Source organism: Stegodyphus dumicola, chromosome 5 (assembly GCF_044657685.1).
Source record: "Stegodyphus dumicola isolate Sdum_Otavi_A_Nest chromosome 5, ASM4465768v1".
Lineage (NCBI taxonomy): Eukaryota > Metazoa > Arthropoda > Arachnida > Araneae > Eresidae > Stegodyphus > Stegodyphus dumicola.
The window spans coordinates 221,930,047-223,026,735 of record NC_140772.1 but is presented as its reverse complement, the minus strand read 5'-3'; the positions used below and the strand labels follow the sequence as shown (position 1 = coordinate 223,026,735).

The 1,096,689-nt window shown below is 34.3% G+C and overlaps 4 protein-coding genes across 16 annotated transcripts; 2 read left to right on the top strand and 2 right to left on the bottom strand.

Moving 5' to 3' along the window:
* The first annotated feature begins 223,001 nt into the window (after positions 1-223,001).
* LOC118203514 (uncharacterized) lies at positions 223,002-224,679 on the top strand. The gene has a single exon (XM_035375795.2). It carries the CDS (start codon positions 223,102-223,104, stop codon positions 223,855-223,857), a length of 756 nt encoding a protein of 251 aa, XP_035231686.1. The 5' UTR covers positions 223,002-223,101; the 3' UTR covers positions 223,858-224,679.
* A 239,040-nt stretch (positions 224,680-463,719) lies between these two features.
* On the top strand, positions 463,720-848,289 carry LOC118183348 (uncharacterized). Of its 7 annotated transcripts, none has more exons than XM_085817695.1 (9): positions 463,743-463,827; positions 508,245-508,301; positions 569,862-570,044; positions 742,534-742,598; positions 822,855-824,784; positions 829,665-830,545; positions 835,757-835,919; positions 838,008-838,176; positions 843,040-848,289. In XM_085817695.1, exons 5-9 carry the CDS (start codon positions 822,930-822,932, stop codon positions 843,224-843,226), a joined length of 3,255 nt encoding a protein of 1,084 aa, XP_085673821.1. In that variant the 5' UTR covers positions 463,743-463,827; positions 508,245-508,301; positions 569,862-570,044; positions 742,534-742,598; positions 822,855-822,929; the 3' UTR covers positions 843,227-848,289. The 7 variants fall into 7 exon arrangements, with proteins under 7 accessions (XP_085673820.1, XP_085673821.1, XP_085673819.1 ...); XM_085817693.1 differs by having other exon boundaries at positions 463,748-464,173; XM_085817694.1 differs by lacking the exon at positions 508,245-508,301 and having other exon boundaries at positions 463,720-463,827.
* Positions 848,290-856,207: 7,918 nt separating this feature from the next.
* Positions 856,208-1,048,029, bottom strand: RapGAP1 (Rap GTPase activating protein 1). Of its 7 annotated transcripts, XM_035352861.2 has the most exons (19): positions 958,376-958,556; positions 939,202-939,275; positions 910,460-910,546; positions 899,570-899,620; positions 892,378-892,566; positions 885,719-885,822; positions 883,410-883,491; positions 883,251-883,304; positions 881,074-881,157; positions 879,109-879,209; positions 875,832-875,961; positions 875,387-875,535; positions 874,542-874,707; positions 872,871-873,143; positions 869,283-869,341; positions 867,387-867,658; positions 863,069-863,151; positions 862,481-862,588; positions 856,208-859,464 (listed from the first exon to the last, which is right to left on the bottom strand). In XM_035352861.2, the coding sequence occupies exons 2-19, from the start codon at positions 939,262-939,264 to the stop codon at positions 859,462-859,464; spliced, it is 2,058 nt and encodes a 685-aa protein (XP_035208752.1). In that variant the 5' UTR covers positions 939,265-939,275; positions 958,376-958,556; the 3' UTR covers positions 856,208-859,461. The 7 variants fall into 7 exon arrangements, with proteins under 7 accessions (XP_035208752.1, XP_035208747.1, XP_035208746.1 ...); XM_035352856.2 differs by lacking the exon at positions 958,376-958,556 and adding an exon at positions 1,047,570-1,048,029 and having other exon boundaries at positions 856,208-862,588; XM_035352855.2 differs by having other exon boundaries at positions 856,208-862,588.
* Positions 1,048,030-1,070,046: 22,017 nt separating this feature from the next.
* Positions 1,070,047-1,072,878, bottom strand: LOC146997417 (uncharacterized). Its single transcript, XM_085817871.1, has 3 exons — positions 1,072,870-1,072,878; positions 1,072,679-1,072,762; positions 1,070,047-1,070,461 (listed from the first exon to the last, which is right to left on the bottom strand). Exons 1-3 carry the CDS (start codon positions 1,072,876-1,072,878, stop codon positions 1,070,150-1,070,152), a joined length of 405 nt encoding a protein of 134 aa, XP_085673997.1. The 3' UTR covers positions 1,070,047-1,070,149.
* Between the last annotated feature and the right edge of the window lie 23,811 nt (positions 1,072,879-1,096,689).

The window sequence follows — 1,096,689 nt, the reverse complement described above, 5'->3', positions numbered from 1 at the left end:
TTTTAAAAATCATATCATGGTTTATGCACCATATGAATTTACTATAAAATATTTATTAGAGTAATATTCATTCAAAACTTACCATATTCCAAACCCAATAAAAGATTAAAGTTTACTATGAAAAAGAATTGTTGACAAACAACGCCAATGCAATATATGACTTGAAAAATAATCAAATTCTATATAAATGTTCGCCCCGCCAATGGTGAAGCAGTTAGTACGTAAGTACCAAAAATGTTTACTTATTCAGGTACCATTATTTATGAAGGAAAAAAGTACTAATTACGTAAAAAAGAACCTTGTATTCTTTATTCTTTTCCTTATAATTTAATAATATTAATAATAATTATACAATTTCTCCCTAATATATATTTTTTTTCATTCTTTTCCCTAATAATTTCGACTTTTCACATACTTCAGGTGCAGAGCTAAATGGAAAGTTTTATTTCAAAGGAACATGATAGTTTAAGTACTCATAAAAAGTATCCATTAGGTAAATAATAAATCATGCGAATCAGACATATTACAAATTCTCAAAATCAGATATTAAAAACAAAATAAACAATGGCTCTCATAAGTGTTGGGATACCTTAGATTCTGGTGAAAAGTGATATAAAAGAGCTTAAATCAGAATATTTTCCCATAGTATTTAATAATTATATATATCCCGTCGTATTTAATTGTATTTAATAATTATATTAAAAGTGCATTTTCTGTTGTTTGAAATATTTATAAAAGAGTTTAATGAAGGAGACTGACTATTAAACATAATAAATAAATAAGTTTTATTCATTTATTATGTATAGAAGATTTGAATTTACCCAAAGGGACAGAATATATTCACAAAAATATTAAGAATTAGTAGGTTAAAAGCTACGAAGCTCCGTGCATAGTTTAATAAAATATTAAATACATCATTTTTTTACCAGCCTGAAAAGTAATTAGATAAGCCAGATATTAAACTTTTTAACAAATAACAGCATAAACAACTTTTCGTAATATTAATAATAATAAAAATACTTCGGTCTTATTTAGAAAATTATGATAATTATACATATAATCTATGATTAAAAGAAAGTTTAATTTTAATGCAATTAATTCGAAATATGTAGATTACAACAGCGTCGACTCTAGGCATTTTGCCGGCCGGTGCAATCTCTTCGGATACTAAATTCTACCGCGCTGTGCCTCCTTAAATTCTAAACATTTTGCCGGCTCCAAATTCTGCTGCTCAGTGTTTCTCTTAAATTCTAAAAATGTTTGCAATCCTTAAATTTAGCTGCTCAGTGTTTCTCTTAAATTCTAAAAATGTTTGCAATCCTTAAATTTAGCTGCTCGCTTCTTGAATACATTCTAAAACTTCCATTGCTCCTAAATTCTGTCGCAGGGGTCTCCGATCAGCTCTGGCGTCGGCCCTGACGACAAAAAATTTAATATTGGACATACGAAAGGTTCTGCTGTTTTTCATGACAAATACAAATGAAGCAGCTCACAGACGAACATTTTCATTGAAACACATAAGTGCCATTCTATGACATTAGTCAAAAGTAAAAGAAGTACTGTAATCGTAGAAAAATTTTCGGTATCATATTTCAACAAAAAATTCATTTTGACCGCTCTCGAATCCATTTGAACCACGTTTCTGCGTGACATCTGTACATACTGACAGGATAAACGATTCTTGTTTCCCAAAATGGATTTAAAAGACTCAGACCTTTTTCGTCACGTCTGTACGATGTACGTACGTACGTATGTATGTATGTATGTATCTCGCATAACTCCAAAAACGTTGAAATTTTGTATATGGGACTACTATAGCATGTAAGTTGTGCACCTCCTTTTTTGGTTACAATCGGCCATATATATATACACTCACTCTGCAACCAGGCTCTTATGTTCCTGTTAAGATTTTTATGTCTCTCATTAATATGCAGGGAATAGTTGTAGAATTATAAACAATCTAAAAGTTATTTAAGAGGTACTAAGCCTAAGGCAGCCGCCATTTGTTTACATTTAAAGCTCTTAGTAGAACAGTGAATCAAGTCAGTTTGTGCACCAACTTCAGTGTATTTTTGCCGCATGGGACCAAAAGTAAGCTTTCAATTTTGTGCACGGAAATAGCTGTCTTCCTGCCTGCTTGCCGAATTGCTTGTGTACTAAACTCTAATTTTAACTGTAAAAATATTTTTTTAAATTTTTTAACTGCCTTTGGTGTTTTAAGGGTTTTTTTTTTTTTTTTTTTTTTTTTTTTTTTTTTTTGTGTGTGTGTGTGTGTGTGTGTGTTGTGTGTGTGCGTATATTTTACAATTTTTTTAATGAAGATGTTTTAAGTTTTCATGTATTTTTAATCTGCTAGCGTAATATAATGACCAAGAAAAATCAATAGATTAAACTATAGATGTTTCTAAAGCAATACTTTAAATAGTAACTCGAAAGTGATAAAATTTTTTTAAAAAAATATTTAGAAGTGCGTAATTTTGAGATTTGCCACGGGTGTCAGAACATTATTAGAGGTGTTTGAATATCATGTTGATGAGTCAGTGATTGGAAGTGAGCAAGTATCCATACATCAATTTAATTCTGAACTATTTTGACGCTAGTAACTTCTATAGTGGAGTCTTTTTAGTTTGGAAAGCACATAAGTTGGTTAACAAACTGCGTAATTCAAAAGTAATAAAGGTTCTCCTAGTATACGGTACACACAGAATTTGGCAACTTTTGGCGACATTATAATGAGAAGTAAACGCGGTATTATGATGAACAGTTCGTTCCCCACTTACGAATGAGTTACGCTCCGAACGACCGTTCATAGAATGAATTTGTTAGTTATATACATCTATGTTCGTTTAACATATCTTCTAACGATGTTCGTGAGGTAAAAACTATAAATACTATCAAATAACTAATTAAAAACACCAGAACAAAAAAATTAAATTTTAAATACAGTACATTATAAATAAAATATATAAATAAATAACTACTTCACTATACAGTACGTACCTTGGATTGTTGTCTTTTAGGGCATGCGTGGGTGGGGTGAGGATGAGGCTAGCAGATCTTTACAAAAGTGGGCGGGTGAGTCAACATCTGACTCGCCCTCTGAAGACTCAATAGACAAGTAACGGGGCCATTTTGTGATGAGGAGGCTGTATAGAAGGTGAAAGGAGTTGGCGTGTTAGATGGGCCAGCAACACCGATTTCTGAAGTGTCTTTCTTAAGAAAATAAGTGGCTAAACTGTCTGAACAAGTTTCTTTTTTAGTCGTAAATAAGGCGATAGCACTGTGTGGCATAATGCACAATTTACCATTCCATTATTTATTTTCTTTCGACTCGGAACAGATTTCACTTTTTGTGAACAGGTTTGTTCGCATCTGCGAAAGTTCGTGAAGTGGGGAGCATCTGTCTGCGTAATATATGTAATTAATATAATTTACAGGTACATCCAAATGATAATTTTTATAATCATTTGCATAAGAGATCTTTCTAAGTAAACCCCGGCTTCAGCAGCTCCCACAGGCCAAATTAGGGCAAGATCTGTGTCAGAACCTAAGGCAGGCTTCAAGCTGTCCATGTAAGTACTGGTAGGAGAAAGAAGACTAGTCAAATCTCTAGGTTCATAGTCCACCCCACAGTGGTCTTTGGTCGCCGGGAGTGGTGACCCGGTGAGTTAGTGGTGTGTTTAGGAGAATTTTTAAAAATCCATTGTCCCGGGAAGTGTGGGACCCGCGCTTCGACAAAGGAATTTGTTCAACATCTCCAAGGTGGCTTTTGATTAATTTGCCTACTTCTTGTATAAAACGGAAGTTTTCATCTGGATATCAGTGCGTAAAGTGACTTTCATTAGTTGGAATACTTAATATAGTTTGATGGATGTCATACCCTGCGTTTGAGGTGATAGAATTAAGTGACCTAAAAGTATTGTCTGAAAGGAATCCTGTTACCAAGACCAAAAAACAGACTCGGACTATTTGGACAGGTTTAATAATGGAATAGTGTGCATATTAATGGAAAAATACTACGGTCCGTTGTCAGTTATCACACCGTACAAATAATAATTAATTAATTAATTAATCCATCAATTACAAAAAGGTTATTAGTAATCCACATATAACACATCATAATGTCTAGAAACTTAGTACAAGCATCATATCGTTTAATGAGAAGTATTCAAACCGTGGTACATTCAACAAAGCGTGGGGAAGACTAAATTGTTTGTACGCATGGCACACACTCTGCACAGATAACATCTTATCACACTACTTCGTGAAGAGTCAGAAAGTTAAAATTTTACATGCATTTAACAATTATTATAACACAGTATTCCGTTAACCATTGGGCCACTAATGGGATGGGGAGAATGACAGAATACAAAATTTAGGAAATTTTTCAATTCGCAGATTCTAATCTTTCCCGAAATTGAAAAATTTACGCGATGAAGTTTCTCTATATGAAAGATGAATTCTTACATAAGTCTGAAGACAAATAGATAATTAACTCATTATAATAAGCACACGAGTCCAGTGATGTACCTCTCGACAAACGTCCAGTATCCAAGAGAAACATTAAATTTAAAAACTGCACAGAAATATCGCCCTCATATTTCCGAGTGGCAACAGTGCTGATATTGGCAACAATGGCTGCGTGCCATTGTTGCTGATATAATGAGAGAGAATAATCGATTTGATGCGATTTCATCAAAAAACACAAAATAATAATAATAAAAAAATCTCATTCGAATTTTCAAACAATCACTTCGAGGTGCACTGTCTAGATGCACCTGTAAGGATCTTAAGTTTTACTAACGTTTATTTTATTTTAAATCTTTACTATCACTTCTTATTTTCTACTTCCGGCCAGAATTATAAGCGTTAAGGATTTTTATGCAAAGTTTGTCTGGCGAACGCCAAGTATTTAAGTGTGGCCTTTTTGCCAAGCGAAAGAGAGGAAGCAGTGAGTTCGAAGCAGGCCGCTTACCTTAGAAGTTACGCAGTTGCTATTTGCCTTCCAGGCCAGAGGTTTTAATCCTCTTGATAAATTAAACGTATTGTAGTGTTCACAGTCTCTGTGCTACATACGCTTCCTGTTATTATAAGGCCAATCTTACACATGTGTTATTCTAAAGTTAAATTAGAGTTTAGTTTTATTTTGATATCTTTTACGTTAGACCCCGAGTGGAGGGTCATTGTATTCCGAAGTACGGAAGTCATTGTATATAAAGAAAAATAAAGGGTTTTGTATACCCTTCGTCTGTATCCTGTCTACTTACTACAATTAGTGAACATAGCTTTAGTAAGCTCTCTGTTCTTAGTCAGGTCCTTGTATGTTTCCGAAGAAGGTTAGAAGAAACATTGAACCTGATACACCTATGTACTAAATTTCGTAGCCCTGAGTCTATTAGCTTACGCGCAGCACGAACAAAAGACAAACACAGACAGACTCTTCTTTTTATTATATGTAGAGATATATAATGAGTAATTAAAAACTACCCTGCAATGATCGGCAATGAGGATCCACGTCGAAATTACTAACTTTGATTTTTATTCCCTCGACAGCGATGCGGCGTCAATTACAGACAATCATGTAATTAGACAGGTATATCCAAGGCCGGTGTGTATTTAGTTATGGCAAAGCACACTAGGGCTATCTGCCTAAGGGGAGGGATGCCTTCGTGGAGGATTTTCTAAGGGAAACTAGCTCGTATACACGTTACACATGGGGAAAACCACGAAAACACCCATGCAGCCAGCCCGTTCGCGGGATTCAAACCTCGGACCGAACTACCAGTGTTCAGCGACTTTACCGCTCGGCCGCTGGTGGGCCATATCCAAGGCCGGATTAAAGGTTTTAGAGATCCCAATCACTTAGAAAATTTTGGTGCCCCCACATAAATTTACGCCTGTTTCCATTTCTTCTCTCTCTGAGTCTTTGTTTACCTGCTCCATAGTAAAATCGGGGGTGCGAAATTTTTATGGTGCCCCCTACCTGAGTTGCTAAGTGCCTTTTCTTGGTGCCCTGAGTACTTGCTTATTTTTCTTAATGGTTAATCCAACTCTGGGTATATCCCAAAGGAATTAAAAATTAAAACAGTTAAAACTGATTTTCTGGATAAGTTCCTCTAAATCATTAAATTAAGTATTCTTGCATTAAAAAAAAAAAAAAAAAAAAAAAAAAAAAAAAAAAAAAAAAAGAGTTCGTCATATTACTGATTTCAAAGTATATGTTACCGAACATTTTTTATAAAAGTCACTTGTTCCCATTTTTATTTAAATAAAAAAAATCTGGAATCAATTTGCCATTTGTAACTATTAAATTAATCATCAACTATTAAATTAAATTGTAATTATTAAATTAATCTGTTTATTAAGTTAGTATTATTTTCAAATTTATTTTTCATTTTACTTTCTCGTGACTAAATAATTGTAGCGACACCTTACTAAGACGACCATCCACGATTTCATAATCTTTTTAAAATTATTGTTCACAACAATACTCGTTCGTCACTTTCTCGTTGAAGAGGTTTCCTCATATATAACCTAATAAAAAAACTAGTAATATATATATATATATATATATATATAAATTTAAGTCAATTCCTACTTATGAGAATTTTCGCTACATAATGGGACATTACATCCGCTTCATCCAACTCTATAAGACTACAATTCTTTAATTCCGTACACTTTAAAAATCTCTAGAACTTTGTCTTACTGTTGCCACTTATTTTTTGTTAAATATTATAATACAATTTTGTTAAATATTACATTTGCGCTTTTGAAGCTGACGATGGTGGTTCGGTAAAACCATCGAAACTAGTCCTGTGAAAATTTGAAACTATAACGCTGATTTTTATTGTTTCACTTCTGAATTAGTATTACAATCCCATTTATCTCAGTCATGTACTACTATTTATAACTTGTTATAAAATTCATTTTTACAGCTCGTGAGAATTCCTAATAAACAGTCATTATTTGGAAGTCTTAATATGAAAAATAATATTTGAAATTTAAAATTTTAATTACCTTAAAAATGTGAAGAAAACTGTATTAATATTAAGTGTCATCCACTACAAGTTAACAAAAATGTATTTGAACTTAAGTGAATGAATAAAAAGTATTTTATTAACGATTGAAAATTTGAACAAGATATAGGAAGAGTGTTAACTTATAGTAGAAATTTAAAAAAAGAAGTCGGAGTTGTATGAATTGAGCTACTTTATAATGGTTGTTAACTGAAAAACATATGGGAAAAGAAAAAAAAAAAAAAAAAATTCAAAACGTGTTTCGTAAAAAAAAAAAAAAAAAGGTTTCAAATTTTAAATTACGTCCTAAGATTTTTTTTTTTTTTGGTACTTTTCCGTTTTGCCGGCGCAAGCGATAAAGTCGCCAATAATGGTACAACCGATGCCAAGCGGAATTTTCTCGCTGGTAACCTTTTAAGCTTCATTTTCAAAACAAGTCGCAGCTCTTTCTTATCAGATTGATTGTTTCTTTCAATACTGGCATATAATTACATAGAATTTTTATCAGATAGTTCAGTTTTATGCCTAAGGCCATTTTCGATAATTAAGTCAATTAGGATGCAATCACAGCGCTTACCCGAAGCCGAAAATATAGAAAAGGTAAAGTCGAGGGTTAAATTCATCAATTCTAACGAGAATGCATTAGCGAAGTAAAGCTGTGCAATTTTACATAATTTCTGAGTGAGCTATTCGTACGAATTGAAATATTTCTTGCATTTAATCTTATGTTCCAAATTAAGATTTAACTTGAAATTAATGTAGATAATTACTGAGAGCATTAGATTTTTGTAAAGTAGTTTACGTGAGATGAGATCGCTTGGTGTCACGTGATATAAACCGGCGAATCAGGATGTTGAACCATGAAAGCATAGTAAATTCTTAAATTGTCTTTTTACAAATTTATTGTCTTTATTTACTGGCTTTTTATAAAATTTTGAGCGGTATTAAAATGTTTATGCCTTCAAAAAGGAATTCTTAGAACTAACATTTTTTTAATATTTTTTATGTGTATATTGTATGTTGTCGCCAATAAAGTCTGCTTGGCGAGATTTGCGCCGGCGAAACGGAAAAGTACCTTTTTTTTTTTTTTTTTAATTTTGTGTGTTACCTTTATTTATTAAATATCATGTTCTTTGCACTTTAAACATAAAATTAAGTTCAGTAGCAATGTTGCAAAATAATTTTTAAATGAGCATACCTTTAGAATTTCCGACACACAGTTCCGCGTCCTCTGGAGATAAAAAGTTTTTTTTCCCCCGCCGGTAGAGTGTTGCCATTGCTCGCTTTTAAATCGTTGAGTTTGTTACTCAAAAATTAGTTAAAGTTTTACAAAATATGAAATCGATAATAAAACAAATTCCAGATTTCAAATTTGGTCTTCCACATGCCCATATTCGTAGGAGGATTACGTCATTCAAAATTCGATGGCTCTATGTACTGTTGTTTTATCACAATGCGAGTAATATACATACATTTATGCAGATTTTTCATTATTTAATTTCTTCAAATATAATGCAAGACTCTAACACTTGGTGGCAACAGTTTGAAAAGTGAAACGGACATTTACAGTGATTCAACACAAAATCGCAAAACGAAAACAATAGTCCTTCAGGGACAAAGCCCCTTTGGACTAAAAAAAATTAATTTTAAACTAAATTTAAATTCTATGATTCCATTAAAAATTCATCCATAAGATTTTCTCACTCATTCTGATTTAAAATTTAAGTTTCCAAACCGAAGTTTTTACCTATAATCCTCTTGGCGGCTCCTCCCACACATTTTTCATTTCTAATAACAACACTGAAAACCATATGACTTCATTCTTTCAGTCTTGCTGAAGACGATATACTATCATATTACTATATTCCAATCTTGCTGAAGACGATATACTATCATATTACTATATTCCAATCTTGCTGAAGACGATATACTATAAGAGACACTTCTTAAATTTCAATATTTTCTATTACTGCTATGGCATTGTAGCGACCATAAGTTCTCTATTGAGTTCATGAGAAACTAAAAACGAAACTATAATATATCAATAATATCTCTAAGCGAATCGAAATTGTCCATATTTACAAATAACAATCCAAGAAATTATGATAAAAGCACACGTGTTTCTAAGCTTTTTCTATTTACGTATTTCGGTTGCAGAATTTCTTTGTTTAATAAAGTATGTTACCATGCTCATCTTATCAGGTCCTTTTAATTAATGTTAAGGGAACATTATTATTTGACTATTTAATTTTTATGAAGTATCTTTTTCAAATGAAGTACCTCAAACAGAAATGAAGTTAGTGTTTCTTTTTTTTTTTTCCAATGAAGAATCTCACACAAAAATAAGCACTACATTTCAAGCTAATTTTAGAATTTTTCTACAGATTCAATCGATATTAGATAAGCTATAGTTTCGAAGCAACGACGAAAAGCCTAATCTGTGAAACATGAGAAATTTTGGAATATTGTATAATGTTACATATCAAACGTCACATGTTGTACAGTTTTGCAAATAATAATTTAACTAACGCCATACCTTTCCTTCTGATAAATCCATGTTGATTCTGGTACAAATAGCGAAAACGTAGGTTTAAACGTTGCTTTCAAGAAATTTTTTTACTGAAACTGTAAAATTATTATTTACACATTTCAGTTATAGATAACTAATATTAACTATTGGACTAAACGCATCTGATAATAATAGAACTTTTTATTCAAATGCATATGATTTCCGAGTTCTGTTTTATGGAATACGTACTCAGAAATAAATGCGGACCGACTGAGCCTGTAACCCTGACCTTGAAGATCCTATTGTCCAATCTCCGCGCAACTAAAGGAAGTTTGAAAGATCAAGAAAATGTTAGTTCGTAAGAAATACCAACGTGATGTGTTGTCACGTTGTATAAGTTATTTATAAATAACACTTTGATTATGGCTAACGATATTAGGCCAGCCTTGAGGAAACCTTGAAAAACATTTATTTTATACATCTATAAATGCGTTCAAATGTTCTGCAGTGCCGTGGAATTTTTTAGGATTTTAAAAAAAAATAATGCATTCAATTCTTGGGTTTTTTTTTTTTTTTTTAAATTTAATTTTATTATTTACTAGCCACTATGGGGCCATCCCTCGTCTGGCTTTTAAATGTAGCGCAAAAATGACTAAGGGGAACACCAAACATTAAATTTAAATCCTGCACAGAATTTTACTCTGCAGAACAACTTTATCAAAAAAATTCAATAAAAATGTATCACATATTAAAACAATTACAATAAAATAAGCAATAAATTTCATATTTTCAAGAGAAAACAGTCTGAAGCCCAGTATCCAAAGCAATGAATGAAAAACTCTTGACAAAACCACATTTCTAAAAGAATAAAACTATCATCAGAAAGCAATAACCAATCAAAATTGTATTTCTGTTGTGCCTCACGAGACGCATGCGCGTCAGAATAAAAAGGTTGCCATGTGCGTGTTGCTTGTCTAAAAATCAAAAGAAAATAAGCAGCATGAAATAAGCAATATCCCTTAATATAAGAGTATTAATTAATCTAATAAATAAATTAACCAACTTCCCGCTGCAAAAAAATAAATAAATAAATAAATATTTTTTCCTACCATTTGGCAACTTTTTTTTTAAACAGCTTATTTTAAATATATGGTTTATTTAATTAGAGCAAAGCACCCGACGACTATCTACCTAAATGGAGAGATATGATTTTATTTAAAACTATTTTAGGTGCTAAACTGGTATCTAAATACAAAAATTAGATTGCAGTTTTTTAAAGCTTTGACTTTTTTATAACGTTATGCTAAATTTTTGTAGATTAACTTTTAAACGAGTAAACCTATCGTAACTGTTTAGCTTAAAACTGGTTCACGTGTTAAACTGAAATTTGAATGCCGCAGATTTAATCGATTCATTAACTCTAAGTAACTCGAGGACTATCTGTCTTAGTGGAAGACTTTCTAAGGGGAATTGGCTACTATCTACGTCGAACATGATTTTGTAGAGTTGATTTATGTTTTTGAGCATCGCATTACTTAGTTATAGCAAAGCACTCGTAGGCCTTTTTGTCTAAATGCAGGATTATCCTTGAAGATTAATTTTTAAGGGAACTTGGCTCGTATTTACGTTATACATGCGGAAACCCAGAAAAACTCCCTTGTAGCCAGCTTGTTCGTGTAAAGCAGTGCAGTATTATCTTTGTTGTTGCGAAGATTAGTTTCTCTAGATTGGCAACAAGAAAAAACGTACATAAAAAAAGAGTTCGATTTGATGTTGTAACCCTAACGCCTTCTTTTATCATTGTGAACTAAAATACGCTTAATCGATTCCGGAATTATCATTTAAGTTATTAAATTATCTCAGTTATTGACTGAGCATAGCGTCCACAACATTCGCCAGAATTTGAACCCGCAACAGATTAGCAGTATTCAGAAGTTTTACTTCTCGGTCGCTGGTGGACATTATGTTTTTTAAATGTTATTTGAGTATGAATTGATGGGGATTTTGTATAGCTTCCTGTTTTAAACTCTTAAGAGTGCTTTAAACTCTTTCGTACATAAACCACTAGCAATTAACCCTTCGTTTTACGCCATTTCACAGGAATGTTCTATTTTCGTAATGCGAGGAGTGAGCTACGTATTATAGCCCACGATTATTATTTACATTTGCAATTTTAATAAATAATCATCTACTTAATAAAGCTCTCATTAATTTTTTTCACGTTTCTTATCGCATTTGTATTAACCTAATAGTTCGCAAGGTTTTATATAATGCATCAATTTTCTTTTAGATTACTGTAAATAAACAATGCACTTCGTATATCGACTGGAACTTCCTTAAGTAACTTGCCGGTAATACATTAATTTACGTTTTAAAAAAACTAAACATCCGAGTCACGAGCTTAATATGCAGCATAAATACATTTCCAAAGTACTCAAAAAAGAAGAATGCTTCTGTATAATTAAAGAGTTCCAATAATTGTTAGTTTTCCGAAGTCATTCGATAACGGTCTTCTTCAAATCAGAACTTCTCAAACGGACATTCACGTGACCCATCGGACACCAGATCTATCACTTTACCGAAAATCTTATTAACAATTAATCCAATCTTTTGGCGAAGGAAAAATAAGTAAAAAAACCTAGCCAAAAAACAATTGTCTCTAACAATTCACTCCTGTTACAGGGTTACCGTAGCAACAGCCCGAGTCACGTTGCACGGAGAAAACGTGCTTTGGTTTGTCACCCATCATTGCCGCGTGTTGCTATGGCGCAGGAATGCTTCTGCAATAGATCTTTTCGACTTCGTAACAGCCAAACAGTTCCGGATTTTCCTCGTAGTGAATTCCGCTGATCGCACCCAAATAAATAATTAATGCAGCATTTTCCAATCTGGATTCCGGGGAACCCCATTGATATTTGAATAATCGCTAAGGGATCTGCAAGGAGTATCATTTCTACTTTTATCTTCGTGTATTTTTACTCATTTACCATGATTTATCAAGTTACGATTTGTTTACAACATTAGCAATACGCGATTAAAGGTCAAGCCCGGTTCCAGAAGTTTTGGCACAATAGGCCAAAAATTTTGACGTTGAGTACAGGTGGCGTCTTGTATAATTATTCGGCTCAGGCAATTTGTGCATTGCTAGTAGGTGCCCATGCGCGAAGCGCTACCCTCATCGCAAAATAGCCGATTTTCGAATGCGTAGAGTTCCGAAAAGTGTGCATGGCATAGCAATTAGATGAAGTAGTCAAAATAGATGTATAGATCTGACAGTATGTCATGGTAGAACAACGTAAACGAGACCGAGATAAGACTGGCACTACAGCTTTAGCTGGAACGACGTAGAGGCGAAGATAAGTGTATAGGCAGTGCGGAGTTTTAAAAGAAAGACACCAGTATCGCAGGAGAGTCCAAGAGTTCATATGTGTGACACACTTAGAAATGATATTGATACAAATGGCAGCATGACAACAACAATACATAGCAAAATGTAATTAAATAATGTACATGTATACAAATGAAAGAAGGGGTATGATATATATGCACGAATAAAAATAAAAATACATGAGATCAAACGTACAATGTTGCAACTACAAAAGCATGGAATAACAAGTTGTTAATAATAATTTTTCTTTTTGTTTAGTTTAAATGCCTCAAGACAGCAAGTGGTCTTTTTCTATACTCCCTTATTTTGAAATAATAATTGAGCATAGGTATAGTGGGATTAGATACCACTATAATGTTTTTGAAGAATCTGTGGGCCAGGGCGGCCATCTCTAGTGAGTAAACTTACTTGGCGCCCTCCGAAAATTGGCGCCTGACTATGCTACCGAGCCGGACGTGTAGTAATTATCTGTGTCTTTCTGTTAATGGGTGTTGTAGACAGTTCCGAATACCTGCTTAATTAATTAATTATTTTACTTTGAAACGGGTTAATTTTTTTAATAAATAAAAATCTTATTATTAAAATTTTTTTTAAACACGCAATTTGATTTTGCCCTCCCTATGCATTGTCAATAAACTTGAGAAAAATATTGTTGTTTGCTTAAATTATTAGTTGGAACAAACATATTACGTTTTCTTTAAGAACTTTATAACAGAAAGAAAGAAAAAGATACGAATCATGATAAATAATAACTTTAGTAGAAATTCTTGAGACATTATTCCAAAAGTTCGATGCCCACCAGCGGCTGAGCGGGAAAGTCGCTGACCACTGTTATTTCCGGTCTGGGTTCGATTCCAGGCAAACGAAGAAAGCACTTCAGAAAGACATTTTTTTCCTTCGGCAGATAGCCCTCGCGTGCTTTGCCATAATTAAATAACCCAGACCAAAAGTTCTACAAAATTGAAAAAGTAAGTAAATAATTTTAAATTGCACTGTTGAATTGTTTGCTAAACAAACAATTAACATACTAATTTATTTGAAACTTGCAAGATACATAGCATATTATGTTTAAAGTTTGTTACATTTTTATAATATACTTTGTAAGACAAATTACTGATTTGAAGAAAAATGATTTTTTTTTGGCATGAATATTGGGAAAATATAGTTACATTAAGAACATTAAGAATTAACATAAGGAATGGCAACTTAAAATATTAATTATGAGACTAAAGGAGAAATTTCTTTTTGAGTTGGTATTGATGATTTTAACTTATTAACTGCTGCTGTTAACATTCCAAAATGTGTAATTCATTAGCTAGTCTGGAAATAGAAGCAGAAGATTCTTAAATTTTATCCTGTTAAACTTTGAAATAATTAAATTATTCATTGTGTATAATACCAAGACTGCCTAAATAAGAAAAATCATATAGTTCATAATGTTATGTGTTACAGTAAGCATTTTTCCTTACAGGAAAAAAAAAAAAAGTATATATATATATATTTAAAACTACAGAAAATTATGAAAAGAGGCAATCTTTTTTTTTTTTTTTTTATTTTTTTTTTATTATTACTATTTCGGAAATGCTTCTTGAGACCATTTAAATCATGAAATAGAAAGGACGATCTTAAAGAAATACTTATCTCCTACAGAACGCCTACAATAATTTTTTTTTAATTTAATTATTCTTTAATAAGCAGAGAAGTAAATATTTTGATAGAAATTAAACTATATTCCAGTAACAACTGTCTTCATGCACAATGTGTTTGTTAGTAGATTTGTAGTAAACAAGTTGTTTTGTATTTCACAATGCTTCCCTGTGAAGTAATTATTAGAATTTAAAATAATTTTTAGGGTAAACGTCTCTGGTTAATCATGGACAATATTATTTATGTTATTTTTGAATATAACCTACAAGGTATGAATGTTTATCATTTATCTTTGGCCAAAGAATTTATAAAAATTTTATTTGTTTCTTAACCTTAAAAAATCTTATTTGTTTGTTTTCTTAATATATTAAAATCCGAGAAATATTAATCGCACTGTTTATAAACGACAAAAATGTTGAATCTTTGAATAAAATCCAAACCAAATATCTATATCAAATTGTGAAATCAATATTAAGTACATAACTAGCGCGTAACCTATTTCGTTTCTTTGCCCTCTCGGAGTTTCGACTCAGACGACTACTCATGACGTCACAATCCAGTGTCCTGGCTTTCTTCTGTTAGGGTGTTGGCCAGACGCGGTTAAAAGCTTTGGCCACATCTAACAGGAGAAGTACGATTTGCAGTTTAGAATGCAGAGCCGCCCCAGTAAATTCTGTTATCCTGATTAATTGCTTCACTATGGAGAGTTGTGGTCTGAATCCAAATTGCTCTGGGGAAAGTAGGTGAAAGTAAGTCTTCATTCTTGCAAGGATGGATTCGCTCAAATAATTTCCCAAGACCTAGTAGGAGATTAATAGATCTATATCCCTCGGGTTTACAACGATCTTTTTCAGGTTTGGGAATCATGATGATTTTCGCTATTTTCCAAGTAACTGGGAAGTAAGAGTTGAATAAACAGGCATTGAATATTGAGAAGAGTTTTGTTATCATGCTGTGGGCAGGTTTCTCAGAGCAGTATTAGAAATTCCATCAATTCCTGGTGCTTTTCTTAATTTTATTTTTTTGAGTAGGTCTTTAATTTCAGAAGGCGTGGCAAGGGCGAATTTTATAAAAACAGCTAGCGCAGCGTTTTTATGCGCCGTACTCTTCAGCGCCCTCTACCGGCTCAACGAGGCATTACCGCGCACACATTCCTATACGAAGACTGCTTATTTAGGTTTTCTCTACCTGCCTTTACATTTTTGACATAGTTTTGAACCACCCTGTATATCTTTAAGTCTCTAAAATTATAAGCTCTGTCTATGAATACATAATGGAAATGTATTTGTGGATCGCTTAAAATTGCGTCGGGGGACTCACAGACCACGAGTTTGAGACCACGATTTATTTATTTACCACACCATATATTTCACGGAAATATTCTTCCATATTATAAAAAAACTCGTACATACTTAAAAAGTGTACTTAAGCCTTGGAAAGAAAGTGGTTTCTTGTATACAAGCCCAAAGAAAGCCTTTAGATATTAACAAGGTAACAGATTTTACTTGCTGTTTATAGCTAAAATTTCTGACACATGTATATAGCGTGTAAATAATATTTTTGGGAGGTGGACATTTTAGGATACGATTTTAATAGGATTGGAAGGTTATGAAATTCTTCTGAAATCTTATGTTCCTTTTGGAATAGCTTAGGAATATTTTTGTATCTTGTGGAGTACTATCACATCTAAACTTCAAATCAATATACACAAATGCAAGGATTGCCTGTAACGAATATGGAAGAAAACGTCATACGCACGTCCACCACGATATTTGACTCGTAACTTCATGATACTTCATGATAAAAAATCCATCCTAATTCTTTGGAGGAACAATCGGCAAAGTAGTCGAACAGAAAATGACAAAACTGTTGCAGACTTAAACACAAGATGAATATTTGAAAAGTGTAAGCGGAACTAGATGACCAACATTCTCAGAGCCAATATTCTTGCAGTTAGAAGGACAGACTCATGGTGAATGTTTAGTTGGTTTATTTAATTATGGGAAAGCAGGCGAGGGCTGTCTGCTTACATACTGAGAATGTAGTTATTAAAAAAATGTAAAATTTCGGGAGAAAACAACTTTTCGAACTAAAAATTGTAGGATTTATCTCATTTTTTACTCCATTTCACAAATTTTCCTTCATGAAAGGAAAATTTAGACAAACTGACATCCCGAAAGCATTATTGTGGGATAATGAATGTATTTATTAAAAACTTAGATCGTAGATACGATAACATTCATATTTGTCATTTACCGAAGCTTTTATGAGCTCTGAAGCCGCCTTCGTCATTGGATTTATAAGTAAATTTTACGAATCTTCATCAACTGATGCACTTCTATTATTGTCTCATCTTTGCAGCACAAATAGAGGTATTGTAGCAGATAACACAGATTATTTTTAACTTCTACTTTCACTCTCGTATCTAACATTGTATATAACAATAAAAATATTTCCCCGAAAAATAATCAAACAAAAGAGCATAAATAAAAGTTAACAAAATAACCTGCTGAAAATAATACCCGTCCCAGACTGGTAGTCTTTGAAGCACTTTGAAGGGGAGAGATTAGCTGTTGCTTACGTTTTAGAAACGCGCCCTCTTACTTCTCATTAAAAATAAAAGATTAGAAAAGAAAGGAAAAAAAAGAAAAAAGAAAACGGAAAGGTCTGATATTTTAAATTACGCCCAAAGGGACTTTTTTTAACGTTTTGTGTGTTACCTTTATTTATTAAATATGTTCTTCGCACTTAAACCACAAAATTCAGTTCAATAGCAATGTAGCAAAATAATTTTAAAATGAGCCTATCTTTAGAATTTCCGATACACAGTTCCGCGCGCTGGAGATAAAACGGTTCCCATCCTCCAGAAGTAAATTGTCGCGATTGCTCGCTTTCAAATCCTTGAGTTTGTTACTCAAAAATTCGTTAAAGTTTTACAAAATATGAAATCGATAATAAAACGAATTCCAAATTTCAATTTTGGGCTTCCACATGCCCATATTCGCAGTAGGATTACGTCATTCAAAATTCGATGGCTCTATGTACCGTTGTTTTATCACAATGCGAGAAATACACATGCATTTATGCAGATTTTTCATTATTTAATTTCTTCAAATATAATGCAGGACTCTAACATTGGGTGGCAACACTTTGAAAAGTGAAACGGACATTTATAGTTATTCAACGCAAAATCGCATAACGAAAACAATATTCCTTCAAGGACAAAGCCCCTTTGGACTAATAAAAAATAAGTAAACGTACCGTATTTGCCGGCGTATAAGACGCACTCCCTTTTTTATACACATTTTTTAAAAATAAAACTTTAATTCTGATCATTATAATGAATTTACAGTATTTTAAATATAAAGTAATGCAAATACAAAGTAATACCTTCTGCAAATACCCAATCTATGTGGGAAAGAACACCTTTTAATAGCTTTCGTTTGATGAATAATCATTTTTGTAGAAACTGAAAGTCCCCCTTTTCTGTGGTCTAAAATTCAAGTATTCAGCTCTATCTCAAGTTCAGGCCATTGTGCAGTTCCCCTTCGTAGGTTATGTTTACTGTTTTTTCCTGATTCCGCTAAGTTCTTATCATTTTCTCAGTTGGGGGTGGCCCGAAATGCCTCTCTGCAGCCCTGTTTCCGTGTTATTTAGCATACGCAATCACACGTAGCTTGTATGCTATGTTATAGCTATGCCGAAGTTCTTTTTCAGCCATAAATTGTCAATAAATTTAAGAAAATTGAATAGTAGAAATTAAACACAATTAAAAGTCGTTCACAAAAATTGGAAAGTTTAAACGAACCCAGCTGTGATCGTCGATGACAGCGCATGCGCATTCACTGAAATCTACGTAACTAATATTCCCACATTCTGTACGGAAACAAGAAAAAAAAAAAAAAAAAAAAAAAAATCCCATAACTCCGACTAGAGGAAATTTCCAGAAATGAATGTAATCAAAAACTGAGTGTCGACATATAAGACGCAACCCGTTTTTCAGACCTATTTTCAAAGAAAAAAGGTGCGTCTTATACGCCGGCAAACACGATAGCTCATACTCCGCAAATCAGGATACGGAAAAAATACATTATATCACATGCAGTGAATGAATAATACCAGTCATTATTAGCACATAAACTTTTGCAAGGAAACACGGATATGTTTTCTAATGGAGTTATCACATCTAGCGATGAGCAACCTTAGGAGAAACTTTTCCGAGAAACAGGTTTCTCCTTCTTCTACCGGGCTCAACAGCGGCCGAGCGGTAAAGTCGCTGAACACTGGTAGTTCGGTCCGAGGTTCGAATCCCGCGAACGGGCTGACTGAGTGGGTGTTTTCGTGGTTTTCCCCATGTGTAACGTGTATACGAGCCAGTTCCCCTTAGAAAATCCTCCACGAAGGCTTCCCTCCCCTTAGGCAGTTAGCCCTCGAGGCTTTGCCGTAATTAAATAACTTAACCTAACCTAACCTTCTTCTACCACACTGAAGGGTTGCTAGCCGAAACAGTTTTCCTACAACCGATGTCCCGGTTAGCTACAAAGGATATTTTTCAACTGAACAGAAAAATGTTTCGCTCGAAGTTTGTCCCTCGTAAGCTTTTCCTCAAAACGCTTAACCAAATAGATATAATTTGGTTTTCGCATGACATGATATAGTCATCCAAATTCATGATATCGTCAACCACTCCGTGTCATGATATAATCAACCAAATTTGGTTTTTCCGTAAGTCAACCAAATAAGTATCCCGAAATCGTGATCTTTCGATGAGTTGTTAAGAGCAGCGTATATATGGGATACCGTTTTGAAGAAACGCTTCTATCGCCGCACATAAAGTGGGACTCGTCTTCTTGACCTGCACATAAAGTCAATTCGCGTCGGCCATACGTGGCAGTCGTCTGCAGAGGAGTACGGCTGACTACTGCATTGTTGGGCTCCGGTTCGAATACCGTAGAAGGCATGGATGGTTTTAAGTGTATGGTGCCTATACGGCATGAGAGTACTCAAAATATAAGGAGAGGCGAAAATTCCTCTCAAAGGGAAAGAAGGGTAGGAAACCTTCGGTATGTCCTTTGGGTTGTTCTCCATCAAAACTGAGGAGTAATTTAGCAGCTTGTGAGGCGAGAATACATCTATATGACTAATTCTGACATTCTAGTATCCCACTTACTTGTACCAGTACCTATACCTGTTTCAAAGAGACAACGAAAATCGATCTGGAAGAACTACTGCCATTTAAGTACTATTGGGTAAATTATGTTTATAATGCGCTCAGAAATTGCGAAAACTATACATTCTGGGCAATCGTATAAAATTTAAAATAATCTTTTGGTGTAAAAATGATTCAACATACCCAAAAAAGTAATTAACAATATAATAATAAATTAAATACAACGAATTAAAATTATCTGCACAGATACAATAGATTTACAACGCGAAATTTTGCTCCTTATTAAAATTCTCAAAAATAATCTAATACCCATTCAATTTATTAACCATTGCCTTAAAAGAGCAGGCGTTAAATACTCACTCTAAATCATTTAACTGATAGGGATATGATAATTTGTTCCTAAACCTGAGAAGGCGGTATAAATTGGATGACTATGAGTTGAAGGATTTGTATATAGTGTAATTACTCAGTTATATATATTGTAAAAAGCTAATTGTCTTCAGACTTATGCTATTACTATGCTGTTACTAAAAAAAATGGGCCTATTTCATAATCTTTAGTCTGTCAAATAGCTCTTTGACAGTAAAAATTCCTTTTTTCCTTTCTTAAATTCTTAATCGTTTCGACACGACAATTAGCCAGAAATTAATTAATTTCCATTCACTAGTATTTTCAAAAAAATTTTAACAGACGGTTTCACTCAAATAAGAACTCCACAGAATACATTCCTCAAGAATTCCGAGTCCCACCCACTACCATAAATTACTTCACCCAAGTCTTACCGACTGATATTATTCAAAGCCCCCGCTGCCGCTAAGAATTTTTCGGAAACACTACACTTCTGAGTCAGACGCGAAGAGAATACTTTGCCGACTCCCCACTAGAAAGAACGTAAGTTAATTAATACTTTTTCTGGCCTTTATATCTTCATGTACAGTCACTTTTCTAATTATATTTTTTATTTTTATATTATTTTTGATTTGTTTTTACAAAGTTTGCATTATTTATCTTATATTTTGTAATCTTCTAATGTTTATTTCAACTTTATACTTTGAATTCTATTTCATAATGACAATTTCCAATGTTTAATTTTTACAAATAATATTGAACTCAAATGCATAAACACGAGGATGTCGGGGGACGGTTACTCGAGTTTTTTCGAAATTCACTGCAGAAATTGCTTTTCACTCAAAATTGAATTGACTAAAATGTTTTATAGGAATAAGTTCTTTGAATATCAGCATTGGTTCATAATCCCTTCTATTCACGGAAATATTTGGCCTGACTTGAATTGCCGGTTTGGCTTAGCCTTATTGCTCGAGTAAAGACGAAACACGTTCGTATCTAATTATTAATTATTGTTCATTGAACGGGAGTTGGTTTGTTCCCCTTGAAAAGTCAACTAATTTCCGATCATTGACAATGATTACATGTATTTAATTTAATTCTTGCCTTTAATTTATTCCTTTTACAATTGAAATTTTGTTCTTCATGATGATTTAATTCCAGTCCCCATTAAAACATTATTAACATTTTACTTTCAAGTTACTTCAAAACATCTTTCAAAATATAACTTACTAGTATGGATTCACTCTTTTGAGATAATTCTACTTTAATTAAACTTAATAATATAATCAATTAATTAATATTATTTATTAAATAAATTATATATATATATATATATATATATATATATAAAATTTTAGATCAAGAGCGCTTAGATACCATTATCAAACACTGAAGACACACTTGTTTGAAGTTGCTTTTTGCTTTACTGTTACACAAGTATAAGTTCTGCGAAAGAAAATGTGATATCAAGCCATTAATGGTCATAATGCACCGAATGAGCGCTGTCTTATTAGCTGCTTTGATATCTTTGCGGTAAGAAAAGAAGTATATAGTTCAACCGCTTCATCCGCGACCACGAGCGCAAACACGCATGTGCCATTCGGACCGAATTATTCTTAAAATAGGATGGAAGAATGGGGACTTTCTTTCCCTCGAGCATATAAATTCTCTCTTTACGGAGAAGAGAAGACTTTCACTTGACCTTTTACGTCGCAGCAAGTAATAACTCCCCTTTTGGACGAGTCTATGTGTTTGGGCAGAATGCTAGACAAGGTTGCGTTTTCGAACTAGACGAACTGCAGCAAGCAGCAGTCTAGTTTAAAGTCGAGGAGCAGAAGCGAAGTGTTTCGTTCAGTATGGAGGCTTAGTTCAACATAAGAATGGTTTCGATTTGGAAAATGTGACTTTAAGTTCTGAATTAGCTACATAACCCAGCGTTATCAAATGGATGGAAAGAAGAAATATCCAAATTTAAACAGAGAATTAAAGAGTTATAGCAAAATTAAAGTTACTATTTTGCTTTGTGTATTTTCTATACACACACACACACACATATGTATATACAAGGTGTTTCATAGATCATGGGACAAACTTGGAGGGATGGTGGAGCGTACTAAAACATACAATTTTTTTATAAGAATGTCATTTTTTTATAGGAATGCAGGGTCTAAAGTGACGGGTTAAAGCAGGAATGGAAAAAAAAAAAAAAAGACACGAGAGGAAAATGTGTTTATGTACAAAATCAACGCAAAGTGCTTCTTTGTAGCAATACAGTATTCACAATAAATGTTCAAAATTGCGACCACAAGCAGTAATACATGCTTGGTAATGTCGCAGAAGTGATTGACGAACATTTTGAAAAACGACAGGCATTTCGCGCACGCTTGCAGCCGCAATTATTAGTCGTGTAACGAGGTCCTCCAGTGTGTCAACGGGAGTCTCGTAAATGATGCTTTTCAGACGGCACCATAAAAAAAATATCCAAGCTCGATAAATCTGGCCAACGGGGTAGCCATCGAACGGGTCCACCACGGCCAATCCATCGGTCCGGAAATGTCCCATCCAAGTAATTGCGCGTGATTATGGGCTGGTGCACCATTCTGCTGGAACCACATGCGATCACAAACGGCAGCCGGAACATCCTGCAGCAATTGCGGTAGCACCTCTTGCAGAAAAATATGATAACATGAGCCATTGTACGTGCAGGTAAGAGGTATGGGCCTATGAGGTAGTCGTTAACAATATTCGTCCACACATTCAACGGAGAAGCGGGTTTGGAATGCATGTGGATTATGAGTTGCCCACACGTGCATGTTGTGGCTATTGAAGATGCTGTCCTGTGAGAAAGTTACCTCGTCCGTGAATAACACATCAGATGAGCAATCCGCCTGCGCCGCACAGCTACTGCAAGAACCAATGACAGAAATGAACTCGAAGAGGGTAATCTGTCTCTTGCAAGGCTTGGACTCTCTGCAAATGGTATGGGTGCAAACCATTTTCATGCAATACTCTCCAAATGGTGAATGACTCGACGACGTGCAATAGCTCTTGTACTTGTCTGAGGTGATTCATGCACAATGTTCAAGATAGATTCTTCAATGCGAGGTTGTCATGCACTTCTTCTTCCACTCCTAATGTTTGCGTTGATTTTGTACTTAAACACATTTTCCTCTCGAGTCGTTTTTTGCGTTCCTGCCTTAACCCGTCACCTTAGACCCTACATTCCCATACAAAAAATGCATGTTTTAATACGCTCCACCACCCCTCCAAGTTGGTCCCATGATCTATGAAACACCCTGTATATAATGACCTATGCATACATCAAAACCCTGCGAAAATTATCTAACCAAAAGAAAAAAGGCTGGAATATTACAAATTCTGTACAGTCTTACCACACACACAGTACTTTACTCTTTCATCACGCTTACGGACCATTGCTTAAATTCACTTCCAAATAAAAAAAATGCGAAATTAAATCGCACCATCAGCATAAATTTATATTATCACTGCAAAGCTCTTTTTACCAGTTAATAAGACATACTAATACTACTAATTACTGAATTTTATATATTATCCTAGGATGGAGAAAAAATACCCGATGGTGAAATATCCTTTCATGAAGTGGAGCAATATCTATCCAGTTAAAAAGGCATTAGAAGTCAAAATAATGAAGCAGTGTTACCGGATCCTGAAAGATACTGCTCATTCTGTAATTAGATTTGATTTATTTAGTGCTAAGTTTGCGATTACTTATCGTTTTATTTACTATTATTTTATTCACTTATCTATGTTAGCGGTTCCTCAGGCCTGCTATATGATTTCGATATTGCTGATTTAGGAAATTAAACTTGGCTGTGAACTATAAATTGAAAACTCGAAAAATCCAGAACTCTATCAAAAGTTTAATTAATAGCTCTTAAAAGAGTTTGATATAAAAGTTGCAGTATGAATATTCCAAGTTATAAGAAGAATATTATAATAAGATTTATTCTGTTGCTCTCCAGAAAAAAATCTCAATTCTCATGAATAGCAAAATTTTTGTTCTCAAAAAAAAAAATATTAATTTTCAATTCAAGAAAATAAGTTTGGTGTTCTTGAGTATTGTGATTCTCAACTTGTTAAAAAGAAAAATACGAACGGTCTTTGAATTCCACTTAAATCCAACACAAATTATTAACATCATTTGGAATTAAATTCCGTCTTTGAAAAATTATGCATTTTAAAAACGATGCGAATTTTAGGAATTTTAAATAGCATTTTCGATGTTATTAATGAGGTTTGGTTAAACGAAAATTTCGAATGTAATTTAGTTCGAAATAGGTTTTTATTACGAATACCTTTCGATTGATAAATTTAGATAAAAGAATCAAATACAGCTGTACTTCTTTTTGATGCGAATTTTAAAACGTAACTTATATATTTGTAACTGGCAAAATTTAGACATTTTGTGTACGTTCTACGTGCAGTGTTAAGTGGTTTTAGACCATCACAGATGAAAGACTAGGATTAACTTTAATCAAAAGTCATATTTTGATTGATGCAGATTTTATAGGAAAGTCATACTCATTTCAAGGAATTCTGGAATACGTCTGTCATCTTCAAGACGCGAAAATACTCATCGCCATTTTGCTGGTAATGCTTTACTTAATTAAATGAAATAAAAATAAATAAATAAAAAAAACATAACATAAACGTTATAAAGCATCTCTAATACTTTTATAGATAAATAATTCTTATATGAATTTAAGATTGAATTTTGCCTTAATTTTAACACGATCAGAAAAATAAAATTCAGCGAAAAATTATGTACATATTTTCATGATCCTCGGAAAGTTATTCCAGAAGTTGTATTGCTTTTTTAATCTGAAAATCACTATGCATATGGTAATATCACTGGTTTTAAAATATATATATTCATATATACCTAGTGTCAAATGCGTCAGATTTGTAATGCATTTCGTTTTCAGGGTAATTCGTCAAGTTGAAACAGTCTGCTTGGCAGTCGCCAGTCATCAACACCTGGCATAAATAAATCACTGATATAATTTTGGATTGTAGAACTAAGAGTTCGATACTATGCATTTTTTAGTATTGATATTATTAGCATTTACCTGAATAGTATAATTCGTGCATTTTTTTTTTTTTTCATATTCATAAAAGTTTGAATTTTTTTGTAAACAGTTCTAAATTAAACAAGTCACAGTACTTAAATAAACAAGTCATATAAATCAAATTTAACACATTTCTTTACCTGTCTGTCTATCTCCTAAATATCAAAAACTGATATAAGTAACCATTTCAGATTTTCAATTGATTATTGTACACCAGTTTCTTAAAATCTGGATCGCTACCCTAAGTGGGATATTAAAGCGAAATGTTGGGGGTCATGAAAATTTAATTCAAATGCATGATTTAAAGAAATATCAGTTGATACCCCTTCAGAATCTTTAATTTAATATATTACATTTTCCGTACAGCGCATTTATAAAACTGTAATGCTGGCCAAGTTGAGCTGTAAATTAAATTTACATCATGGACGTCTCTGGTTCATAGAAAAAGTAAAATGAAAGTACAGCTTCTGTTCGTCAAGAGACGTGGAGCACCAAAAGGTAGAACGCTGACTTCGCCTACTAGTTTTGATTGGGCTAAGAAGAATGGTCTTCACGCTTAGCGTGGTCCTACCAGGACGTACTTTGCCCATTGTCACCCTCGACGCAACTAGTAGGACTTGAGGGGCTACTTAAGTAACTGGCAACCTGAAGATCTGCTCGAGAATTAAATCTGTTGTTGCCTCTTCCTGGCCTTCTCCTCTGGCCGATGATTGGTACTTTGGCAGACAGCCGGAAGGTGCTGTTGCTTTTGGGGGGTAATCATACTCAGCAGACTACTTTGACGATGCTCCTAAGTGGACACTGAAATGCCTTAAATTTGACCGGAGATATAAGATGTACCCCATCTGTGGGAAATGTATTTCATTTCTGAACATCTCCTCATCTGTTAGGGACTGGTAAAAGAGGACCTATTAAAAAGATCTAATTTCGTTTTGGATTTATTGACGGTTCTTGGACTCATGGGTCTGGACTAGCCTAATGTCTAATCAGTTGGGATCAGTAACAACAGCAGCAGCATTAAATTTATATACTGAAAAATACCGCTAGACGCATCACATTAGCGAAGTCTGATTGCAGTTTCAACATTCAATTTATTTCAGAATCAAAATATGCTGAGAACAAGCAGCAGTGACGTCCTGTGCTACACAGACGTGCAAAGAATGAGGTCGACACAGAAACCGTTTCCAGTGTAGTTAGCTGTTTATGTTCCAATGCAATACTGTTTGTTTACGAGAAGAATAGTCCCGCCACAGTGTTTGGTGGGTGGCGGTCGTTATAACAATAGGGTTAGTATATTTTCAAACAGGGGCGAACCAAAGGTTGCCAGTTCATCTTTAAATGCGCCAAGATGTTAAACTGAAATGTAAATCTTCAAGACACCCCCTACGGAAAATGGGTCAAAGCTCATTTCTACGGCAACAGACAGCTGCAGAGTAACTGGCGAGGGCTTTTCTTATGATAGACAGAGTGTAAGTGTGTATATTGCAAGAATAATACAATACAATATTACTGTTTTAATCTTCTAAATTTGGTATTTTAAATGGGTAAACTTGACTAACAAATGTAATGACGCACATAGCAAAGCGACGTAGTCTTTTCAAGCAGAATCTATTAATCAAAAAACAAAGAATATTGTATTTTCTGCTGCTATTAAATTGTTAGAAATACTTTCCGAAAATAGTAAATACAGCGATGAGACTCGAAAAATTCCTTTATAATGTATTTATACAAATTCTGAAATTAGCACGGACCAGTTCGAGCAATTTATTACTAGACTTAAAGCTCAAAATTTACAATTTAGTTGAACGAAACAACTGATATTTCAAAAATAGCTCAGTTGCTAATGTATGTCATACACACTTATAAAGAAACCTTCGATAAAGAATTGTTATTTTGTCTTCCTTTGGAAGAACATAGAAGAGAGAAAGACATATGTAGTAAAGTTAAAGAATTTTTTAAAACTGAAGGATTCGAATGCGAAAACTGCATAAACATACGAACAAATGACGCAGAAGCGATGACGGGCAAAAGTATTCATTCAAAAGTAACTTCATTTGTTCATTTGTTTAAAACTGTCGGCAATGATCATGTAACTTTTACAAACTGCATATTCTATCCAGAGGCTCTCACAGTAGAAAGGAAATAAATAAATAAATAAAATATCAAAATGGAATTGAACAATGGGCTTCAGGATGCTGTAAAGTTATTAAACTTTATTAAAATTCATTATTATTATATTTGTTATTATTTTCAAATTTCTATAATGACTGGTCTCCAAACACAAAAATCTTATTACTTGCAGATGTGAAATGGATGCCAAGAAGGAGAAGTTTAAGATTATTGTTATTAAAAGACGAAATTACTAGCTTTGTGACCAAACAAAAATCTGACCTTTATGCTCTTTTTCAAAAAATGTTATCTGCTTTTTCAAAATTATGCTATTTGTCAGACATATTTGAAAAACCAAATGATCTCAGTTTGTCTCTTCAAGGGAAAAAATAGCAATATTTTGCTTCGAATGATAAAAACTGAAGGTTTTACTAAGAAGGTCGGCATCGAATAGGAGGGGGGATAGTATTATGGACAATTTTTATAATAGAAAAAAAAATTTGCAAAACTTTAATTGCAAAAATTATTATATATCACTTAAAAACCTTAGGAAAACAGTTCTGAAAACATTTTATATCAAAATTTTGATTTAAAAATTTATCTAGAAGTCATCGAGGAGTCAAAAATTATTTTTGATTGACATTAAAGAGACTAAGTGCCTGTTATACAGAGTACAAGAAAAATTTGTTGAGTTCAGCGTTGACTGAATTCTGCATCGAAGCTAGAACTGAATTTCAAAAAATTTATGAAATGTCATTAATTGTTCCGCTATTAAACATCACATACTTAAGTGAATTTTTTCAGATTTATCGCGTATTAAATCCAAATATTGTTCAAAGTTGAAAAGCACTTAAGACAGCAGTGTCAAATATTGCACCCAGATTTAATGCGTTATGCAGCCCGTCTCATCAAAATGAGATTTTTTATTAATTTCTTTACCACTTTAAACAAAACCTAAAACTACTACTTTTCATATGTCTATTGGTTACCAAGTAAATACATTATTTACTGCAGAATATTTATTTTTTGTGCATATTTAATACCAGCTGTTGCAATGCTACTTAAAGGAAAGAAAGTGTTTGTGTTTTAATCTGTTGTACGAACAGAGCGGTGATGCGTGTAATGTAATAACGCGTTAATGCGTGAAAAATTAAATATTTTACGCTTTGGTAAACGATAGCGGACTTTAAAATATTTTAAGTTGCACAGTGGCAACACATTACTCTTAAATAGCCGAGTTTGTTTATAAAATTCGAGACAAATTAATATAATTGAGTTTTCCCAAGTGGCTACACATTACAAGAAAAACACAGGAAGCTGAAGAATTTTTGCCACTTCGCAACTACCTATACATAACATAAAAGATATAAAAGAACAGTTGCTGCAACCGTTGATATTATTTTTATGTTAGAAACGTATTAAACGGAATCTTAAGGCAAAATTTTTCGGCCGTTAAGGACGTTAATATGTGTTGCAATAAGAAGAAATAGTTAATTAATTATTAATTTATCACCACGTAATCATTAATTACTAATTTATCTTTCACACAACTTACAAAAAGCCAGTTATCGGATTTTTGCCATTCGTCAAAGCATAAGCCCTTAATTTATCTTTCAAGTTTAATCATTTGTAAATACTTATCAGAATGAGAGATTCCGAAGCAGTAAAAACATTCCTTAAATAACATATATTTAAATATTTTTTATTGATAACCCACTTGATATAAAAGAATCTTTAATAGAATCCAAAATACATTTACTTTATAATACATCCAACTGATAATATTTATGAATATTTTCAGAATTACTGTAATTAATAAAAGCAGTTTCTAACTCCGTGCATAAAATACTCTCTTCGGTTACAGAATCGCTTGGTTTTTTACTTCCTTGTACGAAGTAAAGGAGGTATTGTAATCACTAAAAATTCCGGGTACCATATTTCAAAGAAAATATACATTTTGACCACTATTCGAATGCAATTTAACGATGTTTTTGCGTGACGTCTGTCTGACGAATTATAAAACTGATTTAAAATGATTTAATTACTTACGCGAGATACGTACGTACTGTATGATACGTACTGTATAGATACGTACTGTATGCGAGATACGTACGTACGTATCTCGCATAACTGAAAACCGAGTAGCCTCAGAGCGTTGAAATTCTGTATACAGGACAGATAACATATAGTTGTGCACTTCCCTTTTTGGTTGCAATAGGCCGCACCGAAGTATAAGTATATATAATATATATATGTGATGTACCAGCTTTTGTCCTAAATAAATAGATTGCTGAAGAAATACAAATGTAGTCGTAGCTTAAATTATCAGACGATAAGTTTAGAAAACAGGATCCATTATTATTCAGGAGAAACAACAGTTACAAAATCAGATATCTGGAGTAAATAAAAAGAATTACTAATAACTTTTTGTATGAAGTTTACTGCATCGTGACATTTAAGAAAAAGCCCCGATATTCTTTTGCGAGTCCTTGTATAGCCTCTGGAAAGGCGGAGCTTCCAAGAAAATGACGTCAGCCTCGTCAGCCAATCCAGTTCGCTTTAAATATTTCCAGAACATTCTAAAACTGTACGTGTAGAAAAGGCGGGAAAAACAACTTGACTACGGGGCTGTAGATTTAATTCCACGTACTTTCAAATAAGAGAACATCGCCATTAAAAATGGAAAGAACATACAGTTAGAATGGTGTTTAATCTGTAGAATGCTGAAGAATCTGATTCTTCAAATTAAACGATGGTTTTTATTACCTAAATAATAGAGGATTAAGTAATTTGTAACTCTTGTACGAAGTAAAGGAAGTATTGCAATCGCGGAAAACTTCGGGTATCATTTCAACGAAAAAAATTCATTTTGACCGTTCTTGAATATATTTGAACCATATTTTTGCGTGATATCTGTCCGTACGGACAGAATAAAGGACTCTTTTCCCAAACGGATTTTAAAATGGATTCAGAAGAGATTATTTTTGTGACGTCTGTACATACGTACGTATTTCGCATAACTTCAAAAATGAGTACTCCTAGATAGTTGAAACTTTGTATATGCAACTGCTATAACATTTAGTTGTGCATCTCCCTTTTTCGTTGCCATCGGCCGCATCAAACATACATGCATATATTATTATATATAATGTTGTATGATCTTAAATTCACTTAGTTCGAAAATTATTATATATACATATATTGCCACTCTGTTACCCGGCTCGGTGAGCTCATTTTTTTTTTTTTTTATCCTTATATTTTGGTATATTGTGCCCTTTTGCTTTAAAAGTGATTGAATTATCTTAATTTTATGTTACGGTTAAGGTTTTTATGCCTTTAATTAAATCTGCAGGCAACAGCTATAGAATTATCAAAAATTTAAAAGCGGCGCTGTTAAGCCTAACGAGGTAGCCATTAGTTTACAAATGAAACTCTTAGTAGTATAGTAAATTAAGTCAGTTTGTGCACCAACTTCAGTGTCTTTTACCGAATGCAACCAAAAATAAACTTTCAGTTTTGTGCACCGAAAAATCTGTCTTCCTGACTGCTCGTAGGATTGCTTGTTTTTGCGTAGACACTTTAATTTTAGTTGTAAAAATTGTTTTTAATCGGTTTTAATTATTTTTGGTTTTTCATATTTTTCTGCATTTTACAGTTTTTAATGAAAGATTTTTTATGTATTCTTAACTTGCCGCGAAGCGAGACCTGACTTGATTGAATGAGAAACAGATCTTTAATGAAATTCGAGGAAATAAGTTTACATAAAATGCATAAAAAATGTGTAATATATAATTTAACAGACCGTACAAGGAAGTGACGTGGTGTTTACATCAGACATTTTATTTCGTTATGATAAAACACGCGAGGCCTATTGGCTTAAAAGAATGGATGCCTTCGAGGAACAGTTTTAAGGAAAACTGGCTCATATTCACGTGAACCAGGAAATGGAGAAAAACCAGGAAAATGTTTTACCTTAATGAATGCAAGTTTACGGAAATACTGACTAATTAATTTTACAAATTTAGTTAATAAATGCTGTTTAAATAGTGTTCTTCATAAGCAGATCCCAAAAGTCGTGCCACTTAGAGAATTAAACTCTGTATAGTTTTATTTTTATCCAATTCCGTTAACAGCTTGTATTTTGAAGTCAGAACAGTACGCCAATGGCTTATTTTATTTTAATCCGACCCGCCCACCCAACCGATATAGTGATTAGCGTCGCTGACTGCCGTCCCGGAGGGCCGGGGTTCGAATCCCGGAGAAGGCATGGATTGTTTGTAAATGTATAGTGTCAGTGTGGCTTGGCGACACTCTAAATATGGGGCGAGCCAAAGTCTTCTCGTGTGGTTTGGTGGAAGGGGAGAAGGCCGGACCCGTCTGCCTGGGGTGCTCTCCATCAAAATGGGGGGCGGAACTGAGGCAAATCGCACTGTAACATGTTAGGTGCTCAAGGCTGTTGCCAACGGCAGGTGTAATCTAGCGCTCCTTGCCACGAAGAATTTCGTGGGCTTGGGCTGACTACATCATACAAATGAGCATAAGCAACAACAACAACTTTAACCCGAGAATTTCGGCAGTTAATTCGTTAAAGCAAACAACGAGAGAGAAAATTTCATCGAAAATTTTATTTTTAAAATAAAATAAAATCAAAAACGATTAACTTTTGAATGCGTGTCTCTCTTTTTTTTTGGGCAACAAATCCTCGGACGAAGATGGAGACTTTTATGGAACGAAAAGCCCTCAACCCCATATCGAAGGCTAGAAAGTGCAATGAATTTATGATAGCAGGTATATTTTTCGTTCCAGCACTAGTTTCTTCTCGTGAAAAACAGCAGTTGTAGAAGACCGGGACAAATTCTGTCATCGTGATGAGATTGATTTCTCTAAAAATGCATTTAAAGTGTGAAAAACAACAGTTAGGTTAAAAAAAAAAAATAAATAAACGTGCTTTTGATGATCATAAACATTAGCGGAACTAGTGTATTCAGACGGACTGTAGTGTATCAAAGGAAATACTGCTGTCTTGTAATAAGATCAACAAATGGTTCATTTACGTCACGCAATAAAAACGAATGTAATTTAATAAAGCATTCGAATATTTTAAAAATTCTCTGTCATACCGTAGCAGCCTATTTCTGTATAATGGCGTAATAAACATTTTCTCCTGAGCTTCAGTAAAGAGTTTTATCATTTGCGACGCTTGAATTTTTTAACTGCAGTGTGTGGTTTAGAAAATTTGATATTTACAGATGTTGCATAAATAGACACGGTTCGTTGCTAAAATAATGAAAATATTAACAATTTCCCATTTTCTGGTGAGTTAATGTTTATGATTAATTTTATAAAGAACATAACATTCTTCCGAGATATTGGATAAACGTATTGGAACGTAAATTTTTATGCTAAAAACTGAAGAACCAGTCTCTCCTAAAATGTGTAATTTAGATTTATTGTAGAATTACATAGAAATTTTTGAAATAAGTTATTTAAATTAACTATTTACACTCATTTAGTTCCATTTCATAAGGAAATAAAAGATTAAAAGTTTGATTCCCTACCGCTCTTATTCTTTCAGAGTTGAAAAATTTTTACGCCTGTTCTGTCTTTTCTCAGAACGACTGCGTGATGTAAAGCCCTAAGAAAAATAATATTTTAACTATATTTTGCGTTAAAAGATTAACAAGCACGTGCAACCTTATTAGAAAATGCAACGATTCCACGTGTTTGAAAGATTTGAGACATGTCAATAACCGAGACACTTCGAAACGGTAAAATGGTGGCATTTCAGTTTGGCAATGTATCACGATTTTGGCGATTATAAAATATGGCTAAATGTGGTTTCACACTATGCTTATAATATGGTGAAATATTAATAAAAAATGAAGTTAAATAATCTTTACAATATACCAGAAATTATACTGGCTTCTTTCTCCTGCCGGAAAACTGACAGTTCTACGCGATATCAAGTTGATAATATAACGGATTTATGACTTGGCGACGAAAGTGAAGGACAAGGAAAATTTGTTCGATAGACAACCTACCTGTCAAGGTAAATAAGCACACATACACACACACACACACACACACACACACCAAAAAAAAAAAAAAAAAAAAAAAAAAAAAAAAAAAAAAGACCGTGAGTAGAAAACATGAAAAGCAAGTTCGTGCCCTCATATTTTTATTGTTAGGATTATATATGCTTGACTATAAATAAAGTAACCGAACAGGCACAGGATTGCATATTTTTCTACCATGTTTTACTCCTCTAATTTCCTTTTAAGGAGGCTCTCGTTCACCTTAAAACCCTTCAGATCTTTGAATATGTGACTGTTGCAAGAATTGGGATAACTTATTTAATTTAAAAGCAATTACTTCCAAGCTTTTACAGCTGACTGCATAATATAGCTGCTTTGGGAACTTGTAACCAGAAAGTTTGCGTTGCAAAAATTATTTTTATAATTTAATCTGCTGTGTGACAAAATTTTTTATGCGTTCAAGTCATATTTCCACCTTGCGCGCACAGTTTAAAACATTCTGTTGCATGATATAATTCCATATTTAATATATAGCTTTTATAAGATTTGAAAACTACTGTGTACCAAAAATCCTAAGAATTTCATGTTAAATTCTTATTTTATTTGGAGCTGAGTTTATAAAATGTATATTATTAAAAAAATCTGTAATGCTTTTATGTATAAATTTTTTTAATATTAAAATATTCATCAGATTTTTGGTTCAGTTAGAATATAGTGTCCATACAAAAAATTCCATCAAATTTCAAGTATGTACCATTAGCAATTTTTAAAATATGCTCAAGGTGGAAACATGACGTGAACGCATAAAAAATTTTGTCACAAAGCAGATTAAATTATAAAAATATTTGTAGCAACACAAACTTTCTGTTTACTAGTTCAAGCAGCTATATTATGTAGTGAGCTGTAAGAAGTTGGAAGTGATTGCTTTTAATATAAATAAGTTATCCCGATTCTTGCAACAGTAACATACTCGAAGATCTTAGGGTTTTAAGGTGTACGAGCCCCCTTAACTCAACTGAACAGAAAAGTCTGTTCATATTGAATGATAAATATATATTAATTATACTCGTTTTAATGTGAAAAATATCTTTATTTAGTGAAAATACAGTAAAAATAATTTATTAGGGTTTTTTTTACCGTTGGAAAACGGAAATGTAGACATTATATTGATTGCTTATTATTCATTCATATTCGTCTTGATGTTCGTATGTAACAAGTAACCTGAATAAAAGTCGCAGATATAAGTCTAACAATAAAATTTGAATTTTTTTCACAAAATATCAGAAATATGTAAAGAGAATTTCGTTAAATGATGCTGAAACGTCAAAACTCTTATTTTCTTTGGAACTTGTTTTGAAATTAAAAATTTGAATGAATATTCAGAATCGTACTTGTGATAATGCCAAAATGTTTCCTTTTATATATATATATTATTCCGGATTTGTAATTGTATATTTTTATTGGAAAGAACAAGTATTAAGAAATTTAAAAAAAGGATACCATTTATTTTAAAGTTATTAATTACAGAAAAATGTACAAAATCGAAAAAGTGATAGACTTTTTTTCTTTCACACATGCACGCATTCAATGCATTTTTAATGAAATCTATTAACTTAATAATAATAGAGATAAAAGAAAAGAATGGATATTTGAGGTGTAATATTAGGTTAAAATACAGCTAACTTCAGTTTAATGAGTTTTTACTGAAGCTTTTATGTAGTAATTTGGCACAGGATTGTCTTTCTTCAGTGAATAAATGTTTTCTGCGCCATTTATTTTATTACTGAATGTGTATTATTTATTTTATGCCTGAATGAATTATAAATTAAAGAGAAAGCAAGAGTTGTAAAACCATCCATCGAACAATTCATACGTAACGGCAGCGAATTATTAATTGCAATATATATTTCCTAAGTATGGAAAGAGAAACGAAAAAATACCATTAGATAAATAGAAATTTTCATAAGAATGTAAACAGAAAATTGAAATGAAATTTATAAAATTTTCTTTCCTTCCAAATTAAAACGAAGAGTAAAAGCATTTTCACTGCCGGTTTTATTTACGACTCGCCTGCTAAGGATCGTTGACATTACAGTAACCTAAGTGATGCGAAATAAACACTTTTAAACTGTACTGTTGTAAATTATATTAGTTAACTTCACATTAAAGTGTTTTGAGAACATTTGGGTTAACTATCTTTTGGTCTAAAAATATTTAAAAACATTATATAAATAATATGAATATACAGGGTGCTTAAAAAATATTGTACAACAGAACCAAATAAGGCAGGTTTTCGGACTGCTTTTGTCACGTGAATCCTTCAGTAAAAGTTATATAAAATTAAAATTTTTAGCCAATCTAAAAAAAAAAAAAAAAAAAAAAAAAAAAAAAAAATAAAATAAATTAAAGGTTTTAGATTTTATATTACGCCCAAAGGGGCGTTTCATTTACATACACATAGACGTTTCGAGAGCATTTCGGCTCACGTCTGTTTCGGCTAAAAGCATTTAAAAAAGCATACCTTTAGAATTTCCGATAGATAGTATCGCGCGCTGGAGATAAAAATGTTTTTTTCCTCACAGTATTGCCACTGCTCGCTTTGAAATCGTTGGATTTGTTAATCAAAAACTCGTTAAAATTTCACAGGATATGAAATAGACAATAAATAAAATTCGAAATTCCAATTCTTCCAGGTGCCCCTATCCTGGTTGAGAACAAAGTTATTCAAAATTAGATGGCTCCAGGTACCTTTTTTTTTTCACAATGTGAGAAATATACATACATTCATACAAAATTCTTCATTATATAATTTCTTTAAATGTAATGCAGGGTGATAATATTTGGTGGTCATTCTTAAAATCTCTTTCAGAAGAAACACCGTATTATGCGAAACTAGTTGTGCAACAAATTTTTCAAATTTATATTTTTGATACATAACTGATAAAATAATTAAAACCTACATTGTTTGCTTAATCGAAAAACAACTTTTTATACATTTGTTAAACGTTAATTGAGGTAACTGAATTCGAAAGCTGATTTAATGCAACTTAGTTTTTATTTTCGTTTTTATAACTAAGAACAAATTCGTTGAGGTTTACCTGAAGTCCTTGCTAATCAGTATAATAAGTACCAAAATTGAAATATTTTCTCTTATTTATGCCTTTAAAAAATTATAATTTGTACGCATCAAACGTTTTAAAATGTGCTAGATTTTTAAATATAAATTGCAGTTGTAAGGTGGATGTGCCTGAGCAGCCCCTCTAGGCGCCTGCATCCCTCGTTAATTAGGAATACTTTACGCGTCGCAAACACAAGCATATGCATACACTTATTTATCTTTTTTAGAATGAATCTATAGAATAAATCCTAGAGCTTTGAGATGTACTAAAGACTTAAATTTAGCTATTGTTAAAATTCTTAAATATAAGATGCATATACCAATATGTTGATTATTGATTTTTAATAAAAAAAGGGGCCATTAGCATTCCTTGTCATATTGACTACGTCATTTTCTATGATTCTGTTATATTGAATTTGTTTTTCTACGAGCAGCGTAACAATATGCAAAATAAAACAGTTGTAGTAAAAGCGATTTATTTTGAAATAATGGTTTCTTATTCATAAAAGTATCGTATTCTAAGAAGAGTCTGTTTTTACGTCTCCTTACAATTTTATCTGCTTTACTTCGTGCATCCAAGTCTCCCTAATTCTATTTTATTTACTGTCACGCATGTTTATGACAAGCGTTTACATCATCAAAACACCAGCTCCTCCTCTGACCTTTCTAAACGAAATTGTGTCTCTCAAGTATTGCCGCGACATCTATTGACGAAATATGTAAACAATTTTTGAAATATAAAAATTAATGATTAAATACATAACTATTTTCTTTCGGCAGTAAGATAATTTGCAAAGGTTAAAAAATACGACTGCTACTTCGCAAACTTCGGCCATACTCTTGCAGTGTTTTTACTCTTCGAGCATGTAACTGTGGAAATCTGATGAACTTTTTCCCGCTATCTTTTTAAGCATATTTAAATTTATATGGAGAAGAAATAAAAGTACTGTAAAGGCCCTTATTTTCGCGAAAATGAATATATCGGTGATTTCGCGAGTTGAAAATTTGGCGAATTTTATATGAACAGAACCGAAAGTTGAAAAATTTCAAAAGTTGAGAAAGTTGCAAACAAAAAAATGTATTTCGCGAGGCTTAAATTTTCGCGATTACGACAGGCTCGCGAAAATAAGGGCCTTTACAGTAATTAGAAAAATGCTGTATCAAAACTTTAATTTTATCTTTGAATTGCCTAAATAAATACAATTAACAGTAATAATTACTTAGGACTAAGGTCAGGGTTGTTCCTAGGCCACTGGCTGCCCGCGTACTTTCTTAAGTTTGCCGCCCCCCAAATAAAAAAAATAAACTGTTCAATGATTAATAACATTTTTACTTCATACTCACTAAATAATTACATATGAAAAATTGTATAAAAAGTACACATGAAAAATATTTACTCAAAATCTGTGCTGAATATGTGTTTATTATAGCATGATTTTGACTTCATCTTCATCACTCAGTTAATGCAAAGCAAATGGTTGTGAATACTGTGTATATATTCTTCCAGTTTATGAAAAAAATTTGTATTTTATGTAGCTCAAAAACTTACAGTACACCAATAAAAATGGCAGTTGAATTATACCAGATGGAAGCCTCGAACTCCGTTTCCATTGGAACACATTCTTTCGCAATTCTGTAACTACCTACAAAATGGATGTACGTACATGTAGTTTTAAATAGTAGTGCATGTAGTCTACGTACATGTAGTTTACGTGCATGTAATTTTAAATGCGCAGGCGACCATGTACAGGGAAAAGTGAACACAGCACAAAAACTTCCTCTAAGGATTTATAGGTATAGCTCCGTCACACTATTGTCAAAGAATATGAATAGAAGAAGAAGGCAAGCTCCCGAAGACATAATATAAAACAGCCAATTCAAATTCTTTGCTATTGTATTAGCACAACATCCATCACAGGACAAACAGCGCCTCGCCTCTGGAAACCGGCCCAGCAAGGAATCCACCACATAATGTGCACCGTTCTCACCTTTCTCCTACTTTGCGGTCGCTATATGTTACCGATCTCAACCATGTATTCTACATTCCTTTATATACTATTCTAATTATTTTAATTTGAAACACCAATTGATATTTTGATATTAGTTTGAAGTTCATATACATTTCGCAGTTCATTGCTGCTTTTCTTTCGTTTCATACAGGATTCTATCGGACGAATGTATAAATATTTCATTTCATTTTAACATATTTCCGTTTCTGACATTTGCCATGAGTTGAATCATAATTTTCGAGATTTTTTTTTTGTCTTAATTGCTTCATACTCAGGATATATCTGATTCTTCTGGTGTGAATGGCTGCTTGGTTTTGCAATGCTTATCCTTTATGAGTTGACAGCAAAATATATAATGCTTGGGGTCATCCCTTTCCCCACATACGCATATATGTTTTGGCTTATATTTCGAAAAAACAGTATGTGGGAGAAGAGCCATAAGGCCCATACTGCGCAGTTCATTTCTTATTCAGGAAGGCAGTTAAGTTTCTAGATAATTTAAAGCCTCTCCATCTATTCCCAACTAATCATCAACCATGGCCCTCATCAAGCCGCCCAGACGGTATAGTGCTTAGGGGAGCCTGACTGCGATACCGAAGGGCCGGGGTTCGAATACCGCAAAGGAGGCAAAGGTGGCCCACCTATTAGGTGCCTCCATACTAAAGAGACCACCACATTTGGCCTTAGGAGTGGCTGATACCGACATAGGCAAGTGCCCGCCATTGGGGGAAAAATGGCCCTCATCAACAGATCACCTTTCATGATCATTTTAAATTTGGAGAAGAGCTATAAGTCGCATGATATCAGATCTGCTGAATAAAGCGAGTAATGGCATATCATAACGCTTTTATTTGACAGAAACTGCGGTACCAGAAGGGACAGTTGATACAAAGCGTTGCATGGTTGGAAGAAACTATTTGCCCGTTTTTTTTTCAGACATACTTTGTCTTGTGAGATAGAATCCCTAAGTAAAATATCTGATGTGGACAACACAAGACTTCCTTGTACGGCCTATTAAATTATATACATTTTTGCTGCACTTCATTTTAACTTATTTCCTCGAATTTCATTACAGATATATTTCGCATTCAATTAATTCAGTTCTCACTTCGCGGCAAGGCAAAAATGCATAAAATCTCAAAACATTTTCATTAAAAATTGTAAAATGCAGAAAAACATAAAACACCAAATACAATTACAAACAACTAAAAAAAAAAAAATTTTTTTACAACTAAAATTAGAGTTCCTTCGGAAAAACGAGCAATTCTGTCAGCAGGCAGGAAGACAAATTTTTCGGCGAATAAAATTGAAAGTTTATTTTTGGTTCCACTAGACAAAAACATATTGAAGTAGGTGCACAAACTGATTTAATTCACTATACGAAGAGTTCCAAATGTAAACAAATGGCGACCTCGTTAGGCTAAGTTCCACTTAAATAAATCTTAAAATGTTGATAATTCTACAACTATTGCATGCAAATTTTAAAAACCTTAACCGGAATATAAAAACAACATTATTAAATAACTTTTATAGCAAAAAATGCACAATTTACCACTATATAAGAATAAAAAACTGAGTTTTCCGAGCCGGGTAACAAGAGTGCGTATATATATATACACACAACACGTTTAATGCGGCCAATTGGAACCAAAAAGAGAGGTGCACAACTACATGTTATAGCAGTCTCGTATACAAAATTTCAATGTTCTGAGACTACTCGTTTTTGAGGTATGCGAGATACATACGTACGTACGTACAGATGTCATGAAAAATTCTTTTGAATCCATTTTGGATTCCGTTTTGGGAAAAAAAAAGTCCTGTATTTTCTCCGTACGTACAGATGCCAAGCAAAAACATCGTTTAAATGGATTCGAGAGGGGTCAAAATGGATATTTTTGTTGAAGTATGACAACCGAAATTTTTCGCGATTACAATATTTCTTTTACTTCTTGCTAGGAAATTAAAACCAATAAATTCTAGAAAAGATTTTTCAATTTACCTCTCGACTCTGACCTCTGGCCACCCCCGCATATGTGAAATACGAATCAGTGACTTGTATCCATGGGACGAATTCTAATATTCCCACATTTAGGTTTCAGCACGCACTGCCCACCTTATGAAACGACAAGATGTTTTCATATGAAGAAAAAGATAAAATTTCGAAAGTCATCAGTAGCCTACTTAACGTCTTCATTTCTATTTTGAATACTAGCTCCTAATGAGGTTTCTTCTTATCGATCATTAAGAAGAAAAATACGACTCATCAGAAAAAATGTTACTTTAATCCTTTTCATCATTATTGTTTCATTAGATTTTGCGAGATCCGATTTTCTTCGGAATGAGGAAACTAATATTTTCGTCGAAAAATGTAGTTAAAACATGCTGCAAATACAGCATTTTAGTATCTTTATCGCCAATCTAGACATAGCTGAAATGCTAAACTCACATTTAATATGCATCTCTTAAAGTCATAACTGAAATTATACAGCCACCCAACTCGTATTGATTCGTAACAGTGATTGAATGCATCACTGACTGCCGTGCCGAAAGGCCCGGGTTCGAATCACGGAGAAGGCACGTGGTTCGTAAATGTATAGCGTCGGTGCGGCATGGCAGCATTCTACATATGCGGCAAGCAGAAAGTCCTCTCGTGTGGTTTCGTGAAAGGGTGGAAGACCCTTGGACCCGTCCCCCCGGGGCGCTCTCCATCAAAATTGGGGGGCGGAATTAACCTAAATCGCACTGTCACCTGAAAGACGCTCAAGGCTGCTGCCAAAGGCAGGCGTATTCTCAATTTTTAATGAGGACTAAATAAAGTGCCCCCCAAGAAGTATTTTTTACAAGATCTTCAACAATGATCATTTCCAACTGGAGAAATTCGGTTTAAAATCTGCGTAATTAGTATCGTTCAAAATACTTCATACAAATGAAAAAAAAATTAAAGTTTGTACCTAAACTCTGGCTTAGAAATACATCCACTCTTCAAAAGACTTATGATAACTATTCCTGAGAAAGTGCTAGTTAGTAATTGCGGTGCCAGGGGGGTTTGAATTAATTATTTTTCTACAGTTGCTGGAACACTCTCGGATGCAATAAATTACCAGGGTGGTCTGTTGATTAATGAAAATACGTAATTTAAAAATATGCAGTATGAAGCACAGGTCTTGAATTTATAATAAAATATGAAAATTTCTCATGTATAGTTGGACTTATTTTTTTGTCCAAATGAGAAGTATACAAATTTATTTACAAGAGTCTGAACCATTAAAAGCATAAAATCTCTGAAGGTACGATAGGCTATTGCAGTCAGGACTTACCTCATAGACACTGCGTGCTATGAAAGTAAACAAAGAAGCAATTTATTGAAAATGGTCACTATAATAACTATGCAAATTATAAAAAAATATTTTAATGCATATTTTATACTAGCTGTACCCGCCCGGCGTTGCCCGTGCATTTAGAAAATGCAGATAAGTGAATAGCGCAGGAATAGTAGTGTAGGACATGTAGACTGTCTCTCTCTCTTCCCCCCCCCCCACAAGCTACAAAAAAGAAATGAATTGTAATTAATCGATTTAATGTATCGTCAAAACAGCAAACTAACGCTAGAATAAAGAAATCAATTGTTACAATCGAACGTTATTTGAAAACAAATAATAATATCAGTGAGTCAAAAAAACCGTGATTAATTAATTATAAATAATTTTTTTTAAATTTTTCTAATTCAAAAATCGAAAATCGGGCTTGCCCCTTTGTGCTTCCGTATAAAAAATTCCAGGTCCCTGCGTGCGATAGATTTGGCTGGAGAACTCGGTCAGACAGACAGACAGACAGATAATTAATTATAAATAATTTTTTTTAAATTTTTCTAATTCAAAAATCGAAAATCGGGCTTCGAGGTCTGGTGGCCAGCCCCTTTGTGCTTCCGTATAAAAAATTCCAGGTCCCTGCGTGCGATAGATTTGGCTGGAGAGCTCGGTCAGACAGACAGACAGACACATTACACTTCCTTTTATTATTATAGATGTTCATAGCTTTGAATAGTAGAACTTTAAAAATTTGGTTAAAATATAGTCACCTACAATCAGGGCTGGCTTTGTCTGTAAAGGGGCTCTGACCCAAGAAATATTTTGAGAGATTCTCAGGCGTAAGAAAAGACTAAATATTTTTTATGATAAAAGGGTAATAATGATAGTAATAAACAAAACATAATAATAATAATAAAGCATTAAATATGTGACTTTACTGCCGTATCATTTATAATAGAATTGAAAATATCAAAATTTAACTAAGTATTTCTTAATCCTTAGTGTAACAATATTTTTTATACATTCATGCACTTTCTTTTTTTTTTCCGTCCATTGGTGGCTGAAAAACCCAGGTCGCATGTGCCGTGCACGCTCTCTGAGTCTGGTACCTCATTATAAAAAGGAGAAAACTGCAAATGCAGCCTTTGGAATTTCATTTAATTAATAGTAGTGAAGATATAATTACATTTAACACTTGATGCCTTGTTGACTTAAAAAAAAAAAAAAATATATATTTTGCTGTATCAGAGGAGATGCTGCTTCTTAAAATACCAGCGAAAAATGGTGTTTTTTTTTTTTTTTTCCGATCAAACAAAACTAGATTATTAAATATGCATAAAATCATACAATTTCGAACAGTAAAATGAGCAGGATAAATTTATTTTTCTGCTTTTCTTCAGTATTAGCAAAGAATTCGTATGCTATTAGCAAAGAATTCGGACGCAATTACTTCTAGACAGAAATAATTCTGACGTAATTACTTGAACACAGAAATATAAGAAAAAATTATTGCCTACTACTACAAACAGTAAACAGTATACACTTTTTCGAGCAAACAAAACGTGCCACCATAAGCATATCATGAATGATTTTACGAAGAAATTTGGCCAAATAAAAACTTTTTGGTGACACATATAAAAGCAATAAATAGGCAATTTAGTCAGAAATAAAACATTTGTTCATATTTTAACAAAAGATAAAATCATGCTATCTTCAGCAATCGGTTACGCTTGTCGAAACAGAAACGAAAACGTGTCTACATCTCACGTGTAGATTTTGACATGAAAAAAATAGCATTGCTCACACTTGTATTTATGCGTAGTGCGACTGTTAGGCTTAGTTCTGAATTCTAAAAAATAAAACGTTGCCGAGTTTAAAGTAACATGCTGCTAAAAATTTGTTAATAGATGGATTTATGAAAACCTTCTTATATTTATTCTCACATTCTAGAAACAATATAAAGAAATTAAAGCACCAGTTAAAAAATTGGCTAGGTTTAAATTTTTTTTTTTATCTTGCATTTGAAGCTGAAATTTTAAAATTAAATAATTATGAAAGATTTAAAATTGCTTTATAAAATAGGTTATGGATTTAAGCAGTTTGAAAGATACTTAATAATTGCAGTTTAGCATACTTATAAAAATAATAAATAATTAGTTGCAATTATAAAAGTACTTACAAAGCTACTGTTTCCATTTTTGATCTTCTGTTTATTCAGTTCTAGAAAGTAAAGAAACTTCTATGAATATTTCAGTCTCTAAGAAAAATAAACAAAACAATTTTCTAATATAAAATATAAAAATTATCTCATACAATGTATTTTGTATATTTTTCTTAATGGATTATTGAAAGATATGCAAATCTTGAAATGGTCTAATGTCTTAAATGAAATGTTGTTGCTTTTGATAGACCTACAAATTTTATCGATTAGTATTCTTTGAAATTTTTATGATTAATTAACTTCTCGTAGTGAGCTTTTATTTGTGCTTTGCGAGAAATAGACGACGACAAAACTCGTTTTCTGCTTGAATAAAGCTTTAAAAAATTAAGATTCTTTAATGATCTAATAATAGAAACATTTGTTTTTCTATCTGATATGGGTCGCTTTAATAATATATGACAAAGTTTTGCAATTTATGTTAACAAAAATATCTTTTAGAGAAATTATTAGTCCAAAGGGGCAATTTGCCCAGAAGGACTATTAATTTCGTTTTGGCATTTTGCTTTGAAAACTTTAAATGTTGGTTCACTTTTCAAATTGTTGCCAACAAATATTACCGCCCAAGTACATCGTGTTATATATATATCGTGTTACATTTAAAGAAATTAAATAATGAAGAATCTGCATAAATGTGTGTAAAAGTAAAATGCCAAAGCGAAATTATTAGCCCTTCTGGGTTAACGCCCTTTGGGCTAAAAAGATTTTTGATAGTAAGCTAATATTTTATAAAACTACATTTAACTAAATAATACGACAAAGATATGAATAGAAACTACTTCATTTAACTAAATAATACGGCAAAAATATGAGGTAGTATTTAAAAATGAAAATGTTTCTAAATTATTTTTTCACTTCGCCGGTATGAATACATATAATGAAACATTTTAACTATATATATTGCCTACAAAAGACTTTAATTGGTTCTTATCAAATCAAAATAAAACTAATATTGTAAAAATATTTTATATTTAAATATTTATTGTACATCTAACGAGACCATGAAATTTAAGAAATACGCAATCTCAGCATATTGTAATTTGAGGTTTATTATTTATGATGATGATAAAATTTCATTACTTGTATAATGTTTGGATTTCTTGAATAAAATGCAAGCCTTGGAAATCTTAGTAATATTTATAAATTTTTAATTTCAAAATAAAAATTTCTGTCTGAATGGAAGATTTAAATACGCCAGTTTCATATTTCATCATAGGTTTCCCTTTGCTTGTTTCCGTTATTGTTAAATTTCTCGTTAAAATGTTTATCATTAGTTATGCATTCAATTCCTTATCTTGAGCGTTTTTAACAATTTTAACATTGTAATTTAAAAAAAATTAACTTTGTGTATGACAATTTTTTTGCCCATGATAACTCTTATATGAAACTTTCAAGATTTCCATCTTCCGTAATTAAGCTTGCTGCATTCATATAAAGAGTTGATTAAACTTTGGATAAAATTGAACAATTAGAAGTGGGACTTGACTTGAAGCTCAAAACAGTTTTGAAGAAAACCTATACATAAGATATAAACCAAAACTTTTCAATTTTAATATTTGAAACTTTTATATCAACGGAAACAATATATGAGATTTTGGTTAAATCGATAAACCGGAAATGTTATTTTACTTTAAGGTCTAAAACAATTTGTCCACAAAAGTATTGTTGTGTGCGTACGGGTTCATTATGAAATGAATGCACAAGTCCGATGAAAAATGAACAAAAAAAAATTTATTATTATCACAACAAAAATGCTTAAATTTTCTCAAATTATCATGCAGTATTACAATATCTCACAGTAGTTATCTTTTAACTACTCAAATGTCCAATAGAACGCAATTAAAAACAGCTAAAGAACGCTAATCCGCGAATTCGCTACAATCAACAAGAGCTGTTTTCTAAACAACAACAAACTAAGCAACTACTACGAACTGAGATGTTTTCCTCCTTTTATAACATTTTAAAATCACGCGCTAGAATTTTCCAGTACTTTCTCGAAATGAAAAAGAGTTATTTATTTATTTAATGCACGCGCTCTTGTATTTTCAATTTTCCGGCTTAGCTTTCTTTTAATATTCGTCACGCGCTACACTGCGCGAGAAATAAAACCATTTAATTTATGATTGAACTAACATTTGCTTTTTAAATACCAAATTCGTAACACTGCCCCCTTCCCAAGGACTGCACGTCCCGGGTAGTACAATCCCTGGATAGGAAGCTAAACTTACAACTGTGGCATAAATGCAACTGAGGCATAAACATTACATTACAATATCAAACAACATGAACAATAAATGCAATAACTAACTTGAACAAATCAAATGCTATCAAATACTAAATATAAAACAAATACTAAATACAAATCAAATCAAATACACATTTAAAAACAAAAAGGACCATGGTCTTATACTATTTACAATTATTTACATTATGTACTATGGCCATAGTAATAAGCTAACCTTTCGTAAGTGTTCGAAGACTCACGGATCCGAACCACGACGTCATTCGTGTTCAGCACTGTATATGGACCATCCGAAGGTGACTGTAATTTAGGACTCAGTCCTTTTCGTTGAATTGGGTTCCACAACCACACCTTGTCTCCTTTGTTGGATCTCTGTCTAGTAGCTCTTGTGTGGCATCTGGTCTTCATTTTCTCCGTCGCCAAGTTGACTCGCTTTCGTGCAGAACGGTGCATCCCCTCAAACCGGGCCTGGGCATCTTGGATGTGTTCCTCAGGCGATGAAGGCGCATCCGTAGGGCGACTAAACAGGCGGTCACAAGGCAACAAGGCAGACGAAGGTCTCGACCGAAGAGCTTCTGGGATGGAGAATAGCTGGTAGCCTTGAGTTTCTTTTCGACCCTGGTATGATTTCGGCAGCTTCCCGAGCTCGATCTTTCGGACAAGGCGTCGACATTTCCAGGCGAAGATCCTTGTTGAGGATGGATAGTCATGCCATCAGATGCTGAAAGCAGTTTGTTGTTTTTCAAGTCTAAGGAAAAATTGTATTTCCTTAAAAAGTCCAATCCGAGTATGCAAGAATGAGTGATCTCTGCTACATATGCCGTGTGATGGTAAGCGGCACTTCCAAACGTGATGTTAACATTTACTTTTCCGTCGATGTCGATCTTCTCACCGGACACAGTCTGGAGGGTAACGCAGGGCGGCGTCCAGATAAGTTTGTTTCCTAGTTGTTGAGCCAAATCTTTTCGAATGATGGTGACGTTGGCTCCTGTATCTATAGTCATATTGCACGGAACTCCATTAATATGTCCTATTATGAAAAGTCCATTACTGCCGCCTCTCACTGCAGAAATCTGAAGCGCTTTAAACGGGGGCTTTTCATTATCTGGCAACCTCCGCCCCGCGAGATGGCCACTAATTAGTTTCCCTGCTGCTTGTTAGAAGCGGTCTTAACATCAGTACCCTGGGGTGTTTTGCAGTTTCGTCGTATGTGTCCCTCAGCACCGCAGTTCCAGCACTTAACGGTCGGTTTCTTCTCACCAATATTCCGTCTCAAGGCGTTCAGTTGTCTAGTTAAATCGTCAAGTCGAGCGGTGACTTGATCCCCTGGCTCCTGGACTTGAGCAGCTCTGACTGGGTGGCGGTCTCGACGAGTGTTTTGCTGGGCTGCCTCAAATTTCATGGCGTACACTAGAGCACTTTTTAAATCTTTTACATCCGCCATTCGTAGAGCTTTCTGTATTTCAGTATCTCGGATACCGTCGATAAAGTATTGCAAGGACAGGATTTCCCTTGTTTCTGTCGGGCATTCCGAAAAGGCGAGATGGGACAGCCTTTCAACATCCGCGGCGAGCTCCTGAAGTGTTTCGGTAGGCTTCTGTTGACGAGATTTTAATTGGAGCCTGCTGTAGTCTTTTAAACACTTCTCCCCAAAGCGCAACTCCAAGGCGCCGAACAGAGCTTCGAAATCTAACCTTTTGTTTTCGGGAAGAGTCTGAAGGATATCCGCTGCGTCGGCTCTTAGAGAAGCGGCGAGATGACAGGCCTTAGCTTGGGAATCCCATCCATTCGCATCCGCCACGATAGAAAATTGTGTCTTATACACCTGCCAGGAGGTCTTCCCATCATATGTGGATAGCTTCAGAGGTGGACGAGCAGGCATTGGTAAGAATTTAAAATCATCACTCCTGCTCCCTGCCGACGCTACGAATTTCTTTAAAGTATCCATTTCTTTGGCAACTGCAGAAACTCTCTCATCAATTTGTTGTTCGATTTGGTGTTGGACGGCACAAACTCTTCCTTCAATTTGTTCCTCCACAGCAGAAACTCTCCCTTCTATATGTTCTTTTACAGAAGAAACTCTTTCTTCTATTTCTTCTTTCACCGAAGAAACTCTTTCTTCAATATGATCTTTTACGGAAGAAACTTTTTCTTCAATATGTCCAACTTTATTTTCAACTGCGTCAATTCTGCCTTCCATAGCTTCAAATTTATTTTCTATTATGCAAGTAATTTCTCTTTTCATTTCTTCTTGACCAGCTTGAACGGCTTTCATTTCGTCCTTAACGGATTCCTGGCCCAATTTCATTTCTTCCTTAACGGATTCCTGGCCCAATTTCATTTCCTCTTTAATTTCTTTTTTAAATGAGGCAAAGGCTGATATTAACTGCCTTAATTGCTCTTCCATCGCTCTTGTTATTGGCATTCAAATCCCACTTCTGACACCAAAAATTGTTGCGTGTGTACGGGTTCGTTATGAAATGAATGCACAAGTCCGATGAAAAATGAACAAAAAAAAGTTTATTATTATCACAACAAAAATGCTTAAATTTTCTCAAATTATCATGCAGTATTACAATATCTCACAGTAGTTATCTTTTAACTACTCAAATGTCCAATAGAACGCAATTAAAAACAGCTAAAGAACGCTAATCCGCGAATTCGCTACAATCAACAAGAGCTGTTTTCTAAACAACAACAAACTAAGCAACTACTACGAACTGAGATGTTTTCCTCCTTTTATAACATTTTAAAATCACGCGCTAGAATTTTCCAGTACTTTCTCGAAATGAAAAAGAGTTATTTATTTATTTAATGCACGCGCTCTTGTATTTTCAATTTTCCGGCTTAGCTTTCTTTTAATATTCGTCACGCGCTGCACTGCGCGAGAAATAAAACCATTTAATTTATAATTGAACTAACATTTGCTTTTTAAATACCAAATTCGTAACAGTATTATGGTATAATCCAAAAGTTCTCATATTTGGTATTTAAAACTCGCTTATATGTATATACAGTGTATTATTGATTATCCGAGCTAATTCCGGGGAAGTAGGTCACGGATAATTGAAAAACGCGAATAATACAAACTATGAATTTTTTTTACATATTGCATGTATTAATTCTTTAAGACTTTCTTACTTTGTTTTCGAGAATAGTTAAATATTTGTCGAATTTCTCTGCGTATTTTTTGAAATATTATTTTATAATTTTATTCAAATCGAATTTGGTTGACGAAGTCCAATAGAGTTTCAGCAAAAGGCTCTAGCTGTCTGGGGACTAATCTAATTGTCAGTATTTTCTTCGTTTGTATTTTAAGGATTATTCTCTGCATCTTATGACATTTGAAATGATATCCGCATCATTCAAACACTGAAAAGTCGGGCTCAGTCGAATCGACAACGAAACATTTCTTGATGTTTACGGGATTAATATTTTCGAAGAATTGTACATTTTTTGTTTTTCATACAAATTCAGTTATTACCTCGACGTCGTCACAATTAGATCTCTGATTTCTGTATTAGGAAGTCTTTCTCCTTGCTGGGACTTGTGTTTCTTTTCTACACACTCTCGCTCATGGCGTTGAATGTGCATGCAAGAGCACCGCCAGACACTGATAATCCGCATCCGGAGAATCGACAGTACAGTATACAATCATGACCGAGAAGACATTAGATTTTAAGTTTAGATTATCATAAACCTAGAATCGGTTAGAATCCCAAAGTAAAGCTGGGAAAAAAATATACGTAGAACCACTATATAACATTCTAGCTGAAACAGAGCTCTTTAAATACTAGAATACTGAAGAACTATGTAACTATTCCCTGAGTCCTTGCTCATAAGTAACAGCTCCAGAGAAGGGTTTAAATACCCTTTTATTCTAACTCAAGATAGATTAATCGGACGGAGGAACCTCCACTTGGGCTTTAACTCAAAATAGAAAATTAAAAAACTAAGTAATATTAAATAGAATTAATCAACCAAAGCTGCACAGAATCAGTGTCGCGTAGTTGGTTCTTAATTAGGAATCACTGGCGTATACGAGCAAGCACAATGCCACTCCTAGCCCAATGGCTGCTCGCGTACTTTTCTACGATTGCCGCCCCCAAAATTGTATTTAAAAAAAAAATGTTCAATGATTAATAAAATTTTTATTTCATATTCACTAAGTACTTATATATGACAAATTGTATAAAAAGTACTTACATATGACAAGTACTTATAATGAATTTAAAATATTTAGTCGTTGTATCGCTAGAGTCCCGCCGTCTCTGATTTTCGCCGCCTGCGTACTTTTACGTGCTGTACCCCGCCTAGGAACGGCCCTAAATATGGCAGTAGAATAGCAAACTTTAACTAATAGCAACAAGGTGGGCGAAAGATAGAACATGCTGTCCTGCTCAAACCTCAGTTTAAATACTGGTTCCTACCTTATTTAAATAAAGCTTAATACTGAGAACACATTCTGGCAGGAAAACATACAGGAAAGGCTTGTCTTAAAATAAAAATAACTATTTGAAAAGAAAGTGAAACCCTACAACTATAATAAGTGGGTTTGATCTAAAATAATACATAAATAAATCTAAAATAATATTAAGGCTATTTCTATTACATTCCCGGATATTTATTCCTATAGAGCAGCAGAAGAGAATGATTTTTCTAACTGCGTTTTATTTGTAGAACTTCAAAATTCTTCTAATGTGGGCAGAACGATGTGAGGGTCTTGTAAAAAATTTTTTGCAAATATTTTACATGAACCATTATTAACTGTAATTAATTAAAATTACATCTGTACACTATAAACAAAATTTTCAAATTCTCGTTCAATGAAGCAAGCTTAGAGTACAGTATATAATAATGTCCAATTGTTAAATAGTGATTTGTTTGTTTAAATGAATACGGCAAAACAAATGAGGGTACCTGCCTTAGAGTAAAAAAATATATTTTTTTTTTATTGAGGACTTGCTAAGTGAAACTATCTTGTAATTAAATCGTGGTAATGCATTACAAAGGTTTCTTAAATGTTTTGACTAAGCTACAAATACAGACAATGAATGGGACAGAAATTAAAAATATTTATCATTTTATAGACAGATTTTCAAATTAATGTTATTCACCGCTATGTGATTAGATTTAAATAAACTAAACAAATATTTGATAGGCTTCATGACAACACACAGATAACAATACAGTAACAATACATTTTCGATTTAATCAATTGTTCGAAACTAAATTACAAAGTTTCGATCATGGGATTTCCAATAATAACTTCAAACATAAAAATCCTTCGTAATCTCACAATCGTGCAGTTTTCGGCTATTATTCATTAAGAATTTTCTTCAAGATTAACATAAAGGGAGTTTATAGAAACATCAAAAATTTTTTTTACAGCCATACACAGCATCAGCAGATTAGCTTTATTTGGAAATTTTCGAGTAGTTTAAGTTGAAAGATTTACAAAATGCAGCTAACTGATTTTAAATTTGTTTCTATATGGAATAAAATTACGTTATTTAAGAAATAATAGGAAGCAAAGGGAAACGATCGACCACGGAGAGTGTAACTAAGAACAACATTAAAAAAAATAATAATGAGGATTTGGAATGCCACTCTCGAAAAACAATTTTTACTACTTTTAGACAAATTAGTTAATGAATTTCTTTCCCACATATGCTTGCGATCTGTTACTTTTGGAAATAGTCTCCCAGCTGACACAGGAGTTAGCGACGCTGACTGCCTTATTGTAAAACCTCAACAACAATAGGCCCGGGCTCGAACCCTAGAGAATGCACGAGTGTTTACAAAGCAAGGAGGCCCTCAAAATAACACGGCTAGCCGATTCCTTTCGAGAGGTTGAGGGTAGCGGGACTCTCGGATCGTCTTCTGGTGTTCTCCCTCAAAATTCGCGCGGAATCACATACATAATTCAGTAGGATTATACTTGTTCGACTAATGCTGGAATTATGGTGTCCCGTCCACTTGTACCTGTACTCTAGTATACTATACTTTTAAAAATAAATTTTATAAAAGGATATTTAAGCAATTGAATAACCAACGAATCTTACTCAATGTATGTACCAGCTTGATGTAGTTGCCATAAAATATTCACCAGAAATGCATGATTAAGAAGTTATTATAAGAAAAATACGAATAATGGATATTATTTATGTGAAATACTTCAAAGCTTATCTGTATGAAGCAATATATAAATTTTCTGATTTTTTCAGTAGATTTCTGCACCAATAAAATATTTTTCATAAATTCTTTCTCTATTGAAAAACCGCAACAATTCAGCAAAGCAATAAATATTATTTTTTGAATTTTTAATTTTGGTCATATGATTCGCCCCTATCATTTCAGTTGTTTCTCAAGGTAATTAATTTTCAAAAATTTCTAATGGAGGAATAATTCGAATCAACTAAGTGTAAGTGTCTCTAATTTAATCCCTCATACACAGTATTTCAATGACTGTGCGAAGAGATTTTTCTCCGTTAAATTTCGAATATTGGTTTCTTTTAAGTGGGAGTATCGCCAGATTAAAGAAATGTTGATGTGAGGTATGCTTAACGATTAGAAACAATTTACGACAGATTTCAAAAACTGATAACCCATTAACACAGATTAAAAGAATTCTTTCCAAGCAGCAGTTTCTAGCCATAATATTTTACATCAGAAATTTATTTTACATCAGAAATGAAATGTGACATTAGAGACAAAAACGTTATTTTTTACATGAAATTTAAAATTTTTTTCCCAATGGCGGGCTCTTGCTTATAACGGCATTGGCAACTACTAAGGCCAGAAGTGGTGGCCATTTTATCGTGGTGGCACCTAAATAGGCGGCTACCGTTACCTCCTATGAAGGGGCAGACAATTTTACATCCATGCAACTCCGGGATTCGAACCCGGGCACTTTGGTATCGCAGTCAGGCTTTCCTAACCAATTTACCATCTGGGGGCTGAAAATGTTTTATACGAGAAACGTATTTTTTACATGAAAACGAATGTAACAACATTTAGTAAAATGCTGGAGATGAAATATGCATTTAGTAAAACGCAGTTTCACTTTTTAAATCATTTTATTTTTTAAGCATCCTATTTTTTTATTAATTGCTTTATTACTTATAAATGACATATTTCTTCAGTTCTTGATCACAGTTATGGTAAGCGAGCGGAAATATTCTGCGCATGCGTTTAAATTATTTACATACGTTTAGAAAAATGATGTTATTGGCGGAAGAGATGTGAAGAGAGCGTATTTTCGTCATAAATGAAACGAACGGCAAGAATGATGTTGCAAAAGTACGAAATGTTGCTGATTAATAACTGTTAAGCTGTCTTTGTTTGGAAAAGATCAACGAGGAAAGGGAAATATCTCTGTTAAAGACACAGTTCTAAACGAGAGCTGAAGTTGAAATTCTACCGACTATATTTTTTACCTGCAAATTTCAAAGAAAAGCACGCATCAGTACATAAAAAAAATGCATAAGAACTATTCTTTGCAAATCTGAACAGTATAATAAATGTTAGGAAGGTATACAGGATTTTTTTTTTTTTTTTTTTTTTTTTTTATACTCAAACATTTAATATAAGAGAATGACTTCAGGCTCACAAATGTTTCATGGATACTGAACAAAAGCCTAGATTTGCATTCATCACGAATTAATTAAGATAATTAGTTTAAAATTACAAAATTTAAATTCAAGGAAATTTTAAATTCAAGGATTTTCGCACGAATTTATCTTCTCCCTTAATACATCAATGCCAATATGACAGAGAATTTTGTAATACAGGTTTTATGATAATAACATTTTGAAGCAACATAGTATACTACTTATAATTTCAAAGCAATGTTTTCAGGTGAATAAAAAAAAAAAAGATTAGAGCAAATACTAAATTTTGTAAATTTCCAGTGTGTCTTATATTAAGTCAAGATATCAATTAAAATATAAAATTTAAAAAATAATATCTGAAAGCTTTTAGATTTTATATTACATCTAAAGTGGCGTTTTTTCAATTTACAGACACATACAGGTTTCGAGAGCATATAAGCTAAAAAATATTTAAAAACAGCATATCTTTAGAATTTCCGATAGACAGTTTCGCACGCTGGAGATAAAAGTGTTTTATTCCTTACAGTGTTGCCACTGCTCACTTTGAAATTGTTGAGTTTTCTAAACAAAAATTCATTAAAGATTTACAAAATATGAAATAGACAATAGAAAAAATTCGAAATTCATTCGGGCTTACAGGTGCCTATGTTCGGGTGGAAGGACTATGCTATTGTTTTTTCACAATGCGAGAAACATACATACATTCAGGCAGATTCTCCATTATTTAGTTTCTTTAAATATAATACAGGGCGATGATATTTTATGCAACAATTTGAAAATTGATCAAAATGCCGTTTCTAGACTAATAGTCCTTCTGGGCTAATGCCCCTTTAGGCTAATAAATGTTAAAGAAAAAAATCATTTAAAGATATTCATTTCAAACATTTTTTAACAAAAAGAGAAAAAGAAATTTGTCTTTAAAAATTATATTTCTATAAATTAAAATATGATATTATTTTACCTGAAGAATATTATAACACTTTGACGACATAAAGACTTTTATTTATAGATATTATCGTGATTATATAAATGATTATATGGTCAACCAGCACAACAAATTTGCAACTTATGAAAATACTTTAAACTCATTTTTTTGATACAACTTATACTCATTATAACGCCTTTATTGTAGGACACAAAGGATCAGTACATTTGGGTTTCAATTCACTCTTTTCGGTAGATCTTTACCTACCCACTGCACAATTTTCTCAAGCTGACATTTTAAATAAAATGTCTATAATTACTAATTATGAATAAAAAAGGGCAGTATAAGAAAATGTAAGCAATAATATATAACAAGCGTCAGCTTTATTTATAATGAAGATGTTTCTGTGATAACTTATGGCTTAATATTAGTACAATTAATTAAATAAATATAGAGCATAACTATAAATTTAAAATGAAAAGAAACGATTGCAGAAAAACCTCGAATAAAATGAATTTGATATGGATGTTAATGTGCTAGCGTCATAAAATGAAACGTTAATAATCCTTGCTTTAATGAGTTAAGGTGATTCTATTGTACTATGCAAAATGTTTTCGTTGAAAACCTGCGCAAGTGAAATCTGCGCATCTGTCACTACTCGCTTTGATTTATTTACAAATAGCCTTTGAATGAAATGGACAATTAAAAAACGAGGTGTTCAAGAGAATACAATAACCAAGGTCAGTATACAAACAAGGTTAGACTCTTCCCAACGCTGACGTCACTCATTCACAGAAGTGGGAGAAACAAGCTACAAAATGAATAGTTGCTTTTCCAGCAGACTAGAAATCAATGACGTCATACTGTAGCAAATCTTGTAGTACAGTAACCTTGGTTACAACCATGAAGTTATCTGCAAGAAGAGACTGAAGTAGTCTTCAATTCACATAGAAGAGGAATGGCCAGATACAAGTCAAGATATCAATAATTACATTTTTATATTTTATAAAACTAGAATTTATTCTAAAAGATTATTTGACCTGCTCCTCCAATTACTGAAATTTTCTTTCCTCCTCCTAAAATACACCTATATGTCTGATCGCTCTTGATTTCAAAATTTACTCCAAAATAAGGTTTTTTTCTGTATAATTTTAAAATTTATACAATATATACTATAAATGTTGCACTCTCTTTAGCATTAAATAAAGATAAAAATGGGGCATTTATCCGTTAACACTTTGTTGCCTACAAATAATCTGGAGAAGTTAAACGAAAATGTTTGTATTTTTTCTACTTAAAATAACCTTAGAAATAATAATAATTTTTTTTATTCAAATTTCGTTTTAAATAATTGCTACAGTATGTTCACTACAGCGGACAGCATGCATATACGTACATGCATACAAATATCTTCCCAACGATTTACGGTCATTGCATTTGAAATCATTTCCTGTCTTGTTTGCAGTGATCATTACCATCTTCTAAATGGTAAATCTACAACTGGCATGTACATACAGATCCCCCAAAATACCTTCATTTCGTCGATTGTGATCGAATTCATTTTGCTACGATTTTGTAACCTGTACCTATTGGATTCAAATGTCAAACGTTCTAGAAATTTCTTGCCAAATATAAACATTTCCAGTGGTGTTTTGGCTTGATAAGCAGTACATTTGGGTTTCAATTCACTCTTTTCGGTAGATCTTTACCTACCCACTGCACAATTTTCTCAAGCTGACATTTTAAATAAAATGTCTATAATTACTAATTATGAATAAAAAAGGGCAGTATAAGAAAATGTAAGCAATATTATATAATGTTTACTATGAGAAATTGTACTAATTTGGAAACAGAAATAGCTGCCATTTTCCAAATAGCAATGCTTTACTTAGTGATGCTATATAGCCATCTATGATCGACAGTTGAAAGTTCTAATAATATAGAATGAATAAACACAGGAATGGAATCTGTTAAGGCATTTACAGGAGAATAAACACATTTAAACTTTTGTCTACTAGAGGGGACATGATGCAACAAAGGGTTAATCATCTTGTTGTGTACTCTGGAAACGGTATTTTTGTCAGATAAATATTGATAAATTTTATCAAAACATTGCCGCATGTTTCCGTTCATATGTACGCCTTGTCAGCTAAACGTGCTGTCGGCTAAATGTCCATGGTAGCTAAATGTCATGTGGATTAAATGTTCCTATCGACCAAATATAAGTGTTGGCTAAATGTCCTGTAGGCTGTCTCGTCGGTTAAGTGCCCGAGATTGGTTGAGTGACAGAAAAATATTACGCTCATATGTCGAAAGAAGAAGTTACTTTTATAGAATAGGAAGACACGTGGCCCTCGGTAAATAAATTCACGGGCAAGATATTGCCCTCGGGCTGTCATTCGGTCATCTTCTACTGTTGCTTACTATTTATTTATTTATTTTCAAATTCGCATTAATAAATGGATGAATTATTATTTTCGAATTCACATCAGCCGATGCCCACTAACTGATAGATGGATTGGTAACGTCAATAGAGGATTCCCTGCACAAATATTAAAATGTCCACAAAAGAAATAATAACGAAAAATGTTCACAAAATGTTAAGTACCTTATTTGAAATAATAGTACTTAATATTGTCATAAGTTATTTGCAACACACTGCTTCAGAAATGTTTGAAAAATCTTACACCACATTATAATACCCATTTAAAATGTTTAATTTAGATTTTCATTTAAACAAACCAGGGCTTTCACCGGCACGTTTTGAATAGGCTTTATCGTGGACGCGACAACAACAATGACAACATTTTAACAAACTTGAAGATTCTTCTGAGAATTTTCGGAACTAAATGGCTAACACAAGATTCTTGGCAGATTTTTAATATACTCGTAATAATTGCTGTGTAGTTCATATTTATAAAAGGCAAATCTGTCACACTCTTTTTATAGGTTAGTCAGATAAAAACACAGATGCATTTAACAATCTGCCAAAGTCTTGTTTAGACTTATAACTTCTTGCCTTCGAGATCATCGCTTACAACAAATTTCATAAATGCAAGTGATAACTACGATCAATCTGGTAAATAGTACACAAACAATCAAAAGGTCTGAAAGTTAACATCAAACTTACTCAAAAATGGTACCGATCCTTCTTCAGTAATCTGTATATTTGGCGCAGACACTTTTTAGGGAACAGCAGCAGAAGGTTCAGAAAGATGTGAAGAATTCGGAAGGCTTACAGGACAGTTTTGAATTCCACTCTCTGGACACTTCCTTTTAAACACGTGCTGCAGTTTTAGGTTGAACTGCGCATGACTACATATCTGTGCATCACGTTTTCGTAGGAAGACGGCATTGGTCGATGAGAACGGAGGCGGGAAAAATTACGTAAAGTGGCTTCGTTACAACTTTAATGCCGAAGACATCCGATACTACGATATCGTCTACGCTAACGTCTATCGCTCTTTTTTTTTTCTTTCTTTTTTTTTTTTTTTTTCTTTTTAATGTTTTGTTTAAGCCAAATCAATGAGACGATTTTAATCAGATCATCTGGAAGGAGTCTTTTAGATGCAAAAAAGTTTAATACGAAAGCAATTTGCCAATGTTTCTTTCATTTATTTTCATTATGTTTCCTTTTATGTTTACATTGCAATAAAGTTTGAAACTACGTAGAAAATTATTTAATTGATTACAAATAATGAAATATAAATTAATTCTTAATCTATTTAACTATCGTATTTATTTAAATGCAGTAATCAAAGATTTTGTAAATTTTAAAAATATGAAATATAATTAGCATTGCGAATATTAAACATATTATTATTATATATGATCATATTCTGACTTTGAAGAAAGCACGCGATTGGGCGTAAATAGCTGCTTTTGTCAATTCTTTTGTTTCAGATTAAGATAACATACGGTATATTATTGCTACTTTAATTCTTTTATTAATATTCATTCTTTTATTGATTCCTATATTGACACTGGGTTGAAATGGTGTCGACCGAAAATATCGCAGATGGAAACGTCGCGGGATATACAACGCAAGGCAAAAATATCCTTGTATAAAACACCGTAGAAGAAAAGAAACCAAAGGACAAAAACATCGCAATTCTAAAGCATTGTGGAATGAAACATTATCGTCTAAAATGAAGCGGTTCGGAAACATCGGAATTTAAAAAATCGTTGTAAAAACTACCGTGGTAAAAAATAAAGCACCTACCAATCATTGCATGATGATACATCGCACATATCTGTTTTTCAGATTTTAGAAGCTGTAAATGTAAATTCGTGTAATGATTTGTGAGCGCAAGAAGGAATGAGGCATATTTTTACATCTTTATATTATATTTTTGGACTGATTAATAATTTCTTGCTAAAAAGCATACAAAGAAGCTTAATCAAAAACTAAAAACGAACAGAAAATTAATTGTAAGTTTCGCAGTTAAGAAAATTTAAAATTTTTGTGCTTAACTATTAAAAGTTACTGTTAATTAATCTCTTTTATAAAAATGTATTGGCAGTTTTTCACGAAAAATATTGTCTAAAAATTTAGGAAAGGAAAGGTGAGTAACAATATGAGGTTAATTGTATTAAAATTATTTAACTAATTGAAACCAAATAAATTTTAAGTTTTACAAAATAATACTAGATTAACAAAATGGAAGAACATAATTTTACAATTTGATAATTAATTAAACAATTTTAATACAGGTAACCACATACAGTTATTCATCTTCCCTTTCCTAATTTTTTAGACTATATTTTTCATGAAGAATTATAAGAACCGATCAGTTATTATTAAGATATTTTAAATTAAAGTGGAAGAGTGAGTGAGTGAGTGAGAGTTTATGGCGCAAAACCAAAGAGGATTATAGCGCGCTAAACACGAGATGGAATGATTAGAATTGATGTAATTAAAATACAATAAATAAAAACAAGTGGACAAATGTACCAAATGCAGAGGATGAAGTCATGTAATAACAACTTAAAAGCACATATTAAAATCCAAGACACAATCTTCAAAACAAATTACATTAGGTAATAAAAGCCAGTCTCTTTTAAATAATAAAATAAATTACAATTGACCTCTCTTCCGATTAAACGGTCGAGAGGTAAGTCACAGCTATTAAAATATTTCTGGAGAAGACTATTAAAACATGGACACTCAATTAAAATATGACGAACAGATAAACAAACATTACAATTAAAACAAATAGGCTCATTTTCAGCTTTGAGAAGATAGTTATGTGTCACTCTAGTGTGACAATTCTGAGGCGAGTCAAAAGAAATTCCTCCTTACGATTTCCAGCAAAATCACAATGCTCAATTCTAGGCTTTATATTTCTCAAATTGTTGTGAAGCTGAGCATCCCAAATTTGCTGCCATTTTTTTTGGATTTTTCCCTTTATGACACAGCAGATGTCTCTAAAAGGGATGAGGCGACTGGACAGTTCAACAGCAGATTTTGCTGCGATATCTGCAAGCTCATTTCCCTTTATTCCCGCATGTCCAGAAACTCAGCAGTACAGGACTTCATATCCTCGAATTGTTAAGTTTATATGAACCTTAAGGATTCTGAGTTTTGGGAAAAGCTTCCAACTATTTAAGAGCACTATATGAGTCTGTATAAACTATGAACTTTTTGTGGCAGAGCTTTGAGATGTACAACAGATCATAATAAATTGCAGTTAGTTCAGATGTTAGGACTGAGAAAGCATGATGGAGGCATCTGCCCTCTATGGAATCTTCAAATACAAATGCCATCCCGACATGATCATTTGACTTGGATCCGTCTGTATATATCGGGTAATAACTGCAATATTTGTGCCTGTGCTCAGCGAAGAGTTGTCTGTAAATGATCTCGTTGGTACTTGCCTTCCCGTGATGGTTGAAAACATCAAGAAGCTGAATCCGTGCATTTTCCCAAGGTGGGATACCAAAATTCTGCACTGCTTGGTAGCGCATATCAGACAGGGAAATTTCCGCAATGACAGGGCGAACTCTTAAAGGAAAGGTAGGAACACAGGATGGACATGTTTCAAATAAAGTGTTACACACATTATCAAGTAAGCACAGCTTATTACGATGTTCAGGTTGCGATAGAATATTAAAATATTGCAAAAGGGACAATTGCTCACGCCTCAGATAAAGTGATGGTTCGTTAGAGTCAACATACAGGCTCTGGACAGGAGAAGTCCTGAACGCTCCTGAACAAATCCGCAGAGCTTGATGGTGAACAGGATCTACTTTTAACAATACTGATGACCGAGCGAATCCATAAACAACTGAGCCATAGTCCAGTCTAGAGCGGACAAGCGCTTTATAAATGCGAAGCATAGAGCAACGGTCTGCATTCCAGGAGGTGTTCGCCAGCACTTTTAAAATATTTAGTTTTTTTAAACACTGCTTTCTCAGGTTTAAAACATGAGAAAGGAAAGTCAATTTTCGGTCGAACGTCACTCCTAAATATTTTACTTGAGGCGCAACTGGAATAATTGTACCCTTCAGATATAACTCAGGCTCAGGATGGAGACCTCGCTTCCTACAAAAGTGCACGCACACAGTTTTCTGCTTGAAATTGTAAATCCCTGTTTGTCTGACCATTCACGGATCTTATTCAGAGCCATCTGCAATTGCCTCTCTACGTATCTTGTGTCTGCTCCTCGACAGCTAATCTGTAAATTATCAACATACAGATATCCCAAGATGGTGGGAGGAAGTTCTTTTAATACAAAGTTTATTTTTAAGCCGAACAGAGTTACACTAAGCACACATCCTTAAGGCACACCCTCTTCCTGTTCAAAAACATCCAACAAAACAGGGCCAATTCTTACTTGAAAAGTACTAATGTTCAAGAAATTCTGAATGACAATTGGTAGGTTGCCGCGCAGGCCACTCTCGCGAAGATCCCGAAGTATACCGTATCTCCATGCCTTATCATAAGCTTTCTCAATCTCAAATAATACCGAGACAAGGTGACTTCTTACAAAAGCTTTTCGAATGGATGTCTCTAAGAGGAGCATGTTATCTACGGTTGTTCTCCCCTTTCGAAAACCGCTTTGATAAGGCGATATGATATTATTCTTTTCCAAGAAGAACACTAGGCGGCTGTTTACCATTTTTTCAAACAGCTTGCATACGCAACTCGTAAGGGCAATTGGTTGATAGTTAGAGGGATTAGGAATTACAACAGATCTTCTCCATGCACTGGGAAAAGTACGCTCCTTTCACACTCTATTGTAAAGAGTGAGAAGGACAGTCAGTGACTTATAGGATAGATGCTTTAGCATTTGGTAATTCACGCCATTGAGACCCGGGGAAGACCTATGTGTCTGCAACAAAGCTCTCCTTAATTCAAACATAGTAAAGTCTCTATTGTAAGGCTTAGATTTGGAAGAGTTGAATGCGATGGGATTTATTTCAGAGTGCTGCTTGATAGAGAGAAATGCAGGTGAATAGTTTATGCTATAAGAAACGGCAGCAAATATCTCACCAATAGTATTCGCAATTTCTTCTATGGAGCTAATCACTCGGCCGTCTTTTTTCAGAACGGAAAGTGAGTGTATCAGGTTCAATGTTCCGTCTTACTTTCTTTGGGAACATGCACAGACCTGACTCGGAACAGAAAGCTTACTAAAGCTATGTTCAATAAATGGGGGAAGTAGACAAGATACACAGGAAGGGTATACGAAACCCTTTATTTTTCACTCTTTACAATAATTTCCGTACTTCGGAATACAGAGACCAACTACTTGTGGTCTGAACGTAAGAATATAAAAATATTTAACTAAACTCTAACTTAACTTTGGAATAATAAACGTGGAAGATTGGCCGTATATTAACAGGAAGCCGTATGTAGTACAGAGAACTGTTAACACTACAATACGTTTAAAATTATCACGAGGATTAAACCTCTGGCCTGGAAGGCAACCAGCAACCGAGTAAAACTTCTAAGGCAAGCGGCCTGCTTCGACTAACTCCTTCCTCTCTCTCGCTTGGCAAAAAGCCACAACTTAAGTACTTGGCGTTCGCCAGACAAATTTTGCATAAATAAGTTAAAGCTTTTAATTCTGGCCGGAAGTAGAAAATAAGAAGTGATAGTAAAGATTTAAAATAAAAATAAACGTTAGTAAAACTTAAGATCCTTACAAGTGGTCTATATATTCCGCTTGCTTTTTTAAATCTTTCCCAAACCCGTTTACTAGGCGTAGAGGATGGTATTGATGACAGATATGAAATCCAGGAATCTCTCTGGCTCTGCCTTTTTACTTTTTGTGCATTTGATTTGGCTTTTTTAAATGCTATGAGGTTTCGCAGAGTAGGACATCTACGAAAAATTCCCCATTCTTTTTTCTGTTTCTTTAGTGCTTCATGACAGTTTGTAAGGATCTTAAGTTTTACTAACGTTTATTTTATTTTAAATTTTTACTATCACTTCTTATTTTCTACTTCCGGCCAGAATTATAAGCGTGAAGGAGTTTATGCAAAGTTGTCTGGCGAACGCCAAGTATTTAAGTGTGGCCTTTTTGCCAAGCAGGAGAGAGGAAGCCGTGAGTTCGAAGCAGGCCGCTTACCTTAGAAGTTACGCAGTTGCTACTTTGCCTTCCAGGCCAGAGGTTTTAATCCTCTTGATAAATTAAACGTATTGTAGTGTTCACAGTCTCTGTGCTACATACGCTTCCTGTTATTATAAGGCCAATCTTATTCTAAAGTTAAATTAGAGTTTAGTTTTATTTTGATATCTTTTAAGTTAGACCCCGAGTGGAGGGTCATTGTATTCCGAAGTACGGAAGTCATTGTATATAAAGAAAAAATAAAGGGTTTTGTATACCCTTCGTCTGTATCCTGTCTACTTACTACAATTAGTGAACATAGCTTTAGTAAGCTCTCTGTTCTAGTCAGGTCATTGTATGTTTCCGAAGAAGGTAAGAAGAAACATTGAACCTGATAGTGGCGCCCGACGAAGAATAACCATGGCCGAGTTTCAAGAAGAACCTGTGCTGCCTGCAGAAACAGCTCAGAATCCAGAAATGCCAGCTGCCGCCCTGGAAGGATTTGGGTATATTGTCCAGACCATGCGCGCTTCGATGAAACCAGAAGCAACGTTTAATGGAAACTCACAGGTAACCAGTTTTTTGGAAAAATTGGATGACCACTTCATGCTCTACCCCGTGCACGAGTTTCAAAAAGTTACCTTAGCTACCAGCGCTTTGAGGGGCCAAGCGCTTAACTGGTTCAAATGTATCGGCAGAAGTCTCTTGGGTCAAGCAGGAAGTCCCACCTATACCTACGAAAATTTCAAGACTGCCCTACTAAAAGCCTTCCCTGTTGTAAGGGATCGTGCGAAATTAGAAACAGAACTTTTCAGTATATATCAACAAAGAATCGAAAACCTCTCGAGCTTTATTTTAAGAAAAATTCACGTTTTCAAGCTCTTGTATGGAAACCGTCCGGATCCTGAAATAATTCAAGTGATTTTGCCGAGGTTACTACCCCAAGTGCAAGACTTTATTGAATTGAGAAATCCGACTACACTGGAAAAATTATTTGAGCTAGCAATCCAGTTTGAAAGTAGAAGAACGGCGGACGTCGAAAGAAGACGCCAATATCAACAGCGAAACCAATTTGGTACGCCAAGACTACAGCAAACTCAAGCACATGGCTACGGAGAAAAAGCGAATCAGTGGGCAAGGAAACCCGAGCATTCAAAAACAGCCGGCGAACGTCGACAGTTCAATAGCAACCCAGGAAAAAAGTCTCAAGGCCAGTGGAGAAAGGAGAGCACCGAAAGAAAAAATAATTTAAACTAAAACGGATTTCTGCTGACGAGAGGGTGCGGAAATCCGAAGGCCACGAAAACCCCTCCTCCTACAAGTTAAATACAGTAATGGTGAAAAATTTAACTCTTCCGAAGATTGAAGTCTTGGTAAATAATATCCCGGCCACCGCACTCCTGGATACCGGCGCGCAGTGTTCCTGTGTGGCAGAAGTCTTTTTTAGAAAGTATTTTCGCAAATACCGCATATATAATGCGGATAATACAACAGTATTAGCGGCGCAAGGAGAACAATGTAAGTGCGTAGGTAAAGTACCTTTGTACATCCGTATCAAGGACGAACAAGTAAAGGTGATGTTTTTTATAGTAAAGAATTTGCAAGCACACTTAATACTAGGAATAGACTTTCTTTCAGACGCACAAGCTACACTGGATTTTAATGAAGCGTCTCTTAAACTGACGATGAAACCAGTGCGTGTAGAAAAGGTTGAACCGCCAAGGGTAAATCTCGACCACCTGCCTAATGACGAGCAAGATAGAATCCGACAAGTGGTAAGTGAATTTGCTTCCTTATTTAGTGATATTCCAGGATTTACCCAGGTTACTAACCATAGTATTGACACCGGAGATGCATTGCCGGTTCGTCAAAAACCATACCGGTATGATAAGAATAAGGAAAAAATTATAGAATGGCATATTACCGATATGCTACGTAAAAAGATCGTAACGCCTATCTCAAGTAGTTATGCTAGTCCGGTGGTTTTATGTAAGAAAAATAATGATTATCCTTTGGAGCATCCAAAAAGGTGGAGATTCGCTATTGATTACCGTAAATTAAATTCCATAACGAAATATCCGGTATATCCGTTACCGATTATAGAAGAAATTTTAAGGAACATAAAATCAACCAAATTTATGACAACTTTAGACTTAACGAATGGTTATTTTCAAATAGGGATCAGGCCTGAGGACGTGCCTAAGACTGCTTTTATAACCAAGTCTGGCACTTATGCATTTTTGCGAATGCCGTTTGGCCTTTCAGGCGCCCCAGCAACATTTCAGCGATGCATGGACATTGTGTTAAGACCTGTTCTCGGAAAGTCCACATTTATCTATTTAGACGATATCATTATTACTAGTGATAATCTAGACCAACATGTACAGGATTTAAGACAGGTGTTTTCTTTATTAAATGAGGCCGGTCTAAAAGTTAATGTCGAAAAATGCAAATTTGCAGCCCCTGAATTAAAATATTTAGGTTACAAAATATCGCAAAAAGGGATCGAGACAGATGAATCAAAAATAATCGCTGTACAAAAGTATCCGACTCCAAACACGGCAAAGAAGCTCTCTTCTTTTCTAGGACTTTGTTCATATTATAGGTCCTTTATAAAAGATTTTGCGGCTATCGCTGAGCCATTGTTAAAATTAAAAAGGAAAAAGGCAAGATTCTCGTGGACGGCCGAAGCCAATAGTGCTTTCGAAAAATTAAAACAAGCATTAACGCAAGCCCCTGTGTTGAAATTTCCTGAAAAGGATGAAAATTTAGAAATTTCAGCGGATGCTTCGGATTATGCGGTAGGAGCGGTACTTTCGCAAAATCAGCAGCCAGTAGCATTTTTTAGCCGAACTTTAAATCAAACACAAAGAAACTATTCCGCGACCGAGAGAGAGGCACTTGCAGTTCTGTTAGCAGTGCAAAAGTTCCGAGTCTATTTTGGAAAGGCGCCGATAACAGTATATTCTGATCATGCGGCGGTAACTAGATTGTACTCTGGAAAAAATTTATCCCCAAGGTTAATAAGATGGGCACTCAAGCTGCAAGAATATAATCTGGTAATCAAGCATACCCCCGGAAAGGAAAATATCGTAGCAGATGCCCTGTCACGAATTAAATTAGACGAACAGGGTAATACCGTAAAAGTTGCAATGCTGACAGCGTGTACAATAAATTCCCGAGAAACTGTAATAACCGAACTGGGTAAGGATCCTGAGTTTGGAAGTATTTATGAGTATTTGAAGGATCCTGAAAATTTTAGCCACCAAGATATTGTGGCGATAAGAAATAGGGCGGCCCATTACGAACTAATAGATGGTCTATTATTTTATACAAAAACTACGAATTCCAACAACGAATTTCGACCTGTTATCCCAGCTAGTCTTAGATTAAATATCCTGCAAGAGCTCCATGACAGCCCTTTAGCTTCTCATGCTGGTATTCGAAAAACTACTCAACGCGTACGCGAGGCAGTCTACTTTCCTGAACTGCAAAAGTTAACAAGGGCGTATGTCCAGTCCTGCCCAACATGTCAAGCCGTTAATTATATTAATTTCCGCCCGGCCGGGTTTCTAAATAGTATTAAATCCGAATTTCCAAATGAAATAATCGGCATCGATTTATTGGGCCCTTTCCCAAAAAGTCAGTTAAACAAAAGTCGCTATCTCCTTGTTATAGTTGATCATTTTAGTAAATGGACCGAAATTGTTCCCTTAAAACGAGCCTCCGCGAAATTAGTTACCGATTCTATTTTAAATAAATATATTTTAAAATACGGGGCGCCCCTAAAAGTTATATCGGATAATGGTCCTCAATTTGTAAGTAATATATTTGAAGACATGTGCAAAAAACTGGGCATACGTCATTTAAAAATGGTCCCGTATCGGCCGCAATCAAATATAGCGGAACGGGTCAACAGAAATATAGTGAAAATTATCCGTAGTTATGTTAAAAATTTTCATAAAAGCTGGGATAACTATGTCAATGAATTTGCTTTCGCCCTTAGGACCGCAAAACATGATACAACGGGAAAAACTCCTGCTGAGTTATTTCTAGGCAGAAAGATTATAACACCGTTAGATAAACTATTTTATGTGCAACAAAGAGCCCCAGAATTTAAAATGGGTGATATAGAAAAACTAATAAAAGAAGCAAAAAAGAATACAGAAGTAGCACAAAGAAAACAAAAATTGTATTATGACTTGAAACGACGGGGAGTAACTTATAAAGTAGGGGATGAAGTACTAAAAATTAAGCATTCACTTTCTTCAGCACCAGAAGATAAAACTGCCAAATTTTTCCCACGCTTTGAAGGACCATATGTTATAGAAAAAATAACTCACGCTGTTGTAGTATTAAAGGCAAGAAATGGTGAAACCTGTTCCGCAAACATTGACCAGATAAAACCATTCTATGACCGTAATAAAATGCAAATCTTTTCAGATCTTTTGCAGGATCCGGTACGGCAGACACCGCAGGTACAAGTTCCAGAGGTGGGAAAACGACAAGTACAAGGGCAAGCCAATGAGAGACAGAAGCAAGTGAAAAGAAAATTGCCCCGCGGAAAAATTGAAGGTACAAAGAAAAAGAAGCCGTTCCACCGTCCAAAAAACAGAGTTCACGAACACCCCCAGAATGAAGAAGGGAGAAGGACGACGTATGTGGAAAAGACCGGGAGAAAGGACGGCAACTATAACCCGGCTGTGAAACGGAAGATTGACTCATCCGACAGAACTCTCCGCAGCAAAAGTCGCCGAACTGCGGAAGGGCCATCAGCGGCGGAGGAAAAAGTACAAGAAAAATTTGAACGGCCAACAACGAGGTCCAAGCAGGATCACGACAGAAGTTTCCCGGTTCCACCAAGACCAGCTGCCTTCAAACGGCCAAGACCACAAGCAGAGGACAGAAGGAAGATGTTCAAGGGTGGCCGTAGTGGTGAAAAACGGAAGCTTCCAGAGGAAAGCACTGAAGGGCGAGCCCGTACAAGAAGGAGGATCAACCAAGCTACGGTTTGCAGCACCTTTAAAGACTGGGCCCAGAAAAGGATGTCTGAATATTACAAAGATAAGTAAAATTTTGTGTTACTTTACAAACTTAAGTTAATCTTTCATTCTTACTGCAAGTGGCAGATTTGAAGAAGTTTTACCTCATGCGAGGTCTACCTTTATCGCCAACAGGGCGAGAAATGAGTTGTGACCGATTTTCTTATTATGTTTTTCAATTACTCGCGCGTAAAACTAAAGTTGATGTATAATAGCGTTGTATAAAGACTTAAATATTGTAAAAAGTTATTGTATAAATTTTATTTAAAACATTCTAACAAGAAAGAAGTTTTAGTCTGAAAGACTATTTGAAATGTAGTATTATTTCAATGTAGAAAGAATTGGCACTTGCTTTGAAAAGAATAGAAGTTAACAATGTACTACTAATGTATGTTTTCAAATGTGTAAAATTAACGGCATCTTGATATGTTCTTGTATACATGTGAACTGTTATTTTGAATGTTTAGAAATAACGTGATATGGTAAAAGTGAAAGTAATGTTAAAAAATTTGTTATTCGTGTGACTGTAAAGATTAAATCATGGTGAATATGTGTTAAAGGTTGAATGATGTAGTTAGGCTCTCTGACGCTACACTTTAGAGTTAGCCACTTTCAGAATAGTACCTCAGGGTCTAGAGTTGAAATTAGGGTGTGTTAAGAGGTCTCGTATGTTGAATTTTAACACGTTAGTGTTTTGATTGTAGGAGGAAGTGTTGAACACATAGACAGAAACACATTCGTGTTTGGTGTTTTTACAACACATGTCAGAGAGCACGGGGAGAGATAATTAAAACTAGTCATGAATGAAATAAGAATGTTAAGAAAAGTATATTCTATATGTTATTTGCAATGTCATTCTGTAACATTTCATTAAACTAGTTTTCCTTCCAGATCTCTGGAAGGAACCAGAATTGAATAAAGCTCCTGTTTTGATGCAGTACAGATGAAAAAGAAAAAAGATTGTTGTATATTCCGGGAGCTGCTATTGTAACAAATTTCTTTCTTTTAAAATTTTCTAGTTTCTAGCTAAGTTATGTTTGTAAAAGTTTGGCCTCGCGTTAGTTTCTAGAGCTAAAAGTTTTCAACAAGGTCGTTTTAGACCTCAGTTTCAAACTAATTAACTCTGGCGGGAAGTATGTAAGGATCTTAAGTTTTACTAACGTTTATTTTATTTTAAATCTTTACTATCACTTCTTATTTTCTACTTCCGGCCAGAATTATAAGCGTGAAGGAGTTTATGCAAAGTTGTCTGGCGAACGCCAAGTATTTAAGTGTGGCCTTTTTGCCAAGCAGGAGAGAGGAAGCCGTGAGTTCGAAGCAGGCCGCTTACCTTAGAAGTTACGCAGTTGCTACTTTGCCTTCCAGGCCAGAGGTTTTAATCCTCTTGATAAATTAAACGTATTGTAGTGTTCACAGTCTCTGTGCTACATACGCTTCCTGTTATTATAAGGCCAATCTTATTCTAAAGTTAAATTAGAGTTTAGTTTTATTTTGATATCTTTTAAGTTAGACCCCGAGTGGAGGGTCATTGTATTCCGAAGTACGGAAGTCATTGTATATAAAGAAAAAATAAAGGGTTTTGTATACCCTTCGTCTGTATCCTGTCTACTTACTACAATTAGTGAACATAGCTTTAGTAAGCTCTCTGTTCTAGTCAGGTCATTGTATGTTTCCGAAGAAGGTAAGAAGAAACATTGAACCTGATAAGTTTATATTCCACCATGGTTTCGAAAATTTTAGAATTTTTCTCGATGTTCTAGGGATGGAGAGCATAGCTGCGAGTAATAGCAGTTGTAACTGCTTCCACTGCATCATCGATAAGCACACATTCTCCCATTTTCTGTGTGAGCTCTGCAGAGAAAGAGAAGAGTTCCCAGTCTGCCCTATCCAGTATGAACCGAGGGAGTCTCGACATGGAGTTCGCTCCTCTTCATGCAAGAGATAAAAGAATGGGATAATGATCGGTGTTGTACAGATGACTTCCAACACTAAAATTGCAAAATGGCAATAGAGATGGTGAACCGATGGCTAGATCAAGAGCGTCGAATGTCTTTGTAGGTTCATGGAAGTATGTGTCCTGCCCATTATTCAGGAGACAAAGGCAATGATCTTCAGTTATATGCTCACTTTCTCTTCCTCGTGAATTAGTGTCCTTTCTTCCCCAAAAGGAACTATGGCCGTTTTAATCTCCCGTTATGATAAAAGGCTCCGGCAGCTGCGCCACAAGGTAATTTAAATCCCAGTGATAAATGCGCTCATTTGGAAGTAAATAAAGAGAAACGACTGCAACTACAGTATGAAAATTTACTTGTACATCGACAACTTGGAGGGTTGTCGTCAAAGGAACGGAACTTAATGGGTAGTCCAGTGAGGTGAAGAGACCTTCACCTCTACTGGCACGCTCACCTGCAAGGTTATCCTTCTTGACGAGAGAAAAACATCCGAAGTTTTGCATGTTGATCTGGTTTCAGATTCGTCTCTTGTATTGCCAAGCACACAGGATGATAAGCATTGATCATAGCTTTGATGTCAAGGAAATTTCGGTGGAAACCGCGACAGTTCAATGAGACGAGAGTGGCCATTATGATTGATGTTTGTTCTTTCTGTATTGCTTTTTAGTTTTCCGCGGAAGCAGATGTTCGGAAATTTCCAAGCCCTCCTCCTCTGGCATACTATCTGAATCTAGAGATTCAGAAATCATACCATCTACAGAACTATTGTTGGAGCTTCTATTTTTGGATACTATTTTTGGAGGCACAGTTTTGGGTTTGCTCAGGATTGCTATTTCTTTATTTTGTATGACATGTGTTGGATTTTCCTTTTTCTTGCTTGTAGTATGCTGGGTTTTATTTGGTGGATTCTGTGTACTTGTTGTAGTTTGGGTGGATATGGTACTTGTAGATTTAACGGCACTGGCATATGATTTGTTTGATTGAAGACGTGTGCTTTGAACTAGTTTTCTGGCTTCAGCATATGAGATGTTCCTAGTGACTTTTGCCGTCTGGACTTCCTTTTCTGTTTTCCATTTTGGACATGAACGGGAAAATGCTGGATAGTCGCCCTTGCAATTAATACACAGTGCTGCAGCGGTGCAATTATTGCTATGGTGGCCAACCGAAGAACACCGAGCGCACGTCAGGGTCCCACGACAGGACATCTTGGAATGGGTAAAACGCTGGCACTGGAAGCATCGCATGGGGTTTGGAATATAAGGTCTTATGGGGCAATTAAGATATCTAGCCTTGATGTTCTTCGGCAGATCAGGCGACGTGAAAGTCAGGATGACGTGTTTCGTGTCAATCAACTGACCTCCCTTACGCATCTTGATCCGCTTTGCAGCACAGATCTTTTGGTCAGCTAACTCGGAAACGAACTCTTCGTCAGGAACACACAGAAGGTCGACTTCCGAGATTACACCGCAACAATAATTCAAGTCTTATGTGCTGCCACAGTGACATTCGCTTGCCCAAGTTTTGTTACTTGAAGTAAAGAAGCAGACTGGGTGGCTGAATTTGTATCAACAAGCAAGTCTCCAGAGCGGAGACGCTTTATATTTCTGGGCTCACCAATACAGGAATGAATGTACTTATTTATTACAAAAGGTGACATCTTTTGCAGCTCGCCAGAAGGACTAGACATAACAAGAAAACGGGGCTACTATTAGAATTATTTGCATTTGTACCTATTTTTTGCAGTAGATTTTTCGCAACTAGAACTTTGAGCGAGTCAATTAGGTAAATGTGTGAATTAGCCATATTGAAGGAAAAATGATTCGGCTCCGACAGTCCCGCCCACCACGGAGCCCAACAAGGGAACATAGATACCTGTGTTAGGATTACCCGAACCTGTAAGCAAACTTAAACCCCACAGTCAGCTTTCCCGAAAGAAGGTACTCCCGAGAGCTTATCCCCAAACCACTGACACAAGGACTAGTGACCAGCCGATTGACACCCGCGAGGACGACTAAGATGCCTCCCGTTCAACTGAACCAGAGGACAAAGCAGTGTGTTGGGGACAGTACCTCGCCCCTCAACTACCAGTTCCCTCCTTTCCAGCGACACGAGTTTCCACGCACGGCAAACACGTGGGCAGTTTTCTCGCCACTCGAAAACTAGAGACAAGGGCTGTTCCAGTCTCTCGTGACGAGCCCTAAACTCCGAAGAGAGAAACCACAAGGGAGAAGGGAAGGGAAAAACTTCCAGCCAAGAGGAGAGGAGACGGAAAAGAGGATAGATCACTGGAGCTCCAGGATCGTGACACCCGTCTCACCTAGAAGATGATCCCCTGAAAGGTTAAAGTGGAAGACCTCAAAGCTTTCTCTAAATGCTAACGTAGTCATCTTATGGTCTTTCTCTTTTTAAATTTGGGTACTTCTCCCTAACTATTCTAAAAATAATAATAGGTTTTTCGAAACTGCGTCATATCTGAAAACTAATTCCATGTTATGTCATCTTAACCTTCTGCATTTCTAGTTCTTAGCCAAACAGGCAAAAGAAAAATTTTACTATAAATATCACTGCAATCCAATTACGTTCTCTCTTTCACCCTTCTTTCATGTTCTAACATTCATACGCCACTCGTGTGGCTGTATCGTCCATTGTTTGAAGATTGGATAGGTTTTATAATTGTGAGGTGAATACTGAACCCATAATTCTGTGTGAAGCAAATATTGTGTGCCCCAAAATGCTTTATCAAATAATAAAATTACGTTGAATTCGGCCACGTCTATCTGCAAGTCGATCACTTCCATGTACAGTCAGTCTTACTTTGTCAGTCTTATGTGCGCAGTTTGAAGAATCAACAAGTCAGCTGCACCATCAATTCATTACCTGTATAGCACTTAAAGTGAAATTATGCAAAAACTGGACTTTAATAGCTAAAATTTAGCACTAATGCAGCAGAGATTAATTAAATTTATAGATTGGAAAGATTATCATTCTTGGGAAAGTACTGTTGTAATGAAAAAACTATTGTAACACTCTGAAGTTATTGGTTCATTAAAGATAGATTACGGAAAAAAAATAAATTACCTATTACATTAATTATTGCTGATTGACTGAAAACAGGCTGACTTTTCAAGGGGTATTAGCCTTCTTAGATACAATCACCAACAATTAAGGAAACCTGAATTGTGTTTCCTCTATCTAGTCTACTTGAGTGAAAATTCGATTTAATGGAACATCTTAATTAAGATTTTAATTCAAGTCAATTTAAGTGAATGTAATTCTCAATCAAATTAGACAAGTGTAGAGACATTACGTATTTTTGGAAGCAAGCAAGATGAAAAATTAGTAACGCCTTTGCTGGGAATCGAACCGCGGGCCTCTCAATTACGTGCTGAGCGTGCAGACCACTACACTACGAAGGCTCGCTAAGAAGGCGGGAGAAATTCCTTATATACTCCCCCTTTTAAAGGGCGACTGGGGTTTTTATGGGACCCAATTGCCAAATCCTGGGTGAGGAGGTCATCATCTAAGATCCTTTTTTTGTTCGGGCGCCACTGTAGAGACGTTAGGTATTTTTGGAAGCAGGCATAATGAAAAATTAGCAACGCCTTCGCCAGGAATCAAACCGTGGACCTCTCAATTGCTCGCTGAGCATGCAGACCACTACACCACGAAGGGTCGGTTAGAAGGCGGGAGAAATACCTCATCAAAGTACCCTGCATGTTTCTGAATCCTAAGAAAACAGTGTAAAAATATTGGAAAAACATTTGAAAGAATATACGCAAAAATTCAAATTAATGTTTTCCCAATGAAAATTTCGAATTAATTTTGGAATTGTATAAGATAAAATGCCTGCCATGTTCGATTTTAAATTTTAGAAGAAATTTAAAACCGAGCAGCCATTTTATCTTACTAGGCACCCATTTTATCTTACTAAGAGTTAGCTAAATATTTATGAGTAATTATTTCAACTTTTAAAATTTAAAACTAAGCATGACAGCCATTTTATCTTATTAGGAGTTGAGAATTTGTAAGTAATTATTTGAACTTTTAACCTTATTTTTGTAACTTATATGTTTCGTAGGACGAAATTTTAATTCTAAAATCAACTTCAGATTTAGTTCCATTCTTTTGTTGCGAGTTTCATTAAGTCCCTGCAACAAAATATATTTCATTTGATAAAATTTTCTAATCTTTATCATTTTTCTAATTTTTCAACCACACGCCTATGCTTTTTTTACTTCATTAAATATTTACTTCTTCAAATCCTTGAAATCTAGAAGCGATTTTGACGAGACTCGTTTTTTTTAGCTCCTCACAGACAAAATCTTTATATTTTATAATGGATCAGTTTCCCATAATCGTGAATGAGCGTTAAACGTTTAATTTAATTTGAAGTTCTAGTAACGAAATTATCTGCCTTCAAAATCCGGAGTTTGTTTCAAGAAGTTCTAAGTTCTTAATCTCCTTCGGGGACCATATTTTGGGTAGTCTTTTTTTTTTTTTTTTTATTTCTTTGAGGGATAATGCATGGATAATGTTCGAAAAGAAAAAAAATCTGATGTGTACACCATATGACTTCCTTGTACCGAACATTAAATTATACTTATTTTTTCCTGCGTTTCATTTAAACTTGTTTCCTCGAATTTATATTTTTCATTCAATTAATCCAATTCTCACTTCGCGAAAAACCTCAAAATATTTTCACGAAAAACTGAAAGATATAGAAAAACATAAAACACGAAATACAATTAAAACAATTAAAAAAAAAGCAATTTTTACTATTAAAATTACAGTTTCTACGCGAAAAAGAGCAATTTGCGAAGCAGGCAAGAAGACAGACTTTTCAGTGCAAAAATCTAAGTTTCCTTTTGGTCCCAATCGGCAAAAAGACACTGAAGGTGCAGAAAGACTTAATTCACTTTTCTGATAAGTTTCAAATGTAAACAAATATGGCTGCTATGATAAAAAAAATTAGGCTTAGTCGCACTTAAACAGCTTTTAAATTGTTGATAATTCTGCAACTATTACATGCAGATTAACTAAAGGTATAAAAACCTTAATCGGAAGATAAGAACAACATAATTCAATCATTTTTAAAGCAAAAAATGCACAATTTACCTACATATAAGAATAATAATAAAAAAACCTGAGCCGTGTAACAGAGTGGGTATATATATATATTTACTAAAGAAATATTGATTATATTATCTCCTACTATAAATGTAGTAGAATGTATCAACAAGAGGGAACCCATATGTAGGAACCATATGTAATTCCGAAAATTGTGTTTTTAAAGGAACTTGAATGTAAATCATGGGGGGGGGGAATTCTTCATATCAATACAAACTTGCGAATTCGTAAAGCAAATAAACTACTACTTGCTCCGGTTGTGTGTGATTTCTGGCTGTTTCGTTATCTTAGATAACACCTTAACACAGTGAAGTAAGACTATGCAATTTACTTCAATAAATAAAGAAATGCAGTTGATAATAAGCAGTGCGACTGGGCTGATGCCTTGAGCTGAGAAACGAGCTCTGATTGCTCTCTCTTTCTTGCGGACCATTCATTGATTGCATCTACGATAATGGAGTGAAAGCAGAGGAAAAGACAATCCAATAAATGCCACTCGCGTAAGTTCCATGTACTCGCCGTTCATTGTCTCGGTAACTTCCCTTTTTCTTTTCAATCACCGCTTGTTACTCGAGGAGTAGAGCCGTATTTAGATAAAGCATTCGCATTTGGAAGATTCCTGCTTAACATGGTATTACAAACCGATGACCTACGGCACTTTTGTCCGTAGCAATATTTTTCACAATGAATTTTGTTGCGTCCTAAATATGTTTTATTATTAGGATTGAACAGAGAAAATAATTATTTTGATGGCAGGATAGCATTTTATTTAAAGCATTTTTGCATCCAAAGTGGAAGAGCGCGAAAAAAAGTGGCATTTCAATTCATGTATTGGAAATTTTGATTAAACTTTGGATATTGTTGCGTGCGTACTGGTTCCCAACAAATTGAATGCACAAGTCCGATGAAAAGTGAATAGCATTTATTATTATCACAACAAATAATACAAAATGCTTAAATTTTCTCAGATATTCGTACAATATTGCAGTATCTCACAGTAGATAGCTTTTAAACTACCAAAACGTATAAAGTATTTCTCCCGCCTTCCTAGCGTCCCTTCGTGGTGCAGTGGTTCTGCACGCTGGGCCGGTATTCCAGAGGTCCGTGGTTCGACTCCCGGCGAAGACGGTTGCTAATTTTTCATCTCTCCGACTTTTCCAATTAACCTAATGTCTCTACAAACGTTCAACCGAAAACTAATTCAAAATAGAGAAAGCTAATCCAATTTCACCGCGAATTCGCTACAGTAAAAAGCAAGAGTTTTCTAAACGAACTCATAAAACAACTGAGCTGAGGTGTTCTTTCTCTGGCTTTTATACGCCTTTTAACCAGCACGAGCATAGTCTGGTATTTTCTTGATTTTTTTTCCGAAAAGCAAAACTGTACAATTACGAGATATCTATTTATTAAATGCGCATGCTCCTGTATTTTTAATTTTTCCGGCGTAGCTTTCTCTTCAAATAAGTCGCGTGCAGCATTGAACGGGGAAATGAAACAATTTAATAACAACTCTATTAAAAATAGCAAACTAAATAAATCAACACAAAAACCGTAAAATATCATTCCTTGCTAACCCTTTATTGAATAACAATGCGTTTGCAATCACATTGCCCCCTCAGAGGCTCATCTTCTGTGAGTACGGGTGTGGCAATCCCGAGATACCCTAGCCCTTCAAGAGATCACTTCTTAGTGAGACGGGGGTCACGATCCTGGAGCCCTTTCCTCCCTTCCTTTTCATCTCTCATTCTCTCTAATATTTTCATTTCTTCCACCCTTGTGGTTTTCCTTTTCGGAGGTTCGGGCTCAAAGTGAAAATCTGTCACATCCCTTTGTGTAGGGTTTCTCACGGAGAGAAAACCACGTTGCCGTGCGTTGTGACCCGTAAGGCTGGAAAGGAGGGTCCCGGTAGTTGAGGGGCGAGATACTGTCCCCAACACGCTGCTTTGGTCTCTGCTTCAGATTGAAACGGAAGGCACTTAGTTGTCCCCGCTAGTGGCAATTGGCTGGTCACTTGTCCCTAAAGACAGTGGCTTGGGGATAAGCTTTCGGAAGTTCCTGCTTTCGGGAGAGCTGACTGTGGAATCTTCAGATTGCGTATAGACCCGGTTAACCCCGGCGCAGATTTCTGAGTCTGCTTGTTGGACTCCGGGGTGGATGGGGCTGCCGGATCCATATGATTTCTCTCTTCAATATGGATAATTCCAAAATATATCTAATTAAAGACTTATCAGTCCCTTCGCTAAAAGCGCTAGATCTGAAAAATCTTCTAAAAACGTACATACAAATGCAAATGCATATAATCCTAACATTAGTCCCCGTTTTCTTCTTATCTCTAGTCCTTCAGGCGAGCTGCAAAAGATGTCTCCTTTTGTGATAAATAAATAAATCCATTCTTGTATTGGTGAGCCCAGAAATATAAAGCGTCTCCGCTCTGGAGACTTGCTTATTGATACAATTTCGACCACCCAATCTGTTTCCTTACTTCAAATACCCAATTTTGGGCAAGCGATTGTCACAGTAACAGCACATAAGACATTGAATTATTTTCGCGGTGTAATCTCGAAAGTCGACCTTCTGCGTGTTCCTGAAGAAGAGTTCGTTCCGAGTTAGCTAACCAAAAGATTTGTGCTGCAAAGCGGATCAAGATGCGTAAGGGAGGTTAGTTGATTGACACAAAACACGTCATCCTGACCTTCAGGTCGCCTGATCTGCCGAAGAATATCAAGGCTAGATATCTTAACTGCCCCATAAGACCTTATATTACAAACCCTATGCGATGCTTCCAGTGCCAGCGCTTCGGCCATTTAAAGATATCCCGTCGTGGGAACCTGACATGCGCTCGTTATTCGTCGGTTTTCCACGATAGCGATAATTGAACCGCTGCGGCACTGTGTATAAATTGCAAGGATGACCATCCAGCATTTTCCCGTTCATGTCCAAAATGGAAAACAGAAAAGGAAGTCCAGACGGCAAAAGTCACTAGGAACATCTCATATGCTGAAGCCAGAAAACTAGTTCAAAGCACACAGCTTCAATCAAATAAATTATATGCCAGTGCCTTTAAATCAACTCGTACCATCACCACCGAAACTTCAATAAGTACACAGACTCCACCAAAGAAAAACCAGCACCTGCAAGCAAGAAAAAGAAAAATCCAACAGAGGTCATACAAAATAAAAAAATATTTACAGCAAACCAAAAAATTTCCCTCCAAAAGCTGTTAACAAAAACAGGAGCCCCAGCAATAGATGGAATTATTTCTGAATCTCTAGATTCAGATAGTATGGAAGTGGAGGAGGGAATGTAAGTTCCCAAACATCTGCTTCCGCGCAAAACTAAAAAGCAACACAGAAAGAACAAATATGAATCATAATGGCCACCCTCGTCTCATAGAACTATCGCGGTTTCCACCGAAATTTCCATGACATCAAGGCTGTGATCAATGCTTATCATTGGCAATACAGGAGGGAAATCTGAAACCAGATCAACGTGCAAAATTTCGGAGATTTTCTTTCATCAGGAAGGATAAACTTGCATGTGAGCGTGCCAGTAGAGGTGAAAGTCTCTCCACCTCACTGGACTACCCATTATGTTCCGTTCCTTTGACGACAACCCTCCAAGTTGTCGATGTACAAGTAAATTTTCATACTGTAGTTGCAGTCGTTTCTCTTTATTTACCTCCAAATGAGCGCACTTATCACTGGGATTTAAATGACCTTGTGGCGCAGCTGCCTGAGCCTTTTATCATAACGGGATATTTAAACGGCCATAGTTCCTTTTGGGAAGGAAGGACAGGACACTAATTCACGAGGAAGACAAAGTGAGCAGATAACTGAAGATCATTGCGTTTGTCTCCTGAATAATGGGCAGGACACATACTTCCATGAACCTACAAATACATTCTACGCTCTTGATATAGCCATCTGTTCGTCATCTCTATTGCCATTTTGCAATCTTAGTGTTGGAAATGGTCTTTACAACAGCGATCATTATCCCATTCTTGTACCTCTTGCACGAAGAGAAGCAAACCCCATGTCGAGATCCCCTCGACACATCCTTTGATAGGGCAGACTGGGAACTCTTCTGATCCACTTCAGAGGTCACAGAAAAACATGGTAGAAGATGTGCAAATCGATGATGCAGTTGAAGAAGTCACTAGTACTATTATTCAGGCAGCTATGCTGTCTATACCTAGAACATCAGGAAAAATACTAAAGTATTCAAAGTCATGGTGGAATTATGACTGCTATGAAACAGTGAAAAAGCAGAAAAAAGCATGGGGAATTTTTCCTAAATATCCTACTCTGCGAAACCTCATAGCATTTAAAAGAGCCAAACGAAATGCACGAAAAGTAAGAAGGCAGCGCCAGAGGGGTTCCTGGATTTCTTATGTGTCATCAATAACATATCTACACCTAAGTAAACGGGTTTCCAAAAGAGTTAGAAAAACTAGCGGAATATATAAAGACCACTCACTTTCCTTTCTGGAAAAAGATGGCTGAGTGATTAGCTGCGCTCTGAGAAAAATCCCATCACTTTCAACTCTTCCAACTATGCTATAATAGAGATTTTACTATGCAGGAGTTAAAGAGAATTTTGTTGCAGACTCATAGGTCTTCTCCGGGTCCTGATGGCGTGTATTACGAAATTCTGAAGCATCTGTTCTGTAAGTCACTAACTGCTCTTCTCACTCTTTACAACAGGGTGTGGAAGGAGCGAACTTTTCCTGTGTATGGAGGACAGCTGTTGTTAAGCCAGGGAAAGACCCGAGGAATCCCTCGAACTATCGGCCAATTGCCCCCACTAATTGCGTATGCAAACTGTTTGAGAAAATGGTAAACAGCCGCTTAGTCTATTTCTTGGAGAAGAAGAATATAATTTGCCCTTAAAAATGCGGTTTTCGAAAGGGAAGAAGAACGAAGATAACTTGCTCCTTTTGGAGACATCTATTCGTAAAGCTTTTGTAAGAAGAAATAAACTTGCCTCAGTATTCTTTGACATTGAAAAAGCTTATGATAAGGCATAGAGACACGGTATGGTTCGGGATCTTCCCGACATTGGCTTGAACAGCAACCTATCAATTTTCATTTAGAATTTAGAACATTTCAAGAACATTTCAAGTTAGGATTGGCTCTGTTTTGTCCGATGTTTTTGAAGAGGAAGAGGGTGTGCCTCAAGGCTGTGTGTTTAATGTAACCCTGTTCAGCCTAAATATGAATTGTGTATTTAAACAACTTCCTCCCACCATTTCAGGAACTTAATATGTTGATGATCTACAAATTAGTTGACGAGGTGCGGATCTGAGACAGCTCCAGATCGCTTTGAATAGGATCCAGGAATGGGCAAGCAGATAAAGATTTACGTCGACTTGTGTACAGTAGAGGGCTGAAGTGATGGTTTCTCCAGGTTGCAGCAGCTCATAATGGACCATTCCCTTCCAATCTCAACATTGAAATTTCAGGAATGGAATCAAACAAACCACTGCTGGGTCCTTCGTTCACTCAGAGAATTCTCACCGTATACTTCACAAATTTTTCGGCATGTGTTTGAACCGTTTTTGCCTTTTTTATAGTAAGAAAGCATCACATACCGTATTTCTTCAGGTATTTCACTCATTTTCAAATCAATATAACTTTTAACACGAGCAACAAATTAGAAAATTATCTTCATAAACAATGGAAGCTGAATGCCACCTTTTAAGCACATGTTCGTTTGAGACAATCGGGTGAATGCTGCCGGATATATAGTCATCAATACCATCTAGTGGCAAAAATGCGCGGAGGCTTTTTATATGACCCAGTATAATCACAGCAAAATGTAACCCAATAAATGTAAATAAATATCAATAAAATCTGAATAAAATGTAATTTCAGTGTTGTTTGTAATTTAAAGAAAAAATAATGGGGAAAATATTTGATTACGTTGGTATAAATTTAGAAAAACTAGTTTTTACCCATGGCCAATTATACCTTATAAATCTAGAATTTAGCATTGCAGACCTTTCTATTTATTGGAACAACAAATTAGATTTTGTTTGCAAATGATCAACCAGAAGTGACACTTTACTTAAAATTCGTTGCAAATGAATTATTATTAAAAGTGTTTAACTTAAATAAAAGTATTAAAAATGTTTCAGTGCATAAGTGCAATACTTTTCATATTATTTACATTAATTACTATTTGTACTGTTTTAATGTTATTTGCCATTAATCAGAAAGGAATTTTTAAATGTTTTTAATTTCAAAACTGTGCATCATTTTAAGTATCATTTCTCTAAATATATAACCTGTAAGGATTATATTAATTTATCTAACAGTTAAATTTTGAGTTAAACTTTCTTTCCTGTCCTTTCTGAATTTGAAATTACAACTTCCGGCCAGAACGTAGTTTTAGAATAACGTTTGAATGCAAATGAGGAAGAGCAGTATTTAACCGCGAAGTTCTACTGTCTTAGAGAACCAGAGATTTTGGCTAGCACGCGTCCGCCTTTTTAGGCTACTCTCTCTTAAGCTATTATTACGCTTGGCCGTACTTTAGGCAATTTATAACTTTGCAGTCAAATAGCGTTAAAGAGCCAACTCTGTTAAATGGTGTATTTAATTATGGCAAAGCACATTAGGGCTATCTGCCTAAGGGAAAGGATGCCTTCGTGGAGGACTTTCTAAGGGAAACTGACTCGTATACACGTTACACATGGGAAAACCACGAAAACGCCCATGCAGCCAGCCCGTTCGTGGGATTCGAACCTCGGACCGAACTACCAGTGTTCAGCGACTTTACCGCCCGGCCGCTGGTGGGCCTCCAACTCTGTTAGAAGTTTGATAGCTTCAGCTATACCTTTTTAGTTGAGATTAGTTTAGTTCTTAGTCTCTTAAGTTCAAGCCCGAGTGTCGGCTTTATTGTACACACCTTATTGGAATAATAAAGGGTCTTTAACACTTTTCAAGTCTTATTCACTGTCTCACGAACTCAAGCGATTATTCGCTTACCAAGTTCTTAAGATTCTTCAAACAAACCACTGCTGGGTCCTTCGTTCTAAGTGTAACTTAGAAGTACAGAGTCTAGAATCTTACAAAATATTATTATTATAAGAAGATCGGTATTATGATTTAAAATGTCATAACTGTGTATATAAAAATGTGCAGCTATAGTTAACTGATACTGTATGTGTTTAAATTTCCGAGCGGCCAAAGAATGAGCATGAAGAGCATTGATACCAAGCCAATAAAATAAAGAAGTTCTATAAAGATAAATATTGCAAATGCTTGCTAAGCGAAGAATTTCGTAGAAATTTCATATTGCTTGTCCAATCTGTGCTGATAGTCATACACCAGTTTTGTTTTTCACTTAAGTTCCAATAATATATCGTCACGAATTTTTGTATATATCGCGATAATGTTAGTGAAGTTACGTTTAAATTTGCAGTCTCTTTGCATAATGTAACATGAAAATTTGGATTCGAAGCTCTGCCAGAAAAATTATATTACAGGGGTACGTCTATTTAACACAGATGCAAATGCCTACATCGATTTAGCGAAAATAACATTTCTTGAGTGCACTGTACGAGAATTAAAGTACAGAAGTGCACTGTACGAGTATTAAAGTTGCACAATAACTTTGAAAATATATACTATAATAGATGATAAAATGTCGTCTGGGGACTTCAGCAAGATCTTTCTTAATTATCGTTATTCAGATTATTGTTCTCTGAACGTTGACGTATTAAACGCGCCAACAGTATGCCTGGAATGGCAGAGGCAGTATAGTTATAACATAACAATGAATAATAAGAAAAGGCAAAAATAAAATAAAATCTGAAAGGTTTCAGATTTTAAATTACGTCCAAAGGAGCGTTTTTGTTAACATTTTGTGGATTACCTTTATTTATTAAATATTATGTTCTTTGCACTTAAACCATAAAATTTAGTTCAAGAATAATATCGCAAACAATTTTAAGATGAGTTTATCTTTAAAATTTCCGATACACAGTCTCGCGCGCCGGACATAAAATTGATTTTTTTTTTGGTACATCGTTGCCATTACTTGCTTTGAAATCCTCGACTTTGTTAATCAAAAATTTGTTAAAGTTTTACAAAATATGAAATAGATGGTAAAACAAATTCGAAATTCAATAGTTGGGCTTCCAGATGCCCATATTCGGGTGGAAACGTACGTTATTCAAAACTGGATGACTCTAGGTACGTTGTTTTATCACAATGCGAGAAACATACATACATTTATACAGATTCTTCATTATTTAAATACTTGAAATATAAAACAGGGCGATAATATTTGGTGGCAATGATTTGAAAAATGAAACAACGCTTGTAGTGAAACAATGCAAAATGCCAAAACGAAATTAATAATCCTTCTGGGAGAATTGTCCCTTTAGACTAATAAAGAATATTATTATTATAAGAATAATTATATCAATAAACATCAATATATAATAATAATTCCTGCTATGAATTAAGTTTTAATGATTTGATATTACACGTCGAAGCGCGGGATAGAGGTATTTTTTTTTTTTTTTTTTCATTGGTTATTTGATGGCTTTTCACAAATCATTACTCGTAGATTTAATAGTGCCGCCATCTATTGTCAATTTTTGGTGTTATTTGCTATTATAACTAAAAGCCTTGTTTCAAACTGAATTAATTGCAGTAATATAATAATTTGACTGCATCTTTCAAAATATGCAGAAAATAACGTACAGAAAGTTTTATTAATCTGAAATGATCAAAATGTATTAATTCCTGGCTGATAGCATTTAAGGGAAAAAACTAAATCATTTTGTTTATAACATTAAAATAACAAGTTAGTTACCGAAGACAAATTCTAAACATTTCTAAATATTCAAAACACAAATAAAATTTTAAGATAATTTATTATTAACTGATTCTAAATTATTTATACAATTATTTCAAAATTAATCTGGTTAACGTAAGATTAAATCTTCTGGATAACCTAACATTAAATAAAACCAGATATCATAGCAATAATAATGTTATTTATTGATAAAAAAAAGTTTTTTTCTTTACAGTAAAATAAAAATATGGCAAAATACGCATTTAATTTAAACAATGACCTTGTATTTCCTCGGAAAGTTTGGATGAGTCAGGTTTTAATTTCAAGCAAGATTCTAGGTTTCATCAATAAGTCGATTTCGCAGTTTACTTTTGATAAGATCGGTGCTTGCAAAAGATTGTTCACGTGAATAAGTTGAGCCAAAGATTGAAATAACAGCAATTGCTAGTTTTTTTAACTAATCGTATGAGTCAGGAGTACTATTCCAGGTGTGGAAAATTACCATATCTTCAGTGCTTAAATTGCGCCGGAGCCCGGCTCGGGTACTTCTCAGTTTTTAAGATAAATTACAATTCTAGCCGAAGCGCACCGGAGCCCTAAGTAAGATGAGGTCCAGTACTTCTTTTTATAAAACTGAACTACAATTTCAAGGGGGGAAAAATTAGAATTCCTAACGTTTTATTTTAACAATAAGCAGACATTCAAATATAACACTGGCAAATTCAAATATAACACTGGATCGTTTTGGTATGTTGTTCGCTAAAACAGTTCTCTAATTTTAGTACAATGTTAATAGTTTTAAAGCCAAGTTTAAAAACCTCTTTTAAGAAGATTTCTAATTAAATACTAAGAACTCTTTTAAAGAAACATGAGTTCAAATAAAGTACAGCCGATTTCAACTATAAATACAAGATCAGAAATTGAACAATAGAGGGACTCCAGGCGTCACTGATAGAATCAGACTGACCCTATCAGTGACATCTGGAGTCCCTGTACCATTTGCTGTTTAGGCCGGGCGTATTCAAATAATAAATAGAACGATAGATAGAAGAAGTCACCTGGTTCCCATAGCAACGTCTGCTGGGAAATTGGAAAGCATTGTAACTATTTTTTAAGAGCTAACCAAAAAAATTAACTTTGGGCCATCCTGGACAAATGAAATAATTCAAATTAATATTCATCGAGTATATACAAGACAAAGATATTATGTCTTCAAGCTGAAGCAAGGCATTTAGATTTTTTTTGCAACCAGTTGGCAACTTAGGCTCACCTTTGGTTTGACTCGGAACTGTGGAGCGCATGTTGGATTTTAAAGCTAGATTTTTTTTTTTTTTTTTAGTTTTCAGGTCTTTTCTGCACTTTTTTTTTTTTTTTAAAGATATGCTTGCTTTTAATAGCCTGCACTATATTTAGCGACACACGACCATTTATTTAGGACTGTTCAGTGTAATTATGTCAATTCTTAGTTATTCTTATTAAGGCAATTCATAGTGAATTTCATTTAGATTAAAAGGAACCATCTGCGCGTCGAGGGGGAGAAAAGCGGAATACAGAAAACGAGCCAAAGATAAGGCGAAACAGAGAAAACAAATTTCAGCTAAGATGAAAAAATAACTTCACGAAAGAAGTAGAACGTCAGATGCTGTCGCAATTCTGATTGTGCTGAGATTCTAGAGGGAATTTATATTTCTTGCAATTTGCACGACCAAACATGACTGCCTATATCATCCCCAAACAATCTACAAGTCAGCATTTGAAAGAATAAGCTTCTTCATTGACATCAAACGAATAGTTGGAGGACATGAAACCATGATATAAAGATCTGTTCATTTAGATGGGAGAGGGCAGCAGAAAGACGAAAAACTAAACATTTTTGATTTGTTGGAAGCATGCAATTGGCTGGTCATAAAAAAAATGAACGGTCACCAACAATCTTTCTTAAGCAGTCAATCAGTATTATTAGCCGGTAGACATCCGGGAAAACGTAAACCTTAATCCCATTGAACGTCATGGCAGACATTTGACATGTTATACAGAACATTAGTAAATAATAAGCAGCTTAGATCTTGGTTTACATATTCTAAAAACAAGAATGCAATTTTTTGTACACCCTGCAAGATTTATCAGAAACATGGTGCTGCCGTTACACCATACAGCAGGATTCATTAACTGGAAAAAAGTTTTAGCAAGATTAACTGAGCGCGAAGCGTCTGGAATCCATATATGTGCATGATTAAGTGGAAAATTTGAGTACAACAAATGAAATCGTGCCAAGGCATCAATCACGACACTGAGCGACTCATTCATATAGAGAAAGAAAAATGGAGAAAAATTCTACATAATCATGGATGTGGTATTATATTTTTTAACATTCTGTCGTTCTTTTCTTGGGTCTGATGAAATCCCAAGTAGCCTGTTCACAAAGTGTCCTCGACGTAGCGAAGGAAATTTTCTGAATTTAATCTCTCCGTTTGCCAAACATAATTCAACTCAATAAGTACAAGCACCTAACAAGTCAAAGCACCTAACAAACGGAAAGGAATCATATTTACCCCATATGTGTCTCATACAGAAAAAAATGAACCAGTTGACTCAATACGTAAAAACGTGTGGTGATTGTGTGAGATAAAAGAAAATTTAATTGATTTCATAGAAGTTAGTGGAAAGACAGAAGAATGTATTTCTGAACGCATTGTAGAAAATTATTGTCTTAATTGCACTTGATGGTTTAGATATTGGACAATGTCGGTGTCAGTTTTACGACAACGGGTCTAATATGGCTGACATTTCTAAAACGGTACAAGCTAGAATTACAGAAATGAATAAGCTGGATGAATTTGTGCTATGTTTGGCTTACTCCTCGTATTTTGTCAGTATGTATTCTGCTTCTTCGTCCCCGGAAGAAGTTAATCTGTTTGGAATTACTCAGAAAATACTTCGCTTTTTTGTCCGATGCACTACTCGACAGTATATTATTAAAAAATGTACAAAATACTCGTACAACTTAAAAGGAAGCAGCCAGAAGAGATGGTCGGAAAAATATGTGGCTGTGAAAGTCCTTCTAATGAATTTACCGGAAATATTCAAATATGTAATAGAAATTAAAGATATTTCTCTTGATGCGGAATCAAAGCATGAGGTAGGACATCTGTTACATGGTGTGAAAAATTTGAATTTACTCAACCTAAATATTTGAGCAAATATTTTTACAGAATTCAATCGAGTAAATATAGAAATTCAAAAGGAATTTATCTTCCGCGTTCTGTGTAGTTAACAAAAGAACTGATCAAAACTGAGGAATTGTAAAAAATGAGAGAAAAATCCTATGGAATGTCGGATACAAGAGTCTAAAACAGTAGCCGAAAAAATCGCAGTTGAGTCTATTCTGACAAATAAAGAATTCAAAAGCACAAAAAGCAATCTGATGAACTGGCACGTTAAGAATTTAGTATAAAATGGAGCTTAGGTTTTTACCTCAAACCTTACCTATTTCTGTATTTATTGAAGAAATTAAAACTTTTTACAGAAACTTAAAGGATGATGGGTGAGGGCGGCAGTTTTAGCTTTTGCTCCACATCAGAAAAATCAAAGATCCGGTGCTGCTTTTCTAAAGCCATAGGAGTAGAAAGACAGATATTTGTTACATGAATGAATTTGTATTAAATATTGAGTTTTTCATTTCGAATGCTATGTTCCATGTATGCGAAGTTAGCTGAGTATATGAGAAAAAATAGTCATAACCCAAATGGCTTTCAACCTTTTCACGTCTAAAGGGACTTTTTTTCAATTACATTGTGGTCGCTGCTTTTTGGTTAATTTTCTAATGATATATAAACAAGACACAATAACACGCCGAATAAATACTAATTCAGAAGTCAAACAACAAAAATCAGCGTTATACCTACAAAATTTTCACAGGACTAGTTTCGATGGTTTTACCGAACCATCATCTTCAGCTGCAAAACCGCAAATGAACAAGATAGGAAATAATGATTAGATAAGATAAGAAAGCCTGGACAAGAATAAGCAAGTGGCGCCATCTGCTGGCGAAACCAGAACTAAAACATAATTTCTCTAAAAGCCGAAGGCAAATTTGGATTGGAATTAGGATCGTTAACTAGAACAGAAAGATTTTTATGAATGTGAAATGCCTCTAGAAAATCCAGTTCTCCAATGGAAGATGTTTTTTGAATAATTTTGGCAGCAGAAAAATTGAAAGTGTGATTTTCGGACCAACAATGTTGATCAACAGAAGACTTCTGTGTTTCCTTTTTTCTAACATATGCCTCATGTTCTTTGACGCGAAATTTTAAGGCTCTCCTAGTTTGGCCAATGTAAATTAAACCACACTGGCAAGGAATCCTATAAATACCCCAGGAATTCATATCCGGAATGGGGTCCTTGAGTATAGAAGTTGGAATTTTATTGATGGGAGAATAAACAACCCGAAAGTTAAATTTCTGCAAAATATGTGCAACTTTATAGCTAATCGATGGAAAGAAGGGAATGACAACAGGATTTTTATAATCTCCTAAAATAAGAGTGTGGCTTTTAGTGTGTTGAGATGAGAATTTTTTAACTGCTTGATTAATAATGTTGGGTGAAAAGCCCCTGTCAATAGCTATTGCTTTTAAATAATTTAGTTCTTCATCAAGGGCTAGTTTGGAGGAGCAAACTTGAAGAGCACGGAAAACATAGGAATAAAATGAAGCTAACTTTTGTTTAGTCGGATGACATGATTTAAAGTGTGGTGGAAGGCAAACCGATGAAGGTTTACGGTAAACTGTAGTACTGAAGTTGGATGTGTTACGTGTGACCAGAATGTCGAGAAACGGAAGAGAATTGCGAGTCTCAAGTTCAAAAGTGAACTGAATAGCAGGATCAATAGAATTCATTGTTGAAAGAACTCTATTTAAATCATCTTTATTACCTTCAAACAGGGTAAAAGTATCGTCTACGTAGCGAAACCATGCCGGGAAGTTTAAAGTTTCAAACAATTTTGATTCATAATAATGCATGTAGATATCAGCCAGGATGGGACTGAGGGGGCTTCCCATGGCTAATCCCTCAGTTTGCTTGTAATATTTATTTTGGTAAACAAAATGTGTTTGTTTCAAACAGAGTTGAGTGAGAGAAATTAGCTCATCAATTTCGATGCAAGAGAAAGATTCATTTTATTAGAGAAAGATTCTAGTAAGCCACACACACACATCCACACATATACATTAACACGTTGAGCGCCACGTCAGCCATCTTTGGCTGACACTAGACTTTCCGTTTAGGCCTCCATTCTCGGGTCATGCCATTCTCCAACAATCTCCTCCTCCTCTTCAGAAGATGATAAAAATACATCTACTCTGGGCTATTTTCTTGCAAGAATAATTTCACTGCTGCTATCGCTTTCACACTCTCGGACTGACATTTTGATGCTCAGGGCTAAAGAAAATTTTTGTCTGCACGGGGCCAAGAACTGCAATGAACTGGTTTGTTGTAAAAGGAACACCGGCCACGAATCCATTTCGATAAAATCCTATTTAGTTCGCCAAACGGTAAAGAAAACAAAATAGACTTGGCGCATAACGTGTTGATTGAATGCCTATAGGAATCACGTTCCAAACGTAAACTATATTCTACTGCGATAGGAATCACTGACCCTACAATACCAGAGCTTTTAATCGGCGCGAGTGGTCTGAACGGGATTGCCTATGAAATACGCGTGGCGCTCAACGTGTTAATTATATTTACATGTCGTTTATAAAGTATAATTGAGTGCAATTTAATCATTAAGAGTTAGAAAATATTCTACGAAATTACTTCACTTCGTAGACTTTGTGTAAGCTTCACCATATTTCTTAAAGAGAACCTCAATGCTAGTTCCATTTCCAAGCGGTTTATGTACCTTATTTTTTATGCTTTGAATTAATTATATTTAGAGAAATTTTTCACCTGGCTATAGCTGAAAATGCAGTTTTTTTATTGAAGAATTTAGGGGTAAGAAGAGAATTATGTCATTTTCTAATTATTCTTGAAGCATTTAAATTAAAATAAAAGAGCACATTAATACGGGTCACTGAACTAAGGTGCTCGACACAGGACAGATTAATCAGCTACTAAATTTTGATTTTCCTTGAGTAAAAATGAATTCATCTGCATTCGATAAGAAAACAAATATTCAAAAAATGTTTTTTCTATTCTCGCAGTCATAATAATTTTCTTAAATATTCAGCGAATTCATATTCAAATATTCCAATCCATTACAATTAATAAAAAATCGATACAGTAAATAAATAATTAAAATCTATTAAATGGAATTCTAATTGATTTTAATTGCCATTTTCTCTCATTGATAAACCCCTCTTTAGAATTCAATAGCAGTTGATCAGCTTTTGTTGGGGGAGGGGTTCATTTTTTTTATGATATGCTTACGTTATATATGTATGTATTATGCATTGCTCATACTCGTCAATTGCAACTTTTAATATCTCTTGGAAAAAAATCAGTATGGGAATCCAGAAAATGATTCTTAGTGACGTTCTAAAACTATTATTACTAGGCATTGTCATGCCACAGTGTTTAAAAAAAAAATCCCATTGTTTAAAGGTAGATTCTATGCGCATATCCTAGTCTAAAATTAAAAGCTGAGAGTCAAAATTAAGGGGGTTGCTCTTAGGATGCCTAAATTAGAAGTAGTTATAGGAAATGTTAATCAATACTTATTATCTTATGGATTAAACACTTACTCCCTATTTGATCACGTGTATGGAAAACAGATATTCGTCATTCATAAAGAAAAGAAAGGTGAATCAAAATGAGTTATATTCTTGTTTTTCAAACTGCAAAACCATCTTAAGATACTATCGGATTTAATCTTTAAATTATTTGAATAATAATCAGAACAATGGGGGCCATTATTCTTAACTATAATTTACTAATGCAAATCCTATTTTGGTTTCAAATGGCTTTCATTAATTGCATTAATGATATGGATATTTACTAATCTATTACTATAAATAGTTATAAATACTTTATTACTAATATGTTTATCTACTAATTTATTAAAAAGCGTATTTATTGAAGTGCATATTTATACTATTAAGCTGTTTAATAATACATAAAAGAGCACTTCAAAACTTTTCGTATCCTAAGTAATTTGTCTCCATTCTGGTACCATGTGCATCCTTATACCCATTACTGACTTACAGTGAAGAACAGAGGAGAACTCTAGTTCCATTCATGTTTTTATTCCTGATATACTGAATGAGACCTAAAAACACTTTTCTTTTAAAATATAACTCCCCTTATGATCCCTGACACAACCGTTTACTTTCCCCTTTTGTAATTAACGTCACTCTCTTGCTCTTGACCTCATTTGCAAAGCCTTGAATTTACCCAAGTAATTAAATTAATTTTTATTATTAGTCCAAAGGGGCAATTTGCCCAGAAGGACTATTGCTTTCTTTTTGGCATTTTCGCGTCGATTCACGATAAGCGTTGTTTCACTTTTCAGATTGTTGCCACCAAATATTATCGCCCTGTATTATATTTAAAGAAATTAAATAATGAGGAATCTGCATGAATGTATGTATGTTTCTCACATTATGATAAAGCAACGGTACCTACAGCCATCAAAATTTGAATAACGTAATCTTCCATAGAATATAGGTATGTGGAAGCCTTAATTTGAATTTGAAATTTGTTTTATTATCGATTTCATATTTTGTGACACTTCAACGAATTTTTGATTAATAAACTAAAGGATTTCAAACCGAGCAATGGCAACACTGTACGGGGAAAAAACATTTTTATCTCCAGCACGCGAGACTGTGTATCGGAAATTCTAAAGATATGCTCATTTTAAAATTATTTTGCGATATTGCTGTTGAACTGAATTCTATGGTTTAAGTGCGAAGAACATGATATTTAATAAATAAAGGTAACACACAAAATGTTAAAAAAAACCCTTTGGACATGATTTAAAATCTGAAACCTTTCAGAACTTTTTTTTTAAGCTGTAGAAAAGACAGCTTAAGAAATATAATTCAAAAAGTATTATATTTTTAAGTTTGTTACTTATTTAAAATTGTCATATTGTTCTATGTCTTAAAATTTGCAATTAAATTTATTGACCTAAAACTGCAATAGTATATTATAGTACACGTGAAGAAACTGACAGTTTCACTCACGCATATGTCGGATTTGCGCAATGCTTATGGGGTCCCACAAAACTTTCGTTAAAATTATGGGCTGTCACCCGAAAAAGTTTGAGAAATCCTGCTTTAAGCAATACTTCTCTTCTACACGTAATTATCTTTTCTCAGTTTTGAAGTAGTAAAATTAACGAAAAAGTTGGATAAATTGCATTATTTAAATTTATCTTTCACATTTCTTTTTTATTTTACTTAAGTTTAATTCATTTTAACCTATTTTTTTAAATGAATATTTTAGCATGAATTTTTTTTAAAGCATTAGATCTTTAGTTCCTTTCCCTTTACTTTCACCTAATATTTACTTTGCTCGAAAATATCGATCACCTTATTATTTTTGCCTGTTTGCCTACATTATCACAAACACGAGGCAAAAATGAGGTTCCCCTTCAATTTCGCTTTTCGACAGGACGCGTGCAACCGGTCCGGCCGCGTCTGGTGGCACAATTTATGAGCGGCAAAATTTTTAGAATTTAGCAGAGACACCTACAAATGTCACTAGAAAAAGTACTTTTTCATTAATCTAAAATTTACATTAACCTGTTTTGGAATGCAGGACAAGACTGCGTGGTAAATTGTGAATTCATGACATGTTAATTTAGAAGGAATTAAGTTAACAAATTGCTTATTCAAAATCATGTATTATTTTGAAAAAGAACACGCAAAGTAGTTCTTTCATGTGTTTAAGAAATTTCAGTTCGGAAAATGAAGAATAAAAGTTCCCAGTAGAGATTAAAAACATATCAAACACAATTAGGGACATAAATTTTGTTTGATTACGTATCAAAAGATGGCGCCACAGCTTCAAGTTAAAAATTGTGTAAATGTAAACGCCGGATTAAAGATCGCCTATGCGCTCTATTTCTCCGAAATAACGTGTATTGCTACAAGTTTCAGAAGCTAATTGTGCTCCCAAGGTAATTGCATGCTTCCTTTCATTTGAACGGCTTCATTCGGAGCTGACCGCCGTTCCGAAATTCGTTGTCAAGCGCTGGGCGGAGAAGGTGGACTTCGGATTGATAGTTCACAAACCAACCTCCGAACTAACTACGCCTATCTTCCCGCAGAGTCTATGCGGGCGATGGCCGGACTCGCGCGCGTGGCCGTCAGCTTCGACTCGCCCTCATCCACTTTTATGCCTCTCTTAAGTAACATTATTTAAAATGGGCGGGAAAAAAAGATTCTGCCACATAAAACATGGATTTTGCTAAAAGTTTTAAAATTATCTCGAAATTATTTCACAAAAGAAACAGAAAATCTCTAATATTATTTCTTAAGTGAATGAAGTCATACAAGTAAGACTTTTCTTCACCTTTAACGCAATTTTATCCATAACCCAAGTTTTATTCATTATTTACTTTTATACTCACAAAGCAGAGTTTTCAATAAAAGCTTTCTCCTAAAACTTAATATATTACTCAAAACATTTCCAATCACCGGAAAAAAAAAAAAAAAAAAAATCTGAAATGTTTCAGATTTTAAATTACGTCCAAAGGGGCGTTTTTTAACATTTTGTGTGTTACCTTTCTTTATTAAATATCATGTTCCTCGCACTTAAACCATAAGATCCAGTGCAACAGCAATATCGCAAAATAGTTTTAAAACGAGCATATCTTTAGAATTTCCGATACAGAGACTCACGCGCTGGAGATAAAAATGTTTTTTCTGCACAACGTTGCCATTGCTCGCTTTGAAATCCTTGAGTTTGTTAATCAAAAATTCGTCAAAGTTTTAAAAAATAGGAAATCGATCATAAAACAAATTTCAAATTTCAAATTTGGTCTTCCACATGCTCATATTCGTTGGAGGATTACGTTATTCAAAATTCGATGACTCTATGTACCGTTATTTTATGACAATGTGAGAAATATACATACATTTACGCAGATTTTCTTTATTTAATTTCTTCAAATATAATGCAGGACTCTAACATTTTATGGCAACAGTTTGAAAAGTGAACCGACATTTATGAGTCCGACGCAAAATGCCAAAACGAAACTAATAGTCCTTCGGGATTCAAATCCCTTTGGACTAAAAAAGGATTTCTGAAGGTTGTTGTCGTCCTCGTTGATCTTCCCAAAAAAACTTACGTTTATAAATTTATGTACATACTAAACTTGATATTACCTTAATACACTGATAATTATCGGTATAATAAGAGAGTTTTTTTTCTTTTTTTCTTTTTAAAGTCTAAAGGAGAGTTAGCTCAGAAGGGATATTAGTCTTGAAATGGGATTCTGCGTTGAATCATTGTAAGCCGTTGAATCCCATTTCAGATTGTTGCCACCAAATATTATCGCCCTGTATATTTAAAGAAATTAAATAATGAAGAGTCTACATGAATGTATGTACGCTGCTCACATTGCGAAAATACGACGGTACGTAGAGCCATCAAATTTTGGATAACGTAATCCTCCATCGGAACAGGGCACCTGGAAGCCGAATTTTTAATTTCGAATTTGTTTTATAATCTAATTTATATTCTGTAAAAGTTTAACGAATTTCTGATTAACAAACTCAACGATATGAAAACGAACAGTAGCAACACGATACGGAAAAGAACACTATCTCCAGCGCGCGAGACTGTCTCTTGGAAATTCTAAAGATATGCTGTTTTTAAATATTTTGTGGTCTCGCTGGTGAATTGAATTTTGTATGGTTTAAGTGCGAAGAAGATGATATTAAACAAATAAAGGTAACACATAAAACGTTACGCCCCTTTGAGCGTAATATAAAATCTTAAAGCTTTTTTAAATATCTCAACATATTCGTTGTCTCGCTTCTTCGTTCACATGGATCTGTTTACCTTGAATAACATCCTACTGATAAGTTAATTATATTTATAGCTAAGGAATGCACATTACAGGTAAGGAAATTCAATCGAACTCGCTTATAACGAGCGTGAAGGGACCTTAATATTTGCTCGTCATAACTCAGTGCTCGTAAAAAACGGGTTCGTTAAAAAATCATAAAAATTTATACATACTTACTATATTATATAGTATATACGTTATTCCTTTCTGTTCCCGTATAGTATAAAAGAAGTTGGTTAAATTTGCTTTGAACCGCCCTATTGTCTTTTTCTTCTATTATTGTTTGTCGGAGAAGACTCATTGTGGCTCGGAAAACATCGTCATTTGCAGCCCTGGCTAGCCTGGTCATTTGAAGCCCTGGCCTGGCAAAAAAGTTTGAAGTTTTTCTGCGTACTCAAAAGCCATTGAGTGTGTTTGGGTTGTGGGGATTTCATGGAAATGAGTAGCCGGCATTATTTAACTTTAATATAAAATATATTTATTCAAATACTGGTATTTTCAATTGATATATTTCTGCTACTTATGAAAACAAAATGGTGTACTCTCCTTTGTTATTAACTATTTTAATATTAAAAAAAATTCAAATGAATTTCTCAATTCCACATATTTCAGAATGGCATTTCTCAAGAACTTAATCACTGTAACATCTACACAAACCCTGCACATACATTCATAAATAAATTTTAAAAAAATCTGAATCTGATTTTATAATTAGGCGTTTTTTTTTAAACTTTTTCTGTGGCTCTAATTTTTATTAAATTTCCTGTTCTTCGAACTTAAATCACATAAAATTCAATTCAACAGCACTATCACCAAGTATTTAAAAAACAGCATATCTTTAGAATTTCATATAAACAGTCTTGCGCGCTGGAGATAAAAATGCTTATTTTCCGTACAGTGTTGCCACTGTTCGCTTTGAAATCGTTGAGTTTGTTAATGAGAAATCCGTTAAAGATTTACAAAATATGAGATAGATAATAAAACAAATTCGAAATTCAAAATTCAAACGTCCAGGAGCCCATGTTCGGGTGGAGGACTACTTTATTCAAAATTGAATGGCTGTAGGTACTGTCGTTTCTTTTCTTTTTTTTTTTTTTTTTTGAAACGAAGGAAAAAAATCGCGCGTCTTTCTTTCAATAGTAAACCAGGAAGAAAAATTGTCCGAAAGAGCTGTTCGTGTAAAACAAATCCGTGTGTGATATGGGCCTAAGAGAGCCTTAAAATTTCGCGTTAAGGAATATGAGACATATGTTAGAAAAAGGGAAACACAGAAGTCTTCTGTTTGCCCAGCATTTTGTTGGTCTGAAAATCACACTTTCCATTTTTCTGCAGTCAAAATTATCCTAAAAAAAATCTTCCATTGGTAAATTAGATTTTCTAGAGGCGTTTCACATTCAAAAAAATCTTTCTGTTCTAGTTAACGACCCTAATTCCAATCCATCTTTGCCTTCAGCCTTTACGGAAGTTATGTTTTAGTTCTGGTTTCATCAATAGATCGCGTCAGTAGCTTAAGTCCAGTCCAGCCATTCTTATCTTATCTAATCACTATATCTTATCTCGTTCATTTGCACTTTGGCAGCTGAGGATGATGGTTCGGTAAAAACCATCGAAACTAGTCCTGTGAAAATTTGCAAATTTTTTATTGTTTGACGTTATTTTTTGTTGTTTGACTTCAAATTTAATACGTGTTGTTTTATCTTAATTAAAAGACCTTCTTGTTGTCAAAGTTGTTATCCCAAAGTGTTATCAACATTCTGTAACACAACACAAAACTTAACTAAGTAAAAGTTCGATATCCTGGCATCCAATGATTCGGCATATCCAATAATCCGGCATTTCTTTCAACGATATTTCTGCCACATTAGTATTTCATTGGCGCTATTACCATGTCTTTCGGTAATTTTTCAGAGAGTCTCGGCCATTGCTTCACGTCTTTTTGCCATTTCCAAGTAATTTTTTGTTCAAAACTTCGGTTCAATATATCAACTTCATTCTTTATCATCATTAATTTATATTGTCTTCAAAACTCTTTAACTTATTGATAAGGGAGTAAAACGGAGACACGTGACTAATGTGGATTGCTAAAATGCATCAGAAGCTGGATAGTGTTACGATGGTCAAAGAGTTATTCAAACTTTAAAAACAGATATGAATTCTTTTGTGCAATATTTATTAATTGCAGCGTCAAGAATTTGAAAAATTAACTCACTGCAAAAGATGCAGTTTTCTTCGCTGTTGTTGAGTTAAATAATTTAAATGGACAAAGTTAGCAATAACTTGGCGAAATTTATGGCCAAATGACTTGAAGGAAAACTTTATCAGAGAAAGAGAAAACATCGATGTTCGAAATGCCCAAATATTCAGAGTTATTAAAAACAATTAAAAGTCTTCCTTCGAACAATCCATTAATTATGTTTTCAAGAAATAAAATCGTCGAAGGGCTTGAAAGTGGTAAAAAATGAATTAATAATGGAAGAATTAATTTACGATATCATAATTCAAGTTGTAGTGAACTCGCAAGTAACAAAAAAAAAAAAAAAAAAAAAAAAAAAAAAATTGAGAAAGACTAAAGAAGAAAAGTTTCAACCGATATCCGCTGCGCGAGGAGTTGGTGAAGAGTTAAATACATCTGCGAAATTAGTCGAAAAAATTAAAATTATAATATTAACTTTCATGGAAAGATTTTTTGAGGAGAAAGAGGGAAGCGAAATTTACGAAGCGACTAGACATAGACCGGATCACCAGAATTTTGCTGTAGTGCAGTTTTAATTGTCAGAATTTCTATAATATTTTCCTTCGATTAGATACAACTTTATAAGATATTTTCTCCCTCCTTCCTTTGAGAGGTCCAGGCTAGGGCATTGCTTATTTTTTCTGTCTCCTGCTTAAAAAAAAAACCTAATGTCTTTTAAACTTTTCTTTTTCGAATATATCACCACAGCGTAGTTTTGTTGCTATTTAGCAACAAAACAGGATGCTGTTAAAGATAATACGGTAAAAGTCTCATACTGTGATAAATTGGAGACTTCAGTAAAGCCGAGTTATCACAGATGCCAAGTTATAGGACTGGTCAAGATAATGTGACAAAAAGAATTTTGTAAACGTAAGTTAACATTTCGTAAGAATGTCGAATTTTAAATGAAAGTGTTTATAAATTAACTCTACAAATGCATTTAATGACTGAAAATGTACTAGAAAACATAATATGTATAATTTAGTATTCTTAATCAGTATATTAAGCATTTTCTTCCTCTTTTCTTCATGCCTTCGTGGTGTAACGGTAGCGCACTCGGCGCATATTCGAGAGGTTCAGGTTCGAGTCCCGGCGTGGACAATGAGGATTTCTTCAGTTTCCTCACATAGAAAAATCGTAACTAATTCTACAGTGGCGTCAGAACTAAAAGGTGGTGGTGAATGATGATTCTTCAACAGCAGAACTTGGCGACTGGGTCTCCTAATCCTCAGTCGCCTTTTAAAAGGGGGGAGTATATACGGTACTTTCTCCCTTCTTTCAGCATGCGTTCGTGGTGTAACGTTTAGCACACTCGGCGCGTATTCGAGAGGTCCTGGTTCCAGTCCCGGCAATGGTATTGCTCATTTTTCGTGTCTCCCGCTTCAAAAAAAGTCCTATTGATTCTATAAATGCATATTTTGGAATTTATATTGCTGTTATATTAAGGTTTTAAAGAGTCAAATATCAAAACTCCACTTCTTTTCAGTTGTTACATTTTGTAAATTTCACAAATATATTAATTTTCCTTAATCCATTCGGCAAATTTTGTCTGCAGCAAGTGTGACCAGAATATTGTTCGGACGGTGCACTTTCCATTGGGTTCGAAAAAGACCATCAATCATAAGACTATCAATATTTTTGCTTTCTTCAAAATAATTTTACTACACAACATTTGGCCTTGTAATGCTGTTTACGTTTCTACCTGCGTGCAGCATCAGTTCCTAGAATCGTGAAGACAGACAGAAACATGGAAAAGGTGGAGAGAACACAAGAACTTCTCCTATGGATTTACAGGTTTTGCTCTATCGCATTAATGTTTTAGCACAACATCCATCATGGGGAAAACTGCGCCTCGCTTCGGGGACCAGGTCAGCAAGGAATTCACTACTCTATGCAGATAAGAAAGGACTTAACTTCCTACTTCCGTGCACTATTATACAGTATGCAGCCTTCTTCATCCTTCCCCTACTGGGCGGCCTCTTCGGTCTCCGTCCGCGTCCTGTTGCCGGTTTTCGTCATGCATCCTACGTTTCTTTACATACGATTCTAATGATTTTATTTTGAAATACCAATTGTGAGTGAGTGAGAGTGAGGTTTTTGGCGCAAAATCAAAGATGATTATAATGCGCCAAACACAAGGTGAGATGATCAAAATTCATGAAATTAAAATACAATAAATAAAAAAATAGATGGAGAAATGTACCAAATCCAGAGGATGAAGTCATATAAAAACAAGGTAAAAGCACACGTTAAAATCCAAGACACAATCTTCAAACAAATTACATTAGCTGATAAAAGCCAGTCTCTTTTAAATAATAAAATAAATTACAATTGACCTCTCTTCCGATTAAACGGTCGAGAAGTAAGTCACAGCTATTAAGATATTTCTGACGAAGACTGTTAAAACATGGACAATTAAAATATGACGGAATGCTAGACAAACATTACAATTTAAACAAATAGGCTCATTCTCAGCTTTCAAAAGGTAGTTATGTGTCACTCTAGTGTGACCAATTCTGAAGCGAGTTGAAAGAACTTCCTCCTTACGATTTCCAGCAAAATCATAATACTCAATTCTAGGCTTGACATTGCTCAACTTGTTGTGATGCTGAACGTCCCAAATTTTCTGCCATTTTTTTCGAATCTTTCCCTTGATGACACAGCAGATGTCTCTAAAAGGGTGAGGCGACTGGACAGTTCAATAGCAGATTTTGCTGCGATATCTGCAAGTTCGTTTCCCTTTATTCCTGTAACATGCAGCATCGAGTTTTCTCCTCTTGTTTCCATCAATAATATTTAAAAATTAGTAAAAAATTCGTAAAACCATTAATTTACTTTTCTTTTAAAGCCACATAATCACCTGCATGTATCACAGCTTTATTTCTCAATTTCATTTCTACAATCGAATTGAGAATTAGGGAATTTTTTTTGTGCTTTTTACCTTTTACTGTGTTTTTTCATACATTAAAACTATTAACATAAAGTGGCATACAAATTTTTAATAATGGCATAACGGCTTTCCGAAAATTTTTTGAGTGGTTACGTGTAGAAATATTTTTATCTTCAAAATGAAGCAGTTGTCTCAGGCTTCAGATATATGTCCGGTCCATCAGCGGCCGAACGGTAAATTCGCTGAACACTGGTAGTTCGGTCCGAATTTCGAATCCCGGCGAATAAGCTGGTTGCATGCCGTTTTCGTGGTTTTCGTCATGCGTAACGTGTATACGAGCTAGTTTCTCTTAGAAAGTGGCTGCCGAGCGGTAAAAGTCGCGGAACGCTGGTAGTTCGGTTCGAGGTTCGAATCCCGCGAATGGGCTGGCTGCAGGGGCGTTTAGATAGCCCTGGAGTGCTTCGCTGTAATCAAATAAACCGAACCATTGCAAACCGATCAAACATACCTTTCCAAGTAATACAGATGTTTATTTCACGTCTATATTGCGTGGGAAGGTATATTTGAGGTAAGAGTTAAATTTGTTTCTGGCTCAAAATAAAGGCATTAATATAAAATATAATGCCATTCATAAACATACCAAGTCATCATGAAATGTAATTTTTGCTTTCACAGCCTTTGTCTAGCAGCTTCGATTAAGAAAGGCTTTACCTGAGCGGATATCCTTCATCGTATGTTCTCAGTTAAACAAATGGAATAAAGCGCACACTTCTTATTTTTTTAAAATTCAATAAATTTAAGAATTCAGGCAAAAATATTACTGTCAAAGAAGATGTGAAAAGATTTCATAACATTTTCAAAAACGTCGACGCATTTCATATCTGAGAACATTTATGCTGCAGATTACAATCATTCTAAAATACTCATTCCAAGTATAACATTGACAGCTATGACGTAAATTTGTCAGTAATGTCTGTACAAAAGTTTATTTAAATTTATATAGCATTTTTTATGGTTTTGGCTACTTATTAGCCCAAAGGGCGTTACCCAAAAGGGCTTTTAAATTCGTTTTGGCATTTTGCGTTGAAAACTTTAAATGCGGTTCATTTTTCAAATTGTTGCCATCAAATATTATCGCCCTGTGTTATATTTAAAGAAATTAAATGATGAAGAATCTGCTTAAATCTATGTATGTTTCTCGCATTGTGATAAAACAACGGTACCTAGAGATATCCAATTTTGAATGATGTAATCTTCCACGGAATATGGGCATCTGGAAGCCCTAATTTGGAATTTGAGATTTTTTTTTATTATCGATTTCGTGTTTAGTAAAACTTTTAACGTGTTTTTGATTAACAAACTCAAAACTAACAAGGTTTTCATAGGGAGCAATGGTAAAACTGTACGGAGGTGGGATTAATCTTCAGCGCGCGAAGACTGGCTATCGGAAATTCTAAAGATATACTCATTTTAAAACTATTTTGGGATACTGCTGTTGAATTGAATTTTATGGTTTAAATGCAAAGAACATTTAATAAATAAAGGTAATACTCAAAAGGTTAAAAAAATGTCCCTTTGGGCGTAATGTAAAATCTAAAAGCTTTCAGATTTAAAAAAACAATTTTTTTTTCCCATGTTTCAAATCAAAAATTTTTTCTAGGATTCCTAAACGTATGTTCCAAGCATTTCTGTGTCTATTACAATATTTAAACTGTAACGTTATAAGGTTGGTTGGTTAACGAGCGAAGCCCTTCAGTCCGTCTATCCGACCGGAGTCGACATTATGGCTTTTGGAAGGTGGCCTTTCCAACAGCAAAAGATGAAACAAAAGACCCGGCAACACTTCTCAAAAAAGAATTTAAAGTGTCACGTAAATCAACAAACAATTAGATGAATTAAAGCCACGCCCCCCCCGAAAAAAAGGTTAATAAACGAAGCAGATTGAAATAATAAATATGACTGGCGGTATGCAAAGCCGAAAATCCACACACACCAGACATAAATGCACATCATCCATATGTATTTATGACATCTCGTTATAAGGTATATTCTCCCTTCTATCCGCATGCCCTCGTGGTGTATGGGAGCATATTCGACGCGTATTCGAGAGGTCAGGGTTTGAGACACGGGGAGGGCGATGCACATTTTTCACGTCTCCTGCTTCAAAATAACTTAATAACTCTATAGTAGCGACCGAACTAAAAGATGGTGGACGATAATTCTTCACTACCAGGACTTGGCGTTTAGGTCTCCTGATTCCGAGTACCCCTTTAAAAGGGGGAGTATACAGGCATTTTCTCCCTTTTCTCCGCATGCCTTCGTGGGGTATTTGGAAGCATACTCGACGCGTATTCGAGAGGTCCAGGGTTCAAGTTCCGGCAATGACACTGCGGGTTTCTTCGACTTCATGCTACGAAAAATTCTTAAAGATTCTACAAGTGGCGGGCGAACCATAAGGTGGTGCGCGATAATTCGTCACCACCAGGAATTGGCGACTGGGTCTCCCCAACCTCAGGCCGCCCTTTAAAAGAGGGAGTACATAAGGTATTTTCTCCATCCTTTTCGCATGCCTTCATGTTGTAATTGGAAGCATATTAGACGCGTATTTAAGAGGTCCAGGGTTCAAGTCCCGGCGAGGGCACTGCATATTTCTCTCGTCTTCTGCTTCAGAAATAAAAAAGAACCTAATGATTCTACAACGCAAAATTTGATTAATCAGCAAATAACTTGTAAAATACTTGAAACACAAAATATGTCACGTAGTTTAAGCTGTGTTCCAAAAATACTGATTTCTGCGACTAACGTCGTTAATAACATAATTTTCATTTGGCTTCAAATAGTGCGCTTTAATTTATTTAAATTTGTTTGTTTTAGAATATAATGGTACGCTTCATCATATTCTTTTACCTAATTTAACTAGAGCCCAGCAGCAGCCGAGTGGTTAAATCATTGAACGCTGGTAGTTCCGACCTGAGTACGAATCCAGGCGAAGACATCCCTTCCCTTAGGCATATAGCCCTAGCGTGCTTTGCTATAATAAACTAAAGCAAAGCAAAACCTAACTTAACTATTTAGAATAGAAAAGCTGATTTCGTTCTGTATATGTAAAGAGCTCAGAACGCTATACTCAGAAATGAATAAGAAAATAGAGGCTGAAGTTTTAAGTAAGATATACACTCAAGAGCCAAAACATTATGACCACCTGTCAATAACGAGTTGGGTCACCTTTGGCGCGCAACACAGCTTCAACCCGCCTTGGCATGGATGCCACAAGTCCTTGATAGATGGCCGGAGACAGATTGTACCAGATGTTGTAGCAATGGTCACGCAAATCCGAGATATTGCGAATTGGTGGTCTTTGACCTCTCAGCTGCCGTCCTATGACATCCCAAATGTGTTCTATCGGATCGAGATCCGGTGAGTTAGGCGGCCAGGACATTAACTGGAAATCAGCATCATGTTCCTGGAACTTCTCCAACACAATTGTAGCCTTGTGACACGGGGCGTTGTTCTGTTGGAACATTCCATTTCCAGCTGGAAAAACAGAGGCCATGTAAGGGTACAACTGGTCCGCAATGATGTTCAGATACCCTGTAGCATTCATAGTGTGCTCTATCACAATCACGGGTCGCAGAGACGCCCAAGAGAACGTCCCCCAGAGCATAATACCGCCACCACCGGCCTGTGTATGACCTACTGTGCATTGAGAGAGAAACTGTTCGCCTGGAAGACGGCGTATTCTGACACGGCCATCTGCGTGATGAATGACAAACCGTGATTCATCTGACCAGGCAGCAACTCTCTGACGCTTGGTCAGCAAAGGCACACGAGTGGGACATTTGCTGCGTAGCCCCATATCCAACAGTGTCCGCTGAACAGTGTGCTCCGATACTTTTCTACTTGGCCCTGCACTGTATTCGGCTGTCAGCTGAGCCACTGTTTGGCTCCGGTTTTGCTTCACCATGCGAGACAGTCTCCGACGACCTTTTTCTTTGATAGCGTGTGGACGTCCAACACCATGTCGTCTATTGCTGGTTTCACCGTCATTCATCCACTTTTCATACGTATTAACAACTGTAGATCGCGAACAACCCACGAGTCGTGCAGTTTCGGAAATACTTGTTCCGAGCCTTCGAGCCATTACAATCTGCCCTCTATCAAAGTCGCTTAGATCCGCAGCCTTTCCCATCACACACAGAAGTAAGTGAAACTCTTCAGCAGCGGTTAAATACCACTTCCACCTGATCACGCGCCTTCCACGTCATCCAGGCGCGTTTCATCGCAAAATGTAGGGCTGGTCATAATTTTTTGGCTCTTGAGTGTATATTATTTACGTTCCTACATTCATTACAATTCGTGATAGCATAATGACACAAATGAACGGTTTCAAGCGGTTCTAAGACGTTCAAATTGTTGATTAACACAATACAATTTTTTTTTCAAGTATAGTAATATGCTGTTGAAATACTCTCGTTGAACCTACGTGCTTCTAGAAAGTTTTCATATCTTGAAGAATTTGTTGTTATAAATAAATATTTTATTAGGTGGACACAAATAAAATACACTCTGTCACAAAAAGTGTATGCACTCAGCAGTAAACGAACTACTGTCACGAAGTTTAACAAGTATGTAGTGTATGAGGAGATTAACAAATTATTACAAATTCAAAACGAAAGATAGTTTTATTAAGAAAGTACGTTTCCACCCGAATATGGGCAGGTTGAATTTGGATTTGTTTTATTATCTATTTCATATTTTGTAAAGCATTTTTGATTAACAAACTTAACGATTTCAAAGCGAGCAGTGGCAACACTGTCCGGAAAAAAGAACATTTTTATCACCAGCACGCGAGACTGTATCGGAAATTCTAAAGATGTGCTCATTTAAAAACTATTTTTGCGATATTGCCGTTGAATTGAATTTTATGGTTTAAGTGTGAAGAACATGATATTTAATAAATAAAACACACAAAACGTTAAAAAAAAACCTCTTTGGGGGTTTTAAAAAATTATTTCATATTTATTATTTATTTTTGCACATGAAATAAATTTTCCCTAACTGTTACGAAAAATAATTGGGGTTGGTTTTGAACATTTGAAGTGACGCCAGGCCGCACCTGAGATATAATTTCATCCTGATGATATCATACAAGGGAAATATTCTATTTTTCATTTGACTTGGAAGCCGTAGAACTATCCTCGAAATCTATTCTATAACCACCCTTCGTTCGGCGACTCTCAGCCCACTAAGCTTGGGGACAAAATACTGCCTTTTCGATTAAAAGGCAACAAAGATGCCAGTGTGTATCATACTCCTTCTTCACTGTGACATCTTTCATCGTTCGAGTACGAGAAGCACTAGGGGGAGGAGTAAAAGCGGTGAGGGAAGATGATACACTTGCTTCTTGAACACTATGCCCTGACGATTCGACTTGCATAAGAGGTAAAGCGCGGTGCAATGCTCCCCTTTATCCTACCACGACATGCAGGTTTATTGATAAAAGAGTGTAGGAAGGAAGATTGGGGGGGGGAAGGAGGTATTTCGAAGCGTACCACTGACAAAAGCTTAGGCGCTCTCCTGTTCAGCTTGGAGCGTTACAGGCAGAGGGCTGACTTCTTTTAACAAGCGAAAAACTGCAGCGTAGTGTAGGGTGATTCCCCCCACCTTCTTCGCTTCATATCTTTCTTTTCCTTTTTCTTCCCCCTTTTTTTAACCGGAAGTTTATATTTGGGTCAGGTAAAGGGAAGGGTATAGCTAATGACCCGTAGTTCTTTAATTGCAAGAAGTGAGTTGTCTTAGTAAGAGTTAAAAAATTATAATGACTAACAATAGTTACACTTTTTAGTAAAAAAAAACTTTACAGCTTTCAGATATTACATACATTGCGCCCAAAGGTTTTTTTTTTTTTTAACGTTCTGCGTGTTACCTTTATTTATTAAATATCACGTGTTTTGAATTTTTAAAACATAAAATTTAATTCAACAAGCAATATTACAAAATAATTTTTAAATGAGCATATCTTTGGAATTTCGGATACACAGTCTCGCGCGCTGGAGACAAACAATTTTTTTTTTCGTGCAGTGTTGCCAATGCTCGTTTGGAACTAGTTGAGTTTGTTAATCAAAAGTTCGTTAAAGCATTACAAAATATGAAATCGATAATAAAAAAAATTCTGAATTCCATATTAGGGCTTCCAGATACCCCTGTTTGGTGGACGATTTCGTTACTCAAAATTGGATAGCTTTAGGTACCGTTGTTTTATCACAGTGCGAGAAATATACATAGATTCGTGCAGATTCTTCATCATTTAATTTCTTTAAATATAATACAGGGTGATAATATTTGGTGGCAACAATTTGAAAAGTGAAACGGACATTTAAAGTTTTCAACGCAAAATGTCAAAACGAAATGAATAGCCTTTGTTTGTGTTGTTGGTATAATACAATAAATATGTCTAAAAAATCAGAATTATAAAGGTGCATCTGCAGAACAAAGCCGATTTGATGTTTCTACATCTATGGTAAACAATACCTTGTATACAGGGTGTTCATAAAACCGGACCTAAAAACAACACACAAGATATACACTCAAGAGCCAAAACATTATGACCACCTGTCAATAACGAGTTGGGTCACCTTTGGCGCGCAACACAGCTTCAACCCGCCTTGGCATGGATGCCACTCGTCCTTGATAGATGGCCGGAGACAGATTGTACCAGATGTTGTAGCAATGGTCACGCAAATCCGAGATATTGCGAATTGGTGGTCTTTGACCTCTCAGCTGCCGTCCTATGACATCCCAAATGTGTTCTATCGGATCGAGATCCGGTGAGTTAGGCGGCCAGGACATTAACTGGAAATCAGCATCATGTTCCTGGAACCTCTCCAACACAATTGTAGCCTTGTGACACGGGGACTTGTTCTGTTGGAACATTCCATTTCCAGCTGGAAAAACAGAGGCCATGTAAGGGTACAACTGGTCCGCAATGATGTTCAGATACCCTGTAGCATTCATAGTGTGCTCTATCACAATCACGGGTCGCAGAGACGCCCAAGAGAACGTCCCCCAGAGCATAATACCGCCACCACCGGCCTGTGTATGACCTACTGTGCATTGAGAGAGAAACTGTTCGCCTGGAAGACGGCGTATTCTGACACGGCCATCTGCGTGATGAATGACAAACCGTGATTCATCTGACCAGGCAGCAACTCTCTGACGCTTGGTCAGCAAAGGCACACGAGTGGGACATTTGCTGCGTAGCCCCATATCCAACAGTGTCCGCTGAACAGTGTGCTCCGATACTTTTCTACTTGGCCCTGCACTGTATTCGGCTGTCAGCTGAGCCACTGTTTGGCTCCGGTTTTGCTTCACCATGCGAGACAGTCTCCGACGACCTTTTTCTTTGATAGCGTGTGGACGTCCAACACCATGTCGTCTACTGCTGGTTTCACCGTCATTCATCCACTTTTCATACGTATTAACAACTGTAGATCGCGAACAACCCACGAGTCGTGCAGTTTCGGAAATACTTGTTCCGAGCCTTCGAGCCATTACAATCTGCCCTCTATCAAAGTCGCTTAGATCCGCAGCCTTTCCCATCACACACAGAAGTAAGTGAAACTCTTCAGCAGCGGTTAAATACCACTTCCACCTGATCACGCGCCTTCCACGTCATCCAGGCGCGTTTCATCGCAAAATGTAGGGCTGGTCATAATTTTTTGGCTCTTGAGTGTATATTATTTACGTTCCTACATTCATTACAATTCGTGATAGCATAATGACACAAATGAACGGTTTCAAGCGGTTCTAAGACGTTCAAATTGTTGATTAACACAATACAATTTTTTTTTTCAAGTATAGTAATATGCTGTTGAAATACTCTCGTTGAACCTACGTGCTTCTAGAAAGTTTTCATATCTTGAAGAATTTGTTGTTATAAATAAATATTTTATTAGGTGGACACAAATAAAATACACTCTGTCACAAAAAGTGTATGCACTCAGCAGTAAACGAACTACTGTCACGAAGTTTAACAAGTATGTAGTGTATGAGGAGATTAACAAATTATTACAAATTCAAAACGAAAGATAGTTTTATTAAGAAAGTACGTTTCCACCCGAATATGGGCAGGTTGAATTTGGATTTGTTTTATTATCTATTTCATATTTTGTAAAGCATTTTTGATTAACAAACTTAACGATTTCAAAGCGAGCAGTGGCAACACTGTCCGGAAAAAAGAACATTTTTATCACCAGCACGCGAGACTGTATCGGAAATTCTAAAGATGTGCTCATTTAAAAACTATTTTTGCGATATTGCCGTTGAATTGAATTTTATGGTTTAAGTGTGAAGAACATGATATTTAATAAATAAAACACACAAAACGTTAAAAAAAAACCTCTTTGGGGGTTTTAAAAAATTATTTCATATTTATTATTTATTTTTGCACATGAAATAAATTTTCCCTAACTGTTACGAAAAATAATTGGGGTTGGTTTTGAACATTTGAAGTGACGCCAGGCCGCACCTGAGATATAATTTCATCCTGATGATATCATACAAGGGAAATATTCTATTTTTCATTTGACTTGGAAGCCGTAGAACTATCCTCGAAATCTATTCTATAACCACCCTTCGTTCGGCGACTCTCAGCCCACTAAGCTTGGGGACAAAATACTGCCTTTTCGATTAAAAGGCAACAAAGATGCCAGTGTGTATCATACTCCTTCTTCACTGTGACATCTTTCATCGTTCGAGTACGAGAAGCACTAGGGGGAGGAGTAAAAGCGGTGAGGGAAGATGATACACTTGCTTCTTGAACACTATGCCCTGACGATTCGACTTGCATAAGAGGTAAAGCGCGGTGCAATGCTCCCCTTTGTCCTACCACGACATGCAGGTTTATTGACAAAAGAGTGTAGGAAGGAAGATTGGGGGGGAAGGAGGTATTTCGAAGCGTGCCACTGACAAAAGCTTAGGCGCTCTCCTGTTCAGCTTGGAGCCTTACAGGCAGAGGGCTGACTTCTTTTAACAAGCGAAAAACTGCAGCGTCGTGTAGGGTGATTCCCCCCACCTTCTTCGCTTTATATCTTTCTTTTCCTTTTTCTTCCCCCTTTTTTTAACCGGAAGTTTATATTTGGGTCAGGTAAAGGGAAGGGTATAGCTAATGACCCGTAGTTCTTTAATTGCAAGAAGTGAGTTGTCTTAGTAAGAGTTAAAAAATTATAATGACTAACAATAGTTACACTTTTTAGTAAAAAAAACTTTACAGCTTTCAGATATTACATACATTGCGCCCAAAGGTTTTTTTTTTTTTTTTAACGTTCTGCGTGTTACCTTTATTTATTAAATATCACGTGTTTTGAATTTTTAAAACATAAAATTTAATTCAACAAGCAATATTACAAAATAATTTTTAAATGAGCATATCTTTGGAATTTCGGATACACAGTCTCGCGCGCTGGAGACAAACAATTTTTTTTTTTTTTCGTGCAGTTTTGCCAATGCTCGTTTGGAACTAGTTGAGTTTGTTAATCAAAAGTTCGTTAAAGCATTACAAAATATGAAATCGATAATAAAACAAATTCTGAATTCCATATTAGGGCTTCCAGATACCCCTGTTTGGTGGACGATTTCGTTACTCAAAATTGGATAGCTTTAGGTACCGTTGTTTTATCACAGTGCGAGAAATATACATAGATTCGTGCAGATTCTTCATCATTTAATTTCTTTAAATATAATACAGGGTGATAATATTTGGTGGCAACAATTTGAAAAGTGAAACGGACATTTAAAGTTTTCAACGCAAAATGTCAAAACGAAATGAATAGCCTTTGTTTGTGTTGTTGGTATAATACAATAAATATGTCTAAAAGATCAGAATTATAAAGGTGCATCTGCAGAACAAAGCCGATTTGATGTTTCTACATCTATGGTAAACAATACCTTGTATACAGGGTGTTCATAAAACCGGACCTAAAAACAACACACAAGATATACACTCAAGAGCCAAAACATTATGACCACCTGTCAATAACGAGTTGGGTCACCTTTGGCGCGCAACATAGCTTCAACCCGCCTTGGCATGGATGCCACAAGTCCTTGATAGATGGCCGGAGACAGATTGTACCAGATGTTGTAGCAATGGTCACGCAAATCCGAGATATTGCGAATTGGTGGTCTTTGACCTCTCAGCTGCCGTCCTATGACATCCCAAATGTGTTCTATCGGATCGAGATCCGGTGAGTTAGGCGGCCAGGACATTAACTGGAAATCAGCATCATGTTCCTGGAACCTCTCCAACACAATTGTAGCCTTGTGACACGGGGAGTTGTTCTGTTGGAACATTCCATTTCCAGCTGGAAAAACAGAGGCCATGTAAGGGTACAACTGGTCCGCAATGATGTTCAGATACCCTGTAGCATTCATAGTGTGCTCTATCACAATCACGGGTCGCAGAGACGCCCAAGAGAACGTCCCCCAGAGCATAATACCGCCACCACCGGCCTGTGTATGACCTACTGTGCATTGAGAGAGAAACTGTTCGCCTGGAAGACGGCGTATTCTGACACGGCCATCTGCGTGATGAATGACAAACCGTGATTCATCTGACCAGGCAGCAACTCTCTGACGCTTGGTCAGCAAAGGCACACGAGTGGGACATTTGCTGCGTAGCCCCATATCCAACAGTGTCCGCTGAACAGTGTGCTCCGATACTTTTCTACTTGGCCCTGCACTGTATTCGGCTGTCAGCTGAGCCACTGTTTGGCTCCGGTTTTGCTTCACCATGCGAGACAGTCTCCGACGACCTTTTTCTTTGATAGCGTGTGGACGTCCAACACCATGTCGTCTACTGCTGGTTTCACCGTCATTCATCCACTTTTCATACGTATTAACAACTGTAGATCGCGAACAACCCACGAGTCGTGCAGTTTCGGAAATACTTGTTCCGAGCCTTCGAGCCATTACAATCTGCCCTCTATCAAAGTCGCTTAGATCCGCAGCCTTTCCCATCACACACAGAAGTAAGTGAAACTCTTCAGCAGCGGTTAAATACCACTTCCACCTGATCACGCGCCTTCCACGTCATCCAGGCGCGTTTCATCGCAAAATGTAGGGCTGGTCATAATTTTTTGGCTCTTGAGTGTATATTATTTACGTTCCTACATTCATTACAATTCGTGATAGCATAATGACACAAATGAACGGTTTCAAGCGGTTCTAAGACGTTCAAATTGTTGATTAACACAATACAATTTTTTTTTCAAGTATAGTAATATGCTGTTGAAATACTCTCGTTGAACCTACGTGCTTCTAGAAAGTTTTCATATCTTGAAGAATTTGTTGTTATAAATAAATATTTTATTAGGTGGACACAAATAAAATACACTCTGTCACAAAAAGTGTATGCACTCAGCAGTAAACGAACTACTGTCACGAAGTTTAACAAGTATGTAGTGTATGAGGAGATTAACAAATTATTACAAATTCAAAACGAAAGATAGTTTTATTAAGAAAGTACGTTTCCACCCGAATATGGGCAGGTTGAATTTGGATTTGTTTTATTATCTATTTCATATTTTGTAAAGCATTTTTGATTAACAAACTTAACGATTTCAAAGCGAGCAGTGGCAACACTGTCCGGAAAAAAGAACATTTTTATCACCAGCACGCGAGACTGTATCGGAAATTCTAAAGATGTGCTCATTTAAAAACTATTTTTGCGATATTGCCGTTGAATTGAATTTTATGGTTTAAGTGTGAAGAACATGATATTTAATAAATAAAACACACAAAACGTTAAAAAAAACCTCTTTGGGGGTTTTAAAAAATTATTTCATATTTATTATTTATTTTTGCACATGAAATAAATTTTCCCTAACTGTTACGAAAAATAATTGGGGTTGGTTTTGAACATTTGAAGTGACGCCAGGCCGCACCTGAGATATAATTTCATCCTGATGATATCATACAAGGGAAATATTCTATTTTTCATTTGACTTGGAAGCCGTAGAACTATCCTCGAAATCTATTCTATAACCACCCTTCGTTCGGCGACTCTCAGCCCACTAAGCTTGGGGACAAAATACTGCCTTTTCGATTAAAAGGCAACAAAGATGCCAGTGTGTATCATACTCCTTCTTCACTGTGACATCTTTCATCGTTCGAGTACGAGAAGCACTAGGGGGAGGAGTAAAAGCGGTGAGGGAAGATGATACACTTGCTTCTTGAACACTATGCCCTGACGATTCGACTTGCATAAGAGGTAAAGCGCGGTGCAATGCTCCCCTTTATCCTACCACGACATGCAGGTTTATTGACAAAAGAGTGTAGGAAGGAAGATTGGGGGGGGGGGAAGGAGGTATTTCGAAGCGTGCCACTGACAAAAACTTAGGCGCTCTCCTGTTCAGCTTGGAGCCTTACAGGCAGAGGGCTGACTTCTTTTAACAAGCGAAAAACTGCAGCGTCGTGTAGGGTGATTCCCCCCACCTTCTTCGCTTTATATCTTTCTTTTCCTTTTTCTTCCCCCTTTTTTTAACCGGAAGTTTATATTTGGGTCAGGTAAAGGGAAGGGTATAGCTAATGACCCGTAGTTCTTTAATTGCAAGAAGTGAGTTGTCTTAGTAAGAGTTAAAAAATTATAATGACTAACAATAGTTACACTTTTTAGTAAAAAAAACTTTACAGCTTTCAGATATTACATACATTGCGCCCAAAGGTTTTTTTTTTTTTTTTTTAACGTTCTGCGTGTTACCTTTATTTATTAAATATCACGTGTTTTGAATTTTTAAAACATAAAATTTAATTCAACAAGCAATATTACAAAATAATTTTTAAATGAGCATATCTTTGGAATTTCGGATACACAGTCTCGCGCGCTGGAGACAAACAATTTTTTTTTTTTTTTCGTGCAGTTTTGCCAATGCTCGTTTGGAACTAGTTGAGTTTGTTAATCAAAAGTTCGTTAAAGCATTACAAAATATGAAATCGATAATAAAACAAATTCTGAATTCCATATTAGGGCTTCCAGATACCCCTGTTTGGTGGACGATTTCGTTACTCAAAATTGGATAGCTTTAGGTACCGTTGTTTTATCACAGTGCGAGAAATATACATAGATTCGTGCAGATTCTTCATCATTTAATTTCTTTAAATATAATACAGGGTGATAATATTTGGTGGCAACAATTTGAAAAGTGAAACGGACATTTAAAGTTTTCAACGCAAAATGTCAAAACGAAATGAATAGCCTTTGTTTGTGTTGTTGGTATAATACAATAAATATGTCTAAAAAATCAGAATTATAAAGGTGCATCTGCAGAACAAAGCCGATTTGATGTTTCTACATCTATGGTAAACAATACCTTGTATACAGGGTGTTCATAAAACCGGACCTAAAAACAACACACAAGATATACACTCAAGAGCCAAAACATTATGACCACCTGTCAATAACGAGTTGGGTCACCTTTGGCGCGCAACATAGCTTCAACCCGCCTTGGCATGGATGCCACAAGTCCTTGATAGATGGCCGGAGACAGATTGTACCAGATGTTGTAGCAATGGTCACGCAAATCCGAGATATTGCGAATTGGTGGTCTTTGACCTCTCAGCTGCCGTCCTATGACATCCCAAATGTGTTCTATCGGATCGAGATCCGGTGAGTTAGGCGGCCAGGACATTAACTGGAAATCAGCATCATGTTCCTGGAACCTCTCCAACACAATTGTAGCCTTGTGACACGGGGCGTTGTTCTGTTGGAACATTCCATTTCCAGCTGGAAAAACAGAGGCCATGTAAGGGTACAACTGGTCCGCAACTGGTGTTCAGATACCCTGTAGCATTCATAGTGTGCTCTATCACAATCACGGGTCGCAGAGACGCCCAAGAGAACGTCCCCCAGAGCATAATACCGCCACCACCGGCCTGTGTATGACCTACTGTGCATTGAGGGAGAAACTGTTCGCCTGGAAGACGGCGTATTCTGACACGGCCATCTGCGTGATGAATGACAAACCGTGATTCATCTGACCAGGCAACTCTCTGACGCTTGGTCAGCAAAGGCACACGAGTGGGACATTTGCTGCGTAGCCCCATATCCAACAGTGTCCGCTGAACAGTGTGCTCCGATACTTTTCTACTTGGCCCTGCACTGTATTCGGCTGTCAGCTGAGCCACTGTTTGGCTCCGGTTTTGCTTCACCATGCGAGACAGTCTCCGACGACCTTTTTCTTTGATAGCGTGTGGACGTCCAACACCATGTCGTCTACTGCTGGTTTCACCGTCATTCATCCACTTTTCATACGTATTAACAACTGTAGATCGCGAACAACCCACGAGTCGTGCAGTTTCGGAAATACTTGTTCCGAGCCTTCGAGCCATTACAATCTGCCCTCTATCAAAGTCGCTTAGATCCGCAGCCTTTCCCATCACACACAGAAGTAAGTGAAACTCTTCAGCAGCGGTTAAATACCACTTCCACCTGATCACGCGCCTTCCACGTCATCCAGGCGCGTTTCATCGCAAAATGTAGGGCTGGTCATAATTTTTTGGCTCTTGAGTGTATATTATTTACGTTCCTACATTCATTACAATTCGTGATAGCATAATGACACAAATGAACGGTTTCAAGCGGTTCTAAGACGTTCAAATTGTTGATTAACACAATACAATTTTTTTTCAAGTATAGTAATATGCTGTTGAAATACTCTCGTTGAACCTACGTGCTTCTAGAAAGTTTTCATATCTTGAAGAATTTGTTGTTATAAATAAATATTTTATTAGGTGGACACAAATAAAATACACTCTGTCACAAAAAGTGTATGCACTCAGCAGTAAACGAACTACTGTCACGAAGTTTAACAAGTATGTAGTGTATGAGGAGATTAACAAATTATTACAAATTCAAAACGAAAGATAGTTTTATTAAGAAAGTACGTTTCCACCCGAATATGGGCAGGTTGAATTTGGATTTGTTTTATTATCTATTTCATATTTTGTAAAGCATTTTTGATTAACAAACTTAACGATTTCAAAGCGAGCAGTGGCAACACTGTCCGGAAAAAAGAACATTTTTATCACCAGCACGCGAGACTGTATCGGAAATTCTAAAGATGTGCTCATTTAAAAACTATTTTTGCGATATTGCCGTTGAATTGAATTTTATGGTTTAAGTGTGAAGAACATGATATTTAATAAATAAAACACACAAAACGTTAAAAAAAAACCTCTTTGGGGGTTTTAAAAAATTATTTCATATTTATTATTTATTTTTGCACATGAAATAAATTTTCCCTAACTGTTACGAAAAATAATTGGGGTTGGTTTTGAACATTTGAAGTGACGCCAGGCCGCACCTGAGATATAATTTCATCCTGATGATATCATACAAGGGAAATATTCTATTTTTCATTTGACTTGGAAGCCGTAAAACTATCCTCGAAATCTATTCTATAACCACCCTTCGTTCGGCGACTCTCAGCCCACTAAGCTTGGGGACAAAATACTGCCTTTTCGATTAAAAGGCAACAAAGATGCCAGTGTGTATCATACTCCTTCTTCACTGTGACATCTTTCATCGTTCGAGTACGAGAAGCACTAGGGGGAGGAGTAAAAGCGGTGAGGGAAGATGATACACTTGCTTCTTGAACACTATGCCCTGACGATTCGACTTGCATAAGAGGTAAAGCGCGGTGCAATGCTCCCCTTTATCCTACCACGACATGCAGGTTTATTGACAAAAGAGTGTAGGAAGGAAGATTGGGGGGGGGAAGGAGGTATTTCGAAGCGTGCCACTGACAAAAGCTTAGGCGCTCTCCTGTTCAGCTTGGAGCCTTACAGGCAGAGGGCTGACTTCTTTTAACAAGCGAAAAACTGCAGCGTCGTGTAGGGTGATTCCCCCCACCTTCTTCGCTTTATATCTTTCTTTTCCTTTTTCTTCCCCCTTTTTTTAACCTGAAGTTTATATTTGGGTCAGGTAAAGGGAAGGGTATAGCTAATGACCCGTAGTTCTTTAATTGCAAGAAGTGAGTTGTCTTAGTAAGAGTTAAAAAATTATAATGACTAACAATAGTTACACTTTTTAGTAAAAAAAACTTTACAGCTTTCAGATATTACATACATTGCGCCCAAAGGTTTTTTTTTTTTTTTTAACGTTCTGCGTGTTACCTTTATTTATTAAATATCACGTGTTTTGAATTTTTAAAACATAAAATTTAATTCAACAAGCAATATTACAAAATAATTTTTAAATGAGCATATCTTTGGAATTTCGGATACACAGTCTCGCGCGCTGGAGACAAACAATTTTTTTTTTTTTTTCGTGCAGTTTTGCCAATGCTCGTTTGGAACTAGTTGAGTTTTTTAATCAAAAGTTCGTTAAAGCATTACAAAATATGAAATCGATAATAAAACAAATTCTGAATTCCATATTAGGGCTTCCAGATACCCCTGTTTGGTGGACGATTTCGTTACTCAAAATTGGATAGCTTTAGGTACCGTTGTTTTATCACAGTGCGAGAAATATACATAGATTCGTGCAGATTCTTCATCATTTAATTTCTTTAAATATAATACAGGGTGATAATATTTGGTGGCAACAATTTGAAAAGTGAAACGGACATTTAAAGTTTTCAACGCAAAATGTCAAAACGAAATGAATAGCCTTTGTTTGTGTTGTTGGTATAATACAATAAATATGTCTAAAAAATCAGAATTATAAAGGTGCATCTGCAGAACAAAGCCGATTTGATGTTTCTACATCTATGGTAAACAATACCTTGTATACAGGGTGTTCATAAAACCGGACCTAAAAACAACACACAAGATATACACTCAAGAGCCAAAACATTATGACCACCTGTCAATAACGAGTTGGGTCACCTTTGGCGCGCAACATAGCTTCAACCCGCCTTGGCATGGATGCCACAAGTCCTTGATAGATGGCCGGAGACAGATTGTACCAGATGTTGTAGCAATGGTCACGCAAATCCGAGATATTGCGAATTGGTGGTCTTTGACCTCTCAGCTGCCGTCCTATGACATCCCAAATGTGTTCTATCGGATCGAGATCCGGTGAGTTAGGCGGCCAGGACATTAACTGGAAATCAGCATCATGTTCCTGGAACCTCTCCAACACAATTGTAGCCTTGTGACACGGGGCGTTGTTCTGTTGGAACATTCCATTTCCAGCTGGAAAAACAGAGGCCATGTAAGGGTACAACTGGTCCGCAACTGGTGTTCAGATACCCTGTAGCATTCATAGTGTGCTCTATCACAATCACGGGTCGCAGAGACGCCCAAGAGAACGTCCCCCAGAGCATAATACCGCCACCACCGGCCTGTGTATGACCTACTGTGCATTGAGGGAGAAACTGTTCGCCTGGAAGACGGCGTATTCTGACACGGCCATCTGCGTGATGAATGACAAACCGTGATTCATCTGACCAGGCAACTCTCTGACGCTTGGTCAGCAAAGGCACACGAGTGGGACATTTGCTGCGTAGCCCCATATCCAACAGTGTCCGCTGAACAGTGTGCTCCGATACTTTTCTACTTGGCCCTGCACTGTATTCGGCTGTCAGCTGAGCCACTGTTTGGCTCCGGTTTTGCTTCACCATGCGAGACAGTCTCCGACGACCTTTTTCTTTGATAGCGTGTGGACGTCCAACACCATGTCGTCTACTGCTGGTTTCACCGTCATTCATCCACTTTTCATACGTATTAACAACTGTAGATCGCGAACAACCCACGAGTCGTGCAGTTTCGGAAATACTTGTTCCGAGCCTTCGAGCCATTACAATCTGCCCTCTATCAAAGTCGCTTAGATCCGCAGCCTTTCCCATCACACACAGAAGTAAGTGAAACTCTTCAGCAGCGGTTAAATACCACTTCCACCTGATCACGCGCCTTCCACGTCATCCAGGCGCGTTTCATCGCAAAATGTAGGGCTGGTCATAATTTTTTGGCTCTTGAGTGTATATTATTTACGTTCCTACATTCATTACAATTCGTGATAGCATAATGACACAAATGAACGGTTTCAAGCGGTTCTAAGACGTTCAAATTGTTGATTAACACAATACAATTTTTTTTTCAAGTATAGTAATATGCTGTTGAAATACTCTCGTTGAACCTACGTGCTTCTAGAAAGTTTTCATATCTTGAAGAATTTGTTGTTATAAATAAATATTTTATTAGGTGGACACAAATAAAATACACTCTGTCACAAAAAGTGTATGCACTCAGCAGTAAACGAACTACTGTCACGAAGTTTAACAAGTATGTAGTGTATGAGGAGATTAACAAATTATTACAAATTCAAAACGAAAGATAGTTTTATTAAGAAAGTACGTTTCCACCCGAATATGGGCAGGTTGAATTTGGATTTGTTTTATTATCTATTTCATATTTTGTAAAGCATTTTTGATTAACAAACTTAACGATTTCAAAGCGAGCAGTGGCAACACTGTCCGGAAAAAAGAACATTTTTATCACCAGCACGCGAGACTGTATCGGAAATTCTAAAGATGTGCTCATTTAAAAACTATTTTTGCGATATTGCCGTTGAATTGAATTTTATGGTTTAAGTGTGAAGAACATGATATTTAATAAATAAAACACACAAAACGTTAAAAAAAAACCTCTTTGGGGGTTTTAAAAAATTATTTCATATTTATTATTTATTTTTGCACATGAAATAAATTTTCCCTAACTGTTACGAAAAATAATTGGGGTTGGTTTTGAACATTTGAAGTGACGCCAGGCCGCACCTGAGATATAATTTCATCCTGATGATATCATACAAGGGAAATATTCTATTTTTCATTTGACTTGGAAGCCGTAAAACTATCCTCGAAATCTATTCTATAACCACCCTTCGTTCGGCGACTCTCAGCCCACTAAGCTTGGGGACAAAATACTGCCTTTTCGATTAAAAGGCAACAAAGATGCCAGTGTGTATCATACTCCTTCTTCACTGTGACATCTTTCATCGTTCGAGTACGAGAAGCACTAGGGGGAGGAGTAAAAGCGGTGAGGGAAGATGATACACTTGCTTCTTGAACACTATGCCCTGACGATTCGACTTGCATAAGAGGTAAAGCGCGGTGCAATGCTCCCCTTTATCCTACCACGACATGCAGGTTTATTGACAAAAGAGTGTAGGAAGGAAGATTGGGGGGGGAAGGAGGTATTTCGAAGCGTGCCACTGACAAAAGCTTAGGCGCTCTCCTGTTCAGCTTGGAGCCTTACAGGCAGAGGGCTGACTTCTTTTAACAAGCGAAAAACTGCAGCGTCGTGTAGGGTGATTCCCCCCACCTTCTTCGCTTTATATCTTTCTTTTCCTTTTTCTTCCCCCTTTTTTTAACCTGAAGTTTATATTTGGGTCAGGTAAAGGGAAGGGTATAGCTAATGACCCGTAGTTCTTTAATTGCAAGAAGTGAGTTGTCTTAGTAAGAGTTAAAAAATTATAATGACTAACAATAGTTACACTTTTTAGTAAAAAAAACTTTACAGCTTTCAGATATTACATACATTGCGCCCAAAGGTTTTTTTTTTTTTTTAACGTTCTGCGTGTTACCTTTATTTATTAAATATCACGTGTTTTGAATTTTTAAAACATAAAATTTAATTCAACAAGCAATATTACAAAATAATTTTTAAATGAGCATATCTTTGGAATTTCGGATACACAGTCTCGCGCGCTGGAGACAAACAATTTTTTTTTTTCGTGCAGTTTTGCCAATGCTCGTTTGGAACTAGTTGAGTTTGTTAATCAAAAGTTCGTTAAAGCATTACAAAATATGAAATCGATAATAAAACAAATTCTGAATTCCATATTAGGGCTTCCAGATACCCCTGTTTGGTGGACGATTTCGTTACTCAAAATTGGATAGCTTTAGGTACCGTTGTTTTATCACAGTGCGAGAAATATACATAGATTCGTGCAGATTCTTCATCATTTAATTTCTTTAAATATAATACAGGGTGATAATATTTGGTGGCAACAATTTGAAAAGTGAAACGGACATTTAAAGTTTTCAACGCAAAATGTCAAAACGAAATGAATAGCCTTTGTTTGTGTTGTTGGTATAATACAATAAATATGTCTAAAAGATCAGAATTATAAAGGTGCATCTGCAGAACAAAGCCGATTTGATGTTTCTACATCTATGGTAAACAATACCTTGTATACAGGGTGTTCATAAAACCGGACCTAAAAACAACACACAAGATATACACTCAAGAGCCAAAACATTATGACCACCTGTCAATAACGAGTTGGGTCACCTTTGGCGCGCAACATAGCTTCAACCCGCCTTGGCATGGATGCCACAAGTCCTTGATAGATGGCCGGAGACAGATTGTACCAGATGTTGTAGCAATGGTCACGCAAATCCGAGATATTGCGAATTGGTGGTCTTTGACCTCTCAGCTGCCGTCCTATGACATCCCAAATGTGTTCTATCGGATCGAGATCCGGTGAGTTAGGCGGCCAGGACATTAACTGGAAATCAGCATCATGTTCCTGGAACCTCTCCAACACAATTGTAGCCTTGTGACACGGGGCGTTGTTCTGTTGGAACATTCCATTTCCAGCTGGAAAAACAGAGGGTACAACTGGTCCGCAACTGGTGTTCAGATACCCTGTAGCATTCATAGTGTGCTCTATCACAATCACGGGTCGCAGAGACGCCCAAGAGAACGTCCCCCAGAGCATAATACCGCCACCACCGGCCTGTGTATGACCTACTGTGCATTGAGGGAGAAACTGTTCGCCTGGAAGACGGCGTATTCTGACACGGCCATCTGCGTGATGAATGACAAACCGTGATTCATCTGACCAGGCAACTCTCTGACGCTTGGTCAGCAAAGGCACACGAGTGGGACATTTGCTGCGTAGCCCCATATCCAACAGTGTCCGCTGAACAGTGTGCTCCGATACTTTTCTACTTGGCCCTGCACTGTATTCGGCTGTCAGCTGAGCCACTGTTTGGCTCCGGTTTTGCTTCACCATGCGAGACAGTCTCCGACGACCTTTTTCTTTGATAGCGTGTGGACGTCCAACACCATGTCGTCTACTGCTGGTTTCACCGTCATTCATCCACTTTTCATACGTATTAACAACTGTAGATCGCGAACAACCCACGAGTCGTGCAGTTTCGGAAATACTTGTTCCGAGCCTTCGAGCCATTACAATCTGCCCTCTATCAAAGTCGCTTAGATCCGCAGCCTTTCCCATCACACACAGAAGTAAGTGAAACTCTTCAGCAGCGGTTAAATACCACTTCCACCTGATCACGCGCCTTCCACGTCATCCAGGCGCGTTTCATCGCAAAATGTAGGGCTGGTCATAATTTTTTGGCTCTTGAGTGTATATTATTTACGTTCCTACATTCATTACAATTCGTGATAGCATAATGACACAAATGAACGGTTTCAAGCGGTTCTAAGACGTTCAAATTGTTGATTAACACAATACAATTTTTTTTTCAAGTATAGTAATATGCTGTTGAAATACTCTCGTTGAACCTACGTGCTTCTAGAAAGTTTTCATATCTTGAAGAATTTGTTGTTATAAATAAATATTTTATTAGGTGGACACAAATAAAATACACTCTGTCACAAAAAGTGTATGCACTCAGCAGTAAACGAACTACTGTCACGAAGTTTAACAAGTATGTAGTGTATGAGGAGATTAACAAATTATTACAAATTCAAAACGAAAGATAGTTTTATTAAGAAAGTACGTTTCCACCCGAATATGGGCAGGTTGAATTTGGATTTGTTTTATTATCTATTTCATATTTTGTAAAGCATTTTTGATTAACAAACTTAACGATTTCAAAGCGAGCAGTGGCAACACTGTCCGGAAAAAAGAACATTTTTATCACCAGCACGCGAGACTGTATCGGAAATTCTAAAGATGTGCTCATTTAAAAACTATTTTTGCGATATTGCCGTTGAATTGAATTTTATGGTTTAAGTGTGAAGAACATGATATTTAATAAATAAAACACACAAAACGTTAAAAAAAAACCTCTTTGGGGGTTTTAAAAAATTATTTCATATTTATTATTTATTTTTGCACATGAAATAAATTTTCCCTAACTGTTACGAAAAATAATTGGGGTTGGTTTTGAACATTTGAAGTGACGCCAGGCCGCACCTGAGATATAATTTCATCCTGATGATATCATACAAGGGAAATATTCTATTTTTCATTTGACTTGGAAGCCGTAAAACTATCCTCGAAATCTATTCTATAACCACCCTTCGTTCGGCGACTCTCAGCCCACTAAGCTTGGGGACAAAATACTGCCTTTTCGATTAAAAGGCAACAAAGATGCCAGTGTGTATCATACTCCTTCTTCACTGTGACATCTTTCATCGTTCGAGTACGAGAAGCACTAGGGGGAGGAGTAAAAGCGGTGAGGGAAGATGATACACTTGCTTCTTGAACACTATGCCCTGACGATTCGACTTGCATAAGAGGTAAAGCGCGGTGCAATGCTCCCCTTTATCCTACCACGACATGCAGGTTTATTGACAAAAGAGTGTAGGAAGGAAGATTGGGGGGGGGGGAAGGAGGTATTTCGAAGCGTGCCACTGACAAAAGCTTAGGCGCTCTCCTGTTCAGCTTGGAGCCTTACAGGCAGAGGGCTGACTTCTTTTAACAAGCGAAAAACTGCAGCGTCGTGTAGGGTGATTCCCCCCACCTTCTTCGCTTTATATCTTTCTTTTCCTTTTTCTTCCCCCTTTTTTTAACCTGAAGTTTATATTTGGGTCAGGTAAAGGGAAGGGTATAGCTAATGACCCGTAGTTCTTTAATTGCAAGAAGTGAGTTGTCTTAGTAAGAGTTAAAAAATTATAATGACTAACAATAGTTACACTTTTTAGTAAAAAAAACTTTACAGCTTTCAGATATTACATACATTGCGCCCAAAGGTTTTTTTTTTTTTTTTAACGTTCTGCGTGTTACCTTTATTTATTAAATATCACGTGTTTTGAATTTTTAAAACATAAAATTTAATTCAACAAGCAATATTACAAAATAATTTTTAAATGAGCATATCTTTGGAATTTCGGATACACAGTCTCGCGCGCTGGAGACAAACAATTTTTTTTTTTTCGTGCAGTTTTGCCAATGCTCGTTTGGAACTAGTTGAGTTTGTTAATCAAAAGTTCGTTAAAGCATTACAAAATATGAAATCGATAATAAAACAAATTCTGAATTCCATATTAGGGCTTCCAGATACCCCTGTTTGGTGGACGATTTCGTTACTCAAAATTGGATAGCTTTAGGTACCGTTGTTTTATCACAGTGCGAGAAATATACATAGATTCGTTCAGATTCTTCATCATTTAATTTCTTTAAATATAATACAGGGTGATAATATTTGGTGGCAACAATTTGAAAAGTGAAACGGACATTTAAAGTTTTCAACGCAAAATGTCAAAACGAAATGAATAGCCTTTGTTTGTGTTGTTGGTATAATACAATAAATATGTCTAAAAGATCAGAATTATAAAGGTGCATCTGCAGAACAAAGCCGATTTGATGTTTCTACATCTATGGTAAACAATACCTTGTATACAGGGTGTTCATAAAACCGGACCTAAAAACAACACACAAGATATACACTCAAGAGCCAAAACATTATGACCACCTGTCAATAACGAGTTGGGTCACCTTTGGCGCGCAACATAGCTTCAACCCGCCTTGGCATGGATGCCACAAGTCCTTGATAGATGGCCGGAGACAGATTGTACCAGATGTTGTAGCAATGGTCACGCAAATCCGAGATATTGCGAATTGGTGGTCTTTGACCTCTCAGCTGCCGTCCTATGACATCCCAAATGTGTTCTATCGGATCGAGATCCGGTGAGTTAGGCGGCCAGGACATTAACTGGAAATCAGCATCATGTTCCTGGAACCTCTCCAACACAATTGTAGCCTTGTGATACGGGGCGTTGTTCTGTTGGAACATTCCATTTCCAGCTGGAAAAACAGAGGGTACAACTGGTCCCCAACTGGTGTTCAGATACCCTGTAGCATTCATAGTGTGCTCTATCACAATCACGGGTCGCAGAGACGCCCAAGAGAACGTCCCCCAGAGCATAATACCGCCACCACCGGCCTGTGTATGACCTACTGTGCATTGAGGGAGAAACTGTTCGCCTGGAAGACGGCGTATTCTGACACGGCCATCTGCGTGATGAATGACAAACCGTGATTCATCTGACCAGGCAACTCTCTGACGCTTGGTCAGCAAAGGCACACGAGTGGGACATTTGCTGCGTAGCCCCATATCCAACAGTGTCCGCTGAACAGTGTGCTCCGATACTTTTCTACTTGGCCCTGCACTGTATTCGGCTGTCAGCTGAGCCACTGTTTGGCTCCGGTTTTGCTTCACCATGCGAGACAGTCTCCGACGACCTTTTTCTTTGATAGCGTGTGGACGTCCAACACCATGTCGTCTACTGCTGGTTTCACCGTCATTCATCCACTTTTCATACGTATTAACAACTGTAGATCGCGAACAACCCACGAGTCGTGCAGTTTCGGAAATACTTGTTCCGAGCCTTCGAGCCATTACAATCTGCCCTCTATCAAAGTCGCTTAGATCCGCAGCCTTTCCCATCACACACAGAAGTAAGTGAAACTCTTCAGCAGCGGTTAAATACCACTTCCACCTGATCACGCGCCTTCCACGTCATCCAGGCGCGTTTCATCGCAAAATGTAGGGCTGGTCATAATTTTTTGGCTCTTGAGTGTATATTATTTACGTTCCTACATTCATTACAATTCGTGATAGCATAATGACACAAATGAACGGTTTCAAGCGGTTCTAAGACGTTCAAATTGTTGATTAACACAATACAATTTTTTTTTCAAGTATAGTAATATGCTGTTGAAATACTCTCGTTGAACCTACGTGCTTCTAGAAAGTTTTCATATCTTGAAGAATTTGTTGTTATAAATAAATATTTTATTAGGTGGACACAAATAAAATACACTCTGTCACAAAAAGTGTATGCACTCAGCAGTAAACGAACTACTGTCACGAAGTTTAACAAGTATGTAGTGTATGAGGAGATTAACAAATTATTACAAATTCAAAACGAAAGATAGTTTTATTAAGAAAGTACGTTTCCACCCGAATATGGGCAGGTTGAATTTGGATTTGTTTTATTATCTATTTCATATTTTGTAAAGCATTTTTGATTAACAAACTTAACGATTTCAAAGCGAGCAGTGGCAACACTGTCCGGAAAAAAGAACATTTTTATCACCAGCACGCGAGACTGTATCGGAAATTCTAAAGATGTGCTCATTTAAAAACTATTTTTGCGATATTGCCGTTGAATTGAATTTTATGGTTTAAGTGTGAAGAACATGATATTTAATAAATAAAACACACAAAACGTTAAAAAAAACATCTTTGGGGGTTTTAAAAAATTATTTCATATTTATTATTTATTTTTGCACATGAAATAAATTTTCCCTAACTGTTACGAAAAATAATTGGGGTTGGTTTTGAACATTTGAAGTGACGCCAGGCCGCACCTGAGATATAATTTCATCCTGATGATATCATACAAGGGAAATATTCTATTTTTCATTTGACTTGGATGCCGTAGAACTATCCTCGAAATCTATTCTATAACCACCCTTCGTTCGGCGACTCTCAGCCCACTAAGCTTGGGGACAAAATACTGCCTTTTCGATTAAAAGGCAACAAAGATGCCAGTGTGTATCATACTCCTTCTTCACTGTGACATCTTTCATCGTTCGAGTACGAGAAGCACTAGGGGGAGGAGTAAAAGCGGTGAGGGAAGATGATACACTTGCTTCTTGAACACTATGCCCTGACGATTCGACTTGCATAAGAGGTAAAGCGCGGTGCAATGCTCCCCTTTATCCTACCACGACATGCAGGTTTATTGACAAAAGAGTGTAGGAAGGAAGATTGGGGGGGGGGAAGGAGGTATTTCGAAGCGTGCCACTGACAAAAGCTTAGGCGCTCTCCTGTTCAGCTTGGAGCCTTACAGGCAGAGGGCTGACTTCTTTTAACAAGCGAAAAACTGCAGCGTCGTGTAGGGTGATTCCCCCCACCTTCTTCGCTTTATATCTTTCTTTTCCTTTTTCTTCCCCCTTTTTTTAACCTGAAGTTTATATTTGGGTCAGGTAAAGGGAAGGGTATAGCTAATGACCCGTAGTTCTTTAATTGCAAGAAGTGAGTTGTCTTAGTAAGAGTTAAAAAATTATAATGACTAACAATAGTTACACTTTTTAGTAAAAAAAACTTTACAGCTTTCAGATATTACATACATTGCGCCCAAAGGTTTTTTTTTTTTTTAACGTTCTGCGTGTTACCTTTATTTATTAAATATCACGTGTTTTGAATTTTTAAAACATAAAATTTAATTCAACAAGCAATATTACAAAATAATTTTTAAATGAGCATATCTTTGGAATTTCGGATACACAGTCTCGCGCGCTGGAGACAAACAATTTTTTTTTTTTCGTGCAGTTTTGCCAATGCTCGTTTGGAACTAGTTGAGTTTGTTAATCAAAAGTTCGTTAAAGCATTACAAAATATGAAATCGATAATAAAACAAATTCTGAATTCCATATTAGGGCTTCCAGATACCCCTGTTTGGTGGACGATTTCGTTACTCAAAATTGGATAGCTTTAGGTACCGTTGTTTTATCACAGTGCGAGAAATATACATAGATTCGTGCAGATTCTTCATCATTTAATTTCTTTAAATATAATACAGGGTGATAATATTTGGTGGCAACAATTTGAAAAGTGAAACGGACATTTAAAGTTTTCAACGCAAAATGTCAAAACGAAATGAATAGCCTTTGTTTGTGTTGTTGGTATAATACAATAAATATGTCTAAAAAATCAGAATTATAAAGGTGCATCTGCAGAACAAAGCCGATTTGATGTTTCTACATCTATGGTAAACAATACCTTGTATACAGGGTGTTCATAAAACCGGACCTAAAAACAACACACAAGATATACACTCAAGAGCCAAAACATTATGACCACCTGTCAATAACGAGTTGGGTCACCTTTGGCGCGCAACATAGCTTCAACCCGCCTTGGCATGGATGCCACAAGTCCTTGATAGATGGCCGGAGACAGATTGTACCAGATGTTGTAGCAATGGTCACGCAAATCCGAGATATTGCGAATTGGTGGTCTTTGACCTCTCAGCTGCCGTCCTATGACATCCCAAATGTGTTCTATCGGATCGAGATCCGGTGAGTTAGGCGGCCAGGACATTAACTGGAAATCAGCATCATGTTCCTGGAACCTCTCCAACACAATTGTAGCCTTGTGACACGGGGCGTTGTTCTGTTGGAACATTCCATTTCCAGCTGGAAAAACAGAGGCCATGTAAGGGTACAACTGGTCCGCAACTGGTGTTCAGATACCCTGTAGCATTCATAGTGTGCTCTATCACAATCACGGGTCGCAGAGACGCCCAAGAGAACGTCCCCCAGAGCATAATACCGCCACCACCGGCCTGTGTATGACCTACTGTGCATTGAGGGAGAAACTGTTCGCCTGGAAGACGGCGTATTCTGACACGGCCATCTGCGTGATGAATGACAAACCGTGATTCATCTGACCAGGCAACTCTCTGACGCTTGGTCAGCAAAGGCACACGAGTGGGACATTTGCTGCGTAGCCCCATATCCAACAGTGTCCGCTGAACAGTGTGCTCCGATACTTTTCTACTTGGCCCTGCACTGTATTCGGCTGTCAGCTGAGCCACTGTTTGGCTCCGGTTTTGCTTCACCATGCGAGACAGTCTCCGACGACCTTTTTCTTTGATAGCGTGTGGACGTCCAACACCATGTCGTCTACTGCTGGTTTCACCGTCATTCATCCACTTTTCATACGTATTAACAACTGTAGATCGCGAACAACCCACGAGTCGTGCAGTTTCGGAAATACTTGTTCCGAGCCTTCGAGCCATTACAATCTGCCCTCTATCAAAGTCGCTTAGATCCGCAGCCTTTCCCATCACACACAGAAGTAAGTGAAACTCTTCAGCAGCGGTTAAATACCACTTCCACCTGATCACGCGCCTTCCACGTCATCCAGGCGCGTTTCATCGCAAAATGTAGGGCTGGTCATAATTTTTTGGCTCTTGAGTGTATATTATTTACGTTCCTACATTCATTACAATTCGTGATAGCATAATGACACAAATGAACGGTTTCAAGCGGTTCTAAGACGTTCAAATTGTTGATTAACACAATACAATTTTTTTTTCAAGTATAGTAATATGCTGTTGAAATACTCTCGTTGAACCTACGTGCTTCTAGAAAGTTTTCATATCTTGAAGAATTTGTTGTTATAAATAAATATTTTATTAGGTGGACACAAATAAAATACACTCTGTCACAAAAAGTGTATGCACTCAGCAGTAAACGAACTACTGTCACGAAGTTTAACAAGTATGTAGTGTATGAGGAGATTAACAAATTATTACAAATTCAAAACGAAAGATAGTTTTATTAAGAAAGTACGTTTCCACCCGAATATGGGCAGGTTGAATTTGGATTTGTTTTATTATCTATTTCATATTTTGTAAAGCATTTTTGATTAACAAACTTAACGATTTCAAAGCGAGCAGTGGCAACACTGTCCGGAAAAAAGAACATTTTTATCACCAGCACGCGAGACTGTATCGGAAATTCTAAAGATGTGCTCATTTAAAAACTATTTTTGCGATATTGCCGTTGAATTGAATTTTATGGTTTAAGTGTGAAGAACATGATATTTAATAAATAAAACACACAAAACGTTAAAAAAAACCTCTTTGGGGGTTTTAAAAAATTATTTCATATTTATTATTTATTTTTGCACATGAAATAAATTTTCCCTAACTGTTACGAAAAATAATTGGGGTTGGTTTTGAACATTTGAAGTGACGCCAGGCCGCACCTGAGATATAATTTCATCCTGATGATATCATACAAGGGAAATATTCTATTTTTCATTTGACTTGGAAGCCGTAGAACTATCCTCGAAATCTATTCTATAACCACCCTTCGTTCGGCGACTCTCAGCCCACTAAGATTGGGGACAAAATACTGCCTTTTCGATTAAAAGGCAACAAAGATGCCAGTGTGTATCATACTCCTTCTTCACTGTGACATCTTTCATCGTTCGAGTACGAGAAGCACTAGGGGGAGGAGTAAAAGCGGTGAGGGAAGATGATACACTTGCTTCTTGAACACTATGCCCTGACGATTCGACTTGCATAAGAGGTAAAGCGCGGTGCAATGCTCCCCTTTATCCTACCACGACATGCAGGTTTATTGATAAAAGAGTGTAGGAAGGAAGATTGGGGGGGGGAAGGAGGTATTTCGAAGCGTACCACTGACAAAAGCTTAGGCGCTCTCCTGTTCAGCTTGGAGCGTTACAGGCTGACTTCTTTTAACAAGCGAAAAACTGCAGCGTCGTGTAGGGTGATTCCCCCCACCTTCTTCGCTTTATATCTTTCTTTTCCTTTTTCTTCCCCCTTTTTTTAACCGGAAGTTTATATTTGGGTCAGGTAAAGGGAAGGGTATAGCTAATGACCCGTAGTTCTTTAATTGCAAGAAGTGAGTTGTCTTAGTAAGAGTTAAAAAATTATAATGACTAACAATAGTTACACTTTTTAGTAAAAAAAACTTTACAGCTTTCAGATATTACATACATTGCGCCCAAAGGTTTTTTTTTTTTTTTTTTTTTTAACGTTCTGCGTGTTACCTTTATTTATTAAATATCACGTGTTTTGAATTTTTAAAACATAAAATTTAATTCAACAAGCAATATTACAAAATAATTTTTAAATGAGCATATCTTTGGAATTTCGGATACACAGTCTCGCGCGCTGGAGACAAACAATTTTTTTTTTTTCGTGCAGTTTTGCCAATGCTCGTTTGGAACTAGTTGAGTTTGTTAATCAAAAGTTCGTTAAAGCATTACAAAATATGAAATCGATAATAAAACAAATTCTGAATTCCATATTAGGGCTTCCAGATACCCCTGTTTGGTGGACGATTTCGTTACTCAAAATTGGATAGCTTTAGGTACCGTTGTTTTATCACAGTGCGAGAAATATACATAGATTCGTGCAGATTCTTCATCATTTAATTTCTTTAAATATAATACAGGGTGATAATATTTGGTGGCAACAATTTGAAAAGTGAAACGGACATTTAAAGTTTTCAACGCAAAATGTCAAAACGAAATGAATAGCCTTTGTTTGTGTTGTTGGTATAATACAATAAATATGTCTAAAAAATCAGAATTATAAAGGTGCATCTGCAGAACAAAGCCGATTTGATGTTTCTCCCTCTATGGTAAACAATACCTTGTATACAGGGTGTTCATAAAACCGGACCTAAAAACAACACACAAGATATACACTCAAGAGCCAAAACATTATGACCACCTGTCAATAACGAGTTGGGTCACCTTTGGCGCGCAACATAGCTTCAACCCGCCTTGGCATGGATGCCACAAGTCCTTGATAGATGGCCGGAGACAGATTGTACCAGATGTTGTAGCAATGGTCACGCAAATCCGAGATATTGCGAATTGGTGGTCTTTGACCTCTCAGCTGCCGTCCTATGACATCCCAAATGTGTTCTATCGGATCGAGATCCGGTGAGTTAGGCGGCCAGGACATTAACTGGAAATCAGCATCATGTTCCTGGAACCTCTCCAACACAATTGTAGCCTTGTGACACGGGGCGTTGTTCTGTTGGAACATTCCATTTCCAGCTGGAAAAACAGAGGCATTGTAAGGGTACAACTGGTCCGCAACTGGTGTTCAGATACCCTGTAGCATTCATAGTGTGCTCTATCACAATCACGGGTCGCAGAGACGCCCAAGAGAACGTCCCCCAGAGCATAATACCGCCACCACCGGCCTGTGTATGACCTACTGTGCATTGAGGGAGAAACTGTTCGCCTGGAAGACGGCGTATTCTGACACGGCCATCTGCGTGATGAATGACAAACCGTGATTCATCTGACCAGGCAACTCTCTGACGCTTGGTCAGCAAAGGCACACGAGTGGGACATTTGCTGCGTAGCCCCATATCCAACAGTGTCCGCTGAACAGTGTGCTCCGATACTTTTCTACTTGGCCCTGCACTGTATTCGGCTGTCAGCTGAGCCACTGTTTGGCTCCGGTTTTGCTTCACCATGCGAGACAGTCTCCGACGACCTTTTTCTTTGATAGCGTGTGGACGTCCAACACCATGTCGTCTACTGCTGGTTTCACCGTCATTCATCCACTTTTCATACGTATTAACAACTGTAGATCGCGAACAACCCACGAGTCGTGCAGTTTCGGAAATACTTGTTCCGAGCCTTCGAGCCATTACAATCTGCCCTCTATCAAAGTCGCTTAGATCCGCAGCCTTTCCCATCACACACAGAAGTAAGTGAAACTCTTCAGCAGCGGTTAAATACCACTTCCACCTGATCACGCGCCTTCCACGTCATCCAGGCGCGTTTCATCGCAAAATGTAGGGCTGGTCATAATTTTTTGGCTCTTGAGTGTATATTATTTACGTTCCTACATTCATTACAATTCGTGATAGCATAATGACACAAATGAACGGTTTCAAGCGGTTCTAAGACGTTCAAATTGTTGATTAACACAATACAATTTTTTTTTCAAGTATAGTAATATGCTGTTGAAATACTCTCGTTGAACCTACGTGCTTCTAGAAAGTTTTCATATCTTGAAGAATTTGTTGTTATAAATAAATATTTTATTAGGTGGACACAAATAAAATACACTCTGTCACAAAAAGTGTATGCACTCAGCAGTAAACGAACTACTGTCACGAAGTTTAACAAGTATGTAGTGTATGAGGAGATTAACAAATTATTACAAATTCAAAACGAAAGATAGTTTTATTAAGAAAGTACGTTTCCACCCGAATATGGGCAGGTTGAATTTGGATTTGTTTTATTATCTATTTCATATTTTGTAAAGCATTTTTGATTAACAAACTTAACGATTTCAAAGCGAGCAGTGGCAACACTGTCCGGAAAAAAGAACATTTTTATCACCAGCACGCGAGACTGTATCGGAAATTCTAAAGATGTGCTCATTTAAAAACTATTTTTGCGATATTGCCGTTGAATTGAATTTTATGGTTTAAGTGTGAAGAACATGATATTTAATAAATAAAACACACAAAACGTTAAAAAAAAACCTCTTTGGGGGTTTTAAAAAATTATTTCATATTTATTATTTATTTTTGCACATGAAATAAATTTTCCCTAACTGTTACGAAAAATAATTGGGGTTGGTTTTGAACATTTGAAGTGACGCCAGGCCGTACCTGAGATATAATTTCATCCTGATGATATCATACAAGGGAAATATTCTATTTTTCATTTGACTTGGAAGCCGTAGAACTATCCTCGAAATCTATTCTATAACCACCCTTCGTTCGGCGACTCTCAGCCCACTAAGCTTGGGGACAAAATACTGCCTTTTCGATTAAAAGGCAACAAAGATGCCAGTGTGTATCATACTCCTTCTTCACTGTGACATCTTTCATCGTTCGAGTACGAGAAGCACTAGGGGGAGGAGTAAAAGCGGTGAGGGAAGATGATACACTTGCTTCTTGAACACTATGCCCTGACGATTCGACTTGCATAAGAGGTAAAGCGCGGTGCAATGCTCCCCTTTATCCTACCACGACATGCAGGTTTATTGATAAAAGAGTGTAGGAAGGAAGATTGGGGGGGGAAGGAGGTATTTCGAAGCGTGCCACTGACAAAAGCTTAGGCGCTCTCCTGTTCAGCTTGGAGCCTTACAGGCAGAGGGCTGACTTCTTTTAACAAGCGAAAAACTGCAGCGTCGTGTAGGGTGATTCCCCCACCTTCTTCGCTTTATATCTTTCTTTTCCTTTTTCTTCCCCCTTTTTTTAACCGGAAGTTTATATTTGGGTCAGGTAAAGGGAAGGGTATAGCTAATGACCCGTAGTTCTTTAATTGCAAGAAGTGAGTTGTCTTAGTAAGAGTTAAAAAATTATAATGACTAACAATAGTTACACTTTTTAGTAAAAAAAAACTTTACAGCTTTCAGATATTACATACATTGCGCCCAAAGGTTTTTTTTTTTTTTTAACGTTCTGCGTGTTACCTTTATTTATTAAATATCACGTGTTTTGAATTTTTAAAACATAAAATTTAATTCAACAAGCAATATTACAAAATAATTTTTAAATGAGCATATCTTTGGAATTTCGGATACACAGTCTCGCGCGCTGGAGACAAACAATTTTTTTTTTTTCGTGCAGTTTTGCCAATGCTCGTTTGGAACTAGTTGAGTTTGTTAATCAAAAGTTCGTTAAAGCATTACAAAATATGAAATCGATAATAAAACAAATTCTGAATTCCATATTAGGGCTTCCAGATACCCCTGTTTGGTGGACGATTTCGTTACTCAAAATTGGATAGCTTTAGGTACCGTTGTTTTATCACAGTGCGAGAAATATACATAGATTCGTGCAGATTCTTCATCATTTAATTTCTTTAAATATAATACAGGGTGATAATATTTGGTGGCAACAATTTGAAAAGTGAAACGTACATTTAAAGTTTTCAACGCAAAATGTCAAAACGAAATGAATAGCCTTTGTTTGTGTTGTTGGTATAATACAATAAATATGTCTAAAAAATCAGAATTATAAAGGTGCATCTGCAGAACAAAGCCGATTTGATGTTTCTACATCTATGGTAAACAATACCTTGTATACAGGGTGTTCATAAAACCGGACCTAAAAACAACACACAAGATATACACTCAAGAGCCAAAACATTATGACCACCTGTCAATAACGAGTTGGGTCACCTTTGGCGCGCAACACAGCTTCAACCCGCCTTGGCATGGATGCCACAAGTCCTTGATAGATGGCCGGAGACAGATTGTACCAGATGTTGTAGCAATGGTCACGCAAATCCGAGATATTGCGAATTGGTGGTCTTTGACCTCTCAGCTGCCGTCCTATGACATCCCAAATGTGTTCTATCGGATCGAGATCCGGTGAGTTAGGCGGCCAGGACATTAACTGGAAATCAGCATCATGTTCCTGGAACCTCTCCAACACAATTGTAGCCTTGTGACACGGGGCGTTGTTCTGTTGGAACATTCCATTTCCAGCTGGAAAAACAGAGGCCATGTAAGGGTACAACTGGTCCGCAACTGGTGTTCAGATACCCTGTAGCATTCATAGTGTGCTCTATCACAATCACGGGTCGCAGAGACGCCCAAGAGAACGTCCCCCAGAGCATAATACCGCCACCACCGGCCTGTGTATGACCTACTGTGCATTGAGGGAGAAACTGTTCGCCTGGAAGACGGCGTATTCTGACACGGCCATCTGCGTGATGAATGACAAACCGTGATTCATCTGACCAGGCAACTCTCTGACGCTTGGTCAGCAAAGGCACACGAGTGGGACATTTGCTGCGTAGCCCCATATCCAACAGTGTCCGCTGAACAGTGTGCTCCGATACTTTTCTACTTGGCCCTGCACTGTATTCGGCTGTCAGCTGAGCCACTGTTTGGCTCCGGTTTTGCTTCACCATGCGAGACAGTCTCCGACGACCTTTTTCTTTGATAGCGTGTGGACGTCCAACACCATGTCGTCTACTGCTGGTTTCACCGTCATTCATCCACTTTTCATACGTATTAACAACTGTAGATCGCGAACAACCCACGAGTCGTGCAGTTTCGGAAATACTTGTTCCGAGCCTTCGAGCCATTACAATCTGCCCTCTATCAAAGTCGCTTAGATCCGCAGCCTTTCCCATCACACACAGAAGTAAGTGAAACTCTTCAGCAGCGGTTAAATACCACTTCCACCTGATCACGCGCCTTCCACGTCATCCAGGCGCGTTTCATCGCAAAATGTAGGGCTGGTCATAATTTTTTGGCTCTTGAGTGTATATTATTTTCGTTCCTACATTCATTACAATTCGTGATAGCATAATGACACAAATGAACGGTTTCAAGCGGTTCTAAGACGTTCAAATTGTTGATTAACACAATACAATTTTTTTTTCAAGTATAGTAATATGCTGTTGAAATACTCTCGTTGAACCTACGTGCTTCTAGAAAGTTTTCATATCTTGAAGAATTTGTTGTTATAAATAAATATTTTATTAGGTGGACACAAATAAAATACACTCTGTCACAAAAAGTGTATGCACTCAGCAGTAAACGAACTACTGTCACGAAGTTTAACAAGTATGTAGTGTATGAGGAGATTAACAAATTATTACAAATTCAAAACGAAAGATAGTTTTATTAAGAAAGTACGTTTCCACCCGAATATGGGCAGGTTGAATTTGGATTTGTTTTATTATCTATTTCATATTTTGTAAAGCATTTTTGATTAACAAACTTAACGATTTCAAAGCGAGCAGTGGCAACACTGTCCGGAAAAAAGAACATTTTTATCACCAGCACGCGAGACTGTATCGGAAATTCTAAAGATGTGCTCATTTAAAAACTATTTTTGCGATATTGCCGTTGAATTGAATTTTATGGTTTAAGTGTGAAGAACATGATATTTAATAAATAAAACACACAAAACGTTAAAAAAAAACCTCTTTGGGGGTTTTAAAAAATTATTTCATATTTATTATTTATTTTTGCACATGAAATAAATTTTCCCTAACTGTTACGAAAAATAATTGGGGTTGGTTTTGAACATTTGAAGTGACGCCAGGCCGCACCTGAGATATAATTTCATCCTGATGATATCATACAAGGGAAATATTCTATTTTTCATTTGACTTGGAAGCCGTAGAACTATCCTCGAAATCTATTCTATAACCACCCTTCGTTCGGCGACTCTCAGCCCACTAAGCTTGGGGACAAAATACTGCCTTTTCGATTAAAAGGCAACAAAGATGCCAGTGTGTATCATACTCCTTCTTCACTGTGACATCTTTCATCGTTCGAGTACGAGAAGCACTAGGGGGAGGAGTAAAAGCGGTGAGGGAAGATGATACACTTGCTTCTTGAACACTATGCCCTGACGATTCGACTTGCATAAGAGGTAAAGCGCGGTGCAATGCTCCCCTTTATCCTACCACGACATGCAGGTTTATTGACAAAAGAGTGTAGGAAGGAAGATTGGGGGGGGAAGGAGGTATTTCGAAGCGTGCCACTGACAAAAGCTTAGGCGCTCTCCTGTTCAGCTTGGAGCCTTACAGGCAGAGGGCTGACTTCTTTTAACAAGTGAAAAACTGCAGCGTCGTGTAGGGTGATTCCCCCCACCTTCTTCGCTTTATATCTTTCTTTTCCTTTTTCTTCCCCCTTTTTTTAACCGGAAGTTTATATTTGGGTCAGGTAAAGGGAAGGGTATAGCTAATGACCCGTAGTTCTTTAATTGCAAGAAGTGAGTTGTCTTAGTAAGAGTTAAAAAATTATAATGACTAACAATAGTTACACTTTTTAGTAAAAAAAACTTTACAGCTTTCAGATATTACATACATTGCGCCCAAAGGTTTTTTTTTTTTTTTAACGTTCTGCGTGTTACCTTTATTTATTAAATATCACGTGTTTTGAATTTTTAAAACATAAAATTTAATTCAACAAGCAATATTACAAAATAATTTTTAAATGAGCATATCTTTGGAATTTCGGATACACAGTCTCGCGCGCTGGAGACAAACAATTTTTTTTTTTCGTGCAGTTTTGCCAATGCTCGTTTGGAACTAGTTGAGTTTGTTAATCAAAAGTTCGTTAAAGCATTACAAAATATGAAATCGATAATAAAACAAATTCTGAATTCCATATTAGGGCTTCCAGATACCCCTGTTTGGTGGACGATTTCGTTACTCAAAATTGGATAGCTTTAGGTACCGTTGTTTTATCACAGTGCGAGAAATATACATAGATTCGTGCAGATTCTTCATCATTTAATTTCTTTAAATATAATACAGGGTGATAATATTTGGTGGCAACAATTTGAAAAGTGAAACGGACATTTAAAGTTTTCAACGCAAAATGTCAAAACGAAATGAATAGCCTTTGTTTGTGTTGTTGGTATAATACAATAAATATGTCTAAAAAATCAGAATTATAAAGGTGCATCTGCAGAACAAAGCCGATTTGATGTTTCTACATCTATGGTAAACAATACCTTGTATACAGGGTGTTCATAAAACCGGACCTAAAAACAACACACAAGATATACACTCAAGAGCCAAAACATTATGACCACCTGTCAATAACGAGTTGGGTCACCTTTGGCGCGCAACACAGCTTCAACCCGCCTTGGCATGGATGCCACAAGTCCTTGATAGATGGCCGGAGACAGATTGTACCAGATGTTGTAGCAATGGTCACGCAAATCCGAGATATTGCGAATTGGTGGTCTTTGACCTCTCAGCTGCCGTCCTATGACATCCCAAATGTGCTCTATCGGATCGAGATCCGGTGAGTTAGGCGGCCAGGACATTAACTGGAAATCAGCATCATGTTCCTGGAACCTCTCCAACACAATTGTAGCCTTGTGACACGGGGCGTTGTTCTGTTGGAACATTCCATTTCCAGCTGGAAAAACAGAGGCCATGTAAGGGTACAACTGGTCCGCAACTGGTGTTCAGATACCCTGTAGCATTCATAGTGTGCTCTATCACAATCACGGGTCGCAGAGACGCCCAAGAGAACGTCCCCCAGAGCATAATACCGCCACCACCGGCCTGTGTATGACCTACTGTGCATTGAGGGAGAAACTGTTCGCCTGGAAGACGGCGTATTCTGACACGGCCATCTGCGTGATGAATGACAAACCGTGATTCATCTGACCAGGCAACTCTCTGACGCTTGGTCAGCAAAGGCACACGAGTGGGACATTTGCTGCGTAGCCTCATATCCAACAGTGTCCGCTGAACAGTGTGCTCCGATACTTTTCTACTTGGCCCTGCACTGTATTCGGCTGTCAGCTGAGCCACTGTTTGGCTCCGGTTTTGCTTCACCATGCGAGACAGTCTCCGACGACCTTTTTCTTTGATAGCGTGTGGACGTCCAACACCATGTCGTCTACTGCTGGTTTCACCGTCATTCATCCACTTTTCATACGTATTAACAACTGTAGATCGCGAACAACCCACGAGTCGTGCAGTTTCGGAAATACTTGTTCCGAGCCTTCGAGCCATTACAATCTGCCCTCTATCAAAGTCGCTTAGATCCGCAGCCTTTCCCATCACACACAGAAGTAAGTGAAACTCTTCAGCAGCGGTTAAATACCACTTCCACCTGATCACGCGCCTTCCACGTCATCCAGGCGCGTTTCATCGCAAAATGTAGGGCTGGTCATAATTTTTTGGCTCTTGAGTGTATATTATTTACGTTCCTACATTCATTACAATTCGTGATAGCATAATGACACAAATGAACGGTTTCAAGCGGTTCTAAGACGTTCAAATTGTTGATTAACACAATACAATTTTTTTTTCAAGTATAGTAATATGCTGTTGAAATACTCTCGTTGAACCTACGTGCTTCTAGAAAGTTTTCATATCTTGAAGAATTTGTTGTTATAAATAAATATTTTATTAGGTGGACACAAATAAAATACACTCTGTCACAAAAAGTGTATGCACTCAGCAGTAAACGAACTACTGTCACGAAGTTTAACAAGTATGTAGTGTATGAGGAGATTAACAAATTATTACAAATTCAAAACGAAAGATAGTTTTATTAAGAAAGTACGTTTCCACCCGAATATGGGCAGGTTGAATTTGGATTTGTTTTATTATCTATTTCATATTTTGTAAAGCATTTTGGATTAACAAACTTAACGATTTCAAAGCGAGCAGTGGCAACACTGTCCGGAAAAAAGAACATTTTTATCACCAGCACGCGAGACTGTATCGGAAATTCTAAAGATGTGCTCATTTAAAAACTATTTTTGCGATATTGCCGTTGAATTGAATTTTATGGTTTAAGTGTGAAGAACATGATATTTAATAAATAAAACACACAAAACGTTAAAAAAAAACCTCTTTGGGGGTTTTAAAAAATTATTTCATATTTATTATTTATTTTTGCACATGAAATAAATTTTCCCTAACTGTTACGAAAAATAATTGGGGTTGGTTTTGAACATTTGAAGTGACGCCAGGCCGCACCTGAGATATAATTTCATCCTGATGATATCATACAAGGGAAATATTCTATTTTTCATTTGACTTGGAAGCCGTAGAACTATCCTCGAAATCTATTCTATAACCACCCTTCGTTCGGCGACTCTCAGCCCACTAAGCTTGGGGACAAAATACTGCCTTTTCGATTAAAAGGCAACAAAGATGCCAGTGTGTATCATACTCCTTCTTCACTGTGACATCTTTCATCGTTCGAGTACGAGAAGCACTAGGGGGAGGAGTAAAAGCGGTGAGGGAAGATGATACACTTGCTTCTTGAACACTATGCCCTGACGATTCGACTTGCATAAGAGGTAAAGCGCGGTGCAATGATCCCCTTTATCCTACCACGACATGCAGGTTTATTGATAAAAGAGTGTAGGAAGGAAGATTGGGGGGGGGGAAGGAGGTATTTCGAAGCGTGCCACTGACAAAAGCTTAGGCGCTCTCCTGTTCAGCTTGGAGCCTTACAGGCAGAGGGCTGACTTCTTTTAACAAGCGAAAAACTGCAGCGTCGTGTAGGGTGATTCCCCCCACCTTCTTCGCTTTATATCTTTCTTTTCCTTTTTCTTCCCCCTTTTTTTAACCGGAAGTTTATATTTGGGTCAGGTAAAGGGAAGGGTATAGCTAATGACCCGTAGTTCTTTAATTGCAAGAAGTGAGTTGTCTTAGTAAGAGTTAAAAAATTATAATGACTAACAATAGTTACACTTTTTAGTAAAAAAAACTTTACAGCTTTCAGATATTACATACATTGCGCCCAAAGGTTTTTTTTTTTTTTTTAACGTTCTGCGTGTTACCTTTATTTATTAAATATCACGTGTTTTGAATTTTTAAAACATAAAATTTAATTCAACAAGCAATATTACAAAATAATTTTTAAATGAGCATATCTTTGGAATTTCGGATACACAGTCTCGCGCGCTGGAGACAAACAATTTTTTTTTTTTCGTGCAGTTTTGCCAATGCTCGTTTGGAACTAGTTGAGTTTGTTAATCAAAAGTTCGTTAAAGCATTACAAAATATGAAATCGATAATAAAACAAATTCTGAATTCCATATTAGGGCTTCCAGATACCCCTGTTTGGTGGACGATTTCGTTACTCAAAATTGGATAGCTTTAGGTACCGTTGTTTTATCACAGTGCGAGAAATATACATAGATTCGTGCAGATTCTTCATCATTTAATTTCTTTAAATATAATACAGGGTGATAATATTTGGTGGCAACAATTTGAAAAGTGAAACGGACATTTAAAGTTTTCAACGCAAAATGTCAAAACGAAATGAATAGCCTTTGTTTGTGTTGTTGGTATAATACAATAAATATGTCTAAAAAATCAGAATTATAAAGGTGCATCTGCAGAACAAAGCCGATTTGATGTTTCTACATCTATGGTAAACAATACCTTGTATACAGGGTGTTCATAAAACCGGACCTAAAAACAACACACAAGATATACACTCAAGAGCCAAAACATTATGACCACCTGTCAATAACGAGTTGGGTCACCTTTGGCGCGCAACACAGCTTCAACCCGCCTTGGCATGGATGCCACAAGTCCTTGATAGATGGCCGGAGACAGATTGTACCAGATGTTGTAGCAATGGTCACGCAAATCCGAGATATTGCGAATTGGTGGTCTTTGACCTCTCAGCTGCCGTCCTATGACATCCCAAATGTGCTCTATCGGATCGAGATCCGGTGAGTTAGGCGGCCAGGACATTAACTGGAAATCAGCATCATGTTCCTGGAACCTCTCCAACACAATTGTAGCCTTGTGACACGGGGCGTTGTTCTGTTGGAACATTCCATTTCCAGCTGGAAAAACAGAGGCCATGTAAGGGTACAACTGGTCCGCAACTGGTGTTCAGATACCCTGTAGCATTCATAGTGTGCTCTATCACAATCACGGGTCGCAGAGACGCCCAAGAGAACGTCCCCCAGAGCATAATACCGCCACCACCGGCCTGTGTATGACCTACTGTGCATTGAGGGAGAAACTGTTCGCCTGGAAGACGGCGTATTCTGACACGGCCATCTGCGTGATGAATGACAAACCGTGATTCATCTGACCAGGCAACTCTCTGACGCTTGGTCAGCAAAGGCACACGAGTGGGACATTTGCTGCGTAGCCTCATATCCAATAGTGTCCGCTGAACAGTGTGCTCCGATACTTTTCTACTTGGCCCTGCACTGTATTCGGCTGTCAGCTGAGCCACTGTTTGGCTCCGGTTTTGCTTCACCATGCGAGACAGTCTCCGACGACCTTTTTCTTTGATAGCGTGTGGACGTCCAACACCATGTCGTCTACTGCTGGTTTCACCGTCATTCATCCACTTTTCATACGTATTAACAACTGTAGATCGCGAACAACCCACGAGTCGTGCAGTTTCGGAAATACTTGTTCCGAGCCTTCGAGCCATTACAATCTGCCCTCTATCAAAGTCGCTTAGATCCGCAGCCTTTCCCATCACACACAGAAGTAAGTGAAACTCTTCAGCAGCGGTTAAATACCACTTCCACCTGATCACGCGCCTTCCACGTCATCCAGGCGCGTTTCATCGCAAAATGTAGGGCTGGTCATAATTTTTTGGCTCTTGAGTGTATATTATTTACGTTCCTACATTCATTACAATTCGTGATAGCATAATGACACAAATGAACGGTTTCAAGCGGTTCTAAGACGTTCAAATTGTTGATTAACACAATACAATTTTTTTTTCAAGTATAGTAATATGCTGTTGAAATACTCTCGTTGAACCTACGTGCTTCTAGAAAGTTTTCATATCTTGAAGAATTTGTTGTTATAAATAAATATTTTATTAGGTGGACACAAATAAAATACACTCTGTCACAAAAAGTGTATGCACTCAGCAGTAAACGAACTACTGTCACGAAGTTTAACAAGTATGTAGTGTATGAGGAGATTAACAAATTATTACAAATTCAAAACGAAAGATAGTTTTATTAAGAAAGTACGTTTCCACCCGAATATGGGCAGGTTGAATTTGGATTTGTTTTATTATCTATTTCATATTTTGTAAAGCATTTTGGATTAACAAACTTAACGATTTCAAAGCGAGCAGTGGCAACACTGTCCGGAAAAAAGAACATTTTTATCACCAGCACGCGAGACTGTATCGGAAATTCTAAAGATGTGCTCATTTAAAAACTATTTTTGCGATATTGCCGTTGAATTGAATTTTATGGTTTAAGTGTGAAGAACATGATATTTAATAAATAAAACACACAAAACGTTAAAAAAAAACCTCTTTGGGGGTTTTAAAAAATTATTTCATATTTATTATTTATTTTTGCACATGAAATAAATTTTCCCTAACTGTTACGAAAAATAATTGGGGTTGGTTTTGAACATTTGAAGTGACGCCAGGCCGCACCTGAGATATAATTTCATCCTGATGATATCATACAAGGGAAATATTCTATTTTTCATTTGACTTGGAAGCCGTAGAACTATCCTCGAAATCTATTCTATAACCACCCTTCGTTCGGCGACTCTCAGCCCACTAAGCTTGGGGACAAAATACTGCCTTTTCGATTAAAAGGCAACAAAGATGCCAGTGTGTATCATACTCCTTCTTCACTGTGACATCTTTCATCGTTCGAGTACGAGAAGCACTAGGGGGAGGAGTAAAAGCGGTGAGGGAAGATGATACACTTGCTTCTTGAACACTATGCCCTGACGATTCGACTTGCATAAGAGGTAAAGCGCGGTGCAATGATCCCCTTTATCCTACCACGACATGCAGGTTTATTGATAAAAGAGTGTAGGAAGGAAGATTGGGGGGGGGAAGGAGGTATTTCGAAGCGTGCCACTGACAAAAGCTTAGGCGCTCTCCTGTTCAGCTTGGAGCCTTACAGGCAGAGGGCTGACTTCTTTTAACAAGCGAAAAACTGCAGCGTCGTGTAGGGTGATTCCCCCCACCTTCTTCGCTTTATATCTTTTTTTCCTTTTTCTTCCCCCTTTTTTTAACCGGAAGTTTATATTTGGGTCAGGTAAAGGGAAGGGTATAGCTAATGACCCGTAGTTCTTTAATTGCAAGAAGTGAGTTGTCTTAGTAAGAGTTAAAAAATTATAATGACTAACAATAGTTACACTTTTTAGTAAAAAAAACTTTACAGCTTTCAGATATTACATACATTGCGCCCAAAGGTTTTTTTTTTTTTTAACGTTCTGCGTGTTACCTTTATTTATTAAATATCACGTGTTTTGAATTTTTAAAACATAAAATTTAATTCAACAAGCAATATTACAAAATAATTTTTAAATGAGCATATCTTTGGAATTTCGGATACACAGTCTCGCGCGCTGGAGACAAACAATTTTTTTTTTTTTTCGTGCAGTTTTGCCAATGCTCGTTTGGAACTAGTTGAGTTTGTTAATCAAAAGTTCGTTAAAGCATTACAAAATATGAAATCGATAATAAAACAAATTCTGAATTCCATATTAGGGCTTCCAGATACCCCTGTTTGGTGGACGATTTCGTTACTCAAAATTGGATAGCTTTAGGTACCGTTGTTTTATCACAGTGCGAGAAATATACATAGATTCGTGCAGATTCTTCATCATTTAATTTCTTTAAATATAATACAGGGTGATAATATTTGGTGGCAACAATTTGAAAAGTGAAACGGACATTTAAAGTTTTCAACGCAAAATGTCAAAACGAAATGAATAGCCTTTGTTTGTGTTGTTGGTATAATACAATAAATATGTCTAAAAAATCAGAATTATAAAGGTGCATCTGCAGAACAAAGCCGATTTGATGTTTCTACATCTATGGTAAACAATACCTTGTATACAGGGTGTTCATAAAACCGGACCTAAAAACAACACACAAGATATACACTCAAGAGCCAAAACATTATGACCACCTGTCAATAACGAGTTGGGTCACCTTTGGCGCGCAACACAGCTTCAACCCGCCTTGGCATGGATGCCACAAGTCCTTGATAGATGGCCGGAGACAGATTGTACCAGATGTTGTAGCAATGGTCACGCAAATCCGAGATATTGCGAATTGGTGGTCTTTGACCTCTCAGCTGCCGTCCTATGACATCCCAAATGTGCTCTATCGGATCGAGATCCGGTGAGTTAGGCGGCCAGGACATTAACTGGAAATCAGCATCATGTTCCTGGAACCTCTCCAACACAATTGTAGCCTTGTGACACGGGGCGTTGTTCTGTTGGAACATTCCATTTCCAGCTGGAAAAACAGAGGCCATGTAAGGGTACAACTGGTCCGCAACTGGTGTTCAGATACCCTGTAGCATTCATAGTGTGCTCTATCACAATCACGGGTCGCAGAGACGCCCAAGAGAACGTCCCCCAGAGCATAATACCGCCACCACCGGCCTGTGTATGACCTACTGTGCATTGAGGGAGAAACTGTTCGCCTGGAAGACGGCGTATTCTGACACGGCCATCTGCGTGATGAATGACAAACCGTGATTCATCTGACCAGGCAACTCTCTGACGCTTGGTCAGCAAAGGCACACGAGTGGGACATTTGCTGCGTAGCCCCATATCCAACAGTGTCCGCTGAACAGTGTGCTCCGATACTTTTCTACTTGGCCCTGCACTGTATTCGGCTGTCAGCTGAGCCACTGTTTGGCTCCGGTTTTGCTTCACCATGCGAGACAGTCTCCGACGACCTTTTTCTTTGATAGCGTGTGGACGTCCAACACCATGTCGTCTACTGCTGGTTTCACCGTCATTCATCCACTTTTCATACGTATTAACAACTGTAGATCGCGAACAACCCACGAGTCGTGCAGTTTCGGAAATACTTGTTCCGAGCCTTCGAGCCATTACAATCTGCCCTCTATCAAAGTCGCTTAGATCCGCAGCCTTTCCCATCACACACAGAAGTAAGTGAAACTCTTCAGCAGCGGTTAAATACCACTTCCACCTGATCACGCGCCTTCCACGTCATCCAGGCGCGTTTCATCGCAAAATGTAGGGCTGGTCATAATTTTTTGGCTCTTGAGTGTATATTATTTACGTTCCTACATTCATTACAATTCGTGATAGCATAATGACACAAATGAACGGTTTCAAGCGGTTCTAAGACGTTCAAATTGTTGATTAACACAATACATTTTTTTTTTCAAGTATAGTAATATGCTGTTGAAATACTCTCGTTGAACCTACGTGCTTCTAGAAAGTTTTCATATCTTGAAGAATTTGTTGTTATAAATAAATATTTTATTAGGTGGACACAAATAAAATACACTCTGTCACAAAAAGTGTATGCACTCAGCAGTAAACGAACTACTGTCACGAAGTTTAACAAGTATGTAGTGTATGAGAAGATTAACAAATTATTACAAATTCAAAACGAAAGATAGTTTTATTAAGAAAGTACGTTTCCACCCGAATATGGGCAGGTTGAATTTGGATTTGTTTTATTATCTATTTCATATTTTGTAAAGCATTTTTGATTAACAAACTTAACGATTTCAAAGCGAGCAGTGGCAACACTGTCCGGAAAGAAGAACATTTTTATCACCAGCACGCGAGACTGTATCGGAAATTCTAAAGATGTGCTCATTTAAAAACTATTTTTGCGATATTGCCGTTGAATTGAATTTTATGGTTTAAGTGTGAAGAACATGATATTTAATAAATAAAACACACAAAACGTTAAAAAAAAACCTCTTTGGAGGTTTTAAAAATTATTTCATATTTATTATTTATTTTTGCACATGAAATAAATTTTCCCTAACTGTTACGAAAAATAATTGGGGTTGGTTTTGAACATTTGAAGTGACGCCAGGCCGCACCTGAGATATAATTTCATCCTGATGATATCATACAAGGGAAATATTCTATTTTTCATTTGACTTGGAAGCCGTAGAACTATCCTCGAAATCTATTCTATAACCACCCTTCGTTCGGCGACTCTCAGCCCACTAAGCTTGGGGACAAAATACTGCCTTTTCGATTAAAAGGCAACAAAGATGCCAGTGTGTATCATACTCCTTCTTCACTGTGACATCTTTCATCGTTCGAGTACGAGAAGCACTAGGGGGAGGAGTAAAAGCGGTGAGGGAAGATGATACACTTGCTTCTTGAACACTATGCCCTGACGATTCGACTTGCATAAGAGGTAAAGCGCGGTGCAATGCTCCCCTTTATCCTACCACGACATGCAGGTTTATTGATAAAAGAGTGTAGGAAGGAAGATTGGGGGGGGGAAGAGGTATTTCGAAGCGTGCCACTGACAAAAGCTTAGGCGCTCTCCTGTTCAGCTTGGAGCCTTACAGGCAGAGGGCTGACTTCTTTTAACAAGCGAAAAACTGCAGCGTCGTGTAGGGTGATTCCCCCCACCTTCTTCGCTTTATATCTTTCTTTTCCTTTTTCTTCCCCCTTTTTTTAACCGGAAGTTTATATTTGGGTCAGGTAAAGGGAAGGGTATAGCTAATGACCCGTAGTTCTTTAATTGCAAGAAGTGAGTTGTCTTAGTAAGAGTTAAAAAATTATAATGACTAACAATAGTTACACTTTTTAGTAAAAAAAAACTTTACAGCTTTCAGATATTACATACATTGCGCCCAAAGGTTTTTTTTTTTTTTAACGTTCTGCGTGTTACCTTTATTTATTAAATATCACGTGTTTTGAATTTTTAAAACATAAAATTTAATTCAACAAGCAATATTACAAAATAATTTTTAAATGAGCATATCTTTGGAATTTCGGATACACAGTCTCGCGCGCTGGAGACAAACAATTTTTTTTTTTTTTCGTGCAGTTTTGCCAATGCTCGTTTGGAACTAGTTGAGTTTGTTAATCAAAAGTTCGTTAAAGCATTACAAAATATGAAATCGATAATAAAACAAATTCTGAATTCCATATTAGGGCTTCCAGATACCCCTGTTTGGTGGACGATTTCGTTACTCAAAATTGGATAGCTTTAGGTACCGTTGTTTTATCACAGTGCGAGAAATATACATAGATTCGTGCAGATTCTTCATCATTTAATTTCTTTAAATATAATACAGGGTGATAATATTTGGTGGCAACAATTTGAAAAGTGAAACGGACATTTAAAGTTTTCAACGCAAAATGTCAAAACGAAATGAATAGCCTTTGTTTGTGTTGTTGGTATAATACAATAAATATGTCTAAAAAATCAGAATTATAAAGGTGCATCTGCAGAACAAAGCCGATTTGATGTTTCTACATCTATGGTAAACAATACCTTGTATACAGGGTGTTCATAAAACCGGACCTAAAAACAACACACAAGATATACACTCAAGAGCCAAAACATTATGACCACCTGTCAATAACGAGTTGGGTCACCTTTGGCGCGCAACACAGCTTCAACCCGCCTTGGCATGGATGCCACAAGTCCTTGATAGATGGCCGGAGACAGATTGTACCAGATGTTGTAGCAATGGTCACGCAAATCCGAGATATTGCGAATTGGTGGTCTTTGACCTCTCAGCTGCCGTCCTATGACATCCCAAATGTGCTCTATCGGATCGAGATCCGGTGAGTTAGGCGGCCAGGACATTAACTGGAAATCAGCATCATGTTCCTGGAACCTCTCCAACACAATTGTAGCCTTGTGACACGGGGCGTTGTTCTGTTGGAACATTCCATTTCCAGCTGGAAAAACAGAGGCCATGTAAGGGTACAACTGGTCCGCAACTGGTGTTCAGATACCCTGTAGCATTCATAGTGTGCTCTATCACAATCACGGGTCGCAGAGACGCCCAAGAGAACGTCCCCCAGAGCATAATACCGCCACCACCGGCCTGTGTATGACCTACTGTGCATTGAGGGAGAAACTGTTCGCCTGGAAGACGGCGTATTCTGACACGGCCATCTGCGTGATGAATGACAAACCGTGATTCATCTGACCAGGCAACTCTCTGACGCTTGGTCAGCAAAGGCACACGAGTGGGACATTTGCTGCGTAGCCCCATATCCAACAGTGTCCGCTGAACAGTGTGCTCCGATACTTTTCTACTTGGCCCTGCACTGTATTCGGCTGTCAGCTGAGCCACTGTTTGGCTCCGGTTTTGCTTCACCATGCGAGACAGTCTCCGACGACCTTTTTCTTTGATAGCGTGTGGACGTCCAACACCATGTCGTCTACTGCTGGTTTCACCGTCATTCATCCACTTTTCATACGTATTAACAACTGTAGATCGCGAACAACCCACGAGTCGTGCAGTTTCGGAAATACTTGTTCCGAGCCTTCGAGCCATTACAATCTGCCCTCTATCAAAGTCGCTTAGATCCGCAGCCTTTCCCATCACACACAGAAGTAAGTGAAACTCTTCAGCAGCGGTTAAATACCACTTCCACCTGATCACGCGCCTTCCACGTCATCCAGGCGCGTTTCATCGCAAAATGTAGGGCTGGTCATAATTTTTTGGCTCTTGACTGTATATTATTTACGTTCCTACATTCATTACAATTCGTGATAGCATAATGACACAAATGAACGGTTTCAAGCGGTTCTAAGACGTTCAAATTGTTGATTAACACAATACATTTTTTTTTTTCAAGTATAGTAATATGCTGTTGAAATACTCTCGTTGAACCTACGTGCTTCTAGAAAGTTTTCATATCTTGAAGAATTTGTTGTTATAAATAAATATTTTATTAGGTGGACACAAATAAAATACACTCTGTCACAAAAAGTGTATGCACTCAGCAGTAAACGAACTACTGTCACGAAGTTTAACAAGTATGTAGTGTATGAGGAGATTAACAAATTATTACAAATTCAAAACGAAAGATAGTTTTATTAAGAAAGTACGTTTCCACCCGAATATGGGCAGGTTGAATTTGGATTTGTTTTATTATCTATTTCATATTTTGTAAAGCATTTTTGATTAACAAACTTAACGATTTCAAAGCGAGCAGTGGCAACACTGTCCGGAAAAAAGAACATTTTTATCACCAGCACGCGAGACTGTATCGGAAATTCTAAAGATGTGCTCATTTAAAAACTATTTTTGCGATATTGCCGTTGAATTGAATTTTATGGTTTAAGTGTGAAGAACATGATATTTAATAAATAAAACACACAAAACGTTAAAAAAAAACCTCTTTGGAGGTTTTAAAAATTATTTCATATTTATTATTTATTTTTGCACATGAAATAAATTTTCCCTAACTGTTACGAAAAATAATTGGGGTTGGTTTTGAACATTTGAAGTGACGCCAGGCCGCACCTGAGATATAATTTCATCCTGATGATATCATACAAGGGAAATATTCTATTTTTCATTTGACTTGGAAGCCGTAGAACTATCCTCGAAATCTATTCTATAACCACCCTTCGTTCGGCGACTCTCAGCCCACTAAGCTTGGGGACAAAATACTGCCTTTTCGATTAAAAGGCAACAAAGATGCCAGTGTGTATCATACTCCTTCTTCACTGTGACATCTTTCATCGTTCGAGTACGAGAAGCACTAGGGGGAGGAGTAAAAGCGGTGAGGGAAGATGATACACTTGCTTCTTGAACACTATGCCCTGACGATTCGACTTGCATAAGAGGTAAAGCGCGGTGCAATGCTCCCCTTTATCCTACCACGACATGCAGGTTTATTGATAAAAGAGTGTAGGAAGGAAGATTGCGGGGGGGAAGAGGTATTTCGAAGCGTGCCACTGACAAAAGCTTAGGCGCTCTCCTGTTCAGCTTGGAGCCTTACAGGCAGAGGGCTGACTTCTTTTAACAAGCGAAAAACTGCAGCGTCGTGTAGGGTGATTCCCCCCACCTTCTTCGCTTTATATCTTTCTTTTCCTTTTTCTTCCCCCTTTTTTTAACCGGAAGTTTATATTTGGGTCAGGTAAAGGGAAGGGTATAGCTAATGACCCGTAGTTCTTTAATTGCAAGAAGTGAGTTGTCTTAGTAAGAGTTAAAAAATTATAATGACTAACAATAGTTACACTTTTTAGTAAAAAAAAACTTTACAGCTTTCAGATATTACATACATTGCGCCCAAAGGTTTTTTTTTTTTTTTAACGTTCTGCGTGTTACCTTTATTTATTAAATATCACGTGTTTTGAATTTTTAAAACATAAAATTTAATTCAACAAGCAATATTACAAAATAATTTTTAAATGAGCATATCTTTGGAATTTCGGATACACAGTCTCGCGCGCTGGAGACAAACAATTTTTTTTTTTTTTCGTGCAGTTTTGCCAATGCTCGTTTGGAACTAGTTGAGTTTGTTAATCAAAAGTTCGTTAAAGCATTACAAAATATGAAATCGATAATAAAACAAATTCTGAATTCCATATTAGGGCTTCCAGATACCCCTGTTTGGTGGACGATTTCGTTACTCAAAATTGGATAGCTTTAGGTACCGTTGTTTTATCACAGTGCGAGAAATATACATAGATTCGTGCAGATTCTTCATCATTTAATTTCTTTAAATATAATACAGGGTGATAATATTTGGTGGCAACAATTTGAAAAGTGAAACGGACATTTAAAGTTTTCAACGCAAAATGTCAAAACGAAATGAATAGCCTTTGTTTGTGTTGTTGGTATAATACAATAAATATGTCTAAAAGATCAGAATTATAAAGGTGCATCTGCAGAACAAAGCCGATTTGATGTTTCTACATCTATGGTAAACAATACCTTGTATACAGGGTGTTCATAAAACCGGACCTAAAAACAACACACAAGATATACACTCAAGAGCCAAAACATTATGACCACCTGTCAATAACGAGTTGGGTCACCTTTGGCGCGCAACACAGCTTCAACCCGCCTTGGCATGGATGCCACAAGTCCTTGATAGATGGCCGGAGACAGATTGTACCAGATGTTGTAGCAATGGTCACGCAAATCCGAGATATTGCGAATTGGTGGTCTTTGACCTCTCAGCTGCCGTCCTATGACATCCCAAATGTGTTCTATCGGATCGAGATCCGGTGAGTTAGGCGGCCAGGACATTAACTGGAAATCAGCATCATGTTCCTGGAACCTCTCCAACACAATTGTAGCCTTGTGACACGGGGCGTTGTTCTGCTGGAACATTCCATTTCCAGCTGGAAAAACAGAGGCCATGTAAGGGTACAACTGGTCCGCAATGATGTTCAGATACCCTGTAGCATTCATAGTGTGCTCTATCACAATCACGGGTCGCAGAGACGCCCAAGAGAACGTCCCCCAGAGCATAATACCGCCACCACCGGCCTGTGTATGACCTACTGTGCATTGAGGGAGAAACTGTTCGCCTGGAAGACGGCGTATTCTGACACGGCCATCTGCGTGATGAATGACAAACCGTGATTCATCTGACCAGGCAACTCTCTGACGCTTGGTCAGCAAAGGCACACGAGTGGGACATTTGCTGCGTAGCCCCATATCCAACAGTGTCCGCTGAACAGTGTGCTCCGATACTTTTCTACTTGGCCCTGCACTGTATTCGGCTGTCAGCTGAGCCACTGTTTGGCTCCGGTTTTGCTTCACCATGCGAGACAGTCTCCGACGACCTTTTTCTTTGATAGCGTGTGGACGTCCAACACCATGTCGTCTACTGCTGGTTTCACCGTCATTCATCCACTTTTCATAGGTATTAACAACTGTAGATCGCGAACAACCCACGAGTCGTGCAGTTTCGGAAATACTTGTTCCGAGCCTTCGAGCCATTACAATCTGCCCTCTATCAAAGTCGCTTAGATCCGCAGCCTTTCCCATCACACACAGAAGTAAGTGAAACTCTTCAGCAGCGGTTAAATACCACTTCCACCTGATCACGCGCCTTCCACGTCATCCAGGCGCGTTTCATCGCAAAATGTAGGGCTGGTCATAATTTTTTGGCTCTTGAGTGTATATTATTTACGTTCCTACATTCATTACAATTCGTGATAGCATAATGACACAAATGAACGGTTTCAAGCGGTTCTAAGACGTTCAAATTGTTGATTAACACAATACATTTTTTTTTCAAGTATAGTAATATGCTGTTGAAATACTCTCGTTGAACCTACGTGCTTCTAGAAAGTTTTCATATCTTGAAGAATTTGTTGTTATAAATAAATATTTTATTAGGTGGACACAAATAAAATACACTCTGTCACAAAAAGTGTATGCACTCAGCAGTAAACGAACTACTGTCACGAAGTTTAACAAGTATGTAGTGTATGAGGAGATTAACAAATTATTACAAATTCAAAACGAAAGATAGTTTTATTAAGAAAGTACGTTTCCACCCGAATATGGGCAGGTTGAATTTGGATTTGTTTTATTATCTATTTCATATTTTGTAAAGCATTTTTGATTAACAAACTTAACGATTTCAAAGCGAGCAGTGGCAACACTGTCCGGAAAAAAGAACATTTTTATCACCAGCACGCGAGACTGTATCGGAAATTCTAAAGATGTGCTCATTTAAAAACTATTTTTGCGATATTGCCGTTGAATTGAATTTTATGGTTTAAGTGTGAAGAACATGATATTTAATAAATAAAACACACAAAACGTTAAAAAAAAACCTCTTTGGAGGTTTTAAAAATTATTTCATATTTATTATTTATTTTTGCACATGAAATAAATTTTCCCTAACTGTTACGAAAAATAATTGGGGTTGGTTTTGAACATTTGAAGTGACGCCAGGCCGCACCTGAGATATAATTTCATCCTGATGATATCATACAAGGGAAATATTCTATTTTTCATTTGACTTGGAAGCCGTAGAACTATCCTCGAAATCTATTCTATAACCACCCTTCGTTCGGCGACTCTCAGCCCACTAAGCTTGGGGACAAAATACTGCCTTTTCGATTAAAAGGCAACAAAGATGCCAGTGTGTATCATACTCCTTCTTCACTGTGACATCTTTCATCGTTCGAGTACGAGAAGCACTAGGGGGAGGAGTAAAAGCGGTGAGGGAAGATGATACACTTGCTTCTTGAACACTATGCCCTGACGATTCGACTTGCATAAGAGGTAAAGCGCGGTGCAATGCTCCCCTTTATCCTACCACGACATGCAGGTTTATTGATAAAAGAGTGTAGGAAGGAAGATTGGGGGGGGGAAGAGGTATTTCGAAGCGTGCCACTGACAAAAGCTTAGGCGCTCTCCTGTTCAGCTTGGAGCCTTACAGGCAGAGGGCTGACTTCTTTTAACAAGCGAAAAACTGCAGCGTCGTGTAGGGTGATTCCCCCCACCTTCTTCGCTTTATATCTTTCTTTTCCTTTTTCTTCCCCCTTTTTTTAACCGGAAGTTTATATTTGGGTCAGGTAAAGGGAAGGGTATAGCTAATGACCCGTAGTTCTTTAATTGCAAGAAGTGAGTTGTCTTAGTAAGAGTTAAAAAATTATAATGACTAACAATAGTTACACTTTTTAGTAAAAAAAAACTTTACAGCTTTCAGATATTACATACATTGCGCCCAAAGGTTTTTTTTTTTTTTAACGTTCTGCGTGTTACCTTTATTTATTAAATATCACGTGTTTTGAATTTTTAAAACATAAAATTTAATTCAACAAGCAATATTACAAAATAATTTTTAAATGAGCATATCTTTGGAATTTCGGATACACAGTCTCGCGCGCTGGAGACAAACAATTTTTTTTTTTTTCGTGCAGTTTTGCCAATGCTCGTTTGGAACTAGTTGAGTTTGTTAATCAAAAGTTCGTTAAAGCATTACAAAATATGAAATCGATAATAAAACAAATTCTGAATTCCATATTAGGGCTTCCAGATACCCCTGTTTGGTGGACGATTTCGTTACTCAAAATTGGATAGCTTTAGGTACCGTTGTTTTATCACAGTGCGAGAAATATACATAGATTCGTGCAGATTCTTCATCATTTAATTTCTTTAAATATAATACAGGGTGATAATATTTGGTGGCAACAATTTGAAAAGTGAAACGGACATTTAAAGTTTTCAACGCAAAATGTCAAAACGAAATGAATAGCCTTTGTTTGTGTTGTTGGTATAATACAATAAATATGTCTAAAAGATCAGAATTATAAAGGTGCATCTGCAGAACAAAGCCGATTTGATGTTTCTACATCTATGGTAAACAATACCTTGTATACAGGGTGTTCATAAAACCGGACCTAAAAACAACACACAAGATATACACTCAAGAGCCAAAACATTATGACCACCTGTCAATAACGAGTTGGGTCACCTTTGGCGCGCAACACAGCTTCAACCCGCCTTGGCATGGATGCCACAAGTCCTTGATAGATGGCCGGAGACAGATTGTACCAGATGTTGTAGCAATGGTCACGCAAATCCGAGATATTGCGAATTGGTGGTCTTTGACCTCTCAGCTGCCGTCCTATGACATCCCAAATGTGTTCTATCGGATCGAGATCCGGTGAGTTAGGCGGCCAGGACATTAACTGGAAATCAGCATCATGTTCCTGGAACCTCTCCAACACAATTGTAGCCTTGTGACACGGGGCGTTGTTCTGCTGGAACATTCCATTTCCAGCTGGAAAAACAGAGGCCATGTAAGGGTACAACTGGTCCGCAATGATGTTCAGATACCCTGTAGCATTCATAGTGTGCTCTATCACAATCACGGGTCGCAGAGACGCCCAAGAGAACGTCCCCCAGAGCATAATACCGCCACCACCGGCCTGTGTATGACCTACTGTGCATTGAGGGAGAAACTGTTCGCCTGGAAGACGGCGTATTCTGACACGGCCATCTGCGTGATGAATGACAAACCGTGATTCATCTGACCAGGCAACTCTCTGACGCTTGGTCAGCAAAGGCACACGAGTGGGACATTTGCTGCGTAGCCCCATATCTAACAGTGTCCGCTGAACAGTGTGCTCCGATACTTTTCTACTTGGCCCTGCACTGTATTCGGCTGTCAGCTGAGCCACTGTTTGGCTCCGGTTTTGCTTCACCATGCGAGACAGTCTCCGACGACCTTTTTCTTTGATAGCGTGTGGACGTCCAACACCATGTCGTCTACTGCTGGTTTCACCGTCATTCATCCACTTTTCATAGGTATTAACAACTGTAGATCGCGAACAACCCACGAGTCGTGCAGTTTCGGAAATACTTGTTCCGAGCCTTCGAGCCATTACAATCTGCCCTCTATCAAAGTCGCTTAGATCCGCAGCCTTTCCCATCACACACAGAAGTAAGTGAAACTCTTCAGCAGCGGTTAAATACCACTTCCACCTGATCACGCGCCTTCCACGTCATCCAGGCGCGTTTCATCGCAAAATGTAGGGCTGGTCATAATTTTTTGGCTCTTGAGTGTATATTATTTACGTTCCTACATTCATTACAATTCGTGATAGCATAATGACACAAATGAACGGTTTCAAGCGGTTCTAAGACGTTCAAATTGTTGATTAACACAATACAATTTTTTTTTCAAGTATAGTAATATGCTGTTGAAATACTCTCGTTGAACCTACGTGCTTCTAGAAAGTTTTCATATCTTGAAGAATTTGTTGTTATAAATAAATATTTTATTAGGTGGACACAAATAAAATACACTCTGTCACAAAAAGTGTATGCACTCAGCAGTAAACGAACTACTGTCACGAAGTTTAACAAGTATGTAGTGTATGAGGAGATTAACAAATTATTACAAATTCAAAACGAAAGATAGTTTTATTAAGAAAGTACGTTTCCACCCGAATATGGGCAGGTTGAATTTGGATTTGTTTTATTATCTATTTCATATTTTGTAAAGCATTTTTGATTAACAAACTTAACGATTTCAAAGCGAGCAGTGGCAACACTGTCCGGAAAAAAGAACATTTTTATCACCAGCACGCGAGACTGTATCGGAAATTCTAAAGATGTGCTCATTTAAAAACTATTTTTGCGATATTGCCGTTGAATTGAATTTTATGGTTTAAGTGTGAAGAACATGATATTTAATAAATAAAACACACAAAACGTTAAAAAAAAACCTCTTTGGAGGTTTTAAAAATTATTTCATATTTATTATTTATTTTTGCACATGAAATAAATTTTCCCTAACTGTTACGAAAAATAATTGGGGTTGGTTTTGAACATTTGAAGTGACGCCAGGCCGCACCTGAGATATAATTTCATCCTGATGATATCATACAAGGGAAATATTCTATTTTTCATTTGACTTGGAAGCCGTAGAACTATCCTCGAAATCTATTCTATAACCACCCTTCGTTCGGCGACTCTCAGCCCACTAAGCTTGGGGACAAAATACTGCCTTTTCGATTAAAAGGCAACAAAGATGCCAGTGTGTATCATACTCCTTCTTCACTGTGACATCTTTCATCGTTCGAGTACGAGAAGCACTAGGGGGAGGAGTAAAAGCGGTGAGGGAAGATGATACACTTGCTTCTTGAACACTATGCCCTGACGATTCGACTTGCATAAGAGGTAAAGCGCGGTGCAATGCTCCCCTTTATCCTACCACGACATGCAGGTTTATTGATAAAAGAGTGTAGGAAGGAAGATTGGGGGGGGGAAGAGGTATTTCGAAGCGTGCCACTGACAAAAGCTTAGGCGCTCTCCTGTTCAGCTTGGAGCCTTACAGGCAGAGGGCTGACTTCTTTTAACAAGCGAAAAACTGCAGCGTCGTGTAGGGTGATTCCCCCCACCTTCTTCGCTTTATATCTTTCTTTTCCTTTTTCTTCCCCCTTTTTTTAACCGGAAGTTTATATTTGGGTCAGGTAAAGGGAAGGGTATAGCTAATGACCCGTAGTTCTTTAATTGCAAGAAGTGAGTTGTCTTAGTAAGAGTTAAAAAATTATAATGACTAACAATAGTTACACTTTTTAGTAAAAAAAAACTTTACAGCTTTCAGATATTACATACATTGCGCCCAAAGGTTTTTTTTTTTTTTAACGTTCTGCGTGTTACCTTTATTTATTAAATATCACGTGTTTTGAATTTTTAAAACATAAAATTTAATTCAACAAGCAATATTACAAAATAATTTTTAAATGAGCATATCTTTGGAATTTCGGATACACAGTCTCGCGCGCTGGAGACAAACAATTTTTTTTTTTTTTCGTGCAGTTTTGCCAATGCTCGTTTGGAACTAGTTGAGTTTGTTAATCAAAAGTTCGTTAAAGCATTACAAAATATGAAATCGATAATAAAACAAATTCTGAATTCCATATTAGGGCTTCCAGATACCCCTGTTTGGTGGACGATTTCGTTACTCAAAATTGGATAGCTTTAGGTACCGTTGTTTTATCACAGTGCGAGAAATATACATAGATTCGTGCAGATTCTTCATCATTTAATTTCTTTAAATATAATACAGGGTGATAATATTTGGTGGCAACAATTTGAAAAGTGAAACGGACATTTAAAGTTTTCAACGCAAAATGTCAAAACGAAATGAATAGCCTTTGTTTGTGTTGTTGGTATAATACAATAAATATGTCTAAAAGATCAGAATTATAAAGGTGCATCTGCAGAACAAAGCCGATTTGATGTTTCTACATCTATGGTAAACAATACCTTGTATACAGGGTGTTCATAAAACCGGACCTAAAAACAACACACAAGATATACACTCAAGAGCCAAAACATTATGACCACCTGTCAATAACGAGTTGGGTCACCTTTGGCGCGCAACACAGCTTCAACCCGCCTTGGCATGGATGCCACAAGTCCTTGATAGATGGCCGGAGACAGATTGTACCAGATGTTGTAGCAATGGTCACGCAAATCCGAGATATTGCGAATTGGTGGTCTTTGACCTCTCAGCTGCCGTCCTATGACATCCCAAATGTGTTCTATCGGATCGAGATCCGGTGAGTTAGGCGGCCAGGACATTAACTGGAAATCAGCATCATGTTCCTGGAACCTCTCCAACACAATTGTAGCCTTGTGACACGGGGCGTTGTTCTGCTGGAACATTCCATTTCCAGCTGGAAAAACAGAGGCCATGTAAGGATACAACTGGTCCGCAATGATGTTCAGATACCCTGTAGCATTCATAGTGTGCTCTATCACAATCACGGGTCGCAGAGACGCCCAAGAGAACGTCCCCCAGAGCATAATACCGCCACCACCGGCCTGTGTATGACCTACTGTGCATTGAGGGAGAAACTGTTCGCCTGGAAGACGGCGTATTCTGACACGGCCATCTGCGTGATGAATGACAAACCATGATTCATCTGACCAGGCAACTCTCTGACGCTTGGTCAGCAAAGGCACACGAGTGGGACATTTGCTGCGTAGCCCCATATCCAACAGTGTCCGCTGAACAGTGTGCTCCGATACTTTTCTACTTGGCCCTGCACTGTATTCGGCTGTCAGCTGAGCCACTGTTTGGCTCCGGTTTTGCTTCACCATGCGAGACAGTCTCCGACGACCTTTTTCTTTGATAGCGTGTGGACGTCCAACACCATGTCGTCTACTGCTGGTTTCACCGTCATTCATCCACTTTTCATACGTATTAACAACTGTAGATCGCGAACAACCCACGAGTCGTGCAGTTTCGGAAATACTTGTTCCGAGCCTTCGAGCCATTACAATCTGCCCTCTATCAAAGTCGCTTAGATCCGCAGCCTTTCCCATCACACACAGAAGTAAGTGAAACTCTTCAGCAGCGGTTAAATACCACTTCCACCTGATCACGCGCCTTCCACGTCATCCAGGCGCGTTTCATCGCAAAATGTAGGGCTGGTCATAATTTTTTGGCTCTTGAGTGTATATTATTTACGTTCCTACATTCATTACAATTCGTGATAGCATAATGACACAAATGAACGGTTTCAAGCGGTTCTAAGACGTTCAAATTGTTGATTAACACAATACAATTTTTTTTTCAAGTATAGTAATATGCTGTTGAAATACTCTCGTTGAACCTACGTGCTTCTAGAAAGTTTTCATATCTTGAAGAATTTGTTGTTATAAATAAATATTTTATTAGGTGGACACAAATAAAATACACTCTGTCACAAAAAGTGTATGCACTCAGCAGTAAACGAACTACTGTCACGAAGTTTAACAAGTATGTAGTGTATGAGGAGATTAACAAATTATTACAAATTCAAAACGAAAGATAGTTTTATTAAGAAAGTACGTTTCCACCCGAATATGGGCAGGTTGAATTTGGATTTGTTTTATTATCTATTTCATATTTTGTAAAGCATTTTTGATTAACAAACTTAACGATTTCAAAGCGAGCAGTGGCAACACTGTCCGGAAAAAAGAACATTTTTATCACCAGCACGCGAGACTGTATCGGAAATTCTAAAGATGTGCTCATTTAAAAACTATTTTTGCGATATTGCCGTTGAATTGAATTTTATGGTTTAAGTGTGAAGAACATGATATTTAATAAATAAAACACACAAAACGTTAAAAAAAACCTCTTTGGGGGTTTTAAAAAATTATTTCATATTTATTATTTATTTTTGCACGTGAAATAAATTTTCCCTAACTGTTACGAAAAATAATTGGCGTTGGTTTTGAACATTTCAAGTGACGCCAGGCCGCACCTGAGATATAATTTCATAATGATGATATCATACAAGGGAAATATTCTATTTTTCATTTGACTTGGAAGCCGTAGAACTATCCTCGAAATCTATTCTATAACCACCTCTTCGTTCGGCGACTCTCAGCCCACTAAGCTTGGGGACAAAATACTGCCTTTTCGATTAAAAGGCAACAAAGATGCCAGTGTGTATCATACTCCTCCTTCTTCACTGTGACATCTTTCATCGTTCGAGTACGAGAAGCACTAGGGGGAGGAGTAAAAGCGGTGAGGGAAGATGATACACTTGCTTCTTGAACACTATGCCCTGACGATTCGACTTGCATAAGAGGTAAAGCGCGGTGCAATGCTCCCCTTTATCCTACCACGACATGCAGGTTTATTGATAAAAGAGTGTAGGAAGGAAGATTGGGGGGGGGGAAGGAGGTATTTCGAAGCGTGCCACTGACAAAAGCTTAGGCGCTCTCCTGTTCAGCTTGGAGCCTTACAGGCAGAGGGCTGACTTCTTTTAACAAGCGAAAAACTGCAGCGTCGTGTAGGGTGATTCCCCCCACCTTCTTCGCTTTATATCTTTCTTTTCCTTTTTTTTCCCCCTTTTTTTAACCTGAAGTTTATATTTGGGTCAGGTAAAGGGAAGGGTATAGCTAATGACCCGTAGTTCTTTAATTGCAAGAAGTGAGTTGTCTTAGTAAGAGTTAAAAAATTATAATGACTAACAATAGTTACACTTTTTAGTAAAAAAAAACTTTACAGCTTTCAGATATTACATACATTGCGCCCAAAGTTTTTTTTTTTAACGTTCTGCGTGTTACCTTTATTTATTAAATATCACGTGTTTTGAATTTTTAAAACATAAAATTTAATTCAACAAGCAATATTACAAAATAATTTTTAAATGAGCATATCTTTGGAATTTCGGATACACAGTCTCGCGCGCTGGAGACAAACAATTTTTTTTTTCGTACAGTGTTGCCAATGCTCGTTTGGAACTAGTTGAGTTTGTTAATCAAAAGTTCGTTAAAGCATTACAAAATATGAAATCGATAATAAAACAAATTCTGAATTCCATATTAGGGCTTCCAGATACCCCTGTTTGGTGGACGATTTCGTTACTCAAAATTGGATAGCTTTAGGTACCGTTGTTTTATCACAGTGCGAGAAATATACATAGATTCGTGCAGATTCTTCATCATTTAATTTCTTTAAATATAATACAGGGTGATAATATTTGGTGGCAACAATTTGAAAAGTGAAACGGACATTTAAAGTTTTCAACGCAAAATGTCAAAACGAAATGAATAGCCTTTGTTTGTGTTGTTGGTATAATACAATAAATATGTCTAAAAAATCAGAATTATAAAGGTGCATCTGCAGAACAAAGCCGATTTGATGTTTCTACATCTATTGGTAAACAATACCTTGTATACAGGGTGTTCATAAAACCGGACCTAAAAACAACACACAAGATATACACTCAAGAGCCAAAACATTATGACCACCTGTCAATAACGAGTTGGTCACCTTTGGCGCGCAACACAGCTTCAACCCGCCTTGGCATGGATACCACAAGTCCTTGATAGATGGCCGGAGACAGATTGTACCAGATGTTGTAGCAATGGTCACGCAAATCCGAGATATTGCGAATTGGTGGTCTTTGACCTCTCAGCTGCCGTCCTATGACATCCCAAATGTGCTCTATCGGATAGAGATCCGGTGAGTTAGGCGGCCAGGACATTAACTGGAAATCAGCATCATGTTCCTGGACCTCTCCAACACAATTGTAGCCTTGTGACACGGGGCGTTGTTCTGTTGGAACATTCCATTTCCAGCTGGAAAAACAGAGGCCATGTAAGGGTACAACTGGTCCGCAACTGGTGTTCAGATACCCTGTAGGCATTCATAGTGTGCTCTATCACAATCACGGGTCGTAGAGACGCCCAAGAGAACGTCCCCCAGAGCATAATACCGCCACCACCGGCCTGTGTATGACCTACTGTTACTGAGGGAGAAACTGTTCGCCTGGAAGACGGCGTATTCTGACACGGCCATCTGCGTGATGAATGACAAACCGTGATTCATCTGACCAGGCAACTCTCTGACGCTTGGTCAGCAAAGGCACACGAGTGGGACATTTGCTGCGTAGCCCCATATCCAACAGTGTCCGCTGAACAGTGTGCTCCGATACTTTTCTACTTGGCCCTGCACTGTATTCGGCTGTCAGCTGAGCCACTGTTTGGCTCCGGTTTTGCTTCACCATGCGAGACAGTCTCCGACGACCTTTTTCTTTGATAGCGTGTGGACGTCCAACACCATGTCGTCTACTGCTGGTTTCACCGTCATTCATCCACTTTTCATACGTATTAACAACTGTAGATCGCGAACAACCCACGAGTCGTGCAGTTTCGGAAATACTTGTTCCGAGCCTTCGAGCCATTACAATCTGCCCTCTATCAAAGTCGCTTAGATCCGCAGCCTTTCCCATCACACACAGAAGTAAGTGAAACTCTTCAGCAGCGGTTAAATACCACTTCCACCTGATCACGCGCCTTCCACGTCATCCAGGCGCGTTTCATCGCAAAATGTAGGGCTGGTCATAATTTTTTGGCTCTTGAGTGTATATTATTTATGTTCCATACATTCATTACAATTCGTGATAGCATAATGACACAAATGAACGGTTTCAAGCGGTTCTAAGACGTTCAAATTGTTGATTAACACAATACAATTTTTTTTTCAAGTATAGTAATATGCTGTTGAAATACTCTCGTTGAACCCTACGTGCTTCTAGAAAGTTTTCATATCTTGAAGAATTTGTTGTTATAAAATAAATATTTTATTAGGTGGACACAAATAAAATACACTCTGTCACAAAAAAGTGTATGCACTCAGCAGTAAACGAACTACTGTCACGAAGTTTAACAAGTATGTAGTGTATGAGGAGATTAACAAATTATTACAAATTCAAAACGAAAGATAGTTTTATTAAGAAAGTACGTTTCCACCCGAATATGGGCAGGTTGAATTTGGATTTGTTTTATTATCTATTTCATATTTTGTAAAGCATTTTTGATTAACAAACTTAACGATTTCAAAGCGAGCAAGTGGCAACACTGTCCGGAAAAAAGAACATTTTTATCACCAGCACGCGAGACTGTATCGGAAATTCTAAAGATGTGCTCATTTAAAAACTATTTTTGCGATATTGGCCGTTGAATTGAATTTTATGGTTTAAGTGTGAAGAACATGATATTTAATAAATAAAACACACAAAACGTTAAAAAAAAACCTCTTTGGAGGTTTTAAAAATTATTTCATATTTATTATTTATTTTTGCACATGAAATAAATTTTCCCTAACTGTTACGAAAAATAATTGGGGTTGGTTTTGAACATTTGAAGTGACGCCAGGCCGCACCTGAGATATAATTTCATCCTGATGATATCATACAAGGGAAATATTCTATTTTTCATTTGACTTGGAAGCCGTAGAACTATCCTCGAAATCTATTCTATAACCACCCTTCGTTCGGCGACTCTCAGCCCACTAAGCTTGGGGACAAAATACTGCCTTTTCGATTAAAAGGCAACAAAGATGCCAGTGTGTATCATACTCCCTTCTTCACTGTGACATCTTTCATCGTTCGAGTACGAGAAGCACTAGGGGGAGGAGTAAAAGCGGTGAGGGAAGATGATACACTTGCTTCTTGAACACTATGCCCTGACGATTCGACTTGCATAAGAGGTAAAGCGCGGTGCAATGCTCCCCTTTATCCTACCACGACATGCAGGTTTATTGATAAAAGAGTGTAGGAAGGAAGATTGGGGGGGGGAAGAGGTATTTCGAAGCGTGCCACTGACAAAAGCTTAGGCGCTCTCCTGTTCAGCTTGGAGCCTTACAGGCAGAGGGCTGACTTCTTTTAACAAGCGAAAAACTGCAGCGTCGTGTAGGGTGATTCCCCCCACCTTCTTCGCTTTATATCTTTCTTTTCCTTTTTCTCTCCTTAACCGGAAGTTTATATTTGGGTCAGGTAAAGGGAAGGGTATAGCTAATGACCCGTAGTTCTTTAATTGCAAGAAGTGAGTTGTCTTAGTAAGAGTTAAAAAATTATAATGACTAACAATAGTTACACTTTTTAGTAAAAAAAAACTTTACAGCTTTCAGATATTACATACATTGCGCCCAAAGTTTTTTTTTTTTAACGTTCTGCGTGTTACCTTTATTTATTAAATATCACGTGTTTTGAATTTTTAAAACATAAAATTTAATTCAACAAGCAATATTACAAAATAATTTTTAAATGAGCATATCTTTGGAATTTCGGATACACAGTCTCGCGCGCTGGAGACAAACAATTTTTTTTTTTCGTACAGTGTTGCCAATGCTCGTTTGGAACTAGTTGAGTTTGTTAATCAAAAGTTCGTTAAAGCATTACAAAATATGAAATCGATAATAAAACAAATTCTGAATTCCATATTAGGGCTTCCAGATACCCCTGTTTGGTGGACGATTTCGTTACTCAAAATTGGATAGCTTTAGGTACCGTTGTTTTATCACAGTGCGAGAAATATACATAGATTCGTGCAGATTCTTCATCATTTAATTTCTTTAAATATAATACAGGGTGATAATATTTGGTGGCAACAATTTGAAAAGTGAAACGGACATTTAAAGTTTTCAACGCAAAATGTCAAAACGAAATGAATAGCCTTTGTTTGTGTTGTTGGTATAATACAATAAATATGTCTAAAAAATCAGAATTATAAAGGTGCATCTGCAGAACAAAGCCGATTTGATGTTTCTACATCTATGGTAAACAATACCTTGTATACAGGGTGTTCATAAAACCGGACCTAAAAACAACACACAAGATATACACTCAAGAGCCAAAACATTATGACCACCTGTCAATAACGAGTTGGGTCACCTTTGGCGCGCAACACAGCTTCAACCCGCCTTGGCATGGATGCCACAAGTCCTTGATAGATGGCCGGAGACAGATTGTACCAGATGTTGTAGCAATGGTCACGCAAATCCGAGATATTGCGAATTGGTGGTCTTTGACCTCTCAGCTGCCGTCCTATGACATCCCAAATGTGCTCTATCGGATCGAGATCCGGTGAGTTAGGCGGCCAGGACATTAACTGGAAATCAGCATCATGTTCCTGGAACCTCTCCAACACAATTGTAGCCTTGTGACACGGGGCGTTGTTCTGTTGGAACATTCCATTTCCAGCTGGAAAAACAGAGGCCATGTAAGGGTACAACTGGTCCGCAACTGGTGTTCAGATACCCTGTAGCATTCATAGTGTGCTCTATCACAATCACGGGTCGCAGAGACGCCCAAGAGAACGTCCCCCAGAGCATAATACCGCCACCACCGGCCTGTGTATGACCTACTGTGCATTGAGGGAGAAACTGTTCGCCTGGAAGACGGCGTATTCTGACACGGCCATCTGCGTGATGAATGACAAACCGTGATTCATCTGACCAGGCAACTCTCTGACGCTTGGTCAGCAAAGGCACACGAGTGGGACATTTGCTGCGTAGCCCCATATCCAACAGTGTCCGCTGAACAGTGTGCTCCGATACTTTTCTACTTGGCCCTGCACTGTATTCGGCTGTCAGCTGAGCCACTGTTTGGCTCCGGTTTTGCTTCACCATGCGAGACAGTCTCCGACGACCTTTTTCTTTGATAGCGTGTGGACGTCCAACACCATGTCGTCTACTGCTGGTTTCACCGTCATTCATCCACTTTTCATACGTATTAACAACTGTAGATCGCGAACAACCCACGAGTCGTGCAGTTTCGGAAATACTTGTTCCGAGCCTTCGAGCCATTACAATCTGCCCTCTATCAAAGTCGCTTAGATCCGCAGCCTTTCCCATCACACACAGAAGTAAGTGAAACTCTTCAGCAGCGGTTAAATACCACTTCCACCTGATCACGCGCCTTCCACGTCATCCAGGCGCGTTTCATCGCAAAATGTAGGGCTGGTCATAATTTTTTGGCTCTTGAGTGTATATTATTTATGTTCCTACATTCATTACAATTCGTGATAGCATAATGACACAAATGAACGGTTTCAAGCGGTTCTAAGACGTTCAAATTGTTGATTAACACAATACAATTTTTTTTTCAAGTATAGTAATATGCTGTTGAAATACTCTCGTTGAACCTACGTGCTTCTAGAAAGTTTTCATATCTTGAAGAATTTGTTGTTATAAATAAATATTTTATTAGGTGGACACAAATAAAATACACTCTGTCACAAAAAGTGTATGCACTCAGCAGTAAACGAACTACTGTCACGAAGTTTAACAAGTATGTAGTGTATGAGGAGATTAACAAATTATTACAAATTCAAAACGAAAGATAGTTTTATTAAGAAAGTACGTTTCCACCCGAATATGGGCAGGTTGAATTTGGATTTGTTTTATTATCTATTTCATATTTTGTAAAGCATTTTTGATTAACAAACTTAACGATTTCAAAGCGAGCAGTGGCAACACTGTCCGGAAAAAAGAACATTTTTATCACCAGCACGCGAGACTGTATCGGAAATTCTAAAGATGTGCTCATTTAAAAACTATTTTTGCGATATTGCCGTTGAATTGAATTTTATGGTTTAAGTGTGAAGAACATGATATTTAATAAATAAAACACACAAAACGTTAAAAAAAAACCTCTTTGGAGGTTTTAAAAATTATTTCATATTTATTATTTATTTTTGCACATGAAATAAATTTTCCCTAACTGTTACGAAAAATAATTGGGGTTGGTTTTGAACATTTGAAGTGACGCCAGGCCGCACCTGAGATATAATTTCATCCTGATGATATCATACAAGGGAAATATTCTATTTTTCATTTGACTTGGAAGCCGTAGAACTATCCTCGAAATCTATTCTATAACCACCCTTCGTTCGGCGACTCTCAGCCCACTAAGCTTGGGGACAAAATACTGCCTTTTCGATTAAAAGGCAACAAAGATGCCAGTGTGTATCATACTCCTTCTTCACTGTGACATCTTTCATCGTTCGAGTACGAGAAGCACTAGGGGGAGGAGTAAAAGCGGTGAGGGAAGATGATACACTTGCTTCTTGAACACTATGCCCTGACGATTCGACTTGCATAAGAGGTAAAGCGCGGTGCAATGCTCCCCTTTATCCTACCACGACATGCAGGTTTATTGATAAAAGAGTGTAGGAAGGAAGATTGGGGGGGGGAAGAGGTATTTCGAAGCGTGCCACTGACAAAAGCTTAGGCGCTCTCCTGTTCAGCTTGGAGCCTTACAGGCAGAGGGCTGACTTCTTTTAACAAGCGAAAAACTGCAGCGTCGTGTAGGGTGATTCCCCCCACCTTCTTCGCTTTATATCTTTCTTTTCCTTTTTCTTCCCCCTTTTTTTAACCGGAAGTTTATATTTGGGTCAGGTAAAGGGAAGGGTATAGCTAATGACCCGTAGTTCTTTAATTGCAAGAAGTGAGTTGTCTTAGTAAGAGTTAAAAAATTATAATGACTAACAATAGTTACACTTTTTAGTAAAAAAAAACTTTACAGCTTTCAGATATTACATACATTGCGCCCAAAGGTTTTTTTTTTTTTTTAACGTTCTGCGTGTTACCTTTATTTATTAAATATCACGTGTTTTGAATTTTTAAAACATAAAATTTAATTCAACAAGCAATATTACAAAATAATTTTTAAATGAGCATATCTTTGGAATTTCGGATACACAGTCTCGCGCGCTGGAGACAAACAATTTTTTTTTTTTTTCGTGCAGTTTTGCCAATGCTCGTTTGGAACTAGTTGAGTTTGTTAATCAAAAGTTCGTTAAAGCATTACAAAATATGAAATCGATAATAAAACAAATTCTGAATTCCATATTAGGGCTTCCAGATACCCCTGTTTGGTGGACGATTTCGTTACTCAAAATTGGATAGCTTTAGGTACCGTTGTTTTATCACAGTGCGAGAAATATACATAGATTCGTGCAGATTCTTCATCATTTAATTTCTTTAAATATAATACAGGGTGATAATATTTGGTGGCAACAATTTGAAAAGTGAAACGGACATTTAAAGTTTTCAACGCAAAATGTCAAAACGAAATGAATAGCCTTTGTTTGTGTTGTTGGTATAATACAATAAATATGTCTAAAAGATCAGAATTATAAAGGTGCATCTGCAGAACAAAGCCGATTTGATGTTTCTACATCTATGGTAAACAATACCTTGTATACAGGGTGTTCATAAAACCGGACCTAAAAACAACACACAAGATATACACTCAAGAGCCAAAACATTATGACCACCTGTCAATAACGAGTTGGGTCACCTTTGGCGCGCAACACAGCTTCAACCCGCCTTGGCATGGATGCCACAAGTCCTTGATAGATGGCCGGAGACAGATTGTACCAGATGTTGTAGCAATGGTCACGCAAATCCGAGATATTGCGAATTGGTGGTCTTTGACCTCTCAGCTGCCGTCCTATGACATCCCAAATGTGTTCTATCGGATCGAGATCCGGTGAGTTAGGCGGCCAGGACATTAACTGGAAATCAGCATCATGTTCCTGGAACCTCTCCAACACAATTGTAGCCTTGTGACACGGGGCGTTGTTCTGCTGGAACATTCCATTTCCAGCTGGAAAAACAGAGGCCATGTAAGGGTACAACTGGTCCGCAATGATGTTCAGATATCCTGTAGTATTCATAGTGTGCTCTATCACAATCACGGGTCGCAGAGACGCCCAAGAGAACGTCCCCCAGAGCATAATACCGCCACCACCGGCCTGTGTATGACCTACTGTGCATTGAGGGAGAAACTGTTCGCCTGGAAGACGGCGTATTCTGACACGGCCATCTGCGTGATGAATGACAAACCGTGATTCATCTGACCAGGCAACTCTCTGACGCTTGGTCAGCAAAGGCACACGAGTGGGACATTTGCTGCGTAGCCCCATATCCAACAGTGTCCGCTGAACAGTGTGCTCCGATACTTTTCTACTTGGCCCTGCACTGTATTCGGCTGTCAGCTGAGCCACTGTTTGGCTCCGGTTTTGCTTCACCATGCGAGACAGTCTCCGACGACCTTTTTCTTTGATAGCGTGTGGACGTCCAACACCATGTCGTCTACTGCTGGTTTCACCGTCATTCATCCACTTTTCATACGTATTAACAACTGTAGATCGCGAACAACCCACGAGTCGTGCAGTTTCGGAAATACTTGTTCCGAGCCTTCGAGCCATTACAATCTGCCCTCTATCAAAGTCGCTTAGATCCGCAGCCTTTCCCATCACACACAGAAGTAAGTGAAACTCTTCAGCAGCGGTTAAATACCACTTCCACCTGATCACGCGCCTTCCACGTCATCCAGGCGCGTTTCATCGCAAAATGTAGGGCTGGTCATAATTTTTTGGCTCTTGAGTGTATATTATTTACGTTCCTACATTCATTACAATTCGTGATAGCATAATGACACAAATGAACGGTTTCAAGCGGTTCTAAGACGTTCAAATTGTTGATTAACACAATACATTTTTTTTTTCAAGTATAGTAATATGCTGTTGAAATACTCTCGTTGAACCTACGTGCTTCTAGAAAGTTTTCATATCTTGAAGAATTTGTTGTTATAAATAAATATTTTATTAGGTGGACACAAATAAAATACACTCTGTCACAAAAAGTGTATGCACTCAGCAGTAAACGAACTACTGTCACGAAGTTTAACAAGTATGTAGTGTATGAGGAGATTAACAAATTATTACAAATTCAAAACGAAAGATAGTTTTATTAAGAAAGTACGTTTCCACCCGAATATGGGCAGGTTGAATTTGGATTTGTTTTATTATCTATTTCATATTTTGTAAAGCATTTTTGATTAACAAACTTAACGATTTCAAAGCGAGCAGTGGCAACACTGTCCGGAAAAAAGAACATTTTTATCACCAGCACGCGAGACTGTATCGGAAATTCTAAAGATGTGCTCATTTAAAAACTATTTTTGCGATATTGCCGTTGAATTGAATTTTATGGTTTAAGTGTGAAGAACATGATATTTAATAAATAAAACACACAAAACGTTAAAAAAAAACCTCTTTGGAGGTTTTAAAAATTATTTCATATTTATTATTTATTTTTGCACATGAAATAAATTTTCCCTAACTGTTACGAAAAATAATTGGGGTTGGTTTTGAACATTTGAAGTGACGCCAGGCCGCACCTGAGATATAATTTCATCCTGATGATATCATACAAGGGAAATATTCTATTTTTCATTTGACTTGGAAGCCGTAGAACTATCCTCGAAATCTATTCTATAACCACCCTTCGTTCGGCGACTCTCAGCCCACTAAGCTTGGGGACAAAATACTGCCTTTTCGATTAAAAGGCAACAAAGATGCCAGTGTGTATCATACTCCTTCTTCACTGTGACATCTTTCATCGTTCGAGTACGAGAAGCACTAGGGGGAGGAGTAAAAGCGGTGAGGGAAGATGATACACTTGCTTCTTGAACACTATGCCCTGACGATTCGACTTGCATAAGAGGTAAAGCGCGGTGCAATGCTCCCCTTTATCCTACCACGACATGCAGGTTTATTGATAAAAGAGTGTAGGAAGGAAGATTGGGGGGGGGAAGAGGTATTTCGAAGCGTGCCACTGACAAAAGCTTAGGCGCTCTCCTGTTCAGCTTGGAGCCTTACAGGCAGAGGGCTGACTTCTTTTAACAAGCGAAAAACTGCAGCGTCGTGTAGGGTGATTCCCCCCACCTTCTTCGCTTTATATCTTTCTTTTCCTTTTTCTTCCCCCTTTTTTTAACCGGAAGTTTATATTTGGGTCAGGTAAAGGGAAGGGTATAGCTAATGACCCGTAGTTCTTTAATTGCAAGAAGTGAGTTGTCTTAGTAAGAGTTAAAAAATTATAATGACTAACAATAGTTACACTTTTTAGTAAAAAAAAACTTTACAGCTTTCAGATATTACATACATTGCGCCCAAAGGTTTTTTTTTTTTTTTAACGTTCTGCGTGTTACCTTTATTTATTAAATATCACGTGTTTTGAATTTTTAAAACATAAAATTTAATTCAACAAGCAATATTACAAAATAATTTTTAAATGAGCATATCTTTGGAATTTCGGATACACAGTCTCGCGCGCTGGAGACAAACAATTTTTTTTTTTTTTCGTGCAGTTTTGCCAATGCTCGTTTGGAACTAGTTGAGTTTGTTAATCAAAAGTTCGTTAAAGCATTACAAAATATGAAATCGATAATAAAACAAATTCTGAATTCCATATTAGGGCTTCCAGATACCCCTGTTTGGTGGACGATTTCGTTACTCAAAATTGGATAGCTTTAGGTACCGTTGTTTTATCACAGTGCGAGAAATATACATAGATTCGTGCAGATTCTTCATCATTTAATTTCTTTAAATATAATACAGGGTGATAATATTTGGTGGCAACAATTTGAAAAGTGAAACGGACATTTAAAGTTTTCAACGCAAAATGTCAAAACGAAATGAATAGCCTTTGTTTGTGTTGTTGGTATAATACAATAAATATGTCTAAAAGATCAGAATTATAAAGGTGCATCTGCAGAACAAAGCCGATTTGATGTTTCTACATCTATGGTAAACAATACCTTGTATACAGGGTGTTCATAAAACCGGACCTAAAAACAACACACAAGATATACACTCAAGAGCCAAAACATTATGACCACCTGTCAATAACGAGTTGGGTCACCTTTGGCGCGCAACACAGCTTCAACCCGCCTTGGCATGGATGCCACAAGTCCTTGATAGATGGCCGGAGACAGATTGTACCAGATGTTGTAGCAATGGTCACGCAAATCCGAGATATTGCGAATTGGTGGTCTTTGACCTCTCAGCTGCCGTCCTATGACATCCCAAATGTGTTCTATCGGATCGAGATCCGGTGAGTTAGGCGGCCAGGACATTAACTGGAAATCAGCATCATGTTCCTGGAACCTCTCCAACACAATTGTAGCCTTGTGACACGGGGCGTTGTTCTGCTGGAACATTCCATTTCCAGCTGGAAAAACAGAGGCCATGTAAGGGTACAACTGGTCCGCAATGATGTTCAGATACCCTGTAGCATTCATAGTGTGCTCTATCACAATCACGGGTCGCAGAGACGCCCAAGAGAACGTCCCCCAGAGCATAATACCGCCACCACCGGCCTGTGTATGACCTACTGTGCATTGAGGGAGAAACTGTTCGCCTGGAAGACGGCGTATTCTGACACGGCCATCTGCGTGATGAATGACAAACCGTGATTCATCTGACCAGGCAACTCTCTGACGCTTGGTCAGCAAAGGCACACGAGTGGGACATTTGCTGCGTAGCCCCATATCCAACAGTGTCCGCTGAACAGTGTGCTCCGATACTTTTCTACTTGGCCCTGCACTGTATTCGGCTGTCAGCTGAGCCACTGTTTGGCTCCGGTTTTGCTTCACCATGCGAGACAGTCTCCGACGACCTTTTTCTTTGATAGCGTGTGGACGTCCAACACCATGTCGTCTACTGCTGGTTTCACCGTCATTCATCCACTTTTCATACGTATTAACAACTGTAGATCGCGAACAACCCACGAGTCGTGCAGTTTCGGAAATACTTGTTCCGAGCCTTCGAGCCATTACAATCTGCCCTCTATCAAAGTCGCTTAGATCCGCAGCCTTTCCCATCACACACAGAAGTAAGTGAAACTCTTCAGCAGCGGTTAAATACCACTTCCACCTGATCACGCGCCTTCCACGTCATCCAGGCGCGTTTCATCGCAAAATGTAGGGCTGGTCATAATTTTTTGGCTCTTGAGTGTATATTATTTACGTTCCTACATTCATTACAATTCGTGATAGCATAATGACACAAATGAACGGTTTCAAGCGGTTCTAAGACGTTCAAATTGTTGATTAACACAATACAATTTTTTTTTCAAGTATAGTAATATGCTGTTGAAATACTCTCGTTGAACCTACGTGCTTCTAGAAAGTTTTCATATCTTGAAGAATTTGTTGTTATAAATAAATATTTTATTAGGTGGACACAAATAAAATACACTCTGTCACAAAAAGTGTATGCACTCAGCAGTAAACGAACTACTGTCACGAAGTTTAACAAGTATGTAGTGTATGAGGAGATTAACAAATTATTACAAATTCAAAACGAAAGATAGTTTTATTAAGAAAGTACGTTTCCACCCGAATATGGGCAGGTTGAATTTGGATTTGTTTTATTATCTATTTCATATTTTGTAAAGCATTTTTGATTAACAAACTTAACGATTTCAAAGCGAGCAGTGGCAACACTGTCCGGAAAAAAGAACATTTTTATCACCAGCACGCGAGACTGTATCGGAAATTCTAAAGATGTGCTCATTTAAAAACTATTTTTGCGATATTGCCGTTGAATTGAATTTTATGGTTTAAGTGTGAAGAACATGATATTTAATAAATAAAACACACAAAACGTTAAAAAAAACCTCTTTGGGGGTTTTAAAAAATTATTTCATATTTATTATTTATTTTTGCACGTGAAATAAATTTTCCCTAACTGTTACGAAAAATAATTGGCGTTGGTTTTGAACATTTCAAGTGACGCCAGGCCGCACCTGAGATATAATTTCATAATGATGATATCATACAAGGGAAATATTCTATTTTTCATTTGACTTGGAAGCCGTAGAACTATCCTCGAAATCTATTCTATAACCACCCTTCGTTCGGCGACTCTCAGCCCACTAAGCTTGGGGACAAAATACTGCCTTTTCGATTAAAAGGCAACAAAGATGCCAGTGTGTATCATACTCCTTCTTCACTGTGACATCTTTCATCGTTCGAGTACGAGAAGCACTAGGGGGAGGAGTAAAAGCGGTGAGGGAAGATGATACACTTGCTTCTTGAACACTATGCCCTGACGATTCGACTTGCATAAGAGGTAAAGCGCGGTGCAATGCTCCCCTTTATCCTACCACGACATGCAGGTTTATTGATAAAAGAGTGTAGGAAGGAAGATTGGGGGGGGGAAGGAGGTATTTCGAAGCGTGCCACTGACAAAAGCTTAGGCGCTCTCCTGTTCAGCTTGGAGCCTTACAGGCAGAGGGCTGACTTCTTTTAACAAGCGAAAAACTGCAGCGTCGTGTAGGGTGATTCCCCCCACCTTCTTCGCTTTATATCTTTCTTTTCCTTTTTTTTCCCCCTTTTTTTAACCTGAAGTTTATATTTGGGTCAGGTAAAGGGAAGGGTATAGCTAATGACCCGTAGTTCTTTAATTGCAAGAAGTGAGTTGTCTTAGTAAGAGTTAAAAAATTATAATGACTAACAATAGTTACACTTTTTAGTAAAAAAAAACTTTACAGCTTTCAGATATTACATACATTGCGCCCAAAGTTTTTTTTTTTTAACGTTCTGCGTGTTACCTTTATTTATTAAATATCACGTGTTTTGAATTTTTAAAACATAAAATTTAATTCAACAAGCAATATTACAAAATAATTTTTAAATGAGCATATCTTTGGAATTTCGGATACACAGTCTCGCGCGCTGGAGACAAACAATTTTTTTTTTTTTCGTACAGTGTTGCCAATGCTCGTTTGGAACTAGTTGAGTTTGTTAATCAAAAGTTCGTTAAAGCATTACAAAATATGAAATCGATAATAAAACAAATTCTGAATTCCATATTAGGGCTTCCAGATACCCCTGTTTGGTGGACGATTTCGTTACTCAAAATTGGATAGCTTTAGGTACCGTTGTTTTATCACAGTGCGAGAAATATACATAGATTCGTGCAGATTCTTCATCATTTAATTTCTTTAAATATAATACAGGGTGATAATATTTGGTGGCAACAATTTGAAAAGTGAAACGGACATTTAAAGTTTTCAACGCAAAATGTCAAAACGAAATGAATAGCCTTTGTTTGTGTTGTTGGTATAATACAATAAATATGTCTAAAAAATCAGAATTATAAAGGTGCATCTGCAGAACAAAGCCGATTTGATGTTTCTCCCTCTATGGTAAACAATACCTTGTATACAGGGTGTTCATAAAACCGGACCTAAAAACAACACACAAGATATACACTCAAGAGCCAAAACATTATGACCACCTGTCAATAACGAGTTGGGTCACCTTTGGCGCGCAACACAGCTTCAACCCGCCTTGGCATGGATGCCACAAGTCCTTGATAGATGGCCGGAGACAGATTGTACCAGATGTTGTAGCAATGGTCACGCAAATCCGAGATATTGCGAATTGGTGGTCTTTGACCTCTCAGCTGCCGTCCTATGACATCCCAAATGTGTTCTATCGGATCGAGATCCGGTGAGTTAGGCGGCCAGGACATTAACTGGAAATCAGCATCATGTTCCTGGAACCTCTCCAACACAATTGTAGCCTTGTGACACGGGGCGTTGTTCTGCTGGAACATTCCATTTCCAGCTGGAAAAACAGAGGCCATGTAAGGGTACAACTGGTCCGCAATGATGTTCAGATACCCTGTAGCATTCATAGTGTGCTCTATCACAATCACGGGTCGCAGAGACGCCCAAGAGAACGTCCCCCAGAGCATAATACCGCCACCACCGGCCTGTGTATGACCTACTGTGCATTGAGGGAGAAACTGTTCGCCTGGAAGACGGCGTATTCTGACACGGCCATCTGCGTGATGAATGACAAACCGTGATTCATCTGACCAGGCAACTCTCTGACGCTTGGTCAGCAAAGGCACACGAGTGGGACATTTGCTGCGTAGCCTCATATCCAATAGTGTCCGCTGAACAGTGTGCTCCGATACTTTTCTACTTGGCCCTGCACTGTATTCGGCTGTCAGCTGAGCCACTGTTTGGCTCCGGTTTTGCTTCACCATGCGAGACAGTCTCCGACGACCTTTTTCTTTGATAGCGTGTGGACGTCCAACACCATGTCGTCTACTGCTGGTTTCACCGTCATTCATCCACTTTTCATACGTATTAACAACTGTAGATCGCGAACAACCCACGAGTCGTGCAGTTTCGGAAATACTTGTTCCGAGCCTTCGAGCCATTACAATCTGCCCTCTATCAAAGTCGCTTAGATCCGCAGCCTTTCCCATCACACACAGAAGTAAGTGAAACTCTTCAGCAGCGGTTAAATACCACTTCCACCTGATCACGCGCCTTCCACGTCATCCAGGCGCGTTTCATCGCAAAATGTAGGGCTGGTCATAATTTTTTGGCTCTTGAGTGTATATTATTTACGTTCCTACATTCATTACAATTCGTGATAGCATAATGACACAAATGAACGGTTTCAAGCGGTTCTAAGACGTTCAAATTGTTGATTAACACAATACAATTTTTTTTTCAAGTATAGTAATATGCTGTTGAAATACTCTCGTTGAACCTACGTGCTTCTAGAAAGTTTTCATATCTTGAAGAATTTGTTGTTATAAATAAATATTTTATTAGGTGGACACAAATAAAATACACTCTGTCACAAAAAGTGTATGCACTCAGCAGTAAACGAACTACTGTCACGAAGTTTAACAAGTATGTAGTGTATGAGGAGATTAACAAATTATTACAAATTCAAAACGAAAGATAGTTTTATTAAGAAAGTACGTTTCCACCCGAATATGGGCAGGTTGAATTTGGATTTGTTTTATTATCTATTTCATATTTTGTAAAGCATTTTTGATTAACAAACTTAACGATTTCAAAGCGAGCAGTGGCAACACTGTCCGGAAAAAAGAACATTTTTATCACCAGCACGCGAGACTGTATCGGAAATTCTAAAGATGTGCTCATTTAAAAACTATTTTTGCGATATTGCCGTTGAATTGAATTTTATGGTTTAAGTGTGAAGAACATGATATTTAATAAATAAAACACACAAAACGTTAAAAAAAAACCTCTTTGGGGGTTTTAAAATTTATTTCATATTTATTATTTATTTTTGCACATGAAATAAATTTTCCCTAACTGTTACGAAAAATAATTGGGGTTGGTTTTGAACATTTCAAGTGACGCCAGGCCGCACCTGAGATATAATTTCATCCTGATGATATCATACAAGGGAAATATTCTATTTGTTATTTGACTTGGAAGCCGTAGAACTATCCTCGAAATCTATTCTATAACCACCCTTCGTTCGGTGACTCTCAGCCCACTAAGCTTGGGGACAAAATACTGCCTTTTCGATTAAAAGGCAACAAAGATGCCAGTGTGTATCATACTCCTTCTTCACTGTGACATCTTTCATCGTTCGAGTACGAGAAGCACTAGGGGGAGGAGTAAAAGCGGTGAGGGAAGATGATACACTTGCTTCTTGAACACTATGCCCTGACGATTCGACTTGCATAAGAGGTAAAGCGCGGTGCAATGCTCCCCTTTATTCTACCACGACATGCAGGTTTATTGATAAAAGAGTGTAGGAAGGAAGATTGGGGGGGGGAAGGAGGTATTTCGAAGCGTACCACTGATAAAAGCTTAGGCGCTCTCCTGTTCAGCTTGGAGCATTACAGGCAGAGGGCTGACTTCTTTTAACAAGCGAAAAACTGCAGCGTCGTGTAGGGTGATTCCCCCCACCTTCTTCGCTTTATATCTTTCTTTTCCTTTTTCTTCCCCCTTTTTTTAACCTGAAGTTTATATTTGGGTCAGGTAAAGGGAAGGGTATAGCTAATGACCCGTAGTTCTTTAATTGCAAGAAGTGAGTTGTCTTAGTAAGAGTTAAAAAATTATAATGACTAACAATAGTTACACTTTTTAGTAAAAAAAAACTTTACAGCTTTCAGATATTACATACATTGCGCCCAAAGTTTTTTTTTTTGACGCTCTGCGTGTTACCTTTATTTATTAAATTTCACGTGTTTTGAATTTTTAAAACATAAAATTTAATTCAACAAGCAATATTACCATATAATTTTTAAATGAGCATATCTTTGGAATTTCGGATACACAGTCTCGCGCGCTGGAGACAAACAATTTTTTTTTTCGTACAGTGTTGCCAATGCTCGTTTGGAACTAGTTGAGTTTGTTAATCAAAAGTTCGTTAAAGCATTACAAAATATGAAATCGATAATAAAACAAATTCTGAATTCCATATTAGGGCTTCCAGATACCCCTGTTTGGTGGACGATTTCGTTACTCAAAATTGGATAGCTTTAGGTACCGTTGTTTTATCACAGTGCGAGAAATATACATAGATTCGTGTAGATTCTTCATCATTTAATTTCTTTAAATATAATACAGGGTGATAATAATTGGTGGCAACAATTTGAAAAGTGAAACGGACATTTAAAGTTTTCAACGCAAAATGTCAAAACGAAATGAATAGCCTTTGTTTGTGTTGTTGGTATAATACAATAAATATGTCTAAAAAATCAGAATTATAAAGGTGCATCTGCAGAACAAAGCCGATTTGATGTTTCTACATCTATGATAAACAATACCTTGTATACAGGGTGTTCATAAAACCGGACCTAAAAACAACACACAAGATATACACTCAAGAGCCAAAACATTATGACCACCTGTCAATAACGAGTTGGGTCACCTTTGGCGCGTAACACAGCTTCAACCCGCCTTGGCATGGATGCCACAAGTCCTTGATAGATGGCCGGAGACAGATTGTACCAGATGTTGTAGCAATGGTCACGCAAATCCAAGATATTGCGAATTGGTGGTCTTTGACCTCTCAGCTGCCGTCCTATGACATCCCAAATGTGTTCTATCGGATCGAGATCCGGTGAGTTAGGCGGCCAGGACATTAACTGGAAATCAGCATCATGTTCCTGGAACCTCTCCAACACAATTGTAGCCTTGTGACACGGGGCGTTGTTCTGTTGGAACATTCCATTTCCAGCTGGAAAACCAGAGGCCATGTAAGGGTACAACTGGTCCGCAATGATGTTCAGATACCCTGTAGCATTCATAGTGTGCTCTATCACAATCACGGGTCGCAGAGACGCCCAAGAGAACGTCCCCCAGAGCATAATACCGCCACCACCGGCCTGTGTATGACCTACTGTGCATTGAGGGAGAAACTGTTCGCCTGGAAGACGGCGTATTCTGACACGGCCATCTGCGTGATGAATGACAAACCGTGATTCATCTGACCAGGCAACTCTCTGACGCTTGGTCAGCAAAGGCACACGAGTGGGACATTTGCTGCGTAGCCCCATATCCAACAGTGTCCGCTGAACAGTGTGCTCCGATACTTTTCTACTTGGCCCTGCACTGTATTCGGCTGTCAGCTGAGCCACTGTTTGGCTCCGGTTTTGCTTCACCATGCGAGACAGTCTCCGACGACCTTTTTCTTTGATAGCGTGTGGACGTCCAACACCATGTCGTCTACTGCTGGTTTCACCGTCATTCATCCACTTTTCATACGTATTAACAACTGTAGATCGCGAACAACCCACGAGTCGTGCAGTTTCGGAAATACTTGTTCCGAGCCTTCGAGCCATTACAATCTGCCCTCTATCAAAGTCGCTTAGATCCGCAGCCTTTCCCATCACACACAGAAGTAAGTGAAACTCTTCAGCAGCGGTTAAATACCACTTCCACCTGATCACGCGCCTTCCACGTCATCCAGGCGCGTTTCATCGCAAAATGTAGGGCTGGTCATAATTTTTTGGCTCTTGAGTGTATATTATTTATGTTCCTACATTCATTACAATTCGTGATAGCATAATGACACAAATGAACGGTTTCAAGCGGTTCTAAGACGTTCAAATTGTTGATTAACACAATACAATTTTTTTTTCAAGTATAGTAATATGCTGTTGAAATACTCTCGTTGAACCTACGTGCTTCTAGAAAGTTTTCATATCTTGAAGAATTTGTTGTTATAAATAAATATTTTATTAGGTGGACACAAATAAAATACACTCTGTCACAAAAAGTGTATGCACTCAGCAGTAAACGAACTACTGTCACGAAGTTTAACAAGTATGTAGTGTATGAGGAGATTAACAAATTATTACAAATTCAAAACGAAAGATAGTTTTATTAAGAAAGTACGTTTCCACCCGAATATGGGCAGGTTGAATTTGGATTTGTTTTATTATCTATTTCATATTTTGTAAAGCATTTTTGATTAACAAACTTAACGATTTCAAAGCGAGCAGTGGCAACACTGTCCGGAAAAAAGAACATTTTTATCACCAGCACGCGAGACTGTATCGGAAATTCTAAAGATGTGCTCATTTAAAAACTATTTTTGCGATATTGCCGTTGAATTGAATTTTATGGTTTAAGTGTGAAGAACATGATATTTAATAAATAAAACACACAAAACGTTAAAAAAAAACCTCTTTGGGGGTTTTAAAAAATTATTTCATATTTATTATTTATTTTTGCACATGAAATAAATTTTCCCTAACTGTTACGAAAAATAATTGGGGTTGGTTTTGAACATTTGAAGTGACGCCAGGCCGCACCTGAGATATAATTTCATCCTGATGATATCATACAAGGGAAATATTCTATTTTTCATTTGACTTGGAAGCCGTAGAACTATCCTCGAAATCTATTCTATAACCACCCTTCGTTCGGCGACTCTCAGCCCACTAAGCTTGGGGACAAAATACTGCCTTTTCGATTAAAAGGCAACAAAGATGCCAGTGTGTATCATACTCCTTCTTCACTGTGACATCTTTCATCGTTCGAGTACGAGAAGCACTAGGGGGAGGAGTAAAAGCGGTGAGGGAAGATGATACACTTGCTTCTTGAACACTATGCCCTGACGATTCGACTTGCATAAGAGGTAAAGCGCGGTGCAATGCTCCCCTTTATCCTACCACGACATGCAGGTTTATTGATAAAAGAGTGTAGGAAGGAAGATTGGGGGGGGGGAAGGAGGTATTTCGAAGCGTGCCACTGACAAAAGCTTAGGCGCTCTCCTGTTCAGCTTGGAGCCTTACAGGCAGAGGGCTGACTTCTTTTAACAAGCGAAAAACTGCAGCGTCGTGTAGGGTGATTCCCCCCACCTTCTTTATATCTTTCTTTTCCTTTTTCTTCCCCCTTTTTTTAACCGGAAGTTTATATTTGGGTCAGGTAAAGGGAAGGGTATAGCTAATGACCCGTAGTTCTTTAATTGCAAGAAGTGAGTTGTCTTAGTAAGAGTTAAAAAATTATAATGACTAACAATAGTTACACTTTTTAGTAAAAAAAAACTTTACAGCTTTCAGATATTACATACATTGCGCCCAAAGTTTTTTTTTTTTTTTTAACGTTCTGCGTGTTACCTTTATTTATTAAATATCACGTGTTTTGAATTTTTAAAACATAAAATTTAATTCAACAAGCAATATTACAAAATAATTTTTAAATGAGCATATCTTTGGAATTTCGGATACACAGTCTCGCGCGCTGGACACAAACAATTTTTTTTTTTCGTACAGTGTTGCCAATGCTCGTTTGGAACTAGTTGAGTTTGTTAATCAAAAGTTCGTTAAAGCATTACAAAATATGAAATCGATAATAAAACAAATTCTGAATTCCATATTAGGGCTTCCAGATACCCCTGTTTGGTGGACGATTTCGTTACTCAAAATTGGATAGCTTTAGGTACCGTTGTTTTATCACAGTGCGAGAAATATACATAGATTCGTGCAGATTCTTCATCATTTAATTTCTTTAAATATAATACAGGGTGATAATATTTGGTGGCAACAATTTGAAAAGTGAAACGGACATTTAAAGTTTTCAACGCAAAATGTCAAAACGAAATGAATAGCCTTTGTTTGTGTTGTTGGTATAATACAATAAATATGTCTAAAAAATCAGAATTATAAAGGTGCATCTGCAGAACAAAGCCGATTTGATGTTTCTACATCTATGGTAAACAATACCTTGTATACAGGGTGTTCATAAAACCGGACCTAAAAACAACACACAAACGAAATAATAAAACAAAATTTTAACGATATTAGTAAACTAAAGAAAAAACAACACAGAATGAAACTGTTAAATAGAAAAATTTGTGTTTTTATAACTTTTTTAAACTTTAACTTAAACTGATGGGGCCGGACCAAAACTAACTAAAATCAATCAAATATCAAATAATTCACATTCAAAATCTAATTCATAATATTCACATATCATATCGACATTCTTATAAACATTCGTATATCAAATCTATCAATCAATCGTATAGTGGTAGTACAATCTAACTTTTAGGTTTGCGTTGTGAGTAACCTATGCAAAGGAAAAAAAAAAAAAAAAGAAATTAATAACCTCAATTCAATTAATTACTCCATGTTTCTTAAAAGCTTCCCGGCTCAAACAAATGGAGGGACAATGACAGACCACAGTAAATTATACGCTACATAAATACACCAATGCAATTAAATTTTAAACACACATTTATTAAATTCTTGAATATATTATATAATTAAATAATGGATAACTGATCAGTAATACATATTTTTCTAAGCAAAATAACACATAATACTACATCAAATTACAGCTTACATTAATTAAGATTAACATTATCAAATTCTACTGTATCATAAGTGTAACACTAGTATTTTCTCCCATTTCATCTTCTAACTTTAAGTATTTATCATGATAATTCACTTTAAGAACACTGATAATTTCCACATCGATTAATTAATTTAAGTAATTGCTCAAATTTCAACAAACATTAAAATGACGACTCTTGCTTGAGTATTAAGATAATTATCGAAGTAAAACAAATAAAAAAAAAAATCACTCACGGGGTGAAGTCCAAACCGCAACACTCACTTTACTCGGGAATACCTTCGTATACTGATTTAATAAGGTGATTTGACAGCTCCACAGATCGTCCAGCGTCCAAAGTTTACTCGAGCACCACATTATTCCTGCTGTCCTTTATTCACAAAATCATCGTTAATGGAGGCAGACAGTTCTTGCGAATTTTAAAGATGACTTGGTTGCAACACCACTGAAGCTGTCCTTACAATAAATAAATACCAGAGCATGGAATGATGAAAAAAAAAATCGACGCAGCTGATACAGGCAGAATAAACAGCAACGCACACCTTACACGGGTCCTACATGAGTCTCTTTCATTCTAGAAGCCCCGAAACTCACCATAAGCGTAGAGCACCTTTGGAACAAAATCTAATTAGGAAGTCAAAGTCGGTAAAAACAGGAATACCGCATCAGGATGTCAGGATCACCAAGAGAATCTGCCGTACTACTCTTGGAATAAGAGAATCGAAATTCTTCTGCTGAGCTCTGTGCCTTATGCCAACGCAAATTCTCGACAGCTAAAAGCCGTGAGAAAAATCATACCCGCTGCCGGCTGTTCACGCGGCTCGCGAGAAGCAAGACCCGAAGGGTCAAGCCCTCACTTTTTCTCCTCTTACTCTTCTTGAAAATCAGAATCAGAATGATCTCTAGCCTGGTGCAAGCACCCAGGAAATCTCAGTTTCTCCGCCTCTGTGAGTTCATAGGCTTTCAAAAAAAATCATAAAATTAAATCTTACCAATCCCGGAATTTTATGTTATCTAAATTGAGAAAATGACACACCCATGACGAATCAAACACCAGAAAATCTGACAATGCAATCCGAAAAACATCTGTACTCACAACGTGAGAAAAAAAAAGACCCCCCAACTAACAAGCGAAACTAACTTTACGAGCATCGAGTTACCTAACTTAGTACACCTCCCACTGTCTTGAAGTAAGAAAACTGCAACCTTAACAAAGCGACAAGAAGAACGATTTCCGTTTCACACGCATTAGCTAAAGGCGACAACAGATACCCTACTGCCTCCATTGTTGGTAAAAGGCCATACCAGATGGCTATTGCAATTGTCTCTCGCCTTTGTTACAATTCCTACTCAAGAATAACAAGTTAAATAAAACCTTAAGAGCTTAAGAATACTTTCTTCCAGATTAAAATACACATGAATACAAATAAAAGTATTAGAATAATAATGACTTGAAACACATATTAATAATTAAAATTCGCGCCATAACAAAACATCATTAAAAACATAATCTTTATCCTCGCTCAATTTTAGTAGATGGAAATATTTATGTTGACACAAATCTGTAAGTTCTTTATGCAAGTTGATAATCTTCGTAACTGATCTCGTAAACTTTACGAAATACAAAAAGTTATAACAAACTGGATTAAACTTGTATACAGCAATTACAGTTATAATGTAAAATATGAACTTTTCAAACGTCCAATGTCAACTCTCCGAAAGCTGGTAATTTATCAAGTTAACCTTTTCTGAACCCTTTCAAATTCATTTTACAATCCTCTTTTGGGAAAAGACCTTTATTCCATTCGTACGTACAGATGTCATGCAAAAACATTGCAATCTGAAATGGATTCGAGAGCGGTCAAAATGGATATTTTCGTTGAAATATGGTACCCGAAATTTTTCGCGATTACAATACTTCCTTTACTTCGTATAAGGAAGTAAAAAAACAGAAAACCACAGTCATATGATGTTTAGTAACATATAGTTACTTCAGTTACCTATTTTTCTTTCATATTTTTTTAGGGATTTATATAAACAGAGATTAAATTTTAAATACAGCAAGCAGAAAAATTCAGGTTTTATTGAGCCAATAGAAAACAAAAAACCGTGAACGCGCGATAAAGAAGTAATCATTTTATAGCAAAACATATTAATCAAACAGGAAAGAAAAGCAATTACTTAACTCTGTGCTTTAAATATTAAAAGTGGAACGAAATATAGTGAAATATAAAATTTTACTTTTCATCAGCGAAGGTAGAAACGGAGCTGGTGGGCTTAAAAGTAAAGCTTGGCTTCAAAAGCCTCTGCTCTATTAATAGAAGCTGAACATGAAATTCATGAAGTAAACTAAAAGGTTATTTTAGTTATGCTAATATTACCGACATCTTGTTTCTCCAGAATAAACCATGTTAGGAAAAGGATCTAAAAAAATTAAACAAATCATACGTATAGCAAAAAGGCAATAAAAAGAGATTAGTTTCAAAACTAAGTTCATTGATGTAATATATGGAAAAAGATCACACGTTTTTGCAATTTAAAAATTGGAAATGTTCAAACATAGATTGACTGCGTATTTTATTTAAAAGCTGGGTATATATGGAGAGTTTGGTGTATTTGATTATGACGAAGCATGGAGGGCTATCTGCTTAAGGATATGGATGCTTTCGAGGATGGCTTTCTAAGGGATACGAGGTGTGACACCGACCCACCCCACTCCCACCCCCACCAAAAAAAAAAAAAAAAAAACTCGAAACTAAATTTGTAGTTTGAAAAAAGAGTGGAGTTGGTAACACCTGTTTTGGTGACGTCATCCCACACACACTTCCTCTATCCATGCGGCCAGTTTCGACTTAACCGATCACACCAGTTGGGAAAACTGCATTCTGCCGAAAAAATTTCTAACTTAAAAACCGAACAGCCTCAAGTTTCTTGAGAAACTTAAGAAATCAGAGACAGAAACATTTCAAATCTTAACTGAGGCTTATGGAGATGAAACTTTGTCTCGTGTACGTGTGTTTGAATGGCATAATGGTTTTTCAGGGGGAAGGGACAAAACACGTATGTCAAAATCAAAATTCAAGGCAATGGTTAATTGTCTTCTTCGACACTAATATAATTGTAATGACTGAGTGCGTTCCCAGTGGTCAGACTGTTAATCAACACTACTACATATAACTACTAAAAAACTTTGTAAAAAAAATAGGGAAAAATGCCACAGTTGTGGAGTGATGGATGGCTGTTGCACCAGGACAATGCACCCGCTCACACCGCCCTATCTGTCAAGCAGTTTTTGACCAGCAAATACATTACTGTTATCGGGCATCCTCCTTATTCACCTGATTTGGCTTCATGCGACTTTTTTCTTTTTTTATTTCCTAAAGTTAAATCTTGCTTAAAGCGAAGCATTTTACCTCAATTGAAGGGGTTCAGGCAAAAACGGAGAATCTCCTGAAAGGCCTTCCGAAAACCTTGTACCAGCAATGGCAGCACCGAATGCAGAAGTGTGTGAATGGCTGAAGGGAACTACTTTGAAAGTGACAATGTCACGAATAACTGATTCTGTAAGTACAATGATTTATTGTACCAGCCTCTTTTTTTTTTTTTTTGGTGTGTGTGTGTGTGTGTGGTGGTTACACCTCGTATATACGTTACATATGGGAAAAACGCCCATATGGAGCAAGCCCATTCGCCGGGATGCGTAATGGAAGACCGCACATTCAATTGATCAATATTAAACGAATTTCGCATGCTGCGCATGCCCAGAGGAGATTTCGGCGCAATTTTTAAAAGAAGATAAATACGGTATATGGTTGATATTCTGTTATCTCGGAGTAAACAATTCGGGGTTTTAAAGTTTGTTAGTTTGTGAGTTGCTTCGTTACTTTAACTATGCAAATTTTCGTTTAAGAAGTATTGCAAAAGCAGGAAACATTACAAGATATATTAGCTGAATGTTTATTGCTGAGGAATAAAAGCAATCAAGTATTTGCCATACGTATCATTCATATATATTTAAAAAAATTAAGGAATAAATCCAGTTTTAATTACTGAATTGAAGTCAAATGGATTATTATAAATAACAGAGGTTATATGTAATGTTTATGTAGCAAATAAACCAAAATGAAATGAAACAGAAGCAAATGCAATAAGCAGAAACAAATTTCCGTTGTTTTGCAATTTTAAACAGTCAATAAGACCTACATGACGATCAGGCTTATGTTTAGTCGCCAGTATTTATTACCTCCTTCGCCAACGGTACACCACTGAGCATGCACAGTAAGTGAAATTCGTTAAAATTGATCAACTCAAATGTGCGGTTTGCCGGGACTCGAATCGGACCGAACTACTGGTGTTGTGCAGGTAGGTGGAAGGAGGCTTCTTATTCTTCATAGAGTAAAATCATACTCGCCATTCTGCTTGCCTCACTTAAATAGCGAAAATAAAACTATAAGAGCAATGAGAAACAACAGTTTTAGTGCCATCTGTTAAACAAAATGCGAAAAGCTTTGTAAATTACAGAGATAAGGCTTTTAAACACTCTTGGTAAAATGGGATAAAACCGGTTAGTAAAATTATACAGTATATAAGGGGAAAAAAAAAAAAAAAAAAAAAAAAAAAAAAAAAAAAAAGACAGAGGGGGGGAGAAAGAAGAAAGTATCTTCATTCTCTGTGGGGGGGATAGATAATTTCTGTACATCTAAGTTCTTATTTGAAGTTTTTTTTTTTGCAGTGTGTTTAAATTCTGGCTAGCTTAATTTACTTGTACATCGACTGAAATGTTTTGCTACGACTTTCCCGGAAATGGGAGGAGGATTAGGCATCCGTCGAACGATTGAAATTTTTAAGCCGTCCGTGTTTGCCGAGATTTGTCAGAAGGTTCTGCAAATTCTTACGATGATGTCGTTTAAGAGAGTGAATTTGGGGTTTTCTCTTCCCAAACTGAAAGAGAAAATTTTGGGAAGAGAAAAATCTAAGGGGCTGATTGACAATTAATTATAGAACTGTAGTTATATTGTCATTATTCTGCAGAAACACTACTAAGTATGCTCTCACGAATGTGGTTGTTAAGGAATGTAAATGAAATAAGGAGTGTAAACTGCATAAACAGCGGAATTTTACATGCAGACGTTTTCAGAAACACAAGTTAATTATTTCCTTCTCTAGAATTTAATTCCACTACTTCGGTATAAATTTGACAGAGTATATGGAGATTATTACTGTTCTTTATTTATAGTAGTATATAAGTATTTTTTCTCCTTCTTATATTCAACAAAGATTATAATTCTCATAAATTTTTTCACCGAAGACCTAAACGTGAATCTCACTAGTATACAACGCATAATGCAACTAGAGTTTAATTATCCACATAATAAATCAGTGTGGTGCAGGATCTAAAATAGAAGAATGCAACTAATGTAAAGGGCATTGATATTTTCAGTTTCCAATCAATTCAGGCCCACCAGCGGCTGAGTCCTCCATCGGAATATGAGCACCTGGAGGTCCAAATTTTGAATTTGTTTTATTATCTATTTCATATTTTGTAAAACTTTAACAAATTTTTGATAAAAAAATGAATGATTTCAAAGCGAGCAACGGTAACACTGTACCAAAAAAACAAAAAAATTATCGCACGAGACTGTCTGCAGGAATATAATGCTATATTTAAATGCTTGTATCCCAAAGGTACATTAGCCCAAATGCTCTCGAAACTTGTTAGTGTAATTGAAAAAACTACCGTTTTGGCATAATATAAAATCTGAAGACTTTCAAAGATCTTTTTTTTTTCTATTCTTTTCATTTTAATGATCGGAAAACTAGTTTCACAATTAAGTTATCTTTATTAGATCTAATAGCAGACATTGATGAGGGCGAGTGAGGGAGGAGTGAGTGTGTGAGAGTTTTGGCGCAAAATCAAAGATGATTATAATGCGCCAAACACAAGGTAGGATGATCTAATTTGATGAGGATTTATTAATAAATAAAAACGACAGACAAATGTACCAAATACAGAGGATGAAGTCATATAAAAAACCAGTTAAAAGCACACATTAAAATACAATACACAATCTTCAGAACAGATTACAATAAATAATAAAAGCCAGTCTCTTTTAAATAATAAAATAAATTACAATTGACCTCTCTTCTGATTAAACGGTCGAGAGATAAGCCACAGCTATTAAAATATTTCTGACGAAGTCTATTAAAACATGGACACTCAATTAAAATATGACGGACTGATATCCAAACATTACAATTTAAACAAAGAAGCTCATTCTCAGCTTTCAAAAGGTAGTTATGTGTTTCTCTAGTGTGACGAATTCTGAGGCGAGTGAAAAGAACTTACTCCTTAGAAAGTGACCATCCGAAAGTTACTGCCATTTTTTTCGGATCTTCTCTTTGACAACACAACAGATATCTCCAAAAGGGATGAGGCGACTGAACAATTCAACAGCACATTTCGTTGTGATATCTGCCAGCTCATTCCCTTTTATTCCCACATGCCCGGGAGCCCAGCAGTACAGGATTTCATGTCCATGACTCGTTAAGTTTATATGAATCTTCAGAACATCCACTATTACTGAATTTTGAATGTTGGGAAAAGCTTCTAATGATTTCGGCGCACTATAGGAGTCTGTATATACCATGAACGTTTTGTGGTAGAGCTTTGAGATGTAAAAAATACTATAATATATTGCAATTAGTTCAGATGTTCGGAGAGAGAAAGCATGGTGCAAGCGTCTGCCCTCCATGTGATCTTCAATTACAAATGCTATCCCGACATAATCATTTGACTTGGATCCATCTGTATGTACTGGAAGATAACTGCTATATTTATGCCTGTTCTCAGTAAAAAGTTGTCTGTAAACGATGTCGTTAGTGCTTGCCTTCATGTAATGGTTGAAAACATCAAGAAGCTGGATCCGTGCATTTTCCCAAGGTGGGATTTCTAAATTCCGCACTGCTTGGGGACACATATCACAGAGGAAGAGTTTCTCAATAGGGAGAACTCTTAAAGGAATGGTAGGCACACAGGATGGACGTGTTTCAAATAAAGTGCTACACACATTATCAAGTAAGCACAGCTTATGAGGATGTTAAGGTTGCGATAGAATATTAAAATTCTGCAAAAGAATATTAAAATACTGCAAAAGGGACAGCTGCTCTTCACGCCTCAGATAAAGTGATGGTTCGTTAGAGTCAACATACAGGCTCTGGACAGGAGAAGTCCTGGAAGCTCCTGAACTAATCCGCAGAGCTTGATGGTGAACAGGGTCTAGTTTTAACAATACTGAAGACCGAGCGGATCCGTAAACAACTGAGCCATAGTGCAGTCTATAGCGGACAAGCGCTCTGTAAATGCGAAGCATAACGCAACGCTCTGCACCCCAGGAGGTATTCGCCAAGACTTTTAAACTATTTAGTGTTTTTAAACACTTCTTTCTCAAGTTTAAAATATGACAAAGGAAAGTCAATTTTTGATCGAACGTCACTCCTCAAAATTTTACTTCAGGTGCAACGGGAATAATTGTACTATTCAGATATAACTCAGGCTCCAGGATGGAGACTGCCCTTCCTACAAAAGTGCACGCACAAAGTTTTTTGTCTGAAAAATTTAAATCCCTGTTTGTCTGACCATTCTTGGATCTTATTCAGAGCGATCTGCAATTGCCTTTCTACGTAACTCATGTCTGCCCCTCAACAGCTAATCTGTAGTTCATCAACATAAAGATATCCCAACATGGTGGCAGGAAGTTCTTTAATACAGAGTTTATTTTTAAGCTGAACAGGGTTACATTAAGTACACAGCTTTGAGGTACACCCTCTTCCTGTTCAAAAACATTCGACAAAACAAAGCCAATCCTTACTTGAAAAGTTATAAAGTTCAAGAAATTCAAAATTGGTAGATTACCGCGCAAGCAACTGTGGTGAAGATCTCGAACTATATCGTATCTCCATGCCTTATCATAAGCTTTCTCATTGTCAAAGAATATTGAGACAAGGTGACTTCTTCTTGCAAAAGCTTTTCGAATAGATGTCTCTAAGAGTAGCATGTTATCTACGGTTGTTCTCCCTTCCGAAAACCGCGTTGTTAAGGCGATATAATATTACACTTTTCCAGAATCAGATTAGGCGGCTGTTTACCATCTTTTCAAACAGTTTGCATACACAAATTGTTAGGGCAATTGGCCGATAGCTCGAGGGATTCCTCGGGTCTTTCGCTGGCTTAACAATAGGAATCACAACAGCTCTCCTCCAAGCACTGGGAAAAGTACGCTCCTTCCCCACCCTATTGTAAAGAGTGAGAAGGGCAGTCAGTGACTTATAGGACAAATGCTTCAGCATTTCATAATACACGCCATCCATACCCGGACAAGAACTATGAGTCTGTAACAAAGCTCTCTTTAACTCCAGCACAGTAAAATTTTTATTATAAGGCTCAAAGTTTGAAGAGTTAAAAGCGATGGGATTTCTCTCGGAGCGCTGCTTGATAGAAAGAAATGCACGTGAGTAATTTCTGCTGGAAGAAAGGGCAGCAAATGTCTCACCAATAGTATTCGCAATTTCTTCTGTTTAGCTAATCACTCGGCCATCTTTTCCCAGAAAGGTGAGTGAGTGGTCTTTATATATTCCGCATGCTTTTGTAACTCTTTCCCAAACCCGCTTACTAGGCGTAGAGGATGTTATTTATGACACATATTCTTAGGCAGATCAGGCGTACACAGTGCCGCAGCGGTTCAATTATCGCTATCGTGGAAAACCGACGAATAACGAGCGCATGTCAGATTCCCACGACGGGATATCTTGGAATGGCCGAAGCGCTGGCACTGGAATCATCGCATAGGGTTTGGAATATAAGGTCTTATGGGGAAGTTAAGATATCTAGCCTTGATATTCTTCGACAGATCAGGCGACCTGAAGGTCAGGATGACGTGTTTTGTGTCAATCAACAAACCTCCCTTACGCATCTTGATCTTCTTTGCACCACAGACATTTTGGCTAGATAGCTCGGATGCGATCTTTTCTTCTGGAACATACAGAAGGTCTATTTCCGAGATGACACCACGATAATAATTCAAGGTCTTATGTGCTGTCACAGTGACACTCGCTTGCCCAAGTTTGGTTACTTGAAGTAAGGAAGCAGACTGGGTGGCTGAATTTGTATCTACAAGCACTTCTCCAGGAGGAGAGGCTTTACAGTTCTGGGCTCACCAATACATGAATGAATGTACTTATTTATCGCAAAAGGTGACATCTTTTGCAGTTCGCCAGAAGGACTAGAGATAACAAGGAAACGGGGACTACTATTAGGATTATTTGCATTTGCATCTGTACGTACGTTTTTAGCAGTAGATTTTTCACAACTAGAACTTTGAGCGAGTTGAGTGATTTCGAAGTCTTTAATTAGGTAAATGTGTGAGTTAGCCATATTGAAGGGAAACAATTTCGGTTCCGACGGCTCCGCCCATCACGGAGCCCAACAAGGGAACACAGATTCCTGTGGTAGGGCTAGCCAGACCTATACGCAAACTGAAGCCCCACAGTCGGCTTTCCCGAAAGCAGGTACTCCCGAGAGCTTATCCCCAAGCCATTGACACAAAGACTAATGACCAGCCGATTGACACCCGTGTGGACGACTAAGGTGCCTCCCGTTTAGCGGAAGCAGAGGCCAAAGCAGTGTATTGGGGACAGTACCTCGGCCCTCAACTACCAGGACCCTCCTTTCCAGCGACACGGGTCTCCACGCACGGCAAAAACGTGGGCAGTTTTCTTGCCACTCGAAAACTAGAAACAAGGGCTGTTCCAGTTTCTCGTGATGATCCCCAATCTCCGAAGAGGAAAACCACATGGTAGAATGGAAAGAAAAAGTTTCAGCTCAGAGGAGAGGAGAAGGAAGACAGGATAGATCACTAGGGGCCCCAGGATCGTGACACCCGCCTCACCAAGAAGATGATCCCCTGAAGGGCTAGGGTACCTCGGGATTGCCACACCCGTACTCAGAAAAGTGAACCCCTGGAGGTGAGATATTGATGAGGAACAATAGATATACCGCCACATAGCGAATTACTGATTACCTATCGCTGAGTGAAAGATGGCTGCATAGTATCAATTAATTAGTGGTGAAATTATTAAAGTACATATAGTGTTGCCGGTGCTTCTTCGGATTATTTTGGGTATTCGCAAAATATTTTAACCCCAAAATGTCTGTTAACCTTCTGAGGCCGGGGCTTTGGTAGCAGTAAAATCTACCAAAGGACGAGGAGACGGGGAATCTTGAACCGAATGCTTTCCCTTCTTTAAGAAATCACCTCCTATTTGCAACAAAGATTCTTGTGTGTAGTTTAATGGATTCTCAGAGGAGTGCATCTATATCGCAAAAGGAAGACCTTTGAAAGAGAAAAGTGGTTAAAACCCTAGGGACGTCAAATTTGACATTTCACCCCACTTTTCAGCCTAGAAAATGGGGGAAAATGACATGGCCACTAAAGTGGACAACCCGTCTTTTCAAAGACAGGACTCTATGGTTACTATAATGGCCATCCTGTCTTCAAAAGGTTAAAAAACTTAAGTTGATTCAGAGTGTAATACTTAAATCAGTGTGTCTCAACTGCAATGAAGCAGTTTTCAAAGAATATAACATTTCCCATCACTTCACATAGACTGGCAAAATGAGCATTTAGCATCTTTTCTCAGAATTAGTAAGTCGCAATTCGAACCTGAATTTAAGCAACTCTATAAATATGCAATTGCAGTTTCATATAAGAATACTTTTTAAGTTTCAAAATAAATTATATTGACCCGCTAAATTTTTTTCTTTTGTTTTTTGGTTCGCTTCCAAAAGACGTTTGTCCATCACATTTTTAAAGAATAAAAAAATATAGAGATTTAGGAAAAGGTTTGGATTTATTTATGATAACAGCTCCCTTTTTTTAATGTACTAAAATGTGAAGGATAAAAGATAGAAATATAGTGCAGACACGAAAGATTTTTTTTCTGGTTAGACGAAAGTATTTGAAAAACGTATTTTCGGAGTCTTTTTTCTGAGAGTTCGGCAATATTTCTGGCAGTAAAAGCAACGGATGTCCGAAATAAATAATATTTATAGGATAACATAAATAAACTGTATTCAGTGCCTGTTGTGACTGTGTTCTCTGACCAATAAGATTTATGACTTTTTTTTTTTTATTCCATGCTCGAAATTTATATTGGTGGGCTTCCGTTTCTGATGTTGTTAAACTATGGTAAAATTTTCGAACGTGTGTTCAACAGTTTGTCATTTTTTTTTCTCTTGGCTGCACTGCAAGGTATCTATTATAATACTATATTATTGCATTCCAGGCCACCTAGATGGTGTAGTGGTTAGGGGAGCCGACTGCCATACCGATGGGCCCGGGTTCCAATCCTGCAGAAGGCATGGATGTAAATTGTCTGTCTCCTCATAGGAGGTAACGGTAGCCGCCCATTAAGTGCCTCCACAATAAAATGGCCACCGCTTGTGGCCTTAAGTATGGCCAATGCTGGAAAAAAAAAAGGCAAATACCCACCGTTCGTTTTAAAAAAAGAAAGAAATATTATTGCATTTTCCCCGTGTTTGCTCTCGGATTGTAAGTAGTTATCACGTTGAACTTGCAGGCGAAAGACAGATGGTTTGAATCCCGAGGATAACACAGTTGATTTTTAATTTTTTTACCATTTTTAGTTTAGTTTAGTTTGAGTTTGAGATTATTGGCTCAAAACCAAAGTTGATTATAATGCGACGAAACACGAGGTAGGATGATCTAAATTGATAAAATCAAAAAAATTTATTATTGAATAAAAAAAAAGGTAGGAAAACGTACCAAATCCAGAGGATGAAGTCATATAAAAACAAAGTAAAAGCACACATTAAAATACAATACACAATCTTTCAAAATTAATTACATTAGGTAATAAAAGCCAGTCTCTTTTACATAATAAAATAAATTACTATTGACCTCTCTTCCAACTAAATGGTCGAGAGGTAAGTCACAGCTATTAAAATATTTCTGACGAGGACTATTAAAACACGGACACTCAATTAAAATATGACCCACTGATAGACAAACATTACAATTCAAACAAACAGGCTCATTTTCAGCTTTCAAAAGGTAGTTCATTTTTTAGTTTGAAATGTATATCACTGTTTACATTACCTTTCTCTTTTTTGACCCATTTTACTGTACAAGTACGAGTCACATTGTACATTAAGTATTTTGCGTTATTTTATCAAACATTTTAATGCATATTTTTATTTTCGTTTTTATTAAAACTTGATGAACAAAACTTCAAACGGTTTTTTTCACAGTTTGTTTTTGAAATAGAATTATGAATATTCAATAGTGTTTATGTAATAATGAATGTGCTAATGTTGGGAGTATAGGATAAAAATAAGAATAAATGATTTTATAAAGTTAAACGTAATGAAACCGCATATTTTTCTTAAGATGACTACCTTTGTCAGTGACACATCTGTCTGGAAAATAATTAAACAAAAGTACTCGAAATCGCTGATAGATATGGGGATAAGAAATAAGGATACAAGAAATTGGCTTTATCTGAAATTGTAAGCTAGTCGTGTGAGCAAAGTTTTGCTACATAATCAGTTGATTCAGATGCGGTAATTTTTATAAACATATGAATTTTGGAAAAAAAATTAACTGAAAGGTTTTACAAGTTAATTAAATTTCCCATTTTGTTAACCGAGTTGTTCGGAAGACTTCGTGCTTATTTGGGGTAGGAATCAAATCCCAACTTTTCCTCCCACAGCATTAATTACTAGCGACTACATTCAAGTTTTACAGCAATAGTTTAATTCGAATTCATGAAATCTCTTTTGTGAGATGTGAGAGTGTGTTTGAAATGAAATACATTAATTATGTATTTAAAATATGATTACGGTTTTTGTATTGAATTAGCTATTTTTAAACAGAATTGATGAAATTTTTTTTTATATAATACCGGGCAATGCGGCACAAGACTTATTTGAAGAGAAAGCTATGCCGGAAAAATAAAAATACAGGAGCACGCGCATTTAATAAATAGATATCTCGTAACCGTACTCTTTTGCTTTTCGGGAAAAACTGAGAAAATACCAGAAAATCCTCGTGCACATTAAAAAAGCTTATAAAAGGGGGATCAAAAATTCAAATATATTTCCATATATTAAGAAAGTAAGAGAATTTGATGATAGAGTTGATTATCTTAGTAAAACAAGTAATAGCATTGAGAGGAAGATGTTTCAGCGCTTTGGTTACGGACTTTGAATTAGTGGGAAAGCTTTATATTATTCTTATTTTAATAATAAAAGGAGTGTGTGATAACACTGCTTTCTGTGATATTTAGCAATTATCATAAAGCCAAGATTCGCCATAAAACAATAACCTATTCCCATTTTATTAGCAATAAAAGGAATTGGAAGTATTTGGAAGAACAAAGAGTGATTTTCAAGTAAGCGAGCAATTGAAAATGGATGTTTTGAAGCATAATGCTGAAGTTCATTCAAATAAAGAAGTTATGAAGCAATTAATTGATGCATGTTGGGAAGAAAAGAGCTTTCATTCAGAGGCCCCGATAAATGCAAAAATTCTCTTAACCGGGAAAACTATGTTCAGTACTTGCGAACTCTTTCAAAACACGATTAAACATTTATTTAAAAACCTTCCCTGAATTTGAAGGAATGCTAAACTATAAGGTATTTCTCCGGCTTTCCTAGCATGCCTCGTGTTGTAATGGTCAGCACACTCAGCGAGTATTCGAGAGGTCTGTGGTTCGAGTCCCGACGAGGGTATTGCTCATTTTTTATCTCTCCCGCTTCGAAATAATCTAATGACACTACAGTGACGCCAGAACTAAGAAAAAGTTGGTAGATGATGATTCTCCACCACCAGGATTTGGCGATTGGGTCCTCTAATTCTCAGCCGCCCTTTAAAAGGGGGGAGTATTTAAGGTATTTCTTCCTTCTTCTTAGCATGCCTTCTTGGTATCGTTGTCAGTACACTTGGCGCATATTCGAGAGGTCCGAGGTTCGAGTCCCGGCGAGGGCACTGCTCATTTTTCACGACTCTTAGCAGCGTCAAAAAATCCTAATATCTCTACAAAACAAAACTAAAAATGATATTATTGTTAGCAGTGAAGATGTATGCTGGGTTCAATAAAGGAAAAATAAATGAGGCTGCCTTTGTAACAATAATGTTAGGTGAAACTACTAATACAATTAGATACCGCTTAATGCTGTTCCGCTCAACGCTGTTTTAGTTGTTGTTACTAATGCTCACTTGTCTGACCTATAGTCAACCCAAGCCCACGAAGTTCCTTGTGACAAGAAGCGCAAGTTTGCGCCTGCCGTTGGCAACAGCCTTGAGCACTTTACAGGTGACAAGTGACAAGTGACGGAGGACGCGGGCACTGTCCCTTTACCATTAGGTTAATCGGTATAGCACCGCGTCCACCTCTGTCTAGAGACAACACCAAAAAGAGATCTACACATGAGAGCCCCCGGCGCCGAAGCCCAACGTCGGATCCAGGCCCCCGTGCCGTTCACTACCCAAAGAGCCACTGGGAATTTATTAAAAATCAAATAAAAATTACATGTCTAAACAAGGGTTAATAATGACAAAAGAAATAATAAACATAAATATTATATGAGATAATATTAAATATGCTTAAGTTAGCCAGATATAATAAGAAATGGTTGAAATAGTAAGTAACTATATGATAATAATTAAATACAATAAATATGGAATTATAAATAAATATGGAATACAACAAGAATTATAATAACATTAACATGGGGAAACGGCACCAAGAAGGCATGAACGTTACAAATAGCATTACAAGTATTGAAGTACCAAGGACATTAAAGGTTGGAAATTAACATTCCAAGTTGGTAGCCGGTTTTGTTCAAATGCAATATATAAAACATACACATCACTATAAGTACAATATAGATGGTATATATCGACGGTATACTTTCAACTCCAACAGTGCAATAGAAATAATAAATTAAAAATACAATTCAGGTAATGTGTGTACTAAAACAATAGTTTCAATGTAAAAACATAGTGAGGATATATTTAAAATTGTAAGTACAAGACCATGTTGATGTAATATATTTTGTCTTTTACAATAAGCAATATATATATACTATTATTTACACAGAGATTTAAAGCATATATATTTAGTACAATACAATAAGTACTTGCAGTGAATATGCGATGAACAAATACAACACTTAAGTAGGTAAGTACCAGAACGATGAATATACAGATATGTATGCATTATCAATAAAATACACAAAAATAATAGGAGTATACATATGTAGACAATACGCATACAGGGAATATACCTATTATATTAATAAGTACATTGCAGAGAAACATTGTGGTACACATAAATATATATATATGCGAAAAGATCGGAGGTGTTTGTTTTCCTGGTTGATACATATAAAAGAATACATAGATTGCAGTTAAATACATTATGCATAAAAATAACAATAAGAAATATATAGAAAAATATATAATACGAAATCAGAAGGATACCAGAAATATATATAATATAATATTCATACCATACTTTAAATAATAATAAGTGCATACAGTACGATAGTCATACGAGACTTTAAATACCCAAGACTGGGAATGCACACATATAAACTTAATACCCAAAAATTGTGCATTAAAAAAAACCAAAAAGATATATAAGACAATAATAATATTATATATTGAATATCTTGAAGTATACACTATACAATATGTATACCCTACATTAAATGCCTAGGACTATGAGTGCGTACCTGTAACTTATTCCCCATACCATTACAATATAGAGACAAGAGGTGTAAACAAAGAAATTATATATATATATATATATATATATAATACAATATTCATACCATACAGTAAATAACAATCAGTGTGCAAACCTTACATTAAATGCCAACACTAAGAATGCACACATATAAGCTTAACACCAATAAGTTTTGCATAAAAATGCCAGAAATATGTGTAACACAATATTAATGCCATACATTGAATATCATGAGGGCAATATACATACCATACATTAAATGTCGAGGACTATGTGTGCAAAAAATAACTTAATCCCCATACTGCGACGGAATGGTTACAATGTAGATACAAGAAGTGCAAACAAAGAAATATGTATAAGAAAAGATTCATACTAGATAGTAAATAACAATCAGTGTTCATACAATACATTAAATACCCAATGCTGGGAATGCACACATATATACTTAATACCCATAAGTTGTACATAAAAATGCCAGAAATATATGCAATACAATATTAATACCATACATTGAATACCATGAAGGATATACTATACAATATACATACCATACATTAAATGCCGAGGACTGGGAGTACATACATATAACTTAATCCCCATACTGCGATTAAATACGTTGCAATGTAGATACCAGAAGTGCAAACAAAGAAATATGTATAATGCAATATTCATGCAATAAAGTAAATAACAATCAGTATTCATACCATACATTAAATACCCAACACTGGGAATGCACACATATAAATTTAATACCCATAAGTTGTGCATAAAAAGGCCAGAGATATATGTAATACAATATTAAAGCCATACATTAATACCATGCATTGAATATTATGAAGGATATACTATACAATATACGTACCATACATTAAATGTCAAGGACTGTAAGTGCATACGTATAACTTAATTCCCCTACTACAATTACCTAAACAAAGACTTACAGGTCTTTTGTTGAAGCAATTCAATAAGTTCATGCCAATTGTTTAGTGATAAGTATAGGAAATATATACAAAATATGCTGATATAATGTTGGCAGCAAGATTATAAATACAATCAAACATAATCAATGATATAAGGGCATGGTAAAGTTACAATAAAATTGTGTCAAAGAAATTCTTAATACATTACAATCGATACATTTAAAGAAAGCATGTGAAAGGGAGAATCATATACAAATGAACAGTTTAAGACCACTGCTATACCTTGAAAACATAAAGTTTATGCAGTTTGGCATAAATCAACACCATAGTCGAAAAGAAGAGACATTATGGAAGATTGACCAGGTGAGGTTGTTTCACCATAAATTTGGCAAATGCCTGTACATTAGTTGATGGCATCTTAATATGATGAGCACGAGTGAGTTCACACGAAGTAAGATAATGTTCGGGAGTTCCCGTCTCCCCACAGACGCATAAGTCTATATTTGTTGTACGGTGTCTGTGAAAGTAGACAGGGAACGGCCCATGGCCAGAGACGAATCTTGTAAGGTGAGGATTGGTAATCTGACGAGCCGAATCTACGTAAGAAAGATGGTAATAAGTTCTTCTGCCCGTCGTAGCAGAGTCCCATTCAGCCTGCCACTTGAACACAGTTTGTAAGAAGATTGCATGTTTTAGGTAGGAATATGGCCATTTTATTTGTACTGATTCAGCTTGAAAATTGGCTGCAGCCTCTTTTGCAAGAAAATCTGCAAGTTCGTTACCGGCATTGCCAGAATGGCCTTTAGTCCAGACTAAATGTATGGACGGGTAGTAATGATCATGCAAAAGTTGTTGTATGCTATGTATAAGAGAAGAGGAATGGCGAGGATTAAGAAGTGCGAAGAGGGCTGACAAGCTATCTGTAAAAATATTGACAGAAGACTCTTGTAACGTTGTGGCATAAGCAATAGCTTGTTGAAGGGTCAAGCATTCTGCTTGAAAAACACTGTTATTGGAATGCATATGGTCCTTCCAATGAAAATGGGGAGGTTATCCGCATAAGTAACGTAAGCACAGCCTGTAGAATTATCAAGTTTTGATCCATCTGTGAAGATATTAATGGTGGTTGCTGGAGGTTGACATTCTCCTTTCAAGAAGACTGATAAACCTTTCCCAAAGGTTGATGGATGTATAGTAAGTGGATGCGCTGGGGTATCAAAAGGAACCGGCGAATGAAGAATATCATCCAAATAGACGGCTTGCTGAAGTTGTTTAACTTTAGTGATTGTAGATTCTTGCAATGCTTTAAGATGCAAAGGAATGAGGCCAGCGAGTACACATAAAGCGTGATTAGAAGTAGTACAATATGCCATTGTCATGGCAAGGGCAAAAGGACGTTGAATAGACTGCAGAAGGCGTACCTTGCGTGCTTGCATTGGTTCAACCCAGACCGCTGCAGCATAGGTAATAATTTTTTCTATGACGGTCTGGTATAGAATTTTCAAAATAAACGGATTTAAACCCCAGGATCCTTGCATTTGACGAAGGCGTTTAGCAATGGTAAGAGCTCGCCCTTTAAGGTGAAGAATATGTGGGATCCATTTTAGCTTTTCGTCGAAGAGAAGGCCAAGGTACTTTAGTTGAGATTCAATTTTAATTCTTTTGCCATTACTTAGAAAAGTCGGCCGTCGAACAAGAGAACCTCCTTTTTTCGGAATTAAAAGAGCACGTGATTTTTCTTCAGATATAGATAATTTTAATTTAGTGCATAAGCGATAATATTGATCGCATGTTTCGTTCACATATCGTTGCAGTTCTTCCCGTGTTCTGCCTTTTATAATAAATGCTGCATCATCTGCATAGGCATAAATTTCAGTATGCTCATGCCAATCCGCCTTCAGAACGCTGTTAAAAGTCAGGTTCCAAAGGTCCGAACCAGCGCAAGAGCCCTAAGGACAGCCACGATCTTGAGGTTTTTGAATAATTCCAGCATTATGAACACAGATGAGATGACAATTAGATAGGTAGTTCTTGAGGACTAGAAAAAGATTCCTTGGGCAGGCGGAGTCCAATAAGGCCTTCCGGATGGCAGGCCACCACAGCGTGTCGAATGCGTTTCGAAGATCGATGCTAATAAAAGCGCTGTGGTAGCCGCCATTGCGATTACGGTGTAAAGCCTCAGAGATACCGGACAGAGCATGGAGTGTTGAGCGTTGTGGGCGAAATCCAAATTGCTTATCACTAAGAAAGCCAGTATGGTGCAGGTGAAATTTCAAACGACTCATGAGAAGACGCTCATATACCTTGCCCAAAGCAGACAGTAGACAGATGGGACGATATGAAGAAGATTGTAGAGGGTCTTCAAGAATAAAATAACTTGACCAATTTTGAACGCATGGGGAAATAGACCATATAATAGTAGTTTGTTGAAATAATCAAGGAAGAAATAGGCATCTGCTTGGATAGAAACTTTGATAATAGAATAATCTAACCCATCTGGTCCTGGAGCACGTTTCTTGGGCAAGGTACGTAAGATGGTGCGGAGTTCACTGAGAGCAAATGGAGGATCGTCAGCTGTAGATGGGATGGATGAAATATTGCGAATTGAAGCATGATGTGGAGAATCATCAGTTGGTGTATCTGCTGGAAAAACGGTATTTAAAATACTTTGAATGACCTGATCTGTGGAATGAGAACTGGATAAATGCATAGGTCTAACAGGAATTTGAATAGGTTTAAATAATTTATCCAGCGCAATTTTGTGATGTAGACCATATGTTTCATTATTAGATGTGCAGTAATTTCGCCAGGAATTTAGCTTAGATTGCATACTTAATCGTTTATACTTTGCTCTTTCGCGTTGATACAGAACCAATGTGTTAGTATCTTGGCCACGGCAACGTTCTTGCTTAAGACGGCGACGAAGAGCCCGGCATTTTTTCTGCTGAATGCGTAGATCATTAGTCCACCAATGAAGAGTATGTAATTTTTTAGTAGTTCTCTGTGGAAGCATTTCTTGGCAGGTAGTTTGAAGACTATGAATTAAAGTATCCGTAAATTTTTCCAACGATTCAACAGAGTCAACCATTGCTAGTTGAGGTTTAAGGGTTTGTAAATTTCGAAAAATCCGTTTACCAAAAGATTTAACTTTTCTACCTGGTAAATTGTAACGCTGGATGATAGGTACAGTGGTTTGCTCATGAAGTTGGAAAGTAATATATTTATGATCCGAGAGGCTTTCTTCCTCCCGGACCTGCCAGTTCTGTACCAGATGTTCAGTGGCTAGTGACGCCAATGTCAAATCCGGCCATCCTTTGGCGAACAACCGATCAAAAGTGGGAATCATATCGGAAGTACTGAGGAGAACAAGATTTCGTGAGGACATGTAGTCTTCTAAAAGACGACCTTTGGGTGTTGTAGTTGCATAACCCCAACTGGTATTATGAGCGTTAAAATCCCCACTAATAATTAAATATTTGGAACCCAAAGAAGGGAGAATAGTATTTAGTTGATCTATGGTAAACTGAAGATCATCATTAGGACTAGAATATATTGAAATAAATACAAATGCATAATTCTCAAAATCCAATAGAATCGCCGCATGATCACGAGAAGTGGAGATGATAGAGGGAGACCAGTTAGGGTTGCAATTCACAATAGCTGCTCTTGGAGGTGCAATTTCGTCTTCAGATTGATAAACAATCCACGAAAGCGGTAGACCGACTATTTTGCCATTGCGCGTGTAAGGTTCTTGAGTAAATAACAAGTGAATATCATTGTCTACAGTGAACTGAGAGACTTGCGACATTGCCACTTGTGCTTTTTGAAGATTTATCTGCAGGCAATTGATATTGTCAATAGGATGTCTACGACTTAGGTTGAGAGAACTATTGGTGGTAGGTTGTGAGGTTGCGAAGGCGGGCAATGTGAGACTGGTAGCAGGGACATTGGTTTGCATAGGCAGGATGTTCCGTTGGGACATCTGTGCGTCTGGTGTAGTTGAAGTCAAGACAGTTAATGCAACTTGGTTGTTCTGCAGTGCAGTCTTTGACATCGTGGTTGCCTGCGCAGTATGAGCAGAACTGCTTGCTGCGACATTCGGATTGTAAGTGTCCGAATCTTTGACAAACGAAGCAACGTTTGATGGCAAAGTACTCGGATATAGTATGTCCGAACCAACCAATGTAGAGCTTGGGCTTGCGCATGATCTTGGAGAAGGCGGACGGATGACATTCCGCGATCCATTTAACGTGCTTTCGTTGCTTGAGGCGATATAGGAATCTGATGTTTTGTCCATCAATGCCAAACTCTGTTTCAAAAGCTGCTTCCACGTCCTCCTTAGAGTAATCACCAGGAATATTGTTAACTGCAATTAAAGGTTTCCGGCGTTTTGGTTGTCGAACGTTGATGAAGTTGGAAGCCTTATCAGAGCTAAGCGCAGCAGAGAGTTTATCACGATCTTCTTCAGTAGAACAGGTGACCGCTAAACCGCCCTTTTGAATAGGCTTGATATTTGTGACCTGAACACCTAAAGAGGGCAATGGAAATTCTTTGGTCAACTGAGCCTTTAGCTGTTGACTTGTGGCCTGCTCTTTAGGGTAAACCAAAAGAGTGGAGCTGGAGGCTGCAGGTTGTTGTAGGGCAGCAGCGTATGTAAAAGGGCCAGGAAGTGGAGTAGGTAGTGGCGATGGAGCAGGGTATTGCACAGACAGTTAATCAGAGTGATGCGAGGGATGTTCGTGTGAAAGTTCACAACATAGGAAGGTAGAAGTATTAATACCACTGTCCTGCGTATCAGGTCGAGGAATATAATCAGGGCCTTGTAGGGCAAACTTATGCAGAATCTCTAGTGAGGCAAGTAATTGGCACGTAAATTCGTTGGAAGTAAATGTTTGTTTCCACGGTAGGTGGTGGCGACTCGACGAATATCGTCTGTCAACAGGGTGACTTTTTCAGAATACGGAATATCTGAGTGAAGCAGTTCAGAAGGATTAAAGTCACTAGAGGAAATATTGGAATCTACCTCGGTGGTAAGTGCAGAAGGGCGAGACATGTTCAAAATACACTTAATACAATATAAAGGTATGCAGTGGGTTAACAGAAAGCAAAGATAATGATCTTAATTAAACATAGATACATAATGCATTTCAAGTTAAAATTTTAAAACTGCCATAAACTGATATATATGTTATACAACAATATTAAAACCGTCAAAAGTAAGTAATATGACAGAAAAATGCAGATAAGATCAATAATTAGCACAAGTAAAACACAAATAACATGACCGTCAAAATAGGGAAAATTGCATCAAAAAGTTATTCGAAGTCGAGTCTAAATCCGACAGTTGAAAAAGTAAAGACGTCAAATGAAGTGTACTGTCTGTCTACGGTAAGAACAGCTCCCGCCACGGTGTCTGGCGAGTGGCGGTCGCTATAGCAACAGGGCTAGTATATTTCAAATAGGGACGAACCAAGGGTTGCTTTATTGTTATTTTGTTTTTGGCGACTGTTGGCTTAAGGGAAGTTTATCATTCGTCTTCTCGGCTTCATTCCAGCTGCACGCATCTTTTCTTAAGCCTTATATTATTACTATTAGCTCTTTTTATTCTCGTTGTTATATCTTTTGTGCTAGCATTTGCTCAAATTCGCTTCTATTTAGCTTGATTTTCGTAGTGCTTTGTTAATCGCCAATTTTTTAAAATGCCCTTCCAGTTTAAGAAAGGTCAACCTTTAAAGTCTCAGTCACGTCAAATCGTGTATAGTGTCGCAGAATTTTGCGCTTCTGAAGTTTCGGCGAACTCTTTAGTAGTTCCTCTTCCTTAAGTTTTGAAGAGCGAAGTATCAACAATGGGCGAAAATAAACTTCTGAATACACTTGGAAAGAAATGTAAAAGCCCTGCTAATCATAAATGTGAAATTGACGATTTTGACAAATGCGTTCTACGGCAGACAATACAAGACTTTTACATCAAAGAAAAGAAAGTGCCATCTGTGCGGAAATTACTGCCTGTCTTGAGGCAAAAAATAGACTTCCAAAAAGATTCTTTGTGCAAAGTTTTGTGTTCAATGAATTTTCGTTGGAATGCGTAAGAAAAAAAAAAAAAATCTTATCGAAAGACCTAACATTGTATTTTGGAGGAACAATTATTTACGCGAAATGAGAAAACTCAGAGCAAGTGAACGCCACATCGTTTACATCGATGAAACATGGATTGACAGCAATTTAACTTTTAAGAAATTTTGGCAACATGATACGGTTTTGGGCGCACAGCCAGTTTCCCTTAGCAAGCCCTCCATGAAGGCATCCCTCCTCTTAGGCCTGGAGGCTTTCCGTAATCATATAAACCAACCCAAACCACTGGTAATTAAGGAAAAAGCAATTTTGATTTTAATTCACCTTTGCTTCCTTCCGCCATTAAATTAACCAGCTTTTGGTTTAGTTTAAAGGTATGAGAAAAGAAGAAATGTTCGCAAAAAGTATTTATTGAGAGCATGGGTATGTAAAAAAATGCTTTTACTTTCAAGATGATTCTATATACATTTAATGATGAAATTTTTAGTCATTATTAAAGCACAAGCAATAAATTAACAGAAAATTTTGAAATAAAAACATAGCAGAACGTCATTTAAAGACTGAAGAAATTGCTTTGAATGTTCACGGTAGATCAGCTAGAGGGGAGAACTATAAAAATTAAATTTATTTTATATTTATGAAGTGCGTCTATACTATATAAAGAGAATGGGGCAATCAAGTAGATTTCTAAGATGTCGTCTATGATTTTGCAAGCAAACAAATAAACAAAAAAGAAGCAAAATAATAGCATGATTTTTTTAAATGTCGAAATTAAAATTTTTCTTCAAAAATAAACACGGATTTTTAAATTGATTTCCCTACAAGTTTATTTTTACTCATTGTACATCTAGAGGGATTGCAAATTCAGCTACTTGTACCTCACACGGCAAAATCAAAGACCGTTTCTTGACTGCAAAAGCTTTATCTACGCCATCGAATTTCATTTTCGGAAATTGGATGTCGGGGTCGACGCAAAGGGCAAGCATTTTACATTGAAACTAAAACAAAATGTGAATATCGCCAAATCATCTTTAAATGCGCCAAGGTGGCAAACTCAGAAGTAAGTCTTCAAGACACCCCTACGAAAAATGGGTTAGGGCTCGTTTCTACGGCAACAGACAGCTGCAGACAAACTGGCGAGAGCTGTTCTTACCATAGACAGACAGTACATTAACATTAGTGTCCAAACCCGGAGGTCCGACCCTGTGGCGTTTCGGACAATATTAAATGAAATAGCGAGAATACAGTCAGTCATATTAATACCGAATTATTAAAAAAAAATTATTAGGCCTAAGATACTAAATCAAGAAATAATGCACTTAGACAATAGTTATTCAGTTTAAAAGGTAGATCTTAAGAAACATACCTTTTGTCTGAAGACCAGGCGTTTCTAGGTGCCATAGAACTCGACTATATGATTTTTCAAAAGAATTGATGAATTTCAGGACTTAGAAAAATTTCCGTCCAAAACTGAGGCCTACAAGGGAGACCACGTGTTGGCTAGGCGGGACCCTTCCGTAGGGAAGACGGCTACTGATGTGCACAAAACTCCCGCAGAATTGTAGCAGCCTGAATTCTTTTGTTACACTCACAAAAACACTTTTTTCAGAAAAACCACAAGTCGCACACACTAGAACGATCTATCCATAGATAGAGGAAGGATTCACGCACGTTTTAAGATAAAATTTACTTCTTGCACTGCAATATTTATGGCGAAAAATCACAAAAAACCAGGAGCGCGAAAAAGTTAACGTCTTTCCACGTCGGAATTCGGTGTGTCTCCTCCCCTTACAGGTGACAGTGCGATTTAGCTTAGTTCCGTCCCCCCCACACTTTTTATGTTAAGCACCCCAGCGGGATGGGTGTTGTTATCATGGGGAGAAGCCCTCAGTCCACCTGGCCGAGAAAACTCGGTCGTATGACTTATGTAGAGGCCCACCCATCCAACAACAAACAATGGCATCCAGCGATCCAGCCATGTCCAAATAAAAGAAAATACAAAAATCCAAAACTTGATCAACATTAAAAATTAAAGCTCCAGGAAATGGTTACAGAATAAAATTAAAAAAAAAAAAAAAAAAAAAAAAAAAAAAAAAAGATAAAATTTTCCTATTTTTTCTTCTATTTCACTTCTTTTTATTATTTATGTGTAGAGAACACCTTGTTTAACCTTTGTGTTGAACATCTTTGTGTCTGGAGCTTTGTGATCAGGGCACCTTGAACACCTTTGTATTTTAGCGATGGAACTTATTAGGAACCAGCAAGGACTTGCTGTATTGCAAATTATTCTCAGTTTTCTTTTGTTTTTCGATGTGTGAAAGATGTAGGCTTTCATGAAAGATTTCTTTGCTCTGAGAATGTCAGCAGCGATCATTCTGTAAATAGTTATAAGATGTTACCCTCTTTGGCCACACAAAACTCTTCTAGATCCTACTAAGGAACCTGGTGACTTCTCGTACAGGCGTAAAGAATACCTGCACAGAAGGCAAAAATAGTCCTTTATTATTTCTCAAACTCTGAACAGAAAAGCCATGTAGTTCGGGCTTACAATAACACCGACAACTTGCGGTGGAGCTTAAGAATCGTTACACAATAACTTCAAAACCTAAAAAGCAGTGCTGGACTAACACTTTAAGTTAAGGCTAACTAGGTTGGCCGGCGTAATAATTATTTAAATGGCCAAAAGGCGCATCAGCAACTCCGCGTAACAGCAAGGACAGCTTCTTAACGTGCGCTGGCTAGCGAAACCAGACTCTGAATAAACTCCAAAATTCACCCGTTTAAATAATCACTTCACTTAATTTTAAATTAGCATCCTGGCGGGGAAATGCGAGAGGAAATTGAGGAGTTCAGGAAAGATAGATTAGAGTGATAAAATTTTGAGTAATTGGTTAATTGAAGTAAGAGAAACCCTACATCGTTCGAGTGAGCATGTTTTTAAACTGTCCGATTAGAGGGGAGTCCTTTATATCATTATTCATAGACTAGCAAAGATATAATCTGCTTACTGCGCATATAAGTTGCGGTTCTTGGCCTTGCATCTAGCAATCAGGGCTCCAATTATCAAGGCTCTTAGTCACCTATGGAACGGCACAGTACAATATGAGGAGATTAATAAAATTATATTAAATCGGAGGTTATAAGTGGCCGTCAAGGCAATGACATACAGATTGATAATTACTGGTATAATACGACATACTAAACTGTCAAGAAGTGCTTTAATTGTGTTTAAATCATTCCGTTTGTTGAGTAATTTCAGACTGATTAAATTTTATATTTGTTGCGCTTTGTCAAGTAGCAGCGCTCTGGGAACTGCTTACTCGTAAGGCCCTGTGAAAGATAAATTCGAGATCTTACATCAGCAAGACGCATGGATTAACAAGATGTGTGGATGATAAATGCATAATAGCGTATTGTAACGGATTAAAAATTTGGAAAAACTGTGCTAAGGACATTTCGGACATCAAAATTAAACTGACTGATAGCAGTGACCGTCAAGGTCATTGCTGACCAATGAGCTATGGTTTGATAGTCACTGGTGTAAGGCTGAAAAATGTACCATGCGATTGGCGAATGAACATGAATGCTGAATGTAAGGTACAAAGTGTGTGTTTGAAATAAAATTAGACCCTGACCAATTTTCAGGACATACTGACACAATTCATCGTGACACGTGTGTCTTCTCCTTGAAACTCGGCTTGATGAATTTGAAAAGATTATAACATTTGCATACAAATGTACGACTAATCCGCTTTGCTTCTAGGTTAACACCGTCTTCATGTACTGTACATCTTCTTCACTAATAAGCTGTCACGCGCGTTAGGAGAAGAGCACAATCACTAACAAGATTTCCTAGAGTGTTATTACCTTATAATAAAACCCAACTACCCGAAATATAATATCTCTAATACTATCAACACCAATCTAATTGTTATCCGTTTTGGCTCAGTTGGAGTATACTTTTATTTGAGATGTGTTGCATAATGTAATTTGTAGCGTAATGAAATATGATAAAAACGCTATGAGGTATATTATTTTTACTAATAGTTATTTTAATTTGTTAGGCTTGCCTGTCCTTTCTGATTTCTCTCGCGTTTCCTCGTCAGGATGTAAATTAGTTAGAGTGAACGAGAGAGTATTTAAACTGAAGTAGCGCAAAGGCTAGTCAGAGCGTAGTTTTGCTGTTGAGAGCGCACGTTCTTAATTCTACCAGCTGTTGAACATTGAATCTCGGCTTCACATTCTTACATTCGAAATTAGTACATCGCCGGTGTAGATTTCTGAGTCAACCAGCTACGTTAAATATTAGTTAGTAATAATTAATTAGTTAGTTGTTACATTATCTTTTAAGTTCCTTACCACAACTAACTGGCTGGTGTATGTAAGCACGTAAGTTCGTGCCATCTGTAAACTATTTTGCTCAATAAAAGAGTCTTTTATACCCTTCACCTCTTGTATTCATTTTCGAGTCATTTCAAAGTCGCAACATAGACTTTTAAGTAGATCTAGTTATAGTGTATGTTAGCAAAGAACATGAACATGAACATCCTATAACATGAAGGTTCGGCACTGAAATCAGGGACGAATTCTACGGGGGCCCAAGATGGTGCACAACATGTGGGCGGCCAAATTTAAGGACGGCGAAATGATAATCAAACATTATATTTTTGAAAAAAAGGGCTGCCAGTTTTAATTTGCATGTAAACGGCTGACGGTCTAGGATCGGTGATGCGTGAAATTAAAAAAAAAATACTTTGTTCAGTACGCTTTGAAATATTATTATAAAAAATTATAAAAATGAAACTTCCTTACTTCTATCTTAGCAAAATTATGGTGCTAAAACTGATATTTTAAATTGACCATTATATTACAGATTTCATTGTTAACACCTTGTGCTGATTAGTTTCGTTGTTCAACCTTATATTATCTTCGTTAAAATACGTATCTATTATCTTCGTTAAAATACGTATGACTTACCCAGAACAAAAAATATCCCCTACACTCTTAGCGAAAGTAAACTAATAACTACCAAGGTTATGGTCAAATGTCGATTACAGTCGTTGGCATGGCAACAAAAGGTGGTTAATTGTCCCACGTTAGCCCTTTTACGTCGTGCCGGCAACGGCAGTAAGCATTAGTTTGCAGTCTCCTTAGTTTAAATGTCTGGATGAGAGAAAACCGTTATTTCAATAATGAGGATTGCATAAGCGACGAAATTCTCAGGCTCTAATCTGGAGAAGATATTCTCTGCCGATGACAATTTCGCTTTAATTACCACTTCAGAACGAGCGGACCGCTTAGCGACAGTAATTTAAGAATAAAATGGTTTGCGTTTTGTTATTTTTGTAGTTTCGACCTCGTTAACGAGAAATTATCTAGCGCTAGAACGTTCCAGCTTTCAAATCGGTCCCTACGTCTAGTGAATGGTAGAAAAAAATTATAAAAATAGTTTTTAAAGGTAATTAAATTGTCGCACGGTAAATAACTTCACTTAAGTTATTATAGCTACTTTTGAGGAAAATGAAATGAGTCAGACCATCGTTCTTAGAGAATTGCATTGCATTTTAATGGCTTTGTTTTATCATATACAGCAGAATTTCGCAAACTGAGCGTCACTGATGTTGTACTGCTAGGTTATTTACTAGCTTAATAGCGTTATTATGCATATTATGTTAAGTTTGTTATTTACTATTCTGTTATGTGTTAAATATTGTACTCTTTTGCATTATTACTGTACTATGATATATTTCTGTGCTACAGAAAAATACAGTAATATAGAGCGGTGTAATACTAAGTAAATCTATAAAGTTTTTAGACTAATTTCTATAACTAATTTCTGCGAATTGTCAAACGATAAAATTGATTTTACTTATTACTACTACATTTCAATTCGCTTTTCCCAAATTTTTTTCCTGCTTACAGATAGAATTTTCTGTGCATTTAAACATTTGCTTTGATTCTGCGAACATCTGCATCTGGTATAGATTCGAAAGCTGAGTCTGAGAGGTAGATTTGATCCAAAAGGCAGACATTAATCCGAATTTTTAGAAACTGTTGTGAGTGGAGATGAAATTCGGTGCTTTGTTTATGATCCTAAGGTTTTTTTACCTTTTCACTTCCTTGTACGAAGTAAATGAAGTATTGCAATCCGAAAAATTCCGAATATCATATTTCAACGAAAATATCCATCTTGACCGCTATTGAATGCAATTTAACGATGTTTTTGCATGACATCTGTACGTAAGGGCAGAATAAATAACCCTTTTTCCCAAAATGAATTATAAAACTGAGTCAGAAGAGATTTTTTTCGTAGCGTATGTACGTACGTATGTATGTATGTATCTGGTTTAACTCAAAAACGCATGCCTTCAGAAAGTTGAAATTTTGTATGTAGAATCGCTATAATATCCAGTTGTGCACCTCCCTTTTTGGTTGCAATTAGCCGCACCGAAAGTATTATATATATATATAATGTATACACTCTATTACTCGGCTCGGTGAGCTGAGTTTTTATTATTCTTATATGCTAGTAAATTGCGTATTTTTTTGCTTTAAAATAATTGAATTATGTTGCTCTTATCTTCCGGTTAAGGTTTTCATTCCTTTAGTTAATCTGCATGCAATACTTATAGAATTATCAACAATTTAAAAGTTATTTAAGTGCAGCTAAGCCTAATTTTTTTACCATAGCAGCCATATTTGCTTACATTTGAAACTCAGCGGAATAGAGAATTAAGTCTTTCTGCACCTTCAGTATCTTTTAGCCGAGTGGGACCAAAAGGAAACTTTTAGTTTTGTGCACCGAAAAATTTGCTTTCTTGCCCTCTGGTCGAATGGTTTGTTTTTGCATAGAAATTGTCATTTTAATTGCAAAAATTGTTTTATTAATTGTTTTTAACTGCATTTGGTGTTTTATGTTTTTCTATATCTTTCAGCTTTTTATGAAGATATTTTGAGTTTTTATGTACTTTTGCCTTGTCGCGAAGTGAGAACTGAATTAATTGAACGAGAAATATATCTCTAATGAAATTCAAGGAACTAAGTTTACATGAAATGCGTGTAATTTAATATTCCGTACAAAGAATGGCGCGTACACATCACATTTTTTTTACGGCGGACACTAGCCATTTGATGCTTTGGCCACTACTATGGCCAGACGCAGTGGTAATTATATTATGAAGGCAACTAGGCCACCGTTTACCTCTTATCAGGTTACAGACAGTTTACATGTAATGCGTGTAATTTAATATTCCGTACAAAGAATGGCGCGTACACATCACATTTTTTTTACGGCGGACACTAGCCATTTGATGCTTTGGCCACTACTATGGCCAGACGCAGTGGTAATTATATTATGAAGGCAACTAGGCCACCGTTTACCTCTTATCAGGTTACAGACAGTTTACATCCATGCCTTTTCCGTGATTCATACCCAGGCCCTTCGGTACGGCAGCCAAAGTCACTAATCACTTTTCCACCTGGGCGGCTATGATCCTAAGATAAAACGTTTATCATCTGCTGGGTTTAGAGTTCGAAATAGTGAACGAAGTTTAATCTAAAAAAAAAAAAAAAAAATCACTTTTTAGGATTGGAGAGGGATTATTGGTCAGGAATTAGCAATTGAAGGATAGATGACAAACTCCACTTGTTATAAAGACATAATGGGCAAATTTCTAAACATTATTCAGCGAGTTAAGCTTGATGAGAGTGTATGGAATAACTGGTTTCTGCTGCACGAGAATGAGCTGTCATAAAATTCCATTCTCCTCAAATTCAGAGTGGTTAAGCTCGTTGACCATCTCTGCTATGATTCTCGATGGCAAGGTTGGATACGTGAGACATTTCATGCATTTCTGCCTTCCCTTTGGGTAATAGGAAAAAAGTTAAAATATCCTCCATTCACCAAGGAATAAGCAGATAGCTTCTGCTTGCATCGCCATAAATAATTACCAACTTCATTATAAATTGAAGTACAAAGTATAGTTATAACTAAAGTGTCTCTGTTAGGGGGCTTTGCTACCTGTTCTAATGACTTTGTTAATGTAAAGCTTAGAATACAGATTATTTACATCATGAGGAAAAGAAATACGAAGAAATAAAAAAGCATTTTAAAATTTTGCTACTAGTTATCGAATTTTAACAAAATTTTATCCAAAATAGAAATTTTAGTATAAAATGTATAATGATAAGGGAAAAAAGGAGTTTCTTGGATTACGGCATTTCTATACACCATCTTCTGAGCATCGAAACCGTCTGTACGAATAGTTCTGAGATTGGATTATTGAAAGTTAGAGAAAAATTAAAATGAAGGCCTCAGGCGTTCTTCATAATCCCTCCCTACTTGACGCATATTTTACAACCCACAGAATGCTCATACAACGGTATGGTATCAAAATGTCAGAAACGTCTTTGTTTGGAAATGTTATTCAACATTCGTGTCATTGTGGCTTACATGTCAGTTACATTATCATAGTGGTAACCTTTCATGTGAAGCTTTATTTCCAGAAATAAAAAAAAAAAAAAAAAAAAAAAAAAGGATTCACTCGGCCAAATTGGGTGAACATGGAGGATGATTCAGAATTGGTATACTTTTTTTTTGGGGGGGGGGCTAGAAACTGCATCATAGCTGCATTGTACGAGCGGGCGATTGCCGTGCAGCAAGAGAAATCCTTCACCTTCCATCGTTCCAGACGAACCTTCTGATTACTCTTGGGAATTTGCAGTGGTGCTGGGCACTGCAGTTATAGCGGTGACGTCGTTTATATGCCAAGAAGAAAATATGTCTCGGAACTTTTCGGAATTTGTACGAAGAGATTTCTAGGGAATAGCAATGACGTTCCGCATTACGCAAGCTTTCAACTTAGGCGGAATTCGAATATTTCCGAGATAAACACGATCTAATAGAAATTCCCAGAATCGCAAATAATTCCCATAACCAGACATCACATGGGCTTAATTCTGGAAAACGAGGAGGCTAAACGTTTGAAATCTTGAAGAAGGACTTCTTTAAACCACACGATCATTGCCAAAGCTGGCACAAAACAATTTTTTTACTTGTCAATCAACGTGAGGCGAAGTTTCGACATGCATCAAAACTGTTATCTATAAACATCCTTATTCATGCAAATCAGGAAATCTGTGATATGAAAACAAATGAAAATAATGTGCACTTATAAGAAACACCTTATCGAATCCTTAAGTGTTAGCTGATCCCCCCCTTCCCCCGAAAAATATGGGCCCAGAATAAAATCGTCGGTAAATTCTCACTACAGTCACATAATCAAAATGCAATGACTTCATACTCCTCACCTTCCAGGGCCATATTTTATCAATAACCATTTTTATTAGAATTCTGTGAGCAAAATCTGCATGCTTTTGCACATCTTATAGCTTCGGCTCTTTGCAAATGTAGATTTTATTGGCATATAACTTCAAATTATATTCGAGACAGATTTTATACCATTGGCTAGGGAATGCACAATTGTAATTGTGGTTTAATATTGAGTATAAGAGGCTCTGTCAGCCAGGACAACAGCCACTTCTTCAGATATTTCATCTGCATGAAGAGAGAATGGGGCCCTAGTCGCCTTCCTGGAATTATGACCAAAATCTCCAGTTTCTGGAAATTTCTTCATTTTCTTTCCAGATCTTGTCAAGGACCTTTTTCGCAAACTTTTCAGGTGGGGATATCTTCGAAATGCATTTGAGCAACTGTTACCGTTCTCAAAATATAACAAGACGACCGCAGTATATTCTTTCTTCTCATAAGACATGCTAGTGAAAGCAAAAATGTTTTATAGTACCGATGGTTTTCTTTTTATGCATATAAAAAATAATTTGTACAGAAAGAGAATTTTGTTTTATTTTGAACAAATTTTTTTCTTTTTCAAATTTGAATTTGTGATCTTGAATGCTTGAAAAGAGCCACCTAAGAGCAAAAATCTGAAATCTTTTCAATTCTTCGTATTCTCTTCCCTTTGTTCTAAAATAATATATAATCCAAATTTCAGTATTGTGTGTTCATTTTATTATTTTCTGAATTGGCTGCCCAAGAATTCTTAATAAGGAAACTTTAATTACAACTACTTTGTATACCCTCCAATAAACTTTACCCAAGAAATTATCTGTACTGTCAGAATCGTAGTGTCCTGTATTTTAAGAGAATACATTTGCTTCAGTATTTGAGTGCAATCTCATGTTACAATGCTTAGTGTATATTTAAACTTCTCACAGTTTAAAACATACGTTTTAAACTATATATTGTTGCGCTGTACGGGTTCGTGGATTTAGAGTGATTGATGACAACAGTTGGTGAAGAATCAAAACACCAGCAACAATGCTTTCAGGATATAACGGTGAAGGCAGCTTCACGGCAAAGCACTAAAATACAGCTCCGGACTTTGTCGATCGCTCTTAAGCTAACCTCTGAATTCTATTACTCTGCTACTGAAATCAACATACTCTTCTACTACTCAAGATACTGTCGCTTCGCGAACAAGCAGGGTATATATAGCTTTTGATCTACCTTCGAGAACATTTTCGGGAAAACCGGTAATAATTTATTCTAGAATGTTCCCTTTCTGTCTGTGGCATATCATCAAATTTGTCTCCAAATGGGTGATTTCGCGCCAAATATGGCAAACCCACTTTCCCTAAACCCGCTTTGTGAGAATTTTTTTAACATATGTGTGTTGCTACGATTTTATAATAGAGCGTTTTGTTAGTTTAAGAAAGCTCATTTTGAAAGAATTATCATTATTGCACGATTCAAGCATCGCAGTAGAGATTTTTATGGCTTTTGAGATACATAGAACATTTTGACGAAACCTTCATAAGATGTAAAACGAAAACGTAAATCTCATTAATTTATATCGGAACCCATCCCCTAAAGAAGTATCTTCAGATCCAGCAAATGACTAACTTAATCACACCATGCGGATCATAAAATACTGAAATATAATGATTATGCGATTTTATTAGAGTAGAAATGGCGTAGATATAGTTTCGAATTTAAGTAGAGAAAAAACAATGCATACGCTGGTGGCTCTAAAATGATAAGCTCTACGGGTTACTAGGATCTACAAGGAATGGATTAAATTATACAAGGGAAAAAACTTAGATTTATGGCAAAGGATATTAAAAACTCTCTAACCAAAAAAGGCATGCTTGTGCTTCTCAAAAGACATGCTCAGAAGACAAGGGGGATGCCTCATGGAATAATTTTAGAGGAAACTAGCTCGCATTTACTTATACATAAGTAAAACATCGGAAATTTCCATACATTCAGTCTGTTCGCTAAGATTGGAACCCAGGTCGAATTATTAGCGTTCCGTGATTTTGCCGCTAGAAAGCTTAAAGAAGATGATCTTCCACTTCTATTCTCATTTCATTGTGAACGAATGTATTAGGACAGACAGGTAAGTCAAGGTTAAATATAGTTTTAAAAACATACTTTAATGCAGCTTTTCAGCTGTTACTGTTGTAAGATATATTTTAATTATATAACAGTTATTTTAATTTCAAAGCCCTTTCCTATCAGTTTTTGTTTCCACTTACAACTCCCTACCGGAATGAGTTTTTAGAATCGCGTTGTATGCGAATGAGTTAGAAGAAGTATTTAAGGAAGGTTCAACTTACTTTGGTAGACAGTGCTAGGAATCCTGCGTAGCGCTTGTTTGCCTTCGGGCTAAGTCACTTTAGAAGCTGTTATACTTGGCCGTATTTTACGTGCCTTTTGATAGTCGTCGGCTAGTTTAAATTAAGGGCTAACTGCATTAGATAATTGTGATTAGCTTCGGCTATGTCTCCTGGTTATGTATAGTTTAGTTTCTTATTTTTTATTGTGAGTTAAAGCCCGAGAAGAGACCGACTGTTATTCGTATTTGAGTGAAATAAAATGTATTTTAGCCCTTGGGTCTACGTCTTTAGTTGTTTGAACTCAGCGATAAGTTGCTATGTAGTTCACTAGGTTCCTCACCGTCATCTTAGACAAAAGGAGTGAGGAAACCTACAATGTTATTAAAACAATTGTTGTTACTATTTCCCCCCCTCCCCAAATGGCGGAATGAAGGCGTTTTTAGGCGTTGCCACTACTAAGGCCGGTAGTGGTGGTCTCTTTATTATACAGGCACCTAATATGTGGGCCACCATTGCCTCCTATAAAGGGATGGGCAAATTACTTCCATGTCTTTTCCAGGATACGAACTCGGGCCCTTCGGTACGGTAGTCAGAGTCACTATCTCGTTTGAGTGTCATTGTTAGTACCGCATTCGATGGCGGTCAAAATGGATATTTTTATTGAAATATGATACCCGAAATTTTTCGCGATTACAATACTTCCTTTTTACTTCGTACAAGGAAGTAAAAAAGAAAGCGTATGAATCAAATTAACGGTTTCGTAGGAAAATTTTGAATCATTTATTGAAATATTTCTTTTTAATTATTTGTTTCGGCTATTTCAAGAATGATTGTTCATAAAAGAATATTCTTATTTGTTAATTTTACGGAAGTTCTTATAACTACTAGCCTAAAAAATTTTGTTAGTCATACAAGGATGGTTTTATTAATCTAAGATTTAGATATTTGTACAAGTCTATGTATCTTCAAATAAATATAGCGTAACATCTCTTTTTTCAGTATGAATATATATTTTTTGTATCCAACAGCAGATGACAAAGTTAACTGTAGACAGAACAAGGAAAAATGAAAGAGAACAACAAAACTAAAAAACGTCCACAGTATAATCGTACCTATAATCTATAAATCTATTTTGTGTCTGGCCTTCCAATATCTCTCCTAGGGTGATTCAGCTTTAAGTGCAAGGTAACGATTCAGATCTGAGGCATCCATTTTCTAATGAAGTTTACATACTGGGGTTGAGATAGTGTTCATTCGAATCAGAACAAGACGAAAGATAGCATTAGATTTCTTTCTTATAAGAGAACTTCAAACATTCTGTTAATCCATACTTTATCACTGTTCCCTTCTGTAACGTTTTTCAGTAACGTCCAATAACAACAGAGTCTTGAAAAGATTTTCACATCTTGTGCTTACAAATCAGCCGCTATTTGTGGCGATGTTACTTAAAGTAATAATAAAATTCAAATTTAACTAAGCCTAATAATCAAAGACTACACAATATAATTAACGCGAAGTTGGTTCAAAATTTTTCACTGGCGTAACAATTTAAATATCGGCATCATTAACTCAGGACCAAAGATTTACAATCTTATCAGAGCTACAGAAACCTAGTAACATGGCCTCGAGAGGCAAAAATACGCTCTGTCTTACAGTTCAACACCCTCAGTTTAAATACTCTCAAACTGATTTGCATTCTGGTCAGAAAACGGAAAGAAGTGATAGTAAATTTGAAATTATAAATAATGGCTATTATGGTTATTTCCAATAATAATAACTCTACGACTTTTTTAAATAATAAGCTCATGTTAGACAGTTGTTCATAACACGTTGCGAGTGGCACCATAGACGTAGAAAACCTAATGACATGTAAATAAGACACGAAAGGAGAAAAACCCGTGTGAAGTAGCGAATGAGCGTCTTTGCTAGAAGATATTGTTACGAATTCATATTTAAATAGCTAGTTTTAGTAGAATTGTAATTAAAATTGTTGTATTTCCTCGTACAATGCAGCGCGAGACAGATTTTAAGAGAAAGCTATGCCGAAAAATAAAAAATACAGGAACACGTGCATTTAACATTGAGTAAAAGTTTATCTCGGTAATTCGTATTTAAAGAGCGTCTTAGTCGTCTTTAGAAAGAGCGTCTTAGTCGAGTTGCTTAGTTACAGTTGTTGGAAATGTAGTTCCGTGTGGACTGAGATAAAGCGGATAAGCTTTCTCTCTAAATGCGCTGTGCATTGCATTCTATTTATTTAACGTTTTTAGTAGTTTGAAGTATAACTACTGATTATTATTCAGCAACATTGCGAACACTTGTACGAATATCTCGGTTAAAATTCCATAATCGAGGTGAGCGCCAAGCTTGGCGAGAGTTTTTTATTTGTCGCGATTTTAATTTGGTTGTGGTTTCCGGCTGTATGTTTTTCTTGTGGCAAACCTAGAGCTTTATTTCGGTAACTGTAAGAGCGCGAATTTAGTGCAGCTAGATTTTTTTTTCAATTTAATTTTGAAATACTGTGTTTGTTTTTAAAAGTTTGACTGTTTAATATTATTGTTATATATATGCTTAATATTATATTTATATAAATATTTGCAGAAGGTTAAGCTATTGTTGGTGGGAGAATGTTGGATTTTATATGACATGAAGTTTATAATTTATGAATGTTTTCATTTAATTTTATTTAGTTAATTTTTTTTTTTAGTTTTGTTTCTTGCATGTGGCAATCGAAAGATGTGGAATATTTAAAGCTTTGAACGAAAGTTGTTTAGTGTGCTGAATTCCACGACCATAGTAACTTGAATATTTTAGTTAGTTTATAATGCTGAATACGCATAATTTGCTACTCTGTTTACGTTTAAAACTGACTTCGCAGTGCTCTGATCTGATAAGTGTGTATGTTACCGTGAAAGACCGAAATTGGAGAATGTCGACTTCCACCGGAGAATATCAACATTCACCAAATACGTCTGTGAAAGACCGAATATTTCACTACATTCTTGTATATTCAGACCCTCACCGGTGTATGTCGACAATCACAGATATGGTCTGGTGAAAGTCGAAAAGAGAGGTCATAAAGTGCCATAATAGTTTAAGTTGTTGCAATAAATAAGATTTGAATCACATAATTTAGTAAGTTTTTTATTCATTTAGAAAGTACTGTATAATTAAGTAAGATTTTAACTTCTATTATTTTCCTTTCTCATTTTTAATGTATTGTGTGTTTTAGGTTCTTATGTTCTTAAGTTCTTATTTCAAGTCTCAAGTGCGTTTATTCGCGACTGAATTACGGAGAGGAAAATATAACATTGTTATATGTTCAACATTCACCAATAGTACATGGTGAATGTCGACATTGACCGGTGTAAGTCAGAAATAAGAGTATTTGGAAAATATTTCGGACATACAGCAAGAGACTATGTGAATGTTGACATTCACCGGTGAAAGTCGACATTCTCCAGATTTCGGTGTTTCACCGTAACATATACATTTATTTACTCAATAATTATTTACAAGAATTGTTCATTCTACTATTTTATGATGAATTACATATATATAGGACTATGCTTTCACTTGCAATGCTGTTGGACTTTGTTTTAGTCATCTAGTATTTTATCATCCCATTTTACTATTCTGTTTACATAAAATAACGGCGTTTCACTACTGCAAAACTTAGAAGTTACTATTCTGTTTATGTTTAAAAATTACATTTTAGTGCTTTCATTTAGTGCGCCTAAAAAACTCGCCAAATTTTGAAGGCCAAAATAGTTTGGCGCCAACTTACCCTGTTTATGGAATTTTAGCCAATATCTCTAAGGAAAATACCAGTGTTCTGTTAAATTTCTTTTGATAAGAATAAATTTAATTAACCTTTTATCAGACTTGAGCATTCAATCTATTACGAACCCGTACGCACGCAACAATATTGTTACGAATTTTGTATTTAATTTGCTATTTTTTATAGAATTGTTATTAAATTGTTTCATTCCTCCGTGCAATGCTGCGCGTTTGGAAGCGTTGCCTACCATCACACGGCATATGTGGCGGATATTACAGGTCCATGCATATTCGGATTGGACTTCTTAAGGAATTTTTCCTTAAACTTCAAAAACAACAAACTGCTTTCAGCATCTGAGGACTTGACTATCCATCATGAGAAGGCATCCCCACCTGGAAACGCCGACATCTCGTCTGAAAGACCCTGCTCAGAAAGCTGCCGAAATTATACTATGGTGGAAGAAAAACACCAGACTACCGGCTATTCTCCATCCCAGATGCTCTTCGGTCGAGTTCTTCGTCTGCCTTGTGATCGCCTGTTTGGTCGCCCTACGGATGCGCCTTCATCGCCTGAGGAATACATCCAAGATGTCCAGGCCCGGTTTGAAGTGATGCACCGTTCTGCACGAGAACGAGTCAACTTGGCGACGGAGAAAGTGAAGACCTCTGGACATAGATTCCACGAAGGAGACAAGGTGTGGTTGTGGAACCCGATTCGACGAAAAGGAGTCAGGCCCAAATTACAGTCACCTTGGGATGGTCCTTATGCAGTCCTAAACAGACTGAACGATGTCATGGTTCGGATCCGTAAGTCATCGAACTCTAAACTTAAAATCCCTTACTATGGCCATAGCACGCAGTGTATATAATTGTGAATAGTGTAAGAGCATGGCCCTTTTTGTTTCTAAATGTGTATTTGATATGTATTTAGTATTTGTTAGTATTTGAATTGTTTTAAGTTACTATTGCAATTACTGTTTATGTTGTTTGTTATTGTAATGCAATGTTTATTATTGCATTGATGCCTTAGTTGTTAGTTTGGCTTCCTGTCCAGGGACTGTACTGCCCGGGACGTGCAGTCCTTGGGAAGGGGGGCAGTGTTACGAATTTTGTATTTAATTTTCTATTTTTAATAGAATTGTTTCAATTCCCGTGCAATGCTGCGAGTGAGAAATTTGAAGAAAAAGCTAAGCCGGAAAATATAAAAATAGAGCACGCGTAATTTAATATATAGGTATCTCGTAATTGTAGGCTTTTGTTTTTCGAGAAAATACCAGAAAATTCTCGTGCATTTAAAAAGCTTATATAAGCGGCATGCAAACAACTCAGTTTTGTTGTTTTTATGACTTTTGTTTAGAAAACTTCTGTTGTTGACTGTAGCGAATTCGCGGTGAAATCGGATTAGCTTTCTCTACGTTTCTCAGTTTTGAATTAGTTCGATTGAACGTTTTGGTAGTTAAAAAGATAACTACTGTGAGATTTTGTAATATTAAATGAATATCTGAGAAAATTTAAGCATTTTGTTTTATTTGCTGTGATAATAATAAATTTTATTCACTTTTTCATCGGGCCCATCAGCGGCCGAGCGGTAAAGTCGCTGAACACTGGTAGTTCGGTTTGAGGTTCGAATCCCGCGAACGGGCTGGCTGCATCGGCGTTTTCGTGGTTTTCCCCATGTGTAACGTGTATACGTGCCAGTTTCCCTTAGAAAGTCCTCCACGAAGGCATCCCTCCCTTTAGGCAGATAGCCCTCGTGTGCTTTGCCATAATTAAATACACCACCACATCACTTTTCATCGGACTTATGCATTCAAATTATTACGAACCCGTGCGCACGCAAGAATATATTCCTATAGAAATGTATTATCTTGAAACAGGAAAGGTTTAGAACATTTTGAATCTACAGAATTAAAATCAATGAGAAAGAAAACATTTCACTTTAGCCAATGAATGCTAAGCATTATTCAAAGAAATTTTGCGTCACGAAATTTTACGCAAAGCACTTAATTTGTTTGTAAATTATATTACGTAAGGTAATATGTGCAGTTACAGTTACTACAGACGACTCTACATGTAATATCAGATCTTTAAAAAGTTTCTCGCGACATCATAGTAGTACATCTTTCTCACAATTATATGCTTTTGTAAATTTATTTTGCGTTTTGAAAATCACGTTCTATCTTGTTAACGTATATTTTTATGTAAACAAATCTCATACAGTTCTTAATATGTAATCTCAATAGAATCTAACATATTTCGGTTTGTAGTTTAAATGACTTAATGAGCGAATATAGCAAAATTTTAATGTGAAGATTGTAGATTTCTCATGGCCAAGCGGGAAGAAGCAAAAACTTTGATCGTCTCTATAGCGGATTTTTTGCTGAGAATGTCTTCAGATAAGTCTAAAATGAGGAGGCAAAACCTGAGAACGGCTGTTAGCTGCTTGGAAACAGTTTATGCTATTCAAATAAATGACTATCTTCATTTGCGATACATTCCATCTTTAAAGGAAATATTCGATCGTGCCACAAAACCTGTACCTGTCAAAGACTGTATTAAAGCCGAAACATGTAAAATGTTGGGCAATTCTTGGATGGCTGATGGACAGTATGAATTAGCCGAAGAAGAATACACTAAAGCTATAAGCTTAAACCCATGGAATGCCATCTTTTTCTGCAACCGTGCTGCATCTAGGATTCAACGAAAACTATATCCAGCAGCCATAACTGATTGTTATCAAGCTTTAAAGTTAGATCGATGTTATGGGAAAGCTTATGGTAGACTTGGTCTAGCATATTTCTTCATGAACCGTCCAGACAGAGCCACTCGTTGTTTCCGGAAGGCTCTTTCCCTTGAGCCTCGGAATGTATTATATCTCAGGTGCTTGAATGCTGTTAATGTTATTTTGAATCAATCAGTTGGGGACATTTTGCAGCCGTTTTACCGATATGGACGGAATCCGTTTCGCATGGAGCCATTTGTTTCGCCCTTTTCTGTTATCGCTTTTCCTGAGTGGTTCTCGTTGTTAGAAAATTCTGAGGGAGATACTGATATAGAGTCAGATTGTGAATCCACTGATTAATTGCTATGATCAGTTTATCTTCCTCAAAGGTATTTTTAAAGTAGTCGTATAACATAATACGAAAATCTTGAAATGATCTAGACCTTTTACCTCCACATTGTGCAAAAATGATATGTTAATATAAATTTAAGACATATATGCGTTTTCTTTACATCTGCTAGTGATAAAAATCTGGTAAAGTGTTCTAACGCCTAGTGATTGAATATAATTATTTAAAATAAATCGTGCGTGCGTAATACATAATCTTTCATTTAAAACTAAATGTTATATATTTTTGAATTCTTTTAAGAAATATATGATTTTTTTTCAACTTTTTTTAAAATTTATTTCATGTTATCGGTTTCATAATAAATTTCAATGAAAGCTAAATAACCTACAATCAAGTTTACGGCTGAACAATGAGATAAGCAATTGCTGAATCTATTTGGGCGAAAATGTGCTTTAACCCACACACTTAATTTGTACTTGGTTGCCATTAACGTATACCTCAGGCAGCATGCATTCGTAAATTGCACGAGAAAAATACGTAAAATTTATGAATGGCCCTTCGCATGAAAAACGTTCAAGTTGAACTTAAAAATATCCGTCATTGCTGAGTTCGGCGCCGGACTCATTGTATTAAATCAAGAAAATATATTTTTTTGCAAAAATGTACATAAAAATTTAGCTAAGATGTTAAAATTCATTGAAAAATTTTAGCTTCATATATGAATAATAGAATAATGATTAAAGTAATTTAAATTTATATAAAATATCAAGATTGCTTTCAAATTTGTAGAGAATTTTAACCAGAGGAGATTTAATTTTAAACGTAAAGACGATTTAAAAGGAGAAATAATTTTGATGGCAATTTAAAATGCTGTTTAATGTTGCTGAAAAAATATTTGCATACCCTTTTTTCATGTTCGTGGAAACAGGAAAACAAAGTAAATTGTCAGAAATACGCTAAATATTTTGAAATAATAAACTTTATTTTCAATCTTTTTAGATTTCGTATAATATCCGTAAAAGTGACGAATGAAATATACCATTAAGTCGGTAGTTTTTTAAGCTCCTGGTAGATTAAGTAGCCCCTGATAATTTTTACAATATTTTTATTTACGCGTTCCGCTATATTCGATTGCGGTCTATATGGTACCATTTTTAAATGGCGTATACTAAATCCTGTGCACAAATTTTTAAATATATTGCTAACAAACTGTTTTCCGTTATCTGATATTACTTTTAGTGGGACCCCGTATTTTAAAATATATTTATTTAAAAACGAATCTGCACTATTTTAGCTGAAGTTCGTTTAAGAGGGACTATTTCTACCCATTTTGAAAAATGGTCAACGATTGTTAATAGATATCTATTTTTATTTATTTTTGTCCTAGGGTAGGGCCCAAACAAATCTATGCCAACTATTTCATTCGGAAAAATGGTCTTTATGTTTTTTAAATACCCGGCCGGGCTGTAATTAACATCGTTTATGAACTGGCACATATGGCACGACTTAACATACGCCGTAACAATTCTTTGTAACTGCGGAAAATAAACCACTTCGCGTACCCTCTTTAGTGTTTTTCGTATTCCGAAATGTCCAGCTGACGGTAGATCATGCAACTCCTCTAAGATACTTAAACGTAGACTCGCTGGGATCACTGGTCGGTATTCCTGATTTTCATTTGTTACCTTTGTATAAAATAACAATTTGTCGATTATTTCGTAATGCTGCTCATTATTGCGAATAGCCGTTAAATTTATATGCTCAAACTTTTCAGGGTCTTCCAGGTATGCGTAAATATCTTTAAATTCTGGGTCCTTTTTCAATTCTTCCACAATTGTATCACGAGACGCAATAACTCTTGAGGTGAGCATAGCACATTTAATTGTGTTTCCCTCTTCATCCATTTTTATTCGTGAAAGGCCATCGGCGACTACATTTTCTTTTCCCGGTGTGTGTTTTATAATTAAATTGAATTCCTGTAATTTTAAAGTCCACCGCATCAAGAGAGGCGATAAATTTTTTCCTGAATACAAGCGACCCACTGCCGCATGATCTGAGTAGACCGTTATCGGGGAACTTCCGAAGTAGTCACGAAACTTCTGAACCGCTAATAAGACAGCGAGCGTTTCTCGCTCAGTGGCGGAATAGTTCCTCTGGGTAGCATTCAAGGTTTTCGGAAAAAAAGAAAAAAAAAAAGCTATAGGTTGCCCATTTTGGGAGAGCACCGCTCCAACTGCATAATCGGATGCATCCGCTGAAATCTCTAGACCTTCTTCGCCTTCTGGGAATTTAAGGACTGGGGCATTGATTAGGGCATTCTTTAGTTGTTCAAAAGCGATGTTCCCCTCGGCTGTCCAAGAAAATCTACTTTTCTTTCTTTTTAGCACTAGAAGAGACTCCACAATTTTGGCGAAGTCTTTAATGAACATTCTGTACTAGGAACATAAGCCCAAAAACGAAGATAATTTCTTAGCCATATTTGGGGGAGGAGAACTTTTAATTGATTTTATTTTGGAATCATCAGTCTCTATCCCCTTATTCGAAATTTTGTATCCCAGGTATCGCAATTCCTTTGCCGCGAACTTGCATTTATTTTGAAACCGGCCTCGTTAACTAAGGCAAAAACTTCTTCCAAATGTTCCTCTAATGTTTCGCTCGTAACTATGATATCGTCAAGATTAATAATTGTACTTTTACCTAAAACTGGCTTCAAGACTATGTCCATAGCTTTTTGAAAAGGAGCTGGTGCTCTGTTTAAACCAAAGGGCATTCTTAAGAAGGCATAGATGCCTGATTTTGCAAAATAAACGCGATCTTTTGGACATCCTCCATTTTGACGGCGCCACCTTCCCAAACATACGCACTGTTTGCCTTGGGCGGCGATTACTTTTTGTCTGTCGCATGTCTTTAAACAGTCTGTAACGACGAAAGTGCTTTCTATAAAAATCTTCTGAGAGGAATGAACATTGCGCCCCTGCTTCCAGGAGTGCAGTGGTTGGTACATTATTTACCAGAATCTGTATCTCTGGCATAGCTAGATTTTGCACCACCACTGTATTTAAATGAATTTCTGAGGGGTCTTCCTTCCCACTCGGTGACAGTTGCTCCTTCTCGATCACCGGTTTGAGTTTAAATTCTGGTCATCCACCGCCTCTTTTTAAGCTGATTTTTTTTCCCGCCATTCTTTGTTTTATCTGCGTTTTTGTTATTGAACTTTTCACTTTTACCCGTCTGCCGATACGCGTTGTACTGAAGTTGCGGTTTCTTTTGAGGAGTGAATCTTAAGTACTGGCCAAACTGAATTGCACGCGCTTTCTCCGAGTTTCTTCTACTTTGAAATTTCACTGCAAGCTGAAATAGAACTAATGTTTGCGGATTACGCACTTCGAGGAAATCTTGCGCTGACGGTAAAAGACGCAGTAGAATTACTTCCAGAAGTTCATTATCGCGCCTTTTCCCGTATAATAAGTTGAAAATATGAACTTTTCTTAAAATGAACTTCGTCAGTTCCTCGAAACTGCCTTGGTATTTACTATACAATTCTGATTCTAGCTTCGCACGATCTTTAACAACTGAAAATGCTTTTAGTAATGCATATTTGAAATTTTCCCAGCTATACAATTCCGATCCTGGGATCTCCAACAAGAACTTTCCTATGCCCTTATACCAGCTGAGGGCTTGACCTTTTAAGGCTGTAGTAGCGATGGTCACCTTTTGCAGCTGATTCACAGGATGTAAGGTGAAAATGTAGGTCCAATTGCTCCAAAAATGTCAGAACTGAGCCCTCGCCTTCAAATGTTGCTGCAGGTTTCATAGATGCACGCAAAGTTTCCACGAGAAATCCAAACCCTTCTACTGGATTTGTGGACGTCTCAGGGACTGAAAGTTCGGAGGGGTCAACGTGAATAACCGCTTAAGTTCGTGTAACAAGATGGAAGGGTAACTAACCCTTTATTATTCCAATAAGATTTAACAAAACTCCGTCTTGGAGTGTACAATAAAAGTCGACACTTGGGCTTGAACGTAAGAGACTAAAAATTAAACTAAAACTAAGATTAACTAAAGAGATATAGCCGAAGCTATCAAGATTCTAAACAAGTTGGCCCCTTAACTCTATTTGACTACGAAGCTTATCAAGGGCCTGAGTATGGCCGAGCGTAATAACAGCTTTGAGAGAGAGAGAGAGAGTAGCCAAAAGGGAGACGCGCGCAAATCAGAAACTCCGATTCTCTCTAACTCTATAAGTAGACTTCGCGGTTTAAATACCGCTCCTCCTCATTTTCAGAATGATTCCAAAACTACATTCTGGCCGGGAGTAGTAAGTTGAAGTGAAGAATTCGACAGGAAAGGAACTTTAATTTAAAATTTAACTGTTAATAAAACTAACATAATCCTTACAACCTTTATTTTTATTCTTGACATATGCAGTCCCACATAACTTGACGGGATAAGCACGTCTGTTCTTTGAGAACTTTAACATTTTTAAGATGTTACAGTAAGAAAAGCTGCAGCATTTTGATTAGCTAGAGAAGGAGAGTGGGAATGCGACATGTCAGAATGATTCACTTTCAATTAAGATTTTTTTTTCCGATTGCTTCTTAAAAGTTTTGATTCCAAAATTTAAAATTATTGATCGGCTGAAGCTTTTAAGTACCTGAATCATTAGCGTTATGCAAGAATCATATGACCTGATTAAGTTTCAAATTATAGAATTTTATTATAAGCAGTTACTAGAGCAGAAAAGAGAAATAACACAATCAAAATGAAGAGTTAATATTGCAGATTAAAATTAGGGTTTCGATTTACATTTTTTTTTATCTTACGGAGATATATATATATATATATATATATACAGAAAAAGAGAGAGACAGAGAAAGAATAAGTGAGAAATATAGAACCAATTTTACAAAGATCCAGAAGGATTGAAATTCAATACCATTAAATATCAAAATTCCCTATAATTATGTAAAAGTAAGGAAAAATCAAAAGAATTAAAGAAATGTAAAATAAAATTAAAAAAAAAAAAAAACACACAAAATATAAAAACCACAAAAAAATAAAATGCATAGCAGGATGAATGCAATCAAATCCGATATATACAGTTCTGATATATAAATGTGATATGTAAATTCTCATATATAATTCGGATATCTATAGCTAGCTGGCTAGAAAGATAGTTATTACATGCATATATACATTTAAAAAATCCTTCGTGCGAACAAAATTAACTAGAATGCTTCTTGAACTATGAATGTGTGTTGTATTGTGCTATGAAGATGTGTATACTATAAAGTATTTAAAACATTACTTTCTTACAGATACTGAAAAAAAATTGAAAGTAAAATTTCTGAATCTACTATTGTGCAAGAAAAGGTGAGTGAGTAAGAGTGAGGTTTTTGGCGCAAAACCAAAGATGATTATGAACCGCCAAACACAAGGTGGGATGATCAAAATTGACAAAATTAAAATACAATAATAAAAACAGGTGGACAAATGTCCCAAATCCAGAGGATGAAGTCATATAAAAACAAGCTAGAAACACACATTAAAATCCAAGACACAATCTTCAAAACAAAGTACATTAGGTAGTAAAAGCCAGTTTCTTTTAAATAATAAAATTAAGTACAATTAGCCATTCTTTCCGATTAAACGGTCGAGAGGTAAGTCACAGCTATTAACATATTTCTGACGAAGACTACTAAAATATGTACATTCAATTAAAATATGACGGACAGATAAACAATCATTACAATTTGAACGAACAGGCTTATTCTCAGCTTTCAAAAGGTAGTTATGAGTCACTCTAGTGTGACCAATTCTGAAGCGAGTCAAAAGAACTTCCTCCTTACGGTTTCCAGCAAAATCCCAATACTCAATTCTAGGCTTTACATTTCGAAACTTGTTGTGAAGCCGAACGTCCCAAATTTGCTGCCATTTTTTTCGGATCTTTCCCTTGATGACACACCAGATGTCTCTAAAAGGTATAAGGCGATTGGACAGTTGAACAGCAGATTTTACTGCAATATCTGCAAGCTCGTTTCCCTTTATTTCTGCATGCCCGGGAACCCAGCAGTAGAGGATTTCATAGCCTCGAATCGTCAAGTTTATATAAACCTTGAGAACATCCACTACAACAGGATTCTTAGTATTGCGAAAGACTTCCAACTGATTTAAGAGCACTATACGAGTCTGTATAAACTATGACTTTTTGTGGCAGAGCTTTGAGATGTACAAAAGAACATAATATATTGCATAGTTCAGAAGTTAGGACAGAGAAAGCATGGTGCCAGCATCTGCCCTCTGATCTTCAATTACAAATGCCATCCCAACATGAACATTTGACTTGGATCCATTTGTATATAGTGGAAGATAACTGCTATATGTATGCCTGTGTTCAGCAAAGAGTTGTCTGTAAACGATGTCGTTAGTGCTTGCCTTCCCGTGATGGTTGAAAACATCAAGAAGCTGAATCCGTGCATTTTCCCAAGGTGGGACACCAAAATTCTGCACTGCTTGGTGGCGCATATCAGATAGGGAAATTTCCGCAATGACAGAGCGAAGTCTTAAAGGAAAGGTAGGCACACAGGATGGACATGTTTCAAATGAAGTGCTACATACATTATCAGGTAAGCACAGCTTATTAGGATGTTCAGGTTGCGATAGAATATTAAAATATTGCAAAAGGGACAATTGCTCACGCCTCAGATAAAGTGATGGTTCGTTACAGTCAACATACAGGCTCTCGACAGGAGAAGTCCTGAAAGCTCCTGAAAAAATCCGCAGAGTTTGAAGGTGAACAGGATCTAATTTTAACAATATTGATGACCGAGCGAATCCGACCAGTCCAGTCTAGAGCGGACAAGCGCTCTGTAAATGCGAAGCATAGAGCAACGCTCTGTTCCCCAAGATGTGTTCGCCAATACTTTTAAAATATTTAGTGTTTTTAAACACTTCTTTGTCAGGTTTAAAACATGAGAAAGGAAAGTCAATTTTTGGTCGAACGTCACTCCTAAAAATTTTATTTCAGGCGCAAATGGAATAATTGTACCATTCAGATATAACTTAGGCTTAGGATGGAGACTTCGCTTCCTACAAAAGTGCAAGCACAAAGGTTTCTGTTCGAATCCCTGTTTGTCTGACCATTCTTGGATGTTATTCAGAGCCATCTGCAACTGCCTCTCTACGTATCTCATGTCTACCCTCGACAGCTAATCTGTAAATCATCAACATATAGAGATCCCAAAGATGGTGGAAGGAAGTTCGTTTAATACAGAGTTTATTTTTAAACTGAACAGGGTTATGCGAAGCACACAGCCTTGAGGCACAACCCTCTTCCTGTTTAAAAACATCCGACAAAACAGAGCCAATCCTTACTTGAAAAGTTCTAGTGTTCAAGAAATTCTGAATGAAAATTGGTAGGTTGCCGCGCAATCCACTCTCGTGAAGATCCCGAAGTATACCGTATCTCCATGTCTTAGCTTTCTCAAGTTCAAAGAATACCGAGACAAGGTGACTGCTTCTTACAAGACCTTTTCGAATGGATGTTTCTAAGAGGAGCATGTTATCTACATTTGTTCTCCCCTTTCGAAAACTGCTTTGATAAGGCGATATACTATTATTCTTTTCCAAGAAGTAGACTAGGCGGCTGTTTACCATTTTTTCAAACAGCTTGCATACGCAACTCGCAAGGGCAATCGGCCGATAGTTCGAGGCATGTCTTGTATCTTTCCCTGGCTTAGTAATAGGAATTACAACAGCTCTCCTCCATGCACTGGGAAAAATGCGCTCCTTCCACACTCTATTGTAAAGTGTGAGAAGGGCATTTAGTGACATATAGGACAGATGCTTTAGAATTTCGTAATTCACGCCATCAAGACCCGGAGAAGACCTATGTGTCTTCAACAAAGCTCTCCTTAATTCAAGCATAGTACAGTCTCTATTATAAGACTCAGATATGGTAGTGCTAAATGCGAGGGGATATATTTCAGAGCGCTGCTTGATAGAGAGAAATGCAGGTGAATAGTTTCTGCTGGAAGAAACGACAGCAGTTGTCTTACGAATAGTATTCGCAATTTCTTCTATGGAGCTAATCACTCGGCCAGAAGAAAAGGCAAATGCAGTCAGAGAGTAAGTAGAAACTTTATTCTCTTAGGCTAAAGGGAACTTTAGAGACAAAACAAGTCTTCTTGTGCAGTAATATTGGTAGCAGGATGAGGAAGTGTATGCAAGTACACTGTGCGAAAAAAGGGGGGAAGTTCTTTATCTCTTGTTCTATTGGGTCGATTGACGAAATTCAATTTGCATATTTCATATCTCAAAAGCGCGACTTGGCATATATATTACATTTATATATACCGTTTTTCTAATATAGGTATTTTGACACAAAATCTGACTTTTTCTGAAATTACATGCCCATTTTTTCCATATTTCAATTCTGATACTCAAATTATGCCTAGATATTAAATTTTGTAATTTTTTGTGAGAAATTTACGGAGTGGTGGTGGTGGTAGTAGATTTATGGTGCAAAGCTCTAAAGGGCATATGCGCCAAACACAGGATTTATTGTATATACGCTAGAGAGAAAAAGGTTAAAAAAAACTTTTTAAATCGAGGCAAATAGTAAGATAATGAAATGGTGGGATGAATTTCTGATTAAGATTCAGATAATGGTATATGCAGTATGGATTTCAAATCATAACACATCTGATTCTTTAAAATATACAGCATTAAAATTCTAGCACAAATTCTCAAAATAAAATCAAATTAAATAATAGAAACCTGTTTCTTTCAGCTACTGAAACAAATTGGTATTGACCTCTCTTCCGATTAAACAGTCGAGAGCAGTTTACAGCTATTAAAATACTTCTCACGAAGACTATTAAAATATGGGCATTCAATTAAAATATGATGGACTGAGAGACAAACATCGCAGTTTGCACAAACAGGCTCGTTCTCAGCTTTCAGAACGTAGTTATGTGTCACTATAGTGTGACCAATTCTAAGGCGAGTCAAAAGAACTTCCTCCTTGCGATTGCTAGTAGTATCCCAATGCTCTATTTTAGGCTTCACTCTTTTCAACTTGTGATGAAGCTGAATCTCCCAAAGTTGCTGCTATTTATTTCTGATCCTCTCTTTGATGACATAACAGATATCTCTAAAAGGGGTGAGGCGGCCGGACATTTCAACAGCAGGATTTCGCTGTGATGTCTGCGAGCTCATTGCCTTTTATTCCGGTATGTCCGGGGACCTACAGTACAGAATTTCATATCCACGACTTGTTAATTTAATATATAACTTGAGTAAAACATCACACGATTCTCGGTGCTGGAAAAGGATTCTAAAGCTTTCAATGCTTTGTAGGAGTCTGTGTATAGAATGAATTTTCTATGTCGTATCGTTGACATGTACAAAACCACATAATATACGGTAGTCAGTTCGGTGGTTAAGACCTAGGAGGCGTCGTGTAAACGTCTGCCCTCCAAGTGGTCACCAAATATAAATGACATGCCAGCATGACAAGTTGACTTAGATCCATCCACGTATATGGAAAGATAACTGCTGCTGCTGTAACTATGCGTGTGCTCAGCAAAAATTTGTCTGTGCATGGTCTCATTAGTGGTACTTTTGACACAACTGTGAAAAATATCAAGAAGCTGTATTTGTGCATTTCCGAAAGGCGGGATTTCAAAATGCTTTACTGCTTGTGGGGACATATCGGAATGGGAGTATTCTTCAATGAGAGGACGAACTCTGACAGGAAAAGACGGCACACAGGATGGACTTGCTTCAAATAAAAGATCACAGCTATTATCAAGTAAACACATTTTATAAGGATGGTCAGTTTCAGACAATATATTAAAATACTGTAGTAAATATAGTAACTAACTGTAGTAGTATAAAATAGCACGCGGGCAGCCAATGGCCTATCTATCGGACCGGCGCTGAGTCCTAGCTCACGATTTAAACATATTTTGCATTTCTGGTGGAGTTAATGGAAAAAATAGAAGTACAGAAAAGATTCAACGTATAAAATAACAGGTTAATGAAAATAAATTTTGTAACATCGGAATAAAAATCTTAAAATCTTTTAACCATCAAATACGAGGAGTAAGGAATCCATTTAATTTCTAATATTTTTATTTTGACTGCCGCTACAACTCCTTTCTCAGATCAGTCTCCTCATGATTCTCGCATTCGCTGCAATTATCCGTTCTCTCATTTCTGTCCGTTTTTCGGAGGGGGGAGGGCAGCAAAGGCAGACCGCTCACATCGCTTCAAAGACAGTTCGTCTTCTGCCTACTTTAAAATCCACTGATCCATGTTCTTGGAGCTGGTTTTCCCTTTTACCGATAAGTGAAAGCTTTGTGTGTGTGTGTGTGTCGGAGGGGAGAGAACAATGCATTAACGGGGATGGAGTTGTACCTTTCGGTTGCTCTATGACAGGCGAGTCACTTAAGGATTCCTTGTCCCCTACTGCTTCCTCTCACACCCTCTTCTCGGCGAAAGGGATCGATTCCCTGTCGGCTTCCCGAGTTTTCCGCCGGTCGTTCGCGCTCTTTTCGAGGAAGGTGCTTGGAAGATTCGCCGCAACCGAGAGTTAAATTCGGAAATGATATATTGTTTGCTTCGATAACCATTAGCAAAATAGTTATTATCATGCGCTTCTAAGATACTGAATTATATGCAACTTCCGTAATTTGTTAAATGCATCGAGTTCTTAATTTTTAGTCTTCTAAAGTATATTTCAATTTTATAAGAGCTATTTTAATTTAGTTAGCCTTCCCTATTCGTTTCAACTTATAACTCCCTACCAGAATGAGTTTTTAGAATCGTGTTGAATGCAAATGAGTAAGAAATACGAAGGTTCAACTTATAAGGTATTTCTCCCGCCTTCTTCTCATGCCTTCGTGGTGTGGTGGTCTGCACGCTGGGCGCGTATTCCGCGGTTCAATTCCCGGCGAAGGCACATAATACAGATGTACAAAAGTGCATAATATATGGCAGTCAGTTCGGAGGTTAAGACAGAGGAAGCGTCGTGTAAACGTCTGCTTGCCATGTGATCACCAATGATAAATGACATCCCAACATGGAAAGCTGACTTAGATCCATCCATGTATATGGAAAGATAACTGCTATAACTATGCGTGTGCTCAGCAAAAATTTGTCTGTACATGGTCTCATTAGTGGTACTTTTGACACAATTGTGGAAAATATCAAGAAGCTGGATTTGTGCATTTCCAAAAGGCGGGATTTCAAAATGCTTTACTACTTGTGGGGACATATCAGACAGGGAGAATTCTTCAATGAGGGGGCGAACTCTGACAGGAAAAGAAGGCACACAGGATGGACGTGCCTCAAAAAAAAAAAAAAAAAAAAAAAAAAAAAAAAAAAAAAAAAAGGTCACAGCTATTATCAAGTAAACACAGTTTATAAGGATGGTCAGATTGAGATAATATATTAAAATACTGTAAAAGAGACAACTCCTCACGCCTCAAACGGAGTGATGGTCGTAACAGTCAACATAAAGGCTCTGAACAGGAGACGTCCTGAAGGCTCCAGAACAAATCCGCAGAGCCTGATGATGAACAGGATCTGGTTTTAACAACATTGAAGACCGAGCGGATCCGTAAACAGCTGAGCCGTAGTCTAGTCTAGAGCGAACAAGACCTCTGTAAATGCGAAGCATGAAGCAACGCTCTGCACCCTAGGAGGTGTTCGCCAGGACTTTTAAAGTATTTAAGATTTTTGTACATTTTTTCTCAAGTTTAGAACATGAGGAAAAAAAGTCAATTTTCGGTCAAAACATCACCTTTAACAATTTTACTTCAGGTGCAACTGGAATCACAGACCCATTGAGGTATAATTCAGGCTCAGGGTGGAGACCTCGTTTTCTACAAAAGTGCACGCACACAGTCTTCTGTTTCGAAAACATAAATCCTTGTCTTTTTGCCCTTTCCTGGATCCTGTTCAAAGCGATCTGGAGCTGCCTCTCTACATGTCTCATATCTGCACATCGACAGCTAATTTGTAGATCATCAACATATAAAGATCCTGAAATGGTGGGAGGAAGTTGTTTTAATATGGAATTTATTTTTATGCTGAAACGGAGTTACACTAAGCACCACAGCCTTGAGGCACACCCTCTTCCTGTTCAAAATCATCCGACATAACAGAGCCAATCCTTATTTGGAAAGTTATAAGGTTCAAAGAAGTTCTGAAGGAAAATTGATAGGTTGCCGCGCAAGCCACTGTCGTGAAGATCCCGAAGTATACCGTTTCTCCATGCCTTATCGTAAGCTTTCTCAATGTCAAAGAATACCGAGACAAGGTGACTTCTTCTTACAAAAGCTTTTCGAATGGATGTCTCTAAAAGGAGCATGTTATCTACGGTTGTTCTCCCCTTTCGAAAACCACTTTGATAAGGCGATAGAATATTATTCTTCTCCAAGAAGTAGACTTGGCGACTGTTAACCATTTTTTCAAACAGCTTGCATACGCAACTCGTAATGGTAATTTGGCCGATAGTTGGAGGGATTCCTTGGATCTTTCCCTGGCTTAGCAATAGGTATTACAACAGCTCTCTTCCATGCACTGGGAAAAGTACGCTGCTTCCACACTCTATTGTAAATAGTGAGGAGGGCAGTCAGTGACTTATAGGACAGATGCTTCAGCATTTCGTAATTCGCGCCATCAAGACCCGGAGAAGATCTAAGTGTGTGCAACAAAGCTCTCCTTAATTCAAGCATAGTAAAGTCTCTATTGTGAGGCTCAGATTTGGAAGAGTTGAATGCGATGGGATTTATTTCAGAGTGCTGCTTGATAGAGAGAAATGCAGGTGAGTAATTTCTGCTGGAAGAAACGGCAGCAAATGTCTCACCGATAGTATTCGCAATTTCTTTCCTATGGAGCTAATCACTCGACCATCTTTTTCTAAAAAAGAAAGTGAATGGTCTTTATATTTTCCGAATGCTTTTCAAACTCTTTGCCAAAGCTTCTTACTAGGCGTAGAGGATGTTATTGATGACACATATGAAATCCAAGAATTCCTTTGGCTCTTCCTTCTTAATTTTCGTGCATTTGCTTTTGCTCTTTTAAATCCTGTGAGGTTTCGCAGAGTAGGATATCTACGAAAAATTCCCCATGCTTTTTCAGTGCCTCAGGACAATCGCGATTCCACCATGCTTTCGTATATTTTAGTATGTGTTCTAGGAATGGAAAGCATAGCTGCCTGAATAATAGTATTAGTAACAGCTTCAACAGCGTCATCGATATGCACATCTTCTACCATTTCCTCTGTGAGTTCTCCAACGGAAGAGAAGAGTTCCCAGTGCTTTAGACTAATCTTCTGGCTTCAGCGTATCAGATGTTCTTAGTACATTTTGCAGTCTGCACTTCTTTTTCTGATTTCCATTTTGGGCACAAGTGTGAAAATGCTGGGTGCTCACCCTTGCAATTTATACACAAAGGCGCAGCGGTACAAATATCAGGATCGTGGCCAATGTGTGAGCATCGGGAATATTAAATTATACGCATTAAATTATACGATTCTTCAACTTTAACTGTAACTTAAAAATACCCAGGTTAGAATCTTACAATCTTACTATTTTAAAGGTTAAAAAGTTGAAAACAGTTGCCAAAAGTAGAGATGCCTGGAGGTTCAAAAGCCCAGGTCCCACCTAGGACTTTTGAACCGTTGAAGAAGAAGAATGTTACATTTGCATTTTCTCAAAAAGTAATTTTATATATATTTCTTTCTCTACGACATTTAAGGGGGAATTTACATTCATATCAATTCTCTCTACTGGCCTTTAGGGTTATTTTCGGTCACCTTAAACCGCTACATGTTTATTCTATATAATTTAATTGCACATTTATTACATATTTTACATGTAACACTTGGTAGGAAACACTCAGAACTTTCTCTTTTAACTGCTAAAGAAGTTAGAACTTTCTCTTCTTATGAGATTCTCTCTTAGAACGTCTCTCCCCAGTTACAACTTTCTCTTCTAACTGCTAACAATTTTTGAAACACTGTACAAAACAACACGGGTTTTCGTTTACACATCTTACTTTTAATCAAAATGACTTCACGAAACTCTGACTAGCAAATGTAAATTTTTCATTTTCTGTTTACATATTTTTGCTTATATATACTTAACTTTCATTCTGCTTTTAAAGCATATTCATGTTATATTCCTAATTCCTTTTTCCTAAAAGAAAGTAATGACTTTGAATCAAAACTGATAATTCAGGAATGATAAATTTTCATAGCATAAAATATGCTTAAAACAATGCACGTGCATTTCTACCCAGTTTAAACAGATACTACCCAGTTACATTATGTGGTTTTACCCCGTTTGTATTTTTACCCAGTTTGCTTTTGCCGCGTCTTTTTACTGTGGGTTAAACACCCGGTTGAAATACATAAGAAAAAAGGCTGCATTTCTTGTAATTTTATTCTACAGACATTTATAGAAACATATTCAGAACACTCCTTCATATTCAACAGAAGGATAGATTTATATTAATACTAATACAGATTTTTTTAACTTTTTGAAACATTTTTCAAAAACATCTTGAATTTTCCTTCAGATAACCCCTTTAAATAAATCCTTCCTAAGCCTTGATTTTCGTTATGTGAAAATTTCACACATATTCTTAACAGGATTCTACCATCTACCACAAATCCTTATAAAAACTACTATATTCTAGCTTGCCACCCAACCCAGGGATAAATAGAAGGGCTAGCTCATTTCTTTGTTCGACTCCTCGCCGACGCGAGCCTAATGGGGGGGCGTAAGAGGCAATAATCTGACGTCACTGTGATGCCACCTGTCCTGATTTCCCGCGTTTCCCCGCGTTTAAAACAGTAGTTTCATTGAGCTGTGAGACGATTTTCTAGAGGTTACATATCATAATTAATTTTAATAATATATATATATCTGTTTTCTAATAATGTATATATTTAAAATAATTTATATATATGTAATTTTAGTCAGTTTTTATTTTAAATTCTATATTATAAAGTATCGTTTACGTAATATGGCTTTTTGCGCTGCAGTAACGTGCCGTAGCACTTACAGAAGTATGAAAGGATGAGATATTTTATTTCATGGGACCAAAGGATCCAAATGAGAGTTTGCTTTTGACGAAAGAATGGATACACAAATGTCAAAGAGAAGATTCTATTAATGTGAAGAGCGGAAAAATCTGCAGCGAACATTTTCTATGCAGTGTTTATGAAGATATGAAAAATCGCTTGTTTGGATAGCCACAAAAAGAAACTGTTGAAATGGAATGCTTGCCGAAAATAAATTATGATGACAATAATAAATCGAAATTGATGATGACAATAATAAATCAAATTTTAATGATTTTGAAATAAAACTCACAAATGAAAATGTAGATCATCCTGAATGTTTAAGAATAAACAAGGATGCATTGATAATTTGAAGAACAAAATAATATCCTTAGAAAATTGTATTAAATTGTATTAAAGTATTGAAAAATAGAGAAAAGAAAAATATTAGAATGTTTGTTCAGCGACAAAGAAGGTGGACGGCATCTAAACAGAAATTGGTATCAGAAATTAAAATCTCAAATAGCGAAATTTGGGGGGGGGGGAAGCACAAATCGGAGAATTTGGAAAAATGTCTAAAGCCAATTTTTATAAAGACGCAGATTAATGCATTACTGAAAAAGAAGAAAAAATCAGGTGGACTAATAAAAATATTTCACGTTGCATCGTCATAAGAGCTCTGTCATCTTAAAGATATGATTTTTGGAAAGAGAAAAAATTAAGAAAAAATTTGGAATATCTTTACCTAGTATTATCAAATTAAAGAAATGGTGTTTATTTTATTTTTTAGTGTTTTTTAAATTTTAGTGTGGTCCAAGAATTCAAAGTAATGTTCTTACTCTAAAGAAGGAAAGAGGCGAATATTTGTATTCTGTAGAAAAAATATGCGTTCTCAGTTTCGACGAAATGCACATAGATTGAAAACTCTGCTATGACTCTAAACTGGACTAAGTTGGTTCTTTTTAAAATGTGCAGCTTGTTTTAATCAGATGTCTCATTTCGCGCTCTGCCTCAAATTACTGAAAAACCGCGTTTTAGACAGATGATTTGTTTTAGAAGATGTAACTGTTTTAAATTTTGATATTATTAAAGAGGTTTTAAATAGAGATTGAGAAGAAATCAAATTGTGTCACAAACTAAAACCAAATTATTTAATGGTCAAGGGAAGTGAGAGACAAAAAGTCGCTCCAGAGAAAGCATTATTTTCAAAAAGTACCGCAAAAGGTATACTATACCCCACAGAAAATCAAAAAGCGTCTGACTTCTATGAGTTAATCTATAATATCTTCGGTATTATGAATAGTACCAAAATAATACCAACAATAATAACAAGTATTTAACAAACTAATTTTGTTAAGTACTTGTTATTCTTATTGTATCCTTTGTAACTAATTATTGATTAGATTTTGTGCTAGATTAGCATTCTAGATAAAATATAATAGTGTAAAACATCAAAGTAATTGGCATAAAAAGACCTGCTTCCTTTACTCACACTTTTGAAAAATTAAATAACTGTTTTAGGTACTCTGAATAAAACTATTTCGTCAAAATTAAGGTAACAATCTTATATACATTTATTTAATTGTAATATAGATATAAGTATAAATTAAAAAATTATTTAAAAAATATCTATTATATTGAATCGGAAGAGAATTATAACAATGTAAAATTTACAATTAGGCAAAAAATCAAACGTAGGTTAGCAAAAATGTTGCCATATATGTCATATATGTTTAAACCTACGTCAATGTAAAGTCGTTTTTTGAGTAAGTTTAAATAGCTACTATTATAGTTATCTTAGAAGCAGTATGCAGTATAAAAATTCTCTCAGTTAGCATGCAAGTAAAGAAATGATTAGAAATAAACGTGCATGAAATAAAAAAACCCGCAAAAAAAAAAAAAAAAAAAAAAAAAAAAAACACGGAACTTTATGTTAAAAGAGTAGCACATTTTATGTATTATTTTAAAATTGAGTAAGCATTATTAAATTTTTGAATGGTTCAGTCTAAAATGCATAAAGCAGTAACATTGCCTCTTCCAAATTATAGCTATCTTTCACGCACAGCTCATTTTAAACGCTGGTTCAAAAACGCTAATTTCCAAGCTGTGAATTATATTGGCGCGCTCAGTGTCATCATGGCTACGTCATCACTTCTCACTTTAGGGGGAAAAGCTCTATGAGCTAACCCTTCTCTTCTAAGTCCTGACCTAACCGGTATAGTGATTAGCGTCACTGACTGCCGTCGCGAAAGGCCCGGATTCGAATCCCGGAGAAGGCATAGGTGTTTGTAAACGTAATAGTGTCCGCGCGGCATGGGGGGCACTCTAAATATATGCGTCGAGTCGGAAAGTCCTCTCGAGATGCTGGTGGTAGGAGAAGAGATGTAAGATACCCTAGAACTCGTCCCTCCCCGGGGTGGTCTCCATCAAAATTGGGGGCGGAACTGAGCTAAATCGCCACTGTCATCTGTAAAGTGCTAAAGGCTGTTTGCCAACGACAGGCTTAGGCTGACTATATATCAACAAGAACAACAATATTCTAGCTTATCACTGCCTTGACTTTTTTAATAAGATAAATGAAGGTCGAACCACTTTTAACTACAGAAAAGAATATCCACACTGTAACGTATTATTTAAATTTGAATTGTGGGCAGCTACATCTGTGAAGCAGAACTCCAGATGAAGGTTAAAATACCCCCAAAATTCATGTTCAGGCACTTAAATGAAAGCTTGCCGCTTTTTCCTGACTTTTAATACAAAAATGTTCCAATTTGGATTATTTTTTCCATTCAGTATCATCATTATTTTTATTAGTCCTAAAATTCTTTAGCATATTCATATTAACTTAAGCTAAAAGACACGCATTCCAATCTAACATTATCTTATTTAACACTGAACTCTTCTAGCTTTTTAAGGATATTTGACGTTTAATTTATCACACTTAGCAAGGAGTATAAGCATCATGCATAAGAAGAAATATTGATTTGAATCATATATAATGATCCAAAATAGCAGTTAACTTTTATTCTAAGCGAATCTAAAAAACGGCCACATTTTAAAAAAAGCATTATTTTATTTAAACACTAGAGCCAAACAATTTCTTCGAAGATGTTGACATTTAATTTATCATGATGTAAGGTGCATGTTAATTTTATAACAGTTATTTTTTAATTTTGGTACCCTTTCCTTTCACTTCTTGTTTCCCACTTACAACTCCGTACCAGAATAAGTTTTTAGAATCGCGTTAGATGCAAATGAGTTGGAAGTAGGTATAAGATATTTCTCCCGCCTTCTTGGCATGTCTTCGTGGTTTAATGGTCAGCACGCTCGGCGCGTATTCAAGAGGTCCGAGGTTCGAGTCCCGCGAGGGCATTGCTCATTTTTCATAACTCCTGCTAAAAAAAAAAAAATCCTAATGTCTCTACACTGGCGCCCGAACTAAAAAAAGGTGTTAGATGATGATTCTCCACCACCAGGATTTGGCGACTGAGTCCCCTAGTCTCCAGTCGCCCTTAAAAAGGGAGAGTATATAAGGTATTTCTCCCGCTTTCTTAGACTGCCTTCCTGGTGTAATATTCAGCACACTCGGGCCGTATTCGGGAGGTCCGAGGTTCGAGTCTCAGCGAGGGCATTGCTCATTTTTTATGACTCCTGCTTCTCTACATGGTATTTAAAGGAAGTTCAGTTTACTTCGAAAGAGAGTACTTAGAAGTCCTTAGTGGCGCGTGTTTGTCTTTTGGGTACTTCGTTCTTGAATCTATTACGCTCGGCCGTTACTACGTTAGATATTTGTGTCTTCGTTTGGCTAAGTCTATTTTAGTTAGTATTAGATTAGTTTCTTATTTTTCTAGCTTTATTTAAAAGGCCTAGTGGAGGCTTTTCTGTAAGCCTGAGAAGGGGCAATCTGTTATTATTTCTTTGAGTGAATAAATGGTTATTTTAACAGTTCTCGAATCTACATTGTAGGTACTTGAACTTAACGATACATCGCTACTTAGTTCACTGTGTTACATGACATTTTATCATAGGTAAAGTAGCGAGGTCATTACAATGGATATCATACTTAGCAGATACCATTAGTTACTGATAGACGAAACTTTCATCATATCATGCTGTAGAGACATTAGGTAATTTGGAAGTAGGAAAAAGGAAAAATTAGCAACTCCTTCGCCGGGAATCGAACCGCGGACCTCTGGAATACGCGCCCAGCGTGGAGACCACCACACCACGAAGGCATGCTGGGAAGGCGGGAGAAATACCTTTTGATGCACTCATGTTAAAGAATTTCTCAATTTAGGAAAAATTCGATCTAAGATGAACTAAGTATACCGTTATTGCCTGAAGAAGAGAGACCTGTATTAGATTTCTGTGAAATGCATAGAGATTTTCTATAAATCTGTGGTTCCGTTTTGCATAAATTCTAACCTCGCTAGTTAATTTAAAATTCTTCTGCACAGAAGGATTTGATATGACACTTGTACAATAGTGATTTATGATCTAATGTAATTAATTGTATTAAAATCTTCGCAGGTTTCTTCTTTTTCACAGAATATGCCGTTAAAACAAAACATACCACTTTGAGCTAGTTTTACTGTATTTTTACTAGATTTATAACCAATAATTTCTTCCGTTCTAAATATATTATTCTTTTCCACGTTACCTTTTATGTGAGTTAAATAAAATTCAGAAATAAGTTTTAAGTATTTTTAATCTAAATGTAAGAAATTTTTCTTTTTTTGAGGCTGTTGAAAACACGCTGACTACTCACAATAAACGAAGAAAATTACATGTATTATGCATGAACAATAAAACTATTAATGCAAAGTAAAAATAACTTTCTGGGAATGAAACTTTTAAATTATGGCGTTGTTCCTTTCATTCATGAATTATTTATTTCTATGGTAACTTTGCGTTAATAATCGCGCATATGGTGTCTTTCATGTATAATGCTGTTATGCTGATTTTTCAAGTTTGGATAATGTTAAATTTTAATTCGCGTAAATAAAGCACGTATTACAAGTACAGAAAAGTTCTTTTGAATTTTTAGGAAATTCATTTTTTTAGAATTTCACACGGTTAATGCTTAATTTTTACCCACCTAATTAAATTAAAAGCTGAGTCAGGCATAAAGTTAGGTTATCATAAAGAGTACGGAAGGTTGTTGTCACCTATTTTGACCTTGAAATGCTATTGCTTTAAAGATTAAAAGTGATACATTAAATGAAATATATATAGGTAATGAAAGCATAAATTTTGGAAGCACTGTATTGGGAGTTAGTTCCACGCACTTTTTCTGAAGAATTTGCAAAATGAAGAAAGTACCATATTTGGATACTCGATGATATCTAACTTTAAGAACGATGAACTTGCAGATACTTTTCCCATTGGAGTTCTAGGCAGCAGGTACACATCCGGTCCGACTAAATGATATAAAATGAATGATTTGGAGCGTGGTGGTGGCGTAATAGATGAGTAGCGAAGAAACTTGGCAAGGCAAACATGTCCGGATTCAAAATAACTTTATTATTGAGGAAAGCAAGTCGGGATTCGCAATATTTGGTTCACATACGGACGAGCGTCTTATGCGCTCTACATTTTTATATTTTTACATGTATATTTAATTGAAAATAAATTTCTGTCTTTTCTGTTGGCCGGCTAAAGCAAAACAGGTTTAAAATTTCAGAAAAATATTAAATATTAAAAAACCTGAAAGGGTTCAGATTTTAACGATCGGCTAGAAGAATTGGTTAAAGTTTTTTTACGCTCTCGCTGAGTTCGCATTCTACCAGTGTTTCTTTATTATTAAGCATCATTTTTATCGCGCATACGCCATATGTAATTAATAACAATAAAATTACAAAAATTTTAAAAGCAGCATAGCAACATGTGTTTAGAATATCCGATGTAGTATTAAGTGTCGACATATTTTCTTCAGTCTTTTCTCAGTTCATCATATGAATGTTCAATTTCCTTAGTAAGATGGCTTGCAAAACTTTTTTTTTGTCTTTTTATTATTCAACACTAAAATTACAAAGTGGTTAAAAAGAGCACATCTTTAGAATTTCCTATGTATAGTCTCGCGGGCGTGGGAATCAAAATGTTTTATTAAGTACAGTCTTCCCACCGCTCGCTTTCAAACCATTGAGTTTGTTAATCAAAAATTCATTAAAATTTTACAAAATATGAATTATAAAATTCAAAATTCTGGCTCCCTGTGTAAAAAGTATTAAACTATGTAAAAAAGTAACTGCAAATGCAGAACAGTGAATATAAAGGACTCGTAATCATCATTATTTTCATCATCATAGGTTGCCAGACAACCCATTGTGGACTAGTGTCTTCCTTTGAAGATTTCTCCTAGATCACACTTTAGTTATCTTAGACCTCCACTTCCTCTCATTAACTGATACAAAATCCGACTCCACTGAATCAGCCGATCACAACCGCGATCTTCCCCGTTCCAGTTGCTTTAAAAGGCAATACATTTTAATGACTTTTTCATTTTGCTTTTGGATCACATCAAAGCTTTAATTGCGCCGGAGCCCGGCACCGTTACTTCTTAGTTTTGGAGACATATTCTAATTACAGGCGCACTGGAGCCCTAAATAAGAAGGCTCCGGCACTTTTTTTATGTAACTGAACAATTATTTTAGTAGAAATTTCATCTCGAAAAATTTATTTTTAGCAATAAAATTATACTAAAAATGGCTTATTAAATTTTAATTTATCTCATTACATTTTATTTAATTTTAATTATTTATTTAATTTAATAAATAATAATAAATTACGAATTAATTAAATAATAATTATATAATAAACATTAATTATTAATATCAATTTAATACTTATTAATTAATTCGATACTCACTATTTAATTTTAAAATTATTAATGATTTTAATAGTCATTTTATTTATTTACTCTTGTTCCTCTTTCCTGGCGGTCTTCCATAGGGCTCAGGCACTTCTAATTTTAGAAATTAAGCCATCCAATTCATTCTGTTAATTTTTAAATATTTTAAGATACCGTGTTGTCTATATATCTTGTGAATCTCAAAACTGTATCTTCTCTTCCAAATATTTCTTTCATTTATATCACCAAGAATACTCCTCATAATTCATTTCTCAAAAGCAAAGAACAGTCATAATAGACAGATAAATAACGTAAAAAGTTTCTTCAGCCTGAGTTGCTAAATTTAAAATCGTCTTAATAAATAATTTACATTTAAGTTTTTTAATTTTAAGGTTTTAATTTTAAATTTTTAGTTTGTTTTTACGTTCAAAGTAATAAATGATCTTTTTTTATTGCCTTTTCCATTAATGGAATGCTAAAAACGACGAAAGTGGCTAAAAGGATCCCATATGCTGCAGAAATATCTATTTTAACCACCCGTGAATTCGATTTGACAGCTGCTATGATATATATCTTTATGCCTGGCATTGCTGTATCGTGACTTGTAGCAATAACTCGAAATCGGCTGGAATTAAAGTAGGAAACTGTAGATGTGACTTCTCTATGATAATTCCATATGTTCGTGTAATTTTATTGCAAGCAGAAAGCCACTTTGAAATCATTGCTAAGGGATTCAATATCTATAACAAAAACTCAGTATCAAGTTAGCATAAAATTTTCGCACTTTATTATAATCCCTTTAAAGAGTGCAATCTATATTTCTTTGTCGTAAAAATCAAGTTGCTTGACTTTATTTCTTCTTTATAGTTCTAAGCAGTAACAGCGCTGAAATTTTCTCGCAGTTGGCAAGAGTAAAGATATTAAGTACTACAAATTATGAACAAAGGCGTACTAACACTAAATCAACTACAACAAAAGTATAAATTTACCACAATCCGCATATTATAAGAAAGATATGCGAAGGTTTTATTTAATATTTCAGACAGAAGTTTTGTTGTTGTCAGTTTGCGGGTTTCGCATGCAGGCAAACTAAACGCTTTGCCAGTTGGTTTGATTTATTGAAATTACGGCAGATCACAGTAGGGCTATTTGTCTAAGGCAGTGATTCTCAACCACTGTGCCTCGGCACTTTTGTTGTGCTGCCAAATTCTTAAAATGTGCCACCAAATTTTAGAAATGCATATAGTAAAAATGATAATGCTTTTAATCCTAGTATACGGTACACATGAGAATTGGCGAAATTCGGTTTTTAAGACATTAATAAGCGCGCCAATTGTGGTATCCAAGCCGATTTTGGTGCCGAAGACTTTTCTATTTGAATTAACTTCGAACGAAGAGGAAGAACTAATTTCGCTTTCGAATAATCGAGATTTAATTTTAAAATATTCGGAAGAATCAATTAATTCATTTTGGATTAACATTAGATGCGATTATCCCAAGACGGCTAAAAAAGCTTTAAAAATATTATTACAGTTTTCCACATCTTGTGTGAATTCGGATTTTCATTATTAACCAATATAAAAACAAAAGAAAGATCGAGACTGTTAAATGTAAAAGACGATATGAGAGTAGCGTTGTCATTTTTACGACCAAATATAAACGAAATTATCAAAAACATGAAGCTCAAATTTCTCATTAAAAGTATTCTTATTATTAACTTGTAACTAATCCCTTAATAAACGTACTGCTGTTTTTGTAGTAAGTACACATTATTTTATTTTACATCCAAAATTCGTCCTTGAAATGGTAGAACAAACAGCTTAATATGTGTGAAAGTGGTGCAGTTGACTGGAACAATTACAGTATATAGAAATATAAACAAAAATATAAAAAAATAATATATATAAATATAAAAAAAATTTAGTCCAAAGGAGGCAATTTCCCCAGAAGGGCTATTAATTTCATTCTGGAATTTTGCGTCGTACACTGTAAAATGGCGTTTCACTTTTTAAATTGTCGCCACCAAATATTAGAGCAATATAGTATTTAATGATATTAAATAATGAAGAATCTTCATGAATGCATGCATATTTCTCGCATTGTGGAAAAATATCGGTAACTAGAGACATCAAATTCTGAATAACGTAGTCCTCCACTCCAATATAGGCCAACCAGCGGCCGAGCGGCAAAATCGATGAACACTGGTAGTTCCGAACTGGGTTCGAATCCAGGTGAATAGGCTGGTTACATGGATGTTTTCGTAGTTTTCCCCATGGTTAACTTGTATACCAGCCAATTTCGCTTAGAAAGTCCGCCACGAAGACATCCCTCCTTTTAGGCAGATAGCCCTAATGTGCTTTGCCATAAAAAACTAAAGTAAGTCAAACCAAACCACTCGAATATGAGCATCTGAAAGTCCAAATTTGGAATTTGTTTTATTATCTATTTCATATTATGGAAAACTTTAAAGAGTTTTTGATTAACAAACTCAACGATTTCAAAGAGAGCAATGACAACAGTCGACGGAGGGGAGCATTTTTTATCTCCTGCGTTCGAGAAATCGCAAATTCTAAAGATATGCTCGTTTTAAATAGTTTGTGGTATTGCTGTTGAATTCAATTTTATTGTTTAATTTTATGGAAGAACATGATATTTAATAAGCAACACACAAAACGTTTAAAAAAAAAAAAAAAAAAAAAAAAAGCCGTTTTGATGATAATATAAAATCTGAAAGCTTTCAGACTTCTTTTTTATTTATTTATTTTATGTTCTTCGAAGTACCAATGTCGTTACATATCTTAATTGTAGAATAATCATTATCAAAAATCAGTAACTTTAGAAGCGCGAAATCTCCAAGCTTCAGTGGCGTAGTTAGGGTGGGGTAGTGGCGTACATGGAGGTAGGAAGTAAGAAGGAGTCGCCCTAAACAAGTTTCTCCGTACCCTGCTCTGAAGCACCGGCGATCCCTACGTGGTGACCAAAACATTGGGTCATTTACCATTGAGTTCTATGGGATTTGACGCGTTCGGGTGTAAATATTTTGTAATTACGTCACAAATATACATATAAATGTATATATTTTCTTTTTCTACAACACTTCAGAGTCCTAAGTATGTGAAAACAACATATTTTTAAACAACATTTCATTCTGAACGGAATTAAATGCTATACTTTTCACAGGACAGTTTTCTCAGAATGGTTTAATTTGAATGAAATATTTTCACAAGTTTTCGTTAATTACATTAGAAAAAAAAATTAAGGTAATTCGGTTTTATTCGGTTAAGGTACAAAAATTAAGATCAAAGTTTATTGTATTATTAATATTAAAATTATGCATTATTTCTTTTCTATTTATAGAGCTTCTTCCTAAAATACTTTTTTAAATATGACATGATTTTTTGGCTTCTTTTAAATCGAAAAATGTAAGTCAATTTATAATTAATGCTCTATTCGGTTCATTTTAAATTAGAGAATTATTAGGAATTAAATAGTATTTGACTTTCTCTGAACATTTCTGAAAGGGAATAAAATAAGGTTTTTTTTTTTTTTTTTTTTTTTTTTTAAAGTATTATTGAAAACTTGTAACTGAGTTATTATAAAATGTAAAGGGAATAATTCTTTTAATTATACTTATCAGATTTTTTTTTTTTACCCTTCATTTCAACAATACATATTCCAAAACTCTTTATTACGTTCTTAAGTGCGCATCTCATAGCATTTGCTTTACAATACGTTTTAACAGATTGCTTTCCAATACGAACAATTCTTGCTTAAATAGTTTTATAACGTATTTGTCAACAGGATTTCAATTTATGTTTACAATTCAATATTAAGGTATTTAGATATATTTAGATAACATTTATAATCATTATAAATTAGATACATTTAATCATTAGATTTCTTCACGGTACTTTCACAGTTGTTTATAAGTGAATAAATTCTTCATTTCAAATACATTTATAAATAATTTAATGAATATTTAAGTATTTTGTCAAAGGCAGATACATGCTTTTTGCAAGCACATGCATAAATACCCATACATATTTCCTATTTATCATTTGCGGCATGTGCAAATCTTTAATTTCTGTGCATTCACTATATTTTTCGGGTAAAGTAATTTACACTAATTTAGCATACACCCAAAAGTTTTACATAAAAAATATATATGAATATAATTTGAATGAAAATTATAAGTATTATTTTTAATACCCACTCAAAGGTCAGTTTTTCTTCAAAATTCCTCCACGATGACATCTCTCTCTTTAGGCAGATAGCCCTTGCATGCGTTACTCTATTTAATAAAAACTTAATCTGACCTATGTGCCTAATTACAAATATTTTAACATACATAATTTTATATTTACATTTAGCCATCAAGTTTCAAAATTTTCAAATCTTTTAGAAAATAAATTTTGGCAGATCTCTTTTAGCAATTTTCTTAAAATCTATATTTTTGTAGTGCAACTGCTTAGAATTTTATAAAACAAATTCATAATCAAAATCGCTGTTGTTAGTTATCGAAAAATAACCAAGATGTGATTTTTGCGTAAATGTCAGTAAACTATACAAATTGCTATTATCCATTACACTATGAATGTTTCTTTCATGCGAGAGTGTCCCTTTTTCGATTTCTATGGAACTGTCGTGTGTCGAAATACTATCAGAATCTTGTCAAGCGAGCTTCTGAATGTAAACAAACAACACCCCGTCTGGTGACCCAAGCTTCAAAGCTGTGCTTCACTTCTAGCGCGGAATGGCCCCTCCTCCCTTTCTTACCTCCATGGTGGCGTAGCATGGAGGTAGGAAGGTAGGAAGTTAGATGGAGAGGCTCTAAACCAGTTTCTCCATACCCTGCTTTGAAGCACTGGCGATCCCTTCTTTGGTGACCAAAACATTGGGTAATTGAGTTCAATGGGTTTTGACACGATCGGATGTAAATATTTTGTAATTACGTCGTAAATATGCATATAAATGTATATATTTTCTTTTTCTACATTACTTCAGGGTCCTGAGTATATAAAAAGAATACATTTTTAAACAACATTTCATTCTGAAAGGAATTAAATGCTATACTTTTCACAGAACAGTTTGCTCAGAATGGTTTAATTTGAAATATTTTCACAAGTTTTCGTTAATTACATTAGAAAAAAAAATTAAGGTAATTCGATTTGATTCGGTTGAGGATTATAAAAATTAAGATCAAAATTTATTGTATTATTAAAATTATGCATTATTTCTTTTCTATTTATAGAGCTTCCTAAAATACGTTTTCAAATGTCAAATGATTTTTTAGCTTCTAAGGCATCTTTTAAATCGAAAACTATAAGTCAATTTATAATTAATGCTCTATTCGGTCCATTTCAAGTTAGAGCACCTTTTAATTTAATAGCGAAATACTTTACATAGTACTTAAATTTCTCTGAATATTTCTGAAAGGGAATAAAGTAAGGATTATTTTTTAAATATTATTTAAAAGTTGTAACTGACTTATTATAAAATGTAAGGGTAAAAACTCTTTTAATTTTATTAGAATTTTTTTACCCTTAATTTCAACACTACATATTTCAAAACTCTTCTTTATTACTTTCTTAAATACGCATCTCATAGAAATTGCTTTACAATACCTTTTAACAGATTGCTTTCCAGTACGAACAATTCTTGCTTAAATAGTTTTATAACGTAATGTCAATTTATGTTTACAATTCATTGTTAAGGTTATTATATATTTAGATAATATTTATAATCATTATAAATTTAGATACATTTAATAATTAGATTTCTTCACAGTAACTTTCACAGTTATTTATGAATGAATAAATCCTTCATTACAAATACATTTATAAATAATTTAATAAATATTTACCAATTTTGTTAAAGGCAGATACATGATTTTTGGAAGCACATGCATAAATACCCATACATATTTCATATTTTTCATTTCCGGCATGTGGAAATCTTTAATTTATGTGCATTCACTATATTTTTCGAGTAAAGTAATTTACACTAAGTTTAAAAAGTACATGTTACAATAATATATGGATGTGAAAAAAAAATATTTTATTTAAAACATTTTGGCGTCTCGAACATAAAATAAAAGTAGCGAATACTGTATTAAGGGTATCGAAAAATGTATGCAATTTTAAAGGTGCAGTGGGGTATTTTTCATTCTTTAAGCATAACGTTTTTGCTAAAATCTACATTTTTATAGTTCAACAGCTTAGAATTTTATGAAACAAATTCATAATCAAAATCGCTATTATTAGTTATCGAAAAATAACCAAGATGTGATTTTTGCGTAAATGTCACTAAACTATACAAATTGCTATTATCTATCACACTATGAATGTTTCTTTCATGTTGAAAGTGTCCCTTTTTCGATTTGTATGGAACTGTCGTGTATCGAAATACTATCAGAACACTGTCAAGCGAGCTTCTGAATGTAAACAAAAAACACCCCATCTGATGACCGAAGCTTCGGAGCAGTGCTTCACTTCTAATGCCGATTTGGCGACTCCTTCCTTTCTTACCATGGAGGTAGGAAGTAAGATGCAGTCGCCCTAAACAAGTTTCTCCCGTACCCTGCTCTGAAGCACCGGCGATCCCTACGAGGTGACCAAAACATTGGGTCATTTACCATTGAGTTCAATGGGATTTGACGCGTTCGGATGTAAATATTTTGTAATTACGTCGTAAATATACATATAAAGGCATATATTTTCTTTTTCTACAACACTTCAAAGTCCTAAGTATATGAAAACAACATATTTTTAAACAACATTTCATTCTGAACGTAATTAAATGCTATACTTTTCACAGGACAGTTTTCTCAGAATGGTTTAATTTGAATGAAATATTTTCGCAAGTTTTCGTTAATTACATTAGAAAAAAAAAATTAAGGTAATTCGATTTTATTCGGTTAAGGTACAAAAATTAAGATCAAAGTTTATTGTATTATTAATATTAAAATTATGCATTATTTCTTTTCTACTTATAGAGCTTCTTCCTAAAATACTTTCTTAAATATGACATGATTTTTTGGCTTCTGAGGCATCTTTTAAATCGAAAAATGTAAGTTAATTTATAATTAATGCTCTATTTGGTTCATTTTAAATTAGAGAATTAGTATTTCGCTAATTCCTAAGAATTAAATAGGTATTAAATAGTACTTGACTTTCTCTGAACATTTCTGAAAGGGAATAAAATAAGTTTTTTTTTTTAGTCCAAAGGGATTTGAATTCCGAAGGACTATTAGTTTCGTTTTGGCATTTTGCGTCGGACGGATAAATGTCGGTTCACTTTTCAAACTGTTGCCATAAAATGTTAGAGTCCTGCATTATATTTGAAGAAATTAAATAATGAAAATCTGCGTAAATGTATGTATATTTCTCACATTGTCATAAAATAACGGTACATAGAGTCATCGAATTTTGAATAACGAAATCCTCCAACGAATATGAGCATGTGGAAGACCAAATTTGAAATTTGAAATTTGTTTTATGATCGATTTCCTATTTTTTAAAACTTTGACGAATTTTTGATTAACAAACTCAAGGATTTCAAAGCGAGCAATGGCAACGTTGTGCAGAAAAAACATTTTTATCTCCAGCGCGTGAGTCTCTGTATCGGAAATTCTAAAGATATGGTCGTTTTAAAACTATTTTGCGATATTGCTGTTGCACTGGATCTTATGGTTTAAGTGCGAGGAACATGATATTTAATAAAGAAAGGTAACACACAAAATGTTAAAAAACGCCCCTTTGGACGTAATTTAAAATCTGAAACATTTCAGATTTTTTCTGAATTTTTTATTTTTTATTTATTTATTTATTTTTAAGTATTATATAAAACTTGTAACCGAGTTATTATAAAATGTAAGGGAAATAATTCTTTTAATTATACTTATCAGATTTTTTTTTTTTTTTTTTTTTTTTTTTTTTTTTTTTTTACCCTTCATTTCAACAATACATATTCCAAAACTCTTTATTACATTTTTAAGTGCGCATCTCATAGCATTTGCTTTACAATACCTTTTAACAGATTGCTTTCCAATACGAACAATTCTTGCTTAAATAGTTTTATAACGTATTTGTCAACAGGATTTCAATTTATGTTTACAATTCAATATTAAGGTTATTATATATTTAGATAACATTTATAATCATTATAAATTAGATACATTTAATAATTAGATTTCTTCACAGTACTTTCACAGTTGTTTATAAGTGAATAAATTCTTCATTTCAAATACATTTATAAAAAATTTAATGAATATTTAAGTATTTTGTCAAAGGCAGATACATTCTTTTTGCAAGCACATGCATAAATAACCATATATATTTCCTATTTTTCATTTCCGGCGTGTGCAAATCTTTAATTTCTGTGCATTCACTATATTTTTCGTGTAAAGTAATTTACACTAATTTAGCATACACCCGAAAGTTTTACATAAAAATATATATATGAATATAATTTGAATGAAAATTATAAGTATTATTTTTAATAGCCACTCAAAGATCAGTTTTTTTTTTTTTTCAAAATTCCTCCACGATGGCATCTCTCTTTTTAGGCAGATAGCCCTTGCATGCGTTACTCTATTTAATAAAAACTTAATCTGACCTATGCGCCTAATTACAATGTTTTAACATACATAATTTTATATTTATAAAATGTGTAAGCCCAAAGTGATTATTTTTCAGATATATAAAATTAAAACGATGGGTTTAAAATGAGCAGCAGTAAAGCCTCTCCTCTAAAAAATTTTAAAAGGTACATGTTACAGTAATATATGGATGTGAAAAAAATTTGTTTTATTTAAAACATTTTGACGTTTGGAAAATAAAATAAAAGTAGCGAATACTCTATCAAGGGTATCGAAAGACGTATACAATTTTAAATGTACCATAAGGTATTTTTCATTCTTTAAGCATAACATTTTTCTTAAAATCTATATTTTTGTAGTGCAACAGCTTATAATTTTATAAAACAAATTCATAATCAAAATCGCTGTTGTTAGTTATCGAAAAATAACCAAGATGTGATTTTTGCGTAAATGTCACTAAACTATACAAATTGCTATTATCCATCACACTATGAATGTTTCTTTCATGCGAAAATGTCCCTTTTTCGATTTCTATGGAACTGTCGTGTGTCGAAATACTATCAGAATCTTGTCAAGCGAGCTTCTGAATGTAAACAAAGAACACCCCATCTGGTGACCCAAGCTTCAAAGCAGTGCTTCACTTTTAGCGCGGGTTGGCCCCTCCTCCCTTTCCTACCTCCATGTTTCTTACCTCCATGTGGCGTAGCTGGGGGAGGGGCAAGGGGGACATCGTCCCCGTGCGCATATTTCACAAGTGCACATCTGTGTAGACACCGAGGGAGTGGCTTCTAGGATGGACCAACATGGGAATCCAGTAATATTTCTGTCATGTCACATGACCTTTCGCGTGCTTTGAGATTCAAGCAAGATGGTTGAAAATATTTTGTCACGCAATTTTCTGTACAAAATCATCGTCGATTTCTTCTGAAGATTTTCATTGCGAAGTTAGATCAAATATAAGCAATTGTGAAGATTTCACTACCTGGTTGAAAGGATTTGAAATAAATACAAACCCATGTTGGATACTCAGCAAAAATATCCATGTGAAATATTATTTAGTAAGTGGTAAATTAAATGAAGAAAGAAATATGTGATAAACATCTGAGCCCAAATGCTAACTTTACATAAAAATATGCATGTGAGAAAAATATTTACACCAATTATATATGCAAATAGAAGTCAGCACTTTTTATTGCAGTCTATATGAAAAAGGTGTTCTATAATAATAGCCAATGCCGAATTTTATTCAAAGTGAACTTTATTAATTTGCATTCGTATTCATTTAGTGTGTTAAATTTCACATTTAATAACTGCTCATTCTTAAATGTACTGTTTACACAAGAAATACTCATCAAACAGAATGAATTTATCTTATTCACAAAGAATATATGCAATTTATTCACATGTAACTTTTAATGTTAACAATGGATATAATCAGATCAAACACAATATATATTCTGAATCTTACACTTTAATAACCAAATGAATGCAAGCACTGAAATAAGAAAACACTACATTCATTGTAACACATTGTTCATTGTAACATATTTTTTCATTGTTCACTGTAGTCCTTCTCAGCTCAATTAAATATATATATAAATATACGTCACAAGAGCGATAGAAGCTCATTGGTCTATTTTCGAAACCCCTCCCTCAGTGGCTACGCTGATGTGCACTTGTGAAATATGCTCCCCGGGCACAGCATTCGGGGGCGCCAAATTGATGTTACGAAATTTTAGAATGAAATGTTTTCCATTCTTGGCACACAGAAAAGAGCGCATAATCTTTAGTTGTCCCCGGGCGCTGATAACCCTAGCTACGCCTCTGGGGGCAAGGGGGGACATATGCCCCCTGGCGCATCATCCAAGAGGCGCCAAATTGATGCTACAAATTTTAGAAAGAAATGTTTTCGATTTTTGGTACACAGAAAGGGACACAAAATCTTTAGTTGTCACTGGGCGCTGAAAAGCCTAGCTACGCCTCTGCCAAGGTTTTAATTTGTTTCAAATACTTAACAGTGATATTTTCTACATCAAAAGCTGCAAGCTTCTCAACTTTTTTTAGCACAAATCTGAAAGAGGTTATGATACGAGTAGCTCCACATTGGCCCTCATGTGTTTTACCTACATTCAAATAATCTAACTACGCAACTAAATCACTGAATGCATTCGCTAAATAGATGCTGCATTTAAATCAATATTTGAGCATTTTATTAAATTATGCGTAACATACTATGCTTTTCCTTACCTAGAGAAAACATTGTCTAGTTCAAAAAAGAAAACACTATTAAGAAGTTTGTGTTTCTTGTTAACTCTTTATTATTTTAATGCGATCGCTGCCATTATTGGAACGATCACGTGCTAATATTGCGAGCAGAGGTAAATGCATAGTGGTGCCATCTTTGAATATTATTATGAACTATAAGTCCATGAAGTGGTGTTACTTTAGGTGATTTTCCAATACAGTATGTTTTATTTTTTCCTCTTTGCGAATGTTTGAAATTTTCATGCACTACTAGGTAGTGAATAAAATAAAAAGTTAAAATTTTATATATATAAATATATATCTATGCATTAATTCGCTTGCGAAAAGAAGAAAATTTCTCAAAGAAAAATAAAAAATACGTAACATCTAAGGATGATACTGCAGATATTTTTTTAATTTCAACATTTTATAAAAGATTATAGCTTGCAAACTTTTCCTTAAAAATTATGTTACTCCACAGTGCCATAGCTAGAGCTTTTATCTACTTACAGTAAAAAAAAAGTTTATAATATGCATTATGGAAATAAATCAAAACTCTGAATTGATTTTTGAAATAAAAGTTTAATATAAAGTTTTTAGTCCAAAGGGTTTTGTCCCTGAAGACTATTTTTTCGTTTTGCGATTTTGCGTTGAATCACTATAAATGTCCATTTCACTTTTCAAGCTGTTGCTACCAAATGTTAGAGCCCTGCATTGTATTTGAAAAAACTAAATAATGAAAAATCTGCATAAATGTAATTATATTTCTCGCATTATGATAAAACAACGGTACATAGAGCCATCGAATTTTGAATGACGTCATTCTAATGCGAACATGGACCTTATAAGAGATATTTATTTCTTATAAGGTCCATGACTGCGAATATGGGGAATGTGGAAGCCCAAATTTGAAATTTGTTTTATTATCGATTTCGTATTTTGTAAATCTTTAACGAATTTTTGAGTAACAATTTGATTTGAAAGCGAGCAATGGGTTCAAAAACATTGAAAATTGTGGGAGAAGAAAGAATTTTTAATTGCTGAATTTTTTCAAAAAATGAAAATTTAAAAAATATTACAGCAAAAAAAATTTTTTTCAGCTTAAATTCATTTTGTCTTATAAAACCGCTTAATATTATTCATAAAAAGTAGATGAAAGTTCTTAAATAAAATTTAAAAAATCATTCAAAAGGTACCAAGTGCCCTTATTTTAATTAAAGAAATTTTCCACACGCACACAAATTTGGCCTGAAGACGAAGTATTAAGTGTTGAAGATCATTATACTGTTTACTTTTTTTAAAGTTAAAGACCGTCTTTTCAAAATTGGCAACAATAGTACAAATTCTAAAGATGCAATAGTTACTTATGTTTTATAATGTTATAGTAGCTTCAATTATTGTTTTACTTTCATGTATTCTGTAAAATTTTCCTATAATATATGGCATAGAATGTGATTCTGTGAAATTGACGTAATATTATAATTTATGCAGGGCAACTTTTAAGCTTATAATATGCTGTTCATTTGTAACAACACAGGATTCCAATGCATTTCATAGTATGCTCATGTAACTCAACAAATAGTTATTTAAATCAGGGGCTCTGAACCGGTGGTACGCAAGAGAAAAATAGGTGGTACGCAAAGAAGCAAAGTATTTTTAACTATTAAATTCAAAAATTAAAACTCCAGCATCCTGATTGAATTTTTTCTCTAACACTCGTAAATTGATGCGATCTGAGCTTTGTTTAAGAGTGGTGGTGGTGGTAGTAGTACTTTGTAGTGGTGGTACTAAAGGTTTTCAATTTTTGTTTAGATGGTACGAGTTAGTCAAAAGGTTGAGAAGCCCTGGTTTAAATTATGTCGCTTGTCCTCCCGGGCGTTGGCCGTGGTGAACAAATAGCAGATTGTTTTCCTCTCGAAGACATGCAGTAACAGCTTTAATTACTCCTGTCACAGTCCTACCCGCTTCCCCAAACGAAGTCACCCGAGCACAATACTGAATCAGGAAAATATTCCTTTCCGTGATAAGACGTACTATTATAACAGGAAAAAATTGTTTTCCCTTTTATGACGTACGGTTACAATCAGGAAAAAATTGTATAACACTCTATTATTTCTTTATTTCCTTATTCCTTTTGTCACGTAATATTATTTGTTTATTTCTTGTGGAATTTTTAATAATGTTTCGCAAAACCTTTGAATTCCGGGGAACCCTAGTTGACAAACGCTGGTCTAAAGCAGAGTTTCTTAAACTTCTTGATGTGGGGACCTCCTAATATTTACGAAAATTTTGTGGGACCCCATAAGCATTCCGCAAATACGACACACGCATGAGTGAAACTATCAATTTCTTCACTTTTACGGTAATATATTCTGCCGCCCAGACGGTATATTGTTTAGGAAAGCCCGACTGCGATACCGAAGAGTTCGGGTTCGAATCCCGGGTACTTCGGTATCGCAGTCGCATCCATGCCCTTAAAGGCATGGATGTAAAAATTGTCTGTTGGATGTAAAAATTGTCTGTCCCTTAATAGGAGGCAATGGTGGCGCACCTATTAGGTGCTTCCATAATAAAGATACTACCGCTATTAGAAAGAAAAATCTGAAAGGTTTCAGATTTTAAATTGCGTCCAAAGGGGCGTTCTTTTAAAATTTTGTGTGTTAAATTTATTTATTAAATATCTTATATTTCTTCGCACTTAAACCATAAAAATCGGTTCGAGAGCAAATTTGCAAAATAATTTTGTTGCAAAATAATTTTAAATTGAACATACCTTTAGAATTTCCGGTACACAGTCTCACGCGCTGGAGATAAAAATGTTTTTTTCTGTACAATGTTGCCATTGTTCGCTTTGAAATCCTTGAGTTTGTTAATCAAAAATTCGTTAAAATTTTACAAAATATGAAATCGATAATAAAACAAATTCCAAATTTCAAATTTGGGCTTCCAGATGCGCAGTAGGATTACGCCATTCAAAATTGGATAGTTCTAGGTATCGTTGTTTTATCACAATGCGAGAAACATACATCCATTTATTCAGATTCTTCATTATTTAATTTCTTCAAATATAATACAGGACGATAATATTTGGTGGAAACAGTTTGAAAAGTGAAACGGACATTCGGAGTGATTCGACGCAAAATCGCAAAACGGAAACAATAGTCCCTCAGGAACAAAGCTCCTTTGCACTATAAAACGGTAATATACTGTTACGAATTTGGTATTTAAAAAGCAAATGTTAGTTCAATTATAAATTAAATGGTTTTATTTCTCGCGCAGTGCAGCGCGTGACGAATATTAAAAGAAAGCTAAGACGGAAAAATTAAAAATACAAGAGCGCGTGCGTTAAATAAATAAATATCTCTTTTTGATTTCGAGAAAGTGCTGGAAAATTCTAGCGCGTGATTTTAAAATCTTATAAAAGGAGGAAAACATCTCAGTTTGTAGTAGTTGCTTAGTTTGTTGTTGTTTAGAAAACTACTGTTGTTGATTGTAGCGAATTCGCGGATTAGCGTTCTTTAGCTGTTTTGAATTACGTTCTATTGGATATTTGAGTAGTTAAAAGATAACTACTGTGAGATATTGTAATACTGCATGATAATTTGAGAAAATTTAAGCATTTTTGTTGTGATAATAATAAATTTTTGTTCATTTTTCATCGGACTTGTGCATTCATTTCGTAACGAACCCGTACGCACGCAACAATTTTTGGTGTCAGAAGTGGGATTTGAATGCCAATAACAAGAGCGATGGAAGAGCAGTTAAGGCAATTGATAACAGCCTTTGCCTCGTTTAAAGAAGAAATGAAAGAAGAGATGAAATCTAGCCAAGGAAAGATGGAAGGGGCCGTCAACTCTGTTAAGGACGAAATGAAAGCCGTTCAAGCTGGTCAAGAAAAGATTGAAGCAGGTCAAGAAGAAATGAAAAGAGAGATTACCTGCATAATAGAAAATAAATTTGAAGCTATGGAAGGCAGAATTGACACAGTTGAAAATAAAGTTGGACTAATTGAAGAAAGAGTTTCTTCGGTGAAAGAAGAAATAGAAGAAAGAGTTTCTTCTGTAAAAGAACATATAGAAGGGAGAGTTTCTGCTGTGGAGGAACGAATTGAAGGAAGAGTTTGTGCCGTCCAACACCAAATCGAACAACAAATTGATGAGAGAGTTTCTGAAGTTGCCAAAGAAATGGAAACGTTAAAGAAATTCGTAGCGACGGCAGGGAGCAAGAATGATGATTTTAAATTCTTACCGATGCCTGCTCGTCCACCTCTGAAGCTATCCACATATGATGGGAAGACATCCTGGCAAGTGTATAAGACCCAATTTTCTATAGTTGCGGATGCGAATGGATGGGATTCCCAAGCTAAAGCCTGTCATCTCGCCGCTTCTCTGCGAGCAGACGCAGCGGATACACTGCAGACGCTTCCCGAAAACCAAAGACTTGACTTCGAAGCTCTATCCGGCGCATTGGAGCTGCACTTTGGCGAGAAATGTTTAAAAGACTACAGCAGGCTCCAATTAAAATCTCGTCAACAGAAGCCTACCGAAACGCTTCAGGAGCTCGCCACGGATGTTGAAAGGCTGTCACATCACGCCTTTTCGGAGTGCCCGACAGAAACAAGGGAAATCCTGTCCCTGCAATATTTCATCGATGGCATCCGGGACCCTGAAATACAGAAAGCACTGCGAATGGCGGATGTTAAAGATCTGAAAAGCGCTTTAGTGTATGCCATGAAATTTGAGGCAGCCCAGCAAGCAACTCTTAGGAATAGCTACCCAGTCAGAGCTGTGCGAGTCCACGACCCAGGGGACCAATTGATGGCTCGTTTAGATGATTTATCCAGACAAGTCGATGCTTTGATACGGAGTAGCAGTGAGAACAAAGTGGCTGTAAGATGCTGGAGATGTGGTTCTGAAGGTCACCTACGACGGCATTGCAGAACACCCCAGGGCACGGATAATAAAACGGATGAGTTGACAAGACCAGTGAATGCCTTAAGACGGAATAGTGGTGAAACAAAACCGACCCTAAAGTGCTGGAATTGCGGTGTTGAAGGCCACCTACGAAGGAACTGCAGAACTCCCCAGAGCACGGAAAATAAGGCATACGATTTAAACAGACAATTAAATGCCACGGGAAGGAAAAGGACTGACAAGAAACCAAAGTGCTGGAACTGTGGAGCTGAAGGCCACGTACGAAAGAATTGCAGAACACCCCAGGGTACGAAAATTGAGACAATTTCTGAGCAACGACGCAGGAAAGAAATTAATGACCATATCAAGGAACGGAGGTTGCCAGATAATGAAAAACCCTGTTTTAAAGCGCTTAAGATCTCTATAGTGAGTGGCAACAATAACGGACTGTCCATCAATGGGAATATCGATGGAGTTCCTTGCAATATGATCATTGACACAGGAGCTAATGTTACCATCATTAGGAAAGATTTAGCTGAACAGTTTAAAGATAAACTTATTTGGACGCCATCCTGTGTTACCCTTCAGACTGCGTCTGGTGACAAGATCGACATAACTGGGAAGTTAAACGTAAACATCACGTTTGGAAGTGCCGCCTACCATCACACGGCATATGTGGCGGATATTACAGATCCATGCATACTCGGATTGGACTTTTTAAGGAAATACAATTTTTCCTTAGATTTCAAAAACAATAAGCTGCATTCAGCATCTGATGGCATGACTATCCATCCTCAAAAGGGATCCTCGCCTGGAAATGTCGACGCCTTGTCCGAAAGATCGAGCTCGGGAAGCTGCCGAAATCATACCAGGGTCGAAAAGAAACTCAAGACTACCAGCTATTCTCCATCCCAGAAGCTCTTCGGTCGAGACCTTCGTCTGCCTTGTGACCGCCTGTTTAGTCGCCCTACGGATGCGCCTTCATCGCCTGAGGAACACATCCAAGATGCCCAGGCCCAGTTTGAGGGGATGCACCGTTCTGCACGAAAGCGAGTCAACTTGGCGACGGAGAAAAGGAAGACCAGATGCGACACAAGAGCTACTAGACATAGATCCAACAAAGGAGACAAGGTGTGGTTGTGGAACCCAATTCAACGAAAAGGACTGAGTCCTAAATTACAGTCACCTTCGGATGGTCCATACACAGTCCTAAACAGGCTGAATGACGTCGTGGTTCGGATTCGTAAGTCTTCGAACTCTAAACCTAAAGTCGTTCATTACGACAGGTTAGCACATTACTATGGCCATAGTACATAATGTAAATAATTGTAAATAGTATAAGACCATGGTCCTTTTTGTTTATAAATGTGTATTTGATTTGATTTGTATTTAGTATTTGATTTGCATTTAGTATTTGATTTGTATTTAGTATTTGATTTGTATTTAGTATTTGTTTTATATTTAGTATTTGATAGCATTTGATTTGTTCAAGTTAGTTATTGCATTTATTGTTTATATTGTTTGATATTGTAATGTAATGTTTATGCCTCAGTTGCATTTATGCCACAGTTGTAAATTTAGCTTCCTGTCCAGGGATTGTACTGCCCGGGACGTGCAGTCCTTGGGAAGGGGGCAGTGTTACGAATTTGGTATTTAAAAAGCAAATGTTAGTTCAATTATAAATTAAATGGTTTTATTTCTCGCGCAGTGCAGCGCGTGACGAATATTAAAAGAAAGCTAAGCCGGAAAAATTAAAAATACAAGAGCGCGTGCGTTAAATAAATAAATATCTCTTTTTGATTTCGAGAAAGTGCTGGAAAATTCTAGCGCGTGATTTTAAAATCTTATAAAAGGAGGAAAACATCTCAGTTTGTAGTAGTTGCTTAGTTTGTTGTTGTTTAGAAAACTACTGTTGTTGATTGTAGCGAATTCGCGGATTAGCGTTCTTTAGCTGTTTTGAATTACGTTCTATTGGACATTTGAGTAGTTAAAAGATAACTACTGTGAGATATTGTAATACTGCATGATAATTTGAGAAAATTTAAGCATTTTTGTTGTGATAATAATAAATTTTTGTTCATTTTTCATCGGACTTGTGCATTCATTTCGTAACGAACCCGTACGCACGCAACAATACTATTGCTGTTTTAGGTCGTTGACTTTAATTTTTAAAGTAAAATGAATGTTTCTATTATTAAAAAGAAATGCCTCGAAACGTTTTTTTTTTTTTTTTTTTTTTTTTTTTTTTTTTTTTTTTTTTGTCTGTATTGTCTTACTTTTGTCTATTTTCAGATACATTATGTAAAAATATTTGGTAATTATAAAATTAAAGTTAAAGAAATATCAGAATTGCTAAATTTTTGCCGATCTCCTTACTGCAAGTCCCGCGATCCCAATTGGGTTCGCGACCCACAGTTTAAGAAACTCTGGTCTAGAAGAACTGGTTCTCAAGCTTTTCTGCATCATGCTCACCTTTCGCCATTACTAGACAATCATCCTCACTCCTTTCCAGAATTCGAAAACTACATGTACATTTGCTTAAATTTAGATTATTTTTTGTGTGTTTGATAAATTAAACAAGAAAAACTATGCAAAATGTCGATAAATACCAAAACTCGAATGAAAGAAATTTTGTACATTCATAAATTTGAACTAAATCCTTAAATGGCAAATAAAAGGCTGACAACATTCCCTCCCTGAAGCACTGAAATTTTCATTGGTTAAGAATCCTCGGTTTAGAACAGAGTTTCGTAAACTGTGGGTCGACCTGCATGGGGTAGCCAAAAATTTTAACAGTTTTGCTATTTCTCCAACTTATTATAATAATTTTAGAATTACCAAATATTTTTACATAATGTATCTGAAAATAGATAAAGATAAGACAATACAGACAAAGAAGAAAAAAAAAACGAAACGTTTGGACACATTCTTTTTATAATATAAACGTTCACTTTCCTTGCTTTGCACGTGACGTTGTCATTTCGTGTGTTAGAGCCCACCAGCGGCCGAGCGGTAAAGTCGCTGAACACTGGTAGTTCGGTCCGAGGTTCGAATCCCGCGAACGGGCTGGCTGCATGGGTGTTTTCGTGGTTTTCCCCATGTGTAACGTGTATACGAGCCAGTTCGAGCCAGCGAGGGCAATCATACTAAGGTCATCTTCAAACGGTATGAGTGTAAACACAGGGTACGATTGAGCTAAAAGGTATGTAGCATTAACTATTCCTTAACTGTGGCAAATTTAACTTTTAGCAAGATGTATCGAAAGTTAAGTTTATTTACTAGCTCGCTTTAATGTTTTAATTTAATTAATTCTGCTTAACCTGTACTTCTTAAAAGTTAGTTCGTGATACAAAACAAACACTTTTATGATAAATACAAGCTAAAGAGTCCCCCGCCCATTTTTTTGGCCCACCAGCGGACGAGCGGTAACGTCGCTGAACACTGGTAGTTCGATCCGAGGTTCGAATCCTGCGAACGGGCTGGCTGCATGGGCGTTTTCGTGGTTTTCCGCATGTGTAACGTTTATACGAGCCAGTTTCGTTTAGAAAGTCCTCCACGAAAGGCATCCCTCCCCTTAGGCAGATAGCCCTAGTGTGCTTTGCCGTAATTAAATACACACACACATTTCGTGTGTTACTTATTTAAACATTTCACATTGTTCTGTGTTTTAAAATTAGAAATTAATGTTAATGACCTAAAACTGCAATAGTATATTACAGGTCTTAATTTCTAAGATTAGAAGTGCCGGAGCCCTATGGAAGACAGTCAGCAAAGAGGAACAAGAGTAAATAAATAAATAAAATGACTATTAAACTCATTAATAATTTCCAAATTAAATAGTTAATTACTATCAAATTATTTAATAGCTATTTAATTAATGTTTATAAATTGTTATTTAATCGATAATTATTAAATAATTAAAATTAAATTGAATGTAAAGAGAAATTAAAATTTAATAAGCGATTTTTAATATAACTTTATTGCTAAAAATAAAATTTTCGAGATAAAATTTCTACTGAAATTGTTATTCAGTTACATAAAAGAAGTGGCGCAACCTTCTTTTTTTAGGGCGCTCCGGCTAGAATTACGATTTAATTACAAAAACTAAGTGAGCGCAATTTAAGCTCTGATCGTAGGGGGGGGGAGTTCTTTTATCATCACAAAAATTAAATATACGCAAAATATAGCTGAGGAAAATTCAGATAATGAGGGTATGAGTGGGTGGAAACAAAAAATGAGGGGAATCTTGGTGAGAGAGAACATTTTCTTTGACCGCGGCTCTTTGCTGATATAATTATAGCCATCAAGCGGATGTGTGTCAATGGTAAAATGAGTCCCGAATCTGACTCCTAAGGATGAATGTAAAATTGCTGGTTAAGCTTTCCGCCCCACCCGTACATGGTTACATTAGTGGATAATGTAGGAAGACGATGTATAGGACGTGCTTGAGCAGTTTATCTCAGTATTTCACTCTTATTGTACTCGCTCTCACTTAACGCACATTTAAGAACACAAACTTTCCTTCCTGCGAGGATAACTAACTGTAACCATCGATAACAATATACTGGATACGATGGCATGCCGAGAAATTTACGCGTTCATAGACAAACTCCCCAAATTTATTGTCCTTTTTAAAGTGAAAGGTTCCCGCATGTGAGTAAGGGGACTTTACTTCAACGTATCATGTTCCATGAGCTCGTATTTCTAGGGAAATAGAATATTGTAAGGTCTGCTTATTGTTAAATTAAAACGTTAGGAATTCTATTTTTTTCTTGAAATTGTGGTTCAGTTTTATAAAAAGAAGTACCGGAGCTCATCTTATTTAGGGCTCCGGTGTGCTCCGGCTAGAATTATATTTTATCTTAAAAATTGAGAAATACCGGAGCTGGGCTCCGGTGGGCTCCGGCGCAATTTAAGCACTGGTATATTACAGTACAAGTGAAAAAAATAGCAGTTTCACTCACGCGTATGTCGGATTTGCGCAATGCTTTTGGGGGTCCCTCAAAATTTTTATAAATATTATGGGGTCCTGGGGGTCGCGAAAAAATCTCAGTGATAAAAAGGAGTCGCGACTGAAAAACGTAGAGAAACCCTGATCTAGAGAATACTGCAGTTGATCTATGCCTTGAACAGCGTGTACAGCAGGTATTTCCTGATTACGCCCTGCTAGTTGTATTTGCTGAATAGTACAAGCAGAAGTGTGCGAAGGAACCGCATTTCTTGTCTGCTATCCTATTCACAAACAAAACATACTTTAGCAGAAATGGCTGCTAAAACACACATAACGGACACGTGCGGGCACTGAACAACCCAAGGAGTACCCAAGCATGTGCAGTACAACACCGGTTTTCCGACAGTGTTGGCGACCACCTAATAGACCCATACGTAATGGCTGTTCTTCTAGATGGACAGTCCTACATGATTTTCTTGGAGGAAATTTTGTCTGGTTTGTTAGATGAAGAAAGCATCCATCAGCAGCCGCTGCGCAACGATATGTGGTTCCAGCATGATGGTGCCCCAGATCATATTGCTCTTTCCGTTCAGCAACACTTGAATTCAAGATTTGATTAAAGGTCGAGTAGTTGTGATGGTCCTAGTAATTAGTGTGCACGTTCGCCGGACCTCTCCCGCCTAGATTTCTTTCTCTGGGGTTCCTTGAAAAGCCAGGTGTACGAAACAAACGTGACCAAAAAAGGTGCCCAGTCATCTGTGAGACTCCTAATATATACTCTCGCTTGTATTGTATCTGGCATTTATAACTTCGAACCCTTACTTGACCCCCGAATATCGTAATTATAAAGATTTGCTGATTAAAATGTAATTATTCACAACACCCGCTTTCCCTTCTTGTGCCTTCTTCTCTGCGCTCTAGCACATGAGCATTGCGTTTCCGCTCCTACATTGCTATGCAATTCCGAATCGTTCCTTGAATAACTTACCCTTCCCTGAAGTTTGTACATGCTTAAGCGAATTACCCTGTATTAACCTGCCCAACCAGTACGTTGGTTAGCGTCGCTGAATGCGGTGCGAAAGTGCCCGGTTTCGAATCCCGGAGAAGGCATAGTTGTTTGTAAATGTATGGTGTCCGTGCGTCATGAGGGTACTCTAAATATGCGGTGAGCCGAAAGTTATCTCGAGAGGTTGGCGGTAGGGGAAGAGGAGTGGGAGACCCTCGGGATGCTCTACATCCAAATTGGGGGCGGAACCAAGGCTATCTTGATGGGAGAAGCCAACTTTATTTGAAGATAAAATTTTCCGGTTTTCCGATAAAATCACCGGTTTTCCGACAGTGTTGGCGACCACCTAATAGACCCATACGTAATGGCTGTTTTTCTAGATGGACAGTCCTACATGATTTTCTTGGAGGAAATTTTGTCTGGTTTGTTAGATGAACAAAGCATCCATCAGCAGCCGCTGCGCAACGATATGTGGTTCCAGCATGATGGTGTCCCAGATCATATTGCTCTTTCCGTTCAGCAACACTTGAATTCAAGATTTGATTAAAGGTCGAGTAGTTGTGATGGTCCTAGTAATTAGTGTGCACGTTCGCCGGACCTCTCCCGCCTAGATTTCTTTCTCTGGGGTTCCTTGAAAAGCCAGGTGTACGAAACAAACGTGACCAAAAAAGGTGCCCAGTCATCTGTGAGACTCCTAATATATACTCTCGCTTGTATTGTATCTGGCATTTATAACTTCGAACCCTTACTGGACCCCCGAATATCGTAATTATAAAGATTTGCTGATTAAAATGTAATTATTCACAACACCCGCTTTCCCTTCTTGTGCCTTCTTCTCTGCGCTCTAGCACATGAGCATTGCGTTTCCGCTCCTACATTGCTATGCAATTCCGAATCGTTCTTTGAATAACTTACCCTTCCCTGAAGTTTGTACATGCTTAAGCGAATTACCCTGTATTAACCTGCCCAACCGGTACGTTGGTTAGCGTCGCTGAATGCGGTGCGAAAGTGCCCGGTTTCGAATCCCGGAGAAGGCATAGTTGTTTGTAAATGTATTGGTGTCCGTGCGTCATGAGGGTACTCTAAATATGCGGTGAGCCGAAAGTTATCTCGAGAGGTTGGCGGTAGGGGAAGAGGAGTGGGAGACCCTCGGGATGCTCTACATCCAAATTGGGGGCGGAACCAAGGCTATCTTGATGGGAGAAGCCAACTTTATTTGAAGATAAAATTGAAGAAATCATAATGTTTTGAATTGTAGAACCTTTTTGAGGCACATCTGTTAAAGAAAAACCTAAAATTTTACCATTCTTATATGCAATAGTAAGTTTAATACAAATCTCACCAAGTAAAACATTCCCAGCCTTTTCATGATTTTGTAGTTGTGAAGATTTTTGAGATAAATACTTTGCATTTAACTTGTTGTCGAAGGTTAAATGCAAAGCATTTATCTCTTAAGTACCTAACATTTAATGTCAACTTTTCTAAGTAGCAAAGATGCCATAAAATGAAGGACGAGCTTTCTCGTATTCGAGAATAAAACGTAGGACTGCTATAAAATAATGTACAAGTTCATGTCATCATTTCAGTTGTGCAAGTTGGGCGTTTAGTTTTCAATAATGAAATCTTTTCCCTAAAATTTTGTCGGTATATCATAATCTGTTGTGATGTATTTTTAGAACACTTTTGAAGAGTTTGTTACCAAATCCAACATTTCTTCGACTATTTTTGAGGTTTTTCTTATAACTGTACAAGTAATTTGAAAGGTTTTCAAATTTTGATCATTTATTACATCGTAGACCTTTTCCCAAAAGCCAGTAAAACATATTTGTTATGTTTTACTGAAACATAACAAAACTGGCTTTGATAAAACTGGCTTTGATAAAACATATTTGTTATGTTTAAACCTTCACGAGAAACTGAAACAGTTAAATCATGCTCGACTTTAAATGACACAGTCACTGCTGGGAAATATTCCATTTCAATACGCAAAAAAACGTATATAATCAGATGCTTTCATTATTGCCCATGTATCTGATAAGTGATTGCTGTAAAGTTTCAAAAATTCTGAAAAGGAGGAAATTTTCTCTGCACCACACAGTTATTTTAATTAATTTCTCACCGTTCCTTTATTTCTCTTATCCTGTCTTCTCGTGTCTTTCGATTTTGTGGTAAAGGACAACATAAATATTTAGGTTGACCGTAAAAAATAGTTGGATATGCATCTTTTGATAAAACTGGCTTTTTTCTTTGAGGTGTTAATACAGTCCCATCAGGTTGTTATGCTTTATCGTCCCTAATGATGAAACGTTCATCAAAATGCAAAATGCACGCACATGATCCTGGTACAAAGTCTTTCCTATTAATTTTACTAATCTATGTTTTATAGAGTAGTTCATCTTTGAACTAAAAGAAAAGGTATTACAGTGAATTATTTAATGCTATATAATTAATACGCTGTAGACTATAATTATTAATACACCCCTGTTTAAGCTTAGCGAATGTACAAAATATAGTATGTAAAAGCTCGTGTTCAATATTTTTTAACTTTCAAGAATTTATTTTTTAATATTATTATTTTTGTCTAACTCAGAAGAAGGAATTATTCTAATAAAGCACTATAGAATTCGTGTTTGATACATAGTTTGAAAATGAAAGATACAAGAGAAATTTGCTGGATTGTTATTAATATTTAACATGAGCGTTATAGCATATTTGTTATGGCATACGTAATAAATATGATCAGAACATGAATAAAAATGGGCGGGGGTTGTTTTTTAGTTTGGTTTTGTTAGATTACGGCAAAGCACTCTAGGGCTAACTACCTTAAGAGAGGGATGCCTTCGTGGAGGACTTTCTAAGGGAAACTGGCTCGTATACACGTTACACATGTGGAAAACTATGAAAACGCTCTGCAGCCAGCCCGTTCGCGGGATTCTAACCTCGGACTGAACTACCAGTGTTTAGCGACGTTACCGATCGGCCGCTGGTGAGCCAAAAAAATAGGCGGGGGACTCTTTAGCTTGTATTTATCATAAAAGTGTTTGTTTTGTATCACGAACTAACTTTTAAGAAGTACAGGTTAAGCAGAATTAATTAAATTAAAACATTAAAGCGAGCTAGTAAATAAACTTAACTTTCGATACATCTTACTAAAAGTTAAATTTAACGTAATTAAGGAATAGTTAATGCTACATACCTTTTAGTTCAATCGTACCCTGTGTTTACACTCATACCGTTTGAAGATGACTTTGTATGATCGCCCTCTCTTGTGACGTCACATCAGAGGAGAACCCCTTTCGATTCGGCCTCCTCACATCAAGATGGCCTTGCTCTATATGATAAATATTTTTCTCTTTTGATGATGTGGAGGTAAAGGCGTTTATGCCTAAGAACTCCGTAACACCAACTTCCTTGATCCTTGCTGTAGGTCAGACAAGTGAGCATTAGCAACAACAACTAGTGATGGGCAACTTCGGTACTTTCTTGTACCCGGTACGAGAGTAACGGGTACAGACAAGTACCCGGTACAAAATACCCGTTACTCAAGTAACCGTTACTTTGAAAAGTACCGAAAACCGATTTCAAGTACCGAGTACCCAAGTAACGATTTGGAGTACCGAAGTAACGAAATACCGGAGTAACGGTTTGCTGTACCAAAGTACCCTAGTAACAGTTTGTTGTACCGGAGTACTCTAGTAACGATTTGGAGTACAAAGTACCCTAGTAATGATTTGGAGTAACGAAGTGCCCTAGTAACGGTTTGGAGTACCGAAATACGCAGCTGACGATTTTGCGCACTGAAGGAACTCTGCCACGTCACCACGTGTTTGATTTTATCTGTACGGAGTAAGATTTTGAATATCAGAAAACATGTCAACTACGTAAGTGTCTGAGGAGCAGGCCATTCATGGACACAAGGAGCGCATATCACCATTTCGCAAATATAACCAGATACTACTGTCCTCGTACCAAAACTGAAGTGAGCTGAACCCTCATCCATCCTCCAGTAACGAATACCGAAATACCGAGAAGAGACAATTTTTTTTCGAATACATATTTTCGTTACAAAGTAGCGAATACCGAAAAGCACCCGTTTCGGTACAGAAGTAACGAATACCGAAAAGTACTCGTTTCGGTACAGAAGTAACGAATACCGAAAAGTACCGATTTCGGTACTGAAGTAACGGGTACTTGGATGTACCGATTTTCAGTACCCGTTACAACTAAGTACCCGTTACAAAATACCCGGTTCGGTAGTACCGACTCATCACTAACAACAACAACCCTGCATTAAAACAATCACATTTTGCGGTGGAGTGTTATTTGGCTGCTTAGCAAAATTTCAAAATTTGCTTTGAGTAATTTAGAAACTCATCTTTGTCTTTTCAATTTAACCACAGCATATAATTTAAAATGGTGTGATGTGATGGGGGGGGGAACACAGCCCGACCCACCTGGCAGACTTTACGTCCCTTACGGTTTTTCTTAGCAAGCCAGAAACAACAACATCAGAAAAAATATATATATGTTACCGTGAAAGACCGAAATTGGAGAATGTCGACTTTCACCAGAGAATGTGAACATTCACCAAATACGTCGGTGAAAGATCGAATATTTCTTTACATTCTTGTACCGGACCCTCACCGGTGTATGTCGACAATCACAGATATGCTCTGGTGTAGGTCGAAAAGAGAGGAGTATATGTACACGCTGCCATTCCAAAAGGAAGTGTTCCACAAATAAATGCAGTTGTAAAAGCAAGGGCCTCTTGTGCAATTCAAAGTGTCATAATAGTTTAAGTTCTTGCAATAAATAAGATTTGAATCACATAATTTGGTAAGTTTATAACTTCTATTATTTTCCTTTCTCATTTTGAATTTACTGTGTGTTTTAAGTTCTTATGTTCTTAAGTTCTTATTTTAAGTTTCAAGTGCGTTTTTTCGCGAATGAATTACGGAGAAGGAAATATAATATTCTTATATGTTCAACATTCACCATTAGTACATGGTGAAAGTCGCCATTCACCGGTGTAAGTCAGAAATAAGAGTATTTGAAAAATATTTCGGACATACACCAATATATGAATGTTGACATTCACCGACTATATGAATATGACTATATGAATGTTGACATTCACCGGTGAAAGTCGACATACTCCAGATTTCGGTGTTTCACCGTAACATATATATATGATATCAGTCTTTTTGAGTGTGTATAATAAATTCTTTTTTAAACAAATTTGAAATTAGAGATTGGAAGACATTATTTGTTAGAAAGAACGATAATTCTAATTTTAAAAAAAATTCTTCCAAAATTTTCGAAAATTGCCTATTAACAACAGACTTTTCAAACAATCAACATAAGATTTTGCTTCTTAAAAAATGTATATTTTTTCTTTATACTGAAAATCAGAGCAATGAATACTACATTTAATATAAATTACCAAAACTGTACTCTTAATCATTAACGCATTAACTGTTAAATTTTCAGCTAGGCCACTGATTCCCAACCCTATGCCCGCGGGCACCATGGAGCCCGCCGATTGTTTAACGTGCACCCTGCGCTGTGTGATCACAATAAAAATGTTTTAGTTTTCAATAAAATTCTATGTGAACGTTTTCTCATTTTTAATGAAATAGAAATTGCGTCCAACATAGATAGCAGCACAAAGCAAAATGCGACCTCTCTCTCTCTTTTTTTTTTTTTTAATGCGCATGTATTATTTATTAACTCTATCCAACTATAAATACACCTTGAAAAAGTAAATGGTTCCTGCCGTCCTACAGATATTCTAGAATGTGCTGTTAGGGACAAAGAAGTTGGGACTCCCTGAGCACCTTAATTCAAGACAGGGCGATGCGGTCATGTAGCGATTTTTCAATCAACTTTTGATAGCGTAGTTCAGTATTCAGCGATGCAGCGCTATACAGAATCTCAGTCTAAGATTTGGTTTTTCTCTATATTCACGCGTAGTAAAGTTCAGTTTCTTCATGAAAAAAATTTATGTTGAATTTACATATTTGCTACTGTTGTATTTTATTTTTTTCCTAATAATGTCATTAGTATTAGAAACTGATACGACATTGAACTTTCGAATGAAGCCCACCTTTTTTTGGGGGACGCTGCCTGTGGTGTAGGCATTGCAGGTCCGCTTCTGCTGTCCTGCTGGAGACTGTATTTAAGAATAAAGCAAAAATTCAACACTACGAGTGTCTTCCACCTGTATGTTTTGTCTTTTCAAACAGTAACAGGGACAACATTTGGAAGTATTTCTTTCTCAATGAGGAATTCTTCCTTATTTGTGTTGCCGTGATCATAGTTTAATTGATATTGGAATTTTTCATTGAAAAGTTCGATGCAGCAAAGAAGACTCAGAATTTGAAGCTGTTGAAAACTTTTTAATATTCCTTTGAATACTCTGCCCAATATAAAAACAATGCTCATCTTAATTGCTTTGCATGACAATTCGGCATAACATTATTCTTTATTTCAGCTCAGATCGAGTATATATTATTATTATAATTTTCGTATTCGGCCCTAAGACACTACACAGAAGGGAGGGATGCCTTCGTGAAGGACGTTTTAAGGAAAACTGACTCGTTACATGTGTAACGTGTATACGAGACAGTTTCCCTTAGAAAGTCTTTCAAGAAGACATCCCTCCCCTTATATAGCCCTCAAGGCCTTACCGTAATTAAATAACCTAACCTAATGTAACTGTATTAACGTTACACATGGGGAAAACCATAAAAACTCCCATTCAGCCAGCCCGTTGGCGTGATTCAAACCTCCGACCGAACTACCAGTGTTCAGCGTCTTTATATAGGATGGCTGAATATAAGCAGTTTTTCCTTGGGTTAAACCTCGGGGAACGAGTCTGCCTTAGTGTTTTCGGGGCAGTGGTCTCAAACGCACGACTTCGGAAGCCATTTCATACGGCCCCACGAAAACATTTCAGTTATGCATTTGTTGAAAATACTGAGTTAAAAATGTCTGAACATTTTCGTTAGTTGATGACCGAGTTTACGTTACTGTCATCTCCATTCAAAACGAGTATTAATCATGTCCCATGAAGTCTATAAATGGAACTAATTACTTTATTATGTGATATGAATCTTCTTGAAAGATCTGAAGATATAAATTTATTAACTTTTCATTCGTAATTATCAAAAACTAAATGATAATAATACTGATGATAACAATCGCTTTACATTAATGTATTCCCTCAGTACACTTTTGTACTGAGGGAATACATTTATGTGACCAGCTTTTTTTCATAGTTAAAAGTTAGAGCTAGTTTCACAATGAAAATAAAAATTTAAAAAAAAATCTGAAAGATTTCTGGTTTTACATTACCTTTCAGAGGGACGTATTTTTAACGTTTTGTGTGCTACCTTTATTTATTAAATATCACGTTCTTCGCCATAAAATTCCATTCAACAGTAATATCGCAAAATAATTTTTAAATGAACATATCTTTAGAATTTCCAGTACACACAGTCTCGCATGGCGGAGATAAAAAAATTTTTTAAAGTTTTGCCATTGCTCGCTTCGAAATCGTTGAGTTTGTTCATAAAAACAAAAAAAAAAAAAAAAAAAAAAGAGGGGGGGGTACAAAATATGAAATCGATAATGAAACGAATTCCAAATTCCAAATTAGGGCTACCAAATGCCCTCGGTGGAGGATTACGTTATTCAAAACTGGGTGGCTCTAGGTACCGTTGTTTTACCACAAAGCGAGAAACATATATATTTATGCAGATTCTTCATCACTTAATTTCTTTAAATATAACACAGAGCGATAATATTGGGTGGCAACAATACGAAAAGTGAAATGGACATTTACGCAAAACGTCAGAACGAAATTAATAGCCCTTCTGGGCTAACGTCCTTTGGATTACATCAATTTAAAAATAAAAGTAGACAGATGAGGGCCTAAAATCCGAGACGTAGATAATTTCTGCATATATATTTAATAGTATAGATTTTAGGAATACCGTATGGTTTTATTACATTGGTTTATTTTCTTCTTCTGCGGATTTTAGATCAAAACTGAGACGAAGCTTTCCCTAACGTGTGTAATCCGATCCCCCGTATGGTGCACCTAAAGCACCCATTCTAGGTGATGAGACGGCTAAATGACTCACGGTTGGCCATTCCATTAAGTTGAAAGTCTCCGAACATTTGAAATAATAAAAATTTTTTGTTGAGTGTTTTTACACAATTAATATACAGGATCCATTAGAAAAATGAATACATACTTCAACGAAAAAGAATCCTTTATTCCGTGTTAGCTCTAAACTGAAGTGTAGTTTAATATAATCATACATATCGTGCTTAAGGTTAAGACAACCTTCCTGCTCTTGTACTGTTATGTAGAGTGCTTAGAGTGTCAAAGTTGTGGCCATTACCGGCCAGATACATAGCGCTACGAAGTTGAGAAGTTGGTTTAACAACATTGGTTAATGTGTTCGCCGGAATTGCTGCACATGCCACTGTAATTTCTTGACAAATGCTCTCCAGAATAACCGATTGATTGCGCTACATGACTAGAGCCCATTTGGATTCACTATCACACATCGTACGTCACATATTAGAATCCTGAGAGTACTGACAGATGTTAACAAAACACCATACTAACATATTCTGAAGATAATTCAATTCAGCTTCAAAATGTAGATACCGTTTGTTAAAGTGTGTATTCTTTTCTTGACGCATCCTGTATTTTAAATTATTTAAAAATCAAAATATAAACTTTCTAAGTTTTTATTTGTGTGAAAATGCTATCTTGTTTACATCAATGTTATAAGGTAATATTTCTGTTGTTGAAAGAAAAAAAAGTAAAGTTAAAGAATGTACTTTATTGTTTTTTATTTACACTTTCAAATGCACGTATCCGGCAAACCAGGGGCCGAGCAGTAAACTCCCTGAACACTGGGAGTTCGATCCAAGATTCGAATCTCACGAATGGGCTGGTTGCATGAGCGTTTTCGTGGTTTTCCCCGTGTGTAACGTGTTAATACGAGCCAGTTCCCCTTAGAAAGTCCTCCACGAAGACATCCCTTTCGTGTGGTGCCTTAGGACGGAACACGTAAATAATAATAATAATAATAATAAAAAGTACATGTCTACCAGTGGTCGAGCGTCGAAACCGCTGAATAGTGGTAGTTCGACCGGACTACAAGTCCTAGAAATTGGTCTGACTGCATGTGAGGTTTCGTCTTCCCCCCCCCCATGTATAACTAGAATATGAAGCAGTTTTCCTCGAAAAGTTTTCTATGCTTAGAATTTTTCTCTGCAGAACAACTTCATAAAAAAAAGAGTTATTACGTATAACAAAATTACAATGAAATAAGCAATATCCCTTAATACAAATATTAATTATCCTAATAAATAAATTAACCAACTTTCCTTTGCAAAATCTTAAGAACTCAAATGGTATAAAGGAGGTTAAGGACTTTTTTTCCTAAAAAAATCACTCAAAACTTTTCAATATCTTAAAGACAGTGAAATGAGCAATAAATAACATAAAAGAATACAAAAAACAAAAAATTCTGAAAAGCAAAGTATAATTAATGATATTTTATCTTATATTTTCAAGAGAAAAAATTGCAATGAGATAAGCTATATCCCTTAATACAAATATTAATTATCCTAATAAAAAATTAACCAACTTTCCGTTGAAAAAAAAATCATTCAAAACTTTTCAATATCTTACAAATAGTGAAATAAGCAAAAAATAACATGAAAGAAACTCAAAACAAAAAATTCCGCGCAGAATCTTACTCTGCAGAACAACTTTATCAAAAAAAAATCAATAAAAATGTATTGTATATATATAAAAAATGACAATGAAATATACCAATCTCTTAAAAACAGTGACATAAGAAATATGATGAAAAATTGTTGCCAAACCCATATTTCTAAAAGAATGAAACTATTCAAAATGATGCGATTTCATCAAAAATCTATCAACAACAATAACAAAGGAAAATTGTTGCCAAAATCACATTTTTAATTAATTTAATCTTTTCACACAATTTACAGATGTAAGATGTGAGAAGTGTACTCGGAAGCTTCATTTAAAATTTCTTTTAAAAATACAAAATATTATCATTTTTCCAAAATTCCTTTTGTAAAAGCAGTCGCAAGGATAAAAGTTTAGCGTGTCCAAAAATCAAAGAAAAATAAACTGTAAATTTTTAAAAATAAACTTTTTTAGAAAAAACCCCGTTGAAAAGGTGTTAAGCTCACTTTGTTTAATAAATTCGTATTTAATCGATTTATTAAAACACGAAATTTGTTTTAAGTTCGTAAAATAGCTAAGTGCCTACGTTTCATGACAATGTGAAAATGGAGAGTGTAGAGTAAAATCTCGCTTTCCTATTCCTCAAAATGACGCAATTTCGTCACAAAAAATAAAAAAAATTCGAATTCGAATTTCGAAAAAATCGCTTCGAGGTGCACTGGCTCTTGTCTAGATGCACCTACTTACTAAATTTCGTAGCCGTGGGTCTATTATACGCGCAACTCGAACGAAAGGCACACTAACACACACACAGACAGACTCTTTCTTTTATTATAGGTAGAGATTATATGAATCTCCTCTCCTAGAAATACATAATAGTAAAAATTATCTGCTGATATTCTATAATATAAGCAGCTAAAAAATTGTGAAAACAAAAGCAGTAAGAATTGGCTATCATATAGCGTCATTTGGCAACTGTTACAAATGCATACATTTGTAAAGTTGATGTACTTTACATTTCAAATTTCAAAATGTACTTTTGAAAATCTGAAATGTCGCCAAGCTCGATCGATTCACACTACGATAATATAAAATGATAAATGAACGGATAAAATATGAAATATACATGTTTTGGCTGTCAATGCATGATAATGAATTGAAAGCTAGCATCATTGTATTCTCAATATTCTCTATCTTGTCTTCTATCCGTAGCAAGGATGTAATAGATATTTAAACATGTCTTAGCATCCACGCTATGAATGGCACTATAAAAGCTTAGAACGGCTAGCTCGAAAGTTTTCTGACAGCAAGTTGTTGCTGAGAATCTATATGATATTGTTGCGTTCTACAGGTTCTTGAATTTGGAGTAATTGATGATAACACTTGATGAAAAATCAAAATACAATTTATTCGCCAGTATTACACAGGGCAGTTCCAAAGACACATTTACAGGCGTCGAAAAACTATGACAAACACGCTGAAACAATCATCAACACAAGCTTTAAGCTTTAACGGTGAAGACAGCTTCACGGCAAAACAGTAAAGTTCAGCTCTCGACTTAGACGAGAAAACCCGAGATTCTCGAGAAATATTCCCGAGAAAACCGCTAAACTGAGTTCTAGAATGTTCTCGCTCAGTCTATTTGTCGCCAAGTATCGTCAAACAGGCAGCCAAAATAACCTCTACATTGTATAGCATCTGCAGATTCAATATAAACTTTTCTTTCCTGTATATGTCATCAATATCATTTTATGCTTCTGATCAACTTGACCTTTCTCGTTTGTCAAAATATTTTAGAGAAGAAAATAAATGGTTAACCCATTTTACTGACTCTACAAAATGGCAGCAAATGCATAGTTTGATATTTCTAAATTTGAATCATTTTCATAATTTTTCGACAGAATTCAGAAATGAAAACCATTTCAATCCGTATTTTACGAGACAGAATTTCACTCTCGAAGTATTCCTTTACAAAACTTATATTCGAATTGCAGTCCTCATAAAATTTATTTCAACAGCAATATTACAAAATATTTGAAAGAACATATCTTTCGAATTTTTGATATACAGTGTCGCGCGCTGGAAGTAATTTTTTTTTTTCTTTTTTCTCCGTACAGTGTTGCAATTGCTCGCTTTGAATTCATTGAGTTTCTTAACCGAAAACTCTTTTCTTAATCGAAAACTTAAATGCTTTACAAGATATGAAATGGATAATAAAACAATTCAATAGCAATATCACAAAATATTTAAAAGAGCATATTTTTTAGAACTTCCGCTTCTAGTGTACTGGAGATAATTTGTTTTTCCGTACAGTGTTGCCATTGCTTGCTTTGAAATCGTTGAGTTTGTTAGTAAAAAAATTGTATAATGTTTGACAAAATATGAAATAGATAATAAAACAAATTCCATACTCCAAATTTGGGCTTCCAGATGCCCATATTCGAATGGAGGTCTACGTTATTCAAAATTAGATGTCTCTAGGTACCGTTGTTTTCAACAGTGCGAGAAACATGCATACATTTATGTAGATTCTTCATTATTTAATTTCTTTAAATATAATGCAGGGCGAAAATATTTGGTGGCAACAACATGGAAAGTGAACCTATATTTATAGCTAACCGACGCAAAATGCGAAAACGAAATTAATAGCCCTTCTGGGCTAAAAGGTACTCGTATTCTACAATTTGCCACATGATTGAAATTCCCAAATGAGGCGAGTGGGGCGGCCCGAGTGAAGTAGGTTCGAACAGGAAGAAGGCGGACTTTAGGTACAGGGAATAGGTGAGCACATCTCGAAAGAACATTGGAAAGTCGGTGGTTGGTGAGTGACTTTGACAATTTTTTTAACTACTTTGTAGAGTCATTGGGTATTTTTGACGCAGGAGAAGTGGATATAGTGCGGTGTATTTTCCAGGACTCGAACCCTGGATCTCTCAAATATTCGTCGAAATGCTTCGAATTACACCACGAAGGCATGTGAAAAGGAGGAAGAAAATATCTTTTAACTTAATTTTCGCAAATTTTCCTTCAAAATGTTCCTATCAGCATCACTAATACTGATAATTTTCTGTATCTGTTTTATAAAGAAAAATTTACAGGGCCATAACAATAATGTACCGTATTTGCCGGCTTATAAGACGCACTTTTTTTATTTGAAAATAGGTCTGAAAAATAGGGTGCGTCTTATACGTCGATACTCAGTTTTTGATTAGATTAATTTCTGGAAATTCCCTCTATTCGGAGTTACACGATTTTTTGTTTTGGTTTTGCTTTGTTTCCTTGCGGAGTGTGGGAATATTACAGTTATGTAGAGTTCAGTGAATGCGCATGAGCTGTTATCGACGATCACAGCTGGGTTCGTTTGAACTTTCCAGTTTTTTGTGAACGACGTTTAAGAGTGTGAAATTTCTACTGTTCAGTTTTCTTAAATTTGTTGGCAAGTTATGGCTCAACATCAACGTCAGAAATTAGTAGAAGCACGTAGCATACAAGCTACGTGTGTTTACGTATGCTAAAGAACATGGAAATAGGGCTGCAGAGAGGCATTTCGGGCCACCCTTCAACTGAGAAAATGGTAAGAACTTGGCGGAATCAAGAAAAGAATTTTAAAAAAGCAACTCATAGTACATACACATGACCTACGAAGGGGAATTGCACAATGGCCTGATCTTAAGGCAGAGCTGAATACTTGGATTTTAGACCACACAAAAGCGGGACTTTCAGTCTCTACAAAAATGATTATTCATCAAGCGAAACCGATAACGACTGATAGACAGCATGCCGATTTTACTGTGTCAACATCATGGTGTTAAAGATTCATGAAGATACACCAGCTATGTATACGGACTAAAACATAAATATCGCAAAAGATGCATATATGAAGGAAAAAAAGTGAAGAAATCCTGAATGCAGTCTTCAAATTTTGAGGTTACACTGTCAAGAAGAAGGATGAAGCCTGGCATTTCGCAAGTTGCCAAAGGCATGGGCCAACGCTTCGTGGGATGCTGTGAAAACAAAGACAGCGTTTAAATAACTTAAGTGGTGTGGTGCGTATTTAATTATGGCAAAGTACACTACGGCTATCTGCCTAAGAGGAGGGATGCCTTTCGTGGAGGACTTTCTAAGGGAAACTGGCTCGTATACACGTTACACATGGGGAAAACCACGAAAACACCCATGCAGCCAGCCCGTTCGCGTTAAATCATTTAAGAAGTGTGGCATTAGTAATGCAGTGGATGGTAGAGAAGACGATTTGTTGTATGAGGACTCAGATGCTGATTTAAAAGAGGTTTCAAATCACTCTTCATTTAGCTCTAGAATTGAGTGTCTAGGTTTTGACGAAGAAGATTAAAAGGTGTTCTTTCCCAGATAGATTGAGTATTTGTAGAGAGTATTACTTTGTATTTGCATTACTTTATCTTGAAAATTATGTAAATTCATTATAATGATCAGTAATAAAGTTTTATCCTTCAAAATTGTGTATAAAAAAGGGGGTGCGTCTTATAGGTCTTTACTTATTATCGGCAAATACGATACTAAGTGAAGTTAATGGAAAAAAATGGTGAAACTTAATGGAAATATAATTGTTGGAAAACTAGCCCCAAATACGGGAAAATGTGGAAATTATCTAACTGTAGTCATTATATCGCGATACAGAGAGTACGCATTTTACATACTATTAAATACCCTGACTAATAACAGAGAACATAGAAAAAATAAGGTACAGTAAAAATGGAGAAAATCTAAGCAGCAAATTTGTTTACACCAGTTGACGCTAGCGAACTAATCGAATTTGAAGTTTGAGAAATGTTTTAACTGCTAAATCGATACAAGTCGGAAACTGAAAATACACATACTATCTAACTAGATTTGGCGATATAGCTCTACTTCGGAGATTTTATGAAATGTTAAAATGCTGCTAAATTTTGTCAGAGAAGTTCCGTTACTGGCTCTAAAAAATCCATATTTGTTAATTTATTTTGGATTAATTTATTTTAGAATATTTATGTATTTCTAGCTGAATAGACTCACACATACTTTTCTGAGGAAACTGAAAGTTCAAAGCTGGAAGACTTTCCTTGTTAATCATACGTTTTTATTCCATTTTGACTTTAAGTATACTTTTTTATGTAAATATGCGTTTGTAAATCATTTTTATTTTGCTTTATCAAATATATTTATGTGCACTTCTACTCAGAATCTTGCATACTATTTTAGAGTAATTTGTCGAAATCTCGTGATGTCGAATTTTTGATTACTCGGTCTTTTTTTCTGCTTGTTTGAGGTTAGAAATTACTTACTTCTTAATAATAATTTCCATACTTTTCGGTAACAGCAAAACTCATTTTAATGCTAATTTTTTAATTATTGCTTAATAATTAATTGTTGCAGTTATTAATTCTTGCTTTTGAATAGAGGCTTTCATACAACAATGTGTTTACATTTTCAATGCGATTCGTGCACTAAAAACAATTTCTTTCACTATTAGAAAATGTAAAGTTCATTTAGATGTGCTCAGAGATAAACAAAATCAGATATATTAATTAAAAACGCTGAAAAGGCTAATTTTACGCTCTAATTTTTCTAAGTGGGAACAGTCTCACATGCTGGAGATAAAAATCTGGTGTATTGGTGTATTAAGAATACGGCAAAGCACACTAGGGCTATCTGCCTAAGGGGAGGGATGCCTTCGTGGAGGACCTTTCTAAGGGAAACTGGCTCTCATACACACGTTACACATGGGGAAAACCACGAAAACGCCCATGCAGCCAGCCCGTTCGCGGGATTCGAACCTCGGACGGAACTACCAGTATTCAGCGACTTTACCGCTCTGCCGCTGGTGGGCAGATAAAAATTTGCTTTATTTCGAGAAGTGTTGCCTCTGCTCGCTTTCAAATCGGTGAATTAGTTAACAACAAATTTCTAAGTTTTACAAAATATGAAATAAAAATAGCATTGCAAAATATTAAATACATTATTCCTGACTCCAAAAATTCGCGAGAAGCCATTTCGACTGTTCCCATCTTCGTACGACTTTAATCAGTTGAGATATTTATTAAAAAATCTGAAAACATTAATTTTCGCACTCATTTTTCCGAATGGCAACAGTCTCGCGCGCTCTATTTCCAGAAGTGTTGCCGATGCGCGCTTTCAAATCGTAGAGTTTGTTAACAAAAAATTTCAGTTTTACAAAATATGAAATAAAAATAGCATTACCAAATATTCAATACATTATTCCCGATTCCAAAAATTCTCGTTAAGCCATTTCGACTGTTCCCATCTTTGTACAACTTTAATCAGCGGAGATATTAATTAAAAACTCTGAAAACATTAATTTTCGCATTCATTTTTCCGAGTGGCAACAATCTCGCGCATTGGAGATAAAAATGCTTTCTTTCGAAAAATGGTGCTAGTGCTCGGTTTCGGATAGTAGAGTTTGGTTATCAAAAATTTGAAAGTTTTATAAAACAAATCTCTGTATATGTAAAGAAAAATGTCTGTTTGTGTGTTGTTTGTTCACGTTATTGATTTCTGATCAATTAATGATAATTGTTTTGCCATATTTAATCGAATCTAGGTGAAATATTGGATCGAACTTGAGTTTTTACGACCATTTGATTAGAAAGACGAAAATCATTAAAAACTGCGTGGCATTATTGCTGATATAATGAGAGAAAATTAGTTTATTTTTCTATTGAAATTTTTTATGTGGGTTCCATATCGCATCAGATGGAAAAATGTATGACTATGAACCGTATTTTTTGCATCGTTATTAGAGAAACATTACAACGGTATCGTTCGTTCTGATGTTAGATACATTACATAACTTAACCGGAATCGGATTCTTCCGCTAGTTGTTAACATTTAGCATAAGGAATTACCTTTAAAATATACATTGTTAATATTTACCAAACGACTGAAAATATTGAATAAATGATTGGAAATTTATAACCATAACGGCTCAAAACGAAGGATGCCGAGTCATTTTTAGAAATATTTAAAGCAAATGTTTTTCTCGGATCATTATCACTTGAAAGAGAAATACGGTTTGTGCTTTGAAGATCCGAACACATATATATTCTGTCGAAGCCGAGGACTGAAGGTAAGTTTCATTTATTAGTATTGGCTAACATGAAGTATGGGATGCACGCCAAATTTACTAATTTCGCTGTTAGGTAATGACATTGTTGTGGTAGCTTAATTTTGGTCCTTTGGTCATTTTTCTATAGCTCAAATAAATGTGTGATATTTCTTTCTCTGTCGACCATTTGTTCTTTGTTTCTATTTGCTATCTGTTATTTTAATCCTGCCTGTTTTTAAAATGTTTGAAAAGAGGAACCTCCTTTATTTTCATTACATTGGAATGCATGTTCAAGTTGAAACTGTTCTAGAGATATCGTCATTTTGGCTTATGCTTCGGGGCAAAGCTGTGCGCAACGCCGAGGTTGTGCAACTCTCTGGTATTTTTTAAAGCGAAAACAGATCGCTGTGTACATGGGTAGAAAAACAGTATTATATCGTATATTATGTGCAATGTATCATTTTTGTCTTTTTAATTTCTATTATTGTATTAACTGGAAGTTGTATTTTAATCATTTTTTTTTGGTTTTATATTGGATTTCTAATAATTTTTATTTTTGATATGTTGATAATATCTTTCGATATACGATAAATTTTAATAGTTTGACGGTCTTTAAGTCAAATGTCGAGTCGCGAAAATCGCAAACTTGCATTCGATAAGTAACTTTTGCATTATTAAAATAATAATGGAAAAGTTTCTTATCGAGTGAAATACCAGAAGTAAACACCATATATTAAAATAATTATATAGTTTTCGCTATTGTAATTGAACTTGATTTTATATTTTCAACTTGAAACACTGCTTATTATTATAAATTTGTGATTTTTAATTTCGTATCTTATTCTCCTTATTGTGAGAAATTAGATATTTGTCAGTTATTGATGTATGAAATACTAATATGCACAAAGACAGTATAATGCTATTTAGGACACTAAGAAGTAGTGAAATGAAAGCTATGTATGATGTGCATGTACTGTAAAAAATTATTTTTCTTTTTTTCATTAATAAATTAATTTCCTAAATATTTTTTATATTGTAATGAATATTGTTTACATGAAAGAATATAAGAAATTTTTATATAGCAATAAACTCATTTCTGAAAATGGTAAGATAAAAGAGTTCTACGATAAAAATTTAAATTAAAAAATTTTCTTATTTATATTAATTCCAAAGCTTAAAAATCTTTGAAAAAATTCAAGCTATCTGAAATACAAGAATATAAGCAAAACTTATAGTTCAACGTTTTTACAAAATAGTAGGGCTGGATTATTGTACCATGTTAATTTAAAATAAATAGAGTATTATACTAATCAGGGAAATCAAAGCGTAATTGCTAGAAACGTAAATTAAAAATAAAGAATTTAATATTTATTTACAATAATAAACATTTATAATTCTAATTAAACACAGATTATTGTTATTTTGAATAGAAAATAGTAAATACGCACAGTGTAAATTCAAAAACCCATTGTGACGTCACAATGTATTCTTGTTACAATGTATTCACACATTCACAATGTATTCTTGTCACATTGTCACCCACCCATTTATTGACGGCATTTAGCTCTAGCTTCGCGATTTTGTTTATGCAGTGTATTCTGAGCGTTTACCAGTAAGCGAATTTAGTGGATAAATACCGATATTTCACTCAAAATTTATTTTTTTGATGGATTACATTAGCAGTTATATTTGTTGTTGTCTTATTCCATGTGATCTAACCGCAAGTTAGATTAAATTCATAAGCCCAAGGATCTTTAAAATATCATAAACAAGAAAAGGACTGATAAAAAGGTCAATCCTATTAAGACCTGCACAGTTCAGTATATGATCAGAAAAGGTTTGCATAGAGTTGCAGTTGGTTCACTCCAGATTTGCCCCTGTTCAAATGAGAGACACCTGATGTGTTGTTCACTTGCCAGCCTGTTATGGTGGACCATGAGTAGCAATATTTAGGCAGTTTTTGACGAATCATCAAGTCGGAAAGGTATAAAAGATATTAATTTTTTAATGGTAGGCACTAGCCATTTTTAGTCTTTCGCCATTACTTAGGCCAGAAGTGTTGGTCATTTTATTATGGAGGCTCCTAATAGACGGCTACCGTTACCTCCTATGAGAAGATAAATAATTTGCATCCATGCCTTCTCCGGGATTTGAACCCAGGCTCTTCGGTATGGCAGTCGGCTTTCCTAACAACTCTACCGTCTGAAGACGATAAATGTCGTTGAAGTGTTTTTTATTTAAGCAAATCCTCCGCTTTCTTCTTCTTCTCTTCCTCCTTCTTCTTTCTTCTTCTTCTTCAGTGGAAACTGTCTTTCTGTTAATATAATTGTTTTAAACCCGAGAAATATTGCAATCAAAGAAGAAATGTTAAATTAAAAGCATATATTCAAATAATTTATATTTCAGCAATTATAATAATATTATATTATATAAATTACAACTCAAATAAAATGTTAAAAAAAAAACAAATAATAAAGGACGAGAGGAAGATTGATTCTGAGCTCTTTCTCAACAGGATAAACTTGACTTATCTGTTCTTGAAGGAAATTTTTCTGATAATGTGTCTAGATTAAGCTGAACCTTAATTTTATAATTTTGTAATATTATATGCAATTAAATATAAAATCATGAGTAATTAATAAATGAAGTTAATCTAAAGTCAATCAATCATATGCCCGGAATGGCCGACTTTTTCGCAACTAAAAGTTTAATTAATGTGAGGAAAACATAGATATCTAGTCTAAATCTGGTGTCGAAATACATTTACAGCGATAAAAAGTTTTGCTCCAATAAAGAACAATTGGATAAAATCATATTTAAAGTAATGTAAAATTTTTTATTTCGGTTCTCGTTACTCAGCGTTGATAAGACACTTAATTCTGTTTGAATTAGAAACTGAAAATATTAAATCGCTAATTTTCTTCTCCTCCCCACTCAACTGCTATTAGAGTATAATATTCTTAGTTAACTTAGATACATTATCTTATTTAACTACTGTAAAGCGCACTGAGGGCTATCTGCTTAAGGGGAGAGATGATTTGTGGAGGACTTGCTGAGGGAAACTGGCTTGCATTCAAGTTACATGTGGGAAAATGCACGAAAATCATCCATGCAGCTAGCCTATTCAACATATTCTGTGGTTCAGCAATAACAGGTCCTAAGGTATCCAGATTTAGGAAGCACAATTTATAATGTGAAATAACGTTTGTCAGCTGTAATGCTGATTCTTAGTTTGTAGTAATTATTTCTTATAATGACAAAGAACACTAGGACTATCGATCTAAAGAATGGATGCGTTCGTGGAAGACATTTAAGGGAAACTGGCTCGTATTTTTACGTCATAGGAAACCCACTAAACGTTCATACAGCCAAGCTCTTTCGCCGAAATTCGAATTCGGAAAGAAATACCGATGTTCTGTGGTCTTATACAGTCGGTTTTTAATGTAATATTTTATTTTGATGAATTATTAACATTGTTACTTTCTCGGTCACTGTCACTAGTTTCTTTTTTCCAACGGGCGGCATATCTTTAAATATTAACATGCACGTATATATTGAATGAATGAGTCAGGTTTATTGCATTTAAAGTAATACGCATGCAGAGAAGCTATTCCGATGTAATGTCCGATATTGTTATTTAGCTGTTTTTCCCCCAACGGTATATAGTTTCAATAAATCATGCAATTATTGCATAATTATCAATTACTTCTTTGTAAATTAGAACACAGAAGAGATACGAAAACATGTTTTTTTTTTATACTTCTGTTTCTTTCTGTGCTGGTTATGATTAAGATTGAGCAAATAATTCAAGAAAAAGGATAAATATGAAAATGATATGCCTTAAAACAAAATATTTCATTCATTTTTGTTGTACTGGAAAGCTTCTTTGGTAGTGAAAAACTTTATACGATGTTTTTGTACCCTCTTGGGTTTTGCCCTTCTTTGCGACTTGGAGCTTACGGGAATATTGCGGTGAAACTGAATCTGATGTTAAACTAATGTTTTATTCTCAGCGATAAATTGAGTTATTGTGCTATTTTATTTGATACGACAACGCTTTTTCCTTTCTGTAAACAAAGCAATTCCTTCTACTGCAGTGACTGTTTCTTATGCCCATTTTATGCGTTTGTTTCTGTTGTCTCGGAAAGAAATTGTTTGCATCAGGAAAACAGTTTTGGTAAAATCTTTTAGTATTTTTTGCATCACTACATTATTATTATTTAAAAAAAATATAACTTGTTGTTAAAAAAATGAACGAAGTTTGTGATTTTGTCCTTTAAATTTCAACTCTTAATATCTGAAAAATATCATAAATTTATATTCTTTTAGTTTTAAATGTGTAACTTCCAGACCTTTTTTTTTTTTTTTTTTTTTACACTTTAAGAAGCTGTTTCTCTTTTCGATTTCAAAAACATGCAGCTGCTTGGATTTGTTTAGAAAAACTTTGTAGAAATCATAATGATGGTGTGTGTTTTCTCGGTGGTAGTATCTAGTTGATGTATGTAATTTGCTAAAGATGGTTGTTTGGCATATGTTGTCTGTTAACGAAAAAGATCCAAAATTTCCTTTCGTACGAATCAGAAATTGAAAAGGCAAAAAATGTGTCCTGTAACGATTGTTTCTCTTCTTTTCCAGATGTGTTCCTGAAACATTGCTTGTTCATCATCTTGTACCTGTTTGTCAATAGAAATTCTTGATTTGATTACCCGTTCTGTGTTTTCTTAGATGAGTGATTTCAATAACTTTCTTATTATATTTTTATAATACGTAGACAAGCAATGTGATTCTCATTAATTCAATAAATTAGAATAATTTGTATAGATTTATTCAATTTGCAAAATATTCTAAATAGCGTTCGTTTTGAAATTCAGTATCTTTCATTTTGAAGAGGTAAAATCTATTGTATCTCTTTTCCTCCAATCCATTTAAAGTTTACTGCAAATGAAAATTTTTACTGAAAGCCTGTGGAGATGTTTGCACTATAACATTAATATCATCCGAAATAAAGCTATACAGGAAATATTTACAAATGTTTTTTATCATTTAGAATTGCATAATTTAAAAAAAATGATCACTAAATCAGTGTGAATGGGAATTTGAAAATTCATAAATTTGACCAGACTTGGCGATGCAACGCTGTTTTGGAATTTTACGAAATTTTAAAATTTTGCCAGAATGCTCTCTGTTGGCGATGAAATTTGCTAGAAAATTTACCAGTGGTGATGAAAAATCCCATATTTAACAACTTGTTCTCGATTTTATAAAGACTATTAATAGCTGATTCTTTTACTATTATATATTTCTTTAAGAGTCAATTCTCATTTTTTTTAGACCAAAGGGGTAATTTGCGCAGAAGGGCTATTAATTTCGTTTTGGCATTTTACGTTGGTTCACTATTCACTGTTCAAATTGTTGCCATCAATTATTAGAGCCCTGCATTATATTTAAAGAAACCAAATAATGAAAATTCTGCGTGAATGTATGTATGTTTCCTGAATTGTGAAAAAACAGCGACACTTATAGAGACATCCAATTTTGAATAACGTAGTCCTTCTCTTGAATATGGGCCCTTGGAAGCCCAAATTTGGAATTTGTTTTATTATCTATTACTATTTTGTAAAACCTTTTTGTAAAAATTCTAAAGATATGTTCTTTTTACTTTTTTTTTATTTTGTGATACTGCTGTTGATTTGAATTTTATGGTTTAAGTTCGCAGAACACGGTATTTAATTAATAAAGATAACACACAAAACGTTAAAAAACTGCTCTTTCGGCACAATATAAAATCTGAGAGCTTTCAGATTTTTTTTTTTTTTAAAGAGAAATTTGGAATTCAAGTTGGGAAGATCTTGTTAACCTAGTGCCCACAATTGAGCTAACCCCAATTCTGGGTATAATCTAATGATTTCCAACATAACCTTCTATGAATTAACTAACCGAAACTAACCGAATCATGTAGCAACTAGAAACAGTTGCTACATGATTTTCTGCATAATTAGAGAGATAGCATAATTAGAGAATTAGAGATTCAATTTAATTTTTCTACATTATCGCTTTTCATTTAAACGTTTCTCTTTCTTCAATACGGCATAATTCACTGCTGTAATAGTGTCACAGAAGGAAAAACTTGGTTTTCTGGCTTCCGCAAATTCCAAAAGATCTGTACAAATTTCTACTGCCGAATGAATCGTATTTAGAAAAGGATAAATTTCAGTAAGTTTAAATGAGAGATTTAAGAATTAGAACTGTTAAAACTTTTAATATGTATGAAGTTCACAAGAAGAAGCAAGCAATATTATTATGCCGGCAGCGGATTATAGTAGGTGCTGTTAAAAAAATTAATGTTCCAAATTAATTCAAGTTTACAGATGTTGAAGAAAAGAACAAGTATTTTGTGAAGAAATGTAATAGAATAAATACGGAAAGAACGAGTATTTTGTTAGGAAAGATAATGCCCAGTTCTATTTTCTAAAATTTAACCTCTGTCTTTCTACAGTCTCTCCGAAAAGAATTACCGTTTATGAAAGTAACCTTGGGCAAAGCAGGTGCCATTTATACGTGCTGGCGGAGTGACTTCCCAACAAAAATATTTCACGAAAACTTGGAAAATAGAAAGGTAATTGATATAAAAATGCACTAAACTTGTAAATGCTTTTGTTTCACTAACTTTAGGGCACTTTTATATTTCTTTTCCATTAGCAAAGGCGAACACAACGTAAACGCATTAAATTAGCACATATTTGAAAAATTTGTTAACAAAATAGTCAAGACTCATCTCATTATAATCTTTTATTAAGCTTAGAGTTTATTAATCTTTTATTAAGCTTAAGTTATTAATCTTTTATTAAGCTTAAGTTATTAATTTTTTCTGTTTGCATATACACAATTTAGTTATGCCACAAGCTATTTAAGTATAGACCCTTCATTTATTTAATATATTAATTGAATATATTCTTACACAAGAAAAACTTTGAAAGTATTTATTTTAGTAGATAGTTCTCCTACAGAAATTTTCATTTCAAAAATACCATTCCTAAAATCTGTTATTTTTTGTAATTCATTCCCTATCATTTTCTTCAATAACGCTATGGAAATTCAAGGGAAAGCATTCTGATGTAAAAACAGTCCGATTACATGATTCAGTACTGCTAACGTTTTAATACAAGAACTTCAAAATTTATTCGTCAGATGTGCCTTTCTGGAAGTTCACTCTCATTCCCCAGATGTATATTTTCTGTGTCATAAAGCTGATTGTCTGCTGAATTTATATGTAGCTCATTAAAATTTTCATAAAATATTTCATTATCATTTTCACTTTATCTCCTCCTTGATGAAACTAGAAGACGAAGACGAAGACGAATATTCATTTCCTCGATAGTGTAAATTTAAATTTACCGTGCTTGATGCGGTGAATGTTAAGGACCAGAAAGAGCACTGTGTTGAGAGATTTTGTTTGAAGTTAAAACGCATTGATTTGTTCAACACCCTCTTACAGGAGAGGTAAACTTTCGTGAGTCTAATACCACTTCTTATAATGAATTTATTATTCTTACTTGGAAGAAAGAGGGCATTTGATTTAATGGTACTACTTATTAAGTTCCCGTCCCTTAGGCACTACACGGAAAGGAAGGGATGCCCCGTGGAGGACGTTTAAGGGAAATTGGTTCGTATCCACGAAAATTGCCCATCCAACCATGTTCGCCGGGACTCGAACCCCGGACCGAACTACCAGTGTTCAGCAGCTTTTACCGCTCGGCCGCTGGTGGGCGATGTAATGGTATTTACCGTATAAAGAAGTACCACATGTAGCACACTAGCACGAAAGTACACTCTCACTGCACTTTGCATTCTTACGAGGACAATCTTGTCATTATGCTTAAGCTGTTGTGGAGTGTTCTTTGAAGGAATAAATCTACTAGCTACTAGGCAAAGAACTGGGCGGGAGACATTATTTAAATATATCTTGTTGAGTTACACGGTTCTACAAAATCTTCGAAGCGAATAAATTGGGTGTCTGTGTTGCTGTAAAGTGAGCAGTAGATCCTAAACTTAAGCTATATGGTAGAAATTACAGAATTCTTTACAGCAGTTTTATAGAAACACACAGTACACTAGATATTAGGAACTTCAGTACCAAAGCAGCTGTAATCATCTTGCTTCCTGCTATTATAAGAATAATGCTTAATAGGAGAGCGGAGAGCAAGGACTATAAATTTTCAATAACCGCCAAATAGGTAATGTCATTACAGTATACGGCTTCACTGTACTTGTAAAGTACATAGTGTAAATTCCAAACGATAAAAGCTCTTCTAGGAAGACTTTGATTTCCTATTTAATATTAAGAAGTTTTTCTTTAAGATTCCTCTAAGAGTTATAATAATATTACTGTTAATATAACTCTTATTTACTATAGCGCATACCAGCTTTCCATTTAATATTTATTTTGTATGCAAAATTTTCACAATATCTGAAAAAAGAAAAATGTGATTTTGTAGTTGCGATCAACCGTCCCTTTTTATAAGGATAAAAGGTTTTCGTAGCAACCACATGGTTCTTGCAAAATCAAACTCTTGGAAAATAGGAAAAATTCAAAAGCAAAGTCGATTAGTTCGTAGTCGAACAATGTTCAAAGAACTTCTTTGCTGAGATTCTCTACTTTTATTAAAGGGATAGAAAAATTGAAATGTTGTTCTTCAGTCTCGTGTAGTTATCATATTAAACAAGATTCCACTTAATTAAGATCCCTGGTTTGTGGTAAACCAACAACTTCACCAAGATCTTGAAATTCCGCATGCGCAAGGATATTATTCGTACAAGTTCTCATATCTTCTTCAGGAAAATTGTGAACTCTAATTATGCCCATATTGCTCAGTTAGCTAACTACAATCCTAGTACTGAAAATACGCTTAAATGACAGTGCATAATTCATCACAATGCTGCATATTAATCTGCATTGTAACTGCACCTGTGCTTTTGTGTATATGTCCTATATTTTTCTTTAGTATCTAAATTGTATTGTACTTCATTTGTATTCTTATTCTATTGTCTCTTTGCTGTGTACATCAGAGACATCAGACAAAGGATTTTTGAATATTTCCATTTCATGTTTCCTACGGCCACTAGTTGGTACCACATTGTAGTAAATCTCCTGTCTGCCTGTAGGAAAACTTTTATCACCAGCTCAGACCAACTTCTGCGATGACATCGAAGAGTAAAATGCTATGGTAGCCACAATAATTTTCCATAGAGTTTAACTTCTTCGCCTGTTACCGCAAAACTTTGCGATTATGTATATAGAAAGCCAACAGCCTAGACAAAGAAAGTCTACAATACATATTCTTTGGCTTAGATCCCTCCCAGGTTCAGATAAAAACTAACTGCTTCTATGACTGTTTCAAAGCCACAGTCAACGGTTAAGATTCTTGCAAATGGTAACACCCACTGGGACAATTAATTTTTCTCGTCCTTGAACTTCAAGGAACTTCCTTGAACATCAATAATGCTGAAGTAACCAATGATAATGAAGCACTTTCTTATCTTATTTTTTAGTTTAATTTAGTCTTTAATTTTAATTTTAGTTTAATTTAGTTTTATCTAAAGTTTTAGTTTAATTGAATCTTATATTATGTTTAGTTATTTAATGTTTTAATTTGATGTAGTCTTATCTAATATATTCACTAATGTTTAATTTGTTTACATAAACTTTTAAACGCAGTAACTTTTCGCGGGTAAGTAAAGAACAGTTTTCTTTTACACAAAGCTTCCAGCTTCAATTGCTTCCCAGAATGAAGAATTTCGAATAGCATATCGAATCGATAATCCGATAAGTATTTATCTAATTTTTCAATTAGCTGCAGCAGATATTTAAATATTAAGTTTTGAATCCATATGAAATTCGAAGTTCTATTCATTAAATAAAAATGACTTGTGAAAAATTCCGTTACGAAACTTTTTTTTCCTCCCTCCTGCATCAGGTTCGGAGAAAGAAAAAAATAGAAATGATAACATCCTGAAGTGGGATACGGGAAGTACATTTCTATCCTACAAAACCATCATCATGGCAACGAGATCAAAACTGTTTGTAACGACCTTGACAAATTGATCTTTCAGAATTATTAAACTCAAAATACGAACATAAAAACTTCAGCCGACGGCTTTTGTTATTCCGGCGAAAAGAAAACACTTTTAGAAATATCTTTCTCCGCCAAACATCTATTAAGACTAATTCGTTTCTCTCAGTTTATATTTGACAGATATGATATTAATACGAATGATGGCCTCAATGCTATTTATTACTGGTTACGATACCTACAAATACTGTCTGCAGGCTTCTAATTTTTAACTAAATAAGGAGGCAATTGATGAATAAAAATTAGTCGGTGTAAATGGGTTACAGATTGCTCCTATTGATGCTTAATAGTGTTGGTATGAAACCCTTCCTCCCCTAGGTCTTACTGATTTATAATGCGTTATAACTGCATGTTACTGTTATTACACTATAATAATTATACGTGTTACCTGATGCTAAATGCGCATTACATCACTAGACTTGCATACGCTTGTAATGTTTACCTAACATCAATCAAGTAAGTGCTATTTCCAGTGCACTATGTATAATGCTTCAGTTTAAAACTTACAAGCTTTAACTTCAAGCTCAGCAATATATTATTGCAAAAATGTCTACTTGAATTGCATTAAGTCACAGATATATTCTTATGACACGCATGTAACATAGATTTATGCACTGATTTGAAGATATTGTTGCGTTCTACGGGTTCGTGGATTTGGAGTGATTGACGAGTGACAACACTTGATGAAGAATCAAAATATAATTTATTCGTTAAGTATTGCACAGGACAGTTCCAAAGACGCGTTACAGTTGTGGAAAATCTACAACGAAAAAGCTGAGACAATCAGCAACACAGGATATCAGGCAATAATGGTGAAGACAGCTTCACGGCAAAGCACTAAACTCGGTAGTTCACTCTCCAGCTGATCTCTGAACTACAGACACTACTACCGAACTCAGCATACTCTTACTGAACTTAAGATACTCTCGATACTCTCCTACTTCGTGTACAGGCAGGGTATATATAACTTTTTATCTGCCTCCGAAAACATTCTCGGGAAACCGGAAAGAATTCGTTCTAAAATGTTCTCGCATATCGCCATATCGCATCGTTATAGCATATCGCCAAATAGGCGATTTTGCTCCATATCTGGCTACCCTGCCTTTACTTGCCAATTTCTGGAAACCGTAACCCCGCTTTTCGGCGAAGCTGTCTTATCGCAGCTGAGCATTTTGTAACAATATGTAAGTTGCATTTCTATGTTATTTATTGTTGGCATTAATATAAGATTGATCTTTTCCTTTTACAATGCCATTTTGAGATTTGTATCGGTCTTCTATGCTCAGAATACTTAAAAAAATATTATTATTTTACTTATTTCTTGACTTTCTTGTGAAAAAAAAAAATATATTTACTTTAGTTAAATACGTTTTCCTACTTTAAGTTATTTATAAGGTATTTCTCCCGCTTTGCTAGCGTGCCTTGCTCAACACACTGAGGCGGTATTTCAGAGGTCCGTGGTTCGATTCCCGGCGAAGGCGATTGCTCATTCTTCATATGTCCTGCTTTCAAAACTCCTAATGTCTCTACAGTGGCGCCCGAACTAAAAGGGTGGTCGATAATGATTCTCCCCACCCAGGATTTGGCGATTATGTCCCTTAAAAACCCCAGTTGCCCTTTAAAAAGGAGAGTATATAAGGTATTTCTTCCGCATTCTTAGCGTGCCTTTGTGGTGTAGTGGTCAGCGCAATGAGCCGGTATTTCAATATTTAGCCGGAAATATAATGAATTTTATTTAGTAAGTATTAGCTTAACGATAGTAAATTTATTTCCGAAATTATCTTCTTTAGAACTAATTAATGTGTAGCTGAGTTTGGAATAAAATCAAAAGCCTTTTATATTTCAATAAGGTTAATATTAATATACATTTCCTTTATGCATCAGAGGTCCGTGGTTCGATTCCCGGAGAAGGCGACTGCTCATTTTTCACCTGTCCTGCTTTCAAAAATCCTAATGTCTCTACAAGATAACTTACGTAACTATATAAAAGAAAACATATTCATCTAGTGTTACTATGTTGAAAGAAAACATTTACATGTTAAAGCATGGAAATTTGTTTATCATAAAGCAAATTTAACTGTAATTAGTAAACAAATTTAGTGTTAATTTCATTACGTTTAAATATATTTTAATATAAAAACCAAGGGATAGATGATAAATTCGTTTCCTTCTGAAAACTAAACTTGTCTTAAAACTGCAGTTTAATATTTTTATAAATATGTCAAGATAATTTGTTACTAATTTTTGTACTGACATTTGTATTTAGCACTGACATTAAAAAAAAATATTTACTGATTTTAGCTTAAAGTGAGGTATTTAGAACTTACCTTTTCCTTCCTTGACAAGCCAAATCTATCGGGACGTCATTCTGGAACAACATGTACGTTTGTTTCGGGGCGCCATGGGCGCACAATTTGTGTTTATGGATGACAACGCCCATCCTCACCGTGCAAACATCGTAAACGAATGCCTTCAATCGGAGGATATCACCCGTATGGACTGGCCAGCATTCTCACCGGACTTGAATCCAGTAGAGCACGTGTAGGACATGCTTGGCCGACGAGTTGCAGCCCGTCAACCTCCTCCTACATGTCTACCCAAACTTCGGAGAGCATTGCTTTTTGAGTGGTCTAATATCCCCCAAGATCAGATCGATAATTTGATACTCAGGATGCCTAGGCGTTGTACGGACTGTATTGCATCGTCTGGGAGACATACTATGTATTAACAATCATACCAACCATGTAATATTATTTTTTTGTAAATAGGTTTTATTTTGTAATTTGATCCAGGGAGAAAAAATCGATAATTTTTTTAATAATATCAAACATATAGCATCTTTTTTTGCTCTTTACCTTTTGTTTAATAAATAAGCTTTACAAATAAGTCAAATTTGTTTTGCTTCTAATTCTTCCTTTGCCTGATTTTGCATTATCCTTAATTTATGGACATGAGTGTATTTCCCTCCCCCATTTCCCCCAAATTTAATCGTACAAAAATTGAAAACGGGAAATTATATGAATAATGTAATTTCCAAAAGACAATTCCAAAAGGCGATGACATCGGTGACGATAGTCGTCTCGATCGTCACCGATGTCATCGCCTTCGTTACCGTTCATTCTCTCATCCTACGTGCAATGATCTTCAGAAGCATCAACGGCATTAGATATATCTGTTTTCTTGAAGTTCTTCACTATAATAGGTTCATCAGTCAGAGCCCATGCAAACAAAATCAATCGAAAAATCAATTAAGACGAAAACAACTACAACGTGGACACTGAAAATTTAGAACAATGGCCCTCAAAAATGTGAAAAAAGGATCACATACACCCACATTTCACGTTTCATTTCAAATATCCAAAATTTTGAAACAAGAGATTTCAAAACATACTTTTTGTATAAGCAGATCTCAGCTATTTTGTGACCCGTAGATAACAGTACCAAAATTCTAGTTCCGTGTACTTTATCTCATACAAGAATTAAAAGGTATTTGTTATAGCTGCACTACCTGGCTCTTGACTAGTAAACTAAATAATTACTTTTAATCATGACTGGCTTTAAGCCTAAGCCTACGTGTTAAAGATTTAACTTCAAATGCAAAGAAATGAAAAACTAGGAGGAGCTAAGAAAGCTTCAGTGCTTGCACTCAAACAATAGAACATCTGTTTCCATATTTTGTTATAATTTCGGAAAATCTTATCAAACGTTTCAAACAATTCTAATGATATTAATATTCACTTAATTTCTTAATTTCAGTATAAATATACACTGATGAGCCAAAACATTATGACCATCCCAACATTTTTTAATGAACTCGACTCGATGATGTGCAGGATACGTGTTTAAGTGGGAATTGTATTTAAATGCTGATGGAGAAGGTAAGAAATCATTCTCACACTTACTTTTGTAAATGTGGGAAGGGCTACTGATGTAAGCGAATTTGATAGACAGCAGATTGTAATGACCCAAAGACTCGGAACGAGTATCTCTGAAACTGCACGACTGGTAAGTTGTTCACGATCTACCGTTGTTAGAATTTTTTTGCAAAATGGGTAAATGGCGGTGAATCCAGCAGTAAACGCCAAGATGTTGGAAGGCCACGCGTCATTTAAAAAAAAAAAAAAAAAAAAAAAAAAGACGTCAGAGTCGGTCCCATATGGAACAGTAAAATCCGCGCCAGACATTGGCACAGTTGAGAACCTAATACAGTGCAGATCCAACTGCAAGCGTTTCCAAACACACAGTTCAGCGGACTCTGTTGGATATGGGACTGTGCAGCAGACGTTCCACTCGTGCGCAAACACTGGGCCAGGGAACATCCTAGACTGGAGCATGAATAGGTGAAAGACAGTTGCCTGGTCGAATGAATCACGATTTCTCATTTATTTAATGGATATGTACGCCATCTTTCAGGAGAACAGTATTTCGCCTCTGTACAGCAGGGCTGGTCGTGGTGGTATTATGTTTTGGGGTACATTTTAATGGGCGAATGTGGGACCCTTAGTTGTGTATAACAGACTGCGAACTATTTGAACACTCAGAAGTTTATGAAGAAGCCTCCGAGACAGGGGTAAACGAATTTTTGAAAATGCGAAATGATCTGCTTGAGCTAATGAGAGGCTAATTAATAAACTAATTAATTCCATAAGCCGTAGGATAACATGAAAGCAACATCTTAATTTTATGACAGAATAAAACCACAAATAATAATGAACACTTTTTTTAAATGTGAAATAATAAATGCTCTAAACCATGACTGCAACCGTTTCATGAGCCTGAGCTACTTCCCCCTCCCCTCTAAACTATGGAGGACATTTGATCTGCCAGAGCGTTTAGAATATAAAATAATAAACTAATAGAGAGCTCAATAGAGAGTCTACTCAAAAGCACCTCACAATTAACCGGTAGCTCCTAACCGACAGACTGGCAACTCCGCCCTTTAGATGGTACCCGCAATGATATGATGTGTGATGATGAATTTGATGTCAATGATACCTGTAATTTTATTTGTGAAACAGAAAAACGGTAATTAGAGATATTAATAGGGATAGTGGCACAAAGTCTGTCAACCTGTAGAAAGTTACTGCCAGTACTGATAACTGAGAGTTGCTTATTATGCAGCAATTTACAAATGTTAGAGCTAAAAGAAACGCCGAGATTGCTTTACGAAATTTTTCCTGCTCACCCTCTAGTTTCTGGGCAAGTTAATGCCTTGATATTGGACGTTTATGAGTCTTTAATAGTAAAATATTTAATTTTCTTTTAGCTACGTAAAGACTTAAATAAAGCTAGTAATTAAAAAACAACAAAAAAATTACAGCTTATATAGCCTAGAATAAGATATATATATATATATATATATGAATATTAATTATATTGCTATAAGTAACAATTGTCAATTGCTAGAAATGAAAGAATAGTAGAAAAACCTTATTATCGTTGAAAGAATTATCGCACTCCTCCTCACGATAATCGCATTCCTCCATACGTACTCTCATGTGTAAATGGAAACACGTCCAGCTATCATCTGCAAGTTCCTAGGTTCATATTCCGATGACAGCGTAGCTAAGCTAACACATTTCCGTCTTCGATACATCCTTATACCTCTACAGTGGCGGCTAAGATAAGATATTGTGGACAACAATTTGTCACCACCAGAATTTGGTCGACTGGGTCTCATGTCTCTCTTGTCGCCTTTTCAGTGGAAAAGAATTTTTGCACAGTACATTACTTATACAGAGCTGTCCGCTGCGATGTACAATGCTCAGTTTCACATAACATTTAATTCAGAGGTGGGGAACCTATTTACCATAAGAGTCCACATTTAAATTAGGCAGTGATAAAGGAGGCCGCCTAAGTTGATATACCTATAAATGAAACTTTTCTGAAATTACTACAGTTTTCGTAGTATTATCACTTTATTTCATTCTATAGAAGTAATTCAAAACACATTAAGTCATTTATTAAAATAAAATTTAAAATATAAAATATTTTTGTATTCACATAAGGCTAATAACTTATTATAATATTCATTTTTAATAAACAACTACATATATTTAAATATTGTTTCAAATGAAAATAACAAAATAGAAGTATTTTTCAATAAATTTATTACATTATAAAGAAAAACACTAGAACAGTAATAATATTAAGTTATAAAAAACTAACATAGCGCAACAGTATGTAAAATAATGTTAAAATCCGATGGGAAGTTTAACTTTCTGGGATATTTGCATTTGTTTCTTGCCTGAAAGTAATTGAATATTTGGATCAAGCTTCATAACGCGCAGCCTTAGTAGATCTTCTAAATGAGCATCTGTAATTTGTATTCTTAAACTGGTTTTAATTTTTGTCATGAGGAAACATATTGACTCGCAGTAAGTACTTCCAAAACAGGAAAGTAAACGGCATGCATACTCTTGTAAGCATGGGTATTCAACAGCACTTTCCCAGATTCCTATGGAAACCTTTTTAGCGTTAAAGAGAGATTTGAGAATACTATCTTTTCGCAACTCAAATAACGCCATTTGTAGTTTTGCAGGAGCTTTGGATATATCTACTAAATGTGGTTCAAGTGCGAGTTTCATAACTGAAGTGTACTCGTCAAAATCTGAAAATCTTTCAGTATATTCTTCTGTTAAAAAGACGCCTACATAATCATCGAATGTTTTATTTTTACATTTTTACTCATTAGACATTTTTGCTAGCTTGGGAAGTGTTCTGTAGATATATCCGAGTAAGAGAGCAATGTTTTGAAAAATGTTAATTTTTTTTAAATGATTGGACCTTTTGCCATTTTATATATATATGCTTCGTTTTATCCTGGAGACAAATATTTAAATTGTTTTGTTTTGTCATAATATCAGACAAAAATGCAATTTTTCTGCAAAATGCTTCATCTGATATATGGCATACTTTTCCCTGTTCTTGATAAAAGTTTAGTATTTGTAGTTGTAAAGTGAAAACTTTTATCAAAACATTTCCTATTGATAGTCAACGAACCTTGCTAGTACGGTACATCAACACTGTACGTTTCCTCATCTATATTTAGCATCTGCTAAAATTCACGATGACGCATTTCATTTACGCGAATATAGTTGACAATCGAAATAGTTCTATCCAGAGTGTCTTGCAAAATAGTTATTTTCATGCAAACTGCAGTGAAATCATATATTTTTCAAATTTTCCTCTTTTAATAAATCAACGAATACTTCTTTCTTACCTGTCATGGACCCTCAGGGGAAGTTATTGGCTCATTTTGATTGAATTGGAAAAGCGTTTATTATTGGAAAGTATTTTTATACTTAAATTTTGATAATCAATAGAAACACTTCCCGAGGTTTGGTACCTTGTCGTGGTCTGAGGGCTCCACCTCCTAAGGGAGGTGGTCTAAATCCAAACCCCAAAAGAGATTGACAATGTACAGAATGAAGTTCAGACAATGAAGAAAGTTCAGACAGAGACTGTTGTGCAAAGTGATTTGATCGCAGAAGCTCGGACTATAATCAGCGAGCTAGAGACTTGTTTGGAAGATGCAAGTAGAATTACAATTGCAATGAAAGAAAGTTTTTAACACACAAGAAGTGTTGTTTAGTTATTTGGTATCTCAAGCATTGGAGATCGAAAATTTAAAAGGAAAATTAGAAATATTGGACAAGAAACCATAATATGAAAGATCTTTTGCTGAGGTTTTAAAACAGCAGAAAATAAGTGATAAGAAAACGTATCAGAATAAAGGAAAAACTAAGAAAATAGAAGAACATGTTGTTCTACTGTATCCAAGTAAAAAAGGAACTTCTTCTGAAGAAGTTAAATCAAAAGTGGTAGAAATTATTCATCCAGTTGAGTTGAAGATTGGTATTAAAAATGTTATAAAAGTGAATAATGGTGGATTGGTTGTACAATGTTCGAAAAAAGAAGATATTGTTTCATTAGAACGAGAAATAAAAACGAATTCTCTTTTAAGAGATGAAATTCAAGTAAAAGCTCCTAAAAAGAAACAACCTAAAATTATATTGTATAATGTGGAAGAAGAATTGGATAAAGGTGAAATTTTGGAAGCAATTAAGAGACAAAATCAAATATTTGAAAATGGCGGAATTGAACTTTTGTTCAAAATAAAAGCTAAAAATCAAAAAGTACATTGGGTAGCAAATATTCAACCAGATAAGTTTGGTCCGATTATGAACCAAAATAAAATTAATTTGAAATGGTATAGAATCACAGTAAAAGAATATCTAAATGTTGTAAGATGCTTTAAATGTCAAGAGTATGGTCATTTTCAAAGTAAATGTGATAAAGATTTGATATGTGGGAAATGTTCGAAAAAGGGACACAATTATTGGGAATGCAAAAATGAACCTGAATGCATTAATTGCGTACAAGCGAACAATAAATATAAATTAGATTTAGAAACTAAGCCTTCAAGCTTAGATAAAAATTGTTCCTGTTTTAGAAGACAAATGTATCTTATAATAAGAAGAACTGACTATGGGTAATGTTCTCTTAAAAAGAAAAGGAAGGAAAAGAAAGAAAAAGAAGAAAAAAAAAATGGTGAATAATTTTGGATTATGAATTATTATTGACATTTGTAAATTTTTATGTTTAAAAATGTTAAAAACAAATTGAAAAAGTTATTCATTTTGTTGGAAGGTCTCTGTGTATTATAAAAACTTATATTAGATTATACATTGTTGTACAAATAATCTTTTTACGACAAGGATGTCATTTGTTATATGTTGTACTATTATATGGAAAAGTGTTCTATTCCCTAAATTAGGAATATGTTAATTTTAATTTGATTAAAAATTATGTATTATTATATTTTTTGTTGTAACAAGTTGTTTCATTAATAAAGTATTTTAGTTTGTTGGCGAGGTTAATGGATCTTCCGGCCAGTAACGAGTACAGTATGGTGGTTGATTTTAAATCAATTAGTAGTAGGCCACTGTCGATTCACTGTCGATTTTGGGTACCTCAGATCGATAGATATGTCCCTCGGCCACATTTGTGATACCCGATAATTATACCTTTCTCGAAATCAGAGAGCTCCGAACTGCGAGGCATCTTGCATGCGACTAAAGCCGATGCTGTTTCCTACACGATATATACCGGCGGAGTCCGTGACGTACCTTAGGACCGCAGATATCGTCATTTGCATAGGTGTCCAAATACTTATTGGTAGTCAGTGTATTTGTTTAAATTATGTCGTCTGCCCAGGTGCCAAGTCCTTCCTGATCTTGGCCGTAACGCAGAGCTAATAGATTTTCTCCTACAGAGGGCATGCGCTAACAGCTCAAGCATAATAGTAGGCCTGTTGTCTTCATGGAGGTGCACAGAGTGGGGAAGAATATAAGGAATTTTCACATCCCCCATATATGTTCTCATGATGTAAGTGGCAGCATATCCAACAGCAAATGAAGGATCCGTGATCCAAATTTCGGAGAGAGCATACTTGATTTCTCACTTTTCCTGCTTCTAAACTCCTGATGTCTCTGCGTTGCCCTTAAAGTATGAAATCCATTCTTTCACAGCGTACCCAAATAGCTCATGAAATTACTGATCAAATCAGTTAAAGTGTGTAATAAATTAATAATTCCGCACTTTAACTAATTATTTCATAAAATAACTATGTCAATAGTAGTGCGTACTCCATTGACGTGTAAAATAACCGATATGATTCATTGCGCTTATTTATATTAGCTATTATAGTGACAGGTACAGATGATGTTAAGGATGTAAAGTTAGAATCACTGATCAGAAATAGGTCATCTTTTGAACTCAATATAAAATATTATGCAATAATAATATAGAAAGACTTCAATACTTCTAGCAAAACAGTAGCATAAGATATATATAACACATTTAAATAACAAAACTAAATTCATTTGCTTCATTCAACGGCAACAAATCTCGTCAATTCAACTTACCGAACTACCCTCTCATCCAAGTGGAGTAGCAGTAACTATGCTTACAGCTACAGTTCCATAATTTAATTACAGTTTACAGCCTGCGTGGCCACTTCCTACAATAATGGATACTAACTCTTATATTTCGGTTAAGAGTATGGAAAGTATTATTTTCATTTACACGCATTATTTCTGTAACTAGTGATAATTTATTGTGCCTTTTTATAAATAATATTTTATGACTTATATAATTCAGTTAAATCGTTTACTTTATGCTTTAACTGTATATAAGTTATAAAACTCAAAAGTTATGTAAGAGTTAGTTATAAAAGAGTAATATAAGTTATAAAAGAGTTAGTTATTCTGTGATATAACTAATTAAAGAAGCTGATGTGTACACCACATGACTTCCTTCTACGGAATATTAATATACTCATTTTTCATTTAAAATTATTTCCTTGAATTTCATTAGAGATATATTCTCATTCAATTAATTCAGTTCTCACTTCGCGGCAAGGAAAAAATACATAAAAATTCAAAATATTTTCATTAAAGCTTGAAAAGCTCTAGAAAAACATAAAACACCAAATACAGTTAAAACAATTAAAAAACAATTTTTACAATTAAAATTACAGTTTCTAATCAAAAACAAGCAATTCGACGAGTGGGCAAGAAGGTAGATTTTTTGGTGCACAAAACTAAAAGTTTCCTTTTGGTCTCACTCTTCAAAAAGACACTGAAGGTGCAAAAAGAATTAATTCACTTTTCTGTTAAGTTTCAAATGTAAACAAATTTGGCTGTTATGGTAAAAACGATTAGGCTTAGCTCCATTTAAACAACTTTTAAATTGTTTATAATTATAAAAATATTGCATGCAGATTTACTAAAGGCATAGGAACTTTCAAACAAAAATAACATAATTCAATCCTCTTTAAAGAAAAAGTGCACAATTTACCGACATATAACAATAAAATAATTGAACTCACTGAGCCGAGTAACAAAGTGGGTATATATATATATATATTTGGTGCGGCTGATTGCAACTAAAAAGGGAAGTGCACAACTACTTGTTACAGCAGTCCTATATGCAAAATTTCAACGTTCTGAGGCTACTCGTTTTTGAGTTATGCGAGTTACATACGTACGTACGTACAAACGCCACGAAAAAATCTCTTCTGAATCCATTTTAAATCAATATTATAATTCGTTTTGGGTAAAAGAGTTCTTTATTCTGTCCTTACGTACAGAAGCAAAAACATCGTTAAGTTGCATTCGATAGCGGTCAAAATAGATATTTTCGTTAAAATGTTTCGTGATTACAAAACTTTCTTTACTTCGTAGAATACACACTTACTTTTACTTACTTTGAGATACACACTTACTTTTAGATATTTCTTAACAATTGTTATTGAATTCGCTGTATCTGTCACTGGACTTCTCAATTGTTCAAACTAATACTCCTAGTTTAGAGCAGTTTCTAATGTTACTTAACTACTAATTCAAGATTAATTCGTTTTTAACACAAATGCACCTATAAACTTTTTTTAAGCAGGGTGATGTTAAAAAATACTCAGTGCCCTCACCGAAGATCGAACTCAGGACCTCTCGAATACGCGTCGAGTATGTTTCCAACTACACCACGAAGACATGCGATAAGGAGGGAAAAATTATCTTATAAACTGGAGACAAATACGTAAATCATTAAAAAAGACCGTATTACATATTGCTTATTAACTGCACTTTATATGCTAATGTTTTACGTCAAATCAAACTTTGTTCATATTTTCAAATCCAAAACAGTTATATTTTAAAATTTGAAACAAGCACGGTTAGTATTCGTCAAAGATTTCAAATTGTACTAAATTTGTAAAGTCTGTCTGATTCACTTACTAACAAATAAAGCGCTCACAACTCCTGTTAACCAATTTAACACGTGTCATGATATGACACATCTGGGTTCAGTACTCAAGAGAAAAAAAAAAAAAGAAAAGTCCCATGTAGACACTACATGGCATCCTTGTGTGGCCTATTAAATTATACAAGTATTTTGTTGCATTTTATTTAAACTTATTCCCTCAAATTTCATTAAAGATTTGTTTCTCATTCAATTAATTTAGTTCTCACTTCGCGGCAAAGCAAAAATACGTAAAAACTCAAAACATCTTGATTAAAAATTGTACAATACAATACAGAAAAGTACAAAACACCAAATACAATTAAAACAGAAACAAAAATTTAAATTAAAATTAGAGTTTCTACGCAAAACAAGCAATTTGGCCAGCGGGCAAGAAGGCAAATGTTTCGGAGCACAAAATTGAAAATTTACTTTTGGTTCCACTCGGCAAAAAGACTTAAAGGTGCAGAAAGACTTAATTCACTATTGAGTTTCAAACGTAAACACATGGTGGTTCTTTAAGCTTAACTCGCTCGCCACCTAAAGTTTCAAATCGTTGCTAATTCTACAACAGTCTCATACACATTAACTAAAGGCATAAAAACCTTAACTACCTAATTCCAACACATTTAAGCACAAAATGCACAATTTACCAACATATAAGAATAAAAAACTTACCTCAACGAGCCAGTTAACAGAGTGGGAATATATATATATATATGTATACGAGTGCAGATAATTGCTACGTAAAAGGGAGATGCACGACTACATGTTATAGCAGTCCCATACACAAAATTTCAACATTCGACGGCTACGTTTTCTTGCGTTATTACGAACTACATACATACGTACGTACAGATGTCAACAAAAAAATCTCTTCTGAATTCATTTTAAATTCATTTTTCAATCCTTTTTGGCAAAAACATTCCTTTATTCTGTTCCATACGCACAGGGGTCACGCAAAAACATCGTTCATATGGTTTTGAGAGAGGTAGCGAAATATGCATATATGGTACCTGAAATTTTTCTCGAATGCATTACTTCCTTTACTTCGTATAAGGAAGAAAAAAATTAAGATTTTTTATATTACCACAGCTAAAAGTTCAAGATCATTAAGATGTTTAAATCAAAAACTTCAGATAAAACAATTCTATTCCAGTCTCATTTTTAATTCCAACACTGAATTCAAACGGTCTCGTTTTCAGCAATTATTTCTGCTGCAAGATATGTTGAAAATTATACTAAAACGTGTGTGAGAGTTCAAAGTTTCTTAATTCCGACATTCCCAATAAATTATTTCCCAAGCCATTCCGATTCAACGAAAATTACTACCAGTAGCAAGGTTAAGAATGAAATGAACAAGTCGTTTCACAGAATTAATCAAGAGAGGAATATAAGGATATTACAGAAAATAACGCAAGAACAAAATTGCCAGAATTCAACAACGTGTTCCTGTGAAAAATTTAATTGCTCTTGGCTCTCATCTTTAATGTGTAATAGGAAGCGCTGGCCCTGCAGCGGTAATTAAAATTAAGCATACCGAAATATAACGTTCTTTACGAGAATACGCAGAGTATAATGTTATAGGATTAGGAATCCTAACACATAACAGAGGATGAACTATGAAGCGAATGTTATTCTATATGAAAAATGTGTTGTTTTGATTAAAGATGTATATTATTAACAGATTCGATTGGCATAATGAATATATTAGTATGTTTACTAAATAATATATATTATTGTACATGAAACTTCAATGGAAGTTTGCATATGGAAGTTTGCACACGAAAAAGTCTTATTGGCATGTTTGTCTGTCTATATCTATCTATATCCACTCCTATATCTGTTTTTATCTCCACCCTATCTCTATCTATTTCCATCTATGTATCTCTATCTATCTGTCCATCTCTCTCTCTCTCTCTCTCTCTCTCTCTCTATATATATATATATATATATATATACACATTACTATTCATTTTGTACTTCTTAATCATTCCTTGCTTAATGAAGCAAGAATTCTTATAATTTAAAGGCATGTTCAATATTTATACATCTCAGTGGCAAAAACCTCTGCTTCAATCTGAGTCTAATTTGTCCAAAATAAAAGTTGTTAGCGAACCGCCACTAACAGTTTTTCGCTTTTTACCTAACAGAAGCAGGCTTACTCAAGTCAATAGTTTACTATGGTAAACAAACACAGGTTAAATATTGTTGCGTGCGTACGTGTTTGTTTGAATTGAATGCACAATTCTGATGAAAAATGAACAAAATTTATTATTATCACAACAAATAAAACAAAATACTTCAATTTCCTCAGATATTTGTACAGTATTACAATATCTCACAGTACTTATCTTTTAACTACCTCAAACGTTCAACAGAACTTAATTCAAAACAGCTAGAGAGAGCTAATCCGCGAATTCGCTACAGTCAACAAGAGCAATTTTCTTAACAAGCTCTTAAAACAACTAACAGACTAAATTGATGTCTATGTCTATGTCGTAACACAATTAAGAGGGAATCGGCCTAGTGCGGCCTTCACCAATATATTATAAGTAGGGTGTTTTTAATGATGAGTTGAATCCAGCAAGATGGAACGTACTTTTTGCACTTAGTGCAGAGCCTCTAGCAGAGAAGTAAACGAGACCCACCAGCGGCCGAGAGGTAAAGTCGCTGAACACTGGTAGTTCGGTCCGAGGTTCGAATCCCGCGAACGGGCTGGTTGCATGGGCGTTTTCGTGGTTTTCCCCCATGTGTAACGTGTATATGAGTCAGTTTCCTTTAGAAAGTCCTCCACGAAGGCATCCCACCCCTTAGGCAGATAACCCTAGAGTGCTTTGCCATAATTAAATACACACACACAGAGAGAGAGAAGTAAACGTGACTCCACGATGTGAGGATCTGCATCTTAAGGATTTCTGCCGCTCGGCTATGCTCGTCTTGAGAGTTAATCTTGATCTGCAAAGTTCAAAATACTCTCGATGGCTTGAAAAGCTAGACAAAGTTTCTGCATATTTGATTGAGCTGATTTAATTCTCTGAGCTATTGTGGTTATTGATTTCATGAGATAAAGGGTTTTCTGATCTTTAAAAATGTTAATGATTTCTGCTAAATTTTCCTGCGGGTTTTTCTGCTTAACTTTGTCACTGTAAAGGTTTTTAGGCATTTCTTGATTAGTTTGGCCTGAAGCTTGAATGAACTCGGGGAAGTCATCTTTAGCGGGAATTTCTTGTTTTTCTATCTTCTCTAAATGATTGAATCTTTTCCTGTATACCTTACAACCACGATAAGAAGAAACGTGATTTTCGTGACAGTAAATGCACGTTGGTTTTTCCTCTGGTTTTCATTTACAGGTATTGGATCTGTGATTTTGTCCGTACTTACTCGAGACCTTTTTAAAGCAGTTATTTTGGGAGCGTCCGAACTCCTGGCAATTGAAACATTGAATCGGGCGTTTTCTGGGCTGATATTTTTCTATTGTGATATTGAATCCGAACATATTGTTTAATTGATGAATTTTCCCTCCTGCTGAATTTCTTTTATAGTTCAAGGAAAAATATAGGTGAACGGATAATTTGGTCTTCTGCTTTCTTCGTGAATTGCTTTACTTTAATTATAGGGAAGCTTCTGCGTTCTAAGTATGCGTGATTTGCTTGCTCTGTATAGGATCTTGGGATATTCTTAAGTGTAACTTTAATTGAAGAGGCTGAGGAAATTTGGCATGTATGAAAACTAATTTGTGCTTTCTGGAATTTATTAACTGTAGCTTTATAATCGGCTTCGATGGTAGTGTAAAGGAAACTCTGTCTGGCTTTGATTGTAACTTCAAATTCGGTTTTACATATTTCTCTGAGCATTTTGTCTATTTCAGGCCAATCAATATCGTTTTCTGGAATGACTAATGGGGGGAATTTTCGTTTTATTTTCTGCGTTATTCTGTGTTGCAGTCGTTTGCGTTTCATCTGTAACTTCCATAGCTTCGTTATTTTCGTTAAGAGTTTCAAATCTGTTATTTTGCGGAATATCTGGTGGTGGGATAGACTCGGAATTTGTCGCTGTTTTCTTTGGAGTTTGCCAATCCTTCTGATTTATTGTTTTATCATATGTTTTAGAATTTGCGAGCTTCGGCGTGTTCTGAATGCTTGCTAAAATGAACTGATTTTGTTGAAATTATTCTTGTAACTTTGAACGCATTTCTATCGCTGGTGGGGAGGTTAATGTCTTCATAGACTCGATACAGTTTAATTTATCGGCGATTTCGTTTTCTAATTTGGGTGAGAGATCTTTTGGGTTAGTCGGAAGCTGAGTATTAAGATATTCTTGCGAGATAGCTTTTTCTGTGTTTGTTAACTACTGCTTCAAAATTTGAAGGGGAGTGTTTGAATTTCTTAGTATTATCGGCTATTTTCTTAGGACTTCCTGCGGTTTTCTTTTCTTTTCTCTGGGATTTACTTTTCTTAGTAGAAATTAGAGTAGCAATTATACTTTGAAGCGCCGGGTCATCTGAAAGCAATTACAGGCATCTCTTTGGATGTAGTCGATTTTCTTGAATAATTCGAATAAGTAGAATCATTATCGCTATTATAATCGCTGAAAGTAGCATGCCAAGGAATTTTGCCTCTATCAGGTGGTTCGCTAACTCGAGGAGAACAAGCAAAAATGATATTTACCAAAAATCAAGAAGAGCAGTCGTCGTCGGAAGAGAGAAACTATCTCATGATGACTTTTTCTCGTTCATTTTTTAACTCAGATTCTCATATTATAACTCAAAATGCGTCCCATTTTTTAACTCAGGATGACTTAATTGAGAGGTTTTCCTCCTTTTTATAAGCTTTTTAAAATCACGCGCGAGATTGTTCTAGCAATTTCTCGAAATCAAAAAGAGATATTTATTTATTAAATGTTAAATGCACGTGCTCTTGTATTTTTAATTTTACGGCTTAGCTTTCTTTTAATATTCGTCACGCGCTGCACTGCACGGGGAATAAAACAATTTAATTTATAATTTTACTAACATTAGCTATTTAAATACTAAATCCGCAACAATATTTTTGAATGAAGTGGTTTAAAAATTAACTTCACAATTTTTATGCTAAATATTAAGAAAATTGCATTACTACATCAAGCGCAAGCATTAAATTAATTAAAATCGGAATTATCTGCACTTAGAATGTGAGATTTTTGTTTCTGAAAATTTATTTATATTTGTAAAATTAAAAATAATGATACAAATAATGAATAATAATAAAAAAATAAAATCTGAAAGCTCTCAGATTTTATATTATGCCCAAAGAGGCATTTTTTTTTTCATTTGCATACACATACACGATTCGAGAGCATTTGGACTAATGCCACATTGGGCTAAAAATATTTAAAAACACCCTCTCTTTCGAATTTACGATAGACAGTCTCGAACTGGAGGTAATTTCCCCCCCCCTATACAGTGTTGTCATTGCTTGCTTTGAAATCATTGAATTTGTTAATCAAAAATTCATTAAAGTTTTTCAAAATAGGAAATATACAATAACACAAGTTCGAGCTTCCAGGTGTCCATATTCGGGTAGAGGACTACGTTATTCAAATTTAAGGGCTCTAGGTACCGTTGTTTTTTCACAATGCGAAAAATATGCATACATTCATACAAATTCTTAATTATTCAATTTCTTTAAATATAATTCAAGGAGTAATATTAACTTCACCTCTTTCAATAATGGGGGGAGAATATTCGCCTGAGGGTACGATTTCGCCGCGTTCAGACTCCAGGGGAACACTTTTCCCGATTTCATTCTTTGACTCGGAGCTCGAGTACCTGTTTTCAAAGGGGGTAATATTTAGTGGCAACAATCTGAAAAGTGATTCAGATTTTTATAGTGATTCAACGAAAAATCGCGTTTTGAGATTATTATTCCTTGTAGGCTAAAGCTCCTTTATGCTAAAAACGCAAATATGATATACCATTTTTTTTTCAAAACTTTGTTTATATTCTTAATCTAGTTGTTAGTTTTAATTTATTTATGGATAATTATTTGTATTATAATTGTGTGGGATGTTGTATGCTGTATGTTCTATAGAAAAATATAATGGAATCGACGAAGAAAACCATTCTTTTAAAATGGATTCATGTAAGAAAAAGGTTGGGAATCAATGCTCTAGCCAGATAGTCCATAATGCATTTGAACATACATGAAATTTAGTCAATGCTTTATTCCAGGGATTTTCAACCGGTGTACGCAAGAGAAAAATAGGTGGTACGCAAAGAAACAAAGCATATTTCACTATTAAATTCAAAAATCTCGTTAAGAAAAAGAACAGTTGATAGAAATTTCCTGTGATCGAGATCTAACTGAAGGTTTCAAACATAACACACTTGTTAACTTTTGGCTGAACCGAAGAAAAGAATTTAAAGCCATTTCCAAATAAAGGTATTACATTTTTATTGCCTTTTTGTACAACCCATTTGTGTGATTTCTTCCATGTTATATTTGAAAAATAAATGCAGAACAAAATTAAAATTGGATCCTAATTTACGGTTAAAGCTAAGTAAATATGACCAGTCATCAAGAAATTGATCTCTTTTAAAAGGCCCAAATTTGACACTAAATTTTAAAGCTAAGGTATTATCACTTGCATTTTAATAACTAAAATGGTTATCAATTTTTAATAATTTAATATTTTTATGTGTGAATATTTAATACAAATAGCCATTAGGTTGTGCAAATTGCAAAAAATGTATTCTTTTAAATATTTCTATTGAGAAAATGAAAAATAATCATTGCAAAATGTAGTAGTTGGTACGCGTTAGTCAAAAGGTTGAGAACCGCTGTTTTTTATTGCATTTGATTTATTTTCCCCCGGGTTGTAGAAATGAACCTTTAGAGTAATAAGTTGTTTACAGTATATATTCTATTTAACTTACTTGACTCTTCAATCAATGGATAATCGCTTGTTTTTAAAAACAGCGAAGCGCTGCGAACATTTGTTCCACTTCAAGGACAACTGTAGCCGTAACCGCTTTTTTATGGTTTCATTTATTACGCCTTTAAAAGAATGAAAGAGAAATAACGTTCCAATAACATTTTTTTTTACAAGGCTCATAAACGAATTGTGGTTTAGTACGACAGCGCATATAATCATTGCGCGATTATATTTGATTTTCATTTATTTTTATATTCTTATCTGATTTTTACACTCACCGCTATGAGAATGCTTAGAAAGACTGCCATAAGAAATATATTATAAAGCACGCAAGTCTATATAATGAATGACTATATAATTAAAGATTAAGAAATTAATAGATTTGGGCAGCTTTACGGTAGAACACTTAGTAGTGTCTGTAATTAGAAAAATGGTCTCTGTGGGGAAAAATTTTCCAATATTCTAAGAAAAATTTCTAATTTAGTGACATCATGTTTTGATAAAACAAAATCTAATGTGTACACCATATGACTTCCTTGAACGGAATATTAAATGATACGCATTTTTTCCTACATTCCATTTAAACTTATTTCCTCGACTTTCATTAGGGATATATTTCTCATTTAATTAATTCAGTTTTCACTTCGCGACAAGGCAAAAATGCATAAAAGCTCAAAATATCTTCATTAAAAATTGATAGATGTAGGAAAACATAAAACACCAATACAGTTAAAACAATTAAAAAAAAATTACAATTAAAATTATAGTTTCTGCGCAAAAGCAAGCAATTCAGCCGCAGATTTTTCGTTGCACGTTACCTTTTGGTCCCACTCGGCAAAGAGACACTGAATGTGCAGAAAGAGTTAATTCACTGTTCTGCTAAAGTTTCAAATGTAAACAAATATGGCTGCTATGGTAAAAAAATTAGGCTTAGCCGCACTTAAACAACTTTTAAATTGTTGATAATTCTGCAAAGTATAGTATGCAGATTAACTAAAGAGATAAAACCCTTAACCGGAAGATAAGAACAACATAATTTAATCATTTCTAAACCAAAAAATGATCAATTCAACAAAGTATAAGAATAAAAAAAAATTGATCTCACGGAGCCGAGTAACAGAGTGGGTATATATATATATATATATATATATTATATATATATACTTTATGTGCGGCCGATTGCAACCAAAAAGGGAGGTACACAGCTACATGTTATACCAGTTCTATATACTAAATTTCAACGTTCTGAGGCCACTCGTTTTTGAGTTATGCGAATTATATTCATACATACGTACACACGCCACGAAAAAATCTATTCTGAATCCATTTTAAACCAATTTTATAATTCGTTTGTAGAAATAGTCTTTTATTCTGTGCTTACGTACAGATGTCATGCAAAAACTTCGTTAAATTGCATTCAATAGTGATCAAAATGGATATTTTCGTTGAAATACCGTGCCAGGAATTTTTCGTAATTAGAATACTTCCTTTACTTCGGAAACAAGGAAGTAATGAGAAAATTACTGTGGGGCATTTGCAGTTTGATTTTCTTACTCAAATCTAATGAAAAAAATATTTTAATAACCTTCAGCCCTGGATTTGAGTGTTCCTTCCTTATTTTCTGTACATCTATTTACATATTATTCTGCCTTAGAAAAAAGGTTAGGACAACTTCCGTAGGAATCACGAAAAAATTATATAAAAGACGAAGAATGAATGGCCGGTGAAAGATGATGATTGCCACCAGGTGCAAGGGAACTTTGGTAGGTGCATTAATGGTGTTCTTTTTTCATGGCACACGCGCCATTCTCCAGCAAGTGCTAAAACGTATGTTACTACAATAGTTTTCTCCCTCTACGTCAGAAAAATAAACCATTTCATTTCTTGGGAAAATGTTTTAATGCTATTTATACTAATTACACTGAAGAGACATTTGGTTTTCCGAAGCGTGAAACATCAGCTGTGCCCTTGACGGGTTTTGAACCGCGGAACGTGCCGAAATGCCAGCTGACGTGACAGCACTTGCGCAACTAGCGCATGCAAGAGGAATGTGATAATTTCTTATTATTATGGGCAATAATAAAAGAACATAATTGAGAAAAGTCTCAAGATCATGACACATCGTGGCTATAGACTCAAGTTTCACTGTTTTATATTTTAATTTAAAACAGAAATGCCTAGTTGCATTTATTCACTTTTTAGCACTATACATTTCCCTCTTCTCACAACAGCCGGATGTTTACTGGGTAAACATTTTGCAGTGCTCGAACTCATAGGTCATTTATCACTATTGCGAATTTGCTAGTCGCATGGAGGTAGGAACTTACTTCCTACCTCCATGGCTAGTCGTGCAGCGTATGGGGGGGGCGATACTACATTCGCAAGAAGACCGGAAAGACAACAGAGATACAGCTAGGCCACAAACAAGATCCCGATTTCTTGGTTTCAGAGTAGCAGTCAATCTATGCTAACCATTATTTAGTCTAAAAGACGGACAAATCACTAACAGATATTACTTTTCTTTCTTTTTTTTTTTAATTATTTACGTATAAAGAAAAATCTGATATGGACACCACGTGACCTCTTTGTAAGGCCTATTAAATTACAGACTTCTTTTTTGGCTGCATTTCATTTAAACTTATTTCCTCGAATTCCAGAATTTCATTAGAGATACATTTCTCATTCAATTAATCCAGTTGTCATTTCGGAGCAAGTGAAAAAAAAACACCATAAAACTATTCATTAAAATTAATTTTTTAATCATAAAAATATTAATTATTCATTAGTCATAAATATAAACACTTCATTAATCATAAAAATTCTTCATTAAAAAATTGTAAAATAACCAAAATACCAGAAAAAAAGCAATTAGGCCGGCGGCCAGGAAGACAGATTTTTCGGTGTTTTCCCCCACAAAACAAAGTTTACTTTTGACCTCATCGACAAAACGGCACTGAAGTTGGTGCACAAACTGACTTAATTCACTATTCTACTAAGAGATCGAAATGTAAACAAATGGCGGCCTCATTGGGCTTAGTACCACTTAAACAACTTTTAAATTGTTGATAATTCTACAACTGTTGCATGCACATTTAAGAAAAGGCATAAAAACCTTAACCAGAACATAAGAACAACATAACTCAATCACTTTTAAAGCAAAAAATGAACAATTTACCAACTTATAAGAATAAAAAACTTGGCTGATCGGGCCGAGTAACAGAGTGGGTATATATATATATATATATATGTATATATATATATTATACACGTTTAGTGCGACAGATTGCAATCGAAAAGAAAGGTGCATAACAAACATGTTATAGAACATGAAAAACATGTATAGAACAGAAACATATATAGTTAAAAACATATATAGAAACATGTTATAGCAGTTCCATATACAAAATTTCAAAGTTTTGAGGTTGCTCGTTTGAGTTATGCGAGATCGTACATACCTATGTACAGACGTCACGAAAAAAAATCTCTTTTAAATCCATTTTAAATCCATTTTACAATTCGTTTTGGAAAAATAGCCAAAACGGATTGAAACGGATTGGTTGTAACGGATCCAAACGGATTGGCTTTGGATCCGTACGTACAGATGCCAAGCAAACACATCTTTCAAATGGATTCGAGAGCGGTCAAAATGGATGTTTCCGTTGAAATACAATATCCGGTATTTTTCGTGATCACAATACTTCCTTTACTTCGCACAAGAAAGTAAAAATGAGGAAAATATATGTAGTAGGTAGTAACTTAAGTGCTGGAAAATTAAAGCACATTATTAATATTTAATGGCAAAATATTATCTTACTAGCCAAAGGCCACCAGTGAGCATTTGAAAAGGCAACTAACTTAACACTGATATTTCGGTCTGGGTTTGATTCCTAGCGTACTTACTTTTCTCCGATACACGTAATGTGAATATGAGTTAACTTCCTGAGAAATTTCTGCACGTGAATTCAGTCAGAAATGCCTCACGTGGCTTTAGTTTAATCACTGTCCAGCCTAAATAATTTCTTTGTTATCTGCAAGTTGCGCGTATGTGATTCACATTCCTATAAAATCATAATAATTTTTCCGTAAGCTCACATCTAGCCTAAAATCTATGCAAATACCTCACAAAAATTACACTGATTTACAGCATTATCATAAAAACGCACTAAAAATCGTCGAATTGCATTACTGAAAAAGATAGAAGAAACTGCTATATGTCTCAAAATAAAAATAATTTAAATGACAGTCCAAATGTGAAATAAATTTTAGGAATTTTAATTTAATGAATATTTTTCAGCTCGACTAAGTTTAGTATTAAGATTAATTAACTATATTTTCAACTTGAGTTTGGCTTAAGTGCATTTTATTATTCAGCCATACATAGTAAAATAATTATTCCTCTATGAAATGATTAAAAAAATTATCAGTGTAAAAGTCGACGTTTAAATTTCCTCGGAATTAGATTATTTTGTAATTTGCATAAGTTCACCTAATTAAATCTTAATCAAACTACTCGTTCCCGTTTTTATCAAAGTTTTCAGTTAGAATTAAATATTACATCAAACTAATTACTTACCTTTTCCTAATTCAATCAATTTTAAATGCCTGAATTACGTTAAATATTTTTGATTTTTATAAATAATAGTACAAGAGAAAATTTGATTTGAAAAGAAGATATGCCGACCTTTTTTGTGAGATCGGCTGAAGTTATATAAAAAGATTCACCAATTATTAGCAGTGATTATGTTTAAAACATTTAATAAACTTTTAAATTTTAAGAGCCATTTATAAATACCAAAATAATTTTTAAAGCTGCTTTACAAAGAACTGTGTTTCTAATATTGCAACATGAACAACGTCAAGACGTAAAAAGGAATAAATACTTGTACAACGTTTTCGGAAATTTCAATCCCATATATCGTATTGAAAAATTCTAGTCGTTTTTACCTTAAATTTTATTGAACGAATGAATTAAGTTTTCTTGACATCTTCTCCATTAATCAAATAGACTTTCGATTTTAAAAGTGACTGTAAAAAGTTAATTTAAAATTTCTAGGGGCAATTTAATTTCATTTTGGCATTTTGCGTTGATCCACTATAAACGGCGAATCACTTATTAAATTGTTGCCACCAAATTTTAGAGCCCTATATTATATTTAAAAGAAATGAAATAATGAAGAATCTGCATAAATGTATGTATGTTTCTCTCATTGTGATGAAACAACGGTACCTAGAGCCATCAAATTTTGAATAACTAACGTGTCCACCCTAATATGGGTATCTGGAAACCCAAACTTGGAATTTGCTTTATTATCTAATTCATATTTTGTAAAGCATTTATAGGTTTTTTAATTAAGAAACTCCACGAAGCGAGCAATGGCAACACTGTAGGAAAGAAAAAAAATTATCTCTAGTGCGCGAGACTGCGTATCGGAAATTCTACAGATATAATGTTTTTGTGATATTGCTGTTGAATTGAATTAATATATTCAATTCAACAGCAATATCAATTCAACAGCAGAGAATATTAGACGTGATTGTAGATTTTTTTTATTTCCGTCCGGCTTATTTACATTGATTGAAACTTTGGTTCAAGTGTGATGCAAAATGGCCTTATGAGTGCAAAGTGCTTCGGCCACGTGTATCATTTTACTATCTGCTGCTGAAATTTTATGGATTTGAATTATGGAACGAATTCGAATTCTAAACTTTATCACAGAGAGGGTTTTACAGAATCCAGTGACGACAGGAGGAAAATGAATCCTTCAGTGTAAAAGAATCTGCCCATCTGGACATACTGACTGAAATGAAAGGATTCCTTAATCTTCAATTTAGCGGACATCTTGCTCTATTTCCTGAAACGTCTACTGAATTGACGACTGTTTCTTCCTTCAATGAAATTAACCCATGCTGAGTTCCTCGTGCTACTTTCACCTCTTCCCCAATCCGATGGTGAAAAGCGCCTAATTTATTCACATTGAAAATAGCATAACGCACTCCAACAATAAATGTCCAGGATGCCTCCGTACAACGTTTCTGTATTAAATCCATGCGATGGCATCCCCATAGATGAGGAAGAAGTTAAAGAAAAAATCCGGAAAAGGGTAACTATTCACGTAGTTGTAAAGTCGAAATCAGCACTTGGCTGGAGAGGTCCCATCCTCTGCTCCTGTCGAACAAATGGATGAAGCTCCCACGCCAAGCAACTCCAATGATTATGCAAATGCTAATGAGAATGTGCATGGATATCCTCCAACGAATATAAATCAGGAAATTGATATTGCAGATAATGTAGAATTTCAGCACCCGAAACGGACTGCCAAAGTACTTCATTGTAGTAAAGAACTCCGCATATAAGTGGAAGGACTTAATAAAATGATCAAAGACGCCATGTCTTCCTCACATCGTAAGGTATTGCTCCCACCTTCTTGGCATGCCTTCGTGGTGTAGCGGTCAGCACGCTCGACGCGTATTCGAGAGGTTCGTAGTTCGAGTCCAGGCGAAAGCATTGCTCATTTTTCATCTCTCCTCCTTCAAAAATACCTGATGTCTCTACAACATTATATGTATAATAAGTAGGATCTTTTTAAGTTGGTTAAAAAGTTAAGTTATTCTACTGGTTAGCGTCGCTGACTTATTATAAGGATTGCTTTCCTTCCTGGTATAGCAATTCTAATGGCCAGCAGTGTTATTTATGATTGAGGCTTGTGAGATTGATTTGAAGCAGGTGTGATATACATACTCTTCCTTGGCCAAGATTAGTTCAAAATCAAATTAGTAAGGAGGTATTTATATTTCTTTTAATAAATAAAATAACTAAAATCTTCATTAAGCAAAACGAATTTTCTAACATTTGAAAGCCATGTTTATTAACGGCTTAATGGGCAAAATTCTGCCATATATAAAACCATCGATGGCGTTTTCCGTTCCAAAAGTTTCCCATCGGTGATAAAGAGTTAAGGGTTCTTTATGAAGAATGGACAGATCAAATAAAGGAAGTACGTAGATTTAATAATTTTGAAGTTTAATAAAGGAATGAAAATTCCAAAACTAATCGACTAACGAAAACGTTTGATCTCTTTTTATACTTCCAACGGTACGCATTTTTTGTATGCACGGGTTTTGTACAATATAAGGACTAAATGTAATGTCAGTTACTAACAGGTGCTTTACAGTATGAAACAATTAAAGTGACATATGTTTAAGCCGAAAAAAAAAAATGATCTTGATCTTTTGTTATCATCGGAAAACAAAGCATTTTTCCAAAAACATTCATTAACCTCAGAGAATCAAATACTTGCAGGCTTAAAGTCAATTACTTCATGAAGTCACGTTTTGTGTATCTGATATAAATGAATATTGTTGCATGCATACAGGTTCGTAATTGATTGAATGCCCACAGGTCCGATAAAAATAAAAATTTATTTAAAAAAAAAAAAAAAAAAAAAAAAAAACTTCAAAGCTCTGGAATTTTCAGTAGGAATACTTGTACAGACGTCGCAGTACCAGACGGTTAGTTACATTTCAAACTGCTAAAAACGTTAAACACATTGCAATGTAAAGTGCATCTAAAGAGAAAGCTAATTCGTATATATCTGAATTCACTCGGAACTAATGACTCGCACAACAATACCTAAGCAACCGGACAGCAGATGTTTTCCATTCGGCCTTAAATAATTTTCAACCGGCCACCGATATATTTCTAGCACTTTTGCTTCTCGAAATTAGTAATGGAAAGCAATATGAGGGTAAAATTACGGTTACAGCTTACGTAGTGTTACATTTATTCAATTACATTTATTCAATTTCAATACATATTACGGTGATACAAGGACCGGAATAAAATGGTGCCAAGTTTGGGGACTTTTGGAAATTTCTTGCCAAATTACTGAGATATCCATTTACTCAATGTTAAATACACTTGCCCCTGTAGTATTACTTTTCCGGCACAGTCTTCTCTTAAAATTTGTTTCGCGTTGCATTACACAGAAAAATACAGCAATTTCAGGTATAACTGGGTTGAAATCATCTATCTATATGCAACATTCCTTACAATATAATTCATTTTAATCTCAGCTGTATCGCTTTCACTTTAAGTATTTTGTCTACAGATAATTTTTAGTTTCTGCAATATCCTTATAAGATCTGGTATTCGTAGGAAGCATACAATCACACTAGAACTCTAAAATGACAGGTAGTGACTTTTCACTGTGTCTTCTTAAAGCTCCAGAGACAGGTAAATGGTATAAAGGATCCTTTTATTAATCCAAATAAAGCTTAACAGACTGCACCAAATAGTCTTACGGAAGCCAACACTTTTGGCCTACACCAAATATAATCGATAAACTAAAATTAAATAAGTTTAAGTATAGCCTAACGGCTTCATACTATAACTAGCGCGCAAGTTGCCTCTGGCCAAAGTCGGCATAAACAAGCGTGATGACAAGACTAACTCAACGCCGCAGAATTCTAATCGAGAGAATCAAAGTTAACAACGTGGTCTTCAAGCAAGCAGAACACGCTCTGATTTCACTCTCCGAAACCTTCCTTTATTCCTACCAAATATGAATATCGCGAGCGCTGGAAATGTATATTCTGGCAGGGAAATGAAACGGAGCTTGATAGGAAAAGGGCGTTAACTTAAAATAACTGGTTACAAAATCAAAATGAGACCTTATAACCTCAAGATAAGTTTGTTAAAATTTCAAGTATTTTTCATTGATTTTGGACAAATTTTTCTTGCTTGATTACCTTCTTTATTATGCAAATGCGGAGCTTTGTTAGTCACAAAAAGTTTACGAGTAATACTTTAGCAAAAACTTCAGATAATAAAACTTCACAGGAGCTTTAAAAGTAAGCATTGAATTCCAAATACTAGTTAGGTAACAAATATTATAAGCGTTACCGATTGAAATTCCTGGTTTTATATCAATTCGTACTCGCCTTTTCACATACATATACAAGTATAAACATCATATCATGTTGACGATGGTGCAATTCTTATTCTAACGCCAGTCCCGCAAATTTTTGCCATTTCATTCAGCATAAGAATTTTATGTCATTTTTTAAAACAATAATATGTTAGCAGAGGAAAATGAGAGTTCCAGCTCGGGAGCTCAGAAAGCGGGAGTTGAGGGAGCTCCCGAGAAGGAATGATCGGCCGTGGGAGGAAGGCTTATTTGATAATGGGGATAGGAGAGCCTTATCAGCTGGTGGATGTGAGTAGCGTAGTTGCTACGTCACAGAAAAAGAACATGTGCTAAGGTTTTTTTTTTTTTTTTTTTTTTTTTTTTTTTTTTTTTTTTTTTAATTTGGTGATTTAGGCATTTAGTAGTTAAATGATAATTTTTTAACGTTTTTATTTATATTGAATTCTTAAAAATATATATCAGGTAGGTGTTTTGAATGACTAATACAGTTATTTTACTTAAACAGATAATAGTATATAATAAAATGTTTCCTTAATAGTATAACTTCTTTGGAAAATTATTATTTTCTTACTCGTATTTACCCGAAAGTTGAATGTTTATATTACTACATATAATGGGTTTCATACAGATAATAAAGATAAATTTTAATAAAGATATATTTTTTAAGAATTCAATATAAATAAAAAAGTTTACAAATTATCATTTAACTGCTAAATGCCTAAATCATCAAATTTAGAAAAACCTTAGCGCACATCCTTTTTCTGTGACGTAGCAACTACTCTACTCACATCCACCAGCTGATAAGGCTCCCCTATCCCCATTTTCAGATAAGCCTCTCTCCCACGGCCGATGATTCCTTCTCGGAAGCTCCCTGAGCTCGCGCTTTAACTAATATCTGAAAGGTTTCAGATATTAAAATACGCGAAAGGGGCTCTTTTCCGCATTTTCACACATATGAACGTTTCGAAAGCATTTGGGCTAACGCCCCTTTAGGCTAAAAAGATTTTAAAAAAGCACGTCTTTAGAATTTTCGATAGACAATCTCGTCCGCTGGATAGATAAAAATGTTTTTTTTTCCCGTACAGTTTTGCTATTGATCGTTTTGAAATTGTTAAGTTTGATCAAAATTTAAGTTTTACAAAATTTGAAATAGATAATAAAAAAAATTCAAAATTCGGGCTCCAAGTGCCTATGTTCGGTTGGAGGATTACGTTACTCAAAATTGGGTTTTGAGTTACTCGCATTACGTTACTCTCAAGAAATAGTTACGCAGATTTTTCATTATTTAGTTTCTTGAAATATAATACATAGCGATAATATTTGGTGGTAACAGTTTGAAAAGTGAACCGACGCAAAATGCCGTTTTGAGACTAAGAGCCTTTTGGGCTAAAAAAGTATTTTTGGGAATATAAATCTTTTAAAATCTTAAGTTTCACAAATTATTAAATAACTACATTGCTTCTAGTATAAATATTAGACTTGTTAAAAACAGAAGGCGCAAAAATAAAAATAATCCAAAGTAATTTTACAAAACTATCATCCATCAGTGTTTTAAAGTTTGCTTATCTTAAAATTACATCAAAATTTAAATTTATGTCGCCTTTAAATACTATTGTGTCAACAACCTCCAGTTTTGCATGCTCTCAATCACTGAAGATAGGAAAAATTAAATTCTCAGATTTCCGGGAAACGAAAACAACACTGTCCTATTGTTGATTCATCCTCTGGAGCACGGTACCACTGCAATGAGTATCACAAGCGCCAGTCCGACCCCTTCTCTCGCGATTCAAGAAGCGACGTTTTCGCTATTCAAGGTCGTAACGATTAATGGACGAAACTGATTAACGTTTCGATCCAATTGCCACAGAACTTCGTGCTGGAGCAGTCACGAACGGATATGAAGAACACGACATTCTTTACAACAACAGATTGTTCTACTAATTCCAGTTAGCAATGCGTCTGCGTTGTGACGTCACTTGCTATTCTGCATAAGAGAAACAGAAAGCGGTAATGCATTTTATTTAATTTCAGAGAATTAACGGTTTATACACTGAATGCGGTTACAGACAGAGAATTTTGTGACAGTTTTGATGTCTTCATTATCTACTTTTAGCATGGATAGGGAAATTTCTCCCCGAATAAAGATTCATCGATTTATTTTAAAATCACATCGAAAGAAAAGCTCACAAATTTAAATGTAGGCAAAGTGAAAATTTTAATATGGCGTGCTTTTGAATAAAACTGATCAGTTTAAGAAAACGATCCACCATTGGTCTGTCTTCTGTGGTTCTGCGGAAGGTCCCTTCCCCTGAAAAAAGGTCTCGTCTGAAATCTGTGGAGTCTGATCACCTTTGTGAAGTTCGTGTCTCAATTTCACGGACGAATCATATCTCTACCGTCGTTCCCTGACGTAGATTTTTAATAAATGTCATCGCCAAAAATATTAATTTTTTTTCGAAATGTAAGCCAAACTAAGGTTGCTGTTTGGCCTAGTTTTTTTAAGTTTAACATATTTTTGCCAGCAGAACTTAAAACAGTTATAAGGAATAAAAATTACATATGTGCGGGTGATTAAGCTGCTAAATATTTACGCTATAAAGTTTAAAAGTCGGCAACTGTTGTTTTTTCCTGCACCATTAATGGCGATAGAGTTCATCAGAATGACAGGAGAAAGGTTACTTTATATCAGTTTTCCCAAACATTGAGTCGCAGCGGCATTTATCAATTAAAATTTACTTGACGCCCTACCTTAAGTAAAAGTATGACTCCTTCTAAGTAAGAGATTGCAATTGTAAATTTTCAGACTAATTTATTGATTTTTATTTTAAATTTAAAAAGTAATATCAGGCACAGCGCATAAAGATTGCTATGTTCCGGGTGTATTGTTCCGGGGCGAAAAATTAACTACGCCCTCATCGTGATTCAAACTACGGATCTTTCAGTGCTAACCATTTACACCACAACAGCAAGCACAGGGGAATGCGATAAATTATTACAAACTTTTTTATAGTAGACAAATGAAAAAATGTAAGATAAAAATTAGGACAAATAAATATAAAAATGTATTACAGAGTGTAGTTTCACCTAAGCAGCTTTATCAAAGCATTGAAGTTACAGCACTATGCATGAAAGTTGGAATGCTTCTTGAAAAGTATAGATGATGGACTTGGAATATTTTGTTTAATTTACAATTTTGAAAAGCAACGAAACTTTCTACCGCAGATGCATCAATCAGCAGCAAATTTTTATGTCTATTTGAGCTACTACAGATTTCCCTCAGCTTCTTCATTTGTTTTCTATTATGAAGCACTAAGTTAGTTTCCTCTTACTAATCACAGAGGCTAACCAGCGACCGAGCGGTAAAGCTCCTGAACACTGGTAGTTCGGTCAGAAGTTCGAATTCCGCGAACGGGCTGGCTGCATGGGTGTTTTCGGGGTTTTCCCCATGTGTAACGTGAATAAGAGTCAGTTTCTCTTAGAAAGTCCTCCCTTCCCTTAAGCAGATAGCCCTCGAGGTTTTGCCGTAATCACACGAACGTAAATAAACCATATTAATGACAGTCTTTTCTCATTCTTAGGAGAAATGTTACCCGTGAAGCAAAACTCCAAAGAAGCATTTCGTGTTTAAGAAAGCAACATACGTATATCACTCATTAAGACTGTAATATAAGTTAATTTTTCAAAACACCACTCTTGTTTATATTCGGACACAGTTCTTTTCTATAATACTCATTTTGTTAATGTAAGAATACAGCATATTCTTTTTTCATCTCATTATTCCTGTTGCCTATTAACGATCAAAAAAGCAAAATTCGAAAAGGAATTCCTTCTTTTGTTGTGTATAGCAACATTTTGTTATCAAAAATGCAACTAATAAAATATTAATCTGACATTTTTACAGGAAATCTTTTCATAAAACGTAACAGACTAAATCCCTTTTTCAAAAGATGAATTTAATTTTCGAAACTCAGTTTTTTTTTTTTTTTGAGTTACTTGAGATAACTAAGATCACATCTCTCTGTACGATTTGGTGCAGAAAAACATGCTTTCCAATACCTAATTTTAATCTCCTTAAGGATTAGTACATGAGCACTTTTTTGAATTGAATATATCTGATGCGTAGGAAAAGGAAATTTTTAACATAATATTTTTTTACTGTGAGAAAGTCTAGAGTGTTTGGATTTTTAGAAAGAAAATATAAATCTGAAATGGGAAGAGGTTAAATTTATATACTTTAAATTATACTCTGAAATTTTCGCAAATAGAGAAATAAAATTATCAAGAGTAAGAAGCTAGAAATAATACTTTTATTTAAGCCAGGTATGCCCAATTCGTAGCTCGCGAGCCACTTGTGGATCCCGTGACTATTTGATGGGGTTCGCACTGCACTTTGGTCCCTTCTCACTCTTGTGAAGTCGAGTAGAAAAAGTCGAATTTCATTTATTCCCTAGACTCAAAGGCGCAGACCCCTGAAGATTGATGTCCTTCAGGGGGCTTTGAGCCGACTCGCTATTTTACAGTAGACGTTAAGCGGTGACATTGCTGTCAATAATCCATGCGTCATCACTGATGTCACGGTGGGTTCTTTCAGACTGAATTGAATGCTGCGTTTTCATTTGCCGATTCCTATTTGTACCCCGCATCGTCTAGATATTTTACTGGGCCATTATGAGCACCTTGCTGTAACCTGCATGAAACACACGGTAGTGAACACAGAACGATTAAAGTTATAAAAATATGATGCGATAATCTAAGAAAATGTAAAGTGAAAGAATTGAAAAGCACACACGTCGCCCAACAATCAATGTTTACCTAGTACACAAATAAAATGAAAGTTGCTACGATCGCACCATTTAAGATTGCACATATAACGTTGCAATTCACAAAATGCTCTTTGAGAATGGCAACATAATTATGGAAAAAACGTCTTGCGACATCGGATATTTTATTTCAAGAAGGTAAAAATAAGAATGAAATTATGCCAGTTATTCAAGATGTCCAATTTTCCAGGAATTCCGTCACATTGAACTTTCGCTCACTGTTCCTGGCAGAGGCGCTGGCAGTGTGGTTGTATAGATAGATGAAGGCAGTAGATGTCATTTCTTCAGACACATATTGCCTAATGTAGCCGCGACTTTATTGCATTAAAGAATAATTTTATCTTTTTTCGATATGTGCGACCCTGCATTAAGCCCATCTATCTATGCAGAGAAACACACTGCTCACGCCAGTGCCAGAAGAATGACCGACAGCCTGAGTTCTCGATGTCCAGGACTGTGAGCACCTGTTGCCAATTCAGTATCTGTGCAATTCTTACAAAATTTATGGTAATATTTGCTATAAATGCGTTGAGTAAATAATGAATGAAAAAATATTTCTTTCTTTACTAATGTCAACAGTCTGTTATTTGCATTTAAACTTGTCAAGATCTATGGTAAAGACTGTATACTGTGATATAGATATTAACCACAAATGAATAAAAAAAAAACCTGAAGAAATGTCAAGAAAAAGGTATAAAAATGACGATCTTTTTATTTTTCCTCAAAACTCTACAGTTTCATGAGCAGCAATGGCAGCTCGTAGCTAAAATTAGTTCGGGTAATGCTTCAGAAATGTTTTAGCCATCATTTTCATATTGTGAAAAATTTTAGATTAACAAACTCAACGATTTAAAAGCGAACAATGGCAATACTTTACAAAAAAAAAAAAAAAAAAAAAATCTGATGTGTACACCACATGACTTCCTTGTACAGGATATTAAATTATACTCCATTTTTTTTTTCATTTCATTTCATTTACACTTATTGGATTGAATTAAATCTACTTCGCTGACAGCGCATAAGCAACAATAAATTAAATGCATTCTTTAAAATTCACTTTATTTGTTTACCATAGTGACACTCTGGCGCTAGATTCACTTAAGAGCATTATATTTCGTTCATATCATAATTCAGAATGCACAAAATTTATATCATTTAAAGAATTATCTAATCGTTGCCACATGTTCTATTCAAATACTATAATAAAGCTAGAACGATGTATAAAAGAAATTAAGCAAACAAAACAAAAAAGAAACAGTTTTTCACAGACGATTGAATATTTCTCATTTAATTAATTCAGTTCTCACTTCGCGAGAAGGCAAAAATACATAAAAACTCAAAATATCTATATTAAAAATTACGAAGTAAATCTCAAACACTTATTTCCTCCAAAAAAATTCCAGAAAAAATTAAGCACGATTTAATTGGCTATAATAAATGAATGCGTTATCTTTGTTGTTGCGAAGCTAAGTTTCTCTAGATTGGCAAAAAATCCACTAGTCTCCTGTTTCAAATGTAAACATCAATGGCCGCCATTAAAAACAGGCTTAACGGCAAATAAACAACTTTAAAATTGCTTATAATTCTAAACATATTGCACACACATTTACTAAAGACATAAAATCCTTAACCGGAAGATAAAAACAACATAATTCAATCATTTTTAAAGCAAAAAATGTACAATTTACAAACATGTAAGAGTAAAGAAACTGAGATCACTCAGCCGGGTAACAGAGTGGATATATATATAAATATATTTATATACGTTTGGTGCGGCCGATTGCAACCAAAATACGAGGTGCACATCTGCATGTAATAGCAGTCCTATATACAAAATTTCAACGTTTTGAGGCTACTCGTTTTTGAGTTATGCGATATACGTACGTACATACTCGTACGTTCGTACAGACGCCACGAAAAATTCTCTTCAGAAATTATTTTAAAGCAGTTTTATAATTTTTTTGGAGGAAAAGAGTCTTTTATTCTGTCCTTACGTACAGATATCACGCAAAAACATCCTTAAATTGCATTCGATAGCGGTCAAAATGGATATTTTCGTTGAAATATGCTGCCTGAAACTTTTCGCAATTACAATACTTCGTACAAGGAAGTAAAAACATTTTTATCTCCAGCGTGCGAGACTGTCTATCGAAAATTCTAAAGATATGCTCATATTAAAATTATTTTGCAATATAGGTCTTGAAATGAGTTTTATGGCTTGAGTGCGAAGAACATGATATTTAATAAATAAAGATAACTCCAAAAATGTTAAAATAACGCCCCTTTGGACGTAATTTAAAATCTGAAACTTTTCAGAATTTTTTAAACGTTTGTGGGTTACCTGTATTTATTAAATATCACGTTCTTCGCACTTAAACCAGAAATTTCAGTTCAAGAGTTATATCGCAAAATAATTTTAAAATAAGCATACCGTTAGAATTTCCGATACACAGTCTCGCGCTCTGGAGATTAATTATTTTATTTATTTATTTATTTATTTTGTACACCATTTCCATTACTCGCTTTGAGGTCCTTGAGTTTGTTAATCAAAAATTCGTTAAAGTTTTACAAAATATGAAATCGATAATAAAACAAATTCCCAATTTCAAATTTTGGCTTCCCGATGCCCATATTCGCAGGAGGATTACGTTATTCAAAATTTGATAGCTCTGGGTACCGTTGTTTTATCATAATGCGAGAAACATACATACATTCATGCAGATTCTTCATTATTTAATTTATTTAAATATGATACAGGGCAATAATATTTGAAGGCAACAATTTGAAAAGTGAACCGAGATTTATAGTGAACCAACGCAAAATGCCAAAACGAAATTAATAGTCCTTCTGGGAAAATTGCCTCTTTGAACTAATAAACTTGATAAAACCGTTAACAAAAAATATTTTTTTTTACATATTGCTAGCCTAAATTTTTGTAATTCAAACTTTAACCATTGATTTAAAGTTAAATTCATTCTTCTTGTTTTATTTTGAGCGAAATGTTTAATAATTTTTTCTCATTCGATGAGGAAAGTTTTCTTCATCGAATGCACTACAAGTGCATTTAGTCCCTCAGGATTCCTAGAGCTTCTTAGAAATGTTTGTATTCGTACCTGAAGCTTTGCTTGCTTCAGTGCCGAAGTTCGAAGTTTGTCACTCGCAAATTATAATGTGGAAATCGACTCATACAACAGGAAGTTAAAATACAAATTTTGACTTTTCCTGCATGCAACAATTCTGTACTCCGTAATATATCAAATAAGTTGAGAATACCTGTTAACATTCATACTGATATCCTTCTTGATTCATACTCTTCTTGCTGCTGTAGCTGTTCCAGAATCAGATATTAAAGCATTTCATAATTTTCAGATCGGTATTTTTTATTGTAATTTTTAATTTAATTTTTGACCTTGATGCAGAATTGTAAAATCTTTTCACTTTCTTATTAAATCCACAGATATATTTAGTCAAAAGTAGATAGAAACATCAGTTATTTATATGTGTGATGGATGTCATCTGGGGATCAGTTTGTTGTAGCATCAAATTAGGTGATGTTGTTACTACTCCGTTATAACAACTTTCTTTTAACAACAAACCATTGCTCCTTCTAATAGAAGCAATAGATAAAAGTTGACGCCCATGGACATTAGTACATTATCCAGTGTTACACAAACGACTTCCTTTCACCTTGCAGAATTGATTTGACCTTGACCTTCACAGCATGTTTTCCACGCGCCACGATTTTACTTGAATTCATACAAATGGTTAATAACCAATTGTTCGCAAATTATATTCCTTACTAATGACTCTGCAGAAAGAACCTGCTAACATATAGTTTATCAGCTATTTTACGAATGAATTCTACCCGGTTTGTTTATTTGGTCATTTTTAAAATGCTTGTTTCTCTTCGTTTTATGAATAGTCCGATATTTTTAGTTTACTGGGTCGTTTACACGTTACACACGGATGGGAAACCATGAAAACGCCCATGCAGCCAGCCTTTTTCACCTGGAGTCAAATCCAGGTCGGAACTACCCAAATATTCAAAGATTTTACCGCTCTGTAAGCTCTTCCTCTCGCTACTGCTGAATATGCGTGTGTATATTGAACAATGGCGTATATTGAACAATGGCGAATATTGAACAATGGCGACAGAAAAGTTCTGTTAGACACCTAACAGCTGTCTCCCATTAGGTGAATAATGCACTGGTAGAGAACTTCTAAGGACGCATCACAAGCGGCTATATAGCGTGTAAAAAAGGTCAGTGTGGTTGCATGCCAAGTGAAATATAATAATACCGGAATACTAGGACATAATAAAGGTAATTTACTGTGTTGTGAAATCCAAACGGTTTTGAAAAGTGTTCAAGTGACAAAATGGTTATTTTGTGCTAAATACGTAAAAGTGAAAAAAAGCGATTACCATCCACAGGCGTTCTGCGTAAGATGTCAATAAGGAATATGGCCACCATGGAAGGAGATGCAAGAGTCCACACGTCGTGTTATGCTTTGCACAATTATCCAGCAGCTGTTGGAGTAATTTAAACGGATGAGGGTGTTTTTGTTTATTGGAGGAGATTGTCGACCAGCAGCACTTCTCCTCCAAAACATTTTCAATGGGATTCATTTCTGAAGAACTTGTGCTGGCCATACGAGGCGCTGAACATCCTCGCTCTCTAGGTAGTGCCTGTTTGCTGACATGTTGTGTTTTCATCCATGGAAACAAATTTACCACCGACAGCACAAGGCAACATGCGAACATAAGGCTAACATCATTAATGTATCGTTGACTAGTCATAGTCCCAGCTGGAAGCACATAGAGTCGTTCATGATCTCAGCCTATACCATGAGACTACATGCAGGATATCGGTCCCTGTCCTATATGTTTGCCGGACTGTATGCAGTACTTTTCACGCCACATAGTTGTCATCCACAATCAAACGAGAGACTGAATCTACTTTCATCTGAGAATAGAACACAAGCCCAGTCATCTTCCCTAAAGTTGTGATGCTGAAGGCACCATTACAAATGGGCAGAAAGACAATGGAAGGACGTCTAGACAATGGAATGCGCAAGGATTCTCTCAAGTTTGGAACTAACTGTGGATGTTGCGGGACTCCTAAGCCGGCCTTGACCCTAGAAGATATCCGGACGAATGTACTGACTGTATTGAAGTTTGCATAGTTTTCCCCTCTGTAATGTGAATACGAGCAAGTTTCCCATAAAAAGTTCTCCAGGAAGACTTTCCTTCGTTAAAATAGATAGCCTTTGAATCATTTTAGTGTCCAAATAATGCAATCCAGTCTAGCAGTTTATAAGGTATTTCTCCCGCCTTCTTAGCATGCTTTCGTTGTGTGGTGGTCTGCACGCTAGGCGCGTATTCCAGAGGTCCGCCATTCGATTCCCAGAGAAGGCGTTGCTGATTTTTCATCTTGCCTGCTTCCAAAAAATACCTAATGTCTCTACAGCGGCGCCCGAACATAAAAGGGTGGTGGCAACACGATGCTGCCAGAAGCTCTTCTAAATTACAATCAATTAATATTATCATATAATCATATAATTACAATTCTACAATATTCAAACTCTTGTCTTAAGTACACAACAACTAATTTGCATTCTGATGAGACTACGGGAAGAAGAAGTTAAAGTGCAAATCATGATAACTGGTTAATTAACATAAAATCTTTCAACTCCGAGCAGTTTATATATTAATCTTGTGTACTTTCGTTTACAAGGTTTTCGCAGTTTTGATGTACTTATTTTTTGTTAATTATTTCTCATAGCTCTTTCAGCTGTGAGTGGTTTAACAGTAATTTGAAGTAGTTCATATAATTCAATAAGATATTTTATCCACAATGGCCATATTTAGAAATATTTTAACTTAACTGAAATATCTAGAAGAAGAGTTTCTGCTCATAAAATTCAAAAAATTTGTGAAAGAGGGCTTGAATAAATTTGAATTCCTTAATTATAAAAAACCACATAAATAATAATGGATAACCTGTCGAAATAATCCAAATAATTCTATGTAATATGTAGCTATTTAAAATAATTTCATGAATCAAATTCATTCTTTTGAAGTAGCTTATTTATAGAGAATTTGAAAATATCTTTTTATCTTATTAATTTAATAACTCGAAACAAACGAAAGTAACTCGCGTTTATATAGTGCTGGTGTGTCATTATCTTTTGAAAGATATTTAGTGAAGAGAAAAAAACTTATAAAAATGTAGAAATTCATTTTCAATTTTCAATCGAATTCAAATGTAGTAATGCATTTTCAATTGTTAAATAATTCCTTTTCAATGTAGTAATTTATAGCGAAAACTTTTAGAGAAAATGATTAGACTGGGCAAATAGGCTAGGCGTAGACTAGGCATTTTGCGTGATACGCGGCCTTGTTTCATTTTGTTGTAGCCCTTCGTTCATACAAAAAATACCGAAAAATGTATAATTATAATATATTAATAAAAATGGAATGCTGCCGAATATCTAAACGGATATGCAATCGTGATTACTAAAAAAGACTTTTCAGATGGTCTGTTTACAGAAATATTTCGTATCTGTCATAAAATTGATCTGAAATCTTTGCTCAGATCTTGTTTGAAATAGTTGCTTGTGAGTTGTAGAAGTCTCTTTTCATAATTTGCTTATTTATAAAATTAATAATATAAATAAATATTGTGAAAGGTCTAATTCTCTACCACCTACACTGCTTTATACATTAAGAGGTGTTGAGCTTAGAAGAGATTATGTTATGGAACCAGTAAAAAGAAGAAAACTAACTTCATAACATCGCATGACCAGCGACAATTTTCTGCTTTCTTAGACGACTTAAAATGGAAATATTCTGGGCTCCTCTATTCTTGGGCTATCGGACTACACGGTTCCCGTAAGGTTGTGGAACTTGAGAGAAGAAAATCGCCACTTTTTAGGAAATAAAAGAGAAAGGCACCAGCTTACTGACATATGCTTTGTGATTACGAGGTCTTTCTTTTAGGGTTGACAGTCTCGAGTCCCTGCGAGGCATTGCTCATTTTTCACGTCTTCCTGCTTCAAAATATCCTAATGATTCTACAGCTTCAGCGTTTGAAGAGTGAAATTTTTTTAAAAAAAAGGTTCTGCGATATCAAGTTTATTGAAGATGAGCCCTGTCTCTGTTTTCCGCCCCTTTTTCAATTGACGCTGAGAAAATGCCAGCTCGTTTACAAGTGCAGGTAGAAGTGAATGGGATGTAAGAATTTCAACCTTGGTTTGCACAGGTTTAGTACCATTGCACTGACTATGCAACTCCAAACAAATTTTGATGAAGAACGCTCTAGGGTACACACCCGAAGGTCTCCCGGATATCTTACCCTACCACCAAACCCATTCATGAAAACTTTTGGCCGGTTGGCATTTTGAGAGAACCTCTATAACACAGATACTGTTACACTTGTAAACAACCACTCTCTTTCTGGGATTCGAAGGGAGGACCAATGATATAGCAACCAGCATCACTAACCATTATATCGATCAGCCTGGTTCAGCCTATTTACAGATGAATTTAAAAGAAACTCAGTGTGATTCTAAAACAAGTATTCAGTGTGTATCCCTGAAATTTACAAATAAATTCCTGTGCGTTTATTAGAAAGCCGCAAATTTGTATCGTGCGTGATTTCGATGTTCAGTAGTATATATCAATATGAGCAACTTCTCTCACGTGTAAGAAATAACAACTCACGAGCAAGATCCAGGTAGAACAGGACCAAACTTGCGTTCTGAAAATAGGTAATATGAACAGAAGTTTTCAGAAGAGATTTTCAGAAACTAGTTGTAAGAAAAAGATGCTAGATATGTAGAAAGAAACAATTGGTTTATATATATATATATATATATATATATATATATATGCCTATTATTCGCATTAATCTTATGATACTGTGTTTTAAAGAACTGCAACAGTTTGTAAAATTTCGTATATTTACACGTATTTTAAATACATCGTAAGTATGAAAATGACTTTTTCTCTCCTTCCTTTCCGAGTTCTATAACTGAAAATATTTAACGAGAGTAATGGTGAGATAGTCGATAAAAACCGGTCGATAACAGCGTCTGAACAGCAACATAGCTAAACATTCTTACCGCTCAACCGGAACATTCTTAGTTTGACTCTGTGTCAAGTCCCGGGGGACAAGCTGGCTGTATGAGTTCTAGTGGTTTTCGCCATGCGTAACATCAATACCAGCAAGTTTTCTTTAAAAATTCCTCAGGAAGGCATCCTTTACTTTAGGCACATTGGCCTCGTATGCTTTGACTTAATCAAAATAACTGGATAAAGAAATTTTGAGCTTTTAAATGGCAGAAATTCTAATGATCAACCTCTTCCTGATTGGTGCTTTTGGTAATCTTATCGATACTCTATTTGATTCAACTGAATAAAATCTACTTTTCATAACTGATCTTGCAGTTCGTTTGGGGTATATGTAATGGAAATATTATATCACGAGAACATAATAATACAAACAAGTGTCATCATAAAAAACGTTTGAATTCTTATACATTTAAAATATTTATTCCTGTCAAATCTGTAAAATATTGTGTTTTTGAGATTTTTGTGGCATAAATAAAGAAAAAAACTTTGGCAATTCAGTTCGTGTATATTCTGCTCATTTAAGTTTTTCTCGTGCTGTTAATTCTTGCTTGGATTTCTTTTCTTCTCTGTGTTTATTTCTATGAATATTAAACATTCTAAAGTATCATCATAATATCTGGCGTCCCACTTAAAACCCGGCTGCCTAAGTTGCATGGAAACGTTCTCTAATGTAAATGTACAAGTAGTTGTAAGTAATTCTGTGGTGAACAAAACTCAATTCAACAAGCTAACAAGCAATTGCTGTAAATCGTTATTTATTTTACAAACAAGCATTATGAAACAATTCTGTAGAAGGCGCTCAAAGTCTTCTCCTTGGATTTTCAGATTTTCATTTGCATGCTAAATCACGTTTTTGAATAACCTTATGCAAAATTATAAATGAAGAGGCGCCATGCATTTACGAATGTTCTCTTTTAAGTCGATTAATTGTTTGGGGATTATTTCCGTACATATTGCTTTTCAGGGATCCCCAGGGATGAAAATCACTATCAGTCAAGTCCGGAAAACGGAGATGGCCATAAACGTTTGCTTCCTAATTAATTTCTTCAGCTAACTCAAGCATCGAAATCAAAGTCAGCACAGGAAATCACAAAAAAGTGTTCTGCCTAAGCCCACAAAATCCTGGCTTAGGACCTCAGATTTTAGTCGGCCCTTAAATCATCCTATAATTCCCCATAAACCTGTTTTCTTTATAAAAAGCCGAAAATTATCGTTAGCGTTGTGTATAGAAGCCAGGTTGTCTTATGAGGGTGAGAGAATATGGGGTCACCTCCTTGAGGCTCTGGCAACCATTCTTCCATGAAATTCGTAGACAAAATAACAAAAATAGCATGGGCTTTGAAGGGGTGAACAAATATCTCTAAATTAAGGATGTTTTCAGCAAATCGGTTACAAACTTTCAGGAGAGATAGAGTATACCTAGATGATGGAAAAACATAGCAATGCATGGTCGGAAACACTTTCCTGGCGCTATAGTGACGGCACAAAACAAAAACAAGGAAGGACACGGACAGGAGGAAAGTAATGTTTATTACGCTTAGTGCAGCGAAAACCAAGAAATAGAACAAAAACAAACGATCATCATCAAAGAAGGTGTTCAAAATTACGACCCGGACAGTGATGCAGGAACTGTGCGTCATGCATCTTCCATGCGCCGAAGATGTTATGCCTGCATAACGATCCGGGATCGTAATTTCGTGCATCTTCTTTAATGACGATCGTTGTCTGTTTTTGTTCTTATTTGTTGGTTTATTCTGTACTAAACATAATAAAACGTGTTCTGTCATCCTGTTCGTGTCCTTCCTTTTCTGTGTTTTATGGCATCTCTACCGTGCCAAGAAAGCGTTTCCGACCGTGCAATTGCTGTGTGATTTTCCATAGTGTAGACGTACTCTATCTCTCCTGAAAATTTGTAACCGATTTGCTGAAACACCCTGTATATAACAGATGAATATATATCTGAAAATCCCAGGCGCTTGTCATCTTCGTCTAGGAGTCTATTTTCTGAAGTTATGAAGAAAACATAATATTACGCTAGTGCATTGGAAGCTTCTAAGAAAGTTAGGAGGAATAAGTGAGTAAATAAGGTAACTATGCTTAATGGAAGCATATTACCTTTCGACTGACATCCTACTGTGGTTTCTATGCTCTGAAATCTAGCAAGAACTGATTTAAATTTTCTCTCGAGCAAATAAAACTGAATTTGGGTGCAGGAGATGAGAAATTGATCTTTCATCCCTGTAGGCCTCGATTTCGAGCATCTAACGTGTCTCTTCCTACACATTTATTGGAGCCGAGGAAGAGATTTGTTGACATATTGATCGATCCCGAAGTCGGTGTTCGTGCCTTATAGATAGATAAATGACGCCGCCTACGGAAGTAGACTTATATTGTTGTATTCATTTGTCTTCCAGTTGTTTTGGAAAACGTTTGTTCGTGATGGTTTGAAATAGATGTTGCAGATGTCAGCATATTGTTAGCAGCTGCCTTATGCTGTATGTCGTGTCTTGATTAATACTACACAATGTGTAGGCAGTTCCGATGAAAGAATCAGAGAGTAATCGTAATCAAGAAAAAATATTAATAAAAAAAATCTGAAAGCTTTCAGGTTTTAAGTTTTTTTAAACATTTTCTGTGTTACCTTTATTTATTAAGTATCACGTTCTTCGCACTTAAACCATAAAATTCAATTCAACAGCAATATAGCCAAATAATGTTAAACTGAGCATATCTTTAGAATTTCAGATACACAGTCTGGAGAAAAAAAATGTACGCTGGAGATTCAAGGGGTTTTTTTTTCCTCCCGTACAGTGTTGTCATTGCTCTCTTGGAAATCGTTGAGTTTCTTAATCAAAAATTCGTTACAAAATAAGAAATCGATAATAAAACAAATTCCAAATTTGGACTTCCAGACGTCCATATTGAGGAGGATTACATTATTCAAAATTTGATGGCTTTAGGTACCGTTGTTTTATCCCAATGCAAGAAACATTTATGCAGATTCTTCAGTTTTTAATTTCTTTAACTATAACACAGGGCGATAATATTTGGTGGCAAAAGTTTGAAAAAGGATACGGACATATACAGTGAATCGAGGCAAAATGCCAAAACGAAATTAATAGCCGGTCTGAGCTAGCACTCCTTTGTGCTAAAAATCAGGAATCAATGTAGAAATACAGAAAGATACTGGATTTTTACTTAAATTGATGTTTCTTTTCTTTTAGAGTAAAGTAAGCGATTTTCTCCAAGGTCAGTGCGGAAAACACAATTCTGGTGATTAAACCAAAACTTTATTTGCAACATAACTTAATTATTTTAGAGAAACGATGCTGTCAGTTGTGTATTTCAGTTGCTCGCATATTACAATGAAATCATCCTAAAAGATCTTCCAATTACAAATAATTATGGCCAACCCGAAGCACGCGTGACGCAGTGTAGCACGGCGGAGTTTTTACAGTGCCACGCGAAGACTTATTGAAAAATTTAAAGATTTAAAAAAATTATCATATCTTCTGTATCAACTCCGTCAATAGATATATACACACATAAACACATAAACATATTAGAATAAATATAATAACTCAATTCCTCTGCAAGACGTTAATTGTTACCCAACTTAAATCCAAATCGAAATTATTGACCTGTAGCAGCATACTACACTGAAAAGAAAGTATAGGAACTTATTTCAACTGCTAGTGATCCAAATAGTGTTGAATCTTGGATATCCATACCAACAAGCAATTTTTCAAATTTACACGATTTTGCTCTCAGATATTATTGTAGGTTTGGATCAGCATACGTTTGTGAAAAAAGTGTTTTCCATTATGAATATAATAAAATCAAAATATCATTCAAGATTCATTTGTAGAGACACTAAGTTATTCCGAAGCAGGAGACATGAAAAATGAGCAATGGCCTCACCGGGACTCGAACCTTGGACCTCTCGAATACGCGCCGAGAGTGCTGACTATTACATCATGAAGGCTTGTCTTTATGAAACTTGCCACACTCGACCTTTAAAATAAGACGAAGGTTACTGACTTCATAAGATTTATCAAAAACCAACCTATGGTGTCCGCATTCTTTATATATATATATATTACGCAATATAACGAATTTTTTATAAAAATAAAAAACTCAGCGATTTAAAAGCTTTGGGTTGTCACTCTGCAAAGCATAAGATACATATGTTTCAAATTTAATCAAAAAACTCGGCGATACAAAAAAATTGTGTTGCCACTCGGTAAAACGCAATTATATTAATTTGTCTCGAATTTAATAAAAAAACTCGGTTATTTAAAAGAAATTTGTTGCTGCTACCCATATTAAAATATTTTGAAGTGTGTTATCGTTCAATCGTCACTAAACATTACCTTCTCTGTGAAATCAATTATGACACTAAAATGAACATTGCCGGATCAACACTTCAAACACGAAAGAAAAAGGCATCATGAGTTTCAGAAAAAAATGAGCAACGGGAAGCAAGACGGGAAGAAGTTCGAGTACGCACTGCTCAAGCTTGTTCGTCTGAAACAGACGAGCGACGGTCGATTTATTTAAAACCTTCCGATTTATTCGTATACGCACCAGATGGAAAAACAAAAAACATTGTAGATCCCAAAACACTTCAATAAACCGAATTGAAACCCAAACACTTTCTTTCTTTTAAGGAGCAGGCCGGGTAATATCTAGTTTATCATAAAAATACTTTATTTAATGCAAGAATAGTTATTATTGTGTCGAAGATTTCTGTTGCGTTTTTACTCAGCTTATTTTGTTCCGTTTGAGTGCGAAATGGCTAGAAATGTAAGCGAGACATATCTAAAAATTGAAACTGATTCATGTTGTTTCTCATAGTTCTTTAGAGATAGCAAACAGTGAAAGATTCTAATATACTTGTGACATATGTTTGCGATTTTTGACTTACGACCGCTGAATTCCAGCTGTAAACAAGAAGATGAAAGAAAGCATGAACATTTATTTCAGTATAAACACAGCTTTGTGCCTCGCTAGATGATGTGTAAGATACACCTAATTCATTAAATCAAAGCCCGAACGCCTTAAGGTGTTCAATTTCCAGCATTTTTTATATGGAAAGCTGAAATAAGCAATTTTCATTAAGCATGCTTTTCGGAATTTATCACTTTTTTTCTAGTCAAATGTCGTAAAATTTCATTTACATTATCTCAAAGCACGTGTTAAAAATGGTGTAACGAATTTTGTACATGAAATTGTTGTATTAGAGCAAGTATAGAAGTATATATATTAGAGCAAGTTGCATTAGAGCAAGTATATGTTCTACAGCTTCCGTGGATTGCATAGATTTGCGTCATATGTATTTTAGATAAGTATTTACTGATTTATCTTCAATTTTGTATTTGTTTACATTGTACTTTGTGTTCATAGACTGATATTAAGCTAGAGACTGTTTTCGAATTAATTAATGGTCCTTTTGGTGAAATTAATTGCAATTTTCTTTTAAATATTAATGTTTTTTATGATTTTATGACTTACAAAAAATTTTTGGACAGTTTTATCACAATTAGGATAATTAATTAAGATTTTTATACTATGGTACAAAAAGGACGCTATCTTACACCACTGTTCTTCGAAATTCTTAAGAGTCTGTAACCGGAAGTTGCCATACGCATAGAAAATATGTTCTAAATTTATATGTTGTTACTGATTATAATCTCTAGAGAAGTAATGTTTTTGAACTTGTCAAACTAACGTTCTGAGACTGTGGTTCTTTCCTGGAAAACTCCATAGACTATATGTTAAATTCATGCTTATATTACTACTTGAAGTCAAGTGATAATTGTTTTCATTTCTGTGCTATAATGTTCCTTGGGGTCCTTTTTGTTAATATAATAATTCAAATCGTACTTACTTTTAATTAGTCTTTTGTTAATTAATGATTTTTGTTTAATTGGTTCTTTTCTGCTTACCGATTTGTTTTTCATAGTGTTTTTATTTCTGTTTCACTTTTAGTCATATGTTTAAGGGTTTTATGATTATATAGTAACTCCCTCTGCATAAAAGCCCATTTTATAGAATTATAATAAAATGTCTCATTCTAATGTTACGCTTTCTCCGGCACATTCAGTTTCTTCAGTCTTAGATTCTTCTCCTGGCTCTGTACAAGATTTGGCTCCAGAAAAGGTAACTGGGAACCATCTATCATTTATTAATGAATCCTATGACGGTATCTTAGCATTTTTAGTTGATGCCAATGCAAAACATAAATTAAATAATAAAGATGCAGCGAAACTTAAAAAGTTTGTAAGCAATATCAGATCACATTCAAACAAACGTGAATTATACATAGCTCACCTGGAAGGTTTTAACGCCTGCTTGAAGGAAAGAGTCTCTTCATTGGAGGAAAAGAATTCTTTGTTGGAAAAAAGACTTTTGGAACTTGAGTTAAAATTTAATCAGTTAACACAGCTTGACCAAGCCACTGTCTTACCACATTCGGAAATAGCGTCTGATTTAGAGGCTTGTCATTCACATAGTTTAGACGGTAAATTTGATAAAGTGAATTCGGAGTTATCTTCTGCAGAAATTGTTAGGCTCACTTCGAAGCCTTCATAGGTAAGGAAGATTCCAGCTCAACAGGATCACGTTTTGATTATCAAGGCTAAAGATACAAGCAGATCGCCAAACAGTATTAAGACGCAATTAGTTCAGAATATTAAACCGCAAAGGCTCGGAGTAAATATTTTACAAGTTCGTCCAACAAGAGCCAAAGAGTTACTTGTTCGTTGTAAAGGGGAAGAGCAATTGGTGACATTGAAAAAAGCCATTTTGGAAAACTCGGATTTGAAAGAACATTTGGACCTGAGAATTCCAAGACTACCAAGAGTGTCTTTCATAGTTTTTGGGGTTCCTCAGGATACTACTTCTGAGGAACTACAAATTGCTTTTCAAGAACTCTTATCATCAGGTGAGAAGAATTTTGTTTTTCCAAGGGAACCCAGATCCAGAACAGACGGTACGTGCAACTGGCTTGTTGAGGTGTCTAGAGAAAGGGCACAATTGTTGAAGGACCTGAAGAGAGTCTATATTGGTTTCGCATCGTGCTTCTTTCGAGAATTTCATAAAGTGACGCGTTGTTATCACTGTCAAGCCTTTGGTCATTTAAGTCTAATTTGCAAAAATCCACCGGCCTGTGCAAAGTGCGGGAAGGGCCACCTTACTCAGGAGTGCTCCGAAAGCATTGCAAATTGCGTCAATTGTACTCACTCCAACGCCTCTGCAGGAACGAAGTACGAGACATCACATCAGGCTAGCTCATCACAATGTCCGCTATACAGGCAGGAGATTCTTCACCTCAGCAACACTCAGAAGTGACAGGCTCAATGAACATACCTGTTACTCAGAGCATCTCGGGTCTGACTTGTGCACAAGTAAATTTACAGAGATCAAGGGCAGCTACTTTAAATTTTATTGATTTTATGTTTAGAAATGAAATACAGCTTGCTCTCTTACAAGAACCTTATGTCAAAGATGGCAAGATCATTGGATTACCAAACTGTAGTAAGATATTCTTTTCTGGTTCTCTTAAAGCGTTGATAATATATAACGGCCCTCTAAATCCATTTTTTGTGGCCAGAACTTTAGATGCAGTGACAATTCGCTTGCAATTTATCAATAGAAGTATTAATATTACTAACGTTTATTTTCCACCGACGGCCGATTTAGATAGCAATTTAACCGAACTTTGTTCACATATTATTCATAATGATCATTTGCTTATTGCGGGTGATTTTAATGCTACGAGTCCTCTTTGGGGTGGAAATCAAGAAGATCATAGGGCTGCTAAAGTTCTTGATTTTATCCACGAAAACAGACTGTGTGTTCTTAATTCCCCTGATTCAGAGCCAACATTCTTGACTGTCAGAGCCAAGGGTTGGCCTGATATTACATTAGCTTCATCTCCTTTTGCAATTTCTATTACAAATTGGAGGGTGTTGACAGGTTTGTCTATTAGTGATCATCAAATTATTTTGTTTGAAATTGGAATCTCGGAAGACATAATTTTGAAACGTAGATTTAAAACTTCATATGGTGGACATGAAAAATTTATTGAGAAACTTCGTCCACGAATTTCTCAATTTATAAATTTATTTGAATCTAATACTTCTCGAGAGGATTTAGAAAATAACTACGACTTTTTTATTGGTTCATTGATGGATGCAGCAACAGCGTCCTATAAGTCGAAAAGAGTACGGATTAAAACCTCTACATCATGGTGGTCTGACTCGCTCACAATAAAAAGGAACAAAGTTCGTGCTTTAAGGAGACGTATGCAAAAAGAAAGGGATGACAATATAAGGCATTCATTTAAAATTTCTTATAAGAAGGAACTAGCAATTTTTAAAAGATTGATTATAAAGACAAAAAGTGAATCTTGGAAGGCATTTTGTGCTGCTATTGAAAATCCTTATGGCATCACTCAAAAGATTGCAGTGGACAGAGTATTTCGACCTCTTCAGCTGCCAGTAGAGGTAGCTCCGGACTGTACTTCTCTGGGAGAGAAATATAAAAAAATTTTAGATGAGTTATTTCCATTGGATTTGGAGATTGACGATATGGATTTACATAAAGTAATGCGAGAAAATTTTAAAAATCAAACTTGGAATTCTACTTTAAGTGACTCTGCCCTCCTGGAGCTTGAGGAATTAGAAAATACAATTCGTTCTCTACCATCTAAGAAGGCCCCCGGACCAGACGGTCTTGATAATATTATCATAAAGATACTTTTCAAAGAATTCCCCCAATTGTTGTTATCTTTATATCGAGCATGTTGGAAATTGGCTTTATTTCCACGGCAGATGAAAATTGCCGAAATAGTTTTATTTGGCAAAAAAGGTAAAGATCCTGCTATTTTGTCTTCTTATAGACCAGTGAGTCTTCTTTCTTCTTTAAATAAACTCTTTGAAAAATTAATATTGAACAGACTAAATTATTTTCTAACTGAAAATAAAGTGATCAGCGACTTTCAATTTGGATTTAAAAAGGGGGTTTCAACTGAAATGGCTGTTTTTAATCTGCTAAACACAGTAAAACGCAACAGGGATGGTAACAGGCACACGTTAATCATCTCCATTGATATACGTGGTGCATTTGACACGGTCTGGTGGCCTGACATAATTGATGCATTGGATAGCGCAAACTGCCCTGTAGAAATTTTGAATTTAATTCGAAATTATTTGGAACAACGCAAAATTCAATTAACCCTGGATAATGAAATTTTAATAAAAGATTTGCAAAGAGGCTGTCCACAGGGTTCCTGTTTAGGACCAACCCTGTGGAACTTAGTCGCTAATTCGGCCTTTGGTATGTTTGAAAATACTGAACAAGTAACTTTGCAAGCTTATGCCGACGATTTTCTGTTAATTATCTCAGGCGTAAAGGACATTGAAGTAAGAGCTCAACAAGCGATTAATAAGTTTGTAGAGTGGGCAGACATGCATAAATTAAGAATTTCCGAAGAAAAAACTACTATGTTGTTTATCGGTAGGAAAAGAAAAATGCGTCGAAATCCGTCTATAAAAATCCATGGAAGGCCAATAAAATGTGCAAACACCTTGAAATATTTAGGCTTTGTTATCAGCAATACGCTGTCTTGGTTTCCACATGTGAAACATCTTAAACAGAGATGTGCCGTTCTTACGAATGGCATGACAAAGACTATGGGCCTTAATTGGGGTACTTCCCCAAAAATCTTGCGGCTGTGGTATAAAACAATCACTGAAAGAGTTCTTTTGTACGGAGTCTCCATTTGGGGTTTTGATATGAACAAAACTATGAGTGGCTTACTGAATTCAATACAGAGGCATCAGCTATTACTTATTTCCAAAGGTTATAGAACAACCTCGACAGCCTCACTGCAGATTTTGGCGGGTATACCTCCATTAGATCTGCAGGCTCAAAGAGACTCTTTCTTAGGACGGATCCTACGATTACGATTGAATGGGGATTTATGGAACCAACATCACCTAGTAAATGATTATGAACTACGGGTTCCATCTAATCTTGGCCATCCTGCCTCTTTAAAACTCAAATCTGCAGTCAATTTATACTATACGGCTCCAGTAGCCAATGACATTGCTCTATTTACAGATGGTTCTAAAACTGAACGTGGAACAGGTTGTGCATTTTGTGTATTTAACAATACTCAAAAGGTATATACATGGACTCGAAGGCTTGATAACAGAAATACTGTTTTTCAGGCAGAACTTTTAGCGATAAACGCTGCTCTCACTTATGTTAAAAGAAATCTATTGGGCAAGACTAAGATCTTCAGTGATTCATTATCTAGTCTGCAGGCTATCTCAGACATTACGAATAGAAATCCGATTGTACAAGTTATTCAAGAGAAATTGCTAAGATTTAATTCATCTGAAAGACCACTTCTTACCTGGGTGCCAGCTCATGTTGGCATACTGGGCAACGAAGAAGCAGATACTTTAGCTAAATGGGCTGCTAATGATATCAACGGAATTGAAAATCCAACGAAATTGCCTTTTTCACACTTGAAGAGCGAGACTTTAAATACACTGCTTGTGAAATGGCAGGAAAGATGGACTAATGACTCCACAGGAAGACGAGTCTTCTCTTTCTTTCCAAAAGTTTCACTCAGTCAAAGAAGCACATCGAATTTTTATACTCAATTTTTCACTGGTCATGGACCTTTTAATACATATCTCTTTCGATTTGGACTACGTACGACTGAGCTTTGTTCTTGCGGGGAGTTGAGAGACCCTGAACACTTTATCTTTCACTGTCCATTTACTAAAAACCTTCACTTGAATAAACCTTTAGATCAACACAAGCCAAAATGGGCTGAAATGATATTAAAAAACTCTAGTGAGAGTAAGAAATTTAAGGAAATTATGCTTTTCTGTCAGGAATTAAATTTTTCTGTAAATAATTCTCTCAGATCATCTCTATTGGGAGTGAGTAATTGACTTTCAGCGACTGTTAGATTTTTACTGTATAATGGTAATTGTTTAACTTTGTGTGTTTGATGCTTATTATTGTTCAGTTTTGTTGTTTCCACTACTTATCTTACTGATTTAAAATTAGAAGTGGTTTTACGTAGAACAGACGTATCTGACATTGAATGCATCTATGCTCTTATAAATTGTAACAGTTAATTGTAGCTTATTAGTTTTGTAATTGTTAATTAAATTTAACTGAAAATTTTTGTGACAATTTTATTATTTTGCATATTTTAATGCGTTTTTTTGTAATTGAATTGATTCACTTTGGTGAATTTGATAGGCATTAATTGTGCATTCTATTATAAAAATTTGCATTCATGATAGTTATTTTATATTAATTTTCTTTACTTTAATCTTGAATGCATTTTGTTTTTGATTTTGAAATTCTGTAAAATTTTGTGTCGGCATTTTTCTAGTATTGCATTTGTCTTAGCGATGCCAGCAAACCTAATCTAGAATAATTATTTTATATACCTTTTTGCACTTTTCTGAATTGAATAGTTGACCTGTTTTTGTGAATTTTATTGGTTTTACTTGAGTTCTCTATTGTAAAATGTGCATTTAAGGCAGTATTTTATAATAATTTTCTTTGACTTATTTTTGAATGTATGTGGTTTTTGGAATCGGAATTTTTCATATATTTATGTTGGCATTATTCTTGTACTGTATTTCTATCGCGTCGCCAGCAAACCTGATGTAGAGTTTTTATATTACTTGGAGTGGTTTTGTTTTTAAACCAAATTTATGTTTTGCATTGTAATAATATCTCAGGTTCAGTGTATTTTATGATAATATTGTTCAGGTATTAGTTATTGGTTCTTAATTCTGAATTCATATGAAAAAAAAATTATTTGGCAGTTTATTATTGTCTTAGTTTATCTTTATGCATTTTTTTTTCCTAAATTGAATGGTTCTTCTTGAATTTGTGAATCTAATTGGTATTAATTGTGTATAATGCAGTAATGGATGTATTATATTTTGTTTGTACTATAGTTTTTATTTAAATTAGTTGGACTCAGTTTTGAAAGTATTTCGTATTTTCAGTACAAATTATGAAAGTATACTCGGTTTATTGTTTGAATGCTATAGGTACTACTTGTAACATGCTTTCTTTAGGGTCTTTTATGACTATGTTACTTATGTTCTTGTGTTCTTGAAGGCTTTGTATGCCACTGTAAACTTATTCTGCTTAGTCATAATAAATAGCTTCTGGAGGCAGGGGCTTTAATCCGTGTAAGGCAGACATCATGTCAGCTAGGTAATGGAGCCCCTGTTCTCTGGTTAACAGTTTGAAAACTAATAAGCCGTTTATAGCAAAGAGGTTAAAATCGATGGAGTAAGACTGAAGGCACAAAAGTGAAGCCAGGGAAATGTCAGCAACGTTACGTCAAGACTTATCATGGCCACCTCACAACGTACGAGTAACACTTCGAAACATATTGTTAAATAAAATTACACTGAATTTGAAAGCAAATATGAACGTATATTTCACCGTACATACATTTGTGTTATAGTTACAATTTACACATTTTCGTGTACACAGACTTTATTAAATTTTTGATTTATTTGCAATCTTTGTGATTTTTCTATATACTAAGAAGAAATTTTTTTTATGTTAATTATCAATATTAGAACGAGAGACTAACAAACGCTCAATGATGCGCCGATTAGAATATAAACAAAACCAAACAGAAGCCGGCTTATGGAAGTGGCTATAATGAGTCGGGACGTCATATCTTGAAGTTTCATGATTTCATTTTAATTGCACGAGGATACGGAGAACGCTTACTCCCTTTATTCTACAGACATGTAAATATTTCTTTGATTGATTACCTTAAAAATTTGCATACGTGCTTCCTGCTTAAAGCAGCCACTACGCTAATTACCCAAATTGGCATAATTAATTGAAAATTTTCAATGTCGCTAAAGACTTATACAATGACTGGTTGACCAGGACAGTACCTTTGAATAAAAAATATGATCCCAACTTTATCAATAAATCTAGAATTAAAACTGTGTAGAATCATTAGGTTTTCTTGAAGCAGGAGACTTGAGAAATGTGTGATGCCCTAGCACAGACTCAAGCTCGGAACCTCTCATATACGCGTCGTCGGTGCTACCGTAACCCCACGAAGGCTGGACGAAGCGAGAAAATACGTTATGTGCAACGAGTACAATCGTCATTATATGGTGAACAATTCATCACCAACAGGATTCGGTGATTGGGTTCCCTCATTCCCAGTCGCCCTTTAAAGAGGGGATATATAAGGTATTTTCTCCCTTCTTCCAGCATGTTTTCTTGGTCTATCGGTAGCACACTCGGTAAAAAATGTAAATTGAAAATATTATTTTATTTTTTAAATTAAAAAAGTCAGAAACATACGGTCGCATTAATGAAAACAAACAGTCAAAGAAAAAAAATAATAATTAACAAATATTTATAACTTAGCACTTAATAAATAACTTAGCACAGTTTTTCTTATGAACTGTACAGTTTTCCGAAAAAAGGAATTGATTAAAGTTAATACTACCAAAAAAATGAATGAATATAATTGAAAAAATGATTGAATATAAACAAAAAGAAAATCCAAATTTTCTTTCCGTTTGATCCACATAATGATAAATCTTCATTTTCGTTGAGAATCTGACAATAACTAAATCTTCTTATTTAAATAAGAGTCATAAAATCACTTTTTTAGGTTCAATAGTTTTATCACGTATAACTCAACTTCAGCTGAATTGCAACACGACCACTTGGCGGAAATTGAGGAATATTCCCTTCAGTATAACGTGGTTTCCTAGGAACTCTGAGATGAATCAGCGCGTCTAGTATAATTTGACGAGTTCGGTACCTGCACAAAAGGCTTCCATGCCTTTAATTTCGGAGTCCTGGTTTGATGATAATACAATATAAACAAAAGTTTTCTAAAACTATCAAACAATTTTTACAGGTAAATTTCATCAATTATGTTTTATATTTCATATGGATTTAAGTCTTTATTAGTATATAATTGTGATTTCATGTAAAATTTGCTGCAATTTATAGTAAAAACAAAGTAATTCAATTTTTACTATATGGAGATTGCTCATAACAATACTTTATTCTTCAGATCATATATCCCTAGAAAACTGATATCCGTATTATATTCACTAAATGTTTAATTGGTATTTCCATTCTGGATATAAAATAAATAAAATTAATTTGCTATAGAAACTATGATATAACAGCAAAAAATTACATTTTAAAATAATACAAAACTAAGTTTCTCAAGTAACAAATAATAGAAAATTTTACCATCAATAGTATACTGATTTTTTTTTTTTTTTTTAAAGTTAAACTTGTCATATTTTGAAAATCATTTCTCCTGCTAAAATTAAATGGTTAAAAGATGTAGTAAAATATAATTTTTGGCAAAAAAGTATAATATTGTTGCGTGCGTACGGGTTCATAATATATTGAATGCACACAAAGCTGTTGATAGGCTGATAAAATTTATATTACCAAAAGAAACATTTCACAGTTCTGGAACTTTCCACAAAAATACTGGTACAGCTCTTCACAGAGTACATTTAGTAGTGACACTTCAGACTACTAAGAACGCTAAACACAACGAAATGCAAAGCGCACCTAAAAAGCGAAGCTCACACTCAATAGTCCGAACTCATGTTGAACTGAGTGCTGATGATCTCGCCAGTCTTATATAATTTTCCTCCACTCTTCGAAAAATTCTAAATTCCATTTCTCGAAATTACTGGGAAGCATAAGAGGGCCAGATACGGTTGCAGTTACATAGACAGATCAATTACAGTTATTCAGGTACAATAGCAATAGCAGTTATACAGGGACCAGAACAAAATGTCACCAAATGGTCATCCATTTTGGCGAATTTTGATGACTTTTCTCCAGATTTCGAGACAAAAGTTAGTCCAAAACTCCCACCAGTTTGGCAATATTTTGCCAATTCAGCGAGATAGCCATTTAGTCAATATTAAAATTGCCCTGTATTCCTATAGACTATGATAGACTTATAGATTATTATAGACTTGCCCTGTATTCTTATGTTTGCGACATAGCTTTGTTTCTTTCAATCATTTCATAGTACATTATACAAAATATACTACAGTTTCCCTCAAATTATTTACATATATACAAAGTTCGTAACAATATTAAACGTGTCGCTAGATTTCAAATTTCTGTTAACTGATTTTCTTAATTTTTTTTGGCTAATTTGATATTTAAATACCCTTAGCAAACAAACAACCCTCATCTCTCATGTAGAAGATAAAAATTAAATTAAATTACAGTTTTCATTAGTACCTGCACTGCGGTTAAGCCTCCAAAACTACTACTTATGCTTCGCATAGCAATAGGCATGCAAACTTGTCGTTTCGGTGGTTCCTTCCATTTTTATGATGCTCTTTGTCAGGTTAAGTCAGAAAATTCTCATATCTCTACTCTTTCTAATTTATTCTGTTTCTATTGCTTATGCTACATAACTATGGCCACGTATGTCTACTTATTTTTATATTTTTCGGCTGGTTATTTAAACTAGATTCTATTATTATCATTGTATTAGTATTGCTTTTACACAGTGTGTTGCAGCAAATCGGTTACAAACTTTCAGGTCCTAGAGTACGCATAGACGATGGAAAATCACACAGCAATACATGGTTAAAAAGGCTTTTTTGGAAAAAGTCATTGGAATAATACCTGATGTACAGAAACTAACAGAAAATCCTTATTTCATTATTATATTACTCTAGAAAACAGATCGTCTTTGTGTTATTTTATACAATAAAAACAACGATAACCCAAAATAATGCACAAAGAACAAATAAAGAAAATTTAAAACAGTGATTTAGGTAATAATTTTAGACGTTAATTTTATAGGCCATGTGGTGTTGTTCCAAATATCACTTAAATTTTAATTCCAACTTACACTACCCCTAGAAGATTTGCATGGAACCTCGTGCCTCCAAGAAGCGGAGTTTTAAAACCATAGACCTAGAATATTCTAAAAGATTCTTAGTCTTTAGAAAATTATACATAGCAATAAAAGGTCTGTCTACAACAGATGACACGAGGGCCATCATGAGAGAAAAAGCAAATTGTACTCTCCCGGAATTCTAGTCAATCTCTCGGTTCTGGTCCTTTTCTTCCCAGTGCTTTTATCTAGAATCTTATTAACCCATTTTTGCGTTCCTCTAAAAAGTAACATGAAATTAGAGTTATAGGAAAAGTAAAATAAATTTAACAAATATGTCTGAAATAAGGTGAAAACTTCAGTAAAACATGTAATTAAATATTTATCTTAGTTACTAGAGCTCTAACGTAATAAAATCGAGAAAATATGATAGGATTTGTTTATTTTAGTGTTTAGTGACCCACCAGTGGCCTAGTGGTAAAATCGTTGAATAATGATAGTTCCGACTTAGGTTCGATTCCAGGCGAACGGGCTGGCTGCATGGGCGTTTTCGTGGTCTTCCCCATGTGTAAAGTGTATACGAACTAGTTTCCCTTAGAACGTCCTCCACGAAGCCATCCCTTCCTTTATGCAAATTTTCTTTGTATGCTTTGCCATAATAAAAACAAACTAGAATATAGTAAGCTCTGGTTACGATGAAGGAACTTTGCCTTTCTCTTGGTGCTTGTTGTTATCGATTTAAATATTTTCTTAACAACATTTTTTGAAGTTAAAAAACGCAGCTGCATAAGGTATTTTAATTTACTTCCTCTATCCTTCATGCTAAATATATTTTTAACCGAATGTTATATATGTTCTTTCATTTCAAGCGCTCAAGATAACAAGATAAAAATAAGGTAATTTTCCGTTTTGCCAGCGCAAACGATAAAGTCGCCAATAATGGTACAACTGATGCCATACGGAATCTCTTCGCTGGTAACCTTTTACGCCTCATTTTCAAAACAAGTAGCAGCCATTTTTTATCAGATTGATTGTTTCTTTCAATACTGGCATACAATTACATAGAATTTATACAAGATAGTTAAATTTTATGGCCTAAGACGATTCACGGTAATAAAAGTCAATTAGAATGCAATCACACCGTTCACCCGAAAGCGAAAATATAGAAAAGGCAAAATCAAGAGTTAAATTCATGCATTCTAATGAGAATGCACTAGCGAAATAAAGCACTACGGTTTTACATAATTTCTGAGTAAGCTATTCGTAAAAATTAAAATAATTCTTTCATTTAAGCTTGTATTCCAAATTAAAATTTAACTTGAAATTAATGTAGATAATTACTGAGAGATTCAGATTTTTATACCGTAGTTTACGTGAGATAAGATCACTTGGGGTCACTTGATACGAATCGGCGAATCAGGATGTTGAACCATGAAAGCATAGTAAATTCTTAAATTAATGTCTTTTTACAAATTTATTGTCTTTATTTATTGGCATTTTACAAAAATTTAAACCATATTAAAACGTTCATGCCTTTAAAATAAAAAATTCTTAGAACTAACATTCGTTAACATTTTTTATGTGTATACTGTATGTTGTCGCCAACAAAGTCTGCTTGGCGAGATTTGCGCCGGCGAAACGGAAAATTACCAAAAATAACTTTAACTAAACGTTAGTCATAGTTTTGTGGGTAGTTCATTAAAATTGGAGTAGTTTTAGCGAATCAATTAAGTTCTGTAAATTTTGCGGACTTGATGTGGCGCCAGTTTGAAAATTGTCACTAAATTTGTTCCAAGGGTATCTCCTCGTTATAATTAATACTATTATGTCATGTAGCAAAGTATATTTCTGATAACAATGGGACATGAATAACAGTGTGACATTCATAACAATGTGGGATATTTTTTTGCAGGAAAATTTATAATAAAACTAATATTTGCAGCAAGGATAAACGTTCGCTTTCCGAGACCGAGTATCAGTCTTTGATTCGGCGCTCTTAGTTACATCATCAGTACTTGAATTAATAAACAAATTTAATTCCCATATTCGAATTCAACTTGAAAAAAACATAAAAATGGCTTCTTTTTTGTTAACATTATGAACTTCTACAGCAGGTTCATTCTGTTTTTTGAGCTGTTACTGCGTGTTGAAAATATTGCCATTTTAATACTTCTAAGAAGTTTAATTTAACTTTATGTAGCTTGTTTCATAGTCAGTTCTCAGTATTGCCATTTTGCTTGGTATAAAATCTTTATCTGTCCGATTATAACTATAATTGCTTAACAAATTGAATCTTTAAAAGCAATAAAATCCCTTCATAATAACAATATACGTTTATTTTATTTTTAATGAGTGTAATTTAATTAAAAATATATTTAACTGATATTATTAAAATGGTTTACAGACGTAATTTGTACGGATATGTGGCTCCATATTGTAACAAATAAGAGATGCTTTTAATTGCGCACAAAAATTTCTAGTACGTACAGAAAAATTTTTAGTATTTTTTTTTTTTTTTTGGGGGGGGGAGATGTCATTGAGCTGTTTTTCAGTGCTTGTATCTGTGTGCAGTATTTGTTTTATGAGTGATTTTTATTAAGATTTAAATTCGTTAACTACATTCATTATTATATTTACTCTGAAGGCAAAACGTGCTAGTCCGTTAACTGAAATCCGTCACCAAAAATATAATAAATTAGTTTAGAAATCCGTTCAATTTCAAGAATAATTCTGGGAACTCAAAGCAAGTATTACTTGTTTTTAAATATTCAAAATCACAGGTCCTTGTCTTGTCATTATTTTTATGTGTTTGCCATACATTCCATAAAAACGTGTATGGAATTGATCGAGGGATCAACGGAAGGGAAGTCTATCTCCCTCGCATGGAGTCTGGGTTCATTGACCTTTTTATTGTCTCTTGGAATGGCTACTTGAGTACCGCCCACTTGTCTGATTAGATTGTTCTAAGATAAGCGAATGAAAATAATATTGTCGCTGAAATTATTCTTTACCCTCTTTAAGGATTTATTATTTTGAAATCTGTAATGATAGTATGTTTTCCTTATTGTATGTAAATTATATATGGACAATATAAACATTAATTTTAATGCCATATTTAGTTTTTTGATATGCTTATCCTTGCAGTCTAGCGATTTACTTTGAAATAATTTTGGCCCCATCAGAGACCGAGTAATGAAGACAGCTGAATACTGGAGTTAGATCTGGGTTCGATCCCATGCAAACTGGCAGTCTACATTTCGTAGTTTTCTCCATTTGTTACGTGAATTAAGAGCTTAGCTTCCCTTAGGAAATCCTCAACGAAGGCATCCTTCTGCTTAAGCATATAGCTGTCGTATGTCATATTCAAATATCCTAATATAACCATGGAATAAATTTTTCCAATTCTGCATTTAGGATGTCAAAGTGATTACGAAGTTCATCGCGATGAGACATCTTCAAGTGGGTTTGATTTTCTGAGAGGTTGCGACGGTTGCCTTTCTTCCTGTTGCATAAAAGATGTAGATAAATTTTAAAATAGTGGACTTCCAAACTCAATACTAAATAATTTTGTCCTTCAAAATAATTCTTTAATTTCTCTCTCTTTTCTGGAAAGAACTTGAAAACAATTTTTTTTTTAAACTTTGGTCTCATAGATCCTAGCATTGCACATTCAGAACTGCATTGAAGAATATTATTATTTTAATTCTAAGAACGTTAAAATTTTGTCTTTCAACAGAAATTTAAATTGTAAAAATGGTATACGACTCTAAAATTCTGTTTTAAATATGGTTTTAGAATGAGAACTTGCTCTCAAATACGACACCCGGCTATACTGGAGATTTTATATATTCACGGTATTATAGAACATATCATATATGAAGAGGAAAATTAGAGTATCGCTAAATTTCCTTTCTGTTGTATCTTTTGCAATCGAAACAGGAAAACATCTTTAAGAATTAATTTCGATGTTAAATCCAGTACTCTAGCGTAAGTTTCAAACTCAATACAAGCACATTTAAGTCTTTAAATTTGAAGACGATCACCGCACCGTCAAAATACTGTATTATGAATTTTTTGATCATAAGAATAACATTTATTCAAAGAGTAAAAAGTACCGTGAAGGTCCTTCAAGGGCAACCGCTTTTGTTCAAGGAAAAATAATTACAGTTCCTTCTAGAGAGATAGCATTAATTTAATACTGCGCATACAAAATAAGAATAAGATTTCTACTATCTGTTTTCAAATAGACCATTACACTCTACTTTATGTTTGAAACTTCTGTTAGTCAGTGCTTGATTTGCAGCTTTTTTAGATTGTTGTATTTATGCGTTTTTAAACCACTTGCTCCTATATGTAAAGAAAATTAAAACTATAACCGTAAAACTGCAAATAGACTCGCGTTTATTTAAACGAAGTTATATCTCATTTTTATCAGAGGATTGTTTGTTTAATTGATTTTGGCAAAGCATGCAAAGGCTGCCTACCTAAGAGAAAGCGTGCCTTTTTAGAGGAATTTCTAAGGGAAGATAGCCCATATTCATGCATATGAGAAAAATCGTTAATGAATCCTTACAGTCTGGTACAGTCTGGTACAGTCTGGTCGTTACTGGAATTCGAACCGGGACAAACTGATAGCATTCAGTGGTTTTATCCATTCGGCCACATCGGAGGATTATCCACTGTTCATTTTATTAATTGTAAAGATTATTGGATGCTGTAGAGATAAACGTTTTTAAATAATTCGGTATAATTATTCCTTCTTTACACTGATCTGCCGATGTTTTCACTTCTGAGTGGGATCGAAGTCGATGAGTAATCCACTTTTTTTACCTATTTAATTATGTCCGGCGTATTTTAGAAATAAACTATTGCATATTTACATGCATTAAGTGAGTTATTAATCTTCGCGAGCATTCATATTTATATTACTTTATTCCTATACTTTTCATTGAAAATTATGAATTGAGCTAAAACATTTGAAGATTTCTGGTTTTTCTCAATACTGCAATCATCAAATAAGTGGCGAATACCTGCATATTTTATTTATTCATTTCAATAACTATAAGCTTTAAGATGTCATTTAGCTATTATAGTTCTCTAGGAACTCTGACTTTATCAACATTCCTTACTATCGGTAGTATAGCGCAAAATACCAAGTCTGAGATAGTACAGACGCAGATACAAGTACAACTAATCTTATTTCTCTTTAAAGCAGTTTTTTACTAAGAATTGGCTTTTTTAATTTTTAATCTTAATTTTTATTTATTTTTTATTATTATCCCAAAAGGGACGTCAATCTCGAATGGGATATTAGTCTAGAAGCAGCATTTTGCTTTGAAGCTATAAACGGCGTATCACTTTGTAAATTGTTGCTGCCAATTATTATCGCCCTGTATTATATTTAAGGAAATTTAATAATGAAAAATCTACATGAATGTGTGCATGTTTCTCGCATTGTGAAAAAAACAGTACCTACAGCCATCAGATTTTGAATAACGTAATCCTCCACTCGAACATGGGCATCTGGAAGCCCGGATTTGGAATTTGTTTTATTATCTATTTCGTATTTTGTAAAACTTTAACGAATTTTTTATTAACGAACTCAATGATTTCTGAGCGAGCAATGGCAACACTGTACGAAAAGAAAAAAAGACATTTTTATCTCCCGCATGCTACTCTGTCTGTGTATAGAAATTATAATAATGAGCTATTTTTATGGACCGTATTTGCCGGCGTTTAAGACACACCGGTCTATGAGACGCACCCCCTTTTTATGCATATTTTTGAAAGATAAAACTTTTATTACTGATCATTATAATAAATTCACAGTATTTTAATTATAAAGTAATACAAATACAAAGTAATACTTTCTGTAAATACGTAATCTATCTGGGAAAGAACACCTTTTAATCGTCTTCGTCCAAACCCAGACACTCATCTCCAGAGCTAAATGAAGAGTCACTTAAAACCGCAGGATCTGAGTTCTCATACAACAAAGTGTCCTATGTACCATCCAGTGCATTACTAATGCCACACTTCTTAAATGATTTAACCACTGTCTCAGTTTTCACAGCATCCCATGAAGCTTTGACCTATTCACAAACACGCGCACATCGACGCTATATAAGTATCGACGTACAAGACGCAGGTATCGGCGTATAAGACGCAGCCCATTTTTCAGACCTATTTTCAAAGAAAAACGTGCGAAAAGAAAAACGGCAAATACGCTATTTTGTGATTTTGCTGTTGAATCGAATTTTATGTGGCGTAAGTGCCAAGAACGTTATATTTAATAAATAAAGCAAACACACACAACGTTAATAATAATAAGCAAAAAACAAAAAAAAAAAAAAAAAGAAAGAAAGAAAGGAAGAAAGAAGTTTTGTAAAGCCACCTAGTAAGAAAACTGATGTGATGAACTGAGAAAAGGCTGGGTAAGAAAAGAAAAGAAAATGTATGCCAACACTTAATGCTGCATTGGAATTCTAAACCTAAAATGCTTTTAAAATTTTTTTAATTTTGCTGTTGACTTTTTTTATTGCGTAAATGCGAAGAAAATGATGAAAATGAAGCTAAAATGTCAAAAAAGGGGTTTAATAGTAAAGAGTGTAATAGCAGAGTGGTAGACTGCAAGCTGAGTGGGAGTGTCAAAAACATAAACCTTTTGTGCGACCATTAAAATCCGAAACCTTTAATTTTTTTCCCTGAAAATCCTGTTGAAACTTTTCTCATACGCAGCATAGTGCGTTGTTTGAAAGTTTTCAGTAATTATTATGTCTGGGATTGTTGTTATAAATGTGAAATGCAATAGATCCACTATATCCGAGGTAAATCTGTAGATGTAATAAATTGCATTTTATAATTTATGAAATGTTTGTGGTGAACATCGTACCAACTGCAAAGAAATTTCACATGAGATCTCTCATACACATCGGCTAAATGCGATCGAAACAGCTCTTGCGAGTTGGGCGGGGACTTTGTCAACATTTTCATGCTGAAGTAAGTGCGGAACATTGCTTCAGAGAAATAATAAATATGTAAATAAAAACTAACGATTTTATACCAGGTACGTAACATTGCAATAATATATTTTTAGTATTCTACTTTATATCAGTTATATATATTATTGGAAATAAAATGAAGGTTTAAATTGTTAACAAATGCGTTTATTGCTTTAAAATCACTCAGTTTCTTAACCAATTAAATTCGAAGAATAAATTACAGATTTTATGTTTTGGAGAATGACACTGACGTAATGAATGTTACTGAGTATTGGTTATATGTGAGGCGCGTAGAAGGTAAATTAAATAAAACCCTTATGTTTCGTACAGTGACAGAACTTGGCAAGGTAAGTGCATAGTATGTCCATGATAGTATAACATAACCTAATTTTCCTGAACGTTTGGATGTATGTTTCTAATGTCAAAATTATGAGAAGTCCATTAAGATTGTTTGTCATAATGTCAAAATTAAGTTCCCAGTTAACTGCTAACTGCCCAAGTGATGACTCATCCATGGAACTAGACATGTCCGGAAGAACTTCTGTTTTCACTCCATGGACCGATTAGTCACTAATATGGAAAAGAGCAGTACATTGAGATAGATATTTATATTAAATTGAAGTACACCGATGCTTGTCAAGACTCAGCAGTGCGCCATCAGCAGTGCGCTTCTATGTCCGCCAAGGTCACAAGTGACCAACAGGTTGAGAGTCAGTTGAAGTTACCAGTAAGTCGAAATATTGTACACAGGCTGGTTGTTGCTCAGTGCTGACTTAGTCACGTTTGATGGTCACTGTCAAGTTGTAAGAAGTTTTTCTTCTTCTTACAGCCTGCCTTCCTGATGTAATGAGAAGCTCGTCTAGCTGGCAGTCGGGAAGCTCAGAGTTCGAATCCAGCTAGGACATGATATGATATGAGGGACGCAGCCCGACCCTCCTGGCAGACTTTACGTCGCCCTATGATGCGCCAGAGCAAGCTAGAAACAACACCTCCAACAGAACAAACACATGAAGAACATAATTAAAAATAAAACCCTACTACAAGCTTTTTATGATTAATCTTCTCCATCATTTTCCTGGTAAATCAGTTAAAATATCTTATATATTAAAAACATCATTTTTCTTAAAGTCATTCCCGATATCAGTAAAATATTCACATGTTTCCACATAATGCTCCGCAGTGCCCGGTTCTTTACAGATATCACAGAGATCTCTCGTAATTTAAACCTTTTAAAATAGAAAGGAAATGACCTGTAATGATTTGGCTAACGTTAAGGTCTGAATAACATAATCCTTTCTTAAGTTTTTCATATAATCTTTATTTCGATCAGACCTTTCTCACTCCTCCTCCATTCATCGTATATATAAGTTTTCATAATAGTCACAGCTTTCCTTGTTGATCCCTGTACATCAATGTCACGAGCATTAACATTATGTCTAGCTAGGACATTTCCGATTTTTCTTGTTTCCTGCTCAAATAAATCCAATCACTTTATAAGTGGCGACTGAACTGAAATGTGATGAACGATAACCCGAATCGCCGCCACCCGGATTTGTCCCTCCTTTCCCAGTTGTATTTAAATAGGGCAAAATGTGAGATATATTTTTGCTTCATTACCGCATGCCTTCATGGTGTAATTGGAAGCACATCTGGATAACGATCAAGGGGTCGAAGGTCTAGTCCCTATGAGGTCCTGCTTATTTTTCTTTTTTCCTGCTTCGATGATTACCTAGTCTGCTTTATTTGATTATGGCAAAGCACGCGAGGGCTATGTGCTTAAAGGAGGGAATACCATTATGAAGGACATTATAAGAAAAACTGATTCGTATCCGCATTAGACACAGGAAAAACCACAAAAACGCCCATGCAAGACAACCCGTTCGCCTGCAGTCGAACCCAGGTCGAACTACCAATGTTTAGCAACTTTCCCCCTCAGCCGCTGTGGAGCACCCGACATTTATTTAATCGATCTACAAAGTGACCTAAAGATTGATAGTCACCGCCCCACACTTGTAACCATTGAATCATCGGTATAGGGCAGTGCTCTAAATTTAGATATATTTTAAAATGAAAATAAAGAACCTAGGTGCTCTTCGGTGCTGTGGGTGACAGGTGATTTATGAGTTGACGGTCGCTGGAACCGATAATACACCAGTATGAAGCAATTAAATAAACTTAAGTACATTTTTGAAAATAAATTTGAACTAAATGGCACTTATATCCATAAAAAATTTGGTAACTGTATCTTACGTGTTGGTCACCAGGGACTTATTGTTACTGTCGATCAACTCATAAGGTAAATAGTGTGGAGGAGTGCAATAAATTTAGTTAAATTGTTAAAATTAAATGAAAACGAAGGATATCGTTGACCAGAACAAAAGACACTGACCGTCAAGTTTCTGGTCGCCAACGATCGCCAAGTTCATTGATCAGTTATCGCCTATGGGTTTTTACTCACAAATGCGGGGCAACAACGCTTCACAAAGTTTGGTAAGACTCCTCTAAAGACGTTTTAATGTATCTACAATCGTGTTCTAGTTCTGCAAATAACCGTGCAAGTTAAACGTATAATAAGATGCGTATCACAAAAGTAAGCGTAATTGTCTATTTTGTTGTTTTGTTTTTATGTAACAGTAAACTCAATAATGCATAAAAGAAATGGAACAAAAATTATTCTGTATTATATAAATTAATGGAAAAAATAATAACTAAAAAATATGAAATGCTTATCTTTCCTTTTTTTTTTTTCGAAATAGTGGCATTAATTACACATTGCTGCGGATATCGGGAATCTGCACTGTTTAAAAATAGCATCTGCAGTGCCGAGCTGTTTGCACATAGTACCTGCTTCTTTTTTTTGTGCTTGACAGAGGTAGCGTTCTTTCTGTTTGCTAGATTGTTTAAGTGAAGCTGTTTCTCTGGTGTCCCATTTTTTTCTCCAAGGCTCTTTGCCATGGATTTAAGAAGCTGGGAGTTGGATCTCAAGGTGATTTGTTTCAATCTTTGTGGATTTTATATTGGTGTTTTTTCTCTCGCGTATTTAAGCCCCTTTTCCATATTCACTTTTAAACTTGCGTTATTGCCGCAAAGACATTTTGATTCATTACGATAAATTCTTTTCTAATATCTTGCGGTATCGAATGAGAGCTACTGATTATTTTCCTCTCCCTCTTTCTGCATTTCGAGATTATTATACCAATTATGCAGAGAAAATTCATAATCAATGTATTTTTTGTTACTGTATGTTAACTTGTAATCTGAAATTAAAATAATATGAAAAAGGAAACTTAATAAATAATACCTATAACAGCTGAATAATAAATATTTTAAAAGAAAGGAAAACTTAAATATATGAATAAGAGACACGGAAGACAATCCTATCCTTATGACTATTAATTAAGCTTTCATGAGATGAGTTGTTTTATAACCATTTTCTACAGACACAGTAAAATTAGCGGTGAATATTTTAGTTCCGTTTATTTCGTATGCTGATTATAATTTACTGATGTTTTATGCCTTCTGTCTGAATTTAGAACATGTTAATTAATGCAAATGATTAAACTAGGTTCTTGAAAATCCATGTATTTAATTTATTAGTGTAGATTTCTCTCATGTATACGCTAATTCCTAATCTTATTTTGTTCATTTATTTTGTTAACTTGTTGCTCTTAGGTTTGAAATATTTTGGCCTTATAACGTTATTTTTCAATCCCGTTTTGAAAAATGCATTGATTAACATTAAAGCACATTATTACCAGAGATCTTAATATTATTAAAAACAAACAACTTAAACAATTCACAAAATTTGAACCAGATTTAGAATTAACTATAATACTAGTAAGAATATTTGTTTTAAAAAGCTTAAGCAATATATTGACCAATTTGTTATTACTGTCAGCTACAGATACAGCTATCCACTTAGTTCCTATGAAGAGCGGAAACATCATGTTTACAATGACATTAAAAGTAATATTAATAATTCGACATTTCAGTAATATAGATAGCATGAGTTTTAACTGCAAGGAACGTAAAAAGGTATTGAAAAGCTTAGAACCCAATTTTTTATTGCCACTATTGGAAAAGCTTGTAAACAGTTCTATCAAAATATTATGAGCAATGAACTTAATAATAAGATTACTTACAAGATATGTGATAAAACAAGAAAACACATAAATAGATTTAAAGCATTTAAAAAAAAAAAAAAAAACTTAAAATTACCAGTAAACCATACTGTAATAAATTCTCCAGTTTGTATGCGTTTCCAAAATTTCATAAAAATTTAATAAAATTCAGATCTATTCCCTAACAATTACAAAAAAGGAATCGATATTAATTTCATCAAAATCCTCAAAAAAGTTTGTATTAAAGCCCAGAAGCAAATTAATACTAAAATACATAACAACTCGCTTATCAACAATAATCATAAAGTTATCAAACTTATTAACAAACAACAAATTTTCAGTGTTAACTGCTACAATTTTGAGAACTTGTACTCCACCTTGCCATTTAATGAAATCTGTAATAATCGAGTTCTATCACCTCTTTCCCAACATTAAAAACTTAATTAATTTCGATAAATGGAACTTTTATCTTCATTGCATACAATTTTTAAGAATTTTATAATATAAAATTTTCCACAAATTAACGGTATTCCTATGGGTACAAACTATTCTACTGCCATCTGTAACCTCTTCGTTCAGGAATATACTTTTATTTGCAATTGTCATAAACCAGAACTGTTTAAATTTACTGCAAGTACATTGATGACTTCATTGCCATTTAATAATCGCAATGAAATCGAAAAACAAGATATCTATCATAAATACCTTCAGCATAATCAAATAAACAAAGAAAAAACTGAAGCAAATCATCTTGAACTACAGATCTGCAATCTCAACAATATTACTGTATTTGATAAAAGAGACTTTTCAATTTCAAAATAATTAAACTAATTGGAATTTTAGTGTCTTCAGGAATATTCTTGCCAACACTATTTTTAATCATCAAGCAAAAACAATAAAAAATATTTGCAATAACAGTAATGATTTTGCAGAAGAGCTTAGTTTATTAACTGAAATATTAAAACAAAGCAAATTTTCACACACATTCATCAGAAGCCAGCTTTCGAAAATGCAATTGTCAATTTAAAAATTAGTTTCACCGCCAAACTACTGCTTTTCTTGCTAAGCTATACCTAGGCCACTAAGGCAGTATAATTTAGATGTACTTAACGTAGTTGAATCAGGCGTTCTTTTCAAATTCTAATATTGTTTATAATTTAAGGTAGACTGTCTAATACTTTTTCTATCACTTTTATTAACAAAATGAGTCTACTTCAGCTACCAAGTCTCAAGAAATCCTGCTTGCATGAGTTCTATATTCTGTAATATTTGACTTCTTTCGTTTACTGCCTTTATTCTCTTTTAGGTTAGCTATAATCTATAATATTTTTTTCTAAATTTCTGTTTTACATTCTCTAAGTTTGCTCACAGTTTACTTGTGAGAGCCCTTTCTACATCATAATATTTTTAAAATTTATTTATTTTTCACAATTTAAAAAATTTTTTAAGTTTTGAATAAAATCTTTTCACGATGCATTACATTCAAAAAATTTTTGAACACTACAACTTTTTCCATATGTTGAACTAAACACTGCAACTTTTTCTTTTCATTCAAATGAAGCGAATAAGCATGTCTCTTGAATTGAGATCATTCTGCGATTCATTTTCCAGCGAATTAATATTTCACTTAAACTGGCGGTTTTGGGATTCAACCACGAAGCAATTCGATGTTATTTTTCAAATTATTCATTTTTACTTTTACAATATAATTTTTATAATTATTTTATTGAGTTTTAATAATTTTAAATTCGTAGTTTAGACTTTGCTATGATACAGAAGTATAAAAATATATTTTATAATTTCCATACTTTTTTTGCTCTCATGTTACAGATTTTAAGATATTAACTCTCTACTTGCTTTCTATGTTTCATTTTATTTTTTAGATCACATTTTCATTTTTGTTCCAAAGGGGCTTTGTCCCTGATGGACTATTGTTTTCGTTTTGCGATTTTGCGTCGAATCACTCTGAATATCCGTTTCATTTTAGACTTCTGCCGCCCTTCAAAATATTATCGCCCTGTATTATATTTGAAGAAATTAAATAATGAAGAGTCTCCATAAATGTATGTATTTTTCTCGCATTGTGATAAAACAACGGTACTTAGAGCCATCCAATTTTGAATCACGTAATCCTACTGCGAATATGGGCCCCTGGAAGCCCAAATTTGAAATATGGAATTTGTTTTATTATCGATTTCATATTTTGTAAAATTTTAAGGAATTTTTGATTAACATACTCAAGGATTTCAAAGCGAGCAATGGTAATGTTGTACAGTAAAAGCACTTTTATCTCCAGCGTGTGAGACTGTGTATCGGAAATTCTAAAGGTATGCTCAATTTAAAATCATTTTGCGATATTGCTGTTGAATTGAATTTTATGGTTTAAGTGCAAAGAACGTGATATTTAATAAATAAATGTAACACACAAAACGTTAAAAAAAGGCCCTTTGGGCGTAATATAAAATCTGAAAGCTTTCAGATTTTTTTATTTATTAGTAAATGTAACTTGAATATATTTTGCAAGTTAGGGCAAATTATATATTTGCAGAAACATCTTGTCAAATTTTGAGAATGGTAACTTTACAGATTTTACAGATTTACAGAAATCAGGGTTTCTTAAATTGTGGGTCGCGGGACCTGCAGCAGGGGGAGTCACCAAAAATTTTAGCAGTTTTGATATTTCTTTAACTTATTATAATAATTTTAGAATGACCAAATATTTTTACAGAATGTATCTGAAAACAGATAAAGATAAGACAATACAGACAAAGGAAAAAAAAACGAAAGCGTTTCGATGCATTCTTTTTATAATATAAACGTTAATTTTCCTTGCTTTGCACGTGAAGCTGTCATTTCGCCTGTTACTTATTTAAAATTTTCACATTGTTCTATGTCTTAAAATTAGAAATTAAAATTAATGACCTAACACTTCAATAGTATACAGTACAAGTGAAAAAATTGACAGTTTCACTCACGCATGTATCGGATTTGAGCGATACTTATGGGGTCCCACAAAATAAATGGGGTTCTGGGGGTTGCGACTAAAAAATGTTTTAAGAAACCCTGATTTAAATTGTGGCAACAATTAAATAATATGACTGTTCTAAAAATAATAAACATGAAATTAAATACATGAAGAAATGATAATAAATCATAAGTATATCAATTAAATACTAAAACATAAAACTGAAAGTGAGAAAAAATTACAAACCATTTACACATATTAAAATTTTAATAACAATGAAAATGCTTATAATAAATAAAAGTCACTAACAAATATAAATATGTGGGTGATTTTAATGAATCAAGCTAGTGTCATTTCACATTTACAGCTTGTAATTAATAATAACAGAAATGAATCTGCAAAGCGGTGTTAGCTCAGAAGGGCTATTACTCTCAAAATGGCATTTTGCGTTTAATCACTAAAAGCATTAAATCACTTTTCAAATCATTGCCACCAAATATTATCGCCCTGTATTACATTTAAACCTGTCTGCATGAATGCATGTATGTTTCTCGTGCTGTGAAAAAACAACGGTACCTAGAGCCATCAAATTTTGAATAACGTAATCCTCCATCCAAATACGGACAGGTGGAAAACTGAATTTTGAATTTCGGATTTTTTTTATTATCTATTTCATATTTTGAAAACTTTAACGAATTTTTTATTAACAAACTTAGCGAGTTCAAAGTGAACAGTGGCAAGACTGTACATAACGCTACATTTTTATCTCCAGCACGCGAGACTGTCGGAAATTTTAAACATGTGCAGTTTTCAACGAATTTTAGCCCAAAGGCTGTTAGTCTAAATGCTGTCGAAATGTATATATGTGGGTAAATGAAAAGAACGCTTCTTTTGGGGTAATATAAAGTCCAAAAGCTTTTTATCTTACCTTTTTATTTTATTTACTTACCGTATATACTCGCGTATAAGTCGACCCCCCCCCCCCACTTCGACATAAAAAATTCGTAGAAAATAAGAAACCCGCGTATAAGTCGACCCCCCACTTCCGAAATCAATCGAGAAACTTCGAAAATTTTTTTTTAAGTACTACATTTATTCAAAATCATCTGAGGAAAAAAAGTAAATATACGATAAAAAATACCTTGGTAAATAAACAAAATCAAAATCCTTCAACGTCCGATTCATGGTCAGATTCGCCAAACATTTCATAGAACTCTTCTGTCGTCATTGGCTCGTCATACATATTTTCAGTCTCGAACTCTGCATTGTTACAATCACTATTAGGGCCTTCGTCATTTTCCCTTTCCAATAACAGTATCATCTTCCGTGCCGTCTAGTTCGTTGCTAATACAACATTTTTTAAATGATTTTATAATCATTTCAGAGGGTATTTCGTCGTTCCAAGCATCTTTAACCCACTGAGCAATTAATGTAATATCGGGCTTTTTAATGTTGCCTCCCTTTGTAAATGTTGGTCGACCGGAACTAATCCACTCTGCCCAATATTTTCTAACATTTACTTTGAAGGGCTTATTGAGGCAGACAGCTAGGGGTTGAATGACGGATGTTAATCCTCCCGGAATTACGGCCACAGTCGTTTTTAGGTGTTTTGTCACTTTTGTCACTTCTTCAGAAAAGTGTCCACGAAAAGAATCGTATACTAAAAGCGAAGGTTTTTTGAAAGCTGCTCCCGGTCTTTTATCCCACACATTTTTAAGCCAATCAACAGTTCCGTCAGCATCCATCCATCCCTTTTCATGGGCGCGAACCAGCACACCTGATGGAAACACAAAGTTTTTCGGTAAAGTTTTTCTTTTAAAAATGATCAACGGACGATCTTTAAAAATGACTATCTGCATTTCTCTTTTCTTGGCGTGTTGGCGAAACTTTTTTATTGCTCGATATTGATCGGTTGTTCGGGGGCCGAAAATTCTTTGGTTTAATCGAAACGTACTCTAGTTAAAGTATGAAACTCTGTGATTAGTTCGTCACATAATTTAAGTCATGAAATTACTTCAAGTAAGTGACTATTTGATAAGTCGTCCAATTTGAGCGCGGGAAGAAAACAACTGCATTATATAAAGAAATTTTTGAACTTCCGATTCTTTTAATTTTTTATGGCCCCACGTATAAGTCGACCCCCCCCCAACTTTGAAGTCTTTTTTTTTTTTTTTTTGTCCAAAATATCTCGACGCGGGTATATATGGTATTTATTTATTTATTTTGTTTACTCATGTGGTTTATCCCGAATTTTCTAGAGAAGGGATTTTAAACGCGGGTTTTTGTTTTTTATTTTAATACTTCAGTTTGCATTTGTACCTTTTAGTGTAAATGAATGATTAAATATATTGTTACGTTTTTCTTTTCTGACACCAGTTGTTACGTTATTTTCTTCCTTCACGTTCGTACGGGTTTCGTAGATTTGGAGTGAATAACGACGACATTTGATGAAGTATCGAAACACACTTTATTGGCCAGTATTGTCAGGACAGCTCTAAAACACGTTTTACAGTCGTCGATGAACTACTATAAACACGCTGACACGATCAGCGACACAGCTTTCAGGTTATCAGGCTATCACGGTGGAGACAGCTTCACTGCAAAGCACCAGAGTACAGCTCCCGACTCTGCTCGGTCGTTCTCGGAACTCCACGTACTCTCGAGAGTCTCCACGCTACAACTCGCGATGCACACGACGACACACAGAGCACGGCTCCCGACTCTTCGGTTCAGTCGTTCCCGGAGCTCAGCACGCTCTCTCGACGATGTATTAACCGCGATACACTAAGAGGCTCTTTCGGTGAACTCGAGGACCCACTCGGCACTCGCTGCCCGGCTAGCAACTCGATCGACTCCGCACGGACTGACTCGCTAGACGAGACACCAACTAATTCGTACCCTATGCGAGGCACACACTCGCACTCTCGAAGACACTCTCTGACTGCGGACCAGCAGGGTTTATATAGCTTTCGACTTGTGTTCGAGAACATTCTGGGATAAACCGGTAAGAATTCGTTCCTGAAGGTTCTCCATCCGTCCATGGCATATCGCTAATTTTGACGCCAAATGGGCGATTTCTCGCCAAATGTGGCAATTCTATCTCCGATTGCCATTTTATGGCAACCCTAAAACTGCTTTGCGGGGAAGCCATCTTACCGCGCCTGTACATTTCGTAACAATATATATATAGTGATTCTGTAAATTGAAAAATCATTGACAATCGAAAATCAGAATTATAATCAAATGCTAAGAACTTGTATCAAGGTAAAAAAAAGTATTCAATTACTTTTAAAGAAATCAGTCGTAAATTGTGATTCGAAGTAAATGTCGCATAACAAATTAAGTTTGTTAAAATAATAATAAAAAAAATTAAAAATTAGTAAATTTATATTATTTAGAAAGATAAACGCTGATTCAATATCCACCAGGCCTTTCGGACACGTGATTCACGTGATTTCCATACTCAATTTCATTGGCTATCGCCAAATAAATCTCCAGCAACACTGTATTCCTTCATGGTGAATCATCACGACTCCTGGTGCACGCGCCTAACGCCTGTATCTGACGTGCCGACGATATGTTTCCTCGTGTAGACGGGGTGACGCAGGCGCCACAGACTTTAAAGAGATGTTTGTTCGGATATATATTTCTTCGTGTAGACTGTCCTTTAAGAAAACCCCTGCAAGAGAGATATCGCTCAATTTCGACAGGTAACCTAAGCCATCATCCAGCAAAAATATTTCATACTAATTTAAGTCAGCATAAAATATTAGATTTGAGAAAAAGTACTTAAATGTATATTTCTTTTCTTTTCGCTCGTTGTAGGACGTTTTAAGATATTATTATCATATTGTAATTGATGAACTGGACATAAAACTGCTTAATTAAAATATGTCCAGCAAATGTGTTAAAATACTCACTTCATTGAAGAGATGTATAAAATTTACATATTTATTTTTTTTTTATTTATTTATTTACATATACACATTTTAGGTACAGATTACACGAGATTTTGCTAAATGAACTCTTAAGGAATAATAAAAATTGGTCAATAAGGAATATTTTGTTTTTTTGTAATCAGAAGTCATTTTTTTAAAGTATAGTTTCGAAACTCTAAAAAATTCTACATTTTGAAACATTTATTCTCCTATAGCATTTTTCATTCAAAACATTACACAAGCTTGCAAAATTTGGTTTGTGTCAAGTTTTTAACTTACATTAATTGAATCCTCTCTACTTTTTAGCGTTGAATCTGAAAATGTTGTCAATCTTCCCTCTTCATATCAGGGTTTTTCGGAAAACGCAACTTTCGAAATTTCTAAAAAAATCCGAAAACTGCGAAAATGACTCTTTAAAAATACACTTAAAATGTTTTCTCTTTAAATTGTCTTTTTATTTCAGTTTATACAAAGATAATGTACTTAAAATGCACAAATTTATTTCCCCATGTGTCGAAATTTCAGTGGACCGCTCATGCTCTGCTTCGCGCTTTATCTTTTATGCTTTTGATGGGATTCGTATCTGTATAACATCCAGCAATAATCGACTATCATTGATGTTAAGTCCATTTTCCTTGATATCTCCTTCCTATTTCTTTGATGTCTTAGTGAAATCTCTCACCCATCTCTTCGCTAACGGCCCCCAGATTTTCAGGGTAGTAATCCAAATGCTAATTTAGGAAGTGAACCTTTAAACTCATGGAATAAATTTGACTTAAATGGCCTAAATTTTTATACTTCTGCAGCGACGATTCAACGATTCATTTAAAGTTCGGATCTTTTCTATTCCCTAGAATTTTGGTAACTCCGTCTTTAAAGGCTTCCCAAGCGTTTTTACCGCAACTTGCACCTGTTTCTCAAAATTACCATCCTTGAAAAGTTTTCTAATGTCAGGACTAGCAAAGACGTCCTCGTTTAGTTTGGCAGTTCATAAGGCTGGAAATTGGTCACGGTTGTATTTGAAACATTGACCTTCTTTTGGTAGGCTATGACAAATTGCTTCATAAAGCCTAACTATTAACTAGGTGAAAAGAGAACTTTATTCGGATCTGTGAGAGCTTTTCGGAGCATACCTTTGGTTCCAGGCTCTAATAAAGCTCTTTTGCGGCCAATCTTTCTTCCTCCAATGATTTTCTCTGCATCTTCTATCTCATTCACGAAAAAAATTGAAATGACTGCATGTAATTATTTATGTTAGTAGTTTCTTGTGATTTCGATAATGAATTCCAAATTCCCTAACGCTCTTTTAAATGGACAAAATATCGGTATTGATGCATACGTGTTCCCATCGTAAAGAGGACAATTTTGAAGCTACTTTCGAAAGAATCTTAAGTCGAACTTGGTACGGAATATTAAATTGATTCAAAAGTTCACGTACTTCAGTGCAGAAGATAAAACTTCCTTTTTCTGAAAAATATGGAAAAAAATCCTGTTTTCTGTACCTGAAACCAGAAAAATAGAATGGCAGCTGGGAGAACTTCTTCTCTTTAAACTTTGAACGAGGCAGTTCTGAATTTTCTTTGTCCAGTTTCGTGTTCCTCGATGTTATAAGATGTTTGGCTATAAGAATGTTTGTCACTAGCCAAAGAGAAAAAAAGGTTTTATATCTATTTTATAGTTTTATATCTGAGCAAATGTTCGACTTTTTAACAATTTTCAAATTAGCGATTTGCGAAAACTCCTGCCGTGTTGGTAAAGAATAAAGTTCATTTTCGGATTGAGTTCTGAAACACGTAAGAATACAAGAGAACACACACGTAACACGTAAGAACCAATTATCAAAAGGTTAAAAACATAGCCATCGTAGGTTTGTGTTATTCCTAAATCTTATGCATTTTTTAATCTTTTGTTAGAGTTTGTAATCGACAATAGATGAAATGTTGTGCCAAGATCTCTATAACAATATTCTTTCTTAAGATAAGAAAACTTTAAAACAAGTAGTAGTATAATGTAAAAAGAATTTAGTTTGCACTAAATTCAGCGTTGTTGAATGTTTTAATACAGAATCTTCGAAATTTATTCATTTCAAAACGTTATTAAAAAACTCAGTAATGACAAATAAGTATTTAGCTTTTAAAGTATCTTTGCTTTTTGGAGCGCCTCCGCTTGAATTCATTTTCTTCTAAATTTATTTCTGGAGAGCTCCTAGACATACATTTTCTTGTTTAGAAACCGAGTACTGTCAGCTGCATTTACCTTTTGGTTGCTTTTATTTGTAGAAAGTTAAGAGTTCATAAAATAATTCATAATAGTTTACATATTACTTCCTACTTATGAAATTAGAAAACGAAGACGTGTTAGTAATATAGCACTGTGTTAGTAATAAAATTTTAGTTTAATATTACTAAGGCAGCAAATTAAGCCTTTTACCATAATGAATATTAAGAAACGAAACTAAACTTTAATTAAAGGATTTTTGGCGCAGTTAAAAACAATGTGGCTTGTAAATATCATATTCTACTAGACTCAAGGTGAAGTGCTCATTGATATACCTAACTTTCATGTTAGTTTTATATTTATCATTCGAAATGAATAAAACACTAAATCTGAAGGTAAGCGTTCTAGAACACTAAATGTTTATAAAATGTGCTAGATATAGTATGAAAGTAGTAGTTACTGTTGGCAGCTCATGCGGATTTTCCCATAATCAGTTAACCAATCAATCAACAGTGTTTCTTGCTTCCATTCCTATAACTGTTCTCAATTTATAGTGATGTTCAGAGATAATTTATAGTACTGTTAAGAGAGAAATCTGTCTGCAGTTGCAGCGGTGTAAAATGTGCCGAAACAGCTATCGAACTATCAAAACTATTTTTAAACGGAAATATGAAAATTTGTGAAGCGTCTTAAAAGAAACATTCCCGGAACTAGTGAGGAAGCTACCTAATAGTTTGTGAATTGTCACTGAAAATTCCGATATTTTAACCAAACGCTATGGGTTGTAACCCACCAGCGGCCAAGTGATAAAGTCGCTGAACACTGGTAGTTCAGTCCACGGTTCGAATCACGGCGAACGAGCTGGCTCCATAGGCGTTTTCATGGTTTTCCCCATGTATACGAGCCAGTTTCCTAGAAAAACACCCTCCACGAAGGCATCCCTCCCCTCAGGCAGATAGCCCTCGAGGGCTTTGCCGTACTCAAATAAACCAAACCAAAACTATGGGCTGGAAATAAATGATAGCAGTATCCATAAAACTCTGTAATAATGGCGTTTCCAGTTGCTTTAATACATGGCGACCAAGAGATAACTGAAAGGATCTTATATTGCTTTAGATATGAAAGTAGAAAGCATGGATGCTCCTTTTAAATGCCTCTAATTTTTCATTTGATTTTTCTACTTTCTATCGTAAAAACACTGTCGCTTAACCGGTATAGTGGTTAGTGACTCTGACTGCCGTAGCGATGGGCCCGGGCTCGAATACTGGAGAAGGCATGGTTGTAGCTGTCTGTTCCTTCATAAGAGGCAACGGTTGCCCCTTGTTAGGTGCTTCCATGTAATTAAATGGCCACCACTTTTAGCACTTGTGGTGGCGCAAGGTTTAATGGCCATTAAATAAAGCGCCCGGCCATTAAAAAAAATCTTTAAAACAATAGCATGTTTACAAAAAAACTCTCTGTTTTACATCATTTCAAAATCAACCATTGCCATATGATTTTCCTATAATGCATGTTCTTATACAACGCAAAAAGTCCTTTAGTCAATAATAATGTTAAATTTTGCAAATACAAACTTTAGCTATCCAATAGAAATAAAAAAGAACTATAAATTCTGCAAATATTCATGTTATATTCTACCCATTCTTCTTCAGCTTCTCTGTCCGGCTGACTTGCAATCCGCCTTTGATCTTTCTTTCATCAAATATATTGTGATAAATAAAGTGCGGTTGCAATTATTGAAGAATAAGCACGCGTTTTGAGCCGTGTTCTTTTTTGTTTTTCCCAAGAATATTTTGTCCAGAATAAAGAAGTGTCAGAATCACCAGTCACGATTATAGTAAACTCCATGCGCTAATTTCATGTTCTATGTCATCATATACATATTTGTATTACACGCATGTACATATAAACATCCAAGGAGAGTTACAAAATAAGGTCCTATTGCTGAGTGAAATGAATATTTATCTATCTACGGCGATCAGGATAACAAGCACAAAGCACAACATGAAACGCATCGATTATAAATTAGCAGAATAAATGGGTATGATTCATGCAATCTGCAATGCTAACTTAAAGCGGTTCGAACAACAGCTTGTCTTCTGAACAAATCTGAAGGAAAATCATGAATTCCGTCATTCTTAAGACGGAATTTATATTGCAAGGCTTCTTAAACCTTTTCCGGTCGCAACCCCTTTTTATTACTGAGATTTTATTCGCGACCCCAGGACCCCATAATATTTACGAAAATTTTGTGGGACCCCATAAGCATTGCGCAAATCCGACACACGCGTGTGTGAAACTGTCCATTTTTTCATACTGTAATATACTATTGCAGTTTTAGGTCATTAATTTTTAATTTTAATTTATAAATTTAACATAACATAGAACAATGTGACATAGAACAATGTGAAAATTTTAAATAAGTAACAGCTGAAATGACAGCGTCACGTGCAAAGCAAGGAAAATGAACGTTTAATACTATTATAAAAAGAATGCGTCGAAACCTTTTCGTGTTTTCTTTGTCTGTATTGTTTTATCTTTATCTATTTTCAGATACATTATGTAAAAACATTTGGTAATTGTAAAATTATTATAATAAGTTAAAGAGATATCAAACTGCTAAAATTTTTGGCGACCCTCTGCTACAGGTCCCGCGACCCCGTGGGGTTAGCGACCCACAATTTAATAAACTCTGATTTCAGGTATTCACTATTTTTAGTCTACTTAGTGGTTAGCAAAATTTTCTACTACTGTGGAACGTAATCCTTTAATGTTTCAATTTGAATTATAAAGTCTTTGTCTCTTTTTTTATTAACCTAAATTTAATTCAATAATGGAGAATTAACATTTCTATTAGAGTTGGGGGAAAAATATCTGAAAGGTTCCAGATTTTAACAGTCGCCCAAAACGGTATATTAAGATTTTTACTCTCTAGCTGAACTCGCGAGCTACAAGCCTGCTGTTACATTGCCTCCTACTAACCCATGCTTTTCTTTTTGTGTGTGTTTGTGTTATGTATGTCTTTTTAGCTTTATTATTAAGCATCATTTTCTTCGCATTCACGCCCTATGCAGTTCAACAGCGAGCCTCCCAACAGGTATAAGTGGTTAGCGTCGCTGCCTGCCGTACCGAAGGACCCGGGTTTAAATTCTGGAGAAGACATGGATGTTTGTAAATATATAGTATCGGTGCAGCATGGCGGTATTCCAAATATGCGGCGAGCCGAACGTCCTATCGTGAGGTTTAGTGAAAGAGAAGAGGGGTGGGAGACCCTTGGACCCGTCCCCCGGACTGTTCTTCATCAAAATTGGGGACAAAACTGAGCTAAATCGCACTATCACCTGTAAGATGCTCAAGGCTGTTGCCAACGACAGGCGTATATTGCGCTCCTTACCACGAGGAATTTCGTGGTCTTGAGCTGATGTTAATTTCAGACAAGTGAGTATAAGTAACAACAACAACAACACATTTCAACGGCAAAATTACAAAAATTTTACAAAGAGCATATCTTTAGAATTTCCGATAGGCAGTCTCGGGTGGAGTTATTTTTTTTCCCCATACAGTGTGACCACTGCTGGCTTTGAAATCTTTGAATTTGTTAATCAAAACTTCGTTAAAGTTTTACAGAATATGAAGAAGATAATACAACAAATTCTAAAGTTCGGCCTTCTATGTACCTATGTTCAGGCGGAGGACTACGTTATTCAAAATTTGATGGCCCTAGGTACTGTCGTGTTTTCACAGTGCGAGAAACATGCATACATTCATGCAGATTGTTCATTATTTAAGTTCTTACTGAGCGATAATATCTGGTGGGAACAATTTGAAAAGTGATACTCCGTTTTTAGTAATTCCACGTTTTTAGTGATTAATGCCACTTCGAAAGTTCTTAATCATTGCGACACGACAATTAGCCAGAAATTAATTAATTTCCATTCACTAGTATTTTCAAAAAAGTCTTAACAAACAGTTTCACTCAAATAAGAACTCCACATAATACATCCCTCAAGAATTCCGAGTCCCACCCACTACCATAAATTACTTCACCCAAGATTTACCGACTGATATTATTCAAAGCCCCCACTGCCGCTAAGAATTTTCGGACACCCTACACTTATAACCAGACACGAAGAGAACAGTCGCCAACCCCCCACTAGAAAGAATGTAAGTTACTTAATACCTTTTCTGGCCTTTATATCTTCACGTGCATTCACTGTTCTTATTATATTTTTTATATTATTTTTGATTTGTTTTTACAAAGTTTGCATTATTTATCTTATTTTGTAATCTTCTATGTTTATTTCAACTTTACTTTGAATTCTATTTCATAATGAGGCCCACCAGCGGCCGAGCGGTTGAGTCGCTGAACACTAGTAGTTCGGTCCGAGGTTCGAATCCCGCGAACGGGCTGGCAGCATGGGTGTTTTCGTGGTTTTCCCCATGTGTAACGTGTATACGAGCCAGTTTCCCCTAAAAAGTACTCCACGAAGGCATCCCTCCCCTTAGGCAGATAGCCCTAGTGTGCTTTGTCATAATTAAATACACCACACCACCACCACCTATTTCATAATGACAATTTCCAATGTTTAATTTTTACAAATAATATAGAACTCAAATGCATAAACATGAGGGTTTCGGGGACGGTTACTCGAGTTTTTTCGGATTTCTCTACAGAAATTGCTTTTTACTCCAAATTGAATTGGCTAAAATGCTTCATAAGAATAAGTTCTTTGAGTATCAGCATTGGTTCGTAATCCATTCTGTTCGCGGAAATATTTGGCTTGACTAGAATTGCCGGTTTTGGCTTTACCTTATAACTCGAGTAAAGACGAAACACCTTCGTATTTACGTATTTTTATTGATTATTGTTCATTGAACGGGAGTTGGTTTGTTCCCCTTGAAAAGTCAACTAATTTCCGATCAATGACAATGATAACATGTATTTAATTTAATTTTTCCTTTTACAATTGAAATATTGTTCTTCATGATGATTTAATTCCAGCCCCCGTTAAAACATTATTAACATTTTACTTTCAAGTTACTTCAAGGCCCACCAGCGGCCGAGCGGTAAAGTCGCTGAACACTGGTAGTTCGGTCCGAGGTTCGAATCCCGCGAACGGGCTGGCTGCATGGGTGTTTTCGTGGTTTTCCCCATGTGTAACGTGTATACGAGCCAGTTTCCCTTAGAAAGTCCTCCACGAAAGGCATCCCTCCCCTTAGGCAGATAGCCCTAGTGTGCTTTGCCATAATTAAATACACCAACACCACCAACACACCAAGTTACTTCAAAACACCTTTCAAAATATAACTTACCAGTATGGATTCACTCTTTTAAAATAATTCTACTTTAATTAAACTTAGGAGATAATATAATCAATTAATCAATATTGTTTAGGAAATAAATTATTATTAACTTACTTTGCAGCAATTGCGCAAGTAGTAGTAACTTGTTTTCGCACTAAATGAATTTAAGATCATACAACATATACAAATATTGTGAAAAAGGAATTGTATATATAATATATATATATTATTTTCTTTTTACAATTTGTCCCATTTTTGAAGGAATACACAAAAACTTAAGATTTCTGATGTGCCTGCGTAGAATATTCCACTTGTCAGACCAGAAAATAAAATCAATGTCAGTCATCAATAGTTTGAGTATGGATTGACATTCATCATCTCGGTCATTCCAGAGCCCCTTTTCTTTGTTATGCATTCTTACGCTAGTATATCTAATAATATGAATGTCTATATTTCTTTACGTCAAGGAGAAGGAGCAAAATGTTACTGAAAGATGTATCACAATTGTCAGCAAGGCTATCCACTTTATTTTTTAATCTTTTAAGATTAGAAGTGCTTTAGGATACTGCTCCGTATAGCTTTAAAAAGAATTTTATAGCTCTAATTTTTAATTCGAAATTGCTATGGACTTCCGTCTTATCGAAGTTTTCATTTGGGCGAGTTAGCATTGATCCAGTTAAAATTATTTGTTATTTATTAATTTGTGTTTTCATGTTAAATGGTGGTCTAGAATGCAAATAGGTTTAGAATATTTTATATCATATTTCTTTTTTAAATCGAAATTTAATAGTTCTTAAAATTCTTTTCTGAGGGATTTTTTTTTTCCAGTAACTGTTTGTTTGAAAAGAGGTTTGTTTCACTCTAGTTTCGTCATATGGTCATATATATATATTTTTCCAAGAAATTACCTTACCTTTTGAAAGATAAAATTAAATTAAAAATTTAAATTTAAATAATTTTTAATTAAATTTTGAAAAATTTATAATTAAAAATGTCTTTCTTCTCCTACAATTTTCAATGTTTTTAATTAATAAGTAGTTTCTGAGAAAAAAAATAAAAGCGCATTTTTATGTAAAATTCTTGGAATAAATATGATTTTAATCACAATTTTTCTTTTCAGAATTTTGCAAAATCCATCCTTATTTCTATTCAGAATATAATTTTAAACAAGCAGTAAATATACTAAATAATTTAGTTTATATCTGTATAAGTTTTAGGGCTTCAAGTAAAAAGGATTTATCGAAAAAATGCAAACTCAGAAAATGCTGTTTAAAGAATATGAGCTATCTAAATAGCCATCAAATCATTTCAAATTTCTAAAACATATCATTACTGAATTTCAATACACATAATATACAATATATATTTATATGCATATATAAAATAAAAACCTAGTACTATCCAGTTGGTTAATATAAACATAAATTGTAAGCTTTTATTTAAAATCATATCTGGCCAGAAATATTGCAAAAAAAAGTCATGAAATGCAGTATATTTTTCCTTTACTGCTTTTGTTTTGTAAAACGCGTTCAAAACAATTTTAATATATGAACTAATTATACTATATTTTCTGAAACATTTATAATCAACATTAATAATATTAATTTGTCGTTTCATTCATTTTTTACAAAAGCAAAACTTGAAATTTGACATAAAATAATTGTAAATAATAATAAAAAAATTGACATAAAACTAAATCAAATAAATTAGTCAAATCCGCTCAGTAGCATATAATAATATATTTATAATTATTTTCTTCTCTTTTTTTGGCCATTTGGTCTCGTATAAATTTCCTTTTAAATTAATTTAGATGTATTTTATTTGTTTAAAGAGTTTGATCTTTGTTTCAGCAGGATTTTCAATGCTGCGATAGTCAGGAACTTGATCATTTTCATTAAGTCACCTCTTTCTGTTCGTGTCTTATCACAAATTGAAATTATTTTTGTAGAATCATAGCCAAATTGACTGATAATTTACATATAAATATTTGCTGATCTCTCTCTCTCTCTCTATCTCTCTCTCTCTATATATATGTAATATATTGAGGAGCATATATATATATATATATATATATATGTGTGTGTGTGTGTGTCCGCCGATAACATCGCGACAAATACATCGCGGACGAAAAAGTCGCGGAGAAAACAATGCAAGGCGAAAACGTCGTGCTACAAAACATCGTGGGAGAAAACATCGCAAAGAGAAAATATCGCAGCCCTAAAAACATCGTGGTACAAAACATCGTCGTCGAAAGTAAAGCGGTTCAAAAACTTCGCAGTTTAAAAACATCGTCGTCGAAAATATCGTGGTAAAAAATAAAGTATCTACAAATCATCGCATGACGATAACATCGCAAACATGCTTTTTTCAGGCTTTAATAACTGTAGATGGAAATATGGTTCTCATAAGTATTTGTGGGCGCAAGATGTAAAGAAGGATAATTTTTACTTTCACAGCTTTTTATTGACTAATAAATTTTTGCTGAAAAAGTTAAATTATTGCATTAATTAATTTAAGGCAACTTAGACATTATACTTTTTATGAAAAATTACCAGTAAAAACTTTATAAAAAGGATTTATTAATGGCCTTTGTTAGTTAACTATGTCGGTTTAAAATTCTATTGAGTGATACAAGTTGCATTAGTTTTCTACGCTTAAGTTTCCTTCTTATTTTCTCAGCAAAAATTTATTAGTGAATAAAAAATATGAAAGTAAAAATTATCCTTCTTTCCATGAAAAAAGCATGTCTGCGATGTTATCGTTATGCGATGATTTGTAGATACTTTATTTTTTACCACGATATTTTCGACGACGATGTTTTTAAACTGCGATGTTTTTGAACCGCTTTATTTTCGACAACGATGTTTTGTACCACGATATTTTAGGACTGCGATGTTTTCTCTTTGCGATATTTTCTCCCACGATGTTTTGTAGCACGACGTTTTCGCCTTGCGTTGTTTTCTCCGCGACGTTTTCGTCCGCGATGTATTTGTCGCGATGTTTTCAGCTGTAACCATCAAGGGATATGCTGGAGCAAGCGTCTTAAGGTTGCAAGAGTCTTGAGTAAAGAAAGTCAGATAAAACACTTGTAAGTAAAACAAGGAGAGTTTTTCTCTCATTTCATGAAGGACTTACTACGTTTGAAAGTTTTGGGAATACAGTTTATGAAATAGGTTAATCATTTCAAATAACCCCATATTCTTAACTGGAAGTAAGACAGATGAATGCAGTGATTAAATTTTGCCGCAGGAAAAAGAGGAAATATTGTATCGAAACATTTTCTAGCACTTGTCCGTTATACGGGCACCACGAATAAACACTGTTAAAATGTGTAGTAACGTGCCGAAGATAGCAACAATGTGATCAGCTGAGTTTTCTCGGTTTTGTGTGTGAAACTGAGCCAAATATTTACGTGTTATTCATTTGCAGCCTTTTCTAGAACTGCGCGAAACATAATTTGATAGATGACTTTCTTTGTACACATTATTTGACTAAAAGCATTTTTATAGGCGGAAAAAAATAGATTTCACAATCTGGGATTTATCTAAAGATGAAGATTTATCTGAGGCAGTGAAATTACTACAGGCAGGAATTCTTCATAGGCGAATATTTCATAAAAGTAATCATGAAATGATGTTTTGCTTCAGTTGCTTGCTCAGTTTTTGTGATACACCAAAATGGCGTTGCAACCTTAGATCTTGGCGAGAAAAAATAGGTACCAGATCTCACACTTAGTTTGAAGGATCGCGCCAAAATTTCCTTAACATTTATAAAATTTATCTACTGTTGGTGCCATGAACTGACCTCAACTGAATTTTGTAATATGCACTTAAAAATTAACCATTAAATGCATTTGTCGACTGGAACAATTATATGCGAGAGGTTTGCGCTCTCGCCTTGTTATGTAGACCTGAAGTTAAAATTAGTGGAAATAACAGAATAGTAGAGGTTAACGAAACTCTTTTTTTTACGAGAAGAAAAAGTAACGTTGGACGTGTTCTTCCTCCACAGTGGGTTTTCGAAGGGGTATGTAAAGAAACAAAAGAATGTTTTCCTGTAACCGTTTGACGATCGCTCAGCTAAAAGTTTACTTAAATGTCGCAGAGGTAGTACAGATTTTTCTGATTGCTGTAAAACATACAGAATAGAACATAAATATACAGATACAGAAGCTTAAAAGATTCAGGATGTTACGATCTCGCATGTTAACCACAGATACAATTTCGTACACCCAAAAATTGATGTCATACGCAAACAGTTGTAAGAATATGGAGCAGCGCAAAATGGCGTAATAAACGCCAACATCTTGAATCATACTTATTTTAGAGTTTATGTGGTGAAAATTAGATAAAAAAAAATGAATTTTTTTTCCAAAATGTTGCAAACCCTGTCAAATTTAAAATGTATTTCATTTATAACGTATTTAAAATTTATTAATGCTGTTATAATGAAATATATCGTATGTTTTTTCGTTGCGCCTATATAAAAGAAAAGTACCCATTTTCTTAGCAAATGCTGAGAGTGGTTTCATTTGGTATTATCGTTGTATACTAGCTTCTTAAATAAAAGGAAAAGTAGTAGAAAAGGGTTTAAAACAAAAAGATTTTCAAAAATCTTATATAAAATTTTTCCAAACATGAGATATTCTCCGTGGTGACCATCTACGTTTGGTCGCACAGAAATCAAATTTGTCATTTCTAAGCTGAATTTCCGAGGGTTTCATAATGAAATCTGAATCCTTTCTATAGTTATAATCTTTTATTCTGTATCTAAAACCTGAAATATTCCCTGTTTTCTAACATTTAAAAAAGTTGCATGAGCAGGTAGGAAACTTAACCTCCGAACAGGATTCTTTTAAAGAACAGGAAACAGATGTCGACTTTAGGATAATATAATTCCATGCGACATGAAATACTGCTGATTAAAGATAAAAGGAAAACTAACATGAAAATGATCTTCATTCATGCAAATACAGATGTTGCTGGTAGTGGAGGTTTTCATGCAATATAAAAATGGGAAACATAACGTAGTAAGTATACAGCAAATGTTAAATTGTTCGCAAATGAAAATCTTTCTTTCTGCTACTTCTTATCTATTGCTTCGTATCAGCCAAATTGTGTTTTGTTTGCTTTTATTCGTGTTACGTTAGTGTAGATATCTGTTCACTAAAAATACATTAGTGGAATTTGAATTTTGCTTCTAATACACATACCAGCGATGCAGAATTTGAACTGAATAAGGAATCTATAAAACCGCCATGTTTACAATCTGCAATCGTTCGTACTGCATGCAGGAGGTTGTTAGTACTTTCATAGAAAATGAATTTAATCGTAGACCATTTTACTTCCCTGTACGAAGTAAAGGAAATATTGTAGTCGCGAAAAATTTCCGGTATCATAATACAACGAAAATATCCATTTTGACCCATTTCGAATGCATTTGAACGATGTTTTTGCGTGACATCTGTACGTACGAACAGAATAAAAGTTTCCAAAAGGGATTGTAAAATGGATTTAAAATGCATTCGGAAGAGATTTTTTCCGTGACATCTGTACGTATGTATGTACGTATGTATCCCATAACTCAAAAAATGAGTAAATTGAGAACGTTGAAATGTATATGGGACTGCTATAACATGTAGTTGTGCACCTCCTTTTTTTGGTTGCAATCGGCCTCACCAAAAGTACACACACACACACACACATTTATATATATATATATATATATACACACACCCGGCTACCCATCTTGGTGAGCTGAGCATTTTTTATTCTTATGTGTTGGTAAATTGTGCCTTTTGTGCTTTAAAAGTAAATGAATTATGCTGTTCTTATGTTCCGATTAAGACTTTTATGCCTCTTGTTAATCTGCATGCAATAGTTGTAGACTTATCAACAATTTAAAAGTTTTTCAAGTGCTAGTAAGCCTAAAGAAGCCTGCCATTTGTTCACATTTGAAGCTCTTACTATAATAGTGAATTAAGTCAATTTCTACACCAACTACAGTGTCTTTTTGCCGAGTGGGAACTAAAATAAACTTTCAGTTTTGTGCACCGAAAAATCAATTTTCATGCCCGCTGGCCGAATCGCTTGTTTTGCATAGAAACTCTAAATTTAATTGCAAAAATTGTTTTTTTTTAAACTGTTTTAACTATATCTAGTGTTTTATAATTTTCTGTATTTTACAATTTTTAATGAACTTGTTTTGAGTTTTGATGTATTTTTGCCTAGCTGCGAATTTAGAACTGAATTAATTGAATGAGAAATATCTCTCTAGTGAAATTCGAGGAAATGAGGTTAAATGATATACAGCAAAAATTGTTTATAATTTAATAGGTCGTACAAGGATATCATGTGGTGTTCATATTAGATTTTTTTAAAAAATTAAAGACGACCTAAGTGCATGGACGTACTTCATTTAATTACAAAAGCATTAAATTTCTTTCAACATAAATAATTTTTTATATTTAAATCAGAAATGCAGCTTAAAAAAAACGAAGAACCTGCGGCAAACTATCATTAGGTTTCAGTGACTTAACCTCAATAGTTAACCACTTGTTCATAGGGGAACCAAGAATTAAGGAGTCAGAGATATATTTTATTGAAATAATATTTTAAACATTAGGCTGAGCATATATACCAATATTTACATTGAGCCGTATGTTCCAAGATTGTGTTTATTTCCTAGATTTATAACAGTGAGATAGTTATAAATCTTGAAAGCTTATTATAAAGACAAACCCTTTGTATTATATTCGACTTAGTAGGATAATAAGCGATATTTCTATGGAAATAATGCAAAAGAAATATTGTTTTAGTTTTTGTTATGATCTAAAAACATTCAAAATGATCCATAAAATGAACTACTCGCGTTCAGCTTGTTCTCTACTCAGCCATCGGTGGGCAAATGATGTGCGTATTGTAAATCAATTTTTATATGTATTGAAAAAGCACGAAATGCGAGTGTTTCCTTTTATTACAGATTTCTGAGCCGCCCAACCGAGATACTGGGTAACGACATTGACTGCCGTACTAAAGGGCAATGGTTCGAATCTCGGAGAAGGCATGGTTGTTTTTAAATGTATAGTGTCTGTACGGCATGCGGCACTCTAAATATGCGGACAGCCTAAAGTCCTTTCGAGAGGTTAGTGGTAGGGGAAGAAGGGTGGGAGACCCTCGGAACCGTGCCCCCAGGGTGCTCTTCATCAAAATTTGGAACGAAAATGAGCAAAGTCCTACTGCAAAACTTCCGAATGTATCTGCATTTTGGTTTGTACTCTACAGGGCTGATGAAATGTTTGAAGACTGGAAATATAGTGAACAATGTCTTGGAGACCATTTCTCTGTCGTTGAAAGTGTCCGGTATTTCTTAGAATTTAAGTACAGTTTCGTACCGAAAGTTATCTATGTACCCTTCACAGAAAAACAAAATCAAATGACTGTTGCCTTGAAGAGGACTTTATATACTTCTTTAGAAAAAACCATTATTAACTTATTCTTTACAATCACTTCTTTACTGAGTTGACAGTTCTAATCCCTCTTTTGTGATTTAATCGATTGTATAATTCTCCCTCTGGGATTTAATTGATTACATAAAACACTTTCCTTTTGATCTAACCAAGTTTCATGAACAATTCGCCTGGAAAGAATTCTTCCGAAAAGCTTCTGACGTGAAAATTCAGGTCTCTTTAATCACCTTCTTGACGTTTATCGACAAATCTCAAAGACAATGTACTTTAACTGCTATTCGAAAGCTGCTGTATCGTTAATTTGCATCGAGTGTTGAATCCTTAATGTTGTCTTCTCCTGATGCCTTGAACGAGATGCTGTGTAGACGAGACTGGGGAACATACGGTAGCTGCATACTTTTAATCTCTAAGGGGGAGGAGGTATAATCATTATCAATTCAGTGGCGTCTTGTCATAATTTGTTTCTCGTCAAACTTTATTATTCGGGGGCAGGAAGTAAAACTGTCAAGAAATTGTGAATCTCCATTGCATTAAGGCCTTGAATTTTATGTTATTTATGTTTTAAGAATGGTATTTCCTGATTCGACTATCAATAGCGAATGTTTACGTGTTTTATTATGGTAGTCTGAAAAAATGATTGTGCTAAATATTTCAAAGCTGGATTGCTTGTTAATAGTTGTCCCATATCCTTGCAGTTTCTAATTGTGAAAGGTAATTTTTATGTTCGGAAGTGCAGTATGTTCCGTTTATGTGATCGATCAGGTTTGTCCACAGATCTTTTGATAAAATTTACCAAATGGTAACATTAAACATGAAAACAAATTCCTTTAAAGTAACAATGGAATTTTATTAACTTAATATAAAAATATCGATAAGCATTTAAATAGGTATTTCCACGGCATTTTAATTCGGAAACTACAAAAATTTATGAACTGTACGTAATGTCTTTACTGCAAAAGTTCATCTATGAACTGTTCGTAACATTCTGAAAATTATTTCACCACTGCTGCACCTATAATCTCAATATTCGAAAGGCATCCCTCATTGGAATAGAACATGCCGATGCAAAAATTTTAAATTAAACATAAAAGCAGCCTTAGTTTGTCGCAAAAGTTACCAGCAATTTATTTCAAAGGAAAAGCAGGAATTTTGTATACATTTTTGCATTTTGAAAAAGGAGCAAAAATGTATACAAAAGACTTGTGTACAAAAGAGTGTATACAAAAGACTTGTGTCTGATCGTTCTTCAGAATCAATGGAGTTGTTCAAAATCTACTTTAAACTAAATTGCTTTTTTGCCAAATTTTAAATCGGTGACTGAAATGAAACCAAATTATTTGGCGATTTAATGACATTTCTTTGTTACTTGGCAATTTTTTAACCTATATTGACCTTATTTGAAGAGTTCATCTTTTATTTCAACTTACAAAGTTTACTCTGTAATAGTTTGATCATATTAACCGAATTGAAGCGATGTATTTTCGTATACCAACGGGCGAGAGTTTGGCAAATTGATCACAATATTCGAATGATAATATTAAGAGCGATCACTCTAAACGACGTCTAGTTTCACTTGTTGAGTTCTGTAAGTAAAAATCCTAACTTAGATAAAATACTTAGTCATTTATAGTCATCAATATTTAGTCATTTAAAGAAATGTTATTTCTTTCACTTTGTGAAGAAAATTATGAATACGAAAATATATAAAAGAATTGTTCAGAATTCATGGATCATAAGATAATTAATTTTCTTCCAGATTTTCTTAGAAAGTTCTCCGTGAAGATATACCCTTCTTAAAGAATATTGCTTTCGAATCTTTTGGGATCTGAGATACATATAAATTTTTAAATTTATACTTATGAAATTTTAGGAGAGTTCAAAATAGTCTCCTCCAGAATCAATACGCTTCTGTAGCGAATTTTCCAAAAGTGAAAAGCCTCAAACCATTCGTTTCTTGGAATCGATGGAAAAAAATTATTTATAGTCTCATCAATCTAATCTTCGAAAGAAAACGACGTCCACGCAAGTCCTTTTTTGATTAAAAAATAGCCAAAAGTCACACATAGCTAGTTGGGGTAAACAGGGTAGATATTCTATAACTTGTATCTAAATCTTTTTGAATGAGAAGATGTATTGTCATGGTGCAGCATGAGTCCCCTAACATACACTTCTTGAAGCATTTCTGGAAGACACTTAGTGGTTTACCAATTCACTGTGACTGTCTTCTATCCTTTCAGCTTGATGGCTTTGACCAGTCCTATACTTCTGAATAATACGGCATATGTTACCTTTTTCATGGTCCATTGTATTTTCACCATTGTGAGCGTGGAATTATCTTCAAAGATTCATACTTTTACTTTCTTTACGTGTTGGAATGTCACAAAATGGTGTGTACGTTTCATCAGCAGTTACGATTTTAGAAATAATGCGGTGGCCATCTTCTTTAAGTAATTTAAGGGTTTCTTTACTGATTCTGACACTCTCCTCTTTTTTGGTGTTCAGTTGAATAAGGGAAAACCCTCAAAGGGAGTTAGCCCGAATCCGAATGGGCTATTAGTCTCGAAATGGCATTTTGCGTCGAATCACTATAAACAGCTGTATCACTTTTCAAATTGTTGCCACCAAATATTGTCGTGTTGTATTATTTTTAAAGAAAGTATGTGTGTGTATGTATGTACGTTCTTCGCACTGTGAAAAAAAATTGTATCTATAGCATAGTCCTCCACCCGAACATGTGCACCTGGAAGTCCGAATTTCGAATTTCATATTTCATATTTTGTAAAACTTTAATGAATTTTTGTTTAACAAACTCAAAGATTTGAAAGTAACCAGTGGCAACACTGTACGGAATAAAGCATTTTTATCTCCAGGGCACGAATCTCTCTGTCGGAAATTCTAAAGATATGTTATTTTTAAAAATTTGTGATTCTGCTTTTGAATTCAATTGTCTGTGGGGTAAGGGCAAAAAAATATAAAATTTAAGGCACGAAACGTTAAAAAGACAAAGAAAGAGTTTTACAAGACATCTTTTACCAAGAAAACTGACCACTGATATGATGAACTGAGAAAAGATTTAAAGAAATAGAAAAATTCATGCGAAGACTTACACTGCATCGGAAATTCTAAACATATGCTGCTATCCTGCTTTTTAAATTTTTGCAATTTTGTTGTTGAATTGTATATGGCATAAGTGCGAATAAAATAAGGGCAACAGCAGTCTGGTAGACTCCGAGTTCAGAAACAGCGTAAAAACTTTAACAAACCTTTTTGAGTCACTGTTACAAATAATAATAATTTTGACCTGTCAGGCTGCCTACAGACCGTGCGTTTGGCTCACATGCAATTTAAGTTTGAGACTACTGCTGTAGTTTGTGAATTTGCACCCGGAAAGATAATACTACTTTGGCAAATTATAATGCATCCCAACTGCAATAATTTGTAAGCATTAAGACATTATGCAAAATATTGTATCTTTATAATACTCAAGCGTTAGAAAGCTTAAAGGTTAAAAATTGTGAGGACAGAATACTGAGTCATATGTGTAACGTAAAAAAATCATAGATCTTTTTTATTCAGAAAATAAATTATAAAATTCATTAATTCCTCTTCCACATCTGTAGGAGTTTTATAAAGTTTGTGTGTATAGTTTTGAAACAACTGTTAACAACCCCAAACTGCGCATACGTCCTACATATGTCAGATAAGGGCTTGATAGCTACTACATGAGGTTAAGTTAAGCCTTGTTAAATGCCCCTCCCCGCCTTTCCAGTGGTGGGCACTGGCCAATATAGGCGTTGGCCTCTACTAAGGCCAGAAGTGGTGGTCAATTTATTATGGAGGGTTGTTTTAATGCTGGCTTATTTCTTAGAAACAACATGTATGATATTTATTATTTTGTTTGTGGTTTGTTTAGTTAATCTGCATATAGTAGTTGTAGAATTATCAGCAACTATTTAAGTACGGCTAAGCCTAATTTTTGTTTACCATAGCAGCCATATTTGTTTACATTTGAAACGTAGCAGAATAGTGAATTCAGTTTCTGCACCTTCAGTGTCTTTTTGCCGAATGGGACCAAAATTAAACTTTCATTTTTATGCACCGAAAAATATACCTTGTTGCCTGTTGGCGGAATTGCTTTTTTTTTGGGGGGGGGGAGTAGAAACTCTAATTTTAACTGTAGAATTTTTTTTTTATTTTTTTTTTATTTTAACTGTATTTGGTGTTTTATTTATTATTTATTTTTCTATATTTTTCAATTTTTATTTATTATTTATTTTTCTACATTTTTCAATTTTTATTGAAGATAATTTGAGGTTTTATGTATTTTTTCTTGCCGCGAACTGAGAACAGAATTAATTGAATGAGAAATATATCTCTAATGAAATTAGAGGAAAAAAGTTTAAATGAAATGCAACAAAAACTGCGTATAATTTAATATTCCGTACAAGTCATGGGGTGTACACATCAGATTTTAACTTTTCGGGTAAAGTATGGCCTCTTTAGATTTTCATGTTACATTATACAAAAGAAGTACCAGTTTCACATCTAATTTCACTAAAATTATTTACATATGCACAAAATTCATAACATTACTGAAGCTGATAAAAATCATGCTCTGCTTTTATAATTTTCCTCCAAATTACTCAGTTTTTCATTTTAGGCCTGCACATTTCATTACGCACTTACTCAAATATAAGCTTAATTATTCATTTCTGTGATATAAGCACAGTTGGATTTAAGTATCTTGGAAGTCCCTATAGCTAAAAATCGCGCTTTTGAAAAGGTATAGTGAAAGCAATAAAGTATAGTGAAAGCAACTTTGGACTTTTATCGACATATGATAGCAATTATCAAGATTATTCTTCTCAAATTCAGCGGCTACAGGATAATTCTGTAGCTGTTGAATTCCTATATAAGTAATATATGGCTTTGATTAATTCTACTGATCGTATAAATTTGTATAAAAAGTATCATGTTTAACTTTCCTAATAAAAAAAAAAATAAAAGATTGACGGGAGGGTGTCTGTTATGCTTCAATTGGCCGCTGGGTTTAGGATGCGTAGGACTAGTTTCTAAGAGTTTAATGTTTTTTAATTTTTATTTTACTGATTAAGTGTTCGTTCTGTCTATTTTACATATCATTTTGTTGTTTTAAAAAATAAAGGTTTAGAGGTATTTGGAGAAAAAATAATATGAAACTAAAAGTAAAGGTATTAACCATTTATTTCCTAAAATTATTCCTGACTACAACGTGTGGTAGTTAAAACTTTATGTAAAATCGATCAATAATACGGAAAATCTTATGCGGACACCACATGACTTCCTTGTATGGCCTATTAAATTATACACATTTTGCTTCATTTCATTTAAACTTATTTCCTCGAATTTTATTAGACATATATTCAATCAATTCAGGTCTCACTTCGCGGCAAGAAGAAAAATACATAAAAACCCACAACATCTTCATTAAAAATTGTAACATACAGAAAAACATAAAACACCAAATACAGTTAAAAAATAATTTTTACAATTAAAATTAGAGTTTTTACACAAAAACAAGCAGTTCGGGCCGGCGGGTAAGAAGACAGATTTTTTGGTGCACAAAATTGAAAGTTTACTTTAGCTTCCACTCGGCAACAAAACACGAAATTTGGTGCAGAAATTGGCTGAATTCACTATTCTGCTAAGAGCTTCAAATGTAAACAAAGGCGATCTCATTAGGCTTAGAGCATTTAAATAACTTTTAAACTTCCCAATATGGTTCAGCTACGTAGACAATACTTTTACCCTGTTTGAAGGTAATAAAGAGGATTTAAATAAAGTTCTTTCAACAATGAATTCTATTGATTCTGCTATTCAGTTCACTTTTAAACTTGAGACTTGCAATTCCCTTCCGTTTCTCGACATTCTGGTCGCACGTAACTCATCCAACTTCAGTACTACGGTTTACCGTAAACCTTCATCGGTTTGCCTTATATTTTCATTCATGGTGGTGTATTCATAGTGGTGTATTCAATTATTGAAAAGCACACTAGGGCTATCTGCCTAAAGGGAGGGATGCCTTCGTGGAGGACTTTCTAAGGGTAACTGGCTCGTATACACGTCACACATGAGGAAAACCACGAAAACACCCATGCAGTCAGCCCGTTCGCGGGATTCGAACCTCGGACCGAACTACCAGTGTTCAGCGACTTTACCACTCGGCCGCTGGTGGGCCCATTTCATGCAGTAACTATTTTCACTAAATATTTTACTTGAATCTAGGAATTGACCTCTGCATAGTTTAGTGAACCACCCCACTTTAAATCCATGTCATCCGACTAAACACAAGTTAGCTTCATTTTATTCCTATGTTTTCCGTGCTCTTCAAGTTTTACTCCTTAAAACTATCCCTTCATGAAGAACTAAATTATTTAAATACAATAGCTATTGACAGGGATTTTCACCCAACATTATTAATCAAGCAGTTAAAAAATTCTCATCTCAACACATCAAAAGACACACTCTTGTTTTAGGAGAATTTAAAAATTATGTTGCCATTCCCTTCTTTCCATCAATTAGCTATAAAGTTGCATGTATTTTGCAGAAATATAACTTTCGGGTCGTTTATTTTCCCATCAATAAAATTCCGAGTTCCATACTCAAGGACCCCATTCCGGATATGAATTCCTGGGGGTATTTACAGGATTCCTTGCCAGTGTGGTTTAATTTATATTCGCCAAACTAGGAGAGCCTTAAAATTTCGCGTCAAGGAATATGCGGCATATGGTTGAAAAAAGGAAACACAGAAGTCTTCTGTTGCCCAACATTGTTCGTCCGAAAATCACACTTTCAATTTTTCTGCTGCCAAAATTATTCAAAAAGCATCTTGCATTGGTGAACTGGATATTCTACAGGCATTTCACATTTAAAAAAATTTTCTGTTCTAGTTAACGACCCTAATTCCAATCCATCTTTGCCTTCAGCCTTTAAAGAAATTGTGCTTTAAAGGCTGAAGCTGATTTCATCAACAGATGGCGCCAGCAGCTTATCTCCTGTCCAGGCTTTCTTATCTTATCTAATCATTATATCCTACCTCGTTCATTTGCGCTTCTGCAGCTGAGGATGATGGTTCGGTAAAACCATCGAAACTAGTCCTGTGAAAACTTGAAAATATAAAGCTGATTTTTGTGTTTTGACTTCTGCATTAACTTTTAAATTGTTCATAATTCTACAACAATTTGCATGCAGATTAAATAAAGGCGTAAAAGTCTTAACCGGAACGTAAGAACAAGATAATTTAATCACTTTTAAAGCAAAAAATGCATAATTCACCAACATATAAAAATGAAAAAAAAAATGAGCTTTCCGAGCCGGTTAATACAGTGAGTGTGTATATATGTATATTTTTTGTACGCTTTTGGTGCGATCGATTGCAACCAAAAAGGAGGGGGCGCACAACTACGTGTTATAGCAGTCCGATGTACAATATTTCAACGTTCTGAGGCTTACAATCCGTTTTAGGGAAAAGGGTCCTTTATTATGTTAGTACGTACACATGTCACACAAAAACATCCTTCAAATGGATTCAAGAGCGATCAAAATGGATATTTTCGTCGAAGCATGATACTCGGAATCTTTCGCGATTACAGTGCTTGCAGTAATTCAGTACTGATGTATCTCGTAAATCTAACTCATGCGCATGCACATGTATATAAAAGTATAAAAATACTATGTACAAAAAAGTGTTGTACAAAAAAGTGTGTACATTTTGATACTGTGTTAAGCAAAAATGCACAGTAAATATACAGTATCAAAATACTGTGTATTTTTGCTTAACTTTGAAACTAATATGGCAATTCTAATTTTCAAAATATTTTTTGTGTTTTGTAATGGTCTCCATTATCTGTCAAATAAGTCATTAAACGAAAGCTATATTTTTAGGTTATTGAAATATAAGCTATCTGTAAAGACATGTTTTGAATCTATGTAGTCCTATGTTAAAAATATATGCTGTGTTTATGACGTGCTATCATATCTATACATTACGTTCTTAATATGACAATTATCAGTGCTATTTAGAGTTAAAAATTAATTTAATATGAAAAGGGGGAAATTTAAAATCCCACAGTAAACGGCTCTGCTATAGATGCGCTATGCTGTTCATTTTGAGGTATCAGTGCGCCGGCTTGTCGACTTGATGAGAAATATGTTAACAACACTAAAAATGGCCTCGCTCTTGAAAACACGAACGTTTATAGACTGTTATACTCTTTTACTGTAATTACCAACTTGTAAGCTCAAAAGCTGCAGATTGCAATTACCTTTCAGTTCGTTTAACTCCATTGACTGCATTATAAAATATGTTATTACTTCTAAAGAATGAAACAATGACAGAGAACTGGTTTAAAAAAAAGAAAAAAGAAAATGACTGGCTTTCGTATTCAATGAAGCGATGCTTATTTTTCTCCGCTGCACTATTTCGATTAAGCCGAGTTTCTGTCAAACGAATTTCGGTTAATCGAAGGTTTATTGTAATTAAGTTACTTTAACAATTTCATCATCAAGTTTCTTACTAAAAGGAGTAAAGTATATGCTAGATTTTACAATTTTATAATTTGAAAGATAGATTCAGTTTTATGGATTAAGAAAACGTTCTTATTAACATTTTTGCAATTAATCGTAAGTATTAGAATAACCGGGTTGTAATCATTAAACACGCTTCTAACGTCGAAAGTTACTTTGTTTAAAATATACACATTTGGGGAAAAAAGATCTATGCTAACTTACGGAATTATAAAAGAAAATGTATTACCAATTTATGCCTTTTGTAGAAAATGATAGTTTAGTTTCAAAGATATGAAAATAAACTAATCATTAGATAACTGAAATGAAAACTCGTGTTTTACAGATTTTATATTTACAGGTATTTCATTTTTACAGGGATTTTACAGGTCTTTCATTAAATGGGATACATTTTTATAGCTGTTTCTTGAGTCTTTGCTGAATGAGCGACAGCTGTCTTAGACGTGTTACTAGAGGCTTTGTCCATATGAAGCTGAACGTTGTACATGTCCTTTCCATATGTGACTAGAATTCCTTCTTAAAACATTGGTTCTAAAGTACTCTGCTGATAGTATACAGTGAATTAATTTTAGGCGTGCTCGAGGCTTTTTTGAGAGTAATTTACCGTTGTAATAAAATCCTGCAACTATCATCAGTGTCATTGGGAACTTACTGGTACATTCACACCTGATCATTTTCGTCAGTTTGTAGGGATATTAGAAGAACGACACATGAACATGAGCAATATCCTCGCCGGGACTCGAACCTGGACCTCTCAAATCCGCGCCGAGTGTGCTACCGTTACATCACGAAGGCATGCTTGAAAGGTGAGAAAATATCTTTATATGCTCCCCCTTTTAAAGGGCGACTGGGAATTAAGGAACCCAGTCGCCAAATTATGAATAATTATCATCCACCATATTTTTACTTCGGGCTCCACTGTAGGGTCATTAGGTTGTTTTGAAGCAAAAAACATGAAAAATGAGCAATGCCCTCGCCGGGAATCGAACTTGGACCTCTCGAATACGAGCCAAGTGTGCTACCATTACACTACGAAGGCAGGGAGAAAATAAGTCAAGCAACAGGGTAAAAAAAATTTTTTTTTTTTTTTGTATTTACAGTCATTTAAAAATATACCCGTATCATATCGAGTCGTAACAAAAATTTCTGTTTATGAACAGCTACGTATTTTTCATATAATTTTCATAATTTTTTTTTCCATTATATGCTTTGACAAAAGCAGATGAATTTTTAGGATTAAACATTTTTTTTTATTTTTATTTATTTATTTATTTATTTATTATTATTATTATTATTATTATTATTATTTTTTCCAGCTTCGAATTTTTATGAATGGCTTTACTTATAGTACGAGAAGACATTCTCAGTTCCGATATAATGGAATTTTCAGTGGATTTTCTTTCAGTTTTTTCCCTTGATATTTACTTACAGTTGAACAATCTAAGAACGCGGTTTTGCGGCCATTTTTCATTTTATTTTCAGCTAAACGCTTTCTATGCATTTAAATTAAATGTCTTAAAACTACCTTTCTCTGAAATGCAATAACCTCGATTTTTATACCGCTTTATAATTTGTTTACACTCTTGCGTACGTATGGGTTCATAATAGATTGAATACACACAGAACCGTTGATAAGCTAATATAAAATTTGAAAAGAAACTTGAAGAAATTGAAGATTAAAATTTGAAGATTGATAAAATTTATTAAAGAAACACTTCACAGTTCTGAAACTTTAAACAAAAATACTCGTACAACTCTTCACACTATCACAGAATACAATCAGTAATTACACTTCAAACTGCTAAGAACGTTAAACACAACGCAATGAAAAGCGCATCTAAAAGGCGAAGTTCTCTCGGGTGTCTCACTACTTCGATTTCAGCTCTGAACTAACAACTACAGACGGCAGATGCTCTCTCAGGTTTTATGTAGTTTTTAACCGGTCGCCTAGAAATCTCTAATAATTCCATTCCTCAAAATCACTTGAAGGCATATATGGTTAAAGGTACATTTAAGGGCACTAAACGGTTACAGTTCCATATATAGATGAGTGTTCCATATATACATTTATTCAATTACAGTACCCATTGCAGTTATACAGTAACTGGATCAAACTGTCGCCAGGTGATTGCTAAATTTAGCCACTTTTGGAGATTTCTCGCCAAATTTGGCGGCAAAATTAGTCTCCAAAACCATCGCCAGCTTGGCGAGATAGGCATTTAATCAAAGTTAAATAGACGTGCCCCTGTATTTTTGTTTTTACGGCAGAGCATCATCTCTTTAGATTTTCATGTTACATTATACAAAAAATGCTACAATTTCACATATAATTATTTACATATATTCAAAGATCGTAACAGTTTTCCCATCAAAGTGCATTTACATAACCTTCGAGCCGTGTGTCAATTTTAGGAGCCATGTCCGAAATAAATCCCTTATTCTGTAATCCAGTCAAAACAAAAGAGTAGCACAATGACAATTATCTTGAAAATTTCAAATCATTATCTCGTAATGAGACTGAGGAAATTTGTTTCCAGAAATTTCGAACGACTTTGTTTACGTATCTGTATACCACAGCAATTAGAATTGTCTTCAGTTTTAAAACCGGGCCGTTTTCCTGTTTAGTGTTTGATTCTTTAGTTTTCTGATGAAAGTATTCTATACAGTTGCCCTATTAGGCCAGAATGTGAGACAGCCCTGCCATTTTGAATTTGTTTTCAACAGAAAGGAATGGCTTGCGCATGTAAAGCAATGTAAGGCGAGTTCGTAATGAGTTTAACCTACTAAAGATATTCTGAAAGAAAGTAGATTCGAATATGGACCTTGTGTAAATGTCAAATACAAATGTACAAATATTAATATTAGAGCTAAAATTAGACAAATTTGTATCTGGCCTTTTTCATAAACTAAGGGACAACTGATAAATTATCTTATAAGGTATTTTCTCTCTCCTTTCCGCGTGCCTTCATAGTATAATTGGAAGCATACTTAATACGTATTCGGGAGGTCCTGAGCTCTAGTCCCTTCAAGGGCATTACTGATTTTTTATGTCTCCTGCTTCAAAATAAACTAATGACTCTACAATCTTAATATATTACTTAAATAATAGGCTGCACGTATATGATAGTTTTTTTTTCCTGTGTTTAGAATTAATAGTCAACCAGGATGTCCGGGGCTATGTCCCGGATTGAAAAAAATTCTAGGATTTTCAGTTAGCCGCTAACAAGTTGAATAATTTATTTGAATTACATTTTTACTTGGGTGCAGGTGTTTTCAGATTAAATGAAGTAAATTTTTAGTTATTTAATTATTTAGTAATTTAATATTATTATTTACTTGTTCCGCCTTAAGGCACTACACAGAAGGAGAGATGCCTTCATGGAGGACTTTCTAAGGGAAACTGGCTCGTATTAATACGTTACACATGAAGGAAATCCCGAAAATGCCTATGCAGCCAGCCCGCTCGCGGAGTTCCACCCTCGTACCGAACTACCGGTGTTCAGGGACTTTACAGCTCGGCCACTGGTGAAGCCCAAATTTTGTGTAAATTTTGTGTAATTCTCGCGATTTTTATTAGCACGCGAGGCTCACCAGCGGCCGAGCGGTAAAGTCGCTGAACATTGGTAGTTCGGTCCGATGTTCGAATCCCGCGAACGGGCTGGCTGCATGGGCGTTTTCGTGGTTTTCCCCATGTGTAACGTGTATACGAGCCAGTTTCCCTTAGAAAGTCTTCCACGAAGGCAACCCTCCCCTTAGGCAGATAGCCCTAGTGTGCTTTGCCATAATTAAATACACCATACACCATTTATTAGCACGCATTCACATTACCATATCACCGCATTCACATCATCATAGTAAACCTACTAGTGGGATTCAGCAGGTTTTCATCGCTTTGGCAGCACCACATTCTAAATTTTCAGTTCATTGAACTGGTTGTTAAAATTAAGTTGCAATATTTATTTCGGCAATTTATCGCTACTTATTTAACAACCATTTATTGCTTTCTGAAGCGCAGAATCGGTTTTTGAATTATTAGAATCCTACCAGTGAACAAACGGACCTGTTCAAAACGTATTCAGTTTAATTTTCAATGTTTTGAATATGGCTTGCAAATCCGTTGCTTCAAAGTTTCTTTTTACTTTTTAATACCAACTTTAATTGGTCATGCAGAACTTTATAACTTACAAGTCTAGTCTATCAATATTAAAAATTATCTTTCGGGAAGTATCTTAAATTTTCTTTAATAAAATATGGTAATCCCAGCTACGTTGGATGGACGAAATATCAGATGATCGGGAATCTACAAAAGCAGTGTTACACTTAACACATAGCGTTCAGTTGCTGCTTTTAACTGTACTTGTCCTCAACCTTTTGAAAAAAGATGTTCTCCTCTTGGACGACAAACAGTTTTTGTGTGGGATCACGAGAAGTTGCTTGCTCGTACAAAGTCGAACTGGTGAAAAATATTTGTCGAAAATATACATTGATCACCAAGATTAAATGAAAACGAGAGAAATAAAACGTAACGTATTTCATGTAATTTTGTTTTAATATAAATTTGTGCAAAAGCGTTAGTTAACATAAATTACAATGTTTGGCAGTTGATTATTCGCAAAATATTGAAATTAAAATTAAATTTATGGAAATTGGAAAACTAAAGTCATCTCTCGTGGTTTGTTTTCTTTAATATGATGTATTTTCCCCTGGGTCAGATATGCATACATCACATCTTCATTTCATAGACTTTACCAAAGTGTTAATCAAGTCTTGTAGAATTACACGCCGATCTTCTAAAAGCGTACTTTCTAGCTTCTGGAGGAAATGGGGCGCACAAATTCAACGCCCTAAGGCATCCCACAGATGCTATATTGGGTTCGAGTCAGGTGAGTTAAGGTGGCCAATCCTTGGTGGTATCTTCGGTTTGCAGGTACATCACATAACTTCGATGAGGCGGAGCATTGTCATCCATTAGCAAAATATCTGAGCCAACAGCACCCCTCGAGGACAAGGTATTTGGGCTGCAGTGCCTCGTCCACACATCTCCGAGCGGTTACAAAACCCCCTTGAAAGATTGCAGCTTGGTGCGGCCATGTGCCATGGTTCCTTTCCAAGCCATTAAACCGCGGTCGCGGAAAAGGATATTTCACGGACAAAGAAGGCATGTAGCGTATTCCTTCCTCACTTCAGATAAAACACCTCTAGATTCACTGTTTAAACTGTATTTGGATTCGTCAGTAAACAATAGTCGGGCCCAATCGTCTGGCTTCATTGAACATAACGATGGCACCAGTTTAAAAAGGGCTAATCTGAAAGCTGAAGTGAGTGGGACGCAAACCATTGGTTTTCTTGCATACAGTCCAATCTTGTTAAACCTTCTTGCAGCAGTACAACTGTAGTATATCGAGAACTATCGATGTGTATATTATAATCGGACTTTAAGCTGCCACCGCGCCAAGCATCGAAGCGCGCTGAGTAATAAGGAAATGACTGGAATGCGAGTAGCTGTAATTATGGGGGGGAAAATAGCTGTAGGTATAAGTGTGTATGCGAGTGATGATGTATTTTGTATATATAATAAAAGTAGCATGTAAAGTAAAAGTGTATATCTTGTGAAATAATTATCCATTAAAAGATATACGACAACAACAGTTAATTCGATTCCTCTGTGGCAGCCTGAAGGTCTAAAACCAAATCTCTTGTAGTCACTTCGAGCCGACAGCGGCAGAAAACGGTCTTTTTATTCAGTTTTTGCTCTTGTTTGTACTTTATCAGGCTGTCTATCAACTGGTCCTGTGCTTAAAAAGCGGTTCCAAACTCTTAATATGACACTTTGAGGGACAGTCAAATCTTGGCCGACCTCCATTTGTGTTTGACCTCCCTCGAATCTACCAATTATTCGCTATTTTTGACCTTCACATGAATGAAGCCTTTGAGCCATAACTGCTGAATACTGATAACTCTCAAAAACCACATTCACTTTAAACAACACTACAGACCAGAATTCCAACATGCCTCCATTGCCACCACATTGTTTATCACCGAATTTGCATATTTTCGGCGCTAACGGAGTGTAATTTTGTGTTCAATTGCATTTACGTAACATAATTAAATATGGTATTGGGCATTAATTGCAACATTAACTTAGTTAGCATACTTTTTCTCGTCATCCTTTCATTTTGATGACCAGTATAGGTATTAACTATATATTGCTTAGAATTTGTTGTTGTGCTTTAATAAAATAATGCTAAAAATCATGATATCGCATCAAGCATTAATGCAATCTAATCGATAATTCAGATTATCCTCTGATAATGTAAAATATCTGTTAATCAGAGTTTTATAATTACGTATTCGATTCTTACCATAAAATTTCAGAAATATTGTAAAATATTCAAAACACTGGAACTTTTTTTAGCCTTGCATTCAAAATATAGCAAACTGCAAAAAATGAAATAGATTTTTTCCGTAGTTAATACATTCCAAGCCATTTAAGGGTGTATTTATTTTTCATTGATTAAGAAGCACCCATGCCTTAGGCGGAGTATTTGTTTATTATATTCCTCACTATATTTTATATAATTTTTGTTGAAAAATAATAGCACTTAACGAGCACATAACAAATATTGTATTATTTATCCTTCATTTGCTAAACATTATTCTCATTTGGTCCTGTTTCTAGTTCTATTTAATGAATTTATTTCAGCATTGTTTTTTTAATACATTATTTTTGCTACGCTCATCAAACTAAGTGTTCTGCGAAGCGCGAAATAGTAGGTGTGTATGGATATCGCGTGCATCTTACAGAACGTGAATACACCTCACGCAAGACAGATCCGGGTTCAGCTTTCTATGGATATTTTCCAAAATTAATTGCAGGCAATTATATTTGCCGCTATATTTGTTTGTTTTAGGAGCAGAGTGTATGTTCTGGTTACAGAATCAAGGAAACTATAAAGGTTATTTCCGCAAATTGAGGAAAATAAGTCTAATTAAACATTAGGAGCATCTCAAAGCGCTTATTACTTGTACTAGATGAGACGGATAAGTCAAGGACAGGAAAACTGCAGTAGGTTTGGTTTGGTTTAATTTAGTTTACTTTATTATGACAAAGCACAGTAGGGTATGTGCCTAAGAGGTAGAATGCTTTCATCGAGGATTTCTAAGGGAAACTGGCTCGTATACACCTTACACACGGGGAAAACCCTGAAACCGCTCATGCAACCAGCCCTTTTAGCTGGATTTCAACCCAGGACGGAACTACCAGTGTTCAGCGATTTTACCTCTCGGCCGCTGGTGAGCTAAAAACTCGTAGGAATTTACACGTTTGGTTACTATACTTCAATCTACGTAAACTTATCATTTTAAAAATCATTGATTGTTGCAGTTTTACAATTTGTGATTAAAGCATAAGCAAAACTTATTTACACAGTAAAAACAGTGAACAGTGGTTTTAATAAGCTCATTTATAATTATATAAAAATTTGTTTTTATGCTGTGACGTATCTCACTTATCTGACAATAACTTAAGAAGAATTCCACGAACTTCCACGGTAGGGAGAGCAAGATTACGCCTGTCTTTGAACAGCATACAGGTGGCAGTACGACTTCGCTCAGTTCCGCCCTCAATTTTGATGGAGACACCCAGGTGGAACGTGTCCGAGGGTCTCCCATCTCTCTTCCCCTGCCACTAAACTCACGAGAGGACTTTTTGACTCGCTGTGTATTTAGAGTCTATATGTCTTTGCGGCCCCGATGCCACAAAGACATTATACATTTACAAACATTCCTGCCTTCTCTGGGATTCAAACACGTGCCCTTTGGTATCGCAGTAGACTCCCCTAATCACTATACAATCTAGGAGGCATATATATTTAATAAACGTTTTGTAAATACAATAAAATTTCCCTTAACGGCTGTTTCTGCAACGATTATCTCTGACTAACTTCTGTCTCTTACAAAACTGACTAGTATCCCTAAGAACATAAAAATAAATATCGGTATTGATAATGATGATAATCTTCTCTAAGCCGATCATTTTGTAACACGACTAGGCCATCATCCGTTCATTAATGCGACCACCAGAATATCAAGTTTCTTTATTAGCCTAAATTGTCTCAAGTGCTATACAAATCGCAAATTTTATTTTTGGCAAACAAATATTTTTTGATGGAAAACCATTTTTAATCTATTTGTGAAATATAAATCATATGCAATTTATCACGTTGGCTGGGTTGTAACTCAGCCCGCTTTAAATAAATCATTGAATTACAATAGGCTACACTTAGTGTGAACACGTTTATCCACAGCTAGTTTGATAATATTAATCGAATCATAGCATCAAACGCTGAGAAAAAGTATCCCTCAAAACGTCATTAACTGTTCATAATATCGTTAACGAAATTGTTCATTATGAACTAGCGGTAAAATCGCTGAATACTGGTAGTTCGGTCAAGGGTTCGAACCCCGCCGGCGAATGGGCTGACTGCATGGTGTGTTCAGCGTTTTCCCCATGTGTGAGACAATATTCTTTAGAAAGTTCTCCACGAAGGCATCCTTTCCCTTAGGCACATATCCCTAAGTGTGCTTTGCCATAATAAACTAAACCAAACCAACTGCAGTTTTCCTGTCTTTTAAGTAAAATTTCATACTAACCAGTTTCCGCTAGAAAGAATTCCATCCCCTTAGGCAGATATCTCTTCATTGCTTTTCCATAACCGCATATACATAAGTTTATAAACGTTAATCCATCCACAGCACTTCTGGAAATTATTTGAGCGGCCCTAATTTTGATAATCGGAAAGCATCCCTCATTCATCGAAATCGAAAATGCAATTTTAAAATTCTAAAATAAGCCGATAAGCAACCTTAGTTTGCGTTAGATGTTTTTTAAGGATTAGGAGGAATAAATTTTGTAGAAACAAAAATCAATTGTTTTATTCCAAATCTAAGCCAAACTAAGGTTGCTTTTCTTTCTAATTTTAATCAGATGACTAAAATCGAAAAGAAGCTCTTTGGCGACATAGTCTCTTACTTGTAGACATTTTTCTCAAGCTTGGTAATTTTTTGACCTCATTTGGTGACCTTATCTCTTATTTGGCGACTTTACTTCAGTTAAAAAAATTATTGGATAATAATTTGATAATATTAAACGAATTGTAAGATAACAATAAGCGATGTATTTTCCATGTTTTCGTACACAAAAGGGCGGGACTTCCGCAGATCGATAATAACATCCGGATGCTAACATTAACAAGTGTTTTCTACTGTATAGGAAATGAAGGAGAGTAGAAAATAAGGTTACATTCTTCCAACGCTAAGGAACAGGAGAAACGAAGACAGCTTTGGAACAGACGATGAGCCAGTGATGTCATGCAAAGAAAGTGGCGTCGAAGAATACTGGTTGGGGAAGAGCAAACTTAGCAAAATATACACTTTTTTTTTTTTCATTTCCTATCTACGCAGTTGACTAGCGTAGAATAAATTGATGGTTAAGTGACATTAAATCTGCTCATTTCAGCTTTAGGGGTAACCAAAATCGACCGTGTTGTAGCACAATGTTTTGTAAAATAACTATTTCATTCTTAGTTTAAAGTATACAATTCTCTTATTCGCTTTCTGTGTAGTTAGTAAAGTATAACAGATGTTTTGTAAACTGGACATACGCATCTGGATAGACGGAAGTTCAATGTACAGGGTGACCCAAAAGTCCGTAAATATTTGAAAATTCAATAATTCATGGAATAATGTAGGTAGAGTGATAAAAATTGACGCACGTACTTGAAATGACATGAGGTTTTATTGAAAGCAGAAACAAAATTGGAAAAAAAAGTCATCATATAGCGCTGGGCAGCAAAATGTTAATGGCGCCGCATGAGAATCGTGCATGAAATGAACTGTCCATGAGCTGTGCATGAAATGAGAGAGAATCAGTTCCTTCATGATTTTGTCAATATTCTGTCCTCGTCTCTGAGTGTTGATCACGGTGTTATGTGAATTTATCCTATCAATCGTGATCGGACCTTTTTTCTTCGAGGAAATGCGTATTCTGCTATTCAAACTGTCAGTGTGAGAGGTGCGAGATACGCTGATATGTACGCTGATACACTGATACGCTGAGATACGGAATCGCATCAACCCTAGTCTAGCTGATAAAAACCTGTTGGAAGGTATGACTTTTATGAAAGAGGACACACCACCCCATATTTTTTACCCATAGTTTATTCGGCGGTATAGAACGTGATACGAATATGTGATACGGAAACACATAAGAGATATTTGATTCATCTTAGTCGCTTTTCGGATAACTATCGATGTAATTTCGAGGTGTTAAATCAAGAAAAAATTTGTTCTGCAATCCAGAAAATACTGCGTACGAAATTTATCAGTGAAATTAAGAAATGCAAAATTCTCCTGTCTGATTTGAATGATAAAATAGATCTGTTGTACCATTTCTCACCTGACGAGATTTATGTACTCGTGGGAGCTGATGTCGCTGGTAAACTGTATACCAGAAACGTAAAACAGTTAGCTTCAGGTGTAGGTTTGAGGGTAACGCGGCTTGGATGGACACTAATGGGTAAGGCTGATACGATTGAAACTTCAGATAGCACAAATAGCGTTATGTCGCTACATATAAACAATGCAAAAATTTCAGACTTATGCAGACTTGATGCACTTGGAATTTTGGACCCTGGAGAGAAAAGAAGTCGAGAAGAGCTTGAGATGGCAGCTGAAGAACATTTTAACAGAAGTGTGAAATAAGTTGTTGATGGAAGGTATGGCGTAAGCCTCCTCGCGGATACAAGGCCATCTTCCTTTGTCCACTTGCAGAAAAGTTGCAAAGGCTAAAGGGTTGCATTGACTCATTGAAGAGGAAGCATACGAAGAAGTGTTTAGAGAGTGGTTTCATGAAGATGTCATTGAAAAAGTTAAGATTTCCTGTAACGAAGAAAGTGAACACTACCTACCTCACAAGGCTGTAATGAAAGAAAATTCCAATACAAAAATGCGACCCGTTTTTAATGGATCGGCCAGAGAAAAAAACTCATCTTCTATCAACGATTTTCTGCAAAAGGGCCCCAACACCGTCGAGCTCATTTCAGCCGTCATGAATCGATTTAAATTAAAGAAAATAGGCGTTGTTGCAGACATTTGTAGAACCTTCATACAAATTGGACTGAGAGTGATCGACTATACCTGAAGTTTTTATGGTGAGTAGGTGGTTCTTCTGTCAAGCCTAAAGTTTTCCAGCCTAGACGGGTTATGTTCGGACTTTCTTGTTCCCCTTATCTTTTGGGAGAAACCATTCGATTTCATTTACAGAATGTTCCTCGCCTTTTTGAAAAAAACCGCCACCAAGCTTTTGGAATCCTTTTACTTGGATAACTGTGTTACCAGTGTGGAAAATCCGGAAGAACTTGAGAAATTTATTGAAGAATTCAAATTGGTTCTTAGTACTGCCAAATTTGAACTTCGTGGGGAGAGAAGCCAATTATAATAATCAAGAATTTGAAGATCCTTTGCCGGAAAATGAAAAGAATATTTCAGTTCTAGGGCTTAAGTGGAACTTTAAAGAATGATGTTTTGACGGTAGATTTACGGGAAAATGTTGTAGGCGATATATTTGTGACCAAGAGAAAAGTCCTGTCAGCCGTACATAAAATTTTTGACCCCCTTGGCTTCATCTGTCCTGTTACATTGGGACCAAAAGTCCCCCTACAAGAGCTGGAAATTGACGTCAGTATCATGGGATACTGAACTTCCTACACCATTGAAAAGACGTTTGAGAGGTGGAAACAAGAACTTTCTAACTAACTGCATTTTTAATCGACTTTTTTGCAAACTCTTAGACGTTTCATCGCTCAAAGGGGTCGACCTTCCATAGTTTACTGCGACAATGATTCTAATTTTTCAGGGGCTGAGAATTTCCTGAAGAAAATTCATTGGGACGTCATTTTCCAATACAGTGGATCGCAAAAGATCATTTGGAAATTTAATCCCCCATCTTCCCCTTGGTGGGGCGGGTGGTGGGAACGTTTCATAGGTATAATAAAAGGAATTCTATGAAAAGTTCTAAGAAGAAGTTCACTACATTTAGAAGAAATGAGCACCGTTACTTGTGACATTGAAGGTGTGATTAATCAGCGACTTTTAATTTACATTTCAGAAAATGCTGATGATTTAACTGTACTTACCTCTTCTATGTTTTTGCATGACCTTAAAAAAGCAGGAATCCTAGATCTTGATGTTCTGGATTCGTCATCTCTAAATAAAAGACATGTTTACCGACAGCATGTGAAACAAGATTTATGAAAACGATTTAGTGCTGAGTATTTGGGCCATTTACTCCAATCATCGAAATCTCCTAAAAATCAGAAACCCATCCCCATCCAAATTGGTAATATTGTTCTGGTTTCTAGTGACAACGTCGAGAAAATTGCTTGACTTCTGGACCAGGATGATCGAACTCTATCCTTCTAAAGATGGATAATTTTGCCTGATAAAAATAAAAATGAAAAGCGGGGAACTTCTTCCGCCCAGTGCTCAGGTTAATACTTCTTGAAGGTGACTGATAAAAGTGACTCCCTTATACCTGTAGCCGAACAAGCTTCCATTCCCAATGAACCAAAGACTGTTGAAGATCGTCTTTCAGAGACCGCTGCTGACAAGCCAGTACTAACTCAAAAGATAATTCCTTCTAAGCAAAGAACTATTAATAGCATTTTTCCAGAGACTTCCTGGGAAAAGACCCAGGATATGGACGATTAATTAAACCTAGAATTAGGGTTTGAGATTCCCTGGTTCGAATCTCAAAGGTGGGAGTATGTTGCAATACGTGATGTTTCCACCTTTGAATTGAGTTTTTCGCATGCACGCACGTAACGCAGTGAACTGAAAGGAAAAGATTATGTAAGTTTTCACCGCGCGCTAAAGGAGTTATGATGTAATATATGTTCTTTTTGTTGGTTTTAAAATTTTGAAGAAAAAAAATGTCCAGTTTTGATATTTGTTATAACTTTTCTGTAAAACTTTGTGAAGATTAAATACTAAATATAATAGAAAAGGCTGATCCTGAACTCTTGAAGTTTTTGTTGTATAAACAGTTTCCTCGAACAACAAAGGGAGATAGAACTACTAGATGCTATAGCAGTCCCATATGGAAAATTTCAACGTTCTAAGGCTAATTAGTTTGAATTTTACGAAATACATACATATATGCATACGTACAGACGTCACGAAAACTGTCTTTTGAATGTATTTTAAATCCATTTTGAAAAAGGATCCTTCATTCTGTCCGGGCATACAGACGTACGTCGAAAATCGTCTATAATCGGGAACGATTAACATCGATGATATATGATATAAGAAAGGTTAAAATGGCGCATTTTTGATATTCTCATCGCGAGCACCGCTAGCAGGCAAAAATAAGTCTGAAGGGGCACAGTTTTTAATGCTACCTATGTATAGAAAGCGTGAAATGATAAAAGCTTAAATAGGACAGGCAGTAGTATCAGTTTGGTTAGCTAGAGCTTTAATTATAACTATTTCTCTGATTGTGTTTTGATGGTTATTTGTTAAAAGTTATCAGTTTATTTGGTACCTTCAATCCAAGCAAAGTTAAATATTATCTTTTGAAATGTGTGAAGGAACAAAATAAACTATTTGATTTTGCTAGTTTATGATGGCTGATTTTCGATTTTTTTCAAATTTTTTTTTTTTTTAATTCTTGTTTTAGCTGTGCTAAGAAATCACGTCAACAATATCCAAACCCGACAATCTTTTTTGTTTTTTTACTTCCACACAGTGTGCATTTTCTACTTTTCCTACTCACGTTTGGATATAGCTTGAGGCATTTCATAATGAAACATTAATTTAGACACTAATGCGTTCCGGACATTTATAGCCGTCAAAAAGGTGCAAAAGTAGATAAAAGCCTGCGAACATCGACGTTTGTTATCTGTTGCGTTTTTTGCCATGTTGGTAAAATACCGTTCGTATTGCTTTTATTTTTACAGCCCTAGGAAGAAACTCTGATACGTTAAGTATTTCCGTTTGATAATTTTTAACTGATTTATTATCGCAGATAGAAAATAAATTACACGATCTCTATATCAAATACAGTGAACCTTCTTTAAAAAGAACATATACGGTTCCTGACAATTCTCATCTTTTGTGTTAAAGTGTACCTTAGAGAAACCGACGACCAGTGATGGTGATTATCAATTTGTATAATGTGTTTGGAAAGGTTTGCAAAGTTTGGAAAGTCTAATTCAGAAGTCAAACAACAAAAATCAGCGTTATACCTACAAAATTTTCACAGGACTAGTTTCGATGGTTTTACCGAACCATCATCTTCAGCTGCAAAACCGCAAATGCGCATTTGTAGGTATAACGCTGATTTTTGTTGTTTGACTTCTGAATTAGTATTTATTCGGCGTGTTATTGTGTCTTAATTTGGAAAGTCTGTTAAAGGAAAGTATTGTTGAGTGCCTTTGGGCTCGTAATAGACTGAATGCACACAAATCCGATGATAGATTAATAAAATTAATTTTATCAGAGGAAAAACTTCAAAGTTCTGGAACTTTCCAGAGAAATTCTCGTACGGGTGTTAGCAGTATCATAGAAATACAATCAGTAGTTACACTTCAAACTACTAAGAACGTTAAACACAATGCAATGCAAAGCGCATGTAAAGAGAAAGCTAACTTGGATTTATCTCAGTTCACGCGGAACTAACAACTCGCAACAAAAATAACTAGGCTTACTCCATTTATTCTAAACTCTTTGTGTTAAACTAATAATCATTGATTTTCAGATTACAGTTTTTTACTTTATTTGCTTTCCTTTTGGTATTAATTACACATAATATAATATATTATATGTAAATATTGCAAATCTGTTTTTTTAAGCCTATCAGTTTTTTTAATTATTCCGTATAATATTTACCACGTTTCACTAAAAATAAGATAATCCCCCCTCCAAAACATTCATTATTGTTATTATTATTTACGTGTTCCGCCTTAAGCCTCTACACGGAAGGGAGAGATGCCTTCCCGTAGGACTTTTAAAGGGAAACTAGCTTGTATTAACACGTTACACATGGGGGAAAACTACATAAACACGCGAGCAGCCAGCCCATTTGTGGGATTCAAACCGAATTACCAGTGTTCAGGGACTTTACCGCGCGGCCAAAACATTCGTCAAAGCTTATTTTCGTGGGACATTTTATTTTCTCATGTGTAACAATTAACATTCACCCATCTATAACAGTGTACTTATTCATTAATTCAAGTGTCTACATTTATTCGTTTCTTTACGTGCAAAAATTTACATTTATTTAAGCACAGTCATGCCACCTTCTGGAACATCGTCGTAAAAAGCACTAAATCTTAAAATTCTGGCCTAAATTTTTGCGATTCTCTTTCCTGTAGAAGTATTAGGCGTAATCTCTCGTGTCTAGCAGTAGAACTTTCCTTAAGTGAGCACTTTTTGTCCTTATAATGCATTAATGACACATGTTTAAAATGCAAAGTGTCAATACTTGATCCCACTCTGGCAAGAATACTAAATAACAAATATCCTCGTGAACAGATTCCGTGGAATAAAGATATAATTACAGTTATAAACCATTTCAAAAACAGATGATTGCCAATGCAAAATCAATGTTCAGGTTCCCCCTGACACGCTCAATTTGCGTTCAGCTGAAAATTCAGTTTACAGATTTAATAATTTTAAAGGAAAATGCATTTATTGGCAACATCGTATTTCATATCTAGTTTTGGCAACAATAAAGAAAATTCTGAGCTTGGATTTGAAAACCAAATGTATGAGAAACCATTGGATAGTACAGTTACGCAAGCATTGTTATTCTTAAGATATTTACATCATTTGGGTGTATTATGGTTATGCTGTATATTGTAGAGAAAAATTATCAATGAAGAAAACCATTCTTTTAAAGGGGGTTGTTGGAATAAAAAAATGGTTGGGAGTCCCTGATCTAAACGAATTGCCAAAATAGAGGTAACACATACATTTTCATATAACCGGTAACTGGAATATAGTAGATTGAAGACTTACCCCTCTGATTAATTGTCCGTTGAGATTCTCGACTCATACACACTGTTCATTTCATCAATAGTAGTCATACTAGAAAGCTGGTGTTTAGAAAAAACGTTGTTTTCAATAGAAGACTTGAATGCACATTTAATAATTTCAGCGCCTTCATTCCCGAACAGTGTTGTCGATCCGCTTAGAGATAGTAAGAGAATAATAAAGTTTTAAAATAAAATAAACGTTAGTAAAACTTAAAATCCTTACAATATAAGTAGCTGTAATATTTCAAACAGAACAAAATATTAACTCAGTTATTAAAAAAATTAAATTATTAACATATCATTTTAAGCGTTAAAAAGAGGAGATTAACAAAAAACATTTTTTTTAGTATTTTGGTATTATCTGTAATTTTTCCCATTTATCAGTTGTAATTAATTTATAACTTGTCTTTCTCTTTTGTATTTCACTTTTTCAACTTGTTTCACGAAGATGATAGGAAATTTTCAAATATTTAAGCGGCATTTTGTTTGGTTTAAAATTTTTTACATACTTGAATTTTAGTTTTTATTTTTATGAAATATATTTTTTATGAAAAATTCTTTAAAAATTCGTGGAATCCGAACCTATACATCCCAGTTTGACATTTAATTTGTGTCAAAAATGGGTGTTTTTACTGCATGAAATGTGCACGTTGCACAAAAAAATAAGGCAGGGGGGGACTGTTCTATATCTCTCGTCCCACTATCTCCCGTTGACGAAATCAGACCTAACAGACTGCACGTAATACAGCCGAGCGTAACAACAGCTTATAGAGACGTAGCCCAAAGGCAAACGCGAGCTACTCATGAATCCTAGCCCTCTCTCGAAGTCAGTGGAACTTAACTTAAATATTATTCTTCTCTTCATTTACATTCAACGCGATTCTAAAAATTCACTCTGGTAGGGAGTTATAAGTTGAAGCTAGAGGAGATAGGAAAGATGCGATATAAAAATAACTGTTATAAAATTAAAATATACCTTACAAGTTTTTAAAAAATTAGCTCTCAAAATTTTAGCTCCTCGGTGTTCATTGAATTTGGTATATGTTTATTAGTATCTACTTTTTATTAAACTTATACGGTATTTCTCCAGCCTTCTTAGCATGCCCTCGTGCTGTAGTCGTCAGCACTCTCGGCACGCATTCGAGAAGTCCGTGGTTCGAGTCCCGGCGAGGGCATTGCTCGTTTTTCATTTCTCCTGCTTCAAAAATAACTAATATCTCTACAAACTTACTTAATTCTTTTTTTCATAATTCGAAATTTAGGTTCAATCCGAATGAAATTTGTATTTTTAAGTAATTTTCATAAATTTTCCGAAAAAAAATTTGGCTAGAAAAACCTATGAAATTTTTGCCATCATGTTGAAGAAACTGTATTTCTAAGCATACCTGCGACACTGTAGATCTTTTTATTCAAAATTTCCTAAGATATACACGATTTCACATATTGGCGTGTTTTTAAATTTGGCATATTTGTTCAAAGCGATAATAACAATAAATGTGCTTTATGCACTTTGTTAAAATTATTTGAAAAAATGAACGATGCACGTTTTTCTGCGCTCGTGTACAATCAAATGGGAAAAGGAAAATAGGTTACTATAAATTAAGAATTTCGCCAAGTGAATTATTCTTGGAGGAAACTGAAAAAATTGCGCCAAAATAAATTTTTTAATATCTCGGTATGTTTCCCACCAAATTTCATAAGATTTAATATTTAGGCATAATTTGAGTCATAGTATCAAAATATGTAAAAAATAGTCATATCATTTCATAAAAGGTCTGATTTTGTGTCAAAATACCTATGTTAGAAGAATGCTATATATAAATCTAATATATATTCTACAATATGTTGCGCTTTCGAGACATGAAAAATGCAAATTATATTTCGTCAATCGGCTCCTTAGAACGGATGATATTTATGCCGATGTAGAACTATCGCATTTTGTTTTGTGCAGAGCGTAGATGACCATTAAAAAATCCTAATGGACTTTTTATGATAGTCATGAATTTTTATGATGAATACGAACTGTTAATATTCCACGTTATATGAATGATTTTAAAGTGTGATATAAATTAAGCAGTAAATCGAGTTGATATTTTCTTTCATTCTTTAAATAAAAGTATACGATGATAAGTAAATTAGTAAGAATTCGTAAGCAAATTATTAGTAAGCATTTAAAAATTTTATTCCGATTAATTTATAACACAGCATGTGGTAATACAATTAGTAAAGCAACACGGTTAATACAGTTTTGACAGATGATAAAACTGGAATTTTCCGTAGGTCTCTTTTATAATTACGAAAAACCTACGTTTTTGTTCAAATACGTTCCTGTTTAAAGGTATAAGTAAAATATTCCTGTCTGGTTGCATATGCATAGCATTTATTACTCTAGTAAAATTGTTCAACGAAGGAAAAATAACAGTTGGGAAATAATTAAGTTCATATTTCGTCGTAAACGCTAAGAGTGAAAAAGGTCTTCACGAATAACACTCCGTGGAGTGCTCATAAACTATTAGAATTGTATTTCAAAGGATGAAGTGTTTGTGAAACATTGTCTCGAAAACTGCACTTAACATCAAAGAGAAATCTTCCATCTTCTTATGTAGAAATAATAAAAGTATCTCCTTAAATTTGAATATTGTACCGAAATTTTATTTTTTGATGCCTCAGAATCATTTTAACGATGCAGTTTTGTTGTTCATTGGCTCAAATATATGAAGTGGAAAATTAATCTTAAGAAACATTTGTCCATTCTTTCTAAAAAATAGTAACGATGAACAACAGAGTTTGACTTATTTCTTTATGTTATTTGTAGTATTTAAGATAAAAATGGCAATGGAACTGAAAGCTTAATTTCCTTTCTCAGATTATTTAAAAATTAGGTTTTAAAAACTTACGTATATTTAAGGGACAACTTATGGACTTAAAGAGTAACACGAGCCAAGCAATTTCCCGCTGAAAGATATCGGTACTGGCCACCTTTAAATTGGATGAGTTATTCTTTTTATAAATGCGTTCTTGTTTTCAGCTAAGTATTGTCAATAATGGTACTGATAGTCATCCTTCAAATGTGTGGCGTAGCTTTCTCTCTGCTAGTCGCAGGGGGAGAAAGTCAATTAAAGAAAAAGAAGTCTGGACTCATTAAATGAAGCAAAAACGATTATTATGGGCAGGACGATCCTATCGGAGGGGGGCGAAGGTGGTGCACAGCACGTGGGTAGCCAAATTTAAGAGCGGCGGAATGATTATCAAACATATTATACGAGTATTTCTGTAAAAAAAGGCGGCCAATTTTGATTTGCACGTGGGCGCCCAACGATTTAGAATTCACATTAACTGTAAGCCTAAAAGTACAAATCTTGGACCATAAATGACTGGAAAAAGGTCATGTTCAGTGATGGGATTCATTCATTTATTCAGCCTCGCACATCTGTCGTTGTTCGACGAAGCGAGAATGAATCCACAATACCTCAATATATCCAACAAACTGTCAAATACCCTCGGAAGCAAATGTTTTGGGATTTTGTTTTCCGCTGCAGATGGCACTAGACGTCTAATTACTATTGGCAGAATCATGAATTATCGAAGTATATAGAAATTTTAATGAAGGAACATTTCAACGTGACTGTGCTTCATGGAACAGTTTGAAATCTGTCAGAAGGTTCATGTTGTTGGAAAATAAAATAAATGTGCTAAATTGTCCTGGAAATTCACCAGACTTAAATTTACTCGTGGCACATTCTGAAGGAAAATGTTAGTAAAACTGATTTTACGACATAACGGCACATAATAAAGAACGTTATAAAAGTGTGGCTCCATGGTAAAGAAGTACAAGATATATGCACAAGACAAGCAGAGTCAATGCCTAATCACATTATAGAGGTCATTTGTGTTAAAATATGATATATTTCCTAGTAATTTTATTATTATCGCTCTATGTATGAAGATATATTCATAAATTGTCAAAAACATAGCTTTGTCCCAATTAATCTGCACACTATAGTGTACTACCACGATTATTAAAACAATTTAAATCATTTAACTAGGGGATTAGAAATAAGGAAAACCAATTGTTTTTATTCCCGGTATTCTTACTTGTTGTTTAGTGTTATTTTCAAGAAATTTATTGAAGCTATGTGTTTTTTACGTATTATTAAGATTGTCCACCCCATAAAATAAAATTTTGTTTCTACTTCAAATATAAAATATGTTGACTAAATAAATATCTGTAAATCTTTTAAATCATTTCAAAATTTAAATTAATTAAAATTAATTTTATTGATCTGAATATATGTTTATTTTGATTTTAGATGTTTACAGAACAACTACAAAGTAAAACGTGTTCCTGTATTTTTGATAGCTTGAAAGTAGTGCTAAAATCTGACAAGAAAATTTCTTCGTCGAGCTGTTCTTCTTTTGCAATTTGTGCTCTATACTATTATAGTTATATCTTGAAAACTTTAATGGAAAACCTGCAAAAACTATTTAATCAAAAGTTATCATAGTGTATGAAAAAGGCTGCACGACTAAATGTCTTAAAAATGGTTGGTCGTAGGTACATGATTTCATTCGAGGAGCACTGCAAGCAAGGTTTATAAGAATGTTTCAGTATAATCAGTACAAGGATTTTCGACACCTACTGATTTTTTAAAAAGGCATTAAAGAACTTTAGGAAGCGCTAAATCAACGAAATTATATTAGTAGCATTATATTGATGAAATTCTCATTTTTCGACATTTTAAATTGATGAAAGTAGAAATAATTTCATTCTTGTCTAATATGGTATATGCATCATTTTCAGACGCTATTAATGCAAGATTTAAAGTGGTGGACAAAAGTATTAGCTTACTTTTGGAAAAAAAAAAAAAAAAAATAGTAAAAAACTGCTGTCAAAACAGTGACCTTGTATACAAAATGAAGACTAATATAAAGTATATAACAAAATTGTACAGTTAAAATAAAATATAAAAATAGCATTAGGAAACAGATGAAATTTCATAAGAATCATATTAAGGCTGCTGCTGGAATTAAAGAATTGGAATGTTTTATAATTACTCTATTATTGTGAATATAGGGTTCTAATTGCAGCTTTGAGTTTCTTTTCCTTAAAAACATTCGATTTTATGCTTCATCAGATAAAATTGTTTTCCTAATCTTCAAGATGTTTATTCAAATGGTCCAAATTCAGTATCTGATATTTATTCACTCTTTCAGTTTTTCCATAACTGTTCAGTCGAATTTAAATCTGGAAATGGTAGTGGATGTTATAGGATGTCAGATGTGTAATAAAAAGGCCAAAGACGAACAATATGAGCAATGCGCTTCAAGTCAATGTCCTGTTAAAAATAAAATTAATGGTCCAGATTTACTTTATCTATATTCTGCTCAAGATTTTCGATGAGGATGTTTAAACGCTCCATTTTTTGTATTGTATCCTCAACAAAGTTTCTCCCGCCGTTAGCCGCAAGGCAACCTCACCCCAACAAAGTTTTGACCCCGATGCCTTGGTCTTGAAAGTTTTTCTCATGCAGTTCTGTCTTGGGGTTCCCTCAACCTTTCAGTTGGTATCGTCGCATTCTAAAGCAAGTTTAATATCTGTACTTTTACCTTAAACTTCTTCCCTTACAGAATTTTTTCGCATAAAAAGGTGTCAAGGAAAATTTTTTCGTTTAACTACATAAATTTAGGATTTCATGCCGTACTTTATTAAAATTGCTGTGATTCATAATTTCATACAGAATTTCTTAAATTCCTCTTAATTGATAAAGATTAAACTGCTTTAGATTTTTCTAGTGTCTGGCAACTGATCTAATATTGCTTGCTTTAGTTGACTATCGCAAAGCACACGAGAGCTATCTGATAGGATGAATGCCTTTCGTGGAGGAATTTCCAAGGCAAACTCTCTCATACACAAGTTACATATGAGAAAAACCACAAAAACAGCCATGCAACAAATGTCGGACCCAAATGTCGCCAAATGGTCACCAAGTTTGGCGAGATTTGGCGATTTCTTGCCAAATTAGGGACATACGCCAATGGCAAGACAATGGAGAGGGGGTTAGAAGACTCGAGGTCTCCTTTACATGGTAAAAAACGCCCCAAACACTGGAGGCGATCCAAGGGGGCGCCATCCCCCCGTCAATGCAGAAGGATAAAAATCTCAGTGCAATGGTGGAGTCCGACGGCGTCTTTTAAGAACCACAGGCCGGTTACACCAAAAAAGCTCTCTAAATAAGAGGCGAGTCACCACTTTCCCTCAACATTTATAAATTCCAAGTCACATGTCACAAGGTTGACATCGTTGTCCCTCTGCATTGACCGAGGGGGTACATCCCACCTCGGACAGCCTTCGATATCAACCGTGCAACGTCCGCACAGCCATGGGGCAGGCAAGACAGTACATATGGTCTGAACCTACCACCGAATAAACGATGGCTCTAGTCCTGTGAAGATTGTTTATTTACCCCAGGAATCTAGGCTGTGTAGACACTAGTCTAGCCAGTTGCCTGAGCAGTACCCCGGGTCTCCTCCCATAAATGGTCGGTTCCGGAAATTTCCCCCAGACAATCTCCAGGGATGGTAGTCCAACATCATTAGCCCAGGCCAGCTACGCCGACCTGATTGCCAGTAGGTCCCATGAGGAGGCCGATATTGTAAGGGATTAGGAGAGGCTATAAGGTCAACGCCTCACTAACCCGGCAGCTGCACGAACTTTCAGAAGGTCCAGATCGAACCCCGGGTCTCCTACCGCCAGCAGTCGGTTCCGGTGATCCGTCCTTTCCAACTTTAAAGGAGTAACAGCTCTCCCCCGCCCGAAATTAGGGACAAAAATTAGCTTCCAAAAGCGTTACCAGCTATGCGATATCTCACGAATTTGGTGAGATAGCTAGTTACTAAGTGTTAAATAGACTTGCCCTTGTATTCCTATTTTTTCGCCAGAGCCCACCAGCGGCCGAGCGGTAAAGACGCTAAACACTGGTAGTTCGGTCTGAGGTTCGAATCCCGCGAACGGGCTGGCTGCATGGGCGTTTTCGTGGTTTTCCACATGTGTAACGTGTATACGAGCCAGTTTCCCTTAGAAAGTCCTTCACGAAAGGCATCCCTCCCTTTAGGCAGATAGCCCTCGTGTGCTTTGCCATAATTAAATACACCAACACACCACCTTTTTCGCCAGAGCCTCGTAACTCTAGATTTTAATGTTACATTATGCAGAAAAATAAAACAACTTCACATGTAATTTCGCTAAAATTATCTATCTATGTGACAACTCGTAACAATATTGATCAGAGTCTAATAAAGTGTTTGTCATTCCAGTTCACAGTGCAAAGTGGAGAGAATATTTTCTCTAATGTCAATTTAATTATAGAATGAAGGAAACAGGTTGTCAGTGGAAACAAATGAAGCAATTTTGATTTGTCATTATACTTTTAAAAACGACTTGCGCCCAGGTTAATAATTATAATATGAACGAAGAGACTGATATAATTAAGAAAATAAAATCAACTTTAAAATATGACTGGGCATAAAGGATTAGTCTTGCATCTTTTTTATTATTCTATGTGTTCATTAGATTATTTATTAAACTTTATTGATTTTATATTAGAATAAAATAAACCATTGCAAACCCACTTTTTACTTATTTAGACCAAGCCTCGGTCACCTATAACCTGCGAGTCACCGAGTGACTTATTTTATAATTTCAAGTGACCTATCTGAGTTCCGAAACTAAGTATTTACAAATAAATAATAAAACATAAATATGAAACGAACGCTTGAAAAATACATAAAAGAAATAAACTGAAAACAAATAATAACATTTTTGTTCGACTACAGAGTTGCACTAACGAACGTGCATTTTTAAAAACTGTAACATAATTTTCAAGGACAAATCTATAAATTTGGCAACGCCAATCACATAATCCATAATTCCAAAAAATTAGCTTTGCCATTTTGTCCGCATTCGAGTCAACTTATAAATGCGAGCAAATATTTTCACACATTTAATTTCTAATAAGTAATAAGAGGAGAACTTAACTACCGAAAATTCAGATACAGTGGAACCTCGAGATACGAGCACCTCTGTATGCGAGAAATTCGTCTCTAAATGCGAGCATTGACTCGTGTAACGAGCAACGAGCCAGGCTGTTGGTGTGCGTCGCGACTCGGCGAATACCCTCGTCAGATCACTCACTGTTTTTTGATCTACGTGTTTGTGCGCTTGTGAGTTAATTTATTTTTACATTTAACGTGAAAATAATTATTTCACGATGCCTCCCAAAAAGATTGTTGTCTCAGATAGTGCTGCGAAGAAAAGTAAGGAAGCCCATGGCCGTTGAAATTAAGAAAGAAATCATAGATATACGAAGATATACGTGGTGTAAGAGTGATGGAATTGGCCTTTCGACATCGACGATTCGCACTATTCTGAAGAAGGAGGAAGAAGTTAAGAAACATGATGTAGCCAAAGAAGTTACCGTTACTTCCAAGCATCGTCAAAATTCCTAGAATAGTATGTTGAGAAGCTGTTATTGGTGTGGATTAACGAGAAGCAGTTAAAAGGTCGGTGTCGGGAGATATCATAAACGTAAACTTCGGTTATATTATTCACCAGTGTTATTTATTCGAAAAATTGATTTTTACTTTGATATTTTTGGGGGTGCGGAACGGATTAATTGTATTTCCATTATTTTCAATGTCAAAGTTTGCTTCTAGATATGAGAAATTCACTATATGAGCTCAGTGCTGGAACGAATTAAACTCGTATCTCGAGGTTCCACTGTGTATCCGTATCAATGCTTGGTAATTATGGCAACCCTAGCATTACCGATTGATAGATTTTTTTAACACGCAGTTATTCCTTATATATATATATATTAAAGAAACTGTTTAGTTTTGACTCAAGTGCTGAAAGCTTAAGCCGTAAAGCCTGCTGACAAATGTATTCTGTTACATGCACGCATCAGTCATCTGCAAATTTTGCAAGAGTGTCTCAAAAAGCGAACAAGCATAAATCATGAAGATGTTTAATTTTAACGGTACCTGCCATTTATATGGTGCCATCATTAAGTTACTAGTAAAAATCCCTCTTTGTTACAGCTATGTATAAACAAATAGACAGTTTCAGAAAATAAATCGTTCAGTAGCCGTAAACGCATTGCAACTCTTTCAAACTACTTCTTCAGTTTATTCTTGTGATTTGTGAGTATTCATAAATAATAAACTTCCATTGCGTGATTTTATTCTGTATATATGATTCCACCTGTGAGAATTCGCTGTTCTGCAGTATTCCATAATCTTGCAAAATATAACATTCCAAAAAGCATTCTATGTAGCACGGTTTTAATGAAATGCATTAAACAGTTAAGCTAACATTAATATACTTAGTTCCTAAAAGTACTAACAATGACGGATTTTAAATCAAAACTGTCAAGCAGAAATTTAAATAAATGTGATCATCCTTATAAGTCTGATTTCTACTCTGTTCCCGCTATTTCCCCTTGAAATTCTGTAAATGGACTAATACAATTCGTATTACATGCACCCCACAATTTTAATCTGAGTGTCACATGACCAGGTACATATTTTTTTCTTTTAATACATGCAACTAAAACTGTTTAACATATTTTTTTAAAAATATTTGTTGGCTCACAAAATATGAAAAGGTAATAAAGAAAAGAAAATCATCACCTCTGGATAGAGAAAAATATTGTTGCCTCAAAAAGCGTTAGCCCAGAATGGCAATTAATTTCGGTTTGGCATTTTACGTCGAAAACTTTAAATGACCGTTTCACTTTTCAGATTGTTGCCACCAAATATTATCGCCGTGTGTTATATTTAAAGAAACTAAATAATGAAGAATCTGCATAAATGTATGTCTGCTTCTCGCATTGTGATAAAACAACGGTACTTAGAGCCATCCAATTTTGAATAACGTCATCCACCACCGAACATGGGCATCCGGAAGCCCTAATTTGGAATTTGTTTTATTATCGATTTCATATTTTGTAACACTTTAACGAATTTTTGATTAACAAACTCAACGATTTCAAAGCGAGAGGGAAAAAAAACTTTTTATTTCTAACGCGGCGGAACTGTGTATCGGAAATTCTAAAGATAGGCTCATTTTAAAATTATTTTGCGATATTCCTGTTGAATTGAATTTTATGGTTTTTAAGTGCGAAGAACATATTTAATAAATAAAGGTAAAAAAAGGCCCTTCTGGGCGTAATGTAAAATCTGAAAGCTTTTAGATTTTTATTTATTTATTTATTTATTTATTACAAATTTTATTCATATGTAGATAATTTTAGTAAAATTATATGTGAAACTGAAATTATGGGTGTCTTTTTGGGGGGGGCAATGTAGCATGAAAATTAAAAGAGACGATGCTCTGACTGAAAAATAAGAATACAGAGGCAAGTCCTATAACAGTGAGTATATGAATATCTTGTTAAATTGGCAAGATATCGCCAGGGTGGCGATGGTTTTGGTGACTAATTCTGAAGCCAAATTTTAAGAGAAATCGCCAAATTTGGCCAATAACTTGGCGTCAGTTTGGTCCAGTTACTTGTCTAACTGTCATGAATATTGCAATTGAATAACTGCAATTAATCTATGTATATGCAAATTTAACCGTATCTGGCTCTTATTGTAACTTTAATCTTCGAGAAATGGAATTTATCAGAGATTTCTCGGCGGCCCTGGTGAAAACTGTATAAAACCGGAGAGAGCGCCTGTTCTCAGTTGTTAGTTCAGAGCTAAATTCGAAATACTGAGATATCCGAGAGAGCTTCGCCTTTTAGATGCGCTTTACATTGCATTGTGATTAACATTCTCAGTAGATTGAAATGTAATTACTGATTGTGTTCCTCTGAAGAACTGTGCGAGTATTTTTATGGAAAGTTCCAGAATTGTGAACTTTTGATAAAATGAATTTTATCATCAATTCTGTCTGCATTCAATCTCTTACGAACCCGTACGCACGCAACACTATTTTTTTCAATCAGCATAGCTATGGAGTGCGTATGATGTCCCTCCCCCCCCCAATCCAAGGTCTTCCGATTTGTCTAAAAGTTAAGATTACATTGAAGTTACTTTTATTTAATTTAGAAATCTTATTATCAGGTCATCCGTTAATATAAGAAGGCAAATCATTTGGTTTAAAATCATCGTTGTTACAACTGCACGGTAATGGAGAAAATGGAATTATTTTTGGAAAAACCATCAAAATGCGATAAATTATTTTAGTAATTCCGAAAGACCTTAATTTTGAAGACTGTTTTTCAGTTTATTCGATGATACGATGATTTGTTAAACTGTTCAGTAAGTAAGTGCGAGAAACATTCAGTGCCTAATTTTTAAAAATTCTGAATCGAATGCTGAAAATTTGAAATGTGATCCGAAATACGCATATGCGAAAACTTTCAAGAAAACCGGATTGGTAAGAAACCGAAAGCAACCGAACAGAAAATAAAGAAAACGTTAAATGAAATCGCTTAAAATACTGACAATTTCAGTTTGCATTATTTGACATAGTCTACAAACACATTAGAAAACAAAAAAGGGGACGAGAGTTAAAAGAAACCAAATACTAACGACTTTATTAGCTAAAGAAATATTTTTTCCTAGTCACATGCATCCACCGTTTCATTTATGCGTGTACCCTGAACGCTTTTGGTACGTTTAGCTACGCCACTGGCTATTGAAATTCATTTCGGTTTGTACAGCAGAAACTAGCATGTTTATTAGCATTTTTACTAGCATTCACTAGCATTTGCACGTTTATTAGCATTTTTAGAGTGGTTTTATTATTTGCTTTTTAATTCGTGAGTTTTATTTGTGTGAAAAAGAAAATTTTAAGTTTCTATTGAGAAAATGAACCACAAGATGCAAAAGCTTTAACTATGATTTAAATTTAGCTAAATTTCATTTGTATCTTCTTAATGAATTTAAGTATATTTTTAAGAACTATTTTTAAATATTAATAAAAACTATTCTTTCATTAAACAAAGATTTGAAATACTGCTTTAATTTAAAGCTTTTTAAATATTAAAAACTTATACTGTAACAGAACTATTTGGATGTAAGCGAACTAGTATTTTATTGAACACCTACTGGCAACCAGGGAAACTTAACAGTAGTCGACCTCGAGCTGCGATGAAGACAAATTCTACAATTGTGATTTAAACTTAACTAAATTTCATTTGTACGTTCTTAGTGAATCTAATTTAAAAAGTATTCTTGAATATTAATAAAAACTATTCTTTCATTAAATGAAGATTTGAAATACTGCTTTAATTTAAAACTTTTTACATATTAAAAAACTGATATTGTAACAGAACCATTTGGATGTAATCGAACGCCATCTAGTGGCAATAAGAACAACTTACAGCACTCGACCTCCTACTGCGATGAAGATAGATTCTACAGTGCTATTGTCTTCATGACTCGAATGTTAATGCTAAAGTTAGGTGTTCTTGTTTTGGTGTATGTTCTATTATGTATATTTTCTTTGTAACTATTCCTGTGCTTTGTTAATAAATATTTTTAGAGCTAGCCGGCATTTGTATTTATAGAAGAACGGTTACAATATTGAATACAAGTTCTTCTTCTTGTTATTATTTTTTTTTATATGAAGAATCAGAGAGATTCGAGATCTGAAAGATTCCGGGATTAGGAGGATCTTACATCTAATATGTTTTGTAACTAACAGGCTATCAGAGTAAATTAATAACCAATTTAGGCATTATCAATATATTGCATAGGAAAAGACTAGCCAGTACCCTTAAATTAATAAAGCGAGCGAAAGCATTTATCAACTCTAATATCAAATCTTTCATTGGAAATGTCAAAATCAGTATTTAGTTAATTTCAGAGCTTTTGCCTTGTACATCGCACTTTTAAGGTATTATTCTATGTACACTGCGCGATTAAGATAGTCTAGGTCCTTTTATTCGGAGGTCACAATATACTCTTTCCTTGTTTATATGAAGAAGAATTAGCATGATAATGACTTTATAGAGTCATCAGTTTTTTATTTTTTGTTTATTATTATTTTTTTTTTTAACAGAAGACGTGAAAAATATGCAATGCCCGCCCCGGGACTCGAACCCTGGACCTCTAGAATAAGGGTGGAGTATGCTTCCAATTACACCAGGAAGATATGCGGAAAGGAGGAAGAAAGTGCCTTATATACTCTACATTTTAAAGGGCAACTGGGGATTAGGGGGACAATCGCCAATTCCTGGTGGTGACGAATTATCGTCCAGCACCTTTTAGCTCGAATACACCACGTGTACAGTCATTATTATCATTTTTTTTAGCAGAAGAGGTGGGAAATGTGCTATGTCCTTGCCGCAAGCATATTTTGTAAGTTAATTTCTTTATCGCCATCGAGGGAGTAGCTTCTAGAATGGCTTCCATAATATTTCTATCAATTCACGTGGAATTTGCCGCGCTTTAAACCAGATGGTTGAAAATATTTTGCCACGCAATTTCCTGTACAAAATAATTAAAGCATCGTTGGATTTCCAATGAAAGATTTCAGTGCGAAGTTCGATCAAATATACGCTAATCATACATGTAAATAATAGAAGTCTTAGCTTTTTTAATTGCAGTCTGTACGAAAAAGATGTTCTATAATAATAGCCAATGCACAGTTTTATTCAAAATGAACTAGAAATGGGCATTTCTACACTTTTAGTGTGTTAAATTTTACATTAATAAGGGTTCACCCTTGAATGTATTGTCTGCACAAGAAGTACTCTTCAAACAAAATGCATTTATCTTATTTCACAACGTTGTTAATGATAGGTACAATCAGATCATTCTCAATATATGTTTTCAAACTTGTACTTACGAAAATTAAAGGAATGCAAGCATTGAAATAAGAAAATACTAGATTCGTTATAACACTTCCAGTCATTCTCAGCTCAATAAAAAAATTATGCATTTGAATTCTGTTAAATCGCAGGTGTTAATAAATGCATAATAATCGAGGCTAACTGTAACTTGTGTTATTTTCTCGATATAAAAAGAAATGAAATACCACGAACATTAATCCGAATATCCATAGCTTGGTAAGTTTCACGAAAGTAAAATGTTGACGATTAAATAAACTTGTAAAATGAAAGCAATACGAGATTTTCTAAAATGATAGCAGCATTTATACGCCATACATTTACACCTGCGAAACAAATGCAAAATAAAACGTAAACAACAGCGTGCGCTCATATGCACAATTTCAAACATTCAGCGTCACAAAAGCAATAGAAGCTCATTGGTTCATTTTTGAAACCCCTCCTCCAGTAGCGATACTAATGTGCCCTTGTGAATAATGCTCGCCAGATCTCGAATCTGGACTTCTGGAATATGTGCCGAGTGTGCTACCGTTACACCCCGAAGGCATGCGGAAAGGAGGGAGAAAATACCTTATTATTTTTAAGCCTCCTAAATTTTTGTGCCACAAGCGATAGTCAGAACCTGGCCAGAGCCGTTCCTAGGCCATTGGCTGCCCGCGTACTTTACTAAGATTGCCGCTCCCCCAAATTAAAAAATAATGTTCAATTATTAATAACATTTTTATTTCATAGTTACTAAGTACTTACATATGAACAATTGTATAAAAAGTATTCACATATGACAAGTGTTTACAATGAATTTAATGAATTTAAAATGTTTTTGCTTGATATCGCCCCGAAAGTCCGGCCACCCGCGTACTTTTACGCGCTGCACCCCCGCTAGGAACGGCCCCGAACCCGGCTCAGTAATCATCTCAAGATCGCGCTTATTTTTTTATCTTTCAGTAACTTTATAGACATTTTAAAGTTTAGGACTTGTCGACAATATTAAACACATTATTACTTAAAGGCACAACTGCCGCTCGCTTTAAGAATGATCGCATCACCGTTTTCAGTTTTATGTAGGATTTTCAAGATTATCTATTTTGTTTAGTGAAAGCAATCTGCTGAGGACTTTCGCTTTTACGAACGGAAACGGAAACAGCATTCAAATTTTTTGCGGAAATGTATGATTCACATGCAGCCTTACCGGGTGTTTTGAGTGTCTACGAAGTTGTGATGGCATTTAAATTGCGTTAGATTCAACCGCCGTTTTCGGAAGTTATCTTAATGATGAAAAGTATTTATGAAGAATTGTATATTTGAAAATAGAATGAATGTACACAGTCAATAAATATTGTTAAGTCGGAGTAGATAATAGATACCGACTTACGATACTGAGGCAACAGACATAGGAACTGTAGAGGCCTGGCAAATTTAAAACTTGATAAAGTTAATCAGTGGTCTCAAACTCGCGACCTTCAGGCCGCATGCAGCCCCTATAGGCAGCATACATATGTATAGAACAATATATTTAGTACAACATACATATATATGTATAGAAGACACACATGTGTATGACAAAAAAATCCGCTTAATGTAAAAACTAATCATTCAGTAAATATCAGAAAATTTTAAATACAGCTAAATAATTCCGAATGTAGTACCTGTAGCTGCTAATAACCTTCCAGTTTCTAATTTGCTCCCAAATACTCCTATTCTCATTTCTCATTCCTATACTGTGAAGTTATCGGCAGTTAAACTTGAACCCTTCCGTGAGAACATAGAACGATTCCAAAGTTTGCAGAACAATTTTAAATCTCCTGTCGACGATAACCCATATTCTTCAGCCATTGATAATGTTCCCACTAAATATTTATTAAATGCAAACTGAACTTCAAAAGAATTTAAGAGTTTAAATCTCCGACATTTCTTTCTGCGAGTTTCTTTTTTTTTTTTTTTTTTTTTCGGGGGAGGGGTTGAAAAATTATAATGAAAGAAATCATAATATTAAAGCGTATCTATCCGTTTCAATTTTATTAAAAAAAAAAGAAAAAGGAAGCAATACTAAAAAAGGATTGTAATGTGTACTTTATTGCAAAATGTCATCATCAGCATTCGATTTTATGCTGGATAAAAGTAATAGCATATAGAAAAAGCACAATTAGAAATTTTGCATTCAATTCATTTAAACTTTTTTTTCTCAATGCATATATCAAGTTCTTGCCAGGTCCTCTAATTTGCAAAATACTGAAATCCACAAATATTTCTTATATAAGCTAGAAAGCACAAGTGACGGAACTTTCGCTGAAGTTCTTCAGCCTTGTTTAGAAAAATTTGCCAAATGTTTTAGTGAAATTTGTCCGATGGATGGGAAAAAAGGGCGTAAATGCAATTGCTTTTTTGCAAAAGAGGCATCGAAGAAATTTTCCATGATATTACTCAGCAAAAGTCTAGTCTTGCAACGAATCCGCTGACATATAGCATGCAGCCCAGTTAAGTATTTATAGTATAAGAGAAATCAATGCTAGTTTTAACGATTTCGAAGAACTTTTCATTTCGTTTAAATTATTCCAAGGAAAATCCGTTTGGAAAAGTAAAATCATGTCTAGAAAACCAACTGCTAGATTCTACTAGTAAGCTCATCAGTATTTGTCTGATGGAGCACATCAGAGATAGGTAGAGTTTCTAGAACTATCATTTTATTTAAAAGATTTTTACATTTGTACTAAAGTATCACTTTGTTATATATTAAGAGTCTCAAAGCAAAATACTTAAATCTGAAGCATGTTACGATACTATCTGTAAAGTATGTGAATAAAATTAAAGCAAGAGCGTTAAATAGGAGATAATTTAGAAAATATTGTAAAGTGTTAGACATAAATTATGGTATTCTCATTCTTTAGTGTGAGGTACGCTGGTATTCTACAGGATAGATTTTTCATATCTTGGAAACAGAAAAATAAATTTAAAGCAAAATTATAATTTAAAGCAAAGTCACAAAAATTGTTCTTTAAAATAATCCTTGTATTATCAGTTAAATAATTACTGCCTTTTTTAGGAATATTTTATATTTTTTTAGGAATTTTGATATTGAGTTTTAATTTTTAATGCCTATAGATCAAACTTTTTATCTTTATTAGAATGGTTTTCTTTCCCGACTCAAACCTAACTTTTTATTATTATGTGAATGGACTTCTGAATGAACTGTAGCTGTATTTTGGTATGACAGCCTGCGGATTCAAAAATTGCAGTTAGTCAAGTAGTAATCGTCATTCATTCCATTCATTCATTTAGTAGGAATCGTAATTCATTTGTGTTTTCAATTGTTTCTTGTCCACCTGGTTTTTAGAAGCAAGACAGATGCTCCTTACTAGAGCTAGATATATGCTCCCCACGTCGTAACCGAACACCTGTTCCAGATTGAGTACACCGTAGCGTATTCTTTTATGTGTAACATTTACAACTTCTAGCCCTCAATCTGCACATCTGTGCCCGCATCAGCGGTAGCAGCTTTTCGTTTACAAGCCCTCATAGTTTTTATTATTTTCTACTGCTGGGTACTTTTTCTTTCTTTCTTTTTTTATCCTTGTTTAAATTAGGCGAAGAAAGATAGTAACGTGGTTACGAATATTATACAGAGAGTATTTACACATTTTTAGAACGAATTCAGGGCCGTATAATTAATGTTAAAAATGTAAAATGTCTGCATTTTGATTTCCATGAGAGATGAAATTCTCGTAAAATTTCTAGGGGTATTGATTTCCATTTTTCTTCCACTACTTACCAATATCCATCAATCGTGGTGGGTTTACTCTTAAAAAGAGCTCTTTTCAAGAGACTAAATGCACAGTTTTCGTAGGTGAAACGTCAGGGGACTTCGCAAGAATACATTGAAAAATACACTGTTGTATCATTCTTTTTTTACTTCCTTCTACGAAGTAAAAAGGAAGTATTGTAATCGCAAAAAGTTTCAGGCAGCATATTTAAACGAAAATATCCATTTTGACTGCTATCGAATGCAATTTAACGATGATTTTGCGTGATAGCTGTACGTAAGGACAGAATAAAATACTCTTTTCCTTCAAAAAAATTATAAAACTGCTTTAAAATTAATTCTGAAGAGAATTTTTCGTGGCGTCTGTACGAACGTATGTACGTACGTACTTACGTATCGCATAACTCAAAAAACTTATCGCATAACTCAAAAACGAATTGCCTCAGAACGTTGAAATTTTGTATATAGGACTGCTATAACATGTAGATGTGCACCTCGTATTTTGGTTGCAATCGGCCGCACCAAACGTATATAAATATATTTATATATATATATCCACTCTGTTACCCGGCTCAGTAATCTCATTTTCTTTACACTTATATGTTTGTAAATTGTACATTTTTTGCTTTAAAAATGATTGATTTATGTTGTTTTTATCTTCCGGTTAAGGTTTTTATGCCTTTAGTAAATCTGTGTGCAATATTTTTAGAATTATCAATAATTTTAAAGTTGTTTAACTGCCGCTAAGCCTGTTTTTAATGGCGGCCATTGATGTTTACATTTGAAACAGGAGACTAGTGGATTTGTTTCCAATCTAGAGAAACTTAGCTTCGCAACAACAAAGATAACGCATTCATTTATTATTGCAATTAAATCATGCTTAATTCTTTCTGGAATTTTTTCGAGGAAATAAGTGTTTGAGATTTACTTCGTAACTTTTAATATAGATATTTTGAGTTTTTATGTAGTATTTTTGCCTTCTCGCGAAGTGAGAACTGAATTAATTGAATGAGAAATACTCAATCGTCTGTGAAAAACTGTTTCTTTTTGTTTTGTTTGCTTAATTTCTTTTATACATCATTCTAACTTTATTATAGTATTTGAATAGAACATGTGGCAACGATTAGATAATTCTATTCTTTAAATGATATAAATTTTGTGCATTATGAGTTATAATATGAACGAAATATATACGTTAACTGTTATATAATTATTGGATTATATAACAGTTAACTTAGTTTCCGTTATATAATTATTATATAAGTTACCTAACTGTTATATAATTATTAATACTGTTAAGTGAATCTAGCGCCAGAGTGTCGCTATGGTAAACAAATACTAGAGTGAATTTTAAAGAAAGCATTCATTCTATTGTGGCTTATGCGCTGTCGGCGAAGTAGATTTAATTCAATCCAAGAAGTTTAAATGAAATGCAAGAAAAAATGCGTATAATTCAATATTCCAATACAAGAAAGTCGTGTGGTGTACACATCAGATTTTTTTTTTTTTTTTTTTTTTTTTTTTTTTTAAAGGAATGCAGTGGCACTTTTCGAAATATGGCTTGTGACTTGATGAAGTTTCGCTCTCTGAAAGTAATTGGGATAAAAAAATTTAATTTTTTCTGTAAATATCGGACATAAAACTTTCTTTTGAGAGTACGTTGAGTTGATTTTAACATTTTTTACCCATTCTTCTAATTTTTAAGTTCTCATGGTAAGAGAATCCTACGACAGTCATAAACCCCTTACTGAAACAGTCACAATCACAATACCCACAGCCAGAGTCACTAGCAAACGCGTCTGGGTGGCTATGTAAATAGCCTGTTCTTCGGGATTTGAACCCTGGTTCAATTACCAGTATTCGGTCATTTATTCTACTCAGGCACTGGTGAGCCTGTCACAGAGAACTTTCCAACGAGAAATTGTTCTCGTTACACTAAAACAACTCTTGTATTTGCTTTGCATCCGGGCTTTAAAAAATATTATATATATATATTAATTTCCGATAAACAATATTTTATGTATAATATCAGATATCATTTTCGTGACAGACGAAAGGAAGGTGACTTTTTTTCATGATTACTGTTTGTATTTACATTCAATTAGAGACACTTTTCAGCAACTGCATCGTAAAAGAAACTAAAACGTACTGAGTTAGTTGCACATAATTATATTCTTCTCACATTGTTTTAATCGAAAGAAATCCTTAACTTCCGTGACTGTGTTTGCAAAAGGAGCATGTGTTTTGAAACAGATCACACTTTGCGTGATACTAAATGTACAGCTGTTTGGGCAGTTTATTACCTTAATTTTTATGTAAAGTATATTCTTTTCTTACTGCAAATTTGTCTCTGGTGTAAGCGAAGTTTTTATTAACACTGAATACTCATTACATGTTTCAAAGTAAGTTTCACTTTTTGATGAAATTTATTGAAATGAGGTAAAAAGAAATGTTTGAAACATTTATGGGTTTGGTTCTGAATCTGGAATAATCACGAAAGCATAGCAGAGATTTTGTTAAACGTAAAATTTAAAGCGAAGCTTTAATTATGTTCAGAACCAATCTCTCAAATTTTTGAGGTCGTAAAAAAAAAAAAAAAAAAAAAAAAAAAAAACCCTCTTATTTTGGAATCTGGAGAAAAATTATACGAAGAAATCCATATGCATGAAAAAATCGCGTTTATTAATTTCTTTTTCCAGTTATTTACTTGCTGCTAAAAAATCAAGCAGGTCAAAACATTTTTCTTAAGGAAGAATTATTATATAAATTATTTCTTTACGGTTTAATATTCGCTAATTTTAACAGATTTAAGTGCAATTTTGCGTTCCTTAATGGCACAGCCAACCTTATAATGGCCTTGAAGCGCAAACGTCACGTGATCCAGATGGTCGATATGTTTTTGTGGTAGTGTGTGGTTGTGAACCCGTGGTCGTGGATATTTTGGATGTATATTTTGCTATTCTAAGTTATTTTAAATCACTTACGCTAAGGTAAATAAAATTTTTATCTATGTTTCGTTTTAAACCTTTTTAATTTTTAGATTTATTTGGGAAAACCTGTAGCTGTTCTCAATCCTATTCAAGTATTTCGTTTTAACGTAGAATAAATTTACTATAGTTTGAACATTTTGCATAGTGTTGTTTTGAATATTTGTTTGGTATAGCACATTAGGAATTCTTTATTTTGATTATTTCTTTCTAATAGCATATTTGACAGTCTGTCCCAATAAAAGAAACTTTATCACCACAAACATTTCAGGCATTAATAACAACTAAAGATGCATTCATTCAATTGCTTCCATGTTTGTTTCAAAAGTATGAAGCTGAATACTTATCAAAAGTATGAAGCTGAATACATATTGTTAGGAAGATTTCAAACTGATGCTCCTGAATCACGTTTTGGAATGTATCGGCAAATGTCAGGTTCAAACTATGAAATAAATGACTTACAATTATTAGAAAATGAGAAGAAGCTTCGTTTTAAAAACAATATTATAATTTCATCATCAAATAGAATGTCCCTTTTAACGTCCCTTTTACCAGATTATGATAAGGATTCCATCTTTACTTATGATAAGGATTCTATCTTTATCTTTGCGAATATTAATGATTATTCAAATTTACTAATTAATGATTTTTTTATGGACAATGTTTCTTCTGATATTTTAGCAGTGCTAGTTTATGTTTCAGGTTATGATGCCATGAAAAAATTAAGGGTTATAAAATGCAACATTTGCCAGGACTGGTTTCAGAGTATTCATTCAGTAGATACAGCAGATGATATTTTTTGTTTTCTTAAAGACTTAGATAGGGAGGAGGAAATTAAAAATTTCCATCTGAAGCTACTTTATTAAAATCTTCAATTGTATATTTCTTATTTAGTGGAATTCTTAAAAACAGGGAAGATACATTTCTTATGCCAGGAAAGCAAATGGATATTTTATATAAGTTATCTTGCATATAGTTAGGTCGAATTAATTTTAATTTAACAGATTCTTGCATTTGTGGAATGACTTTACAAACTCGGTTAGAATATATGTTTGATAACTTGTAAAATAATGTTAAATAATTATATAAAATATAAAAATGACAAAATTAATATAAAATGTTCATATAAAAAAGTTAAAAAATTTAATTTCAGCTAATAAGTAATAATTGTTTATTTTTATTTATGCTTTGTTTCTGCATAGATTATGTATAATATGTAGCATATGTATGTATATGGTACAGCTCCAAGTTTTATGAATTTATTTTTAAAGTGAAATAGGCTTGTAATTCGAGGAAAATACTTTAAAAAAAGCAAGCTTAATCAATTTTCTCTTGGATGGTTTGGAAAAAGTGATTCAACAAAAAATTGGAACTAGTACAAATTGATGGCTGTCCTTTTTATGAATGTAATTATCATTTAGTTTTTTGAAATTATCTTGAAAGATTTATTTATAGTATAACATGCTTGTAAGTTCATCTTTATGTTCAAATTTTCTAGCATTTAAGGAATTTTAATTCATTTCCCAGTCTTGACAAATTTGAGATATCCAGATTTTATTAGTGAATGGACTATGGATATTTGCCTTCTAAAAATTTATATAGCTGATGCAATCGCATGGAGTTTTACAAAATAATTCTGCTCTTAATATTTATTTTACTAGTATGAAAATCTAAAAGTTACATCCATAAATCTATTGAATTCCCCCCTTATGTAGATTTTATATTATTTTGGGAATAAATTTGATTCAGATAACATAAATGGATTTCATTTTTATCAAAATTACGTAAATAAAGTTCGCATGTGGTGATTCTCAATGATATTTTTAGTTACATAAGCTAAGTACAAATTGTTTTAAAAATTATTGAAGATATACATTTTTACCGCCTGTAAAAATATTGCACTATGAAAAATTTAATGTAAATCATGCGACCTACTCACGTTTATTAATTTTACTTATATTTATTAAGACAAACTATTAGTTTCGAAGTTAAACTCCGGGATTATAGTGAAGAGAAAGAGATCGACTATTTCGATCACGTGACCTTCCGAAACTGATTTCGCTTCAAGGCCATGATACCATCGGCTGTGGTTAATGGTCTGTCAGTACAGGATTAGGCTCACCAGCGTTCGAGAGGTAAAATCGCTGAACACTGGTAGTTCGGTCCGAAGTTCGAATTCCGCGAACTGGCTGACTGCATGGGAGTTTTCGTGTTTTCTCCATGCGTAAAAAGTACACGAGCCATTTTCCCTTAGATAGTCCTCCACGAAGGCAGATAGCCCTAGAGAGAAGATAGCTTTGTCGTAATCACATAAACCCTCCCCCCTCCACAAAAAAGAGTATAGGGTTAACTAACAGACGCATTTCTATCTAAATATTTTTGCGGCTTCTCTTCGATTCAAGCACGGATGTGATTAACTGGCATAAATTTTTTACAACTTTGATGAAGATGGAGATTTTAATCATTGAAATAATCGCTGATTACAATAATGGGAAAAGCAAACTTACAATCTGAAAACTTCAGATTACAGTTAAAATATCAAAAGAATTTTTATCATTATATAAGTATAATTAATATTTAGGACATGAAAATCTAAATCTTTATGCTATTAAATAAGACTAAAGAAAAAAATTCGCAGTTTGAAAATTTCAGGCAACTTTGGCAACTCTGTGCGGGAAAAAATAGTTTTATCTCCAGCGCGCGAAACTGTCTATAGGAAATTCTAAAGATAGGCTATTTTAAAATATTTTTGCCCAAAGGGCCATTAGCCTAAACGCTCTCGACCTGTATGGAAAAAAAACCGCCCCTTTAGGCTTAATATAAAATGTGAAAGCTTTCAGATTTTTTTTTAATTTCGCCTCCCCCCCCGAGATGTTAAAGAGAGAGATTTTCGTAATTTCTTTATGCATTACATTTTTTAAACATAAAATCATAATGAATGCCAAAATATTAAGAAGTTAATTAGCGTTTTAAAAAAAATACTTATTTGAATAAGTTTAATAAAAGAGATATAAAAGCAGATGATTGAATGCTGCATACTAATAAAAACATTTCTTTTTTATCTTTGATCAAGACTTACTATATAGTTAAAAAGAAACATAGTTAAAATAGTTAGAACATACACACGAAATATGATACAATTTCTCCATAAATGCATTATAGCATAGCTGTTAACGCTCCCTGTTTTTCATTACATTTCGCTGAAGATCAACGAATTTCTCGGTTTTAGCTTTTGCTAAGGAAAATGCTTCCAGCAATAAATGAAATTTATTGAGTTAATGAAACTTAAAATTAGGCAAATTCAACTCCTCCACTTCTAATTATTTTCAGAAAAAATATTTTATTGAATTTTATTTCATCTGAATTGTACACTTTTTTCTTATTACATTTCACTGATGTCTTATTAAAGTTTTCTTTTTAAATTTCATTTGATTTGAGTTGCTTGAATCTACTGTAGTCATTTGTAAATTTTCATATGAAGATTCAAGCAATGTTTAATCAGTTAATATTTGTGTTTAATTTTGTTTACTTTAATATATAGGGTCTGGACTTCTTAGGTAGCATACAATTAGAGCAGAACTTAAAACACAGTTGGTGAATTTTCACGGAGTCTTGTAAATACCCCAAAGACAAAGAAAGGGAGTAAAGGACCCTTTATAATTCTAAATAAAGTTTAACAGACGGCATCAACTCCTGCTTACAGAAGCCAACACTTAATGGCTTAAACCAAAGCTAATGGGTGAGAGGAAATTAACATAACGGGTTAGAAACTTTAATGATACTTTATAAATATATAGCACATTATTAAATTTATCCACGTAGATACTATGTACATTAATTATTAATTTTCTTTCACCGTATTTAAAAGTACTTTTATAAATAAAAGCTTTGCTCACTACTCGGGATTTTTTCAGTATAAAAGTGTAAGAAAAATAAAAAATAAATAAATAAATAAATAAATAAAAATAAAAATAAAAAAAAATTAGCTAAAGAACATAAAATTTGGAATATTCAATTAAATGCTAATGTATTTTATATCTGAATTTAATTACGAATAATTAAATAACCTAAACCATGCATTATAAAGTGAATTAAAATCAGTTTTCAGTTTCTCTGAAATGCTGTCGCCGTACAGCATGAAAACATCCCGGTTTCTTCCGAATTTCTAGCAAAAAATCCCAGTTTTTAAAATTTCAAGGATGGCAGCTAGCTACGTTATGCAGTTAAGCGTGGCCAACATTTTATAGCTCATGCGTCAATTTTTTTTTTTTTTTTTTCATTTTTCTGGTAAGATGCGCCATTAAAAACTTACCCCTTTCCAGCTCTTCTAAAATATGGTAAATATGAGTTATATACATATAAGAATTATATGTAAATGTATTTAATATATATTTATAATATAGACATTTTTCGCAACTTTGAATAAAAAGATTTCATATAAAACAAGAAAAACATTGAATACTTTAACAAGACTGTTTACTTTAACAGACGTGGAACTGTTTTGCCTTTGCTAAGCTTGTAATAGTTGGAATCAAATCCTTAACAGAATTTTTCATATGTTTTCATCAGACAATTTTACACATGTAATCGGTCATTTCCGACCTTAATCATCTTCATAGATAAAAATGCTTGCTTGCCATTTATATTGTTTTGAAACGACAGCGATAACTCTGAGCAAATATTATCAGTTCTGGAAAATATTCACAGGACAACGAACGGCATAAATTAATTAAATTAGAAGCATAAGAAAATAATAAAAATTCATAAAATGTTATTTTCAGTTAAAGTTAGTTTAGTTTATTTAATTACGGCAAAGCCTCGAGGGCTATCTGCCTAAGAGGAGGAATGCCTTCGTGGAGGACTTTCTAAGGGAAACTGGCTCGTATACACGTTACACATGAGGAAAACCACGAAAACACTCATGCAGCCAGCCCGTTCGCGGGATTCGAACCTCTGACCGAACTACCAGTGTTCAGCGACTTTACCGCTCGGCCGCTGGTGGGCCTTCAGTTAAAGAACTAGTTTCTAGATTATTAACTTTATAAGGTTATTACTTAAATTAACCAGTTATTTATAATTTCAGCCTTTACTGTAACTTCTCCTTATCGTTTCCTTATCATAATACAAATAAGTTAGCTAGTATTTAAGTGGTGTGGTGTATTTAATTATGGCAAAGCACACAAGGGCTATCTGCCTAAAGGGAGGGATGCCTTTCGTGGAGGACTTTCTAAGGGAAACTGGCTCGTATACACGTTACACATGGGGAAAACCACGAAAACGCCCATGCAGCCAGCCCGTTCGCGGGATTCGAACCTCAGACCGAACTACCAGTGTTCAGCGTCTTTACCGCTCGGCCGCTGGTGGGCTCTAGCTAGTATTTAAACTGAGGTTTCTGGATTGTAAGACAAAGCGTGTTTCTTGCCTCCGTGAGCATACTACGTTCAGTTTATGCGAGCTCTCATAAGTTGCAATTATAATATCGGCTTTACTTTATCGGTACCGGCAGTTGAATTTGATATGCCTGTTAGATTTACTAAGCCAGCTTAGATTAAAATTTAATTATGTAGTCTTTGACTACTATTTCCAGTTAAGGTTCCTGTTCCTTTTGTTGCATTACCATAACCTGTGGTTGATTTGTTAGCACAAGAATGTAAGATACATTTATATCCTAAGTTTTGTTAAATAAAAAGGTTCATTTAAACCAGCGGTGTCCAATCTTTGGCCTCTCGCGAGCATATTTTGGCCTATTGCGAGCACATTTCCAAAACATCAACATTTTTGTTAAAAATATTTCCAATCTTCTGTGACACATCTGAAATATTAATTCCGGCAAATGGGTTTGAGATGAATAATAATATTGGTTGAACTTTGTGGAAATCAGAGAAGCAGAGTTCAAAATTATTTTTCAGTGTATTTAGGTTTTCCGAGTATTTCTCTGTTTCAATTACTCTGTTCAATTACTAATATGGCTTGATAAATTCTGAAAATGGGTGAAACGTTTTTCTTTCATCTGATTTATCCACAAATTTAACTTTATCTGAAAAGCAGTTACAGTCCCAGTCAATTGAAAAAAGGGTTTTGTTCCTTTCCCTGGAGATCGTTCAGTTTAGCTGTTATATCCGTGAGAAAATACAGATCGGATAACCAATTATTATCATTCAATTCTTTATAACTTTCGTTTCAGGATTCCAAAAACTGCTTTATTGGCGAAAGAAGTTCTACAAATCGTTGAAGTACTTTTCCCCTGCTGAGCCATCTAACATCGGAATGAAGCAATAAGATTCCATGTTCGCTATCAAGCTCATCTACAAGACTATCTATAGACTGCTACAAGATACGAACCATCTACATATGGACATTCTTTCACTCTTTTCAAGCCATGGACTTCTACATTTAATTACATGGAGTACTTGTACATAGGCTTTATATTTTTTATTTTATGGCTTTATTAATTTTACTACATATAGACATTATACGTATGGATATTCTACATGTGAACATTCTACAAGACATGGACTTCTACATATGGTCTTTTACATATATTTATATGTTGACTTCTACATAGATTTTATATTTTATTTTTATTTTTATTTTAAAAGTTTTCCAAGTTGAAAGTTATATTATGAATTCATTATTTTAATTACTTATGTTTCGTACATTAACCAATTGTAACGTAATATGCACACTAAATTGTTTTAATAAATGCCACTGAGCTGCAGATGGTGGATAGTACCCATCAATAGAGCAGACAAACCGAAAGTCTAAATGATGGTGTGGTTGCTCTATTGATGGTCTTCTGTTTTCTATCAAGCTCATCAGTCAGCAATCAATTATTTTATAACATCTTGCAAGATATCTCTTATAACTATAAATGCTTACCATATTTGAACAATTAAGAAATATAAATGAATGGTTATTTTAAAAATATTTTTTGTTCATAGTACCTAATCGGGCTAGCGAGCACATACAAAATGATCGGCGAGCACAAGGTTGGGCACCGCTGATTTAAACTTTTGTCTGATTTTGTGGTTACTTTCAGACACAGCAATAATCCTCTTCACGTCTGTTAGGGGTTTCGTACTATTTAACTTTCGTACTTATGTCACATATTTCAGTCGATTCGTCTATGGATACAGAAAAGAAAGGGGAAATATGAATATAACTCAATAATAGATCGGAAAAATTCTTCACTTTTTTTTTTTTAATCAATGGGTAAAAAAAGATCTATAAAGGCAAATATGGATTCTTTTTATTCTACAAATCGTTAAAGAACTCTTGCAAATTTTCGAGTTTCTCAATATATTGTATAAAGTGAATATTAATATAAACTTTACACAATTTATTGAGTAAACTGTGTATTATATTTGTGTGTGTGTATATATTGTGTATATCTCCAATAGATTCACTGTATTCTTTTAAATGCAGAAATTGAAATAAGTTCTAGTTCCCAAACTGGGAGGTGAACAGTTTTAATTTCATTTTCATTGCACTTAGATTATTAAATACTTTATTAAGTAAAGACCCAACTTGTTCTTGCCCTTCAGACATCAAAATCAAATAATTGTGGTGCGCCGAGACGGTATAGTGGTTAGGAAAGCCTACTGCATTACCAAAGGATCTGGGCTCGAATCCCGGAGAAGACATGGATGTTTGTAAATGCATAGTGTCATTGCGCCGTGAGGGCACTTTAAACATATGGCGAGCCGAAAGTCCTCTCGAGAGGTTAGGTAGTAGGTGAAAAGAGTGGGATACCAAGCAATCTGTCGCCCTGGGGTGATCTTCATCAAAACGGGGAGGGGGGTGGAGCGAAATTGAGAGAAGACATACTGTCAGCTGTATAGTGCTCAAGGCTGTTGCCAACGACAGGAGCAATCTTGCTCTCCTTGTCACAATCAGTTTCGTGGGCTTGTTCTGATGTTACTGTCAGATAAGCCACAAGACACGAAAACAACTACAAAGCATTGAGAGGACTGGTAAAAACGACTAAAACTGCTAAATCAGTAAATTTTCATTACATAATAGTGGCATTTTTTTCATGTAGCACATATGTTTGGCCAGAAAACTGCTGCAGCATGTTTTTCAGTTTCCAGAATCTGCTGAAAGCTTGTCGTTTAGAAAGCCAGTGTACAAAGCAATGGAGAATAAAAACATCACAGTCTGTTTATGACAGTTCTTAATATTCTCTGAATTTTTGTTTGTTTGATCCTCTTGCTGTAATTTTGTTCACATGATTAACAACTGCTTCAAATGTAGAGATCTTTCACATAAAAATTCTTCATGTATTATAAATACAATGATCTTTTAGTGGAGAACAATTTTAAAACTTTTAAATAAAGTTACGATCAGAGAAACCTGATGTATCATTTACGGCGCTGCATCATTGCAAATACTGATGAGTGGTTTTATTTTGTCAAATAAATTTGACTGTGTGGTTTTACCCTGAATTGACTCAAGACTATTGATAATTTCTTCAGAGATGTTAAAATTGCCATCAGTTCCTCCCTCTAAGAGTGTTTAAAAGGGGAACTTTCTTCTAAGAACACGACTGACGTATTTACTATGTCACATATTTCAGTCGATTCGTCCATGGATACAGAAAAGAAAGAGGAAATATGAATATGACTCAATAACAGATCGGATAAATTCTTCGATGTGCCTTGTAACTGTTTGCTTGGGCAGAACAATTTCCTTTACTTCTCTTTAACATTCTTACCATTAAGACATTTAAAAAATTTTATGAAATGAAATTTTATAACTTCCCCTCCATCAGAGAAAAGTGTGCGTGTTTTAACCAAGGTCAGTTTCATACGAGCTTTCAGCACAGTTACATTTTCAAAATTTCGTTTCATAAGTATGTTTGTCCCTTTTTTTATTTTTCCCCTTTTCTTAACTCTGATCCAGGAAATAACTTCAGTTCCATTTTTTAAAATTTAATTTGATATTTTCTATAGAAGTCTGTTAATATCATATCTTTTTATTGTTCCTTTCATCAACAATGCACAACGGATTTTCTGAAGGTTCCGCAATAAATAAGAACTCATTTTGCCATAATTCCTTTAACCGGTGTTTGATATCACCTTCTTCTTTCTTTCTGCTCATTATGTTTAGCAAGAAAGTGGATAAGTGATTGCAAAAATATTTTTAAAAGTAAAGAAAATTATTAAATAACTTAAATAAGTTGTTTTATCACTTGGTAGATATTATGAACGTGCTAAAAGAATTCTTGAAGTTCAAGGAAAAAAAATCAATTTCCATGAAGGCCTAATATAGTTGTATCAAATTTAAAAAAATTATGCATATTTTATAGGGAATTTTGGACTGTTTTTGATAATGTAATACGTCTTATTTAGTTCTTAGGTTAAACTCACCGTTCAGATTTTGATCTTTACACTGTAGGGGTTATTTTAATTTCCTAATAGTTATTTTTAATTTCAAACAGCTTTGCTTTATTTTCTTGTTTCCTATCTATAATTTTCTGCCAGCATGATATGTCAGGATTGTGTTGTATGTAAATGAGGTAGAGCCAGCATTTAAAGTGAAGTCTCGGTCACTTCCGCAGAACAGCTTATAAGAGCTTAGAAACTCTCAGTAGAACGTGTTCTGCCTTCTGACCAATTGCTCTATGCCAAATCTTACTGCATTCGGCTGCATTGTTACGTGCCTATTAGAAGAGGTTTAATTAAGGACCAACTCTGTACCAACTCAATTCTGGACCATTCCAACGGTAGCCAACTTGGAATTCTTGAGTTAGATATTATTCTTGAGTTAAATAAAATTGTACTTTATCCCTTCTTTGGACTTCTTACTACAGCCTTTAGAAGTCAGCGAATAGTCTCTACACAATTCTCAGATATTCTAGTTGCCAAAAAAAATCAATTTAACTACAATCTTACAACTTTTTTATAACCATTAAAACAATAAGCGTCTCTAAATGAAAGTTAACCACCACTCTGATAATAAAAAATAATACGATAAAATAAAGTACTTAAAATAATTTCTTCTCCGTCAGGTACTTATCTCTTTTGGCGAATATTCTTTACGGTTGTATCACAAGTCAGGCCCTAATGGGACTCTTTCAATAACTGGCAAGACTAGGGATCGCTATGGCCTGCTGAAGGCCAGTATACCGACCAAGCATCAAAGCATTAATTTCTTCCTTCCTTATTTCTCCCCAGAAAGCTTGTAGTGTATTTAAGATGAGGGTTTTGGAACTCGAGAGAGTTTATGGCATTCACGTAGCGTTTTTAGAATTCTGCCAGCTCTAGCCAAATGTAACTATCTCGGCTATGCGTTCTCTCGCAGCCAATATTTTAAACTTATGCGCCGGTAACTAGCTTGAGCTGGTAAATTAGAGCTCGCTTGTTGCTTGGTTATTTAATTGTGCAGTTATAGACTACTCATCAACGTTTAAATTTATTTGGCTAGTACTGTAGAGACATTAGGTATTTTTGGAAGCAGGCAAGATGAAAAATGAGCAACGCCTTCGCTGGGAATCGAACCACGGACCTCTGAAACACCGAACCAGAGTGCAGAACCACTACACCACGAAGGCTCGCTAGGAAGCCGGGAGAAATACCTTCTAATACTACTGAAATTTGCATCGCTACAAGTGGTGGTTATTTGTAGCATGAGCCGTGCCTTTTTTTATTCAAATTTTAGTTTAACAAAAAGTTTCTTTAAACCTTTGTTAGTCTTTGTCATGCTATTTTAGACATAGCAATATCTCGCTAGTAGTCAAGTAAAGTTGTAGGACTAAAGTATTAGACCAAGTATAACTTTATAGTCTGATGGACCCAAAAAATAAAATAAAAATAATAATAATAATAAAAAATGGAAATCGCTTCCCTCCTCATTAAAAAAAAGTCAATCTACTGGCAATCAAAATTTAGTTTACTGTACAACCAAAATTTGTTTGCACTACAAGATGGTTTACATTATTACATTTCGTCACCGTTACAAAATCCGTTTTGTATTACAAGAGGAACTACGTTATCTGGGATGATGTCATTACATACGTTTCTACAGAATAAAGTATGCTGGCGCCTTCTGACTCTAAATTCAAATACTACAAGTTACACGTCCGTGACATAACTTTTCCATACATTTCTTGGACACAGACATACATGTTACGACGTTCGCACATATCTTCATTTTGCTGATAAAATGTGGAGAAATTTGAGATTATTTGAAATGTGAGAGGTGCGTTGTTCTGCAAATATTTTCTCTTTAAACGCTGCTAACAAAAATGTTTCAAGCATTACCGTTTTCAATCTTGATACAATAATGTCCACAGAAAATAAAAGCTTCTGTTAACCGATTGTAAATAAAATCTTTCCTATGTCTGCGATGCTATAAAAGGATATTGCTAAAGGGTATTAATGCAATAGAATGTCACCGTTTTATTTGGACTTCTTAACACGTTTTGAAACAAGTGTTATTTTATAACTTGTGTGTCATAAACAAAACAGGTTTCGGACATTCGATAATAGGTGGGCAGAAATTCTAATTCTACTTCTTATCGTATGCATCTAAAAATAATCAAACGTTTGGGAAGAAATTTTATAGCAGCAGAGTCCAAATTTCTCTCTCTCTGTATCTATTCTATCCATGTATTCATATATATATATATATATATATATATACATACATATGAAACTCACAAAGTAAAAAAATGATTTTCAAAGACAAATACTAACGCTTACGCAGCTAGGATTATTAATTAAAAATTAATTATTGATAAAGATTATCTCCTAGTAAAACAATGAAAACCAAGAAAAACAATTAGAAACGTTGAAATTTTGTATATAGGACTATTATAACATGTAGTTGTGCATCTCCCTTTTTGGTTGCAATCGGCTGCAGCAAAGGTGTATATATATATATATATATATATATACACCCAGTCTCTTCTTCGGCTCCGTGAGCTCAGTGTTTTTATTCTTATATGTTGGTTAATTGTGCAATTTTCGCTTTAAAAATAATTGAATTATATTGCACTTATCTTCCGGTTAAAGTTTTTATGCCTTTAGTTAATCTGAATGCAAGAGTTTTAGAATTATCAACAATTTAAAAGTTGTTTAAACGCGTCTAAGCCTAATTTTTCTTCTATAGCAGTCATATTTGTTTACATTTGAAACTTGGCATAATAGAGAATTAAGTCAGCTTCTGCAGGTTCAGTGTCTTTTTGCCGAGTGGGACCAAAAGTAAACATTCGGGCTTGTGCACCGAAAAATCTGCTTTCTTGCCCGCTGGCCGAATTGCTTGTTTTTGCGTAGAAACTCAACTGCAAAAACTTTTTTTTAATTATTTTAATTGTATTTGATGTTTTATATTTTTCAATATTTTTCAGTTTTTTAATAAAGACATTTTCAGGCTTTATGTGTGGTATATTTTGAGGTTTTATTTATATTTTTTGAGGCCTTGTCGCGAAGTGAAAACTGAATTAATTGAATGAGAAATATATCTCTAATGAAATTCGAGGAAATAAGTTTGAAATGCGGTAAAAATGCGTATAATTTAATATTCTGTACAAGGCAGTCATGGGGTGTTCGGAATTTTTTTAAATTTAAATTGTGTTTGTTAACAGGACTGTGGCCTACAATTTGACTATAGGCACTGTGGAAGAATTATGACAGAAGAAGAGCGCCGCGAAACGCTTGGAAAACTCTGATTATTATATAAGCACTTTTTTTTCATCCCCGCGAATGGTCTTAATGCACAAGCATCTGAATAATAACCTACGTTAAATATTTCATCTCCTAATCTGATGATTTTTTTTAATACTTTTCTCAAACGAATTCGTAACACGTATTTCCTTTTGTTAAAAAAAAGGGAAGTTTTTATGCATCTTTTTCCCAATTATTTCTTTATTTTTATTTAAATGACGTTATTCCAACTACAGTTGAGTCATCATAAGAGACATGGTGTAATCACATCTGTCAGACCCGAAGTTTCGCCAGCGATTTTTTTATCTTTCAGTGCAGGTATGCAAATAAAGCCATGCGCATTCTAGCGTAATTTTGGAGAAGATGGCCAGTGAATTTACTGATGAAATATAAACTAATTTAAGTAACTTGAGTATACTTTTCTTCGAAGTGGAATCTCGATAAAAATTCTCCATTTTTGTCGCTCTGGAAACAAGAAAGTAATTGAATTTTCGCGAGAAATACTTTGAGGTTTCATTACTTCCTTTTAAGATATGGTTATATGTATTTAAAAATTTTAATACACTTTTTTCTTTTGTTATTAGATTTTAAAAGCTACAAGAATTTTTATGTAATAAGACCTCACGATTTAATATTTAACAAACATAATAGTTTTTCAATATTTTATTTCGATTTTTTTTTCTTTCCGCTGAAAGAGGGTTTAACCCTTAATGAATGCATGTATGTTTTTCGCATTGAGGGAAAAAAGTTTAAAAAGTTTTTAAAGGAAATTATAAAAGTTTAGATAGAAATTATAATAGCTGAACTCGATATTTATTTGGAAATTTTATTTGGTCTAAACTGCGTCATTCAAATTAATCACGCGATCTTACGTAACCGTTAATGCAGATAGATGCCTCTTGACCAATCACCAAATTGTAAACCAAAACTAAAAACTGAAACCTTTGACTCCCTCCTTTCTAGGAACTGATGTGTCACTTTTGCTTGTGCTTTCTTCTTGGCCAGACGTCTTTCTGCGATCACGTCTGTCCTGCTATATTCGCTTCTATGGCAATAATATCAAAACTGTAAATGTTCTTTACTAGGCACGAGTAGAGTGCCAAGTGAATTGTGGCCACAAAATGGGAATTTAAATAAATAAAAGGAATTTAATCCGGCTCGACTGCTTCTTCTTCAAAAATGGATGGACGCTCTAAGTATCTACGCAATTAGTATTTCTACGCATCTACGTCTCAGCGTTCGTATTTCAGTGCTTCCAAAATTTGGCTATCATTACATATATATATATATATATATGAATTTAAAGCATCTAAAGTTAAAAGTAACAAAGCAAGGCAATTCCTCAACAATATTAATGATTGCAACCTTGCGAAAGAGGTTCTACACAATATTTAAACAATTCAAAATTAAAATAAGAATTCAAAGTAGTACAAACTCAAAAAATAAAAATACTAAAGGGAAAAAATATACAAGATTAATCTCCTTTTACTGAAACTCCAATTCAAAACTCGTCAAGGGGAAATGAGCTAAAGCTTCATAAAAGTCGATTAATATGCTTCGAAAACGTGTTTCGTTCTCCTGGTTCATTTGAGATGAAAAACCGGGAAAAGAAACAAATTTTCATTTAAAACATTAAATTTCATATAAAACCAAAAAACTGAATCCAAAATATACCAGGACTTTCCCTACACGCCTTCAAAACACTTGTATAAAAGTATAAAACATAACATTGTTACAAATTGACTTAAAAAAAAAAAAAAAAAAAAAAAAAAACCATAAAACTTTACATTATGTAAAATGACCATTCGAAAAAAAAAAAAACAAATTAGTCCTAAAACCATTACATGCAAATCCGAAATTCAAAAGTAAGTACAAATATGGAGCGCAAAACGAATATACTTTAAACTAAATTGTCATTTAATTTAAATAATACTTTAAAACTGGGCGTTCCCCGACTATGCTAAACTAAACTTCTAATTTCAAGAAAACGAAAAACTTGTCATAGGGATTTCTTTAACTAATGAAATCAAATCTGAGCCTACTTCAGCAAAAAAACTGATAAACCTATTAGAAACAAAATTAAAAAAACGCAAACTTACTGAAGTCATATGACAACTTTCTGAACGAAAATTTACCTTAACTCTTTAGATGAGGAAACTGTGTTCCTTGTAGAATTCAATGCTGCTCTAGAGAAGCAGAAAATTGTAGTTTTGGGGAAAAGTATGCGGTGGGGTTCAAAGCGTGCAATAGCAGAACTAAGTATTTAAACATGTATTCAAAATATCGTAGCCTGCTAAACTTTGTGTGCGGGGATTCCACACGTTGAGTGCCGTCTGCAAAAATTATGACCTACGGGAAGCGTGATCGTCGATTCCAAAATGGCGGCGTAAGAAACTTCTAAAAATGCTGTCTTCTGTAAAATCTTAAAATGCGACAGTACTACTTGCTCAAAGTTGAGGAAAAGGAAAATATATGTTATAAAAGATAAAAGTCTTCACGTAATCGTGATACAAAATGTCTTTGAAATTAAAAACCCCATATTTTTAGTAAAAGCTAGACTATTTGCCAGTTATAAATTTACAAAATTGTAGAAAGATAGTATAACTAATACTTTAAAAGGGAAAAGACCCAAGATCTTTGTACATATTTACATTAAATTTCTTATTGTAGTCATCCAACTATTACCAACGTTTAGGGTTTAAGTAATAATTATCATTTCACTGGTGCTTGCTAGGCGTTCAAATCGACCCTCTTCAGATCGACCAGCTTTTTTTATAGAAATTTTGGATGCAGAAAAATTGAAATGTGTAGAAAGATATATAAATGAACGTGATATCCCTGTCAATTTAAAGATTAAAAAGAAAAAGGCCTGAAACTAAACATCAAAGCTAGTTAGGTCACGTGACAACTACTTTACTGTTAAGAACTACTTTACTGTTGTTTACTGTTAAGAATAGAAATTAGTCTCAACACCCAATATATTCAGGAAATTGAACATATTGAAGTCTTTTGATTCTTTCTGATGAGTCTTTCTGATGAGGCGTGGTAGGAGTAAAGATAAACCATGAACATCATTTAATCTTATTAATTTTAAAGTTATGTTCATATTTTGGAGATATGATCGGAATGCTAATATAAATATATTAACAGACAGTTGTTCTGTTGCCATATTTAAATTAGACTAAATTGCATATAATCTGTTGGCTGGCTTATTTGAGCTTAACATTCTGCTCAAGCTCAAAGAAACATTGCAGAAAGGCAGAAAGGTATATTTGAACGGTGAAAGCTGTACAAATTGTAAAAAGTGATTCCTTGATTATCCAGTTATAGTACAGAACCGGAGATTATGTTTTCGAGGAGGATATTCTAGGGAAACTGTCGAATATTCAAGTTACACATGGAAGATGTCTGGAAACTATAATCTTTTCCCAACCGCAACAGAACAATCTTTTTGTTATAAATCGCATCAGTACAAGCTTCCACACGCACCCTCTCGGCCACTTGGGGATTAATGGAAAATTTAGGAGCACAGAATTATTATTTAGTAGATTCCTAAGAAAAGTTTTCGCGATCAGGGATATTCCTTAAACTAAAAGTAAAACGTGTTACTTAACATGTTAAAAGAAATTTTTTGTTGATCTATATTAAAGGTCAAGAAATACACACATGAATTTTCGGAAACCCAAATGATTTCAACAGAAAATCATGTTCCGTTTACATTTACAGAAGATTATCAATGAAAATTAAGAGCTGTTATGGATTTTGAACTTTAACAAGTTAACTGCGGCAAAATTTTATTGCAAGTGTTTATAAAGGAGCCACAGCTTCTATTAAAGTATGCCATTTTCCCCTATAGAATAAGACTTGCTAAACAATTTTTTTACGACGAGTTATTTATGCCAGTGTTGTTGCTTATTTGCCATCCATAAATTCAATGCGTCAACAGTATTCTTGTGTTCAAAGTAAGTAACATGGATTTGGTATTTGTATCAAGCACACATCGATTATTTAAGGGTAGATGTTGTCGTTGTCTTGTCCGAGGAGTCAGTGTTGAGAGGTCAGATAGGACAGAAAGTAACCAGAACAGCCGCAGCAACATCAATAACCTTCGAAAAATAGAGGAGTTGGTACGAGGAATCTATATTTATACTGAAGAGCCTGGCCAAAATAGGCCAATCGAAGAGATAGTCTGGGGAAAGTTGTACATCAGTACAGTGAGGACAGCTATTATAATTTCGCTGGCCATCAGAGGATATCTTCATTCCTCTGAAGTGTTTTGTTCTCAGTGTGGCTATGGTAGTGGAAATGGCACGGTTATAATTTAAGGCAGGAATAGAGTTCTTCTTGATTGATTGAGAGATAAGTCTTCGGCTGGCTATTGCATCAGCATCGGTAAGGATTAAGCTGTTGGAAAGTTGAGAGTTATTTCGAGCGTCTTTGGCCTGCTCATTTCCGTAAATATCAACATGCGCTGGTGCCCACTGTAGTGTGCTGATCCTTTGGGCTGCCGTAATTCTGTTCATAAGCATTTCAATGTCCTGGGTAAGTTTAGAGTTGCCCCTTACAATGGCTTGGAGCGCAGATTTAGAATCAGATAATAAGGATAGATCATCAAATGATAATTATTGTACTGCGATGAAAATAACAGAATTTTGAAAGAAACCATTTAAGCATTTTTGTGAATGTTATCTTCGTGAAATTTAATACTACGAGAAACAAAATCAATCCTGGCAATCAAAATTGTAACTGTCTATAAAGCCAAGGGGTTTAGAATAGATGGAGTAAGCACGACATCACAAAAACGAAACCAAGGAAGCGTTAGCAACGTGACATCACGACTAATCATGGCCGCCAGATTGCGTGCGGATAAGACTTCGAAACATATTGTTATTACTTACACTCACTTTGAGAACACTTTGTTACACTCTTTGTTAATTTACACTCACTTTGAGAACAAACGTCAACGATCGCAGGCTCAGAAAAGTGTCTTTAGGAATAATTTGTTTAAAATAACATTAAAAATTCTTCCAGATTTTACATGTCTACATTTGTCTTATATTTATAATTTTATTAGTCCAAAGGGTGTTAGCCGAGAAGGGCTATTAATTTCGTTTTGGAGTTTTGTGGCGTTTCACGATAAACGGCATTTTCAAATTGTTGCCACCAACTATTATCGCTCTGCATTACATTTAAAGACATTAAATAATGAACAATCTGCATAAATATATGTACTTTTCTCGCATTGGGATAAAACAATGGTACATAGGGTCATCAAATTGTGAATAACGTACCTCTCCACCCGAATATGGGCATCTGGAAGCCCAAATTTGGAATTTGTTTTATTATCTATTTCATATTTTGTAAAGCATTTATGAGTTTCTGATTAAGAAACTCGACGACTTCAAAGCAAGCTATGGCAACACTGTACGGGGAGAAAAAAATATATATATCTAGCGCGCGAGACTGCCTATCTGAAATTCTAAAGATATGCTCTTTTTAAATTATTTTGCGATATTGCTATTGAATTGAGTTTTATGGTTTAAGTGCGAAGAACATGGTATTTAATAAATAACGGTAATACATAAAATGTTAAAAGAAAGCCCTCCTTTGGGTGTAATATAAAATCTGAAAACGTTAAGATTTTTTATTAAATTTTTAGATTTAAATTTGAAACAGTTACTTGCAATTTTTGCGATTTTCTATATACGAAGTAGAAAATCAATTATGTTAAATATTAAAATAATTAGAAATGGAGACTTTTAAACGTTAAGTGATGTATAGCCAACATATAGATAACACCGATTAGAATGAAAACAAAACCAACCATAAGTCCGCCTATGGCAGCGGCCATGATAAGTCGTGACGTCAAACCGTGACGTTTCATGGCTTCATTTTCCTTCCACATGACATTGGGAGGAGGCCTACTCCATTTATTCTAACGTCCTTGTGTAAAGCTGCACTCGTATTAAACGATGATGCCTTTCTTTACAGGAGATGAGAAAACGTGTTTCTGGAAGAATTCTTGAATAATGTTAAAATGGATCTCTAGAGCTACATATATCAACATAATTTGAATAGAGACGGGAAAGAAATGTTAATAAAGCAGATTATATAAAAATTATTTTTTGAGAAAATATTTTTTTCCATAGTAGAAATTTAAGAAGTGTTAGATGCTTTAATCTCGCAAATGAAATGGAGATGCTGAAAATCAAAGAAAATATGTTACAATTTTCGTTTTTTATTTGTTGAAAAATTAATGTCACCGGAATTATGTACTTGAAAAGAAACAGATTATAACCTACCACTTAAATGCCCGAATGCTATAAATGATGCAGAAATTCAGTGAGAAATTTATAATTTTAAAAATCACGCTGTTTCAGTAATTCCACGCTTTAAAGCAGTTACATGCTTAAAACTTTCAAAAATAATTCCCAAATTTATTTTAATCCAATTTATTCAAATTTAGAAGTAGCATTAAAAATACTTACTTTAATTTCGCTGTCCATCAGAGTTGCCAGTTACTGTAGCTACTCACAAAAAAAAAAAAAAAAAAAAAAGAAGAAGCGGCAGCATACTTGAAATAATAAAATTATGTAAGCAATTATTAAAATTATATAAAAAACAATTATCTAAAATATTCTCTTGGTAAAGAAAACCTTTAAACCACATTTATTCCCCTCTATAGAACATGAATTTATTCCCCTCTACAGAACATTAATTAAGTGATCATATAGATTTTGAAAAATTACTAATAATTTTGTCTCGTTAAAAGGAAGAAAATTAGGTTATTAAAATGCTTGAAGAATTACCACTATCTTTTTATGTTAATTGCATTACTTTTTATATCTCTCCACTGTTAATTACACTGTTCCAATTTTTAATGCTTTTGATTTCAAAACTTCAATTCATTATATATATATATAAAAGTAAGGCAAATTTTTATTTTAAAACAAAATTGTAGATTTGGTTCTAAATGTATTACTTTTGTGTACATATATCTTTTCTGAATATGTGATTAAATATTATTGTAATTATGATTAAATACTATTACAGTAAGAGTTATGGTATCATGATATAAAATACTTATCTTTAATGAACATAAAATTGTAGGGATATAGAAAACTTTTATTTTGACTGTGTATCTCTATGCAACAAAATTCTTCTTTCTCTGTTTTATATTTTATCTACGTTTATTCATCCAGCCAGTTTTCCTGGAATCAAACTAAAGTGGGAACTACCAGTGTTTAGCGTTTTTTACCGCTCGGCCACCCTCCGCTGGTAGGCCAGGTAATTACAATAATATTAATAATTAATACAGGTCGGTTATTAAAAAACTTCAATCCATCATACTAAGTCTTAAATCAACTATAATATAAAGCAAATAGTAATAATAATAATAATGATTATGATAGTCTTTAATAACTATTAATTTTAAATAGCTTAATTTATTAATCCATAACACAGTAAGAACATAATAAACAAACTCGGACGGTAACAGACTCGAATGAAAAGTGGAACAACGCAAAATCCTGTTTCGAGACTAATAAATAATAACTAAAGTAAACAAAAACTAGAGTAGGCAACTCATGCATTAAAGTTCATTCATATTATAATATCTTACGACTAACATGAAAACCGTTCTCAGAATGTAAATCATAAAATTAGACTGTAATAGGATTGTAACATCCTATTGATTGTATTACTCGAATCTTAAAATTCACAGTTTTAAATGTATAAACGTAACATATTACTTTTTACACAATAAAAGTCTCAAAACTTAGGATTATATTTTAAATTGGTTTATAAATCGATGCCATCCTCAGCTTCAAAACAAAGGGGAATTAAATTAAACATTTTGATATTTTCCAATGTTTTCATACACTGAATCAGTATTTTTGTGTGTTAATTCCAGGTAAGCCTTCTCCTCATGTCCTGTGCAATTAAAATGAAGCCATGGTACAGAATGGTATAACATCACGACTTCTGATGGCTGTTGCCACAGGCGAACTTCTAGTTGGTTTATGTTAGCATAAATTTAGGTATTTTTGCATAATAAAACTCAAAAGCATAAAAAAGCGAACGTGCGCTAAGATATATATATATATTGGCGAGAGAAAGTGCAGGTTGTAGGCATTCGATTCTTAGCTTAGCTGTTTGTACCTGGGCCAAAGATCTAATTCAGTTAGTGCTTTCTCTTTCAGGTACTGTGTCAAAGTACTATGTTTATTTTTTATTGCCTAAATAGGTAAGCCTGATGTTTTAGGATTGATGGTGATTCTGTGTAAGTTATTCTTTTCAATACTTCAATTTTTAATGTCTGTGAAGGTTATTTTAATTGGTTGTAACGTTGCACGCTTCCAAACTGCACGCAACAATAGTGGTGACTGCTAAGAATTGGAAGTAGACCAAAGTCTTGAGAAGGGTTTAAATCCCTTTTTATTCAACTTTAGAAATTACAAATGCGTGCTCTTGACGCTCACAAACTACGTCGACCCGGCGGTAAAATAAAAATAAGAAACTAAGAAAAGAATAGTAACGAGTGACTAACTACGAGGCTCTCTAAACGTAACTAACCTCACCGCGTTCTAACATACCGCTGATAATTCAGCAAACTCTGAATATTACGTTGAAAGATTAACAAACTGCCGAGGCAAGCACACAGGCCGAAACGCGTGGTTCTTCAATTTCTAACTAGCCACCTCCACGCTCGTGAAGTAAGAACGCACACTTTCGAACTCGTTTCCCTTCTATTTAACTCAGATTAGTTCCGCTGATAATTTGAATCCTTGCGCGTTCTACTAAAATTTACATACTCTGGCATTGGCAATTCCAGGGGAAAGTAAGGCTTGACAGAAATGATAGTTTAAACTTAAAATAAATATTAATTAAAATAAATATAAACCCTACATTTGCCGCTGGCAGAATTTGGTAAACTTGGAAGCAGGTCATAGAAACGACCTGTTGAAAAGTTTCCACAATTCTGAACTAAATTTTAAGAGCCTCGTTTACATAAAAAAAATCTGTTATCTTACAAAAGGTAGAATAAATTTCTGTATATACTTATTTAACTCTCTCTTCTTACGGCAACCTTTCCTGGACTTCAGCAATCAATCTGTTCTCTTCCTTCCAGCATCTGGAAGGAATAAGTATCAGTATCTTTCTAAATACATTATAATTTACACTTTCTTGACACTGAATAAGCTTTTGTTTTTGAACGATTTATTTTCCTTAATTACTGCTTAATTCACATTCATTCAAATATTCAAACATGAATTTAACTTTACCCTGGCTCTCCACCATGTGTGGTGTCAAACGGGAATATTTGTGTTTTAGTATTGCAACACTTCCCCTAACCACCATGATTTGTTAAAATTCAACGACCAAATAGACACACCTTACTCGACATTCTACAACTCGATGAGCTACTTTAACATTCTTAAAATTCAAGTGTAGGTGGAGAACCCTACAAAACACATTCATTCTAATTTCCCCCTCATTCATCTTTAGACATGCAGGCTTTCGCTCTAAAGCATGATTTTATCTACAATTTAATACTTAAATTTGAATTCATTGCTTTTGAGCATTTACTTTTAGCATCTAAAATTTTATGCTTCTACACTAAATTCTACTTTTACATAACTTTAAAGTATTTACGTATATTTACAAATTTCTAATACATATGATTTTTACAATTTACCATAAAATGAATAAGAGAAAAATAAATTTTTACTTTACTCATTCTTCGCCAAGCTGGCGGCACTGAAACTAAAGTTCTTATTAATACAAGAATACGAAGTTATTTTTATCTTCGGCCAAATTTTGGCTTTAACATAACAGAATTAGTCTTTCGACCAACAGAAACTGCTTGTTCTTAGATTTTGTACTTAAAGAAAATAATACTTTTGCCTTAGCTAAATAAAGTAAAACAAAACTAAGTCTCAGCCGAGACACATTGACTTCCGTCAAAACATAGAACTTCGTATTTACGCATAAAATTTCGGAACAAAAGAAAAAAAAAATTATAGAAGATTTTCATTTATCTTTGAGTTTTCGATGATTGGAACTCCGCCATCCTTTTCTGGCAGAACTGCTCCCACGTTATAGGTTTCATCGACGTCAGTCTTCTCCTTAGTGTCCTCCACGTTACTTTTTCTTTTTCGCCCTCTGCATGCTGGCCTCTTGGAGTGGTAGTAGTCGGGTTGCTGTCTTTTCCGTTTTTCTCCTGGACGGCTGGTCTTGGCGTCCTCCGGTCTGGAGTCATGCTTGAATTTCTTCTGTTGGTGGTGGTCTTTTCGTTTCTCCTGCTGTCTTTTCGTTTTCGGGAACGGCGGCCTTGTTTGCACCTGACTCTCTGGCCCTGGAAGCGTTCTCCTCGATGTAGAATTTCTACTGCGATACGTTGTAAGTGGTGTTTTCCTCTTTACCAAGGTTTCTTTACGCGGCGGCTTTGCTTTCTTGTTTTTCTTAAATGGAGTCTGAAAGTTTTCATTTCTTCTTTTCGGTACCGTCGCATGGGTTGTAGAAGGGTTAGGTTTCTCTTCAGTTCTCTGCTTCTTGGGTGGTGGAACGGGTGACGTTACTTCTGGACCTTCTACTTCTTTTAGACGCTTGAGTCCTGCAAGAAACTTTTAAGGATTTCAAAATCATTTTGATTATAATATTTTTTCACCTGGTCGGGACTTACTTTACAGATTTCCCCTCTCTCGTTCTTAAGGTGCAATACGACTCCCTTGATTTCCTGAATTACAGAGGGGCCTTCAAATTTTGGAGCTAACTTTGCAGTAATATTGTCTGGGGATAAAGAAAACTTCCGCTTCAACACTTTATCCCCAACTTTAAAATCTGCTTCACGGCGTATTCTATCATAATATAATTTTTGCCTATTTCTTGCCATATCCGAGCTTTTAACCGCCTGGTCAATAAGTGTTTGCACGTCTTTCTGTTTAAATTCTTGCTCTCTTTGTTGCACAAAGAATAATTTATCTAATGGCGTAATTAACTTTCGTCTTAAAAATAATTCTGCTGGGGTTTTTCCCGTAGTATCGTGATTTGCCGTTCTTAAAGCATAAGCTAACTCATTTATGTAGCCATCCCAGCGCTTGTGATGTGTGCTAACATAACTTCGAATTATTTTTACAATGTTTTTGTTAACTCTTTCTGCTATGTTTGCCTGTGGTCTATACGGAACCATTTTGATATGGCGTATGCCAAGTCCAGTGCATATGTTTTCAAATATTTGACCAACGAATTGTTTACCGTTATCGCTAATGACTTTTATCGGTGCACCGTATTTTAAAATGTATCTGTGTAAGAATGCATCTGCGACTGTTTTGGCTGACGCGCGTTTAAGTGGAACAATTTCTGTCCATTTTGAAAAATGATCTACAATTACTAAAAGAAAACGATTTTTACTTAACTCACTCTGGGGGAAAGGACCAAGAAGATCTATGCCTAAAATTTCATTCGGAAATGTAGCGCGAATGCTATTTATGTACCCGGCCGGACTGTAATTAATATCATTTATTAACTAACATTGATTGCAGGACCTGACATACGCAGTTACTATTTTGTATAATTGCGGGAAATATACCGCCTCGCGTACCCTTTTTAAAGTCTTTCTGACCCCTAAATGACCCGCTGTTTTCGCGTCGTGTAATTCCTTCAAAATGCTTAATCGAAGCGAGGCTGGGATGACTGGTTTGTACTCGAGATTTTCGTTTGTTGTTTTCGTATAAAATAATAAATTATCTATTATTTCATAGTTTTCTGCTCTATTTCTTATCGCATCGATATCTGTGTGCTCAAAGCTTTCGGGGTCTTTCAAATATGCATAGATACTTCCAAATTCTGGATCAGCTTTCAATTCAGCAATAATTGTATCTCTAGAATCTAAAATTTTTGAAGTCAACACAGCGCATTTAAGTTCGTTGCCTTCATCGTCCAGTTTTATACGAGAAAGTGCGTCAGCTACATTGTTTTCCTTACCCGGTTTATATTTGATTATTAGAGTATATTCTTGGAGTTTTAAAGCCCATCTTATTAACCTGGGCGTTAGGTTTTTCCCCGAGTAAAGTCTACCAACAGCCGCATGATCCGAAAAGACTGTTACTGGCGCTTTGCCGAAATAAACTCGAAATTTGTGTACAGCCATTAATACGGCTAATGTTTCTCTCTCTGTAGCTGTATAATTCCTTTGTGTATGATTCAACGTTTTACTAAAAAATGCCAAAGGATGGCCATTTTGCATAAGAACCGCACCCACAGCATAGTCCGACGCATCTGCTGCAATTTCCAGGTTTTCGTCCCCCTCCGGGAATTTCAAAACAGGGGCATTGATGAGCGCTTCTTTTAACCTTTCAAAAGGCAGTATTTGCTTCTGCTGTCCACGTGAATTTACTTTTCTTTCTTTTAATTACTAACAAATGTTCAACAATATTAGCAAAATCTTTTATGAATGACCGATAATAAGAACATAACCCAAGGAAAGAAGAAAGTTTCTTGGCGGTGTTGGGAGGTGGGAAATTCTTGATTGCTTTTATTTTTGAATCTTGAGTTTCTATACTCTTTTGCGAAATTTTATAACCCAGATATTTAAGTTCTTTAGTTGCGAACTTGCATTTTGAGGCGTTAACTGTAAGACCGATCTCTTTTAATAATTTAAAAACTTCTTCTAGATCTTTAGTTTGTTGTTCCAACGTACTACTCGTTATAATTATATCATCTAGATAGATTAAAGTCGATTTTCCTAGGACAGGCTTTAGAACAATGTCCATAGCTCTCTGGAATGTTGATGGGGCCCCACACAACACAAAGGGCATGCGTAAAAATGCATAAGTGCCCGATTTTGTTATAAACGCGGTTTTATGTATGTCGTCGGGTCTCATAGCTATTTAATAGTAGCCAGACGTTAAGTCCAAAGTAGTCATGTATCTTGTAGATTTAATCTTTCTAATAATTTCCTCTCTAACCGGCAAAGGGTAAACTGGGAATTTAGTAACACTATTCAGTTTTCTGTAATCGATAGCAAACCTCCAAGCCCTTTTATCCGAAGGAGGAAATTCGTTCTTTTTCTTACATAGTACGACTGGACTCGCGGACTCACTATTTATGGGCGTTATTATTTTGTTCTTTAACATTTCCTGAATATGTTCTTCTATGATTAGCTCTTTCTGTTTATCATAGCGATAAGGTTTAGTCCTACAGGGTTTGTCGACAGTTAACTGTATCTCATGCGTAACTATTTGACAGCTACCAGGCCGTTCTGAAAACAAGTTTGAAAAAGTACTCACCACTTGCTGGATGGCTTGACTTTCATGGTCATTCAAATGGCTAAGGTCGACTTGCGGTTGTTCCACTGGTTCCACCACCCTCCGGTCCACCTCCAGCACAATAGAACTGTCCTGAAAATTCAGTTTGGCCTTCGCGGCTTTTAAAAACTCAATATCCATACCTAAAATAAGTGGAATTTGCAAATGTTTTACTACAAAAATTAATACTTTAAGGCTTTCATTCTGAACTTTATCTTTAAAGATAGTTTTCCGATACATTGGCAAGTTTGTCCTTGCGCTGCTATGATTTCTGTGTTTTTATTTTTAAATAATCGAAACCTATTAAAGTTCTTAAAAAAATATCACTCATGAAATTACCTTCTGCTCCTGTATCGATGAGGGCTTCTACTGGTACATCGCCAACCAGGACTTGTATAATAGGTAACTGTGAGTTCTTTACGATGACCGTATTTAAGTGTCTTCTTGAGGTTTTTTTTTAAACTTCCGCTTTCACAGGCCCCTCTACTCGTTTAAAGCTTTCCTTTCAACTTCTGCCTTCTGGGTACGCGGATGTTTGTTTTCAAATTTCCTTTTTGGGCCTTGACCTTCGAGCTTCGATGAGTTAGCTTGATAGCTCTTTCCCCCATAAGAGCGGTTTGCATTTCTGGTCTGCTCATTTGAAGATTGTCTTCGGATACTTTGAGAATACGATGCCCCTCTAGCTTTTTCCGCTATTCTGCGATTTTGAAACTTGACCGCCAATTCGAAGAGCTCCTGCAATGTGTTTGGGTTTCTAATTTCGAAGTAGTCTACAGCAGGTAACAATCTTGGTAAGATTATTTCAATAATCTTCGCGTCGGGTTTCTTCCCATACAGCATATCCGTCAGCTTAATTTTTCGCAGAATAAAGTCCGTCAGCTCTTCTATATCCCTTTGATAAAAACTATATAGTTCGGCTTCTAGCCTTGCTCAATCTTTCACTATGAGGAAGGCCTTTAATAACGATTTTTTGAAATTTTCAAATGTATATGTTTGGCCCCCGAATTCCCCTAATAAAAATTTGCCTATATTCTTCCACCATAGCGCGGCCTGTCCTCTTAGTGCAGATGTGGCGATGGCAAATTTTTGTCTTTCAGGCACAGGGTAGAGCTAGAAGTGATTGTCGAGGCTTTCTCGAAATATCGCCACCGAATTTTTTCCGTCGAAATTGACGTTTGGCTTAATTGACGCTCTCAATTAAGCTCTCAATTTGGACCAGGTATCCAAATCCTTCCAATTGGCTTGCCATTTCTTGTTGTTGTCCCGCAACTTCCATCCAATTTTCGGCCATTTCAGTTCGACAAGTGTTCGGGCGCCAATGTAACGTTGCGCGCCTCCAACCTGCAAATGTTTCCTGGATTGCACGCAACAATAGTGGTGACCGCTAAGAATTGGAAGTAGACCATATACACATACAAGTCTTGAGAAGGGTTTAAATCCCTTTCTATTCAACTTTAGAAATTACAAATGCGTGCTCTTGACGCTCACAAACTACGTCGACCCGGCGGTAAAATAAAAATAAGAAACTAAGAAAAGAATAGTAACAAGTGACTAACTACGAGGCTCTCTAAACGTAACTAACCTCACCGCGTTCTAAAATACCGCTGATAATTCAGCAAACTCTGAATATTACGTTGAAAAATTAACAAACTGCCGAGCAAGCACACAGGCCGAAACGCGTGGTTCTTTAATTTCTAACTAGCCACCTCCACGCTCGTGAAGTAAGAACGCACACTGTCGAACTCGTTTCCCTTCTATTTAACTCAGATTACTTCCGCTGATAATTTGAATCCTTGCGCGTTCTACTAAAATTTACATACTCTGGCATTGGCAATTCCAGGGGAAAGTAAGGCTTGACAGGAAAGATAGTTTAAACTTAAAATAAATGTTAGTTAAAATAAATATAAACCCTACATGGTGTTATACTTAAGTTAAGCAGAATTCTCATACTTTTTAAATAAAGATTTCGTAGTTATTTTGACTTCACGATTCTTTGATTAAAACTGCGCTAAATAAAGGAGACGTTCGCAATACACCTTATTTGCTAATGCACAATACAACAGTTTTGTTCATTCTAATGAGTGTCGTCTATATGTTAGCTATATATCATTGATTGTTTATAAGTCTCCGGTTTTAATTTTAATTCTTAACATAATTGATTTTCTATTTAGTATATAGAAAAATTGCAAGGACTGCAAATCGCTGTTTCAGATTTCATAAAATGTGTATAATGTGTAAATGAATACATGAAAATGTGTATATGGTAACTATAAGACAAATGTATATACATAGTTAAAACCTGGAAGTTGAAAGTCTCAAAGTTAATGCAGTTTTACTTAACAATATGTTTCGAAATTTTATCCGTATTCTGTATGGCGGCCGTCATAAGTCGTGACGTCAATTCGTTGCTTTTTTCTTGGCTACATTTTTCATCTGTTCTAACCTCCTTGATTAATTCGTACAAACTTTGTGCATAAACGTACCAAAAGAGCAACAAAACTAAACAAAAATTTCGAACCTTTCTTTTACAACTCCAAGCAGTAACAATTTTTACAGATGAAGATATTCGGAGCAAATCCGGATATTTTCATCTGTTTACATCGTAAATGTAAAGAGTATAGCGAATATATATGTATATAAATATGACAACACTCTGTATAAACGTAAGCATTGATCAGATGAGTGCGTCCACGCCACACACATTGTTTTTTCTCTTCTCCTTTTCTAATATAAGATTGTTTTAAAACTCAGTTACAAAGCGATTCGGCATAGTTAACCTAATTCCTGATTTGATCTCAAGCCTTATTCACGAAATAATTTTGATACATCATACAAGGAACAATAACATTAACGCAATATATTTTTATTAGCTTTTCTGTTTCTCAGAGAAGGTGTAAATGTACTTACATCGCAAAAAAGGTATCTGTATTTTTAGTATGATTCCTGATTAGAAAAGGTTGGTTAAATGGTATTATTCATATACTTTTTCTCTCTAGGGAAGCTCGAGGCAGTCGAATGGTTTCTCTATCTTATTTCTTTTGCAACCACAAAATAAAAAATTCATCAACGAAAATTTTTTAAACTGCATATATTTTTATTTCGAAATAATTATCTCTTTAAATGTATTACGGGTTAATCAAAATGGTGGAGAAAAATAGCATAAAATCAGTGACTCCGAAAACGAGTCGTTTACAATTATTTCGCTTTTATCAGCTTTTTTAAACACTTCAAAGGAAAACTTCGTTGAATTTTGTATACTGAATGCGTGAACGTTTGCGGATTTCGCTTTCTGGCAAAGCAGGAAGTGTTACTATTTAATGAGTGTCGTCTATATGTTAGCTATATATCATTGATTGTTTATAAGTCTCCGGTTTTAATTTTAATTCTTAACATAATTGATTTTCTATTTAGTATATAGAAAAATTGCAAGGACTGCAAATCGCTGTTTCAGATTTCATAAAATGTGTATAATGTGTAAATGAATACATGAAAATGTGTATATGGTAACTATAAGACAAATGTATATACATAGTTAAAACCTGGAAGTTGAAAGTCTCAAAGTTAATGCAGTTTTACTTAACAATATGTTTCGAAATTTTATCCGTATTCTGTATGGCGGCCGTCATAAGTCGTGACGTCAATTCGTTGCTTTTTTCTTGGCTACATTTTTCATCTGTTCTAACCTCCTTGGTTAATTCGTACAAACTTTGTGCATAAACGTACCAAAAGAGCAACAAAACTAAACAAAAATTTCGAACCTTTCTTTTACAACTCCAAGCAGTAACAATTTTTACAGATGAAGATATTCGGAGCAAATCCGGATATTACTTAAATATTTACTGCAGGTTCCATACGCTAAAACTTGCAGCGTCTTTAATATTCAAACCTTTCCTATATTATGATCCCCACAAGTATATCCTCCATCCTATATTATATTGCCTATATCCTCCGTCTTTAATATTTAACCCTTTCTTAGATATACTCCTTATAGTATATTTAAACCTTTCCTATATATATATTTCTTATATTATATTTAAACCTTCCTTATATATATATATTCTCTGTATTATATTTAAACCTTTCCTATATTATGTATTTCTGAATTATATATTATTTCCTTTCCTATACATAAATATAAACCTTTCCTATATATATTCCTATATTATATTGACAATATTCTGTCCTATAAACACGTCTTTGCGTGGCGTAAATTTCCCCCTCACTATGTGGCGTTTAGAACAGCTCTTCTAGATTCAAAATTTTGTGTTTGAATTCTAAATACAAAATTTTATGTTTGTTTTATGTCTGAAGAGCAGAGGCTCGAACCCCGGAGACTACATGGATGTAAATTGTCTGTCTCATCATAGGAGGCAATGGTGGCTCACCTGTTAGGTGCCTCCATAATAAAGCGGCCAGTGGCGAAAGTCTATGCCAGCTTGTACCCGCCATTGGGGGGGGGGTTATCGTTTTAGATGTTAAAGTGAAATCTGCATACCAAAAACCGATTGTGATTTTTTATCAATCTTATCACTTTTATGTTTTTTAAATTTCTAATTTTTTTTTTTTGTAACTTTGGAATTCTGGAATTTTATAGTAAATTTTTCAAGATGTTAGACTGTGATCTGAAGTTTTCCGATGACAGTTTTTTTTCCTTACTTTATTATTTAGAGAAATTACATTTTGTGATAAAAGCAAGTAATGTTATTATATATTTTATATAAAATTAATGAATTACGAAACTTCTCTCGAAAAGACGACTTTGATGTATCCTTTCATAGAACGGTGGAGCAATATACAGTGACACCTGAACGTGTTCTTTCAGTTTAAGAGTTTGTAGAAAAAGTGATGTAGTCCGAAACTGAATTCGAATATAAAGCCCAATATTTTTTCGCATCATCTTCCAATTTTGAATAAAACTAAACCTTTAATGCCGACTTAATTTCTTTTCCTAAAACTGAAAAATGTAAAAGGCATAGATAAAAACATTGCAAAAGTGATCGTACACCGAAACATTTTCGTCAAATTTCATAAATAAAATTATCCTCTGCCACTTTCTTATTTTAGCATTTTGATAACGTTTAAAAATTCGCTTAGCTTTATTTTTTGCTTGCTTACTTCGTTATATTTTATTTAATATTTAAAAATTGGTCGTAGACTTCACGAAACAACAAATATCATTCAAAAATTGATAATTTTTCATCATAAGTGTGGAAAATCGATATGGGATATCGCTAAATTGGTAAATTTATCCCATTCTACGTGTAGTATGGGATAAAATGCTTAAAGAAGAAAATCGGATTGAAAATAAAGTAAGAAAAGGTAGCCCGGCAGAATAAATTCATTGTGATCAGAGATTTATAGTTAGAAAATAGGTGAAAAATCCACGTTTGAGCGTTGTAAGGATCTCTACAGAATTTTCTGAAAATTTTTCTATTTCAATTCCATCTGGAACTATTCGACGGGTACTCAGATCAGCTGGATTGTATAGGAGCTCTACTTGAAGAGAGTGTTTTGTAAATTCTAAAATAGAAAGCTTATTCTTTCCTTCTCAAAATTAATGGTAAATAAACCTGAAGCATAATGGAACCATGTCTTACTTGCGGATGAAAGAATTTTAACATTTTTGGTTCCGATGGGCGTATAATTATATGTGAAAGAAAAGTGAGGAACTTAATCCCAAGAACTTGGTTTAGTTTAGTTTAGTGACGGAGGACGTGGGCACCACCCCTTTACCATTATGGTTAATTGGTTTAAGCGCCACGTCCACTTTTATCTAAAGCTGACTCATGTTAGGGCCACACGAGATCCACTCGTAGGGGACATTGATTAGTGTTACAAAACATAGATATTAAAAATGGTTACATCTGTGTGAACACAGTACTTATGAGTTATGAACATAACTTTAGCAAGTGACACATAAGATTACAATTCAATATCCTATCAAGTAATTTTAGCAAGTTACATATAAAGTTTACAATTCAATACATAAAGAAGATATATAATACATAATGATTATATTATACTGTTGTGATTGATAAGTGGCGACATTGTCAACATGAATTTACTAATGCAAAATTCAACATTTAAACTCAGTATACAAAAAACCGAAGAACATACAAATGCTTATATTTCATACATTGCCAACTTAAATTTATAGTGGAGAAGTATAAAAATGCTTAGATCTCACATAAGTCTCTAATTATTCTGAATGTCATTGTTAACTTTTATATTACAGCTTACTACTAAAGATACAGTTATTATATTAAAATTGATATTAATGCAGTTAAATGAATAATTGCACTTAGACTATAAATACACTATAAAAACATTAAATCTATACAATTTCTAAAATACAATGATTCAAAACAATGATTATATGCGAATATTAAAACAATGATTCACTAGAAATATACAATGATTCAATACTATTACTTAAATTAATGATAATACTTTTCATATTATTAATCATATATGCCATGTTGACATCAAAATAATATTTTTTTCATACAGGTGCTTATTACTGAAATGATGTTACATATTACTAGCAAGCAATTCAAAAATAAGATATGTACGGTACAATTTTACTTGCACATTGGAAATATTATACAAATAAATAATTCAATACAATGATACCGTACGATTACTCATGAATAATTCAATACTACGATTCTATACGATTATTCAAATGCAATGATTCAATGCAACAATCTATGCGCTTATTAGAACAAAAATCTATATAATTATTCAAAATTTCAATATTATTGCTCAAATTAATAAAAATACCATTTATATTATAAACCTCACTAGCCAAGTGGCATAAACATTTAAATTATACCATTAATTAATCATTAAAGCATTGATGCTACATGTTACTTGAAAGCAGTTAATTATAAATTATGTACTGCACAGTTTTACCTTGCACACTGAATATTATAAATAATGTAATGATGCAATACACAGTGATATTATACTGCTTCTTTAGACCATGTACCAAAGCAATAATTATATGCAGTTATTGAAGTATAAAGATACAATACGAGTATTCAGTGATTTAATATATATACTCAGATTTGTAATAATACTATATATGTTATTAATAACATTTAAATACATGGGTATAGTCATTTAAGTACCTATTATAGTACTGATGTTACATTTACTTGAAAAGAAATCAATTGTTAGATATGTACAGTACAGTATAACTTGCACTTAATTTGTTCATTACAATTCAGTGATTCAATAGAATGATTCTTTATGATTACTAAAATATAATAATTTAGTACAGTGATTCTATGCATTTACTAAGTACAATGATTAATCATACCAAACCAGTTAACACCATGATACTATAAAACAATACAATTACTCTTATTCAGTATGATTACTCTATTTAGTAACAGAACTATTCCGCTATCAATTATACTAGTTAGGTAAACTTTAAAAGTAATAACCTTATCATCTATACAATCATCAATACGATTACTCTATATTACTCTATTACAATGTTTCAAAACTATGATACAATGAATTAATACTATACACAATTACTCTGATACAAAACGATTACTTTACTAAAATAATTATTCAGTATTAATGTAAATTTTATAGTACAAGGAAGCAAAGTCATCTCTCAATGATTTTATGCAATTACTCATATAAATAACAATAAAACCGTACATGTTATTAGTCATATTAGCCAAGTCAGTATCAAAACAATAAGTATATCATATTGTACCTATTATAGTATTAATTTTGAAATAGCAGAACAGTCAATATCTTGCTACCTGACATATCCGCTCCACAGCCAAAGGAAAGTTCTTAGCCAAGGGAGTCCACATTACTAGATGTATTTTACATTATGTATAGTACAGTATGTTAGCTATAGCTACAGTATGTTATTTACAGTACATTAGAACAGTTTTAGATACATTTGGAATAGCAAGAGAGTGATTTTCTGACTGTCTGACATGTCCGCTCCAAAGCCAGAGGATTGTTTAAAGCCGAGGGAGTCCACATAACGGGATAATTCTTAGTTTTTATTTGCATTAGTTTTAGCACAGGTCGAGATAGTTTATTTTATGATATACTTTAGATACATATATAAAATTAGATTTGACACATGTCAATGCCGAGGTTTAGTTTAACAATACGAGTTAACGAATAAGTTTATTAACAATTTTGTTAATCTTTCGTACTGTATGCTTGTTATTAATTTTCGATGTGCACATTAAAATTCGTTACTGATTTAAGCCAGTAGGTTTGGGAGATCGTGGTATCTCCAATGTATTATTACATAAAAAATTAAAGAATTTTTCTTTTATGATTAGTTTTTTATTGTTTCACATAACTGATGATTCTATTTGATTGTTTTTTTGCACCGAAATTAAAATTTAGGCGCTTTAGAATTCAGTTTTAAAAAATATAAAAAGGGAAATAGAAGTAGCCAAAAGATCACATTTGGCGAAAGTTTCGTTCTCAGATTTGGCAACCCTGCCGCCACGCGAACGGCTGCCAACCACGCAGCAGCGGAGAGTGCATCGGCCATCTTAAGGGACACGTTGCATTGATGCTTGAAAATTCTGCACGCTGTCGATCAGGTAATAAACAATCTAAATCTTGCATTTTGTTTCTGTATTAATGCCGCTCATCTGTATTTTGTGAAATTTGTAAAAACTGACTGACAGCGAAAATTTGCAGCTCTCGGATGGCGAAATTTTAGGGTGTGTGTACGGATGTGTTGGTGTGTGCATGAGTGTGGGGGAGGGAGGAAAGGTTTTTCGTGAGCAGCTGGTGACGCAGGAAGAAAAGTTGAGTGTTTGTTAGCTTCATTTGTACGCATGCTTTAGTGCGTTCTTCGCGGCATTGTGCGTAACTATTTTCGAACAAGTGCATAATCGGAATACGATGCGGTGTGTGGGAAATATTTCATCAGGACATCCTATGGTGAGTCTCCTTTTATATTTCAAACTAGTAAATATTTATTTTTATATTTTATGATAACAATTAAATTTTTAAATTTTTATTAGTGACTGGAAATACAGCGAAATTATGATCTATGGAGGTGCGATAAGATAACATAGATATTGCTCGAGTTATGTACATTACAACTTTAAACAAACTTTTCCCAGTATTAACGAGATCAAATTTCATATTGAAGTGCTTCTTTAGCTTGTAGAACGAATGCCTTATTAGGTAAGTGTTGTATTGAGTGAATTATTTGGAGATTAAGGATCATTTTCATTAATTTCGATATAATACATTAGATCAGTCCTATTTTGTGAAGTCCTGAATATGTAACAAATTTTTTACAATTTTTTTTTTTTAATGTACCAATTGATGTAAAATTTAAGGAGCGCATTCAGTTTCATCTGTCAGAAGTGAGTGTAATGGGAAAATGAGGGGGGGGGGGGAGGGGTTGGATACATCTTCTTTTTGCTTACTTAAAATCGCTTTCTTTTCTCAAAAACAATTTTTGTTTCCTGGTGTGTGAAAGATTACGTAATAAAATTTAATTTATTTATGCTTGATAACGTATTTGATGCTTTGATAACATATTTTATCCTTTGATGCACAAAAAGCAGAAAAATACGTGTAATAAAAAAAATTACAAGTTGCATTTAATATAATGTGAATGATATAATAATTAAAATAATGTAGCATAAATAAAATATAATAATAATTATAAAATATAATCAAAAAATTAAAACTGAAAATTAATAACTGTAGCGTTACTTTTTTTATAAATAAATATTTATATAAACAGCCTTTTTCGCCATTTTGTACATAGGTTATTTATTTTTACGTGTAGTTTTATCTCATAGGAAGATGTAATAATGTCATTTTTATGAATATAGTTATAAGTAAATAACTGTACCGATTGAAGGAATTAATAATAAAATTTGAAATAAATGTGGATCCACTTAAAAATCAACAAAATGATGACTCTGCTAATATTGAATTATAAGTGGAATAAATTTTTGGTATCTGACATTAATTATCTTTCAGATCTGAAGCAAAATCTTAATCTTCTGGCTTATCCTTAACCATTAAGGAAAAAAAAAACGAGATGCAGAACTTGTATTCTGTAAACATTTTAATAATTTTAAGAGATTTGTTTAATGTTTATTTTCGACATTAATCTTCCGTAGTTTATTAACGGTGGTAGTGTTTTTGTAAAGAAAATAAATAACGTGCTGTTAAGAACTGAAAAATTAAAATATTCTGATAGTTATTTTGCTGAGAGCAGACTATAAAATTTTTTTAAAAAAAATCTGTATTATTTATTATTATTGGTGGAATTTATTATTTCTTTGAAACATCTGGCGGCTGTATGTAGGGTTAATCTTTAATTTGTTTAGTAATATGAAAGTTCTCTTCTTCTTGAAGACGAAAATTCAAGGAAAACTTTTGATGTGTACGAAGCTGAAGTTCCGATTTTTTACTTTCGGAACTGAACTATTTGTTATTATTAATGCCTATTTAAAACAATCATCGCTAATACCTAATACATTCTTTGTATTCTAGCTTTTCAATTGTAATTTTATCCTGCTGTTTGGAAAAAGCGATTTTAACCTACAGTGAATGAATGCAAAAAGTATTCGTGTATTCATTCGTATGTCATATGTAATAGGCAAGAAATGTTCTGAAAACCATGAATTTTTTTTAACAAGAATAACTCACGCATAGAGATTCGAAACGATTTAAACTTAAAACAAATACAACACACATTATAAAACTTATTGCGCTTTACTGAATAATGGTGATAAAAGAAGGAATAACTCCTATTTTTGGTAGAGTCCAAAACTTCTCAACTCAGTTTCTCTTTAACTTTATTCAAATGTTCAGCCTTAAATATTAATACTTCGTCTGGGTAGCCTTTAGGATCTTTAATTGTTCGAAGTCTTCCTGGCTAAGTCCGCCACATAGGAGTCGTAGAGCTTCGCCCACTTCTTGTTGGAGAACTGTTTTTGAATCTTTTCTCTTTTAAGTCATTCTGAATCCGAACTTTTCGAACCAATATATCCCACAAAAATTTTGATGACTGTGATTGAAATACAGTGCACTTCAAGGTATTGTAACAATATAAATGGTCGCGTATACCATGTACTTAAAATTTTTATCACCGTTTAATATCCTTGGTTCAGACCCTTTATGGCACTGTTTTGAATTCTGTTGCTTAAACTATCGATATGCATCTTACGATTGATAATTTTGTGGATTATATGGAGATCGTTTACTTCGGAACTCTCCGGTACTCATGCAGTACCAGACCAGGACAGAATCACCTCTGTTCTTTATTGTTGAAAGTAAATTCTTCGATTCATTTCTGTGTTAGGTTTTGTTATCTACTATGCGATCCAAAAATGCATTTATTTTCAATAAATTTCACCTATTTTTTTCAAACGCAAGAGTTTTCGTCTGTATATTTTTTTGACAGACACAAAGCTTAGCTTCGACTGTGTTGCCGACGAAAAATGTATTTTCAGGTGGTAGTTGCAGGTACACTGTTTTCAGTTTAGCAGCATGTATTTCTAAATTTTTCGTAATGCTTTGATAATGAAATGTCTGTTAGTTGTGGTTAGGGCAGACAATTAGGAAAACCTACTTTCCCAGAGTTTCAGACCAAACCTTTTGCAAATTTACCAATGCGTTTGCACAACAGAACATCTAGTTACAGTGTCAAAGTTGCATGATATCTTTCTCACACACACAATTGTTCCCTTTCCTTTGATTTTCGAGACATGTAGAACAATTGATCAGAGTAAATATGCAGTCTTACTCTGATACAAAAGTTTGGTACTGAGACATTATCAGGTTGCTTATGTGGCCCCAGAAGGAGGTCTTAAAAAGTTAGATAAGAAACTGAAGCCATTGATGGCACATGACTTTAATGAGCTAGCAGGTGAAAGCGGTCAAAAAAGCGAGGTATAAGTAGTCTTCTTTACTGCATGTGTGCCAAGCTAATGGACAGCGACGAGAGACAAAGCTCAGGCCGCATAAGAAACAAGTAAACGTTGGTAGTCAAAGCTCAATTTCGAAATTGTGATCTCTTAAACATGTGAGTAGCAGGTAGTCTGATCAATTTATCTTTTAGAATGATTTGGTTACTAAGAATTTCTGAAAAATTTGCGGTGCCACATCTAAGTCTAGTTTCGAAGAAACGCTTATGAAGTTTAGCAATGTGGTGTACCATAGAGTCGATTTTAGAAGTCGTCATGGATAAATTTATTTCTAATCAGGTAATGAGCATTTATACTTCTTCTCAGAATATTATTCTGTACTACCTGAAGTTTGTAATGCATAGTTATGTCCTCTTTTTGATGAGAGACAGCTCAGAGTAATTTCCAAGAGTACGGATACCACAGGCTTTTCCTGTCACGTGCTTTTTTTATATGCCCAAGTCATGTGAACATTTGGTTAATGATAATCTCTAGATAACTTCACGTTTTCCTGAATAAGTAGAGGTTGTTCAGTACTATGATGTTCCCAATCTACCAGTAGGAGATTAAAATTTGAGCCATTTATACTGATTCTCTATTTTTGCGCCAGTCCTCAATATCTACCTCTGCATCATCAACACAGCAAGCTGACATAAGGGTTATGATCCATTTTATCTCTGGGACAAAAGTTTGAATACAAATTAAATCTTTCTATGCTAGATTGTGTAGTAATTTATACTCGAATCTCTCACCAATCGGAAATCAGAATTTACATTTTCCCGGTGTATTTAAATTTTTCATGGGCTTTATTTTTATTTAATTTTTTATTATTATTAGATTATGAATTTTCTATTATTATTTAAATTTAAATAAGAAATGAGATTTTTTTTTTGTTGTTATGAAATAGATCGTTGAATTCGTATTTTGTATTGTTGTAGTATCCTCGAAAATTTCGGATTTTATTAAAATTCAGGTGGTGTGCGTCTGTTTTCTACACTGACTAGCAGCATTCTACCGAAAGAGGTCTTTAGATCGAATGCTTGGCCATTGTATCATTATCACACGACTAATCGAAGCATTGTGTCTTACACTGGTTATCATAGATTACGGAAAAACCACAAAAATCACGATTACTGAAAAAGTTACATGTAGACTTTAATGAAACTTACTCACAATATACAACACATAATAAGGTGAAGTAACAGGGCACAGCCCTCAGCCCACCCAACCAAGAAAACTTGGTCATATGACTAATCAAAAGGGCCGGCCCATCTAACAACAAACGAGGGGCCAGAGACCCGGCCGTGCTCAAAAAAACTAACAAAGAGAAACAAACAAATAAAATATTAAACTATTAATCCCGGAAAACCAAAAGCCCCACACATAATAAGGTATCAAATAACATAAAAAGAAATTACCAGACAAACATGCGGTAGTATAGAAATTAGCACATGTATAAAATGAACAAATCGAAGGTGTCAGTTTGCTATAGGAAAAGTACCTTCAATATGGAATATGGTCGCCTCTAGAAGCAATACAGCACATACAGCGATGTGTGATGCTTTCAATTATGCGGTCTATCAGTTCCATAGGAAACGAGAACCATTGCTTTTGCAAAGCAGTTGCAAGCGCGACAAGGGTTTGAAGGGGCGGATTGAGAGCAGCTAGACGTCTCTAAAGCATCCCAAACGTGCTCGATGGGATTCAAGTCCGGGGATCGAGCTGGCCACTCCATGCCCATAATTGTTTCCTGTTCAAGATAATCATCTACAATGCGAGCCCTGTGTGGTCTTGCGTTGTCGTCCTGTAACAGGAAAGCATCACCTATTGCCCCGGCATATGGACGCACATAAACATCAAGGATGTCATCTCTATAAATCTGAGCATTCACGGTTCCTCTTGGAAAGACATGGAGGTTTGTGCGTCCACCCAAAGAGATGCCACCCCAAACACAGACACTGCCTTTTCCGTATGCATCTCTTTCATAAATGATAACGGGTTCTAGGTTCTCTCCATATTAAATAACGCCTACTATCGCTTTCTAGACTAAACCTGGACTCATCCGTAAAGCGAACCGCCCTCCATTGATCAGGCGTCCAGTGGACATGTTGTCGTGCCCACTGAAAACGGTCTCTCCTATGGCGTAACGTGAGCGGCACACAAATGGCTGGTCGCCTCGCATACAGACCACCTTCGTGAAGCCTTCTACGCACAGTTGACGAAGACACGAACCTTCCGGTGGCTGCAGCAAGGGAGGATCTATTCCTGCGTACACATAATGTCAAAAATCGGTCATCGGCGCTCGTTGTAGCTGTTGGCCGTCCTTGGCTGAACGTCCTAGATGTCAAATCTGTGGTTTGAAATTGCCTCCAAAGTCTGTGAACCATAGAAGAAGGAGCTTACATTTAGCCATCTGGCCACTTCTGTTTGACTTTGTCCTGCCTGTAGTCTCCAAATGGCTCTCCATCGCAGTTATCCGGGCTGCAAATCCAGGCAATCCTGACTGCAGTCTGGGTGCAGATCCGGGCTGCATAAGAATTTTTGTGGTTTTTCTCATGCATACAAGCCAGTTTCCTTTCAAACTCCTCCACGGAGTCTCCTCCTCCCAGGCAGATAGCCCTCGCATGCTTTGCCATAATCCAAATAACCTAATTCATTTCAGTCGCAAAGTTGAACTCAAAAATCTAGAAAAATGCAGACAGAAATTGACTTCATTTTAATTTATATATGGCTGTATGCGTTTCAGAGACAATCTGAACATGAGTTTTTTATATATATTTAGACCCATTAATAAACGAATGGATAAGAGATCTGAATACTAGTAATTCGACCCATTTCCAGATCCTGGCAATTTTGTTGGCTGCATAGATGGTTTCGTAGGTTTTCTTAATGTGTTACCATAAATACGAGCCCGTTTCCGTTAAAAAGTGCTCCAGGAAGGCGTCCCTCTTTTGGTGGATAATCTGTATGCGAGGTGCCTTAATTTGATTTTATTTTGGTATGGTTTACTTTGATTATGGCAAAGCATACGTCGGCTATCTTCTTAAGGAGAGGAATGCCTTCATGGAGGACTTTCTAAGAGTAGGTAATACACGTCACACATGATGAAGATCACGGAAACGTTCATGCACCCAGCCCGATCGCCGTGATTCGAATCCTGTACCGAACTATTAATATTCAGCGACTTAGGATCGAGCGTTGCATTTAACGGAACCAAAGATTGGAGATTGTGGGTATTTTGGCATTCAGCTGGAGGTGCTCTAAGTCCTGCTCTTTCAAGATTCCTTAGGGAACCCCGTGTGGGTTTTGACGCTGAGGTTGATCTGAAAGGGGAAAAAATGAAGCCCAGTGCTTCAGTGATGAAATGCCGTGTCTAAAATTATGAACTATTTGTCCTTAAACAAGGTCATCAAGTCCGTAAACATTGTTAGAAAATATGAATCCTGAGAGGACGTGCTGTTTTTTCATTGGACGACTCGGGTAGGTCTGAAGGAGATGAGCGGTAAATGGGCGTAGGAGTTTGTCTTCGTTCAGAATCTCGTAATGAGAATTTCAGCGAAGTTTTAGATCAGGCTTTCTTAAACTTTTTTCAGTCGCGACCCCTTTTTAACACTGAGATACTTTCGCGACCCTCAGGACCGCATAATATATACGAAAATTTTGTGGGACCCCATAATCATCGTGCAAATCCGACACACGCGTGTGTGAAACTGTCAGTTTTTTCACTTGTACTGTAATATACCATTACAGTTTTAAGTCATTAACTTTAATTTCTAATTTTAAGACATGGAACAATGTGAAAATTTTAAGTAAGGAGCAGACGAAATGACAGCGTCACGTGCAAAGCAAGTAAAATGAACGTTCCTATTATAAAAAAAATGCGTCGAAACTTTTTTCTTTGTCTGTATTGTCTTTATCTATTTTCAGATACATTGTGTAAAAATATTTGGCAATTTTAAAATTATTATTAAAAGTTAAAGAAATATCAAAACTGCTAAATTTTTTAGCGACCCACAGTTTAAGAAACGCTGGTTTAGATTAATCGTTATATTGAAAATTTTTTCATTAATCCTGTCGTTAAATTCCTGGATTGACTCTAATTTTAAATCTGAGTGCAGACTTCCGTTGCGGACAAAGTAAGGAGCACCAGTTATGGTTCTCAGGAACTTGTTTTGAACAATCTGCAGTTTCTTATAGTTAGTGCCTGTCGTTTGCATTGGGCCCAGGCAGGGGAAGCAAAAGTCAGAATGAGTCGGATGACCGAGAGGTAGAATCTCTTTTTCAAATTTAAACAGAGCTAGCTGTATCACATTCGAGCAGTGGGAAGACATTAAACGTAAGTCTGTACTCGTTTCCGCATACCTGGGTCACAAATTCCACACAGTATTTATGTTACCCTTTTTATTTGTTTTCTAATTCGGGAAGGTCTTTCTACTGGACCTTGCGCATCAGTTATTTATATATATATATATATATTTTTTTTATGGCTGGCATTAACCATTTTTAAGCTTTCGCCACTACTAAGGCCAAAAGTGGTGGCTATTTTATTATGGAGGCACCTAATAGGCGGTCATGGTAACCTCCTATGAGGGGACAGACAATTTACATCCATGCCTTCTCGGGGGCTCGAACCACGCGCCTTTCGGAATCGCAGTTGGCTCGCTTAACCAGTATACCGTCATTGAACCAGCGGTTGATCCTTTCACTTAAATGCAACCTTTGGTGGGCAGAGCATGTTAAGTGAACCAATCAGCTACGCGGAGATAGATGTACAATTGCCATGTTGTTTTTATAAAATTTATGAGCGTTGGTAAAATATTTCGATCAGAGCAGTGCAAGTTTTATTCTTCCCAAGCTGGTTACTTTTATGCCATGTATCTTGTATAGATATTGCGAAAAAAAAAAAAAAAAAAAAAAAAAGGTAGCAGATAGAAATTTATGACACTTCTTGTCCCATGCATTTCCGGCGAATTAAGAGGTAATTTGGTGCTTAATTCTGGGTTATGCGAAGCAATGAGGAATATTGGTGCTAAACAAAACTGAATGAAGTCTAAAGTGAATGTAAGTGAAGTGAAAGGAAATAAAGATTAACAAGAAGATGTAGTGTGTTCTTTCAGTCGATTGAACATGCTTTTTTATATTTTAAAATTGTGATAAATAAATGCATGAGAATCATTAGATTGTTGTTACTGATCTATAGCAGCGGAAGGGCTAAGCTGAAAGTAACAACCACCTAGCAAAAATGTTTTATGCTAACTCATCTAAGGAAAAAATACTAGATCTAGGAAAGGGTACTAAATTTTTATTTTAGTTTCTTTTCATTTAGAATGATTTATGGTATTATTATCTTAAAGCCATAGGCGACCTCAGGGTAAAGCTAGCATAATGTAGTATGTTCGACAGATATTTGTGAGAGGTGATGTCAAAACTCATGCCACTGTGAGCATCATGAATTCACAAGATACAGCGATCAGTTGTTTATGTCAGCATAGCAATCTTATGTTTTTTGTGTTTAAATTAATGTAACATTTTCAATTATTTTATAAGCTGTTTACATGTACTCTTATCAGAGGAAAAACACTGTTTATTTATTCATTATTTTTAGCAGATTTTTGCAAAATTAACTCTTTAGAAAATGTAAAATATTTGTTTTAATTTGCCTTTTATTCAAAAGAGCCCTTTAGATAAGCTGTTTGTAACTCATTTCCTATTAGCCCAAAAGTGCGATTTGCCCAGAAGGGGTATTAATTTCGTTTTGTCATTTTGCTTTGGTTTATTACAAACGACGTATCACTTTTCAAATTGTTGCCACCAAATATTAGAGACCTGCATTATACAGGGTGTCCGTAATTAAACTTGAAATTTCTGAGCAGTCTGTAGCAAAACCTATGCAACAGAATTCCATGAAAATGAGTAATGGCAGAATGAAATGATGGGAATTTTATCGAGAGAAAAAAAAAAAAAAAAAAGAGTTTCAAAAACCACCATTAGATGGCGTTGCGCAGTGTAAACTATAGGCGTAAGCAAATGTCGTAACCATAATCCCGTGTGCACAAAACAACCCTATAAAGATGCGAGAGGCGAACCACAGTCATACTCGTTTCCAAGTCCAGGACGTTGTAGCGGCGCATGTGGAGGAAAACAGATCGCAAACCATCGTCAGCACTAATGTTCGGCGTATTGCAGCATCTGTTGACCAACCTTGTTCCAAGGTTCGACTCTTCAAAAGGTCTTACGCTGCTATCCCTATAAACTGTCACTAGTGCAGCAGCAGCTCTTACCAGCTGATCTGGATAGTCGGCAAACTTTTCCATTAATGGGTTTCTTGCTCGAGTTGAGCTTCAGGATGAATGGCTGTGGACCATTTTGTGGACCGACGAGGCCCACGTTCATATGGAAAGTGCGGTTAACGCCCACAGTTGCCGTATTTAGGCTGCTACGAACCCACATCAATTCCTTTCCATTACCCTCTTCGCATGTAACGGTTTGGTGTGGCTTTACTGCGACCTTCATTGTGCGTCCGTTTTTTTTCGAAGAGCACAGCGCCGAAGAGCCTGTGACATGCCCGTCACCACCGGTCAACGATACGCTTCATTATTAGAGCAATCTGTTATTCCGGCTCTTCAGGCAAGGCGATGTGACACAACCATAGTCTTTATGCTGGATGCTGCTCCTCGACACATCGCTGGTTGTGTGAAACAAGGGCTCTGCCGCCATTTCGGTGACGACAGAATCAGCCGGCAATTTCCAACAGCTTGACCGCGTAGATTCCCCGACTTGAATCCTCGAGACTTTTAGCTGTGGGGATACCTCAAGGCCATGGTCTACCGTGATCGCATCACATCTCTATCCGACCTTAAAGAAAGCATAGAACGCCATGTGCGTAACATTCCCCAGTTCACGCTGCTTTCAACAGTCGAACATGCGATTTTACGCTTCCAGATGGTAGCAGACAACGGTGGACATCCTATCGAGCATGTTTTGTAAACTTTTGTCGATTATTTATATGTTCTCATTAAAGCTATGATACGCCACCTAGGTTTTTTTTTTTTAAACTAATTGGTTTCTTTTTCCTCGATAAAATTCCCATCATTTCATTTTGCCATTACCCAATTTTCATGCAATTCCGCTGTATAGTTTTTGCTACAGACTGCTCGCAAATTTCAAATTTAATTATGGACACCATGTATTTAAAGAAATTAAATAATGAAAAATCTGCATGAATGTGTCTTTTTCTCGCATTTGAAAAGAAACGACGGTGCCTAGAGACACCAAATTTTGAATAACGTTGTTAGTTCTCCACTCAAACCCAATTTGGAATTTGTTTTATTATATATTTCATATTTTGTAAAACTTAACGAATTTTTGATTAACAAATTCAACGATTTCAAAGCGAGCTATGGCAGCACTGTACAAAAAAAAAGGGGGCGGGGCAATATTTTTATATCAAGCGCGCGAGTCTCTCTGTCGTAAGTTCTAAAGATATGTTGTTTTTAAATTATTTTGTGATATTGCTGTTGAATTGAATTTTATGGTTTAAGTGCGAAGAACATGAATAAATGTAACACACAATACGTTAAAAAAGAAACGCGCCTTTGAGCGTAATATAAAATTTGAGAGATTTTTTCTTTTTCTTTTCTTTTCAAGTGTTGAAATTAGGTGGTGAAGACAATACTCATCCATTTCATAATCGGAATTTAGATTAATACTGCTAGTAGTAATCGAAATTTAGATTTGGTTATCGTAATTTAGATTAAGTACAGCTGGTGGACGAGATTCTGAGATGAAGCAGTATGCTTCAGTTTTATGTATAAAAGATTTTTTGAAGAACTTAAACTTATTGGGTGTGTTCAATATATTCTACTACGCTCTCAAGATAATTATATGAATTCCCATATCTAACTGACGAATCTCTGTTGTTATTATTTGGAAGGAAGAATGTACTATATTTATTTGCTGGTGAACATACTAGATCACTAAAGTTTATAAAATAGTTTTCTAGATCCAGCTCGATGGATGAAATTAACTGTGGAATATTGATGAGTTTCCTTTTTCTTGGATTTTCCAGGCTGAATGACATTAAGATCCGCGATTCCAAACCTGCTCGAATTCGAAGTGTATTCCTATCAAAGAAAAATCTGTGTTATATTTCTTTCAATCCAAAACTATTTCATTCAGTTTGAATTAAGTGGAATGCGAAGCAGAGTTGCCTCGTGCTTCTCTCTCTGAATTCAGTTTTTATATTCTTGAAATCGCGGAGGGGGGGCAACTCGAAGTAGAAGATTTCAAACTCATTTAATTAATTTTATTTATTTCCTCCCTCGCTCCACGGTGTAAAGAACCAACCATACGAAGGAATAAAGCATGCTATGCATTTCATCTGGTTAACATTTTTAGAATGTTTATGTTCTGTAAATTATTTTAAAATTTATCGTTTTTACTTCCTTGTACGAAATAAAAAGGAAGTATTGTAATCCCGATTCTTATCTTCCGGTTAAGGTTTTTATGCCTTTGGTAAATCTGTCTGCAATATTTTTAGAATTATCAACAATTTAAAAGTTGTTTAAGTGGCGCTAAGCCTAATAATTTTTTTCCGTGGCGGCCATTGCTTGTTTACATTTGAAACAGCATACTTGTGGATTTGTTGCCAATCTAGAGAAACTTAGCTTCGCAACAACAAAGATAACGCCTTCATTTATTATTGCGACTTAAATCATGCCTAATGCTTTCTGGAATTTTTTCGAGGAAATAAGTGTTTAAGAGTTACTTCGTAATTTTTAATACAGATATTTTGAGTTTTTATGTATATCTGCCTTCTCGCGAAGTGAGAACTGAATTAATTGAATGAGAAATACTCAATCGTCTGTGAAAAAGTGTTTCTTTTTTGTTTTGTGTGCTTAATGTCTTTTGTACACCGTTCTAGCTTTATTATAGCATTTGAATAGAACATGTGGCAACGATTAAATAATTCTTTAAATGATATAAATTTTGTGCATTCTGAGTTATAATATGAACGAAATATACTGTTAAGTGAACCTAGCGCCAGTGTCGCTATGGTAAACAAATAGAGTGAATTTTAAAGAATGCATTTATTCTATTGTTGTTTATGCGCTGTCGGCGAAGTAGATTTAATTCAATCCAATAAGTTTAAATGAAATGCAAGAAAAAATGCGTATAATTTGATATTCCGTACAAGGAAGTCATGTGGTGAACACATCAGATTTTTTTTAATGCGAAGCGATGTTTAAAATTTGATTCAGATGAAAACAAGAATTTACGTATAAAAGCAATTGGTGAGAGCTTTTTGATAGTCATCATAACGTGCTTTTGAAAAGTGCACCAGAATGTTTCTTTAAAATAACCCACTCTTAACTGAATTTCGTATCGGATATTCTCCGTATCAGATTACATGAGACATAGCCTCATCTCGTGAAGAAAAATTTACTCTGTTGCCAAAATGATGTATGGGATATTAATACATTCTTTATAAGGTTTGGTATAATGGGACGTAATAAGGTTTGGTGTCCTTTTAAGTTAGTGGAAGATTAGCCGAAAGGGAAAATCGTGCATTTTGAGCCGAAATCCCCCCCCTACACACACGCACACACAGAAAAGCAAACGAAGTAGGATGCAAGTAAATAAAACACTCCCCACAGACCTCCCAAATTTGGCCACCTTATTCAGGCGTTAAGTTCGATGTCTTTATTGGCTTAAATTTGGCGACCGTATGCCAAAATTAGCATATTAATTAATAGCATTAACTTCCACAGAAGAGACTACTTAACGTTTTGCCCGTTCAATCATATTTTAAACGAAATTACTCAGCGTATTGTATAGTTTATGTAGATTTAATCGTGTTTTAAGAACTAAGTGCTAGTGAAATAAACTTGAATTGGAAAGACTGAAAATGTTCTTCTTTGTAATTTTGATTTCTAAATCCAGACAAATGAAGTTAAGAAAAACTAAAATATGTGGATTTATAAATAACTCCCTTCCTTAATAAGTATTAAAAGTAATTTATTCAGCTAGATTGATATTTCTTATACTTCAATATACTATATAAAAGAAGGATAAGACAATGGTAAAGCTTTCATATTTTATGCTTGGAAGACGGTACTTTCCAAGTTTAATATTTGTCGGAAAACAGGAAGACAAAATGATTTTTTTTGGAGAAAAATATTAGCATTTTTTCTATGCATTCAGTTTTTCCGATTTCAAGTCTGAACTGGCCATCCAGGCTATTCAAGGTATTGCTATACCTCAGTTTGAAATGAATGTGTGTTAAAAAATTTTGTTTACAATTTATGTTTAAATTGTAGTTAATTGTTAATCAATCTCAAATCCATGTGAATTTTTATTTTACAATTGTTGGGTAATTTCGGGCTTGAAAGAGTATAGCAAAATTAACGTGTATCTTTCATTTCAATTTTAAATTATAATTAATTTTAAACATGATCAAATTCATATGAATTTTATTTCACAGTTGTTGGACTGCTCTATCGAAGAATAAACAGCGTTTCAGTTTTCAAATTGTTGCCAGCAGATATTACAACCCTGCATTATATTTAAAGAAATTAAATAATGAAGGATCTGAATGAATGTATGTATGTTTCTCGCACTGTGAAAAAATAATGGCACCTAGAGACACCAAATTTTGAATAAAGTAGGCCTCCCACTCGAATAGGGGCAATCTGGAAGCCTAAAATTCGGAATTCCTTTTATTATCTATTTCATATTTTGTAAAACTTTTAACAATTTTTGATTAACAAACTCAACGATTTCAAGCAAGCAATGGTAACACTGCACGGGGAAAAAAGAATCCGCCAGCCCCCGAGACTGTGCATCGGAAATTCTAAAGATGTGCTGTTTTTAAATATTGGGCGATATTGCTGTTGAATTGCATTTTATGGTTTAAGTGCGAAGAATATGATATATAAAGGTAACACACGAAACGTTATAAAACGCCCCTTAGGGCATAACATAAAATCTGAAAGCTTTCAGATTTTTTTTTTTTAAATTGATTTTATTGTTCGAAAATCCAGACAGGAAAATCATAAGAATTATATAATGTCAACTTAATTTAATGAATTTGTTATTAAATGAGTTGGTAAAATATTATTTGTGTTGTATATCAATATTATGTAATGTGATAAGCTTACAAAAATGAGTGAATAGAATTTAAATAAGAAGATACAGAATATTTTAACTAATTACGTCCCAGTAAACCCTCTGGATGTAAATGCAGTTAAAGGTCTGGAATACAGAGTGGTCATAAAAACCTCTCCGGTATATGGTCATCTAGAGGCCTTCCACTCAACTAATGGGAATGAAATTTCAGAAATGGTTATTTGAAGGTATGCGCTCGAGATTGTGATGATTTAAAAGAATAGCGCTCTCATAGTTACGGTTACAGTGAACAATGTTCCAAATTTTTCGAATGGCATTATCCACTTTTTTTCCTATGAAAATTATCAGTGCACAGAAAAACCGTAAATGGCGTTGGAACAATATACGAATGACGAAAATTGCCTGCGTAAAATATTTACAGAGAAGAACGTTCTAAAGGAAAAGTGACAACACGAGGAGTGTGTGTGTGGGGAGGGAGGGACTTTTATTGAAATTTTTAAAAATTTTCAACGTGACCGTCTTCGTAGACGATAAGGCATTGCATCCTGGAGATCGTCGACGACAGTGATGAACGTAACTTCGCAGGAGGAATCTTTATAATTTCACGTTGTTTGGCGTCTTTCAATTCCGACAAATCTGGTGAAATTCATGTTCACGCTTTAGATTTCAGATAACCCCAGAAGCAGAAATCCATCGGAGTTGAGGTCGGGGTATCGCTGTAGCCGCGAAACTGCAATTCGTCATGTATGCATCTTTCCAAAGCAGTTTATGGTTTTTCACGGTGCTGATCAATTTGTGCAGGAAGAAAGTGGGTGCTGCCATTCGAAAATCTCGAGGTTTTTCGCTGTAACTGTAACCGTGAGAGCTGTAATTTTTTTTTTTTTTTTTTTTTTTTTTTTAATGAGTGGTTTCCAAACTTAACAGTGTCCGTGGACCCCTCTTTAGAGCAGAAGTTGACCATAAATCTTCAGATGAAATAACTCTATAAGTGCATAATAGAAATGTCTTGGATGTTAAAATGTTGGCGTAAAAATAATATATATATATATATATATAAATGAAATTATGAATGCCTTTAGATTTGACATTACGCCCAGAGGGGTGTTTTTTAACGTTTTGTGGGTTGCCTTCATTTATTAAATATCATGTTTTTCGCCCTTAAACCATAAAATACAGTTCAACAGCAATATCGCAAAATAATTTTAAAATGAGCCTATCTTCAGAATTTCCGATACACGGTCTCTCGCGCTAGAGATAATTTTCTTTTTTTTTTTTTTTTTTTTTTTTTTTTTTTTTTACTGTACAACGTTGTCATTGCTCACTTTGAAATCCTTGAGTTTGTTAATCAGAAATTTGTTAAAGTTTTACAAAATATGAAATCAATAATAAAACAGATTTCCAATTTGGGCTTCCAGATGCCTGTATTTGCAGAATTACGTGATTCAAAATTTGATAGCTCTAGGAACCGTTGTTTTATCAGAATGCGCGAAATATACATACATTTATGCAAATTCTTCATTATTTAATTTCTTTAAATGTAATGCAGGGCGATAATATTTGCTGGCAATAATTTGAAAAGTCAAACAACGCTTGTAGTGAATCAACGCAAAATGCCAAAGCGAAATTAACAGTCCTTCTGAGCAAATTGCCCCTTTGGATTAATAAAACGTTTTTTATATTTAAAGTAATGTTTATTGAAATTATAACTTTGCAACTTATAAAAACCTATTATTTTCCTAAAGTGATGGGATGATATGAGATTATTTATGTTCGGCTCTATATTTTTGTGAATATCATCTATAAGACCCCCTTTCGTGATGTGGCTAATAAATCCACGTCCTACCAAAGAGGAAGTTACGGGAAAGCAATTTACAACTTCTCCTTTGTGATCTATAATGCACGATATAAAATTGCTATATGTTTTTTGTAATTTGTGGTATCTTTGTTCAAATATTGGTTTCAACATCTCATTTGTGAATAATTCAATAGATTTCTTGTGTATTAGTATGGATTCGTTTGAGTTTGTGGCTTTATTTTCAGGAAAGTCCCAACACCCAATCAGGAATAATCAAGTGAGGAATATTTCAACTCTTTCGCTGAGATAAATTAAGAGTCGCTTAAGCGTTAACAATAAGCAAGCAAATTTTCATCTCGTTTTCGCAATTTTAAAGGATTTGGAAACTGAGAGCATTCTTTTCTTCCGTAGTTTCGTTTGTATACGAAAGATTTTGCATTAAACTTAGATGGCATTATTTAGTTTTAATTAAGTTATAATTGATCACAGCAGATTGTTTTCGCTAAATTTAGCAAATCGGTCAGTCATATAAGCTATGTCATTTTTTTTGGAATTAATTAAACTGAACAGCAAGTCGTTACCTTTAATTTCCAGGAACTGCAACACAAAATGCATAAAATCGCTCCAAATATGCACTTTTAAATAATCAGCGGAATTCCGATCTGAGTAGTAAAATAATCAACAAATCTTACTCATTTTCAAGCAAATTTGAATAAATAATCTTTAATTTAAGGCATTCCTTTTGATTTTATTAACTGCTTTAATGACTTAAACTAGTGAAACTTAAAATTAGTAAAGAAACAACCTTGTGTTTGGCATAGATTTAGACAAAAAAAAAAAAAAAAAAAAAAAAAAAAAAAAAAAAAAAATCGATTTCGAGGGCAAACAGGTCCCTCTTCATCAGGAGCAGAGAAATTTGCGAGACTGGATAGCAGCTGGCGTAATGGTCCAAAACTAGTGAGGCATGCAAGCTTTCACCTAGATATTTGACGACGAAATGTTCTCGATGAATGTGCAGATAATAAATTCGGTAGAGCTTGTTTCAAGTGTGCCAGAAAGCCTCGGTGTCATCGTACCATTTCTGGTGCACCGTCAGTAGCAGCGAAGAGGTTTTTATTCAGGACTGTGGATTTTCACATCTAAAGCTATTTTAATTCATTAAGTATTGATTATCCTTTCGTTTGAAAAATAGCAATTCTTGGGGACTTCTTTTCTCTTACAAATCTCACATAAGCTAAAATTGAAGCTTCATCTCCTTGCCAAGTTCACTCGTCAGGCTTAATAGAGTATTCAGATTGTTAAGGTTAAGAACTGAAATGAATCATTTTCTGTCAAGTACTGAGCCATTTTGTCAGTCTTTTTCAGTACTGTATCTTTATATTGAATTTCTATATTATCCAAATTGGTTTATGCAACACAGTACGTATTACTTCATTTACAGCTAGGCCCACCAGCGGCCGAGCGGTAAAGTCGCTGAACACTGGTAGTTCGGTCCGAGGTTCGAATCCGCGAACGGGCTAGCTGCATGGGCGTTTTCGTGGTTTTCCCCATGTGTAACGTGTATGCGAGCCAGTTTCCCTTAGAAAGTCGTCCACGAAGGCACCCCTTCCCTTAGGCAGATAGCCCTCGTGCGCTTTGCCATAATTAAATACACCAAACACCTGGTATAGCTGGTTGAGTAAGTTTGTTAAAGATGTGTGGCTTTCCGATTTCGCAGTCAGTGAAGAAATGTTATAAGAAGCGTGCAGTCCATCGTCATCGCTCTTAAATGTTGTCACAATGGTTCAAATAATTTTCCTTTAATTTTTTTAAAAGAGTTATATCTTTGTCTTTTTTTTTTGTGACTATGGGCTTTTGTCAAATGTTTCTTAAGCTTCATTGATACATTTGATAAAGTTTATTACACAGAAGGCACACAGGTGAAGTACTCTATCCTGGTGACAGAATAAAGCCATATTTTAAATATTTAACGCTATATTATATGTATTTTTTCTTGACTGCTATTTATAAAAATATCTGTTGTGGACACCACGACCTCTTTGTACGGCCTATTAAATTATACACATTTTTTGCTGCTCTTCATTTAAATTAATTTCCTACGGCTTCATTAGATATATATTTCTCATTCAATCAATTCATTATATTTTTCAGTCAATTAATTCAGGTCTCATTTCGCGACCTGACAAAAATACGCAAAAACTCGGAACGAATCTTAATTTAAAATTGTAAAATACAGAAAACACCAAATATGGTTAAAAGCAGTTAGAAAAAAATAATTTTTACAATTAGAGTTCCCACACCAAGAGACGGGCCAACGGTCAGAAAGACGAAATTTTCGGTGCACGAAATTGAAAGGTAACTTTAGCTCCATTGTGCTGAAAGACACCGAGGTTGGTGCACTAACTGACTTAATTCACTTCTGTTCTAAGAGTTTCATATGCAAAGAGACTATTAAGAGTAACTAGAGAGAATACTAACTTCTAAGAGTTTTATATGTATAGCATCACTTAAACTTTTAAATTGTTGATAATTCTACAGCTGTTGCATGCCTATTAAAATAAAGGCATAAAAACTTAACTGGAACATAAGAAAACAACATTCTACCGCTTTTGAAGGAAAAAATGCACAATTTACCAACATATAAGAATAAAAAATACCGAGCTCACCAAGCCGGATAACAGGGTAGGAATGTAAAAAGTAAAAATTTCAGAACCAACTAAATAAACATATATGTATATATAGACGTTTGGTGCAGCCGATTGCAAAGAAAAAGGGGAGATGCTGGACTATATGTTATAATAGTCCCATATACAAATTTCAACGTTTCTATGGCTACCCGTTTTGGAGTTATGCGATATGCATACATACACTGGCGTGCAAAAATTAAAGACGAAGTCGAAAAATTAGCATATCAGCTGAACGAAGAAGCAGAGCGGACAGAAAGACCAATCAGGAGATTAAGTAAGGAGATGTACGGTAGCACATGCGCAGATATGCAGGTAGACGTAATGGGGGAGTGTCTGATTAGTATAAAGCATGTTGTCTGTGTAAGATCAGTATTTCTGGCAAAGAGATTGCACACCGTATAGCAGTTAAAATCACACCGAGTTGCTGCCTCAGTGAGAAATGGTGAATAATCAATCTGTTAGACGACATCTGGATGCTTTTACCCGAGGTCGAATCATTGGGAAGTTGGAGGAAGGCCGCAGTGTGACAAGTGTGCCTCCAGAGTTCGGAATTGCTCACAGCATCATTTCACGACTTTGGAGACAATTTCAAACTACAAGAACAGCTATCCGGGTGTTTAGTAGTGGTCGTCCACGAGGAACCATACCCGCAGATGACCGGTATATTGCCTTACAGGCCAGAAGAAACAGGCGGCAGACAGCGGGAAAAATCGCTAGACACACGACACAGGCGACTGGATGACCGATATTGCGTTTTACCGTGGCCAGAAGACTGCACGGTGGTGGTCTGTTTGCACGACGCCCTGTACGGTGTGTACCTCTAACGCCTGCCCATCGGAGAAGGCGTTCTCTGTGGTGCGGGAAACACCGGAATTGGAGAGACAATGAATGGGGACGAGTACTCTTTACAGATGAGAGCAGATTCAGTCTGAGTAGCGATTCTCCTCGCATACTCATCTGGAGAGAGCGGGGAAGCCGCAATCATCCCTCAAACATCATTGAAAGGGACAGGTATGGAGGTGGCGGTGTTCTCGTTTGGGGAGGCATCATGCTTGGTAGTCGTACAGACCTTCACATCTTCACGCAGGTTCAGTCAACGGGACCCGTTATTGTAACGAGATTCTTCTTCCATATGTGCGTATTTTTAGAGGCGCTATGGGTCCACAGTTCCTTTTCATGGACGACAATGCACCATGTCATCGCACAATAGCTGCCGAACAGCTCTTAGAGAGTGAGGATATTGAACGTATGGATTGGCCGGCACGATCTCCGGATTTCAATCCCATCGAGCATGTATGGGATTTTCTAGGCAGACGCTTGGCAGCTCGTACCTTACCACCAGTAACGATTCCGGAGCTTCGATTGGCGCTGCAAGACGAATGGGCAGCAATGCCTCAACAACTCATTGACACCCTTATTCTCAGCATGGGCAGACGCTGTGAAACCTGCCTAGCAGTCAGGGGAGATCATATCCCCTATTAAAGACCGGATGTTTCTTGCTGGACACCCATCACAGGGATGTTTCGGCCTTCAGTCGCATTGCGCTCCATGCTACTTTTTCAATAAAGCTTCTTTTTATCCCTCTGATTTCTCTTTTAGTAAGTGTTGCTTACATTACTCATGTCCTTACGTATTGGGGATCTTACGGTATCAAATGTGTTGATTTGGAAAGCTTTTGTACAAAGTTATATTGAAAAAACCGTCTCGTCCTTAATTTTTGCACACCAGTGTACATACATTCATACGTACGTACAGAAGAAAGAAAGTACGTACGAAAGAAGTCTTTTGGATTTATTTTACAATCGGTTTCAGGAAAAAAGTCCTGAAACTTTATTCTGTCCGAACGTGCAGATGGCACGGGGGGGGGGAAATCCGTTCAAATGGATTCGAGAGAGGTCAGAATGGCTGTTTCATTGAAATATGATACCTGAAATTTTTCATAATTACAATACTTCCTTTATTTCGTGCGAGGAAGGAAAAAGGAAACAGTTTGTTTTATTTTAATCATAAAGAAAAAATTACATCGTTTATTTATTGCTATTTTTTGTTTTATTTATTGCTGTTTTTTTGTGTTATTGTTTACTATGACGTAAGAAATGCTTCCAGTTTTTATTATTATCTATTTTAACTTTTATAACAATGAAATGGGTCTTAATTATTTTATTTTCTATTAAACCTCCCCGACATTGGCTGCACACCCCAAAATTAATTTTAATTTGCCTCAAGCCCCATCAGCGGTCATTAAAACCCATAGAGCCACTGTTTTAAATCATCACCATCTCGAACGCATACCTTCAAATAACAATATCTGAAATTTCAATTTGATTGGTTGAGCGGACAGACCGCTAGGGATTTATATATCGGGGAAGTTTTTTTATGAGTACCCAGTATATCTATGGAAAATTTATAGTAAGATGCTGCATAATATGTAAGTAATATATGCATTATTAGCTGATCTTTTCCAAACTTGCAAACGGAGGTAGCTGCGAAATTTTGGCTGAAAGAAGATATGTATTTACTTGTACCATTTCTTTTCTTTGGCATTTTTGGCTGAAGCGAAAATATTTTCTCTTTAGGCCGAAATGGAAACGGTTCAAATGAAACATCATTATCTTCCCAGCATAGAAGTAAGAATGACATAGCTTTGACTATGTGGTTGTGAGTAACTGTGATTTTATATTCGTTTTTCTGTCTGCCAACAACGCCGCTTTTTACAGAGACGGTGTTACTGAATGCGTCGTATGTATGACGAATCTAGCTTCCATCCTGTGGTCTTAAGAAAGCATCCGTAATAACACAGTTTTGAAACGAAAATATCTTAATATATCCTCGATGATTGTAGATTTATCTCCTTGTCAGATTTCGTAATGATAGTTTAATTAAGTTTGTTATGCGCATTGATGAATGGTCCTCTAGTTTATGCTAACGTGAGGTTAACCGATAGGAGTCAAGTTTATGTTTCACACATTGCAGCTGTAATCAGTCTCAGAGCTAAGGTGGCGAATTGGGGATGGGGCAAGAAATGGGTTTTTTTAACAGCCAAATGTTATTCAGATTGCAGTTTCCGGTGGGTGAATGAAGATTAAAAGTCCGCAGTCTTGAAGATACTTAAGTAGAAGAGTTGTAAGATATTCTTCTACTGGGAAAGGAATGCAAGAATGTATGAAGCAGTTATACAATTTACGTACTTGGTAGATGCGATTTACGAACGCTAATCTTAAAGTTTTGAAAAGGAAAAAGATAAAAGAGGTAAAAAAAAGTTTAAAATCTTTAAGATTTTATATTACGCCTAAAGGGGGCCTTTATTATTATTATTATTATTATTATTATTATTTTACATTTACAGACGACACATACACGCTTCTAGAGTATTTGCACCCATGTTCCTTTGAGCTAAAAATATTTAAAATCAGCATAATCTTTAGAATCTCCAATAGACAGTCTCGCGCGGTGGAGATAAAAAAGCTTTTTTTTTTTTTTTTTTTTTTTTTTTTTTTGCTGCCTACAGTATTGCTATTTGCTCACTTTGAAATCGTTGAGTTAATCAAAAATTCGGTAAGCCGCCCAACTGGTATAGTGGTTAGCATCGCGGACTGTCATGCCTTCCGGGTGCCGTACATTAAAATTGGGGGCGCAACTGAGCTAAATCGCGCTGTCACCTGTAAGGTGCTCAAGCTGTTGCCAACGGCAGGAGTAAACTTGCGCTCCTTGCCACGTAGATTTGGTTAGACAAGTGAGCATTATCAACAACATACGCTTTGATGTCGTTGAGTTTGAGTTTCTTAATCAAAAATTCATAAATGCGTTACAAAATATGAAATAGGCAATAAAAGAAATTCCAAATTGATTTTTCTTGGTGCTCATATTCGGGTGGAGCATTACGTTATTCAAAATTGGATGGCTCTAGGTCCCGTTGATTTTTCACAATGAGAGAAACATACTTGCATTCATATAGATTATTGGATTATTTAATTTCTGTAAATATAGTGCAGGGCGATAGTATTTGGTGGCAACAATTTGAAAAGTCATCCAATGCTTTGATGGCTCTAGGTACCTTTTTTTTTCCCGTAATGCGAAAAACATCTATGCATTCACACAGATTATTGTAATTAATTTGTTTAAATATAGTACAGTGTGATAATATTTGGTGGTAACAATTTGGAAAATCATCCAATGTGTTTAGTGATTCGATTTTAGTGATTCGATGCAAAATACCTTTTCGAGATTAATAGCCTTTTTGCGCCAACGCTTCTTAGAACTAAAAAGCATCTTGAGGCAAAGGCTCTTGTGCTCGCCACTGTCAGTAAAAGACTGTTTCACCATGGATGTCATTGACTGTCACCTCATCCATGGATGCATTTCTTACATTTAATACTCTGCGTATTGAAAATGGTTTACTTTATATTCAAGTATGCACACTGAAGAGTTCAGAAACGCGGAAAACCGAGATGCTTCGAGTGGAAAACGTATTTTGTTGCTACCTTCTACTTTGTTATAATACACTAAAAATATGATAACAAATCTGTGAAGATGAAAATTAAGGAAGATACTACTATTTATGATCTGACATGAAAAGTCATAAATGTTCATCTCAGCGTTTTGTGAAGAATGCAACTGGAAACGCCCATTCAGGAAATTTAAATGATTTGTAAACTTAAAGATTGCTTGAATTGAGCCCATCTAAAATGTGCCTATTCGATAAATATTGAATATATTTTGACAAAAGCTCCTTTGGAGATAGAGATCAGTTTTACATCCTCTAAATGTCCAAAAATTTCGTCTCTAGAGGAGGAGAAGATTTGTAAAAGGTGTTTTTTAATTATTATTATTAATAGTAGTAGTAGTAGTTGTAGTAGTAGCAGCAGCAGTAGTAGAACTAACTCAGAAGGCTCAGATACTTAACCGCTTCTTGGAAAATACTTTTTTTAACGCTCTTCCGTATGGATAGAGAAATCCGCAAATACGCATTTAATATCGAGTATATGCGATTTTTATATGCTAGTCATTTACATAATATAATTATTCAGTTGTGCATAGTAATGTAAGTGTACAGTTTATTGCATGTGGCTGTCGATTTATAATGTCATAAGAGAAATACTCGTGCTTGCGATTATTAATAATAATAATAAAAAAGATAGAATTCGTGTGAGCGTAAAAATAAACCGGAAGTTGTGGTAATATGTTATATGAAATGCAGCCCGCTTCTGTAAGGACTATTGTTAATGAAGCAGATGGTTCTAGTGGGGAAGTAAAATGCTCACTAATGATACCTAGTGTTGTGCTTCCTCATCCGTTCAGCTTTCGTTTCCGAGCTCATTCGCCTCTCAGCTTTTTTTTTTTCATGTCGTTGATCCCACGCCCCTAAGTGAGCTTAACACCTACACTTTAGCATTGGATTTAATTTGTTCTCGTTAAATGCCATGTTAACCCTTGAGTTTGAAATTACCAACGTTGGAAAAGCTGCTGTTGTGAAAAAGTAATGTGTGTGTGTGTGATACACAGGAACATATTGTTGAGTTGAATACCTCGTTAAACTGTAAAGTGTTTCATTTTTAAAAAAGCTTTTTTTTTTTTTTTTTTTTTTTTTTTTTTTTTAAAGCCCAGGAGGGCTATTAATTTCGTTGAGTTTCGCTTTTGAACTTGTTCCCACAAAATATTATCGCGAAATTATCGCCCTGTATTATATATTTAAAGGAATTAAATAATGAAGAATCTGCATAAATGTATGTATGTTTCTCGCATTGGAATAAAATAGAGGTACCTAGAGCCATCAAATTTTGAATAACGTAATCCCCCACACGAATATGTGCATCTGGAAACACAAATTCGGAATTTGTGTTGTTATCGATTTCATATTTTGTAAACCATTTACGAGTTTTTCGATGAGAAACTCAACGATTTCAAAGCCAGCAAGGGCACCATCACTGTAAAAAAAAAAAAAAAAAAAAAAAAAAAAAAAACCTCCAGCACATTTCAGTGTGTATCGAAAATTCTAGAAATATGCTCTTTTTAAATTATTTTGTGATATTGTTAAATTAAATTTTATGGTTTAAGTGCGAAAAATATGATAATTAATAAATAAAGGTAACTCACAAAACGTTAAAAAAAAAATCCCCTTTGGGCGTAAGGTAAAATCTGAAAATATTCAGATTTTTTTTTAATGTAATGCCTCATAAAGGTCAAGTTAGTTACACTAACTAAATTTTACTTGCATGTTGTGGCAATTTGAAAACCAGATTATTGATAGTATGATTTGAGAAACAGCATGTATGTGGTATATGCATGCAGAAAATGTTTTGTGTGAAAAAATGAGTCACGTGTGCATGCATGGTCATACTGTTGAAGTGCATACATGTGATATTTATAGCATATTCTTCACTTTAAAAAGTTCTGTAGAAATATAATACTAAACGAAAGGTGGCGCTGTTACCTATTAGTAAAGATTGTGAAGAGAATCTTTCCTCATGATGACTTGCTGTCAAGGTCGTACTTTTGTTGACTACTGCTACTGAGTGATGTAAATCAAATAGGACTACCTGGCGTTAAAATTGTCGAATGAAATGATTGCCGCCCTTAGGAATAAACTAAATCTCGAAAAGTCGGAAGGTTGTATCCAGGACATGGTATTGTTTTTGAGACAGTAATTGCAGTGCTATTTTGAATTGAAAACCTTGTCTTATCTTGAAATAGTGTTTTTCTGCAACACTCCAAATACATTGCGTTAATATGTTTTGCCAATTAATAGCATAAATTGCATAGTTTTCAGATAAGGCTCATTATTGGCAACAAGATATTAGTTCATTATTGGCAACAAGATATTAGTTCATTATTGGCAACAAGATATTAGTTCATTATTGGCAACAAGTAGTTTGCTGTGATCGTGAAACGAAACACAAGGATTTCAAGAGTCTGTAAACAATGTTATAAATTGCGTTCATTTTTAACCCTAAAGGCATGGAGTTGCCATTTGGTTAAAACTGAACGCAATTTATAACATTGTTCTGTGTGGTGGCACCACTAACGGTGCCACGGTCATTATTGTGTGAGTTGATGTGTAGGGTGTGGACATCGTTTGTGTTTACGAATTTTTGATTTTGTGTTTGCTGTTATTTTGATGTATTCAGAGTTTTAAAATTGCTTTTTTTGAAGTATTTTTCTTCTTTCATTTGATATGAATTCTAATGTATTTTTGACTTTAAAAATAAAAATTCCTGCATTTAAGGGTTAAAACAGAAAACAGGTGCAAAACAGTACATTACTAGAATATTCTATTTCTATTATTTGGCTTTATTTTTGCTTTATTGTTCAATTCTGTCTGTAGTTACAATTGCTCTAAAGAGAAAGTAGAGTGTAGTCTGTACAATTTCCCGAAAAGTGAACTGAACAGTAAATTCATGTCATAGAAATATAAGACTCAAATAATGATTTTGTTTCGTAATGTTTTGAAAATGAACGTACGATATATAGGGAATTTGTGCCTAATGCGCAAAGACGAAAATGTTGGATTTTAACTGAACGTTTTAACACGTCAATATGAAAAAAACGTATCGTGGGGGTCAAGAATATCGAGAAGGGTGCTGCTGATTTCTTCATGATAATTAATGCACTTTTTTATTATGTTCACTGTGCGACAATTTTTTTTTTTTTTGGCAGGGGAAGGGAGAGGAAATATTTTACTACACTGTATTTAGCTTCTGTAGGACTATCTTCTATAGCCCAGAAACAAAGCAGTAATTAAAAGATGCTATTTTGATGGTGTGTTGTATCATCGGCAGGACTGACAGGCATATAAATCAATTTCTTTTAAATTCATCTATAGTCATTTTATGCACTTCCTTCCTGCGCATTTTATGCACGTATGAAAATGTTCTTAAAAATTATGCGTTATTAAAATAGAAATTTAAATTATTAAGAAGTGAGTTTATTATAATACATTTTATTTTAATTTGTGTATAAAACTCCAAACTTATTAATCAGTAGCATATTAATTTAATTTGAAAAACCAAATTATGTATCTTGTGCTTTTCCGAGTGACAGTGTTCTGAGAACCGGCTGTATACGTACGTAGACACGTGGAAGATAGATTAAAAGTTTTATATATATTGCACATCAGTTGTAGGGTTTCCGTTGGTTTGCATAACAAATTATTTTAAGTTTGATATCTTTCCTGAACCTCTCATTTTCCCCTCGCATTTCCTCGCCACGATGCAAATTTAAAGAGAGTATAAAAACAGACGAAACGAGTGGACAGCGTGATTTCAACTAGCCAGCGAACGTTGCTATTTTGTCCTTGCTGCTGTCACGCTTGGGTTGTTGGTACGTCTTTTGGCCATTTAATAAGTCTATCGCCGGGTAGGCTGTTGAGTCAGCATATTTAGCGTTAAAAATAGATCGTTAGTCCAGCACTCTCATCTTTGAATTTATTGTTAAATTATTCTTAAGTTCCACCACAAGTCGTCGGTATTATTGTGAGTACGAAGTACGTGCATCTGTGCTGGTATTATTCACGCCTGTGCGAGAAGTAGCCAAATTTCCTCTTAAAATCACATTATGTAATAGCAAAGAGGATTAGATCTTACACAGTTTTCTTTACATATTAGTGCATTCTGTGTTTTCGTAGTAGATACGTACACGATTCATTTGCAGAAATTCCGTTCCAACATATTTGGCATTGAAAGACTTAATAAATATGAAAGTTTGTGATTTAATCAAAATGGTGTGCCAATGAAGAAAATAATGCATACACTGCAGCTCCAAAAAGAGCATATCAGCAATTTGTGAGAATGCAGTGGATGCAAAATTGTATTTCGCTTGAAATAGAAGAACTATTTCTAGGATTGCAACATACAAAATGGTACGCCGAAGTCAGCATTGGATACATTAGCTATCTAAAATGGTACTTTTTTAGAAGTAGAGTACGCTAAGCACATATTTTCATGAAGTATATATTCTTAACACTACATGATAATTAAAACAATAAATGAGTGCCACTTTTTACTTCCTTGTACGAAGTAAAGGAAATATTGTAATCGCGAAAAATTTCGGGTTTCGTATCTCAACGAAAATATCCATTTTGACCGCTATCGAATGCAATTTAACTATGTTTTTGCGTGACATCTGTACCTAAGAGCAGAATAAAGGACTCCTTTTCAAAAAACTGGTTGTAGAAAAGATTAAAAATGGATTCAGAAGAGATTTTTTTTCGTGATGTATTGATGTATGTACGTATGTATGTATGTATGTATGTATGTATGTATGTGGCATTACTCAAAAACGAGTTGCATCAGAACTTTGAAATTTAGTGTATAGGATTGCGATAACATGTAGTTGTGCAACTCCCTTTTTGTTTACAATCGGCTGCACCAAACGTATATAATGTTATGTATTTTTTGCTTTGAAAATCATTTAGGTCGTTCTTATCTTCCGGTTAAGGTTTTTATGCCTTTAGTTAATCTGCATGCAATAGCTGTAGAATTATCAACAATTTAAAAGTTGTTTGAGTGCGGCTAAGCCTTTTTTTTACCTTAGCAATCATATTTATAAACGTTTGAAACTTAGCAGAATAGTGAATTACAATCTGCAGCTTCAGTGTCTTTTTACCGAATGAGATCAAAAGTAAACTTGCAGTTTTGTGCACCGAAAAATCTGCCTTCTTGCCCGCTGGCCGAATTGTTTATTTTTGCTTAGGAATTGTTTTAACTGTATTAATTGTTTTAACTGTATTTAGTGTTTTACATTTTTCAATTTTTAATAAAGATATTTTGGAGTTTTATGCATTTTTGCTTGCCGCGAAGTGAGAACTGAATTAATTGAATGAGAAATATATTCTCTAATGAAATTTGACGAAAAAACGTTTAAATGAAATGCAGCCAAAATGTGTATAATTTAATATTCCGTACAAGGAAATCATGTGGTGTACACATCAGATTTTTTTATGCTCCTCAAATGGTTAAAAAGTACTATGATGCTTTAAAAATAAATAAATAAAAGGAATTTTCTCTCTTTTTGGCTTTTTGAAACCAAGTTGATATAAAAGTTGTTGATACCAAGTTGAAATAAAAGCTAAAAAAAAAAAAAAAAAAGAGAGAAAAAAGAAAAATATGTAATATATAGAAAGAGCGGGAATTTCTCGCTGTAGGAGACCTCTGACTCGTAGTTCGAAGACACGATGAAGTTATTTACATTTTCTGTGGCATATCTATATTTAAATAATATTAAAAGTATCTTGATCCTTTCTCGCATAGTACATTACTGAATTAAGTCCATGTTCTCATTTGTAACGAAATTAAGTTATGTCTTTTTATTAGCTGATGCTTGGGAAGGCTGTGCACATCTGACTTCTCTGATACAAAGCAGAATAATCTCTACCGTAACTGTTTAAAGAGAGTGGGCATAACGTAAGTTTATGCTTCTGGTCTATTTTGTTTGTACATTGGTTATGTAGAAGATCTATGTAACGTTTTGGAATAGGAGACCTTCCTTTCCACAGCCCTGAAAACTCGGTTTTTTACAATTCTCCAAATTCATCGTGGTTGCATAATCTAAAGTATTTACCCATTAACAGCATAGACAGTGTGTTTGCCAAATTATTGTGGAAGTTTGGTAGATTCGAACGATACTGAAATAATGTTGAGACCATTTCGTTTATTCGCGTTGAGGAGAAAGAAAGTCTCGTAGGTAAATTTCGAGGTGATGTTCCGCTTCAGTTTCCCCCCCCCCAGCCGTATAAATTTTATTTTCAGTTAAACCTGAGTCAGGAATATTCCCTTAATTCCGTACTAATCCATCAATTCTCAATCCCACGTATGAACGTAACGTATCGTCGGATTTAATCTTCGGTAAGAATCACGTTTTAGTTACAATTTTTTAATTGTTTGCTTATTTGTCATCTTTATTTAAATATTTACTTTGGCTAGATGTAGCTTCAACAGTTTTGCTTAAGTATTGCGCTTAAACTGTTTTGAAGCTGCGTAATAAAAATATAGGTCTGTAAAAAGAAGTCCTGAACTAATTTAAAAGTCCAACGTGAAAGTTTTTACCGGAAGATTAAATGAGAACAGGTTAGCAAACAATTATGCAACTTTGACTGAAATGCAGTTTCCATATTAGTAATAAATTTACTGTTAATTATTTTTGAGCCTGCAATTCTGAATAAAATTTTAAAAGGCGTATTCAGCTATTGGTTTGTTTTATTTGAAAATGTGAAAGCACTCGATGGGGCTGTCTGCCTAGGAGAGAGGCCTTTGTAGAGGACTTACTTAGGAAAATTGTCTTGTAACCACGTTACCCATGGGGAAAACCACGAAATCGCCCATGCAGCCAGCCCGTTAGCCGGAATTCGAACATCGGACCGAAATATCAATGTTCAGAGACTTTACCACATTGGCCTCTGGTAACCATTCAGCTATTGCAATTTGACAGATTGCAAGTTGAAAGTAGAGCGCAGTCATTATTCTATATTATGATTTTCAGTTCCCGTGATTTCTAATTAAAAAGAAAGTTACTCTTTTCTGTGTTGTAACATGAAATTCACGTGGAAGTTGTCTTATTATGTCATTTTTGGTTTTATTTTTAATGAACTATTTTAAGAAGTTACATGGAAAATCTTTAAATCCATGTCGAAATCATCGATATGGTTTGAGAGAATGGATAGCATTGAAATCATCGATATGGCAGATATCATTGAGCTTGGAGGCCATGAAGTGTGAAGAAATATGAGATGTTTTTTCTTCTGTGTACATTAGTTTCTAAATTTCGATTCGAGTTCGACGAATTCTTATTTTAAAGTGTTTTGTAAAAAAATAAACGAAAGTCCTTGCAAATCTTGAATTCAAAACGGAATTTATAAGATAGGATCCAGACGGGAATCTGAAGGTATTTTACTAAATTCTTGAAATTCGACGAGATTTAAGGGTTTCATCAGCAATCATTTTATGCCTCAATAAGAGCAAATACTGGAAATTCCGTTTAAGAATGCAGGATACGCTTAACAGATCGAAAATCCGATGAGTGGCTTTAGCATTCGTCTAAAGTAGCACTAAAATCTCATAATCTTTCGCCGGTTTAGGAATCGAAAGCACTGCACTTTTCCATTATTCCTCTAATTTCATCGAAAGGAGCACCAGCGGCCGAGCGGTGAAGTTCCCGAACACTGGTAGTTCTGTCCGAGGTTCGAATCCCGCGAATGAGCTGTCTGCATGGATGTTTTCTTGGTTTTCCCCCATGTGTAACGTGTTAATACGAGAAAGTCCTCTACGAAGGCATCGCTCCCTTCCGTGTAGTGCCTTAGGGCGGAATACGTAAATAATAATAATTTAATCGAAATTCCAATGTATACAACTAACACAGATATGAGGAAGGGGATTATTAGTAACCTCGGTTTTTTTGTTTAGATTTTAGAACCTTTTAATCGAAGGTTCGGAAAACTTCCAAAGTCGCCTGGTATGATAAAATTTTGCCAAGTTGTTTGAAGTCTTACAAACTTTTACAGGCGCTACCTTCTGTACTAGAAATAACCTCACCAGTTATTGTAAAATTTTGTCAAATTGTTTTTAGATCTGACAGATTTTAAGAGGCGCTATGTTTTACTCTATTGGAAGTGCTATCTTAAATGGTTATGCGTAACAGCCCAAAGCCAGAAATCTGGTTCGAAATACGCAATAATTTAGTAATACTTTACGAATCTTAGGAAGAATTTTTATGAATATTTTACGCAGTTACACGAAAGAATGTTGTGAAATAATCTTACATATCTATTCGTAATAACTGTCGAACAGTTGGAATTTGCTATAATGTATGGCCAGAATTTCAAAAGGTCATCTGTACGTCTTTAAACACGTAAATGTTAAACAGCACCAAGACACGACATTAAAGCTATTCAAAATACAAAATAAATATACGTAAATGTTTACATTATCTTGCTCTGATGCAGCTCTTTTAAAAAATAATGTTAGGTTAGATGTAAATTAAACTAACATTATATACATAAATATTTACATTATCTGCACTGATGCATGCTCTTTAAAAAAAAAAAAAAAAAAAAAAAAAACAATGTTAAGTTAGATAGACGTTAATATTTTGATTTGGTTTTACAAATTCTGCTTATGCAATATATTCCACTGAATGTGGATGGAGTATCTTCTTTTTACTTGCATATTTGTTTTCATTAGTTTGAGAAAGTTTTTTTTTTTTAAAGACTCATCGTCGGCAAGGATATGCTAAAATGAGCAGGGGAAACTCTGAAATTCCAAAAATGAACGGACAACAATTTTTTTAAAAACAAACGCTGTTTTGCTTGCACAATCATTCAGTTATATGAATATTCTGTTTTGGATTTTATTTTATTAAGTTAGTTAGTAGGCATTGTAAGATTCTAGCTAAATTATCTTTTACTTTGTTAGCTAGATTTTTACTTGAAATGTGAAGCGATAATTCGTAAAGTTCAAGCTATATTAATGACAAGATGGGAGAGAAATACAAAATTAAAACTTAAGTTTAATAATCAGCCGGATGCACAGAGATAATTAACGCGAGTTGGCTCTTAGCCTTACCACCGACGTAGACAATCCGGCAATTAAATAATATATACGGCCTTAAAATAGCAAGCTTAAATCAGAGAAACAACGTGATTAAGCGGCAGAACACGCTCTGTCTGAAATAAATCAGACACCAGCTTAAATAAGTCTTTCTATCTTACTTTGCTTACCACGCGAAACTGAAATATCATTTTGGCAGGAAATGGAAATGAGGGAAGACAGGAAAATAAAGTAACTGAACAAAACTGATTTGTTTAAGACTAAAATAACATTCCTTAAACATAAATATTTATCGCAAAAAATATCTTAAGTAAAGAATAATCTTAAGTAAAAAGTAATAATCTTAAGATAAAGAATAATAATCTTAAAGCAAAGCCTAGTAATCGTAAGATAAAGTAAGGAATATAATAATCTTAAGAGAAAAACTTACAATCGTAAGATAAGGTAAATATAATAACCTTAAGATAAAGTAAAAAAATATAATAATCTTAATATAAAGTAAAGAATATAATAATCTTAATATAAATTAAAGAATAATAATCTTAAGATAAATTAAAGACTAGTAATCGTAAGATAAAGTAAAGAATATCTTAAGATAGTTTTGCGTAAATATAATAATTTAACATTAATAAAGAGTATAGTTTTCTTAACGTTTATTGCTGAACGATTAATTTTTGATGAATTGTGAAAGTGACAGCTGAAAGCATATAAGTGCACCAGAGCTTTTACCATGGGGTCAGCTGTTGTTGCTCTTGGACTACAAGTTACTGCGACTCTATCACGTTTTCAAGGTGTAGTGCTTCTGAGAAAAGCAGTTCTAATGAAGGTAAAAAATATTTAAAAAAAAGGTTTCTTAAAAATAAGCATTTTTTTCAAAGTCATAAAAAATTTATCCACAATTTTGCATCACGAGAAATAAAGTCGAGGGTACCTGTGATAAATTAATAAAGACAATAGCTAATATTTTTTGACGATGCAATAAAATAAATGGATTTCGTTATGCAGGAGACTACACTTTTATTTTTCGTGATATAAAAATTTTAGATAAATTCTATGACGAGAATTATTATTTAATCTATTCTTCACATTAAACTATATTATAAATTATTTTCTTCTTTAGTGAAATAAAAGCTTATTAAAAAAAGTTAGGGGCTTAATTCTGGGGGGCGTTAGCCCAGAATGGCTATTACGTTTCGAAACAGCATTTTGCGTGTTAAATCACTAAAAGCGTTGCATAACTTTTCAAACTGTTGCCACCAAAATGTTACCGCGCTGTGCTATATTTAAAGAAAATAAATAAAGAAGAATCTGCATGAATGCATGTATGGTTTTCGCGGTGTGAAAAAAAAAAAGGTATCTACAGCTATCAAATTTCGAATAACGTAATCCTCTACTCGAATATGGGCACCCGGAAGGTCCGAATTTTGAATTTGTTGTATTGTCTATATCATATTTTATAAAACTTTAATGACTTTTTGATGAACAAACTAGACGATTTCAAAGCGAGCAATGGCAACACGGTACGGAATAAAACATTTTTATTTCCAGCTCGCTATATTGTCTACCGGAAATTCTAAAGATATGCAGTTTTTAAATATTTTCATTCCAAAGGGACACTAATTCTTTAGAAAGGTGTATGTGTGTGGAAAAAAAAATAAAAATTAAAGAAAAACCTCTCCTTTGTGCATATTATAAAATCTAAAAGTTTTCAGATTTTTTTTAAATTTTTATATATTTTTTTTAATCTTAAAGACACGTTATCAGTCAGAGTATTCTATTTTAAAATATTTTCTTCAGCAATGGCTAGTAACTCTTTTACTTCCAACAGCAGTTTTGCAGGCCGAGGGGGGGGGAAGATTTATAAATTACGTAAAAAATGTCATATATGAATTTTATTTATGTCATATATGAATAAAGGATTTTTCCGCTCTGTGTAATAATAAAATTTAAAAAATTCAAATAAAATTTTTAAAAACATATCACTGCACCAGATTGTATTGTCATTCACAATGAGTTTGTGTGCTAAGTTTGAGCTGGATAGCTTATCAGGAAATACTTAAAAAATCGATGGCAAAGTTTTGATCGTAGTGACAAACATGATGAGAGAGTATGTATTTTTTTAAAAAAAGGCTCTCAAAAACGCGGCTGGTTTTAAAAAGTTCTAAAGAAGATGTTTAATTAATATTTTATATCATTCATGTTTCAAAAGAAAGTGAAAAGTTCGTTTTGTGACATTTGAAAATTGTAGCGGACATGCTCTAGGATGCTAGAATTTTAAAGTCACATGAAAGGTTAGACTACAATAAAAGCAAGATCAATGTGTAAACTGAAATGCTTAGAAAATGTTATGAATTATGAATTTTTAAAACGGAAAATATTAAAAATGGCAGGGTAGATTTTCATTGCTAATAATTTGAAACGCTACAGTCTTTAAACTATATTGTTTATGCGATAGTAAAGAGGAGCAATGACCAGAGCAATTCTCCCACTCCGTCTGTTTAACCCTTTCCGGCACGCTACCTTTTAAAAGTGTAGTTTTGATAATTAAAAAAAAAAAAAAAAGTGGGCACACTGATTGGAATAGAGCTTCGAAAAGAGTGCTGAAACGAGCATTGTTGTCAATGAACTGGCGGATGAGATGCGGAAAAACAAAGAATACAGAATCTCAGTTGTCCTAGATTATCGGTGAGCCCGGTCTGGGCACACCTAGGGTTCGCCGTTTGATTTTCGGCAAGATTTCGAGGTAAAAATTTAGAACTAATATAGAATAAGGAGATTAGCATACATCCAAAAAATAACATAGAAATTCTTTTCAAAGAATTCCTTTTATACCCTAAAAAAAATCTGAAAGATTTCTTTGAAAAATGAGGGTCTTAAAAAACTAAACATGGCTAAAATATATGGACTGGTTTGTGTTGAGCTGCCATCTATTATAAATAAAGTTCAGAGTAACCTATAGTAACATACAAATCCTTTTTCATTCAATTTTTCTGTGCGTACAGAAGGACATTTTTAGGTGTGTCCAGACCGGACACATTGTGCCGCAAAGGGTTAAGACTGCATCTTATTTTTAAAAAAAATGTAGAAAATGGATCTGTAAATATTTTTATACTTATTATAATATTATTATATAATTTTTTATAATTCTTATTTTTTCCGCTTTGCACATCGTAAAACTGAGATTTTTTAGTTTGTTCGTTAAACAAATATATGTGAGATATTATTTTTTTTTTAAATTAATCTTTTTAAATGTTAATTTTTTTAAAAAAGGGAACCTTTCAGATTTCACATTACGCCCAAAGGGGCGTTTTTTTAAAGTTTTGTGTGTTAGCTTTATATATTAAATATGATGTTCTTCGCACTTGAACCATAAAATTCAGTTCAATGGCAATATCGCAAATTTCTAATTTTAAAATGAGCATACCTTTAGAATTTCCGATACACAGTATCACGCGTTAGAGATAAAAATGTTTTTTTTTTCTATACAATGTTGCCACCGCTCGCTTTGAAATCGTTGAGTTTGTTAATCAAAAATTCGTTAAAGTGTTAGAAAATATAAAATCGATAATAAAACAAATTCCAAATTCGGGCTTCCAGCTTTACCACAGTGCATCATCATCAGCAAATTTTTGTATGTACAAAATTTTAATTCGGGAGCTTATCAGAAAGTAAGTTAAAAATCGATGACACAATTTCGACCACCGATAGTGAATCCCCATGAGTGAACTAAATAAAATCTTATAAAAAGTTATAGAACATAACAGAAATTTGGGAGAAGACGAGTTAATGAGTTTTTCAATTAGGTAATTTAAAACTCTAATTAGTAAATAAAATTGTTATCTTGAAACCGTTTATAAGAATTAGTTTTATTTTTTAAATTCCTACTGCGAATGGACGTTTGTGTGAATCCTTAAGACAATTCAAATTTCCATCCCCTTTTCAGTATTTGAATCCGGGCCTAGAGGTGTGGTTCTTTAACCGCCGTACCTTGAACAGGTTTGTTTAAAGACGGCTGTTCAAACAAACTCATATTCAGAATATATTGAATCATCCAATCTTACATTAAAAGTACATCGAATCTTTCAACCTCCCATTCAAAATATACTGAAAATATCTGAGTAATAAATATAAGAGTACTGTATGTTTATGGTTGTTTTCTCTCCGATAAGAAACTCCTCATTGTTGCGGTTCAGAATTGGGACCAATTTATACCTGTCTATAAAGTCTGAAAATTTGACCTTTCCCTTGTGAATGACTATGTGTCACATCAGCGGCGGCAGGCGTTACTGTAATCCTTATAAGAACGGTCTTTCATTGTTCAACAAGATTGCGTGATTCGCCAAGAGATATGGATCTTTGTTAATTAAGGTAAAGTACATTGATCTATTGAATTAATAACAAAATAATTTTCAACTTGTTTTCAGAAAGATTTTTTCTTTCCTTTTTTCTTTCTGTCTTTCTTTTTGATTCTTTGATTGATTTCTTTTTGACTACATTCTGCTGCTTAAGTCAGTAAACCCTGAAGTGTCATCGTTGATATCTTTTAGATCGTTGTAGGAGGAATTTATTTTCCGCTATAAAGATTGCGATATACTTGAATTGTTACCCTGCTGGCCTGACGTAGGGCAGCCTTGGACTCGGAGAAGCGTAGATGTTTGTGAATGTGCAGTCTTTGTGGCACGGAGCACTCAAAATACCGTCAAGCTGAAAGTCCTCTTTAGATGTTCGGGAAAGGGGGAGACCTCAGGTCCCTCTCCCAGAGTTTTCCAGTCATTTATACTCCGACACTGCGTAAAACTGACGTTTGACCCTGCGTAAGATACTGAGATTAGTATCGACCCTGCAGTAAGATCCTCACAGTGTAGGACCGATACAGCGTAGAACGGCCACCGACATAAGATCGATATCGGCACGATAAAACAAAAATTTTGTAGTGGTATGTAGTAAAGAGTAAGGTGTCACCTTCGCAGAGCCGTTAGAGGCATGCGATGGAACACTGCGTAGGGTCGACACTGATATTACGTAATGTAGACAAGGATTATAATTTGAGCAGCATATATTCAAAAGGGAAAGAGTTTCGAAATAGAATAGAATAAATTATTTCTATAGGTTATAAGCATAAGGTATTTTCTCCCTCCTTTCCGAATGCCTTCGTGGTATAATTGGAAGCATGCTCAATGCTTATTCAAGAGATTCAGAGTTCCAGTGCGTATACTCCTGCTTCAAAATGACTTTACAGTGGCGCCCGAAATAAAACGTGGTGCACAATTTGTCGCCACCAGAATATGGCGAATGGGTCCCAACATCCCAGTCGCGCTTTAAAAGGGAGGAGTATATAAGGTATTTTCTCCTTCTTTCCACCATGCCATCTGCCCACCAGCGGCTGAGCGGTAAAGTCGCTGAACACTGGTAGTTCGGTGTAATGTTTGAATCCCGCGCGTTTTCGTGATTTTCCCCATGTGTAGCTTGTATATGAGCCAGTTCCACGAAGGCATCCCTTCTCTTAAAGGTAGATAGCCCTCGGGGCCCTTATTTCCGTAGTTGCATAAACCAATCCAGCATGCCTTCGTGGTGTAACGGTAGCGCTTATGCGAGAGGTCCAGGTTCAAGTCTCAGAGAGGGCATTGCACATTTTTCATGTGCTCCTGCTTCTAAATAACCTAATGACTCTACAAGGTACTTACATAGGATGCACATCGACATAGCGACATAAAGTCGGCCCTGTGGGGGCAGGCAGGCTGACCACTCAGCTGTGCACCTGGGCGTTCTCGATAATAAGACGGCTAACTGACCGATGAATTCGGCTTTTCTGGGCGAATGCTAATGTGTACTGCCGGTAAGAAGAGCTTTGTTTCAATTTTGTATTAAATTCTATTTATTTTCTGTAGTTTTTATTTTAAACATTGGATCACTCTAGCGATGACTACATAATTAAAAAGATGAAAAATTATCTTACTGTAAAAGTAGTAAAAAATTGTTTTCAGGGTGTCTGACAAGCTGGATTATTTATGAAGAGTTTTCCATAGTGCCCCCCCCCATGTATGTAAATAAGAGTTTTAATGCGAATGCTACTAATCGTTGGCTAACTTGAATCGACAAAGGTTCGGCTATCTGTTGTTCGATAACGAAAACGTAGTGATTTGATAAGTGTTTTATCTGAGTTGCTAACCTTGGTAAATAAATATGTTGGCTAAGCATTTTTCTGTGTTATTTCAAATTAGGTCGTGTCTTTTTTTTTTTTTTTTACAATATTATCGTTTTAATTTTTCAAAATGCATTTTTTCCTCTACAGCTAAAATTTTGCCCCCAAAAATATCTCATTCGATTCAAACCAGGGTGGATTTGGGGCTGAAGTTTGGACGTCCCTAGAAGTGTCAGGATGGGTGACTGCATGCACCTTCTTTTCTTACCTACGACTTTTCATAGGTCTTATATATGGTTTCATAGGTTGATATATCAGCAACAGTAACAAATAAGTACTTCTTGAGATTATTTCACTTCACATTAGTTATATTTTTAGTTTAAAAGCGGATATCAATAAAAAAGCGGTAGTTTATTTTTATTTTTATTTTTATTTTTTTTTTTTTAAAGATATGTGTTGTAATTGTTGTTTACTTAGCTCACTTGTCTGACAATAACATCAGAACGAGCGTATGGAACTCATCGTGCCAAGGTGTGCAAGATTGCGCCTGTCATTGAGAAGGGCTTTGAGCACCATACAGACGACTTTCCTCAGTTCCGCTCCCAATTCTGATTCTCGAAATGTGTTCGAGGGTTCCCCAATTCTCTTCCCGTACCAAAACCTTTCGACAGGACTTCCGACCTGCCGCATATTAAGAGTGTTCCCATACCACACAAACTCTATATATTTGTAGGAATCTATGCCTTTTCCGGAATTCGAACCCAGGCCCTTCGGTACTGCAGTCGACGTCGCTAACCACTATCCCCATTGAGCTAAAGCTATGTAGATTTGATTCTAGATCTGGCATTTTTCACAGATCGTTTAAATTTTAGTTATAACTTAAAAATTCTGTTCTCAAAGAAATTCTTACCTTATTATGGATGCATTATCATCCGTTGTTAGGAAGTGCTATTTTAAATAAATATGTCTCTAAAATAAAGACTCCGACTTTAGAAATCACAGGACTAGTGTAATTGCAGCCTATATGAATATCTTCATTGAACTTCATTCACCGTTTCATCGCAGATCTTGCAAAAGTAGGCTTTCTAGGTAGAAGCAACTTATGGTGATTAGACCACTTTTATTGTATACAGCCCATACTTAATCCATTAGCTTAAAACTGGGTTCACGAAAAGCAATTTTGTGCCTCTCGAATACGTTTCAATAATACGTGCAGGGAATAGTTTGAAGCTGTAGTGACTATATTTTAATGTGGTCGTACTTTTTCTTAAAGTTTAGCCAGATGAAATGATTAAAAGAAAATATTCCAATTCTTGTCCATTGGGAGCGAAATGTAGTTTAAAGAAAATAAATACTTTTTGTGCTAGATGTTACTCGTCAGACTCGCATTCATTGTGCTTTCAAACTAACCACTTGCTAAACGAACCGAGCCAAGCGCTGAAGCTGACAATGAATTTAAATCACTATTATACTCCTGCAAATATGTCATCGCCAGGTGCTTGAATAAAATACTGCTACTCTTGTTGTTGTTGTTATTCCTATTTCTTTAAGGAAATGTACAAGTTATTTTTATAAGCACGGCTCTCTCTTAAAGTGTCGATGAATTAGTTGGAAGCTACACCCGCGTATAAATTTATTCGTGTCTTAAATGTTCGGATGGAAAGAAAAGAAAAAAAGAATGAAGCTAGTGAAAGTGTTTTGATGTAGGTTGGCTTTGCGGTTTCGTCAACAGTATAATTATATTTTAACAGTTTCTTCTGTGAGAGATGTGTTGCAATTATTCTGCAGGCATTTTGAAAGATAAAATGAAATATCAGGCGGCATTATTACGTTCCAGAGGGAAATTCTGATATTAATTTTCGTCTGTAGTAATAAAATCCACCCCGTGAAAAAAAATGGTCTTGTATAACAAAATTATGTAAGACCTTCAAAATGCTGATTAGAAATGCGGCGTCAATTCTTAATTAATTAAAATAAATATACTAAAAATGTTTGAAAAAGCATATACTGAAAACGACATTGTTTAACAACGTTCCATCTCCTTCTGATGTGTTGTCTCATTTCAGCCTTTCCTGCTTCAGGCATTCTGGTGGTGCTGATTAAAAATAGTGTTATTACTGTAGACCTTCAATTATCCGAATAAATTGGGACCGGACGCTATTAGATAATAAAAAATTCGGATAATTGGATTTCTTCGGTAGAGAGAATCTCCGTACGTTTTCATTAATTAACAAACTCTGCTTTAAAGGATGAACAACCAAGCGTCTGTAAGATCTTAGCTTTTTCACAAAGCATAGGACTCAAAGCAAATTGGGTTTCCCATAGAACGTTGCTGGAAAAGAGGGGGGGAAAAAAAAACATTTGAAAACGACATCTTCTAAATTTTTGTTTGTTGCTGCATTGAGTTTCTTGAAGAATTTCTATCTTCGTTTTCAGCCCACCAGCGGCCTAGCGGTAAAGAAAAGTACTCCACGAAGGCAACCCTCCCCTTAGACAGATAGCTCTAGTATGCTTTGCCATAATTAGATAAACCAAACCAATCTTCGCTTTCAAGCAGTGACCGCGAAGTTTAAGCCTTTGCGGCACAGTGTGTCCCGTCTGGACACACCTAAAAATTTCCTTCTGTACGCACAGAAAAATTGAATGAAAAAGGATTTATAGGTTACTCTGAACTTTCTTTATTTATAGTAGATGGCAGCTCAACACAAACCAGTCCATATATTTTAGCCATGCTTATTTTTTTTTTTTAAGACCCTCATTTTTCAAAGAAACATTCAGGATTTTTTTAGGGTATAAAAGGAATTGCTTGAAAAGAAATTTCTATGTTATTTTTTTTTTTTTTTTTTTTTGCTGTATGCTAATCTCCTTATTCTATATTAGTTTTAAATTTTTACCTCGAAATCTTGTCCAAAATCAAACGGCGAACCCTAGGTGTGCCCAGACCGGGCTCACCGATCATCTAGAACAACTGAGAGTCTGTATTATTTGTTTATCCGCATCTCATCGGTCAGTTCATTGACAACAATGCTCGTTTCCGCACTCGTTTCGAAGCTCTATTCAATATATGTATCAAAATTCCGACTTAGCGATAGAGGTAGCGTACTTAAGGTAGCGTGCCGGAAAGGGTTAAAAGTGTAGGTTTGCAGCTTTTAATGTCTGAAATCGTTGATTGTTCAACACTGGGTTTCCGTCCTCGTTTATACGTAATGGAATCTATTCAGGTATTTACAATAAACCTTTCATTGTGATACTGTAATGTTATGAATTCCGGTTTCAGTTACGTAATTGAATTATGAATTATAAAAGCATTTTGACATATCAATGATATTTCTTTTTCTGCTAGTGGACTGTTAGGTAGTCAGTGATTTCTAAGGCCAGTTTAGTTTTGTTTATGTGTTTATATTAGATCATATTTAAAATGCGAAATTTTCGGGAAATTTCATGTATGATGCCTTTGTTCGGTAAACAGACGTATACCACGGTCGAAGGTCACGCGTGTACTTTGTACACACACGCCGGGGGGGGGTGGAAATGGAGACAGTTCTCCTGTTCTGCTGTGAAGATTAATTTGTGTTTTTCATGTCTCGAAAGCGCGACTTAGAATGTATATTAGACTTATATATAGCGTTCTTCTGACCTCGGTATTTTGATACAAAATTGGACTTTTTCTGGACATAACGATTTTTTTCCATATTTCGATTCTGCTGCTAAAATTATGCCTAAATATTAAATTTTGTAAAGTTTTATGAAAAATTTGCCGAGAGATTAATAAATGTATCTTGGCGCACTTTTTTCACTTTGCGCCGAGAATACATGACGCGGCGCACTTCCGATTTTATGGTAACCTAGTTTCCTTTCCCTTTTATTGTGCACGAGCCGAAGAAAAAGTGTATCGTTCATTTTTCACAAAGTGCGTAAACCATTTGATGTTTCTATCGCATTTAACACATATGCCAAATTTCAAAACGCGCCAATATATAAATTCACATATATCTTGGAAAATTTTGAATAAAAAAAGCACAAGTTCTTTTCCGATATGCCTAGAAATACATCTACTTTAAGGTGATAGTAAAAATTTTATAGGTTACATTACGAGAATTTTTTAAGGAAAATTAATAAAGATTACTAAAAATTACAAATTTTAAAAACAAATCAGAAAATGCCTGTGAATTTTATTTGGATTGAAACTAAATTTCGAACTCTGAAAGAAGAACTCTAGTAAGTTTAAAAAAAGAAAAGGGGGGGAAAAATAGATATTAATGAGTATTATAATAAACAAATTTTAAATCTAAATCATAAAAAAATGGTCGAATTTTATTTGGAATGAACCTAAATTTCGAAATGGGAAAGGAAGAATCAAATAAGTTTAATAAAAGAGCTATTAATAAACATATACCAAATTCAATTAACACTGAGAAGCTAAAAATGTTAGAGCTAATTTTTAAAAAACTACTAGTGTGATTTTTACAAAACGTGGCACTTTGGCATAATTTGAGTCTTAGAATCGAAATATGAAAAAAAAAAAAAAAAAAAAAAAAAAAAAAAAAAAAAAAAGAAAGGAGGCCGATTTTGTGTCAAAATGAGAAGTGCGCTTTGTAAATGTAATACATGTTTAAGTCCGCCTTCGAGACATGAAAAACGCACGTTAAATTTAGTCAATCGGCTCAATAGAATGGGGTATATAGAACTGTTCCATTTTTCTTTTTATGTAGAGTGTACATATGCATATATATATGCTAGTATGAATTTTATAAATCAGATGAATTTATTTTTAACCGTGTAGTTTTTGAAGATAAGTGGAACTTTTCCCTAAGACGATCACTGACTATTCCATAGAATTTCGGTGTTTTATGGAACTATTATCTGTAGAGAAAATGACATTGATGATATTCGGTACTGATAATAACGTTGTCAGAATACTGAATGCAAGTGATTAATTTCATTGGTAAGAGAGGTGGGCGCAAGAAAGGTTATAGTGTAACTTTAGTCTTTAGTACTGAAACTTCCTTCTGGTCAAAAAACAAATAAACGAAAAAATTCTAAAAAATCTGAAAGTTTTCAAGTTTTATATTACGCCCAAAGGTACGTTTTTTAACGTTTTGTGTGTTACCTTTATTTATTAAATATCACGTTCTTTGCACTTAAACCATAAAATTCAAGTCAACAACAATATCGAAAAATAATTTCAAAATGAGCATACCTTTAGAACTTCCGATATACAGTCTCGCGCGCTGGAGATTTTTTTTTAATGCAGTGTTGCCATTGCTCGCTTTGAAATCATTGAGTTTATTAGTCAAAAACTCATAAATGCTTTACAAAATATGAAACAGCTGCTAAAATAAATTCCAAATTTGGGCTTCCAGTTGCCCATATTCGGAGGAGCATTACGTTTTTCAAAATTTGATGGCTCTAGGTACGTTGTTTCATCACAGTGCGAAAAATGTACATACATTTATGCAGATTCTTCATTATTTAATTCCTTTAAATATAACACAGGGCGATGATATTTGGTGGCAACAGTTTGAAAAGTGAATCAATGCAGAAAGTGAGTCGACAAAAATGCCAAAACGAAATTAATAGCCCTTCTGAGCTAACGCTTTGGGCTAAAAAAAGTCAGTTGAATTAGTTATCTGTACTTCAGATCTAAAGTCATTTCATTAAAAAACTTTAAAGTGTACATCAAATGTAAACTGTAAACGTGTTTTTATTATTTAAGTTCAATGTCAAATTTTTTATGTCATTGTATTTATTTCATTTGGTAAATTACTGATGTCCAATAAATTTTCTAGTGTCATGTCGAATATCAGAATTTTTGAATCATATGCATTGTCAAGAAAAAGCACTAGGTATTATGTTTTATTTAATCTTAATTATTGTGTATTAATTATTTTATGTTAGAAGTTAACTATTGTTGTACGTATAATTATTTTATTTCTTAAATTTCACCGGTTTTGAGGGTGTTTCATTGAGCTTCGGCACTTGTAATTTTCGGAATTAAGCACAGCTAATGTCTTAAGTGCAGAAGAAATGTTCTTTCAGTTGAGTAAATTTTATAATTTTACGTAATAGCGCAACCATCCGAGTAAAACTCGCCAAAATTGTATAATACTGCAAAATCTGGGATTACAGTTTTGTAGGCGAGTAATGTCAAATTGACGGCCAGCAAAATTGGTATTTTTATGGTAGCCGGCGTAAATTAATTAGTATTGTTATGGTGCTAATTATTGTCACAATTCAATCCGCTGAATGTTTGGATCTGTCGATTAATTTTTGTTGCGTTATGTCTGTTTGGTTAAAAGCATCGGCTAATCGGTTTTTTGCAAATATTTAAATTCTTGAGTTGGCTGGTCGATCAGCGTTAATTTACAACGGGCATAATGGCGATGAACAAGTGATTATTGTTTATATGTAAGAAGTACGGATCAAGGAAAGTAAGACTTATTTATGGAGACTTTATGCTTAATTGGTAGGTTTCGGTGTGAATGTTTCGCCTTTTGCGAACTTACATAAGTAACATAACATTTGTGGACTTGCATAAGTCGCGTGTTAATGATTCACAGATTTCTTTAACATAGTAGTCACATAAAAAGTTTGACGTAGCATTGTCACCGTAATAAATCGATCTGTGTAAGCGTTTACGTATATCTCATCGTCATTACATACATCGGTTAGTTATGAGGGAATTGCTGAAGTTCTTTGAAGGTACATGCTTTTATGTCTGCCGGCTATACAAGATAATACTTTTAAACTCATTAGTAGAGTATAGGATCGGCTATGCGTTGTGAAGTAGTATTTGTATAGCTCTTAATTGAATTGGATTACTTGATATTTGTGAGGGGAATGAGTTCATACGTAATTTAAATGTAGTGACGTTAGAAATGTATTTAGCTGAGTCTTTTAACAAATTTTGGAGCCTAATGTTAACTTTCTTTTACGGATAGGTTAGATTATGTTACCTTATAGGTATAATTCATGCTGGTACGTACCTATTAACGCTCTAGCAGCTGCGGATTCGGCAGTTTTTAAGTGCCGCCAATCTACACCTATATTTTTTGCGATAAATCATAAATTAAAACACTTTATTTAAAATCAAAGTAGTCAATCGGATTTCGGTGGAAAATGGGCCGAATTAGTTTAATATACATTCAAAACGGTCTCTGTTTTCTTTGACCTGATGCTATCGTCATATGAATCCTGCTAAATAAGATTCTAAATGATGTCTCACTGTCCCCCTATGTCTCTTGTTCCTCCATTTAGCACTGCCCCACATTCTCTCAATTGTTTGTGCACGAATTCCTGTATCAAGATCAATAAAATAGTATTTATGATTAACTTTAGGATGTAGGAATCCTTTTTCTATTCTATTTGTTTGGTAACCTTTCCGACTGTCAGAATAAATTTGTGCTACCGTATGCAATGTTTTCAATAATTTTATTAAGAAGGGTAGAGCCAGGTCTATTAAGAACAGTGATAACAAACGAATCTTTTGTTTCTCCACATATACCACCTAACACCCACTGTTCGGGTAATGCTCGACCACAGTTATTTTTACGCTTAGTAAACAAACTTTCATCAATTTCTACAATGCAATCTGGTCCACCTACCTTCTTGTTTGGTTTATTCGCCATATCCAAGACACATAATTCACGCATGTAATTGTTCCAATCTATAACACCGATAAATCAAGTTGCTTTTCACAAAATTTAATCGACGCCAACTCCTCGCAGCAGCAGTATATGAATCTCAAAGCTGAACAAAATGGAGTTCTGCTTCCTTCAAACCAGTTGTCTTTCTCAAGTCCCACTTGCTGATCGCACCGTCTTAAATTACATTTCCAAAACGTACGTTTACCAAAATAAGGTTTCAGATCATGCGAATTGGTACATTTTCGTATTTTTGATAAAATATTTCGCTCCTGAAAAAATAAAATTGCATCTTGTTATGTGTTTGGCAAATCCCAAAGACGCATTTTCGTAGCACTAAAAAATGGCGTCAAAAATCAGCAAACAACAAGGCAAAAAGGAATCCAAAAGATAACTGCGTGTGAACAACAGGATCGCTCTTTATTGGCGCATCAGCGCAACTTCTGCGGCGGCGTTAATACATAAGTACCTTCATGCTATTTAGGTAGCAGATACACATGAATTCCAAAAAGTGTCTTATTAGTCATATCTTTTAATTTGTCGTTCAAGCGCCTTCAGAAACATCTCAAGAGTGTCACCATTCGATGAAGCATAAGACCTTAAATTTTATCTTGTAGCGTTATAAGGTAATTCTACCACCTTCGTAGCGTGCCTTCGTGGTGTAGTGGTTCTGCACGCTGGGCCTGTATTCCAGAGATACGTGGTTCGATTTCCCAGCGAAGGCGATTGCTAATTTTTCAGCTCTTCGGCTTTTCCAATTAACCTAATGTCTCTACAGCGTCATTCGGTTATTTTGAAGCAGGATACGCGTCGAGTGTGTTACCATTACACCACGAAGGCATGTTGAAAGGAGGGCAAATTTAATCAGTCTGTATCTATTTAACAGTACAATCATTTGAAAACAGTAAACATACTTGAGTAAAATCGAAATCCTTTTGTTGTTGTGACTTATCTCACTTGTCCGACAGTAAAATCAGAACAAGTCCACGAAATGCATCCTGGGAAGGAGAGCAAGATTGCTCCAGTCGTTGGCAAGAGCCTTGATCACCATATAGTTGACACTACGACTTTGCCGACTTCCGCCCGCAGTTTTGATGGAGAGCACACTCCCGGGGGCGACGGATCCGAGGGATTCCACCTATCTTCCCCTACTACCAGTCTCTTGAGAGGACTTTCGGCTCGCCGCATATTTAGAGTGCCCCAAAGCCGCACAGACACTATACTATACAAACATCCATGCCTTCTCCGGCCCTTCCGTATGGCAGTGAGCGTCGCTAACCACAATCCCGTCGGTATGGCGGCATCGAAACTCTTATTTTAAAAATAGTTATCTAACAGATATAATTAAAAATACGTTTATAATCTACTGATAATTTTTATGAATATCTATGATCTTATACCTCTTACTTGGTATGCTATGGAAAGCATACCAAGTAAGAACTATATAAGTAAGAACTATAGCATTCCAATTGTTTGTGGAACTATAGCATTCCAATATGATTCGAATTCCAATTGTTTGTGGAAAAGTGAAGACTGAGACGTGGTTAGTTTTCGCAAAACCAACTGAATTAATTACTAAAAACAATAGTATAATATTGAATATTTTATTCTCTATAATATTATATATGAGCGAAAGACTTACCATATTAGTCATTTGTAAAGGAAATATATTTACATTTTGTATTTATTTTCGATAATTAATATCCTGAGATCTTCCGCTTTGCTTTGTAGGTCATTTCACTTCTCGATCTGCAGCTTTTCACGCTTATGCTGATTTCTGTTTAAACGACGCTAAAGTAATGACTAAATCTCGACCACAGCGAATGCAATGAAATGATTACTCGAGTTTAATAATAGCCGTTTCTGAATCAACCCCCGATTCTGTGTGCCTTTAAAATGCTGTCCTGAGAAATGTCGAATTTAGCATCTTCATTGCTTGCTATTGAGATCAAGAGTAAGCCGGTTTGTAATTTGCAGATTGAACTGAATATTGCCGTTCAGCATCATAATTCATCCAGGTTTGAATCGTCTAAAATACAAAGCTGAATTAGTTGGCGAATTCCCTCAGAGTAACGGTTATTTTAAAGGCGAATGGAATCATTGTGGGCGTTAATTTTCGCCAGTGTTGTTAATTGTTCTGCTATTCATTTGCGTTGGGGAAGAATAAGCGGTACAGATTATAAATGACGTCTTGTGTCGGCCCTCGACAAATTCGGTTAATGTAATCGACTGGAGGCCATTTTGCATGAGTTATCAAACTCCGTGATGATCAGAATGAGTGATTATTAATTGCTGTTTAGTGATCGCTGAATAATTTGCATTGCAGTCAGAAATTCTGGTATCGTCCATCCTCTTCTTGAATTTTATCTTTGGATGTGAAAGTGTCCCCACTCTTTACCTCTTTCGTCTAAGACTTATAACCCTGGGTTACAAATCACTTGTTAACCCGATGTTCTTCGTGCTCATTATGTTGACTGGTTGAAGCATATTTAAAATGATGAACCCCGCCCAATCGGGACAGTGCTTAGCGACTTTGACTGTCGTACCGAAGGACCCGGGTTCGAATCTCCCAGAGAAGGCATGCACGTTTGTAAATGTATAGTGTCTGTGCGGCATGCGAGCATTCTAAATAAGTCTTGAGAGGCTGGTGGTAGAGGAAGAGGGCTCCTACCCCCGAATGCTGTTCATGTTACTGTGAGACAAGTGAGATAAGTCACAACAACAGCACAATGATAAACAATGAAAAATTACTTGTAGTTAATGAACATGATTGCGGTTTGCCTCTTTCTTTACTGTTTTTCTGAATTTATGATTATTGTGTTCCATATCACAGCAATGATACAATCATGCATATTTCGTACTGGTTTGTTTACGAAATAGCATATAGTGGCTGTTGTGGTAATAGAAAACAAGTTTTTTTCCCTATCTTTATTCTGCGTAGCTTTCGAGAACGCTGAATTAGGAATTTAGTTAATTATGCAGTGTTAATAAATTGGCTAGCTAAAATGGGTTTTAGAAAGCTATGCATGGAATTCCTCTTTCACATGCAAGGCGTGAAAGAGGAAAAGAAAGAGGAAAGGCGTGAAAGAGGAAAGAGGTTTATTATTGCCAATTAAATCTGAAAGGTTTCAGATTTTAAATTACGTCCAAAGGGGCGTTTTTTTAACGTTTTGTGTGTTACCTTTATTTATTAAATATCATGTTCCTCGCACTTAAACCATAAAATTCAGTTCAACAGCAATATCGCAAAATAATTTAAAAATGAGCCTATCTTTAGAATTCCCGATACACAGTTCCGCCGCGTTGGAAATAAAAAGTTTTTTTTCCCCCTCCCCCGTAGACAGTTGCCATTACTCGCTTTCAAATCGTGGAGTTTTTTGACTCACAAATTCGTTAAAGTTTTACAAAATATGAAATCGATAGTAAAACAAATTACAAATTTCAAATTTGGTCTTCCACATGCCGATGTTCGTAGGAGGATTACGTTATTCAGAATTCGATGTCTCTAGGCACCGTTGTATTATCACAGTGCGAGAAATATACATACATTTATGCAGATTTTTCATTATTTAATTTCTTCAAATATAATGCGGGACTGTAACACTGGGTGGCAACAGTTTGAAAAGTGAAATGGACATTTATAGTGACTCAACGCAAAATCGGTAAATGAAAACAATAGTCCTTCAGGGACAAAGCGCCTTTGGACTAATAATAATAAAGATAACTTCAGAATGTTAAAGAAAATATCACATTTCCATAATATCTGTGTTATAAAGCTTACCATATCTATCATATGAAATATTGTAGTCCTTTATGTTATATAAATTAATATAAATGTTCTAAAACAAAGTTTGCTCACCATCCGTGAATATTTTTTCTTTTTCCCTAGTACTATCTTAAAAAATATTTTCATATTTACTATTCCGTTTTTCTCCTACCCCTTTCTTTTTTTTGAGAGGGTGCTTTATATGTAGATAATACTTATCTTCAGTATGAATAGGGGTTAAAAATGGTTAACATCGTGTATTTTATTATTGTTCATCGGACATCGTCGTCGTCATCATTATCAAGAATAGTCCGAAGTTACGCGATCGATATAAAGTACGTAAGTCGGTGTCTAATTTTGGCGTATACGTGCATATGAAATTTAATTAAATAAGAGTAAGGAATAAAAGGATTTTTTCAGAAGGAAGGGTAGGTAGTTAAGAATGTAACTTTCATATATGTCAATACAAAATAATATTAAAATAAGTATGAATGAGTGTAAAAGAGTTATTTCGTTGTCCTTAGCTTCGTAAAATTTAACGAACTTGTCTGACGACAATGATTTTTTTTTAAGCACATAAAATTTCTTCATTAACAAGGCACTATTTTTTTTTTTTTTAATTCCTTGCCTTATACCTGGAACACGTTCCTGATTATGTTCCTCAAAATTTTGCAACCATTTTTTACTTCCTTGTACGAAGTAAAAAGGAAGTATTCTAATCGCGAAAAGATTCAGGCAGCATATTTCAACGAAAATATCCATTTTGACCGCTATCGAATGCAATTTAACGATGTATTTGCGTGATATCTGTACGTAAGGAAAGAATAAAATACGCTTTTCCTTCAAAAAAATTATAAAACTGCTTTAAAATTAATTCTGAAGAGAATTTTTCGTGGCGTCTGTACGAACGTATGTACGTATGTGCGTACGTTCGTTCGTAACTCGCATAACTCAAAAACGAGTTGCCTCAGAACGTTGAAATTTTGTATATAGGACTGCTATAACATGTAGATGTGCACCTCGTATTTTGGTTGCAATCGGCAGCACCAAAATTATATAAATATATTTATATATATATCCACTCTGTTACCCGGCTCAGTGATCTCAGTTTCTTTACTCTTATATGTTTGTAAATTGTACATTTTTTGCTTTAAAAATGATTGAATTGTGCTGCTCTTATCTTCCGGTTAAGGTTTTTATGCCTTTAGTAAATCTGTATGCAATATTTTTAGAATTATCAACAATTTTAAAGTTGTCTAAGTGCCGCTAAGCCTTTTTTTTTATGGCGGCCATTGATGTTTACATTTGAAACAGGAGACTAGTGGATTTGTTGCCAATCTGGAGAAACTTAGCTTCGCAACAACAAAGATAACGCATTCATTTATTATTGCAATTAAATCATGCTTAATTCTTTCTGGAATTTTTTCGAGGAAATAAGTGTTTGAGATTTACTTCGTAACTTTTAATATAGATATTTTGAGTTTTTATGTAGTATTTTTGCCTTCTCGCGAAGTGAGAACTGAATTAATTGAATGAGAAATACTCAATCGTCTGTGAAAAACTGTTTCTTTTTGTTTTGTTTGCTTAATTTCTTTTATACATCATTCTAACTTTATTATAGTATTTGAATAGAACATGTGGCAACGATTAGATAATTCTATTCTTTAAATGATATAAATTTTGTGCATTATGAGTTATAATATGAACGAAATATATACGTTAACTGTTATATAATTATTGGATTATATAACAGTTAGTTTCCGTTATATAATTATTATATAAGTTACCTAACTTTTATATAATTATTAATACTGTTAAGTGAATCTAGCGCCAGAGTGTCGCTATGGTAAACAAATACTAGAGTGAAATTTAAAGAATGCATTTATTCTATTGTGGTTTATGCGCTGTCGGCGAAGTAGATTTAATTCAATCCAGTTTAAATGAAATGCAAGAAAAAATGCGTATAATTTAATATTCCGTACAGGGAAGTCATGTGGTGTACACATCAGAATTTTTTTTTTTTTTTTCCTTCAGTTGAGCCGAAAGTTTCTATCAAGCTTAGAATTGCCACATGTTTTTCTGATGGATCTGATTGAGGTGACAACTTTTATCACTAGCGATTTGCTCGTACGTTTCTACAAGCTCGTCGATTGACACTGCAATCAACAGCTTGCTGTGTGGTCAGTATCAACTTCCCAATCTAATTGTTTGGCAAGATTGACGGTGTCTTCTCTGCACATGAATGACTTGATCAGTGTCTGGCATTGTTTTTCTTTCTCTTTTTGAAAAAGAATGGGTAGTCTGGCAAGATTGACAGTGTCTTCTGGTACATAAATGACTTGATCAGTTTCCGGAATTGTTTTTCTGTCGCTTGTGAAAAAGAATGGACAGATTTTCTTGCAGACACCATGCAGGGTTTTGGGGAAATTTCATTTTGCGTTAGGAAAACAGAAGCTTTTTGCTAGCTGTCATATTTCAGTGGTTTCCTTTTAAGACGTCCTCCACAGAGATGTCAGGCATCCTTCCACTTCGGCTAACAGCCCTCGAATCCTTTGCCTTAGTCTAAATCATCCAGTGCAATCCCTGTATGTGCCCATCAACACACTGAAATACAATTCTACCTAAAGAAGACTATTAGAAATGGGAGGGGAGGAAGGAGGAAAGACCTTTTCGTGACTTTGTGGAACAATACAGTCTGTACATGAAGTTAAGTGAGAACTAGCTTTTAAGGACTCTCTCTCCTAAACTGAAAACCAGTATTTTTGTGGTTTACCATATGTGTGATATAAACTTGTACCCATTTCCTTTAGAAAATACTCCATGAAAGTATCCCTTCTTTTAGGCGGATACCCCAGTGCTTGCTTTTTGTGAGCGAATAACCGTCTTATAATAGTTCTGACGAGATATTTTAGATTTAGGCAATAAAAAGGAATGCAAGCCGTTATTTATTTATTTAAGAAAAAATTGTGTTTAAATGAATATGGTTTCATGTCTAATTAAGGGAGAGATGGTTAATGCGAAAAGAACAGTTAAAATACGAGATTAACTGTAAACATTTATGATTGCATTATCTAATTCTGAAATGTGCATGACCAGGAGTGCAGATAGGTGTAGTCAGGACTGTAGGCCCACCAGCGGCCGAACGGTAAAGTCGTTGAACACTGGTAGTTCGGTCCGAGGTTCGAAACACTGGTAGTTCCGAATCCCACGAACGGGTTGGCTGCTTTCTGCGTTTTCGTGCCTTTCCGTATGGGTAACGAGCCATTTGCCATTTGAAAAGACTTCCTCGAAGGCTTTCTTCCCCTCAAGCCAGATAGCCTTCGAGGTTTTTCCGTAATCACTTAAAACAAAGCACCTAAGTGGGCAGTACTAAACGGCGTAGTAATTCGATGATTATGGAATGCTTACGTGGCAACACTAATCGAATCATTTGGTATTGATGTATAAAGAAGCGTATTCAGATGGAAATGGCTGCATTTCATCTACTGTACTTGTTAACGTCATATTTTCGCTGAATATTTTCGATAAATAGTTCGTGTGTCCCTTACTACCAGCTTAGCAAGAACCTCCCCCCTTGTTTATTATTCTATGACAATTTCAAATGCCTGAGACATTCCATAAACATAAGTAAATTACCTTTGTTTAATGCTACATGTAAATTTAATTGCAGAAGTGCCAAATGAAGCTAATTTCTTCATTGCATTGATTTTGTTGTAGAATTCTTATTCAGATAGGATAAGGTTATTCATATTCACCAAGGCTGCATTTTTCATGAATGGAGAAAGAGTGATTGGTGTTCAAAGACCTCAAAGACCTTCTTTAGGATTACTATAAACAGCGGGACTTTAGAACTATCATAGAGTATGTCTATAGTATGTCTGTTCTAAGAGTAACATAATCATAGCAGATGACCAGGTCCAGGCACCTGACGAAATGTAAAGGGAGTAAGCCTCTGTATATATGTAAATATCTCTAAACTAACTAACTCTTTTTGCTAATTTTATACTAACATACCCAAAAAATTGTAACACCCAACAAAAGTAATAACTAATGTTAAATCTGTTTATCAATAAGGTTGAAAATAAATAAATTAATAATAAGGTTGAAAAGAGAAACAACCAAAAAAAGGTTGCTGGTGCAACGAATCAGAGTAACATGACTGACCGGTAGTGCCCATTGAAAGGTGAAGCAGGCGGAATAATAATAAATAAATATATTTTTCATTTGATTCATTGATTTTGTATTCTTCTCATTGGTATTCAGGAATTTGATCTGAGCTTTTGACAGTATGATTTTGCATTTAAAGTAACGATTGCAGAATGGTGTAACGAAGATTGAAATTGCGTGCGGTCTTGTAAATGAAACAGAGGTATTTGTACTGTTGGCCGATAAACAATGTATGTTATAAAAATCGTCATTTTCGGTTGTGATATGATATGTAGATATTCAAAATCTCCGCCTTAAGCGTTCAGAAGTGCATTAATTAGTTTGATTTTTAAAGTAAAGGCTAAAAAAATAAGAGTTTGTAGAATAACGACATGATAGATTCGAAAAGGACCGTTATATGGAGGTTGGCTCCATGTAAGTAACATTATTAGTATCCATATATTTTAGTGTTAAAAGTTGAAAAATGAATTTCTCTTTCATTCTTTAAATTACAGTCAATTCCCGAGTATTTCAGGTAATAGTGGGGATGACCCGCACGGTTAACTCAAAATCTTAGTTAAATCCGAAGGTAATTAAAAAGGGCTTGGAAAAGTAATGCCTATATTATTATTAAAGATTTTACTGTATTTTAAAATTACTTGTTATTATAAATTTAAAAAAATAAGAAAGCGAAAAGATGAATTTTTTTGAGGTCTAATGAAACAAAATTTGTTAAATAAATTAAAAAAAAAATAATATTAATACGTATTTGTCAAAATATATATATAAAAATAACGCAAAGAAAAATTCGAATACTTATTTTCTGTCTTACTACACAACCATTTTTTTCTCAAGCACCCTTTTCACCACTGCTAAACAATCATCTCTTTCAAAAACTCGGAAAATACATACACATTTATATATAAATTTAGGTAATATTTTTACCCGACATTACAGCATTATGGAAATCCGAAAATTAGTATCTGCCAGAAAATTCTTTTGGTTCCAATTAATTCGCAGCTACTTATTAAAATTTTTAATTTTTAATTTTTAGATAATTGAAATGTATTGAAGTAACCACAAAAAACTAAAAAGATGTATACGAAAGCCTCCCAAGAGGGACAAAATTAGAGAACACATAGCAACAACTTATTGTCTTTCATTTGTTTATAACATTTACATGATGCATAAAGAAAAAGTAATATTTGTATGTAAATACTAATTGCAGACTGCTGTTACTTACCTCACCTTTCAGCTACAACACCTCATAGCATTTCGATTTTATTTATTACAAACTTTACTTAGTTTGTAATCTCGGGAAAATATAAAAAATATCTTCATCACAAAATACCGATATTCATCGGCAATCTCTTTCTTTTCATAGACTTATTAAGAGTCAGCCACGGAAGAAAACTGTTCACATGTGAATGTACTCACAAACAAAGCGATTATATTGCAAAAATTCCAAACTGCGACGGTATTTATCTTTTGGTAAGCAATGATAAGAGTTAATCGAATTTGTACCGGCAAATCTTTGAATAAGGTTTGTAGAGCCATTAACGGTTTTTGGAAGTAGGAACCATAAAAAATCAGCAATGCCCTCGTCGGGACTCGAACATGGTCCTCTCGAATACGCGCCGAGTGTGCTGCCGTTAAACCACGAAGGCATGCAGAAAGGAGGGAGAAAATACGTTATATACTCCCCCTTTTAAAGAGCGATTGGGACTTAGGAGACCCAATCGCCAAATCCTGGTGGCGAAAGAATTATCATCCCGCACCTTTTTTTTTAGTTCGGGTAAAAAAAAGTAAAATCACTGTAAAATCATCTAGAATTTTTTGGATGTCAGGAAATTGAAGAAAACCGCATTTCACTCGCCGAGTCTAAAATCTGGACCTCTCGAATACGTGTCGAGTATGCTACCGTCACACCACGAAATCATGTAGAAATACCTTATAGGTTTATACCGTAGTGTAAATTAATTAGTTCCATTTCTAGATTTTCCGGAGCATTACTCACGTTTAAATTTCGTAATGAAAATAATCTAAATTTGAACTCCACACCACTAAAAATTTTTCTTCGAATTCTTGTCATAGTAATTCTAATTTTTAGTCCAAAGGGATTTGTCCCTGGGGGGACTATTGTTTACGTTTTGCGACGAATCACTCTGAATGTCCATTTCACTTTTCAAACTGTTGCCACCAAATATTATCGCCCTGTATTATATTTGAAGAAATTAAGTAATGAAGAATCTGCATAAATGTATGTATGCTTCTCGCATTGTGATATAACAACGGTACCTAGAGCCATCCATTAGAAAGTCCTCCACGAAGGCATCCCTCCCCTTACGAAGATAGCCCTAGTGTGCTTTGACATAATTAAATACACCACACCACCTACAGCTATCCAAATTTGAATAACGTAATCTTCCAAAGAAAATGCGCATTCGGAAGCCCAAATTTGAAATTTGGAATTTGTTTTAGTATCGATTTCATATTTTGTAAAACTTTTAACAAGTTTTTGATTAACAAACTCAAGGATTTCAAAGCGAGCAATGGCAACGTTGTACAGAAAAAGCATTTTTATCTCATGCGCGTGACACTGTGTATCGGAAATTCTAAAGATAAGATATGCTCATTTTAAAGTTATTTTGCGATATTGCTGTTGAATTGAATTTTATGGTTTAGTGCGAAGAACATGATATTTAATAAATAAAGGTAACACACGAAAGGTTAAAAAAACGCCCCTTTGGACGTAATTTAAAATCTGAAACCTTTCAGATTTTCTTTTTCTATTTATTTATTTATTTTTAGAGAAATGTATTCGTGGGCCGGTGCACTTGAAGATTTGGCGACGAGAATTTGTTCCTCCACGATTGTAGTGGCACAGTAAACAGGTTTATATTGCGTTTATGGAAGCTTTCGTTTTTTTTTTCCATTCACCTTTGGTGACTATGCTGCGTAATAATGCTCATGAAGCAAGCAATTAGATATGTCCTCGCTCGAGCGCTTGTTACGAGGGTGTCTTGAAAGAAAGTATCCAATTTCTGCAGCAGAACTAGTTGTCTCGCCTTCTTTATTCCTTTTTCATTAAATCGGTCATCGGTCGGCCTCCAAACGGCTTTGAAACGGTTGGATTACTTGTTTAGTGAGTTTCTGCGCTTGTTAAGAATGGCTTGAGAGATTATGCATTTTGAAATTTTTTCATCGTTTGATAATTTTGGGCTTGGCGCAATTTTGCGTTTGCGAAAACGTTATACATGTGAGGGAAATCTCGCCTCCGCAAATTTCTCTGTGCAATTCGTTATTTAAAAACATCTCTAGCCGATATGCAGTTAGTTACAATAGTTTGCATACTCTAAAGTTGAGATCTCTCAGTTTATCTAATGGAAGGGTTCTCAGCTAGGAGGAAATCTCTCTCTGGGGCCATTTCCACAGTTTCAGGGGGGGGGGCGGAATGAGGTCACCTTTTTAAATTTTCGTGTTAAGTATTTAGTTCAGAAAATATCTAAAAACTTTTAATCAAGTTTTGGTATTTATTAATTTTTTCTGTACTTTATCTTGTGCAATTTATGAAACACTTATCTAAAAATATTACCTAAATTTATATATAAATGTGTATGTATTTTCCGAGTTTTTGAAAGAGATGATTGTTTAGCAGTGGTGAAAAGGGTGCTTGAGAAAAAAATGGTTGTGTAGTTATCCATTAGAAGGTCGGGTAAAAAAAAAATGGGAATAATTTAAAAATTTTATTTATGAATAATTAGTTAACCTTAGAATGTTTATGTAAGTTGTATTATGTACTATTGTGGTTTGTATGTAATGAAGTTGGAAATCATAATGGAAAGTTTGCTGACGAGAGCGGAGAGAGATTTCAGTTTCCCCACTCAGTTCTAATGGTTAGAAAATTTCGTTAAATATTTAAGTTACAGAGCTAAGTAATGGACGAGAAATGTATTAATCAGTCAAGATTATAAAGAGATGTGTATCGTACGTCTTTTTGTTTCCTCCCTCCGTTTTGCATCCCTTCGTGGTTTAATGGTTAGCACACTCGGCGCATATTCGAGAGGTCCAGGCTCGAGTCCTGGCGAGGGCATTTCTCATATTTCATGTATTCCCGCTTCAAAAATACCTGATGTCTGTACAGTGGCCCCCGAATTAAAAAAAAAGGGGGGGTGGTGGATGATGATCCCTTCTTTCTGCATACTTTCATGGTGTAACGGTTAGCACACTCGGCGCGTGTTCAAGAGGTCCAGGTTCGAGTCCCGGCGAGGGCATTGCAAATTTTTCACGTCTCTCGCTTCAAAATACCCCAATGACTCTACCACCTCTTGTAATTTTTTCATAGTAAAAAACTTCGTCACTTCTAATGGGTATGATATTTAAACGTATATATACACCGGTTATTAAACTTTAAGGATAATGAGAAAAAATATGCTCACTAAGTTAATGTTGCAAGCAGTTCCCAATGCTGTAATTATTCTTCTTAACTAAATACAGTTGAACGCAACTAATGATTTGCTTCGAGATAGCTCTTCTTTCAGTGAGTGAATCTCACAGTGCGAAGCAAAAGCATCTCCAACTGAAGGCAAACATTTTATATAATTAATTCTCTACAAAGAGGTTTACATTGCCTCTGTGGTCTATTTATTTATAAGCTTAAAGTTGTGTTACCCCAGAAGGGCTATTAGTCTGGAATCCGCATTCTGCGTCGAATGACTAAAAGAAAAGCGTTGAGAATACCTTTTTAAATTGCTGCCAAACTATTATTGCCCTGTATTAGATTTAAAGAAATTACATAATGAAAAATCTGCATGAATGTATATGTATTTTTCGCATTATGAGAAAACGGCGGTACCTAGAGCCATCAAATTTTGAATAACGTTGTCCTCCACCCGAATATGGGAAGATGGAAAGCCCGAATTTGGAATTTGTTTTATTGTCTATTTCATATTTTATGAAACTTAAAGGAATTTTTGATTAAGAAACTGTACAATTCCTGAGCGAGCAATGGCAACACTGTATGAATAAAACATTTTTATATCCAGAGATTGTCTAACGGAAAAAGATATGCTGTTTTTAAATATTTTTAGTTCAAATACTCCCAAAGCGGCTTTCAACATATGTATGTGTATGTAAATGGGAGGCACGCTCTTTTGGGCGTAATATCATTCTGAAGCCTTTCAGAATTTTATTTTTTGTTTTATTTTAATAATAGCGACAATTACTTGTGGATAAAAGGACTGAACACAGGTAATGCGACTCAGTTTCGAATCTGTGTTGCTGAACGAGCTGTAGTTTTCGTGATTTTATTCTTGCATGGTGTGAATAGGAGTCAGTTTAATTTAGAAAGTTGTCGATGAATATATATGGCCTTTCTAAGGCAGTCAGACTTCAAGTTCTTTATGTTAATAAAATATTGTAACCGAACCATAAGAAGAAATACGTATCGTCTTTCTGCTGATATAGTACGTGTAATATAAAACCAATATTAATGTCATTTCCATCCTTTTGAAGGCCAGCATCAGTTAGAATTTAAAATTGGAGTTAAAATTTGAAAATGAACTGAAAATTTGAACAAAGTTAGAATTTAAAATTTGAAATCGAAATGCGCAACCGTGTGTTTTAACATAATGAAATGACTTCAGTTTATCTCTGCGTTATTAAGCTCTGGGGCGCAGGAAGATTTTTCTGAGTAGAGACGCAATATTGTACCTTCGAAAATTTCTGTTACTATTTTAAGATTTACTGTGATATTAATTGTTGGGGTGCCGGGAACAAAGTATACTTGGAGTGCGCGCTTTGCTTTCCATGGGTATTGGTTTAAGTTAATGAATAATTTTCAAAATTGATAGCTTTGAGTTGAGCGTTTTTTTTGAGCTGAGCGTTTTTAGAACTGAACCCTCCCCCCCCCCCCAAAAAAAAAAAACTGCATGTGTGTGTGTAAGGATAGCATTTGTTTATTGTACGACCTTGCTGCATGAAGTTCAAACCGAAGAAATGAAGTGTGCATTAACATTCGCTTTGCCCCTTATTGAAATACACGGAACGTATTCGTTTTCCTTGACCGTGCCATTATTTGTGACGTGCGGCCTTGGCACCGTTCATAATAAGCCCTACTGGCCTTTATCAGACGCTGAAATAATAATGAAGATTATAAATACGAACAAAGATAGAGTTGGAATTCAGCACTGAGACTCAGATTTTGGACTTTATATGGTTTTTTTTTTCTTATAGTTGTTTGTTTCTGGCCAGTCTCTTTTTTTTTTTTTTTTTTTTTTTTTTTAATCATACGGCCGGCTAGGAGGATCGGGGCTGTGTCCTTATAATAATAGGTATTGGAGGAATCGCTTTTCAGAATGCAATGCAGTAAGTAGTGTGTATTAATTAACAGTAAACGAGTGGACTGCTAAATGTAAGTATAATCATTTAATATTTTTTACTTCCGTATGTATTTGCTTAAATTGCTTGTCTAGTATGCTAGCAATGTTGTTTTAAACTGAATAAGTTACTTCCATCTAGTTCCTTGGTCTTAGCTGTTAGCTGAAGGAGGTGTAATGCTATGTTAGTAATGTTGTTTTAAACTGAATACATAACTCCCATCCAGCCCCTCGGTCTTTGCTGTTAGCTGAAGGACATGTAATGCTGGTGGGCCAAGTTTCGAATCCTAGTTAGGTTGTGGACATCTGTGATTGTTAAGGTTACTCAGAGTTGGTGGCCATAAAAGTCATCAGTCCTTACTGTGCTCCCTAGAGGTTGAATCAAATAGCATTCCATGGGGTGTTTCTATCTATATCGTTTCTAGTGCGTAAGGTGTTGACTAACGGCACATACAAGGTGTGACACACACACACACACACACAAAATAGACTAGTCCAATAAATCATTGTGCTTATAGAAGGAGTTCTTCGTGACATTGTCACCTTCAAAGTAGTCCCCTTCAGCATTCACACACTTCTTTCTGCATTTGGTGCTGCCATTACTGGTAACAGTTCTGGAACAAGGTTTTTGGAAGGCCCTTCTGGAGATTCTCCGATTTTGCCTGAACTTCTTCAACTGAGGTAAAATGGGTTCCCTTTAAGCAAAATTTAATTTTAGGAAATGGAAAAAAAAAAAAAAAGTCGCATGGAGCCAAATCAGGTGAATAAGGAAGATGCCGCATCACAGTAATGTTTTTGCTGGTCAGAAACAGCTTGACATATAGGGCCGTGTGAGCGGGTGCATTGTCTTGGTGCAACAGCCATCCGGCACTCCACAACTATAGCCTGTTTTTCCTAATTTTTTGACGTCTTTTTAGTACTTCAGTGTTGTGGTATTGATTAACAATTTTACCCATGGGAACCCACTCATTTCGTATACTTTTTCTCCCATTCGTGATTCGTCTTGAGCTTGTCGAATGGACGCGACAGCTGCAGCGATGTCATCTTTAAGAAACCACCGGCAGTACAGACGTTGAGAGGATGAAGTTATTGAACACTGATAGATTTGTTCCACATTAAAAGACTGTTAAATCTTTTTTTCATTCCTGCCTGCGTTATTTAATTATAAACAATTTTCTGCTAAATTGAAGCATATTCTGTCCCTCGTCGTTCTAATCAAATGCCCGGTTTACCTTCTTAACTGAAAGATGGTCTAGGTTTTAGTATTAAGGTTTGAAGTTTTGCTATCATTTATCAGCTCAAATTACAATGATTTACGAAAATCCTCAAGTGCAGATTGAGCTCAGATTTAGTCTTCGTAGCTGCTGAATGCTGAATCAGTTGGTAAGAGCTAGTTCTACTGAAGCTGTGGGATTTAGAAACCTGACATTGACCTTGTCGTGGTAATTGTGACGGTTGAGTCAAGAAACTGATAATGTATTTAACTGATAATGTATGTATCTCCATCGTTGTGACCATGAAAAGAAAACACATGCATGCGAGAAGCGGAACGATAGCATAACGACGTTGGATGGATGGCTGTGGTCCGTGAAATCATTTTCATAATTTTTTTTCTCTCTTTGGAGCAGACAGCGGAGTCTGATTAGGTATTAGGTTACAGTTACTTAAAGAAATTTAGTAACAATATGACTATTGTCCAGGACTACTTAAATTGAACCGCAGCCCTGCGATACTTGGTCGAGTTCCCTTAAGTTCACTAACAGTTATTTTAAGTTTGGTGTCTTTCCTGAATTCTTTTATTTCCCCTCGCGTTTTGTCGCCTGGATGCGAATTCGGTAGATGAAAGAGAGTATTTGAACGGGTGAAACGAGAAGGTTAAGACAATATATTACTCAAGAAATTTTCGTTATTTCTTTCACTAATATGCCATATTAATTGCTTTGAAATTTGTAGGGCTGTATATGCTTTTCAGTCTTATTGCTAAGGAGAGACTGCCCACATGCATCACGTGATTTCTCAGTCTCAACATTTGTGACTTGTTACCCTGTTTTCACTGGACTTTGAATACTGAATTCTCATTTTTACTCGTGATGACGTATTTATGTACTAAATTTAATTATGGATTTTCCTTTATTTTGTCTTTTATTTGTACCAGTTTGTAAACTTTTGCACAGGCTATCTGAAATGCTACTCAAGGCAGTTGCGATGTCGACAGCTGCAGCCATCCTCTATACTGTCCTTCTGTACCTACTATTCGGTAATTATTTTACGTGAAGTGCCATTCCAATGCACCAGAAGTTAAGACAACCAAAACACAGCACGGAATCCTCGTGGTAATCACGGCACACAGCGAGAGTTGGAGGTTAGACAAAGCGTGGTTTCGCTAGTGTAGCGCACGTTTGCTATTTTATCCTCCAGCTGTTAATCTTAGTAACGGCTATGCATTATGGGTGTGTAGTTAGTCTGTCGCCAATGTAGGTTGCTGAGTCAGCCATTAAGATTAAATTAAATTGTGAAGTACAGCACTGCTTCTTACCTTTCGAATTGATTGTTAAATTACCTATAAGTTTTCACCGCAAGTAGTTGGTGTTTTTCTTAGCACGAAATCCGCCCCTTTCTCAGAAAGAGTTGTGATAAATAAAATGGCCTTTTTACACTCTTTCCTTGTTGTGTAACTCTTCAGGCCTGTGCGATAAGTCGCTAGGCTGAACTTTGAGATCTAGACACTTTGTATGCTAGCCAGAAATACCTGATCTTATATACTTCTCAGTTTTTTAGTGAAACCGTCATTCTGAAGCAGGCTGGAACCCCAAATAATTGCATTCCGAATAATCGGATACTTTGGCGTGTTGTATAACCGTAACGTACAATCATCAGAAAATTATGTTACTATTGCATCATTATGTTTAGCAGTTAATGTAGCTAGCTAACTGTTGCATCATTATGTTTAGGAGTTAATATAACTAGTTATTGAATGTACTGCGTATTTTCCTTGGGAATACGCGTGAAAACTTTTAAGAGTTGAGAAAGCTCGCTCTTCCTCCTTCCCCAAGTGCAGCTTCTTCGCGAAGAATACTAAGTGGCTCCATCCATATCATCCGGTTATGATGATTTAAATAGATTAGAAGCCGATTAAAGAAGCGGTTTTATGTGACCTCGAAGAAATCTGTTCATGTTGTATAATTCTTAAAAAAAAAAAAAAAAAAAAAAAAAATCCTCGGTACCTTGTCTTTATTATCATTAATTTGCAAACTTAGAATTAATTTTATTACTATATTTAATTTTTATGAACACTTGCATTATTAATTTATTATTTAGTCATGCGTTATTGAATCCACTTATTACTATTTCTTTACACTTTATGTAATTTTAATTAGTCGTTATTGTTAGCCCAGAAGGACTATTAGTCTCGAAACAGCATTTAATCAAATTTTGTAAAAATCACATGAGTAGTTTAAAAAAATTAGCTCTCAAAATTTATGCGGTTTACGCACTTTGTGAAAAATGAACAACGCACCTTTTTTTTTTTTTTTTTTTTTCCGCGTGTACAAGGAAAAGAAAATAGATTACCATAAATTCGGAATTTCGCCAAGTGACTTATTCTTGGCGCAAACTGGAAAGTGCGCCAAGATGAATTTTCAAACTTCTCGTTTCAAGATGAATTTTCAAAGTTTCTCACTAAATTTAATGTTTGAGCATAATTTCAGTCGTAGAATCGAAGTATTAAAAAAAAATTGGAATGTCATTTCAGAGAAATTCCGAATTTGAGTCAGAATACCTATGTTAGATATAAATCTACTGTATATCCTAAGTCCAGCTTTCGAGACATGAAGAACGCAAGTTAAATTTCATCAATGGCCTGATTAGAATGTGAGATATAGAATTGTCCCTTCCAAGGTGTACTTAAACTCAGATAATTTCAGCTGTTGCTGAACAATTATAATTATCACTAATAGCATCTGAACAACTATAAAAAAATTATTGGAATGATTGAAACTTGGTCAGCGTATGTTATAGGAATAGATCAAAAACTGAACGTAGCTTTACATTTCGCCGAACGATAAACGATGCCAGAGAAACATCTGAAGACAAAGCGTCAGAGAAGAAAGGTCTGCAGACATCAGTCAGTATTGCAGTTTTCAGGCAATTAAAAAAAAAAATAATTACGAAAATCAATAATTTTTTTAAAAATTATTTCTAATAAAGATATTTGAATTTATAAATCCTGTTTTTATTGAGAAACAAGAAGAAAACAAAAATTGCAATATATTTTTTATATACATTTAATTTTTCTGTTAGTTCGATTTCAAATAGGGTTAATGGTGGAACCGACTAGCCAGACGTTTCGAAGTATTTAAGATTTTTGTTTTTCAATTTAAATTGTAATTTATTTTTAATGAGTGTCAAATCCATAGGAATTGTATTTCACCATTGTTGGGAAATTTCATGCCTAATATAGTGTACCAAAACTGCAGATTTTTACCCCAAAGGGGTGTCAGACCCAAAAGGCTATTAGTTTCAAAACGACATTTTGCGTCGTTTCCTTTTCTGCGTTAGTTCACTTTTCAAATTGTTGCCACCAAATATTATCGCCATGTATTTTATAGTTTTAAAGAATCTAAATAATGAACAATTTGCATGAATGCATTAATATTTCCTGCACTGTGGAAAAAACAAGAGGCCTAGAGCCATCTAATTCTGAATAACGTAGTCGTCCAACCGAACATGGGCACTTGGAAGCCCAAATTTTGAATTTCAAATTTGTTTTATTGTCTATTTCAAATTTTGTAAAACTTAAACGATTTTTGATTAACTCAACTCAACGATTTCAAAGCGAGCAATTGTACGGACGACATTGTACGGAAAAAGCATTCTTATCTCCAGCGCGCGAGACTGTGTATTGGAAATTCTAAACATACGCTGTTTTGCTGCTTTTAACTGCTTTGTGATATTGCTGTTGAATGAATTTTATGTGGTTTGAGTGCGAAGAACATGATGTTTAAAAAATAAAAGTAACACACAAAACGTTAAAAAAAAAAAGCCCTTTTGGACGTAAATATGAAATCTGAAAGCTTTCAGATTAAAATTTTTTTTTCATTTTAATTTTAAATTGCAATTTAATTTAAACACAATCAAAGTCATATGAACTGTATGAATTAATTTGACTATTGTTGAATATTTTCATTGACAAAAATGAAGAAAATGTGATCGACTGCTCTATCGGGGGGAAAAATCTATTAACTCTAATTAATACGGCAAGTTTAGCAAGTTATTGTCCAAATGTGCAACCATACTGGGAGAAATCGGACATTCGGGGACAGTTAGCTAATGGATAATTTGAAGAAAAGAAAAAGTGCGAAGTCCAGGCCGAAGTTACTGGGTGTTCCATTACTTGCACCCCGAACGTACCTACTAAAACGGGCATCATCTGCCTCTCCGAATGCTGGCCAGGCCGCCCTTTAAAAATAGGAGAAATAGATAATATTACTGAGTGTATTATAAAATAGTTCAGTTATTCACCTTTTTATGTTAGTAAACTCTGCTCCTTAAAAGTAGAACAACAAGATTTCTTTGAAAAAGAAATATACAAAAATAGTCTTTTAAAATTCGTAAGGTATATCCTAATTTTATAGCAGTTATTTTAAGTTTATGACACTTTCCTATCTCTTCTAGCTTCAACTTACAATTTCTTACGAGAATAAGTTTTTAGAATCGTGTTAAATGTATAAGGTATTTCTCCCGCCTTCCTAGCGTGCCTTCGTGTCGTAGTTGTTCTGCACGCTGGGCCGGTATTCCAGAGGTCCGTGGTTCGATTCCCGGCGAAAGCGTTGCTAATTTTACGTCTTGTCTGCTTCCAAAAAATACCTAATGTCTCTACAGTGGCGCCCGAACTAAAAGTGTGGTGGATTATGATTTTTTCCCACCCAGGATTTGGCGACTAGGTCCCCTGAAACCTTAGTCGCCCTTTAAAAGGGGGGTATATAAGGTATTTCTCCCACCTTCTTGGCGTGTTTTTGTGGTGTAGTGTATAATCCTAATGTCTCTAAAATTTAAACGAGAAGTAGGAAGTATTAAAGTTCCACTGACTTCGAGAGAGAGAGTGTTAGGATTCCTGAATAGCGCGCGTTTGTCTTTTGGTTACTTCTCTCTGTTACTACGTTCGGCCGTATTACGTGCCTTTTGATAGCTTAGTTAGCTAATTTAATATTACGGGCCAACTAGGTTGGAGTTTGTGTTAGCTTCGGCTAAATCTCTTTAGTTAGTCATTAGTTCTTATTTCTTACATTTTGAGTTTAAGCCGGAGTGGAGGCTTTGTTGTACGCCCTGAAAAAGGGGCCATCTGTGAATCTTTATTTTGAGCAATAAAGGGTTAACCCTTCTTGAGTTTACGTTTCTGTTCTTGGACTTAAGCGATTAGTCACTTAGCTGTTTACTAGGTTCCTCAACGCTTAGTTCAGTAGGATAAAAGTGAGGAACATTACAAATCCATATAAATAAATCAGTTAATAATATAATCAGTAAATTTAGTAACTTTTGCAGTAATATCTCACATGAGTTAACGTAACTCGGCGAATCTCAGCCTTGTTCTTGCATCGACCATTGCTCCCCTTAGATTTTTCTACTACATAATATACTACAGTATAAATACAATATTTCTACTACAGTATAAATACAACATAAGTCGCATACATTTTTCTATAACAGGCAGCAAAAATACAACATAAATCGCAATACAAATAGTGAAAAGTAAATAACGTAACAATTAGAGTACGATTATGAACAAATTTTGAAGAAAATTGTTTTTTAGATTTACGTTTTATTAGTTTTTGTATTGGTATTATTTAATTTTTGAAATATAAACAATTTTTCAGAAACAAAATCATGGATTCTAATTGCCCAAAGGATCGATTTTAATTAAGGCGATGGCCTGCCCTTAATGGACTAATCCAGTTTTTATAAAGATAACTGATATTAATTTTTAATCACGTTGTTCAAAAATATTCAAACTGTTTCTTATTTTTCGTAGTATGTTATTGACTTGGTAAGAAGAGGAAAAAGTCAGTGATGTTGGTCCGGCGACAACTTTGGGATATTGCTCTCAGATGACTTTTAAATTCCAGCGTACCCGCGTGTTTTAAATAAGACTTCATATAAATGATATAACTGTATATCAGTAAGCAATTGATTATGACTTTTATTAATACATCAATGAATGGAATCTTCATTACACCGAATAAATTCCCCGTCCATATTCGACTTTCGATTCCCAGTCGACCCCCCTTGATGATTATAGACCCCTTTTAAAACTTCGTCCACTTGGGATACCATGCTATAACTACTTATTTGGGTATGTGCAAAGACATATGTTTGCGCGCATATACTACATTAAAATTAAGCGTAATATAGGTAGATAAATATATGCCGTGATAGTAGAAAAACAAATGCAATTCTTTAAATGCCAATCTTTTCATTATAATATAGTATTCTATCAGACTTTTAATATATTTTTTCTATCTTTTAAATATTTTCCCTTTCTAAAATTCTTTTGAAATATTATTTTAGTCTTTTCAGACGTCTAGACAGTTAAGATTAAAAAATAAAGATTTATATTTATAAGCTGAGATTAAAGTGTTGGTTAAACAGGATTTGGTGCATGATTTGGATTAATTAGATTGCTGTTCAATTTTTGAGGTATTTGTTTTATAAAAGGCTGTGGGTCATAAAAGTGTTTTTCCATGAATAATTATTTCTCTAGTGAATATATATGTAGAAGTCGAAAAGGTCGTTCAAATATTCTTTGTATTCTTAGGTTGTCCTTTGACGCGAGCTTGGCAGTTGACACTTTTTTAGAGTTAAATCAACAGATCGCAAAACTCTTTGTTGTTGTTTTGTCCATGTATTTCATAGAAAAGGAGGTTGGTCTTCTACTGTTCACACCAATTTTGAGGGAGAGCACTACGGGAGATGGTTCCAAGGGTCTCGCACACCCCTCTCCCCTACCACTAAACCACACGAGAAGACTTCCGGCTCGCCATATATTTAGAATGCCCCATGCCGCTAAGACACTATACGTTTACAAACATCCATGCCTTCTTCGGGATTCGAACCAGGGCCCTTCGGTATCGCAACTATACCATCTGGGCCGCTAAAACTCTTCTGTTTTTTAAATCTAATACTGAACAGTAAAATAAATTTTTACATTTCTTATTCCGATTCTTCCTTCTGTCACCATTGTACCTGTGGTAACAGAAATCAGTTTTCATATAACACACATACATATTTTGCTGTATACAACAGATTTTTACTTCCTTGTACGAAGTATAGGAAGTATTGTAATCACGAAAAATTCTGGGTATCCTTATTTCAAGGAAAATATCCATTTTCACCGTTATCGAATGCAATTTAACGATGTTTTTGAGTGACATCTGTACGTGAGGATAGAATAAAGGACTCTTTTTCCCAAAACGGATTATGAAACTGATTTAAAATGGTTTCAGAAGATATTTTTTCATGACGTCTATACGCACTTACGTATGTATGTATCTCGCATAACTCAAAAACGAGTGGCCTCAGAGCGTTCAAATTTTGTATATAGGACTGCTATAACATGTAGTTGTGCATCTTCCTTTTTTGTTGCAATCGACCGGACCAAAAGTGTATAAAATATATATGTGTGTGTATAAATACCTGCTATTAATCGGCTGGGTTGGCTTAGATTTTTTAATTCTTACATCTTGGTAAATTGTGCATTTTTGGCTTTAAAAATGATTGAATTATGTTGTTTTTATCTTCCAGTAAACGTTTTTGTGCCTTTAGTTAAACTGCATGCAATAGTTGTAGAATTATCAATAATTTAAAATTTGTTGAAAGGCGGCTAAGTCTAATTTTTTTACCATAGCAGCCATACTTGTTTACCTTTGAAACTTAACGGAATAGTGTATTAAGTAAGTTTCTGCATCTTCAGCGTCCTTTTGCGGAGTGGGACAATCAGTTCTGTGCACCGAAAAATCTGCCTTGATGCCCGCTGGCCGAGTTGCTTGTTTTTGTGTAGAAACTGTAATTTTAATTGTAAAAATTATTTTTGTATTTGGTGTTTTATGTTTTTCTATATTTTTCAATTTATAATGAATATGTTTTTATGTATTTTTGCTTTGCCGCGAAGTGAGAACTGAATTAATTGAATGAAAAATATATCTCTAATGAAATTCGCGGAAATAAGTATAAATGAAATAAAAGGAAAAAAATGTGTATAATTTAATAGGCCGTATAAGGAAATCATATGGTGTGCACATCAGATTTTTTATTTATTTAATTAGCAATTAAAAGCTGATATCCTTCATAGCACATAGTCAGCCGTCGGCCATTTAATTCAAGTTTAGTTCTGCTTTGACCTCCCGCAGAAATAAATAAGCATGTACTTTTAACAGAAAATATTGAAAAAATAAAGCTATTTCTTAAAATAAATGAAAACAAAAAAATTAAATTCTTTTAAAAATTTTAAAACAGAACTTGAACTAAATTCTCAAACGCCTCTTCATGTTTACTTTTAGCTGCTGAGACAAATATGCAAAAGGACATGAAGTTTTTAGTACTTTGCTTTTTGTTTGTAATTATTAAAATTCTCCCACTTTTGTTTTGTTTCGTATTTCGTATCCTCGTGATAGTTTTACGTACATTTCTGCCACCATTTGACATCGTATTTATGTTCAGACCAAACGAGTTTGTATTTTTTATGTAGAAAGGCCCATCATTAAATGGCAACTTGTCGTAACCGTTTGAAAAGATAAAATTGCAGCGAGTTTCCACTACGGTGTTAAAAATAGCGTTTTCTGGAAGCCGATATTTATTTATTTATTTTTTTTCGTCGAGGTCGATTTCATCACCTTTCGCTAAAACGATTTTCGCTTATCTCCTAACATTCTGGGTTTTTTGAGTGTGTGCTGTAAATGAGAACTTACTAAGCAGTTTTCTTGTGTACGTTTATTTTGTATCATGATATAACAGCTTAAATTGAAATAAAACGTATTTATGTGTATATCTCTCATAACTCATAAATTTTGTATATTGAACAGCTATGACATATAGTTGTGTACCTCCAATTTTGGTTACAACGGGCCGCAGCAAAGGTATTTATATATACCCACTCTATTACCCGGCAGTGTAAGCTCAGTTTTTATATTCTCGTATGTTTGTAAATTGAATATTTTTTGCTTTAAAAGTGATTGTATTATTCTTATGTTTCGGTTGAGGAATTTATGTTTTTAGTTAATTTGTATGCAATAGTTGTAGAATTATCAATAATTTAAGTTGTTTAAGTGGTACTAAGCCTAACGAAACCGCCGAAACTGTTAGCAGGGTAGTGAATTAATTCATTTTCTGCAGCAACTTCAGTGTTTTTTTGTCGAGTGGAATCAAAAGTAAGCATTGAGTTTTGTGGACCGAAAAATCTCTCTTCTTGCCTGCTGGCCAAATTGCTTGTTTTGGCGTAGAAATTCTAATTGAAATTGTAAACATTGTTGCTTTAACTATTTTCAACTTTACTTGGTGATTTATGTTTTTCTGTATTTTGTAATTTTTAATGAAGATGTTTTGAATTTTTATGTACTTTTGCCCTGCCGCGAAGTGAGAGAATGATTTAATTGAATGAGAAATATATCTTTAATGAAATTCATGCGTCATTTAAAATAATTTTGTAACTCGAAATGTGCATCTATGACCAACGATAGCGAAAACAGAGGCCGGGGAAAGACTTTAGTGCACACGGTGTATATTTAATCGATGCGAAAATACTCCCAGTCATTCCGCGTAAGTCTTTATCTGTCTATCTTTATAAAGTCATTTCAGTTTTGAATAGCGTGCTTTCAAAATTCTACCGAGGAATATTTCGAGTTAGGTGTTTAATAAGTATGTAAAGTGAACCGGAAGTGCGTCGTGTTTTTGGGATGAAAATTCTTTTCTGTGGATTGGCGTTTGGGGGAAGAAGATAATGCATTTAAAGCTGGTATTTATTGGAGAGTCATACTTCTCGCACAGAGACGGCTAAAAAAGGAGAAATTAAATTCTTTAGAAATCGTGAATAAATTTAGAGCAACTGCAAAAATAAGAATAAATTATCCGAAATAAGAATAAATATTTCATATACATATATATGTATATATATTTTTCAGGGGTTCTCCTGATATAGGAACCGAATTTGAAAATGTGTTATCTTTAAAAGTACCGAAATCTTTAATCTGTAAAACTTAAATCTTTGAATAAAAATGTATAAAAAGAAGCAGTACATCCTAATTAGTGTTATTGTAATTGCTGAAGTTATTCCGGCAGTTTAGAAAATGGTGTTATCTTCGTGAACTTCGGAAAGAACTGGTTTACAAACAGACATACTTAGTTAATAAATAAAACCCGGTGATACCAGTTACAAAATAAAAATGAATTCTTATTATCCCAAAAGGGGCGTTAGCCTAGAAGGGCTATTATTAATCTCGAAATGGCATTTTGCGTTAAGTCACAACTCATTTTTCAAATTGCTGTTGCCAAGTATTATCGCCCCGTATTCTATTTGAAGAAATTAAATAATGGAGAATCTGCATGAATGTATGTATGTTTCTCACATTGTGAGAAAACAGCAGTACCACTGGAGTCATCAAATTTTGAATAAACTAAATAAAGGCACCCGGAGGCTTGGATTTGGAATTTGTTTTATTGTTTAGTTTATATTTCTTAAAATTTTAACGAATTTTTGATTAAAAAAACTCTAAAATTTCAAAGCGAGCAGTGACAACACTGTAGGGAATAAAACATTTTTATTTTCAACGCGCGAGACTGTCTTCTGGAAATTCTAAAGATATGCTGTTTTTAACCAGTTAACTGTGATTGACGAGTATAGTCGTCATGCGTATAAGAAATGGAAAGATAAGAGGGAGGTTTATTTAGTAAGTTTTGTACATAATGACAACGTAATAAAAACAGAGAAAAGAAAAATAATATCAAAGAAACCGGAGCTAGTGCTTGATTATATTAAAAAAATGGGTGGAGTGGATATGAGCGATGGAATTATGATAGCGTACTCCATAGCAAGAAAACGACTCAAAAAGTACCACAAAAGGATATTTCTCCATTTCTTAGACATTATGTGTCTAGATGCATTCATATTATATAAAAATTAATGGAACATTATTGCGTATCAACTTTTTGCTCAAATTTATTGAAGACACTTTTGCGACGAATCCAATTGAAAGAAATAAATCGACACAAATTCGGCCATGTAGACCTAATATAAGCCAATTAGGCGGGAATCATGTTCCGCATTATATACTCGGAACATCGGGGAAAAAAAAAAAAAAAGACCTACGCGAAGGTGTTCGCATTGCTACAAACGTAAGATCAGGAAGGAATCCCGTTACTGGTGTTCGATTTGCAAAGTTCCATTGTGTATCGTACCCTGTTTCGCTGAATATCACTCCACAGCAGGAATTTAAATTCTAATATTTAATTTAATTGATTGCGTTTTTAGTTTAATATATGCTTATGTAATATGATAATGTTTAATATATGCTTATATAATAGTATGTAATATATGCTTATGTTAACCAAATAAGTAAATATTAGTAATAAAATTTTCAATTTTATAAAATAAACCCATCTTTTTCATCCAATATCTAACCAGCGCAACATACCCTGTGATGGATGAATATACTCGTCATGGCTTGATTCTGGCGACACAAAACGGTGCGCACTCTTAAACCACAGTTAACGGGTTAAATGCTTTTAGCCCAAATACTCTCAAAACGTGTACGTGTCTGCAAGTAATAATAATAATAATAATAATAATAAAAAACTCAGTTTGGGCGTAATATAAAATCTGAAAGATTTGAGGGTTTTTTTTCCCCCTCCTTTTATTTTTTTCAAAACATTTCATCCATAGCAATGAGTGCATGTGATCTTAAACCTGAATTCGTAGCTCTTTGCTGGGAAGCGTAAAATCTGTAAATTATCTTGTTCTTTAGAAGAGTTTTCCGCATAGACCATATTTAGAAATGCTGGATTATAATTGTATGCATGATGTAACCCTGATGACGGGTTTTTGGTGTATTTCTCTGGTACAAATGACGCTATTCGGATCTGAGTAGACATTTCATTACTATTGAGTGGCAACAGAAAAGACGTTCTTTTGATTTGCATTTTAAATATGGGTTGAATGCTATATATTAGATACTCCAGATTAAAATTGTTTGATTATTAGTTTCGCTAGGTAGATTTCTGACAAATTTCATTCTAACTATCATTGAAATAGATTACCACTAAACCACCTGATTCGGTTTTATATGCAGTCAATATTATTAAATTTAGATTTATTATTTATTGTATTTTGGGGTAGTCGTGATTTTTATATAGATATTCAGTATCGAATGAATTATCGGGTATCCAAAATAATATTTATTGTTTCAAATAATTAATCCTTTAGGTGTTTTTTTTTAGTCCAAAGGGGCAATTTGCCCTGAAGGACTATTATGTTCTATATGGCATTTTGCGTTGTTCCACTAAAAATGTCCGATTCACTTTTCAAATTGCTGCCATCAAATATTATCGCCCTGTATTATATTTAAAGAAATTAAATAATGAAGAATCTGCATAAATCTATGTATGTTTCTCGCATTGTGATAAAATAACAGTACCTAGAGCCATCCAATTTTGAATAACGTACCCGAATATGGGCATCTGGAAGCCCAAATCTAGAATGTGTTTTATTATCTACTATTTCGTATTTTGTAAAACTTCTACGGGAGGCGAACACCTTTTTATCACATGATATTTAATAAATAAAAGTAACATTCAAAACCTTGAAATAATTCCCCTTTGGACGTAATTGTAAAATCTGAATTCCCCCCACCCCTCCTAGTGTTCAAATGTTACAGTGAAGTCAACCTTAGAGATCCATTGCAAACGGTTTCGATTCTGTGGAGGTGGTCGGCTTAGAGCATGACTGTCAACAATGTTTAGCAATAGTGTTCGTTTACGTTCTTAGTGATACTGTTCATTTTTAAAGGTTGTTTCTGTTGGAGGTTTCTCTGTATTTCTGTTGAAATACATTTGTTTTTCTGAAGTTGTCCTAAGTAAGCTGAGTTTGACTGTTAAAATTACGAATTTGAAAGAAGCATCATGATGCTGACTATGCGAGCTCGGTCAGGTTCAGTTTTATAGTCGACCAATTTTTTTTTTTTTTAAATTTTCGGATACTTCATATTTTTCTAAATATAATATGTGAGTTAATAATTTGTCATCACATAATCATTCTTCATCAAAATATCTTCTTTCGGACTTCGAGATAACCTCTGCATGCTTATATCCCACACTCTTTCAGATGGAATAAAAATAAAAATTATTGGAATTAAAATTCCGTTTAAAATTCATCAATTGAGTTAATTTGTTATCCAGATCTGTTATCCCAATATGAAACGCAGTTGGAAATGAAATACATGAATCTTTCTCAAACCAAACTTGTGAGCCTCACGAGTTCTCTTAAACCTCCGTCTACAAAATGCAGTTATTTTATTATTCTGTTTTCACCAAAGCGTGTTCATGATCGTATGGAGCAGAATAGAACTGGGAAAATTTATAGAATGTTTGACATTTTCCGGAGCATATTCTAAAGGGAACACTGCATTAAAATGGTGGGTTGTCTCGTACAATCCGACACGACCGGTCACTTAAAGTTATGCTGATAATTTGGCAGTTATAGCTGAGGTATACGCGTTTTTTTTTTTTTTTTTAATTTGAAATATATTAACATTTTCGTGTGATGATTAGAAACATATTTTTTGCAGTTACTTTTCTGGATTTGAGTAATGCATGTTTGCATTATGCTCTGCTCATTGCATTGAGTCTACTGCACTCAAACAATAGTTATATAAAATTTGGCGGAAAGTCCACTATTTAATCGCATGAAAGCCAAATTGCTTAGTAGATTTTCTTTGGAATTTTTTTGTGTTTAAGAAATTTAACAAATAATGTTCTAAATTTTCTCACGATGTACTGTTTCTTTAATTGACTACGGCCTCGTGGTTTTTTCTGTAGTTCCAAATGCCTTCGTGGAGCACTTCTTAAGGGAAAATGGCTTATATTTTTGTTACACATTGGGGGAGCTAAGAGAGCAGCCATGAAGTCAGCTCGTTCGCCGGGATTCGAAAAGGGTCGGACTAGCGACATCTGCAAGAGTAAGTATGAATCGAGAAGTTTTTGGCTGGAGTCTTGACCATTAATGTGGCTTAAAAATCTAATAAAGGGTGTGAACAATTCTGATTGTTAAATAAAATCGAAAGTTGATTTTGAAAGTCGTTTAATTTCACGTGTTATTTAAATATCTCTTATTTAAAGAAATAGCAGATTGTATGCAAAAAGTGCCAAATTATACGCATGCCCTGTTGTAATATATACAAGCCTGATTTTTATTAATTGAGAATTAACTATGGAGTTATTAATTAGAAATTAAAATACCATATTTATTAATTGTAAATTTTGAAATTAAATTAATTAAAAATCAAAAAGAACAAACGTTCTTCTGGAATTTTGATAGGTAGAGATACGTAGGTCAGTCTCTGTTTTTTGTGCCATATTACTTTTATTATGGCGACGTCAGAACATAATGTTACGCTGCCAGTTTATCATTCACATGGCTTGACTAATTACAAGCTGTCAGAGGTGAGTCTTTCCAAGTAGCATATGATATTGAATTAATCTTTAAAATGAAAACTAATTGTTATTTAACTAACTGATCAATTTAATAACTGTTAGTAAACGTAAATTCTTATTATTAATTTATGTCTTCATTTTAATCGTGTCATCTGTGTGCATAAAGAAAAATGCAAGTGCGTTTGCTCGCGATTAACTCAATCACTACTATAGCTATTGTTACCAAACTTTCTACAATTCTTTTCTGCGCCCTGAAAAACGTCGACGTTCACTCCCCCCCAATAGCTAAAATGAGAGATATTAATTAAAAACTCTAAAACAGCTAAATTTCGCCTTCGTTTTTCCAAGTGGCAACAGTCTCGCACGTTGGAGATAAAAATCTGCTTTATTTCGAGAAGTGTTGGCACTGCTCGCTTTCAGATCGTAGAGTTTGTTAATAAAAAATTTCCAGGTTTTACAATGAAATAGAAATATCATTGCCAAACATTAAATACATTATTCCCAATTCACAAAATTCGTGGGAAGCCATTTCGACTGTTCCCATCTTCGTACGGCTTTAATCAGCCGAGATATTAATTAAAAACTCTGAAAACACTTAATTTTCGCACTCATTTTTCCGATTGGCAACAGTCTCGCGCGTTGGAGATAAAAATGCTTTATTTCAAAAAGTGTTGCTACTACTGCTCGCTTTCAAATAGTAGAAGTCTGTTAATAAAAAAATTATAAGTTTTACAGAATCTATCTATCTATATATATATAAAGAGGAATGCTTGTTGATGTGTTTGTTTGCTCGTTCGTGTTATTGATTTCTGATCAGTTATGCTCAACATTTTGCCACATTTAATCGACTAAAATTGAATACAGTGAAACCTCGAGATACGAGCACCTCTGTATACGAAAAATTCGAGATACGAGGAAAGTATGAGCGAAAAATTCATCTCTAAACACGAGCATTGACCGGAGTAAGGAGCAACAAGCCAGGCTGTTGGTATACGTGTGGCGTTTCTCGATCCGGCTATCCCGATTCGGGGAATACCTTCGTCAAATCACTGAGTGTTCTTTGATCTACGTGTTTGTGCGCTTGTGAGTCAAATTATTTTTACATTTAACGTGAAAATAATTATTTCTCGATGCCTCCCAAGAAGATTGTTGCCTCAGATAGTGCTGAAAAGAAAAAGTAGGAAGCCATGGCCGTTGAAATTAAGAAAGAAATAGATAAACATAAGCGTGGTGATGGAATTGTAAAAGATTTTGGCCATTCGACATCGACGTTCTGTAATATTCCTGAAGAAGGAATAAATTTAAGAACTTGATGTGGCCAAAGGAGTTACCGTTATTTCTATGCACATCCCAAAAGTCCTAGATGATGTTGAGACGATGTTGTTGGTGTGGATTAACGAAAGCAGTTAAAAGGCGATTCGGTGTCGGAAGCTATCATTTGCGCTAAGGTTAAGAATGCGTACTTGGACCTTCTCCGAAAAACACCAGGTGCGTCGACTGAAGATGAGATAGTAATGATATTTTTCATCCCAAAAGTCCTAGATGATGTTGAGACGCTGTTGTTGGTGTGGATTAACGAAAGCAGTTAAAAGGCGATTCGGTGTCGGAAGCTATCATTTGCGCTAAGGTTAAGAATGCGTACTTGGACCTTCTCCGAAAAACACCAGGTACGTCGACTGAAGATGAGATGGTAATGATATTTTTGGGGGTGCGGAACGGATTAACTGGATTTCCATTATTTTCAATAGAAGAGTTTGCTTCTAGATACGAGAAATTCGCTATACGAGTTCAATGTTGGAACGAATTAAACTCGTATCTCGAGGTTTCACTGTATAAGTGAAATATTGGATGGAACTTGAGCTTTTATCACCATTTGATTAGAAAGACGGAAACTGTTAAAACCTGCGTGCCATTGCTGCTGATATAATGAGAGAGAATTAGTTTAGTTTTCTATTAAAAGTTTTATGTACGTTCCATATCGCATCAGAGTGAGAAATGTATGACTATGAATCGCATTGTTTGCATCGTTATTAGAGAAGGATTACAGCGGTATCGTTTTCTCTGTTGTTAGATAATATTACTCTCAATCTAACGTAACTGGCATCGGGTATTTCCGCTAGTTTATAAAAGATATATAATAATGTTGCTTTCTGTCTAGGAACGAGTATTTTGTTCTCCTGTTTATATTTTGCATATTGTATTTGCTTCAGTAGTTTTAAGTTTCGTACCTGAAAAGAAATTTACTGCAGATGTAATATTTTCCATTTCTTTTCTCTTCGTTTCTTACACCTCTTTCTTACATTTTCGGAACGACCTATTGGAAATGCTAAGAGGCGATGTATATTTCAAACATATTCCGTATCATAAAAGAAGGGCCCTCAAAATGTTAAGTTAGGCCGCTCCTGCATTTCTTAAACCCGTCAGTGTGAAAACTAATGAAAATAAGTAAGTTGCTGTGTAATATAAATGACGAGTAGCGGCAGAAATACTAGAAGTGTTAAAACTGATTTGTTGAAAGCAAAATCCACGAGAATAAATGCGTCCAAGAGATCTCCGTTGCTCGTTATCGCGTTCTGCGTTTGAGAATTTTCCCCCGTTTCCGAGCATTTTTGATGGTAAGAGAAGAAGTTTGTATGAGGGCGTCTCCTCTTTCCAGATGAAGAGGTCAGAAAGACATTGCCGCGGATGGACTTACCCCTTTCCACCCAGTTTCTTTGTCTGTTGTAAATATAATCATTATTTCAGCGTTATAAAATGTGTAGCTTCAGTTATTGGAGTGAGGTCGGAAACAATTTAGTCTTGTTTTGTTCTGGAACTGCTTCGAAACTGCATGTAATTGCTGCTTGGTTTGTCGTCATTTTCATTTTTAATTGTAAAGGTATTTGAAGATTTTTATAATAAAGCTTGCTGGAATTGCCATTTTTCGGTTATTGCAAAGTGCAAGTTCGTTCTCCAACATTTCTCTTTCTTTTCTTCTCTTTTTTTTTTGAAAAAAACCCTCGAAGGGACAATAGCCCAGAAAGCGGCGAATCACCTTTTTTGTAAATGGCGAATCACTTTTTAATTTTTTGCCTCCAAATATTATCATCCTGTATTATATTTAAAGAAATTTAAATAATGAAAAATCTGCATGAATGTATGTATGTTTCTCGCACTGTGATAAAACACCGGTAGCTAGAGCCATCGAGTTTTGAATAACGCAATCCTCCGCTCGAAAATAGACAGCTGGACGCCCGAATTTTGAATTTGTTTTATTATCTATATCATATTTTGTAAAACTTCAACGAATTTTTCATTAACACATTTCAAAGCCAGCAATGGCAACACTGCACGGGGGGGGGATTGTCTCCAGCGCGCCAGCTTGCTGTTTTTAAATATGTTGTGATATTGCTGCTGTTGAATTGAATATTGTGTGATTTAAGTGCGAAGAACGTGAATTTAATATATAAGGGTAGCGCACAAAACATTAACAGCACGCCCCTTTGAACCTAATATAAAATCTCAAAGCTTTTAGATTTTATTATTATTTTTAAAGCCCAAAGGGGCGTTAGCCCAGAAGGGCTGTTAGTCTCGAAACAGCATTCTGCGTTGAACCTCTTAAATGGGTGTACCATTTTCAAATTCTTGTCACCAAATATTATCGCCCTGTACTATATTTAAAAGAAACTAAATAATGAAAAATCTCCATAAATGTAACTATATTTCTCGCATTGTGAAAAAAACAATAGTACGTAGAGTCATCAAATTCTGAATAACATTGTTCTCCACGGGAAGACGGGCACCTGGAATACCCAATTTGGAATTCTGTATTTGTTTTATAAGTTATATCTCCCACCTTCTTAGCATGTCTTCGTAGTGTAGTGGTCTGCACTCTGGGCGCGTATTTGAGAGGTCCGTGGCTCCATTCCCGTCGAGGGTGTTGCTCATTTTTCCTCCTGCTTCCAATTAACCTAATGTCTCTAAAGTGGCGCCCGAACTAAAAGGGTGTTGGATGAGGATCCTCCACACCCAGGATTTGGCGACTGGGTCCTGTAATACCCAGTCGCTCTTTAATAGGGGGAGTATATCAGGTAGTTTTTCCACCTTTTTAGCATGCCTTCGTAGTGTAATGGTCAGCACGCTGGGAGCGTATTTCAGAGGTAAGTAATTCGATCCCCGTTGCTTATTTTTCGTCTCTCCTGCTTCCGAAATAACCTAATGTCTCTGCAGTTTTATTGTCTATTTCGTATTTTGTAAACTTAAACGAATTTTTTATTAACAGACTCAAACACTTCAAAGCAAGCATTGGCAACACTGTAATGAATAAAACATTTTTATCTCCAGCGTCTATGGAATTTCTAAAGCGGTGCTGTTTTAAAATATTTTTAGCTCATAGGGACATTAGCCTAAATGCTCTCGAAACGTCTATGGTCTGTAAATGAAAAAAACGCCCGTTTGGGCGTAATATAAAATCTGAAAGAAATCTGAAATATTTCCTTTTTCCCTGAAGTATGTGAATGATGATAAAAAGTGTGTTGCCACTTACTTTTAGTATCATTCGAATACTATATTATTTTCAATCAGAAAGCTGCGTGGAATCTGTCATGAGAACTGACTGAGTATCAGTTTCATATAGTTCTGGCAGAATTAAATCTGCTTTGAAGTCTTAAATTTTTTAACACATAAAAATTTCAAATAGCAAAGTAATCGCAAGTTGTGCATTTATTGTCATCATTAATTGTTTTTTAAGTGGCCGAGTAGTTTAAGGCCGCTGAATCTTAATAGTCCGATCTGGATTGGAGCCGAAGCGGTTTTCGAGGTTTCTGCAATGTCTAGCGTAAATTCGCGGCAGTTTTTCTTCGAAAGTCCTCCGTGAAGGCATCCAAACTCTTAGACTAGGGATGGCAAACCTTTTCCGATTAGTGTGCTTTTAAATTACGGTTTATTATTTTCGGGTGTCCAGTGTGCCCCATGTTATATTTCTTTTAAAAAATCATCTTTAAACCCCTCTTTTGATTTTAACAATCAGCAATGGTCTCAATAATAATCTGGTTTCAGTTGTCCTAAAGAACCAGAAGCTTCAAATTTACGAACTTTTTCACACTTTGACGCGGAGTATCGAATGCATAAAAAATGTTTTATTTCCAAATGTGTTTTTTGTCCCCTTGCAACAATATGAGAACCATTTTTTAATATAAATGTTTAATGTGACTTTTTTTAAAAAAAATTCAGTGTTTGTATGGTATAGAAGCCTTTTATCTTGTCACATTTTCAGATTTTTGTATTTTAAAAATCAAATTGTCTGAATCAGTCAAGGGCCTTTCACACTGGGGTTTATCTGAGCTAACGGAGTCGGTTCCATATGTTGACTAGCTCCGTTATACCTGCAGTTTAGATTTTTCAACTCTTTGCCTTATGAAGAAAAACTGGTTTTGAAGTTGGGTCCGACTATATCAGATATCTCCGTTAGCTCAGGTAAACCCCAGTTTAGACTGGTTACCACTGGATTTATCTGAGCTAACGAATACAACTAACGTAGTCGACCCTCTCCAAAACCAGTTTTTCCCCAAAGGGCAGCGAGTTGAAAAATCTGAACTGCAGGCACAGCGGAGCTAATCGACACATGAAACCGACTCCATTAGCTCAGATAAACTCCAGTCGCATACGATAGCGTTCATAGGTACTCTTATATATATATATATATATATAACCGCTATATGTCGAAATATTAGGTTTCTTGCATACCACCTTCATATTCAAATATAAGAATTCAAAACCGAAATTAGTGTCATAATTTACAATCTAGTTAGGGTTCTCTTTTTACAACTCATCCCACTCAAGTACTTCATCTGGAAAACGTCAGTTTCCACTACGGGGACTTTCATGTTAGAGGGAGAAAGTTCCATGGAGGGGTTCCATAGTCACTTTTCCGTCTTAGAAAATGTCATAATGGCACCCATGCTCATGCATCATTATGACATTTTCCAAGACGGAAGGGTCCAGATGACTATGGAAGTCCAGATGTCTAGTTGACTATTGGATGTCTAGATGACCATACTCACCTTTCCCGTCTTGGAAAATGTCATAATGGTGCCCATGCTTGTGCTCGCTTCTGAATCCTTCTTTGATGGCCAATAGTCTTGGAGACCTTTACAAAAAAAATTAAATGTACTGTTGTTTTCAGTGAATGTAAGTGATTAAAAATAATTTAATATGTACCCTGTGGCGTGCCACCGAAATACCTGTCGCGTGCCACCTAGTGGCATGAGTACCATAGATCGGCCATCCCTGTCTTTGATAGATATCCCTCGGGTGATTTCCCATATTCAGATAACCTAACCGAAACTATTTTTTTTTTTAACGTTGATATCTACTTTCTTCACAGAAATCGGGCACTATAATTTATTTACTTGAACGAAATATCAATTACCTGAGGCAAAAGCTCAAACAAGATAATGTCCATAGACTCGAATTGGGTCTTATCTTTGACGGAAGTACTAAGTAATATTTGTGTGGAAATTTCGTCAAGGCGTACCGTATTCCGAATTTTTTTCGATTGTACTAGGAAGCTTTTGTTGATTTAAAAAAAAATCGAATGATTTCGATTTTTTGTTATCTGTAAGTGGTTTTTTTTTAACCTATAAATATTATTTATGGTTAATAATACTAATGGTATTACTTTATAGTTAATATTTATGGTTAATAATACTAATTGTATTACTTTATAGTTAATATTTATGGTTAATAATACTAATTGTATTACTTTATAGTTAATATTTATGGTTAAAAATACTAATCGTATTACTTTAGGATATTATTTTCAATCTGTCCGTAATGAGAAAGAATGTAGTTCTGCTGAAACTACACTGAAATGACATTTGTTTAGTTCTAATTGTGAATTTTATGTATGACCTGACCCAGAAACTGGATTTCATCCCTTGTTGTGTTGTTGGTTAGTAGAAGAACTTGTTCCATCGAGTCTTTGGTGATGAGTACTAAGCAGTTTTCATTAAACATTGCAAAAAGTTATGAAAAAAAAAGTTTGCTCAACAATTGGAGTGTACTTTTTTTAGGGGAGAGGGGATCCTTCTGCATAAGGATATGGATATTATCATACTAACGTTTAAAGTGCAGGGCGGTTTAAAATTATTGAGCGCATTTCTCATTTGAATTGTGCGCCACAGAGACATCATGTGGAAGTTATTTAACGCTTAAAATTTTGTTGTGTAAAACTGTTTTAAATTGTCTTTTCTAGAAAACAGTAACCCATATTTTTTTTTTCAAACATGAAATGGACTCAATAAATTTTGGACCACTGTTTATATTTTCAGGTTTATGCTTCATTTGTAAGCGCTGTTTTTACAAATTTATGTAGTTGCGTATGTCAAAATTTCAGCCAAGAGTTTGATGCCTGTAATGTATTGTAATATGCGAGTGTGCTATAGTCCTTCTTCCTGATAATAATCAGCCTCACTATTAACGGCACATTCACAAAGCCTATAGATAGATAGTTTCTTCTACGGTTTGCTCCGATTGGTTAAAGCAGGAAACGTAGGGTTACAGAATCTTGTGCTTAGCGACTTTTTCTTTCTCGCCTTTGCTATTTGTTTATGAGCGTGGTGTATCAAAAAAAGTTCTATGCGCGCTATGAGATTTTAAGATCTGGTGCCGGAAATTCGAGTATTTATTAATGTAGCTTGCATTTCAGAATACATAATTGCATTGCAAGCTGGTGGAAACTGAATTTTATTTCAAAAATGTTTTTTAGCATTGATTCCTTTATTTGTATCAATTAATGCGTTATGGGAATTTACACAGCAGGTTGTTTCTAGCAGAAATGACGAAAAGTTAAATATGCCATTTCCATGTAAACACTTTCCTTGCAAAACAATTACCGTATTTTTAACAGTTTCAATTCATTCTTTAACCAAATATAAATAAACTAGTAATAAGATCAGTAGGTTATTTAAAATGTATTTCACCTTCCCTTAGCTTTCATTCATAAAATAAAAATTTATCTAACTATACAGACGCGGTTTCTTTTCTACTAAAAGCTCACAATGCGTGTTTGTAGGCTTTGTGAATATGTCTGTTAACACAGCACACCCAACACAGACAAACAAAAATACATTTAGAAACATCAAAATTCACAGTATTTATAAAGTTGTCATTTCTAAAGTTCATCAAATCCTTTGCAAATCTAAACTCCTTATTGCGCCAGTAGAATTCCTTTGTTAGCATGTTTTTTCCCAAGATGTCGCCATAATACGAAGTCTTCGACGAAATGTCGTGCATTGCCTTCAGCACTACAAAAATTACAAAGATTATTATTTTGCAAATTAATTCTTTTCACGTAGGCTGAGAAGCGCCCGTGTCCAGTAATTATTTGATTCTAATCAAAATCACATGTGATTCTCATATTTTTAGAAACTTTAAAGTTCAACAGATAATCTTTCCTTTTTTCCGAAATGTTTCATTTCTCTATTCAGCAATCATAATAGAAATCCTTGATTTTACTAATAACAATTCTTTTTGGTGCCTGAATTCGATGCATCCCCGGCATTACCCATAGCAGCCTCTTTGGCCAGCATGTCGGCCCTCTCGTTGCCTACAACACCGCTATGGACATTCATTCACCCCAGGTCATGTTCTCTTCATGTATTTTCTAAAATTTTACAAGGAGATCTTTTATATATGAGAATAAAATATTAATGTTGTAAACATCTGCTAGTGCTTCCAAACCAGATAATGAGTCTGTATATGTACACACAAGTACTCCAATTATCCGAATCCATTAGGACCCGACCCTGTTCGGATAATCAAAAATTTGGATAACTGGATTTTTTCTGAAGTAAGGCTCTACGTACACTTTAATTAATTACCGTATATACTGCATGTTGAAAATGGGAGGAAAAAACTATTTTTAACAAAAAAGAGGTTTAAATTAATTAAAATGAATGGCACATTTACGTACGTTATATAGCGTACTGTACAGTACTTACAAGTGTTGAAAGTCATTGCTTGCTGAACATCTCGGTCAAAGTAAGCTGTTTGACTGTATTCATCCGTTTTCAGGCAGCCATGTCGTGCATCCGCTTGATGAGAATGAGAAGTTGCGTGTGATCACAATCGGGCTGATTCTCCATCCACTTCAGCGCAGTTTCAAGGCCGGCAAACGCTGCACTATTGAACGTCTCGTGTCTGCTTCAATTTCGACATTAAGGTTCATTTTCTCTCACACTTTCAATAAGTTCATCATCATTTAGAATTTGAAACCCAGGGTCTGACGAATCCCACACCATCCATTCTCCTGTATCCTCAGTGCTATCTTCTGAACATCCAGGAATTTTCAAAAGAATGTTTCTTAATCCTTCAAGTGACACGTCATCCTCATCTTCTCCTGTCTCTTTTCTTTCCTTTTCTTGAGCTTCTTTTTCCATTTTCTCCTTTTTCTTCTCTTCTTCAGTTAATTCTGAAAAATTCTGAAGTTCTTAAAACGATTTGGATAATCAGCTATTCGGATAATTGGAGTTGTACTGTATATTAATGTATGATTTTACAGTCAGGTTTTCATCAATCCACTTAAGAACAAATATGATAGCAGCCAATTCGGTTGCCTGCATATTATAAGGTTACAATCCCGATTCTCCTAGCCGGAGCCGGCCGTATGATAAAAAAATGGGACTGTTCATAAGAAAGCAAATATAAGGAAAAACATATAAAGTCCAAAATCGGAGTTTCAGTGCCGAACTCGGATGCCTGTATATATATGACATATTATCCAAGTCGTTATGAAACACTTCTTAATGACCACATTTGTTACTCAATCACTCAAGTATGCACAACGGAAGCATCGATTGTAAAGGAAAATACTTTATTTCGATTACGTCGTTAGCGTGTTTTGATGAAATTAGCTTTAATGAACTTATTCAAATTGATTTAATGTAGAAATGTGTCGCAGTGGACGACCATTTGTCAGCATTGATATCCGCTTGCGGTAGTCATAACGAAGTTGCGGGCCATGTGTTAACTGCTCTGACAAATCGAGCTTTCGCTCGATGCGTGTGATATCACGGTCTGCTTATATTGCTGAAATGCTTTTAAGTCGGATCGATAAGTTAACATGCGAAATTCATCCACGTCTTTTAAGTGTTGTAGTGTCCGTCTGAATCACGTTATGGAAATCAAATACCGGGATTTAATTTTCGGATTTGCCATTTGATACAGTATACTTTATCGTATGGAAAGGCTATAGGCCTAATCTTTTAAAGTTAATTAAATATTTAATAGCTGTATTATGGAGTTATTCTATAATGAACTTACGTCAGGCTTAAAAATTGAAATTTTGGCGATTCGGTTTTTTTTTTTTTTTTTCCCCCTCTTTCTTCTTCTTCTTCTTCTTTTCCCCACTTAAAAGACTCATGACTGTTAGAGCAGAGCATTCAAAAACGATTTACCTTGAAAAAAATGCTTTTGTGGAGAATTGACTCATGTTTATGCCATTAATCGGGTAGCTTATATGAGTATCTCAAACTCAAATTCCAAATTGCCCGCGGATCGCTTGCACAATCTAAAAACAGCTCACGAGCCAGAAGGTTTTAAACAAAATTAAAAAATTTTATTAATAAAATTAAAAAGATTTTAAATAAATTTTAAGTTTCGCTTCTTCAATATTTTTCCAAACATATATAAACACTAATAATAATATCGCAAAGGGGAAAAAAATCAAACTTATTTTCTATCTGAAATTCAAAGGTAACCTGCAAATTAATTTTGTTTGATTACATTTTGTAATACAGATAGCTTGACAACAAAAATTAAATTTTCTGACTAACGTTTAATTAATCGTTAAATTACTTATTTTAATTTAAACTGAAATAAATTATGAAAACTTTACAAAAAGAATTCCAAGTGAGACAGAACCTGAGAATAAATAATGACAACTTAGTGTCTTTCTTTTATTTAAATTTTTCATCGAAGCGTAAATAAAAATACATACGTTTGTGTGTAAATAATTAAAAGCATCTAGCTCGGAGAAGTTACTAGAAATTATCTTAACCGCGGATGGTAACGTCTGTCAACTAGGTTTATTAGTTTCTTGTCCGAAGTAAACGAAGTATAATCACGAAAAATTTAGGGTACCATATTAAAAAAAAAAAAAGAAATCCATTTCAACTGCTCTCCAGACCATTTGAAGAATGTTTTTGTGTGACATATGTACGTATGGACAGATTAAAGGACTATTTTTGAAAAAAAAGAATTGTAAAAGGGATTTAAAATTAATTCAGAAGAGTTTTTTTCCCTTGACGTCTGTACGTACATATGTATGTATGTATCTCACATAACTCAAGAACGAGTAGTCGTAGAACGTTCAAATTTTGTATATGGGACTGTTGTAACATGCAGTTGTGCACTTTCGTTCTTTTGCAATCGGGTGCACCAATCGTATTTAAATATTATATATATATATATTCCCATTCTGTTACCCGGCTCGGCGAACTTAGTTTTTTAATTCTTATGTGTTAGTAAATTGCGCATATTTTGCTTTAAAAATGATTGAATTATGCGGTTTTTAAGTTCTGGTTAAGGTTTTATGTCATTAGTCCATCTACATGCAATAGCTGTAGAATTATCAACAATTTAAAAGCTTAAGGGGCGAGTTAAGCCCAAGGAAATGCCATTTGTTTACCGTTAAACCGCCATTAAACTGAGTAGAATAATGAATTAAATCGGTTTCTGCAGCTTCAATGTCTTTTTTGCCGAGTGGGACCAAAAGTAAACTTTGAGTTATGTGCACCGAAAAATCTGCCTTCTTGCCTGCTGACCGAATTGCTTGTCTTTGCGTAGAAAATAAATTCCAATTGTAAAAATTATTGTTTTAACCGTATTTGGTGTTTTTTGTTCTTCTGTATTTTTCTTTTTCCGCGAAGTGAGAATTGAATTAATTGAATGAGAAATATATGTCTCTAATGAAATTGGAGGAATTAAGTTTAAATGAGATGCAGCAAAAATGTGTATAATTTAATAATAGACCATTCAAGGAAGTCATTTGGTGTCTACATCAGATTTTTTTCTTATTAGTCATCATAAAAGGCCTCTTACATATAAACGTTTTCCCGAATAAGGCGATTATTCTTAACGCAGAAATTCCAAATTGAACTAATTTATTTTTTGATAAATACGAATAAAAGTTAATAAAATATGTATCTTGGAAGTCCTTGAATAAAATTTACGTCACACTGTAAAGCATGTAGCTCCATTTATAAATTTTCTGATGCGAGATACTTGTTATTTTGTAATGGTAATGAAAATAATGTAAACTCGGATTTCAAATAAGAAAAATCTTGAAATCTTTGTACCACTGTATTTGCAACAAATTCATAATTGAAATGTCTTTGAGGGCCGCATAAAACTGCGTTAGCTACCGCATGCTGCCTCGAGCCGCTAGTTTGAGACCACTTGGTTATATAATGAATCCATTCCCCCATCAGGACTTAGGCGCGAGTTTCAAAGGTTTTATTCGATTGTATAAGGTGGGCCAAAAAAAAGGTAGCAGAATATTTCAGAGTCTTAAATTTGTGAAAGAATATATTTTTAAACAGCATTTCAGTCTGAACGGAATTAAATGCTATACCTTTCCCAGAACAGTTTACTCAGAAATGTTTTAATTTAAATAAAGTGTTTTCACAGGTTGAAAACCATTGCTGTCAGCAGTTTTTGTCTTCCTGTTCGCTTCAGCGCGCATCGCGTCAGAAAAAATGGTGTTATGCTTATTATGCTATTGCTGCCAGAGTCTAGGATGCTCACCAGCAGCCGAGCGGTAATGTCGCTGAACACCGGTAACATGCATACGAGTCGGTTTCCCTTACAAAGTCCTCCAGGAAGTCATCCCTTCCTTTAGGCAGATAGCCCTCGAAGCTTTGCCATAATCATTTAAACGAAACCAGCCAGAGTCGGGCTACTTTTTGCGGTTATTATGTATTCTCAGAAATGGTCACAAAAATGCTTTGTACATTCCTTGGCGAAGAGATATTAAAATATTTGGAAGATGCCGTATAAAAGAGTACTCAATACTCGTATAATCCCCGTTATCGAAATAAGTTGCTATCAGTGTTTGTTCAGTTATGTGTATATTTTTGTTCTTCTAGTTATGGAGTGGGATGTTTAAATAATGATTATCAACCCTGCTGGAAGACTGTCTGTAACTTCCTGGAATTCTTGCATGGGAATATATAGCGAGCAAAATGTTGTCCTGGAAATTTTACCTTGACTGTATTATTAAGCAGGTGAATTAAATGAAAGGATAATGCTTTACCAATGTATATAACCAATACGCATGTAATGAATAAACTAGACGTATAATATTTTCATTCCCTTATTCCGTATTAAGAAGCTGCGATTTGTGTTATTTAAATGGGCCTGTATATCTGAAGAGTGAAGTAAAGTCAGTGTTGTGGGTAGTGCCGTGTGTTATGCATAAGGTCATGGTCAACGAATTGTATACAGCTGGAAAAATGACTCATCAGTTTTGAAAACAACTTATGCATGATATTTACAGCATACCATAATCATACAACTGAAATCTGGTCATAGCTACACAAGGCAACAGAACACAGTCTGCAGACGTAAACAGGAAGCAGTTAAGTAGCCGTAGTCTTATAGTTAGAAACAGGATCCCCCTTCACAAATTTAAAATAATAATAAATAGTGAATAAAGAAATAACTAAAATCTAAAAGCTTTCTGATTTTACATTTCGCCTCAAAGGGGTGGTTTTTTTTTATTTATTTATTTATTTTTTATTTTTTTTATTTTTATTTTTTTTTAACGTTTTGTGTGTTACCTTTATGGATTAAATATGTTTTTCCCACTTAAACTATAAAATTCAATTCAACGGCAGTAACGCAAAATGAGCATTTTAAAATTATTTTGCGTTAATTTTATAATATCTTTAGAATTTCTGATACACAGTCTCGCGCGCTGGAGATAATCCCCCCTCCGTTCTGTGTTGCCATTATTCGCTTTAAAGTCTTGAAATATGAAATAGACCATAAAGCAAATTCGAAGTACGGGCTTCCAGGTTCTCATATTTGGGTGGAGGACTATGTTATTCAAAATCTTATGGCTATAGATAGCGTTGTTTTTTCACAATGCCAGAAAAATACATACAATCATGCGGATTCTTCATAATTTAATTTCTTTAAATATGTAGAGGGTGATAATATTTGGTGGCAACAGTTTGAAAAGTGAAACGGGCATTTAATACTGGAACCGACGCAAAATCCCGGTTCGAGACTAATAACGCGCCTTTGGGCTGATAAGGAAATGTCCAACGGTTAGCTATATAAATTGTTTTTAGTAAATGTATAATGAGGTTTTTGTAGCTGCGTAAATATATATGTATTTTTTACTTTTCTTGATCCCTCTCGGAACGTATTTTGCTTGTATTGAATTCATTTAAATGAAAAATTACGGCAGAACAACTAAATTTTCTTAAGTAACAGACATGTATGAAGAACGGGATTTTCCTGTTTCTTTCTAAGCTGTGATAAATTTCTGTTTCCCGAGTACATTTCACTGAAACGAAGCCAGGTGATTATGTACTTAAATTTGCTAGTTTTTTTATAATTGTGAGTAACAAAATAAGATTTTCTCGTAGTATGTATGTTTCTAGTGTATTTTAATTCTTTCTTTTGAAATAAAAATCCCTCAAAAGAATGGAATGTCACGAAAAGGACTCGTAACGTAGTTTTTTTTTTTTTTTTTTTTCTCCAAGCTTTCGCGGAAAATGATGAATGATGTGAAAACACTGTTGCTAAGTAAACTAAGAACTAATTCTATGAATTACCTGCGTGCTCTAAAGTTCACCGCTGATAACTACCACCGGAGATTACTTTTTGAATAGTGCGATTGCTCTAGCTATGGGAAGATATTTCTCATAAGCCTTTTTTTCCCCTCGTTCCGAAGAGCTTCGGTGTTTGGTGGGGCATAAAAGAAAACCAGATTGGTAAGAAAAGTAAAAGTTGAGTTGACGCAGAAAGATTTAATTTCGTCTGCGCTTCTTCCTCATCCGCCTTCGCCACCACAAAGTGTGCTAACATTTTTTTAAAGGTTGTGGATGAGAGCGAAGGATTTAGTTCGGAATTTCTTCGTTTCTTAGCATTTTCGTGAAGGTAAGTGAAGTATTGTGTCATAAAAAAAGAACGAAGAAGTCTTTTCTAAGCGTTAAGTAACGTATTGTACAAAATAGATTTTATTTTAGTAGATATATATATGTAATAAAACTGCGGTTCGATGCCACGACATGAATGATTCGATTATGAATGCGGCACAAACTTGCATTAACATTTTCGGTGAAACGAGACTTTTCCCGTAATTCACTGTGAACACAGAATAGCAAACCCGTGTAGATTTCTTCATAATTAGAACTGGCCGAAGAATATAATAACGGAACAATTTTTGGAGGCACTGATGTAGGAACACTACACCGTGGAAACTGAGAACTGCTAATGTCGTAGATACTTTATGCTTAGAGCGTTCATTCATTTTGAGGAATAAACAGTCGAGCCGGATAAAATTCTATGTTTATTTAAATTCAGATTTGTGGCCACAATTCATTTAGCATTTCAATCGTGCCTATTTCTAGAACAATTTTGATACTATTGTAATGTAAGCCATCATTGCAGCGCATAGAGGACTGCAAAAAAGCATCCGGCCACGCGAAAAGCACAAGTCAGAAAGGGAAGAGTGTCTCGGTAGCAATGCAAAGGAAGAAGGGAGGGAGGCAAAAGAGGTTTTGGTTTGCAATTTACGAGAGATATCTGCATTAAGGGTTACGTAAAACCGCACGATTAATTTGAATGACGAAGTTTAGATTTCTAGCGCTATTTCTAAGACAGAGAGAGAAGTCCCCAAATTACATAAAAATTAAAAGAGGTTATAGTCAATTAAATTTAGAAGTGCTTTCATATTTTTATCTTACACATATGTAGTTCAATATATTTCACTAAATTTGCTTGCATTTCTTTAAATTTGTATTTTGTAAATTTCACGTGATCCGTACATCCTGAAAATTGTATTTACAGTAAATAAATATTTATGCCGCCCAGATGGAATAGTGGTTAGGGGAGCTGGTTGTGGTCTCGAAAGTTCCGAGTTCGATTTCTGGAAAAGGCGTGGATGTTTGTAAATATATAGTGGCATGGGGCACTCTAAACACGTGGCGTGCCGAAAGTCCTCTCGAGAGGTTGATGGTAGAGAAAGACGTTTGGGAGACCCTCGGACCCGTACCCCCGGGATGTTCACCATCAAAATTGGTGGCGGTACTGAGCGAAGTCGTAGTAGGAATTGTTTGGTGCTCATGGTTCTTGGCAACGACAGGCGCAATGTAGCACTTCTTGTCACGTTGAATTTCGTGGACTTCGTTCTGATATTACTGTCAGACAAGTGAGATAAGTGACGACAACAAGTATTTCTGAATTCGTTTGTTTATGAATTCAAGTATTTCTGAATTCGTTTCTTTATGCGTATGGTGTATTTATTTAATTATGGCAAAGCACACTAGGGCTATCTGCCTAAGGGGAGGTATGCCTTCGTGGAGGACTTTTTAAGGGAAACTGGCTCGTATACACGTTACACATGGAGAAAACCACGAAAATACCCATGTAGCCAGCCCGTTCGCGGGATTCGAACCTCGGACCGAACTACCAGTGTTTAGCGACTTTACCGCTCGGCCGCTGGTGGGCTCTTTATGCGTATGAATTTGTAAATTCGTATGTTTCGAATTCAGTGTTTGAGTCGTTGAGAGAATAAAGCCGCTTAGCACGGTCATTGCATGCGCGGCATAGATTGCTGAGTAAGATTTGTGGACGTTTTTATGATTTTTTTTTCAATGTCTTGATTAAATGCGAGCCAGTTTACTTTAAAAACTTCTTCACTAGTGGGCCATTCGCGAGGCTATGTGGTAGCTCCCAAGTGGTTTTGCAATGATTACTTAGCAGTCAGTTTTTTTTTCACTTTATTTTATGGGCTGATGTGTGCATAGAATAGTGTAACTGTGTAACGCAGTTTTGTGAAGTAGCTGGTAAATTTCAGCGGAATCAAAGGAAAGGAAATGCAGTTTTTCATATTTTAATTAGCACTTGGACTGCCACCCCACCCTTATTCGAGTGACAATTCTTTGAGTACATAGGAAGTAAAGTAGGCATTTGAAAAAGTGATTGTTGGTTGTTGAAAGAAAGAAACTGAAATGATTGTTGCCTGCCGACAGCTAAATTCATTCTGTTCACTAAAATTAAGTGTGCTTTCTTCGATATCAACTTTTCTTACTTCCTAAATAACCAATTATTGTAAAATATGATCAATACTATCTACACCACATTTATTATCACTGCATTTATCAGTATCAGAATCGGAATCTGAGGATGTAATTTTTTGTTTATAAATACCTTTCTGAAAAACTTCGACTATTTTCATCGCTACTATTGCAATTTTTGTAAGCCTCGCAGCAGATTTCTTCTTCACCGCTATCGATAGTAGCGATCTGACGCAGAACTGACTCCGTTAACTCAACCAAACTCTAGTGTGAAGGTTTCTTTAGGAGCGTAATCGCCGCAAGAGATTTCACAGTGTTTACCAATCCTACATTTTGTAGCTGAGTGTTAAAGGTTTCCGTGTCGAATTTATTATTGAAAATTATAAAAAATTTCATCTAACGTTGAATTCAGAAAGTAGAACCCAGTATTATTCTGTCTTCCGCATTGCAGTTACTGGTCTTCTGTTATTTCCGTCAGAAGGTTATAAAATTGAATCAGCTAAGAATTTTTCAGAATTCTGATTGATTCGAAAGCGAACCATTGGCGCTGTTTTCCAGTTAGAAAAAAGAATAGGTATCTTTTCCGGGTCATGATTACGCAGAAATGTTAATTGGGTAACCTTATATCCAAGAACTAAGACCGTTAAACCTGATATAACGTTACGTCAATAAAACCGAAGCTCTCATGTTGTATCTATCTTCTTTCTTAGAAAACGTTTGCGTAAAACCGTTCACAGAAGCCGATATAAATTCAGTTGTCTAGGAATGCAATTAAAGGTGGTTAGTCTACATGCAATCGACGTGAGAGGTAATGAAGAGTATCTGCTGTAGCTAAGGGACTTTTATTGGAAAAAATCGGATTGGTTTCTGCAGAATTAATTAAGCGAAGTTTATTTTTTACCTCTTATAAAATGAATATTATGTTGAAATTACCTTTGTATTTTCAATTTTCCGCCACATGAATGTTGCATTCATAATTCTGTATGTTGTTTATTTAGTATTCATAATTTCTAGTCATCAGTGTGAGTATGATACTATATTTTTATCAGTTTAATCTGAAAGCTTCTTATTATCCATTAAATAATTCAAATGCTAATGTAGAGAAGAATGTTTAAAAATATGTTTTTATGCTAAAATGTTTTTAGAGAAAAATGATTGCAATATAAATTTGAGGTTGCTATGAGATATACATGAGTATGACTTTTGAAACATAACAATTCTCTAAGAACAACGGTTTTAGGCAGATATACCCCTGGAGTACTTTGCTATAATCAAGTATGCTATAATAGTTTTTTCATTCTTTAAAGAATTAAATTATTCTTCCTTTTTGTTTTTTCTAAGATCAGTTTTGTTAGTGGTCTCAAACTCAGATTGCACTCGAGTCGAATATACGATCTGAAAGCACGGCTAGGTGACGGGCTGGAAAGTTTTACTTATTTATAACTAAAATGAAAAGTTTACTTAACAAAACAAAATTTTTATTTACTAAATATTTATCAAACTGTAGAGTCATTAGTTTATTTTGAAGGAGGAGATATGAAAAATGAGCAAAGCCCTCCCCGAAACTCGAACCTGGACCTCTCGAATACGCGCCAAGTGTGCTACCGTTACACCACAAAAGCATGTAGAGAGAAGGAAGAAAATACCTTATACACTCTCCCTTTAAAATGGGTGGCTGAGGATTAGGGTACCCAGTCGCCTAATCCTGGTGGTGAAGAATTATAATCGGTCACCTTTTAGTTCTGCCGTTACTGTAGAGTCATTTGGAAGAGACATCAAATTGAGCAATACCCTCGCCGGAACTCAACATGGACCTCTCGAATACGCGCCGAGTGTGCTACCGTTACACTACGAAAGCATGTAGAGAGAAGGGAGAAAATGCCTTATACACTCTTCCTTTAAAATGGGTGGCTAGGGATTAGGGGACTCAGTCGCCTAATCCTTGTAGTGAAGAATTATAATCGGTCACCTTTTAGTTCTGCCGCTACTGTAGAGTCATTTGGAAGAGACATGAAATTGAGCTATACCTTCGCCGGAACTCAACATGGACCTCTCGAATACGCGCCGAGTGTGCTACCGTTACACCACGAAAGCATGTAGAGAGAAGGGAGAAAATGCCTTATACACTCTTCCTTTAAAATGGGTAGCTAGGGATTAGGGGACAGTCGCCTAATCCTTGTAGTGAAGAATTATAATCCGTGACTGTTTAGTTTTGCCGCTACTGTAGTGTCATTTGGAAGAGACATCAAATTGAGCAATACCCTCGCCGGAACTCAACATGGACCTCTCGAATACGCGCCGAGTGTGCTACCGTTACACCACGAAAGTTTGTAGAGAGAAGGGAGAAAATGCCTTATACACGCTTCCTTTAAAATGGGTAGCTAGGGATTAGGGGACTCAGTCACCTAATCCTTGTAGTGAAGAATTATAATCCGTCACTTTTTAGTTCTGCCTCTACTGTAAAGTCATTTGGAAGAGACATCAAATTAAGCAATACCCTCGCCGGAACTCAACATGGACCTCTCGAATACGCGCCGAGTGTGCTACCGTTACACCACGAAAGTTTGTAGAGAGAAGGGAGAAAATGCCTTATACACGCTTCCTTTAAAATGGGTGGCTGGGGATTAGGGGACTCAGTCGCCTAATCCTGGTAGTGAAGAATTATAATCCGTCACCTTTTAGTTCTGCCGCTACTGTAGAGTCATTTGGAAGAGACATCAAATTGAGCTATACCTTCGCCGGAACTCAACATGGACCTCTCGAATACGCGCCGAGTGTGCTACCGTTACACCACGAAAAGAGAAGGAGGAGAAATAGAGAGGAGAAAATAGAAGAAAGGAGGAACTGTAATACTGTATTTACAGTAACATTTTACTTACGAGTTCTGAAAATTTTATAAATATTTGAGTAATTTTAAATATCCTCAAGGCTTGCAGAAAGTTAGCTTCCTTAACCTTTTGAGGCCGGGGCTTTGCTAGCAGTAAAAGCTACCAAAGGACGGGAAATCTTAAAGCGAATGCTTTCCCCCTTTAAGAAATTTCCTGCTATTTGTAACAAAGATTCTTGTGTGTAGTTTAATGGATCCTCAGAGGGGTGCATCTATGTCACAAAAGGAAGATCTTTGAAAGACTTAAGTGGTTAAAACCCCACGGATGTCAAATTTGACATTTCACCCCACTTTTCAGCCTGGAAATGGGGGAAAAAAACATGACCACTAAAGTGGACAACCCCGTCTTTTCAAAGAGAGGACTCTTTGGCCACTATAATGACCATCCCGTCTTCAAAAGGTTAAATTTTAAAATGAACTCGCCGCATTGCTTGTGTTCATTTTACTAATTAATTTGCTCGTGGATTTTGTATGCATTGATTGTGATAGGTGAAGCAATAATAGCGAAGAGCGTCAGGAAAACGCAGATATCTAATACTGTACTCTTGGTTGGATGTGAATATCATTGCACGTGGGAAGACAGACTGAACGGTGACGAAGATGATGACGACAGCGAGAAAGCTGCAAATTGTAACAAGACACACAGACAAGCAGTTCTAGGAGCGTGAAATGATTTGTTAGGCTTAGGGAGTAGTTAGTAGTGGGCCGCAAAACAGTGTCTGTGAGTCAGGATTCAGGGAAATAGAAATGACGATATTTTTATAGATATTGTAGTGTTAATATTGTTATGTATATTTATTGGAATGTAGGTTTCTCATAAGTAAATAAGACTGTGATAATTACCATTGGTTTATCCGTGATTACTCTTCATTTGTTTTGTTTTCGTACTGTAACCGCGTCCTTAGGAAATTAAATTATTTGCATAATTTTCCCCTCTCGATTTTCGAATGATAAAATTAGTTTAATAAAGTGCGGAAATACGCCAGTAAATACGAAAATAATGACGCAAAAGAAACATTCTTATTTATATTCATTTTCTGTCTTAAAGCTAAACGTTGGTATCTGTGAGAAATTTCTGTTGGCTACACTTTTTAATTCAAAACGCATTAACAGCTAAATATTCAATCTTCAGATTAACATTTATTTCAAGTAACTGTAATGTTTGAATAAACCGCTAAATAATTTACTTTGAACTTTAACAAAAATAAATAAATTGTGAAAACTTTTTAGTGAGACAGAACTTGATAATAGTAAATACTGAAGCCTATTCTCTTTCTTTTATTTAATAACTTTTTCTCTGACGCATGGAGAGAAAAATAATAAATTTGCATGTAAATAATTATAAAGTTCCTTTTTTTTTAAACTCAACAACTCAGTTTTGCTAAAGTTGGAGCATCGTTACTAGAAACTATGTTCATCACGAATTGTAGAGGCCTCATTGGTCACTCTGATTTTGTTGACTTAAAAATTTTAACTGCGGGAGGGGGGGATAAACTTTATATAGAAATGTACTCCCAAACAAGATGATTATTCTTATTACAAAAATTCGTAACTGAGTGTATTTATCTTTTGACAAGTACGAGAAAAGAATAATCAAATCTGTGTCTTCAAATCTGAGAATAAGATTTATATAACTCGTAAGTTTCATGAAAATAATGTTGAATAGGACATCAAGTCATTAAAATCATAAACCTTTCTTCAAAGTTCTGTGATAATAATTAATGTCATAATATAGTTAATTAATTAACCGGAAATTGATCGCAGGTCACGTGAAATTACCTCAGGGCCGCATCATGCACTCCGCCAGTTTGAGACCACAGCTTTAAAATACCAGTAAGTTTAGAACATCCCGAATACCGTGGAAACCCATTACCCAGCTTTGATGTAATGCGATAGAGAATTAGAGTGGACGTTGATTGCAGGTATGCTAACTGTCATTTTGCCCGTGCGGGTAATTAGGCGGAAATGAGACGCTGTTGAGTACGCACCTGTACTGTATCACTGTCGCATTCGCAGCGACTGTGCGGGCATATTGGCGAATATGAATTAAGAACTATTACAGAAATTTGATTTTTATGTATTTTCTGATTTTTGTTTATGATTTACTGATCAGCCATTACGAACACGATGCAAGTAGTTTAATGCAGATGTTACCTAGTATCGTCTCACTTCCGACTGATTAGCTGCGTAACTGAGTGATTGTTTAAACTTACCCAATAACGTCCACTCTGTACCTCTGCAAATTATACTAAGTCTGTGTGACTTTTCTCGAGATAATTCAATGTCGCTGCATACTTTAAGAGTAGTCGTTCTGCATGCAGATAAAAGTGCATGGGGTACCAGACGCTTCACTACAAAATGGAGCAGGTATTGCCACAATATACTAACCAGCTAGAATATGAAAAAACTTGAAATGACTATATGCTATTTTTAAGTAATACTGGAGTTATAAAACTGAGTTGTTACATTTAAACATAAGAGAAAAATAACATTACATACAAAGTTACATAACTAACACAAACTGTTTAGTACAATCATTAAAATATTGAATCACGTGGGAAGATAGCAAAGTTGATATTTTGGAGATCATTGCACTGAAAATGTTGCATTTTTATTTAAGTAGATAAACATAAGGGTAAACATTTTGCTAATATATTGGGAGGTCTGATTCTTGTTATGCAGGGATATTTCTTACAGGTAAAACTGTACGTAGCTCAGATTTTTCAGTCCAAAGTTCATGGTCTCAGCTCAGTAGGTTCGGTGTTTTGGAACATTATGAAAATTGTCATTATTGTGCGAAGTCAGTTATTGGGATGTGACATAGACATTGTTTTTTCCGCTTTTTTATTCTCGGTCCTAAGGTGTGACTTGGCATAGGTGTAGTCCTAGAGCGCTAAGCTTTTGGTGTACTGTCATGATTTTTGGATAAACAGTAGAACTCCAGGTATCCTAATTAATTGCGACCGGACCCCATTCGAATAATTCGATTTCTTCCGAAGAAAGGGTCTAAGTATAATTATTTTATGTACTTACTGTATAATGAAAATGGAAGAAAGTAACTATTTTTAAAGAAAAAGAGGTTTTGATTAATTAAAATGAAAAGGCAACGCTTTTACGTGCATGTTATATAGCGTACCGGACAGTACTTGCAAGTGCTGAAAGTGATTGCTTGCTGAAAATCTCGGTCAGAGTAAGCTGTTTGACTGTCTTCATCCGTTTTCTGGCAACCAAGTCGCGCGTCCGCTTGACAATGAGAAGTTGCATGTGGTCAACTCGGGCTGACGCTCCATCCACTTCAGCGCAGTTTCAAGGCCGCTAAACGCTTCACTAGCTGATGGTCCAATGTCTGCTTCATCTTCGACATTGAGGTCATCTTCTTTCTCGACACGTTCTTGTCTCACGCTTTGAATAAGTTCATCTCTTAGAATTAGGGTCTGACGAATCCCATACCATCCATTCTTCTGTATCCTCAGCATTAACTTCTGAATATCGAGGAATTTGCTAAAGAATGTTTTCTAATGCCTCAAATGACACGTCATCCTAATCTTCTCCTGTCTCTTCTCTTTCCTTGAGTTTCTTTTCCCTTTTCCTCCTTTCCCTTCTCCTCTGCAATTGATGCTGAAAATGTCTGAAATTCTGAAAGCTATTCAGATAATCGGAGTTCTGCTGTAGGTGGCGATGAGATGTCAGTTTGTTGCTATTCGCTGAGTTGTATTTTAAATTGCTGTGCAACTATGTGCTACTGTACGTTGCCAAGGCAAAAATCGGTACTTGATATCGATACTTGAAATCGGTGAAAAGAACATGATATTTAATAAATAAAGGTGACGCACAAAACGTTAAAAAAAACCCTTTGAACGTAACGTAAAATCTGAAACCTTTCAGTTTTTTTTTTTTTTTTTTTTTTTTTTTTTTTAATCTCCTTCTCTCTCTTTTCTTTCCAAGAGCTGTAAACTTAGCAAAATGCGCAGCCTCATGCTTACAAATCAATTTGCACTACTTGCAGGATCTAAATTAGCTGAAATCTATTAAAGTATGTAACGTTTGAAATTTGCAAGGCAAAATCCTAGTAATCTTTGTTTCAAATTTTCTAAAATTCGCGAGCAACTCGACTAATAAAAGGTTAAAGTCCAGCTAAGTGATCCTAATAAGCAGGGCCGCAAGTATTACGTAGGTCAACGTCGCTGCCAACAGATTTCTCGCTATCTTCAAGAAATCTGTTTTTAAATAACGTGTAACTAATTTGTATCCTGGTGGCAGCTAGCGAAAGTAGTATTATAGATAATGCCTTAATTAACATGAAATCTTACAGTGAACTGTGATATGTGATATGTGAAAAGTAAAACTTAAAAAATTTCACCACGAAGAGTCAGATTCTTATAAAATAGTTCATACTATTATGTGTTCGAATGGTATCATGACGTATTATATTAAGTGTCTTAATAACTTGAAACAGTTAGATGAATACTTGAATGTTAGTACAAGTATCTCGAAAATAATTTAGCCATAATATTTTTTTTTTCGCAAAATACTTTAAGCGTTGATGTGAGAAACCCACAATATTATCTGCTGTGTAGCGTTTTAGACAACGCAGATTCTCCCCCCCCCCCGCTATGTGTAACGTATGCCTCTTAAGATTTAGCCCTCCCTAAAATAATTATCGCTTTAACTTTTTTTAAAAAAAAATAAGTGTCTATGTCCTGTGTACTGATAGGTTTCGAATGATGTAGATTCTTTTTTTTTTCCCCCAGCTCTGTGTAACGTACGCCTCTTAAGATTTAGCCCCCTAAAAAAATTATCACTTTTAACATTTAAAAAAAAAGTAAGTGGTTATGTCCTGTGTACTGATAGGTTTCTAATGATAGGTTCTTATATTTCAGTAATACATTGCGCTCAGATTTACATAGTTTAAATCTTGCTTGAATGTAAAACGCCGTGTTTTAGGAAACCTTACTAAACATTATCAATTAATTACATGTTAGCGGAGAAAATTTATTTTCTTGGTAAAATATGTACGTGATGTCAAGCACACATCATAACATTATTGTAATTTGAAAAAAAGGGCTCTGAACTTCAGAAAGTGTGCGACACCTTCTTTAAATTCCGTAAGTGGATCTCAGAGTGAATTTGCTGTGAACATGTGTCACAATGATTGATATTTGCTAGAAACTCACAATATAAATTGATTTTTTAATGAATATGTAAATTCAAGAGTAGAACGAACAAGCTGTAGTTAAAGCTAAACTGTGCCTTAACCCAGATTTGAATGAGAGAAGGCTTTCGTGCCAGACCGATGTGCTAATAGTTGCGCCAGAAAGACGAGACGAGCACGTGGAAGGAGGGATGCGTTAATTCCAGTGGTGGGGAAACATTACCATGAAAGGTCGCATTTAAATTAGGCAGTGATAAAGGAGGCTGCTTAAGTTGATATACGTATAAATGTGACTTCTGTGAAATTGTTATAGGTTTTCTATAATTTCATCGCTTTATTGCATTATATAGAAATAATGCAAAAAAGTATTAAGTCATTTACATTTTACCTCTTTTTGCGCGGTCTTTTATGCGATTTTTTTTTTTTTTTTTTTTTTTTTTTTAAGTCCAAAAAGGCTTTGTTCCTGAGGAACTATCGTTTCACTTTTCAAACTGTCGCCACTAAATATTATCGCCCTGTGTTATATTTGAAGAAATTAAATAATGAAGAATTCACATAAATGTATGTATGTATCTCGCATTGTGATCAAACAGCGGTACATAGAGCCATCCAATTTTGAAGTAATCCTGCTGCGAATGTGGGCATCCGGAAAACCAAATTTGAAATTTGGAATTTGTTTTATTATCGATTTTATACTTTGTAAAACATTTACGAATTTTTCAGTAACAAACTCAAGGATTTCAAAGCGAGCCATGGAACCTTTGTACAGAAACATTTTTATCTCCAGCTTGAGACTTTGTATCGGAAATTCTAAAAAAAGGGTGAATTTAAAAATATTTTGCGATATAGCTGTTGAACTGAATTTTATGGTTTAAGTGTGAAGAACATGATATTTAATAAATAAAGGTAACACACAAAATGTGAAAAAAAAGCGCCTTTGGACGTACGTAATTTAAAATCTGAATTTTTTTTTTTTTTTTTAATGTGGTATATGAAAATTTCAATGAAATCGGAACATAAAGTTATCAAAAAAATAAAATAACATAAATAATCAATTAAAAAAAAACTTCAGTCTTGTATATCTGGCTATCGAGGCATATACAAGCGTCTAGTAAAGCAACAGTCGTCGCAACAACTGATCACCGACTGAAAAAAAGTCATCGAAAAATCATGAAAAAAAGTAACTCTAAATGAGTACCAGGTAGTATCTTCAAGTGACGAAGCGTACCAATTTACCACAAGTCTTTTAAACCAGTTTACCACAAGTCCTTTGAAACATTTACCACAAGAAAGTTTGCATATTGTAAGACTACGAAGTATAATGGTTATACGTTTTGAAAAGTTTTGTATGTGTAAAATAAGTACATATGTAAATAAAATATTTAAAAATGTTATAGAAAATTTTTGAAAGCAAAGATCCTGTGAGGTGTTGCGGGAATTAGTTTGATCCGATAGCAACTTTAATCCCAGGAATCTGAACTGTTTCTGTAAGTAGAGGAGGATATGTATGCTGCATTTATGGCTAAATTTTTTAATCTTTATATGTTTTGTTAAAGGAATATTAGAACTAATATTGCGACTAACAACGAAACCCTTGGAAGCTTAAGTAAAGGGAGGCCTGAGCTACTCTGTGTATTTAAATACTTACGTAAGCGAGTCGAAGCTGGTGAAGGTTGCAATGTTTGTGTGCCGTTGTGAATCATTTTCCTTTTTCTGACGTTGATAGTAGTGATGTCAAATTTTTATGTTTGTTTAATGTGTTTCGTTTCACTCTCCGCACTTCATAGTTGTTTCTTAAAGTAAATATTTTAGTTTTGCTGTGCGCGAAGTATTATATTCATTCTTGGCATCGAACTGAACTGCGAAGTTCGCCGTACTCCGTGCTTCGCCGCGAATAAACTTCAGCTCCGAGTCAAAAGTGCACTTCTGGATCGATATTTCCCGAAATTGCGGAAGATCGAACGGTCAGTAGAGTCGAATAAGAGGACACGTCTTTTTAGGCCTTCGTCGAATTGACGGTCCGTGAAAGAGTTGAAATTAAAAAGTACGTCAAGTTTGCAAAATAAGCTGATCCTTTACATTAAGTGCAGAACATATAAGGGGACTATTTGTCTATAATAACTATTTTATGTAGGTAAGACTATAACATAAAATAAGAGGTTTCCTTACTTCGACTGCTTATGCTTTATATTAAGTATTAACTCAACGCATGCAATAGATATATATATATATGAGAATGTGAAAGACTTCAGATTTTATTTTTAACGTTTTGTGTGTTACCTTTTTTTTAAATTAACTATCGTGTTCTTTGCACTTAAACCATAAAATTCATTTCAAGAGCAATATCCCAAAATAATTTTAAAATGAGCATATCTTTAGAATTTTCCGATACAGAGTCTCGCGCGCTAACAGTGTTGTCATTGCTCGCTTTGAAATCTTTGAGTTTGTTAATCGAAAATTCGTTAACGTTTTAAAAGCTATGAAATGGCCCACCAGCGGCTGAGCGGTAACGTCGCTGAACACTGGTACTTCGATCCGAGGTTCGAATCCCGCGAACGGGCTGGCTGCATGGGTGTTTTCGTGGTTTTCCCCATGTGTAATGTGTATACGAGCCCAGTTTCCCTTAGAAAGTCCTCCACGAAGGCATCCCTCCCCTTAGGAAGATAGCCCTGGAGGCTTTGCCATAATCACACACACACGCACACACTTTAAATATAATACCAGGCTCAAATATTTGGTGGCAACAACTTGAAAAGTGAACCGACATATATAGTCAAAACTAATACCCCTTCTGGGCAAATTGCCAAATGAACTAATTGATAAAGTATGTAATTATTTTTAATATAGCGTCATTATTATTGCAATAGGTCGTATTAAGTGGAGGTAGGCTTTTAAAATTGAAACGCCTTTTAATAGGAATTAATAAAAGTAGGAAAAGTAGGAAACATAAAAACATGCGAAATTATCTGACTGCCATGGGGCTGAAACCCTTAGAAGTTTAGATTTTTGAAAAATGTTGTCCGAATGTTACTGCTGTTATTATTACCGTCATCATTGTGTGACTTGCCGCAATAATAAGAACGATATAAGGAATAATAATAATTATTATTCACTTAAGCGAATGCAAGAGTAATCGCCTTTAAAAAATATAAAGTGTAAAAAAAAAAAAAAAAAAAAAAAATCTGAAAGCTTTCAGATTTTATATGATATCCAAAGGGGCGTTTTTTTAATGTTTTGAGTGTTACCTTTATTTATTAAGTATCATATTCTTCGCACTTAAACCACATAAAATTCAATTGAACAGCAATATCACAACATATTTAAAAACAGCATATCTTTAAAATTTCCGATGCAGGGTCTCGAGCGCTGGAGATAATCCCCCCCCCGTATATTGTTGCCCCTGTTCGCTTTGAAATCGTGGACTTTGTGAATTTAAAATTCGTTCAAAGTTTTACATAATGTGAAATAGATAATAAAACAAATTCGCAATTTAAAATTCGTGCGCCCAGATGCGCATGTTCGGGTGAAGAATTACGTTATTCAAAATTTGATGTCTCTAGGTACCGTCCTTTTTTCACAGTGGAGAAGCATGCATACATTCGTGCAGATTTAATTTCTTTAAATATGATCAGGGCTGTGATATTTGGTGGCAAAAATTTGAAAAGTGAAACGTCGTTCATAGTGAACCAACGCAAAATCCCAAAACGAAATTAATAGCCCTTCTGATCAAATTTCCCCTTTGGGCTAAAAAAAAGAAACGGGAAACGAAAAGAGTCTTAAACAGCACTAAACTCTTTTTTAAAAAAGGTATAAAATCTAACCGTCCAAGCGTTGCAAACGTGTATATCAAATATAATTTTTATGTGCTCGATAATGACAAAAACATATGAACATATAGGTCATTTTCAAGTAGTGAATGCATTGTTAAAACGAATTTTTTAACGAATTTTAGGTTAAATATATTAAACTTGTAGAACTTTAAAACCTGCTTAAATATTTTATTGAAAATCTTTCAAGTTATTGTGTTTTATATATACATATATATATATATATATTTTATTTATTTATTTTCTTTTTAAGGAGAGAGAGTTAAGAATTGTTTCTTAGAATTTTTTTCCCCTTTTCTTACTCCTTCCTTTTGGTTTTATTTATCGTATTTATTTTTAGAAATGGGGAGTACGTTTTCCTTCAAATGGAAAGGCTTCCATTTCTAACTATTGAAACCAAATGGTTCTAGATTTTTTTTCGCAGCGTTAGATAATATATTATTTTCGTTTAAGAAAAGCTATTTTTTCGCTTTAATTTCAAATTTTAAGGGACTTGAGAGTCTAAAATATAATGTAAACAGTTTCCAATGCGTGCAGTTATTGTCTTTGTATTTTATTTTGTAATAATATAATATTTTTATGTTACTTGTTTTACATTAAGGTCTTATCGTATGTTTTATCTTGCAGGATTATATTTGTGATTGATACATCGTGTGTGCTATGGATTACTTGTGAATTGGATAATTTCGTGGAAAAAAAATAGTGCCTTTGTTTGAAGTGATTTAATAAGGATACTTATTAATTTAATAAGGATTTTCTCATTTATTTTCTTCATTTCAACGCTGTAAATTTGGAAAAATTAAATTAAAGGTAAGTATTTATTTTTTTTTAAATTGTGTATGTAGAAAATGTGAAGAGCTTATTATCTTCATCTTCAGTGTTAAGAGTGAAAAATGAGTCCATTGATCAGCAGGGACTAGAATTTTCAATAAGCTGAAACGTTAGAGAAGTTATTTCGTTCGCTGGTTAGTTTCAGACCTAGCTTGTATATCTGTATAATTAACGTATTGAATTTTTTAGTGCTGAAACTTAAATCGTTGCAAAAAGCCATCGATCTGGGTAATAGCTAAAAATAGTATCAATTTTTTTTTTTTTTTTTTTTTTTTTTTAAACTTCCTTCTACGAAGTAAAGGAAGTGTTGTAATCTCGAAAAATTTCGGTCATCGTATTTCAACGAAAATATCCATTACGACCGCTCTCGTCTCCTTTTAAACGATGTTTTTGCGTTACATCTGTATATACAGCCATAATAAAGAATCCTCCCCCCCCCCCCGAAACGGATCTTAAAATGGATTTGGTGCGAATTAATTTATAGCAACTTATTTTCTTTACCTTTTTTTCATTGTAAACGAACGGAAAAAAAGTTATCGTTCATTATATCAAATAATGTTAACAAAGTGCAAATGTAACAAATTTGGCGTTATTATCGCTTATAACAAATATGCCGAATTTCAGAACGTGCTAATATGTAAATTTACGTACATCCTAGAAAATTTTGAATAAAAAACTCTGATTTTTTTGCAGGTATGCTTAGAAATACATCTACTTTGAGATGATGGTAAAAACTGTATAGATTATCATTCAAAATATTTTTCGAAAAATTTATAAAAAATTATTTAAAAATACAAATTTTAAAAATAAATCATGAAAAATGAGCGAATTTTATTTGGAATGAAACTAAATTTCGAATTCTGGAAGAAGGAATCAAGTAAGTTAAATTTAAAAAAAGAGATATTAATAAACATATGTCAAAACCTATGAACCTTTCTTTACGTTCGTGGTCAATGAAGAAGGAAAGGAAAATAGGCTACTATAAATTAAGAATTCTCACCAAGTGAATTATTCTGGCGCCAACTGAAAAAAATTTGCCAAGATAATTTTTAAATTTCTCACCAAAAATTACAAAATTTAATATATAGGCATAATTTGAGTCGTAGAATCGAAATATGGAAAAAAATTGATATGTTATTTCAGAAAAAGTCCTATCTAATATATATCCTAAGTTTTTATTTCGCGCAGTGTACATCTTTGAATGCTGAACGGAACTGTAGTTGGATAGTTTTCATTCGATTTGTGTGTACGTCGGATGCAATGAATTGTATTGTTGCGCTTTTCTTTTCTGACATCAGTTGTTACCTTATTTTCTTCCTTCACGTTCGTACGGGGTTTGTGTGGATTTGGAGTAAATAACGACGACACTTGATGAAGTATCGTATCACGCTTTATTTAGTCAATAGAGGGACACACACTCGATGCTAACTTACTGCGGACCAGCAGGGTTTATATAGCTTTCGGCTTGTGTTCGAGAACATTCTGGGCTAAACCGGTAAGAATTCGTTCCAGAAGGTTCTCCATCAGTCCATTGCATATCGCCAAATCTGTCGCCAAGTGGGCGATTTATCGCCAAATGTGGCAATCGAGCCTTTCCTTACCATTTTATGGCAACCATAAAAACTGCTTTGCGGGGAAGCTATCATACCGCGCCTGTACATTTCGTAACAATATGAAAAGACTTCATTCAAATTTCAGTAAAAAGATTCTTTCCCGCTCTATCCAGTGGTGAAAAAGTTGCAATTCAGAGATGTTTTTAGTTTATTCGCTAAACGAAGATATGTGCAAAAAATCGTTTCAACATTAAATTTTAAAAAAATGGAGATCGAATCAAAAAAATTCAAAGTTTCTTTACCACATCGTACAAGTATATTTCATTCACAAACAATAAATGTGTAAAATTTGAGATCGATAGCTTATCAGGAAGTAGTCTAAAAAATCAATGAAAACCTTGCAATCATACCAACAAACATAATGATATTATGAGTGAGCTAAGCAAAATTTTATAAAATTGTAATTTTAAATGCTTGTAACGACCATGTGTTAAACAGTTAGCATGTACAGACGCTGTGGCTCTTTGTTTTGAAATGCTTTATCTTGGCAGTATGTCGAATGACAGTTTGTTACTGAAGAAGCTATCAAATAAGACAAAATCGATGAGTGACATAATCGATGAAAGACTAGTATTTTACTCTATCAAATAGTGTAAAACATTAGTCTTTCATCAATTATGTCACTCAGTGATTTGAGTGAATTAATTATAAGAAACGAATTTTTTTTTATATTAATCTACCGGTTCTGCAAGGGTATTATCAAATCACGGGGTATTATTTGATTCATGATTTAGACTCAAAATGCAATTGTGAAAGCTCTTGGCTAATACAGCTAAGGCGACTTTAAAGGCAATGTGACCCCAAAAAGCTGATCAAAGTTAAGTATAGCCAGTGAAATTAATAAAAACGTTTTCTTAGTTACATTTACAACAATCATTTACATAACTAGGAAAGAGATAATTGACACGCATTTATTAAATATAATAAATGCTAAATTTATATGTTCCTTAATAGCTAAAAAATTTTCAGTCTTCACCTTTAGATACTAACTGGAACGCAAAACTTTAAAAAAAAGAGGTGAAAATTAGGGCATTGGAATTCAGATGAGTGGGAAGAGAGAGTTAGAGCAATAAAAATTGAAAACATCTTGATTAGTGTGAAAAAATATTGTACTGTTGGGTTAAAAGTATTTTTTTATAGAAATGAATATTCATAAGCAAAAAAAGTTTATTCTAAATTGAAACATCGTGTGCAAATTTAGCTTTGGGTGATGACAGTCGAAAAATTATGCTTAGATTATCGGAAAATAAAGTAAATGGCGATTACGGAAGCCGAATAAATGAACTGGAAAATCTCTGTATTCCTTCGAGAGCAGGGATTGGTTTTCAGCAATGAAGGGATTTTGTTTTTGGTGATTACAGTTTTTGTCGAGCGGAATCTTTGTGAACTTAAAAGGTATTTTCTCCCTCCTTTCTGCATACTTTCGTGGTGTAAGGGTAGCACACTCGGCCCGTATTCGAGAGGTCCATGTTCGAATCCTGGCGAGGGTATTGCTCATTTTACATGTCTCCTGCTTCAAAATAACAAAATGACTCTACAGTGGCGCACGAACTGAAAGGTGGTGGATGATGATTCTTCTCCACCAGTATTTGGCGATTGGGTCCCATCATCCCCAGTTGCCTTTTAAAAGGGGAATATATAAGGCAGGGTTTCCCAAACCTATGCCCGCGACCACCATGGCACCCGCCGATCGTTTAACGTGTGCCCGCCGCTGTGCGATCGCATTAAAAATATTTTAGTTATCAATAGAATTCTACGTGAAGGTTTTCCTATTTTTAATGAAATAGAAATTGCATCCAGCACGGATGCCAGCACAAAGTGAAATGCTACCGATCTCGTTTTTTATATGCATATTTAATTAACTCTATCCAAATATAAATTCACCTTGAAAAAGAGATGGTGCCCTCCGTGCAACAGCTATCCATAATGTTCTTCTTAGGGACAAAAATGTTGGAAACTCATGCTGTTTTCTCGCTTCTATCTGCATGCTTTCGAGGTGTAACGGTAGCACACTCGGTGCGTATTCGACAGCGAGAGCATCAGAATAATCTAATGACTCTACAAGCTGAGTATTACATATTGAAAGAAATAAACTAATTTGATGATCCACATTCCTAGCCTTTTATCGTACTAGATATTATTTGCGCCTCACATCAGTATATGACTTAGTTTTGAGAAGGGAAGCAAAAGCATAGGAAAAAACAAGGTACTTGTTAGCAATTGTCTCATAACACTGCTAATTAAATTTTCATCTTAAGGGGGCTCATGCACCTTAAATCTGTTATGATCTTTGAATATGTGACTGTTGCAAGAATTGGGATATTTTGTTTATTTTAAAAGCAATTACTTCCAACTTTTTACAGCTGACTACATAATATAGCTGCTTTGGAAATTAGTAACCAGAAAGTTTGTATTGCCACAAATAGTTTTGTAATTTAATCCGCTTTGTGACAAAATTTTTCGTCGTGTTTCCACCTTGCGCGCACGATATTTTTAAAATGGCTAATAGTACATACTTGAAATTTGATGGAATTCATTATATGGGCACTCTTTTCTAACTGAATCAAAAATCTGAAGAATATTTTAATATTAAAAAGTTTTATGCACGAAAACATTAGAGATTTTTTTAATAAAATACCTTTTATAAACTCAACTCCAAATAAAATAAAAATTTAACATGAAATTCTTAGAATTTTTGGTTCACAGTAGTTTCCAAATGTTATAATAGCTGTATATTAAATATGGAATTAAATTATGCAACAGAATGTCTTAAACTGTGCGCGCAAGGTGGAAACATGACAAAACGTTTTGTTACAAGGAGAATTAAATTATAAAAATATTTGTGGCAACACAAACTTTCTGATCACAATTTCAGAAAGCAACTATGTTATGTAATTAGCTGTAAAAAGTTGGAAGTAATTGCTTTTAAAATAAATAAGTAATCCCAATTCTTGCAACAGTCGCATATTCGAAGATGATATGGGTTTTAACATGTATGAGTCCCCTTAAAGATGAATGGCACAGATAAGTAGATTCTATAAATTTCCTCCTGAAGGAAAAAGAAATTTGAAATTTATGTATTAAGTTCGTTGAATTGGCTAGATTTTCGTTTGCAACAAATTCAACGGGAGTTTTGCGCATAACTTCTAGTAACTTTGATCATGTAATGAGTCACCGTCCTATACACAGTATCATGAAATTTGGAGTGCTGGAAATTTTCATCTCTCTCCTTTGATGACTTGAAACCATTTTATCTATCGATGGTAGTCTATTGATCTGTAAAAACATATTGCACCTCGTACTTACTAGTGGTTCTTCTGAAGTAAGTTAAAACCTGCAGTGCGTTTCCATAAAGAAATGAAAACTGTTCTCTCCGGTACTTTTAGTTTGGCTTGCAAATTTTACAAATGAACTTCTTAACAGAAAATTAATTTCATTACTACCTCTGAATACGATTACGATGCTGATGAAAAATCTGAAACAACTGGCGGAGAATCGTAGGTTTATGAGAATCACAGTTCTGAATTCTCACTTCGATTGCAGCTGGTATTAATATTCAGCTAAAATTAATGCCTTGTATAACTTTGAAAAGATTGCCTCATTTGGTCCTCATTATAGTCCATATTCTAGTTCTTCTATGCTGTACTATTGTTCGCTGTAAATTGCTTTTATTGTAATGTTGGATCCAGATCGTTCTTTTGACCGGATGCTTGGCATCCTGTCGCTATCTCCTATGACATCAACGGAAACTGTTTATTTTAGGTCACATTTCGCTGCCAGTTTTAAAAGTTGAATTTTGGTGTTACAAATTTAATGCTCATTTATTAAATATATGAGTAATTTTTAATATTTTAAGAGTAATTAGAAGTTTCTTTCTCTGGAACAAGCTGTAAGGGCCAAAAATTAACTGAAGTATGCGTATAAAAGCAGCACAAAAACGTGCATCTGAAAGTAGTGTGTACTATTTGACCAAAAAAAGGAAAAAGAAAAGAAACAGTTCTGTATCTCTCGTTCTACTCGACTGATTGATGAAATTTAACTTGCGTTTTTATGTCTCGAAAGCGCGAATTACGATATACATTAGATTTATATATAGCCTTCTTCTAACATAGGTATTTTGACACAAAATTGGACTGTTTCTGAAATGGCATGCCGATTTTTTACCATATTTTTGTTCTACGACTGAAACTATAAATTAAATATTAAATTTTGTAAAATTTGGTAAGAAACTTACCGAGAAATTTAAAAACTCTTATCTCTTTTTTTTTTTTTTTTTTTTCCTTTTTCTCTCCCCAGTTTTCGCCAAGAATAATTCACTTGGCGAAATTCTTAATTTTTAGCAACGTAAGTTTCTTTCCCTTTTTTCATTGTGCACGAATGGAAAGAAAGGTTCATACTTTCAAATAATTTTAACAAAATGCGTAAAGCACATCTGGCGTTATTATCGCTTGTAACAAATATCGCTAGTTTCAGAACCCGCCAATGTATAAATTTGCGTATATCTTTGAAAATTTTGATTAGAATAATTTTTACAGGTATGCCTAGAAATGTTGGTAAATGTACTGTAAAATGTTGGTAAAAATTTAATAAGTTGTAATTCAAAAAGTTGTCCGAACAAATTTATAAAAATTAATAAAAAAAATACAAATTTAAAAAACGAATCAGAAACAGCTACGAATTTTATTTAGATTGAACCTAAATTTCGAATTGGAAGAAAAGGGATCAAGCAAGTTTAATAAAAATAAAAGATATTAATAAATATGTACCAAATTCAGTTAACATTAAAGCGCTATAATTTTGAGAGTTAATTTTTTAAAACTACTCGTGCGATTTTTCTAAAACTTGGCACTTTGTCATAATTTGAATCGTATAATCGAAATATGGAAAAAAATTGGTATGCCATTTCAGAAACAGTTCGATTTTGTGACAGAATAGGTATGTTAGAAGAATGCTGTGTATAAATCTAATATATGTTCTAATTGACGTTTTCGAGACATGAAAAATGCAAGTTTCTTTTCGTCAATGGCCCAGTAGAAGGGGAGATACAGAAGTGTTCCATCCCCCCTTTTTTGTGGGCAAGGTGTACTTGCGCGCAGCTTAATATCGAATGTTAATGTTTCGCTTCAAATTCATTTTCGCGGAAATATATCGAATATCTGAAAGCAACAGAGCGGAGCAGTTATCAGAAATAATGATCAACGATTGCGATAGTACGTTCCTTGTTCATTAATAATGGAAGTCACGGCAGTAGCATAAAAGTACCGACGATTATTCAGAAGCATTTTAATGCCATTTTTTAAGATGTTCTTCACCACTGTGTTGAAAACTCTTGCTAGTACATCATGGAAACCAGAGATGGTCACCGGATCTAATTGCGATCAGACACGTGTCGGATCTATTTGAGACTCGCATTGTGCACCAACATTTTCCGAGGTCATTTTAGTGAGTTGACGGTTGTTGCATTGGAAAAAGTCAATTCTCAGTCACATATAAATATATTATTGTCAATTTTGAGTAATTGGCTTAGGTTCGCGCTCCCCTGTATAACACCAATTAACCAAATTGGTGTTCGACTTACCAGAAATCCCATGAATTATCAGCTGATCTTTTTTGGTTTTCCACGAGAAATCGTTATGTCTAACTGTATATGCTAGCTAAATAGCATGTGATATTTACCGATTGGCTAATAGATTGAAGCAAAGGTCGCTAGAATTGTCTGTCTAATTAGAGATGCCTTCATGGAAAATGCCTTGTACATAACTGTTTATATAGAAGTTCTTAAGACATGTGTGTTATTTCAAGTGTCCCCCAAGGTTTTTAAAAAATTACACTGTGAAATGTTAAATTGCGTTTTAATTTAAATGCTTTCCCAATTATCTGTGTTATATACATACACATCTGATTAAGTATATTGATGGAATTTTTAGGCCAGTTACACGATTTCTGTTGAAGAATTCATTACACTTTGCAACTTATCACGAAAAGTAATCTTGTCAATTACAAGTGGTTTTTCTTCACTTAATATTCAACGTTTTTTTTTTTTGGGGGGGGGGGTAATGTAGATTTTTACTTCTCTCTTCAATTAAGCAGGGAAGTCCTTATAGTTGCCGGTTGAGACCCCAAGTTATTGATAAATTTAATGGAATTATTGGTGATTATTTAAGCATTTAATATTTTAAGCCAACATAAGTCTTGAAGGTGGAAAATTTTTATTATTTTATTAACAATTTTGCATTATTTTAAAATTTATCTTTTTAGCCCAAAGGAATGTTAACTCAGAAGGGTTATTAGTCTCGAATCGGGATTTTACCTTGAATCCACTGCAAAAGGCGGAATCAGTTTTCAGATTGTTGCCACCAAATATTATCGCCCTGTATCATTTAAAAAAATAAATAAAGGAGAATGTGTATGAATGTAGGTATGTTTCTCGTATTCTGAAATATACAGGCATCAAATCGACCTGTGATACCTACAGGCATCAAATTTTGAATAGCTTAATACTGCACCCGAACATGGGTACCTGGAAGCTAAAATTCTGAATTTTGAAATTGTTTTATTTTTATTTCACATTCTCTAAAACTTTATCAAATTTTCGATTAATAAACTCGATTTTAAAGCGAGCAATGACCACATTGTACAGAAAAAATGCTTTTATGTCCAACGCGCGAGGTTTTCTATTGGAAATTCTAAAGATATGCTGTTTTTAAATATTTTGTGGTATTGCTGTTAAAGTGAATTTTATATAGTTTGAGTGCGAAGAATGTGATATTAAAAAAAAAAAAAAAAAAAAAAATACCCTTTGAGCGTAATATAAAATCTGAAACCTTTCAGATTATAGTTTATTTATTTTATATATATATATATATATATTTTTTCAGTCAAACATAGTGTAAATAAGTAGCTATGTAGAAGATTGAACCCTCCGTAAGAAATGCTGAACATTACGGAAAACTGAGATGCTATTTCCCTTTTTTTAAAAAAATGGGGGGGGGGAATGTTTAACAGTTGAGTTTCTAAATGAAGTAATGTGGTTATTTTTCATTTTAGCGTTACTTACCCTTCTTTAAATTATAGAAAAAGAAGTCTGATTTCGCTGATTTATTACATTTTATTAATTTAAAGAGTTCTGCATATAAATATGTAAAGTAATATTATCACACTCGTTAGATTTTATGGCGATATATCTCACTGCCAAGATAACAATTCGACTCTTGTCATCAAATTAGTTACTTAACGAATAAAAATCCATTTATTGCAGATATTACCACTACAAAATATAATTATTATCCGAAATACTTGCGACTCTCTGATTAAATAATGCCCATTAACGAAATAAAAAACAAACTCTTCCCCCCTATTAATTGGAACTCCGGTGTATCTGCAACTGATAACTCACGTGAGTGCTGCTGTAAAATTTTCGCCAACCTAGAATTACTTAGTCTGCTGATGTTCCTTTAAGTCTGTTATGTCTGTAAGCTATTACTGCATGTAATTTGCGTGAAATGAATGTAAAATATCCGGCTGGGAAATGTGTTGTCACCAATTTACGGTTTCAGTTCTTTTCACTCTCGTCCATTCTTTTGTTCATTTTCCAGTGTTTTATACTGATTTAAAAAGAGAAATGCACATTTTTTAAAATTAATATATGATAATTGTGTCGAAGTCATAACTAGCCCCCCCCCCCCGCCTCCACACGCAAGTCAAACTTTTTAACTTTTTCTTATAGCATTTGCTTGCGAAATTCACGACTTTAGCATGGAGGGTTCGAAATATCGAGAAGATATTACACTATTCCTTATTCTTTTCAATTTCTCTACTAAAGTTTCATTTTAATAGTCTCATGGCCGTGGGAAATCGGGCTTAAATATACCAGTCTGCGATAATGATAGGTGTAAACGATAAGGCGCTAACGAAATTGCATGCTTGCTCAAGATTCCGAGCGCTTCATTCGTTGAATATTCTAGACTGAATCGTCTGTGGCTGAGTAAAATTACGTCGATTTAAATAGGAGTGCGGTTATTAGTAGACGGTAAGATGTTTATATGTTCTAAATAATGATTTTAGTTTTGATTAATTTTTTCGTCTTTTCAAGGCAGATTTGGCTGTAAAAATAACTATAATAAATCATCTGTAATAAATAATAAATTTTTGTAATATATATCTCTGTTTTCTCTATTCGTGTTTATGTGTTTCGTTAGACTGAATTTTTTGCAAAATGAGCAAGGACATCATGGTAAACTCCGTAGTAATCCTGATACTCCAAATCCTAAATAAACTCATTTCCGGAATACCACTGCCCACGTGAAAGCATTTTAGTGAAAGAGTGAAATATTGTGATGTAATTTATTTGGCTTAGTAGGATTTTACAGTCCCTAGGTTCGTTTCACTTCTTTTGTTGCATTTGTATCTTAAAGCTGAAGTGAAAGTCATCTCTAAATGTTTTCTAAAATGTAGAGTCGGTGGATTGTATCCACCGAAATCAGTTTCCAACATCATACTTGTGTGAATCCGGTGTCCTGTTTACCTGGAGTACTGAAAGGTAAGCGAAAGTGTAAACTGGTGCATTTTAAGTATTATTTTCATGTTTGGGTTTCTTAACCAAAATAGCCTAGTGCGAGCGGTTAAGGCTGCTGAATACTAATAGTTCGGCCCAGGTTCGATCCCTGGCGAACGAGCTGGCTGGGCGGATCGGGGCGGAATAGATTACACGTAGTGTTTCTCACCATTGTTGTTTTATAGTTTTGTCTTAAACACTGTGGATTAAAATAAAATTTTACGTTGAGGCCAATGTAAAAACAGAATAAGAACCTGAACCCAAATCATTTGCAAATGGGGTAACTAGAAATTTTTTCCTTACATTTAAAACACTGATTATTATCACCAGATAATAAAACAGTAAGCTTAATTGCACACAGTCCCGAAAGTAAGTATTATACAAAACACATTCATAAAACATAATATTAATTTCATACATTTATCCTAACTCAAAAGCAACGCATTTACTTCCTAATTCCTGAAACTGATCTGTTTGCGGAGATTTCAATCCTTTTTTGAATTACTGCTGTTAATGGCATAAAAATAATTATAACCCTTTGAATTGGAAACAACATAAAAACCATTTCATTTTCACAATCTGATTAAAATCATTTACGACACTAAACACTCATTTTAGGCCTCTAATTATAAGGGTTTATCGTAATGAGATTGCAAATCTAGGATATTTCTTTCTTCCTCGTAAAATTACAGTGCAGTCTTATTTCCGACAATTTACTTCCGATTTGCCCAGGCCCTGTTACATGGACTGGTTTTGTTTGGTAGGGGCTAAAACTTACACAAGCGCACCTTCCTTAATTTTTCCATTTGGGGCATTTTTCCCATACCAGTTGTCCATTTTGATTTGAACAACTAGATCATTGCATTTTTCCGGACGATTTGTGAGTCTCTTTGATATATCAGTACAATGCTGATGTGACAGCGCCTCTAGCGTACGTATGTTCTATCCGTGGAAAGTTTAGTGTTTTTATTTGTCATGGTGGCTAAAAAAGCCGAAGTTTGTTCTTTATCTGAACTGGCTTTCAAACATAAACCTAGTATTCTTTTTAAAATAGGGTGAAATTTCTCCACCGCATTCAAATGTGGGTTATGCGTAGAACTAAGGCAAACTTTAATATGAAAACGTTCAAAAATTTCAATTGCGAAAACTCTTGGTAATTAAAGTCCCTTGATCGCACTGAATTTCTTTAGAAAATCCCTTTCTGGCGGGGGAAAGAGAAAAAATGAGTAACGCATCCTGAGCAGTAAAAGAAGTGATGCCTTTTACCGGAACAGTATTCGGATACTGAAAAAACAAAGTGCTGTTTTTAATTCCAAAATAAACAAAGTGCTGTTTTTAATTCCCACCCCCTCCACTAGGCGTGGTTGGTAAAATTCAGCACGTATCTATGTTCATTTTCTGAAAAGCTTTGGGAATGGCCAATATTTTATGACCATTCCCTAGGTCTGTTGTTGAGACTTCTCTCACTTGTCTGACAGTAACTTCAGAACAAGCCCACGAAATTCATCGTGGCAACGAGAGCAAGATTACGCCTTTCCTAGGTCTTCTTGGACTTTGTCCGTTTACTACTTTATAACTGTTTTTCAGAGAGCTACTTTGAGAGTCTAAATTTTGCTATGTCAAAAAGTGGTTTTACTCGTAAATCATTGCTTTCTTTTTGTAAGTGATATAAATGAGCCTTGTCTATTAGAAGAAAGAATAGATCATTTATAGCTGTTTCGGGCAGGGCAATGGTCTTTTCCTACCTTTTTCCGTAACTCTTCAACCAAGGTTTTACGATCCTCTTTTCTGGATTTTGCTAAGAATGCCCATAAAATATAATCAAAATCTTAACAACTTTTTTTAAGAAACAATAACAAATTTCAGGTTTAACCCTTTCGTTGTCCTCTCCTGTTCGCGAAAATACTCCTTCCCCAGCGGCCGTCTGTTTTTCGTAGCGTGTAATGCTGTTTTCTCTGTACATCATAACTTTCCATACATGACTTTCGTAGTGGATCCATACATGACTTTCGTAGTGGATGAATGTCAATGAATATTTAATAAAAGCATAAGGAAATAAAGCAGAATGGAAAAATAATAATATCTCTGCTTATTTCTAACAGCAGGATAATTTGATAACATCTGATCCAGGCGGTCCACTCCTCCCATTTTGTTGTAATCTTTTTTACAATTATTGGTTTTTTTATAGTTCTTTTCCGTGTTTCAATATCAATCATCGAGTTATTATGGACTGTACTCATCAAACGTATATCCTTCTTGTCTTTCCAATTCACAACCTCATTTTTTCTCTTTTTCTGCGTTGAAGACTCTCACGGTCTTGTATCTTATGTAAAATGGCGCGAGTATTCGTAAAACCCGGGGCAAATTCAATTAGAAATAGAATGCCTGATTAGTGCTACCTTCTAGGAGGTATTAGAACAAACAAAAATAAAAACTTTAACAAGTAAACATTTAGAAAGCGTTTTAAATGTTTAAAAGTTTTAAAATGTAGAAGAACGCTTGAGGCGCGTTAACGGCCCTGCGGAAGTTTCACTTGAACGCGCTAGACGCGTTACGGACGACGAAGAGGTTAAAGGTCGAAACTTAAAAAAATTTACCCCCAATTTAAACTGATCTAAAACACAAATTCAAGACAATTTACACTGTCATATGCACACTATGTGTTCAGTTATAGTTGGGCAGCTTGAGGATTTATGTAAGATTTGTACGGTGCTTAAAAGTACTTAGAAGTCCTTAGGTTTTTCGGAAACGATTTTTGGTCCTACTCCGTAATTTTGGCCAGAACTGGCAAAAGGTCGTTAATTTTACTCATTAGACATTTCCGTCTGTTTTTTCATGACTGCCATTTTGAGTGTGAATTAACATTTTGGAGGAAAACTTTTGGTGATGCATTGACAAATACGTATTCGATGAGTTTAAGTGTGAATTCTTTCGTGCTTCTTAATATAAATGTTGGATACTCGAGTTTTAGAAGCGCGAGCCCTTCTTCGATTGAAGTATAAACATTTCGAAGTAGTAATTCTTTTCTTTCCCCCACCTCCACCCGAATGAAGAACCCTTGTGCTATGCCACTCGCCTCATAGGAATTCATGAAATATTACATGAAAAACAGCTTTTTCCTTTTTCAGAGATGAGTTCTTTGATTATGCAGCGCTAAATTTGGCGACTTATCGATATTTTTTGCTCTTCCAAAATCAGTTTGTATACAAAATATTTTTTTCCCAGAGATTTGCGACATTTTGACAATTTTCTTTTACAAACATATCATAAACACACTGACAAATATCATAAAAATTGTATTTAAGAAATAACATTGAAATGAAACATTTTTATTTTCCCTCGTCGTATTTTAAAATGACATTACTTTTCGTTTTGGCATTTTGCGTTGCTTCATTATAAACGACGAAACACTTTTTAAATTGTTGCCACCAAATATTAGAGCCCTGTATTATATTTAAAGAAATTAAATAATGAAAAATCTGCATAAATGTAGGTATATTTCTCGCATTGGGATAAAACAACGGTACCTAGAGCTATCAAATTTTGAATAACGTAAGTCTCCATCCAAATATGGGCATCTGGAAGCCCGAATTTGTTTTATTATTTGTTATTTTGTAAAGTATTTATGAGTTTTTGATTAAGAAGCTGAACGATTTCAAACAGCGAGCAATGGCAACACTGTACGGGAGAGAATAATTTTTTTTTTTTTTTTTTTCCCAGCGCGGGAGACTGTGTATGGGAAATTCTAAAGATATGCTCTTTTTAAATTATTTTGTGATATTGTAGCACGCAAAATGTTAAAAGAAAAAAACTCCCCTTTGAGAGTAATATAAAATCTGAAAACTTTGATTTTTCCTCCTAAAAAATCTTCTGGTTTTTTGATCTTACAGAGTTTGGAGGCATAATTTTCATTTTGGACTTTGCACCTCAGAAGGCCTTAAAGGCAAGATTTATAGATTGCTGTTTTGAAGGCAAGATTTATAGACCTACAATTTCCAAAAACATATGCCGAAATGAAAAGTATCTTCGTGGTATTAACACGTACTGTATGTGTTTTATGGGACATTTATGATGTCCCATAAAAAAATCTTATCTTTTGCAGAATTTTGGGGAGATCAGTGAAAAGAAAGTTATTTGAATTTTCTCCTTTTGATCCCCAAAGTCTTTCTCTTAATATGTTTGCCTTCCCGTATGAGTTATTCCTGCCGCCTTCGTAGCATGCTTTCGTGGTGTAGTGGTCAGCACACTCGACGCGTATTCGAGAGTTCCATGGTTCGAATCCCGGCGAGGGTATTGTTCATTTTTCATGTCTCCTGCTTCGGAATAACCTATAATAATGTCTCTACAGTGGCGCCTGAATAGAAAAAGTTGGTGGGTGATGATTCTTCAATACTAGGATTTGGCGATTGGGTCCCCTGATCCCCAGTCGCCTTTGGAAAGGGAGAAGTATATAAGGTATTTCTCCCGCCTTCTTAGCATGCTTTCATGGTGTAATGGTCAGCACACTCGGCGCGTATTCGAGAGGTTCAAGTCCCTGCGAGGGCATTGCTCATTTTTCACGTTTTCTGTTTCAAAATAAACCTTATGACTCTACAACCTTTATTTTCTTATCTTTCTACTAGACACAAGCATCAAAGCAATCAAAGAAAAACCGACAGTTAATTAAAAAATTTCATCATATATTTCAGTGCACCATACATACTTCAGTGCCTACTCTATATTCTAAAATTTTTGCCTTAAATTTCATTGCTCGGTGCTTCTGTAAATTCTAAAAATTCTGCTTTACTGGCTTCGGGTTAAATCATTTCATATTTATCGTCAGTCTTCGTATTATTAAAGAAATAATACGAATAATATATTAAATACTTGTATATTTTAGTTTCATAATTTATTTAATTTATTATATTATTTATTATTTTAATGTTGAAACCCTTTCCTACCAATTCTTGTTTCCACTTACAACTCCCTACCAGAATGTTTATAATGGCTTTAAATGCAAATGAGTTAGAGGAAGTATTTAAGGAAAATTCAAGTAACTTCGATATAGAGTGCTATGAATCGTGACTAGTGCGTGTTTGCCTTCTGGCTCAGTCACTCTTGAAGCTGTTACGCTCGGCCTTATTATACGTGCCTATTGATGTTCGCCGTCTAGGGACAACTATGTTAGATACTCATGTTTAGCTTCGGCTAAGTTTCGTTAAGTTATCCGGTAAGCCCGAGAAGAGGCAGACTGTTATTCTTATTTGAGTGCATAAAAGGGTATTTTAACCCTTCTCGAGTCTGCGTCTTAGTTGTTTTGAACTCAGCGATAAGTCGCTACATATTTCGCGGGGTTCCTCGACGTTCGTCTTAGACAAGGACTTAGGAACCCTACGTACTGCACAAATGGCTTAAGATAAATTAATTCATTGCCCCAGTATAAAAATCCAAGGTCCTTTCTTGCCTAAATTGGTAGACTTGAACACTATAACGGTGAATCCTTGGAATATGAAGATGCTATTAATAACAACGTAAGATTTTTATGGACTCGAATGGTTCAGGAATTTTTAGGCACTTCTCATAACACCTGCACTTCGCAAATATATATTTGGACGCAAGATGGTCGGTCCAAATACTTTGTAGCATTTCTCACAGCACTGAAACTGCAGAAATTTTCGGATGCTGATGGTCCCTCAAAACTTAAGAAATGCTGCTGATCTTTGGACACTTACTGTCCGTTTCTTAACACATGAAAATATTACATTTCTTATCGTGGAAATATTTTCCAGCACGGAACAAAATTTTAAGATGCTGTAGATCTTTGGACACTGACTGTCACTTTAATGCCCAGGACTGATGCCCGAATTCTCTGCAGAGTAAACACAGGATTTTTTATTTGATGACAAAACTAGAAACTGCTTCGCTGCCCTGCCACCATTAAATACATAGCTGTGACGTAGACGTACTTCCGCGATGAAAAACATACGCAGGTTGTCTTTTAAAAATTCATTTTAAAACTTAGCAATTATATTTCTTGTTAAAATAAAGTCAGAAATAATGTTCAGTGGAACAGTATCACAGTATAAGATGCAAAAAAAATCTCCACAGACAGTCTCTTTCTCGTCTTTGACGGAAACTCCGCGGGGAAGAAATCCAATCTTCTTTCTCTGACTTTGCCTTCCGCTGAGAAAAACTGCACATCGGCTAATGAACAGATGGGTTTTTTCCTCCTCATGGGGAAAAATCTCGTTAAATGCAAACGCATGCTGTAATTTCACAGTATTAATTGGAATATAAACTATACGTAATACCTTATGAAATAACCATGAAATTAAACAAATGAAATATAAATTAAATATTGTAATTTGTGAAATAATCTGTAGATTCAAACACTTATTTATTTTACTTTACAGAAGTATTATTATGAGGTTAAACATTTATTTACATAACAACAACATTAAGAGCTTCAGCTCTCTGAAAAATAATTTTATTTATTTGGTAATGCATTCTTCATTAGATTATATATATATTTGTTTTAATATATTTTATTATTTTTTGTTTGATTACACAAGCCTAAAAAATTTGTGTTGTATCATGCTTTTTTAACTTTCGTTTATTGATTCTTAGGAATCCGAAAATCGCATTCATTTTTTCAGGGTTTTTCTGAAATCACTACTTTCAAAATTTGTAAAAAAGTCGCAAAATTGTGAAAACGCGAGACTTTAAAATAGACCAAAAACTTTTTTCTTAGAATTTTTTTAGCTTATTAGAATTTTTTTTAGCTTATTATTTTGTAAGCTTTTGGGGTAATGCATGTAAAATACATAATATTATTTCATGTCTCGAAGTTTCCGTTGACCCCTCATGTTGTGTTTTGCGCTTTTATGTTCTTGATGGGGTTCTTCGCGGTGTAACATCCAGCTGTAGTTGGCTCACTTCGAAGTAGTTCATTTACCTTGATACTTCCTTTCCATTTCTTTAGGTCTTGATGAAAAATCTCTCGCCCATTTCTTCGCTAACAGCGCCCAGATTTTCAGAAATATAATCTGAATGCAAATTGAGGATAAGAGCCTTCAAGCCTAAATTTTAGTTTTTTTTTTTTTTAAAGCATGTTTAATTTTAAATTCGGATCTTTCTTATTCTGCAGAAAATTGGTTACTCCGTCTTTAAAAACTCCCTAGGCTTTTTTTCTTCAACTTCCTCTCGTTTTTCAAAATGACCATCTTTGAAAAGTTATCTGATGTCGTGACCAGTAAGAGACACCTTCCTTCATTTTGGCGATTGATAAGTTTTGAAATTGGTCGCTAGGAATTGCTATTATTTAAATAACTGACCTCCTTTTGGTATCGCTTTGACAATTTGTTTCATCAAGGCTTTACCTAATATGCAGAGGTGGAAGAACTTTATTCGGATCTATGAGAGCTTTTCGGAGTATATTTTTGGTTCCAGGTTCTAATGAAGCCGTTTTCGACTAGTTTTTCTTTATTCAACTATTTTCTCCGTCTCTCCTATCTCACTCACACAAAAAAACAAGGAAACCTTATGTACCTTCCTCTTAGTATTGGGTCAGTTCATAAATTCCTGCGCATTTTTTTGGTAAATTTTTAAATAACATTAAAAAAATACAATTTAACATTTTAATCAATTATATATGTTTATCCATTATCTACAATGTTTCGCCATCTTACCGGCAGCTTTTTTATGCCATTGCTGTAGAAAGACTCTGGCTTTGATGCAAAAAAGCTTGAAAGTTCATTGTGTACATCCTGTTTAGAATTTAATTTTTTTCCCAGTAAAAAATTTTGTAAGGCATGAAATAAGTGAAAATCACTTGGGGCAATATCTGGGGAGTAAGCAGGATGTGGCAAAAGCTATCAATTAAATTCACTAATTTTTTGCAGCGTTGTTCGAGCCGTATGCAGTCTAACGTTATCATGATGAAACAACACTTTCTTGATATTCACCCATCGTGGGCGTTTTTTGATCCATTCTGAGTTTAGACGGCAAATTTGTTCACTATAAACTTCTGAATGAATCGTTTGATTGGTTCTAACAGTTCAAAACGTCCTGAACGGGGTTCATCATCCATGCTGCTTTTTCCAGTTTTAAATTTTTTAAACCATTTCTGCGCAGTCCTCACACTAATTGTGTTTTCACCATGTACACTATTAATTTTTATCTCTGCAAACCTGGCAGATTCACCACACGAAAATAAAACAATGTAGTACAGCACGTTTGTACTGATTATCTATATTCATCTTCTATGGGTACTAAAATGCGTTCGATATTTACGAAAGTTGGTGATGAATTGAATAATACGTTAGTCAAACGATGACAAGTTTCAACAGGTTCAAAATTGTATTGTTTTAGTAAATGCGTCATAGTGAATTCCACGCTTAATGCGCACGAACTTATGGACTGACCCGATACTAGGAACATCGATATCATTGAGATCTCCACAAGTAATTTACGTATGATCGTCGCATCTTATTTCATCGAGAATGAATTCTAAATTTTCGTAAGGCTCTTTTAAGTATGTAAGGATTTATTTATTTTTATTTAACCAGTTATTTTATGTTCAGTACCTTTACTGTCATTCTCGCTTTCCATTTTCATGCCAGTTTTAGTGCGTGCCTATTCAAATGAGGTAGACAAGCGATAGTATTGAAAGGAAAGTTTAAGATTGTTTAATCAGTATTAAAATGACACGAAGGCATACTAAGAAAGAGGGAGAAATACCTTATATACTCCCTCTTTCAAATGGCGACTGGGGATTACGAGACCCAGCCGCCAAATCGTGGTGGTGGAAAATCATCATCCACCACCCCTTTTTAGTTCAGGGCCACTGTAGAGACATTAGGCATTTTTTGAAAGCAGGAGAGATGAAAAGTGAGTAGTGCCCTCACAGGGACTCGAACCTCGGATCTCTCGAATACGCGCCGAGTGTGCTGACCAATACACCACGAAGGCATGTTAAGAGGGCGGGAGAAATACCTTATAAAGGAAGGTTATAGATTGCTTAATCAGAGCTTGTTCGGCCTGCTGAAGGTTGCGTTACTAGTTAAATTTCGTTATTCTCGCCATTAGAGCTTGTCACGCCGGCTTAGGTTTGAGCCAACTTGGATTACTCTGTGTAGCCATCGGCTGGTAGATTAAATCTGAATTGATTACTTTTGAGCTACGCTATAAATGCTGGAGATTTTGTAACCACAAGAAGTACCTTCTGTAAAATTATTGTGTTTTAATAAAAGGGTCTTTTTACGTTTCTTTGTCTTCGTACTGAACATATCGATAAGTCGTTTAGCTTTCAGCTTGATACTCAAGTTAATTTACGCTTCCAAAAAAGGTGAAACTCTGCAAATGGACAGACTCCGACGGGTATTGTTTTATACGAATTGCCATTTTAAAGGAGGACAACTTCGAGGCTTGTTTTTGACGATTCCGTGAACAGTCTGCAGTCGGCACTTTTCGCGCGGGATGGTAAATTGATTCAAAAGTCCACGTACATAAATGTAGAGGACAGTTCCCGTCTTTTGAAAAATTTGGAGGAAACTATCCTTTTTTCGGCTCTTGAACCAGCGTAATTCGATAGCATTTACGAGCAGTTTCTCGAAACCAACAATCCTGAATGTACTGGTCAGATGCAAGTCTCAAATCAAATCGTTAGTTCAGATTGTGTAAAAAAACTCCGGTGTACGGGTATCGCCAGGTTCGTTCACCTCAATGTTATCTTCATTTGAAGAATCGTCTGTTTCAGGTAAATTTATGGTAGAATTAGCAATGGTACGTCTGGACCATCAGGGTTTGGGCGTAAAGCGGAGGGCACATTTTGATAAACGATCTTTCTTTTTTTTTAGCCCAAAAGGGCACTTTCTCCAGTAGGGTTATTAATTTCGTTTAGGCATTTTGCGTTGATGCACTATAAACGGCGAATCACTTTTTAAATTGTTGGCCACCAAATATTACAGCCCTGTATTATATTTAAAGAAATTGAATAATGAAGAATCTGCATAAATGCATGTATGTTTCTCACATTGTGATGAAACAACGGTACCTAGAACCATCAAATTTTGAATAACGTACGTCTCCACCCGATATGGGCATCTGTACGGCATCCGAATTTGGAATTTGTTTTATTATCTGTTTCATATTCTGTAAAGCAGTCATGAGTTTTTGATTAAGAAACTCAATGATTTCAAAGCGAGCAATGGCAACACTGTACACCCTCCCCCCCCCAAAAAAAAATCTCCAGCCCGCGAGACTGTGTATCCAAAATTCTAAAGATGTGCTCTTTTAAGTATTTTGCGATATTGCTGTTGAATTGAATTTTATGGTTTAAGTGCGAGAAACATGATGTTTAATAAATAAAAGTAACACACAAAACGTTAAAAAAAAAAATCCCAACCCTTTGGAACGTAATATAAAATCTAAAAGCTTTCACTTTTTTTTTTTTTAATTTTTAATTTTGAAACCGTGAACACTAACAAAAATACAATTATTGGTGAGATTTTTTTTCCTCCGTGTCTTTCGCCACACCATTGAAATTATAAAAATCTGAACGCTTTGAACCCTTTGACCGCTGGGATTCAAGGCTCTACTGTACCTTTATTTATTTATTTTTTTTTAAGTTACTGGGAATAAATGAAAAATGCAACATAATATCAAACTGGCTTATTTATAGCAATTTTCATCAGAAAACTGAAGGGGGAGATTCATCACATCAGACCCTTTAGTTGTTCTATTATAAGAATGCTTAATATAAGCCAAAAAAGAGAATTAAATAAATAAATAAATAAATAAATAAATAAATAAATAAAATATAAAAAAAAAAATTTACGTCTGTTTTAAAGTTTTATATTTTCCCAATATTTCGACTTTGAAAACAATTTTGAAATTTGGAATTTGCACAAAATTCTGGCCTGTTGGTAAAGAGCAAAGGTCATTTTCGAACTCAGCGGGGAAAAATACATAAAAATCACTTATTAAAAGTAAAAAAAAGGGGGGCGCGTTGGAGGCTTGTGTGAGTAAAGGATCATAAATTTCTTGTAGATGTTGAAGCGTTAATAATGTTTGATGACTCTTGAACAACCTGATGGAATAAATCCCCTAGCTCTTTCTTGCTTCCCCATCTCCAACCCAAGGTCACACCATCTTTCTCAAACCAAACGAATGCAATAATGCAGAAATCACATTGCTTTTATCTTAACTTCACCGTTCGAAATTACGTTCTGAAGCTTTCTTGTCTAGGAAATGGCGTTATAGAAGCTACGTACATATTATTTTTGTTTTCCTGTTTTCGTGTATAGGAGGAGTCTGTCATAATGTATATATCATAAAAAAGATTAATGTCTAATTCAAGTAAATGGAAGAAGGGGGATGGAGGGATCTGGCTAATTTAGCATATGCGAAAACAGCTTGGTAAGTCGGTTGTTCTTTATCGAAAGTTGTTACATCGTTGGTGCAACAATAACTAACCTGAAGATAAAAAGATTACAGATCCTTCTGAATGGAAAAGGAAAGATGTGAAGTGTTGTGGTGAGGAGCGGCAATAATAGTCTCTTAAAAACAATTCGTCGGATCGGCTTCATTTTGCTGCGTTTTTTTTCCCTGGCACTACCATGCGTGGCAATTCGTTGACCTTTTCTTCAGGTCTTCGGCGGTGAATTCATCTTGTCAGATGTCGTGAAGGAAAGCGATTAGATGTTGTGAATAAACAATTAAAGATGGATTGTGCATAGAAACATCAGTTAAACTGTTAGATTTTATGATGTTTTTGCTACATGTACGTGCGTTACAGAATTTGCTATGTTCGCGCTGTATTATGAATTAAAGTTTTCATCGTAAGATTTCAGCCAATTTGTTAAAGATATTTGTTGTGTCCACATCGCATAGAATAATGGTTGCGGGGGCCTACTCCAAAGAGAGGTTGGACTTTTCCCCAGTTTTGAGAAAGGGCGCCCCGAGGGGAATCCAGGGGTCCTCCACCCCTCTCCCCTTCCACCAAACCGCACGAGAGACCTTTCGGCCCGCCGGAAATTTAGAGTGGCCTCATTCCGCATGGACACAGCACATTTACTAATATCCATGTCTTCTGGGATGCATATTTCACAAGTGCACATCTGTGTAGCCACCGAGGGAGTGGCTTCTAGGATGGACCAATGAGCATCCAGTAATATTTCTTGTCAGGTCACATGACCTTTCGCGTGCTTTAAGATTTAAGCAAGATGATTGAAAATATTCTGCTACGCAATTTTCTGTACAAAATAATTAAAGCATCGTCGATTGCTTCTGAAACTTTTCATTGCCAAGTTAGATCAAATATAGCAAGTTATGAAGATTTCACTTCCTTGTTGAAATAAATACAAACAAATGTTGGATACTTCGCAAAAACGTCGATGTGAAATATTACTTAATGACTGGTAAGTAAAATGAAGGAAGAAATATGCGATAACATCTGAGCCCAAATGATATCTCTACATAAAACTATGCATATGGGAAAAATATTTACACCCATTATATATGTAAATAGAAGTCAGTAATTTTTATTACAGTCTATATGAAAAAGTGCAGAATTTTATTCAAAGTGAATTTTACTAATTTGGATTCGTATACATTTAGTGCATTAAATTTCACATTTAATAAATGCTCACTCTTAAATGTACTGTCTACACAAGAAATGCTCATCAAACAGAGTGAATTTATCGTATTCACAACGAGTATATTCAATTTATTCACATATGATTTTTAATGTTAACAATGGATATAGTCAGATGATATGTGTTCTGAATCTTACACTTTAAAAATCGAAAGAATGCAGGCACTGAAATAAGAAAATACTAGATTCATTATAACACTTTCAGTCATTCTCAGCTCAATTAAAAAAAATATACACTTGAATTCTCTTAATCCACATAATATGCCGTGAACATCAATCCTAATATTAATGCGTGATAAAAATCGCGAAAGTGATATGTCATTAATCAAACTCAAAAAACTAAAGCACTACGAGATATTCTACTATTATGCCATAACTGCGAAACAAACGTAAATTAAAAAGTTAACAACATACGCTCACATGCACGAAGATTTAGCGTCACAAGAGCAATAGCAGCTCCTTGGTCCAATTTCGAAATCCCACCCTCAGTGGCTACGCTGATGTGCACTTGTGAAATATGCTTCCGGGATTCGAACCCTGATCCTTCGGTACCGCGGTAAGCTCCCCTACTTACTATATCATCTGGGCAACAAGACGTGTACTTGTTTTATTTTTTAAATTTCTGATATTATAAGAGCCTACAACTTGCTGATTTTTTTTTTTTTTTTTTTTTTTAAAAAATCCTTCTTGACGAGTCTGTTATCTTTGCCTTATTGCTTGCAGTGTCTGAAAGTTCGCCAGTTATGAGAACTGTTCCCTATTTATGCTCTATGTCGGTATGATAGAGTCCTATATAGCACATTTCACGAGTGTAATTAATAGAGTAAATTATAAGCAGTAAATATACTTATTAGTAGACTGTTTGTATGAATTGGTAAAGACCGTTTCATATGCCATATCTTACTTACTTCTGCTGCTCTACGTAATTTTTTAATGAATCTGGATTCTTCTTATGCTACTACTTAGGGATTATTCATTCACTTTTCAAACTGTTGCCACCAAATATTAGAGCCTTGTGTAATATTTAAAGAAATTTAATAATGAAGAATCTGCGTAAATGTATATATGTTTCTCGCATTGTGATAAAACAGCGGTACCTAGAGCCATCCAATTTTGAATAGCTTAATCTTCCACTGAATGTAAACATCTGGAAGCTCGAATTTGTAATTTATTTTATTATCAATTTCGTATTTTGTAACACTTTAACGAATTTTTGGTTAACAAACTCAACGATTTCAAAGCGAGCAATGGCAACAGTGTACGAAAAAAAAATATACCCTCATTTTAGAATTATTTTGCGATATTGCTGTTGAATTGAATCTTATGGTTTAGATGCGAAGAACATGATATGTAATAAAGGCAACACACAGAACGTTTAAAAAAAGGGGTCCCTTTGGGCGCAGCGTAAAATCTGAAAGCTTTCAGAGTAAAAAAAAAAAAAAAAAAAAAATTTGGTATATTTAAATTTTATAACAGTTGTTTTAATTTTGAAACCCTTTCAATTCTTGTTTCCACGTACAATTCCCTACCAGAATGACTTTTTAAGAATCGCGGTGAATACAAATGAGTGAGAGAAAGTGTTTAAAGAAGGTTCATCTTACTTCGATACAGAGTGCTAGGAGTCTGTGCCATGCGTTTGCCTTCTGGCTAAGTCACTCTTCAAGCTGTTATGCTTGACCGTATTATACGTGCCTATTGATATTCGCCGGCTAGTTTAATTTAAGGGTCCGAGTAGTAGGTTCTGAGTTAAAACAGAGGCTTTCCTGTAAGCCCGAGAAGGGACCGACTGTTATTCTTATTTCAGTGAATAAAAGGATAATTTTTTCTTGAGTCAATGTCTTAGTTGTTCTCAACTCAGCGATAAGTCGCAACGTAGTTCACTAGGTTCATCATAGCTAAAGGGCGAGGAACCCTAGTAGTTTGCAACTTAGTGTTATATTTCAACGTTTTATAGATTAAAGAGAAAGTTGTGTTCTTTTTGGATCTACTAATCTACTAATCAGGTTAGTATAATTTCAGAAAGTATGTTTTGCGTAAGTATTAATGAGGGCACGTAAAAAAGTAAGTTTCATTAATGTTTGGGGTGCAGGGTCTGCAAATACGTCATTGTGGTGAAGAACGTTTTCTCAACATACCTTTAATTTTCGAAATAATCTACGCAAGCATTCAGTTAATTGTTTTAGTTTACAAAATTCTCCATTACCGTAACAGAATAAAACTACATCCTGGTTATTGAGCCATATCACCACTTTGTCATTATTAGAAATTGATGTCCGCTCTCTAACAGATGAAAAATTTGGGGACCAAGTTTCGCCTGATGGTTGAAGAGCAATTTGCAATATCAGGCGTGCAGAAAGTCGTTTGGACTGCCGGTGACATGGTCTTCGTATTACGGTGCAATATCTCTGCTCCACGTGTAAGAAAATCCAGTCTTCGACAGAGAATATCTAGCTTCCTTGAGACGAATTTATGTCTGCTGATAATCAGATGAATTGACAGTCGCCCCAAGTTCCACGAAATTAACGACATCTCCCCGTGAGCGCCTAAAAAGACTTTTGCCATCAATTGCACTGCGCTTGCGACGCTCTTAAACTACTTTGTCCTATACTGTATTTTATATGGGGGTCTTTCTATTCCATGCTTTCCATTGACCCCAAATCGAATTATTGCACCAGTATCGTGGTGTCTTTGACGATGAACGACAGAAGGGACATCTTGGGGAGTGTCTCTTAAAATGTCATTTGCGCTACCTATATATTCATTATTGAATATATTTCGCTTTATTTGCATTGAAAGGGGTTAAGGATGAGTATAGTTAAGACGTAACAAATAGTCATATGAATTCATAGAACGGTGATCACCCAAATCTGAAGTCCTCATACATCATGCTAGATTTTTTTTTTCGTAATATTTCAACTAAAAAGATATATTTAGAAGTCTTTGTATAAGTGTGTAACTAAAAGCTTGGACTGAATTCGTAGGTTTTGTATTAACTAAATTGTATTTGAAATTTTTGGTTTCAGATGCAATTTTCGAAGATCGACTTCCTCAAAGCATAGGTATCGGAAATTTGCAACTAATATCTTTTATAAATTCTGAAACTAAATTAATCTGAAAATGCTTCTGGGCAGAAAGTATAAAAGGGCGAGAGAAGGAAAATCAGATCGATCAAATTTTTTTTTCAGCTGTTATATCAGAAATTTAACGTACTCCAAATTTCTTTAAAATAAATATTCTGAATATCCTTTAATTTTTTATGTGTGTGACCTGTTTAAGAAAAGGTCTCAGAAACTGGTGGTCCCCGCAGCAATGTTATGCGGTACGCGAATACATTTCAAATTTCTTGTAAGTACGTTGTTACGAGGATTTCAAGACTTTAATTATTTGAAGTTTAAGTTTATATTATTTTTATCACTATTTAAAAAAAAGATTGAAAGCTTTCAGGTTTTATATTACGCCTAAAGGAGCTTTTTTTTTTAACGTTTTGTGTGTTACCTTTGTTATTAAATATCATGTTCTTCGCACTCAAACCATAAAATTCTATTCAACAGCAATATCGGAAAATATTTAAAAGAGCTTACCTTTAGAATTTCCGATACACCGTCTCAGGCGTTTAGATAAAAAAAAAAAAAAAAAAAAAAAAAAAAAAAAATTTCCCCCGTACAGCGTTTCCATGGCCGGCTTTGAAATCTTTGAGTTTCTTAATCAAAAACTCATAAATGCTTTACAAAATATGATGTAAATAATAAAACAAATTCCAAATTTGGGCTTCCAAATGCTTATATTTGTGTGGAGACATACGTTATTCAAAATTTGATAGCTCTAGGTAGCGTTGTTTTATTACTATGCGAGAAACGTGCATACCTTTATGCAGATTATTATTAATTATATTTCTTTAAATATAATACAGGGCTCTAATATTCGGTGGCAACAATTTAAAAAGTGATTCGCAATTTTTAGTGAATCAGTGCAAAATCCCAAACCGAAATTAATAGCCTTTCTGGGCAAATTGTCCCTTTGGTCTTTAAAAAAAAAAAAAAAAAAAAAAAAAAAAAGTACTAATATATCTGTAAATTGATTTATTTGATTTACTATTGGATCTAAATCTTATTCTCTTACTCAAAGGTTGGGTAGTGCGGATTTTATTAACGTTTATTCACACTTCTCAGAAAATAAATAAGTGCGCTCAGTTACGAATTCTGCACTAAGAATAATGGATTTATTTAGGACTATATTGGTGAATAGCTTTTTTTCACAGTTTTAAATTAATAAGAAAGAACCCGATTGACCGATGAGCATCTACAATCCGTGATAGAGATAATTTCTAGTATTTTTCTCTAGCGCGCGGTTTTTATACAAACAGATTTTGTATTTACATGAAAAATTTATAATTATTTACGTATAAACATGTATGTTTAATTTATGTATCGAAGAAAATTTTAGTAAGCCATAAGTCGAGACTAAATTGCCATTATTTGTTCTCAAATTTTATCCCAGTCGAAAAGTTTTACATAAAAACACGATTTATTAATTTTTAATTTAATTAAAATAAGTTATTTAATGATTAATTAAACATCTTAAATTTTTTTTAAATAAATGTCAGTCTGAAAATTTAGTATTTAGCTGTGAATATATTTGAACTACAAAGTGTAGCCAACAAAATGTCTTGCAGGTATCAAACTTAAGATTTCAGACAGAAAATAAATGTAAATGCGGATGCTTTTCCTTTGCGTTATTACACTGGTTATCAAAATTAAAGGATAATGAGGAAAAAGATGCTATATAAGTTTATGTAGCAACCAGTGCTCAAGACTGTAATTATTTACGTTAATTGCATTTGAACACAAAATTGCACTTCCGCGTATCCGTTAGCGCTGGAAAAAAGCAGCTTTGCTGATTGACGGTGTGGTACGCAATGGACATGTTGGAATTTAGGTCTCTAGTGTTGTTTAAAGTGAATGTGGTTTTTGAGAGTGATCAGTATTCAGTAATTATGGCAAAGAAATAATTAAAATGAAAGTCAAAAGTGGCGAATAATGATAGAATCGAGGGAGGTCATACCCAAATGGAGGTCGTCCTAGATTTGAATATCCATCAGAGTGGTATCAAGAGTTTGGAGGTGCATTTTAAGCACTATATTAATTGATAGACAGCATGGTGAAGGGCGACCAAAAGCAACAACTGCAACTGCATTAGAAGACAGTTTGTTGTCGTTACTGGCTCGAAGAACCCGCGAAGCGACTGCATGATATTTGCTTTTAGACCCTAAGGCTACCACATGAACTCGAATTAACCGTTCTGCTGCTGCACGAAGGCTTAACGAGGTTGGACTCTATGCGAAAAAAACAATGGTTTGTGTCTACTCATTCCAGCTTTCAGAGGGGGTCCCATGTAAACTGGTGCCGTCATAATGTTCAGTGGAGTCCACACGACTGGGCCCGAGTATTGTTTACTGGCGAGTCTGAAGAATTACTCTAGACGTGTGATCTGAAGAGAGAAAGGAACACGCAACTTGCCTTCCCTTGTCTGTGAAGTTGTGGTGATGGCGATAAGGAGCGCGCCTTGCGCCCTCCGATAAGTGTGGCAACCCTAGAGGTTCTTACGAGTAGCGAGCAGAGCGAAACAGGCAGGCTGTCGGGGAGTATGCGCGATGTTCCTAAATAAAGTTTAATTTTTATTGTGCACTATGTCTTGTTAATATTTATATTAATGCAGTAAGAACATAATCTGTGATATGGAATTTGAGGATTGGTGGTAAAAACTAAAAGGAAATTACCATAATGGTAACCCGGACTGTGTTAAATCGTATGAACAGTTCTCAAGCACTTTCGGTTTTGACTACAAGCCATCACTCAAGATCTCCAAACCAGAAGTAATGGATTACATCGGTTTTCGTCCTCCGGATCACAGATGAGTAGTAATTATAGATCATTTTATAATTCTGTTTTCTACTTATCATTTAATTTCATTTTCTTTAGTAAAGTTTTTGCTTTTATTTTGGCTTAAAAACCTTGCACAATGTCTGATGTTCATGCCGTCCAAATTCCGGTTTATAACCGATCAGACCCATCTTTATGGTTTATTATGTGTGAAAGTACCTTTGCTCTTGCCACCCCCAAACCTATCACAGAATCCATTACTAAATATAATTATATAGTTTCTCATCTTCCTCCAGATATCGCATCACTAGTACGGGATTTACTTATGAAACCAGACCCTATTGATCCATATGCAAAGCTTAAAACTGAGTTAATAAATCGTTCAGGAGAATCTTCTCAGCAAGAAATTCGCCAATTATTATCTGGAGAAGAATTAGGTTCTCGAAAACCTTCCGATTTGCTTAGAAATATGAAACGTCGAGCAGAATCTTTAAATGTTCCTGATAACTTAATGTTAGAATTATTCCTTCAACGTTTGCCTTCGACTGTTCAGTCTATTTTGGCAGCGGTTTCCAATTTAACTGTAGATAAAGCTGCAGAAATTGCCGACAGAATTTTAGAAGTAAATCCAACCCCAGGGACTTGTGCCGTTTCTCGCACAGTCAATCAGTCTCTTGAGGATAAATTATTTAAACAAATAGAAAAATTAAACAAACGTATTGATCGCATTTCTCTTTCTCGTGGTCGCTCGCCAAATCGCGGAGATCGCAATAAGGAAAGAAGCAATTCCAAAAGGAGAGATTATTCTGTTTGCTGGTATCATAGACGTTTTGGGAAAAAGTGTAGAGATGACAAATGTACAAAACCTTGTTCATGGCAGGGAAACGAAACCAGCAAAGAATAGAGGCGACTTATTCTTTGCCTCAAGTTTCACGTCGCCTGTTCGTTCGTGACCGTAGAACAAACCTTTCATTCTTGGTCGATACCGGCTCTGACGTGTCCTTACTTCCAGCAAATAATTCTCAAAAACGGAATTCGTCCCAACAAACACTTTTCGCTGCTAATTCTTCTACTATTCATGTTTATGGTCAAAAAACACTTTCTTTGGATTTCAAATTAAGACGACAGTTTACATGGACTTTTCTTATAGCAAATGTTAGTACACCCATTCTTGGAGCAGATTTTCTCCATTTCTTTGAATTGGTGCCTGATCTCAGAAACAAATGTCTCAAAGATTTAAAAACGCATTTTAAAACCGTCGGTTGCGTGAAAAATGCAAGCATTTATTCAGTAAAAACTGTATTTAGTGATACACCATATCACAAAATTTTAAAAGAATTTCCTTCAGTTATTAGATTACCAGATCCTAACCAACCTGTTAAACACAACACCGTTCATTATATCATAACTAAAGGTCCACCTGTGGTTGCAAAACCTCGTCGGTTAGCTCCAGATCGCTTAAAAATAGCAAAACAAGAATTTCAAACAATGATGCAATTGGGGCATTTGAGACCTTCGAGCAGCAATTATGCATCCCCACTTCACATGGTTCCAAAAAAGGGAAGTCTGGAATGGAGACCTGTAGGAGATTATCGAGCATTGAACGCTCAAACAATAAAAGACAAATACCCTATTCCATGTTTAGCCGATTTTACTGCTGCATTGTACGGTACTAAAATTTTTAGTCATGTCGACCTGATTAAGGCATACCATCAAATACCAATTAACCCAGCCGACATCCACAAAACCGCCATATGCACACCATTCGGTTTATTCGAAAGTACCCGTATGCAATTCGGCTTATGCAATGCATCTGCGACTTTTCAACGTTTTATAGATGAAGTCATGCGGGATTTAGAAGGCGTTTACGCTTTTGTCGATGACTTGCTCATAGCCTCTAAAGATTCTGAGGAACATTGCAGGCATTTGAAAGCTTTATTTTCCAAACTTCAGGAATATGGACTTTGCATAAATGTTTCAAAATGCACCTTTGGTCAAACATCTATTGATTTCTTAGGTTTTCACCTTAGTGAAAACGGAATTGAACCTCTTCCTGACAAAGTCAAATGTATTTTAGATTTTCCTCAACCTACCACTCTCACTCAGCTTCGCCGATTTTTAGGCATGTTTAACTTTTATAGATGTTTCATACCTAAAGCAGCACATATTCTTTCTCCTTTAATAAAATTGTTAGAAGGCTATATTAATAAAACGAAATCTCGTTCTCGTGTTCAGGATTCATCCCCACAATTAAATTGGAACGAGAATGCTGAACAAGCCTTTATTGCTGCCAAAAATGCCATTGCTCAGGCTACCCTTTTGAGACACCCTATTCCCGGAGCCCAGCTAAGCATCTGGGTAGATGCCTCAGACGTCGCAATCGGCGACACACTTATGCAGTTGTCTCAACAAACATGGGAACCTATAGCATTTTTCTCTATGAAACTCAGTAAAAGTCAACAGAAATGGTCCGCGTACGATAGGGAATTATTTTCTATTTATTCTGCAATTAAGAAATTCCGACACATGTTAGAGGGCAGAAATTTTATAATTTATACGGATCAAAAACCGTTAATATACGCTTTTAAACAGAACCCTCATAAATGTTCATCTCGACAATTGCGCCATTTAGATTTTATTTCTCAGTACTCTACTGATATTAGGCATGTGCAAGGTTCAAAAAACGTCGTTGCTGACGCTCTTTCAAGAATCGAAATTGATTCCATAACAAAATCTCCATTTTTGGATTTTAAAAAATTTTCGGAAGCTCAAAGGCATGATCCGGAGGTACAAGACCTTCTCAAAAACAACACATCATCTTTGAAACTGGAATTTAAACCGTGCCAATATTCTGATGGTAATATTCTGTGTGACATATCAACAGACATTCCTCGTCCATTTGTTCCGAATTCCTTTCGCAGACTCATCTTTAATCATCTGCATAATCTGTCACATCCAGGAATTGCAGCTACTACGAAGCTTATTTGTTCTCGTTATGTATGGCCCGATATGAAACGTCATATCAAAAATTGGGTGAAATCCTGTGAATCTTGCCAAAAATCGAAAATTACTAGGCATACTAAAGCACCACTGGGCACATTCTCTCTTCCTGATGCACGTTTTTCAGAAATCCATATGGATATCGTTGGACCGTTACCTCCATCAGAAGGCAACGTGTACCTTTTGACTCTAATAGATAGATTCTCCAGATGGCCTGAAGCCATTCCCATTCCGGATATGAAAACGGAAACCATTTGCAGAGCCATCTTCAACTGTTGGATATCTCGTTTTGGCTGCCCATCGATCATAACAACAGACCAAGGTTCTCAAATGAGATCCGCACTTTTTGCAGAATTCACGCGCATTTTGGGTACGAACAGAATCACAACAGCCTATCATCCAATGTCAAACGGCATTGTTGAACGATTTCATCGACATTTAAAATCTTCTCTCAAGGCTCACAATGTTACGTAAGTGCTACCTTAAAGTCGTGTACGCATGTATACTTACGTGTCGATCGAGTAAAGCCACCTCTGTGCCAACCATACACAGGTCCGCATAAAGTCCTTTCTAGAACGGACAAAACTTTCACAATTGATATTAACGGTCTGAAATCTACTGTGTCTATAGACCGTGTGAAACCAGCCTATTTGCTTTCGGACTCTAATTTGCCTGAACTAAAAACAAATAAAGACTTAAAGACAGTTCAGCAGAATAAATCTGCAAACGAACTCTCTAAGACACAAACTGTCACCAGATCGGGAAGACATGTTCACTTCCCTAAGAAACTTGCTTCTTACATAACAATTTAAAACATTTTTTTTTAAATTCATATCTTAACATATTTCTTGTTATTTCATGTTTATTATATGTGTCAATACCTTGTTATATATTGAATTTCATTTTGATCTTTTCTAATTTTATATTTTAATTTTGTAATCATGTAAAAATACCCGACAGTACGGATACTCTGAGATAATTTCATAACCTATGTCGTTCCTTTGAATAGCCATTAAAGGAACTGGGGGGAAACTCTGTGGTGATGGCGATAAGGAGCGCGCCTTGCGCCCTCCGATAAATGTGGCGACCCTAGAGGAGAAGTTTCTTACGAGTAGCGAGCAGAGCGAAACAGGCAGGCTGTCGGGGAGTATGCGCGATGTTCCTAAATAAAGTTTAATTTTTATTGTGCACTATGTCTTGTTAATATTTATATTAATGCAGTAAGAACATAATCTGTGATATGGAATTTGAGGATTGGTGGTAAAAACATAACAGGAAATCTCCATAAAGTATCCCGTTTCCTCAACCGCGGTTTAATGATTTGGGGAAGGAATCACGACAAATAGCAGCATCGAGCTGCATATCTTTCAGAGAGGGTCTGTGACCGCTTGGAGATATGTGGACGAGGTATTGGAACCCCAATATAGACTGTTTCTGTTGGCCAAGAAGTTTTGCCAATAGAAGACAATGCTCGACCTCATCGAGCATATGTGGTATCAAAATACTTGCAAACAGAAGATAACATTCGAATGGATTGGCTACCTTACTCACTCGAATTGAACCGATTGAACATGTGTAGGATGCCTTAGGGTGCCGAATTTCAGCTCGCCGAATTTCTCCCCGAACCTTCCGGAAGCTGAAGAGTGTACTTTAGATGAATGGCTTGCAATTCCAGAAGACTTAATCAATACTTTGGTAAAGTTTATGAAATTATGATGTGACATATTCATATCTGTCCGAGGTGACCATACACCGTATTAAAGAAAAACATTTTTCCTCAAGAGTTGACTTCGTTTTTCCGTCATTTTTCAGTTTTCATAAATTTGATTTTAATTTCAATATTTTGCCAGTAATCAGCTGCCAAACGTTATAATTCATATTAATTACTGTTTCTACAGTAGTGTTTTGGTATCAATTTTTATTGATAATTTTTCATTAAGTGTCAGTTACGTTTTATTTCTGTCATTATCCTCTAATTTTGATGACAGTATATTATTATTATCCTTTATGTACATTTTGATAAGTATTTAGTAACAAAACATAATTTTTAGTTAGTTTTTCTATAAAGAAATTTTATTTTGCCAAATAATAATAAATTCTGACCCATCAAAGTTTTTAGATCTGATATCTGGCTCACACGAAATTTGAGAACTGTGTTTAAGCTCGCATTTTGCGGGAAAATTCATCACAAAATGCCTTACATGAAAAATAATAACTAAAATTTATTGCTGCGGAACTCTATGAGCAGGAATACTTAATTATTGAAAAGCAAATGTAATGTGTGAATTTTTTATATCAATCAATTGTATAAATTTTAAATGGGTACATAATAAAGGTGGATTCATTTGTTTAATCGGTTGACATTCGAGGAGAAGTTATTAAAAATGCATAATTCTTTCATTTTGTTCCTGGGTGTCATTAGTATATCGCTGGAGTTAATCTGTAATTAATTACGATGCTAATTTGCTGATCTGAATGCAGGTAGGTGAGTTGGTGTCATTAATTGCCGTTGAAGGAATTCATACAAAAGCAATATTTTAAATCCACTTCAGATTTTCCAGTGGTGGGGTGACTTGTTTTTATACAGATGATTATTTTTATTCATATTATTTGCTTTCTCCATTTCTCCAAACTAAGATGTTCGGAACTATTTCGGATAGCAATTTATTTCTCATATCGGAGCTACTCTGGGCAGTTATAGGCGAAAATAAATACTTGTAATATAATTATGCAATGTATTGTAATATATTTATGTATATATATTTATATACCTATATCATTCATAATAATGAAAAGTCTTCTTCTGAGGGTACCCACCCACCCTCCCTTCCTTGGTCCATTTCGTCCTTTGAATTAAGCATAACATTCAGTGTATCCTGATATGCTAGAGCATTGCTGGTTTTCGTAAAAAGTGATTGGTTCATTTTCTACAGTAGCGAACTCATAATATCATACTTATTCCATAATACAATATAAATGCACATATGTTCTAGTATCAGAAAGCATTCTCGTGAATGTTATGGACTAGTGGCACATTAAAGCTGGTATCACACATCCTTTTATATCAGACGAACAACTATTATTTCAAACAGTTTTTTGCCTGCTTTGCCATTGAAAGAAAGACGCATGATTTTTCTTTTCTTTCACAAAAAACTGTAAGCTGTTCATTTTCAACAACTAATCAGCTATCAGCATCGAATCCCCCGTCATCAACCATCATTTGTATTGGAGAACTAGTTTTCTTTTACATGGTAACCCCAAAACGATCCGCGATGATTGGCTGTTTCATATCGTGTCACAAAACAGAAAAACGGTTCTTAAGAGTTGTTCTGAATGTCTGATGCGACCTGATACCAAACGTCGCTACACTTGGCGACATTTTGGTTCTTTCCGTGTGTAATTTTAATCGATGCTGTATGTAGCCGTAAATGTAATTCGGCCCTCATATGCCTTCTAGTAATTTCGATGAGCAGAAAGTAATACAAATATCTTGGCGGCAAAGTTGAAACTATATAAGACCGGAGAGAATGTTAGTTCCTGAGTTAATGTTATTAGTTCAGTGCGAGTTCGGAATACTGAGATATCTCCGGGTTAGCTTCGCTCTTTAGATGCGCTTTTCAATGCCTTGTGTTCAACGTTCTTACTAGTTTGAAGTATATCTACTGATTGTACTCTGTGATGCTGTGAAAAGCTGTACGACTACTTTTGAGGAAACTTCCAGAACTGTGAAGTGTTTTTGGTAAAATCAATTTTACGAAGCTATCATCGGTTCTGTGTGCATTCAATCTTTACAAACCCGTATGCACGCAACAATATCTTTTCTCTCCGTTCCTTTTTTTTAAAGCAAAGCTTGTGTGTTTTATCAGTCATGGTAGAGCGTATCTACTCACGGAGGTTGGATAACGTTTTGTAGGACTTGATAAGGAAGGCTGGGGCCCACCAGCGGCCGAGCGGTAAAGTCGCTGAACACTGGTAGTTCGGTCCGAGGTTTGAATCCCGCGAACGGGCTGGCTGCATCGGCGTTTTCGTGGTTTTCCCCATGTGTAACGTGTATACGAGCCAATTTCCCTTAGAAAGTCCTCCACGAAGGCATCCCTCCTCTTAGGCAGATAGCCCTCGAGGCTTTGCCATAATCACACACACACACTAAGGAAGGCTGGTTATATTTACGTTTTGTATTGGAGGAAAACCATAAAGATTTCATTTTTCGAATCGAGAATTTGTAATTTTGTATTATCAGAATTTTTGACATGACACAGAAGCAAGTATACATTAAGAAATACAAACGTTTGATAGATATTCTGTATTGTCTGTATTATAACTTAACGCTTCTGTATAATACTTTGTTATTTGAGTGTTTTTCAAATTCCTTTGAGTTGTATTTGAGAATATTTTATATTATATTACAATGTTTGGTTTCGTTTTTGGATTCCCGCACCTGTCACTATGAAACTCTCAAAATATAGAGAAGACTTTAATTGATATAAACTATTAAAAGAAAGAGGGTATTTGAAGTTCGAGGTCAGCTGTTTATTTAATAAAATACAATCTTTGAAGAATGGATTAGGAACAAAACATATTTCCGATCCACTTATCCAGTGTTATTTTTCTCCACTGTTTCGATCAAGCAAGGTTAAGCTACATTTAATAGAAAGCGAAAAAAATTTGAGTCATTCAATTCTGCAGCTGAGTTTCATTAGCTGCAAAACCATGTGACTTCCATGACCAACTCTGGCAGCGCTGTTGTAGTCGATCGAATGACTCACGAAAGGTGATGGAGGCGGATGTTGAGAGGTGTTTAAATAGTGTTATGTCATCTTCGAGTATGGTGTTTCTTTCTGTCAACCTTTTGTTTGTGAAGTTCGGTTTCTTTCTTTGTTTCTCATCTGGTGATGAATCAGGAGCGAAAACACAAGTGGCGGAAATCAGGCATGTTGCCATATCGGCTCGTAGGCTATTTATGATGTGCTGCTGGTTTTTCTGTGTGGAAAAACGTTAGGGATTTCCGTGGAATACAAAAGGTAACGGCTTTTGGTCTCATGTTTCAATATATTTCTGTTAATAAATGTTAAAATTGCACATAATGGGCTTTTATTTCTGTTTGTGCCTAATTAATTTGTAGAGTTCTTTACTCTTATTCTACTAAAGTAAATGTCGAGGAACCTACTGAACTGTCAAGCTACTTATCGCTAATTTCAAATAACAGGAATCGTAAACTCAAGAAGGGTTAATTACCCTTTATTTCACTAAAAATAAGATGAACAGTCGGCCTATACCCATTTTTTCGTGCATTTCATCTAAACTTATTGGATTGAATTAATTCTACTTCGTCGATAGCGCATACACATGCACTCTTTAAAATTCACTCACTATATCTGTTTACCATAGCCACACTCTGGCCCTAGGTTCTCACTTAACAGCGTTATATTTCGTTAATTTTTTAACTCAGAATGCACAAAATTTATATCATCTTAAGAATTAGCTAATCGTTGCCACATGTTCTGTTCAAATACTATAATAAATATAAAACGATGTATAAAAGAAATTAAGCAAAAAACAACAGCAACAAAAATGAAACAGTTTTTCACACACGATTCAGTATTTCTCATTCAATTAATTCAGTTCTCATTTCGCAACAAGGGAAAAATACATTAAAACTCAAGCTGTCTGTATTGAAAATAATGAAGTAAATCTTAAACACTTTTTTCCTGGAATAAAGTACAGAAAGGATTAAGCTTGATTTAATTCGCAATAATAAAAGAAGGTGTTATTGGGAAGCTTACTTTCTCTAGGCTGGCAACACTTCTACTATTCTGCTGTTTCAAATGTAACAAGCTATGCCGCCATGGAAAAAATTATTAGGCTTAGCGTCACTTAAACAAATTTTAAATTGTTGATAATTCTAAAAATATTGCATACAGATTTACTAAAGACATTAAAAACCTTAAACGGAAGATAAGAAGAGCATAATTTAATCATTTTTAAAGCAAAAAATGCACAATTTACAAACATATAAGAATAAAGAAACTGAGATCACTGATTGCAACCAAAATACGAAGTGCACATCTACATGTCATAGCAATCCTATTTATAAAATTTAAACGTTCTGAGGCTACTCGTTTTTGAGTTATGCGAAATACGTACGTACGTACGCACAGACGCCACGAAAAATTCTCTTTAAAATTATTTTTAAATTAGTTTTACAATTTTTTTGGGGGGAAAAGAGTCCTTTATCCTGTCTTTACGTACAGATGACACGCGAAAACATTGTTAAATTGCATTCGAAAGCGGTGAAAATGAGTATCTGCTTTGAATTGTTAAATTGCATTTGATAGCGGTGAAAATGGATATATGTGTTGAAATATAATGCCTGAAACTTTTCGCGATTACAATACTTTCTTTTTACTTCGTACAAGGAATAAAAATAAGAAGTAACATGGAACTAACTAAAAGAGACTTAGCCGAAGCTAACACAACCTAACGTAGTTGGGCCTTAGTTTAAACTAGTCGTCGAATATCCAGAAGGCACGTAATATACGGCCAACCGTAACAACTTCTAAGGACTCAGCCGAAGTCAAACACGCACTACTCAGGATTCCTAGCTCTCTCTCTCGAAGTTAGTTAAACCTTCCTTAAATACTACTTCTTACTCATTTGCATTCAACGCGATTCTAAAAACTCATTCTAGTAGGGAGTTTTAAGTTGAAACAAGGAACGGTAGGAAGGCACAATTAAATTATAATAACTTATAAAATTAAAATATACCTTACAAATTAATCACCTAACTGTTCTTAATAGAAGTCTTGAAATCAAAGCGCGAAGCATTATTTTTGATACTATTGTCGTCTTCTTCCCGTACCCGCTTCTTTCCAATTAGTATTTCCATTCGACTGAAAGGATGATATGTTGGAGGAGTTTTAATTTGAAACTTGCATTAATCATTGGCCTTGTGTTACTATTGGGAGGCATTCACAAAATTTCGTCTAGATGAATTATTTTTTCTTGAATGAGTTAATTATTTTGATTTTGTTAATAGATTATTTATTACAATTATTACCTAAGTAAAACTGAATTTTTAAAATGATTTGTTTCGCTTAAGCAGGGAATATGTTGCTATTTATTTTAAATTAACCTTTTGGGACATTTCTGATTATTTAAAAAATTTTTTAATTGCAGTTCAAATTTAGCTAAGTACAAAAAAACTCAAAATATTATAAAAACTCAATAAATATTTAATAGAATTCTATAAAGCACCGTTTTCCTATTAAATTTAGCCACAGAATCCTTTTATATTTCGTTCAGCTGTTAAAGATTTTTAGCGTAGCACATTAAACAGACGGGATGGGGGTTATATTTTCTTATTAAAGGTCAAGTGTCTTTATATTGTATCTACGTTTTTCTAGAGCAGAAAGCAGCCGTATGTTTTACGCCTCATAAATAAATAAATAAATGTCTCTTTTTATGTCTCGTAAATGTCTTGTATGCATTCTTGTCACAGGAAAATTATAAAAGTAAATGATAGGGTTTAGAATAATCGCTTTTTTTTTCTTCTTTTTTTCATCAGGAGTACAAAACGTACGAAAAACTTTGTTTTGTTTCCAATGGAGGATACTAGCCATTAAACTCCTTGGCCACTACTAAGGCCAGAAGTGGTGGTCTGTTGATTATGGAGGCACTTAATAGGTGGGCCACCTTTGCCTCCTGTGAAGGGACAGACAGTTTACATCCATGCCTTCTGCAGGATTCGAATCCAGTTCCTTTGGTAAGGCAGACAAAGTCACCAACCACTTTGCCAGCTGAGCGGCAAAGTGCATAGAACAATGGTATACATTTTAATTAGCGAAATGTAACATCGTCTTGTTTTGGGGGAAAGAAATTTATCTGGTGTGATACGCGTTAAACATACTCTATGCTACTAGCAATCAGAGCATTAATATTTAGCAGCACAAGTAAATAGTCTGTAATTGAATAATTATATTAAAAATTTTAAAATTGGAATATAACGTTTACAAACCACTCAGATTCTGTAAATGCATTCCGCACTTTTATTTAAGATTATTACCAATTAATTGGACAGTGTTTTTTTTTTTTTTTTTTTTTTTTTTTTTTTTTTTTTTTTTACGTTATAATTTCCACACACGGATCTTTTTTTTTTTTTTTTTCATTACATTAACACGTTTAAAAAATCTGATGTCACCGCATGACTTTCGTTGTATGGCCTGTTAAATTGGACACAACTTTTTCTGCATTTCATTTAAACTTATTTCCTCGAATTTCATTAAATATATACAGATGGAGGACAAAATAATGCGTACACCTGGGGGAAAATATGACGTATTTCACACCTGCAGTACAGCCGTGCCACCTGCAACAGAAATCTGCCAACTAGTGAGAATGAAGAGGAAGGTATCAGTCTCTCAACAGCAGTCACCTGCGTTGCATGCTTAGATCGAACTGTCTATGAGAAGTTGAAATGTCAGACCAGTCAGATTTCCAAAGAGGAATGATAGTTGGAGCGCGTTTAAGTGGAACATCGGTTACGGAAACAGCAAACCTTGTGGGGTATGCAAGGAGTAAGGTATCAGCCGTTATGACAGCGTACACGAAAGAGGGTAAGACGGCGTCTTCAAAGCACAACAGTGGCCGAAAGTTAAAGCTGGCTGATAGGGATAGAGGGGTCTTGAAGCGCATAGTAGCCCGAAAGCACAAGCAATCGTTATCCGAGATAACATCCTGAATGAACAGTCATCTCCAGGACCCAGTTTCAACAAAAACTGTCGAAAGGGAACTTCATGCTGCGAACTTTTATGGCAGAGTGGCAATTCGTAAACTAATGCTTTCCCAACCAAGCAACTAATGCTTTCAAACGACGCCAATGGTGCAGAGATCCCAAAGGCTGGCCTCCACAGCAGCGGCAACAGGTAATATGGTCAGATGAATCGTCATTCAACCTATTTCAGACGGCCGGACGCGTTTATGTCTGCAGAACGACCAAAGAAGCGTTTCATCGTGACTGCCTCTTGCCGACTGTGAAGCATGGAGGTGGTGCCATTATGGTATGGGGTGCGATATCTTGCCGCGGTCTTGCCACTTGTTATTCTGCATAGGAGGATCACATCCAATCACTATCTAAGCATTATAGGGGATCATATACATCCTTTTGTCCAGACTGTATTCCCTGGGGAGCGACCGCTTTTTCAAGACGACAACGCCCCTATGCACACTGCTAGGGTTTATTCAAGAATGGTTTGAAGAGCATGAAGATGCAATTGAACATCTCGCTTGGCCCCCTCAATCTCCGGACTTTAATATTATTGAACATTTATGGGCACATTTGGAGTCCAAACTTCGTTCCCGATTTCCACCTCCATCCGGACTTTCAGAATTAGAGACCGCTCTGCAGGAGGAATGGCTTAATATTCCTTTAAATATTGTCTATGACCTTTGTGCATCTATCCCACGTCGCATTCAATCTGTACTTCAGTCAAAGAGTGGTCCAGCTTCATATTAATAAAGATTTTCCATTATTTCACAGGTCTTCGTATTATTTTGTCCTCCATCAGTATTTGCCATTTAGTGAATTCAGTTCTACCTTTGCGGCAAAACAAAAATACATAAAAACTCAAAATACTTTCATTAAAAATTGTAAAACACAGAAAACCATAAATCAAAAACAGTTGAAACATTAAAAAAAAAAAAAAAATTAGGGTTTCTACGCAAAAACGAGCAATTCGAGCAGCGGGCAAGAAGGCAGATGTTTCGATGCACAAAATTTAAAGTTTATTTTTGGTGGCAAAAAGACATTGAAGGTGCAGAAACTGACTTCATTCACTATTCTACTGAGTTTCAAATGTAAACAAATGGCGGTTCGTTAGGCTTAACCTGCCACTTTTAAGTTGTTAATAATTCTACAGCTATTGCATGGAGATTAATTAAAGACATAAAAACCGCATAATTAATAATAGAATCACCCTGTGTGTATGCATGTATGTATATATATAATAAATTAAGAGAGGTGATAGTACTCATCCAGATGAGCAATAATTACCATAGAACATAGGGTCGCATTGATAGGCAGAGAAGAATAGTATAAGAATTCCAATCTGAATTTACAACGGTATTGGAAGGGCGAATGAATCAGTTTTGTGACAAACTCACACAGAGTGCACAAAATGGATAAAAACGAAAACTTGGCGTTCGAGTGTTAATTCGAACTCCGACTTTAATGGCAAACACTCAAATGCACATTTTTGGTTGGCAAGGTTTCAACCTCGCAAACGATTGCAACAAGTTAATTATGTAATCAAGGGCTTAATATTATCAACTAACTCCAACGTCCGCTGCATGCCGAGATTAGCTTGAAGAGCTCGTGCTGCGTTCCAGCTGTCAGAACTTCGTGTCCCATAGAAATGCGCTTCAAGTAGAATGAGCGCAGAGTAAGTCCAGGAAGACAGGATACAAGATGGCTGAGAGAAAACTGCTATCTTGATATCAAGATAGTTCCCGCCCACTAATAGGTAATTTCCCTCTAATGATTTAGATATTTAACTTGTTGCAGGCATTTGCGAGGTTGAGACCTTGCCAACCAAAGATGTGCATCTGAATGTTAGCCATCGAAGTCTCAGTTCTAATTAACTCTCGAACGCCAAGTTTTCGGTTTTATCCGTTTTGTGCACTCTCTGCGAGTTTGTCACTAAACTGATTGTACAACATTTGGCCTCTTTCATTCGCTCTTCCAACACTGTTTAAGTTAAAATTGAAATTCTAATATTCTTCTTTTCTGCCTCTCTGAGTGGAATGCGACCCTATGTTCTATGGTAATTATTGCTCATCTAGATGAGTACTATCATCCCCCTTAATTTGTATAAGTAATTTAGAACCACCCTGCATGTAATAATTTTGATACGTAATTGTGCTGGCAGAGTTGCAGTACAGGAAGATGACGTCGACACAAAAATGAATTTTGAAGAAGTTCCAATCTTTATTTTCACGCCTATAAAATTATCTTGGTAGATATTTATGCAATCATGATGAATTACAGTAAATCTTCTGTACACCGAATTAAAAAATAAGACATAGGCATCTTAGACGGGGAAGCGAAGCAGCGTGGATGTTGGCGTGGCGGAAGCTAAGGAAAGGAATGTCGTAATTCACCAGCGGTATTTATACCAAAGTACATGCAGGAAGTACTGTAAGCTATGATTGGTTAATTTTAGGTTGTTTTATAATCATGGAAGGATGACTGGTTAATTTTAGGTTGTTTTATTATCTTGGAAGGATGATTGGCTAATTTTAGGTTGTTTTATAATTATGGAAGGATCTCGAATTAGGGAGAACAGGTGAATTTAGGGGGAAAGCATCAAATCTAGAATCGTTAATTTTGAGGTCGCCAATTATTTTTAAAGCAGCTATTGCATTTTCTGATGTTTTACATGTATGTTTATATATATATATATATATATATATATATATGTATTCATATAATTTCGGTGCAGCCGTTTATAATCAAAAGGGAAATACATGACTACATGTTATAGCTGTCCTATGATAGAAAATTTCAATGCTCTAAGGCTATTCGTTTTAGAGTTATGCTATATATATATATATACGTACGTACAGATGTCACGAAAAAATGTCTCCTGAATCCATTTTATAATCTGTTTTGGGGAAAAGAGACCTTTATTGTGTTCTTACGTACAGATGTCGCTCAAAAACATCGTTAAGTTTCATTCGATAACGGTTAAAATGGACATTTCCGTTGAAATGTGATACCCGAAATTTTCGCGATTGCAATATTTCCTTTACTTCGTACAGGAAAATAAAAATCCGGAGTTGTAAAATTTTTAATTTTTTTAAACATTCGCGGAAAAATCTGTTATTTGAAAAGTTTTAGAAAATTCCCGGAAAATGCGTGCCCCAATTAAGTAGCTGCCTTTGTAATTTGTATATTCAGATCCCACTGGAATAAGGTCCAGACACGTTTTTTGAAATTTAATTTTAACGTATTACATGATGCTTAGGATATGAAAAAATGAAAACTCGACAAAATGACTTATTGTAGTGGTATTCAAGATTATAGTCGAGCGTTTATTAATGGAGGTAGTTACCAAATTACACTGCAGGATATTTTGAAATTCACGCTCACTTACGAATGAAAGAATTGTCGGTTTTTATTTCGAAAGTATGTCGTGCGAATGTATGCCTGGGAAAAGCAAAATTTTATTTAATTAGTAAGTATATAATATGAAAGAAGCCATTCGTTTATACCACCGAATAGTGGAATATTTCAAGATAATTAGATAAGTTTGATGTTTTTTGTGCGGAAATTTTTATGTTTAAGAGAAGTTTATTATATATTTTTAATGCGTAATTGCCTCTTAAAAGGATGTTACGGAAAACGCTCGTCATATTTTATTCGTCATATTTAAAATGCAGCTTCTTTGAATGTTGTAAGAAATTTTAAAGAAAAATTTTCAAAAAAGGCTGCAACATGATACTAAGAGAACTGGATTCGTTAATGAGCACCGGATAAATATATAATATATTAATTTATGCTTGCATTTAATTCGTTTATAACTATGCTCTAAACTGGCGTTTTCATCTAAGCGGTCAATAGATTCGTGTATTCCACAAATTCATTAGGGTAACATAAGTGGTTTAGAAGGTCGGCAGGACTACTTCCTATGCAGATGAATAACCGCAATCTCATTAAGCTCACAAATAATGTGGCTAGAATTTAATAATCAGGCTAATCTGTATGTAGTCAAGTTAAATGAGAATTATGTAGTAGTAGTAGTAGTTCAGTAACAATCTGTGCGTACGGTGTTTGCCACTTCCATGAGCCAGACATTTATATGACGACCGTAACATCTTGAACATTAGCGTGTCTATATTTGGGCTGTCATGCGTCATACTATAGCTTACAAAAATGATTGCAGATTCGCCAAAGTTAAGCAAGTACAAAAAAAGTTAAGCATTAAAGTTAAGCAAATACAAAATGATGTTACTAGTTGTCAGTCTTATCAGTTAGGGGTTTACCATGTTCACTTAACATTATTGAAAAACTAAACTAATATTGCATTAGTAATTAAATGGGACGTCCCATTTCAGGTTTTCCCACTTCAGGCCTTTCTGGAGGTGGAAATAAAAATCTTGTGATTTCAGGATTTTTCTCCTTTTCTTCAGATGTTCTCAATGAGAGTTCCAAAGATCGTCCCCTCTCTTTTATAAATAAAAATCTTGTGATTTCAGGATTTTTCTTCTTTTCTTCAGATGTTCTCAATGAGAGTTCCAAAGATCGTCCCCTCTCTTTTACATAATGGAAGAATTCTTTGTTTTTTAACAAACAATTATCAAAGGAAAAGAAAAAATAAAGCGTGCCATGCATTATTTACTTCACTGACTCAGCATTTAAATCTGTTCTACTTCTTGGATGTCGAATATTTATTCGCGAGAAAATACCCTGTTTGCTTTAGAAATATCAGATATTAAAAATATAGTTTACGTATCTTAAATAGTGCGAAACCAGTAGTGCATAAGTCAACCGAAATCGAAATTGAGAATTTTTTAAAATGAGCGAAGAATACTTATTTCGACCCAAAAAAGGAGGATATATTGTGTATTTGATTATTATACTGTAATTGTGTGACAGATGTGGTCGTAAAAGAATCTATATCTTTGTACAGCGCTACACATTTTCCTCCCCAAAACATACTTTTCCCCTAAAATAAAAAAATCTGTTGAATAGCTGTTATGTGAGGGAATAATTTTGTTAATGGGGATACTTTTAAAACGGCATTTTTTTTTTTTTTTTTTAAATCTTGGTATGAATAACTATTGGATAAACGACATTCTGCTGTCCTCACTTGTACTATGCACGAATCAGATGTTCTAATGTTGCATGACGTATTTCAGAAAGATATAATTATTTTACTATTGTTAGGGCGAAAAGGGGGAAGAATCAAATTAAGATAATGATTTATGGAGCTATTACCAGGTTAAAAATATAGCTTTTCATCCTCTATAGAGTTTCTCTCTTTGGCAGCATAAACTAGTGAGCTTTAGAAAGACTACAGAGGAATAATCCTCTTGTCTTAAACTGTAGACAGACAAGTCAGAAGAATGTAAATAGCTCTTTTTTTTTTTAACACAAAGAAATAACAATGACCCAGCTTGGGTTTACAGAAACCAACATTTCTGGCTTAATTTAAATACGAAACGTTGAAAATTCAAATGTACTATATTAGCCTAACGCTCACAGGATAATTTAAACTTGCTGCAAAGGCTCTGGTTTGTAGGAAACCTGCGAGACAAGCTAATTGGCTAGAAGCACTCAACGCCACAAAATCTAATCGCTAATAGTCACGGTACAACATGGACTAGAATAGGCACAAGACGCTCTAAAAATAACTTGCGTAACCGCTTAAATAGCACTTCTTTCCCTCTCAATTTGAATAAACTCTCACTATTTCATTTACAATCTGGCAGGAAAAAAGCATGCGTGAAAAGAGAGTGACAGGAAAGTACTAAAACTTGAAATTAACTACTCCAATTATCGGAATCAATTGGGGTCGGACCCCATTCGGATAATTGGATGTTTTCCGAAGAAAGGGCCTACGTACATTTAATTACTTTATGTACTGTATGTTGAAAATGGAAGGGGGAAAAACTATTTTTAAAGAAAAAGAGGTTTTAATTAATTAAACTGAAAAGGCAACACACGTACATGTTATATAGCGTATTGTGCAGTACTTACAAGTGCTGAAAGTCATTGCTTGCTTGACATCTCGGTCAAAGTAAGCTGGTTGACTGTCTTCAACCGATTTCGGAGAGCCAAGTCGCGCATCTGCTTGACAATGAGAAGTTGAATGTGGTCACGCTCGGGCTGACGCTCCATCCACTTCAACGCAGTTGTAAGGCCGGCAAACCCTTCACTAACTGATGATCCCATGTCTGCTTCAACTTCGACATAAGAAGATCGACACTTTCTTCTCTCACACTTTGAAAGTTAATCATCATTTAGAATTTGAAACCCAGGGTCTGACGAATCACATTTCATTCTGCTGTATTCTCAGCACTAACGAATCACAGTCCATTCTGCTGTATTCTCAGCACTAACTTCTAAACAATCAGGGATTTTCAAAAGAATATTTAATTCATCAAGTACACGTCATCATCATCTTCTCCTGTCTCTTCCCTTTCCTTTTCTTGACCTTCTTCTTCCCTTTTCTCCTTTTACTTCTCTTCTTCAGTTGGTTCTGAAAGCGATTCGGATAATCAGTGATTCGTATAGTCGGAGTTCGGATAATTGGAGTTGTGTTGGATAATTGGAGTTTTAACTAATACAGTAGTATTAGTTAAAAATAAATAGGTAAAACCCCACACCTCTGTCATTATTTGCCTTTTCTTTTGATTACATATAGGTCTGCGAAAGCTTAGTAACTCGTTATGTATTTCATTTCAGGTAATCTATTCGGATATTTAATGGGGAATTATCATTCTCTGCTACAGCATCCGAGTGGTTTCGCGCATATCCTTAAGAAATTCCACTCTAAACATCAGAGCCACGAGACTACATGAACAGGTTTTGCACAGCCAATGAATACACAGCAGACGAATTCTGTGGTCGAGGTCTCTAGTTAACTAAAACATAACCAAAATAGTTTTAAAAAGCAGGAGTGTTTCGACCAAAATCTTGCGTTTTAAATAAACTGAATTTTCTTTCATATTAGAAGAATAGTTCTTTTTTTTTTTTTTTTTTGAGGGAGGGATAAATGAAATTACAGAATTACTGTGAAAGGGAAGATAGTTGTGAAACAAAATATGAATAAGACATTTGTGATATAAACATAAAAAGGGGGAAAATAATAACATATTTTCTAGCAAGAATAAATATCAACTGAAAGAGTAATATTAGTCCGTAAGTATAGCCTATTAAATTTTCTATTTAGTTCTTCATAAATTTTGTTTTGTTATGTTTTTTCCGTATCATCATCGATTGCGTTCGAATTATTAAATTCATGTGTTACTCCGATGTGATACCAGAACCTAATTTACAAAACTTTAGCAGCGGAATGAAAATTGTTGCTGAGTCCACCCCACGCCATTCCTATTAATTTGTTTAACATTTTAGATGTCACTAATGAACTTTATGTTTTATGGAAAGGACATTTGTAATACCTTATATTTAAGTATTTCTCATACAGAGTTCTTTACAGAAAAATGAACATTTCATCATTTTTATATATTTTGTTTTCATGGTTTTTAAGTGTAGTATGGAACTGGAGGGGGGGGGAAACGAAAAAAGCTTTAATTCTTGTTGATTTTACTACAGACTTGAGTTAACGGTACTGTTCAGCTGTGCAGTTGTTATTAATCGGTGTCTCAATTCAACAGTGAATTTGAAAACGTAAAAAGAAATCTATGAAAGATCAAGAAACTCATGAAAGAAATGTAGAATATGAAAAATGTTTTCAAATATTGAAGAAATCATTTCTTGTAATAGGCCTTTCTGTGGTATTTCTAAAAAATTACAAAATTTAATTTTGGAATTATGTAAAAAGTCATGTCATCTCTGTCATTACAAATCATATTTTAGTAATCTGTAATTTTTAACGCAAAAGTGTACTATAATTCTCAATAATTCCATAGCCTTAGTGTCTGATTTTTAAAGAAGCATTGAAAAGAGACTGAACTATGAAGTTTAATATTTTATTCCTGCTGCTAATTTTACGAGGGTGGACCCCCCCCCCCAGAAAAAAAAAAAAAAAAAAAAAGGTTACAAGGGTAATAAAAAATTATTTATTAACAGTAGACAGAAAATACAAAAGTGAGTTAAGAGGCGTGCTGCCTATCATTTTTCCACATAATCACCAAATCTATTTAGGTATTTATCTGAACGCGGGACTAACTCGTTTAACCCGGTTTGTAGAAATAACGTCTTGTCCCATTAAGCCAGTTATCCGTGGCTGTTTTCACATCACTGTCTGAAGAGAATCTTATTCCAGATAAATGCTCCTTCAGTTTCGAAGAAAGAAAATAGTTTTTGGGTGCTGAACTTGGGCTATATAGGGGTGACTCCAAACTTTTGCAGCAAATCTTGAGTTTGGCGAACAGTATGGAGCCGGACGCATATAAGCATTCTGTACCGCGCCACGCGTATAGGGAAAAATTCGTACTTGTGATTGAACATACTTTCAGATGACATCATTTTCTCTTAACGTAATGACTTTTAAGCAGGGTTCTAATGGTTTTGCTTTCGTTGAATAACACGCATCAGTGACACGGAAGCGTGAAAATTAACGTTTGTTTACTTTGAAATGAAAAAATTTAGCTGCAGCGTTCTGAAGATGGCTTCCTGTTGAAACTTCCTTCTCTGGCAAATACTATTTTTATGCAAAGGTATAAAAGATGTTACGTATTAAAAAATGGGCAGCATTCATAAAGCAATATTATTCCATTTAAAAGTATCTCTTTTCCTCTCTTCCAAATATATATTAGTCTAACTTCAAAAATAAATTTTACTTTTTAAGACATTATAAATATTGCGAATTTATAGTGTACTTTCGTAATGTTAGCTCCCAACGTCGTTTTTGTTATTTCCGAAAATTGACTTGTCTCATGCTTTTCGCAGATAGCATCAGCAAACAATGAATATATAATGAATATGAAATAATTAATTAACAATCACAACACCTTTAGTATGAAGGGTTTTAAATTAAGAATACATTTATTAAAAGTCTCTGCACTTAATATTAATACACATTTACGGAGTTAGCACAAAAAGAAATAAAACTTTTCCTTTGTAGGAAAAAAAATCAAATTAATCACACTACAGTGTTGTAAGAAATATAACATCATAAAAACAAAAATACAACTCACGTAATAATCTTTTCGGTACTGCTACCAAAATGTAAACAAACGGTATGGAGGTGTACCCTCGAGCCCAAACAAAGTCGTGGTGTTCCTAAGCGTAAAGGAAATGATGCCATCGAAAGCCATATCCAATCACGAGGAGGGATTTTTTCCTATGCGCGTGGCGCGGTACAGAATGCTTATATGCGGGCAGGACATTGCCATGCAGGAGGATAACATCGTCGCTCAACATGCCAGGGCACTTGCTTCGGATGGCTTCACGTAGCCTTGTCTAAGTGGCACAATAACGATCATCAGTAACGGTGTGGCCACGCTCCAGATACTCGATGAAGAAAATGAATCACTGCTCGCACCTCCAAGGGAAACCACTTTTCTAAACGTCTTGTCATTTCAATGGATCCGATACGTATGTGAGCTTACTCTCCCTACCCGCACAACGCTGCTAGACAACTAATGCCATCTACCTACACTCTGGGGACAAGGTATTCCCTCCACAATAATTACCGTATTTGACGGCATTATAAGACGCATTGTTTTTCCTAAATTTCGTCTCAAAAAAATTACCTGCGTCTTATACGTGAAGGACGCAGGTTAACTTTCAATACTGAATGCTATTTTTAGCCCGGATAAAGGTCTAGACACACATAACGTTTTCTACATCTACATGTGTGTGGCCTTCTAAATAAGGGTGCGTCTTATATGCCAGTGCGTCTTATATGCCGTCAAATACGGTACTTTTCAAATGCTGATGCATGTAACTTATTTTGGGGGGGGGGATCCAACTACGTATATATTTAAAGCTTAGAGCTTGAGGTGGTGCATTGCGTTAAGTTTTATGTGTTTTGAATGCTGCTGGAGGATTTGGAGACTTCTTGAAAGTGTCTCCAAGCTGACTATTTTTTGCTAGGCCTTGCGTGAGGAAAGTCATTTATTTTTCCATGTCTCTTTTTCTCCATTTATGCGACGTTAACAAATAAGATTTCTAAGATAAAATTTGCTAAGATAGCTTTTAAAAAAACTGAATGAGGAAATGCTAATAAAAATGAATTATAAACAATAAAACTTATTTCTAAGATAAAATTTGCTAAGATAGCTTTTAAAAAAACTGAATGAGGGAATGCTAATAAAAATGAATTATAAACAATAAAACTTGGACAAAAAAATTATGGAGTTTCTAAAGGGCTATAAGAGAGCTTTCTATCGGAAGTTGCTGAATCTTCTGGATAGTGCGCGCAACATTGTATAAGTGTGTTTACCGTGTAAGTCTGTCGTGAGAATGTTCCGTTTTATTGGCATTCACATTGACAGTTCTGAATGGCTCGCCTCCGCTGTGTTTTCTGTTTCTGGAATATCTATCGAAATCTGGGCTTGTAATCTTCAGTGCTGATGATACTGTAACATTTTTCGCCCTTAATTAATTTGAAGACCCATAGCATAAATTATCCTTTTGCCTCGACATGACATAAAAAGTTCATATTTCATCATGAATTATGATTTAGAAAAGCATTCACATCCTTATTTCTCTGTAAAGGCTGCACATTCAGATCCCATCGTATGATTCTTGACCATGTCAGTGATGGTACTCATCTTGCTTATTATTTAATGTAGTCCTAATTTTCGTGGCCTTCCGACTAGTAAAATCGCTGAAAACTTGTAGTTCGAATCTCAGCGAACGTGCTGGTTGCATCTGCGTTTTTATGTTTTTCTTCATGTGTAACGTGTGTGCTAGCCAGTTTCCCTTAGTAAGTACTCCATGAAGGCATCCCTTTCCTTAAGCAGATAGCCCTCGAGTGCCCGCCCATTTATCTTGAACCTTGCTTTGCTTTCCTTTCCTGATTAATGGAAACCCATAAATTTGACACACTTCGCGGTGAATTTCAGCAGCATTAAAATCTTTTGTGCTGAGAAATCGAATTACAGACAGGAATTCATATTCGGTGTCATTGTTCATTTTAGTAGCTATTATTTTACTTTTTGTCACGGCAAAGCAAGTAAGATAACAAAGTAGAAAATAACTGTTCTGCTGATCCACGGTATTTAATGGTAGCTGTTGTGTGTATGGCATCTAAACCAGCTTTTATTAATCACAGTTTATTCCTCTTGCTTTTATAATGTCTTTTATAATAATAGCAGCCGTGAATAACCAATCAATCTGTTAAGTGGAATCAGAATTCTGTTAAGCATTTATCGATTTTCAGCGTTTGCTCGCTGGCGCCAGTTAACAGTTCTCCTAATTGCACATTCTAAACCACTGGCCGGTTCGGAGTACCGTCTAGGCTGACAAGGTTTGCCTAGGTCTCTAGATTAGTAAGGGCCCACCTATCGAGATCATATTGTACTTTTTCGTAATCCTGTTTCTTCTCATGATAACGAGGGAGTGAGAGCTGCGAGCTCTCGGTAAAACTCTTTGTCTAGGAACAAAGTATTTTTTTCTTTTTTTAATTGGACCATAATCGCTAGTATTCTGTAATTTTATGACTTTTTTTTGGTGTGTGTGCATGTCTGTTAAGGAAGAGCAAGCAGGATGATATCATTCTATTTTGTTGAAGCTGTTTTTAAAAATTATCTGTAATAATTTTTATTTTTTAAAACTTCGTCCGGCCTACTCATTCAGTGCCTTCATACAGACTATCAATATTGTCATCCCCCTTTTACGAGATACGGACCACATAAGAAACGACCAAGATTCTTCGATGTTATAAATTAAGCAGCTTGTGCACAATGCCATTGTGAGATGTTTTTGCGAAGATGAGAACAAACCTAGACGATATAGTGGTTAGGAGAGCCTACTTCGGTACAGATGGGCCCGGGTTCGAATCCTGGAGAAGGCATGGGTGTTTGTAAATGCATAGTGTCCGTGCCTCATGGGGCACTCTAAATATTCGTCGAGCCGAAAGTTCTATCGAGAGGTTGAGGGTAGGGGAAGGTGGATGGGAGACCCTCAAACGTGTCCACCCGGGTTGCTCTCCTCCATAATTGAGGGCGGAACTGAACGAAGTTCTACTGAAACCTCTAGGCTGTTGCCATCGACAGGCGCAATCTTGCATTCCTTGCCACGCTGAATTTCGTTTTGATATTACTGATGTAATTTTGTTCGTTCTGATGTAATTTTGTTCTGATGTTACTGCCAGACGAGTGAGATAAGTCACACAATCCTTAGAAACTCGTTTCCGAGAAGGGAATGTGTATAGCTAGATAACGCTCTTATTATGTTGTTTAAAGTCAATAATAAAAGTGATTAAGTCAAGAAAAATTTATTTAATATTAGAAAGATGTGATGATAATTTAAATAAGTCATTTAATCAGAATTATTCGCTTTGTTAAATTTTGTTTTCCTATTCTTTTGAAATGGAATACCTAGAACATGGCCATTAATGACGTTTCCATTGACGTTATCTTTTAAATGAATATGTTTGTTTTTTCAAAATACTTCGATGTTCATTCATTGTGTCGGTAATATTTTCAGGTGATTCCGAACGCTTTTGAAAAAGCTCAATATTTTGGTAATCAGTTTTATAAAGTTGTTATTTAAAATAACGGGAGCAGTGATTCTAGTTTATCGAAGTTTTTTAAATTTCATACGTGTTTATAAATGCCCATATTACAGCATACTGTGCTGGATATATAGGTGATTCGATGCTTCTTTATGAGTCGTGTATTTTTCTCGTTATCATGATTGTTTCCTTTTCGGAGTCGAGTCGCTAGTAACTGGTTCGTGTTACATTGAGAATTGAGTCAATAGCCAGGATGTAACCCGTTGAATTTCTGAATCATTAACTGGCAGCTAATCTGTGGTTACTCATTTGATTTTTGTTACCTTTTTCCGAATCATGTCACACATTTAATTTTTTGTTACCTTTTTCCGAATCATGTCACACATTTAATTTTTTGTTACCTTTTTCCGAATCACGTCACTCATTTGATGTTTTATTTTTTCCAATAGAAATCCTGTGTTCTGGATTTAATCTGTCATACCCTTAGCTGACTGTTCATGTGATTCGAAATGAAGAAACGAACGATGCGACTTTCATTTGCAAAAAAAGGGAAATGCATAAATTTTATGATTATTTTATTGATTATTTACGATTATGCGCCACCGTGGTGTATAATATATGGGTTTTTCAACATATAAAAGCTCTTAAAATACTGCTACAGGGTTCGTACGGTCCTTAAGAGTCCTTAAAAGTCCTTAGATTTTTTGGAATCGATTTTTGGTCCTTAAAAGTACTTAATTTTGGCCAAAATCGGTAGAAGATTCTTAATTTTAATCATCAGAAATTTCTGTCTGTTTTTACGACTGCCATTTTGAGTGTGAATTAGCATTTTGGAGGAATATTTTTGGCGATTCACTGATATATATGGTTATCTTTTGAATGGGTTCATGGTTCATAATTTGTTTCTATTTCTAATACAAATGATGGGATACTCGAATTTCTAAGCAAGAAGTGAAACATAAGCATTTTGAAATTCATTTTTTCTAATAAAGAGTTCTTAAACAACTTCTCGCTTTGAGGATGTAAATTATTTTATTAAACGGTTTTAAATTTGGCGACTTATCAACATTTTGGCGATTTTAAGATTAGTTTCTATAGAATATTTTTAATTCCGAGATCTGAGAATTTTTTCGACGATTTTTTTCAAAACATCGTAACATTGATAAATTTCATTAAAATAATGGTAATATATTGAAATTATATTTAAAAAATAAGATTAAAATAAAACATTATTATTTTTTGCTGTCATATTATAAAGTTTTATTTTGGCAACTTATTATACAATATTTTGAATCTGAAAAATAAACAAGGTATAATACTATAAAGCACAATTTACGAAACAGCTCTTAGCAAAAGCAAAATTAGCTATGTAATTAATTAAAAATGTCTTTTTTAAAATTTTTTCATAGTAAGAGTTTTTTCCATGTAAATTGTCTCGGAGTATTTAGAATTCTTAGAATATGCATCAGTTTTTCTTTATAAAATTAATTTTACTCTTTTCCCCTCCCTTTTTTTTTTTCCAAACTATTTCTGGCCTTTTGCTGTTACAAAATTGGTAGGGATAGTTTTTGTTTAGGATTTTAGATATTGCAGCTTGGAAAGTTTAGAAGGATTTGAAGGCAAGATTTATAGAGCCACGATTCTAGAAGATTCGAGAAATATGTGACAAAATGAAAAATGTCTCCATGGCATCAACACGTAATTGATGTATTTTACAGAAAGTTTGCAATGAATTTCTTACTTTTTGGAGAATGTCTGGAAGAACAATGAAAATATAATATTTGAATGTTTTATTTCTGATACTAGAATCTTAACATGTTTATCTTCCCTTTATTTTCTCTACTTTTCACTAGACACAAAGCATGGAAAAATATAAAAAACGCTTCTAATCTTATCACATGGGCAGGAATTATAGATAGGGATGTTTTCATTAATAAATAAATTGAAAGCTTACAATTTAAAAGATTAATCTAATATGTCTTAATGCATCATACACAGAGCTGGTACACATTTTCCCACCCTCTGTGGATCCTAAATTCTGCTGCCTAGTGCCCTTCTAAGTTAATTCTAAAAATTCTGGCACATCAGCTCTGTAACCGGCCTCTACCATATATATTTCATATTTCTTTTGAATGTTCATATTACTAAAGAAATAAAATTAGCTGCCTTTTGTATAAATTCTAAATGCATTTAGTGTTTTTTAGAATAACAGAAATCCTTAATTAAATCCAAAAATTCTAAAATGGAAAGGAAACTTGTTGAAGAAAGAAACTGAATACATAAAGAAAATTATTCTTCAAAGATATGTGCAGTTATTATTATGTAAATTACCCAATAGTTTATGATTTGAGCCTTTACTATAATTTCCCACTTCTATTTCCTCATATGATAGAGTTACTAAGCCGAGTTAAATTCTATAATCTTTGACCACTAGTCCACATTTTTAGTTTGAATTAGACTTCTTGTTTAATTACGTCACCGTGAGCTGTAATTGATTTTGTTAGCATCGGAAAATGCCTTTATGTTCTAAGTTCTTTTTAAATAAGAAGCTTATTTAAACTTTTGTCTTTGATATTGTAAATACGTTGAGACATAGAAATAATATGCTTCACATCTGTCGGAGGTTTCGGACTATTTAACTTTTACCAGATCAAGTAAACTCTCATAGGTACATTCTGGAGAGGTATAAATATTTTTTGAGTGTTGTTGTTAGAAGACATAAATGTTTTGTAGCTTTTAAAGTGTAATTATCCTAATGTCATAAATTACATGTATTTTAAACTGGGAAATGTTATTAGATTTTGATTTTAATAGTGTTTTTTTAACGAATATTGTTAAAAAATAAAATTTAATAGTGGTCATGTAAATCCATAATGACTAAGGTTATCAAACTACCTAATTTAATTATTTATAACTAACTGCTTACCCTTAAAAATTATCCTTACATATTAAAGTGAGTTATTGCCTTTCATTAATACTCACTGTGGTCACAAGAGAAAATACAAAAATGTAAAAATTCGAGTAAAACATATTCTATGCATCTACTGAGATTTAAAATAATACGAAACAATTTATCACCTCTGGTGCTTTAATGGCTTATTGAAACCTTAAAGTATATTAACTGGGTTACAACCCCTGGAACTGTACACGAAGCTACGACACTAACTGCATCAAACAGAGCCTGACTAACTTTTCAACACTTGCCAGCCTTGCCTACATCAGGCCTTTCAGGTTTGTTTTAATCAGCAGGTCTCTCTCTAGACAAGCAGCAGCGGTGACAACATTCAGTCTTTTGTTATGAATCATGCTGATTATGATCTTACTTCTCATTTTAACCTATGCAGTTTGACAGAAAATCTACCTGCTTATTTACTAAACCTCTAGACTGACCAAGTATGTGACAAAATGAGACATAAAAAAAATCAACATAAAGCTAACTGTTAGTAAAACGTAAATGTCACTTATTTCTTTCAAATATGTCCAACTATTATAAGTATAAAATATTTAATGCTACTTGATAAATTGCATAAAGTTTATTTTATTCTCAAACTTATAAATAATTATGTTAATTAATTCATGTTTGGTAATAATGCATACAACTTAGTGATCTATTTCATTTTTAGGATGGTATTACAAAAGTGAAATTCAGGCATAGATAATATTTTTAATTGAATTTATTCAGTTCCCATTTGCTCATAGGTCCTTAATTTTTTTCATTAATGGTCCTTAAAAGTACTTAATTTCTGTGTGCAGAAATGTGTACGAACCCTGTGCTAGTGTTGCTACGTAGGTGTTTGGTAATCGACGTATTTTTGCGCCCTCAATTTTTTAGTTTGGTCAGTTAAGTAGACTTGGAATATGAGAAATTAAAACACAAGCAGATCCTGTGAATTTCATAATTAAAATCGAATTGCCATCAATACCTTTCATCAGTAAAGTAATATGAATTATACAATCTAATATGAATTATACAAACATAAGCTGAAATGACCTTATTATTGAAAGAAGGAGAATTTTGTAGATATTTTCGAGTTCCGATGAGAACTGATCGGAACTTTGTTATTTTTTATGTAACAAAGTTTTGTTACTTTTAATGTGTTGTCGTACGTGTATCATTTTATTTATAGAAACTAAAGGCAAAGGCAATAAACGTGCTGCAGTGCACACGTGGAAAACGCTTCAGAAGTGAAAGTAATAATAATTTTCAGTAATATACGACTTTAGTTAGCTAAAGCCGATCAGACGGGAGAGTGGTTAGTGGGTCTGACTGACGTGCCGAGGGCCACGCGTTCGAATCCTGGAAAAGGCGTGGATGTAAATTGTCTGTCCCTTTAGTGGAGGTAACGGTGGTCCGTCTATCTGGTGTCTTTATAATAAAGTGGCCACCACTTCCGGTCTTAGTAGTATGTCTATGACGACTTGTGCCCGAAGAAAAAAAAAATTTTTTTTTCTGTACATAATAAATTAATTTTATAAAGTAAATGTAGTGCGAATTATATACTACAAAATAAAATAAAGGTATAAATTAATAAGTATTTTTTTGCTTTTAAATCTCTCAGTTTTTTAAGCTGCTAAAATATCTAGTCGCTTTTAGAAGCAAGAGTAGGTAAAAGTAATACGTTGATAGATAAAAGGGTCTTTCATAGTACCTGTTACTCCCCGCCCGCTTTAAAAAAGTGCTGGACTAGGCTTTATAAAAATTGATTTATTCTTGTTTTTCGTCTTGCTATTGGGATATTATTTGTTTCTCTTGATAATTTTGGAAGATAATATTCGGGTTCTTCAAATTTAACGGCGCACCTTTTCTTTTTCGTAGTACGTTATTGCTATGGCAACAGACTGAGTTTGTTTTCTTTAAGTCTGCTGACTTTTGGCATTCTAAGAATGTAGTCTTCAAGGAAATAACTAAAGTAAATCGGCAATCAAATTTAACGCGATGCTTTATTATGGTATTTTGTTGTTGTTGACTAATGCTCACTTGTCTGATCTAGAATCAGCCCAAACCGACAAAATTCCACGTGGCAAGGAGCGCAAGATACGCCTGTCGTTGGCAACAGCCTTAAGCATCTTACAATTTGATTTAGCTCAGTTTCGCCCCCAATTTTGATGGAGAGCAGAGCGGGGGAATGGGTTCGATGGTCTCCCACCCGTCTTCCCCTACTAGAGGACATTCGGCTCGCAGACCGACCTCTCTAGAGGACATTCGGCTCGCAGCATATTTAGACTGCCCCCACACAGCCCCACGCTACGGACACTATACATTTACAAATGTCCATGTCTTCTCCAGGATTCGAACCCGGCAGCTACGCTAACCACTAAGCCGGTTGGGCAGCTATCATGGTGTATGATATTTAGTATTAATTAAATTCTGCTTATCACCCAGATGTAGATGAGGTGAGTCAGTAGTCTATTCCAGGGCGAAGTACCCCTTTAAGTGAAGCCAAATACACGTGTGTTTCTTGGGCTTATTCCGCTTGTATAAGCGAGCATATTTCCCAATAGGAGAATAGACACGAAAGTAACCCTTTCAGCCACAGAAAGGAAAAAAGAGTCCTTGACAGAATACCAGCGTTTCGCGATTTCAGCCTGGGTTGTAGATGGAACTGTGTCGCAGATGAATAAATTATGAGCCATTTTTTAAATTTCTAAAGCATGTTACCCTATTATTTGGTAACTTTCTAAAGAGGAAAGAATTGGCTATCAGATATCTAAAGATGATTGAGGAGCTATCGAGTTCTTATTTCAGGTGTGTGTAACATGTATACGAGCCAGTTTCCCTCGTTCGTAGAGCCCTTCGTAGAAAGTCCTCTACGAAGGCATCCCTCCGTTTTAGGAAGATAGCCTTCTAGTGGTTTGCTATAATAAAATAAACGAAAAGCAACTTATATCAGGATTAATGAGGGGAGTGCATAGTCCTGTTCCCTCCGAAATGTAAGTAAATTTTTAAAAACTGTTCGTTTTTCTTTTTTAATTGAAAATATTCAAAAATGATTTTATTGTTGATATTATAGTGAAGTTGAAAAGTAAATCAAAACTTTGAAGGAAAAAAAGATTTCAGGTGTAGGAATAAATGCATATCAGATATTCATGTATATAAATATCTAATATATATGAAAAATATAAAGATATAAATATCTTATATATTTATTTTACATAAATTATGATTCTTATCACCTTCCTTAATAATAATTGTGGTTGATAAATGTCGGTAAAAGAATTAATAGATTGTTATATATGTGATTAAAAGGAGTTTTCGCTTTGGCTGTAGGTTTGACGTTGACTGTACGGTAAAGTTACGCTTTGACTTTACTGTACGGTTAAGATGTTGATCATCTCATTCAACATCCTTTATTTCTTCTCCTCTACGCTTGCGAAGATTGTCCTGTAATGGCAGCATTTCGCATTTTCGGACAAACGTTCCTATGTAAATCTTGATTGTCGTGGTATGAGAGACCAGAATATTAAGTTTGGAAGCAATCTTTTAAGACGCCTTAGGTTTTACATTAAAAGGTTATGGAGTTGCAAAATTTTCGGATCTTATAAGAAGCAGGTAAATCATATGATCGTAATTAAATAAGTGCCTAATTAATTCAACTAATAATTGTTTTGACAAAATTAATCGTCGTATTGGACGTTTTGCTGAATTTTACTATATACTCATAAATTTTCTATAGAAATCAGACCGGAACTTGTCTAATATCTACTTTTCTGAGGATATAAATTAGCCACGCATTATCGGAATGTATATTTATTCTATCATTTTGTGTCCTTTTCCGACGCGATGCTTTGACATTTTAAATTCGGTCAGAGTTAAATTTCTGTTAGCTATTTTATATAGTACAAAGGTATTTTCTTTGATGTCAAATGGCATATAGCTAGGAATTTATTTTTTGTTATTAACGTCGTATTTTTTTCTTTTTTTGCTTTAATTTTCAGGCGTGTACTTCTTGGATGTTATACATGGTGTCGCAAAAGGTCGGTGCCAAACTTGGTCTGTTTTACCATAAAAAACAAGATTTACATAGAAACTTGTGTCCGAAGATGCAAACGGCTACTGATAGAGGGTAATGTTCGCTGGCTCATTGAGAAAGTGGAAAGTGTAATCATTTGATTAGAGGATGTGCAGGAGAAAATAGGTAACTAACTCAACTCTTTATGGGCATTTTATGGAAAGAGTGTTGCCGGATCTGATGGTTGACATTCCAATCAGCTACAGTCTGAAACATTAAGTTTCAGCATGATGGAGAGTCTGCACATTTTAGCAACACTGTGCCTGAATACATCGATAAGACATTCTGATCGCTGGATTGACAGAGGTAGACCAGTCGCATGGCCACCGCGATCTCCCGACCTGACTTCCATGACTGTGAGAATACATGAAGTTCATGGTACACGAGACGACAGAAACATCGAACGTGGATCTCTTCGCCAGGGTTGTGGAAGCGGCTGCACTTATCCGTGACTCACCTGCCCATTTTGAACAAGTCTGTGAATCCATGCGTCGACGTTGTAAAGCATGCATTTCGGCAAATGGAAGGGATTTGGAACATTTTCTGTGATTTAGCAATGTTCTTTAATAAAAGTCATATTAACACCTCTTTCGACATCCTTTATTTCTTCTCCTCTACGCTTGCGAAGTGGAAACGAAAAATGTATTATATATTTATACGAAAAATATAATTTTCGTATAAAACTATTATTTTATTTAAACTAATTTTTGTAACTCAAGAAAGTTTTCTTGAACAACTTAGTTTGAGTAGCATATTTATTAACATACGAAGTATTAGATAAATTAACTACATAGTTATTCTGTCCCCCCCTTTAAGATCATTTTCCTGTTTTCTTAAGTTTCCTGTTATCTCGTGTTAATAAGCTGCTTTCAGTATATGCCTACATTATTATTAGCTAGGCTTAAAATAGTATTTATTTATTTGCTGTAGTTCATAATGAATTTCTTCAGATCGATCGTTAAAATTCTTCCGAAATACCAAAGGCTTTCTGCCATTTGTAAATTGTATTCTCTGAGTTCTTACCTTTATTAAAAGGATAGAATTATAGGAAGGAATTGTTAGACGAAGTCTTGAATCAACAGTCCAATTCTTCAGTGGAGTTGAAGATAAAAATTTGGATACCATGCTTTAAGGTGTCACGCCTTCTTTTCACGAAAGTCAGAGGAAAAGTGGGACGAAGTATGCTACCGTCAAAACTAGCGCCGAAGCCGGTGCAAACAGTGTGGCCGCGCTGGGTTAGCAAAATTTTGGAGGTAGAGACTGCACCTAGCGGCAAAAGGCTGTCTCCACCATTGGACGAATGGTAAACAAAGCCTTTTGCGTAACTGAACACTAGTATTATATCCATTTTATCAGAAATACAAGTAATCCTCCAATAGCGCCGTACTTGAAGAACATGGATACTTTCTCCCGAATTACACGGTTTCAAACTGACTCTTTTTTTTTCTACGAGGTCGCTTCCTCCGCTGAATAGGGAAGAAGGATTTCCCGTCTGGATTTTCAATCTTGGATTGCATTAATACTGTTATCTTCATCTGTAAGAGATCTTAAAGCTTCGACACAGAACGCAAGTTGGAAAGCTCTTTTACCGGATATGGTTTATGAAGATTCCAGTATTCCATGTAAGCACACCGAATACAATCAGATAATTAATGTTGCATGTTCGCTATAAAGTACAGGATTTAGTGATAGACATTGATGAACTACTTTTAGGAAAAACATTGGATGAAGAAGATCTTGTAAGTCTTCTAGAAGAATCCAATTCAAATTAAGTGATTAAAGAGGATAAAGAAAATTATGAAAATGTACCTAACCATTTCTGTTGATGATGTATAATATGCATTTCATTTGGCAAACAAATTGGACATGTTCTTAACAAAAGGATCCTTGCAAGGTACGGAAGACGACATTTGCAGGAAAGAACTGTTATTAAGCCGAATGAAAATTATTTAGAGGAATTACAACACAGGAATGAACTATTATGTAGTACTGCTAGATATTCAGATGAAGACAACTAAACGACGTGAATATTCCGCCTTCTACAAGAAAATGTACTAGAATCGCAACGTTCCTTAGATGACTCCAGTGATGAGGATTAGACGGCAGGGTAATGTAATTTTAATTCAAAAGAGTGATGCATTCCAATTTTTTTTTGTTTTATTTTTCTTTTATTTTGATAATAAAAATTTAAAATAAAACTTGTTTTCAAAACTGATTAAAAAATTGATTTGAATTATGTAATACAAGATTTCTTAGAAGTGTTTACCAATATGAATTCAAAAATTTAGTTTAATATTTAACAAATAAATAAATAAATGAAAAGGAATTCCGTTTTATGTAGTCTCGAGCAACACTGTTTCAAAGAACGCGGATCCAATGAATCGTGTTTTTCGGGGGTTACCTATATACGAACATATTGTTACGAATTATGTATTTAGATAGCTAATGTTAGTAGAATTATAATTGTTTTATTCTCCGTGAAATGCAGCGCGTGATAAATTTTAAGAGAAAACTACACCGAAAAAATAAAAATATAAGAGCACTTGCATTTAACATTGCATAAATGGATACCTCTTTTATTTGTATTGAAACTGAATTAACTACTTTGTTCGCTTTAAGCGTAATTCCATCCTCTTGTTGGATTCCAGAAATCTCGAAAAGCCAGACCGAGAACATCTCAGCTCAGTTTATCTGCTGTTGATTGTTGATCGGATTAGCTTTCTCTGCGCTGTGGGGCCCACCAGCGGCCGAGCGGTAAAGTCGCTGAACACTGGTAGTTCGGTCCGAGGTTCGAATCCCGCGAACGGGCTGGCTGCATGGGCGTTTTCGTGGTTTTCCCCATGTGTAACGTGTATACGAGCCAGTTTCCCTTAGAAAGTCCTCTACGAAGGCATCCCTCCCCTTAGGCAGATAGCCCTAGTGTGCTTTGCCATAATTAAATACACCACACCACATCTCTGCGCTGTGGATTGCTTTCTATTTAACGTTTTTAGTAGTTTAAAAGAAATTATTTTTTGATATTGTAAACATTTGTAAATATCTCTGTTCAAAAATTCCTGCGTTCTGTTTTATTTCTTTTGATAAGAATAAATTTTATTAACCTTTTATCGGACTTGTGCATTTAGTCTGCCCGTACGCACGGAGCGACATGTAACTCGAATAATCCTGTTTATGTACTAAACTTCTATTAGAAGTAGCACTTTCCACTAAACGTAGACGAGTTATTATTATTATTATTAGGAGGATGCCAATCTTGAGTGATTTTAATATATAATTCAAAATGAAGAGAAGCATTGAATTTAGAGACTACAAGATGAGAAACTGATCTCCGAAAATCTTTAGAGAGCGCATTGACATAGCATAGATGTATTAAGCGAAAAGACCATAAAGACCATGAAGAACTGAAATTTTGAAGTTCTAAAAATGGCTGTCATGCAGCAATTAAGTAAGAAAAAGGGGGGAAGAGACAGAAGAGAAGTCTGATTTCATAGAGCTCCGATCGAGATGGCCGAGAAATGTTCATCGTCATTTCCGATTCATATTGAAAATACTGCTCCTGAAAGGGGGTAAGAGGTAAAAGAGTTATTACGAGGGCTGCTGCATATCTTATATACAAAGCACAAAGGATTCAAGGAGTTGTGTATTTGATAGAAGGAAAACAGAAATAACCCGTTCTGCCACCTGCTTCACAAGCAAGTAAGAATTGACGTGCCTGAAACCGCAAAAACCGCAGTTCTAATGAATATTCATTCAGAAAAGTTGGAAATTACCTCGGCAGTTGTTAGTGTAGAATATGAAATTAGAGCGGGATTAATAAAGGTCGTTAACCACTGAAATAATAAAATGGAAATAGTGTATCTTTATAGCAACTGTCGCGTCTTTCATATTCAGTTAAACGTTCATGACAGAAATTAATTTAAAGCAATGTATAGTTTTAAAAAAGCTGATGTATACACAACTTCCTTGTATGGAATATTAAATTATACGCCTTTTTTGCTGCATTTCATTTAAACTTATATCCTCAAATTTCAGTAGAGATATATTTCTCATTCAATTTATTCAGTTCTCATTTCGCGGAGAGGCAAAAATACATAAAAACCTGAAAATATATCTATTAAAAATGGAAAAATATAAAACGCCAAATACAGTAAAAACAATAACAAATATTTACAGTTATAATTAAATTTTCTACGCAGAAACAAGCAATTCGGTCAGCGGGCAAGAAGGCAGATTTTTCGGTGCACGAAACTGAAAATTTGCTTTTTGTCCTATTCGGCAAAAAGACGCTGAAGGTACATAACTTAATTCACTATTCTGCTAAGTTTCTAATGTAAAGTAATAGGGCTGCTATGATAAAAAAAATAGGCATAGACGCAGTTCAACAATTTTTAAATTGTTGATGATTTTACAACTATTGTATGTAGATTAACTGAAGGCTTAAAAACCGTCACCTAAATATAAAAAAACAATTCAATCATTTTTAAAGCAAAACATGCAGAATTTACCAACATATAAAAATAAAAAAACTAAGCTCGCCAGGTAGGAACAATATAAGATAAGAACAACGTAATTGAATTATTTTTAAAGCAAAATTTATCAACATATAAAAATAAAAAAAAACTGAACTCACGGAGCCGAGTAACAGAGTATATATACACTAAATTTCTTTCTTTATGTTTTTAATGATAATTTTTTTGCAGCTAAATGCACGAAAATACTAGGCATGTTTTGAATTTTGTTTTCGAAAGAATTATATACTTTTGGTGCAGCCGATTGCAGTCAAAAAGAGACAGACTGCACGCTGTAGGAGCGTCGTGCACAAAATTTCAAGGTTCTGAGTCCGCTCGTCTTTTGAGTTATGCGAGATACATATATACGTACGTACAAACCATAATCTCAACCATTTATTTTCCCGTATTAATGATTTGTAGTCATTTTGAGTATCTTGCCAATTTAAATCATAATCTCGACCATTTATTATTTATTTTCCCGTATTAGTGATTTGTAGTCATTTTGTGAGTATCTTGCCAATTTAAATCATAGTCTCAACCATTCATTATTGGTAGAATTAACTTTCCTGTATTAATGATTTGTAGTCATTTTGAGTATCTTGCCAATTTAAATCATAACCACGACCATTTATTATTGGTAGAATTAACTTTCCTGTATTAGTGATTTGTTCCGTAATTTCGAAATTTCATTGTTGTAAAATACCTCTAAGTATCAAGCTGTGATCATTTTCAGTCACCTATTTTGCATTAAAGTCTTGGAATTCCATCTTTGGAAGGTTTATTAACTGGAATATTGCGTGGTTGACTAAAATTTCACTTCCAGAAAACAGTCATTATCTGTCTTATAAAATTATCATCTTCGTTTAGAGGTGGTCAGGTGTAGTAACTTGGCTTGAATTTATTTTTACTTACATTCATTTGACTGGTTGAAAATTGCCTCGATATTTTAAAGGATTCTGTCATAAGAATATTTTTTCAATCAATAAAAATATTTTGTCAGTCAATCTCAATTTAAGATTGAAATTTATCCTTTTTCTCCTCACCGCCATCTTGCGCATTCTTTTATCGCTGTTGTTTTTGTCTATAGAGGGGTTTACATTTTTTAACAATTTTAACCCATGTGTTAATTGCGAGAATTTTCACGTTTTTATCAGTGAGGTTCACACATGTGACTTTCATCTTTGTCTGTTAACTTTTTCTATTACATATTCCTCTCAATTTTATGCTGAAGATTCAGATTTGCAAATGAAGCGCAATCTTTTGAGTTAAATTAATCCGAGCGCTTCTTATGGCGGGGGGTCGACTGCCAGTGTTTCGATGTGAATATACTACATAATATTGAGGCATTGTTATGCAAATCTGTTATCACGATATTTATAGACATAATTTTATCGCAGTGGCAGATTTAGCGAAATAGACGTTCTGCTTTTCCTAGATGTTGTCGATGTTGTATATATATATATAATTATGTATATTATATGAGACACTATACATTTATTTACAAACTTTCACACTATTTCGGGAATCGAACCCGGGCCCTTCGGTGCGGCAGTCAGAATCACTAACCACTATCACCGTTGAGCGGCCCGATGAACACATTGTGGGGAAACACATAGTTTACGAGTTACAAGCATTGAATATCATGGTAAGAGGATGGGAAGGGGCTTTCACATCCTCTTGTCACTGAGTAGTATCTTTGATGAAATACGGCATTTCTCAGACAATTAGATACTTTCTGTCGAGAATTGAGGCAACACACTGAAGACTGGTCGAGCCCAGGCCAGACAGGCAACTTTTGAATCTGCTTGCTATTCTTGTCAATGCCTCGTAACACTTTTAACTATGCATTTCCTTATTATGTGTTTTCTCTTATCCTGGATCACAGAAGGCACAGCCGTATTTTGGGACACTCTTGGTTAGATTATTTGGGCTATTAAACTAGCTTGTGATTCGCTATGTTCTGATGGTCTTAAAAACTAGGAAAATAATAAGCAATGAAAATGATTTTATAATAAGTATCGAAAAATAAGGAACACTTTTATTTATTTAAATACGTTCTAACATAAACGCAGTAAATTAATAATAATGTATTAAGAATCTTCCTCTTATATGATATTACTTTCGATATCTTCATTTTAGGAATTTTTAGTTTACTCTTCAGTATGTCACATGTCACTAAAGCATGTTCTCTTCAATTCTATTCCAAATCATCAGTAATGCAACACTTTAGAATAGTATTTTTTGATAATTTCTTCAAGAATTTCTTTCCAAGAGTGCAATATTCACTGAACTATTAGAGAAAACGATGCACGTTTTAGTTTACCAATTAATGACAAAGGGTGATCTTGATTTAGTCATGCTTCGTAATGATATATCACTCTTAAAAGAATTTATTGACAGACAATTTAAAGTGGTCGGAGCAGACTAGTCGTACCTGCTAGTTCCGGTATTGAGATGTTGAAAAACTCGCTTTGAATTTAAGTCTCATCTTAACTGTATGTCTTAGAAATCTTAAATTCAACTTAATACAATAAATGTGTATTTTGATGGTAGGACTTGAGTGACCAAATCCGAGATATTTGGAAAGACTGAAGATATCTGTACATTAAGGGCCATCAGGAGGGGCGCGGGAACGTGTGCACCCTGTCATATTTTCAGGCGCATACAAAAATAATATACCACAACAGGAAATCCCAAACTAGTTGTTAGGTTTTTTGTTTTATTTAATTATGACAAAGCACTAGAGTTCCTAAGGGGAGGAATGCCTTCATGGAGGACTTTCTATAGGAACCTAGCTCGTACATGCATTACACATGGGGGAAAACACGAAAAACCTGCATGCAGCCAGCCCGTTCGCCAGGACTCGAACCCCGGACCGAATTACCAGTATTCAGCCACTTTACCCCTTGACCGCTGGCGAGCCCAGATTGTCAGCATCGAGTCGATATATCTGCTTTGTAATTTTATTTTAACATTTTTTCCCCACTCCAAAATCTTACCGTTACACCTGTTTTGGAATAGGGTATTAAAATAGCATTTTCAAGTGATTTGATAACCAGCGACGAGAGGGAAAATTACACAAAAAGATAAAACATTCCATAACTAAAATAAACGTGTTTTGTTATCACGTCATACATAGAAGATCAGCGAGAGAGTTTGAGTTCTTGACTTGAAAGTTTAAAAGTGTTTATATTGTTTTTTTACCTCAGAGTTTGTTTGCACCGAGCTATCTATCTTGCGCTAAGTTTAGTTCGAATTTGATTGCTGAGTTTAATATTTAGTTATATTATTTCGAGTGCTCCCACGCCACAAAGGCACTGTACATTAACCAACATCCATGTCTTCTTCGGTATTCGAACACTGGCCCTTCGGTACGGTAGTCAGAGTCACAAAGTGCTATACAATTTGGGTGGGAAATCATCATGATGTGCATCGGTTTATTTAAAGACATGCATGTTTATTTAAAGCAAAATAATGCACTAGCTAAAGACTGCAGAGTTGGTAATGCAATCGAGATGAAATTTACTTCTCGATATCGACTGCGTCATAAAAATTCCGATTAGGTCAGTAAAAATAAAAGTTTCACGAGCTGAGTATAACTGAATGAAATATATAATATGGAAATATATGGGAAGATCAGACATCCAAAAGAAAATTTACATCAGTGTTTCTGCCAAAATTTACTTCGAAAGATGCGTTTTCGATGGTATCTGAAATACACTTTTCGAAGGAAGTGTATATCAGATAGGTAACTGAATTGAGTTTTTTATAATGGACATTTTCTCGTATATTATATAAGATTTAAAATATATGACTTTGTAATATAAAATATTTGTCTTTCTTTTTAGTACTTCTGTGGCCTTGGAGAAAAATTACTCGAAACTATCTTCATCACAGATGATGAATGCTCATCAGTCAGTCGGGCCCTTTTGCTAGACCTGTTAATTTCAACTACGGGATGGTGGGAACTCTTCACATATAAATGTACTCCTAAAGAATGCGATTATTCTTACTGCAAAAATTCGTAAAGAGGATCTTTTATAATTGCAGTTAAAAACTGATCAGATCTGTAGCTTCGAGTTTTTAATATGATTTAAGTTACTCTATTAATTAGTTAGATCCATTTGGAGATTTTCTGGTACCATTAAAGTTTGCTTTTAATGATAATAAAAATAATTTAAAATTGGACTTCAAATTTTTAAATTCTTTAAATTTACCCCCAAATTCTTGTCGTAATAATGCTATTTTCCTTGCGCATTCTTGAAATTTTCATTTGGGATATGAATAGGGCGCAGAATTTAAGACCTGGAAAATGTACGGAATTGTTTGATTTTCAATTGTCTTTCCCTTATTTGAAATTTAACTTTAGAAGATTCAATAAAATCAAAAATGCCAGTGATAAATTTATCACTTCCTTTCAGTTTCTTTCTTTCTTTCTTTCTTTTTTTTTTTTTTTTTTAAGGGTAGGTGGAATGTATAAATAGCTGGTTAAATCAGCGAGAAATGATAAATATGTTATTCATAAGCCGTTTTGTAGCTCGTCGATGGTTTTACGTGCTACGTTATGAAAATTTTGATTTCATTTATTAAATCAAAAAAGCATTTTAATACAACTCTTCGACTTAACCACTTCACCTTATAAAGTATTTCTCCCGCCTTCTTAGCATGCCTTCGTAGCGCATGGGTGAATGATGATTCTTCATCACCAGGATTAAGCGATTGGGTCCCCTAATCCCCAGTCGCCCTTTAAAAGGAGAGAAGTATATAAAATATTTCTCCTGCCTTCGTAGTGTAGTGGTCAGCACGCTCGGCACGTATTCGAGAAGTTCGTGGTTCAAGGTCCCCGCAAGGACATTGCTCATTTTTCATGTCTCCTACTTCGAAATAACCTGATGTCTCTACAACCTGTTACATTACCACTTCACCTTCGTTATAATAAAATAATTTCTGTGCTCTCACGTTCAGCTTCTTTCATAATACATTTTGACAACAAATTCTTGATGATTTAGAGCTCGCCCAGGGGATAACGTTTACTTGAATAAAGTTTTAATCTATTTGCAAAAAACGTATTCTAAAAATTTCTTACTTTTCTTGTATTTCTTAATTTTACCACCACTCAATTTTTTTACTATCACGTCCCAATCCAACCATTTTATCTCAGTTCAATATATATTAATTTATTGGGACTAACTAAACCTGAAATATGAATAAAGTTGCTTTTCCTTTGAAAAATGACTTTGAAAAATGACATTTTTACACACTAGCATTATTCTGCTATGGCGCAAGGAACATGTCAAATATTGTTTTCTACCTTTGTAAATATAAAAGGAAAGAGTTTGAAAGGGGGCGGGATAATGTAACACAATAAGACTTTTTTTTCGTATTCCCATTATTTTCGTTACATGAGGTTCAGAATATTAGGAACAGTATGTACGTAATTTCTGGCTAGGATCCAAAGTGTGGCCTTTTTTTATTTTAATACAGTATTGTCAGACATTATTAGGAGATTAATCATGAAGTTAGTATATTATCTCATTTTGATAAGGTATGCATCGTTTGATAAGAATGCGGAATGTAACTTCTTTTTCTTATTTATTCCATTATTGAAAAGTGGATGTCATCTGTAAAATTAAGGTAGAATACGCTGAATAAAAATACGCATTTAAAAAACGTCTGAATAAAAATACGCATTTAAAAAACGTAATTTTGTAAGTAACTGATTCATGCCGCGGGAATCTGAAATTTCAAAATATTTTTGTAGTCAATACTGAGACAATCGCTCAAAATATCGGTTCATCCGATGACAGTTAAGAAAACAGAGGAAGGAGGAATTACCTTTTTTATTGTAATTGGATGAAACAGTAGCAACAATTTACTTGTATTCTCGAGCAGTTGAATCTGCAGAATTGGTTCATTATTTTGCTACGTAAATTAAAATCACAATCTGAAACAAAATGAACTAGGTTTAAATTATTCTTCTATTTGGATAGGAGAATGTCAAGCAGAAGATAAATATACCCTTGATTTATTTTTACAGTTGTGCAATATCTATACTGTCAAAATCTGTGCATCTGTCTGTTTCTTTATGACATCATCTCCGGAACGGCGGGGAGTTGAGTTTTCGAAAGAGAGGTATCTCTGGATTCCAAAAAGTCATCGGTAGCCATTTCGACTGTTCTTATCTGCGTACGACTTTAATCAACCGAGATATTAATTAAAAATTCTGAAAACACTTATTTTCTCACTCATATTTCCGAGTGGCAACAGTCTCGCGCGCTGTAAGTTTTACAAAATGTGAAATAAAAGTAGCACTGCCAAACATTAAATATATTATTTTTATATAAGGTCAAAATGAAGAAAGAAAAAAAAAAAAAAAAAAAAAAAAAAAGAAAAAAAAAAAAAAATCCTTCAATTAGCTCCTTAAAATGATGTTTATTTTAATTCGATGTAACTAGATATACTAATGTAAATATATTGTTTGTATGAAGTACAATGTACAATGAAAGTTTGTATGTATGTTCGAAGTAATTATGTTATTTCAATCTGCCATAATCCAACTTTTGTTAATAGGTTAATTTCTTTGCAATAATTGTATACTATGTCTTGTAATCGTATATTCAATACGTAAGTCTAATATTAATGTAAAATTACTATGTAAATGTCTTGGTAGGCTAGCATCCGATGCGGGCCAACTAAAAGCCCAGCGGGGTACAGTAGTGCGGCGGAGCAACACCCGTAAAAGTCACCGACGAAGTTCTGGTGCTCCGTCCACTTTTCCCTGTCCCTGTTGGAAGAAAGCATGTAGCGTCGTACGTCGAAACATTTTCGTCAATGTCAGCATTTTAATTAACTACCTGCAGTTGGCAACTTTTTGTTTCAAGTTAGGATAACTGACACGATATGTTATTGTCACGTTAATTCTTTCATTTATATTGAGAAAAAGTTAATATATTACTTTCAATTTAAATCATGAAGTCATAGGTATTAACCTGAAGTGTCAAAAGTTTTTCTTTCCTGGTTTGGCAACAGAAGTTGTTTACGAATTCGTTGTTGCTTGGAAAGAATGAACCGATTTCATTCATATTAAAATGTTTTTATGCATTTCCTTTTCAGGTGTACGTAGCACTTATAAGTTTTGCTTCGGCCGCAGCCCGCTAGTTTACTGACAACAGGTGATTTAACAACGCTTATATATGCGGGGATGCATTACGAATTCACTGTAGTATGACATGGAAACATGTGCTATGACGCGAACCTATGCATTTTTCCTGGGTATTCTTGCAACAGATGACCTGCCAACCATTTGGTGACCTACCAGCCGTGAACCATGATCAAAACCCAAGAAACTGATAACGTTATCACACGAAAGGCAGCAAAGAAATTATACGTACGTACTTCCTTTTATTGCATTAATAGATTCACAAGATCACATTAATAGATCACATATTAAATTATACAAGAAAGCCAGAAAATGCACTGATGTGGTCCTGAAGAGTATTTATCATACTCCCTCCCCCCTCTAGTGGTCGCTATCGTAAACGTTAAACACATTAAAAAGCAGGTCAGGCGATCCTAGTTGGTATATGTGAATTGAGGCAGTCTTATTTTACATTTGTCAATAAGTCATCATTTTATGAGACTGAGATTAGTCACCCTGATACAAGCAGTCACTGTGATATAAGCAAAGGCTTAAAGGAACTAGTGAAGGACAACCGACCTGATTCATTCTCGTAATCAAAGGCAAATACTAAGTTGGTCACCCGTTATTATAGATACGCCCCGGTAGGTCACCTTTTGTAATAGATAGTGACCTGGTAGGTCACTTGTTCCGGGAATACATTTTTGTCCTTTTTTGTGTGTAGACAGTTTTAGGTTAGGCTGCTGATTTGTGATAGTAGTTTTTCCATTCCTCCATAGTAAGCAAGGCCTTAATTATTATTTTTTTTTTAGTGCAAAGCCCTGTGATATATTTAAAGAAATTAAATAAGGAAGAATCTGCATAAATGTATGTATGTTTCTCGCATTGTGATAAAATAGCGGTACCTAGAGCCATCCAATTTTGAATAACGTAATCCTCCACCGAATATGGGCATCTGGAAGCCCAAATCTGGAATTTGTTTTATTGTCGATTTTATATTTTGTAACACTTTAACGAATTTCTTTTAACAAACTCAACGATTTCAAAGCGAGGAATGGCGTGTACGGGGAAAAGGGGGGAAATTATCTCCAGCGCCGCGAGACTGTGTATCGAAAATTCTAAAGATATGCTCATTTCAAAATTATTTTGCGATATTGCTGTTGAAGTGAATTTTGGCCCCTTTGGGCGTAATGTTAAATTTGAAATCTTTCAGACATTTCTTCTCTTTCCTTTTCTTTTCTTTCTTTCTTTTTTAAAGACAAGTCCATTTAAATCCTAACGCCAATTAACTTGAGAGATGATTGTATTGTAAAGTAAAGTTGACGTTCCTTTACCTTGCGCTTTGCTTGTGGATATGTGCACTTACTGATTTATTTACTGTACTTAGGTGCAGTTTTCATGTGTTTGTTTTCCAGAATACTCGGGCATCATGTAGGAAGTTATTTTGTGCTTAGGTTTTTTGGTTGATCTAAGGAATGATCTGCTTTCAAGCCACTACAGAAATTCCTGAGTTTCAAAGTAGCACCAATTTCCTGTCTATTAAATGATATTTTTATTTACACTTTTTATAGCGAAGTATCAGCACTCGAACACAAAAGCACTCTGCCAAGTATTTTCGCGTAAAAGAAGCAGTTTGAATTTCGTAGTAGGTAAATAAACGTAGTTTTGACGTAAGATGTAGCTTCAACTTCCGTGATATGCTTTGGTGCGAAAGAGAAAACTTAATCAACAGAGTATGTATTCAGAAGGTGTTTAAAACGATTTTCAATAGAATACAAAACACCCGACATTAATTTCTCGGCTCTTCAGTGCAGTTAGTTCCTCTAACTTATCATATTATGCAATCTTCTTAGACCGTACACTGAAATTCGCGTAGTTTCGATTTTTTTGTCCACTTTATACAGTGTAACGAAATCAGTATATTGCAGCAAGGTTTCTAATGTTAAACGGTGATCGATTTTAAATTTTAATTTTGAGTTTCCCCCCCCCCCGTCGAGAGTTTTAACGTCTGTTTAATGCGTATGCTAGCATAGAAACTATTTGCAATTGATTTAGTTTGTGTAGCATTTTAAAGAATATTGTAACACTAAACATATATATATAACAAGCAAGGTAGTTAGTACAATACTGTATGACCAATTTGATCTAGATAACATTTTGCGCAATATGCTGCAAAATTAAGTAAATTAGAAATTGTAGTAAGCTCGCCTAAAAGCTACCAGGAGCTGTGGCTCCAAAAAGTTCAACACATTTAAAAAAAAAAAAAAAAAAAAAAATGTCATTGAAGGGTGAGAAATCATGCTACACGAGTAAAAGAAAATAAACACAGTAAAATACTAAGCGTTGGAAACTAGTAATGGCAAAAAATACAGTAAAATACCTATGAATTTGACACTTGACAAATTAAAACATATGAAAATCAAACCAAGGAACAAGTTAAAACATAAAACAAACAAAATCAGATAAAAATAGAAAGCGGAAAATGGTAAATTAGATGAATTCGAGGTCCAATCTGGTTTTTCAAGGGAAATATCTAATTGAACGTCGAATCAAGCTAACTCCATTACGCGTTTCGCCAAAACAGACAATTGAAACTTTTTCGCTACAAAATTTTTAATTAGACAAAATGTCTTGGAAAATTTATTAGTCTCGATTCTCTGTTTCTATTTCCCGACGCGTCCACACAAAATGACACATTAAGGTGTTAAAATGTGTAAAAACTATTCCGATTACATCAAAAATCAAGACAAAAATAAAAATAGAAATAAAAGTAAATAGCGGTCTGCTATATTAGTCCTAAATATACAATAACATACGGGCTGGACCTGCAAGCTTAAAGATTTGTACCTTTATAAAATTTAGAAATCTGCAATTAAATTTAAATGAAAATTTAAGTGAAAACAAACAAAGTGGGTCTTGCTAAGACCTAGAAAAAAGTTGTAGTAAAAGAAACAGAAAAAACTGACCTGTGGCGATGCAGAGCTCTCCCTCTAAAAACAAGTTGAAAAGGGGTTGTAATTCCCTTCTGTGGACTTCAGCGTCATCCCACTCGTCGTGTGACGTAAGTAGGGGGGAGCGATGTCTTTCGGGCATCAGCCAATACGAAAAGACTGTCCGTTAGCTGTAACTCATCTCTAATTTTCGAAGGGGGTCGGAAAGCTCGGAAAAACATGTAAAGATTTCAAAATGGCGTCAGTCAAGTTGTTGGAAGAAAAAATTGTTACTGAAAGTGAAAATGGCTAATTCAGGTAAAACTACTAAACTTGGCCACTAAAGTAAGAGTAAAAGGAAAAAACAGTCATTTTGTTAATAAAAAGTCGTAATTCTTCAAGCTAGCGGGCGATCAAGCTACTATGAAAAACGAAAAGGCCCGATTTGTTAATAAAAGTAGTAAAATTGGCCATCAAAGAAATTTAAAACTATTTAAACAATAGTATTAAAAGTAATGTGCCAAAATTTTTTGGAGGAAAGAAAATGTAGTAACAAGAATTATCTGTACATTTTTTACATTAGATTCTCTGAATCAGTCATCCACTTTATACCTTCCCATTGGGCTTTAAGCATAAAATATCACTAGCTAACTCAAAAAATCTAAAAATAAGTAAGGGTAATGCCAGCTTTTTTTTAAGGTATTTTTAATTATTTTTATGAGGAATTAGGTTACTTTTATATATATATATATATATATAAAGAATCCTGAATCCGTGTGTAAAACTGAAAAGACACTTGATATCGCTTTATTTGCATTCCGTGTGCCGTATATACTTTCAACGGGAATTAATCTCAGGTAACAGTGTAGTGTGTTACCTGTAGGGTACAGCTTCCATTATCCGAACGTTGATTATATCCGAATCATTAATTATAAGAATTCGTTATAACTTCTTTAAGCAGACCTGGATTAAGATTTTGGGAAAACGTGGAAAATAATACGAGTGTTCGATGAACAAATTTCAAAATCTGATTGATTTTTCCAAAGTATTGAACAGCTCAGATTCTAGATTCTTTAAATCAAGCGTTTCATAATCGGTGTTAGTGTGTTGAGCTGTCCTCTTTGACCTCGATCATTTATATTCCATACTGCTGTTTCTTTTTGGGCTTGACAGGAAAGTGTATTCTGTGAGGGTAACATTCCTTATTATAGTATTTAAACGCAAGAGACGTACTTTCTATTAAAGGCGGGCAAATCGTGATGATTTAAAACAGAGCTGTTACGGTTATAGTAAAAAAAATTCGTAATTTCCGTCCAAAGAGTCTTGCAAAATAGTAACGGCAGCACAAGAGAGGAGAGGTTGGGGGGGGGGGGAGCCTTTAATGGAATTTTACGAATTTTCAACGTGCCTACCTTCGCAGATGAGAGCGTGATAATGTGTATGAAATGATTGTTTAATATAAACACATTATTCATTTCAAAGATATACATGCTCTCAACTAAATATTTCCTTTAATCTCCTGTTTTCATATTTTGAAATTTAAACTTGATGTTAGCTACTGGAGTGTACTATTAGCCCAAAGGGCTATTAATTTCATTTTGGCATTTTGCGTCGATTCGCTCTAAACGGCGAATCACTTTTTAAATTGTTGCCACCAAATATTACAGCCCTGTATTATATTTAATTATTTAATTTCTTCAAATATTACAGCAAATACCTGTATTATATTTAAAGAAATTAAATAATGAAAAATCTGCTTGAATGTATGTATGTTTCTCGCATTGTGCTGAAACAACGGTACCTAGAGCCATTCAATTTTAAATAACGTACGGCTCCACCTGAATATGGGCATTGGAATTTTTAATTTGTTTTATTAACTGTTTCATATATTGGAAAGCATTTACGAGTTTTTAATTAAGAAACGCGACGATTTCGAAACAAGCAATGGCAACACTGTTCGGGGGGGGGACATTTTTATCTGCAGCGTGCGAGACTGTGCATTGGAAATTCTAAAGATATGCTCTTTTTAAATTGCTTTTGGATATTGCTGTTGAATTGAATTTTATGTTTAAGTGCGAAGAAATTGGTATTTAATAAATAAAGGTAACAGACAAAATGTTAAAAAAATGCTCCTTTGGACGTAATATAAAATCTGAAAGCTTTCACTTTATTTATTTATTTTTTAATTCCTTTACCCTTTTTTTTCCCTAAAATAATTTTATGTCTAGTTCAGTCATACGAAAACGTATGCTTAATTCATATTTACTCGTATTACCTAACTTTATCACCATATTCAATGTTAGTAATCATGACTGTAGGCCAGAAACATCAGAACATAACGAGTGTCGAAAATAGCATTTTGGGCCCATTGTGCTAACAGAACGGTTTGAGTCTTGTTTTTCGCCGAAGAGAATCATCCAAAGCAGTATGTTCATAGTTTGTGAAAGCACAGCATTTTCCCGACTACTTGAACCGCCCCTGGAGGGTCTTTATCTTCAGACGATAATACGAGCGATTATCCCTCTCGTTTATTTTTCTAGGGTCGGTGTGGTTGCTAACGCTTGTGAAAGTCCCGAAGATAGATGATAAAAATAGTCTTATCGATTGCATGCAAGCTGAATCTCGGCTTCATTCGTACAGCATTTTCGACCATAGGCGAAAATCTGACAGCTTATATTTATTCAGGTGAATATTGTTTGTAAACCTTAACCGTACTGGAATTTGGATGACAGGATTTTTTTACTCTTTATTATCATATCTTCGTTTGGTAACAAAAGTCTTCGTTTCATGGTAGTTACTTCTTCTCTAGTGTGTTTGTCCGTAGCTCTGTATGGATGTAGATGTCATTAGCAGTATGCGTACCACATAAGCTGCTCTGTTACTTTAGCAGTATGGGCTGCTTGAGTTAGAGCTTGTAAAGACTGCTGATTATTGTGGAGGTTGGACTTTCTAAGGATAATCTTAGCGCGATAACAATTTGCATATCTCAAAATAGTATCATAAATAACAACTCTGTTCGAACTAGAATTACAGCAAGTTGTTATTTAGTGGTAGGGCATTGAGACAGTCTGACGGATAGAATGAAACCATCAAAAACCCAAACAAAAAATTAAATTGCGGGGAAAAAATGCGTAATTTAAAATATTCCTTTCTGTAAAATGAATATTGTTTTTAAGAAAACAAAATTGTTTAGACAAATAAACCTATGCAGAAAAGCGTAACATTTTCCGTGCAAAATCGATTACATGCAACATTCGATAAGTAGTCAGAAAAACACAGGATTCTGGTATTGTACTTTAACACTTTGACTATTAACGGGACATTTATGTCCAACTAAAAAGTTTAAAAATTACTGCTGGATTGAAAAGTACGTAGAGTCTCCTGAATGTTAAGGACCATCTTCCAATAGTTGGAAAATCAAGACGCCGTTGTGCACGTTTAACACAAATTAACATAGAGTAAAGAACAAATATGAGTTTCCTGATGTTGTAGTGTTGAGTTATACAAGGAATTGTTTATCCTGTACCATACGATATAAAATCTGTTTCATGTAATAAAGTTTTCTAGAATAATAGGTGTGCTTATAGTAAGGCGGTTGCTACGTGTGGGATATATGTATCCCACCATTCCGAAATGCTAAATTTACCTTATTTATGACATATTTTGTACACTTAAATAGAAGACAGGGTAATATTTTTTAATTCGTTGTCAAAGGGTTAACTGTATATTGTTATTTTAGTTACGCGTTATCCAAAGCAGCAAAGCTGGTATTGATATTCGAGCCGTTGTACTCAAGTTTATTATATATACCTTTTCATTGGTGCAGTAGATAAAAAATACACAGTCTCATATTTTATTTTCAGTTAAGCTTTAGGAATTAAACATTCGAGGAAAATAAAATATACTATGTATTTACAATATAAGCCAATCCGTATGTAAGCTGAAAGGTAAGCTTGTTTTGAAACATTTTGGACAAGTTTGAAACCCATGCATAAACCGAATTTAAAACCGCCCTATAAATCAAGCTTATATGTCGTCAAAAGTTCATATATTTATTTATCTGGCTTATCTTATCTGGAGGTGAGTGTCCAGTCTTCACCCGTTCGAAAAATAGGTCAGAAACTATTGCGCTGTCGTTCGCATGAACGATGCTATCGACTGAATTGAAGGAATATTACCTATGAGGCAGAATGCGAGAATGGTAATGGTAAAAATGCTTGGATTTAGCAACATTGTAACAGAGAGAAGCCTCGGAGAATTGCAGTAAATTACCGGGTTAGGCAGTAATATTGAGTTATTTTGTAAGTGTACATCAGGATTAAACACAAACAGGAATAATATTTTTGCAATTATTTCAGTTATTAATATTCTTTAATTATCCATCTTTGCGATCAAATTATTTATAGATTATTTTAGACTGGTAAATAAACGGCATCCAAATTTCAATAGGAAGAAGATAAAAATTGAGAAAACATCTCGGCTTATACAAAGAAATTGACGGTATTTAATGTTTATTATGTTGCAGTTAGAGATTGTTTAGAATTTGTTGTAAATACTGTGTATTTTTTGTGCGTAATATGTGCAAGCTGAGAAGCTATGTGACTAATTTTCAGTTATCTTATTACTGGCAAAGCCGAAATCAGTTGAGAGCCTGCCGTTGGGGGAGGAAGTTATCATTTTTATTTTTATCCGCGTCATATGCTTAAAAGGAACCTGCTTTGTGATTGCTTATGTGAACGATGGTGGGAGACGTTTTGTCCCTCGCAACGGTAGGCTCTTAGGCTCCGTTCAGATGGTGGTATAAATGTTATAGAGGCATAGTCATAAGGCGTAAAATGCGGGTGTTCCGTTCACACAGGCGAGACAGGATCCGTTCGTACAGGATCTTCTGTAATTAGCTACGGATCTAAGCCGTAGCCAATTACAGAAGCTAAATTTGCGCATGCATGGATGTGTCTATAGCTTTTCTGCTGTGTTTTCCCGCTCAATAGGTTTCGCGCCTTCGCTCTGATTGGTCGGCCCTTATACCAAGTCGGCATGCAGTTGAAAACCTCGAATTTTATGACAAAGACTCCTAAACCAGTTTATATGACGTAACAAGGTCTGGTTACCTAGCAACGAAGCTCGGCTTAAACCAGTTATGACATTTATACCACCGTCTGAACGGAGCCTTGATTCACGGTTATCCGAGTTCCCCTGTGATAAATGAACCGAAAGGAATATTAAGTTTTTTTCATATTAAATTGGTATTTTATGAAAATCTGTGTTTGATTTAGATAATATTGAGGCTTAAAAAATAATATAAATAGAAAATAGTCCGCTTATGTTCAGAATTAGCGCAGTTGTATTTTCATCGTAGAAAGCTTTGGTAATTCTTTTTTTGATTATCATTGTATTTTGTTCATTCTTTAATTTTTCTGATACCAAATGAACTCTTCTTTTCTGAAATCATATTCTTCTCTTTGTATCGTGTGAAGATGCTCCAAAATCAGCATTTTGAGAGATCTCAGTGGAGATTTTTTGAGAATTTCTATGTTTTAAAAAATATCCATGCACTTCAACATTTTTAATACCTTTAAACATAAATTATTCATTTAAATTTTAAAATCTTCTCTTTTAAAAATTATTGGTGCCTTGTAATAGTCATGGAACAACTGAAATTATGCGTATGAACAAACTGCGTTCTTACTGGAATTTAAAATTTCAGGATCTATTGTTTATTTGATCTATTTTTATTGTTTGCCTTTTAAGCGCTGTATATATGAAAATTCAAACGAGATTAAGAGTGTAGAGATAGATTTAGACTATGGAAAGATTAAGAATAGTTTCTTGATTTTGCATTCGAAAATACTTTAGCACAGCTTCTTGGATGGAATTAATTGAAAGAATTTTAGAACTAACATTAATTGATAATAGAAAAAAAGAATTACAGGTTTCAGCTAATAAACAATGTGACAATCTAATGTGACTAAGATATTTTTCATCTATCCCTGCCGGTTAAAATTTACTCTTTTGCAACAGTAAATGTTAGATGACTACATTTTAAAATTAAAATTTAGAAAAACATCGTGAAAAATGAAGCTGATTTTATAAAACACATTGATTTTGATAGTTGCTGAAGTTTGATTTGCTGAAGAATTCAGCATTTAAATATTGGGGATAATGGTGAATCACGAACTATGTTGTTTAATGTTTTCATTGAGGATTATCGTCATCTGACTGACTATCATTAGGTGCAGAAGTGGAGAAGTTGCGTAACTTGTGAGTTTCGTGACACTGAGGGACGTATCTGAACAGCTGTCCGCGTAGGAATCTTGTGCAATAACAGATTTTTCATCGAGATCATCAACAGTGTTTAGGCGGGATTTTAAAGCAAACTGCGTTTATTCATAAGTATTTTGCGGAGGCTATAGGGATGCGGATTATGAAATTGCGGCTCCAGAAGGGGCCTTAATAAGCTGGATACGAAAATGAAGCCATTGAAGACACATAACTTGGATGAGCTAGCAGTTGAAACTCCAAGAATGTGATGTAAAAGTTGGGAGACCATTGTCTTCTGTACTGCATGTGTGCAAATCAAATTGAAAGCGACGAGAGACAGAGCTATCACACCGCCCAAGAAAACAAGTCAACGTTGGCAGTCAAAGCTAGGTTACGAAGTTGCATTTGAGTAACAATTGGTGTGATCAGATTATCTTCTGGAATGATATGGTAACTAAAGAACTTCTGAAAAAATTAGCAGCATCACAGCTAAGTCCAGTTTTGAAGAAACGCTTGTTATAGCAGCATCACAGCTAAGTCCAGTTTTGAAGAAACGCTTGTTAAGTTTAGTAATGTGGTAAGTTTAGTACTGTAGGGTGGATTTTCAAATCGTCATGGATCAATTTGTTTCTAATCAGATAACGAACATTTACAGTTCTTCTCAGAATCTTATTCTGCACTGCCTGAAGTTTGTGGAAGTCGTCTGCCTTTGAGACTGAAGCCTAGGCTTGCAGATGCGTAGTGTAGAGTTGGCCTTATAATGCAAAGGTATATCCTTCTCCTTTTGTTGAGAGACAGTCCACACCAAGGAGTACAGAAAGTTGGTTGGCGATACCACAGGCTGTTGCTATGACGTACTTAATATATGAGTGGCACATTTTGCACAGAGCTTTCAACATCATATATTTAATGTGTTAATAGGTAGTTTAATTTTCATCATTACATAAATGTAATGTTTCTGAAACCGAGAGTTTTAATCCTCCCTCTCCCCTTTTGTAAAAGTTTTGCGTAGATAGACACTTTTCTAGAAGATTCTGCGTAAGATAAATACAGTTTCAGCTGCTGTGGTTTTATTTTAAAGTATAAATATGTTGATGAAAATTTTAATAATCTTACCAATAGATCTTATTGTGTTTATGTATCTATTCTATAAACAACGTTAAACATAAATTGTGAAACTGCTATATTCGCTTTCAACGTAGACTGACAGTAATTAAAGCATAATATTAATTCCATTGGATTGTGCGGAAGGTAAATAAGTTTATTTAGTTTTAAAATACGTTTAAAATACTTTATACATTGGAATTTCTATGTTAAATAAGAAAAGGGGGTAGGATTTTCAGTTAACGGTTTAACTGTGAAATCAGGCTGTTTAAATTACAATGGATATTTCGAATTTATGAATGTATGATTTCTGTGTCATATAAATAAATAAACAGCTAAATGATATTAGAAATTACGCAGTTGTATTGCGAGCCCTCATTTATAATTCTTGCCCAGTAAAATGTTCATGCCCTTACGTTTCTATCCTGTGAATATTCTTGCCCATTTTCATACAATTCCCGCCGCCGAAATAGTGAATATGATAGCGAAATGGCTTAATAATATGACGCACCTCCGTTCACGTGGCTTGTGACGTATTTCCGTTTCTGATTTTCAGCGGGACTTAGGAGCAAACCGCGATACCCCTTGTTGGCCATTTATTTTCGGATTATCGCTTCGTGTCACCCAAGAGTTCTAGTTAACGGAGGGTGATACTGAATAACTTTTATGAATAAAAGATTTGAAAACGAACACGTCCTCGCGTATGCAGGAAGCAAGATCTAAGTTTGTTGTTTCGAAGTTTTTGAAAAATTGCAGCCTTAGTTGAGATTCTCGTGTTAGGTAGGATGATGTATTACGTGTTACCTATTTTTGATTTTACGTGTGATTTTTTTTTCTTTGTTTGTGTTAGATATATATATATATATATATATATATATATATATATATGTAGCTTACTTCTGGGACAACTTGAGAATTTGTCTCCGTTTGCATTGTTCATAACCGATTAAACTAATAACATTTCTAATTTTCAGACGGTTGTGTGTAATGCAGACAATATGCAGACTGTTATCTGTAATATGTATACAGCTAGTTATTTAATATAAGAGACTGGAAAAGCTACCATGTTAATTTTGAAAATCCCATAATCATCTGTAAAATTTATTAGATGAAATTTTTAGCGTATTTATGTAATGGTGTTTTAAAGAATTGTTAGCAAAGAAACTCCTTTGTCTTTCGGACATTTTGCTGTTAACCAAACAGAACTTAAACGAAACTGAAAGCACTAAAATTCAGCTTCATTCAGATTTAAAAAAAAAAATATTTAACCCCTTTTTTGCGTTTGATTCCAAGTGAACGAGCTGGCAGCATGGGCGGTTTCGAGGTTTTTCGTGTATTCGAGACAGTTTTCCTTTAGAAAGTCTTCCACGACGGCATCCATCCTCCTAGGCATTAAATTAAACGGCATTAAATATCCTTTCCCTTAAACTACCCTGATAAAATATATTAAATATGGAGATAGTGTCCTCTCTCTTCACGAAAAAGAGGTATTATATTTCTACAACATTCATGTTAAATCCCAGCTGTAATTATTTTCTTTTTTAAATTCCTGCTATTTACTCACATTCTCTCTATATTTTATTCAAATTTTCAATCATTAATAAAATACTTTTTATTCATCCACTCAAATTCAAATACAATTTTTAAACTTGTAGTGGATGACACTTGATGTTTTCACATATTCATTTTTTTCACATATACGTCAATTCCTACTTATTTATATCTGTTTATCGGGATTAAAGAAATGCTGTTTTCCTAAATTTATTATAAGACGTACAAATAAGGACCGTTAATTAGGAATTCTCATTTGCTGTAAAAATTAATTTTATAACAATTTATACATAAATAATAGTACATGACTGTGATAAATGGGATACTAATATTTTAAAAAAATAAGTGGTAACAGTAACACACAATTCTAAAGATTTTTAAAGTGCATGGAATTAAAGAATTGTATTTTATAGATTTGGATGAAGCGCATGTAATGTCCCATTATGTAGCGAAAATTCTCCCCGTGTTTCCGTGTTAACGTGATAATAATATATGTTTAAAATATAACCCTTTAAAATGTCCTTTGCTTATTAAAATAAAACAAATAGCACTGTAGATTGGGCAGCAATATATCTAGGATGAAAACTCCTCGCAGCAGGTCAAGCATATGTTGCGTTGAGTTGTGTGAAATCATTAGATGAAATATTAATTGAAGAACTGGACTGCTCGAAACTGAGTGGAAAGGTTCCCTGCAATAATGAAGCAATACAAGAGATGGATAGAATGATAAATTATAGACCACCATCAGCTTCATAAATTAGAAACGAAAAAATGTTAATAAAAAGTAATTAAAATAAAATTTTTCTTTTTTGACATAAGTAGGAATTGACTTTAAATTTTTTTTTTTTTTTCATATTACTTGTTAAGTAATATATCGCATATGATATTTCTTGAAGGGAAATTGCCCTCATAATCTTCAAGTTTTATTTTTTTAATATTTTCGAAGAAACAAAATTAGTCAAGGTAGGCATGTCCAGGTTGAGCTACCAGGTTAAAAATTTTGATAAAGCCAAACAATGGCACTGAGATACCGAAAAAGAGGCCACCACAAATTTAAATATAGTTCTTGTATTATTTCATCACGCGAAGAACTCTAGATGTAGGTCATATGTCTGATCCGATTTAAAACGAACCGAAATCTGCGTGATACGAGTGGTATCTGCAGCGTTAATCTTATCACAGGTAAGGTTTATATGGTTATCACACGTTTATGTGTCATACTGGAATATATACCGTGATTTCAAAAGTCTTTACGTGGCGTTTATTTTGTCAGCTTTTGTGGTACACATACACTTTCAATTGCAAAATGTTTTAAACGATATGAATACATTGATTTGGTATTTTAAAAATTACGATATCTAATTTTCCCAAGAGGAATCTTTCAGTAGGAAATGTAATACTCATTATTAAAAATAAAGCACAAAAAGTTTAACTGTCACAAAATTTGATCAGGAGAGTTGAAATTTTTCAGTATTATTAAAGTTTGAGTTTTCTGTTTGCCATAAGGGGTTGGTTGATAATTAAATATGAATAATCGATGTTAATATTTTTCCTGAAATGTCATTAAATGATTTTCTTTTGAGATATACCAGTGTGTAATATTCTTAAATCTGTAATCTTATTAAAATTGATATCCCCCCAAATTCAAACAAATAATTTATAAGTTCTCAAATGCTAAGAGTACCTTATTAATTTTCTTTTGAAATTCAAAATCATTATCTAATAGTCAAGCAAAGAAAAATCATTAAACTAGATTCTGTGTACGTGTCTGTCTCTTTATCTGGTTGTGATATCATCATCTCCAGAACGGCGGGGAGATGAGTTTCGAGAGAGTTCTCTTGGATTTCAAAATTTCGTCGGAAGCCATTTTGACCATTCTCATCTTTGCATGATTTTAATCAGCCGAGATATTATTTAAAAACTCTAAAAACGCTAATTTTCGCACTTATTTTCCTGAGTGTGAACTGTCTCACGCGCTGCAGATAAAAATGCTTTATTTTGAAAAGTGTTATCACTCACTGCTCACTTTCAAATCGTAGAGTTTGTTAATAAAAAATTTGTAAGCTTTACAAATTATGAAATAAAAATAGCCTTGCAAACGTTGAACATGTTATTATTATATAAGATCTGACGTTGAGGAAAGCACGCGACTACATGTGACGTCATTGTATGTCGAATGTTTGTCGTTTTTTCGTTGTTGTTGTTATCGTGTCTATATTATATGGAACAGTGGTTGCCAGAGACTACCCTTAAGAGGGGTTGCACTTCTGTTTCCACCCCCATTTTTGAGGGAGTGCACCCCGTAAGGATCCGGGGAGTCTTTCACCCCTCTCTTCTGCCACCAATCAACACGAGAGGACTTTCGGCTCGCGGCATATTTACAGCGCCGCCATGCCGCACCGACGCTATACATTTACAAACATCCATGTCTTCTCCGGGATTCGAATCCTTTCGGTACCGTAGTAGGCTTCCCTAACCATACCGTCTGGGCGACATATTTTTCGTTAATGTCAGCATTTAAAATAAATAGCTGGGTGTTGGCAACGTTTTTGTTTCAGGTTAGGATAATTGACACGATATGTTATTGTTACGTTAATTCTTTCAATGATATTGAAAAAAAGGTATTATATTACATTCAATTTAAATCATGACATCATACGTATACGCATTAACATGTATTTCCTTTTTTGGCAATAAAAAATTATTTACGAATTAGTTGTGTATAAAACTTAACTTTTGCTTTCACCGCAGTTCGCTCACCTGGTGGACTTTTGCTGGGTAGAGTTAAGTTATGCAAAGACAGTATAGTGGTTAGGGGAGCTGATTGCGATACCGAATGGACTAGGCTCGAATCCCGGAGAGGGAATGATTGTATTGATGCAACTTTGCCCCTCGTAGGAGGCAAAGTTGGCACACCTATATGTTAAGAGTTGGTTATGGGCCAATACTGAAGCTTGTGCGTGTTCAAGACCGCGAGTTCTCTAAAATTCTATCAACAAGATTTGCTTTGAGAGAGGATATTTATCGATATTTCTGGCGACAGTTTGCGTAGGAATGCTGAGGTAATATCAGTTTAGAAACCTTTATCTAAACTCGTATTTTACTTTTAGTTGTGTACAAATACAACATTTTGTTCTTCGATTTGTGTACTGCTCATGTTTGTGATCTCCAAATTTCAAATTAAACTGGCAAACAAATATCTTTGGCACTGATTTTGAGTAAACCTCTCGATTTCGAAGGCGATCAGACACAGGTCCTTGTTTTCAAATATATAATTTTTTTTCTCGTTTTATTTGTTGGATGGCGGTATGTTCGTTTCCGCTTTGCTGTTGCTCTTGCTTTTGGTATAAGCCGCTTGCACACCTCCCATTTCGTCCCTGTGTCTGAAAGGAATAATTGAACTAGAGAAATTTCCCCGTAAAGGAAAAAGCTTATGTGTTTTGCGTGAAATATTGTGCGAAAAAAATTTAAATTTCATTTTGATTCTGCGAATCGCGCGAAACACGATGAGAGTCACGATGAGATCGCCGAATTGCTTATACAGACTGTGAGAAAGAAAACCTTTTCGATTGTCAAGAAGGAAAGAAAACCTTTTCGATTGTCAAGAAGGAAAGAAAACCTTTTCGATTGTCAAGTGTTCAGAGGAAATACACCTCTGTTTACTTCCTTGTACGTAGTAAAGGAAGTATTGTAATCGTGAAAACTTTTGGACATCGTATTTCAACGAAAATATCAGTTTTGACCGCTATGAAATGCGATTTAACAATGTTTGTGCGTAATATCTGTGCGTAAGGACAGAATAAAGGACTCTTTTTCCCAAAATGGATTGCAGAAAAGATTTAAAATGGATTCGTAAGATATTTTTTCGTGGCGTCTTTACGTACGTACTATGTATGTATGTATGTATGTATGTATCTCGCATTACTCAAGAACGACTATCCTCAGAACGTTGAAATCTTGTATATAGGTCTGCTGTAACATGTAGCTATGCACTTGCCTTTTTGGTTGCAATCGGCCTCACCAAAAATATATAAATATGTATATATACCCACTCTGTTAATGGGCTTCGGGAACTCAGTTTTTTTAAATTCTTATATGTTGGTAAATTTTGCGCTTTTTTTGCTTTAAAAATAATTCAGTTATGTTGCTCTTATCAGTTAAGGTTTTTATGCCTTTAGTTAACCTGCATACAATAGTTGTATAATTATCAACAATTTTAAAAGTGTTTAAGTGCAACTAAGCCTATTTTTTCTTACCATAGCAACCATATTTGTTTACATTTGAAACTTAGCAGAATAGTGAATAGGTCTTTCTGTACCTTCAGTGTCTTTTTGTCGAGTGGAACCAAAAGTAAGCTTTCAGTTTTGTGCACTGAAATATCTGCCTTCTGTCCCTCTGGCCAAATTACTTGTTTTCGTGTAGAAACTCTAATTTTAATTGTTTTAACTGTATTTGGCATATTATATTTTTCAATTTTTAATAAGTATATTTTGAGGTTTCATGTATATTTGCCTTGTCGCAAAGTGAGAACTGAATTAGTTGAATGGAGCAATCTATCTGTAATGAGATTCGAGGAAATAAGTGTAAATGAAATACAGCAAAAAATGCGTATAATTTTATATTCCGTACAAGGAAGTCATGTGGTGTACAGATGGGATTTTTTATTAATCGGGTGATAAACCAATCATTGGAAAATCATGTGAAACTTTGAGATTCTGCTTTTTTTTCTGAGTATTTAATTGGTGAACTTAAATCCATCTGGTATTTGAGAATAACGATTCGCTGAAAAATAATCTCTTTCACAAGACAGTCTACATTTAACCTTTACTGCGAAGGATAAATATTTAGCGATAGATGCCTGTTACCGTTGTTTTTTCTCCGTCATCGAATTTCACTCCTTATCTCTTCGTACTTGATTCTGAAAAGTGGTGAAAATGCAAAAAGTCTGAAAATTAACTGCGAATACAACTCGAAAATTGGATTTCAAGCATTTGCTTTTAATTTGCAAACTTAAGACAAAACTTTAAAAGATTCGCCTTTTAAGCAATAAATACTTAGTGAGTAGCGCTTAAAACCCTGTTATTCGAGCAATACGTTAAGTTATTTATTTTATTTTTATGCAAAAATTTGTATGTATAATGGGCTTCTGGTGAATAAAAGAAGAAATATAGTTAATGCATACGAGCGTTTCTCTATACGTTATGCTGAATAGCTCTATGGGCTTCATTTTATTTTCTAAATATTTCCTTAAGATGACTTCGTAATTTTTTTTTAAAATCGTGGAAAATTGTTTTTAAACAATAGATTTTCCTTCAGTATTTGGTATTTCCTGTGAAGGTTTATTTCGAAAATATATCTGTTTTTTCATAAAGTGTATAGAAGTGTGGTGGAAAATATAATTTAATGGTTTTTAGAAATAATTTTAAATTAAAGTGTTTCAGTGTTTTTACCTTAAAAATAATAACATCGTTATTAAAATTGCTTTCCGTCGTCTTAATAAAATTCATTGTTCAGTTCTTAAAAGGTTATATTTCAGTTAATAAAACTAGACAAATTTGTAACAGTTCATGTATGTTTAACGTTTATCAGCTACATTAAGAACGTTTTAAGACTTATTAAAAAAAATTAAGCATTCTTTAACGCTTAAATCACCCCAAAGTCTCCTTTGTCTTACGAATTCAAAATCCATCAACTTTAATTAATGCTTTTAATTGTGGTGGTGTTACTTATATCTCTTATCTGACAATAACATCAGAACAAGTCAGTGGCAAGGAGTGCAAGATTGCGCCTGTCATTAGCAAGAGAGGCCAAGACTATTATAATTATATATATATATATATTATAATTTTATATATTAATATTATATATGATACTATTATAATATGAACTATTGTAATTAAAATACATTGGAGTGGTTCATCAGCTAATTCTGGGTACAGAAAAGCAAGGAATTTTTCATAGAAGAGAGATTTTAATTCAGTTCAATGTTCCTCCTCCTGACGAAGTGGCATTGAAGTTGATTGAATTTCTCTTCTTTTATATTCTTTAAATTTCATTAATTTTTTGAATTAGGATTTTTACTTGTTTGTAGTATTTTAGTTTTAACATTAATGAAATTATTTTTTACATTTATGGGATTTGTTGAAATTTATTACTTATGAATTTCGTTGTTTTGTCTTTGTATAAAATTGGTTCTAAATTGGGATTTGTTGAAATTTATTACTTATGAATTTCGTTGTTTTGTCTTTGTATAAAATTGGTTCTAAATTTCTTACTGTATGTCTGTACTGATAATTTTTCAGCAGCTTAATGTGCGAAAATACCAAGCATGATTATATTATGTTATTTTAAAAAATTGCTTTGTAATTATATATATATTTACACACAAAGCATTAAACTTTATGAGGTTTAATACTGATGTTGTGGTAATCCGAAACGGCGAAATTTTGTATATTTATAATTTTTTATTATATATTGGCCAGGTCTATAAATTTTTAGCTATCCGAGGTGGCAGCTCTTCTCGTTACCTTGCATAATTAAGTTTCGACTGTGCTGGTAATAATGCGTTATCATTCGTTTGCTTGCTTATTCCGGTGGTAGTTGGAATATTGAAATTAGTATGGTTTTTTGAGGTATCTGCCATTTGGAATGCAGACTGTAAGTTTTCGGATAAGTTTCTGGCAGGTCTAAATGCGCCTGTTTGTGATCAAGGTAAAAGGAAAACAGATTTTCTCTTCAGCCGTATTGTTTCTTGCAAGATTGCTTTCGAATTTTTGAGGCGATGATTTTACAGGAAATCAGTTTCATTTAGAGAAAGAAGTTTTTAGTTTATTTTACTGTTGTCTACTTCGTCTTGGTAGATTTTGTCAGAGTGTAAAGAAAAACCAGAAAACACGGAAATGCAAACTGATCTTTCTTAACATGCGATTAGAAAACCAAAATGATGCATTGTATTTTCAAAGAGCATCAAATTTACGAAACATATCGTTATTGCACGTGATGATAGTGACAACTGCTCCGCTTATTCAACGTGTTAGGGTTCAAACTATTCCGGTATACCGAAAGCATTTGGGCTTCGAGAGCATTTAGGGTTAACACCTTTTTGGGGAAAAAAAATATTTAAAAACAGCATACCTTTAGAATTTCCGATAGCCAGTTTCGATCTGAAACAATGACGATTTATTTCGTACCATGTTGCCACTGCTCGCTTTCAAATTGTTAAGATTTTTAATCAAAAATTCTTTAAAGCGTTACAAAGTAGAAATAGATAATAAAACAAATTTGAAATTCAAAATTCGGGCTTCCAGGTGCTTATTATATTCGGGTGGAGGACTACGTTTATTCAAAATTTAATGGCTCTAGGCTGCGTGGGTTTTTTTTTTTTTTTTTTTTTTAAACAATGCGAGAACCATACATGCATTCATGCAAATTCATGGTTATTTAATTTCTTTAAATAGTATACAAACTTTGAAAATTGAAACGGCATGAGGTTTATGTAGCTGAAAGTCTATAGTAAGAAACCAAGTTTATAATTACTTACGTACAAATATATGTTTTCTCTGCATAGCGAAATCTAATAAGAAAGAGAATAGGTTGTCATTACTTGGTCATTATAGTTTGGTATCTTTTGGGAAGTTTTATATTTCTTTTTAGTTTAAGTTAAAAAGGAGCTGTTCATCTGTTCCTTCGCTATATTTCAATTTATTTGAATAAAAGTTAATCTGACAATCTTAATATTTAACTCTTAGTATAAGTCTTAATTACAAATTTCGACCAACAGATATTTCTTGCAGATATACTAGCTTTCAGACTTCAAGCAGAAAATAAGTATAAATTTGAATTTTGTTCTTTGCTTCATTTTTCTTTGTATGCTTTGACAAACATGTGGTAAATTTTAAAAATTAGTTAACAAGTACTATTTTGTTTAAAAAAAAAAAAAAAAATCCCGTCCCTTTCAATTGCGGTCCGTCAGGTACATCATATTGTGCATTTGGTCCGCGTGTGATTTGAATTTGAAACCACTGTTCTAATGTCATTAAATGCACGTATAAGTCAGCGTTAAAGGTATTTACATATATTATATCGCGTGATCAATACGTCGTGCAAATCAAACTTTCAAAAATTATCAAAATTCCACGAATAAATACACGAGTAAATATTGTCACGAAATGCCCACCTGCGGTAAGACAGCTTCGCCGCAAAGCAGGAGGGTCAGAGTTGCCAGAAAAGAATTGCGATATTTGGCGTGAAATCTACCATTTTGGCGACAGAATTAACGACATGCAATAGACGGATCGAGAATATCCTAGAACGCATTCTTAGCGGTTTTTTTGGGGAAATGTTCTTGAAGGTAGGCTAGAAACTATATATACCCTGCCTATACGCGGAGAAAGTAGTTTTGAGTTGAGAAATTAGCTTGAAAGCGATCGACCGAGTCGGGAGCTATACTTTAGTGCTTTGCCGTGAAGCTGTCTTCACCGTTATAGCTTGAAAGCTGTGATTGCTTCAGCGTGTTTATCGTGGTTTTTCGACGATTACAAACGCGTTTTTGGAACTGTCGACTCTGTAATACTAGCTAATAAATAGTGTTTTGAGTCTTCATCAAGCTTTATTGCCAATTACTCCAAATCCACGAACCCGTAGATCGTAACAACATTATTGGCAAATTGTTTCGATGGATAGCACGCCGGTACTGTTAAAAGTACTATATCATTTGAAATTTGAGCTATAGTTTATGTTGTTTGTTTTAAATACCATTATGATAGCTATAATATGATGATAATCTTGGTTGTAATAATTTGTTATATTTTCGTAACTTTAGTAGTTATTATGTATTTATCTGATATGAGAACTCGTAGACATTTAAAAATGATGGTGTGCAAAAGTGATAATGCTAGAAATAAATGGCAAACAGTAATAACGAAGTCTAGAATGTTATGGCTTTCACTGTTTAATAATGTAAGGACTTTCAGTGGATTTCACTCTTTTTTCCCCCTCCTCTTTCCTCCTTCTGAACATGTTTATCATAAAATAGCGAGTAAAGGTGAGAGTAAATTCTTTATTCTGCTGACACATTTTAATCGCGTGCTTCATTAAGAAGTGAAAAAAAAAATTGTAGATAAGGTAGAGAACTTTTTTGCAAGATAGTCGCGTAAGACAAATCTACTCTCCGATCGGTAATAAATATAAAACATTACTGAGATTGGAGCACAAGAAAATATTTCCTTATGCTGCGTTGCGTCGTGTGGCAGGAAACATTTGTCGCAATTTAAGTTCCAGCTAAAACCAAGGAGGTTCTATTCTAATCTTTATGGTTAAAACAAAGGTTTTTAATTCGGAAAAATGGATTTTCTAAAGATGAACCTATGATCAGTTCAATGAATTACAAGGCATTACTACCGATGAAAGTATAATAAAACGTATATAGAAAATTATTATTAAAATTTTATTTTATTTCCCCACCTCGGGTTGGAAGAAAGACTAGACCCCCACAATTAAAATTAAAGGTTAATGGTATCAAATTTGGTGAAACTATGAAATATCTAGTAATTATTATTGACAGCAAATTAAATTTTGCGGAACATTTCAAGCATATACATAGAATCACAGATAATATTTTAAAATTTTATAAGTATAATTTTAGTGCTGATACTTTGAATAGAAAGAGTTCCACCCTGAGAGAAATATTTAGAAGTGTGGTCATCCCTAAAATATTGTATGCAGTTGGAGCTTGGGGCTGCCGGGCAGAGGAGGTACATAGGATTAGAATGAAAATTGGACACCCTGCAGAGAGGCTGGATGCTTGCCATTACAAGAGACTTCAGAACCGTTTCGACTGAAGTTGCCTGCGTCCTTGCGGGTTTTCCGATCCTCTCGATTTTATGCAAATTATACTGCAAAAAGTTTCTGTTAGTTAATAAAATTATTATAGATACTGAAATTGGACAAAAAGTACTCACGAGTAAGGGCCTTCATTAAGAGAATGACGGTATTATTCACCCAGTGACACGAATTAGAGTATTTTATGATCCTGATTTTCCTTCTGGTGTCGAAATAGACGTTTTTCCCCAGATGGTTCTGAAATTGATGGGAGAGTGGGTAGCGCTGTTGTAGTTTATTTTCATGGAATGGAGATAGACAGTGTGAGAATAAAACTTAAACCAATGAATTCGGTTTATCAAGCAGAACTATACACATTGACAGAGGCTTTGAATTAGATTAATAAAAATTAACGGTTCGATGTTTTATAAATATTTATACTGATGCCCTATGTGCGTTACAGGCATTTGCCCAACCAGATCGTAAAAATCGACTGATTAATGAAGTAAAAGACTTGTTTAAAAAAAAAGTCTGAAAGAAAACATATTGCTCAGTTACACTGGGTGAAAGCGCACAGTGGAATTGTCGGAAATGAAAGTGCAGACACCCTTGCTAGAATGGCGGCACTTAGGGATGGAACCGATAATTTTGATATCCCAAGATTCAAGGAATAAGACTATTGCTGAAATAGACAACTGGATTTATACAGAATGGAATTTCTGCTGGGAGTCGTCTAATAAGAAAAAAACCTTAATGAAAAATATAAAATTAAACAAGAAAATGAATATTATAAATAATGTTGATATAAATCAGGTACTGATCAATTATGGACGTTTCCCGGCTTATTTCAATCGGTTCCATCTACAGAATAATGATAAATGCTCAATATGGGATGAGTTTGGGGACGCCAGGAACTTCGTCGATGAATGTACGCTTACCCGGAGTGCAAGAGGGAAATATAGAAAGAATTTTAAAGAATATTTTAAAAGGAACTAGCAAATTTGAAAGATTTTGCAGCGACAATAAAGAAAATTATAAATACGATCAAAGATAGAATTGGAATTCAGTAATGAGACTCAGATTTTAAACTTTATTTGTTTTTTTCTTATGTTTGTTTTTTTATGGCCAGTCCCATTTTTTGATCATACGGCCGGCTTGTGCTGGCTAGGACGATCGGCGTTGTGCCATTATAATGATTACGTTAGGAAATAAACTGTGAAACAGAATGTTTAAAACTGAAGAATTTTACTTTACCGTTACGTTTGGCTGCTAAAATAGAGCAGTTTGTTAAAAAAATAAATAGTTTCATTTTGCAGTTACTAGTCTTATAACAAATCGAATGTATAATTATTGTAAAAAATACATGTTTTATAAATTTAATGATCTTCTTTTATTCGTACTGTTATAAATTAAAAGAAATAATTAAAGTATTTATTTTAAAACCAAGCTTGAAACAGAATGAAGTATTTACGCAATTTCGGATTTATTTGCTCAAATGATGAATTTTGGTATACATTACATTTACTTTAATTCTTAACTTGCATATAAATTTGTTGTTCACTTCTTAAATTCATAAAATTTCTTCAGTTCTTAAAAGACTCTACTTTTGATTTTAATTCATGTGGAATTTACATGCATATGAAGCTTTTAGTGCGGTGGTTCTAAACCTTGCTGCATGTATCCCTGTTACCACTGCTGGAAGAACATTCACCCCCTTTACAAAACTCGAAAAATAAGTTTATATGCATTTAGATTTAAGGGCCGTTCGCACTGGAGTTTATGAGCTAACGGAGACAACTAATCCAGCTGTAAAACCAGTTTTTCCTCATAGCTCAGCGAGTTGAAAAATCTGAACTACACGCATAGCGGAGATAGCCGACATATGGAACTGACTCCGTTATTTTCGATAAACCCCAGTCTGAACAGCCCTTAAAGCTTCGTTCACACTTAAACGACTCTAGCGGAGCTAACCGGTGCATGGAACATGGATCTGTCTAACCTACATTCACACTTACTGAAAGCGTCCACTAGCGACAACCAATAAGCGAGCAGATAATCGCGCGCGCTTTCATTTGTTTTACATTTCGTAGCTGACGACAAGGAGGTTAGAATACATGGAGATGGCATCTCTGCTATCGCAATACGAGGAGAGTGAAGCCGGGGGAAGCAAATAAGCCACGCCTCGTGAGGGCAAGAAAACGCTTCCCTTACTATGTGAAGTGAGGTTAAACGTCAGCTTGTTTGAAGTTTTGAGTGTGTTTTCTGATTTCTTATGTGAAGACGTGAGAGGGTTATAAGGTACTGAATGGTTACATTGAAATAATGTCTACATTTCGGATTTCATTTCCATATAAAAGAATGTTTTTTTAACATGCATAAATAAGTAGAATAATTGAAATGTGCGTTTGAAAAGCCGTCAGCAAAGAGTTTGAGTATTTTCTCGGTGTGACGTGCGCGAAGAAACATCTATAATTCTCAGATTTTTCTTCAATTAATGGTTTGAGTATTATACTCGTAATTAACTGAGTTGTAAAAGCAAAACGGTAAGTAAACAAGGAAAGGGGGAGTGGTCAGCTCATCGTGGAAAAGAAAACGCGTTATTTTAAAGGTGTGATCATATTATATTACAAGTCATATTTTATGTATTTAATTTTATTTTCTGTTCAAGTAAATATTTAATAACAGGATTTAATTGGGGGTGAAATTTGTGGGAGTTTTAAAAATAACAATGCAGAATTTAAATATTATTTTTTATCATTGTTCATGTAATTTAATATTTTTCAAAACGTAAGTAGTATTTTTAACATGGAAAATTGAGAATTATACCTGTATATATTTAGAATAACTAAAATATAATCAATTAATGGTTTGAGTATTTATTTATTTATTTTCAAAATACCTTTATTGCTAGCATTCATTAATGACAGCATGTAATTACATAATGCATTTCTCATTTAACTCATTTTAAGGGAATCAGTCCCTTTGTACATATATTTTTCCTCTGCATATCCTGATAATCATTAGAATTGATACAACTATCAGCACTTGCAGCCGTTTCCTTGGATATGTTTTAAACATGCACAGCAAATTTTTATCTAACTTTGAGCAAAGTATAATTAAATAAATGATAGTATATATGTTAAAAAGAATATTTACGTGTGAAATGTAATACCGGATCCTGCTATTCTTCTATTTATACAGCCGAAAGCGACTCAGGAATTTACCATTCTGGCAGGAATAAAAATTGCTTCTCGGAACAATATTGCAGCCGTCTACAAGATGATAGAAAATGTAGAAATAAAATGGAATGGCGGGAAAAAGTGAAGGAAAAAGCGCGCGAAGAATTTACGGTCTTTAATTTACGAAACTGGGTGTGGCTAGGTTCTGCCTCATTGGCTGAAGAGCTCGTCAATCTTTCTAAAGCCACGACTACTAAGGGCATGCTTTCCCCTCCTTTTTGGCTTCACTTGGACTGCGCGCAGGGCATCTCCATGTATTCTAACCTCCTTGGCTGACGATATTTCGCCTTGGAGCGGTACTGCTCTGAAATATTCTCTTCCGTGATTGGTCGGTTCCATGTGCCGACTAGCTCCCTTTTGCGTGAAGTTCAGATTTTTCAACTGGGTCCGGGGTCCGTTGTAACAATTTCCCCCCCCCCCCCTAGCTCGTCGGCTGTTTTGGATGTGCCCGTTAGATCCGATACTTCTTAGTGTGAACGGCCCTTAAGATTATTTTTTTAACCTGTTTTTATGAATTAAACAAAAAGCGTAGAAACGGTTGATAAATAACAAAAGCTTTGATAAAAGGTAGTTTTTTTTTTTTTTTTTTTTCCTTCATAAACTAAATATTTCACAGCTAAATAAAAAGCTGACCGCATCATCCCTGAAGCTATGAAATTCCCCCTTCCTGCCGTGGTTCAGAACCACTGTTTTTAGTAGGTGCCTGTGTTTGATAAGTTTCGTATTTCAGTCTTTCATTTACGATGCTAAAATTGCTCTTTGACGAAGTGTTGTTTGTTCAAAGTCACATTTCTCCGATAAGATATTTTACCCTTTGTTTGATAAAAGTGTAATTCTGAAATAGTTGCGAATTTGGTGGTAATCAGTTTGGAATTAAAATACCGATGTTAAACTCTTCGTATAATAGTGATAGTGAATGGTAAAAATGATTTGCAAATATTTTAAATAGATGAGTGTTGGAAATATAATTACCATAATATTAGAAATTTAAGCTTTACCTTATATTCTTTGAGAGGTAACGTTATCATGTGGTTTAAATTCAAAGTGAAGATTTTAATATGTTACATCTATCACTGGTGATAATATTAAACAAAGTTCAGTCGACATTTGCATTCATATAAAAAAGAAATGGATATACTTACTTAATCAGAAGAAGAAGAGATCAGAAGATTACTTCTGACCTTCTGAGTCAGTAACTGAGCACGATCTAGGCATCAATCCTTTATTGGCACCTTGGAATCTGAGGGGCAGTTACGCTCTTTTGGCGATGCATAATTTTCTCTGCCAAACATCAAATCAGTAATTAGAATGGAAATCGGTTCTGGCATATGACAGCGCCTTCTTAGTTCGCAACATAATGCAACTGATAAAGATTCTCAGTATGTTAGGTAGCTAATTATATTATTTATATTAGTAGCTGTTCGAATAAATGAAAACATTTCCGATTTTGCCACGCCCGTTGTAAAAGCACTTTTATATTTTATTTTTTCCCGTTTTTAACATCTCGCTTGCTATTTTTAGAAGAAAGGGGAGTTATCCCAGAAGGTCTAGTCTCGTAACGGCAGTTCGCGTCGAATCATTTAAATGCATGAATCACTTTTCAGACAGAATAAATCTGTTGCCACTAAATATGTAAAATGAATTCATTCTTCAGATTTCTTGAAATGTGAAAAAACGACAGCTAGGGTCATCAAATTTTGAATAACATAGTCCTCCACCCGAACATAGACAAAGTGAAGCCCAAATAGGGAATTTGTTTTATTATCTATTTCATATTTTGTAAAACTTTAACGAATTTTTGATTAACAAACTCAACGATTTAAAAGCGAGCCATGGCAACACTCTACGGGGGGTGGAACCTTTTTATCTTCAGCGCGTGGAACTATGTATCGGAAATTCTAAAGATAGGCTCATTTTCAAATTATTTTGCGACATTTCTACTGAACTGAATTTTATGGTTTAAGTGCAAAGAACACGATATTTAATAAATAAGGGTAACACAAAAAACGTTAAAAAAACTCCCCTTTGGACGTAATTTAAAATCTGAAACCTTAAAAATTTTTTTTTTTTTTTTGTGGCGGGAGGGGGCTTGTGTTTTATAATTATTATTATTTTTTTATTATTTTTAAAATTCTGTTGCGACTTAAAATCGAAGTAATACACTGCTAAATTCATCATTGCATGATGTGAAGCACTAGTATCAGTTAACTATGAACTAGCACTAGGTTGAAGCACTAGATCATTAAGCTTTCCTTCCGCAATCACAAATTGGATTTTTTTTTCTAACGGCCAGCAGCTTTGTTTAATAGTCTTACGCCGCTACTAGGGCCGGTAGTGCTGGACATTTTATTATGGAAGCACCTTAAGTTCCTGCGTAAATGACTTTCATATCTGTTTTCATTCATTCCGATTTTCATTTCCAGAATCAGATAATCCCTTATGCACATCTTTGGTCATGATAAAGTTCGTAGTGGTTTGAGATTCGCAAATTTGAACTCTCGGCTTACATAACAGTGTATGTAATATCACAGAGTAAATTAAAATTTACTTAAAAATTTTTCTTAAAATATATCGTTACCCGTAATTATCTGTCACCGTTAATCCGCTGGCCTGCCCACTTCACTTGAAAGTAATGAGAGCATTTCCCAAAGATGATTGAAGAGCTTCATTTGGTTTTAGTTTGGAGATGCTAATTTTCACTAAATTTCCATAATTTCCTTTCCGAACCACTGAAAATGTCCTCCTTTTCGTCCTCTTTACGAATCGGTTAAATGTCCTTCTCTTTACGAAAGTTCCTGTGAAACATTTTGTAAGATGCAATCATTGCATAAAGCAAGTGCTCAGTTATACTTTGATAAAAGTGCAAATTTCTCTTCGGATTTTTTCGTTAATTGTAAAAGATACTAATTTAATCTTTCGTGAAATGGGAAGCTACCTATATATCGTTAAAAGGGGTATGATTATTGTTGGTGTATGTGATTATATGGCAAAACCTCGAGGGCTATCTGCCTAAGGGGAGGGGTGCCTTCGTGGAGGGCTTTCTATGGGAAACTGGCTCGTATATACATGTTACGCACGGGAAAATCGCGAAACACCCCAGGCAGCCATACCGTTCGCGGGATTCGAACCTTGGACCGAACTACGAGTTTTTAGCAACTTTACCCCTCGGCCGCTGGTGGGCCTAAAGTGGGTATGAATAAATGAGGCTTGGGCTACATGTGGGTCTGATTTATTGCCCAGGTCATCCAGAAATCTCGGATTTTAAGAAGCCAAAAATCCTATCAGGAAAGGTCTTCTTGTGTCTCAGATTTTAAACATGCTAGTTTTTTTATGATATAAGGTATTCCCCCCTTCTTAGCATGCCTTCGTGGTGTAATGGTCAGCACGCTCGGCGCTATTTGAGAGGTCCGAGGTGCGAGTCCTGCCAATGGCATTATCCATATTTCATGTCTCCTGCTTTCAAAAAAGTCCTTATGTCTGTATAGTGGCGCACGAACTAAAAAAAAGGTGGTCGATGATGATTCTCCACCATCTTAATTTGGCGACTGGGTCCCCTAATCCACAGTCGTCCTTTAAAAGGGAGTATATAAGATATTTCTCTCGCCTTCTTAGCATGTGTCTCGCCTTCTTAGTGGTGTAATGGTCAGTACACTTGGCGCCTATTCGAGAGGTCCGAGTTTCGAGTCCCAGCGGCGGCACTGCTTCTTTTTCATGCCTCCTGCTTCGAAATACCTAATGTCTTTATAGTGGCTTCCGAACTAAAAAAGGTGGTGGAGAATCATCATCCTAGGATTTAGCGATTGGGTCTCCTAATCCCGAATCGCCCTTTAAAAGGGAGAATATATAAGGTAAGAATTGGAGGCTTTTTTCAGCCCACCTGGACATGAGTATCCCCAAAACTCAAAAGAAGGGGCTCCGTATTTCCACAATCGAGGGCATCCAGTAACCCAGCCACCTCCAAACAACAAACAAAAATACTAAATAAAAAATAAGTAATCTAACACACACAATCTAACGCAAAATTACAGACCCCCCCCAAAAAAAAATTCAAAACATTTTGCATAGAACACCACAGGTATCTAAAACCCATATAAATACAGAATTCAGTTTTAACAGAAGTTTCCTACCAGCGCCCTATTTTCATTGATAAACTTCATTAGAGCAATAGAATATGATTTAAAAACTTTAAAATTAATGACAATTACATTAAAATCAGTAAAGTTAAAAATCTGTCTAATAGGGGCTGTTAAACTACAATCAACCACAAAATGCCTAGCATCACTATCAACCTGACAACTATTACATACTTTATTTTCCTGCAGATTAAATCGGAGTATATGAGGTATTTCTCCCGCATTCTTAGCATGTCTTCGTGGTGTAATGGTCAGTACACTCGGCGCGTATTCGGAAGGTCTGAGGTTGGAGTCTGGCGACGGCATTGCTCATTTTTCATGACTCCTGCTACAAAAAAGTCCTAATGTCTCTACAATGAAAACAAGGAAAGTAGAGGTAGGGTCACCCTTGAAATAATCTAAATGGTTACCAGGGTTCGAAACTGTCTTAATAAGGGCCTGATGGTATGTCTCTTATGTTTAGATTCATGAACTTGTCAGTTAGTTTAATTAATAGTAGCTGCAGTTATAGCAAATACAATACAGGTATCTTCTGTTTCACCTATAGGATTCTCCCTACACTGAAGACTGGTAAACTCATGCATTACTTATGCTTCAAGCCATTTTGCCCAGCCAGTGGGAAGTTAACTACCGTCTACCCAACCACAGCACAGTCCGAGGGCAGGGTCGGCAGTTATGTCAGTCGAGCCTTCATTTCTGTGTATCAGCAGAATTTCAATGATAGTTACGGATAGAAACAGCCTCACTTTTCTTCAGGCATCCGAATCCGTCATTTCCTAACTCTACTTACGAGGAAGTGACATCAGCGTTTGGCATTGTGCCAGGAAATCCGCCACGTGCGATGCGGCTCTTATTTGTCATCCCTTAGCTTTTTCCCCTTTCTGCCTTTACTGTGCCCGCCTTCCTTTTTGCCGGAAAAATACCGCGCTGCGGACATATTTTCTGTTCTTCGCTCGGTTAAGTATGCATAAGTTTGTTTTCGTCGACTTCCTATTGCAGTGATTGTCGGATTTTATTTTTGCCGTTTGTTAGAAGTCTTAGACAGAATCATGTTTAAAACTTCGTATTTCTTTCACTAAAAATAATAAATATATAAATAACTTATTTGTTTTATCGTTTCAAAATACTCGTGTAATTTTTTATCGCTTTTTAAAGCATTTCGATTTTATTTTGGCGTTTAGATATTTAATTATGACAAGCGCAAAAAGTTATATATTTTTGAGCGATATTGGTTCCGTTTCTAAGCCAGCGTTTTCGAATAAATTTAGTTTTAATAGGCCTTTTATATTTTGTATAGCATATGTGGAATATCACTGGTCATTTTTATCATAGATAGTCAGTGGACGCTTATATTGATGTTCTACCTTTCCTATTAATTCTGGTTTTTTGTGAATTCACCGTCTTTACAGCCAATCCTCTTTCTTCGTGACCAGATGTCAAATTGTATATGTCAGTTTAGCTCTTCCACAGCAAATCCCTTCGCATCGAAGCAACGAAGTCCGTAGTGCGCTTGATACCCACTGGAGCCCGAACGGTTTTTGGATATTCCCTGGGATACTACGGCATAAATTTCTCATGGAGAATAAATTTTTTCTTATTCCTACATACCTCGATTACTAGCGCTTAGCCATAAACAGAGTTATGTTTCAATTCATCATCTGATACACGTAGGATCCGACTCTAGTCCTGGCGCCTCTATCTCGAGACTTCTCTCAATGATATTGCTACCGCAATCGTAATCATTTTTCAGTCAGCTGTTACTGAACTGAAATATCGTTAAAGAGTGAAGTTTATTATATTCTTTTGCTGAAGCATTACTGAGTTGAAAATTCGCCCTTGTGGGTTAAAGTAAATTAGTAGAGATAGGACGAATACCTCAGGCTTTTAAAATGTTTCCTATAGTGATAATAATAATAATAATAAGAAGAAGAAAAACGAAGAAAGACAGTTTCACTTAACATAGTTTTTTCCCTTTTTTATTGAAGCAAAATTTTAAATCAGTATTTTAATTTAAAAAAAATTTTTTAATTAAATATACACTTATATTTATTTAAAATTCTCATGAAATTTCATAAATGAATACATAACTAAAACTATTGAAACTAGAGGTTTATTTTCTCAATATTTCTGTTATTCAATTAAACAGCTGTGTCACAAAATATTTAAAAACAGCACATCTTTAGAATTTCCGATATACAGTCTCGCGCGCTGGAGATAATTTTTTTCTTTTCCATACAGTGTTGCCATTCCTCGCTTTGAAATCATGGACTTTATTAATCAAAAATTCGTTAAAGTTTTACAGAATATGAAATAGATAATAAAACAAATTTGTAATTCAAAATTCGGGCTTCTAAGTGCACATATTCGGTTGGCGGACTACGTTATTCAAAATTGGATGGCTCTAGGTACCGTTGTTTTTTCACAATGCGAGAAACATTCATGTAGATTTTTTATTTTTTAGTTTCTTTAAATATAATACATGGCGATAATAATTGGTGGTTTATCTTCAGCGCGCGAGACTTTCTGTATTCTAAATATATGCTGTTTGCTGTTGAAATGAACTTTTTGTGGTTTAATTGCGAAAAACATGATATATAATAAATAAAAGTGACAAATAAAATTTCTATAAAAAGCCGTTTGATCGAAATATAAAATCTGAAAGCTTTCAGTTTTTTAGTTGTTTTTAAGTGTTAGATTATTATTTTTTAAATTTTATTTAATTAATAACTTTAATGCTAACGAATGTTTTCCCACTGCTCTTAAAATTATAACATATCAGCCTTTACATTTATTTATTTATTATCCGTTACGCGGGCAGCCTTCGTCTGGCTTTTAAATCCACCGAAAAAATGCCCAAAGCGAACACCAAACGTTAAATTTAAAAACTACTCAGAATTTTACTCTGCAGAATAACTTTATCAAAACAAACAAAACAAAATTCAATAAAAATTTATTACATATAAAACATTTACAATGAAAATAAGCAATATTCCTTAATACAAATATTAATTTTCCTAATAAATAAATTAACTAACTTCCCGTTGCCTTCTCTCGACAAACGTCCGGTATCCAAGAGAAACATTAAATATTTAAAACCTTCACAGAATTATCATCGTCATTTTTCCGAGTGGCAATAGTAATATATCAGCAACAATTCTTACATGTCATTGTTGCTAATATAATGAGAGAGAATTATCGATTTGATGTGATTTCACTAAAAAAAAAAAAACCTCATTCGAGTTTTGTAAAAATTGCTTTGAGATGCACTAGCTCTTGTTTGTATTTCGAAATTTGGTACATTAGCTCTGGGTTTATTAGCTTACGCGCAGCACAAACGAAAGAAACACACATACACACATTATATAGATAGATTTATGTAATGATGTTTTTCGTGTTGCGTAGTACGATAACGTTATTAGTTTCTTTGGTTATAATTAAGGTTCACGGGAAGAATTCACATGACGGGTAATAGGTCACCTATTGAGAGCATACCAAAATGATATTTCTTTTTTTTAATTAATAAAACTCATTTTTTGAAACTGTCTTAATCATTGAACCGAAACTTCACTTTTACAATGAAGTTAATTATGTTTTCTCATGCGGACTGCAATGATGAACTGAAACTTTGCTGCTGTAGTGTAATTAATTCGGTTATGTATGTGGAATACTGAATCTAAACGCATTTGTTTCTGTGCGTTTTTTAATAGAAGCAGCATTATGAATCATCATTCGTTGTATAAAAACTGCATTTATGAATTGAATTATAACCGGTCCTTTGTTTCGCTTTTCTTATGCGTGACGAACTGTGGTAAAATTTTTATGACAGCTAGAACTTTCCATTTACATTTAGTTACTGTGTTGGATTTCTTTGAGAAGTTTTACAATATGATATATATATTTACCCGATATTGGAATTTATATCATGTTATTCTTAATTAAAAAAAAATTGGCAACAGATTTCTTTCATTATTTATACTGTTTATTGTAAATGAATCATACTAATACTAGTAGTTTGATGATTCGTAAATTAGTCGTTAACAGCAGATTAAATTGGCGAATGAAAGGTCAGCGTTTTAAACTATTTCGCTCTCAGTGTTTTTATTATTATTAAGAAAGTTAATAAGTGCGGTATGTGTGCGTGTGTGATAATTTAACCCGCGTGAAACGAGAAATTTTATTTTGCGCAGCTTTTGTAGGGGAATAATCAATTAATAAATTTATTTAGGAAGAAATCAGACAGACATTACGACACATGTGACATTTCAGTCAGACATTGTAACACCATAGTACCAGAGTAATCAAGGACGGCTTTTTGAAGATCATTTCAGATTACACTTTTTTTTTTGGTTGGTTGGTAATTATTGCAAAGCATACGAGGTTTGTTTACTTAGGGGAAAGGATGTCTTCTTTTATGACTTCCTGAGGAAACATGGATTTATATAAAGGTTGCCAGATGCCCCGTTTTCTGATGAAAGGATTCGTTGTCCGGAAATAATGTTTCTGGGACGTCAGTTTGTCCTGTAAATTTTTTTCTCAAAGGAAAATCTTTTAGACTGTATAGGAAAACGAAATAAACACTTGTGATATTTGTGATTTGTAACTGGAAAAGTATTTTTCAAAAATTATGCCTTGTTTTTGAAACTGCTTTTCTTCAAGTGTTCGTACTACTGTAAGGATCTTAAGTTTTACTAACGTTTATTTTAAAACTGTACTATCACTTCTTATTTTCCACTTCCGGCCAGAATTAAATGTGTTAACTTGTTTTATGCAAATTGTACTTGCTAACGCCCAAGTATTTAAGTTGTGGCTTTTTGCCAAGAGTTAGAGAGAGAGGGAAAGTGAGCCGCTTTGCCGCTGTATTCCGCACGAGTTTTCAATCAGCTGCTGTCCGCCTTTTAAGGCCAGAGGTTAGTCATCTTGTTATTTTAAAACGTATTGTAGTTTCGGCAGTTTGCGTACTACATACGTAATCATTTAAAAGGCCAGTCTTAGCGTTAGGCATTTGTAAACTAATTCAAAGTTAGCTCTTAAAATTTTAGTTAGTAGTTTTATATTTTTACGTTCAGAGAACAAGTGGTTGGTCTCTGTATCCCGAAGTGCTGGAGCACCTGTAATCTTATAGAGAATAAAGGTTAAAATCAACCCTTCCTACTTGTGTTGACCATTCCACACATATTTGAACATAGCTTGAGTAAGCTCCCTGTTCCTATTCAGGAGACATCATCCCATTCAGGACACATTTCCAAAGCAAATCAAAAGGCATACAAGTCCTGATACTACTACTGCGAGAATGTTCACTTTCTTGTGCATGGTTGGTAGCCGGTAGGTAGTGTGGCTTCGTCTGACGTTCGTCTGTTATTCGGCAATTTTATGACCTTTTTTCCCCTCCTTCGGACAACAATTTGGTTGGATTACCTTGTTTTCCTGGAGTTCTTGGAGTTTTTTTTTTTTCTTGGAGTTTTTTTTAGTGAGACGAATGTCGTGGCGGATACACAAGAGATGTTTTTTTCGCATTCATTAGTATCCAGTACCATCTAGTAAGGTAAGAACTTGATTGAGGTGATACAGTAGACGCCTGACTGAATGAGACAATAAAATTTCTGGAGCAGAAAGGTGATCTGACTGTTAATTGTATATTGTAGGATCAATTTCTTTTTTGAAACTGAAGAAGTTCGCTAAAACAGAAATTAGTCATGATAATAAGGATAAATTGGAATTTGAAATCCTCTTAGGAGAAGTGTGCATACCTTTAGTTAAACCTTTGACTACTAACGGGATATATATATCCCACTAAAGATTAAAAAATTATCGCTGAGTTAAAAAATACTTTAGAATTTTCTGAATATTGGGGATCATCTTCCAATAGTTGGAAAATCAAGACGCCGCTGTGTTCGTTGTACACAAATGAACATAGAGAGAAAAACAAATATGAGTTGCCCAATGTGTAATGTTGTATTATGCAAAGAATGCTTTACCCTGTACCATACGATGTAAAATCGGTTTCATATAATAAAGTTTTCCAGAAAAACAAGTGCGCTTATAGTAAGTCAATCGTTAGGTGTAGGACATATGTATCCGACCATTAACTACGGCTGGGCCTTTGGCTTGAAAACTGTTTGTCAAAAATACTCCAAAATGTTAAATTTACCTTTTATGACATATTTTGTTCACTTGGATAGAAAGCTGGATATTTTTTTTTTTTAAATTCGTAGTCAAAGAGCCATGTACATGTACAGATCAGTATACAGTAACGAATACTGATCTGCACAGTTAAAAGTGCAAATTCATTTTCAGCGTTTCACGTTTCAAGACATAGTACAAAGGTGTAAAAGAACATTTTTCTTCATGAATGTGCCGTGGATGGAGGAAACACATCACGTGTATGTCTCAATGGTTGGTAGCAATTTAGAAATATGTATTTAATTACCGAATATGCAGCTCCGAGTTTTATGAATGCATAATTAAATGGAAAGATCTTCTCTGCATGGCTTTGACGTCAAGTAAAAATTTCATCATGTAGTGATCCAAAGTAAGGGTTTTTAACAGTGTGTACCGTGAAACTTAAATGAATAAATATATTGCTTGAATCCTACACTCACTGTGATGTTCCTGTTGTAAGTATATTTTACTGTGTTATTCGTTAAAGGTGCTGTGATAGGTATAGTGACGCTGACTACCGCACTTACTTCGAATCCCGGAGAAGGCATACATGTTTGTAAGTTAAAATGCCTGTGCAGTATGGGGTGATTTAAAATAATGGTGAGACAAACGTCCTCTGGAGTGGTTCTGTGGTAAGGAAGAAGGGGTGGGAGAACCCCGTATCTGGTTTCCGGGATGCTCTTCATCAAAATTGGAACGGAGGCAATTAGTTCGGTGGACTGTACATTTAGCAGTGGACAACTAATTGTGGAACATTGAGCGTCCACTTCTTCCTGTCCTGTTATTCTTCAAATAATTTATAGCCATCCTGTTTATTATTAGATAATATAGGGATTATTTGATGGATTTTAATTGCATATTGGAATATTTATTTGAAGAGTAGAATTTTCAAGCATTTTATATATTATTAAAGTGGATTTATTTTGAGTGATTTTATATTTTTTAAATTTCAGTCTTTTTTAATGTTGTTTGTAGGGTCAGTAGGAATTTTTTTCTGAAGCAAGAGACGTGAAAAATTAGCAATGTCCTCGCCGGGAGTCGAACCTGGTCTTCTCGAATACGCGCTAAGTGTGCTACCGTTACACAACAAATGCATGCAGAAAGGAGGGAGAAAAATACCTAGGCTAAAAATAACACGCAAAATATATGAGGGAGGGAGTGAACTGATACTGAATTTCTTATTAAGTTACTTAAATGAGGGTATTTCTTGAATAAGTATTAATAAATCTTTATCCACAAGTAAGAAAGATAAAATTACCACCCTCTTTTCCCTTCCTGGCGGGGAGGAGTACAGAACTTTTCATCTACACCGGAATCTGGACTGTTACTGTAGATCAATACATAGCTGTTGAATTTTGTATCTTGACTGTGAGCATTATGAATGCAGTAATATTGTTTTAGGGAGTTTGTAGGGTCATGGGAAGCTGGAACTGTTGTTGAGTAGTAGAAAATATTTCATATGTAGATTTAAATTTAATATTTTTATTATGCAATAAATTTCAGGTATGTGAAAAAACAACTTATTCGTCCTAATTTTTCTGCAGTTCTAAAACGTTTTAATTGATACTAGAAAAGGAAGTACAACAGCGTTTAATTAGTACTAAAATAAAGCAGTACAAAAACGTTTAATTAATACTGAAAAAAAGCTATACAAAAAAGTTAATTGATGTTAGATTACTCAGGTGCAGATGATTGTTACCATATTGTAAATGAAGAGATTATTAAGGAAACTGCATAATCAATTAATAAAAATAACTAAAGATGTCAGTATAATTTATGCAAAGTAAGAAAATGAGGTAAAAAAAAGAGGTGGGTAGAGGCCTTTATTTTATTATATGATTAAAGGATGATAATTCCGGGAATGGAATTTTTAATGTAATATTTTTTCAAGCTCTCTCTCTCTCTCTCTCTCTCTCTCTTTTTTTTTTTTTTTTTTTTAATGTCATTAAGAGACTTTTGGGCGTATTCATCGACAAGCATTAAGTAACATCTTAAGATATTGGGTTTTATTTTCCTTAATATAATAAAACATACAAGAATTTTTACAACTAATAAGAGAACAAAGCTGCTGTTAAATTCAAGTAGAGGTGTAACGGATTTATGAAAACAATCATCCAATATTCTACGACTAATAAAAATAAAATAATCTTAATAAAAATTTTTAAAGAAATAAAAAGAAAATCTGAAAAGTCTGAGATTTTAAATTACGTCCAAAGGGGCGTTTTCTTAACACTTTGCTATCTTAATTTATTAAATATCATGTACTTCACACTTAAACCAGAAAATTCAGTTAAAGAGCAATATCGCAAAAGAATTTTAAATTGAGCGTATCTTTAGAATTTCCGATACACAATCCCACGCGCTGGAGATAAAAATATTTTTTCTGGACAACGTTGCCATTCCTAGCTTTGAAATCCTTGAGTTTGTTAATCAAAAATTCGTTAACGTTTTACAAAATATGAAATCGATCATAAAACAAATTCCAAATTTCAAATGTGGGCTTCGGGATGCCAAATTCGTAGGGGGATTACGTTATTCAAAACTGAATGGCTCTAGGTACCGTTGTTTTATCATAATGCGGGAAACATGCATACATTTATGCAGGTTCTTCATTATTAAATTCTTCAAATATAATACAGGGTGATAATATTTGACGGCAACAGTTTGAGAAGTGAAACTGACATTCAGAGGGATTCGACGCAAAATAGCAAAACGAAAACAGTAGTGCCTCAGAGACAAGGCCCCTTTAGAGTAATAATCTTAATAAAATTTAATTAAAATCGAACGTTTTATTGGCATGCATACTAAGGAAATCAGGGAAATATCACTAAAAACTAACTTTTTCTGTTATTAAAGTTAAATAATTTTTAACTAATTAAAAATAAAGTTGTTACTTGATTTAATTAAAAGATTAAGTATATTGCCATGCAGTACAAAGAAATATGTGTAATAACCCGTATGACAAATAAAACACAAAGCTTTTAATTAACTGGATTCAAATTGAACATATTACTGACGTGTAATAAAAAGAACTTAATATGGTCGTGACATAATCGAAAACCCAACATTTTAGCAACTTTTATCATAGATGTTGATTCTACCTGAGCTGCTAGCAAGAACTATCACGTTTCGGCGTAGGTGCTAGAAATTTTTTTATAGATTTTATAGATTTAAAATTTCTTGGGGCATCGGACGTCGATGCAGTTGGATCGTGCAGGTCGAAGTTCCCCTGTGCAATATGCGAATTTTGTACGATGGATTTATGGATAAAATGGCTTTCAGGAACTAAAGTAAAATACACTGTGATTTATATTCCTTTAAATTTTGTGAGTGTGTGATTATGGCAAAGCCTTAAGGGCTATCTGCCAAACGGGAGGAATGCCCTCGTGGAGGACGTTCTAAGGGAAACTGGCTACACGTTACAAATGGAGAAAACCACGAAAACGCCCATGCAGCCAGCCAGTTCGCTGGTAGTTCGAACCTCGGGAACCTCGGACCGAACTACCAGTGTTCAGCGACTTTACCGCTCGGCCGCTGGTGGGCCCCTCATATTCCTTTAAAAGTTTTTATAATTATTGCATTATTCTACTAAGAAACTGTATTTCTTGACAGAAAGAAATCTGTCATGAGAGGATTTTTCTTGATTACAATATTTTCTTTACTTCGTAAAAGGAAGCCATAACTGAAAGAAGTTTCTAAATGAGATAGTATTGTTGTGATTAAGCTTGATTTCTTCTTGTCTGCATAGAACTTCTTATTCATTATGAGCGTATTATGCCGACAAGAAGACGTTCTTATTCAGAAGAGGTCCTGGATCTCTTTTGTGTAACTCAATGAGTCCAAACATGCAAGGGTTATCTGCCCATGAGAAGTATCCCATAAGGCAGTTTCTATAGAACAAATCAGGAACAGATGATCAGTGGTCAGAAGTTATATGGAGTGATGAAACTAAGATATCGTTATTCGGTAGTGATGGGCAAAAATATGTAAGACGTAGAATAGGAGAAGAGCTACATCTTGACTGCATTCAAGCAACTGTGAAGAACCCAGTTAGTGTTATGATTTGGTCATGCAAGTCAGCAGATGGTATTGGTCGCCGTCATGTCGATGGGACACTGAATGCCAGAAAATACATTGACACTATTCTAGAACCAAAACTTCTACCTTCCATCAGAGATCTCTTTCCCAACAATGCTTCGTTTATTTTTCAGCAGGATTCTGCTCCTTGCCACACGGCCAAAATATCGAAAGAGTGGCTTCCTGCAAAGAGCATTAAATTGTTGTCATGGCCAGGAAAACAGTCCTGACCTCAATCCCATCGAAAATTTGTGGTACCTTTTGAAAACTCTTGTCCGAATGAGGCGCGCATCAAATAAAAGGGAACTAATTGAGGCTATAATTGTTTCCTGGCGTCATGTAATAACGAAAGAAGAGCTTAAAACTCTTGCCAGCTCAATGAAACGTCGATGTGAAGCTGTACTCAAAAATAAAGGATACCCTATTAAGTACTGAGAACTCACTGCAATCATCACTATCTAATGTATATCGATAACTATTATCGTTTAACTTTTTTTATATTGCAAATAATTGAATTTTGTGTTTTGTATTGAATTCAGTAATAAATTCTCTTTAAAATGCTATATACAAGTTTGCATTTTGTGAAACGTAACGTTTTCTATAAGCATACAAAGTTCAAAAACATAAAAATTTCCAAAAATGTCCACAATTTTGGCCACCACTGTATACTTGGAGGGGGGGGGAAATTATGTGTCTTAGCTACATCGTTTAGTCGGTTGCTAAGCTTGTTGTCTTTATAATCATTTTATATGTATGATGGATTTTAAACTATTCGGTTGGATTCTAAATTGTTTCTTCTGTTTATTCTAGGTAAGTGAATCCATTTGCCTGAATTTTTATGCGTATAGAAGTGAACAGTTAGACCTAACTGACTAAAGTAGGTAAGGATTGATTTTTCGATAAACTAAGTTCAACTTGTTCTGTTGTTATTTGTTTTTATAGTAATTAGGTTATCAGATTCCATTGAAGGAGAGTTTATTTTTAAGATTTATGGAAAGCGATTTAAGGAAACTGAAACAGTGTTATGATTTATTTAAATTTATTTTCTGCATTTGGTAGCTAAGTATTTTTCGGTATTAAATTCTTGCACCTTTTTCAATTTTTAATGTGATATCCTAGCTAATTCAGGATTAGTTTTTAGTGATGCCACCTTTTCAACCAGTTACTTTAACAATTTTGTTAAAAACTACAAATTTTGCTTAACGGGTACTAATGATTATAATATTAATGTTATTTTTTATTTCTTGTCGTACTAGAATATTTATTGCAGTCAGTAATTTCCTTTCTGTTCTGCCTGTAATACCATTATTATCAGTAACTAGGTAAGCTTCTGATTCTGTAATGAATCGAAGAAGCGAACACATGAAACTCTCTACGGTATGGATTGCATGGGAATAAGAATGGGAGAACTGAAAAGTAGATAGTAGATAGATAATAAATGCAACTTTAAGGTTGCATATATATTTTGAGACTGTATGAATTGCTTATCGCTAGTTGCGTGGGAATGAAGAATGGGAGAATTAACAAGCACAGAACGAATTTATGGGAATAATTCATACCGTCTCGCCAATTCATAATAACTTAAATTACCGTAACTAATTACTACGGCATTCATGTGGTATTTTTTTACCCAAAACACATTATGGTGTACCAACTTTTGTAGTAGGTAAAAGCCATGTTTGTAAAATTTTGCCTAAAATCATTGTACCGATACTATTCACTAATTTTTAGAATAAGTAAAATACTATTCCGGCCCAAATAACGTGTACCACCTAAACAAAAGTTGAAAATTCTTGTAAGGATTATGTTAATTTTATTAACAATTAAATTTTGAGTTAAAGTTCCTTCCCTATCGATTCTTAACTTCAACTTACACTTCCGGCCAGAACGTAGTTTTAGAATCACGTCTGAAAGCTAATGAGGAAGAGCATTATTTAACCGCAAAGTTCTTCCGTCTTAGAAAGAGAGATACCAGCACGCGTCCGCCTTTTTAGGCTACTCTCTCTTAAGCTATTATCACGCTCGGTTGTACTTTAGGCCCTCGATACCTTCGCAGTCTATTAACGTTAAGGGACCAACTCTGTTAGAATTTTGATATCTTCGGCTATACCTCTTTAATTTAGATTAGTTTAGGTTAATTCTGAGTATCTTAAGTTCAAGCCGAAGTGACGGTTTTATTGTACACTCCAAGACGGAGTTTTGTTAAACTTTAGTTGGAATAATAAAGGGTTAGTTTACCCTTCTATCTTGTTGTTTCCTGTCACACGAACTCAAGGGATTATTCGCTTATCAATTCTTAAGATTCTTCACTTTCGACAGTAACTTAGAATTGCAAAGTGAGGAACTCTACAATCTTAGTACCATAACATTTTACAATGATTATTTTCCAAATTCTCAATAGAAATATTAAAAATATTTTTTTGCCATTTGTACAAATTATACGCTATTTGTATTAAATATGCACGCATAAAAATGTTAGATTAAAAATTGGTTACCTTTTTAATTATCAGAATTTAAGTTAATTCTAAAATTTAATTAAATTCTAAAATTTAGTGTAAAATTTGGGTCTGTTTAAGAGAGATCAATGTATTTAAGTCTGGCCTTTTTTCACATAACTTTAACCGTAAATTAGATCCATTTTAATTTCGTTCCGTATTTATTTTTCAAACATAACATGGGAAAAAATCCTTGTTCATACAAATAGGTTGTGCAAAAAGGCAATAAAAATTTAATAGCGTTATTTGAGATGCCTTTAAATTCTTCTTTTCGGTTCAGTCAAAATTTAACCAGTGTGTTATTTTTGAAATCGCACAGTTCGATCATAAGAAATTTCTATCAACTTTTTTTCCCTCCTTTACAAGATTTTTGAATTTAATAGTTAATACTTTGTTTCTTTGCCTACCACCTATTTTTCTCTTGCGTACCACCGGTTGAGAACCACTGCTATAGCCTATACCTGTAGCTTTGGGATATGTGCAAATAGGTTGTAACAGCCTGTGGTGTAGAGGCCGAATCCGCTACGCAAAGCCCTGTTGTAACGCAGGGTTCGGATGAATCTCCATTTCAAGTTATGAATAGCAACATGAATTTTAATGGGGGGAAACTAACAGGTGGGGTTATAAACAATCCGTGACTTAGATACGCTCTGTCCAGCAGTTTTTAGAAATTTTTATACAGACAGAAATGTGCTAGATCGATAGCACACTCGAGAAAACATAATTTGTGTGGTCAAACTTGCTGATAGGCTCGGCAGGAATGCTCAAGCAGCCAATACTCTGAGAACCAACCACCTTCGCTTCTCCCTCCATCGCTGAATCCAGCGAGGGGGGGGGGGAGGGGATTCCTGCTCTGGTAGGCAACAAAGAGCGACCACATTCTGACCCCGCTGAAAGAGTTTTTGATCCCAGGAAACATCGGGGGACCTTGGAAGGTGAAGCCAAAACAATTAAGAATGGGACCTTGTTGCAACAGCATTTCCCCTCTGTTATGAAAGAGGTACGATTTTATCCTGAGTCCGGTCCTCCTGGGCGAAACCGGGCAAGGAACATCTACTAGGCCATGTTACAAGCCTAAGTTTGATACGTTTAAAATTAAAATTACCAAGCAGTCCTTGTTTGCAATCCTCAATTATCTGTCTCGAATAATTTTTTTGATATGTAAATATTGATGTTAACTCGATGAGAACGGAGAGGACTGAACTTTTTTTTACTGCTTTTTGATCCTGTAGGGCTCAGCTAACTTTGTGATGTCAATTACCATAAACCCAAAGGTGTTATGTTTGTGTTCTTAGTGGTGCATTATCACACCAGAATAACTAACCATCAAACAAACAGGCAATAGAAATAAAACACTTCAAACTTATTCTACCTCACCACGTTAGTGCTTTAAATTAAAATTTATTCTACCTCACCACGTTAGTGCTATAAATTAAAATTTATTCTACCTCACCACGTTAGTGCTATAAATTAAAATTTATTCTACCTCACCACGTTAGTGCTATAAATTAAAATTTATTCTACCTCACCACGTTAGTGCTATAAATTAAAATTTATTCTACCTCACCACGTTAGTGCTAGTTTTAAATTAAAATACGCAAGCATAAATTAACCAGTCATCTTGGACGTGGTTTCAACGCAACGCTTTCTTTCACAATTTATAAAAATTCTAAATCTAACCTACATAGAGATTACAAGATTACTTACATCACGAACAGATTTTCGAGCGCACCAACCAGGACTTACCTCATGTAATGTTGTTCCAACAAATGCAGTCTTTTCTTCTACCGGCAGGGCAGCGGTAGCAGGCTAGACCAAAGATGGGCTAGACCTCTCACACTGCTATTCGTAAAATTCTACACTTTATAGTTAAACTGCTTGCCACTCAAAATCTACATAAATTCTGCAATGAACGAACCTCATGGCGAAAACAGGCAGAAAGGAAAGAATTAAATAAAATTTCGTTACTAAATCTTCGACATAAATTCCAGGATCTCTCTCAGATTACTCATCAGATTCACTCTCAGATTAAACTGTTCGCTCGAACGGAACCATTCATACCGCTTGGGTTCCGACCGAAATGCGGTTTTATTTCCATAAACCTGCAGTTTGGCATCTCGTGTCTCGTATATCTTAAATACGCTGTGAATTTTGTATTTTTTATGTAGGGTTGGGTTAAAACCAGAGTTAAAAGAAGTAAAACTTGCACGAGAATTGGTTATTAAGATTAAAGTATTGCAGTGGCAACAAACATTTAGCAGATTTTGCCGTTATTTACATTTTAGCCCAAAAGGGACGTTAATCCTGAACGGCATATTAGTCTGGAAACGACATTTTGCTTTGAATCACTAGAAACAGCGTATCACTTTGCAAATTATTGCCGCCAAATATTATCGCCCTGTATTATATTTAATGAAATTAAATAATGAAGAATTTGCATGATCGTGTGTATGTTTCTTGCATTGTGAAAAAACAACGGTACCTGGGGCCATCAAATTTTGAATAACGTGAGCACCTGGAAGCCCGAATTTGTAATCTGGTATTTGTTTTATTGTCTATTCATGCTTTGTAAAACTTGAACGAAATTTTAATTAAGAATGTCATCGAGTTCAAAGTGAGCTGTGGCAGCACTATACAAATAAAACATTTTTATCTTCATATCGCGAGACTGTCTATTGGAAATTCTAAAGCTGCTGTTTTTAAATATTTTTAGCCCAAATATTCTCAAAATGTGTATGTAAATGAAATAAATGCCTCTTCGGCCGTAATATAAAATATGAAAGCTATCATTTTTAGCCCAAAGGGCGTTATCCCAGAAGGGCTATTAATTTCAGTTTGGCGTTTTGCGTTGCAAATTTTAAATGTCGGTTCAATTTTCAAATTGTTGCCACCAAATAGTATCGCCTTATATTAGTTAAAAATATTACCAAATATTATCGCCCCTTCAATATTTAATTAAAGAAATTAAATAATGAAGAATCTGCATAAATGTATGTATGTTTCTCGCATTGTGATAAAACAACGTTACCTAGAGCCACCCAATTTTGAATAACATACATTTCCATCCGAATATGGGCATCTGGAAGCCCTAATTTAGAATTTGAAATTTATTTTAGCAATTTCATTATTTTGTAACACTTTGTAAGGTATTTCTCCGATCTTCTTTGAGTGCCTTCGTGGTGTGGTAGTCTGCACGCTGGGCGCGTATTCCAGAGGTCCGTAGTTCGATTCCAGTCGAATGCGGTGCATATTTTTCATCTTGCCTGTTTCTAAAATATTTAATGTCTCTACAACATCATCGAATTTTTCATTAACAAACTCAACTATTTTATCTCCACCGCGCGAGACTGTGTATCGGAAATTCTAAAGATATGCTCGTTTTAAAATTATTTTGCGATATTGCTGTTGAATTGAATTTTATGCAAAGAAATAAAGTGTGCAAGAATATTTAACGTACGTTGAGATATAGTGCAAAGAACATTTAATAAAGAAAGGTAACGCACAAAAGTTTTAAAAAAAGTCCATTTGGGCGTAATGTAAAATCTAAAAGCTTTCGGATTTAAAAAAAAAAAAAAATGTATTTTAAAAATTATTTACTTGTTTATTTTTGGAAGATATTTCTTTTAACTATTCGATTAATAATTTCGTTTACTACTGCATAAGATGCTACAGGACATAGAGGACTTAAAAGGAGACTTCTGTTTGACCCTGAAGGTAGCAAGGCATATTTTTTGAGAAATCTGTGGTGAGATATTCATCTTGTTTGCCTGTTGATCGAGAAGAGGGAACGCAGTAGCATGAAAGCCGATAGTAACCTTGGAAGACTTTTCGCAGGACTCCTTTGTTGTGTTCTTTGTCCTCTCTGCTTCGTAAATCTAGTCGTGGTGGTTGGATATATAAAAAAAAGATGGTGAGGTCTTTCCCACCTCTTAACATTTTGTGATATTCATTCTGCAAAATGTGTTAGAAGTTTTCCGTAGTTTTTGGAGCTTTTATTGTTAACAGATACTATTATTATTTGTGACGGGCTTTTGAAGTTGAGCAAGTTTATATACGTTATCCATTGTTGATGTAATGCAAGAATTCGTGCTATAATGTGTATTTGCCAATTTTCAGAGCCTTTTATCTTTTTTATGATTTCTGTTTTAAGTGATATTATGTTGATATTTAATCTAATTCAAAACGGCCAAAGATTTTGATTCTTTCAGATATCTTTAAGAAATTCATCGGAGGAGTTTTGACACATTCCTAGTAGGTCATGCCATATATTAATATAGTATCAAATTTAATGACAATATTAAGGAAGTGCCAGAATGTAGCAATTTACGAATAGCACTTAACTGTTTTCGCAGTAATTCTAAGAGCCTTGACATTTTTACGTCGCGGCATAGTTGTCAACGGTGTCAAACTATGGAACGGATATGGCCCCTGAAGCAGTTTTATGAGCCTGCTAATACATTTCGTTGTATTTGCTAATACTTTGTTGCGAAGATTTCAGGATTTGAGTCTTGAAGTCCTAGTGTACATTATGTTCATTACCATGTAGGGTCGTTAGGTTATTTTGAAGCAGGAGACATAAAAAAGGAGCAATGTCCCCACCGGGACTCGAACGTGGACCTCTCGAATACGCGCCGAGTGTGCTATCGTTACACCACGAAGGCATGCAAAAGTGATAGAGAAAATATCTTATATACTCCCCCTTTTAAAGAACGACTGGGGATTAGGGGACACGATCGCCAAATCCTGGTAGTGAAGAATTATCATCCACCAGCTTTTTAGTTCCGACGCCACTGTAGAGACATTACTTTATTTGGAAGCGAGAGACATGAAAAATGAGTAATGCCCTCGCCGGGACTCGAACCTGGACCTTTCTAATACGCGCCGAGTATGCTACCGTTACACCACGAAGGCGTGCAGAAAGGATAGAGAAAATACCTTATAACCATTAAAAAAGAAAATTTATAAATTGAGCTAATTAATTTATAGTGCGTTATAAATCTCGCATTCAAGGATTTCAAGATGCAGATTTAGTAGTACCGTTTGTTCTTATCCATGTCAAAAAATAATTGAGCTCAGTTACAAATTTTTGCACTTTGTTTGGGAATACTTTGATAATTTTCGAACAGTTTCCATCGATGAACTGCTGTCTGTGATGAAGGTAGTTTTATTTCAAAGCTACAGACTATATCAGAATCAAACCGCAATCTTCAGCTGCGGAAAGAAAGAAAGAAGTTTTAAATTATTTCCATACAAATGTATGTATTTTTATTTACGTCTGCACGAAATATTTAATAATAGAAAAAGACTGGTCTGTTATCATGTATTCTGAAGTTTCGTTCCATTCGGAAGACTTTCTCTGAAAACTTTAAAAGTTTTCATAATTTGTTTTCTTTTAGTTTAAAATAAGTTAGCTAAATGCTTAATTTGTAGAGTCGTTAGGATTTTAGCCCAAAGGGCGTTAGCCCAGAACGGTTATTAATTTTGTTTTGGCATTTTGAGTTGATTCACTATAAATGTCGGTTCACTTTGCAAATTGTTGCCACCAAATATTATCACCCTGTGTTAAATTTAAAGAAATTAAATAATGAAGAATCTGCATGAATGTATGTATGTTTCTCGCATTGTGATAAAACAATGTTACCTAGAGCCATCCGATTTCAAATAACGTAATCCTCCACCAAATACGAACACCTGAAGGCTCTAATTTGAAATTTGAAATTTGTTTTATTATCGATTTCGTATTTTGTAGAGGAATTTTTGATTAACAAACTCAACAACGATTTCAAAGCAAGCTTTGGCAACACTATACACTGTGTATCGGAAATTCTAAAGATAGGATCATTTTAAAATTATTTGATGATATTGCTGTTGAAATGAACTTTTATGGTTTAAGGGCAAAGAACATTAAATAAATAAAGGTAATAACTGAAAAGCTAAAAAAAAGTAACTTTGGGTGTCATGTAAAATCTGAAAGATAAGGGTTTTTTTTTTTTTTTTTTTTTTTTTTTTTAATGCTAAGAAATATGCAGTGCCCTCACCGGAACTTGAACTCTGGAGCTCTCGAATGCGCGTCGAGTATGGTTTGATTTGCACCACAAAGGCGGGCGGAAAGGAAAGAGAAAATGCCTTATAAATTAAACATGTTAGAATTATTTTAAATAAATGTCAGTCTGAAAAATTTAACATTTTGCTATCAGTGTATTTTAATAATAAAGTGTAACCAACGAAAATTATTTGCAGGTACCAAAAGTTAGATTTCAGATTGAAAATAAATGCGAATTTTTTTCCCTTTTCGATATTGGTATTGTGTATGTATGTTTTGATAAATATTTAGTGACAAAAATTTAAGATGTATTTATTTATTAATAAAAAATTACCATTTTGTTAAAAATAATAATAAAAAAATAAATAAAAAATACGGAAATTTTGTCAAAGAACAATTGTTTAAATAATTGGAAAATATAAACTTTGATAATCTTTTTTTAAGAGTCCTATACAAATTTTCAGTTTTAATGTCTTTGTGTTTTAGAATTCATATCATATCATACTTTTCAGAAAAGGCTTTTCAAAACTACACACAATATCACAATTATAAAAATTTTATACACACAGTACAAATTTTGAATAATCGGAACTAATTTCAAAATTTCATATCATAAGTAAATTAAAAAAACGCTTAAAAGGGCTTTTTTTTTTTAACGTTTTGTGTGTTATCTTTATTTATCAAATATCGTGTTTTTTGCACTTAAACCACATAAAATTCAATTCAACAGTAATATCCTGCGTATCTTTAGAATTCCGATACACACTCCCATGGCTTTGGAGATAAAACTTTTTTTTCCCTTACAGGGTTGCAGTTGCTCGTTTTGAAATCTTTGATTTTGTTAATCAAAAAGTCGTTAAAGATTTGAAAAATATGAAATAGATAATAAATTCAAAATTCCGGCTTCCAGGTGCCCATGTTCGGATGGAGGACTAAGTTATTAAAAATTTGATGGCTCTAGGTATTGTTGTGTTTTTAAAATGCAAGGAAGATACATTTATGCCGATTTTTCATTATTTAATTTCTTTAATCACTTTGCGATAATATTTCGTGGCGACAATTTAAAAAGTGATTCGCCGTTTTTAGTGAATCGCCAGAAATTGCCGTTTTGAGACAAATAGCCCTTCTGAGTTGACGCTCCTTTGAGCTAAAAATTACTACCCGTCATTTTAAGATCCTGAATTCGACCCACATGCAATTTGTGTTTTAGACCACTGCCCCATAGGAAATACAATGAGGGCAAAACCGCACTTTGCGAAGAGGCATTGATTTTGCTGCAGTATGAATTGACTAATTTTCATCATTTCGTGCAGAAATTTATGCTTATATGTATTTTGTTCGTATGTGGATATATCATAATCAGCTGAAAATCACAGCTCATATTATAATGAATTACCAGCACTCCATAGCTATGCCCCCACACTCTTTCATTTATAGCGTTTCTTTTTAAGTGGGACATCGGTGTTTTGCCATAATAATATTTGTTTCATTACATCTTATGCAATTAATTTCGATAGTTAATTTCTCTTACATTTTGAACTGCTAAGTACACTGGGGGGGGGAAGCACAGTTGTGTATCTCCCGATCTGCTGGGCTGATTGACGAAACTCACCTTCAAATGTCTCGAAAGCGGGACTAAGGATATATATTAGATTTATATATAGCATTGTTCTAACGTAGGTATTTTGACACAAAATCGGGCTTTTTCTGAAATAACATGCCATTTTTTTCCCCATATTTCGATTCTACAACTCAAATCATAGCAAACTGCCAACTTTTATAAAAATCGTAGCAGTAGTTTTTAAAACATTAGCTCTCAAAAATTTAGCTCCTCCATGTTAATTGAATTATATTTATGTTTATTAATATATCTTTTTTTTTAAAACATACTTCTTCCAGAATTCGCGCTTTCGAAACATAAAAAACGCAATTTGAATTTCGTCAATTGGACCAATAGAACGGGAGATATACTACTGTCCCCCCCCCCTCCGCGCAGTGTACAACTGATGTGTAACATTTTAAAATGCGTATTTATTTACAGTTTTCAACCCTCTATTATTGGAAGCATTTGTTTTTCAAAAATAAAACACTTTAGACGTATGACATCGTGCATATTGTTTTAGGATGATAAATTTAGATATTTGCTTATGTTTATCAGTATTCTTTAAGCTTAACGTATATATAACTGCAAAGAGGTTTAGTTTGTAAGAAAGATTTTAAAATATAAATCGAATAAATATTAGAATTTAATATATGTTTTGCTCTTGAGTTTGCGAAAGCTTATTCAGAATTTAGAGAATACGTCGGACGGCTTTATCAATTGCAGGCGGCCATTGTTCGTAACCATGGAAACATGCACTCTCAGCATTTTGAACAAAACAAGTTATTTATGTGGGGGGAAAAAAACGCGTGCTCGGGGATTATCTGCTTCCGTTGATGATTCCGAGAAAGAAAAATCTCTCATTTGCATATCAAGAAAATTACGAGTGTGGGAGTTCGTTTATTTCTAAGCTCTCGACTCATGGACATCGTTCGAGGTTGAAAAATTTAATTAGCGAGTGGAGTTAGTAAATCAGCTGTTAATTTTAATTTGTTTAAGGATTTTCGATTTCGTAATTTTTCATGTGTTTTTATTTTGTGTATTAGTGGTAGCTTTACTTCCTCTGTCCTCTTAACTGTTAATTGAAGTTTTTCAAAGTGTCTTTGTTTTGATTGATTAATTAAATTTTAATTAATATGTTCCCGTTCATTCAACGGGAAGGGGATAATTTAGAGCATAATTACATACAATTTTCAAAATCTCTGAAACGTTATAGCTATAAGCTAGTTTAGAAACTGACCTCTTATCAATTTAAAGGAATATTCCTTTCTTATTGAACGAAACATTACTCCCCGATGTGTAAGCATCCTCGAGAATCAATTTGGGTACCAAAAACACACCAAAACGAAACAAAAAGGAAGCATATAAGGTATTTTCTCCCTCCTTTCTACAGTGGCGCCCGAACTAAAAGGTGGTGGATGATGATTCTTCACCACCAAAATTTGGCGATTGTGTCCCCTAATTCCCAGTCGCCCTTTAAAAGAGGGAACATATAAGGTACCAGAAGTGGGCGCAATCCAACCCACCTAACAGGGGCAGGGAAAAGTGGGTCACCAGAACTTTGTATATGCTCACACAGGTATTGCCCCGTCGCAGTACTGTACAAACCCACCTAACCAAACAAGTTGGTCTTATGGTTATAACAGACCACGTATTTTCTCCCTCCTTTCTGCATGCCTTCATGGTGTAACGGTAGCACACTCGGCGCGTATTGCAGAAGTCCAGGTTCAAGTCCCGGCGACGGCATTGCTAATTTTTTATGCCTCCTGCTTCAAAATAACCTAATGACTCTACAGTGGCGACCGAACTAAAAGGTGGTGAATGATGATTCTTCACCACCAGTACTTGGCGACTGAGTCCCCTTATTCCCACTCAACCCACCTAACCAAATAAGTTGGACTTATTTTCATAACAGGGCACCTTTCTTTCTTTATGCCTTTGTGGTGTAACGCTAGCACACTTGACGCGTATTCGAGAAGTCCAGGTTCCCGGTAAGGCATTGCTCGTTTGTCAGGTCTCCTGCTTCAAAATAACCCAATGAGTCTACAAGCTATCTTACGTATTTCCATGTGCCTTATTTTTCTTCAGATACATTTTCTGTTAGTTTTAAATAGGAAATTGGGTTAAACTGCATATATTTACGTATGGGATACAAGGGGTGGGACATTTCCTCTTTCCTAAATGTTTTGCCTGTAAGATGTCTCTTCTTCTTCGCGTAAACTATGCTAGATCCTACAAATGAACCTCGTGTATTCTCGCACAGGCGTGAAGTAAATACCAGCACAGAAAAAAAGGTGGGTTCAAACTAAGAACGGAAGGCACGATGATCGTGCTTAACAATAACACGACAACTTGCGGTGGAACTTAAACGTTATAACATAACATCAATTCAAGTCAGTAAATAGTGTTGGATTAGCACGTTAAGTTACGGCTAGCTTAGGTTAACTCAACAAACCTAACAGGCGTGGCAATTATCCGAAACATCCAAGGTGCGTATTAGTGTAACAGCAAGATCAGCAACGAAACGTATGGGAAGTCACAACCAAACCACTAGGAAAGTTTTATACTACTACTTTAATTTTCAGTCTTTCAGAATACATTTTGTGTGTGTGTGGGGGGGACTGATTATATTACGCTCAAAGAGCCTTTTTTTTTTTTTTTTTTTTTTTTTTTTTTTTTTTTTTTACGTCTTGTGTGTTATTTTTATTTATTAAATATCACGTTCTTCGCACTTAAAAACCGTAAAATTCAATTCAACAGCAATATCACAAAATATTAAAAAAGAGCATATCTTTAGAATTTCCGATATACAGACTCGCGCGCTGGAGATAAAAATATTTTTGTCCGTACAGTGTTGCCTTGAAGCTCGCCTTGAAATCGTTGAGTTTGTTAATCAAAAATTCGTTACAGTTTTACAAAATTTGTCATAGATAAAATTACAAATTCGAAATTTCAAAAATTTGGGCTGCCAAGTGCGCATATTCGGTTCGAGAACTACGTTATTCAACCGTTTTCTTTCACAATGCGAGAACCATTCATGCATTTATGCAGATTCTTCATTATTTAGTTTCTTTAAATATAATACATGGCGATAATATTTGGTGGCGACAATCTGAAAAGTGAATCAACGCAGAAAGTGAAACGACGCAAAATGCGGTTTTGAGACTAATAGCCCTTTGAGTGTAACGCCCCTTTGGGCTTAAAAAAATCTGTAGTATATTCTGAAATTGCACAAAAATCTTAACATATTTCGGGAATTTTGAGTTCTAGATTCAGTTTTAATTCGCTTGATGAACTAACTTTAAACTTTAATAACCATTTTATGAAAGTACAGTTTCTTAGTTAATTTTCTGGAAATGTCAAAGCTAAACTGGTAATTGCTTTCGCAATTAAGAAATTTAGTATCTTTGTTTTAGAATTTTGTAATATTTCTGCACGTGCATGGCTTGTTTTGAGTATATTAGCTTTGCTTTTATAGAATAAATTAACAAAATTTGTGTATAGCCGTTAAACATTTGTAGGGTGAAAACGAAAGTTAGTGAAATGACTAAGCCTTTACGAAAATGTTATTAAAATAATTATTTTCGTCGTATCGAAGAATGCCTGGCAACTTTCAGATATTCCTTTGCAGAGTTGCGGAAGCGTGAACTCCGAGGTTAATCTCTAAAAGGAGACTGTGGCTTTGCAAATGACGCTGTTAAGTAATTCTGTTTTCTGGTTGATGACGTTTCAAGGACCCTCATGCCTTAAATTCTCATTCGGAATATGCATATTATTGTGTCTTGCACATTTATATGTAGCTTTCTTTCATTTATAATTAGCTTCATGTTAATTTTATGCATCCACATTGTCGACAAAATTTGCATTTTGATTGAGAAAGGAAATGCCGCATTACTACCTGAAACGAATTATTGCAGCATACCCAAACTATTATGATGACAGTTTTTTTTTTGGGGGGGGCGAAAAACAGTTTGTTATAATAGTGTCTGGCATCTGGCAGGAAGTATTTAAGATTTGCGTTGTATGGGTTCGTGGATTGAGTGATTGATGGCAACACTTATTGGAGAATCAAAACAAAATTTATTCGTCAGTAATACACAGGACAGTTTCAAAGACACGTTGCAGTCCTAAAAAAAAAACTACGACAAACGTGCTGAAACAATCAGCGACACAACCTTCAGGCTATAAAGTTTAAGACAGCTTCACGGCAATGCATCTCCCGACTCGGTCGATCGCTGTCGAGCTGATCTCTGAACTCAAGACACTACTATGGAACTCAACATATTAACTATGCTACTCAAGATGCAGGGTACGTATAACTTTTAACTTGTCTTCAAGAACATTCTTAGGAAAACCGGTAAGAAATTTTTCTAGAATGTTCTCGCTCAGTCTATGACATATCGCCAAACGGGTGATTTCGCGCCAAATATGGCAACCCTGCCTTTCCTTGTCACTTTCTGCAATCCTAACCCCGCTTTGAGGGGAAGATATTTGACCGCAGCTGATCTTTTCCTAACATTATCGTTAAGAGTCAGGATAACGAGGGTTCATTCGTCAGTTTGCAGATTTTGCAGTAAAACTGAATAAAAACGTTTTAACTAGTACAAATAAGTGTCCTGCATCAGCTATCAAAGGTCGAGGCATTGTTACTGTTTGATAACTATAAAAATATTTTAATTGTGATACAGTGATTATTATCACGAACTTTGTGAGTTAATAGCGAAATTTCGTATCTAACAAAATTTTAATTAATTTTAAAATATAAAATTTTAATTAATGTTAAAATATAAAATTTTAATTAATCTTAAGCCTAAATTATACTTAATCATTCTGGAATTATCATTTAAGCTATTAAATTATCCCATATATTGACTCAGCATACCGTCCACAACAAATTCAGTTTCTACGCCTTCAGTGTCTTTTTGCCGAGTGAGGTCAAACGTAAACTTTCAGTTTTGTGCACCAAGAAATTTGACTTCTTGCCCGCTGGCCGAATTGCTTGTTTTTGCGTAGAAACTGCTATTTTTAATTGTAAATTTTTTAAAATTGTTTTAACTGTGTTTGGCGTTTTATGTTTTTGTATATCTTTCAATTTTTAATATAGATATTTTGAGTTTTTATGTATTTTTGCCTTGTCACGAAGTCAAACTGAATTAATTGAATCAGAAAATTAATTCAGTTCTTTCTAGTTATGACAATAATTTAAAGATGAGAGACACATACAAACACAGCTTGTCAGGCAATGCCCAATAAATCATACATGATCACGTGTCATATAGAGTGGCGGGTGTTTGGCAGAAAAGTACCAAATAAAACATAGGTATAATGATACATAAATACAAAGTAAGTTCAAAAGTAGTCTGTTGCATCCGATGTTTTCTTTCCTTTTTTCATTGTTTTTCCCGCTGTGGAAGAAACCTGCCAGCTCTGCACAAACGTACATAACTTATTCTTTCTAATCAGCGTAGCGGCTGGTGGCCAGCTAATGGTCGTTGGGCTGCATGTGGTCCGAGACGTCGTTTTCTGCTACCCGCAGCAATATTATTAAAATTAATTGTACTGTGTTAGTATCGCCCTCATCCGCCACATTGTAAGAAATTTAGTTGGGAATTGTTGCAGCCGTTATTTCCACGATTCTTTTGCAGTTGTAATGTATGTGGCTTGAATTAATTACGCCTTTAATACACCCAGTACAACTTATATTAACTGCACATGTTTAATGTCTGATAAGCTAACTGCCATCTTTCTCGATATTAAGCAGTGTTTGATGACACTTTTCTTTTGCATTGTAAGAAACAACACTTCCGAAAGCAGAATGAATCAACTTCTTTTAGAAACGCCTGTATTATTGTTATTTCTTTTCCTTATTTTTAATGCGTAGCCTGTTTTTTTCCCTCTTTGGGGGGAGGGGAGACCCTTCGATACTGATCTATATAAACAACAGTGTGAAACTGCTTTTGGAACGACATGTATTTTGTTAATAATCTTGTTTCCATTAAAAGGTATCAAAATATTTATTAAAATATCAAAGTAAAATATTATTTATCAAAATATTTATTTATGGGAGGAAGCCTCTGATTGCTATAGAAATACACTGAAACACATCAATCGACTTCCTTCTTACATCGCGAAATACTTGCCAGATTATGTAATTGACATGAAAAGGATTAAGGACAATTCAAAACAGATTAACAAGAGATAAGCGCAAAACATTTTTGATGGGCATATTAACCATGCGCCTTACCAGCGAGGAGCGATAAAGTCGCTGAATACGGGTAGTTCGGTTCGAGGCTCTGATCTCGCGAACGGGCTGGTTGCATGAACGTTTTCGTGAGTTTCTCTATGTGTAACCTGTATACGAGTCAATTTCCCTTAGAAAGTCTTCCACAAATGCATCCGTCTCTTAAGGCAGATTGCCCTCGAGGCTTTGCTCTAATCGCATAAACCAAACCATAACCGTCCTGAAATATTTATTCCGCAAGCGTAACGAACCTTTCCTTGTTTTACCCGTCCAAACTGACTCGTCCTTAGGATCCTTATATAGAATTTAGCTTAAAAGACGAATTAGACTTTAGAAGAATTCAGATCTCTGCGAAAAGTTGCCGAGGGGCCTTACGCCTGCTGCTTCTCTCGAAATATCTACTAGTAATAAATTCACTAAGGTAGGAAATGCTGAAAGTCCGGACATTGCTCCTGATTATACGGATAATAGGAAACATGATAATCCTATTCTGCTAAAATCGATAAAAATTGGATCGATTCCGATCTACTAGTAATCATCGATCAGTCCAGTTGTATTTGTGGTTTTGAAGTTCTGTCCGTGAGGAAATGTGACGAAATCTAATTCTTCCGTTTCTTTGGAATTCCAGATTTGGGGAAGCAAGAACACCACATCTTTCTCAGCGATGTATCCCAAAGCTGTTGGAGATTGCGTTCGATGTTGCCAACAGCATTCATTGCCTTTCTGCCAGAAAACTTTAAAACATCACGTGATTGGAAGATCCTTATCATACTCCTGTCATGAATGCCATTGGTTCTGTAATACGGTTTTATATTCCTCCACCCACAAAACTCACGCTGTTTTCTCTTTGTGTGTTTAGTACCTTTGACTGGCATTCTGCGTTACCGCTGACTGCCCTGTTTGCTGTGCAAAAGACGGCCTGGGTTATAAAATTGTCGTTAAATAAATATTTTTAAGTATTATAAATTCTTTCCTTTAATCTATACGAATTCAGGTTGTGTATTTCCTCTCGCCCTTTTCCTATTCAAAACAAAGATCACGAAATCATGAGGAAAATTCTGCGTTGAAATTTTATCTTAAATGCATGCTTGCCCATCCACTATTCACTAATATTTCTCAATAGTAATGAATTTTAATGTAGCCTTCCAATAACTTCTTTCTCTAATAGCTTTTGTTTCTCACAACGATCTAATTTATCTAAAGGAAGATCATGCATCCGTAATTGCTGTTTGTTTATCCTGCTGTATTTGTTATCTGTTTGATTGAAGGTTTGAAGTAAATTTTCGTGTGCATAATTTTATGTGTATGAAAATGTTGGGTTATCCTAGGTCAGTTGCGATGCCTAATCTATGTAATGCCATTGACTATTATAATTTAATTGTAAGCAAAAATTTGAGTAACATTAATATCAAAAACATACCGTCGGCATATTTTTTGTCTTCTTTATCATAGGCAAGTTTACCGTCGCCAGGACAGCTTTGTCTTTTATATTCTTTGCAAAGAATAAAGTTCTTACGAATTTTCTACATACGTAGATAGATGATTTTAGTGCAGATGTGAAATTGTTCTATCTCTTTCGTACAATGTAGAATGAAAAATCTAAAGAAGCGAAACTTGCCGGAAAAATATGAATACAGGGACAAGTCCATTTAACATTACAGTAAATGACTATCTCTCTAAATTGGCGAGATATCGCCAAATTTAGCGACGAATTTTGGAAACTATTTTTTGTCGCCAAATTTAGCTAGGAATCTCCAAAAGTCGCCAAACGTGGCGATATTTAGCTCTGATCCTTTTGTTACTGTAATAGGTATTGTAATTGAATAATTGTAATTTATTCTCTATGTAGATGTAACCGCAATTCGGCCCACATCTTTCCAGTAATTTCGAGAAGATAGTGCTAGAAATGTCTCACCAGCTTTTCACAAACTATATTATAAGACCGAGAAGAGCACCAGTTTGGGACTTTTAATGTCCTCAGTAGTTTGAAGTGTAACTACTGATCGTAATACTGTAATTAGTTGTACGATTGTTTTGTGGTAGGTTCCAGAACTGTGAACTGTCCCTTTTCATAAAATACTTTTATCAAGATGAAAATTAATTTTATCAAGATAGCGTCGCTTCTATGTGCATTCGGTCTTTACGAATCCGTACCCATAGGTATAGCATGCTTTGGTTTCTGTTAAACACTAGAGGGGCGTGGTAAGCATGTCTTCCCGCTCTGCTTGTGATGTGCTCAGAGCAGAGCGAAGGTCTGAAGAATTACGTCATGTGAATTGTTGAAGAAAATAGTTCTCTCCCCATGGAGTATGAGTAAATACCCGACCTATGAGTAAATTTGTTTTGTTTAGAGTAGACTTTAAGGTACCTTTTGTATTATAGCGAAGTTGTCGTTTCATTTATCGCTAAGTTGTTGTTTCATTTATGGTAGCCTGACTAGTTGAATGTTATGGAAACCCTATTGTAATGTAATCGGGTGGCATATAAGCAAAATGTACACTGCTAGGACAACAGCTTAAGTTTGGCCAATGACAATCCAGATAAGGATCACCATTAACTCCGCCCACATGAGTGATGTCACATTCTGACGTTGTTTACATTCTGTTATTCGGCGGGAGGAAGTGCGTTGTTTGAATGAAAAACATTTTTACTTTGCAACGTAAATTTGTTCTAGTGACACTATTTTTTAAATTTTACTTTAAAGTATTATTTCCTTACTGTTCCAGAAGGAATACAAATTTATGTCTCAAACATTACAAAATTTCTCACTATATGCCTGAGTGTGTATACACACGCATGCTCACATACATATATTTTTCAATATATAATTAATCATATGTGAATTATATCTATCAATATGTGTGTGTTTTATACATATAAGTATGAATGAGTGTGTGTATGCATGTATTCATTTTTCAGAATGTCAGATTTCCTAGCAAATAGTCTACAAAGCTTTTTTCTCTTAATTTTTCCCATCTTCACATTCAGTTTTTTTAAATAATTAAGATTAATTAATGTATTCATATTTAATATTTCTGCACAACTTGATTTCTCAATTAAAAATGAATTTATTTAATTTTGGATAAAGTGGGATGTTAATTCCAGTAGTATATGATTTTTAATAGTAGAATAATTTCTCTAAAGAAGATTTTGTTTGTTTTTATTTTTTAATTCCTTTATAAGAAAATTAGGCTAATCTTTGGAATATGGTAACAGGTAGTTTGGCGACATTTTTGTAAGGCGATAAAGGTTACTAGCTAGGACTTTAGCAGTGTGCATGGATAAAGTCAAGAGTGTGCGCAATTTTGGGATTTTTTTAAGTGAAAATAGTTCGTGTACATGGATGATACCGTGTATGTACAATTTTTAAAAACGCGGCAAGCAGTGGGCGATTCTACACTTTCTCCCAATTTCGCAGCTAATCTTCGTCATGATTAAGCACTTTTGTTCCATAAAAGTTCTAGCATAAGCGTAATTTGGCTAGCAGATTGTTCGAAAAAAATTTTGAGTAAAAAATAAAGAATATGCCTTTACTTTGTGAAAACAAAATGGCGTCCAAACAAAAACTAGCAGGTTGCTGTAGCAGGGTTGGTCGCCAAAAAATCGCCAAGTTACCATAATTCAAAGATTAACCAAAAATTACTTAATAATATTAGAAATAATTAATCTGTTACTCCTTACACATGTCTGAAATACGTTAACAGAAAATTTTCATTCAATAGCTTTATAAATTTATTTTAAGCAGTATTTTAATTTAATAAGAACTAGTGTTGATAAGTGAATTTCCATTGCTTTCTTTATACATTTAGTTTAGAATTCAGTTTTCAGTGCATGTAATTATTTTCCTTCATGGCCCTCGAGCCCACCAGCGCGAGCGGTAAAGTCGCTGAAAATTGGTTGTTCGGTCCGAGGTTTGAATCCTGTGAACGGGCTGGCTGCATGGGCGTTTTCGTAGTTTTCCCCATGTGTAACGTGTATACAAGCCAGTTTCCATTAGAAAGTCCTCCACGAAGGCATCCCTCCCCTTAGGCAGTTAGCCCTCGAGGCTTTGCCGTAATGAAATAACCTAACCTTCATGGCCCTCCCCACACAGCCCAACAGCGGCTGAGTGGTAAAGTGACTGGAACGCTGATAGTTCGATCTGAGTTTGATTTCAGTTGGACAGGTTGGCTGCATGACCACTTACCTGGTTTTCCACATGTGTAACATGGATATGAGAGTTTTTCCCTTAGAAAATCCTCCACAAAGACATCCCTCCCACATAGACCTTGTATGCTTTCCATAATCAAACAAACTAAACCAACCCTCCAAGCAAAACAGCTCCTCAAAAGAAATTCTTCATATCTGTCAAGCAAATGACATTCGTTAGTGTAATAAACTGTAATCATATATACTAAATCAAACTTGGAAGTTGTTATTAATTATGCTTACAAAGTACTTAATATCAGATTTTGTTGATTAATTTACATTTTTAGAAATAGTTGAATAAATTTCTGACCTTTAATAAATACAGTGAACCCTCTCTACGATGACCACCAGCAGTTCTACATGATTTTAATTTTGTGTAAAGCTTGTCATTTCAAAAAGATGTTCAGTACCAGAATTTGTATATTGAGGAGAAGTAGTCAGTTTCCGAAGTGATGACAAAGAAAAAGTTTACTGTGTTAAAATGATAATCTGTTCCTAACTTTTTTTCAAGGTTTGATTTGGTTTATGTTATTTATAGCAATTTATAGCTTGAGGGCTATCTGCCTAAGCAGAGGGATGCCTTCATGGAGGAATTTCTGAGGGAAACTGGCTTGTATACACATTACACATGGGGAAAACCATGAAAACATCCATGCAGCCAGCCTGTTCGCGGGATTCGAACCTCAGACCGAACTACCAGTGTTCAGCGACTTAACCGCTTGACGCTGGTGGGCCCCCTTTTTTGTAGATTCATCTTTAATCATCTGCATAATCTGTCACATCCAGGAATTGCAGCTACTATGAAGCTTATTTGTTCTCGTTATGTATGGCCCGACATGAAACGTCATATCAAAAATTGGGTGAAATCCTGTGAATCTTGCCAAACATCGAAAATTACTAGGCATACTAAAGCACCACTGGGCAAATTCTCTCTTCCTGATGCACGTTTTTCAGAAATCCATATGGATATCGTCAGACCGTTACCTCCATCAGAAGGCAATGTGTACCTTTTAACTCTCATAGATAGATTCTCCAGATGGCCTGAAGCCATTCCCATCCCGGATATGAAAACGGAAACCATTTGCAGAGCCATCTTCAACTGTTAGATATCTCGTTTTGGCTGCCCATCGATCATAACAACAGACCAAGGTTCTCAAATGAGATCCGCACTTTTTGCAGAATTCACGCGCATTTTGGGTACGAACAGAATCACAACAACAGCCTATCATCCAATGTCCAACGGCATTGTTGAACGATTTCATCGACATTTAAAATCTTCTCTCAAGGCTCACGAGACCAATAACTGGACTGAAACACTACCAGTTGTTATGCTTGGTATTCGGACAGCCGTAAAGGAAGATCTACAGTCATCTTGTGCTGAACTGGTGTACGGCACAACTCTCAAGCTGCCTAGTGATATGATAACGTCATCTAAGATATCTCCGTATGACATACAATTTATCACGAATCTTCGGCATAGAATGCAACAATTGAATCCAATAGCAACATCTGCACATTGCCAAGAAAAATGTTACGTAAGTGCTACCTTAAAGTCGTGTACGCATGTATACTTACGTGTCGATCGAGTAAAGCCACCTCTGTGCCAACCATATACAGGTCCGCATAAAGTCCTTTCTAGAACGAACAAAACTTTTACAATTGATGTTAACGGTCTGAAATCTACTGTGTCTATAGACCGTGTGAAACCAGTCTATTTGCTTTCGGACTCTAATTTGCCTGAACTGAAAACAAATAAAGACTTAAAGACAGTTCAGCAGAATAAATCTGCAAACGAACTCTCTAAGACACAAACTGTCACCAGATCGGGAAGACATGTTCACTTCCCTAAGAAACTTGCTTCTTACGTAACAATTTAAAACATTTTTTTTTAAAAATTCATATCTTAATATTTCTTGTTATTTCATGTTTATTATATGTGTCAATACCTTGTTATATATTGAATTGCATTTTGATCTTTTCTAATTTTATATTCTAATTTTGTAATCATAAAAAAAATACCCGACAGCACGGATACTCTGAGATAATTTCATAACCTATATCGTTCCTTTGAATAGTCATTAAAGGAACTGGGGGGGAAACTCTGTGGTGATGGCGATAAGGAGCGTGCCTTGCGCCCTCCGATAAATGTGGCAACCCTAGAGGAGAAATTTCTTACGAGTAGCGAGCAGAGCGAAACAGGCAGGCTGTCGGGCAGTGTGCGCGAAGTTCCTAAATAAAGCTTAATTTTTATTATGCACTATGTCTTGTTAATATTTATATTAATGCAGTAAGAACATAATCTGTGATAAGGAATTCGAGGATTGGTGGTAAAAACATAACAGGAAATCACCATAATGTAAAATAAATAGTGTCTAATTTATCAAAATTACATAAGAGGGCAAATAAATAATTAGCATATTCAGATATTTATTGTAAGCAAAAATTTTATATTTTAACAGTAAAAATGCACATATTACAATGCAATTAATTTATTACTTGCAACCACCTCAGTAGAACTTGTCAAATTTTTAAAATGTGCCAAACTCTAGCAACCATGCTCATAACAATCCTTTAATAGCACAATGTCGCCATTTTTGTACACATTCTTTGTGTTGTATTTCAAGTTTCAACAAATTGTGATATTTTTTGCTTTAATTTTAAAATATGCTCTTTGGAATTTATCAACAATGGAAAAAACTACAGTGGAAACTCTACAGGAATACAAAATTTCTAAAAGAAAGAAAAAGGAAATGCATTTGGTAGATAGCTGATGCTGCTGAAGTTTGTGTGATGCCGAGTCTCTGAAATTATTTAATTTTTTTTTTTCAAGCAAAAACAAACTGCTTGGGGAAAAGAATAGGGCAAACCAATTACAGAAAGATTTGGAGATGAACGTGCTTTATTTCCTTATTTAATAATTAAAATTTATATTTCAAATTCTAAAGTATGTTTTCTTTTCATAATTTGATAATCTTAGCCAACTTATGATAAATATCAATAATTTGGGTATCTATTTAAGAAAAGTTGTGAAAACCATCAACTTGCACCCAATGAATAATTTTTACATTTTCATGTGTTAAATCCAAATTGAGCTAAGGTGGTTATGTTAATCTGTAAGTATCATTAATTTTACAGGCAATACACTGTATTCTTTTATATACTGTAATATTTAGTTTGTGCTGAAATTATGTAGTGGCAATAATTTTACTTAAGAGAGAAATTTTTCAATATTACAAGTTTACATTTTGATTAATTTTATGTACTGTCATCAGTAATACATCTTATTAGATACATCAATGCATCTTATTATCATTAATTTCTTACTAACAATTTGATTTCAATTGCCATGAGTTGATGCATGACTCATACATATATAAGTTGTTTCAATATAAAGATCACAATATAAGTTACATAGCATATTTACAATAATTATTTATTACTCATACATATAATGTATAAAATCAGGCAGTAAATTGTAAAAAAATACTTTTAATGAAATTGGAAATAAATGAAAATATAATAATCTGCATGTCATTACAATTTTTAAATGCACAAACTTCACAGTTAAAAATACATACTAATGTAAGAAAATCAATATTAAATGCTTTTTCTCAAAAGAAAAAAAAAAATTGCCTGTTCAAGACATATTTTATTAAGTTCAACCATCAGTGGAAACCCAGGTAATCAGTCTTTAATACGACAAAATGTAAAATTTGAAATACAACTTTAAGATAATTTTTTTTAATCCATTCAGTTTTGGCTTATGTAAGTATCACTGTATATAACTAGATGTAAAGAACTATAAACACACATTCACACAATTCACTTGAAGGTACGTTTCCAGGAAATAAAAGTATACTTATTGGATTCATTTCAACATTACACCTTAGAACACATAATGATACCTCATTATTAGGCATTTTCGATAGTCTTGAAATAGCATAACTGGTAACATATCTTTCTAAATTCAGTTCTTGTTAAATTATGTTCAACATCATTTAGCATTTGCAGTTTTATAACTAAATTAAATTTCAGTAGGTCTATTACACTAAGCACTTACAGTTATTCACTATTATTTTCTTAACATTTCAACAAAACAATGAACTTCCTTTTTAAGAATGCATACTGAACAATGAAAATTCCAAATATTATATATGCTTTACCAGAACTATAATGTCAGTTAATAATGATTTTTTTTAAATTGAATTTGATTAATTCAAGCAATTCACTTGAAGGTATGTTTCCTGGAAATAAAAGTATACTTATTCAATTCAGCATTACACCTTAGAACAGGTAACGATACCTCATTGTTAGGCATTTTTGAGTGTCTTGAAATATCATTACAGGTAACATATCTTACTAAATTCAGTTCTTGCTAAATTTTGTTCAGCATCATTTAGCATTTGCAGTTTTATAGCTAAATTAGATTTTAGTAGGTCTATAACACTAAGCACTTACAGTTATTCAGTATTATTTTCTTTACATTTCAGAAAAATAATGAACTTCCTTTCTACGATTCCAAATATGATATATGCTTTACCAGAACCATAATTTGTCAGTTAATAGTGATTTAATCTTCATAGATAAGCATATCCAACAGTCTTGAAATATCAGAGCTGGTAGCATATCTTAAATATATTCAGTTCTTACTAAATAACATGTTCATCATTTAACTTCAGTAGTTTTACAGCTAAATTACATTCCAATATGTTCATTAGAGTGGACACACTCTTTCATCTTTTATACTCTTTACGTTCTAATAATGAAATGAAGTTTATTTCTAATAATGAAATGAAGTTTATTTTCTTTTATACTCTTTACGTTCTAATAATGAAATGAAGTTTATTTCTAAGAAAGCATATTGAATCCTGTAAAGCATATTGATTTCTTAATCAAAGCACAATTAATGTTGTAAATATTCAGATAGATATATATGAAATGTATTTTAAGGATTTCTTGACACACACTATGTCAATTCATTGCAATAGTTACTGGTGGCATTTTGATTCAAAATATTTACTGCATTAATTACTGACACAAAATAGCACTTGGATTCACTAACTTAACATTAACTTCACTTGGTTGAATTCCCGCAGGTACATTTTATATAGTAGATGATTTAAGTCATTATCACTTAAAAGTTTCTGATTATCAATATGCAGTATAATTTGTAAACTACACTTTACATGTATCTTCCAGCCATCAGTAACTTCTATCTGACTAGACCTAATTTTGTATTGGAACAGTAGAATCATCCTTAATATTCCGAAACAAACATTAAATCGTTATATACAGATATATACGCATATATATACACTTTTATTCCGAAAAACTAAATGTACGCTCCGAACAGTAGAATGTAAACAAACGTCAGAAATATGACGTCACTCATGTGGGCGGAGCTAATGGGACCCTCATCTGAACTGTCATTGGCCAAATTCAAGCCGTTGTCCTAGCAGTGTACATTTTGCTTATATGCAATCGGGTGCATGATTCTGGGAAATTTTGAATCATGTGATGATTTGCAAGCGTTTTAGTGGTGTGTGTTGGTTTTATTGTTTAGTTGATAGAATGGCTGAATGTAGTAAGATTAATTTGAAGTTTCTGTACGATTTGGAACGAAAGGGTAAAAGAGCGTTAATTGACCTGGTGTGTAAATGAAGGTTTACTTAGTAGCCATTATAAGTGTCCTGTAGTAAGAAGGATATGCGTCTAGTCGAACGTAAAAAAACCGTTTAGATGGATTTGAATGGGTTTGTAGGAAGAAATATTCAGATGTAGCGACGCCGATATACGGATTCGAGTTCAGATAATTTTAGGAAGTTTTTGGATGCTGTTAAGGAATTTTGTGTGCCACAGACTAAAGACGAAGGAACTTTAAATTAAAGGATCTGTTACACTCTTCCTTTGTTTCTGTTTGCTTAACTAGACTGATAGCTATAAGTCGCTTACGTCTATTCAAGAGTCTTCACTCAGTCCATGCTACCTAAAAGAGTGAGAATCTATGAGTTTCGGCTTTTGACAAATATAAATAATTTTTGAGTCGCTTTAAAAGAGTTATTTCGCTGCATTACAGATATTTGGATCATAACCAGTCTCAGTAGGTCATTTAAATGAAGGGCAGCTGAAAGAACCGAAGTTTTGAACCCCAACTTATAAGTCTTAAAATACAATAGTTATCGTATCTCCTCTGTACCAAGAAGGTTAGGATAAATGAAGTAAGCCTTCTCCGTATGTTTCGTGCAATGAAAATGAAGCCATGACACGTCACTTTATTGCATCACGCATTTTCTTGTCTTTTGTGACGTCATGCTTACTCCATCTGTGCAGTCTACCATTCTGACAGAACATGATGCAGGGTTGTCGAATGAAGAGATAAGCGTAGTGTGTTTGAAATTGGATTTGAAGTAATTCCCGTCGTAGCCATAAAATTTCTTTTAATTTCTTTAAAATTAGCCTTAAAGGAATTTCATATCATAATATTTTATGGAAAGGACTGCGGCATTATCGAACATAAATGGAATGCTAAAAACATAACAAACTAAATTTAGCATGAAGAAACACAGCACTTAGATAGGAACTTTTGTTGATATTTGAAACGTAACAGAATAAATTTAGCATGAGGAAGCACAGCACTTAGGCAGGAACATCTGGTACTCTGCTTGCTGAACGCTGTAACATATGCAAACTCCTCTGATACACAGCTTAATGAGAAGAACTTTGCCGCCCAGTCGGTGTAGTGGTCAGGGAAGCTGACTGCGATGCCGAAGGGCCTGGGTTCGAATCCCAGAGAAGGCATGGTTTTAACTGTTCGTCCCTTCATAGGAAAGGCGATGGTGGCCCACCTATTGGTGCCTCCATAATGAAGAGACCACCACATCCGGCCTTGTATAGATTAATGGACTGGGTTACATTTGTAATTGTTCACAATCTGCCATTGGAAAAAAAAAAAAAAGTGAGAAGAACTTCGTTCAGAGTCTAATTCAGTTAGAACTTTGAGAAAAAGTTTGAGAAAAATCCCTTGGTGCGGTTTCCGGGCATAAGTTACTTAGTAATTACCCCATTCCAGGTAGTTCCGATAAGACTTTTTGTTGGTATGCATATAGTGATGGACTGTCGGCAATAGCGCGATAAACATTATGAACTGGAAACCCTGCTAAAGACGTTAATTGTGTAACTCGCTTATTCTTTACTTTTACTTTTCCCATTTTCCCACTCCTTCAGGAAAGGACAGTGATATGACACTCTCTATTATATAACTCCCTTTTCGATATATAGTTGTGATACTAACGAATTTTAATCTGTTTTCATGTATTAATAAAAATGTGTTTTGTGACCTTACAATTTCTGTCTACGACCTTTTTTGGATTACAAGTTAATTAGGTGTCATCTCGCTTGAAACTGCGCTGGATACAAGGTAAGAGAGATCATTTTGCTCTGTACTTTTTATTAATTTGTTATGAAATTTCGACGCTATAAAAATGTTTTACAACACTTTTAATAAAACGAAAGAGAGGATCTTTTGTGTGAATTTTTTATGTACAGTGGTGTGCAAAAATTAAGGACGAGACGGTTTTTTTAATATAACTTTGTACAAAAGCTTTCCAAATCAACACATTTAATACCGTAAGATCCCCAATACGTAAGGACATGAGTAATGTAAGCAACACTTACTAAAAGAGAAATCAGAGGGATAAAAAGAAGCTTTATTGAAAAAGTAGCATGGAGCGCAATGCGACTGAAGGCCGAAACATCCCTGTGATGGGTGTCCAGCAAGAAATATCCGGTCTTTAAAAGGGGATATGATCTCCCCTGACTGCTAGGCAGGTTTCACAGCGTCTGCCCATGCTGAGAATGAGGGTGTCAATGAGTTGTTGAGGCATTGCTGCCCATTCGTCTTGCAGCGTCAATCGAAGCTCCGGCATCGTTACTGGTGGTAAGGTACGAGCTGCCAAGCGTCTGTCTAGAAAATCCCATACATGCTCGATGGGATTGAGATCCGGAGATCGTACCGGCCTATCCATACGTTCAATATCCTCACTCTCTAAGAGCTGTTCGGCAGCTACTGTGCGATGACATGGTGCATTGACGTCCATGAAAAGGAACTGCGGACCCATAGCGCCTCTAAAAAGACACACATATGGAAGAAGAATCTCGTTACAATAACGGGACCCGTTGACTGAACTTGCGTCGAAGATGTGAAGGTCTGTACGACTACCAAGCATGATGCCTCCCCAAACGAGAACACCGCCACCTCCATACCTGTCCCTTTCAATAATGTTCGAGGGATGATTGCGACTTCCCCGCTCTCTCCAGATGAGTATGCGATGAGAATCGCTACTCAGACTGAATCTGCTCTCATCTGTAAAGAGTACTCGTCCCCATTCATTGTCTCTCCAATTCCGGTGTTTCCGGCACCACAGAGAACGCCTTCTCCGATGGGCAGGCGTTAGAGGTACACACAGGGCGTCGTGCAAACAGACCACCACCGTGCAGTCTTCTGGCCACGGTAAAACGCGATATCGGTCGTCCAGTCGCCCGTGTCGTCTGTCAAGCGATTTCTCCCGCTGTCTGCCGCCTGACTCGGAAGAAGACGCAATCCAGCGTCGTGAGTGCATCCAGCGGCCATTGTTTGTATTTGGCTAAAATGGTTGATTATTTTATTTATTGGTAATCAACAAATTCTTATTAAGTTTTAAAATAAATATTTAAAAGACAACTATTCTTTTCTTTCACTCAAAGCGAGTGTTCAGACGTTACAAAGCATTTCAAGCCGCCTGATATTCTTGAGTTCCGCTCAGGATGATGATCACTGCAGCTACTCTTTGATTACCACTTAGTTATTCGTTGTCTTCACTAGCCAAGGATAGAAATGCGCACAGACTGTGATATCGCCCTGTACAGTGAAAATATTCAATATTCAAATTTACGCCAGCGAATATTTAAACACACTACTAAAAACTAAAGCCTTTAGACGTCTTTGTATGTCCCCCCCCCCAAAGGAGCTGTTAGCTCAGAAGGGCTATTAATTTCGTTTTGGCATTTTGCATCGATTCACTATAAACGGCGAAACACTTTTCAAATTATTGCCACCAAATATTATCGCCCTGTATTATATTTAAAGAAATTAAATAAAGAAGAATCTGCAAAAATGGATGTATGTTTCTGGCATTGTGATAAAACAACGGTACCTTGAGCCATCAAATTCTGAATAACGTACGTGTTTACCCGAATATGGGCATCTGGAAGCCCCAATTGCATGGCAATTTGTTTTATTATCTATTTCATATTTTATAAAGCATTCGTGAGTTTTTGATTAAAAAACTACTCAACAGTTTCAAAGCGAGCAATGGCAACACTGTACGGGGGGGGGGGGTATTTTTATCTCCGGCACACGAGACTTTGTGTCGGAAATTCTAAAGATAAGCTCTTTTAAATATTTTGCGATATTGCTGTTGAATTGAATTTTATCGTTTAAGTGCAAAGAACATGATATTTGATAAATAAAAGTTACACAGAAAACGTTAGAAAAACGTCCTTTTGGCATAATATAAAATCTGAAAGTTTTCAGATTTTTCGTTAATTATTATTATTATTATTATTTTTTTTTTTTTTTTTCATATTCTGGAAGAAAAGGTATTAGATTTTTTGAGAGGACGATTCATTTTTAATGCAACTTATGAAAGGCATCTAAGCTTTCAATGAGCTATCCACATATTCAGCTATTCAGGAAATTAACAGAAAATAGCTTTTAAAAATACGCTTTAGCTTCTGGTTTTGCAAAGCGAATAATGATTGCTACCTGTTGCATTAAACTACTAAATGAAATGGAATATTTGAGCGACATTAAATCCTCATTACTAAAGAAGTACACTGAGGGGGAAAAAGAGGACAGTTCTCTATGTCTGCCGTTCTACTGGGCCGATTGACGAAATTCAAATTGCGTTTTTGAGGTCTCGAAAGAGCGACATAGAATAGGATATGTATTATATTTATATACGTTAGTCTAACGTGGATAATCTGACACAAAATCGAAGTTTTGAATTAACTTACCATTTTTTCCGTATTTCGATTTTATGACTGAAATTATGCTTAGATCTTAAAGTTTGTATTTTTTCGTGTGAAATTTATGGAGAAATTAAAAATTTATCTTGGCGCATTTTTTTTAGTTTGCGCCAAGAATAATTTACTTGGCGAACCCTTTTCTTCATTGTACCATTAGAGGGGGAAAAGTCATCGTTCATATTTCCAAATAATTTAGAAAGTGCGTAAACCGTCTATGGCGTTGTTATCGCTTATGTGCCAAATTTCAGAACGCGCTACTTTATAAATTCCGTATATCTTTAAAAATTTGGAATAAAAGTCTCTAATATAGTTTGCGAGTATGCTTAGAAATACATCTACTTTAGGAGGATGTTAAACATTTGATAGGTTATAATTCAAAATTTTTTTCGAAAAATTGATAAAAATTATTTAAAAATACAAATTTTAAAAGTAAATCATAAAAAATGGGCGAATTTTACTTATAGTGAATCTAAATTTGGAAATGTGAAAAGAAGAATGAAATAAGTTTAATCAAAAAGATATTAATAAGTATATACCAAATTCAATTAATATTGACGAGCTAAAATTTTGAGAGCTAATTTTTTAAAAACCACTCTTGCGGATTTTACAAAACTTGGCACCTTGGCATAATTTGAGCCGTAGAAGGGAAATATGGAAAAAAATTGGCATGTCATTTAAGAAAAAGTCCGATTTTAAGTCAGAACATCTATATTAGAACAATGCTATATATAAATCTAATACATATTTTAAGTCGCGCTTTTGAGATATAAAAAACTCAATTTGAATTTCGTCAATCGGCCCAATAGAACGCGAGATATAGAACTGTCCTAATTTTTATTAGTGTGCATGTTCTTTTTTTCTTATGCAAGCTGTTGCTCGGTACAGTGGTTAACGATGCTGTATTTCGTTGGGCTAAGGTTCGAACCCCGGGGATTTCATGGATATTTGTAACTGTATAATGTCTGCGCGGCAACTAGTGAAATTCCTATTGAGTCGTTAGGTGCTAAGGCAAAAAGAGAGGGAACACCGATATTCTTTCTCCGTATTTTTCTCCATCAAAATTCTGTCGGAGGTGCGCAGTTAGCGCATGCAGCAATACATTACCGCCGATGGTGAAGTTCCGGCGAATTTTGTTTGTCCTGCACTGAAAACGCAGTGAATCCTAATTCTTTGATTGTAGTTGAAGATTTTGTGGTATGAAGTTTATCAGTTTTAAAAGGCACGGACTCAGATTTTGGCCGTAATTTTGTAGCGTCTGCTCCTGTTATCGCTGTGTCATATTTAAATCATATTTCAGTACATTTGTTTGTAGTCGCAGGGAGGGATAGGAGACAAACTGATGAGTAGCTGGATCCGGTAATTGTTGATTTTGACCAAAATTCAAATATTTTATGCCCTTTTTTTTTTTTTTTTTGGAATTCAATATCGATGTCTTCTTTCATATTTTTAGTACATGCCATCTTTATTTGTTCGAGTGATAAACATGTAAGATATTTTTCCCGCCTTCCTAGCGTGCCCTCGCGGTGTAGTGGTTCTGCACGCTGGACCGGTATTCCAGAGGTCCGTGGCTCGATTCCCGGAGAAGGCGATTGCTTATTGTTCATCTTGTCTGCTCCTAAAAATCCTAATGTCTGTACAGTGGCGCCCGAACTAAAAGGGTGTTGGATGAGGATTCTCCCACCCAGGATTTGGCGATAGGGTCTCCTAAAAACCCCAATCGCTCTTTAAAAAGGGGGGGGGTATAAGGTATTTCTCCCACCTTAATTTACGTGCCTTCGTGGTGTAGTGGTTCTGCACACTGGGCCGGTATTCCAAAGGTCCTTGGTTCGATTCCCAGCGAAGAGGCCCACCAGCGGCCGAGCGGTAAAGTCGCTGAACGCTGGTAGTTCGGTCCGAGGTTTGAATCCCGCGAACGGGCTGGCTGCATGGGTGTTTTCGTGGTTTTCCCCATGTGTAACGTGTATACGAGCCAGTTTCCCTTAGAAAGTCCTCCACGAAAGGCATCCCTCCCCTTTGGCAGATAGCTCTAGTGTGCTTTGCCGTAATTAAATACACCACACCACACCACGATTCCCAGCGAAGACATTTGCTAATTTTTCATCTCTGTGGCATTTCCAATTAACCTAATGTCTCTACAAATAGATACCTGAGCTCTAAGAAAGGGAGGAAAACATGTGTATCTGAAGAACTAACTGTATTTTTATCTTGCAAATGTGAATATTATATTAGGCTGGCCGAAAAGCTTAAATGACACTAAATATAGCACTTAATAAATGCATTGGAAAGCTGAATGGCACGTTCTGCAGAAATACAATAACTGGATGAAAAGTCCGCTTTTGAATATGCAGAGTATGAGAAGATAGGTCGAAAGAATGGATTATGCAATGAATATGTGAGTTTGGTTATGCATGAAAAGAGCTGAAAGAGCGAATTTTCGTAAAGCAGGAGATGCCCGTTTTTTTGAAAGGAATTCGAAGGCTTCATACGCCTCTTCATCTACCACTGTCTCTCGGGAGGTCTTCTATCTCGACCAGTTTTAAATAACTCCATGTATTAAAGACACTGCTATCAGAAAGCTGATGATTTATTTAATGTTAAGAGTTTAGTGGCTTGAGATTAAGTCAGCTTCGTCTACCGCCCGGGGCGATATGCGTGGATGATAAATATCGTGAAAGTATTACGTCACCGGAACGGACCGATAATGGGAAAATTGAAAGATTAAACTTCAAGTTATTGTAGACGTTTATAAGGCCAGTAATTTGTTTCAGTCGAAAACCAACAAGCATTTCATTCGCGAGTCTTTGTGTTTTAGTGATTAAGACATCCAACTAATTGAGTGGGAGATAGATACGCAGTGGTGACATGATTTATTTTTAGTTCAGAAGGGCAATTTGCCCTGAAGGACTATTATTTTCGTTTTTGGCATTTTGCGTTGGTTTACGATAAATGTCCGATTCACTTTTAAAATTGTTTCCACCAAATATTATCGCCCTGTATTAACATTTAAAGAAATTAACGAATGAAGAATCTGCATGAATGCATGTATGTTTCTCGCATTGTGATAAAACAGCGCTACCTAGAGCCATCAAAATTTGAATAACGTAATCTTCCATAGAATATGGGCATGTGGAAGCCCTAATTTGAATTTGAAATTTGATTTATTATCGATTTCATACTTTGTAACACTTCAACGAATTTTTGATTAACAGACTCAACGATTTCAAAGCAAGCAATGGCAACACTGTACGGGCGGGCAAACATTTTTATCTCCAGTGCGCGAGAGTGTGTATCGGAAATTCTAAAGATATGCTCATTTAAAAATTTTTGCAATATTGCTGTTGAACTGAATTTTATGATTTAAGCGCGAAGAACGTGATATTTAATAAATAAAGGGAACACACAAAATGTTAAATAAACGCCCGTTTGGACGTAATTTAAAATCTAAAACTGTCCAGATATTTTTTTTAAACGAAAATAGGGGTAAGAACGTTAAACACAACGCAATGCAAAGTGCATCTAAAGAGAGAGCTAACTCAGATTTATCTCAGTTCACGCGGAACTACAATTCACTACAACCGTAACTAAGCAACTGAAAGCAGATTCTCCGGCCTTAAATAATTTTCAATCGACTGCCGAGATATTTCTAGTACTTTTTGCCTCTCGAAATTAGTGGAAAGCAATATGAGTGTAGAATTACGATTAGAGTGGTTAATTAGATTTATTCAATTTCAATACATATTACGTGATGCAGGGACCGGATGAAAATTAGGCCACTTTTCGCAATTTCTCGCCAAATTTGGCGACAAAATAAATCGTCAAAACAGTTGTCAGCTGGGCGATATCTCGCCAAATTACCGAGGTAACATGCACTTGCCCTTGTATACTTACTTTTCAAGTATAGCTTTCCCTTAAAATTTGTTTCGCGTTACACTACACAGAAAAATACTACAATTTCACACATTACTGTACTAAAAATACAACAATTTCACACATTACTGTGCTAAGAACACAATTTCACACTGCTGTACAAAATATACAACAATTTCACTCATTACTGTGCAAAAAATACGATAATTTCACACATTACCGTACTAAAAGTCATATCTATTTGTGTACAAAATTCGTAGCAATATTTTTTTTATTAATCCTTGTGTATGTGACTTCGCATTACAGTTCGCAGATGGTAAACGCTGTTTAATAGATATCAGTGACGTATTTTCATCACTTAAGGAAAGAGAGATTTTATAAGAATTCTCGACTTAACTAATACAGTATATTGCAAAAAAAAAAAAAAAAAAAAAAAAAGATGAAAAAGGGGGGGGGACTGACTGCCTCTAAAATCTAGACTGTAGGATGAATCAAAAACAAAAGTAAGCTAATATAAATGTACTTGTTCTAGTATGAGAGCATAGGGTGAAGAATCATAAACTCACTTTCTTTTACATTTATAGACGGGGACGGGAAAACGAAAATTGAGTTGGGAATGATATTTCCTGTTCGAGTCGAGTCGAGCTGAGAATAAAATTGTTTGGGCACAGCTGGTAAAAAGTTGAATCAGGACGTCATCGTCTATCCTTACATCCTAGTCTACTCCATCTCTCTCTATCCAAAATTCGAAGGCATTATTACTCCCATCGCATGTGATGTAAAATGCAAATACAGGCCAATATCCTCCAGGAAGGTCTTCATGCCCTTAACCATAATGACACATATACTATTACTTTAACCATTTAATCTATTAATTCAAAGCTCTAAACTCTCCATAGTGTGTTATTTTCAGTTTTTGAAGATGAACTACACTACGTACGATTCTATCTCTTTGGATTATAGGTTTTATCACAGTGTTTTTGATTTTAGTGATCTTTTAGCGAACTATCTTATGTTTTATTAGTGTTATTTTGCAGTTTTTTGCTCTCGCAAAGTGGGGGTATGGAACTGCTGACACGACATTACATTTCACGTATGATGAAACTGGTGTAACTTTTTCCCTGTAATGTGGTATCCTTTTTTTTTTTTTTTTTTTTTTTTTTGTTCAAAATATGTGAAGGTGCTTCCATATACAGCCTTTCAAATTTGTTTAACGCCAATAATTTATAAATATCACATTGGTTATACACTGTGTATAACCCGTGTATTATTCGTAATTCTTTATAATGAATAAATGATTCTTGAATGAATGATTTTTTGTAAAGTTTTTTTGGCATTTATTAGCCCAGAAGGGCTGTTAATTTCGTTTTGAGCTGTTTCACTTTTAAAATTATTGCCACCAAATATTAGAGCTCTGCATTATATTTAAAGAAATTAGATAATGAATAACCTGCAAAAATGTAGGTATGTTTCTCGCACTGTGAAAAACATCGGTGCCTCGAGCTATCCAATTTGAGTTACGTAGTCCTTCACTCAAATATGGGCATCAGGAAGCCCAAATTTGGAATTTGTTTTATTAACATATTTTGTAAAACTTTAAAACAAACTTTTTATTAACAAACTCAGCGATTTCAAGGCGAGCAATGGCAACACTGCGCGAGGGAAGAAAAATATTTTTATCTCCAGCGCGCAAGACTCTATATTGGAAATTCTCCTAATGATATGCTCTTTTTAAATTATTTTGCGATATTGCTGATGAATTGAATTTTATGATATAATTTTTAATAAATAAAGGTAGCATGTTAGAAAAATGCCCCTTTAGACGTAATATAAAATCGAAAAGCTTTTTGATTTTTTTTCCCTCGTTTGGGTTTAATCTGAGAAAAAATTTGTTTCTATCGGTGTACCGAATCAACAGTAATCTATTGTATTGACTTCTGTAATCTCTAACTAGGTTGTGTTACGACTGCTGATGCGTGAAGCAAAATTTTTTTAATTCGCGGATAGTGGGCAGTCGATTTTGGGTTCGTAAACAGAATTTCTCTAATTCATGGATAATGTAATATCGTTAAAATATTTTGCATAAAAACATTTTGATATAGCAAATGCAACATATTCTTTTAGTAAAATAAGTTATTAAAAAATTTCCTTTGTTCAATATTTTATATAGAAAGATTAAAAAGACTTCTAGAATGATGTAGCGGGTAAAAAAAATTCAAAATTACGATTTTTGTGGTAATACTAATGGTACATCATCATCTTATAAAAGTATATCTTTTCCTAGAGAGCTCGTAGGTCGCGGTGTTAAAAACTTTGGGAAATAATAATAATAATAAAAGAAGCTTTTAAAGAGGGGGCATTCTAAACATTTCATTACTGAAAGTAAAAATCCTTTATGTTTGAAATCGCCATATGCGTTGGTTGATAGGCGAAAAAAATGCCAGATGAAATATTTAAAATATTTAAACTGTTACGTAGAACATTAGAAAAACTGAATGTTTGTGTGAATGTTGGATATTTAGTTTAGGGCATTTTTGTTAAATTTATGGTTTGTATTAATTCCTGATTAAGCAAAAAAGAGAGAAGAAAGATTGTGTTTAAAAATATATATGTTACCGTGAAAGACCGAAATTGGAGAATGTGGACTTTCACCGGAGAATGCCAACAATCACGAATTACGTCAGTGAAAGATCGAATATTGCATTACATTCTTGTACATTCGGACCCTCACCGGTGTATGTCGACAATCACAGATATGCTCTGGTATACGTCGAAAAGAGTGGAGTATATGCACGCTGTCATTGCAAAAGGAAGTGTTCCACAAATAAATGCAGCTGTAAAAGCAAGGGCCTCTTGTGCAATTCAATGTGTCATCATAGTTTAAGTTTTTGCAATAAATAAGATTTGAATGACATAATTTAGTAAGTTTTTAACTTCTATTATTTTCCTTTCTCATTTTGAATGTACTGTGTGTTTTTATGTTCTTAAGTTCTTATTTTAAGTCTCAAGTGCGTTTTTTTGCGAGTCAATTACGGAGAAGAAAATATAATATTCTTATATGTTCAACATTCACCATTAGTACATGGTGAATGTCGACATTTACCGGTGTAAGTCAGAAATAAGAATATTTGGAAAATATTTTGGACATACACCAAGCGACTATGTGAATGTTGACACTCACCGGTGAAAGTCGACATTCTCCAGATTTGGATGTTTCACCGTAACATACTATATACCATACGCACACCTACGCGAAAAAATCTTTTCATCACTTTTGCATAATAGCAGTTTTATTATTATTATTATTATTATTATTATTATTATTATTATTTCGGTGAAAATAAAGTTGAAGTCGAGGGTCCTCTTCTGAGAAGCAGAACCTAAAAAAATGTGTTGATTGTCGTGAACTTCGGTACTTTTATGTCGTCATCCGCCATTTTGTTTAAGGTGCGGGTAGCTGTGTAACAACTCAACTTTTATCATCAGAGTGTGGTTTTCACTAACAAAAAGACTGTGGAATGATCTTGCAGAATTGGAAACTCTTCTTTCTGCACCGTATATAGCCTGCAATCTGAAGAATTGACAGGAGGCGAGAATGGAAGAATGGGATGTTTGTTCTCTTTCTAAAATGGAGGGTTTATTGCAGAAGGAATACATTTCTTTAATGAAGAAAACAGAAACTGTGACGCTAGACAATGGAGAACTTGCTGGGTTCATTATATAGAGATCCAAAACACCGATTTTTTTTTTTTTTTTTTTTTTTTTTTTTTTTTTTTTGATTACGAACAAATTATAAAAAGGCAAAGAAAGTCATCTATATAAACTTTCATTAAGAATGAAATTATTCTCAGAAAAATTGGAGAATTCGAATCAGGACAGTCAAACTGCAGACATTGCAATTGAAGTCTGTGTCATCCTTTTCTAGTGATGAATTAGATTTTAAGAAATATTTTTGGATAATATTGAAAAACGAAGGCAAAACGAATGAAATAAAGAACCAAGAACTTTTAGATATAAAAATGAAAAAATACAAACAAGATTTTACATGGCCTTTGAAGAAATAGAGAAATATGATTGCGCATGCAAGATACCTCTTTTAGAACTTACAAAAAATCTATCCTTAAATGTTAAAAGAAGTGGCCATAACAGTAACAGCTCTTCCTCCTACTCAAGTTAGTGTGGAAAGACTCTTCTCAGCTCTGAAGTTTATCAAATCGGATCTATGGCTCTCCAACAAAGAAGATCTTGCCGAAGCTATACTGTTTCTTAGAAATAACTAATGCCAGTTTTTCCATTTCATAATAAATGCTAATTAATATAAATAATTTGCTATGCCATCACATTTTTTCTGTAGCATCTATTACTTCTATTATATTCAAAAAATAAGTTGTAACCCATGTGTATATGTTTACATATATAGTATGTATATATCTGAGGGATTCGGAGTCAGAGTCATTAAATTTCCAGTTGTACGTTATTAAAATTCCTTTAAAATGTTATGAAGATTTATTTTACCTCGTGCTTAATTAAATAATCAGTAACTGGAACGAAAATTAGACTTCCATAAGGCATAGAGGTTGACATAAGGGTGGCGACAACAATTTCAAGTGAGAAACTGATCTTCAGTTTGTGTACGCATCCTTATGTCGTGACGCTTTAGGAAGTTTTCAGTCTTTTCTAACAGTGGCCGACTTGGGATAAGTTTGCGGCATCGGCGTGAAGGCTTCCCAGTTCCAGCATGAATAACTGAAGTCCCGGAGAACTTCAGCAGACAGACATTCCGCAGCAGAAGCCGACTTCTTATCCATGTGTTGTCTATTCGTTCATTACGCATTCTTGCTTGGTTTAGTTAAATTAATTACGGCAAAGCGCTAGAGAGCTATCTGCCTAAGGTAAGGTAGTTGGTGGCTTGGCAAATGCGGTCAAGAGCAGGAGACTGACGTTAATTACGGGAGGGGAAAGTAAACGGCTGTGTCAGGGATCATAAGGAAATATATTTTTTTTAAAAAAGTGTTTTTTGGCTAGTTTATACATTCAAAGGAAAATACAAGTTACTCACTGAACTTCGCACAGTAGTCTGAATAACCTTTAAACCCGATGAACAGTACATTTGTGTGACAAGGCGAGCTTTCTGACTGTACAATCTGTTTTACATTTAGCGAGCTTGTGCCGAATAAGTTTATTCGCTATTTTCTGTAATTTCTGCAATATTTTGTAATTCTTTTATTTTTTTTTCATTTAAATTTTATTTTTTTAAAGATAATTTCTTTTTATTCACAAATATTTATATTTTCTATTTTTCTAATAAGTGAAACATTTAATTAGATTCTGATATTTTGTTTTCATAAGATAAAGTACGAAACCTTTGTTAAAATTTTCATAGCTCACTTAGTTCAGTGACCGTATTTTAATGTGCCATTTTATTCGCGAGTCAATTCATCCGATTTGAAACTTGGAAATGAATTAACAAATCGATCTTTCCATTCGATTGGTCCTATCGACTTGAATACAGTGAGCCTGAGTAAACGGGAAGTATCTTTCGTAAATATAAACCATTATAAGCGCATTTCTAAATAATAATTTTAAAATATAATTTTCACAGCTGTTTGACGCTGCTTTCAAAAGATTTCTTAATTATAAATATAAATATATGTATTGAAAATTACGAAGAGAATAACACATACGTATTTGTTATTACGAGAATAAGTATTGCTAATGTATGCAATAGGGCTTGAAAACTCATTTTGATTCACCTTTCTTTTCTTTATGAATGACGAATATCTGTTTGCCATACACGTGATCAAATAGGGAATAAGTGTTTAATCCGTAAGATTATAAGTATTGATTAACATTTCATATAACTACTTCTAATTCAGGCTTTCTAAGAGCAACCCCCTTAATTTTGACTCGCAGCTTTTAATTTTAGACTAGGATATCAGCATAGAATCTACCTTTAAACAATGGGATTTTTTTTAAACACTGTGGCATGACAGTGCCTAGTAATAATAGTTTTAGCGTCACTAAGAATCATTTGCTGAATTCTCATATTGATTTTTTTCCAAAAGATATTAAAAGCTGCAATTGACGAGTATGAGCAATGCATATTACATACATATATAACGTAAGCATACCATAAAGAAAAATGAACCCCAACAAAAGCTGATCGACTGCTATTAAACTCTAAAGAGGGGTTTATCAGAGGGAAAATGGCAATTAAAATCAATTAAAATTCCATTTAATTGATTTTAATTATTTATTTACTGTATCGATTTATTACTTATTGTAATGGATTGGAATATTTGAATATGAATTAGCTGAATATTTAAGAAAAATATTATGATTGCGAGAATAGGAAAAAAAAACATTTTTTGAATATTTACTTTCTTATAGAATGCAGATAAAGTCATTTTTACTCAAATGAAAATCAAAATTTAGTAGCTAATTAATCTGTCTTGTATCGAGCACTTTAGTTCAGTGATCCGTATCAATGTGCGCTTTTTTTTTTTTAAATTTAAATGCTTCAAGAATAATTAGAAAAGGGCATAACTCTCTTCTTACCTTTAAATTCTTCAATAAAAAAAACTGCATTTTCAGCTATAATTAAGTGAAATAATTTTCTAAATATAATTCAAAGCATGAAAAATAAGGTACATAAACAGCTTGGAAATGGAACTAGCATTGAGATTCTCTTTAAGAAATATGGTGAAGCTTAACAAAAAGTATACGAAGTGAAGTAATTCCGTAGAATATTTTCTAACTATTTATGATTAAATTGCACTCAATTATACTTTATAAACGACATGTAAATACTATTTAATGTGTATGCGTGGATGTGTGTGTGTGTGGCTCACTAGCGGCTGAGCTGTTAAAGTCGTTGAACTCTGGCAGGTCGATCCGGGGTTCGAATCCGGATCGACGGGGATGGCTGTATTGGCGTTGTCGAGGTTTTCCCCACGTGTAACGTGCATAAGAGTCAGTTTTGCTTCGAAAGTTCTCCACGAGGCACCCTTACCCTTAGGCAAATAACCGTCGAATGCTTTGCTATAATCAAATAAACCAGACCAAACAATAGATATATAAATAAGTAGCTTAAAAAACTGCTATATTTTATGTATACTTATCAAGTAGTATTTAAATATATATAATGATTAAAAGAAAGGAAAAGTCGAATCCTAACTGATTGTATATAATGTAATCCCTATGACGGCCCTAACAATTCTTTCTCACTTAAAGTCGTAACCCAAAAAGAGAACAAGTAAAATTAAACTCCAGATACGTATACAATACTGAATCTAATACAAAAAATACAAAATATAAAAATAAATTATACATGTACGAAACCTAACTAACTATTTATATTGATATTACGTAAATATAGGTATGGTAATGAACATTGTATAATAAAGATATTTTATACCTTGTTCTATTGGTTCGGCTCCATTTATATATACATATACATAGCTATATATAATTTATGGATTTCCATTTAAGGATTATAGTAGTAGTTAATACTACTACATATAAAACCCAAAAGTGCATCAATAATGTATTTTTCAGTATTATTTAACTTCATTCTTAAGAATTTTCTGCAGTCTAGTTTGCGTTATTTTATTCATAAGTCTCAAATAAAAACAATTATTGGTTATATGTCATTAGAAAATTAACCAAAAAGCAGCGGCCACAATGTAATTGAGAAACAGTCCTTAGCCGTGAAAAGGTTGAAAGCCATTCGGTTATGACTATTATATCACATACTCAGTTACTTCGCATACATGGAACATAGCATTCGAAATGAAAAACTCAATACTTACTACAAATTCATTCGTATAACAAATATCTGTCTTTCTACACCTATGGCTTTAAAGAAAGATGTTATTTATCTTACAGTTTATCGTTAAGTAATACATTTTCATTGTACAAAATTGCATTCATTCGAAGAATTCAATTTGTATTTTCCTCTGTATAAAACTGAATGTAGAGAAGTTAGATGTTTAAACAACCCCCACATTTTCAAAAGATCTGGAGCAAGATTGTCCCCTCCTTGTCAGCTCTCCCCCTGAAAAAAGGGATTGTAAATTTACGACCTGACCGCATATGGGGGTATTTCAGGTAGTTAGGTAGGTATGGCGCGGTCCACCCTCCTTGGCAAGCCCAAGCTCGCATTATGGCTTTTGTAAACCGTCCACGAATAAAAAACATAAAGGACAACACAGCATGAATAAACGAAGTCTCCACCAGCAGCCGTATTGGGTGTTCTTTTTTATTGTTCTATTCCAATTGCGACCTCGTTTTTATTAATTCTTTAAATGATCCCTTTGTTTTTTGCTTTGTTTCCAGTATAAACCAGGTCTTTAAAGTCCATTTTGCTGCCTGTTATTTCCCAGCTTTCCGCATAGTAAACAGTTTGCGTTTTCTTGAATTTTGAATCTGTTTAGGTAAGCCGGGAATCTACCGTGGCCTGACAGGATCTGAAAAAGATCTTTATCGGTTATGGTTTTGATTTTTTTTTAAATTTCAATATTTTTTAAGTATTCCTTTCTACGGTCTGAATCTCTCCTTTTTATTCCATTCTTTATACATATTTAGATCCATTTTCGCTATTGCTTTCCGTTTAGATCCCCGATAATGTAGTCTTTCTATATTTACTTCAGTAGCCGCTCTTTTGCAAGGGCGTCCGCCTACTCATTTCCCTCGCATCCAGCGTGCGCTTTAACCCAAGAAAGGTTTACTCAATGTTTTGTGAAAAGATCCCTATAGAGTTCTTTCTCTTCTTGAATATCGAAACTCGGCTGATCCGGGCTGGGGAAAAAATATAATCTGCCTAAGGGCCTTCATGAAGGACTTTCTAAGGGAAACTGGCTCGCATACACGTTACACGTGGGGACAATCATGAAAAACGCATGCAACCAGCCCGTTCGCCGGGATTCGAACTTACTACCAGCGTTCAACGACTTTACAGATCGGCCGCTGGTGGTGGGCTTACGCATTTTTGAAGTTTCATTTTGCCTGGATGGCTGTTGAAGGTTTTGATGATAAAAACATTCTCAGAGTAATTTTTTTAAATCGCTAAGAATTAAAATGATGAACATATAGATCTCATTTATCTCGAACTAGTTTCAGAATTTCTCTTTTGAATTAACCGAGTCTTGTAACTGATATTAGTTTAGAGCTCAGTTCATATCTTCGCAAAATTGTAATTTTTTTGCCTCTGCTTGTAACTGATTAAATGGATTTTAGCTAATGCTATGCAGTTTGAGATAATTTAATTTCATTCCTAGGAAGAGCGTTTTTGTAGAAGGCAGATTCTTCCTCTTTCCGACTGCGATTAATGTTTATATGAGAATTAAAATTTTAACTGAAGATGAAACTTCTAATGTCAATATTAATAGCATTAAAATTTTTAAATTGGTAATCGTAAATAATCTGAAGACATAAATAATCGTAAATAATCTGAATCATGCATTCAGATTTAAGAAGGATACTTTTAATTGCTTGTTAACAAAGCACAAGGATGAAAAGAAAGTTCACAATTACTTCTGAAAAAGAAATGTTTCTTTTTAAACATATTGTAAAGTATCTCCCATCTCCCTTAAAAAGAGGAAAAGGACAGTTTTTTTCTATCCATTTCTTCCCTAACATATTATAAACACCTTTTAGAGAAATTATATGTAAACCGTCATTGTGCCTTTCACATCAGTCACACACATATTCTTCCCCTTATCGCTTCTCAATTCAGTATACCATAGCCTGTAAAAAAACCTTCGAATGAAATGGCTTCAAAAAAACCTTTCATCTTTTTTCGTAAAGAAAAGAGAGCGCGTTATACAGCGTATATACATAAAAATTAAAATATGTAGATTGAAGTTATAGGTGCATGTTACACACCGGAATATACGGTGTGTATTTTTCACTGTTGCATGGCTTATCTTTCGGTCTCATGATTTATCACGATTTCCGTGAAGTTGTCTGATTCGCTGTTACAGTAGCAAAAAATTAACTCTGTAATGATTATATACTTAAAAAAAAAATCTGTGCACACCACATGACTTCTTTGTACGGCCTATTAAATTATGCACATTTTTGCTGCATGAATTTCATTTAAACTTATTTCCTCAAATTTCATTAGCACTAGATTTCTCATTCAACTAATTCAGTTCTCACTTCGCGGCAAAGCAAAGATACATAAAATCTCAAAGCATCTTCATAAAAAATTGGAAAATACAGAAAACACCAAATACAGCTAAAATTGTTCACAAATGTTTTTACAAATAAGAGTTTCTCCGGAAAAACACGCAATTCGACCAGAGGGCAAGAAGGCAGATTTTTCGGTGCACAAAACGGAAAGTTTACTTTCGATCCCACTCGGCAAAAAGACATTGAAAGTGCAGAAACTGACTTAATGTACTGTTCTACTGAATTTCAAATGTAAACAATTGGCGGTTCGTTAGGGTTAACTCAGCACTTAAAATTTTAAATTGTTCATAATTCTACAACTTTTGAATACAGATTAACTAAAGGCATAAAAACCTTAACCGGAATATTTTTTTCTATTCTAATGGCGGGCCCTCAGCCGACTTCTGCTTGGCTCCTACAAAGGCCAGAAGTGTTGGTCACTTTATTGTGGAGGCACCTAATAGGTGGGCTACATTTGCCTCCTATGAAGGGACGGCAGTTACAACCATGCCTCCTCCGGGATTCAAACCCGAAATCTTTGGTATCGCAGTCGGCTCCCCTAACCACTATACCGTCTGGGCGGCTTAACCAGAATATAAGAACAACATAATTGAATCATTTTTATAGCAAAAAATGCACAATTTATAAACATATAAGAATTTTTTAAAAAATGATCTCACCGAGCTGAGTAAATAGAGCTGCGGCCGATTATAACCATAAAGGGAAGTGCATGACTTCATGTTATAGTAGCCCTATATACAAAATTTCAACGTTCTAAGGCTACTCGTTTTTGAGTTACGCTAGACTAGAAAGCCCGGTGGTCATACGAAATGACCGCTGTTCTAGGTATTATAAATTGATGATTATAAACAGATGATTGCTAATGCAAACAAATGTTCACATTTCCCCTGACACGCTTAATTTGCGTTCAGCTGAAAATTCAGTTTAAAATACAATGTCGGAATAAAATCGGGCAAAATTTTAAACTCTTTACGCGAAAGGATATTTAGCATAGGAGTTTAAGTAAACCTACCTGATGAGATATACTACGCACGACTCGTTAGTTGGTTTCGTCTCCTTTATTTTCTCACCGTTTGCAAGTTTCTAGGTAATTCATATGTAAATATAGTTAAATGCATAATAAGCAACAATTGTAGGAATTAAAAATATTTAAATGCTCTTAAATGCCATAACTTAATTAAAACAATGATAATTGCATGTATGGTATCAGTGTATATCGACTATTGGAATGCTATAGCCGTGTATATCGACTGTACAGTGTATATCGACTATTGCAACTTCAGCCCATTGGCTAGTACAGTTCGCAAGTAACCAATAAACTATCAGCGACAAAGAGACAATTAAGCCACATCTAATAAAATACGCAAGAAACCAATAAACTATCGGCGACAAACAGACACTTAAGCCACATATAATAAAGATGTACAAAACAGGATAGGTGAAAAATAGTTCCCTTTTAAAATTATTAATAACTTTTTTTCAAAAATCACAGTATTTGCATCGAAAAAATGCATTGTGGTGCTGAAAGTGGAAGAATTTTATTATAAGCTGAGCGCAGAATAATGCAACTTCTGATATTCGCATTCTAAGACGAATGTATTTTAGCATTTGCATGAAATAAAATTAATTGTAAAAATATAAAATGTTTTTCGATAACGAAAGTGGTTTTGAAAATATATTTTACCCTGAAAATAGCAGGATAAACCAGTTTCATACACAGCTTAATGTATTGACGTCTGTATACTATAATGAAAATCAGCTTGTAGATTCTGCTTGTAGATACTTCATGTTTAAGGTAATTATTTACTTATATATGTGAACTGTGGTAAACGTATCAGTGTATTCTATTATGCTCAATGATTGTACTCTTCCTCGAGTGCCTTGTTTGCACACGTGTGTATTTCTTTTTGCATTCAATGAATGCCATCTGGCAGATAGTGGGTGGCTCCCGCTGGGCTGGTAACCAATTCTGCTGGAATATTTCAAGTATAGCGGTTTACGGTCACTAACCGCTTTCCCGTATGGGCGGCAGTGAAGCGATCAATAAACTGGAAAGGCTTATTCTGATGTGAATAAAACATTAGTTAGTACCCAAATACTATACGTTATGTACTAAGTTCTAAAAGAACTGTCATCACGAAGAAATACTTGTTTAGAGCTTCAGCTCGACCACTTTGGCTTTCCTAATATTTTCAGGTAAGCTTTACCAGCAGCATAGCGGTAAAATCGCTGAACACTGGTAGTTCCGACCTGGGTTCGCTTCCAAACTAAGGTGTGGCTGCCTGGCGTTTTTCTGGTTTTCCCCTTGTCTAACATACGTATATTCGAGCTAGGTTTCGCAAGGAAGTCCTCCACGAAGACATCCGTTCCCTTAGACAGATAGCCCTTGCGTGCTTTGCCATAATTAAGTCAACCAAACCATATACTCTTACTGTATAATTTTTTTCCATTCTGCCGTAACATACTAATAATGTTCCCTGTACGTTTATCTGCAGATTTAGCCCGGCTTATGCTTATCTGTGCTGACGTTTTCAGTCCTGGCATGTATAGATTTACTCACGCTATCATTTACCTCAAATTTAAATGTTGAACCCAATCGCTGTTTGACCAGCTGCTGTTGTTGAATCATATTCTATGCATTTTCGCTTTCTTTTTCTTTTATATATATATATGTGTGTGTAAAATTCTTTAAGAAATAATTTATGCAAAAGCTGTTGAATCAAGGATAAGGATTTAAATTTGGATTGTAAGTACTATGAATTGTACAAAACATTTACTGGTTGTGAGGAAGAGGTGGACAAATGTTTAATTGCCCGTAGTAGATTTTAACTCCTGTCTATTGTTCTGAGTTAAAACTTAACTGGGAAGGGTCAGGTATATTAAGAGAGATTTTTGGAGTGGAGTTTCGCAGGGTATCGAACCATGAATCTTTTCGGTAGCTAATTGGATGTGGTACTCCTGAACCACACGAGAAGTGCCTATAATTCTTTACAAACGAATGCGAAGTATGTTTTGCTTCTAGTAATCTAGTTTTATTTTTTATTTTAATATTTCCTGCGCGGATTATCTGGACATCGCAGAGATGAATATACCTTTCCCCGGGAAAAAAAAAAAAAAATCCTGCAGTGTCCTATATAAATATTAATTCGGTTTTCACTTTTATAAGCTTTTTTTTTATTTAGTGTATTCAAATATTCCTTCAGTTTTCATATTCTAAGTGGCAGTTTCAAGAGATGTGGTTGGTGTCTGCAGCAAGGACCTCATCGTTATACCTATCTTGCATACGCATGATTAATGAATTGGTCAGTTTGTTGTAAACGAGCTCGCCAGAGCTGTTTGTCTAAATTAAAAGAAACCTCCGCGCGGGTTTTCTGAGGGATATTATCTGAAGGATACTAATTCTACAGATGAGGGAAACATAAAAAATTCCATGCACCGACACAACCTTAGGGAAGAAAACCTCAGAGAATAATGAATATACAGCGGGTCTCATCTATTTGGCCTCTAGTGATGAAAATATTCTTGGTTATGACGAGGCATTTGTTTCATGTAAAAATCTATACAAATTTGATTATTACTTCAGTTTTTAACTGAATTTTGAAGACTTCATATTTTACATATGCGAAGCTATTTTTGAATCGCCGTACATAAGAAAATTAACAGGTGATCAGAGTTAAGTTAAGATAAAGTTTTAGAATCATTAGAAATTGTCATGAAGTCTAATTTTGTTTTTATAATTTTTACTAACATGAAAAGATTGGTAAGAAACTGAAGTTCTGCACATGTAACGCATGCCGAATGGATACCAATCACTTTTTGAATTCATTTGGGAAGTATTATCAGTAGAATTACGTACCTAATAATGCTTTTTTCAATAAACAAGTGATTTTTATATTAATTCTTTTCTGTCATTTCAATTTTTCAGTGGATCTCGCCGAAATGCAAATTAGGTTAAGTGTTAAATAACAGACTCACCTAATATTTAGAGAGCGTTGATTGATAAGTCAACAACTCTTGTTTATCAAGCTTTCAACGAAACCTTGAAGTGAAGCCGCAAATTAGATTAGTCGAGAAAAATAAAAAATGTTGTTTACCTATTTGTTTAATAGTTACTACTAGGCACAGAGCAATTTCATGACAGCCGAAGCTTTGTTAGGTGTAGAACTTGGAGCTAGTTGTTATGCTGAATGCAGCTATTATAAAATAGCTCTTTCCAGCTCCTCAAGGCCCGTTCCCACTGGGGTTTATCTGAGCTAACGACGACAACTAACGTAGCCGACCCATCTCCTAAAGGCTCGATTCCACTACTGCGTACGAACGCGTTGCGTCAATTGAAGACACGCCTACGGCATCCGTACAAGCGTTTCCACTGCTGCGTATGCGTAAAATATTTTCATTTTCCGCCGCTAGGTGTCACTGTAATATTTTGGCGCAAGCAGTTCGCAAGTTACGACGACTGAATTTTTCCCGCTTAAGCGAGTACTGTTTGTTTTGGATTTGATATGGAATTTTAGATAAGTACGGTTATAATGCATATTATGAACATCATGAATTCCATAGAAGCTGAACTAAATTAAAAATTGTGTTTCTAGAAGCCTTAAATATTATGAAATAATATATATATTATTAAAACTAAAATGTACTGTTAGTGAAAAAGTAAACAAATAAATAACATAAAATAAAAAAGTTAAAGGGATTAAAAAATAGTTGGTACTTTAAAAGTACAGAGCAACTGTAAGGAAAGGTTCACAATATTTAAACAAAATTTGCTATGCTTGTATACCGCTGACTTCAGGGTCATAGCTGGATAATTTATTAGAAATCTCGTTTGTTTTAAAATGCACTATGGGCAGTTATATTTTATACATAATCCATAAAATATTATTTTTAATTTAAACATTTTTAATTCATATCTCTTTTTATACAAGAAGTTATAAAAATAAGATTTTTCTCTTTATATATACACACATTAGGTAAAGAAAATGGCAATATTTAATTAATTAATTCCTGCGCTTCTGCAGGAGAGGAATACATTATATTCTGGGGACTCTGCGCTTCTGCAGGAGAAAGCCCTTGTGGATTCTAGCTTATTCAGTCAACCATCTAATAGTGATACAATGAAAGGTGAAGCTTCCCATTTTGCACCTTCTTTTTAAGCTCACAATTAAACCTACTGGATCAGGCAAATGTTTTGGTATTTCTGGTAGAAATAAATGTGTAAAATAAAGAAATCAATCCCAAAAATATATGGTTAGGTTTAATTTGATAATGGCAAAGCACTCGATGGCTATCTGCCTAAATGTAATATAATGATAACAAATGCTCACATTCTCTGAATTAGTTGCAGAGTGAGGCTATCGTAAAACTTGAGCCATAGAAATAGTCTTCAGCATTTAGGCAACAAAATATGAAATATGCTCTTTAAGTTGTTACGTAATGCCGCCCTGTTCGAATAAATAGTTAGCGGTGCCGATTGCGATATAAAGCTGCAAGTTCAAATCTCGTAGACTGCATGGATAGCTGTAGTTGTGTGTTGCCATTTTCGTTGGTAAAAGTCAGTCCACCTCATGGATTGCACCGTGGACAATGTTTAGGCAGATCAGATGGCTAAGTAACCAATGGATTCGGCCATTCCGACCAATGCTTAATGACCCCGTATCCGGCCAGTGTGTCAGGTGATTATTATAAACGGAGTTAATCGTTACCAGAGCTTAAAAGGAATCTGGCAACAGTTAAAAAGAAAATTAAAAAGTTTTAAAGTCTAAGAGGTAATCGCAAAATGATAAATAATTGTATTTTGACATGTAGCGTTGTCTTTGCTGGTGCCAGTATCAAGCGTTGGAATAATCTGTTAACTGGCTACTGTATTAAAAAAGTAATAAATAAAAGGCTGAAAGCTCTCAGATTTTATAATTACGTCCAAAGGGGCGTTTTTTTTTACATTTTGTGGGTTACGTTTATTTATTAAATATCATGTTCTTCGCACTTACACCATTAAATTCAGTTTAGTTCAACAGCAATATCACAAAAGAGCATATCTTTAGAATTTCCAATACACAGTCTTGCGCGCTGCAGATAAAAATAATAAATGATTCCCTCCCCTCCGTCCCCGTACAGTGATGGCATTCCAAAAATTTATTAAAGTTTTACAAAATATGAAGTAGATAATAAAACAAATTCCAAATTTGGTCTTCCAGATGCCCATATTCGAATGGAGGACTATGTTATTCAAAATTTTATGTCTCTAGGTACCGTTAATAGCCCTTCTGGGCAAATTGCGCCTCTGGGCTAAAGACAACAGTTTTATTTACAATAAATGTTTTTATTAAAGCCAGTTGTTGTAAATCCATTTCTATTGAAATGGATGAGTTTTTATTAGAATCCAAAAAATTGCGAATGTAAATAAATAATCCTTAATCTGAACATTTACAAGTATGCGGTTAATACGAAATAGAAAACTGCAAATGTAATGCGAGTGGTGAATAGTCTTTGTAGGGAAATTCCTTATTATTCACATGTTGCTTACTTAACAGGTTAAAAGGCCCGTGAAAGCAGGTGAGTAGGAGCTCCGTACTGCTTTGAGGAAGGTGACTTCTATTCATGGGTCATTGAACACACCGTACGCTGGTGAGATCAATAGCCGTACAATAGATCGAGATTCGGTTGGATTTCTGCTGTGACATACTTGCTAAAACTGATATTGGCCGGCATTGGTCGTACGCAAACGGGAACATTCTGGCTAACCATAAAATGATTGACTAAACGTGCAGTTTGCCCAGAAGGCTATTAATTTCGTTTTGGCGTTTTGCGTTGGGTCAAAATAAAGGCGTTTCTCATTTCAAATTTTTGCCACCAAATATTGGAGCCCTGCATTATATTTAAGGAAATTAAATAATGAAGAATCTGCATTAATTGCATGTATGTTTCTTGCATTGTCAAAAAATAACGATACCTGGAGACATCCAGTTTCGAATAACGAAGTCCTCCAACCGAACATGGTAAAAAAAAGGCGGATCTGAAAGTTTTCAGATTTTACATTTCGTCCAAAGGGGCGATTTTTTAACGTTTTGTGTGTTACCTTTATTTCTTAAATATCATGTCCTTAAATGTCATGTCACATTTAAACCATAAAATTCAGTTCAACAGCAATATCGCAAAATAATTTTAAAACGAGCATATCTTTAGAATCTACGATACACAGTCTCGCGAGCTGGAAATATTATTTTCCCGTACAATGTTGCCATAGCTCGCTTTGAAATCGCTTTGAAATTTCACATTCTTTACAAAATGTGAAATAGATTATAAAACAAATTCCAAATTTGGGTTTCCAAATGCCCATTTTCAAGTGGAAACGTACGTTATTGAAAATTGGATGGTTCTAGATACCGTTGTCTTATCAAAGTGGGATAAACATACATTTATGCAGATTCTTCATTATTTAATTCTTTAAGTTCTGGGGAAATCGCCCGCGCGAGACTTTGTATCGGAAATTCTGAAGATCTGCTTTTGTTAATTTATTTTGTGCTAAAGTTGTTTTACGTGGGAAGAACATGATATTTAATAAATAAAGGTAACACACAAAACGTTAGAAAAAAATCTGATGTGTACACCACATGACTTCCTTCTATTGGAATATTAAATTGGAATATTAAATTATACGCATTTTTTTCTTGCATTTCATTTAAACTTATTGGACTGAATTAAATCTACTTCGCCGACAGCGCATAAACCACAATAGAATAAATGCATTCTTTAAAATTCCCTCTAGTATTTGTTTACCATAGCGACACTCTGGCGCTAGATTCACTTAACAGTATTAATAATTATATAACAGTCAACTTATATAATAATTATATAACGGAAACTAAGTTAACTGTTATATAATCCAATAATTATATAACAATTAACTTATATATTTCGTTCATATTATAACTCATAATGCACAAAATTTATATCATTTAAAGAATAGAATTATCTAATCGTTGCCTTATGTACTATTCAAATACTATACTAAAGCTAGAATGATGTATAAAAGAAATTAAGCAAACAAAACAAAAAAGAAACAGTTTTTCACAGACGATTGAGTATTTCTCATTTAATTAATTCAGTTCTCACTTCGCGAGAAGGCAAAAATACATAAAAACTCAAAATATCTGTATTAAAAATTACGAAGTAAATCTTAAACACTTATTTCCTCGAAAAAACTTATTTCCTCGAAAGAATTAAGCATGATTTAATTGGCAATAATAAATGAATGTGTTATTTTTGTTGTTGCGAAGCTAAGATTCTCTAGATTGGCAACAAATCCACTAGTCTCCTGTTTCAAATGTAAACATCAATGGCCGCCATTAAAAGAAGGCTTAGCGGCACTTAGACAACTTTAAAATTGTTGATAATTCTAAAAATATTGCACACAGATTTAGTAAAGGCATAAAAACCTTAACCGGAAGATAAAAACAACATAATGCAATCATTTTTAAAGCAAAAATTGTACAATTTATAAACATATAAGAGTAAAGAAACTGAGATCCCTGAGCCGGGTAACAGAGCGGATATATATATAAATATATTTGTATACGTTTGGTGCGGCCGATTGCAACCAAAATACGAGGTGCACATCTACATGTTATAGCAGTCCTATATACAAAATTTCAACGTTCTGAGGCTACTCGTTTTTGAGTTATGCGAGATACGCACGTACATACAACATACGTTCGTACAGACGCCACGAAAAATTCCCTTCAGAATTAATTTTAAAGCAGTTTTATAATTTTTTAAAGGAAAAGATTGTTTTATTCTGTCCTTACGTACAGATATCACGCAAAAACATCGTTAAATTGCATTCGATAGCGGTCAAAATGGATATTTTCGTTGAAATATGCTGCTTGAAACTTTTTGCGATTACAATACTTGCTTTTTATTTCGTACTAGTAAGTAAAAAGGCCCCTTTGGACGTAATTTAAAATCTGAAACCTTTCAGATTTTTTTAATAATAATTTCTTTAGGTTTTTGTGGTATGGTGAATGATATGAAATGTCGAATAAACGAACATTTGATAATGCAAGATTAGCATATAACTGTATTTCGCGTGGTATGTGTAATTTTAGAATTCAGGCGTCTTTCTTTTGCAGTTCTTTACCAAATCGAATTAATGATTTTAAAGAAGGAAGAATTGCACTTGAGGTATTATTATCGTCATTTGTTCGTGGAACTTTCTAGTATTACAAGAAATTATGTTAACTTTTTGGGGAAGCTAAATGGTTGTTGTACTAAATTCCGTCAGCTCGTAAAAAATGGCGCAGTTCTTTTAGATATAGTTAATTTGTCGGAAAATGAATTAAAAATAAAGTAAAGAAAGTAAAAATTAAAGCAATTAAAGTGAGCATTTATTTGGTGAAGGAAATGTTTTTTTTGGGGGGGGGTTAATGGGAGTTTGTACTATTTTGCGTGCAGGAGCTACAGTACGCGCATTACTAATAATCGAGTATTTACTGGAGTAAAAAATTTACAGTTTCATACTTAATTTTGCTGTATTTAAAAAAAAAAAAAAAAAATTGAAGAGCCTTGAGCATCCATAGAGGTGACAGATTGACTTTGCTCAGTCCCCTCCCCCCAATTTTGAAAGAGAGCAGCCCGGGATGATGGGTCCGAAAGTCCCACTCCTCTTCCTATACCTCAACCTCTCGACAGGAATTTCGTCTCGCCACATATTTAGAGTGTCCCGATGCGCACAGACACTATATATGTACAAACATTCATGCCTTCTCCGGGAATCGGACCCGGATCCTTTGGTACGACAGTCTATCTCGTATCATCCTTTAATATGTAACCTATTTTGAACCTTCTGTTCGTAAGTATGTGTATGTCTTCTTATGCATGTCCTTATATTTGTCACCTTACGTATCTATTGCACCTTATGTTCTACGTATCTATCCTGGCATCTGCCAATATTTGTATCTTCTGCACATTGTTACATATATCCGCATAAGCCTGTATCATGCATCTTATTTCGCACCTTTTACCACGCACCTCGTATCATGTATCTTGGCATCTGCATATATCTGTATCCACAGCATCTTGTATCATATATCTTGCAACATCCTGTAACATGTAACTTATTCTGCACCTATATATCTTATATTCATAAGTATGTGTACGTCACCCAATGTGTGTCACCTTAGATATGTTCTTGTGAATGTCTTCTTATACATCTCATGCACCCCATGTTCCTACGTAAAATGTATTTAGTCATCTGAATATATATGTATCTTCTTCACAGTCTATCTGTAGCCACCGTATGTTCTTATGTATCATGTATCTAGGCAATAGATAAAGGTGGACGTGGCGCTATAGCGATTAACCGTATTGGTAGAGGGGTGGTGCCCACGTCCTCCGTCGCATGCCGCATGTCGGTACGGCAGTCAACGTCACTAAACATTATCTGGGTTGGGAGACATTATAAATTGTATTGTAGGAAAAGCAGATTTTATGTAGGTAAAAGCAGATAATAGGCTGTTACAGTTTCTAGTTGAATTTATTTACTTGAGCGTAGAAAATAGATACTTTGCATCAAAAGCCGTAATATTTATATGGCAGATGTTGAGTTGAATTGATCCATTAGTTTTCGGTGACATTTCTGTAATCGCGGCTTTTTCAATTTTTCCAATTTCTTATTCACAAGTGTTTTTACACTCAAGTATATCATCAAGGAAGTATATCTTAAAAGGATTTCTTTTATTGTTCTGGTGACTAGAATTATAATAAAATTTACGACTCCCATAGCTTAATTATTTATTGACTTATATAAGTCTCTGCCCGTAACGCCTATCGTTTAGCCTCAGAAGGTCTTCGCGGTTTTCTTAAAAACTTAAAACTTCTTAGATTAACTTCCCAAATAATCTTGTTTCGAAATAAAAGAATTGTTATGAGTTAAATTTCAAGTTGACTTTACAGGTTCAGTAATTTCCGTTTTTTTAAATTCAATTTCCAGCGGCACGGTGTGTTTCGGTTGTGTGTTTTGTGATTTTTTTCCAGTGCGTAACGTAAATACGATCTGGTTTCGCTTGGGAAGCCTTCCGCGTTAAATGGTCAATTCCCCACAGCTTTAGCATTCTGCAATGGATGTGTAATGTTTCATATCGGTTAAAGCGAGGCCCCCCCCCCAAAGCGGTTCGGTAAGGTCCTCTGGAGGTCAATAAACACTGGCGGACTCATTCGAGCAGGTTTGGCCACACATGTTGATGACTTAACGCTGCCCAATAAAATTTTGTTTGTTCACTGAAAGTGGAAATTTTATTTAAATACATATACATATCAAAAATAGATTTTCGTCTCGGCTACAGGAACCTCCCTTTTGAGTGACCAGCTGTAGTCAGCCAACATATGTGGATTCCATTTCTCTATGAAGCGTCTTTTAATTTTTGTGATGGAACGTTCCCAGTGTTCATCAGATGCATAGTCGAGGTTTCCGAGGGATAATGATGGGAATCCATAACGTGTACTTTAAGGTATATGTTATATCTGACGTTTTTGTAGTTTGGAGAGAAGTCCACTAATAAACTGACTTTAATTCTCAGATCTGTACTTTCGTAGAAAGTTTGTGATCTCGATTTTGATTGAAAAAATATATAAATAAGTATAAATAAATAATTAATAGACATACAATAATTAATAAACTAAAAGGAGAAAAGTAATTTTTATCATATAATTTAAAAAGAACAAGATACTGACATCGTGAAGGACTTTCTAAGGAAAACTGGCTCTTATACACCTTGCGCATGGAGAAAACCACGGAAGCAGCTAGCCCGTTCGTCGGGATTCAAACCCCGAACCGAATTCCCAGTGTTCAGCGACTTTGCCGCTCAGCCGTTGGTGGGCCTCCGTATTAAACGGAAGAAATGGGTTAGAAAGATATATATTCATGAGATTTAAAAAAAAAAAAAAATAAATAAGCGAAGGAAGAGGTAAGGAAGCGGAAAAAATCATTATGTAAAAATTCGTATAAAAATTACTTAATTATCAAATTCATTGAATGATGGTAACACCAGTTTACTTACCTTCCATGCTTTTGTAAGACTTTAACTCATTCTTCTCATTATAGTCATCCTGTTCTCTGAGTTAATAAATTACTAAATAGCATGTATCAGGAAGATTTATGGTGATCACATGTACATCTATGATCACATTTAAAAAATAAAATTCATTTATGGATTAAGTGATATATGCATGAAAAGAACTTTAAATTTATTAGTTCTCGTAGGTTGGGCCAAACACTATTTGAATGCAGATGCGATTGTGTATGGGAATGTAATATATAATTAGTTATTCATATGTAAAAAAACATAGTGTTACGAATTTGGTATTTAAAAAGCTAATGTTAGTTTAATTATAAATTAAATGGTTTTATTTCTCGCGCAGTGCAGCGCGTGACGAATATTAAAAGGAAGCTAAGCCGGAAAATTGAAAATACAAGAGCGCGTGCATTAAATAAATAAATAACTCTTTTTCATTTCGAGAAAGTACTGGAAAATTCTAGCGCGTGATTTTAAAATGTTATAAAAGGAGGAAAACATCTCAGTTCGTAGTAGTTGCTTAGTTTGTTGTTGTTTAGAAAACTACTGTTGTTGATTGTAGCGAATTCGCGGATTAGCGTTCTTTAGCTGTTTTGAATTACGTTCTATTGGACATTTGAGTAGTTAAAAGAAAACTACTGTGAGATATTGTAATACTGCGTGATAATTTGAGAAAATTTAAGCATTTTTGTTGTGATAATAATAAATTTTTGTTCATTTTTCATCGGACTTGTGCATTCATTTAGTAACGAATCCGTACGCACGCAACAATAGCTTTATCGGGAAGCTTTATATGGTGATTACATGTACATCTGTGTAAAATAGATCCCATTTCAAAAATAAATAAATAAATAAATAAAAATAAAAATAAAAATAAATAAATAAATAAAAATAAAAATAAAAAAAAATAAATAAATAAATTAAAAAAAAAAAAAAAAAAAAAAACATTTATGAATTAAGTGATATATGCAAAAAAAGACCTCTAAATTTATTTGTTCGCCTAGATTGGGTCAGACACTATTTGGATGCAAATGCAATTGTTTTTGGGAATGTAACTTATAATTAGTAATTCATATGTAAAGAAACATAGGCTTATATCAGGAAAAGTTATGGTGATTTGCAAAAGAAAAGGGGGGGACAGTGTGACGAAATTCAAATTATGCCAAACTGCCACGTTTTGTAAAAATAGCACGAGTAGTTTTTAAAAAATTAGCTCTCAAAATTTTAGCTCCTCAGTGTTAAACTTACTTGATTCTTCTTTTGATATTCGAAAATTAGATTTCCATTTCAAATAAAATTCGCCAATTTTTTTTGTGATTAATTTTTTAATTTGTATTTTTAAATAATTTTTATAAAGTTTTCGAAAAATATTTTGAATTATAAACTATAAAATTTTTTCAGTCACCTTAAAGTAGATGTTTCGCTAAGCATAGCTGCAAAAAATTAGAGTTTTTTATTCAAAATTTCCTAAGATATACGTGAATTTACATTTCGGCGCGCTTTGAAATTTGGCATATTTACGATAAGCGATAATAACGAAAATGTGGTGTATTCATTTTTTTAAAATTATTTGAAAGTATGAACGTGCACAAAGAACGGTTCACGTGCCGGAAACACACTTGTTTCCGGCACGTGCACAAAGAAAAAATTCAAAGGAAAATAGTTTGCTATAAATAAAGATCACCAAATGAATTATTTTTGGCGCAAACTGGAAAAAAATTCGCCAAGACAATATTTTAAATTTCTGCGTAAATTTCTCAGCAAAAATTACACAATTTTATATCTAAACATAATTTAAGTCGTAGAATCGAAATAAGGAAAAAGATTGGTATATTATTTCCGAAAAAGTTCGATTCTGTGTCAAAATACTTGTTAGAACAATTGCTATATATTAATCTAATATATATCCTAAGTCGCGCTTTCGATACATGGAAAAAGTAATTTGAATTTCGTCAATCGGCCCAGTAGAACAGGAGACATAACTGACTTTCTACCCCACCCCACCCCACCCCGCAGTATACATCTGTGTAAAATAGATCACAATCCAAAAATAAAAGAAATTCATTTTTGGATTAAGTGATATATGCATAAAGAAAATTCTGAATTTATTAGTTCTCGTAGATTGGTCAAACAGTATTTGGATGCAAATGCGATTGTTTATGGGAATCTAATGTATAATTAGTAATTGATGTGTAGACAAACATAGGTTTATATTAGGAAAATTTATGGTGATTACATGTACATCTATGTAAAGTAGATAACATTTCAAAAATAAAAGATATTAATTTATGGATCCATAAAAAAAAGAACTCTAAATTTATTAGTTCTCGTAGAGAGGGTCAAATACTATTTGGATGTAAATAATATTGTTTATGGGAATATAATGTATAATTAGTAATTCATATGTAAACACATGTAGGTTTATGTATAAGTGTAAACGTACTTGTTGTTTTTTAATTAAACTTAATCATACTGAAAGTTGTGGATAATTTTTAATATTTGGACAGCAAAGAATGTTAATGTTTAGATATGTTAGGCGCATAAATTCGTAGTACTTTGGGAACAGCGAATCTAGAGAATAATTAGAAAGAGAATTTTTATTTTAAGGTGAAAAATTCACTAAAATTGCATAATTCTGATTATGCATTCAGATCGTATATCAGACTGATCCATGGAGGCATTAGTTAGATATATTATTATTGGCGAATAATTACAAGTCAGGAAATTATTTTATGAACACATAACGTGCATGTGTGACAAAACATAATGTCTTGGTTTTAATTACGTTGTGCAAAACTACGCGGAATATTGACTGATTAACAAGTACTAATTCAGAAGTCAAACAACAAAAATCAGCGGCGGTTTTGCAGCTGAAGATGATGGTTCGGTAAAACCATCGAAACTAGTCCTGTGAAAATTTTGTGAATATAACGCTGATTTTTGTTGTTTGACTTCTGATTTGCGGTTTTGCAGCTGAAGATGATGGTTCGGTAAAACCATCGAAACTAGTCCTGTGAAAATTTTGTGAATATAACGCTGATTTTTGTTGTTTGACTTCTGAATTAATATTTGTTCGGCGTGTTATTGTGTCTTGATTAACAAGTGTTCGTTGAACATAAAATGTGAGGCACTAAAACTTCATCGAAATAGGGGCCGAAAATATAGCTGACCCTGCTGGACTATTTGGCTAGTGTAAAGCTGTGTTCTTCAGATAACCTTGGGGTCGACTTTAGTGCATAAGCAATCCATGAAAGCCCTCGGAAGTAGGTGAGGTATTTTTCAATCAGTTGGAAAACTGGCTTGCAGAGTGTGCGACGGAAGTTTGTGTTCAGGTTGAATGCTAGATACGTAAGCTGTTTGGTTGCAAACATTGCAATCTTTATCTTTTATGCTGTGTATTCTTGTATTCTATCACGTGAAAACAAATTAATGTTACTTATCTTGCGCGTGCAGCCAGATAAAACTTATTTCATGGCATCTGTGGAATAATATTTACCCACTTATTGGTAATATCAAGAACTCCTTTAGTTATGTTAGAGAAGAAGGAACAAACCATATTAATATATATCTTTATATATCTTTGTAATGTAGTATTTCATTTAAAAACATAAAGGGAAGGGAAGTTGCAATGATAGCTTACTAGAGGCATGAGATAAAGGAATGAAGAATAAACAAAGCATGTCTTCCAAGTAGTGTGCTAACCAGGAAATGTGGAAAGAAATTGTTGGAAAAATAAAGCATTTTCTATGGAAAATTGACGTACGGACAAAAGTAGCATATGCTTATCTGTAAAAAAGAGGATTAATTCCTGTAATTCAGTTCTGGAGGGAAACCCATTAATCTGATCTAAATATTAACTAACAAGGAGACTTTAAAAGGTAAGAAGTTACTGTATTATCAGAAAGGGTATTGCCGAGGAAGGAAAAAGCTTCAAATTTGCAACAAGTAACGGCTTTAAATTTCCATCCAGCGCCATTTTCTGAATCTTGCTAACTGTATATAATTTGTGTTGTACATACGTTCGAGTAATGCCTTGCCCAAATTTGATGTGCCAGTTAATATACTAGAATGTAACAATCATACGTGTGTTAAATAATGGATCTTGAAATATGGTAAATTGATACAAGCTGAAGAGTTTTCAAAATTTATCGTTGTTTTAATTGTATAATAATGGGCCCTAAACGCAGCTCATATGTCAGTGGGTTCAGCCATTTCTGGATCTGACAATGTACAAGCTGCATTCTTCGCTATCATCATCACAAAGAATGTAAGGTATTTTTTCCATTCTTTCCGCATGCCTTCGTGGTGCAATTGAAAGCATACTCGGCGCTTATTCGAGAGGTCCATGTTCGAGTCCCGCCGAAGCCATTGCTTATTTTTCACGTCTCCGGCATCAAAATAGCCTAATACTGGTCGTCCTTTAAAAGGGAATGTATTTTCTCCTCCCTTCCAGCATGCCTTCGTGGTGTAACGGTAGCATTGGCGCATATTCGAAAGGTCCAGATTAGAGTCCCTGCGAGGGTATTGCATGTTTTTCTCGTCTCCTGCTTCAGAATAACCTAATGACTCTACAAGAATGCATTTTCAGTTTGATTTTTATAAGATTAAACAAAACTTATATTAATGATAAATTTTTGTACTAATTATTTTATTATTAATATATCATTATGTGAAAGCTTCTGATGAATATTCAGTATTTATGTAAGCTTACATTTATCTTTCAGATTTTATTGGATACATTTCATATGACGCTGTTAAAAGAAATAATATAGATAGATCGGCAGCATTGGTAAGTCAAGCAATATACATATTTTTTTAATTTATATAGTAATAGATAAAAAAAAAGTTGGTCATATTGATCGGAATCCCCCAAACATTGGTCATTTTTCGCGTCACGACATTTGTTTGTCACAATGAACGTGAGATTCGTGAACTTTAGAGATAAAACATTGTTATGTTTACAGTGTGTTTCTAGCTTGTGACCATCAAAATGATTAACTTTCAGATATTTGCACGGCAACTTTATAAACATCTGTGTAAAAGAAAACGTGAGATCCTAGACCGATGAAATCAAATGAGAAGAGTATTATCGATTAACGAGAGTAGCGACTAGAGTGGCATCTAGTATAGATTACGTGACTTCCATCGCGTAATAGTGACTTTTGTTATCTTTTACTATCCATTTTTGTATGTATTCATTTATAATCAAGTACTTTACTTGTAAGTTTTCACTTGGGGTTCTCCCCATTTAAGACTGATCCTGTCTCATTCTTTTCTGTTAAAGGTATGTTTCCTCTTAAATAATTTGAAATCGTGATTTTTAGAGATATCTTAAGCAACTTTTATTCGATATTTTGCAAAGTATCCATTTAAAAAATTTTTTTGCAATTATTTTATTTAGCCATTTTTTGAAATGTTTAGAAATGTATCGGTATTTTTTATTCTCCTTTTAGTTACTTCCAGATTCATTTAATACGATAGCAAGTATTATGTAACTATCTCTATCAGATAAGCGGAATTTAATCTATGAGAACCGAAATCATCGTCACAGCTTGTTTGTCATAGAGCTTCGGGAAAAGTACGTCTTAATCTCGGAAACAATGAAATGCGCAGTGTAACACTGACTCTTAAAAACCCAGAGATAATTGGCTTAGATTTAACTGTAGGTAAGGTAAAATCTACGCCAATTATATTGATTTTCCTAAAGTCTCGCTTTAACGTGATTTTGCAACATCCTTTAGACGTGATAATTTACAGTGGTACATAAACGTTAGCTATTACGTTTTCTAGTTTCAGGTGCTTTCACTATCATCTGAAACTAGCATTTATTTTCAGCTGACATTTAACCTTTGGTGCATATATTTAATTGTGCATCAGGTACTTGCTTTTAGTAGGTTTTTGAGGGTACTTTATAGTTTGCACTGGTATACGTACGAATGAGCAAAGGCATAGTTCGGTGAGAATTGTAACTGCCCAATATGGAAACACGCTGAGTAATTGTACGTGTTCTTAAGGGATTAGGGTAATTGTGATAGGCATAAGTTTGCTTGAATTGTATAAGAAATATAATTTTGTAGGACAGGGGTTCTCAAACTTTTCAAATTTTGTACCACATAAATATGAAACAAATATATAGATATATATATCACCATAAAAGCATTCGCCACTAAAAATCAATGCATCCTAAATGGAGTGTATATAATCAACGAATAAAACCCTTTAAATTTATATTATTTAATTATGAAAACTGTAAATGAAACTTTTACATTACAATAAAATATAAATAAGTATACTACGAGTATATGTATATAACAATTGTGGTAAATAGTGAGTAATAATACATATATTAAGCAAATAATATAGTTGTACAAAAAAAGCAAAGAAGACACCTGAGTCACAGGGCCAGCATTGACAAGATACTTTTAAAAAGATATATGCCTTCTGTCTTTTTGACATTTTAGGTATTGCAAGGTTTAAAAAAATGATGAATGTTGTGAAATTTATTCAATTTTCTTGTCGTCATTTCAGCATTAAAACTAGACCCATAAAAGTCAAAAACTTAAAAAATATTATCTGTTTCTGAATAATAAAGATTAAAACAAAATGTTAAAAGGGACGAAATTTTATACCTAATTTGAACAATCATTTAATTTCTTTCTGTTAAATTTTTTCCACTAAAAATATTGTAATATACCCATAGTTTGAGAACCGGTGTTGTAGGATATTGTTTACCAAATCCCATGGCCCACTCTCATATAACTGAATATTGTAACATACCTACGTATAGTTGTTCTTTGGGGAAAGGTAGGTATGTCTTAAAAGAAAATATCTAGTAATAAAGTAATAATATTTGTAAATTAATTAAAAATTATGAATAAATATTTATAATTATTTGTCATAACAAAAACTTGTAAAATGTTTACGATAAACACTTCACGTATCACTGCTGGGGAGGAAACGGAACTAATAAACATGTGAAGTCGAAATTATAGCGTAATGAATCTCCTTCTCACTGATCGCCGCTCAATTTGAATTTCAAACTCAAATTTGATTTTTGAGTCTGCAGATTAATTGTATATTTATGGTTTTCTTCAGAGAGCACTGTAATTATACTTATTGCATAATTTGTAAGCTCATTTCGGTATTTGGTTGTATTCAGTCAGTCTTTAAGTTAATAAAACATCTTGAAACCTCGCTGATATGACTAACGACAGCTTAAAACACCATTAATCTCCTGTGGAAATGGTAGCTTAAGAGAAGTAACATTCATTACGGATATTTATGTATGTTCTAAAAATACTGCTTTCCTGTAGAGAAGACCGCCACAGTTTTCTTTGAATTTTAATGATACCTGTTTTCCTTCTCTAATTTTTTTTTTGGGGGGGGGGTTGTAAGCGAAAACTCTTGAGTAATTAGAGGAAGGTGGATAGCTAATGAACATGTTATTATAAGGTATTTCCTCCCTCCTTTCTGCATGCCTGGTGTAACGTTAGCACACTCAGCGCGTATTCGAGAGGTCCAGGTTCGAGTCCCGGCGCGGGCATTGTTTATTTTTCATGTCTCGTACTTCAGAAAATCCTAATGACTCTACAGTATGCTTAAGAAGAGAGCGTTTCGTAAGACTTTGTAAAAGAAAAATGCTGTAAATCTGTTTACATGATAAGTATGAGATAATAATGGAAACTGTACAGCAGTCCATCTCCTCGGGAAACGAGGTGTTGTTTATATTCTTTTAATTTTCACTTTTCATGCAATGTTTAGGCTGAGGCTTGGTGAGTTGATCGATCGTTGGGTCGTTTCTCGGCATCTTGTTACATGGGCTTTTCATGAAGCTTGGCGTTCATATGAGCAGCAGTGAATATCTCCTAGAACCTTAAATACCCTAGCTATTATCAAACGCACTTGAAATATTGCTGCTGTGTTAAAAGCCATACTTGTTTTTTATTTATTAAATTTATACGAAAAGAACTATTTTTTATTTAAAATGTTGACGTGTGACAATTATTTCTCGTTCTAATCGAACGCTTTCTTTTTCTTTCTTCTGCGAAATGAATTGTAACCTGCGCTTTTATGTATGTTCGTACACTTACTTCCTATCCAAATGTGCGACAGTATGGAAAAAATACTTGTTAAAACCATTAAATAATCAGAGTTAATATCAGCGGGTTTTTTTTTTTATATGGACCGTTATTTTGAATGAAACCCATGCCATGGTTATTATGAAATTATAATAGTATGCAGTGCTATTATTATATGCATGTGATACTGTAATTTATTTTATCTTAAAATTTTCTTTATAAATCAAAGGAAAAGGTTATAGGTAAGTTTGTAAGTGAGGGCGCCGCGATTGTGATTTTTCTATGGACAAGTTAATTCTTCGAAAGAAGCACAGAGGAGAAGGGAAAAAAAAAAAAAAAAAAAAAAAAAAAAAAAAAAGCAGAATGAATAAAAATATTAAATTGCAATCCGAGAACATCATATTGCAGTTGAACAACTTCAGTAATCTCTAATTTAAAATTTAAGAATTTTTTATACTAATAAAGTTTTAAATATAAAAAAAAATTATAAGTTTTTAATACTGTTTAATTTTATCGAAGTTTAATTTTAACGGCTAACAGTTTTCTTAACAGTTTCATTTAACTGTTCCATTTCAAGAGTTTAGTCCCTCCAGAAATTAAAGATATAGAACACAAAATCATGATTTTAAAGCGAACTGTTGAGAATACCAATGCGGAAGTGGAGATTAAGAAAGACTATTGCGTGCGTACGGTTCATAATAGATTGAACGTATATAGAATTCATGACAGCTTGTTTGAATTTATTACACTAAAAGTAACACTTCGCAGTTCTGTAACTTTCCACAAAATAGTCATCCAATTCGTCACAGTACCAGAGTACACGTCAAACTACTAAGAACGTTAAACACAACGCAGTGCAAACCGCATCTAAAGAGCGAAGCTGACGCGGAGGTATCCCAGTACTCCGAAGTCACGCTGAACTAACAACCAAGAGCAACTGATAGCAGATGCTCCCTCCGATCCTATATAGTTTTCACCGGCCGCCGAGAATTCGAAATTACTCAAAGGCCTATGAGGTTCGGGCACAGTTACAGTTGAAATCAATTACAGTTATTAAATTATCAATCAATTACAGTTATGAAATCAATTACAGTTATTAAATTACAATACTTATTACGGTGATACAGGGACCGCACCCAAATGTTGCTAAGTTTGGCAATTTTTTTGCCAGATTTAGTGACTGGTAAAAATTAATCGCCAAAACCGTTGCCAACTTGGCGATATCTCGTCAAATTAGCGAGATAGTTATTTACTCAATGTTAAATAGAATTGCCCGTGTATGTTACTTTTCCGGCAGATCATCATCATTCCTCTAGATTTTCTCATATTACATTATACAGAAAAATACAACAATTTCACATATAACTGCACTAAAATCATGTGTGTACGAAATTCGTAACAATATGCTGTGGCACTGTTTCCAGTGTAAATTAAATTTACACCACGTTGAGACACAAATATTCCTAAAAATATTTTTCTGATAAAAGATTGGAATAAAAGATGCCGTAAATTTCGTGATGAATGGCAACTGCAGTTTCCTTTAGCAAAGCATAAAGATATACTGATTTGATTGTTGTGTAACAACAGAATGTAATAAAAAAATTCTGTTAAAATATTTATATTTCATATATTCCTTTTTTATTCATTGAACTTTATTAAAATGGCTGTTAAAAAATTAAACGGGTGCATATAACGTAATAACTTCTTTTTATCAAATCAAATAAACCCTTAAGTGTGGGGAGTTCGAGAAATACGAAATTTATCCTTGAAGGATAATGTTAAAAAATTACGTCAGTGTCTTTCCTGGACATGGCTATCATCTTAATTAATGGTTCAAAAACAAGACTGAACGAGAGATGTATTTGTTGTCTGTAAAGATAATAATGTGTTCATTGCATTTTGCTGAAAATATAAAATGGAAACTTAAGTGTAGAAAATTAATTAATAGAATTTAAAACTGACATATTTAACTAACAAAATTCATTAATAAAATATTTTAAAAAAGTTTTACTGGTAATTTTTCATGAAAAGTATTATCTAAAAAAGAACGAAAAAAGAACGATAAGTAAAAAATTGCTAAGTTAATTATGAGATAACTTTCTTTGCTTTTGTTAATGTGATACTCATATAATAAAAATTACTTCTTGTTTTGTTTAAAATTCTTGTTTTTTTTTTTTTTTTTTTTTTTTTTTTTTTTTAATGTATTCAATTATAAAAAAAATATTAATGTGAAAACTATCCTTCTTTCCATCTTGCGCACTCAAATCATTTTGCGCATATCCATTTGCAATTATCAAAGCCTTAAAAAGTCTGCGATGTTATCGTCATGCGAATAATTTGTAGGTAGTTTATTTTTTACCTCAATATTTTCGACGACGATGTTTTTAATTTGCGAAGTTTTTAAACCGCTTTATTTTCGACGACGATATTTTGTACCACGATGTTTTAGAACTGCGATGTTTTCTCTTTGCTTTATTTTCTCCCACAACGTTTTGTATCACGACGTTTTCGCCTTGCGTTGTTTTCTGCGCCACGTTTTCGTCCGCGATGTTTTCGGCTTTAACCGTATAAGGTATTTCTCCCACTTCCCTAGCGTGCCTTCATGGTGTAACGGTAGCACGCTGGGCCGGTATTCCAGAGTTCCGTGGTTCGATTCCCGGCGAAGGCGGTTGCATATTTTTCATCTTTTCTGCTTCCAATTAACCTAATGACTCTACAACCGAAAAAATCATACTAATTTTGCCATCTAATTTTGAATAAACGGAATATAGGCACTTGGAAGCCCGAATTTTGAATTTCGAATTTGTTTTATAATCTGTTTCATATTTTGTAAAACTTTAACGAATTTTTGATTAATAAACTCAACAATTTCTAAGCGAGCGATGGCAACACTCTACGGGGGGCTTATCTCCAGCGCGCGTGTCTGTGTATCGGAAATTCAAAAGATACGCTTTTTTTATATACTATTTTGTGATACTGCTGTTGAATTGAGTTTTATGTGGTTTAAGTGCGAAAAACATGATATTTAATATATAAAGGTAGCACATAAAACATAAAAAAAAAGTCCCTTTGAGCGAAAAATCTGAAAGCTTTCAGATTTTTTTCATATTATTGTTCTTTATTGGTGCAGATTCAGAATTTTTTTTTTTTTTTTCCTAAGTAAGAATCATATAGATCTGTATTAAAACTATTATTTCCTCTTTAAAGTTGCCCAGTTAAAAACCCATTTTAATTATCTCCCATGTAGAATACCTACAAGAGAACACGCTCATATATGTGAGGTCGGCTTAAGTGCATTTCTCTCAGATTATAAAACCATTTTAAGTATGCAAAGTCGTCTTATAATTAAAGAGTTAAACCATTTAAACTAAAAAAACTAAAAGGATGGCATTCCATTCATTACTGTTATGTTCTTAGAAAATCTTCCTTTTTATCTACTAATGGAGCGAGTAAATCAGATTTTGTTAAAGGTACCAGCAGTCTATTTTAGGAAATGCATTTCTTTGGAGCTGCATGCAGACGATTTCCATTTTATTAGTGCAGCTGTTTATTTGCGAGAAATCGTAAAACAACAAATCTTCTTTCGACAAAACCGCCATGATTTTTCTTGTTTTTTTCTTTCGGACACCTCGCTGTTTTGTTTTGACAGCCCACAAACGATATAGTTTATTTTACCGAATATCAGTGCTTAAAAAGAATTATAGCGTATACAGGTAGCTAGCTAACATTAATTACGTGTTTAAACGGGTTTTAAAAAGAACTTCTCAAACTTTCATTTCTTCCCATCAAGGCAAGTTTTTATTTGACTCTTTATTAGAAAATGATGGCGACACATTGAAAACTTCGACCAATGATTTCCTTTGATGCCAGGAAGTGTATCGATCAGTTACTATATTTCGTGCAAGTGAAATCAATCTTTTCTGCGTCAGTTGCTTGTGTTAGATTTTGTTCACTTATAGTTGATTAGAATCTGCCAGCAAAGTATTCTATACAGTTCTTTACGATGCTAATTTATGGAGGATAATCTCATAAAGTATGTGAGTATTTATTATATAAATTAAATGCAATAAGGTACCATTTGTACATCTTTCGAAAGAAAATTTCATTAAGACTTAAAATGGGAAAAAAGTGATCGGAGTTTTAATTTATGTGATGCGTGTATTTTAGTTGATAATTTTAGTGCTACTACTAACATATTGCAGTTACACAAATGCAATTGTATCATCTGAAATTAATTTGTTTAAAATACTCCGGGAATAAAGAATTTTCTTCCTCCTTTCAGCATGCCTTCGTTGTATAATGGTAGCACACTCGGCGCATAGAGGCCTAGGTCGAGTTTCGGCGAGGGCATTGCACATTTTTTACTCCTGCTTCAACAAAACCGAATGAATCTACTCCTTTATTTTAGAAAAGTAAAAATATACATTCTTTTGAATCAAAAGAATTCAAATTATATAATATGAAAACGATTCTATATTTATTCCAAAATCTCATCTTCAACAAAACTATCAGAAATCAAATGATGCTGTATCGGTTATGTAATACGATGTTAGATGCATCATTTAATAGTTACTATAAAGCTTCTTCTTTATTAAATTTATCTTATATCATTTAGGTATGGTTACTGAAAATAAAAGAGATTTAAGAAGTGTGTTTCTTGCTCTTAAATTGATTATTTTGTTAAGAAGAGATTTATTAAGTTTAATAGATAAAAACTTAATAATTTGCTGAATAACAGCACTTTGACAACCAACTGCCATACTTACCAAATTTCAAGGTGTTTTTTTTTTTTTTTTAATTTAAAGAATTTTTATTTTTTAAAAAAGTATCTACTGGCTTAGATTGGTTTGATTTGGTTTATTATATTACGGCAAAGAACTCAAGGGCTATCTGCCCTTAAGGGAGGGATGCCTTCGTGGAGGACTTTCTAATGGAAACTGGCTCGTATACACTTTACACATGGAGAAAACCACGAAAACGCCCACGCAGCCAGCCCGTTCGCGGGATTGGAACCTCAGACCGAACTACCAGTGTTCAGCGACTTTACCGCTCGGCCGCTGATGGGCCTACTGGCTTAGAATTAACATCATTAATGTGGTTAGTATGATTAATTTTTATTTCCGTTTAGGATTTCTTCGGATCGGTTTACAATTAGTATTGGCTTATAATCGAATAAATACAGAAATGCAATGCCACATGCAACGCTCGCCGTGGCGAAGGTTGGTATATACGGAGTAGCGTAACATAACGTAACAGTCCGGCAATTTTGGAAAGACTTCGTGAAGGACTTTTCTAATATCGCAAAAATTATTTTTTTGTGGGGTGGCTTAATCCCCTGTCGCCTTTTAAATGGGGAGTATATAAAGTATTTTCTCCCTTCTTCCAGCGTGTCTTCGTGCTATAACGATAGCACACTCGACGCATATTCGAGAAGTCCACGTGCTAATCGCGGAGAGAACATTGCACATTTTTCACACCTCCTGGTTTAAAATAACCAATTGACTTTGCACGGTGATTCACTCTATTTAAAATTAAAGCAAGTTCTAAAAATTATTAATTTGTTTTAAAGGGTTTAGATAATAGTATTTTGTATAGAAAAACGGATGCATAAAGGAGATATACGTATTCGATTAATTGCAATTAGCAATGCATTGAAAGCTTAGTAACAGAAATTCTCTAAGAATATCTTAGTAGAGTTATTTATTATATTTGTCAAAGCAGAAAACATGAAAAACATGCAATGTCCTGGACGGGATTCGAACTTCGGACCTCCCGATTGCTAGCCAGAAGTGCTTCCAATTACACTCCAAGTACACCATGAAGGCACAAGGTAATAAGGAAGAAAGTACTTGACAAGTTTTCTTCCGGGGGGGGGAAGTAGATTTTATCAGTAATATTTATTATAATAATTCTTTGATTAATTTTTTGAATTATCCATCACTTTATGTATATTTTCGTACGCTGGATAAATTCGTCCAGGGGGGAGGGAGGAATCGAAGATTATAAAAAATATGTTATTCTTAAACTATTAAACATGGCAAAAGTATGCAAATGCCCTGAGTTTTCTTTTATTATGTTTAGATTTCTGTATTCGTTGCATCCTTTACATAGTAGATCTCGAAATCCTGTTTGCTTGCATTCAAAGTCCCTGAATTACAGATCAATCGAAGGCAGCTGCAGGCCTTTTCCGTAGGTGCTGGAAGATCATGTAGCTTTTCATCATAGACGTTGTTCTTTCATGTATCTCGAAAAAATGATCGCTTAATGGAACTTTCTCAGAAACCGAGCTGCGGTAATGAGTAAAAACGAGGCTTCAGTAGAAGTAGAATGGTCCGTCTCTCGATACGGGTACTGGAGAATTTCTTCTTCACAACTTAAAATTTTAACGTCCAGTGAAGCTGAAGTTCTTTTTCCCTTTCTCATTTTAACACTTTAATCATTGTGGCGCGTTATTTGGTGTGATAAATTACTCGATTTGCGTTGTCTTCGAATCGAGAATAGAAATTTTGACAATTCTTGTGATGGGTATTGTTGCAAGCTTGAAAGTCGGTAATAAAATAAGAAGTGTGTGGTGCAAAAGCATTTTTATTAAATCTTGTAATGATACCTGTGCATACATCTCTGCACCTGAAATAACATGCTTCGTTAAGGTAGTTAGCTTGAAGCTCAGCTTGTGAAGATCAGCTTGTTTCAGTATTGGCCATCTTAGCGCTTTGTTTAAATCACAGATTTTGTTAAACAGTTGCTGTCAGGTTGTCCTGGAAGTTGCCGTGGCAGAAATTGGATGTGTAATGAAACGTGTCCTTCGATGAATGTTCTGTTGCTCATCGAAGTGATTTAATTTCAATTTCTTTCCCTGCCACTTACGTTATTTTTTCCTTTTCTTTCTTCGTGATTTCAAATTTTTATTTTATCTAAGGGACTTCCTTTTTCTGAGTACTTTCCTGCTCTTCTGCTTCTTTGCCATTTCAGGCATCACATTTTTTCTTTAGTATTTCAATTCAGTTAGTCATTGCTAGAAACTTTCCAACTACATGATCATTTTCTTGCATCTTGTTCCAAATACAGTTTAGAATTACATGTTTTTATCAAAATGTAATTTTTTAAACAATTTTATAGGCGTGGGCTTTTTTTTTTTTTTTTTTTTTTTTTTTTGCTGGGGAGGAGCATATATGTGGTGTGTATGTAAGTAATGAAACAGATAATATGTGGTGTGTATAATTCTTTCTGTAATGCTTTTGCCCGTGCATTATTCATATGAGTAAAATTTATCATGAAAATTGAGCATTCTGCCGGAATGAAACACAAGAAAGAGGTTCTGTCACATGTTTTTTTATTCCCTCCCCTTCCTACTACCCGTATGGTTTTAATTTTTACTCTCGAGAATTAAACTATTTTGCTGACATTTCTCAGGAACGCTAAACTGCTGTCTGTTTCTTCCCCCCTTTTCTTTTATTATTATTTTTAATGATTATTATATAAACAGCTGTATCACTTTTCAGATTGTTGCTGCCAAATATTATCGCCGTGTATTTATATTTAAAGTAAGTTAATGATGAAGAATTTGCATGTATGTATGTATATTTCTCGCATTATAAAAAATCGTGTATTGTATCGTTGTTTTTTGAATTTTGAATAATATAATCCTCCAGCTGAATATGGGCACCTGGAAGCCCTAATCTTTAATTTCGAATTTGCTTTATTATCTGTCTTTTTTTTTTTTTTTTTTTTTTTTTTTTCAATTTAACGAATTTTTGATTAAGAAACTCGACAATTTCAAAGCGAGCAGCGGCAACACACTGTACGGAATAAAATATTTTTATCTCCAGCTCGCAGGACTGTCTGTCGGAAATTCTAAAGATATGCTGTTTTCAAATATTTTTAGCCCAAAAGCACGTTAACTGAAACGCTCTTGAAGCGTGCATGCATTTGTAAAGGGGGGACGCTTCTTTAAACGTAATAGAAAATATGAAAGCCATCACTTTTTTTATTTTATTATTATTATTATTATTATTAATTATTTTGTTTGAATGAGATATTCCTAGAAAAGAAAATGAGGTAAATTATCGCGATTTTAAAGCCGTATAAATAAAGGCTAAAACTTATTCGTTTCCATGGTTTAGCACAGAACTATTCTTTTACAATGAAGCAAAAAAGCCTAATGTGTAGCTAGCGTAATGTGTAGTTAGTGCTTTATTTCATCACGTAAGCATTGTGTGCATAAGATGATCACAACTACGTTTATGAACATACAAGATGATCGCAACTGGAATAAGCGAAAAGTACAAAAGTCGCTGCAAGGAAATTAGTCTGAAAATTACTAACACACTGCTAGCTTTTAAAATTGCTATAGCGACCAGGATAAGGGATTACACAAGTAAAATTAATTGCTTTACGGATTTTTTATAACACAGAGATGAATTCATTAAAATTTCGGGTACTTTGGACAACAAAATGTACTTCAATCAATTCCAAATATGGCTGCTATGAGAACAACAATAACTGCTGCTGTAAGGCAAGGCATAGAATCGAAGCGACTTTGAATAGTTGTCTTCTTCATGTGCAGTTTGCAACTGAAGAACAGGCCTGTGTCTATGGGACCACTATGTCTGATCGCCCTCAAAATGGATAGGGTCTTATTCAAAATATACGCCAAACTAAGAGGAGCTCTTTGTGTAATTGTAAAGATGCAGTTTGGTTATTTTTTCACTCGCGAATATTTTGTAATTGTGAAAGAATGTAGTGTTATCTTTCTTTGTTCGTTATAAATTTTCAAATTTTTAATCATTAAGCGTCTACAATCGATGTAAAAAGCCAGCTGTAGAGACATTAGGTTAATTGGAAAAGCCGAAGAGATGAAAAATGAGCAAACGCCTTCGCCGGGAATCGAACCGCGGACCTCTGGAATACCGGCTCAGCGTGCATATACCCACTACACCACGAAGGCACGCTAGGAAGGCGGGAGAAATACCTTATACAGCATACACCGTGTTCTAGGCATGAATAAATATCGAGATTTTAAATCAAACGTAGTTCTCGTTATACGCTTGTTTGATTTAAAAATATATATATATATATATATATATATATATATATGTTCAAATGATTTCCTTTATTTTGCAGAAAATAAAAGCAGATTTGCGAGAGTGTTTAAGAGTGGGGGAGGGGGACCTTACGTGTCCCTCCAATTTACAGTAGGCACTTTTTGCTTGATTATCTGCCCACTGAGAAATTGCGGTTGGCAAAAAACTTAACTATAAATTTATAAAATATCGTGAAATATCCTGAGCTGAATTTGCATGAAATATTATGAATTTTAATTACGCCAGAAGAGTAGATCTTCGAAAAGCGTGAAATCCTTGTACGAAATAATGTATTTGGTTGTAGCAGAAATGTCAAGAAACTAGAATCTCTCATCAAAAACTTTGGGCGGGGGGGACGGTAACCATCTAATCATTTTCCCCCGGAAATCGTTCCTCTTCATGCATTTTTTTGAAACTTTCTGCCGTAACAGCTCTTTCAACTATTTCACATGACAATCTGTTCCAGTGATGAACTACTCACTTTCGAAAGAACCCCTCCGTCCCCCCCCTGGAAAAAAAAAGTGTTCGGTTCGAGTCTATTATTATATATTCAAGCCTCACCTTAAGACTGTTATTACTTAAGTTTTATTTACGTATTATTTCAAAGCTGCTGCTGTAGTTTGAAAATCGATGGTAGGCAGCTATTTTTATTTATTTATTTATTTATTTAAGTGCTTCGTTTTTTTCCCAAGATTTTTCGTTTGTGTAGCTTGGCATTTATGTATAAAATATAATTAACGTAAAATGGTGATTGTATATGCTCATGACATTGAGTGGTTATTTTCCACTTGTAAACGCCCCTTAAAAATTAGTATTTCTTTCTTTTTCTCCCCTCCCCAAGTGAAATTTCTGCCATCATGTGAGAACATTTTACTTGAAATTTGTGGGTAATGCTTTTGATGAAATCTTAGAATTTTTTTTTAACTGCAGGCATTATTAAAAGTTCAATCGTCGAACTCGGCCTGTGTATAGTAATTATCCCGCTCCCCACTTTCCTTTATTTTATTACCATCTAGTTAAAGGGGGAGGGTTAAGCAAACGATTATTCTGCACTGAGGCTCGTCATATAGGCCTTCAGTAAAATAATTTATTATAATAATGGTAGAAATGTTTATTAAAATTATTTTTGATATATTACAAATTATATTATATAAATGTATTATAAATATATTTATTAGGTATAATATTAAAAAAAGTAAAAGTATTTATTTTTGATATATTATAAATTATATTAATTAAATGTATTATATTTATTAGGTATAATATTAAAAAAAATAAAAGTATAAAACATTGAGTAGAATACTTATTATGCTTTGAAATGTTTTAGTTAAGTAACTGCGATTATATAATTCGAAAGATGAATTTAAGCGTTATTATGCCATATCGAGCTGCATCAAATTGAAAATTGGCAGTTTTACATGTCTTTTGGCTTTTTGTAATGACAACGATGATGCCAATTAAAATTTTTTAAGGCTAGGTCTAGATTATTTCAAGAAGCATTTAGCAGGAAAATTTAGAAAATAACTGTTGACAGGGAAAATGGCAAAACATTTTTTTAGCATTAAAATTTGTGTATCTATAAACTTACATTTTTTCTCTGATTATACAGATGTGAGTTCTTTTGAGAAATTTAATTCTTTTCCATTTTTTTAACTTTTTTTTTTTTTTTTTTTTTTTTTTTTTTTTTTTCAAATTAGTGTTTTAGTTGTTTAATTTTTGTCTCTCCTTTGGTCATATTGATAATACGCGTCAACGAAATGACAAAGATGTACAGATATAAATTCTGGAAGTGGGGGAAGAGCATGCGCTTTGTAAAAGCATGTATGTGTGGGGACCATGTGAGGGGATTTGTGAGGTCACCCCAAGATAAGTGACCTGCTTAGCCCAGGGCAGAGTGTATTTCCATAAAATTGAAGATGCTTGTTGATGTTTTGCTTCCTCGTAAACATTACTCCAGTGGTTTTATCAACGTTTATTTGGATTTAGTGTTGTTTAAGCCAGGTTTTCTAAGTGCTTGTATATGGTTTTGAATGTGTTGAGTGAGTGCATTTTGTGCAAGGATCGCTGTGTCATCAGCTTACATAATTAGCGTAGTGTTCGGTGTGCAACCGATGTCGTTCACAGAAATGCTAAGTAATGGAAGGTCCTCATAATCTCCACTCCCCTCTTCTCCTCCAGGTTATTGCTTAAAAACTGTACTGACGAGCTATGCAAACATTTATCCCTTTTAAATCTAGCAGAATAGACCGCTGTTTTGAGGCTCCGTATTATTAATCATAATAATAAGGAGGATGTATTTCGAGCATTGTATGAAATATGACAGCATATTTATTCCGGGGCACCTACCGCTCTGGAACTAAAATTTTCAGTTTAATGCACTGATTAATATAGTAAATAAAAATTTTATATCCATATCGATATTCCGATACAGAAATGTTGGTACCTTTATGAAAGTTGCTCTTTTTTTTAGTCCAAAGGGGCTTTGTTCCTGAAGGACTATTGTTTTCGTTTTGCGATTTTGCTTTGAATCACTATAAATATCCGTTTCACTTTTTAAACTGTTGCCACCCAATGTTAGAGTCCTGCATTATATTTGAAGAAATTAAATAATGAAAAATCTGCATAAATGTATGTATATTTCTCGCATTGTGATAAAACAACGGTGCTTAGAGCCATCGAATTTTGTATGACGTAATCCTCCTACGAATATGGGCATGTGGAAGACAAAATTTGAAATTTGGAATTTGTTTTATTATCGATTTCATATTTTGTAAAATTTTTGATTAACAAACTCAAGAATTTCAAAGCGAGCAATGGCAACACTCTACGGGGGATCTTTTTATCTCCAGCGCGCGGAACTGTTTATCGGAAATTCTAAAGATAGGCTCATTTTAAAATTATTTTGCGACATTGCTATTTAACTGAAATTTATGGTTTAAGGGCGAAGAACATGATATTTAATAAGTAAAGGTAACACACAAAACGTTAAAAAAACGCCCCTTTGGACGTAATTTAAATTCTGAAACCCTTCAGATATTTTTTTTTTTTTTTTTCCCAAGTTAATTTTTTTTTAACTGATCTTCATAAGAGTGCTAAGTCTTTATTGGGGGCTATTAAAACACATAAAGCTCTAAACGTCTTCGCTAAGCTCACTATCCAGGTGGCGCAACAGTAATCATAATAACACTTGGTAGTTACAATTGGCCGTTTCCTGTATCTGTCATATTCAGTAGCAGTGTTTGTGTATGTTTTCAGGATCCACTCTTAGAGGTGGTCACCATGAGAAGTTTTATTGTATTTCTTAACGAAATATGCCTCTGCTGTTACACTTGTTCCCAGTAAGCAGTGTTCAGTAATTAATGTTAAGGTCGTGTCATACATTCAAAACATTTCGGAAGAACTACTATTTAGTACAATTTTTCTGCTTTCCTACGTGATTTAAAGCAGCTAATCATTACAGGTGACTTTGGGGTTACCATGTAAAGGGGTAGCTAGTGTCCATTATATATGATGCTTGACGATCGGGAATTTGATGCTGATAGCTGATTGGTTGTCGAAAGCAAACAACGTATCCTTTTTGCGAAAAGAAGAAAATAAATCACGTGTCGTTTTTTATAATGTATTTATCCCGTCTTCTTAGCGTGCCTTTATATAGTACACAATACAGTTCAGAAGATAGGACCAAAAAAAGCGATAACTTGTTGTGGCATATACAGGAGGTGACAAGAAATAAAATGCCGTCTGAATGGCTTCAGTTGACTATACCTTTTTTGGCAAGATTATAAGGTATTTATTTCTCCCGCCTTTGCATGCCTTCGAAGTGTGGTGGTCTGCACGCTGGGCGGCCCACCAGCGGCTGAGCGATAAAGACGCTGAGCACTGCTAGTTCGGTCCGAGGTTCGAATCCCGCAAACGGGCTGGCTGCATGGTCGTTTTCGTGGTTTTCCCCATTTGTAACGTGTATACGTGGCAGTTTCCCTTAGAAAGTCCTCCACGAAGGCATCCCTCCTCTTAGGCAGATAGCCCTCGTGTGCTTTGCCATAATTGAATAATCCAATCCAATCCAATCCTGCATGCTGGGCGCGTATTTCAGAAGTCCGTGTTTCGATTCCCGGCGAAGGATGTTACCCATTTTTCATCTTTCCTGCTTCCAAATTACCTAATGTCTCTACAGTAGCGTCCGAACTAAAAGTGTGGTGGATGATGATTCCTCACACCCAGGGTTTGGCGATTGGGTCCCCTAAACCTCACTCGCCCTTTAAAAAGGGGAGTATATAAAGTATTTCTCCGGCCTTCTTAGCGTGCCTTCGTGGTGGGTAGATCTGCACGCTGGGCGCGTATTCCAGAGGTCCGTGGTTCGATTCACGGCGAAGGCGTTGCTTATTTTTCATCACTCCTGCTTCCAAAATACCTAATCTCTACATCTTTTAGTGTTAAAGCAGATTGGAAAATTCTTTGAAACAGTTCTTCATGCGAAACAAATGGATGTGTGATAGCAGCGTTACAGATTTAAAAGAAAATAATTGTTCTGATTGTGGGAAAATTTCGCTTCTTTTTCACTTTAAATTCAGGCGGTTATTTAATTTTTCAGATCAAGTCAGATCTTTCAAAAACAATATACTAATAAAAAATTTATTATCAGATGATTCTATTTCGTCAGATTGTTTTCTTCTAGAAGTTAAATCTTTTCTGTATGTATTTACATTCTACAGTATTTTCAAAAGGCGATTCCTTTAAAATTCTTAGCATGATTTAATTTCACTGTTCTTTTTCCGTGTATGAAATGCAACCGGAATTAAGGTTATGCTTGGAGATATTATTAAATTTTGTTTAAAAAATTAAATTTATAATTTTTTTCACAAATGAGTCTTTTTTTCGGACTTTCGCTTTCCTGAAAATGTATATCTAAAAATTATGATTATTTAGTTTTTGAATGTATGTCTGACTTTACCAAAACATCTTCATGATCGCATAGAATGGCATTCAGTAAATTCGCTTGAAGTATAGTTTAAAAATCCTCGAATAGTTATAGAATGTTGGACATTTTTTGGAACGTATCTTGAAGCCGAACATTGCACTGACTATCCCGCGCAATCTGGGACGTATGGTCTCTGAAATCGTGGCCGATAATGAATGACTCACAACGGTGCTGGGTACCTTCATGACGGAGTTCCATTATGAAGTCGTTCCTTGTAAGTCATGTTTGAAATAAACTGAGGAACTTAAACCTCATGCTGAGAATTTTATTGTTTGTAAAATGTTGTTTTTTATCGCCATAAGAGTTCCATAACGTAAGGATCTCTTGTAGTATAAGGAGGAAATAAATATAAATTCCATTAAATTATTTTGGATTCGATGGTATTTCTTTGAATTTTGCATTTGAAAGAAAATGGCGGAAGTGTATAATTGCTATCGCATTAAGTCGGTCTTTTCTAGGCCAGAAATGGTTTATATTCTGTAAATGTAATAATCTGCTTCGAAATCAGGAAATATTTATTTTTTAAATATTGCGCAATATAGTTTAACACAGGGTTTCGTAAACGTTTTTCAGGCGCGACCCCTTTTTATCGCTGAGATTTTTTCGCGACCCCCAGGACCCCATAATATTTACAAAAAAATTGTGGACCCCACAAGTACTGCGCAATCCCGACACATGCGTGAATGAAATTGTCAATTTTTTTCACCTGTACTGTAATATACTATTGCAGTTTTAGGTTATTAACTTTAATTTCTAACTTTAAGACATAGAACAATGTGAAAATTTTAAATAAGTAACAGACAAAATGACAGCGTCACGTGCAAAGCAAGTAAAACGAACGTTTATGTTATAAAAAGAATGCGTCGAAACATTTTTCGTTTTTTCTTTCGCTGTATTGTCTTATCTTTATCTATTTTCAAATACATTGTGCAAAAATATTTGGTAATTGTAAAATTATTATAATAAGTTAAAGAAATATTAAAATTGCTAACATTTTTGACGATCCCTTGCTGCAGGGACTGGAGTCGCGACCCACAGTTTAAGAAACCGTGGTTTAACATATGGCAAACAAGGCATTCGAATAAAATGATTTTGAATGAAACTTCAAACAAATGATTGGCGCCAATAAGAATCCGACGCCAAATCTCCTGCGTTCGCCAACTTCCATCGCCAGACTCTGGCAGCACTTCCGCTAAACGAAGTAGAGGCACGTAGTGGGATGTGAACGTGAACCATTCATTCAGAGTAGATGAAGTTCCATTGGGCCTTCGCCCAGTCGGAGGAATTCCTACTTATTCGACCAATTATGACAGCACGCATCGCTCTCCGTTTCTTCGATACAATGAAAGTCGCGAAACTACAAATGAATTTAATGAATACATGATGTTCTCTCGTCGCGGAAGATGAATGTAAGACATTAAGGTACTGGTATTAATAACCTTGTATAAAATCGTTGGCATTAGCTGAAGCACCGTATAATAAGTACGATGAATCGGAATTTTTCTTTTAATCAAAGGTTTTTGTGACTTCGTTATTTGGTTGGTAACTGGAATGGAATTGAGGAGGACATGTGATACGTTTCCTTGGATTTTTTTCTATTCAGGTTGCATTAGTTTCGTCATTAGTAGGAAAATGGGGAATCGGATAATCATTCTGTATGTTGGATGTTTCCGCGAGTTAATTTGTTTTTAATGTAAAAATGATATTTGCTAACTTTTAAGTAGGAGCTGTAGATCATCATTGTGGATAAATGTTTTCAATTTTTTTCCGGGGGGGGGGAAGGTGTGCTTGTGTATAAAGATCGAAATTGAGTTGTAAATCCAGTGTAGATTTATTAATCAAAAGAATTAATTATTGTATACAATTGATGTGGTCTTTTATTTATTTATACAATTCGATAAGTACTGTCGTGCTATTTCTTTATTCTTAATTATGAATTTTTTTTAACTTTTAACTTCAGTAGCACGATATCGTATTACACCGGCGTTAGTAATAAGGGTAGCCTACTGCGGAACCGAAAGCCCCAGGCTCGAATTCCGGGAAAGGCATGGGTGATTGTAAATGTATAGTGTCTTTGCGACATGGGGTCACTCTAAATATATGGCGAGCTGAAAGTTCTCCCGTGTTGTTTGGTGGTAGGGAAGAGAAGAGGAAGACTTTCGGGCCACCCACCGGGGCGATTTCCTTCGACGTTGGGGGTGGTAGAAGTCCAACTTCCTTGAGGCTGTGGCAAATGTTCTTCCATGAAATACATAAGCAAGACAACAACAACTCGATTTCTTTGGAAAATGGGGAGGTTCATCCTTTTCCTTTTCATCATCTGATCAAAATCATGCTCTTTCATCCTCTGTTATCGCCCAACCACTCATCAGTAAACCCGTACTGTTTGTAACTGTAAAACGCAATTTGATTATTAATAACATAAATATAATTATATTCCGAAACACACTTTTTTAACATGCCTCAAATTCATGTTTAGAATAATTTGACCAAAGGAAATAATCAGCAAAATATAAAAATGGCTAACTGAGATCCGAGTAGGGTCACCTAGTATAAATTGTTTTGATCGTCAAAAACAGATATTCGTTTCAGAGAGTGGATGAAACGGGAAAGGAAAATTCGGTCGGGAAAGGCCGCGGACGAAATGGCACTATTTCGAACTGAAGATGAAACGTACAAAGCCAGAAAATGTTAAATTATCGATGAGCGAGATTAGAAACTCTTTTCAGGGAAAAAACTTTAACCCTTTGCACTCGAGCGGTGCCTCTCAGGCACCACTGCATGTGATGCGATAACTCGAGCGGTGGCTGAGAGGCACCATTCGAATCGATGTGTTTATTTGTGTTTGACCTAAGGAATATCGCTTGAGAGATCTACTTGGCCTTTTGTAGATCATATTACGTGGTGTCTGAATAGCTATAAGGATGTCTTATCTCAAATAAAGGTTGCCTTTGCAATGCTTATGCGATTAAATGTCTTATCTCAAAAATACTTGCGACCGCGGGTAGGACTCTGTCTTCGACATCATTTCGAACTCAACCTTCTTGCCGATCGCAGTATTTCTTTCAAAGTTATTGATCCCAATAAGTATGGAACACGACGAAGAAGTTACTTCTAGCGAAGATGAGTTTAATTTTTCGGCAATAACGAACGAAATTACATCACTGCATAGACAGCTTGCCCATGAGAACGAAGACGGAAGTGATAAAGATAGTGACGACGTTAGAGGAGCAAGAAGATGAAAAATCCGAATAATCGATAGTGAATCTGGAAGCCAAAGTGATTGTACAGAAGAGACTGAACCTCCAGAATGGACAGTGTGCACAGAATCCGAAGAAATCCCCAGAAGAATACCGTTTGTATCCGGTGAAAGACAAGTAGGACCGCACGTATTTGCACACATTAAAGAACCAATAGATTTTTTCAAATTATTTTTCACCGAAGTTAATTCTTAACTCATTATTGTTTTTCGTAAACAATTTCTTTATTTAGATTTTTCCTTCGTATGTTGTTTGTGAGTATTTTCCCCCGTCTGAGCAAAAGATGTCTTTGGTTTCACGAATACGTATTATGGTAAGATTTGCTTACAAGGTGCATTACTAAGTGTTTTCTCACAGTAATATGTACATTAATTTTATTTTCATCATATTTAAAAGTACCTTGATATATATAAAAGGCTTCTTTCCCTACTCAGGATTTTCTCCGAACAAATGAACTTGCATTTTATTTCATCAAGTTGAATTTATCGCATTCGTTATTATCCTCGAAATGCTTAGCATTTTCTTAGTGTTTAGAAAATATTGTTGCTGTAAGATAGCTTCTCCGAAAAGCGGTTTTAGGCTTGCCAGAAGTTGGAGTGAAAGTTGCATGGTTGCCGGATTTGGCGCTAAATTGCCCATTTGACGATATTTGCGAGAAAATTGGGGATATACCATAGACGATGCAAGAAAATTCTAGAACGAATTCGTACCGGTTTTCCCGAGAATGTTTCCAAAGGCAGTTCAAATGCTATATATACCCTGTCTGTACGCGAAGTAGCAATGTATCGTGAGAGTATCTTGAGTTCAGTTAGTAGTGCTTTGAGCTCAGAGATTAGCTTGAGAGCTACTGTCTGTCTATGGTAAGAACAGCTCTCGCCAGTTTGTCTGCAGCTGTCTGTTGCCGTAGAAACGAGCCCTAACCCATTTTTCGTAGGGGTGTCTTGAAGACTTACTTCTGAGTTTGCCACCTTGGCGCATTTAAAGATGATTTGGCGATATTCACATTTTGTTTTAGTTTCAAGTAAAATGCTTATTGACCCTTTGCGTCGACCCCGACATCCAATTTCCGAAAATGAAATTCGATGGCGTAGATAAAGCTTTTGCAGTCAAGAAACGGTCTTTGATTTTGCCGTGTGAGGTACAAGTCGCTAAATTTGCAATCCCTCTAGATGTACAATGAGTAAAAATAAACTTGTAGGGAAATAAATTTAAAAATCCGTGTTTATTTTTGAAGAAAAATTTTAATTTCGACATTTAAAAAAATCATGCTATTATTTTGCTTCTTTTTTGTTTATTTGTTTGCTTGCAAAATCATAGATGACATCTTAGAAATCTACTAGATTGCCCCATTCTCTTTATATAGTATAGACGCACTTCATAAATATAAAATAAATTTAATTTTTATAGTTCTCCCCTCTAGCTGATCTACCGTGAACATTCAAAGCAATTTCTTCAGTCTTTAAATGACGTTCTGCTATGTTTTTATTTCAAAATTTTCTGTTAATTTATTGCTTGTGCTTTAATAATGACTAAAGATTTCATCATTAAATGTATATAGAATCATCTTGAAAGTAAAAGCATTTTTTTACATACCCATGCTCTCAATAAATACTTTTTGCGAACATTTCTTCTTTTCTCATACCTTTAAAGTAAACCAAAAGCTGGTTAATTTAATGGCGGAAGGAAGCGAAGGTGAATTAAAATCAAAACTGCTTTTTCCTTAATTACCAGTGGTTTGGGTTGGTTTATATGATTACGGAAAGCCTCCAGGCCTAAGAGGAGGGATGCCTCCATGGAGGGCTTGCTAAGGGAAACTGGCTGTGCGCCCAAAACCGTATCATGTTGCCAAAATTTCTTAAAAGTTAAATTGCTGTCAATCCATGTTTCATCGATGTAAACGATGTGGCGTTCGTTCACTTGCTCTGAGTTTTCTCATTTCGCGTAAATAATTGTTCCTCCAAAATACAGTGTGAGGTCTTTCGATAAGATTTTTTTTTTTTTTTTTTTTTCTACGCATTCCAACGAAAATTCATTGAACACAAAACTTTGCACAAAGAGTCTTTTTGCCACGGGAAGTCTAATTTTTGCCTCAAGACAGGCAGTAATTTCCGCACAGATGGCACTTTCTTTTCTTTGATGTAAAAGTCTTGTATTGTCTGCCGTAGAACGCATTTGTCAAAATCGTAAATTTCACATTTATGATTAGCAGGGCTTTTACATTTCTTTCCAAGTGTATTCAGAAGTTTATTTTCACCCATTGTTGATACTTCGCTCTTCAAAACTTAAGGAAGAGGAACTACTAAAGAGTTCGCCGAAACTTCAGAAGCGCAAAATTCTGCGACACTATACACGATTTGACGTGACTGAGACTTTAAAGGTTGACCTTTCTTAAACTGGAAGGGCATTTTAAAAAATTGGCGATTAACAAAGCACTACGAAAATCAAGCTAAATAGAAGCGAATTTGAGCAAATGCTAGCACAAATGATATAACAACGAGAATAAAAAGAGCTAATAGTAATAATATAAGGCTTAAGAAAAGATGCGTGCAGCTGGAATGAAGCCGAGAAGACGAATGATAAACTTCCCTTAAGCCAACAGTCGCCAAAAACAAAATAACAATAAAGCAACCCTTGGTTCGTCCCTATTTGAAATATACTAGCCCTGTTGCTATAGCGACCGCCACTCGCCAGACACCGTGGCGGGAGCTATTCTTACCGTAGACAGACAGTACCGACCCAAGCCGGAAGCTGTACTTTAGTGCTTTACCGTGAGGCTATCTTCACCGTTATAGCCTGATAGCGTGAAGGTTGTATTGCTGATTGTTTCAGCCTTTTTATCGTAGTTTTTCGACGACTGTAACGCATCCTTGGAACTGTCTTGTATTACATTGACGAATAAATTGTGTTTTGATTCAGTATGAAGTGTTTTGATTCATCAATCACACCAAATCCACGAACCCGTAGAAATATTTCTGCAATTTTTAAACAAGTTTCTACAAGTTTTTAATAGCAAAATATTTCTACATCTTATTCTGTGTGATACCGCTTTTTTATATTTATACCTAGTAACAGTGAGACACCCGCTAAAGAATTCGAATTGAGGGAATGGGATTTGGTAGCTGCTAAGTGTTTGGTTTATGTGACAGATCGGGTTATTTAAAAGATTACTTCCTTTACTTAATGTCTTTCGTAAAGTGTACTTTTCTTGCTTCTCTTCTTCCTCTTCCTTTCTTTTTAAACTCGTTCTTTATATTTTGCAATAATTGCAGTTTCAAAATTGGCCACACCAAAATTTGTCGATTTGATATGATGTTACTGTCAGACAGGTGAGATAAATTAAAGGAGGCTAACAGGATAATTAAGAAAGATCACAGTTGAAACAATCGAATGGCAAGCTACAAAAATTTTTAAAGAGAGGTTGCAATCTAAGACCAGGACGAAAAGAAATAATCAGACAGTTGAGTTTTAAGAAAGTAGGTTTAAGTATGAGTTATTTCCCATTTATTTCTTTTATTTTTGAACAAACCCTCCATTCTTCATCATCCTAAAGTGCTTAAAATGAAGGTAAAGACATTGAAGTTACTCTTGAGAAAAAGCAAACGTGTAAAACTATAATAAAATCTCTCAACTTTTCAAATGAAAATGAAACTTAAATTTTAGCTCTAACGTGACAGAAATGGAGTTCGATGTAGATCAAAGGCAGTATTAAAAATTATTGCATTAAAAAATCTGGGAATTTTGGCCAAAAAGGATACATGGAATGTTTTCGATCACAGCGAGATGGGAAGGTAAAGTACCGGGTGACCCAAAAGTCCGTTAACATTTGAAAATTCAATAATTCACTGAATAATATACGCAGAGAGATAAAAACTGATACACATTCTCGAAATGTCATGAGGTTTTATTGAAAGGAAAATAGCGCTTAAAACGGCCAACAGATGGCGCTACATATGATAACTAAAGCAGTAATTAAAAATTTATTTTTAGCAAAGACTATGTTCCTTATGACAAATGTTCAACATGTTGGCCGTCATTCATCAACAATACCTGCAGTGGAAGGACTATGTTGTAACAGCACTGTACAGCATATCTGTAGGTAAGGTGTGAAGTTGCTGCTGGCTGTTGTCTTTTAGCATCTCTAATGAGGTCGAACGATCGCGGTCGACTTGCGATTTCAAGTAACCCCACAACCAATAATCACGGATTGAGAGCTGGGGACTCGAGAGGCCAAGCATGACGGAAGTGGCGGCTCAGCACTCGAAACAATGTGTGTAACAATGATTTTTTTCACTCGTGTAGTAGTATGAGGCAAAGCGCCATCCTGTATAAAAGTCATACCTTCCTACGGGTGTTTAGCGGCCAGACTAGGAATGGGGCGAATTCGTTGCATATCAGCGTACCTCCCACCCGTCACACTGACAGTTTGAATAGCAAAACCACGCATTTCCTTGAAGAAAAGAGGTCCGATCAGCATTGATATGATAAATCCATATCACATCATGATCAACATTCAGAGACGAGGATAGAAAATTGATAGTCATGAATAGACTGATTCCCTGTCTCACTACAGCTCATTTCATACACGAATTTCATGCGGCGTCTTTGATATTTTGCTGGCCCAGCGCCATATGTTGGCCTCCCCCCCCTCTTTTTCAGTAAAAGCCATTCTTTGGGCATTCCTTCTCTTTTTCAATAAAAGCCATTGAACTTTTCATTTCAAGCATGTGTGTCAATTTTTACCACTCTATATACATTATTCCATGAATTATTTAATTTTCAAATGTTAACTGACTTTTGGATCACCCGGTGCAAAAGCTGGATATGGTCTAGTGGCGAAAATTAAAGGACAATCCTTATTACCGTGTTATTTTGATGGTAGGTTCAGAACTGTATGTGCAGCCATCATTTCGTTTGAGTTCTGGGTAGGTTTTACCGGAAACTGAGCAAGAGTTGCACTGTATAATAAGTAATTTACAGGTAGAATTACATCGATAGCTAATACGACTGTGAGTTTTAAAAAATGCCTAACAGCGATGACATCATTGCGAGTTGAAAGAAACTATTATTAACATTGACAAAAAAGTCATTCAACACATACGCTAATAAATTAATGGAGGAGAGGTTTGCTTCTTTTTTCATTTCACCCTAATGATTACTTCCAGAGAATTTACTTTCCCAAAACGCTATTTTACATTTTATTTCTAAACAATGTACCTTGTTTTAGAGAATGAAATTCGGATCTGTATACACTGTAAGGGGAAAAAAAAATAATAATAATTTGTGTGGATTTTACGTAGCAGTAAAATTTTGTAACCAATTTTTTCCCATGTATTTCAGTCAATAAATCTCATAAATCACAAGCAAAAATCTAAAAATGAAGTTCAGAATACAATGGAAATCAAAAATACAGTAGAATATAAAATACAATAGAATACAAAAAGTAAATACATACGGTCGTGGTCTCATGTAACACGTCATTACTAAGCAATCCCAAAGTCTTACAGTCACGCTTACGTATACATATATAAATGAAAATCACATTATGTACATTTTGTTCATAATTTGTCCATTTATTCACATAATGCACATGCATTTATTTATAAAAGGATTCTTTTAAAAAAAAACTTTTGCGAAAATTTTCATCTATCTTTTCGCATGTTTTCTTAAACTCCTGATCGTGAATTGTCTTGAAATTGGCGCTAAGTAAGCTATTGGGCTAGGCGCATTATAAGCAACTAAGGATTCAAGGTTGTTTTCATCACAGAGAATTGACGATTTTTATGCCTAAAAGATTCATTTTTTTATTTCTTGACTCATTATTCCGTGGTAGAATTATTTTAATGTGATTTGTGGCAGCAACTGTGTAATATCCAAAATTAGACTTTTTATCCGAGAGCGTTATAATTGGTAGCTTCTTGGGTTTTATAATTGCTTTGTGTTTCTCCGTTAGTGGCTTGAATATTGTGCTTATTTACGTTGACATATTTAAAATTTTACTTTTTGTAATCACTTCTTTAGATTAGTTGCATAGATGAAGGTTTATAAGTATTCAGAAATTTTTCTGTTTGGTGAAACAAACATAATTCATGAAAAGGGAAACTTAGATAAACATATAAGCGTGGTGTAAGAGTCATGGAATTGGCAAAGACTTAGGCCGTTCGACATCGACGATCTGCACTATTCTGAAGAAGAAGGAAAAGACTAAGAAACTTGATATGGCCAAAGGAGTTACCGTTATTTCCAAGCACCGTCCAAAACTACTAGAAGATTTTGATAAGCTGTTGTTGATGTGGATTAACGAGAAGCAGTTAAAAGGCAATTCGGTGTCGGAAGCTATCATTTGCGCTAAGGCCAAGAATCTCTACTTGGACCTTCTCCGAAAAAGACCAGGTACGTCAACTGAAGATGAGATGGTAATGAGATTTTTGTGGGTGCAGAATGGATTAACTGGATTTCCATTATTTTCAATGGAGAAGTTTGTTTCTAGATACGAGAAATTCGCTATATGAGCTCTATGTTGGAACGAATTAAACTCGTATCTCGAGGTTCCACTGTATTAGCATTTTCTTACGAATTTAATTCCAAACAGAAGCTGTTTGCCTGTTTTTAAAATACTAGTTGATGTGTTTCTCAGTCATGTGTTGTTGCATCTCATTATTTCAGCTACCATCATCTTGAAATTATTCAGTCATATTTATATCTTCTATTATCAAAATTCGTTTTAGCTTTTTTTAAATTTCTGTAAGGAAAAGATGGCATAATTTTTATTAGAATACCTGATTCTGTCGTATTTCTTTGTAACACCATTCTTTGCGGTTTTCTTTCAAAATAATAAAATGCTAAAAGATTTATTTTAGTTCACTTCTCAAATAATGCCATCGAGAAATGGCAACAAAAAGGAAAAAAAAAAAAATAAATTGTGTTCAGTGTAAAGATAAAAATAGAATACTTTTAGAATTTTAATTTACGAAGTGTTTACTGATAAAAGCATCAAATGCTAGCGGCGGAAGAATATTTTGACTTTTAGAAAGCAATTTAATTACCTTAGTCGTTATTTTTTTCCTTCTCTTTAGAAAAATGGAAAAGTTAATTTAGCTCTGATTGGATTTATTGCTGTAGATTTCAGTGGCTTGTATAAAATTTTGGCATATATTATGTAAAATTATCTGTGATTTTTAAAGCAGTTTTTATTGTATTAAAAATACGGAGTATCGCGTTTGCAACGTTTACTTTGCATCTATTCAGTGTACGTTGTATTTGTACGTAACTGCTCTTAAAAACCTTACGCGAATTTCCAAAAAATAAGGGACAATCGCAAATTTAGAGGGAACTCAAAACCTTTTGTGGGGATGTTTAGAAAATTCATCTAAAGTAAGTACCCAGTAAGCTACAAAATTACGCAAAAATAAATTCCCCAAACATTTTTTTTAATTTTCAAAAACTTGCACATGGATGAAAATATTGAATCTGAAAATGTAGGTTTAAAAACAGGAGATGCGATCCACATAATCCTTTGTAATTCCAGAATGGCATATGATTTTGTTTGGTTTATTTTATACCACTTTTCTGAGTATGGTGTCTTAGATTAGTATGCCGTAATCTAGACAGCGCATAGTTTTTTCTCAATACAATTTTTCTAACTCTGTTGTTTATCCAGATTCTTATTGCTAAGTATATTGAAACGTAATCATAGTTATAAATTTCTAAGGCAGAATTTAAATGTAATTACTTGCGTTTTGTTACTTCCTTGTGTGAAGTAAAAGAAGTATTGTAATCGTGAAACATTTCGGGTATCATATTTCAACGCAAATAACAATTTTGACTGCTTTCAAATCCATCTAAACAATGTTTTTACGTGGTATCTGTGTGTACGGGCAGAATAAAAGTTTCTTTTCCCAAAACAAACATCTTTTTTAAACAATGGATTTAAAATCGATTCAGAAGAGATTTTTTGGTACGTCTGTACGTGCGTACGTATTGTCATGAAAGGTTTAGGGTTGCTAGGAAATGGCAAGGGAAGGCAGGGTTGCCACATTTGGCGACAAAATTGGCGATATGCCACAGACGGATAGGGAACCTTCTGGAACGAATTCTTACTGGTTTAGCCCAGAATGTTCTCGAACAGAAGCCAAAGGCTATACAAACCCTGCTGGTACGCAGTCAGTTAGTTAGTATCGAGTCAGTTAGTCAGTCTGTGCGGAGTTAAGAGAGTCCATCGAGTTAACAGTCGGTCAGTCCATCGAGTGGGTCGTCGAGTGCACCGAAAGAGCCTCTTAGTGTATCGCGGTTAGTGCATCGCCGAGAGAGTGTTTTGAGCTCCGGAAACAAACTAACCGAGGAGTCGGGAGCTGTACTTTAGTGTATAGTCGAGTGCATCGCGAGTTGTAGCGTGGAGAGTGTCGAGAGTACGTGGAGTTCCGAGAACGACCCAGCAGAGTCGGGAGCTGTACTCTTGTGCTTCGCAATGAAGCTGTCTGCCATCATACACAGTTGTGGGACATCATACACAGTTGATTGAAGAAGACCTGGCTGTTGACGACGGCGTAAAATGGACTTTTGGGAGCTATGACCAATTTATGTGAACAGATATCGTCCGTTGGCGCTTCAAGTACGTGATAAAATCACGTGCACATGATCACCAATTTAGGTGAACATTTATCGCCCATCGGCGCTTCAAGTACGTGGTAAAATCACTTGCACATGATCTTGTTGAATGACTGAGTGAAATAAAAATAATTCCAATCCGTTTTACTTGATATATAGTACATAGACCTCATGAAATTCCAGGATATATGCGTACATTCTTGGAGTTCCTTAACATTCAATTAATAATTTTTATGAATATTTGCTCTACTATTGTAGTTGTTAAAATATGCTTTTAAAGCTATACGTTAAATACCTCGGTGCAGATTTTTTAAAAATATGTTAATACTTTTTTCAAAACGTTTGTGGTAATATTTAACAAAAGTTATATGGCAGTTAAATTTAAATAAGAAAGATTTAGCAGCATATTTTCTTTAATGTTTGGCAAAAAAAGAATTTTAGTAAGTTAAATAAATTTTGTTTTATCTAAAATCTGAAGAGTCTTAGACATTTCAGTAATATTTTTTTGTCGGTGATTCTGACAATGTTAAACTGCGCCATTTTACGCCCATTTCACATGATGACTATGTCACCGCGTCAGAAGGAAATCACCAGTTTGTTACTTCCTTTTAGAGAAGTTAAAATACTGATTTAACGCCTATATGAACAAATATTCATTACAACACGAAGGTACACATGCGATCATTTTGACCGTATACATGCATTTTTAATGTTTTTTTTAAATCTATTTTGCTATTTAAAAAACATCGTAAGGAAATAAAAAATTAAAGAATATATTAAGTTAACAAAGATTATTATAAACATGGCTAATAATAAATGCATTACAATTTTGAAACTTTTATTAAACCGGAAAACTTGCTGTTACCAAACATTGACATTATTATAAACTTGTGTAATGTTTAAGTTCACAAATTCCCTCAGCTTCTATGCTCAACCAGTGTTGCCAAAATCAGAACGTTAAAATGCTCAATACCGAAGTGTACTTATAGGTGTTAATGTGTTGACTGTTCACTGACGAAGTTAGAAATTTACGCAGGTATGTTACCATCTCTGACCAGACGAAACCCTTTTGGAAAGGTTAAAAAACTGAGCCGCTTTGTTGACATCAACTAGATATCACGGAAGCTTCTTTCATTTTGCTAATTTGTGCTCTCTCAGAAGTAAAGAAAAAGAGTCATTGGACTGTATAGATGCTCATCGCAAACCTTACCGTCTGGAAACTTAATATCGAAGTAATAAATAAAAGAATGTTTAAGCTTTCAAATTTCATAGATGGTGTTTTTTTTTTTTTTTTTTTGAATGTTTGCGTGTAACCTTTATTGATTAAATATCGTGTTCTTCGCACTTAAAACACATAAAATTCAATTCAATAGCAATATCACAAAATATTTAAAAGAGCATATCTTTAGAATTTCGGATACACAGTTTCACGCGCTGGAGATAAAGTTTTTTTCCGTACAGTGTTGCCATTGCTCACTTTGAAATTGTTGAGGATTTTAATCAAAAATTTGTTAAGTTTTACAAAATACAAAATCGATAATAAAACAAATTCTGAATTCAAAATCGGGCTTAAATTCGTTAAAGTTTTACAAAATAAGATGTCGATAATAAAACAAATTCTAAATTAAAAATCGGGCTTTCGAGTGCTTATGTTCGGTTGGAGGACTAGTAATTCAAAATTTGATGACACTGGGTAACTTTGTTTCTTCACAATGCGAGAACCGTTCATGCACATTCTTCATTAATACATGGCGATAATATTTGGTGACAACAGTTTGAAAAGTGAATCGACGCAAAATACCGTTGTGAATTTAATAGCCCTTCTGGGCTAACGCCTTTTGTGCTAATAAAAACATTTATTGTAGCCCTTCGGGCTGATAAAAACATTCTTTGTTGCAAATCTACGTCACAGAAATTCGCTTTAAATGACTTCTAAATGTACAGAAAGAGATCACTAAATAAATACTATAATACCGTTCCTGCGAAGTAGTTTTTGGCTAGTGTCGCCAATCAAATGCATTTCACGTGACTGGAAAATGTGATTCATTTTGTTAAATTGTGCTCTAGCAGGGAAAAGAAAAGGAATCATGGTTTGTGTAATGGTTCATCTGAAATCTTCCCCTCTGAAAACTCGTTATCGAAATGGTGAATAAAATAAAAATGCTCTTGGCAACAAATCCACGTCACACAAATTCGCTTTAAACCGCTAATGTATAAAAAGAGAGACGGAAAAATACGATAATCACCTTATCTGATAAGTAGTTTTCGGCTACTATGGTCAATCAATTGCATTTCTCGTGACTGGAAAATGTGTATGTATTTTCAGTGTGTGTTGAGAGAATGTGACTTAGGCGTGACATTAGTTTGTTAAAACTTTAATGTGCTTGTTGCAAGTGTAAAATATTGCAGCTACCTTTATTCTTGTATCTCTGAGTACAGTGGAACCTCGGGATACGAGTTTAATCCGTTCCAACATTGAGCTCGTATAGAGAATTTATCGTATCTAGAAGCCAACTTCCCCATTGAAAATAATGGAAATCCAGTTAATCCGTTCCGCACCCTCAAAATATCAATATAAAAATCAATTTTTTTGAATAAATAATACTGGTAAATAATATAATCGTAGTTTACCTTTATATGATAACTTCTGACACCGACCTTTTAAACTTCTTCTCGTTAATGCACACCAACAACAGCTTCTCAACATCTAGGAGTTTTGAATAGTGCTTGGAAGTAACGGTAACTCCTTTGGCTACATCAAGTTTCTTAATTTCTTCCTGCCTCTTCAGAATAGTACAAATCGTGGATTTCGAAAGGCCGTAAGTCTTTGCCAATTCCTTCACTTTTACACCACGCTTGTATATTTATGATTTCTTTCTTAATTTCAACGGCCATGGCTTCCTTCTTTTTCTTTGAAGCACTATCTGAGGCAGCAATTTCCTGAGAGGCATCCTGAAATAATTATTTTCACATTAAACGTAAAGAACAATTGACTCGCAAGCGCACAAATACGTAGATCAAAGAACACATGAGTGATCTGACGAGGGGATTCTCCGAGTCGAGCCGGATAGGGGAATGGCGCCACAAGTAACGAGCCTGGCTCATTGCTCGTTACTCGAGTGAATACTGTTATAGAGAGACAAACGTTTCGCTCATACTTTCCTCGTATCTCGAATTTCTCGTATATACAGGTGCTCGTATCTCGAGGTTCCACCGTAATTCGAATTATTGTGATTTATAATTTGTTGTCATTTTGCAGGATTGGCGGTTTAATAGTGACATAAAAATGCTTCAGCTTTCTGACGCAAGCCGTTTTCTTGGGAGTGCGATCTTTTTTCGATACATATTTTATTGTTCTTTATTAAAATTGCTCTGTATATGCTGTTTGTGTGTCTCGTAACTCCAATTATGTGGACTCCATGTTCCGTATTAACTGTGTAACATTATTCCAATTTCTTTTTTTATCTTTTCTTATCATAGTATAATTAAACATGGCAATTATAACGGGACGAGTTGTTTAATGTCCCTCGCATTTCCTTCTATTGACTGTAATAACGTAACAAGAGATGGTATTTTACGGTACTTATTTTTAAGACACCATGAAATTAAGTTATGTGAAATATGTGTTTTGTTTTATGTAAATATAATTAATTTCTTCTTTATTAAATTTTAATTAATTTTACTTACTAGGTGTTTTAGTTTTTAGCAGTTAGTTTATAGTTTAATGTTAATAAACATGAATTTACCGTTTTAGTTTAGTTGAAATAAGGGGCATGTTTAAACAAATAAAAAATAATTTTATTGCTAAATTTTGTGTTTGTACCATTTAAAAATTAAAATGGTACAAACGAAAAAATTTCTTTACTTGCCTTCATTAAATTCGTCTTTGGCCTTCAGTTAAAAAATCCGAAATTTACGAAAAACCGTATTTAGCATCATGTAGCATCTAGTCTGCTTATGTACTGCTGAGTTTTAAAATTCCTGTATAGTCATTATCTGCGTATTTTACACTGTTTTTCGTCTGTCTAGCCTTTGGTCTAACTGTAGTATGTGTTTGTCCTGCACTTTTTACTTTCTTTCATGCATTTAGACAAAAGTCCTGTAGTCTTTCTCTTGATTGATATAAAAATGGAATCAATTTTTAACCCTTACCGTGTTCGACTGATCAACAAGTAATACGTGCAGTGTAGAACTATTGTCTATATAATGGGGCGAAGCTATCTGTAGCAACTGAAAATTGAATTAAACGGAAGGGTCTTGACTGCATTTAGGGCCCCTGCCCGCTTTAAAATTTTATGCCCGCGAATTTACGCGATGTCGTATGTTTCAAATCTTGTTTTCGTACCTTAATGAAATTAATGTTGTAACAAAACTAAAGTATACATACATATTATATATATATGATGAGGTTTGGCTTAATGACGAGGAAGGTAGTGGCATTTTATGATTTTTTTTAATAACACGCGCATGGACATAATCAACATTGAATTAGAAGTAAGAATAAAAAAGGATTAGAAATTTCAGTCTATGGTATCATGAAAACAGGTTAGTATCATATCAGACGGGATCACATCATCAAAAAAGTTCAAAGTCTTTCGCACTTCAAGCGTCCATGCGGGTCCGTCGTAGCGTCCCAACGCTTGTCCAGCGTCTCAGTTTCTTCACACAGCTTAAAGAAGTATTTACCTTTTGTTGCGGTTGCCAGTTTAGGATATCAGAAGTTGTAGAAAAGGAGCCGATGACTACATATATATATAAGCACAATAAAATATTTATAAAAAAAAATTTAAAATCATTTCAAAAAATTTCGCGCGTTATTCCGCCAAAAATAGTTGAGTAAATTCATAAAGAAATTTAGAACCAATTTTTCACAAAGACCAAAAATTGAAATTCAAATAAATAAAGTTAAAAAAAAAACCTATGAATGTAGAAATAGAATTCTGAAAATGTTAAAAGAAAAATTAAACTAAACCAGCACAAGGAAAGAAAAATAATGTAGAAAAGAATAGGAAGAAAGAGGAATCCATTCAACTCCGACATCACGTCTTCAGGAGGAGGATACGTCGAAATTAATTACAGTTATTCTTCCATAAGAAAATCCTCGCTTTTCGTTATCCAGAATCAGCTGATGAACCATTCCAGTATACTCTTTTAATCTTAACAGAGTTTTAGTAACCCAAAAACAGAGGACCAGAGTTTTTGCGTTACTAACAGAGCTGGTCCTTCCCGAAATTAGAAAAAATTATAAATATTCAAAGTAAAACCATTAATGAAGATTTCCCTTATTAAAAAAATCTGATCTGTACACCACATGACTTCCTTGTACGGGATATTAAATTATACGCATTTTTTCTTGCATTTTATTTAAACTTATTAGATTGAATTAAACCTACTTCGCCGACAGCGTATAAAGAATAGGAAGAAAGAGGAATCCATTCAACTCCGACATCACGTCTTCAGGAGGAGGATACGTCGAAATTAATTACAGTTATTCTTCCATAAGAAAATCCTCGCTTTTCGTTATCCAGAATCAGCTGATGAACCATTCCAGTATACTCTTTTAATCTTAACAGACTTTTAGTAACCCAAAAACAGAGGACCAGAGTTTTTGCGTTACTAACAGAGCTGGTCCTTCCCGAAACTAGAAAAAATTATAAATATTCAAAGTAAAACCATTAATGAAGATTTCCCCTATTAAAAAAATCTGATCTGTACACCACATGACTTCCTTGTACGGAATATTAAATTATACGCATTTTTTCTTGCATTTTATTTAAACTTATTAGATTGAATTAAACCTACTTCGCCGACAGCGTATAAACCACAATAGACTAAATACATTCTTTAAAATTCATTTTGTTTACCATAGCGGCACTCTGGCGCGCTAGGTTTACTTAACAGTATTATATTTCATTCATATTATAACTCAGAATGCACAAAATGTATATCATCTAAACAATTATCTAATCGTTGCCACATGTTCTATTCAAATACTATAATAAAGCTAGAGCTATGTATAAAAGAAATTAAGAAAACAAAACAAAAAAGAAACAGTTTTTCACAGACGATTGAGTATTTCTCATTTAATTAATTCAGTTCTCACTTCGCGAGAAGGCAAAAATACATAAAAACTCAAAATATCTATATTAAAAATTACGAAGTAAATCTCAAAAACTTATTTCCTCGAAAAAATTCCAGAAAAAATTAAGCACGATTTAATTGGCAATAATAAATGAATGCGTTATCTTTGTTGTTGCGAAGCTAAGTTTCTCTAGATTGGCAAAAAATCCACTAGTCTCCTGTTTCAAATGTAAACATCAATAGCCGCCATTAAAAACAGGCTTAGCGGCAAATAAACAACTTTAAAATTGCTTATAATTCTAAACATATTGCACACAGATTTACTAAAGACATAAAATCCTTAACCGGAAGATAAAAACAACATAATTCAATCATTTTTAAAGCAAAAAATGTACAATTTACAAACATATAACAGTAAAGAAACTGAGATCACTGAGCCGGGTAATAGAGTGGATATATATATAAATATATTTATATACGTTTGGTGCGGCCGATTGCAAACAAAATACGAGGTGCACATCGACATGTTATAGCAATCCTATATACAAAAATTCAACGTTCTGAGGCTACTTGTTTTTGAGTTATGCGAGATACGTACGTACTTAACGTTCGTACAGATGCCACGAAAAAGTCTCTTCAGAATTAATTTTAAAGCAGTTTTATAATTTTTTTGAAGGGAAAGAGTATTTTATTCTGTCCTTACGTACAGATATCACGCAAAAACATCGTTAAATTGCATTCGATAGCGGTCAAAATGGATATTTTTGTTGAAATATGCTGCCTGAAACGTTTCGCGATTACTATACTTCCTTTTTACTTCGTACAAGGAAGTAAAAATGAACCATTTCCAAAACTGAAAACTTACCCAATTACATGTAGAATAAAGAAACAAACACCTTCAGATAACAAATTTTAAATTGAAAATAAACTGCAGTGTAGGAATTTTTCTGTACCCATAGCGTTGCGAGAACCTCCTTTCAATACCAGTTTGAAACAATGAAAGTAACCGTTAGAAGCTGAGACGGCTAGGACTGCTAGTTTGCCTTCTTTAGCGAAACTAAAAACGAACAATTTGAAATGGATGTTTATAACTAACCGACGCAAAATGCCGTATCGATACTACTAGCCCTTCTGAACTAACGCCCCTTTGGGCTAATACGAAGTCTAGCGAAGATTAAAAAAGTTGTATAATGTTAACTTTCAATAGATTTATAATTTGTTAATTAACACATCCAGAAGAAACATCTTACCTTCCTGTCCAAAGTCATCAACTTACGATAGTTCATTATTAAATATTTTTGCTTTCTGATGTTGTGAAATTAGTCATTGCTCAATGAAAACCATACTTTGAACCTTTATCGGACTAGCGAGATGCGCTAGATGCGATATGCATGGGCGCTGACAAGCAGACTCAGAAGGTTACACTTCGTAATAGAGGAGCTACAAAATGGAAAGGAGAAACTTTACAGTTAATATTAGATCATTTCCTGGAAACCGCCTTCCTTGCTAAGCCATCAAAAATTTTCTATGACCCAGTGCCTCCTGCAAATTATTAAAAAAATTTAATGGTCTTATTTTCTAACATTGTTACCGTTGACCAACTTGAGTGTTTCAAGCATTCTTTTACGTTTGCTTTCAGCTGAGCACAGCTACCGCCTAAAGCAGTAGTTCTCAACCTATTTTGTCTCATGCACACCTTTCACCATCGTTAGACGAGTATTACGCCTTTCTTTTCAAAACTCGAAAAGTACGTATACATTTATTTAAATTTAGATCATTTTTCAGTATTGTTTGTTTTATAAATTAAACAAGAAAAAGTCTAGATAAATACCAAAACTAGAACAAAAGTAGTTTTTTATATTCATAAACTGACACGAAATATTTAACAGTTAAATTAAAGAACACCCATTTTCCCTAAAACTATAAAATCTCCCCTCCAGGTTGAGAATTCCTGACCTAAAGTGACCACTCAGCAAAAATATGTTGTACTAGTTATATTTGTTTCACTCACATAAGACATTTTATGATATTGTACGGGTTTTCTCCTTCTCCTTACCGTGTGCTTGCGTGGTATGGAAAACAGGTTCCTTTTTGTAACGCTATATTAACCCTTGTCCAGAAGAGAGGTAATTATCTCTCTTCTACGCAAGTTTATGTTCTTTATTGCAACAGTCAATTTACCCTAATCTAATCAAATGTCTTAAAGCTGTCTTTTTTTCTGTTGGTGATCAAGGTACATTACCCTTTCCCTTAGAATAACTGGAATGCAGCTATATAATTTTTCTTTCTCGGTTGTCTTACATTTTGGAAATAGAAGAATGCCTACTGGGTTTTAATTTGTAGGCAAAGAATTAGTGATTGTTGTCGTTGGTTGTTTGGCCACAAACTGGTTAGCAGTAAGTAAAGTGTGCAGCTGAGCATCGTTACATAGGACTGTTCTCTACTTCAGTACAGATCTGTGCATGTTTGTATTCTTGAAAAAGAGTACTACATCTTGTAGAACAAGCCTTTTGTTTCTTTGCCCATGAGGCAAAAATATGGAATGGATAATTCCACAAGAATCGAAGAACACAATGAATATTTTTTTGGTAATCAACTCCATAATCCATCTCCTCCTTTGGGTTTTTTGCTTTCATGGAATATTATCATTCTAATGCGAATTATTTCCTTGCCGAGAAACCTTGCCGAGAAACTTTGAATCGCCATTTATCATTTTCATCAAGCTTTGAGCAGTTGTCTCTTATTGCTTTCTTTGTTTCCGTATGAGAAGGTTGACGTGAGTTTAACGCAGCATATATCGTCTGGTAATGTATGTGACAACCTTCAACTAAAATTTTAAACAAGAATCCACACTTTCCGTCATTTTTGGTTTTAAAAGGTGCTTTCTCCTTTCATCATCCTTAGGGACTATCGATTGTGAGGAAAACTTGCATACTTTATATACACCTCTCTCTGCAGTAAGGCTAGTCATTTTAGCCATTTGTACATTGGCTAAGAAAATAAAAGGAACAACTATTAAAACTCATGTAACTTGAATGTTTTCGCAACTAAAACCATGGAACGTTCACAAGATCTTTATTTTGCCATGCCTGACGTATCTTCAAAACTCAGAACTGGCTATTTTTTCAAAAAGATAAATTTAAATAAGAACGTCTAAAATGTGATATAAACGGCGGAGGGAAAAGTTAATGGTACAATTTTTTAAAGCTGTACAATAAAATTTAATATGGTGTGTGGATTGAATCTAAGCCTTACAGCGATTTCCCGTACAATGTATATTAAACTGTCTAGGTTTTCTTGCTGTAATAAAGTGTATTCAGAATGAATAGTGCCGTGAAGCTTCTGGAGCGTGATATAGGCTGCTACTTTAGAATAGGTCAAGGCCTTCAATGCCATTTCTTCCCCCCTCTCAAATCCTGACGATGACTGCCGCGGAAAAAGGTCGAATCCTATGGTAACATCATTTCATTTTTTTCTGTGTAGTAATGTCGATGCACATTACGATCGTAATTGGGGGGGGGGACAGTAAAAAGCCTGTTTTGAAGTAACAGACTGTATAGGTTGCAGTTGCAGTGATACAGATCACTGTTCTTTTGTGTCCCACACATTTTCTATCGAATTTAAATCCAGATTATAATCGAGCCGCTCCATCAGCTGGATTCCTTTGCCTTCAGTATAATCGGTCAATAGTGCAATACAGTAGAGATGAGTATAATCGACCGTTGGGAGAAAGTTATTGCCGATTTCACCCTTAAAAGAACTTTAAGATCCAAAGCGTTATTTTTGTATATTTCAGCGATACTAATACCACAGGTAAAAATGTGTAGATCATTGCGGCCATTCAAAATGACGCCCACCCATATAAATCCACCACCTATGTTATGTACCGATACCTTTCGTGAATCTTTCTGGCGTATTATGTGTGTTTTGCTCTCTACAGATTATAAAACGTCTGGGATCATTCGCGAAACTAAAATGAGACTCATCAGTAAAGGGAACTTGGGTCCAGCGCGTATGGTACTCCAGTCTCGAAGATTTCTGTATTTAGGCACATTCTGAAATTTAGGCACATTTTCGCAGCCCTAGTTAGTGAAACACATATGATGAGTTTCCTTAAATACGATCCTGTCTTAGTCTGCGTATCACTCATAGTATATCGGGATAGTCGAGTTCCTGTAGGTGGAACGAATCCCTTTGCAAGCTCTGCTAACGTTAGTTGTCAATTTCTTTTTGCTATCGTTGGCAAAAAAAAAAAAAAAAAAAAAGTCTTGAAAGTCTTTTGTGGCATGTTTTCGACCTGGGCATGGTTGTCTGCATAAAACACAAAACGCTTGAAAATCGCATCTATATTTTTTACTGTAAATGTAGAAGAAAATGAAAAACTAAAGTTGAATTTATGTTATTTGTATCTTAATAAAGTTAATGAAAAGTGCACTGTCATCGTCAAATAAATTGTTCATATATTGCGGACGGGACTATGGACTAACGAATAACAAAATAGGTTTAATGAGAAATATGAGTATGATAAACGTCTGCTAGTTGGTCAGCATCATGATTTTCTAACGAAAACTCGATCCAAAATTCCTGGGTTTTTTAAAACTTTGAAAAATCAGTCAAAATAAATAAAAGCAATGATAATAGTTATCTTTAATAAGCAAATTCGACGACTGAGGAGTAGGGTATCCAATCGCCAAATCCTGGTAGTGGAGAATCATCATCCAGCACCTTTTTTAGTTCAGGCGCCGCTGTAGAAACGTTAAATTATTTCGAAGCAGAAGAGATGAAAAATGAGTTATGCCCTCACCGGGACTCGAACCATGGACCTCTCAAATACGCATCGAGCGTGCTGCCCACTACACCACAAAGGCATACTAAGAAGGCGGGACAAATACCTTATAAAGTAATTACAATCTTACAATAGAAAAGTAATATGATAATACTAACATATGTAAAACTATTAATACTGAGTAGTGATTCCAACTATATACAAATATATACGTACATAAACAGAAAAATGTAAAATAAAATAAATAAAGCAAATTAATATAAAGGAATAAAAAGAACAAAAATGAGACCCTAGATCACGAAATAAAATACAATTTTCTATTGGCAGAGTGTTTATAAATACACTGGAGTATAAAATTATAGCGATTTTAAAAGCTTCTAAATACTTTGTAGTCAAGTTGAACACCCATTAACACTTGAAATTTTGCAGCGTCGAGAATTCCTGAGAAATCTAACATTAAAGGGGAGACAAATCGCTCTCGAGTGGGTGCCTGACCATTGTGGGCTTTTGGAGTGCTAGCTTACTAACCCATCCTAATACAGCCATTTCTTATTGGAGAATTAAACTGTTTTTAAAAAGTGTATTTACGTCTAATATCTTATGAGATCTTCAAACTCGTACAGCCTTTAAAAAGTTAAAGAATGTTAAGTCCTTTTATTCCCGATAGTCGAAGACGCAATGCAGTTGCGGCTTTCCGTCTGTCTACAGGACATGATTGCCTTGCCGCCCACCTGCACCGCATAGACGTTTCAAGAGATCCTATTTACCCACTAAAATTATCCTGGAGAAGAAATGGACAGGGATCACCTGCCCCAATGTGGGGCTCTTGGTTGTGTTGCAGAAGAGTAGAGACCATGGAGGTAAGAATACCTACCTCCATGGTCGAGACATTAGGAGGCAAGAATGTTCTTTAAGTCTTTTTGTTCTTTGTTCTGTTGTTTGTAACCTCTGTATATAAGATTTTAGTGCTTTGTAACTTATTTGCCGAGCCATTGGAAATATAAAAAAATAAAAAATAAATAAATCCCCCCCCAAAAAAAAAAAAATTCTTTGCCGTCAAATTTTTCAACCACAAATCTTAATACTTCTAACAATGGCAAAGACTTCAAACTTTAAAGATATGTGTATCTTCGATGACAATACATGAAAATGCAGTAATTAAAGGTACTGCTAGTCTTCTACGCATCTGCGAAGTTAGGTTGAAACGCAGAATCAATGTGCTCATTGTATATAGAATCAATGCTTTTCGATTTAATCCTTTGCGCTCGTAGTTAAGTTGCGTGGACCGGTTATTAAGGAAAATCAGGCGGTAAATAAAGGTAGCAAATGGATCATGTTACGACTGCAGATGTCAACTATGAAACAAATGGCACTGAAAAAACGCCCCCATTAGACACTCCAGCGGCTATCGCTCACTTTCAGAATTACTTATGTAGTGAAACTAATGCATAATTTCATGTTGGACTTTTAGGAAAAATTTCTGTCAGCATTACATTTTTGAATCAACCTGAAATTTATTGAGAAAATGTTACCTAGGAAAGTTGTTATCCATAACGTTTCGTATAACTCTTTCTACTAAGATGTCTTGTAACCTGATCGTAATTCTATCAAAACTTAATATTGTTGCTTGCCTGCGGGTTTATAATAGATTGATTGATGCATACAGAGCCGATTCTAGCTTGATAAAACTTATTTTCCAAAATAGAGAACCGTACAGTTCTGGAACTTTCCAGCTCTTCTCAGTATCACAGAGCACAGTCAGTAGCTTTATCTCGGAAAACTAACGGCGTTAAACACAACGCAATGCAAAGCGCATCTCCTACGGAGGTCTCTCAGTACTCCGAACTCACGCTGAATTAAACAACTTCGAAACTAATGCTGTCTCTGGTCTTATATAGTTTTCCCCCGGCCGCCGAGAAATCTCTAGTACCTTCCATTTCTCGAAATTACTGACATTTATTCAGTCACAATACCAATTACAGTTAAATATGGACAGGACCAAAATGTCGTCAAATGCTCTCCAAGTTTGATGACTTTTAGCGATTTCTCGCCGATAGCGAGACGGCCATTTGCTCAGTGTTAACTAGACGTGCCCCTATATTCTTATTTTTCCGTTAAAGCTTTGCTTCCTCAGATTTTCTTGTTATATTATATCCCCTAAAAAAATATATATATAAAAAAAAGAAACTGCAATTTTACTAAATTATCTACATATTTAAAAAATCTGAAACAAATTATGTAGATTAGACTTTCGGAACTTCGAAGAAGTTGTGTTTGGTATATAAGCTATATTTGTGTATATAACATGGAAAATACATCAGTGTCGCGTGTATACATGAGAGCAGTTGAAAGGAAATCATTATTTCATTACAATTTTATTCATAAAACAGATTTGTTTCACATTATTTTAGGTAATAATGACGACATTATAGTATAAGTAACGACATAAAATAAGAAATTTAGAACTAATTTTTCACTAAGACCAAAAATTGAAATTCGTAATTAATAAATTTCAAATATTCTAAAAATGCAATAGAGAAGTTTAAAAATGTTGAAACCAGAAATTTTCAAACAAGCAATACCCGAATTAAAAAAATTAATGAAATTTAAAGAAAAATGAACATAATAGAAGAGGAATTCAATCAACTTTAATGCCACTTCGTCAGGAGGCGGAACTCTGAAAACAACTGAAATTTCTCTTCCACAAAAATCTGTCCTTTTCAGTATCCAGAATTAGCCGATGAACCATTTCAATGTATTTTAATTATAATAGTTCACCCGAAAATTCTGGCCCCTCCCCAAAGCAAGGAAAAACCAAAGTAAATTTTAATTAGAATCTTGTACCTTAAATAAAGGTTAGGTTAGGTTATTTAATTACGGCAAAGCCTCGAGGGCTATCTGCCTAAGGGGAGGGATGCCTTCGTGGAGGACTTTCTAAGGGAAGCTCGCTCGTATACACGTTACACATGGGGGAAACCACGAAAACACCCATGCAGCCAGCCCGTTCGCGGGATTCGAACCTCGGACCGAACTACCAGAGTTCAGCGACTTTACCGCTCAGCCGCTGGTGGGCCCTTAAATAAAGAGAATTCTATATAAAGAATTGAAAGCGTAAGTGAAATAATAAAATACTTCATTAAAAATACAAGTCAAAATTTTACCGTGAAACAAATAGCATATATTGCAAAGAATTTAAAACGTAATAATAAACGTAAAAATAATAAAGAATAAGGAAGAAATAATAATAAAGAAAATAATATAATAATAAAGAAATAATAAATGATAATAATAAAGAAAATAATAATAAAGAATTCAGAAGTAATAATAATAAAGTGCAAGCGTGGAAATACATGAAAAAATATATGTATTTAATGGTCCACGTAATATTAAAAAGGAGAATTTTGATTTTTGACTTGCCTAACCCATAGAGGAGTTATTTTGAACCCAGTTTGAAGATGATATAAACCAGAAATTCTCACCTAGCGGGGAATCTTCCCTATAGGGGAATTTCATAGTATAAGTAAGGGGAAATGCGGTCAGCCTGACTCCACCTTTTTCCTACTGTGCTGTTAAAAAAATTTATCTAAATTTAAATAAATGTACGGATATTTTTCGTTTCGGAAAAAAGGGGGATGATCTCCAGGCTATGATGAAAGGGGTGCATAAGGCAAAAAATGTTGAGAACCGCTGATGTACATGAAAAATGATCCAGAAGGGCACATGGGTAGACAGAACTACTTCGCACAACTACTTCTTGAAAAATAAAGCCATTTCTGGTACTATAAAGTCCATTTCACTTTATAAAATAGATTATTCTTATATTTTGTACTAAATTAATTTTTGTACGTGTGAGTAGGCTTTAAAATGATGAGACAATACGATAGGAGAATGACGTAGAAAATACCGCGAATACATTCATTGATTTCTTGATGAAACGAGCGCCATCTGTTGACCATTATTAGTATTATTACAAGGAGAAAAACGCAGTATGCCATAACTGGCGCTTTGTGCCCGTTTCGTGCCAATGACTCCTAAGTTTTTTATTTTTGTAATGTCAGATATTCATTGAGCTTTGTGTAGTTTGCTTTTCGAACATCCGTTTCCGAATTCGAATATATTGAGAAAAAGTGCTTCACTATAACTTGAAATTTGGAAGACATAATTACAGAATAATTTCGTATTTGTATAATTAGGTAATGAGAGAGATGTCGTCAGAAGGTATGTTGGAAATTCATTTAAATCGAAATAGAATGCTTGTAATTTTTATGTAGAAAACATGTATTATAACGTTATTTTATATATAAATAAACGTCATGGGACTTAGTAAAATAATATTCGAACATTGCCTTCATACATACTAAATTGTATTTGTTTGGGGTAAAATTTGTTAAAAATTTGTCTACTATTGTTTACAAACTTATGCTAAAAAAATTACGTGCTTTCAATAAACAATCCAATAATAACTCATCTCAATCTCTGCCCCTCTTTCCTCTATTTATCTATATATAATTTTTATATTTTCTATATTTATTTAAATAATCAAAAGTTCAAATATATATATATATATAATTTATTTCCTAAACAATATTGATTAATTGATTATATTATCTCCTAAGTTTAATTAAAGTAGAATTATTTTAAAAGAGTGAATCCACACTGGTAAGTTATATTTCGAAAGATGTTTTGAAGTAATTAGAAAGCAAAATGTTAATAATGTTTTAACGGGGACTAGAGTTAAATCATCATGAAGAATAAAATTTCAATGGTAAAAGGAAAATTAAAAACATGTAATCATTGTCATTGATCGGAAATTAGTTGACTTTTCAAGGGGAACAAACTAACTCCCTTTCAACGAACAATAATTGATAAAAATACGTAAATACGGAGGTGTTTCGTCTTTACTCGAGTTATAAGTTAAAGCCAAACCAGCAATTCTAGTCAGGCCAAATATCTCGAATTCTAGTCAGGCGAATAGAAGGGATTATGAACCAATGCTGATACTCAAAGAACTTATTCTTATGAAGCAATTTAGTCAATTCAATTTGGAGTAAAAAGCAATTTCTGTAGAGAAATCCTAAATAACCCGAGTAACCGTCCCCGACACCTTCATGTTTATGCATTTGAGTTCTATATTATTTGTAAAAATTAAACATTGGAAATTGTCATTATGAAATCGAATTCAAAGTAAAGTTGAAATAAACATAGAAAATTACAAAATAAGATAAATAATGCAAACTTTTTAAAAATAAATCAAAGACAATATAAATATAATATAAAAATAATATAAAAAAATAAAATATAATAAGAACAGTGAATGTGCATGAAGATATAAAGGCCAGAAAAGGTATTAAGTAACTTACATTCTTTCTAGTGGGGGAGTTGGCAAAGTGTTCTCTTCGTGTCTGACTCATAAGTGTTGGGTGTCCTAAAATTCTTAGCGGCAGTGGGGGCTTTGAATAATATCAGTCGGTAAGACTTGGTTGAAGTAATTTATGGTAGTGGGTGGGACTCGGAATTCTTGAGGGATGTATTATGTGGAGTTCTTATTTGAGTGAGACTGTCTGTTAAGATTTTTTTGAAAATACTAATGAATGGAAATTAATTAATTTCTGGCTAATTGTCGTGTCGCAATGATTAAGAATTTAAGAAAGGGAAAAAAGGAATTTTCACTGTCCAAGAGCTATTAGACAGACTAAAGTCATGAAATAGGCCCATTTTTTTTAGTAACAGTATAGTAACAGCATGAGTCTGAAGACAATTAGCTTTTTACAATATATACAATTGAGTAATTACACTATATACAAATCCTTCAACTGATAGTCATCCAACTTATACCACCTTCTCAGGTTTAGGAACAAATTATCATATATATATATATATGTAAAAATTTGAAATTTTGATTTTTAAAATATGTATAGAAAATATAAAAACTATGTATACATATAAATACAATTTTTGTAACTTCTATTAGAGTTTAGAGATATGTGTAGGTTTTTTTTAAATCAAGTTTTACAAAAAATTAAAATAAAAATTATTGATGAGTAGCTAAAAGCTTTTATTTTCTTTTCTGAGCAGAAGTAAAGCTGTGTATTTTAGGTGTAAAAAATTGTATTGAATTAAAATTTGGTTAAATAACCCTGTTGTAAAACTTAAAAGATGCATGAGTTCGCCAGAAGCTTGTAACATCTAGAAGTTGGAATATGTAGAAATAAATTAAAAGGCAAAAAATTAGCGTGAAATTAATTAGTCTCAAATAGTTATAATTAAAGTCTCAAATAGTTATAATTTATTTCCCTCCCAAAAATATTAATGTAAATTTAAACTGCTGTATTTTTTACATCTTTTTAATGTATCATAATAAATAAGATTCTTAAGGGAGTGGCTTGAATTGACAAAGTGCATTAATTTTCATGCAGTCGTTTTTAATCTATTTCGCTTTACACGTGATGGTTTACAACTACAGTTTCGTGTATCGTTTCCTGTACGATAAGCACTGTAATATTTTTAACCGTATTGCGAATTAAACACAGTATCAGTTTTCATTTTTATCCAAGAAATGTGGTGGAGAAATAATGGAAATTGGTTTGCTAAAAACTCATTCAATTTCTACCGTATTATTTCAACCATACTATTTATGAAGTTTCGCATTAGCATGTATAATTTTTTTTAAATAGTTTGGTAATATTATATATTTAAAAATTTTTTTTAAAAATATCTTAAGTTAGGGGTGTAAATAATAAAAAAAAAAAAACTTTACTTATTTCTTTATTTATTCTTTAAAAAATGGGGAATCTTAAGAAACGCATGATGCGAAATTTTGTAACTAATCCAAGTTAAAAAATTTATTTCGAAGAATTAAATTTAACGGCAACGGCTGCTTTCAGACGATTTTGTTGTTTGCTTCTTTCAAGCTTGAAATCTCTCGAAAAGCAAAGAAGTGGTTACTATAAAAACCGGCTCTTCGAATCATAGACGTTGCAGTAAGTATACGGTATTCTTTTTTCCAAGTTGTATTTCAAAGAGTATCACTAAATGATGTAAAACTTTATTTTTGTACATCGTAGAAAGGAAACATAAATAGCCATTCAAAATAGTTTTTTACTTTTTCACTTGCAGTCAGATATTAGTATTTTGTGAATAAAAATAATGTGTGAAAATAAGAGTCGAATCACAATGGATGTAATCAATCAATCGTGTGTCGTTTAGAATGATCTTTCTACTAATGTTTGATACAAAAGTTAGGCGGCAGGTATGTTTTCTGTGTTGCTATTGAAGGAAACTTAAATGTTTTATAATTTTTAGCAGTCGATCTTTTCATAAATTAGAACAAAACTGAATTTTAAAGTTTCAAAAATGATTAATAAAATAAAATTCGTTTTAGAAATTTAAAAAAGTGAAGAAAATTTCTATCGTATGAAATTAATATTCACAAATCCACATACGGGTATTTTTTTGCGTTGTGGTATTGTGGGTATTTTTTGTGACTTAATTATTTATTCCTCGTTTTAGTATGCTGTGTAAGTAGAATTTCCTAGGCCGGTAACGTTCCTTAAATAATTTTTATTTTGATCAAAATTGATATAAATTTAGTTTATTTATTTACTTTTATAACGTGCTAGGTATTTCCAAGAAGACATAGCACGAAATGTAGCTCCTGACATGATTTTCCATTCTTCCATAGGAATGCTTGTGAAAGGTGGCTAATAATGATGTGTGATTTTGATAACATCACAGTGGGCGTTACGATTTATTCAATACATTCCCATCTAAAGTAATGAGTTAGATTTTCCGACACTAAAAATATCATTAGACTATTTTTTTCGGAATTTCATTTCGACAGAATGTTACTGTAAATGAAGGTGATATCACCGATGTATTATTATGAAGTTGGCTGCATAAAATGCCGGCGTCTATTCATAATCCTAGTGCTAAGATAGGGATCTTAGTAATGAAAAACGATCTTATATGGTTTTTCAGCAGGTTTTCGAGAATGTTTTCATAAAGGGAATCCTTAAAAATTCTACTCCCCACATTTCCTTTCATCAACCGTCGCAATATAGCACACACGCTAGGCGTTCTCTGTCCACTCCCGTATAAGAAGATTTACTAAATAGCAACGAATCGCGTTATAGCTATTAGTAAAATATTGTATAAGCAAATTGTTTATTATCATTGGGAAAGAAAGATAACTAGTGAAAACTGAGATCTTTCATTAGTAAAATCAGTGGATGGCTAGCATTTTGTAATTGCTTTCAAAAAAAGATCTTTCTCTGTTCGCCGATATTTTAACATTTTAGTAGTTACCGCTTTAAACTACTAAGAATGTTGAACAGAACGCAGTACAAAGTACATGTAAAGAGCGAAGCTTGCACGGAGATTTAACTCTGAACTAAAAAATGAGAACTGATTCCACTTTTACATAGTTTTCCGTCGGCCGCCTGGAAATCTCTAGTATATATATATAAGGGTATCAATTAGTTATTCAATTACAGTACCAATTTTAGTTATACAGGGACCGAACCAAAATGTCGCCTGATGTTCTCCATGTTTGGCGACTTCTAAATTTGTCGACAAAATTAGTCGTAATAACCATTGCTAGCTTGGTGATATCTCGCCTATTTAGCGAGATGGCCATTTACCTCAATGTTAAATAGTCTTGCTTCTGTAATCTTATTTTTCCGGCAGAGCTTCGTTCTCCTCAGACTTTTCATGTTACATTATATATAAAAAAATACTACAATTTCACTAAAATCATTTACGTATATACAACATTCGTAACAATACTACTTTGTATTGTGTACTCTTTCGCAAAATTAAAAGAATTCGCCAATTATGTCAATTTTTACGAAAAGTATTGGAGGTACTAATTAATACATATATTATACATATATATAGTCTCGACTTTACATTTATGTAACATGTTTTGCTGACAAGAAAATAAATATGCTTATGTTTTTTCGTTTTCCGTATTTACAGTAATCAATAAGCTACTTTTATTCATTGCAAAATGAAAGCTGTAAACATTTTTCTTCCATTCCAGCCCTTTTCTCAGTATAATTAAATAAATATATAATTTATATTGTGTATAATGTGTAGAATCGTCGGACCACAGCTGTTGATTATATTAATGTAACCAAAATGCAGTACCTTTCGTTGACTACTAAAATAGCTAAAAAAATTAATGAAATTACGCTAGCTGTACTGATTAAATTTTTAATGTACTTTTTCTTTTTTATGGTAAGTATTTTAGGTATTATTTTTATGGTAAGTAAAAGTGTTAATGCGCCATATGTTAGGCCAGAGTGTATTTCTTGGTTGGAAGTCTTAAAATCTTTAAACCTATAATACTCAGACTAGTACGCGAGTAGATGCCTTAGAGAAATTATTAAATTGTTATGTTCACAAATAAAAAAAGGGGGTGAGAAGAATACATTTTAGTTCCTTATACGAAATAAAGGAAGTTTTGTAATCGCGAAACATTTCGAGTATCATGTTTCAAAGAAAATAACCATTTTGATCTCTCTAGAATCTATATGAACGATGTTTATGTGGGATAATCTGTACATACGCACAGAATAAAAGACTCTTTTCCCCTATTTTTCCTTAAAGGGATTGTATAATGGTTTTAAAATTGATTCAGGAAAGATTTTTTCCCCATGATATCAATACGTAGTACGTCTGTGTATATGTACCTCGCATAACTCAAAAACGAGTTGCCTCAGAACATTGAAATTTTGTATATGGGACTGCTGTAACATGTAGTATGCACCTTCCTTTTTGATTGAAATCGGCGTCACCAAAAGTATATGAATATGTATAAAATTAAATTTACCTTAACTTTATTCTTTAGAAGCAATTTTGTTTGCTTTTAACGCTAATTACCTAGTTTGTTTCTCTTTTATTTATATATTTATTTTTTCAAAATGCCATTTACGAGTTCTAATAGTTTGATTTTGTTTAGTTTATGAATGATAATTTTTACACTTGCTTTTTTTAAAGTATCATTTTCATTACAATAGTTTTATTTAGTGAATTAAATTAGCAGTACCATTTAAATTCCCAGTTTTTTAATTTTCCTGTCCAAAAATTGAGTTAAGAATTTTTACTCTAAAAATTCACTGTATTGTAGGTTAGCTCCCTCTTTACTTTAATAATGGCTCGTCTCAGTCACATAAATTTCCATAAATATCATTCTAGCAAATAACTTATTTGATACTTGTACTTGTTTTACATACGCTCTCAGAATTTAAATGATATTGTAGATTAGTTCGCAACATTAATCATTTATTTGTTTGCATTAAATTTAATTTAAATTAATTCTAAATTTGCTTTTTACCAATAGAGAATGTTTGTTAAATTCATATATATATATATATATATATATATATATATATATATATATATATATATATATATATATACACACACACACACACCGTGTTACCCAGCTGCGTGATTTCAGTGTATTTATTCTTATAAGTTGGTAAATTATGCATTTATTGCTTTAAAAAGGGATTGAATTATGTTGTTCTTATATTCCGGTTAAGGTTCTTATACCTTTAGTTAATCTGCATGCAATAGCTGTTGAATTATCAACAATTTAAAAGTTGTTTAAATGGTACTAAGCCTAACGAAGCTGCTGTTTGTTTACATTTGAAGCTCTTTATAGAATATTAAATTCAGTTTTTGCACCTTCAGTGTCTTTTTGCCGAGTGGAACTAAAAGTAAACTTTCAGTTTTGTGCACCGAAAAAATCTGCCTTCCTGTCCGTTCTCTGAATTGCTTGTTTTTGCGTAGAACCTGTAATTTTAATTGTTATTTTTTATGTGTATTTTACAGTTTTAAATGAAGATGTTTTGAGTTTATGTATTGCCTTGTTGCGAAGTGAGATCTGAGTTGATTGAATGAGAACTATCTCTCGGGTGAAATTCGATTAAATAAGTTAAAATAAAATGCAGCAAAATAATGTGTATAATTTAATAGCCCGTCCAAGGAAATCATGTGGTATTTAACATCAGATGTTTTAATTGGTATATCTATTGTTCTGTATGTATCTACAAGTGAATAAATATTGTATAACTGTTAATTTTGTTTTAGTGATTCTTCTCAGAGACAGACAGCATTGGTGAATATTTTCTGTTTTTATTAAAGATAATTATCAACCCACACTAGTTGAAAATAGAGATTAAAATTCGTGTAAAATATGTGTTGGCGCTTAAAACTTTCCTCACGTCCTTAAAACAACAATTTTATATCGTTTTGTTAAGTTTGATGATAAGTGCATAGTTGGCTAAAATGTAAACTTGATCAAATGGGAGGGTATCTGTTGACTGCCAAAAATGTGCTTGAAATTTTCACTGCTTAGGACCTGCCTTCCACCATCAGGAAGATATATGAAAAGCGAAATCTTGAATACAGGACCTTTAAATCCTAGTTTACCAGTCTTCTTTCTGCGAAAAGAAATGAGAGACATTGTTGAACTGTGTTATAATGAATGGCTTATATTCATCTTCAGGCTTTTGGTAAAACTATCTTATTTCAGAACAAAAAATCTAGTGAAATATACTTTTATTAGTTTCAGTAGATGTAATGAATGAAATGCAGAATAATTTGCCAACACAAACTGTATACACACATTGCCAACACAAACTGGAGAATATGTAGGGTGTGATAAGATGCCTAAGAGAATTTTTTAAAAACAGTTTCGGCACTGGACGGAAGAGATTTCTATTAGCTTTTTAGTCTCCTTTAAGGGAATATTCCATTTAATGAAATACTCATTGTTATGCAATAAGTTAAATTCTATAAATATAATTGTAAAATTCGTTAATTTATGTATATATATGTAAAATGTAAAAAATACAATGACGTTGCTCTACGCGAACATGCAACCTTCAATTAATTTTCTTCAATTTAGTATCTTCCCCCTAGACCAGTACCTTCCGGAATATTCGCGTCTATTACATAACCGCTACTATAAGTACTGAGTGCGCGCCATTTTACGTCAGAAGGTTCTCTTTCCCTGTGCTGCTACTCTTCTCATCTTTCCTTCTTTGTTAGAATGTTATGACGCAGAAAGTCAAAATTTAATCGTACTTAGTAATTCATTATTAAATATGTAATTTGGAGAACTTTGTCGGAAAAGGAAATTGATTTGCTATTTGAATTAAATAAATATGTGCAATTAAAAGTGAAATTCCTCTGTGTTTCGTCATTAGCCTTTACCACTCTGCAAAAGCCATGCCTGAACTTTTGATGCCAAGATTCACCACGACTGCTAAAGTATCACATATACAGGGTGATCAGCGAATAAGCCCTGATTTCAAAATTAAATATCTCCTACAAAAAAGATCGATAGAATTATGCGGTAAACTGTACGTTTATTAGCAAAACTCTAAAATGGTGTACAAAAGTTTAGAAAATTTAGTTACGAAAATCGTTAACAGATGACGCTCTAATCGCAATGACCTATCAATAGCCTTTAAAAATGTGCTTTCAATTCGAATACGACTGTTGGCTAGTGAAAAAAGGCTAGCGTAGAAAGTGAAATAATGTATTCCATTGAACAACGTTTTTTTTTTTTTTTTTTTTCTGGAATTTTACCAATTAGAACACAGTCCTACGGCAACACGTCGCAGTTTTCAAAACCGATTCAATGCTCCAGTTGGATCCGATGCGAAAACCATTCGCATGCTCTTCACGAAATTTGAACGGACTGGCAGCGTGGCTGATGATCGAAAGGGAAATGTTGGGCCTAGGCAAACTGTAGTCACTCCTGAAATGCAGCCAAAGTTTCTGAAATTGTTCAGCAAAATGCTAGGGAAAGCATCCGACGGATGGCAACAGAAACAGGTTTGAAGTACACGAGCACGCAAAAAATATTAAAAAATAGCCTACGGCTGTTTCCATACAAAATCCAAAGTCATCAGGCCATACCCATGAAAGCTGTGCGACAAAGGGTTGACTTTGCGAATCAGATTCTAACAATGGTCGGCAACGACAGATTTGATGTGAGCTGCATCTGGTTCACTGATGAGGCACATTTTCATTTGAATGGAATCGTTAATAAACAAAACTGGAGATTTGGGGGTACCGAAAATCCTGATTTGTGTGAAGAGAAAGCACTGCATTCGCCTAAAGTTACTGCATGGGCTGCGGTATGTGCCAGAGGCACTATCGGACCATTTTTCGTACGAGAAACGATAACTACTGAACGTTACGTTACAATTTTGGAACAATATGTCAGCACTCAACTAGCGTTGGAGGATCGACTGGTTCAAGCAAGATGGGGCTCGACCACATCGAACAGATAAAGTTTTTCGCTTTCTTCATGAATACTTTGGAAATAGAGTAATTGCGTTAGATTATCTGCAATTTACTGACACAAGAACAGCTTGGCCTCCATATTCTCCCGATCTGAGTCCTTGTGACTTCTTTCTGTGGGGCGCATTGAAAGACACTGTCTATCGAAACAATCCCGCTACTCTAGATAAGCTTGAATCGTTGATTGTTGTTGCATGTGATTCCATTTCCGTTGAGACATTGCAAAACGTGATGCCAAATTTCATTGTTCGTTTACGCCACCTCATTGTTTCGAACGGTGAGCATTTTAAAAAATTGTATTTTGATTGCAAAGGCTGCTTCAATTTATTGTTTTTTTTTTTACTCCTTTCAGACAAAGAGTTTTCAGCGCAGAGCGCCATCTGTTAAGGATTTTCGTAACTAAATTTTCTAAACTTTTGTACCCCATTTTTACAGTTTTGCTAATGAACGTACAGTTTACCGCATAATTCTATCGATCTTTGTTGTAGAGATATTTAATTTTGAAATCAGGGCTTATTCGTAGATGGCTGATAAGACCGTGGCCGAGTAGAAAAGCGTGATGATGCATTTAGCACAGCAGAGCTTGAAAAAAGGCTATCTCTCTCTCTCTCTTTTTTTTTTTTTTTTTTTTAATAACGTATATCAAATCATCCTTTTGCAGACAAGGTATTTTTTTCATTAGAATACAGTAAGTTCCATTTTAAAGGACGACGTCATCTTAGGCAAATAAGGCATATTAGGCAACAGCATGGAAAAGTAGCGTGTTGCCAGCAGAAAAGCGTAAGCGAAAAATAACGCTGCAACTGAGAGGAAGAAGGGTGGAGTCGATAGTTTCAGTTCGAGTTAGAGAAAGTATTGGTGTACAGTTAATTTGATTGGACAAGAGGTATCTGCATTAAAACGGTGTTGGTGTATTTAATTATGGCAAAGCACACGAGGGCTATCTGCCTAAAGGGAGGGATGCCTTTTGTGGAGGACTTTCTAAGGGAAACTGGCTCGTATACACGTTACACATGGGGAAAACCACGAAAACGCCCATGCAGCCAGCCCGTTCGCGGGATTCGAACCTCAGACCGAACTACCAGTGTTCAGCGTCTTTACCGCTCGGCCGCTGGTGGGCCTGCATTAAAACGTTACGTAACATAGAAAAATCTGGAATCTGGAATTTGGGAGAACAGATGAATTTAGGGGGGATCACCAAATCTAGAATGTAAATTTTGAGGGCGCTAATTATTTTTTTAAAGCAGTTATCATATTTTGTTATATCTTGCATATCCCCCCTTAAAAAGAAAGGTTGGGCCAGCAGGGTGGAAGAGATATAATTTTTAAAATACAAAACATAATATTAACTTTTAAACAAAAAATTATCATCATAGAATTTTAACTGATATTTTGACTCAATTTGACATTTCACCGAAAGTGTATAGAAAGTTTTGGTTTACAATTAATTTCATTGGATAAGAGGTATCTGCATTAAAACGTTACGTAACGCAGAAAAATCTGCAATTTGGGAGAACAGATGTATTTAGGGGGAGCTCACGAAATCTAGAATGTTAATTTTGTGGCTGTCATTTATTTTTTTAAAGCAGTTATCATATTTTCTTATATCTTACATATATATGTGTGTGGGGGTGTATGCTTATAAAATGCTGACAAAGAGGTATTAGTTTCAAGTTTAATGCGAAATATTTTTTTATTTCTCCGAAAATTTGGTGTCAAATGTCAAATTGATGAGAGTGGCAAAATGATTAAAGTGATTAAATTCGCTATCGATTTATCCTCGCGAATTTTATTTAGTAAATGAAGAGTATGAAGCTTTGAGTTTTGAAGACATAAAGCATTGTAATTATTCCTGTAATTGAAATTTTTTCTGTATGGGGAGCATACAAAAAATTGCATTTTATTTTTGCGAAATCTTCTCACTGAAATTGTTTTCCAAAAACTATTGTACCTTATTTTAAGAAACTTTATGATTGAAAATGCATGTCTAAGGTAAATATTTAAGCATTAAAGACTGTACCCATGCTTCTAAAGCATCTTGCATAAATCGCAAATACCCCCCCCCCGATAAAAAAAGAGCAAAACATAATAAGTACAAATCTGGAAAAAAACTAATCTTACATGCATTTTACGCATTGCATATGATTTTCTTTGTAAATACCGCAAATATGAGTTGCACTTTGGTCTAGATATTCGGTCTCTTTAACAGGAGAATGTTTTTACAGGAGTAATGCATCTTAACAGTAACTCTTATTCACAGCTTGTAGCTCTGAAACCGTCATAAGCTAGAAATAGGAAAAAAGTATCAAAATAAGCAGGTAAAAGAGTGGATACGGAATGTACAAGTTATGTACAAGATGCATTTTATTGTCATCAACGAAGTTCAAAATGTCGGCGGCAGAGTTAAAATGGTGCCGAAAAAAAATTTGTCTTTGGAGTGTTGTGTCTATGTACCGTCAAAAATAATGTACTATCTGAGATTTACAACTTCTTTATAACTTTAAAAGAAAAACAGAAAGATTGGTTGTGAGGTCTATAGCCCAGCCCCTCACAGAGGATAGCTGACTTTTTTTTTTAAATATTTCAGAGTAAGAAAAATAATAGTTGCGGTCCAATTTGTGAAGCGTAGCAGGCTAACTGTAGTTTACAATAAACGTGTTCTCCTCCCCTTTAATATTATCGGAGGCGTAATATTTATATAAGAGCAAAGCCTATAAGTAAGGTGAGGATTTTTTTTTAAATCTCAGATAGGTAGATTGAAACTGTAACAAAGGCTCACCGCCAAGCCATCTTCATTGTATTTGAAATCATTTAACCAAATATTCGGGGGGGGGGGGGAAGTTTAACATATCCAATTAAAATGCAGCGAAATAGTTATGGAAAGCTTAACTGTGTGCTTAAATCTGTATGTCTCAGAGAAGGAATGTGTTCGTAGATGATTTTCTTGAGAAAAATGGTTAGTATTTATGTTTCACATAGAGAAAAATCACAAAATTCCTATGCAGCTTGTTCATTTGCCGAGATTCAAACCAATCTAAAACTAAACTACCAATCTTCAGCAGTCTTATCCACAAGCGTTCCTTCAAGCGCATCTTTTGCAGACAGTAAAATTACACTTAGCATGCAATATTATGATATGAAATATTTCCTACTTCTAATTGTATTTTAAATTCGCCTTTCGAATCAAAGCATCCATGAAGGAGGTGATATTCCGATACACGATTAAAAGGGAGACTAGATTAAGGAGGTTAAGTTAGGTTAATGGCAAGGCCACGAGGGATATTTGCCTAAGAGGAGGGATATCTTCATGGAAGACTTTCTGAGGGGAACTGGTCCATATTTACTTTACGCATGAGGAAGACCATTCGCATGTGATTGAACCCAGTGCATGTCGAACTACCAATATTCAGGATCATAACCACTCGGCCACTGAAGCTGGTGAGGAATAGCTGAAGCAATTAGTGAAACGTTCGAAACTGTGAGTGCTAGCAACGCAAGGTGTTCTATAAGTGTCCAGGCAGTGTTCGAAAGCAGGAGGTCTTCAGACTGCCCGCAGGCCGTATTGAGTCTGTATCGAAGCCTCGAGAGACAAGATCTATCTAGTTCATGATTCAATCGTGATGCAATTACGATGACTAGCATACACATGTTAGCATACAGGGCAAGATTTCATGGCAAGGCAGCGAGATTTTTGCGATTGGATTTATGCCACTATACTTATACTTATGAAGAAACTTGTTTTTTAGACTTTCATACAGTTCTACGTAATATGAATTTCATAAAACTGTTTAAACATTTTCAAAAATATTCTTGTCCAGAATATCAGAGATTTCTTCAGTTTGCAATGTAACTTTAGTTTCAAGTTAATTTACCTTCCCGTTGTAAAAATTTATCAGCGCATTTTGTTGCTATTTTATTCAGGTGCAAAATTTCGCTCATACATATTTCATATTGAGCTGATTTTGTGTGGAAGAAAAAATCTCCGAAATTAAAATAGATTACAACTTATGCACAACAAAAATTAAGTTTTAAACAATCGGTGCTGGAATCTTCTATAAATAAACCTAGAATACTGCTTAGAAGAAGAAAGTAGGTAAAGATAACAAATGAAAACTTTATTCTCGTAAAAAGTACAGTGGGGAAAAAAAAAAAAAAAAAAAAAAAAAATACAGGGTGCTAATGTATTTCACTCATTGTAAATTTAGAAACGATTGTATAATGTGTATAAATATACTTTATAAAAAAACGTGTATGAGAGGTAATCCATTGTAACTTGGTTGTTATATAAAATAGTTAATATTTGTGTTTAAATTTTATAAAATTATTTCAAAACGCTTTAGCGGACTAGATTGGAAGTGCAGCTGACGCCTGTTCTGTTGCAGATTCTTAGGATTTCCTGTTTGTTTTGCTTCTAAAGATTACTCCCTTTAAAAACAAACATTTGAAAGATTTTGTTTGGTTTGGTTTATTCGATTGCGGCAAAGGACTTTAGGGCTATATGCCTAAGGGGAGGGATGGCTTCTAGAAGGAAAGTGGAGACTGGTTGGTATGCACGTTACGCATGAGGAAAACTACGAAAACGTCCTGCAGCCAGCCCGTTCGCAGAATTCGTACCTCGAAGCGAACTACCAGTGTTCAGCGACTTTACCGCTCAGCCGCTTGTGGGCCTGAAAGAGTTTGGATGAGAAATGAATATTATGACAGCCTTTTTGCCCCAGAATGTAATAATCCCCACCTTTCCGAGCTTGAAATTGGAGTCAATTGCTATTTGAAAAAGCCCTGATTTCTTACCTTTTCATTGAAATTATTTTTATTCCCATCCCGTAACAAGTGCTGGGGTAATTATGATGAGAAATCGATGTCACTACGTATGTTTTGTTAATTTGGTTTTATCAAATTACAGAAAGATTTTTAGCACAGTTATCCCAGAAAGGCTATTAATTTCGTTTTGGCATTTTGCATTGAAAACTTTAGACGTCCGTTTCACTTTTCAAACTGTTGCCACCAAATATTATCCCCCTGTGTTTTTAAAGAAATTAAATCATGAGGAATCTCCATAAATGAATGTATGTTTCTCGCATTGTGATAAAACAACGGTACCTAGAGCCATCCAATTTTGAATTTAAGAGTTTTTGATTAAGGAACTCAACGATTTCAAAGCCAGCAATAGCAGCACTGTTTTTTTATCTCAAACGCTCGAGTTTGTGTATTGAAAATTCTAAAGATATGCTCTTTTTAAATTATTTTGTGATATTGTTGTTGAACTGAATTTTATGGTTTAAGTGCGAAGAACGTTATATTTAATAAAAAGTTGGCCCTGTTTTCAAATTGTGTACACCAAATATTAGAGCCCTCTATTATATTTAAAGAAATTAAATAATGAAGAACCTGCATAAATGTATGTATGTTTCTCGCCTTGTGATAAAACAACAGTACTTAGAGCCAACCAGTTTTGAATAACGTACGTCTCCACCCGAATATAGGCATCTGGAAGCCTGAATTTGGAATTTGTTTTATTATCGATTTTTTATTTTGTAACATTTTAACGACTTTTTGATTAAGGAACTCAACGCTTTCAATGCGAGCAATGGCAACACTGCACGAGGGAAAGGGGGGGATATCTTCAGCGCGCGAGACTATGTATCGAAAATTCTAAAGATATGCTCATTTTAAAATTATTTTGCGATATTGCTGTTGAACTGAATTTTTATGGTTTAAGTGCGAAGAACATATTTGGTAAATAAAGGTAACACAAATAACGTTAAAAAAACGCCGCTTTGGGCGCATTGTAAAATCTGAAAGTTTTCGGATTTTTTAAAAAAATTAATACTTTTTATTTATTTATTTAATTGCACATGAGTTACAGAATAGAAAAGAAAGTAAACAGAGAAGGAAGTGTGATTAATAAAAATGATGCGAAAGCGAAAGTAGCTGCTTGAACGTTTTGTATTGAGAGATCCGAATCGGATGATCGAATAAAATCTGTATTTATTTTTGCTTGAGAGTGATGGTAAATGACTTATTATAGTCATCTCCTTTGATCAAACCTCTTTGATGTTTTGATTGAATATTCTGGAATAATTAAGACACAATAACACGCGAGAATAAATACTAATTCAGAAGTCAAACAACAAAAATCAGCGTTATACCTACAAAACCTTCACAGGACCAGCTTCGATGGTTTTACCGAACCATCATCTTCAGCTGCAAAACCGCAAATGCGGTTTGCATTTGAACCGCAAATGAACCGCATTTGCGGTTCAAATGCAAACCGGTTCATTTGCGGTTCGGTAAAACCATCGAAGCTGGTCCTGTGAAGGTTTTGTAGGTATAACGCTGATTTTTGTTGTTTGACTTCTGAATTAGTATTCTGGAATAATTTAGGATAGAGACGCAACTGCTGAAAAGAAACAAAATTTTGATCTTCAGCGAAGTACAAGGAGAATACATTTTCTTAAAAATCCTTAGCTGTATTTATTAAAGGATGAGAAGTCATTTTTTAAGCTCATGAGCAGTATGGATATGATATACAGGGTGTCCTTTAAAGGGACTCTTTTGGTAACATTAGATGTATATTTAAAAATTCCTTACCAATATTAAACATATGTACTTTAGATCCACATTTATGTAACAAAAGGATATTAGTTGGTGCTTCTTGCTTTAATTGTATACGATTACGTTTACAGATGTTTTAAAGTTGCTGGATTAGTAATGCTAGACAATATAAATTTGGGTGAGTGTGAGGATTCAATGTCTATAAAGGTAAAAGAAAAATAGTTATCTACCGAATTCGAAATCGTATTTGTGATGATGCTGTTTAGAAATGAATGCCTTAAATGTTGGAAATTAATATTGCTACACACTAATACTTTTGACCTGTGTAGACATTAATAATCTATATCTATGGAGACCGCTAAATAAATAGCTCTAATTATTTGTTACACTTATCTTTAAATAAAAGTATATTTTTAGCCCAAAGGGGCGTTAGCCCAGAAGGACTATTAGTATCGAATTAGCATTTTGCATTGCATCACTTTTCAAATTGTTGTGACCGGATTATTATCTTTTTGTATTGTATTTAAAAGATTTAAATAATGAAGAACCTGCATAAATGTATGTATGTTTCTCGCACTGTAAAAAAGCAACGGTAGCGAAAGCCATCAAATTTTGAATAACGTAGTGCTGCACCCGAATATGTGCACCTGGAAGCCCGACTTTAGAATTTCGAATTTGTTTTGATATCTATTTCATACTTTGCTGATTAACAAACTCAACGATTTCAAAGCGAGCAAGGCAGCACTGTACGGAATAAAATTTTTATGTAAATATTTGTGACCCAAATACTCTCAAAACGTGTATGTGCGTGCAAATAAGTAAATAAATAAATATTAAAAACCATCGGGCGTAATATAAAATCTGAAAGCTTTCATTTTTTTAAAAGGTTTTAAGTTCTTTCTCAATTCCCAACATTCTTTCAAACGTATAAAACTCTGTATGAAGGATACCAGATATTATGATTAAACCGTAGAAAAATTTACCTCATCTCTCCTGCCCAACTATGAGAATGAAGGTACGATACAATTTGATTAACCTGAGCTGAGTAGTATTTTATCCAATGGGCATCTTATGCATTATTTTACTTATCAAAGTTTTGAACAGTGTTCTAGCGCTCAGAAAATTCGCGTGCGATTCTTGACATAGATGGGCTAAACGCCATCGAAACAGCTTTTTCATATCTTAAATAACTTGAATATCAGTTACCTGCATTTTGATGCTGAGAAGACTGCGATACATTGCCGCAAAGAAGTGAAAAAACTATAAAAAAAATAGAAGGAAAAAAAAAATCTAAAAGCTTTCAAATTTTGTATTACGCCCAAAGGGATTTTTTTTTTATTTTATTTTTTATTTATTTATTTATTTATTTTTTTTTTTCATTTACACACACGTACACGTTTTGAGAACATTTGGGCTAACGCCGCTTTGGGCTCAAAATATTTAAAAAAGCATATCTTTAGAATTTCCGATAGACAATCTCACGCGATGTAGATAATGTTTAATCCGCCGTTCAGTGTTGCCGCCGCTTTGAAATCGGTGAGTTTAGTTAAAAGTTTTACAAAATATGAAACAGATAATAAAATAAATTGCGAATTCCAAATTCGGGCTTCCGGGTGCGCATACTCAGGTGGAGGACTACGTTATTCAAAATTGGATGGCTCTAGGTACCGTCGTTTTTTCACAGTACGAGACATATAATACATTCATGCGGATTCTTCATTATTTAATTTCTTTAAATATAATGCAGGGCGATAGTATTTGGTGGCAACAGTTTGAAAAATGTAACGGATATTTTTTGTGAACTGACGCATAATGCCGGTTTGGGACTAATAGCCTTTCTTTTATTCCGTACAGTCCTTTGGAATGACAAAGAACTGTATACTGCAGTGTTTCTAAACCCATACAGTACGAGGGATGAATGATGAAAATAACTATAGTAGATATTTTTAAAGCAAAGTCAATTTTTTTCAGCAAGATAAAAAATACTCTAAGTTTTGCATTTCTCTTACTAAATATTTTTCCAAGCATACAAAAACAAAATTGAAATTTATATTTTTTTTTTATCTGAAATCTTAGTTAAGTTACTTGTAAGACACTTATCTAGTATCTGCAACACATTTTGATTGATTAAACTTTGTGTAATTCAAGCAAACTGTCATCTAAAATATTAAATTTTCATACTGACATTTATTTCGAATAATTCTAATTCATTAATCATTATATAAGTTACTTTAAAATGAGCTAAAATTAAACAACTTTTAAAATTTTTCTAAGTTTTTCGAGACAACTTTCGAGTCGGGCAAAATTTAAGAATAAATAATAACAATGTATTCTCTGTTATTTTTGAAATTTTAATATAGAAATACATATGTTTTTATGTAAATAATTATTTGTTATTTTATGGCGTTTGATGCTTTTGAAAAGAATTCAAAACACCTTGACATTTGATAACGTTTCGATTTTGATAAAGTTTTTAGCCCTGGAGAAAAATTGATAAAATCGCCATCTTTACTAATTGTAGATGCAGCTGTTTCCATATAAATGTATTCATGAGCGAAGCGATTATTTTTAATGCCGAAATTCGTAATTGAGCTTGTTTATTTCCGGACAAGTGTGAATAAAAAATTAACAAAATTTGTATCTTTAAATCTCTGAATCTTCAAAAATTATTGTAAATTAATCTATTCATAGATTGTTAGATTTTCTGGTGTGTTATTCTTGTTCGTTGTTAGTGACAACGAACTCGGATTTCAAATAACTAAAATTGTGAAAGCTTTCTAACACCGTATTTTCAACAAATGATATAATAATGTGATATAATAATGGTATAATGAAATGTGTTCGTAGGCCACTAGTTTGAGACTACTCCTATAGGGCAGTTGAAGTAGATTCAAAACGATGGAACGAAAAATTCGTGCTTATTCTCTTTTGTTTTTACGTCTGAAAAGGTGTACGTTTTTTTCATTTAGCATATAAAATTATGACCTCGCAAAATAAAATTTCCATGATCAGGTTCGTAACTGGCGAGATAAAGGGAAAGACAGTTTAAGCAATCTTTGGCAATTGTTGTACTTGCGCGGGGTAGGGGAGGGGCTTTAATTTATCTTCCATTCGCCTCACATATGTAGCAGATTCTCAGAGTGTGGCAAAGCATAATATATATTTAATTTTATCTTCATATTTAATCAGTGTGTTTTTGATTTCTTAACCTAGGGATTTAAAAGCAATAAACGCACTTCTTATTGTAGAATCATTAGCTTTTCTTTTAAGGGGGTATGATACGTTAAAAATGGTCAAATCATCGTAAAAATTTTTATTATTTATTTTTAATACTTAAACAATTCTGAATAAGTCACAAAAAACCGCATTGAAAAATATGGATTACTTTTCGAGATATGACGCCAAATGTAGCACTCACTCGTAATTCCTGTAACCATTTAAAGGGACTTCTTTGATTGTTTACATCTGGGCGCTGCTAATGACTTTCATTCTCACTTGCAGGTGTCACTCTCTCTTTTTTTTTTTTTTTTTTTTTAAAGATATTTCTATGTTATCTTTTGGTGAATCAAGCGACAAAATATCTCATAGACGTCATATCATAAGAATGAGATCATCGAAGAAACGTACCAATTCTAAATATTAACATATGCGCCGTAGTATAAAATTAGCACAGCTTCGAGCAGATCAAGCTGAAGAAAAAAAAAGATGGTCCATCATATGGAAGTGGACTTTTTATATATTTAGAAAGTACGCAGATTCTGAGAAAAAATATATTTTTCGTTTATTAGCATTTTAACAATATTTTATTTTCATATTAATACATTAATGCAATTATCTCAGAACTGTTTTTTCAGATTTTGAAAACATTTAAAATGCTAAGGCTTAAATTCTAGCAACATAAAGATGTATTAAATAAAAGTATGCATTTATTTTTTTAATTTTCTTTATGAAAATTTTATAAAAATTTCTTAAAGTTAAAAATTACATTTAAAAAAAATTTTTTGGTGTAAATTTCATATTTATTTTTTTTAAGAAAATAAAATCTTTATCTAAAATTGTAATGCATACTTCTATTTAAATATTATATAAGATTTTGTATATTAATTTTTGTTCAAAAATCTTGAAAAATGAAGAAGTAGGAATTTTAATATTTCTTGAAAATTCATTAAAATTTAATTTTTTTTAAAAGTATGTTAATAATTTTGGTCTTTTGAACTCTTAAGTAGTTATTTTAAATGTGGTCTACAAGGTATAGAAATTTGGTTATAGTTCATGCAAAAATAAAAAAAAAAAAGTTGTGAAGGTATCAGACCCCCTTAAGGAAGAAGAACATGAAAAATGAGCAATGCTTTCGCCAGGACTCGAACCTGGACCTCTTGAATACGCGCCGAGTGTGCTTAACCGTTACAACACGAAAAAATGCTGGAAGAAGCGAGAAAATATGAGAAAGAAAATAGTCTTTATTTTTCAGTTATAAATTAAACAGTCTTTTAGCGACTCCTACCGCTCTGGAAACGACCTCAAAAATGTTATATCCCATTTCAGGCATTTCTAGTTGAGGCTTTTTTTAACAAGCGTCTCCTTTCAGCCTTTATATTCCGAATATGTGACAGTAAAATGTGTATGAAAGGATATTTCGATGGCATTTCAAAGTTTGACTGTTAAATGTTTTATCTAAACATTCAGACAATGTTTAGATAAAACATTTATGTCACATAATGGTGATGTATAGTGCAGGAAACATTTTTTTTAATAATTTGATTTGTAATTCAGTGTTGTTAGCTTGAGATATGACCCCGTCGATTTCTAAAGTATATTCGTAGCTGTAATATCTTTAGTGTTCTATATCTTAAATGAAGGCGAAAGTTGAGAAATCTTGAGGATTGCGCTAACGTTATAGCTAAATTAAAAATGCAATATTCGAGAGACCCATACAAACCACAAGCTGTGCTGCTACCATAGTTTTCTAATAAAACATTCATTATTTTACTAATTGATTTCTGACTAATGTGTGTTTCATCGGTGAGGAGAATGCTGAGCGTTTGCTATACACAGTAGAGAATTTTTGAAGAAGAGTAATTCTTTGAAAACTTGCACTGAGAGTTCAGCTGTGAGGCACTGATGTTCAGCTTATGGTAAACAAAGACACTGTATTGTACATTTATTTTTCTTGTTATAGCCTGACGTTTTCGCTACACAAAAATAACAATTACTTGAATGATCGGTCTCTTGTCAAGTCATAGGTATACCAGATTGAAATGTAGAATGTGCTCCCGTCATCCACACCAGTAAACTTTCGACAGACTGCTTGCAAACTTTGTGAGGAACCCATGATTTATCTTGATCACCAATTTCACTTTAAAATAAGCAAAATAGGCTTGCCTGACACATACACTAATGTTTGCCCAAAGCCGTATTTAGGCCCTAAGCTCTTTGAGATATGGGGCTATTTATAAGTCTATTATGCTATATTTTAATACTATATTTTACTTTTTGGAGGGCCCCCTAAGAAAGTCGGAGCCCTAAGCTGTAGCTTGTATAGCTTAGATGTAAATCCGGCACTGTGTTTGTCCTTTGACTGGGAATGGTGAAATTGCCTCATATAGGGCTGTAAGCACTTATGAACTAGCAGAGGTAGACTTAACCTTTTGCGGCACAGTGTGTCCGATCTGGACACACCTAAAAATTACCTTCTGTACGCACAGAAAAATTGAATGAAAAAGGATTTATAGTTTACTCCGAACCTTCTTTATTTATAGTAGATGGCAGCTCAACACAAACCATTCCATATATTTTTGCCATGTTTAATTTTTTAAGACCCTCAGTTTTCAAAGAAATCCTCCAAATTTTTTTAGGTTATAAAAGGAATTGTTTGAAAAGAAATTATTATGTTATTTTTTGGCTGTATGCTAATCTTATTATTCTGTATTAGTTTCCAATTTTTACCTCGAAATCTTTGCCTAAAATCAAACGGCGAACCCTAGGTGTGCCCAGACCAGGCTCACCGATAATCTAGGATAACTGAGAGTCTGCATTCTTTGTTTCTCCGCGTCTAATCGGTCAGTTCATTGACAACAATGATCGTTTCAGCACTCTTTTCGAAGTTCTATTCAATCAGTGTGCCATTTTGGGCAAACCCACAGAATTAAAACGATAAGTGCTATCTTCACAAAATTTTACTTGTGTACTCCTCTAGGCCTAATTAGACTGCCCCCCCCCCTTTTATTTTTTAAATCAAAACTCCGACTTTAAAAGGTAGCGTGTCGGAAAGGGCTAAGGAAAGATTTCAGTTCATATATAAATGAAAATTAAACACTGCTAACTCTGTGCAGTGGAACCTCGAGATGCGAGTTTAATTCGTTCCAGCATTGAGCTTGCGTAGCGAATTTCTCTTATCTAGAAACGAAGTTTCTCATTGAAAGTAATGGAAATCCAGTTAATCCGTTCCGCATCCTCAAAAATATCAACATAAAAATCATTTTTTCTAATAAATAACACTGGTAAATAATATGACCATTGTTGACCTTTATGATAGCTTCTGACACCGAATCGCCTTTTAACGGTTTCTCGTTAATCCACACTAACAACAGCTTTTCAAGATTTTCTAGGAGTTTTGGACGGTTCTTGGAAGTAACGGTAAATCCTTTGGCCACATCAAGTCATAATAGTCATAATACAGGGAAGACCCAATCCTCCTAGTCCCACTGGACCATATGATTATAAAGGGTCGACCCCTAAGGCCGCATCAAGTGAACTAACTATTCGAGGGAGATCCAATCTGCCTTGTCACACAAACAAACACTTACGCAATCAAACAATCACAGACAAAAACACTCACAGAGAGGCAGTTTCTGTCACATAATAAAACTCGCTTCAAACCATAAAACAACATAAATAACTAAGCACCTCAAAGGTTCATTGGGGAATTCCCAAAAGGAAAAGAACCTGCAGAAGGTTACACCAAGGCCGCACGTAATAAGGTGTTCTATAGTTAAAAATGCAATAGAAAATAATTATAATCTGACAGCAATATTAACTTTAACTTTGCTACTTAAAGCCCCAGTTAGAGCAGAACAAAATAACTACATCAACAAATAAAATAAAATACAAGTACAATAAAATACAGCTACTACAAGTAAAATAAAATCCTCAGCTCACAAATGATCGTTGAATTGATAAAATTATCTTAAAAACATATAAAATAATTTAAAAGCCTATAATTCAATTAAAATATTTAGACTATGGTCTATGATGTTATTACAGAGTGCCTAAACTGTATATATGTGCTGTAAACATATGTTTAAATTAAAAAAAAAAAAAAAAAAAAAACAGACAATACACCATACAATACATACACATGAATAATACATAAAGGAAAAAAAAATTAGACAAAATAATTGAAATATTTAAAGACATAATTTAAACTAATACACCAAATGTCACTCTATTATTGTTTATATAAGACATTGCATATCTAGAGAATCTTTTTAAAGTTTCAATACCTAATGGTTTATCACTAAAGCATTCGATTCTCAAATCCTTTAACAAAGGACAGTGATTGAGAAAATGCTCTGCGTTCCCAACTACATGACAAACGCCACATAAATCTGAATTTTGCAAACCAAACCTAGAGAGGTACGCGGGGAAACGGCCATGTCCAGTCAAGAACTGATTCAGATCTATGTCGCTAATCGGCTTCATTTCGTTTTTAATTTTAATATGCTGCAATAAACCCGCGCACCTCTCAGACTCTTTCCATTGTAATGTCCAGATATTCAAATAAAAATTTTTCATATTTCTAATAGCATAGCTTTTCGAACCGGACGTCTCAAAGAATTCAACTCGTTCATCATAAATGGCTTGTTTTGCCAGCACGTCGGCTCTTTCATTTCCGGTAAAATCAACATGGGCCTTTACCCAATGTAAATAAACATCCATGCGTTGTTTCAACAATTTTAACAAGCACTTAATTTCAAAAATTAGAACATTGGCTGTACGGGCCCAGGACAGAGACTGCAGCATAGACATACGATCAGAGTAAATATGTACAGTATTTACACATCTCAAATTACTCTTAATCCATTGCAAAGCCTTAAGGAGCGCTCAACATTCCGCTTGAAAAACAGAATTGTAACTATTCAACCTGTACATTTTATTTACAATTTCAACACCAAAAAAGTAAATTACGAAAGCTGCACCAAATTGACCGTCCTGTCCCGACCCGTCAGTGTATACGTCTATTTCTCCTATTACAGGAAGAACACAATCAAAGCAAAAGGTACAATACTCTGAGGGATGTACAAAATCTGTAAAAAATCTCACAAACATATGTTTTGTAATTAAAACATCATTATAAAGTTTAAATTCCATTCTCTGAGTTTTAAATAAAAATTTCTCATAATAAAATTTATACATAATAGAAAGAGGCGACGTGCCGGCAAGAACACAGAGCACCTCAGTCGACACTGTGCGAAAGCATCTTGTGATTGCTAGGCACCAACTCCTTTGTATTGAGTCGAGTTTGCTCCTTAGTCTAATCAGTTCCCCCGCTCTGGAACCCCATGCACCAATTCCATAAAGTATCTTTGGAACTATAACACAATTTAATATATCCTTTAACACTTGAGCCTCGTAAGAGAGGGTATCACCGGAGAACGATCGCTTATAATACATTAATATATCCTAGGCCACATCAAGTTTCATAAAAATGCTCTGCGTTCCCAACTACATGACAAACGCCACATCAAGTTTCATAAAAGCCCATAAATCTTCGCCAATTCCTCCACTCTCACACTGCGCTTGTTTTATCTATTATTTGTTTCTTAATTTCAGCGGCCACGGTTTCCTTATTTTTCTTTGAAGCACTATCTGAGGCAACAATCTTCTTGGAAGGCATCGTGAAATAATTATTTTCATGTAAATGTAAGAAACAATTAACTGACAAGCGCGCAAATACGTAGATCAAAGAACACTGGGTTATCTGACGAGGGGTTTTCCCGAGTCGAACCAGATCGGGAAATAGCGCCACGCGTACCAATAGCCTGGCTCAATGCTCGTATTTAGAGACGAATTTTTCGATTATACTTTTCTTGTATGTAGAATTTCACATATATAGAGGTGCTCATATCTCGAGATTCCACTGTTTACAAAAAGGTACTCGAAATGCGCTTCAGAGCGACACGCAACGTCTCATTACATTATCTCAGGCATAAATGCACTAGATAGTCTAGACAAGTCATGGAAGTAAGAAAGGAAGGAGTGGCCAACCGGCACTAGAAGTGAAGCACTGCTTCGAAGCTTCGGTCACCATATGGGGTGTTCTTTGTTTACATTCAGAAGCTCGCTTGACAGTGTTCTGATAGTATTTCGACACACGACAGTTCCATACAAATCGAAAAAGGGACACTTTCAACATGAAAGAAACATTCATAGTGTGATAGATAATAGCAATTTGTATAGTTTAGTGACATTTACGCAAAAATCACATCTTGGTTATTTTTCGATAACTAACAACAGCGATTTTGAGTATGAATTTGTTTTATAAAATTCTAAGCTGTTCAACTACAAAAATATAAATTTTAACAAAAATGTTATGCTTAAAGAATGAAAAATACCTTACGATAACCTTTAAAATTGTATGCGTCTTTCGATACCCTTGGTAGAGTATTCGCTACTTTTATTTTATGTTCCAAACGCCAAAATGTTTTAAATAAAATAATTTTTTTTTCACATCCATATATTATTGTAACATGTACCTTTTAAAATTTTTTAGAGGAGAGGCTTTACTGCTGCTCATTTTAAACTCATCATTTTAATTTTATATATCTGAAAAATAATCCCTTTGGGCTTACACGTTTTACTTATTTGGGTTAATTAAAAATAAAATATAGTGAATGCACAGACATTAGATTTGCACATGCCAGAAATGAAAAATTTGAAATATGTATGGGTATTTATGCATGTGCTTGCAAAAAGCATGTATCTGCCTTTAACAAAATATGTAAATAGTTATTTAATTATTTATAAATGTATTTGAAATGAAGGATTTATTCATTCATAAATAACTGTGAAGAAATCTAATTATTAAATGCATCTAAATTTATAATGATTATAAATGTTATCTAAATATATAATAACCTTAATATTGAATTGTAAACATAAATTGAAATCTTGTTGACAAATGCGTTATAAAACTATTTAAGCAAGAATTGTTCGTATTGGAAAGCAATCTGTTAAAAGATATTGTAAAGCAAATGCTATGAGATGCGCACTTAAGAAAGTAATAAAGAGTTTTGGAATATGTATTGTTGAAAAAAAATCTGATAAGTATAATTAAAAGAATTATTCCCCTTACATTTTATAATAATTCAGTTACAAGTTTTAAAAAAATCCTTATTTTATTCCCTTTCAGAAATGTTCAGAGAAAGTTAAGTACTATTTAAAATATTTCGCTAATTTCTAATAATTCTCTAATTTAAAATGAATCGAATAGAGCATTAATTATAAATTGACTTATATTTTTCGATTTAAAAGATGCCTCATAAGCCAAAAAATCATGTCATATTTAAGAAAGTATTTTAGGAAGAAGCTCTATAAATAGAAAAGTAATAATGCATAATATTAATATTAATAATACAATAAACTTTGATCTTAATTTTTGTACCTTAACCGAAGAAAATCGAATTACCTGAACTAATGTAATTAACGAAAACTTGTGAAAATATTTCATTCAAATTAAACCATTCTGAGAAAACTGTTCTGCGAAAAGTATAGCATTTAATTCCGTTCGGAATGAAATGTTGTTTAAAAATATGTTGTTTTCATATACTTAGGACTCTGAAGTGTTGTAGAAAAAGAAAATATATACATTTATATGCATATTTACGACGTAATTACAAAATATTTACATCCGATCGCGTCAAAACCCATTGAACTTAATGGTAAATGACCCAATGTTTTGGTCACCTCGTAGGGATCGCCGGTGCTTCAGAGTAGGTTACGGGAGAAATCTGTTTAGGGCTACTCCATCTTACTTCCTACCTCCATGAGACAAGTATACACCTGTCGATGGTTTCTTACGGCTGTCATTTGCTGAGCGATAATCGGAGATTGTATGTCAGCCAATAGTATTCCCTACGATTCGCCCTCGATGCTTCGGAGACTGGTCACTTTCACATAACGTGTATCCATGAACGTGTAGGAGGGGAAAAAAACTTGACGTGGTAACTAACTATAGTTTTGAAATCAGCATCCTTATTTAACGCTGAAATTCCCCAAAATCGAACTGAACAGAAATTGTATAACAAATGGTTCCCTTTTGTTATGTTTATTTGCTTAATTCAGTATGACAGTCGTACGAGAGCTGTTTCCCTAAGGAGAGGGATGCCTTCGAAATGGGATTTCTAAAGGATACAAACTTGTATTTATATTTGATGTTAGGAAAATAAGGAAAACACCTATGCTGTCAAATCATTCGCCAGTATTCGATTTCAGATTAATCCCTGTATTAAGCATGCGGATTTTTATGTGTATTCAAAGTTTTTGATTACAAGGCTTTAATTACCTTTCCTTTTCTCGTAGTATTAAATTTCACAAAGGCATACAAAAAATTTACATAGATTTGCGTAAAGAGGCTATTAAATCCAACTCTCAAGAGAGGGTTTTAGATTATAATGATTTTTCATTCGGTGCTTTGATAAGTTTGAAATTTTTATTAGGTAATGAAAAATTAGGTACTTACGTGTTATCGCAACCACCTTGACGCAGTTACGGAAGAAAAGGAAAATTGCTTTTAATGAAAAAAATTATGCATTACACTCATTGCATATTCTAGTACGTTTCAACTGTATATTTATTCCAAAAGAAGTTAATAAAACTGGATACAAAGAGCTCTTTGTTTTTGTTGTGATGGAAATTTGTTAGCGATCGTTTTGAGAAGGAGTTCGAAGCATTTTTCCTTTAGCGATTTTGCTTCAAAATAATGCATTCCTGCAGAAATTTCACCTCTCTTTCTTCAATTATAGAAAAGTCCTGAAACTGAATATATTTGTCATGTGCACGGTTGCCTGAATGATTATTATGCGCGTAGTTTACCAGAGTTTGGCATATTCTGAATCTTTGGCGGTTTCTACTAAGGTGGTTGTAAATAATACGTAAGTACCGAAATTATGCGAAATAATATGTCAAAAATTTTATAAAGTATGTGATTTATGACTTTGTCCCATTTAAGTATTAAATCATTGATCATTAATGGAGCTTTTATTTTTCAAATGTATTTTTAAGATTTTGCAACAAATTTCGCGCCGCTCGTAGCCATTCACCTGAGGCAAGTGTCGCATTTGCCACACCCTTCCCCCTTCCCCCGGCTCTGTACCTAAACATTCGTTTTGATAATCATGATAGCATTATTTAAAACTACCGCTGCCCAAATACACGGAAATCATTACTGCAATTATCAGAATAGTTCTAATTTCGCTCAAATTAGAATATATTTTATGTTATTTTATTCTCAGTTCTCATTAAGGAAAGGCGACGACTCGCCAACACAGAATCTTCGACGTAACACACACACTTAGTTCGTATTTACAACAAAACGTAAATACGAACTTCAACTGTAAGTTATAAATGGTTAAATATGCAGGTAGATACCCTTAGTCATTGTAATGTAATGAGTAGTAGATTGATCTTCTAAAGTAATGTTTTTTATATATTCAAAAAGTTCTAGGACATCTTTCGTGTAATATTCATTTTGCCGAATCCCTAACACCTTAAACTCTTGGGCTATTTTTATTTATTTTTAGCCCAAAAGGGCTACTAATTTCGTTCTGGCATTTTGCGTCGGTTCACTTTTCAAATTGTTGCCACTAAATATTAGAGCCCTGTATTATATTTAAAGAAATTAAATAGTGAAGAATCTGCATAAATGTATGTATGTTTCTCGCATTGTGGTAAAACAACGTACTTCTAGCCATCTAATTTTGAATAACGTACATCTCCACTCGAATATAGGCATTTGGAAGCCCAAATTTGTAATTAATTTTATAATCTCTTTCATATTTTGTAAAGCATTTATGAGTTTTTGATTAAGAAACTAAACGATTTCAAAAGCGAGCAATAGCAACACTTCCAGCGCTCGAGTCTGTGTATTGGAAATTCTAAAGATATGCTCTTTTAAAATTATTTTGTGGTATTGCTGTTGAACTGAATTTTATGGTTTAAATGCGAATAACATGATATTTAATAAATAAAGGTAACACACAAAACGTTAAAAAAAGGCTCGTTTAAGCGTAATATAAAATCTAAAAGTTTTCAGAATTTTTTTTTTTTTTTTTTAATAAAATCAAATACCTAATTTTAGTTTGAACACGTTCGGTCCCCAAGCGTCCGCGGACGGCAGTTTAAAAAATTGTTGTTCGACAGTCATGTGACCAAGTATTGAATAACAAGTCTTATCAAAAGAGGCCTGGATAGTTTAATCTAATATCTAAATGATTTCTCTGAAATTAAACATGCTTTTTGATCTTCGTCATTATGTATGTTACTAGAAGATTATTTAAGCATTGTAAATAATATGAGCATTTGAAAATGTTTTGCACAAATCCTTTAAATATGTGTTTATTCATTGTATGACGTTGCAGTCGTAAGTCGTGTTTTGAATCTTAAAAATATATCCATTACATTCGGTGATATTGCGTTATCATGGACTTTATTCTCTAATCTGGATTCGTAGAAAAATACCGGCGGAGCAGTTAAGATTTTGGAATCTTCTTTACTGATTCCACTTAGAACATTGTCATCGCGTGCTTTGTCGTTATCCAAATAATCCATTCCAATCAAATATAATTGAGAGATTCTAGTTTTGCGTTATGCCTTTTGAATGAATAAACAGGCGGCCCTGTTTCTGAAGATTTATTGGCCTTAATAGAGTTGTACAGAATTAAGGATTTATCTGCGAGCTGGATCAAAGCACTGTCTGTTTACCGCGTGTTTGTGTTTGGGCAGTTGAGTGATCTGTTTGCATGAAATTTAGCTTCTTCCACCTCTTACACTAATTCTTCTTTCACTTTTCCCAAATTTGTTTCAAAAGGTTAGCCTGGTATAGTCTTCTCTTAGTTAAAGGCCTTCCTGTTAGATGGTTCATTCCTGAAAAGATCGTTTAAATGTACAAGAAATACTGTCCTGCCTTAGAAACAAGAAATAGGCAGGTATGAGAGCTTATGGCACTTTTACTTCATTGTGGGCATACGTAAGAGACTGTGATTCAAAACTAACTCAGTTTCTCATTTTAGTCATTGTTTCCTCAAAATCTGGAACAACACAAGCAAGAATTATTTTAAAGGTTCTTTGATGCTTTCCATGAGTCTTTTATAAAACCCACCCCACCAACGCGCGTGAGGCACTATATATTGCCAAGTTATGCCGTTTATTGATATAAAATCCTTTAATTTTAAATCTACTATAATTTTTGCAAATTCTTACAGAATTTCATTAGTGGCTGTGAAGCTCTTAGCACTGTCAGAACTTCACAATTTTCTCTCCTAGTGAAAAATCTCTTCAACGATAAAATTAAACTTTTTATTGACATTTTTTAATTATTCAATGTGCGCAGTTGTAATCATGCTACGCGTAAACAATGCTATGTAAGCCTTTTGAGGTCTATCTTTTCCTGATTTTATTAAAACCGAGCCAGTAAAAAATCAATGCCAGTTATAATAAAAGGCGGGTTTTACACTTATTTTTAGACAATTGACTAGTTATTTGTTTGACTGGGGGTTTCAAAATATATTTTCGACAAATTAAACATTTACCTAATACTCTTTTTACGAATTCTCTACCTCGTGGAATCCCAAATCTAGACCTAATTTTGCGGCGTAAGTGGGGATAAAATATTTTAGTTTTTGCTCGATTTATGAATATTACGCTATTTTCAGAAGTCAAACAACAAAAATCAGCGTTATATTTTCAAGTTTTCACAGGACTAGTTTCGATGGTTTTACCGAACCACCATCCTCAGCTGCAAAAGCGCAATATAACGCTAATTTTTGTTGTTTGACTTCTGAATTAGTATTTTTTCGGCGTGTTATTGCGTCTTAATTATGCTATTTTTTAATGTCTATTTTATTACCGAAGGCTTGAATTTGGATCAGGTATTCTATATTATATAAAAAATTAGCCCGTTTCGGGAAAAATCCGTTTCAACATATTGGTATCCCCCCCCCAAAAAAAACGAGTTGATTATGCTTTTTTGGGAGGGGGTAATCACGTTTGAACCTCCCTGGCTTGGAGTCTACGTGTAGCATTCTTTGGTATTTACTTAGACTTCAAGCATGCGCAACTCTATACTTCATGGCATTCTTGTTGCGTATCATCGAATGTTTCCGTTAATAATCCATGTCTGGTATTTGCTTCCTGCCAGTATATATATATAAGCAACAATCTGTGTGTTAAACGAAAAGGTAAACGTGTAAACTTAACTATTTTACTAAACTGTAAAAATTTACCTGTGTGAACTATTTATCATTGAGTAAAGTAATCGACCCCTCGTGTGGCAATCATGCTTCAGATATTTTTTTTTAGCGTTCATAATTTAGAATTCACTTTTTTAAAACTAATGTAAATTTAGTATTTGAGATCATTAAGTGAATTACCGTTTACTCAGATGAAAAATTTTTTATATACGAGTAAATTTGCTAAGATAAAGCTTTCATTCAGGCCTGCTTGAGAAACACGTAAATGTAATGTTAGAGTTAAAAAGGGCTTGAGTCAGGAAGGTTAGTGGTTTTGAAGATATTAGAGGGGATAAGGCAGGCATGGCAGACAAAAACAGAAAAAAAAAAAAAAAAAGATTTTCCTGAAAGGCAATCAGCACGTTTTTGCTAACAGATCAGTTTTCATCTGGACATGCCGGTTTTTAGATTCATGTCCCGGACTCTGTAAAAATTGTGAGTTTCTGATGAAATAAAATAAATTTTCAAATATTATAGATAATTATAATCGTAAATAAACGTAATTATCTCAGAAGCAGACAAAACGGCTTATTTTAGAATAAATTAATCAGTTCAGTATTTTTGATAAATAACAAATAAATAAAAAAAATCTAATAACAAAAATAATAAAATTAAAAAAAAAAATTTCCTCTTTTTCTTACTAAAAATGTTTAAAAGTTAATTTTTTAATTTTTCTAAACATCCTAATTAAGTTATCAGGGTTAGCAATTTTGGAAAGGTGGCAACAGCATTATTCCAGCATTATTTACTGAAGAAGCAATAGACAATGAATTGTATTTATTTGATTACTTATTCATTAATATTCATTCACTGCTCCAGATTTTCTTTAAAATATCCATTATAAACTCATTGAATGTTAACAAAAAGGTGAGGTATTTTTTTTTGGGGGGGGGGAATAGTTCTTTGATAAATTGAAGAAATATTTTACATTTAATGAACCAGCCAAGAAAAATAATTAATGTATTCATATTTCCTTTAATTAGAAAAATTTGTAAAAATATTCTGTTTTTCTTATTGCAAAGTAGTACTTTCTTAAAATCATTTTTTCTCATTGATTCTGCATAATGTATCTTTTTAAGTATTGTTGAATTTTTAATTTTGCTTAAATGAAGATTTTTGATTTAGTGCATTGTGTCTAAAAATTATTGCACACATCTCAAAGTGATAAAGATTTAAAAGTATTTAAGATGGAAGTAAAATGTATTTAATTTGTTTCTAGAGATGATAAATTGATGAGCTATTAAGTTCACAGTTTCACTATGAGAGTGTATTTTCTTTTACCACATCTAAATAGTGTTCAGCTCTATTCCAAGTTTTTTTTTTTTTTTTTTTTTTTTGAGTAATTAAGAAAGCCTAGTATTTTTAGCAGATTTACTGGAGCAATAATAGTGATACTTAGAATAAAGCTCTTTCAAGTTGGTTACAGGCATCTAGAATGCAAAATCTTGGTATTTCTCTATAAGAGGGAAAATCCAGTGGAGTTAAATTCGGCAAGCAATGAAAGAAATGCACATTAAGACAGATTTAGATGAAGAAGTTCCAGCATGCTAGATAACAATGTTAGGTTAATGTCTTGCTGTGGGCAATGCTTTAAAATTATCTAGCATATCCTTACAAGTGTCGCTGTTTATTCAGTTTACAAAAAAAGAGAACTTCCTAGTAACCTTTCTGTTGTGATAAGCTACACCAGACATTAATTTCAGGAGAATTATGTTCATGTTCCAGAACAGTGAAAGGTAACAAAATGCCAGTTGAGTATACCTATTACATGAAATGTGCTCTCATAATTGAAAGTAACAGTATAATAAAATGGTCTCATTTGCAACAATTTCATCTGATAATATCAATCTAGATGCATCTTCTGTGCTAGTTGCAAATCTAAAGTTTGAAACTCTTGTGTAGGATACTGTCAGCTAAGAAACAATAAATGCCCAATTTTCTTCTTGGGGTATGAAGAGATTTCTTAGTATCTCAGACAGATCTTTCTGGAACATGTGTACCAGTTAGAGTGTTATGCATTATACTGCCTATATCTTCAAATAGTTACATCCATTGTTTACTTGAATTTTTTACTTTGCATATAATATTCTATTTTAATTTTAGCAACAGATTTAAACGTAGCAAATTATAACACACATGTGTTTTTTTCTATTTTTTCAGATTTTGTCTAGTAATAAGGTCTTCTCATATATAATGTAGGTAGTGCCATTTGTTGGATATGGTAAAAAAACTGTGATTTCTACTAATAATATGCTATCTCTGTCTCTCTCTCTTCTGTGTTTAATAACTTTATTTCATGTCAACTTTCACTTATGTTTAGTAATTTTTGGACATCCTGTATATCACTTTATAAAATTGCATTGTGTCAACATGTGTCTGTGAAGTTGTTGCTATCTATAGAAATTAGAACATTAATCTTGTAATGCGCTCAACCAAGTTAACTTGGGCACACCAAACCAAATTATTTTTGCTCACCCAAGTAAATACACTCTTTTTAACGCACCACGATGCACCGAGAAGATATAAAGCAAATTGGACACAAATTGATATACATACAGGTTTCAAAGGAAAATGCAAAATTTTTCATTTTGGCTGCCAATGAATGAACAGTTGTCGCTACAGTACATCTGATCTGCGCAACAGGCAGGATATTTAAGAGGAGAAATTAAGATTCCAGGTCATAAATTCTTCACGAATTTTATTCCATGTACTCTGGTAGACAGTAACTATGCCTCGCATACAGGTGCGTGAACGAAGTGCACAGATGTCAGAATTTGAGAGAGGTCATGTAGTTGGGTTCAAAGAAGCCAGTTGGTCTTATCGCCGAATAGCTCGACGTTTGAGCAGGAGCAATGCCACTATTAGACGATGTTGGCAGGATTGGGGGAACCATGGCCACACACAGCATCTAGAAGGAAGCGGTAGGCCTAGAGAAACGACAGAACGTGAAGACCGAGCAATCGTCAGAGCGGCACTTACAGCCCCAGATGCATCATTATTATCAATTGTACATGTAACTAGTTCTTCAGTGACCACAAGAACCATTCATAGATGTCTCACAGAAAGGGAGCTGAGGTCACGGCGCCCCTTGCACCGACTACCATTGACCTCTGTACAACATCAAGCCTGTTTGCAGTGGTGTTGTGCTCATTCAAAATGGAATGTCACTGACTGGAGTACAATAGTCTTCAGTGATGGGTCCTGCTTTGAACTAAGCCCCGATGACCAGCGAAGTCGAGTCTGGAGACGCCCCGGACAGCAGTGGGATACCAACCTGACTGACTTCCAGCAGGCAGGCCGACAACCAGGAGTGATGGTCTGGGGTGCCATTTCATTTCATAGTAGGACCCCTTTGGTTGTCATCCATTGCAACCTTACAACACAGCAGTATGTCGACGAAGTTCTAAGGCACATTGTGATGCCCTTCATGTCACGTCTCCCTGGGCTTACGAGACATATTTCTACTGCTTGCCTTAGTGCTTTTTGAACATTACCTTGGCCAGCAAGGTCGCCGGATCTCTCTCCTATTGAGCACGTTTGGAGCATTATGGGCCAGGCCCTCCAACCAGCTTGGGATGTTGACGATCTAATGCGCCATTTGGACAGAATTTGGCATGATATCCCTCAGGAGGACATCTGCAACCTCTATCAATGGATGCTAAGCTGAATAACTGCTTCCATGAGGGCCAGAGGTGGACAAACGCATTACTGACTTTTTCACTTTGTGAAGCTGTATCACTTCAATAAATCATCGAATTTTTCTCAAACTGTAATCATTTGTTCTTTTATATATGTACATGACTTCTACCGATGGTTCTAACTCCTTCTTGGTGCGTCGCTTTTTTGGTCTAAGAGTGTACATTCAAGATTTTTATTTCCAGGTATGAATACAACATGTTATATCCATTACAGTTTTGAGTTAAAATAAAGAATAAAAAAAATTAAAAAATAGGCAGGAATCATTCCTGAATTTTTATTGGTATATTAAGGGGGCTACAGTGCCGATCCTAGACCGTCGGCCACCCATGTGCAAATTAAAATTGGCTAATCTTTTTTACAGAAATATAATGTTTTATAATCATTTTGTCACCTTTAAATTTGTCTGCCCACATATTGTGCACTATCTTGCCTTTCGCTAGGATCGGCCCTGAGGGACTAATAATATTGAAAGAAGTGTTTTGGAGGGTGGAGAAGAGGGTTAACTTAAAAAAAAAACTAGCATTTTAAGGTCAAAGTTTGGTTCTAGAAATATTATTAAGGTAACAGTGTCTTAATATTTAAATGCTGAATTAAATTATGTCAAATAATGATTATTGGAGGAAATCAGCGTAATATCAGTGCAAATATTTACATTTCTGCAACTGAAGAAGAAGGTTCATTATTTAAACCTTCGAAAGTAGTCCTGCAAATTTATGAACATTATGCTGATTCTTGTTGCTTTAACTCCTGAAATAATTTAAATGTTCTTTTGCTAATCTAATTTAAAAACTACATAATGACTTTTCAAATTATTTATTGATTTACTTCACACGCTGAACTATTTTCTAGGCATTTGATAGGCTAAACATATTGTTCAGTTCTCTTCTTCCCAATTAATGCTAGTTTTGTGATTTTGCAAACTGGGATATTATAGAAAAAATTATGTAGTAAATGTAAAGTTTGTATTAAAAAATTGTATTGTAAAAGTTGTATTATTTATTGTATTAAATGTATAGTCTTTATAATGTCTCGTATATATAATAATAATAAATCATGATTTTTCAATCTTATTTTTTTTTTTATTCTTTTCAGGTTCTTTTTATAATATGTGACCTGAAGATGACTAAGATCTATGGCTGAAGATGTTCAATTAATTTCATATAGGAAATGAAAGATACACCCTTAAAAACTAGTCCTGTTCCCCTGATGCCGAAATCCAAAATTGGCATCAAAAAAGAAAAAATGGCTGCTAAAAAGATAAAGGAGCTGAAGACTCCAGTTTTAAAAGCCAGTAGCAGTAAAAAGGTCAGTTTGAAAAGTCCTGGTAAGAAATGTAGTAATAGTAAGGAAGTTGAAGATCCACCCAAAAGAAAACGAGGTAGACCAAGAAATGAAGATAGGATACAAAATAAAAAGAAAGTTAGTGACCCCAAACCTGCTAAGAAAACTGATGAAGTTGCTACTTGTAGAAAGAGAAAGCTTCCTCAGAATGTTGTAAAAACTGAAAAGGAATTTATTAACCCACCTCCTAAGAAACCAAAGAGTAATGAAACAAACTGCAACATGAATGGCAGTATTAAAATGCCTGTTTCTCCTGTACATAAGCCTTGCATTCAGAAAGGAGAATCACCAACTGTTGTAGAACATACTATCACAAATAGTAATGGTAATATTCATTGTAAAAAAACTTTAACGTTTGGTACAAAAAAGCCTATTGTAAGTTCAATTACAAAAAATTCTTTGTTTCCTACAACAACAAAAAGGGAAATGGTGAATGGGAATGGCTGGGTGAAACAGTGCAAAAATCAACTTACAAAAAATAATAAAAGTATCCCTAAAAAGATCACTGAAGTAAGTACTCTTCCCAAAGAATGTACAAAAGAAATAAAGGTAGAAAAGGTGAATAATATTATAACTCCTTACCAGGAGCCTATAAAGTCTCATCCACAAAGAATGGCTAGTCTTGATGCTTTAGCTAAAATGCATGTAATTTGTACAACAGATCGGAAACCAATAGAACATCATCCTAAAACTACTTCTGTTATAACTGTATGTTCTCAGCCATTCAGTCATCAAAAATCATTAACACAGTGTCATGAAAGTATACGTTTTGATGTTAAAAAAGAAAGTAAAGATTGTAAGGGAAATATTGTGCATAAGCAGATCAATTATGTGAAAGAGAAACAACAAGTTTTTGTATCTCATTCTGTTGAACAGTCTTCTGTCTTGGAGCACAAAGAACAAAGTAAAGCATTAAGTTCTAAATCTCAGCTGGAAAAGGATAAAAAGAAAAAAATGAAACCATCACAGAACTCATCACCAGAATCTACAGAAACAGGTAAAAGTGCAAAGCTCAGGAAAAATGTTTCAAATAATTTAAAGTTTTTAGAAATCTTGCCAAAGAAAGGTGGAGCAAGCAAGTCTAAATCTTCAAAAGACAAGGAAGATGATAAGAAAAGCACGAATAATAAAAACAAAACTCCAAAGATAGTTAAAAAAACTTTCAAAGACAAACAAGATAATAAAGGGAACAATAAAGCTAAAAAAGTTGAACAAACTAAGTCAGAAGTCAAGGTCAAAGAAACTATTAGAATGCAGAAAACTTGCACATATCAGTCTGTTACAACTGTTAATAGCCATGGTACTACAGATTCTGTATGTGTGCCTGTTAGTCATGTTGGTATGACTACAAATTTTTCTAAAACTAAGAAAACAGTTGTGACTGATGAAGAATGCAAGAACAAAATTAATTATTCTAGTGGAAGTGTTATTAATAACACTTACTGTTTAACTTCTGAAAGTCCGTGTTCTGTCTCTCATCGTGCTGACTGTTGTAAGTTCCATTCACATACTACACCTCAGCTTATTCCTTTTGCCCATGTACAGACATGTCCAATAGGGCACAGTATGTCAAGAACTTCTGGTTCATCCTCATCTTCATCATCTCACTGTGATGGAAACAGTGCAGTGCACAGGTTTAGCCAACCACCTGTTGTCTACTCTCCGTCATCTAGTGATTATGGTTTGTATATAATATTTCTTTTTATTATTTTATTTGTTAAAAGAAGTTTTAATTTTTAGTTCTTAATTTTAAATTTGGTGTTCTAGTAAGGAGTTCTGCAGCTTTTTTACTAATTTTAACAGTTTCCTCGTCCCCTGTAGAGTTAAATTGGGAGACATAGCCATAAGTTTTGTTCTTTGATTAAGTTGCATATTCATTTCTGTTTGTCTGAATTTTTTTTTAATGTAATAAAATGATTTATGCTATTGGTTACTTGACTGCTCCCTTCTCTCTCACCATTTGTCATGTTTGCCACTTTGGTATAGTTAGAGAGGAAATGCTATGATCACTAGGGGGTTCAAGGAATATGCTTGTTTGGTTTACATACATGCTTTCTGTAATAAATAAATATTTTTTCCTCTATGCATCACTTTTGATATCTGAAGTCAAGTTATTATCAACTTGTATTGTTTATTTATTCATTTATTCTCCCCCCTTTATCAAGAAATTTAAAAGAAGTCGTAAGTGATCAGAATCAACTCCTTTCAATAGGTAATAAATAATAATATGTTATTTCTTTTTATGAAATGAACTATACTGCTCAAAGCAACTTTGCTTTAATAACTGTTATGGTTTCCCCTGATCGAAAGCAATGTTGCACACCTGAGAGGCATAGAATCAGTGAATTTATCAAAGGAAAACTGGGTATTCTTTTTCACCCTTGTAGAGTAGCAGTTTCCAGCTACTGAACTGTTTCTGTCGGCAATAAACAACTAGCAAACCTTCTATCTAGAATACCCCAAACATATTCAGTTAGGTTTCGTGCTTTAAAAACATGCTGCTCAAGCCATTTGGATGATTCCTTTGTTGAAAAGGAATAGCTGGGTATGGTGTAACTCAGCTTTATTATCCATGTGAATGAATTCATCAATGATTGCTGCAGCATAAGGGACCACAAAAGGTCTGAAGATCTCATCTCAGTATAATCAAACCATTAATAACCCATTTCTGATGATATGCATGATGATATGGCCATTACTTGAGATGCCAACTAAGCCCATCATTCCTTCTTCTCCAAATTAAACACTTTCATTTGTAAGTGAAAGACTCTTTAAGGTGCCATATTCTCTTCGAATGGGTAAGCCAACTATTTTCATACTAGATGCTTAAAGCTTACTCATTTGAACACTTAAAGTAGACTCATCTGCGGAAACAAAAATACTCCATTAATTTTGTTTCCATCTGAGAATACTTTTATGTCCATCCTCTGTGGGCAGCATGGTGAGCCACTGTTAAAGAAGGATAGTGTTAAATATCAATCCTGATTTTATATTGCATACTTGCGACCTTCTGGTATTCACCTGACATTTTCAGTGTCCATGCACTTACACCATACTTAAAAATTTTGCTACATAGAAACTCCAAAATCTCCTGCTACAATCATATTGCATTTAGTCTGCTTCAAAATGTGTGATGGCTACCAGATTTTTAAAATACATTGCTCAAAACACTTAGGGGTGTAAACTGTTGTTGAAGCATCGCATTCAGTATACAAAGCATTCAATGCATGTTGTTTTTAATCTTCTGTGTTAAAATGCCACATGTTACTTCCCACTTCTTATCAAAACTGCATAATATTTGACATCACAGCTAAAATTTACAAAGTTTGTAAATGAAATAATTTTCTTTTTAATCTCTCTCTCTCTCTTTTTTCAAGGTCATTTATATGATTGTTATGCCTTTAATTGCTTCAAACAGTGTATTTTAAAATTCAGTTGCATTCTAGTTGTAACTGAAATAAATGATAAATTATTATGCAAACTTAATTTTTTTTAAAAAAATAGCAGTAAATAAAATGTTACCACAAACATTAGGAGACTGAGCTGGGTAGCAGTAGAGATATTAATAGGTAAATGCTACAGAATGTGCTTAACATAAATGTTAAGCACATTCTGAAAGTTGTATACTTTGCTATTGGGCATTCCACATAGGTAGCCATGTCGTTGAGACAGTTATCATACAGCAAAGCAAGTTTTTGTGTATGCTTTTTATATGCTTTGCAGCCAGTCTGTTGAAAAATTCTGTTACCCTTACCAGGAATTTTGAATTGTAAAAGCACTTTCCTGCCAAAAAATTAATAATCCCTAGCTATGACAGTGAAAAGCTCCAGCAAATAATAAGTGCATTTCTCATTGGACCAGCTGTAGAACTGTTTGACAAGCTGATGAAAATATTTGTCTTCTGCTATGGTAAGTGGCTCAATGCCATAGGCGCCTGTTATTATGCTATAAGCGTACAATTAAGCCCAAGGTATGTACTTTCAAAATAAAAATGTCTTTATTCATTAATACTGTTTATTCTTTACTATTATTAAATGAGTATTATGTTTCGATGTACTATGTGAAGTTGTTTATGGCTACATAGTAACTAATTTCATCAATAGCATAGGCAGCACTGGTTCATAAAAATTCTTAATTTCATGACTCCTCTTTTTTAGTTTTTATATTCCATAGTGAACTCTGTGTTTATTCTGCTATCCAGATTGAGGTGGTATCTTTCTAAAATTGTGCAGTGTTGATGAAGAATAGCTAATTCCTAAGGTTTTGTCTTTAGTTCACTTGAGAAATGAGTCCTTTGCAAACCCAGTTCCTTTCAGTAAACAAATGTTCTTGGTCACTGAAGTACTGAAGGCTTCAGTATCTCAGTTTTAATGTGTACTGGAATTCAAGCAAAAACATTTTCCAATAGCCTCAGACAATGTTTTTAAAAAAGAAATTTTGCTATTTTTTAACTCTGTGGGAAATAGTTTCCAAATGAATAAAAATGGTTGATTTAATCTGAATCATATCTAGAGCAGGTATTAGAGATTCAAATATTACATGCAGTGTTTAAAAAAGTGGTAAAAAGTCTTGTTAATGTGCACATGTATAAAAAATTAATGGTAACTTAATTTATATGATTTATATGATTGTTATGCCTCTAATTGAATTACCTATTAAAGTTTTAATGGGTAATTCTTTTTTTAACATTAAATGCTAAAAAAAAGAGGTTCATATGACACATATGACAGGAGAATGCTTTTATGTGTGAGGGTATTCTGTCTTTGAGTTACTAAACACTTTGTCTGTTTGTCTAGTTGTAATTCTAGTTTTTATGGTATAGGCTCAGAAGAACATATTTAAGAAGCTTTACTCCTGAATCTAAATGAATGTATTATATTTGCTTTCTTTTTGTAGCATGAGCTCAAGAAATGTTTGCACCGACTTTTATGAATTTACATATTGGTCTGTCAGACCATGAGAAGAAGTTATTCATAGGAAGTTGTATCTGAAACTGTGACCAGTTACTGCTAGAGAGCAATGTTTGCAAATATATTGGAGAGCTGAAAGTGGGATTATTTCAGGCAAGGACATTTCAGGAGAATGATGTATCAGCTGCTGTAGGTGTGCTACAGGAAGTTGAGAGGAATGTAGGTACAAGTAATCACAGCATTTGAACATGACCTAGGTGTACCTTGCTTTAGCATTATATGCTTATTGCATGAGGACGTGCTACATCCCTAACACATCCAAGGACAACATGTTTCATTCTCATGTTGATATTTGCATGAATGTAACATAAGCCGGATTTTCCATTGTGTATTCTATTTACTGATGAAGCTTTTTCACAGAGTGCTGTCCTAACTTCCACAGTTTGCATGTGTGGGTGCATGACAATCCCAGGAGTGCATTCACCCATGCAAACCAACAGTGCTTTACCATAAATGTGTGGGCTAGTATTGTTAGTGACTTTCCTGATTGATCTTGACATAGCCTTAAAGCCTCAATGGGTATATCTATCTCATTGTTTAGAAGAGTTATCAAAATTTGATGGACATCATTCCATCAGCTTTACACCAACAGATCTAATTTTAGCATGATGTTGTACCTGGACATTGTGTGAGGCCACCATGATAGGACTTACTTCATCACTGGATTAGTAGAGGCAGACTGTCAAATGGACACCCCAATCCCCTGACTTCACCGCATTTCTTCTTGTGAGATACAGAAGAAGTCCCTGGTATCCAAGACACCTGTAACATCCAACATCATCCTTGTGGCCAGTCATGAAAGCAGTGGCACATGTCCAGGACACACTTGGCCAATTTGAATGTGACCATCCATGCGTTGACATTATGAAGCATGCATTGTGGTGAATGGAAGGAATTTTGAGCACTTTTTATAGCCATGATTATTTCCATCATCTGTATCCTGTATCATTAAGTTTTTTTTTAATAAAGTCCTTTAATTGCTGTTATGAACTCACTTTCTTTGCATGCCAATCATGCTACTGTTGCACCATATTGTTTGCTTGATTTTTGGATGCAACTTCTGATGTAATCTGAAGGTCAGTATCATGGTCTGATAGACCAGTACGTAAAGTTAGTATACTACCTTTTGAGAAACCATGCATAGAAAAAAGGTGTTGGCTTTTTTTTTTTTTTTTTTTATTTATTTTTTAATGTTTTTATAATGGAATTGTATTTTTATTAAATTAAAAATTAAGTAGTGTCAAAGAGCTTACTGCTTAATTCCATAGTCAGAAATAATAAAGTATGTGTGGGAAAGTTGTAATCAGATTGATAAAATTGTTATACCTTATTGTGAGCATTATTGTCATTGAAAGTACTTGCACTTCTATACTTTTTTATCAGAGCTATTATTTTTAGCTAGTCTATAATAAACATGTTGATTAAATGCAATTGCTATTTTAAGAGTATGTTATTTTTCGAAAATATGATAAAGTTGTCCTGGGAATAATTGAGGAAATATCATGTGATTATTGTTGAATATGTATGTATATTTGAAATGTTTTCTCCAATCAAATTATTGACTTATAATTTTGTTTCCCAATCTTTAAAGGCTGTTGCTGTTCCAGTTCCTTGGTACAAAATGTTCATGATTCATGTTTTGTAAGGAATAGCATTGTACCTTATCCTCATCATCACTCGCACCACACCCACCATATCCCTACCAGTGCTTTCTCCTCAGAAACATTATGTACGGATTGTCATCGTCCTAGCAATACATCATTAGAAGCATCAAGACACGTACAACATTTTGGTCTATCTTCCTCTTCGCATTCTAGAGTAGGTTGCTGCTCATGCTGTGAACTTGTGCGTGAAAGTAACCAGCTTCATCATCAGTCGACCGGGAGTTGCCTTCAGTATTTGTCTTCATCAAAGAGTTCAGCAAGTCTTGTGCCTTGTGAGCAATCTCCTTTGGACCTATCATTGGCTTCGACATCTTCCAGTGCAAGTGTAGATCCTGACTTCTCCTTGCCTACGGGACATTGTCCCAGTCCATTCTGTTGCAGAGATCTCTTACTTTTGAGGACATCCACACCACATGGATTTCAGCAAAGCAAGTTTTCTCCAAATAAGAGTTGCTGTAGGTGTGCTAAGCAAGTCATTTGTGAAAAGCCAAGTGTTGAAACAGTAAAAAAAGTGCAATGTTCAAACACTACAGTTAAGCAACATGGTCAGCCACATCAGTCAGTTGATCATGTTGCGTTGTTGACGTCTCCTGTTGGTAAAGAATCAGTTATCCCTCCAAATGTCTCTGCATCAGGTGCCACTAGCAAAAGTGTACCTCATGTTTTAACAGATAATTTAGTTACTACTAAACGAGAAAAAAATACATCACCGAAACAGTCTACTAAAGTGTCATTAATCAAGAAGCGTCACTTTGCTCATGGCTGGAGCTGGAAGGGAGAGCCAAGAGAGAGATTAATTGCTCTAACAGTATGTTGATGTTTTATGTTATATGTACTAAATTATACATTGCCAAATTTTTAGCTATTTTATATTCTTTATCATATTTCTATTATGTGCACACAGAACCAGATTTAGATTTGATAAGGCCCTAAGCTGTTTGAGATATAGGGCCCTTTATAAGTTCAGATATTACATGTCAGTGCCAGATATAATTTTTGGATACCTAGAGGATTTTTTGGAGCAATAAAGCAAGGGCCCTAAGCTATAGCTTGTGTAGCTTATACATAAATCCTGCAATGTGTGCACATAAAATGGACTGTTTATTAAACATTTCAGAAAAATTATATAACTGAGAAAGGTTATTAAACACTTTATAAAAAGTATATAACTGAAAAGGTATATGCTGCATGTACAGTTAATTCCATTTAATAAGGTTCCATTATTAGTTAATTGGGGCAGCCCTTTTTTACCAGATTTCAAAGAATGAAAACCAAACTAATAACCTATTACATAATTGGAGTGTTTAATTGGAACAACTTTTCGCTTAATTGGGACAGTAACAGAAAAGGAATTTAGCAGTTTTTGGTGTATTTTAGGGGGTTTCCAAAAGTATGTCAATCAATACCTGTGTACACTGATATCAACACTAGTATGATGTGAATTGATTATCTGTTATTGTATGACTGGCAAGTATACATTGGCTTAAGAGACTATCATTACTATACCTAGCAATATATTTATTTACTGTTTACATTTTATTAACAATTTGAAACTTTTGCCAGATGCGGAAGACATAATTTTACACTTTCAAGTAAAATTGCTTTCCTGAGTAAAATTAAAAGCCACTCATTGAATACAAGACATTCTAGACTTCATGATATACCATACTTATTTGCATATTTTCCCTGCTAGCTTTTTAGTATAAAGTCCGTAATCCAGACGTCCATTATCCGGAATAATCTATAATCAGGACCTCAAAGCCACAATTTTTTTTTTGTATGCTTTACGCATGCGCATTTCATGTATAATGGACAGTATAAGCTAGGCTAAGATTATCTTTACTGATCCTAAGGCATTTCAGTTAATATTGCAGATTGCGCTGTTCCTTAAGCGGTAATGAATGAAGATAATATAATAGAAGTTTTTCATTGTGACAACGATGACAATGCCCCAATCATTAATCAATTAACGGATGGTGAAATCTGTAGTATGGTTCTAGACCCAGAAAATACCACTTCCGATAATGAAGAAAGTGACAGAGAGGTTATTGAAAATGAAAAAATTTTGATTGATAAGTTAGTCAGTATTCTCGACGCAGCAGTTACAGGACTTGAACAGTGGAACTTTGTAACTGAACAAGAAATTATGTCTGTTTATAGAATTAAAGAGAAAGTATTAGCACAAAAAACGAAGCAATTTAAACAACTTACATTGAAAGAAATGTTTAATAAAGTAAACAAATAAATATAAAGCTTTTTTTTTTTTTTTTTAAATTTTGATACCCTTTAGATCATAATTGCTCTTTATTTCATAAATTATGGTTTCATATTTTTAATTTTATAATTTCTGCATGCCATCTTACCAGATTTAAACTGATGATCTATAATCCGGAATCGCCGAAGTCCCGACGAGACCGGATTAAAGACTTTTGACTGCATATCTTTTGAATTTTTGCTTGAAGCCATCCGTATCTTTAAAGCATTACACTGAAATCAAAACTTTACTATAAAATTTGATATGCTTTTTATTTATTTGTCTTTTAATAGTTGAATTAATTATTCAAATAATTTTTATTAGACTATATTTTAAACTATTTTTTTTCTCTTTCTGCGTTCTAATTATAAGTACATACAATTTCTGATTTACTTTTTGAAACAGGAAACAAACTTTTAAAAAAGTTATTTCTTTATTCTTCTGTTATCTCATGTTGCAAATATCACATTTACGACACCCAAGTACAGAATGATTTAGAGAGTTTACATCGGAATTTCAAAAGTTTATAGTACCTTAACAATTGTGTTAAATGTATGGATGTGTACACACTAGGACAGTGTTCTGTGGAGAGAGAGAGAGAGTTAACTCCAGATTACTCAGGCCTGTTATATTATGTGTGGAGTGTTGACATTTTATTTTCTCACATTCTAATTGGTATGATGATGAATTTTGTATCAATAATTTTGATATTAAGTAGTAATTTTTGTCCTTGAATCAAGTATACATAAAATTTAAAAACAAATCGAGGAATAATAAAAAATAACTTGAATTTTTTTAAATTCAAATTTCTAGTCTCACTTTTATAGAATGATATGCAATTAAATTAATTCCTTATGAACTAAAGCTGCATTATCTTGAACTTTGGAAAAAATGTTGAATGTATTACACTGAAATTATGAATTCTAAATGTTTTAAGTACTTATTTGTATTGCAAAGGAAAAGCTATAAGTTTTTTTTTAGCGTTACTAATAAAAACAAGACTATTGGTAGTGAACTGTTTGGCAGCCAAAACAGAAGTGGTTGAAAAAATTTGTGAAACATTTTTACAAAATCCCAGAAAATTAACACATCATGCTAGTTCTGAACTCTACGTGCCTCATGTAATGGTCTGTGTTATGGAAATATGTATAATTACGACCATACACCTTTCAGATGGTGTAAAACCTTCCGATAAACCATTGTATAAAGCTTTCAGTGAGAATTTACAAGATAAGTTGGAGGTAGGTTGTTTCACAAACAGATTCGTATTTCTGGATGAAGTCATTTTTCACATTTCTCGTTAATGGAACCATAATTTACAATTTAGGGGCATAAAAACCCATGTGGTGTAATAAAACATGAGCTTGATTCTCCAAAGGTGAATGTCTTTTTTTCTTTGTGGAAAAAGTTGTTAACAGGTGGGTGCATTTACTAAGACATGTGGAATGGTTGTTTTGCCGCAGAGGAACAATTACTCCACATATCTTGGTATCAATGTGCTTGTTCCGTTAGTTAGAGGAAGCAGTTCTTGGCTTTGTTCTGCAGGAAAATGGTTCTCTGTCTTGCTGCAGAACTGGCATAAAAAGTGTATGCCAGTACCTGAACAGTAGTCTACCCCATTGCCTGATTGGCCATGCTGGGTCAAATGATATGCCATTGCTTTATTGGCCACTGAGATCCCCTGAGCTAACCCCTTGTGATTTTTCCTTATGGGGTTTTGTTAAAGACGAAGCATTTGTGCCTCCATTTCCTCAGGACTTACAGCAGTGAAGTGCTCGAATCATTAACAAAGGATATTCTATCATGAGTGTGGCAGGAACTAGAATACAGCATATATATTTGTCTTGTCACTGGGGGGGGGGTACACATAGAACATCCATAAAAGCATGGAAAACTATCGTTTCACTTATTTTTGATCTCTCAAACTAAAATAACTGCAGCGTTCACAGGTATGCTTTCTTTTTTGTCCCATTTATTATGAAACATCCTGTGTTTAGGAAAATTTTTTCCCATTATAAAACAGAAATCATAAAAAATTTAATTGTGATCAAATTGAAAATTGACCAAGGTTTCATTTCCATCTTGCGTTGAAGGGTTCGTTTACTATATTAAAGGTAATTTCTTTCCTGGTAAATGCCATTCAACAATATTTTGTGATTTACTAATGGGTAACATTCTTTAATTTTTAATTTTGTTACAACTAGAATGAAGAAGCAATTTTCGCAGCAGTAACTTATAAACATTCAATTTAATATACTGCCATTGCCAGAAATAAAAGTACTTTTATTTTTCACCCCAGGCATTTAGCCAATCAATAAAAACTTAGGTAACTTTTAGATTTAATCTGGAATGTTAGTAACAAACCAAGTGATTTAATTAAAAATACATTTAAATTATAAAATATGTAATTAGGAATATTAAATATTTTTATGAAATGACATTAGCTGGATTCGTTAAAATCAATACATATATACTTTTTTCTTTTTTATGATAATTCTTTTAGGCGGCTGATTGCTCATGTGGTTTTCAAGGAAACACATATACATAAAAAAAGTACTGCAACTCCTAACACTCTATCAGGAATATTAAAGATATACTTTTAAAAAAAATTTTGTGATTTTGCTCTTGAATTTTTATCTGATGTAAGTGCACAGAATTATAATTAAGCAGTGCATAATATTAAAGCTAAAAAGACAGAAAAATTGTGTTAGCAGGAGTGAGCCCAAGAGCAGATTGGTAATGTGCGATGCTCAGAGAGAGCATAAAAAACCCTAAGAAACCCTCTTGTGCAACATTAAAATCTGAGTCTTTTCAGTTTTTTGAGAGAATTAAATTCATTTTGATTTTTAAATCTATTACTTTCAAAGGAAAGAGCTATACACCTAAGGTTTGTGTTTTTATTTTGCAAAACATTGCTAAGTTGTTGGAAGGAAAAATGGCTTTATATTAGGAGAGACTATGTCATACAGTTTTGTCAGATTCTCAGTTTCATCACAAATTTCTTTTCTTCATTGCAGAAGAAATTAAATGTAAATTTGTATGCTTTTAGAATCTTGCATGATTTTGACTTGTTAGCAGCTGTAGCTATCAAGCATTTTTAAAGGATAAACCTAGTTATAGTTCTCACTTTGTTCTATCATTGTATGTATATGTAGAACAAAGTTTCTAGTTGTAGTGTAGCATTTAAATGCTGAATGCAGTGTTTCAGAGTTTTCCAACTAAAGAAGAATATTATTCGAAATTATCGATCATCACAGGTCAAACTCAAAATATTTCTTTTAAACTGTAGAGCTTGCACATTCATTTTGCAAGAAATTATTGGGAACTTGATGTGAAAAATGAAGTTTAGAACTTCTGATCTTGTATTTTTGGACTGAACTGGTAAGTATTGAATAAATCGAGTGTGCATTTTAGACAGCTTATATAAGAGAAATTTATTTTAGATTCTTTATTATTTTTTAAGTTTCATTGTTATTTTTTTAAGTGGATTTTTTTTAGGTAATAAGTCATTCATCTGTGATAATGATGAATGAAATATGCAAAATACTTTGTTGTTTCTTTATAATAATTTGTACTGTTTCAGAGCCTAAAATTTTAAATTTGAATGTTAAATCTTTTATTATTGAAGGGTATTTATCAAATATGCATATATAACTGCTGGAAATTGTTCTCTCATTTTTAACCTTGAATCTTACTTACAATGAATATATATACATATTAATGCTATGCTATTAATGGAGTGTGAATTTTTTTAATGTATTATAGAATGATTCCATTCCATGTCCACGTACTTGCTATCCTAGTATTCAGCATAAAGAAGGAGATACCATCTATGAAAAAGACTGTGTTTTGTTGCGATCTGGACCAAAAGATACTGATTTACCATATGTTGCTAAAGTTGCTGCATTTTGGGAAAATCCAGAAGATGGTTAGTAATCTTGAATGTTTATACATGCAAAATAAAAAATTGGTTGCATACTTTCATTTTGTGAAACCTCTTCATGCATTATTATGTAATAATATTGGTTGATATTAATTCACAATTGAGTTTGACTGTTGATGGAGTGTGAATTTAATCTGATCAGGTACAAATACTTTATATATCACTAATTTGTTACTGTGTTGATATTTGACAGTCTACATAGGTTGATATTTGTCAGAATATAGTAAGATTCAAATAATCTGCACATCTTTGGGATTAAGGTTCATGCAGAATAGAGGATTTTACAGATTGAGTCTTGTTTTTCTAATTCTCCTAAGATTTGTTTTTTCTAATTTTGTCATTAAATTTGGGCAGTTTGCACATATATAATTAAACAAAACATACTGATATTTTAAAAATTATTTAATTAAGATTTTTTAATATAAAACCATTATATTTTTAAATATTGTTAGTATAAAAGTTGGAAAAAGGTTAAATTATATTAGTTAGAAAAGGGATAAATTATAGGAAAATTTTTGAGGAAATTAAGAATTCTCTTTTAAAAGTATATGAGGTCCAACAGAGGTAGAGTGGTAAGTCGCTGAATAATGGTAATTTGACCTGGGTTCAATTCCAGGCATACGGGCTGGCTGCATGGACGTTTTCATGGTTTTCCCTATGTGCAATGTAGATATGAGCCAATTTCCCTTAGAAAGTACTTTGAAAAGGCATTTTATCTCATAGGTAGAGAGCCCTCATGTTGCCATAATCAAAAAAACCAACAAAAATATTTTGTGTAAGGAATATTTGTCACTAGTGAAATTGTTCTCAAAGTAATTATTGGGCACTTAGACTAACATAGCTGAGACTAACATAACTGTATTTAGAATACAGTTATGTTAGACTTGAGACTAAAGAGGGGTAAGGACCTTTTACAAAACCCAAAAGTAAAGGTTTTCTTAATTGAATTTCTACGTTAAGTCGGGCATTGCATCTCGCACATGCCTGACTAGAAGTTCATAAAAATATTAGACTAGAAACTTTGGATTGAAGAAAATTTTCTGTTCTTTAACATATCATCCTTTGCCACGTTTTCCATTTTTAACAGTGGGGAAGATCAGTACAAGTGCTGTATCAAAAAATATATCTGTATTTGTCCTTGATGATGAGCATGATCATAATATGGAATGTTAGCAAATCAGTGAAGAGATGTATCTAATTTTTAACTTAGTGTTTTAAAAGTTGTGAACAAATAAATTATTTCATCATATCAAATAAATTCTTTCACCAATGTTCATGCAGCAGAATACATATCCAAAAGTAGAAATTTTCCTCATTGCTTAATGTAAAAACAAAGCACTGACATATGTGAGGGAAATGCTAAAAGACTTTCAGTAGTGAAATAAATTTGCTTCTTCTATCAAGATACCATAAATTAAGTGCATTTTTTTGTTTAAAAAAGTTTATTTACACACACGCGCGCGCACACACACACTATTTTTGCCTTAAGCATTAAGTATTTTTGCCGTTAGTATTACATAAGAATTTTGTGAGGAGGTTAAATTTTTCAGTTCAGAGAAAATTTATTACAAGCAATTACTATTTTTAGAATAGAAAAAGAGAAATAACCAAACTAAAAAAGAGACCTTAATGGGTTTTTCAAATTAATATAAGTATTTTATCTAACCCATTTCTTGGATAATTAAAAATGTTGTAAAATTATTATTGGCTGTTTGAGTTTTAGTTCCATCTACATCACCAGCATTATGAAAAAGTCGTGACATTGATTAGTCTCAAAATGACGCAGTGCAGAAAAAGGTATTTAGAATACAATTATGTAACTTTACCATGCAGAAATATGGTTTGGAGCTGTGTGAATACTTAATCATTTTTTTCTGATGTTTCCAGTTGTCATAAATTTTTCATTATAATATATAGCAATTAGTGTCTGTCTTGTGATAAAGACTATGAAAATCTTTTAATTTCAACATTCCTCATCTAAATAATTAGAGACTGTTTATGCATACGTATTCTTAAATGTGAAGAAGTAAAGTGATCAGATATTCTTTGTATGAAAGTTTGTTTCTTTTCCAGGGGAAATGATGATGAGTTTATTATGGTATTATAGACCAGAGCATACTGATCAAGGACGAAAGCCAGGGCAGATGGAAGATGAAGTATTTGCTTCCAGGCATAAAGATGTTAATTCCGTCGCTTGCATAGAAGATAAATGCTATGTACTTACGTATAATGAATATTGCAGGTAAAATTTTTATGTTATAAATTTTCTTTTGAACTCTTCATTTTTTATGATTGCCTATCTAAGTTGACTGATTTAATTTTTCTTCATTTTATATGAACATATCTAATTTCATCCAAACATTCAACAAAGCTTTTAAATACTTTACCACAACTTGATTGTTGGATGTTGTTGTACATAAATAAATCATTATGTACATTCACATTATTTAAGAAAACTAGAAATGTCCATTTTTTTGCGTACATAACTATAAACCTGACAGTTTTTGTTTTTAGTCTGGTAGTGTTTTCTGGTAATATTTCTCCCTCATTAAAGGTTTTTTTATGTATGGCAATGATTTTGAGGCTGTTGGGAATTTTTTATGAAAAACATTTGCATTTGTATCAGAATACTTAAAAGTAGCTGTATATAATTCACAGATACTCAGTTTCTGTTGTTACAGAGGTCATTAAATTGCAGTTTGCCTTATTTCTGTTTAGGAGAAGCAACAAAACTAGTAGCAGTTATATTTGAAGGATTGCCAGTGTAAATTAATTATGATTTCCAACTGAATGTTTATATTTACTCAAGTAATAGATTCTTTTGCTCCCTCCCCTCTCCTCAATTTATGCTGCTCTTGAATATTTTATGATTTGTATCCAAACTTCACTAGTTGGTGATGCACTCGCTGAATGCTGCTGTTTCAGACCGCTTTTTATTCACCATGGCATTCACTACAGCCACAGTTTTAGAATTAATTGCTACATTAAGAATTTTTAAATTTTATTTTCACTGGCCATGTCAAAATAAATTAAGTCAAATTATTCAAATAAAATTCAGAAGCAGTTTTAAAATAAAGTTTTTAAATGCAAATTATTGGGTTGGCAAGAAAAAGAATTTCAGTTTGCACAAATAGGTACCGCTGTGTTCATTTTATTATTTTTGTGATAATGTTATATTTTTTTCTCTTGAAATTTGGCTACCAACAATTTTAGGTTGCTCTAGAAACAAAGTCGGCCCCTTTTTTTTTTGCTATTATTAGTTTACGGTTAGTTTGCTGTTATTAGGTGCAAATATAAACATTTTCAACATAGTGTACTTTATTTTCATAAAGGCAGAACTGCAACTGAGGCTCACAAAGAGATATGGGGAGTTTATGGTGTTGACTGCTTAATGGAATGCATGTGGTTTTAAAAATTTCATTCTGGAGATGTTTCACTTGAAGATGACCAACATGTTCGTCAACTTTCTGAAGTGGATGATGATAAAGTTAAGGCCATAACTGAATCGAATCATCATCTAACTCTGCAAGAGAATGCAGAAAGGTTAAGTGTATCAATCACAACTATTGAAAACTCCATAAGATGTCTTGTCTTGGACTTGTTAAAATGCTCGATATTTGGGTTTGCATACATTGAAAGAAATTCACATTTTGCATGCACACATTTATTAACATCAGTATTTGCAATATGCTTATTAAATGTAATGCAGTCGACCCTTTTTTAAATGAGTTATCACTGGAGATGAAAAATGGATCGTCTGCAATAGCATTAATCGATTGAGATCATGGTCCAAGCATGAAGAATCAACTCAAATCACATTAAAAGCTAAATTGCCTTAGAAGATAATGCTGTCAGTTTAGTGGGGTGTACAAAGGTGTTGTGCATTTTGAGCTGCGTCCAAGCAGCCAAATGATCAACTCGGTTATTAACTGCCCACAGGTTATGAAATTGGAGGAAGCAGTCAAAAGAGGCCTTGAAATATCCTCTGGACAGACGAAGTGCATTTTCATTTGACAGTGCAGTGAATACTCACAACTGCCAAATTTGGGAATCAGAAAATCCATGCCCTGTCTTAGATGTTCCATTGCATTCTCCAAAAGTGATGGAATGAAGTGGATTTTTTGTGGTGTGATCATTTATTCTCGGCTCGTACTTCTTCTAATAGATAAGTTCCTTAGGTGCAGTGACATGCTCCATCAATGGGTAACAATATGCATTGCTGTTAGAGAACAAAATTCTGCAAACATGTCAGTCCCTTGCATGCACAATCTTTATGCAAGATAGACCCCCTCCACCATTTCATGGTATGTTACGAATATTCTAAAACGTTATTTTACAGAAGAGCATGTCATTAGCCATAATGTGTGGCCTTCCCAATCTCCAGGTCTCAATCCATATAATTTTGCTTTGGGAACATTTGGAACATCTTTTAAATTATGAAAATCCAAGAACTTTATCTGATCTCTTAAAACCAGCATTTCACACCACGTGCTGAACTTTTCCGACCACACACTTCGGTCAACTGTGGAACAGGCCATCTTGTGATTTCAAATGGTAGCTGAAAATAATGGCCATCATCTGGAACATGTTTTTTAGTAACGAAATTTGTAAAATTGGCAAACTATTGTAAAGATGTGGCTAAATGAATAATTTATTAATAGTCCTCTGATGACACTATTTGTAACTAATTTTTTTCACTGAAAAAAATTCTTTATTCCTTCATTAAATCTGCCACAAAATTTCACAATTTTCAGATCATTGGTTTCGCTTGTACGCAGCTTTAAAATAGGGTTCTGTAATTATAGACACCGTGCATATAATCATGCCCAGGCAAACCCTGAATTTTGAAACTCTTATTTTAATTTTTTAAAAACCCCTGACATGAAATATAAAAAACATGCTTGTTCCAAGAAAGAATATAAAGCCAATATGACTGTAATGGAAAAGAACCACACAATTTTCTCAATAGAATTTGGAAGAAATGCTAAATGAAAATGATGTTTTTCTGAAGTTTTTCATTGCAATGCCTGAAGCCTCAGTTGAGGAATAGCAAATTCTGTCATATTTTTTAATTCACGAAATATCGTCACTAATAGTGAAAAAAAAAAAAAAAAAAAAAAAAAAAAAAAAAAAAAAAGACAAAGAGGGTATGATTGCGGACTTACTGTAAAAAATGAAATTGCTTAAACAATTTGTGTGTAAATGTTTAATAAAACAAAATAAACATGAACATTAAGCTTTTTTTTCCCTTTTGTAAATTTTTGGATTCTTTAAAGATCACAAATATGCTTCATTATTTCTCAACCAGATATTTTATATTTTTTAATTTATACATGTCATCTGATGCAATGATCTGAAATCACCGATGTCTCGACGATTCTGGGTCTCAGACATTGCACTGTAATAAAAATAATTAATATCAAATGTGGCAGAAATAGTAGTTTTCTTACTAAGAATAAACCATCAATTTTTGGCTAATTGTTATGGCTTCTGAGTGGTTGTGGGGGAAGGTTAGCAGTTTTCTATCTGACCGTAAACAATATGTGAAACCATTGGCGCCATAAGGTCTGGTAGCACCTGGTGTGGAGCTTTCAACTTGTTACCCTTACTTCCACCAAAATTTAAACAAAATTTATTGAGGAAACAGTTTTTTTTATTCAGTTGCTTAAGTAAAGAACGCATTATGCTAATTAGTATTTTGTAAACAATTTTTTTATGAATGAAAAAAAGAAACAAGATGTCTTGGTACTTTTCTGTTATTGAAACCTGATTAAAAAATGTATGCATGCATACATGCTCACATACATTTGTACATTCATACATTTCTGAATCCAGTCCTGAAAACAGGATACATCTAATGCCTTTGTTATTAATAAGGCAGTTTAATATACAATGTAAGAAATCTCTTTTGATAGTGAGAGTATCCAGTGCATACCTTTTATTATAATTATTATTATTATTGTATAATTTAATGAAAACCTCAGTTGTTCATTCTCTATGCTCTAATTCACAACAGATACTTTTTGTTGATAGAATATCTTTTTTTCTAACTTTTTGTTCTGCAAATTTTCAAATTGGGTTGTCAAAATCAATACCTGTAGCTGCACTATTTTCGATTAATGGCAAAGCTGTTTGACTCATAGTGGATGTGAGGAATTTTGAAAAACTTCTCTCACATTATGCAACAGAAACATATAAAGTTAAAAAACTGAAAGGTAAAATGAGATTCGGAACAGAGTCGAAAACTTAATATTAAGCCACAAACTCTGAGAATCTTCTAGAAGTCCAAACAAGAGACTCTTATAGAGCTTTGGCAGCTTTTAGAAATCTGATTTGGCATGGAATTTCCGTAACAATACCATCTGCAGAAAGCTATTTTAATTGCTATAGCCACATAGCCATGTAGGGTGTCATGATTGTTAGAGCATATGATTTCCCTTCTCTCACATTTCATTTCATATGTGATTTCTCATGCAGCATTACTGAGCATTTTGCTCTCCATCTGTTACCATTTCTTATAATAATTATTTTTAATGTTTTTCAATGAAACCACATGTCATTTCAAGCTCGTGCATCAATTTTTATCTCTCTGCATACATTATTCTGTGAATTACTGAATTTTCAAATGTTAAGTGCCTTTTGGATTACCCTGTATAAGCACTATGTTTGCAACAAACACATTACTGAAATGCATTTGTTGGAAAACTGGTTCAGGGGATAGATACAGCCCACCAGTTTGAGACCACTGGTGTAGCCTACAGTACTACAGCACAGCTTAAACTGGCTTGTGTAGAAAAATTGACCGTTGCTGATTTATGCTATTACTATTTTCTGATATATGTGTAATATTCATATCTTCCAGATGTATTTTTGTCAAATTTCTGCCTTCTGCTAAGAGTAATCAGCCAGGAAAAAATTTAAGCTAACTGCAATTCCAAATGTAAATTTTCTGTTTATAAAGTTGTAAAATTTTACTTTATTATGTTTGTAAATTATGTGTTTAATTTTAAAATATTTTTCTTTGAATATTTTTAAACTAATGAATGTAATTACTTCAATGAACATTTATATCTGTTCTCATAATTAATATTTTATCATAAAATAGGTATCGAGCAAGTTTATCCATGGATGATGACATGATATCTATGGCTTCTGTGTTGGTTCCTGATTTAGTTGATGGTTACCCTAGGAAAGATAGACTTCCAAATGATGTAGTATCTAGTGACATTGTATTTTTCTGTCGCCATGTTTATGATTTTAGGCAGAAGAGGATTTTAAAAAATCCTTCATAAAACAGAAAATAAACTTTCGTGATAGTAGCTAGTCTAGACTTTTAATTTAAAGGGAAAAAAGTTTACAGACTACAATCTCTGACATAAATCTGCTACTTGACCTAAACTAGTTGTTTACATGTTGGTTTTACATGTAATAAAATTGCCACATTTGAGGTTGCCACCGTGTAAGGTTTAGTTTATACTGTTGTTAGTTTAGTTGATGATTCAAAAGAGAGTGGAAAATATTTTCTGTGATTTTCCTCATACTAACTGAAACCAAATACTGTTGTTGTAGCTTGAGGGTTTAATTAAAAAGCTGATGTTTCTTTAAAATGTGTAGCATCAGCTATGTACATTTGTAAATCCTTATAGCAGCTATATTTCTGCTATATGAAATAAAATTTAAATGCAAATTGTACAGAAATTGAATTATAATTATAGATTTCTTTCTTTATGTATAAAGTGCTTCACTAATTGTTTGTTATGATCAGATAATTTATAAATGTATTTTTAATTTTATCATACTTATTTCATATGAAAATATTGATTGTGATAATCATTTAATGAAGTCACTTAAACACTGTGTGTTTTTCTCTGTTATTATTATTATAACCAGAGCATTTGTAATTTTGCTCTGATGTAGTAGTTAATTTGATTGAACATTTGTTTAGTGGATTACTTCATTGTTAAATACTTTGTTGTAATCTTATATAATGTTTTAATGGTCATTAACTTATAAAAAAAAGTATTTTTGGCACTTGCACACAGTCACTGTATATTTTCCTTTTCATTTTTGAAATATTTAGAAGTTAAAATGAATATTTCATGTTTTTTTAATAGTGTGTTACTTTTAGTTTATAATTTTGTAGTTTGTTAAACATGTATTACAGACCATAATTGCTTCCACCTCAAAACGTGATTTTATGCATGAAAATACTGTTAAACCTCAATTATCCAAATGACGTAGCCACTCACCAAACTGGAAAGGGGGTAGTGAATGAAGATTCTAATTTTAAAAGTGTGTTTTACTGCAAAAACTTGGTTTGAAGTAGGAATTTTTTCTCCTATATAAAATCATAGCTGGTTATCATCAGCTTAAAATCATAGCCGCTTTTAGAATAGGTTTTATCAGAAAATGTAATTAAGGAAAATTGTAAAACTATTTTAGAGTTCAAATTTACCATAATTAAATAAGTATACTTTGTTAAAAATCTGGGTTTAAAAATGCTCATATTAAAATCACATTTAAAAGTCCACCATAGTAATTGGTGTTGAGTAGGTTTTATAAAAAAGTTATTTTAAGTAAAATTTTTATTGATTCTTCTTAAAGTATATGCTACTGAGAAATCATAATAATACATTCTTTTTAAAAATTTTCATCACTTGAAAACTTATTTGATCTAAATTCCACCTTATTTTTACTCCTTTCGTAACAAAACTTTATTATATGTATGTTATACTTTCTTTTACTTTTTATGTAAGAGGAAAAAAAAATCAGGAAAGTTTTACATGTATGCTTCTTCAATGGAATCAAATAATAGTGTTCCAGTTATGAGTTTTGCAATTTAAAATCAATTGTTATATTTAACACTCATTTGTAATTATACAAATTATTAAAATTAGGTATTGTTAAAGTGTGGGCATAAAATATATTTTATGTTAATGTTAAGAAAATATATCGATTTTTTTAAATGGTAAAGTAAATAAAATGTGACGTCCTTTTGCAGAAGGTCTATTATATATTTTGCATGTACTAACGCTGCTCTAAAATATGATAGTGCCCTGTAAAATGACAATGAAGGATAAAAATTCTTATTAAAACAAAGTTGTAATAACATTAGTGAGTAATGTTCCAACCTCTTTAAGTTATTATATTTTAAAAAAAATTCCCAAAGTTCATTTATTATTTTGCTTTACTACAAACTCTTAAAAGCAGTTAGTTAAAATATAACGGTTTTAAAAATAAGAATATTTTTAATTCTAATGTTTTAATCAGAAAAGCAAGATTTTAAAATATCTTTCTTCAAGGGGAGAAAAAAAAAAAAAAAAAAAAAAAAAAAAAACTAAATTTTATTAATTTATTTGATTATTGGGGCAAATGTGGCAAACTTTGAGCCTCAAGAGGCTATAATAGTACATTAATTTGCTTTGTGGGAAGAGCAAGCGAGAATGTGTGTTTTGGTAAGATATCTTATGCCACAATTTGTGCCTCACAGTTGTTTGTGCCTCTGAGTCCAAAAGTTCATATGAGGAATGAAATGCATTGGACTGCTTGATATTAGACCAATTGAATTAAAATGGATATCTTGCAAATGATAACATCAAATATTTTGTGCAGATTTTTCAGCTTGTATGTCATTATGCTAAATTATCAAGTATATGGTTACACTCATGTATTCAAAAAATTATTAAGATAAATTTGAAGAAGAAAAAAAGGGTAGTTTTTTAGGGATTGTTTGTCTGCTGTTTAACAAACAAATATGCTTTTGTCAATAAATAATTTCATTCATACACATTCATAGATTTTTAGTATTCAGTAAAAGTTTTAGATAAGCCTAAACTACCATTTCTCATATTTCTCTACTGTAATTAACTCTTATGTAGAAAAACATATTTTTCTGAGATATTTCTTGTACGTTGAACTCAAAAACAGTTTTAACTCGTACAGCTTTTTATGTCTGAACAATCATATTATTCAGTGTATAATTTCTAAAATATTGTTAGGGGACAGGCTTTTGTTTTTAAAGTTATATATGTGTGCCTTTTATAGTAGTAGAGTGTCAATAATCCAAACTAATCGCATGGTATATGAATTACAAGTGATTACAATTAAACAATTTTTTTAAATATAATTTTTTTATTTGGTATTTAAAAAATTAAATTTTGTAGCAAGCAGTTGTAAGTAATCGCTGAGGAATGTTATGTAAAATGATAAAGAGAACAAAATAATCTTTTAAAGCATATTAATTTTTTAATCTGATCTTTTATATGTGTATTATAATACTCTTTTCCCTTTTATCTGTTTTTATTATTATTATTTTAAATTGTGGAAAATCTACTGAAATTCATTATTTATCTTTTCAAATGTTTTTTTACAAAATTTTGCCTATTTTTTCCCTTTGCCTGCATCCATAATTTATTGTTTGGGATTTAAAAACTAAATAAATAAAAAATTTCTTTTCTTAACCCAAAGTAAATTAAATTTTGAAATATATTATTCCTAGCCTATTTCCTGTCTATAGTGATAAAGTTCCCTGCCTGTTCCTGTCTTTAGTCCTTTAAAGTTTTAAGTGATAAGTAAATAAAGACAAATATTGTTTAGTTGACTAATGTTGGGAAAGAAATCACAAGAAAATATATTTAAAAAAAATGCAAATAAAAATAGTGATGATGCAGATGTATGTAGTTTGGATTATTATCATTCTGCTTTGCTTTAAAATTTTCTTACAACATTTATAAGTTTTATTATTTTGTTTAACACTTTAAAGTATTTAGACGCAAACATAGAGAGCATTAGTAGTTCCTACATGCATTAAAATATTTTGACTATAATTTGTGGTATTTCTTTCAAATTTTATGTAATAGTGTTATCATTTTTTGCTATGCATATTCGTATGTTTATGTACTTATTATGGTTTAAATGAAGTGAATTTTTTGCATATTATTGGACTATATCCAGGCTTAAAATATTAAAATGAATAATGATGATCCTGCATAATTAAATTTTAGTTTTAAAGTATATTAAAATGTTAATGAAATAAAATAATTTCATCTGTTTTTCACATTAACATTGTTTGAACACAAAAAAAAAAAAAAAAAAAAAAAAATATTATCCAGTTTATAACGTGTAGATATATTCGATAAAAATATATTTTCTTTAATTGTGCTCTTGAAAATAAATTTTTATTTAATAAATTACAGATCTTTTGCAAAGCTTTATAATGTCAGTTCTTTTTAAATTCAGTGAATGAACACCATACTGGTATGGATTTTAAAAGTAAAATCAATGTACAAATCAAGTGCACTTTTTATAATCAGATGTTTTAAAGTATACCTACAAAAGTTTTCTTGAAGATGTGCATGTGTAAATCCATTTTCCATAACCATAAGTATAAATGTCCTGTAATAATAGTTTCTTAATTTAATTTTGGACATCTGCATTATGGCATAATATCTGTAATTTGCAGACGAGAATATATTATCATTTGTGTCAGTCAAACTATTACATTTAGTATGAAACTATAGTAAAATGTCAACAATATATGTTCTGTACTTTTATTTCTTGATTTTGATATATATTTCTCTTATATTGTATTTTGTGGAATTCTTAAAATCATAGCTTAGTAGCGAGCATCAAACAAAAATTAATGTAGAATTATTAAAAAAATAACATATTCATTCTTATAAAATAATACTGTGTTTATGAAATGTAATATTTTATTTTTTTAATTCATAATCATGAATTTTAATTTAAAATGTTGAATCAATTTTCATATACATAATTTCATAAATACAGAACGCATTAAAATTATTAATATAGAGAGGAATTAATTTTTTTATTACTCCCATATATGTAAAAATATCATTTATGTAATGTAGCTTTTAGCAGAATTATATTACTTAATCGTTAAGCCTCAGATATATGATTTGATTCTTTTTTGTTCTGTGAAAAATGTCCTGTTCAAGGTGTGATATAAAATTGAATTTGTATACATAAAATATTTTCATAGTAGATTGTAACAAACTGCACAGCTTTTCATAGATATGTTTCTTTACAGCTTTGCCTAGTATGTCAAAAATGCCACTGGTGGCCTGTGTTTCTAGTGCAGCTGGTGAAGATTTTATCCAGTTTTAATAAATCTTCATTACAAATTTTTATTAACATAATCTCTGAAACTGACATGAGTGTGGAATATATATGAGCAATTAGTTTTGCAAGAAAATTTTGAGTATTTCAAGACTATTAAATGAATGGATGGATCTTAGTTTCTAAAGACAGAATGTATTTAAGAATCCCATATCATGCAACACAAGCAGTGACTGCTATTTGCAATCACCGAATAAAGTTTTATTAAAACCGATGTGTTTTGTTTTTATTTCAGTGATGTGCGTATAGCAAAAAAAAAAAAAAAACATAATATTTTAATGAAATAAAATCATATATCATCAAAAGATTTAAAGTTTTCAACTCTCAGTTCATTATTGTGCAGCACTGTTTACATTTTTTTTACATTGTTGTACTCTAATGTATTTACTTTCTTTGTGACTGCTATATTTCCTTGAATTTTCTGTTTATTTCAGGTTTGTTATGAATTGCAGACAAAAAGATTTGAACTAAGATCATTAGATGATCATAGCCAGAACAAATTATTGCAGCTTCCAACCCACCTGAAACCAAAGCATTATATTTAACCATATATACCATTTTGTAGTTATCTCATACTCAGCTGTCCGTGCCATCAGCTGATTCTAATGACTAACTTTGTATAAATGAAATTGCTTGTTTTTATGTAATAAAGGAGTCATAGCTTGTAGGAAGCAATCTCAAGTCAACATGAAAGTCTTACACTGATGACCCATTTACATGCATGGGACTTCAATTTCATTTCAACGTTTGAAAATTCCTTCCAAAATTTGCTGCTGTTAAAGCTTTGTCCATACGGCTTTTTAAAATCATAAGAGGTCTAAGCCAAGCTTCATTACTAAGCAAGCAGACCTTGTTACATCACAAAAATTGGTTTAAGGATTTTGCTGTAAAGTTCTCTAGCTCTTCAACTTTCTACTAACTTGGTATAAGAAGGACAAATCAAGCAAAGAAAATGTCGGTTGACAGTTTTCCTAAATCAGCTAAACATTTATGCATATGCAACTTTCCTTCTGATTGGCTAGGGCTTAAAACTTGTGAAACAGGTGTGAATGGATTTAATGATTTTCATGCCTTAAACTGTAAAGCTTTTTGACAACAAAAGCATCCTCTAAACGAAGTCTTGAAGACTTCTGTAATTCTATGCTTCAACCACTACTATTGCAGAAATAGCAGTAGTAAAGCTACTGATCTACAATCCTATTAGTTCTGTACTTTGGTTTGCAAATGTGCAAAGTCAACTTGTGCTTTAACTACTTAAGCATATTACGCTTCACTTTAACTATTGTTTCTTTAACTACTTAAGCATATTACGGATCCCAAAGCGAAATTCAACTGCTTTCCTTATTTGCCGTCAGAGACCGCTTCTTTGGCCTGAGGTGTATTTCGGGTTTGTTTTAGTTTATTTGATTATAGCAAAGCACACGAGGGTCTGAGGGGAGGAATGCCCTTTATGGAGCATATCTGCCCGAGGGGGCACAAATTACATAGCAAAGTATTCTTGTTACGCCATTCGTGCAGTATTTCTAAAAATAGCTTTAAGCAGATAAACTGCTTTAACAGAAAATAATTTTCTGTTTGCTTTTTTTCATTAAGGATTTCACTTTTAACAGAAAGCGAAATCCTTAATGAAAAAGCTTAAAAATGTGTTCCTTTATATTCGTTCCAGGGAAATGAACTGTCCAGAAGTGCATTCACTTTTTTTGTCCAGAAGTGCATTCACCAGAAGTGAGCCCTCACTTAGCCCTGAGTAAATAAAGAAAGTGGAATGTGACAAGAGTATTCCAAGTTTGTGCTTCATTGAAAAGTTTACTGAAATTGTTTTGGAAAACTTTGGTGACTTTTCTCTTTTTAATTCTAAAAATAGTACTTTCTGTAAAATAAGTTTGCGTTCTGAACTGAGTGCAACATAGAGATTTTTACAAAAATATTAGCATAAATTCATGACAAATGTTTATTAATGTGAGAGTAATTTTAGTTATGAGGACTTGAAATTTATCTGATTGCACAAAATGGGTGCTTAAAGAGTAATACAATGTAAACATTTTATGTCATAAATGTGGAGTGAATGGATAGTTGTTAGAAAATTTAACTTCTGATTTAAACTTTGCTATTTCTTCCTGTGGCAGCTGATGTCCATAACATGAAGCAGGAAAGTGTAATGGTGGCTTGTGCTTTTCCTTCCGAGTCTCTTTGCCTTGAGAAAAAAGAAAAACAAATAATATCTTTTTGTGTGACACTGGCTGACATGAAAGTCTCTTCTCAGAAACCAAAGAAGTTTGTTAGTTGTCTGTTCTGTTTTCCGCTGCCAATGATTACTCCTATTCTGAGTTACAGACGAGAACTTTAAGTCTCTACCTTGGGCTTTGTCTCAATTTTAATTTTGTTTTGAGTGATCAAGTATTAACAAACATAATTGGATCTTATTTTCTACATTGTTTTGATTTACTACTGGATTTAAGGAATATAAAACTTGTTGATTTAAAAACTAACTTAAGAATTTGTAGTATCATTAACCTTCTAAAACCGGGCCAAAATTCTCATTATATAGCCTTCAGACCGGCACGATCTGAAACAGTTTTGCCCTCTCTTTGACATTTTCCTAATGAGAAAAGTCGTTATTCCCCCTCCATGGATGCAGTAAAATTTACATGTTTGTCGGTCGCTTACGTCCCATAGTAGAGGGGTTGCTAGATTTGCGATTTTTTCGATGATTATTTTGCTTTCATTTAAATGAAGTTCTAAATAAATAGTGCATAAATAAATATGCAGTACTGGATGCATATACAGTGCACTATTTATTTAGAACAAAATGTATGCAATGTTTATATTTCACTCACTATTTCTGATCAATCTCGTAAATAATTTGTGAATTTTTTAACTTTGTTTTTACTCTTCATTTATATTCGCATATTTTCGTATTAGAAATTAGAAAACGAGAACAAAATTTCACAAAATATAATAAATACGAACTAGCTTTGTAAGTCTGCAGGCTGAAATGCAATTTTTAATAATGTATTTTCATTAACAAAATAATGGTAATGACTAATTTAATGAAATAATAATATTTATTACCATTAGATGATTAGAATGAGATTCAATACAATTAGATTTTGAGATGAACTTGCAGCAATAATAAAGCTTTACATAACAATAACAGAGCTTTGAATCTGCTTTTTTCGATAATTTTGTTATTATAATATAAAAAAGAAAATCCGAGATACATTGGTTGCGTTTCATCATTCAACTTTAACAAATATTACATTGGACTTCTTTGCCTCCAATGTATATTAACAAATATTACATTGGAGGCAAAGAAGGTATATCTTTAACGAGAATTTTTCTTTGTAAAATTGGCTTTTGTTTATGTTAGCAGAGAAACAAAATCTGTGACCTATACATGCAATCATCAAAAGTATTTTTCAAAACAGTTTTAAATGTTCATGAAGAATTAATTATACGTCAATTTCTTTTCATAGGTAGAAATTTCGTCTAAAACCATCGTTATATCCAAAGGTTGAAGTCTATTTTATTTTCAATGAATATTCTATTTGCACATAATATATTTTCTAATTTATTTTAGAAAAAGTAATCTTTCACGTTTTCAAAAGAATAAGGACATATTGGGTGTTGACACAATGTAGTAAATCTGTTTTTCATATTTCTTCCAGTAATGAAAACTGGAACTTCAGTACCCTGGAATATTTTCAAAGCAAAATTAAGAAAACCATTTACACCAAATTTTGCATAAAGTATCATCTCGAGCATTTTTTTTATTTAAAGTGTGAAATTTTCTCTTTGAAAATATAAAAAATCATGAACGGAGCAAAATTAATTCATGAGAAATAACTTTGAAGTGCAATAATTCCATCGTAATATGAAATAGTGGAGAAAAGTGCAATACAGTTTATTTATTCACAAATAATCCCCTCATATGCATAATTTATGTGCTGTCGATTGAGAAATATGAGTTAGTAAGTAAATTAAACCGGTTATTTCAATACTTTTCCTTTTTCAATTTTTTTTACTGGCTCTTCAGTAGAGCGGTAAAGGTGGCTGAACACTTGTAGCTCGCTCGGGTTTGAATCCCGGCTAAAGGGTTGGATTCATGGTTTTTGTGTAACGTAAATGCAAGCCAGCTTCCCTTAGAAAGTCCTCCACAAAGGCATCCCTCCCCTTATACAGGTAATTGTTGTGTGCTTTGATGTACTTCAGTAAACGTACAAAATTAATCCAACCAAACCCGAAGAACGGATTGATTACATGTGGAGTTTTTCACCAGGAACGTAAATGCGAGCAATTTTCTCTTAAAAAGGTTTACACGAAAGCATCCATCCCCTTTAGCAGATAGCGTTCGCGTGCTTTTCCGTAATCCAATCCTAATTCTCGTACATTTAATAGTAAGTTGACATACACCTTATTACAGACAAAATAACAACCTTTTTTAAAGACATTTTTTTTATTAACTTGTCTGAATTCCCTTTATCTCTTGAGGAGTATAAGAATTTCAGCAAATAAAAATGGCCGAAATTTAATGTAATGTAACTGATGTTTTGATTCAGTTCAGAAGTAACGTGAGCTTTACTGATATTTAAATACTTTTTGGCAGATCTCATCCTAAAAGAGGGTCTAAAGATAAATTTTATTTAATTTACAATCAATGAAAATCGCAAAAATTATTATGCATACGATTGTCTCTTATTTATCTCCTGATAAATCAGACAAAATTGCCTACATAATAGAAGCACTTTGAAAGACTTAATAGTTCTTAAGGGTTTTATGCACTCCCCCCCCAAAAAAAATGTCAAAATAAAATCTTATTATTCATAAGTATAAAAAGGAAGTAAACGATAAAAGCGGTTTTAGCTATTTTTTAGAAGGGCATTAAATCTAAAAAATGAATCTATTCTTATTTGCTATGATTAAAAAGCATTAAATCTGGTAAGCTTAAACAGCGTGCAAAATCGTTGAAGTTTTAATCATAGCAAAAGTCAGTACTAAAAAAATTAGAGATGGCCTCTATTTGATTTTCAAGTATATTGGCGCGAGATCAAACCTGCGGTTTTTGCCAAACTGATAAGAAGAGGGAAATAATGCGTAGCCAGCGGCTATTCTGAGCAGCGACAATGGACCAACCCGAGATCTGCAGATAGGCGATTCTCTAAAATAGGGAGGGAATGCTGGTACTACAGCTGTACCATAGCCGGCGTTAGAGAAAATCATTTTCCTGGTACAACTGCTGTACCAGCCGGCTTCAGAAAGTTAACATACATTTGTATTCTATCAAAACAATTACTATAAATATTGTACATGATGAATTACTGTTTAAATATTCTTCACTGTTGAAGGTTCTAATCTTTATGAAACTGTTAAATATACACATACGCATGTCAAAAATTATCTACATATTTGTCATAACTTTCTTACATTGTGCACTTTGTCTTCTGTCCTTGTACATTTTATTGTTACACTGTTGTGGTAGTACTGTGAAAGTTTGATCTTAATTCTTCCATTTTTGTTCCTTCTGTTGCAGACATATCATGGCTGCTCCATTAGGAGTTTGCACCAAAGAGGAATAACAAGCAATGATCCGGTTCCTCTGGTCGGCAGGTGTCAAAGGTCAGACATTCATCGCAATATGGGAGAAGTGCACTATCATGCAAAACTGTGTTTTGACAAAGCGTTGACAGGTCCTAACATGAGTGAGCTTGTGTTCTGCAGTAAGCTTCTTTCTTGGTACCCACAATGCACAGACTTTATGAAAACTGAGCTCGTCATGGATGATTTGATGGGCAAAGCCATGACTGATATTCAAAGCAGATACTACCTCATCGATAGTGATTTGCCTAGTCATGTTTGACCCTTTGACACCCTCACCAGAGGAATCGGATCACTGCTCGTTGTTCCTCTTTGTTGCATACTTCTAGTGGAGCAGCCAGGATATATCTGCAACAGAAGGAAGGAAAATGGAGGAATTAAGATCAAACTTTCACAGCAGTACCACAACAGTATAAAAATAAAATATGGAAGGAGAGAAGACAAAGTGCGCAATGTAAGAAAAGTTATGACAAAAGTGTAGGTAATTTTAGACTTGCCCTCGCAATTCTATGCATTTCATTGAAATAATAGGTTTTCCTATGTCATATAAGCCTAGGAGATCAGGTCCGGATAGATAAAAAATTACAAAAAATGAAATTAAAAAAAATGGTTCCCTTTAGATCATCGCCAAATAACGGGTCTGGTAACCTTGAATCGGCTATTTTCCTAATGTTAAGCAACCGTTTCTTTATTATGTGACCAGTGTATTTAGTTTAATTATATTGGATCTTCTTAGTTTAGTGATTCAGGCCTATATGTATTGTGCATTTTGAATCATTTGCATACTCATCACCATTCACTGACAGCTGGGTTTTGTTAGCAGACTTTAGACCTTGTTGTAATTGATTGTCTTAATCACTTCTACAAAGAAGTATGTCTGGTAAGATAAATACTGTTTTTTTTTTCATGATTTAGAGCCAAAGGGTGAAAAAACTACTATTAATTGCTGTTCAAATGAATGTTTAATTACTCGTAGCTATAAGTATGATGTCAAGTTTGTAAAATAATATGCATCTCGTTGAGCATAAGGATTGATCCCATGGCCGTGAGTGGATTTGTAGTGAAAAAGATGCTATTGCACATTATTGTAAAAGATGTTATATGGTTCGAGGAAACTAAGATTTGTGTTCTTGGTATTTTCATTTTTTTTTTCTTATTTGTGGGCATGTGAATATGGAACAAATATCCTTGTAAATAAGGTGAATGTCTGTTCAAATAAAACTCAGTGATTGGAGGAATTTTTGTGGAGGAGGATGTAATGGATGTACATGTGAAAAAGAGTGAAATGGCTGATGCTCCTGATATGTTTGTATGTATGAGAATATGCTTGGGAAAAGAAAATTTAATATGGGTAAAGTGTGGATGGATAGTGTATGTTTGGTGGATTGAAAGAGGTAATGGATTTTTTTTCTTTATAAGGTTGCAAAAAATCACGTGAACGAGATTTTGTCGAAGGTGATTTCTCAAAGAATCCTGCCTGAGAGTATGATTATCTCCAATTGTTAGAAAGCCTATGATTGCCTCCTCGGGAGGGCATGTGGAGCTAGATTAAGTGAAGTCTTTAGCATTCATCAAATATTTTTAATTCCTACTTAGCGGAGTTTATATGGCTCGCTGATACTGGGATCAGGAGGAGGAGGATCCGTTTCGGGACTACATGAATTGTATTTGCCTCAGTATCCGACACTGGTAGTGAGATGTAGCAAGAAATGCACAAGGTGAGTACTTTGGTTGTTTTTGTAACATATGTTTCCAGTGTTGTTTTGGGTGATAGAAATCTTGGAAACATTGCTGAGTGTAAAAAAAAAAAAAAAAAAAATAATAATAATGCCAAAAATATCAAGGGAAATTCTAAACAGCCAATTTCAAATACTGCAAAGTCTGATGCATTTAAAATGATTTTTTCTGATACCATTTTTGTTTGCTTTGATTTATGTGATTATGGCAAAGCCACAAGGGCTATATCTGCCTAAGGTGGTGCCTTTGTGGAGGACGTGAGGAATATTGGTTCATATTCACGTTACTCACAGGGAAACCACTAAAATGCCTGTGCAGCCAGCCGATTCGTGGGATTGGAGCATCGGACCGAACTATCAGTGTTCAGCAGGTTTACTACTCGGCGAGGCCTGATAACTTTAAATGAGGCCTATGTACATCATGGCTTATTTTTATAAACATTACTATCTTGAAGACGTAAATCACATTTTGATGTTTTGTATTACATGTTGGGTTGCAGAATAATCATTTGCCTGCAGCTCAGTAATGAATTTGATATATTCTTTTACTACATGTGAAAACGATTTTTTGAGGGAATATTTAATGATTTATATAATTTTCATGATTTTTCTTCCCAAAAATGGACTAAATACTTTATACAGTTGAAATTTTGTTTAAGAGACAGTTCTAAGCTGATCCTTGAAGTAGGAGACAAATAACACTTATATTCACCAGTTCTAGCCCCATAGGTGTATGTGCTAATGGGAGGTTTTACTTAATGTTTTCCAATGCAAACATGATTTAAGAAACTAGGATCCAGATCCACTAATAAGAAATGTTTATTATCAGCACTGAAGGATACAAAATCAACTGCACATTTTTTTACAAAATACAACCTTTAAACACACTAATAAAATACTGTACATGTGAAGCTCTATAATATATATATTTATATACAATAATACTAATGAGTCAACACTGAGAAATCAACATGTGCGGAAGACGGCTACTTATTCACAAATACAGCCACAAGCTATAAATCTTATTTGCTTTATTACCATGCACAAAATAAAACTATGTCTTTCTTAAATTTCTAGGAAAATATAGAATTCAATAAGACATATTGTACTATAGCAATAACATGCTTCAACATTCATAAAATCTTTTCTAATGCAAACAGTTAGATGTAAAACAGCTATATTGAACATTTATGCACATTTGAGTTTTGAGCAAGCTTGATTTGTGAATCTAAAGTGATTTTATACTTTGATGGCATGTACACTTTGAATGTTTGTATGAGTATTTTGGACAAATGTTATGCACAGCTGAGTATGTGGACGTTTATGAAAATATATATAAACATGAGACAGGAATAAAATTTGAAAATAAAACAACAATTTTCTTTGTATATATTATTGCCCTGCAAATTGCAATACTGATTTTTAATTAAATTAGAAATAAACAGTGTCACAAAAAGGAAGTGTTAAAACTAAAAGCAAAGAATTTAAATATACATTAAATGCAACAGCTAGCCTACATCCGATTACAGAACTACAGATTTACATTAAAGTATCATAAAACTCCAGAAAAGATGAGAATTGTTGTAAATTGCAGAGTATTGATGTAAAAATGCATTAATAAAATCTATAAATCTCGCATATAACATTAAAAGAAAATTTATATATATAATTCAGAATTAAAGTTTTACTTTCAAGAGACAAACATCAGTAATTTAATATTTACTCTAATAAAGACGTTATTCAGTGAAGCGTTAAAATTTGCAAACTGCTGTAACCACTGAAACTACTAACATGAGCAAATAGTGAATATTTTTTCAATAAAATATAAATTGTTCTAACAGTTATCAACTCTTCATAAAAAATTTTTAAATATGGAAATTGAATAGCCAAAAAATTGTTACTCTCCTTCTAGGAACTACACAGTTATAAAAATCTTTCATCTTAATCTTTTATTATAAAAATCTTAACAGCTATTATTCATTTCAATTTAGATGCACTAAAGGTCATTAAGATTTCTAATTTAATTTGGATAAAGATATAAGACAGGTGTAATCTTGAGATCTGTTCAAAATTGGTAAACAATTAATCAGTCTGGTATAACTGACTTAAATTTGATTCAAAAGGACAATCATTCATTAATGTTCAATATGATGTTCATTAATGCTAAGAATTTAAATTTTTGATGCTCATTAAAACTAATTATATTTTGAAATACTCACTTTCTGAACCACACTATGTAAGACTACATTAATGGTAAAATTTTAATATAACATATTTCAGAATTTCAGAGTATTCTCTGCCTGCAAATATTGGAAAAATCAACTAAACTGGATATTGTGAATACTTTATAGAGGGTATGAGAAGAATTCTAAATTATCTCATATTCAAATCCTGAAAGGTTCTCGAAACCTTCTCACAAGAATATTAAAAAGGAAAGAGTGATATTAAAAGTTTCTAGTTGAAGCAAAATACTAACATAAAACCAAGTTTATAATAATACAGTTTTAAAACATGCCTTTATTTTTAAATTCAGAAAATAAAATGCATAATAAAACTCTCAAATCTTGAAACCTTTTTTCTCTGTGTGATATGAGGTGGGAGGGAGGGGGATCTTCGAGTAACATTTTTTTAAAAAACATTTTTACCACAGTTGTGGTACTTAGAGCAAGTCATACTTGCGATTTGGTTCCTAAAAGAATTACAGTTGTGCTTTCAATAAATAAATGGATATCTACAAAACTAATCTTTCATAAGCTTTCAGTTAAAACATTTAAGGCTTTATAAGTTAGGATTGAAAAGATTCAAGTTCTCTCACCTTTTCACAATATTTGCATGATTTTGAATGTCCCATTTATGATAGTTTTAACATATACAAACATCAATGAACATCCTTACTTACACATAACACAAGTTTTCTTAGAATGTAAAATATATCTATATATTTGTAAGTAATCTTATACCTTTCAATTTTAATAATTGATAAATCTATGAATGTAGGAGAGGAAAAAAAATAATAGCACACAGAAGAAAATTCTCTATACATATTGCACAAAATGTAAATGTAAATATAAATTTTGCTATTTCACGGGTAAATAAAAGTTCAGCAAATTACAAATATGATTAATTAAAATCTATATACAACTACAGTCCCCAGTGTATTGGAAAAAGAAGTTTATTTATTATTATTAGTAGTATTATTATTACTTAAAAACAAATTTCTTTTTGCTATCTGCATGCTTTTTCGAGGAAAGGAAGAGAAGAAAAAAAATGTAGAAAATTTATCTTATCATTATAATTAATTCACTATAAAGAAATACTGTTTTCTGATAAGTATCTAGCAAAATAATATATATAATACTTTTTATGCCCACAAGTTATTTTATAGCAGAAATATTTTAATGTACTAAATGTTCATGCAAAAATTAACTGTAATTTTAAAATGGGTGAGCAGTTTGTCTTTTATTATGGCACACTAAAAGTGTACTAAGTTACACTTGTTACTAAGTTACACTAAAAGCATGATATTCATTTCACATAAAGAAAAATATTTGCATAGTTAAATTAGGAATTAATGAAAATTAGAATAAATACAAAGATACAAATCATAAAAGAAAAACTATTGATAATGAATACAAAAATTTTGTTGGAAAAGGAAGATTTTTCTTAAAAAGGACCACGTTATTCTCTTAAATACAGTAGCATTTTTTAAATTAACACATTACTGTTAAAGTTGGGATATCTCATGCATCTAACACTATTATTAAAAGCAATCCTGGATAAATGCTACAGATTGATTATTGAATACAAATATGGATTTTATATTGGACCAAATATTTTAAAATGAAAAGTAATGTAAATACAACAGCGTAGATTTAAATATAGTGTTTCATATCATTAGTCCTTGTGATTCATCAAAATTCTGTCTGACTTGCGTGTATCTTCGTAATCTGTTGTTACATGACACTAATGTGTGAGTCAGAAAAAATTTATTTATAATGTTGGCTTGTGAAACTGTGCAACTGGACTAAATTCATCATTTGATTGGTAGATACTTTTCACTGAAAATTAAAACTCATATAAGCAATTACATGCAGGCAAAACTTTATAAACGTTATTATCATTTAACCAATCTCATTAAATATACTTCAATGAAATATGCCTAATTTTAATAATTATTATCTTATTTAAAATTAGCAATAAAAGTGATTTAGTATAAATTGTAATTCTAAATATAAGTAGGATATATTTCCCCATTATTCAAAATTGGCAGTAAACAAGGGCAACCTTGGTATTATTACACATTTTACTAGAATTAATTAGTGCCTCAGTAAGTTAATCTTCGAGCCTCAACATTCAGTTAATTTTATGCACCAAAATATTTGCACACAATCTTTGATTACAATCAATTTTGTATCTACATCTAATGAGACTTCACTCAGATATATAAAATAAATTATACATACTATGTTAAACATTAGTAATAATACATATACAATGTTAATGAATTATGCATAAGTAATCATTCAAAAATTAAGATTTGTAGTGTATAAAACTATCTACTTCCTGAGTTAACTTTTCTAATTGCTTATTTAAAATAATAAAACAGCCATCACTGTAAAAATTAATTACATAATACAAAAGAAAATTTAAAAAAAATTATAATTTCATAAATTTTTTGTTAAATTTATGAAATTATAATTTCATTTCATAAATTTGTTTTGACATAAATTTATAAACAATAAATAAAGCAATTTCATTACTCTTTTGACTATATTTTTTTTAAAAAATGAAAGGAATAAGAAGGGAAAAAGGTTACAAACAGAAAGGGAAGTTATTAATTTGTTTTACATTTTAGCGTCTTCAAATAAATTATTTAGCAAGCTGCCTTAAACCAAATTTAAAATTTAGAAAATATTTATATATGTGCATGATGAAGCATTAGACATCATTTTAGAAAATTGAAGAAATAAATGCTTAAATAAAATAACAGAAATTTTCAAAATGTGAAATAATGAAAGGATTTTTTAATTTGACGGATGAAGGAAGCTGCACAATGTGCTGCAAATGAATTTTAATAAATTGAGTTAAAAGATGATCACCATGTTTCACATGATTTAAAATAGTTTCAAAATTGCATTGATGCTGAGTATTTTTTAATTATACCAAAATTTAGTTTAAAGCATGTTACATTAATTATCCGTATACAATAATAGTTATAAGGAAGGAAGCAGTTCTAGCATTAAAAAATGTGAAAATAATTCTAACAACTATCTGTATAAAAAGTTTACGGATTCCTTGATTTGTCGGGAGAAAAAAAAATATTTTGAATGAAACCATAAAGTTGTTTAACAAGTGAATTAATTACATATGTGCATGTGATGTCACTTAAGACCAATGCTTCAGATGCTAAACTCAGATTTTTAAATTGCTGGCTTGTTCAATCTAAATTTTAAAAGGTTTTTCTTTCTCTATATTATTATTATAGGAAAATGGATTAAGAATCTGAAACTCTATGGATCAACAACACCTATACTCCAGCACATATTAAGTTTGCAACCATTCATGCACAAGCACAGTATATAACACTTAGGGTTCTAAATCGTAATGTTAATGAAAATAAATTAACAAAAGGAACATTTCTAAAGATGAGCAAGTCAAAATAAAAGTCGTAAAATTTGTATCTGTGAAACTCTATTCAATAGCAGTAATGAAATTATTCTTTCCTTCTAAGTTATAGTCTAACTCTTAATATCATGGTAATATGTGGATTGAGTTGCCCAAGTCTTTAGTTTATTTAACAGGGATTCTTTAGAAATTGATTTCTATTTTCTACTATTCTTGGTTGTCACGTCCTAAGACCTTTGTATAAAAATGCTGCATTTTAGTGCTGAATAATTAATTAATTGTTGCATTTACCACAGATACTTAATTCTTTTTTATATAATGAAATGTTAATTTTTTTATTAATTTATAAGAAGTTTCAGTTTAAAAATTTTTAATAATCTGCAAAAAGAGATGAAGTAGAAAATAGACATTGTGAAAATATTTTTGTACATAACAAATTCAGTAAATTTTATGACTGCCACATGAATTAATATGAAATGATCCATTTTTTAAAACTCTAGTTTTTATTTATATTATTTTGATTTATATATTATTTTACATAAACATAGTTTCAGACTATAAATACGAGCTCTCAACATGCACATATGGGCACTTCTAGTGAAAAATAATGTGTTTGATTATTAAATAGTTTTCTCTCTCAATAATTACATGTACAAGAGCTTAATGCATGCACATATATATTTGTACTGAATCCGTTCGTGAAAACATCTTATTATGGGCCATTACATGGCATAAAAACTTTTAATTATTCATAAGTGGGTGACATAGATATGGCCTTGCAGAACATGACCATTAACAGCAATATGCAAAAAATTTAATCTAACAATTATTTCTAGAGGTCAACTGAACAGCAACTAATAGTTTTGAAAAGCAAATTGAATTGAACTTCTGATAAACCATATCAACATTATATGCAAAATTCTGCCACTCTTATAACATTTACTTTTATGTAAAACACAAATAGCTGAAATTAAATACATTTTCCCTCATACCATCTTTAATTAGGCAGTTTGGGAGATACTACTTCATGTCTACATAACACTTTTTTGATTTGATCATTTGCCTAATACAAATTTCAAGCACATAACGTAATAATAATTTTTAATAAATGATTGAAATATATGAAAAACTAAAACACAACAATTATTTAAATGTAACAATTATCGTAAAAAGTGAATATACAAAACAGGCTTTTTTTTTCATGCTTAATGGAATTAAAAATGGAGCCTTTTTTTTTTTCTATTGCAAAATTCAGGATATTAGACAATGCAGACAGACAAATAGATATGTTACTCAAAAGCACAAAAAATTGCTTCAAACATTCAATGACATGAGCAGAAATTTAACAATTAATTTTTAAGTTGCAATAAAAATATTCATATCACAAAAAATACTTTGAAATGATAGTTTATACTCTTAAATGGTTGTATATCGATCACCGGCACTCACTTCAGCTAACTGGACATGAAGGTAAGTCATTTCTCTTTTAGCTAAAGATAAGTCTGTTGTTAACTTTACTTCTTTTTCTTTCAACTTTTTTATTTCTCTCTGGCAAGCCTGTTGAATGGCAGAGGGAAAAAAAAATCTTAAGTTATAAAATAAGTAACAGAAAATCATGCAATTACAAAATTTTACCTAGCTATGAGGGAAAATAAATGGAACTGTATGAAATTTAAGAAACAATAAATAATAATGTACATTTAAAAGTGATTTATATTACATTGCTTAGTTAATAAAGCAAAGCATACGAGTGCATCTGCTTGACAGGAAGGCTTTTATGCAGGACTTTAATGGGAAACTGGCTCATATTCAAATTACACATTGGGAAATTAAAGGCAATTTAAAAATATCAATGAGATAAAACTTAATTTATCAAGCAAGAAAAGAATTTTTGAAAATGTGAGTTACAAGTTTTGTGCATTGAGATGTTTTTAGTGAGTATGAATTATTACATTTATTGGCTGTATAAAGTAATTGAATTTGTTATAAACACACAGTTATTGAACATACATCAATACTAAAAAATTTTCTCCTTACCAAATTATGTTTTAACAGATCTAGCTTATCACTTTTCAGTTTGTTCAGTTCCTGTTTGAGAACTTCCAATTGCCTGACTACACCTATTTAAGTAAAATAAATATTGTTGCAATTTTAAAAATACAACAACAAAAAGAGAATTCCAGTAATTAATAAAACTATTATATATTACAAATCTGGAAATCTTTAAAAAAGGAATAGAAGTTTTAGCTGTTAACTGCTGACAACATAATAGCAATACTTCCCCCCCCCCCGAAAAAAAAGCAAGCGTAAATACTCTGACAGAATGGCTATTAATAAAATGGATTGAATTATCTAATTATGAGAGCATACTAGGGCTATCTGTCTAAGGTAAAGGATGCTTTTTCATGAAGGATGTTCTAAGGGAAACTGACTCGTAATATACATGGAGAAAGCCTATTTGCCATAATTTAAGCCTGGGTCAAACTATTAGTGTTTAGCTTTCTGGTGAGCTCCAGAAGATGTTTGATAACATGGGAAAGAGCTTGCAGCATTACTTTAAAAAATGATGCATTACCAATGGTCTGACTGCTTCAGCAGAATTCAACACCTGATATTGACTTTAAATGAAATGTGATGAAAATAATAATAAGTAAGCACTACTGTTCATTAGTTGTAACCAACTGTATTATAATAAAGGCATTTGCAAGATATTATTGTATTTTTTATTTTACTTGTTTATTTTTTTTCCAAAACTTATGATTTTTGGTACAGAAACTGAGTTTTGCTTTTTAAACTGATATGAAACACTTATTTCCTCTTACACAATTCCTTAAAATACAAACTCTTAACTTTTATATGGATCGTGTAGAGCAAAAGTTCTTAACGAGTATTTTATTCATTTATGTTTTCAAAAATTAAAAGTCAAAAGTTAGATACATTTACAAACAAAATTCAAGAACAAATCCACACTTCCACCACTTTTCAATGCTTATTGCAGAGAGAAAACATTTACTCAGATTAAGGGAGAAACTATAGAATAAGCTACTTTTCCTGGCAATTAACGTGGGTTTGATCGCGCTGGGTACATCATACCCATTCCCTCCGTTTTTTCGCTGTTTCTCTCAAACGTTTTTTTAAAAATGAATGATTTTTCCTGTAGCTTCCCCCAAGGTCATAACCTTGGAAGGGAAGAATAATGGAAAGAGTTCTAAAAATAGATATCTTGTAATCGCCACTCCAGGGTCTGTCACACCCAGCACGAGCATTATTGTTACAACTCTAAGTACTGGTAGACGCATTGAAATAGTATTCTCCTTATGGCGCGTTTTTGATGATGAAGAAATGCGACATTTAAGAAATTTAAAGTCTTGAGGAAGGTAATGAGTTTTCCAATAATGAAGAGGCGGATGATGAAGCAATTTACGGTGGAACATGAATCTTCACCTGAAATAGAATCTTATTTAGAGGGCAATCTTTTTGATTCAAATGAAAGTGACTATGTTATAGGAAAGAATAATATAACAAAAATGAAGTAAAATGAAATTCCGTGGAAATGTTAGAATTTCTGCTAAAAATATAATTTGTGGATGTCATAGATGAAATGGCTGCAACGTATTCAAGGGCTAAAAAAAGTCGTTGCCCTACGGCTATTTTTTATTCCATGTTGAAAGTTGCTGCAATAAACGCAGGTATAATTTTGTTTTCAACAAAGAAACCACCTACTGGGCATTTTCATAACATAGTCTACCTTATTTTAAGAAAATCTGAAACTGGAAATATATGGCTTAGCATACTATTTTTAAAAAAAATAGTCATGTTTTTTCATACTATACACATACATATACATGCACTGTTACAGTAGCTTTTAAAAAATACCAGGAATAATTTTTTTCTTTAAATACAATCTTCATAGAAAACAAACATTCATCTTAACCACTTGTGCTAAAAAGAAGTGTCATGCAGGTCAAGATGCTTTTGTCTCAAGCCGTGAGCAACGTGAACACCACGTTGATAGGCATTTATCGCAAAAATGAAAATAATGTGGTGCACATGCCATCTAACAATGAGATTGTTTATTTCTGAGTTACAGCTCTGGATTGCACTCGCAGACACGGAGCAGCGTAAATGAGACACTTTATTATCAATATAATAATTTAGACTACAAATTATTATATTGTAGCGCACGGCACCGCAACCATGAAGTTAAATCGCAGCGCAAGTGGTTAAAAATACAAAACCTAAAACCTTATGCATTTCCAGTAGCCAGAAAAAGAAAGGGAAGATTATATATATTACTATGATTAAAAAGGAAGATTTTTATAAAATAGATTTCAACGTAATGAAGTTACTTTATTATTCAGGAGAGCAACGACAACTGGTTATTAAATGTCTGGTGCAAATGCTATCGGATTAATAATTTCATTTTCATTATTGTATTAATAATTGCTCTATAAGAACCATGCAATTTTCACTAATTTTCTGAATGACAAACTTCAGAATGATTAATTACAAATATGATTCTTTTTTTAGAAGAAGAAAGAAAAAATACAAATTAAAAGAGACTTTAAAGAACAAATTAAAGTGAAAATTTTATATTACATGTATAATAAAAAATTCTGAAATATAGTCAAACTCCACTTAAAGAACTTCAAAGGACAGGAGGTCTGGTTCATTATACCTGATCGAAAAGATACGTCGATTATCTCAAAATGTGGGGGGAGGGGGGAAATGACTTATGAAGCATTAAAAAAATTATTAACATTGTCATGTCTACTACAAGAAGTGGAAAAACAAATCTAACTTAAGAATAATATTAAGATTTAATTACAATTGCTATTATGCACAATTATTAAATTTGCAGGCCATTTCTTTCCACTTTCATTACATGTTAATTATTTTACATGACAAATTACTTACCATTAATATGATTCTAATCATTCCCTCAAATTACACATATATAACTATGAATAATTTTTTATACATGAAAATATTAAAACAATAAAAATGAATAACCAACAATATTGATGAATTTGCCTTTAATTTTACTTTTCCGAGTACAAAAATAATTTTATTTTCTTCTGGCATGCTGCATATTGCAAAAAGTTTTATCCACACTTTTGTCCCAAAATTGAAATGATAGCATCACTTTTGATTCCACAGTTTACATGATTAAAATCTTATTAATTAATTAAATACATCCCAGCCTTGGCAGCATTGTGACACAGAGTTAAATTTACGTGTGTTGCGTTTCCTGAATATTTTCAATCAGCATCAGAAGAAGATTCTTCAATGCCAGCATTTTTCATTTTAATTTCTGTCACATCAACTTTATCATTTGGATCTTCACTTGTGGAGTATTATTATCTATGAGCTTTTCATACTTTTCCAAAATACTTAAAATTAGGTGATCCTATAATGACACTTTAAACTTCTGATCACTGTTTATCCCTGGATAGCTAAAACTTCCATCATAGCATTAACATTAAACACAGCTCAATCAAAGAATTTATAAGAAGTCAGACAGCCGACTGACATTCTTTGGTTCACTGGTCATGTACATCAATAGGTATCCTAAGATATGCTTACTGTATCATCACTCTCCTAGGATTAAGTTCATAACTGCTGAAAAGCCTTTGTTTAGAACACATAGAGAAGTGGGGACGAAGACCAAGAAAAGTAACATGAAAGTGTCAAAGTGTCTTCCTTTAGAAATGGAATGTTGTTTCTAACATCCTAAATGTGGATCATAATAAAGGTTAGTAAATTTTTTTTTTTTTTTTTTTTTTTCCCTCTTAGAAATGGTACAAAAAAAAAATTAAAAATAAATCTATTCATGGGATTTACTTCATCTAATTTTCACACATATAGCAGTAAAAATAACATTAAAATGTATAAGAAGGTGGATACAAATAAAAGATTTGTTTTCGATAAGCAGGGTTTGTTATAGTGGGTTTCAAATTTAATACTTTTTATTTTGAATAATTATGTTGCCAATAATCATATTTAGCTTGGACCAAATATCTGCACTTAGAAATTTAGAAATAACATATTACAAGGAAATGGATATATTTGAGTTTAATTATTAGATAATTGTACAACACTAAAAATGTGAAGTCATAAAACAGTCATTATTTGAACATGCTGATTGTCACAGCAAGTTTTAGGATTCTAGTCTCATGAAATTAATTTGATTTGACCATATATACTTATTACAAGTTAGCATGTAATTGGTGCCCTGTACAACAAGTTATCTCAAAGTTGGCAGCTAATATATTAATACATTTAAGTCACAAATTCAGTACGAACCTTTTCAAAAATGTCTGTGTATGTAACAACTAAATGAAAATATACTAACTTTCATTTTCTGCACACTGCATACATGCAGAAGGATTTGTTTCACCAGAGCTATATGTAGAGTCAGTGTTTAAATCAGTTCCATTCTGAACCTGCTCTAACTCCAGGCTATTAACACTAGAGGAATCTGATTCAGATGGTCGAGGTTTGAAATGAGGAGGTGGTGGAGTATCTGGACTGGAAATAGGAGTACCTGGACTGCTGTTGGTCCTGACCCAATGGGGTGTACCACCAGAATTAAGTGAATCTAAACTACGATTTCGGAATTCTCTGCTAAAAGACAAGTAAACTTGACTTACAAATAATATACACATACACTAGCATTTTAATTATAAAATGATGTTATCCAATTTATTTTAATATTAAAAATAGAAATATTTATACTTACAACAACAAAAAAATTATATAACAATAGCAGAAGGTAATTTACTTCAAATACATAAATCAAAATAAAAAATGAACATACTAGTTTTAAATTTAGCTTAAAAAAATTGTCAACTGAAAATTTTCCCTAAAAATTAATAATGATTTTAAAGTTTAAAATGTATTAATTTCAAAAAGCAAATTAACTACGATCCCAGTGTTTACATGAAGAGCTGCTAATTTCAGCACATACAGTCAGCATCCTGAACTGCAATGAGGGAAACATTGTGTGAGATCAAACTGTTGTTAACAATGGCATATAAAAATAGAGCCAAAGTAATAATATCAGAAGATGAATTATGTGCTGGAAATTGTCAAAAACTCTCATATAAAAATATATAAAAATAGAGCCGAAGTAATAATATCAGAAGATGAATTATGTGCTGGAAATTGTCAAAAACTCTCATTAGCACATAAAATTGTCACTACTAACATAAAAAAGCATTGAGAAAATGTACAAGCATTATATTTGTCAATCTGTTCAAAGAATAAAACAGAAAAAATGTGAAAACTAATTATTATGACAGTTTTTAAAAAAACCACTTTGCTATCCTGGAATTGAAACCAGATCAAACTACCAGAGTGCAACAACTTTACCGCTTGGCTCTGTTCTAGCATAGGACTTTACAATGAGTAAACTGTATATAGCAAAAAACAATGCAAGAGCCCTGAAACATCCTGGGTATTGAACCAGCTTCTGAACTTACATTTTAAATTCAGCCAATTCTTATTTGTTTCCTCACTTGAAGTCTAAGTTGAAAGGACACAATTTGGTTTTATAAAGCTTTTACTAGCATTAAAGTGAACCTAAAATTTAATATCGTAGAATGTTTCTCAAGACTGCTTCGATCAGCTAAATGTATATCAGCAAAAGTGTATAGCCACATAAATACAGAAATTTTTTTTTAGAGTAAACTTTTATCTAAAATACAAAAATTCCAGACTTGTCAAATTTATCTTATGAAACTAAGCTCATATATTGCAAAGTTATTGGTCTGTAAAATTTTAGGCATTTTCACTTTTATTTAAAGCAAACTAAACTATCCAGCTTTGCATGACATTTCTTGTTTTGTTAACACATACAATTATTAAAATCATGGTACTACTCAAAACATGCTTTATACTCAAGAACAATAGCAACCAGAAAGGTGGTTCATTGCTTGTTTTGTCCTTTATTATGGAATTTATAAACAATTTATGATACTGAAGCACAAAATAGAATTTTTTAAATTCATACTAATTTTGCTTTTGAAGTAATTGAATATATTTTGTTAAATATTTATGAGAATTAATGCCCTCTTTTTCAACTAACAAAACAAAATGCACAGTAAGTTATTGATTGGGGGAACAAATGTAGAACAAAATGATTTTTGAATCTTTACCTTACATGGTAATTTCACAACAAAAAATATTAAAAGTATTTCATAATGTGAAATTCAATAAGAAAAAACAAATAGCAAAATATTAGTTTTACCTCCTAGCTGAATTTGGAGATGATATTTTGAGTAAAGTTTCTTTAGGTACTTTAGAAACCTATAAAGAGAAATTATTGCTATACTTTCAGGTTGTTAGTTTATAAATTAATAAGATATGCAATATTAATAATAAGCATAATAGATAAATCAGCATATGCAAAAATAGTGAAAATAACACAATCAAAAGATGAAAGTAATTAGAAACTTGAAACACATGGTATAATATTTCTCAATAGAATTAACTGATTATCCCTTTTTTGCACAATTATAATTATGCTCACCTGGTGTGTAAATCTAATTAAAATCTACTGAATATGAAGCTAGTTCTTCAAAAACACCATACAAAGGGGATTTCTTATAAAAAACAGCAACAGTGACATCAAAATATATATTTGTCAAATGTTAAGAAAATGACAGTGAATTGGGAGCCCCATATTGTGCTATTTGTGTTGCAAAATATTAGGTTTAACAGCATTCTTTTAGGAGAAAGCATTCAAACAACGTATCAAAGTCATGATTTATAAGAGTCAGAGGCATGATGAGCAACTGATCACTTGGAAACAAGATAATCAAAAAGGCAAGTACAGAAATTTTTTGGTACATTCTGAAGCAAAATTTCTTGTTACCAGAACTAGGGTGGTCCTTGGGGGTTTTGGCCTTGCAGGATCACCTCTGGCATGGGAAACTGTAAAAACCATGTTATGGGCTGCTAGACAGCATAGGTCTAGGTGGATGTTGTTACTGGTGTGATGTTGTTAGAATTGATTCCAAGCTACTGATGATGTTCACAGAAGATTAAGTTAAGGTTATCAATATGCAATAACAGAGGATAAGAATTGTTTTCTGGCTATAATAACCTAGCAAAACAGAACAAAAAATGCCATTTAATTTCAAAAGACGCTTTTGAGTGCTGCAAGATTTGTCCGAATTATAGAAAATTCCAATCACTGGTATGGTTTATACGCAGTCCCGTACTTTGTGTTATCTTAATAGTAATAACAGATACTTGTCTTAAATGTAATTCCATAAAACAAAAGAACTGGGCTGATGAATATCATAGTTGAGGTGAGTTGATAGATGTGTCAAGTTCTATTTAGATAAACAAAAGTTCTGCTTGAAGCCTGATGATAGTTATGCTTTCACCTGGAAAGAAAGGCAACTAATATCTCAATTTTGTGTACAAAATGTCACAAAACTGAGGCAAAAGCACTGACAATTCGGGCAGATATAAGCAGATGAATGGAGCTGTACGTTGCCTGGAATGGCAACCTGTTGGGTAGAGGGTAAAAGAGTAAGAGATCTTTAGACCTTTGTCTTTGCAAAATAAAGCCTTCAGTGGTATGTTCCATTCAATGGATTTTAAGCTCAATGTCACAGAACTCATCTTGTGGAAGAGAGATTTTTGGAATCAAAAATATGAAATGGAGAATATAGTCACTCAGCTTGAACTTAAAGGATGTCCATGGAAATATAATAAAGTTTAGCCACAGCCTCCTCTGTTAATTCACAAGCCAAAGACTGCTCTTATAGAGGCAAGGAAAAAATTGCCTCAGGATTTGCTGGATTTTATCAATGCCACACATCCTTTAATATAATAAAAAATTATTAGAAAAACAATTTATGCTTTACTTATGAATATTGACACATTTGAAAACAAATGATACAGACAGTAATTTTTTTTTCTTTCACTGAATAAAATAATTTCTCAAGTCAAATTTTCTAGTATTACACAGACAAGTGCAATTTTTTTTTTTAAAGATGACTGCAGCATACATATAGCTTGAAAAAAGTGACTGATCCTTTATTTTTCAGAACCATATAAAATTAATTGTTAATATAATAACAATTTATTGTTAATATAATAAACAATACAAAAATTATAATTCATTGAGTGCATCAAGTTTCCATTCTTTGCTGATTTACAGTTATCTCTTGAAAGCTTTTTTGGAGCTCTAGCATACACAATTCATAAATTCCATGCACATCAGAGTATGCACACTAAGACATACTAGATAAGTGGTGGCAAACCTTTTTGGGGCCGCGTGCCCAAAATGGAATGGCCATGTGCCATTCCATTTAAGATATTAAATTAGAATTATTCATAAGTTACCTCAAAATGCTTACATTTGAAAACTGGAATCAATTTAACAACGAAAGTATTAAAACTCACCGGCAGTCTGCAATAAATTTGAATTTGTTTCAGCAAACAATAGCTGCTTCAACTCTGACGTATTCTTTGCAATGTAACAAGTAATATGATTGGCCCAAACAATTGAGATGTCATAAATTGGATCAATAAATATGTATTATTTATTTATTATTGTTCCGCCTGCTTCACCTCTCAATGGGCACTACAGGTCAGTCATGTTATTCTGATCGCTGCAACAGCAACCTTTTTTTGGTTGTTTATCTTTTCAACCTTATTATTGATAAACAGATTTAACATTAGTTATTACTTTTGTTGGGTGCTCCAACTTACAATTTTTTGGGAATGTTAGTATAAAATTAGCAAAAAGGGTTAGTTAGTTTAGAGATATTTACATATATACATGAGTAGAGGCTTGCTGCCTTTACATTTCGTCAGATTATCTACTATGATTATGTTACTCTTAGAATAGACATACTCTATGATAGTTCATCATTTCTACGGAGATATATGAAAATCTTATATCTAGGCTTTGGCCCTATGCCAGTGGCATTATGCGTTAAGTAGGTAAGTGAAACGCTCAAGAACAGACTAAAACACTTATTACGTAGTATCATTTTATAGTGATTTTTGATTAAGGAAGTAATATTTTAGTCGCGTGCCAGCTGATGAGGCTCTGCATGCCGACTGTGGCATGCATGCCATAGGTTTGCCATCACTGTACTAGATTATGCATGAAAGTAGTGCATCAGGAGAAAATACAACAAAAGACATGGAAAAAGCTTAAAAGTGGCACAGATCTTATATAAAACTCAATCAGTTTTTAAGAACAACTAAGATAATCCTTCTTGTTCAGGGAGGAAATCATTTTCCTAAAATGCATTACTTTTTAAAGAAAAGAAACATAATATGCCAATCATCATCCATTTATTGATGAAGAGTTTTATACAGAATCCAGATCAATCCAAGATTCACCCCTTAGCTGTTAGGTTAATTGCTCTGTAATCTTAATGAGCAGACTAAAACAAAATTTTCTAAAAGCCCTAAGACTGTACTATGTTTGAATCTTTATATCCATATTTACCTACTTTAACACCAGGGATGTGGAAATCCCCAAACAAAATTTACTCTAAAAAAAGATAGTGACCTTGTTTAGTAGCAAAATAGAAGTTTTAAGAATTTCATTGTTTATTCAAATTACATTTAGCCTGCCTATTATAATTAATGATTCTATTATCAATATTACTTTTGATGAGTGAAAATTTTGTTTAAACATTCATGAAAAACAATAATAGAATCATTAATTATGATGAGCAGACTATATATAATTTGAAAAGGCAATAACATTCTTAAAGTTTGAGTATTTCTTACAACATGCAATTTATTGATAAGAAAACACATGGTTTCAATATATGAAAAAGTACTACAGGTATTAACTTACATTTTGAGAGACTTCTCCTGCAACTATGGATGATAAACTGCTATTACTTGTACTTGAGGATGAGCGTTTATTCATCACAGAATTAGCCAAGTTAGTTTCAACTGAGTGACTTCTCACACGACTAGTAATTGCTTTCCTTACAGAGTCCAAAAAACGATTGCTGTTTCCATTGATTTCTGTTTTACCACTGTCACCAATAATACCACAGAAGTCTTGTGTTTTTAACCTAACTTCGTCATATAATGACTGTAGCAAGGATATTCGTGTGCGTTTCTAGGAAAAGAGTTCTGAAGTTAATGGAGAGAACAATTACTAAATTTAGAAAACATTACTGACATATATGCTCATCTAACTTTTCATACCTAAAGATTTTAATGCAATTTATGCTAATTTGTTTTCAAATGTAAATAATTACATCTTTTTAGGACTGATTAACATATGGAGAAAAAAGAATAGGATACTATTACATTACAATTTTAATAATGAATGCCTGGAAAAAAGTTAAACCTAAGAAAAAATTCAACATGCACAGCAACATGCTGTGGAAGTGTGAGCACAGCAACCACATGATATAATATGTTGCATTGCATTCAGCATTAAATTTATAATATATTACAACATGAGAAATTATAAATGCAGCGTTTTTTAGCTTTAATTCTTATTTAATGTCAATAAAAATTTTCAGTTCCCTTTCTCTGGATATAATTTTATGTGTAAATCATGAGTTAAAAGGAAAATAAATAAATAAATAAAAATTTTATTTTATTTCCTTAATTTATCTAAATAGCAAAAATGTGAATATAAAATTAAAAAAAAAAACCTGATATTTTACTGTTTAAAGCTTTAATCCCACATGATTTTTCTCATTTCAGCTAAATTAAAAGTCTATTTACCTTAATATATGCATTAAAAATGAGTGAGGATTAATAAGTCTAGAATTTACAAGAGAAGCATTTCAACTTATTTAAATTCTGAACAGGAGGAATGAATTTGTAGCCTGCTTTTAATCTGATATTTTGGATGTAAAGGTATACAAATTTCAAAGCTTCCAAGCTATCGTAATTTGTATTTACAATACATTTAAAAAATAACATGAAATTTTATACTGTATGATTACTTAAAAACTGTTATAATACAGCCATCCAGATAACACTATATATGTTTATATGTTACACTATCTGGAACATTTTCTGTAATTATTCCTGTGCGGCCTAAAAACTCTTCCAAGACTGATGGATTGTCTACTGATGACCATTCCTTTTCCCAATCTGATTAATTTGAATTCGGGCCTGAGTTAGAACTGCTTGAAATTCTTGGTTGGAAAAATCTCCTAGTATGTCGCATAATTTTATCATCACTAGAACCATCATCGGTAAAATTGCTCTTGCAGGAATAATTTGACAAACTAGCTTCAAACAATTCTTCATCATCACAAAATATTCTATCATGGTCCATTTTTTATCCCCCCAAAAAACACTGATAATTCACAAGAAATGAGTTTTGTTGCCTCTCGCGTTTTATTAAAAATCTGCACAAAACAATTTTAGTCATTTCCTACTTAAGATACGTTAATACAGTTTTCTTTACATTTTATTAATATTAATAATAATAACTATCAACAATATTTAAAAAATAAATAATTGAATAACAATAAAACAAATATTATTTTACTTCAAGTTTTGAAAATTTTTCAGCTTTATAACAAGCTATTTCGGCATTGATAAGCTTCGTAAGAAGAAATTCTCTAAATTCCTCATTTTTTGCAAAGACAGCAGGATTAGGCAGGCTTGGACCAAAAACAGGAACACCTTCTCGAGCAGTAACAGATACTTTATATCTGAAATAAAACAATGCATATTAAATTTAAGTCATGAAAAATTTCAGCAATGCAGAAAAAGGGCAGAAGGGGAGATTTAAACAAAAAAGTAGTTTTTTGATTATTTTAAAATTTCAAGGTGGAACCTTTCAAGGTGGAATTTTTTCACAGTCATATATGAAGTTCTGTAATTATTACCTTATTTTGTATAATTTGCTAATTAAACAGTTTGTATAAAATTGTGTTGTACAATAATTAGTTTCACAAATTTAAATTTGTTTCCCTTTGCAGTAATTAAATATAATAGTTTATGCAAGATAAATTATTTTAGGTAGATATTCTGATTTCTCATTAATATAATCAAATGGAATAGCAAGTGCAAATTTATGGGTTATATAAAAATTTCATTGCTTACCTATACATGTTGTATATAAAACCTTTCTTAAACATTCAATTTCAAAGCACATTTTAAAAACTTTAACTTTCAATTAAACTGCTGATTAAGATACATGTGATACAGATACTAAATACATTAAACAAAACTGTTGTTTTTCATTTTATTAAACTTGTATTAAAATTACAAACATTACCATAAATATGCACATATCGTTTAGAATGCATTAAAATATCATCTATTATTGTTCTACATTTAATTACAAAATTAGTTTTTGAGGTCCCACCTAATATAAAAAGAACATACCTAACATTTGGCGTTAGAGGATCAACAGCTTGAACAACAATGTATGAATGTAAAAAGTGAGAAGCAATCATGGAAGGAAGAAAAGGCGTATTGGAATCTTGAAAGACTATAGCTACAATATCATTTCCTATATGACGTTTCCTTTGAAGCTGAAACAAAAAAGCAAATTCTCATTTATACAATAGTTATTCAAATAGTTATTGAGTAGAATATTTTTCATACTTTAACATGTGGTTCAGTGTAAAATTCTTTCAATGAGTAATGTTAAATAAAAGAATGTAATTTTCGCTTGAAAAAGCATTGTATTTCATAATATCTTGATGATTATTATTTCAAAAAAAAAAAAAAAAAAAAAAAAAAAAGATTACAGTATTTTTCAATTAACAACTTTAGTAACATGCTACAAACTAGATCATAACAAGCATATTAAATTTTCCATCCATACCTGTTGTGAATCTCCTTCTGTAAAAGGTAATAATGTAGAAACATGAAACATTATTTCACAGTTTTTAAACTGTGTGTAAACAGAATCTTCTCCTGTTTGTCCATAGTGTGCATCAAGACCACCACGAAAACTTAAAAAAAAAAAAAAAAAAAAAAAAAGAAAGAAAGAAAGAAAGATACATTTAACATAGAGAATGGAGAACAATATCAAGCTATCAAATAGTCTTTTATCGTTAAAAATTATACAAGCCTACAAAATTTTGAGTCTGCGGAAAATTTCAAACACCTGAGAGAGGTATTATTGTTTTCAGATATGATTAAATGCTCTTTGCTACACGTAAAAATCAGAAATATAGCAAGATATTGTTGCCAATTAATAGTGCAGGTCTTTTATTTATCTTTGATAGCACAAAAGCATATTGGATCGTTAACACAGAAAGGAAATAATTTAAGTAGTTATGTAATCTGTTTTTCTTAATAAAGTTTTGGATTTTCTCAGTAACATTTTGTAGCATTATTTTATATGTATGATGAATAAAATAATACTTTTTTCTAATAGTTTGAAATATTACACTTTTTGAAGCTTTCAGGTTCCACATTAGTTTCCATAAGTTTTACAGAATTTATCAGTTTTTTAGGTGTTAAATCTGAGAATGAGCTATTTTGTTTAACACACGCAGTTTTACAGCTCTTAATCTTAACCCTTTCTTAATTGGTAAATATATTTATGTAGCCTGCTAAACTAAAATATTGTTGCGAACGTACGGGTTCATTATGAAATGAATGCACAAATCCGATGAAAAATGAAGAAAATTTATTATTAAAAAAAATTAAACCAAAATGCTTAAATCTCCTCAGATATTCGAGCAATATTACAATATCTCACAGTAGTTATCTTTTAACTACTCAAGCGTTCAACAGAATTTAATTCAAAGCTAAAGGAAGCTAATACGCGAACTCGCTACAATCAACAGAGCAGTTTTCTAAACAAACTCTTAAAACAACAACAAACTAAGTAACTACAACGAACTGAGAGGTTTTCCTCCTTTTTATAAGATTTTTAAATCGTGCGCGAGAACTTTCCGGAACTTTTTCGAAAACAAAAAGAGATATTTATTTATTAAATGTTAAATGCACGTGCTCTTGTATTTTTTATTTTCCAGCTTAGCTTTTCTTTAATATTCATCACGCGCTGCGTTGCGCGGGGAATAAAACAATTTAATTTATAATTCAACTAACATTAGCTATTTAAATATGAAATCCGTAACAATATCAAAAAACAAATCACACAAATTACTTCAGCAGACAATTCTGTATTGTATTTCAAAGGAAAATATTTAAGTTTATACTCATATGAAGTATTTTCTAAAACATACTTAGGATTATCTATCCATAATTAAATGAAGCATTTTAAGAACTGATACAAATAAACTATGAAGCTGAGATTAAATTTTATTATATTGAAATAAAGGCCAAACTCACCATGTTTCTTTTACACTTTTTTTAAACAAACAAACAAATTGGAGCATATTTCACAAATGCTCAATGTGTTCCATCTTTTCTAATCCAGCAAACACCTGTAAGATAATCTTCTTTGTCACCCACCCATTTTGCTAATATAACATGAGCAGCTCTGTATAGATGATGTAGTTGTAAAGATCTTGGAGATCACACAGGAGTGGAATCAGAAAGACAGTATGCTTGAGAAATTCCTGGATAGAAAAATCACACTGAAGATTAAGTAGCCCTACATCATCTCCTTATCATGTATGTTTTATTCCCTTCAGCAAAAAATTTTCCTTTTGTTACTCTTTTAACTGACCTCTATTTCTGTAACAAATTTAAGCAGAAAAATGAGCAATGCCCTCACCAGGACTCGAACCTGGACCTCTCAAATATGTGCCGAGTGTGCTAGTCATTACACCATGAATGCATGCCAACTAGGAATTAGGGGACCCAATTGCCATATCCTGATGGTGCAGAATCATTAACCACCATCTTTTAGTTTGGGTGTCACTGTAAGAGTCATTGGGTTATTTAGAAGCAGGAATACATGAAAAACATGTAATGCCCTCACTGGGACTCGAACCTGGACCTCTTGAATACATGACAAGTGTGCTAACTGTTACACCATGAAGGCATGCTGAAAGGAAGGAGAAAATATCTTATAGAGTGACTTCACTAATTTCATTAAACTGTGGCATAGTTAGCTTCTCAGTATGTATAAGCACAGCACATTCATTTCAATACAGGTGTGGAACATAATGTAGGTCTTGTATTTATATTATTTGACTTTATTGTTCAGCTCTGTCCAATGTCTTCGGGCAGGTGTAGAGAATATCAAAAACGACTGTAACAATGGACAGAACTGAACAATAACTTCAAGTACTAGAAAAATAAGACTCAAATAGTGATTTTGTTTCATACCTGTTTTAAAATGAATGCACTGTTTATTGACCCGGTAATGCACAGATACCAGGCATACCAGGAAACGTTGATATAATTTAGCATTTGTGAAATATGCAGAAAAAGCTTAGTTAGTTTACAACTATTTAAAAGTAATAAAATTTGGCGACACTTGTGCAGTTTATTTGTTACGAATTCGTAAAATGCTTCATAGAAATATGAATACTCCTGTATTCACAAAAGACACAAAAATGCAATTGTTTATGTTAGGAAAATGTTTAGTTAAAACACTGTAATAGACTCTGCAAACATTACCACTGCTTATTTAATGCCTTGCTATACCTTTCCATTTATTCAGTAGCAGACTATAGTTCATACAACCTTAGTAGGTAGGCATGGGCAGCAGTTTGATGCAGATATCACAAAAGTACAATTGTAGAAATAAAGCAACTGGTATAAAATCTGACTACAATCAAACATTTCCATATTCTTTCTATTATTCATGATTATAATTCTCCCATTTTTTTCTAATGCACAGAGATTTGTTCTTCTTATAGAATTACTAATTTCTTTCCTTTATTAATAAATATATTTTTTGCAATGACATTAAAATTAATTACATCAACACTAAAGTGCATAAAATCTTCCAATCTAGAATTGAAAAGAAGAATTTAAACATCAATCAATATCTAGCATTTAATACTTCAGGCTTACTTCTTATAACATTAATGATATAATAATAACAGGATTGAAAGCATTATTAAATAGTCAGCATTTATTTATGATTGATAGCAAATAAATTATAAAATAATATGAATTTTATCAAAAATAAATAAATAAATACTTAAATATATATGATCTTATATAGATACCCTTTAAAATCTTTTAACTTTATTCTATTTCCTAAAACATCAAGAAATTCTTCCATTGCAGGACTGTGTTTCCTATTCCCAAATAACTCTTCCTCAGTTGTCTGTAAAAAATGAAAGCAGAAAATACTTAATTTAATTTAATTTAGTAATGTATCAAAATATATCATTAAATTTAATAGCTAATACAGTACAAAGTCCAAAATCTGGACAACTAGCATTAATTCCCCTCCCCCCCCCCAAAGAAAGGGACATACAATTAGATTCTGAGAGTACAGTCTCGCTTGCAAAATGCTTTATGCATAAGCAGTAAAGATTTTTTCATAATAAAGAAAGTCCAGAGACTCCTTATTTCCTCTCATTATTAAAAAAAATTACTTCAATGTTGAAGAAACATAGCCTTTTAATTATCCTAAATCTGTATGATCAATAATTTGGCTCTGTAGCTAACTTTTTGCTTTGTACACATCTCAAACTGAAAACCTCTGTCAAAGTTCATTGTTGATTTTACACCTATTGAAGAACAACTTAAAATTAATGACACCTTGAGAAATGAATCATGCAGCGATTTCTAAAACAATTTCTTTTAAAAATATTATTAACTCAATAAATACCAAACAGCATGGCAACCTTTGATATTAACATCACATTTGGTAATGATTCAGACAACTGCACTGCGAAATTGACAAGGAGAAATTTAACAGAAATTTCCTTCCATTTGCAATAAAATGGCTTTTGTAAATGACATTTGTATGCCAAAAGATTATACTTAGTGCTGTTTGAATTAAGAATAGCTGATTTGTTGTATATGTGGAAATTTATTTATTCAGGTCATAGCATATGTAGGAAATAGATGTAAGGATAATAAATAATTAAATTAATATAATTTGAGTTTAAGTCAGAGCACAACAGAAACTAGACAAAATTTAGTGGAAAAACACATCTCTAGTTGCAATTCTCATGATATGCCAAAAGTGTACAGCATGTGCTTAATATTCTAATAGTCATAAATCTGAAAGTTTTCGGATATCACAAATAACAATAAAAATTTTCCAATTAATGAAATTTGTGAAAAAAGTGTGGATTAAGTGGTAATAAATGAAGACAGAAGTTTTCTATTACATCGAGAAGGCCCCAATCACCAGTTAACAAACAGAGACAACAAAATCTGTAGTATGGTTTGATCAAATTCAAAAAATATTACTATTGATAGTAAAGAAAGTGACAGAGAAGTTGTTGGGAATGAAAAATATTTCATTCATAATTTAGTGGGTATTCTTGACACAGCAATTATAGGACATGAGGAATGAAACTTCGAATAAGAAATTATGTCTATAAAATTAAAGAGTATAAAATTAGTACAGAAAATGGAACAACTTACGTTGAAAGCCATGTTTAATAAAGCAAACAAATAAAAACTGAGGTTCAGCCCCTTTTTAAATTTTGATTTTAAGGTCATATACCCTTCATTATTAAATAAACGACCATTTCATATTTTTAATTTTATAATACATATATCTCATCTTACTAAATTTAAACAGATGATTTAAAATGTAACTATCTAAATGTAACCATTCCTTAACACTGGATAAGATACTGTGCAGTGAAATCTTGGTCTTCAAGGTTCGCAGATTTGACCTTTTGTGAATTTTTCCCCAGATATTTATCAAAGATATAATGTATCACCTGCTCCTACCCATTGCATTACCAGAATTTCAATAGTAATTACATCTGCTGTGGATATGTTACTGTTGTACATTAGCACAAACTAATTTTAAGGTAGAAATATGTCAAAAATCAAACTGCTTGCTTTAAATTAGTTTGTTTCTTTATTTTACCAAATATGAAAGTGCTTTTTTAATTACAAAAATTTATTTTATTACTGTAACATATCTACAGAAATATTATGCATAGAAATAACAATGCTGAAGTTTTAAAATTGAATTAAGAAATATAATTTTTACTTACTTGACCAAACTTTTGATAAATTATACCAAATTTAAAAGTATTGACTAGGACATGTTCATCATATGCCATAAGCATTTCAGAAGCCTTGAAGAGAGAGGAAAAAAAAATCAAATTAACAAAAGTTTCTTATCAGAAAGTTGAATTACATCTTTTTATACATATATATATATAACAATACTTGATATTAATGTAAATACAAATCTACCACTTTTTGTTTAATTTTCTATGTCTTAGATTAATGCCACTAAAACATTATTTTTAAATATGAAAATAAATACAAATAATTGAGAATGCATAAATGAAAATTATCATTAACTGATTGATTTAATCGCCTAATAAATTTTTAATTCCATTAAATTAAAACTGCTTCCAATGTTATAAAACAAAAGCAGAAATGGCCCTATAAAAGGTCATTTTTATGAGTCGTTCAGACATACATATTTTTAATGTCACACAACATGTTCAAAAAATAGTCATCACCTTTATTAATGGATCTCTGCTTCTGTGAGATAATATGGAAGCATTTGCGGTGTCGTACTCTGCATGTTGTGTAGAATCCTTAGTTTCAAAATCTCCTAACAAAATTCGACTGTTTGAGTATTAGTATCATCTGCAGGAATGACAAAGTTGTTTTGATGGTTTACAGTTCAATGATCACAAAAGGGAACAGAATGCATACTAATCAGTACCAAATACATTTCCAATAAAAAAAGAGCTACTCAACATTTGAGATATTTTATTTTTCTCTGACTCTACATATCTTCAGCAACTTTTGCACATATTTTCTGTTGTTGAAATATTTGTTCCAATGCAAGATCAGTTTTCCAGACTCATGTCATAAAAATTTGCCACCTGAGAGGATAACTACTTATGAATTATTGTTTTCACTTCTTTATGAGTTTGGAAATGCTTGCTAGAGAAGAATCTTTTAAGACGTGCAAAAATGTAGTCTATCAACAATAGGTCTGGGTTATAATGGGAGATGATCCAACTGCTATTAGCCAAAAGAACTAACAACAGCTAAGCAGCATTACAGGATCTTAGCTTGTTGTGAAACAATGTAACTCTAGAGATGGTAAGCAGCAGCATTTTTTCTGGACTTGAGACAAAGTTTCCTGAAAGTATGGCAATGTGCTGCAGTCTTTTTGTTGCTCCTCGCAGCATGAAGTTCTACTGGCAAAACAAAACATCTCTCATAGAATACAGTATGCATAACTTTGAGAGCTGAGGTTGTCTAATTGAATTTCATTCTCATTGCAAACAATTTGCCTCATCATTTTACTAATTTCTGTTTAGATTTAGGGAGCACATGAGCCCCCATGTCTTGTTCCCTATAACAATGTACCTCAACAATCAATAAGCTTTCTCACAGTACTAGATTGAAAATATCAACGTGCTGGCTAATCTCTTTGTGTTCCTCGGTAAGCATTCTTGAATCTCACTCAGCAGAACATTCTGTACACCAAGTTTTAAGATATAAATTTTAAAAGAGCTGGCACTAAAACTCAAGGGAAATTCACTGACTGCATAGAAACGGACAAGCATCTGTTTTCTTAAATCAAGGTGTCGAATAATGCACAGGGTCATTGGCTTTTATAAACAAACAGTCCAAGCAAAGGTGCTTCATATATATTCATCTAAAACATCCTTAAACAACTTTCTTCACTAATGAATATTGCCATCATTCAGGGATTTTTAGATCAAATATTTTAAGATCTAATGAGTTGTTGCTGGTGCTGGTATTACATGTATTAAAGAAACAAACAGCTGACTTTATTTAACAGGTGTAAAGTATATGTCATGAAATCGCCAACTTGCAGTATACAAAATGACATCTGTTTGGGAGCAAAGGATGCTAAAAATACTGTACAAATGCAAAATTATGAATATGAGTACTTTAAAAAGTAATATCAAACTGTGCTTATTTAAAAAATATCCTATGTATAAAACTATCAGTTACTGATAATAAAAAAAAAGGAAGCAAAAAACTTTTAATTTTATTACTATTTCAAATGCATCTTTTACAGAAGGATGTATAATACATTTGCTTAAGAATACCTGCATGTTTAAAATAAGTATGTTTGACTTTTGTAATATTTAATAAAGCATATATTGAAAAATATAATAAAATTCAAACAATAAAAAATTTTAAAACATTTAAACAATAAAAAACTTACTCGAGGAAATATGACAGGGGTGAATTTTTCTGTTGTAATATCTTCACACATAATCTATGAAAAAAATGAAGAATATTTCTTATAAACTCATACAAATCTTAAAAAATTCATATCATTCTTCAGCTTTAAGTCAACATAAAATCTGAATTACATTTTTACCTTTGATATTTGTACTGGACTTAAGAAATTTGTAGGAGTGTGACCAATGTGAAATACATCATGCAAAAGTCCATCTTTGGTTCTGAAATTAAAAGGAAATGCAACTATTCATTTTTGAGTTTTACAGATAAAATGTCAAGGTGAAAATTAAAAAAAATATGACAAGAATACAAAATAAGAAGCATATAAGACAAGACATATAAGACACTTCACATATAAGACAAGAGAGCAAAACAATGCTTTAACCCTGATGGTAAATTCAGTTATCTTTCGAACAGAACAACTGTACGCAATCTTGATAAATGATGACAACAAAAAGAAATCCATCTCCACTGAGTATAAGTAGTTGAAATACAAGCACAAAATATTTTAAATATGACTGTTGCATTTTGGCATTTTTAGATTTTCTTTTGATAAATTTACAGCCCAGTTGCTATGATGCTCAGTGGAAACTATTCCTATACCTGAAACATACAAGTTCAAATCCAGAGTAAAATGTAAATATTTTTCATTATCCACAGCAGTTCAGAGAAAATGCAACATTAAGAAAAGTAATAAGGGAGATCTGAAATTTTGCACATAGGTCAGTTATTATCAGTGATACAAATGATTAAAAATTCAGTGTTGAAATACAAGTTGAAGGACATAGAATGACTAAAATACAAAATTTAATCACTGTTCTGATAAAATCACCAGTTATTGCAATGAGAGTATATCAGCATGCCTCAATATGCAATGGAGAGCAAACAAACATCAAGTCTACTAAAATTGTTAGTCACAGATTCCTACACTAGAATTTGTAACTTGGAATCCAATTTTATGACTTTCATTTATCTCATACAGCTAATCAGCAGAATTAACACTTAAACGACTGCTTAGTCATCAGGATCGGAAGGGCAATCAGAATGAAGATACTGGAATTGTGAATGGGAACAAATCATCATATCTAACGAGTTTAAATAAAATCTGGGAATTCACAGAGGCCAGACTGTTTCTCAACACCACACAAAATGCCATCTGAGAGGTGGAACTGATGTGCATCGTACAGGTTCTACCATCAGGGTTAAAGCATGGGAGTGCTATCATTTCATTCACCCTCCCCTTGTCTACAAACTGAACTATGAATAGCCTGTGCTATATCTGTCAGCTATTGAACCAGAAGTCTTAACACTGCTACAACACCATCTTGGAACCACATTCCAACAGGAAAATGCTATTTCCCATGTTATATGCATTGTCCAACATTTCTTATGTGACCATAAATGTCAATTCTTCCATGGACTGCATGGTCACCTGAAGCCCTCTAAAAATTTGGTAGCTAAGAAGAAAGGCATAAGTTATTGAAATACTATTACCAAAGAGGCATTCTCAATTCTAAACTGGAATGGAGCTGGATAATTATCAGTCCAAAATTTACAAAAAAAGAAGCTTAATATTTATTTGTTTACTTTATTAAATATTTCTTTCAAAGCGGGCATGCATAAAGCATACATTACGCATAGCCGAAATTAGAAAATTGCAACCAGAAAACTATTTGATTTGTATTCATGATATTTATAACGACAAGGAATTTGATTTAAATCATATCAAAGACGGAGTACATCGAGATGAAATACTACATATTATAAGCCGAATAAAATAAAAACATCTGCCCTGAAGATAACGGTAGTGCTGACAGATCAACTTCCAGTTCATTAAGCGCTGCGACGTCCCCCCCCCCCGCAGAGCAGCATGAAATTGATAAACAGATTCTGGAACAGAACAGTTAGATAAACAAAGGATATGCCTTTATCCCTTTTTTGTAGCAATTCCACTTCTTGTTTGATGGACATCGAAACATACTTTCGTTTTGTAGATCCTTTGGGAGCTCCAGCATCAGAAATTCTATTTGACATAATCGAAAGTTCAAGCTTACTTTTATAAAATTGCTCTTACAGTCTGCAAAAAATAATAAGACGGATCCAATTCGAAGATTAAGGAACAATGCAATCATCAACATTAACTGAAATAGATAATTAGATAATTTTAGCTTATACCGTTTGTTATACATTAAACGCACACGCAAAAACGTATTCTGCGCTTGCGCAGACGCATATGCACAGTCGTAAAGGTCTTGCACGTACGCGTAAACGCCTACGCGCATGCGTCACCGTGGCGCATGCGCAGAAAGATTTTAGCTTTGAGGTCCGGATTATGGGTGTCCGAATTAACGACTTTTGACTGTATTAAGAATTAATAAAAGCTTTCCTACATGTAGCATAAGCATTTCTATGTAACAGTGTTAGAAGCATAACAAAAACGAATTTTACCTGATAAGGACTCTCAATTGTTCTTGACTAGAGACAACATCTACTTTGAGCGACATGACCAGTGGACCCCAGGTATCATCAAGGGCAATAAAATTAAAATGTTCCTACAAATATCACAGAGAATTTAATATTTCTGTCTTAAAGAAAAAGGCCATAGCATATATGGAAATACTTGAATTTGATTACATTTCAACAAAATAAAGTGATATTGCACTAATTTAAGCAATAATAAAGTAATACTGCAGTAATTTATCATTTGTTGTTTTCTCAAACAGTGATTAACTTCTCAGTCGGTCAACACAGGAAAACCTATGAAGTTACTGGCTAAGATCCGTACCTAAGCAATCTCAGTCACGGGAGTATAAAAATACGAGCCTGGCAGTTCTCTATAACCTGCATGTGTAAGTAGGTAATCCTGACTTCATTAACTCGACTTCAGTATGGGCATCAGGCATCCTTGCGTAGTACTGGGAGGTAGCATTTTGATGACGAGGCAGATCTCCAGGCATGAATTTCCCCTGCCACTGAGATCTCTGGGAACCAGAAGTGGTGACCTCGCACATTCAGGGCATAGCAGTGGCAAAAGAGAAACTTTTAAGTCTGTTGCCTTGGCGTGGGAGGCCCCGGAACAGTAGCATGAATAGTATATCACATTATTTTTTCACAAATATTTGAATACACAATACATCACCAGCTCTTCAAAAACAAACTATGATATTTTCCAATCGTGTAGAAAAATAAGGAAGACAAAACAGCTGCTGTTAGAGACAGCAAATTGACGTAAAAAATTATTCTAATTGAAAATAGATGAATATGAGCTCAGAAACGGTGGTGACATAAAGTGCAGACATGTTAATAAATTAATTACCTCTAAAAGAATTAATGAGACACTATTACCTTTTTATAGGAACTTATTTTTAATTCCATACTCCTTTTAAAAATATTAATTATATCTATTGCTAAAAGAATATTTGTGAAAATAAAAACAGGTTACTTTGCTAAAGTCTATGAGCGTCTATTGACAATACTTTGTTTCTTTGTGTACCAACTACTTTTCTCTTGTGTACTGCCAGTGGTATCCGTACCACCAGTTGAGAATCGCTGAATTAGAATATTCTGTCAGCCACTGATTCTTGTTCACTTCGAAAGCAATTTTTTAGCATACGTTATCAGTATACTTATATTTTAAAATATAATTAATTAAAATTAATTTTATTTTATACTGGTATTAATTAGTTGAGTTAAAAGGGAACATTAATTTTTAATAATTCAAGGCTATTAGAATTTGGATAATCTTATTTAACCCTCTCGCTGCATAATTTTTTTTATCAAAATAGGTTGCATAATTTTTTAATTACATATTTCAAATCTACATATATTTTAGAGTTAATATATACAAAAAGTTTTTGTAAAAGAGTTTTTTTTTTTTTTTTTTTCAGTATAGAATAAACTCATAAAAAAAGTTTGTCGGAAAGTTTAAACTGAAGAATAATCATATAAAAGAAAAATTTTGAAAATTAATCTTGGATAAATTATGATTTATTTTATCAAATGTAATGGTAAACGTATATACTAATGAAATACGCAAAATAGTTATAAAACATTTATTAGAAATAGAGTGTAATATGATAAATTTCGAAACAAGGCTCGAGGCATCTTATCTCACCATCTTTGCACCAAATACACGTTTCTTTGAGGATTTTTTTACCAGCTTCAGTTCTTTTTTTAGAAACAAACAACACAATGTCTACGAGTTTCTTTCTTGATGGAATTGGGGAATATATATATCTAGCAAAATATCGAGCAGTTAATCTCCTGATTGAGAGTTGAACTACAGTCATCTTTGAGCTTTGAAAAGAGCACACAAAATGGTTCAAAATATGTTTGTATATTTCTCAAAAATATAGAAAACTAATGCCATCTGTTAACCCGGATCTGAATAAATAATTAAACATCACAGAAAAGCAGAAATGAAACCATGAACAGGAAAAGAGAGGGTTGCACAGTTAAATAAACGACAAATATGCATCCCCGCGCAAATTTTGCTACTTCTATGTTGTCATGGAAATTGCGAGATACACAGCGAGAGGGTTAATAAATTAAAAATTAAATAAATGTTGATATTTACATAAATGAAAGAGATGAGCCAGTCAATTCTTGCTATATGACTGGATGTATGCTGCTAAGCAGGATCGGCACAAACATCAAGTTATTTTAGGTATTTTGTTTTTCATTTGAGTTAGTGAAGAAAAACCTTTCCTACATAGGTATGTGGAAACAAACTGAATATAATTTATAAAGTACCTCATAGAATTCATTATGTTATATTTCACTGATAATGAGTGACAGAAATTTATCGTATCTTCCACTTGGAATTTTATTTTCAGTCCGGTGTCATTTGAGAGTTCAGTTAACTCTCAAATTCTCTTTTATTCAATGATAGTTTATTATTTTCAGTTTCACAATGGAAAGGATTATGAACTCAAAGGAATGAAAATTTTTATGTTTACCACTTAAAAAATAAGTCTGAAACTGTTATAAATCACTGCATAATTTTTCTCCAATAACAATATCACTTTCTGTTAAAAACGATGATAAGGTTGGAGATGGTGAAATATTTATATAAAATTTTCTGATATGAATTACATGTACATAACCCACAAACCCAGTTTCCTCTTAAGCTCCTTTATTTTATCATAACATAGACCAGGGGTGAGCATTAAGTTGATCGCAATCAAACAGTGGATCACCAAGACATTTTAGGGTGACCGCCCTTACCTAAGACACATATACTAAAAGAAACATATTTATGGAACACAGAAGAAATGAAGGTACATTAAACAAAGATAACTATTATGACAAAATAATAAAATTTCACTCCAAATTTGAGAACTTTTTCAAGAATTTACTAGACTAGAACCAATTGTTACATTCATGTGTTACCCATTTGGCAATGTTAATATGGAAAAATAATTGAAACTATAAATTAAATACTCTCTTTATCTCTTGAGGAAAACTAAGTTTTTCTCCTTCAAAATGACACATTTTTAAAAGCACATAGTTCAGAACCTAAGAATAACTTCTGAAATATAACAAACAAGTTGCATTTCATTTAACACCGTTCTTTGGCTCTATCTACCTGTGTAAATCTGCATTTTCAACGACGAATATATTAAGACAACATTGAGATTATGAGATTGACGCACTGCCTGCTGCACTACCAAGGCTTCAATTAAGACAACATATTGTTCCTGTCTCACAGGCAACCACTTAAAATCCAGTGGAAGATTAGCAATTAGTAATTAGATACCAATAATTCAAGATCGGTGGACAGTATGTAGACTAAGTTTTCTTCTAGCTATAAGAACTACCTTTAGACGAAAATGATTTATTTTTTAATGCATTTTGAATTGTTTGATGATAAGAAATGCATCATTCGAAATTATTATATTTGTGGCTATTATTATTACCTTTGTATCTTGCATTTTGCTTTAAACGCGGTTTTAAAAGAGTAAGTTGCCCGTATCCTGGAAAAGTCTGCCCACCTCTGACATAGACCTTATAGACAGAGATTTAGTTCCTTTAGTTTCGAGAGTACATCTGAAGCTATGCATCATCAGTATGAAATGATATAAAATCTTAATTAATTTTCTTTACAAATAACAGGAATTCCTGTTTTAATTCAAAGAGCCTTGTGAGTAACTTACATTGTAAATAGCAGCAAACTTCAAAACGAAAAAGAAACTGTTTGTGTTCTACCATATCATCACAAACCAAAGAAAATACTCTGTCATTCAGAGACCTTAATAAATTTATTATTTTAATGCTGGCTTCTAACATGGTTTTGAATTTAGATATCATACTATTCGCCATAAGGTTTCCTGGTGAATGGAGCAATGGGTTCGGGTAACATTAGGGTTTAATAACTCTAGCTATAATGTCAATATGCTACCCAGTGTACAGCCCATCCAAACGGATTGGCAATCAATTTCATACTCTTGTACACATTCATTTAGGACCTTAAAAACTTGTTCTCTAGTTGCACGGATTAGAAGAGTCTTAAAAAAAAAGTATCTTCATGAATGTCATTGTTAAACTTAACCTGGCATAATAAGTCAACTGTGGTCATTTGAAACTTCGTTGTCTCAACTATTTGAATTAAATAAAACAGACCTTTTATTCTACTGATTAGATCCAGCTTTTTACCTTGTCATTGAGTCAATGAAATTAATACCCTTAGGTAATTTTTTATTAAATTCTTTTTAAATGCATGTTTTGCTAATTGAAAGTATTAAGGTTCTGCCAATAGAATGAACTGTCCTGATCTTTGCAATGAAAGATGTGCAATGTATGAAACTTTTAAGGCATTTTAGTTATGGATTCTAAACAACTTCTTTATTCAGTTTTTCAACACAGTGTCATAAAAATCTGATAGGTTTACCTTCTACACTTGCAAGTTTCGTCTCTTACGTACCATTTCAGTTTCACGGGTTTCACATACTATTTCATAACTTACAAAATACTCAGGTTCTGGCTCACTCTCATTGCTACACAAAGTAAATACAAATTTTAAATAACTCTTATCGTGTTTATCAAAGTACTTTTTCTTTGAACAGCTACTGGGACCAATAGATGGTTCTTTAATGACACTAGCATCACTGATATTAATATGATAATCAAACACAGACCCTGCACAACACTGCCTAAATAAAGGGTATCATTGCTTTCATTTTAAATATCTGGTTTGATACTTTTTTCACATGCATTATTATTATATTATATTATTACTATATTGCTATTCAAATCAACTGTTTCAGTGGCCAATTTACTAATCAAATTATGTGGCAAAACTGAGTTAGCAAGTCCCAGCTTCATATGACAACCAAACATAACTTCATAAGGTGAACATTTGATTCCTTTGTGATATGCTTTGTTTTTCATTGCTTGAATAAATTTTCATCCTTCTGACCACTTTTCTGTCTTATTTGTTTCCATCCATGTTCTCAACATCATAGTTTGTTCAGTCAACAGAAGCTTGCGATTGATTGTGTCTCGGTTTATTATGAACTATATTTATATCACTCCATATTTCACATAAACTGCTTATGATTTTATTGGAAAATTACATCCCATTGTCGGAATGTAGAATGTTCGGGCTTAAAAAGTTTTAAAAATATCCAGAAGATGATATGTTACTTCACAGCTCTTTTACTGAGTAAACTTCGAACTAGGAAGAATTTTGTTCGATGACCTCACTATACTAAAATGAATTTCATATCATAATCAAGACTGAACTACATATCTATTTGGTTGACTTGGAATTGAGAATTCATCTCACTATGCCCAACTGGTTTGATTACAATCCCCTTTATTACAGTTTTTGTTTTTTCAGACATAGTTCACATAGTCTCAAATACGTGACAATAGATTCTACTGCTACATTCTTGTACTTGCGATTCAGTTCCTTAATCACATGGATTCTTCCACCATGGCTAACTGCGATATGAGCATCATATATGACGTTGAAGAATTCAACTGTAACATAATATGGGATTTCTGTTTTTTCTGCAGATAGTGTTGCTATAAGTTTGTCCTCTACTCCAATATTTAGAATATCACAGCATTACAGTCTTCTGTAATGAAATGTTTGTTTTTCTTTCACACATTTTGCTTCTTATATTTCATTTATTCACAAAGTGTATTTCTTATTTGTTAAACAAAAGATGTTATCGTGCTTATTTTTTAAAAAGTGGTGTGATGGAATTTGAGTGTACAGTCTTATTCAAGGTTGATTTAAATCCTTCATTTTGGACTTTTGCTGGAAGCCGCTGGATAACTCCTCGGTTTTAACACAAAGGCTTGGCAAAAAGCCAATATGGAATCATATTAAAGCATACTTTGGACTTTTAGCAAGTCACTTTGGTAAAAGCTAGGTTACCTGTAAACACTTTGAGCTTTTACAGTAACATATATATTTATATATATAAAGAATAGTTATCATTGAAGTATATAATAATTGAAGTATATAATAACAATTAATAAAGAGATGAGACGAATTGGCTGTTAGACTGTAACATGATAATAAATCAAAAAGTAGAGGTCAGAACGAAAATTAAATAATAATTCTGTTCCAAAAATTTGAAGGTCTAACTTTCTCTCTCTAGGTAAAGATTACCAAATTGAATAAACACAAATTAAGGAAACATTCGAAAATGGAATTGTTAAAAGAAAATCAAAAATTAATTTTTATTTTTAAATTGTTAATTTTCTTTTAACGATTCCAATTTTTAATCGATATAAATATAATATACACATTATTATTATAACCACTATATATTAATGTATTTATTATGTCTATCACACAATATACTTTAATTTTATCTAAGGATATCAAGATATTTAATAGGGCATGCATCTAATTTTATACAATAGCGGCAATATAATCAAATTGTAGACTAAAATTAAAGCAGCTGTAATTTTAAAAAAGAGGGCAGTCAATATTTATTTATTTATTACTTTTTTTTGGAACTAAAACTAATACATATATTTTTCAGTTTCTCACTTCATTGTAATACATCAAAAAATCACTTTCAACAGAAAAGAGATCAATACAATAAATAACAGAAGAAAATGTGCAACAGAAAATTAAATATAAATACCTTTCCATAAAAAAACTTTCTGTACAATTGAGCAGTTTCATCTCTCTCTATTTTAGTAGAAAATTCATGTTTTGGTATAATAGGATTTCCTTGACTGTCTAAAGGACAATTATGATGAACACCATCAATCCAATACCCACCACCAGGAGGTAACACAATTAGAGGGTATGGACCAGATTTTTTCAACATCTGTAAATACACATTTAAAAAAGCATAATCACCATTTACTTTCAATGCTATTGATATAATTTGCACCATTTAGTAACATTTAAACATATTTAGAAAAAGACCATTCTGCTTCTAATATATACAGGCAGGATGTGCTGCTAAAGAAGCTACATTTTCACACCACACTGCTAGACACAAACTCAGTTTCAAATAATGAGACTGCACATTTAAACTGGTTAAAAAGTTAAAACATTAATTACATAACAGTAATAATGGTTAGCTAAAACACCACATAAAATGAAACTTGTTCCAATTGTTGCAAGATATTTCAGTCTGAAGAAAGGAATTTAAATTAAACTTTTTAAATTTGGATGAGGTATTAAGTAAAACTGGTCAAATTTTGACTATGTATCTTTTTGCAGTCTATATTAAAAAAAAAAGAAGTTTGTTATACTACTGATAACACTAACGGTAATTTTGGTGGTGGGAAGAGAAAAGGGAGTGAAAATGTCTTCAGAAGAGTTCAAAGTGTTTTAGACGGACTTACTTTAGGAACTGGTTGTTCAGCCCAAATTGTATGAAATTCTCTACAAAAAACATGTGAATCTTTTTACATAGAAGTTATTTGAAAATCTAAAAAGGGAATTGTTTTTGAAACTTTTATATGGTACTTCACAGTTGTTTAATAATGTAATTCTGAAATCAGAAGCTTAATTCTATCACAGCAACAGAAGCATTTCAGATATATTATGAATTAATTCATCAAGTTCAGGAAAAAAAACCCCACAAATTTACACTATCTTCTGTCAAAGAATTGCTATGCATTCTAAAAGAAAATAGTGATGTTCATGAACAAACATTCTTCTCAAGCATAGACAATTTTTATAATTTTAGTGCCCAATACTTAGAGTTGTGGAAAACCAATTTTGATAAAATTAGTAAGTTTCAGTGGATAAATTTATGAACTGAAATTGCGTGGTCTGATTTAGAACACAGGACACAAGTTGTTTATAAAATTATAAAATTCCATAAATACTGATGATCTATTTGATGAGCATACATTGTTGAGCCAGGTAATTTAAAACCACAGTTTGGTTCTGAAAAGTACCAGACACTATTGAAGAGAAATGGAAAGCAACTTTTAAGGTGGTTCAAAAGATTAGATATTACATATTGCAATATTTCTAAAATAGTTGAACCAGTGATATTTCTGGTGAGGATATCTGCTTCAGTTGAGAGACATTCCCCCTCCCCAATTATAGGGAATACCCAATTATGCCCGCAGAAAGGGATCGACTTTCAATATCTATTGTTAAACATCTGCTAAATGTTAAAATTAATTCAGAATTTCTCATGAATTTCCTGATATAATTAAAATAAACAAATCACTTCTGAAAAGTTAAACTTAATAAAGTCTGATGTTTCAGTAAACTGTTAAGACTTCTAAGCAATTTCAAAAATACATCATCAATAGGACCTAAAAAAATATGGTAAGCCTAAATATCTGGTTGTAATGAAAAATTTCCACCAAAAAAAAAGTTCTTAATTAGGAAAAAAACATAAAATCAGTACCTTTAGTGCGGGTAGTAATCAGCACCTAAATCTATCATTTCCTGCTAACATTTTAGTCGTTTTCAAAGCCTTTGGCCTAGAAACTTGATGGCCACTAGTCCAAAAAACAGATCAACCCCACTTCAGACGTTCTGTGCAAAATTGAAGATATCACCAGCAAGATGTAGCTGCAGGTGTGAAAAAAGGGAGAAGTCCAAAAGAGCGATGTCGGAGCTAGATGGTGGGTGTGGCAAAAGATCCCATTTGAGTCCATACAGAGTCCAGGCGGTGAAAGCAGACACATGTGGTTTTCCACTACCATGATGGAACATTACCTTTTTGTGCTAGAACTCAGTTTGATGTTTTTCCTTGATAGCAGCATCACCACGGATTAGCATCTTGTAGTACACCTTACTGTCAAGGGCATTTTCTTTTTCCAGATACTCTTAGTGGATAATTAGCATGGCAATTCCCCCAAACACACAAAGCATGATCTTTTATTTGCTCAAATTGGAATTCACAACACTACCAACAGCTCATAGGGCATATATCAAACCCCCTTTTTTGGCCTGTGTTGTTAAAGTAAATCCACTTTTCATCACAAGTAACGATCCGGTCCAGTACTTGATCCTTACATTGATATTCGAGCAGATTAGTGCAGGCCCAAACACATCTGTTCTTATCTGCTTGAGTCAGCTCATGCTGCACCAGCGACTGAACTTGTATGCCAAATGTACGTGACGCACAGTGCTACTAATGGACATGGCACTAATGTCTAACACCTTAGCTAGTTCTTCAGTGGTTGCATACTATTCTTTTACCACAAGTTCTTGGAAGCAAGCCTCATCAACATTAGTAGGCCAGCAAGACTGCTCTGCTTCTTGAACATCATAGTCCTTGTTTTTGACTTTTGATTCAAACCTTCAGTGTCATATGATACAACATTAGTACCTAAAGTTGCACATGATTTGGTGAAATTCTATAGCTGACTTTTTGCAACAAAACTGGAAGTAAATGATGGTTCTAATTTGGCAGCGTGATAGTTCCATTTCAAACACCTTGTACTTAATGATACTTTTTTTACAAATTTCATAACACGGTGTTCTAAAGTAAGTTTCTTTCTTTCAAATGCTAAAAATCATTTGACAAAATATGATTAAACACGGCAAAGCAAAATGTTTGTGCAGATGATATTTGAATTGGCGGGACTCTTTCGTTAAAACCCGATATATATATATAGTGATTAAACCAAATGATAATACTACAACTAATGTCAAAGTGCATAAGCATTCATATTTGCTACTGAAAATTACAAATGTTTCACTGAAAATTAGAATACCATAGAATCCTATTTGTTTAATTAATTCAATCAACATTTTTCTGAGTTTGGTGAAGATTTTACATAAAGCCTGTAAAACTTACTTTTATGACAGTGAAATTCACATTTCCACTTATTTATTTTTACTCAACTAATTACGAGGGCCATCCAGGAAGTAGATTACGTTTCCGTCTGTGTCCGCTAGGGGCGGGGCTAGCGCGGCCATCTTGGGGTCAGAGCGTTGCGCAGCTCAGTCTGCATCTAGCCGTGCTAGTGAGAGGTTCGTGCTGTGCTCCGTTCAGATACTGTGACGGTTTGAAATGTCTGCGTTAATTGAAAATCCCGCGAGCTGCGAGGTGCGCTCAGTAATAAGGTTTCTGACTGCAAAAAACTGTAAACCGATAGAAATCTATCGGCAGCTTCGTGAAGTGTATGGGGACAACATTATCACTGAAGGTGGAGTGCGTCAGTGGGTCATAAGATTTCAAAATGGCCGAACCAATGTTCACGACGAAGATCGAAGTGGGAGACCCAGCATAGTGACCGCCGAACTTCTCGAAAAAGTCGATGCTAAAGTCCGTGAAAATCGAAATTTCACAATAACGGAACTTTCTTTGAGTTTTCCACAAATTTCACGAAGTTTGTTGCACGAAATCATCAGCGAAAAGCTTGGTTACCACAAGTTTTGTGCAAGATGGATTCCAAAAATCTTGACAGAGGACCACAAAAATCAGCGAATGGCTGCAGCGTTGAACTTTTTGGACGCTTACCATAAGGATGGTGACTCTTTACTCGATCGCATCGTTACTGGTGACGAAACATGGGTGAAACATGTGAACTGTGAAACGAAATTGCAATCAATGCAGTGGGGGCACACAAGTTCTCCCCAAAAACCCAAGAAATGCATGCAAACAATGTCGGCAAGGAAGATGATGGCGACTGTTTTTTGGGACAGAAAAGGTATAAAAACACGATGCATGATATTTAACTCTGTTCTAACAAATTTCTTTATACGTTATGTCAGATAAGTATAGTACTTTCTGATTATTCACATCTTCAGTTTTAACAAGCTATGAGTTACTATGTTTTGGGCCCATTTTCAAGCATATATATTTTAGAAATTTCAAACATATGGCAAACTTACATGTGGATATATATGCCTTAATAAGCAACTTACATGTGGATATGTATGGATAAACATAATTTCATTGAATATTAATCACTAGCTGTAAAATTATAAATATTGGCTACATAGAATTTTTCTCTTATGAGCATTTTTTTTAATGCAAAGTGCTAATTTTTTTAATTATTTATGTACAGAACAGTACCTATTAGTCTGAGAGATACCGAAGAAAACAGAATTGCCAATGAGTCGCCAACTTTTCGTGAAGCACAGCAAAACTAACATCATAATCTCTCTTAACAGGCAAATATTTACAAGCGTCATTTTCTTTAAAACTGATTTCATACATTTATATCAGTTTGAAAACCAAATTATGATCACTAACAAAAGATCTTTAAAGTTGCTGCAGTAGATTATAAACTCATCACAAATTTCTCTGTTTAATGAAACAAGAGATCTGGAATTGTTTGACTTCATAATTTTTCGAGTTATAAAATATTAAAATCTTGTTATACATTACTAATAGCAACTAGAACAAAACTGCAAGCCTTTAATTAGCTATGCATGCATATTATACATTATTAGAAAGTAATATATGTCAATAAAAGATTAATTTTAGACTAAAGATAAAATCTTTCTTAAATACATTTAAGTTCTCAATTATCGAACATATATTAATGGAGCTTAAATTAACAGTGATTTATAAGGTATACATGAATGTGTTTAAATAGTGGGTATCTTACTTGAAAGGAACCCCAAAAATTTTTATTTAAAATGGTAAGAGGGGCAATGAAATGAAATTTGAATATGACATAATACTAGAGCTGGATTTAGACTTGATAAGGCCCTAAGCTATTTGAAATATTGGTCCTTTATAAGTGCAGATATTATATGTCAGTGGCAAAATGATTTTTTTTTTTTTTTTTTTTTTTTTTTTTGAGCTCCCAAGAAGGTGGGGGCCCTAAGCTTTCGCTTGTGTAGCTTATACGTAAATCCTGCACTGCATAATGCTATGTGTCAGAAATGAAAAAAGTAAATGACAAGAAATGACTTTGTGCAACTTCTAAACAATGATCAACATGACACTGCAAGTTTGTGAACATGGTTACCAGAACCTCAAGTATCACTGCCTGGATTTCATGGCAGATGTTTTGTCATAACTCATCAAGGATGGCATGCCTGTTCTTGTACACCTTTCCCTTAAAGTTACTTCAAAGGAAAAAGTACAGTGGAGTCAAATCTGAGCACCGTGGAAGCTGTAATCCTTTCATAATAGCTCTATCTAAGGAAAATTATTAACCTTAGCCATACTCATTTAAAAAGTGTGCCGTGTTGCAGTATCTTGTTATTATCAGTTGAATGCCACCTCCTGATCATCTAATTGCTTTGTAAGTTCTTGAAATACTTTCGTGTAAACTTTACTTTTCACAGTGCCACCTGACGGGATTTTGGTTAGTGACTGACTACCGTATCATATGGCCCGGGTTTGAATCCAGAAGGCATGGATATTGTAAACGTATAAAGTCTTTGCAGCATGCATGGGGGCACTCTAAATATATCCCAAGCCAAAAATCCTCTCATGTGGCTTGGTGGCAGCGGAAGAGAGGTAGAAGAACACTTGTCATGGTAGAATGGGAAAAAATAGGATTATGTGCTGTTTTAATAATGTACAGAATATGCCTACCATTTGTGAATGAAGGCATTCCTCAAATATTTGATGCATGTTTCCTCTACACAATAAACATGTGCTCTGAGAGTTTACATAGGCAGATAGGTGAAACCATGCTTCACTACTGAACCATGTGTACTCCAATATATATCAACCACTGGTTTAGTTTCAGCAGTTCATTGCAGTTTCAGCAATGAACTACTGAAACTGGTGGTTTACAGTAAGATATTGACTACAATAAATGTTATGCACTTATTGTTGTCAGTTTCTTACTGTAAACCAGTAGGGAAGTAAGTTGGCTTTTTCTGCAGTTCTTTGACATGAGCTTTGTGACAATCCACTTTCCTGTGACAAATGTCGAAGAAGAGACTTTTCCTAATACTCAGTTTCTTGCATCATCGTCTTTTCCTTCTGACAGCAGCAGGTGTTTCCTGACGTAATGATCCAACACTGTTCCGCTGATCTCCAGCTTCCTCATTAAATTTTATATGCAGTGTTTAGATGGTTTTTATGGGCCACTAAACTGTTCCTAAAACATTCACTGACATGTCTTACTAATCCTATGTTATTTCACAAGAAACATACACTTGTCAACAGAATAGTGATACGCTGTCAGTAACTTATTCTACTTCCGCTTTACTGGAACACAGGCACCAGAAACAATGATTCATGGAAACTGCCTTTTGACACATATCTTCATTGTTTACAGAATGCAGTGTTGCCACATCAACTTTATCATGTAATGGATTATCTTCTATCCAAATTTAATCACTTTTGTTAAAATTTTTACACAATAACAACATAATTTTAGACATTCCTTTCAAGTAGGATACTTAATTTATGTATACATAGATATAGATGGAAATATAAATCCACAGGCAGCACAAAAAACTCAAAAATTTTCCATTGCTTAAGAATCAAAATTATAGCCTAACAAAATGTAAATTTTTAAAATTATAAATCCAGATATGATGTAACATTTGATAAGCAAAGATAAGTTCCACAAGATGGCAAAATTTTAATACCAAATATTTTGGCATTTATTATAGTAAGTTTTATCATAAGTAAATTAAGTAGTCATCTAACAGGTAATAAAATTTTTCCAATGCCCCTCCTAAAAAAAAAAAAGGAGAGGAGGAAAAAAAATCAAATATTGTAAATCATAAATTATCACAAACAATACACAATATTAATTTTCTTCTTTAAAAAACTTTTTAATTATTTATAAATTTGTGTTAAGTTAAATGCACTGAACTTTACAACTGTTCATTAAAAATTTCAAGTAGTAAATCAATTTATAGAATTTTAATTTATAAGTGAGTTTCAATTTAAAAAAGGAATAATATCAGCTTTCACCACATACCTCCTCTAAAAAGTCATTTTCTTTCTTCATTTTTTGTTGTGCACCAGGGCTCTATTAAATAGCATATATGTTTAAATATTAGAACTTCTTCATAAAATAATAATATCATAGATTAAATACCCAAAATTAATAACGTTAAACTTAAGTTTATGCTAAAAACAATAAATTTTAAGAAGTGAGGAAAATGATATAACATCAACGCTACAATTCCATAAAATTAAGATATCATTAAATATTCAGAGCCTAAAAATGGAAAAATTAATGCATAAAAATAATGCCTCAGTGAAAAGTAATATATCATACACTACACATCTTCATGCCCTGTTATCATTACATATCTGCAGTGAATTTATAAAATCACTTTTATTGATCAAGTTTTTGGCAGTGTGTAAACAATGCCACCTTGCAAGTAGCTTATAAATTATCTCAAGCATATTTACCATCAGATAAAGTGCCCAGGTAAGAACACAGGAAGGGGAAACAATTGAGGGTCACGCTTATCCAATCAAGGGTTATTTTTTTTGACAGGAAGTAACAATCACTTATTAGCATTCAACCACTAATTTGTTACATGACAGGATATAAGGACCATGACAGTGTGAAATAATGCCGTAAAGCACATACACACACAAACACACACATGAGACGTTGAAGGAGGGGCGCACGCACAGCCAAACTAGTCTATGAATTTCCAAGGCCACAGGTGCAAGCCGATGGAGAGAGGGGGTAGGCAGAGGAGCCACGTAACACACCTGCAGTGAAGCATGAATTCAATTGGCCCATTTTGACTGGATCTGTAGCGGTATACTCAGGCTCTCGATCTCTGACACACATTCAGCTCATTTGCCCCATTTTTAAAAGGATGAAGGGAAATGTTTTCCTCTTCCAGAATCTCTACGATCCCATCCAAAGGATTTTTCATATTCATGTGAGTTAATTCAAATACCTAAAGCCTAAGTACAGATTTATACAGCAATCGTAGCTGTGGCTATGCAGAAGTTCTGAAAACTTAAGTGTCCTCAAGCTCCAGTATTTCTTAAATTTTGATTAAAATTGCTATTAAAGCCGAAGGTTACCGGAACCCAAAGTGTACTTAACATACGAATTTCTTCATTACGAAATTGAACCGCAGTCTCAGAAAAATACTCTGCATTCATCTAACATATTTTTCTGCAATTACTGAGACTGAGATCGACAGAAGCTCCTTGAAGTATGCCCTACTTGTCTAAGAAATAATGAATTCACAGGAACATACGAATTTCTTCATTACGAAATTGAACCGCAGTCTCAGAAAAATACTCTGCATTCATCTAACATATTTTTCTGCAATTACTGAGACTGAGATCGACAGAAGCTCCTTGAAGTATGCCCTACTTGTCTAAGAAATAATGAATTCACAGGAAAACAGCAATTTAGGGAACGAAAAGAACTCAGAGCTACCTGTTGGAATGCTATCCCTTAAGAAGAGAAATATAAATGTGTGGGTTAATTTGTGAGTTTCTCATTCAGTCAAGATGCCTTTATATGGACTAGTAAACTGTTTTAACTAAATTTTCATTGTCAGACATTGGAATTAGGCAATTACGTTTATTGAACAATCACTGATGAAAGTTTTCTGCGAAGAGGGGGCTAGGATAGAAATTGATCGGAATTTTGTTCTAGCTCCCGTACTTACAAAAGGGGGGGGGGGAAATCACGAATAGATTGTGATTTACACGAAAAACTTTTGGCTGGGAACGCAAATATTTTTTATGAACTATTTGAACAAATGATAAATAGTTGACTTCTTTGTGCTCTGAAAAGTAATACTCATAATTCCCGCACTTGAAGATGAATTTCCCTCTAGCCCGCGTGTAATCTGCGCTCTGCTTGCAAGCGCGTGCTCTGGGATGTCTTCGGATCTTCGATGTGCTTTTTTGTTGCTATTATTTCTCTGAAGAAATCAAATATTTTTGATGAACTACTTGAATAACTCATGTATAGTTGACCGTTAAAGTACGCATTCGTTTATATACGGAATCTTTTTAACTAATATGTTGGAAAATCTTTTCAATACTTATTAACAATATTTTTATCAATAAATATATAAATAAATAAAGCAGACAAATTACAATCTGCATTAAAAAATCAAAATATCAGCATGTATGCATTAAATGTAGGTATAGATATTATTCTATATTATTATTCATAACCATAAAATAAAAACAAATCACATGCATAGAGTAAATTTTACAAAGATGCATACAAACGTTTAAAAGGTTCACCTGGAGTTATTGGCAAACGAAACATGGAAATAAATACAAATGTAAGGGTTAAATCATTAAAATGATTTTTAAATGATTATGATAGGATCTAATAGTTCTGTATTACCATTAAAGCTTCTGGCCAATAGCAGACTACAGTTCAAAAATAAGCACAGCAACTCTTACTGCCGCGTAATTCAAGGGTTTCACAGCTTTGAAATGAAATGCTGCTCAGATTATATACTTACATTTCGTTGTTTTTATTACCCTAACTCAATCTCACTAATTTGTCCCTTTCATCTTGTTTCATCATTTTATTTTCATGATATTATTATTAATTATTTCTATTCCATTTAGTGATCATTTTTCTATCATCAATTTAAACTAATCTGTAGCTTATTTATGATTTATTTCTGTATCTCTAATCAAGAATTATATATACGCTCCCCATTTCTGACAGGACCTTCATTCGGCTCCGACACATTTATAGCCTTACCTATGCGCCTTTCACTTTTTTTATAAAATTTTTTGCTGAACACTGTTTATAATGCAGCAGAATATTTTTGCTGCTCGAAAAAGGAGCATGTCGATAAAATTATTATGCTGTTGCCAGTCCTTGGAATGTACCGAATTTTTCTAAGAAGCCATCAATATAAAGTTAAATTTTGCTTAAACTTATATTGTTTATATTCATACATTTCTCAAAGATGCAATTCGTTCAGAGCAAATCCCTTCTCTTCTGCTCATTATTCATAAGAACTTCAGTTCAGTTCTAGAAAACGAATCGATAACCGAATAAAATCTCTATTGACAGTTTTAAATCTTAATTGACTAAAGTTTTAAATGTTTAGAACAGTGTTTGACTGTTCTGAACATTTAAAACTTTAGTTTATAATTATTAAGTGACAGAGTTCTGGCTAAATGCCAGTGCTTTTTATGAAATTATGCAAAGCAGAATGCCAAAGAAAATACGAAATTCATAAATCCGCTAGAAGCATTAATTAAAAATTATACATATTTGCAAAGATATTTCGCGCTTAAACAAATTAGTAAATCCCGAAATCACGGCCAACATTCATGGTTCACCAGAAATAAAAATTAAAATAGGAGCGAAATGTTTAAATATAAATTTTGTTATATGGAAGAAGAATTTCATACTAATAAAAACTGGACTTCTGTAGCATTAAATACGAAGATTAGAGATAAAATATTCTAAGAAAAAATTATAAATATATAAAATAGGCATTTTAAATAAACGTTTAGTACAAGAAAATAGATTTTTTTTCTAAAAATGAGAAAGAAAATCAAAGTTTGCGGCAAAAATTTGGTAAGAATAAAAAAATAAAGGAACTATTTTGCACAAGATTATATATCTAATAAATAACAACAGAATACGACTTAACTATAATGCAAGACTAGCTGACGCTCAAATACAGACGATTCAGTTCGGACCACAGTGCTTACAAGAACAATCCATATTTCAACGCTAGAAAGGACCAACTTTATGCGATATAGCACTCTGCTAATTTCCCATTCAAATACTTAAATATCATGTCGTAATGAGAACTTTGTGAACGAATAAAATTAGGAAAGCACATTACATCATTAGCAAGCAGCTCACGGAACATCACATGCTCTTTGTCCAGAGGATTCTACAATGGATTAGACAGCTTCAATGAACAAATTTCAAACATATCTTACATTCGAAGAAAAGGGAAACGGCATATTAAGTGATCAAGAGACTCACTTGGTTGAAAAGCAATTTACTCGATACCGAGAAGCCAATTTTACCAGAAAGCAATCATGTCATCCAGTGACGAAATATTAAACATTAAAACGACTTTAACAGCTGAAGAATGAATTTTTAATGCTGTAAACAGAAACTGGAGTTTACAACAGTAAAAATTCCTGCGGAGTCATCTAAGTGACACACTCCCAGAGAACAGCTCGGAAAAAAGAATTAATGGCTCAAATGGACGAGCAAGAAGGATATTATATGGCCCTGGCATTGCAGATTAAACTTATATAGCGGTATGTCAATTGAATCATTACCTCAGTTCTACTTTTAAAAACAGAAAACATTAAACGCGTTTTTCTCAAGACATCTTTTCGCGCACTTCAACCTGTTTAAGTAATTGACCGATTGAGACTTCATATTCCATACAGATATTTTTTAACTTAATGACCGTATCTTGAACCTAAAATGCTATTAAATCAATAATAAATATTGTTTATAACAATTTGCTTCTAAAAAATTAATCGATTTTTTAAAAAATATTCTGAATTTTTAATTTTCGAATTTTTTTTTAATTTTGGTGCAAAATCTGCGCAAGATCTCCTTTTAACGAACTTTTGTTTAGATAATTAGAACCTGTAGCCTGACACTGCCTGAGGGGGGGAAAAAAGAGAGAGAGAGAGCGAGAGAAAGAAAGAAAACAGAAAAAGATAAAAATAAATTTCGAGCAACTGTAGCGTTGCTATTCTGAATTTTTATGAAATTTTTTTTTTCTTATATCATTTATTATCAATATTATGATGTTCCGGACAAAAATTTAATAAGCATTTTTATTCTTGAATAACTTAATTTTTAAAAACAGTTTACGTGACTCTTCCCTTAAAAGTCCCCAAACTTGGGAGTTACGTAACAAATTAAAAATAGAACCATTAAAAAATACATTTAAAAAACATCTGACGATTTGTATCATAATATTAAACATCATCAAAGCACTATAATTTCAACTGAAAGGAAGCATGAAGTACGACTACAGGAACAGCTGGCGTACCTAGCTAACACTTTTTTTTTTTTTTTCCTGTAAAAATCAGCATTATTTTAAAGCGGCATTTTTCCTTCTTTCTCATAAAGAAAAATTTAAATATTTCCGACAGATATTCCACTGCTAATCACTCTACCTGCAACGGAGCAGACGGAGTACTTATCGGAACATCAAAAACAGTATAAGAACTTGGAGATTCCAAGAAAGGTTATGTTTTATGTTAAAAATACATAAGTAAAAAAAATAATAATAAATTTATTACTAAGGATACAGCATTAGTCATCGAAATATCCGAAAAGTAAGGGTTCTCAGAGTCACAGCCATGCCGAAAGAAGATTTGAGGCACTTGCTTCGATAAAAAATGACTAAAGGCGCACAATTAAAACATAATACAAATAAATATTAACATAAAACGATAAAAATAATACTATAAAGGAATGCAATTCTAAAATCTGTTCCAAATATCAAAATATGTTGATACAGCTCTGCTCTCTGAAATCACGAAGCCAAAGAAAATGAATCACTAACTAGTATATCAAAATTCAAGAACTTTCGAGATGAACTTTCACACAAAATAGAAAATTAAACGAAAACTCAGTTAAAACCACTTTACCTACCTTTTCCTTCTCGCAAAAATTGCGTCTCCTGTTGACTATCAATTTTTTTAAAACCAAAATTTTCACATTGAAACAGTAAAATAGAATGCACATCTGGTAACCTCTTACACTTGCTCCTTACTTCTTGATACAGCTGGAAGGTCAGCATTTTCTGATTAACAGAAATTTGCGACGAAAAGCAAAACAACTTAGATAGCCTCGAGGATACCCAGAAGGACCCGTTAATGCGCGGCCTTAGCCTAGGTTAGAGATTATTATTATGCAACGTACGAGGGTAAGGGGAAATAGTTATCTTCATACACACGCACGTGAATGCGGACGAGATCGCAAGTTTAAAAAATAAATCTCTGCAAAATATTTACTACCATTGAAACGCAATGCATCACAGCCTAAATTCAGAACGACGTTCGTTTCTTTCTTTTTCCTTAAATGTAAAGTTTTCTCGAGCAGGGAAACAAAAATCTTTAATGTTTTAGATTTTAAATTACGTCCAAAGGAGTGTTTTTTTAACGTTTTGTGTGTTACCTAATGTTATAGCAATGTCGCAAAATAATTTTAAAATGAGCGTATCTTTAGAATTTCCGATACACAGTTCGACGCGTTAAAGATAAAAAGGTCCCCCCCCCCCCCATAGAATGTTGCTATTGCTTGCTTTTAAATCGTTAAGTTTGTTACTCAAAAATTCGTTAAAGGTTTACAAAATATGAAATCGATAATAAAACAAATTCGAAATTTCAAATTCGGGATTTCAGATGCCCATATTCGCAGTAGGATTACGTCATTCAAAATTATACGGCTCTAGATACTGTTGTTTTATCACAATGCGAGAAATATACATACATTTATGCAGATTTTTCATTATTTAATTTCTTCAAATGTAGTGCAGGACTCTTAACATTTTGTGGCAACAGTTTGAAAAGTGAACCGACATTTATAGAAATTCGACGCAAAATGCCAAAACGAAAGTAATAGTCCTTCGGGACTCAAATTCCAATAATTTAAAAGGAAAAAAAAAAAAAAAGTGATATTGCGTTTTTTAGGTCAAAATTTAAATGGTCGACCACCATAATTGTGAAATACATGAACAGAAAGATTTAAACTAAGTTAGTCCACGTCTTGCTTTCGACCCTGTCAGTAAAATGCTTAAGAGCTGGAGAATGAATTCGCAACTCGGTAAGTAAGACTACGATCCGTGATTAGGTTATACCATTATCATTATAAGGGCACAGACCCGATCCTTCTAGCCGGCACAAGCCGGCCGTATGGTCAAAAAATGGGACTGGCCAGAAAAAACATATAAAATCCAAAATCTGAATCTCGGTGCCGAATTCCAATTCTATTTTCGTTCGTATTTATAATCTTCATTATTGTCTCTGCAAAAACTCTCAAATTTGAATAGTTCCTATTAAAATCTTTAAAATACTTTCTATATTTCTCTCTTGCACAGTTATTTTTTTTCCAAAATTTCTGTTCATATTCTCAATTCAATAATATATATGCAATTATTTATATTATGATTATGTTGTATATTACATAGAAAAGTGTATGGTAGTGATGTAGAAAACCATTCTTTTTAAAAAGGGTCAATGCAAGGAAAAGATTGGGGACCCCAGCTCGAAACAACAATAATGGGAAAAATTTATTAAACCTCCTATATATAAGACTCTCGAATTTTCGCAACTGCAGTTTTTGCAGTGGGTCTTCTTGCTTTGTCAAGTGGCGCATATTCCAGTTTTATTCTTACAGAAAAATTTGTTTGCAGATTAAAAGGATAAGTAGGAAGCACCTGCTATGGATTTCGAAACTGCCTGAGACGACTCAAATACTAAAGACCAAAACTGGCTAAAATGCGATGCAGAGCGTAAAATTAGAAAAATCTACATACATAGTTGCTGAAATACGATTAGCTGCAATATTTTACACTCATAAAAATTAAAGTTCAACTCTTCTAATTTATTATATTGCATATATTAAAATAAATAAAAATAACAATAGCAACTAAAGAAAACTTCGTAATATACTCTTAGTTACACAACAAAATTTTGCTTTTAGAATTATTTCTAGTCTAAAATATTCGCGAAGGGGTGAGTTCAAATTACCGAACTTCTACAGAGGCTGTTCGCACATTTTTTAGACGATTTTGGTAAGCGGTAATAAAAAATCGTTTGCTGCAAAAGAAGTAATTGCAATTGTACTATGTTTTTAAAAGTCAAAATTATCGTCTGTGGCTTGAAAGTTTTGTTTTTATTCAAAATGGCGAATTTAACAAAGCAGTGGTGCGAAGGCTACATTTACGCTCTTTCCGAAGAGATATATGCATACTCCGTTATCCACAAACGATGTGAGAGTCATGGTTTTGTGATATCTAAAGCGTCGATAGGTAATATCATCAACAAGAAAGGAAACAAACGTCAAATTGGAGCCTCAAGTGGGACAAAAATTCCAAACAAGTATCCAAGGAAAAAACGGACATCTTCGACTATTGCAAATGTACATTGTTTAATGTTAAAAGAAAATCCCCCTAGTCAAAGGACAGTTGCAAAATCATTAAAATGCTCGGTGTCCACTGTAAACAAAATGATAAACGTTGTTTTAAATCCTAAGAAAGCGAAAAAACGCAATGTGCATCGTCTTTTTCCAAAGCATATCGGTCAACGCAGGACACGCTGCAGAATTTTCTATATGAGAAACACTTATCCAAAGAAAAATGGAAAACAATTGTCACAATAGATGAAGCATGGGTGTATTTAAATGATTGTAACGATAAAAGAGCCATTTATTATCATAAAAGGGGAGAAAAAAAATTTAAGTACATGGTTCAAGGAATCGAAAGAAAGTTTTTCTAAAGGATTCATGATTGTTGCTGGTTTTTCTTATAATGGCAAGTTAAAAATAAAGAGAGGACAAAAAAATGTCAAGATTAACTCCAAATACTATCAGGAACATATTTTATCGCCAATGTTTCTGAATGAAATACCATCGCTTTACCCACAGTGCCATCCATCTGTGAGACTCCATCAGGACAAAGCTAGCAGTCACACATCAAAATGCACTGTAAATTTAATTAAAGAAATGGAACCAAAAATTGGTATCAAGGCCATACCCTTCACTGATATCCCTACTAAATCTCCCGATGGATTTTTGTGCTTTCGGACTTTTAAAAACTGCATTATCCAAACGTTGTTCCAAAACCCTAATAGGACTCTGGAAGGCTGTTCGGGAGGAATGGGATAGAATACCTCTTCTGCCACTTCAAAAGGCATTATTATCCTGGAAATTGCGGTGTCGAAAGATAGTTCAGAATAAGGGATGTCAAATAGAACATTTAAAACACAAGAATTTTATGTAATTTAGTTTTGTGAATACAATATACATCGTCTAAAAAATGTGTGAACAGCCTCTGTATAACTGAATAAAAGGACTGCGTTCCGAATACCATAAGTTTCGATATACGCGTATATGCTTAAAACTAGGTTTACAATAAAAGTCAAATAGGCTAAATAAAAGTGAATTACGCAGCAATAATACTCTTACTTTAAAAAAAAAAAAAAAAAAAAAAAAAAAAAAAAAAAAAAAAACTGATGTGTACACCACATGATTTCCTTGCACGGAATATTAAATTATACGCATTTTTATTGCCTTTCATTTAACTTATTGGACTGAATTAAATCTACATCGTCGATACCGCATAAACCACAATAGAATAAATGCACTCTTTAAAATTCACTAAATTTGTTTACCATAACGACACTCTGGCGCTAGGTTCACTTAACAGCGTTACATTTGGTCCATATTATAGCTCAGAATGCATATAAATTTATATCATTTGAAGAATTATCTAATCGTTGCCGCACGTTCTATTCAAATACTATAGCAAATCTAGAACGATGTATAAAATAAATTATGCAAACAAAACAAAAAACAGTTTTTCAGAGACGATTCAGAATTTCTCATTCAATTAATTCAGTTCTCACTTCCCGACAAGGCAAAAATACATAAAAACTCAAAATATTACCGAACTTCTATAACTAAATAAAAGGACACTATAACTGAATAAAAGTCTGGACTTATTCCTGTCCAGACTTTCTTATCTTATCTAATCATTATTTCCTATCTTGTTCATTTGCGGTTTTGCAGCTGAGGATGGTGGTTCGGTAAAACCATCGAAACTAGTCCTGCGAAAAATTTTGAAAATATAACGCTGATTTTTGTTGTTTGATATCTGAATTAGTCAAAATATCTATATTAAAAACTATGAAGTAAATCTGAAACACTTTATTTCCTCGAATAAATTCCAGAATGGATTAAGCATAATTTAATTTGCAATAATAAAAGAAGGCGTTATCTTTGTTGTTGCGAAGCTTAGTCTCTCTAGATTGGCAACAAATCTACTATTCTGCTGTTTCAAATGTAAACAAATATGTCCACCATGTTATTTAAAAATTAGGCTTAACCGACGCACTTAAACAGCTTTTAAATTGTTGATTAATTGTATTCAACAATAATCAATCATTTTTAAAGAAAAAAAATGCACAATTTACAAACACACAAAAATAAAGAAACTGAATTCACTCAGCCGAGTAACAGAGTGGATATATATATACATATATTTATATACTTTTGGTGCGGCCGATTGCAACCAAAATACAAGGTGTACATCCACATGTTATAGTCCTACATACAAAATTTTAACGTTCTGACAGAACGTTAAAACTACTTTTGAGTTATGCGAGATGTACGTACGTACCGAAAAATTCTTCATTTTAAAGCAGTTTTATAATTTTTTGAAGGAAAAGAGTTTTTTATTCTGTCCTTACCTACAGATGTCACGCAAAAACAAAGTTCAATTGCATTCGATAGCGGTCAAAATGGATATTTTCGTTGAAATATGCTGCCTGAAACTTTTCGCGATGACAATACTTTCTTTTTACTTCGTACAAGAACGTAAAAAATAACATTTAATTTTGTAAATCTTGAAAACTACATGTACACACAGACGTAACATATACTCTCTCAAATGAGCGCTAAATTACAGCGATAATCCATTATTTATGAGAACTAACGAAGCAGGTTATCAGCTTCCCAAAATATTCTTTCTCGCCAAGAAGCTCCAGTTACTACGCACGAAATAAAACGCTTATGCATCTTTCTCTCATTTGCGGAAGTTATTTTGGGTTGTAACAGGATTAATTCCACTCCATTTAAATAGCATGAGGAATAATTAAAGCAGCTTCTGCTTCGAAAGCATGGCATTACCTGAAGCAGAAGAGGAAGGGCACATCTCTGATCATCCAAGCGATTGGTTGTGAGTTTTTCCAACAGCTCGAAGAGGTCATTGGGATTCTGAAAGTAAAAATTAATATGCACATACATTACATACTGTTCTAATTTATATTTAAATAAATCTATTTTTACAGACATAAATAATAAAATTTACGCATAGAAATCGAACAGTGCAATGTGATCTAAAGATGACAGCACTGTTTCTCAAGTACAATTAAAATCACGTTGGTTATGAATTACTGAAATAAATAAATTATTTCAGTACTATATTCAGTATATTCATGTTGATAGATGATTACTGAAATAAATAAACAAATTTTTGTATATATATGAGTAAAATTCGAATTTTAATAGTTTTACAGTCGATAGTTGAATAATTCTAAAGACCATTGAAATGAAATGCACATAACAGGATATTAAATCTGGAATTGAATCACAAAACTAAGAGACAATTTAATACATAATTAGAAACAAAACTAAATTGAAACCCTTTATGGTCTTTATCAAGCAGCCAAAAGAATTATCAATCGAGCCATTCTTCTGATTTTATTGTATAAAAGAATTAATTAACAATTCAAAAATAAATAAATAAACTAATGAATAAAATAAAAATATTTTTTTTTTTTCATGAAGTTTATAAAAAGATTGTTTTCTAAATAAAGCATTTATGAAGATAGAGAGCAACTCTCACGCAACAAGTTTTTGACACACACATGTATATATATATATATCAACACACACATATGATATAATAAAAGCATAAGGAAAGGACGGAGCACTGTCGATGCGATTTTAATTCCATTTTTATTTCCACTTGACATTATGTGACCACAGATCGCTTAGCAGCTTAATTGTGCCAATTCAAGAACATTTACATTACTGATATTATTTCAATAGGAAGCATTTTTCGTCTAAGCACAGACAGAAGCTGAAGTGCGTAGTTATGCAAGATGGAAGCACGCGAAGAGAAAAGTTTTGGTTAACAATGGAAGTTTCAGTTACCAATTATTATGTCATCAGAGCAGCGCAGGCCATAGAATTATCTAGAAATGACGCAATCCAGAGAAGTTATTGCGATTTTTAGAATAGAGAGGGAGAATTAACGTTTTACCGCTAGTTTAAATTATAATTTTGATTCACATATTTTTTATCTTACATATTAAACTTAAATCCTATTGTGTCGTTATTTGATGTCGCCTTGACACTCAGACGCAGCAATGCCAAGCTTCATCACGACTGCTGGAAAATATCACACACACACACATATATATATATATAAGGTGTGGCTATTAATTTCCAGGACTACTCTAATAACACCAGATGATGTGAAAAACGTAACCTTTTAATATATTTCGAAGTAATCCCCATCTGCCGTAATACACTTTTGTGCTCGGCTGAATAAGTTGTGGAAACGACTTTTAAAGTCCTCTTTCGGAAAACTCATCAATGTTGACGCCACGTTGCATGACAACGCCTGCCCCCACATTACGTTCCCAGTGAAGAGGTTTTTGGTCAAGCATGAGGTCGTGGAGCTGCATCATCTGCCATACTCTCCAGACTTGGCCTTCACAGACCTTTTTTTTTTTTTTTTTTTTTTTTTTTTTGTTTCCCAAACTAATGTGACGTCGACATTGAAGAGCATTCCGAAAGAGGACTTTAAAAGTTGTTTCCACAACTTATACAGCCGAGCACAGAAGTGTATTACGGCAGATGGGGATTACTTCGAAACATATTAAAAGGTTACGTTCTTCACATCATCTGTTCTGGTGTTATTAGAGCAGTCCTGGAAATTAATAGCCACACCTTGTATATATATGTCAACACACACACACATATAAAAATACGGAGGTATGTATACAGTTTGCATGCATGCTTCTATATCTGAAGTTATCAGATTGCTATATAGGGACACACATACATATACTACAATTTGAAAAACTGAAGACTAGAGTCTAATAACCTCGATGGGCTTACTATGATTTAAGGATTAGTTGGCCAGAAATTAAAGAGAGATGAGATCAAATTTTATTATATTTAAAATGAGCTCTTCTAAACGGCTGGAAAATAATTTACAATGATACTATGTTGCCAGAAATTGGGCATTTTTCACTAGATCATTTGCACGATGCTGGCAAAATAAATTTACATTAAGCAGCAATATTTTCTGTTTTGCCAGATCAGAAATGAAGACAATTAAACACCTCGATTAGGTTTCCTTCGATGTACACTGCGCAAAAAAAAGTTCTATATCTCCAATTCTACTGGGCCGATTGACTAAATTCAACTTGCGTTTTTCATGTCTAGAAAGCGCGACTTATATATTATATATTAGATAATATATAAGTCGCGCTATATATTAGATTTATATACAGCAATTGTTATAATATAGGTATTTTCAGACAAAATCGGACATTTTCTAAAATGACATGCCAATTTTTTTCCATATTTCGATTCCACGACTCAAATTAAGCTGAAATGCCAAGCTTTGCAACAATCGCATGAGTAGTTTTTACAAAAATTAGCTCTCAAAATGTTAGCTCCTCCATGTTAACTGAATTTGATATATATTTAATAATATCTCTTTTTTTTTTTTATTAAACTTATTTGATTCTTCCTTTCACATTTAGAAATTTAGGTTCATTCCAAATAAAACTCGGCCATTTTTTATGATTTATTTTTAAAATTTGTATTTTTAAATAACCTGTAAATTTTTCGAAAAAAATTTTCAATTATAAACTATAAAATGTTTACCATCATCTTAAAGTAGATGTATTTCTAAGCATACCTGCAAAAAATTAGAGATTTTTATTCAAAATTTCCTAAGATATATGTGAATTTAAATTTTGGAGCGTTTTGAAATTTCACGTGTTTATTATCAGCGATAATAACGAAAGTGAGGTTTACGCACTTGGTTCAAATTATTTGAAAAGAATGAACGATGGACCTTTTTTCCCTCTGGTGCATTAATGAAAAAAAGGAAAATAAGTAGGTTACTATAAATTAAGAATTCCGCTAAGTGAATTATTCTTGGCGCAAACTGAAAAAAATGCGCCAAGATAAATTTTTAAATTTCTCCGCAAATTTCTCACCAAAAATTATTAAACTTAATATTTAGGCATAATTTGAGTCGTAGAATCGAAATATGGAAAAAACTGTCATGTCATTTCAGAAAGAGTCCGATTTTGTGTCAAAATACCTATGTTATAACAACTGCTATATATAAATCTAATATATATCTTAAGTCGCGCTTTCGAGACACGATAAACGCAATTGGAATTTCGTCAATCGGCGCAGTAGAAAGGGAGCTAATAGAACTGCCAATTTATTTCTTGCGCAGTGTGCTTTAACACATTTTTATTTCTTAGCGTTTAAAAAAGGCCAGCATAGCATATACACATATATATTGAGCAACACGATAAAAATTATTTTATTTGAAATAACCACAAGAGAACTCAATATCAGTGATAATAAGAATAATTATAATGGCATTCATTTATTTACACGCTCCTCTTCTCCAAGAGATTTAAGTCCCTTTGATTACTCACTCGAGATAACGAAAAACATAAATCAAGTAACGAGGAAGTTTCGAGAAACGATTTGTACACAGCGATATAAAAATAAGAACTGTTTCCTAAGCTCCTCATTGCAAAACGGGAACTTGCAAGAATATTACTAAAATAGTATATTAATTAGACTTTACTAACACTTTTACCTACTAGATTTTTTTTTTTTTTTTTTTTTTTTTTTTTTTTAAATAACGGAAATGCCTACCCATCAAGACAGATCTCTACTCATTCAAAATACAGTATACGTTTCTACAACACGAACTTGATTTCATATTTTTCTTTGCCAGTTAATTATTGTTTAAAATCAATATTAAAATCAACATGTGAGTTAGCTATTGATTTTTAATCAATAATTAACTCAAAGCTAACTCAGAAACTGAATTTGAGATTAGAAACAACAACACTCTTCATCCGAAAAATTTCAGATACTCAGTAAATTAATTATAAGAAAGATGTTATCAAATGGAAAAACCCTTGATAATAACTAAAACTTCTTGAGTGCGTAAAATTAGATTACTGAATATTACGGTTATGCTCGTAATCTCAATCGCAAGAAAAATATACTTTTACTGGACAAAAAATAAGCAAACATTTTTTTTTCTTTTTCCAACGACTCCTTCGTTTAAGAATTACCTATTAAAAATTTACTATACCAACTTACGGCAAATGGCTTTCATTACAAAACCAATGATGCTATCGCAAAAAAAAAAAAAAAAAAAAAAAAAAAAAAACCCTCTTAATGTAACTTATGTAATGCGCTCATTTTATAAACATATAGATGTCATACTTTTAAACTACAGCAGGAAGAAATTCGAATATTTGAGAAGGTAAAATGATGGCTTCCTTGTTTTTTCATGTAAAGCTTTATTTAAAGTTCAGCCTCCGCAAATTATGCTCTTTGCATGAAAAGAATAATATTTGGCTGTTATAAAAAATGCATGTCCTTCAGGGCCGAATTAAGTCAATCTGGAGCGCACAATGCCTATTTCCATATTTTTATTGGTGAAAAATTAACAGACGATCTGAGGGCCACCTAGAATTTGGAGCCCTAAACTTGGACCTTGTGAACCTAGGCCTTGATGTACCTGCCAGATTTGTAACAAGAAGCCAATTACTAATACCACTTAACAATAAAACAAATTCAAAAACATCCAACAAGCAGATTTAAAGAGCTAATAACGACTTTTATTTTTAACAGCCCTATTAAATGTTATTGTTTTCAATCAGCGATAAAATTCATGTCCATTACAAATAAAGAATACGCAAAATCTTTTATTTACTTTATGTTATAAAAATACATTGTTCATCAGCATAATAACCTCAGTAATGTGACAAGCAGTTCTGTAAGTCTACATCCTATTTCTATATTCTGTCTATATTCTATTTCTAAAACCATTTCGCAAGAATTGTTATTTTATAAGAGAAGTAATATGTTTAAAAAATCCTTTAATAAAACGCTTGCAAAATTTATAATTATGTCTCTATAATATGAATTTAAAATCAAATAGAATGCTGATGATGAGATTTTACAGTAGCATACGAATTACAATCTTCTTATATACTTTTCTTTTTTTAAATTTCATTGAAATGCTAATGTAACTTTAAATAGCTTGACATTTTCTTATTTATGCTATTTTACATTAAAAAATGAAATGCAGAAAGAAACGCAGCAGTTTTCAGAAACTGAATTTCCCCTCCTTTATGTTGCTTTAATTTTTTCAACAGTACAGATTTATGTTTATGAACTGGCTACAACAGATATTATTTAAGAAGACAAATGACGTAATTACGTGAGTTTTTTAGGTAGGAATTCTTTCCTACCTTCCTGCAGTTTTCGAAAGGTGAATTTCGTAGAGAAAAAAGAAAATAAATACGATAAACACAGTTATCAACAGGTTACAACGCTGTAAGGTCGCAAAACAGCCCATGGCAAGCACGACATCAACCCACGACAACTCAAAAACGTTTTCCGCTAAATGAATCGAAATTTCAAATAATGTGCGTAACCATTTCAAATAATGTGCATTTAAAAGATAAACCAGTAAATTTTATTTCCTCTTTTGGAACATTTTGCTTGCTTTACAGAATATTTTATAAACAAAGCTTAAAGTGATTCGACTATCACTGATACCCTGCAAGTATGGCTTGAAAACATACATTATGCAGTTTCAAAACAAAGCATTTGGAAACAAAAGCGGTGATTTTTCAAAGCCTGATAAAGAGACGAATTTCATTATGAAGCATGCAGTCAACAGCAGTTCAAAATATAACTTCGGTAATAATTTATCTCAGTTGACAGAAATGAATAAATAAAACCAAACAACAGCTGAAAATTTCAGAATGTTAAATGCGTATAGGTTTCTCAATACTCCTATGTAAAGTTTCGCAAATGGGAAAAATATGATGGAAAGAGAAGGAACAATTAGCTTTATTTATATAAGAACAACTTTTGAATGTATTCTGCCCAAAATCAATCCACTGTATCATAAGAAAGAATAAAATAAGACTAACATGCATTAAAGAGCAGAAACTATTCAATAAATACACAACCTATATTAAACAGAAATGACTTTTGGGCAGTGTAGATTCATCTACCAGAATTAGGAAGACAACGAGAACAAACTAGAAATCAGAGATAATTTGCCATAGAAGATTGGGCAATATCAGGTACAAGAAACTGTTATACAGTCAAAAGTCGTTAATTCGGACACCCATAATTCGGAATGATCTATAATCCGGACCTCAAAGCTAAAAACTTTCTGCGCATGCTCCGCGTTGACACATGCGCATAGGGGTTTACGCGTGCGCGTAAGACCTCTTACGACTGCGCATTTGCGTGTGCGCAAGCGCAGAATACGTTTTCACGTGCGCGTTTTATGTATAACGGACGGTGTAAGCTAAAATTATCTAATTATCTATTTCAGGTAATGTTGATGATTGAGTTGTTCCTTAATTTTCGAATTGGATCCGGCTTATTATTTTTTGCAGACTGTAAGAGCAATACTAAAAAAGTAAACTTGAACTTTCGATTATGTCAAATAGAATTTTTGATTCTGGAGCTCCCAAAGGATCGTACAAAACGAAAGTATGTTTCGATGTCCATCAAACAAAAAGTGGAATTGCTGCAAAAAATGGATAAAGACATGAAGAATGTGACAGAGAGGTTAGTGAAAACGAAAAAATTTCGATTGACAAGTTAGCCGGTATTCTCGGCACAGCAATTAACGGGACTTTAACAGCGGAACTTTGTAAGTGAACAAAAAATTATGTCGGTTTATAGAATTAAAGAGAAAGTATTATCACATAAAACGAAACTTATATTGAAAGAAATGTTTAATAAAGTAAACAAATAAATATTAAGCCTTTTTTTTTTTTTTTTTTTTTTTTTTTGTAAATTTTGATACCCTTTAGATCATAATTGTTCTTTATTTCATAAATTACGGTTTCATATTTTTAATTTTAGAATTTCTGCATGCCATCTTACGCGATTTAAACTGATGATCTATAATCCGGAAAAATCGATAATCCGGAATCGCCGAAGTCCCGACGAGTCCGGATTAACGACTTTTGACTGTATACCAAAATGAAAATAAAGCTCTTTTGTTAACATCTCATCATATAAACCCACTAGGGCAAGCAGAATAGATAGTGTAAGCAAATAAAAAACATTCAAAGCAAGTCAACAATAGCTGCAGATACAGTGCAAAATGTTCAGAAAGAGAAGGTAGCCTGATTGCAATTTTAGCTTTTCAAGTTTATATTCAGATTTGATTGAATGGCTTCGCTTGATAATCTTGTACACCTCAAAACAAAAGTTATCCTTTTTTCAACTGCTACCATTCTACAACCAGCCCTTTATACTTAGAATAAAACTTAGAAATAATTGCTTGTTCATCAAGGTTTATTCAGATAAGTAAGCTAATAAATCGATTTATTAGCGGGCGGACGTTTCATTCATTTACAAAGGGGGGGGGAAGAAGGACTAAATTTTTTTAGAATGTTTAATACCATTGTGCTCCATTATTGAAACTACACTTCTGCTCAAAAAATACGAAACGAAGGCAAAAAGCACAAAATAAAACAAAAACTATTTAATGGATATATGGTAAAATTGATTCAAGAACTTAGTGTGTCATTACTAGATCACATAGCAAACAATAAAGCAAACACATTTAAAAAAAACATGCATTACGGCTATCACATCAAGAAAGACCATGTAGGTCGGAAGATTGCGCAATGGAAAAATCATGCTAATAGCAGGTACGACACCCTCTAGCTGAAATGCATGCTTGACAACAGTGATGTAAGCTGGCAATAGTGTGATCTCTTGTGTCAGCAGTGCCCATTCTTGTAGTACTGTAGTAAAGCATGTCGGAGATCATGGAGGGTGCATGGGGGGAACACTACAACATGCTAACCATCATCTCAACCTGTCCCACACATGCTCTATTTGATTCAGGTCTGGTGATCTAGTAGGCCCCGGCAGATGTGGAATGGTTTCCCTCGCTAGGTAATTCCACACCATTTAAGCTCTATGCGGGCGGACGTCATCTTCCACAAATATCACGTTGGTATCCACTGCAGTGATAAAAGGACAGAGGAAATAAAATTTTGTTGCGATATTGGACAGCTGTGGTATGATCACCAGAAATCACATAGAGGTTGGTGTGGCTGTTTGTTGCTATTCCAGCACATTACAAAAGCTTTCTACTCTGAAATGCTCTCATTTCACGATGTTTGGCACCAGATTGTGAGTCCCTGGCTTTTGCCATATTGCTGCCTTTTGGGAATCATTCCGGTTGTTAAATCAAGAATCATCTGTAAAGAGTGCATGGCTCTACTGTTCTGGTGCTGCTCATATGTAAATTGTATGTTTTAATTCCCCTTTTTACATTAATACCTTTTCATTTATCACTTAATGCTTATTTTTTATGAGTGTATTTTCTATATAATTCTCAACACTAATAATGAAATGTAATGCTGCATAAATTTTTGTATCTGGTTCTTGGAGAAATATGCTCTGCATTTCACTTTGCACTTTTTTGTTATTAAATTATTATCTAATGAGGAACATTTTAAAATGCAGAAAAAGGTGAAAAGTCAATATCAAATCTGAGGTGTAAGTGATAATGAAGAAAATACTGTTTTAAAGCAACAACACACATTGGTTTGAAATGCTACGAACAATATTTCCTCAAGTATAAACTCAAAAGTCTTATGGTAGACTTCTGACCTCAGTACGTTACTTAAGGGAAAAATCAGTATGTGAAATTTTATGTAAATCAAAAAGTACCATGCCCATTTTCTTCTTGGCTGGTATAAATTTCTTTTTTCCTTTTCTCTCTTTTTTAAATGGGAAGGGAGTACACCTTGAGTGAGCATTCTGTACCCATTTTGAATTGTTTCACACACAAGTCTTGTAACTGCTTTTCAGCGTTATCATTTTGCCTCCTTAAAACAAAAATTGCACCCCCCACAATAAAAGCCAGTATTGCCCCGAAATTACATGCATCTCAAATACCGTGCACATAATCTTCTTGGTTGAAATAACATTATCACTGCTCGAACTTTTTTGGTTCATAGAATTCAGCATTTATTCTGTCCAACCTAGTGATCTGATACTAATATCGGATGCAAATATTTTAATTCATGTAATTTTGACAATTTTTAAGATCAGAAAATATCATATTAAAGCTAATTTTTTAAAAATTATCTTTAATTATATGAGGAAAAAATAGCTATTCGAAACATTCTTTATAAGAGAGTTAATACAAAATTCATATTTCATATATTTTTACTAAAAGATGGGATATGATCAAAACCACCAAACTCATAAAATTATAATATTCTTAATTATTAACTCTTAAACTTAATATTGTTAATATGATTATAAAAGCAGCTTGAAACTACAGCTCATGCATAAGTTTTGGTTTTATGGAAAAGAGTTAAGGATCAATCCAAATATAATTGTTTCAATAAGCCAAAATTGAAGGAACACCTCCCTCAAAAAAATAATTATTAAAAATTTGACTTCAGTATCAATTTCAAATAGTTTGTTTCAATATTCACTTTATGTTCGAATTTTTAGCTCTGACAATTCCTTCAAAAATTTCGGCTAACTGAAGTTCAAGTAATCGAAGTTTTAGTGTATATTCAGAAAGTGGAAATTAAATAAAATTAAGCAACAAAGAGTGTTTTTAAAAAATAAGTACGTACCTACATTTGTCTTAATACAAATACAATAGGCATGAGTAAGGGAAAGTTTGCAGAGATCTATTTTTGACATGGTTCTTAAGAGTAGAATATTGCATTCCTTTTATCTTTCCCATGTCAGAAAAATTTTCCTTTGAAAGACACTAGTTTTGGGGAAGTGAAAATGATCACAAGAAGACAAATCTGGAGATCACACAAGATAATAAATACACATTAAGTACACTTATTTTCAGGAGAGAGTCAGGACATAATTTCTAAGATTAGAAGTGCTGGAGCCCTATGGAAGACCATCCGCAAAGAGGAAAAAGAGTAAATAAATAAATAAAATGACTATTAAATTCATTAATGATTTTAAAATTAAATAGTTAATTACTTTCAAATTAATTAATAGCTATTTAATTAATGTTTACAAATTGTTATTTAATCAATAATTATTATATAATTAATTCATTATAATTTAATTGATAATTATTAGATAATTAATTATTATTTATTGAAATAATTAAAGAAATTAAATAATTAAAAATAAATAAAATGTAAAGAGATAAATTGAAATTTAATAAGCGATTTTTAATATAGTGTTATTGTTAAAATAAAATTTTACAGATAAAATTTCTACTGAAATTGTTATTCAATTGCATAAAAAAAGTGCCACAGCCTTCTTATTCAGGGCTTCGGTGCATTCCAGCTAGAATTATAATTTATTACAAAAACTAAGAAGCACCAGAGCCAAAATCCGGCCCAACTGAAGGTCTGATCGTAGGAAAGTTCTTTTATCATCACAAAATTAAATATACTTAAAGTATAGCTGATGAAAATTCTTGGGCGAAACAGAATGAGGATATGAGTGTGTGGAAACAAAAAAATGAAGGGAATTTTGGCGAGAGAGAACGTTCTCTTTGACCGCGGCTCTCTGTTGATATAATTATAGCCATGAAGCAGATGTGTGTCAGGCGTAAAATGAGTCCTGAATCTGACTCCTAAGGATGAATGTCAAGTTGCTGTTTACGCTTCCCCCCCAATTAGTGGATACTCTGTGAAGACAATGTATAGTACGTGCTCGAGCAGTTTATCTCAGTATTTCACTCTTACTGTACTCGCTGTCATTTAATGCACATTTAAGAACACAAATTTTCCTTCCTGCGAGGATAATTAACTGTAAGCACCGATAGTAGTAGGTGATATGGTACAGTAGATATGGTGGCATGGCGAAAAATTTACGCGCTCCTAAACAAACTCTCCCAAATTTATTGCTCTTCTTAAAGGGAAAGGTTTCTGCATGTGAGTGAGGGGACTTTACTTGAACATCTTATGTTCTTATAAGTTCGTATTTCTAGGGAAATAAAGTATTGCTAGGTCTGCTTATTGTTAAACTAAAATGTTAGGAATTCTAAATTTTTTCCCTTTAAATTGTGGTTCATTTTATAAAAAGAAATACTGGAGCTCATCTTTTTATAGCTCCGGTACGCTCCGGCTAAAATTATAATTTATCTTAAAAATTGAGAAGTACCGGAGTCAGGCTTTGGCGCAATTTAAGCCCTGGAGAGAGTGGCTCCAAGGAGTGGTTATTGACTGGTAGGAAGATGCACTATTGTGTAATAGAACGATTTCTGTGGCTCCAAGGAGTGGTTATTGACTGGTAGGAAGATGCACTATTGTGTAATAGAACGATTTCTGATTGAATAACATAAAATTAACATTCATCTGCTTAATTCTCAGCTATTTAGGCAAATGTTTAAAACTACAGCATCATTGTTTCGACACCACAGCTTGTATGATAAAGCAAATGTCACTTAATCTACACATTCGTTTGATCCTCCCAGGATGAATAACACAGGGAGATAATGTGCCATCTTAAGCTTAGATTCCAAGACCACTAAGTGAATACAATATTAGTGAATGTAACTAAATGTTCTATGCAAATGTAACTACATATATTAGCAAATGTAACTAATATATTAGCAAATGTAACTAAATGTTTCCACTATGTGCTGGTAATTTAAAAACTGAAGAGTTAATAAAACTCTATTTGTGCCCGAGAATATAATAATAGTTTAAATATTTGAAAATCAAATAGTATATTAGAATTTAATAACCTGGCTCCTAACTTCAGTGTTCCCACTAGTGGCTGAGCAGTTAACTGCAGTAATCTTAAAGAATGCTGAATATTGGCAGTTTGCCCCGGAGACTAACCCTGGCAGAGGAGCTGGCTGCAGGGTTTTCATGATTTTTCCCATCTGCAGTGCATATATGAGCTACCTTTCCTGAGAAAAATCCCCCCATGAAGAAATATTCCCCTTAGGCTTTCTATGTATAAATATAGCAAAATATATGTAGGTTGGGGCAAAAGTCATGGCAACTATTTTTTTTCTTCTTGAAGATACCAGTCTGGTTGGAAAACGTGACATATACAGATGAAAGGACAAGGTCTTAACTACATGTGTGGACAATGAATAGCACTGAAATATCGTAACACACGAATTTATTACGGTAGTATACAGGGCAATATGTCTTTCACCGTACAAAAGAACGATAACACAATACACATAAAGTTGACATGAGTCTCTGTAGTACCGTGCAGTCAGTGTTCTGCCATGAGGAACAAAGTGGCAAACAATGACACCCCTGACGTCACATGCGACGATCACCATCAATTTGACTAAGAAAGGATTCTGGCGGCCTTGGTGATCCAGGATGTCGCCACTCCACAGACTGACATTTCAGTTCTGGTTTGTATGCCCTGGCCCAAAATTCATCGAATGCGATTATTCGTGAAAAGAATTGATTGCCGTCCTGTTGCCAGCGTGCAAAGTGGTCGGAGCATATTGCATAGCACACCCACCTTTGAACTTCCGTCAGTGCATGCGGTACCCATTGCAAAGCGATTTTGCGTATTATTGCGAAGCGATTTTGCGTAGCTCATTACGCAATATCCTGTGGACAGTGCGTTACTCAATGCCACTTGCACGTCCATTGTCTGTCTTCATCCATGAGGTGCTCGATGACAGCACACTCATCGGTCATCCCGAACGTTGCTCACCACTGGTTGACACACGTCCTTGCTGAAACTTTCTTACCCACCGTGCTACTGCACGATATGGTAGGGCATTATTCTCAAGGGCTTCTACTAATTCACTGTGACATTCCATCACATTTCTCCCTCGGAGAACGGCTATTTTGATGTAAGCACGCTGCTCAACACTGCTTATTTCCATTTCGCACGACACTCACCAACTGACTGATTTCAGAGCCCTCGCTACCACACAGCCAGCAATCACAGGGCCATCTGTTGTTCTGCATAAACACTATGCCTGCAGAACTTCCACATGACACATATATGTTTTGTGATCCGTTCACATATCTACAAGAAAAAAATAGTTGCCATGACTTTTGCCCCAACCCTCGTATCTCTATTTCCCATGTACATGTTCCATGTATTTTGCTATATTTAAATAACCAACTATCTAATTCATGTGTGATTTCTAAAAGCAGATTTTTCAACTAAGAAAACACAAAAACTGGTGTAGTTATCCAGTCAGGAGGAATATGGTAAATACTATGGTTCAATTACCAATACTCTCCTCACTCTCTCTGATCTTAGACTGTCAATCGTTAATTACACTCAGGTCAATTAATTACACTCATGCTATTTGTCTTTCTGGCAGAGTCGACAGAAAGAGTAGAAATGCAGGTATTAACCATTTGTGCTAAAAAGACGTGCCACGCACATCAAGATGCTTTTGTCCCAAACTGCGAGCGACGTGAACACCACGTCGATAGGCATTTATTGCAAAAATGAAAATAACACATGCACATGTCGCCTAACAACGAGATTGTTTATTTCTCGAGTTACAGCACTGGATTGCACTCGCAGATGCGGAGCGGCATAAATGAGACACTTTACCGCTTGTTATATTGTAGCGCACAGCACCGCAACCGTGAAGTTTAGTCACAGCACAAGTGGTTAAAACTTTGATAGATGTAAAATCAGCAATATGTCCACAAAGGACAACTTTTTAAATTTTTGAAATTATTTTACAAGAAAAATGTTAATAAATTCTAATACAACAGCAAATGTAACAGAAATAAATAAGCACAGTATTATTATTATGTGTTTGAAGATGGCAGTTGCTAGTAAAAAAATGGCATTACTCTGAGACCATCCTGCATAATTAATGTGAGAGCTGCAACTTGAAGTAATAGTACTAAGAGTAACTAAGAGTTAGTCCATTATTATTAAATAGAAAGCATATCTGCAAGAAATAGTTGAAGTAACTTTTGCTGCAAGTGAACTGCTAATGCAGGAAATATTTCAGATAAATATAAATACATATACATTTATTAAGCAAAAGTAAGAGTTGATTGTTTATTTAACTGAATGCAGTAAAACATCTAAGGTTAAGGATGTGTTTGAGGAGGACTTTCTGAGGAAAACTGATTTCTATTCAAGGAAGGGAAACCACAAAAGATGCCCGAAACTCTAGAATGTTTCTTGGCAGGGAAAAGTGGTGGAGCATCACAATTATCATACGGCATATTGCACCTCACCTCATGATCCAACTCGGGAATCCACAACACAATGTGCAATGTTCTCACATATGTTCTACTGGCAGTCTCCATGCTGTCGGTCTCCGTCGTGCATTCTGCGTTTCTTTATATACAACTCTAATTATTTTTATATTTTGAAATACAGATTAATATTTTGATAATGCTTTGGTGTCTATTTATATTTCGCTGTTCATATGCACATTTTTTATTCATTTCAGAGAGGATCCTGTTGGATGCATGCATAAATATTTCATTAGTTTTGACAAACTTCTGTTCTGTCAAACTGGTATATTTCTGATAGTCTGTTTGGCAAGATTACGTCTGTTATGTTAGATATGTCAAGATTACGTTAGATACGTCTGTTTAGCATATTTCTATCCTGCCATGAGAACCATGAGATGCATCAAAATTTTTTAGATTTATTTTGTCATGATTGCTTCACACTCGGATATATCCAATTCTTCTGGTGCGATTGGCTGCCTGGTTTTGCAATGGTTTTCTTTTGTGAGTTGAAAGTTAAATATTTAATACTCAAGGTTGCCCTTTTCCCCACATATGCATATATTTGTTTTGCTTAGATTTTGAGCAAAATACTATGTGGGAAAAAGGCCATCTTCTGTTTGAATACATTTAATAAGAAATTATATGATATGTGGTCATACGAGGGGGACTTGCATGTTTTATATACCGTTCTTCCTTGTCGAGCTTCATTCCTTTTGTTTTTTCCAGATTTCAAGTGTTTTTTTTTTTTTTTTTTTCCCCTTAAGAAATTTTTTATGTGTTTATTTTGTGCTTCCCCCCCCCCACGAGTACCTGCTTTTTCATTATAGGCTTGGCCAGCATAGGATGTTACCCATATTATTACTATTTTATTACTGTTGTTTTCAAGTGCTAGATCGTGAATATCTTGTACAATTGGAGATTTATTTCTAATCTGCAACTACTTGAAATGTTGCCTGATTTTCTGAAAAAATGGTAATGAGGCTGAAGTTTTGATGTGTTGCCCAAATAATTACTTGTTTTACAGCTGTCAGCTTGGCTTACAATACACTGTTATATTCATGCATGTGGCCTTTCCAGATTTCTTCTTCAAGTTCTGAAATTAGAAAAATATAGGCACTCCCGACTTTGTTGTTAATTTTCAAAACATCTGTATAGGCCACTGAGTATTCAAATTACTGCATTAATTCTGCTTTGTAGTCAGTTTTGATATTCGAATCTGATGCTCAGTGATGCAAGTATGGATTCCTTAGAAATTTATAATACAGTCAAAAGTCGTTAATTCGGACCTTAAAGCTAAAAACTTTCTACGCATGCGCCATGTTGACACATGCGCATAGGCGTTTAAGCGCGCGCGTAAGACTTTTACGACTGCGCATATGAGTGTGCGCAAGCGCAGAATATGTTTTCGCGTGCGCGTTTTATGTATAACGGATGGTATAAGCTAACATTATCTATTTTAGTTAATGTTGATGATTGAGTTGTTCCTTAATCTTCGAGTTGGATCCGGCTTATTATTTTTTCCAGACTGTAAGAGCAATTTTATAAAAGTAAACTTGAACTTTCGATTATGTCAAATAGAATTTCCGATGCTGGAGCTCCCAATGGATCTACAAAACAAAAGTATGTTTCAATGTCCATCAAACAAAAAGTGGAATTGCTGCAAAAAATGGATAAAGAAATGAAGAAGGTGACAGAGAGGTTAGTGAAAACGAAAAAATTTCGGTTGAGAAGTTTGTCGGTATTCTCGGCACAGCAATTACGGGACTTGAACAGCGGAACTTTGTAACTGAACAAGAAATTATGTCTGTTTATATAGAAAGAGAAAGTATTAGCACATAAAACAAAGCAACTTAAACAACTTACATTGAAAGAAATGTTTAATAAAGTAAACAAATAAATATTAAGCTTTTTTTTTTTTTTTTTTGTAAATTTTGATACCCTTTAGATCATAATTGTTCTTTATTTCATAAATTACGGTTTCAAATTTTTTATTTTATAATTTCTGCATGCCATCTTACCATATTTAAACTGATGATCTATAATCCGGAAAAATCGATAATCCGGAATCGCCGAAGTCCCGACAAGTCCGGATTAACGACTTTTGACTGTATCATGGTTTAATTTCTTGATCATTAATGTATAAGAGTTTTTTTCAATTATTATAGAACTTTTCACGAGTCAGATTCTTTTTTAGCTCGAATGTGCAGTTTTCTTGTTCGAACACATAAGGCAGCAATTGGTGTTGTATAAAACTTGCTATTTAGAGGAGGAATGGTTGTTGGATTGCAGCCACTGTTCTTCGTTTGCATGCACTCATTGGGTATAGCCCAACAGCTGCTCTGTAAAAGCATCATGTATTCAATTACTGTACGATAAAAGATATTTTTATTTTTGACTGAAGACCACATGTGGATCCCTTGATTCTGGAAACTGCTCTTGAGATTATGCGAGTTTTTTGACATATTATAAAGGTATAGTATCCTAATGCTTAAAATCCAAAGTTCCAGACCACCAGAAACTGTTTCTTTTTTTTATGTTTTACATGTGCACTTTTGATATTTTTTCATAAAAATAAAATAAAATAAAATAAAAATGAAAGTTCCGATTCTTAATTTCACCTTTGGTACTAAATAAAATACCTTCATATTGAAGAAACAATTATTTATTATCACACTTAATAATTTATATCCCTGATGTCAGCACAGCAAATCGTTACTTATTATTTTTTGCTTTCATCACCATGAGACTACCAACAAAACACAGCTTGAGAAATGACTCACACGGTGATATCTAAACATTTTTTTTTAAAAATATTAATTGAATCCCAAACAGCAAGAGCTCACAGCTCCCAAAGTGCCAATGATTACAGATTACGGCTAACTGCCCTGCAAAGTGTTGAGTGTGTTGATGAGGAGAAATTCAATAATTTCCTTCCATTAGCAAAAAAAAAAAAAAAATAAATACTGTAAAAAATAGAATCTAAAAGCTGTCAGATTTTACATTATGCCCAAAGGGGCATTTCTTTTAAAGCTTTGTGTGTTACCTTTATTTATTAAATATCATGTTCTTTGCACTTAAACCATGAAATACAATTCAAGAGCAATACAACAAAATAATTTTTAAATGAGCAAAGCTTTAGAATTTTCAATACACAGTCTTGCACACTGAAGGTAAAATAGTTTTTTTTTTTTTTTTTGTAAAGTGTTGCCATTGCTCCCTTTGAAAGCATTGAGCTTGTTAATCAAAAATTCGTTAAGAGTGTTACAAAACACGAAATCTATAATAAAAACAAATTTCAAATTTCGTCTTGATTCGGAGTCTTGATTTTGTTTGGATCCTGTCTTTTAGATCCAACACGTCTATTTGTATTACTATTACATAATTAATTTGTGATACAGTCAAAAGTCGTTAATCCGGACTCGTTGGGACTTCGGCGATTCCGGATTATAGATCATCAGTTTAAATCTGGTAAGATGGCATGCAGAAATTATAAAATTAAAAACATGAAACCATAATTTATGAAATAAAGAACAATTATGATCTACAGGGTATCAAAATTTACAAAAAAAAAAAAGCTTAATATTTATTTGTTTACTTTATTAAACATTTCTTTCAATGTAAGTTGTTTCGTTTTTTATGTGATAATACATTCTCTTTAATTATATAAACAGACATAATTTCTTGTTCAGTTACAAAGTTCCGCTGTTCAAGTCCTATAATTGCTGTGTCGAGAATACCGACTAATTTGTCAATCGAAATTTTTTCGTTTTCAATAACCTCTGTCACTTTCTTCGCAATCGGAAGCGAATTAATATGACGAGGAATTTGATTTAAATCATATCAAAGACGGAGAACATCGAGATGAAATAATACATTTAGTAAGGAATTATAAGCCAAATAAAATAAAAACATCTGCCCTGAAGATAAGGATAGTGCTGACAGATCAACTTCCAATTCATTGCGCGCAGCCGCGTTAAAGATAAACAAAGTTTAGATAAACAAACGTTAAAGTTTAGATAAACAAAAGATATGCATTTATCCATTTTTTGCAGCAATTCCACTTTTTGTTTGATGGACATCGGAACATGCTTTCGTTTTGTAGATCCTTTGATAGCTCCAGAATCGGAAATTCTTTTTGACATAATCGAAAGTTCAAGCTTACTTTTATAAAATTGCTCTAACAATCTGCAAAAAATAATAAGCTGGATCCAATTAGAAGATTAAGGAACAGCGCAATCTGCAACATTAACTGAATTAGATAATTTTAGCTTAGGCTATACCGTCCGTTATACATTAAACGTGCATTCGTAAACGTATTTTGCGCAGGCACACACGCCTATTCGCAGCCGTAAAGGTCTTCCGCGGATGCATCAACGCGATGCATGCACAGAAAGTTTGTAGCTTTGAGGTCCGGATTATAGATCATTCCAGATTATGGGTGTCCGAATTAACGACTTTTGACTGTAATACAGAAAGTGGCAAATATGTCGCATAATTTATCTTACAAGGACTTGTTGCGAAAGTTATTAGATGTATCAACTGGCAAAAAATTTATTGAAAAAAGTGAGGATGGAAGGTGATCATGAATTTTTAGTTCATATGATACTGATTCAGAAACTGATATAGATTCTGAAAACGAGAGTGAGAATGACATAAACTGTTTTATTGGGGAAAAAGTATCGGAAATGTAAAAAGAAAAGGAAAAAAAGATGCAGCGTTTGCCCAGAAAAACGAAAAAGCGTTTTACCAAATGTGAAAAAATTTTTATTTGGAATACATAACAACACTCCATTCAACATTTGTTGCATTTTTTTCTCTGTGTCTATAGTGCTAATAAAGAAAATTAGAATCGATACAAAGATATACAGTCAAAAGTCGTTAATCCGGACCTCAAAGCTACAAACTTTCTGCGCATGCGTTAACGTATAATGCGTTCACGTACGCGCATGGGCATTTATGCATGCGTATATGCATGTGCATATGCGCATGATACGTTTACGCATGCACGTTTAACCCGGTGGAAGGCGCGCGCTAAACAGAGCACATTTTGGTCGCGCGGGGTACCTGTATAACCCCACCGATAAATTTAAGCTTAATTCAATATACACATATAAACTTAAGTGCAAATAAATTGAAAAGGTATAAAATACAGTTTTTTAGTATATTCTAAAGCATGAATATTAATTTGAAAATATATTTACGTTAATTTCTACTACTAATGTTTATAGGAAAAAACTTACTCAATTACAAAATAAAAATCAGTTACATACCTTTATTGAATTTTAAACACATTTGTCACAAACATAATTAGAGTGATCCTTGCAAGTAAAATTTTGGCATTTCATACAAGAAATTGTTGTTTTTTTGTCCTTAGCTCGAGGACATATTGTACATCGTCCTTTACCAAGCTTCATTCTCTTTGGCAAGTTCTCTTCAGAAACGGCATTCCTTTCTGTTGAGAAATTCTGATTCATTTTCTCTCGTAATTCTCTGGGTAACATTTGCATATTTGATCTCCTCTTTATTTGTGGGTTTACGAGAGATAATGCCAATGTTTTCAAAAACATTCGTCTACTTTTATACTGCAAGGGAGGATTTTTAGTAGACATAAGTGACACTCGCGCGTTTATACCAGCCACGTTCAAAACACAGTAAAAAATCACCATAGGCCACCTGTTTGTTTTCCTAGCTGTTGAATAAAGCGTAGACATTTCATCAACAGTATCTACTCCTCCTTTCGTTCCATTGTAGAAATGGATTATTTCTGGCTTACTTTGTTCAGAGTTTTCATCTATCGTGTCATCATGATGCATTGTAGACAGAAGAACTACACATTTCGATTTCTTTGGAACATATGATACTAATGTCATGTCTTTTTGGAATCCAAACATGGAAGAATATACTTCTCTTTTCTTTGTTTCTAAAAATTCAGCAGGAATTACAGCTTTATTTTTCTTCAAAGTTCCCACTACAGTGAGTTTCTTTGATAGGAGCTCTTTTGCTAGCGGGTAACTTGTATACCAATTATCCATGGTTATATTCCTCCCAGATCCAAATAATGGAGCACAAAGTCGTTTTACGATCTCAGATGGCGAATAATCAACTTTGAAAGGACCATCCGATTGTTTCCCCGCATAAATTTCCATATTATATGTATAATATGTCCTGGCATCGACTACGGCAAATAATTTAATTCCATATTTTGCCGGCTTTTTCGGCATATACTGGCGAAAAGCACATCGGCCACGAAATTTCTCCAACTTTTCATCTATTGTAACATATTCACTAACTGAATATATTTCTTGACATTTTTTATTGAAATCGCTGAAGAAATCTCTCACAGCTGCCAGCTTATCCAACTGTCTTCGAGCTTCGCGATCGTTTACATTGTCTAATCTCAAGCACCTTAGAAGAAAAGTGAATCGTTTGTAAGACATTGTCTTTCGGAATAATTCAATTCCGGTGCCATCAGCGTCCCACAAGTCTTTTGCATTAGCATGAGAAGATTTATGCAATCCGCATAAATATAAAAGACCAAACAGTGCTCTCATCTCCACTTCATCTGTATGCCTAGCATCTCGACTCCGTTGAAAATTTTCGGATATTTTATCAATAAAAATATTGGTGCAGTCCACAATATTTTTTATAATATTGAAATCCATAAAAAGTTCCCAACTTTCAATTGGTTCCATAATACTTATTGCAACTGATTTCAGACCTGGTAAGTGGGTTATAATATTACAGGAACTGGTTCTTACCTTCTGATTCGGTTTACTTTTCTTCCAAACTGTTTTATTTTTTCCTATATAACTGTCACTTTTTTCATTAGATTCAAGCGTTTTATTTTCAGCTTCAAACTCACTGTCGCTGTCATGACTGCTATAAATTTCTTGATCTACTTCATTTTCACTAGCAGTATCCATTTCTTCATCGGAAGTTTCCACAGTATCCAATAACATTCTCAAGTGTTCCATTTCTTTTTCATAATCTGTCATTTTTCGTTTGAGAGCCATTTTCGAACGACTACAGTATAGCACACATGCACAATCTATGCAAGCAAGAAGCTAAAGTGAGAAATTTCAGAACAAATCTGGTCACGGGGGTTCCCAGGTTACCCCAGTTGCATGTAGCGTTCCAAGAAATGATTGCTCCTCCCCAACAAAAGAAAAACACCTGCTGCTGGCAGGTGCTATTGAAAGAAAACCGTTTAAAAGTTAGCTACTGAAGGGCTGATTCATAGCGGATAAATAGAAATTCCAGAATGAAAGGTTTTATGAGGCTGAGGTGACTCAGTCACCCCGCGCGAGTGCTACCGGGTTAATGTATAGTGGACGGTATAAACTAAGCTAAAATTATCTAATTATCTATTTCAGTTAATATTGAAGATTGCATAGTTTCTTAATCTTCAAATTGGATCCGGCTTATTATTTTTTGCAGACTGTTAGAGCAATTTTATAAAAGTAAGCTTGAACTTTTGATTATGTCAAATAGAATTTCCGACGCTGGAGCTGCCAAAGCATCTACAAAGCGAAAGTATGTTTCGATGTCCATCAAACAAAAAGTGGAATTGCTGCAAAAAATGGATAAAGGCATATCCTTTGTTTCTCTAACCATTCCGAAATCTGTTTATCAATTTCACGCTGCTCTGCGGGGAGGGGGGGTGAATATCGTGACGCGCAATGAATTGGAAGTTGATCTGTCAGCACTATATCTTTATCTTCAGTGCAGATGTTTTTATTTTATTTGGCTTATAATTCCTTACTAAATGTAGTATTTCATTCCTTACTAATGGCTTATAATTCCTTACTAAATGTAGTAAATGTAGTATGTACTCCGCCTTTGATATGATTTAAATCAAATTCCTCGTCATTATAATTTGCTTCCAATAGTGAAGAAAGTGACACAGAGGTTATTGAAAACGAAAAAATTTCGATTGACAAATTAGTCAGTATTCTCGACACAGCAATTATACGACTTGAACAGTGGAACTTTGTAACTGAATAAGAAATTATGTCTGTTTATTGAATTAAAGAGAAAGTATTATCACATAAAATGAAGCAACTTAAACAACTTACATTGTAAGAAATGTTTAATAAAATAAACAAATAAATATTAAACTTTTTTTTTTTTTTTTGTAAATTTTGATACCCTTTAGATCATAATTGTTCTTTATTTCATAAATTACGGTTTCATATTTTTAATTTTATAATTTCTACATGCCATCTTACTAGATTTAAACTGATGATCTAAATCCGGAATCGCCGAAGTCCCGACGAGTCCGGATTAAAGACTACCTTTTTTCTTTTGCTAATACATATAATAAGATTTTCTATTCCTTTAAGAAATTTTAATTCATAAAAACATTAAGAGAAATAAAAAATTTTAATGTGAATGTTTTTTAAGTTTGATCATAAAATTTATTATTGGCATAGATGTAACACTTTTTCTGAAGACTTACAATATTATAATACAAAAAACATGAATTGGATCTTCTGGACCCAGTGCGTGCACACTCGTGTAACTCATATGATTGTGTGCGCTCCCGGGTTAAAGTTTGTATCATCCACGCTCTTTTATTTGCATGATATATAAAGGAGAAAATCTTTACTCCTTTAAATGAGGTCGTGCATTTTTTCCGATTAGAAAAATTTAATATTTGTGCATTCCTGCAACATTTGCACATGCTAAAATTGTTAGTCTCACTTTGGAATCTTTGACACCAGTTAGAGCCTTTTCTGTAGAGGTTGCCCAGGTATTTCACGATATTCCTAAAAGACCAATTTCATCAGCACAGCAAATTTTTTCTTCAGATATCTTTTCACTATTAATGAGGCCAATGAATTCATCTGCAAATAGTTCGGCAGCTTCGGTACAAGTTGTAGGTTATTCACCCAAAATGTTTAATTGTGTTATACCACAGCAATTTAAAAATTTGGTTAACCAATCTGTCAAATGTGTGCACTCAGTTTTTAATTTCATTTCTTCATGAAATATTTTGGCTTGATCCATTAGCATTGCCTGTCAATGGCATACCCTCGCTGTGAGGCTGTCTGACCCATTCAAACATCACTTTGTCATGATCGTCACATTTAGCATAACGAATATATATATATATATATATTTTTTTGTCATGCGTTGTGAGTGGGGTGTCTGAATCCACAAAAAATTCAAAAAAATCCATTTTTTGTTTTCTTATGAAATATACAGTTGACTTTCCAATGCCATATTCCTTTCATAATTTTGGGACGTATATACCTTTATCCATTTTTGACGAACCTTCTAATGTATTATATAATTTCACTTATGTTTTTCAGTTTTTTAGATAGAGTTCTCTTTGTTTCAAGGTAAAATTTTGATAGGAATTTACTTTCTTTTTTCCTTGCTTTGCGGAGGGGCCAGAATTTCAGATGAACTATTATAATTAAAATACATTGGAATGGCTCATCAGCTGATTCTGGATACAGAAAAGCAAGGATTGTTTATAAAAGGGAGATTTTAATTGATTTCAAGGTTCTTCCTTCCGATGAAGTGGCAATGAAGTTGAATGAATTCCTCTTCTTTTATATTCTTTATATTCTATATATATTTGAATTAGGGTTTTGCTAGTTTGAAGTATTTTAGTTTTAACATTTATTAAATTCTTTTTACATTTATAGGATTTTTTAAATTTATTACTCATGAATTTCAATGTTTGGTCTTTGTGTAAAATTGGTTCTAAATTCCTTACTTTATGTCTTTACTTATAAATATATACATATACACTCTTTTGGAAAAAAAAAAAAAAAAAAAGCACCACCATGAAGGAAGTTTTTTATTTTATTTTTATTTATTTATTTTTTTATGAAACTGAATATGTATATAGCTCATACACAGATAATAAAATGATTAAAAAATCAAGGTCGTAGTACCTGTTCACGGCTCACAACCCCCATTGAGTGTTCAAATTAATAGTTAGTCAAACTGCCCCTGGTGGCAATGAATTCATCAAGGCAAGAAGTGGTAGAGGTTCCTAATGTCATCCTGCGACACATTCTGCCGGGCAATCATCAGTTGTTGCTCCAGAACTGCGAAATTTTGTACTGCCCGAATCTGGTGGCCTACTATGTTCCAGACATGCTCGATTGGTGATCGGTCTGGTGACCCTGCTGGCCAAGGAAGAGTGTCAACCGCACGGAAACAGTCCAGAGATATGAGGCTTGGCATTATCTTGTTGGAAAATGGCCCCAGGATGACGTGCCATGAAGGGTAATGCAACCGGCTGCAGGATGATATCAATTTATCTTTGAGCTGTTAAAGATGTACGAAGGATGACTAAAGATGACCTGCTGTCATTAGAAATAGTGCCCCACACCATCACACCAGGGGTTATGGCTTTATGCCTTTGTAGAACAAAGGCTGATTGGGACTGCTGGTCCGTCCTCTCCAGACACGAACACGGTGGTCACCTGCTTCAAGAGTGAAGTGGGATTCATCGCTGAACACTATACGATGCCAGTCTGATGGCAGCCGTGATGATTGGCTGCGACACCAGATGAATCTGTCGATGTTGAGGGGTCAAAGGCAAACTTAAGTTCTAAATTTTTGCCACCTCTAAATTTTAAGTCTCAACGCTTTGCCCAACTTCTAAAAATTTTGTCATCCCTTAATTTTGTTGTTCAGTGCTTCTCTAAATTACAAAATTTTTTTGTCTAAATTCTGGTGCCCGGTGCAGCCATACGAGCTCTGGTGCCGGTTCTGGTTTATATAAATAACAAATCAGTTATTCTTATTTCAAATAGCACTAAATGTAATCTTTTTGGCATATGAGCATCATTAACAAAATCTATTTTTATAATATAGAAAGAAATTTTTCTTAAGTTTTTCCTCGTCAACATTTCTAAGCACATTTAACTTGAATCTGTAATTATCACCAAGCGTAATGACAACACAAAAGGTACCATACTTTTTGTTATTCAATTACTAACATGTAGTGATGAAAGCAAAATATAATAAATAATGATTTGCTAGGTTGGTGTCAGAGATGTAAAATCAATGATGTTTCAATGTAGAATGTTATGGTTTGAGATATGCACCTACGAAATCAAATTATTGAATTATGCAAATTTATGCTAAAATGACTGTTTCTTCAATAACAAGGAAAGAGGCATTTTATTTAGTGGTGAAGTGAAATTAAGAATAGGAACTTTCTACATGTTTTATTACGCGAGAGGAATCAAATGTGCATGCATAAAAAAAAAAAAAAAAAAAAGCTTGTTGTTGTCTTTCAAGGACCGGATTTTAGATCATTCTGAATATTGCATATCCAGATTTCAAACTTTGTACCATATCTAATATCACACTACATTAACTACATAAAAAATTTGAAATTCTCCATGAATTAATTTCATACCATATTTCTTTTCATAAATACCTCTTTCGTTACTTTTAAAACAATGTAAATTTGAAATTGTGTACAACTTTTGGAAAATGCAGTAGTGGCTTCCAAAATTTTAAAATGTGGCCACTGACATTATGAAGTTTGGCAACCGCTTGTCTAGACAAAGCACTGGAACACCATTTGGGCTACATAATGTGGCTGAAAAATTCAGAGTTTACCCTTCCCACGCACTTTTGTAGACAATATTTCATTTGCTTTGGAATCCTTAAAAGAACATCTGATTTGTGCATATCCATACTGATTAAACAGGACCATTATTCCTACCAGAAGGTAATAATTATTGCTTAAATCTTGTACCTTGTTTTGCTAGATCGGCAGAAGTTATATCAATACCACTATAACTGCTAAACCAATATAAAAGGCCTTACTGAATAAATGGATTTTGAGATTTGGTTCTCTAGCTATTGTGGTAACAAATCATCTCAAACTGAAGTTATTTCAGCAATTGTAAAGAAACTGATTGGTACAAATTGTATTAGTAACAGCCTGCACTGCTTCATCTATTAGCACATTATTCACCAACTGTTGTGTTACAGAGGCATTTGCATTGAAGATATCACATTTGGCACAGTCAAATATAAATTCCTCTGTTTAACAGTATAGTTTCTCTTACTAGAGACAAGAAGATGGGGAAATGATCACTATTAAAAGGAAGATTTCTCATACTGAATGTAAGAAGAGGATAGAGGGCTGTGAACAAATGGCAAGATCAAGCGTATAGAATATTCTCATTGGCTAGTGGAAGCAGGTTTTCTCATTGCTATTAACAAGGCAAAGAAAATGATCATGTATCATTTGCTCTGTCACCTACGCGAGTTGGTGTCACTACTTCCCCCACACAGGACTATCATTAAAGGATTTCTAGCAATTGAAAATGAAGTCAAGGAAATTGTATAAATTACAAAAGCAATAGGCAGTGAAGGATTTTCAGATATTGAAGAAGGAGAAATTAAAGAATTAGTCGAGAATGATGATCATGAAATAGATTAATGCTGCGATTCTCAATTGGTGGTACGCAAGAATGTAGAAACGATGGTACACAAAGAAACAAAGTATTTTTAATTATTAAATTAAAAAAAACTTTGTGAAAATAAAGAACGATTGATAGAAATTTTCTGTGATTGAACTCTAACTGAAGATTTAAAAAATAACACACTTGCTAACCTTAGGCTGAACCAAAAAAAAAAAAGAATTTAAAGATATTTCAAATAAAGCTATTAAACTTTTGTTCCTTTTTTGCACAACCTATTTGTTTGAACAAGGATTTTCTTCCATGTTATATTTGAAAAACAAAATTAAAAGTGGATCCTATATTACAATTAAAGCTAAGTGAAACATGACCAGACATAAAGAAATTGATCTCTCTTAAACAGGCCAAAATATCACAATAAATTTTAGAATTAAGTATTATAGCTTAAATTTTGATAATCAAAATCGTAAGCCATTTTTAATCTAATATTTTTATGTGTGTATATTTAATAAAATAACCAACAGGTTGTGCAAATGACAAAATATACATTTTTTTTAATATTTCTGTTGAGAAATTGAAAAATAACCATTGTAAAATGTAGTGGTGGTACTAAAGTTTTTCAATTTTTGTTTAGATGGTTTGCGTTAGTTCATTCTTTGTCACGAAATGTTTAATGAGATGCATCAGACATTGTCCCAAGCAAAAATCACTAGTTATTTTAAAAAGTAATAGCAGCATATACCTACTCATTAAGCAGCAACAGAAATCTTTTTAATTAACATTTATTTCATTTTTTCTTTTAGTTTAATAAAATTTAGGTTTTTATAAATTATACATACCTTCTTAATCTGAACAGTACTTAACCCATTTTTTTTCATAAAAATATCTCTTTGTTGAATGTGATTTTGCTGTACGTGCAACGTATTAATGACATAGCCCTTATATTTGACATGGGTTTACTGTATGTAATATATTTTTGTATAGTTGCTGTCAGATCTACTTTCATATCAGTAAATGTAGATAGATTCTGAAACTGAATTTCTGTTCAAATCAACAGCATAAATAGCAAAATTATATTTATGACATTAAAAAGACCACATAACAAAATGGAATATTTTTTGCCACTGTATACTATAAAATCACACACATGACGCATTTATTTTATATATTCAGAACCTAACAGTTATAGTGCTTGAAATAAAGAAATTTTGGTACTTTTCCGTTTCGCCGGCGCAAATCTCGCCAAGCAGACTTTATTGGCGACAACATACACATAAAAAATATTAAAAAAATGTTAGTTCTAAGAATTCTTTTTTTGAAGGCATAAACATTTTAATATCGCTTAAAATTTTATAAAAAGCCAATAAATAAAGACAATAAATTTGTAAAAAGACATTAATTTAAGAATTTACTATGCTTTCATGGTTCAACATCCTGATTCGCCGGTTCATATCACGTGACCCCAAACGATCTCATCTCACGTAAACTACTCTACAAAAATCTAATGCTCTCAGTAATTATCTGCATTAATTTCAAGTTAAATCTTAATTTGGAACACAAGTTTAAATGCAAGAAATATTTCAATTCGTACGAATAGCTTACTCAGAAATTATGTAAAACAGCAGTGCTTTACTTCACTAATGCATTCTCATTAGAATGGATGAATTTAACCCTTGACTTTACCTTTTCTATATTTTCGGCTTCGGGTAAGCGCTGTGATTGCATCCTAATTGACTTAATTACCGAAAATGGCCTTAGACATAAAAATGAACTATCTGATAAAAATTCTATGTAATTTTATGCCAGTATTGAAAGAAACAATCAATCTGATAAGAAAAAGCTGCGACTTGTTTTGAAAATGAGGCGTCAAAGGCTACCAGCGAGAATATTCCGTTTCGCATCGGTTGTATGCCATTATTGGCGACTTTATCGCTTGCGCCGGCAAAACGGAAAAGTACCGAAATTTTATAGCACATACCTTTTTATCATCATTTTCTGTCTGATCTTCAGAAGATTCTGAATTGTCCTTAGAAGTCTCCATGACAATTCTCACTATAAATAAAATAAAACAGCATTAAAATTACTATAATTAATATTTGTATAAATTAACAAAATGTAATCAAGCGCACGCTCTAATAAAAGCAATTGTATTTAACAGCAAATACTGATTTCCATTAAAAAGAAGGATGTATACATTAATTAATAAACAGCTCTGCACATAAATTTTGGCTACTGATCTGAAATCCAATGGCTTATGCAAGATGGAACAACATTACACATCAAATGTTATGCTTGGACTTCTAGCAGCATCTGGTAATGGCACAGTGCATAATTTAGGTATTTATCAATGCATTTAGATTCTCAACAATAATACAATATAGGTGATCGTTGGCTTTTATAGATGATCGTTTATTACTCATTAAATCTATCAGTATTCATCATCAAACAAAATAGCAAACCAAAAAGCAAGTAAAATATTTTAGTGTTTCATTCTTTCATAATAATAGCTTATAATAAAAATAATCTGAAACATGGGTTTAAAGTTTGAATTAGAGAGTTTTTCTTCAGTTCATGTTCACGTGTCTTGCGCAGCACAAGTGCATCTTGTGGAGTTAAAAATGAAACCCAAAATCATGTAAAAAGTATTGTGAAATCTTTTTCCCATTCATTATTAAGAAATAAGTCTTTGACTCAAAATAATGACATTTATCAATTTATCATCAAATGAAAAAATTAAGTTATTCCACTCTTTCAAGAAAACAGAACACTACAAAAGTCAGATGAGGACCCAATGTGAAAAAATGCCAGAAAATGAATGGCCTTTACATCAGCAATTACTAGCCGTGCACTATTACTGGATTCGTATAATTACCGTATTTGACGGCATAGAAGACGCACCTTATTTAGATGGCCACACACGAGGGAAAAAAGTTTCAATAGCGTGGTTTCTTTTAGTTCTCACATTTCGTAAAAGCCAAATAAACAATTATTGAACGGAATTACCTTCACGTATACAACTGTGTCCTTCACGTATAAGATGCAGGTAACTTTTTTGAGACCAAATTTAGGAAAAAAAGTCCGTCTTATATGCAGTCAAATACGGTAATCAACATCTTGAGTCACACCTGTCTGCATTTATATGGCAATAATAGAAAGTTGCATGCAACATATATCTACCTATTTTAGATTTTATTACTAGTTTTTGGTCGCCTAAAAATAAATTACAAGTTTTTTTTTCATAGGAATATGTATTTTTGGAAATAAATTTATTTTTTTTAAACATTTCTGTTGGGGTGTTTCATAATGGTGGGAGGGGGAAACCTTCTTCCCTTTCTAATGGTGCCTAAAATGAATGAAATTTTTTCCTTGGTACTGGTAGAATTGGCAAGCACCCTGCAATCCAAAATACTGTAACTGTGAAGTACATTGTCCTCCAAAAGTTAAGGAACAGAATGTTTTTCAAAGCTCACCATTAAAAAAATGTCAGTAACGTTTAAATTCACAGTTTATATGCATGACAGTTATGAAGTTTAAGAAAATATATGCAAAAGCAATAGCCGGGGAAATAAAATAAAAATTGGGCTATGACCTCCCCTCCCCCTGAAAAAAATAAAAGATTTCAGATTTAACATTATGGGCATTTTTTTAACGTTTTGCGTGTTACCTTTATTTATTAAACATTATATCAGTTAAATTATAAAATTCAATTCAACAGCAATATCTCATAATAATTTAAAAAGAGAATATCTTTAGAATTTTCGATACACAATCTCCTGCGCTGGAGATAAAAATGTTTTTTTTGGAGGGGGGACACTGTTGGCACTGCTCGCTTTGAAATTGTCGAGTCTGTTAATCAAAAATTCATTAAAGTTTTACAAAATCTGAAACAGATAATAAAATAAATTCTAAATTTGGGTTTCCAGATGCCCCTATTCGAGTGGAGGACTATGTTATTCAGAATTTGATGTCTCTAAGGTACCATTTTTTTCTCACAATACAAGAAACATATATACATTCACACAGATTCTTCATTACTTAATTTCTTTGAATATAATGCAGGGCTCTACTATTTGCTGGCAACAATTTGAAAAGTGAAAAGCTGTTTTATATTGGATAATGCAAAATGCAAAAACAAAGTTAATAGCCTTTCTCGGCAAATTGGCCCTTTGGGCTTAAGGATAGTATGATGCATATCATAGCTTTCTTCTAAACCAGCATTCTCCTATGTATAAGCGCTTTATCACAATTTATGCAATGATGAAACTTTTTATACTAGAAACCCAGCAGGCATCAAAATGCTCGATATTGATGCTGATTAGTGCCCTTTACTTCCCCTTTAATTTATACTTAATTCAAGTACAGAATATCAAAAATACAATAAATACAAGTTAAACATTAAACTGTTATATTAATGATTATAACTACATTGCGCAATTAGTAAAAAAATCATGATCCATCAAAATATCCCACGACAGAATAACTCATAACAAAATAGCCGAAAAATAATTATAAATATCTTATTTCTAGTTTTAATTCTAAAAACTTTTGATGAGACTTCGACAAAATTCACATCCAGCTTTAGTGTCTAAAAATAAATAAAAATATTTTCTACACTAATATACTTTTTTAAAATAAAAACAAGGCATGTAAAAACAACAAAATCAGTGTTTATTCAAACTTGTTATTTAAGATTATTGAGATACTCAGCTATTTGGATACATTTTTAAACAAAACATGTAAACTTTCTGTAAATTACATAACAATTATGAATTAGAATATAGACCACAAGATACTAAACTTCTGTATGCTGCAATAATCTGTATGTGGAAATTATCATTAAAGTGCCCTACTTGACAAGATATATTTTTTAATAAGCCAGTCTTAAGAATATCAAATTTCAATGTGCATATTTTTCATAATGACTTAGTGCAGGATGTAATTACTGATTTATACATACGCTGTGACACACTTTTATATTCCCTACATATACACTGCTCTCCAAAAGGTTAAAGAACATTATGTTTCTCAAAGCTCTCCATCACAAAAATGTCAGTAACATTTAAATTCACAGTTTATATACATGATAGTAATGAAGTTCAAGAACATGTAGGCGGAAACAATAGCTACCACTTTTATTTTATAGAAATGAATATTTACATAAGAGATTGAGAAAAAATGCAAACATTGTAAGTTTTATTCACGGGTGTTGATCTTCAATTGTAATCAGCAATTTCTTGGACTATATCCAGGTCCAGGAGAAGTTGTTTGCTGATTTGCTGAGGTGGTGAATGATCAGGTGGATGGAAATTGGGATATTACAAGCTGATGCTGCTAGACGTCTGAATGTCTCTCATCATGTGGTCCATCGATTATGGAATTGGTTTTAATCCGAGAATAGAAGGGCAGACCAAGAGTTACAACACCTACGAGAGACCATTATTTAGCTCTTTCAGACTGAAGGAGGAGCAACATTACTGTGCCTCAGCTCATGGAAGATCACTTAGTGGCAACAGGAATAAGAATCTCAGCTACTACAGTGCACAGACACTTGCACAATACAGGCCTGTATGTAAGACAAACAGCTGTTTCAGTCCCCTTGACCCAAGGCACAGAGGTGCTCGTTTATTTAGGGACATGTCTCCTGGACCAGTAAACAATGGGTATCTCTCCACAGACGAGTCCAGGTTCACACTGGAGAGTGATTCAGGTCAACAGCGGATACAATCACTCCCACATTGTGGAAAGAGTGAGTGAGTGAGTGAGTGATTATGGCGCAAAACCAGAGATGATTATGACGCGCCAAACACAAGGTGGGATGATTACAATTGATGACATTAAAATTCAATAAATAAAAACAAGTAGATAAATTTACCAAATCCAGAGGATGAAGTCATATAAACACAAGTTAAAAGCACATATTAAAATTCAAGACAGAGTTTTCAAAACAAATTACATTTGGTAATAAAAGCCGGTTTCTTTTAAATAATAAAATAAATTACAATTGACCTCTCTTCCGATTAAATGGTCGAGAGGTAAGTCACAGCTATTAAAATATTTCTGGCGAAGACCATTAAAACATGGACACTCAATTAAAATATGACGAACAGATAAACAAACATTACAATTAAAACACACAGGCTCATTTTCAGCTTTGAGAAGATAGTTATGTGTGACTCTAGTGTGACCAATTCTGAGGCGAGTCAAAAGAACGTCATCCTTACGATTTCCAGCAAAATCCCAATGCTCAATTCTAGGCTTGACGTTTCTCAACTTGTTTTGATGCTGACCATCCCAAATTTGCTGCCATTTTTTCCGCATCTTCCCCTTGATTACACAGCAGATGTCTCTAAAAGGAATAAGGCGAGTGGACGGTTCAACAGCATATTTGGCTGCGATGTCTGCAAGCTCATTTCCTTTTATTCCTGCATGTCCAGGGACCCAGCAGTACAGAACTTCATATCCTCGAATTGTTAAATTTCTATGAATTTTGAGAACATCCACTACCACAGGATTCTGCGTGTTGGGGAAAGCTTCCAAGGATTTAAGAGCACTATACGAGTCTGTATAAACTATGAACTTTTTGTGTCAGAGCTTTGAGATGTACAAAAGACCGTAATATATTGCAGTTAGTTCAGATGTTAGGACTGAGAAAGCATGGTGCAGGCATCGGCCCTCAATGTAATCTTGAAATACAAAAGCCATCCCGACATGATCATTTGACTTTGATCCATCTGTGTATATCGGATGATAACTGCTATATTTGTGCCTGTGCTCAGCGAAGAGTTGTCTGTAAACGATCTCGTTAGTGCTCGCCTTTACGTGATGTTTGAAAATATTGAGAAGCTGGATACGTGCATTTTCCCAAGGTGGAATTTCAAAATTCTGTACTGCTTGAGGGCACATATCAGAGAGGGAAAGTTCCTCAATGACAGGGCGAACTCTTAAAGGAAAAGTAGGAACACAGGATGGACGTGTTTCATATAATGTGTTACACTCATTATCGAGTAAGCACAGCTTATTGGGATGTTCAGGTTGGGATAGAATATTAAAATATTGCAAAAGGGACAATTGCTCACGCCTCAGATAAAGTGATGGTTCGTTAGAGTCAACATATAGGCTCTGTACAGGAGAAGTCCTGAAAGCTCCTGAACAAATCCGCAGACCTTGATGGTGAACAGGATCCAGTTTTAACAAAACAGATGACCGAGCAGATCCATAAACAACTGAGCCATAGTCCAGTCGCCAACACTTTTAAAATATTTAGTGTTTTTAGACACTTCTTTCTCAGGTTTAAAACATGAGAAAGGAAGGTCAATTTTCGGTCAAACGTCACTCCTAAAAATTTTACTTCGGGCGCAACTGGAATAATTGTACCATTCAGATATAACTCAGGTTCAGGATGGAGACCTCGCTTCCTACAAAAGTGTACGCACACAGTTTTCTGCTTCGAAAAAGTAAATCCCTGTTTGTCTGACCATTCTTGGATCTTATTCAGAGCCATCTGCAATTGCCTCTCTATGTATCTCATGTCTGCTCCTCGACAGCTAATCTGTAAATCATCTACATATAGTGATCCCAAGATGGTGGGAGGAAGTTCTTTTAGTACAGAATTTATTTTTAAAGTAAACAGGGTTACACTGAGCACACAGCCTTGAGGCACATCCTCTCCTGCTGAAAAACATCCGAAAAAACACAGCCAATCCTTACTTGAAAAGTTGTAGCGTTCAGGAAATTCTGAATGAAAATTGGTAGGTTGCCGCGCAAGCCACTCTCGTGAAGATCCCGGAGTATACCGTATCTCCATGCCTTATCATAAGCTTTTTCAATGTCGAAGAATATCGAGACAAGGTGGCTTCTTCTTACAAATGCTTTTCGAATGGATGTCTCTAAGAGGAGCATGTTATCTACGATTGTTCTTCCCTTTCGAAAACCGCTTTGATAAGGCGATATAATATTATTCTTTTCCAAGAAGTAGACTAGGCGGCTGTTTACCATCTTTTCAAACAGTTTGCAGAGGCAACTCGTAAGGGCAATTGGCCGATAGTTGGAGGGATTCCTTGGATCTTTCCCTGGCTTAGCAATAGGAATGACAACAGATCTCCTCCATGCACTGGGAAAGGTACGCTCCTTCCACACCCTATTGTAAAGAGTGAGAAGGGCATTCAGTGACTTATAGGACAGATGCTTTAGCATTTCGTAATTCACGCCATCAAGACCCGGAGAAGACCTATGTGTCTGCAATAAAGCTCTCTTTAATTCCACCATAGTAAATGCTCTATTGTAAGCCTCAGATTTGGAAGAGTTGAATGCGATGGGATTTATTTCAGAGTGCTGCTTCATAGAGAGAAATGCAGGTGTATAGTTTCTGCTGGAAGAAACGGCAGCAAATGTCTCACCAATAGTATTCGCAATTTCTTCTATGGAGCTAATCACTCGGCCATCTTTTTCCAAAAAGGAAAGTGAGTGGTCTTTATATATGCCGCATGCTTTTCGAACTCTTTCCCAAACCCGCTTACTAGGCGTGGAGGATTTTATTGACGACACATATGAAATCCAGGAATCCCTCTGGCTCTGCCTTCTTACTTTTCGTGCATTTGCTTTGGCTCTTTTAAAGGCTATGAGGTTTCGCAGAGTAGGATATCTACGAAAAATACCCCATGCTTTTTTCTGTTTTTTCAGTGCTTCATGACAGTCGCGATTCCACCATGGTTTTGAATATTTTAGTAGTGTTCCTGATGTTCTAGGAATGGAGAGCATAGCTGCCTGAATAATAGTATTAGTAACAGCTTCAACAGCGTCATCGATATCTTCTACCATTTGATCTCTGAGCTCTGCAATGAAAGAGAAGAGTTCCCAGTCTGCCCTGTCCAGTATAAACCGAGGGAGTCTTGTCATGGGATTTGCTCCTCTTTGTGCAAGAGACACAAAAATGGGATAATGATCACTGTTGTAAAGATCTTTTCCCACATTAAAAGGGCATAAAGGCAACAGAGATGGTGAACAGATGGCAAGGTCGAGAGCATGGAATGTCTTTGAAGGCTCATGGAAGTAAGTATCTTGCCCATTATTGAGGAGACAAAGGCTATGATCTTCGATCATCTGCTCAATTTGTCTTCCTCAGCAATTTGTATCTTTACTACCCCTGAGTGGACTATGGCCGTTAAAATCTCCTATTATGATGAAAGGCTCAGGCAGCTGCTCTAAAAGACCATTTAAATCTTGCTGATCAATATGCTCATTTGGAGGCAAATACAGAGAAACGACTGTAACAACAATATCAAAATTTGTTTGAGTAGCGACAACTTGGAGGGGTGTCGTCAAAGGAAAGGAACTTGAGGGGTAGTCCAATGAGGTGAGGAGACCTGTACCTCCACTGGCACGCTCAATTGCAAGGTTATCCTTCCTGACGAAAGAAAACCTCCGAAGTTTTGCTTGTTGTTCCGGTTTTAGATTTGTTTCCTGTATTGCGAAGCAAACAGGTTGATGAACATTGATTATAGCTTTGATGTCGAGCAGATTTCGGTGGAAACCGCGACAGTTCCATGATACGAGAGTGGCCATTATGAATAGTTTTTGTTCTTTCTGTGCTCTTGTTTGGTTTTTCGTGGAAGTAGATGCATGGGAACTTCCAGACCCTCTTCTACTTCCATACCGTCTGAATCCGCAGATTCAGAAACCATTCCATCAAGAGAGCTATTGCTGGAACTTCTATTTTTATTTGTTTCTTTTTGTGTGGTAGTTTTGGGTTTGCTTTGAATTACTATTTCTTTATTTTGTACTGTACGGGTTGGGTTTTCTTTCTTCTTGTTGTTTGTAGTCTGTTGAGTTTTGTTTGGTGGCGTCTGCATACTAACTGATGTTTGGGTAGCAACTGTGCGAGATCTTTTAAGAGCATTGGCGTAAGATGTATTTGGTCGTAGCTGTGTGCTTTGGACTAATCTTCTGGCTTCGGCATATGAGATGTTCCTCGTAACCTTTGCAGTCTGCACTTCTTTTTCCAATTTCCATTTTGGGCAGAGGCGTGAAAATGCTGGGTGCTCACCCTTGCAATTTATACAAAGAGGTGCAGCGGTACAATTTTCAGAATCGTGGCCAATCTGTGAGCATCGGGCGCATGTGAGGCTGCCACAACAAGACGTCTTAGAATGGCCGAAACGCTGGCATTGGAAGCATCGCATAGGGTTCGGAATATAAGGTCTTACAGGACAATTTAAATATCCAGCCTTAATATTCTTAGGCAGATCAGGCGTGTTGAAGGTAAGGATCACGTGTTTCGTATCGATCAACTTACCTTCCTTACGCATCTTGATCCGCCTAGCACCGCAGACATTTTGGTCGGATAGCTCAGAAGCGATCTCTTCTTCAGGAACATACAGAAGGTCGAATTCCAATATTACGCCACAACAATAATTCAGTGTCTTATGTGCTGTTACAGTGACATTCGCTTGCCCAAGTTTAGTTATTTGAAGTAAAGAAGCAGACTGGGTGGCTGAGATTGTATCAATAAGGAAGTCTCCGGAGCGGAGACGCTTTATATTTCTCGGCTCACGAATACAAGAATGAATATATTTATTTATTATGAAAGGAGACATCTTATGCAGCTCACCAGAAGGACTAGAAATGACTAGGAAATGGGGGCTATTGTTATGATTTTTTTCATTTGTATATGTGCGTAATTTTTTTGCAGTAGACTTTTCAGAAGTAGGTTGAGTGGCTGGTTTAGCAGTAGACGTTTCAGAACTAGGTTGAGCGACTGGTTTGGCAGTAGACGTTTCAGAACTAGGTTGAGTTACTGGTTTAGTAGTAGACCTTTCAGAACTAGGTTGAGTGACTGGAGTGACCTCGAAATCTTTAATTAGGTATATATGTGAAGAAGCCATAGTGAAAGAAAAAATGATTCGGGTCCGACGACCCCACCCACCACGGAGCGCAACAAGGGAACACAGATTCCTGTGTTAGGGCTAGCCGGACCTATACGCAAACTGAAGCCCCACAGTCGGCTTTCCCGAAAGCAGGTACTCCCGAGAGCTTGACCCCAAGCCACTGACACAAGGACTAGTGACCAGCCGATTGACACCTGTGAGGACGACTAAGGTGCCTCCCGTTTAGCTGAAGCAGAGGCCAAAGCAGTGTGTTGGGGACAGTACCTCGCCCCTCAACTACCAGGACCCTCCTTTCCAGCGACACGGGTCTCCACGCACGGCAAACACGTGGGCAGTTTTCTCGCCACTCGAAAACTAGAAGCAGGGGATGCTCCAGTCTCTCGTGACGAGCCCCAAACTCCGTAGAGAGAAACCACGAGGGAGAAGGGAAGGGAAAAAGTTCCAGCTAAGGGGAGAGGAGATGGAAAAGAGAATAGATCACTGGGGCTCCAGGATCGTGACACCCGTCTCACCAAGAAGATGATCCCCTGAAGGGCTAGGGTACCTCGGGATTGCCACACCCGTACTCACAAAAGTGAGCCCCATGAGGGCCCACATTGTGGAAAGACGCAATTACAGAGGTTGTGGAATAATGGTTTGGGCTGGGATTCTCTGACTTGCATGTGTTCCATGGCCGAACTTTGACCAGTGCGAGATATCGAAACAATATCCTTGATCAATATGTCCACCCTATTAGTCCTGGATTTCTTCTGATGGACAACAATGTGCAACCGCACCGAGCTCAGGTTCAGAAGAATATCTTGAGGGTCACAGTATGGAGTGGATGGAATGGGCAGCTCAATTTGCAGACCTGGGAGACCTTGGGAGACAGGTTGCTGCTTTACGTCCTCTTACAAGGCCGTTAGATGAACTTGAACAAGGATTATTCCTTGTCTGGTTGTTGCTTTCCATTTCCCTGACCAACAACTTAATTGACACGATGGAACATTGCTGCCGCCAATGTACTGCAGTTAGGGATGGACATATTCCTTATTAGAACCCATTTTTGTAATGTTACAACTCCATTTTTCCTAAAAAAAACTGTGATATACTGTTTCTCCAAGACTGGATTTCTCTGTCAAAAATGCAATTTTTTGTTGTAATTCATGTTTGTATAGAACTTTAGAAACAGCCTATGCCGCATTTATTAAAGAACTATTTAGTGAACATGTCCTGTAAATTTATTGTTTCTATGTTGCTTCATCCTCAAATTAAGACACAATAAATATGCTGCTCCTTAACTTTTGGAGGGCAGTGTATTTTGAACATAGACAAGACCTGATTAATTTCTTATATGTCTTCCTCCAGAGAACTTTAGCAAAATTACAACCTACCAGGTTAGATGAAATTACAAACCAAAATGAAACCCAAACTAACTTGTATAATGATATAAATGAGGATTTGTAACACACATGTTTACAATAAATAAACAATCAAATCAATATGCTTTTGAAAGAAACTAGAAGTTCTAATAAAATTTTATTAAATTTGGCTGATAATTGATTTTATTTTGAAATGTGCCACTTTATTCTGTCCATACTCTATGTTTTTAAGACCCAACATGTCAATCTATTAAAATTATTGACACAGGGAGGGGAAAAACGTTTTACTCCTGAAAAACAGAAAAACAGAGACATATGTTGGATTGCCATTGAAATCAACAAAAGTTTAACGTTAATTAATCTAAGGCGGCTTCTCTTTTTTTTAATTTTGAATTTTACACTAGCCTGTTTCTCTTCCATTTAAAATGATAAATATCATTATCACTGAATGATCACTTAATTTTACATGATGAGATAATGAAACATTTTCAGGTCAACATCAATAGGAACCACTGTCACCAATTCTAGGTTTTACAGGGTGTCACAGGTCATGTCCCAATGACACATATGGTTATTTCAGGTCATGAGGAATCAGAATTACATAGGAACAGTGGAGTTGGAAATGCGATCGTGACAGTGAAATTGCATCATGACCGTCACACAAACAAAAGATAACAAGCAGTGTAAAAAAATACCAAATACAAATGAAAAATGTTTTAACAAGTGCTTAAACTTAGAATAATCAGCTGCAATGCATGCTTCACATCGCTGCCGCATGGATTTGCGAACTCGCTCGAATTGGCCAGGAGAACAAAACAAAGCTAACAAAACAGAAGAGTAGAGTTCAAAAATGAAAGCAAGTCTATTGAACAGTACTTCAGTAATTATCTTAAGGTTGTGATAATTTGAGATAAAATAATGAAGATAAACAAAATATAATAATAACAACATAAGAGATACATTTAAAAAAATTTGAAAGCTTTCAGATTTTAATAGCATATTACGGCCAAAGGGGCATTTTTTTTCCTTTACACACACATACATGTTTCGAGAGCATTTGAGCTAATGCTCCTTTAGATTAAAAACATTTAAAAACAGCACAGCTTTAGAATTTCCACAAAAATATTTTATTCCATGCAGTGTTGCCACTGTTCACTTTGAAACTGTTGAGTTTTTTAATCAAAAATTCATTAATGCTTTACAAAATATGAAAAATATAATAAAACAAATTCGGGCAAGAAGCAAAGCTTGGGCTTCTAGGTGCCCATATTCAGTGGAGGACTATATTGTTCAAAATTTGAAGACTCTAGGTACTGCTGTTTTTTCACACTCTGGGAAACATACATACATTCATGCAGATTCTTAATTATTTAATTTCTTTAAATATAATACAGGGTGATAATATGTGGTGGCAACAATATGAAAAGGCATTCGAAGCAAAACACCATTTCGAGACTAACAGCCCTTCTGGGATACTACCCTCTCAGGCTAAAAAGTAACTGATGCTGACAGTGTAACAAATTCTTCCGAAAATGTAATGTTTTGCAAAAAACGAAAATTTAAATTTCCATGAATTGAAATTAAAGAAATTTATGGATTTTTTATGGATATATTAAACAAAAAATGCTTAAGTCTTATCTAAGAAAATACCGGAAGAAGATCATGCAAATAAATTCTAATACCTTATCAGCTGTTATTTTTCAGAGAGATTTTTGAACATAATTTAAACTCATTTCATGCCGCATCTTTTAAAGCCAATACTTAGCTGCATCAATTTGGCAACAGTGTTTCTTCTCTTGCAAAGATAGCAGTATGTGAAAACGTAACGAACCTGTAATTTTCTGTACATAAATTTATGTTTTTATTACCCTTATGGGGAGTATTTGGTTAGTCTATTTTTAGGGTACCTCTTGGATTATCACCAAGTTGCTGCGTCATTTATGGTAACCAGAGTAGTTGAATGTTTTGGAAACCCTATTATGACACGATTGGTTGCGTGACTGCGGTGAATTTGACCGATGTGAAAATATTTGTAAGGGCTTATTTATATGTTGGATAGGAAGTATGCTGCTTATTTTGTGCTTTACACCGCAAAATGCCTATTGGTAGTACAATTCACCTGAAGTTTCTGTACACTTTAGAATGATTCGGAAAGAAAACATTGATCGACTGGTGTGCAAACAAAGATTTAAATGGCTTTATTCATCTCTTGGTAAATTATGCAATGAGATTTAAGGATTTGGAAACGAGTTCATATCAGCACTATGGAAAAAATACAAGATGTAATAAAAAGGTATTTTCAAAAGAAATGCCATCGAAAGTCCAGCAAATATTTTTCATTTTTACTTTTGTGAATTTATGTGGCGACGGCAGCATACAGATTCTAATTTATATAATTTTAAATAGTTTTTGGATGCTGTTAAGAAATTGTATGTGTCTCACATACTGAAGAAACAGAAATTTTTAAATAAGGTAAGTTGATACTTCCTTTTTGTATTGCGTAGATTCCATTCTATTCTTATGTTATTTACTTGTTTGATATAAAATGCAATTCATTGAGATTCTAATTAAATTTATAATAAAATGCAGTTTATTGAGATAGTTTTAATTATGATTTATTGCATTATATTTTGAAGGGCATTTTATTGGGGAGAACATTGGATGTAAACAGGAATGGCATCAAAAAATCGCCAATTTTCACCAAGGGGTATCTTGAAATATATTATTACCAAGTATTTTTTCTTGGCACATAACATGACTCATTAGAGTTTGTTTATTAAAAGTGAATGATTGTAGTTTCCAAAAATATGGGCAATATTTGTAATAATTATAATATTGACAACAAAAAATAAATATTTACTCTTTGATTATAAAACTGAGTGTCTCGCATAGTTCTTCAAATTAACATTTTTCCTTTTATTGAAACAATCTCTATTTATAAAGTTTTCAATATTCACAAGATAAAAAATATCCGAGTTATATTTGCAGCGATAGTTTCTGCAAAGTACCATATTGCTCATTAACTTAATTTGGAACATAGTCCTATTAGGAGATTTCTCAAATCCCATTTCATATAATCTCAGTATGAAAACATTTTAACATGTTTCTTAATTTTGAAAACAAATGTACCGCATTACACCAATCACAATCAGCAAAGCAGACATTATTAAAACTTTTCTAAGACTCACTTAAATTCACAAAACTCAAAGAAAAGCAGATTTATGTAATTATGTGACACTGGACACAGTCACCAATAAGTATTTATGTGGCAATCCAGCTATGCATGTAACAACTCCCCAGATGGTTTTCTGCTTCTCCAGACAATTTTGAGAATATGACTGCAGATTATGATCCCTCTTATATAGATATCAGTGCTTTAACATACTGCAGTTTTCCTTGTCTTCGGCAAAATGTCAAACATAGCTATCCACATGTATATAGTGTAAATAGAGCTCACTTAAAGCTATCACTCACTTCTTCCTCCTCTGGTATTGAGGTTGTGTGCAATGTTGACTTCGTTTAATTTTCTGACTTCTTTTCAAACAAAAACAGATCACTATGTGCATGGGGAGAATAACAATGTAAAAGCCTTATCTTCTATGAAAAATAAGAATGGAAAAAAAAAAAAAAAAAAATAGGCAGCATTGGATGCATCATTGAAATGGCTGTAAAAATACCAAAACAAACATTTCTCACCAAAATCGGCAACAACATTCTCCTCAAATTCACCAGTGCATTGGCAGGAGTGCAGATAATCTGAAAATACCTAAAATTCAAAACTAAATACGACTGTCACAAGATCTTTGTAATTTTACCCATAATTCTTAAGCTTGATAAACAACAGTTTTTATTCTAAAACCTCGAAGAAATTCTATATCCTTATTATTGCATCTTTTTAAAAATTTCAAATTGATTATGTATATTTTTTGATACAGTTATGGCACAAAACATCATTATTATGGAACATGTTTGCATTTTACTCATTATGGAACAGCGTTTGCACTTTACTCATTGTTATCTGCAGCAAAATTAATTCTTATTCAATAAACTAATTTCTAACAATATCCACAATTTTTTTTCAAGTGTTTAAAATTATTAACTTGCAATCTGTTCATTCTTTTCTTTAGTGAAATAAGTCTGGCATCAAGTGAATGTAGTATTCATGTCATATATAGGAAGAACAATTATTTCACATTGAAACTTCATATTGGTTTGATTTAGTTTATTATGGCAAAGCACACTAGGGCTATTTGCCTAAGGGAAGGGATGCCTTCATGGAGGGCTTTCGAATGGAAACTGGCTCGTATACACACTACACATGTATAAAACCAAAAAAACACCCATGCTGCCAGCACGTTTGCATAGATTTGAACCCAGATCAGAGCTACCAGTGTGCAGCAATATTACTGCTCGGCTGCTGGTAGCCTTGAAACTTCATATATAGCATACAATTAGTAATTTAGTTAGAATATAGATTTAGCACAATGGAGTAAAATATTACACCTACAGAGATTTATGCAATATTTACCACAGTTAATTGATAGCTAATATTGACCCTTAAACTAAAAGTTTTTATAAACTGAGATTCTGAGTTTCTTACAGTGCTTACATCTGTTCCTAATACAATTATCCAAACATATCTATGGATCTTATAATGAAGCTGAATATTACACTTAGAAAGGCTTGTGCAAAATCTACCAAAATTAACTGGTAGATAATATTGCCCGGTACTATTCGGTTTTGAGGGCCGTAAAAAATCGCCAAACTACTGTTGATGCCAGTGCTGCCCAAAAAAATTGCAGCATCCCTAATGCAAGAAAGGAAGTATAATAGTAAATAACTATCTAAGATTGATGTTTTAATTTAGATGAAAGGTTAATTTCATATAATACTTTTTTATTATTATAATTTATATAAAAAAAGGCTAAACATTACTGAATTGAAGCATAAGAGTAAATAACTATTTCAGATCATTATTATAATTTATGGTACTTTTCCTTTTCGCCGGCGCAAATCTCGCCAAGCAGACTTTATTGGCGACAATATACAGTATACACAAAAAACATTAACAAATGTTAGTTATAAGAATTTTTTATTTTGAAGGCATTAACGTTTCAATATCGTTTAAAATTTTGTAAAAAGCCAATAAATAAAGAAAAGAATTAATTTAAGAATTTACTATGCTTTCACGGTTCAACATCCTGATTCGCCTTTTCATATCACGTGATCCCAAGTGATCTCATGTTACATAAACTACGCTACAAAAATCTAATTTTCTCAGTAATTATCTACATTAATTTCAAGTTAAATCTTAATTTGGAATACAAGTTAAAATGCAAGAAACATTCCAATTTGTACGAAAAGCTTACTCAGAAATTATGTAAAACAGCAGCGCTTCACTTCGCTAGTGCATTCTCATTAGAAATGATTTTCTATATTTTTGCTTTCGGGTGAGCGGTGTGATTACATCCTAATTGATTTAATTACCGCGAATGGCCTTAGGGAACGAAATTGAACTATCTGGTAAAACTTCTATGTAGTTATATGCCAGTATTGAAAGAAATACTCAATCTGATAAGTAATGTCTGCTGCTTGTTTTGAAAATAAGGCGGAAAAGGTTACCAGCGGGGATATTCCATTTGGCATCAGTTGTACCATTATTGGTGACTTTATCGCCTGCGCCGGCAAAATGGAAAAGTACCTAATTTATATAAAAATTGCTAAACATAATGGATGCCTGCATCACTATTTCGCTACTGAGTTATCGCTAAAGCATAATTTCATCTCTTTGGTTGTTCAAACATTATTTTCTATAATGAATGATGCATTTTCTTTGAAAAAATTCTTGGTAAAGTGCAGAATCGCCCACTTATTTGTTTGCCGCTTTTTACAAAGGTTAAAAACAATTGGAATTTTGTCAGTTTTCTTTTACTTTCTAAGTGAAAATAGGTCGATGTGTACATATATAAAGGGTGTGTGCAGTGTCACTTTTGTGCAATTCTGGGATTATTTTTTTTTTTTTTTTTTCCCTAAGTGAAAATAGGTTGATGTGTACATGAATACCAAGTATGTGCAATTCTTACAAACGCGTCAAGCAGTGGGTGATTCTGCACTTTACCCAAAATTCTATTGCAGACTTTTCATTATGGGCAATTTCCAAATTGTTAAATCCACAGGATATCAAAAAAGGATTTTAAAATTAAACTAGTATTTCAATGGCGTCTAAAGAAATATAAAACTATATAAACTTACGCAATCTAAAATCAGAGCGTACGCAAGATTTGGCAAGCTGTTAAATGGGTGCGTCTGCTAGATTTGGCACTTTTGTACATACATTTTCGCTGCAATTTTTTTATGGTCTTCAAAACGGAATAGTACCTACTGCCCTTTCAACAGAGTTTTTATAAATAAAGATGTAGAGTTTCTTACAGTGCTTACACCTGATCTTGATACAATTATTCGAACATAAGTATTATATTATATCATCGAACTAATGGAATTATCCCATTAAAAATAATTTTAAGTCTCAACAATAATTTGAGAGATATATTCACTCCTACATTATATATATATATGTGTGTGTAATAAAAAAGAACTTAATTATATCGATGGTGTAGAATATTGATCCGCATTGAAAAGCAAATTTGGCAGCCATAGAAAATTAAATATTCATCTTTATTTCAATTGACATTTGCAGCCACAATTTGCTTGGTATTTTAACTGTACCTATTCAAGAAGATTTACATTTCTGATACTATTGCAATAAGAAGAAAACCAGCACTCCAGCATCTTAACAGCAAGAGAGCTAGAAGCAACAGTGTATAGTTCTCCAACACGGTAGCTCACCAAGAGAAAGATTCCAGTTCTTAAAATTTTAAGTTCCAAATTAGCTACATTAAAGTTTCCGTTTAAGTTCTGAATTAGTTACGTCACCAACATTATTAAGTTATGTAAATAAAATTAGTTATGTCACCATTGATCTAGAAATGACACAATCCAGAAAAAGGCATTACTAATTAGAGAATACGTAAGAATTAAGGGGTTATTGCTAATTTAAATTATAATTTTGATTTACAATTTTTTTATCTTAAATATATATCATTATAAATTATAAATTTTTATATTAATATCAATTTCGAGGTCTAGGAAAATAAAGGTAAATATAATCAAATACTAGGTCATGAGTAAAAGGAAATTCTTATTATATTATCTAAGGAAATTTAATTTTTAAAATTACTTAACTTTTTCCCCCAAGTTTCTCCTATTAGCGCTTACTCTTTAAGAATTTATATAAATACATATATATATATAGAGAGAGAGAGAGGTAAATTTCCCTAATTTCATCCTTAAGCATTCTTTATCGTATAAAGTTTGATGCAAATTGTTTATAATTATTAATTTAATTATTGAACAGTTTTAGTTTTTTTAAAAAACTTTTGTGTTATTTATATTTTGCATATTTCTGTAACATTTTGTTTTTTTCAATTACAATATGCACTTTAGCACATTACTGTAAACATAATGAATCTGTTAATTTGCAGTTATTCTACTTCATTTTTAATAAAATCCAAAAACAGGCTGGGCAAGTTTTGTGAATGGTCTAGAAAGTCTTTTATTAATTAGACGAGAGAATTTTTTAAAGCACTTGCAGAACACAGACACATTTTTTAGATATTATAAATGTGACTTATTAAGTCACATTTATAATAAGTTACCTTCTTTATCAGTTCAGATGAATTAGTTTTTGAAAATTTATTGCATTTATTTATTTATTTTTTGCTATATTTTTTATGTACTTCAGTATTATATTTATTGTATATATAAAATTTGCAATCATATTTTTCATGTATTTCAGTATTATATTTATTATATATATAAAATTTGTAATCATATTTTTCATGCACTGACATTATTATATTATATTATATATATATTACTACATTTCATGTACAGATATTATATTTTTCATGCAAAAAGTTTCTTGGTATTTGGAAGCAAATTTATTTATATAATTTAACATTTAATGGTAACTTTAATGCTTGATTATTTGAATGTGCTAAAAATAATTTTTGGATTTTTTTAAATTAACTCTTTATTTATTTATGTATATACATATATACATACAAGCAGATTTGAATGAAACACGAATTCAAGAACTTGATAATAAAAGCCATAACATTATAAATCTGCTTAGTAAGTGATTATCACATTAATTTTATCATACCACAAAATTAACGGATCACAGAACAGAAATATAATGTACAAATCACTCACATATTACTCAAAATTCTTTAAATTTTACACTTTTCTGCATTAAAAGCAGAATTTTAAAGCACACAATAATGTTAAAAATATAACAAGCAAATACGAAATACAACAAATCGAAAGTAAATCAACAACCGAGAAATGCACACAAAAATTTCGAAAATGCTAAATGTAATCAAAAGTAAGAATACGTTTCCTAATGACAATTAAAAACAATGAGCAAATAAGACGATATGCTTTTGGCTTCTGAAAATATTTCCTACTTACCATTAAGCAAAGCAAACTCGAAACAAATTTCGTTAACACAATAGAGAATACAATACAAATGTCTTCTAGCTTAACTTAACAATATAAAATCTAAGAATAATTAATAGTGGGAAATTAGACGAAACACGAACTTATTAACATTTAACATAAAGTTCTCATTTATTAGGTAACTCAACTTTCCAGCGAAAGGTGAAACTCAGTTGGACGCAAAGAAAATAATACAAGAAATTAATAGCCAATTTCATTCTATTATGCTTCGGTAAGGTATTGTCCGCTAATGCAAGACGCGAAATCATCGGACCATAACAGAAGCTTAGGTGTGGGTATCCAAATTTGGAGATATACCGTAAAGAAATTCTCAAACTTCAATTTTTACCTTTCTTCGTTTTTATAGGAATCCTTCATCTCCCGGTCTTTTTTTTTTTTTTTTTCTTTTCTTTCCTCACAAAATTATTGTAACTTTCAGTATAAGAAATTTTTATAAGTACAAAAATTATATTTTGAAAATAATGATAAACAAAATGGAAAATCGTTCGGCTGCACTTCCGCAAAAACAATCATTCTGTTGCCAAATGGCTTAAAGAAATATTACACAGCGTTTCTTGATCCAAACGAATATTAAAACCGAAACTGAAAGCTTTCAAGAACATCAGGCTAAAATATAGTACAAGATTTTCAAAGATGTAAAATTTTAGCCATTATTTAAACTAAAAACTGAACTTGAAGAATTGAACACATTTTGAAATGCTATGTCAAGAAGTTAATTTTTCTACATGGATGACATCAAACGTTATTAATGAATGACGAATTTTTGATATTGAAGGTGTTGGATTTCAAATGAATGTAGTTTGTATTTGATAAGTGCTTTAATTTATTTTTTTACTTATGTCGTTTGGCCACTAACAATTATTGTTACTTTAGTTTCTTGGAAGTGGCAACAAAACAATTTATAGAATAAGCAAAAAATGTTTGTGCAGTTAGATAGGGTTGATAAAGAAGAATGACTTGTTATTTACATGAGTTATATTTTATTTCAAATAAATGAATACTTTAGAATATTTTTATTAGTCTCTAATAAAAAAATACCAGCGAGTCTGTGTTACGCTGGTAGCGTAATAGTTTATTTCGACGCGAAAGCGAACATTTTATTCGTACCCTCGGCGGGACACAAGAGACGTTAGTTTGGAATTCTAAAATGTAAAATGGAAGCTAAAGGAGCTTTTAAACTTGAAAAGAAGATTCACAGAGCTGCTTTTACAAAATCCTTCAACGTTTTAGAAGAAATTTTAAGGAAAAGTGAGTTAGATTCTTCTGAATTACAGGCGGAGCTTAATCTTTTTGCTTTGAAAGCTCAACGTTTGGAAGTACATTTTCTTAGCACACTGTGCGAAAACGAAATTGAAGCAGAATTTGATGATATTGAAGATGATCGTGACAAGACCATCAGAACTGAACTAAAGTGCAAGGTATTCTTCAGAACCTACAGAACGTAAGTACTTCAAGTTTAATTTTGTATGAATCTGTTAATGGGAATGCATGAAAACGTACATTTACACTTCCAAAGCTCGAATTACGAAAATTTGATAGTGAAATTAAAGAATGGTTATTTTTTTGTAGTCAGTTTGAAAAAAAAAATTGAACAAAATATTCTGATTTCTGATAGTGATAAATTTCTTGTTTTATTACAAGCGACTGTTGAGGGTTCGCTTGCAAGGGAGGTTACAGAAAGTTTCTCCCTACAGCTGTTAATTGCAAGTGGAAGTTTATGAAAGAGAATTGTTAAAATTGGTCCTGAGAAATGCAAATTCTAGTAATTCTAATAACGTATGTGCATTGTATGATAATTTGGAACAACAAATTCGGGCTCTGGAAACCTTTGGCTTCATTACAGATAAAAGTGCTGAACTTCTTTTTCCTTTAGTTGAATCTTGCTTGTGAGGATTTTTTAAGAGCCTATCAAAGAAGTGCAAATGTTGACCATGGTCCAGACCCAAAATGTAGACTGGACAGTTTATTAAAATTTTTGAAATTAGAAGTAGAATCCGAAGAACTCATAAGTTTAGCTATGGCTGGTTTTGGTTTGAAGAACAAAGTGACCCGTGAAATTAAATCTAATATTAAAACTTTTTACGAACGACAGCAAGTTTGTTGAATGTTGATTCTCCTACTAAGAAGTGCGTGTTTTTGCAGTGGAAAAGATGATTTATTTAATTGTTTTAAGGCTCAATAAATGCCATTTTCAGAAAGACAAAAACTTGCAAAAAATAAAAGGCACTGCTTCGCTGTTCACTGTGCAAATAAATGCAGAAGTGCTATTAAATGTGCATTTTACCATAAGAATCACAGCGTAATTATGCGTATAGAATTGCTTAAAAATAAAACAAATGTTAAGAAGCCGTATGTTAAACAGCAATGAAAACGAAACTAGCAAGGAAGAAGGTTCTGTGAATCTTTCTAGTGTTATCAACAAACCACAAGTACTTTTGAAAACCCTAAAAGTAAAATTAATTGGAAATAATTGTACACTTTGTGTTCGAGCTTTATATAACACAGGATCTCAAAAATCGTATTTAAGGAAGGATTAAATTTTTACTCTAAGCCTGATACCTTCTAGACAACAGATTTTATGCCTCGCCCTTTTTAGAGGAAAACGAATACCTGAAAATTTGCATAATGTCTAAAAATTAAGCTAAAGAGTTTAGACGATAATTTTACTTGTGTAACAGACCTATTTAAGTGTAATTGAACTATTTTATTCATGTCATGGACTGTAACCGAACTATTTTATTTAAACGCCATCTCGTGGCGATATGAAAAAACGTCAGTCGACCTCCAGCCGCCATGATGATAGCTTACTATGTTATGTTATTCTCAATGTTTGATGTTCCATTTGGTATATGTTTCATTTTTATGTATATTTCTTTTGTTTGTAACCGTTCCTGTGTGCTCTGTTAATAAATCCTTTTAAAGCTAGCCGGCATTTGTGTCTATTGAGGAACGGCTACATCACATTGGCGCCCAACTAAATTTGAATCCAAAATGGCGCAACAAAATGTTTAGAATTTCTGTTTGGCTTTAACAAGCTCTTACTCCCGAATTTAACTTTTAGTTGCTGGAGATCGGCTCAGTTTCTTTTCAGGTGTGGACTACTGGTCAAATATTCTGGAAACCAGTTCTGGAATTAAAATTGTCATACCGTGCTGCTAGCACATCGAATCATCAACTGGACAATTTCAACGGAAAAGATAAGTTTCGTTTACATTATCGTTTAATCTGAGTTTAAAGTTCTTTTAAACTGATTATTTATTATAAGCTGCTTCTTAAAGCAAATGTAAATTCTTTACTGAAATCTCATTTATTGATACTACATAAGAGTATTAAACGAAAGCAAACAGCTTTCTGTTAACCAAACGTTATTTCTTGAATTGTAATTTGTTATTTTAAAATTTTAATGCGCATAGTAAATTAATTTGTGAATAATATTGTTTCACTGAATACATGTTTTGATGTTAAAGTTTGAATATATTCATGGACGTTTGTTCATTAGAATTTATTAGTTTCGATTCTGACATACAGCAGCAGATGTTTTCCCCCCGCGGAAATGTTTAGACTAGCGATGCTTTATGATGTATTTACGTCAAATCTTTTATTATTTTTATTTCCTTTGAGTGCTGTTGTTCCTTATTAAATGTTTTATTCTACATAAAGTAAAATATTGTACTTGTTGATTTATCTTTCGACGAACATTTTGAGAAAATGATTATAGTATAATACTTTAAGAAAATACGATTGTTTTCCTTTAATGAATGCATGTCTTGAAAATATTTCTTGAAGCGAAAGAAAATAATTATGAATAAAATCGAATGACTATTTAAATAAAGTAAAAGAGTTACTAAGTGTGTGTTGCTTAATCAGCTTAATATTTTGTTAAGATTAAGATTTCGAAGAATTCAGCTTAAATATAAAAGCTTATGGTAAGACATTTATCTATGTTTTTGTATGTTTTGCTAAGTAGTAAACAATTTTTGAGCAATTTATTATATGTTATTTTCTTGATACAAGTTGAATTTATGAGGGCATTTTATGATATTTTTACGACTTCGAAATAATAAACTTTGTGAGTATTATTGTTTACATTTATAAATACTGTTTAATAGTGGTATATAAATGTACGAGTAACATTGTTTACATTCATACATGCTGTTTATTAGAGGTATATACATTTTACTTAAAGGTATAATTATTAATTCTAAAATACTGTATTGTGAATAAAATCGAAATAACAACAAATTCAACTGCATTTTTTCCCTCCCCCCTGACCTCTCATATAATTATGGCTTACCTAGCCAAAGCACGAAAAGAGGATTTAAAAACTCTCGCTGCAGAACTGGGTTTCACTGTAAACGACACTATGCGAGTAATAGATCTTAAAGATCTTATTGTCAATTCTGACACTTATGATGAGGCTTTTACCAGGAATCTTCTGGAAACTTTAATCGAAACTAGACAACAAAAACAACGTGAAAGCAACGATCTGGAGACACGTCAAAGAAAAGAACAAGAACTTTTATTAGAATTGGAACGTTTAAAATTAAACCTGGCAGCTGCTAGCTCAAACCCTAACTATGCCGCCTTTGCTTCAAATGCAGCTATTGGAACAAATATTCAACACCTAATCCCTAAATTTACAGGAACTTCTGACATTGCAACCTACCTGCAAATTTTTGAAAGACAATGTGAGAAAGTTAATATAAAACAAATAGATTATATCACTCATCTCCTACCTCTTCTGCCTATAGACATTTCGCAAATTATTTTAAGAGAACCAAAAGACAAATTAGAAGATTATTCTTACATCAAGAAGATTCTGCTACAAAGATTCAAATTAAATGCTGAATCATTTCGCATTAAACTTACTACACACCAAAAACACCCTGGGTCTTTATGGAAAGATTTTACTTACGAATTAAACAATTATCTCGAAGAGTGGCTCCATAGTCTCGATGTTACAGACTTTGAATCACTCAAAGACTTGGTCCTGACGGATCAGCTTAAAAGAAGAGTCAGTAGTGACGTTAAGGAGCATTTTATTGATACTTGGGGAAAAATAAAGAGTTCATCTGAATTAGTACAGAAATTGGATGATTATGAAGCTGTACGTATTAAAAATACGAACTATAAAACTCAGCTTCCTGGCAGGCGAAACTATTCTTACAAACCAACTAATCCGTCCAAACACAAAGTAGAAAATCGAACAAGTGACATACAGGAAACTCATAAAACCTTTTCAAATCGTGTTCAGCAACAAACAGAGGAAAAGCGACCTCCTTTAACATGCTATGGGTGCGGAAAAACTGGTTTTATCAAGTCTAAATGTCCAGACTGTAACCCCCCAAAGACTTCAAATTCATCAAATTTTCGCACTATCCAAATCCGATCCTGTTTATCTTCCACTCGGACTGCTGTATTTCCAATTAGTATTGGTGGTGTTTCCGGTACAGCTTTCGCCGACACTGGTGCTAGTCACTCAATCGCAAGTGAATCCCTCTATCATATTCTGCAAAAACAAGATGCAGTATTTGAAAAGACAACACTACAGGTGTCTTTCGCTGATGGTTTGGTATCTGAAAAAGAGGTACTTCGCACCGAACAAATCATTCTTCTCGAAGGCAGAGAGTTCAAAACTCCGATCCTTGTGTTGCCTGATGCCAAAAATAACTCGACTCTGTTAGGAACTGACTTTCTTCAAAAAGCTAAAATTGTTTTAAATCTTGCTGAAAATAAGTGGAACTTTTCTGATGAACCTCGAAGAAAATATAGCTTCGTGAAACCTCATCAATCCCAAGTACTGGAAGAAACCCCAGTTGTTGTAAACAACTGCCGACTACGAGAAAATGAAGGACAGCAATTAACTACAGCCCAACGGCTTGCAACTGATGCATTGCTTAACAAATATCACACTGTCTTCAAAGTAGGGGGAGAAGCCACTAATCAAAAGCCATCAGGCTTCCTTCAAACTCCAGTCTATGCTCAACGTTTTGAGACCTTGTCAATTGATCTTTTCGGTCCCCTTCATGAAACACCGTCTGGTGAAAAATGGATTTTTATTGTGCAGGACTGTGCCACGAAGTGGACAGAACTATTTGCTTTAAAGGAAGCCACGGCCAGAGAATGTGCCACTATTCTTTTGGAGGAAGTCGCCCTTCGATTTGGGTTACCCAAGAAAATAATAAGTGATAATGGTACCCAGTTTACTAGTGCTGTTATGCAACAACTATGCTATATCTTGAACATTGATCAAAGTCTTACTCCTGTCTATCACCCACAATCTAACCCAGTTGAAAGGAAGAATAGAGATCTGAAACCACGTTTAGCAATACTTGTTGGTAACGACCATCAGTCATGGAAGGATAAACTGCCATTAATAAGGTTTGCTTTGAATACAGTCAAATGTGATTCAACTGGACATTCTGCTTCTTTTCTTCAATTTGCACGAGAGTTACGAACCTTAGATGATGTAAAGCATGATATAAAAGCCGTAATTGAGAACGATAATTTTGTTCCCGAAATTACTCCATATTTGAAACGTTTTGCAAGAAATGTACAACAGGTACGAGAAAGAGTCGAATTGCATCAAGATAAACAGAAACGATATGCTGACAAAAAACGAAGAGAAACACCGAAATTTGTTCCTGGAGATAAAGTTTGGGTCACCCTCCACCCAATCAACAAAGGTCCACTGAAGAAAACTGCTAAATTCATGCCCAAGAGAGATGGTCCTTATGTAATAGTGACTACAAGATCTCCAACCACATATGATATTGCCGATCCTCATGAACCAGACAAAATTCTCGGCAAGTATCATGTTTCAGCCTTGAAACCATATCAAGATCGAAATAAGCAAAACTCAGCTCGTGTAATTTCAATGGTTCCCTTAAAGAAAAGAGGACGCCCGAAACGTGTAATACCGCCCGAATCTGCACCTGTTGCAGAAGGTGCTGGTGACGCTAAATTTCCTGCTTGTCAAACTGGAGCCCATTCATCTGATTCTCCGCCCGCTGCACAAAGTAGACAAAGGTCAGTTCCTGACTTCTTGCCGAGACGTCTACGAAGTCAGAGGGGGAGGATGTAACAGACCTATTTAAGTGTAATTGAACTATTTTATTCATGTCATGGACTGTAACCGAACTATTTTATTTAAACGCCATCTCGTGGCGATATGAAAAAACGTCAGTCGACCTCCAGCCGCCATGATGATAGCTTACTATGTTATGTTATTCTCAATGTTTGATGTTCCATTTGGTATATGTTTCATTTTTATGTATATTTCTTTTGTTTGTAACCGTTCCTGTGTGCTCTGTTAATAAATCCTTTTAAAGCTAGCCGGCATTTGTGTCTATTGAGGAACGGCTACATCACACTTGTACTTTTGATATTTATGAGCAAGATTGAATTTGTGATGCTGTACTTTCTGCCTTAAATGGGCCATGTATTAAAGAGCTCCAGTCCATGAATATACAATTTTATGACACTGAAGATTCATCAGGGCTTATTGATCTTTTAATTGGTGTAGATGTGGCTGTTTGACTTTTCACCGACAGAAAAAGAGTACTTTCTAGTGGTATTGTAGCCGTAGACTTACCTGGGTTGGATACTGATCGGAAAAACACCAGTGAATACTGAAAGGGAAGATACGACGATCACGACTGTAACAATGTTTGTGAAAGATGCCAATATTTCTGACCTTTTTTCCTTAGACATCTTAGGAATATCCAATCCAGTCGAAGTAAAATCACGAAAGGGAAAGGAATTTCTTACGAAGAAATATTTTCAAGATACTCTAAGAATCAAGGATGATGGACGGTACGAAATTGCCCCCTTACCGTGGAAAGGCGATCATTTGCCTCTCCCCGCCAACAAAAGCGATAAGAAGACTTGAAGTCTCAAAAAGGCTGAATTCAGAAAAATTATTTGATACCTAGTATAATGTCTCTAAACAATGGACTGAATTGGGAATAATAGATGATGTCACAGATGTACATGTTTCGCACCAGCAATTTCTTCCCCTCCGACCTGTTAAGGAACATGACACTACCAAAGTAAGTCCAGTATTTCGATGCGTCTGCTAAGCAAATTGGATCTCCATCTTTGAACCAGTGTCTAGAACCGTTTGCAATTTATTAGAACTCATTCCATGTCTTTTTCTGAGATTTAGAGCATTTAAATATGGTGTTATTGCAGATATTGAAAAGGTCTTTTTGCAAGGCGACGATCGGCCAGAAGAAGGAAACTATCTGAGATTCTTTTGGTGGAATGATAGCGACTGTAACGAAATTAAGGTAATGCAAGACAACAGATTAGTCTTTGGTGTAAAGAGCAGCCTTTTCTTTTGAGAGCAGTTATACATTATCATTTGGGAAAATATTTGAATGATGCCAGATATAATCAAGATTATGTTAAGATTCTTCTTTCGAGTTTGTACCTTGATCATTTAGTAACGAGCTTAAACGATACATGTGATATATTACCTATTATTGAGACGTCTCAAGCGATACTGAGTGTAGGAAAATTCATTTTGAAAGGTTGGCAGTACACCAATGATAATGGTCCTGATTGATTTACTTCTGTATTAGGACTTTTATGGGATAGAAAAAAGGATACGCTGATCATAAATCTGGACTGGTTAGACAGCTATAAATTTGAAATTTTCTTCAAAAGAATAATTCTTTCTGTCACTCATAAGGTATTCGATCCTGTTGGTTTATTATGTCCTATTTTGCTGATACCCAAATTGTTATTGCAAAAGATGTGGAAGGAAAAGGAACTACTCTGATATGCGCCCTCAAGTCGCCAAATTTCTCGTCAAATATTTTTGGCGAGAAACTTCACGCTACCATATTACTATCTAAATTTTTTGTCTACATTTCGAACTTTAAGCCTAAAATGTCTCCAAAAACGCGGTTTTCGCACATTCAAAAACTACGTTTTGAACACACAATTTAAGCTAAAAATCCGAAACAAAAACAAAACATTTAGATAGCAAAAACGTAAAGTTTCTAACCAGAAATATTTGACAAGAATCCATGTACATAGCGACATGTTTTAACTTAAAAAAACATCTACGAATGGCACAATCTAGGCAACGAACGAATCTACGAACTACGCACACCTCGCTTTAATAAATTAACATAACAACAATAAATTTCAAATAATACCATGTACACAGCGTTCTGTTTCAAAAACAACAATAACGACAGAAATTCATTGTAAAGAACCAATGAACATAACATTCTACAAAATAAGAACAAGAATAAAATAAAACGTCCTTAGCATGAATTAATGCTTTTTCGAACAGCAAAAATGCCAATTTCATACCGCCTTTAACATGCCGCCACGTACTCACTATCGTATTTACATGACAGCCAGACACACTCCAGAAATATTATTACATTAAATACTTCATACTATGGTTCACAAATAAATAAAATCACAAATCCATACTTCTATCATGCACAGCTATTAAAAATAATCTCCCAATACCCGCTTTCCACACTTCCAAATACCTACTACCCCTCAACAGGATGGCCAAAATGATATTTCCTTTTACCGAACTTCAATTCAACAACTTCTACCATTTTATCTTTCCCTCCCATCTTCTGAGACACAGAGGCGAATCAACGATCTCCAGCGAAAGATTTTTCAACGTCAACAGGGTTGCCATAAAACACGCAATCGCGCCAAAAACCAGCGCAGAACACATATCGCCCCATTTGGTGAAATTAGGGCGTATATCAGAGTTGTACCAAAGAGGATATACCTTGGGACTCTGAAATCAACGCTAATACAAAAGAAGAATTTATGAGCTGGTTTTCAGAACTTCATTTTCTGATGGAACTGACCGTATCACGATGTTTTTCAATTGAACCAAGTAGACAAAACATTTCTCTCCGTACGTTTTGTGATGCTAAGTCATTCGGTCTTCGCAGCTGTTCTTTACATTCGTGTGGAATCATCGGAGAATGTCCAAGTTCATCTCCTAGCGGCCAAAGCTAGAGTGGCTTCTGTAAAACCCATGACTATCCCTTGATTGGAGTCTATGGCTGCTTTGGTGGGAGCTCGTTTGTGTGGATCTGTTATGGAAGGGCTTCAATGGAAAGATGTTGAACAACGTTATTGGACTGTCTCTACGGTTGTCTTAGGGTGGATTCAGCGTAAATAATCTTGGACGGTATTTGTGAAGAACGAAGTGAATGAAACAAATAGTTTAACAGATCCTCTTGCATGGAAACTTCCTGGGATCCAAAATCCAGTTGATTTTCCTTCTCGATAATGTTCTGCTAAACAGCTGTTATCAAGAAAATGGTGGGAGAAACCCACTTGGTTATTAGAAACTTCCTTTAACTGGCTCATCACAACAAAATTTTGATGAACATTCTATATCTAAGGAAAAGAGAAAAGTAAAATCTGATGGGCATTCTTCTATCTGTTCTCTAAGTTACTCAAATACTTGTAGCTTCAAAACTGATGAAAAGAAAAATAATGGATACAGACATTACGGATCAAGTTGGTACTATTATTATTTTTCAAGTTATGGCAAAGCGATACGGTTGATTGCTTGGATAAAAAGATTTATCTTTAATTGTCTTAATGCAAAGTTTTCGTGAATTACTGGCGAGTTTTCTTTGTGTGAACTGATAAAACATAAAGTCAGGAAAAAGAAATAAGGTCTCATAATGTATCTTGCGTTTGCTGATCAAACACCTTTGCTTCCTGGTGCCTTCACTAACTATCCACAAACCTTTCTTATTCGTCTACTGAGTAAAGGATGTAGTCGAAATATGACTCTGTTCCTTGTTATAACGAGGTACAATTGCAATTTAAAAGAATATTTGAAAAGAATGGATTTTCTAGTCAGACAGAATTCTGCTGTTTACTCAGCATTTGGAAGCTTTAGTGCACTTGTTTAAAAATGATATTACTCATCTGGATTTAAAGATTGACACGATTTTATTAGATTTCCAGTATGGAGCGTCCTCTCCCAGACTTGCAATAACTGATTTTGGATGCTGTCTTGAAGGCCTCTAATTGGTTTAATGATTAAATGATTCTGAGAAAGATAGAAATATAGCATCAAAAGCACCACCAGTAATACAGAAATTGGTCAGAAGTATTCTGCATAAAAACCAGAAGTGGAAAAGAAATCAGGCCTATCAAAGGACTAGAATAATCTTCAACATGTTATAGACTTTATGAATGTTTGGACTTAGTTTATGTTTTCCCTTTTAAGTTTTTCTTTAACATTTCTAGTAGGTTAAGTTGTTTCCCAACAACTTAAGGTAAGAGGAAACATATACAGTAACAAAAATGAAATAGCCAGTAAAGCTTATGAAATCCAAGTAACAATATTTAAAATTTAGATTTGAATATGACTCATCTAGACTCTGAGATTCAACTGTGTGATTATGCTGAAGTGATTATGGTTTCAAACGATTCGGGGACTTGGTTTCTGACAATTACCGTGAAGAAAATTAATTTTTTTAATTTGAAATGGAGGCTTCGGAGGCAGATGAAATTTTAGAAGATTTATTCACTTCGGAAAATTTTAACCAGGTGAATACGTCAACGCGATAGACTTGATTGAAAATATTCAGAATCAGACTGAATTTCTTTCGCTAGAGAGAAATTTTAAGTGACTAAACCTAAAATGGAAAAAATATTTTTTGTGGACTTGTGTCTGATACACCTGGGTGCCTAGGCTGCCGCCTTACCCCAAATCGAACATAGTTGAAAGTTTCGGAATATTTTAGAAAGTAACTTATGTGAGATATAGTAATATTTTTAAAATTAAAATTTTAACAGATTCACACACAATAAATTCAAGTTTCAAGCTGTCTAACTTATTCTATGTTATTAATGGGACAGTGGGATTTAAAATAGTTAAAAATCAACCAAAATATTGAACTTGCTTTTTTTTTTACTCTCGTAATATTCCATATACGTACCTACATCATATGCAAAAAACCGAGTTCAAATATTCTAATTTTTAAAGAAGTTAGAAGCATTTAAAATGTGTAAACAACGTAAACTTTTCCCTTTAAATTTTTGAGAGAATGTAAAAAAATGTATTTCAACAGTTATTTACTGATGTTATAATATAGTATTTGCCCCAAACAAGTGTTTATTTCTGAAAAAAAAAAAAAAAAAAAGGCTAGAAATGTCAGAACTGACAACTATTAATGAATTTAACTTTGGTTTATGTGAATGCTATACGCGTAAAACAGGAAGAAACAAACTCGTCTTCCCTACTCGTTGCAAAAAAGCGTGATCAACGTCGCTTGAACTAAAGCCAAAAAAGAAGGTTACCTGCTTGGAAAAAATAGAAATAGTAAAAAATATTATAAATATTGTAAAATATTGTAAAGAACGCAAATATTCATCCCTAATCAGATGAGATATATATATATAAGTGCTAAAGAATGGATTACTTGACTATGGCAACTAGCTCGTATTCACGTAATCAGTAGAAAAAATATTAAAACGTAGGTGCAGCCAACCAGCCAACGGGGATAAGAGCCTGGATCGGCCTAGCAGTGTTCAGGATTTTTATTCACTTCGGTGGAGCTCTCAGTAATGAAAAAATATATAGCATAAGATCCTTGCGGTCTACAAGAAAGATAAGAAATTCATGTGTATTATCCCCTTACAAGTGCAATCTTCCAGCATTTCCGTGGCGTGAGGTGATGTGCTCTGACATTGCAGAAGCAACAACTTGTTCAATAATGCCGCCACTTGACATTATAAGAGTCACAACTCCATGACCAGTGCCAAGAGATTTTAGCAATCTGCCCTGTGTCTGTCACCAAGGCCTCTCGAATGTAGGGAGCTGAAGAACCAGTGACTTTTTAGTTCCTCTGATATCGCTTCAACTATAGCGAATCAGAAGGCGTAAAACATAACCAAAAGGTTAAAAGAGCGTAATTAATTCAGTCCGTAAACTGTTTCAGACAGAGTAAGAACCCAGAACGCTCTGAGGCTTTTCACAAAAGAGACTTTTGCCGCTAGCAGTATCCTCATATGAGGACAGTACTTATCTTACAGATAATTTGTTCCTCTGCATTTAACATTAATTGTCAATTATCACTATTGATTCTCGTAGGTATATAATGAATGCTATATGTTAATAAGAACTTAGGAAAAGAATAATTACATTTTGTGTTTATAACTGCCATGCATACTTTGAAAACGTGAACAGAAAACATATAAATGACGCGTTTAAACGTTTAACGTAAAGAACTACCAGTGTAGTTTTATCACTTCACTGGCAACTGGCAGTCTCCAAAAAGGCATGACGGATTATTAGACATCTTACGGCGTTGCTCTATATGTTAATAAGAACTTATGAAAAGAATAATTACATTTCGTGTTCATAACTGCCACGCAGACTGCGAAAACGTAAAGAGCAAACATATAAATCAGGCGTTTAAACGTTTAGAATAAAAAATTGTTTGAAATATAAATAGAAACAAGATATAGTGGACTTGGAGGATACAAATAATTTTGAAATACTTTCTCTATTTTGATTATCGACAAGAAAGTCTTATAAAATTTTGCTGTCTGCTATACGTAGAATATTTCCTACATCTGAAAGTTTAAAAAACTATTTGCTTGTATGTTCTCAACAATGGCCATTTCTGTGTTTTACAAGAATCACCTAGCAAGCTAAGAACATACAAGCACTTGTAAAAAGTGCACCTGATTAGATAAGATTCAAATGTAAAGCGAATGGAGATATTCTCGAATTTCATTTTCAACTGAATTTTTTTATGGAATGGAAATTATGGAGCAGTATGCTTTAGCTGTTGAGCTGTAGCCTCGAGCAGGAAGTTTTGTTTTCATATCTCAAATGTAATTTAGCATTGAACATAATTAAGTCTTCTTTTCTGCCAAATAAATATGTTTAATAAAGTTGGATTACGAATAGAACAAAATCACATTAATACCACAGGATTAGTTGGTAGATTAAAGTATTTGGGGACGGCTGGAAACGGCCAGCTGAATTATTTCCAGAAAAAAGTTCTGTAATAGCGTTCTTTAAGAGGCGGCAAGGATCAAAATCTAAATACTTTTACAGACACATATTACATACGCTTTATTAACATTGGAAGTTGAAAATAAGGATTCTTAGGCATACACTTTCGTTATTATTAGGCTTATTTCCTTCAATCTTCTTTTCTTTCGTACATTCTCATCCGCAAAAATCATAATATATTCCGAACAATCAGGATACAAGAGGCACTATTTAACGATTGGCGATAATAGGTTATATAACTTTAGTTTAGAATTTTGCAACCGACTTTTACAATTATTATTCGCTTTACTACAGTAGGATTTACAACATTAAAGAGACTGATTCTTTGATTTTTCATTTAGATTATAAGCGTACGTTGCTTACCAGTAAACAAACTGAAGAATTCCTTGAAAAACAATATCGCACCTTTTAATTTTGTTTGTTTAGTTGAATACGAAAAGCAGGCGATGGCTATCTTCCTGCAGAAAGAGATGCCTTCTCGGAGACCATTCAAGGGATTTTGGCTCATATTCACATTACGAATAAGAAAAATCAAAAAATATTCATGTAACTGTTCCTTTTCGACGAGACTAGAAAGTCCTCCACAAAGGTTGCTTCCCCGGGCTTCTTGTCCTTTTGTCACATTCAAATAAGCTAATCTAAGCTCTTAATGGGATTCAAATTTTAGTCAAAGTCCGTACACTTATGAAACCGTCCGTTAGTATCCTCCAACAGCTGAGCAGATTGTGGAGTATAGGAGGTTCTGCTTCTAAGGATGTTCGCGAAAAAATAGCTACAGTAAGAAGAAAGCACAAGGAAGGGGGGGGGTCTCAGTGGTATTATAAGTGGAAAAAAAAAGTAACGAGTGAACAAGGTTATTTTTATGAATGCGACTCAAGACATGACGCAAGAAAAACGGAACTAGCTCCGAAATAGTCAGCACAACTGATTGCACGTTATACAGTCTCTGGTTGAAAGTGTGTTGCAATTAATGCATACTCATGATGTTTTAACAGCTGTTTAGAAAGAACACTTTTGTTATCAAAACTAAATGTAATAAAAAGTATGTTTTGAGGAATGGGTCTCAGTAAGAATATTATGATGATATCTTCAAATTTTTGTTATGAACGTATAGTTAACAAAAAGTCAAACTAGTAAGACAGAAAAAATGCTTGAGAATTAGGGAAAAAAAAAAAAAAGAAACTAGAATCAGTACGAGTAAGGAATTTTTTTTTTTTTATTCTGTGCATGTGTTTAGTTTCTTCTGTATGTCTGTCTTCTGTGTGTGTCAGAGCAATCAGCTACGAAAATATTATTTTTCGAGGTATAAATAAAATTCTTCTAATTCAAAACAATAGTAGACTAATAAAAGCTAATAAAAGAAAAGGAGACTTTACATTGCTAACAGAATGTAGTACAATTCATAGCTCGCAGATTAAACAATAGATGGCACCACGAGATAATGCCATACGAAACTTTCTATCTTTGAAACGATCAAAATACTTACTTTCTAAAAATATGGCTTTTCGTTTTGCATGACAATACATCAAGAATATAGGGAGGTCAAAGTTTAAATTTTTGTTTGCAACTATATGCTCATGAAAAACCACTGTTTGCTTTATAGAAAAGATTACCAACTTAAGATCCGTGTAACAGGTTCGAATTCTCACTGGGCTCCCCACATCATTTTTACATGCACAAAAACACGTTCTCAAAAACGACAGACTTCACATAAACAGCAGAATCCAGCGAATTTATTTTGTGTAATGCATCACACAGAACCGGAAATATCTGGTTGTAACGAAAGTTCTCCGCTAGAAAACGTTCTTAATAGAGTTAGGGGAACCCTATCCCGAAAGCAGTACCTTTAGTACGGGTAGTAATCACCACCCAAATCTATGATTTTCTGCAAAAGTTTTAGTGGTTTTTCAAAGGCCCAGAAACTTGGTGACGCGAGTCCAAAAACAGATCTACCTCATTTAGGACTATTATCTTGATGGAACATTACCTGTTTGCGCTGGAACTCAGTTCGACGTTTTCCACGATAGCAGCGTGAACAAGGACTAGCATCTAGCTGTACAACTTACTGCCGAGAGTTTTATCTTTTTTTCAGATACTCTTTGTGGAAATCCGACCAGATACCAAGCATGGTATTTTTGTTAATCAAACTGAGATTGGCGACGCTGCCGACGGGCTCACCGGGCGCAGACCAATCCCTTTTTCGGCCTGTGTTGTTGAAGTAAATCCACTTTTCATCACAAGTGACGATCTGGTGCAGAAGTTTGTCCTTGCGTTGATATTCGAGCAGATGATTGCAACCCCGAACGCGTCTGTCCTTATTTGCTTCAGTACCCCGCGATTGAACTTACACGTCAAGTTTATGTGATGCACAGCGCAACTAATGGACATGGCACTAACGTCTAATTCTTTGGCAAGCTCTCGAGTATTTGCACACTGATCTTTTTACACAAGTTCTCGCAGGCGGGATTCATCAATATCAGTAGGCCCGCTCTGCTTCTTGATTGACATAATCCTTGTTTTTGAACGTTCGCTACTAAACCTTCACAGTGTCATATGATACAACATTAGTACCTAAAGCTATATACATGATTTAGGGACAATCTGTAGCTGACTTTTTGCAACAGAACTGGAAGTAAATGATCGTTCGAATCTGGTAGCATGATAGTTCCATTTCATACACCTTGTATTTATGATAACGATAATTTTTTACAAATTTCACAACCCAGTGTTCTAAAGCAAGTGTCTTTCTTTCAAATGCCAAAAATTGTTTGACAAAATATTATTAAACACACCAACGCGAACTGTTTGCGCACATGATATTTGCGGTGACAGGAAACTTTTGTTAAAACCCGATAATATCGAGTTTAAAGGTATACAATACAAAGCTGTATTATGAAACAAATAAAATTGAAATAATGCGTGACAACGAAATTTTAGCAGAAAAGTGAATAATTCAAGAACTAATACAGTCTTATGATACTAATAATAATTGCAATCTTCCATTAATCCGTACACATACATCAAAATGCGATTTCATGCTCTGAATTACGACGGTGAATCATAAAAAACGATACTGCGCAGGGGTCAGTAGAAATGAAAAGCAAAAACATATATCCTTTAACGATGCAACGGAAACATTTTATCATACAGAGTGTAATCCATGTCAGACTACAGTCATAAAAAGAATACATTCAAATTAATCTGTGCTACCAGAAGGCAGTTACAAATCACAGAAGAATAGAAAGAATGCTAAGTGGTACTTACAAGTTATAATTTTTTTTTAATTAACTAAATGGTAATAAAAGTTCGAAAATTTTGGGTTCCACAATAAGTTGACGTGGTTACATCTAAGTTTCGTATTGAAGATCATTAAATTTCCATGATCATGTTTTATGTTGAAGATCATGATCCCATGATCATGTTCATGCTGTTCATTAAAAGCAGGTTCTGGAGTAGCAGGGCAGGGTTCGAACAGTTTAATAGAAATTTGGGTTCCGGAGGAGAGGATTGTAAATTGTTGGATGGATCAGAAGACTGCAGATAGTTGGATGGATATCTGGGAAGCATCTGGTCGACATTGGACTTGAACAGGACCTGAAGTTTCTACAACAGTAACTGGGATTAATGTCGGTTCGCTACCACGGTTGTGAATATAAACAGGAATTTTGATGAAAGAATCGTATTTATGCTTTTGAAATTCTTTATTTCTAAGGGATTCTTGCTTGGATTATAAACTGATAAGATCAGGATGCATTCTATCCAAATATTTATTTAATCACTGATGCATCAATAATTCCGAAAGGGGTTAAGCCTGTTGATGATGATAGCTTTTATGCTAGCATAAAATTTTTTTTTTTTTTTTTTTTAAATTTCCCGATACAATGAGTTTAAGAAACTCTTTTGTGGTATTATAATACTCTCTCAGCGTGACCGTTATCGGATGGATGATATGTTGCTTCAAGAACTTCTCTAACTGTGTTACTTTTCACAAAGGAAGGGAATTCTTCTGATGAGAACTGTGGACGTTGCCTTAAAAGATAGCATCCGAAATTCCATGAATGGCGAATAACTCTCCTAATGCTTCAGTTATAGTTGATGATGATGTTGAAGGCATTTTTCTTAACTTCTTGCCACTTTGAAAAAGAATGAAAAAATGTTAAAAATTTGACTCTAAAATGGTATTACGAAATCGAAATGCAAACGAGACCGCGGAGAACTTGGATTTCCTAAGGATAAACTGGAGCTCTTGCTGGATTCTGTCTAGTTTCCTGAACATGCATTAAAACCTTTAACTGTACTTGCATGCTCTCCCTCGACGTGGCCCCTCAGGGGGCTCACTTTTGTGAGTACGGGTGTGGCAATCCCGAGGTACCCTAGCCCTTCAGGGGATGATCTTCTTGGTGAGATGGGTGTCACGATCCCGGAGCCCCAGTGATCTATCCTCTTTTCTGTCTCCTCTCCTCTTGGCTGGAACTTTTTCCCTTCCCTTCTCCCTTGTGGTTTCTCTCTACGGAGTTTGGGGCTCGTCACGAGAGACTGGAGCAACTCTTGTCTCTAGTTTTCGAGTGGCGAGAAAACTGCCCGCGTGTTTGCCGTGCGTGGAGACCAGTGTCGCTGGAAAGGAGAGTCCTGGTAGTTGAGGGGCGAGGTACTGTCCCCAACACACTACTTTGGCCTCTGCTTCAGCTAAACGGGAGGCACCTAAGTCGTCCTCACGGGTGTCGATCGGCTGGTCACTAGTCCTTGTGTCAGTGGCTTGGGGTCAAGCTCTCCGGAGTACCTGCTTTCGGGAAAGCCGACTGTGGGGCTTCAGCTTGCGTATAGGTCCGGATAGCCCTAACACAGGAATCTGTGTTCCCTTGTTGGGCTCCGTGGTGGGCGGGGCCGTCGGACCCGAATCTTTTCTTCTTAAATATGGCTAATTCTCAAATCTTCTTAATTAAAGACTTCGAAGTCAGTCCCGTCACTCTAAGCTCTAGTTCCGAAAAATCTGCTAAAAAAGTATGTCTAGATGCAACTGCTAATACTCCTAAAATAGTCCCCGTTTCCTTGTTGTCTCTAGTCCTTCTGGCGAGCTTCAAAAGATGTCTCCTTTTGTTATAAATAAATATATCTATTCTTGCATTGGTGAGCCTAAAAATATTAAGCGTCTCCGCTCTGGAGACTTGCTGATTGATACAATTTCGGCCACCCAGTCTGCTTCCTTACTTCAAATAACCAAACTTGGTAATGTAACGGTCACTGTAACAGGGCATAAGACATTGAATTATTCTCGCGGCGTAATCTCGGAAGTCGACCTTCTGTCTGTTCCTGACGAAGAGTTCGTTTCCGAATTAGCTGATCAAAAGGTTTGTGCTGCAAAGCGGATCAAGATGCGTAAGGAAGGTCAGTTGATTGACACTAAACACGTCATCCTGACCTTCAAGTCGCCTGATCTGCCGAAGAATATCAAGGCTGGATATCTTAATTGCCCCGTGAGACCGTATATTCCAAATCCTATGCGATGCTTCCAGTGCCAGCGTTTCGGCCATTCCAAGATGTCCTGTCGTGGGACCCTGACGTGCGCTCGATGCTCGTCGGTTGGCCACGACAGTGATAAATGCACCGCTGCAGCACTGTGTATTAATTGCAAGGGTGACCATCCAGCATTTTCCCGATCATGCCCAAAATGGAAAACGGAAAAGGAAGTACAGACGTTAAAAGTCACTAGGAACATCTCATATGCGGAAGCCAGAAAACTAGTGCAAAGCACATAGCCTCAATCAAACAAGTCATATGCTAGCGCCGTTAAATCAACACGTTCCATTGCCACACAAACCTCAATAAGTATACAGACAGCACAGAATAAAACCCATCAACCTGCAAGCAAAAAAAGGAAAAACCAACACACGTAGTACAAAATAAAGAAGTAGTTATTCAAAGCAAGCCAAAAAATGTGTCTGAAAAATCAATTAAGAAAAATAAAAGTCCCAGCATTAGTTCTGTGGATGAAATGCTATCTGAATCGGGAGATTCAGATAGCATGGAAGTGGAAGAGGGCATGGAAATTCCCGAACATCTGCTTCCGCGCAAAACAAAAAAGGAACACAGAAAGAACAAACATGAAACGTAATGGCCACCCTCGTCTCATGGAACTGTCGCGACTTCCATCGAAATTTCCCTGACATCAAAGCTATGATCAATGCTTACCAGCCTGTGTGCTTGGCAATACAGGAAACAAATCTGAAACCAGATCAACAAGCAAAACTTCGGAGGTTTTCTTTCGTCAGGAACGATTACCTTGCAGGTGAACGTGCCTGTGGAGGTGTAGATCTCCTCACCTCACTAGACTATCCCTCAAGTTCCCTAACTTTGACGACATCCCTCCAAGTTGTCGCTGTACAAGTAAATTTTCATACTGTAGTTTCAGTCGTTTCACTTTATTTGCCTCCTAACGAGCACATTGATCAGCTAGATTTAAACGGTTTTATAGAGCAGCTGCCTGCGCCTTTCATCATAATAGGAGATTTTAACGGCCATAGTCCGCTCTGGGGTAGTAAAGATACAAATTGCCGAGGAAGACAAATAGAGCAGATGATCGAAAATCATAGCCTTTGTCTCCTGAATAATGGGCAGGATACTTACTTCCATGAGCCTTCAAGGACATTCCACGCTCTCGACCTTGCCATCTGTTCACCATCTCTGTTGCCATTTTGCACTTTTAGTGTCGGAAGTGATCTCTACAACAGCGATCATTATCCCATTTTTGTGTCTCTTGCACGAAGAGGAGCAAACCCCATGTCTAGACTCCCTCGGTTTATACTAGATAGGGCAGACTGGGAACTCTTCTCTTCCATTGCAGAGCTGACAGATGAAATGGTAGAAGATGCGCACATAGATGATGCTGTTGATGCTGTTACAAATACTATTATTGAGGCAGCTATGCTTTGCATTCCTAGAACATCAGGAAAAATATTTAAATATTCGAAACCATGGTGGAATCGCGACTGTCATGAAGCACTGAAAAAACAGAAAAAAGCATGGGGTATTTTTCGTAGATATCCTACTCTGCGAAACCTCATAGCATTTAAAAGAGCCAAAGCAAATGCACGAAAAGTAAGATGGCAGAGCCAAAAGAACTCTTGGATTTCATATGTGTCGTCAATAACATCCTCCACGCCTAGTAAGCGAGTTTGGGAAAGAGTTCGAAAAGCATGCGGCATATATAAAGACCACTCACTTTCCTTTTTGGAAAAAGATGGCCGAGTGATTAGCTCCATAGGAGAAATTGCGAATACTATTGGTGAGACATTTGCTGCCGTTTCTTCCAGCAGAAACTATACACCTGCATTTCTCTCTATGAAGCAGCACTCTGAAATAAATCCCATCGCATTCAACTCTTCCAAATCTGAGGCTTACAATAGAGCATTTACTATGGTGGAATTAAAGAGAGCTTTATTGCAGACACATAGGTCTTCTCCGGGTCTTGATGGCGTGAATTACGAAATGCTAAAGCATCTGTCCTATAAGTCACTGACTGCCCTTCTGACACTTTACAATAGAGTGTGGAAGGAGCGTACTTTTCCCAGTGCATGGAGGAGAGCTGTTGTAATTCCTATTGCGAAGCCAGGGAAAGATCCAAGAAATCCCTCCAACTATCGGCCAATTGCCCTTAACAGTTGTGTTTGCAAACTCTTTGAAAAAATGGTAAACAGCCGCCTAGTCTACTTCTTGGAAAAGAATAAAATTATATCGCATTATCAAAGCGGTTTTCGAAAGGGGAGAACTACCGTAGATAATATGCTCCTTTTAGAGACATCCATTCGAAAAGCTTTCGTAAGAAGGAGTCACCTTGTCTCGGTATTTTTTGACATTGAGAAAGCATATGATAAGGCATGGAGATACGGTATACTTCGGGATCTTCACGAGAGTGGCTTGCGCGGCAACCTACCAATTTTTATTCAGAATTTCTTGAATACTAGAACATTTCAAGTAAGGATTGGCTCTGTTTTGTCTGATGTTTTTGAACAAGAAAAGGGTGTGCCTCAAGGCTGTGTGCTCAGTGTATCTCCTTTCAGCCTAAAAATAAATTCTGTATTAAAACTACTTCCTCCCACCATTTCAGGGTCTTTATATGTTGATGATTTACAAATTAGCTGTAGAGGTGTGGATATGAGACATGTAGAGAGACAGCTCCAGATCGCCTTGAACAGGATACAGGAATGGGCAAAAAGAGAAGGATTTACGTTTTCGAAACAGAAGACTGTCTGTGTGCATTTTTTGTAGAAAGCGAGGTCTCCATCCTGAGCCTGAATTATACCTTAATGGGTCTGATTCCAGTAGCATCTGAAGTAAAATTTTTAGGGGTGATGTTCGACCAAAAATTGACTTTCCTTCCTCATGTCCTAAACTTGAGAAAAAAGTGTATAAAAATTTTAAATATTTTAAAAGTCCTGGCGAACACCTCCTGGGGTGCAGAGCGTTGCTCCATGCTTCGCATTTACAGAGCTTTTGTTCGCTCTAGACTAGACTACGGCTCAGCTGTTTATGGATCCGCTCGGTCTTCAGTGTTGTTAAAACTAGACCCTGTTCATCATCAGGCTCTACGGATTTGTTCTGGAGCCTTCAGGACGTCTCCTGTCCAGAGCCTTTATGTTGACTGTTACGAACCATCACTCCGTTTGAGGCGTGAGGAGTTGTCTCTTTTACAGTATTTTAATATTTTATCTCAGCCTGACCATCCTTATAACTTGTGTATATGTGACAATAGCTGTGACCTTTTATTTGAGGCACGTCCATCCTGTGTGCCTTCTTTTCCTGTTAGAGTTCGTCCCCTCATTGAAGAATTCTCCCTGTCTCATATTTCCCCACAGGCAGTACAGCATTTTGAAATAGCACCTTGGGAAAATGCACAAATCCACCTTCTTGACATTTTCCACAATTACGGAAAAACAACCACTAATGAGAGCATCTACAGACAAATTTTTGCTGAGCACAGGCATAGTTACAGGAGTTATGTTCCGATATATACGGATGGCTCTAAGTCAGCTTGCCATGTTGGCATGTCATTTATAATTGGTGACCACATGGAAGGCAGACGTTTACACGACGCTTCCTCTGTCTTAACCTCCGAACTGACTGCCATATATTATGCGCTTTTGTACATCTCAACGCTGCACCATCGAAAATTCATTGTATATACGGACTCCTACAGTGCATTGAAAGCTTTAGAATCCTTTTCTAGCACTGAGAATCCTGTGATAGTGGATGTTCTCAAGTTGAATATTAAATTGACATGTCGTGGATTTGAACTTCTGTACTGCTGGATCCCCGGACATACAGGAATAAAGGGCAATGAGCTGGCGGACATCGCAGCGAAATCTGCTGTTGAAATGTCCGGCCGCCTCATCCCTTTTAAAGATATCCGTTGTGTCATAAAAGAGAAGATCCGAAAGAAATGGCAGCAACTTTGGGACCTTCAACTTCATAACAAGTTGAGAAGGGTGAAGCCTAAAATAGAGCATTGGGATACTACTAGCAATCGCAGGGAGGAAGTTCTTTTGACTCGCCTTAGAATTGGTCACAGTAGAGTGACACATAACTACCTTCTAAAAGCTGAGAACGAGCCTATTTGTGCAACTTGTAATGTTTGTCTTTCAGTTTATCACATTTTAATTGAATGTTCATATTTTAATAATCTTGAGAAGTATTTTAATAGCTGCGACCTGCCTCTCGACCGTTTAATCGGAAGAGAGGTCAATAATAATTTGTTTCACTACCTCAAGGAAACAGGTTTCTATTATTTAATTTGATTTTTGTCCTGAGATTTTATGTTGGAATTTTAATTAATCAGATGTTTTAGGATTTTATATCTATACTGCATATCTCATTATCAAAGTTATAATCAGCATTTTCATCCCATCATTTAAATATCTTGCCTCGATTTTAAAAGTGTGCTGTTGTCTTTATATTTTTTGTTCCTTTAGTTTGTATGTTAAAAAAGAATCCTTTGTTTGGCGCATATGGCCTATTGAGCTTTGCGCCATAAAACTACTACTACCACTACTACCACTCCCTCGACGTGGAGGCGAGGCACGAGTGGTTACCCTGCTCATGCGGCTAATTGGGCTTTTCCCGAGCTGGTCAATCGTAACGTCCACGCATTTGGAGTGAGCAGGATGGAGGAGATTAGCTGTCTCCACAGGACTAAAACCATCGTTTCTACAGTAGTCCGTGCAGGCTCGACGGGATCTGTAAGGGTTCTGTCGGGCTTATCTGGCTAGATGTGTGATCGCTAGATGTTGAATATTGTTAAAGGCTGTCGCTTGGGGCTTCAACCTCCCGGGATCTCCTCCAGATGTGACAGACCATAAAGATGTGTATGAACGTTTTAGCCTGGGTGTAAGTGGATCTGGTATTGGTGCGTTGTACTTGCATTGCCAGTACAAAATCCATGTTTGACCTACCAAGCATATGAACGTATGATGAGTGCTTTCATATTTTCTATGCCTGGAGCAGCTAAATATAATTCCTTTAAAACATGAAGCTGAAGAGAAAACAGTATAATGTCTCTAATTCACCATTATAAGCAGTTTTATGTACATATAATTCGTTTTGTATAGCATGTCTGAGATCCTGAAGAAATATTGTTTTCAGGCCATCCCCTTCAGTACATCAGATAATACAGAATCCCGTAATCCCGTTGCTTTAGCTATTTCATCGGCATAAATTGGAGGATCTCCAAGATCTTCTAAAAATAGAACTTAAAGAGATGGCCGAATTTCAAAGTCTGCATAATGAAAGAGCATTTTGAATTTTATTACCTGGTTGGTAAAGCAGAATAAACTACGAGAATTCAGTAATATTGCCAATCTTAACATTCGCGGGGATATATCTGGTGTAGACTCCGACTAAGAGAAAAGTCTTAGACTAAGAGACTAAGATCATAAGCAGGTTTGTGATCAGTCACTACACTGGATTCATGACCAAATAAAAATGGTGGAATTTCTTTGGTTTTGAATTTGGGTCTTTTGAGCCCATTTTGGTAGGCCCAAACCAATAGGATTGGAATTTCCAAACATCAGTACTGGTGATGACAATTTATCTCACCAGCTATCACGTTAGCGTTAGAAACTTTCAGCAGCTTGTTAAAATCTTCGACTAGGAATCTAATAACTTTCTCAAGACAAGAAGACAGCCACATTGACAGATCAACATCGACAATCCGTGATGAAGGTAATTCCTAGTAATTTTTTCCAAGATTAGAAATTTTATCAATATCAAAACGGCATGAGGTGTTGTAGCTGAAAGTTGTAATAAGAAATAAAGAAATTTATTATAATTTACATACAAATAAAGGGGACTGCAATAAGAGTGATATGATTTTAAAATGAAATGACCACTATGTTTAAAATGTTACCATTGTCACCAATTTTCGTTTGTGTGTTTAGTATGCTATGACAATTCATCATCGTTAAATACACGCTTCAAGAACGTTAATTATGGGCAAAAAAGTATGTTTTTAAGTGAAACTAATTTCTGCTTGATTGGATATTTCACAAACAAAAGTGTTGTTTATGGTGTGAAAACAATCCATAAGAGATACAAACGAAGGAAAAAATTTATAATTTTAACTTTCAATTCTGGAATACACTAATGAATATGAAAAAAAAAAAGTTTTGTGATATAAACAATCAATCTGAACTAAAAGTAGAATTAATAACATTAATTTATTTTCAAAAGAGATGAGGTAAAACATGGATAATTTTTAACATTAAAATTATTGGAAGTAGCATATTGAAGTTAGTTTACACTTGTTGTAATGAGCTGCATAGGCTAAACTTGCATAAAAGCTATCATACTTCCGACATTAGTAATTCTTTACTTTGTCTGCCATTAATCTGCACTACTCCTACTTCGCCATAAAAAGCTTTCCAAAGTCCACTTACTGAGCATATACGGCGGAACAATTCAGGCAATTTTTCGCAGCATGACGCCCCAAAGGTCTATTTAGAATAGCATAGAGAGACTGAGCGAAGGTGTTTGAAAATACAATGTACCTTATTATTAGAATTTGATTTATATGTGTATAAAATTTGTCAATGGATCCGGGCATGGTTTGAGGTGTGCCTTCTTGTGTCCGTATTTAATTTACGGGGAACAATACATATGGTTTCATTTATGGTTATTTCTAAAGTGGACGCATATTGTTAGACAGATTAAACCAATCGGTACACAAGTTTGCTTTTTTTGCGTTTTTCTGCATAGTGAAACATTAAAAGGAATTTTTTAGTTTCAAAAAACTCAAGAAAAGAGAATTAGAATGTGAATATTTTGTAGAAGATTTAAAGCAAACTTACTCTTCTGGCTAAGTCTAATACAATTGATTGTCACACAAAAAAGCATAGTATTAAAAAATTTTAGTTTGGTTCTTTGATTCTAAGATTATTGCTATAAAAATATACTTAAAAGCGACTGCTATTAGATTTCACTGAAGGTATTTTTAAAAACACAATTTCGGAAAGACAAGCGTGAAGAAAGAGATACAAGTGAACGCGATGAACTATTGGTTTACGATTTAAAAACATAAAAATACATCGAATTCAGTTAGACCATTGTAGAGACATTAGGCATTTTGGAAGCAGGAAAGATGAAAATTAGCAACGCCTTCGCCGGGAATCTGGAATACCGGCCCATTATGCAGAACCACTACACCACGAAGGCACGCCATGAAAGCGGGAGAAATACTTTATATACTCCCCTTTTTAAATGGCGACTGGGGTTTTTAGGGGACCCAATCGCCAAATCCTGGGTGTGGATAATCCTGATCCAACACCCTTTTTAGTTCGGGCGTCACTGTAGAAACATTAGGTATTTTGGAAGCAGGAAAGATGAAAAATTAGCAACGCCTTCGCCGGGAATCGAACCACGGACCTCTGGAATATCGGCCCAGAGTGCAGAACTACTACACCATGAAGGCATGCCAGGAAATCGGGAGAAATACCTTATACCATAAACAGCAAACCTGTTAACTGCTGAGAATGAAAATTAGTGACAAACTCTTACTATATTTGCGAAATTATATAATAGATAGATACACATGTATTTCTCTCTCCCCCCCAATAGAGAACAGAGAGGCATGCATTTACCTCTTTGCCTCAGGTAAAAAAATATGTAGGCTTGGATCTGTAGTATCATCAGACGATTTTTTTTTTTTTTTAAATGAGGGAGGAGGTACAGCTACAGTGAATGGTGAGTGATACCGATTGATGAAAACAATTTTTTTGTGGCCAAACTTGGAGGACATTTGTTTTGGGAACATGCGGTTCCAACAAGATGCCACATGTCACAGTATTAAAGCCGCTATAGATGTATAGGAAAAAATGCTTGGTGAAACGATAATTTCACAAAATGCAGCAGTTAGTTGGCCTCCCAGAATTGTGATTTAACTTGACTTACGTTTTGCGGAATTTTTTGAATCCAATGATCGATGGGAACAAACCACGATCCCTTGAAGCATAAAGAATAACAATCGAACGCTGTATTAGTGACATTCGTGAGTTATTGCATACCGCCACGAAAACTGGGTTAGCCGAATTAGCCTGTATGCGCTAAGACGATGTAGATGCTTAAATGATGTTTTATTCAGAAGATAATGCTATAAAGTGCATCAGTAAAATATAAAAGTTTGGTTTTATGTAAAATAGTTTCCACTTCACTTTAAAATCATACTCTTATTGGAACAGCGTTTATATATATTTTTTCTGTGTGCATCGAAGAAAAATTTAATAAATAAAGGAAAAGGAATAGATTGTCGTCATTTATTCTTATCATTTTTCCTACTTCGGAATTTATTTAAGTAAGCTATTTAGCAATTCATTTAGTATATTAAAATGCTTTTAAATGTATCACAGTCTGAATTGCCATGCGTTGTAACCCGTAAGGCTGGAAAAGAGGGTACTGGTAATTGAGAGGCCAGATACTGTCTCAACACACTGCTTCGACCTCTGCATCAGACTAAAACAGGAGGTACTTAATCGTCTCTGCCTAGTGTCTGTTGGCTGATCACCAATACTTTAAGGTCAGTAGCTTGGGAAAAACTGACTGTAGGGGCTTGAGATTGCGTATAGATCCGGTTAGAATGATGTCCTTTGTTGGACTCCGTGGTAGGTGGGGCCACTGGATCTGAATCCTTTTTATTGTCCAAGATGGACTCTTAAATTGAACAACTGTTCTCTGATGACAATAAATGTTCTTCAAAATAATAATAATAATAATAATAATAATAATAATAATAATAATAATAATAATAATACAATCGTAGGCAGATACCAATACTGAACAACCTGTACGTCCACTTTATTTTATTGTGAACAATACAGAAGAAGAGCTTCAAAATGTCCCCATTTCTAATTCGTAAGTATATAAAAGCATATTGAGGAAAACCTAAGAATATGAAACGCGTGCATTTCCTGGCGACTTTGTAATCGAAATCACCTCTGCTAGTCAATTTATAACTCTTCTTGTTCTAAATAAGCTTGGAAATGTGAATGTTAGTGTCTCAACGCGCAAAATACTAAACTATACTCTCGGAGATCCACATTCTTTCGGTTTCGGAAGAACAATTCATCTCAGAGCTCTGGGATCAAAAAGTCTGTGCTGTCAAGCGGATCAAGATGCGTAGAAAAGGTAAGTTGATTAATATGAAACACGTGATCCTTGCCCTGTAACATCCTTGCCTGTTTTCCAGTACTAGCGTTTTGGCCACTCAAAGATATCATGCCACTTATCTGCTCCCACTTTTCTGTTGATGGTCATGACAGCGATATTTGCCCAGCTGCGTCACTATGCACGAACTGCAAAGGGAAGCCCACATTTTTTTTTTTTTTTTTTTTTTTTTTTTTTTTTCGTTTTCGTTCACAGTATTTTCCAGAAATGAAGATCAGCTTTAGATAACATTTTTATTTTAGAAAGATCCGTACGAAACGCCTTCGTAAAAAGAAACCACTTGTTCTCTTTATCTTTTTATATGGAGAAGGCTTACAATAAACCTTGAAGATGTAGTATTCTCCTAAACCTTTGTTTTAGTGGCCGGCGTGGTAACATGTCAATTTTCATCCAAAACGTTTCGAGAGCTAAGACTTTTCAAGTTAAGATTGATAATGCTTTGTCAGACATTTTCTATCAAGAAGATGTGCTCCAGGAAAGTGTCCTATGTGTGACACTGTCAGTTTTAAAATAGCTTCCTCTCTTTCTAGTACATTATACAGGGTGATCAAAAAGTCAGTATAAATTTGAAAACTTAATAAATCACGGAATAATGTAGATAGAGAGGTAAAAATTGGCACACGTACTTAGAATGACATGGGGTTTTATTAGAAAAGCAATAATTAGAAAAGCAATAATCTGATCAGAAAAGCAATAATTAGCATAACAAATTAAGATAAAGCAAAGATGATGTTCTTTACAGGAAATGCTCAATATGTTCACCATCATTCCTCAACAATAGCTGTAGTCGAGAAATAATGTTGTGAACAGCACTGTAAAGCATGTCCGGAGTTATGGTGAGGCATTGGCGTAGGATGTTGTCTTTCAGCATCCCTAGAGATGTCGGTCGATCACGATACACTTGCGACTTCAGGTAACCCCAAAGCCAATAATCGCACGGACTGAGGTCTGGGGACCTAGGAGGCCAAGCATGACGAAAGTGGCTGCTGAGCACACTATCATCACCAAACGACGCGCGCAAGAGATCTTTCACGCGTCTAGCAATATAGGGTGGAGCGCCATCCTACATAAATATCGTACGTTCCAGCAGGTGTTTATCAGCCAGGCTGGGGACGATGCGATTCTGTAACATATCGGCGTACTTCTCACCCGTCACGGTAGCAGTTACAAAACCAGAATCACGCATTTCCTCGAAGAAAAAAGGCCCGATAACAGTTTTTTTTTGGTTCTAATAAAACCCCATGTCATTCTAAGTATGTGTGTCAATTTTTAGCTCTCTATCTACATTATTCCGTGATTTATTAAGTTTTCAAATTTATACTGACTTTTTGATCACCCGGTATATAGATAATCTCCAGTTAAGTTGCCAAGCTAAAAACATGAGATATGTGGAGAGACAATTGCAGATTATAGTTTAAAGAATCGTCAGCTGGTTTACTCAACATGTTTTCAGTTTCTCAAGTCAGAAGACTATTTGTGTATAAGTCTGCATAATAAGGAAATCTCCATCCTGATCCTGAACTGTATGTTGAAGGTTATAAGGTATTTTCTTTTAGCATACCTTCGTGGTGTAACGGTAGCACACTCGGCGCGTATTCGAGACGTCCAGGTTCGAGTCCCGGTGACAGCATTGCACATTTTTCACATTTTCACCATCAAAATAACATAATGACTCTGCAAGGTTCCCAGATTTTTAACTGTATTTAGTGTTTTATAGTTTTTTTTTTTTTTTTTTTGTGTGTGTGTGTATGTGTGTGTGTTGTGTGTGTATTTCATAATTTTTAATGAAGATGTTTTGAGTTTTTATGTATATTTTGTTTTGTCGCGAAGCGAGAAGTGAAGTAATTGAATAAGAATCATATCTCTAAAGAAATTAGAGGAAATAAGTTTAAATGAAATGCAACAAAAAATGTATATTAATCTAATGGGCCGTACAAGGAAGTCATGTGATGCCCATCAGATTTTTTAAAATAATGAAATTTTCAAGTCATTGAAATATATTTACTTAGTAAACAAAAAATATCATATGGCGAAAAAAAAATCCAGGTAAATACTTCTGTTAATTTTTTTTAAATGTCAGTTTGCAGCAAGTATAGAAATTAAGAACTGAGAAAACCGAACATCACTTTCAGACTTCCCCCCCCATCCAGAAATATCCAGCCCCGTCATAACTGCTTAAGAGTTTATTCTGTAAACAATTTTGAGGATCTGGGATATACATCGCGTACTGAGTATCTCTGTGCTCTTCTTGAGTTATTTTTAGTTGTTTATCTTGCCTGTAAGAACTGTTATTCATTTCATATTGATCTAAAACTTTCCTGTTCACCAGGCCGAACTCGCAGAATTCAACAATATTTTATTAACTATGTTGCTTTCATGTTATTTCTTTCCTGTACTTTTTCGTAAATTTCAAAGTGTTTTCTGATTTCGTCTTATAGTTTTCAATTTTCAAATATGAAAAACCGAGAGTTTTTTTTTTTTTTTTTTTTTTTTTCGGGGGAAGGTTTCGAGCTACGCGATGATGCCTTTTTATAAGAATACCAAATTCATTCATAAGATATTATTCAGGTTATTTAACTATTTATAATGTGATTTTGAAATAAAATATATAATAATAAGTAATTAGCTATTTAAAATTCTATATTTTTCGGCTAATTACATTTTGCAATTTTCTTGTACGATTACACTGAGAAAATTCTGAGTGCGAAAGGAAGGTTTTATATTAAGTACTTTTGAAACACGGTGTAAATAATATTAATAATTAATGCAAAAAAAAGGAGGGGTTGTTATACACTGAGACGATTGACGAAATTCAAATTGCGTTTTCCATGTCTCGAAAGCCCGACTTAGGATATATATTAGATTTATTTATAGCATTTTTCTAATATAGGTATTTTGACACAAAAATCGGACTTTTTTTGAAAAGACATACCAATGTTTTACCATATTTCGATTCTACCTCTCAAATTATGCCTAGATATTAAATTTTGTAGTTTTTGGTAGAAACGTATGGAGAAATTCAAAAATTGATCTTGGTGCACTTTTTCAGTTTGCGCCAAGAATACTTCACTTGGCGAACTTCTCAATTTATAGCAACCTATTTTTCATTTCCCATTTTTTTCATTGTACACGAGCGGAAAAAAAGGCATCATTCATACTTTCATATAGTTTTAACACGGTGCGTAAACCACATTTGGCATGTTTATCGCTTATAACAAATATACCAAATTTCAAAGCGCGCCAATATGTAATTTCACGTATATCTTAGGAAATTTTGAATAAAAAACTTCAATTTTTTGCTTAGTAATAGATCTGTTTTAAGATGATGGTAAAAGTTTTATAGGTTATAATTAAAATTTTTTTTTCGAAAAATTTATAAAATTTATTTAAAAATACAAATTTTAAAAATAAATAATTAAAAATGCATTAATTTTATTTGTAATAAACTTAAATTTCGAAATCTGAAAGAAAGAATCAAATAAGCTTAATAAAAAAAAAGAGATATTAATAAATATATAGCAAATTTAATTAACATGGAGCGGCTAAAATTTTGAGAGTTAATTTTTTAAAAAGTACTCTTGCAATTTTTGCAAAACTTAGCACGTTGTCATAATTTTAGTTTTAGAATTGAAATATGGAAAAAAAATAGTATGTTATTTCAGAAAAAAGTCCGACTTTGTGTCCAAATACCTGTGTTAGAATAATGCTATATATAAATCTAATATATATCCTAAATCACGCTTTCGAGACATGGGAAATGCAAGTTAAATTTCGACAATCGGTCCAGTAGAACGAGAGATAAAGAATTGCCCCCCCCCTTTTTTTGTGCAAGGTGTACATAATATTCCTAAGTATAAATTTAGTAATGTGCCACATATTATTTTCGAACAAAAGGAAATACAGGTATTAACAGATGAAACATTAGTTAAATCTTTACAAAAACTTCTACAAATATCTACAGCAGATTTCGACAACTCATAGTAAACAAAATGTAATAAAAATATTTTACTGAAAATCACTAGAGGTGAAGGATTGGAATTTGCAAAATTTAAGTTCAATTAATTTAATAAATTTCATTTGTTGTTGAGAATCATTTTTTTAGCAAAAATTAAAAATCGGAGAACCTTGCAATCTGCTGGGAGCTTTCCTGTAAAGCCGAGGAAGCTGACAGCTAAATACACTATATAAAGAAAAACTTGTTGAGATCTTATCATTAACACTCAAATCACTCGTTCTGCAAGATTTTAAGTATTTTGAGCAGGTAGCGACATATGTAAGCATGTCAAGTTATTATTAAACTCAATCGTTCATTTCTGGATTCTGCATATATGCACCTTTATGCAGTCTCTCTTTTATTACCTTCGAATCGAGAGAATAAAATAAACAATAGAGTGTATATTATGAAAGGGGGAAATATTAGACGTTAGAAAAACAATAGTGTCTTACATGTGACCTAATGAGATCAGAAATTATTCTAATAAATTCACAATACGTAGAATTTATCCAGTTGTTCAATATACGCATATAATTTCTGTATCAAATACTAGGAAAAGAATACAAGTGGAAACAATCATCCATAACTGAAGAAAATGTTAAACTTGTATACACTGTAAAATCAAACAACATATTTAGAACTGGAACAAAAACATTTACTTCAAATGAACAACTCGAAGAAGCATCAAATTGGCTTCGAAAAGACAGAAATTCGTTTTTAAAAAAGAAATTATGGTTGTTAATTTAGACTAAAACACGCTATTTATAGTATTAAGGTATCAATTCAGAAGTCAAACAACAAAAATCAGCGTTAATTTGCAAAATTAATAATTTTGCAAATTAACGCTGATTTTTGTTGTTTGACTTCTGAATTAGTATTTATTCGGCGTGTTATTGTGTCTTAATTAAGGTATCATTTAAAAATTTCCTTTTATTTAAGATAACCTAAAAGCAATGTACGATGTTATGCTAAATGACATACTAATTACTTTGTAGGGATTTATATTTATTTTGAATAACCAGTTAAGTTTATGCTTTCTCTTCTATAAGCCTTCATTCTCCAAATTGTTAATGCCAGAATATTTAAATTTGGTAACGTGCGTGAAGGAATGCAAATTGTACCTTGAGGAGAAAAGGTTTAAATACCGAGTTCTAGAAGGGAAAGTTAGAAAGTGTGGGCAAGTACTGGACCTTTGTAGCGTTAGCTTCTGATTCTGCATTTAATTGCTGGTTAAAGTGGAGTAACAGCTATTACTTTGTTGACATGAGACTTCGACGCGGCTTTAGGTAACAGGATTATCTGAGCCCTGGGGGGGGGGAATTCTACTGTTTTGTTAATATCTTTGAATTTTAAGTTTAATTCTTGTTAGTTGAGTTACCGCTCGAGCGAGGCGTACTTCATTAGCGTCGTGTTAAAAGAATTCCGTGTTAAAGGATATTAGAATATATATATATATATATATATATATATAAATGTACTCTAATAAACTTAATTTTATTGAATATATATATATATATATTCAATAAAATTAAGTTTATATATATATATATATTCAATAAAATTAAGTTTATTAGAGTACATTTTATTTACATAGGTATGTATATATGCATGTATTTAATAAAAATCAATGAAACAAAAACATCCACAAAAACTTAAATTTAATGCAAAATTTTGAAATTTTTTCAGAAACAAAGCATTTATTGAGTTTTTGAAAAATAATCTGATATTTTTCCTTGCATTTTTTTTTTAGCATCAAATTGTTAAATGTCGTTACTTATGTTATTTATTTCACGATTGGAAATGTGCATCTAAATAACTTCGCATACTTTTCACGATGATCCTCATTTCGGATGATGTGGGAACATGAGCTGCATTATTCATTTCATTTTCGTCGTCTCAATCTGTCCGCATCAATGATATTTTTTGAGCTTTGAACAAATTCCAAAATGTCTTTGTCTGCCATAACTGGGGCTGTACACGCATTATTATCAACTACTGCAGCGAGTTCTTCCGGTAATACAGTAGGACAATCCATTAATATAGAAACTTTGTTAAACATTTCTTTAAGTGTCGGCTCACTTGATGTAAGAGCATATGGTTGCTCGCTCTTAGCTAAGTTACATAGGTAACTATAAGCACATGCGTGTGCTAGTATTCAATAATGTTGTTTTTGTTAGAATAAATTTGTTATTGTTAATATTACAGTCCACTTACTGAAGTTAAGTATCATTAAATAAGTTCGAGCTATCTTCGGCAAGAACAGTTTGGTCCGTCGAGCCGGAGAAGAATATGGCTACTAATATTGTTTCATTGAATCGCCAACGCGGCGTAGTGAAAAAGAAACTCGGAGCTTTGATAAAATTCCTTGATGAGTATAAAATGGAGGAGAATAAACTCAACCATGATGTTATTATGAAGACTAAATTGGATTCTTTGTTGGAATTAAAATCTCGGGTTAAACAACTCATAGTGGAATACACCAATTTGCCAGAGGAAATTGACTTGAAGGATAATCTAAGCATTACACAAGAATTGGAAGAAAGCATTGAAGAGTTCGAAGTAAGATTTAGAATTTTTCTTTCTAATTGTGAAACAAATAATACAGATAAATTTGAAACCAAAACTGTTTCTAAATCAAATTTTAAACTGCCTGATTTACCTCTTCCTCAATTTTATGGTAAATATGAAGATTTTAAAAATTTTAAAGTGAAATTTATGTCTATGATTGGTAATAATAATAATTTAAATGATACTGAGAAACTGTTTTATTTGAAAGCATCACTTAAAGGTGAAGCAAAAATGTTAGAATCATGTCAGGATACATTTGAGTCGCTATTTTCTGCACTTGAAAGCAGATATGAAAACAAAAGAGCAGTAGTTGATGCCTTTATCAATAATTTGTTGAACTTTGAAAAAATAAATGACTCACCTTCTCGGTTGAGATCACTGGTAGATAATGTTAAAAGATGTTTGAGATCTTTAAGTGTATTAGAATTTGATAGAAATAATTTATCTGATGTTTTGATATTAAATATTTTATTGCATAAATTAGATAGAGAATCTAGAAAAGCATTTGAACTAAACGTAAAATCAAATAAAATTCCCAAACTTGATGAATTTTTAGAATTTCTCGAAGAAAGAATTCGCATTCTTGAAGAAATAAACAAAGTTAGTTTTCCTAAGCAGAGCTATGCTACTAAAGTATCAAATCAATTAAGTCGCTCTAGAAATTCAAAATCCTTGGTAACTAAAACAAACCCTTTTCGAAAGTGTGTTATGTGTAAAGAACCACACCCAATTTATCATTGTACGAAATTTAAGAGTATTTCTGTTCCTGAGCGGTATGATTTTGTTAAAGACTATAAATTATGCATTAAATGCCTTTCTCCATCACACGTATTATCGCAGTGTAAGGCTAAATTTAGCTGTTATGTCTGTAAGAAACACACACATCATTCGCTGTTACATAAAATTGACGAAAAACAAAATGAATCATCGAAAGAAAATGAATTGACCTTGAACCTTTCGTCAGTGAATGGGAAAGAGGACTGCCCCTCTCCCCCCCTACACAACTTTGATGGCAGCTGCAAATAAATCTAAATTTGTGTTACTAAATACAGCGATTGTTTATCTTCGCGATGTTTACGATGAACGAATTCCTTTTAGAGCCGTGCTTGATTCAGCTTCGACTTCTAATTTTTGTACTGTAGGTGTTATGAACTCATTAGGAATAAAAAAAGAACGAGCATTTATTCCAGTTAGTGGAATAGGCAACACTACTTTGAATGTTAAATCGCAAATAAAGACGCGTTTATCGAACTTAGAAAAGGAAAATGAATGGGAAATAGAGTTAGTATTAGTTGTTCCCAAAATAACTGACATGACACCATCGAAATCTATTGATATTTCGAAATTAAATATTCCGAAAGGAATAAAGTTAGCTGATGATGAATTTTTCAAGGCAAAAAAAGTAGATTTATTATTAGGTGCGGAATTATTTTTTGAATTTTTAAAAACAGATAAAATACGTTTAGAAGATAATGAGTTACTTCATCAAAACAGCTGCTTCGGCTTTTTAGTTTCTGGAAGCATTAGAATTCCAAATGTAAAAAATTATGACTTAAATTATTGTTTTTTGTCAACAGAGATTAATTCGTTAAATAACTTAGTAAAGTCATTCTGGGAAGTTGAAAAAGTAAATGAAACTAAATCTACAGTTAATTCTGAATTAAATTATTGCAACGAACTTTTTAAAAACTCATTTTATGCGGATGGAAGATATGTGGTTAAAATGCCGTTCAAGCCAGATATTGGTGAAAACATACAATTAGGGGATTCAAAGGAAATCGCTGAAAAAAGACTGAATCAGTTGTGGAAACGTTTGTCGAGTGATTCTGTAATGAAAGAACTTTATGTTTCATTTTTAAGGGAATATGAATCATTAAGTCATATGGAGAGGATGGAAGACTATTTTGAAACTGAAGGAGGATATTTTCTTCTTCATCATGGCGTGCTGAAACCTGATAGTAAAACAACAAAGTTACGCGTTGTGTTCGACGCGAGTGCCAAAATTACTAACGGTTGTTCATTGAACGACATATTATGTAAAGGTAGAATGATTCAAGAGGAACTTTTTTCCATCATGATACGGTTTAGAAAGCATATTTATGCGTTTGCTGCCGATATTGAGAAGATGTTTCGACAAATTGAAATATTGCCATCGCAGACCAAATATCAGAAAATACTTTGGAAGGAAGATGAAGATAAGCCTATAGAAATATACAGACTCAAAACGGTAACTTATGGCACAGCATGCGCTCCATATTTGGCACAAAGGACTCTTCAACAGTTAGCGAAGGATGAAGAAAAGGATTTTCCTGTAGCATCGAAAGTGGTCTTGGAAGATTTCTATGTAGACGACTGTCTTACTGGATCTTCGAATTTGAAGGAATGCATTCAGCTCCAGAAAGATTTGACAGAATTGCTCCAGAGAGGAGGAATGAAGCTGCACAAGTGGTGTACTAGTTTTGATTCTCAGAACTCTGATTTACAGAATTTTTCATTTGATCGTAATAGTAATACAACTGTGAAGACGTTAGGTATGTTGTGGAATAATAAGAAGGATACATTGCAATATAAAGTTACTGTTAATGAAAAGCCTGATGTTACGAAAAGAGATGTTTTATTTCAAATAGCGAGATTATATGATCCCTTAGACCTACTCGGTCCTATTATTAGCAAGGCAAAGATATTCATTCAAGCACTTTGGTTGCTTAAGCTAGACTGGGCGGAACAGTTACCACCACCTCTTGCCAATGAATGGAATGTGCTTATTAAAACTCTTCAGAGTATAAAAAATATACAAGTACCTCGTTGCATTTTAAAAGAGACCTTTTCAATGCTCATTTTACAGGGATTTGCGGATGCCTCCGAGAAAGCATTTGGGGCAGTGATATATCTTCAAAGCATTACAAGCCCTGGTGAATATTGTAGTAAACTTCTTTGTAGCAAATCTCGTGTAGCACCAATCAAGACTATGACTATTCCTAGATTAGAACTATCAGCATGTCTACTCCTGTCCAAACTTATGCAAAAGGTTTTAGAAGCTTTGAAACTCAAAATTGATGACGTTAAGCTCTGGTCAGATTCAAGCATTGCTTTAGCCTGGATCAATACATCACCGCATCTTTTGAAAACCTTTGTGAGTAATAGAGTCTCTCAAATTCAACAACTTACTTCTAACTATCAGTGGGGACATGTGTCTTCAGAAATGAACCCAGCCGACATCATTTCCAGAGGATCAGATGCTACAACTCTTGGATCTAACAAGCTGTGGTGGAAAGGTCCTGATTTTTTAAACAAGGACAATTTTCAAGATAAAAATGGACTTAGTGATGAGCTTTATTCTTCAGAACTGAAACCAGTTACGACTTCCTTGTTGAATTTAAAAACTGATTCATTCTTTGATGACTTCCTAAAAATAACTAATGATTTCTTGAAACTAATACGAATTCTTAGTTTACTTTTCAGATTTATCTACAACTGTAGGAACACAAGTGAGAAACGAACAGGTAGTATTAGTAAAGATGAAATGGAGCTGTCAAGGAATACACTCCTTAAATATATCCAAGGTAGGTATTTTGCAGAAGAAATTTCTTTGTTGCAGAAAGGTCTACAGATAACATCAAGAAGTAAGTTAAAATATTTTGATCCCTTCTTAGATGAAAAAGGTCTGTTAAGGGTAGGTGGTAGGATAAAGAATTCTAATTTAAGTTATAGTCAAAGACATCCCATTATTTTGCCTGCCAAGAATAACTGAACTTATGTTTATTTATTTTCATGAAAAGGATTTTCATAATGGTCCACAATCACTATTAAATTCTATTAGACAAATTTATTGGCCCATTAATGGCAGGAATATAGCTAGAAAGATAGTCCAAAGCTGCATAATTTGCTTTAAGGCAAAACCAATAATTTCTCAACAACTAATGGGAGAATTACCTAAAGAGAGAATTAATATTAACTTTACATTTAATTGTTGTGCTATTGATTACTGCGGCCCATTTTTGATAAAGTACAAAGGGCAACTATCATAAGATATATGTTTGTATTTTTGTTTGTATGGTGACAAAAGCAATTCATCTAGAGATTGTCAATGACTTAACCGCAGAAGCATTCATTGCTTGTCTGAAGAGGTTCTTTGCCCGACGAGGTAAACAAAAAAACAAAAAAAAAAAAAAATATTTAGTGACAATGCAAAAAACTTTGTTAGTGCAAATACAGAAATAAAAAAATTAATGAGTATTTTTCTAAAGCAGAATGGAACTTTAGCTAATTTTCTAGCCGAGGAAGGTGTACAATGGAAGTTTATACCCCCAAGAGCACCAAATTTTAATGGTCTATCTGAAGCAGGAGTAAAATCCTTTAAATTTCATTTAAACGAACAGTAGGAAATTCAGTATTAACCTACGAAGAATTTTTGACAGTAACAGTTCAAGTAGAGGGAATCTTAAATTCTCGCCCTCTTACACCGTTAACTTCTAATATTGATTAAATGTTTTGACCCCTGGTCATTTCCTTATAGGTCGACCGATCAATTCAATAATTGGACCCAATTTAACAGAAGTAGATAATAACAGACTTCGTTTATGGCAAAAAACTACAAAAATGGTACAAAATATATGGAAGAACTGGACTAATAATTACTTGAGCACTTTGATTCAAAGAAATAAATGGATGATTGCTAAACAAAATATTAAAATAGGGGATATGGTAGTGATTAAGGAAGAAAATCTTCCTACCTGCAAATGGTTGTTAGGGAGAATTGTAGATGTGTTTTATGGGAAGGACAACCTTGTGCGAGTTGTCTCTGTCAAAACCAAAAATGGTATTTATAAACGAGCAGTTACTAAAATTGCTGTACTGCCAATTGAGAAATAATGTACGAATTTTTATGTTTATTTGAAGGTTTGAATTGTAATCCATCATATTTGTTCTTTTCACATTGTAATTACTTGTATTATAATTTGTGCATTAATTTACAATGTATCATTTTGTATTGTATGAACATTTATTACTTTTTTGAATTCTACTTATTGAATTGAAATTATTATTTCAACGCCGGGAGGGATGTTCGGTGTCTGAAAGAGTATTGCTTGGCAGCATTGTTTTACGCCAAGCAGAGTTTGGCTTTAGTGTAACCCTAAAGTTATTTCGTTTTTGCTTTATTAGTATGAATGATTTCTGACTTGATGTAAGAGCATATGGTTGCTCGCTCTTAGCTAAGTTACATAGGTAACTATAAGCACATGCGTGTGCTAGTATTCAATAATGTTGTTTTTGTTAGAATAAATCTGTTATTGTTAATATTACAGTCCACTTACTGAAGTTAAGTATCATTAAATAAGTTCGAGCTATCTTCGGCAAGAACAACATCATATTTCCAGAATGGTCCGACCAAAAAAAGGGTGGCCACCTTTCGTTAAAGTTTTACAAAATAATGAAATTTACTATAAAACAAACTCGAAAATTTAAATCCGGGCTTCCAGGCACTCATATTCGGGTGGAAGACTACGTTATTCAAAATCTGATGGCTCTAGGCTTGTTTTTTCACAATACGAGAAACATACATACAGTATTACAGATTCTTCGTTATTTAATTTCTTTAAATGTAATACCGGGCGATAAAATTTGATGGCGAAAATCTGAAAAGTGAAACGGATATTTATAGTGGGCCGACGCAAAATACCGTTTCTAGTTACACGCATAATACCGTTACACGCATATCATAGATGAGCATCCTCCATTCGATGCTTATCTATGTCTATGATTTTATGAAATTTTAAAATAATCATACTTGGTAATTTTTCTATCTGTATCTGCAACCCGTATCTGAAATTTTTCGAATTCTTCAAGGACTTATTTAGAAGAGTTCCTATTAATAAAAACTTTACAGCTTGTTCTAGTTGTAGAGTTTTTCTACTTACGATTGCTTTCTTACTTTAACACAACAGAGACTAAAGTTTCTGGCATTTCAGTATATGTGTTGCCAATTTTATTTATAATAATACAATTAGAGTTCCTATAATTCAGCTAAAACATCTCGTTTTCGAATTTAACGTAAACAGACTTCCAAGAACGTCACGAAAATCTTTTTCATCCCAAATGGAAAGATAAGCAAATTAAAACGAAGAAATATGTAACAATGGCAAAATTGAGGCAAAAAACATACAAAACAGACTTGTTTACGTCAGCATTTCCGTTTCCGCAATGCGCTTTTAAAACATGCCGTAAACGGCCGCAGCAAATAAAGGGAAGTGAAGGCTGAAAAGACGGTCTTGCCTTTAACCAAGCGTTGGCATTTCGCCAAATATCGTGCACGTGACTCCATGCTTTAAGAATCGTCTTTTTAATCATCATCACGTTCTTTCCAGTCTTTGTTCTACTAACACAATTCTATCCGAAACGTATCTTCTTTTGAGATAGGAAGAAAACTGCAGAAAGATTTAAAAGCAATTAAATCTATGAAAGTTAATCATAATTAAGCGTAAATGAAATGAACCCTTAAATTATAAATGCCGAATTAATTTGTACTTATAATTTACTACCATTCTATTACAATAACATTAATTACCTATATAAAAGTTAATATTATTTTGATAAACATTGTTTTGATATTTCATATTTAAATTAACATGTCGGTATTTGCTTCTTCAGTGGTTCTCAACTTTGTTTGCTCCATGCACCCCTTTCACTATTGCTAAAAGATCATTCCCCTTCTTTTCCAAATCTCGAAAAATAAATATGTATATTTATCTAGATTTAGATGATTTTTCAACGTGTTTTATAAATTAATTAACAGAAGGTGTAGAAAATGTTGATAAATACCAAACTTAAATAAAAGTAGTTCTTTATATTCGTAAACTAAAACTAAATATTTAACAGATAAATAAAAGGCTGACTGCATTCCCCCCTAGAAACTATGCAATTCCCCACAAGGGGAATTTCTTCCCTCGTAGAGAACCCCTGTTCTATACATACTCTTAAAATGCTTTCGTCACAACTTTCCTGTAAGAAATATACATGAACATATGCATCTTAATCACCACCTCACATTATAATTACCAAATAAAAATGAATTCGTCAGAATTGGCTATGGCTATTTTCCTCATATTAAAGAAAACTTTTTTTTTACAAGCGAAAATATTTAAAAAGAATTTTTTTAAAATTCTGACAACTAATTTTTCAGAGTTCTAATAAGTTGTGTAATTATGAAAACTTCTTGACTTGTGATTTAAAGCAGAGTTTCCTAAAGTGTGGGTCGCGACCCTAATTAGGGTCGCTGGATCTGGTGTTGGAAGTCACCAAAAAATTTAAGAATTTTGATATAATAATTTTACAATTATCAAATAGTATTTTTACACAATGTATCTGAAAATTAATAAAAGTAAGATAATACAGACAAAGGAAAAATGAAAACGTTTCGACGCATTTTTTGACATTAGAAACGCTCATTTTGCTTAAAAAATTAATGACTTAAAACTGCAATAGTATATTAGAGTACAAGTGATGGAACTGCTAGTTTTGCTCACGAGTGTATCGGATTTGCACAATGCTTATGGGGTCTCACAAAAATTTTCGCGAATATTATAGGGTGTTCACACTAAAAAGTTTAAGGAAACCTGATTTAAACTAAACAGAGGCTGTTCCTGTAATGTCTCATATTCCCTTTCCCTGTCGTATCTCAAGAGGAAAATGCACGCAGTTTCATCTGGCCAAGGTCAATAGAAGTCTATATAGTCTTATACAGAGCTTACCCTCTCGTGATATACACTGACTACCAATAAGTATTTGGACACCTATGCAAATGACGATATCTGCGATCCCAAGGTACGTCACGGACTCCGCCGGTATATATCGTGTAGGAAACAGCATCGGCTTTAGTCGCATGCAAGATGCCTCGCAGTTCGGAGCTCTCTGATTTCGAGAAAGGTATAAATATCGGGTATCACAAATGTGGCCGATCCTTAAGGGACATATCTAGCGATGTGAAGTACCCAAAATCGACAGTGGCCTATGTGATTAAGAAGTGGTGATTAAGAGCAGTGATTGTCGGAATGTGCCCCGAGACGGCAGACCAACGAAACTGGGAGATAGAGACCGACGAGTGCTGCCCAGAGAAATTCGGAAGAACCACAACCGATGGCCCTCATCCGCGAGGAGTTTCAACAGGCATCCGGGAGTATTGTTTTAATGAATACCATACGTAAGGAAGCACATCTGCTTGGTTTTCATGGTCGTGCTGCTGCCCATAAGCCTTTGATCACAATGTCCAACCGCGCTGCTCGGTTAATGTGGTGCAAAGCACATCAAAATTGGACCGTAGATCAGTGGAAACAGGTTCTTTCGAGTGACGAATCAAGGTTCACCCTTTACCGTTCGGATGGCAGGGTCTGGGTCTGGCGTCTACCTGGAGAACGTCTCCTGCCAGAATGCATTGTGCAAACAGTCAAGTTCGGCGGAGGTGGAATTATGGTCTGGGGGTGTTTCTTCTGGTATGGGCTGGGGCCCTTGATCCCCAATCATGGTAAGCTCAACTCCGATGCCTACTGCACTATTTTGAATGACAATGTGCTTCCTACGTTGTGGCAGTTTTACGGGTTGGGCACCTGTTACTTTCAGGACGACAGTTGTCATGTTTCGACGTTAACCAAGGCTTGGTATGGTGCCAATGGAGTTCATCGAATGGACTGGCCTGCCTAGAGTCCAGACCTAAACCCTATCGAGAACCTCTGGGACGAATTCGCCGAATTCAGGGGTGCACTACCCGTGCAAAATCGGTGAAGGAACTTCTATGTATTCTCCAAGCCGAGTGGAAGAAAATACCACTAGCTGTCATACAAAGACTTGTGGAAAGTATGCCCCGGAGTGTCTACGCTGTAATTACCTCTCGTGGAGGCTCTACCAACTATTGATTTTGAATAAAGTTAGTTTTTCTTTTCTATCACAGGTGTCCAAATACTTACTGATAGTCAGTGTACAATCACAGGGAATCAGGTACATGGATTGGGATCAAAATAACTGCACGATAGACGCAAACGTGCATTTGCAACTGAATATATGCCAGAACTACACTATTAAATAGGAATGGACTTTGGTCTCCTGGAGGTAGGCATTTGAAAGACTGTACATAAAATTTGTATATAATAAGTTGTATATAATAAATTTGTATATAATAATTACTTATGTCCGAATAAATTTATCATTTGTGCCGAAAAGTTCAAAAGTGTACTCTTCTTCTGCGGATCACAAGAAACCAAGAGACGAACCACGACACATGGTGACAGAAGTGAAATCACAATAAAGGAACAAATGTACGCCAGTTTCAGCTATTATAAACTATTTTGTTTCTTTTGTTGTTACATGGAAAGAAAAATACAGCATCTCTATATACGAGAAATTCGAGATACGGGGAAAGTATGAGCGAAAAATTCATCTCTAAATACGAGCACTGACTTGAGTAACGAGCAACAAGCCAGGCTGTTGGTATGCGTGGCGCGTTTTGTCATCCGGCTCGACTCGGGGAATACCCTTGTCAGACCACTCAGTGTTCTTTAATCTACGTGTCTGTGCGCTTCCGAGTCAACTGTTTCTTAATTTAACATGAAAATAATTATTCACGATGCCTCCCAAGAAGATTGCTGCTTCAGATAGTGCTGCGAAGAAAAAGAAGGAAGCCATGGCTGTTGAAATTAAGAAAGAAATCATAGATAAACATAAGCGTGGTGTAAGAGTGAAGGAATTGGCAAAGACTTACAGCCGTTCGACATCGACGATCTGCATTATTTTGAAGAAGAAGAAAGAAATTAAGAAACTTGTTGTGGCCAAAGGAGTTACCAAAGCCAAAGGAGGCCAAAGGAGTTCAAGCACCGTCTAAAACTTCTAGAAGATGTTGAGAACTGTTGTTGGTGTGGATTAACGAGAAACAGTTAAAAAGTCGATTCGGTGTCGGAAGCTATCATTTGCGCTAAGGCTAAAAATCTGTACTTGGACCTTCTTCAAAAAACAGCAGGTACGTCGACTGAATATGAGATAGCAATGAGATTTTTGGGAGTGCGGAACAGATTAACTGGATTTCCGTTATTTTCAATGGGAAAGTTTGTTTCTACATACGAGAAATTCGCTATACGCGCTCAATGCTGGAATGAGTTAAACTCGTATCTCGAGGTTCCACTGAGCAATATGTTTGAGGTAAAAGGAATCAGAAAGGAGGATTTTAAAATCTAGTGCAGAAGGATTAGTGTAGACGATTTCTTTTAATTCAACAGTAACGGATTTAAGAAGGCTATTACAATGCTGAGAATGTGAGAATGATCTAAATTTCGTTAAGGGATCTCAGCAACCCCTATACCGATAATGTTAAATTCGCCAATTTCGATGAACTTTTTCTCAAAATCTGCTGTAGATAAACGCTTGAAATTTTTTATATAATTAAAATATACCTATCTAATTATATTGAAATGAGCTTTTGAAACATTTTGAACTTTAGAGTAATTTACAGAATATTTTGTCAGGCATAGTAAAATTTAGCACATTTTCAGACAAATTTTAAAAACATTCTTAAAAAATTTTAAAAAAAAAAAATTCTTATTTTATCACAAAAAGCTCATTTCAGTAAATATTAGGAAACCTAATAAATAAGCCATAAGCATTTTAGATACCTGCGAGCAGTAGTTCCTGAGAAAAGGTTCATCGAATATAAAAAACCACGTTTGGAGAAAAACGCGTTTTTATGTAAAAAATCCTCATTTATCAAAGCATTCGATGCCAAATTAAAACTAGATTTTTTACAGCTCTAATTTTTATAGAGATTAAAGAATGGTATTTTTAGAAATATAAAAGTGTAGAGAATTTGAAAATGCAAAAATCCGAATTCACCATTTTTTGAAGATTTTAGAGTTCCAAACAAATTTTGAGAAGCAAAATTTCAGATAGGTTTAAAATCAAAAATTAAACTTCCTGATTTAGAAAAATTAAGATTACAACTTGAAACTTAATTAGAGCTGGCTGGTATCGAAAGCATAAGTAATTTGAACAGGAATCCCGATATAGAAAGGGTAAAACCACTGGAAGATATGATTAGAAATTTTCGGGCATTAAAAATTCCTCTGTCGCAAAGATCAGATTCCTGGAATTATTACCCCGCAAGAGAAAACTTTCGAAATTAAGAACGTCCCTAATGAAATGAAATGAAAGTAGAAGTGTTACTTAATATGTCAGGGTAAAAGCTTTCAGCTGCTCACTTTAGGGTCATTTTCATCAAATTTTGATAATTTTCTTCATCGTAGTTTATTTTCGCCGTTCTGGACACTACAAAGCTGTCAGAAATAGTTTGTTAATTTGCTGAACAGATGGCAGCACTTATCAAGCTAATTTTGTAATTTTTCTATCTTATCACTGCACATGCGCTATCTGTGTAAACCGAAATTATGTTTCATTGGAGACAACGACGTAATATTGTGCGCAAATTGCGATCTGTAAATAAAAGTATATTTTTGTGAAATGACATTCTTTATTCAACTAATGCGTTGCATGAGGTATGTACAGGGTTAGTGAGTGGTTATTCAATATAAGCTGTAGGTGATCACAAGTGTACCTTCATAGGTTGCAACAACTTCATAGGTTCATAGGTATGTCCTTCATCGCATAAACATAATTTAGCCGCAGCGTTATCTTTCTTGCATTCAAAACTTGTATATTTCAGTGGCGTAGAACATTTCATATACCTTGGAGGGTTGAAAGTGTTTGCCTGAGAATCCTATGCAATGCCATCGTATTGCTGATACCAGTGGCATTGAGTAGGATGATTTGATTTACACGGTTTTCTGCCCTTTTGGCGATTTTCCATATTTCAGAATTTCTTTTAACCTTACTAGCATACAAGGTTTGTCCCGAAAGTAATGCGCCCCGTTTTCTTCTGCGGCGACTATTCGTCGCATACCGTTGCCGCACGGAAGGGTGGATGGAGTCTTGGGGACACAGTGCAACCAGCATCAGTCGACTGCGACCTTCTGGAGAGTCACAGTGCATGTTTCAGTGAATCTTTGTGTGAGTGCTCGGTCGAAAAGATAGAAAAACTCTCGAGCAGCGATACGCAATTAAGTTTTATTTCAAACATGAGAAAACGCAGTCGGAGACTTTGCGTTGCTTCAGAAGCATTTGTATGTGCCCGACACCTTTTTATTTCAGAAGATTAAAAATTCACTCAAAGGACAGCATTTGGGGGCCCTGGAGAACATCAAGGCGACTGCCACAAGTTTACTAAAGGAAACCCCTGTGACGGACTTCCAGGAAGCATAAAAAGCATGGAAATCGCGTTGGAACAAGTGTGCTAAAGCAGGAGGGATGTATTTCGAAGAATATTGAGTAATTGTACGAATCGGTTCAATAAATTTCTTTAAAAAAATGGGCGCATTACTTTCGGAACAGACCTTTGTGACAGGAAAGCCAGCTCCTTCATCAGATTTCATAAACTGCCAAATACTTAGGGTTGGAATTTCTTCGTTCGTAAGAAAAGCTCGGCAAGAATACTGCCAGGATCAGTATTTGAGAGTAATTTCTTAAGCTTTAAAATAAAAACGTTGTAGACATATTAGCATGAAGGTCCGGAACGCAATAAGTACACTTTCACCTAGGACTACTGACTAGCCGGTAATCTCCAGGAATGAAGACTCCGATACGCATTTTACACGTAAAGGTCTCCAAAAATCTTGTTGATTCTAAGGTCGAATAGTTTCTTTTTCACTTTTTCCTAATCCAGTTTTATGAGTCAGAAATCAGAAATCATAATTGGATGGATTCTATCTTCGACATTTTCAGCGTAACGAACTCCAAATCGGTATCTAAATCCAATGATGAATACTTATTAACTTGTGGTGCTTTGATGAAGAAGAGGGAAGGTAGTTCGTGCACGTTTTCAGTGATGCGTCTGGCAACTTTCCTCGTAATGTAGTTACATTCGTCTCCTCATTTTCCTCAGGGACGCACGAATTTCATTGGAGTGAAACTTTTAAATTCTGCAATGCGATTTGGGTTGCAGGATGCAGGCGAATGCAGTTTCATGTTGATTTGAGTGAGTCTGGGTCTTACTCTCGGTCAGGGCAGCATCATCTCTTTCTTTCTAAAGTTCAGTAAATTTGTGATGAAGAGACTCCGGTATTCGTTGCTAACCACTGTCGGAGGTAAAGTGCTTTTAATCCTCCATGCACTAGTGTGTTGCCATTCGGCAAAGCGTCAGATATTTAACTTTCAAATTAAATCTGTCTGGTACTGATTAACAAACTAAAGGATAAAAAAATAATAAATGCATTTATTAATGATATTTTTTCTTTACATTTTAATCTGATTGATTTAATTAAAAATGCATTTAATTGTCTTGCCAAATTGGAATCGTGCTGATAATTTGTATGGAAGTTTTTTGGTATTAACTTTGTTTAATCCGTTCAATCTCTCCCATATCTTGCGATAATATCGCTTTAAAATCTTTCTCGATTTCCTTTTGTGATTGTTTGAGAAAGATTTGCCAGGCTTCGTTGCGTATGTAGAAAGAAAAAAAGAATTTTACTACAGATTATATGATTTTGCTACAGAACGACCTTTGTATTTTCTATCATAACTCTTCAACAAAACGAAAGTAAAATAAAATAAAATAAGTAATATTAAAACTAATATCAGTATTGCTAACGTATACTTAAAATATGATCGCTTACCAAAAATTATCTTAACATAGTTGAAAAGATCTGAAGGGAAGAAATAAGCCTATCCATGCTCAGGACAGATCCTGGACCTACTGCCAATGTGTGCAATCTCTACGGGTCCGGTCTGCTGTCCGTTGCCTCCCTAAATCCTTAAAAGTTTTGCTGCTTCTAAATTCTACCGCCCAGTGCCTCCACTAAATTAAAAAAAATTTTGCCATCTACAAATTTTGATTGTGCTTCTATATTTTATAAAATTTTCTCGCCCTAAATTCTGTCGTCTGTGAGGCTTGCGCCGATTGCACTGGCTCTGGAGCTAGTCCTGTCCATATTTCATATTCCTTATTTTAATTTTTTAAATAATAAGATGCTTTTTCCCCCTAAAATTAAAATTCTTTAAATATTTTCTTCATTCCAGGCCTTTTCCGAGCTTAATTGAAAGTAGTTGTCATGGTACAGAAATTGTTCAATATAAAAAGTTGCAGCATTCATTATAGCGGTAATCATTATAGTTATATCAGATATAAGTACAGAATCATTAGAATGGAACGACTGATTGAATTAGTGTTATCAAGAAAGCAATACTTTCGATTTATTATTAGAATTATTAAATATTTTTATGAAATTACACTAGTTAGACCTATATTATATAGTTTTCTTTTAATAATAACTATTTTAGGCGGCTGGCTGCGCAAACGTCTAGTGTAAATAAATAAAGATCATCGTATGTTGCAAGTAGTATGAGATTTCATGTTTGCCTATATAAATATTTTCTGCAAAAGAACCATATTTAATTTAATTATATATAATATTATTAATACATTTTCACAAATACTTAAGATATAAGGAAAACTTTCTTCACAAGAAAAGAAGACTGTTAAAAAAGTTTCATGGCGGAAATAAAATAGTTTTGCGGAATGTCATTCTATTCTGTAATTAATATATTCTGCCAACGCATGTTCTTCAGCTTTCATCTCTTTTATTTCCGCGTTCGTCCCTTTTACGTCAACCATGTTAATATTTTATTTTGACTCAAGACATTTTAATTTTACATTTTTATTTTAGTTTGAATTACTTGCTTTGTTTTTTTATTCCTTACTCTCCCTTTTTTTAATGCTAATATTATTCCTGTTGTAATTGATGTTGGTTTACCCTCAAAATTAACTATTTATCCTTAAATGCATATAACCAATTATTCTAGCTTCTACCAATTATTTTAAAACTATTTCTAAGCTACATTTACATTCAGGAAGTCTCGTTTGGGCTAAGTTTTATTAATATGATCAACTACTTCATATCTAAGCTTAAGTCTTCGATCAGTGCATGTAACCTCAATGGGAAAAATATTCCACTTCTCAGAGAATAAAGTCAGGAAGGCATAAGAATTCACCACATTCCATGCCACAAATACGAACTGTAAATGACTGCATTCTACAATCGTCCTTCCAGTCTTCTTTATCGTCGGTCTCATTTGGTGCGCCTGTGTGTGCGTGTGAGAGAGAAAAACTTCAGGTATTCTTCTATATTTATGAGAACTTATAATCTAATTTAATGTTATGCACAGAAAGCAGTGTGTGAGAAATACAGACGATGACAGCATAATTAAATTTCCGTAATTATTTCAGTGTTTTCCAGTAAAAACTGTTAAAGCGTACTTATCCTTTAAGTAAATTTCCAAAAAGAAATGTTTTAGATAGTAAGACGAAAAAAAACCTTCAGTGTGGTGTGTATTAAATTTGAAACCAACAATAGACATTTATTCTTCTTTGATGAGCTGAGACCCCAGCATGTACAAACCTTTTTTACATGCTGTCTCAGCTCATCAAAGAAGAATAAGTGTTCTCAATCTACGATGTAACACGTATTTATTCTGAAAGACCGTGAAGCATGTTATCATACCGCGAAAGGAGCTACTGTGGAATAAGCATCTTAAGACCCGTCTGTACGAAGATATATATCACGAAAAGGTATCTGTAACATGTAACCTTTTTATAGATTGGATCCAGTGTTTGGTCGATCTGCAGAAAAATAATATCTGTTTGAGTTGAATTTGCCACTCTATGCTTTGATTTTTACGGACAATGCTTCTGAACATTCTTCAGAGACAGAAGATGACCTGATTGAAGAATTTAAACTGATCAAAATCTAGTTTCTGACAGTGAACACCACTTCTTTAGGGCAGCCTATGGACCAGACTGTTACTTCAAATTTCAAAAGCTGTACACAAAAGAACTCTTCGAGCGTTGTTTCGAGGTAACTGAAAGAATGAATCTCACTCTCACAGTGTTTCGGAAACAGAACTTTTAAATCGCTGCTTGCCTCAAGATGATGGCGGGTGTAGTTTTACTCCTCGAGGGTGGGAAGGATCGGATTTCCGGAACCGACCATTTTATGGAAAGAGATCCGGGGTTTAATCTGGACCTTCTGAGAGTGGGCAGTGACTCGCACCACATAGCCTCTCCTCTCATAATCCGACATAGGCCTACTCGTGGCCACCTTGGTAACCAGATTCGCTTGGGCTAACTATTTTCGGATGAACAACCCTGGGGATCGACTGGGACTAACCATCCGAGTGTGTTGGCTAGATCACTGGCTAGACAGCCTCGACTTCTGGGGCAAATGAACTGTCTTCACAGGAATAGAGCCTGGGTTGACAGGAGGTGGTGGCGCCTCCTCGGATGACCTCCGGAGGTTGAGGCATTTTTAACCATGTATGGCTGCCTCGAGCAACTTGGTCTGGAAGCCTCTTCTTCTGGTGTTCTGCCTCAAGATCATCGACAAGGCGGAAGAAGTTAATGGACGAACATTATTGTCGAACGAGACTTTGAAGGGCTTGAGCAAGTGCCTGTGGAGCCTGTTATCAACAAGGTTGTGTCTCTGGCCAAGATTATGAAGCTAAATGTGAATAACAACGGCATCGATGAGCTAGTGGAAGATCATAGCCAGAAGATGATTACCGAAGAGCTTTTGGAGCTACATTCTGTGTCACACTAAGAAGTTGTGGAGGAGATTTCGTTAGAGGAGGAGGTGATAACAATCTAAACAGAGCAACAATCTTCTAGATGCTGAAAGCATGATAAACTATTGCATCGTACACTGAAAAGAATCTCCCTGATGAGGTAGTACTTATGCACGTTACAAAGCTATTTAACGATAACGCTGTGTCTCAGTTTTGCCAAATTTTGAAGCATAGGCCAAATAGAAGGAAACAAAACCCAAATCTCTTTAGACAACTTTCTTGCAAAAATGATGTAAAATAAATTAATTTAAAAAATTACACATTATTATAAATTTGTTTGAGTATGTTTTTGGAAATGAAACTCATTGTCCTATTTTACATTTATTCTTAGGGGAAAAAATGTATTGTTTAACGAGTGTTTCGTATTACGAGTAAGAGTCGGATAAAAATTATGCTTGTTAAGCGAGGTTCTATTGTTTTTATGAATTTCTATTGCTGATTGATTTTTCAGCTTTTACACCAGGTCAAGCTAAGTCGATCGCTTGATGCATTTGCCTGAGTTTTAATTTTGTGCAGTTGAACTTTTTTTCGATTTTTGCACTGAAAACAAGAGCTTTATTACTTTTGTAATTCTATATTTAAAATAGAATTTTCGTCTATTTACGTTTTTGTCTATATGGCATGTTGTAGTTTATCTGGTGTGTACTGAGAGAGCTAGCTAACCTAGACAGCGCTCTATCAACAAAAGCTCTAGGTAAGCCACTGGTTAGATCTCAGAACCTTAACCATAGCACATATGGTGTACAATGTAACGCAGAGTTACTTGAAAAGCTAGCACCCTTCTGATAATCATCTATGAGTTAAAATTTGTCCTCGATGAAAGGTGTAATTAAGTAAACTCGTTAAGTGAATAACAGCTCATTTTAGGAATATTTATACACATTCTTTATTAACGCCCTTTTTCTGGAAATCTAGTATAAGCATGTTTTGAGTATCTTTAACCAAATTTACAAATCACAGAAATTTAACATTTTCTTTTATTTTGTTTGCTGTACTGATCTTTTATAGTAAAAAACAAGCTCTGTGCCGAATTCCATTCATGTTCACTTAATACTTTTTAAATATTACGGAATTTATTATTTAGTGTTTTGATACGTTAATTTCGGATACCAGGTGTTCGGCCTTTCGTAGATAGATGGCGTTCTCCTCGCGCGCCGAGAAATGTGTAAAAAATACTTGATTTTAGATTTCTCTTGACACTTGAACTTATAGAATTATGCCTGAACCTTGAAATATTTGTTATGATTTTCTTGGCCGTTCTTAGATGCGGAAATTATATAAATATGTTGTATTTCGTCAATAAAATGTTGTTTTGCGCAGCACAATCAATTATCCTGGATTACAATCTACGTTGAAGATTCTTGAATTATGAAATCGATTTTAAAGCTCTCCCAATTTGAAACATCTCCAATCAAAACATTCCCAAATCTCCAATGAGTCATGACATCATCATATCATCAAACACCAGGTGTTTGATTTCATAGAATGCGGCGTTAATGTATGCATACTGAAACGTGACCGGGTGATATGTGAAGAAATATCCACATGTTAACTTTGAAAACAGGCATGATTACACGGATTCTTACAGCCAGAAAATTATTAACAGTACTAGAAATAAGTGAGTTTGAAGATACGATGATTAGAAATTTGATGAGAAGCTTAGAAAAAAAAAAGAAAGAAAAGTTCCGTTCGTGTATATTATCTGTATATTCACAGAGAACACTATATGTGTCAGGTATACTATGTTTATTGTAAGGGTACGATACGATGATTGAAAGTACGCAGATTTTTCGATAAACGCAAAAGTTTTTATATAATATAATAATAAAGAATTGGCTAAAATATGAAATATCGCAGTTTGGTTTAAAATATATAAAGAGTGCAAATTAGAGACAAATATGCTTATTTTTTTAAATAATTTATTTTGTTTTAAATTGCTCTGTAAACTACATATAATTTGAGTAATATATAAGAAAACTGTGGCATTTTTTGTCTTTTTAATTAATTAATCCATCAGTAAAATAATTTAAAAGTTGTGACTAGTGGTCATTTATAATAAAAGCAGCATTTAAAATGTGAATATGTTTAACCTACTGCACTTCGTTTTCGAAATTAAACGCATTTTCTCGAATTCTATGCCAAAATTCGAATTTTTATGCAAAATTAAATAATGATTTTCTTTTAGAAGTTTGGACTTTGTGCCTATTTCTAATTATGACACTAACCTTGACGTAAGAAGTTTTGAATTATATCTTATGAAAAAAAAAGTATATTGTTTACAAATTTGCTACTTCATAAACCACAAAAACACATGCATAGATATACTAAAACAACGAAAAACGTTTTAGTTTACAAGAACGTGCTAGCTCAGTAAACATTTTGTTTTTAAAGAAAGTGAAATAGCAGGTTTCCAATTAGAATTCAGTTTATTACAGTTCCTCTTCCTCAAACATCAGAAGTTTTTCTCCTAAATTCAATTTAATTTAAAAAAAAAAATTATCAAATAATAACAATAACAATAATTTTAAAAAATCTAAAATTTTTCAGATTTTATATTACGTCTAAAGGGGTCTTTTGAACGTTTTGTGTGTTACCTTTATTTATTAAATATCATGTTCTTCGCATTTAAAACATAAAATTCAATACAACAACAGTATCACAAAATAATTTGAAAAGAGCATATATTTAGAATTTCCGATACACAGTCTCGCGCGTTGGAGATAATTCTTCTTCTCGTACAGTGTTATCATTGCTCGCTTTGAAATCATTGAGTTTATTAATCAAAAACACATAAATACTTTACAAAATATGAAATAGATAATAAAACAAATTCCAAAATTCCAGATGCTCATATTCGGGATGAGACGTACGTTATTCAAAATTTGATGGCTTTAGGTATCGTTGTTTTATCACATGCGAGAAACATACATACATTTATGCAGATTATTCATTATTTAATTTCTGTAAATATAATACAGGGCAATAATATTTGGTGGCAACAATTTCAAGAGTGATTTGGCGTTTATAGTGAATCGACTCTAAATCCCAAAGCGAAATTAACCCTTCTGAGCTAATGCTCCTTTGGGCTAAATATAAACTAAATAAATATAAACAAATTATAAATTCATGATCACTGAAATTGAAAACATAAATTAAGTGCTCAGACTAAGTACTAATCCATTTAAAGTTTTCCAATACAAACGGATCTTCCCTTACACATAAGTAAAATTATATCTAAATATTTAAAATTAAGTTTAACGCGCACATGTTATAATTATTATAACCTAAAGTAAATTGTAGGGATTATTTTATTTTCTAATAGTTGTTTTTAATTATGAAACCCTTTCCTTAAAGTTCTTGTTTTCCACCTACAACTCCCTACCAGAATGTAATTTCTGTATCGTGTTTTATGTAAATGAAGTAGAATCATATTTAATGGAAAGTTCAGTCACTCCCGTAGAAGAGCTCAGAAGTTCTCAGTAAAGCGTGTTTTGCTTTCTGCCCACGTCATTGCTTTAAGCCTATCTTACTACGTTCGGCCTGTTAGTCTTCACCTGTGAGGTTTGATTACGGGCCAACTCGGTTAGTTATTTTTGTACCGATTCGGCTAAAGTTTAGCTATTTAAAATTAGTTTAGCTCCTTAATTTTTACTTCCTTGTACAAAGTAAAAAGGAAGTATTGTAATCGCGAAAAGTTTCAGGCAGTATATTTCAACGAAAATATCCATTTTGATCGCTATCGAAGGCAATTTAACTATGTTTTTGCGTGACATCTGTACGTAAAGACAGAATAAAAAACTCTTTTCCACCAAAAAAATTATACAACTGCTTTAAAATGAATTCTGAAGAGAATTTTTCGTGACGTCTGTATGTACGTATCTCGCATAACTCAAAAACGAGTAGCCGCAGAACGTTGAAATTTTATATATAGGACTGCTATAACATGTAGATGTGCACCTCGTATTTTGGTTGCAATCGGCCGTACCAAACGTATATAAATATATTTATATACACATCCACCCTGTTACCCGGCTCAGCGAGCTCAGTTTCTTTACTCTTATATGTTTATAAATTGTACATTTTTTGCTTTAAAAATGATTGAATTATGTTGTTCTTATCTTTCGGTCAAGGTTTTTATGCCTTTATTAAATCTGCAAGCAGTATTTGCACAATTATCAACAATTTAAAAGCTGTTTAAGTGCGGTTAAGCCTAATTTTTAAATAACACGGCGGACATATTTGTTTATATTTGAAACAGCAGAATAGTAGATTGGTTGCCAATCTTAAGAGACTAAGCTTCGCAACAACAAAGATAACATCTTCATTTATTAATGCGAATTAAATCATGCTTAATCCTTTCTAGAATTTTTTCAAGGAAATAAATGTTTAGGATTTACCTCGTAATTATTAATATAGATATTTTGCGTTTTTATGTATTTTTCTCTTGTCGCGAAGTGAGAACTTAATTAATTGAATGAGAAATACTAAATTGTCTGTGCATAACTGTTTCTTTTTTGTTTTGTTTGCTTAATTTCTTTTATACATCTTTCTAGATTTATTATAGTATTTGAATAGAACATATGGCAATGATTAGATAATTCTTCAAATGATATAAATTTTGTGCATTCTGAGTTATAATATTAGTACGATTTATTTGAAAATATCTTTGTTTAGTGCACTTTAATGCGATCTACTGGCGAAAACTCTTTAGTAATTAATGACCAGAAAAAAGTAAGTCATAAGTAAGTAAGTTATAATATGAACGAGATATAACGCTATTAAGTGAACCTAGCGCCAGAGTGTTGCTATGGTAAGCAAAGATAGTGAATTTTAAAGATTGGATTTATTCTATTGTGGTTTATGCGCTGTCGACGAAGTAGATTTAATTCAATCCAATAACTTTAAATGAAATGCAAGAAAAAAATACGCATAATTTAATATTCTGTACAAAGAAGTCATGTGGTGTACACATCAGATTTTTTTTATCTTAAGCTAAAGCCCAAAGAGGCTTTCTTAAAGCCGAAGAGAGTCCGTGTGTAGTATTTCTTTGAGTGAATAAAAGGGTATTTTAACCCTCCTTTAAACTTTCATAGTTGCAAGAAGACCAGCGAGTAGTCGCTAGACACTTCACTAAAGTTCTAGTAGCCAAGGACATATACATTTACTAGAACTTTATAAATATTTTAATTACATTGTTTAATAGTTAAATGTTTATGTCAGGTAATTCTTCGGATAGGTCTTTAGCCCTTGTTCTACAGTAATTATCACTTTCGAACTTTATTGGCGTCTTCATTCTGTTTGATAGATATCTCCCCCTCCCTGTAGCTGAAATAAGGTTAATTGTATTGCAGATGTTTGTAATTGATGCACGGTTTTAGATAGTAAATTTTTTAAAAGTGTTCATACTGCAGGTTGGTTGAGGTAAATGAATGGTAGCTATAAATGGATAGTAAAAGGCATAATGGTGAGGTGAGCTTTCTAATCTCCAGACAAATGTGCCTGTATTTCAGATGTAAAAGCGATAAAAATGAGCTGTAAAGTCTCATAATTTCACTTCCCCCGTAATTTCATGCCCTGTGATTCATTTTACGAACGAAGAAATTCAATAAAGCCAACTATCGTGCCAGCCCGTTCGTTTACGATGGAACTCAGGTCGAACTACAAGTATAACCCTTAAATGAATGTGGGCCCACCAGCGGCCGAGCGGTAAAATCGCTGAACTTTGGTAGTTCGGTCCGAGGTTCGAATCCCGCGAAGGGCGGGCTGCATGGGCGTTTTCGTGGTTTTCTTCATGTGCCAGTTCCCCTAAGAAAGTCCTCCACGAAGGCATCCCTTCCCTTAGGCAGATAGCCCTAGTGTGCTTTGCCGTATTCTCAATACACACTTAAATGAATGTAGTTACCATTTGGCAACATACTCATATTTAGTCACGTAAATCAAATAAAAACACAAATTTTAGCTTACTGCATAGTGTAACGAATTGAATAAATACTGCTTGCGTATATAGTTTTGAAAGTTTCAGTGTGGTGGCACCACTAACGGTGTTAACCGTCATTATTGCAAGTTAAAAGCATGTCGGGTGTGGACATCATTTGTGTTTACGAATTTTTGATTTTGTGTTTGTTGTTATTTTGATGTATTCAAAGTTTTAAAATTGTTTGAACAAATTTATGAGGTACGTATTGCTACGTAAAATTTTTCTTACACGTTCGCCTACATATTTTTTTTTGCATAATATATCCATTTGGCAACAATAATATTTAAAAAAAAAATTGGAATTAAAAACTTAGTTTAGATGATTTTCTTAAAATTATTTTTCGTATTTTATTTAATATCAATTCTAATGTATTTTTTACTTAAATTAAAAAATGAAATAAAAATAAAAATTCATGCATTTAAGGGATAAGCCATGTAGCCACTGGTGGAGCAATGTCATTGTAGTCTTTTATGAGATGGAAAACGCACGGTAATGTTTCATCATCTTTTTTCTAAGAAATCCCGAAATTTGTTTGACTCTGGGCAATTTCTTCCACATATAAATATTTTTTGAAGAAAACTCTCAAATTTCATATATCCATGGAATGTTTCTCCATGGATATATGAAATCTCTCCATGTTCTCCATGGATTCTCGAAAAATTTCGTATATCCAAACGTCGTTTTGCGTCACGTCTCTAAAATGCAGTTTTGATATTATGACTAATGTACTGATCGCACCTAAGTACTTTGTTACCAGAATATAGTTTAAATTATGATAACTTATAATTAATAATTAACTATAAATTGTGATAAGACAAGCGAAATTCTGTTGATCTTGAAACAGATTAGCCCAAGAAAGTAATTGTTTCTTGTTTTAGTAAAAATTAGTGAAATTAAAGTTGTTCTAGTTAAAAGTGCAGTTACTGAAAATACTGATCAGTTTCATAATCTTATTTTCCCATTAAATTTTTAATGCTTCTCAAACTTTGCTTAATCCGAATGCCAGAGCCTATTTTGCATTTCCTATTTAATACTGATTAAAACTTGATTGTCCATTAGGAAAAGAAAAAATACTCCAGAAATAAAATTTTATCAGCATTAAATTCACAGCTAGCTGCTGATTCTCATTCCCCCACCTTCCAAACTTTTACTCCTCGTTCAGCTTAGCAGCTTATAAGCTGAACAGCAGCCTCTTTCCTGCATGCCTTCAGTGGTGTAACGGTAACACACTCGATGCGTATTCAACAGGTCCTGGTTAGAGTCCAGGCGAGGGCATTGCTCATTTTTCGTGTACTCCTGCTTCCAAAAAACCTAATGACTTTAATATTTCTTACGTTTACACTCTTTCAAAGACAAACTGTGGGGTATCTGATTTAAGGCAATGTAAAATAATTATAAATTTCAACAGGACTTAAACAGGCTCTTAAGTACCTTTCCTAAGTGGACCGCTTGTGCTGCGACGGGAAAAAGAAAAGAATAGTGTTGTGTATACTGCAGGAACACAACCCCCCCCCAAAAAAAAAAAAAATCTGAAATGTTTCAGATTTTAAATTACGTCCAAAGAGGCGTTTTTTAACATTTTGTGTGTTACCTTTCTTTATTAAATATCATGTTCCTCGCACTTAAACCATAAGATCCAGTGCAACAGCAATATCGCAAAATAGTTTTAAAACGAGCATATCTTTAGAATTTCCGATACAGAGACTCACGCGCTGGAGATAAAAATGTTTTTTCTGCACAACGTTGCCATTGCTCGCTTTGAAATCCTTGAGTTTGTTAATCAAATATTCGTCAAAGTTTTAAAAAATAGGAAATCGATCATAAAACAAATTTCAAATTTCAAATTTGGTCTTCTACATGCTCATATTCGTTGGAGGATTACGTTATTCAAAATTCGATGACTCTATGTACCGTTGTTTTATCACAATACGAGAAATATACATACATTTATGCAGATTTTTCATTATTTAATTTCTTCAAATATAATGCAGGACTCTAACATTTTGTGGCAACAGTTTGAAAAGTGAACCGACATTTATGAGTCCGACGCAAAATGCCAAAACGAAACTAATAGTCCTTCGGGATTCAAATCCCTTTGGACTAAAAACGTGCAACTCACGCGCGTAAAACAAAACAAAGGAGGAAAAACAAATATGAAAATTTTTGGTATTAATGTTAATTGCGGTATTACTGTTTCTTTACTGCGGTATTATTTTTACTTCTGTTGTTGAAATGCTGTTGCATTATATCAGCGATATCATATATTGTAAACTACAAATTTCTTATTTTAATTTACCTTCAAGAGTATTTTGTTTATTATTTTGTAACATATAAATCTGCAACCTCACCTTATACTTTTCAATATAATTTCTTTTTTACTTCCTTGTTCGAAGTAAAGGAAGTACTGTAATCACGAAAATTTTCGGCTATCATATTTCAACGAAAATATTTCTTTTGGCCGCTATCGAATGCGCATGTTTTTGCCTGGCATCTATGCGTAAGGACAGAGTAAAGGACTCTTTTTCCCAAAGTGGGTTGCAAAAAGGATTTAACATAGATTCAGAAGAGATTTTTTTTCCTGACGTCTGTGCGTACGTGTGTATGTACGTATCTCGCATAACTCAAAAACGAGTAGCCTCAGAACGTTGAAATTTTGTATAGAGGACTGCTATAACATGTACTTGTGAATCTACCTTTTTGGTTGCAATCTGCCGCACCAAAGGTATATAAATATATACTCTTATATATTGGTAAATTGTGCATTGTTTGCTTTAAAAATAATTGAATTACGTTGTTCTTATCTTCCGGTTAAGGCTTAATGCGTTTAGTTAATCTGCATGCAATAACTGTAGAACTATCAACAATTTAAAAGTTTTTTAAGTGCGACTAAGCCTAATTTTTTACCACAACAGCCATATTTGTTTACATTTGAAACTTAGCAAAATAGTGAATTAAGTCAGTTTCTGCACCTTCATTATCTTTTTTCAGAATGGAAATAAAAGTATACTTTCAGTTTTGTGCACCGAAAAATCTGCCTTCTTGCCTCCTGGCCGATTGCTTGTTTTTGCGTATAAGCTCTAATTTTAATTGTAAAATTGTTTTTTTAATTGTTTTCACTGTATTTGGTGTTTTATATTTTTCTATATTTTTCAGTTTTTAATAAAGATATTTTGGTTCTTTTATGTATTTTTGCCCTGCCGCGAAGTGAGAACTGAATTATTTGAATAAGAAATATATTTAATGAAATTCGAGAAATAAGTTTAAATGAAATGCAGTAGCAAAAAATGCGCATAATGTAATATTTTGTACAAGGAAGTAATGTGGTGTTCGCATCCGACTTCTGTATTAGTCTCAAGAAGCTTAACGCCCTAAAGAAACATAAAAAAGAAATGAACGGGCGAAATCATAATTTTTCCTTGAAGATTTTATTCATATCATATTATGTTCTCGAAAGTTTCCAACGAGATTAAGCATTATTCTTATTGATTAATCTATCATATATTTTATCACTAAGTAAATAACTAAAACGGGTATTGTTATTCGAGATATGAAAAGTCGCTCTGGAATAAAGAAATAATGCTTATTTCTAAAGATACATACAAACTGATAATTTATTAAAACTTATATCTTTAAGCTCCACATTACTAGTCATCAATTTAATTTTTATCTAAGTTCCCATTTTATACTATGTATGGTTGTTGTTGCTACTGCTCACTTGTCTGACCAATAGTCAGCTCAAGCCCTCGAAATTCCTCGTGGCAACGAGCGCAAGTTTACTGTCGTTGGCAACAGCCTTGAGCACCCTATGTTCTCGAAACAGGTGACAGTGGGATTTAGTTCAGTCTCCGCCCTCCGTTTTGAAGGAGAGCACTCCGGAAGGACGGCCTCGAGGGTCTCCCACCCCTCTTCCCCTATCACCGACTTCTCGAGAGCGCTTTCGGCTTGCCGCATATTTAGAGTGCCTCCATCCCGCATGGATACTATACATTTACACACTTCTCCGGGATTCGAAACCGGGCCCTCCTGCACGGCAGTCAGCGACGCTAACTACTATGCCGGTTGGGCGGCATGCTCTATATAGTTCGACCGCATTAGCCGCTACTATGAACGTAAACACGCATGCGCCATTTGGACTGATTTATTCTTAAAATAGGACGGATGGAAACAGGGTGGAATCATGTCGTAGGGATTTTTCCCTGTTTATTTTCACGGCGTTCAAAGACACAGACATAAGAATACAAACTTAATTTTAAGTAATCTAAGTTGATATGCTGATCATCTTTTATTATGAGCTGTTTTATTACATCGTGTTAAATTTTGTGCATTTATTTATACATGCGTAACAATACAAATGTTTCCCGAATCAGTTTTGCTGTATATACATTATTTAATAATAAAACGTAATAAGTAAATTTTATTATATTTCAATTATTATATTTTATTGTATGATTTTCATTATTATTACAATGAATTCTAATAATTTAATTATTATTATAATTAATTACAATAATTATCATAATTATATTAGAATTTAGAATTATTTATATTTATAATCTTACACACTGGAAGAAAAATTCATATTGATTAATTATAGTGATTATAAGTGATAAATAATTATAAGTAATTATAGTATGATAATTATTATATCGCTTTTATTTTTGTACTAAAAGCTATACACAGTGACTAACGTACTAAAGACGCTTTTGTACGATTTTATGAGTTTTGGAAGAATGCCAGCCAAGGTTGCGTTTAAGATGGTTGAACGGTTAAGATGTTTTAAGACGGTATACATATGTCAAACTGAAAATCACCAGCATAAGAATAACTTAAAACATAACCAAATAACAGAAACTAAGTGATTATAAATTCGGAACTAAAGTAAAATAATGTGTTAAATATTTGCATAATCGCCTGTAGTAACGGCAACCGCCGTCAATAAAAGGAGGTGCTTTCCTTAGTGGCATTTTAGTTCGAGCCAGAGTGGACCTGCCCGGGGGAGAAGCCAGGGCATGATAGATTCCGGTTCCCGTCTTGTTCCGGTTCCCGTCCTGTTCCAGTTCCCGTCCTGTTCCGAATCCAGTCCTGTTCCAGTTCCAGTCCGGCCTTTAAGTCCAAAACACGTAGGAGCGGAAGTCTGAATCCAGCGAATGGAGATATATGCCGAAAGGGCTAGATGGATTTTGTCTTCTAAAAGAAAGTGTTCTTCACCGTGCCGGCATAGCTGTTACTTTAAAGCACTTTGAATGTTTTCCACCTAAGATGTTAAGTTTTCGTTTATGATGTTACATCATTTTTGAAGTTGCAGTTGAATAAACCTTTAAGTTTTAGACAAGGTTTTTGTGTTCTTCAGAAAATTTTAGATTCGAAGTCAGATATATCACATAGGATTTAGGGGAAAAATCAACATTTGGCGCCAAGCGACAGGACATTGTCTGCAAGGTAAGGGACTTTTTTTATTTTTGAATCATGGAAGCCTTAAAGTTAGCACGAACTCAATACAGAAGATTATTTAGCAAAGCGTGTAATGAATTTGACAATGAAGAAACTAAAATTAATCAAGAAGAAAAATTAATTAAAATAAAAGTTATTGCCGAGAAAGCTAAAGTTTTGTTTGATAATGAAATGAAAATACGAGAATTAATGTTTAAAGAAATTACAGATGAGACTTTACTTATTAAGGAAATATATGAATCTGAATTATATTTTGATAGGTGGAGACTTATAGAAAGTAAACTAAAAGATCTTACTTCTGGTACCCCGAATGTAACTTTAATTGATCCGTACTTTATTCAGAATAAAATGTTACATTATCCGAAGATTAAGTTGCCTATCTTTGACGGCAACGTGAAGAAACGGCTAGGATTTTGGGGGCAATTCCAAAAGATTGATAAAGATCCTACATTAGATAATAATGATAAATTTGCTTATTTGGCACAGGCTATGGAGAAGAATTCTCCCGCAGAGGAAATAGTTAAAAGCTTTCCGCCAACTGGCGATAGTTACAAGAGCGCAATTGAAGCATTGCAAACGCGTTTTGGTAACAAAAAATTACTAACGGAGATTTATATTCGTGATTTGTTAACCCTTGTTATTCAAAAACAAGGTACACACTCTTTGCGGAAACTATACAATGAACTCGAATCTAATCTAAGAGCCTTTGAGATATTGGGAATAAATAGAGGCAAATATTGCGCGATATTATATCCATTGGTAGAATCAGCATTGCCGAATGAAGTCTTAAAAACGTGGGAGAGACTTAGGTTTTCGTGTAAAGGATCAGAAAGTTTAACCGGCGAAAAGGCCGAGTTAAGAGAAAGGGAATCTGACCTTGAGCGTCTTTTATGTTTCTTGCGCGGTGAAGTTGAAAGTGATGAAAGAATTTCTTTAGCAGCTAAATCTTTCAATGTTTTCGATCGATTGGCTCACGGTAATAAGAAAGGTAATTCGGGTTTAAAGATAAGAGAACCTCACTTAAAACCTACGGCAGCTGAACTGTTTACTTCTTCTCATGAAGCTAGAAAAGGCTGCATATTTTGTTCCAGTATAAATCATGGTTTTGCGGAATGTTTTCAGGCGCGTAACTTATCGTTGTCGGAAAGAGAAGTTTTGATCCAAAGGACACGGTCTTGTTATCTGTGTCTGAAATCTGGACATTCTGTCAGGAGGTGTAGATTAAAAACAGTTTGTTTTACATGTGGTAAAAGGCATCATATTTTTCTATGTAAGGGCCATTCACAAATGAGTGAGACAAGGGCAACGGAACAGCCTCCGAATCAGGCTGAAACACTCGCCAACATTTCTTCAAGGTCTTCTAAAGTTTTGCTGCAAACAATAAGAGTAATAATTAAAGGAGATAAAAAATCTCGTTCGGCTCGAGCTATAATTGATACTGGTTCTCAAAGGTCATATATTCTGCAAAGCACAGCTCAAGATATGGGTTATAGGTATACGGTAAAGGAATACTTTAGCCACGCATTATTTGGCGGTACGACGACCAGTTTGTGTGAACATAAAGTTTACAAAATTCATTTATCTAATACGTATGGCTCGTACAATTGTAATTTTGATACGTTAAGTCATCCTGTTATTTGTAATAATATACTTTCTATTGGACAAGGAATATGGCTTAAAGAGCTTGCTGACTGTGGAATAAGTTTAACAGATCGTTTAGGAGGACCTATAGAAATTTTAATAGGAGCTGATGTTGCAGGACGATTATTAACGGGAAATCGTAAACAAATTTCAAACGGTCTTGTAGCTATTGAGACAAAGTTAGGATGGACGGTTATGGGAAAAACCGGGGAGTTGAATAGTGAAGGTTCAACAATTTTAGTTACTTCAATGTTGAATAAAGAGGCTTGTATTTCTGAGTTATGGGCCCTCGACTCGCTTGGTATTACGGACCCATCCGAACAAAAGAGTAAATTGAAATTGTATGAGGCTACCAGGCAACATTTACTTGATACTGTAAAAATAGAAGATAACCGCTTTGTAGTGTCTTTGCCTTGGTTGAAAGGGCACCCTCCCCTGTCTTATAATTTTGAGTTATCGCTTAAAAGGTTGCACGGTACGGTTAGGCAACTTGAACTGGATAATCTTCGCCAAGAGTATGAAAATATATTCCAAGAATGGCTCAAAGAGGGCATAATAGAGGAAGTACCCGTAAATGAATTAGATTTACCCCATCATTATTTGCCACATAGACATGTTGTTAAAGAACATAGTACTACAAAGTTACGGCCAGTATTTGACGCTTCGTCTAAAGTAAAGGGTTCTCAGAGTCTCAACGATTGTCTTGAAAAGGGATTAAACCTTATTGCATTTATTCCTACAATCTTAAATAGATTTCGCCAAGAAAAAATAGGGGTGATTTCTGATATTCGTAAGGCCTTTCTACAAATTGGCCTGAATTCTAGTGACAGAAACTTCCTCCGATTTCTTTGGATAAAGGGTGAAGATGGCTTGAAGCATTTTCGTCATTGTCGAGTCGTATTTGGTGTAACCAGTAGTCCATTTTTACTTGGTGCTGTTATTAAATATCACCTAAATTCAATTTTAGAGAAAAATTATGCAGATGTAAAATATCCTTCCAACATTATTGTTAAATTAATGAATAGTTTCTATGTTGATAACTGTGTGACAAGTGTCGGAAGTGAAGATAAATTACAGCGCTTCATGAAAGTATCTTCAGATGTGATGGCATAACGAAAATTTGAATTACGGGGTTGGGAATATACAGACTGTAGTTTAGAAACAGAAACTGTTTCGAATGTATTAGGTTTCTTATGGGAAAGACAAGGCGATACTCTTCAAATAAATGTTGCTAATTTGCAAAATCTTTGTTTCGAGAAAGTCACGAAAAGAAGTATTTTGGCAATAGCCCATAAAGTATTTGATCCCATCGGTATAACATGTCCAGTCCTCATATTACCCAAGATGTTATTACAGCGTACATGGGAAACAAAAGTAAAATGGGACAAAGAAGTTAACACTGAAATTAAAAGTAAATTTTTGAAATGGGTAAAAGACCTTTTTCTTTTGAAAAACATTAAAATTCCAAGGTGGATACGATATCAGCCAAAACAGTGTTCAATACATGTTTTCTGTGAAGCCAGTCAAGCAGCGTATGCGGCCGTAGTTTTCATTCGTGTAGAAGAACCTGAATCAGTTAAAGTCCAGTTGCTTCAGGCTAGGTCTAGATTTTCCCCTTGTGGGAAAAAGGAAACGACTATTGTAAGATTAGAATTGTTAGCAGCAACTATTGCATCTTGTCTTGCTGCAGACGTTCTAAAAGACTTTGAGGCCAGAAGTACATTTTTCTGGACAGATTCAACTACTGTTCTTGCATAGATAAAAAGGGAAGAACCATGGGGGACATTTGTACAAAATAGAGTACAGGAAATAAGGCTTTTGACATGTGTGGAGAATTGGAGGCACATACCTGGTCACCTTAACCCTGCAGATCTTCCAAGTAGAGGGCGTTCAGTTCGCCAACTCTCCCGGTCAAAATGGTGGGGTGGTTGGTGGGAACGTCTTATCGGAATGATGAAGCAAGTCCTTAAAAAGGTTCTTAAACATGCTTGTTTAAATTATGAAGAAATGTACACCATACTGTGTGACTGTGAAGCGATTCTTAATGACCGACCGTTGACAGTAATTCTTTCCCATCCTGAATTTAAAGCTTTAACTCCTGCCGACTTTTTAAAAGAAATTAGAACTAGTAGTGTGCGGGATATAAAACACGGTATTAAATCAAGTAATTTACAAAGAAGATTTCAGTATATTCAAACTGTACGAGAAACATTTAAAAATAGATTTCGTAAAGAATATTTGGGAATTCTCAAGGTTTCGCATAAAAGAGCTGAAACGAAAGTTACTATTAAATTGGATGATATTGTTTTGATCGGTAGTAGTGACAAAAGACTTTTTTGGCAACTTGGTCGTGTCATAGAACTACTTCCAGGACCTGATGGAATAAATCGGCTTGCCAAGAGTAAAGACCCAAAATGGAATTTTGCTTAGAGCGGTTCGAACTCTGTATCCTTTAGAGGTAGCGCAAAATGATATACCCGTGAAGCTGCAGAATGAAAAACAAGATTCGTTGTCTGAACTTAAACTCAACGTAGATGATAAATCTGTGAGACCTGTAACACGATCTGGTAGAACTGTAACTCCGCCAGACAGACTGGCATATTAAGGCTCTTTAGCATTGTTTTACTTTGATGTGAAATTTCACTTTTTTTTTTTTCTTAGGTGGAAGGATGTTAAATATTTGCATAATCGCCTGTAGTAACGGCAACCGCCGTCAATAAAAGGAGGTGCTTTCCTTAGTGGCACCGCAGTTCATTTTAGTTCGAGCCAGAGTGGACCTGCCGGGGGAGAAACCAGGGGATGATAGATTCCGGTTCCCGTCTTGTTCCAGTTCCCGTCTTGTTCCGGTTCCCGTCTTGTTCCGGATCCAGTCCTGTTCCAGTTCCAGTCCGGCCGTTTAAGTCCAAAACACGTAGGAGCGGAAGTCTGAATCCAGCGAATGGAGATATATGCCGAAAGGGCTAGATGGATTTTGTCTTCTAAAAGAAAGTGTTCTTCACCGTGCCGGCATAGCTGTTACCTTAAAGCACTTTAAATGTTTTCCACCTAAGATCTTAAGCTTTTGTTTATGATGTTAAGTTTACATCATTTTTGAAGTTGCAGTTGAATAAACCTTTAAGTTTTAGACAAGGTTTTTGTGTTCTTCAGAAAACTTTAAATTTGAAGTCAGATATATCACATAGGATTTAGCGGGAAAATCACCAAATGTATAACACAGAACTTGAGAATTTGTTAATTTTTCAATGAATGCGCAACTACTGCTCTAAAGTCCCTAATAGTTCATATTTCTAACTATAAAATCAAGACAACCATGAATATTCTGTCTAATTTAACGTTCTGTTTACAGCCAATAAGGCTCACCTGTCACAATCAAGATCAATTTACAGACAAGAAGAAAACTTTTCTCAAAATCGACAAGCATTTCCACAAGTGAAATTAATCTCACTACAATTCAGTATCAGTTGTGCTTAAGAAACTGCAATAATAAGATTTTCAAAATATTTTTAATCGGACGAATTTTCGTGTCGACGTGTCGGAAATTAATAGGAAAAGGACAAGTTAAAAATTTAACTCTTACGTAAATTAACATAATGAATCACCAAGTTTTAAGTATAGGAGGCATAAGTATATTTACCAAACGGTAAACGGTAAAGCAGGTATTATCCTCACAAACGAACTACCTAAAAACTTCAGCACTCCACAGCTTTCCAAATGATCTCAAGAGTCTGCAAAATGAGATACATTCCACGCCTTCGGCGGCTTGTTTGGCTTTTCATCCGTTAGTCCGAGCGATAGGTATCGTGATATATCATCACATTTATCATTGCATACATAATATCGTTACGTAATTATCTGGTTTAAAATTTGCTTGTTACTTTCATTTTCTTTTGAAGTGCTTTGATTTTTCTTCGTTCTAGTCTTAGCTCACATGTCTACCAGTTTATTTTATTGATTTATTTTTTAATCACTAAGTAATAATAATTTTTCAAATTAATTAATTTGATAATAATAATTTGCGAAATTTATGTGCGCAGTGTTTAATTAATAAAAACCTAAAAATAGTTGATAATAAAATGCACTCAATGCAAAAACATTGGTAATATAATTTGGCAGTAGTTTTATCTAAAATAAATTTTTATCTAAAATTTCAGTGCAGCTACAGTTTATGGCAGTAAGTCTATATAACTGCCAAGAGTTAAGTTCTCTAACTACAATTTTCATAAAAATAAATTCGCCTAGTCTTATGTACAAAATATCAGTAAACTCAGAAAAAGGCTATAAGAGTTGTTTCATTTTAAAAAGAAAGAAATTTCGCAAAATTATGATTTATTAGAAATCCTTTAATATATGCTAAATCTCATATAATAAATAAAGACGGAATTTATAAAATATACCTAAAAAGAAAAAGATACCTTTATACAATTTAATCAGCAAATAAACCATGTCATGCACCTAAATAAACATGCATTAAAAAAAAGCTGCTTTAAAAATAAAATTTGAAATTATAATTATTAATTACCTTACAACTGAAATTATAATTATTGATTATACCTTACAATTGAAATTATAATTATTGATTACCGTAACGTATATGTAAACTGCGAAAAAAAACATCTCCTGCTCTACTAGGTCGGTTGACGAAATTCAACTTAGTGTTTTTTATCTCTAGAAAACGCGAATAAGGATATGTATTAGATTTATATATAGCATTGTTCTGATATAAGTATTTTGACACAAAGCCGAACTTTTTTCTGAAATGACATGCCACTTTTGTTCCATATTTCGAGTCTACGACTCAAACTATGTCAAAGTGCCACGTTTTGTAAAAAATCTCACCAGTAGTTTTTTAAAAATTAACTTTCAAAATTTTAGCTCCTCAGTGTTAATTGAAAATTTGATGTATAGTTATTAATACCTCTTTTTTTTTTTTTTTTTTTTTTTTGTTAAATTTTTTTGAGTATTCGTTTGACATTTCGAAATTTAGGTTCATTCCAAATAAAATTCACCCATTATTTATGATTTATTTTAAAAATCTGTATTTTAAAATAATTTTTATAAATTTTTCGAAAACATTTTGAATTATAACCTATACAATTTTTGCCATCTTCTTAAATTAGATGTATTTCTAAGCATACCTGCAAAAAGCGCGTTTTGAAATTTGGCGAAATATTTGGTGGCAACAGTTTGAAAACTGAATCAACGCAGAAAGTGAATCGACCCAAAATGCCAAAACGAAATTAATAGCCCTTTGGGCTAATAAAAAGCAGGGAAAAAGTATTTAAACTTGAAACCAAGTTTGCTTTATATGGAAATTAAAAAACAAAGAAATTACCATGTGTAGATTTTCTAATCGGGGTCTAGTTTCTAAGTTCTATAGTTCTTTTTTAAGTTCGAACACGTATATAATTTTGAACCAATGAAATTCAGTTTAAGCGCATCTAGAATAAATGATATTAAATATCAGAAAAATAAAACATTGCTCTTCTACATTATTGAATATATTAACTGACAACATGGATACCTTGTACATCTACATGATGCAAAAAATGGCAATCAAATTTATGCTAAATAAAAATAAAATTATTGATTTTGATACGTTCGAAATTCTTCTGAAGCTTCCTCTGAAATCTATATATACAGAAATATAAATAGTTTGAAATAAAATTAATTTTATCAGGTCACAATCAATATATATATATTTATAGAAGATCTCGAGCCAGAGGTCATTGTCGAGAAGCCGACCGATTAAAAGTAATTGGGGGTCGTACAAAGGCTTGAAATTTTTATTTGCTCCGAATATCTGAAAATCAGAATAAGGGGATCCAGCAAATATGCCTAATCAATAGGAGTTGCAGGTGAAGAAAACTTGAGTAACACTGGTATAGAGCAGATACTTTTTGACTCCTGTACTAATTTCCTATGAATTTTAATTTCTCACGTTTAACTAAAAGGTTAGGCTATGTTAGGTTACTTGAATCTGGCAAAGCACACGAGGGCTATCTCCCTAAAAGAAGAGATACCATCATGGAGTAGTTTCGAAGGGGAACTGGCTCGTATTCACGTTACACGTCGAGAAAAACCACGAAAACATTTATGCAGCCAGCCCGTTCACTAGGGTTCAAACCGGTCTCGAACTACCAGTATTCCAGGGTCTTTACTACTTCATTTAGCTGCAAGAATAAAAAAAAATGAAACTGCAACTTTCAATCATGAAAATATAAGCAATATATTTCATCACATTCATCGACTGTCTTCAGAAGCAATAAAAATGATAAAAGTATTTATTTCAGGCAAAAATGTGCCAAAAATGTTTCTGAATTGTATTTCATGCTCTTTAAAACGAAAAAAAAAAAAGTTAGAAAGGTCTGAGAGCTTTCATATTTTACATTACGCCTAAAGGGGTGTTTTTTTTTTTTAAACTTTTGTGTGTTAGCTTTATTTATTGGCCATCCTCTTCTTCGCACTTACACTATGAAATTCAATTCAACAGCAGTGTTATAGAATATTTAAAAGCAGCATATCTTTAGAACTTCCGATGCGCAGTCTCGCGCGCTGGAGATAAAAAGTGTACAGTGTTACCATTGTTCGCTTTGAAATCGTTGAGTTTTTAATAAAAAATTCGTTAAAGTTTTACAAAATATGAAATAGACAATAAAATTCCGAATTCGGGCTTCCAGGTGCCCACCTTCGGGTGGAGGACTACGTTATTCAAAATCTGATGGCTCTAAGTACCGTCGTTTTTCACATTGCGATAAACATATATACATGCAGATTCTTCATTATTTAATTTCTTTAAATATAATGCAGGGCTGTAATATTTGGCGGCAACAATTTGAAAAGTGAAACGCCATTGTATAACGGACGACGCAAAATGCCAAAGCGAAACTAATAGCCCTTCTGAGCAAATTGCCCCTTTTGGCTAAAAACAGTTTTGATTTTCAAAAACCTCAGTCAATCGCCAAACACAATTTGTAATCAATTCCTAAAATTTGTCACAATCAAGGCTGAATTAAAATAGCCAAATGTCTACGGACAGCGTTCTGTGAAGTAGCTCCAAAGTCCACTTTTCGTGTTAGAAAGACTACAATATTATGTGCAGTAATCAGGATACTTGGAGAGGGCCATAACGTATTAGACTCTAGATCCCCGCTAGACGGAGCCAGGCTCTGGTGACAATACTTATGATGCTTACCATATCAAATAAAACAAGTCAGTAACAACAGGAGAGCGGAAAAACAAAGACTAGCACTTTGAACCGTCTTTACTGATAATAAGAAAGGAAGATCAAGAATCGACAAGATTTATTTTTTATTTGATGTAACGCACGGAGCCTTTTCATTTCAAATGAAAACCAAATAAGGGGTAAATTTGGTCAATTATTAATGTTCAAGTTGGCGTGTTACTCTTCCATTCATTAAAAAGAAAGAAACAGAAGTAGATTGCCTCAGTTTCATAAAGCACGTTTTTAGGTTTCTTTAATTGGCCCAGAAGTAAAGAAAAAACTAGAATTGTTCCGTATGGTTTGCTCGCTACGCCTGTCAAAAGTCTGAAGAAGATTTTTATTTTTATGTGTTCTGAACAGCAATTATTTTGTAGAGAGAATATAATATTTCAGTTTATGGCTTTAGTATGCGTACCTTAATTTGTTAGATTAAAGTGCTTAGAGTCATTACGTTAATTTGAAGTAGGAGACATGAAAAACGAGCAATGCCCTCTCCGGGACTCGAACCTAGACTTCTCGAATACGCGCCGAGTGTGCTAACTGTTACACCACCAAGACATGTAAAAAGGAGAGAGATAGTTCTCCCTTTTAAAGGGGGACTGGAGGTTAGGGAACCCAATCGCAAAATCGTGAAGAATCTTTATCCAGCACCTTTTTAATTCCTTTCGTCAGGATTTGAGCCCCGGACCGAACTAGCAGTGTTCAGCGACTTTAATCGTTCGGCCGCCTGTAGGCCGAATAATAACATTAACAAACTAGCAAATAAAAGCATGCCCTTGGTAAAGTAATAAAAGGAACATTAAACTGCTATTACTAATAGCATTGTTGACATGATGCAATAATTCTTAAATCGTATATGGTTTTAGGCCTATCTTTTATTTATTATTAATTACATTGCAATCGTATAATGGTGTCCAACCGGCATAGTGGTTACCGATGATGCTGACTGCCGTACCGAAGGGCCCGAGTTCGAACCCCGAAGAAGGCATGGATGTTTAAAAAAGAATAGTGTCTGTGAGGCATGGGGTACTCTGAATAAGCGGTGAGCCGAAAGTTCTCTCGAGAGGTTGTTGGTAGGGGAAGAGGAGTGGGACACACTCGGACCCGTCTCCCCCATCCGGGTGCTCTCCATCAGATTTGGGGGCGGAATTCAGCAAAGTAGTATGTTACCTGTATCGTGCTGAAGGCTCTTGCCAACAACAGGCGTAATCTGGCACTCCTTGCCATGATAAAATTTCATGGGCTTGTGCTGATGTTACTGTCAGACAAGTGAGATAAGTTCGTATTATTTATTGAAAAATAATTGTATTAGGGCAGTCTTTCGAACTATAACTAGGACTACATTTGAGACTATATTGTTTAAGAACCAATTAACTTGATAAACGTACAAAGCAATATTGTAGCAGCGCAAGTAATATCATATTAAAGCGCCTAGTCGAGTATTCACTGCAGATGCTGATAGCAGCCGTTACAGTTTAAGATGGTTAGTGGATAGAGGCGTTTTCTGGTGGCCAATTGGAGACGTACTGGCGCTTTTTCGACTTTTACCTCCCTACATTTCATCCAAATATAGGTTTGGTTTGGTGTGGCTTATGTGATTATCGAGCATCGAGGGCTCTCTGCCTAAGGGAAGGGATGCCTTCGTGAAGGATGTTTTAAGGGAAACTGGCTCATATACACGTTACATGGGAAAACTACGAAAACATTTGTGCAGCTATCCCGTTTTCGGGATTCGAGCCTTGAACCGTATTACCTGAGTTCAGCGACTTCACTGCTCGGCCGCTGGTGGGCCCATCAAAATATAGGAAAAGTGGTCAAATAGGATATAATTTTGGTCGGACTGGATTGTAGTATTTGGCTTTAGGCGAAGCACGCTAGAGCTACTTATACAGAAGTTTGATTAGAAATGAGTGTTAAAAAGATTAATGATATAATTAATTTTCATATTTCCGCAATTTTTGCAAATAAAAGAATATTCAACTTTTTTAGTTTAACTAAATATCGCCAAATCGTGAAAGATATTCATGATATATATTTTAGTAGGAGTCTACTTTACTGCTATTATATAAAATGCTAGAGTTTGATATTTAGAAACTTCCCAACTACAATGTTAAAACGCTTTCATCAAATTCTCCACTTTGTTTTGATAAAATTTGTAAATGAAAATATATGTTCAGGATTAATGTTTAAAAAATAAATCTGTAACCAAATTTTCAAATAACTTTTACTTAACTTAAATCAATACAAACTCAAAGATAGAGTAAATTAATTTCTTAAGAACTTAATAGTTCCAATAAATACTTTAATTAAAATTCTCAATAATTAGTTTAAAGTCTTATAATCGCATAGTTCTATATTATAAACACATATTCGAAAATAAAATTTTAAGTATAATTTTCAATTATTTAAAATCATATTTAACATTATTATGGGTATAAATGATTTTATTATTTTCCGCCTGTGATAAGCATAAAATAAACTGACTGAGAGTTAAGATACTAGCAATTTCGCGATTTTAGTGTAAGTTATAAAGAATGTTATAAAGAATAAGTTATAAAGAATTTTTTCCTAGATGATCGAATTAAACAATGCTAGTAACCACGGCTACTGATATGAAATGACATTTTTTTCCTATTAATGTATTTAAAAAATAAATCATAAAATATTTGTTGTAACTTAATTTCCTGCCTGAAAATGCAGTAAATATTTCTGTAAATTAAATTTGTTTAAAACCTCAAATAAACTAGACTTAATATTGATATGAAAACCTACTTCTATCAGCTGTCAATCAATCACAATGCAGCAATCAGCTCATTTTTGGAACTCGTATCTTTGGAAAACGGATGCATTTTTTTAATAATGGTTTGAGTCACGCTTTGTGAAACAAGAGTTGCCTAAGAATAGTGTTATCAAGTATAAATTAAATTCGGATCTGGCTATAGTTTTGAATGCAAAAATATAAAATACATTTTTCCATATGAGCGTACTAAATGTGGTGTTGTACGATATGAAGATTGCACTGAATACAATTAATTTCTCTTTGCTGATGTTCAGGTCATATGCGTACGTAATATTTTAACTAAAACTTCTCGATTTAGAATTTTACGTTAAAAATTATTAAATGAAAGAATGCCTTGTGTAAATTTTTTTTTAAAGCTACCGACAAACTCTCATAATGTACTGGTACAGCTTAAATATAAAACGTTAGATTTTATTCATGAATTTGTCTAGTGACGATATTTTTATGGTCAAAATATATAAAAATACTTCTTGGTTGAGTAAATTTTAGCGTTCATATAAATGAACATAAATCGGAAGAATAAGATAGCTAAAATTACTGAAAAATTAATTAAAATATAAAAACTTTAATAATAAAAAGTATTGTAAAGAATTTTGTACACAATGTAAATAATTTTAGTGAAATTGTAGTATTTTTTTTATATAATGTAACATGAAAATCTGAAGAAGCGACGGGGAAAAATAAGAATACCGGGACATTGAATGGATGAACATCTCACTAAATTGGCGAGATATCGCCAAGCTGGCGATGGTTTTGGTTACTAATTTTGTCGCCAAATTTGAGGAGAAATGGCCAAAAGTCGCCAAACTTGGCGTTGATTTGGTGACATTTGGGTCCGATTCCTATAACTGTAAAGTCCCTATCACATATGTTTCTTCCTGGGACTGGACGTCGAAAGGGACATTTCTCAAAACCTGCACATTTCCACGAAAGCTAAGTAGAGGATATCATTTTCACTTACTAAACAGACTTGAACGCCAAAGAGTAATCGATTATCGCTCAGATTGGGATCGCGTGATCCTTCAGAAACAGAACTTTCGTCTGATTGGTTGATATCTACCCGTGTCAGAGCTCCAGGCGGAACATTTTTGGCGAAGTTTCAAAGTATCCCGCGTAGCAGGGACATCGTTTCCGTAACTAGGCGGGACTTCGCTTCCAGCGGAGCTGTTTTTTTCTAGGAATCCTCCCGTTTAAACCAATGCTAACAGAATCTCGTTTTTCAGAAAAGTCCCGTCTAGCGGGGATCGTCGCTACATGTGATAACCCCTTAATGGGTATTGTAATTGAATAACTGTAATTGTTCCTTTATGTAACTGTAACCGTATCCAACCGTCATATGCCGTTCAGTAATTTCGAGAAGTGGAAGGGACTAGCGATTTCTCAGCGGCCTACAGTTGCAATCCTGTCCTCCAGTTGCACTCAAGCATTCATATACTTTCAGCGCTCGCCGTAACATTAACTTTAAGACAGCCGGAACAAAACTTGCATTAACTGCAAGTTGCTCGTCGGCATATCAGCGGAACTTGGAACTTTGGAAGTTTATCATCTGTTGTTCAGTTCAGTATGAACTTCGGACTACTGAGACATCTTCGTAGGAGCTTTGCCGCTTTCGATGCGCTTTGCTTTGTGTTGTGTTTAACGTTCTTAGTAGTTTGAAGTGTAGTTACTGATTGTACTCTGTGATACTGAGAAGAGCTGTAGGAGTATATTTGCGAAAAGTGCCAGGATTGTAAAGCGTTCCTTTTTGTAAAATAAATTTCATCAAGCTACAATCGGTTCTGCGTGCATTCAGATCATACAATTACTTTTACTATCCTATTATGATGATGAACTATTACGAATCCGTTCGCACGCAACAATATATATTATAATTAATATCATGTTAAATCACCATGGTATCGAATAAAGAAAAGTAAAAACCAAAGAATCAGACGTTACAAATGTTATTTAAGTGTAACACAGGTAAAATACATTACACACAGACATATATAGCGAAGAAAGGAAGGAAAATACATATACAGATCTTCGATAAGCAAAACTGAAAGTAGTAAAAAAATGCAGCAGAACTTTGATAAGTCAAAACGAATATGAAGCAAGAATTTTGTACTTATAAGGTATTTATCCCACCTTCTTAGCTTTCCTTCGTGGTGTAATGATCAGCACACTCGGCGCATATTCGAGAGGTCCAAGGTTCGAGTCCCGGCGAGGGCATTGCCCATTTTTCATGTCCCCAGCTTCAAAAAAATTCGGGTTAAGTCGGGTTTTTTATTACTCCTTCCCTCTTCAAGCAAATGTATTATTATGTATGTATCATTATGAATTACTATGTACTTAGTATGTAAAATAATGTATTTTACCAGAACGGTATTTCACAAGTTCATAGACACTATCATGTTTCGGACACTGACAGACGAGGAGAAACGAATAGAAGCAACCTTTGACAAGTATTGCTCCTGTGCAAAACCGAAATATTTAAAATTTAACTTCCCTGTACTTTCTCATATAGCCGATTTTCAAAGCGTTTTCATTCAATGAGAATAAGATCCTTCAAATTGTAATTATTCTGTTATTGATTAACAAACTGAGCAATTAAAAGCAAATAAAATGTTAACATTTTAAGAATTCTTAATAATTTAAACCTTTGTTTTACATTTCTCAACAGTTGATAGACTTTAAAATATATTTAATTTATAGTATATCTGATCAATGTTCGACTTCAGTGAAAATATGGTGGAAAAACAGAGTGAGTCAAGAACATCGCAGATCATGGTTCTAAACATCGCAGTAGAATACAAAGCGAAGATAAAATTTCGAAACTGTTTAAAAAGTTTCTGATGCAAAACATCATGGTAAAATAATACAGCTACTTCAAAACAAAGCACGGCGATAACATAACTGGACTATTTTAAGACATATTGCAATTTACTAATACATCGCAGTTTTTATATTTGAAAAGTTACAAGTTGCAATATGATTTGTGAGCGTCAGAAAAAATAAGGAATATTTTTGCCTACATCCTTTTTAGATTTTTCTTAATTAACTAATTTTTAACTAAAAAATCAAGAAAGAAACTAAAACATTCAAAATATGAAAATGAGTGGAAATTACAATTATATATAACAGCAATCAACAGAATTTTAGTCCTATGTAGAATTTTAATTAATTGGAATTAATTAAGCACTTCCGGCTCACAATAAGGAGGTGTGGAGTTCGTATCCGGAGTAGACTACTGCCCATTTTTTCATGTTTCCTGCTTCCGCAAACCATATGACTCTACACTGGCTCCCGAACTAAAACATGGTGACAATTATTTTTCAACAGCTGGATTTGGCGACTGAGCCCCATCCTCTCTATTTGCACTTTAAGTGAAGGAGAATGTAAAGTATTTTCTCCCTCCATACCGCGTGCCTTCGTGATGTAATTTGGAAACACGTCCAATCACAACCGTAATGTTCGGAGTTCGTATCCGGGGTGGGGCAGTGTACATTTTTTCATGTTTCCTGCTTTGACAAACCTAATGACTCTACAGAGGCGCCCCAACTAAAATGTGATGGCAATAGTTTGTCAATAGTTGTACTTGGCGACTGAGTCTCATCCTCTCCGATTGCCCTTTAAGTGAAAGAGAATATAAGGTATTTTCTCCCTTCTTACCGCGTTCCTTCATGTTATTATTGGAAGCACGTCCGGCTAGTAGTCGGAAGATCCTGAGTTCGAATCCTGGCGAGAGCACTGCACATTTTTCATGTTTCCTACTGCATCAGACCTAATGACTAATACATAGTTTAATTTTTTTTGATAAAAACGTATTTGTAGTTTCTCATGAAAAATGTAACAAAAAATATTTTAAAAAAGTAGGCTCTTGCATTATAGGGCGTGTGTTGGAGGTGAATTAAAAATATACAGCGAGCTATTTTAGTCCCCGTTAGGAGGTATTAGTGTTTCGAGGCTTTAGGTAGTAGATGTTGTATAATCGATTCATATACATATACATACAAGAAGTCAAATTAAAGTAAATAAGTTATTGAAAGTCAAGCAAGAAATAAAAACATTTTTTAATAAAATATTTCCAAAGCAATACTTGATAATGTACAAAAAAAAAAAATACCTGATTGTGAAAGTTAAATAATTTTATTTGCGAAAAAATTTACATTTTAGAAATTTTTAGAAAAACTTGGAAATTTCAATCCTTCGAACGTATTGACGTAAAGATGAATATCGTTCTTTAATGCTTTTCTACCAAAGTACAAGACAGCCGCCCTCCCTTGTTTTGCGATAACAGTTAATCAACAACCAAACAATGAAAATAAAAACGTTGCGAAATTACGCGTTAAGATGATGAATAAAATAGAGTAAAATAAAATGCAATCTTTACACTCAGAAAATATCAGATAAACAACAAGGAGACAAGTAAATTTATTTTTTAATTCGAAAATTTGTCAAACGATTTTAGTAAAAAACTTTGCAGAAGTTATGTAAATAATTTTGCAGAAGTCATTCAAATAACTTTGCAGAAGTCATATAAATGATTTTACAGAAGTTATCTTCTTTTTTCCAATCCATTTTGTATAGCATAGTTTCATGAAAAAATACTGATAGGCTTTTAGAATTAGGATTTCTTACATAATAACTTTTATAAGCCGATTACATAGGTTTAAAATTCTATTAGCTATTTAACGTTATAATTTTTGTTCAATTTTGAATTTTGAATGTTAAAAAAGTTTCCTTTCGCAATTTTCAGTTCAAACTTTATAATTATCTCCCTCCTTTCTGCGTGCTTTCTTGGTGTAACGGTAGCACACTCGGCACGTATTCAAGAGATCCAGGGTTCGAGTCCCTGCGAGGGCGCTATTCATATTTTCATGTCTCCTGCTTAAAATAACATCTACACTACTAATCTACAGTGGTGCCCGAACTAAAAAGGTGGTGAATGACGATTCTTCACCAACAGGATTTGGCGATTGGATCCCCTAATCCCCAGTCGCCCTTTAAGAGGGGGGAGTACATATTTTCTGCCTCCTTCCTGTGTATCTTCGTGGTGTAACGGTAGTGCACTCGGCGCGTATGCGAGAGGTCCAGGTTCGAGTTTCGGCGAGAGCATTGCTTTTTTTTTTTTTTTTCACGTTTCCTGCTTCAAAAATCCTAATGACTCTACAAGTTTATTACTTAATTCACGAAATACTGGTAAAATGTTTCTTCATTTACTCTCGCTCTCCTAGATTATTATATGCTGCAACATACGAATATTAAAAAAAAAAAGATAAATATGAAAACGCATGCCTGCAATGTAATCCTCATGTGATATTTCATAAAGTACTTTAATTTTTAACAACAATTTGCATGACTGTGTTTTAAAATTGGGAAGTTTTATTATTTCTTCATTATTTACTATCACGGTGTTCTATTAAGATGTTTGCCTAATAATGTTTTCCCCATGTACTTGTTCCTTCCGCGAATTTTCGGACACGATGGTTTCGGCCGACACAGCTCGACTATGCTTCGAGGAATCGAAAATTAGATTTACCGAGAAAAGTTAACATTAATATCAAACACAACATACGACTTTCAGTTCAGTATTATCATCAGATTACGACCTGATAAAATTCAAGTAATTTAAATGCTACTGTACTTAATTCTAAATATCTATCAGAAACCAGATTTGCTGTATCATGTGAGATGGTACCAGACGAAGTTGATTTTAACCGCATTTTTGAATGGGGGAGCACTTCAGTTTGTGCAATTCCAAAATGAACTAATGTGCAGGGAAAGGAGTAACTAACGATTTTCAGTATGTTTGATCAAGGCAAAGCACTCGAGGGCTATCTGCTTAAAAGTCGGATACCTTTGTTGAGGATTTGCTAGGGAAAATTGACTCGCATATATATTACACGTGAAGAAAATCTCGCTCACGCCAAGCTATTTGCCGGGATTTGATCCCCTGGGGGTCCACTGGAGACAACCTCTGGATGCAATCTCGGTTGGGGGCCAATCCTCGGCGTTCTGTGTAAGATCTGTACTTAAAGACTCAGCTCTTGGGGAACACAGTCAATGTCTTCACAGGACTTGAACCACCGATTTTTCAGTGGTCAAGTCTGTCTGATAGTCTTTGTACCGCTACAACACGAAGGTATGCAAGTACACGAAGATATGAAGGTATGGAAGGAGAAAGAAAATACTTCATAAGTATTGTTAGAAGATCTATTGAAAGACTTTATAATCCTGAAATTCAGTAAAATCGATGCATCCGTTTACGGAAGTGTTAAATATAAGTTTGAGATTATGTATTCCCAATAGTTTCTCAATAGATGGAGACAGTGTTTATTTGTAAAAGAAACTGTCACGTCATACTTGTGCAAACGTAGTAGTTCGTTTTTGGTGTTTTTGAATAAACGTTGCATAGGTAAACGTTCTCTGTTTACTATTATTCCTTTGATACAGTCTGATTTAATAGAAACTTGCACATTTTCTTCAGTACATATAGGCCATCTTAATTGAAGGGAGTTCAGCTTTTAGCAGCAATCTGAAGACTGCTGCATAAAGTGTTGCAAAACTTGTTCATGCAAGGCCTTTTGAACTTCTCTCATACCAATAGCCAGGGAAACTTCTTTCATATCAATAGCCAGGGATGCACAAATTTTCTGTGTACACCACCTCTTTGTCCTCTTTAACCATGTGATCGCACTCTGTCTACATTTGTTTCGCAATCATAGGACAACCACCATCTATTTCGTTTCCTAGCTCTTCAGCATCTACAATCGAACTCACTAAAACAATTAATAAACAGCAGAACGATAACGCGCTTCAGTCTAAGTTGCAAATGAAATGCTTTCTTAGGTTTCTTTGGTGGTAAGACTTGTTAGAAAAGCATCCAGTTTCATAAATTAAGAGGTTAGAAACCAAATTATTACTAAAGGAAGTCTTTAATGTATTGATCAGCAATTAACAAGTTGCAGAAAGACGTTTGATACGTTTATATAATAAATTTAGGCATAATCCGCATCCGTATGTTCGTTATAAAAATAATTATGAGAACTTAAGGAATGGTATTATTGAGCAAGTTCAATTTCGTGGGGGTGATAGAAAAATCGGGCATTTTATACGTCAGCATGCTGTAGTACACGAATCAAAAGAAAGTTTAAAATTATGATTGTATATGATGTATCATCAGAAGTTAGAGATGGACAGTCGCTCAATCATAAATAGTGGTTCTATTCTTAATCCAGATTTGCTCAGATATATTTTGGTATTTTGAGATCACTCAGTTGCGTTTTCAGCTGAGAGCATTTTTCAAAAAGCATTCAAAGAAAATTTACAAAGACTGGCACAGTAGAGGAGGCTAAAACATTTTGCAATTTTTATGGAGAAAGGAGAAGGAAATCAAACTTGATTTCAATGGTTGTGATATTAGAATTTTACGAATGACACGTATGCTCTTTGGTGTCAAATGTAGCCCTTTTAGTTACACAGCAACTATACGATTCCGTTTGAAGAAATATGAAAATTCACACAGTAAAAGCCTGTTCTATATTGAAAGACTGTATGTTGATGATTTAAAAAGGTGGGACATCAAATGTTCGCTACATTCGTTATGCATGAAGCAAGATGAATGTACGGCACTGGTGTTTCAGTGTTCTAATTCAATAATTTTTAATGAAATATGGAAGATCGTATCAAACAAATTTACCGTTAAAGGCATTAGGATTAATTTGACACAATGATAAAGACACTCTGGAGATCGAACTGAATCAATTTACAATATTTAAATAAGCGACGTATATTATTAATTGCGTCTGGCATGTTATTTGATACGTTGGGTTTAATTTCACCATTCAGTGTTAGAATCAAACTTATACTTCAGATTCTTTGGACTAAACGCTTAAAACGGGGTGAAAATATTAACAACAGAATTGAGATCTATATGTTAGGAGTGATAGAATGAAGTAGTTCGAGAGGTTTGTCATATCTGTACCATATTTTGATGAGCTGAAGATTCAGCACCTGGAAGCACGTATATTCTCTGACCCCCCCTCCCGCAAGCTCAAAGGCCTATGGTATGATCGCATATTTCAACAGTACTCGTAGATACCATGAGAAATGTATGACAAGTTTTATTATTTCAAAAATTCAATAGTAATTTCAGTCTAAAAATTCAACAGTAATTTTTCAGTGAATAATCACGAATTAGGATCTCTACAATAAGTTTTTTTTTTTTTTTTTTTTTTTTTTAATTTTAATTTTACAATGTCTGTGTATCTGTGTGCATATATGTGACGGTTTTTTCGCCCACTGTAATTCTTTATCAAACTTTCAATTTTCAATTTTTTGCAATAATGTACACAGCTGATTACGTTTGGGATAAAATTAAACAGTCAGAAGTGGTAAGCCCATAATAGATTTAAATAATAATAATAATAATAAACCATACTGCAATGTAATGTAAAACTAATCAATTTAAACAATACTGCAATGTAATGTAAAACTAATCAATTTAAAGACTTAATTTTAGTTTCCCTTTTATGTCAATGCGAACAACATAAAACAGATTTTGTCAACAATTGATAAACCGGCAGTGATACTTGTGAATCTCTGAACAGATTTTCCTGGGAAAATATAGAATTATTATAAGAGTTTCATCTAAAATAATGCAGCACATACGAAAGCTATTTCTATTACATCTAGACATGATAAATATTTATATTAAGCTTAAAAGAGAGTTATTTTTATAACATCTCATTTGCAGAACTTGCCCACCAGCGACCGAGCGGTCGCTGAACACTGGTAGTTCGGTCCGAGGTTCGAATCCCGCGAACAGGCTAACTGCATGGGCGTTTTCGTGGTTTTCCCCATGTGCAACGTGTATACGAGCCAGTTTCCCTTAGAAAGTCCTTCTCGAAGGCATCCCTCTCCTTAGGCAGATAGCCCTCGAGGCTTTGCCATAATCACACACACACATTTGCAGAACTACAAAACTCTCGCAAGGCATGTTATCAAAACATGCACTTGTCATCCTCTTTCACTCTCGATGATGACAAAGCACAAGAGCAAATAACAGATTCGAAAACACCTTGCTTTACATTTTACTGGTCCTGGAACGCGTGGTAGTTACTATTCAGCTATATAAATCCAAAAACTAAGGAACATTGTTTTCTAATAATTAAATATCGCGGGGATTTATTGTTACTACAGAAATAATATGGAAGAAAATTAAATTATGGTATTTGTTTCAAAGCACTTATTTTATATATATTATAAAACTTAATTTCTTTAATTAAAAGGCAATTAAATTATATGTTACTGAACTTCCCAATAAAGTAAAATTTTTATTAAAAAGAATAAAGTTAAAAATATTTGCTTATGTAAATTTAGAAAAGCCAAATTTTACACATGCCGATTATACCATATATGTATAAATATAAATACAAATATATAATTAATCTAAAAAATTCAGTATTACATATCTTATTATTTATAGAAACAATAAATTAGATTTTGTTTACGAACGATCAACAGGAAGAGATGCTTCACTTAAAGCTCGTTGCTATTTGAAACATAGACTTGGTGAAAGTAGATTTTTTAGCAATGAAAACATTCTGAATCTTTTCGTTAAAGGCTTTTATTTATGATCACTATAAGGAATACTATATTTTCAGCCTGCTTATATTACATATTTATTACTAATTTTTGATTTGCTAAAAAATATGATGTGTACGTCACATGATTTCCTCGTGCGGAATATTAAATTATACGCGTTTTTTGTTGCATTTCATTTTAACTTATTTCCCCGAATTTCATTAGAGATATATTTCTCATTCAATTAACTCAGTTCTCCCTTAGCGGCAAAGCAAAATTACATAAAACCTCAAAATATCTTTATTAAAAATCGAAAAATATAGAAAAACATAAAACACTAAGTACAGTTAAAACAATTAAAAAGACAATTTTCACAGTTAAAATTAGAGTTTCTACGTAAATCGCATGCAGATTAAATAAAGGCATAAAAACCTTAACCGAAAGACAAGAAGAACATAATTCAAGAATTTTTAAAGCAAAAAATGTACAATTGACCAACATATAAGAATAAAAAAACTGAGCTCACGAAACAGAGTAATAGAGTGGGTATGTATATTTATATTTATACGATCGATTGCAACCAAAAAGAGAAGTGCACAACTACATGTTATAGCAGTCCTATATACAAAAGTTAACGTTTCTGAGTTACATGACATACATTTATACATACGTACGTACACACGTCGTAAAACATTTCTTCTGAAACCACTTTAAATCCTTTTTGCAACCCGTTTTGGAAAAAAGAGTCCTTTATTTTATCCTTACGTACAGATGTCACGCAAAAACAACGTTAAATTGCATTCAGTAGTAGTCAGAATTGGATATATTTGTTGAAATATGATACCCGAAAATTTTCGCGATTACAATACTTTCTTTACTTCGTACAAGGAAGTAAAAAGGAGCGAAACATGTAGTACATAAAGATTTTAAGAAAACGTAGCTAGCCCGTTTTTCTCTTCCATTTACTTTTCTCATATCCTTCCTAATGATGGCAACTGCTTAACCAATTCTTAAAGATGATCATATTTCAAATATATGTATATATATATCCAAATATATCCAAATATATATATTCTGAAGGTCCCCCCCCTCCCGGGTGTCGACCATGGAGGTAAGAAAGGACCATGGAGGTAATTCCATTCAGAATGAAATGTTGTTTGAAAATATGTTGTTTTCATATACTTAGGACTCTGAAGTGTTGTAGAAAAAGAAAATGTATACATTTATATATATATTTACGACGCAATTACAAAATATTTACATCCAATCGCGTCAAAACCCATTGAACTGAATGGTAAATGACCCAATGTTTTGGTCACCACGTAGGGATCGCCGGTGCTTCAGAGCAGGGTACGGGAGAAACCTGTTTAGGGCTACTCCATCTTACTTCCTACCTCCATGGTGTCGACTGACGAGCAACTCCCGACAGTACCTAGCCAGCCTCGACTTCTGTGGAAAGCAATCAGTCTTCATAGTGAATACAGCCATTGTTTATTCGATGGTAGGTTATGGCTTGGAAGGGACTGTACTGGTACTGTCTCGTCTGGCCCTTGGTTGTGGGGACATTACATGGTTTGATATCGAAGATTGTCTTTGGGGGTTTGGCTCCCCCTGGTTAACACTTGGGGAACAGACTGGCTTGCCGGTAACCATTTACTTGTCTTACATATTCCCAAACTGTGTGAGTGTAAAATTGTTCCCCCTGGGTTGATCTGGGGGGGTTAAGCCTCCTTGGATCACCTCTGGGGATTGGGCATTCTAACCGTGTGAGGGCATCATAAACCTAGATCTGGGAGCTTCCCCTAATATTCCGAACTGTACCGTTTTGAAGAAGACAGATACCAGATTTTAGTAATTTCTTTCAAAATGCAAGAAAAAATATAGCAGTAACAGTTAATTTACATCCTTGTCCAGAAAAAATAAATAATAAAAAAAAAAAAAAATTAGGCTTATTAAGAGTCAGTCATCAGATGTAATCGTAGATGTTAGGAGAGTGTGCTATTATGCTACGCTTATCCGTAACTGAAACTAAATCACGCTGTTTGTTGACTGTTTTAAGGTCAAAGGGATAATACGTAAGTATTAAAATAAATTCTAAACAGTAATTAGCAGTAAATTCTAGCGAAAAAAAAAAGCAGTACTTTTAACAACTGCAGTAATATATTATAATATGTAAAACATACTGATTTTAAAACAAATGAATTACTTTCAGACTAAAGCCATTCTAATAAAGGGGCTTTAATGGTATTTAAATCTTCCCAGAGCGACAATATTTAAATACTATTCAAAGAAATATAGGCAAATTTTACTTACTCTAAGTTGAAGATACAGTTTAAACAAAAACGATATGCTTCACATTTCAGAAAAAAAAAAAAAAAAAAAAAAAAAAAATACGAAATTATAAAACTTGTTTGAAAGAGGACTGAATTCAAAAAACTCTTTGAAAATCTCTAGCCACATGTCATTATAATATACATTATCTACAAAGAATAAAACTCTTCTGTTCTGTCTTTATCGGCGGGAAAATGATATGAATAACAGATGTTGGTAAGAATGCTGTGTCTGATCATTTTGTTTCAAGGAAAAACCAAAAAATAGCACAGCTTTGTTTCAGTTGGAGCATTTAACATCTATGAAAGTTCTGTTAAATACAGAATGTAGAACTATTACGTGATTTCATATAAAACTCATACATTTAAAAAACAAATAAGCAGCATTTCATTGATATTAATCTATGGAAATTTTCTGGACGTTGCTGATCATGGTCCATATCAATATCAAAATTTTGTTTTGTTAATTGAAAGTATTTTTATTAAACTATTTCAAGCACCACCACTTTCCTTTCCCACTGTTACTATTACATTTTGGTTAATATTAAACTAAAATTTTCTTTAAATAACATATTTTTGGAAGAAAATTAATTTCGTTTAAATAAATTTTGAACTCGCGAATATTTAATCATCATGAAAACGTAAATATGAAATGATTTATTCTTCCTCTTCGGTAATTACATTAAAACAAATAAAAAAAAGAGTGCATTTTTTCAAATAAATGGAATCTGGTGTGACTCTTGACATGAATATGTCTTGTTTAGATGCAAGAAAAGAAACGCAGCCTTGAAAATGTCTCTAATGTCAAAAATTATCTTAAATGTTTTAAAAGGAAATGTTAAATAGGCTTTGACTGACCGAAGTGTTTTCTAAATACAATACTTCTTAGGAAGACCCATTCCACAAATTCTTATTTAAATTAGATTTGTAGAAAGTATTACTAAAATGAAATGTTTCCAAAATACATCACTTTAACGTCAATGTGCCATGAAATCTCAACAGAATAAAACATTTTCTTTTGGAAACTGATCCCAGCACAAAAGAGTTAATTTATTTTTATAATCAATTTTTTAAGAAAAAAACTGAAACTATAAAAAGCTCTTTTGGGCAATTTATAATTATTTTAAACATAAGTTTTAATCAGACACCCATTTGTTCGATTCTTTTCGAATAAAATTCTTTCTTTATTAGTTTATATTTACTTTCATTTAAATTTAATACCATAGCATCTGAGGCACGTCCGTTAATAACACAGTAAAAATTTTAATACTTTATAGGAAATAAAGATAAAAATGCCCGTTTAATACAAAGAAATTAATGGATGTATGAAATTATAATACAATAAATATTACACTCTGCAATTGATTCTTGTCAACTTTTGCATTCCTTGCATACTTTTACAGAATGTAAAATTTGAAAGATGATACTATTTAAGTTGAATATATCTATCTAATGTTTTATTACACTAATGTTTTGTTTGTGTTATGTGTTTTTGTTTGTGTGCAAATGTGTTTGCTTCTGTGTATTCAATCCACTGTATATAAAAGTATTTCTGTCTAGGTATACGAACGCAAAATGTATTAGATTGCTGTTCTTCCTATGCCTTTAAAATAAAAGTAATAAAATAAAGCTAAAAGTAATTACCTACAAATTAATTCCTGTACTTTACTTTGATTTCTTCCATCAATTTTCGCTGCCAGTTTATTAGCACTTCTTATAGAAATGTTATAATTTTCATTAAACACCTTTTTCATATTAAATAGTTTTATATCATTCTTACTTGAGTAAAAGATGAAGCACCTTCGCATTTATTAATTATTGTTCATTGAACGGGAGTTGGTTTGTTCCCATTGAAAAGTCAACGAAATTCAGATTAATAGCGATAATTACTTGTTTTTTACTTTCTTTTACAAAGTTTGAAATTTTGTTATTCATGATTTAAATTCAAGTCCCCATAAAAAAAATTTTCATGATTTACACACAATTTTCGAAATTAAACTTCCTACATATAGGTTCTATCTTTTTGATACATTCTACTAAATTTATATTAGGAGATAATATAATCAGTATTTCTTTAGTAAATCAATTATTATTATCTTTGCAGCCATCACGCAAGTATTAAAAAAACTTGTTTTCGAATTCAATGAATTTTAGATCATTTAATATCTATCTATCTATATATATATATATATATAGAGAGAGAGAGAGAGAGAGATGCATATATACATAAATTCCGCTGAACTAGTTTGCTTGCTTAATAATAACAAACCAAAATGAAAAAAAAAAAAAAAAAAATATTACGAGCACGAAACGGCACACTGATAAAGAACTGATGCATAACTATAAAAATAGTTACTCAAACAGTTTGAAACACGCATATTGTGCAAATGATTGAAACTGCAAACACACGTTTGTGTATAGAAAATATGATATGCATATTTCATTTAAAATTTTTTATATAAGACCTGAAATGACTGCGAACTATATTTCAAAATATGCGACGGAAGAAAAATTACCTTACCTGTGACTGCGTATCCAGAATTTGCTTTCCGAAGAAACCCGGAATTCCAGCGAAATCTTTCACGGAGTGGCAACACGAGGTGCCAGCTGACGTCAGAGTTTCAAAGACACAACAAATTCTTTGCTACCCAAATGCTGCAATATTCCATATCAGTCGCATATTATTTGCAATTAGCGTAAATGGCAGAATTAAATCCGAGCGAACTTATTCCACGCCTGAAAGGCGGCTTAACTAAAGTGTAATGACAGGATGCAGGATAATGCGTTGGAAGACCAATGAAGCAGCGAAGACGAATAGGACAGTTTCCGTTCTCTGTTTTTTTTTTTCGTTCGATTTCCTCACAGATCTAGGGTTGCCAGATGCCTGTAATGGTATTCAACTTCCTGCAAGTGGTTTGATGGTTTGATGTACGATAGCGTTATCTCAATGTTACTAGCTGTTACGTAGAATTATTTTAAATTTGCCGGCTGCATAAACAAAAATACGCAGTGAAGACAATATCCTTCTTCATTATCGTTTGCTGTTAATAATAATCACAAACTTTTATCATCATTTCAATTGACCTGTAACTTGACGCATAACAAAATGAAAGAGAACAACGTTACCCTACAGAGAATCCTCAGGTATTATCTTTGAACTCATCATAACTCTTTTTTTTTTTTTTTTTTTTTTTTTTTTATCTTTTTACTTTAATGGCAATAAATAGCTGATTCGAAGATTCCGTTATTTTTATTGTAATCAGATGAAGAACATTGTTATTAAACATTGTAATGAAGAACATTGTTACTGAACATTATTATTTCAATTCAACGATTTAGTCAACGATATTTTCTCAAAAATTTTTAGCAGTTCTCTGTACTGAAATAAATTAATTCTAAAAATTATTCTTCATGGATCTTCAAAAGGTAATTCTATAAGGTTTTTCTCCTACCTTCCTAGCGTGCCTTCGTGGTGAGGTGGTCAGCAAACTGAGCCGGTATTTCAGAGGTCGGTGGTTCAATTCCCGGCGAAGGCGATTGCTCATTTTTCATCTTGCCTGCTTCCAAAATCCTAATGTCTCTACAAGTGGCGCCCGAACTAAAAGGGTGATGGATTATGATTCTCCACGACCAGGATTTAGCGATTGGGTCCCTAAAAACCCCAGTCGCCCTTTTATAGGGGGAGTATAGAAGGTATTTCTCCCACTTTCCTAGTGTGCCTTCGTGGTGTAGTAATTTGCACAATCGTTCGAAATTCCAGAGGTCCGTGGTTCGATTCCTGGCGAAGGCATTGCTAAATTTTCCTTTTGACTGCTTCCAAAAATATCTAATGTCTCTACAATTCTTCATGTATAAATGAGGGAATAGAACAATAGTCCTTGCAGTAATTATTATTTACCATAATTGCGTTTTCTCAGCTAAATAAGCAAGCATAAGCTTTTTTAACTGAAATTGTTTCTTTAATTAAGAATTTTAAATATTATGCATTACTATTTAACGCCACACATAAATTGACATAAATACGTAAATAAGCAATGGTAAAGTTTATTCTTTTTATCTAAATAGGTAATTATTTTCAATTATATAACTTATAAGGTATGGCGATGCCCATATATGGTCATAGGGCAAACTTTGTTTTGCAAGGTCGACCGGGCTTCGTCCTAACAAAACAAAACTTATAAGGTATTTCTCCCACATTCTTAGCATGTCTGCTTAGTGTAGTGGTCTGCACGCTGGGCACGTATTCCAGAGGTCCGTGGTTCAATTCCCGGCGAGGGTGTTGCTCATTTTACATCACTCATGCTTTAAAAAATAACGTAATGTCTCTACAGTGGCGCCCGAACTAAAAGGGTGGTGGATGACGATTCTCCACACCCGAGGATTTGGCGATTGGGTCCCCTGAAACCCTAGTCCCCCTTTAAAAGGGGGAAATATATAAGGAATTTCTCCCGCCTTCTTAGCTTGCTGGTTTGCACGCTGGGCACGTATTCCAGAGGTCCGTGGTCCGATTCCCGTCGAGGGCGTTGCTCGTTTTTCATCATTTCTGCTTTAAAAAATAACATAATGTCTCTACAAACTTTAATACCTGTATAATTTTAAGATGAGAATCTTCAGAAGAACTTTTCAATTTACAAAATTACAGATGTAATTATTTCTGATTATACGACTTGCAAATATAATTAAATTGTATAGACAAATTCATATAGTGGCACATTTGTTTTCGGATGCTTGCGTTTTTCAAATTCTTTTTTCAAATATCAGGAAATAAATATTAACATAAAGACTATCTTTTACATATGGTATTGATCATTTCTTTCCCTCACATATGCTATTGATCATTTCTTTTTTTCACATATACTTTTGATCTTTTTCATATACTATTAATCTTTCACGTATACTATTGATCAACGTTTTTTCGTCTGCTTGTTTTAAAAGAAGTTATTCGAAACGTCTTTGTTGGGGAAAAAAGAGGGAGGGGCTTATTCAAAAAATTTTGAAGACGAACTAACTGAAGTGTTTGGACACCTGTACAAACAATTGATATTTAAAAAAAATCTGATATGTACACCACATGACTTCCTTATACGGAATATTTAATTATGCGCATATTTTTCTTCATTTCGTTTAAAATTATTTCTTCGAATTTCATTAGAGATATATTTCTTATTCAATGAATTTAGTTCGCGACAACGCAAAAATGCAAAAATCCTCAAAATATCTCCTTTAAAAGTAAAAAAACATAAAAACACATAAAACATCAAATACAATTAAAACAACTTTTACAATTAAAATTATAATTTCTACGCAAAAATAAACAATTCGGCCAGCGGGCAAGAAGGCAAACCTTTCGGTGCATAAAACTGAAAGTTTACCTTTGGTCGTACTAGACAAAAAGACACTGACGGTGCAAAAACTGACTTTATTCACTATTCTGCTAAGTTTCAAATGTAAACAAATATGGCTGATACGGTAAAAAAATTAGGCTTAGCCGCACTTAAACAACTTCTTGTTAATTTTACAGCTATTGCATGCAGATTAACTAAAGGCATAAAAACCTTAACCGGAAGATAAGAACAATATAATTCCATCATTTTAAAGCAAAAAATGCACAATTTACCAATATATAAGAACAAAAAACTGAGCTCACAGAGCTGAGTAAACGAGTGGGTATCTATCTATCTATATATTTATATACTTTAGGTGCGGCCGATTGCAACCAAAAAGGGAGGTGCACAACTGCATGTTTTAGCAGTCCTATATACAAAATTTCAAGGTTGTGAGATTACTTGTTTTTGAGTTATGCTAGGTACATATATACATACAAACGTACGTACGTACGTACATTTGTATCTCGCATACGTACAGACGTCAAAGGAAAAAAACTATTCTAAAGCCATTTTAAATCTTTTTTGCAACACGTTTTGGGAAAAAGAGTCCTTTGTTCTGTCCTTACGTACAGGTGTCACGCAAAAAAAAAAAATCGTTAAATTGCATTTGATGGCTGTGAAAATGGATATTTTGTTGAAATGTGATACCCACAAATTTTCGGGGTACAATACTTCCTTTATTTTTTACAAGGAGGTAAAAAAGTACATGAAAACAACGCAACACTTAATATTTCTTTGTCTATTCTTTAGCTAAAATATACTTCGCATGAGTTTTGACATAAGATTCAACTAATATTTTTGTGTAAAAGTTTTCCGTTTTGTTCCAGTCCTCCGTAAGAATTTCATTTAGTAGAATTTCATTAGAAGCATTTTCATTCATTTGCAGAGAAATAATATCATGTTTCTTTATTCTTTTCTTTAAGTCACTTCATTGATTTTCGATAGGCTTTAAAGCCGGAGAGTACGGAGTTTTGATAATTTTAAGGCAGTTGAAGGCAAATATTTCGGCGCACAAAACTTAAAGTTTAATTTCCCACTTTGCAAAAAGATATTGAAGGTGCAAAAACTATTCTACTGAATTTCATATATAAACACATGGCGGCTCGTTGGGCTTAACTCGCCACTTAAACTTTTAAATTGCTGTTAATTCTACAGCTATTGCATGCAGATTAACTAAAGGCGTAAATACCTTAATCGGAACGTAAAAACCACAGAATTCAATCTCTTTTTAAAAAAAACATGCATAGTTTACCAATATATAAGAATAATAAAACTAAGCTCACCTAGCCAGGTAACAGAGGGGGAATATAGATATATATATTTATATATGATTGGTGCAGCCGATTACAAGGTGCACGACCACGTGTTATAGCAGTCCCATCTACAATATTTCAACGTTCTAAGATTACTCGTTTTTGAGTTATGCGAGATACTTATATGCGTGTACGTATGTGCCGCGCAAGAAAAAAAAAATCTGTTTTGAATCCATTTTAAATCCAATTTACGATCCTTTTTTCTGTCCATAGGTACAGATGTCACGCAAAAACTTCGTTCAAATAGTTTCAAGAGATGTTGAAATGTGATACCCGAAATTTTTCGTGATTTCAATACTTCCTTTATAGGCTATACAAGGAAGTCATGTGTTGTCCGCATCATATTTTTTAATTCAGCGATCGCAAAATATTTACAATGGTTAAAATCTATTTTTTTTTTCCATTGCAGGTCGCCCACCAGCGGCCGAGCGGTAAAGTCGCTGAACACTGGTAGTTCGGTCCGAGGTTCGAATCCTGCGAACGGGCTGGCTGCATGGGTGTTTTCGTGGTTTTCCCCATGTGTAACGTGTATACGAGCCAGTTTCCCTTAGAAAGTCCTCCACGAAGGCATCCCTCCCCATAGGCAGATAGCCCTCGAGGCTTTGCCATAATTAAATAACCTAACGTAACCTAACCCATTGCAGATCTATGAATTAGCGTTTTGACTTCTGAGGCTAATCCCTGGCAGAGGATGCTTGCATATTTTTAGAACGATTTCAGAAAATAATTTTAAAAAGCAAATACTTTGGAATGCAAATTTATGGCAACAGCTAATTATTTGGAATGAGAAATATCATATGCTACATTCAAATTTCTTCTTCTTTCAAAATGTCGCTTGTAAACTAGCTGTGGATTGAAGGATATGATTCTGCGGTTTCCGAAGAGAAATATTCCTATTCCATAGCTCAAAAACTCTGTAAAATGCATATGCGTCGGTTAAATTTTCTAAAAGCAAAATAAACAGCATTGCTAAATCGGAAAGAGGAAAAACCTTCAATCATCATTTTTACGTGAAAAGACGACTCTAGACGAATAGTTGGATAAGGTACATCTTGAAAAAAATCTGATGTGTACACCACATGACTTCCTTGTACGGAATATTAAATTATACGCATTTTTTCCTGCATTTCATTTAAACTTATTAGATTGAATTAAATCTACTTCGCCGATAGCGCATAAACCACAATAGAATAAATGCATTCTTTAAAATTCACTCTAGTATTTGTTTACCATAGCGTCACTCTGGCGCTAGATTCACTTAACAGTATTATATTTCATTCATATTATAACTCATAATGCACAAAATTTATATCATTTAAAGAATAGAATTATCTAATCGTTGCCACATGTTCCATTCAAATACTATAATAAAACTAGAACGATGTATAAAAGAAATTAAGCAAACAAAACAAAAAAGAAACATTTTTTCACAGACTATTCAGTATCTCTCATTCAATTAATTCAGTTCTCACTTCGCTACAAGGCAAAAATACATAAAAACTCAATATTAAAAATCACGAAGCAAATCTTAAACACTTAATACCTCGAAAACATTCCAGAAAGAATTAAGCATGATTTAATCCGCAATAATAAGTGAGGGCGTTATCTTTGTTGTTGCGAAGCTTAGTCTCTATAGATTGGCAACAAATCTACTATTCTGCTGTTTCAAATGTAAACAAACATATCCGCCATGTTATTTAAAGATTAGGCTTAACCGCACTTAAACAGCTTTTAAATTGTTGATAATCTTACAAATATTGCTTGCAGACTTACTAAAGGCATAAAAACCTTAACTGGAATATAAGAACTACATAATTCAATCATTTTTAAAGCATAAAATGCACAATTTACAAACACAATAAGAGTAAAGAAAGTGAACAGACAGAACAGAGTGAATATAATATTAGTATTTATATACGTTTAGTGCGGCCAATTGCAACCAAAATATGCGGTGCACATCTAAATGTTAGAGCAGTCCCATATACAAAATTTCAACGTTCTGAGGCTACTCGTTTTTGAGTTATGCGAGAGACGTACATACGTACGTACAGACACCACGAAAAATTCTCTTCAGAATTTGTTTTAAAGCAGTTTTATAATTTTTTTGGAGGAAAAGAGTCTTTTATTCTGTCCTTACGTACAGATATCACGCAAAAACATCGTTAAATTGCATTCGATTGCGGTGAAAATGGATATTTTCTTTGAAATATGCTGCCTGAAACATTTCGCGAATTACAATACTTTCTTTTTACTTCGTACAAGGAAGTAAAAAGAGGGACATACCTATACCTCCCGTTCTGCTGGATAGACTGTCAAAATTTAACTTTCTTCATTGCTTTGACTTTCAAAGAATGCTTTGTTAAGACAAAACAATGCTTTGTGAAGTACCACTGCATTCCTTGAAAAATTAAGATTGATACAAGTATTGCAAATATACCTTTTCAACGCAGTCCTGAGAAGTTCCCTGATATTTCACTTAATGTGCACTCGGTCTCTTGGAAAGAGCTCTTTCCAAGGCAAACCCATCATGATTGATGGGCTCTGCAAAGCTGTGGAAGAGGAATGGAAATCAATACCCCTCGAAATTTTACAAAAGGCCCTTCTGTCATGCAAATCACGAAGTCCAGAAAAGGGGTTATCAGAGGGTTTGTATTTTAAGCATTAATTAAACGGTCTCAAAATCATTCCAAATGTGTAAACACCCTCTGTAAAAACATTAGCTTAGCAATATCTGATTTAGTCAAATGAACTATTCGTTTTGATAAATCAGCAGTGCTATCATCACACAAACATTATACATGTTTACATCGTAATCATCGTAATCTTATTCTAGTCAAAAGCGGTCTTTTGGGAGTAGAACCTCTTCCTTAAACTCTATCGTATGAAAGCCGTTAAAGAGCCCCATATGAGTTGATTACTTTCATACTTATTCTAGACATAAATGCCATTTGATGAGCTCAGATGTTACTAATATATAGTTCTTATTACATTATTGGCATTGTCTTATATTACATTGTCGACAAAGTTAATATTTCCTTCTTCTTATAAATAATCACTTTGTTTGATACTTTAGGATCATAGAAGAGTTTCTGTTTAATAAAAACCTTTAAATACAACTTTATTTCACTAAAATACCAAAGCAATTTACAAAATGCGATTGTACCAATGTTAAGCGAAGTGGAAAGGAATTCCATTTGGGAGTCGTTTGACATACATAAGTATAGTTTAATAATGTAATTTTAAACATATTAATGAAACGTAACATATTTCGAGAAGTTATATGGCAGCAGGCAATAAGTGTTTTCTTAGTTCATAATTCAAATTTTAATATTTTAATTGAACTCTTAACAGCAAAGAAAAAATTTCGAGGTTATTCCGTTTTAGTGTGATGATTACCTAAAGTGTAAAACGTTTTATTGGGGTGGGGGTCGCTTTACTGTACTATTATAAACTATGCTTAGAATGGAACAAAATAATATTTCAAAGTTGACCTCTCACATTTTTCATATCATCCTTTAGATATCTGATGGATTTGTCAAAATCATCACTTCAAAATAAAATGTTGCTTATTACCAGTGGTTCCTTAGAAGCATATAAATTTAAAATGATTTAAAATTTCAAAACTTAGATTTTTGTTTTTTTATTCTCAGTACTTCTTATACATTTTATGAAAATAAAAATTTCATTTTGTGAAAATCTGAAGTTTTACTGTCATTACTCTGATAAAGCTTTTCTGTGAAGTATGACTAAATTAGGAACACTTGTAACAAAACTGCAAATTACAGCAAAAATAGTCAATCTTTTCGCAAAAGGTTGCCTAAAAGAGGAAGATAAGCAAGAACGTGAAAACATATAATTAATATTCTAATCATTATTGTTCCTTTTTAAATAATGTTTCGGAAGTAAAACTTTATGAGTCATAAATTAACGAATAAGATACCGTAAAATGTATCATTTTTATTATTAATGTGTTATTACTAATCCCAAGGGGCAACTGGCTCAGAAGGGCGTTTTGGCATTTTGCGTTGGTTCTCTATAAAAGGCATTTCGTTTTTCAAATTTTCCCCGCCAAATATTAGAGCCCTGCATTATATTTAAAGAAATTAAATAATGAAGAATTTGCATGAATATATGCATGTTTCACTCAATGCAGAAAAAAACAACGGTATCTATCAAATTTTGAGTAACGCAGTCCTCCACTCGAATATGGGCATGCGGAAGCCCAAATTTGGAATTTGTTTTATTATCTATTTCATACTTTGTAAAACTTTAGCAAATTTTTGATTAACAAATTCAACGATTTTAAAGTTAGCAATAGCAACACTGTATTGGGAGGGGGGGATTTATATCCAGCGTGAGAGACTGTGTATCGGAAATGCTAATTGAATTTTATGGTTTAAGTGCGAAGGAACATGCTATTTAATAAATAAAGGTAGCAGACAGAACGTTGCGTAATATAAAATCTGAAAGCTTTCAGATTTTTTTTTTTTTTTTTTTTTTTTAAAGTTCGTTTATTTTGTTGTATATGAGTATTAACATAGTTTAATCATTCATGGTATATTTTAGTATTTTTTTATAATAGTATTTGTATTTCATATTTTTTCTTTTTTCTCTCCTGACCTAGTTATTATTATTATTATTATTTGTTGAATTGTTTCTCCTTGAGGTGAGTAGAGGTGGTAGATGATAAGGATTTTTCACCACCAGGGATGTGGCAATAGGGTTTCCTAATCCCCAGTCGCCCTTTAAAAGGGTGAGTATATATGGGAACTTCTCCTTTCTTTCTGCATGCCTTGGTGGTGTAATGATAGCACACTCGGCGCGTATTCAAGGGGTCCAGTTTGGCGTCCCGGCGAGGGTATTGCTTATTTTTCCTGTTTCCTGCTTCAAAAATCTTAGTGACTCTTCACCTTATTTAATTTTAAATATTGAATGAGTCCGCATAGCAATAATTTCTGGAAACAATTTAGCATATAATTTAGAAATTTTATTATTTTCAATTCAAATCTATTTGTTACTTTAGCAGATCATTTATAAATGCGAAATTAATATAAAAATCTGGCAAATATTCTTTAACAACAGGATACGCATTAGAATCTGAAACTCTGCAGTACATTTCCATTTTAGTTGTTGAAAGCAGTTATATTAATTATAGCAGTTTTCCTAAGGATGCTACAAGTTCTTAGGATTTTCTGGTAATACTGGAACTCTCTTCAATTTTTCTTCACCTTTGCATTGAATACGATCGTGAGGCGTAAATAATATTTTGTAGAAAGAAATTAAGCAAGAATTCCTAAAACGTAAAAATGCTATTTAATTATTAAAAATAGTATTTTATATCGAATTTTAATCAGAAAATTTGAGTAGCGAGTAGAGGAAGTAGCGTATTATTCTGTTTAATTTGTCATAGACTGCGCTGAAAATAAGGTTCAATAACACGAAATAAAGACTTCGCTGTTGAGAATTACTAAACCGTACAGAACTCTTCATTGCTGAAACAATACCAATTTGAAAACAAAGATAGTTTCGTATATTTCTTCACGGAAATAATATTCATTCCATAAAAATAATTATAAGGAAGAAGTTACTAGAGGTACTGCGGCGTGGATGTTCAATCAGTGGAAAGCATCTACTAGATAATAAGATAAAATGCATTCTATTGAATGAAAGTTTAGACAAGCTCAAACTCGAACCAAAACATCCGAAGATCATCTTCATGGCTCTCTATTTTAGAAATAATAAAAAAAAGGGGGTAGGAAATGTAAGGATGCTTCTTTCAAAGAGTGCACGAGCCTGAGATGTATGCTCTGCTAAATGTGAGCTGGAGTGAAAATTTTTTAATCGGAAACATTTGCTTTTATAGATTTAACATATATAAAGTCGACTACATCTTTTGCTGAGTTTTAGGTTTATAAGTTGACCGCTTGCACTGTTGCCACCTTCATTTTTGCAAAATATTGGAGAGAAAAGAGTGAAAATAAACAAATTAAAAGCCTTGAAACATTTTGTATGTAGCAAAGTTGTTTCACTAAGAGCCTCAGAGATCTTAAAAATATGTCACAAAATAATCATTTTCTTCCGTAAGCAGACAGAAAAATAACTCAAATATTTCACAAAATAAGTTAAAACGTAATTAAAATTGTAAATATCAAATGAGAGTTACTAACAAAAAATTCCATTGAAAAATATAAATTTGAGATAATTTTAGCCTAAGACGTCTATTAGTCTCGAAACACGATTTAGCATTATAATGCGCTGTTTCACTTTTCATTCGAGTCTGTTGTCATTTAGAGAAACGTAAAATATTATTGTCTCACATTTAATCTGTGTATTATTAATTAACAAATTAAACTAATTGAAAGCAATAGATAATTATTTTAAAAGTATTATTTTCTTAAAGTTAACTTTTGATTTTAAAATTGCATTTAATTCTTCATATATATAATAAAAAATAATACATGTATCTCTAGAACTACATTGCACACTTTTTCACTTTTCAAATATACAGAAGATATACAAGTTCCCGCGTTAGTCTAATTGCATGTACATCTAATATCCTATAAAATGTTTCGGTATTCCTGTGGACCGAGCGTATCGATAATCCTTATTGATAAACCATATTAAACTTTAAACAAGCCCTTTTTGGCCATCATTAAAATCTGAACCTTTTTTTAATATTTTTTGACGATTTTATTGTATAAATTACATCAGTTTAAATTTTTCGAGATGGTTCATGAATGCAAATTACAATTTAAGTGCTGGCAAAACACAATCATTTCCATTCTGATATATATATTTTTTCAGATAAAATGCTTATTGCGAGGTATAAAGAGAAAGCAGGCTTTTAGTACGTTATTTCAATTAAATCTCTTATCGTATTAGCTTGAATATAAGATGGTCATGCATACAAGAGAGCCTACACTTTTTGATGTACACTCATGTCCATAAATTAAGGATAATGCAAAACCATTCAAAGGAAGAGTTAGAAGCAAAACAAATTTGACTTATTTGTAAAGCTTATTTATTAAACAAAACGTAAAGAGCAAAAAAAGATGCTATATGTTTGATATTATTAAAAAAATTAGCGATTTTTTCTCCCTAGAGCAAATGACAAAAAAAAAAAAAAAACCCTATTTACAAAAACTCAATATTACATGGTTGGTATGATTGTTAATACATTGTATGTCTCCCAGACGATGAAATACAGTCCGTACAACGCCTAGGCATGCTGAGTATCAAATTATCGATCTGATCTTGGGGCATATTACACCACTCAAAAAGCATTGCTCTCCGAAGTTTCGGTAGACATGTAGGAGGAGGTTGACGGGCTGCAACTCGTCGACCAAGCATGTCCCACACGTGCTCTACTGGATTCAAGTCCGGTGAGAATGCTGGCCAGTCCATACGGGTGATATCCTCCGATTGAAGGCATTCGCTTACGATGTTTGCACGGTGAGGACGGGCGTTGTCATCCATAAACACAAATTGTGCGCCCATGGCGCTCCGAAACAAACGTACATGTTGTTCCCGAATGATGTCCCGATAGATTTGGCTTGTCATGGTTCCAATTTGAACATGTAGGTCAGTTCTGGAACACAGAAAAATTCCACCTCAAACGAGAACTCCTGCACCACCGTAACGGTGTCATTCAATGATGTTTTCTTGGTGGTAACGGATACCTGGAGCTCTCCATATGAAAGTCCGGCGAGAATCAGACTGCAAGCTAAACCTGGACTCGTCGGAAAACATCACACAAGCCCACTGTTGCGGTGTCCACAATGCATGCTCTCTACTCCAGGCTAACCGCAGGGGACAGTGAGTTGCAGTAAGTGGAACGCATCTGACAGGTCTACGAGCATATAGTCCAATCTGCCCTAAGCGTCTGTACACGATCTGCCTTTAACTGTCGTACCAGTGGCTGAAGAAAGCTGACGAGACAGGTCTGAGGCTGTGCTCCCGCCTGTTTCTTTTGGCAGTAACTGCCAAATACCGGTCCTCATTCGGCGTTGTAACTCTTGGGCGACCTGTGCTGCAACTTCTACTCATATTACCATCATCTTGGAATCGTTGCCAAAGCCTGGAGATGACACTCTGGGCAATTCTAAGTTTGTCTGATACTTTCAGTTGGGTACGCCCATATTCCAGACACCGATAATTCTACCACGTAAAAAATCATCCACATGCGTCCTTTGTGTCATAACTATTCGGTTATTGCACTGAAATGCTTATAAAGCGCCTGCGAACAATTTTACTTCTTTGCCTGTATTCCTTATATATCACTCTCTTACACTCTCATCATGGTGACGTACCATCGGTGTCATCTGGTTACTTCCTGAAATTTTCATATGATTCTTGAAGATTTGTGTAGTGATTTTACAGGTGATATATTTATTTTAGAGTTCGATTTCTACGTGACATGAGTGTATTTGACTATGGACATAAGTGTATTTTTACAAGGAAAAAAGCATTTGCTTAAAACAGTCTCACATATATAGTCTGATACACAGTAAGAGGCTTATAGAAAAGATTAAATATTATATATAGTAAAAGTCAGTCAGGCATCCAGTGATTCGGCATACTCTAAAATCCATCATCCCTTTCATCGACGTGTGTGTGTGTGTGTGATAATGGCAAAGCCTCGAGGGCTATCTGCCTAAGAGGAGGGATGCCTTCGTGGAGGACTTTCTAAGGGAAACTGGCTCGTATACACGTTACACATGGGGAAAACCACGAAAACGCCCATGCAGCTAGCCCGTTCGCGGGATTCGAACCTCAGACCGAACTACCAGTGTTCAGCGACTTTACCGCTCCGCCGCTGGTGGGCCCTTTCATCGACGTAAGACGATGCAATTAGCATTTCATTTGACAATATATGGAAAGGCTTCGTAGTTATTCTCGGCTTTTTCCCATTTCAATTAATCTTAGGCTTAAAATTTTTATTCTGTATGTATCATTTGCTTTCTTTATCTTTATTTGGAATGCTTTTTAAAATGTGGCCAACTACCCTAGAAGCAAAAATCTGTCGAAGAAAGCGAAAATATTGATGATGACCAGTCACTCTGAGGTATTAAAAACAATTAAAATTCTTCGTTCAAAAAATTTGAATGGCTTGAAAGCAATGAAAATAAATCAACTACAAAAGAGTTAACTGGTGAGACCGTAATTCAAACTGCGTTGAATACACAAGTAGCAAAATTAATAGAAGAAATGGAAAATAATTAAGAAGATTCTACCAACATCAATTGGCGTGAGGCTGGTGAAGCGTTAAATACATTTCTAATATTCACCAGAAAAGCTAAGTATATAATATTAGAGAAATAAAGATTAGGGAAATATTCCATAATGATTTTAAAAATGTCTGATGTGTACACCACTTCGCTTCCTTGTACGGAAATTAAAATACACTCATCTTTTGCTGCATTTCATTTAAACTTATTTTCTCGAATTTCATTAGAGATGGATTTCTCATTCAAATTAATTCCGCTCTCAATTCGCGGCAACGCAAAAACACATAAAACCTCAAACTATATTTAATAAAAATTGAAAACTATAGAAAAATATAAAACACGAAATACAGTTAAAACAATTAAAAAACCCTTTTTGCAATTAAAATTAGAGTTTCTACGCAAAAACAAGCAATTCAGCCAGCGGGCAAGAAGGTGTACAAAACTGAACGTTTACTTTTGGTCCCATTCGGCAAAAAGACGCTGAAGGTGCAGAAGACTTAATTCACTATTCTACAAAGTTTCAAATGTAAACAAATATGGCTGCTATGGTAAAAAATTAGGCTTAGCAACATTTAAACAACTTGATAATTCTACAACCATTGCATGCAGATTAACTAAAGCCATAAACACCTTAACCGGAAGATACCAACTACAGAATACAATCATTTTTATAGAAAAAAAAAAAAAAAAAAGACAATTTAACAAAATTTAAGAATAAAAAAGATTGAGCTCACGGAGCGAGCCGAATAGGAAAGGAAACAAGAGAGTGATTAATTTGAAACATGGACGTGAATATAAATGGTGTACGATAGCTTGAATGTTACAACAGAGGCTCGAAGTTTGCAACATCAGATACCAAACATGCCTGACACCAACGGACCACTGATTGCCAAACATGTTCAAACACACTGGGAGTTTCTTTGATTTTAACAGCTGCGCAGTCGGGTCTTCACGAGATCCATTTCAGACACAACAGGATCGTGATACACATCCCTTTCGATGGCTCCCCACAAAAAGAAATCAAGACGAGATAAATCCAGTGAGCGTGGGGACCAGGGAATTGGTCCATCACGCCCAATCCATCGATACGGGAATTATCTGTTCAAGTGGCTACGAACACCCGGTCCAAAATGAGCAGGCACCCACACATTAACTTTGAAGCGTTGTTGTGCCGCGTGATGCCGCACACCGTGGGGGTTTTCTTGCGCCCACAAATGCTGATTGTGGTGATTGAATACGCCATCCCTATTGAATGTGGCCTCATCCGTAGACAACACGTAAGCTGGGAAATTAACATCTCTGGCGGGCACTTTCTTGCCGAACCACTGTGCGAAACGCACGCGTTCAAACTGAACCATTAGGAGACGAAAGGCGGGGAAGGAGTTGGCGTTCAAGACACGCTGGGCACTGGCACGAGACATTCTTAATTGTGTGCAATGGCACGTATGATGGTCCCTTTGGATTATTCTCCACCGTATCCATCACACTTTCTTCTCTAACAACGAGTCGCTCGTGGCCTGCCCTCACTTCTCCTGCCATTCCTTAATGACCCTTAGTGGCACAAATTTTGATGCAGACGTGCAAACAAAGTGTTATGTGTGCAGCGGCAGCGCCAAACAGGCGATACGGACTTAAAAACTGTACAGAAAAGCGCCAATTGGCGAAACAGTAAACCCGTTTGGCAAACCTACAGGCTGACGGTTAGAGAAGAATTTTCCCCGGCAGTCAACTGGAACAACTTCAAAAAATGTGTGCGTCTCTGCTTCGCCGAGATATGTGAACTTGTGTACTCGCATCTGTACTGTGCTCTGAATTTCTTAAGCCGTTATAATGTACCCGGCAACTGTTACTTTTCCTTATTAAATTTGATTATTAATTGTAACATGTCTATCTTAACTAAGATTTCGGCTTTCCTAGTTAAGGTTAGGGATATTTTCTTATGCACGTGTTACTCACACGTACATCATTGGTGACCCTGTCCCTCGCTCCTTCTGTTTCGATCCCTAATGACTATCTCAATCTTTGTTAAAAAACTAAAAATATGCCTTATTTTGATGCCAATGCTCTTCCTTATGACTGATAAAGGCTCCACCCTATTTATTTCCTCCTCATTTTATCGTACGGATTACACGTGGTTTATCACACTTAAGGAGGATTTACAGGTATGTGGTCAAATTTTTTTAATTATCTGTGATTGGTCTTAATTATGTTTTTGTGATATGTTTTGCTCTAAAATTATAGTTTTAATTTAATTATTGATTGTTTAAAATTGATCTTTGGGTAATATTTGTGCTCACACTTTTATTGAGATATTGAATGTCTTCATTATTTTATTCTAAATTATTCTAAATTGATACTGTTTTGATAAGGTATAGTGCAAAACATTAAGTTTACGATTTACGATATATTTATAATTGGCAACCATGCCAGGATCGGAAGGCCAAACCAACGAGGAATCGAATATGGCGGTTCAGTAACTTTGCTTTAGCGAAGATTAGTAGCGATAGTACAAAATACAACCACGTGGTTTCTTCGATAGACCCTGAAACTCTTTCCGCAGTATCAGATATTTTATTTAATCCCCCAGCGACGGCTAAATATGATGCCCTTAAAGCTAGGTTAATAGTAGAATTCTCAGATTCGGAAAGAGAGCAAATACGCAGACTTATTTCTGAATTGCATTTAGGGGACGACAAACCATCTCACTTATTGAGAAAAATGAGAGAATTAGGTGGAAACTGTATAACTGACGAATTTTTAAAATCATTATGGCTGCAAAGGTTACCTTCCGAGGTGCATGCCATTTTATCAATAAGTTCGGAATCCCTAGTCAATTTAGCAAAAATGGCTGCTAAGATAGCTGAAGTGCGCACGCCAACGAACAACAGTGTGTTCGCGGTCCAGGCAGCTTCGGCGAGTTCCCCCAGAAACCCTAACGATTCTGGTGCCCCCCTCGAAGAGCTTAAGGCCTTAAGGAGTGAAATCTCTGCCCTAAGTAAACAAGTCGAGCGACTCTCCCGCTGAAAAACGAGGAATAATTTCCCCCGGGATCAACATAACAGAGCACGTAGTTTTTCGCGTGGGCATTCCCGAGAGCGTGTGAACAATTATTGTTATTTTCATTCGCGATTCGGTAATAATGCACGAAAATGTCGAGCACCTTGTTCCTTTTCTCAGAACACTACGGCCCAGGAAAACTAGTAGTAGCGGCTGTCGATCGAAATTCATCGGCAGTCGCGCATTCATGTCGTTTACATGTTTACGATAACAGATTAAGGGGCGAATTCAAGTGCAACGCTCTGATAAATTGCAAATGTTAGCTCGCAAGAGGCGTTTCTGCTATCGTCTGCTAAAGTCGAATTCAAGTGCAACGCTTTACCGCTCTGGTAACTGATGACGTCAAAATTGCAATGGGGAGCTGGTTTGCTCTCGTGCCAGGAGAGCTTGTCCGATAAACTACATCAATATCCAATGAGACTGCGTGTCGATGTAAACAAAAAACATCAGTTCCCATGATTTCTCTGAGCTTATGGTCAAGTGTTTACTACGTTGTAGTGTGGTGTAACAAATTGTTCCAGACCTGAAAACGAATGTGTACAACATGTATTTAATGTGTACAACTTTATTTACTTTATCCTATAGAAAATTCCCTCCAAAGTAATCTAGAGCAGCAGGTGTGTGTAAAATATATTTTACTTTTCAGACAAAAATCCTTGCTTTTTCAAATATAAACCACATTTTTTTCCCATTTTCAAATTACAGCATTTGGTTTTAATTCTTCTAATAGTAAGTTTAATTTAAAATTCAAATTTGTGTTATATTTTTATTGTTTAATGCAGATGCATGATTCTTCAGTGACAGTAGGCATGTTTACTATATGAAAATTAACTAGTTCTTGAATTATATAGTAATTAATAAGCCCATCTATCTACAAGCAGATAAGCCTGCTGAACACCGCTATCCCAGTCTCTCTTTAAATCCAGGTGAAAAAGCTGGCTGCATGAGTGTTTTCTTCATTTTTTCAATGTATAACATGAATACTAAGTTTTCCTTAGTCTTCCACGCAGGCATTCCTTCCCTTAGACATTCATTATGTGATGAAACAGTTAAGAGCAATTTTTAGATTTATATTGTACATATCGTTGGGAAAATATAAAAATGAAATTCAATGTAATACAATAAATAAAAAATTATATGAAACTCTGATAATTCTAATGTGATATTAATGTAATATATACATCCAGAGTAAAGGTTAATTTATAAATTATGCTTTGTGTTCTGCTCATTATATTGTGCATTTACAGTACACTTTCTGCTTCTTAAGTGAAAGTTTGGACCCATTCTCATTTGATATCAGTTATGTTCAGATTTATTTATTTCATAAAATTTCAAAAAACAATTTTTGGCTATTAAAAGCTACAAGTGCAGAAACAAAAGCTTAATTTCTTTACTGTAACTGTGTCATGCTTCTCTGCTGATAATGAAAGTCGTCTTTTAATAAGATTTCTTTCATTGCATATATTAATTATATCCTTTACCATACTGGTTGCAATCTTTCATTGTGCATTCTTCAATATTTTTTGGTACTTACGTATTAACACAAACACCTGGATCAGTTTGGTGGTCTTTATAAATGAAAAGAGAAAAATACTTATCAGGAGAAGTACGTTGTTTTTGCAGCTTGCTTTTAGCATAACCAAACTATCAATATTTATCTAAGTTGGCAAAATGTTAACATATCAAAGGAAAAAACATTTAACAAATTTTAAAATACTAATTTGAATTATTAAATAAAAATTATATGATAGCTTAAAAAAAAATACATTTTCCACAAATTTTTTGTCTAATTTTTTAGCACTTGTGCCAAGTGATCTGTTTTCACTTAAAAAAAAAAAAATCAGAGAATTACATAAACTTGATACTGCATGCCTTGTCTATGTACCAAATTCATCTCATAATTGTTTCCATTAGAAATTTTTGTACTAAAATGTTCTATTCCTGCAGAACTTTTAACACAGCTTCGTCTTTTGATGGTAAGCTCCACAAGCAGTATTTTAAATCTGAAATTAATCTAAAACAACTATTCGTATCTAAAATCCATTGGAACTTGAAATACAACATAAGAAACACATATGAAAATGGAGACATTGCTTGAATGAAAAATTTTCATGAGCATGTTACCTGAAAAATTTTGATACATAATCGTTGCCAGAGTTTGGCACATTTTTGAAAATTTGGTAACATTTATTAAGGTGGTTTCAATAATATGCAAATATCTTTTATTCTTATGATTGCTTCATTGTATACTTTTTCCCTTTCCCTAGACTTAGCACAATACCACAAGTTTTCCAGCCAAATGCGGTATGCATTTCAAGTTTCTATACATTTATATAAATTTTAAGAGAGTAAAATATTGGAAAAAACTGCATTAAGTTTTCAACTCTTGTTTTGTTTTTCATTAAAAATTTGCTACCATTATGTATAATTCATTTTTTTTTAATGTAAATGTTTTTAAGTATTTGTAGGATAAAGGCAAATTACACTTATTCATTCTTTCTTTGATGTAATACATGTAGCTCTTTACCTGAAATCAATGTTTGTCAAATTATTATGCATAAATTAGAAGTATGCATGTTTTTCTTAAGTCAGTTATGTTTCAGGAACTATCTTTAATGAATTGTATAGAAAATTGTGGACGAGGTGTTAGGTGTACAGGAACGTGGTATATTATAAACATGTATAGTATCTCATAGTATATAAACTCATAACTTTGATTATGCAGTATGCTTTGTATATTATTTCTGAAAGCATGTATATTTCAACCAAGATTGTTGAGTAAACTTTTCTTGCTTTATGCTATCTCTGAAAGCATGTATATTTCAGTCAAGATTGCTGAGTAAATTGTGCTTATTTTATGCTTTTTTCTTTTTTACATTAGAAAATTCCACACCTTTATCACGAGGAAATCTCCAATGGCATTTAGGAATGACAAGTTTGTATCTATTACACATAAAATCTAATGTTTTCTGGATTCTTCTTTTCCTTTTCCTCCCAACAGAAAAACTTTAATGGTATAAATCAGCGGTTTTCAACCTTTTGACTGTAGTGTACCATCTAAGCAAAAACTGAAAAACATTAATACTACCACTAATTTTACAATGATTATTTTTCAATTCCTCAATAGAAATATTAAAAACATATATATATATATATATATATATATTGCCATTTGCACACTTTTTGTATGAAATATGTACACATAAAATACTATTAGATTAAAAACTGATGATTACTTAATTATCAAAATTAAATTTAATTAAATTATTCACTTGTTTATCAAAATTTCAGTTATAATACTTTAATATTTAATTTCTTTATGTCTGCTCTTATTTCATTTAATGGTAAATTAGGATCCACTTTTTATTTTGGTGAGTATTTATATTTCAAATTTAACATGGAAAAAATCATTTTTCACACAAACAGGTTGTGCGAAAAGACAATACAAATTTGATAGCTTTATTTGAAATGCCTTTAAATTCTTTTTTTCGGTTCAGCCAAAAGTTAACAAGTGTGTCATTTTCCAAATCTTCAAGTCAATTTCGATCGAAGGAAATTTTTATTAACTATTCTTTTCTTTAAGAGATTTTTGAATTTCATAGTTAAAAATATTTTGTTTCTTTGCATACCACCGGCTGAGAACCGCTGGTATAAATTAATTATAACAGATGTAAATTAATATTTCTCATACAAAAGAGTTATTTCAATTCTTTATTGCGAACATTATATACAGAGTATGTCTTTTATTAAGAACAAGATTTTAAGAATTTAAAATAATAATCATTAAATCCTCTTGATTTATAAACAGTCTTAAAAATTATAAAGGGAAAAAATTGAAAGTTAAAGAAATCAATATTATGAATTGTTCCTTTTTAGAGAAGTTTCATTGTTTAATTAATTATAAAAAGTGTTTTACATTATGAAATATAAAAATTAAGAATATTTGAATTTGAATGAATATTTTAAAATTTTCCCTCAGATAGAAGCTCAACTATTCGAAGCAGGAGACCGAAGAGAAAAAAGGAAGAGAGATGATATTACAGCTGCAGAAAAGGAAATAATTGAAACGCAGAAGAATATATTAATGTACTGTGTGAAATATGTGACTTGTATAAGCAATCAGTTGCAAATCAGTCTGCTGTCATAGAAAATCAAAATATAATTATTAATTTATTAAAAAATAAATCATGCATTTCAAATATTACAGTGTTTTCATTCTTGTATGTATTTCTGCAGTGTGGGATTCATATTTTAATTGTAAAATTTACTACTTTCTTAATTTTATAAAATTTTGTGATTATAAAAATTATTTAAAAGAAATTCACAGATCCATTATATGACATAAACATTATAATAATTCTAATACCGCTATTATAAGTCTCGTGAAAATATTCATGCATTTTACACAGCAATTATCTTTTTCCTGGAGGAAAATGGGAATAAGACCTGTAAGAATCTTTAGTCAATGTATTACAAATTTTAATTTTCAGATATAATTATTTAAAAGAAATTCACAGATCCATTATATGACATAAACATTATAATAATTCTAATACCACTATTATAAGTCTCGTGAAAATATTTATGCATTTTACACAGCAATTATCTTTTTCCTGGAGGAAAATGGGAATAAGACCTGTAAGAATCTTTAGTCAATGTATTACAAATTTTAATTTTCAGATATAACACGAAATGAATTAAATTGTTTTTCAATTATGTTAATAAGTTATATGAATGAGATGTGGTATAAAAAATTTCACTTCTTTTTATCATTGAAGAAATAACATTCGATATCCTACAGCTCCATAACAATGGCAGATAAAATTGACATTTTTAATTTCGAAGTTCTAAAAATACAGAGATGACAACTATTAAAGTGTGGCTAATGTCTAGTTTACAATAACAATGTTGAGTCGCGTACTAAAAATTAAGTGAATCAAACTGTATTTATTTTCCCCCTTCTCTTTTTTTTGGCTGAAAAACAATTTATTATACACTCATGATTTTACTTAAATGTATTTCTTTTAATGGCAAACCCACTGAGGTAAGTATGCAGTAAGTTATTATAGTGAATGCGTAATGATGATATAAATCTAAATTCAGCAAACAATCTTTCCCTTACTTTAATGTTTTAAAATCTAGAATTAAAAGAAAAATGCATGTTCTTTAAATAATACAAGAGGATATGGAGGCATAAATCATAGGCTGTTTATTCTTTACATATTATGCTAATCAGGAATTGGAGCAAAACCCTGCTTATTCGAAGAATACGCTCACAGGAATGGTGGAGGAAAATTGAACTGTCCAATATTTGTTTTGCCCACCCCCAAGAAGACATAAACAGTATAGAGTGAAATAATTGTTTTTAGGAAATACATTTAAATATCTTTGACAGAATATGTCAGTTTTAATTTATACTATAATAAATAAGCATGAAGTTCTTATGCTATTAAATGTGTATTGTCGCATGGAAATTTTCTATCTTGTCCCACGGAAGGGGACGAAAGGGAAACATTTGACTTTTTGGAAGAAACTGAATTTTGGTGCAGTAAATCTTATTGCTAAGTTTAAGATAAATTAAGTGCAATGCTAATTTATAGTGACTTACTATTGTAAATCATGACTGGCATACCAACACTAAAATATATATGTATCAAGCCTATTAAGTTATTTCTGGCAGTCAAGAGTTTTTAAACATAAATGATGGAAACAAGAAATTCAGAGGGAAGAACAATAATGATAAAAGTTGTCAGTATGCATTTGAAACCAGGACTAATAAAATTATTTAGGATTATTATTATCAATTAAAATCATTTAGGGTTGTGCATTTAGTTACAGGTTTAAATATAAACCATGGCTTGTGGGTCCCCAAGAATATATTATGAAAGTAATTTTTTTCATAATATATTCTTTATTATCCATGAAGGGGGTTTCACCTTTGCCAGAGGTTCATTGTTGCCCACTTTGGGTTTTTATTATCGAGTTTCAAAATTTAAAGATAATTCATCGTGCAATGCAATTTCAACATGCACTGACTGAAAACTTTCTGAAGGTACCAACTCATCATCTTCAAACACATCAATCTCAGGATTTTCAACACAATACCTTAAGCATATATTATGTAAAATGGCCACCAGATATGACCATTTTACATATTTTGCTTTGTGAATACAATAGTGTTCCACCAGTATCGTGCAGTACCCTAAATCTTGATTTGATCTCTATAGCTGCACGAACTTTTCTGTGCTTCTCATTATAGAGATATTCCCGTGATAAAATGGGAATATAATCCACTATCTCCCAAAGATATGCACGATGCGACAAAATACTATCTAGATTTTGTTTCAGTCCACTCCATATAAATGCATCATGAGTATTGCCTGGCCATTGTCCTATAGCATAGAGAACCCTCAGACCAGCATTCCATACCTAGAAAAACATAAATCCTAAGTCAAAAGAAAGTTTCATCTGAAATTTTAATACATAGATTTTTAACATTAAATATAGTTGACATATTAATAAATCAGTCTTTTTAAGGAGTTTACTTTCCATTTTTAACAAAAATATGTCACTGTTTTTTCATTATTAAAAAATATGCAATAAAACGTTAAAACACACACACACACACACACACAAAAAAAAAAAAAAATTACAGCTACCCTTTTTTCATTAAATTGTAGTAATTATAGTAAATAGGTGATTCTAAAATTTATTTAATATTTTGTATTATTTAATATCTATACTTCACTATAATTATAGTATAGATAGCTTTTTGTTATTATTATTTGAATAACAATGAAACATTCTTGCAGTAATTTGAAATGACTACAATGTTATACTTATTATCATATATTTCTTACCTTTTCACCATTAATGCAAAATTTATTTTTCCGGTTAATGAAGACAAAACAAAAATTAATATCACCACACTTGCAACATCTGCGGTTTCATTTGTATGTAACCCAAAGTAATTCTTGGTAAGCTAGGTAGAATCACATTTGTGATTGCACTCCAGTTCTTTTACAGCTGGTCGAAAGAATTAACATCTACTGTATGTGGAAATAGCGAACAAAACAGTAAGAAATTGGAACAATTACCTGTGGACAACTTGTATTCATAGCATTCTAAAATGAGCTTTTGGTAAAATTTGACCGCAAATAAAACGGTAGTAATGAACGAATGTTTTTTCACGAAGTGGGTCCAATACTTTCACAGCAGGGTTATTTCATGTATTCTGCAGAGAGACTGATGTATGGTTTGTTGTAACTGCTGTATACAAATGTCTGGCTCAGAATTCCACAGCAGTAATTAGCACAACTTTCATGGTTGATGGTATAATATGGAGGTACCAAAAATTAGTATTATCACAGTAACTGCAAGATGGCTTATATTTCTAAAACTCGGTTAACACATTTCATGCAGAAAGAAAATATTATCCAGTTTCATACTTAAATCAAGGTCACTGAAATGTGGTAAAAGCAATCTGCTTAAGAAAACAGATGCCTCTGTAGAGGACTTTCTATGGAAAACTGGCTTTCATTACCATTATACATGGGCAAAACCAATGTCATGTAATATAATAATCTATTAGTACAGTAAATACATTTAATTTCTTTGTATTTATTTATGTCATGCTGCTTTTCGTGTAATTTAGTATGATAACCTTATAAGTTTATTTAATTCTGATCATGGTCTACGGAAGTAAGGTAAGTCACCTGTTATCGAGAATATCAAGTTATTAATAGTTATGTGAAAGTCTGCAATAACTTTTCATATCATAAGAGATTTACGAATGTGTATATAACTTACATGTGTAGTTATTATGAAAGATCTATAGAAAGTATCCAAAATTACCATGACATTAATGACACTGTACGAACAGGCAAGACATTATACATTAGGAGAAAATTAACTAATATTTTGGGGGATGAAATACTATTTTACACATGGGAACTGTTTAAACAGCTGAGAAAAATTCATGCTTTTCCCCCCTACAGTTACAGAATATATATATATATATATATATATATATATTGTTTCATAAAAATAAAAAGTAAAGTTAAATTTAAATAATTCTCATGCGCCATTGCTGCAAAGAATGAAATTTGAATTTAACAAATATTCTCTATTCATATAAAGTTAATTTAAATTATGAAATTTTAATTGCATACATATCAAAGATTAATTATTGCTGCAAACTAATTTACTATATCACTGAAATTCTGATAGCATATGTAAATTAAATGCACGTATCTAAAACCATGAAAAAATATATAATATTCCAAAAAACTAATCCCAAATATATATATATATATATCTCAAAGACAGGCATATGCATAATTTCTGTTAGAAAAACAATTTCTCCGAGATTACGTTTTAAAGTAATTAAAACAATAAATTAATTGTGATATTATTACTGCATTCCAAAATTCGCAGTAATTAACGATTTCGATCATTACTACGAAAAAAAAAAAAAAAAAAAAAACGGGATGAAAAAGAAAGAATCCTGATACAATAACATTAAAAATTTGTGTGTTTACGTATAAAAATATATAATATTCTCAAATAGGTCATTTAAGCATAGTCTTTGATTCGGAAACATTTCCAGATGTATTTCAGTTTTCATAATCTGAAGTAAAAACAAACCTGCTTTTGCAGAGAATATCCATTGGCAGTTGCCTTCAGAAAAGGTTTCAATTCATTGAAACAAACCGATTTAATCTGAATCAACTGATGAATTCACGCTCCGACATTTCAAAAGCATTACGACTGTCTCTTAAATGCCAAGGAATTTGATCAGCATTTCTCCGATTTCTTAAACGTCTGAGCAAAATCACTTCAGCCATCCTGTTTACAGTCGCTGTTAAGAGTTTGCGGCAGGTCAGGAGTAGCCGCAAAATTGCTCTATGGTAGTGACGCATTTTCAGTAGGCGTGTCCGAAAAGCGTTGCACTTGAATTCGGTTTTGCAATGCAAGTGCGATTACCATGACAAGCGTTGCACTTGAATTCGCCCCTAAATTTAAACTTTTTGATTGATTCGGGCTCGGATGTTTCATGTGTGACACCGACTTCTAAGTTTAAGAAAATGCATCCTGATTCGCTTCAATTATTTGCCGCGAATAATTCCATAATTTCTACGTATGGAACAAAATTGTTAACTGTGAATTTAGGACTTATACGAAACTTTTCTTGGAAGTTTTTAATCGCCGATGTACCAGTGCCTATAATAGGAGCCGACGTTTTAAGGCATTTTGATCTTTTAATCGGTTTAAAACGAGGTAGGCTTATCGATAATACTACGAAATTAACTCGTATTGGTTCTCTTTCCGATTCTAAAAATTATTTTTCGGTAAAGTTAATATCTGGTGATTCACCATATCACAGAATCTTGAAAGACTTTCCGGAAGTACTGAAGTTAAAATCCGATTCGGGTAGAGTAAAGCATAGTACGGTTCATTACATCGAAACAAACGGTCCTCCTGCTCAAACCTTTCAAAGGTTTATGAACGAAATTCTTGGAGATCTAAAATTCGCCTACGTCTACTTAGATGATATTTTGATATTTAGTGATACGGAAGATGAGCATAAATCTCACCTACGTACTGTTTCTGAAAGATTAACTTCATATGGATTGACAATTAACGCTTCGAAATGTGTTTTCGGCGTTCCGGAAATATCTTTTTTTAGGCCATATAATCAATAAAGATGGTACCAAGCCTCTGACGAACAAAGTGGAACCGATACTTAACTACCCACTTCCTAAAACGGTAAAAGATTTGCAGAGATTTTTAGGATTTTTAGATTTTTACCTTTGATTTTTACCCAACGTAGCCCAGAATCAAATACATTTAACTTCGTATTTAAAAGGGGCTAAGAAAAATGATAAGACAATCCTGAATTTGTCTGAGGAAGCGCGGAGTGAATTTCAAAAGTGCAAACAGCTAATTGCTAATGCTGTTCTTTTGGCACACCCGAAGAAAGATGCCCAGTTGGTTTTACAGGTTGATGCGTCAGACTTCGCGATCGGTGGAACGCTATCACAAATAGTTGATAGAAATTTACAGCCTCTCGCATTTTTCTCACGAAAGCTTTCGCAGGCGGAAAGGAACTATAGTGCGTATGATCGAGAGCTATTGGCAGCTTATGCTGCTATTAGGCATTTTAAGCATATGTTGGAAGCACGGAACTTTTCTTTAATCACCGATCACAAACCGCTCACGTATGCATTCCGACAGCGTTTGGATAAGTGTTCACCTCGTCAGGCTAGGCAGTTAGACTTTATCTCACAATTCACCACTGAAATTCGCCATATAAAAGGTTCGGAGAATATCGCTGCCGACGTACTTTCGCGTATAGAAGCAATAAGCATGCCTAACCCTATCGACTATGAGGAAATCACTAAAATGCAAGAAATCGACCCAGAATTACAAACATTGCTTAAAGAGTCAAAAGTTCTACATCTCAAAAAAGTTACTTTACCGAATTGTAGCTTACCGATATATTGCGATGTGTCAACAGGTAACGCCCGTCCTTACATTCCTCCGGCATTCCGTGAGAAAGTTTTTGCCACCTTGCACAATTTGTCTCACCCCGGCATTCGCGCATCAACAAAGTTAGTATGTTCACGGTTTGTTTGGTCTTCCATCCGCAAAGATTGCGCGAAACGGACACGGCAGTGCATTCCGTGCCAGAAAGCAAAAGTAAGCAGGCATACTAGAACCCCGTTAATGAAGTTTCCAGACCAATCACAGAGGTTTGATCACGTCCACCTTGACCTTGTTGGTCCCCTACCTCCTTCTCAAAATAATTATTACTGTCTAACTATGATAGATAGATTTACTAGATGGCCCGAAGCAGTATCCATACCAGACATAACAGCACGCACAGTAGCACAGGCTCTCTATGACCACTAAATTACTCGATTTGGTTGTCCGACTGTTATTACTACCGACCAAGGGCGACAGTTTGAAAGCGGCTTATTTCGAGCCCTTTCCCAATTATTGGGAATCAAGAGGATCAGGACGTCTTCGTACCACCCACAGGCGAATGGACTGATCGAGGAATTCCACCGTCCTTTGAAAGCTGCCTTAAAAGCGCACGATACCAGTGACTGGGTGGCTGCCCTTCCAACGCTGCTGATGGGTTTCCGCGCCGCTCTCAAAGAGGACATAGGAGCAACCACTTCTGAACTGGTGTATGGAAAGACTATCCGTCTCCCAGGAGAATTTTTCAATCCGACACCTCCGGATGCGTCCCCCAAACAGTTTGTGGAGGATTTAAAATCTCACTTTGCCAGTGTCCGCCCGACCACGACTTCTAGCCACGGCCAGCGAACATGTTTCATTCATCCACGCCTTCACAAGTCCACATATGTGTTTGTTCGACACGACGGAGTTAGAAAACCACTTCAAACTCCTTATGATGGACCGTTTAAGGTGTACCACCAAATACTAATAAAATGCACAGTTCGATATATGGAGACTTCATTTCGGGTTTCGTTGGATATCTAAGATACTCCTTGCAGACGAGACTTATTAATCAAAACTGAGTGAGGTTTGACAAAACAAGAAAAGTCTTGAAATTTTACAATAAAGGCTATGAGTTGGGGAGTTGTTTTTCCTCCTACCAGTTAAATGTACGAAGACTTCATTTCGGGGTTCTTCGAATATCTATAGCTGGGATGGGCAAACGTTTACGGTCGCGGGCCAAAAATCGAAAGAAAAACGTTTGGTAAGCCAAGATAAAGTTTTCTGAAATTTTAAAAACAATATACAAGTATTACAATTTAAATATGTTAATGAGGTGAATAAAATAGCGATTTCATTTAAAGTTCCTTATATTGAGGTTCGAAGTGAGGTGTACTGATTCTAAGGAATGAGGCTAAATGCTCATCTGTTAGTCTACTTCCGAAATAATTCTTTCCAAGATTTTATAGTTGAAAACACTTGTTCATATATATAAGATGAAGCAAACACAGCACTGATTTTCTGGGCATGAGATATTAAATTTGGGAAACTTACTTTCGATAATGATTTGTAAAACTCTAACTTAGGCATATTTAGAAACAACTGCTTGAGATGATTGTTAGATTGCAACTCAATTAATTCAAGCTGCAAATATGACCTCGCTGCTTCACAATTTAATTTACGTTGAAAGGCATGGTAAAAATATCCATTTCTATTTGAATGGCACTGAAATCTTAAAATCTGCGTTTGAACTCAAAATGTAGTTTTTTTTCAAACCATCTTCATCTTAAGCTTCTTTTCATTTACTGAGGGTACTGAACTTTACCTCGGAGAATGACACAAGTCGAGCTTTAGTATACTTTATGCTCTGGGACCATGGCTCAAATCAAGGAGGTTAGAATAGAAGGAGGGAGGGTTCGCAGTTTCCTCCACTATCGGGGAATGAAGCTCCACGGAACAAGCGTCGCCCATGTTTGTAACTTCAAAACATTTGCCATACGGTAGTGAAACGTACGTGTTTCTCAGCTGTTAAATGCAGGGATTTTCCAGTAAAAATATCTTAAATTTATAATGAAATGCTTCGCTATTGTTAGTTTTTTGTTTTAAAGTTATAAAGATGATATCCGTAATTTACTAAGTACAGAAAATCATTAAGAAATAGTTCGAAATCTAAATGATGTTTCTGCATAACTTCAAGAATTTGTATAGGTTTTATTATCAACTTGTTGGGTATACTTTCCAATTGTTTCTTTAAGAAGTGATATTTCTGATTTATTCGCAATATTGCAATTTATTAAAGAATCACTTAGAATAATTTTTACCTGAAATTAATAGCAGATAATATCTAAAAAAATGGTAACATGTTGTTTTTTTTAAATGAATGTTTTAAATAGATTTTTTTCACAACCAACAACCTTATATCAACAAGCAAATAAATATTAATAAAATAAACCAGATTTATGTGAATTCAATGATTTCAGTTTATGCGCGTTTCATATTTATAAATCTCAAAGAAATTACCCTGAATTAAGCTGAATTACAGAAATGTACCTATATAAATTTTTGGATATATCTTTTCACATGTTCAATTGTGTAAATATTTTACTTACGATTATCGCAATACTGCCCAGAAATTTGTAAGCTTATGCAAAAACATTTTAACAACTGAACAGTTTATCTCGATCAAATGCACAAATTATATTCGTAACAGTTCACAAAACTTAAAAATGAATAATAATTAATGCATAAAGAAAGCGTTGCTTTATTTAACACTTTTACAATTCATAAAAATAGTAACAATTGATTTCTTACTTTTCATGAAAATTATGAAACTATTTACCTAAGCGTTCAAATCATACAGTTTAATTACTAGCACATATCATTGTATGTTAAGGAACGAAGATACCAGCTGTAAGCAAAAACATTAAAATGTATTTAACATGTTTCGATTATTATTAAGTCTTTCTTTTTCACATCTGGAAAGAAAACAACATGACATTGTGATATTTTTTAACATATTTATGAAATTACACACACACACACACAAAAAAAAGAAAATCAATACTTACGAGTAAACAGTAATCCCAGGAATATTTTTTGAAAATCTATTTGTGCATCCATAAGCAATATAAGCTGACATGCTTCAAAAAGAAAAGGGGGGAAAAATGTTACAATTACAGACTTCCTTGCATAAGTCACAGTGATAACAGTAACATGGCCGCCAAGCTTCACCGTTTGAGTTGAACCTTCCCTCCTTCTATTCTAACCTCCTTGGCTCAAATAGGTTTTTGAGCGCCATCTAGCGGCAGTCAGAAGCAAATAAACAGCCACAAGAATATTTTTCACTGGATTAGAATTTCTGTGCACATCATGTGGCGAGTATTCAATCGTCATCTGTAACAATGGCTTTTTCCAAAAACTCGAACCGGCAACAGTCCGAAAATTATCGGCGGTGATAATACTTACTAATCTTAATAACCTCTTAATCATATTTTACCACGTTTTGCTGTTATCTGTTTTTCATTTCACTTTTTGATATTTCGCGAGCGTAAAGTAGGACGAGGCATCTAAACTCTGGAAAACAAGGTATCGTGTAGTGAAGTATAGAAATAAATTCAGCGAAAAAGTTATATATTCCATTTAAATTATAGCTGCTTTACTTTAAATCTTTTGCATTTCGTGACCCTTTCAATTCGTAGTATTCTCTTTATTGTTTTCTTTAAGTTGTCTTTTGTTGGAGTAAGTGTTGATTATCGTCTTATGGTATGTGTAAAATGAATGTATATATCTGATCTTTTTATGCAATGATCAGTCATGTAAACAAGGCTCTTACTAACGGGATAATTATATGACTTTCTGAATGGGAAGTTTGCATGGCGTCCAAAACACGAACAGCTTTTTAACTGACAGGGTGTGTACATCCAAGTATGCCTCATATTGTTGATGGCTTTTTGTAAGGATAAAATGGTAATGTTTTACCTAGTGGAAATTTTATAGATATTGTAAGCAGTGATTAAAATGTTTTGCAAAGTAAATGATTGGTCATCGATGCATTTCATTAATTATAGGAAAGGTTAGCTGATGCATTTTATAATTATGACAAATGAACGAAATTATTCGTATGCCAAAAAAGTATTGGGGCGTAAGAAACTTTCAGACAGTTAATGATAAAAATTCAGATATTAATACAAAACTAAATATTTTTCATTGATTTCCATTTGTAAATGCCATGCAAAATTTATTACAAGGACTGTTAAGTAATACTAATGAGTAAATTAGGTATTTTAAATATGTTGCCTTTAAGTACAAAAAGTAAAAAGTATTGGGACATTGTGATACAAATGCTATAAAGAATCAGTTCTAGCAGGCTTTTTTTGAAAACATATGGAAACCTGATTTTAAATCTGGAAAAGAAAGGTTTAGGGACTAATCTGTTAATATGGGTTAAAGGAATTGAGATTTCTGTTGATGTGAATCGGCTTACAACTTTTAATTGGAATAAATCTGAGGAGAAAATAGCAGAACTATTGAATTCAAAATAAAATCTATTGTTTAGTTTTGTTTTGAAATACTGGGAAACAAATTTGTGTGAAAAGAAACCAAGGCATCTAAGGAGATGCACTGAATGCAAAGAACTGTGGATCCATAGGAATGTTGTTTGTAATTCTAAAACCAATGCAACCATATTGTCTTTAAAAGCTGAGTGGATGCTTAGCAAATCTAGTAATACCAAAACTGATATTTTAAAAAAATATAAATTGTATGGCCAAATAGCTAGAAATAATTTCTCATCAAATTGAATGAATGGGCATGATTACAATTCACTGACTTGTATTAAAAAGGCAGCAGTCTTCAGAATTTCCATAATTTGACTATATTTCTAAATGAACGTAAATATATTATTTGGGATTGAAAGCATATGGTGTGACAAAAACCCGCTATTGAACTTCAAATGAAGAATTTTACTCCTTCAGGAAATGGTGGAGGTAGCCAAGTGGTTTTGGGCTGTAGTAGTGCTTTCTGTGTCTAAATTCTACACTTTTTTAATGCTAAAAATTTATAATTTTATGTATTTGAAAAGATTTTGGGCCCTTTAGCAAGACTAAATTAATAAGCCAGAGTTTCTAACAGAAACACATTTGGAAATAAACTCGTCGCGAAGTGGGAAAAAACAGATGCAAATCTTAATTAAAATTTTATGAAATCCATGCCTAGGAGACTACGTGAAAAGGAAAAGAGCGAGGCCACATTAGATTATTAGAGCTATTTTTATATCTTTTTAAAATGCATTTTATGCTTCATTACTTTTTTACCATTACTTTCTTGTTTGTGCACAAAAAGTATAAAATTTAGTATTGTTTTGGCTTTTATTTTTAATTAATTTTGAAGTTTTTTAAAAGATAGCTTTTATGTCTAACATATGGCTAGTAATAAAAATTTTTTCATTTGAATTCAATGTTTTATTATTTTGGTACTCTTCTGTTATTTGGACTGGATTTGGAAATGTATATATTTATGCACTTGTGTATGTGTCTGTGCATACATGCATACACATATCTAAATATCATACATGCTTACATTCATACATTTCTGAATCTGGTCCCATAAACAGAATCTATTGTTTTTTTCTGAAAAGTGTCTGAACACTTGTTCTGCCCTAATGTTTTTTGACTCATTGTATTTTGAAATGTTTAACTTTCATTTTCACCAACATTTCATACACATGTTGCAATTTTTTTAGCTTTGTTTTGTAGTAATATTAGAGATGCAAATTTACATTTGCTTTGGGAAGTAGTCACTATGCATCTGTTATATAAATTTAAATAATAGTAATGCTTTATAGAATTAAGAAGATTAAGCTGCAGATCTTTCAGTTGGGGTTTCTGATCCTGTATTTGAGAATGTTTCGTTAGTTGAAAAGACTATTTCACGATATGTAGTACATTCATAATATCTTATTTTTGGTATGTACGCTCAGGGTTCGTAGCAGTCCTTATAAGTGCTTATAAGTCCTTATATTTGAAAATAAAATATAAAGGCCCTTATAGGTGCTTACGTTTTCTTTAAAGCCCTTATTTTTTGTTTTTAGTGCTTATTTTTTGCTTTTAGTGCTTTTTTTTAATGAACGCGCTATTTTTCCCCGTACCAAAGGCAAAACTAAATAAACAACTTTTCTTCCTAATATGGAATGTCAGATGATAAATCATACTCCCGTAAATAGTTTTTTTCCCTTTCTCTACATTAACATAACATTTGGTATGCACGAAGAGTACAGACAGGTGCCCGTCGTTCTATTGGTCAAAGAATTGCTTACCTTAGAAATTCCGAAAAAATTTGACCTTAGAAATTCTTAGAAAATTCCGGTACATTCGGCTTTCTTTTCCTCCCACCCAAATACTACACACATTTGAATTTCTATCAAGATCTCAATAATTTGCATTCTCGTTCCGCTTGGTCAGTTCATATTCGTGTTTATTATGATCGTTATGCTTATATTATGAGCATATGTATGAATGTTTATAATAACATAGTTGCAGTAACTGCTGAAGTATCGTAAACTTCCAAAAATGGCTGTGTTTTAACACAAATTAGCTTTCTAATTAATAATATTCGAAATGGCTTAAATAAAGGGAAAGTAATCGAATAGTCAAAATAATTTAATTTTTTTGGTCAATACATTATACAGTACGAAGATTGGGAAGTTCTCCCCTTTTTCCGCAAAATCTCCAATATTGAAACTGTTACAGTTTGCTGCAAAACAAGCAACGGATCTTTTTTTTTTTTTTTTTTTTGGTCACTTTCTAATCTGGATTGAATAGGACTAAAAGTTCTGCGGTCTACCAACCCAAGCGAAGAATAATTCTATTCTGTAAATTTAACGCCGTGTGTTGAAAATTAAAATGAACACACCCCAGTTATTTACTTCTTTATTCTCCCAATACCGGCAGCTGTTGATTCCGATTGCGTAATACCACATAGGGAAGATAATTAATTTTGATGTTCTGTCTGAGATTTGTTTATGAACACTTAAAAGAGTTTTACTGTGCTTGCTAAGCAGAATATTTTTCAGTTCCATTGGTTTATTTTTATATGATGCACATATCGAAATGTCAAAAGCACTTATTTAGCAGAAAAATCTAAAGAGCGGCTACAGTGTACCCCCCTCCGCTCCTCTTTTTCAAGTTACGCTCGACTGTCCGAATATTCGGCAATATCCAAGTGTGCGGGTTAGTTAAGCTTTTACTGTTAAAGGATGACTGCATGAAGCAAATTTCTGTCTTCTGATTTCAGAAATGTTCCTCTTTTTTACTTAAATTACTTTGCTTGCAATATCTGTTAAGAGAAAACTGTTATACAATGAAAATTTAGAAAATGTTCAGAATTTAGATTTAAATTATTTAAATATTAATATGAGTGGAAAAATAAATTGTATTTATTATTAGGTTCCAAGCGAATACAATAAATATGCCTTATTATTATATATTTTCTCTATTTTGAACTGAAATTTCATCATTGAATCTTGTAATATAGTTTAGTTCTGCATAGTTTTTTTTTCTCTCATTGTAAACTAGTTCTGTAAATTGAACTGTTATTTAAAATTTAAAAAAAGTAATTATTTTCCATGAGGTAATGCTTATTCTCTCTTAATAAATACTGCATTTCTCATATTGTAAATTACAAGTCTAATTTTTAAGGTTATGCAGTTGTGTATAATATAATTAGACAGGTGCTTATTTTTTTTTCTTAAAATGTGCTTGAAAAGTGCTTATAGGTGCTTATTTTTTTAACTAAAATGTGGCTATGAACCTTGACACTCCTGCTAAAAAAATAAGTAACAAAGGCTTAATAAAACAAAACTTGATGAATACACGTAAAATTGATCCAAGAGTTTGGTATTGCAGTACTAGACAATATAGCAAACATAAAAACAAAGACATACAGAAACACGTGTATAGCGATCGTCACGTCCTGAAAGACGAAACTGGTCAGAAAAATGTGCAATGGAAACATCATGTTAATAACTGGTATGATACCTTCTAGCTGAAATACATGCTTGACAATGATGAGGCAAGCTGGCAATAATATTATTGGTCTCTTGTTGTGGCAGTAGTGCCAATTCTGGTAGTAATGTATGTTGTAGCTCGCAGAGGGTGCTTGCTAGCAAACTTTACTTGCTATCCGTAGTACCAACATGTCCCATGTGTCTATTTGATTCAGGTACAGTGATCTAGCAGGCCATGGCAGATGTGAAATGGTGTCACTCACCAGGTAACTGTACCACTTGAGCTCTATGCTCACCCATAAATATTGCATCAGTACCCATTGGTAATAAAATGATTTCCTAATTTGGACTTCCAGATATCCATATTTGGGTGGAGACGTACGTTATTCAAAAGTTGATGGCTCTAGGAACTATTGTTTTATCACAATGTGAGAAACATACATTTATGCAGATTCTTCATTATTTAATTTCTTTAAATATAATACAGGGCTCTAATATTTGGTGGCAACAATTTAAAAAGTGATTTGCTGTGTATAGTGAATTGACGCAAAATGCTAAAATGAAATTAATAGGCCTTCTGGGCTTATAATTCGACAGATTTGATAAATACATTAATTACTGTATTTATTGTAACTATGTAAGTAATTGATTTAAAATAACCAACAGAATTCGTAATTGAACCAATTCCTGGAATAAACCTTCCAGGCATTTCTATTTATAAGCAAACATAGCGGTTGGTTGTAGTGCCGTATATAATGGTATATGCTATTAATAATGCTTCTTATTTCCATACATTAATTTAAAAAATGTCTAAATGGTATTAAAGGTAGTAATGCTTAGTTCTTTCTTGATGAAATTAGTGTTGCAGCTGAACATTATCTGAAAATCTGAAAAAGAAGGTTTTGCTGCTTCAGAAGAACATATTGCATAGATTTCTAAATTCCCTATTCCAAAATATGTAAAGCAGGTTCAGACATTCCTTGGGATGATGAATTATTTTAAATATTTAATCCATAATTTTACTGAGATCACTCAGCTAATCGTAAATTTAATGAAAGGGAATATACCCTCTGTTTAAAATCAAAATTGTCAAGATGCATTTGACAGATTCCAATCAATAATGTTGGACAAACCAACTGTAAGAAATGTTATTGACAATGACGAAATATTTTTAAATACAGACACCTCAGAAGGAGCTACATGTGGTATTTTATTGTAAAAAATTGATGACAAGAGCTTTCCTATAGAGATTTACTTGAAACTTTTCAGTCCTGCCAAGTTGAGATATCCATCTATTAGGCATGAGCTTTATGCTAATTGTTCTTCCTATTCTGCTATATGACAGTGGGAAGTGAAGGGAATGATCTGATAAGATAAGCTCCCACGTTATCAAACTGTTAATGTTCACATGGGCAGCCAACAGTTCGGTTCCTGGATTTTATTCCTTCGGCCTGCTGTCTTTTTACCAGGATTCAATTACATTGCATCCATGTATCCAGGATTCAATTACATTGTATTCAATTTCATTGCATCCATTCTAAATATAACCATTTACTAGGATGACAGGATTCAATGGTTAAAGACAATATGCAATTACATTTGTATCCTGGATGATGCACAAAATGTGAAAACATCATTACAGGATTTGTAATTTCAAAAACAGCATTACAGTTCTAAACCTGAGGATGTATATTGGCAAGGGATTAATCTACTATGAGGTAGATGGCAAGAGGTCACACTAAGTATAACCAATTATATGAATATGTGTGTGTATTATGTTTTCTTTTATTCACTCTTCTTTTTCACCTTAAAAAAAAGAAAAAGAAGAATGGAATGAGCTTTCTCATCAACCCAGTACTTATTGTGTTGAATTCATTTTAAAGAAATTTTGCTGTAATAAGCTGTATATATAACTAATTTTTATCAAAAACAGATGAACTCTTGTTGTGACTTATCTCAGTTTAGAGTAGGAGATATGTACATAAAATATAAAATTTATATCAGATCTGAACTTGTGTAATCACCTGACACAGTAGTAATATAAATCACTTTCTCCTGCTTTTTAAAAATAAGGGAAACAATGTTCCTTTTCTTTTTAATCTAAAAATTTGAATAAAATTTTTTCCACATTTAACGTTCTTTTCATGCATTGAAACTGAATTGGTGTAATCTTAATACTCCATTCCCTTCATAGCTATTTTTACACCTAGTTGTTTCTGTATTATTACTGGCTTCAGTATTTGATAGGTCTGAATCATCATTATAACAGTAATTTTCTTTCTTTTGATTTCTTGATAATGAACAGACAATATGGTTTCTTCATCATTCAAAGTCTGATGTTAAGGATAATTTGCTTTGGCATTTGATCTTTCATTTATTTTATAATTCTTCTGATATTCATATAATCCATTTTTATATGATATATATATATATATATAATAATAAAATTCCATAGTCAAGAATACACTTAAAATTCTAACTGTATGTTCTTTTCATTTTTAATGGCGGCGTTCTCTTATTTGAAAGTTCGTGGAATTAAATCCACAGCCCCGTAGTCAAGTTGTTTTTCCCGCCTTTTCTACACGTACAGTTTTAGAATATTCTGGAGTTATTTAAAGCGAACTGTATTGGCTGACGTCATTTCTTGGAAGCTCCACCTTTCCAGAGGCTATAAAAGGACTCGCAAAAGAATATCGGGGGCTTTTTCTTAAATGCCATGATGCAGTAAACTTCATACAAAAAGTTATTAGTAATTTTTTTTATTTACTCCGGATATCTGATTTTGTAACTGCTATTTCTCCTGAATAATAATAAATGGATCCTGTTTTTTAAACTTATCGTCTTATAGTTTAAGCTACGACTACATTATGGACAGAAGCTGGTACATCACGTATATATATATACATACAGGTAACCCTCGTATAACGCGGTAGATAGGTTCCTAGAAAATGTCGTGTTGTGTGAAACTGTGTTGTACGAGACCCAGAGCCAGTATAAAAAGGAGGGTTACATTCCGGAAACTTATTAAAAACAAATATTTTTAATTATACATAAATAACTTAATTTTTATTGAAAATATATATGTATGTACAAGACAAAACCAGAAATATTACATATTTTAATTTAATGCAACTTTAATAAACATCTTCATTGTCATTGCTCAGTATAATCAACAGAGAATGTTTTTTCGGTGGATCACTTTCACTTTCAGAATTTCTTTCTTCATTTAAAGTTCTGGTATTTTCTTCCCTTTTTAAAAAATCTGTAATTTTACTTTGGTTACTAGTTCTTACCGGGTCATTTTAAATTTCTCGATCTACAGCTAGACAGTTTTGCAGCTCCCTCTTGAATTTTTGGCTTATTTCAGCGAAAGGGTCTGTACTCAAGAAAATTAACTCGAGATTTTCAGCTAAGCATAGGCCTTCTTTTAATTTCTTTTTTAATGTTAAATTATTAACTTCACAATCTTCATCAGTGGTAGAGTTCTTAGAAATCGACTTGATTTACAGCTTCAGATGCCATCTTCATCAATTTCTTCTTTCCACTAATAAATCTTGAATGTTCTCAATAGCTATGTTCATGAAACCTTTGCCTTCGATTGATTTAGCAAGTTTTAATATGCCACCAAATTCATTTTCTGACAATTCACGCACATTTTCTATTTCAACTGAAGAGGGCCATATCTTCTTCTAAGATGCATTTAACATTGCTGCTTTCAGTTCTTTCAGCAACAAAGATATGATGCCAATTCAGTTCTTGATTGAAAATGTCTTCCAAGCATCTGTTGCATTAATTGATTTTGGATCGGTTGCATCTAAAAATCTACTGTAATGCTCTTATGTAATATATTTTAAAGGTATAAATAATACCTTGATCCAATGGTTGCAGTAACGAAGTAGTGTTGGGTGGTAGGAACAGTATTTTGACATTATAATGATTCAAATCTTGTGGGTGTTATGGAGCATTATCTAATAGTAATAAGTGCCTTGAAGCTCAAATTTTTCTGCCTTAAATAATGTTCAGCGTCTGGCACAAAACAATTTAAAAACCAATCTTTAAATATATTCCCAGGTACCCAAGCTCTTGGATTTGCTTTCCAGTACACCAGTAAGGTGTTTTTATTTATGCTTTTAAGTGCACGAGGATTTAAAAATCTATAAACTGTAACAAGGGTTTTGCCATAAGTCCAAAGTCATAGTGCACAAAAGTTGCGTTAGACAATTTTTAGACAACTTAAATCAGGATGCAATTTTTTTCTTTTTTTGATATAAAGGTTCTACTGGGCATTTTTTTTTTTTTTTCTCACCAAAGCTTAGTTTTGTCAGCATCGAAAACTTTTAACTGCTGTGTATCCTTGTTCTTCTATATTTTGAAATTTTTCAGGAATTGTCCCAGGAGCTTCAGAATCAGCTGATGCAGATTCTCTTTGAATTCTTTTGCTATGACTTGCAGAACACTTTTTGAAAATTTTTAACAAACCTTTACTTACCAGAAAATCTGGGTTGACAGAGGGTTCTCTGTATTCTTTGAGGTGCTTGAAAATTTTGAGTGCATTTTTTTTAATGATATTATCATCCAACGAAATTCTTTTTTTGAAAGCTATCATCAATCCAAATGCTGAGTGCCCTCTCAACTATTGGCTCCCCCTGTGGCAAACAGCACGTTTTGAGGATGTCGAAGATCCTGCAGCAACTGCACTTCTTCTTTTTCATTCTTCTTAATAGTCTGGACTGTTTCTTCATTCCAATTTTTTCTCCCTCCCATTTCTGAATTCATTGTTGTGAAAAGGGCTGTATTGAAATATTTTAAAGTCTAATAGTAAAGGATATCTGTCACAAAATCATTTATGAAACTTTTCAATCAGCCATGTAAGTTTCATTTGGAGAAACAAATGTTTTAAAATTAATTGCTTCTTTTGTTAATTTTTATAAGAATTCTCTTTCTTTCTCTCTCTCTTAAAAAAAGAAGGGCTTGTTGTATTATTGTGATTAGTACTAAGCAGGGAATTTTTTTTTAGCCCAGAGGGGTAGATTGTCCCAAAGGACTATTATTATCGTTTTGCCATTTTCCATTGTTCACTATAAATGTTCGATTCACTTTTCAAATTGTTGCCACCAAATATTATTGTCCTATATTATATTTAAAGAAATTAAGTGATGAAGAATCTGTATAAATATATGTATGTTTCTCGCATTGTGATAAAGGTACCTACAGCCATGCAGTTTTGTTCAACGTATGTTTGCACCCAAATATGGGCATCTGGAAGCTCAAATTTGGAATTTGTTTTATTATCTGTTTCATACTTTGTAAAACTTTAACGAATTTTTGATTAACAAACTCAACGATTTAAAAGCGAGGTATGGCAGCATTCTACGGTGGAAAAAGCCTTTTTATCTCCAGTGCGTGGAACTGTGTATCGAAAATTCTAAAGATATGCTCATTTAAAAATTATTTTGCGATATTTCTGTTTAACTGAATTTTATGGTTCGAGTAGATAGAACATGATATTTAATAAATAAAAATAACACACAAAACATTTCAGAAACGCCCCTTTGAACATAATTTAAAGTCTGAAACCTTTCAGTTTTTTGTTTAATTTGTTTTGTAGTTGTTGTCTTTACTAACAGAAACTAAAATGGATTTTTGCGATTTAATCATCATCAAATTATTATGATTGAAGAGTAATGGGTCAGTAAATAAGTATGTTTTAAAGGGATGAAAATAAAATTTCTATTTTTGATTTTAATTTTAACAGATTTTTCCTCTTGCAGGTTTTACAGCATAAAAATGGCTGTCAAATCGAGGAATCCTATGGTTGTGCTACTTTTCTATAGCTTATTGATGGTAACGTTACCTATTACCACTTTCTTCCTTTCTCAGTATGTGGTTGAGAAGTATTTTGATGTTTCAAGTAACAGGAGTTATATATATGCTACTGCTTCTAGTGTAATAGTTGTACACATAATTTTAGGACTGTTTGTTTATTATGCATACAAAGAAGATAAAGTTGCACCTCATCCTGAAAAAGAAGATTAAATTTGTTATATATATTCATTAATATGTATTATTCAAGAACTTTTAATGCAGGTTTTTAATAGTTTATAAAATTTTGCAGACTTACCATTTATTTATTTTTTAATGTTCTTATATGTTAGTTATTGAAATTATTTATTAAATTCAAGGCAAGGCTTCTCTACATTTCATTTCTTCATAATGCTTTATCTTTTTCATTATTTGGTTAATTATTTTAAAGCATGTTTCTTATTTCCTGTATAAAATTTTAGTATTAATTCAATTAATTTATAAAAACTGATACTACTTCTTTGGACCAAATAGCATATTTAAAAATTTTTATTTTCACGTGTATGGATTCTGTCTTAGAAGGTGTTTGGTTTTGCAGTGTAATTAGATTTCTGTTTATATGTTATCAGATATTGGGTAAAAGGTTTTAGATAAAATTGTTCCTGCTTATAGAATAAGATAATTATTTTATTTATATTAAGATATTTAAAGTACTCTCATTTGCATGAGATTTGTGTGATAAAAAAAAAAAGTATTTTTACTCATGCTATTTGAAATGTCTTTGTCATACTGAAATTTGACTTAAGTTTTCATTTATAACATTTAGATATATGATGAAAATATACTTATGTTTCAGTTTAACTAATAAGTCTTATTCATCTTTTGATTGATCTACCATGATTTTTGGTTTTTTATTTTATATAAGTTTTATTAAAAACCTGATGAAACTTGCTTGTGAATCACTTTTATGCATTTGAAATTAATTTTTTTGAATTATGAAATGATTTCAGTAATATTTAAATGAAGAAAATTTTCATTTCTTCTGATAAATATATATCATAATACTGTGTTAGTGGATTTATCTGTGTTATTTAGTATTTGTATTTGACATTAATGGAAAAGTAAATGGTTATTTTTCTTGTCAAGCTCAGACTTTATTATGACAAAATGTTTAAAAGAAATAATTGTTTTCTTAATGATTAAACTATTATCAGGATGTTAATATTAATTAAAGTGAAGTAATGCATTTTCTCATATTTTTCATATATGTAATGACTGTGTGTAAAATTTCTAGTTATCAGTCAAGTAGCATGTTAGTAAAGCAAGTTGTGTTGTTACATGTTTGCAAATGTATTAAAAGACCTGAAACTGAATTTTTGTACAGTGTTTGAGATTTTGGCATTGAGTCCAAATGTGATAAATGCTGATTATCTTCTCCATTGTTGGTGATGAATTCACTTACTTAGAGTTGAAATCAGTGTTGTGGGGAGACAAAGTATTAATTTTGCATTAGGAATTCGAAAAGCAATATATAAGTATGCTGTCATTCATCTATAAGTGTTTCATCACATTACTTTTTCTCTAATACTTTTTTTTTACTTTTTCTCTGATACATTTTTTAGATGTTTTGTTTCTATTATAGTTTGTTATCAGCATTTTGTTTCAAAGTGGATTGTCAATATTTGTGTATTTCTGCAATTACCAGAGCTTGCAGTTATATAAATCTCAAATAAGTACAAAATATGTGAATTTGAAACATTTTGCTTCTGATTTTTCACTTAATTTAATTTTTCAGATTGTTGTATATATCTTACTCAGTTTTCCTGTAATTATATTTTGTACCTTTGAGCAATAAAATATATTTTTTAATATCATATTCACTTCTCTTTCATATTTTTCATTTATTTCAGAGTTTTTATGTTACCTTATAGTTTCAGAGTTACCTTATAGTCTTCAAAAACGTAAATGAAATTTCTGTGTATTTCTTCCGAGTGTTTATTTGATGGAGACATGTTTTACATACTTCGTTTTTATAAGATTATGTATATGTATAATATATACTTTTTAAAATTCAAGACATGGAGACAATTAATTCAAATTGGAGACATGTTTTACATACTTCATTTTTATAAGATTATAAAATATATTTTTATAAGATTATATAATCTTATAAAAACGAAGTACAGTCAAACATCGTTAATCTGGACTCGTCGGGACTTCGGCGATTCCGGATTATCGATTTTTCCAGATTATAGATCATCAGTTTAAATCTCGTAAGATGTCATGCAGAAATTCTAAAATTAAAAATATGAAACCGTAATTTATGAAATAAAGAACAATTATGATCTAAAAGGTATCAAAATTTACAAAAAAAAAAAAAAAAAAAAAAAAAAAGCTTAATATTTATTTGTTTACTTTATTAAACATTTCTTTCAATGTAAGTTGTTTAATTTTTTATGTGATAATACATTCTCTTTAATTCTATAAACAGACATAATTTCTTGTTCAGTTACAATGTTCTGCTGTTCAAGTCCGTAATTGCTGTGCCGATAATACTGACTAACTTGTCAATCGAAATTTTTTCGTTTTCACTAACCTCTCTGTCACCTTCTTCATATCTTTATTTATTTTTTTGCAGCAATTCCACTTTTTGTTTGATGGACATCGAAACATACTTTCGTTTTGTAGATCCTTTGGGAGCTCCAGCATCAGAAATTCTATTTGACATAATCGAAAGTTCAAGTTTACTTTTATAACATTGCTCTTACAGTCTGCAAAAAATAATAAGCCGCATCCAATTCGAAGATTAAGGAACAACGCAATCATCAACATTAACTGAAATAGATAATTTTAGCTTATACGTCCGTTATACATTAAACGTGCACGCGAAAACGTATTCTACGCTTGCGCACACGCATATGCGCAGTCGTAAAGGTCTTACGCGCATGCGTAAACGCCTATGCGCATGTGTCAACGCGGTGCATGTGCAGAAAGTTTTTAGCTATGAGGTCCGGATTATGGGTGTCTGAATTAATGACTTTTGACTGTATATACTTTTTAAAATTCAAACATGTAGTACCTCTTTTGAATTTTAACTTGAATTACAAAATTTCATATTTTCATAGTCTTTGAATTGTGAATGAGCTTATAGTTGGTAATCTGTTTTAAAAAGGACTGCTTGTAGGAAATATGAATGTTATGTCGAGTTAATTTTTTAGTGTTTGATTTTAGTAATAAGTTTTAAATTAAACTTAAAAAGTAATAAATAGTCATTTTTTAAATTGAGTCTGTGTTTATTTTGAACTATTATTACTATATGCTTGTGTAGCCAGCTAAATTATTTTGAATTATTGTTGTTATTATTACTATATGCTTGTGTAGCCAGCTAAATTATTTTGAATTATTGTTGTTATTATTACTATATGCTTGTGTGGCTAGCCGCTTAAAATTGTTATAAGAATATTTAATATTTCTAATTAGACATCTCGTGATTTAAATACATTTTTATTTAAATCCATCAGATTAAAAAGTAGAAAAATATTTTTAAGAACTGTATTTATTGCTGTTAAATCATTAGGTTTGTTACTGAATACCAGATAAATTAAATTGAAAAATTAAGTACCACATGCTTTAAAAAAGCCCAACATACTGGCATGTGGACTATAAAAGTATTTCAGGCAATAATAAAGTATTTCAGGCTAATCATAAAATTTTGCTTGTATTGATGCATTTGACATCACTCTCCATGCTGCTCTTCAGTCTGACTCTTCCAATAGTATCCGACCAACTGTATGTTTTCTAGCAAATTATCTCTAACTGACTAGAATTATACTATAGCTATATGTGCTGCAGTTAAATACTTTTGCCATATAGTTGAAGGACACAACCTTATTATTTTCAAAAACCACTGCCTTTTAATTTCCCCTTGTCGTAAAAAATCAAAGTCTATGATGACATCCCACTTTCTAGTATCAACTTTACAACTCCTGTAAATGATCAGGTTTCTGATGAGGTTTTCGAATCTTTCTTAAGCACTTTAATACTTAGTTTACAATAAAGCAAAGAAAAAAAGTTTTGGATTTATCATTTGGTTTCCTGAAAATTTATTAACCTAAACAAAATTTGACCTTTTCCAATTAATTTCTGTTGTCAAATTTTTATATCATTGCACAGTTTAACTCATCCTGGGACTAGTACAAGAAAAGTTTGTGTTCATTTTACACAGAAGACATACGGAAAGGCATCACTGATTAGACGTGTTTGTGTATTGATTATCAGAGATCCAAAATTAGCCATCATATTCCAAGTCGTATATATTTCCTTACTGCCAGAGGGCAGAAAGCTTGATTAAATGTATTATTTGAATTTCGTCCTACTCTCAAAGAAGACCTAATGCAATTTGGACTGAGATGTCCTACGGGAAAAATCATCCATCTTCCAAGTTAATTTTTCAACAACAATAGGAGCAGTCAAGAGATCCTGTACCATTCCATCAAAACTTCGGAAATATTTTGCGGGCTCCATAGTCTGCACCATCTGCAGGTCACGTAAAAGGTAGTTATTTTCTGCACCAAGACTTAAATCCTACACACATGTTTTTGTGCTTAGTGTCTGCCTGCAGCCATCGTTAGCTAGTCCTTACAATGGCCCATGCGATGCCATTTTTAGAACAGAAAACATCTTTTCACCTTTTGAGTTAATTGGGAAAAGACTTTGGGAAAGCGATTGTTATCAGTTTAGATTATGTGAAACCAGCTTTCTTGAATATGATAAAATATTTGACAATAATCCATACCCATCAATTGAATTGTCAGTTGTTTCTTTGGCTAGCATATCTCCTGTAACATTTTGCTCTCGTAAAACTGTAAGATTCAGTATAAAATGTGTGTAAAGATATTGTATGTGTGGTACTGTAGGGGGGGGCATGCTATGGTGCAATAACTGTTAAATACATGATGACTTGCTGACTTTCCATCAAGTGGAGTAACAAGATGTTGAAACAATTTTTAATGGAAGTGCTTATATGCGTATACAAACAGTACAGTTGCCTGCATGTTATAGAACATAACTTGGTCTGACTACTTATTGCTTTAAAAGTTATTAACATTTGATCATAGAGTATTAGGTTAAATTAGCAGCATTTCCTATTTTGACTAGATATGATTTTCTAGTGAAAAATACTTTTAGTTTCTTACTTTTGTTGTTAACAGAATGTTTTGTAGTGCATTTCATGAGGTCGTTTTGGGCCCAAAATAAATTAATCTAAAACTTCTGTTAAAAATTCTTACCTTTTGTGAATGGTAAATAAATTGCAGCAATTAGAATGAAATTTGTAAAATTTTGATCAGAGTGCAGAATTGCTGATCAAGTTTAAAATGCTCTGAGTTTAAGTGCTGTTTTAACCAAAGGATAACACTTACTTGAAGAGGATAGCACTGAACTAATGAAATATAAATTTTTTATAAAATTTATATTATTATTATAAATTTATATTATTATAAGTATTAAATGATGTAGACCATGAAATATATCAAAACAATTTCATAATTGAGATCTCTCTGTTTTATTTACTTAGCTCCAGAATTTCGGCAAATTTTGTTAGAACTATTGGAAACACTATTGCTGCACTGTAAAATAATAAATAAATTGGCTGCACTGTAAAATATGATGGAAGCAGCTGTTCATAAATAGACATAAAAGCTTTACGTATGAAAATCATTTAGCAGTAAATTCCTTTTGCTGACACACAATAATAATACTAGATGAATAAACTGGAAAGTTTCGTGAATGAAATCGTCTTTTTTTATTTTTGACTGCTTGCTGAATGAAATGATGTGGTTGGTTGTTCTAAAATGTTTAAAACTGAGGATGTTTTGGTATTACATTTTTAATTAAAGAACATTTTAATTTCAAAGAAATAAAACAGTGCTCGAATCATATGTTTGGTTATTCATATCCTGCCTATTCTATACTGAAAGACTTAGTAAAACAATTTTGCATAGGTCAAGAATCCATTGATGATTTTCATTAAAATCAAGGCACTGACATCAGAAATTATTGCTCATGTTCTAGGTGAAAATATTGGGTTAGAGGATATTGAGAGTTAAGTAGATAGTATCTGGACTGGATGTTTTTAAAGCAACTGTTTTGTGCATTTTACAGTGAACTTTGGGACTTAGGAATCTTCCTTATAGATCTTAAAGGAGGAAACACAATCATTAATGGAGAATATTATGCAAGACTTGCATAAATTTCGCAGGGAAATTAAAGAGAAATAGCATGGTATTTTGAACTTCGGAATCCATCTTCTTCATAATAATGCTTCTGTGCATTCAGTTGGTGTTGTTGCTAGTGAAGCAGTAGTAAAAGAATATGGGTTTGAGGAGATTTCCCTCACAGACCAGATTTAGTTGTTGTCTTGTCCTTGCATTTCATGAAGGAATGGTTACCAGAGTCTCAAGGAGGTTGGTCTTCTACCCTCCCCCCCCCAAGTTTTGAGGGAGAGCATTCCGGGGAAGGGGCCTCTCCTCCCACCCTTACCACCAAATATATTAAAGTGTCCCCATGCCGGAAACGCACAGTGCAATTACAAACATCCATGCCTTCTCCGGGATTCGAACCCTGGCCTTTCGGTACTGCATTAAGCTCCCTTTTTGAGCGACCCCAGATTTAGTTCTGAGTGATTATTGTTTGTTGTACAAACTGAAATTTGACCTCCGTTGGAAAAGATTTAATGATGTTGGCGTGAAAATAGAAACTATAGTACATTTTGAAAACATGTCTTCAGATTACCTTTTCAGGGACATAGAGTTTTTCATTAAACAAAGTGAAAAGTGTATCGAAATGTAAAAAATTGATATATATTAAACTATTATGTATTTCTGTATTTCGTTTATATTTCTCTATTTCGTTTAGAAGTATATCAAGACAAAAACATTTTGGATCTTCTTACGCATTTCAGGATTAAACTGAATGGTTCAAGTCCATATTCCTGAACATGTGGACATTTAAATGATAGCAAAATATAAGCAGTTTTGATTTTGAAACTGACTAAATTAGTTATGTGGGAATAATGGAAGTTCTATTCGCAAAGAAATCATGTACGTATGAATGCAAATTCTGAACGACATTGATATTCATTGTATTGTACAGAATCTTTTGACTTGCAGCCTGCAAATTGTACAGTTTGCATGCATGTACTTGTAAGAACAGTTTAACAATAGTAAGTTACAATTAAGCATTTTTGTTAATTATTTTATTGGATTATTACACTATGAAGTTTCATTTCGAGTTTTCACAAAATTTATCCAAGAATTCTATGAGTATTGAAAATTATTCCAAGCGTTCCAAGAAAAGAAGGCTGCCTATGAGATACATAGTTTAGATGCTCAGAACTACAAAGAATATTCTTACTATAGAGATAATTTTCTGCTTCTTTCTTTAATTTTTTTTTAATTGAGTCATTGACTTTGATGGCATTAATGTGCGGTTTTGTTAAAGTAAATAGTTTAATTCTAATCAGAAGCTGGCATACTCCTAAAATAGTAGTTCAAACCATATTTGTAATGATACATGTTTATTTTGTTTGATTACTGCAAAGTACACCAGGACTAACTGTCTAAGGGAAGGGATGCCTTCGTGGAGGACTTTCTACAAAAAACTGATTCATAGCCAAAAAATGCATGCGGAAAAATGTAAAAACACCCATATAGCGAGTGCCAGTTCATTCGCCAGGATTTGAGCTCCAGTTGAACTATCAGAGTTCAGCGACTCTACCACTAGTTCGTTGGTGAGCCGAAACAATGCATGAAAAGTAATAAACTAATGAAGAAAACAATACAATATTTAAAGGCAAGGCATCCAGTACAGTAAAGCTTTCTTTAAGGAATAACTGCATTTTTATTTTCTGTTTTACATTGCTGGCCATTAAAACTGCAACAACATGAAAGAAAGCAAATGCAAAAAATATATTTATTGCATGTAAACAGTATGACATGAAGACAAAACTATTTAATTTGTAAGCATTTTGGAGGTTTACCAGGTGTGCAAAATTAGTAGAACTAGTTGCCACCCCTGGCAGCTAAAACGGCCCTTACCCCATTAGGCATGGGGTCAAACTGGGCTTGGATGATAGAAATAGGCAACTTGTTCCATGCTGCTGCAAGTCTGTGCCCCACTTCATTAACCGTATTAGCTGGAGAGGGATTGCGGGCCAATCTCTCAGCAACCCATGACCAGATCTTTTTCAATGGGTGACAGATCTGGAGACCACACAGACCAGGGCAGCAATCGGGCCAGAACATGATACGTAACATGTGGTCTTGCATTATCTTGGAACATGGCGTGTGGTGGCGTCGAAGATAGGGCATTAACACTGGACATGTCA

Excerpts from the sequence above, each read along its gene's own strand:
- LOC118203514 (XM_035375795.2), top strand. The coding sequence starts at position 223,102 with ATGGCCAAGCGGGAAGAAGCAAAAACTTTGATCGTCTCTATAGCGGAT.
- LOC118183348 (XM_085817694.1), top strand. The coding sequence starts at position 822,930 with ATGAAAGATACACCCTTAAAAACTAGTCCTGTTCCCCTGATGCCGAAA. Across the intron at positions 824,785-829,664 it reads TCCGTCATCTAGTGATTATG|GCTGTTGCTGTTCCAGTTCC; the intron begins GTTTGTATATAA and ends CAATCTTTAAAG. Across the intron at positions 838,177-843,039 it reads ACGTATAATGAATATTGCAG|GTATCGAGCAAGTTTATCCA; the intron begins GTAAAATTTTTA and ends ATCATAAAATAG.
- RapGAP1 (XM_035352856.2), bottom strand. The coding sequence starts at position 939,264 with ATGGAGACTTCTAAGGACAATTCAGAATCTTCTGAAGATCAGACAGAA. Across the intron at positions 883,305-883,409 it reads GTCCAGTACAAATATCAAAG|ATTATGTGTGAAGATATTAC; the intron begins GTAAAAATGTAA and ends TTTTTTTCATAG. Across the intron at positions 869,342-872,870 it reads CAGGAGAAGTCTCTCAAAAT|GTTTCTAAAGTACCTAAAGA; the intron begins GTAAGTTAATAC and ends TTCTCTTTATAG.
- LOC146997417 (XM_085817871.1), bottom strand. Across the intron at positions 1,070,462-1,072,678 it reads GATATTCTCTGCAAAAGCAG|GTATGGAATGCTGGTCTGAG; the intron begins GTTTGTTTTTAC and ends ATGTTTTTCTAG.